The sequence below is a fragment of the Pteronotus mesoamericanus genome, unplaced genomic scaffold, assembly GCF_021234165.1.
Source record: "Pteronotus mesoamericanus isolate MK-2021 breed Mesoamerican mustached bat unplaced genomic scaffold, CSHL_Meso_final contig_105, whole genome shotgun sequence".
Taxonomy (NCBI): domain Eukaryota; kingdom Metazoa; phylum Chordata; class Mammalia; order Chiroptera; family Mormoopidae; genus Pteronotus; species Pteronotus mesoamericanus.
Genome location: NW_026555006.1, coordinates 7431056 through 8486165, shown reverse-complemented (window position 1 = coordinate 8486165; position 1055110 = coordinate 7431056). Strand labels below are relative to the sequence as shown.

Genomic DNA, 1055110 nt, shown 5'->3' with positions numbered 1-1055110 from the left:
AGGGAAAACAGGCCTAAATGTTACCCCGCAAAAATCAAAAACTGGAGCTGGCCTTTGGCAGCATTAATTTTTCTCCTAGTAACTTACCTAAGATTTAGCCAATCTTATATTAAACAATAAAGAGTTACCATAGCAACCTCATTGCCTTGTAATAACACTCACAATCCTTCCCAACTGTAAAATCAAAGCTAGAGAGGCAAATAGAAACCATCAAATTACCAAATAGCCATCATCTTTGCCTCTCTTTTTCCTTCGTAGAATGATTATTGATTGCTTTCTTTATTGTAAGTCTGCAACACTATCACTAATTTCTTTTCCCTTGCCCCGCCCATGAGTGAGGAGGGACCAGCAAGGAGTGCCCGGCAAGTGCCTCCTGTCTTCCGAGTGGCAGAGTGCCTCTAATTCCAGGAGGACAAAGCTTGAGTCAATGCCATCCCCTGCCAGCTGCTGCCAATATTGCTCTGGGGGCATTTATTTCTCTTGCTGGCTGCAGAATGCTTGATTAACTCTGTGCACTTGCTGCATCTGCTCCAATGCTTGCTCACTGTATCTCTTCACCTTCTGGCAGAAATTTGCCTTCTATGTTGGAGCCCTGGGCAGCAGTGTCTACACCAGATGTCCCCTCCTTGGTACATAAAGTGAGACAACTTTGTCCCACCCCACCGCCTCTGCATACCTGCCCTTGCTTTTCCCTTCTCTTCCTCCTGCCTTATTCGTAGTTACCCTTCAAGATTCGGGTCAGGCATTACCTCCTCCAAGGACCCTTCCCTAATCCTCATGGCTTGGATGAGATGCCCTTCCTCTGCTATTCTGCAGGTCCTGTTTATTTCTGTATATATTGCACATACTAACATGCCAGGCACATAGTAGGAACTTAACGACATCAAACATCAAATATCCCTCTTCTTTCATTGTGAATTGCATGAATCAGTTTATTGGCACCAATGTATGGATAGTTAATCAGACTGACTGGCCCTTCGGTTTTTTTTTTTCCTGAGATTTTTACATGTGAATAAAAGTAGATGGACTGAGAAGCAAGTTTGGTTTATCTGCTGTATCTCTAGCAAACCACATCTTTTTAATTTCATGCATCGGTGGAATGATACGTCATGCTTGTTATAGTGGGACAGCTTGCTACCTTGTATAACCCAACATGCTGATGCAGCTGGGTATGTGATATTATTCCAAGAGGGAGTCAGGCCCCAGAAATCAGAAATGGTACCAAGTTTCCCAAGCTGGCATTTCTTTACCTTTTCTTCATGACTTCATCTACTTGTGGCACCTGACCTGAACAACATTCACACATAAGCTCAGTGAAGGGCAAGCATACCCTTTTTCTAGATGCTAGATCCTAGAATCAAGATGCCTAGTGAGGAAAATTTTTCTTATTTGAAACCAAATGGTCACTTATTCAGTCAATAGCCATTCATTGAGAACCTCAATAAATTTATGTGTAACAAATGAGTGACTGAATGAAAGAGTGAAATATCTCATCACTCAATTTTCCAACTTCTGCCCTGCTCCAGATCTGTTACTCTAAAACCCACTCGAGTCACCCCATTCCTGGCAGAAACACTTGTGATAACACTTTATCCTTTATAGGCTAAAGTCCAAAATTCTCAACTCAGTGAGGCATTCAAATACTTTCAGAGTCTAGCTTTATTCCTACTATTGCACTGTGCCCCTTCCTCTGAACAGCCCTGCATCCTCTGATGTTCTCATTTATTTGTTCTGTGATGGATGGCTATAACTCTCCTAAAAAGTGGTATTCTTTCCCCTGACTGGTGTGGCTCAGTTGGGCATCGTTCTGCAAAGTGAGAGTTTGCCAGTTCCATTCCTGGTCAGGGCAGATGCCTGGGTTGTGGGTTTGGTCCCCTGGATGGAGCAGTACAAAAAGCAACTGATTGGTGTTTCACTCTCACATCAATGTTTCTCTCCCTTTGCTTCTCCCTCCCCTCCCCTTTCTCTAACAATGAATAAGTAAAATCTTTGGGCAAAAAGAGTGATATTCTTGAACTTGAGAATTTACAAAATAAGTTTCTCTTGAGCATCCAAACTCCACTCTCTCAGGCTGGATGAACAGCTTTAAAGATGGTGGAGATGTTGAGCTTCTTTTCTGGGCAAGCCAGGACCCCTGAGCTCTGACTCAGCCAGGGATTTCCAGGAGCTGAAGCTCTCTTTGGGAGCAGGCATGAGCTTGAATAGCTCAGCATAGAATTGGAAAGGGTCCTGAATGAAACTGAGGCAACCCCTTCACGCTACTTCTGAGAAAACTGAGACCTGGTGCAGTTAAGTGCCTTGTCTGAGATCATGGGTTTCAATGACCATGTGGAGGCTAAAAATCAGTCCATGCCTTTTCCCAATCCACTTTGGTTGACATTCAACTTGCTCATGGAAGGCACCCCTTGATGCCGCTCACCAGCACAGCTTGAGGCCATGTGTGTCTTTCTCCAGGCAGGTCACTTGTCAGCTCCTCCTCCCAGGAGGCTGTGAGTTTCTCCTGGAAACTTGAGTGTTTCTGGAATCCCTGAAGCTCGACGAAGCGTTCTCTCTGTGGGCTAGCGCCAGGGATGAATGCCATAAATATTAGCTCTGGGCAATGAATGACTGACACAGGGAATGAATATTTGTTTTCTCTGAGAGTTTACACTGTGGTATTGGTTAAGAGGCATATTCTACTATTGCCTTCTGGCAAAATCACTACTGAATATCTGACATATATCAGTCTCCATACATGTTATTTTGAGATCAGATATAAATCTTGAGCTGAGAACATCTGCATGTTACACCCCAGTCAATAATGAAGCTCTCAGACTCTCCTCTAAACACATTTTGAGGTAACATGTCTTGGATGCCCTATTTCTCTGAGTCACACCCTAGAAGAACATTCAGTCAAATGTGACAAGCAATCAATCATAGTCACCAGTTCTAGGAGAACATTGTGCTTCAGTCTCCAACACAAATCCCTGTCCTACAGTTTGACCTCGTTCATAGCATATAATGCAAAATCTTCCCTGATAGGTAGAGGGGGGTGGATAAAACTGTGGACTTTGGACCCAGACCACCAAGCCTTAAACCCCAGCTCAGCCACTCACAGGCAGTAGGATCTTTGAAAAGTGGCTTAAATTCTCTGCACTTTAGCTTCTTCTATAACATGGAGATCATAACAATACCTCTCTCATAGAGTGATTATACAAACTAAATGAATGAGTATAGAACTACCATATTTTGCCATGTATAATGCATGTAAAATTTGGGCCCATATTTTTGGCCCAAACTTTTGGAAAAAAAGTCTTTTATTTAAATTTTTTAATTCAATTTTTAATTTATTTATATTTAGAAACAAAATTGATTATTGAATTCCAGGGTATTATTTTGCATATTGATATTGTTATTGCTTTCTAGAGTTACACTTTTAAAGCATAAGATAAATAAAAGAATTAAAAATATTTATATAGGTATGGAGCTACCCACATATAATGTGCATCTTTATTTTTCCCTCAAATATTTGGGCAAAAAAGTGCACATTCTACACAGCAAAATGCTGGTAAGTGCTTAAAACTGTGTTGGCAACTTAGTAGTCTATATGTATCAGCTATGAACATCAACGTCATCATCACCGTTACTATCGCTACTATTAGTATTTCTCTAGTCACCAACTGATTAGACAGCAATGGTATGGTAGAGGGAGAATGGGCTTTATAACCAAACAGACCTAAGTTCAAATCCCAGGTTTGATGGTTACTTAGCTGGGAAGGTTTAGGCAAGTTACCTGACCATGTTGGATCTCTGCTTCTTCATCCTTAAAGTAGGACCAGCATTCCCAGCTTCAGTGTTATTGTATTAGATGATAATATTTCACATGGTGCTGGAACCTGGAGGCATCCCACAAATGGTAGTTGCCCTCCCTTTACCCCAAGACCAGTTTCCTTGTCCACATCAATTCCTGTAGATTCATCCACCCACCAGTTACAAAGTTACTACTCTGCACTAGCAATATGCTTCAAGCTCAGAAGGTAGGTTTGTTCTCCTATCTTCCCTAAGTATATAGCCTGCTCCTCCTCCTTCAGGGGGTCTGGACTTGCTTTCTGCATGAAGAACCTTGGGCTGTCTTCCCAGGGCCCGTGGGCCAGCCTTACCCTCCTCTCTTCCTGAGTCCCACCTCTTCACTCCCTACCTTGTCTCCAAACTCAGGGTCAGAGTACCCTGCTCTACTTGATTAAAGCATTGTGTGTTTTCTATGCCGTTATATTTCAATAAAATGGAAAAAAAATCACAGTTCTCATTTTTTGTTAAAATATTCTGGCATTATTTTCTTTATTCTGCCTGGGAAGTGTGAAAAGTTTTTTCTCTCTTCTTCTCTTGAGAACCCTCTAGCTCAGCACATTCAAAATCTACCTCTTCTTCATGGCCTGGATTGGGAAAAAAAGGCTGAAAACTCCTATTAATAGTTTTTTATATTTATTATATGTTGAAATGATACTGATTCAGGTACATTGGGCTAAATAGAATATTATTACTCAAATTAATTTCAACTTCATCTGTTCATGCCTGCTTTTAAACATGGCTAAGAGAAAATGTAGCTCTCATTGTGTCTGTTAGATACAACTGATCTGGAATAATATCAGCAACCATCTTAAATCAGGAGTGTATTAGAATGACTAAATACAGGCATATATCAAAGATATTGTGGACTTGGTTCCAGACCACTGCTGTTGAGCAAGTATTGCAACAAAGCAAGCATTGCAATAAAGAGTCATAATCTTTTGATGGCAGAGAGTCTTACTGTCAGTATGTAAAAAAAACAAAACAAAAAACCCATTGTGAAGTACAGTAAAGTGAGGTATGCCTATAATCTCAAAAGTGAACTTTTTGCCCATTCCAAGGATATTATTTAATTAATTAGCCATACTTACATGCAACTACCTTATAAATAGAGGGACCATATTTCTGGATTTACTCATGAATGGCCCAGTTTATGCCTATAAGTGTGGATGTAACTTAGTACTGCCCCCTTTCACAGTCAGCCCTCTTGGTTTAAAGGATAAATTACATCATGACCATAGTTATAAAAGATACACCTGAAGCTCTTAGTTTACTCTGCAGATCCTTCTCTCAGGAGAACCCTTACCCAGTGTGGCCTTGACTAGAGTCTCTTCTGTCCAGACAGACCCTCTTTTCTATGGTCCCTACTGGCATCTCCCTGCCCCATCAGCACTCCCTTTCACAAGAAGAGACATTTCCTACTTGGAATCTTAACTAAAACCAGTCTTTCATGGCTGATTACCATGGACAGCATGATACTTTCTATCCAGCACTGTGATACATTTCCCTGGGGCCAAGTGTGAGGGAAAAGCTTGCTTGAGTCCACAGGCATTATCCTTTAGCTAGCTCATGTTATGTTCCTTGTAGATGGTACATGCAAACTACAAAAATGGTCAGATACATACTCTACTTACAGTTAGCCATTCTATTTTCCAATTCAGGCACTTGAAGAAACCTGGGACCCAGTGGCTTCCTGTTGGGGATAAGACTTAGCCCTTACTGAGCCTCAGCTTCCTCATCCGTCAGGTGGATTTGAGGATAACTTCTGCCTCACAGAAATTGTGAAAATTTAGTAAGATCATAGTTACTAAATCCCCGTCAGAGAACCACCACATTACAGAAGCTCAGTTAACACTTTTTTATTGCCCTCTCATAAATGCAAGTTCAATCTCTAAAATGCAGGAAATGGGTGGTATATGATCTTAGTGTGTGTGTGTTTTTTTTAAGCTTATGATAGAAAGGTTGCTGGTACTCCTGCTTCTCCTTTTGTTTTTGATATAAAGTAGTCTCAACCTCTTTAGTCTTCTGTATCTGAACTGTGGGGTGAGTTCTATATTCCATCAAGTGAGAACGTCTTGCTTACTTACTATCTTAGTCAGTATACTCCTCATACTTCCACATGCTTCCCAAAGCAGGTACAACCCTCGTGGTTCTACAACAGCTGCAGGTAAGCTTGATAACCCAGAGAGCTGCCTAAGGACTCTGTCCCTTTTGGTCATTTATGCCTCCTAAATGATTGTGAAAGTTTTATTTAAACCTATAATGGGAGAGGAAGAAATTCCATTTGAACACATTACCTACTACTACCATCATAGTTGTGACAAATGGACATCTGACAGTTTCGACCATGCCAATTAGAAGGCTGCTCATTGCCTCTGCTTTTGATAAACATCAGTCATTACAGGGGTTGGAGGAGCTATTCCCCAGTCATTTCCCAGGGGGCTTCTTTTTTCCATTCCTCCCATCTCTTCCTTCTTGAGTGTACCTTCTGGCACCAGCCATACGTGCTGGCTGCATCATTAAGTGCTGAGACTTTACATCTTAATTCTGTGTGAGAGGTTTTCTCTGGGGGCGATGGTGCATCTGTGGAAAAAGAATTTCTGTGTACAATGGAGGTGATATGTTGGGGGAGGTTGACGGCATATTTAAGGAAACAGCTGTCCAGAAATTATTGTGGGGTTGGGGGGAGAGGGAAGAGAAGGAGTTGGCTTGATTTGGTTGTCCACAGGCTATGGTGGAATATGTTGGCTTAGCTTCCAGGTTTGCTAAGGAAAAGCCTTGAAGTACTTAGCTCAAGCAGGAAGAACAAGGATTAAAGATGTGGGATGATTTGCTAAACTTGTATTTTCTTTATATCTGGGAGGCTCATAAGCTATTGAGCAGTATTATCACCCATTCTCAGTTTGTGTGGATGCCTCTTAATGTTATTTAATACTCTTTTCGACAGAATGGGGACTAACCCAGGATAAAATTATAGCTTAATTTTTTTAATGTAATTCCTTGTGAAACAAAAAGATGTCTGTGTTCAATAGCTGGATAGATGTATGGCAAATAGGGGAAAGGCAAACTGTGTAACATCAGGACCAGTTTCTATAGCAACAAAAATGTCAGCCATCCTTTTGGCTGATCCTATTAATCTGGAGTAGAAGCAATGATACTGACACATTTGAAACGTATTTAAACCAGAAGGTGAAAATATAACCCAGCTGTAGATTTAAAATAGAGGAAGAGTCAGGCACAAGCATGATGCGACTGAAACAGATATGATGTCAGGGAAAGTGAGGGATTCTCAAATACAGCTTTTGCATTTTATTTTCTTTAAAGGGATTAAGCTTTTCACCAGAAGTTATTCCAAACATTCTTGGACCCAAGTATAAAAATCCAGGGAGAGGAAAGATCCACTCAGCTTCTATTAGAGCAGAGCTGTCTTTTGAACAATGTTGGCTCTGAGCAAACCCTTGAAGATAATTGTTTTGAAGATGGTGAGAGTAACTTTGTGAGCATCTACCCAGAAAGGAAAGACAAGATTTCTGAGAAAATAAATCTGATCTTTGGATCAGTGCATGTGGTTGTGGTTTCTGCTTTTTCAACCACATCCAGGGCTAATGTGAGGCTTGTGGCCATCACCAATTTCTGTTAATGAAGGTGATCGCCCTGGCCCCGTGTACTTGGCAAGGCCGCTGTGAGGGCCAAGTGAATTAATGGACATGGATGTTCTGCGAAAGAAGTCTAAAGTGCTATAGGGATGTAAAGTATTATCGTTATTATTAAGAAACAGCCAACGAAATACTTTCCTAAAGAGCTCCAGTTGCAGGCAGAGTTCAGAAGACGAGTTATAAATTCTGACTATGTAGGTCAGCGGTTTAAATTCTTTTTCCTAGGGAGACTCTAAAGCTATTATTCTATGCTATTCCCCTTTGGTGTGTCTCTTTACTTTGGAATTTTTTAAAGGGCTAAATATTTTTCCACTTTGCAAGGCAGAATGACAGTCCCCAGTATATTTTGCTGCTGGAGCATAAAATAAATGGGGATGCAGATCCGTGTCATTATGATAAAACACCATCTTTTCATCTTTATCTTAGAATTTCAGACTCCTCAGGAAAGATGACCGCTTCTTGTTATGGAAAATGAATTTGCCAGGAAAGAAAGATTCCCTTAATTTGTTGTTCGGTCTTTGTGTTTCTAAAAGCATAAAGAAAAATGAGCTATTTACCATTCTTGGTTTATTAAAACTCTTTCCCTTCCCCACCCACTCCCCCAAATCTCTAAATAAGATTGTGGAACAACAAAAGAGAATGAAAACAGAAATAATCGAGGAAAATTAAAAGAGTACACAATGTTTGATAACCAAGATATCTTCTGTAAATGGATAGAACCTGTTTTTAGAAATGAGTAGCAAAAGGTCTAGAAATTATTTCTACCCCTGTCTGGAAATGCTTTCTTACACCTCAGAAATAATTAACACTCTCAAAGCAAAGGAGATGTGCCTTGAAATAAAATGTTGTTTTTGCACACACTGTGGCTGGGGATATGCAGCTGTCACCTTCAAACCTTGCGTCATGACTGATGACCTAGGAGGTTCCCCAAATCTCAGATTTTGTCTACATCCATCAGTCACCAGTCAAGTATGTGTCTAACACTATGCTAGTCTCACAGGGGTACAAGACAGGGAAGATGAGGAGAAAGACTCTGAAATGGTTTCTTTTTACATTTGCCAAATTTGAGGCACTGATTTGCGATCTCCGTATCCATTCATTAAATAAAAATACAATGAACTTCATAACCTTGTAAGACCAGAAAGGCTGGCCAATTAGTTAAGAGGAACCAATTTTAAATTTCTGTTTGTCTTTTGGCAATCATCACTTCTGTGAAGCTTTTCTCATTGCCCCTTTATGCTCTCCAAGCATTTTTTTCAATGTTTGACTTGATCCTTTTGATATTTCTGTTTCCAAGGGCCTTGCCCATGCTATAATATGTACTGATTATTATTATAACATTCATCACACTATACTATTGTTTTTAACTCTGTTTCTCTGCATATTAGCCTGTGATAGCTAGAGAACAGATGGTACATTGTAGTTTTTAAACTTCCTTATCTCAATAATAAAGTACTGTTCCAGGGATTTAAGAAGTATTTGTTAGATTGATAAATGAACCAAGTAATGAAAAAAAATAAAATAAAAGTCTTCATTAAAAAAATGTAAGGGATTATGTAAGCCCCCATGACCGTGCGATAATGACTAAATATTATTGCGTCTGTGCTTGGAATTGGCCAGTTTGCAGCTGGACAGGCAGAGCATGGAGGCTACTGGATTGTGGGCTCTGTCCTTAAGCAAAGAGTAACATTTTCCTGGCTTTGAGGAAAGCACAGATTTGGATCTTCTGAGAGAGTGAACAGAGAACCCTCAAATCGTACCATTTCTATTAGGATGAGTAGCAGGTCCCTTTGCAGCTCCAGCCCTCATTTCTGATCCACATAGTCAAATCAGTAATTTTGAGTGGGCTGCAGAAAAGCAGCCAGCAGATCAAGTGTTGCCTGAGGAGCCCCTTGGCTGCCAAGAAGTGTGACTCTCTCCCTTGGCTTTGGTGGCCTGAGCTGAAAGCCTGAGGCAGCTCCTCTTGAAAAGCCAGCACAGAAAATTCCTTCAAGAGCTGGAGAGGGGAGGACACTCAATGATGTCTGACGCTTCATGGCAGCAGGTCATAGCTTGGACTGGACATCTAAAGCAATCAGAAGAGTGTTTCTAGCATTATCTATTTTTAGTCTAAAACCACCTCCTTCCCTTTCATGCCTGGCCCAGGAATCTACACATCCCCAATCCTCTGGATCTTCTCCTCCCTTTGAATGACCCGCCCTATTGCCCAGCTCCCTCCCATCCTTGCTTTCTGCTCTGTTGTACCTGCTCAATTGAAATAGATATAGATGCCATTTACAATGTAACAATAATAATAGCTAATGTTTATTTTATATGTGTTTTGTAGATGGCACAATTTTAGTGCTTTACCTCCCTTTACTCATTTTACCTTCCCCATAAGGTAAGGAAACAGAGGCACAAGGTAAAACATGGGATCAAAAGAAAGAAATTAATGTACGTAAGTATAGAGTATGATGAATAATGAATTAGCCTATGAGGGGTAGGTCTGAAAAGATATAATAGAAATTATGAGAGAATTTAATCTCAAGATATTAGGAAGAGAATCTTGACCAATGGTCAAGAGCATAGATCTGTAAAGCATACCTCTGTTTACTGCTCATAACTAGCACAGTACCTGGTACATAACGCACTCAATGAACCTAGACTGAAATAAAATCAAATGACACATTTGGGTGAACATCACGAACATTGCAAAACAGAATGGAAGGCCAGAGGTAGGAGGGTTAACCTGGTATCAATTGTTTTCAGGAGGAGTGGGTGAGTGATGAAGCTTTCTACAAAAGCAAGAGCAAATTTTATGACTGCAACTCAAAGATTTCTCATCATAATGAATTCTCCATTAAATGTCCTCCTAATCCACACTGGTTGATGGATGAACCCCTGAAACAGAGAGTTCCCAGCAAGATCTATGGGAGTAGCCACCTATCAGAGGAGATGAATGCAGTTAGTAATAGAAATCACAGGAGTCAAAAGGAAGATGGGACCATTCGCCTGGACTCTGTTTGAAAGCCAGATAACAAATGAAGACCCCAGGTGTATGTTGTCAAATGTTCTATTCATATTAGCTGCTGCCTCATTCACCAATACCTTAGCAGCTTTGAAGAAAGACCATAACAATTTAATGGTGTTGGAATGTGTCTAAGAGAGCACTACACTGGGAGTGATGGGGTTCTTGAATGGCAGAGCTAGATGGGATCTTAGATATCATCTAGTCAAATGAAATCTTAAGGCAAAACCTGAATAAATAAAACAGGTGAAAGCAATGAGTGGATTCCTTTGGCAGTTTAAACCTTTATTATTTGGCAGACAAGCACTTTCCCTTGTTTGTGAATTTCCCAGAGCACAAATACGTATGGAAATACTGGTTTGAGTTCAATACTCTAATTTTACCAATGAGGGAAACAGAGGCACAAAGCAGGGAAATTACTCCCTTAATACCACCTAGGTGGCCAATGACAAATTCTGAGCCCAAACAAGGTTCCAGAAATCTTGCTCTGCTTGTTCATCCAACAGCAATGTTCTTTTGTTCAAGGTATATTTATGAAGCAGCTACTATGGAAAGGCACTGCCTGGAGGATACCTTGCAAGATGAATTTCCTATTCTTAAGAATTTAGGGGAAAATTGCAAAGACAATGCTAATTCAGTGTGAAAAACACAAAATTAGAGGTATATACACACTATACTTTACCCAGATATCACAAATTCAGAGGCTTTCAGGCGTCCATCTGGTGACAGGAATGAAACATGCTGGGAATAAGCCATGGTGACAATGGAGGAAACTGAAACATGAATGTCCACTGAGGACATTAATTTTTTTTTAATTTTCAAAATTCCACTTGCTCATATTTACCAATAAACTACAATTAACATCATACATAATGGTGGCAACCTTAAAGCTTTCTTACTACGATCAGGAAAAGGGCAAGGATGTCTCCTCTCACTACTGTGTTTTAACATCATACTGAGAATTCTATCTAATGCAGTAAGACAAGAAAGGAAATAAAAGGTATACAGATTGGGGAAAAAAGAAGTAAGTTTCCTTTGATTATAGATAACATGATCATCTATGTAGAAAATCTGAACAAATCAACACAAAACTTCTGGAACTAATATATAACTATAGTGAAGTTTCAGGACATAAGGTTAACATACAAAAGTCAGTCACTTTCCTATACACCAGCAATGAACAAGTGGAATTTGAAATGAAAAACAAAGTATTATTTACATTAGCATCACCAAAAATGAAATACCTATTTGTAAATCTAACAAAATATTTACAAGATCCATATAAATAAAACTATAAAACTGTGGTAAAAGAAATCAAAGAGCTAAAGAAATGAAGAGATAGTCCATGTTACTTGATAGGGAGATTTGATGTTGTCAGTCTGTGAGTGCTTCCCAACTTGATCTGTAGAGCCAATGAAATTCCAGAAAATTATTTCGTAAATATTGACAAACTGACTTCAAAGTTTATGTGGAGAAGCAAAAGGCCCAGAATAACCAACACAATATTGAAGAACAACAAAGTTGGAGGACTGACAATATCCAACTTCACGACTAACTACAAAGCTACAATAATCAAAACAGTGTGGTATTGGTAGAAGAGTAGAAAAATTGATCAGTTGAACAGACTAGAGAGCCTAGAAGAAGACTCACATTAATATAGTCAACTGATTTTTAACAAAGGAGCAAAGGCAATACAATGGACAAAAGATAGTTTTCTTTCAACAAATGGCACTGGAACAACTAGATATCCACATGCATAAAAATGAATCTGGAGACAGACCTTATACTCATGAAAATTAACTCAAAATAGATCACAGACCTAAATGTAAAATACCAAACTACAAAACCCCTGGAAAATAACCTAGGAGAAATTCTTAGGTTTGGCAATAATCTTTTAGATATAACACCAAAGACATGACCCAGGAGAAAAAGAATTAATAAGATGGATTTCTTTAAGTTGAAAATCATTGTTCAATGAAGACACTGTCAAGAATATAAAAAGGTCACAGACAGGGAGAAAATATTTGCAAATATATATATGATAGAACTGACATATCTGATAAAGGGCTGTTACCTAAAATATACAAAGGACCCCTAAAACTCAACAAAGAAGACAACCTTATTAAAACATGGGCCAAGGACATTATCATAGACCCCATCAAAGAAGACATATAAATGGCAAATAACCTTATGAAAGATGATCTACATAGTAGTATGTCAGCAGAGAAATGAAAATTAAAACAACAAGGAAATACCACTACACACCTATTAGGATGGCCAAAATCTAGAACACTGACAATATCAAATGCTGACAAGGATATGGAGCAACAGAAACTGTCATTCATTATTGGTGGGAATGCAAAATGGTACAGCCTCTTTGGAAGACAATTTGGTGGCTTCTTACAAAACTTACTCTTACCATATGATCCAGCAATCATGCTTCTTGGTATTTACCCAAAGCAGATGAAAAGTTGTATCTATACAAAAATCTGTATATGGCTGTTTATAGCAGCTTTATTCATAATTGCTCAAACTTGGAAGCAATCAATATGTCCTTCAGTGAGTAAATGGATAAATAAACTGTGGTACATCCAAAAAATGGAGTTACTCAGTACTGAAAATAAATGAACTATCAAACCACGAAAAGACATATATGTGACTAAGTGAATGAAACCAGTCTGAAAGGGTTACATACTATATGATTCCAACTATATGACATTTTGGAAACAGTGAAACTATGGCGACATAAAACATCAGTAGTTCCCAGGGGCTGGGGGAGGGAGGGAAGACTTGGAAGAGAACTAAAGACTTTTAGGGCAGTGAAACTACTCTGTACAATATTATAATGATAGATATACATCATTATATATTTGTCCAAATCCATAGAATGTACAGCACCAAGAGTGAACTGTAATGCAAACTATGGACTTTAGGAACGAATTGTAACAAGTCAACTCTAACAAATATACCACTCTGGTGGGGGATGTTACTACTGGGGAAGCTATATGAGCATCGGGGCTGGGGTTACATGAGAAATCTCTGTACCTTCTCCATTTTGCTGTGAATCTAAAACTCTCTAAAAAATAAAGTTTATTATTGTTTTAAATTGAAAACACTGTGCAGGCAAAACAAAACATATTTGTAATCACTGGGCCTCTAGTTTGCGTCCCTGGATACCACTGCCCCCCAGCCCAATACATTTCACAAAGCTCTTTTATATACTGTAGCCTTAATTTACGAAAATGAATATATTTAGCATAACAACCTAGTACATACATATGTACATACATACATACATACATAAAAATGAGACAAAAATATTGCAAAGCTATACTTTATATGTGAGCAACTCCCCATTCCATTTCAGTCTATTTTATTCTATTCCAGTTCTAATTTGTTTAAAAATAATAGTTGTAATTCACTCGACTAATTTCTAGACCCACTAATGGCTCTTAAACCACAGTTTGAAAAACACTGTAATAACATCAAAGCCTGCAACAGCCCTGTGAGGCAGGTAGTGATTGTTCTCATTTTATTCCTGAGGAAATGACACTAAAGGCATGATTTGCCCGCCCTCATGCAGTGAGTGAGTGGCAGGCCCAGACTGGAACCAGAATCTTCCAGTGTCCCAGACATGTGGTTCTTTAAGAAAATCACCTTGCCTTCTCAGACTAGTGGACACTAATAAGCCTGGGTTCCAACTCAGACTCAAATCTTGATTTTTGCATTGCCCCTGGTGACAGGAAGTTCTTAATTTTCCAGTATGGATAACTTGTTCCCATTTATCTGCTGGTGTTGCCTCCTCTTGAGCAATCAACATGAAATAGCCTTTCAGGATGGCAGTAGATTTAAATATGGACTTGATAGCTCATGCATGCTCTTTGTTGTGCCCTGTGTGCAGTTTGAGACTATCTCAGCAAGCCATTTTCCTGATGTTTTTATGCCATTTCCTGACCTGGTGAATAAATATATATTTTTCTAGAAAATTCAGGCAGTTACTGTCATGGTGCTGGCTAAGGGAGCTTTCTCAGCCCCATATGTAAATCCCGCTGCTGGTGTTCCCTGAAAGTTTAATAAGGCCAGGGCCATAATTGTAAATATTTAAAAACTTGATGTGTTGCCAGATGGATTCATTATACTATATCTGTCTTTAGACTCATAGATTCCAGCTTAGCACTGGAAATGTCACACAGGGAGACACATAGGACTCAGGATCAGATCTGCACCTAGTGCCAAAGGTGAAACATTTATTTATGTCCTCACATCCAATTTTCCTAACAGTTCTTCTTTTTTAGCCTCACCCAGGCTGAGATGGGAGCCTGATGAAAAAATAATAGATATAAATTGTGCTTCAGTCACTGGCTGTTTATCTCAAGAAGAGGAACTTTTCCTGAACTTCCTGATAATTGAACATCTAAAAAGTTCACTAAGAGAGGATGTGGCAGGGACAGTGCTGAGTGGAGAAGGACCAGAATGTTTATTTCCTTTCATTAGAGGAGGAGGTTCCAATCCTTTCATTTTCCCCAAGTTGTGATTTGTCTTTGTTTATTGAGTATGACATCCACTACCTAAACAGTCTATGAATTATCTATGAATTTGTAAGCCTTCAGTGCATTAAATATCCCATATTTGACTCTATAAAGAAGGTGGAGAGCTGCCATGATGGCTGGGGGAAAGGATCAGAACCATGGGGAGAAACCAGAGTCCTCCCTTCATTCAGTTATCCATCCATTGGTTAATTCAACAAGCATTTATTGAACACTTTTTTCACCTAGCCAGTGAGTGCACAGCACGCTCCCTTGAGCCCAGGCATCAGCTCTGCCAGAGTCTCCTATGAACTGAGCCTGAGATAGATGCCCTCCTCCCACTCCCTGTTCCCAAGGGTTAGTGCAATGGAAGCACCTGTCGCATTGTAGGATAATTGCTGGATTTACAAGTCTGCCTGTCACTTTGCTGTGAGCTCCTTGAAGACAGAGACAATGTCTTAATTTGCCTTTGTGTTCCCAACATTGTGAGTAGTGCTTACCACACAGAAGGATCTCGATGTTTCAGATATTTGAGGACATGATGATGAATGAGTCCTTGCTCTGGAGAAGTAAGACACATATCCTAATTAGCACCTAACCTTTCTATCCAAAATATATCCAGACACTCTATATTGACCCTTATGAATTTGTCATTATTTATCTATATCTGATAAATAGATCAGTGAAGAAGGGCTTTCCTGCCATTCATATGGACATAATACTTTTGTCTTTGCACTATTTCAGTGCAATCTCAAGTGCTTTCTTATAAGGCCTGTATGTTATAGGTGCATATAAACATGTCTATGTTTTTATGCATACATGTCTTTAATATATATTACATAGATTTTTATATGTGTAAGTGTGTAATGGGCATGTCTGTATACATACATAAAATTCATACACACATATACATAGTAAGGCAATAGTACATTTACAGTTGTGAGTATACAAAACACAGTTTATTCTTGTATTATTTATTATTGTATTATTTTCCATATGAACAACTGTAAACCTACTTTTGACCCATCCTGTGCACACATGTGTGCAGATATGCATGCACACACACACACACACACATAAAAGGATATAATCCTTTAAAAAAATAGATTGAGCCCTAGCTGGTGTGGCTCAGTGGATTGAGCACCATCCTGTGAACCAAAGGGTCGCCGGTTTGATTCCCAGTACAGGGCACATGCCTGCGTTGCAGGCCAGGGCCCCAGCAAGGGGCACATGAAATGCAGCCACACATTGATGCTTTTCTCCCTCTATTTATCCATCCCTTCCCCTCTCTAAAAATAAATAAATAGTATCTTTTAAAAAAAATAGATTGTAGGCCATCTTAAATGTGTGGTTGCAGTATAGACACTGCACAGCAGAGCAAAAGTTGGAACAGTCCACCTAGACTAACTCAGTCTGTGTCCATGAGCAGAATTCCATGTCTTCTCTGAGCCTCTGTTTCTTCATCTGCAATGTAGAGGTTATGATAGTTGCTATGCCTCCATCTAAAAAGATTTGCTGTGTATCTCTCAAATGAGAGAGTAGTTGGGAAAACCCTTTGCTGGTTCAGTTAATGAAAAGGATTAGCAAATGCCAAATGACTCATATTTGTGACAAGATTGGGTTTGATGATGCTATTTACTGATTGGAAACGTGAATGAGGAAAAAAATGCACTTTTAAAGGTTCCTGGCACCAGCCAGTGGTTCTGAGAGCAACGTTGGCACTGCCTTTTTGCTTTTTCCTTCGAGTGCTGAATATAACACGTTATTCCCATTTGCTTGGCAGCTGCAAAACCCACTTGTAAAATCCTATGTTTTCTGTTTCCTTTCTTCCCCTGCCCTCTACCTCTGGCCTCCCTTTTCTCCCCCACTGTAGGCATACATGCACACACATCTTTACTTAAGGGAAGCAGGTGCTTCTGCTCTTTTGTGGTCATTTCTAAGTCCCTTCTGTATCTCCAAGAGCCTCTCTTCTTCATGCTGTACTCCTGGAGCCTTGCAAGGAAACCCAGGATGTGTGGATTTCCAGGGACTACAGCAGCTATTCCCAGGAGAAAGATCTTGGACTCCTCCCTTTGGAAAATGTGAGTCTTTGGTTTACATAGGGACTTAGTCTTTTTACGCTGGCATCCTCACCATGAGCCTGCTTCAGACCTGTGCCCCATTCCATCAGGTAAAAATCAGAGCAGGATATCTTTATGATTCAGAAGGAGGAATCACATTTTCTAAATTTAGCTAGGAGAGCTATAGACCTCATTTCTCTTGGCTATGTGAGGACCAATGTTATTCTTATTATGGAAACATAAGACTTTAAAAATATTTTTCTGCTTGAAGCTCTTCAGTAATTCCCCTGAGTAAGGAGTAAGGCTGAGCTCCTTACCAGGGCTACACCACCCTGTGTGATCCATCCCTGCTCTATGTCCAGCTCTGTAAATGTTCATAGCCACATAGCTTCGCTTACCTATAGCATCCATTTTTCCATCTATCCACTTAGTTAATGAATTATTTTTAGTACATACCCACTGAGGACCTACTGTGGGCTGCACCGTGGACAGGGCACCAGGGACAATGGGAAACAGATGGTACCTGTGACAATAAGGACTTTGTGGTAGGCTAAATAATGTCCTGGGTAGATATCCAGGTCTTAATCCCTAGAACCTGTGAATATAAACTTATATGGCACAAGAACTCTCTGCTGATGTCATTAAGTTAAGGGCCTTGAGCTAGGAAGATTATCCTGGATTATCAGTGAGCCCTAAATGTAATCACAAGTGTCCTTATAAGTAGGAGATGAAGGGGGGATTTGGTGACAGAAAGGAGAAGGCAAGTGACCATGGAGGCAGATATTGGAGTGATGCAGCCACAAGCCAAGGAGTGCCAGCAGATACTAGAAACTGAAAGAGGCAAGAAATGAATTCTTCCCCTGGAACCTCCTGAAGGAACTAAGTCCTGCTATTTTATTCCTATAAGGCTCAGCTCAGACATCCAGCCTACAGAGCTGTAAGAAAATAAATTTATGTTGCTCTAAACCAGTAAACTTGTAGTAATTTGTTATAGTTTTTGTTATATAATTTCCTAGCAAAAGGGATCTCATTAATACTTTAAAGTCAAATTATAAGCTGGAAATGACCAGCTATTGAGTGCATGCATTTTTAGGGAAGTTCATGCTTTTTTGAGGACACAATGCAAGGGAACTTTTCCTGGAATTGAGATGTCAAGGAGGGCTTCTTGGAGGGAGTGACATCTCAGCTGCAATCTGATAGCTGAGCATGAGTTGTTAATCAGATGAGGGAGACAAGGACAGGTCAGGTGACTGCAGGCACAGCAAATGGCATGTAGAAACTATAATGTGCCACTTCACAGCTTTATGCCTTGCACATGCTTGTGCCTTTGCTCTTTTCCTCCTCGCCCTCCCAGCCTACCAGCACAGGAATGCACACACGTTTTGCATATGTACACTTTCTAATTGTTCCACTTGGCAGATTCCTAGTAACTATTTTCAACTGCTTCAACCCCTCTTCCTGCCCCCACATGAAAGCTCTCTTCCATGTCATTCTCTTTTGCCTCCTCAGCAGAGTTCAGCAACAGCCTGTCTTAAGGAAACTCCAGTCTTGTTTTTTGATATCATAGGAGTGGTGTTAAGAAAGTGCCTGAGCAGAATTCAATAATGGCTCTTACTACTACTTTTTCTTCCTCTACTCCATGGAGATTAAAAACACCCAATGTGGGAAGGGAAACCTTTATCAGAACCTTTTGGCAGTGGCAACTGTGTTGGAAACCCATCAAGAAATGCTTCACGGTCTCCCACCAAATCCTCTTAGGCTGGTGAGTTCAAGTCCTTGGCACAGATGGCCTCCTATAGGAAATCTGGAAAGCCCCAAGACACCCTTTTGGATTAGCTGGTTCTTTCAGGTCAGGTGGCATTTTTGTCAGGTGCTGCTAGAATGCTCTGCAATCCTGTAAGGGGGAGAGGCACAGTGGGAAGTACAAACATTCCAGTTGTATGACCTAAGAAATTAGACTAATTATCTTGTTCTCCTTCCTCCCTTCCTCCCTTCCTTCCTTCCTTCCTTCCTTCCTTCCTTCCTTCCTTCCTTCCTTCCTTTCTTCCTTCCTTCCTTCCTTCCTTCCTTCCTTCCTTCCTTCCTTCCTTCCTTCCTTCCTTCCTTCCTTCCTTCCTTCCCTCCTTCTTTCCTTCCTTCCTCCTAGAATGGAAACAAATAACTGTGTGATCAAAAAAGATTTCTTTTCTTTTCCTTTTTTTTTTTTTTTTTTTTTAATTTTTCAACCGGCTGCTAAGGTGTCATGTAGGGAGGACCCATCTGCAACTCTGAGTGTTTTATATCAGGAGGCAACTGTCAGTCCTTAATTAATAATTCATGTTTTCATTAAGAACAATAATGAGAAACAGTTGACATGACAGGTCCCTCATCTTATGGGGAACCCTAAAATATTCATTTATTCTTTGATTAGCAAACCTTTTTAAGGTAGAGGAAACAGTAAATTTGAAGTCAGAAAGATTTCAATTCGATCCTAACAGCCACATAATAGGTTGTAATGTAACATTTACTTTCCTTCGGTGAGCGTTGGTTTTCTCATCTGCGAGCTTTGTTTTTCTCATCTGCTCCTTGGAAATGCCTAAAGAGTGCAGATACTAAAGATTAAAACACTTAATGCAGTGCCTGATACAATACTTGGTCCAAGGTAGCAGTTCAATACATAACACTGGTTAATGATAAGCTGGAAGGGGCAAAGTGTGCTTCTAGTCAGCTTTAACTCAGTTCAGTTAATCCTCCCATTGCTTTTGACTGTTAATTTTTCTGCTCTTGGGTACAGGAAAATTTTGTATATTTAGAGATAGAATTACCAGTCTGCAAATGGATAGGTTATCTGTACGTAAGAAGTGTTCATTATAGTGTTTAAATCTGAGGGCATTAAATTGCATTTACTAAATGCCCCTCTGCTCATTGGTTCATGTCAGGGATTTTTTTGTGTGTGATTTTATTTTTTTGTTTTGTTTTGTTTTGTTTTTTCCCAAGAAGTCTGTGAAATGGCTTCAGTCTTTGGGAACACTAACCCTACGTTTCATTGTATTTGTTGAAGAACAGAGAAGTTACGCCTCCTCCTAAAGCTCACACACACATTTGAGTAGCAATCTAGTTCACAGGCAATGGAGTTCAGCAAAGAAAAAATGACATGAAACCAGTTCACGTTACATGATTTGGCATAAGTGATTATATGACTTCTTTGTCCCTAAATAATTGGAGTAGAGTCAAACAAGATAATGCACACAAAAGCATTTTAAAAACTAAAATTTTCATTGTAATGGATCATTATTATTCTAATTATCACTAATATGAAAAACCTAATATGCATGGATGAATTATCAAGATAAGAGTATTTCTGATGCTGTGAATATTTGATACCCACTTAGTATTTAGTTTTATGCTGTTTTTCTTTGTTCTTTAATTGTTTTATACATTTTAATCTTACCCTTCTACCCTAAGTACATTGTAAGCATCTCTGAGCATCTGATCATTCAGTACAATTCACTATTTCAAAATCTTTTACTGATTTTTACATATGCCAGGTACAGAGCTAAGTAGCCTAAAAGGTGACTAAGGTGATTTTCCTTCCCTTAATTAGCTTTCTCTCTGGTGTAGGAGGCAATCAAGAGATGACTAGAATATAGGAAGCTGAGTGTGCCTTGGGGGGCTCTCAGAGCAGGAAGGGTGGGCCAGGACTGAGAGGATGAGGTTGCAGTGAAGCCGGTGAAAAAATGAGAGGAGTACAAAATGGAGAGCACAGCATATGAAAAGGCTCGGGGGTGGGTGTGTGTGTGTGTGTGTGTGTGTGTGTGTGTGTGTGTGTGTATGATGGGGGGAGGGAGGAAATAATGCATTTATAGAACTGTAAAAATTCAATATTGCAGACCGAATAAGTAGAGATGGTTGGGCAGTATTTGGGATGAAGCTAAAAATATTTCAATTACGTATTGCTGCATAACAAGGCTCCCTAAAACTATATGACACAAAAAAATTAGTTTCTCGTGATTATTCAGTTGGGTCAGGGCTCTGGGGGAAAGCTTGTCTCTGTTACAGTTGGTATTGGCCCAGGCTCCAGGGTCACGTAACATTACTCCTGCCACATTCTATTGGTCAAACAAGTTACATGGCCCTACCAGATTCAAGGTAAAGGAAGATAAACCTACCAGGAGCAGAGGGAGTGTTCAGGGACAGGAGGAATAGTTAGCAGCCCTGACTGCAGACAGTGTATTATAGAATCATGAGCATGCCATGCCATGGAGAGCTTGTTTATCCGAAGCCTGTGGTATGGCCACTGAAGGAGTTCTTGACTGGGAAAGAAAGGTCATATATTTTTAGAAAGCTGACTCCTGGAAGCAACTTGGAGAATGGATTGAAGGTAGGCCCAGCAATGAAGATGGCAGTTAAATACTTGTATTGTAGTATGGAGAGGAGTAATGATTGCCTAGACTAGGATAGGTGCAATTGGAATGGTAGAGGAGAGTAGCAAAAGAGTCTTCATTCATTTATCCATTCAACATTTATTGAGTGACTATTATATGCAGTTATGCTGAGAATTCAGCACTAAGCAACTCCCCCACCCCACATCAAAATTTTTTTTTGCCCTCCTGGATCTGACATTGTAGTGGGTAAAACAGAAAGTGAACAAGTCAAGTATGAAAAACATATGCTTTAAAGAATAAATATAAAGGAGGGAAGGGAGAGAGGACGTATTAGGGAGTATGTGTTAATTTTTGGTAACGTACCCAGAGAATGATTTACATGAAAAGGAGCTAAGGGAGGTAAGAAACCATAACATGTAGTTCTTGGGGAAAAATATTCCAGGGCAGCAGAAGAGCAAGACAGAGTCCTTTGGATAAGTGCTGGAGCTGCCATAATAAAGTGTCATAATTGGGCAGTTTAAACAGTAGAAATGCATTGTCTCTGAGTTCTGGAGGAGAGCAGTCTGAGATCTGGGTGTTTGCAGGGTTAGCTCCTTCTGAGAGCCATGATGGAGGATCTGTTCCCAGCCTCTCTCCTAACTTTCAGTGGTTTGCTGGCAGTGTTTGGCAGTCTTTTTCCTGTAGACACATCACCTCCGTCTTTACCTTAATTTTCACATGGCGTTCTTCTGGTATGCATGATGCTCTTTCCAAAGGTCCCTTTTTTATAAGGGCTTCAATTTATTGTGTTAGAGCCTTATTTCCAAATAAGATCACATTCTGAGTTATTGGGAATTAGGATGCAAACATATCTTTTTGTGGGGGACACAGTTTAACCCGTAACAGACACAAAAGCATGAGGACCATGAAACTGAGGTAGAGTGAGCAAAGGAAAGAATAAATACTTGAAAAGTGATTTCAGGGAGGTAATGAGGCCCAGATCAGGTAGGGCCCTTGGTTATAGAAAGAATGTTGGTTTTTTCCTACGTGTGAAATGGAAACTGACTAGAGTATTAAAGCAAGGAAATCACATGATTTGTCTGATACTTTTCTAGGATTTCAATAGCTAATGTGTTAGGAATAGGCTGAAAGGGGCAAAGGAAAATGAAGGGACAGAGTTAGAGACTCAGTGATTTGAGGGAGAGATACTGATAGTAGGATCAGAGTAACAACAGCAGAATTAGTGAGAAATAGTCAGATTCTGGGCTTATTAGTATTAGCTGATGAATCAGATGAAGGACTAGGCATCGAGAATGACCACAGTTTTGGAGCCTGAGCAATGGATACATGGAGTTGTCATAAACTTCAGGTTCAGGGGGATTATATCAAGAGTCCAGCCGTAGACATGTACAGTTTGAGATGTCTCTTGGATATCCCAATGGAGATGTCAAGTACAGAGCTGGATATGCAAATCTGTAGTTCCTGAACTAGTTTAGAGCGGAGATTTCCATTTGGAAGTCGTCAGTATATGAATAACATTTAAAGACATGCAACAGAGGAGTGTCTTTAGTAGTAAATTACGTTCTCTGAGTTTTTTTATGCAAAATAAGAATCATAGCTCTCCCCTTGCAACATTTCAATGAGGATAAACTGAGATCAAAATAAGAGGGATTAATATAAAGGATTTTCAATAAATGCCCACGATATTAATTAAATTTTTAAAAAGTAAAACCTTGGTGAGTATACTCTGAATATTTGTCTCTTGCTTCTTCCTTCTCTTGGTTGGGTTTTGTTCCCAAGCACCTTAAGATACATTTCCTAAGGAAAACCCACACCTCCTACAGATGGATTTAACAACCTCCTAATCCTCGCCCATCCAGGGATCTGAGGTGAGTCAGAGAAAGTCTGCAGTGGCAGGCACAGGGTTAACCCACACCAATGGGGATGTGCAAAACAGGAGCTTTTCTAAATCTCAATACCACATGCTGCCTTAGGGACCATCATGTACTAAAGCCCAAGATAAAAAGGCCTGACAAAGATTATTGACGGTTTACCTTTTAATGAGCAGTTGGGATTGATTCTGTTCCCCTCTGGGATGGCTTTCTCTGTCCTTTTTTTTACCTGAGAGGCCACAGAGAACAACAATAACAACAAAAACTACAAATCTCTAATTTGAATAATTGCAAAGATCTGGTTTCTAGCAAATAAAGTTTCCACTGGTGAGAAATGGCTCACAGCTTTAAAATATATATATATTTAGAATTATTATGATTACCATGATTATTATCAGGCACTCCTCATATGCTGGATATTTTCAAAGAATGCTGGTTGTCTCTAATTGGATATCCCTTGCAATTTCCCTCTGGGTAGGTCATCAGTGTTAACTCTTAATCATCCAAGGCAATTAAATGCACACAGTTCTAACTATGCACCAAAGGCTGCTGAATTGTTAATATAGTGATCATGGTAGAGCAAGACCTAAGGGTACTGTTTAGGAAGAAGAAGCTGGCAACCAGTTGTGTGAACTCTGGCACATCTGCTTTGGGAAAGGAAAATCAGACATCTGCAAGTGGAAATGGGCCACAGTTCTGATGGTACTGACCCACAGGCACAGCGCAGGGTGCTTCTCTCTGGATCTGATTCCTCGTTTAGTGTGGGGCCAGAGCTCCATCTGAGCCTCTCAGTACTTGGCTGAGGTTACAATGAGGCCTTTAGATCCCTTTTGGGGTGGGTATAATGGTCACTAGAAATAGTCTAGGGTAGGAAGAACCAAGGAGGACAAGAAGGCATTTTAAGATAATCTTTTCAACCATTTGAATATGTTATGACTCTTAAGAAAACCAACCATGAAGTTGTATACCAGCTTTGCTACCCACCCAGTCTTGAATCTCACACCCTCCCTGATCTTTATCCCTGTGCCCTCTTTCCTGATCCATTGTAGAAATGAGATGAGGATACCTGTAAGAATACATGTTTCTTAATAATGATTTTCTATAACTTCAAGTGGACTGTTATAGTGGTTTCAGACTTTTTATTGGGACTTACCGAAGAAATATATTTTACATCTTTGACTCAGTACATATACACACGACCAAATCAAAATCAAAGTTTCAAGGTTGCCCTAAACAATAACGATCTTGTTTTACATGCAGTGCCCTCTGATAGAATCTGTCCTATCCAGTTTTTTAAAAGTTGTCCATTATAACTTGATTTCATAGCCTACTAATAAATTGTAATACAGAGTCTGAAAAACACTGAGTTAGAGGAAAAAGCAAGGAGGTCTCTGTCCTCTGTATTTCAAGAATCAGTGAGGACATGGATGAAGTAGCCTTTCCCAAGAGAAAATAGAGCTGAGCCAAACCAAGTGGAAGACCCATAAGGCCTTTCTTTCTGAAGCCTTTTCTGAGATCTAATCCTAATCCAGTGACCAAGTCCAATGCACTAAAAAGGACAAGGAAGACATCACAGGATTTCACTGTGGGTTCTTCATTTTGCTCAGACTTCTCTCTGTGACCATGACCTTCATCAGTCACCTGACAACAGTTTAAACCCAAGATCTGGTACCAGAGAGTGTTGGATATTTTGTTGTTTGTCCCTCCAGATCTGCAGCCTCCCCTTCTACCACACTCTGTGCTAGGGAGGCTGTATCAGCTGATATTGCTTGTCCTCTGGGTTCTACTTGGCTACCTGCACTGCTAGGCACAAGCAGGGGAAAGGAAGGTAGGAGGAAAAGATCGGAACCTTTAATTCCCCAGCTCCATCCTTCCCAGGCTACTGGTTGACAGTTGCTGTGTTTTTCTGCCTAAGGCCACAGTTCCCACAGAGTGTCTCCTTTCGATAGTTAGAGCCACTGCTGCAGGCCGCTCTAGGTGATGGCAACTGCTGCTTTGTCCTTGAGGTTTATGAATACAATTTAGTGCAATTTACAAAGTATAGTGTAGCACCCTTGAAAACTGTACTTTTTCTAAACTCTCCTAAATCACCCATCTGTGCCATCAGTTTTGTGTTGGGTCTTGGGGAAAACTTTGGCATTCCTTCAAGGAAGGATGTGCTTGCCTGGCTCTGTGGAGTAAGGTCAGCAGGCAGCCTCCAGCTGTCAGCTGCAGAGAACACCTTGTCCAGGTCATGCTCTTACCAGCAGCTCCCATCTGGTGACTGAGAGAAGCAAGAAAGCAGCCGTATATAGGTCAGGCCATGTAGGCCTGACTCAGGACAACCTTGGCAGATAATATTCACTCTACAGCTCTCTGCCAGGGTGGACAGTCTCTGTTGGGCCCGCATCATGGTTCAACATCTCCTACTGTCCAATCCTGCCCTTCCCCCTTCCTTTTTAGCTGTTGATCTCTATTTAAAATTTGTACCCTAACTGTGTTTCTGCATCTTCCTCCAGAGAAACTCATCTGAGATGGGAAACTGAGAGCCAGGGTTATATAAGGGCCCATTTTACCAGTAGAAATATCTCTCTATTGGTCTTTCCACCAAAAAGACAAGTACAGAGTAAGTTAACTGCTTCACCCACCTGTCTAACTTCCCATTCTTAGACTCAAGGTGGAGAAATCTGCTCAGATTTAGAGACACTTCAGGAATGGTGTGGCTTTTACTGAGTATTCAAATGTTAGGTTTGGGATCTTTTTGCACCATGGCTTGGCTTCTGCCAGAAACCTATTTCCCCAGCTTGCTCAAGAGTAAATTCAAGGAACTGACTCCAAGTATTATTTGAACCAGAAAGATGTGCACCACAATAGCTCAACCTGTGGCAAGTGAGAAATGTTCTGGGAAAAGTCCCCAGACCCCCATTCTGACAAGGAAGAGTACTTTCTCCTGGGTATGTCAGACCCAAGGCCTCACCTCTGTGGGATGCAGCTGCTTTGTTCTGCTTAGCACACAGGCTTAGTACCACTAAAGAGAAAGGATGATGCTGTGAACAACTTCATTCAATTTCCTTCTCTAAAAGCACATTGCAAGTGTAAGTATTTGCCCACTTATTTCAAGACACTAAACTGTATTCCACAGGGTTCCTTTTTAAAAGAGAAAGGATCTAAAAATGAGGCAAGAAAAGGAAGTCTCTGGTACTCTAGCCCTTCTTCTGGCCCCTCCCCAGTGCAGCTAAATATCTCCACCTTTATTTTTTATACACTGCTATGACTAACCTAGGTTCATCACCTTACAGATGAGATATCAAAAGTCCAGATAAGACAAGTAACAATTCATATCAGAGTCAGAAATAAATGGAGGTCTTCTCCCTCTCTTCATTACCTATAGTTCAGTGTGATATTTTCTTAGAGATTTTCCCCATCAAAAAAATGTTGGCATATTCAGACACAAATGAGTAGAAGGTACAGAGGAATGCCATGTCTCAGTGATAGAGTGACTGGGGGTGGAGGTTGTGTTTTGATGATATGTGTGAGATCTCCTGATCCTATTTAAAATCATATGCTAGAATCACCACTTTATCTGTAGGAATATGATTTATTTTCTTCTGGGCCTCTAGCATCAATTTTGGGCCTGGCATGGAATAGGTTCTTAGTAAGTAGTTGTCTATGGATGAATAAATGAATTCATAAAAACTTCAAATCCGGCAGCTCAGAAGGGTATTGTCCTTCTTTAACGGTGGTTCTTGTCTCAGCTGATGCCCGAGAGTGCTGGTGGGCAGCAGGAAAAGAGCCAAATTATACTGCTAGCAGGTCACTGGATCTGATGTAAAGGAGTTGGGGTGGAATGAAAATTAGACATAAGTTGTTATTAAGGCAAGTAATCATGCGATGTGATATATTTCTTCCTGAGACTGTAGCTTAAATCCCAATTACCTTCTTGTGACAAATGAACTCACTGAGTAATTCATTTTGACTGTTGGAGCTCAAACCTTCTGTGTTGCCATCACATGGGGAAGGTGTATGACAAATTTCCAGATTTAATTTTAGTGCTTGGGAACCCAAGTGGCACAATTACCAGATCAAGAGCGATGACAGAATACTAACGTGAAGAGTTCATGTGAAGCTGAGTGTTAGCTAAGAATGCTCAAACTCGGACCGTGGCAAGCAGCATGGAGTTCCAACTAGTCCCAGGCACCTAGACCTTAGGATTTTTCTTCTGTGACTTTATCCTGACTCCTGCCATTCAAAAGTCCTCTGAGTCCTGCCAATTTTATCTCCAACATTTCCTGAATTTCTCCCTTTCTTCCATTCCCCACCATCTTTCATGTTGACTATTAAAGGCAGCATAAATGATGATTAAGCACCAGTAGAAGTTCACATCACACCTCTGCTTTGCCTACCTAAGTAACGTTGGTCCAGTTACTTAGAGGCTAATATAAGGTTGTGCTGAATATTAAACATGATTATACAAATAAAACACATGGCAGATAGTAAATGTACAATTGATTGTAGTTTTTATAGTAGCATTAGCATCCCAGTCTGGCTCCTGTGTACTGTTCAATCACTCTCCTGTCTGGGGACCAGCAAACATTTTCTATAACAGGGTAGATAGTACAGAGGTCCTAAAATAATATTGTTCCTTTCAACACTGTTTCCTTATAATATTGATGAAAGGTTGTAGGAACTTAACTCTTATTTATATCAATTATCTTATGGTAAAATTGGTTTCATTACACATCGTTTTGCTCAAAGTCACAGAACCTACCAACAGAGTCAAGTGAGGACTTAATGTAAATATTTTAGGCTTTGTTGTTCACAAAGTCACTGTTGAAACTATTCAATTCCACCATTATAGAAAAAGTGGCTATAACCAATAAGGAAATAAATGATTGTGGCTGTCTTCCAAAAAGGTTTATATATAAACTCTAAAATTTCATATAATTTTCACATTGTCATCGATACTGTTCTTTTGATTTTCTTTCCAGTCATCTAAAAATCTAAAATCCAGGCAGGCAAAATGGATGAAGGTGTTCAAAAGTTACAAACTTTCAGTTATAAAGTAAGTCCTGGAGATATAATGTACAGCATAGTGACAACAGTTAACAATGCCATATTGCATATTTGAAAGTTGCTAAGAGTGTAAATATTAAAAGGTCTCATCCCAAGAAAAAAAAACCTGTAACTATGTGTGCTGACAGATGATAATTAGACTTATTGAGGTGGTCATTTGGTGATATATATAAATATTGCATCATGTTATACCTCAATTAAAATAATAAAAATTAATTAATGTGTTAATGAATTAAAATGTAAAAACCATTCTTAGCTTGCAGACTAAACAGATGGTGAGCCAGATCTGTGCTATGGGCTATAGATTGCCAATCCTTGTTCTGATCTATCATCTACTTGACAGCCAGCTTAATCTTCCTGAAAAACCCAGGGCTGTGACCCACAGCCTCAAAATTCTTCAAGGCTAGATTGAACAGTTTTGATTTTAGGCAATAGAGACTCATCGAAGGTTTTGAAAATTAGGAAAATGATAGAACTGGGGAGACCTCAAAGGCTCTAGGAAGATGCTGTTGTGATAGCAGCCCAGCTTCCCTAGAACAAAGGAGTCCATTCACAGCTGTGCGGGCTGAGGGTGCCGAGGAAGTCCCTCCCCAACTGCTCGAATAACTGCCCTACTGGACTTGTTCTACTGTACCAAGGACTTCCCATTTGTTAAATCTCATCTCACCCTCACAAAGACCTCATGATGCAACTATATCCTCATTCTTCTGTCAAGGAAAGACATCCAGAGAGGTTATATAACTGGCCTAAGGTCACATAGCTAGTACATGGCAGATCCAAGGCCTGAACTTGAGCACCAAGAATGGGGGAGCTCATCCTCTTCCCCATTACATCACATTGAATATTTTCTCGTGTGACAGCTGGTGACCTTCTGAGAGGAGCTTCTTCAACTGACAAAAATAAACATTCCATTATGTGCAGAAATGTGTACAGGCATATGTAATACCTTCCCCTGAAGTTAAATTTCCCCATTCTGTCAAACCCAATGATAACAGAGGGAACATAAGATACCTTATTTACAGTTACAAAACCATACTGTCCCCTAATCCACAGAGAGAGTCTTGAAAGTGAGCCCAGACATGGAAGAAATGCTGCTTTGGATGTATGCTAACCCACAGTGAAGGATTTATTATCTTCATGCAATATCATCATCAGAGGACTCAGTTTAGGCAGAAAGGGAAAAACTGCTAAAATGAATTTGTTGCCTCATTTTTCCAGCAGTGAATGGTGAGACCGCATAAATGTAATGTGCCTTGATATGAAATGGCCAACTTGCTTTAACAAGACTAGTTTGAGCTGAATTGGCATGTTTGTCAGGGGAGTATTGGTGTTTGCCCGTCTCTCCTCTGGACCATGAGATGTCTGAGAAGACTGGTTTGCCAGAGCAAGCAAAGAAGACAAAATGCCTGAGGCTGGCTCTCTTTAGCTCCTAACCCCTGACCAAGCAGACAGCTGGATGCTGTAAAAAGCATCCCACAGACCAGAAATCATGTACTCTCATTCTCCACTTGGACTTCCTCTCAACTTGCTGTGTGATTTTGAGAAAGTTACCTCAGCTCTCGGTTTTGATTTTCTTAGCAATGAGATGGGTATCACCATCTTTATATCTTTGTCCTTCTACTTTTCTGAAGAGCAGGGGACCCTCTTCTGGGGTCTCCAAGCACAATGAGTGAGAGCTTGAACTGTGAAGGCAAGCTATTTGGGTTTAAATATTGGACCTATCACTTATTTCTGGGTGACTTGGAGCCAGCTATTTAGCCCCTTTGTGCCTTGGTTTCCTCATCTGCAAAATGGAAAGAAGAATAGCACTTCACATGGTGTTGCAAGGATTTAATGAACTAATCCACATGAAGCTCTTATCACACTCCCTGGCACATGCTAAGCACATGATAAGTGATGATTATAAGTATCAGTCTTCTGTGAGGCTCTAATTAGAGAACAGTAATTGACATGTGTATGACCCTTTTTCATTTTCTATATAAACCAATTGCATTTAATCTTTGTGAAATCCCATGCAATATTATAGGTATGTTTATTCCTTGTTCAGATTAGAAATATAAGCCTCAGAAGGGTTACATAACTTGTCCCAGGCTACACACATTATTATCATATGTTATTGACTTGAACAAAGAACTCTTTTCTGTGTACTTTCCAGTTTGGAAACTGTAACCTTTTTTTATACATGTAAAGAATGATTATTATTACTGAAGTAAGAATTGAGGATCTTTGGATTTCAACATTTTCTGGTGTCTGTATGTTTCCATATAGTTGCTTCTTAAGTGTTTTGAGATTTCCAACTAAATAAAGGTAAGGGTAGTGCTGTCCTAAGTGGACAAGTCACACATCTGTTTGAGCCACAATTGGGTAAGTGTTGTACAAAGAAATGTGAAAAGAAAGAGGGAAATATTATAAATCTTCTGACTTACAAAGTAGGATTATACAGGAAGACAGGAAGCTTGCAGACTATACTGCTGTCTTGAGAGAGAAATACCCAGACGCCTTCATTCTCCTGCTTACGCTATCTAGAACTGAGTGTTGAGTACCCAGTTCTGAGCATCTGAGAAGAAAGGCACAGAAGTAGCTGCTCATTGGAGGGAAGATTTAATTCAGAGAAACCCAATAAAAGCCTTTCTCTAACATGAAGAATTGTTTGGAAGGAAGAGAGAAACAAGATGGTCAAATGTGTTCTGATATTCTTTTCTCTAAGCCAAAGCTAGCAGCTGCTTTGGGCAAATATGGGTAGTATTGAGGGCAGAAGGGTTTTACCTTCATTCATTCCATAGGGCTGTACAAAGAGAAGACCTTTAAGGCTACCATACATGAATCTACATTGGAGCACAGCGAGGTCAGGTAGAGAGATGCCCAAGGGGAAGCTACAATGCCAATCACTGAACTCAGCAGACAGGGAACAACCCTATATCAGGCTGGAGGAAGAATGATTGGTGGGCTGGATGCAGGAAATCATAGAGTCTTGGGAGTCTGGAGCCAGTGGGAACTGAGAAGAGAGCAACCAGCCTCAGACCAAGATGAGGAAGAGACCACAAGGACAGAAGGCCAAGCAGGATCAAACAGCCAAAGATCATGGTCCCAGTGACCAAAATGTGCAATGATGATATGTCTGATTATCCCAATTCCCCTTTGCTTTCCCAATGGCTTCTCAGCCATGATCTCCCCATATGCATCTGGGTACCATAGTAAGGGAGAAAGGGAGGTAGGTAGAGACCATCTGCAAAATGGAACATTATTAATTTTTAAGATCAGAGATACTGGGCAGCACCAAAAATGGCTTAAAGTATTGAATTAGAATGAAGTTAAACTGACTTGATATTTAGTTTGACTTAGATTGTAGTTTTCCTGCCAATCATCATGTAAGAGTTTGAGAGGAGCCCAGCATAGACTTATAAAAGAAATCACTTTTTGTCTGGACACATGAATTTTGGAGTGAGTCAAATTTACCACAAGCATGTGCATGTTAAGATAACTTATTTTATTTAGCACTGTATTGTATTAAATCACTTTATGGATGGATGCTATTGGATTCTCACCATATTTCTCTAACTTTGGTCATTGTACTAAGAAACTAAGCATTTGAGGAAGCAAAGTATTTTTCCAAGAGTATAGCTCTAAGTGATAAGGAAGGATTGGACTTAAATTTATATTTGTTGAAATACATGTGTATACTATATATTTACACACACACACACACACACACAAGCATTATATTTCATGGGTGATTGTAATTTGTAGAATAAAATAGTCATTTAGACTATGCGTAAATGGAAAAGCCTTTCAGGGTGTTGGCTTAGGACTTGCTATATCGGAGTTCTAAAATGAGGAAAATGTAGGATAACCTTATAATAATTATACTTCTTTGGTATTTAAACCCTCCTATAATTTATCCTCTACCTGTGTATCTATTTCTATGCTTCTTTGTCTAGAAATGCCCTCTTGTTGAGGTTTGCTTCCCCTACATACAATGGAATTCCTTAATCTAGCATTTCCAAGAGCATGTCTGACAAAACACTGGCCTCCTTGAAAGTTCATAGCTGCAACAAAAAATGAGTTCCAATGATCAAATAAGTTTAAAAAACACTGGATTAAGCAATTAAATAGATGTCTTTACTCACAAATTTTTCAGAGCCTTTGCTGTGGTAAATGAGGTTTATGACTCCTAGAGGGAAATAAAATATATTACAGTTCCCACCTTATTTGACCAAGGGACCATTTTTGTCTGTGGCCTCCTGTATTACCTGTGTTCTGTAAAGCACATGTTAACACTGCCACTTTAATCAATAACTCTGATGGATGGGAGAGAGTCGAGCTATGACATGGGTCATTCCATTGACCATTAGGGGTGATTAAGCTGACTGGATGGATGGATAGTTACATCCTGGCGCTACATGCTCCGGCAAACATGTGTTCTTCCCATAAGGACCATTATTAGGTCAAGAGGCTGTGGTCCCTTAAGATTCTGATTTCTGCTTGAGCACTACTTGCCATAATTCAGATATCTGTAGCCATGAGTCATGATGGGAGGAAACCAGGTTTAGGTGAGAACTGTGCCTGGAAAATCATTTCATTCATCAAAGCAACAACTATTTTTAAACTCCTACTAGAAGCCAGACATTGTACTGTGTGCTAGAGACAGAGTTGATAAATAAAACATAGTCACTGCTTGGCTTGCAATCTGCAAAGGGAGAGAAAATTGGGAAATGACATGTATAGAGACTAAAATAATAACTACTGTGGTCTTACATAAGATGTATATGTGTAGGTACAATGAAGCACAAGGCAAGGACTGCCCTAGTCTGACCAAAAAGGTCACAGAAGGCATTGAAGAGGAAGTAGTACTGAGGCTGGGCTGGTAAAGTGAGTAGTGTTTTTGTCTGATGAAAATGTAGAGCATCCCAAGAACAGATAAGAGCATGTACTTTAGTAGAGAGGTCTGAAAGGACATGGCACTATCACTTCTGACTTGGGTGAAAGACAGAAACCAAAGGATTGGTTGACGTAGCCAATGTCAGAGAGGCAGCCAGGAGCCAAATCACGATGGGCCTTGTGCCCCTTACAGTGGAGTTTGAACTTGGCCCTGCTGGCAATGAGGATCTGCCTGCTACTTTCCTAGGTAGTTCTGATTTCCTCCTACTCCACTGATGTTAGAAAAAAACTAGATTGTAACAGGAGCAACCAGTAGATAAAACTGCAGGTTCCTAAGGATGAGAGGAACTAGGATACAGCCAGTTCAAGGAGGACCATCTTGAATTTGAAATACAGGCTAGAGGTTGAGGTTATGGTTCAAGGAGGATCCAATACTATAGAGCAAAGTCAGTTAGAGATACCTGGACCCCATCCTAGCACCAAAATTTAGTCAATGCCCCAGTTTTATCAGTGCATGCCAAATGAATCAGGACACTGAGATGGATGCTGAGCTCTATCAGGTAGGCAAACGCTTTGTGGACTCAGAAATGGGTTGCTGGTTACAGGACACTCTGAGGACAGGATGACTCATTTCAGAGCTCACCTCCTGTGGGGACTGAGTGCTCTTGCTACCTGCCTAGTGATTTTCAATCATTTTCTCATTTAATTCTCACAACAACCCTAAAAGGGGCTTTTACTATCATTGTTTTATAAAAAAGAAAGTCGAGGCATCAAGGTATAGTAAAACTTGCCCAAGTATACACAGGAAGTAAGAAGTCAAGCCCTGCTCTCTCTCTCTCTCTCTCTCTCTCTCTCTCTCTCTCTGAAGTCTGGTGCAGCTCAGGCGCCATGCTAGCCTTGCTTTCTGTTCTAAACCCCTGCCTTTCTGCAACCTTGGTCAATATTGGCCAAAGGACTGGTGGACCTGATACTCCCTCACAGTTTCCTAGGGCAAATCCTGGCCTCTTATATTCACTGGCATTGTCACTCAAGGCCCACTTGTCTCTTCTTCATGACCTCCTCTTCACTTCCACACTCACCCCTTGGTTCAACATTTCCATGGCACCTTCTTTTCAGGACTTCACTAAAGTATGAAAAGACTATCTCATTAACCCCTAGCCATTCCTGTGAAGAAACAGTTATTTCTAGTCCCTTATTTCCAGGTATCCAAGGTAAAGTATGCCAAAGTAATAGAGAAAATTTGTCAGGAACCTGGGGGCTCCAAGATGCACATCTAGGAAGACTATCCCGTTCATTTAATTTTTCTGCCTACATGAAGCTGTGCACCTTATTTTATAACTTAGGTCTCCAGTGTAGACATTATAATTGGATCACTAAAATTACATAATGAATTCATCAACAAATTCATACCAAATACCACTCAGTTGGGATTGTGGGCTTAAAAAGACAACTATAGGTAAGATGATTCCCTGCTTGGAACTTTAGCTTCCTTATGTATAAAGTGAGGAGATTAGCTTTGTACTCTTTAAAATCATATTCAACAATGCAATTCCTGTACATTTTACAAATGATGAAATTGAAGATCATGAGGTTAATGGTTGAGCCAGGAAATTTCAAAACTGGAATTCTAGCCATTTGGCAACATATTATTTAAGAAAAGTCAATTGTTTAAAAATGTGTATTGAGAACCTATCAAGTGCAAGGCACTGTGCTAGAAGCTAGGACTACATAAGTTAAAAAAAAAAACCCAAAAAACCCTGATGTCTAGACAAGTATCAATTTATTGGAAAAGACAGATACATAAAAAAATTCCAACATAATGTGAAAGGAATTATAGGAAAAGCAAAAATGAGGTTTCACAAGAGCAGAGAGGAAAGAGTTATTACCTAGGCCCAGGTGTTTAAGGGAAGTTACAGCAGAGGTGACATCTCAGCCAGGGAGGGATAGTTGACCCATGAGCTAATCAAATGAACTGATGACCACTTGCTCTTTGGCAGCTTGTAGAAAAAGACATCCTAACTTTATTTTCACTGCTTTGGAGTCTTAAAAACGTCAGCAAATAAAGCCTTAGGATCTGCCCAGTGGAAAAAGAGCTGTAAAGGACAAATAGAAAGAGAAGGTCCCCAAAGATATAGGGCTGGAGACCTGGAATGCCTGCCTGCCACCTAGCAATAAAAGTAGGTTTATAGTTGTTCAAATAGAAAATAATACAATATAAATAATAATAGAAGAATAAATTCTTATGTTTTGTGTACTCACAACTGTAAACCTACTTTTGTTCTACTCGGTAAATGTGTTGGACAAGAAAAAAAGGAAACAAAAAGAAAATCCATTGAGAATAACAGGAACTTGCACATTGCCCAAGCTATCCACAAAACCCGGTAAGATTAATTTTAAGAGACAAAACCAAATTGATAAGGATACGCCAAGATGAGAATAGAGCAGAAGACAACAGTAGGGACAGAGATAAATAATGTGTTTTGCAAGTACATGTCCAATAAATCCTCAAGGGAAAGGTTGGTGGGGCCTCAGGAACTCACCCAATGTAATTTATTGACAAGGAGAAGTGGACATTCCTTTTAAAAATTAATTCTTTCCTCGCTGATTGTTAACAGGAGTGGTTGGGAGATGAATGCTAGCAGTGGGCATAAATTTCCTTCTAGAGGAGAGACAATAGCACTTGGAAGAAATAAAGGTGAATCCTGACAAGAGAAAGTTGATTAAGAACTAAGCATGTTCAGAGATTGAGAGAGCGGTCAAGCCTGGGGTGATTGATTGGAAATTTTCAAAAGATACATTCTAAGTTGGATGTCTGAGCATCCCCAGATATTCAGTGGGGAGGGAAAGGTGAGGGCTGGGAGCCCAGGTTTTATGCCCTCTATAAACTCCTTGCCTTTGGATGTGCAGGAGATTAGGAACAAGTGTTTGCTGAAAATAAATTATATGCTGAGCACTGTGGTAGGTGTTTTACATACATTGTCGCATTGATTTCTCATCATACTCTGCAAGGTAGGTGTTATTAGAAGAAAACTGAGGGTCAGAGAGGTTAAATAGCCTAAGTTCACATGGTAAGTAACAGACCCAGGATTTGAACTCCAGTCTATCTGATTATAAAATCTATATGTTCTTTTCACTTCCTATCAATGAAATAATCATATCTTTATACGGTTGCATAAAGGATGCATCAAAACTAGTAGCTGGTAGGAACTCAAATAATAGTAGCTAGCAAAAATAGAATTAGGAATAGCAAGAGGAGGAGGGAGTATATGTAAACAGATCATAATATATACCAGTCTGAAAGAGCTGTTGTGAGAAACAAGATAATCAATGTCAAGTTCTTGTGGCATAGTGAGAGATTAAAAAATTCCCAGAAAATTTTAGTGCAAATAGGGTAGATTCTTCTTTTGTACTAGATACTTTGTGTGATATATTTCTGTATGTTTTCTATATATTTGAACATCTCTAACAGGCTTAAGCTACTTGGAGGTAGATATTTGCCTAATTAAGTTCTATTTCTCACAAGAGTTTGCAAGTACAAATGAGTGCAGATCAGGATGATATAGCATAAAAATGTTGTGCTTCTCTTTACAGTTACTATTGTCATTAATTCTGTTATTTTCATTATTCCTAAAAGTACGCCTAACATGCTATAAATAGACAAATGTATGTGTGTGAGCATATGTGAGTGTGTATAGTATAGTATAGATATATAACCAATTTGTTGCAGAATCCAAACTCACTGTTTGCAACATACTTGTAAAATCTTCTTTTCTCATTCCTTAATTATATCTTGGATGGAATGCATAAATTTCCCATCATTTTCTGGTACTAGATGCTCACCCAGTGTACAACTCCATTCTCATACTGGATTTCCTGTCTGCCCTTCTTCTGTGCAGCCGGAATTGTGGTTTAGGGGGCATGCTGAAGAAAGGTGTTTGGGGCTGGCTCTCAGATACTTTCTCTCCCTTTTCAACGTTCTTCTCTAATGTTGGGGGCTGGAGAGGCAAACATTGCTTTCTTACCAGCTCTTAATAGCAGTAGTTCCCTACTCGTTGGTTATCGTTGATTCCCGAGGGACCCTCACTGTCCCTCAGCACCGCTCTTAGGGTGTATGTGTGGGGTTCCTGAGGGGGCCCAATGCAGTAGACACCCTGTCAGGCTACACCAAAGCCTCCTGCCATTGGGACCCCTTGCCTGGTGAGAAATCCTCCTGGTCAACAATCAAGACCACTGTGACTTTTGACCCACAGAATGCCATTCATCCTTGTAATGTCGAATCATGGGAGTAAGGGATGATTAGGGACCTCCCCTTCTCCCCACCATTTCTCCCCAATTTTCTTTTCCCTCTTCTCATGCAGGCAAAAGAAGCAGCGCAGAAAGTCTGCTGTATAATTAGCTACCTAAACAGAAAAACTCCAGGCTTCTCCCCAGCAGGCACCCCAGTCCCTGTAAAGGATCTTCTTGGCACATTCTCTGCTTTGCTTGGGGACAGGCAGGTGGTGGCTCAGGGAGATGAAGAAAAAGCTTCTGCATCAAACTCTCCACCCTGTCAAGGTGTCTAGTGACTTCTTTCTCGTCTCTCTCCAGAATTTTTGCTTTTCTTTGTTTGTTATAAGTGAAGGGGGGGAGATGCCAGTAATGGTTGGGGGAGGGAGAGGCAATGGCAAAGTCGGCTTTGCTGCTTCGTGTAAGTCCTAAGGGAAATGACCGGCCTCAGTTGCTGATGGCAGTCTTTAGATAATGGATTCTTTTGTCTCAGCTTTGCATTTTACCTGCCAATTCTGAGGCAAAATGAAGAGTCTCCATCAAAATCTGGTTGTGCATACTTACAGTATGTACATGTATGTTGTAAGTATGTAAAATGTATCACTCTCCTTTCAGTGAGCAAAATCAGGCTCAGAGAAGATAAAGCAGGTTATCTTGAGTTACACACAGTTAAGTGGCAGAACTAACACTCAGATGCCACCTGCTTGACCCCAAAGTCCACACACAGGAGCAAAGAGATCCTTTCTTGAGCAGAGGTGGGAAATAGAGGGGGACACACGGGTGGTGGGAAGACAGAGAGAGCCTTTCCTGCGTAGTCAGAGAGAAGAGTGGGAAGAGTCATGGGGGAGGCAGAGAGACGAGCCTGAGAGCTAGACCACGGCCAGGGCTCCACTAGTCCATAGCAGTGAGGGTATGGCACTCCCCTGGAACACAGCCTTAGAGGGCCTTGGGGAGCCAAGGCAAAGCCCTGGGCGACTGCATCTGGTGGCATCATTGGCTGAATGGAAAAAGCCCAAGGGACCAGCCTCGGAGACCAATGTGTCTGTAAGGGACAAAGAGTGTACAGAGAGAGGGCCTATTCCATTCCAGATACTGAGCACCAGCCCCCATATTAGTTAGGACAGTGGTTCTCAAAGTAGGGTCCCCCAACTAACAACCTCCACATCACCTGGAAATTTGTTAGAAAGTCAAAGTCTCACCTGCTCCCACTCCCCAGACTTCAGACAAAAATTAGAAGCCTGGTCGTGAAGCCCAGCAATCTGTTTCAACAAGCTCTCTAGGTGATTCTTCTTGCTTCTCAGTTTGAAGTCATGTTTCCTGGGGTATAATTTCCATACAGACAACAATTTGCCCTTATTAGATATAAAGTTTGAAGAGTTATGATACATAGGTACAGTTATGTAACCAGTACCAAAATCAGGATGTAGACTATTTCTATCACCCCGCAAAATTTCCTCATACTCCTGAGTAGTGAGTATTCTCCCCCACCTCTCATTGCTGGCAACCACTGATCTGATTACTGTTCCTACAGTTTTGCCTTTTGTAAAGTGTCATATAAATGGAATCATACAGGGTGTAGCCCTGTGCGTCTGGCTTCTTTCACTTGACATAATGCTTTTAAAAGTATCCATGTTGTTATAAGTAAGTGCAATAGTTCACTCGTTCTTATTGCTGAGTGGTATTCCATTGCATGAATGTCCCCGTTTTCTTTTTATCCATCTCCCAGGTGATGGATGTGTGCTGTTTCTACTTTGGAGCTTTTATGAATAAAGTTACTATAAATATTCATGTACAAGTCTTTATGTGGATATGTTTTCATTTCCCTTTGGTAAATACCTAGGGTGGGATTGCTGGGTCATCAGTTAAGTATATATTTAGCTTTATAAGAAACTGCTTAAACATGTTTCCCAAAGTGACTGTAACATTTGCTTTCTACCAATAATTTAGGAGAATTCGTCTTGGTTCATAGTCTTTCCATCACTGGATATTATTATTATTAGGTTTTTGTTGTTGTTAACTTAGTCATTCTAGTAGATACCAAGTGGTACCTAATTATGGTTTAATTTTTATTTCCCTAATGATAAATAATGCTGAGCATCTTTTCATATGCTTATTTGCCATTGACATTTCTTCTCTGATAAAGTGTCTATTTCAATCTTTCCTCATTTTAAAAATTGTTTTGTTTTCTTATGACTGAGTTGTAAGAAGTCTGGGGTGTTCTGGATCCAGGTCCTTTAACAGATACGTGTTTTGCAAATATTTTCTCCCACCCTGTGGTTTGTCTTTTATAGTCTTCACAGTTTTTTGGGGGTTTTTTATGAAGTGCTGAAGTTTTTCATTTTGATGAGTTCAACTTACCCTTTTTTCATTTATGGCTTATTCTTTCATGTCCTACATGAGTATTTTTTTTCCTAACCCAGAATTACAAAAATTTTCTCCTGTTTTCTTCTAAAAGTTTTATAATTTTAGATTTTTAATTTAGGCCTATAATTCATTTTGAATTCATTTTTCCATGTGCTATCAGGGTGTTGTTTTCTTTGCATATGGACATCTAATTGTCCTGGCACCATTTGTTGAAAAGATTACCCTTTCTCCATTAGATTACCATTGTCTCCTGACAAAAAAATGAATTGACTGTCTATGTGCAGGCCTATGTTTGGACTGTGCCTTCTGTGCCATTGATGTATTTGTCTATTCTCATAGCAATACCACTGTCTAGAGTACTGTAGTTCTATACTAAGTCCTGAAATCAGATAATCTAAGTCTTCCAAATCTGTTCTTCTTTTTCAAAATTGTTTTAGCCAGTCTAGTTCTTTACATCTTTATCTACATTTTATAATTAACCTGTTTATTCTTTTTTAAAAGTGCCCACTAGAATTTTGCTTGAAATTGCATTGACTGTACAGATTAATTTGGAGATAATTGATTTGTTAATGATATTGAGTTTTCCAATTCACTTTTTCCCCACTTATTTACATTTTTTCTAAATTCTTTAAATTCTTTTTATGATAGCAGCATACAAAATTGCATTAGTTAGATTTATTCATAAGTATTTCATGTTTGTTTTTTTAATGTTATTGTGGAGGGCTAGCTATTAAAAAAAAACAAACAGTAATGGTATTTTATTCATAAGGTTTTCGCCAGAATCCAGCTGTGCCCTCCAGTAGTTATGGTGAGGGCTTTGCTATCAGGCTGAGCTGCATCCAATAACCAAGTTTACCAATTTGGAGGCTGCCTGAGCGTGAAGCCTCACTTTACCACTTACTAGCATTCTCTAGGGTTCAGTTTTTTCATCTATAAAATGGGCCCGTGTTATACATCTATCATAATACCTATCTCATAGGTAAAAGTGTTAGATAAACAGTGTCAAGCACCGTGAAGCACATAGAAATAAGTCTAAACATGGTAACTTTTATTATTTCTTGCAGCTCTGTAACCATGGGCAAGCTTGGTTTGGGAAACCTCAATCTCTATCTTCATTTTAAGTTAGGAACAATGATGGTATTGAGAGAACTGTGTTAAAAATTAAATTAAATAAAGCTTTGGCAGCACAGAGCACAGTACCTGGCACATAATAAGCCCTCACTAATCTTAGCTATTAATAGCATCTGTATTAATACAGTATCTAACATAGTGACATTAATTAATTTAATATTTAAAAATAAAGTACCTTCTGAACAATGAATACTAGCACTACAGAAAACTGTAGAGAAAATTAAAAATTTGTAGAAGTGGCTGTTAAAATATTTAGATGATGCACAGACTAACTTATTGAATACTTGTTGTTTCCAACCATTCACGCTAAGGGTTTTCTTTAGTTGTACACAGAACTACCTCTCCCCTTACACTATCTCTAAACTCATTGCAGATGGTGGTGTTCAAGCTTCAAACTAGAATCAATCTATTTATTGTAATGACTTCTCTGTTACATGCACCCAATTACCATTGTCATTAAAAAAGTGGTAGCTGCCAATAGTGAATAGCAACATGACATTAGGTGTTCAATGTGTTAGCTCCAAACCCTGACCTTTCTACCTAGAAAAATTAAAAACCACCTAAGATAATACCATTTTTGTCTTTAACTCTTCTCCTATTTTATTTAAAAAAAAACAAACAACAAACAACAAACTTGACCAACTTACTAATGTTGGGCAGAAAGAGATAGGTAAGTTCTAGAAGATAGAAGTATTATTGGGACATTTTATGTTATGGCAGACTCTTGGCATAAATGATAACATAATAACCTCTAGGAAAATTAGCCAGTTTGATCCCGCAAACACCCTAGAAAATATGGGAAATCATACATCACCAATATATAACAGAAAACAGTGCATCCAGATTTAAGCCACAGGTTTGAATGTCTAGCTCTGCAATGAGATTTATATAGCCATGTCTCTTTGACCTAGTCATCTGTCATTTCTTTTCATGTTTTTCATCTGTAAAATATGGGCCAAGTATAATGAAGTTGATTGGAGCTTAATGATTCTGATTTTATTTCTAGTTTTAAGAGGAGCCTCTGCTTTCAAGCTTGTTGCCTTCTAGTTGGAAGAAAAGGGGTATATCTGAAAAGGCAAATCATTATCCTAGACACTACTTGAGTAACAGTGAGATTAATAACCTACAAGGTAGTAAAAGTCTACAGGGTAGGGGAGATGAATTAAATTAACATTGCAGAATGTTTTCTCATCTGTGAAATAGGTTTAATTATAATTGCCTTGCAGTGTGTAGAATTAATGAGTTAATGTTTTTCAAAGTCCTAGAATATTGAAAGTATATTAAAAGTTGGTTGCTTTTCCCACTAGACCTGTTGTCTATTTAAGCTTCCCAAGATTGTATATCTTGACATAAGAAAGAAAACTATGCCCTGAAGACATTTGGATCATAAATCTGCCCAGAAAGGTAAAGATCCAAATCAGTTTTACTGTCTTCAAGGGACCAAATTATCCATTATGTTTAATATAATCAATTTTTCAAGTTTAACCAGCACCAAATCATGTACTGCACTTGTTCTTCTTCTTTCCCCCACCCCCTCAATTCCTTTAACTAAATCCAAAGATCCAGTTGATGATTATTCCATATCAGAGTCTGTAAAAAGCTTTGGAATTATATCAGGCTGTGTTTAAATCTCATCAGTGCTATTTATACGATCATATGGTTTAGGTAACATGTTTATTTTCTGGGAACCTATTTCTCCACCTGTAAAATAGGAATGTACTCATTTTATAGGTATTTTGGAGGTTTAAAAGAGATCAAGTAAGTAATGATTTTAGCCAAATGCAAGGCATAAAATAGCTATCACCAAATATAACCTGTTGTTGGGTTTGCTTTGCATCCCAATGAGATGGCAGTGGGGTTTTTGAAAGCTCTTCTTTCATTATATCTCATTCCATTGGCTATAATATTGGATTCTTTAAATAGCTTATAAGGAAGTAGCCTAAATGAAATCCCTTGTTTTCACCCCAAGCATACAGAATGGTCATATCTATTATTCAGCTATAAAATTATTCATCTATAACAATAATCCAATGTATGAGGAAATTTAAAAAATAATTAGGCAGCAAAAATATGTATATAGTATGATCTCAAATATATAAAATATGCATATAAAGAGACATGCAGAAGATTTAAAGGGGGTAGTAATGGGAATATGGTAATTTTTTTCCTTTTTCTACTTTTCAAAATAGGTACCAATTTCTATACTTTTTGAAATATAGATATTTTTCCCTTCTGTACTTTCTACTTTTCAAAAATTCTATATTTTAAAAAATAATGAACATATATTAACTATAGTACAAGACAGAAAACCACATCTATTTGAATGCATAGTAAAAAAAAAATCTGTATATATCAATTGTTAAAGAAAATTTAAGCATAGTGAAGAATACCCCTCTGACAGGAGTATGTTACTTAGTAAACAGTATTAGTTTGATGAATAGTTATCAAATTATCCTCATAATCTATTTCAGTTCTTTTTCTCGCTTTCCACTTTTGCCTTCTCCTTGGCATAACTTTATGTTTAATTTAAATGCCTATCCTGTATACAGTGAAGAATGGCACACAAGATCAATGTGTTAAAAATGCATGAGAAATGTAACTGGCCTACAATTGACACAGTGTGTGTGTATGTATATATGTAATTTGAAAAATGGGAACTCCACATGTTCAGATTTCTGATGGTGCCAGTTTAGGCTCTTGTAATAGGATACTCAGTTTGGAGCCTTGATTTCACACGAGGACCACGGGAGGATTATCTGGCTGTGCCTATTCCTTAAGCCTAAACTCCATTTAATTAGGTGTGACTTTTTTTCTTTTCTAATTTAAAACCTCATTCTCCTGTCTCAGGAGGAGTTGTTGAGCAAGGTGAAGAGATCAGAACTGTCAGCTAAGAAGAATGGAAACTGGTTTTGGTGTCTCAGGCCTCTCTTCCTGATGCAGAAAGGCACAGGTCGTCACAGGTCAGCTAGAGAGGGAAGGTGAGGTACGGAAACTGTCTCTGGGAGAGAGTTTTCAGACTTAGCCTCAGTTTTTAACCCACTGAAGATTTTCCTTTTTTCTGCCCAGTAATGGTGAAGAAACAGCCACCATTACTTGGCCCATGTCTGACTTCTCCACGAGGCTTTGAGATTCAGCCAGTCCGGGAATAGCGTGTCTATTTTGGTTCCCCAAACACATGACATATGGTAGCTACTAAATTAATATCAATTAATAGAAATTTGATATAAAGTTTATCAACAGACCTTTAAGATTATAACACTGTTAAGAATGTTGATAAAGGAGATGAGATGATTTTGAAAAACCAGAAATCACATTTCATCACCACTCCTCTGCTTACAAAACGAAACAGTAAGATTCCTAAGATAACTTCCCATGGCACTTAACTCTTAACTTTGGCCTATAAGACCCATGTGACTTGGTCCATCCATGCCAGTCTCTCCAAGGTTATCTTGTACCACTGATCTCCTTCTTTATTTGCACCCCTCACCCTGGCCTTTCAATTTATAATGAATGTGCTCCTTCACACTCCGAGCTTCTGTCATTGCTGACCCTTCTGCCTGGAGTGCCTTGTGCTCTCTCATCACTTTCCTGGTTCCTTCCTGTTCAGGTCTTAACTCCATGGGTAGCTAGCTCCTCAGAGAAGACCTTCTTAGTGGCATATGTGAAGTTCTTTTCCTCGGTCACCCTCTGATTGTATTACCCTTTTATTTCCTTCATAGAATTTTTCACTACCTGAAATACCTTCTTTATTTATTTGTTTCCATATATATCCTCACCAGAAGGTCAACTCAGTGCAGGCAGGGGGTTTTCTGGCCTTTGCTACTGATTCTCCACCCCCTGGAGAGTACTTGTGAGAGGGAGGGAGGGAAAAAGGAGGGAGGGAGGACATTTAGACCAGGCAGTCCTTACAACTACTATCCTGTGTGGTGGGATCCAGAATCTGAAATTTACAGATGAGTAAACTGAAGTCAGGAGAAGTTATTTACCTATGTAGTGATCACAACTAGGGAGTGGGAGAACTGGGATTATAAATACAATTTTTGTGAATTAAAGAACAGCCCCTTAGGTCATCTTAAAAGACATTCTGCAACTTCTATTCCAACCATGTTAGAATAATTGTTACCAGACTTACCTTTACAATGCAAATGACCAGAAAACTGAACAAAGTATGAGAAACAGTTGATTTTAGACATGAGACAACTGGCAGTTTAGCAATGTGATTCCCGATAAAAGGAAATGAGGTGAAACTACACGTGCTCTTGCTTTCTGCCTGGAGGCACTTTCTGGATTATAGCAGAGGGAGGAAGAAATCAACTCAGGAGTTGAGGAGATAATGATCACAGTTCAGAGAGACTAAGGCATTTGAAAGTAACAGGACAGGGTTCTAGAGAAGAGGTTAGGAAGGAGATAGAGAGAATTCCAGAAATACGTATATGGGTCTTCCTAAGACTGTTGCTGAACACTAACCTATATACACACAAGGTAGACAAAGGGCTGTTAGGGAGTACTAAGCCAAACATTTTCCAGAGCTCACAAAAGAGTTTGAGTTCGGAGCAGCAGGAACAGAGATTTCAACAAGCTCCCAAAAGGGTCACACCTGGGTGGAAAATCAATTATAGAGGACCAAGGGTGGGCCCAGGGAGGGAAATCAGGTAACTATTGCAATAATCCAGGGAAGAGATGGTGTTCATGGTGCTGGCAGTGGCAAAAAGTGGGTAGTCTCTATTTTGAAGATAATATTGATCAAATTTGGAAGTTGTCACCTGAGAGGTGATAGGTGATATATAAGCCATAAAACTGACTGATCACCTAAGGAGAGAGTCTTGTTAGAGAGAAAGTGTTCAAGGATAAAGACTTTCATCACTGTGGTGTTTAGAGATAGAGGAGATGAGGAAAAGGAAAACCAGGGGACAGTGGCGCCCTGGAGGTCAAATGCGAAATGTGCTTCCAGGAAGAGGGCAACCAACTGCGCTGCACGATGCCGAGAGTTAATGGGGACTGAGAGCCGACCATCGCATCCTGCAGCGTGGACGTCTCGGGTGACCTTGGCACAAGCTGCTGCGATATGGGGAGAAGGGGGGAAGCCTGAGTGGAGTGGGTTTAAGAGAAAATTGAGTCACGCCTGGGGATGCTTTCACAAGAGGCTGCCCTCTGAGTGGAAATGGAATCTGCTTTCACCCTTCTCAGTGGCCTGAGTCATCTTCTTACAAAACCAAAGCTCAAAGGCTCAGGGCTTTAGAAGCAGCAAATAAGAAAGTGAAACCTTTGAACCCAGGGATAATATTAAAGTTGTTCTCTAGGCTTGATATGTTGGGAGTCACAACTCTTGCTCCAGGAAATAAAATGGACCAATTTGGGGGGTTTATTCTGGTTCCCTGCCTAAGACTGCAGCTAAAAAAACAAACAAACAAACAAACAAACAAACTCTTGTATCTATTTTCCCAGAGAATATGTGTCCATATCCCCCCTTGACAACAAAGTGAAATGCCCTTAAAAGTTTGGACTCTGAAAAAAAAAAATCTTTCTTTCTCTCTGATGAAAATTTCTTCTTCATGGTTCAAGTCTTCATTTATTGGTGTAGCCTCCTCTCTATGCCTGGTGTAGCTGATGTGGACATGGGGCTAGGCTGTTGGAGAACTGAATTCTAATACCTGCTCTGTTATGAATTTGTTGTATAAAAATAGTTATATCATTAGATCCCTGTGTGACTCAGTATTCCCTTCTAGTTTGGCAGGATAACTTCAGATCCTTTCCATGTCTTACACTCGCCGATCCATTCTAAAATTTATTTATGTTTTCCAAATTTCTAATTTATCCCTTCTTTATAGTAACCACAGCTCCCCCTCACAAAGGGAACAAGAGAGAACCATTCAATTATTTTCATGAACAGCACTTAATGTAGACATCACAAAAATTCAGGACTGGGTAACAGAAAGGCAACTGAGACCGGGAGCCCTGACCCCTCTGGGTCTGAAGCCTGTTGCTTCCCTGTGCTCAGGGGCTGGTTGCTTCCCTTCAGCTGAACTCGGTGAAGGCCCTGGTGCTCTTGGCTGCCTCTGCATCCTTTGTCAAGGTGATTAGCCTTCCTGTGCCTTGGTTTCTCGACTGAAGGGGAATATCAATATCACAGGTGTTGAGAGAACATATATGATAGGATAGTCTTTGCAACTTACTTGAGAGTAACGACTTACCTAGCTGCTTACGTGATTGATGATGGCACGTTGTAGTTTTCTGGCAATATATCCACTCAATTCAGATTTCTCTATGCAAAACTAGCTAGAGAGATTCTCTTAACTCAGCCCTTTATGGAAACACCAAAGTGAAATGAAAAGCAAACATGCTATCACAAATGAAAGCCCTCCTAAAGTTGTCTACAACTCTGCATAATGTACAGTGGATTCTAAAATCACCTCCCAGTTTCCCCTCACTTGGACTCTGTAATCAGGAGGAGCATTTCTGGTTTGGTGTGGTCTGCACCTCTCCTCTAGGCTCTGCTGGCTGTCTCCCTTTGTGTTTTACTCTTCCTTTTCCATATAGGCTCTGGTGCTGGTTGCTTCCTTTGGGCTATCGGTGCTACAGTGAGTGAAGTCCCAGTCTTTGCATAGGCACTATTTTAGAAGATACATTAAGAACTGAGACCTGCCATGGCATGGCTAGAGCGGCTTGACCCCCTGCAGAGAGGTCTGCCCACTTCCTGGCTGCATTCTAAGTGTACTCTTTATACACTTTGCTCTCTCTATTCTCTGTCACACACTTTGAAAAGGAAGAGGCATTTTAAATTTCTTTGGGGAAGAGAATTCATTCATTCAGTCTCCCTTGGGGTTTCCCACATTGAATAGAAATATGGGTTATTATAATATAGCCTCTGTAGTATTATTCTTTATTTCCTTTGCCCATTTGGTAATGGAGGGAGAAGGAAGTAGAGTGGGTAATGGTGACCATTTAGACCAGTTCTATTGCCTCTTTCACTACATTGTGAGCCCCTTAAGAGAAGGGATAAGCGCATTTCACTACTTGAGTCTGATGCCAAGCTCAGGGCCTGGTCCATGTGAGAGGCATAGCCAATAGCTCTCGAAATGGCCTGCTGCATTGAATCTACCATTGTTGCCTTGGGGTACAGTACCTGGTGTCCATAGCAGAGTGGGGTCAGAGATAGAGGACTTCTCTCAGGGTGGTCCAGAAACAAAGGCGAGGAGGAGCCGCAGACTCTGCTTGGAGCATCCCAGAGAACGTCATAGTTTCCTAAAGACTGGCAGGCTGAGTCGGAATTCCCAGCTCTGACCGCAGTGGTTTTCAGATCCTTGTCCACAGATTGGTTCTGGTCACTAGTGAAATGAAAATGAAAATGAAAATGGACAATGTAATTATTTTTTAATAAAGCTAACTATGTGTTTTCAATCTGGGTGTACGGACGTCCTGATTTTTTTTTCATGCCCTGCTACACTGAAGTAACCTTTTTGAAATTATGGTGTTGGCAAATGGCAAATGTTTTTCTTAATGTTACTATTAGGGGGAAACATTGTTACCCTACATTGCCTCCAAGTTTTGTTTAGTTTTGACAGTTTTCTGTCCCACGATATCTCTCTAAGGAGCAATGTTAGAGCTGTGGCTTCTAATGAGACATGGACAATTTTGAGAATCTTAAGTTTTAGATCCTTTCTGCAGAGAGACCCATATATGTACACACACACACACACACACACACACACACACACACACACACACACTTACTTTTACAGGTAATTCTGGAAGGCCCACAGTCCTCTTTAAGACAAGCCATGGGCTTTTGAAGGGACCACAAAACCCAAATTAGGAATTCTAGGACCAGAGGGAGTAGCAGTCTCCTACTGTGAAAAAAAGAAAACCAGTCTTTATTTACTTATTTGCTTTTTAATGAAATATTCAAGGCAAATATTCAACAAAAAATTTTCCATTGCTACCTTTTAGGACCATTGAAAGTCCAGGGAACGAAGGATAATAATCGAGGACACTCTGCAAAAGCAAAGGGCACTCTGTCTAAGGCAGCTGATAACCAGTATCCTGTGGACTTGCTGGGTGCAGGAACTGCTCTTCCCTTTGGCATTTTTTGCTGAGCATATGTTATGACCCATCCCCACTGACAGGACTCTGTGTGTCTCCGAGGCTGTCTCAGGGAGTCTTTTTGAAGGCATTTCAGCCATCTGTTAGGGTTTCCTGCTCTCAAGGGTGCTTTGATGCCATGAGATGTAACATGACATTTGGAATGTGGGCCCACATGTCACAATACCAGGGGCAGGGACAGCCCCAGGGTGACTGGCTCCGGCCCATTGTGTAGGGTTGAGCTTGTCAATCAAGTACATCTGGCTGGGTAGTTGTATTGACAGCTGGTTGCTCAAATTTAGAAAGGTGGAATGAAAGGTCTTAGAAACCTTCAGAAGAGAAGGCCAATCCCCTCGATGCTCATCTTCCTCTGGGAAGGCCTTGGGGTAGAAGTAAAGGCCACAGCTGGAGCAATGAGGTTGGCAGCGATCCGCATCGCAGGACCGTAAATATCATCAAATCCAGAATTTCTTAGACTTGAGTTATTCAAGCCCCATAGCCATAATATTTTGCTATCTGCATGTCACCAATAATTGACTTTATATTCCCTTTAAGCAGGCTCACATTTTATTTAGATACGCATATTTTTTAAAAACTTTACATAACTAAATAAAACTAGCATCACTTGCTATAAATAGAATATAGCCAAAAATATAAATAAAATGAAAACAAAACAATCTTTTGAAATTATAGCTTGAAATTATAGTTCTGCTAGCTCATTGTTAGAATGAGAAGTCAGCAAGGGTCTTGGGGTGGTTTAAAGGTATGAACTCAGACTTATTCCTTGATGTAGCTGGCAATATTGAAAGCAAATTCAAAAGTGAATTTTCATTACTTTCTGTGCTTAATATTGGTTAATAACAAATCCAAGAATTCACTGAATTTCATCTGCCACGTAAAAATATTTTGTGTGCTACTAGAGGGCTGAACTTCACACCGTGGGACACGTAGATCTGATCCAAGCTTTTAAAGTGTGAGGATACCTGGAGAGTAGAAAACACTTGTCCAAGTTAAGTATGGTTCTATATCTATCCTTATACCTATACTGTTCATCAAGCTATTTGGCAAGTTCTACTGGAGGCAGATTGCATGTACCTGCACGTTGGCTTTGGGCTCTGCTTCATGATTTGTTTATCCACTGGGGTCTAAGTAGATGTGATGCAGACAGAGACTTTGAATAGGCTCATGGAGCTGGGTTTGTTTTCTTGCATTTTACCATCCATCACCAAAAGGAGGACATGTCACGGTTAGCCTGTCAGTGTAGGAGGATGAGAGACATATTGAGCAGGAAGATTCTATCTGCAGAAAAACTCCGTATTGGACTCCTGGCTGCTAAATCCCCTTTCTGGTGCAGTATGGGGAGCTTTTGTGTGCGCTCATGGGTGTGTATGCATCGGCATGTTTGTGGGTGTGCATAGTGTGTGTATGAGAGAGACAGACAGGCAGACAGAAAAAAGTGGCAGAAGAACAAAAAAGAGAAGAGAAGGGGTGTAAGAGGAAGGGTAGAAATGGGGAACGAAAAGGTGGGTAGGGAAAAATCCATGTCTTTTTTGGACATGGGTCATGTCCCGTTCCATCTTGTATATTCTGAAAGCCTAGCATAGGCTCTTAAAAATATTGATGATGAATTTATGCTTATCTCTTATTCAACAACTGTCTACATTCAAGTATTTACCAAAAACTCTGTTTTCTGCATGGAACTGGGCTAAATATACCGAGGGATATATAAGAAGTCATTTTTGGGCTGTAGGATATTAACATGGATTTTGGTGGGATGGCCACACCTGCATACTGTGAATAAGCACCATCCAAAACTGCGTTATTCCTGTGCATAAATGACAAGCAAAATGTCCCTGAGATATAAGTGTCCTCTTCTGCCAAGCCTTGATTGCACTGCCCTCTTAGTCTTCATTGGGAGTTTAGGTTCTCCACGAATCTGAGTTGTCTGTCTTTCTTTTTCTTTTTTTCTTTTCTGTACAGAGATTTCCATTTCTTTCCTTTCTTTCTCCCTGATTTTGCCCCAGAGTATACGCAGTTACCTGCATACATTTCAATGTGTTGTTCTTCTGTCCCATCGGTCTGAAACCCAGGAATTGTCCTTCACATTCCTCTTTCTCAGTCTGAGTCCTTTGGAGTCACCTGCAATTTGCATGGTGAGTCCATTTTGCTTCAACTCCATTGACCAGGGTGAGGGAAGTGAATGCCTTTGCCAGGTCTCACCTAGCTGGTTTCCTAGCATCACTTTAGCCCAGTCTATTCTCCAAAGAATAGTTGTAGCAACCTTATAAAATGCTAATCTGATCACTTAACTCCCCTGTGAAAAAACACTCATTAAAATTAGGAAAAAACAGGGGGTGGGTGGGGAGAGAAATGGAGGAAAATTGGGACAGCTATAATACAACAACAATAAAAAAAATAAAAATGAAAAAAATGCACTCTCATTACTCGGCCTTGTAATACTCTGCATGATGTGGACATCGAATAGTTCCATTTTGCAGATGAAGTCAAGGAGATTCCACAGTAAGTGACAGCACCTTCTGACTTCAAGGCTAGCTATCATTCTTCGTGCCAAATGATCACAACACAATCCTAACCACTGATTGAGCGCATACTATAATGTACATATAAATAAATCCTTTATACATATTAATGTCTTTAATCCTCACACAATAATTCTATAAGCTAGGTACTATTATCCCAGTTTTACCATGAGGAATCTGAGGCACAGGATGTTTACGCAATTTCCCCAAGACCACACAGCTGGAAAATGACAGAACCTGGATCAGAACCCAGCCAGTGTAGCTCCATTGGCACTACTGGACCATGCAATGACCATAGAACTGACCAAAAGGAAGGAATCTGATCAAATTGCCACCCGCTCCTCTATCTCTATCACTTTTCTGACTATATATCAGGCTATCTATATCTTTCTATTGCTCAAGCTGGCATTGTTTCTTCCCCATCAAGAGATATCTGAACATAACAACAACATCAACAAAAGTTAGGCATCAACTGTTTAAATTGATAATGTCTCTAAAGGGTTGACATGGTCTTCTTCCAAGGAGGTAATTACAAAAACTCAGTAAGGATAGAACACATTTTTCAAAAAATAGAGTATGAGCAATCCTAACAGAAATGTCAAAAGGATAATGTGTTTTGCAAATGTTTATTGCAAACAGACAAAAGTAGATTCAATTACTCATTACAGCCTACACATTTTTCTTTTTCTTGGCTAGAAAACACACAGGTGTTTTGTTTTTCAAAAAAAAAAAAATATTTTCCAGGGTGGCATGGAGGTATTTTTCGCTTTGAAATTTTGATTGTGAATTGCTATGACCTATTCAAAAACTGCCGAGGCAGCCTTGAAGGCAGAAAAGGACGGCAAAGCCCGGTGGACGTGAGGAATCCATGGGGCTTTACATATCAGCTGTCCTCTGCCCCTCCCTTCTCCAATCCTCGAGCTTCCTGAACACCTCATCTCAGACTGTGGGCGCTTTAAACAACAATCTGTATTGGGCGCAGGCGCCTACACGATTAAATAAAAATAATCATCTTTCTTTGCTGTTGCCTCTGCAAAAAGCTTCAACTTTTTCATCTATTCCTGGTGACATTACGCTAGCAGAAGCCGTTACCATCATCTTTTGCCTAGACTATTGAAGTGGCCTCGTACGTGGACTTCCCATCTCCCCACACCAATCTTGGTCTGTTCTCCTTATTGTAACTGTAATGATCGCTCCAAAGAAGCAAATCTGATCATGGCATTTCCCTGATTAAAAACCTACCATGACTTTCCTGCCCTTGAGATAAAGTCTGAATTCCTGGACATGGCTTACTGTTCCGTGCGTGATTTGCCCATGTCTGTTTCTCTCACCCCATCTCTCTCCACTGGCCAAGCTCACTTTCTCATGTGTTCTCTAAGCATACTAACCTTCCTTTACTTTCTCAAGTTAGCAGTGACCTCTTTCAGGATCCTTTCCTGCACCACACCCCACTCCCTAAATTCTGATGTCTTGTGTGCCTTCTCTACACTTCATTTTTTTTTTAATCACAAAATTAATCAAGCATTTTATTAATTGCATGTTGCTTTGTTTCTATTCCTCACTAGACTACCGGAGCACTCAGGCGAAGACCATGACTCTGTTTAGGATGTTTGTGTCCCAGCACCTAGCCCGGTGTTGGTGTACAGTCAGCTCTCAATATGTGTTTGCTGAACAGATAAAAGGAGCTGGGAGATGACCCAGTTTCGGGGCAAGCACTATGCATTCCCTTTAAGAAACATTTATTTCCGAAACCCTACTGCTGTTTTACAGATTAGGTGCCAGTTGTAGAGTAAGTACAGGAACAACCAGTTTATTTTCTCTGAAGTTTCTTTGTTCTTTCCCACATCATGAGGCCTCCTAGATCCCACCTTGTTAAACAAAGCTAAAGTATTTACTCCTAATTGCTTTAAGTAAAGCCTGTGTGATCTAACCGTTTAATCAGAGGCTTGCATTTAAGAAAGAAAAATGACTAATTAACAGAATCCAGTACTGCCAATGATCAGGAGGAGAGCTCTGTATGTGGCACCATGGCAAGGCAAGACACACAGTGAGTTTTGGAGAGTCACAGGGGCTTAAACGACTTCTCCATTCCAGGAGCAGTTGACACAGCACACCCAGACTAGCAGGGAGGAGGCATCCTGACAGAGGATGAACACAGGAGGCCTGGGAATCTGTCCCTCCTGCACGTTGTTCGTAGCGAGGAATACTGAAAGTTTAAAGTTAAAATGTTAGAAATACAACATGAAGGCTCATGATCCACTTGTGGAATTAGTATGAGAATAACAAAAGTGGTTAATAGTTGAAAAAATAGAGAAGTTTATTCACATCAGGTGGGCCAATTGTGGCCTTGCATATACCACATGCTCAATGAATTTTTGTTGAATGGATTTCCAGTGTGAGAGATTTACAAGAAAAAAGTACATATAAACATTTATTGAAAAAGCATAAAAGAAAACCTGAATAAATGGAGACTATAATGCCCTATTCATGAGCAGGAAAACTCAGTGCCATAAACACGCCACTTCTCTCCAAGTTAATATATAGAGTCAGGGCTATTTCACTTAAAACCCCAACAGGGGTTTTAAGGAAATTGATGAACCAAACCTAGAATTCATGTGGAAGAGTAAAGAGCCAAGAATGCCCAAGTTTTTTTTTTGAAGTATGAGGAGATGGGCAAGAAAGAGAACTGACTTGCTTTAGTAGGTACCAAGGTACCTATTATATGTAATTTGAAGGAATGGTGTTTTGGTGTTTGTATGCTTATTTAGAAAGCTGATCATTCAGAGAACTAGTTCTTTTTTATTATTATTGTTTATGTTATTACAATTATTCTTGTTTTTTCTCCTTTTTCCCACCTCTACCCAGCCCCACCCTCTCCCTTCCCTCAGTCAATCTGATATCATTGTCTGTGTCCATGGGTCCTGCAGCATAAATGTTCTTTGGTTAATCCCTTCACCATCTTTGAACCAGTCTCCCTGCTTCTGGCACCTGTCAGTCTGTTCCATGTATCTATGCTTCTGTTTCCATTTTGTTGTTAGTTTATTGTGTTCATTAGATTCCTCATATAAGTGAGATCATATGCTATTTGTCTTTCACTTAGCTTAATATTCTCCAGGTCCATCCATGTCATCACAAAAGGTTAAGAGTTCCTTCTTTTTTACTGCTGCATAGTGTTCCAGTGTGTAAATGCACCACAGCTTTTTATCCTCTCATCTGTTGGTGGCACTTAGGCTGTTTCCAGATCTTGGCTATTGTAAGTAGCGCTGCTGTGAACATAGGAGTGCATGTATATTTTTTGTATTGGTGTTTTGGGATTCTTAGAATATATTCAGGGAACTAATTCTTGGCAAATTTCCTAGAGTCTCTCTACACTGAGGGACTTCAGTGAAAAGTAAAGGCATGCAGCATGAATTTGCTGTCTCGGAGCTCACCTGTGAGCTCTAGCTCAGGGCAGGGGAAAGAGCATGGGCCAGGTGCACCAGGACTGAGCCCTTGCTCTGGGCTTGTGAGCTGTGAGAACCTGGGTAAGTTGCTAGACTTCTCTGAGTCTCAGTTGCTTCATCTGTAAAATTTGATTGATAAAAATCTAACTAGAAAAACTACTATTGTGCTATAAACTGGTGATTTTAAAATCTATTTATATGTTAGAAATAGCTTTCTGTAAAGTAGGGGTTGCAGACTCAAATGTCTGCAGGGGCCAAGAAGACCATGCCCATGTGTGTAGCATCTGTAGAGAAGATAGTGGAAGGGGGACAGGTGGCAGGGGGAAGTGAGTTAAACTACAAGTGAGTGTAAGACAGGGCCACACCTGAATCAGCACAGATGTCCCCAGTCAGCAGTTTCGGCTCAGGAGTGAAGAGCCTGACATGGGAGTCAGAAGAGGGACAAGAGAGTTCCTATAGCTCAACATCAGACAGTGGTGTGACCTACAGCACGTTTTTTTTCACTCTTTGGGCCTCATTTTCCCACCTTTAAAATGGGAATCTAGACCTCTCTCTGAGTGATTGTAGCTCTAAAATTATATAATGCTTGTCCATGACTAATTTGTGGATGCATTTGCTAGTCTCACTTCTCAAATTGGAAGTGAAATAGTCTCACTTCTAGAATTGGAAGACCAAGGTTCAAACCCAAGTTCTGCAACTTATTAAATGACAATAAAGAATGCCCCAGAACTTCACTGCACATGAGTTTCTGTCACGAAAACTATAAAGGAAGAGTAGTAATTATATCTTCTTCACAGAGTCAGGGTTGACAAATGTGATAATTAACTATTCAAGTGTTTTATAAACTGGGCAACAATGGGAAGGGATGTGGATAAACATAATGGAAAGGAATGTAGATAAACAGGCTTCCAAGACCCCGACACCTAATACCTAAACTGTTTGAATACCCAATCTTTCTAGGACACAGGCCCTGCTACATTCTCTTTAAGATGAGAAAACTGAGATTACAAACAGTAGGTCAAGGGACTGAAGTCTTTTCTTTCTGGAGCCACACTCAGTGCTAGGAGCCTAGTACTTGTCTCCAGGCCAGGGGCCAAGTTCAGCGGGGTTAGCTGAAGATAAGAGCATCAGGCACATTTCCAGCCCCTCATCAGGCAGGGCTTAGATTCCTGTAAACGAGGCCATCAGCCATGTTTGTATAAAGCAAGACTGAGGGCTTTCCCCACATCTTCTGTCTTAGATGTCAGGTTCGGGTGGGCAGCCTGAGACCTACAGCAGTTGACGCAGACAGGAGAAGGCCCAGACCCTGGGTGAACTCTCTCCTGACTCAGGCAGAGCACAGCTGCTGAAAGGGATTGCCTCTTATTCTCTTTATGAAATCAACATGCTGTTCTGGCCCCAGGGAACACAGGTCAGCAACTTCATGAATTACCCCTTTGCTTGTAATCCAGTTGCAGTGGTGAAATATTATGTTGCCTAGGGCAGGGCTATTCCTGGTTCTTTAGTTATTTAAATTATGAAGTTTCCTTTAGGGAAGGAAGAAAGATTTATTGAATGCCTACCAAGTGTCAGGTGTGGTACCACTCACTTTGCATTGATGATTTTGTTTAACTCTTACAAGAACTGTATACATTCGATTCCTTACTTCAGGTTATCAGGTGTTAAAAGAGGAAGCTCAGATAGGATAAATAAATTTACCAAAGGCTACAGGTTTAATAAGTGCTAGAGCCAGGATTAGAATCTCTCTGGTTCTCTGACTTTAAACCTAACTCTTTCCACACTAGTCTGCCCACTGGGGTGACACTGATGACAAATATGCCTGTAAAATCCAAATAGAGTGTTGTTTATTAATGGTCTGCAATGGAAGAAGACTGCTAGCCCAGCCAGTAGAAAGCTCATTTGTTTGGTAAACAGAGAATAATTCATTCATTTGCTAATGCTTTCTCCCAGCTAAAACCTGAGCCAATTCTGCCTTTAATCTGTTACTGTAGCTTGCAAGTAAGGATGTCCCCACACTCCACCCTTTGAATATCCCATTTGGGACACAGAGAAATGGTGCTTCTTCTGTCTCAACATCAAAACACAGTTTATGTCTTGGCAGATGAATATATGTGTTGAAAAACATAAATATATGTTGAAAAACACAAATTTAAAAAAGCATTAAAAAAAAACCCCAATCCCTCAGATTGCCCAGTGGTCTCATTTCCCAAGAAAATGAAAGAGAGGATAACTTAAGATGAATAAAAAGATACTTCCCAATTAGAAGTCTGAAACTGACCGTGTTTACCAAAAATTATATGCACAGAGAACTCATGGTTCTATTTGACTATGGGTTTGAATCCACACCTGGGCTCTGCAATACTTCCTTTGTGAATGATTGCTGCTGATGGGGGAATTGGCAGTGTGACCAGGCTGAGGAAAGGCATAAAATGATCAGGTCCACGATGTCATTTTGAAGTTTCTTCCTCAGATTTAGAAACCATCTCTCTTTCAGCCTTTTGGTGTTTCCTGAACATCATGAATTTCTCCAGGGGACTTTCTGCCCAGTACTGATCACATTCAATTCTCCAGGGAAGAAAGCAGCAGGTTTATATTATATCATTTATTTATTTAGTAAAAAAGAAAACAAAAACAAGAAATGAAAATGAAAGGAGAGTCCTCTTATCTTAATTGCAGTGCTCGAGGACAATAGAAAATTTTAGAGTGACTGGCCTTAGCCTGAATCTCTTCTCCATCAGAGCTAACTGTCCCCTACTTCACCCTTCTTGTTTCTCATCATCTTTTTTATCCCATGCCTTTTTTCTCCCCTCTTTCTCTGTTCTCTCTTTCCTCTTCCTTTCTTGCTCTAATGTTTTGCAACAGACTTAACCTTCTGCTGTGGACAGCCTCTTCTAGTTGAAAGTCACCAAGTCTCACTCAAAGTATCACAAGTAAAAAGTAGTTGATGGTGAGGGCTGGAACTCTTACCATCAAGCAATCAGGGCTAAGGATGGGTAGCTGAGAAGGAGCCTTCATCATCCGTCTGGCTCTCAGGAGCCCTCTGGTGTCTCTCTCTAGATACATTGATGGTTCAGTACCTGCTCCTCTCATAAACTTGGCTTTCTTGCATCCTCTCAGTATTCTGACTCTTCTTCATGGCCCTGGTCCTCCTTACTTTTTTCTCTGGTTCCTTTCACTTTTATCTCCTGCTTCTAACTCTATCATGTCCTTCATAGTTTCTAGTTCAGATCCCAAACAAGGAATTTGATTGGCTATATTAGTCAGGCTTCTCCAGAGAAACAGAACCAAGAGAATGTATGGATGTGTTGATGGATACATGGATGGATGGATGGATGGAGAAACAGATGGAAGAGCATATACTGTATCTCTCTAGGTATATCAATAAAGAAATTCATTACAAGGTATTGACTCACATAATTGTGGTTGCTAAGTCTCAAGTTCTACAGTTGGCATGGAGGAAACCTAGGAAGATCTGATATTTTAGTTCAAGTCCCAAGTCAGGAAAAAAGTGATGTCCCAGCTCTAGGCAATCAGACAGGAGGAATTACATCTTTCTTAGCCATTTTTTTTTTCTTATTTAGTTCTTCAATTAAGTAGGTGAGGCCCCTCACATTACGGAGAGCAATCTGCTTTATTCATTTATTGATTTAAAAGATAAACTTATCCCCAAATACCCAAAATACTGTTTGACCAAATATCTGGGTATCCCACAGCCCAATCAAGTTGACACATAAAAATAACCATCACAAGTCACATCTCTGGTGCTCTCTCTTCTTCCTCTTTCTCACGCACTCCCACTTGGATGCTCCTCAGGTAGTTGATCTGTTCAGAGTTTGGATTGGATGTCATAGGGCCAGGTGTTCACCTCTATCCAGTTACCTGAGGCTAGGTGTTAAGTTCAGGGGATATATCCATTAGACAACTGTGGCTGTCTCTTAAACGGTAGGGAGGGGGAAATTTTCTTTAGAAGAGCCTGGGGTAGGACTAGCAGAATGATCAAATTGTTAAGAGCAGCCCTACAGTCCTAAGGCCTCTGATGTGAGCATGTGGGGGGAGGCTGAGTACCTGGAGCTACCAAGTTGATGATGAAATCAGATATTTCATTGAACCACACAGGGTCATGTTAGGCACTATGGATACAGAGGTAAAGGGACATGATATCTTCATCCAAGGCTCTCACAAGGGATAGGAGAGGAAAATCAAGGGCCCCAGCTCAGTAAACATAGAACACTTGGCTACACGACATCTTGGAGTTCTCATCCAACCTCCCCTTTTTCCAAGTCAAGAAGTGGAAGCCCAGAGAGGTTAACTAGCTTGCCTAGGGTCACACAGTTATAGGTAGAGATTGCATTTCAACTGCTTTGTATTAAATACATAGTATGTCCTAGAAATTGGGCTAGACCTTTTCATGTTTATTTTTTTTTTCATTTAATGCTTATAACAACAATGTGAGGTAGGATTTATCCAGAGGAAACTGAATTTCAGAGAGGTTTATTGGCTCACTCAAAGTCATATAAGTGGTCAGTTGAGAAATGAAAGAAGGTCTCCTGTGATGTCAGTGTTGCAAAAAAGGCAGCATGTTAAAAATTCTAAGAATAACCTTAAAATAGCTTTAAGCAAAGCATCCAGTACTCACCAATATGATACTTCACTGTGCTTGTGGAGAACAGAAATCGAATGGATAGGAAAAGAGCAGCAGGAAGGACATTTTTGAAAGACCACAAAATGAAGGAATGTGACAAAAACACAAAAAAGGGAGGAGGGCTCGACACTTTCAAGCTGAACAACTCCGAAGATGTTTTCACTGAGGACTTTTGAATATCTCAGAAAAAGACCCATTTTACAGGCGAATAGAATAATTTAGCAACAAAGAAGAGAGGGAAAGAGTCAGGTGGGGCAGTGAGGTGAGACCTTTTCAGTGCTCTAATGAGACATTCTGTCCTCACTTTCCTTAGCCTGAAACACCAGAAAACCTGGCCAAAGAGCTATTTAAAATATCACACATATGAATTTTTTCCCCAGGCTGAATTTGCAATTTTTTTTGAAATAACATTCAGACAAAAATGAATACTGAGCTACTAGCTTCTGCAAAATAGGAAGGTTCTCTTAGTCAGCTGAGCAGGACTCAGAGTCAGGATAATGTCTCGTCACAGCACATCAAGTCCTCTTTTGGGTCTTGGTCTTCTTCATGTTCCTCCTCTCCCCCCATTCCATTCTCTTTTTCCCTCCCCTTTTCTATTCTTTCTTCCATCATTCTGTAATCCTTTATCTTTATTTTTATAGCATAGCATATAGAGTAGGTGTCGTGACTCAAATTATTACACAGGTAAATGGGCCGTTAAAATTCGGATGTAATACGACATGGAATGGAGAAGACTGTGGACAACTGAAAGTACATGCCTAAGAAATAAGGGGCAATGTCTACTCTGCAAGACTTAATTGTTGCTGTGCTTGACTGTGGGCTCAGTATTGTCAAGTCTTCCAACTTTTCAAAAGAACTTGAAAAGCTAGATTTATCTTTTATGAAATACCCTGATTTCTAAATTTTATCAGTTAATCCTTTTTGAAGTTTAGTAGGCTGGTAATGACCTATAAGCCAACAGCTTCTGACCACTGTTCTACAGTAAACATAGTTGAACTCCTAGCTTCATAGCCTCTAGATCTGTGACTCTGAGCATGTGTCTTAACCCCTTTGAGCCTTAGTTAAGTGACTATTAAGTAGTATAGAAGATGGTATATTAAGAGCTAAGCTTACTGTCTCGTACAGAGTAGATGCACCATAGATAATAATTCCCTCCCCTCCTTTCCACTCCATCCCATGGCCATGGTGTTTTAATCATGTATACATCTGATTCCAGAAAGGAATATATGGTCTATTACAAAACCAGTGGCTTCTGTAATATCAGCCTGAGTTCCTTCTGCAAGTGATTAAATCAGAAGAGCTCACAGTGTATTCTTACCCTGCTTTGTTGAAAGCCATTTTCCCAAAATGCACCTTATATGGTCAATGAGTCCCCATTCATGCACAATTTCACATGAACAAGTTTGCCCTTTCCACCGTATGCATGGCTTGAATCAGTCAGCTGGCATGAAAATATTTCCATTTATTAGCATGCCAAATGACGCCACTGGCCTAAACTCCAGTGGATATTGCCGTGGACTCATAGAACGCTAGCGCTCTAAGGAGTCACAGAGGAGGCCACCTAGTCCAGCCTTCAGCCAATGGTCTTTTACATGCAGCTTAGATATCTTCATAAAGCAGTGAGGACTCACTATTCTGAGAAGCTGCTCTGACTAGTCTAGTTATTTGAAATACCTTCCTTATAATGAATTTAAATCTGAATTTCAGTAACTTCTGCCAATTGGTTCAGATCTACTCTCCAGCAATACTTACAGTATGTTTAGTCACAGCACAACATGATATGCCATTAAATAATCATACTAGCGACATAACATATGTCAGGACTGTTCTCAGAATTTTACGTATATTTACTTGTTTAGCTTTCACAAAAACTCTGTAAGGCCGATAATAATAGAACACTTGCATTTTAAGAATAACAAAACATGAGACAGCTGTTAGATGACATCCCAAAGTCTCATGGCTTGTAAGTGGCAAAGGCAAGAAGGAAGCCATGGCAGTCTGGCCTCCAAGTTCATGGTGCTGGGAACTATGTCCTTTTGGACCAAGGTCTATGTGCAGAACCAAGGACTTTGATGTCATCTAGAGCCAGGTTTGCATCCTGAGTCTGCCCTTTTCTCTCCGAGGAAACTAGAGAACATACTCCATAACCAAGATCTTTAATGAGGTTTGTGCCACCTCTCAGGGTTGAAATCTCTGCAAATTATCTAGAATAGGGCCTGGCAAGTCGTAGACACATAATACATGTTTGTTGAGTAAATAACATTTATCAGGATTCCAGACAATGTATCACCACATCTTTCTCCTTTCCTTCCATGGCAGACTTTCCAAGAGTCCTCTTTATACTTACTGCTCATCCTTCTATGGACACTCCAGTTTCCTCTATTCTTTTAGCATTGTTGGAGCTCAGGCTCTGCCAATACACTTCTCTCTCAAGTATTTATTCTGCTCTAAGTACTACATTAAGAACTGAGGCTAAATATATGAATTAAGGCAAAAGCTTTGCCCTAAGAGCCCCTCAGATAGAATAGGATCCATGATACAAAGACTTACAGAAAAGCTGAAGAGGCCATGAAGAAGGGAAGACAGTTCTACCCATGGTGGGGTGAAGCATAAATCATTTTTGAGTGAAAGAGGGAAGGGAAAGAAAGAAAGAGTATGTATGTTTTAGAACCTTGGAAGAATCTCAATGTCAAAAACGAAACCTTAAAATCATTACATAAATTCATGGAAGACTATTTAAATGCTCTTAAAATGGGTTACAGGGAAATTCATAAATATATAAAGGATAAGATTAGTAAATTTTACTACTTCAGAATGTAAAATTAATGTATAACAAAAAAGTGAAACACAAAAAAACTGATGTGTAACAAAAGATGTAGGTTATGAGATCACTTACAGATTCAAGGGTATCTACAAAGGACAAGTACCCAGGGAAACATGAAATCAGTGAGTAAAAGCCAAAAAATATATATAGAAAAATGAGGAAAGAAAATGTACAGGCAATTCACATTAGAGAAATCCTAAATGCCTAATAAACATATTTTCAACCTTAGTAGTGAGCAATTCAAATTGAAATATATAATAATGAGAAAGGTAATTTTTCATCCATCAGACTAGCAAATATTTAAAGGTGTGACAAGATCAGGTGTTGGTGAAGGAATAAAGAAAGGAAAATTATCATGAATTGCTGAAGAAATATACATTGATAATACAACTGCAAAAAGCAGTTTGGCTGTCTTAGTGTGTGCATTTCCTGTGATCCAGTGATTTGCATATATATATACATATGTGTACACATATACATGTACATATATACATGTATATATGTACTCTAGAAAATATTATAAACATGTGAACAAAGAGACATAACAAAAAATTTATTATAATTTTATTTATAATAGAAAAATATGTAAACCATCTGCATGTCCATCATTTGAGGAATAGATGACTAAAGTATTTATATAATGGAATACTTAAGAAAAATAAACTAAAGGTGAGATCTGAAACACATAATTTAAGTCAAAAAATGCAAGATAATATTTAGAGTATGTACAGTATGATATCATTCATGAAATCTCTTTTAAACCTACACAAACATAAAACAACTCTGTATGTTGTTCACATAACATACAGAGTTTTATGTGTTATGTACACATAAAATGTATAAAAAATAGACTGCAAAAAATATGCACTTGATTCCTAAAAGCGCCAGCCACTAGAGAGGGAAGAAGAAATGAGGCTGGTAGTGAGAGCCAGGGGGGGTCTTTAATTTTCTCCGAAATGTTAAATTTGTCTATTAGGAAAAGATTTAAAGCAACTATGACAAAAATATTAACAATTATTCATTATTGGAGATGGGTCCACAGCTGTTTGTTTTATATTTCTTTGCCATTTTTGTTGCTGTTATACGTGTCTCAAACACTTCAATGCAATCCCAGGGGAGGAAGGTCTACTTGAAAGGTGATATCTGGTTGGTGGATGTGGGTGGGGATGCAGGTTGGTTTCTCTGGGTCTCTTGCCTTTGAGTGGCCCAAGGGCAAGCAAAGCTCCAGCTCCAGGAAAAGAGAAGAAACACAACAGTCCGAGTGGTTCTGATCATGGCTTACAACTCTTACAGGAAACTATAGTGGGATTTTTTTTCCTAAAAATCAAACATGAAAGATTAAGTAAAATAAAGGTTTTCATTTCTGTACTCAGACTCCTTTAAATAAAGCTGCAGCAAATGTGGGTGAGCATCTTCCCCTGTACAGGCACTGTGCTTGGTGGGAAGGACCCACAGGAAAACCACTTCCTTGGGCATAGGGAGCCAGAAGCTGCATTTTACTGAGTACATATTCTTGCCTCCAAATTGCTCCCCCAGTTCCACTTTTATAAGTATCCCCCCAAATTCCTGAGAAGTAGACATTACTATCCCCAATCTACAAATTCACTATATTGGGGTTAAGCCAGCCCAAGGTCATTGCCAGTTAGTAACTGGCAGGGTGCACACTCAGACTCAGATTTGTGGCACAAGGTTCTGCGTTGCTAGAACAGACATTGGATATCTTCAGAGGAGTGAGATTAGTGCTCTTTAAAAAGATGTACAATGTTCTATAAAATGTAAAACTTTCCAACCTTTGCTTTAGTCCTTGAAACTGAGAAATAAAATTGTAGGTGGAACTAATAGCCTTTGGATGACAGGCCTGCCTACCGTTTAGCTTTTGTTCCCGCTGGGCAGGAACCATGTCATCGGTGGTGGCGAGGGCACGGAGGCTTGCACTGAGGCTCAGACGGAGAGTGCCCTCAGAGCATGCTGCGCACCTGCCGGTGATGAATCGTCATCCAAGGGGCCCGTGAGCACCTAATTGACTCTTCTTCCTTCAGAGGACACACATTCCCAGTGTCACGTTTCCCATTCAGCTTCCTCTGTGACATTAGCCAGAATGAACCTTCTGATCCTTAAATCTCACCTGTTTAAAATAGTTTCAGTTCTTAGATCACCAATATAGGTAGGAGACTAAATGAAGAGAACATGCTGGATAACACAGTAACTGATGAATATTTTCAGATGGCCTCTCTTGATCCTCAAGATGGTCCTGTGAGGTACAAAGGAAAATTCCCAAAACCTCCACTTTGCAGAGGAGCTGGGGGAGGTTACAGAACACTCTAGGAAGTGGTTTGCTGGTCACCAGAGGTACTTTAAGACTGTAGAGTACACATGAACCTTGGCAGATTAGCCAACAATTATTCTTATGGTCAGGCAACAGCCTTGCACCGTTGGCCTGTGGTTTTGCCTATTCTCTGAGTCAGGTGTGGCTCTCCCTAACACCTGCAGGCTCTGCTCAAGCACCTTCTTTAGAAGTGATGCCTGGATAGTAAACTGGGGCGATCCCAAAAAGACCTCACTTGAGGTACCCTTTCTTAATAACACCTGCATATTAATAGCCCTTTTCACTCAGGGCAGCACAGCAGTGACTCAGGGGGCAGATACGAACAATGAGTCCACAACATGGAATGAATGATTTATACGTCACCAGTCACTGATGTGTGCCCCACGTGCACCCCACATCCTCTCATATCCAGTGGCGCACACCACAAGGGCAGAGCTGTCGCATACTTTGGGTATTACCTCTCTGCTCAGCATAGCTGCCAGACGTCGATGCCCCTGCCCCTGCTTCCACATTTTCACACTTGTGGTTCTCTCTGCTCCAAGTACCATCCTGGGACAACTTGACTTCCCAACTTACCACTCTTGATTAACTTCTGCCATTCCTCAGGGAGGCCTTCCTGGCCCTCCCACCTCTAGATTTGGTCATTCGCACAAATACTCCCAGAAAGCCCCGTTCTCCTTTTGTGATTCTCCATATGTAACTCATCACATGGTCAATCATTGGCTTTGTCTGTGCTGGAGAAGAGGTGGCAAGCCTATGGAGAGCCCAACAATTTCTTAAGTACATAGGCCTACATCTATATTTTTACACAGAACCAGGTTCCTGCCCTCAGGGCAGCCCCACAGGCCTCCTGCCCCAGAACCAACTCAGCCATGGACTTTCCTTATTGTGCCATTAGCGTAAGGGGAATGGTCTGGAGCTCAATGCTGCCTGGTCCTCCCCTATCCTCCCCGTTACAGCTCGCTGACACCAACCAGTGTGACGGTGACTTGTCTCGGTTTTCACTTTTTCCTATCCTGTTGATCTTAGATTTTGATAGAAAACGATTTCCCCAGATTCATTGTTGACATTGTTTCTAACATACCATGCCATCTAGTTTTATATTTTTATCTTCTAGTTCACCAACTGCTTCTCCCTGGGCCTTGGTGTTCCTGTCAGTATGTTAAAAGTTGGAGAAGATAAATCTTCAAGATACCCTCCAGGCTAAAGTTCTGAATCTGTGAAATAGCCCCTTTGTGGTGTGTGGAGCCCAAAGAAATATTTCCTGTTTTTAAGTGACTATTATCTAAGAGCCATAGAAGGCAGTTTAAATGAATACTATTTACTGTATACAGACTCAATTGTCCCATTTATTTTCCCTGCCCTCCAACCTGCTCCAGGTGGTTGAACCTCCACCCCCATGGGTCTCATAGAAGATTAGTGCTCTGAAGACGTCTGATACCTATTACTTGATGAAGGCCATAACACAGGAAAGTTAACAGTGATTAGACTCTATTTGCCTCTACTTCACCTTATTATAGATTAAACTTTATATTAAGTTCATAATTCTCTGATTACCAAGGAGTTCAGCTGAGGTCCTGGGTCTCTTCGATCCTAATTAGCCTTGTCCAGCTGAGCTTGTGCTGGGCAGGACCATCACCACAGCATTTCTCACCAGGCAGCGGAAGTGAGAATGATTCATTCTGGGAACAGTGCCTCTGTTGCTGTAAACTATTTGCATACCATGCAGACTTGCACAGACCTAGCCTATGCCAGGCCCCAGAAGCAGCCTGCTTTCACTCTGCACCCCCAACACCACTTATCTGAGAAATGACTGTACATTATTCAGTAAATGGTCCCATCCGGAGAATTGACATCATTTTCTCATGAAACAGAATTTAAATTTAGGCATTTTGAGAGGCAGCATGCCATAGTGGTTGTATACACATTTTTAGGACAAGTGGAATATGTTTTAGGCTAGTGGTTGATTTGAAAAGAGTTACTTAAGTTTTTTAAGCCTCAGTTTACCTATCTATAAAATGAGCATAATAATAGTGCCCACTTCATGGGACTGTTGTGAAGATACAATGAATTATAGTAAACATTATGTATATGTTACTTTATATTACTGTTAATATTAATTAGTATTTTTCTGTGAAATAACAGAATAGCATAGAGGCAACAGAAAAAATAATATTTATTTTATATTTAAGGAAATAAAGCTAGATGATGAGAAGTGACTTCATATTTTTTATACACTTGTATGAAGTGCTTACTGTGGGCCAGTCCCTCAACATTCAGAAATCAATGTCCAATAGCAGTCTCTGCCCCTCAGACAATAAGTAGCCTTAATTCTGCCTGTGGGATCAGAGAAGGTTTCCCAGTGGAAGTGTCAACTAAACTGCTCTTGATGAGTCAATTTCATCCTTCAGTACCTCACCTCAATCTTTCAAACCACGCCTAGTAATACCTCCTTCTTTAAGGCCTCCTTCATTCCCTCCTCCCTGCCTAATAATAGTTAATGACCTTTTCCTTAGTTGATTTCTGTACTCTGTCTATACTGACATGTTTGCATATAAAATGCACGCAGTGGAGATTTCCAATGTTTTTGTCAGTTTTGTATATCACAAGCACATAGCCTGTTGTCTGGGATACAGCAAAGGTAATCGTAATTGCTGACATCTATGATGTGCTTACTGTTTATAGGCACTCCTCAAAGTGCTATGTTTACATCAACTTACTTAACTTCCTGGCAACTCTATGACGATGCTGAGACACTGAGCAGTTTAGTGACTTTCCCATGATTGTTCAGCAACAAGGATTTGAACACAAGTAGTCTGGCCCCAGAGCCCTTGCTTCCAGTCATTACATGAGAACTCTTCATAAGCATTTGCTGACCTGGATATAATAATGGTTAGCAAGTACCAGGAACTCTACCTGTACTGTCTTACTTTATTTTCACAACAATACTCTGATGCAAGTACTATTCTGATGCTCATGTTACAAATGCATAAACTGAGGCCTAGTATTCTTATTTACTTTGCCTAAGGACCCATGGCAAGTTAGTGGCTAGAGTTTAAATCCAAACCTATTGCCAGAGCCTGAAATACAATCTACTATCCCAATAGTCCCTAAAATATTATATGGAAATTCCCAGTGGTATGTGAGACTTTTTTAAGTGGTCCATGTTGTATTTTACTAGTGATATATCTAATTTATATCATTTATATCTAATTAATATATCATTTCTACCACCAATGTTATGATTAGAACTTTACCCATGTCTTTATTGGTGTGAATGCTTAGAATGAAGTTGGAGTAGATATTGAAGAGTGTGTCCCTTGAAAAACTGCTAAGTGACTGATAATACCATAGGATTAAAGGTATGAGAAATCAGTACATAGATGACTTTGGAAAGCTCTGCATTATCCTCTTCTGCCTCTCCAGCATGGGACTAGGACAGTCAGAGAGAGACATGAGAGCATTTCAGGTTTAAAACACCAGCAAAGCTATGAAGTCAAGAAAATCCTTGTCAGTTCCACACAAGGTATTGTCTGGATTTGTCTGCCTGTAATTTGAACTTTATTCTATAGAAAATAGAGCATCTTCAAAGACTTAGGACCATGACATTGTCTATTAATATTTATCTTTTAAAATCATTGCATCTTTATTATCCATCTGGATTTATAATAGCTTGACAATATCAATGGGTAAACGCTCTCAGTCTGCGTTAGCTAACAGCCCCTGCAGTGCTCAAGAGGAAGTGCCGTAAAACCCAAACCATGATGTTGTAGCATAATTTGTGTGTGATGCGGAGTCTGCCTCCACCATTCACCTGTGCAATTTTACCAATTAGGGCATTATCCTCCTCTTAGAAAGTTGTTTCTAACCACCAAGAATGGAAATCTTGCATCCTTCTCTATTTGAAATCATAAAACAAATTGAACAATTCATTGAACCTAATGGTTTTAGAAAAATCAATAATTGCCTCACATTATTGATATAGCAGAAGCACATGGAAGAAATTACCCAATACAGAAATAAGCCAGTTAAAATAAATAATTTAACAAGCTGCCTGGCAGTCTATTCAAATTTTGAACTTGAATGATTACATGGAATTCCTTAAGTATAAATAATGAAAGAAATGAATTCAGTGCTGCCAGGGTGTGGACTGAAGCTACGAACAGCAAAGATGCCAGTTCCTGGCATTTATCCCACTACTCCTCGTTATGTGTGGTCAGTAAAGAGTCTTTTGGCTGTAAGGTGTGTGTGTGTGTGTGTGTGTGTGTGTGTGTGTGTGTGTGTGTGTGTGTGGCGGGGGCAGGGGGAGGGGCGTGTATGAACACTGGCTTCCAATCAGTGTGATTAGCATTTGAGGTCAGAGCATGACAGTAATAATATGTTGTTAAACATATCTAGTAATTTACAAAGCACTTTGACATCTAGCTATACCTAGCTATAAGCCAGTTAGATATTTTGCAAATGGAAAAATTAAAGGGCCAGCATGGATTGACTTGTCCATAGTCTCGTTGCTAGTCAATACAAGAATTGAAACCATAGCATAGGTTTTTAAACTTCTTGTCCATTGCTCATTTTACTATTATTACAAGCTTTGACTTTTTTTTTCCCCTCGTACATTCAAAATACCTGAAGAACTCAAGCCCCTGTTTTCTAAGGACCACATGCCAAGGCCACACAGCTCAAACAGGATAGAGCTCCTTTTGTCTACTCTGCAGCCATTAGTGTGTCTCTTCCCAAGGCAAGGGGGCGAGCACACTCCCTGCTGAGAGCCCGTGTTGTTCCAAAGGAGTACACAGGGCCTGGGATGGAGTGGGACTATCAGCTAGGTCATTAGGGTGACCCACTCCTCTACTCTCGTTCCAAATCATCAGGGAGGGAGACATGTGTTTGTCACTGACAGAAACCGTGGTTATGGGTCTTGTAAAGATAAAAATTGTAGCAGGACTGTGTAAGGGGAGATGAAAATGGAATGACAATATTCCTCTTCTCTGATGTTCTTTCTCCATTATCTCATCTTCTCAAAAACCTCAAGGGGGTGATCCAGTGTGAGGTGCAGTTCAGGACACTCAGACAGCCTTTTACTAGGATTTATCAGATGCTGCTCTAAGTGGTTATGCATATTAAGCCATTTAATCCTCCTTATAACATGTGGGTACATATATTCATTATAAGTACTTCACAGATGAGGAACTTAAGACTGAAAGGGTAAGTGCCCATCCAAGTTACCACAGTGGCAGGGGACAAAGATTCAATCAGACACAGGCCAAGAGGCTGAAGGACACATATTCTAAACTGCTACACCATAACCTAGTCCTGAATAGTCTGTGCCTGCTTCTTCAGGTCTGATCTCCATCCTTGTGCACATGGCTTTGTGCCACCAGCTCAGTAGGCTGTGTCAGTGGGCCCCTTTGCCTCTGGCTCTGGTTGGGTATGGCCAATGGGAAGCACCAAAGGGAGATCGGATGGGAGGAGATGGATCAGGGCAATGAGTCTCCTGGGTCTGTCCTGCCAAGGCCATGGTTCCTCAACCTGAGGCCACAGGTTCCACTGAAAGGCCCCCTTCTGTAGCTATAGCCATACCTACTGTTCTCACCTGGCTCTTCCCCTGAACCCCTCAGGCTTAATGGGCTCTCATTATTGTTCGCCTAGAGTGCTTCACCATCACTGGAGGCTCCCTTTAACCCATCCATACCTATACAAATAGTCTCTTCATTGAACTCCATTACTTCATTTGAATGAACCACTTGTTTCACACTGGAGCCCTGGTGGATACAACTGTCCTAGCAAATAAATAAATAATAGCCTTAATAAATCTAAGTTGGAGAGAAGGGAAGAAGAAGAAAGGGAGAAGGAGCAAGAAAGGGAGGGAAGGATAGAAAGACAGTAAGGGGAGAATTAAAGTCCCCTCTTAAATGTAGAATGCCGGTCTACCTTACCTCACCTAGATCACTCACTTTCTTTTCTTAAGAATAATAATCACTTTGGACATAAAGCTCTAAGAAACATTATTTCATTTTTAGCATGTGTATTATCACCCCTACTTTTGCAGGTCACAAAACTGATCTTCAAAGAGCCCATTTGTCTAAGTTCACATTTGGAACTCTGATTCCAAATCCACTTCATTTTTCTCTCATTTCCCAGCTTTAGTTTCTGAGCATTAGGTGTCTCCCCACAACAATGATCCAGATGTTCAGGTGGTCAAAGCCACCATGAAGGAATAAGGGTTTTGGTCATGACAGAATTTTCATTTAGGGCCTGTCACATCATCATTCAGTCTGCCTGTTTGTGTTTGTCCTTGTCCTTTGGCTCCTGAACACCAATCTTAACTTTATCTTTTTTTTTTTAGGTGGGGAGAGGGGCTAGTGAAAACAACTCCAGTACTGAAAAATATATTTATTCTATGTGGTTCCTATCATCTCAGTTTTCCAAGATTGGCCAAGAGCCATTTTTATGAGCAGCATATAGCAATCAATGTAGGGAGGCACTAATGCACTTTTCTGATAGCCTCCTTTGAAAAATGTAGGTCTTTTTTTTTAAACTTAGATATTGATATTTGTAGAGATGGGTGGCATTTGAATGTATCACCATGAAATCCCCTGAGGACATGGAAGGCCCCTCTGAGAAATGTTTATTTGAGAATCAAAAGGGCCATCACTTCTCCACAGCCCGTTGATTTGATTCTCCTAGAAGTACATTAATCCTGGGCCCAGACAGTGCCTTTAAAGTAGACTGGAAATACCAGTTATTAAGAAGCCATATTTTTTTTTCCCCAAGAGGAGGAAAATTTATGATTATGTCTTGGAATATTTAACATTCTAAACAAGTGGCCAAAAAATGACCATTTAAGCAGTTATTTGTGTGAGCAAAGGTTCAAGACATGAGACCCAATGGATTGTTTTGGACTCAACGAAGCAGTTGCTTCATTCTTTAGAGTCTCTAAAATCAGGAATTTTCTAGCTAAAATTGAAACAACTGAACAGAATATGAAAAAGAGCACATATAACCCAAATGGGTGCATTCATTCTTTTGTCTTTATTCCACAGCAAGTTTTTTACTAGAGAGGCATTTTGTCTATGTTTTCTATTTAGCTGCCAGTGTACTGCATAGCATGTAGTCATGCTCATTAAATAATTATGGAGTAATTGACTGAATGGCTAAGTGAATGAATGGTTTATAAAGTTCATTCTTATTCTTCATTTAACCCTCAAAAATTCCAGCGATATACTCAAGGCCAAGAGTTGTTCTTCCTCCCATTTTATAGATGCAGAAACTGAGGCCCAGATTGGCAATGCATCTGGCCCAAAGTCCCGGAGCAAATTAGTGACAGAACTGGGAGTAAAAACGTGGGCTTTTCAAGACAAGGCCAGTGGTCCTTCCATTTTCTTGGCCTGGTCTCACCTCTTTTCCTTTGTTTTAGCCTTCATGTGGTCTACCAAGTTCTACTGTGGAGTGGAAATGGCATTTGGAAACTGAAGGAATGAAAACAAAGCTCCTCCTGAGTCAAAACCATGAAATCCCCAAATGAAATGGGAGACATTGAATTTCCTGATATAGAGATCAATGTACTAGAAGAGAAGTGAATGACGGATATGAAATTAATGGCATTTAAATTTATGTACTTACAATAGAAAACAGTTCTACTGGAATGCCTTCCTGAGGCTTTGATACATAGTGGTAATTAAAAGAGCTCCTTTAAATCATTTATTATAATTATGTTTTAAATGATCCAGTCCTGAATGTAGTTGACTTTTTGTTGTTTACTGGTAGCTGGTGACATTTGGAATTGACTAGAAATTTGCAATACATTGACTACTTTTCATACACAGAGAACTGAACTGCGTCTTGCAATTGAATTGGGAAAGCATACCAGGTTCCCTGCGGACTCCTCGCTTTCTACTCTGCTTCTGTGATCTGATACACTCCCTGGGCGAAAAAGAGTTAGCAACATTTAAAGTTGGGACTTACAATCAGGCACATTCTGCAACTTTCAAAAGCAAAAGATTTTATGATGAAGTCAAGAACTGCTTACATGCTTGGGTTGGGAAATTTTACCCTTTTCAGGTCCAGGCTGATTGGGAGTGAAATTTGCAGAGTTAGCTGAAACCTTATGCTAATGGGATTAGGCTTACAAATTAAACCACATACTATTTTCCTTTCCTTATGCAAAGATTGTTATCCCTTATCTTTGCTTAAGTTTCATGACTTGCAGGCAAAGAAACTGAGGCTCAGAGAAGTTGAGAGTTTTGCACAGTTCACAATGAGTTGGGAAGACATGGAGCTGCTTTTCACTCTTCAGTTAAATGCTTTCTCCCACTATGCCCCAAGGGCTGCTCTTATGATTGTACAGTGTTTTATAAGCAACACCACAGTATGACACTTGTTGTAAAAGTGCACCCCCATTTGAATAGTGGGGTTCAGAGTAGGCAGTTGACTGATTTTCCCAAAGCACCCTGAGTTGCAAGGACAGGACTTTGACCCAGGTTTCTGAATCCAACATTAGCAATCTTTTTATTAAAAAACAGCTTCTTGACTTAGATAAGGCAAGCAGGAATACAAGATCTCTCTGGAAAAAGTCCATACATTGTTAATATAACGAGAATGGTTTGTGCCACATCGATGTAACCTGGCAGCCAAGGAGAGTGGAATGGAATGTGCATGCGTGAACAATGACAACTTCATTTTACTAGTCAGTGGGGGCAGTGGATGCCATTGAGTGAGCATGTGTACTGTGTGGCCATCACATTTAAAATGACTTAGCAAGTAGAACAACAAGTCTGCATCAAATTTTGCATTAAACTTGAACATTCCTCTGTGGAAACTATCTGGATGATTCAGAAGGTTGCAACTATGGGCAACTGGTGATTGGCAGCCTCATCACAACAATGCACCCGCTCATGCATCACGTCTTGTGCAAAGTTTTTTGGCAAAACGTCAAATCACCCAGGTGACTCAGTGCCCCTGCAGCCCAGGTTTGGCACCCTGCAACTGCTGGCTTTTCCCAAAAACAAAAATCACCTTTGAAAGGGAAGAGATTTCAGACCGTTGATGAGATTCAGGAAAATATGACAGGGCACCTGATGGCGACTGGGAGAACTGTGTGAGGTCCCACAGTGCTTACTTTGAAGGAGACTGATGCATCATTGTCATATGTACAATGTTTCTTGTATCTTCTTCAATAAATGTCTCTATTTTTCACATTACATGGCTGGATACCTTCTAGACAGACCTTGTATGTCCTGAGTGGTCAGGGGGTTGAGTGAAGGTCATGTGGGTCAGTGGTAAATCATTTCCTCTCGACGTGGGAAATGCTTGTGTTTCCTGAACTCCTGAGATAACTTTTGGGACCCTTCCTGGTCATTTTCCTTCCTCTTCCCAAAGCAAGCCACCTAGAACTCTCCTTCACTTTCTCTGCTTTTCTTCTTCTTTGGACTTTAACCCTCTTCTGGAAGAGCATGGGTTTTCTCTGTACTAACATTTGGCAAGTGACTTGACCTCTCTGAGATTCAGGCTCTTCAGTGTAAGGGAGTATCTCTAAGTAGCTAATATCTAAATCGAGGGTGGATCCTCTGATTTATTTATATTTGCACCCTTAGCATCCAACTTGGCTCTTACACATAGTAAATAAATGACCGAATCTTGGAAGGTTTTTTTTTTAATAAGGGCTAGATGAATAACTAGCCTAGGACAGATCTTAGCACTATTAGGTGCGTGATTCATTTCTTCCTCTGCAGGAAATTCATTGAGGGCCTGCAGGATGCTAAGAGCTGTTAGGAACATTGGATACAGCAATGAACTAAAGAGCTAAAGATTCCTGACCTCTTGGGCCATATGTTCTCAGAGGGCAAGACACAATAAATATTAAACACACTAAATGAGTAAAATATGAGAGGGGACCCCCAAAAAACAGAATTATCTTCTGGAGAGTGGGTCCCTTGTAGTACAGGCTTCCCCTACCAGATGAATGTTCTAGGAACCCATCTGTATCTATAGCAGCTGGCATTGTTGTGAGAGGCTACATTCGACTTCAGTGAATTTTTTTGAAGACTCTTTTAATGTGTTTGCCCGTTTCATGGTGGGTGATTTACGAGTGCACCTGCCCACACCATGCTGAGTGTTCAGCAGTTTTTGACCAAAAATGATATGACCCCCATCGCCCACCCTCCCTATTTACCTGATCTCACCCTGAGTGACTTGTTTTTTTCCCTTGGATGGAAAAAGTCCTCAAAGGAAATGTTTTGCCCATGTTGAAGAGGTAAAACCAAAAACAGCAGAAATACTAAAAGGCATCAAAATCAACAAGTTCAAAAACTGTGGAAAAAAACAACTTGATAGATGCATTGCATCAAAGGGAGAGTACTTTGAAGGTGACTGACGTTTAAATGTGTAAGAATACTGATTTTGGACTTCTGGTCTCCAGAATTGTAAGAGAATACATTTGTGATTTTTTTAACCCACTAAATTTGTGGCCATTTGTTACAGCAGCAATAAGAAACTGATACAAAAAAAAAAAAAGAATAAGTACACAATTTTTTAAATAAATAAATTCTCTTTTTTGGGATCCCCCTTGTACATAGTATGTTAATGGGTAGTAAATGCTACTGAAAATTTTTGAAATAGAGCTGAGTAATGGAAATCAGGAAATGGGTTGAAAGGTGCAGTTTGCAATTGTAAATAGGGTGGTTTTGGGCAGCCTCATGGAAAACAAAACATTTGAGTTCAATAGTCAATTTCCTTATCATCATTCTTTCCCTTCTGCCTCTCTTTTTCTTCCTCAAGCCAGTTCTGCTTATATAGCCGTTATCTCTCTGACAACAACTTAGTCATATTGCCCTGTCTGCAGAACTGGCTACATAATTTGCAAGGCCCAACACAAAAGGAAAATCAGTGCCCCTTGTTCAAAAATCATTACAGATTTCACGCTGGCAACAGCAGAGCATTAAGCCAAGTGCAGGGCCCTTCTGCACAGATCACACTCACATGATGTGGCTGTCTGTGGGCGACAGTGATCTGTCATGTCCTGGTAGAAATTGTATTGACTCAGGTCCAGTTCCTCCTCTGGTCTACAGACCATGAGGCAGCCTCACCCCTTGCTGTCTACCTGCACCTTGTCCTGGGTCAGGAGCAGCCCCGTTTCTCACCATCCTCCAAGGGCTGACCCTGGCCTCTTCCACTGCCTTACAGTAGGCTAACCTGACAAACAAGTGCTGATGGGTTTTTAAAGCCAACACCTGTCCTTGGAAATCAGTAAGTCCTCCTGCACAGGGAGTTTATTTTCTCCAGATTGCATGGCAAGGGAAGAAACATAACTAGGTAGAGGAGTTCAGGATTTATTTTTTTCTCATAATCCAGTGTGCTCTCTCCAGTGCTGCCATTTACCTAATAAATCGTGGCATTAGGTTTCAATGCTGATGAGCCTCTGACCAGCCCAGGCTGCTGCCCCATCCAACACCGAGCAACCTATTCCCACCATGCCTAGCTGAGCACTAGACTGAACTGCTGAAAGTGAAGTTGATTTATAGGAGCACAGCACTTTACAGTTTGCCCTTTTCCCTTACAGCATCTGCGGCCCACCCAACCTTCTCATGGGTGAGGATACTGAAGCGCCAGAGAGGTGACATGACATATACAATACCCCTCAGTAATTGTGCTGGGATTTTTCAACCAGATCTTCTGACTCTGCTCCTGTTATTCCTTCCAGTATTGGCTTATTTATGTGGGTATTTATTCTGCATTTGTGCCTACTTTCTCGGAATGGACTCAAATGCCCTTCCCCACGTTGCCCTTATCCTAAAATCATGTGAGGTTCCAGAGACTAGAGGTGCTGGAAATCAGTCAGTTCCTTGCCAAGGCCCATATTATTATAAAGAAGCAAAGATAATTCTAAAGCATATGCACACCTTAGTCTAAGTAAACAAGAGGGACAAAAATAGAAAAAAAGAACTGTAAGAAGTGACCTTACGATATTCATCCATCCAGTGATTTTTTTGTTTTTCTATTATGGTAAAATATATATATGACATAAAATTTATCATTTTAACCATTTTTAAGTGTATGGCTCTATGTTATGAGGTACCTCTTCACTGTTGTACAATCATCAACATCATCTGTCTCCAGGACTTTTTCATCTTTTCCAACTAGAGCTGTACCATTAAACAATAACTCCCTCATTACCACCTCCCTCACATTTAGACATTTGGGTTGCTTTCACCTTTTAGCTATTGTGAATACTGCTGCTGTGAACATAGCACACAAACATCTGTTCAAATCCTTGCTTTCCTTTCTTTGGGGTATATTTTAGAATTGCTGGATCATTTAGTAATTCCATAGTTAGTTTTTTGTGGGGTTTTTTTGGTTTTTTTGGGTTTTTTTTAAGAACCACCATACCATTTTCCACAAAGGCTATAAGCACCATTTTACATTTCTATCAACAATGCACAAGAATCCCAAAGTTTCTCCACATCTTCGCCAACACATTTTCATTTTCATTTTTTATAATAGCCATCTTAATGGGTGTGAAGTGATTATTTATTTACGCCTTTACTCATCTGTTCATCCACCCATGCATCCATCTATCCATCCACCCACCCATCTGCCAAACTATATTGAGAGCTTACTTTGATCCTGCAAATCAGAAGGAAGAAAGCCTAGTTCCTGTCCTCAAGGAATTCAACCCCTCATGTGAGAGTCAAAGACATCAGTACTCAAAGTTCTCCACCCCAACCTGGAATCTATGGGTCCTTCCACTGACCTTGGTTTAATATGACTTCACATCTCTTTTCAAAACTCCTTTTCCTTGTCCCCTTCTCTTTGGAGTCAACTGTTTTGGGCTTTAAATGGAAAGAAGGGAAGAATTCTAGTTGCCTCCTAACCCAGACTGGTCAGTCTTCACATATATTGGACACATCCCCTGATCTTCTTCCTCTAGGCCTGACCTGCATGGTGGGAGAGTTGAGACCTGCCGCTCAGGAGCCCAGGGCTTTGGGCACTGGCAGCTCTGGTTGCAGGTTCCTGCTTTGCTATTTCATAGTATCCTGATAGGACAAGTCACTTAAACTCTCTGAGCCTCTTGCTTTCTCTATTTCTGGTTTGTAAGATTGAGTTAAGAGAGTCTACGGCCTATAAGACACCTGCCCTGGTCACCTCAGCCCGCTGACAAATATTCCTGTGAACCTCAGGGTGCTGACTCACACCCAGTAGGTGCTCTGTTTGAGAGGGAATCAAAGTTTAATGGCTGGTGCCTAGACATAATAACACAGCACAGCAGATGAGACTGGGGCAGTGACATCCACCCGAGCCAGGCTCGTATCTTGGCTTCCCCATTGCCAGCCAGGTTACCGTGTGTTACTTATTTACCCTTGTTATACCTCTATTTTAAAAAGTGGGAAAAAATAATAGTGCTTTTTTCATAAGGTTCTTATATAAAACACTTAGAAAAACAACAAACGTGGTGCCCTCCCTGAAGTCACCCTCATGGTAATGTGTGCAAAGGCGGGAACAGTGCAGGTGTCTAATTAATTAGCTGCCTGTCCCCTGCCTGCCAACATTCCATTTTCTGTCTCACCGAGGGCCACCGAAGCATGGGCTCCCGGAGACCAGGAGTTTTTGTGAGCTAGGAGTATAGGCAAGCCTTTTATATGTTCTCCTCTGTCACTCCTGTGCCTGCGTTGTTCTCCCCTTCCCTGTCCCCATCCACCCAATTTATAAACCCAACTCCTATCCCTGCCTGGACAGCTTTGGACTAAGTCCTGCCCATCCCTCCTTCATCCCAGTGCAGAGAGAGTGGGGCACGCAGCAGGGACAGACTGCTCAAGGTACATCACCTGAAGCAGGGTTCATGTGCATACCCTGCAAGCTCAGGGATTCATGGAGAGGTCTAGCTGCCTCCAAGCAGCAGGTGCTGCTAGCGAATTGCAGGGAAATGCGCACGGCCATCTGCCTCTGGACACCAGATTTGGACTGTGCACAGAATGAATCCAAATACCATTTAGTACAGGACCCATTGCCACACACCTGGACAGAACCGAATTTCATTAAGACCACATTTTATAAGGGGACCTGCATACCCAGTTTGGACCGTTAGAAGTGCTGAAACTTCAATTCTTCAAACCAGATCTGCATTTCTAACAAAAAGGGAGAAGTTATGCATTAGATACTTCATTAAAAACAGTTTCTGCAATGAGAATGCTGTACGATAATGTTGACACAATCATCAGTAGTTAAAACAAGAGAGGGAAAGGCAGACTAATAACACTGATGGCGCTTTTACTGTGTCTGGCATGATGCTAGATGTTTTCAGTATGCCATCTCATTTAAGTCTTATACCACAGGGAAGAAGTACTATTATTGATCCTCTTTTGCAGATGTGGATCTTGAGACATGAAGAGATTATATAATTTGTTCATGGTTAGAAGTCATTCTAGGATTTAAACCAGTAAGTAGACTCCCAGTACTGGGCAACCACTGGTCTAGACAGCCTCTTAGACCAATTCTGATTGGTCTAAGGAATTGTGTTATTTTTTTCTAAGGAACTGTGGCTCCTTAGCCAGATTAGGCCAAGGTATCTGGTCCAGGCTACTTTCCTGACAGGTGAAGTCTAGTGTCTACTGACCTGGCTGGGATGTATCTTTCTTATACACAGGCCTTCATTCCCATTTGTGGAGTTATTTTCTCTGCAAGTGAATGCTGATTGCTTGAAGTCCTGATGACAAATACAAGTCTACCAATCATGTATCTGAAGCAATAAGTGCCTCCCTCTCATAGGCTCTGCAAAGTGCTAATCATCAGCTTTGTTTCTGCCCTAAAAAATGACGAGGTAGCTTCTGTTTTAGGCCAAGTGTTCTGTATCCTGTTGATGGGCTTGCCTTCTGCTATGATAGGAAAGCTGCTCTAGTTTTCTCCTTCAAGTAGGAAGTGCAACTACTTGATTCTGGTTCATCTTGAAAATGGATTTCCCCCAGGAGGAAGAAATACAGATTTCATGGCACATTTTTATGTAGCACCATTAAAGTCCCCACTGTTGCCTCATACCCCAAACACTGATTACAGCATCTCAGCAAGTATCCCCTTTAAAATACTCCATGTCCAACATTGTATTTGCTAAGCTTCCTAAGTTGGGCAGCAAACCAAATTAAGGAGGACAGGCCTTTGTTTTAATGCAGAAGAAAAAGGCATGTGCATATCTGGACATGCCTATGTTCTAATACACTCTCCTTACAGCACACCCTAGTCAGTTTAGAATTCAGACCACCTCTTCTAGGTTAGGATTTCCCAAAGCATCTTTGACAGACCATCAATATCTCCAGCTGTTCCACAAGAAAGGAAGGCTCTGATCAAAAAAATTTGGGAAGTGCTCCTGCCAGGGACTGGAAAGGTGACTTCAAGGACATAGCACAGGAAGCCCATTCTGTTTCTACTACATCTGCTTTCCAGCCCCCAAGCCTTGAAAATGAAACTTGGCTAATCTTTATTTACTTGTTTCTGTGAACCATCTAAACCTAGATGATAGTTATTTAAAGGTGGCACTCAGGAGCTAAATGTGGCAATTTAGCAGAATTTTTCCACTTGTATTAAGAGAGAGGGAGAGAGAACTATTGAGATTTCGGCGGTCTTGGAGAAGCACAGCAGGGTTTCCTTATATATGCACAGGACAGTGACCCCAGGAACCAGCAGCCATTGTGGGGATGCAGACAGGACCCCACCCATCGTGATCATGATGCCTTCCCCACCTGGCCTATGTGTGATTCCCCCAGCAGATTACAAATATGTCATCTAATAGCCAGGTAATAAATTTTAAAGGAACAGGTGACTCACAGGCTGTCCTAATCTACCGCACACCATCGCTTAGCAGCACTTGCTGGCTGCTATTCCTGTGGGTGTCCACAAGTTGTAAAAACAGCTGCTGAGGTTCAACGCATCGGTTATGATTAGGAAACTTCTCAGTGGAACAGTTAGGCCTGCCTGACATTTCTTTTGAAAAGAGCAGTGCCTATGTGTTGGCTTGAACTTCCTATCCCTCAGCTTAATTTGGGGCTGAGATGTGAGTAAATATCTGGGAATAATGAGAACCAACATGCCCCCTTCTCTGGGTTCTGAAGTTGAATTTTGGATGTAATCACTCTGATTAGGGCTATTGTAGCGGTCTCTATCTTACTGAGCTCCCTGGCTCCCTATTTTTTCCCTCTGTCATTCATACCTGTGGCTGCCTTTGTAGTCTTTTCATACATTCGCATTGAACTTCTCATGCCATTCTTAAAAATGTTTGAATAAGAAATGCTATCCATTTTTTTCCCTTCTGCATTCAGTTTTAGTCCCTGGTATTGCTTACCCCTTTGGTGCCAGAATGATCATTTTCAAACAGAAACCTGACTCTATTAAAGGTAGTTGAGGATAATGACTAAGAGCACAGACTTAGCAGTCAAACCACCTGGGTTCAAATCCTGCCTCTGTCACTTCGGAGCTGTGTAATCTTGAGCAAGTTACTTTTCTGTGACTCAATTTTCCTCATCAGTAAAATGAAGTTAGTCATCTCTATCTCATAGGGTTGTTGTGAAGATTAAATGAGTCAATATTTTAAAAACACTAGAGTAGTACTTGGTGTATACTAAGTGTTAACTATTAAGTTCTTTGTGACAGTTTAGAGTCTGACACAGAATAGATTCCTATACATTAGATCCATTTTTTCTTCTGAGCCCAAGTTCAATGTTTTTTATATTTTGCTTCTCTGTTCTGAAGAAAAGTATATGTCCAACAATGTTGCATATTTCAACTCCAGGCAATTGTGTCAATTGTGGGGTGAGGTCTTTAACTGACAGGGTTTGGATCAATCATTCAACCATTTTCTTAGCCTCAATGAATACATCCCTTGCTTATGGCATCACAGGACACCACTGGACACATTTGACAAGGTGGAGCTCCTTAAGGAGGCTGAATGGGAGAGAGGGCGGCTGCAGGTCAGGATGAAGAGCTGAGGGAAGGCTGGGTGGGTGAAAAGTTGACTAGAAAGTTGTAACGTCCATATCAGCAGACAGGCTAATGAAGGTACTACAATTCACAGGTACCTATCTCACTTTTTCTGTTTTCAAGGGAGATGGCAGATGACCATTGGGATCCTCTAAGCCTGGCTCAGGATCAATGCAAGTGCTGTATAGGACAGAGTGCTTGGAATGTGGGAGGGTGGCCTCCCTAGTTTGAATACGTGATGATCTTTAAATGTTTGAAATCTCTATAGACAAACCATATGCACTAATAGAGGAAACAGAAAACTAGAAAGAATTGGTCAGAGCCTCAAAGAAATGAGAACATAGGAAAGGAGAAGGGTGAAAAGCAGCAAAATAGCTCGTATTTATGTACTATGTGACAGGCTGACAGGCTTTCTATTAAGCATTTACTATTAGCTTATTTTGCCTCAAAACAACCCTGTTAGATAAACATTGATACTCCCATTTTACCGATGAGCAAACAGGCCTAGAGATTCCAATACCACACAAGTACCATGTAGCCATATGAAGATAAAATACCCAGGTGTATCTGACTCCATGCCCTGCGATCTTTCTCTTATACTGCACTGCCTTCATGGAATTAAACAGATAAAAGAACAAAGCCTCAGTGACATTTCCCTGTCATTGGTGCTGGCAGGAGGGGGCTGTGGTTGAACATTGGGATTCCAGGGTCAGCAAGACCTGGGTTCAGTTCCACTTGGACTGCTTACCACCTCCTAACTGTCCCTGGTTCTCACTCTGAGCACCGATTTCTTCATCAGTGTGATCGAACCTGCAGCACAGGATTGCTTTGAAGGTTGAATGGAAAGGATGGGCAGTGTGATAGTTAATAAAGTAACAGCGTGCAGCGTGCAGTGCTTCAGAGATGCTCAGTACACAGAATGTCCTTCCTCTTGGTATTTTCAGTTTTCTTATTTCTGTTCTTAATTTAATCAGCCTAGGTGTGCCAGCCTTATCAATTTTGTGTAACTCTGATCTCCTTGAGGATTATGAGCCAAAACAAGAGAATCAACAAGATTTTAGAGCCAGAGAACATCTCAGAAAAGCTGTTCAATTCCAACCCCACATTCCACAGATGAGAGAAATTAGTATCAAACAAAGGGAAGTAATTTGTCCAATGTCACACGTAATAGAATAAGTCACACCTCTGATACCATCGCACCTCATGCTTGTAGGCATATAGAAAATAGCCTTTAAAGAATACTTATGCAAAAAATAATGATTAATAATGATTTCATAGCATCCTTCAGCCTCAGAGTAGCGCATGTGATGTTTCTCATTCATTTACTGGTTGCAGATCTTTCTAGGAGGCCACATCTGAATCAAGGGCATGTGTCTGTGGTGGACTTGACCCCTCTGCCTCTGGCTCATGGCTTTTCTTTTAACCCCACAAACCCTGCTTCAGTTTCTCCTGAGAAAGAGAAGAGATTAGCAGTCTTGTGGCCTATGTGAACAGCAGAACAGTTTTAATAGAAAGCAAGGAAGAGTTTTTAATATTGCGGTAATTTGTGGTATTTCATCAGCAAACAATGTAAGTTAAATTAATTAAAAAGTATTGTACATTTTTAATCCCAACACTGAATTCACTCAGTGGCCATGGAAATTTTAGAATAATGGATAACAGTCATCTCTAATTTCTCAACATATGTTTTTTCACTTACACAGCTGTGAAAAAAAATTGTATTTATATTTTTGTTGATGCATAATTTCCAGCCTGAAAACAGAATTCATATTAGCATTAAACTGCCAACAGGTGTCGGATTTTTGTTTTTTACTCTCTCTTTTCTAGTGAGCTGGAATAATCTCTTCATTGGCAGGAAGTCAGTATTTTTTTCACAGTCATTTTTGCATCCTTAAGAACGCCTTTAAAATTATTTTCTACTTGATGAAACACATCCTCTCTAGGCTTCATTATTTTCACCCTGCTGTTATCTGATTGAACAGCTCAATCACAAAAAAACTTGGGAGATTTGAGTCATTCCTACTCATGACTGCATAGAACTATGGCGGGGTATGTTGACAACATTTTGAAGTTTTTTGCTAAGAAATAACCATGACTTTAATGAGTGGCTTTACAATTGCATGGTAAGCCTGAATACTATTTATTTTAGCCATTGATTACAAAGTACCTTTTAGGTACAAGGTAATCAGGCCAAACACATCTGATTATGGCACTCCATTCAAGATGGCCTGTAAAGAAAGATAGAACCCACAAGTCCACAAGACCTTGTCATTTTCTTCAAAATTGCCTTTCCTCATCCCCACCTCGATGTGCACCCCCCCTCCCCAACACAAACACAGAGATTCTCCTGGACTCCAAAGAGTTTAAGAATTCAAAGCAAAGTGCAGGGAGAGTTTGATAAGTATCCTGAAATTTAATCCTTTTTCCCTGTGTATTCCTACCCAGTTAGCATTATATTATCCATCTTTCTCTCCCCACACCCACCACACACAATCCTAGGCTATTTTTAAAAGTCCTTGAACTGTTCTTCTTTCTTGCTCCCCCCACCTCCCCAGTCATAGGTCCACTATTACGGTTGAGTACTTCTGTATAAAGGCACGTTTAATCTAGACTGTCTTGCTTAGTACCCTATAGTGGCTCTCCCTTGCCCTCAAGATAAGCTTAGAAAGTTTTTGAGATGTACACACAAAATCCTTCATGCATGTCCTGGCCAATGTGGCTCAGTTGGTTGGAGCGGCATCCTGTAGATTGAATTGTCATGGGTTTAATTCCCAGTTAGGGCATATATCTAGGTTGCAGGTTTGATCCTGGTCAGGGTATGTATGGGAGGAAACTTATTGATGTTTCTCTCTTACATTGATCTCTCTCTCTCTCTCTCTCTCTCTCTCTCTCAAAGCAATGAAAAAATGCCCTTGGGTGAGGATAAGTAAATAAGAGGAAAAAGAAAAACTAATCCTTCATGCGTAACCTGGTCCCCTTTGCCCTTAACTCCTTTTCCAATATAATCCTTAGTGTTAACCTCTTGAAATTGATGTTGCAAGCATGTGGGGCTTCCTGGAGTTGCAGGAACAAGTATGTGATTACATTTTAAGCTTCAATGACTTTATTCAAGCCACTTCCCCTTGTTGGTTGCCCCATGCTGTACTTGTCCACTGCCTTCAAAACCCAGCTCATGGGGCTTCTCCCTAGTAAAGCCTTCCTGTTTTATCACCAACACTTCACCATTACCCCTGTACTGTAGATGGAGTGGCTTTCCCCACTGATGTTTTGATCCTTTTAGTTCAAAAGGGAGTATATCATAATAGTTAAGAGCCTAGGTTCTAGAGCCATATTTTCTGAGTTCACATACCAGCTCTGCCATTTACTAGATGTATGATGTTAGGTTAGTTATTTAATCTATCTGTGCTGTGTTTGATTTGCTCACTGAAAAATGAGAAAAATAATTATACTTACCTTATATGATACATGAGAATTAAAGGAGACAATATATGTAAAGTACTTAAAATAGTAGCTGGCAAGTAGTAAGTCCATAACTAATGATTAGTATAGCTTGGTTCTTATCTCTATAACTTTCTCTATTTGTTTAGAGTCTACTTCCCCCCATTAGACTAAGAGTTCCTGGAGAGCTGGGATGCAGCTCTCTCATTCTCATATCTTGAGTGCCTGGTAATGTGCCTGGCACATAACAGGTGCTCAGGAACAGATGTAGGCGGAATGAATGAATAAATCAATGTAGACAGCCAATCTGGAAATTCAGCAAAACAAAGTTATATATTTTTCTCCTCAGTTATATAATGTAGTCATGATGTCCCTAACACATCTTCTCCTTCTTACTATTTTTTTAAACTAAAAATTTCTTCTTCCATGATTATTAGCTAAAACATGGGATGAGTGTATTGAACATTTGCAAGAGGATTGCAGTCCAACATCCACACTCTGGTGTCCTGCCTTGTTCTATTTTACTTTACTTTACCATTGCCAATATGAATATCCATTGATGGGATTTCTAGCATTCATCACATGCAGCCTCCAGATGGATCTGAATAGTTTCTGTAACAACCAATTTGCATTTGGACTCTGGTTCCAAAATGCCTTCCCATTATAGCTCCCATTCACCCTCTATGCACTCTAACATCTTCCACTCTGTTCTAAAGGCCACACCTTTAATTTTGGAAATCGTGGATCAACATGGTACAACGAAGCTGAACCAAGTTAAAGCAACAACTGCATTTTATTGCCAAATCACGACTTGCCCATCTATTTCAACCACTACCATGTAATATAACAAAATTTTTCATTATAATCATTTTTGTTGAGGGTCCCCAAAGTATTGTTGCAAGACTGATTCCCTCCACTCCTTCCCTACTCCTAAAGCTTCATCTTTGGGTTATATTGCCTAGTGGGCATGGTTCTTGAGCCAGGATCTTCTTGTTACAGTCGTTATGCTTATTTGGGGCTCTGTTAGGTTTCATGAACTTAAATGAAGAGTAAGTAATAAATTCATAGAGGAAATTGGGTTAGCATGTGATTAACATCCCGGCTGATGCAGGCGGGTGTACCAATGATGGAAACATGTGCTTGTATCACGATGAAATGCAGATTAGAGGCCCTGGAGCCAACCCAAGGATATCTGCCCAAAACTGTTTCATCTCTGTCAGCTTTAATCTGATTGAAACAGAGCATGCTTCAATGCAATGAGAAAAATGTGAACTCCTAAAATAACCAAGGAGCACTTTCTTTTCCATTTAGATGCTATTAAAATTCTCACTTTTTATTGTCGTATAGTAGAAAGTACAGTGAACTATAAGTTAGAGAACCTGAATTCAAATCTTATCTCAGCCACTAAATTACGCTGTGAAATCTCAGGGAGCCTTAGTTTCTGCATCAGTAAAATGAATGTGGTGGGCTAGACTAATGGTTTTCAATAGGTTTTTCCCTCATAAAACAAATGACAAATTATATTTGCACACTCCCATGGGCAGCCCCAAGGTTATGCACAATTACCCACACACCAGTGATAGCTCAGAGCCTTTCCTCCTGCTCAAGTAAGCATATCAGAAAGCAGATGAGATTGACATTTTGAGATAACCTTGAATCCTGGTCTCTCTAATTTATTTTAAAAATTAAAAATCAAATAATTTGGAGGCTTCAGTACATTCATTATTAATTTTTTAAAAGGCAATTTGCTACATAATTCCCAAAAGTTGTGTCACAAAACTTGATTCTAACTTTCCTTTGTGATGCTATCATTCTATATGTGTGTGAGCTTATCAAGGTGCCAGTAGAGAAGAGTCCAAGGTCTTGGGCCTCTAACTATTTGGGATCAAATAACAAGGAACACATTTTTGTAGGTAGTCCTCACTTAGGAGTATATTTTCATTTCCCCTTGGAGAATTGCTAGTGGCAATAGTAACTTCCTGATTCTTAACATGTTAAGGAGAATTATTTTTCTAAATGAGGTAATAATATCATCACTTGAAAACAAGATGAAATATTTTCTAAGATTTGAAAATATATAATACTTGACTAAAACAATAGTGAGGCATTTGGGAGGATGTCTCATTGTGGAATATTTATCTGCAGGAGAAAAAACCCCAAAAGTTTCTAGTATAGTGGCTGTTAAAATTCTGAGTAATATGGAAAAGTGGTTAAGATCAAAGTTGCCAAAGCACCATTGACGTTTCACATAAAATTTAAGCATAAAAATGACCTATACTACTTTTCATTTCCAACAATATGATGGTCTAGATAACCTAAAGAGCTGTACACTATCAAATACCTTAAAAAAGTAAACTTTGTAGATACAAGACTAAGCTAATAAGAAACAAAGGGAAACTACAGGAGTCGTAAAACAAAGAATGAACCAAACATAAAAATACAGGACGTTGGAATGGTGGCAATAAAGATGCTGGGTGGAGAGAATAGTTCCAATACCAATAACTTAAGAGACATAGGTTTTAAGTCCATACTGGAAAAAGAAACTAGTCCTTAGGCTGTCTCATGTTTAACCTGAGAAAATCTTCATAAAGCCCGACTTTGTATTAAAGTGGTGGATTAAGGAAACTCTACCCATCAGCATAGGAAGACAATAGTAAAGTTTGTACATCTTTTTTTGGGTCATCGATGGTGGAAGAAATTGCTTCAAGAATTAAGAACCGTGGAATTAAATTGGAGACAAATGCATATTATCCTGTAGTATGAAACTCTAAAGCAAAACCATAATTGGCCTTGGGTTACCTCTCAGAAGTAAATAGAAAACCTCTGAAGGAGACACCTTTAACACAGGCTTCACAAAATTTCCATAGAGAAATATGACAAAATAAAAATCCATAATTACAAAAACATATAAAGAAACATACTACCATGAGTGAAAGTCAGCAGGCACCAAACAAAAGATTAAATACCCCAAAACTGCAGATGATTTAAAGTGTAAATAGAGATTATAAAAGAGGGATGTTTAAATTAGTAAAATCATATGAAAGAATTAGAAATACAAAAATTAATGATGACACATAAAAAAAGGAAAGGAAAATCTTTGAAATAATCTAATGGAGTTTTTACAAATGAAAGATGTGTTCTTTAAAATAAACTTAATGAAAACATTAAACAGTAGTGCAGCATAGTTGGAAATATAATTAGTTTACTGGAGTACAGAAATGCCTTCAAATCACAGAGAAATAGAGGTGAAAAACACAAAAAGAAGTAAATATGGAGGACAGAACAAAATGTTCCAACTTACAATTTAATGGGATTTCCAAGACATTAACATTTAAAAAAATGAGGCATAAAAATATTTTAAGAGTTAATGGTTCAAAAAAATTTCAGAATTAATAAAATTATATGAACCCTCAGAATCAGAACACATATAAATGTATGAACCATATAAATCTTAGATACATGGTCATGTGAATATAAAATGATACAGCAATTCTGGAAAATAGTTGATATTTTCTTAAAAGACTAAACATACACTTACCGTACGACTCATCAAACACACTCCTGGAGTTCATCTCCAGAGAAATAAACACTTTGATCTACACAAAAACATGTATATGAATGTTCATAAGTTTTATTTTAACAGCCAAAAAATGGGTGTGGAGGGACACCTTTCAACAGTGGAATAGTTATACAAACATGACACATTTGTACCATGAAATGCTACTCAGCAATAAAAAAGGGTATGAACTATTGAGGTATACACAAATATGAAAGGATCTCAAGAACATAATGCTAAGTGAAAAAAAATCCATTTTCAAAAGTTCACATACTGTATGATTTTATTTATGTAGAATTCTCAAAAAGACAAAATTATAGACATGAGAAGAGATTAGTTGTTTCCAGGCATTAAACAATGCAGTGGGGGATAGGGAGGTCGGGGATATGTGGAAGAGGCATGAAGATGATCTTTGTGGTGATAGAGTAGTTCAATATCTTGGTTGACGTAGTTATTATATGAATCCAAACATGCAATAAAATGGCATAGAATTATACGTACACATTGCAACAATGTCAATTTTCTGGTTTTCATATGCTATCACAGGTATGTACAACATAACTATTATGGAAAACTGGATAAAGGTTAAATGAAACCCCTCTATACTATTTTAAAATGTTTGTGAACCTAGCTCTATTTCAACACAAAAACTTAAATTATAATGGAATCAACACTGCAGACTAAGAAAAGATGTAAAAAGTGACCTAAGGAAAAGTAAAATGATTTATGAAGAAATAACAGACTAACAGCTAACTTATCAAACATAATGATAGAAATCAGAAGGCAATAAAGTAATATCTTGAGAGTTCTGAGAAGAAATTAGTATCAATTTAGAATTATATACCCAGCTAAATTACCATTCAAAGTATGGGTAAAAAGATATTTGCAGGCAAAAAGTTAAGAATGTTTACTAGCAAATTTAAGCTGTATACCTGAAAACGTATTTCTGAAAATATATAAACCAGTGAAAGATGATGTAAGAAGAAAAAAAGGAAAAAATAAACATCTAAGTAAAATTTATTTAGTCCAAAATTATGTATTAAATACTACAGGTTAAGAAGCACTATTGTAGAAGGGTGTGCAGCCGTGTTTCTGGTAGGAGAGAAATATGATACAAACTAATCACTAATTTGTGGGTTTAAATATATATCTATAATACTAGGCAAAAATAAAACATAAAGAAGGTGATCAGAGTTAAAATAAGTCTAAATTCCTTCTTTCTTTATTTTGATGTAGAGAGAGCTTTTTTATTAACTTTAAATTTTAATTCAAATATTCTTATTAAATGACTGAAAATAATCTTCTAAGCTGGTAGAGAGAAAAACAGGTAATAAAGAAAACACAATCCAAAAGAAAAGAGGAAGGAAGGCTAACTATTCTTTTAATGCATAGTAAATAGCAAACACAAACTGTTGTAACATATCCATGGCTATCAGTAGTCATAACATCTATAAACTAAACTCACTTAAAATATACAAATCACATTGTATTAAAAAACCCATCTATATACTACTCAACAAAATTTACTTAACCTGTGAGATTGACAGTTTAAAAAGTGGGAAAATATATAAACTGCTGAATTTATATAAAATAAACTATTTGAACCTATAAAATATCAAACAAAATATACATTTTTACTAAAAAAATCAGGAAAGTAGGTAGTCACTACAAAATAGCATTAGAAAAATTCCCCAAGAAAGTATAACAGTTACAACTTACATGAAATTCATAACATATGTCTACAATCAATAAAGCAACAATTGATAGGCAATGTGGTATAGTGATTAAGCACACAGACTCTGGAAAGAAATTGTCTCGAGCTCAAATACAAATTTCACCACTTCCTAGGTATGTAACTTTTGTAACTTTTTTTCCTGTAGTCTTTTCATCTGTGAAGTGAGATAATAGCTTAAGTACTGACTTTATAGGATTATTATAAAACATTTACATACACGCATTGTATATTAAAGCTTTTGGGTAGTAAGTATTGTTTATATCAACATCATCAAACAAAAAAAAGAAATCCAGATTTGTGGCAGTAGATTCTTATACACCTCTCAGTAATTGATAAAACAATTAATTTGCTCATCATTCAAATATTTATTTTCAGAGTCATTCCTTACTCTTTTCTTGCTCTATTTGTAACTCTCTGCTCTGTATTGTGGGGAACTATATTTCTAAGCTTTCTTCCCTAATGGCCTCTAGGGAAGCAATGGCAAAAAGAATATATAATGGAAGGAGGAAAGACCCCCAGTATATCTCCACATGACTAGCAAGGTGTCTCCTCCTTGGCTAAACTTCCAACCAGACTGCCTCTCCCAAAGGTTCCCATTGCTACTGGGATTCCCTGTTGCCATTCTAGTTTCCACTAGGTGGTCCTAGCTTCTGGGCTCTGCTAACACTACCTTCTCTGCTTGTTGCTTCAGACATCATTGTACAAGTGACTTTCTGCTTTTACTGTTCTCTGGTTTGTTTCACTGTTCTCCATGCAGTTTCTCAGCTCTTCCATAACTTACATAAACAATTCCCTGGTCTTAAATAACTAAAATGGTATCTGTTTTCTAGACTGGAACTTGAATAACATAATCAGTACACTTTACAGAAAGCATACAGAAAACTTTAGTGCCCTATTAAGTAAGCTTAACCTAATAGACATGAAAAATTAATAGGAAAGTGAATTCCAAATGACATTCCAAAAATTGACCAATTCTGAAGTTGTCTCATATTTTTACGGTTGAGGGGAGCTATCTGCAAATCACTCTTCATAGGGGTATGGATACTGTGGCAATAAGTAGAGAGAGAAGAATGTGATAGATTTCTGTTTTATTCACACCTGATTTTATAAACTAGGATGATTTTTTTCTCCCAGATGCTATTTCCATCATGCGCTTGTCTTTTCATCACCCCAGAACTCCTCCTGAGACACACACATACAACTGACTTAACCAAACATACTTTCTACTCTCCAGGAGTTCATAACCTACGTCAACAGAGAGATATGTTTACAAATAGTTCCAATACCTAGCAAAACATGGAAAGTTCTATAAAGAGGTGAAACCACAGCTTACAAGAACATAGACAGAGGAAAGCTCCAATTGTGAAGCTGTTGGAAGGCGACTATGAAACCTCATCTTTTTTGTGCTTTGTTGACTACACATGCTTCCCTAGCATTATTTAATTTGATTTTGAACTGTATAAGCAGTTATTCTTATTATTTTATCATGAAATATTCTGAGATACGACCAGAATGCAGACCACTTAACTGACCTGCAATGTAAGACCAGTTGATATGGCTGTTAGAGCAGCCATGTATTTAATAGATTCATTGAGTATTACCATGAGCAAAACACTATGCAAAGGAATGCTGGGTGACATAAAGCTGATGGGCCACTGCTTGTGACCACTCTTTTCTTATAATTTAGTACTATTTCCATAACACTACACTAAACAGCTCAGACTTTCCTTTCCCAAACCACTTACATCTCTGGCTATTGATGGAAAAAGTCACCCTTCTGTAATGAGTTTTAGATACCTTTTCAGAAGTGTATACATGGAATTGTGAGGGAGGAAGAGGTAGTCCAACTGATTAAATGAGTCAATTCTGCTCTGGAACTCAGTGGGAAAATAGATGGTATAGCCTGTTATAGCCAGATCACTAAGTCTAACCCTCACTGTTTAAACTGGGGCTCTGAATGAATCAAGGCTAATTTCCAGGGCCTTAATCTGGACTCTAGAAATTCCAGTTAATGCTTACATTTTTTTAAAAACAGGATATTTTCTAAAGAATTGGTGCATTTCAGAGCCATACCAACATGTAAAATAATGTTTAATAGACTAATAGATCTATAAAAAACATTTGCGTAATGCAATTAGAGACCATTAGAATTGTCCTACTTTTCAAATTCTGCTTCCTATGTCAGACACATACAAAATTACATATTGATCAACACAGAAAGAGTCTGCATTGCTTTCTTGAATTGGCTCCTTCACTGCAACAAATTCTCATCAACTTGTATTTTGACTTTTTTCAAAAGACCAAATAGGTAATGGTATCTTTACTTATTCTGCTTTAGAAAGAAGTACAAAACGAGTTTTCTAGGCTCCTTTGTACTTCAGGGTTGCTTTTTGTTTAAGAATGGTACTGAGAACTATAGTACCTAAAGTTGGAATAAATCATAACTAAAATTGAGTTCAACTCACATGTTAAATTGGGGCTGCAATTTGTATCACAAAACATAAGGCCATCAGAGCCAGGCAGGTAACTTACATGAGTGAACCTCGCTGAAAGTAAACAAGAGAGGCTGGTGGGAACTGCAGCAAACTGGAGAGTACTTAGCCCTTACGGAATATTTTCTATAGTGGAGGAGTTTAGGTCTTGCTTTGAGATATCTTCCTACTTTTTCAGAAGATGTTAGAAACCCGAATTTTACAAAGAATTGTCTGACTTCTTAAAACTAAATCAAAAAATTATTGTGTCTTCCATATCCCAAACATTGTCTTAATTCTGTTGCTAGAAAGATAACTAAAGCATGATTCACATCCTCAAGGAGCTCCGACTATTGTAAAATAAGATACATAATTAAGAAAGTGAAATCATTCTATAAATGCTAACATAGATAGAGATATGAGGAAAACATGAGAATCTGAGTGATTTTTCCAAGTTGCGGGGGGGGGGGGTAGGATTTCCTCTAGGTAATAGTTTTCTGGAGGAGCTGTCTCTTTAGAATTATGCCTAAGAAAAAAAGAAGAAAAAGAAAGGAAAGGATACTTACTTTTATATGAACAAAGGAATAGAGTTATGACTATCTGCGGCATGTACAGCAAAGGATCAGAGCAGCTGGAGATAAGGAAAGTGAAATAGGTAGTAGCCAGGCTGGGGATGGATTTATATTTTAAGGGAAGTAGTTTGTTCTCCAGCCTGGGAGAACAGGGCACATGATTGTATCCAGGGTTGTTTTGTTTTATTTTGTTTTGTTTTGTATTAGAATTAGTAGTGGTATTTTATTTGAGAAAATACCATGATGGTAGGTAGAAATACAAATTAGGGATATTAAAATATAGTCAGGAAGCCAACTGAGAGGTAAAGAAGATTTGAACTCAGGTAACAACTGTGGGACAGAGTGACAGGTTCAAATGACCAATTGTACCCAAGAGGCAAGGGTAGAGAGAAGTCAAATTAAGTGGAAAATTGAGTGCCAACAAAGTTAGAAAAGGAAGCAAGAGAAATTCAGGAGGAAAGGAGAGCAGAAAAATGGTAGAGATGGAGGTGATAAATCTATTAAAACACCATGTTTGATTTTAACACCAGAATGTTCCCTTATATCTTCTACTCCTGATCCACCTCTTTGCTCTTCTAATACTAGAATTACTTCTTCTATGAAACATTGTCTCTCCATTTTGTGTTGCTTCCTCATCATACCAGCACTCCATCCAAAGAACTCTTGATTATGCATAGCAGCCTAGTTGGGAGACATTGAGGTTATTCATAAAATGGGTGTTCACCAGCTCAATGTGACGAGTCTCCTTTGTATTGGGGTCTGTAAAAATAACCTTTGAGAGGAACCAAGTTCTTGTTAGGTGAGCTAGGGCAAGCTTCTAAACTTCTCTTTGTTTCAGTTGCTTAACTATAAAGTAGGGTTGATAATAATGATAGCCCTTATTTCAAAAGATGTTGTGAAATCTTAATGAGTAATTAGAAGTACTTACTATAGAGAACATACAAAGTAATTGATGACTGTCAATTTGTTGGTGATGTTGTTATATTTAGTGCATCTAATTTAGATCATAAACTAATGTAGACACTAAATTAGAATTTTGAAGATATTACATTCTCTTCAATGCCCTCCTGAATTTAGGAAGGAGAAAGAGAAAGCTCCAAGTGCTGAAGACATAGGTTCATGGTCAGACTAACAGGACATCAGTGCTGAGGACATCAGTGCTGATGAACATGCTCATTCATGACCTTGTTCACTTTTCAATCACTTATCTCTTTGCTCATTTATTTGCTCATTCAACAAATAGTTGTTGCAGGTCTACCATTTGCTAGGCACTGGACTACACATTAAGAACCCCCAGATGACATAGACTTACTGGAAAGAGAGAGAAATAAGTGAACATAATATAATGTAACAAGTGATACAAAAATTCATAGAGAGCACAGAGGAGTGACTTGTTTTAGCTGATGAAAAAAGTCATTTGAATTGAGTCTTATATAGAGGAGAAGAAGTTTGTCAGGCAAAAAAGAAAAAAAAAGGGTAAAGTCTTTAAGACAAGCAGACCTGTCTCTGCAAAGTCACAGAGGCACCAAAGAGCAAAGTGGTTAAGAGCTAAGGAATAGCCTGCATGTAGATTAGTTGGGTGAGGCACTCAAGAAGAATGGAGGAACATTTAAGAAATGGAGCTAGAAATCCATGAGCTTTGAATTCAGTGCTAAGGAGATTGGGCTCTTTACTGTGGACAATGAGGAAACCCTAGAGGTATTTGCATGACACACTGAAACTTGAGGTTTTAGAGGAATTTCCTTGGTAACATTGTGGATAATGAGGAAGGACAGGCTAAAGACAGTCCTTGGGCATTGCTCCTCAGGCTCCCAAGAACACTGGGCAATGATCATTCACAGGGTATGCTTGTTGAGCCTGTAAAAATTGAAGGAATTTACTAACAACTCCTTCCTACCTTTCCTCCAAATCTTTAAAATTCAGTAAGTCTGTATTAGAGTATGTCTTGAGATGTTAATGACTTTAACTAATTGTCAACACTGGCAATTACAATGACTGATACCTTATCATTTTTTACAATGAGCAATGCTAATTAAAATTGATTGTGCTGGAGCTTTAACAGCAATTCTAACCCCCCTCTCTTTTTGTTTAAAACATGAGTTTATTGTGCTGATTTGGTGAACTACACAAGGCTTATTATCCCGGTGTTTATTTCCCAGTTCTGCTTGTGAACCACATTAGCAACACTTATGAAATGTCAGGGAAACAGCAGGAAGAACTGAATTTGTGGCATAAGAAAGATCCTAAATTTTGATTGATTGATTGATTCATTTATTCATTCATCTGACACGGCCTTTATTGGGTGTCTCTTGTGAGCCAGGAACAGTGCTAGGCTCACAGGAAGCAAATGAATACGCTATGACTTGAGGAATTTGCAGCCTACTGAGAAAGACAAGCTCATTACAAGATAATTGCCTACGGTATGTAAATGCCGTAGCTGGCAGACATTATCTCTGCCTCTGAGAAGCAGTTAGGTTTCACAGAGAAGGTGACTTTTGGATAGGGGTTTCAAAACATGAGCAGGAACTTCTTTATTTGACTTATATTATTACTATTTGTCTACACCCAGTGAATTTGGAAGTTTATAAAGTGTCCCAAAAGCAGAGCACATGAAGTATCACAATGATAAATAAGCCAGAAAATCTGGGAATCATGACCTGGAAGGGTAAATGGCATGGAATATGTAAACACCTAAAGAAGTTTTAAAAGGAATTAGTCCCATGTTCCAAGAAGGACAAGTATGCTGTGCTGAAATGCAGGGTGGCTGGAGTCCAGTGGCCGGCAGTAGCCCTGGCTATGCAGTTCAGTTAGATTAACACTGATTGGGTATCATACGGGAAGTCTGCCCAGACCCCACCCCCCGCCCCCACCGCGGTAAGACTGAGGTATTCTTATTGGGAGCGTTGGCCAATGATACTTATAGCTAAGTCCCTGCATAGGCACTTCCCTTGGAACAAGGGAGCTGCTTTGCCCATCATTAAGCCTCAGCCTTAACAAAAAGATTTATTCAATGACTTGTTGATGAGGCTGGGGCAAAATAACCCAAACCCTTGCCTAGATTTGGAACAAGAATGAAGAGTCATCCCAACTCCCAGATTACCCTGTGGGATCAACTGAGACCATCACAGTTCAATGCCTCGCCCTGCCCAGTCCTACTTATCACATCCGTTATGGATATCTTTTCCGAGAGCAGTCCTTGGCACGCCTTCTGCCTACAGATCTCTGGGCCTCAGGTCGGTTCCCTCAGGAACCAGGTGTAAAACAAGCATCCACTATACACTCTATTTTGGGGATTCCCCAGTGAAAGAGAGGTCTGTGACCTCAAATGATTTAGAGTTTTTTGTGAAGGTAGGATTTCTAAAGGCCTTGCAGAGGCTTGGAAAACTGTTAAACCAGTGAAATACATGAACAAAAGGAGGAGGAGGAAGAGAAAGAAAAAAGAGTTCTGAGTACACTGTCTAAAATGGTGCTCAGCAGACATAGTTCCTGGGTATAAGGGTTCTCTCTGCATTCAGGGTGTCCTAATGAATGTGGGGTTATTAGGAACCAGAGAGGGGAGAAATCTTCTTCCTAAGACAACTGGTCATCCAGGCTTCATTTGCCTATTTAGAGAGACATGGATTTATGACCTCCCAAAGCAGTGCATCCCAATAGTTTTTCTGATTGAACAGTCCTTTTTTTATTTTGCTGAAATCTTTTCTCTAGTTCTGTTCTCTGCAATTGTACAGACTAACTTGGCTCATTTTTTATGCAAGGGCCTTTTATTTATTTGAAAACAAAAAAATGATTTACACATTAAAATTTTTTTTAGCCCTGAATGGTATGACTCCATGGATTGAGCACCAGCCTGCAAATTGAAAAGTTGCAGGTTTGACTCCCAGTGAGAGCGCATGCCTGGGGTTATGGGCAAGGCCCCCACTTGGAGGCATGCAAGATGCAGCTGATCAATGTTTCTTGCACACTTTGATGTTTCTCCCTCCCCTCCTCTCTCTCTAAAAATATATATAAAATCTTTAAAATTTTACTTTTTTTTAATTTTAGGAGGTAATGGAAATTTGCACATTTTCTGTTTGTTTCTGTCTGTGTGCACATTTGTATTTGTTTGTATTAAGGAATTTTTAGTGTATGATAATAGTTCATACTTAATTCTTTTAATATTTTAGACGTATACTGAAATATTTACAGGTAAAGTAATATACTATGTAGATTTGCTTCAAAATAATATAGCATAGATGGGGATATAGATGAAACAAGATTGGCCATGAGTTGTTCATTGTTGAAGCTGAATAACAGGAGTTTATTACATTTTTCTGATACTTATTCTAAATGCTTGACATTTTCCAAAATAAAACATTTTACTATATTTTTATCTTATTAAAATAATACATGCACATCACTGAAAAAATCTTAGGGACAGTAAGGCTTATAATGAAAAGCAACACAGTTGCTTTTCCTACTTCCTTTCAACTAATTTTAACCCTTTTTTTAGCAGTTAATAAAATTAACTGTTTATCAAATTTTTAATCATTTTCTCTACATTGCCTGTGGACCCATGCACTGACCGGTGAGGTATCTGTCCATTTTATTAACTCAGTCCTCCCAATACATGTACTCAGTTCCTTCTCAGGTCCTTGCTTCTCACCACAGGCTCTCATTCATTTGTTGTCTCACCACTCAGAGCCCGTCTCTCTTGACTCCCGGTTTTGTAAGGTAATGCAATTACTGAGCTTGCCCTTCCACCCATATTTCTCCCCTGCATTCCCAGTTGATAGCATCTGGTTTCTTCCCTGCAACCATGACTAAGTTTTCAGTTAACTATTGGTAGTTATATTCCAGAACTTAAAAGTGAATTATGGAATATGAATTATTACCACTATATAATAGTATTCACAGCAGAGCCAAGTATCATGCCCAGATGAGGCCTCCTTCTCTTCAGATCCCAGGTCTCAATCCTTGCATCATTCACAGAAGGAAGAACTTAGCATCAAGTTTAAATGGAATTGCCTTTTTCACACTCAACTAGTTGCCTTAAGTACCATGTTTCCCAAGTTCTAGATGATACAATTCAATCCTTCAAATCCCATCACTATCTCCACTTCTACCCCTACTTGATTTTACCATATGACCATCCTCGTCAGTCCTGGCTGGACCCTTCTCACCTGACAACTATTGTCCTTTCACTTTCTTGGACACCGGGTGTCATTTTCTCATGCTGAATTTGCAGAAAATGAGTCTATAAAGATGTCAATGTACATGGAGAGATGATATTTACCATATTTCCATTTCCAGCATAGCATACTGGCTAATGTCACAGACCTTGGAGTAAGGAAGTGCTGAGTTCTAATCCGCATTCAATTACTTACAAGTTGTGTAACCTTGAATGAGCCAATCTGCCTCTTGAAGATTCAGTTTCTTCATCAGTAAATTAAAGCTAATAACAGTACCAACATCATAGGATCATTTTGTTGCCTAAATGAGATGATATATTTAAAGCACTTAGCACAGCACCTGGCCCATAGTTAGTGCACAATAAACCGCCTTAAACTTGAAAAGTAAAGGAGTGAGCCGATGTTGAATTTAGCAGAAACTGTTTCCTGTTACTATTTCCAAAGGCGGAGACTGAAAATCATCTGATTCTCCTGCTTTGTTTTGTATTTATGGTAATATATATGGTACCCTGGAATACTATAACCTGATGTGTGTTTGTGTGCATATGTGTGTGCTAAACCCAACACAATTGACAAGTGCTATTAGCATAACAAGAGATAAAGAAGTTTAAATAATCAAAACATAACTTAACATTACTTCTGTGGCGAGTATATGGTCACCGCTCTTTTCTCCCTCATCCCATCTCCATGGCCCTATCCTGAAGTCTGTCAGCAGTGCTCTTGGAATGGCTAAAATGATAAAGTGCCTGCCCTGAATTTCCACATGAAGCCCCTTCCAAAGCCCTTGCTCTCTAAAGTCTGTAGCCCATTCAGCAGTTAACAGATACCTTTAGCTATCAGTTGCCCACTCATTCTAAAAACAATACCCATGGACCACCTGCAGAACCTGTTCTGGCTTGGAGAGGAATATTTCCTTATCTCATCCTCACCAGCTTGTCTTCCCACCTCATCCTCCCTCAGAAGAAGGCCTAATGTTAAGAGAACTGACTGTGGAGTCTCATTCAGATGAGACTTACTTTCTAAACCTAACTTGGCCACTTGGAAGCTGTTCACCTTTGAGCAATTTGCTTAACCTCTCAGTGTACCATGTTCTTCCTCTATGAAATGGGGAAGATACTTGCTTCACAGGGTGACTATCAGAGGTGGCTCATGAAAAACCAAGCAAGGTGCAAGGCTTTGTGAGGCTGAATAATAGTAATAGTAATAATAGCATTAGTGCTATTTTATTGTGTCTATTTTCCCTCCAAAGTTACCCTGCTGCCTCCTTTCAGGTCTCTTTTCCCAGCCAGTCACCTCAGGTCCCAGCCCTAGTGGCATTTCTCTGCTACGCTGAGTTAAAACCTATGCTAACTATATAGATGGACCCCATAATTTCTGTTACACCAGTTTCTGATTCAAGCAAAGAATGTACTTTAGTATGGCATCATTTAATAAACGTCTAACCTGCCCCCTGCCTGGCAGAGACGATGGGAGTTTATTAAGATAATGTCTTTCCAGTACTTACAGCCCCTTGAAAAACATTCACTAAATAAACAGTGGTGTTTGATTTTTGTGTTGTTTTAGTTCTTAATGCATGCTCTCTGAATTGTATTAATAGGTGCTCTGCAGTGCTTCTGACGATATGGGCACGTGTTACATGCCGCTAAGTGCAGAATGGTGGCCATTGTTGTTTATGAGCGCCCTGCCTTACTCTCACATGCCTCCCCGTCTCTCGCTTCTGTCTAGTAAACCTGGAAACCCCTCCTTCTTCCAGGATCCTAGTCCACTGATTTTCAACCTTGGCTGCACATTGAAATCACTTGGGGAGTGTTTTAAGACTCTTGATAGCCAGATCATATCCCAGACCAATTAAATAAAAGCCTCTGGAAGTGAGACCAAAGCATTAGTGTTTTCTAAAGTGTCCCAGATGACTCCAATGTGTAGCCAAGTCTGACTCCTACACATCCAACCAGACCCCAAATGATACATGAGAACAGAAAAGTAATATTTAATGTTTTATTTCCACTCAATGGTGAATTCCTCAAGGACCAGTATGAGCTCTAATTGTCCTTTTCTCCCAGTGTCTAACAGTACCTGGCAAAGAATGAACATTCAACAAATATTTTTTGGACTGAAATATACCCTTCCCAGCCTCTGGTAGGATTTCCTCATGCCTCTGGTTTCTGTAACAGTTGATATAAATACCTCTAATTAATTCCAATTATCTATCAGTTTGGTCATTCAGATTTTCTCAGGTAAACAATTCTACCATTTAAGAATAACTTATTTTTTGCATTATTTAGCAAGGAAGACAGATCATTGCCATATGGTAAGAAGATTGCTGTCACCCAGGGGTGTACAAGGTACTGCTGTGGCAGTCCAGCAAAAGGCCTGAGATGCAAGGATGTGGAATAGAAATCACAGACCTTCCAGTCACACAAGCTCAGATTCATGCCTCTACTGTACTATGGCCTGTGGGTACATGATTTCACCTCTCAGAGCTCTGGTCCTCTTTTAGTGAAAGGGGGAGAACGATGCCTACTACTCTGGTAATTAGCATCACTGAACAATATAATGTAGGAAAAGAAACACAGTGACTATCTTAGCTCAGGCTACCATAACAAAATACCACCGAGAGAGTGGCTTAAAGAGCAGAATTTTTTTTTTCCTTGTAATTCTGGAAGCATAGTACTGACATGATTGGATTCTGGTGAGAGCCCTCTGTCTGGCTTACAAATGACCACCTTTGCTGTGTCCCCAGATGATAGAGAGGAAGAATAAACCTTCTGATGTCTCCTGTTAAAAGGCCACTAATATTATTATACTAGGGCCCCACCCTCATTTAACTTTCTGTCCTTATAGTCCCTGCCTCTAAATTCAGTCACACTGAAGGCTAGGGCTTCAACATACTAATTTTTGGTAATATTATTGAACTCATATTGAAAATAATATAAATTTAACAATATTAGTATTCTCTCTCTCCCCTATATCTCTCAATTTGACCTTGAGAGCATCAGAAAAGCATCAGGGAAGAGAAATCACAATTAGATCTTATAGATTGAGTAGGAATGTCTTAGGGAACAAAGGCTTTCCAAGCAGAGGAAACAGCAATATCAAGTCTGTTAAAAGATACGGCATCTTTTGAGATCATTGACAGCTTCACCAGTTTTCACAAGAACCTGGAGTTGGCCAGAGATTCATGGTAGCAAATAACAAGAAATGTCATTTGGGGGCATATCATTAACAGTTGAGGCCAAGCTGAGGACTAGATTTTTCCTTCGGGATCAAAGATGACTTCTAGTAGTTATATTTCTCTAATGCCTCTTCTTTTCCCAGATAACTGGTTGGATTCTTTAGGGCAAAAGTCTTGCAAATGCACTAAGCCTAGGGCAGTGCCTTAAAACTGTAACAAGAATTAATTGCTCCTTGACATACAAGAGCTGTCATATATTTTTTTCAGTTGTTCCATTTGAGTTAATGCCAGCTGTAGCACCTTTCCTCCACACTGGCATGGAATCCTGCATTACTCTCCCACCTGCTCCCAGACTGTCCAAGAACCGTGCATCTTACCTGTTGCCAACAAAAGGTCTTCTCTTCCCAAATGGGAAGGACCCTGCTGTCTGCTCACTTAAGTAGGTTTTCCTCGGTGCCTTGTGGGTGGTAGTCAGCACTGGGACACTTCTTCTGCTTCATCATCTGTCTACAGTATTTCCCATGCTACAGCGATGTCTCCCCAGCCTATGTTGCTGCTGGCTTGCTTGCTTCCCAGCACAGGAAGTTTTACTCCACTACTCAGATGCTCTGTCCCACCCAAGAAGCCTGACTCCAGTCCTTGGCCTTTGGCCTTTGGCCTTTGGTCCTTACATTCTCTAAAGCCATGTTTTCCACCTCTAGGTGCTGCTCTGCTACTGCCTTGGCAGTCTATCCCTTCCAGCTCCAAATTTCCCCCTCTCTCCTTTTGAGACTTGGGATATTTTTGTTAATAATCTTCAAAACACAAAGCTTTCTTTCTCTCCTTCACTTGGGCAATCTGAATTCATTGCCTTGATGGGCCTGACCTCTGAAACACAAATGACTATTTAAAATAAAAGGCTGATTATGATATAATGAACTATATTCAGTTTACTAAATGGTTAACTTAAATGTAAATATATGTATATATTTATGCTGAATAGATGTATAATTTATGCTAATGATAATTACAAATACTACAAAGGCATGATAACTCCACTGAAGCCCTGGTGTTCATTACCAATGCTTCATTTTGCTTCTACTCAAGAGCCATATACTGACAATCTGACAAGCCCCAGGAACTATGCTGGGCACTGAAGACACCGAGATGGCTCTGACGTTATCTTTGTCCTCAAGAGATCAGTTTAGTGGGGAAGTAAGACAAATATATGGTAATAACTCACATATTGGGGACACCCTTATGAAGGAATGATCAGACTAACACTTCTTTATCATGTCTCTACACAGCATCCTTATTTGCTATGCTGTTTCTATGTTAGCCTTGTGTTCATCTCCTGCATATCTAGAACCCACAATGGCCCTATTTCCTTAGTCACTTCCTTGCGACATGTGAATGTGCTATGCTGTTGAACAAAATAACTCCCAAATCTCTGGATGGGGGATTGACATACCAGAAGTTTGTTTTCCTCACTCATATGTAGCTCATTGCAATCAAGGAACACATGCTGTAGTCAGTTGGAGATCCAGGATCTCTGAGCTCCTTACTTCTTATAGGGATATGGTGAAGCCCTCCATCTCAGCATGTGGTGCAAATGGAAGGGTACGTCTGCTCTTAACAGTTGCTACCCAGAAATGACACATATTATTTTTGCTCTTAAGCCAGTAGTCAGAACTTGTAATAGGGCTCCCAACAATTTTAAAAGCTGGAAAACATAGGGGAGCCTATTGATTTTTTGGTGATTATTACTGTTGCCACCACTAAAGTAGTGATTTTGGCTTGTGAGCTTTGAAGAATTTGAATCCTGGCTCTGTTAGTTACTTTTGGAGTCTCCAAGAGGAGTGCAAAATAAATAGCATCATTTTTCCTGCTGGGTTCTGAGCCTATTAAGAAAAAAAAAAAAGAGTAAAGACAAAGGGAAGACAGGTTGTAGGATGGAGCTTTATTAGCCAAGTGGTCTCATTGATGGGATTCCAGAATTAGGGTGACTCCAGGACCAGGTTAGACTGATGGTGTGAAAAACTCATGTCTTCCACAATACTACAGGCTCCCAAGAGAGGAGGAGGAAAAGTGAAGATGAAGAGAGCATCCTTAGTTACTCTTTACCTACTTAAAAACAAGGTAAGCCATCTCACGTCTCTAGAAGTACTATAAAGAAAGTAGAAGAAACACTAATAGAATCCCTAAAGAGAGCTCAGAGTGAGGGAAAAGAGTTTTTCATTAACTCTTACTAGTTGTATCGTCTGAGTCAGTCACCAAGTTGCTCGTCAATAAAATGGCCATCGTAATATCTCACAATATCTTATCTTGGGTCTTTTGTAAGTGTTAGGAATTAGGGGATGTGCTGAACTTGTAATGGGAAATAGTTCTTCAGATGCCATCTATAAAATACTCTTGAATACTTAAGATAGAATTACTTACCAGTTTATGAGACCAGATGGCTTTAAACACATCCCTCATCCCCAACATGCACATAACTTTTAAACTATTCTGAGCTGGTTTACTCTGAAAACCTGCCTGTTTATTACTCCACAAGCATTTTCTCAATAATCCTCTAAGGTCATTCCTGCTCCTCACAGTAAATGTCTGAAACCACCCTTTTCTAGCAAAACCAAAACTATCCACTTACTGTCTCCCCATAGAGGATTACATTTTAACTCTTTCCTTCTACCATGTGTGGTTTTACTGGCACTACAGGATGGAAAAATACCCAAGTCAAAATAGTCATTTTTAGAAAAGTGGGGCTTTTATTTCCTTAGTGAAAGACTAATTAGTCTATGCCCCAGTGTGCTGAGGTTGAGTCTTCTCAGTTAAGAAATTACTTTTCTAAACCTAAAAGATTTTTTAAAGTTGAAATGTTTTAAATGAAAGTATTAAATTATACAATTACGTGTGTAGACTCTGCCATTGAGGGAGTTATTTTCATGGTGTAGGCTGAATCTAGCATCAAAATATTTACTGCTCTGAAATGTCAATATGAAATAATCAGAATCTAAAATTAAATATTTACTGTATAATCAGCCTGCATTCATCCATTCACAATATTCCCTGAGAAACACTAATTACACTGAATTTGACCACCTGGATTATCCTAATATTTTCAGGCTTAGGAAAAAACTGCCAGTCTCACTGACAGGCATTTTATAAAAATTTTTCAAGAAAAAAAGGCTTTGTAGAACAACAGAGAATGCAGTGATGATTATTTAAGTTCCACGGAACACACATACCATAAGATGAGTCACCCCTGTTGATCTTTTTTGGCCACATCTACGTCCAACTTCAATTCAGTAAGTCAGCAAATCTCCACAGATCTTCACCAACTTTGTAACAAAAATTGAGCTAAGTAATGAGGATGTAAATGTTGTCCATGTTCTTGGGGCGTTCAGAATCTAGTGAGAGGGAAAGATAAGGAATCAAAGACAATGCATTGTGATATGCTATGTTAAGGGTAAGCCTGTGGCAGGAGGTTACTGGGGTCTTGAAGAGAGCCATCAGGCCCACTCTAAGATACTATTCTGAACTGAAACCAAAGGAGATTGTGTTTATTTTCTTAATTTCTAAGCAAGTGAAAGAACAAAACCCAGTATTAACTATTGTAAAGACACCATTTTCAACATTTATTCCAAAATTAAGTCTACCAATTGAATGCTATGAAATGAGGTTCACTATAGGTGACAGCTTTGCGAATATAGAGATGGAAAGAGAGGACCCACAGGAAGTACCAGACTAGATGGCAGGAGGTCATGGTTTAAGTTGTATGATCTTCAGTTAAAAATAAGTGCTTTCTCATTGCTACTGTATTGTTAATCTGAAAAACCAGGAAGCTGGACCAGTTGATCTCTTAGGTACCCTCTACCTCTCAATATTTATGATATTAACTGCCCAACATTCTCATTTTTAAAATATTAAAAACAGTTCTAGAAATGTTCCATCAGGGAATGGTATTAGCTTAATTCAAGTTACAGATTTAATTTGCTTATTCTACAACCAATGCGGCAACATTACACGTCAAGAGCATGGAGTTCGGCATCCATCAGATGGACTGGGTTTGAGATCAATCTTTGTCATTTTACTGGCTATAAAATCATGAGCAATTTATTTAACTTTTCTGAGCTTTTCATCTGTAAAATGAGGAGCTTAAAGCTTACCTCATATGGAAGTTGTTAGAATGAAATAAGATAATGTCTATTATCTTATTGAATAAGAGCACAGAACCAGATACAAAAGAGACTCTCAATAAACAGTTTTATTTTTAATGAATACTTCTATAGGATGCACACTGTCCAAAGTGCTAAAGAAAAATTCAGTTCCTGTTTATAATCTGGAAGAGAGAAGATATGTAAATCTTCATATCTTGTACACATGTAAACTATATAGTAGAGGCATGAACAAAGTAATATAAGAACACAGGAAGAGTGCTATTGTAGGTAGGGGTAGGGTCTAGAAAAGACTATACATCGGAGGTAATATGTCAACTGGATTTAATGTGCAAGCAAATTATCAGCCAAGCAAGGCAGGAGAGGTCAAAGAAAGGAGTGTGAACAAATGTGCATGGGGCTAACCATATATGTAATTAGAAAATAATAAGCAGCCTGAATGATAGATATATAGGTGAGATCAACAATGCAGCCTTGGGTCACCTTGTGAAAGGTCAAATGAAGGAATTTAGGTTTCCAATAAATAGGGACCCATTGAAAGTGGATATAGTATGTACTTACTTTTAATATTTTAGGCTTTGGACTTTTTACTAAATCAGACACACAAGCATCCTGTTGCCAGGGGTAGACAGACATCCTGTAGACCAAATATGTTCTGAGGTTTAAACTAAAAATGATTTTTACATTTTTTAAGTAGTTACACTTTAAATGATTATACACTCTTTAGGCTTTGTTTGTTGTTCTTTTTCAAGGTCTTTTAAATGTAAAATTAGATTTTTTTATTTGAGATTTTTCTTGTTTCATGAGATAGGCCTGTAATGCTATGAATTTCCCTCTTAAGACTGCTTTCACTGTGTCCCATAGATTTTTGGTTTGTTCTGTTCTCATTTTCCTTTGTTTCATGTTATCTTTTGATTTCTTCCTTGGTTTCATTGTTAAGCCATTCATTCTTAGTAATCTAGCCTCCATGTCTGTATGTGTTTTTCAGTTTTTTTCTTGTGATTGATTTTTAGTTTCATACTATTATGGTCAGAAAAGATGCTTCATAAGATTCAATCTTCCTAAGTTCATTGAGACTTGTTTTATGTCCTAACTTGTGGTCTATCCTAGAAAATGTTCCATGTGCACCTGAAAAGAATGTATACAAGTTCTCTCCAGAAGCTATCCAGCCATATAATATGAAAACTAGAGACTTCTATTGAAAAAGATACAAGATACTAGAACATTGAACATAGGACAATGATGCCTCAGTCCCCTTCAAAGTAGGCACCTTGGAACCTCACTCAGTTCTCCCAGTCTCCATCAGCTGCCCCATCATATTTTCCTGAATCTCCTTGATGGTCTGAAATGTCTTCCCTTTCAAAAGTGCTTTTAGTTTTGGGAAAAGACAGAAGTTGCAGGGTGCCAAATCTGGGCTGTAGAGGGGCTGAGTCACATGGATGACTTGATGTTTTGCCAAAAAACTCTGTACAAGGTGTGATGCATGAGCGGGTGCATTGTTGTGATAAGGCTGCCAATCACCAGTTGCCCATAACTGCAGCCTTCTGAATCATCTGAATAGTTTCCACAGAGGAATGTTCAAGCTTAATGCAACATTTAATTCAGATTCGTTGCTCTACTCACTCAGTCATTTTGAATGTGATACCCACACAGTACACATGCTCACTCAATGGCATCTACCACCCCCACTGACTAGTACAGTGAAGTCATCATTTTTTACACACGAGTATTCCAGTCCACTCTCCTTGGCTGCCAGGTTACATCAGTGTTGTGCAGACCATTCTCATTGTATTAACAATGGCTGGACTTTTTCCAGACAAAACTCATATTCTGTTGCTTTGAGGTGAAATGCTCTAAAGATTTAATTGATAGTATATCCATCGGGTCTAGTGTGTCATTTAAAGACATTTACTTGTTAATTTTCTGTCTGGGAGATCTATCCATCAATGTCAATAGGGAGTCAAAATCTCCTACTATGACTGTATTACCATCAATCTCCCCCTCTATGTCCATCGAGATTTGCTTTACATATTTAGGAGTTCCTGTGTTGGGTGCATAAATGTTTACAAGGGTTATATCCTCTCATTGGATTGCTCCTACTTTCATTACATAATATCCTCTTTGTATCTTTTAATAGCTTTTGTTTTAAAGTCTATTTTGTTAAATATAAGTATTGTTACTCCAGCTTTTTCCTTCCACTTGCATGAAATACCTTTCCCAATTCTTTGCTTTTAGTCTGTGTGTCTTTCCTTCTGAGGTGGGTTTTTTTTTCTTATCCAGCCAGCTACCCTATGTCTTTTAACTGGCACATTTAAGCCATTTACATTTAAAGTTCTTGTTGATAAGTACATACATCATGACATTTTACTCTTTTAACTATGTTTCTTGGGTTTTTTCTTCCCTTTTCTTCTTAAACTAGGCCCTTTAGGTCACTTTTAATACTGGTTTGATGTTAACAAACTCCTTTATCTTGTCTGTGCAGCTCTTTATTTCTTCTTAAATTTTAAATGATAGCCTTGTTGTGTAAAGTAGTCAGTTGTAGGTCCTTGCTTTTCATTACTTTGAATATTTCATGCCAGTCCCTTCTGGCCTAACATATTTCTGTTGGGAAATCAGCTGGCAGTCTAATGGGAGCTCTCTTGTAGGTAACTAACTGTCTTTCTCTTGTAGCTTTTAAGATTTTCTCTGTCTTTAACCTTTGCCATTCTAATTATAATGTGTCTCAGTGTAGGCCTCTGTGGATCATCTTGTTTGGACTCTCTATGCTTCCTGGACTGTGTGTCTTTTTCCTTCAGCAGGTTATGGAAATTTTCAGTCATTATTTCTTCAACTAAGTCCTTGATTCCTTGCTTTCTCTCACCTTCTTCTGATAGACCTATCCTGCAGATGTTGTTATGCTTCATGTTGTCCCAAAGGTCACTTAAACTAACCTCATTTTTTTTAGATTATTTTTTCTTTTTGCTGTTCTAATTGGGTGTTTTTTTCCTACCTTGTCTTCAAAATCGCTGATTCGATCCTCTGCTTCATCCAACCTACTGTTTATTCCTTCCAGTATATTCTTATTTCAGATAGTGTATTCTTAATTCCTGGCTGGTCCTATTTTATGGTTTCCGTGTCCTTTTTTATGCTATTGAGCATCTTTATAACCATTACTTTGAACTCTATGTCTGATAACTTGCTTGCCTCTATTTAATTTTGCTCACTTTTTGAGGCATGTCTCTTTGTCTCCCACTTTGGCTGCCTCTTTGAGTTTGTTTCTATGTATTAGATATATCTGCTATGACTCCCAGGTGTTGGAGGAGTAATTTTATTTAGTAGGTGTCCTATGGGGTTCAGTGGTACAGTCTCCTTGAGGAGTGTTTCAGGAATGTCCATTGTGTCAGTTATATGGGCCCTCCTGTTGTAATTGAGTTTTGATTGCTATTGACCCAATCATGCATAGGTTTGACTCCCAGGCTTATTGACTGTGAGATTCAACCTTGACCATGGCGTGCAAGGTACTGTGCAGGTGCTGACCACAAAACGTAACTTGCCTCAGCAGGGTCTGGTGCCTGCTAAGACCTCCCTTTGGATATGCTGCTTGTGGATCTTATTGGATCCTGCTCTGATACTGTCTGAAGCTGGCCACTGTATGTGTTGGTTCCGGACCACTTGGGAGGGACTCTGGATCAGATCAATATCATATGTTGCCTGTGACTGGCTCTGGGCAACCTATTTGGGGCTAAAAGTGATCCACAGTTTATGGCTGCATCTGCTGAGCGTGGGAATATGCAGGAAAAACCCAGCTGTCACCAAGGCCAGCTTTTACCAGCATAGGGCCCAGGGGCAAATCAGCAAAAGTCCCAAGGCACCCTGAGATCCACCTTCACCTGTCTCTGCCTGCTGGTTCCTTGTTAAACTCAGTCACCAAAAGAGCCTCTGACAGGACTCAAGTTGCCTGAGTTAGGTTCATAATGAGTCACCAGGTAGTGGAAAGTGGTGTTCATCAGATTCATACAGGTCCAAACTTGGTACCAGTCGTGGGTCTGAGGTCACTCAGCAAATGTCCCCAGATATACCAAGTCTAGCTGTCACTCACTGGATGCTTGAACACTACATAATATACTTGACTTTGCCTCTTGACCACAAGGTATAAGTTATTATTATTTTATTAGACCCTTAGAGAAATATTTTGCTAGCCATTAGTCTAAATGATTAATATTAAACTCATAATATTTTTATTACAAAGCTGAAATGTCCATTAAATTTTAAAAATATTTGTTTTGTGTCTACACAATTCTTTCTTCCTGAAAACATTCTTTCATATCTAACCTACTTTTTGCAGGATTTAACAGGTTCAGGGTTGAGTGACTAACTCCATTCTTTCCTGAATTCTTTCATTTTTTTCATATATATTAAATTGGGAGTTTTAGTTTTTCATCCTTCTTTTTCTTCCAAACAGTCACTCTGACAATTCTTCTGGTATCTATTTTATTTATTTATTTATTTATTTATTTTGCTTAAAATAATAACTTCCCTTTTTTCTAAGTGACTTAGTTTGCAATTTTGTATAGGATCTACATTAGCTGGGCTATAGATGATTAACCCACATGCAAGAGATGCCAAACAGCAGTGGCTTAAGCAAAGTAGAATGGGTTTCCTTTCTCACTTAATTGTCCCAGGATATTTGGTTAAAGCTGGAATGGTGGCTCTGTTCCATAAGGGGTTGCAGGGACCCAGGCTTTTCTGTCTTATTGCTTCTCCATTGTTACAGGTTACCCTTTCAGAATGGTGTAAGATGACTGCCCACCACACTGTTCCAAACACTTGGATGAAAGATGGTGAGAGCATGATACTTACCTTGCATTATTGTTGCAAAATTATAGATATGTTATGCACTCAAGCAAGTGCTACAACTATCTCTTGTTACTAATAAATAGTTAATTGCAAGGGGTTGCTGAGGTGTCAATTCTTTAGTATGTGCTAAATAAAAATAATTTCAGTGGAGCTGAATTGTGAGCTAAATATAATGATGCATTTTTAATCCTCTACATGGTTCTGGGAATATGAAGGCTATTATCATAATTAGTGTACCAGTATAGTTACACTTGAGAGGACTTTTTGTTTTGTTTTGTTTTGTTATGAGCTAAGTGTCTTAAGGATTACAATTCTAGTAAATTCTGAATTCCATGCATAACTCAACAGCAAATTCTTTGAATTCCTATACCTTTTTTCAGACTTCTTGCCTTTAGCCAAATCCTATTAAATATAGTTCCATGTCATGTTGTGCTTAAATAATGTGGCAGAACAGGGCCTTGACTTAGAAAATGATACCCTTCCTCCAAGGGAGCTTCTATCACAATCATCTCATACAAAAATCATGTCTTGTATTTTACCTCTGTGGAGATGGATGACATTGTTAAAAATTTATTTTTGCTGCAAGAAAATCTGATTCTTAGTTTATTGTTTGAAACAGCTGCTACTATATAACGCTGGGCAGCTGTCCAGCTGTGAGGTTCATATAAATTAATTTAACCCCTGGGTATATTCTGAGGCCAATTAGAATGGTCCCTCCAGGTACAGCAGGGAGTTAAGAACACTTTTCAAAGGGGGTGGGGAACCAGATGATTCAATGATGCCAAAGTAATATTCTCCAAATATTGTGGCAACTTCTCATGTAAAGTATATTTATGACAGTGTATACATACATACACACACACACACACACATATATATACATAAAGAAAAATCATAATAATACTTATATGTATATCAGTGTACAGAATGGGGTATGTGCTGTGTGTTTTCTGGAGCAGTCCAAAGCATTTGATTAAAACTGAATTGGATTCCGCCAATCAAAAAGTACTTCTCTCTCTTCGTCTTCCTCTCTTAGCACTGAGGTAGGGTTGCGTTGGCCAAGTCCTGTACGTTGACTTTCTTAAAAGTAAAAATATAAAATAAAATCTTGTGGACCTTTGATTTGCCTGCTGTGAGCCTTGATCCCTGGTTTGAGGAGCATCGAATTCAAGTTCAGCACTGCAGTCACTCCAGGTAATTTCTGGAACCAGTGTAATCCAAAACTGGCTATAAACCTCATAGTTGGCCTTTTCATACAGTGCCTATATGTATGATTAAAAATATGTATATATCTTTGTTTAGGATTATAATAAAATCTTTTTAAATTATGATATAGTGTTCTCACATGCCAAATCATAGGTCCAAAAAATGCTCCAGGGATCACCAGACATAGACTTTGAAAAGTACTGAATCAAATAAAATTTTTAAGTTTCTATCTTACAGTTAAAAAGAACCTTTCTAGGATCTGGAGATTCTCTTCTTAAGTTTTAAATTTCATTTCAGTTGACAGAGGTTTATTCAGAGGCAATATTATATGATGGGTCAGAGCACGGGCTGGGAGGTCAGAAAGACTCTAGTGTGAATTGTGGCCTTTTCCACTGCTTTGGGAATCCTTTGGCTCTTTGGCTACTTTGATTACTTTGGCTACTAATACTTCGGCTGCTAAGAGGGAAAATTGACATCTTCTGCCAACCTTCCCTCTTAAGATTTACTTAATCTATTTATAATTTTCCTTTAGAATTTAGCTCAAAAACATTTCAGAAGGAAGCCATTTCTTGCCCTGACTGGTGTGGCTCAGTGGGCTGGGCATCTCCTTGCCAACCGAAAGGTAGCCACTTCAATTACCTGTCAAGGTAAATGGCTGGGTTATGGGCCAGGTTCCTGGTTGGGGGCCTGTGAGAGGCAACAAATTGACGTTTCTCTCTCACGTCAATGTCTCTCTCCCTCTCTTTCTTTCTCCCTTCCCCTCTCTCTAAAAATAAGTAAATAAAATCTTTTTAAAAAGGAAGCCCTTTCTTAACTGAAGGATAAGAACAGCTCCCTATTACATATGCCTATATACTTTATATTTATTAATAATGATAATAATCTCAATAATAATGATATACTAACAATGATACAGTAATGGCTAGAATTACTGGGCAATTATTATGTACCAGGCACTATGCCAGGTACTTTATCTGTGTTAACTCAGTTAAGCTTTTCAATGTCCCAATAAGGTAGGTAACATTATTGTCCTTTTACAGATGAAGAAACAAGAATGGTGCCATTCACTAGAACTAAAATGCAAACCACGCATGTAATTTAAAATTTTCTAGTATCCACATTTTAAAAAATAAGAATCTAATTTAAATAATATCTTACACAATGCAATGGTTAAAATAAAATATAGTCCTATGAAAACAATAAAGTTGAGTTTAATGTAAAAATATTTTATACTACTTTCATTTTAAAATTAAACTTAAAATTAAACATTTAATTTCTAAGTCACACTCACTGTATTTTGACTGCTCAATAATCTCATTGTGCTAGTGGCTACCATATTGGATAGGGCAAGCCTCGATGCTAAGTAACCTGTCATAGGTCATTTATACACTTACTAAGTCTCTGTTACACTACAGGTGCTGGAGACATGGTAAACAAAACAGGCAAAATCACTGCTCTGGTTCAGCTTTCATTACTCAGTCGACCCTTGAACATTATCGGTTTGAACTGCAGGGATCCACTTACACATAGACTTTTTTCAATAAATACTACAAAGATATTTTTCTTATGATTTTTAAATAATGTTTTATTTTCTCTACCTTTATTGTAAGAATATACTATATAATACATATAGCTTACAAAATATGTATTAATCAGCTGTTTATGTTATCAGTAAAGCTTCTGGTCAAGAGCAGGATATAGTAGCTAAGTTTTCAGTAAGTCAAAAGTTATATGTGGATTTTTGACTGTGAGGGGATTTGGTGCCTCCACCCCCACATTGTTTAAGAGTCAACTGTAATTAAGACGATAGAGATACTAAACAAATAATTAACTAAAAATCTGTTTTTGGGAGGACATACTCGCTGAAACATCTCATAAGGGGTTAATATCTAAAATTTATAAAGTACTTACAAAACTTAACACCAAAACCAAAACAAAACAAAGCAAAAAAAAAGAATTTAAACAGTGTACAAAGGACCTGAATAGACACCTCTCCAAAGAGGACATACAGATGGCCAGTAGACATATGAAAAAATGCTCAACATCACTAATCACCAAAGAAATGCAAATTAAAACCACAATGAGATACCATCTTACACCTTTCAGAATGGCCATCATCAGTATAGCAACAAACAACAGGTGCTGGCGAGGATGTAGAGAAAAGGGAACACAGTTTGGTGCAACCACTGTGGAGAGCAGCATGGAGAAACCTCAAAAAATGAAAAACAGTTCAGCCATTTGACCTAGCAATCCCACTTCTTGGAATATATCTGAAGGATCTCAAAACACTAACTTGAAAGAATATAAGCACCCCTATGTTCATTGCAGTGTTATTTATAATCACCAAGATATGGAAACAGCCCAAGTGTCCATCCATAGATGAGTGGATAAAACAACTATGGGGCATTTACACAATGTAATACTACTCAGCCATAAAAAAGAAGAAAATTTTACCCTTTGTGACAGTATGGATGGATCTGGAGAACATTATGCTGAGTGAAATAAGCCAGTCTGAGAAAGATAAATACCATATGATTTCACTGGTACGTGGAATCTAATGAGCAAAGTGAACTAACAAGGAAAATGGAGAGCCGATGACAGCTAGTGGGGGCAGGGAAGGTTAAGGGGTGGGGGGATTGAGCGAAAAGGAGAAAGGACTCATGGACATGGATGACAGTGTGATGATTGCTGTGGGGAGAGGAGTATAAGGGGACTAAATGGTAATGGGGAAAAAAATACAGTAAAGATTAAATAATAAACGAATGAATAAATCAATAAATAAATCTATTTCTGGTAGCACTAAGTACTATGAAGAACAGAGCAGGGTGAGACACAGTGATAGAAAGGCCTATTGTGCATAGTTCCCTAGGCTGTACCGTGCCCAACTCCAAGAAACACAATTTACATCGACTCTGATGAATGCTACTCTCTGGAGTTTTGCAAAGCAGTAGCTCTGAGGATGTGGGCTGAAATCTTATGTAGAGTAATCAGAGAAATCTCTCCAATAATGGAAGATCATTTTAGCAAAGCTATGTAGGCAGTGAGGGAGCAAGCCATGTGATATCTTTAAAAAAAGTGTTTTTCAATCAAGGAGAATAGCCAGTGCCTTAAAACAGGAAGAATGCCTAGCACAATGGAGGAACAGCAAGTGGAACCTGTGTAGACAGAGCATTAGAGTATGTTGAACAAGGGAACTACAGCAGGAGAGGAAGTCAGAGCAGCAACCAGCCGCTGGGTCAAGGCAGGGGCTTGCTGGCCACATGCAGTTCTTTAGCTTTTATACTTAGGAAGATCAGAAACAATGACATGAAAACTCTCTCATTTTTTAAAAACTTAGCCTTGTTGCTTCATTGAGACTAGAATGAAGTGGGATGATAAGTTGCAGGAAACCAGTGAACATTGTTATCACAACATACTATTGTGATAATCAAGGTGAAAACCTATGGTTGTTCAGAATAGGGTCATAGCAGGAGAAATGGCAAAAGTAGGAACCTCAATATAGTTTGAAGGTAGAACCAATAGGATATGCTGATGGATTAGATGTGGGGCTTGAAAAAAAATGAAAAGAGAAGTCAAAGATGAGTCCAAATATTTTAGACTGATTAAACTTGTAGAATGGAATAGCCATTTTTTGACAGGGAGAGTTTTCAGAAAAATGGTTTTTTTATTGGGGCTGAGCCCAAATTAAGACTTATTTCTTGGACATTTAAACTTGCAGATGACTATTAAATGAATGGAATGTTGAGTGTGAAGTTAAAGTAATACATCAGGCTAAAGATATAAACCCAGAAATTGCCGTGATATAAAATGGCATTTATGGTCACAAGACTGGTGTATGTAACCTAAAGGGCAAGTATAGTTAGAGATGAAAAGAGGCCAGGAGATAGAGCCTCTGGAACACTAACATTTAGAAGTACGGGTTGCAGGGAAAGACCACAAAACCAGCATGAAGAGGGAATAATAAGAGGAAATTTCATAGGCCAAGTGATGAAAGTGTTTGAAGTGGGGGCTTTAAGGGTAGAACTGGGAGTATAACCCAGGGAATTTTATTCCAGCACTATACGCTACTCTGAAATGGGCTCTCCCCCACGAAAATCTGAGACAAAGAAGACACAATGGTCTGTCTTGTTCAAGTTGTGTCCTGCTCCCTGGCACAGTGCCTAGCACCCAGTACATATTTAATGAATGAATGAACACATTGCATAGATCAGGAAACTGAGCCTCAAGAAGGCTGGCAATGACTTAGTGACAAGTGGGATTAGAACTCAGATGTACTGGTGGCATAAATCAGCCTGCATCTCTCTCCCCATTTCTGTTGTCCAGCCAACAAGTATCCAAGCCAAGGTTTTTTCTTAGGAAGCTCATTGACCATTTCCAGCCTCATGGACCCCACACATGGCCCCAACTTGTTTTACAAATCTAAGCTAGTTGCAGGAAGAACAATAATGAATTATATGATGCCTGCCTGCTTCGGTATTCTATTTAATGCTTTTTCTATTCATTATGGTCACCCTCCTCCTTTTTTCCTTTTTAAATGCACATTTAAACGATAAAGAAATATAATTTCTCTTTCCTATGTCCTTGCATGGGTTTCTACAGATAAATATGCTCTCCCTAAAATTGATTTAATGTACCTACCAGACTTTAAATCAACTGCAGACTACCTTTAACTTCTATTGCTTTGTTTTTCATCTAGCAACTTTCTTAATTTAGATAGTTTAAGGGGAAAGCATTTCTCTAACTCTCTTCACATTGAATGCTAGCCCCCCTAGACTTTCCTAGAGGCTCAAGGAGATAAAAAATGTTTCTGTTTTTATTTCATAGAGGAGGTTTTCCACATTATAAAATTAACCCGTACTCAATAAAGGACATTTGAAACACACACACATATTAAGGAAAAGAAAACAGGTGGGAGGAGAAATTCAGTTCTACAATCCAAAGATAACACCTTTAAAAATTCGTGTTGTATTTCCTTGCAGATTGTATTTCTGTACATGAGTGAGCAGGTATGTGTGTGTGTGTGTGTAAGTATACACATACATTTGTTGTGAGTCATGCTTTTCTCACTTAAAATATCATACATATTTTAATAGTATGTAGCAATCTTAAATATTGCTTTAATAGCTATATACTATTCTGTAATGAAAATGTCACTATCTCTCCCACAGATGGGTTTTTATTTCCAATTATCCTGTCATAAATAATGCTACACTGAACAATTTTGTTCATAATATAGATTCTGTGTTTAGAGTGATTTCTAAATCACTCCCAGAAGTAAAATCATTCCCAAATTTCCAAAGTAGAATCATTTACTTAGGCAAAATTTATGGATATCTAAGGAAACTGATAAATGTTGCTCATGTATTTTATAAAAATATTGTACCATTTTAAACTTCTACCTATAATGTATGCAAAAATCTATTTCTTTCCCTATTAACACTGATTATTATTTGTCTCTTTTTATTTAAGCTATGCTAATTTCATAAGTTATAAAAAACCACCAAATTTTATTAATTTGCATTCATTTGATGGTTTCTAAATTTGAATAATTTTACATACCTCTTTATTGATTATATTAATTATTTTATTCATATCCTTTCCTCATTTATTTAGTAAGTTATCAAAATATTCTTCCTATCAATTTGCTTAACTTTTTATGCAATCACCATATTGGATTTGTGAAATAGCTCTATATAAATATGATTTTTCCCAGAGTATTTTTTGTGTTTTTCAAGTTGTTTATGGCATGGATTTTAATACAAATTTGAGAGGGTCAGTACTCTATAAAATAAAAAATAAGTTATGGTAGAAATGTTAAGAAATACAAATAAACAAGAAAAAGAAAAATTTCTTTTACACATGATAATTATTTATAACATTTGAGGCATTTTTCTTATATACTTAAGTACATTTTACAAAAGTAGTCTTCTATAATACATTTTACTGTCCTATTTTTTCATTTAGAATGTTAAGAATTTATTTTAATGGCATTAATGATTTTTTATTATCATTTTAATGCTTTTATAATATGGATAGATAAAATTTATTTTCCAGACCATTGTTGTTGAATCTCTTTATTTCTAATATTTCAGTGTTATAAAGATACAGTCATCTTTATTGCTGAAACTTTAGATATATTCATACTTACTTAGAATGAATTTCTAAAAATAGATCATGAGTTTAACCAAATTTTAAGATTTTTGTTATATTGCCCAAATTGTCCTTCAAATCTGTGTCTTAATTTATGGCATGAAATTTATTTTGGCTTAAAGTTATAAATGTTTACATAGTACTTGAAATAATTTAAAGGAAACAATTCACCTAGCTATGCATGTGTTGAAAAACAAAGATAAATATATCTAACATGTGCCAGGAACCCAAATTTCCAGAGCAGATAGCTCATAATTTATAAATCTTAGAGTTTCTTGAATATATCTGTATGGCTTCTTTCCTAATATACTGTAGAAAATTTAATTTAAAAAAAATTAACTCTTTGCTTTGCCTGCATCATCTTGTCTCTGCTCTCACAAAGCCATATTTTTCAGATCAACTAAGGGTGTGGAGACAGAGGCTCAGAGGTTAATGACAGATGTACTGCTTTCATGGACCAAGCCCTTGCTAACATACACTCTTTAATTTAATTCTGGAGCAGCCTTATTTTATGAAAGAGGAAACTGAGTTTCAGAATGGTTGAAGTCTTGTTCTAAGTTGCAGAACTGATACCTATTTCACACCAAAGGAGTACACTTTGAACTAATCCATGTTGCCTCCTCATGGACTCCAAGACTTCAGCGAGGATTTTTCTTCTATCCCTCTTATCAATTAACACTTACATTTACATTTATATTAAAAATTGACCTTTGAGAATTGAACTCAAGTTCTGGTTGCAACCTTCGATCTCCTCTGCTCTTATTTATTGTTATTAGCCATTAAAAATTGTACATAGCACCCCAACAAAGAATTTATATTATTGAGGATTAATCACATGAATACTTTAAAATAACATAAATTAATCCAGCAGTGATTGTTTATATAGCCCAAGATATGTCTTAATATGCCTTTCATTCAATATTGAACAATGGATTGTGGGTTTTAAATCTATATGATAGAAAATATTTGGAGAGAAAGATACTTACTTCTCATTACCATAGATAATTTAAAATATGTAATTAACAAAGTAGGGCATTGTACAGGTAGTACGTCTAAAAAAATATGAGTCATAAATGTTGAGGTTATTGATGTTTAGTAGAAAAAGTTAATTATCAGAGGTCTGAAGTTCTTTCAATCCCATCTTTACCTCTTTCTAACATATGACTTTGGACAAGTTTATTTTTATCTCTGAGTATCTACTTATATACCTTTAGATATAATGATATATATATATATATATTTCAAATTCTTAGGACTCTTGAACTCAATATCAATATGGTGGTTCAAATTGCAAAGTGATGTTAAACTATTGGCAGTGGGAAAAGAGTTAGAATTTGGAACTTCAGTATAATGGTCAGGAATGAATATCAAATTATTTCCCCCAGCCTTGCATTTCCCGTGGATTATTTATATACATACCATATCCTTTGACCCCTGAGTGCAATCCCCTTGAGCTCATCTCTGCATCATAACTGCACTATTCCTTCTACTCTCTAGACTTCACTAGCCTCTTTCCCATCTGACAGTCTATAAAATACAGCTCAAGAGTCCCTCACTCCCTTGTGAAGTCATCTCTGTCTCTGTCCCAGATCTTCCACTTGACTTTATATGTCCCTCTCACTCTTCTTCCATAATACAAGACTTCATATATGATTCTAAACAGCGGTTGTCTCATTGCCCTACACGTTTGTGTGCCAAATGAATGAGTGATGCAACAATTTCTGAGCAAACCTTTTTTAGCTAATAGATCTGTTTCACTTTAACACAAAAAACTGGAAGAGGGGAAAATGCTTTAATTTCAAAAAACAAAACAAAACTGTAAGAAGCCAGTAATTTCTTCGACTCCCTAGTCAAGAAACTAAATCTTCTCCAAACCTCAGGTAATTTCATTTTCCAGTCACCCTGAAGTCCCATCATTCCTTCCATTCCTGAGGCCAAAACTCACCAGAACATTTTCTCCAGCTACTACTCTCCACCAGAAGCCCACTGCATTGTGTCCTAGTGAGTTAGAGACCAAGCAAGGGCTGCAAAAAAGAGATGTTGGGCCCTTTGGGTGAAATCATCATCATTGCAAAGTTGCACCACTTTCTCTCTGGGGATAATTCTAGAGAAAGTTTCAGTATGTATGGTGTGAAGGCAGGTGGTAGATGGTCAGAAAAGTCAATGAAAGATAGTGATTACCCTCATTTTATACTTAAGGAAACCAGGGCTCTATGGAGTTCAATACCCTGGCCAAGGTAATACAGGGAGAACCAACATCTGACTACCCTGATCCACCCGGCTCCAAAGGTCATGTCTTTCCCACTACACCACAGTGCCTCCCCCTGCCCTGGTAGCCACCAGCTTCCCTGCCTCCTTCGATCCCTAAAGACTCAATGTCCCCTTCCAGGAGGCACCTTTAGACAGTCTTCTTTACCCACATCTGATTTGTGTTCAGACTATCCAAGACCAGAAATCTCACCATGAGAAATGATTTCCAAGTTTCTTACTCTATACTAATTTACCATCGTTTCTTAACTATTTCTTTCCTTGGGTTGAGTTTTTTGTTTATATTTAACCTTTCGAAAGCATCACAGCATTGCCAATTGACTTCTCCCAGGAAGCTAATGTGGCCATAAATTTGCATGTAGGAAATTTACTGGAAAGTGAAGGAATCAGGATTGGTCCGGGGGGGCAGCTAAACAGTGACGCAGCCACAACGAAGGCCTCAGCTGCTTCCATGGGGTATCCCTACAGAATGGTGCCAGTGTGAAGCAAGGAGGCCCCCTCCATGAGAGGCATTGGATGTAGGCTGACCCCCAGGAGAGGAGGTGACCTTTGGCCCAGGGCAGTATCCCTACTCAGCTCTAAATTCTCAGAGGTCCACACTCCCAGGCTCTGGGGGGTGAGTGCTTCAGTTCTAAAGAGGGGGGCTTGTATACACATCATGTCCTTTGATGCCTGGCGCTGTTGCCTAGCTGAGCTCTCCCATCTTTGCTGTACTATTCCTTTTGTCATTTGTATTTGTGTGCATGATGTACACAAGGGGAAGCACAAGGGGCCTCCACTCAAGAGAGCTATGAGCTGCCTGGATCCCCAATAAGAGACTGGGTGATTGAACATAGTTTGGTGGAAAAGCCTTTGGCTAGGAGTAGGGAACTCAGTTTTGCTGCTTTCCTGTAAGGGTTTGGCCATGTTTTATTTGTTCTCTGAGCTTACGTTTTTGGGGGTTGATATGTGAATATTGTTAGCATAGTTTTTGATATATAATAGGCTCTCAATGAAGACAATTTCTGTCCTCTTTTCTTCCCTTCATTTATAAAATGCATGTTGTAGATGTTATCTAAGATCTCTCTGCGTTTTTAATTCCATCCTGGAATATAATAATAGATTCTCAGATTTCATTGATATTCATTATGCATTATTTATTGACTAAGTTAATAATAACCCAGTTTTGGGTTTCATTTGATTTCCGGAATCACGAAATTTCATAGCTGGAACAAACCTCAGAAATAGTTCAACCTCCTTATTTCACTCACAAGTAAAGGAGCTCCTTGGTAGGGTTGGGGGAGGAAATTGACTTATTCAAGGTCACAGTGTGAGTAACGACAGAGGAGAGAACACCATCTGAGCTTTCTGAGCCATCCCAAGGCTCACCACCTACCCCTTCCCCAACCTCCCGCTGTTCCTGGTATATTCTGGACTGCAAAACAGCACAATTTGCCTTTCTTGTGTTAATATTATTCTAGCATGTAATGTCTGTGTTTAAGGCAATGACCTGAGAAATACTTTTATTTCCAGTGATGCACTTATTTTGCAGGGTTTATTAATTTTATTTATGTATTTGATCTCTCAAATGAAATAATAAACTAATTAGTGGGACAATTTACTGGTGTGCTCCACCAAGGGTGTTTTACAACCTCCCTGCAAGCTTGTCTAACTGTGTTGTCAGCAGATCTTCTTTCTGCCCTGCTGGCCTTAATTTCAGCCATCAGACACACATGGCTGGCAGCCCTGTGCTGGGTACTTGTGCCTCCAAGGGGCATACAGAGGTGTCAAGTCATAGGGCAAAGGAACTTTTACCCAGGAACCTCCCAGAATTCATTGAAGAGACAGGTTGCTTCGTTAGGCTTAAAAGGGTGGCCATGGAACTCCCAGAAAACAGGACTGGGCCAGTGCATTACCTGAATTCCCAGAATGAGATTTCCCAGAGAATGAAGGACAGCCAAGTGCTCAAAGTCACAGCTGAGGAGGCCCACGGTCCATGAAGACCAAGAGCAAAGCAAGGAACAGTACAGGGAGATAAATATAAAGATGGTAGGCACAGGGACATTGCAAGATTCAGGAGGAAAAGTGGTAGGGTACGAGATCAAGAGCAAAGGTGGGAGAGAGGCCAGAAGACCCAGGGTAATAGGAATAAATAGGGAAATAGTGCCAAAGTTGTGTGTGTGTGTGTGTGTTATTTTTAACTAGCTTTGAAGTACATGGACTTCTCTCCCAGGTGGCCCCTGTGTTCTCTTAACAGCCAGCACTTATCTCTGTCTTAGAATCAATCATAGTCTGTTGTCATTGTTTGCTTCTCTGTCCCTATTTGATTTTGAGTGCATTGAATAACAGGGATCAAATGTTTGTTGAATGAAAGAATGAATAGCTGGATGAATGCATGCATGGATAGGTGGATAAATGAATAAATGAATAGGTGAATCAGTCTCTCAGAGGCACTGGATGTCTAAGATCTGTGAACTATATTATTTTCATCTGTCATCTCTGATGTAATAAACAAAACCCAACCAGAGAACCTTTTCCAATTATTTCTGTTTATTGTAGAACTATTCAATATAGCAAAGAAGTAGCCAACATAAAAGTATTTAACCTCTCTTGACTAAATCTTTATTCTTATTAATACACTCCACACACTAACATATTCATTTGGGGTAGAAGGAAAAGGTCACAGAACCCTAACCTCTAGGTGATACCCCTGCTGGCCCCGTAGTTGCCTTGTGGATATGGATGTTGTCACTGCCCTGGGTGCTGCTAAACTCTCTCTGTGGATTGGGTCCAGCATGAGGGTTCTTGTCAGAACTAGTTCCAAACCCTTAGCCAGACACTGACGGGAACATTAGCAGAAGGGAGCATCAGCAGGTCCCTGCAGTGGGAGCTGCACAAGCTCAGGATCCTCACACCCTAGTGGAGAACTTCTCAGTGATGGGCTTCCCTGGGGGTGTTTCTGCTCATACCTCTGCTATGATTGGAAATGTGCAAATTAGCAACCCCTAATGTGCTGATCCTGGGTATAATTAGTATACATAATGGCTCTACTATCCCCAATGAACTGGCCACAGATTTGGGAGAATATACGAATGCAGTAACCCTAACATGTTGCTGCTGCTTACATGTGGCAGATCTCATTGGGACACAGCCCTCAAGTGTTGCTAATGATCAAGTGCTGGTGCCAGAAATGGAACTCTTGGTCCTCATTCATATACTTATGTTCTATATGCTCCTCTTTTTTTCCACATCATGTTTCTTCATGCCACTTATCTCCATCTGACATACTCTCCATTTAGTCGCTTACTTGTGTCTGTCTCCATCCCCTGGGATGTAAGCTTTAAGAGGGCAGGACTATCTGTTTAATTTGTTATTGAATCCCCAGTGATTAAACTAATGTCTGAAATGTTAGACTATCAACACATACTTATGAATAATAATGATTAATGGATTGATGGATGAATCAACCGTGCCAACTCTCAGGATGAAATTATGGTAATTAAGGTACTATGGGTATTTGCAAAAGGAAATAAATTGTTCGAAAAAGCTAGAAGAATGAAATAAAATCTTGAACCCAAAAATAGACTATTCTGACTGGAAACTTTGTGTATAATAGATATGTTATTCCAAATCAATGCAGAAATCATGGACTAAGATAAATAGTGCCAGGACAATGCATAGCTATACAGGAAATTTATTGAATCCTGACCTCATACAAAGAATGTCAATTCCAAGTGGATTAAACACAAACAGCCTAACATTAAAAACTTTAGGAGTAACTATTGAAGAATGTGTTCATGACTCAGGGGGAGGAAAGGATTTATTTAACAAGCAAACAAACAAACAAACAAAGCACCTACCTAAAGGTAAATACTATTTTATTACATTAGAATTTAAAGAGTTTTATATGTCACTATAAACAAAGTAAAAAGACAAGTTTTGGACTGGGAAAATAGTTGCAACATATATAATTGCAAAAGGGTTGTATCCTAAATGAGCAAATTAGTATAGAACACAATTATAACAAATCCCTATGTACCATCACATATATTGATCAAATATTATAATTTTTTTCATTTTGGTATTTCTTCTCATGACCTGTGCCCACCCAGATGGTAGAACTTTGCTAAATGTCACCTTCCTGGTAAGGTTTTTCCTAGCTAACCTATTTACAGTTGAACTCCTGCCCTGGCTGGTGTGGCTCAGTTGGCTGGAGCATCATCTTGTAAACCAGAAGGTCACAGTTTCAATTCCTAGTCAGGGCACATGCCTAGGTAATAGATTCAGACCCCAGTCAGGGTGTGTATGAAAAGCAACCAAGTGATGTTTCTCTCTCACATTGACGTTTTACTCCCTCCCCTCCCCTCTCTAAAATCAATAAGCATGTCCTCAGGTGATGATTTAAAAAAAAAATTTAACTCCTATCCCAAAAGCCTTCATTCCTCTTCTCTGCTGCTGATTTTTCTATGGCACATAAGACCATCTGACATATTAGGTATTTTGCGTTGCTTTTTTAGTATGTACTGTCTTTCTTCTGTAACAAGTCAATAGAAAAATGGGTATACTAGGTCTACCCAGAAAGTATCCAGCCATGTAATATAAAAAGTAGAGACATTTATTGAAGAAGATACAAAATACAAGAAACATTGTACATAGGAAAATGACACCTCAGTCCCCTTCAAAATAGGCACGTTGGGACCTTACACAATTCTCCCAATTGCCATGAACTGCCCCATCACATTTTCCTAAATCTCCTCAATGGTCTGAAACATTTTCCCTTTCAAAGGTGATAGTAGTTTTTTGGGAGGAAAGCCAGAAGTCACAGGCTATCAAATGCGGGCTGTAGCGGGGCTGAGTCACCTGGGTGATTTGATGTTTCTCCATGCATGAGACATGATGCATGAGACTCTGCATGAGACGTGATGCAGGAGTGGGTGCATTTTTGTGATAAAGCTGCCAATCACCAGTTGCCCATAGCTGCGGCCTTCTGAATCATCCGAATAGTTTCCATAGAGGAATGCTCAAGCTTAATGCAAATTTCGATGCAAATTTGTTGCTCTATTTGCTCAGTCACTTTGATTGGGATGGCCACACAGTACACATGCTCACTCAATGGTGTCTACTGCCCCCACTGACTAGTACAGTGAAGTTGTCATTGTTCATGCATGTACATTACAGTCCACTCTCCTTGGCTACCAGGTTACATCAATGTCACACAAATATCATTATATTAACAATGGCTGGACTTTTTCCTGGCAGACCTCAGATAAAAAAGCAAACTGCAGAAGAAGAAACCTAAAATAATAAAATATAAATATTAAAAGAATTTTTCATCTCACTAGTAGAGAACAGCATGTTAAAAGATAAGATATTTAATATCCATCCATTAGATTGGAAAAAATTAAAAGTTTGACAATACCAAATGCTGGTAATGATGTAAACTAATGCTGGATTATATGAATTGCTAGTGCCTCTTTGTATAGCAATTTGTAACATCTAATAACTTTGAAGATGCCTATACTTGTATGCTGTGACCCAGCAAGTCCACAGAGAAATCTCACACATATGTGCCCAAGGAGAGTCACAATGTCCACTGCATCATTATTTGTATTAGCACAATTTGGAAATTGCTCAAATGTCCACCAACATGGATGATCAAGTCAGAATATCACCATATGATAAAACACTATCAAAATGCTAAGATGAAAGAATTGAAGCTAATTCTATGAAAGTGAAAAAAACTATAAAGCGTCTTTAACCAAATTAGCAGGCTTCAGATGGATGCCTGCAATGGGATACTATTTAAACAAAGTTTTTCAGTATGCAAAACAGTCCTATTTGTTGTTTATGGATGCAAACATGTATTAAAAGCAGAAAAACATGCATGAACCTTTAGAAGAGTAGTTATCTTTATGGATTTAGGAAAGAATTCATGGGAGACTTCTCTTTGATTTACAATTTTTTTGAAGGATAAGTCTGCAGCAAATATGGCAGATGATAATATGAGACCAGACTGGTGGCAGTACATAGGTTTTTGTTATAATTATGTCTATACTCAACTTCATGCTTGAAATATTTAATAAGAAAAGAAATAGGAGGCTATTTAAGTGTGACTACAAGGGAATAAGTTCAAGCCATAGCATATCAAATAGTAGTATGTGTGAAATTGTAAACTGAATTTTGTTGTGAGTCAAAGACTGGGTGCAAATTTAGATTCACTGCTTTCTTTTCATAACAATTGATAAGATTGGGATTTTAAACCAGACATTTTACATTTAAATCTTGACTCAGACATTTAGTAAATATTTTAAAATTGGGCATTAGTTTCCCTATTTTTGAACTGTCTGTGGTTAAAGACAAAATAGAGAATAGAGAAACAACAGAGAATCAACAAAACCAGGGTTTGGTTCCTCAAAATGATCAAGAAAATTTACAAACCTCTTGTTATATTGAAATAAAAGAGAAGAGATCCAAATAACCAAAATCAGAAATGAAAGAGGGGATGTTACTATTGATGTTACAGAAAAAAAATGATAATACAAAGTAAAAAATAAAAAATAGTACCTCCTCATATATTTATTATAATATGTGATAAAATGAAATATTTGTACAATGCTTAGCATACATCATGGCACATGATGAAAAGGAAGACTGGTGTATGTTTAAGAGCTCCAAGTGTTGATATAAACAAACATGAGCTTGAAGCCTTGTTTGAATGCCATGCTTTCTCTTACTTTATTTTTTTTGCAATAACCGTATCAGGTTGGTGTTATTTTTATGCCATTTTATACATAAAAAACTGAGCCTTAGAAAGGTGAAATAACTGTCCCAAGATTGCCCAGCTCTTAAAAGACAGATGGGATTCAAATCAGGTCTACCTCCAGAGGAATATAACTGTAAATTATCTTGGCTATCTTTCCCTAGTTTTATTAATAAACTAAATTGAATTTTATAAAATATTACAATAATCTATCCTGTAGCTTTTTTTTCTTTGAGCAGAAAGTCAACCAGCCATTGCTGATTAAAAATAATAACAAGTACCTACTACTTAGTTTATGTACATGCAACTCCAAACATGTAAAATGACAAGTTGCTGTAATGGAATATCGTTACTAGATAAATATTTCTGCCTTAAACAGATTCTTGGTTTTGGAATACATTGGAAGATCAGTAGGCTGTGATATTCCATTATGTTGAGTTTTGTATTTTTTTTTATCCATAGGCTTTTTCTAGGTTCCACTGTCTTTCCTGAAAAATTGCTCTCTCTCTGCTTGCCATCTTCTATCTTCTGTGAATCCAAATGGAACTTAACTTTTATTGTCACTGATTATTTTGAATGAACAGCTTTCTTAATGTAATTTTTGTCATGTCAGTTTCATTTATTAAATCTTTTATTCATTTATTCACTCACTCATTCCTTCTTTTATGCAGCAAATATTGATTGAGTGACAACTATGAGCTCATCTCTGGGCTAGGTTCACAGAACCAAGGGTTAAATAAGGAGTGATAATTTCCTCAGTGAAGCTCAAAATTAGAGGGAGGCAGAGATGGAAATGGATAATTTCAATGTGGTGTTACCTTCAGAGTGGAGTTATTGCTGGGGGCGCATGGAACATGGAACCCCCAATGAAATGGGGGAAGTAGGATAGAAATGATAATGTTGCAGTTGAAACTTCTCTTTGTATGTTTGTCTTCTGTCTAGAAAAATAATGCATGATCTTTGTACAAAATTTGCAAAACATAAAGAAATGAGAGCAAGCCAGAATCATACTAAAAGAGATAACCACTAATTAGCCATTAGCATATTTTTAAGACCAACTTTTACATGGATGAGCTCAAACTTTACAAACAATGTTGTATTATATATTTTCCCATATTCTGAAAAAAATTGTAATTATTTTTATATATGCATAAGATTATTCTATGTAGAAATACTAACATTCACTTTATCATCCTTATATTGGTTGTTTTACCCTTACAAATTATATAGAAATAATGTCTATCTCTGTGCATAAATATTGGCCTGAAATTTGTGATTTCTTCTTCGAGAAGGAATCCTGAAGGTGACTTACAGGTTAGAAATATGACCACTTTTATGGCTCTGGCCATTTTTTCCAGCTCCCTCTTCTTTACGGATCTCAAGGCAAGGGGTCAATCCTTTAAGAGAGTTAGAGAATTTAAAATATGGGGAAGTTCTTTCAAAATTCTTACATGCTTCTCTGTGTGAGAGTGCACACACACATAACATCTCAGGAAGAAGCACCCATAGACACACATATACACATATCCTGACTCCCTCTTACTTAAGAGGCATTCTGCACCATTTCTTGCTCATTACTTACAATGGGGCTGCATTTGTTGATTTTTTTTTTTTTTTTTTTTGGGTGTTTGTGTTTTTGTTCCATCCATCTCTGTGTTTCCAGGACCTAGTATATGGTAGAAACTTAGTAAATGTTTCTTGAATGAAAGAGACAGAAGAAAAATAAAACCATTATATCATTAATATTTACTTTTTGTTTAATACTTCTTTTGTTTGTTTTTCAGCGTTCTGCAAGACATGGTGGTAAATCTTGGCCCCAAGTCTTCATGATTGACGTGCTCTTTTGTACAACTCAAAGGTAAAGCCGGCTGTCTTGCTGGTGTGAGGCAAATATTTCTCTCTGAGAAATTTACTCTCAAATGTCTCTGGGTCCTCTTGAAGTTATGGCTTTCATGCTTTGTGTTCCTCCCTAAAACACCCTGGGGGGAGCATCATAGAGCCTTTGGGAGCTGGGGCTTAGGGTGCCTATTCTCTGCCCTATTAAGTGTTTGCGGTTAAAGAAAGAGAATATTGATTCTCTTTCTTCTCTTTAAGAACCTGGTAAATGTCATTCAAAGACTTACATTTTCCTGCCTGGATTTTAACCTCACCTATTAGATTGTCTCAGATTGGTTTGATTTTTAAACACAACTATGTTAGCACTCTTTCTTCAAATGCCCCTGTTTCAATATGTTTACTAGAAGGAACCATCCTCATTGTGGGAACTGAAGTCAAACCATATGTAAGATAAATGTTTACATAGGAAACAGACTTGGAGATTTATGCGCTTAAGAAGCAGGTGCTATTATTTTGAAGTCTTCAACTTTTAAATAACGGCAACACTGAATTATTTGCTTTATATGGGGAGCCAGGAAGGTACAATTGAAAACGCCTATTCTTTTGAGAAATTAGAAGCATTCATTCCAGTATCTATTCCTTGCTTACCAGGGATAATGCTGAACGAGTCACAGACTGGGGGATGGATGTCCCTTCCAACACTTCTAATTAGCAGCACTGCCCATTAGGGTGAACAGAGTGTGTTTCCCTGCTGCAGATGACCCCCAACCCCCCTTAAAGGAAGGAGAAATCTTATTCTCCACAAGGTAATATTTATCTCTTCCCCAGCCAGACAAGCATAGAAAATTAAACAATAGTCCGTTAAAAAGCCCAGCTAATGTATTTATCATTTCCAGTTTATGTGAGTTTGCAAGGCAAATACGAGTGGTAGCTATTTGTTATGGGACCTTGGGGAACAGTGGAGTTGGAGAGGGAGCTGGGAGGCTGGAGGATCTTAGACTTGTAAAAATTCATTAAAAATATGAGGAGCTATTGGAGACAGAGGAAATTAATTACTCTGAGGGACTCAAATGTCACTACCTATTTAAGTGACCTGGAGAGGAGGCTGAGAGACCCATTTTCTGAGGGTTTCTGTATAGAAGAAGGTTGGGAGCTGGGATTCCTCAGCTGTCAATTTTTGCACTTCCTTGGTGACTTATTGACATGTTAACCTGGCTTGTGCCCCAGCCTCCTCTAATGAGTAGAGTTAAATGAGAAATGGGGGTCGGGGTGGGGGGAACACCCTCCCCTGTAGGTTGGCCAGGTTATTCAGAGGAGCTCACCAGGCATGTAAGTAACTGCCAGACCTAGGGGAAGCCGGTAATTTACCCCAATGAAGATAGAGGCAGACTGTTTGCAATGGGACTGAGTTTGGTCTTTTATTATTGCTTTTGCATCCACAAAGCTGTTCTCTAGGTGAAGTGAATTTGGGAAGACAAATTAAGGTTTCCTACCTAAGGAGGACTGGAGAGCAGTAGCTTCTGAAAACAGTCATCTTTTCTAGATTGCTTGTCTAATAAATCTCTCTAATGCATTCTGCCTATAGACAGAGGTTGAAAATATATAGGTACATGATGATTTAAAAGTTTAAAATCGGTAAGCACCCAGAGTAATGCAGTAAAAGCTTTCTCAGGTGTGTGCCTTAGTTAGATGGAGGAATTAAAGATTTTATTCTGAACTCTGCCACTCAGCAGCCGTGAGACCCTCCACCAGCCACCACAGTGCTCCAAGTGTCTGTTGTATTATTTACAAAGTGGAATTATCGTATGTATCTTCTGTGATTGTTAAGATCAATGTGTCCAGAAGAGCTTTGGAGGATGGAAATATGAGACAGGTGTATGGTAGCCATGTGACACATTGGCATTTCCTGTTTTCAGAGTCTTGGTTTTTAAACATTGAGGCTGCTCCATGGCCTTTGTTCCCACCTGGGACAGGGTTAATGGGCTCTGCAGTGTTCTCCTGGCTTGCTCAGTTAGGAAGAGTGAAAACACACCAAAGACAAATCAACAAATGTTGCCCTGAGGACTGCGTTTGGGAGACATTTCTCACAGTTTAGAAAAAAATTAAAGAATGTGAAGCAGAGCTTTGGAGAGAATTGGAATCCTAAGTGTTTGCCTCTGAGACCAGTCCTAAGGAGTGACCACTTCTCCAATTTGAAAAAATCCTGTCCCTTTGAAGTGGAAACAAATCATGCATTGAAGATGGTAGAGATGTTGGAAGATTATTCATTTATTCCTAGAAAAAGATGATGATGAAGTAAAAAAAAACTGAGACAGAGTCAGTGGGGACACAGAAGAGAAAACTTAGAGAGGCCTTGGAAGGGATTCCAGGCTTTTCAGTATCCAGGGTGGGTGACATGCACTTAGAAGAGGGGAGCAGAGCAGTGACTTTAAGCTGGAGAATCTTCCCAAGGCATTTGTAATGTCATTAATAGAAACCATTAAAAAAAATGCAGGATACAATCCCTTTGTTCAAGGAGCTCAGACTGGTAAACAATTAACAATCATAGAGTAACACAAAAGCCCTGGGCTGAGAGGCAGGGGGCTATTGAGCTGGACCTCAGAGGATGAGAAGCCTTGTGCCAGATGACAAGGGGTTTGAGGCAGGACATTCCACAAAGCAGCTGCTCACAGCGGCACTGAACCACAGCTGCCCAAGCGCACAGTGAGGATGCCGGTCTGAGAGCTGCACACTTGGCTTGTTCCGTTCTTCCAGCAGCCAGCATTTTGCACAGCAGCGTGCGCTCAGTGATTTTCAAAGGCCTCTGTTCCACTGCTGTCTCCTGGAAATAGACTTGAAGGATTGCCTGCCTGTTCTCATTAGCCAACCCCAAAGTGGCCTAGGGTCTGACCTGTCCTGAGAATGCCCAGAAAGCATCCCCAGAGACTCAATTCTGAATAATTGCCTAAAACCACTATTCCCATCCTTTGGTGTTTGGTTGTGTGTTTTGTTTTGTTTTGTTTTAGTTTTTTCACCCCACTTACCTTTTAAAATTGCTTGAAACTCTTCAATTGGCTTTACTGAGCTGCTGGCTATTTACTTATTGTGTGAATAGGATGTGTCTGCCTACATATTCATTTGTATTCATTTACAGAATCATAGGTGAGACATCATTATGCCTTCCCATCTGGGTAATAGGACAGGAAAATTTTTCCTGCTGCTCTTCCTCCCTTCTTCCCCTTCTTGAATTCATCCCTTGAGTGCCTTGCGTATGCTTCCTCATTTACTTTTATTTTCTCAGATTTTCTGTTTACCCTTCTACTTTTCTTCTTTCTTCTGATAGAACCACGTATGCTTCAACTTGGAAGGAAGTAGGAGATTCTAGATACCAGGGAGCTCAACTGCAAAAACTTTGAGGGGGTTCTTAACCACGTGGTATTTCCCCTTATCTGTTATTTTTGGTGGTGGCGTTGCTTTTCAAAGCTCCATGTCTTGGATTTGAATCTCTTCTCTGACACATTACAGCTGCCTGACATTGAGCAAATCATTCTCTTTAAGCTTCAATTTTCACATCAGTAAAAATCAAGGAGCAATAATACTTTCCATACAAAACTATTGTAAGAATTTAATGAGGGAGTACATATGAAAGGGTCTGACATGTCATATATCCTCAGTGAAAAATGTTAGCTATAATCGTTGCTTATAATAATAATACAAGCTATTATAAAGCCTTAAAACACAAAAGGCAGATGTGTTGATCTTTGGCAACAAGGAAAGGAGAAGCTGGGAAAACTTTCTCATTCTTTGGTTGGTCTTAGAAAATGAAAATCCCTAGGGACAAAGGGGATGAACGCCATGGGTACACAGGGAGCCCTCTCTGGCTTAGGGTGACCTAGGTGTTGAACAGTGGTAAGACCTCCTGGGTCCTCTGAGTTTCTGCTGGGCCTCTGGTGAGCATCTAAATCAACTGTTCCCCAGATACAATATTCCTTCCCAGGAGGTATGGCGGCTTGGTAATGTGCGCATTTGGTTAGGTTGAATTATATTATTCAGTTTTGTTGTTGTTGTTTTTTAATCCTCACCTGGAAATATGTTTATTGATTTCAGAGAGAGGGGAAGGGGAGAGAGAGAGAAGCGGGAAGTGGAGAGAGAGAGGGGATAGGGGGTGGGTGGAGAGAGAGAGAGAGAAACATCAATTTGTGGTTTCCAGTACACACCCTGACTGGGAATCGAACCCACATCTTTTGGTGTATGGGACAATGCTCCAGCCAACTGAGCCACCTGGTCCGGGCTCATAATTCAGTTTCTTGTATGTTTCTAGTTAGGGTGGGCCGCAGGGAGATTCTTGGGATATTTGGAAAATGGAAGGGAAGCAGCAGCCACTTTGTAGCTCATATATTGCCACCGATCTGCTGACTCACTTCCTCAGCTTGAAGCTGCATCTGGGCCTGCAGCAGCTCCCCTTGGCCCAGACCCTCCCCCAGCTTCTCCAGCTCCTTATCTAGTTGTGTGTGTTCAGCGCCTTGAGAGAAAACCCTGGTTCCATGGGTCCTCCACATCAGCAAGCTGGGAAGCTGGGAAAACCGAGGTTCCTGTTAGTTCTCAGGGAGTCTCAGCTCATGCTTGTGGGTTCGGGGCTACTCCTCATCACTCTCAGATTAGCTCCTACTGGGGTAGGTAAAAGCCAATGATGATCAGGTGTTGGACTTTAGAACTCATAACAGAGGAACAAATTAGTGCACTTTTATTTTTTAATAAAAAGAAGTATCTTGAACCAGTAATGACCTAATTCTTACACTATTCAGGGTCAGCCATAATAACTTTTTGCCTAAATTGTTTTTTGCAGAAGATTTAGGTTGACGAAATTCAGTGAATATTTGTTCCTTTAAAAATTGCTGTGTGTACGTGCATGCATGCATATATATGTGTCTTATAAATCAAATTCTTATAAAAATTGTACAGAGCTGACCAAAAAAGGGCAAAACACCAAAATATGATAGGATGACTAAAAATTATCTTATATGAACCAGAATTTAAAACTAACAAAAAAGCCAATACAGAAAGTAGAACATCCTATTATAGAGCTGACTACAAAAAGGAACTAAAAGCCATAATGAAGAGACTTTTAAAAACTGACACAACCAAGTGATGAAATTAAGTCTATACAAATGAAACTGTTATGAATGGATAATGTAGATGTCCACTCAAAGAAACGAGCCGCTGTCCTCTCCAGCAAAGGCAGGTGAGTAAAAGAGGTGACTCGAGAAACATCCTATTCTTAAGCGTGAATAGGTAACCAATTATGAGCTCACAAACCTGGTTAGAAAAATCTCTGTAATTGGCAGATGTATGGCTCCTAGATGAACACATGGAGGATATAGGTGACAGCTGAAATTCACTTTTGTGGCCAAGGCTCACCCTGCTGTCCTACATATATTTATCATTAAATAACAGCCAAAGTTGAAGAAATAGGTGGTTCACCCTCTGTCCCCTGCCATGCATGAGTACACACATACATGTGTACACACACATACACACACTGCCTATCTCACAAGGATCAAATGAGTGCTATTGCACAATGTCTGGCACATGATAGGTCCTCAAAAAAAATTGTTGGATGGGTGCATGTATTAATGAATTGCTAAGGAACTCAAGGGGAAAGTCTAGAGATATCAGTACACATGATGACAGCATCCTGGATGAAATGAAATGAGGAAAAATGCCCAGTAGAATTACTTTACTGAAGATTTAACACGTTGATGTTCATAACACCTCACCTGCCAAAGGTATTCTATTCAAAATGAATGAAGCAACAGAACAGGATTAAATTGGCACAGCTGGAGGAGGCCTGCCTGTGTGTGAAGAGCTGAATGTTATCTCCAGGCAACGGATGGAGTTGTAACATGAGGATTCTTATTTTTAGTGTTAGGGAAAAAATGATTTTGAACCAAGAGACACCTAGAATTGATAAGGGAAGATCGGACCTTGAGGGAGGGAGTGGATATATAATAAGCTCAGACCAGGAAGGCTGAGCAAAGAATTGAAATAGAGGGGATTTCTGTGGAAGGGAATCTGGTTATTTCGGAGTGGCACCAGAAAGCACAATGAGGTCGACTAAGGCATCTGGTCAACTAAGGTCCCCACTGCCTGGCACAAACTACATCAGTGTAGGCACCTAAAGGTTAGGAATCAGCTTCCTATGAGTAAAGAAGACTAGTAACCCCTCTGTGTGGACATGTCTGCATCCTTTGGGAAACAGGGAAGCTCTTTATTAAGTCACTTAGCATGATATAATTATCTACATTTTTCTCTTATGAGAACATAAAGAACTCTTTATGTTCCAGGACCATGTTTTTTGTCTTTTTCTGTTTTGTTTTGTTTTGTTTTGGGGGGGGGGGGATTTGTTGATGTTGTTTTCTTCTGCATCTTTATTTCTAGTATTTAGCTTTAAGAATTTTAAAAGAATCACTAAGCACCCCCATATGCTAATAATGATAAATCTCATCCTAGATATGAAAGGAAGCTATTTTTATCCACATTCATCAGTAATGAAAAAGAGGATCAGAGAGGTGAAGGAGTTGGTTCAAAGTCTTACAGCTGGTAATTTTTGAATGAAGAATTGAACCTAGACCTGCCTGGATGGAACCTGTGATCTGTCCATTCGTTATTCCCCTAAGCATCAGAACCTACGATCAAGAAATTAGGTCCTTACTAAAGATTTCTTGGAAAGCAGGAAGGAGAAAAAGAGGGATGATAGATAATGAGAGGGCAGAGGAGAAGATGTAAATACAAATAGCCAGACTTTTAGAGATCCATTCTGAACAGATCAGAGACAAATGTGCCTGACACAGAGGTTATGCGGGGTGGTATGAATTACGAAGGAAGTAAAGTCAACTGTTAGAATGTTTGGTCAAAGTTGGGAAAAGGCATAAGAGTCTTGGATAAAGCAGAAAAGTCTGCCAACTGGCTCTTCTGCAAATAACTAACCCCACCCCACCTACCTCACCTTCATCCCCCCAGCCTCAGTTTGCTAATTGTGTCCATTAACAACCTTAGAGGAAACTCTTATGATCATGTTTTAGGAAAGAGAAAATTAAGACTCAAATTAAGAGTTTGTAGAATTTACTTATGCCAGGAGTGATTTTGAATGCAAGTTACCAGGATGAAGCTACCCGGGCACCAAACATTTTAGGAGTATCGATGTTTGCTGTAAGGTGACTCTCCCAAAGGAAATTTCTATAGGAATTTTGTCTTGACAGCCAGCTTCGTTTAAGCCAAGCCTGTCTCTTCTTGTGAACATTACCAGGGGAAATAAAAAAAACCCTCTAGAGCTTGTTTGCCCTTAGGTTTTTCACCTTTCTGTGTTTAACATGTGGCTCTAATGTTCCTCTATTGCCGGTGTCTTTATGTATCAGTGTCTCTTTGCTGGGGACACCAGTTCTGTTTGTCCCATTGAAGGTAATGCTCCCAGATGGCTCACAAATTAGGTTCAATAAAATGTAGTCATTCTTCTCTTTCAGTGAGCCTTTGGTGCTGAACCCATTTAACTTACCTATTATCCTATTTCAGTTGTTAAATTCTAAACATGGATTGATTAGGACAGGGGACTAAGCTCTCTGGTTAGTGCAGAAAGCTTTTTGAAGTGGATAGAAGGACAGCTTTGGAACTAAAAACCTGATATAAGGTTCACTTTGCCACCTGTCTATGTAGACTTAGTTTCTTGTGTCTCCCTTCTTCCTCACTCATGCGGCATCAATTTCCTCACCTGTAAAAATGGGAATCAGAGGTGACTGGGAAAAGCAAGTGGTAGCATATGTGATAATACTTGATAAAGTATAAATAATTATGGAAAAATAAGTTAGCATAATGCATTTAAATATTAATAAAAAACTTGAAACTGGAAACATACCACTTACTTAGAAATCCTAAGGGGAAAATAATGGAATCAGGACATTCTCGGATTATTAGGAATCTCAGAGATCAGCTACTTCAGTTTCCTTTTTGACAGATGAGGAACCTGAGTCTCCAAGTGAGGTGGTAACATGTATTAAATCACAGAGCAAATGAAACAGAGTTGAGCCTACAACTCTTGTGACTTAGTCCTCCATTCATCTTTGATCCAAAGGCTTCTACCCTCTTCTTTCCCTGTTTCTGTATACTGCCTGCTGTAGCCCTCTATGGAACTGCTCAAACCAGGAGCTTGAAACTTCACATACCAAGTGATACTAGCTCTGTTTTTAAAGGTAATGCTCCCAGATGGCTCACAAATTAGGTTCAATAATGTGTAGCCCATGCCTTTTCCAATGTATTTATGAGGACATTTTTTTGGCTACGATTAGGGAAAGAATGTTGTAGATTTGGTGAGGATGGCTTACCCAATGTGATTTCTTCTGGATTTTATAGAGTTCACTCTTTCAGCCCTGAAGGGAGTGTCTGAAGTATCTATTGATTCTGCCTCTGAAATATACTTAGACATGTCCTTCCCTCTCCAACACGATACACTGTAAGCTCCTAGAGGGCAGGAACCTTGTCTATTTTCTCTTTTGTAATGTATCCCCAGTGCTCATAGCAGATGCTCAGAAGGTATTTGTTTGATGGAAGAGTGAATCCCCACTGCCATTGCCTTCGTTCAAGGTCACGATGTCTTTCTCAAGATGCTTGTAAGTACTCTACCTATAGCCTTACTCCTTCCAAACCCTCCTAAACCCTGCCCTCTGGGCATCCTACTAAATTACAAATATGAAAAGGCCACTCCTGTGCTTAAAATTTGTTGATGGCTCTCCTTTGCCTGATGGAATTGGGAAAGTATCTGACTGGAGACTTTAAAAGTCTTTATAATCTGGCCCCAGACTAACTTCCCAGTCTCACCCTTAGACTCCTTTCTCCCATCCACCTTTCAACACACACACACTCAGGGGCGCGCGCACACACTCAGGGGTGCGCGCGCGCACGTGCACACACACCCGTATTTATTGTCTTCAACCTGGAACGTCCTTTCTTTCCTTTACCACATATTGAACTCCTACCTGTAACTCAAGCACCTTCCAGGCATCCCTTCCCTACCTGCTTTGGTCTCCTCACCCGTGATTAGGCAGATTCCTCCGGAGTGTGAGCGGCAGCTTTAGTCCCTGTGCTTCAGGGAATGGGAGATAATCCTGAACTGTTGCCCCTACCCTTCAGTGATGCAGATGACTGAGGTGAGGCCCCACCTAAGCCAAGTTTTCCCGAGGAGAGCATTTGCACTAGATCACCACTGAGAAATAGCAAGGAGAGCGGGATGCTTTGTGCGCCAGGGTCTGGAAAGGCGCGGAGGCTTGCTCGCCATTTCAGAGGACGCGCTTTCTCACCAGGTCCCAGCCACCTGGTCTCACTGTCCTTACCCAGTGCTGCTGGAAACGTGTTGGTCATAAAAACAAAATAATAGAAACACTGATTTTTATCTCCTTACTTAACTCTAACAAAGTTATCACACATGATTTATTGTTTTTATTAACAAAAAGTAACAACACTTATTCCATGGCTTAGAAACTAGAGAAAAGACAAAAAAAATAATAATAACCACAATCACATGGGTGTATTTCTTCCTGTCTTTATGTAGATATATTTTATATGACTGTTATATTTTACATAAAAGCCCGGTTTGTTTGTTTCACTCATACCGTATTTTCCTGAGGTGCTAGGTATTGTTAATATCAATCACTTTAAATGACTGAGTAATATTCCATTGAGTAAGTGGACTGTTATTGGAAAGATCCACTGTAATTTATTTAGTCATTTTCCTATTGTTGAAGATTGGTTCCTTGTAAAATTTTACCTCTGTCAGTAATATACAAAGGTGACTTTATATACAGATATATTCTGCTCTGGAATTATTTCCTTAAAATGGCTCTGACATCACATCAATTACTAATTAGTAAACATTTCCCCTTAAAAACATTTGATGCCCCTTTGCATCCTTCCTCCCTCCAAGGTAGAGGTTAATCCCTTACTCCTTCATAAGGAATTTGAAAACCTGCATACGCTGGCCTTTTTCTAAGTGTCAGCATCATATCTTTTTTTAAAAAAAAAATTTTTTTTAAGTCCTCACCCAAGGATATGTTTACTGATTTTAGAGACAGAGGAAGGAGAAGGAGGGTGGGAGGGAGAGAGAGATAAAGAGAAAGAGAGAAAGAGAGAGAAACATCTGTCAGTTGCCTCCTGTATTTGCCCTGAATGGGGATCAAACCTGCAACCTACATAAGTGCCCTGACCTGGTATTGAACCCACACCCTTTGGTGTGCAGGACAATGTTCCAACCAACTGAGCCACCTGGCCAGGGCCCAGCATCATATCTTTATCACTCCCTGCATTTCATGTTACCCCCAGCCCCCTGTCCTGCCTGTGGTTCTGACACACACCAAGCTGTCCTTGGAGTTCTGTGCTGCTGCTCAGGCTGGGCCTGAGATGTTGCCCAGCCCTGCGCACACCCTGCATACAATAACCCTTTGGCTACAACTCATACCAGACGGCACCTCCTTTGCTGGCTAAAACAAGGTGATTTAGGCAGTTTCCCCATGATTCCCCATGCATGCCTCTGTCATCACGCTTATCACACTCTGCTGAAAATTCATGACTCCCTGAAGCTGGGAATGTCTTTTTTCCCATTGTTTCCCCATTGCTAGCACAGTACTCAACACGTAGGTAAGTGTAGAATAGGTGATAAGCAAACCTAACAATAGATTTGGCAAGTGAGACGTCCCTGTAATATGTTATGGAAAGAGTAAATGACTGTATTTGCAAAGTATTGACAGTTAGGTGTCTTCTCAATTTTAAAATGGCATGATAGATGATTAGTAAAGTGCAAAGAGAGGAAAAACTGCAAGTGGGATTACTATAAAGAAACTGAGTACCAAAGACCCTAATTGATTTGTGCACATCCTTATAAATATTTCACATTTTAGTATTTAGAAATTTTATCATGCTGTGTCACGGCTTTAAATGCCATCTATATGCTAATGATTTCCACATTTTTATCTCCAACCCTACCACTTTCCTGAACTCAGGGCTCCTCACTCCATCTGTATCCTCAAACATCTTCATTAGACATCTGCTATCTAACTCAACTTCAAAGATCTAGACCTAAGCTCTGGTGATCCACCCCAGCTACTGCTTCCACAACCTTCCCCATCGTAGCGAATGGCAACTCCAGTCTGCAGTTACTCAGCCCAAAACCCTGGATTCCCCTTCAACCCCTCTCTTTCTTTCATACCCCATATCCCCTCCACTAGCATTTTTTTGCTGGCTCTACCTTCAGACTCTGTTCAGAATTCAGCCACTTCTCACCACCCTCTCCATAGCTAGTGTTCTGGTCTGAGCAGCTGCCCTCAGTTTCCTGGATTATTGTAGTAACCTCCTAACTAATTTCCTATCTTTCAACCCTGCCCCCATGTTTTACATGCAAAAGTTAAAGCGCCCTTTCAAATGCCCTGTCCTTGCCTAAAGCCTTTTGATGACTGCCCATCTCAAATTCCTAATGGGGCATGTTAGTCTGCTCAGGCTCCCGAAAGAAAAAACCACAGACTGGGTGGCTTCAACACAGACATTTATTTTCTCACAGTTCTATTGGTTAGAAGATCCAAGCTCAAGGTGCCAGCAAATTCAGTTTTTGATGAGAATTCTCTTCCTGACTTGCAGACAGCTGCCCTCTCCCTTTGTTCCCACATGACCTTCCTCTCTGTTCAAGAAGAGGAGTGGGGGTGGAACTGATTTTATTGGTTTAAGACTTTCATTTAATCTTCATTACCTCCAAAAAAATAAAAACCTTAGTTACCCCCAGAAAGGCCCTGTCTCCTAATACCATCACACAGGGGGCCGGGCTTTGACATATGAATTTAGGGGGAAAAAATTGAGTCTCTAATACATTGCCTATAAATTTCCATGGGATCCATGACACACTCACCCCACCTTCTTCAGCTGTCCCCAGCCAAATGGGGCTCTTTGCAGCTCCTTGAACATACCCAACATGCTCTCATCCCAGGGATATTACACTGATTGTCCCTCCACCTGGACTGTCCCCCTCGTATCCCTCAGGTCTGCCAAAATGCCATATTGGGGCTATTTCTTCCATGGACACCTTTTGTAAAATAGCATTACTGCTCTCCCTCAGTCCTATCCTTCTTACCTCACTTTACTCTTCTCCAAAGCATTTCCATTACCTGACTTTCTTTATTTGTTTACCCATCTCCTCTTCGTCTACTCTAGTGGTAAAAATATAAGCTCTAAGAGGGCAGGAAGTTTATCCATTTTTTTGTTTACAAGTATATTGCTGGCACTTAGGATAGTCAGGGCACACAAGAGATACCCAATAAATATTTAATGAGTGAATGAATACATAGAAGTTTCTTTCATACACATTATCTTATTTCAGGCTCAAACCAAACCTGAAAGAGGCTGGAGGAGATATTTGTTCTATTTTTACAGATGAGGAAAACTAATATTCATAAGAGTTAGATTTCATTTATGTAGTGATAATTTCATTAATTGAGTGCTTAATATTGCCGAGGGCCATGCATGCTGTCATAGTTGCTTTCATTTAATCCTTAGAGTAATCCTAAAAAGATTATATATTATTATCCCTATTTTAACTCAATTACTTATACCTTAAAAAGGCTCAATAACTAGCCCAAGGGAATTGCTACTAAGTGACAGCCTAGATATGAACCCTAATCTGACTTCAAAGAGCTTGTTTTTATCTATTATTAGAGTTCACATACTTTTAGCACACCATTTGCTAGATACCATGCTAAATCTTACAATAACACCGTAAAGTATGGACCACTATTATCTTCACTGTGCAGATGAGATAGCAGAGGCTCAGAGATGTTAACTTATTCAAGGTCACACCCTGCTGACCCAGGAGCCTGCCAATCAAATGCTAGCTCTCTCCCTCCAAGAGCTCGATCTGGAGCTGACCACCCTTCACCATCCTCCTGGCCCTTAAGCACTAAGGGCCTAAATTAACCCCCGGAGGCCCCACCCAGGACAAGCCTTTCAGTTTGTATTTGCAATTCTGATCTCAATAGATGCTTGTGAAACAGGAAGCTCCAGCTGATAAAACCAATTCATATGTTGATTAAATATAGTGACAAATGTGACTCCACCTAATCTTTTTTTTTTTTTAAAGCATCTCCTTGTTGAGTCTCTTTCAGGTTAAGTTGGGGTTTTTTTCTTTTTTTGGTACCTATTTTCTTTTTTCTTAGATACCTGGTAAAATGTGTGTATTTTGCTCAGCCTCTTGCCCTGCCTCTAATGGCATAGCTTAGGTTCAATAGTGGAGAAGGATAATTGAATCTATTTTTCAGCCTTGCATTGGTGGGCTCTATTCTGGGCCCATATTATTAGAATTGTGAGAACCAGACATTTCTTCAAAGTAGAGAGAGTTGGGCTGAGCCAGGAAGATTATTAAAAGACATCACAATGCCAGCCTTCGAAAATATATAGGGCACCTAGATTCCTCGCTTTGCCCCTCCCCCTATAGCACAAAGCTATTCAAACATCTTTTCAGGAACAGGTTTCTTCCCTTAGCCCTTCCTCTGTAGGCTGCGCTTGGTGCTCACGCGTCCACCACATATTGGCCCACTGATTCTCAAAGTGTGGTCCCAGGGCCAACAGCATCAGCAGCACCTGTTAAGTGGTTAGAAATGCAAATTCTCAGACGCCTCCCAGACCCACTGAATCAGAGACTCTGGGGGTGGAGTCCAGCACCCCACCTGCTTTCACCAGCTCTTCAGGTGGTTCTGATGCAGGCTCAAGTTTGACAGCCCCTGTATTAGAAGTGTCACTTCTCCAACCCTCTCCCCGCTGCCCACCCTAGGCTGGTCCTCTCCTCATAAGCCAGTCAGTACTAGAGGACAAGGATTCAGCAGTTCCAAGTCTTGTTCCTCTGTTACAGCCGCAACTGCAGTGACAGAGAGCTAACTGGGAGTTCTTGCCATGCTTGGTATGTACATTTGAGCCTGGTTTAGGGGACAATATTTTTAACTGGGAAACATATAGGTAACAGGCTATAACAGGCACATTTACCAAATAACTGCTGTTTGCTTTAGGAAAATCCCCTTACTAACCTTCCCCATTTGGGTGATATCTTTGCTCTTATTTAATAGAGCATAATAATAACTACATTTAGTAGAGTATATTCTATTTGCTTTAAATTTTTAAAAATTGCAGTGCATTTAAATCAACTACTACTACAATTCCTATTGAAAAACAGCAATCCCCTACTTTCCATATGCCCACCACTCTGGGAGTCTCATCATCTTAGTTGTTATTTAATTCCATGGGTTTTTTTTTTTTTTTTTTTTTTAGACAGAGGGGAAGGGAGGGAGAGAGGGAGAGAAACATCAATGTGTGGTTGCCTCTCGAGCACCCCCTACTGGGGACCCGGCCCACAACCCAGGCATGTGCCCTGACTGGGTATCGAACCCATGACCATTTTGTTCACAGGTCTGTGCTCAATCCACTGAGCCACACCAGCCAGGGCTAATTCCATATTTCCTAACAGCACACTTGTATTACTATTTTTAATTTGTCAATTTCAGTCATTAACTTTTGACTTCCTCTTACTGGACCTGAGAATTTAGTTTCCCTTCCCCTTACTACCCTCATACAATTCTCCTCCTCAGGGTTTCAGCTCCACCTCCATCTTCCTATTTCTCTTTCAAGTTTCTGAACTCCCTGGACAAATTGGTGAATTTATCCATTGGCACCCAAGCTTCCCACCCATCCCAACCTGCATACTTAACTACATCCATTCTACTAAGGACCTACTACTTTTTCTTCTGCTTCCAGGCTCATGGTACCTTGAAATCTCCCATCTGCTGTGGTTAATCCCATGTTAAACTGGAAGTCACTCATGCTAAACTCACACCAAGTTTCTCACAAACACCATTAAAGAGAAGATCTACTTCTCTGTTTTCTGAAATAATTATTTTTCATAACTTATCCACTAATAATTTATACTAGAATAACATTACATTTTTATTATAGTTTTATAAATTAGCATTTGCAATAGATATTTTATATTGTGGTTATAAATTTTTGTATTTGAAATGCAAGTTAGATCCTGTAATTTTTGAAACTTTCATTTTACCACTTTCTCACTTGGGATGTGCTGAGTTCTTAATTTTAAAATGATAACACTAATAATCACTTTGCTTTAGGGGTATATATCAGCCCGAGTTCTTAACATGTACTAGGGATTATGCTGAACCCTTTACATGTATTAATCAATGTAATTCACTACCTTTATATTAATCAAATGTGTACTATTGTTAATGCCATTTTACAGATGAGGAGACTGAATCACAAGGTTAAATCATTTGCCCCAAGTTCCTCAGCTACCCAGCACTGCATAAAATCACCCCTTATAGTAATCCCTTATGTGAAAAGTGGAGTCCTTCAGAGATAACCTAATCTCTAATTCTTACAGCAAGTCTGTGATTTAGGCGTAACAGGCGCCTGGCCTCCCTCAATCCCATAGACCCCCTGCAGGCTGTTCCCTTAGAAGCCCACAGTGGAATATTTGTTGTACCCGACATCACTCTGCCCCACTTCCCTGATCAATATGTATGACATCTCTCCTGATGCTAACAGTTGCTTCTGGGCTCTCAGAGGCCTTTTCTCCTGCTGACATCAAGCAGAGAAGATACCAGCCTTGAGCAAGAGAAAAGCTAGACACCTTTGTTTTGGCTTGTTTGGGCTGATGACTCCTCCTTTGGGTTCTGGTACGTTTCCCTGCCCAACGTCATAACAATTTCAAGTTGGCTAACTCCATTTTAGTGATTCCAGTGCTGCAGCAAGATGGCAATTCTGTTATTTCGGTATTTATTTTACATACTATCAATATTTTATTTTGGAAGTGCACAGAAGTTATAAAATAAAAAGCTCAAAGAAACTAAATAATTTAATGTACTTTAAATACAAATACATATAAATATGCCATAAACATTGGAAATATATATATATTTACACAAGATATTATAACTATAATATAAATTATTGATGAATAAAAATACAATAAGATAAATATTCAAAATATAACTAAAAAGCACATGATAGGAAAATCTAGTCAATTATGGAAATTGAAAATGAAAATATTATTGACTCTTTATAAAAATATTCTACTTAAAAATAAAGTACATCAGTAGCATCATTGAATTGCAAACATTTTTGTGCAAACTTTTCTTGCTGCTTTATAAATAGCTCTTTCTGGTGATTTTCTGATTGGAAGGATGGCAAGGAGAAACTTAGAAGCAAACCCTGAATATTTTCCTCTGAATTTCATCTTTCAATAATTTTATTTCTTATTTGAGAGTTATGAGGTGTTCTTGTTTCAGCAACACCTCCTCCTACGCCCATCCCAACAAAGATAGCAGGTTTTATGTTGGTAAAAGGCTCTAGTTCCCACCCCGCCCCCAACCCTACCAAAGAAAACATTTGATTTGTCTTCATCTTCTGCATATTCATCATAGACATTTGGTAAATCTGAGGCAGACGTACCTGTATTCATTTCATACTGTCACATTCATATTCTGCTTTTTCAGAACTTCTTTGAAGTGCAATAATAATTATTCCTTCAATAGGAGCTTTGCAAGACCACAATGTAGTTGCTATTGCAATTCACACAGGCCCAGAGCTGTCTAGACTTGTAGACTGCATCAGGTTGCCTTTTTACATAATTTGAATAATTGAGCCATTGGTCTTTCTCCCCAGATATTAATAACTTGAATTTCATAATTTTTCAGAAAATTAAAATAGCACACTACCAAATATATGGATATTTCTGTACTTAAACAGTCTACCGTAATGTCATGATTCAGTAATTACAAATCATTCTTCCTTATATGGAGTACCCAGCATGCTTTGAGGTCAGGGCTTCATTTTACAAATGAGGAAAATGGTGCTCAGGCAAGTGAAGTAAGCAATTAACCCGAGGTCATACAGCTAGCAGCCACCCACAATGAGATTTGAACCCAGCTCTATTGGACTCCAAAGCCAGAGTGGCTTTTACTGTCTCTTAGTTAAGTTACAGGTAGGTCCCTTTTATATAAATAGACTCCATGTTGTTTACCCTCTGGGTGAAACAAGTGATTGACATTTTTCTCAACAGAAACAATCACTTAGCTGGGCTCTAAGAGACATTTTCCTGAGGTGAGAGCTGTTGAGCACCAGAAGGGACTCTTGTGGCAGGTTATAAAATTTCCTCTTCTATCAGTCTCAAAAAAAATAAGAATAATAGAGATGAGGCCTTTTAAAATGTACACAGGTTCCAGATGACCTTCCAAGGTCATTCCCCACTCTGTGATTCTGCAGGTCTGTGAAAGTGAAGACAATTCAAATCTGAAGTCAGTTCCCCTGATATTTGGTCCTTTGGCTCTTCGTTACCTTACAAATGAAACATCTGAATGACAGAACCAAGTGACTTTTTCCCTCTTATTTTGGCTCCTCATGTAACCCCTGACTTTGTTCTCTGTTGAGCCCTTATCAAAGCATCCAGGTGGAAGGGATAGCTCAAGAAATTGGAAATAATCGTGGTTGTCTTTCCTCTATTTGCTCCTTTCATCTCTTTTTCTGTTTAATAAGCACAAAGTAAACACAGAAATGACTTTTTTATTCTGAAATGTTATGAACATTAAGCTCTGAATATTATCATGGGAATGCATTTCATTTGAACTCCAAGGAGGCTTAATGTAATGTTTTAAAGGAAAACTCCAACATTAGCAATGCTATGATAATTTCTTGTTGCAACAGTGGATCTAGAAGGCCTCCCTCTGGCAGGTCAAATATTTCCAAATCAGTTCAGGGGTTTTTTGGACCTTGAGGTGTCTGCAGAGCTAAGCCCTGACTACAAAGGCATCACTGTGAAAAATTTGAGACTGCTTTGTTGTAGAAAGTTCTATCATTTGTCATCACCCACTATGTACAACATCCGATAGTGGGCTCTTTACATGGATTTCTTCTTTAACTCAGACTGTTACTAATTAGTTCACATTATCCAGTTTCACTCCTAAGACAACTGTAATTCAGAGCAGTTAAATGACTTGTGCATAGCCATATACCCAGTAAGTGGCAAAACTGGGATTTGAATCTAGACTGCCTGGTTCCTGCATTCAGCCTCTTCCCCCTACTGCACAGTGTCTTGGCACCCCTGCTCCTGGCCATTAACCCCGAGTCCTGCACCTCATATCTGTATGCCGGGATTCTTGATCTGGACTTAAACCTGGTCAAATCTTTCTTCTAACTTGGTAGCCTGCCAGCATTCTGTTCACTTGGCTTGATGCTGCTGCTTTTGAGAAACCCTGACACATTCCACCCTTACATCACTGATCAGTCAGTTTAAAATCCTGCTGTACCCACAGGTCCCACCCACTGCTGGGCGATGAGGATATAAAGAAGAGAAAGTCCTCAGTCTAAAAATCAACATAGGGGATGAATATAGCCTGGAGAAGAGATAAATGATAACACAGTGTAGCATGTGGCATAAAGAAGACTACACGGTGTCACATAGGAATCTCTGCAATTAGCTTCACCTGGGAATATCCAGCAGGGCTTTCCAGAGCAGGTGATATTGGAGCCAAGTTTTGAAGGTGTTTGTGATGGGCTGCATTGTGTCCTCCCAGACTTGTATGTTGAAGCCCGAACTCCCAATGTGACTGCTTTTGGAAATGGGACTTTTACAGATGTAATCAAGGTTAAATGAGGTCATATGAGAGGGTCATAATCCAATCTGACTAGTGTCCTTAGAATAAGAGGAAATTTGGACTCAGAGGCATCAGGGATGTGTGTGCACAAAGAAAAGATCCTGTGGGGACAGAAAGAAGACGGCCAACTGCCTGACCAAAGAGAGGCCTCATGGGAAACCAAACCTGCTGACACCTGATCATGAACTTCTACCCTCCAGAACTGTGAAAAATAAATTTCTGTTGTTTAAGCTTCCCAGTCTGTGATATTTTACTATGGTAGCCTGAGGAAACTAACACAATGTCCCGAAACTCTCACTCCTTCTCCTTCTTACTTGAGTTGTGTTAGCTCCTTGACAGTATTTCACCTGTCACACCTTCTGCTTGCCCCTCCCCACCTCTGGAGTGCCTCCAGGAGCCAGGCGGGTTTCTCTAGTTAGTGACAGATAGGTGGGTTTTTATATGAACACTCCAGCCAGTGGTCGCAGGAAATCCACACCAGTTTATAAGTATTGATACTTAGCGGGGCACCATTTGAAAAAAACACCTGTTTTTCTGGTGTATTTTCTGCAATCTTTTCTAAGATGAGCTCAGCATCTCTACAACATGTAGCAATGAATGGTCACTTTTGTGTAATGCAATATAAGGCAAGGAACTCTTCATAAGGATTATACATGTTCCTGAAGATTTAATTACATATATATAGTTTTATGCAGTCCTACAAATTTGTATTTTTAATCGAAAGTTTGAAATTGTTAAGAACTGTAAGAATTCTGAAACTAGCAAAATACTAGGGAGATGTGTGTGGAGAGATCAAACAGACTGCTAATAAAGTAAATGCATTTAGTCTGGAAATAGTACTGGGCATGTAGTAACCGTAATATAAGTGTTAGGCATATTATTGTTTTGAGACAAAATTGAAATTCTCCAAACACAAATACCCTTGAGAAACATTGAAGAAATTGAATAAAAACTGAAAATGAGAAGAATAAAACTTCCTAAAACTAATTTGATAAAAGTGCCAGATAAAATAATCAATAAGCTGTAACATGTTAAAACAAAATAAGAAATATAGATTGCAAATGTGAGCACAGCAAAGATGTTTGGTAATGAGTAAAACAGACTTTTCTGGAGTGACTACTAGAAAGCTCATATATAACCATATAAGATAGATGTTTTATAACAATTTTCAATTTACCTATCTGCCTCCGCAATAAAAGATGAGGTTGTTAGAGGAAGAGATTGGATTATATCTTACTCATTTTAATACTTTCAGGATCTAGCACCTGATGTTGAGTGACCTGATATTCACTGAACATGTGATGAGTCAAGGAATTTATGAATTCATGAAAGAATGATTGACTAAGCTTCACACATCGGACAGGAAAGGATGGGGAGGCACTCACTTAAGATAGCCACAGTATCTGCCGCATTTCTGTCTGTATCTGAACTGCCCATTTCTTTGTGTCTTCCAACTTGGACTTCGACCTGACCTCTTAAATTAATAGTAAACACTTGTGTGGTATGTTATACTTTATAAATGCTTCTTACATGTCACCTCATTGACTTTGATCTTAAAACATCCTTGGAGTATTAGGCAAAGTGAAAACTATGATCCTTTTTTATGAATGATCAACCTGAAGTTCAGAGAGATTGTAACTTGCTCAAGGTCACACAGCTTATATTAGGCAGAGTCAGGACTCAGTTCCAAATCATCTCAATCCAGATCAGGTGTTCCTTTCACTTTACCATCAGCTGTGGCATCCTCAGGAGGCACAATATTAAGAGGAGTTATAGTGCCTTGCTGGGGAGGTAACAGTTGAACTGGACCCTGAAGCTAAGTGCTTAGCCTCTTTTCCTACCAGGGTCGCCAAACACAGTGCAAGGAGTCGGGGATCTACTTGGAGAGGGAAAACTAGGCACTGGTACACAGTGGTTACAAGCATGGGCTGTGGAGTTGAGATAAAGAAAGAAAGTGGGGGAGGGAAAAGAGAAAGGGAAAAAGAGAAGAAAAGAGAGATGCTATTAAAAAAGAGATATGGAGGAAAGAACAAAGGAGGCAGGTTGAAAGAGGGAAAGGGATGATAGGAGAAAGGCTGCTGCTTGTAAGAGAACGATTTCTGTGTACCGTACACCTGGATTCTCTAGCTTCCACTGCTGTGGAACATGGCAAGCCTACCTTCTCAAGGCCAAAATGCCTCCCTTCCCATCACTCATCTTAAACACGTGCAGCAGGCTTCGACGTGTCCATTTTTCATCCCATAATTATTTGAATACATTTCTATTCAATTATATTTAGATTTTTATTATCTCTGTAGTCTCTCAGGATAAATAGAAAAATCTTCTAAAAAATGAAAATGCTATCGACAACATATTTAACCTTAGAAAACTGGCAATTCATTAAAGAAAGCATTTTCTGCATTAGCAAAAATATTTTATTCCAGAAAAGAGTTCCTGCCAGTAAGTATATGTCTGAAAATTCCCAAGAAAGTTTTAGAATGATGGATCTTGACTTACTTAGCTCTAATTTAAAAGGTTTTCTTTGAGTTATTGTTGGAAATGGATATGTTTTTGATAATGCAGCTTTCTAGAGAGTATTTGATTTCATTAAATTACATTATTTAAGTATATAATGCCATTTTTTCTGTTTTGGTTTTAATAAGTGACTAAAAATTACCATTTCAAATTCAATTCACCAAAGGGACCCAATAATAAATACACCGTTAAGCATGTTCTTGAGTGACAAGAGGAGTTCTCATTTTCAAGTTGGGTATAACCATTGTAACAACTGTTCTCTATGGATGGTTTCCTTTTTTAAAAAAGTTATTTTTCAATTACAGTTGACATACAATATTATATTAGTTCCAGGTGTACAACCTCATGATGAGACATTTATATATTTTACAAAGTGATCATCCTGGTAAATCTAGTGCCCCCTGGACACTGTAGGGAGCATTTCATAAGACCCTTGCACAGCTCATCTTATGGAGTATACTCAGCCACAGTGTGTTCCTCTTGTCATTCTCATTCCATCTCTGTGGCCACTAGGCTCCCAGAGTTTAGGTCGCTAGGCAAAGTCAAATAGCTGGTAAGTGGCCGAGTTGATTTTCATCCTAATGTCAGCTTGGAAACCAAAATGTTCCTCCTGATCTGACAAAGACTTACATCCTGTGTCACAATTAACCAAGGCTGAGACTGATTGATCCACTGAGTTCTAGACTCTAGCCTTCCCAACGTTGAAAAGATAAGAGAAAGTCACTGTGCTTTATTAAATGCATCCTTTCATTAAACTCTGTCAGCAAACCTGCGCAATATGAATATTTGCCTTTGACCTTTGAGGAGACTGAGCCCCCAAGAGGTTAAGAGCTTGTCTGGGGCCCCCAAATTGCCTTTCCATTTATTCAGACTCGATTATAGGGTATGAAAGTCTGAAGTCTTTACAGCCTGCCTCACTGGAGAAGAGCACCTTTATTTTTATTTTTTGTAAATTGTTTGAGAAGAACTCTGTGGAATGTTTGCTATGTGTGTAAGTGAATCAGGAATTCTCTCATTTACTCCTCACAACAGAAGAGTGAAGGAAACTCAGTATGTCAAACCCCTCCTGGACTCTTTCTTCCCTGGAGCAGAGACAGAGATGGATATGACTTCAGGGCACAGACAGGTGTAATAAGACAACAGTCTCAGGAACACACTGGAACTGGAGAATGCAGGTCCAGCCTAAGGGCATTCAAACTCTGACTACTTAAAAAGACCTCCCTAACCGAGGAAACCTGTCTGTGGGCTTGGTTTATTCCCTCAGGTCAGTTCCAGTCTGGGGAGACCTTGAGGCATGTGACCCATGGCATGTGCTACTTTGTTTACGGAGCCTGGCAACGTCTTTCATACGCGTATATTAAGAGAATACAGTTGATTGTCCCATCTTGGGTATTCCAGAATCATCCATTTGACTTCCCTGCTGCTTCTAAAGTAGCTACACACAGTGCTCATGTTATTACAAGACCCTTAATTGTTATTAATTGCTGTTGGAGGTGATGATAATTAATGCCCTGTAATGAAGTGTTAGCCACCATCCTGGTATATGCATTTAACCTGTGCTTGCCTAAGGACATCACCAGGTTCAATAGAGACCTTCATACCTTGATGCTAAGGAAGAAACAAGTGCATATGGGTTAATCTGAAGACCCCAAAGCCTTGGGGTGCGTCTTCCGTGGGAAGATCTCACTGCCAGTGGCCTGTGCCTTCCTGCTTCCCATCGGCTCCTCTGGCTCCCGGCTGCCGAGCCGGCTTCGCTTGATCAGAACAGCAGGTTCATTTGATGACATGCCAGCATGGGCTTCAAACACCAATTACCACACCACCAAAGACAAATACAAAGGGAAAAAAGCAGCAATGATTGTTTAATAAATTTCTTATGAAGACAAATTGGCCCTTACATAAATCATCCTGCCTTATTATTGAAAAAGCTTGCTTATTCTAATATGGGACAACAAGGGTTAATTTCAAATTTGGGGCAACACAGCCCCAGGGTGGCCTGAGGAAGACTGAAGAGTCCCTATGGGCCGAGACCACTGGGTTCCATAGTGAGGTCCCCTGTAATAAAGACAGCCATTTTCTTAGCCTTGTGTGCTGTTTTCTGGACTGCAAGGTACTGAAGATGAGAGTCATTCTATGATTTCACATCATGTGGAAACATCTAACAAACAGCCCCAAGAGGGATAGTTAAGAAGTACACATAAGCACCATCTGTGTGCTTGGTAGGCATTGTTATACACCCATAGAGAAAATTTCATCTAGTCCTCAAAATTGCACATGGACTACAATAGAGCAGCAAAATGATTAAGATCATCATCTTTGGAACTAGGTAGCCCTCATTCAAGTTCAGAATCTAGCAGACATTTGCTGTGTGACCTTGGCCAAGTTACTTAACCTCTCTCAGTCTCATTCCCTCATCCATTAAACAGAGAATAGTAGCTACTACACAGATGTGTTGTTGTAAGGGTTCAATTAAATAATATATTATAAATACCTAGCACAGAACACATTCCACATGTCATTATGAAGTTAGTTATTATTTCCCCAATTGACATATGAAAAAATACAAGCTTATAAAAGTTTAGTGTCTCCCCCAGACATAACATCTAATAGTGCAGCCTGGATTTAAGCCTGTATCTGTGCCCCACTCCCCTGACTTTGTTTAGACCCTAAAGTTTTCAATGCGTTGGGCATTGCCAACGTCTGTAGTGGCAGAATTTAAGGGGGGGGTGGGTGAAATATGTCTTGCACAATTACCTTCATTTCATTTCAAACCAAAAGAGTCCCTTCCCACCTTTTAAGCTCCAGCTGCTTTCTCTTAATTAGTAGAAAGATTTGATAATTTCAAAATAGATAATTAAAGATACGAGAAGGACCTGGTTGGGTAGCTCAGTTGGTTAGATAATCATCCTGATACATCAAGGTTCGATCCTCAGTCAGGGCACAAACAAGAAGGAACCAATAAATATATAAATAAGTGGAACAACAAATTGATATATCTCTCTGTTTCTGTCTTTCTCTCTTCCTCCCATTCCTCTCTTTCTCTTATATCAATAAATTATTTAAAAATACAAGAGAATTATTTCTGAAATTAATTATAAACACACACTCATCTTTGTTCTGTTTGTTTTTGTTGCATTTGTAAAATATGCTTGAGCACGAATGCCTGCCCACCAAATCTCCTATTTCCTGTCACATGTCATTGCCTCACACTTGTGGGTTACTCGGAGGACTGCTAAAGTCTTGTTCCATGTTTGTGTCACTACATACAAATAGCTCAAGAATAGTATGCAGAAGATTGAATTTGGTCAAGCAACATGATAGTTCAAGAAACGTTGAAGAAATATTTGAGGACCTGCTACATGTCCAGCGTGGACTTGGCAATGAAACTGTCCAAATGAAGAAAGTACTGTTATTTTGGAAAATGGTTTGTGATTGTCCTCTGAAACGAGTCAGCCACTGTCGGCAGCAATATTCTCAAATAACTCCAAAAATCTGCGACAATTCTCTATGTTTAATAAGCATTTACTGAGTGCCTACCAGTGCTAGGCCCCATGCCAGACACAGGAGCATCCAGAGATGGATCACACATGAACCTTTCATGAAGGGGCCGTAGAACTGCCTAGTTTGCCTCTGTCTGAGAGTCCTCAGACAAACCCTCATGGGGAGAACCCCACTTTCTCCCAGCTCTCAGCAGAAATTGGAATTCCTGAATAAGCCCTACCCTTGTTCAGAATTTTTTTTTTAAAGTAATGATTGGGTAGGGAGTGCTCTTCAAGCAAGAGACTACCAGGCTGTCAGTACCTCTCAAGAAAAATAAACTTGTCAAATCAAAGAAATAACTTTTACTTTTTTTAAGACCAGTCCTCCCCCTCTCAGAACACACACACACACACACACACACACACACACAGGCCTAAGCTCAAACATGTTCTCTTTTTCACACATACACATACACAAGGGTTCTCTCTCTCACACACATACATGCACATACACACACATGCACACACAGACACACGGCTAAGCCTTTGAACCAACGACAGGAGGTGGGTATGAGAAACTAGGACAGTCTGCATGTTGTCTTGTCACTGAGGAAGCAGCAAAGCGGAACAGAAGGCAGCCTGAACAAGAGCTCTGCCTTCTGCTGTTGCTAATGACTTAGAGCGGTAGGTGCGTCTGCTGCGCTGCCTCCTTTTTGAGACTGAGAGCCTGTGGCATTGCAGCTGTTGCCTTGTCCTCCTCTCCCCTCCTGCCTGGCTCTCTCCCCATCTCTGCATCCCTTTAGCCTGCTCCTGCTGCTGCACACCCAGGAGTGAAGGCATGAGGACAGGAGACACACCTGCTGGGTGTCGGTGTGCCTTGCCCTGAGCCATGTGCTGGGCGTGAGGGTCAGCATTTCACCCCCACAACATACCTATGAAGACTATTATTATCTCCAGTGTACAGATGAGGAAACCATGACTCAGAGTACAAGAAGTCACAAGCCTACCCTGCTCAGTGGCAAAGCTTGGCTCTTGTCCCTGGCCTGACAGGCAAAGCCTCCTCTAGCCCTCTCCATAAAAAATTGCAGGAGAAAAGGGGGATTCCAAAACGTAAGATGCGAGTAGCTTAGTGGGGATAGGATTGAGGAGGAAAGGGGTGGCTGCGCGAAACCTCACCCACTTCACAACTCCTTTAAAAGCTCCTCAGGCTTAAAGCCCTCTTAAAGTACCCCCTTGCCCTTGCTGTCAGTCTCTGGTTCTGCCAACATAGGTATTTGGGTGTCTATGGGGCACATTTCTTTTCTTTGCATATTTGAGAAGCCTGGTTCACTAAATCATTAGTCATTTTTTTTTTTTTTGGATAAGTATTTTTGGAGCATTAACCTCATAAAAAACTAGCATTTTCCATGGAGTCCTGGAAATAAGTCTGGAGGGTAGGGACCTGTCATTCTTGTTCAGCCCTATGAATATCAGTTGAGTAAATAGCTCCTCCCTCCTCACCCCATATGTCTGTACAAGAGAATGGACATGCAAACTCATCACTTGTTGCAGAACTGAAGGACCTGGTACAAAAGGCCAGACCCCTTTCCAGACCTGGTACCTCTTCTGTTAGGCTCCCTCTGGCTCTCCTCTGGCACTTAGAGTCGGGCAGAGGAACAAATTCCTCTGCATCCCCTTCATTGCTAACCTTGAAGACAAGTCCACAAACCTTCTTTTAAGGGAACCACCACTAGTCTCTGTTGAAAGCAGACAGTAACAAGGTGAACAGACCAATGAAGTGAACAGAAGGATTCTGGGACTTGCAACTTTCCAGCCATTGTCCTCTTCACCAACTCGATCCTCCTCTGCCATGAGGCTCTCTGGCAGCCTTGCTCTCCTATTCTGTGTATCAGGGTGGAGCTTACGCGCTCTTAGCCCTTGGCTAGAATCCCATCCTTCTCTGGACCCAGCTCTGTGTCCCTCCCTCCTTCCTTGAAGCTCTCCCTCACCTCCTTTCTCCAAGGAGGAAGCTTGGCAATCTGACAAAACCAGGGTCATTGCACTGGTATGAAATGCATCATGAGATATATTTTTTTAAATCCTCACCTGAGGATATGTTTATCGATTTTAGAGAGACAGAAAGAAAGAGAGAGAGAGGAACATTGATGTGAGAGAAACATCAATCAGTTGCCTCCTGTATACACCCCGACTGGGGATTGAACCCACGACCTAAGTATTGTATATTCCCTGACTGGAGATCGAACCTGTGACCTTTTGGTGTATGGTACAACGCTCCAACTAACTGAATCACCTGGTAACTGGGCCATGGTAACTTCATGAGTGATTTTGACCAAGTTACTTCATCTCTCTGAAGCTCTGATTCTTTATCTATAAAATGGGAGATTTAATAGCCTCATAAGGCTATGGTTAGATGAAAGGGGATAAGGTAGATAATGCTCCTAGCACAGCACTGGCATATGCCAAATACAGAGTAAAGAGTGAGTTCACTATCTTCATTCCTCGCCTCATAGGACCGTCTCCTTAAACCAGTGCTTTGCTAACTGTTTCAGAGATGCTTCCTGCAGGATGCTCCATGAAAAAAAGGCTCTGAAACTGCTATATGTCATATTCCTGTCCTAAGGGATATTAACACTTTAGCTCCTGAGGAGGCCTGCATTAAATGAATCAGTTTAACCCAATTTTTTTCAATTACACTTGACAAGATGAACATGTTTATTTAGCAAACACGTTATCTGTGCTTTACAAAGCCTAGCTCATTTAGTTCTCATAACAACTCTGTAAGATGAAACATTATTGTTATCCTCATTTAAAAGATGCTGGAACCATAGCAGAGCGCAGTGAACTCATTTGCCTGAGGTTGCACAGTTGTTGCGGAGCCACAGTTAGAACCCATTCTGCCTCCATAATCTAAAATAAACTCTTACCCACTCTGCTGCGCTACCTCTTCAGTTTAAAAATAAATACACAGACATATATCCATGCATGTATAAGTATTTCAATCTTGCAACTAAAAATAATCAGCTATTATTCACGAAATAGCTGTTAATATTCTACTAAACAGTAATTCCAGGAGGCGCCCTGCTGTCATGGTCCCTCTGCCATCTCCCTCGCCTGGTCCCACCGTCCAAGCCCTCCCTCCCCCACGTGACAGCTGTGTTGCTTTACAAACCACCTCCTCTCACAGGAGAAGCCAAGCGCCACAGAGCCCACAGGGGCCCCTTCCCGACCTCCCCTTTCCTGAAGCATTTCCTAACCGGCCCTGGGGGGAGGGCTTCCCAGCCAGTCGGCTACTTCTTTAGTGTGGTATTTCTTCCCACTGCAGTGGGTCCTGCAGGGTGAGTGGATTTTTCCCCCTTTCCTGAGGAAGAAGATCTCTTCCCTGGAGTCCTTTGTTCCAAAGGAGAAATCCTTCCATTGGCCCTCTCTGCATCCCTGCAGTCAGTATCTCACTCATATCCCTGTGTCCCATCAGCAGGACGTGCTTTTCTGGGTACAATGAGAAGCTGGGTTAAATGTGGAAGTCACCATACGCTTAGAGAGCTTGGCCTAAGTGCTCAGTTTCGTGCTGGGAGAATGGAATCTAGTTCCTGGTTTCTCATGGTGGGGGATCATTCATGAGCAAAGCAAATAAGCATGGAAGTTGAGTTTTGTGGGAAACGAGATTTTGAAATTTTTCCAAGAGGAGTACCTCTGACTCTCTGCTTCCCTGCTTTGAGTCACAGCACAAGTTCAAGTCACCGGAAAAGTGTGATTTTTTTTTTAAAAAGTCAGCAAAGGAGGAAACCTTTGCAATATTCAGTCTAGGGCTGGCAGACAGGTTTTCTCTCTAATGCCGGTAGCAATGGACTGGAAGAGTTCTTCCTGCTGTGGGGACCGTCTTATGACTGAACCCGAGTGTACAGGGCAAAAGTGGTGTGATCAATTTAGCAATGGGTATCAACGGATTGGTCTTAGTTTGGGTTCCAAAGAAGTTTGAGATAGGGATTCTCGTGGAAGTGATTTATTGAAAGAAGGGGAGAGAGGAAAACAGGCTGGAGCAGGGGAAGAAAGCAGAGCAAGGATGTGGGCTCAGCTGAAGGCTAGCCTGTCCACTGGAGCATGAACGGAGGTCCAGGGACTGACGTTTTGTATGCTGGTGGTCCATCACAGGCTGTGGCAGCAGGGTGGTGACGGTGCGCAACCTCCCAGCACCATGGCCCTTCTCAGGAGAAGGCTATTCTTCGGAAACGGGTGCAGCTGTGAGTATTAGCTGCCAGCACTCACAGCAGCTGGGAGGTGGGTCTACCAGGCCAGTGAAGGGGCTCTGGGCAGGGCACCGAGAATGTCCACTACTGACTCAGAATGAAAGAATGATGGTGTACCAGCTAGTCAGCATCCTTAATATAGCACAGCCAGTTCATTTTCCAGGTGAGGAATCTGCTGTACAGAGAGAACTCTGATGTGCAGAGGTGAGGAAGCTGATGTACGGAGCCCTCCCTCTGTGGTTTGACCGCATACTAACTTCCACTCATCTGCTGGGCTGGGAGCACAGCTGGCCTCTCCAGCTCTGCCTGTGCCTCATTCCCAAGGATCCAGGCATTTCTCTTGCTACCAATGCTCTAATTCATGCTTCTGCCATGGCAGCCAGGGAAATCCTTTTCCTTTTTTTCTCTATCAAGCAATTAGAAATGCTCTGTAGACCCATTTCATAACATCTGGAATGGTAGAGACATCATAGATTGTTTATAGGGTGTTGTAGTCCATTTGAAAATAATCTGAAAAGCTTTGTAGTCTCAGAGCAGGTGACTTATAGGTGCCCTTAGATTATCTGCAACACCCGCACTGCCATTATGGATTTCCTTAAGTTCTCACAGGACATTATAGATTTCTTGTAGAATCCCACCGATTGCCTGTGGTGATTAGGCTATGTTTGATAGTCATCTATTTATCTATCTATTGGATGCTTACTATATGTTAGGCCAAGTTGTGGAGAAACCAGGTGAACAAAACTGACAAGGTCCCTGCCCTTATTCTAAGTATAATAAAAGAAGTCAATATACTAGAAGCTAATACATAATTTCAGATGGTGTTACATGCCATGAGGGTGATTGGAGAAAATTCATACGTCAAGGAAAAGCTTTCTCTGAGGAGGTAACATTTGAACTGAGATCGGAACCATGAAAAAGAATCATCTAGAAGAAGGTCTGAGAAAGGAACCTTCCAGGCCAAAGAACAAGCAAATGTAATACCCCAAGGCAGGAGTGAGCTTGACATAATTGAGGAACAAAAGACACATCAGGCTATCCAGGAAATGCTGAATGAGCAAGCGAGAGAATGGTACAAAGTAAGAACACAGAGCAAGTAATAGGGATGATGCACCTTCCCTCAAGAAACTCCTATTATTTTCAGTCACCTGTAAATAGTAACAATAAGTACCATCACAGATCACCTGTGGGTATTTATGATCCTGTTTCACTACTTCAACCCTCAGAGGTCAGCTGTGATGATATTTCCCTGTAAATTGCCTGCAGGAACATGATGTGTCATCTCAAGGCATTTGGGTACGTAGAGATGATGACCTGCACATTCTTATAATCTCAGTCTAGGTCCATTTGTGTGAACTTTTAATCCAACAATTAGAGATGCCAATACATGCCAATAGTAGTGGAGCAGATGACCTGAAGTCATGGCGATTCCATTGTAGACACCTTTACATGCTTTTCAATTGCTAAAGCTTGAGAAGTATGTTTGCAAATCACCGAAGGTTGCTTGGAGATTATTTTTAAACCCCAAAATGTCCCAATGAACATTTCTCTTTGACTCAGTTTTCACTTCTTCTTATTGATTAACATGAGAAATAAATCCAAAGCAAGTATTTGGTACAAATGAGAGCACCCAGTTAGAAACATTTCCTGCATGTCTCAGTAGGGATTAGGTACAGCTGCAAGTAAGAGGGAGCCACAATAATAGTGGCTTCATCAAGAGAGAAGATAGAAGGCTCTTTCTCTCTCAGAAAAGTCTGATGTGAACAAGGCACAGAACCAAGTTGGGAGTTCTCTTTTGAGCAGTCCTCAGGGATGCAGGGTCCCTTCTGCCTCCTGCTCCGTCATCCGAGATGGCTCTCGTCACTATACCCACATTCTAAGTAGCAGGATGGAGGAAGAAGGGAAGCAAGGCAGAATGTGCATGTTAGTTATTTTTTGAGGGAAATTTCAAGAAATTGCCTTAGTATATTTCTGCTTATTGTTGACCAGAACTAAGCCACATGGCCACATTGCTACAAGAAGGCTGTAAAATCCATCTTCATCCTTGGTGATCATGTTCCTAGTGGAATATTTGCTTACTGAGGAAGAAGGAGAAATGGGTAATGAGCAGCAATCGGCAACCTTCACAGTATAGATATAACTGATGCAACAAAATTCACATTAGTAGAAATGCCCCAAACCAGCAATTGCTACCTAGGATTAAAAAAAAAAATAGTAAAACTAAATTTTAAAAGAAAGAGAATCCAATAATATTACCAACTTCTCATTTTTCTTACAGAGGACTTGGAAAACAACTTATTACTTGCCATCACAGTCATCTCATAATGAAAGGCTTTAATCGCAACAAGAAATAGAACTTTAAAAATATTTTCAATGGAGTTTATTTTGCTTTTGGTGAGAAAGTGAGATAAATTCGATTTCTCTCTTTTATTTATTTATTTATTTGACCGTAAGGAAGTTAAAACTTCATCGTAGGCCAGTATTATTAAATGATGCTTCAACCGGAAAGCATTTAAGGCAGTATGACATTTTCTGTTTCTAAAAGTTTTCCCCAGGTTACAATAATAAAGACCATTAATTTAGAGCACAAACCATTAACTGATGGACCATAAGCCAGGTTCTATTCATAGATGTTGTTTGACCTAATCAGTAATTTTTAAAACATTTTGAATTTATTGTCAACATCAAAAGCTTAAGAGATTTCTTATTTTTTAAAAATTTAATTTTGCTTCTGTTGAAAAGTTGGCTGCCCTGGTATGTCCAGGCCTTGTTTGCCCATGGTCACCCCCAGCTGGAGGAAGCTAGTAGCAGCTGCCCCTTTCGACAGGGCCCACGCTTGCCAATTCATTACAGGTCCCACCTGGCCAGAGTCGCTCCGTTATGTTACCTACCAGGTCCCGGTGGAAATCTGAGCTTGTGACTCCGAATCAGGGCTGCAAATGTGCAGGTTATTTGTGTATGTATGTCTAAACTTCACATCTCCCTGAAAGTTAAATATTATATCCCCATTTTTCAAGAATGAAGAATAGAGAGGAGAGGTCATTTGTTCAAGCCTGTGCAGCTAATGGTTGTCCATCTGGAATTTGAACTCAGGCCTGTCTGACCCCAAGACTCATGTGTTTCCACTGTATGCCCTGCCTTCCAGTGGGTGGGCCTGTGACCCACATCTCTATCAGCCCTCTCATAGGTAGCATTATTCATGCCATCTGGGTTGTATGACTTAGTTAGAATTAGCTGAAAAAAACTGAATTTCCTGTTTCCCTTGCAGTATTATTTTAGACTCCTTTTTATATTTATTTTCGAGAGGGGAAAAGAAATCCTGGGGAAGGAATGATGGTTCACAGGAGGCCAGAACCATCTATCATGCAGACACAGCATGCATTTAAACAGCTCTGAGAACATAAATTGGTTACTTAATCGGCCCTAGCTAATCCATGGGGCGCAGAAGCCAAACTGCATTGTGGGAAATAGCCTCTGCACGTGGGGTGGGCATAGCCAACAGAGCCCTGGGTTCTTGGAGCAGCTGCTCGTTGAGGCTCAAGGCCTTCCTGACCCTCCCACTCCCTTTAGGCTCTCAGTGCCTCATGCATGGGAGTTTCAGATCATGAGGAGGCTCTGAATCCTTTTATTAGAGACTTAGTTCAGAAATGGAATGAGAATAAAAAAATATGCATGTCTTTTCATTCACAACTGGGCTCCTTTACTCTTAGCTTCATGCTGAGAGCTTCCAGTCAGATATAGGAAATCAGACAACCCCACATACCTGCTCTACTCACACTTCACTTAGTCCAGTTTTTCTTTAAAATACTATACATATGAAACATATTTAACCATGACTTTATCAACTATCTCCAGATCATTCAATTTGGCAAATGCAATGCTACTTCCTTTAGTTTGCTGAGTTCCATTGACTGCTGTGTGACAGACAAAAAAGTAATAGATGTGTGGCTAGCAACAAGGTATGATTAAGGCCCTCAAACCTCTCTCAGTCTGATATGGAAGGCACATACAACCACATGATTCATATATTCACTTACTGCCTCCACAAACTATTTTGAATGCCTCTTACGATTTTCACTCCATGCTAGACACTAGTTCCTGTCTTCATAACATTTCCATTCTAGTGGACTGTGGGAGAATGTTATATTAGTTTCCTATGGCTGCTGTAACAACATACCACAAACTCAGTGGCTTAAAACAACATGAATCTAACAGGAGTATCTTTCAAGTCTACTGCGTGATCGGAAGGAAAGAAAACTGGCGAGCTTCTAACCTCAGAGGGCTCAGTCCAGGAAGGAGGGTAGAGCAACAGCGCCCAAGTGCTCTGAGTGAAGAAAGGATGCAGGGAGCTCCTTCCAGGTGAACGATGTCATCATCAGAGGATTCTGGGCCCAGTGCCCGGCACTTAGTGGGAACCCAGGAAATAACTCATTTCTGTGGCTATTTGCAAATAGCCTAATTTTGCTCCTGTCCAGAAGAATTCTGTTTGTCCAGATTTTTTTTTTTTTTAAATACAACAGGACTTAATGTTTCAAACAAATGGTTCATAAGTTTGAGATGTATGCTGAAGTGAATAAACAAGATATTTTAACATCTGGAGTGTAAAATCACGGCGGGGCCTGTGCTTCTAAGTTTATTTCTTTGACATGATGCTTAAACTTTTGCACAATATGTTGCTTGTTAAAATAGTACTTTACATTTCTTCTTTTAGAATTTGTGAGGTGCTGTCACATTTCCTTATTAAATATTCGCCAAAAGTCCAGAGATTATCCTGAATTTCCAGGGGAAGAAACCTGGACCATTTTTGTAGGCCATTAGGGAAAAAAAGGGAAATCCATATAGTAACACCTTCTAGTGAACTTGTACCTTTTCTCTTTAAAATGTATTTATCTTTTCATAAGCTTCCGGCCTCTAGTCCAGGGATTGCACACACAAATGCCTGCGGGCTCTAATCCAAAAGCAAGAGGTATAAGTAGGCTCATTGTAAAGTCACAGGGAGTTGGGCTTTGCTGGACTGTATACCCAAAGATATTCAAACTGCAATTTCTAAATTGTATTTTTATGACACATACAATTTTACTAAGTTCAGCATCTTGTATATACACAGTAATTTAAGGGCAGTAGAAGGCGGGAGTTTCTCCCATTTGACAGGTAAGGAAACTGAGGCACAGGGAATTGACTTGAAGCTGATAGAAGAGCTTAACCAATAGGTAAGAGCATGTTGTGGAATCTAGTCAACTTCACACAGAAACATGCTTGTGCAACTTTCTTAGCTGTGATGTTGTGAAGTTGCTGACTTTCTCTGAACCTTGGTTTCCCCTTCTGTGTAATGGGAATGATAATGATCACTTCGATAATGTGTTTGAATACTGAGTGTGATCATATGTATAAGTATTTAGCCAAATATTTGGCTATCACAAGCATTTAATAAAAGTTAAATGGTATTAGAGATTTTTTTAAAAGGGGGGGCTATAATGTAAGTCTCTTCTAACTGTATGCTTTCTCCCATGGCTTACCAAGCCCTCAGATTTGAGGATTCAGTGCTTCACTGGAAATTCCTTCAGGATTCTCCCAGTGATGAAGCTCAAGCCCAAGGGGGCAATGCATTCCTTTTTTTTTTTTTTTCTTTTAAATCTGTTCAGCAGGTTGATTTAATGATCAGAGAAGTTATAAATTTGTACATGAGAGAGAAAATCATAAATTGTCAGAGCTGGAGGTGACCTTATTTTTCAGATGAAGAAATTTAACCAGAGAGTTAAATTATAAATATAAATAAAATAAATTATAATTATAATTCTAGGACATAAATTATATATTCAATTTTATATTTCTGTTATTTTTACATATCACATATATTCTCTACATTATGTATGTAAACTGCATATATATATATACATACTTTTTTCATTCACCTCTCCAGTAGAGAGGGTTTAGAGTATAGAGACTTTTCTTCTGGGAATGTGTACCTGGGTGCTAATGTGTGTTATGGGTGCTAATGCATGCTATATGCTGCATATGGGAGGAGAGGAAGGAGACGGTGTTGGCTAGCAATTCCTCTTTTGCCCCCATGTCTCACGTTCTTTCTTACCTAACAAATCTGAATGCTGAACTCTCCAGGATTTTGCTTTGTCGGTCGAATCCACTCCCCTCACTCATAACAGCTGGGAAGACAGAAACAGAAATAACTAACTCTGGGAGCAGCCTGGCTGTGATAGTACCTTAATCAGTACCTACCATCCAGCTGCTTTTAGACTTTCTTCAGATTGCTTACATGTCTCATGTTTCAGGTCACACTTATTGTTTAAATCACCCTTCCTTTTCTGTTACTCGTTTACCTTAATTTTAATGATCCCATAGAGGAAAAGGAAACAGATGGTTGTGGTCGAACTAAAGTCTTCACATGGACAAGGTTCACTGGAGCAGTTAAATGAAGTTTGAAGTGAGCAGGGCTAAGCTCCAACTAAGAAGACCTAATGCAAGGGTAATGCAATGGTCAGTCAAGAGATGACAAGAGTCTGATCTGAGGCATACGCTTTTGGAAAGGACAGAAAGGAATAAATATTTGGTTATATTTTCAGGTCGAATTAAGAAGATTTTATGACATTAAGTTTAGATTTCAAGAGTTATAACTTTTTAAAATAAGAAAAGCAAAAGGAAGATCAAATTCAAAGAGAAGATAATGAATTCAAGTTGGCCATGTTAAATCATATTGAGCATTATTGAACATTAATGTTTGCATATGAAAACTGAAGATGTCATAAAGGAAAAAGATATGACAAATAGGGGATGTAATTGGAGAAGTGTTCACAATAGTAACTCTTAAACCATTTCGACTATGATCCAGTACAAATATATGTACATACATATATAGACACAAACACACACACACACAAACACAAGATTCAAAAATCTGTAAATTTGACATGCTATGATATTTTGTGTTATTCAATTTAATTTAAATAAAATTCTGGTCATAACCCACTAAACTGATTTAATGACTCACCAATATATCAAGGAAAATATTAGCCTACAAGATATGGCTGACTGAAGACCTTTTGATAAGAATGCAGATCATGATGATGGTATCCATAGTCATAAATCAAGATTTTGCTTTAGTAATTAAACTCTAAGTGTTTAGAAGAAAGCGTCAGTGTTCAGTGACACTAACTGAGGAAAGAAGTTAGCTGTCAAGAGCCTGAGATTTAATACCAGGCTGTTTTAACACTATAAATAAGGAAACAAATGATTGCAAATGAATGAATAGCCAAATTCTGTAGTTTATAAGGGTCATAAAACACCTGTTGGATTTGGGCAACACTGAAATAAATCTTTATGCAAACACACACCATGGCAAGAAGTGGAACTTGCACTTGGAGTTGATGAAATGTACCTGTACAGTCTGTAAAGGCTTTCCGTCTTAAAGAAGGGCTACAGTATAGCATCTTCTCTCTGAAGCTAACCTTTACAACACCACCGTGAAGGACAGTGTGTATAGTCCTTCCCTATGTAGTTAACTGCGTGTCCATGAAGGGCCTGACACAGCTTCTAGATAAATATCTATATGAAATAAGTCCTCTAATTCACTCTCAACTTTGTTTGCATTTTATTTGGCACTTGTTTACTGAACACCTGTTCTATGCAAAACCAAAGAATAATATGGGGATAAATAAGGTAATACCTGTGCTCCAGGGTCTTACAATCTTGCTGAGAAGACAGAAACAGAAATACCTAACTCTGGGAGAAGGCTGGCTGTGATAGGTGTTCCACTAGGTATACAAAGGATGGTAGGAGGTCAGAGGAAGAAAAATTATATCAATTCAGGGAGCACTGTCTTTTTCTTTTCCTACAGTTCTTTGCTCAAACACCACCTCCTCAGAGAAGCCTTCCCTGACCATTCTAATGACAGCAATGTATACCCACCTGCCCAGTGACTTTGTCCCATTGGCCTGTTTTATATTTTTGGTGGCAATTCTTATTATTAAGAATTATCTTTATTATTTATTTTTGTAACCACATGTTACTTGGGAAGAGTTGTCCAAGTCACCAAAATACAATAGATAAGATGTTTCAAGTGAGGTTCCACATCTGTGAAAAATAACAAAGGAAATAGGTAAAAATCAGTTACACTGCTCTTGTGCCTGTCACCAACATAGAGTCATGAAATTGTCAGGTTATCACAAGGTTGGAACAGGATTTGGGCAGAGGGATTTTCTTACCTGGGAACAGAATCCCTGCCCTCCATGGGAGAGGTGGAGATGCCTGCTTGATACACAGAGCTTAGGAAGTGTTGAACCCCTGGAAAAGTGGAATATTCTGCAATTATCTAGTGAAGCATCATAAGCTACCCCAAAACTTGGTGGCTAAAACAATTTATTACCATAGGTTATGTTTCTGTGGACCAACAATTCAGACAAGGTACGCAGCGGAGAGTTCATATCTACTAGGCAATGATGTCTGAGTTCTCAGATAATTTGTACAGCTGGGAGCTAGCCAGGAAATAGTCACAGAGCCTCTCTCTCTCTCTCTCTCTCTCTCTCTCTCTCTCTCTCTTCCCCACCCCTCTCTCCCCTCCCCCACTTTCTTCCTCATCCCTCCATGGCGTGGACAAACATGGGCTTCCTTTTGTTTTCATCTATAATAAAACAAGAAATAAATATAAAAATCTGCTGCTTTCTATACAGCTTCATAGTTGACAAAGTGCCTTCACCTATATAATCTCTTGCAGTCAACAAGACAGCAAGGGGAACTTCATCGCATTCACAAATGATGATGTTTAGACTCGGTGTGTAGAAGCAATGAGCGTCGAGGCAGGTGTTGGAGTGTAGGCCTGAACCAGATATTTTGTGTCCACCTCCATTGTTCACCCCATACCTGCTCCTCCCACATGCATGCATCCTGTGTACACCATCATACCCACTGAGTGGGCAGAAAGCAGCAGCAGGTGGCTTATTTGGGGAAAGTTTCTATGTCAAGTTCTCTGGGGAGCTGCCAGCATGTACTGACCTTGAAAAAAGGTATAGTCCCAGCTAGAGGAAGAAGTATCAGCATTCAGAGAGGGAAGCAGGAATGAGAAGTGCAGTAACCGCCAGGTTTAATACTGTGCACATAATTCTGATGAATATGCAAATGTGGATGGAACCAGAAGCAGGAGGCGAAAAACATTTACTAAATGGCAGTGTTAAACCACTTTGAAAGGGGTGTGTCAGGAGCATGGCAATGAAATTAATCCTCTTCACCTGTGAATTATCAGGAGCTTTGGGTTCCATCCAAAACTGCCTGACTTGAGTTTGTTCCGCTTAGAGCCTCTTGTGCAAACTTGATTTTAATGGAGAATGAAGCTTCAGAAACCAATACAAAATAGGAAATGGCAAAAGACACAACTGTAAATTTGCACTCTTAAGGAGCAACAGAATAAGGGCACTACCGTTGGGCCTGCCACTACAGGATGACTGTTCTGGGGCATCTTAACAGCTGATGTGAACCCCATCTTGATTGATTTATCAAACACATAGACTGATAATTGTTAAGACAATCTGAGTGGTTAGGCCAGACCTCACACCATCTGGCAGAAAACTCTATATAGAGAGGACTAAGTGTTCAAAGGAGCCAATGAGCATGAAGGCTGCCTCTCTGAAGATAACTCCAGACCAGATCCTAAAATAACTATGAATAAGGAAGACCACTTATTGATAGGCACTGTGCCAGGCACTGGGATTCAGAAACAAATAAGTCACAACATTCTAAGCACTCACTTATTTACTCAGTAGTCCATGGGAGAAATTTATTATTTGGGCCACCCTGTGTGTGTACCTCCTTCTTTTGGAACTTTCATTCAAAATTCCTTTTGAGGTTTAGTTAACCTCGTTCCCCTTAGGAGCACTCAGAAGGACTAACATTCAAGCTGCTTTGCCCTTTCTATCCAATCAGACTCTCACACAGCATTCAAATCTAGAATAATATACCAATGATGGAGAACTGGAGTGGATGTCCCTGGCTGTGATCTATCAGTACTTGCTTCTTAAGTTCTAACATCTGTCCTGGTTTCCATCTGTCCATGAGCCTAGTCCTCCCACCTCATTGCCAGATTTGTAATTACCTGGTATCCTTCCAGCAAGTTTAGGTTTCCATTTAGGTTGGCCAAAATCCATTCCTATTGCTTGCAATCAAGCAACCCTAACAGATACATCATCATCCATTTATTATTCAGCACCTTGTTGCTGGCAAGAAGTAAAGATATAACTATGACTCTCCTCAAGGAGCTCACTATCTGGGGGTAAAACAACCAAATCAGTGACTCACTATATATTACAGGATCTGGGCTGAAATTGGGACAAGGACAAAGAATTGTTATGGGGACAGTATCAGAAATTGAAGTCTCCTGCCAGGTGTGAGAAGGCTTCCCAGGGGTCTTGGCCTCTATCCTAATTTTCAAAGGTTGAGTATAGGTATGACAAGTATATAAATGAGGAAAGTGCCTAGGTAGGGGAAATCGCAGACATAAAGGCTAGGAAGGGTGTCTGGAGCACAGGAGATTTCTGGAAGAGATGGAAAATAATATTTGCACAGTATTCAAAGGCTGGTAGAAACAATATTGTTGGCCCTGATTTTTATGCAGTGAATTTTGAGTGCCAAAATGTTAAAGGACTCTCCCAAGGTCATAGAGCTGCAACTCCTAATCCCGGATCTGTGGGGGTCAGATGGAAGCAAAACTGTGCTCTCCTGTCTGCCTCCCTGTTGTAACTGGGTCAGTCGTCCTGGTGACAGATGGCATATGGTTCTTTTTCTTTTTTCTTCTTAATCCCTAGAAATTACCACAGTGCCTGATACACAGAAGGAATTCAGTATGTTCGTTGAGTGAGTGAGTGAACAAATATTTATCAATGACAAAAACAAGAGTCAACATTTAGAGAACATTTTATAGGTCACCTGATCTCACAGTGCGCATCAATCCTACAAGGTACACGTGGAAAGAACAGCTTATTTTCCCAGGGTACCTCCCTTGGATAGCAAAGTAAATCTCATTATTACCATCCCCATTTTTCAGACAAAGACATTTAAGATCCAGAGAGTTAAGATACGGCGCTGGCTTAATTATGAGGACCTGGAAAGGCAGCCTATGGCGTTAGGATGGGCTCCCTTAGGAAAGACAGAGACCCTGAAGGTGGAGGAACTGACAGATTACCTACCCAAATAAAGGGCGTGAATATGTGTGCAGTATTTTCTATACAGTAACAATGGAGAACGGAGGAATTGAGGATCTGTGCAGGAAAAAAATACCACAGGAAATACCACAGACATCATTTTTAAAAAAATTAAAACCTCCCTTTTTAATTAAAATTAAATGTCCACTGTTAAGGGTGGGTGGAGGGGGAAGTGGTGAGCAACAAATACCCACAGCCTTGTTTAATCACCTGTGATGAATTATAATTAGCATTTGAAAATTATTGAACTTTTTTCCCCCTGTTCACCTTGGAGCTCTGAAGGTGAATTTCAAAGAGTGCAAGAGAAATGAATATTAAAAAGTTTGTTTTATACTTGAACGCCAGAGCTCCCATCTCATTTTTCCATTAAAGCTCAACTTTTGAAAATTTTCTCCGCTTTGCAATAATTACATCTTCAGCCTGACAACTCATTACATGACAATGCTTATGCTAATGCGATTCTATAGGCGCTAGGAAAGGAAAGCTCCGGTGTTTAAATGATGGGGATTTAGAGGGTGGCTTTCTCTCTGAGGTTCAAAGAGGCCCTGTCTAAATCCATTCCCACCCTGGCTAGAAGCACTTTGCTTTGATAAACCTGGACCTGACAGAGAAGCACATTGGCTGTGCTATTCTTTGCACCAGATACCTGGTAGCTGGTTTATTTTATTTTGTTTTATTTTATTTTGTTTTGTTTTGTTTTATTTTATTTTCACTTTATTTTACTTTAAAGCCTGCTTTGTCCTGGAAAGGCTGAAAATGAAATTATTTGTGTAAAGTTTTGTCTCAACAACGGGACAAGCCCATTTGTCTTGGCTTGCTCGGCCTGTCGTGGTGACATTCTTTATTTTTCTCAGTACCCCCACTGTTATTCTGACCCATTCCATTTACAGCTGTTATGGAGTTCCCACTCTGCGTCAGGCCCTGAAGGGGGTGAGAAAGAGAGAGGAGGGTGAACAAGGCTTCTCAGACATAGCTCCTGCCCACACTGAGCCTACATCCTTGAGGGCGATGCAGACACGGTGGAAGAGCAGACAATCACGGGATGGAGTGTAATAGAGTATGGGAGTATGGTTGCTACAGGCACACAGAGACTCCGCCTGGGCTTGGTGGTGCAGGGGGGAGGCTTCCCAGAGAAGATAGCAAAACGGAGACCTGCCTAGAATTGAAAGGACGAGCTTTAGTGGGACAGAAAATGTATGTCTTTGGAGATCAGGGGAGAATTAGTGAACACTCCTGGCAAAGCACTGGGCTAAAGTAAGGCCCGCAGAGTTCAGGGACTTTACTAGAAGTTACCCTGTAGGGTTGTTGACTGGAATAGAAGGCGAGGAGAGGCTGTCCACGGGCACTGAGCCTGCGGAGGAAAAAGGGGTGCAGATTCCAAAGGGCTATGTCACCAGACTAAGGTTGTCACACTGTGTGCAGCCTTAGGACCATGGACAGCCAACTAGCCAAAGGTTTTTCTTTTACTAGGGAGTAATTTTGTTTTATAACCTTCGAAATGCCCCACCACCAGCTGAGCACCTGCTAACCAGGTGTTGTACATGCACTATATTTCCAAATTGTCACAGCAAACCTGTCAGCAGATATCAGTACATTTCACTTTTTAGAACACAGAGGGTCAGCAGCATCGTGTAATGTGCTCTGGCTCTTTACTGCTGCTGGTCAATGACTGAGCTGTCTCAGGCCCAGGTGGGGAGAGCTCTGCAATTGAAGGTGCACATGCTGCCCAGCTCTGGCAGTATCCAGCGCTCAGGCAGAGGATGCCAAATGTGTTATCAGCCTTCCAAGGTTCTCTGGGGGAAGGGAGGGGAGGGTGTGCATCCTTGACTTGTGCTTTTCTAAGTTACTTCTCTAACAGAGTATTGTAGGAGGACAGAGCCCTGCTGAGCTTCAGGAGACCTGCTTTTAGTCTAGACTTGGCCACTAGCTCATAGGTCATTTCAGGTCAGCTTCTGTTCTCTCAATTAGAGAAAGAATTGTTTAGAAGAATTTCAGTGGGAGCTTCAGCTCTAATACCAAAGGGTTTCAATGCAAGCAATTCTCACTCTTAGCAGGTGTGAATAATATGACAGGTCTTGGGGGCTGGACAGAATTTAGAAAGAGGTAAAGGGGGAAACCTATGTGGGAAGATGGAGGAGAAATATTAAGAGTTGTGTTACTAGATAAGGGAGTTATAGTTCAATGAATGAATGGGGGAATGAATGAACAAACGAACGAGTTGAGAGTCGTGATCTTAATTCTGGGCCCTGGAAGAGGAAACCCTGAATGGGTGAGGCTCCTCTCAATTCCTATCAGCTCCTAAAGGCCACTCAGCCCCCGGATGAGAAACTGTCCTGTTGCAGTGTTCCGCAGTGAACATACACCAACCAGCCATCTGCTTAGATTCACCTCTCTCATATGCATTGGGGAAGGCAGAAGAAAAGACATTGTCTCCTGTGTTTCCAAGCCTAGGCTCAGAAGATGTCTTCTTGGTGACATCAAGATGTCTTCTGAGCTCCCAGGGGACCTCTTATGTCCATCGCAACTCAAGTCTTACCTTCCCACTAGACTGCAACTCCTTAGGGCCAGAGACCACATTTTTTCATCTCTGTCTCCAGTACCCTGGCTGATGCAGCGTTTGTGAATATAACAGTATCCAACACTTCCTGAGTGTTTTCTCTCTTGCTGAGTGGGCCAGGGACTAAGCTAGGATTTTATTATATAGAGTACTTAATTTAATCCTTGAAGCACATCCATGAGATAGGCACTATTACTTCTATTTTATAGATGAAGAAACTGAAGCTCGGTTAGAGAAGTTGCTTGAGTTGCTGAAGGTCACACAGCAACAGAGGGTTGGATGGAGCCAGGCTTGCCTGTGGTCTGTGCACGGACAGCATCAGCTGGCAGCTTGTTGGAAAAGTGCGTCCCCCAAATCAGAATCCGCATTTTAACAAAATCTCCAAGTGACTTGTGTGAATATTAAGTTTAAGATGCACTGATCTGTTAAAATGAAAAAAAAAAAAATTCTGAATGATCAAACGATATAAGTTTGAATCCTGGCTTCACCACTAGTTCAGTGGATAAGAAAAGATAACATTGCTAAGCCTCCTTTTCCTTATCTGCATTAAGGGAAGAAGGAAAGAATCTACAAAATAGCAGTTGTGAGGGTGTAATGAAATCATGCCTGCAAAGCCTGCCGGTTCTAAAAGTGCAACAGAAGTTAATATTATCCTTAGTGTTAGTTATATCCTTCTGTGAAGCTGACTTGCTCTTAAAACGTAGAAACTGTTGGACTAAAGGATCTCGGAATGTAACTTTATAGCCTTGTAGTTCCTGAGAATCAAAGGGTGGAAATGCTATTAGGCTCCATAGGTTAGAAATATGTTACTCTGTGGTCATTAGTTTTCCCTCCCACACCCACGCTTATATCAAACTGCAGACAAAGCATTTTGCTCGGTTTCTTTCTTCTGGTGTTACAGGGCTGGGAGGGAACTTCCCCCTGGTGACTCCTGCAGTCCTCCTTCACAGCTCTGGCTCCTGCTCTCCCAGTTTTTCTGCAGATTTCAGAAAGAAGTGCGTGTTGATTTGCTGCATAGTTTCTTGATTAGATGGCAGATTTGTAACTGGGGTGGGTGAGACAATCAGGCAGGCTTTGATTAGACCTTTCTGATATGTAAATCAAGGTGGATAAGATAAGTGGCGTTAGACTGGGGCTGGCAACAAAGGTAGGGAGAAATCCCAGGTGACTGGAATTAAAGAACTGTCTGAGCAGGGTGTTGGTGCGAATGATGTGAATTTCAAAGAGCCCAGGATAAACATTCACTTTCAGATGGGCTAATTTATGCAGGAAGTCATTTGAGAAGCCAATTCTCTCATCCCACAGAGTTTATAGAAGCAGCAAAAAATGGTTAAGCACTGGAATGTAAACACTGGTAATTGGTAATTAATGGGCACACCTATGAGGAAGGCATGTGCCAAATTAAATTGATTGCTTGAATCATTCATTGATTTATTAAATAGTATATGGGGTTTTTGAGCTCCTATTCCATCCAGGCACTATGCTGGGTGCTGGAGACTCAGATAATAGGATTACCGTCAGCCCACAAATGAAGGGAATGGAGTGCAGCGTTAACATAAATAATTAACATTGTTCTCTCCTTTCTTTGTGTATGCATTCTTTTGATTCCAGCTCTGGGTGGGACATGGAGCTGGTTTGGCCGGTGCGGGGGGGGGGGGGCGGGCGGGGGGGCACAGGCGGGGAAAACACAGATCGCCTCCCAGTCCTCCTGAGCCCCTGCTGTCACGCTGCTCCAGCCTGAGTGCCTCAGAAAATAAATACCTAGTAGACGTGCAGTAGGCTCACAAAAACTATCTGTGAATGGGTGCATGAATAGAGACAGACATTAAACAATTAATTGTATGGGTGGTGAATTACCAATTGCCCCAAGTACTAAAGAGAAGCATGGTGCAGGTGGCCCTGAGAAAGCGAAAGATGGTGACTGTACCCTCTCTGGGGATCCAGGGAAGTCTTCCCCAAATGACATTTAAAATGACCTCTGCAGATGAGCAATAGTTAGATATAAGAGTTTGGGGAATGCTCTCCCCAGTGGGTGAAGAGGGCACAGGTGAAGACACTGAGGGTCACTCGCTGAGGTGCTAAGATGCCTGCTGGGCAGCGGGGCATGTTAAGTAATGGGGGAAGTGAAGTGAGGTGAAGTCAGAGGGTAGACAAGAGCCAGGTTATATCCAGGATTTACATCATGTTTAGGGATTTGGAATCAATGCTGAGCTTCCTAACAATAACTGTATGCGGCACGGCCCATAGCGGCCTTTCAGAAGAATGTGTGGCCTTTAATGCAATGATGGTCCCTGCCTCCCAATAATATCTATAGTATCAGCCAGACAGAGGCAGGACTGAAAACCTGTTAAAGGGCAATAAAAATAGATGTCTTGCACAGAAAAAAAGAAAAAGAAAAAAGAAAGCACAACATTTGGAATCAGAGGAACCTGCATTTGAATCCCAGAACTGCCACTCTCCCTTCGTGTGTGACCCTGGACAGATCATTGAAAGTCTCAGTCTCCCAGAGAAGGGGAGTGTAATGGTACTGCCTGGGAAAGGCTTTGCCTGGTGCTTACCACAAGCGAGGTGCTCACTTTGCTTTCTGCAGCTTTCCTCCAAATTAACCTACAGATAGACCCATGACCACAGTTAGATGGAGACATTGGGGGTGGAGGTAAAAATGTAATGTTCTCCAAAAATTACATTTCTAAAACATTTGTTCGGTATTTACTTAACGGTGATGAAGAGAAACTGATATTTTAAAGTAAACAAATAAAGTATTAGGCCCTATATGAAACTGGTTTTCTGAATCCCCAGAACTTCATGGGTTTAAAATTTAGATGATAGAATACAACAAATCATTTTTTTTCCCCCCTGGGCAAATAGTACTGCACTATGGATTATTCAGTTTCAGAACTTCAGGTGACTTTTCCGCTGCTGTCTTCAGATGACTCATAGCTGGCCGTTCCAGGGTTTGGTGGAGGCTGGTGGAGGTTTATGGCTGCAGGGGTAGCCTTTTGCACAGAGATCACAAAAATACCCTATGATATAGGTGGTCATGAGCACATTTTGCATTCTTATCTTTTTATAAGGACAGTATCCTTCAGGGAAGTAGGACAGCAATACTTACCTGTAGTTTTGGTTTGCTTTTCAAACCAAACTGGTAGCCCATTTTTCTGGGAACAGAACCCATTCTTCTTGATGGAAATCTGTCTGTGTGGTTCACATATCCTTCCAGCCTACCACATGGCTGGGCTCACAAGCTGGTGAGGATAGTCAGAGCACTGCTTTCTCCCTGACCAACGTGACTGGCTCAGACAGGCCAATCAGAGCATTTGCTTAATGCTCTTAAAGTTAAGTTCCGTAACTTTCTACGGAACTTTTGCAAAAGCAATGTTCTCTCTGCTCTAAGACTCCTGGTTGTCAAAACAGTGTAAGCTGAGAACTACTAGAGCCCCTCTTTGCCATCACTTAGGTTAAGCCACCCCAGGAGAGAAGCAAAGGAGAGTGCACTGACAACCATTATTTGAACTTGTGATATAATTTGAGCCGCCCTGAAGTTAGCTGCTTTCCTGTACTTCCCAGTTAAATGCGCCATCAGTAATCCTTTTTCATGTATACTCTTATAGCTATATTGAAAAATAATTGCCGCACTATAATCTGAACAGATGTAAAGTGTACAATTTGATAAATTCTGACATTTGCGTAGACCTAGAAAACCATCACCATGATCACAACAATAAATTTTCATGTGTTCTTTTTATACCTGTGTTCATAGCAGCATTCTGAATGGATAAGCACAATGTGGTATAGACATAATGGAATATTACTCAGCCTTAAAAAGAAGGGAATTCATGACACAGGCTACAGCACAGATGACACTTGCAGGCATTATGCTAAGTGAAATCAGCCAGATACAGAAGAATAACTACTGTATGATTCTATTCGTATGAGATCCTTAGTAGAATGGTGGTTTCCAGAGGCTGAGGGAACGGAGAAATGGAAAAGTATTTTTTTTTTTAAACAGTGCGGAGTTTTAGTGTTGCAGGATGAAGAGTTCCGGCTATGGATGGTAGTGATGGTAGCACAACGATGTGAATGCACTGAATGCCACTGAACGCACACTTAAAAATGTTTCAGAGAGGCTGAAGGCTGACCTGTGTCCTTACCAAATTCATATGTCGAAGTCCTAACCCTCAAGGTGACTGTATTTAACGAGTGGGGATTTAAGGAAGTAATGAAGGTTAAATGAGCTCATAACATTGGGACCCTAATTGGATACAACGCGTGTGCTTATAAGAGGAGGGACAGACCCTGGAGCACTCTGTCTGTGCCCGCCTGGAGGAAGCCCTGTGAGGACACAGTGAGGGGGAAGTCACGTGAGAGCCAAGAAAGGAGCTCTCGGCAGAAACTCACTGTGCTGACACCTTGATCTTGGGCTACCAGCTTCCAGAACTGTGAGGAAATACATGGCTGTTATTTAAGCTGCCTGATCTGTGGTAGTTTGCTATGGCAGCCTGAACAGACTAATACAGTTGATAAATTTTACGCCATGTCTATTTTACCACAATTTAAACACAAACTAGTTTGACTTGGTTTTCCATTGTAGACGACCCAAAGACTCGTTCAAATGCTACCCAATTTAAATTTCATTAGTCCAGGAAAAAAATTCTAGGTGGTATCTTGTGTCCATTGGTACACTATTTCCAAATATTTACAGTGAGGTTTTGCTACTTTCTGTACTGGGGTGCCCCAGGCAGCCACCACACTGGCCAGCTTCTCTGTCTGGCTCTAAATTTCCAGAGAAGCAACCCCGGAAACACACCCAGTAGCTTTGTTAAAATCTGGGTGTTATGCCTCTAATGCATGATTCCTGTTCTCAGAGAAGTCTTCCTAGGAATAGCCTAAGGCAGCCTTGAAAAATGAGTGTTTTATAGAGGTTACAGAGGTTGTGAATTCTTTTCCTTGGAGCCTTCCTTTTCCATCTCCAGATGTTCACGTTTGGGTATCTTCCCTTATCTGCCTCTTTAAGTGCCAACACTCAGGAAGGGCCCCGCCACACTGACAGCCCAGAGGCTTTGTGCTAAAGGGATTTCACAGGGTCAGGACTAGCACCCCAGACTATTAGATTGCAGAAATCCTTTCAAGGCAAGTTGGGCCTTATTTGTAACTTATCTGCGAAAAACATCACAGAGTGTATTTGTAGCCAGGGTTCCTTGGGTGAGAAGGCAAGGGAAGAAATAACATTAGTTCTCATTTTCCCCATGATTCTTGAAAGAATAAAAGACTTCCCTACAACTCCTCATCAGAGCTTTTGTTCTAGAAGGTTGCCCCACAACCTCTGATGCCACCAACACTTGCACACCTATCTGAGGCACTGGCGGTGACAAAAATAGATTCCACTTCCTGAGCATGTCCTAGTATGTGCCAGGCAGTCTTATTTAGGCCTTATAAGAACACTGTGAATTCAGTCTGAACGATCCCATTTTAGAGATGAAGAAACAAAAGCTCAGAAAGTACAAGCAGCTTGCTTGGATTTCCTCACTCTGTCAGTTGGCAGTCAGCATTCGAACCCAGATCTAGTTGCCTCCAAAATATATACTGTTTCCTCTAGGACACACTGTCTCATTTCCGAATTCCAACCTGTGGAACCTCTATAAAAACAACTTTGGTCTGGAAATCCCCACATGTCAGTATTGCCTTCGTGAATTTGGCTGGCTCACTCACTCCCTGAACACCGATGGTGGGGCTGATGGTCATGATGGCGTATCAGCCATTTCCTGAACAACTGACAGTAGCCAGTTGCCAGGTGCTGTTTAAAAATGATCTCTAATCCTTATACGGCTCTGCAAGTAGGTATTATTTTCATCACTATACAGATAATGGACACTAAGGCACAGAGGAAGTAACGAATTTGCCCAAGGTCACACAGTTAATAAAGGACAGAGTGAATTCCAGCCGGGTCAGCCAGATTCCACAGCAGAGGCACTCAGCACGAGGACCACCTGCTCTTTACCAGGAATCCACTCCATTCAGGGGCAAAGGAGCTTTCCCAGGGGTCACAGATAAACATGGCTTCCATCTTTCATAGTCTTTTACAAAGGGATTTCACCAACACTAGGATACTTATCAGAGCATTTAGGAATCTAATTTTTAAAAATAAACCAGGGGTTAGGGTGGAGAGGAGGGGTGAGTAGATAGAGCACAAAGCGTTTTTCAGGGCACGGAAATTATTCTTTATGATACCATAATGATGGGTACGTGTCATTATACATTTGTTCAAACTGTTAGAATGTGCAACACCACAATAGAACCATAATGTAGATTATGGAGTGGGATGATTATGTGTCAATGTACGGTCATCAGTTGCAACAAAGTATTCAGATGTGGAACTTTAGTAATGGGGGACATGCATGTGAAAGAGCAGGGTATATATGGGAAAGCTCTGTACCATCTAAATTTTGCTATGAACCTAAAAAATACCCTTTTTAAAAGTCTTAACAAATAAATAAATAATGCATGCCACCCCCCCCCACCTCAAAAGTATCTGATTTAATAGTTTACTACCAATTTCACATAAGTGGAAAAGTGAGATTAGAAAGCAAGTTACAGGAGGAGAGGTATGTATACTTTAGAACCAGGAGGTTTTTAGGGTACTATCCTAGACCTAGAATTATTGGGCCAAAGAGTAAGAATATATGTATGGTGTGCATGGATATGTGTGTAATGAACTGAACTGTACTTCTCCAAATTTAAACACTGGAGGCCAAACACTCAATGTGCCTCTATTTGGAGATAGGGCCTTTAGGGAGGTAATGAATATTAAGTCAGGGTGGGGCCCTAGCCCAATGAGACTGGTGTCTTTAAAAGAAGGGGAAGAGACATCAGAAATGTGTTCATGCACATCGAGGAAGGGGGAGGTGAAGAGGCAGCAAGAGGGTGGACATCTGAAAACAAAGGAGTGAGGCCTCAGGAGAAACCAACCCTCGTGGGACCTTGATCTTGGACTTCCAGGCTCCAGAACTGTGAGATAATAAACTTTTATTGTTTAAGCTACCCAGTCTGTGTTACTTTGCTTGATGGTCCTGACAAACTAATACAGTTGATAGTTTTCTTTTTTTTCCCCAATTGCTTTCCATATATTTGGGGGAATTCACACTCTTCCAGCAGAGTCTAAGAGGTTCCATCTATCTCCCTGTAACTTCATAACTTTCATACTAGAAGGCTTTTAAGATCATTGCCAAAGTGAAAAATATGTTATTTTCATTTGCATTATTTCTCTTCTACTGAGGTGAAATGTTTTCATAGTTGTATTTATATTGGCTGCTTATATTTCTTCTTTCAAGTCTTTTGCTCACTTTTTCTATCAGAGACTTGGCTTTTTTATCTATTTGTAGAATATCTTTATCTATCAAGGACATCTTTTATATCTTAAAAATAATATCAAAGCTCTGACGGTGTGGCTCAGTGGGTTGGGTGCGAAAGGTTGTCGCTTCTATTCCTGGTCAAGGCATGTAAGTGGGTCCGGCCCCTTGTCTCGGTATGTATGAAAGACAACCAATCAATGTTTCTCTCTCACATCGATGTTCCTCTCCTATTTCTCCTTCCCCTCCCCTCTCTAAAAATAAGTATTTAAAATCTTTTAAAAATAATATCAAAGATTTTATCTTTCAGATATATTGTAGATATTTCTGCAGGTTATTCTTTACCTTTTGATTTAGTTTAAATTATATCTTAATAAATCTATAATTTTTTTCTGGTTTCTCTTCTTGAAATCATGCTTTCTAATGTCTTTCGTGCCTCAACACTATAAAAATAGAGAAATATTCATGTGTATTTTTATCTGGTTATTTTGTTCTAGGATCTTTTTAAGGGTAATTGATAAGGTAATTATCTCCCCTCACTCAATGAGGGGGAGCCAGTTGACCCAGTTCCTTTGTTTAATAATCCATTTTGTTCCTCAGTTTTAAAATGCCCTCTTGAATATATGCTAAAATGTTGTGACATGACTGGATTTATTTTTGGCTTTTCAATTTGTCCTTTTTTATTTAAGGTACAAGTAAGCTATTTTTTTCCTCCTCTACTATATATGTTTGTTCCAAATCCTACATAAATAAGAAAAAGAGCCCCAGATTTTCTTACTTGTGAAGACTCAAGTGGTTTTCTTTATTTGCTCTGTGTTTCTTCCCCGATGTAAGTAGGTAAGGAGAGCACGCAGGGTTTCCTTGATGTACTCTAATAATGATAATACTTTAACCTTCTTTGTGTTCAGCGTTTTAATTCTCTGGTATTTATTGGAATGTCATTAATCATTTAATCACAATAAACTCATTTGATAGTAATGTGAATGTCCTAAAAATTTAAATAGCACTTCCACTTTAATTTGCCAATAATTAACTTCACCATAGTTTGATAGGGTTTTGAATGCTGGGAATAGAACCTTGCAGATGAACTTTAAGAAAACATCATTCCTTTGGGGGGAAGGGTATGGGAAGAAGCAGAGTGAAGAACACAGATGTTTCTTATTGGTCCTAACACAACTATGGGAAGCACTTTCCATATTAGGCTGATGCTGATCACAGGTGGAAAAATAAAAACAACAGCCCGAATACTTGCTTCCCTGTGTGACGTCAGTCTTCCCCCTTCCCTCATAAATGACTCAGCAAAAAGAGCTTCTCATAGAACTTTGTAAGTTGTTTAATGCAAATAAACAGGGAGAAGGCTGGGGGAAGATTTTAGAATGTGGGAGAGGAGAGCAGTGAAGTGGCCTCACATGTCACAGAGATTAGAAAGGACTTGGCTGTGGACCTTATTGAGGCCCTGGGCCAACTCCCAGTTGGGGATTGGAACAGTCCTTAATGATGACTTTTCTGGCACAGGGTCAGGCTGTTTGCACAAGCACATTCTAACTGTTGGTATGTCTGACGTCTGGATTTAGGGTTCAAGTGTTGGCTGTAATATTTATTTACTTATTTTTAATTTTTTAAATTTTTTATTGTTCAGTTACAGTTGTCCTGCCTTTTCCCCCATTGCTCTCCTCTGCCCCAAATTTTTAATTTTTTAAATTGCCTTAAGAGAGAGAAGAAGGGAGAAAGGAAAAGAGAGCAAGAAACATTAATTGGAGAAAGAAGCATCAATTGGTTGTCTCCCATATGCTCCCAGACCAGGAACACAACTCACAGCTCAGGCATGTGCCCCGACTGAGAATTGAACTCACAACCTTTTGGCTGCAGGTTGATGCTCCAACCAACTGAGCCACACTGGTCAGGGCAGCTTTAATATTTATTACATAATGATCTTGGACAAGTCTCTTGTCTGTTCTAAGTTTCAGTTTCCTCCACCATGTATGGAAATGATCATACATATCTTGGATGATGGAAGAATTAAATATTTTAAACTAATCAGCAGAGTGGCTGAAACACAGTAAATCCTTTAAAATCATATCTTTACCACTGAAACCATTATTATAATCTTGTGGTAAGGGACTCAGAGTAAAATGGAAAAGGTCGGAGAATTCAGCCATTAAGATTAGGCACTGAGTCTCAACTCTGCCCTTTATTAGCTGTGTGACCTGGAAAAAAAAAATTACACAATTTTTCTAAGATAGAGTTTCCTGATATGTGAGATAGAGCCCTGTAATCCCACATCAATCTTTGTCTCTAGAGTTTTTGTGAGAATAAATTACTAGTGGTTGGGAAAGAGCTTTGAAAACACCTCTAGGTATCATTTGCCTTTCAAATGTGAGAAAATACTATCCCTTAGAAACCTCTTAGCAAACCCTGAAACTCTGTAGATGTGGCTAGCCCTAACTCCGAAATTATCTGATGGAAAAACCCTCATGGTCCCAGCAAAAAACAAGAAATAACTGGGGAAGATAAGGTGAGTAAGATTTTTAACTCATTTGAGAACTTTCTAACAATTTAGGATGTATGATGGAATTCAGTTTGGAAAATTTCCCAAATAACCTGAGCTGCCTTGTGAGGTACTGAGCTCTCCATCATCACTGTTCATGATCTACTGGAAAGAGGAGAGATGGTCACTTGACAGGGCCATAGAATGGATGTTTGTGTTGATGGGAAGTTTATTTACTTAGCCAACATTTAGTATTTTGTCCCCAGAGCTTACCATATGCTATATTCTTTTTTTAATCCCCACCTGAGGATATGGTTTTTATTTATTTTAGAGAGAAAGGGAGAGAGAGAGAGAAAGAAAAAAGCATCAATGTGAGAGAGGAACATTGATTGGTTTCCTCTACATGCGCCCCATCTGGGGATTGAACCCACAGCGTAGGCATGTACCCTGACCAGGGATCAAACTTGCAACCTCATGGTGTATGGGATGACACTCCAATCTACTGAGCAACCTGGCCAGAGAACCACATGCCATATTCTATGATAAACACCAAAGTTCGAAGAGATTTGATCCCAGAATCAGTTAGGATTCTTGGTTTTAATCAACGGACAGCAATGGCTCTATCTTTAATGGATGGATGGATGGATGGATGGATGGATGGATGGATGGATGGATGGATGAATGAATGAATGAGTGAGTGATCAAGCAAGCATGGAGACTGCAGAGTTGAGGAAGGATTAAACACCCAGGGGAGGAGAGAAGGAATAAGGACAGGTCCTTGGATCTCAGAAGCAGGAACAAATGGACTCTACTGAAAGAATGATTTGGTTCAAATGCTTTCAATATTATGTTACATCATGCCACTTCCCTGGAGATTCAAATTCCCTGGAGAAAGAGTCTGACCTAATTTTAATTGCCCACCAGAGAGAGAATGTGTGTGTGCGATGGAAATCTTTACCAGCCATTTCATCAGGACCACATGGAGTGGGGTGATGGCATGGTTCTCTCAAGGCAAAGGGAGTGTTACACCAAAATAATGGGGAGGAGATCCAGGGGGAGAAAAAGAAAAAGATATCTATTCCATACCCAGTTCTCAAAAGTCACAACACAACAGGACAAATAAAGGGTGACTGTGTGGAAATGCAGGAACCCTGTAGAGGGCAATAACTTACCCAGACTTCGGGACTTCAGGAGAGGGAAGGATGAAGCTGAACTATGTTTTTAGAGAAGAGGCGTAGTTAGGTGAAGATGTTGGTGGAGAGAGAAGAGGTTGTAAGGCTCCTTCTGACTCTAAAATCCTTTAAGTATCATTACTGAGCATTGGGCCCTGAAACTCTGTGATCTCCCTGTGCTTTGTGATACTTTACACACTGTCTGCTTTTGCTATGTTTCCCCAACTAGATCAGAAACCCCCTAAAGGTGAGGGCCTATCATAGTGCTTGGGTCAGGACCTATGGTTGTTGGGCTGAATTCATGTAATTCCAGAGCCCTGGAATTAGTCTTGTCTTCCTCATTCCACAGTTGAGGAACTAGAAGTCCATTTGGCTCACGTAACCTTTCCACAGCCCCATAGCTGATTCAAAAATGGAAAGGAAATGACATGTTCAGATACTCTTAGAAGGTTCTATGAAGGCTTTTTTTTTTAATTTAAAAATATTAGTTGTACATACTTGACTGGATTATGTAATTACCTATAATATATTCTACATTTATGCACTAATCATACTTGTGTCAGGCTATAATATGTTATAGTTCCTGGCAGTGTTTAGCATGGTACAAGACATGGAAGGGGGTGTAAAAGAGGTGTTGATCATAGAGCTCCAGAACTTGTAAGAGGAATGGATCTTAGAAAATTAAATGTCTCAGGGACTAGAAATAGAATGTAGGCGGATGAATCAGATGCAGTCAAAGTCCAAGGCGAAGGAGAGTGTCCAGACTGAGAAGAACCAGACATAACATACACCACTTAGGGGAGAAAGACTCTACTTAGCTCAAGCCAATTATTATGCTGTCAAAGAATGTGAGTTTCATGTTGCCAGAGCTTCTAAGTTTTCAAAAAAAGATAAAAATCTGGATTTATATATAGAACCTTGTAGTTTTTTTGAAATGTTGGCAACAAACTAAAAGTGATTTTAAATATATTACCATGATATAATTTTTAAGACTTTCTTGATTTATGTTGTCTCTAGTTCAGAGGTTTCTCTCACCTGTCTGCCACTAAACCAGGAGTCCTAATGGAGGAGGATTTGATATAGAGGAAGTTTCTTCCAGTCAGGAAAAAGACAAGAAAAACATGGGTCTTTCGTCCTGGAGGATTGTAGAAAGAAGGAAGTTGATAAACAGCAGGATTCTTATTAATCTCTCAACTTCATCTCCTGCTGTGTAATGTTATCTTGACAAGGAGTTGGGAAACTAGTAATGGAGAGGTCAAGACAGGTGTGAGGGGACCTGGGAACACAGGATGCCAGAGCCCACTCCTCTGAGCATTGCTTGAAAGAAACTACAAGGGTCTACAGAAAGCCCTACCTTTGGCTTGGCACTGTGTCCCATAGGAGAGCATAGTACACGCGTGGATAGAGGTGTCTGTAACAACTGGTCTGAGTAATATTCCCACATCCCCAGTACCTGTTCATTCCCTGGATATCCCATGGAGGAAGTATGGAGGTGTCCAAGAGAAAGAGCTGGAAAAGACCTTTTATCAGAGTTTGCAAAATACAGGGAGTATGTCTAGGACCAAAGATGTCAGCTGTGGAAGCAGCACAGTATTCCGAAGAACCAGAGGGACCTGCTACATCTTAGGAGACATTATGCAGGGTTCAGGGCCACAACCAGCCCTGCATTTCTACAACAGATCTAGAGAAAACTGCATAGCTTTAAGGCCACAAGAGCATGTGAATCCCACTCCTTGACCGCCGACCTGAGCATTTACAGAGAAGAGCCAAGATGTTCAGAGACCCTTCACCCCAGAAGAGGTGGGGATAGAATTAACTGACAAGCTTCAGTTTTTCACCACTATCCCACAGGGATAGAGGTAGTTAGAAAAGTATTAGAAAGTACAGAAGTCACATTTTCCCAGTGTGTTTGATTTGTATGATGCATAGGGAACCCCAGACACAGCTACCAGGCTGAATCTGGCCCAGGGGCTACTTGCTGGCCAACATGAATCTAATCCAACTTTGTCATTTAATACAAGAGGAAACAGAGGCCCAGAGAGGATTACAGAATGAATCTGTGTTTGTATCCTTCAGGCTGTTTTTAGCTGTTAATAAGAGATGACCTGGTAAAAGTAGCTGAAAATGTTGGGGTTTTTATATGTCACATAACTAGAATTACAGAATGGGCAGTTCTGAAGTCTGTTAACTCAGCAGTTTAAGAAGTTCAGCACTCTGAGTTCACGTTTCCAATCCTCTTGGTTTCTCCCTTCATGGTCACAAGAAGGCTGCCCTGCTTCAAGCATCATATCCTCCTGTTCCACCATACAGAGAAAGGCAGGGAGGAAAAGGGATTCTCTTCAGGGAGGAAAACCTTTTCTTGAACCCCTCCTTTTGTCTCAGTGGCCAGATCTAGGTCACGGGTCCGCTGCTAAAACAGTCACCTGCAAAAAAGAATAAGACTGCCATGGTTGGCTTTCACCAATCATGAGTCACCGTCTAGTGCTGAGCCCACAGTCCCTCAGCAAATTGCCACTGGTCAACGAAACAAGGTCAGAATCCTATTAGTAAGGAAGGCAGGGATTAGCACAGCTATTGGGGTGGCACCTCCCCTGTGATGGAGCCAGAAGCAGGGTCCAGCTCTCCTGACACCTGCGGTGCCCAAAAGGAAGAGGCTCCTAGTGTGGAATGGATAGTCATTGGATGCTCAGGAACTTAGCAAAAGTGGCAGAAGATATTTTAATAGTCTTCCTGAATGACTTCCATTTGCTCAATTTTTAAATAAAAGCCCTGCCAATCAATTAAAAGAAAATATTTTCATTTTCCTTGGTAACATGCCTATCAGGTATTGTGCTTTCCATTCATTCAATCACATATAATTAGTTTAATATCAATATTAAATATAATAAAATGATTATATTACATATTATATATGTTATATTAAATATAAGAAGCATTCAATATAGATTTTGTATGTATATATCAGGTTTATATAAACCTCATCATAATTTTGTGAGGTTAGTACCACCTTCCTTACTTTACAGATTGTGAAGCTGAAAACCAGCAAGATTTAGTATTTTGCTCACAGTCACTCAGCTCAAAAATAGTCAGCCAAGCATTCAGGCAGGTGCAGTTTACCAGAGAGTTCTCATTGTATTCAAATCCTTTACAGATTTAGGGAACTCAGATATCTAGCACAACCCACTCCTTTGAAGCTCATAGTGTAAAAAATATATATTTAGGTCGTTCATTTTATTTTTTGTTCCCCCAGAGTTTTCTCTGCAGTGTTACACTAAAAATATGTCATTCTATTAATGTCTTTTTTTATTCCTTTTCCCAGTCCTCCAAAGCTTTAAAAGATTTTATCTTTGTCAAGTGCAGAAATTGCCTTGATTTTTTAAAATGACAAAAATATGCCTGGTTGTTTGACAAGGAGTTCCACCAACCTTACAGATAAAACCAGCAGGTATTTGACTCTCTGATGCAACTCTGCAGTGGAGGCCCAGAGTGGGCCCTACAGACCGGTAGGCATCTCTTTGCTTTGGCACAGAAACTGATTTTTTCAGTCATGACCCAGGGTCATTAGGTCAGGAAATGGAAAGAAAGCACTCTGATCTGAACTTAGGCAGCCCTGAGCTCTAATGCCAGCTCTTGGGGTACTGGCTGCATGACCCTAGGCAAGTATCTTCACTCCTCTGAACCTCAATGAACCCATCTGTAAATTAGGCACAATAATACTCACATCATAGGATTGTTCTGTGGATCATGATGAGCTGGCTGTAAAGCACCAGTGTGACACTTGGCTGACTTAAAGCTAATGCTCATTGCTTAGTAGCTGTGGTTATTATGATTGGTTCAGATTCCATGGCTACTCCATACATGGTCTGAGCATCTTCTCAAGCCACTGTCCTCTCTTGCTCAGACAAGGGGAAAAGAGGAGAGGGGACGTGAATCTCTGATGAAGACCAATCAGAAAACCCAAGAAGGTGGAGGACCCTGGCTTTGAATGCTGGAAGTGCTGACATTTTGTGGAAAGAAGGGCAAGGCTTAGTGTATGTGGCCCTGAAGAAAAACCAAGATTAAGGAGGAGAAGCTGCAGGAAGACAGGTGTTGGGTATCAGGGAGAAGATTCTCACAGTCACATGGCCAAGGATACATGTTTGGGGTTGCCTGATGAGGCAGTAAGCTCTGTCTTTCTGGAGATATGCAAGCAAAGATGCAATAACCACTTGGAATAGTGTGTGTGTGTGTGTGCTGTCTGACCCAGTTTTTAAAATATTGTGGTAAAACATACATAACATAAATTTACCATCTTATTTTTAAGTGTACAATTCAGTAATGTTAAATACATTCACAATGTTGTATAGCCAGTTTCCAGAACTCTTTTTGTCTTGTAAGACTAAAACTCTACCTGCTATACATCAACTCCACATTCTGCATTCCCCCTAGCCTCTGGCAACCACCATTCTACTTTCTGTTTCTATGAATTTGACTACTCTTTAAGTAACTCATATTAGTAGAATCATACAGTATTTATACTTTACTAACTTGCTTGTTTCACCTAGGATAATATCCTCAAGATTCATCCATGTTATAGCATGTGTTAGAGTTTTCTTCCTTTTTAAGGCTAAATAATATTCTATTGTATGTGTATATTACATTTTGCTTATCCATACATCCACCAATGGATACTTGAATTACTACCATCTTTTGACTATTATGAATCATGCTGCTGTCAACATGGGTAAATAGTTATGTCTTTGATACTCAGCTTTTAATTCTTTTCAGTATATACCTAGAAATCGAATTGTTGGATTATACAAGGTCTGTCCAGAAAGTATCCAGCCATGTACTATGTCAAATAGAGACATTTGAAGTAGATGCAAGATACAAGAAGCATTGTACATAGGACAATGATGCCTCAGTTCCCTTCAAAGTAAGTACCTTGGGACTTCACACAGTTCCCCAGTCACCATCAGGTGCCCTATTTTATTTTCCTGAATCTCATCAATAGTCTGAAATCTCTTCCCTTTCAAAAGTTATTTTAGTGTTTTGGGGATATGCCTGAAGTTGCAGGGTGCCAAATCTGGGCTTTACTGGGGCTGATTTGATGTTTCACCAAAAAAACTTTGCACAAGACATGGTGCATGAGCAGGCACATTGTTGTGATGAAGCTGCTAATCACCAGTTGCCCATAGCTGTGACCTTATGAATCATCCAAATAGTTTCCCCGGAGGAAAGTTCAAGCTTAACACAAAATTTGATGTAGATTTGTCACTCTGTCAGCTCAGTCATTTTGAATTTAATGGACACAAAGTACACATGCAAACTCAATGGCAGCTACCACCCCCACTGACTCGTACAGTAAAATCACACTTGCACATTCCAGTCCACTCTCCTTGGCTGCCAGGTTATGTGGATGTTGTACAAACTGTTCTCATCATATTAACAGTGGTTAGACTTTTTCTGGACAGACCTTGTATAATAACTCTATTTTTAATTTTTGGATGAACCACAATACTGTTTCCTGTAGTGGCTGCACCATTTTATATTCCTACCAACAATGTACAAGCATTCCAACTTCTCTGCATTCTTGTCAGTATTTGTTATTACTTGCTTTTGTTTGTTTCTTTTTCTTTTTTATAGTGACCATCCTAAAAGGTGTAAAGTGGTTGTCTTGACCCAATTTTGAGGCCTTAGCTAGAGCCTGCTCAATTCTCCTTGAATAACCAATTAATTTCACACCCTTCGTCACTGCCCTTATTGGGCTCTCACTGTCCACTTGGCTTAGTCAGTCCAGCACCAGGAACCAGACAACGAGAGACTTACGCCACAGAGGCTCTGCTGAAATTATTCAAACTATCCAACCCCCCCACCTGCTTGCCCTGCCTTGCTCTTTCCTTCCTTCAGAAACCACAATGAAAGCCCTTGCCCATGTCTGTCTGTCTGTCTGTCTGTCTCTCTCTCTCTCTCTCTCTCTCTCTCTCCCTTCTACCTTTTGACTGACCACGGTGCTTTCCTTAAGTGGCCCTGTGTTCTTCAGAGTATAATAGAAATCTTTATACTTTCCAATTCTCTTTCTCTTCATCTGCATTGTTTATATGATGAGAACACCTCTTCACCCAGATACTGCAGAGGCTGCAAATGTTAAGGGACTAGATCAGCTTTTCTCAAACATGGCTATGTTGTGACTCACAGGTTCCCTGTCCCCGACCCCAGGTCTGATTCAGTGCCCCAGAAGGAATCTGTGTTTTAACCAGCTTTCTGATTGATTCTGATGAGGAGGTCCATGGCTCTGCCAAACACAAGATTTTGTAATTTTTAGAAGAAAATAGAGAGAACTAAAGGGACAAAAATAGCCATGTTAATTAGATCTATATAAGTCTATAGTTTACAAAGTGCTTTTATAGTCTCCCCCTCAGTTCACCCTCAGAGTGGCCTTAGGGAGAGGATAGTGTTATGTCACCTAACTGACAAGGCCTATGGGAGTGTCCTCCTGGGGTTGCAAGGCCGGTACGATCTGGACATTGGTGAGTCTGTTTTTAAAGCCCTTTCCAGCATTCAATGAGCTGTCAGCATTAGTCTCAGGAAAAGAGAACAAAACTGCTGAAAACAAAACAAATATTCTGACTTTAACAAGCGGCAGCAATGGTACATGGGTTTCAGATGGGTCCAGGCTTGAGGTCATTTCTAAAACACTGTGAGAGATTTTTGAATACAATAGTGTCCATCTAGCCTCCTGCCTCTCGGGAGTGCTGACTTTTTCTTCATTCTGGTAAATCCAATCCATCAAAGGGAGCTGGAGCTTTGAATGAAGACCAACTATTTCCATGGCAAATTATTCATTTATTCAGACAGTGATTCAGCAGCAGTAGCAAATGCTGACTGTCTCGCTTCAGAGAAGTAGGAGTGGAGTCAGAAATTTAGTCCCATGTTCAAAGGAAGGGACGGATGCAAATCCACACAAACCCTCCTACCAGAGGCAAATGCATGTGTGATGAGCGAATGTGTAACTGAATTAAAAAATTAAGCATAATGTTGGCCTTTGACTATTCATCAATATCCCTAATGCATCCACCCACTGATAAGCATGTGTTGACTTATTCAAGCATATACAGTATATACTGAGCACCTGCACAGTGTTAGCCACAGTGAGAAGGACTCAGAGGGCCAAGGGACTTGTTCAACATCCCCTCGCTTATTAGTGCCAAAGCCCAGGCATGAGCCCCTGGAAGATAAGTTCTATGAAGATAAATGTCCAGCCTGGAACAGTACCCCACACAATATTTGTGAGATGTATTGCAGGTGAGCCTCTAACTCCAGGGTCATGCAGCTTTTTTGTTGAAATCATAGGGTGAGACCTTAGTGGTCTCCAGTCTGGATTCAGCATAGCCAGAAGCTGAGGTCTTGCTGTGAATCATCACTGTGGTTCCAACAGACCTGGGCTATGGACATTCCTTGTGCCAAAGAAGCCTGGCATGAGGAGCTTCTTGATTTGACAGAAAATTGAAAGATAGAAACATCTGAAGAATCTTCAGCACAGCCCTACTCTGGTGGTGGAAGAATCTTCTGGCATAGTTTTGAAGTGCAAGTCCCTGACATGACCTAATTTCAGTTCTTTCATATGTGTGATAAATGAAAATGCCAGAACGGGGGCTCAGTGGATGCTGTTCCCTCCCTGACAGGCCCCTAGGTCCCCTGGCTGCCTGGGAGTGGTGGTGGGAAGCCACACCTCTGAGGAACCCAACTGCGACACCCTTATGTGAAGCACTGGCTCAAAGATAGGCGGTGTATGTTTTGTCTCTTTGGGGGTGGGAGGGGTGGGGCATTTGCTGTTCACATAAGGACCCTAAGGAAGGGAGAGTCCAGATTAGTCTTCTTATCTGGACTAAAGAAGAGGGAAAATGGTGTTCCCCAGAGAACAGCAGCATTCTGTAAGCTCCCTGGGAGTCCACCTTCAGAAATGCTGGCTCAGCAGGTCATGGTGGAGCCTAGGCTTCTGGCCTTGTACCAGTCATCCCTCCTGCTGGAGCTGGTTAAGGTATGGGGAGATAAGCTCTGGCTCAGTTTGCATCTCGGTCCAACCACCTACATGTGGCTTTAGAAAAGTCAGGTCATCTCCGTGAGCCTCTGTTTCTTTATGGAAATAATATCTACTTCACAGGTTATTGTGAGAAGTAAATGATGTGATGTTTCCTTAGTGTTCAGTAATCAATTGAATTTTAGAGATTAAAAGGCTTATAAACAACTGAATTTTTTTTTTTATTTATTGATTTTAGAAAGAGAGGAAGAGGGAGAGAGAGAGAGAAACATTCATCTGTTGTTTCCACTTATTTATGCACTCATTGGTTGCTTCTTGTATGTACTCTTACTGGAAATCAGACCTGCAACCTTGGCATATCCGGATGATGCTCTACCCCATTGAGTTACTTGGCCAGGGCCAACAACTGAATTTTAGAAAGATGTTTTATTTTGGGAAGCTTCCAGCCACACACCAAATCTGGAGGCAGAAGCTCTGGGGTTGAAGTCCCTAGTTGGAATTCTTTGAGTCTAGTACAAATTTCCCAACCTCTTAGAGCTTCATTCAGTTTTCTTCTGTGTACAATGGAAACCTTCCTAACAACCATTATCCTGGGTGATTGTGTGGAGGAAATGAAAAGCCTAGTGTGAAACACACAGTGTAAGTTATAAAGTACTTTGTGGATTTGCTATTACTTGTGTAATAGCAAGAAGGATCTGAACAGGTACCAAGTGTCCTCTGTCAGTGGCCCTGATGGCCTGCTTTCCGGAGCATCACAGTCTCATTTGCAGCTGCAGCATCCATTTGTATGCAAACAATTATTGTGCTGTAGGCCTTCACCACTGCCCCTGCATGGAAGATGCTAGCTGCAACCTCACTTACATTATTAATTTGCTTAGTAAACCTATTCCAGTCAAGTTCACGTAGAGGTGAACTGGGAAGCAGCCACAGCAGAGGAGCTTGCAGTGTGAGCAAGAAAAGCTACGAGGCAAATGGGCTGCAGGAGGACCCTGTAAGTTTACCGCTCATATACAACAGGAAAGTCACCAAGTTTGTGTCTTTGGCAATCTTCACCCCAGCTCAAAAACAAAACAAAACGAAAAAAAGGCCTGTATTTTTTCATTTAAATTTTGTTGTTGTTGTTTGTTTCATTGCTCTAGGTACATATAAATTACCATGTGTATTAGTTTCCCGGGGCTTCCATAACGATACATCACTGGAGTGGCTTAAAACAACAGAAATGTATTGTCTCACCATTCTGGAGGCCTGAAGTCTGAAATCCAGGCGTGGGCAGGGCTGTGATCCCTCGGAAGCCTATATGTGAGAATCCTCCCTGGCCTCTCGCTAGCTTCTGGTGTTTGCCAGTGAAGCTTGCTGTTCCTTGGCTTGTAAATAAATGCATCACTTCAGTCTCTGCCTGTGTCCTCAAATGGCCATCTTCCCCCTGTATGTCTCTGCCCTCTTATAAGGATAGCAGTCATTGGATTAAAGGCCCACCCTACTCCAGTTTGACCTCATCTGAACTTAGTTACATCTGCAACAACCCTGATTCCAAGTAAATTTGCATTTTGAAGAAGAGGGGATTAAGACTTTGATTTTTTTTGCTTTTTTTTTTTTTTTGGCAGGGGAGGGCAGGGCACAGTTTAACCTATGATATCACCCAACATACAGTTTTACTTCATTATTTATTGTTAGCACATAAGGTTCATGAGAGCAGGGATTCTGTCCATTGTTTCCCTGGTGTCTAGGTTAGAATTTGGCACATAGAAGAACTTAAAAAATGACTGTTTAGATGAACGAAAGACTCATAATCTGGGGCCAGGAATAAATACAGAGCTTTTGGGGTTTGGAAGACCATATCTCAGCCCAAGTACTCTCTTCATGTGCAAGTTTCTTAACTTCTGCAGCTCTGCTTACGTATTTCTACAGCAGACATAGCAACACCTCACCGCATCATCACTCTGATTGAACTGATCTTAGGCTATAGCTATATCTGGCTCCATATGCATTGTCTACATCTTATGACACTAATTCTCTAGCATCCAGTTTCACCTCCTTCATCTTTTTGACCTCTCCTCTTCCAGTCTTTGTTTTACAGTCTGTAGAATGGGATTGAATAGCAAGGCCCAACCTAATCATAGGATTGCTGAGTGATTGATGTAGAGCAATGTATGTGAAAGCATTTTGGAAATTCACTAGATGTAGGTTTCTTGTTATCAATTTAAAGGACTTATTAATACTATCCAGCATTCATGTTACCTATTCAGCAGGTTCAAAGAGCTTCATTTTCATTTACGTCAATGATTTCTTTTCACAGATTATTTGACTAAAGCTCAGAGACGTTAAGAAATTTGCATAAGATCACAGAGCCATTTGCAAGACTAATGCTTAAAGCCTCCCAACTTCTCTGCTTTCCCCCTGCCCCCTGTTCTTTTCCAGCCCTGTGATCATAAGGTGAAGAAGACCCTGTAATGAGGCCAGAAGTTTCATTCATTTATGTAAGTATAGGAAGGTATCTCTGGCAACCTCTAATTAGTGCATTTCATATCTCCTTTTCCTCTTCTTTCTTGCAAAGTGTCTTTTTATGAATGGGGAAGCAGAGATTGAAACAAGTAGCCCGCAAACAAGAACTGCAAGCCCTGCCTACTGGACATGAAGGCTAGGACTGTGTGACTGAGTTTCCACGTACCATATGTGAGTCCCTGAGCCCTGTCAGCTATAGGTTCGTCCGAGCCCAGTCCCTGAGCCAAGATGATTCAGAGTGCAGTCCTCGCTAGGAAGAACCCCACCAGCAGCTGGGATCTAGCATCTGGGGCCGGGGCCCTAGTCTGTTATCTCCCTAGGTTGTCTGTTTACCCCACTGCAGCCTCTCCTCCTAATTCCTTCTTACATGGAATACCCAGAACAAAAACCTGAAGAGGAATCAAGACTCCTGAAAATCTCATGGCCTTTGAAATCAAATGAACCTGAATTTGAATCTTGGTTTGTTTGAGGCTGTGCTATTTAAGAAAAATGCTTAATCCCTTCGCAGTTGTTTTCCTCATCTAAAAGGAGATAGGATTAAATGAGGTAATGTGTGAAAAGCCCGCAGTTCTTGGCACAAAGTAAGAATTCACCAAATGCTTGTGACTTAGCTTTCCAGTCTCTACTTGCACTGGCACCTGCCCTAATCCATACCTGGAGGAGAAGCAGCCCTGAAAGTGCCCAGTCTTGTCTTCTCCTCGTGCCTCCTGTGCATCCTCTGAACATGCCTTCTCTGTCCCTTGTCCCAGACCCTGGCAGGGGTCCTGGGGAAATCCTCCTATCTGATTGTAAGCAAGGCTGTCTCCCTGGGGACCTCTGCTTCATTCTGAGTATGAGAATCCAAAGAGTCAATGTCAAGTTTGAAAAGATCTCTAGGACCTTGAAATATGGGTTTCTGACATCTCTAGTTGCCATCCTCCAGAACCACTCCTCCCTTTCTTTTTGGCCATCATTGAACATCTGGGGTGCCTCAGAGTACAAGCCGGGGGTTGTGGGATCACCTCCACCCCATACCAATAGTCAAGGAGAACGTCTATTCCTCATTTGATCATCCACTAAATGCTTCACTCCTGAATTCAATAAACTTTTCCCTGGCTGATGTGGCTCAGTGGACTGAGTGCTGGCTTGCAGACGCAAGTGTTGCTGGTTCCACTCCAGATCAGGGCATGCGCCTTGGTTGCAGTTTAGGTACCCCACTGGGGTGTGCCAGAGGGAACCAATTGGTGTATCTCCCACACATCAGTGATTCTCTTTCTCCCTCCCTTCCCTTCTCTCTAAAAATAAATACATAAAACTATTTAAAAAACAAACTTTTGTAGGGCATACTACCTTCCAAGACTTGCGCTAGGTACTGGGGAAGCAAAATGAACAAAGCTGTAGCTAGATCTACCCTGTGGGAGGAGAGGAATGACTGTGAGTGGTGGGGGTGGGGCAGGCAGAATGAATGAGCTGCACCATCCATCCCTGTGAGGCCCTGGGTCCTCCCTGCAGCGTCTCCAGCCCCCCAGGTTGCCCTGACACAGGGAGGCCCAGCAGCCCAAGAAATGCTTATTGGGCTCCTTCATTGTGACAGGGGTTTAAACCGCAATGAATATTTATAGGACATGGCTAAGAGATTATCCTAATGTGTGTTTCAAGCCCATTGATGTTCAAACTCAGAGACAGACTCTGTTTGTTCAAGAGCAATAATATGCACTCAGAGTGTCACAGAGCAAACGGCTGTGTGGGTCGGGGGTTGCTGCCTCTTTAAGTTTCATTCAGCTCTGAATATATTTCAGGATTCTGATTCAGGTTCAATGTGTATCACTAATAATAATTAATTATAGTAAACATGATTATATAAACATTCCCATTTATTGAGTGCTTACTATATGCCAGTCACCAATTATTTATGCAGATTGACTCCTTTTGTGCTCAACTACCTATGAGGTAGGTTATCCTCTTATCCCCTTTTTATAGATGGGGATATGGGGCAGAGAGAATGCCTATAACTTGTTCAATATGGTATAGCTAGAAAATAGCAGAACAAAGATTTGAACCCAGGCATTCTGGCTCCAAAGCCCACACTCTTCAATTGAGTACATGCTTGTACTGGGCACCTCACAAAGATTAGTTTTTCCAAACTTCACCACAATTCTATGAGGGAAGTAGGATTATTTTCATTTTACAGATGGGGAAACAGAAGTCTAGTGGTTAATGACTTGTAAGTGGTGGGTGCTGGGTAAGGTTTACATGCAACAGGCCTTTCTAGAGTCAGGTGCTTGCCCCTCATGTGATAGAGCTTCATTAATGTGTCTGTGGCCCCAACCTCACCCATATATGAAGCCTTTTAACTTCCACCTTTGTTTTCTAGAACCAATTCTGGGTCTTACAGGACCTCTGGGCCCTAAAAATGTTTCATATCTCTCAATGCCTTTATCACATAAAAAATGAGGAACAGAGAGTGGTTTGTCATCTTCTAGCCCAAACATATGTTTCCAGCTGAGAGGAGGGCCCTGAGCTCAACTGCTGTAATTTCAGGTAGAGATTTTAATGTACTTCCCTCAAATCCCTAGCGCACCTCGAAACACAATTTAAAATAACCATTCTATGCCATTTCTATTGAATTCTTACCCCATTTATCAATTACTTATATGTAGGGTCATAATCTGTATAACACATATGCAGCGAAAAGAAGGGTGTGTATATACAACTTGGTTTTCTATCTATAAAACAGTTGGTGGTAATGGCACCAGAGGCAGGCACTGAACTGCATGATTAAGACCCTTCACATCCTGTTGTTCATTACAATTAAACATCATGCTTCTTACTCTAGAAGAAGTAAGAGCATGTCTTACTCTACATGTCATCCCCTTCTCAATTTGCATTGGAATCCTCATCACCAACCCCAAATAAAATGATGGGACCAAATAAAATAATGGGGCCTGTAACCAAGATGTGGCTCAACATACATAATTGAATAGTCTGTAGACAAAGCAAATAGCTTAACTGAGAGTGAAAATGAGGAAGGGGTCATTTCTAAGTAGAATGAAAAGTATTGAAAGAGAATGTTCTTAGCTGAGAAAATGGGTTGCATATTATGCTTGCCAACATTTATAAATCCCATTCCAAAGACCATGTTTCTTATTAAGGATCAACAGTGGTGTGCTGGAAATTGTCCTGCGCTTGGTCTCAGAAACCCTACATTGACGTTGTAAGCCATACCCTTACTAGCTTTGTGACCTTGGGTAAACTACAATCTAAATCCCAAAGCTCTTGTCTGTGAGAGTCTTTTAAGGGGAAGAAACATGTCTTTTCCTGTCTCTGAGTGCAGAGAGCAGGCACCTGACCCATGCACGGTAGGAGTGATATGCCCATTGCCGACTAATGATCAGCAACGCATGACCTGTACAAACTCCGAAGACTTCCTCCAAGGCAATTGCTGATAGGTTTATTGTTTAATTTCCATAAGTACAGTGCTGTATTCTATTCTTTAATTTGCTCTTGAGAGAAAGGAAAAAGACAGAAGAAAGGAAGAAGCAAAAGGGAAAAGATAAAAGATGCCAAAGATTTAAGGCTCCAAAAGGAGCATTTTATGTAACTGTAATCCGGGTCTAGCCTGGTTCACCCGTAACATGGTGACTCCACAGAATGAGGTGAAACCAGCCCCACAAAATGCTCTGATGAATAACCTCACCAATGAGTTTCCACATTTTAATATTTTCCATCTCGGAAAAACCTATCTAGAAGCTTTTCAAAAACAGTTTCAAACCAAATGCAAGAACACTGTTAAAATCCTTAACAGGATAGTGTTTCATTAAAAATTCAAACTTAGCCGTGGCTGTTGTGGCTCAGTGGGTTGAGTGCCATTCTGTGAATCAAAGGGTCATAGATTCGATTCCCAGTCAGGGCACATGACTGAGCTGCGGGCCAGGTCTCCGGTAGGGAGCACTCGAGAAGCAACCACACATTGATGTCTCTCCCTCTCTTTCTCCCTCTCTTCCCCTCTCTCTGAAAATAAATAAATACAATTAAAAAAAATTCAAACTTATAAGAATGAAGGAGCTGGAAAGTCAACAGGGAAAAAATAACAAGAAAATACCTCAACACTATTTTTTATATATGTGTACTATATATAATATGTAATATGTATTTAATACTTGTATATGTTAGTATGTGTGTAATATGCATATATGACACATGCATATAATATGTAACATTATACATATATTATAATATATATTATAGGGTGTGGTCCTTATTTAAGAAAACAATTTTATTTTAAAAGAGGTGTAAGGAAGTTATTTAGAATTCAAAACATTTTCAATGTTAACAAGTTGGTGGCAATGACGTTTAGGTATGCTGGTTGGAAACCACAGAAGCTTATTTGAATCCACAGTTGAAACTGCATAAATGATAAAACCAATGATTAAAAAATAATTCAAACAAGTTAATTTATTGAGTGCTTACTATGTGTGAGGACTATGCTAAATGCTTTACATACCCGATCTCATGTATTGATAACCTACCAGAAAGTTTCCGGTAGCCTACTTTACAGATGAGGTAAACAGAGCTGGGAAGTTAGGTGAGTTTCTCAGCTCACAAAGCTACTTACTACGTGGCAGGGTGAGTGTTTGGATCCATGTCTACCAAACTCATAGTTTAAACACTGCGTTTGCACTTCTCTGAGATTATTTGATTCTATAGGATCCTCACCTCCTTTCCTCTGCCCAGAAAAAGAGGTGTTTTCCCTTTGGGAGACCTCCCTTCCTCCCTACTCTCAATCCCTTCCCTTGCATTCTTAGGAATTTACTCTATCAAATATCTCCTCTGTCAATATTTTCCTTAACTCCTTTCTTCTCTACCAGCTGTTTCCTCTCAACCTATAAATCTGCTCAGGACACTTTCATCCTGAACAAACAACAAAGTTTCCCTTTGGACATATGCATCCTTTAGCTAGTGTTCTCTTCCTTCTTCCCTTCTCAGCCAAGATTCTTAACATTGCCCTGGCTCTTGGCCTCCCATTAACATCTCACATCCTTGCTATATGGCTCCCATTGCCCGAGCTCTGGCTATGGTCCTTAATGGCCACTCTGTTGCCTACCCCAAAGAACATGTCACAGTCCTCACCTTGCTGCTGCTGCATTGACCTTGAGCGTTCCCTACTTCTTGAACCCTTTAGATCCGTAGCTTCTGAGGGTAGCATTGGCTTTTAAGTTTTCTTCCTAGCAGTCTAACTTCTTTGTGGATACTGCTTCCTTTGTTTTTACTATTTGGTTCCTACTCCTACTGCTTTTATCACTATAGGTATTCTCTCAGAACAACTTCATTCAGACAGTGTTTCAACAACATTTTTTTTTTTCTGCTAAGAACTCTGAAATCTATGCTCCTAGTCCTAAGAGATACTAACAATCTGCTGGACAGCTCGAGACAAATGATCCTCAGGCACCTCAAATTCAGAGAGCTAGACATCAACTCTTTACTCCCTGCCTTCCCCATCCATCTCTGTACTTTCCCCAGCCCTACTCCCTCCATCTCTGTTTCAATGGACAACAGCATCCTCCACCTGCCTATCCAAGCTGGACTCTGAAATTATTCCAGATTCCTCCCTCTCCCTTTTTCCACTTGCCTCTAAAATCAAACTGCTTATATATTCCAAATTTGTTACTTCCTCTCCATTCCTAAGGTCATGACTTCAATGTCTCTTTCCTAGATTATTACCACAAAACAGTCTTTTATCTCCTGTTTCACCACCTCCCATTGAACCTCCAGGAATGAAACATAAATCCAAATGCTTAACTTCCCAATGAAAAATCCTTTAGAGCTCTCAATTATTGCTTGTTAGCCAAGAAGACCCACCTCTGACTGTTCTCCTCCCTCACTCTCCAACCCTATCATTCCCCACAGTGCTTCTTGAGAGTCACATTCTCACAATGACCTGTTCGGAGCATCTTGCACACAGATCTCTGGTTCAAAACGCCATGACCTTGCTCACACTGTCTTCTACCTGGAATATTATCCCCCCCTCTGAAATTCACTCATTGTCCAGTACTTTCTTCAGCAATCCTATCTTCCAGGAACTATAACCAGACTTCTCCCAAAGAGAGATAGAAGCCCATTCCTTACCCTCTAATAGCATTAGCATTCTGCCTGTACCACCACACCCAGTGTGCTGGATTGTAATTCTTTCTCTTTCTGCCTGTACTCCTGAACAGTGAGTTCACTGAAAGCAGGTGTCCTTCCTTGTTCATTTCTCTATCTCCAGCTTTTAGCAAGGCACATACCACTGCGTGGGTACTGAGTGAATTTTCATTGACCTCAATTAGATTTGTTAAGTTAACCTTACACAGGGGTTTTTAGAATGAAAACTGATCTGTGACAGACACCTCAGTAGGGTCAGAAGAAGCTAAGCTAATTTTGGAAAGTCCCAATTGTGGGAAAGACCTCACATGAATCCCCCTGGCTGAGACAGTGTCTGTTGTGAAGCCAGAATATAGCAGCACTGTCTTGACTACTCAAAGCTGCAGGAGGAACAGAGGAGGTGGTGCCAAGGAGAAGCCTTCTTCCCTGGGGAGGGCAGTGAGTCCTCACAACTGCTCTGCATCTCTCCTCTGTACCCTTTGTTTGAAGGTGTACCATACAGGTCATATGGAAAATAATACAATAATTAATAAATAATAATACAGGAATGAACTCTGTGTTTTCGTGTATTCAGAACTATAGACCTAGTTTTGCCCCACCCTGTATTTTCTGTGCTAGTAGAAGTCATTTATTCCTAGACCAAATCCTGCCTTAGTACATGACCTCAGCGTTTGGCCCCCTGGTTAATAATTAGGAGGGCCTGTTTCAAATCTAGGGGAAAGAAGTTCCTTGCAATCACTCCTCTGCCACATTTTGCCTATAAATTAATCCATCAGGAAGATGGCATTCCCTCCCAACTCTTAAGGGATTCACACCACTTATGCAAACTCCCGGAGACTGGAGTCTGAGTTTAGATGACCTAATGAGTTCAGGAGCAGAGCTCTTTAAATGGCAGGCCTGCATTTGCATATAGAATGATGTTGGTGCAGGCAGCCCTGGGATCTCAGGTCCCTTGTTCCCTCAGGTGGCCTTTTTGTCCTTACACTAAGAGAGGGAAGCTCAAGTGGTATACTAAGTTGCCTGAACTCTGTTTGCCAATTCTCCATTTTCATTTTGTAGAAGATTCCAGTGAATCTGAGAAGGTTAGACCTGACTCAGCCTCCTTGCAATACATTTAATCATTTGTTCATTTATTCATCCATCATCATTACTATCATGCAGCTGCTCTGTGCCACAGAACCAGCTGTCTCAGAAGGGGAGGGCTCTACCTAGGGAGGGGCTGACACCATGGCACTTCCCTCTGTCCAGGCAGTGCTTATAGGCATATTGTTCATGAGATGAGGATAAGATGGTAGGAAAAACAATCCGTAATTACTGAGCAGTGGAGATCAGGAATGGCAAATAGATGACACACCTTCTGGATTTTCCCTGCACTGCTTATGGAAGGTAATGTTAGTGGCATGCAAGTTGAGACACACTTGCTATTCCTAGTACAGACAGATAGAGTGTGATATGGTAGAAATGCATGGTCTTAGGGTAATCACATGTAACTCTACCACTTTATGTGACTTTGGACAAGACGTTTAACCCCTCTGAACTTCAGACACCTCACCTGTGAAGTGATAAAAATGGTATCTCACAGGGTTGTTCCTAAAGGATTCTATGAAGTAATGTATGCAAAGTACCTAGCAGACTTCTTGGTACCAAGTAAGTGCTTTATAAAGGTTACTCACTTTCTCCTCTACACCATAATTTTAGGTCAGTTGAGGCATATGGAAAAGACTAAGACAAGATACTAAATTATGTGCTTTCAAACAGCTTACTAGATACTCAATTTAACAATAAAGGACAGTGTGTGTTAAATACCAAGAAAGTAATGTCTTCAAGGAGTTCCAAAGGAAACATGGGAGCAGGAGAAGAAAAGATAAAGCTGTGGAGAGGAGCTAGAGCAAATAAAATACAGATGAGATAGATGGATAGGCGCATGGATGAATGGAAGATGGGTGAATGGATGGTTGGACTGATAGATAAATTGTTAAATGATAGGCAGACAAATAATTTGATACAGGCAGATAGACAAGCAGATTTGTGTTCAAAGGGCTCTTGTTATTAGGTGAATGAAAGGGATGGGTGGATAAATCGTTCATCAAAAGGCCTAAAGGCATAGATACTGAATGGAGAGTAGTAAGTCTCTATAGAAGGTATATAGGTATAGTAAGAGAGACATAGTTGAAATAGCAATCTAGCAGATGGTGTAGAATGAAAAGACTATATCTAAGCTGTCAACTAACCCAATTTCTGGCCCAAGTAAGAGTCCTATTTGTAACATCCCAGCAACTAGTATTTTAGCCTCTGTGAGAGTTAAGAGCTTACTCTTCCCATCCACTGCTCTGGGGATGGCATGTAATGTAACACTTATTGACAATTTGCTCAGTACTATGCTTTATTTATACATTATCTCAGATCCTCTCAAGTGCCCTTGAGGAAAATATTATCCTCATTTTACAGAAGAACAAACTGACATGCACAAATCTTACACCTAATGAAAGGACCCAGAATCCACACCAGGTCTTTAGGGCTCCAAAGCCTGCTGAGTCTGCCTAGCATATTTCTTTTCATAGAAGAAGCAACTCTTTACGCGTCAGTCTTGTCCAGCCTGAGAACTCTCCCCTCAAAAGCCTATCATAGCCCTAGCCATAAAGACTGGCTCTGCCCCCTTCCTAGTGTCTGCAGAACTCTCATTGATTTTTTTCCATATCTGATACTTATAACCATTCATTTTAAATATCATTTCTGTTTAAATTCTGTTTCATAAATTCTTCACTCTTTCTTTGAATTAGAAAGAATTACCAAAATCTAATGGACATTTTAAAGACTTGCTCTTGCTCTCATCCATGCTGACCTGAAAAAAAGTTCTATTATTTGTCTCGTTGCACAACCTAATGTCTCTCCTCCTAAAGATGTATTACTGTCTTTAGCTATTCAAAGGATTCAACTGGCTGGGCATGGTTGGATCATTATAACTAGATTTATTGGACTCTTAAAGGTAATCCTTGGTGGACCCAGGACCTGCCTGAGGGCCGACTAGGGAACTTCTCTGGATCCATGCCTTTTGACCTTCAGGACTGAGATGGCAGTAGATGATGTCATCACATTTGATGAGCAAGGCTTCAGAGAGCAAAATGCCTTTGACTTGGAGGGATTTGAGAATATGGCCCATTCTTCATAACTTCCTTCATAGACCTCTGTTGTCAAGCCCTGAGTTAACCAACAAATTCAGAATATTTTTTATTGCAAACCTACATTTCATACATTGTGGAATACATTGAAAATGCCAAGCTAAGACTCATTTCTTGCACTGAAGAAACTTACAGTTGCAGGCAAAAAACAGACTATTTAACACCTATATCTTATAGGTGGTGACCATTGCTATCGTAATGAACTGAACATCACTCTTGATGTAGGAACATGGCCAAAGTAGAAATGTTCTCTACAAAACCTCTGCCCTGGCTGGGTGGCTCCCTTGGTTGAAGCATATCCCATACGCCAAAAGTTTGCAGGTTAGATCCTTGGTCAGGGCATGCACGAGAGGCTACTGAGCAATGTTTCTCTCACATCGATGTTTCTCTCTCTCTCCCCTCCTTCCCTCCCTCCCTCCCTCCTTCTCTCTCTAAAATCAATGGAAATATCCTCTGGTGAGAGTTAAAAAAATTAATCTCTCTTTGAAAACCTCTAGTCACATGGTCCTTAATCATCCACAAACCAGTCTATTTTTTTGAGGGTCAATTTAAGATAATAGTTAAGAGTATAGGTTCTGGAGCCACACCATTTAGGCATGTTATTTAAGCTCTCAATAATAAAGTGGGGAAATAATAGCACTTATATCTTTGGGAAAAATTTTTGGGAAAAGTTTTAAGAATTTTAATTCTTAATAAGAATTAAATAAATTAATGTACTTAAGGGACTTAAAACAGAGGCTAGCACAATGTAAGCATGCATGTTAATGTTTGCTGCTGCTTTGAAGAAGAAATGCAAGAAAATCTTCATATACTAAGTCCTAAGCTACCTTGGTCTAATATCCACTCAATAGACCCAGTGCCATACTCTCTGGGGCAAAGCCTGAACCAGGCTTGAGCACTGCAGGAGAACATTCCGAGCTGTTGGCTAAGTTGCAAAAGAAGGAAGGTTCTGTGCTATTCTTTTCAGAAGAAAAAAAAAATGCTACTGACCCCTTATCTAGTAAAGTAGTGATCATGTGGACTGTCCTAGTGAATGACTGGAAGACCCAAAGATGGGTTGCTTATAATTTTACTTGGAAAGGGTTTAGATTTCATAAGTAAAAGACTAGGTTTTTGTTGAGCAAATTGCATAAGCAGAAACCGCTGTTGTTGGTACAGCAGGAATTGGAAAGATGAGTAAAAGAATGGTTTCTTGGAGGGAGGTTTAGAACTTGAACTCTGATGTGTAATTTAAATTTAAATCTCAGCTCTGCCAATTTCTAGACGTGTGACCTTGAGAAAATAGCTTAAATTCACTGAGCTTAAAATTCCTCATCTGTAAAATGAGATGATAATAATAATACCTGTCATGGAGTGTGGTTGTGGGAAATAAATGACAAGATATTTTTAAGTTACTTGCCATAGAACCTAGAATATAATAAATACCAAGTTAACACTGAGTAATTATTAATATCTTACAGACTCACAGGCTGATGGGAAGGAAGTGATAACGACAGACAGATGCATAAGTAGCTATGATTATAACCGTTATACACATATAAACACAGATAAACATGGAAGACAATGGGAGAGAAAGGAAAACAGGAAGAACCTATGCTTGAGAAAAGAATGTTGCATCACATGGTTGCAGACAGATGGATAAAAAGTTTTTTTCTATAATTCATTTATTTATTCATTCAACAGTGTCTCTTGTATGCCAGCTACTGTACTGGATTATAAGGATTGATCTGCTTTCTGAGGAGGTAGAATTCCCAAAAGAGAAAATAACAGTGAGGCAAGAGAGTAAACAAAATGTCCAAGAAAGAGTGAGATTGCTGTCATGAGAGGGAAGTAAGGTGAACAGAAACAGCAGAAAACTGAAAGAGCAGGGAGACTTTGAGTGCCAGACTAAGGAATTTAGACTTCATTCTCTATGCCAATAGTTATCAGGTAGAGTGATTTCCTCCCAGGAGACATTTGGCAATGCCTGGAGATACTTTTAGTTGTCACAACTGGAGGGGTGCTTCTGGCCTCTGGTGGGTAGAGGCCAGGGATGCTGCTAAACATACCCACAATGCACAGATAGCCCCCCACAAAAAGAAATGATCTAATCCAAAATGTTAATGATGCTGAATTCTGTGCAGTGGGGAGATGGAGCAGGTTTAGTGATGGTAATGAGGTCAGTGATAAATCTAATTCCTCTGAAAGATGTAGGATTGTGGGAGATGATGGAGTCAGGGAAGTCTGATGAGAGGGATTTGAGATTGTTTTGGAAGAGGTACTGATGAGGCCTTGAGAGGAGATGGCTAATGTGAGAGACTACGTAAGGAAATAGCTTCCTAACAATGTCCCAGGATCAGTTGAAACAGTGTAAGGAAACACTAGACACATAAGAACTCAGTAGATATCACTGTAGTTATATTTCTTTCCAAATATTTCAAGATAAACTTTCAATTTTGAACATTAGACTTACAGAAATGTTGTGTAGATAATACACAGAATTCCCATATACCCTTTATCCAGTTTCCCCTAATGTTAACATCTTACTTAACCATGGTGCATTTGTCAAAACTAAACGATAGACTTTATTTAAATTTCACCAATTTTCGCCACTCATGCCCTTTTCATGTTTCAGGATCCAGTTCAGGACACCACATTCCATGTGTTTTTGTGTGCCTATCTTTTTTTGTTGAAAAATAGATGCATTCACAATTGTTCAAGTCGAGGTCTCTCTCTAGTTCCTCCCAGCAGACCCAGATGAAGTGAGATCTGGTGCTTTGGTAATATCGGCTGGGGACTTTGCGCAAAGATCTCACCAGCTACTCCCTTGGCAGGAAATCAAACCTGCAACTGACACTTTATTCTGTAAATGGAATTACTAAATTAAGCCAAGCTGAAGCTTTAAAAGCTTTCCTTTTAGAAGAATTAAATATCTCAGTTTAGGAGTATGAGATTCTAATTAAAAGAAGCTTCAAATTTCAGATTCTTTTAAAGAAAAAGAAATTAAAAACAATTAGCTCAGGTTATAAAAACAGATTGTTGAGCCAGTTCAAACAACCCTCATTACCCAATATGTGCGCTTAATGTTTCTGAGATAGTGCTCGAGTTCGACAACTTTTGTCTCGCCTGTCCTTGCCTTTTTGCTGTGGTCAGCCCTCTAAGAGTAAGCTCAGGGAAGCCAAGTGTGGGTAACTAACTGGCAGCCTGGGGTCTTGGCTTTGACTGCTTTCCCTTCTCCTTGCTCCTCTTGTCATTTATCCCTTGGTCTTAATTCTGGTTCTTCAGTTTTCTGGCTTCATATGCCCAATCCTGTTACCAACCTCAGTTCCCTTTACTTGTCTTGTTTATTTTTCTTTTTATATAAATATTCATTCTGCTGGAGAAAATTAGAACCTAAGATAAGCATAAAGGAGAAAGTTGAATACCCGTACTTCTATCATTGTTAATATTCTTTTATTCTGTTTTCTAAAATACACATATATCCACACTCATGTTCTCTCTAAATAGGCTCACATAGTGGTAATAATATAATAATATGTAGCATTTGTGCATGTACAAGTTAGTTAATCCTGTAAATGTGCCATGAGGGGACACAATGATTATATTAATTTTACAAATGATGACACTAAGGCTCAGAGATTGGCCGCTTTGCCTTGCATCACACAGCTGGGAAATGGGGGAGTTAGTATTTTAACAGTAAGGCTCCAGAGCCTGTGCTATTAACCATGATGCTAGATTCCACAAAGCATTGTTTTATTGCCTACCTCTTTCTATTTAAAATATGTGATTGACATCTTTCTATGTCAAAACCTACATTCTCATTTTAGGTATTTTTCATGTGTCCAATCTTATGTGCAATGATTCAATAAACATCCTTAACCATAGCTGTAGGAGTCATCTTGAATTATTCACTCAATATTTTCTTGTTTTCATGACTTCTTTGGTCATCTTTGCTTCTGCTTCTTAATCTAATCACCTTCTTCCCCTCTACCTATACCCACCCTTAACTCCTCCACACACACACACACACGCATGCACACCTGATCCATTCCTTTGTTGGAAAATCCATAATATCCCTAGCTACACACCTCCACTGACAGGCCAAGAGGACGCAACTATGAAATTTGATCAGAAGACTTGAAGCAGGTTTCCAGAGGAGGTGACCAAATGACTAATTCTCACATACTTGTCCTGTCTTCAGTCGGTGTCATGTGTGATGGTCTGACAGACTGCCTCACCCAGGAGTCAGGGCCATGAGGCCAATATTTGAAGGGAAACAGCAGTAGGGTGGCCAGCCTTACTGATTTGCTCAGGATTGAGGCGTCTTTCTTTTTTTTTTTTTTTTAAAGATTTTATTTATGTATTTTTAGAGAGAGGGGAAGGGAGGGAGAAAGAGAGGAAGAGAAAAACATAGATGTGTAAGGGAAACATTAATTGTTGCGTCTCACATGCACCCCACCTAGAGACCAAGGGACCAGGCCCCCCAAACCAGGCATGTGCCCTGACTGGGAATCAAACCAGCAACATTTGATTTTGTGGGGCAATGCCCAACCCACTGAGCCATGCTGGTCAGGACCCAAGACTGAGACCCTTACTGCTAAAATCAGGAAAATAGGGACAAGTTTTTCACCCTAAATAGCACTGAACAATACAGGCAAAACTCATTGCCCTCAGAGAGCTCACATCCTATAGAAGAGACGTTAGAAACTAGGAAAGGAATAAAGGATGTGACGGCAGGTGGATGAGTGCAGCGGAGAAAATAAGGCAGAGAAAGAGGGTAGAAAGGGGCTGGAGTGCTCGGATTACGGGGCTGATCCACATTAGATCGAGTAGTTGGGGAAGGCCTTTGGTTAGTTTTCGTTTAAGCAGGGACATGAATGCAAGGAGAGCCATGCCTATACCCAGGAAATACCACTCTGAGCAAGTACAGTTCAGGGGTGGGAGGGGACAGGACACGGGCAATGGGATCAGAGAGGAGGCCAGGAGCCAGATCCCACAAGGCCTTGCCGGTTGTGGGTAGTCCCTTGGATTTGATTCCAAGACAGAATGTTGGCAGCTTTGGGGAAAGAAGTGGTGTCATCTGATCCATGTCTTACAAGGATCACCCTGGCCGCTATGCGGGAACAGAGTGCAGGGAGGACAGGGTGAAGCTGAAAGACTAATTAGGAGGCGATTGCAATAACCCAAGAGAAGAACCAAATATGTATAAGAAAGTGCAGAAGCCTCAGATAAGCTGAGGCTTAACATAACTCCAGTCATCACGAGTGCGAAATTACTCAATTTCTGTTAGCCTTTAATTTTCTTATCTAGGAGGTGGCGATAAATACAACACGTGTAAAAGTGACTAGCAAAGTGCCTACAGTTCTATTATGAGAATAATAGAATGCCATAGGAATTAAAATATTCAATCACTAATCTGATTCTTAAGGCCAGTGACAAGCCACACAAAAAGTCTGAGTGATTATTCAGACAGAAATGCATGTCCCTGTGCATCGGTTGCATTCTTCTGGTTCTGTTAGTGTATGCATGTGCTTTTCTTACTGCAATCAAAACCACTAACAATTTCCTAGGTATACTTAGTTTTGTGCAACTGTGTCTTTGCTCCTGTGGTTTCCTCTCCTGGGGAATGCCAACTCCTTCCACTCCCAACCCTTTTCTACTTGGCCCAGACCTAAACTCACCTGGTCTGAGGAAATTTCTCTCGGCCCAACAGAGGCAATTGCCATTTCCTCATTCTTTTTCTTAGGACTTTGTGTTTAGTTCTTACTCTGTTATGCACTCAAGCCTTTCTTATAATTTTTTTCATGTGCCTATTTTTGTAATAAGAAAATAGAAAAAATAGAGGACAGGGACAGTGTTTACTTCATCCTGGATCTTACAAGGGTATATTACTCACTGCATAGCTCAGTTCCTGGCACATAACAGGAGCTTAAGATATTTCTAATGAATTAGGCTTGAAATAATTGTGTTTATAATTTAGTCCCTGATATACCACCAAGGGAAATAGGAAGCACACGCTGTAGGGGAAAGAGCCAGTTTGAAGTCAGACACCTGAGAACAAAACTCGGGTCTGATGTTGAGCTGTGTGGTCTTGCCTAACTCAGTCCATGTGCCTGAATCTGTGTTCTCATCTTTAAGCTGCCTAGCACATGACCCTGAAACTTAGTATTAAACATTTATTATTTCACATAGTTCTGGAGGGTCAGTTGAGGTGGGTGGCTCTGAATTAGGGTCTCTCAGATTGCAGGAAGGATGTCAGCTGGGCCTCTTAACACCTGAAAGCTTGAGTAGGTTGAAGGATGGGCTTCCAGCCCCACTCCTGAGGTTGCTGGCAGGAGGTTTTGGTGCGAGGTTGCTGGCAGGATGTTTCGGTGCCTCTCCACGAGGGCATCTGCGTAGGGCTGCTCTGGAGGTGGAAGCTGGCTTCCCCCATAGCAGGTAACCTGAGAGAGAGACAGAGAAGGAGGCTGAAGTGTTGTTTGTTTGTTTGTTTGTTTTGTTTTTCAGAGAGAGGAGAAGGGAGGAAGAAAGGGTGGGAGAGAAACACTGAGGTGACAGAGAAACATCGATCAGTTGCCTCTCGTGTGCATCCCTTTGGGGACCCAACCTGCAACCCAGACATGTGCCCTGACCAGGAATCCAACTAGAGACTTTGTGCTTTGTGGGCTATGCCCAAGCAACTGAGCCACGCTGGTCAGGGTACTTCTGGGTTTTTATAACCGAATCTTAGAAGTGATATACTGACTCTTCTACCACATTCTCTTGTCACACAGACCAACCTTGATACACTATGAGAGAGGATTAGATGGGGATGTGAATACTAGGAAGCAGGCATCACTGGGGGTCATCCTAGAGGATAACTGCCACAAATAGGGGTAAATTTACCCCGCAGCTGTTTAGATTGAAAATCTGAGTGTTCTTAGCTAAGGGAGTCTGAGGGCCTCCCATGGCCCCTAAATAAATCCAGGGTCTCTGGACAGGGACACAAAGTTCTCTAGGACCTAATTCCTGTCTTGCTTCCAAGATACATCCCCCTCCTGCCTTCATCATTCTTTAAGCTTCAAATGTCAAACTCTGGCCTCCTGGCTTTTGTTCATGAGGTTCCCTCTGCTTGGAACGCCATTAATTCACTGCGCTTGTCCACCTAGTCAGCTTCCTTTCAACTGTGCTGACATCTTGCCTCCTGGTGAGGGCTCCTTCCCTCACGCTACCCGGCAATGTTACGGAGGCGTGTCCCACTGCTGGACCTGGTAACAGGCTGTTCTGCACACTGTCTCAGAATAAACCACCCCTTCCATACCATGCAGCACGAGAAGGATTTCCTTTGGGATTTGACTTGGATTTAAGACCTGGCCTGTACTGAGTGACTTCAGGAGAAAGGAAAACGACTAATATTTATTAAATGCCCAAAGAGCCAGCAGCTACCTCAGGCACTTTCTCAGACATTGTCTTATTTATAGGCACATACGTTATTCCACTTGGGTAAATGGTTGCACCTCTGTGGATCTTAGTTAACTCCACAGTCATTTGAGAATATTTGCCAAATATGCCTTGGACACTGCTTCCCCTGCACTGGCTTACTGTCTGTTCATCCCATGTGCTCACTCTTACACATCTCCCGGAATCAATTCTCATCTCTGCCCTTTAGGAGCTAGGTGACCTTAGGTAAGTCATTTAACTTGTCTGAGGCCACAGAATAAGAGTATCTAACCACCATTGCTGCTTTGCTGAGACTGTGATTGTCAGAGGTACCTAGAGAGTGTCTGGCACCTCACAGGAGCTTGTAAGTATCGATTCTCTTTCCTTCCTCCAGTCCAAAAGCAAACAGAGACCCAAATAGCACTCCACCCCATCCATCCAAAACCCATTCTATTACATCTCCTCCCCCATCAAGGTGTTTACTTTAAAGAATGTAACTGTGTGTCTCATAAATAAAAGAATTGCTGAGAGGAGAAGGGTGGGCATCAGGCCCTACAGTCCTGAAGGTGGGTCTCACGAAAGCCACCCTTGTTACAATAACATTATGAAGGACGATTTGTCCCAACTTCTCCAAGTCTCAGTTTCTCTATCCACAAAATGGGAAAAATAAAATCTGCCTGAGTGGATTAGATAAAGTAATAGCATGATTAAAAAACAAAACAAAACAAAAAGAGAGTCCCTAGGCCAGGACATAGCATATAATAGATGTTCAAGAAATGTTTAAAGCCCTTTCTAGCACACATGTATTCCGCTTTCTCTTGTCAACAGTTTGGGTCACCAAGTTTTGTGCAGCCACCACTAGGGCCCCCTAATTGTGTCATCTGTTCATTAAGGTACAACCTCACTATTAGGCCTTGTGCTGGAAAAGCGTCAGGCCTGGGCCTCATCTGTTTGGCTTTTGTCAGCTGTAATCTTTCCTATCGGTGGAAGCACTGGGCTCCCCTGTCACTGTGCCCAAATTTGCTGTGAAGATGGACTTTCTTCTCATTACTCACCTCACGTAGCTTCATTATTTATGTACAAGTCAGGGATGATCTTTGGCCTTTTTAAATTACATTTATTTTTATTGTCTCCTGTAATCCTATCATATTTTCAATTATCCAGTCATTCATTTAGAAGTAGATTTCCCTCCTTTGGCAGGAAAAAAAAAAACACACAACTAATTTTACAAAGCAGCTCAAAGGTTCCTGTTCCAATCAGAATCATTTAGTTCAGCATTCTGTCCTGTGGTTTCTCAGAGAATTTATGGAAGAAAGGTAATTTCTTTGTTAACAAAAGATACCCACTTTTCGCCCTTTCTTGTCAGTTATACACCCAGTAACTCAAAATAATTTGAAATCATATATTATTATTTTTGCCACAGTTTTGAATACTAGCAGGAATAGTCTTTATAACATAAGTGCTTGAATCAGCTACTTTATTCTTTCAGTATTACAATTGAATCTCCTACTTCAAATCTAGAAAACCAGCCCCCTCCTGTTTTAGATGTTGTTATTTTTAGAGCTTTGCAGTGATTTTTATTCATTTGTTTGTTTTTCCAATTCATCTAATCATCCACGGCAACAATGGGGTGGTAAATGTTCATTCTAAAATACTCTTTGAAGAGAATCAGCATTCTGGTCATTAATGAGACATAGTCAGTCTTTACAGATGGAGCCGATGTTGAGTTCCCACTGACTACCCCCAAGAAAGCAGATGCTTCCGTCGAACCTTTGCAAACAGCTTAGCTGAGGTTTGAGGACCAATATGGGGGGAGGGGCTTGGGGAGGTTTCAAAGGAAGGAAGGTGTTACAATTGAAATGCTAAGGCTGCAATTTCAAAGCAAGACCTTAGCAAAGGCATTCTCCCCCCTTGTTGCCTGCTCTATCCTAAGCCTGCAGCTGATTACCAACACAGGACAGATGCTAGCTCCTTAGGTCTACATGATGGATGGATGGTGAGCCCAAAGGAAGGATGTACCCAAAGGGAGGGTGAACCCGGGAGGGTGGGCCCAAATGAATCCCATAGTCTTAGTGAAGGCGGAACTTGTGTTGTTTTGCTGGATTGCCCTACTCACACTATAACTGAGTAATGTGAGGTCAGAGAGGGGAAGTTACACTCTGCAGGCATTCAGTGGCAGAACTAGGCCTACAGTACAGGTCTTCTGCCCCTTGTCCAGTGTTCAGGGCACTGAAGAGACTCTGTCCTAGAGTGCTGAGTAATAAGACTTGGGCTTAAGTCAGAGGAGGTGGCTGAGGGTAAATGCAGCCCTAAGTTCTCATATTCATCTCTTCCTTATCTGCAACTTGCATTTCTTTAGAATAAAAATGGGGTGGTGAGGCTATTGGAGTCATGGGGGAACCAGAGAGCCTGGTTCTAAATGCTGCACAAAAACTTCAGGGAGGTGAAGGCAGAGGCAGAAGTGCAGATAGGAATGCTAGCTTCTTAGAAAAGATGTATAGGGCCCAAAAATAAACAACATAAAAGCCAAAGGTAGCAACAGGAGCTAAGCAAGTACAGAAAAGCCATTGCCTAAATATCTACTCCTAAATGGTGAAATGCAATCCTTTCATTCAGTCATACTCCTTAAGTCATTACTGTAGGCCTCAGGATATAAAAGATATGGTGACAAAGAAGGTACCTTCAGTCTAATGAAGGAGACAGAGAAGTACGTGAAAAACTACAAAGTATATGATAAGGACTGGGGTAGAGAAATGGTTTCCATCCTTGGCTGCACATGACAATCACCTGGAAACTTTTTTGCGGGGGGACGAAAGCCTGCATTCTACCCAGACTGGCTGAATCCAACTCTTAAAGATGGGAAGTTATACATTTTTTCCAGTCTCCCCAGGTTATTCTGACACACAGTGAGGATTGAGCTTCACTGGCTATAGAGAGAAGCCCAGGGTAATCGGGGGGCCATCCTCTCAAACTGGGATGACCACAGACATTAAATAACCTGGAGAGCATCATTGAAATAGATTCTAGGACCCCACAGACCTACTAAACTAGAATTTCCAGAGAATGGAGACCTGGTATCTCATCTTTAGAAAAGCTTCTAGAGTGATTCAGATTGTCAGGTAGGATAGATAGTAAACCAAGGCAGGGAGGAGGAGGGAGACATGTCTCACCCACTAACTCAGCAATCCTGAGCCTGGTCCAATAATATTGCCTGATGTTCTGACATCGTAAAAAACACCATGATAGCCCAGGAAGAGGGAGTCCTTGAAATTCTGTATATATCTTTCCCAGTGCCTGGGAAAGCAAGCTTTGAAACTGTGTATCATCCCAAGACCTAGAAGGGGGAAGAGGAGGGAGTCCACAGTATGCAAAGAAGAAGCCCAAAAAATGACTTTGGTTAATTGCCTTCCTCTGGTCACTGCATGTTTTAGAAAAGTATCCCTAGTGCTTACAGGAAGAGCCCATGAATAACTTTGGGTAACTGCTTCAACTTTAATTAACTATCTCCTGTGATATATATGTTTTAGAACAAGATGGACAAATGTGGTCTAGAACAACATAAGAATCCCAGGCTAACAGACCTCCACACATGTCTACGTTTAGGTAGTCACATTCCCTCATGGGTAGTTTGCACCACATTTACCCACCAATAACTCTACCACCCTGCCAATGATATACATCCACAGGGCAAAGAACCTGATGCTTTTGCTGCCCTTGCTCTGACTGCCCTGCCCTGCCCTGAACCTGTGTCTTTCACCATCACCTCAGCAAGGCCCGTTCTATTCCAAGAGAATGTATCACTAATAAACCCTGCTTACATACTGATAGACTTGCTGATCTGTAATTCTTTACTGCGTCGGGCAAGAAGAACCAAGTTTTTCCCATAAGAAGATGACCAGGTAGGTTTGAGAAAGCCCTCTGCTGGAGCAGCTCTGTCCATTAGAAATGTAATGTGAGCCATACGTGTAATTCTACATTATCCAATAGTCACATTTTAAAAGGAAATAAGGAAATTATTTTAATAATTATTTAATATACCTAAAATATTGTCATTGCAAAGAATTATTGCTTAGCTATTTTACAGTGGCCCTTTTTTTCATACTCTGTCTTTGAAATATGATGTGTATTTAACACTTGTAGGTCCAGATCACACTGCCCACTTGCCAAAGGCAGGACTGTATGTGGTTCATTTCTGCCTCTCCAACACCTAAGGCCAAGCCTGGTCTGGCTCTTTGCATTCCAAACAATGGGAACCCAGTTAACAGAGGCACGGAGGTATAGAACAATGTGATGGTGGAGTCTGGGATGGATTGGAAGGAATGAATAGGCAGGGAGAGGGAAGTGGTACAGGAAATGAGGCTAGGAAGGAGGGCAGGGCCTCACCCCAGAAAGGGAGGCCTTGCAGGATACCCTTAGGTCTCTTCAACTCTGGCCAACAGCTCTTCTCAATGTCCTCTGGCTGGACAGTTTTCTGGTCTCATGAACCGATCAACTGAGCTTTAAAAGTAAGTGGGAAGGGCTTCAGATTCACTCCATTATTTCTTCTTCTGGGAGATCAGAGCTCTAGGGCCTCCAGGACATGGTGTTAAGTTTATTGATTTATTGAGACATGCCTCAGGGCAGGGTGACTATGTGGGCTTATTTTTGCTAGGAGCCAGAGCCATAATAAGGGAAGACTTTGCTGACGTTGAGAATCTGGTAAACATATGCTTTTTCAGTTTAATTTCAACCTTACATTTATTTTGTCAGGGTCCTTAGAAGCCTCACTGTGGGTACATTACATATATTTTAAGACAGCAATAAAACTGATTTGAGTGATCCCACCTGTAAGAATTCTTTTACAGATATCTATCCTGCTTTCTTGGCCATTGCAGGCTGACAAAGTTTGTTATGGCTTGGTTGATGGATTTGTCACTGGCTCTCAGAAAGTTCAGAGACCAATGTTTCAGTCCAGGGTCTTGGTGATGTATTGATATTTTGTGATGCAGTGAGGCAGGGAACAATTAATTACAGCACTGGAGCATAGCAGAAGAGCTTGAAGTAAGACCACAGTCCAGTGTGGAACTAGAGATTCGTGATCTGAGGTGAATAGGCTCAGTTGTTTACAAAGAGAAGTCCAGTCTAGGAGGCAAATCTCAGAGCTGATGAAGCAACTACTCTACCTCAGGTGGCCGAGCAATGCTGCAGAAAGCTCCTGATTTTTCAGAAGTTATCAGAGGGGAGCTGGACAAAGCTCAAGTTTGCTCACTCCTAATCCAAGTAGAGCAGACCCTTTTTCACCAGTTTTCTCTTTGAATTTTATCACAAGATTGCATTTAAAAATCAATAAAAGGGCTCCACTATCCCCACCCCCCCAAAAACCTCAAAAAAACACTATGTTAACAATGGGTACCATTATGGCTGAGTTATCATCAAGAATGTCCAACAATATCCAATAGTAGAATTCCATTAAGACAATAGGGTCTTCAATGGTAACTTTAAGCAACCATGTTTGTGGGACCAGGGATCGAGATCATTACTTCATGAATCAATTATTCATTTGACAAATGTTTATTTTTCACCTGTTACAACCTAGATACAACATTAGATACTGGGAATACAGTTGTGAGTAAAGTAGATGTATGTTCCCTGCCCTCATGTTATTTATATTAGTGTAGAGGAGAAAAACAATAAACATGAACACAAATTTGTGGATATATTATAGTTATTATAGCCTGATGTTGGGAATTAATGTAATGACAGGGAGGAGTGCTATTTTAGAAAGGGTGCTTAGAAAAGGCTTTGCTTAGGAGGTGCCCTTCAGCTAAATCCTGAATGATTTAAAGAAGCCAGCTATGCAGAGAGCTGGGGGAATAGCATTCCAGAAAGAAGGCACAGTTGGTGCAATTACCTGTGATGGGGTCTTAGATTATGGGAGGAACTGAGGAAACTGTGTAAAGGTTGGACAGAGAGTGTTTGAGTAAGATGAGTTTGGAGCACAGAGGGGAGGCGGGTCACACAGATATTCTCTAAATACAATAAGAAGTCATTGAGAAATTTCAGAAAGAGATTCATGTTATCTCATTTACACTTTTCAAAGGCTACTTCCTGCAGCAAATGGCATTAGGAAGAGAGCAAGGGCAAGTGGAGCCTTTTCCCAGTGATGGGCAGGCAGGTTACCAAGCCAGAGACTCTAGAAATGAGGAACGCCTCAGGATTCCCAATCTTAGAACCAAGGCCCCAGGTAAAGCACCAGGTGAAATCTCCACTGCCCTGACTGGCACACAGGGTGAGCTATCCATCACAAGCCAGGGCACCTGATGCCCATGGTCAAGAATGGCTGAAGCCACGTCAGGCCCCTCCTCAGGGCAGAACTGGTCCGGTTACCTAGGGTGAGGTTGAGCTGACAGGTCACGTGGTTTGAAGCTCTGGGGAGACAGGGTCTGCAAGGTGATGAGGAGGCCAGCCCAGCATCTGGAAAACAGTGCTGCAACATGCTTTAATCCACCTTGAAAGTGACTCCATGCTGGCAGCCAACACAGACTCCCATCAAATCCACTTTCCCTGCAAATTGCATCCACATTTTTGCAATTTGGTGTTCATTGATTTTCTCCGAAGGACCTCTTGTTGAGTTATTTAACTGCCACCACTGCAAAGGGCAGCAAGTAATTTTCAGTGCAGGCCCACTTCTGAGCAATTCCAATCCAGGCCAGCCAGTCCTATAATTTCATTTCAGAGTACTCCTGGATGATTATATTATCCAAATCTGGGCATTACTGCAGAATGAATGATTCAACCATGAGGACAGAGAGGGCATTATATCTTCTTCTCCATCTCAAAATAATATATCTAGCAGGCGAGAAGTAACAATGGAGCAGGACCAGAGAAATGGAAATAGACTTCATGTTTCTACCTTGAAGCAAAGGTGCAGGGGCTGGTTTCCTCAATGTTTACAATGGAATCGACACCTCTGGTTTTATGTTTGTATTCCTCAAGTCCTTTGACAATTTTCAAAGGGGTCACATGAGGCATTAGAATCATATCTAAAGCTGTATTTGCTCTGGTGCTGTTGTTGAAGACAATGACTATTTCTTCTCTCCTTGCTCCCTACCACGTATAAAATCTCAGCCACCAGAGGATCTACTGGGATGCCTATTCTTCTCCTAGTTTAAAACTAGTAATGAATTGGGATTTTGTTTGTTTGTTTATTGTACATGCATTCTTCTTCACTTTGGCTGCCAGGAAGTAGATAGATAGATAGATAGATAGATAGATAGATAGATAGATAGATAGATAAGATACATAGATGATACATATATTGTGAAACTCATTCATAGCAATTATGTGACTCTTGTGGCTTGTATATATAGATATATATGATTCTTTTTACCTATTCTAAATGTTTCTATTTCTGTTTTCTATTTATACTAACATATTCCTTGGCCCACTTATCTTTTTAAGATTTTATTTAGAGAGAGGGGAAGGGAGGGAGAAGGAGATGGAGAGAAACATAAATGTGGGAGAGAAACATCAATCAGTTGCCTCTCATACATGCCCAAACCAGGAGCCGAACCCGCAACCCAGGCATATGTCCTGCCCAGATATACAATCAGTAACCGTTTTCTTTCCGGGACAATGCCCAACCAACTGAGCCGTACCAATCAGGTCTAGTCCCACTTATTTACCCTCAATTTGTTGTCTCATTATTTTACTGTAAATGTTTAACTCATCCAAAAAATTTTAAAAAATAATAGGATATAAATAACTAATAATTAAGCTTTCCTACCTTCATTTAGAAAATTTTATGCCAAATGTCATAGATGCATAGATTCTATGTAAGAATCCACCAATCCTGAATGAGAAATATAGTGAATGCTGAGGTTTCAACACAAGTCAGGAAAATGACTCCTGAAATATGATTTGGGGCAATGGGACTGCCGTGTATATTGGACAGAGGATGGGGATTCTCTGCTGACAAGATATGATCATGTTAGGAGGAGAGGCAGCGTGGTGATATGTGTCTTTATGTTATAAGATGGGGGACCCCCAAAAAACAGAATTTATTTATAAAAAATTGTGTATTTATTCTTACACATTTAAACTTCAGTCACCATTAAGGTACTCTCCATTTGAGGTAATACACCTATCAAGAACTTTTTTCTACTGCTCAAAACAGTTTTTGAACTTGTCGATTTTGATGCCTTTTAGTGCTTCTGCCATTTTTTGTTTCACATTTTCCACATTGGCAAAACATTTCCCTTTGAAGACTTTTTTCATCCAGGGATACAAAAAAAAGTTGCTCAGGGCAAGATTGGGTGAATAGGGAAGGTGGGGCATGGGGGTCATGCCATTTTTGGTCAAAAAGTGCAGAACACTCATCACAGTATGTTCAGGTGCACTCATAAATCACCCACCCTGAAATGGGCAAATGCATTGAAACAGTCTTAAAAAAAAAAGTTCACTGAAGCTAAACACAGCCTCTCACAACAATGCCAGCTGATACACTGATACAGGTGGGTTCTTAGAACACTCACCTAGCGGGGGAAGCCTGCATTACAGGGGCCAGTGCTCCAGACGATAATTCCGGTTTCTCTTGTGTCCCCCCTCGTATATCTTGGGAAAATTCACTGTGCTCTGGTGCAAAAGCATTTTGATACCATAAAAGATAGCTTGACCTCTGGAGCCAGACAGCCTGGGTTAAGACCTCAGCTCTGTCCCTTGTAGACTATGTATAAATTTTTGGCAAGTTATTGGACATCTTGGGGTCTCTGTTTCCATATCTTTCAAATGAGGACATTGGTAGATATGGCCTTATGGTCTTATAAGAATAAAATGAATTAATACTATACATAAAGTGTTCATTGCAATGCGTGGTGCATAATAAATAGTCAACAATGTTTACTGCTATTACTGTTTTATTATACTCTTGCTAGGCAGCATATCTCTGCTAACTTATGTTTTCCTTACCAATGTATGAAGAGGACATTTTATTTCCTCGTTAAAATGCATATCAGAGAAATTAAGTGAGTTGCCCAAGTGCTGGAGTCAGGAAGCTTGGAGTCCAGCACAGAGCGGTTTGAGTCCAAAGGTCATACTGCTTCCCCTCTGATAAACCCAACACATCCAAAAGGATGGAGTTAATAGAAAACTTATTACTGACAGAGGCCACAGACTAAACAGAAGCAAGTTATGGTAGTGATTCATTCCTTCAAAAATTATCTGAGAGTGCTGTATTTGGGGCCAGTCATATGCCAAACAAAAATAAGGCTCTGCCCTCAGGTGACCGCTAGACTAACAGGAAAGATAGATAACCCAAAGTAAAGCAGAGTGTGGAAAATGCCAAATCAGGGTACATACACTAACAAGAGAAGGGGCATCTAACCCAACCTACTGGAGTTGGAATCTGGAAGAAAATCTGTTAGTCCAAAATATTTTCTGCTCTCCTACTGGCCCTTCTTTAGAGAAGCTGTGACTGCAGAACAATAATTCCCTCCCTTTAAGGACCCCCACACCCACACCACTATCACTTCTCATCCCCAGCCTATCCCCAGCCCAGAGAAGCAAACTTAGCTGCTTAAGGGAGATGTTACCTGCAACCCCACGGATACTCGGTGTAAACCTAGATGACTCACAAGAACCTGACTCTTCAATTTTTAGGAATTTTGCAAGCCTGTCATTGAAGTCATTATTAGAAACTAAATTACATGAAACCACATTTGAATTGTATTAAAAAACCAAGGTAATTGATACTTACAATGCACTGCTTCCTTGTTATTCTACTACATTTTACTAGTATCTAAGAACTTGCGGTGGTTGTTGGGTTTTTTTTTTCAAAGATTTTATTTATTTTTAGAGAGAGGGGAAGGGAGGGAGAAAGAGAAGGAGAGAAACATTGATGTGTGAGAGATTCATCTATCAGTTGCCTCTTGGATGCCCCCAAGTGGGGACTTGGCCCACAACCCAGGCATGTGCCCTGGCTGGGAATTGAACTGGGGACCTTTTGCTTTGGAGGCCACGACTCTGTCCACTGAGTCACACCAGCCAGGGTGCAGTTGTGGTTGTTTATGTCTATCAGATGCCTCTGGTTGGAAATCTCATATAATGGTGTGCTACCACACATCTCTTCCCAACTCCACATTTAGTGACAGCATGTTGGTAGCATGGGATCTGCTATGCTGGGGTTATTTACACCACAGAAATAAGCAAATGCTATAAATCAGAGGTTTATTTTTACTTCCAGAGACAGTTGTCACCATGTGTCATCATCCTACCTCTTCCTCCCTGAAGTTGCCTTCCCTGGCCCTCCACTTCATTGAACACCCATTTCATTTCTTTCTTCTTCAATTTGTTTACACCATGCCACTTCAGCTCCTGGGTGGTCTATATGTTGGTATTTCAATCCTTAGTTTCCTTGATCATATCCTTCTTCCTTCCTCACATAGAATTTCTTTGGCCTAGAACATTTCTGCCTAGTCTTGGTGCTTGATATGCCAATCTACAAACTTCCTGTGATTTAGGAGCTTTCTCCTTACCTAACTTACTGGCTTTGGCAGGACTGATGTGACAGTATTGGCTTACTGCTTTGATGGTGTGGATATAAAGTGATACAGATCAGTGAAATGTCCCCTGGTCATCGAGAAACAATAGGAGCCTCGACTTGAACCTGGGCCCCAGGTTCCTGTCTTTGCTGTTTCCAGTTACCAAGGCACTCTCCTGGGCACTATTTTGTGCTTTTTAATGTCTTCTTGAATTATTTAATTGGTTTGCAGCACACTAAACATTTGAAAAGACTTCAAGTACAAGCTGCCAGGCTCTCTCTTAATGAACATTCTGCATGTTACTGGTTGCCAAGAAAGTCATTCATTGGGTAGAAATTAGGAGGTTGAATGAAGAAATAAAAATACATATTTTTCTCATGTTATTCACGATACAGCTACTAGTTTCCACAAGTAATATTTCTGTCTCTATCCAGTCATGTGTGGACTCTTTTCCAAAGCACAGAAGAGGTTAACTGAATGGCTCTTCACAAATACCATATTTAATTTCTTGCTATTATATTCCATCTTGTGTTAAAGAGTGAAAGATCCTACTGGGTTCTGTGATAAGCTAAATTTTCACAAATCCTTCCCCTTAAACATACAGATGGCATACGTCTGTTTATCAAATCCATATTTGTTCACGTGCCCAAAATGATGATACACAGAATGGATCCTACAGAGAAATGGTTCCTTATATGTCACAATTTGCATAACATAACATAGGGGGAATAGGAAAAAAAAGGAACACAGACTCCCAGTCTCTTCCTATAATATGTAAGAAAACCAAGACCCAGAGAGGCTGGTGTACCAAATGTTACACAATGAGATTCTTTGAAAGTAAATTTTAATAGTAATACCTTTAGTTTTGTGGGACTCAATGTAGTGTTGCTTTCCTAGAAATTTGTACCAAATAATTTGTACATATCCTGTGATTGTATACATCTCAGGGTATAATATCATAGATTTATTCTGGATTCTCTACTTGTTTATGAATGTGTTGATGAGAAGGACTGTGTTAATTACTTACTGCTTCCCTAGCACCTGACAGAGGGCATGGCATAAAATAGATGTTGTATACACTCATATGCTGAATAAATACTTAATAAGTGTGCATTGAATGAATAGATAGTTGTATATCTATTTCCCAGAAAGACTCATGGAGAAAAACAGCTACAGATACCCAAACATTAATCTATAGAAATATTTTTAACTCTCAGTGAATGAACAATAAAGAAGAGTGAGAATTATAGTCACAAATGCAGTTTAGGATTCTTTATTTGGTGGCTGGATTTTACAGGGGACTAGGACGGACTCCAGAGTCAGTCTGTCTGTGTTTGGTATTAAGCACATGCATATTTAAGATTGTTTTATCTTCCTACTGAATTGAACTGTGTTATTATTATCTAATAATAATAACACAGTTCTATCTCTGGTAATACTGTATGTCTTGAGGTCTATTCTATCAGTTATTAGTGTACTCGCACCAAATCCTATGTTTAGCATTTGCATTGTATATCTTCATTCTTTCTCTTTCCACTGTATGTAAAGTGCCTTTTCTGTAAATGCCATATAGTTAGGTCTTACCTCATTACCCAATCAATCTTTGCTTTTTACATGGTGTGTAGTCTATATTTAACATAATTAAGGCAGAGATGGATTTAAATCTATTATGTTGGTATTTTTTTATATCATTTTAGTTCTTTGATCCTCTATTTCTCCTAGACTAACTTTTTTTGGGGGGTTAGCCAAGTACTCTTAGTAAAAGGTCCTCTGGTCATCAAGAAACAATAGGAGCCTAGACTTGAACCTGGCCCCAAGTTCCTGTCTTTGGTGTTCCCTATTACTAAGGTACTCTCTGTGGTACTCTTCTATTGATTTTGACTATACTTTTTTGTTAATTTTCAAAACTTGGTGTAGAAATGACTTGTGTACCTTGATTTATTACATTCTCCTCTCAAATAATATTTTGCTACTTATATGATACTACTTTGTGCATAATATAAGAATGTACAAGTTTGTAATTCTGTGCACTCCCCTTGCCATTTGTGTTCTACTGTTTATATTTTATTTTTCTGTATATTATAGACCCTACAATATGCTCTCATTAATTTTCATGTAAGATGTCAATAGTCCTTTAGAGAAGTATGTATGCATCTTTTAAATCTGTCATCTATCTGGTAGCAGTCTCCTTTAGCCCAAAAAACTTTCTTTAGCATTTCTTAAAGTGTAATTCTGCTGGCAACAATAGTATCCACTTATATTTATGTTAAAATGGATTTATTTTGCTTTCATTTTTGAAAATAGTTTTACTGAATATAGCATCTTAGGCTGACAGTGTTTCCTTGTTTGTTTGTTTTGTATTTAAGCACTTTAAAGTGTTGTATTGTTTGATTTCCTTTGTGAAGTCTGCTGTTAATTTTATATACTTCCCTTATACATAACATGGTGGTTTTTGTTTGTTTGTTTTCCCACTTGCCACTTTTAAGAGCTTCTCTGTATCTGCTTTTCCAAAATTTAGCTAAGATGTACCTAGGGGTAGTTTTCTCAGGAGACAGTTTCTTTCTCCATAAAAGATTCTCAGATCTCTTGCCTTGGATGAGACAGGCATCCAGTTAGTGATATTCTCAGAACAGACAGGGAATGGGAATTAGGGGTGGAGTCTAACATTTTAGGATCCCAATTTAACTTAATCCTTTTGTTTCCAGTGGGGCTTCTCCCTCTGTTCTTCACTATATACCCAATGTCCTCAAGTTTAGAGCTTCCAGGGTACAGCTACTTTGCCAAAAGACCTTTGTATCCTCCATGGGTGAGAGAGTAGTAGTCACCTGACTACCTGGATAAGAAAGAGGCTCTGGTTTTCATACTAGTCTGTATACAGTCTTATCCAGTTGCCTTCTCAGCCTGGAGCCTCATGCTTGCCTTTCCTGGGACCATGACCTCTTAATCCCACATCTGTCTAGAGGTGAGGTTTCTAACTCTGGGTTTAATAACCTGCCTTCACTTTGATATCCTTAATGCCTACATAAGGGATATCAAAAGTTCAGCTTCTGCTCTGTTATCTCATTTCTAATCCATGTTCTAAAAACTTGAAGATATCCTCAGTATCAGCTACTTCTTCCTCTCCTATTCCCTTTCTCTGCATGTGTTTCTTCATGTGTGCTACATCATTTGAGACCAGTGTTTTGGGAGGGAATGGAGATAAATGAACCCATATTTGGTCCACTAGCTTTACCTGAAAACTTTTACCAGAGTGATTTTCTAAAATGAAACTTTGACCCTTGTTTTATTCCCATACTCCAAATTCTCTAAAGCCTGCTCATAACTTTCAATGTGAGATGAATGCGGTTGAGCTTAGCAGACAAAAGACTTTATGATCAGATGCCTGCTTGCCTCTCAAGATTTATCACCAATTGCCTACCTAGATGAGGCCGATGGGATGTCTATTTGCCACTCTCTTTTGTGGAATTGTTCCTCTGTGCAATACTCCCAACAGCACCTTGCAGGCAAATCGGTATTTTCCCTAAAATTGACCTTGCTCCCCTGATCACTGATAACTGATTTGAGCTGAGCCAGTTAATTTATTCCCTAGACATTTTGAGAACCTGCAAAACTTGGCCACTGTGGCTATGCTGTATACCTGTGGGTAAGCTTATCTGGAGAGACAGGAGTGTAGGCATTCCTAACGGGAGTCCCAACTTTCTGGTTCTGGTTCATTTCTGAGTCCTGTCTCTGCTCTTGCCCTTTGGTCCCTGGGTCTCTGAGCATCCCTGCAATAAGCGGTATGCAGCCTGTAGTTAGTACTCAAGGGGTGTCAGCCACTATTATTTATTCTACCTCACTGAATGATTGTGATTTCTTATAGTTTCTGGAAAACAGCTTTACATTTCATGCCCACATATCTTCCCAATGTCTCTTCTGCCTGAATGTCCCTCCCCCACACCCAGGTGACTCATACATATGCTAAAACTCAGCTCAAGGGCCTGTGCTAGGAAGCTTTCTTTGAATTTCCAGCCTGCTCAGATATCTTTTTTCTGAGTATTTTACAGCCTTCATTACCAGAATTTGCCAAAATTATTAATTTACTTTTCTCTCTTGATTGTGAGCTTCTTAAGAAGAGGAGTTCTAGTTACTTTGACCTTGTTTGCTCAATATATACAAAAAAGAAAAAGAAAAAGAAAAACTAAGTTCATTAAGGGAATATACTGCCTGCTTTCAAATGGTAGCAGTACAACAATATCTAATACACCTCCAAAATAATATTCTTAGTCTGATTATTCTTTCATATGTCAAAGTTTACTTTAAAAAGAGATTTTGGTGCAATTTATCTTCCCTAATATTGTAATAAAACTTATGAACAACAGATTTTTAGGAAATTCTCTGATCGTTCTAGAATAAAGTACTGATATGAATTTACAGAAGAAATATTTAACTTCTAGGTCAATGCAGTTAATTTATTTTTTAACTTCTGGAACCATATCAAAATGAAACTGGTTGATTAGTGGTGAACATGTGTAGAACAAAAGAAAGGAAGTACCCATTGCCTTTATTCATTAAAAGCAGTGTGGACTCAGAGTTAGGAAGAAAGGAAACAAAAAAGAAAATTAACCCTCATTGGGGACCTAATATACTTCAGTGATCACATTAAATGTTACCATATCTGCTTGTTTTGAACTCTCACAAATCATCATAACAGATGCTTTAATTTTTTTTATCCTTGCCCAAGGACATTTTTTTATTGCCTTTAGAGAGAGAGGAAGAGGGGGAAACATCAATATGAGAAACATTGATTGGTTGCCTTCTTGTACATGCCCCAACCAGGGACTGAATCTGCACCCTGGGTATGTGCTCTGACCCACCACCATTTGGTTTATGGGACTATATTCCAACCAACTGAGCCACACTGGCAAGGGCAGGGCAGGTACTTTAAACTTAGGTGTTTACTCCAAGAAACTAAGACTCAAAGAAATTAAAAAACAAAGTCATACAGCTGGTTAGAAGAAAAATCAGAATTTAAGCTAAAGCCATGTCAGGTATTTAAGGCTTAGCCTTTCCAACTATTACAGCTTTAAAACATTCTTCTTTGTAATAAGTAGTTATAACTGGATGGTAAAAATATCAGTTATTCATAGTCTTCTCATAGTTTTCTCAATTTTCCCAGTTTTCTATAGTGAGTATATATAAATATTATAATGAAAATTACTTTTTTTCAATTAAAAAAGCAATTCTCTTAGATCAATAGAAAGTGCTGAGAGATTATATTCCTTTGAATGCTAAGTGTTAATTATAAAGATCCTTACTTGTGAATAACATGCAATAGGATATAGGACTTAGGCCATTTCCCCAAATCCTTACTGTTGGTTATCAAACAAGCCTCCCAGAAAACTGATTTCTCAGCATGGGTGTCTCTTCTCCTGTGCTTCCAATTTCATGGCCCCGAGGTCCTATGGGGTCTTTGGCCAACCTGATTTGTCCAGTGGAGTCCTCCAACCCTCTGAGCTATAGTTGCTTAAGCTGCAAGTGGAAGACAAGATACTTACCTCAAAGCCTGCTTCAGGAATGGGAGAGGTGACTATGGGTCCTGGCACAGGGAGGGACTCCACATAGTAACAGCAGAACAGCAGAGACAGACAGTTCAGTCAGGTACGTAGAAACATGTATGGGGCCCTCTCACCTCATGCTAATCCTGGCTTTGCTGCTTGTCATGTGATCTTGAGCAAATGAACTTCCTTGTGGCTCAGGTTCTTTATCCGTAAAATGGAAGTAAGTGTTTATATGAGTAGAGTTGTTATGAGGACTAAAGGAATGAATCTAAGTAATCAAGCAATTCAGATGCTAAGAGCAGTGTCTGGCACCTAATTTGCTGTCACTAGAAGTAATAGTAAGCGAGTCATTATTTGGAACCATTATAACCAGAACAACTGTAAGAATTTCAGAATAATTTCTTCCTTCAACTTAGTCCTGACTTCAAGCAGTTACTTCTCTGTGCCCCACAGAGATGATAGAAAATCAGGCCTTTCATTCCAGTAAAAGAGAAAGATACCAAATAGATAAACAGCTAATAAATAAATAAAGCAGATGTCATTCTCACTTTTCAGAAGCAGAATGGACTCCCGCCAAAAGTTGGTTCAGGTGTTAAAACTGATAATGCCACACATACACCAACATGGTCTGAAAAGGTTTATTATTCACATAAGGCCTTCTGGGGAGATTAGGGCAGCCCTCCCATACTGATCTGAAATGGCTTGGAAAAGTCAGAAATGAGATGGGTTTGCAGTTGTTACTGTGGTTAGGAGGTAAGGACAGAATGAGGGTTCCCACACACAGGTAAAGGCCTATGTGGTCTGAGCCTCTCCTGAACAACAAAGGCTTTCTTATCATCTGGCCCAGGTATGGAGCAGAAGAGAGGGAGGTGAGGCTTAAAAGCTGTCAGCAGCCAAACATGAAAAAGTGGAATGGGACTCTATCACACTGGACAATTTCAGGTAGCTGTGGAGAAGAGTGGTGGAATTTGTAAGGGAAGATGTCAGGAGGGTGGTTCTGTGCCGGAATGGTCAGATGAGACAGCTCTGAAGAGGGGGCCTTTGAGTTGAGACATGAATGAGAAGATGGAAAGGAGGAAGTGGCATGCAAAAGTCATCTAGGGAGCCCTGGTTAGAGCATTGTCCCATTGTCCCAATATGCCAAGATTGTGGGTTTGATCCCTGGTTGGGGCACATACAAAAATCAACCAATGAATGAATAAATAAGTAGAACAACAATTCTCTCTCCCCGCAACCCCCTTCCTCTCTCTCTAAAATCAATCAATAAAAAGATGTTTTTTAAGTCATCAAAGGAAACGTGAACTCAGCAGATTTAAGTGAAAAGAGACAACAGTGTAAGAGAATGGTATGTGACAGCTGAGAATCAGTGCAGGATAAAGATGTGATGATGATGCTGATAACAACTACTATTAAATTCAGTAAGGAGAAAGTTCAGATTGCTATATTCAGGTGTCTGAACTGCTGTTTTATGGAAGAGGACAATCTGGCTCTGTTTGGCTTCAGTGGCACTAAAGTTATAAGGAGTCAAATTTCTTGTGCTCAGTACAAGCCTTGTGGACAGTGAGAGCGCCTTTGACAGGCAATGAGCTCCCTGTCACAGCGGTACGCCAGGAAAGCCGCTACCAGAGATGATTTCAGTTGAGAGACTGAGCAGGCTGGACCAAGTGGCCAGTAAGATCTTTAAGTTACTTCAGCTCTCAGAGTCTAATCTGCAGGTAAAGAGGCTCTGGAAGAGGAAAATAGAACACTTCAGAGGAAATATGAAAATGCGTGCCCTTCCTTGCTACAGCTGTCATTGTTACCTCTATTGGCTGATGCTAGCTCCTTTCTAAGTACAGGTCTCTGAATAGCTACGGGGATTTCTGTTTAAACACTACCAATTAAAGCCCAGTTCTAGTTAGTGGCTATTTGCATGTCAAATTAGGGTTCAAAGAAATGCAAATATGGAAGCTTATTTGCTCAGATAAATTTGCTTTAGTAACCTGGAGGAAACAGTAGGGTCTAAAACACTCAACCTGAAATTAATGGACAACTTTGGCCTCTCAGATCTTCTTTCCTTCACCTTTTGTCTTTTCTCTGTTTCAATTAACTTATTTCAGCAAATATTTAGGATACCTCCTGTGTGGAAGGCACTGTGAATAGAAGCACATGGAAGCACTTAAGTCAAAACCTCTGTCCTCTGGTAGAGGAAATGTGCATAAAGGAAAACAAGAACACAGAAACTCTTAAGTGTGATAATAGAGAAGCAAATAAATAACAAAATAATTAAGCAAGTAAATAAATGGCACCTATTGTATGTCTGCTCTGTGGTGGAGACTTTGAAAGCGAAGGAGATTTATTTTGACTACAGGAAGAAATCAGAGAAATAATTTATCAAGCTTGTATTTACTTCCTTCCTTCCCTCCTCTACCTTTGACTAAGTCTGCAAACTCCGTGAACAAGAAATCATTTTTCATTCATCTTGCTGCTACCAAGGACCAGCATTTAATAGTGTTCTCAATACATAATTTTATGAGTAAATTGATGGATAGATGAGTAGCATTTGAGATGGACTCCAACTGGAGGTGGCATCTCCATAGGGCAAAGTGATGGGTAAAGTATTCCAATAAAAATTGTCCCTGAGCAAGGATCAGGTGTGTAGAAATCAAGGTTGGCATGTACAGCAGCTCAAACCGTCCAGTGTGGTGATTTCTATGCTTCATGAGAGGAACAGCAGGAGAGAAAATAGGAAGTGAGTTGGAGCCTCCTTGAGAGACTCAGAGAATTATGCTGAGCAGTTTGAACTTGATTCTGCAAGAGATTGGCAGCTGATAGAAGTTTTTGCACAATCAGATGACAAAACTAGAGTAATATGACTTTATTATCCTTTACTTGTCCTTGTGTAAGCAGTTGCTGTCAGTGATTAAAGGATCCTTAAGTTAACAGCAGTTAACTTGCAAGGGTGTGAATATGCCCTTTTTGTATTTGTGAGTTTGGAGATTCAGGAAAGCCTCTAGTCCTATGTCTCAGGATATTGCCGGTCTAATATTTTCTTTCTCTCTTTCTTTGTCTGTCATGTCTTATATACCTTTTTGTTTTAGATTCTTAAGTGTTAATGGTACATCCTAAGATGTCCTCTGAAGGAGGTCTAACCTCATGCCATATCTGATGACAAGTCTTACTCTTTGGTCCCAATAGCCTGTCTCCAGTGTTTTCCAGAAGCTTCTCCTTCACTCAAAACATAGCTTTCATTTGTGCCCCACTGTAAAGCCCCACACATGTGTAAACTGTGACATATTAATGTATTTACATATTTACTTTTGTGTACACACACCCTCATCTTACATCTTTTGTAGAGCAAGACAGACTCCATATCAAGGAAATAACTTAGATATTCTACTTTAATTCCTAGCATTCAGCATCAGGATCTGGCATGTTCTGCTCAGCAAATCTTTGGTGGAGAGATAGATGACTAGATGAAAGGTAGGGATGGAAGGAAAGAGAGGGACTTGTATTTCCTGGTAGAAAGCCTAGTATAAAAACAAAATAAAACAAAACAAAAAAACCAGCCCATCATTTCAATCAGCACGAGAATAGTTTAGACTGTAAATACCTATGACAGCAGGGATCTCTGCATCCTCAGTACTTAGCTCAGGGCCTGGCACAATGAGGATGATGCATGAAAATTTGTTGAAAGAAAGAGCAAAAGAATACATGAATGGTAACAGGTAATCCTATTCAGGTATGTGTATCAAGTACAGTAGCCTATAGGCCAGACACTTTCCAATAACAACCTACTGAATTGTCCAGTTTTCCCTTCCTTCTAGAAGAGAACTCCTGACCTTCAGTATTCAGCTGGTACCACCACTTTGCTTTAAATATTATATGTTGCTCTGGGCTATGAACTGCAGCCACATCCATGGTTCTGAGGAAATGAAGGGAATAGCCATGATGGTAATAAGCTAATAAGGCCCACTTATCTACCTAAACAAGTCAAATTATCCCAGCACCACTGCCCTATAATTTCTTACCTTTTTAACATTTCAAGGACAGTCTAAATTGCCTCTTACAATCAGTGTCTAAGTGTCTGCACATGTTGCTACAGGGCTTCATTTTTAACCCTGGGCTGATAAGAAAGCTGAGCTTTTGGTTTGATTTTGGTTGTTTCATTGCTTTATTTTATTTTGCATTTTCCTTTTCCTTTTCAGAATCATTTCACCATGGTTGAGTGATCCCCTAGGTACCTGAAGAGATATATACCTTGTTTTATGTTTTTTCATGGGAAAAATTTACAGCATTATGCTTCAAGGGAACTGATACTTAACTAGATAATGATAATAAAGACAAGTAATTATATATCACGATGTGGCAGGCACAGTTTTAAATACCTTACACATATTAACTTGTTAATTTGTAGAAAAGCCTTATGTGAAAGATACTTTTATCATACCTATTTTACAAATAAGGAAACTGATGGTCAGATAGGTCTAATTCCTCATCCAAGGTGACAGAATCAATAGGTATGGGCTGACATTTCAGCCCAGGCAATCTGGCTCTAGCATACCCGTTCTCTATATTGCTCACTTTGCCAGATCTTTGTTCTCATTTTTGTTGTCTCCATAACTCCCCCCCAGAAACATCAACTTCATATTGATGTACGTGGTCTGCGTAAGTCCAAAGTGTTTGCAAATTGAAATTATTCTTTATTGAATGTGTATTTATTGAACACTAACATTGTGCCAGAAGCTGGTTTAGGCTCTGGATATAAATCAGTGAACAAAAGACAAATTCACTTATTCCTTGAGGTTACATTCTAGTTTGAGGGAAAAGATAATAAGCAAAAATGGCAAAAACAAACGTAGATCTATATTAGGTCAGAAGGTAATAAGTGTGATGGAGAAAAACCAAGAAGGGAAGAAGGTAAGAAAACTATGGAGGCTGTTGGGAAGGCTCTCACTGAGAAAGCAACATTGATATCAGGACTTGAAAGTAGCAATGGAGTGGGTCATGTGAAATCTGAGGGAAGAGCTGGGCAGGCATAAGTAAGGGCAAGGGATATGGGAGGATTGAAGAGTAGCAAGGACACCAATATTATAAGAGTAAAGTGAGAAACTAATCAATAATATGCTAATCCCTGGCCGGGTGAGTCAGTTGGTTGGAGAGTCATCCCATACACCAAAAGGTTGCAAGTTCGATTCCCAGTCAGGGCACATACCTAAAAGGTTGCGGGCTCCATCCCCAGTCATGGTGAGTACAGTAGGCAACCAAGTGATGTTTCTCTCTCACTTCGATGTTTCTCTTTTTCTCTCTCGTTCCCCCCTTCCCTCTCTCTCTAAAGTCAATGACTATATTCTCACATGAGGGTTAAAAAAATAATAATATGACGATAAAAATTGGCATAGGTTTTATAGTCAACGAAAACAGTGCTTACATTTGAGCTCTGCTGCTCATTATGTCATTTTAACAAACTGTGTATGTCTTGGAGGTTTGGTTTTCTCATTTGAAAAATTAGCTTTCAGGAACAATGAGAAAGTATGATAAGCATGGCAGAGAAATGGGAGACACAGCCCTGGTCTGTTCTGACTTTGCAGGTGTTCCCAGACAGTCCTCACAGAGAAAGACTCCATTTTCATCGTCTTTCTGGGACACACCCCAGGAGGCAGGAGCTCACAGGCTTCATTGTCTCCCAAAGTCATCTAAACATCATGCCCCAGACATAAACCGGGCATTTCATTTACCTTCTCATTTGTTTTCAACAGAACACAGCAAAAACTGGGGTCCAGACAATGCTTCCGGCAAGATTGTGCCACTGGTTGCCAAGTAAAGAATGACTTGAGCAGTTACAAACAAACAAAGCAAAACAGTTTCCAAGATGTAGGCCTTTTGTTTGTGTGAACAGGGACATGAACAAACACCGGCATGTTTCAGTTTGAAATAGCTTCTGGAGTAATTGTTGGCACTGTGTTCCCTAATTACATAATGTCTGTCTTCTTTGGCAGTGACCTTGGTATTGTCTTTGGTGTGAAAAACATAAAGTCTGGGACTCCACACACTTAGCCTAGTTAGCTATTTTGTGAACCTATTTCTTAGAGCCATTCAACTGAATTTCTTTCTGTTGCTGTTTTTCTTTCTGGCTGTTAATATTTACTATTAGGTTCAGCAAATATTCAGATAAACTTGTGAATGACAGAGTTGTTTGTTCCACAAATATTTCTTAAGCACCAATTCTGTGCCTAGTAGGGTGCTAGATCCTTGGGATGTTAGGAGTTATACAAAACCCCCTGCTCTCAGGAAAGTTGGAAGAGACATATATAAGAAATGACAGTGCAAACAGGTATAAGATATAAGTCAAAGCTGAAGAGTGTAACCTTTGGAACTAGACAGACTTGGGTTTGAATCCCTGGTTCCATTTATTTTGTGACCATGGTCAAGTTGCTTAAATTCTCAGACTCAGTTTCATCACCTCTGCCATGAAAGACAAAATTCCTGTCTCCTAGTGTGACTGTATGCATTGAGTTAGACAATGTTTTTGAAACACTTGGCACTACACCTGGCATAGAGTAAGTACTCAAGAAACAGCAGTGACTGTAGTTTTTACTAGTGCTATGGGAGAGGTAAGGACAGAGAACATGAAGATGCAGAGGATGGAGGGACCCATCCCCAGGGGAATAGCTGGATTTGGACAATAAAGAGAGCTTTACAAAGTGAGAAAAAGAGGGGAGGCATTTCAAACAGTTGAGTGGAGGTGTCAAGATGAGATTGTGTTGTTAGTTCATTTAACAAATATTTATTGAGCTGCTACCATATGCTAGGCATTGCACTAAGTTTTGGGATATGCAGTAAACATGACAAGATCTTGCCCTCATGGAACTTGTATTCCTCAGTAGTGTAAGATCATCAACTGTTAAGAAAAATGAATTTAATAAACAAGGAATAGCTTGTTGTTGCAGTGTCTATAAAGTGAATAAACAAAATATATCAAATAGAATAATTTAGAATTTCCATATATGCTATTATTTTAGATAAGGTCAGGGGAGGTCTCTCTGAAGAAGGGATGGTTAAGCAGGCCCTAAAAGGATAGAATGAGGCAGCCACGGAAAGAGCTGATGAAAAGCATTTCAGGCAGAGGAAATAACAAACACAAAGGCTCAAGGTAGGACATGTCTTGCAGGAAGAACCTTGTGGATGCAGCATCGTGAGCCAGAAGAGTGGCATTTGTTGGAGTCAGTGGGATAGATAGAGGCTTATTTTTATTTTGTTTTTGCTTTGGTTTTCATTTTTATGAAAGGTAAGCAGTGGGAAGGGTTTCCAACAAGGAGAAGGGATGCAATCACATTCACATCTGTAGGGGGTTAGAGTGTAAGCAGAAAACTGGAACTATTGTAGTCGTCCAAGCAAGTGATGGTTTTTGTTTTGGTTTTAGAGGGGAGACATGAGAGCATGTTTGTTGGGCAATGGTAATGATCCAAAGGGGTGGAGACTAAGGATGCTGGAGAAAGAGGTTTTGTCCTAAGGTTGCTACAACCAACTGAGCTAGACTGGTTTGTGGAGTTGAAGTGGAAATAGGTTTGGGAAGTTCGACCAGTAGAAGTTGAAAATGGATTAGATTGGGGCAGAGAGAGTGTGGAAAAAGAGAGACATCAGGGATGACTCCGAAGGGTTTTGCTTAAGCAAGAAGATGCCATTTACTGAGATGAGGAAGACTGGAAGAGGAACTGGCCTGGGTAGCTATAAAGAGCTTCACCAGTGAGATATTAAATTTGAGATACCTAGTAGAAAACCAAATGATATCTAGAGCTCAGAATATTGGTCTGTGATGGAAATATAACCTTGGGAATCATTAGCATGTAGACAGCACTTAAAGCCATGGTGAGCTCACTTTGGGAGGATGTGTAGATAGAGAAGATATTTGAGCCCCAGGATTCAGGAGAGTATGAGGAAGAGCCAGCCAAGGAGATAGAGAAGGAGAAGCGAGCAAACTAAGAGGAAAACCAGGAGGAATGAAACTGTGTAAGCCAAGACAAGAGAGCAATTCAGGAAGGATGCAGTGATCATGTCTTGAATCCCAGTGACAGTTAAAATGAGGATAGAAAGGTGTCCATTGGACTTGGCAACATGGAAGGCACCAGCGGCCTTGGGAGTGGTGAGGATGGAAGCCAGCCTAGAATGGGCTGAACACGTGAATGGGAAAGGGAACTTCACTGGATTTTGTGGCACTTATAAATGTAAAACTCTGAAGTTAAATACATGCATACATGCATGAATATTTGAAGTTAAAAAGACAAAATATCATCACCTATGAATTATGAGACAGTATATATCAATGTTTCTTTGTCTTTTCACTTTTCTGTTCTTTTGACCTTTCTTTTCTGAAAAGCAAAAAGTAATTGAAGTAAGACTGTGAAAACCATAGCACTAGACAATTCACTGGAATAATTTGGCAGCACAAGTTGCAGAGACATGGAGCAATAAATGGGAGTAAGGAGAGGTTTGGTGTGTTATTTTTGCTTTAAAACAGGAGCTATGAGAACATGTTTGTTGGGTGATCAATGGTGCAAAAGAGTAAGATTGCGTGTTAAAGACTGAAGTCTTTGTAAGGGAGAAGGGAGGGGACCCAGAGGTGAGTGGCAGGGTGTGCCTTTGACAGGTGTAGGGACGCTGTGCCAAGGGAGCAGGAGGAAAGGCAAGGAGCACAGGTACAGAGAGTTGAGGATGGTTTTGTAGCATTTATGGGGGAAGGTGGCAGAACGCTGTGATGTCTTCTATTTTCATTGAAACATGAGGTGAGGTCATCAGCTATTAGGGTAAGGATGTGAGCAGAGAATATGGGAGGTGTGAGGACAATCAAAACAGTATGAAAGCCTGTCTCCAAGGATGGGAAAGGTAATGTGTTGGGGAAAGAGTGACTGGATTTAGGACTAGATCACATACTTCTGACTCCTGAACTAGCATGGTTTCTATTCAGACACGTTCTTCTCATTCACCTCAGACTTTCATTGAGTTCCGAGCATGTTCCTTTAATATTGTAACCCACAATAAATGTCTACTGAGTGCATTGTATAGGGGTTGGGAATGCTGTTTTAAGGGAAAAGAGGAAGGAGAGTAAGAATTATTCAGTATGTGTCATAGGTTAGGCACTATGTCAGGCATTTTCTATCCTATAATGTTTTAATAATAAGAAAACTGAGGATCAAAGAATCTAAATACACAGCCATAATCACTCAATGTGCTGTGTATATGTTTGTGTACTTTATATCTCTCTACATATTTAAATGTATATATGCATATATGAACATTCATGCACGCGCGCACGCACACACACACACACACACACTCATATTTCTTTTCTAATAAGATTCTGTCCCTGACTCAAGGAATTTACAAACTAGGAAGCTAGCCTCATAGAGAAATGTGATACACAAATGAATGGAATAGAGGTCAGCAAAAGACAGTTTATGGGCCAAATACAGCCCACGACCTGCCTATTTTTTAGTGAATAAAGGTTTTTGGGGACCACAACTATTCCAATCTGTTTATATATTGCTTTTGACTGCTTTTGTCTATAACAGCAGAGTTGGGTGGTTGCGACAGTGTCTGTATGTCTGAAAATTCTAAAATATTTATTTTTCCCTTTAACAGAAAAAGTTTGTCAATATATGAGATCAAGTGCAAGGAAAAATGTGCTAAGATGGAGAAGATGTGGCTATTTCTTTTGGTAGTGATCAAAGTCTGCTTTCAGAAAGCAGTGACATTTTAATTCCTTCTTGACAGATCCATTCCTTCATTCAACAAAGATTATTTTTTGTGTCAGGCACTATTCTAGATGCAGAGGATATAACAATGAACAAAATAGATGAAAGCCCCTGCCCTCATGAGGCATTCATTCATGTGGGTGGGTAGGATTTTGAGAGATGGGGATAAAAGGAAAGTTTCAGAAATATTGACCCAAAGGATATATGCATAAAGGGAATGGGAATGAAGGGTTAGACTATAAAGTAGTGATTTTCAAGTCAAGAAACATGTATAAAGGACCTATGGACAAAGCCAAAGTGGGAAATGATTGAGGGAGGGAGGGGGGCAGGGGAACGTGGTGGCGGGAAAATGGAGACAAATGTATTTGAACAATAAAAAAAAAATAAAATAAAATAAGGAAAAAAATAAAGTAGCGGTTTTCAAAGTGTGGTCCTCAGATCATTATTAGAATCACCCAGGGAACTGGTTAAAAATACGTGTTCTTGGTCCATGGTTGTCCAGACCTACTGACTCTGAATCTCTGGGGGTAAAATGCAGGAAGCTATTTTAATAAGTTCTTCAGATGATCCTTAGGTTCACTACATTTTTTAATCATTGTGGTTACTAGTTCACCCGAATAAGATTCAAAAGTGTGTGTGCGTGTGCATGTGCGTGTGTATGTGTGTGTGGGGGTGTGTGTGTGTTTGATGGGCTGTCAGCAGAGGGAAGGAGGTAGAAAAGGAAGTGAAGACCCCCATTTAAAACAGTGGTAGAATTCGCTACTGAAATTCAGGCTTTTCTGGGCACGTGTGGGAAACCAGTGGATGTGGTCATTTGTAAATGGGGGAAGCCATTTGCAAAAGATGTGGGGCCTCCTGGAGAAGAACACAACCTTAAGTTAAGGACAGAAGGAAAGAGAAGTACTTGGTGACTCAGACCCCCAGTTGTCTGAGGGAAAGCATGATACTGAGCACACTGTGAGGACGGCTGCCAGGTTTGTCTCAGTACAGGAAACTGCATGGGGCTGCGTGGCCAGCAACAGCCTTGCAGGGTATGTGGGACATAACTTTTAAAAACAGAGAAAAATGAATAAGCCTACCCAAATATCAGAGATCACTAGAGCAGAGAGGTCCATAGGCAGAGACATGCATGCAGTAACGAGTGGATCCATTTGGTTGGAATAGAAAATTCATGTAGGGCAGTTTCGGGAGATAAGTCTAGAAAGGTTGTTTAGGACCAGATGGGGAATGGCCTTGAATGCCAAACGGAGGATTTTGTCATGCATCCTGGCGGCAGTGGGGAGCCATTTAACTTTTTTAGCAGTGGCGTTGCAGGATGATAGTTGTGCTTTAGGGAAATTAAACCGGTGGGAGGATGGATGATAGATAATGGATGTGGGAAAATGGAGGTAAGGAGACTAATTAGGGGACCATTGAAAAGGCTCAGGTGAGAAATAATGAGAACGTGAATGCAGTAGAAGCAGTGAGAATGGAGAGAAAAGGAAAGAAGAGTTTAAGAAAAAAAATAGAACCGACAGGAATTAGCAATGAAACGGAAAAATGGAGTGTTGCAAGGGAAGGGTCTAAGACCTCTCTAAATGTTTCCACCTAGATAACTGTGGAGACTTTGGTGCAATTTACAGACACTGAGAAGGCAGGGATAGGTAAGTGGAGAAATTGTGGAGCTTGTTGGCTTGAAACGCAAGAGGATCAGCAGAACAGGTAGTTAAAATGACCGGTACTCCAGGGGAGGGTCCGTGGTGGCTAGAGGGGCATGTGCAGGAGTTCCCTTTCCTTGTGGTTGAACGCAAGGCCGTTGATTGAATTTAATATAGTGAATCACGTGTTGTTCCTCTCTCTCTCTCTCCCTCCTCCCCCACTCTCTCTCCTCCCCCCCCCCACACACCCCATCCCTCCCTACACACACACAGGGAGTGTATATGTATATTCAATACATATACACTAAGAAGAAAATCTGGGGTTACCTGTGTGGATAGACTAATTTTCTTCACCTCATGTGGTAAAACTCATGCCAGAGGCTCAGATGACATAAGGTGGGGGGTTGGGGGGTGCATGGGGAAAACTGATGATAAAACAGCATGAATACACCAGGGAAGGATAATCAAAAACTGGTTAGAAACTATTTACCCAAAGTTTGTTTTTTAAATATTGTACTTAAAAAAAAAAGACAACTGACCAGTGCTTCCATAGGAAAAATATAAATGAAGTTGGAAATTGATGTAAAATTTCCCCTTTCTTCCATTTTTTCCTTCTTTTGTTTCTTAACAACACAATGCAAAATTGAACAATTTCAAGATTTGGGCTTGAGAGAACTCTGGCACGTCAAGAAGTGCTTCCCCTTAGGAGAACATACAAAGCCGAAAACACACTGACAGACATTCCTTAAGTAAAAGCAGAGTGGAAAATAAGTTATTGTTCCAAAAGTTATTTCTTAGAATGGACTAGGAAGTTGTTGAAGACTATAAGGAGCCTTTCTAAAGCAAACTCATTGAAGTCAGAACATTAGGGAGTCAAGAACCCTAGAAGTGTAAGAATTATGGGAGGAAATGAAATGCATTTGAACACCTATGGCATGCCAACACGTATACTCACTATGCACCTCTCACATAATGACACCCACCTATTGCCTTCTCTGGCCACTTGCTCCTCCCAGGGAGAATCCTCCTTGTCCTAGAGTTGCCATATACTGTCATCAAATAATCTCAAGGTTTGGAGGGAGGTACTCCTAGATTTGAATCCTGATTCTGACATTTAAAAGCTGTGCAGGCAAATCCCTTAGTTTCTTTGTCATTCACTATTCACACTTGTTGCTGAGAGAATTAAATTAGCTAATGAGTAAAAAAGCACCTTGTAGCGTGCCTGGCATGTAATGGACACTTTGATAAAAAATAACTTTTTATTGTAGAAGTGTTATAAAAATTGCAAAGATTATACAGAGAATTTCCATATAACTCAGACCCAGGTTCTCTGATTAACATCTAACATTTAGGATATATTTGTCGCATTTAATAAACCAATAGTAATACATTATTAACCAAAGCCCATATTTTACTCAAATTTCCTTAGTTTTTCCCTAACCCCCTTCCTCTGTGCCAGGATCCCATCCAGGATTCTACATGGCCTTCAGTCCTCAGGTCTCCCAAGGTTGTTCTTGGCTGTGACAGTTTCTCAGACTTACATTAGTATTAATGGTTTTCATAGTTTTGAGGAATGATAGGTAATTTGGAGAGTGTTCCTCAATGTCTCAATTAGGCTTTGTCTGATGTTTTTCTCATGCTTAGACTCAGGTTACAGGTTTTTTGGGTGGAAGATAACAAACATAAAGAACCATTTTCATCATTTCATATGAAAGGTACTTATTACCAAGGCTTATCGCTGCTGATGTTGACCTTGATCACCTGGCTGAGGTCGTCCTTGTCCACTCCCTTTCCTATAGTGTGCTCTGGGAAAGGAAATGATCACTCCTAGCCCATACTTAAGGAGCATGGAGTTTTGCTCTACCTCTTTGAGGGAAAAGTATTTACAGAAATTATTTGAAATTCTTCTGCACAAGGGATTTTCTATTCTCTATCATTTATATATTCAATCACTTACTTATATGGCTATGGACTTAGATGTTAATTTTATACTTTGTGTTGAAACCTAATAATGTTTTGCTTATTTTTGTGCTCAAATTATTATGGTTTTGATCACTGGAAGCTCTGTAGTTGGTTTTTATGCGCATTTGACACGCCCCATGACGCTGTGTTTTGCTTCGTATTAGCACTTCCTTACTTTCTGGTGCTCTCAGGTGCCTCAAGCTCATCTTCTTTACTGCTTCTCTCACACCTAGAATCAGCTATTCCTCAAAGGAGTCCTGGTTCCTTTTATTGCAATGGATACTTCTTTAAGGTCACTTTTTTTTCTTACTTGAATGAGACACAGTGAAGATGCTAAGACTTCATTATGGAATTTTTAAACAATGTTAACTGTAAAGGAAATCTGGCACTTAAAGCAAGCAACTATTTACTTTAGTGCCTCCTATGTGCCAGATGTGATACAAGTTTCTGAAGATAATAAAACGATACCTAAAACTTACTTGCCATGAGCACTGCAACTATACATGCTATTCTAAGCACTTTATATGTAGTAAGTCATTTAAACCTTATAACAGTCCTATGAGGTATAGATCCTGTTATCATTCTCATTTTATGGACAACAATGACATGATGCTCTGCCACTTGGGATTGCCTTACAGTAGACAAAAAAGAGATGCAGAGGATACTAAGAGGAGAAGAGATAGACACCCAACTCAGCTGTGGGATTAGGGAGAACTTCCTGGAGGAGGTGACACCTGAGCTGAGTCCTGGTGGATTAAAGGGAATTGTGAGTAAAGTTTGTGGCATAGCATTCCAGGAAGAAGGAAGATCATGACTGAATACACCAGTAAGTGATGTAGTCCCATGAGAGGGGAATGGTAACCAGTCGGATATTGCCTGGCAAGGAATAAGTAGTGTCAAGTTGAACAAGGAAATCAAGGGACTCGATCTTAGAGTGTTATGTATATTCTGCTAGGTAGCTTGTCAATGACAGTAAAAGAGGTAGTGACATGGTAAGATATGAATTCAAGACAAGTCATTTTGGCACAGTGCAGATGACAGGTGGAGGCTACGAGACAAGAGACAAAAATACTAGTAAGGAGGTAACAGCAAAGGTTTATGGGGCAAATTTTAGGGCCTAAGCCATAAACTGTCAGTGACAGATCAAATTAGAGAAGTTAGGTATATTAAATTGGCAGGACCTGGAGAAGCAATGCTCTTGCATTTTTTTTTTCTTTCCAGAATATGCAGTCTGAGTCCCAGGGTAATAAAAATGATTCAAGGAGAATGCTCTGAGGAGTTCATAAATTTGACTAATGCATCCTACTTTGTTAATTTTGGGCACCTGAATTTTACACCTCATGTACCTCCTCATGTACACCATGTACACCTCATGTACAGGGAACCTCATGTACCACTGTGGCAGCATTCATAGGCAATAGTTATTAAATGTAATTATTATTATGCTAGAATGAATATGTGATTTGGACCCAACCAGGAAATTCCACCAAGGCTGAATTCTACTTTCTCTGCTTAGCTGGACTATCTTACCTAAGTCTCTATGAGTCTTAGTTTTCTTGTCTGTAAAGTGGGAAACATGGTAGTGCCTATGTGCTGAGGTTGTTACAAGGACAATAGTTAATGCATGCGATGCTCTGGACACATAGATGAGTGCCACCTGTTGTTATTAGCTTAAAATTGTCCAGGATTTATTGTTTACTCTCTCATAAACTTTACTTAATTTTTCAGGTACCCTTTGAAACTTTTGAAACTTTAGCATTCCCTCTTCCTAGCAATAAACTTGGGTATAGAGAAGTGGAAAGACTTGTCTGAAATTAAAGAACTTCTAGAACAGGATTTTAGACTCTAAGACCAGGATTCTCTCCACTGCATTTTTACCCTACAGAGACTTATTAAATGTAAAGTTAGTCTTTGGTCAGTTACCTTGTTTATTCATTTAACAAATGTTTAATGTACTATTTTATTGCAAACATCATTCTATGGGCAGGATATAGCAGGGACCTGATAGATAAAGCTCCCACCTCTTGGACTTACCATTCTAGTTGGAGATATGAAAATGAACAAACAGACAAACAGATATAAATAAGACATCAAAGAAGGCTGAGTGTCATGAAAATAACTTGCCTAACCTTCATCATAGTCTTTATTAACCCTGTTAAACTATTTTGGCCAGATTAAATTTTCCACAAATGACTGTGGTACCTTAATGGATTTTCCTCACTTTTTTTAAGGCCTGTGTTCTCCACTGGTACTGCAAAGAAGCAAGTGCTGTGAGTGGAAGAAGTTAGGCAGAACTGTGCATAGGCAATAATCTTCCTAAAAACACCCGCAAAGGTCCTCTCTTAATTGGAGACCCAATAAAAAAGAGTTTATGGACTTGGGTAAAGGGAGGAGGCTGAAATACAATTATAAAGAACAAACTCAGGGAAAACACAAATTAAAAGATAAAACTAATTTCACCATTAATAGCCTTTGAAATGTTTTGGTGTCTTTTCTCCAGTAATATTCTCTGTCACTTAATAAGAGCCCTTTCTATATATCTCATATTGCTTTTCCCAAAGTGTAGTACAAGCACATTCCCACACCACCAAAAACTCTGTGCAAATGTAATTTTTAATATCTGCATTACAGCCCATTGTGTGAATATAGTTTAATTTATTACTATTATTTAAAATTGGAAACATAAGGATTGTTTTCATTTTTTTGGTGTATCAGTTTTCCATTGCTAAGTAGCTATTTAATCCCTGGAATGCATCAACCTAAAGCCTAACTGGTTTAAAATAATATTTCTTTATTATTTATCATGCTTTTGTTGGGTGGTCCACTGGGTTCCACTGGGTTACTCTGGGCTCACTCAGGCTGTTGCTTTCAGCTGGAGGGGAAGCTGAGTTTGAAAGTCCAAGATGGCCACATTCTCGTGTCTAGCAGTAGTGCCGGCTGACTACCCGTGTGCCTCTCTTCTCCTCCATGCCTTTCATCCTCCTGTAAGCCAGACTGACCTTCTCCAGTGGAGGTCTCAGGGTGGGCCAAGAAAGCTCCAAGACCTTTTGAGGTCTAGACTCTGAAACTAGTAAAACCTCACTTCCACTATATTCTTTTGGTCAAGACCAGTCACAAGCCAGTCCAAAATTAAGGGATGGAAAAACACACTCTACCTCTGGATAGCAGGAGCATTGAAGTCACATTCCCAGGGAACATGCATGCCAGGAGGTAAGGGATGGTGCTGTTAGTCTACCGCAAGAGATTCTATATAGTATCATGCAAAGAACGTTTCTCAGTTATTAATATAGCATAAATGAAGTTTTATGTTTTTTAGTCTAATACATTATTTTGTTTGAATCAACCCCTAGAATTTGATTTATCAGGAAAAAGGATAAGGTACATTTTTAAGGCTCTTGCTTTCCAGAATGTACTCTAGAGGACCATTCTCCATCTTTGCTTTCTAAGACAGGAAATTCAGTGGGTCAACAACCCCAAATAAAAAAGCTAATTATAATGTTCCATCAGAATTAAAGGCAAGGTTTTTTTTTTCCTAAAGGAATAAAGCAGCTCAGTGGCAATGAATTGGGTATTTCTATATCTGATTACATCCTCCTTGGCATAAATGAAATCTTAGGTGAGGAGTTGGAAGCAGAACAGATTTCAGATCCATCTACCAAACAAATCCCTTGTGATTTGAATGTATGAATTTGTTGAGATTTCCTGATGGCTAACAATATGCCTTCATGTTAGCAATGACAAAAAAAAAAAAAACCTAATAGCTGGGCATGGTATTAAAAAAAGGCCTCTTTTTCATGTAATTGAATTCTTCAATCTTGCACTACATTCATTGAGAAGAACTCTTGGGATGAATTTCTTTGAAGTCTCTGCTACTGATTTTATTTTCTGATATGTTGACCTTCTTCATCTTGAGATATGTTGCAAGATTGGCAGGCCTCGTTTTCTGTGCATCACATCCAGTGAAATCTGTGTTAAGGCTCCTGCCGTTAAAATTTATTCAGTGTAGATGCTAATGAAGAATTTTAAAGCTATCTAGTCTGGTTCATTCCTCTTTTTCTCATTTCTGTAGAAGGGGAAGAAATAACATCTCCTTAGCAAAGAGAACTAAAAAAATAATGACCACATCTCTCATTCAGAACTTAGGCAGGTTTTCAGCTCATTCTGTTTATTCTATTTTGAGAAGTAAACCATAAATCTGTGTAGAGGATAGTGGTGATTATTATTTTTATTGTTAGAGAATGTATAAATATCTTACTGGAATTGCCCTGTCTAAATGTCTTCCACATGCATCAATTTATACAGCATATTTATTTACCTCTTATCAGTCATCTGCAACGTGAAAAATGCTGACCTAGTCATTGGCAATGCAGATATGAATTAGTTATGGCCTCTTCCTTCAAAGCAGCTCATAGTTAAATATAAAGAGTGGACATGAACCAAACTGATCCAGGAGAGCATAGAATTCCACCTGAAAAAATACTCTAAATAAGAATGAATAAGCCTTGGCTGGTGTGGCTCAATGGATTGAGCACTGGCCTGCAAACCAAAGGGTCGCTGGTTTGATTCCCAGTCAGGGTACATGCCTAGGTTGTGGGCCAGGTCCCCAGTAGGGGACACACAAGAAGCAACCATACATTGATGTTTCCCTCTTTTTCTCCCTCTCTTCCCCTCTCTCTAAAAAATAAAACCTTTTTTTAAAAAAGAATGAATGAAAGAGCCCTGGCTCATGTGGCTTAATTGGTTGGAGGATTGTCCCATGGACTGAAAGGTCACAGGTTTGATTCCCAGTGGGGACACGTGTCTATGTTATGGGTTCAGTCCCTGGTCAGGGTGCATGGGAGAGACAGACCATTGATGTTTCTCTCTACATCAATATTTCCCCCTCCATCTCCATTCCCCTCTCTCTAAAGTCAATGGGCATGTCCTTGGACAAGGATTAAAAAAAAAAATAATGAATGAATGAAAGAGAAAATGCTTGTCATCCAACTAGTAAACATAATGAGGAATACATTCTTTATTCAATATAATGCCTGTAGCACATTTATCAAAATCTTTAACTCTCTTGACTCTCTGGTTTTTCATCATATGTTCCTGGAAAAAAAAACAACCTGGAATAAACCAAACCAATCTTTTATTTGGTGTTTATACCTGCACAAGTGACTAGAGGGCCACTTCAGTGGGCAGACTGGCATGACCTTCCACCTCAAAAAGACCCACATCCTACCCAGCCTCTCTCTTCAACTTATTGTCATACTCTCTCCATTAAGTATTTCCATCTTTCTCCACTATCCTCATACCCCCAACTCTTTTCCAGCATTTCTCTACCACCTGTGACTGGCTCCTGCCATACATGCAAATTAAATCTGTGAGATGAGAACATCCTTAACTACTTCCCACTATGTCTGCACCCTTTTCCCCCTATTACAAGAGAGGTCTTGTAGTTCCTTTGCTAAGGCCAATTCTTTTTCATAGGCTTTGAAATAGGTCCTTTGAATGACAGTCCTTCCCATCATATAAATATGCTCCAGTCTCTTCAGTTTTGAATCTATTAAATAAATTACCTTCTGGAGTCCCGCCCCCCTAACATCTCCCTCCAACTATAACCTTTTCTCTTTCTCTCCCCTAACTTCACATCAATTCTTCTAAAACATTTTCCTTTTCTTGCTATTTCCATTACAAATCTTGTTATTTTCCATTTGGCTTCTTCTAATCTGTTTCTTTTCTTTTTTTTTAATCAGTCCACTTGAACAGCCTTCACTACAGTCAACAATGGACTTAAAGTCAATAACCAGATGCCCATCCTTAGTTATCTGGCTGCCATGTTAGCATTGCTAATCAGCCCGTTCTCCATGGAATGCCGTCCTCCTGTGGCCTCAGGGAGACACATTTCTCCTGACTTTCTCATTTATTTCTGGCCACTCCTCTGTGCTCTTTTAGGTTCACCTTTTTTTACCTAGCTATTAAACGATGGTGTTTCTTAAAGTTACCCCGTAATTCTCTTCTCAAACTATCCTCTACACTTCCCACACCTGTGGCCTCAAGGACCATCTAAAACTATACAGATACATCTCCAATGCAGAGCCTTCCTGAGCGCCAGACCTATATTTTTTGCTATTTCATATCTGCACTTAGATGTCTCAAAACTATCTCAAATTCAGCATGTCCAAAATAGTGTTCATGACCTTGTCCTCTTCCAGGATTGTCCCTCTGTTACTACCTTTCATCCAATTTTACAAGTAGAAAATAATAAATGTCTGAGTTGTTCTTGAAATACTGTCTCCTCAATCCTCACATCTGATCCCTGACCAAATCCTGTAAATTCTAAGATCTTAGTCCATCCATTTCTTTTCACTTTTACTGTCTCCACCTTAGTATAAGCCACTGTCACTCACCCTCTGGGTCTATTGCACCCTCCTGACTAAATATTCTGATTCCTCCCTTATCCTCTTTCACTTCATTTTCCAAACAACTACGAAGTTGATCATTTAAAAATGCAGAACAAAACATATTACCTCTGTGATTAAAATCCTTCTATGGCTTCCCATGACCCACAAAATAAAGGCTAAGATCCCCAACATGTCCTGCAGAGTCTCACATAGTCAGACTTTTCCCTACTCCTGTGTCCCTCTGATACCTGCCCTCCACCACGACCCCTTCTTATCACAAGAAGTTATTATTAGTGTTTTCTGTATTAGAACACCCACCCTCTACTCTCTTCAACAAGTTTACACCTATGATTTTATCTCTTACATGTGAACACAGAAAATTACCTCCACAGGGAAATCTTGCCAGAATCTAAAGACTAATTCACCTCTCCTGATTACATGCTCTTACCATATATTCTGTGATTATTTAATCAATGTCTACTATGTCCATCACTAGATTAAAACTGCATGAGGACAGAGATGAGTGCTTTTATGACTCAGGACTGTTTTTCCAGTGACTGTTCCAGTGCTTGGAACATAGTTGACACTCAAAATAGTTTTTCAGCGAGCCTATACTATGTGCTAGGCATCTGTCTGGTGATGACATGAAGATCAACAAACAAACACAGCCACTGCCCTTGTGAAGTCGACATCATAGTAGAAGAGACATAACACTAAATATGTAAATACATGATATTAGTGCTAGAAAGAAATATAAGTGCCGTAAAGAAAATAGGGGAGCAAGGAAATTAAGGATGCGAGACAGTAGTGGATAGGGGCTCTTTTAGGATCTAAAAGGCAAATTTCGATAGAGAAATCCATCTTTAGGAGGTGACATTTGAGCAGAGACTTGAAATAAGTAAGAAAATAAACATGACAAAACATCAGGAAATGAGCTTTCTGGACAGGGGGAAAGCAAGTACATAAGGGAATGAGTATGTATGAGGGAGAAAGCTGAAGGGATCATGGGAAATGAGATACAAGAGTTATGTCAGTAAAAAATGAGATTTGGGAGAAGGGCAGGGGAGACAGATCCCACAGTACCAGAAAGTGTTTGCATTTAAAGATGTATTCTTCAGGGTTGGACACCATGTTGAGTGAAAATACTGAAATAAACATTTTTTTCAGAATCTAGATGTCTGGGCTGAGATCCCAGTTCTGCCACCAGACACTGAATGGAGCTGAAATAAAATCACTTTTTCTCTCTGTTCCTCAGTTTCCTTATGTGACAAATGAGAGTTTAGTACTAGATTATCTCTAATGTCCTGTCCAGATCATAAAATCCTTTTTAAAAAATATGAATGTCATTTGATAAGGAGAACTAAGGTTAAAGGTCTTAGTGTGACACTGATTTTATGCAAGTTACTTTTTTTCTGAGTCTATTTTAGTGTTTGAAAAATAGGAATAGAAGAGCCTTCTCTCAAGACTGCGTGCCAATCAAAACACACAGCAGGTGTGAAAGCTCCTTGTAGGTTGTAACATGTGCTATAAGCCTGTAGCTAAAACTCACAGAGAATGTATAGCATAGCAGGCCCTGTTACAGGTTCTATATATGTCTTACTCTGTCCTCACAGCAATCTTAGGAAGTGGGTCTATTTAACTGAAATCTACTGAGAGTAAAATCCCACATTCCCTCAGGCAGTTAAATGGCAGAGTTAGTTTTGCACCCAGTTAGCATCAAGGCTTAAAGGCTCTTCATTAGAACACAGAGCAAGAAGTCTGGCCAAAAGCCTCGCCTCCTTACTTTGCCTCCTCATACAACTACAGAAAAAATTACATTTCACCTCCTCACACAACTACAGACAAAATTACAACCAGACCTCAAAACAAATAACGGACAGTACCATCAGAAAATTGAGCTGTATGGAAGTCCAACAGCCAAGGATTTAAAGAAGCCACATTCATCCAGGTGAGTAGGTGGCATAGAAACACAAAGACAGGCAGAGAGGTGTGGAGACCTGGTGTAGCACAGAGAGAGAGGTGGCAGATTGGGAGGTCCCACATTCATGTGTGGTGGAGGGAAATCAGGAGGGATACCTCAGGAGTGAAGGAGCCCAGCCCCAGGCCAGACCACACAGCCCAGGGTTCCAGCACCAGGAATATAAGTCCCCATAACTTCTAGCTGTAAGAACCAGTGGGGGCTGGGGCATGGAGGAAACTGCTGGATTTTCAGGGGACTCTGCTTAAAGGGCCTGCGCAGACTTAGAACTTACACAGACCCACCTCCTCTGGGATTCAGCGCCAGGGCAAGAGCTGGAAGGGCACCAGTGACATACGGGGAGAGAGTGAAGTGACTAGAAACAGGACAAGTAGGGGGAAAACTCCGGAAGCTGGGCAGTGGCATTGTCCTCTCTCTGGGTGCTCCCCCAACACAGAAGCACAAAGTGTTGAAGCAGGTTGCCCCACTCTGGCGATTACCTAAGGCTATACCCCACACAATTTACAGGTGCCTTTTCTATGATAGGCCATGCTACTAAGACAGGGAGTCAAAACAGCTCTATCTAATACACAGAAACAAAAACAGGAAGGCTACCAAATTGAGGAGAGAAAGAAATATGGCCCAAATGAAAGAACAGAACAAAATCCCAGGAAAAGAACTAAACGAAATGGAGATAAACAACCTAACAGATGCAGAGTTCAAAACCTGGTTATCAGGATGCTCAAGGAACTCATTGAGTATGGCAACAACATGAAATAGACCCAGGAAGAAATGAAGTTTACATTAAGTGAAATCAAAAATCTACACTCTACAGGGAACCAGTAATGGAGGGGATGACTCCAAGATTCAAATCAACAATTTGGAAAGAACATAAGGAAGAAATAAGCATTCAACCAGAACAGCAAGAAGAAAAAAGAATTTTAAAAAATGAGGATAGTATAAGGAGCTTCTGGGCATTTCCAAACATACCAACATCTGAATCATAGGGGTGCCAGAAAGAGAAGCAGAAGAGTAAGAAATCAAAAACTTATTTGAAAAAATAATGAAAGAAAACTTCCCTTTTGAAGAAAATTTGGTGAAGGAAATAGACATAGAAGTCCAGGAAGCACAGAGGGTCCCAAACAAGTTGGACCCAAAGAGGACCACACAAAGACACAACATAATTAAAATGCTAAATGTTAAAGATAAAGGGAGGACCTTAAAAGCAACAAGAGAAAAGCAGAGTTACCTACAAAGGAGTTCCCATAAAACTGATTTCTCAAAAAAAACTTTGCAGGCTAGAAGAGACTGGCAAGAAGTATTTAAAGTGATAAAAAGCAAGGACCTACAACCTAGATTACTCTATCCAGCAAAGCTATCATTTAGAATGGAAATGCAAATAAAGTGCTTCCCAGAAAAAAAGTAAAGCTAAAGGAGTTCATCATCACCAAGCCATTATTACAAGAAATATTAAGGTACTTATTTAAGAAAAAGAAGATCAAAGTTATGAACATTAAAATGGCAACAAATTCACAACTATCAAAAACTGAATCTAAAAACCAAACTAAGCAAACAAAAAGAACAGGAACAGAATCATAGATATGGAGATCATTGGACAGCTTGGACAGGGAAGGGGGATAAATGGGGGAAGAGGTGCAGGGATTAAGAAACGTAATTTGTAGGTACAAAATAGACAGGGGGATGTTAAGAATAGTACAAGAAATAGAGAAACCAAAGAACTTATGTTCATGACTCATGGGCATGAACTAAGGGGTGGGAGGTTGCTGGAAGGAATGGGGGTAGTGGGTGGAAAAGGGCAAAGGGGGAAAATTGGGACAACTGTAATAGCATAATCAATAACATATATTAAAAAATAAAGGAGACAGTAGAGTAAAAAAAGAACTCACATCTACGTATGTGAACGCAAGGATGGAGTGGCTAGGTGAGGAGCTGTTTGCAATCCGATCCTATGGACATTGTTGATGTAAAACATTTTTAAATGATACTATGTATATTTCAGTAAATAAGACTACTTGATCATCATCTACATAATAATAATGTTTTTAAAAATTCTTATTAGAGAAAACTGTCTTGTGACCCAGAGTTCAACATCGTACAGTAGTAATTCCTTCTTTCACTTATTTATTTATCTATTGAACACCTACTATGCATTAGGAACCATCCTAGTTGTTCATGGGGCAGAAATGAAGAACTCTTTTTTGACCTCAAGGACCAACATTTTCTGAAGTGAATGTGGGAATAAAAATGATATTGCATTATGACAGCTGGTGTAGACAGAGCCAGGTGCAATATTCAGAGAGAACTGAGGGAAGAGTGTTCATAAATCAGAAAGAGGCTTGCACAAGGTATGTTGCTCAGAGCTCAGTGCCCTACTTAAGATATGGAACTCACTGGCACTAAGGAGAGCAAGGTTATCAATCTCCCTTGCTTTGAACCCTATACTATATTGCATAAACCCTAACATGTATATTTATTCTACAATTTAATATCTGAAAAGTGAGGCTACATCTTAGAATTGCTGACACCTTATAACTGCTGTTAGCTAGGAGTCAGTCATTGCTACTTCTGCTCACGCACTTGGTCAGAGCTCATGGCTTCCACTGAGTTATGCACATTGCTGTGACTCCATATGCCGAGTTAGGTTGACAGTTAAAGGAGCTTAACAAAGATTATACTATGATTCAGCTTTGAAATGTAAAGTACTCAGGAAAGCAGGGAACTAGAGCAGCATGATATAGGATACAAATGCACCCAAGAGATTGCTCACTAAGTATAAAATACAAATTCTAAATGACAAGAAAGCTTTGGCATAACTTTTAATCGGTAGCATTTTCTTTTCCCTAGGGGTACATAAAATAATAGTACTCCTTATAACTAATACCTGTTAGGTTAGGTGAGATGTTGAATTTCGATGAATCCAGGCAAATCTTGTACTTTTCGAAGCCATATTGACTCACGTTGAGCTGTGGGCCCACTTTATATAATCCAATCTGTTTCATGAACTCCTGCCATCCGATCTCTATGCAATTAATTTTTTGAACCTACATTGAAGACTTTACTTTTTTTTTCCTTGTGAAATGGCACCGAGTTAAAGTCAGCTCCATGGTCCAGGCTGTTCAGAATGACTCAAATTATAATTCAGTTATGCTGTATATTAGCCACAGCTTATGTCATCCAAGTTGACAGTTCCTGGTCACCCAAGGATGATCTTATTATCTAAGCGTGTTATTTATAAGGAATTTCACAGCTGAAGCAAGGTACAGAATGACCTACTCTAAAACAAGAGCGATTAACAAGTTTGGAGCAGAGCCAAACTCGAGAACAAGGTTGTTATTGGCATGATTTTAATCATGATAGACAATTAGCCAAGCTTAATTATATTGAGACGGAAAACCAGAATCAGTGGCAGTAATGAATTTCTCTGGGAACTCTCCTGTGTCTCCTACTCAAACTGGCTGACCTATAAAGGGTGTAAAATGATAAAAGATGTTTGCCCACATGAACAGGCTGTGTTTACCTCGAGGAGCAGCCTGTGTGGGCAAGGGGGCTAAAGGACTCCCTTTTCGGGGGCGGGGGGTTCAGAACAGAACGCAAATTCTCCAGTTCCATGGGTATTTTTCGATTCAGGAAAGAGATGCAGAAGAGAAGAAACATATTTTAGCTGAACTTGGGCACATTAAATGTTAATGTGATTATGTAGCTGGGGATTCTTTAAATGTCGCCAGTGGCTGAAGTATTACTGTAGTTGCATTAGCACTTTTTGGTGTTTTAAAGGCTTAATATTTTCACTGACTGTGTCAGCTCAGATAGAGAACATCAGAAACTTCAATAGGAGTGATTAGGATGTAAAAATTTTAACAATTTGACTCTCCCTGCTTCTAGGTTTAGAAACAGAATTTTAGAAGAAACTCTTCTTAAGTCTCAAGTCTCTTTTCCATTATGGATTTTAATTGACATATAATTAAGACACAGAAGAAAAAAAGATCTTGGAGAAGAATTAAAATTTCTATAGTTCCTACAGGTTTTTTTTTTTCCTTTTGAATTCACAGACTATACTGATATTCAAGTCTCGCACAAAGCACACACATGCACAAAGCACACACATGCACAAGACTGGAAAGAAGTTAGTCCCATTTTAAAGTTGAGGAAGCTGAGGTTCCCAGTTTGTGACTGATCTAAGTCAAATGGCAGAAATATGCACAATATGCTTCTGATTCCAAGACTAGGTTTAAAAAATAATAAAGAAAGAAGGAAAGAGCCCTGGCTGGGTGGCTTAGTTGACTGGAATGTTGTCCTGTACACTAAAGTTCACAGGTTCAATCCCTGTTCAAGACACATACCTAGGTTGCACGTTCGATCCCCGGCCAGGGCACCCATGGGAGGCAACTGATTGATGTTCCTCTCTCACATCTCTCTCTCTTTCTCCCCACCTCCACCTCCTCTCTAAAATCGATAAACATATCCTTGGGTGAGGATTAAAATTTTTTTTTAAAAAAAAGAAAAGGAAGGAAGGAAAGAAGGAAGGAAGTAGGGAAGGAAGGAGAGGGAGGGAATAAAGAGAAGGAAAACCTTTGAGGTGAAGTTCTATGTGGACTTCTCTAGTGTGATATAGGAAAACAAATTCTGTACGTGTGTGTCTGATCTTTGAATACAGAAGTCTACATCCTTCCCTCTCTTCTTTCTTTCATTAATATTTCCCCCCTCTTGTTTATTTAATATTTTTACTGGATATCTCCTATCTTTCAAAGAATAGTGCTTGGTGCTGAAATTTTGTTTGCTTCTTGTGATAGGTAAAAGATCTTTTGTCATTTTACACCCTTTATAAGTCAGCTAGTTGGAGTCAAAGACAGAAAAATATACAAAATTCGATTCTGTATGTATCCATGGTCCTAACAGCCTTATTCACAACAGCCAAAAGGCAGAAGCAACCCAAGTATTTATCAATGAGTGAATGTAAAAACAAAAAGTAGTGTACATATACAATGGAATATTATTCAGACTTAAATAGGAAGGGAATTCTGATACATGTCTCAACATGGATGGGCCTTGAAGACAGTATGTTAGGAAAAATACTTTATGATTCCACTTATATGATACACACAGAGTGGTCAAAAGCATAGAGGCAGAAAGTAGAATAGTGTTTACCAACACCTGGGGGAGGGGGAACGTGAAGTTATTGGTTGATGGGTGCAGAGTTTTAGTTTGGGGAAGATGAAAAAGTGATGGAAACGGATGGTGGTGATGGTTGCACAACAATGTGCATGTACTTAATGCCACTGGGCTGTACCCCTAAAATTAGTTAAAATAGTAAATTTTATGTTATGTGTATTTTACCATAAAACAAAACTTGATCCTTGCCCTTCGGTGAACACCCACTCTGTACTAACAGCCTACTCAGGCGACAGGCCGCCGTGTGGCACGTGCTGCGATGGTGAGAATCACAGGGCAGCCTGAGGACAGTGAGAAGAGCTCATAGCCCAGCCTAGGAGTCAACACAGAGGCTCGGAACAGCCCTGAGTGCGTGTGGCACATGCCTGAATTAAGTCTGAAAGAAATTCCAATTTCTCCAAGCAAAGGCAGGGGACAAAGGCAGATGGTCATTGCATGCCGAGAGAGCTGCAAGTGCATGAAGAGAGAGACTTGAGAAAGCAGAGTGTGATCTAGGAGATGCAAGGCAAGAAGTGCCCGGTGGCTAGAGCCCTGAGCTCAGGGATATCTAGCTACTTTGTCAATATACCTACTCTTCTTCCTCCCAGAGAGTTAAAGTGACTGGTTGCTTGGGTCAAAAGTATGTTTGAAACCTGAATCTTTCTTTTTTAATCATCCGTTCTCTTCCCATTCCTCGAGACTCCAGAGTTGTGCTGTCAAATACAAGGATTTTTAAATTGAAATCTAGTTCTTTTAAATTAACAAGTCAGTTCCTCAGTCACATTTCAAGTATGGCTAGAGACATTTCACACGTGGCTAGTGATTACCGATGTCCACAGCACCAATATAGAGCATTTCCGTTATCACAGGAAGTTATATGGAACAGCCCTGCCATAGAGTTTACAAAGTAATTCTCTATTAATTTGTATGTGTATTTGAATATCACAAAAAATTTTGGGCATTATTAGTCCCAGTTTGTAGAAAAGGACACGGCCGCTTAGCAAAGCGGAGTAAATCACTTGCGGTTCCAAGCAGTGAGGCTGCGACATAAACCCCAAGCCCACTGAGCCCAGCCTCAGCACACTCTCCATTACTCCATGGCCTCCCCTTGCCTTCAGCCTCTGCTTTGCTCCTGCTCAACCTTGAGATAATTCTTCCTTAAACACCACTGTCCAGCAGGTTGTACATGTGGCTTTTCTTTCTCAACTGGAGAAAACATAGATCCTTTAGTTTGACAACCAAGGCCTTCTCTTCATCAGAATAAATGCACTTAACAGTTTCACCTTCCCTTTCCTCTTTCCCAATACTCTGCTCCTGGTGCAGAATATATCAGTCACGTCCACACCACTGAGCCTTGCTGTTCCTGATGCTCCTTTCTGGACTACTAGTCTTTTCTGCTTTTTTGAATCTCATTTAACTTTTAAGGTCTAGTTCATGACTCGCCTATACTAGAAAATTTTCATAAACCTCGGGGCCTCTCCAGGCATTTTTAATGGTCTCTCTAGTTTGTAAGCTGAAACTGAAACAAATATTCTGCTCTATAACATGATGACTTAGGAGAAAGCAATCACAGGGGAAATGTAAGGATTGTGAGTTGTGATTTTTTTTTAATTACATAAAAATCCTTGAGAACTAGAAAGTTCAAGAAGCCCAAACTTTTTCTATATATTGCAAATGATATCAGAGAAAAGTATGGTACATGGAATTACAGTCACTATATTGATCATTGTTATTGCAACATAGCAAAGTAAGCACTAAATCAGGAGTCAGAAAGCCCAAGTCTGGGTCTCACTCTTCCACTAGCTAACTGCGCAGCCTTGAAATTGTCACTTAACATACTTGGACCTCAGTTTCCTTTTCTAGAACATGGTAAGGTTAGTTGAGTAAATGAGGAAATTAATAAATGACAGTTTTGGGAGAGATAGTCTCTAAAATATCTCCCATACTAATGGCCTAAGAGTCACATTTTCAATTTACCTGCATTTATAAAAAAAGAGTATTCTGAGTATAGGAAACTTGTATCTTAATCAGTTTAACTATATTAAAAAACAATTGCACAATTACTTTCCACTCAGCAAAGTGTTCTTGGGCTTCTGCTAGGCAAAAGAAAGGCCCTGGCCCCCACACTCTGGGACTACAACAATCAGACATGAGGGCGGGGTGTTGAGTGTAGACACTTATAATTGGACCATCGAACAGGCTGTGGGGTAGGGTCATGGTTCCTGGAGACTTTGGGAGTGTGTTGAGGAGGAAGGAACCTGCCTAGAGAATTGGGGAAGTGGGACTGGCTCTTTGAAAAGTGCTTAGAGACCAACCTATTTCTTAATCCTCAGTCCCTGCAGAGATGCTTACTGTCCCTCTTTGTAATGAGAAAGTTTGAGACTGTAGTAGATACAGTGCAACAGCTGAGAGCTGCCAACAGCTGAGATCCCTGGGGAGATGCGCCTTCTTTAGAAGCCAACTGTGTTTCTCCACCATGTATGTAAGAGCCTGGCCTGGGTTTATTTACTTATTTTTCTAATTTTCTAATCTTACCTCTTTCCCAGTGCAAAGGATCTGTATAGATCTGAAAGTCCAATAGCTTGTGCCTACTAATGCTCTGGACATAAAATACCCATTACAGAAATTGCAGAATGGCAAAGGAACATAGTGGCAGCTTACTCTGACGCATCACTGTCAATAATTGTGGATTTGGAGTCCCAGAAGATTCAAATGATTTGCACAGCCTAACACCAAATAACAGGAGAGCTGGAATTAGCCTGTGGGTTTTTCAGCCATTACCATTGGTTTATTTTTCTGCTAATTGTAAGTTTAGGATGTGCCTTTTAATAACAGTAAAATAATTTTTAAAAATGTAACTTAAGTATTAAGCTTCTAGTTTGTGCCAGATGGCATATATTGGTTACCTTTATGCTTGAAAATATATATTATTAAACCATTTTGTAGATGAGAAAATTGAAGTTTAGAAACCAAAGTAATTTGTCCCAATTCAACAACTAGAGAGTTACAAGTGAGTCTAGCCATAATTTTACTCTCTTACACCTGGCAGTACAGCACCTATAAAAATTTTAGATACACATATCAATTGATGCAGTGATTCCATTCTAAGTCAGTCTAATTATACCCATGCACCCATGAACCCTCTGGAATAACTGTATAACTTCAATAGAAATAAAAGTTGTAGCATGTAAGTAACATGGGTATAAGGATGCATATTACAATATTATCTACAATAGTAAAAGAAAGAATCAAACCTCAGTGATCAGTATGGTAATGGTTAAATATGTTATGATCATTTATATTATGGAATATTATTTAGTGTTTAAAAAAATGTGTTGATTCTATATGTATCAATCAAGAAAAATGTTCATGACCTACTGTCCAAGTGGGAGAAAACAAGTTACAGAGCAATGACTATTTTGCCATCTCATTTTGTAAAATATATATATATTTTATATATACATATATGTACAAATATATATACAAATATATATTATATGTACACATATGCACATATGTACATATATGTGTGTATATGTGTATATATATCTGTGTGTGTGTGTGTGTGTGTGTTTAAAGAAGGATAGATGAAGAAATGGAAGGAGACTATTAAGAGCAGGCTGTTACGGCTATTTACAAGGAATGGGTTGGGGACAATGTGACCAAGCTTGAGTCCTGGAGTGGGTAACCAGGAGTTGAGAGCCAGAGACACCAAATACGAAAGCTGGGTGCCGGAGCTAGAGCAGATATTCATTCTGAGACAGAGTTCAGGTCTGGAACAAGATGTGGGTCCATATAGAACAAGAGCAGGGCCAGAAGCGGTGAGGTCTTGGCCATAGTCCTCCTGACGGTCTATGGCTGAAGCTGGAGACCGGTACTGGGCATTGACCACGAGCCTCCCGTGGGCACCCACCCAGGCTGGAGAGGTGTGAAGAGGAGCTAGCGTCCGCACTCTACCTCTGTGCTTTCTGTCTCCAGACGGGGGCCCTCCCATTGTCCCTAAAATTAAGTGTACAGGCTTGAGCCAGCAGGGATACTGAGGTGCCATCCAGCTTGGTCTTCTGGGCCCCTCTCGGGGAAGTCTGTGTTTGATTCCTTGGAGCCTCTGCATTGCTTCTCGGGGCCAGTCCCAGACATTATAGCACCCCAAAGTATGAAGGTCCTTGTCTTCTTTTTCCTCCTTTCCTATAAGTGGCTGGGGCTCAACCTGTCTTATATTTTTCTTCAGTGCTATTGCATGAAGATTTATCATCTCTGTTCCCTTAGCTCCTCCCCTCTCAAGCTGCCTGAGGAGCGGGATCCTCTCCTCTGCTTTCTCCTTTGTCGTTGTGCCAGAAGTGAGCCCACTGGTTCATTCCATGGAAGGAGTTTACCATAATTGATCAGGAGAGCAACAAAGGAACAAATTAAGGGGGAAAAAAAGCATTCTAAAACTATTGTGTTGCTTTTTAGTTTCAAAATTCTTTGCTGGTGTGAATAAAATGCCGGCAGGCTGGGCTTGTGGTATGCAGTTTACAACCGCTCTAGGAGGCTCATCCTTTCCACCATAGAGAGGCACTGAAGGCAGAACAACAGGTACCAGCTGTTCTGCTTGTCAAAAATCAGCTTGGCAGTCCACCTGCCTTGAGCTCCACCTACCACAACAGCCCTTCGGTGTATTTCCTACTTGAAGGCAATGGAAACTAAAGTCAGAGACCCCTTCTTTGGGAATTTGATAGGAAGTCCTAGAAGGGACAAAGCCAACTCTGAAAATTAGCAAAGCAGCATTTAACATATGTGCACAAAATAGCCCAAACCAAATCTGGACCTTCATTTGGGCAATAGTGATGTCCCAGAGCCCCTGAAGGTTAATCAAATGTTTGTAATGGCATGTGGTTCAATTGCACTTTGGGACTGCATGATTTAAAGCAATCCTCAGAATCCTCTAGTGTACAACTAATTAACCCTAATTCATCTGTTTTGTAAATCTGAATTTACTCCTATGGATTGCATGTTTGGAAAAAAGAGTAGGTAGACAGAATACAATTAATTAGGGAAGGCTTCCTGGAGGGGGTGTCCCTGAGCCAAATCTTAAGTGTGATCACAGGTCCCATAAAGGAGCGAAAGGAGAAATTCAGCAAGTTTCAGAGAATGGCAGCCTCCTTGCATTCCCATAGCAGTGAAACTTCCTGTGACTAACCATTGAAACATCTCCTCCAGGTGTGTAATCATTTGTGGTTTATGAAAGGCTTTCTTTCTTGCACATCACAGAGATGATCGCAACAATGAGAATTTATTGAGTGCATGCAGTACACCAATGCAAAGGACTTAAAGGCATTTCACAATTATCCTACCAGCAACTGCACATTAGGTACGGTGCAGCTATCCCCTCTTTCCAGAAGGGGAAAGTGAATTGCAGGGAGCTAAAAAACAAACATGTGATGTGTAGTCTGCTGGTAAACAGAGGAGTGAAGATCTGAATCCAGCTCTACTTGACCCTGTGGTTCTAATCATATCATCCTTCTGGGGCTCAGAGCAGGATGGAGAAGGAGAGACAGTGGGTCGTAGAAGAAATCCAACACAAATACCAGTAATGTATTCACTACTAGCCAATGCCAAGCACTATGCTAAGTGATTTACATGTATTATCTCATTCTGACATAGGTGTCAGGTCTTATTTCCCCATCAGGAAACTGAGGCTCACAGAGGGTAAGTTATGTGCACAGGGAATACACTTCTAGTAAAAATGTTGGAGCTTCCATCCTAGATCTGACTCCAAAGAGCAAGACCTGAACTTGCATTACACACTTAGGACCCACCATATATACAACAGAGTCCTTGCCCCTCAGGTGGTTCATTCCCTAGAAGTGCACTCAGACCTGGAAGAGTTTCAATCCAATGCGATTTGGGAAGAAGAGTCACAGGGGCGATGGTGGCATGGAGGAGGGGTGCTTTGCTAAGCATGTAGGTTTTGCTGTTGGCTGCTGTCCCCCTGGTTGTACAGATGAGAAGGCCAAGTTACCTACAGTTTCTGATGTGTTCAAGTTGAGAGAAGTTGTAAGAGGTCAGGTGAGGACCTTTTACCAAGTTCAGACTCTCCCTCATCAGTCAACATCACCTTTCTTATAGCCTTCTCGTGATTTTCCAGGTAACGTTAAAAAAAATTTTTTTGAGACAATTTGTTTACTGGCATCATAAAAATATTTTGCATATGTGACACCAATGCCTAATACGAATTCTCTCTCTCATTCTCAAAGAAAACTTACAATAAATTCCCAGTTTCCTTTTACCTTTTATTACATGACTATTCATTTGCAGTCTTCTCTGCTGGCTCCTTGCTCTTCCTTTTAGAGGCCTTTAAACTCTGGGGAAGTCCAGGGCTCATCTCTGAGCCCTCTTTAACTGCTCTCTTCCTGGGCAATCTTAGACACAAAGCTTTAAATGTCATTTATATGCCATGACTCCCAAATATATGTCTCCAGACCTGACCTCTCCCCTAAGCTTTAAACTGCCTACTTGGAAGTCCCCACTTAGAAGTCTAATGTGTCCTAAACAGGACTCTCTCATGTTTTTCCTAATATGTCCCTCCCTAGTCTTCCCCACCTAATAAATGGCAGCAGCATCATTTGAACTCAGGCTAAAGAAAAAAAGCTTGGGTCAAATTATATCTTGCCATCTCTAGGCCTCCTACACTAACCAAGCCATTGTCTATTCTTGCTTGCATTGGATAGTTAGGCAATCACCACCAGACACTAGCTGGCTTCCTTGATACTTCTTCCCCCTACGAGCTATTTTCTACACAGAGTGGTATTTGCAACAAGTAAATCAGGTCATTTATGATTCCCTGACCCCAAAACACATATTCAAAAACCTCTAATGCGGCGCATCACATTTAGATAAATTCAGACAGCTTTCCCAGTCTCTGAGGCCCAGCAAGATCTGGCCCCTGATTACCTGTTTCCATTACACACTTGTCTTCTGCTTTACTCCCTGACACTGACTTTTAGGCTGTTCTTCCAGCACCTGAGTGAGGTTCATTCCTACTGCAGGATTTTATCCTTGCTGTTTCCTGTCCTGAAATACTTCTCTCTGAGACGCTGTGTAGTGTGCTCTTTCACAGCCTTGAGGTTTATATTTTCTCACTGTACCTCCCTTCTCACCTTGTGCATTTCTATTGTCTTATTCGTGCAGTCACCATAGCACTTATCACTTCACGCACTAGTTTTTTGATTGATTGATTTCCCTATTTATTGTCCATTTCACCTCTAGAATGTATGCTGCATTAAGGACTGGGGTTTCATCTGTCTTCTCTACTGCCAAAGCACAGTGTCTTAGAAAAATGCCTGGTATATAGGAAGTACTCCAAGGAAAAGTTGAGGTAACAAATTATTCTTTTCAATTGTAAAAATAACACATGTTTTTAACAGAAAATTGGGAAATAATGATATAAAAAATGATCACTTTGATATATTTTCTTCTTCTTTTTTTCCTATATGTATTTTTAAGTTGACATTATTAGGTAAAACCAATTTACATCCTATTTTTTAGACTTAACATACCATAAGCAAGTCTCCACATTATGTTTAATATTTCACATAATACATGTTCCATAGTCATTAATTTCTTTCTTCTTATCTTGATTTTCTTTATAAAAAACCCACAAGTACCCATTCTGTGCTGCAATTTGTATTTAACTGTGACAGTGCAATACATTTGAAACACTGAGCAAACATGAGCAATTATTAACCTTCCCAGACCTCAATGTCTTTATCTACAAAATGGGAACAATAAAACCTGCCTTGCCTAATTTATAGCATTGTACAAAGGTCTAATGAGGAATTGGAGCAAACATCTCATTAGATATTAGGGTGAGTGTCTTTTTTAAAAAACCATAGTGCTGTACAAGAGTAAAATTTATAGGAAGGAATATGATATCAAGTAATTTGTAAAGCAATTTGAAATTCGTGAATAAAAAACCCATTGGCAATTGTTCTATGCTGAGCGAGACAAGTCCTAATGTTTGTATTTAATATGCTAAACAGTTGCCAATCTCTAATTCTAGGTTCATACCCTGCAATAGCTTTTGGGTTTTTTTTCCCCCCCACAACTTTCAGCTGTAAAACCGGGGTCAATTATTTTTAGCCATTTCTTTAGCCTATCTCATTAGCAAAGTACTTTGAGGTAATGACTTGGGCATATTTGATGATTGTTCATTTTAAAAGATGTCATTTAAAGACTTTTCTGGAAGTTTTAAATCCGCCTGTGGGAGATCTGTTTTATGCCAAAATGTCATTTCAAATTCAAGCCTACATACTGCCTTACACTCGGCCCTTATAAATGTTTCACAGCAGCTGCATTTTTTATCGTGTGAACTTGGATTTCTTGTGGCTCACCTCCACCCTCTGTCTGAAGGGGAAAAAGGAATATTTTTAAATGGCCTTTTTATTTTCTTTGTCAGAGGAGATAAAACTCCCCAATTATTTCCCCCTTGTGCATAGATATTTAAATTAATATTTTAAAGAATGGTTTCTTTATAGTGTTATTCATGAACCCATGCGTTAAATTTAAAACAAATGTGTCCTAAAAATGAATATTTAATCCATGTTTAGTACCTGAAACCTGATTTATGTTGACTTAATTTCTTTGGTCATAAAAGAAATTTATGAAATGATTCAGAGTCTTTCATTCATTCTGCATTATCTTTTTAAATCTTTATAACAATACAACAGTGGAGGTATCATCACCATCATCATAATGACCCCTCCCAAACACACCCACCCACACACATACACATTCTGGATGAGAAAAAGACATAGGCAGTAAAGACACTGATTAGATAGCTCTCAGCTACAGTTTAGGGTCTGAAGTTTGGGCAGAGGGTACTACCTGCGTTAAATTCTTGGGGTAAGCACTTTGGAGAAAGTACAGTAGCAAGAATAAGCGGGGGTGGAAGGAAAGAAATGGAGAGAGAGAGAAGCAAGACCTCATGGAAGTCTGACATGGGGAAAGATTAGATTAGGAAGAATCTAGGTCATAGCTCCCTAACTTTGCCTCACACTGGGATCATCTGGGAATCTTTAAAAATTACTGATGCCTGGCTTCCACCCCCAGACATTGTGATTTAATTGCTAAGGGATGCAACCTGGGCACTAGGACTTTTTTAAAAACCTTTCCCTGATGATTCTAACATGCAGCAAAATATGGGAGCCATTTGTCTAGGTGGTGTCTGGACCATTATGAATAGTGAAACTGAAATAACCCAAACTCCTTTCTGTTTGTCACTGGTTCTTGATGTTCCAATGTGTTCTGCTGGCTTATAGGCCTTGGATTGGACATACTGCTTACAAACAGAAGGCACAAGCCCCAGATCCCTCTGTTAGGCAGTAAGTTTAATTGGAAGAGGGTAGTGTTCGTTACTCAGCTTCTCTAAGCCTCAGCTCCCAGGTCCCAGAATGGCTACTCTGATGCCTATCTAGTAGGTTTGTTGTAGGAATTAAACTAATTACAATGAAATTCCTCTTTCCAATGATATCAGAAATCTTAGGTCGGTTCTTTGAAAAAACAAAATAGTAAGTTAAAGAAGATACAGCAGACAGTATTTTCCAAAGATGGCCAAAGTATCTCCCATCCCTCATGTTCTTCTTATAATGTGATGCTGACTCTCTTCCATCTGAGACAGGGTCCATGTTCCTTCCTCTTGAACCTGTAAATGCCCCAATTGGTATGTTACAGCGGAAAGGACACTCTGGGACTTAGGAGGTGAGATCATAAAAGGGAATACAACTTCAGACTGGCTCACTCTCCCTTGCCACATGTGCCCAGAAATGACCTGTGAAAAGCCTGGCTACCCCAGAGCCACCATGCTGGAGGCTATGGAGAGAAGCCACCCTGAGATAGGAGGAGATGCCCAAAGAGTCCCTGTTGTCCTAGTCCGTGGCTGTGTGAATCATCTCAGCATCACCTGCTAGGTATGTGAATTTGTCAGCCTTCATATGATTCCAGTCCCACCTGTCAGGCCGCCCCAGCTGACACAGAGTACAGCAGAGGTGAGCTGTCTCACCCAGCACTGCCCAAGATGCAGATGCATGAGCACAATAAATATTATTACTATTTTAAGCCACTAACTTTGGAGTGTTTCACTCTGCTGCATTAGGTAATTAGAATACCAAGGTATAATAATAAGCATTATATACAGATGTTAAATAGTTTACTTTAAATATAACATTTAAAAAAAAATTAGCAACCTTCTTGGGGAATATGACCTACTGACCAGAGCCCTGGCATAAACCATACCCATGAAGCATTTTGTTACGATTTTCAGTGTCAGTTACTGTCAAGTAGAATGAGTACTTAAACATACTTCTAAAAAATTACCACTTCCTTTATCTTTTATAGTTATCCTATCCCAATTTAATTCATATTTTAGGTGGTTCATTTATTTAATCACATCTTTTCAAAGCATTGAACTTAGAATTCATTTTTAAAATGTTTCTTTTTGTAAATATATTGCATCAATGTACATGTTACTTAGTAGACAGCAGGATAAAAATAACAAGCATACGGAGACAAATGTATTTGAAAATCAATCAATCAATCAATAAAAATAACAAGCATAATGAGTAAAAAGTATATGGTGAGCACATAGCTCAGCCAGTATGAACAGAAGTACACAGGTAATCTAAAGAAAAGTCTGCTAGCCATTGGTTTAGATCTTTAAAACATTTGCATACAGTAGGCCTCATTAAATGTGAATTTCTCTAACCATTAACCCCTAATTCGCAAAAAAAAAAATTAAAAAAAATCTGCTTGCAAATAGTCTCTGCCACCAAATGCCAGCAGAATTTTATTAACAAAGTAGCCCTTGATAGCCACCTAAATCTCATACTATTTCAGAAAATGCATTACATTTCTATTTATGAAAAATCATTTCCCATGGGTTAAAGTTCAGATCAGGTGCATAATTTTTTTTCAAATCACTTTCTATAAATAAAATACATCATGACAACCTTAATACTGTAACTACTGAATGCACTTACAGTTAGGAAGCAAATCTACTAATGCAGCCCTGAGACCCTGAGCTTTGTCTAGGTCTCAAACAAACCTTTGTACAATCATGATGGGATAGAGGGTCCAACATCCTGGGAAAGGTGCTGAATTTTAGGATGAGGTGTGTAATTTACTGCAAAGTTTGTCGTAATAGGACCTAACAGTTATTCAGAGCTTTCGTCTAAGCATAACTCCACGACGCCCCTCCGGCCCTGGCCTCTGCTGAGCCAGCCTGCACACACCACCAGAGTGATCCCCCAGGCCCTTCAGACTGGTGGTGGCAGCATTCCACAGTTGCCTTGGCGCCGGCAGAGCAAGGTGGGCCTCTGTCACATGGTTTATGAGGGTCTGTAGGAAAAGGACCCTGACTGTCTTTTCAGCCTCACCCCTAATCCTTCTCATTTGTATTAGGGCCCAGCGCCAAGCACAATGTGTAGTGTGGTCCAGTTTTGCCCTCGTTATGGCCAGCACTTCAGCACTTCCAGTGCTCTAAAACCAGGGTTTTCCACACTGTGGGTCCTGACCTAGTAAGGGGCCATGAAATCAATGTAATGAACTTTAATCATTATTTTAAAAAATAGAGTAGAAGGAAATGGTATAGGTCAGAGTTTATTACAGAACACATGGTAACAGTAAATACTGTTTTCTGAGACTTTGGTTTCAGTTGTGTTTGTGCATGTAGACCAAACTGTGATATAAAGTATATTTTTTACAGTGTGTTATAAATTCAAAATACCACAAACCTCAAACCTCGCAACCATTTTACAGGCTGTTTGTCCCACCTGGAAAGCCTTCTGCATGGAATAATTTTCTTTGTCTCTCTGAAAAATTCCTAACTCTTTGTCCAAAGATATAGTTTCTTCTGTGAAATCTTTTTCAGGCTTTTACTGTGTGTTGTGCAATGAACTAAATACTTTAGATGTGTGGCGTTTTCACTTCAGAATAAATTTAGGAAGTTGGAACAATTACTATCTCATTTTATTGGCAGGGAAATGGGAGGTGAGAGATGTATTAAATAAATTGCCTGAAGTCACACAGGTGATGCGTGGTCAGGCTGGAATTGGAATGAACCCTTCAAATCCCGAGCCTGTGCCCTTAGCTGTAACATTGAGCAGCTAGCTTCTCCCTAACTTCTGGGGCTAAACCCAGCAGTTTTCTTCTGTGCCCACTGGCATACAGAGTCTTCAGAATGGCACTTTCTACACTGTTCTGCGATTACCTGTTTACATGTCTGTCTCGCATACTAATATATAAAATTCCTGAGAATATGAACTCTGTCTTATTTCTCTCCTTTGCTTTAGGAGCTTTCTGTATGTGTGCCATACAGAAAGCACTGGATAAATATTAAATCAATAAGTGTCAGTGTGAGAAATTATCACCATTTCACAGATGAAGAAACTGATATTTATCTAAGAAGAAGTTAGGCCAATTGTTTTTCGTGGCCTCTTTCTAGTATAATAAACTTGTTAGAGTTTAGTAGAAGGAATGATCACTTTGAGCCAAGGTCAGGGAGATCTTTGCAAAGGTATGAGAAAGTTTATACATGGATAAAGGCACAAGAGGGAATGTTACACATAATATAAAATATGCATTTTCATGGCCACACTTTTTGTTAGAATGTCTAAGAACCAAGCTTTTCCTAGATGCCATTCTATTCAGTCCACACGTTCGTTCATTCAGCAAATATATTTAAGTCAATTCCTGTGGTTTGTCCTGGAATATAGGATAACAAGCGTTTCTCCCCTTCAAAAGCTCCCAGTCTAAGAAGAAACTGAACTAATAAATAGGTGATTATAAAATAGTGTTGGCCAGTATCAGTAGCAGCGCAAGGCCAGGACTTGGGAACTGGACTCTAGGTGCAAAGCTGCCCCCAGGACTCCATCACTGAGGACCTGTAGCACCTTAAAGGTATTTCAGTTAGCTTTGCAGAGTCTCAGTTTTCTCATCTCTTAGGGTTACTGTGAGACAATATGCATAAAGCACATGGCACTCTATCAATAGATATATAGCAGGTTGATGACCGATAATAACATTTTTATATATGGGACCCTTGACAAGTGACTTGACACTTCTCTCTCTGCCGTGGTTTTTTTATCCAAAGTATAAGCCTATGAACCTGAATAGTAATTACTATCCATTGGCCACCCTCCAAATATCAGACCTAGGCAAGCCTTGTGCTAAGCCTTTTCCATATGTTATCTCACGAAATCCTGATAGTAACTCTGGAAAGAGAGGCAAGCTCTACCGTCTTGCAATGCCGGGTTTCTCCTGGGTCAGCAGCCCAGGCCGACATCCTTCTTACTTATCTTTCGTCTTCCTACTGAGCACAGGCCACACTTCTTTTCTTCTCATCTCAGCACCTCCCCTCTTGGTCCCCCAACACTCCCGGGTTTCTCCTTCATATTGTTCAGAGCATCCAGTATCATTGTATTACATATTAATTGACATTTTCATGTTCTAAAACCGTTCTGCTGACATCCCTAATATGCCCAAGAGTCACTGTGTTTTTTCCTACCCCAAACACTAAAGTTTCTGAATGAGAATCAATTTATCAGAATGTGCCCTTCCTTTTGTGGAGAATACCCTTCTTTTGCCCAACGGTTAAATTTTTTAATAAACACAGACACCTTTATCTCTCACAATAGGACATTTCTTTTTGGCTAAATACTGTACAGCAGAGCTAGGGGGATGAGCCACTTCTCCCTGACATGCCAGCCTGGGCTTGTCATACCCTCTGGAACAAACAATGAGAAGTATAAGTCATACTTCCTAATGGAAGTAAAAAGTGAACCCATAGTCATCAAATTAGCTCATTGTGTGTTTCCTCTTTTTGGACTAAATAAGGTTTAAGCTATTTAGCAGACATAGATGGGGACAGTAGAACAAGGGAAGACAGACATGTTTTTACATCTGTGAAAATGGAGCCAACCCAGAAGCACCACTAATTTCTTTAACAGAAGTGTCCCGTGAGTGGTGACATTGACTCATCAAGCGTCAGGATCTTATTTAATTTCATTGTGTATTTACAATAGTCTGCTCTCGGTTTCACAGGGGAATTACACATTTTAAAAGTACAAGTTCAGCTATTTGAATTCATCAAATCATATACTCAGTTTTATCATTATTCTAGTATTTTAAAGAGAAGAAGCAAGGAGCTACTTTAAATATACCAATAGCCCATGAATGTGGTTACTTATAAAACTACAGTTTAAACTATAACCCTATAAACAGCTTAATGCTTTTTCCCTACATACTTCCTAAAATCTATAAAAATGTGCCTTGTTATTTCTTTTTGTGTTGATAGTAAATCTGAGAATAATTTATATTTCTTAAGAATAGAAACTTTCTTCTCTCCACTGTGGGCATCTAGTCTTTAGGAACACCATAGATATTTTTATGGCTATTATAGTTAAAGGATATATATAGAAATAGGTAGAGGTGGAGATGCTACAGAGATCAGTATAGACACCTCTATGGATATTCAAGGTATCCAGATCAGATGCAGAGATGGCAAGACATGATTCCTGTGGCCTAGCTTTGTGTAACTTATCAAGTAGCTCCAAGTGCCAGCAAATAGGATAAACATTCCAGATACAGTGGCTAATAATGTGATTATAGCTACTGTTTGGCAATGCTTCACCCAAGTCAGCTAGTATGTAAACTGATGTATCATTTGATCCTCACAACTCTGCCTTAAGTCAGATTCGCTAAATCAGAGCCTTAGGGAATCTTAGGGAATCTCCTAGGGAAAAGCTCCCTTAGGAGAGAGCCTTAGAGAGCTTTTGTGCAAATCATTGATTGGGGATCTGTTATCAAGAAAAGGGGATTGATGGAATTAGGGTAGGGTAGAAGGAAAGGACTAAGCGAGGATGTGGACTGGAGTTCCTACAAAGTTTTGCCTTGCCTTGAGTTAGTGGTTACAGGGGAAACCTTCTGGGAAAGGGGCTTCCCAGTGGGAGAGAGTATTTGGGGATGGGTGCCCAGCCTCTGCGCCGGCTGCATCTACTGCACATTCTTTGAGGTAGCTATTACTGTTCCCATTTTTAAAACAGAAAACAAAGGCACAAAGAATTTAACTTGTCCAAAATCACTTTTAGTAGATTACAATTCGAACCCAGATCTGTCTGACTGCAAGCTCTTGATCACTGCAAATACAATCAGGATGATGACTTCTAAGCTAAAGTCCTGTACAGAGGTGAGGGTGATGAACTTTCCAGAGAGATTCCGTGCTACATGGAAAAATAAAGCAAAGCCTTCCTGCCCTATGCATTATATAGTAGATGACTATGTTCTTAAAACCCAAAGTCATAAAGGCAAGGAAGAAAGATTTTAGTGGATTTTTTGCCACAGAATCCAATTCCTTTGTGTACCATAAATATAAGGTATGAACATGCTTAGCAAAATGAAAATAGAGCATTGTTTCTAAGTAAAAAATATGTCCCTAATTACATCAAGCTGGTAACAGCTTTGCTTCTCTTCCCCTGGAATGACCCTCCATAGGTCTTAGGACTTGAGATGGCAAATGCCATTTCCCCTATAGCTGAACTGTCTTAAACTACATAGGCCAGAACCTGACTAGAAAACAACAAAATATGCAGAGAGGAGAACCAACCTAGGAGTTCACTCTTAGCTGTCATCCTGGATCTGACACTCATTCACTGGATGACTTACAACATGTGTCTATAGGCTTAATTGTCTCATTTGTAGAAAAAAACAAAACAAAACATTTGTTCCAGCCTCCTGCTTCCTCTGGTTTTCACTGCTGTCCTCCTGTCATACTCTCTTCCATCCCAGATTTTCTCTTCTGCATGACTTGGTTTCCCCAGCCTTCACTGTAAGGCCCTCTCCAGCCTTAGCTACATTTCTCATATATTAACTTTGACAGACACCTACATCTACACTGATCTCCTCTAAAATGGCTTTTAGCTATGTCCACAGTGGCATATAACACAGATAGATATGTGACACTTTTGGAAACGTTGAAACACACGTGTCACAATTCTAATTCCAAATATTATCCAACAATTTTGAAGTGCACTAGACATTTTGATTTGTGCATTATGGAAATTTTAACTTCATTTCTAGTTAGGATACTTTTTTAAAAAGTTACACAGAAAATAGTCATTTTACAGAGTGCCTCCCTTTCCTTGCCCCCTTTCGGAAGGAGTGTATTTGTTTTATAAGTAATTTTAGTCATCACTGTCACAGATGGCTTTTAAGTTGGGTAATAGATCATAATACTGGGTAATAATAAACTATCTTGCTGATCTTTCTTTGAAATTTGATCCATTATCTTCTCCTCAAATATCTGGTTAAAAAAATGTAAAGTGTGAGAAAATAGGAACCAGATGTCAACTATCTGCTCCCTTGATTCAACTCCAGTATGGCGATTAAATGAGTGTTTGCCTTGCTGCAGATCAATTATATTGAGGACTCAGAATTTCTTGCTGTGTCTTGAATTGTGCTGATGGTTTTTAAGTAGGTCATAAAAATTCCTGCAAATGATTTGTTTAATTATTGTCTTGCTTCTCATTTACATTTTTATCTAAAACTCTGAGAACTGAAATCTGTATTCAATTCCATTTGCTGTGAGCTACAATTTGCCTGGTTGGGAGAAGTATCTGGACTGTGCTTTCTCTATGGAATGACATTAGCCAGGCAGAGTCTGTGATGATGCTCTCATGGCTACAGACATAGCTCCTTTTGCTATGGACTTGAGATGTCCTAGAGAACTTTGCTGAGTTCTCTAGGGTTTAGGACAATATTGGATAGCCATTTAATAGCCTTTACATCAGTTGAGTAATCATCAGAGTTTAAATGTGTTCAGACTTTGCTTTTTGGGACTAGGCCTTCTGACAGTGAGGGATTATGACACTGTAAGACTGGTTTTTACTGACTCCTTTGAGGACTCTCCCCTCCATGATGCATAAATAACCAAATGAACACGTTCAACCCATCATAAAACCTTAGGTCTGAAGATACCTTCCATACCATCACATTACTATGGCAGACTCTAGGGTGGTATACTGGAAAGAACATTAAAAATGGTGTAATTTTGCTTCACGAACATTTCTGTGCAGTTCAACACAAGTGCCTTTGACATTCTGGAGTCTTGACTGAAATAAAAACTGTGAAGTAGTAAAATTCTGGGGGTGAAAGCTGCAGTTGCAAAAGAAACAAAGCACAACATTCCTGAGATATTTCTACCCCAACTGCCAAGATTGCTCGTGTTGATGAAAATAGTATGAGTATGCATCAGAGTCAGATCTGTGTGAGGGAAAACAGAACAATTCTCCAGTTCCTCCATGGAGACTGAGTTCCAGTGGGGTGAGGTGTCTGCCCAAGGCCTTCCATGAGTTGGTGGCAGATTCAGGACGAGAAGTAGTAAATCTTGATTCCATGACCAATGTTCTTTCGACCTCAAAGTGCTATAAATGTGACAAATTATCTTATTAGTTTAGTCTAGTTCAGCATTTCCTCAAGTGTGGAATGTTAATAGGTGTTACATGAAATAATAGTTTCATGGTCAAATGAGTATAGAAAACGCTGTTAAATAAAATTAAACACATTTCTTCATTTTAGGCTCCTTTGAACCCTTAATATGTTTAATATGTGTTGTGACTCTTAAAGAGGGAAATCAAATAGACAGCATTTTTCCAAACTCATTTGACCACAGAAACTTCTTTTTCACCGAATAACTCACAGAAGACACTTTTAAAAGTAAAGTAAAACTTAATGTCTTTCTACAAATCAAAGTACTGATAGAAATTATAATTTGACCTAGATGGTTCCAAAGATGAGGCTAATATAATATTGTATGTCCACTGTAGTTGAAAAATAAGAACTGATTTAAATATGGAAAAACAACAACAAAAAGATAAGGCTAACAAATTGACCGCATACAGAGATCTGAGCAGAGTTAAGGAAACCAGTAAAGGGTAGTGAATCAGCCGGGTGGGGGATCAACAATGCAGGAAGCATTACCACTGCATTGAAGAAGCAAGGAGAGACGCCCAGCGTGAGCTTGAGAGTGGAGCTGGGAAGAGTGGAACCTAGCATCTCGGGCACGTGGCTTCTGCCAGGGGCACCATGGTGAAGAAGGCAGGAATAGGGAATAAATGGAGAAGAAATATCCCAGTTTCTTTGGCTTTCCCCCTTTGATCCTGTTGGTGCTTCCTGTTAGTCAAATGTGACTGAGAGCCTAGGGTTTGCAGTTTCTAGGTTCAACCTCTCAAACTCACAGGTGTGCCATGTACCCACATAGGTTGTGTTGATCAGTTCCTTGAATTTCACAACAACCCTATAATGCAGGAACTATGCCCGTTTACAAATGAGGAACCAGAGCGGTTCCTCATAAGGACATACACTCAACATAGCTAGCAAAAGAGGAATTCAGTTCCAGGTTTATCTGTTGGACTTCCATTTTACCACATTGCTGAGCCAGAAAATATTAAACTTTTAATGAAAGCTTAAAGAACTTGCAGGAGGAGTTTTTCATCTTCAATTTTGAGCAATTTCATTTTATCACTAACATGATTGCTCCTCTAATAGAGTGAATAAGTTTAATTTGAAGGGTTCTTCCCCTTCTTCTACAGGAGAGGAGACCTTATTTTATTCATCTCTGTAATCCCAGACCTTAACACAGTGCCCAGCACTGAGTTAATATTTGCTGAATGAATGCAAAAATGAATGCATAAGTGAATAAACTGTAAATCAGCATTACAAGGACATTTTCTCACAGCTCTGTTGGGACAGATTTGGCCTATCAATCTATTTTTAAATGTTCTGGCTTATTTGAAATGGGAAATTTTCCATATTGAGCATCTGCTCATGACATTTTTTCTTGGATGGCTATGATACCTCTTTCCTTACAACCCTCCAAATACACACATTAAATTCATGCATGTGTGTGCACACCAATACATTCATTGCCTTTCTGCCTCCGTCTCTGCTGTACCAATCTTTTCTGTCCATAGCCATCAGGTCTGTAAAATGTACCTTCAGATACACCAAAGATTACCAACATATGCCAAACCTCTTCCATTGTCCTCAGAATCTAATTGTTCATCAGCTTAAATCATATCTGTTGAATTTAACTGAAAAGTTCACTTTCCATTTTAAATATTCCAATTTTTCTAAACTCTAGCTCCAATGAACTCTACTCCATCAATTGTTCCCAAATGAACCCTTCTCCCAGATCAGGCTGGGATTCTCTGTCAAAGATGCTATGGCTCTTCTTCCCTCCACACTTTTATCCTTGCATGTTTCCCATGCAATGGCCTTTTCATCTTGCATTTATTCATCTGTTCATCTATTCACTCTCTCATTGAGCTCTTGCTATATGTCAAGCACTGTTATGCTGCAGCAAATATCAAGAAAAATGTAGCTGGATCTCCAGAAAGTGCCAAATCTTTCATGGGAACCTGAGACACTGAGCAAGGACAACAGTGCAGTGTGCTGAGTGCCACAACAAAGGCACAAACCAAGGGAGAGAGCCAGGGAGGGGCAGCCCCGCAGTTCAGGGACCATGTCTATTTCAAGTGTCCAGAACACTGTGTGAGCTGAACAAATATTTGTTTCCTGAATGAATGAAGTAACATTTGAACTAGGTTTTAAACAGTGTCTATATCCTTCAAGAAACAACTCAAAGTCTTCTCCCTGCCTCCTCTGAAATAAAATGTTCATACATTACTCAGATGGTTTTAACAAGTTTGCCGCCTTGAATTGTTCTGTATTTTATGCATCCAGTAAGGGTGAGCTTCTATTAAACCCCGATTATAACTTCCAATGATTTTTCATATATCACTTAGCACTGAGAAGGGTATATAATTAATGGAGAAATGGTCTAGAATTCAGTTGACTTGATTCTAATACAATTGAAATATTTGCATATAGACACCAAATTGGAAGTGGCAAGTTTGAATAGCATTTTAGGTTTGATGATATAGGTCCATCCTAGGAGAGCTTCCTAAAGCAGTGTTACAAATGATCTGGAGATGTTACAATACAGAGCATGAGTCTGTAAGTTGGTACCAGAGTGTCCATATTGCTAAGATTCTGGCCCGTGGACCACACATTGAGTAGCAAAATGTTAGAGGAAAGAGAGACAGAACATAATACTGAATTCATGTCATATATCAGGCACTGTACAAGGCTCTTGGAGTGTATTGACTCCATGCTTTCCATGCACATTCATAGACTGGGTACACTCACATAATCTGAGGATGTTTTTAATTATACAAATTCTCAGGACATACATCTAGAGATTCTGATTCAGAGAGCCTGCAGTAGAGACAGAAAAATATGTGATTTTTTTAAAGCTCCAAGATGATTCTGACATAGCATAGTAGTCAGAATTCTCAGGATGACCTTCAGTGGCCCTTACTTTTGTGTAATTTCTGCACCTTGAGTGTGGGTGGAACCTGTGAATATGATGAGATGTTTCACTGTCATGATTATGTCACATTATATGGCATTGAGGAGGTTATATGGCGAGTCTAATCTAACCACACAAGCTCTTTAAAAGCAGCGTTCTCTCTGGCTTGTGGCAGGAGAAGTTGGAAGGATTTCAAATGTGAGAAGCTGATGTGCCATGGTGCTGACTAGAAGGTGGGAAGGGTCACAGAAGGAGGAATGCAGGTGGTTTTAGGGGATAAGAGCAGTGTCCGGTGGACACCCAGCAAGGAAACTAGAGCCTTGGTCCTACAATCACATGGAATTGAACTTCATCAACAACCTGAATGAGTCTTAAAGCTCATCCTTCCCCAGAGCCTCTAGGTAAGAACGTAGCCTGGCCAACACCTTGACTTTGGTCTTATGAAATCCAGATTAGATTTCTTACCTAAAGAACTGTGAGAGAATAACTGTGTAGTTTTCAGCTGGTAAGTGTATGGTAATTCGTTATGAAGCACTCAGAAACTAATATATACAGCCCTGGCTGGGAAGCCCAGTTGGTTAGAGCATTATTCCCACACACCAAGGTTGCAGGTTCAATCCCTGGTCAGGGCATATACAAGAAACAATGAATGAATAAATAAGTGGAACAACAAATCGATCTCTCTCTCTCTCTCTCTCTCTCTCCCTCTGTCTCTCTCTCCCAGACTCTTTCTTCCCCCCTTTCCTCTCTTTCCTCTCTCTTTAAAATAAATTTAAAAAATTAATGCATAAGTATCTAGATTTGAGGAGGACTAATTAATACCATCCTTCCTCAAGCTCTGATACAGAAGCATTATTATCCTCATGTTGTGGATGACCAGATGTCTCAAAGGGCCTATGTTTGCTTTCCACAATCTGGTACCCAATGGTAGAACCATAGTTTGAATTTATACACATATTGTTTTACTTGCAAAAAATAAAAAAGAGTGGGAGAGATTAAGCATGTAGAAAATAGGAAGACTGGACAAAGCTGAAGAAGAAAGACTCCAGTCAGTAGACATTGAAAAAATGAGTTCTATTTCTTTGATGTACCCATAGAAATGTCACACTCCAATTGGTCCCTGTTAAGATAGCTGAATAGTTTGATCATATCAGAGAGGGCTGGGCTATTTTTCCAGGTTTAACATAGCCACAATTCATGGGTTGGATTTGACTGTACAGTCAGATTCTCCTGACGATGGCTCTGAAGGTCGGTATGATGCCAGGGGCCCAGGGACAAATGCACGGGCACTGTTTTGACCCAGGTTCTTATATTCTCCTGACTCACTAGGGATAAAAAGAACACTTAGGTCAGGCCCCCAACAACATTTCATCAGCTTCCAAGAAGAGAACTTAGTACATAGTGATGTCAGCTGGGGTATAAAACATTTAGACTCTATGAAGCTCTGTCCACTGGCTTATTGAATCAGGAATGGTCAGTCCAATGAAGGCACACAGTGTGATGTGTGCTTGCTTCAAATGGGTCTTTTCATTTATCATGTCCCCCTGCTCTCTCAGACACCGAGGAAAGTTGAGACAACAGGAAGACCCATTCATTCATTCATTCATTCATTCTTCCTACAAATATGTATTAAGTTTCTTTTGAAGTGCTCAGTGGGATGCAGAGATAACTGGGCTTTATCAGATTGCAGTTTTAACACCAAATTAAAAGCATCTTCCCTTCAGAAAGAGTAAAAATAAAATCTATTCCCAAGTTTGATTTTGTCTTTTGAAAAGAGGTTTTAACTATATTAATATGTTTGCATATGCAAGTTACAAAAGTATATAAGAGAAATTCTACAGAAATCCATCCAAGGATAATTGAGTTAGCTTTTCCAAGTAGAGGCTGCACTGGCTCCACTCAGTAAATATACATTCATCTCATTTGCTCATTTGCTTGGGGAATTTACAATGGGTACCTTCTCTATGTGTTACCCAGGGAGGAAAAGGTCCAAAGGTGAATGAAACACAGTATTGCCCTCAAAATCTAGCCCAGATGACTCAAACTTATTAAAAGTAATCACACATTTAGTGTGCCAACTACTCTAATAAAAGGAAACTTATGTCTCTAGCCATAAAGTCTCTTTTTAAAAATATTTTATTGTTGTTCAATTACAGTTGTCCCCATTTTTTCCCTGATTGCTCTCCCTTGCCCTCCCCACCCCCTCCCTCCAGCCATAAACTCTTGTTTATGGAAGTAGAAACTGAAAACCAGAGGACTGTGCAAGGAGATTTTTCTGCTGGGCTGAATTTTTCTTATTTAATCTGCTTGTAAAACCCTCACTTTCCATTTCTACAGCCACTCCATCAGGAATTTTGATGAACTGGAGGACAGAAAGCCTATCTGTATGTAAAAAAGCTGAAGTATTGCTTAGTGCCTTTCGGATTTTTCCTCTGACAAGTGGTTGGCATCTGCTAACAACACTTTTTTTTTTTTTTTGAGCTTTGTAACGTTGCCAGACTGAGAACTGAGCTTTGCAAAAAAAGATGGAGCTGTTAACAAATGCCTTTGTTATCCCTGGAATTGATTATTGTACAGTGGTTCACAGAAAAAAAACTTGATGTGTATCTTGTCTCAATATTTACCTGCTCCTCCCAGGAAATATTGTACTAAGAGAAATTCCCTGCAGTACAACAAATGTCAATGTGCCTGAGATAACGGGTGCCGTTCACCAATTGACTGTCCTTTTCCCATCTGTGGAAACCATATGATAAGACCCCAGGAAGAATTCCTCAGTAAGTGCTTAGAGATCTCTATAATTTGATGGCTGTTTGAAGTATTTAGTATACCTCCCCCATTTCTTTCATTTGAGAAATATTTATTGAAACTTCCAATGTGCCAAGCCCTTTCTGGCCTCTTGAATGTACTCAAGAATAAAATAAAACCAAGCAGGTCGGCCATCCTGGAGATGATGCTGGGCGGAGAAGAGGAGCATTTTACAAGCAATTCCGGTACATCATGATAAGTGAAGATTGTGGAATACATGTGCTATGAGACATCGTGTCTTAGGAGATCAAAGACATCTATTTTGAAACAGTGATTTTTAAGCTAAAACTGGAAGGACAGGTAGGAATTAGGAGTAATCCAGGCATTTGGGGTAGGTGGGTAGGGGGAAGACAGTGAAGAATAGGGATGTGACATTTTCTAAACAGAGTTGACAGCACATAAGAAAGTGTTAAAAGGTGAAAGCATGGCAAGTAACCTAGGGCACAAGTTGTTTAAATTCTCTAAGCCTGAGTGTCACATCTCTAAAATAGGGGTAATGATAAGACCTATATTATTGTGTTGTAGGATTAATTTGATAGTCCACATAAAACATATAGTTTAGTGTTTATTAGTATGTGCTCATGGCATGTTAGCATTTTTTTTTTTATTAACTCAAGAGCTAAGAAAAATACAAGATCAAGATGGCTGAGCTTTCTAGTATTTTCTCCCAAGTTTGTATGCCAGGCCTCCTTTATAAGTAGAATGTAGCCTATGTTGTATACAAAAAGCTCTCCAATGTATAGATGTAGCAAACATTTGCTGTTTACATGTCTGTATCTGACTCAAAATTATCAGTTCTTTGCAGACAAGTGCTAGTTTTATTTATTTCTGTATCCATGAACATACTATAGTGCCTGGCACAAAATAGTTTTTCAATAAATATTTCATGAATGAAGAGAAGAGAACAGAAAGAATAGAAAGAATAGAAAAGAATAGAATAGAATAGAACAGAATAGAACAGAATAGACAGTAAAGTAAAATCTCATTGAATCTAGATGCTGAGCTGAGCACAGCAGGAAACTCAAAGAATAGCCCTTGAAATCAGTCACTGAGATATTTACTGTTCAAGGGCTCTTAGAAAATTGCTGCCCAGGCCACCAAAAGTTTGGGGCAGCAGGGGAGTAAAAAACACACTCATCCTACAGCTCTTCCTCTTTGCCTCCGAGGATAAATTTTGGGCATTGCACTTCTCTGTGCCTCTCTTGAGGCTGTGCTGTATTACATGCTAATAAAAGTCTAAGACCCTCAAAATGTACATTCTTATATTGTTATTTCAAGAATTATGTGTACATACTTTTTACAATATAGGTAATTTTGAAAATATTTGAAATATACCCAAACATAGAAATAACCTTGGGGCCTTTGTACTTTATTATAGACTGCATATCCCATCACAAACAAGTCACTATCATTAATCCTGCTCTAAAGATTGGGGAGACTGAGCTTCATCACAGCCAAGACAACTGAGTAGCATAGTCATTAAATGGTACAGCTGAGACTTAGACCCTGACTATGTCCTGTGTATGCTGTGACAAGAAGACATGGATGCCTTTTACAGACAGAATATGAAGCCCTTGCTGTCTTTGGGTTTGGTAAACATATTTGCTTTATATATCCTATTCTATTCTAGTCTATTCTATTCTTTCATTCTATTCTATCCTCTATCTACTGGGTCTTCCTCATTCATTTATCTGGATCCCACTCTTGTTCGGGGATTTAGCTGAAGTTTTACCTCCTCTCAGCAGCCTTCTTAAACATGCCAAGCCAGACCGATCACAGCCTCTTTAAGACTCTGTTTTCATCACTTTGTAAACAGCATGTTACATACTTAGCTATCTTTTTATTTAAGTGCTATATCCTTGGTTCAGTAATAAAACCAGCAGATAAAATACCTAGGAGGCCCCTTATTTGAAGCGCAAATCTTAGTTCCATTGCTCCGGAGCTGTGTGTCCACGTGCATATTATTTAACTTCTCTGTGCTTCAGTTCCTCATTTTAAAAATGAGAACAATTCTTCCTGGTCATATGATTGTTGTAAGGAGGAAATGAGTTAATGCATTTAGAGCATCTGGCAGTTTTCTGTAGTTGTTAACTGTTTTCTAAGGCCAGTGGTTAAAGACATAGACCTTGTTCTTCAAATAAAGATGAGTCTGAGGAAGGAAGGTACTGGAGTTCCACTTTACCCACCTTCCCTATGGGCAACCCTCATGGTACTAAAATCCCTGGAGGTCCAAAGATCATAGTTTAAAAAACAGAGATTCAAGCAACATTCTGTACGGGCTAAAAAATAAGGGCCTAAAGAGGTGAAGTGACTTGTCTAAGCTCACACAGCCACTAATCAGCAGGGAAGCCTGATTTTGGGCCATCGTTCTCCACGCTTGCACCACACAAGACCACGTCTTACCATCAGTTATCCTTTATGTATTCCCTTCTCCTCCACCCAGTCATCCCCATCAGCCAAAAGCCACACTTGGTTTTATTAATCCAGTGAGGATACAAATATGATTCAACCTAGTCCCTGCATTTACAGAGTTCACACTACTGGGGATGGGGGAGAGAAACATTAATAATTATGGCAGAAGAGAATCAGTGTGATGGTAGAGGTATGCACAGGAGCATGGATAGAAGATAGCCTTGGGCAAAATGTGAATGCGTGGGTAAGAGGTAACAAGGCAAATTGAGCAACGGTGGCATTCCTGGCAGAGGGCAGAGTTTGGAAGAACATGCAGGAGCAGGGAATAGCATATCTGAAAGGAACTGCGAAGAGTTTCCTTTTCCTAGCAGAGGTGTCCAGCCTGCGGCTCTCAGGCTGCATGCAGCTCAGGATGTCTGTGAATACAGCCCAACACAAAATCGTAAAATTACTTAAAATATTATAAGATCTTTTTGTGATTACGTGTTGCAATGAATTTAATGGGTGGCCCACGACAATTCTTCTTCTTCCAGTGTGGCCCAGAGACACCAAAAGGTTCAATACCCCTGTCAGAGTATGAAGCCACAAGACAGGAAATGGGAGAGACAGGCCTGGAAGAGAAAGTTGGGGCGCGGGGTGACTTACTGAGGTGGCAGGAGGGTCCTGTGTTGGAACATCTGTAGATTGATTTTGGTTTTTGGAACTACATATTTCAGTTTGAAGTTAAATGGGTTATATTGGTGGGGGAAAAAAGAAAAACAACCCATGGTTTTGAAGGAGCATTAAAACAGAGCATAACAAAACAAATGTTTGTACCTTCTGAAGTGATGGAAAGGGGGAAATTCTCTCCAACATTAGGCTGGCTGGTGCAGAAATGCTGAGAGTCAACAAAATAAAGACATTGACCAATCGCTCTGTGTGTTGCCGTGGTACAGATCCACTTTGATAAATGGAGATTCAGTCTCAAGGAGAGTTACCAAATACTGTTCAAAGCTCAGTTGTGCTCCATTTCTAACTAAGAAAAATTTTTTTCAGATCAGATAAGGTGGAAAGTCTAGAGTACTTGAAAAGAGACAATTGATGTTCTTCACTCTAGCCAGATGTGGGAGCTGGCAGTGTGAGATACACCCTCCCTGTGTCTGCAGGGTCTCCCCAGTGAGGCTGAGGGCTGGGGGGTTAAGGGGAGAGAAGGAAATGGCCTCTGTGGCTGCAACAAGGAGTCCTGGCAGCTAAATTCTATTTATTAGTGTCTCTTCTCCTCCCCTGCTGTTATATTAATATAATGAATTGTTCACAGGTGCATCAAATGAGGTTTAGATGATCGCTGGGAGCTTTGTTACCCAAACAGGCTAAATTAGGAAGAACAGATGCATCGGGCAAACTACAATCCCTCAGCAGAAGTACAAAGCTTGAATTAATGAAGGTCGGTGCTCACATTTGGCCTCGATGGCCTCACAGCAGTGGGATTCAGCCCCTGTTTAACTCTGGCTTGCCAAGAAGTACTCTCTGCCTTCACTTTTGTGGGTGTGGGACAGATGGGGTGAGTGTCCTAAGGAAATTGTGTTCTCCCCCCAGATAATGATGAGAATAAGAACGACGGCTGCCATGGATTGGGTCTCAATGTATGGTTGTGCAGATTTTCCACAGAACATGAAGGCTCCACAACAAAGGGGCAAATAAGGGCTGATAGCACCCTGTGCTATGCTCCCTACCCTGCGTACCCTGTGTACCGTGCTTACCCTGCATGCCCTGAGTGGGCTGCATCCCCTGCAGGAGGGAGCATCTTTTTCTAACCGTTTAACCATTGGCATAAAGTTACTGTCTGCTCTGCAAATGGTGCACTCTAGCCTTTGCACCATGTGAGAGGGAGAGATTTTTTTCTAACCTTCGTAAAAGTACCTTATGAACTACTGGTGGCCCACAAATACTACCTCTCTTCCTTACAAAAACCCTGTGAGGTGGGCATAGTGTTAGGATCTTCGACTAATAGACAGAAAGATTGAGCAACTCGTTAATAGTTACATGTGGCAGAGCAAGGATTTGATCTGAAGCAAATTCCATTTTTCCTGCTGCCTTAAACTAGAACAGTTTTCTTCTCTTCATCTCTAGCTCTAGAAAGAGAAATGAGAAAGGAGGAAGAGAATACATTGGCCTGATGGCATGACTGGGAGCCAGCAGTCAAGAGACCTAAGTTTGATCTTTGTTTTGTATGGAACTTGCTCTGAGTCCTGGAGTCAGTGACTCCTCAGAATTTCTGCGTCTTCCTTTAGAATTAGAATTGCACTAGGCAGCTGAACACCAAAGTGTCCTTCGAAGTTTAATGTCTAAGAACTCCAGGGAGCGTTTCCTTTGGTTCATTTTTTTCCTGTAAGAATATATTAATAATACATAGACTCCATGTATTTTAGAAGGTGATCTGGACACATACCAAAAATCGTAAAAATGCTTATGCATTCCCTCATGTATAATAATTACAATTCTGAAGAATATCCCAAGGAAAGTATGAAAGAGAAGAAAAAAGCCCTGAGTACAAAGTTGAGGCATTTGTCATTATGACAAACTGACAACACCTAAATGCCCCACGGTGGGAAAAATGGGCATATAAATTAGAGCATGTCCATAGGATGGCATGATTCACACACCGAATGTGATATCTCTCCAAGTGGAAATGTGCATATGTGTTTATGAAATAAAATCGAGTGGAATATAGAGGATTCAAATACAAGGATTTATAGCTATATTTGAATATAAGGAAAAAAGCTAATGTAAAATGCCATAATTCAAAAATACAAATAAACCATAAGATAATTTTTTAAAATTGTATGTGAACTACACTATAGGAATAAAAAACCACTTAAAGATTGATTGATTGACAGAGAACCCAACATAAAATAGTTTATTTTAATAGGTTTATGAGTAATTTACCAAAGTTATCATTTTTAAGTCTCACTATCACTTGATCAGTTAAAAGTATTTCATCAACACTTTTTAACTTACATATTGTTGTGGTTATAAAAGTGATGCTCATTATACAAATATTATAAATTAAGAAAAGTATAAAGAAAGGGGAAAACATTCAAATCCCACTCATCAAAGCTAACCTATCAAGATTTTGATCTTTTGCAGGAGTTGCGGGGTGGGCAGGGCAGGGGAGAGCAATGGGGGAAAATTGGGACAACTGTAATAGTACAACAATAAAAAAAAGATTTTGATCTTTTTATGGTCTTTTAAACATTGATTTTGGTTTTCCTTTACATGGGTAGATCATTCTCTTTATATGAATCTGAGTCATCTTTTGTTTTTTTATTTTACTTTGTCATATTTTTCCATGTCATTGAAACTGTTAATAAACATATAATGCATTATTTAATCCATCACTTAATGCTGTTATGGAGTGACTGAAAGTGACAATAGGGAAGGGTGGAGAGGGATAATGGCGAAAGGGCAAAGAAGGGACTAGACAAAGAACATGCATGATGACACACGGACATGAACAACAGTAGTTCAAGCCAGCGTGCGGATTGACTGGGAGCAGGGGGGGGGATGGGCAGAGGTGGGCAAAGGGGAAAAACTGAGACAACTGTAATAGAATAACAATAAAAAATGATTTAATAAAAAAAGACTTTTTCCAATATTTCTTAAAACATTTGAAATGGTTTTTATAATGTACATCATTGTCTTAATTTTGGATTAAGAGTAAATGTCCTTTCTTTTAAATCAAAGCTTCTCATTCTTGGGCCGTATAGTCTTTGTAATTTGAAGTCAGTAAGGGCTATACTTCAGGAAATGTTTATTTTTATTTTTAGATAGGGACACATAAGTGGCATATTATTTGAGCCGTTATGTAGCTTGTTTTTTAATTTTTTTTATTTTTGCCTTCACACATTATAACAGTTTAGCTCATCATAAAAATCTAGAGTTGTAGCTATTTATTCTGAGAACACTCTGGGCTTTTCTGCATTGTCTTCTGTCTTCAAATATTGGAGAGAAGTTTGAAGTAAACCTACAGGTGGTCATCTTGAAGGAAACTGAAGTTTTTGTTTGGTCAGGAAACATTATAACAGTTTAGCTCATCATAAAAATCTAGAGTTGTAGCTATTTATTCTGAGAACACTCTGGGCTTTTCTGCATTGTCTTCTGTCTTCAAATATTGGAGAGAAGTTTGAAGTAAACCTACAGGTGGTCATCTTGAAGGAAACTGAAGTTTTTGTTTGGTCAGGAAACATGTAAGATTTTAAAATTTATAATTTAAAATTACTGTTTGTATCATTTACATTAGCAATTTAAGTTTGGCAAATTTGCCTGATAGGAATAAACAGAAATGTGGTTGTTAATAGTAAAGTTTATAACAAATTTATATTTATAATTATGAAGAAACAGAATTATTTAATAACTGACAATAAAGCATTAGATAATTTGACATTTATGACAATAAAGCATTAGATCATTTATGACAATCTATAAAATATTTTAGAATACTTAAAAACTCTAGAAATTGTGATGCATTGTTAATTAAGAAAGAAACCCATGATTTAATGGAAAGAATATGGAAGGAGATACATAGATAGATAGATAGATAGATAGATAGGCAGGCTACCTATAAATTTATGTAAATATACTTACATATAAAATGTCTTACTACAAGGAGAATAAACACACACGCAAATACCAAAATATTTACCACACTTTATTAGTTAAGCTGTGTAAACCACCTTCCTAACCTCTACATGGGTGTGAGTCTGTTCTTAACTGATTTAACCTAAAATATAGTAAGCCTTTCTAATTCGTAGGCTCAAATTAGTTATCATTTTTTTGTTTTTCTCTCAGAAAAATTTTCCTTGATAATATCTTTGATCATCACTTCAGTTCCTCAGTTATGTCTTCTGATTATTGCTTCTTCAATTATTCTCATTTGCTCCTCAGACAAGCCTGTAGTTCATAGATTGGATGCTTCTCTGCTGTCCTCTGTCATCGTCTTTGTAATTAGTTTTATCTGTTCTTTTTTCTCCCTCTGGGAATTTTCCAAATCTATCCTCTTCATCACAAATCCCCTTTTCTCACTTCTATGCTGTTCTTTACTACTTCCAATGTAGACTTTAATTTTGTTACATTTTTAGTTTACTTCCATTTTCCTCTCCTTGTGGCTTTTGGCTCGTGTTTCATGGAGATCATACGGTTTTGCATACATTGAGACTGCTAAATGGATTCCCAAAATTATTTCTTCTAAAGTTATTGTAGTAGATCATTTTCAGCAGTCTTCTGAATACATAATTCCTTTCCTTTATTCTATAGCACTTTTTTTATAGTCCCCATGTTGAAATCATTTTCCATTATTCCTTTTTTAACTGAGAGCTCTATTCAGATCTAGTGTTTGCCAACAAATGTGAATCATAGATTGCCCTTGACCCCAATTTCTGTCAACTGGCAAGCTGGTCTAATACCTTTAACATATGTGCATCTGAATGGCAGATTGATGCAGAGTTCTTGTGTGTACTGCACATTCATTTAGTGCTGAACGAAGGTAGGCTCTTCCCTCTGAACCCCCCTTTCCAGGATCCTAGATGCTCCAATCAGATGAAGTGTATATGAACAACAGTCCTCAGAATTCATTGCTATGGGACTCCTTGTTTTCTCTTCTATCATCTCTGGCCATTTTAAAATTTCACTTGTGGAAATCATAGCTCTTCAGATTCATTGCACTACCATTAACATTTTGTCTTTCTTTCTGATTCCAATTTTATTTGTTTGTTTTTAATTCTTGGAATTATGGTTTGTAGCTGTTATAAAAAGAGAATTCTAACATGGAAAGTATTCATTAAGGAGGAGGGTGTCTGCCTAGTGTTCGAGTTAAAACAGACCTTCGTTTTTGGAATCAGAGTGGAGATAGCTGGGAAAGCCTGAAGAATCATCCTTTTTATCATTAGAGGGGCATGATATCATGGGAACATTGATTATATTCTCAAACAGTTCAATGCTTTAGTTAATGAGCAATTCTTGCATAATTTGTCACTATCTTGACACTAGTTATCGATGTGTTTTTATGAGTTTTTGGATTTTCTGTCTTTATTGGAAGATTGAGAGAGGCTTCCTCTGATTACTTTCTAATATTATTTTTAACCAAAGGCCTCTGATCACTAAAATTAATATAATTTTGTTTTAATGTTTAAATTTAATATTTAATATTGAGCACACATTTTAAAGCACTTTTATTTTAAATTTACCCTATTATTTGAATTCTAATACAGAGTCCATGTCTGGTCATCAGATACTTCAACACACCAACATCTGCAATCTTTCTGGTTGTAATTGATTTGATTTTTGTGTCAGTCTTGGACTCTGCTAATAGTGAGAGATGCTGTATTATTTCAATAATTTTTTACAATTCATTCATTACAAACTGAGTAGCCAATGGCAGATTTGACTACTTTATATAAAAAAACTGTTAAAGAAACTGTTTAGCTTAGAAAATAGAAAAACAAAGAAACACTTGAGAGCTGATCTTTTGGTATTTGAAATACTGCCATGCATAGGAGAATTAAGCCTATTCTGTGTAAGTCTAGGGAGCAGAACTAGAAACAATTGGTGGACGTTTTAGGGAAAGAAGTTTTAATATTAGATTGCAAGTTCCCTTTAATACAATTATGTAAGTTTCAGGTGTACAGTTCTATAACACATCATCTGTATATCGTATTGTGGGTTCACCACCCAAAGTCGTATCTCTTTCCATCACCATTTATCCCCCTTTTACCCTCCCCTACCTTTCCCCATCCCTCTTTCCTTCTGACAAGTTCCTGAAGGGTTCTACTGGCTCTATCGGTTATTGTATCTACAGCATCAAACACAATGTCTTAACCACAACAGATGCTTAATAAATGTTTACTGAGTAAATGTCGTTAATCATTTGAAAGACATCTTGTGATAATAAATTCAGGCAAAGAATGCCCCATCATCCGACAGTGATGGTCTATAAGGAATCCCTGACTAAAGAAGACAAATGTACTGAATCAAGGTAAGGTTTCATCCAACTCTAAGTTCTGTGCCTCTGGGTCCCAATTTCAGATTATAATAGAGGGTCTTTACTTTTAATACCGTATTTAATAGAATCATGCATAATGCAGCATCGTGAAGCATAGTACAATGCCTTGTTTTCTGGTTCCAGCTTAGCTGGCTATGTCACCTTGGGTAAATCACTTGATTTTGCTGGGGAAACCATACCTCCTATAGTAGTGTAGGTCTTCATTATATTGCCCTGATGATTAATGGTGGTTTTCTAAGTGGTTTTCTGCCTCCAGGAAGCCTTCTCTAATCCATTCTACACACCGTGGTTTGAGAGATCCGTGTTAAACCTAGTCGGACCATAATACATCTGTTTGGAACTCTTCCCCATAGCCCAAGGATAAAGTCCAAACTCTCATGTAATGATAGAGAGACAAAGCTCTGGAATCAAGTAGACTTTCATGCTTTTAATCCCCAGCTATGTAGCTTTGATGTATTTCAGTGTCCTTTTCTGTAAATTTAGGATAATGACTATTACTGCTTCAGGTTTATGAGAGTTATTCTCTCTCCATATATAATATATAACATATTAAAAAGTTGGTTGCTCTCTAAACTGATTCTTCTCTTCATATCCAAACTTAGTACTGCTGCCCACTACTAACTACTTATAGTCCCCTATATATACTAAAAAATTGTCTTTATCTTTGAACACACTTTTCCTATCAACCTTAAGTTAAATCTCCTTGGATCTTGCTTTGGATCATGATCTCCTTTCATTTTTCAAGTCCCAGTTCTGCATTTTCTCTGCTTTATCTAATTGTCCTCCCCCAGCTCAATGAGTTGTCCTCTCTCTCCTTCGTATTCATTACTATTCTTTTCACATTATCTTTATTAAGGCACTTGCAACACAATATTGATGTAATTTAATTATATTCTGCCTCCTCTACCAGACCGATCTCTCTTTGAAGATAGAGATTTTTTTGTGTGTTCATTTTAGAATTCCCAGTGCTCAACTTAATGCTTGATGCATGGTAGGCATACACTAAATGTCTATTCAATGAGTGAAGGAATGAACAGTGTCATATTCTGGACTCTAACCACAAAAGTGGTTTATGGGTAGCTACCTCATACCCCTCATAACTCCACTTCCAAGACAGGTAGGACTTAGCTCTGTCACTATAACACGGAATAAAACAGGAGCCCCTTTTGCTATTGTTCATTTGAGAGTCCGAAGAATAGCAGTTGTGACTGGGTGTAGTAAACCTGGCCCACAAACACCTTACCAGAGGTTTGTAACACATAAGATAACTGGCTCATAAGCATTCTTTCTTCTAGGCTGTGGGGAGATTAGATAGTAGGGGAGATTTGCACAGGGGCCTGGAAGGAGCTTTTTCAAGAACTAGTAGAGTTGAAAAGATTATCTTCTTCCAATGATACCATTTCGTAAACTAATCAGTCATATTTTTTTTTCTCATATGCATTTGGAGAAATAAAGTCATACGTATCATAAACAATGATAACTTTTTTTAATGTGATAAACTAAAAATACATATAATACCATCTAATGCATTTAAATCTTAGGTTGTAATTAATGCAAATTATATAAGATTCATATACAATGTGATTAGACTCCTCTAGCACATAATTTATGGTAGAATTAACAAAGACACTGAAAATTGATTTCTGTGGTTACACTTTTTTTTTTTTTTTTTTGGTTATGTTTTCAGTAAGAACATGTCTGAGGACTCAAATTAGATTACAATGTTGGAGTTGTGATTCAAGGTATGCATTCCAGTCCTTACAGACCAGCAAGCCTACAGAACTATGTTATACTTTCTGATAATATACTGTGAGATAAGTTTCAATAAAACAACATTGGGGCTCTTGTAGCTCTGAAAAATGAACACATGGATGATTCACCAACTAATCAGAATACTTTTTTTTTTCCATAGCCTATTGACCAAGGGCATTTTCTTGAGTCTTATTCAAAAATATTTCAGCACATTTTCTCAGATACGAGTGTAGAAATTTTCTGTAGGGTTAAATGCAATCATTTTCTTGCTTGTATTTTGAGTGGTAGAACTGAATACAAACTTTGGAATAAAAATATAATTGGAAGTCTTTCTGATTTACTAAAAGAATATATTCTGTAAACTGATGAAAAATATTCACAGACATAACTTTAATCTCCTAGACACTAAAATTCTTGATGGCCCATGTCTCCCTCTTCTTAGGTGTTCCCTTTCTTTCTTTCTTTCTTTCTTTCTTTCTTTCTTTCTTTCTTTCTTTCTTTCTTTCTTTCTTTCCTTCCTTCCTTCCTTCCTTTCTTTTCTATCTCTTTCTCTCTCCACCCTCCCTCTCTTCCTCCCTCTCTTCCTCCCTCTCTTTCTTTCTTTCTTTCTTTCTCTTTCTTTCTTTCTTTCTTTCTTTCTTTTCTTTCTTTCTTTCTTTCTTTCTTTCTTTCTTTCTTTCTCTCTTTCTTTCTTTCTCTCTCTCTCCTTCCTATGAATCAGCTCCCAAATTATACAAGTTTACTTTTCCTTCTAAAATATTGCCTGCCTTCCTTCCTTCCTTCCTTCCTTCCTTCCTTCCTTCCTTCCTTCCTTCCTCCCTTACTTCGTTCTCTTACTTTTTCTCTCCCTCCCTCTCATGTTTATTGAGTGCCTACTCTGAACGAAGTATTGAAAATACAATGATACATGGAACAGACAAGTTATGGTCTTTATTCACAGGGTGTCTATTATAGTGTCTTTTACATTTTGTATTTTCTTTAGAAGTTCAATGAGATGTTCATACTGTACCAGGTCGAGCCTGGGACATTGGATAGTAAGAATCTATGAGCAGAAAGAGTACTCGCTAGAAACAGTGGTTACATAAATTTAAACTTTCTAACCTTTATTGGCGTTGTAAGCTGCCTAAAGATGGACATGAACAAGCTAAGCCAAGGGACTGCTGAGGTCATGTGAAAGGATAGTCTTGCCCTGAAATCCTAGTTCCAACATTTACAAGCTATGTAACGCTATACTGGTTGGTTAATTTAATTTTAGTTTCTTAATCTGTAGTTCTCACCTTGCAGGGTTGTTGAGAGGATTCTGGGAAATTATGAACATATTCGTCCATCATAGGGGCTCAAGAAATGTTCAGTCCTGACCTTCTGATTTTCCCTCCTCCCCCTTGAAGTTGAGAGCATCTTTCCAAACCAGAGAAACATTTATTTGAGTTTCTTCTATTATAGTAACTGCCTGTACTGGCTCCTGAGCTGTCAGCTGGATATTGTGGCTGAGAGTAATTGAATTAAGGGCTTTCTGGGAATGGCATTTCAAAAACAAACACTCAGAAAACTCTTTCTTGAAATGTTCCCTTATTCTCTTTGCTAAACATGGATTATTCTGACATTTGATAGTCTGGTTCAATTACAGATTTGAAGTCTTCACATCCGGGAAAGTGACACCTTCAGGAGGAGGGAGTTGGGAGTGATGGGGTAGGACTGTGACCTCAATGAAATGTTTATGTTGTTGGAGGAGTCATGCAATGGTAGAAAGAGCATTGGTTTTGGAACCAGACAGACCAGAGTTTGAATTCTATTCTTGTCTCTCTACTACAAGCTGCACAGTATTGCAAATGTTATTTTGCTCGCTGACTTAATAATAATAATGACTGCACTAGATGAATCTGAGGATCCTAGAGAGTAGATATGAGTTTTCTCATTGTTTGGGACTCTTAGATTCAAAGATAAAACTTCTCTCCCCTTTGTAGGATCCTGGTGTGGTACAATCTGCATTCACAAAACCTTCATCTCCCTAGGTATTCTGCTACATTATTATGTGAGTAATTGAAGAGTGACTATTTGCATTTTTAGCATCTAGACAACCCTTCTATAAACCGGAATGAGACCTCAGTGACCTTAGCCTTGGTCAATAGAAGAGAAAGGGGCATTTGTCCAAGCCAAGACTCGCCTGGCATTCCCTGAAACTTCTCATCAGAAAGAGAGCCTTTTTTTCTTCTATTTGTGTTTAAGAGGACAGACTCTGGGGAAAAACTGTCTGAGATTAAATACTGGCTCTGCCACTCACTCACTGTGTGACCTTGAGTTAGTTAGTTGGTTTCTCTGTGCCGCCATTTCATCATGTATAAAATGATAAAAATAGTAACAATGAGAACTGCTTTATAGAGCTGCTGTGATGTTCAAATGAATTAGTATGAAAATATTTAGAACAGTGTTCATTGAATAATGATTATTGTTATTCATGGGCATTGTGCCATAATAGAAGGGGCATGGGACCTGAAGCCCAAAGTATCAAGTCTAGAACTCCTGCTTATAGCTGTATGATCTTCACTGGGTTATATAAATTCTCTGAGTCTCCAGTTCCTCATATGAAAAAAAAAATGGGGATAATAATTCTGATCGCAACCTCCTGGAGCAGTCATATCCTATTAAACAAAACAGGTTATAGGGTGGTTGCTACCTTAGCCTAGGAAGTAAGCTTACTCGTTGAGGGTCTAACTAAAAAACAATACATATCAGATCAAAGCAGAAATAAACAAAGTCACCTTAAAGTAACAAATTTCACCTTCCAAACCAGAACAAAGCTGAAGCTACACCTTAGTAATTCATGGTAGGTGTGAGGAATGAGTCAAAGAAAGACAATAAAAAGAGAAATGTGAGGGTACCTCTCTATGGGGCCCATCCAAGCACTAATCAGGACAGGGACAGGCACCTAGTTCAAGGACCACCAGCCCCTCTACCCCAGTTCAAAATTGTTTTCTCCAATTTCAGGATGAATGACTTATGGCAAGTTATTTCATCTCATCTTGCAAATCAAACCATCTTCTGATAACTTCGCTGTCTTGGAACAAAATGTCCTTGTCGCGCTGATTTAACAGTTATTGTCCACTGGCAGTTCTATTTCTCATCTTAAAATCTTCCGTTGGAATTCACATGTATTCACCAGTCTCTTGTAAGGTTTTTTGTTAGGAGTCAATCTTCCCATGCCTGCTCACTTCTAATACAGACAGGATGTATTTTATGACTGAGTCTTAGGGTCAAATATTAGCTTTTGGATGATTTATCCAAGGTAGATGCCACCTCACGAGTCCTATGGGCAACCAGTCTGTTCAGATGATGGCCTGGAAGAATGTGCCATCTTTCAAACTTTGGCAGGCGGCTCTGGGGGCCACATGCAATAACGAATGTAAAAATCACTTTGTAAACTCTAAAGCACTTTGTACATATAAAGTGGGGTGTGAGTGTGAATAAAGGGACCAGGCTGGTAGGAGCATCATCTTTAGATTGCAAAATGATCTGGATGGATCTTCTAGTATATAATAGATGTCAAAATGAAGTGATAGCTTAGGTAGAGTTCCAGTTGACAATTCTACCCCGTCTCTTCAGAATATGGAGAGAGGGAGGGAGAGAGAGAGAGAGAGAGAGAGAGAAAGAGAAAGCTCTCATTTTAAATACCAAATCAAATCCTTCCCGCTGATTCCTTGAAGGCCTGACAACAGCAGGTAACAATGTGTAAGTGACTTTGAATTAAAACTGAACTCTCTGTGTCCTTCCCTTCTCCCGCAAATGTGGAATGATTTTCTAAGAATTTAATTATCTAGGAACACAACATCAAAGCTGTTAGACCCTTGTTAGTGTTAATTCAAATTTAATGTGCATGAGATTTAGAGATCTTGGATAGTAGGGAAATGATTTCAATTTAAATAGCCCTCTTTGTCCTACACATCACAAAACATTTTTTAACATAGGTTTTCTTGGTTTTGTTTTTGTTTTTGTTTAATACACTACTATAACCCAGGTCTCTCCCACTAAAAAAAAATGATTCTCACTATGGAGAAATCAAATGCTCTGTAAATCAGCAGGGTGTGGTAGAAAGAAAAATATGGGCTTTAATACCTTAGAAGCCCAAGTTCAATCTTAAAGATTTATCTTTTTTTCCATGTGTCTGTGGGCAGAAGCTTACCTTCTTTGAACCTCAGTAAATGAAACTCTCACAAAGGGCTCAGAGATATTAGAGAGCAAGTGGAGAGAGTTACCAAAGTGGGACAAATGCAGAGGCGTCTCTGGAGGTTGGTGGTCTTGGGGGAGCCTGAGGCTCTAGAGTTAGCTGATCCATTCCAAGGCAGGGAGGAACCATGGAATGAATGCTGGTGTGGAAGATTTAGCAAACCCATTTGGTTTTGCGACCTGCAATTAAATCATGGCTAGTATAAAACAAGAAACAACACTGTCTTAGGAAAGCATAACCACTTTAAAAGCATTGTGGCATTTAAAATGAAATGTATATCACACATGTTAACTGTGGGATGATTGGCTAAGAGCCAATCCTACTGGAACACCTTTATTTCCAAAAGTGTGAGATAAGCTCTGTGATGTGTTAATTCCTTTGAAAGGCATAAACGAATCCTCTGTTCCTATGATCTGAAGGCATGGCTTTAGGTAAATTGAAGTTCACTGTTCTAAAGTTTGAGGTTAGAACATTGTAATTGAACCAAGAAAGGTATATGTGTTTATAATTAATTTTAAATCACTGCCCCAGCTTATACTTGTTTCATTCATGTTTTAGATTAGAAAAGATTTGAGGTATCCACTGTGGTGGAACAGTGTCCTTGCCTTATTAACATCTTACATCTGGATAACCCATGATCAATGTTAACTTCCTAATAAATTTGTAACATAGCAGGGCAGAGTATGTTATCCCTTTTTTAGAACAAATAACTGAAGTCTCAGAGAGAGTAGAGGCCTTTTTCAAAGCTACACAGTGAAGTAGTAGAGCCAGAACTTCTAATTCCAAACTTAATATTCTTTTCAGCAAAAAATATTGTAAAGGACCCAATACTGGTTTATTCAGTAGTCAATTTCCCCTTCATCACGTTGTTTCCCTCTGCTGTGACTGCCCTGATTCAGAACCTAGGGTACCTTCCTCTTGGCCCCGCCCCCTTCAAGAGCTTTGTTCATAAAATAACATCCAGTGTCAGTTGTTTACATTTTAGTGTGAATTTAAGCCACGGTGACCTCTCTCCCTTAGTCTCTTATATTTTAGCCATTTTCTTTCAGTCAAATAATAGCAAGCCTTTGTCTCCTATTATACAAATTTCAGGAGCATAAGGAACTTTAACACTAAAAGCAACTAAAACTGTTGCCTCTGCTAGAAGCCCTAGTAAAAACAAACAAGCAAACAAGCAAACAAAAAAACCTGGGATATATAGCCATGAGCCTAATCTATAAAATATCTTTTACCACAAGATTGGAAACTACCTCAAAGAAAGTATCATAGATCACTATCTTATTGGCTCTTGTATCGTCAGTGCTTCGGTACAGAAGTCTGTCATATATTTAACACTAAATAATTCTAGAGTCAATAAAATCAACCTAACAGAGCAATTCATGTCAAATATGTCACATTTTCATAAGCCGAGTTAAGAAAAAAACAAACATTAAACGGCAGGCATATTTGAAGAGCATCATAGCCAATGGAAAGATTGGAAAAGAGTTTCTTAAGGCACCAAAATAGTCTACCTTCTGCCTGTGAACCATTTATGGAATCAGGTCCAAAAGACACTGAAATAGTAAAGGAGGTAAGGACTCCAGATGATATGGTGGCAATAGGGATCTTTACAAGATGGCACACCTAGAGTTTGTTTTTGGTCATTATTTTAATGTAATATCTGAGTGTTTTTAAAGTGCCACAAAAGAAGTAGAATTTTGACTTAGGTTTTATGTTCTATCATATTTCTCACATTTACACATGCCTTTTTGAAGAATGGGGTTATTCTGGGCTTTTGATGGCGGCTTGTTATAACTTGGGGAGCGGGTTAAGGTGTTGTTTCTCCCCTCCTGATACTCAACCGCGGCTTCTGGACCCCAGCTCAGATGGGGCAAAATGTGTATCCAAGACAAGTTGAACTGGTATGGCTTGGGAAGAATCAAAATCCTAGTTAGAAATTGATATAGATATAAAGTTCCCATGGAAAAAATGAGCCTTAAGGCATAAGTAGCAAGGTGAGGACCAAACCATTTGCAGCACACAGTATATGAGGTTTAGTCATTGAGAACTGGGGTCAATAACATTGTAAAGCCTATTGTTAATCAGTGTTTTCAGTGTAGTGGGTGTGTGTATATGGAGTTGGAGTTTAATAGCATGATGGAATAAGGCAGATTGAATTGTGTCCTGTATTGGTTTTTATATTACACTAGTGAGACCTCAAAATAAATGGAAATACCCTGCTCCTAGAAGGCAAGGATAATATCTTGGACAACACTGTTTTTGTTGTCTTTACTAGATGCTTGATAACTATTGATTGTATTAATTAATCCATTAAAGGAGACAAATGCAGTGATTATTTCTTCAGTATAAATTACAACACTCAAATATTATTAGTTATAGATTAGATTATTTGGAATCTCACTCTCCAAGTTGTTGAGGTTGTTTTTTTTTTCCCCTATGTAACTAGTTTATTGCCTAGTAGAGAAGAGTAGTTTTGTCATATCTCAACTGGTTTAAGATTTTATATTTTATTTTTTACAAAGGAAGAAAATAGCCCTGGCTGGCAGAGCTCAGTGGATTGAACACTAGACTGTGAACCAAAATGTCACTGGTTCAATTCCCAGCTGGGGCACATGCCTGGGTTGTGGGCCCAGTTGGGGGCATGCAAGAGGCAACCAATCAATGTTTCTCTCACATACCAATGTTTCTCTCTCTCTCTTTCTCCCTCCCTTCCCCTTTCTCTGAAAATAAATAAATAAAATCTTTTTTTAAAACACCAACATCTGAATTCGAAGCACACTACATAAGTGAAAAAAAGTATGACAATAACTAAGCATTTACAATAATTTACATATACACCCACATGCATGTGTCATGACAGATGGGGCATATAGAGTGCTATTTTTATTAACAATCAGGCAATTCAGGATTCGTCAACATTCCCAGTTATCTGAGACTACTTAATGGATTGTCCCTGGGATAACTCAGGGAGGCTGACCGCAAACCCTGACTGACATGTTTGCAGAAGTAATAGTAGATATAGCAGGGATCCTTTGTCATTGTATTTTTAAGGCAAGGTTATGCGGACATTTTTGTTACTCATTTTCTCTTCATTTTTTGTTTCCTGATATATGGCCTGCGTCATTAGAATGAAAGGTTTTGAGGAAGGAAACTGAATTATATGTGGATCCTTCCTGAGACAGTTGCTTCATTCAGGGACTGTAGGGTGAGCTTCTGAAAGTGTAGATCAGCTCTTATCGCTTCTCCACTAAAGCCCCTCAGTGATTCGTCTGCCCACACTCTAAACGAGTTCTGCCTGATGGTCTCCAATGGGTGAGGAAATTCTCATAAGAGAGGCTGCTGCAGAGAGGGCGAGTTCTCATCTTGGAGAGTCCATACATGAGATTACAGGCACCAGATTTTATCCTGTAGGCATGGGGGAACCAGTAAATGCTCTTAAATAAGGGCATAGTATAACCAGATTTGGGTTTCCGATTATGCAGGCAACATACAATCTCTTTTTTCTTTTAGAATCCAATTCTTTGCTGACTTCTTTGGAAACAAAGCCTGCAGAAGCAGTACATCCTTCTCTAAAAACTAAGGAAATACATAGAGGCATTAACAAACTAGTGCAAATTTGAGAACAAAAAATGGTGCATCAGTTATATCTCGCCTGGGGTATAGCCACATCGTTGCCCAGAGAGCTACAAATCTTCACAAGGATTTCTCTCTTTGGAACTTCTCTGAGAATTTTAACAAAGTAACTGGTGTCACTGGAAAGGAATTAGTTGGAGAAACCACTAATTTTAAAAACCAACTTTGAGAAGTGAAGAATCGGTGGGTGAGTGGCTAAGGGATGAGATGACCTTTGACCAAATGGATTCACAGGCCCCCTTCTTTTGAAGCCTGCTGATCACTCTTTGAAGAGGTGGGGGGAGACATTTAAGACTCTTAGTAGTTACCACTATTACAGTATTTAGGACATTATTTTGCAATATTATGTGTTTACTTCTCTGTAAGTTGCTTTGAAACTAAACTAATCTGTCATTTCTTTAGTGCCTAGCACTGCATCATTCACAGAGAAGACACTCAGGATTTTTAATTTTTGAATAAAAGAACATATGAATGGTAAAAATAGAGACTTTCTAAATGGAGTAAAATAGTTGTTCAGAGAAATAGATTTCAAGGGAGATTTTGAAGACTCCCGTCCCAAGGATACTTAAAAGATTATAATGGATACACTTATGTAGGTATGAGTAATTAAGAATAGATCTGCAGCTGTGAACTTGACTAAATGGCTTTCTAGATTCTCCAACTACAACTGCATTCAACAAATTTAGCCGCATACAATAACTCCCAAGGAAGTAATATGTCAAATTTTAGCAATTGTCATTCAGTTCATTTTATAGACTGGTTAATGGTACATCTACACTAAGGATGGAAGTACTGGGGACACAAAGACAAAAATGAATTTGTTTTGTAACCAGATGATGTAGGTTGGCATTAATACTTACTGAATTAATACCTGACTGGCTGGATAGCTGGATGAGTGAGTGATACACAAGTAGGTCAAATTGCCTAAATTATAAAATTAGACTGGTGAAATAAAAACAAATTCTGATCTCCAGAGCTATAGCGCCCATTCCCATATAGAGGCAGAAGGAAAGAAATATGGATTGAAGAGATTTCTTTTATATTGATAGAAATAGATACAGTCTTCTTTGTCATGCAGCAGGTGATATGTGGGAAAGTATTAAATTTAAACCACAATTGTTAGAGACTCCTCAAGTGGAATTATCCCTAAGTCAGAAATTAAGTGGGAAAGACCTTAGTTCTGAAGTGAGTTGGTTTATTCTGTGCATTTTAATAAATTTGGGGGTAAATTCTTAAATGAAGAGATGGTACCTGATAAGCTGCCTAAGTATTTGAATGCCAGTCATGAAATCATAACTAAATCAAGTCAAATGTAATAGTAAATGTCTATCTAATGTTGATATTCCCAATTGGATTCTTAGAATATGAAGAGATAAAATTTTTTATCTTACAATTTTTAGAGATTTAGTTCAACATTTATTTCATTATTAGACCGACACATACTAACTAGTTTAATGAGAATGAGTGCTGGTGTCTTTGACTAAAGACAAACATATCAAATGATTTTAATTAGAATGATATAATTGTAGTTAGGGAAGATATTCTGTAGATGCTGGCACAGGAATTATATAAATAAATGCAATTCCCCCCAGTCTGAATTTGCTTTGTGGACTTGGGTAAGTCAGATAACTTTTCTCAATTTTACTGTTCTCACTTATAATACAAGGAATTTGTTAAGTTTAATCTTTAATTTGCTTTTGCATATGAAAGCTCTAAAAATGTTATATGCCTACATTTTGTAAAATGAGTTTCAATTAGATAAAATTTAATAGTTTCTTTTTTACTTAAAAAAATACTCTATTTCTTCTTTTTTCTTTTTTTTAATTGTTATTCTGTTACAGTTGTCCCAATTTTTCCTCCTTTGCCCTCCTCCACCCAGCCCACCCCCAGCTCCCACAGTCAACCCCACACTGTTGTCATATCCATGGATCATTCATACATGTTGTTTGACTAGTCTCTTCCCCAACACCTACTGCATTATACTTAGTGTGGTAAGTTCTGGTATATAATGATGCATGTGCATGACTTTTGTTCTGTGAATGCTCACTCATTCATTCATTTAACATATAGTTACTGATCAACACTTGGAAAGTGTAGGTGACTGTATTCATTTACTAGGGCTGCTATAATTAATAATCACAAACTAGGTGACTTAAAATAATACATATTTATTCTCTCATAGTTCTCGAGGCCAAAAGTTCAAAATCTAGGTGTCCACATGGCTGTGGTCCCTTTAAAGACTTTAGGGAAGGATCCATCTTTTCCTCTTCTAGCTTCCCATGATCACGTGTGTTCCTTGGCTTGTGGCTGTATCAGTCCAATCTCTGCCCCTGTGGGCACATTGCCTCTTCCTTTCTCTGTGGCTCCTCTGTGTGTCTTATAAGGATACTTGAATTTAGTATTTGCCTGCATAATCTAAGATTATATTCTTATTGCAAGATCCTAACTGGATGCAAAGACTGCAAAAGTTCTTTCCAAATAAGGGAATGATTACAGATTCCGGGGATTTTGAGGGGGACATTTGAGTATATTGTGGGGAGCCACCATTCAGCCCAGTACAGTGACCAGACAAGCACAAAAACAACAAGCAAACAAAAACATTGTTTTGCCCTTCTAGATCTTATAGTCTACTGGGGGTGGTAGATGTTAAGTCAAAACATAATTTAAAAATATAATTAAACTTTATAGTTACACATAGTTATAAACTGTAATTGAGTCTGCAAAGGGAAACTACAGAGTGCTTGAAAACTTTAACCAGGGAACCTCGTTAAGGATGGGGTCATGTCAGACCTCTGAACAAGTGGCATTTAAGGTAAGTATCAGTAAGTGGATAGGAGTTGGGGAGCCCATTCTAAGAAAACAACATTTCTTGCAAAAGGTCTTGAGATGGGGACTTGTAGAACTGAATGAAGACCATGATGGCTGAAGTAGATTGAGCAGGGGGAGAGTGCAATGAGTTGAGGCTGGATCAGATCACGGAGCGAATTTAAAGCCTTTATCAAGACTTGTGGAAACCTAAATACAGCGAGAAACCATTGGCATGTGTTTTAAATGGGGGGGACCTCATTTTGTTTTTTAAAATGTTTCTGCAGCAAATACTTAGAATATGTGGTATAGGGAAGTAAGAATGAAAATAGGGGGAAAAGAAGTGCTAGGTAACAGATGGCTATGGTTTGGTCAAGGGCGTTGCCAAGAGAAATGATGGAAGTAAATGGGTTTGGGTTACGTGTTGAAGGCAAAATTGATGTGGTTTGGGAAAGCACCAGCTAGTGGGATGCTTCAAGGATGGGTTTCGTTCTGCTGGAGGAATAGGCATTAAACAAATGACCATAATAGAGGGATTCCTATAATGATTAAATGCTATAAATGAGAGAAGTGACAGCACCTGGAGCAGGGTGGGATGAGGTGGGTAGAATGCCGAAGTTTGAGGTGGGCTTCAAGGAACGTTAGTCACATTAGGTAAAGTGGTAGAGAGGGGAAGTTCACAAAGAGAGAAATGAACAAGGGAAAGAAAAGTCCAAGGATGTGAAGATGTAGGAAGTGGAGAAGGAATAGAAGGAAATACCTGAAGTAAGGGTGAATTGAATATGTTACTCAATCTTCTTTCTGCCATTGGAATGTGTCTAATGACTAAAGTTTGATTCTATCATTCAAATGTTCAAAAGCATTTGATGGCTTTCATTCACCTGCATCACAAGTTTCCAAAATACTTGCCATTGACACACCTGTGACAGTCACAGTGGCAGCAGTCTTCCATGGGTAACACCAGAGTCTTTGGCACTTCTGGGTGGGTCAGCAGTATCATGAACATTTCTCACCCACTCAGAAAACACATGGAAATGCAAGAGCATAAGTAATATTTTTATAGGGATAACTTTGAATCCTACCTGCTATAATATGTCTACCCAAGTAAATGGTGGCAAACATGGGGAAATTTCTGACCAGTGTCTATGGGTTGTAGAGAAAAGAAGCTCACTCAGATAATAAAATTTGTAGCAATGTAAATTATTTTCTAGCATGACCAAGGTTATTATTTTAGGAAATTTGAGTACCAGGATTGAGAGTGGTGTTGCCAAAGCCATTCAAGTCTGTACATTAGAATACAAGTGCTTCTTATACTAAGGATCACTTTTCTAGAGACAACTGAGTAAACCAAAAGGAGATAACCACATCCAAATTAATGGGTACACTGAACGTCTACTACAAAGAGCCACTGATTTATTGTTTCCTACCATATACCAGTACCATGACAAAAACTTACAAAAGTTATTTTACTTAATAATTTATTTAATAAAATAGATACTAGAGCCAGATTTATTACCCCCATTATACAGGAGAGATTAGTGCAGCTGAGACTTGAAGAATTCACCTAAATTCATACCCACATGTGTCAGAACTAAAATTAGAAATGAAGCTGTAGTTTAAAATTGTATGCTCTTAATGACCATTCATGTTTTATTCTATGATTACAAACATACAATTATGCTACTACCTTCCTTCCGTCCTTCTTTCCTTCCTTCCTTCTTCCTACTTCTTTCTTTTTTGTTCTGTCATCCATTCTCCTGTCTTTCTTCACACCTCCCACTTAGACTATGGTCTAAGCATTCCTAATTATAAGGAGTTTTCATGTCTTCATAAGATGTTCCTTATATGCTTTTGGTTGATGACTGTTCAACGGTGGAATTATGTCTACATTGGCTGAATCATCCTTGGCATCAGTGTAGTTGCAGACATAGCATATATCTCTTTCTCTCTACTGTTTATAAGGCACTTAGCATCTACTCTAAGAGATTACAGTCTCTATGAGGGATCCAGACATGTGAAAAATGGCTCCAACATTTGGCAGTGATCAAGATTATAATTAGGCACAACATATAAAGGAAGCAAAAAAGAGAATGAAGGGGGCAAGGGGCTTCATTTAAACTAGGTCCTGAAGATTGGAAAGGATTTCAATAAATAGGAATGGGGAAGGGTAATCCTAGAAGGGGAAATAGGATGAAGAAAGGAATAGAGGTGAACATATAGAAGCCGTGGCCAGAAAAAGATCCATCATCTGTTGCAATTTGACCAAGGGTCTATACAAGAATGCTGCTAAAAGATTGTAATATAAATTGGGGAAACAAGGAGAAATGAGCTTTTTTAAATCACTGAAGGAAACTTCTGATCTATGTGAAATTCCAGCACCATATTTGTTCAAAGGCACTCATCTCCTCCTTCACATTGGTTATCATTGTAATTGCTGTCACAATTGCTAAAATTTGTGATTATGTAGCTTTTTTACAATTTCTCATCCATTACTTCATTACGCACTTAAAACTTTTTTCCGAGTTGATGGCATGGTTTTGATGGAAAGTCACAAATAATGCTGGCTTAAATGATAGAAAGGATATATTGGCTCATGTTATTGTTAAGGTGATGCTGGTTGGCTTTAGGTAGTGACTCAGTCATATGACAGGATGCAATTTTTTTTTTTTTGTATCTCTGCTTTGACCTCCTTGGGTCCAGCATTATCATAAGGTCTGTTACCTTTAGGAGCCTAGCTGTTGCTTTCTGGACTACAGGCTACTTTAGTCTGAATATTTCTAGCCTAAGTCTGCTTGGACAAGGTTAAGTTCTCTGCCAGCCACTGAATCAATCACTCTGGCCAAGGGATGAAGCGTGGTGACTGGCTGAGCTTACTTAGGTCATGTGCTCCAATCAGAGCTGAATAGAGAGTCAGCTTCTGAGAAACTGCATACTTTCCCAAATAGGAATTGGGGTCTTTAAGAAGGGAGAAATGGGGATAGGTAGGATAAATGCTAGAGTAGAAACTAAAGATTATTTTTTAGAGAAATGTAGGTACTTTTATTGCCATTTTATAGCTGAGAAATGGAGGTTCGTATATTTCTTGATTGGACAAAGATGAAACTTTCTCTAAGAATATGATATAGGTCGAGAGAAAAAAATTACCTATACTGTATGTGTTATCATAAAATCCAGGAGCTGAAAGGATGTCACAATCCCTCTGGATAGCCCAAGTGCCATGGGCTGTGACCCTGAGCAAGTTGTTTAATTTCTTTTAGTTTCTTTTTCATTTCTGTCTTTTCCTTCCTTCTTTCCCCCCTCTTCCTCTTTCTTCTTTTCTGGAAAACTAGAGATAATAGTAGCACCTACTTCACAGGATCATTGAGAAACCTAAGTGAGACATTTGCAAATACAGGTGACCAAATGCCTTTCCATTCATTATGTGTTTAATCCTCAAAACATCCAGGGAAGTAGCTGAGAGCATCCAGTCTGAGATGAAATTATTGAGGCCTGGTGTGGTTATTAGCCACAGGAAATACCAAAGCAAGGTTCGTGAGCCCAAGCCTTACCCATCCTTTTCCTACAGCCCTGTGCTGATTCTTAATGAGATCCCCCACTCCCTGTGTCTTTGCCTTGCATTTAACAGAATCCACATTAAGGAAACAACACATGCAAATTATTATTAGCGTGAAAACGGGTAATTACTATTTTTTTAAATATTTGCATCATCACAGATGATCTTTGTGTTAGACATTCTTTAGAAATAAATGGCAGAACTAAAGGGCTTGTGGTTCATTCAGACCGTTATTAATTCTATATAAATTCATTTACTGTCACTCATGTTGCTTAAACAATGCAAAGCAAAGAGTGACTACAGAGCAGTCTTAGCCTGGAAGGGCCAGGAAGGAAGCTGGAAGTCACCTACCCCAACCTTTTAATTTACATATGAGGGAAATGAGGGCCAGAATGGGGAATGTTTCACAATTAATTAGTGGCAGAGCTGGGGCTAGAACTCATTTTCTTAACTTCTGTGCCAAAGTCTTGTCATTAAAGCATAAATGCTGATCATCTCATTCCTATTTACTTAGGAATTACCTGATAATTTACACCACATTCAGGGCATAGGGTAGAGAGACAATGTGCTAAAGATTCCAAAATGAAAATATATGATGAATCCTTCACAAATTCCCTTGTGCTATATCAATTTTATCTTATAATTTCCACAGTGCACTCGTGGGGGGGAAATGGGTATCTGTATATATTGAATGGTGTCATTTGAGTCCTGTCAATGCAAAGGTATGAACTAAGAACATTTTACATTGAAATAGAGCAAATTGCTTATGGTAACCATTGCATAATGAAGGAACACAATGAAGAATTACAGTTCAAATTACTTATCAGGTCTCTTCCATTTTCTAAGTTTTTAAAGTAGAAAATTGCACAGTATAATTACAGTAAGTTAATTTGCATTCATATTACAATTCAATGAGCAATTACAATTTTTTATTTAAAAAAATATAAAGTGTGATTTGCATCAGTATGTTTCCAGAAAGAGTGGCAACTTTTTTCCTTATGTGGTTTTCATACAAATTAAACCATGCAGGACTGTCTGATACAGAGTTGTAGTCTCTTATTGGCTTTTGGGGAACCATTTGAGGTGTGACTATGGTGTAAGTGCTTTTGGACAAGAGCTTTTCAAGGAATCAGATATTGTGGTTTGCAAGGAGAACTGCAAAGTCTTAGTGCTCAAGACTCCTTTTTTTCACTCCCTTTCACCATCTAAGGCTGGAGTTTTTCTACTGAATTCCTATCAGGCCATCAGCCAACCTATATCTGATTAACTCCTGGGTCAGGAAATTCTTGACCTTCTGATGACACCCACATCATCACTCGTTGATGTTTTTATTTTCTGGAGGGTGCTTCATTTTGGTCTAACCCTTCTCCCCCGTCCCCAATATTATTTTATATTAGTTTCAGGTATACAGCATAGTGGTTAGACATTTATGTAGTTTATGAAGTGATCTCCCTGATAAGTCTAGTATCCACCTGACACCATACGTAGTTATTACAATATTGTTGACTGTATACCCCAGGCTCTTCTTTATATCCCTGTGACCATTTTGTAACTGCCGGTTTGTACTTCTTAATCCGTCACCCTTTGCGTACCTACCTCCCAACCCCCTACCCATCTGGCAACCATCAGTTTGTTCTCAGTATCTATGAATCTGTTTCTGTTTTGTTTGTTTATTTTGCTCTTTAGATTCCACTTTTAAGTGAAATAATACGGTATTTCTCTTATGCTTTCTGTCTTATTTCACTTAGCACAATACCCTCTAGGTTCATCCATGTCGTTGCAATGGTAAGACTTTGTTCGTTTTTTTATGGCCAAGAAATATTTCATTGTATGTAAATACCACAATTTCTTTATCCAATCATCTATTGATGGACACTTGGGTTAGTTCCATATTTGGCTATTGTAAATAATGCTTAAATGAACATAGAGGTGCATGTATATATTCAAAAAGGTGTTTTATATTCCTTTAGCTAAATACCCAGCAGTGGAATTGCTGGTCACAAGGTAGTTCTATTTTTTGGAGGAACCCCCATGCTATATATTACCTCCCACCTGTCAGAGTGGTTATCATCAATAAATGAACAAGCAACATGTGTTGGTGAGGATGTTGGTGAGGAGAAAAGGGAATCCTCCTGCATTATTGGTCTAACATTCTTGCATTAATGTATTTTAAAGGATACCTTTTTTTTTTTTTTACACATTGATTGCTTTGGCAGTGCCATGCATGGCATAGAGTACTCTTTTTATATTGAGAGTATAATATGCTCCATCTTTTCTGTGCCTGATTTTTTATTTTTTTAAAAATTAAGATAAGAGACAGCTAGTGGTGGGAAGGTTGGGGGGTGGAAGGATTGAGCAAAAAAGAAAAAGGGTTCATGGGCGTGAACAACAGTGTGGTGATTGCTGGGGGCAGAGGGGTATAAGCGGACTGAGTGGTAATGGAAATGGAAAAAAATACAATAAAGATTAAATTTAAAAAACACATTACAATGCATAGATCTTAAGTGTAGTTTGATCTGCCTGGCTTCTTTTACTCAATATCTTTTTAAGATTCATCCATTTTGGTGCATGTATCAATAGTGTGTTTTGTTTCTTGCTTAGTACTATTCTGCTATATGATATTTGACAATCTGTTTATCCATTCTACTGAGGAAAGATATTTTGTTTCCAGTTTGATCTATTATGAATAAATCTTCTATAAAGTTTGTAGTGTGTGTGCATACAGTACACTACATATGCTTTATTTTTCTTTGGTAAACACCTAGTAGTGGAATACCTGTAATTCCCATAGAGTAGATGTATGCTTAATTTGATAAGAAGGTGACAGGCAGTTTTCCAGAATGGTGATACCATTTTACACTTTCATTAGCAATTTATGAGAGCTCTACATTTTCATCAGTATTTAATGCCAGTCTTTCAAATTTTAGCCATGTTAGTCAGTGTGAAGTCATATCTCCTTACTGTTTTATTTGCATATTCCTTAAATGTTGAACACCTTTTCATGTGCCTCCTGGCCATTCATATATCTTCTTTTGTAAAGTATCTGTTCGAATGTCCTGTCCATTTTAGTTAGGTTATTTATCTTTTTGTTACTAATTAGTAAGAGTTCTTTATATTTTCTGGATTCAAGTCATTTGTTAGAGAGATGTATTATGAACATTTTCTCCAGGTTTGTGGTAGGCCATTAATTTTCTTAATGTTGTCTTTTGATCAACACATATTTAAAATTTTAATGGAGTCCAATTTATCATATTTTTATTTTATGTTCAATTATTTTTTTGTGTCTCCTCTAAGAAATCTGTTCATACCTCTCCAAGGTTTTCCTCCAGAGCTTTTAGCCTTTTAGCAATTATACCTTGTTCAATATATGGTATGGGGTAGAGGTTGAGATGAAATTTTTTCCATATATTTATACAGATATTTTAGTACCATGTTTCAAAGACTTATTTCCTCTATAAATTGCATTGACATCTTTGTAAAAAAAAAAATACCAAAAAACCAAACAAGTAACAAGTCAATTGACTGCACATACATTGGTCTATTTCTGGATGCTCTATCCTGGTCATCTATCCATAGTCCAATTTATCTATCCATAGTCTAATACTAATACCATACTGTCTTAATTATTGTAGCTTTATAGAAAGTGTTGAAATCAGGTAAGATAAGCTCTCTAATTTCGCTCTTCTCTCCAATAATTGTTTTGGCTATTCCAAGTCCCATTGCCTTCCTCTATACATTTTAGAATTAGCTTACCAATTTCTTCAGAAAGCAAGCTGAAAATTTTATTAGGACTGTGTTAAATGTATAGTTTAATTTGGGGAGAAATGACATCAGTACTGTTTTCCAAACCATGAACATGGTATGCCTCTCCATTTATTTGGATCTTCCTTAATTGTTTTCATCAATATTTTCAAGTTTTAGTGCATACACTTTGTACAACTTTTGTTCAATTCATTCCTAAGTATTTTGTGTTACACTCTTATAAATAACATTTTAATTTTTTCCAACCATCTGTTGAACCAGCTGTGTAACTCTGAGTAAAATATTTAACCTTCTGAGTTTATTTCTGACCTGTAAAATGTGACTTCATGTTCTTCTTAGAATAAGGCCAAGTATAAATATATACAAATAGCTTTTGGATCTTTTAAGTATTAAACTGGGTAACATATAGAAAGTTTCTTATGCAATACTTGGAATATTAGGCAGAATTCTTTTGGTGAAAAGTGGGGCAAAAAACTCAAACTGGCTTAGGTAATAGAGGAAATATTTTGGCTAATGAAACTGAAAAATCTGTGGGGGAAATGGTAATTGGTTTCAGACATGGCTAAACTAAAACCCATCAACAATGTCCTCATAGATCTCTCTCTCTTTTTTTTAATCTCGTAGTCTTTTTTTTTTCCCTTCTCTGTTAGTTTCATGCTCTGAAGGACTTTACTTATGAAGTGGGCTCCTGCAGATACAGGCTTAATATCTTTCCAGTTTCCAGTTCAGTGGTAAAGAGAAAGCACTTTTCCCAGTTGCTGTCTCAGAAGTACACAGGCTACCCATTTGACCATTCCTGAATTGTGGCCAAGAAATGTGTTGCACTGTGTATCCCCTAAGCTGGGGTATAGAGTGAGCTCTACCAGAACTAAATACAAAAAAATATCATTTGGTGGGGCACTGGTTCCCCAAAGAAAGCTGAGCATTGTTTACAGAAGGAGGAGGAATGGCACCAGAGAGGCAAACAAAAGCTATCTATTGTACCTTTAACACAGCAGCCATAAAACATACCACAACTAGGCCCATGATGTGCTACTTCTCTCTACCCGTGATATGCCCTAGGCATCAGAAAACTCAGTCATTTTCTCACAGCTTTTAGTCTACTCCAATTTTCAAGTACTAGTTTTCACCTTGAGCTCCACTTTATGAATGAAAAAAATTGGGGGTTTGTACTGGGACTTAAGAGCCCTTTGACAATCCCTTTAGCTCTCCATTTTGTTTCTACTGTATATTTAGCTAAAAAGAGTAGACTGGTGGCATACGTGCAACTGCATTGTTGCTACTCTCCTCTACCCCCTCCTTGGAAAAATAAAAGGAGTGTTATTTATAGTGACTATAAACCAGAGTTAAGTTCAGTAATACTGTCACACAACTTTTTCCTTGAATCAAGCAAGGCAATATCATGAAAGAAGGGATCTTCTATTTTGCTGAAGCCATATACAAAAAATTTTTATTGTTCTTTTGACCTCAGAAGAAAAATATCAAGTGGATATTTTGTTGGGTTGGCCAAAATTCCCTTTTTGTTTTTTTCTGTATGTTGGCTCTAGTAGCGCTTAGTTGTCTTTAACTTCATTCGAAACAATTTTGTTAGATTGTATTGTGACAGCTGTCATATCAGTGTGCATTTAAAAAAAAAACTTATCACAATTGGTGAATTTTTGTGTCGCTATTTTAATATTGAATATGGATGAAAATGCACAACATTTTTGGTGTGTTATGCTTTATTATTTCAAAAAGGTAGAAACACAACTGAAATGCAAAAAAAAGATTTCTGCAGAGTGTGGAGAAGGTGCTGTGACTGATTGAACGTGTCAAAAGTGGTTTGTGAAGTTTCTTGGTACTACTGACATTTTGGTCAAATAATTCTTGGCTGTGGGGCTGTCTTGCACATTGGGAGATGTTTAGCAGCACCCGGGGCCTCTACCCATTAGAAGCCAATAGCAGGAGATAGCCAACATACTCAACCTATCCAAATCAATAAAGTTACTGGTGAAAATGAAAAATGTGTCTTTTATTTTACAGAAAAATCATAACAGACTTTTTGGTCAACCCAATACTTGTGTCTAGGACATACAAGAAAAGTATCTGAAATATGGTTAATGTACGGTTTATAAAATATTTTCCCTTTCTTTTTTTTTTTTTTTTTAAGTAGACCTCTTACTTTTACACTAATTCCAGAGGACTAAACATGGCAAGCCAGGACATTTACAATTTATTCATATTTTTTCCTATAGTCAACTACAGCCACCCACAGAGAAGAATCTCTTCTACACCTTCACACATTCACTTTTCTTTGCCTGAAATATCCTTCCCTTCCTCATCTGGTTACTCGTTATCTTTCAAGATGACATTTCTTCCTTTATGAACTCGTTTTAGCATCTGACTCTGGGTTAAACACCCCTGTTTGATGTGCCTGGACCATCCTGTACTTAGCACTATCATAGCATTTGTCACAATGCAATGTGTTGGGGGTTTCCTTCACATGGCTATGAGTTGTTTAAGTTATTTTTTATTTTTCTTTTTTTCCTCTGCTAATGCCTAACATTGTGTCTGGCACAGAGTAAGCAATCAGTAAACATTTTTTGAATAAGGTACTATAATCTGAGTTTGAATATGAACTTGAATGAAAGGGACTATGTGAGAGAATTACGTACATTTAGTATTAACTTTTGCTATTTGTGCATTCTATTGTTAGTATACTTTGAACACATGCTCTAATAAATTTGGCAGAAACATCCCTACTGACCATTATTAAAAATTTTATTAATTTGAGAGCCTTGTGTGTATAGAAACATGATCATATTCCTGGCATATACAAGCACTATAAGCAATTTAATAGTGGCCATGTAGTAATTTATGTTTGAAACCCTGAGATCTTACAGCACAAAATCATTTTATTATGCTCCATCCAATGAGAAGTATATTTCAAACAATTATAGAAAGAAACAGAATTTTAAATAATATAGAATATGCCAAATGAGCTATTTTGCATTCCTTTCTTTGGAAGAGGAGTTATTACTAGTTGGATTTATGATTTCTGACATTTGGTTTTGCATTCAATCATGCGTCAGCCTCAAACAACACTGAAATAGGTTGCCCCTCTGAGTGTCCTAAGAATCATGTGCACAGGGATGAATTATGTGACCTTCAATAAAACTCTTTTTTGCTCATCTGCATCCTACTCATGTCCATGTTTTTTATTCAATTGACTGAGCTTCTCAAAGGCAGGATCTGTTTCTGATTTGTCATCATTATTCCCAATGCATAGCACAGTGCCTGAGATATAGAATGGACTCTGAAAATGTTGTTGTTGATTTACAATGAACTAGTTTGGAATTATTCTGGTAAGAGATGTTTTAAATGTGACTTATCCTGTTCTTGACATGTCCAATGCATTATGCCATTTAAGGCTCACTCCAATCTCATGAAGCAGATGTCTTACCAAGCTGTTATGACCATTGAGGAATTGAGAATTTTGAAGTTCAGAGAGGTAAGCAACTTGTCAAAGATGACTCAGGCCCATCAGATTCCAGTCCGTATTTTATCCAGTACACAGCAATACAGTGGGCTAGTGTGAAGGTTACATAAGTTAAGGTATGTAAATACACAGAAAATGCCTGGAACATAATAAACAATACATGCAAGGTCTGTTTTCTGACTGAACCACCTTGCCAATTTGATGTTTCCCCAAGAATCTCTTCAAGAGATGTGATGCATGACCAGGCGCATTGTCGTGATGAAGCTGCCAATCACCAGCTGTCCAGAGCTGCGGGCTTCTGAATCATGTGAATAGTTTTTGTGGAGGATGTTCAACCTTAAAGCAAGATTTGATGCAAATTCATTGCTCTACTCAGTCATTTTGAATGTGATGGCCACACAGTACATGTGCTCACTCAGTGGTGTCTACTGCCCCCACTGACTAGTACAGTGATGTCATCACTGTTCGTGCATGCGCATTCCAGTCCACTCGCCTGCCACTTGGCTGCCAGTTTACATCGATGTGGTGCAAACCATTCTCGTTTAATTAACAATGCCGGACTTTTTCTGGACAGACTTTGCATATCTTTGCTTTTCTTATTACCTTGTTGTTTCTCAGAGTAGATGATAAAGGAATGCATATTGATTTTTTCCTTATGCCATACTTAATACAAATGACATTGTTATTCAAATGAGAAAAGAAACAACACCCTAAAATTTAGATGAGTTTCTTGACATATTTAGCATAATAAATTAAAATAGTACTTTAAAATTTGGTTTGACTTAAACCAGTAGACTATTAGGTCGTTGGGCAGCTGTATGCAGTTAGAATCTACATATTATGCTCTTTTTCAGCCCGGAGTTGGGAACAGCTGCAGCTTGTTGCCCCTGTTGGATTTAATGGGAATTTGCTCAGTTTCATGGTGGACCCTGTCCAACGCTGAATAGAGATAGAGTTTTACATGAGCCTCTTCCATTTCTATTACTCTGCCAACTCAGTGTCTCACAGTTCCTTCAATTCTGTAATCATAATGTCAATTAAAAACACAACAAGGTGGAAGAGGTGTGGGGAAAGCAACAACTCTCATATGCAGGGTCTTAAAATGTAAGTAAGTGGTTTTGATGTTCCCCAGCTGTCCTCTAAAGCAGTGAGAAACTTTAGAACATTTTTGGTAGAATCAATAAAGAGTTAGACTTATGTTTGATTACCTAAGGTTTCATATACGCCAGCCACCTGAAGCACACAATAGTTTTCTGCACTCTTTCTTCTTATGACAACCAAGTCTTCTTGATTTGTCAATGTCCCATTTTCTTTGTACTGAATTCAGATTCCTCAGTTCGGTCTTTATAGATGAGAAAACCGAAAGGATTTATTAGTCTTAACAGAGTTGCCTGGTGAGCCTGAACTTTCTACTAAACGAATCTCAATTGTTTGTTGGCAACTCTGGCCACTGCCTAAAACTTTGGAAAAGTTAGAGAGACTTGAGCCAGTTTTCCGGTCCCCACCATTAGATTCACTAGCCACATCCAGAAGTAAACAGAAAAAGTCTATTAAGGGGGAGGAAGGGTACCTCCCTCCCACCTTGTTGGGAGTTTCCTCTGATCAACTCTTCTCCCAGGATTGCATCCTGCCAGTGACCTCACACATTTTTCTTGTTTCTGTGTAAATTGCTATCTTTTCAGGAGGTGCATGACAGCCTCCGTTTGCTGGTGCCTCCATTTGTACAGAAGCTGTTATTACGGAATAAGTTTAATGGGTCGTGAATTTTGTGGAGAAAGGGAGGGTCTCTCCATGACTTTGTGTGTACCAGCCATGGACCTATTGGCTCCACAAGGAGTGCATTAGGCTAAATATTTTTAGCCCATTGACTCTGGAAGTAATAACTCTAGATGCTTCATTAAATTTTCATGGGTGAGTGACAGAAGCTATGAGGGGAAAAAAAAACAAAACTCAAATCCACCACATTAGCTTTATTATTACGCAGCTGGAGGACAGGAATGTGGCCCCTAAAAAGGATAAAAATAAACTTTTTAAGGAACTGTCGCCTATCTCTTTTTTTCTGCTTCCTGCTCCAATGGGGCAGCCGTTGATTCGATTTTTTCCCCCCTCTCACACCTGGCATTTTGGCCTCTGGAGGCCAGTATACCTTAACAGGCATTTACCGGTGTTGAATTTAGTCTCAGGGTAGGAAAATTTCTAGATCGGCACAATGCTTTCCGCTATTTATTGGATCTTTGTAAACTGGGGCCGGAAGTCAGGAGCGAGGGCCTTCTGCTCCTGTTTTAACCTGGGGCTTGTCCTCTCCCGGACATTCAAAGGAAGGGAGTGGGGAGGGTGGAGAGGAAGGCGAAGAGTTAGGGTTTAACTGCACGCTCTCGGGCGCAAGAGTCCCTCCCAGGACTACTGAAAACCTGGTAGATGCAGTCCCTCCCCAGCCTCCGCCCAGTTTACCCGGGTAAGCCTCTGCGAGGACTAGAGCTGCCAAATCAGGTTTGGCCGCTGGGAGCTAGCGCCCCCTCCTGCCAAGGGGCGTGGGGGCAACACGCCCTCGCAGGACCTCCGTTTTAGTTTTCGCCCTCTGGCACTCCTGATAGTTGGGTGTGCGTTAGCTGGGAGGTTTGGATAAAAGAGTAGGCTCTAGAGAAAAAGGAGGGAGGTCAGGCTGGGGTGATGGTGATAAAAAACACGGGACACTTTGGGAAACCCGAGTCTGGTAGCTTTTCCTCCTTCTCTCCTTACACCCTCTCGGCTCGCACAGCCGGGGCGGGGACCCCTTGCTCGCTGCTTAGCTCTCCATCGCCGTGGAGCCGAGATGGGCAGTTAGCGCAAGGGCTCTAAGGGGCGACTGCGAACCGCGGCGCCCCCGCTCGCTCGCTGGCTCGCTGTTCCTCCTCCTCGCCACCGCGACTCGGCTAGGCTCTCGGAGCGCGCTCGGCGGCGCAGACAGCGCCCGGGCGGGAGCGGGAGCGGGAGCTAGAGCCGCGAGGCCCGGGCGAGGGGCGCACGGCGGGAGGCCAGGAGGCAGCGGCCGGGGAGCCAGCAGGTGATCAGCGCCATAGGGCCCCGGCGGGTGTGAGGGTGGGTGGGACGGGGGCTACGGGAGGGGGCGGGTCTGCACGCCGGGCGGTCTCCTCCCCCTACTCTGACGCGTGGTCCTTGGCTCTCGGGGAGGATGGACCCAGCTCCGCGATCGCCCGGGCTTCCCCGGGCTGGAGAGCGCGCTTGAGTGCCGCCGCCCGCCGGGCATGGGGAGCCGCTTCCCGGGCGGCTGCGGCAGCGGAGGAGGATGCTCGCGGCGAGCCGAGGTGAGGCGTGGCGGGGACAGGAGTTCAGCGCTGGCAGGTGCCCGTTGGGGACACGGCGCCCGGACACCCGGAGCCCCCAGGCGCGGAGGAAGACTCCTGGAGCCCCTCTCTCAGGAGTTTGGCTAGGGGTGCCGCGGGGACGGTGACTGCAGTTTTCCTCCACTTGCTGGAGGAAAGGGGACGACCTCTGCGCCTTCCTTGTTGGGATCCTCCATAACCCCGGATCTCTTTACTTCTGACCGCGCGCGGTCCTCTCTTCAGACCTGCTCACCCCAAACACTTGTCTTTCTTCAGGACCTCCTTCCTCCTGGGCTTTCGGCTCTACTCATCCATGTCCCTTCCTTCTCCCACTCTAGGAGCTACTCCCTACTCCTGAGCCTGCCCCCTGCCTCACTCGCGGCTTTCCCGGCCCGGCCCGTTTTTCACTTCCCTACACCTCGGCAGCGCTGCGGTTCTGCCCCGACTTGTGGAAAAATCATATCTATCTCACTATCTCAGTAACCCCTGTCCTTTCGTAGGCACCATCAGAATGACACCCCGCGTCTCCTCCGACCCTGGCACTTCCGCGGGTCCTCCATCGATTCAGCTCTCTGCCGCGCCCCCACCTCCATTCCACCCCCTAGTCACTCTGCTACCCCGACAGGCCATCCCCCCGCCCCCCGCCTACCTCTCTAGCTTCTCCCTGCCCCGGACGAGACGCTCTACTTCGGATGCAGAGCTCAGTCCATCCCCCGGAAACTTTAAAATCCCTGTGGTTTGGCTCCTAAAGAAGCCCTGAAAGGAGAAAAATCTGGAATCAGGGAGTTAGAGGTGGGGGAGGTTGTGTCGCGGCGTCGGAAAGGGGCCACTGGATGAGTGTACAAAGTAAATTTCAAAACGTCGGTGGTTGCTGCAGCCGGGACTCTCCTCCGGCTGCCTTCGTCCCGCGAAGTATTATTGTGACCCCTGGTGGGAGGGCGCGTCTGTTCTGTGCACTTTTTAAAGCGCTTTTATTCCCCCGCGGACGGGGCCGGGAGGGCGCGGGGCGCGGGGGCGTTGCGCCAGGGAAAGCTCACTCTTTTAGCTGCTGCCACTTAGCTCCTTCTTAGCTTCTTCTTAGCTCCCTCCCGGACCCGCCGGACTGTGTGTTTCACTCCCTGAAAACTCCCCTCCGCCCCCAACTGCATCACACAAGTCTTCATTGTTGGGGGTCTGCCTGGGCACTTCCGCTTGGACGGGAGAGTCTAAAGGAATGGGGTGGGGGTGGGGAGGCCCAGGGAGCTTGGCGGCCGCGGTCTGGCTCTCGCTGGACGCTCGGCAGCGGCGGCGGCGGCGGGCGGGTGGAGCGGAGAGCGCCGCGGCGCGGGCATCTGTGCGCTGCGTCGTGTGTCGGGAGCGTGGGGTGCGTGCCCGCGTGGGCCCGTGCCTGAGGGTGTATTTGGATACCGGCGCACGCCTGGGCTTAGCTCCTTTAGAAACAGAGGCCAGTGGAAAGCTTGGGGGAGCGAGCGCGTCTTTTGCTGCCCCGGAGTGGGGCGGACGGGTGGGTCCTCGGAGATGGAAGCTACAATGCGGCTCTCGGCGAGTCGCTGGGGCCCCAGAGCGAGGATCCTTCGTCGCTTGTCCCTCCCTCCTCTCCTCTCCTGCTGGCCCTTTCGACACACTTTCACAATGTTTATGGTTTTGAATAAAGGCCTTGTTGGGCTTCCGCTGACACTTCATAACACTTAACATGTTTTTAAGTAATCATACAAATTAAAGGTAGCTTACATTCAGAACCCCCTAATTATCCTGTTCACGTTTGTACATTTATGCGCCAATTATAGGTCTTCGAGAAATCCATAACATTATAAACCATTCCCACCCCCTGAATTAGCACCCATTGTTTTTATTATCTCAGCGATGAGTGATTCTGGATGGAACCCTGAATTGCGCAGCCATGAAGATAGATGGGAGAGGGGGGAGGTTGGCTGGGATTGGAACGCCCCACCCTTCCACCCTTCCACCCCACCCCATCTCTTTCACTTCCTATCCTGACAAGGCTTGGTGACAATTCTGGAATCTAAAAGGGATCAAGGATTTTCTTGATTTCCTATTGAGAAGGGCGACCTAATCAAAGCCGTATAAAAGTCAACTTCTAAGCAATCAGAAATTGTCTGCTGATGTCCTTGATTGAAACCCCAGCATTCAAATGGAGTATTGAAGAACTCGCAGACGTGGCTTTTGAAGCGCTATTGTTCTTTTTCATACACTGAGGCCCTCGTAAAGGTTTAGGAAGTTCAAAATGCGGTGATTTGAAAGACTGACATTGTAACTATTTGGCAACGCTGAAAGGATCCGAAGGGATGATAGAATAGGCCAAGGTGGGAAGTGCAATGTATTACTATCTTCTTGGGAACAGTGCCGCTATCAACAGTGGGAATTCAGTTCTACACATCAAGTTGGCAATTAAAGCTCTTCCTAAAACAGATTTAGAAGATGATTTTTTTTTAGTAGGGGTTTTTTTTTTTTTTTTGGTGGTTTGCTTAAGGTCTGAATAGGCATATCTGAAACATTTAATCATGTTCATTGTATTCAACAATAAAATCTGAATAAAAATTACTTATTGTTGATGAAGCTCATCTCTCAAGCTGTTTCACAGTATGTTTCATTTGCAAGACATACCATTGTGTGAGGCTGCCAGGAAGAGATGGTATCACTTATTGTTCATTTTCTTCTCCCAAAGCAAAGAGGAATATGCTGCTTCACTACTCTTTGCCCTCCAAAGTAGTTTTTCTGAAATGGGTGGGTGTTTGGCATGGTACCTGATAGTACTCATCTTACAAATTGCAGCTGGTGGATTTTGGATGCCTGGAGCCACCCTGCAGGCAAAGGAAGAATCTAATTGAGGCAGCATTTCATTTTGATAATTCACTCAAGTCAAACATTTTGTTTTTGCTGGGATTTAATCCTTCTCTCAAACTAATAAAGCTAACAAAGCGAGAAAATCACAGTTTATGTCTTTTAGATGGCACTTTTAAAAATTGCGTAAATTGAAGGCTGCTGTCAGGAACTTTAAATGTTATTTAGGGCTAACTGTTATAAAGAAGGTTCACGTGATTGAGGATAAATCACTCTCAGAACCTCAGTTTCATCAATTGCAAAACAGGGACAATATTATCTATTTTGTGAGTCTTTGAGCAATTTTATATTGAAAAAATGTCTTGTTGGATGCTTTAGCACATAGCAGAATTTCAGGAGAAGGGTAACTTTTAGCAACAGAGAGGATGGAATTCTGTTATGGAAAGAGGATGGCATTTGGAATTGGAAGGCCAGGGTTGAATTCTGGTACTTTCTGACTTTGTTATGTTTGGCAAATCACTTCTCTTATTAATAAAAACAAGAATAATTAACTTTAATGGAATAATTATTAATAGCCACATACTCTTTTAAGCAGTGTGCATATATTAATTTATTGTTTAATAAATTAAAGTGGATATTTGTATTCTCTTCCATCTGATTGATAAGGAAACTGGGGAACAGAGGGAGTTGGTAACTGGCCCAAGGTCACTCACCTAGGAAGCTATAGAACTAGGACTTGAATATAAGCATTCTGATTCCAAGATCTGACCTACTCAGTGTGTTATGCTGTCTCTGCATGATGAGGTGATCTCAGTTATCTCCCTTGTTGGCTGTAAAATTTAATGGGGAACAGTGGAGTAACAGGTGATTAGAACTCTGGACTTGGGTGGTAAACTGCCTGGGTTCAGACCTCAGCTTCCTCAGCCCTGCCAGCTGTGTGGCCCTGACCAACTTATTTAATTCTCTGTGTTTCAGTTTTCTTTATAATAAGAGTGCCTGCCACAAAAGATTGCTCTGGGGATTATAGGACTTAACACAAGGTGCTTAGAATAGTACCTAGCATATAATGTTATTTAGCTATTAATATTACCTTTAAATGAGATAAAAATTCTTCCCTTTGATAATAAAATGTTTTTTGTTTCTCACTGATATCCTGAGCCTTAAGTATCCTAATAATCTTTTTCTCCCTAACCAGGGGGTACAGAGTAAGAGGGATATTTTAGCATTTCAGGCAAAAGCTTAGTTTTGTTTAGCATGCTGGAAATATTTTCTTGAACGTTTTTCCTCTTTGTGAAGGGAATTGTGATACACATGCTTAAATCTGCATGCCATTGTACTTTTCAACAGCTATTTTCAGGAAAATAAAATGACTACTTGATTGATTGAATTCAACTCATCCAATTTACAGATTGGAAAACAAATCAGGCTTGGGGAGATACATTATGTTACACCCGAGAGGCTCTATCAGAACCCAGAATTATTGGACTCTTTGTCCAGTGCTCCTTCCTCAGGACTGGATTGCCTCTTAAATCAAAACAAAGAAGTGGCTTGAAAATATAAATAAAACTTGGAGGTAGGGAAGTTATTGCCAGGTTCAGAGCAGGAGCCGACCAGATGTTCTGCTGTGAAAAATGAATATCCAGTTGGAAAGCGAAACCCCTTCTCTAATAGTATATTTATATACATGAAAACTAGCACTAAACTCAGTCTATGAAATGTGTGTCAAGATAGGAGCCTCTGTTAAAACAAACAAGCATTAAGTCAATGAATCACTTGAACACTTCCCTTAGGTTGGAGAGCAAATGATCAGGTCTCTTTTTCTGTGAGATGCTCTTTGTATATTTCTTCCATTTAGTCCTCAGATATGAAAAGGTTTTGGTTCAGGAATCACAAAACTCCTCTGGCTTCTAGTTCATGAAATATGCAGCATATTCTATTGGAAAGAAATTGCCAGCTTGCTTTTATTATTATTATTTTATTTTATTTGAACCTGACATACAACCAATCTAAAATGCCAGTGGGGGATTCTCATAAAGGGAAGGGAAAACAGAAATAAAATTCTGCTGAACAGAACTCACAGCTAAAATGATAAAAGTTTTGTGGTAGTGAAGAAGGGTTCTTTAGATTAGGGGGGCAAAAATGAGAGGCGTCCCCTCTCAGACAGAGATGACAAGGTCACAGTGAACCCAGGTCAGTTGTGTCCACCACCTGTAGTGGGTCTTGCAATGTTGCCAACCCCATGTTTTGGCTGCGAGCGTCACACTTATTTCTTACTCTTCCCTTATGGTCAGTCTCTCTGTTTCTTCATTGGACTCATGATTTATCTGTTCACTAACCCTTGGTTAGGCCATTCCTTTATGTTCCTTTGTCTCTTCTTGTTTCTGCTGCAGTTTGTCTCTCAGTCATTGTTTTTTGTTGTTGTTACTGTCACAATTGACAATAAAGACTGAAGAGTTATGAGTGTGCATTGAGCGTATCTGGGAAACCGAGGAAGCCAACTTCAGTCATGCACGCAGACATCATATCTATGTCCATTCAATACATCCTTACTGAGCGCCTACCTTGTTTCTGACCCTGGCTGTCCGCTAGGATGCTAGGCATTTTGAACAGTGCCAGAATGCAAAGGTGCAACCTGTGCCATCTAAGCACCTGGCCTCCTGCATAAACGATTGCTCCAGTGTGAGAGGTGGTACAGAAAATATCTGCACAGCACTGGAAGCTTCCCGAGGAGTCATTTTTTCTACCGGGAGAAAGGAAAGGGTAGGGAAGTTATAGCGGAAGAGGTTGCATTTCAGCTGGAAGTGGAAGGATGACCAGGACTTTCTCAGGGGTTGAAGATGATGCTTCAGACTAAAAGAACTACATGGATGAAGACAGGTGGACATGAAAGTTCACTGTTTGTTTGGAGATAAGCATAGCTGGGTATGTCTGTAATGTAGAATATGTGGCTGAAATGGATGATTTTATAGAGTATTTTCCAAAACTATGTTCCAGGGAACATGAGTGTTCCCCAAGATGGTTGTATTTCAAAAGAAAGAGCATTTGAAGGAAAAAACATTTTATGCTTAAAAATGTTTGGAAAGTACTGAATTAAATATCCTACTCTTAGTAAGACTTGGTATTTACTGACCTATTAGAGCTTCAGAGATTTCCTCCAGAAAAGAAGCTCATTTTCCAAACTTATTTTCCATGGAACCTTTGATTTCACGGAGCTACCTCAGTGTCTTATGAGATAGATTAGAGGAAATGTTTGTAGGTAATCACTTTGTTTTTTAGGACGAGCAATTAATTAATTTTTCATGAAAGTAATGTATGTGATTTGAAATGTAGTATATTCAACACACAAAAAATAGAAATAACAATACTGCTAGAAAAAACAACTACTACCTCTGTTCCTACCACTTAGCTTAAGAAATAAAGCCATGCAATTGTAGCCCCTTAGTTCTCTGATTGTATCTCCTTCCTGCCTGACAGATGTCACCACTATCCTGAATTTGATGTTTGTCATTCCTTATTTTTCTTTTGAATATTCTTTTCAGGACAGACTTAAAAAGAATATCCCATTGGATTCTCATCCACTTTATAGCTTGTCACAACAGAGACAATAAAGAAAAAATAGTATTTAATCTAATTAATGTGCAATAAAGGACATTTATATGTCCTTTAGGAGAAGGAAATGTGGCTTCTCCTTTTAACAACAGTTCCTGTAGTAGATACTCAATAAGTTTTTGCTGGATTGAATTGAATTAAATCTGTGTAGTCTGATGTGGTTCATTAAGTTCATGTGGATAAAAAGATTGGGGTAAATTGTTATCCATTGACAGTATTGAAATTCTCTGTGATCAGCGATCTTGAAAACATTTTTTTTTTTTGTTGCAGTTCTTTATTTTCTAATCTGGACTTGGAAATGAATAGTAACAGTCATCTATTGAAAGTCATATCTGTATTTTCTTGACATCTTTAGAATCATTGGCAATAATTACTTACCCATGTCTGTCCTATTAAATAGCTGATTCAGTGAAGGTCTCTACTTCCATTACAGAAAAAATATGATAAATGTCAATGCTTTCAATAAAAAAAAACATAGTAAATTACAATGCTGATGAGTTACTCAGTACCCGGACACTATATCCTTTGGGAATCCTATCCTCAGGGTCCCAGAGAAATAACTTATTATCAGGAACAGAATGTTACAATTAGGCACTCTCATACCAACACAAGCACTTCTCTTGATACATGTGAGGGATGTCCTCTTGAAAAAACTCCATAATCTAAAACATGTGTCACATTTGGGTGACGCTTTCCTTTTCTGTTATCCTACCCTATCATATATTATCCTGTACATGTCAACATGTAGAATGAACATTTGAATATTGCTGAGGAATGCAAGCTAGAGAGAATGAGAGGTGAAGGTGGAAGACTTCCAGCCTCACTGTGAGAGGCTCTTTGTACTAAATAATGGTCATTATGGGACACAGTAGATTAGCGTTTCCCACGGGGATTAAAGTTGACCATGGCCAAGAATCCACCCCTAGGGTTTCTGTCTTTGATTTCACTGGTACAAATTTCTCCTGTAGTTTTGGAAATAGTAGTAAAATCTCAGTGAGAGCAGAACAAGCATTAAGTTTGGGTGTGAATGATCATAAACAGTGCAAAAACTGCACAGAGGGTAAGGAAGAGGAACCACGCTGTGCCATGCCCTTGTGATTGCCACGTGATGCCCACACACTGAGAGCGACGTGTGGTGGAGCTGGTCTTGAATTGTGGGACACATTCTGAGCAGAACTGCATGCTCCCAAAAGTTCTAAATATAAAACGCAATCATTCAAATATACTCAAGTTAAATCATAAATGCCGATAATCTAATTCTGGGTGAAGTCAAAGACGGGCCAGCCATGTGCTGAATCCCAGCTATGGCATGTATCATTAGAACATAGTTCCAATGAATGCAAAAAGGTTACTGTAATTTATTCCTTTGGAAAGCTGAATAAATTCATAGACCACATAGAAGCTGGATTCCTGCCAACCTTCTGCCATCTAACTTCCTAATTTTAATACAGTTGGATTTATCAATCTTTTTTTTTATGGTTAGTACTTTTTATGTCTTGTTTAAGAAACCTTTTTTTTAACCCTGATGTCATAAAGATACTCTTTTTTATTATCTTCTAAAAGCTTTATTGTGTTGCCTTTTCACTTAGGATCTACATCCATGTGGGTGTGTGTGCATGAGAGTGTGTTTGCATGTGCATGTGTGTGCGTGCGTGCGTGCGTGTGTGTGGTGTGAAGTAGGAATGTGTTCTAATTTTCTTCCATGGGAAAAAAATCATCCTAGCACTTAGGGTCAGTTTCTAGGCATATATTTTGTCCACTCTTTCGCCTGAATCACACTTCTTTATTATAGCATTATAATATGCTTTGGTATTTGGCTGGACAATTCCCCCACAACATTCTTCTTCAAAGATGTCTTGTTTTTTCTTGGCCTTTTGACTTCCATATATATTTTTATAATTATCTTTTAAAGTTACACAATAATACTCTTGAAATTTGATTGGAGTTAACATTGTTTTAGAGGTCAATTTAGGGAGAATAACATCATTATAATATTGAGTATTTTTACTCATGAATACCTCTCTCCATTTATTTAGTTCTTATTTATAACTGTCTTTCAATACATACTATAATTTTCTTCATAAAGGTATGCACTTTTGTTAAATTTATTTCCAGGTGCTTTATATATTTTAGTTGCTATTGTAAATGCTGTCTTTAAAAGTTGCGTTTCTTAATTATATGCTAGTTTCCCTCACAGGTACAGAAGCACCTGTATTTCTTATTCGGGATGGTGGGGTCTAGGAAGGGAGGACAGAGACCTGTGCTTATGGAGTGCTTACCAAGCACTAGGTGCTTTACAAGCTCTCATTTGATACTTAGAACAGCCTCAAGGAAAAGGTTGTGGGTAGCTTGGCACCACTTTTGACCGATCACTTCCTTTCTTTATAGGCTGACAGTGCAGGGGACGATGTCCTTTGTCCCAGTGGGCCTGTGGGAGTGCAGAAGTGACACATGAGGCTAGTGAGGGTGTGATTAGCCCAAGTAGCAGCCAGTCTCCTGGTTCAGTTGGGAGAGGTCTTTAAAAGACATCTCTGGTTTTCCCATGGAGAGTGAGGGGGTGTGTGCAGGGTGGCGCAGACCTCTCCTGGCCTGACAGCCTGCGTAACATAACACGAGCCCAGGCCTGGGAGCAGAGTCTGGTGCCAGACATACTGGTCCAGTGTTGCAGGCAGGCCATAGTCACCTGGTTGCCTTAGGGACACATTTTGGCTGGTAGCTACAGTCTAATTTGACTTTTTAGGCTTATCTCACATCAGTGAATATTATTGCCACTTTGACATGGGAGCCACTGGTCTAGAGACATGGAAAACATGTCCACATCATAAAGCTGAGCTGGAACAGAAGCCCAGGCCCCCTTGCACCCAAATCACTGATCTTTCCACCTCCTGTTGACTTAAAATCCTCAAATATACTATGGTGATATTAGAGTAGAACACTGGAAGCACTTTTCATTTGAGGAAGGACCATTATGCATGGAAATTATAACTTACATTTGTAAAAAATGTGATCATGGGAGAGATGTCTGATTATGGCCCATGTGTTATTGATTATTAATTGGCAATTGAGCCCTCTTTCCTCCCTGCCTCTCTTTTCTCTACCTAATTCCTTATGCCATTAATTCTTTCATAAGCCCACTCCCACTTACTTCTTCACATTCAAATAATATTTATAGTTTAGGATGTAGGACAGATATTTGATTCACTCCAAAAGTTACCCCTATGACATCAATGTTGATAAAATTTCAAATCGTCAAGTGTCTACCTCTGCCCCTGTCTTCTTATATCTATCACCAGTGCATTTCATTGTATTTTTCTGGAATGAAGATACTACATACCATACTAGTTTAGGTTGCTGTAAAAGAGGACCTCTTGTAGAAAGCAAGACTAGGGGATACATCGCTTGATTAGTTGATAGCACTATACATGTTCTCTTTGCTCTGTATGTGGGTTCAGAGCTGTGGGGCCAGATGTCATTCTGTATACATTTGACTGCTCCAAATGTTTCAGCAGAGAGCAAAGTCTTGATCAAGTAGCCATAAATCAACATGGCTGTGAGGGGGTTGAATACTGGACTAATATTTCCCTCTTTAAGAAAAAAATAAATGAAGGCCATTCCTCATAGGCTTCATCTAAGTTTGCTGCTCTCCTCTGCCTGCCTTTTCCAGGCATATGTATCTCTCTCAGGCTTCCTGAGCCCAGTCTCTATTAACCACAACACTTCATTACGCCTTCAATTGTTCTGCTCCATGCTTGTTACTGTGCCATCCTCTGAAGATTGGGAGTAGCTCAAGGGTGTTGTAGACTTGTCCTTCATGCCTTGTACGCTTGCTTTTTGAGGAAGTTCACCTCAAATGCTTGCTACCTTTGGTGTTTGAAGCCCACCGTAGTTCCTTTGCCGTGGAGGTAAAACTGTCTCTGTAGTGAATTATTTTGAGTCCATGAAAACAAAATAAGTGCTCCCTGTTATAATTTTAAACACTTCCTTTTGGGACATCTTTTTAGGTCCTTTTATTCCAAAACTGTGCCTTTTCTGTCCTGTCCTCCCTCCCTTTCTCCCTTTCCTCCCTTTGTTTTTTCTTTCATTTTATCAAATCAACAACAGAAAAAAGAGTTCTCAACCTAAAGGTTTATAGCATGATTTTATGGTCACTAGGATGTGTTGTATCCCTCTCATCCTCACGTGCATCATTTCAGTGCAGGAGGAAGGATTTGGGGAGCAGTCATGATGTGGACTTTGTAGTTCTTGTCAAATCCCATAGTAACAGAAGTATTTTACATGGGTGATTCTTTGCATGGTGGACTGTCTGCAGCTGATTTAAAATTACATCCTAAAGAAGAAACTACCAGCCAGTGTGTGCCAGGGGTTCAGAGTGCCTCTCTGTGCTAGCGCTCAACACATCCCACCCCACACCAGCCACACCATGATGCCCAAGCAGAATGGAATAATTTTACTGATGTACGTTGTTATCAGTAAGAGTCTAGTCAGGAGACCCATAGCGGGGCGCTTAATAGCAAGAATTTAATGCAGGAAACTAGTTAGGAAGTGTTGGAAGAGCTGAAAGTGTGACAGCACAACAAAGGGCCAGGAGCAGCCCACCTGCTTTCAGATCTGCAGGCACTAAGGGAGGGTTTAGCCTTACCAGAGCCCACCAGCTGGTCTGTTGGAAGCATAGCAGAGGTTGCATGGGGGAAGCAGGCACTACACAGGGATGGGCCGGATCCTTGGCGGAGAGTTGGCCAATGCTGAGGATGCCGCCTTGAAACAAAGAGGAAGAAAGGGAGAGAGGAACCCTAGCTTCTCCTCTTCCCTTCCTGTCTCCTGTCAGTCTTTCCTATTAAGCAAATCTAACTGGAAGTCATTGGCCAGGGAGCCTGGAAAATGTAGCTGGGGTCAGCCCTTGCCCCACTCAACAGAGCAGGGGAAAGGACCAGGAGGCAAAGGACTAGTTCAAAGGAAAAGAAATCTCTGACACAAGTGTTTGTTAATATTGCAGAGCTTAAGGAAATCAATGAAGTGAAACACGTATTCCTCCTCTTCCCTCTCACTCCACCCCAGCTTACCCCCACTCCCTTTGTGGGAAGTTGAGAGTGACTCTGCTGGAGGTCGCATCTCTGTCTTGCCAAGGTGAGCTGTTTCAGTGTAGGGTACCTGGTGACTCATACCTTAGACGTGGACCATACAGTCCCCCTTTTCTGCAATTCCAAAATCTGAAAACCTCTGAAGACTCAGGTTTTTTTCAATTTTATTTTTATTTTTAGAACTCATTTAGTGGCAATACCTGACCTGACCTGAACTGTCATGAGACTACTTATAATATTTATTGATCTCTCTGAGTGTAAATAGTCATACATATTGGCTCAAGAAGCATTAATGAATTTGATTGCAGGGTGCCACCCCAAACCTAGGAAGAGATATTACGAATCAAAGCTAAGTGTATGGCGTAGGATATGCTGCGTTTCTAAGATGCAAAATAGAACCTGTGATCTTAACACATCAGACCCAGTGAATTTGAATATGGGATTGTGAACCTGTATTTTAACAGGACAGAAGGAGAGTGAATAGAAACAGAGCCCTGTAAGCACACAGCTTGGGGCGGTGCTTCTCTGGAATCACGGGATGCTGAGCTGGATCGGCCTCTGTAGCCTGGCAGAATAGTCCACTGGTTCTGTGGAAGGAGAGACTTGGCTTAGGTTGGAGGGCTGGCTGGCATACAAGTCATAGGGCCACCAAGGGGTTAATAGTGGAGCTGGAACTATTTCCTTTTTCCAGTAAATGACGTTTTAAGTCTGAATCTTTGGTTCCCTTCAAACATTTAAATGCTTGACATTTAGATGGAATAATGAAAGCAAGCAGGTGCATGTATGGGTGGACTTGTATCCTAATCATCTCATATTTCTGTAGCATTTTGTGTGTGTGTGCATGGGTGCCCACATGCATGAACTATTCGGGTATCTTCTTTGATTCTTAGAAGAGCCCTGTCAGATAGACAGGGTGGGTGCTATCCTCCCCATTTTACAGATGGTCAACCCAAGGTTTAGTTTGGCCAGTAACTAGCTCTGTGGCCATTGGCGAGACCCTTAACTCTCAGAGCCTCAATTTGGAAAAATGAGTTCTTATAGGGTTGTTTCATAAGTCGAAGAAGTAACACCTGCAACACAGTTAGAACTGTGCCTGGTGCACATGGACATGGCACAAATGGTGGTTCTTGGTGCCTCATCCCTCTGCCTGCAGACATGTGAAATGGGTCGCAGAAAGTCATACAGCTATTCCCTTTGTAAAGGACACACTTCAATATAATGAAGAGAATTCTGACTTGAATGATGACAGACACCTGCTCTCTCTGTCTCCCCTTTTTATTTTTTCCAGCTTTATGAGGAGGATCTTGAACTAATGTCACCCCATGCTAATTTTCTCTTATTTCCTTCAGAAATTGGGTCATGGTTTGCAGTGACCTTGGTGGCCTCTCTTATTGTCTTCACAGGTCAGGATACAGCTTGATATTTTGTTTACTCCAAATCTGACTAGAGGGGAAAAAGCCATCACCACACACATACAATTTGCTGCAGAAAGCAACTTTATTTCTTGTCCCCACACTGGGGACTTGGTTTATCATAATTCACGTTAGATAGGCATAATAAAATATTTTCTTTTTCTGAATATTTTGTAAGATTAATAAAGCTGCATTCTTAGGGAAAGTTTATTAATCCATAACTTATAGAAGACTCCAGAGAAAGAAGATATGAGATATGTTCTGTGTGTAAAGACGCCAGGCATGCCACTACTGGAATTGAATAATGCATACATTATTCATCTAGCTACCTTCTAGGTGCACTGATATGATGGTGACTTTGTCTTGGACATGATCGAAACAAGCAGTTGTTTGATTTTATTTTTAAATTGGGAGAGTGTGAAAGAGTAAGTGGCAACAGGTAGAATGATCACAGTCATCAGGATGGTGATCTTTTCCATGCCCTTGGCCGCACTTCAGCTCCATTAGACACAGAAGTGTGCCTGTGGACCCTGGCTCCTTGGCATAAAGCTGTGAGCACTGGGCTTCTGCTATGGGTCTAATGGAGACGGTGGTGCCGGTGGCAATGATGGTAGTAAGGCAGAGGTGATGGTGATGGTGATGAGGAGGGTAATGGTGCCTCCATGTCTGTAACCAGGAGTAATGATTTACGGGAAAGGATTTTGTGCTCTATTGTTTCATCCATTTACTCAGCATTCATTGAGCCCTTACGGGTACTGGCATTATGGCAGGCTCCATGGGTATCACCATTAAGAAGATACAGGCTCTCTCCTTAAGATCCAGAATTAGTCTGAGAAGCGCAAATAAGTAAATAATAATGTGATGGCTAAGAATAACCAAAAAGTATTAGCTGAGGTAAAAAAATAAGACAGATGAATTTTGCCAGGGTAAGGAAGGGTCAGCATCTAAGTTAAATATTTTGAAGGCAACTTGAAATTCGCAGGTGAGTGTTCTTATGCAATAAGTATGTTCTGGGTACTGTGCTGGGCTTACTGTGTTAGTGTGACAGAACCTATAGTTGCTCGTATAGTGTGTACGATCTACTGGGGAAGATGCAAATTTGATGAAGGCATGAAGGAGGCACATCCTAGGTCAGGGGACCATGATAAAGATAGAGATGGGCACTTCCATTTGTGGGGAGCCCTAAGTAAAGTGCTATGAATGGATCACAAAGTGGAGGGGTAGCTGGAGCCAGGAAAATGGAGGCTGGGAAGGTAAGCAGGGCCAGTTCATGGGCACCTTGTCACCCAGTGTTAGCCCCAAGATTGTGGCTGTGTGAAATAGCCTTTTCTTAGTATCATCTTCTCTGCAGTTCCCTCAGTTCTTCTATTGCCTTTGGTCCAAAAGCAGTCTAAGGAGAAACATGCTCATTTTTAATTGGGTGAAATGAGGATGCATGTGGTGAATTTTAATGATCTTTCATGTGTCTTCAGTTATAAGGACTGCAAGATCAGGTGCCTACAAGAGCCACACAGTGGACATTGGTGGGGGAAACAGCCAGGGCTGGGGGTGAGGAGCTACCATTCAGTTCAGCTGATAGTTGTAATAAGGGGATGCTGCCCCAAAGTAGCCAGGTCTTCAGCTAGAGATCTTGTTTTGTAAATGTGACATCCCTCTGGGTAAAATTTTGGCACTAAGATAGTATTGAATGTCAGCCGTAATTGAAAAATAAATAAGTAAAAAAATTGACACTAACTCAGGTAAAACAAGAAACAAAAACACATTTGTAGGCTAAAGATAATTGGTCTGCGGGCTTTTTTTTTTTTTAACTCAGGAACCACCCTCTGTTGATTTCTGGCCTATTCTTTATGATTAGTACATTATGATAACGTAAATCTCCCTCACGTGGAAGTTCAGTCAATATATCAAAGGATAAATTGGGCCAGTTTTGGTAAAGGAAAGTTTCTACAAGACAGAATGGCAGACATCGGTCTTCATTTATTTTTGTGTTCCTTCAGTCACCTTGTTTGTTGTTCTTGATCAAATGCTTCTGATACAGGCTAACCCTACTGTAAAACCAGCGTCCATGGCAATTCTGGTGTGTTCTTAGCCATTTGCTGGACGGCACTGAGGTTTGTTATCTGTCTAAGTCTACAGCCGCCTTAATTAAGCTGGCTCTGTACTACTATCAAGGCAAATCCCTGCAGTGAGTCAAATGAGTAGTTTTAGGGTCTGTAAATGGCAGTGTTCTGTGGCTTTCTCATTTAAGGTTGAGACTCCCAGCCACTAAAATATGCACATTTCAAACCAGAGTGAGAACATGAGCAACTTAGTAGTTATTGTGGAATTGAGTGAATGTCATAAATATTTATTTATCTTTTTCATAGCTGGCATAAAAATGGTAGGATATAAAAAAGTTGTTCACTATAAAAACAACAGAAAATTCATTGGCTATACATCTCCTGAATGCGTGTGTCTCCTTGGGTTTTCATTAGCGTCTAGCAATATACTTTGAGAAATTAGATTTGAGCAGAAGCTTCAGCAGAATATGAAAGCTCCTGGTGTTCCTAATTAACCCGTTATCGGCGAGGATCCACTGCATACTGCAGTCATCTTTAACCATATAGTGATTGTAGTCAAACTTGATGAATTTTTCTCTCAGAAATTTTTTCTTAAGATATAATCTTTTGTTTACTGAATTTGGAAAATACAAAGGAGTATAAAAGAGAAAAAAGTCACTTGTAGTATTTCTGTCCAGAGGCATCACTGTTAATGTTTTGCACTGCAGAGGTAGGGAGTCTAGGTCCGAGGTCAGACCGACATTAGTCTCAGTGCAGTCGTCGTCTTTAATTTAATCTTGGCAAGACATATTTTTCTCATCTGTAAAATAGAAACAAATATATTATCTACTTTATTCAATATTTTGATTATTAAACCACATAATGCATATTAAGCATTTAGCATATTGGCACATCGAAAATATTTTAAAAATGAGCTATTATGATTATTTTTCTATTCTTTTTGTATACATATCTTTGTATAGTTCATATGATCAAAACACTATTTTTTCTTTTCTAAAAGATAACTCATACTGTTTCCATATCTTTAAAAAAACATTCTCTAAATGTCCTTTTTAACAGTTATGTAATATTTCTTTATCTGTGTATCATCATTTAACTCTTTCTCTGTGTGTTTAAGTTGTTGCTCATTCCTTTTTATTATAAATAATTCTTTGGTGAATATTTCCATTCATTAATTTTTTGTGGGAACTTGATTTCTGGTCAGTAGAGTGACTACATCTCACATGTGGAATGGACAGAATACTGCCAGCATGTTCCATTGGGGCTGTTGTTAATCATGGAAATGTTCTGCGTCTGCACTGTCCAATTAGCCACACATGACTAGTGAGCATTTGAACTGTAGTTAGTGTGCTGACAAACTGAATTAAAAAAAAAATTAACTTTATTTAATATTAGTTTAAATAGTCCCATGTGGCTAGTGGCTACCGTATCAGGCAGCATGGGCATATACTGTTCTAATTCAAAGTGTGGAGCGGACTTAGGCTATGATTTTGTTTTTTAAACAGATATACCTATAGGCCACTCAGCTTTTCTTCTGGTCTTTTAATTTCTGGTGTACAGTCTCAAGATAGTGCATTTTCCCTTTCTATATATGCATTCCTTTTTTTTTTTTGGATGTAGGGTTGGTAGAGGATGTCTCACTTGCCAGCTACCACATTAAGTTAGAAGTCTGAATTTAAAATGTTGACAATTTGAGGACCCCAGATTGTGCTCAAACCATAACCGGTCTAGGTGTGGTCTGGCTGCAGGCATGGTCGGAGCTGAGGGCCCAGTCAGCCTTGGTTTTACATGCCAGCTTTACTTCCTCTGTGTTGGCTTTGTTAGAAAGCTCTCCTGAAGCAGTGACAAATATGGATTACATCCTGTTAGCGCAGCAACCCTGGCACAGGACAGAGGGCTCTTTCCTCAATAGATCTACAGAATGGTGTTGAGCTGGCTCTCAGGAGACTTGTTCTTATTCCGGAATCAGTCACTCTGGTCAAGGTTGGGGAGGTAGAATTCATGCCCATTAGGCACCTAAGGAACCAGATGGTAAGGTCAACCCCACCAAACTACGTGGACTAAAATTGGAATAAGAAGGTGATACTCAAAAAATAAAAAACAGTCGAAGTGGGAAATATGTGCTTGGCTGTTGGGCAGATGCTATGCGATTGATGCTCACTGCACTGTTATCTTTGGTTCCCCTAGTCTCTTCATAAGAAGCACTCTTGGTTCCCCTATTCTCTTCATAAGAAAGTCATTTTGTTGGATGAGGAGGATGATTTTCTGTCTTGTGAATTGCTATCAATTTACGTAGCAGGCTTCTATCATTGAATGGGACCATTTCCTTATCCAGAGGATGGTCCTGAGATGTGTCTTCCAATTATAAAAGCATTGAGATGTTTGGATTCTGTCTGGTCTTGCTCTGTGTTTGTGACAGTATGTTCACAGGCTCATTCCTCCTCTCCAGGAAGTTGGTAACTGTGCCCCAGAGAGGCAACAAGGTAAGTAAATCGATGTAGCTATTGTGATTATTTTTCTTTATGAATAAGGCAAAAGATATATTGCCTAAATCCCCTCCTAGAAGCTTTTGAATCAAAGCTGATGGGATTTGCATGTCAGAGTCAAGATAATCTAGGAATCTGTTAGAGTGGGCACTTCAGCCCCCAGCTGGTATATTGCAGCCGTATCTTGGGACTTATGGGTATAATTAAACTGTCCCTATTAGTAATTACAAAAAGGGACTTGCTGCCCTTAAAGGTGACAGTAACATATCAGATCTTCATAAGAGCATGAAGGTATTTATTTCATCAGCAAAATTCATGTAAAATATTATATTAATATTCCAATTTTCTGATTCAGCTCTTTGTGCAATAAAATATGGTGACTAAAACAGTTCCCTTTTTACTGCTCTTGCTCAGCTTCAGGAGAGAGGTTGACGTTTTGTAGTACCATTCGTGCCAATTTTCCTTTAAACTCTCCAGCGTAAAGCATGCCAGCAAATTAATATTCCTTGACTCTAAGATGAGATTGACCTCATAGGTATAAGTTCCTTTCTTGTCCTAACACTTACTGTACCGTGAAATTAGGGGTCTTTTCTTTATCTCGCTATATATTTTGACTTCATTTTCACTGTGGCAGGAGTGGTGGTAGGGACCTCAATTTAGATATTGTGTCACCCTAACATATTATCAGCTTTTAACTAGCAGTCATTACTGTCTAATGGTGTAGTCAGTGCCATAACGCCGCTCACTTTTTAGCACTCTTTTATTCCAGCTGGAGTCATAGAGAAGATCTCCATATTAAAAAGGGACTGAAACTCTGGGGTCACCTCCGCTGAGTCACCTGTGCCAAATTGAGTTACCTGGATCTAGGTGAAAGAAATGAAGCACCAATTGGTTGTCTAGCAGGGAGTCCTAGGATATGATAGAACACGTGGGTTCTATTATCAGGTCAGTTAGTAGATCTCTGTGTCCTTGAGCTACTTATGAACTTCTTGGGACCTGCATGTTCTCAACTGAGAAAGAAGGGTTTGGATGAGTGATCTCTAAAATCCCTGCCCTCTGTAACCCTCTGATTTTATACATACTGTTTTTGTTCACCTGCAGCAATACCTAATGACAGGTGCACAGTTCAGAGTTACATGCACATACTCTCCCTTCTTTCTTATCAACCTTCCCAGATTCCCTCGACCCAGGCTCTGTTTGTCTCTGTTATTACTGTACTTTTTCAGCAAATGATTTTGTATATCAGAATGGGTGCTTTTATGTGTCTTCTCCTCGGGGGCAGGTGCCTTTTTGTGTATATGTATCCATATATGGAAAGTATTTTGCAGTGAGACTTTCAGTAGTTATTTGGCATCCATAATTTAGAGATTTTACAGGGAAAGACAAAAACAAATACAGATACAAATATATCTGAAAATTCCTATATAGTTGTGGTAAAATTGCTTAGGTACTGACACCATGTAAAGTTAACTCAGTAGTTTCTCAGGGAGATTTCATTTTAATGTATATGACATGCCAAATTTTTGCAGTTGAGTAGAGAGGTAAATCATTTCATGCACATAATGGAATCCTTTTATACATTTCCGATTATTCAGCGCCTTATGGTAGGGCCATGCTATGTTACTTCCCATCATGTCAGAATGTGGCCTTTTGGCGGTAAGGTCATTTCAGTGCTTTTAAGAAAGAAAAGAGAGCTCCCACCGTTCTCACTGGTGTTTTGATGTTTTGAGATTGTTTTTGCATGGACTCTGGGAGAGCTAGTCTGCAAAGCAAGACAATGTGAATACATCTCCCCAAATCAATGAGAATTGTGCTGTCCTCTAGAAAATTAGGTTTGAGCCACATCAACGTCAGTGCCTGAGACTGAATAAATCCCATTTCATGATTGCACTGTGTAAGAATTGTGTAATATGTCTAGATGGGCACAAGCTATGATTGCTTCTCTTTCCTCAGCATTACTAAATGGTAATGCAGTGGATTCATGTGAGAAGTGTCTCACATAAACAGCCCAGGCTACATGAGATAATTTAGGGCCCGCACTTGGGAAGTCTCCGTGGACCAGTGTAAGATGTTGCTATTAACCAGAGACAATGGGAAAAACATCCTTTGTGGCTTTTTTTTTTTTTTAAAGACTGGTACTGGCATGAAGTATTTAAATAATCTTGCTTCAAACAGTGCCACGTGTAGGTTCATGTCCACCTTGGTACTTCCAGCTGGGGAGTTCCTGGGCAGGTCAGGTGACCTTTCATAATCTTTGTTCATTTAGCCCCTTAAGTAAGTGCCTACTATGTGCAAAGCACCATTTTAGGTGCACCTCCACAGACTGAAAGCCTACTGTTTTTTTCATGCTTTGCACCTCAGGTGTTGAAAATTAACCAGAAAATAAATGCTGCAGTATAATGCCCTGTTCACATCTCACATGGACTTACAGCCGCTCCGTGATGGTGTCTGAGATCTCCAGTAGCTTATACTGAGAGGTGAGCGCTCCCGGGGATGAGGCCTTGGGGCTGTCACACACCAGCATCATTTTAAGTTTGAAAGACATTGAAATGATCATTTTAAAGGTCCTGTTATCTTCTAATCCATTGGAAACTGCCCATAATTTGCATTCAGTGAGTGCTGTGCCGCGGCAGCCACGCAGTCAGGCAGTGAGCACCTGAAGCCTTGGGAAGGTGGACCAAGCCCTGAGAATTCAGTGCTGCCCATCTTAGAGCAGCTATCTTTTTCAGTTTAGCTTTGGCTCCTAACGTCCTAGATGAGCCGGGTCTTCATTGCAAGGCAAGAGCCTTGGAGACGAGTCCATTAGGTCTATTACGGCTGGAGTTCATGCATATTGTTTTTCTGCCTTGAATGTGAATGATCAGCTTTCATGGAGAAACAACAATAAATTCAGCCTGAGCTATTCAGGTGACTAGCTATGTGACCTTGGGCAAGTCACTGTACTCTCAGCCTCACTCTTCTTAGCTGTAAAGTGAGGGCTTTTTCCCTTTAACATTCTAGGATATGTAGATGGGATTCTGGTTCTTAGCACTGTGCTTGTTAGACCAGTGAGCTGATGAGAGGCATCGGGGTCATGTGTGCTCTACAGGTTACTGGGGCTCTCAGCCTTGGCCTGCCTTCTAAAGCATATATGACTATTACCCAAGTAAATATGCCTGTCAATATCCTAGTCTAGCTCACAAAATGACACAGGCCTAGAATCTCAGGCTTGAATTAATATTACATTTTTATTTAATTAGGACAATCCCATTTTGAGATCAGGAAACTATGCCATCCTTCCATTCATCATGTTATTCTTTTATTCAGTATTTATTAATATTAAACACCTGCTATAGGCTTGGTGCTATGTACAGTGCTAAGAAAACAAAGAAGAACATGGTACAGCCCCTGTCAACAAATCCCTCCTCACCCTTTACCCTGGAGAAAAGCTCTTGCGCTACACACCATTTGCTCTTACTTGCATTGTCTTTTGGGTTCTCTGTGGCTAGAAGGCTGTTTATGGTGAGTCAGTAGCCTCAAGCAGAAAAGAAGGGAAAAAAATTCTTTATTCTGGCTCCTGCCAACATGTTTAATCATTTCAAGCTTAAACTGGAGACTGAATTAGAGGGAAGAACTGTGAAAAGTCTGTTTATAAACGAAAGCCCCACCAGGAGTCAGAAAGCATTTCCCCTGATGAAAGACTTTAATATTGGAAGAACACACGATCAAAACTATAAGCCAGCCTTCAAGTTAGTGTTCAAAGGAAGTAACAGCGACACAGAAAATGAAATGTAATAGGGCGCCCCGTGAGGAATGGGACGAAACCCAGGAAGCCTTGAAAAGCCTCAGTGTGGCCCGTCCCCAAGCCCAGAGCCAGCATCTGGACATATCCTCGCCAACAGTCGCAGGCATACGTGTTGTTAAGACATTCAGAGTTGTGAAACAAAGACTAGAAGTGTTCTCCCGTGACTTGTAAACATGGGGTGTTTTTTTGCTTTGTATTTTAAGATAGAAAAGAAATACACTTTCCTGTAAACTCAAATCAGAAGTTGGAAATGGAATGAACTATTCATCATGGAGGAGGGGTTTGTGAGATTTGAACATACTGACTCCTTCTCAGGCAAGTTTACAGAAGGGAGAAAAATATCCCAAAACAACCAAAAAAAAAAGGAGTTATGTCACTTGCATCATTTAAAAACCCTATGAGTTTCTGTTGTCTCCCTTTCTCCCACCGCTGCCTGCTGAACTCCTGCTCACCCATCAAGGCCCTGGCCCGTTGCCCTCCCCACTCTCAGGACTCCTAGGGCCTATCCTCTCGGGCAGAATCAGCGGCTCTCCTGATCATTCTCCAAAGCACCAACATTAGGCCCCGCATTCTAGTTACTTGTCTACACACAGCCACTTTCTTAAGGCTCTTGTATCTCAAATGCAGTGACCGTGTCTCCTTCACCTTATAATTGTCTCCCTTGCCTATGGCCCTTGCTCAAAGAGGCAGTCCATAATGTTGAGTGCAGGAGTGAACAGAAAACCTTTAATACGTAGTATCTCTGATAAATTTGAGCAATCCTGTGGAAATCATTTTGTTGTGAACTATTTTTCAGGGACTGAGTGAAAGTGGACAAAGTATACCTGCTTGACTGACAGGTAACACAGAGGCCAAAAAGCCAAAATAACAGTCATAGGACAGATTTTCATACATGCAAAGGGTCAAGTGAGTCAAATAAGGTAAAATTTAAAGGAGTTAAATTTAAAGTCTTGCACTGGGTGTAAAACCATTATTTATAGCAAAATAGAATGTGGTAACTATCTGGCTGTTCTTCTGAAGGAATTAGGGGAGGAAGGGAATTGATTTAAGTTAATACAAGTCATCACAAGGCTATACCGGATGCCTGATCAGTCTTAGGGTAGATTAATAGAAGAATTTAGTGCCTAAAGAAGAAGTTAATAGTGAATTCCTGTCTGCCTTCTGGAGGGCCAATCAAAAGTTCACGTATGTATGGACACATCTGTCTCCCATACCAGGTAGTGACTCCATGAATGTGGCATGGTGTCTATAACTTGGCTCCTTTTCCTAGAGCCCAGCACTGGGCCTGGAATGTAGTAGATTAGTGTTAGTGGGACAGGAACTGATGAAACTAGAGTGTGCCTAAAGGAATATATTGAGTTGAATGGTAAAAAAAAAAAAAAAAAAAAAAGGAGAGAGAGAGAGAAAGAAAGAAAGAGCCCTGGCCGTGTGGTTCAGTTGGTTGGAGCGCCATCCTGCAAAGCAAAAGGTCATGGGTTTGATTCCTGGTCAGGGCACATCACTAGGTTGTGGGTTCAGTCTCTGATCAGGCATGTACAAGAGATGACAAATTAGTGTTTCTCTTTCATGCTGATGTTTCTCTCCCTACCTCCTCTCTCTTCCTCCCTCCATCCCTTCCCCTCTCTAAGCATGTCCTCTGGTGAGGATTAAAAAAGAAAAGAAAAGATTGTCCCTCACATAATTAGAAAAATAATAGAAGCAACCAGAGACATTTATACTTTGAAACATGTGTTTCTTGGCCAGGTGGGCTTATGGGGGAAGTGTGGTATATAATCACCGTTTTCAAATATTTTAAAAACTGCCATGTGGAATAGGAATTAGAATTCTTCTCTTCACCATCAAAGGTATGGAGGTTGGAAAAAGCAAGTTTCAGTTCAAAGAACTGTCTAAGTGTGAAATGGTTTGTATGAGATAATGTGCTCCCTCTCCCAAATTTTATAGGCTGGAAAAATTGAGGGAAAGGGTACTGTCGAAGTCTGCCACATTGGATTGGGGGATTGGGTAAAATGGTTGCCAAGCATCCTTCTAATTATAACATTTTATGATTTCTTTGGAATAAATGGTTTCTTTTTTACCCCAGGAAAAAACATTTATTAATATAAGAGAAACTATTGTGTTGCTTTGCCTTCTTATCTCAAGTGAACATAAGAGAGATATACATATAGAGGAAACATTGTTTTTGTCATTCGATACATTTAAAACCCACTGACTTGGCATGGACAAATGAGTTGTTCAAGGTTGTTAAAGGAGCTGAGTCCTTGACTTAATAACAAGAGCTTACAGTCCGGCCATGTGAGCAGTTAGAAGATCCCTAAGAGGTAGATTACATCCCTGTCCCAGCTTTAAGATGAGGAAACCAAGGCATGGAGAAGTTAAGTACTATACATTGCCAAGGTCATGTCGCCATTAAGTGGCAGAACCAGTGTTTGAACCAGTGTGATTTCAAAGTTCATGTTTTTAACCTCGAGGGTAGCTTGCATTTCTATAATCAGCATGGTATCTCTGATGATGAATTGATAAAATTGTCACGTCAAAGAGAAACCAATAATTTACTTTTCCATCAACCATTCAAATAATCAAGGTACAAAAGTAACAACTAAAATTTTTATTTTTTTCCAAATGTGGAGTCCTGGGATCTGTGTCAAAGGTTGGCAAGAAGAGTTGAAAAACACACAGCTTCCCAAAAGGCCTCAGAAAATCAGTTGTACATCACTCACCTGCCCTGTTCATCAGGGAGGTGCTGGGTTAAATGGGTTTTTCTAAACCTGCATCTAATGTTTTGAGCATCCAAACCTTCTGTATGCTTCAATGACAGCGAATAGAATAATGGAAACCACGTGGTGTCTTGGAGCCTATTGGCCATGTTCTGAATCATCTAGACTCCTGGGTGCTCTTGACCTTGCTGTGTCTTTTTGCCTAGCCCACCTTAGAACTTACCAAAAATGCTTTGGGTGGTTTGGCCTTAACAAGAAATATCCCTAGCTAGCTATTCTCCTTTAGCTTGTGCTGTGTCTATCCCATATTTCCTGCTTACGCTTCTTTTCTCTACTATATTTGCCATGTCCCCTGCCCATTTTCCCGCTGACCTACTGTTTTTGGGACCTGTTAGCTCCCAGGTTACTAATAAAAGGTACAACTCGAGGTTGACAGTGGAAAACGGATAATAACTTGTTGGTTTCCGTAAAATTAAGTAATGTAGCCTCTCTATTTAGGAAAGGAATGCTATCCATCTATACTCGCCAGTGTGGTAGCTATGGGCACCCATGGCTATTTAAATTTAAACTAAATAAAATATAATAAAATATCCAGTTTCTCAGTCAGACTATCCACATTTCAAGTGCTCAGAAGCCTCACGTGACTATTGGCAGCTGTCATGGAGCTAGTGGGCAGCACAGATACACACCATTTCAGTCATTGCACACGGTTCTCTTAGCACTGGTCAAGCATGTGGAATAACATTGTGTTATTGAGACCTGAGTATAGGTAGATGTGAGTTCGGTGCTGGTTGTTTTGTAGTTGGGAAAGTTACTTTCTGGCCTCCAATTTCCTCATCTGCAAAATGGAAATAAAAAGTACTTCTGTGACAGTTCTTGGTTTGCAGTAGTGGCTCAAGGGACATTCATTCCTTAAGTTATTCTTGCTATGTGACATCCAATTTGATAGCTTAATGGTCACCTAAGTTGTCTCCCTTGACGCTTAGTGATAATATAAGATTTAATATGTACATTAGTAATTGTTTGCTCCTTTAATAGGCAGAATGGCAAAACAAAAACAAAACAAAACAAAAACAAAACCCTAACTTTTGATGAGCAGATGCTTCATAAGAGAGTATACAAAGTAGGTCACATCTATCAGGAAATGTTTTCATAATCTAAAGACTATGTTTCCCAAGCTATATTTCTAGGAAAATCAGACACATCATGGCTTTCTTTCATCAAATAAATTTGGGAACCTCTGAATTTTCTGTTTGCTCTTAGAGATTCATAATGCATGATTTAAAGGCTCTGAGAAGTCCTACTGGAAAGAAATATGTTTAACCTTTTTAAGCTCTAGTGTTTTGAGCTTTTATGGGCCTGGACCCCCTTCCTGCTCTTACAGAGCACCTATTAAAATAGTGTTCACAGAAACCGTTTTGGAACATAACTGCTATAAAGGCCTGGACAACCACTATTTTTCAGAGGCATCTGCAGGGAAGGCTCATTGAAAAGCACTAAAGCACTTTCTTCTGCACTAACCCCTAATTCCAACATAATAAAAGGGATGTGGTACGTACAGCTCCATCTCCTTTGTAGTTCCTTAAGGAAAGGATAAGTCTGAAGCTAGTTTAGGACCTGAAAGTAACCTATTTTATCAAGGTGTAAGGTTCAGTAAACAGCGATTGAGATCTCTTGTATTTCTGACAACCACAAAGACTGTTTTTGTACTTCAAGACTAGAGGCTAATGTCATTGTGTGTTTCCAGGGGAAGGCCAGCATTTTCGAAAGCTCTCTGCCTTCAGCAGTTTGTCTTTGCAACACAATGCCCATTGGGTCTGACGTCTGTCTGATAGAAAAAAGGAGAATGTAATTCAACCTGTGTTAGTGAAATGATTGCTTTGAATAAAGCTCTCTGTGTTGCTCCAATAATCTGCTAAGACCTAAGGTAATAGTTTTAACTTTGTTCTCTGCTGTGCCACATATGATACAGGCTGACAGATCAGTCCACTCATGTAAGCAAATCACAAGATGTAGAACATTGAGAACTGCTAGTCTAAGCTAATGACCGAAGCAGGAAAAGATAATGAGCAAATTCTTGAATCAAGTTTCTGGATTATAGTTACATGTGTATATCTATGTAGATGACATCTTTCTGTATTTTATTAAGTCATTTATCTAGGGGTCAGCAAACTTTTTCTGAAAGGAGCGGGATCATGAATTTTTCTGGCCCAGTAGGCCATCAACATGCTGTTGTAGCTAAAAGTATCCACAGCCAATACACAAATGAATGAGCTCCAATACAACTTAAAATAACAATCAGTGAATGAGATCTGGCCTACAGGCAGGAGTTTGCTGACCACCCCGATCTATGTCTTTGATAATCAGTATAAGTACCAGTTACTGGAAGTTCCTGAAATGCTTGTCTGAAGGGGAACTTTGGGAAAACCAAAAATCCTTTCAATGAGTCACTGGCAGTAAATGACTTTGTTAGAGATGGGACATTATTGCAAATATTTAGTGATCAGGCATTATTCTAAATGCTCATTGAGCTGTCACAACAACTCTATGAGTTAGTTACTATTATTATCCTCTTCATTTTGCATAAGAAACCAAGACTGAGGAGGTAGCCTTCTCTGGGTCACATCCACACCAGGAGGAAGTGGCGGGTCCTGAAAGTGCAGTGCAGGCAGTGTGGCAGCAAGGCCTGTCCCCTGCCCCCTGCCCCCTGCCCCACACTGTCTCTTAAGGGAATTTCAGTAAGAACAAGTCTCCCTGGTTGATAGATAGCATGGCCTGGGGCTTTGTGACTTGCCATTCTACTGTCTTAGTCTCCATCTCCCCAGCCCCACATGCAATTTTGCTTGGACCACATTGATCTTCTGGTTATTTCCTGAACGTGCCAGGCCCCTCACAAATCCAGGTTTGGAAATGCTCTTCCATATAATGGGATTATGTTACTCTTAAATTATTGACCTTCTTCACCATTTTTACTCATCTTTCAAGACCCACCCAAATTATCTCCTTTTCTATTTTATCACACTTCTCTGGGCAGAGCGACTTGCTCTCTTCTCTTCATTCCAGCTGCATTTGCTGAAATTTAACATACTGGTTTGGCGGTTTTCCTCTAGAAGATTGTGAGCCCCTGGTGGCCAGAAGAGTCATCTCACCCATCACGCAGCGACTGTTCAACAAAGATATTTTGAATGCAGGAATAAATGAGAATGAGTTTACTGTATGTCCAATAAGTAGGAGTGTTCATCACAGGCATGCCTTGCTTTATTGAGCTTCACAGATGTTGCATTTTTTACAAATTGAAGGCAAAACCCTCCCCGTGCTTTATGGCGCCACGTGCTTTATTGTGGCGCACTGGAACTGAGGCTGCAGTGTCTCCGAGGTGTGCCTGGACCTAGTTTATGTTAAATGACCAGGGAAGTTTGGGCTGACTTCTCTTTGGTGAAAATGTCTTTAACATGTACCTAACATGTACCTAACTTTAACATGTGCCTGTTCTGATTTATTAAATTTCATTAATGAAATAAATGGACCCTGATACAAACTAAACTAACTAGGAGAAGCAAATGAATATAAAAATTGTGACCGGAGTTACTATTGGCATTAGCACTATATTTCTCTTTTAAAATGCCCATTTCCAGTGCTCTGGCTGGCATGGCTCATGGACTGAGTGCCAACCTTTGAACCCAAAATGCCCATTTCCAGCCATATAAAGTTGCACTGTGTGCTGTGTGTGTGTGTGTGTGTGTGTGTGTGTGTGTGTGTGTGTAGTATGTATTCATCTGCCTTTAAAAAGACTGTGTAGAATGCGGTGCAGGAGAAAGCTTCAGACATCTGTAAAGGTATTTTTGTCTGACAGCATCAAGACACATATCTGGGGTCATGAACTGTTTTTGTCTTTTTTGTTTCCCACAACCTGTCTTTGCACATAGTACATGTTCAATAAATGTTGGTTTTAAAGTAAATAAGTGAACTATGAAACACACAGGATTCATGCTTCTTAGAGCTTCCTGCTTCACTAAGGATATGGAAGGATTAATTTGTTGATTTTTTTTTCAGTATGCTTTCCATGTGCCAAGCAGCGAGCTAGATCTTAAAGATACAGCTGCTAACATGACTTTACAACTCTTCCTGATTATCTTATGACAGATTTTATAATAAATGATTGTGATTTATTGTTCTATAATAAATGCTCATGAGTCTACATCTTTCTGGCAAAATAGATCATGAAGTAACAGGTGCTTTTGCTATAGCCTCTTCTTTGTTCATATCCCTTTGAGTATGTTTTGTATTCCTTTTACCTCTTAAAGGGTATCTCTCAGACTACCCCCAGTGCCAAGCAAAGTGCTAGGCTGTTAAGTACTTGTGAATGAATGAACATTCTTGAAACCAAAACTTCAAGCTACTGTGTTATTCTGGAATGAGTTTTGGCTCTCTGGGTAGGGGACCTGGGTTCAAATCCCAGCTCTGTCACTGACTGGTTATGGTGAGGATCAGATGAGCTTCTCCCACACAGCTGGAGAAGAAGCATGGCTGCTGGGATCAGGGTTGAAGGACTTATAAACTATTTCCAAGAAACAAGCATATGGATCCTTTGAGGAGAGAAGGACACCATTGCGATAGTTGTGGGGCACGCAGATGTTGAAGGGAAAATTGCCGCCAGTGTAGATTAGGAAATTGCATATCCAGAAAGCAGGTTTCCTCTATGGCATCAGCTGGGACCGTAGTAAGTAAGCAGTGTTCAAGTTCATGAGAGGGAGGTTGAGAGAAAAGGGAAAACAGCAAAAAATAATAAAAATGATGAATATCACGATAGGTTGCAAAAATGAAAATGGGCCAAAGCTGTCTTTTCTTTCTTTCTCTCCTTGATTTCTCCTTGCTTGATTCTTGGGGGAAGCTGCGGTTGTGTCTGCAGGGCCCTTCTGTAAGGGAACATTGGAAAGGAGGAATCACTTTACGTGGATAACACTGATACAGTCCAGAAAAGGGTACGTGTCAGGACTCTGAGGATTCACGCCACCCGGACCCGCTCAGAGCACGTGCTTGCAGTAGTTCAGTGTCCGTGAATTAAGGAGCTCCAGGTGATCTTCCTGTCAGGAGAATAATCATGGTTATTTCGGTGTCTGACTAGAGCTGCTAGAATTGGAATGAGTACCTTTTGCAAATATTTTTATAGACATTATCTAATTTATACTTTAGAGCATCCCTATGGGAGTAGGTGTGATTATCTCCATTATAGGCAGAAATTGAAGTCCAAGTTAAATGATTTGCCTAAGGCCATGCAGCTAATGAGTAGCATAGATAGAACCTGAATCCCATCAGGTCTTCTGATTCACACTCCTTTTTTTTTTTTTTTTTTTTTTTTTACCATTATGGGCTTCTGGAAGAATGTTACCATCTTCTTAAGACGGCCATTCAGGGCCAAAACTTTTGACTATAATAAGATAATGAGCATGCAAGATATCGAGGACTTGTTGAAGAAAGTTTAGTATGTGTTAGTAGTACTACTTAAAACAGCAGACCGCAGATGCAATCAGTAGCTTTGGTTTTGGGATTTATACTCTGGCCCTCCACTGGAAGTTGTTTGGCTTTGAGCAAATTAAGTAACATGTTTGTGTCCTCTCATCATTTACTGAGACATTAATGAGTGAATGTAGATAAAGGACTCAGAAATTTTCTGGAGTATGATATATTACTTATTATTTTTATTGGTGTAATTATCATGCTGGTTTATATTGGGGCATCTAAGTTTCCAGAAGACTGTGTAAAGGGAAATACAGTAAGTCCTCACTAACATCATTGCTAAGTTCTGTGACTTTAAGTGAAACAGTGTATAATGAAACCAGTTTTATTGTAGACTAATTGATAAAAACAAGAGTTAAGTTTCTATGACATCTCATCAACATTTTAACAAAATGCATACCAAAATGGGCCTTATTTGAGGACCTGCTGTATAGGGCTGGTTGCCTACCATACAGTTCATTTCAGGAATAATTTAGTTATAACCAACCTAGAGACAGTTGTTTGTCAAGAAATTACCTGAGTGTTCGATGTAGTTGCTTACTCCCTCCCTGCCTCCTTCCCTCCTTCCCTCCTTGTCTCTCTCTCTCTCTATCTCTCTCTCTCTCCCCCTCCCTCCCTTTCCCTCCCTCCCTCCCTCCCCCTGGCCCTCATCTACCCTTCATTTCTTTTGTTGCATTGCGGCTCAAAGGATAGTAGGATCAAAGATAAAGGATAACAGGAGTTCACTGTATATGCAATGACATGGGAAGGGCATTCCCAACAGAAGAATGTCATTAGAGGCCGGGCAGCGTGAACTATCATGGTGTATTTTCCATAGTTGCACCCATGTAGGTACACAGTGGTCTGATATTACTATTCTCTGATGAGCTTGGAGGGGAGTGAGTAGAGGAGTTTGAGCTTGTAGTGATAGGCAGGGATCAGATCATGAAGTGCCTTGCATTTCATACTGGAAAGTTTTGACTTGATGTTGAAAGTAATGGGGAGTCATTGGAGCCTTGTAATCTGGGAAATCATTTGATCAAATTTGCTTTTTGGAATCTGTCGAGAGTAGAGGATATGAAGATAGAAATCAACAAAAAATAAATCAGAAATGTGGGTTAGGGGAGTCGGAGGGGAATAATTAGGATCGGAGTCCAGATAGCCACAACAGGAAAAGTGAATAGAGGATGAGTGTTTGGGGTACATAGAACAAGGTTCCAGCAATGCCTCCTATTTAAAATAAGGTAGAGGGTTGAGGCATGAATTGACAGTTACCCTGAGGTGTAAAAGAGGATGTCTTTGAACATTTTTCTAAAGGATGACATAGAAAGGAGGCAGGCACACCTGGAATAGCTTCAAGGGCCCTGAATGAAAGAAGCGATACAGAGCTGGTGACATGTTTTGAAATAATGTTGAGGCTTCAGAGTGGGTTAGACAAGGGTAAGTTTGTGAGAAGATGCAGCATTCAGTGCAGATTAGAGACTTAGGGTCATTGAGAAGGAAGGTGATAAAATAATGAGGGATAAGCAAGAGGCATAAGAAGAAAACCAGAGGGGAAATGAGCTGCGGGGGTAGCAAGCAGCTCTCATTTCACAAAGGGTTGCCTTTGTCTAAAGTGCACAGAGGAAAAAAGAAATGGGAGAGGAGGGGAACTTGCAGAGAAAGAGACGGAGGCAGAAAGTAAAGCAGATGGAGCCGACAGGCCACCCGTAGGTGGGGCACAAGTTGCAGAAGGTGGAGACACAGAGAAAAGGGGGCAGTGAGCTTGGGACAAAGCTGGCCAGTAGTCCAGGGCAGCCAGAGAAAGGAGAGGGGGCTCAAAGGAGCCTTGAGGGGTTCAATGAGATCCCATCAGTATGGGACAGAACTACCTAACAAGGATGGGGAAGCACAAATAGCATGAAATGCCAAAAGTCCGTAGGGCTTCACGAGAGGAGAAACCAGGTATAATTTTAGCATGAGGAACACGGCCAGCTAGGATAATAGGAATGTTCTGGGTATATATAGACTGCAGGGCTAGTCAATAGAAGGATCCTGTAAGGACAGGTTCTTGTTTAATAAACATCAGGAGGATGTGAAAGGAAAGAAATCTTCGTCAAGAGATATGTGGTATCAAGGTTTATTCACTCAGAAGGGGAAATAATTTCATTTATGAAAGCATGTGCCCCCCAGGATAAATGTGTAAGGGAAAACATGTGCAAGATTATGAGGCTGTAACTGCAGGATGGGAAAGGACAGTGACTGGGAGGGGTCCCAGCAGTTCAGTAACGGACCTGGAAATGGAGAGGAAGTAAACCTTTGAAGTTTTTGTTTAGAATCTATCGTAGGACCCCAGGTAAGAGCATGGGGTGAATAAGGCAGAGGAATCATGGGCTTAGTGGTAGATACCTAATTGCAAATCTATTTCTTGACTTTGTAGTAGAATGACCTAGTGTCAGGCATTTTGACCGTGGATCCTTAGTTTCCTTGTGGGTTTATGTAGTACGATGTGATTAGAAGAGGGATGATGATGATATGTGTGTGTGCACATATACACACCAAATGTAATTTGGCAACAGTGCCTTTTATCACTAAATACAAAAGGTATGAAGTTCAAAAATCAAAGATGAACCAGTGAGAATTTCATTTGTATGCTTTCGAGAAGACAAAATTCTGATACTACTACTAACACTAACCTCCTCCTCTTTTTTTCCCCTCTCCTTGTAGCCACAATTTTTGAGGTTTGCCCTTTCCTAGCCCCATGCTGCTCCGTCACACATGGCCTCTTAGCTTTCCTGATGATGTACAGAGATAGGTAATTAGACCCTTTTTCCACATGAGGGAACTGAGGCTTGGAGAGGTTTAGTGACATTCCTGAGGTCTCTTACCTGGTACGTGGAGCAACAGAACCTAAACCTTTGGCTGCCTAAATCTAAAGCCTTACTCCCATCCTCAAAGTGTGAAAAACATGAAGAGCTGGAAAATATCATTAAAAAAGAGGGTCAGACTGCGTATGCTGATGTCAGTGCCAAGACCCCCGTGACGGCTCCATGTGCCTTCCCACTACCATTGCAGGCCGGTTGGAAGTTTATATGGCCTTCTGAACAACTGAGCCTGTGTGAGCAGAACTCATGGGCGATTTTTGGTTTCCCCCCTTCATTTGAAAACTCTGGTGTAAGGATCATGTTCTTCCCAGAGACAGAGAGAGGGGGAGACATATACAGACATAAACAGAGCAGATGATGAGGAATGAGAATGAAATTGTGCTGTGTGTTAGGCGACTCTGGTCTTTTCAGCCTCATTTGCTCATCTGCAAAGTGAAGGAATCGATCTGTCTGTTCTAGGGTTTTTTTCTAGTTTTAACGGGCTCTGTCATAGAATATAGAACTATAATGGGTTCTGTCAGTCTCTGGTTCTTTTTTCACCAGTTTTCCAGGACCATTCTAAGACCCTGTAGATGCCATTAAAACTGATAAAAATTCTGTCACATTCTTGTTAAGGAGATAAACTAGACAGGGCCCCTTTTTCAAGGGGCCTGAGTGGTAGAGAGAGAAAACAAATTGACATTCTATTGTCCTGTTGTATAATTATGCCTGTTTGACCTGGTAGCCTGAGGCCTTTTTGAGGAAAAGGTCTGTGCTGAATTTATCTTAAACATCTATTATGTAGAACAGTGCCCATTAAAATCTCTGACCAAAGAATGAATGAGTGGATGAATAACATCCCTACCATTTACGAAGTGCTTACCATGTGCTAAGCACTTGACATCCATTACTTCACTTAACTCACACAACAACCCAGTGAGAGACGAACCATTTTTTTCCCCCAGTATTATACAGTAGAAACAGACACTGGGCAGCTCAGCCACTCACCTGAGACCTCACACCTAGGGGGTGACAGACACAGTTAGGAAGCAAACCTTGGCTGTTGCTAACTCTATAACCTATGCTCTTAACTCACTGGAATGTACATCTCTCAAGAGGTGGCTAAGGACATATTTAAATACCTCCCAAGGGGAGTGATCAATGGACCATCTATTTTTTGTAAGCAAAATGAAATCAGCAATGAAGTGAAGCACCATTTTGTAGTCTCCGTGACACTGTGCCATTTCAGGGACATTTTTAAAAAAAAATGGGACACATAATCATATGACCAGAGTTGAATTGCACTTTGTTCTAACCCAGTAACTTCTTAGTCTCTTTTCTTTCCATTTGAAGCCCGAATTCACTCTTACTAATCTATTGACTCTTTCTCTGAATGTGTCCTGTTGTTTTTTGCTGCTGGATTCTGCACATTCTGAAATTTAATTACAGGTTCTCATCTCTGACTCCTCAAATGGACTGAGTCTCCTTGAAGGCAGGGGCTATGTCTTACAAATCTGCATATCACCACGGCCTGGCTAAGGGGCTAGTATAGCACAGTTTCTAACTAATTGTTTGCTGAGTGAATGCATTACAGATGATCCAAAGGTGATTTTTCTAATGCCTAGAACCTGCACAGAGAAATGAGTGTGTGAAGCTGTTTTCTGCCACAACATCTTGTTTTATATAGACTAAGCCATGCTTCTGACTATGAATTTCTCTGGAATACCCAAGAACAAAAAGGAGCTAACACAAATCCAAGGGAGAATTTTATGTGGAACACCTAGACTCAAGGTTGTTCTGTTTCTACCTTTTCACAGTGTAGTAACATACTTTATTGGTGATGATGCACAGTGCTTGAATAATAACTCATCCATCAGTTCTTCATTTGGGCGGTGAGAATGTGTGGGCTGCCACAGAAACCTTGAGAAACTCAGTTCTGGGGCTGCTGTGACCCTGGGCAGACAGCCATCCCATTTTGTGTGCTGTTCATTACCTGGGAGGGAGTTTGTCTTTCTGTATAAACCACGATGTCTCCTCAAAGAATACCTCATAGCACAGGAGCGGTGCTTACATTTCTGACATGCTTTACAAACATCCTACATTTACATCCTTTCTGATCTTATCATTTTTTAAGTTAAAAAATTTAATAGTGGTGATGCCCTGGCTGGTGTGGCTCAGTGGACTGAGTGCCAGACTGCAAACGAAAGGGTAACTGGTTTGATTCCTGGTCAAGGCACATGCCTGGGTTGCAGGCCAGGTCCCCATTAGGGGGTGCTCAAGAGGCAACCACATGTAGATGTTCCTCTCCTTCTCTTTCTCTATCCCTTCCCCTTTCTCTAAAAATAAATAGATAAAAATCTTTAAAAAATTTAATAGTGGGGAAATGCCCATAATGTAAAATTTACTACCTTAACCATTATACTTTTATGTGTTAAGTATATTCACGTTTTTGTGCAACCAATCTCTAGAATTTTTTCTTTTGCAAAACTGAAACTGACCCATTAAACAACTCCCTGTTTCTCCTAATCCCTAGTGCCAGGCTACCACATTCTATATTCCGCTTCTATGAATATGACTACTCTAGATATAGCGCCTATAAATGGAGTCATACAATATGTGTTGTTTTGTCACTGGCCTATTTCCATTAGCATCATATTCTCAAGGTTCATCCATGTTGTATCACACTTCAAAATTTGCTTCCTTTTTAAGCATAATTGATATTCCATTGTATGTATATACTACATTTGTGTAGTTATTCATTCAGTGGACACTGGTTTGCTTCCACCTCTTGACTATTGTGCATAATGCTGCTATAAACATGGGTATACAGATATCTCTTAAGACTTTGGTTTTAATTCTTTTGGATATATACCCCAAAGTGAAATTGCTGGATAATATGGTCATTTTATTTTTAATATTTTGAGGAACACCATACTGTTTTCTATAGTAAATGAACCAGTTTAAATTCCCAGCAACAGTGCACAAGAGTTCCAGTTTCTCCACATCTACTCTAACACTTACTATTATTATTCTTTGATAGTAGCCATCGAATGGATGTGAGGTGATGCCTCATTGTGGTTTTGAATTGCATTTCCTTAATGATTAGTAGTCTTGGCTATTTGTATATCTCCTTTGGAGAAATGTCTATTCAAGTCATTTGCCCATTTTAGTTAGGTTATTTGTTGTTTTGTTGTTGTTGTTGTTGTTGAGTTATAGGAGTTTGTTTTATATCTTGTATATAACCTCTCATGAGATTTATGATTTGCAAATGTTTTCTCCCATGCCTTTTTATTCTGTTGATTTTTTCCTTTGAATGTAGTCTAATTGTTTATTTTTACTTCCATTGCATGTGACCTTGGTGTCATATCCAAGAAATCATTTCCAAATTCAACATCATTAAGATTTCCTTCATATTTTGTTCTATGAGTTTTATAGTTTAAAGTTTTACATTTAGGTCTTTGATCTGTTTTGAGGTAATTTTTGTATATGGTGTAAGGAAAGGGTCCAACTTTATTCTTTTGCATGTGGATGTCCAGTTTTCCCAAGACTATTTGTTTTACAGACTGTTTTTTCCCCATTGAATGGTCTTGGCGCTTCTGTCAAAAATCATTTGACCATATACATGCAAATGTTTCTTTCTGGTTTCTGTATTCTTTTTTTTTTTTTTTTTTTTTTTTTTTCAGTCTGTAGGTCTGTCTTTGTTCCAGTACCACACTTACTGATCATTAGTCTCCAAATAGCATAAGATTCCAGGGGCAAGTGTCAATGAACCCATGAAAACCTTGAGGTCTGGAAAAGGAAACGATGTCTCCAAGTCTTTCACTTGGTAGTTTGCAGAGCTGGGTCTCTATACTTCACTATGCTATAAAGTCTACTCCATCCTGGGCCAAGATATCCCAACCTAAGAATCAGAGGGACAAACTTTTTTTAAAATTAATTAATTTATTTATTTTTTCAAATACATTTGCCTCTGCCTACCCCCTACCACTTTCCCTTGCCCCCTCCCTCCCTCAACTCTTCCCCTTTGGTTTTGTCCATGAGTTCTTGCTATATGTTCCTTGACTTTCCCCTTCCCTTCCTTTTCCCCCACCCCCGCCTCCCTCCTTCCCTCTTGTCTCTGTTGGTTTCTTTTCCTTTCAGTGTTGCTGGTCTTATTTTCCTTGCATTTTTGGATTGTTGGTTAGATTCCACTTATAGGTGAGATCATATGGTATTTGTCTTTCTCCCCCTGACTTATTTCGCTTAGTATAATGCTCTCGAGTTCCATCCATGCTGTCGCGAAGTTTAGTAGTTCTTTTTTTCTTTCTGCTGTGTAGTATTCCATTGTGTATATGTACCATAACTTTTGTCCAGGAATCTACTGATGGGCATTTAGGTTCCTTCCAACACTTAGCTATTGTAAATTGTGCTGCTATGAACATTGGGGTGCATAGGTTCTTTTGTATTGGTGTTTTGGGACTCTTGGGGTATAGTCCCAGCAGGAGAATCACTGGATCAAAAGGCAGTTCCATTTTCAGCTTTTTGAGGAAATTCCACACTGCTTTCCACAACGGCTGCACCAGTCTGCATTCCCACCAACAGTGTACTAGTGTTCCCTTTTCTCCACAGCCTTGGCGGCACCTGTTGTTTGTTGCTCTGTTTATGATGACCATTCTGACTGGTGTGAGGTGGTACCTCATGGTGGTTTTGATCTGCATTTCTCTGATGGCTAGTGATGCTGAGCATCCTTCAAAATGTCTCTGGGCTCTCTGTATCTCCTCCTTGGAAAAACTTTTTGATTTTTTTTGCCCAGGTCCTTTGCCCATTTTTTGATTGGATCGTTTGTCTTCTTGGAGTGGAGTCGAGTGAGTTCTTTATATATCTTGGAGATCAAACCTCTATCTGATGTATCATTAGCGAATATATTTTCCCATAGAGTTGGCTCCCTTTTCATTTTGCTGATGTTTTCTTTCGCCGTGCAGAAGCTTCTTATTTTGATGAGGTCCCACTTGTTTATTCTTTCCTTTATGTCCCTTGCTTTAGGAGACATATCAGTGAAAAAATTGCTGCATGGGATATCTGAGAGTTTCCTGCCAATGTTCTCCTCTTGGACTTTGATGGTGTTGCGACTTATATTTAAGTCTTTGATCCATCTTGAGTTTATTTTTGTGTATGGTGTCACCTGATGATCTGATTTAAATTTTTTGCATGTAGCCGTCCAGCTCTCCCAACACCGTTTGTTGAAGAGGCTATTATTGCTCCATTTTATGCTTCTGCCCCCTTTGTCAAATATTAGTTGCCCATAGAGACCTGGGCTTATTTCTGGGCTTTCTATTCTGTTCCACTGGTCTATGGGTCTGTTCTGTTCTTGTGCCAGTACCAGATTGTTTTGAGTATATTGGCTTTGTAGTACAGTTTGATGAGAGGGACAAACTTTAATAGGCCGTTTTTCATTGGAAAATAATTGCAGTTGGGAGGGGAAAAAAAAGAACCAGTCTGTGCTTGGCTATCTGAGTACATTTTTGAAAATTGATGACCTGGTTATTTCCCAATAAATGTAACCCTTTCATAATCTCAGCTTCATACATTGCGCCCTCTGACCAGCAGCTCACTCTCTCTAATATATACTAAAACCATCTTTAATACTATCGTCTGCTCCTCGATATCTTCCTCTATTCATATTTTTTTCTATAACACTCTTACCTTCTAACATACTGAATTCTTTGCTTATTTTTTATGTCTGTTGTTTATTGTTTGCCCTAGAATCTTGACTCCTTGAAACAGGGATCTTCCTTTATTCACTGATGTGTACAGTGTGTTTGATGTAAGCAGAGTAATGGAACCCCAAAGACTCCCATGCCGTAATCTTCTGAGCCTGTGAATATGTTACTTTATATGGCAAAGAGACTGCACAGATGTCATTAAGGTTAAGGACCTTGAGATGAGGTGCTATTCTGGATTATTGAAGTGGGCCCAATATAATTACACAAGCCCTAAAAAGCTTAGAATCGTTCCTGACTGCAGAGAACCAGTGATTGCAGCATGAGAGAGACTCAGCCTACCATTGCTGGCTTTACAGATGCGAGAAGGGGCCCTAAGCCCAGGAATCAGTGGCCTCCAGAAGCTGCGAGAGATAAGAAGGTAGCTTCTCCTCTAGAGGCTCCAAAAAGGAACACAACTCTCTTGACATTTGATTTTTTGCCTCATGAAACCTTTGTTGGACTTCCTCAGCACTGAAAACTATAAAATTGGATTGTTTCAAGCTACTACATTTGTTACAGCAGCAATAGAAAACTCATATAACGTTCAATAAATATTTGTTGAAAGAATGAATGAATGGGCCTCGCATCAACATTGGCAGGGAAGGACCTATCCTGATTAAGGGGGAACAGACTCAGTGAGGTGAAGCAACTTGGCCAGCAGAGGTGAGCAGTGATGAGCAGAGCAGGATCTCTCATGTGTCTGACACTTAGCTGCACCCTGCATTTCCTTCTTTGCTGTTGCATGAGGGACTCTTGGCTTGGTGTTGCTCTCCCCAGCCATACACAGCACGTTGCCATATTGGTTCGCTTTCAGATAAGGTGGGTAGCAGAGGGGGTATGCCTCACAACTGAGGGAGAAGGAAGGAAAATGAACCACAGTATGTCCTGTATAATATAGACATGTTGCAAAACCTCAGCCTCAGAGCACAGGCTCTGTTCCTGTGCACAAACAAACAAGCCACCCAGGAGCTGCTTTGTTGTGACCTTCAAGGAGCAGCCACATCTGCCTTCAGCATCTTGACTTGGGAGCCAGTGTGGGGATGCTCTCAGGGTCAGGTCATGCCAGGACCAGAGGCTATCATTAGATCTGGGAAAGCAGTGAGCTAAAAGTTTAATTTCACACCATCAGTTCTGAGATAAAGCTCGAAACCCATGCTCAATTGTTAACATTAAGGGCTTGGTATGGACAGAGGAGCTGTAAAGTCATATTCTTAGAGAATTGATTGTACATACATAGATTTATTTCAGTGGATTTTGGAGCTGCTGTGCATGGTAGGCTAGCCAAAGCAGATGGTGTGTGCAAGAGAAAATAGTGGGATACTGGTTTCCTCATAAAAATTTTCCACTGAAAGCTTTGCTTGCATGTGGTAGGGCTGCTTCCTGGACCTAAGCAAAATAGAGACTATCTGTATGAAAGGAAAGAAAAAAAGTAAGTAGTCTGCATGAGTGACATACACAACTCTGCGATTCAGGCAGTATTTAATCTATAGACATTGACACATCAGTATTTTAAGAGTAACATCTTCTATATAAAATACTCAAGAGCCTTATGCTTTATGCTCTGGATGCCAAAATGATTACACTATCTCCATGAGCAGATGTAAGAAGCCTGGATTGATTACCCAAGGCTTGTTTCTTGCATTTCTGTTTCCCTCTCATTTGACAGGTACCAGTATCCATTTGTTACATTATCTTCTGAGTTTGAATTGGAAAAAATAAGCTAAATCAGAGCAGTCTTTCTTGAGTTATAAAACCAACCATGTGAAGATGCTTTGAATGCTGTTCTGCTTGTACATAACTGAGAACCAGCTCCTCGTGGTAATTTTGCAAGTGATTAGCCTGTCGTGTAGAAGCCTCCCTTTGGGAATGACAAAGGAACATTCGGTCATGTTGCTTTCAAGTAAGCAGATTACTCAAGAGATTTTCTCTTTCCTCACCACTCTCTGGCAGTTTCTGGGATGAAGAGATTTTAGGAGAGGGGAGAAGCATAATTTTAGAAGAGGTATAGGGAACTCATAATCATCAGCTCTTGCATTTCAAGTGTAATCAGCATACTGTTATGTGTGTATTAGGGCTGGGAATTTGAGGAGGACTTAGACATAGCCTCTCTGTTGAGGATGCCCTTTAAATTGTATTTGATACACTTCTTTACACCCTACATACCATAAATCAAAGGCTGCCTCCTCTCTGAAGCCTTTCATGATTTTTCCTGGCAGACATGGGTCTTACCTTTTGCTGTAACATGTTCAGTAGTGTGCTTGGCACTGGTTTATTTGTCCCCACCCCGTCTCCCTGCCTCTAGACTTAGTCCTGCATGATCAGAGAGGCCTTTGCTCTATCACCTTTGTATCCCTTGTGTTGGCACACAGTAATCATAATAGTAAAATGCATTATCATCATCATTCTCATTCTTATTACTATGCTCCAGGCTCTGTAGTAAGCAATTTATCTGAATTATCTAAAATGCTGATTACATTAAATAAAATTATCAGTAAGCAAAGACTCAGGTGTTAGATATGGTAAAAAAATAGAAAAGTGGTATATGATTGGTATTTGGGAAACAGTGTATTAAGCAGTATGTTAAAGTAAATGATTATGTTAATAATAGTAGATACTGTGTATTAGTACCTACTCTGGGCAGGTAGGTGCTCTACTTACATAACACCATCTTCGCTTCACAGCAGTCTCAAGCAAAGATAAAGCCTACTAGTTTTGGGTCAGTCAGTTTTAATCTTTAGATTGTTATTAATTTTGTTAAGTCTCAATTTTCATATCTATACAATGAAAATAATAATAGCTACTTCAAATGGTTGTTGTGGGATTCAATGAAACGAAGGACAGTGTCTAGCACTTCATAGGTGCTCAATAAATATTTGTTGAATGGTATGTTAAAACTTTGCAAAGTGCTTGGCACATATTAGCTTATTGACAACTTTATTATTAACAACTAAAATAGTCAAAGCAATAACTAGTATTTATTACGTGTTTACTATTGGGTTGGCCAAAAAGTCCATATGGTTTTTTCCATAAAATAAAAGACATTTTTTTAAATTTTCACCAGTAACTTTATTGATTTGGATATATTGAGTATGTCGGCCATCTCCTGTGTGATATAATGTTGATTGTTATCAATTAATATCTCAGTTGATCACTATCAACTTCAACTGGTCTACCTGATCATGGAGCATCGTCCAGCAAGAAATCACCAGCACAAAACTTTGCAAACCATTTTTGACATGTTCAATTAGTCACAGCACCTTCTCCATACACTGCACAAATCTGTTTTAGCGTTTTTACCTTTCTTGAACTACTAAAGCATAATATGCCAAAAATGTTGCTTATTTTCTTCCACCTTCAATATTAAAATGGCTACACAAAAATTCACCAATTTTAATAAGCTTTTTTATCGTATGCTGATACGACAGCTGTCACAACACAATATAATAAAATTGTTTCGGATGAAGTTAAAGACAACTAAGTGCTTGCTACTAGAGCCATCTTACAGAAGAAAAAAAAACAACTATATGGCCAACTCAGTAAGTGTTGCGTACTTTTCTAAGAGAGCCACATGGATTTACATATGAACTACTGTCACCATTTCCATTTGACAAGTAGAAAAACTGGGATCAGAATGGTCAAATAACTTACCTAAAGTCAGGACATTAATGAGTAGTGAACCACATTTGAAACCAAGTTCTTAGCCTCGATTTCTTTTTCTTATGTCTTAATTTTCCTGTCTGCAAAATGTTGAGAGTAGTCAATTATATTGTACATGTGACTTGGAGATCAGCTTTTATCCATTGAGTGATGCTGAATTGGTCCTCATGTGTATTATATGGGAGGAAGTTGTTCCAGCTGGCCAGCAAGCAAACAGCCTTTTTGTGTTACCTGGGGCGCCCTCTTGGTTGAAGGATGGAGGCTGATTTGCCTGTTTCCAACCACAGACAGTTGCTAACATGTAATGATCAAATTATTGCTAAAGTAGCTAACCCATGCCTTAGGGGGAGAAGACCCAGTCCACCTTTATTCTAACAAATATTCATAACAAACCTGCCTGTGAGCCATAGTATTAATTTCACTCTAAATAGATGATTCTTGCTCTGTAGCTTCATTAAATATACCAGTTTGTGCTTTGTAACTAGAAGCTAGATTTGGGCAAGTACTCCTTGTCTTTATAGCTCCTAATGCAATGGGATGTGACTGAGTTCATAAAATTACCTAACATTAAAATTTGAGGTATCTTGGAGACCTTCTACTTCAAAGTGGTGTTTGTTTGTTGTGTTTGAAGTGGTAGAAACCTTTTTAAAAATGAGATTTCACATGTAACTCCACTGAATGTAATTGGTAAAAACTTGGGGTGGTCCTCAGCTGACAGCCCCTCCTGTTAGGCCCTGAGACATATGAAAAAAACAACCACCCAAGGGTCACCCACATCATAGTTTGGAAACTCCAGGTTAGTAGCTTCAGTCCCTAAGGTTTATACTTAGCTTGTGACAGAGGCAGTATCTAGGACATTTCTTCCAGTGCTTTTTCCCCCTTTTTTATTCTACTATAATTTACAATTCATTTACTTTAAAGGGAAGCAAATCAAAGGTAGAAAATGCTGAAAGTAGCAACAGTTTTAGTGAGTAGTGACAGTCCTCACTAGTTCCCTTTTGGGTTCATGCAAAAGGCTGTTAACATATGTTCTTAACCCACCTCCAAGTTGCTGAGGCATTCTCTGCTGCTTTGCCAAATTGTGTCCATTCCAGTGACTCCTTCTTCTCCCTAATGCATTGCTAAAAATAAGAAAAGTCGCACAAAAGCATATGTTGTGGTTTGCCTTTGATTTGGGCACAGATCATCCAAGTGTGAATCAAAATTAGTCGCACTGTCCTCCAACTGTACAGATTGCACATCTGTACTGTATTTAGTTGGGACAATTACAACTTACCTTTTATAGGACTTGGCAATTTCATGAAGACACACACTACTCAATATCTCATGTAAATAAGAGTGGTGATAGCGGACATCCCTGTCTTTTTCCTGATCTTAGAGGAAACCATTTTAGTTTCTCCTGTTGAGTATATTAGCGGTGGGTTTTTCATATATGGTCTTTATTATGGTGAATTTATGCTCCCTCTATTCCCACTTTACTGAGAGTTTTTGTCAAATGTGTTTTCTGCATCTATTGATGCGATTGTGTGATTATTATCCTTCATTTTGTTTATTTGGTGTGTCTCATTAATTGATTTGCAGATATTGTATCAACCTTGCATCCCTGGAATAAATCCCACTTGATCATGATATATGATTTTTTAAAATGTATTGCTGAATCTACTCTGCTAATATTTTGTTGAGGATTTTAGCATCTATGTTCATCAGTGATACTGGCCAATAATTTCTTTCTTTGTAGTGTCTATCTGATTTTGGAATTAGGATAATGCTGGCCATGTAAAATGAGCTTGGGAGTCTTCCCTTTTCTTGAACATTTCGGAATAATTTGAGAAGGATAGTTATTAGTCCTCTGAATGTTTGGTAAAATTCACTTCTGAAGCCATCTGGTCCAGGACTTTTGTTTGCTGGGAGTTTTTTTGATTACTGCTTTGATTTCATTAGTTGTTGTTGGTCTTTTCAAATTTTCTGATTCTTCGTGATGCAGTTTTGGAAGATTGTATGTTTCTATGAATTTATCCATTTAGACCAGGTTGTCCAATTTGTTGGCTTGTAGTTGTTCATAATATTTTCTTACAGTCCTTTGAATATTTATGCTGTCGGTTGTTATTTCTCTTTCATTTCTGATACCATTTATGTGGGTACTCTCTCTTTTTTTCCATCTTATTTATCTTTTTAAAGAACCAGTTCTTGGTTTTATTGATCTTTGTACTTTTTTACACTCTAGTTTGATTATTTCTGTTCTGATCTTTATTGTTTTCTTTCTTCAACTCGCTTGGGCTTTGTTTTTTTCTCTTTCTAGTTCTTAAGTGTAAGGTTAAGAGGTTTATTTGAGATTTTTTTCTTGCTTCTTGCGGTAGACCTGTATTGCTATAAATTTCACTCATAGGGTTGCTTTCATTATGTGCCATGAAATTTGGTTTGTTGTGTGTTCATTTTCATTTATCTCAAGGTATCTTTTGAGTTCTTTCTTAATCTCATTGTTGACCCATTCATTGTTTGGTAGCATATTATTTAGCCTTCATGTGTTTGTGTGCTTTCATTTTTTTTCTTGAAATTGATTTCTAGTTTCATACCATTTTTGTCAGAGAAGATGCTTGATACAAATTCAATACCCTTAAACTTATTGAGACTTGTTTAGTGTCCTTATGTGTGGTGCATCCTAGAAAATGTTCTATGTCCTTGAAAAGAATGAATATTCTGCTGCTTTGGGGCAAAGTGCTCTGAAGATATCAAATCCATATGGTCTAGTGTGTCACTTAAGGCTCCTTTTTCCTTGCTGATTTTTTTTTTTTCTGGAAGATCTACCTATAGATGTTAATGGGGTGCTAAAATCCACTGTGACTGTATTACTGTCAGTCTCTCCCTTTATGTCTGTCACGATTTGCTTTATGTATTTAGGTGCTCCTATGTTGGGTGCATAAAAGTTTACAAGGGTTGTAGCCTCTTGTTGGATTGATACCTTTATCATTATGTAATAATGTCTTTCTTTATCTCTTATTATAGCCTTTTTTTTTTTTTTTAAAGTCTACTTTGTCTGATGTAAGGCTGCTACCTTGGCTTTTTTGTTGTTTGTTTCTATTTGCATGATAATCCTTTCCATCTCTTCACTTTCAGTCAATATCTTTTGTTCTGAGGCAGGTCTCTTGTAGACAGCATGTATAAGGATCTTATTTTCTTATCCATTCAACTGCCCTCTGTCTTTTGATTGAAGCATTTACTACCATTTACATTTAAGATGATTATGGATAGTTATATATTTATTACCATTTTATTCTTTATATCTTAGTTTCTTTTTTTTCTTCCTCTTAAAGAAGGCCCTTTAACATTTCTTGTAATACCAGTTTGGTGGTAATGAACCCCTTTAGCTTTGCTTCTCTTAGAAGCTCCTTATTTCACCTTCAATTTTGAATGATATCCTTGCTGGGCCAAGTGAATCTAACCTAATTCACTGAGGTTCTGTGTGTGCCTGCACATGCACGTGTGTGTGCATGTGTGTTCAACAAGGGAGATTGTGTTGAAAAGAACCATTAAGCAAGAAAATGCTCTGTCTTTCCTTTAATAAAACTAGGTGATCATGGCAATTTCTCAGTTGGTTATGTATTTTGGTAAGTATCTTACAACAGTTTTCCCTCTCCATCTATTCATCCATATACATAGTCATTCATGAAACGTTTATCAAGCATCTTTTGTGTGCCAGGCACTTTACTACATACTGGAGAAAATCCCAGGGTGGGGAGTAGAGAGGGCTCAACTACTGGCTGCATATCTCAGAATCGCAGTGTTTCAGAGTCAGTTCTAGCACAGAAATTGGTTTGAGGAAAATATTTAAGAAAAATATCAGATTAGTTGAGTTGACATGGAACAAAAGACAGTGAAGCCCTAATAAAAGGAAACTTGGGGTTTTCTGTGTTATTATTGAGTCACTTGCAGCAGATTCCCAGCACACTTTGTTCATACCTCTATTAGTACGCTTATTTTAAAAATATTATAAAATGTCCTGTCCGTATCTCTGTAGTTATAACATAAACTTCTAAAGACAGGAACTCCAATGAGTTGATCTTTCTATCCCTGGAAGCTCATAGAAGGTAATATATAAAATGTTTGTTGAATGAATACATGGGCCAAACATCTCTTCATTACATTTTTACTGTATGCTAGTTACTGTATGATTGGAAGGATATGGGGTAAGGCTTCTTGTTACATTCACTTAGCTTCAGCCTATTGCAGAAGCACCCACATACGTATGGTGCTACTGTGTTGTGTGCTGAGAGTAATGACAGAGGGTCATGGCAGCTGTTGTCACCTCAGTGATAACCTAGTATGGTGGTTGAGAAGAAAATGGGACTGAGAAGTTCAGAGTTTGGACTCTAGAGCCAGATGACCTGGATTCAAATTTTGCCTCTGACATTTACTAGCTCTGTGACCTGGGGCATACCAGATACATTGTCTGTGCCCCACTCTCCTTGTCTGACCAGCCTCACAGGGGTCTGGTAGGACTAAATGTGTTGATTTATGTTAGGAGTATAGAGCATTGTGTGGGTCAAAGCAAGCACTGTGTGACTGTTGCCTGTTGTGGTGGTTGATAAACAGAGGGTGGTTAGAAGCATGGCTGCTATAGATTGAATGTTTGTGTTCTCTCCAGATTCATATGTTGATACCTAACCCCCTCATCTTGTGATATTTGAAGGTAGGCTTTTGGCAGGTGCTAAAGTCATGAGAGTGGAATCCTCATGAATGAAATTAGTACCCTTATAAAAGAGACTCCAGAGAGATTTATTTTCCCTCGCACCTTGTGAGGACACAGTGAGAAGAAGGCTTTTCATGAACTAGAAAGTGGGCCCCACTAGACACTGAATCTGCTGGCACCTTGACCTCGGACTTTGTAGCCTCTAGAACTGTGAGAAATACATTTCTGTTGTCTACAGGGTACCTAGCCTATGGTTTTTTTGTTATAACAGATCTGACTCAGACAGTGGCATTTGTCATCAGAATTGAATTCGAGTTCCACCTCTGCTACTTCCTGGCTCTATGACCTGAGGCAAGGATATCACTTTAGTTTCTTTTGCTACATAAGTGGTGCTAGTAATATTGCTTGACTTAGAGGGCAGTTGTGAGGGTTTGGTGAGATCCCATTGACTAAGCACTTAGCACAGTACTGAGAACTTATCACCACGCATGTGGTAGCTGTGGTAGAGGAAGTGAGTGGGAGATGAGATAGCCACTTGCTTATGTGGAGAGCTTTTTTTTAGGGTAAGCTGAAGACTAGGGACATGAAAGTCCCTTTGTTCCCATCAGATGCTACATGCTCCACTCTGTGATACAACCTGGGGTACAAAAGTGTTGGGACCTGTAAATCAGGTGGCAGAACAAGCCCTAAATGAAGTGTACCTTCATTTAGCATTAGGATTATGGCAGCTCTAGATCCCGGCAGAAGGCTGTGATCTAGGACAGGGTAGCAGGTCATCATCACAGGACCACCTCTAAGAAATGGGATGCTGAGCACTGTGAGGATTAGGTAGTAACTTTGGGCATTCCTGTTCTAAAGGGTGAGCTTCCGCTATACTCGTGGGATGAGGCAGAACTCCCCAAGCACTGATCACACGTTGAATCTTCTTTAATAAATACCTATGCACAGGTCAATTGCCTAATTGCATCATTGTCTTGGGGGAGGTACGGCCCAGGTATTTTTATGAAAGATCCATAAGTGATTGCAGTGTGCAGCCAGGGTTTTGAGAGCTACCCAGGCAGAACCTTCAGGCAGGACCAGGTTGTTCTGTTTTGGGAGGAGAGTTCAAGGTGTCCAAGGAGGACAGGGGAATGAGGGAGGACTTGGCTAGGTCACTCAGAGAGGTTCAAGTTCTTTGCAGCTTAAACACTCTATTTTTTTCCCCAAGTGATGCAACTTTGGATTTATTCAGCGTAATTAGAAAGATGGTTTACTCGGGGATAAATTTCTTTTTATATCAAATATTAGTAGAATGGTAATTTGTAAGATTACTCATTTCCATCAAAAGCTTGCTTTCTAGGCAATAAATAATATTTTGCTTAATATAGAAGTTTTACAGAAATTAATAATGATTTACATGTTCTTGATTTATTAGTGAATAAAGCTTTCTAGGCAAGAAATGATACTTTGCTTAATATAGAAGTTTTAAAGAAATTAATAAAGGTTTACATGTTCTTGATTTATTAGTGAATAAGATATTGAAATTACAAAACTTTCCGTTAGGTGATCTGTATTATAAATGCTTTTGACAAAAATGTTCATTCATTCTTAGGGCTTTTTTGTTTATTCTTTTCTTGTTTACTTCCCTGCCAGAACCTTAAGCCTTATCATCAATTTTAAAATATTCATATGTTTATTTATTCGACAAATACTGTTAAAACAAAAGTTTGTTGATTGTTTTGTGTGTTCCAATTTGTCATGAGTACACTTAGCATATCTGTATCAGCAAATTCAATTTCCAGCAAAGGGACTTGTCTCCCTGGTTGTGCCTTAGAAAAGCTTTGTCATCAAAAATTTTTCTGGCTTTAAAAAAAAAAAAAATCACATGCTTCTTTTCCTCCTTTGGGATATGCTTCCTGGAGGGGTTGGAATTAGGGCTGGAAAAATTATATCCAGTTTTTCTTAAATAATCCTTTAAGTATCTTCCGACATGTGTTTCAGAACGGTGCCACAGATATATAATTTTCAGTGGGAGAAAAATGAACTTGAATCTTCTAAGAACCTAGCGATTATGTTCTTGACATCTGTTCATGCCTGTGCCCGTGGGGAGAGGAGCACCCTCCCCGGACCGTTCCACTGAACCAGAATTTGCAATGGCTGCTTTCTTTGCATCCGCTTTTGCTAGTAGATTGAGGAGGTAATTCTCAGATGTATAGACAATGGATCATAGAAAATAAAGCTAGAACATAGACAATGTGGGAGGTAGATAAACTTACATAGTTGAGATCTCTTCACCGTTTTGCACTTGTAGCTGCTGTGCATTATTGTCTTTTATCTTCCATTAGATAGAAATGCTTTCAACCGGGCCTGGAGGGGCAGGGAGTTAGTCGTGCCAGACTGCATGCGCGTGCGCACGCACAAACACACACTTTTTTCTTTCTGTCTTCAGGGAACTTTATATGCGCTTAACTCCTAGCTTGGCTTATCAGTCCACTTACCTGTTGTCAACTTTTTGTTACTGTGAGCATCATTAAGAGGCCACGGTCAGAGGAGGCAGAGGGATGGAGCAGACCTACCAGCAGCTAACTATGTCATTCAGTGGGCACCTTGATTTGTTTGTTTAAGGTAGCCATGGAATTGAAGAGAGACTGTTTTTTGCTTGCAACGGGGAGAACCCGGAAGGTATATTATATACATTCATCTTCAAGGTCACGTGTATAAGCAGAATGATTTCTTGAGGACAGTATCATATTACTATAAAATAAGCTGCTGTACATACTGTGTATGTAGGTACTGTGAAAGCAAAATGATATTTTTGTCTGGGCTCTTTAGTCTTGATAGAAAAACAGGAACTTTGGTGTATTTTCTTGAAGGCAAGGTCTGTGAAAATGCTTTTATGGAGCTCGTGTGCTACAGCATGCTGTGTAAAGTCAGCCAGAGGTCATTATGGTTTTTATTAGGTGATTATATTATAAATAGGAGTTGGGCCTCAATCATAAGCAGATCCTTTATGTGTGCTTCTGAACATTCTGGCTCCAAAGTGCTAAATTCCAAATTGGAATATTGATTGTCTGATGTCTGAGTTACAGCCTTTTCCAAACCTTGAATTAGGCCTCAGGGCCCATGTGTCTTTCTGGAGATAAGTTCTGCTTGTAACTGGGAGGTGGAACTTCTTAAACGGTGGGCCCTACAAGGCGGAAAACCAAAGGCAGGCTCAGGCACTGTCCTCCCCCTGATGAAGCGGGAGGTATGACAGCATTTATGGCATGTATTATGAAGAGAAATTGTTGTAAGTTGTAAATGTCTCAGAATTTCCTCTCAGGTAAGGCAAACATTAAAGTAGTCCTGCAAATGTTTATTATTTCCATGCAAATTCAATTGAATCGCTTTTCTTTGATTCTTTAAATTTTTCTTTTTCACGTAACCTCAGGCTTTTTTCCCAAATTTTCCAATTTGATAAACATCCCTGAGTTTTAAAGTTTAACCCTAACATTTTGAGAATGCTGAAACACACTTTAATCAGAATTTCTCAGTCTCAGGACCATGAACATTTTGTGCCTGGCGCTTTTTTGCCGTAGGACGGCTAACAGCATTCCGGACCTCTACCCAGCAGATGTCAGTTGCACGCCCTCTCGCTTGTTATGACACACCCAAACATCTTCAGGCTTTGTCCCCTGGTGGGTAAAATTGCCCCTGGTTGAGAATCACTGCCTTACAGTGGTGTCCCATCGAGGCTCTCCAACATTCTAAATACAGAATGAAGTGAATCTCAGAGTTTGAAACGAGAGGCAGACACAGATCCCAGGGTTACAAATAATTGTTCACACATTGACTTCCCTTCTAGGATGTGAGGGGAGGGGAGGGCAGAGCTGTGAGTTTTCTGTTCCCCTATATAGCCTGGACCACTGGCCAATATTTGTTGGATGAAAAAGGGAGCCCAATTACTTGTCACTAAATGTGTCTTTAACTTACATAAATGCATGTTTTCATGTATATGTATGTGTACTGTGTTTGTATTTACATGTTTCTATAAAAAACTTAACTGAGTATCTTTATTATTCTTTTCTAGCCCAGTGTCTGGATAGTGGGCACAAAGCAGATATTCAGTAGATGTTGGCTGAATGGTTACCCAGCATATAAAAAGTACATTAAAATGATTAATTAACAGGACATTCATGATCCCATGCCATCGGCAATTTGTTTTTGGGGCAGTTGCATGGGTCTGCTCTTGGAGGTGGGTGCACCCAAATGAGCACCCGAGAGGCCTGTTTGCTTCGCTCCCTTTGAGGGTCACATTTGATGCTTCCTTGGACCCCGGTGTCCAGGTCCAAGGAAGCCTATTGGGTATTTCTGGGCCTACACTGGTGAGACAGAGAATGTTCTGGTTCAGTGGGGGGTGAAATATTTTATTTTATATTCCCAAATAATCACAGTTATGCATATTAGTGCTTCTTATTCCTCGAGCCCCCCTGGCCACCCTGCCAGAGCTACGACCAATCTTCCCAGGGTGGCTCTATTTTGAAGGTCTGCATTTAAAGTTATAAAAAGGTCAGAGGATAGCAGCCTTTTCCCCAAGATTTATGCTGAAACAGCACAAAAGTTTAGTGTTATTGGAAGGTATTTGAAATCACTTTTTAAACTTTAGATTTAAATTCATTCTCTAGGCTTTGACTACTTACAATGGTGTGAATTTTAAAAGAACTGTAAAAAAAAAACATTTAACAAGGTACAGTGGATTTCTAGGTCAGGACTCAAGGCTTGAAGAGGGAAGTGGAATTAAAAGGCACTACAGTTAAAATCAGAAAAGGTGGTAGAAATGACCTGATTCAACCTTCTCAGTTTACAGATGGGGAAACTGGAAGTCACTGGGAGATTAAATGACTTGAACAAGGTCACAGATTTTTTAAAACTTGTCTTTTAAACCTGTCTCTTTCTTTCTTCCCCTCCCTCCCTCTTCTTTCTTTCTCTCTCCTCTCTTTTTCCTTCTTTTTCCCTCTACCTCCATCACCAATAAAATTAGAAAAGATTCACATGCACAGATAAACCGTGGTTTTCCTAGACTGCCAGAAGATATGGTAATCCAGTGCAACTATTTTATTTAATTTATGAGTAAACAGAAATCCAGAGATGAAGAATTATGCTGTTGGAGGGAAAAAGAGTCAGTGACTAGCAAAGCTACAACTTGAACCCAGTTGTTCTCTCTGTTCAGGTTAGCCTTTCACAAAGGCATGCAACTTTCTTATTTTTCTACTTTGCAGTCTCCTATTTGGCATATTTATTTATTCATTAGCTAATATTTCCTGAGCAGCTGCTTTAGGTTGGGTAACAAGACACAGCAGTCAGCAGGACATGATCTCTGCCCTCATGAGCTCACACTCTGGGGAGGAAACTGAGAAATGAGCAGACGATGCCCACTGAACACCATGTTAGAGGTAAGGAGACAGTGTTATGAGGCTGTGAGCGTGGGCTGTCAGTGAAGGTTCCTGTGGGAGGGGACCCCGGGAACATGATGATCATTGCAGGCAGAGTGCTGTTCATCACAGTGGCTGAGAGCAAACGATGAGCCAGGCAGAAAGCCTGGAAGGGGAGTTAGCAGAGTGCTGTGCAAGAACAGAGGCCCAGATCCAAGACCTGCCTCCATGACTTCTTAGCTGGATAGTCTTGGTTCAGTCACTCAGTGTTCTTGTCCTTATTGTGTATCATGAGGATGATCATTTTAGTAACACTTACTTTCATTATATTCACATATGTCCTTTTCTGAGAGCCATGTGACCACATGAGGTTCCTCCATGTTCCAGAGAGGGAGGTTTCCTGCAGGTTCAGAGCAGACCCTTGATTTCTTCCCAAGCCTGGCACCTGTGCTGCCTCTGGGCATGCAGGACTGTTATGAGTATTCAGTGGGCTGATATCGTTACAGGAAAGTATACACTATATAAATGGTAATTGTTTTATATAATACAGTTTCCTCTATGTCCACTTTGTAGGCCTATGCCTGAGGATATATGTATGCAATACTTATATTTCTTACCCACTAATGTTCTATTCATGGTGGGTGGGTAAAAATGCAAAGGAAAATGCTTATTAAGAGTATCAAGTTCTTCAGCTTGTAAGAGGAAAAGTATATAATTTTTTTTTAAAATTCTTTCTTCTTAAATAACCCCTTGAGTTTGTATCACCTTGAGACTACATGAGCCCCAGACCCAGAGAGAGAGAGATTTAGATCTTCTTCCTGTCCCTCCCTCATCCCATGGTTGGTGCTTTTAGTTCCTCCCATTAATTGAGCTCTTGCTCTGTGCTAGCCATTGGAATAAATCCTTACAGTGTGTGTCTGTAATAGGGATGAGGACATCAAGGCCTGGAGATGTTGCTTGACCTGCTGTTAGCAAGTGGATGAGGCAGGGTGCAATCCTGGATCAGTCTAACTTCAACGTCTAAGTTCAATCTCTACGCAATATTGCCCATCCCCTTGATATGAGTTATTCTATGGGGCATTTTCTGGCACCACAATGGAGCAGCAAATGCAATGTTTACTCTCCTGGAGTCCTAAGCTACATCCTTTCAATTCCCACTCATCTGCCTATTCCACACTTTTCTGTGTGACCTTTTTCTCACGCTGTTCCTAGTGTCAGCCTTTTACTAGCTCTGGGAGGTGAGATGTAAAAGCACGTCTTTTACCCATATCTGATGAGAGGGCAGATGCATGGCATGATACTTAGGCTTGAACTTGCATGGTTTCTTCAGGTGGGGGACATTTGCTGCTTTGCTGATTTGATTCTCACTGGTGTCATTTTACAATGCAAGAAATGGAAACAGGCAAATACAAGACTGACACTAGTCCTACATTCTTGGAATCATTGGTGCCTGACCCCACTAAGCCCCTGGACATATGTGTTGCTCAGGTTCCCAAAAATGTAAGGCAACAAGCTCAGACTGAAACTGTCTTTCAGGCTCCAAGCCTCTTGCTTTTTTTCCAGAGTATTACTTTGTGTGACCTTTAGAGCCATTTTGTGTTCCTGGGCTTCATTCCTCCCATCTCTCCTAAGAGATGTTTAAGATAACGTGGGGGTTGGAAACACAGATGCGAATAGCCTGGACCCCAGGTATGTGAGGTTGGGCAAGTGTCATAACCACTTTGAGCCTCAGTTTCCTCTCTTTGAAATGAGGGTAATAATGATATCAAACTTTTGGTGTTCTTGTAAGATTAAATGAGTTAATGTATATATGTATAATGCTCAGCACCATATCTGACGTACGATAAGCTTTTTCTATATGTACTAGTTGCTATGACTATGAAATACTACTACTGTTTTCAGACATTCAATAAGCCATTTCCATGTGCCAAAGACTGTGCTAGGTAATGGGCTGGATTCCTGGTGTTCCTTTTAGCTTTGACGTTTAGTGATGGATATAAACAACCAAACCCTTCATCACTGGGGAAGAAGCACTGGATGGTTAGCTTCAGGGGACTTTCTGACTTTGCTTACAGATCGTTATGTGTGAAATGAAAAATTCATTTAGCTTTTACTTTCTTTTACCCATCTTCTTCACGTAGGTGGATTGTATTTTACTACCTAATTAACAGTAATGGAAAAAATGGAAGGAAGCACATTTTGTAGCTTATGTGTGGGTTGAAATTTCCCGAGATGCGAAACAAACTCATAAACAGGAAAGATAATAGCACTGTTTAAATTAGAAAATCCATGGATATCAGAAAATGGAGTCATGCCATTTAGCTATTTGGGGCTGGGAGAAGCAAGGCATGAACATATTTGCACATATTTGCACATAATGTCCTTGGAGAAAATTGGTCCTTCAAAAAGCAAGACGCATTTGGATATGAAAATTATATTCAGACTGCCATATTAGCATAGTCCTATCTTTCTGTACATCTTTCCAGTGCTGCATGTATTGGAGACAAAGTCCCTGACCTCATGCAGACCAGATCAAAAGGGATAAACAGAAGGGGCTTAGTATACTTCCTCTCTTTTGGGACTGGCACATAAATACCAGTTTCTCCTTGCCTATAGCTTACAGGATTTAGCCAAGCATGCTCCAAGGAGCCTGGACTTTAGGATCAGATTACAGACTTCTGCCCTTTTAATTATAAATTCCAGGGCAGTCTTGAGGAAGACACAGCATCTTTCTGAGACTCTTTCTTTCCTGGTAGCATGGGGAAACTAATTATAGTTGCCCTGCCTACCTGTTATGGGGGGGGGAGTACAATGGGGGCCCTGCAGACAAAGAGACTCCATCGGACTCGTGGCCCCTCCTGTTTATTAAACTGCTCAGAATCAGTTTCCTCATCTGTAAGATAAAAACAGTATCACCTTTGTTGCCAAACTGTTGTGGGGTTTAATAGTATATCATGTATTTGGTTGCAATGTCATAGTCCTTTTTAATTAAAATATTGGGGCCTTTTAGATCTGCTTTTTAACTGTGAAATAGAGAACATGTACAAAAGAGCCTATGACCACATATGTGGACAATTGATGAACAACAGTAAGATAAAACAAAAACCCACTCCTTAGGCCACGGAGTAGCACGCTATGCCTCTCCATAAGCTTCCTTAAGGGTTCCTCCTTGATCGCAACCCCCTCCCTATTTCCCAGGTAACCTCTAGCCTGAATTTCATGTCATGTTTCCTTGACGTCTTTCTGTAGCTACCCCTAAATAATTTATTATTTAATTTTATTCTGCTCGCTTTTGAACTTTGTAATTCTATTGTAAAATATTCTTATGACTTTGCTTCTCATTCTATTTCCAAGATTTCTTGACATTGATGCATGTAGATACAGTTCATTAATTTTCATGGTTGTATAGTATTCTGTTGTAAGAACATCCCTTTATTTATCTCACCTGGTAACAGGAGGCATTTGGCCAGCTTCTATTATTTTGCTTTTATGAAATGTGTTGTTATTAATATGAGACTACTTCTATCCCTTTGATTCTTAAACTGAAAAAGTCTTTGTAAGCTATTTAGTCTGACACCTTGCTGCTGCCTAGTTGTTTTACTTTTCTATGACAGCCAAGACCTAAGAGATAAGGGCAATTCCCATAGTTGCTCTGCTAGTAAATGGCAGCATCAGGCCAGTAACTCAGGTCTCAGGTCAAACCCAGTTTGGCTCATTGCTGTGTCTAGATAGTGCCTGGCAGTTTGTCTTTTTGTTTTAAACAGTTCTTCATGCTGTTGATATTATAAGTTGGGAACTTTTATTTGGCCTAGCTCATCAATACTATTCTAGCCATAGGCTTGACATTTGCTGTTGAGTTGATTCTCTCCCCATCCAGAGTTGGGGCCAGTGCTTGCATCTCTTGGTCTCTGTCCCATTAATTTCTGGCCCTGGGCACACCCACGGCTATAGGCCTATGGATAATCTTCTACGCCTTTCAGCAGTGAGAGCCTCTGAGACATGTTTCAATCAGGGAAGGAATCAACATAGACCCAAAATGGCCAGGGGGAAAAACTGCTGAGGAAAGAGGATCTGAATCCTTACAAGGCACTTTCTTAGGAAATGTCCCTTTACTATAAATATGAATGGATATTCAATTTTAGGCCTACTTTAAAAAAAAGAAAGGAAAAAACCTCTCTGAGACTGAAATTAGATTTGAGGCTGATGGCATGAATATAGGATGGGGTGTTTCTGTGCCACAGTAAGAAACGTCTGAAAGTTTCGAGCAGCTGGTGCAGTGGAACAGCTGAGCCGCAAACAAATATCAGCTGATTTTAGCACTTCTTATTTCTAGACGTCCTGGTTTGTTAACTCCAGCACTTGGCCCACTTGTAAGTTCTATTCTTGAGCATTTCATCTCACTCTGCCACGCCGAGCTGTGCCGCCTTGGGCAAGTTATTCCTCTTTCTGGGCCTTAGGGTCCTGCATCCTAACATGGGAATAGTAGCTACTATTTATTAAGAGCTTTTATCATGTGAGAAGTGTGCCAAGCACTTTTCATGGATCACCTCTTTTAGTTTTCACAACACCATGAGATAAGAACTATTATATCCCCATTTTATAGTGAGAAAATTGAACACAGAAAATTGAGGCACAGCTGGCCCACCAGTCGCTATTAAAGAGGGGATTTGGAAACTTGTTCTGAGAGAGATCTGCCTGGGCCTCTGTCATTCATACTTTGAATTGGGAATAATTGTATATATTTTATAGGTGTTCCCCTTCCCATGCACCCTTTTCATGGATGACGCTTGGTCATCACATCGTCTATCACATCATGGAATCTCAGAGGAAACTGCGGCAAGGATTCTGAATTCTTGGTGTGCATTTTTCTGGAGAGACTGTCCAAGGTTCCTGTCACTCTCAAAAGTTTTAGAACCACTTGATGACTTTGATGTTAAAGTCACCAGCACAACGAACAATTCAACCAACCTTCTGAAGACAAGGAGATCTATTCTGCTTATGAATAGATAAACTTTCAAAGGCTTATATTGATTACTTTTTAATCTTACTACTTATTTATCTGACCAAATATTTTGGATTTATGAAATTATAATGGAGATTCTTTGTAAAGAATTTACCTAAGAAATAAAAAAAACAATAACCTATCTAGTGATTGATGCTGTACTTAGTCCAAATATTTCACCGCTATGTCTTTTCACTGGAAGTTTTCAAAGGAATTGAAAACAACTTTTCTTATTACTTATTCAAATATGTTGACAGAAGCTCTATAAAGGGTAAAGGATTGTGTATGTGTGTTTATATGTTTGTGTGCAAATGCATACATATATTTTGGGTGGGTCATCAGTTTATAGTTACAATATTGTGAAGGTATAAGAGTAATCTCAGTAAATTATAGCAGGTATTAGTTATTGAATAGCAATATTAATACTAACAATGGTTTACATTTATTGAACACATACTGTGTTAGGCTGTCTCGGAAGGACTTCAAATGTATTAACTAATATGATTACCACAACTGCTGTTTGAAGTAGATACAGAGCTAAATAACTATTTTACAGATGAGAAAATTGAGGTGCGAAGAGCCTAAGGACTTGCCCAAGGTAAGTACAATATGAGAGTTAAGTTAGAATATGTCCAATTAATTCCGATGGCAGGTACCTCATATGGAACAAATGAATATATTCATGCTTTGACATGACCTCCATTATAATTGCTTAACTCTGAGACTTTTGTCTCTTCCTGGAAGGTCCAAGGTGAAGGAGTCAAGCATTAATTAAATGCCTAATATGGGACAAGTGTCTTTACATATGTTATCGATTCTTCGATACCATCCATGCATGTATTTATCATGGCACTTTTCTGATTGTTGTATTATTAGCTGTGTGACATCCTCTTAGCGTATGAGCTATTCATTCATCCACGTATTGGTGAACTTTTGCTGTAACAGGCTTCCCTCAAATTTCAGTAGTTAATCAGGTGTGCTGCCGTTCCGCTCAGCTCTGCCGTTGCAAGAGTGTTTTCATTCCAGGAACCTAGACTCTGGGAATAGTCCCATCTGGGTCATGTGGTCCTCATGGCAGAGGGCAGAAATATAACAGTCTGAACTGAACGAGATAAGTACATTTCAAGTTTCTGCCCAGCTGTGGTGCACATCATGTCCACTCATATCCCATTGGCCAACGCCATGTGGCCAAACAATGGGGCAGGGAATGTTCTCCATATCCTTTGAGGTGCTGGCAGTCACATGGCAAAAGGCGTGGATGGGTAAACCTCTCACTGGGAAGGACAGAGATAGCTGGGAACCATAACAGTATGTTACCATCTGAGTATTCCTAAAACTCGATTTTTATTCAGGAGAAAACTAGTACCTGGGGATTACATACATACAGGTTTACATAATTATATGATTTGAACTAGTTTTTCTGATTCCATATACATGCTCTTTTTCCACCTGGTTTCCAACTTCATCTTCTTTTGCTCTGAAATACATACTCTGTTTTTGGGACACACTGAATTTTATGGAATTCACCAAAGTAATTCATGTATTTGTGACTTAGTGTATGATGTTCTATCTGCAATTACATTTTCCTCTTTGTATACTCTTTCTCCCCCTGAAAACTCAGGGCTTCTGAAAGCCTTACTGGGTTTTTCTGGGCAGGGTTGGGAGCTCCCCCTCACTGCTTCATGGTGTCCCCTGTTGCCTTGTAGTGTTTATCTCTCTGTATTTTAGTTGTGTGGACTTCTTTCTTTCCCTAACTTGACTTAGAGTTTCTGAAGGCAGGGGGAGAGGAGCTGCGTTTTCCCTATGGGCTCCTACAGTGGTACAGAGAAGGTACTGTAAATGTGCAATTGAAGTAATGAATAAATGAAGTTTTCCTGCAGAAGAATGGCACTTGTCATGGTAGGCCCAGTAATCTTGCCTTTCATGTACATGTCTGGTCAGTTGGATTTAAATCATTCCAGAACAAAGGGCCTGGGAAATCAGTCCACTATCATGACTTACATGTGTTCTGTCTGCAGATTGTTCTTTCTTTTAAAACTCAGCAATTTTTACACAATGTGTTTCCTAAGTGATTTTTATCCTTCCATTTTCTGGTGTAAAATAGGCTCCAATTATTCTCTTTAATTAAGTGGTTTTATTTTATTAATTGTTTCTAACTTACAGAATTCCCTAGAGACCCTTTACATGTTTCCAAATGAAGCCAGGAAGAAAAGCGCATTAATTATACACACAAACTCCTTTTGGCGAATTAAACATGATGCACAGTGAACATGAAATGACTCGCCCTCCTGAGCTATCAATCTTGTCATTAGTGATGGGTTGTATTCGTAGTATTGACATGGGCTTATCCAAATTGGATTCTGTAAAGAGTCATTTTAATTTTGCACAAATGTAAGAAGACAGAGTAGTTTGATGTGCTTTTTTTTCAAAACCCTCTTTTGCTGAGTGACTCGAGCTTTTCTACTTGTCATTCCAACTTAATATTTTATAGTGCTCTAGGATTCGTAAAACACCAGCTGCTACATTATCAAGCCACAGGGCAATGCCAAGAGATAGGTGAGTTTCACATGTAAAGAAATGGAGACTCTGCAGCTAAAGGTTATGCCTCCAACCATATAAACAAAGGAGCAGAGCCTTTTGAGTAGTGTGTGTGTGTGTGTGTGTGTGTGTGTGTGTGTGTGTGTGTGTGTTTTAACACTTCTCTGAGCAGGGATAGGAGTTGAATTGTACCTAAGCCCCTTTCCTATCATTTTTGTGGGCAACTAAAAGGAAAGTCTGATGCATTTATATTATACGGTCAATTCAATAAGCACTGTTAGGGCACCTGTTACATTCTAAACTGTATTGATGAGAAAACATAACATTTTTTCAACATGTACTATGTGCCAGGCATCATTCTAAGTGCTTCACAGGACTGACTCAGTGAATCTATGCAGTAGCCCTGTGAGATAGGGTCCTTACTGTTCCCAATGTGTAGTCAAGTCCCAGAGAGAGAAGTCACTCCCTTGAAGCCATACAGCTAGAAAGTGGCAGCGTTGGGATCCAAACCTGGAGTTGGGCCCTGGATCACAGGCTCCTCACTGCACACCTTCGTGCTTCCCTCCCCAGCAGCGGTGCCCTTCTGTTGAGGGGTATGTGGCCTCCTGCGGGAGGCAGTCAGAATATTGTGAATTGCTATGGCAGCTGCATGATGGTGTCGTGGAAGATGTTGGGAAGCAGGGATACATGGCTCTGGGGCCCTCAGCTCAGGGCCCTATACAGCTGAGCATCGGTCCTATAAACCGCATTGTTTGAAAAGCACATTTCAGCTCCAAGGCTCCTTTCTCTCTGAAAAGAGTATATAGGGTGGGGCAAAAATAGGTTTACAGTTATGCATATGTAAAACAGTGTATCCTTATATTGTTACTTATTAATTACTGTATTATTTTCCATGCTCACAACTGTAAACCTATTTTTGCCCCGCCCCGTGTTGTGATGCCTAGAATGCTTGAGGGAAATTATTCATCTTCAGACCTAAACAGTGAATCCTTTGGGTTAATGGTTTCAGATGTCTGATCAATCGGAAGCCATTCATTGAGCCCCTTGTGCGACCTGGTCCTTGTCTTCAAGAGCTTCCCAGGCAGTGGGAATTTATATGACATCAACAAAAATAGAAAACAATCATTGGCATGTGTTGAGGACTTACTACCAGTCAGTTATTGTTCAAAGTTTTTTTACACAACTTTTTATTGCTCCCACTATTAAAGTAGGCATTTCACCTGCATTCTGCAGGGAAATGAGACTAAGCAAGTTTAAGTGATGTGTGCACTTTAAAGGCAAAGTCTTTTGTTTAAATAAAATGTTGAGATGATTGAATTTTTCTGTCTTTGAAAACACAATATTATTCAACAATATTCATGAAGAATCTATTATGTGCTAAATAATATTCTAGGTCCAAAGGATGGAGCATTGGACAAAATGCAAATCCCTGCTCTCAAAATGGACTTACATTTCAGTGGAGGCAGATAGATGATAAATAAAATTAATAAGGAAATCTTGTTAACTTAAAAAATGAAAGGATTTTCAGAGGGAGAGGCAACAAGCATTTATTTTAGACAAAGGCAAGGTATATTTTTGAGAAAGGGAAGGGGAACAATTACATCTGTAGAAGGAAGGCATTTCTATTTCTGCAGATAAACTAACATAGTGATGTTAATTTTAAACAATGTTTTTAATTTTCAGCCTCACAGCCACCAGTCCTGTAGACATATATCTGCTTTCTTGTTATCCTTGCAAACAGTTCTTTGGACCCAGTGTTGCTTTAGGCCCAGTCCAGAGGTTGTTTTGCTCCGTTTTCAACTGTGGTCTAGATCCAAAGGATTCAGCAATGGACAAAACTCAAATCCCCGTTCTCAGAGTGGAATTTATGTTTCAGAGGAGGCAGACAGATGATAAAATTAATAAGCTTTGGAGGCACAAGACGTGCAAGGCAGTCCCTCTGGCATGGCAGCTCTGACTCCATTTGAAAGTGGCTCTGTTTATATTATTTTTTTACAATCTGACACTAGATGGTGATAAGTGCGATGGAGAAAAATAAAGCAGGGAAGGGGGATAACTGGTGAGTTAAGTTGCTATCTTAAATAGTATGCTCAGAGTGGACGCGCGCACGCGTTTATTGAGATTTAATTACAGATCTAGTCACCACCACCACTTCTGTTTAGGGCCTATTATTAGAGTGTTTTGATCAGGTATGACAAGATCAGAATTGTACAGTAGTTTAGAGACATTAATCTGGACGCTGTAGGGAGGAAGCTGTTTCATCCTGGCACACCCCTGCCTCACTTAACAGGTCTTTTCAAGTTTCATTCTTTGAGTCAGTAAGACACTGTGTTTTCCACGGCCCCTAGGACTTTACTTGGCTAATAGAAGAAGGGAAGGCAGGGCTAAAGGAGGGATATGCCTCTACAAACTTCTCTCCCCCATACCTCCCCCACCTCCCAAAGCATGATGAATCCTGGAAATCCTGATTGAAAATTCTAATCACAGCTTTGCCATCCCTCAGACCCCCAACCGTTGACAGTTGATTCACTCTTTTTCATGCCTGCTGCCTCTCTCTAGTTATGGTAGCTCTTATGCATGAGTCTATCATTAACAGACAAAGCATGATGGATTGGCCAGGGTTCCCTTCATCCTTAGAACCTGGGAAATGCTTTTTTTCTCAGACTCTCAGGGCCCGTGTGGGACATCGTCATGAGTGAAAGGAGAAAGTAATACAATATTGGAAGTGCCTGTTTGCTGCCAGTGTTTCGAAAGAAAATGATGCATTATGGGGAATGCAAGTATATAGCGTGCATCTCAACCCCCATCCCCAACCTAACGGCAACTGATGCGGAAAATCATCGATCACAATCAATGCCCCAACTGGGTCTGGCGATTTCCTTGAAAATGTCTAGCCCTTTGAAAATAAAATAGTAAACACTTTCTAAAATTGAATCTCGAAAAAGAAAAACCAACCCACATAAAGTCTTTGGGCTTTTGAAATGATCTAAGATCCAAAAGGATTAGGATTGATTGATTTTTATCTTGGAAGTGGGTTCACAATAATTCTCAAATCTGTGGTCTCTTTGGATATGATGCTATGAATGTCAGCCCGATACTAGTTTATTTTATTTTTAATTTGATTCTAGGACCCTGGGTCTGTATTTAATGTTTCAGTGCACAACACAGTTATGTTTGGCTCCAATGAAAGATTGATAGAAGCGATTTTTCAGATGTGGAATCAAAGCAGAGTGAAAAAATGTCACGTTTAAATAAAATGCAGTACTTGCAGGCATCATGTGGTCTCATAATAAATGAATTCATGGTACAAAGTTGACATATTTTGAAGGAGAATTTCTTTTAAAATTTGAGGTGATTCATTTTTATGATTAACTGCAGTAAAAACAATTACTAGAGAATTTTTAAGTGAAAGGAAAAGAAGCTTTGAGGTGTTTATAGATAACATTCCATTGCCTTCATTTTTTAATACTTTGCCTCCTGTGAGCTCTGAAGTTGGATGCTTGTGGAATTTGGCTGAAGGCCCTGGAGCTTTTGGGGACGCTCATTCATCCTGGGCCTCATCTCGTATTTGGAGTTTGGGCAGGGTAAGAGCAGGGAGTGGAAGCGGAGGCAGTGGTCAGAAGTCCACTGGCTTTGAGCTCAGATTGGGTGCGAATCACCCTTTCTGACTGTGGGAAGGTTATCTTACCTCCATTGTCTCCTGTTTTGTTCCTTAAAATTGGGACAAAGTGACATGGAAGTGAATGCTGAACACCTAGCGTAGGGTCTTGCGCAAAGTCAGTTAAAGGGTAAAATAGGCAATGGCAAGCATAAACAATGTTCATTTCATCAGCATGGATGGGCATTTAATCTTTTGTTTATTTGAAGCTCTGTACTTGATGTTTTACAAAGGCTGGTCCCAGATCTCAAGGATCTTTTAATCCAGAGAGGGGAGACGGGTGGACTAACAAGGGATGGAAACCGTGGGCACAATGTGACGGAATGGAGAAGGTCGTCTCAACCTGGCAATCAAGTCTAGTGCAGTGCCTGGTTCATGCGGAGCACTAAGAAAACATCTGCTAAATAAATTGAGTTGGAAGATGAGGAATCAGCCGGGGCAGGGGTGGGGAGTAGAATAATAAGTAACCTATGTATTAGTCAGGGTTCTCCTGAGAAATGGAACCAATAGGATGTGTATATTTATAGAAAGAGATTTATTATAAAGAATTGCTTTGTACAGTGATGGAGTCTGGGAAGTTCAAACTCTGCAGTGTGGGCTGGCAGGATGAAGACCAAGGAGAGCCAGTGGTGCAGATGAAGACCGAAGGCTGTCTTCTGGAGAATTCTTTCTTGCTTGGAGAGGCTGATCCCTTTGGTTCTAACCAGGCCTTCAGCTGATTGGATGAGACCCACCCACATTATGGGAGGGCCGTGTGCTTAGTCAAAGTTCACCAATTTAAATGTTATTCTCATCCAAAAACATATTTCAAATTGACACATAAAATTAACCATCACACCCTGGAAATAATTAATTCTAAATAGATGCATTAGGAAAGGCTCTAAGTTACTAGAATACCTGAGTTTCAATCTTACGTGTTCAGTTTTTATTTGTGTTATCTTTGGGCAAATAATTTAATTATTTCTGTGCCTTGGTTTCTTTACCTGTAAAATGGAAGTAATGGTAGTGCCTATTCCACAGAGTGGTTGTAAAGTTTCAACAAGACATTTCAAGGCATTATGCAGAGTACTTCATAAACCAGAGTTGCTATGCTAGAGCTATTAGAAATATTCAAGCATTTAAGCATAGGCATACCCAGTTCAAGCCTAAACTCTTCTTATGGTTTAAAAACATATTTTAGGCAGAAGTATTTTTAAGTAGATTTCATTGATTATGTTACTACAGTTGTCCCAATTTTTCCCTCTTTGCACCCCACCCTGCCCAGTTACTTCCCTTCCCTCAGAAATTCCCTGCCTTAGCTCATGTCCATGGGTCATGCATATAAGTACTTTAGCTTCTTTATTTCCTTTATTATTCTTAATGTCCCCGTGTCTCTATTGCTTTTTAATCTCTGCACCCTTTCCCCCATTCCCTCCCTTCTCCCTCCCTGCTGGTTACCTGCCAAATGATCTGCATGCTTATGATTCTGTTCCTGTTCTGGCTGTATGCTTTGTTTGTTTGTTTGTTTGTCTGTTTGATTCAGTTGTTGATAATTGTGAATTTGTTACCTTTTTAATGTTCAAGTTTTGATCTTTTCCTTAAATAAGACTCCTTAACATTTTATGTAATAATGGCTTGGTGATGATGGACTCCTTTAGCTGTACCTTGCCTGAGAAGCACTTTATCTGCACTTCAATTCTAAATGATAGCTTTGCTGAATAGAGCAATCTAGGTTGTAGGCCCTTGCTTTTCATCACTCTGAATACTTCTTACCAGCGCCTTCTCGCTTGCTTACGAAGTGTCTTTTGAGAAATCAACTGATAGTCTTATGGGAACTCCTTTGTAGCTGTCTCCTTATTTCTTGCTGCTTTTAAGATTCTCTCTTTATTTTTAACATTTGGCATTTTAATTCTGTTGTGACTTTGTGTGGTCCTCCTTGGGTCCAACTTGTTTGGGACTCTATGTGCTTCCTGGACTTGTATGTCTATTTCCTCCACCAAATTAGGGAAGTTTTCTTTCTTTATTTTTTCAAATAAGTTTTCAATTTCTTGCTCTTCCTCTTCTCCTTCTGGCACCCCTATGATTCAGATGTTGGCAAATTTGGAGATGTCTCAGAGTCTTCTTATACTCCCCCTTTTTTTTTTTTTTTTGAATTCTTGTTTCTTCTTTCTGTTCTGTTTGAATGATTATTTCTTCCTTATGTTCCAAATAGTTGATTTGAATCCTGGCTTCCTTCCCTCCACTGTTGGTCCCCTGTGGATTTTTTTTTTTTAATTTCACTTAGTGTGACCATCATTTCTTCCCTTATGTGTTTGCCATACTCAATGAGTTCCTTGAGCATCCTGATCACCAGTGTTTTGAACTCTGCATCTGATAGGTTGGCTATCTCCATTTTGCTCAGTTCTTTTTCTGGTGTTTTTTCTTTTCTTTCATTTGGGGCATATTTCTTTGTCTTCTCAATTTGGCAGCCTCCCTCCCTGTTTTTGTTTCTGTTTCTGTGTATTAGGTAGAGCTGCTTTGACTCCCTGTCTTCGTAGTGTGGCCTTGGTTGAAAAGACACCTGTAAATATTTCGGGGTGAAGCCTTAGGAAATCCTTAGGGAGTGGCAGTCCTCTTCACTGCTTTGTGGCTCTGTGATTGGGGAGGGCTTGGAGAGGAGACTGTGCCACTGCCTGACTTCTGGAGGTTTGCCCAGCACTTGCCTTGTTTCTAGTCACTTCACTGACTCCCCATATGCTACTGGCACCCTTCCAGCTGTTGCCCTGGTATTGAATCCCAGAGTGGGTGGGTTTGCATACATTTAAGACCCTTTAAGTGGACTTTCTTGAAAATCAAGCAGTTTCTTCGACTGCCCCAACCCCTACTGGTTTTGACAGCCAGAAGTTATGGGGATTTATCTTCTGGTGCTGGAACCCTAGGCTGTGGAGTCTGGCCTGTGGCAGGCATCGCTTGCTCCCAAGGTATCCTTCCTGATTTTTATCCACCACATGTGAATGTAAGACCACCCATGCTTGTTCTACCACCACCCCACCCTTCTCCATGCCACACTGCGCCTCCTTGCCTCTCTGCCCGTCTCCACCTCACCTACTGTCTGGATGAATGTGGCTTCTTTAAATCCTTGGTTGTTGGACTTTCAAACTGTTCGATTTTATGACAGTTCTGGGTGTTATTTGTTTTAAGATTTAGTTGTAACTCTTTTTGTGGTTGCTCAAGGAGAGAAAGTGTGCCTACCTAGGCCTCCATCTTGGCCAGAAGTCTCCAGAAGTACTTTTAGATTATATTTTTCATGTTGCCATGTAAGGATTGTTTGTTATCTACTGTGCTGATGTACTTTTATATGAATTATGTAGGATTTAATCTTTATCGAAAACGTGGCATTAGGTATCTTATTGGGCTTATTTTATGATGGTAAATTGAGGCTTGGAGGGGTTAAATGATGTCTTCTATGTCACGCATTCATGCAGTGACTCAGTGGCAAAGGGGTTCTCCAGCAGAGTTCTCTTAGATCTTCTTCATCTAGTTCCTGTTCTGTTCTATCAGGCCTGTGTTGTTGGATGAGGCAAAAGTCAGCCAGGTCTAAGTTTGCTACCTCCTTGCATTTGGAAATACCGTCATTTTGGGGCTGCCTTCTGATAGTTTCGTTCATGTAAAGAGGTTGTAGGTACTCACAGTTTACATTTAGTTTGCTTTCTTTGCTTTGCTTCATTTCCTCTTTGACTATTGCTAGGCCACCCGAGAAAATGACAGGTGCAAAACACGCCACATTCTACATGCTTGGTAATTGGGTACTTCTGAACAGGAAAAAATGACAAACACGTGTGGATGTTTGTTATAAGTTAACTGTCATTAGACTGGGTTTTTTGCAGCTGAATGTCCCCATGAAATTCAGTCATGGCCTTAGCTGAATTCTGCTTGTTTTCATTCACACCAGTGGGCCAATAAAACTCAAGTTTCTCCCTGCTCTCGGAAAATCACATAACAAGTCAGTGTGTCTGTAATGTTTGTGCATACATATATATGTATGACCCTTCAGCCTCATCCCTGCCTGCATTTTGGCCAACTTGTTATCTCAGTCCCTAGTACCACTTTATGTAATTCCTATGCAGAATTCCTTGCAACTCCTTATTGGACTGGGGATCTCTTATGCTTCTGGGCTACTGAGGTCTTCCTCCCTTGAATGTTCAACTCTCCCCTTCATCTGCCTGATGAACCCATAGGTCTGCTTCACAACCTAATTCAGATATCAACTCTGTGAAGGATAGCCTGCCTTTCCTTTGCACCTCCGAATGAATTCCTCTGACTTTGATCACTTCTCTTGGACTTGTGTCTGTCTCTGTTGTTGCTCTTAGGATGCTGCAATAGAACTTCTGAGCTTGGAGCCAGTACAACTTAGTGCTTAAGATAAAAGTCTTTGAAATCTGAAAAGCCTGGGTTTGAGTCCCAGATCTGTTTTCTACTAGTTTTTGAAAGTTGAACAAGTGACTCATAGATAGAGAACAGACTGATGATTACCAGAGGAGAAGGGGCTTGGGGGGGCTGGGTAAAAAAAGTTGAAGGGATTAAGAAGTATAAATTGGTAGTTACAGAATAGTCGTGGGGATATAAAGTACAGCACATGGAATATAGTCAGTGATATTGTAATTACTATGTGTGGTGCCAGGTGAATACTTGAAATATCAGGGAAAATCACTTTGTAAAATATATGATTATCTAACCATTTTGCTGTACACCTGATGCTAATACAAAGTAATAGTAAATGTAAGCTGTAATTGAAAAGTAAAATTTAAAACAAGTTAATAAACTTGAAGCAACAAGCACAGCACCTGGCCCACAGCGAGTCTGCAAGAGGTGGGATGCTGGCTTGGCTGCCTCGATGAGTGTGTCACTTCTGTCTCATTCAAGCTTTTTGAGGTCAGGGGCTTTGTCCTATTGATTTCTGTATCTCTAGCTTTAGCACATGATGCTCATGAAATCTCCCATAAATTCTATGGGAACCGAGTCCACAGAATCATTTTCTAAACCCACGGACCATGATTTACAAAGTTCACCATAATCTTTCATTAAGGGGACATTCATTTTATCTTAGTGTTTGGATATGTGACTGGAGCAGCTATTCTTCTTTGAAGACACCTGATGCCAGATGTTCTGACTTTGTGTGGAGTCACCTGGAATTTGAGATTTCCTTTCCTTTTATTCCCAAGGTCATTGTCCCTTTCTAGTGTCAGCAGAGGTATAAGCATGCCTTTGATTGGCTCAGCCAGGCAGGAACTTATAATTATTGCTTCTCTCCTTGAGAGGCATCTGAAAAAGTTGATCTCAGTACAGAGAAGGCTCATTCCATTCCAGTCTAGGGACTGAGTGGGAGCTGCACTGTGCTTTTCCTGGGTGCCTTTCACTAAATAGTTAACGCAATCAAACAGGTGTTAGCATGTGGTTTGTTATTTCACAGCGTTGAACCTATAGGAGTGGTCCACTCTGTCCATGGATGCTAATGGCACATATGGAAGTAGTGAAGGATGATGAAATCAAACAGATCTGTGTTCAAATCTTGGCTGTGCCGCTTGGAAGACCAGTCCTTACACTCTCTGTGCCTCAATGTCACCATACAAAAAAGGATCATAATAATGTCCACGTCATAAATATGGAAGTTAAATGACTTGGTAACTGTTTAGTTTAACACAGGGCTCAGCATATAGCAAATTCTCAATAAAGGATTGCCAATCAGCCCAGCTTTTCAGGCTACGCTCAAGAGCGCTGGGCCCTTGGTGATGTGGCTGTTTAAGCAGTTAGTTCTATTTATAAAAATTTGTGCCAATTGCAACAGTTTACTACTGTACAGAGGTAGTATTCTATGCCTGCCATTCCTTGCCAAAGAATAAATGTGGCTACCTCAGAAGAGCCACCCAATGGGAAGATACTGCAGACATAATTGTTAAGGAAAAGAGGCCACAGCCAGCATTTTCGTCATAGAAGAGTATATTCTTTTCGAGTGACCCTTGGAGAAAGTACAAATGAGCATAATTCATTTTTGGCCATACCTCTATGTTTTGTTTATTTTTCTTAGGAGGGAACGCCCTCCCCATCCTGCAGAAGTCCCACATGCAGAATTGCTGTGCAGACACTGAAGCAACGCATTGCTTTTTCCTCGAGGGTGCCTAAGTGGTACGACTCTATATTAATCATCTGTCCTGAAAGGTGCCATTTAACAGCAGGGGAAATGTGTTCCTCTTGCATTAATGGAAAAGAGATTATTTTCAAACATTTCGAAACCCTGAGGATTCTCTTCAGGGAACTTCCTCTTCTTTCCCCCCCTTTACCCATTTAGAATAAAGGTACCACCGCTTTCCATAATGTAGAAATATGGCTTTAAGTCTAATAGAGGAAGCTGAATGTCAGAAAATTAAAGGCTAAATGTGGGACGGTCAGTCAGTGTGGGGTCTGCTATAACCCAGACCACAGAGCCCTGCCATACACATGCAAATAATAATAATAGTAGTAATAATAATAATCCTTTATCCAAAACATGGTAGTTATTTTATAAAAGCAAGGCAAGAGTTAGAGAGGTGCTTAAAAACCCTACCAATTCCTGATGGTTCAAGATGGGAGCTATCTCAATTTGAGTGTGAAGGAGAGATGAAATCAAAGAAAAAAGAAACAAAGCAGGGCTGTGTCACAGGACCCAGAGTCACGGGACTGCTTGTTACAACAGGATGGAAAAAGTTCAACCCTCTTTAGAATGGTGGGGAGGCTGGGGATCACTTGCCCAGAAGTTGCTTTCAGGGAGTGAAATACATTTTCAGTTGCCATTAGAATGGGAGGCCGAAGGCTTTCTGTTCCCAGGTGGGAAGGAAATGGGTCTGAATTACAGAGAAGGGCAAAAGTAGGGTTCTCGTTGTGAGTACATGAAACACAGAGTTTATTCTTTTGTTATTATCTATTAATTATTGTGGTATTTTCGACACAAACAACTATTCACCTGTTTTTGCCCACCTGTTTCTATGTTGGTTCTCATGGCCTCCTCTCTGGAGGGCTGGGCCCATTTCTTACCTCTGTGGCTGGGCACTGTGTTCGGGAAGAGGAAAGGGCTAGGCCAGGTGCCGGTATGGCTTCTTCTCTGGAGACCTTTGGAGTCTTCCTAGAGAGAGGAAAGAACTCCAAGCACAAGTAGAGATCTAAGCAAGATACGTGTCTACAGAGGGGGAAACTGAGTGACGTGCCTCAGGCTTGGCATAGCTGGTTTGAGTCAGACAGGCAGGAGATTGTTGCTGCAGCTAAGGTACTGAGATGGCGTCATGGTGGAACTTGAGGGAGTGGAGAAAGGTATTCCAGCCAGCTTCTTAAGGGCAGATAGGGTTTCATTTCTGACTCTGGCAGGGGGAGTGACGTGGGTAGAGTTATATCACCTTTGTGTCTGTTGTTTCACCTGTATGATAGGGTGATAAAAGCCTGTGCCACCTACACTTAGGAGTTTTAAAGAGGCAATAGTTGTATGACGTATAGTGCACATATAAAGACTAGTTCCTCACATATAAAGACTAGTTCCTGCTTCTCAGCCTCCTTTCAAGTGTTTTGCAACCATTTACTTGTACTGTAAACTACAGATCAAGGGTCACCTCCTATAGGAGGAAGAGTTCTCTTTCAGCTTCTTTTTAAAAATTTTTATTTTTTATTGAATTTATTGGGGTGACACTGGTTAACAAAATTATATAGGTTTCAGGTGTACAATTCTATAACACATCATCTGTATATTGTATTGTGTGTTTACCACCCCAAGTCAAGTCTCCTTCCATCACCATTTATCCCCCTTTTACCCTCTTCTACCTGCCTGCCAACCTCCTTTCCTCTGGTGATCACCACACTGTTGTCTCTTTCGATGAGGTGCTTTTTATTTTCTTTCCTTCTTTTTCTCTCTCTCTTTTATTTTATTTATTTATTTGTTTTGTTTGACCCTTTCGCCCAGCCCCGCAAACCTCGCTCTCCTTCTTTTACCTTCTAAACCTGGACACAGCCACCCCTTCTCCCCGGCTCTCTCTTCACCTCCCTCACAGCTTTATTGTAGTCCTGTGACAGTTGAGCAGATTTTTTAATGTATCAGTGGCCTGTTTCCTGCAGTAGACAGTGAGCTTCCAGAGAGCAGGGAAAAGCCTTCACCTTTTTTCCTCCTCTTCTTCGGTTTTGCTTCGCACGGATTCAGTTACCTGTGGTCAAATGAAGTCAGACAGTGCGTGTGGCATTCCTCTCACTGCATCTCACCACGCCGGCATTCTGTCATCTCTCCTCATCACAGACAGGTGCATACGGTACAATAAGATGTTTTAAGAGCAAGGGAACGCATTCACATAACTTCTACTATACTTTTATAATTTTTCTATTTTATTATGTGTCTAATTTATTAACTAAACTTCATCATAGGTATGTAAGTATTGGAAAACATGTAGTATATATAGAATTTAGTACTGTCTGTGGTTTTAGGCATCTGCTGGGGTCTAGGAACGTGTACCCCACAGAGAAGGGGAGCGACTGTACTCCTCTCCATATTCCCATCTTTGGTAGCTTTTCTGGCACAGAGAAAACTCTGGGTAAGTTTTGAATGTGTCAGATTGTCTCCTTCAGGCTCATGCTGACAGGTCATTTGAGGTGCATTTTTATTCCTGTTCTCCCCCAGATACCTTCCCTGATTGATCTAGGTAAGGGCAATCAAAGGGCCAGGTGCTCCATCTAAGAGGGAACCTGAAAAGTTTCCAAATTTAATTTACTTCCTTGAAGTTAGAATAAAAACCAAGAAGTTTTGCTCTAGTGTCGAAGAAGTGATGGTATCCCAAAACCCATCCCAGGCCTGTGGTGTGGTTCCCCCGCTTGTTTTACTCTGAGTCTCTTGCTTACCTGGAATTTGTTCTTTTTAGCAGTCGCATAGCCACAGTAGGACGGGGAAGGCAGATCTGATACTTTAAACAAAAAATCCTAAAATATGGCCTAAAACCAAATTAGAATAGGCCTTTTGGATTAGCTATTTTTGTCTTTCATTAGTGCTGATAATTAGCAGAATTAAGGATGGGCATTTAAATTAGGCGTAGAGAACAAAACAGCTCTAAGAATGAAATTACCATTCAACATACATTTTCAGTGAGATCTTGAAATCACTTAAGTAAAATGAGCCTGAAGAACACTTTGATGCTGGAGGCTCTGAACTCCAGAACCAAAGTGGATCATTGGAATAATGATAAGTCATTGTGATGACCATTATCTCACGCATTTGTATGGCAAATTATTTGTCAGGCTTTTTCATATCAATAGAATCTTAGAAAATTAAAGCAGGAAGGGATCACAGAAATCATGTAATGCCACCCCTTCATCTTATGAGTGAGATGAGTGAGGAATTTTGTTTTCTTTTCTGTTGCTTTAAAACCACTTCAAAATGCCTAGAAAACTACAACCATTGCTTCAAAACAGCTTTATTTGGATATTCTTGTATTTTATTATAGATGTTTTTTATGAATCATTTTGAACCTGGCCATTTATGTTTTAAATCTTAAGTACCAACAGTAGTATTAAAAAGCCACCAAGAATCTTTCATTTTTAACTGTAATATAATTGACATATAACATTGTATTAGTTTCAGGTATACAACATGATGATTTGGTATTTGTATGTATTGCAAAATGATGACCACAATCAAGATAGTTAACGGACATCACCATACATAGTTAAAATTTTTTTTTAATCATCTCCTAAGGACACGTTCATTGATTTGAGAGAGAGAGGGGGAGAGGGAGGGAGATGATAGGTAGATAGGTAGATTGATCGAGGGCGAGAAAGAGAGAGAGAGAGGGAGAGAGAGAGAGAGGAAGAGAGAGAGAGATGTGAGAGAGAAACATCAATTGGTTGGTTGCCTTCCATATGTGCCCTGACCAGGGACTGAGCCTGCAACCTTTTGGTGTACAGGATGATGCTCCAACCAACTGAGCCAGTAGGGCAGTTACAATGTTCTTTTCCTTTGATGAGAACTTTTAAGATCAACTTGCTTAGCACCTTTCAAATATACAATACAGTACTGTTAACTATGATAGAAGTTTGTACTTTTTGACGGCCTTCACCCATTCCCTCCTTCTGCCCTGAGAACTGGGATATTTTATTTGATGGTCACAGCAGACCTACTTTACAAGGTAAGCAGCACAAGTATTATTATTGTTACTAAGCCAAGGATGGAAAATGAGAAATGTTTGGGCCTTTTTGACGCAGTAGAGTGGGACTTTGCACCGTCCTACTGACCTAAAGTCCTCTCCTGGTTTGAATAACCCATCTTTGTTGATAGTGTCACCTGTGAGAGGGGACTTCCCTGACCTTGAATTAGCCCCATGTCTTCCTGCCTTTCCCCATCATCCTGTTTGATGTCATCGCTCTGATCAACCTCTTAATGTTATAGAAGGTGTATTTCCTTTTATTTGTTGGTTTTCTACAATAGAATAACTTCATGAACTTTATCCATTTTGTTCACCACTAGAGTCCACACAACTGAAACAGCCCCTAGCACACTATAGGAACTCACTAAATACTTTTTAAATGATTGAATTAATAATTGAAGGAGGTAGATGGCAATTTAGGTAGTCTAAGGAAATAGAGAATTAAAAAAAACTCACTATTTTGACTATTTTGAGAACTTGACACATGGTTCAGTAAAACTCATTTGTTTTGTAACCTCAGTTTTCAATTACTTTGCCCATCTATATATGGAACAAATATTTCAGAGGCTTTCTATGTTCTACACACTGTTCCCGGTTTGGGGGAACTGCAGTGACAAAGAAGAATAGAAATTCTCGTCAGAGGAGAGCTTCCATTTTTGGTAGTGGAGATGACAATAAATAAATGTGTAAATGATTCTATGAATTTTCATCTGTATGTATACTATAATAATTAAAATGTAAGTAGAAAAGCAAAGCAGAGCTGAGAAGTTTGGGGGTTTCATTTTACGTGGGGTGACCAACAGGGCTCTGAAAATTGACATTTCAATATTTGATGAGTGGATGAATATTTTATCATTCCTTGTTTGTTGAAAGGATGAATGTTTTAAAACACTTATTGTTTCTACATCAGAATACCTGTGAGGTAACATTCTTCAAGTAAAATGCATACAAGGCTTTGTAGCTCCCACTTATGAAATCAAGTTGAAGGTGCAACGTCATGTGGCATGTCGTGGATTCCTCCTCCACCTTCTCCACCCTGCTTTCTCCCAGGAAATTGGTAAGAACTGCCACTCTGCAGCTGATTTCTGGACGCCTTGATTTAGACATCACCAGCCTAGTTAGTAAGCCTTTTGTGAGTGAAAGAGCTCAGCCTCAGCAACTGAATAGCGAGTCTCTAACCTCTTTCACCTCTTCCATTTTCTAGCTCTTTGACCTTGGGCTAGTTACCTTTTGAAGTCTCAAGGTTTTCGTTTTTAAATGATGATAATATCTACTTTAGCTGTATTTCTTAAGTGTCTATTCCTTCTTGACCTCTACAACAGTAGCTGAACAAATGTTCATTTCTTTCCCCCTTTTGTATCAGTTGGGCATTAAAATTACCCTTTTTATCAAGGGATTAGAGTACAATGCAAGTGGGAAAAAGAAGCGATCCGCAGTTTTTTCCAGCACGGGCACCAGCAATAATTGCACGGCCATGACACGTGATAACCATCTTAGCTCATAAGCGGTGGCACGTTTTAATCAGATTTTAGATATTATGAAGGCTCCAAGTAATTACAGTTATTTTTGCCTTAAAATTGAACTGCTATATTAAAATTCTTTTATTAAACCTTTTTTCCCCTTTAGTAGTTATAAAAGATTGTAGAATTTCTGAGTCAGGTGACTGGGCACTAGACATCACTTAGATATAAGCTCTTATTACTTAGATACAGAAATAGCTCTGAAAAGGTGACATTGCTGACCGCAGCCTTGCTGGCCAAGTGGAGCCTGGAAGGGAGGTGGTGGCTTTGCTGTCACCTCTGCTGGCTCTCCCTTTTTCCTCTTCACCTCTGCCCTGATGTAGTACTCTATTTCCCCTTTACAGAGTACTCTCATGCCTGTTTTCTCTGAAGCAGTTATTATTATTTTTATTTTTCCTAAGAAAAAATAGAGGCTCAAATATGCTGTTACTTGTTCATCAAAATCATTTACCAATGGTGTACTATTTGTTAGGCACTGGGCCAGAGTAGCAAATGCTCTGGGTGGGCTCCCCTGGCCAGTATGAAGGGGCAGACCCAGGGTGGGGATACGGTGCCCAGGTCCAGCTCAGTTCTCCTTCTCCCTCCCTCTGCCTAAGTGTTGGGCAAGACTCCTGCCTCACTCAGAGTCCAGACTGTATTGTTACTGATATTATCATGAATAATAATAAGAATAATTATCCTGAAGAAGACTGGGCTCTGGGATAATACAAAAATGCCAGGAATGTCCTAGTCACCAGGACAGTGTCTCTGCCCTCAAGGCGTGCACTTCCCATCAGTGTGATAATGACAGACATCGTAACAACAGCAGACATTGACTGGCTTCTTATATGTGAGTGCCATGCTAAGGGTGATTGATGCATGCTGTATAGTCCTAGCAAAGCTTTGTGTTGACTGTATTGTTATCCCCATTTGAGGGGTGACAAAGGTTTAATGTCTTACATAACTCACCCAAGGCCATGTAGCTCCTAGGTGGCACAACTAGAATCAAACCTAGGCTTGTGTTCCTCAAAGTCCATGATCTCAGGGATGCACTAGTAGCCTTGGGAGGGAATTCCATCGTAATGGGATTACAGACTGGGACAGTATCCAAGCCCATCACGAATCACTTACACTTCTCTATACCTGGTTTTGCTGGAACCTTCTCTGACTTCCCCTTTGGTTCATTGGGGTGACCAAGTTTGAGAGGCTGCTGGGTTTGCCTAAAGTAACAGCATTTGAGCTAATTGTGTACAATTTAGCATTCCCAAAGCGCTGACAGTCCTCATTCAAACCAAGTGTGAAAGTTTTTAAATTAGCTTTCACAGTTTGATTCACAAGCAGCAAATGCAAAATGGCACAGGATTAATTTTTCTAGCCACCACCACGATGGCATAGCTGAAGGCGATCTTAGCTCATTTTCTTTAACAGTTAGAGAAGAGGCCTAGGAGGAGGCAGTATTTTAGGAGAATGATGTTCTAAAGGAGATCGGAGTGCTCTGGTTAAAAAAAGAATCAGATATGCACATTATGCAATGGCAGCATGGAACAGTGTGTGTGAAGAACAGGAACTTTTGGAATCTTAGGGGTGCATTTGGGTCTGTTGCATCTTGTAGTATTTTGTTCTTGCATAGTGGCTTGTGATTTGGGGCAGGTGAATTACCCTTCTTAAGTCTCAGTTTGCCTCACTGTAAAATGGAGGTACTATGAGAGGGGACCCAAAAAGCCCCAGAACTTTCTTCTGGAGGGCGGGCACCTAGTAGTGCAGGCTTCCCCCGCTAGAGGAATGTTCTAGGAACTCATCTGTGTCAGTGTACCAGCTGGCGTTGTTGCAAGAGTCTGTGTTTGGCTTCCGTGATTTCTTTATTTTGAAGATTCAGTGTGTTTGACCATTTCATGATGGGTGATTTACGAGTGCACCTGCCCAAGTCGTTCTGAGTGTTGCACAGTTTTTGACTGAAAACAGCAAGAACCCTGTGCTCCACCCTTCCTATTCACCTGATCTCACCCAGAGCGACTTTTTTTTTGTTTCCCCAGATGACAAAAATCCTCAAAGGGAAATGTTTCGCTTATGTGGAAGAGGTGAAACAAAAAAACAGCAGGCAGAAGTACTAAAAGGCATCAAAATTGATGAGTTCAAAAGCGGTTTTGAGAAGTGAAAAAAGTATCTCAATAGGTGTATTGCTTCCAATGGAGAGTACTTTGAAGGTGACTGAAGTTTAAACATGAAAGAATAACAGTTTTTTATAAGTAAATTCTGGGGATCTTTTGGTTCCCCCCCACCCCCATATTTCCAAGTGTCTGAAAGGCTTCTGGTGAGGGTAAAGGGATGTGCTTGATATCGCGGCTCGACATAGTGGCTGACACATCTGACGGCTCTTAGTCAATCAGTGCTTTTATGAGTGTCATCTTTGAACTTTGTTTTCCTGCAAACAATATTTACTGTCATAGGTAGGAAGTATTCTTCCCCTAAGGAAACATTTGTGGAGCGTGTACCAAGTGCTGTGCCCAGCCCCAGCAATAGGAACAGAAGAAGGGCAGCGATAAGGGCAGAGAAAGTATCCCTGTCATGAAGCATGGTAAGTGGGTGGGGGTGCAGTGAAGGAGCTTCTGATCCACCCTGTAGGGAGTGGACATAGAAAACTCTGGGGATGAGCAGAGTCTCCAAAGATATATAGGAATCATCTAGATAAGAAGTTTTAAAGGGAGTTCCAGGCAGAGGAAATAGCCCATGGCAAAGGCAAAGAGGGGAGACAAGCCAGGTTCATTTTGGCAACTTCTGGGTGGTTCCAAATGGTTGGAACAAACTATAACAGATGAGCAAATTACTTAATCCTGCCTCAATTTCCTCACCTGTAAAATGGGTATAATGATAGCAGCTGGCTCCTAGGACTGTTGTCAGGAGAAAATGAAACAAGTCAAGGAATACACTTGGAATAATGCCTGACACAAAGTACCAGAGAATGCCCTTAGTTAACTTTGTGTAGTGTGGAACAATGTTTAACAGGGGTCATTACCTCAAAGCTTCTCAGGAGTTTCATAATGTCATTGTGCGTCCTGTGCCATCCAAAGGGGTTTCCTACGCGTGCATCACTACACCTATTTGACCACTGGATGGGTGGAGAACATTTCTTTTTAGTGAATTTTTGGTAGTAATCTTTTCTCAAGACCTTTGTACTCTAAGGTTTGAGAAAGACAGTGGTTAGATATAGCAGATGGGATCTGTTTTCTTGTTCTAAAAGAAACTTTCGCAGTTGAGTGTCTATAGCTAAAAAGGGAAAAAGAGAAAAATCAAAAGAGGGGTTTCTCTCTCTGTCCTCTTTTAGGGACCCTTTGTTCCTATATATATGCACCAACACTTGACAGTTGAATAAAAACTCACATTCAGAGGGATTAGAATCTGAAGAATTAGAAGGAATCTCCCTTTGTTTATTTGAATCCCTTTCTGATATTTGTCAAGCCACTAGTTTTATTGGACAGGTATCTATGGGCATGGGGTGGACAACAGAAAAATCCCAGGGCGCAGAAGAAAGTCCTATGGCTCGATTGCTTAGTGCTAAAACCATGGTTTGGTACTACATCGTTGCCCAGCTTCTTCCCAGCTGTAGGACAGGGAACAGGCAGACTGCATTGATCTGAATGGAGGGAGGAACCAGGGTGGAAGGGTAGGGTGTCTGGACATAGGAGGCCCCCAATGAAAGTTACAGCACGGGAGTTAAGAGCACACAGTCTGAGACCAGACAACCCACACCAGAAGCTCTGCTCTGCCACGCGCCAGCTATGTAACCTTGGGCACATTACTGATTACATGGGACCCACCTTCCTCATCTGTAACATGGGGGTGAAGAGCAGCAGTCCCCCGTGGAGCTGCTGCGTGTTACTGCAGGAAGCTCTTAGAACAGCACCCGGGTGGGGGGAGGGCTGTGCACGTGCTGACTGCCAGGTGAAACCCAGCTCTGACTCTTCCTGGGCGAATTAATCACCTTCTCGGAGCCTGTTTTATGTGATCTCATGCTGTCATTCAGAACTGTTGGGAAGATTAAAGGAGGTACAGGGAGAGGTACCGGTGCTCAGGGCATGTCTTGGCCTGGAGGGCCCTTCTAGTGCTGGTGTCAAACTGCCCTGTGTACTAACTGTGAAACCTTCCCCGTCTTCTCGAACTTTGTGCTTCTGCTTCTTCAGTGCACGCACCTCAGGTCGTTGTGAGGAGTAAATCCTGCAGCGTATTCACTTAGCACAAGGCCAGGCTTGGTGCTCAATAATGTGACCTATTGTTACATACTGAGCCGAGCTGGTCGAGATAGCGTGCATACTGCAGCCTCCGAAGGAATTGAAGCAAATGCAGATTGCGTCTCCATGTAGCCTCCCTAGCAAATGGTTACAGTGGCTGCGTTTCCACAGTGGCCGCACCAATCAATACAGATGGCTGCCTGATCAATTGAAGTACAGTGTATCTAATAGACAGACTTTACGGGCCATGATGCACAGATACAGAGGTTTTCCCAAGCCACAGCAGCAGGATGGAGTTTCACTGTTTGCTCCTCATTAGACCCAGGGTACTTATTTTCCAACACAGAATGCATGCAAATTGACAACAGGCACATGCTTTTAAATGTAATCAAGAAGTATGAGCTTGTATATAAGGATTACTTTGCCTTAGTTTATTGTAAGGATTACCAGAGTTTTGTGATATGCTTTTGGGGCATTTCCTTTTTCTGGAAAGGGGCGTAAGGCACATAAGTGGTGTCTTACTCACCTACCGCAGAGGAGGGTTAGGTTGCAGTAATGTGTACAGAACAAATTCCCTTCAAATTGGGAAAACTTGAAGGTCACAAGATTTTGCTCCTGCTCTCTGGTGTCTTCCGTTCATGCCTGGGTGACCAGCATTGGAAATTTCCATCACTGGACAAGTCTGTTATGAATTCAAAGTGTCCCAGGCCCTGCTCGGTCTCCAGAATTCCCACAAAGCTCAACAGCTCTGCCTCCCCGGTGTTCACTTGAAAACTAATTTAGTGCTGCTTCAGAATAACCTAGCTATTGCTTAAACATTAAAACCTTTTGTTGACACTTTTTGGTGCTGACTGGTGTTTTGTCATGACTGGATTGTAAGGGCTGTGATAAGGGACAATACGTGTATTTTTTAATTCAACACATTTCCAATTATAATCCTTGGAAACTCTTCTAGCATCTTAATATGGTAGTGTGCACCTAGTGTATATTCAACAAGTACTGGTTGGATTTTGATTAAAAGGTGGCTTTTAAAAAGTGAGACCATTAGTGCCTTAAACATATCAGCTCAATTAATGTGTCAGCCTGAAATTGTTGGTCTGTAGTCTCTTCTTTTCATTCCCACTTTTCATTCTTAAGTGTACCCTTAGAAATAGCAACTTAGTAATAAGAATATAACACAGTATGTTGTTAAAAGGCTTTGAGAACAGTTTATGAAAGAAAGAAGTCATATTTTTCCAAAGCTAGTAAGAAGATGGGCAGAATCATCATGATGATGGGCATGTCCTGAGTCACGACAGTGTGTCAGCCTTTCTTATGCATCTTCTCTCTTCTAATCTTCACTCAGCAAAAAAATCATTCAATATCCCCATTTTACAAATGGGAGAACTGAGGCTGAAATAAGGTAAGTAACTTGGCTAAGACAGTATAGCTTCTAAACACTTAGAGTTTATGAATTACATGCAAATATATATCTCACTTGTTTTCTTTCAGCAAACGTGTGAAGTATGATGGGAATTCTTAGTAACACCATAGTTGAGCTAGCGGTCCTTAAACTTGTCAGGGCTGGGGTCTTGACTGGTGCACAGGACCATGGACCTCAAAGACTACGGTCTTTAATAATTGTCTACGGTCCTTAAACTTGTCAGGGCTGGGGTCTTGACTGGTGCACAGGACCATGGACCTCAAAGACTACGGTCCTTAATAATTGTCTATGGTCCTTAAACTTGTCAGGGCTGGGGTCTTGACTGGTGCACAGGACCATGGACCTCAAAGACTACATTTGAACACTATTACATTATGTTACCCACTGAGTGGTAATTATGTGAAGAGGTAGAGGCTTAGATGGAGTTCCAACGTACTCTACAATGCTAAGCAGAGATAGATCTATGTATATGCTTTACTAGGTCCCTTTGCCTCACTCAGGTTATAATAGATGTCATCTTATTTCTAATTTTTGAAAAGAAATTAAAAAAAACAAACAACTGAGCCTTGTATCTAGATGCTTGGGCTCAGGCTACGAGATAGAAACTGAGAATGGCCAATGCAAGGAGAGGATTGAAATGGTGAAGAGGGACACATACCTGTTGATTTTTGTATACCCACAGGTGCCATCTAAAGAAAGCAAGGGGTCTGTGTGACTCTGATTATATTACAGGATTTAGGTTTTTCAGGTAAATTCTGTTTTCCTAATTGGGACACTAGGAAAGCAGGTAGGAAAGAGGATGGAGAGGGAAGGAAAAGGAAGAAAAAAAAAAGCATGTCCTTGGAATCCTGAAAGTTCCAGGGGGAACATGAGTGCCTCTGGTGGACACTCATGGAAGCCTGAGCAGGTGAGGGTGCACTTCCTTCTGTGCGCACTTGCTCACTCACGCATATCTGTTAGCACCTGCTCATGGGACAGGCGCTGTTCCAGGCGCCGAAGACATAGCAGTAAATTGAACAGTGTCTGCCATGGTGGGGTTTACATGATAGTTGGGAGATTTGCACAATAAAAAAATTAGTGTGCAAACTTCATGGTTTATTAGAAAGTGTGATGAAGAAATAAATACATAGCAGGGGAGACAGGTTGGGAACCCAGGGGTGGGGTTTGTAATTTTAAACAGGGAAATTGGGGAAGGCTTCCCTAAGAAAGTGAGATTTTTTTTTTTGACTGAGTCTTGAAGGGGCTGTGGGTGCCTGCTGTTGTGATGTCTAAGACAGAGGGTGCAGCAAAGGCAGGAGCGTGCTGTGTGCATTTGAGGAACAGCACGGCATGGCAGCCCTGTGCCTGGAGCAGGGCGAGAACAGTGGTCAAGAAGGTCAGGGAAAGCACGGGGGTCAAGGTGGGAAGCGACTTATTCATAGAGAGCTTTATAACACTTCATGCTATTTTGAAAATACATTGTAAGGGAGTCCGAGGAGAAGCAGAGAATGCGTCCAGGAGACCCCTGCAATAATTTACAAAGAAGATGATGGTGGTTTGCAGCACAGTGTTAGCTGTACAGTGCTGGGAAATTTGGATTCTAGAAAGCCCTTCAAGTGCGAACTGAGTTTGTGCTTGGGTGCTAGGCCCTGAGACGCAGGGCGGTGAATAGTGGGAGAATCACATCTGTGAAGAGTGAGTAAATAGTGTACACTCAGTCTGAGAAGCTCCTGAGAGAGACTGAGACAGGAGGCGGGGCAGTGCTCTGCAGGAGAGGGAGGCTGGCCTTCAGGGCTCCGGTCCTGCCCTGCCGCGTGCTGCGCGAGGGACCTTGAACAGCAGTCATTTAACTTTTGGGTCTATTTTCTTTTTTTGTAAAATGGGAACGTGACTTCTTTTTATATATACAGTAGCCCCTCCTAATCCTTGGGGATACATTCCAAGACCCCCAGTGGATGCTCTAAACCATGGATCATCTCAAACCCTGTCTATACTATGTTTTTTCCTATATACACATACCTATGATAAAGTTTAGTGTTTCAGCAAGGTACAGGAAGGGCTTAACAGCAATAGTAAAATAGAACACCCTGTCTGCTAACTGAGGAGCCTGCTAGGTGACTAACAGGCGGACAGCGTATATAGTGTGAGACAGTGCGCGATTTCATCCTGCTATGCAAAACGGCATGTAGTTTAAAATTTATGAATTGTTTATTTCTGGAATTTTTTATTTAATATTTTCAGACCACAGATAATAGAAGATAACCCAAATTGCACAAAGCGAAACCTCAGGCAGGGTGGTAGGGAGTACTGTACTAATTACATATGTAAATAATGAATACAAATTACTTCAGGAAATTCTCTTAATAAATAGCCCAGACTTAGAGAGGTAGCACCTAGAGACATGTCAGTAAGTGGCTGAATAATGTTGCGATTAAGAGCTCAGACTCGCCCAGGCTCACAAGCCAACCCTCCTCCAGCCCTTATGACTTTGTAGTCAGGGGCAAATTACTTAATCCCTCCATGCCTCATTTGTAAAATGAAAGTGGATTCCTAACTACTAGGGCAGGTGTCGGGATTAACTGGGTTACTCTGTAAGTGTGTAGGACAATGCCTGACATACAGTAGTCAAAACTAGTCCCTAGTGGTGTGGGTTCCATGGAGGTTGTTCGGAATATCCTCAGATCATTATTAGTGCATTTGAGCTGCCTTATGTAGATTTCCAGTGGATATTTTATTTCCATGTTTTCCAAATCCACATTTTAATGTTCAAACAGTTGTATTGAAACGAAATCCTTGTATTTGGTTCTCCGTTTAATCAGAGCGAAAGTAATCTTTAATTTCTTCCTGGACTCGTCATGTTTACCAACAGCCCTAAAAATACATGCCAGCCTTCAGAAAGAAAATGACAATAGCTCTAACAAAGTATTAGAGGTTGTATAAACTTGGCTTACTTGAAGTTAATGTGAAAAATGTGGAGAAGACAATAGCAAGGGGAAATTTGGAAAATTGGGCAACGATGTTTAACCAAAATGACATGCACGTCTCTGAATGTAAATGTACAACTGTGTTAATGCCTCGCCGGCTGCCTGCCATCCTGAGATTTTTTATCACATCATAATGCAGTGATGAGGTATTTCTTTGCTTTTTTAGTTTTCCACTTGCAGATGCCAACAATGATTATTTGTAATTTCAGAAATAAAGATGCTCAAAAGCAACATCTGTGATTCCATATTTTTCTGTGGGATTCAAAATGCATGTCTTACTCCTATCTGTAACTGGGGAATATTTGCAGTCAAACATAATTCCTACGCACTTGATTTAGCTCTGGTCCAGAGTGACTAAAAGGTTTTAAAATGGTGCCCATGCTCTCGGTATCTACATGATGTGGATTCTCAACCTTTTAATCCCCATTTTCTTTAATACAAATAAGAGAGAGTTTTATCAGTTGATTCAGATGGGTGGGAGTGTGCCATGTAAATTTCACCGAATTAGGCACTAAATTACAGTACCCATTTGGGGGCTTAAATATTGTTCTCCACTACACAAAACTGGCATGGATTTTATTTTAACTGAAATGGCACACAGTGGCAGGCAATTATTTTTGTTATTGTATTTTCCTTCCTGGCTTCCAGAACCTAAGGACAATGGAAGGGGATGTTCATTTATAATTTGACCTCCTGAATTGTTCTTGAAATGCAATTTAATCCTCATATCAAGCAAAGTCTAATGCTGTATTTGCCAGTAAAATAGTCATTTGCATTTTTTATTGACAATACAAATTGTGTTTAATCAGGCAGTCAGCGTGTTAGCATTTCCAAATGATTGAAGACCCAGTTTTGTTAAACTACATCCCATTTTGGGTCAGATGTATTTTGTGCTTTTTAATTATCAGAGCACATAAAGTTGCTTTTTAACAATTTGCTTAAAAAAATAAATCCAGCCCTGGCTGGGTGGCTCAGTTGGTTGGGGTGTCCTCCCATACACAAAAAGTTGCTTGTTCCATCCTCGGTCAGGACGCCTACAGGAGGCAACCAATCAATGTTTCTGTCTCTCTCCCCTACACCCCACCTTCTTCTCTCTCTAAACATATCCTCAGGTGAGGATTAAAAAAAATAATCCAGGTCCCACATAGCTATGTTCACCTGTCTCCAGAAGAAAGCCAGGAAGGTCCTCAGTTAAGTTTACACATTTACAGATTTCAGGCCAGCTTGGCAGGAATAGTTAGAACATATTTCCACTAACTTTTTTGACTATTGAAAACACTGTGGTTCTGGATCACAGATCAAAAGGCTATGGTTAGATTATCATTACGAGAAAGAAACAGTTTTCCCTCTCCCAGCTATGTGAGCCTTAGTTTATAGGAAGGACAATGTCCCTTCCCTTTCTTTAGGATTTTTATGAGGTTTTATCCTTTGAGAGATATCATAACTAAACTGAGCAAGCAGTCTAGCTCCACTTTTACTAGTCAGAAGTCTTCAGGCTGGTTCACTAATCCCTGTCTCAGCTGCATAGTGAGTATAATAATAGTATTTAGTTCACAAGGTTGTTGTGAGTCAGTGATGATATATGGAAAGCTTTAAACAAGGCCTGGTTTGTGGGAAGTGCTATTTATATTTGCTATGATATTATTGTATTATTCTTACTCATAGCATTTCCTCACAGGGAGATTTATAGGTTAAATCAGTTCATATCTGTAAAGGACTTACAACGAACCCTAGCATGTGGTAAGTCCTGTGTTTACTATATTTTTATAATTAGTTACCTACCTTTTATTAAATGCTTACTGTATGTAAGACATTATGTTCGGAATCCTTATAGCAACTTTAGAAGGAGGAGGAGTCGCGAATGTCACAGATGAGGACAAAGCCACTTGCCGAGGGGGCCCAGTGAGCGAGCAGCCATCGGGACCTGGGAGCAGGGCAGTCTGACTCCAAGCAGGTGGCCTTTCCTGTCTGGGCTTCCGCAGGCCTCAGAGTCCCGGGCTTGCAGTCCGCTCCACACCGGTGTCCTCTGAGCTGCGCTCCAGGTTCCTTCCTCACGCACTGGGCTGTACAGTTTAGTCTGGCCTTCAGGTTCACCACAGTGACCTTGACCACATCCCAGTGCCCCATTCACACCCGCCGGGACAGCTTCCTCTTGTCCTGGTTTGCCTTATTTCAAGGACAGGAGTCCAAGGCCTGGGGACCTATTTCTGTTTCCTTGCCCCCACCCCTGACCACCCGCTCCAGCTGTGTCACTGCCTTCGCTACCTCCTCCCACCCCGTCTCTATCCTGTTACATTCCCAGTACAGAATGCATTGCCAACATGAGGGGTTGGGGCAAGGACAGTGGCAGCGGTGGATGCTAGTTTGTTTTGAAGCAGACGTTCAGTGATAATTGAAAATATCAGATTTGTTTAGATGTGTCCACATAGACACAGATTATAATAATAACAAACATTTAGTGAGAGTTTACTATGTGCCAGCACTGTTCTAGGCAATTAATACATATAAACGTACCTAATCCTCACAGCGACACTAGGTGCTAATACTGCCTGCAATCTGTAGATAAGTCGGTGGAGCTGGGTAGGTTTGTGGGAGACGGAACTGGCTGATCTCAAAACGTTTAATTCTCTGTATTCTTCTCTGTGTTAATTAGTGGGTTAGGCAGAGCTCACTGGGTGAGGACAGTGGGTGATGCCACTGGGGGTGATGCAAGTGAGGGGAGGAATAAGAGGGGGGACGGAACAAGAGTTTATGGGGCACGTGTGTGCGAGGCTCAGGGCTACCCCCTTGACCCATGTTATTGCAGCTCATGTTGACAACAGTCTGATATGTAGGCTCATTCTCATGTTAGATGTGAGGATGCTCAGAACTGGCACCTTTAAATGATTTGCTTTATGTCACACTGTTACCTGGCAAAGCTGAGATTGTAGCTCAGGTCTGTCCGGGTGTGACGCTCAGACTTGCTTGGGTTTAAGTTCTTCCCTCTCTTTCTCCTTCTTCCTTTAAGATTGTGCTGGTTGACAAAACAGGCTAGATGTCTGCCATAAGGAGCCTTACATTCTAGTCGGCAAATCAGTCAATAAACAAACAAACAAATAAGCAGATCATTACAGATATGAGGGGGGTCCATAATGTGAGGTGAGAGAGCCACTGAGGTGGGAGGCAGGCACTTTCCTGGGGTCCTCAGGGAGGAGGTTTGGTCCAGAGGATGGAAAGGAGACAGCCATGCAAGGAGCAAGGCAAAGAGAGTCCCGGGCAGATGAAACAGCAAGGACAACTGTTCAGAAGCAAAAGAGAGTAGGGGATATTTGAGGACTGGACCGGAAGGGCAGTGTGCCTGGTGTGGGAAGGCAGAGCTCAGTCCAAGCAGGGCTCGTAGAACAGGCAAAGAAATCTGGAATTTATTCTACCTCTCATAAGATTTAGAATAAAATTAGCCGTGTTACCTTGAGCAATCCCTTTATAGCCCTGAGTCTGCAGCTTTTAATCTGTTAGATGTGTGTAATAATCACCGCTCTTTGTACATCTCAGGGACTGTCTGAATGTCATGTGACACAAAGAAATCTAGAGGCATTCCTCACAGGCCACAGGGACAGGTAGTTGATTTACCGGATATATTTACGTGTGTGAAAGAGAGGAGTCTTTGGAAGACTGATGTTATTTTTAAAAAGAAGGGAGCTGAGCATTGGAATCCCAGTGCTAAGTGTTCATTGACTAGTAGTAGTAATAATAGTAATGATAATAAGTATTCAGTAAGATCTTACTATGTGCCAGAAACTGATCTATGTTATGTAAGGGCATGATAATTTCATCCTCACAACTCTATGTAAGACATAGACACTATAATTACCCCCATTTGGCAATGGAAGGACTGAGGTTAAGTCTCTTTATTCATGTTTTTGGTCCTGAATAACAGAAAACTCAGTAAGTGGTCTGAACAAGTAAGGTGTTCATTTGTATTACATAAAAAGAAGCCTGGAGTCGGGGTTGAAGGTGCGGGGGAGAGTTATCTAGTGCTGGTAAATCTGCTCAAGAAGATCATCGAGAACCCAGGATCCTCTGTCTTTCTGATCCATCAACCTTACTAGGCAGATTTTGTTCCTCAGGAATGCAAAGTAGCTGCTGCAGCTCCAGTTTCTTTGCCTTAATGTCAAGGCAGGAGGAAGGGCAAAAGCAAAGGAGAAGAGCAGTGGTGGGAAGGAATAAAACTTGAGTTTGGCCCTGGCTGGTATGGTTTAATGGATTGAGTGCTAACCTGTGAACTGAAAGGTTGCTGGTTCGATTCCCAGTCAGGGTGCATGCTTGGGTTGCAGGCCAGGTCCCCAGTAGGTGTGTGAGAGGCAACTACACATTGATAAATATTCTCTCTCTCTCTTCCTCCCTCTTTCCTCTCTCTATAAATATAAATAAATAAAACCTTTAAAGAAACAACAACTTGAGTTTGTAAGGCTTAGCCTTTTGGGGGAAGAGGAATGTTCACCTATATCTCCTTTGTCTTCAACTGTGGTACATGACCAACCCCAGCTAAAAAGGAAGCCACATTCTGTAATCTCACTGTATAGTCAGGTAGGCAAAGACTTCAGAGAAGGGTGTTAGAAAGTATGTTCGTTACACCTGAAAATAATATATTTAATGTCAAATGTAATTGAAAAACTAAAAAAAAAATGTTTTTAAAAAGAAAGTGTTGGCAAGCCAGGTCCAGTCAAACATCTTGTAAATGGTGAAATGCATTGCAGCTGGGTCATTTAGACTCCAGTCATATCCTTCCCCACGGTGTTAGAGAGCCTCCCTACTGGGGACAGGGGCTTGGGAATCTTGGACCAGTTTTTCAGTTCTCTGGGCCAACAATTTTTATTCGTAAAACAGAAATAATAAGAGTATTTGAATAATAAGAGTTAATGGGAGGATAAAACAATATAGTCCTCTTAAAACGATTGCATTAGTGCCTGGCATATAGTAAGTGCATACTATCAACAAATGTATGTTAGCTGTTCTCACCGTTATATTGTTACTGCCCTTATTGTTAGCAGACAGTTTCTGTGCTAGCATTTAATGACACAGAGAATCAAACAAAACATTGTAGCCTATGCTTTGTAGGAGTTCACCAGTTCAGACTTGTTCATCAATAATAATGTACAATGTTAAGTTTAATGATGGAGTGAGTGGCAGCAGTAGCGTAGGTGAGGGAGAGTTGGAGGGTGCTTGGGAGTGAATGGGAAGAGATGGGCAAGGGTCAGGTAGTCAGGGATGAAGGGATGGGTGTTTACAAAGAGACGATGCTCTTTGGATGGAAAAAGAAAGGAGACTGGTTTCACAGGCAAGACGAGAGGGAAGGATAGTCTTGACTGAGGGAAGAGCACATGCTTAGCAGGTGTTAAGCCACAGAAGGGTCACACCTGTTGGGGGAACTACAGATATTTCCAGTAGGCTGAAAAGTAGTGTGTGGTCAAGGCCATCAAGGAGACGTGAGCAAGATTCCTGAGTGTCTCCTTTATCCCAGGTACTGCCCTTGTCCCTAGGGACACGGAGAGCAGTGAGGCGCAACCCCTGCTCTCAAGAAGACCTCTCATGGCCACTCAATTTTCTCATTCTATAAGTGGTGGCAAGGGATAAATGAATCCTAAATTTTGTTAGCTACCTGCAGTATGTCAGATTCAAGGCTAGATGTTTTGTGGACATTGTCTTATCGAACTTCCAGGTCATTATTATTCTCTCCCTTTTACAGATGGGAGACTCAGTAAGTTTAAACAAGTCATCCAGAACTGCGCAGCTAGCAAGTGGAGGAGGAGGGACTCTGATTCAGGTTTCTCTGATTCTGTTGTAGGACCTGTGTGCTCTGCTCACTGAACTGTTTCCAGAAACTTAGCTGGTAACACACTGCACTCCTGGTGATGAAATGCAGCGATATCCTAGAGCACTTCAAAGCCAGGTGCAATATACGCACTAGGTGCTGGGGTTTTTAATTCTCTTTTAAGGAAAAGGAAAGCCCCTCCTTTACTACAGTACATTTCCACAAGCTTGACAGTTCTTTCTCTGGCAAGCTGGTTAGCCAGAGTGGAGCTGTCCACGTTGCTTAAGTGAAGGCAGATGACTTGATTGTAGTTCAATGCCTTAGCTGTCACTGAGCTGCCTTCCTAAATATGATCTTTATTGCCCTGCTAACCCCTCTATAAACACCACCACAATGAAAACATAAAACCTTCAAAACATCCCCTGGGTGAATGCTATTGCCTTTTGAATTAACACTAGAAATGCTCATTTGAGAGACACGGTTTAACTGAAGTGGTATTTTTTGACGGGTTAATGAATATTATATGTTATACTTTAACCTAATATAATACCATCAATTATTTACTTATTGATTGACCTTTTCCAGATTATCTAATAGTAGATTTTCACTATTTAGAAGAGAAGATTTAATGCTGAGCACTTAGGCACCTTGTTTCACTGTTGTGAGTGTCCTGTGAATATAGAGGTATATGTGGGTGTGTACACACAGACACACACACACACACACACACACATTTTTTTTTGAAAGAGACAAATTGCAGAGCATCCTGGAGTTAATGAACATGATGCATAAATAACCTTGCTACACCTAAGCTTGGAGAAACTTTTCACAGAGGCAGATAATCAAGCCCGCATAATTAGAATTATCACTTAAATATGCAAAAAGAAGAAAGGCAACCCTGGAAAGGAAGGATGGGTTGCAAAACTAGTGAAAACATAAAACATGAGTATAATGGCCCATAAGAGCATACTTATCAGTGACTTCATAACAGAGAACTAGAAAGCAGTATGGAACTGTGTCCTTTTAGGTTGTGTTACAGGACAGAGTATACAGTTGTCCAGGGCCTCTTATGGGCAGCGCAGGAAGGAAGGAAGAAGGATTGGGAAGAGAGGCTGCCTGGGATCTACTTCTCTCATGACACTAATTAGTTTTGCGACCTTGGGATTAGTTGGTCTGTTAAACCAAATCTCGATCACAGTCCAGTTCTCCTTACACTGGACCCTGGCTGCTCTGTTGGATGTTTATTCTAGGGCAAGTGAAGGTGGTAGAATGAATGCAGCATATAAATTATATACTTATACAAAGGTAGGCTGCTGGGATGACAGAAATTTACTCAGGTAGGAAGATCAGGTTGGAATTTGTTTCTTGAAGGGTTGTCAACGTTAATTTTTCCTAAAGCCCTTGTTTCATGTCAGCCTGTTAGCACTCTTCATATGTTAATATTACTACTGATAATTATATTACTAATAGCTGGAATTGGTCCAGTGATTTATAATTTGCAAAGTAATATTTAGATGTATTCTTTCATCTCACAAACCATGTGGGCAGATGTTAGTTCAAGCGGGTGTCTAAGTTTCCTTTCCAATAATTTTACGTGAGTGATGGAAATAAGAATCCTGTGATGGCCTTCAGGCGTGGAAACTGGTGAAATGGAGAGAGGGCTGGCCATCAGGAGACTTAGCGTGGAGTCCTGGCACTTCCAGTTACTAGTTTTGTGATCTTCGTTGAATCATCCAGACGTCATGAAAGTCTTCCTGTCCATATTTTTACACTTGAAATAAACCTGACCAAGAAAATGACATGGGCATATAGTTCAATAAGGTATATGAAAGTACTCACTGTGGGGAAATACACGGAAAACGTTTAGGATTCTCCTGGTCTCAGGGTGTCAAGTCCCTGGCATCTGGGAGACCAGAGCCCACTTTGACAGTGGGCACCTCTAATCTGTTGCGGAGGAGTTCTTTTCCATGATTTAATGCCCAGCACAGAATTATTTTCAGTACAGCACTCCAGGTGGCCACTTACTAATTGATCAGACCTGGCAAGTGAGATGAAAAGTCACGTGCCATCCTAGCCCTGGCCCAGATGTTGGATCCCGGATTGGTCCCCCACCTCCCTCCTTCTCCTCAGAGATAGTTGTTTTTCTTTGCTCTGTGCTCGGGCCCAGAAAATTCGCAGACCCACCTGCCTCTCAGAAGCTAGGTAGCTGTGTTCTATACTACTAGTTAGGTGGCACCTGTGAGAAATGTCACCCTGCAGGATGAAACAGCTGTCATGGTTAGCAAACAACCTGGTAATGCAAGAGATGGGTATTTTTAGACACGGAAGACTCAGTAACTTGTGTTCTGCAATGATTAGATTCCTTCCCCTAAAGGTGACCTGTGGAGCCCTTAGAGACCCAATTATATTTAAAAAAAAAAAAAAAAATCACTGAAGGCCGATTTTTAAATATCCTAACAGTTGATGCTGTGTTCATGTTTTGTTTTTGTTTTTTTAACTTTTCAATCTTTGTGGCTTCGTGGTTTTTTAATCTTAAGTGACTTGGCCGTTCGCATCTGAAGGGGCCACTGTGGCACCACCCAGCCCTTAGGACCGGAATCCTTTTCTTCCCATTTTGGTTCAGTTTCCTGGCAAGCTTAACGCAATTTGTCTTAGCACTTACATTTCCCCTCTCCTGCCAAGGCATGGGAGGTGTGTTCTGACACAGGCTGTCGTTTTGGTGCTTTTAACCTTCTTTTTCCCATGGCACCTTCCGTGGCAGAGCTGATCGTAATGGGGTGCCGCATTGCCAGGTTTGGCAGCGGGTCTGAAGAGGCCCCATCTGTAGCCCTGGAGGACGGGAAATGGTCTCCCCACCGGTCATGTAGAGAGGCACTCACACCCTTAGGAACATTACCGACGAATTCCTGCGTGCAAGGCCCCTGGTGCTGCAGCAGGGTGGCATGGGGGGTAACCCTGGGGAAGACCGATGCATGTCTGTCCCCCTCTGACAGCTCACTCTCTAGACTACCTCAGCAGGTCTCCGAGTGTGACCCGGTAGCCCCACCCAATATTCTTTTAAAGAGGGCTCTGTGTGGGAAAAGACTGGGCAGTGCTGCCTGCTGTGGACTGAAGGTTTGTGTTGAAGCCCTTGCCTTCCAGTGCAATTGTATTTGGAGGTGGGGCCTTTGGGAGGCAGTTAGGTCAAACGAGGTCATGAGGGTGGGGCTGTCATGGCTGAATTAGTGCCCCTGTGGCAAGAGACATGAGGGAGCTTGCTCTCTCTCCCCACCAAGTGATGATGCAGCAAAAAGGTGCCATCTGCAAGGTAGGAAGAAAGCTCTCACCAGCAACTGTAGCTGCCAGCACCTTGATCTTGGACTTTGCAGCCTGCAGAACTGTGAGCAATAAATGTACTGCTTAAGCCCCCATCTATGGTACTCTATAATGGCAGCCTGAGCTAAGACACTGCTTGCTCCATTTTCTTCTTAGAGACTGTGCAGCAGAACACCATGCAGTGGTGCATTGTCAGAGAGGACTCTAACTACACGGTGGGGAGCGAAGGTTATCACAGTGCCAGCCCCAGTTACAGGTCCACACACCTCTGCCTGCCGCGTCTTGGTACCAGAGCCACCAAGGAAAACGATGCAGTCGGGCACCCAGTGGAGCAAGTTTTACTTATATGGAGAAGAGATAGATTAAGACCTGCTCCAATGGTGGGCTTTGGTCCCCCAAGGCTGGTAGCCAAAGTAAGGCAATAGGCTTATGCACACCCCCTCCGGCCTGACCCCCTGTGGAGTCTGAACTGCTGAAAGCTGGAGGCATACCTGAGGGCTGTCGATACACACCTGTAAACAGAGCAAAGGACTACACACAGTGTTTCTGAGACTGGGAAATACATTCCCACATAGGGTGGGAAGTCCAGGACAGAATGTACAGGCCCTTTATCTCTAGGTATTGAAGTGTTCCAGTCCCAAGAACCATTCTTATGTGGCCGGGGGCCATTGAACGACTACATGCAAGAGACTGCCTTTCCCAATAGAAAGTCACAGTGTGCGTGGAAACATCCAAGGCTCTGAGCAGTCCTGCGGTGGAGAGAGATTAACACAGTGCTCCCCATAACGATCTGTCCACAGAACCCGTTTTCAAAGCACTTCTGTGTCCTAGTTTTATGCAGAAGTCACTTTGGGAAAAGCTAGATTAAGTCATCGTTTGCCTGCTTTGCTTCCTGCTATTTAGCATTTATGTCTGGGTCAGGCAGTACGTGAGTATTTCTTTTTCGTTTGATCTTGAGCTTAGATGTCCCAAAGTTCATGCCCATGCATGACCTGGCCATTTTGGAGCTAACAAGAACAAGGTGGACCAAATACCACCTGGTATTTGGAGTATAAAAGGAAACGATGGAAAGCACTACAGGATTAGCTTCCAGGGTAATGTTAATTATCCCCAAACAGTTCATTGTTGGACTGCGAGCCCCTTGAGGAAAGGAAGTGTGTCCTATGCATTATGCCCATGAATAAATAACACATGTACAGAGCCCAAAGAAATCGATAGTAAATGCTTGTTGAATAAATGAAATCATTCATAGGTAATAATAGGTTCACAAACCTTTAATGTTGGAAAGAAGCCAAGCGATTGTTTAGTCCAGATTTGTTTTAGAAACAAAGTAACCAAGACTCAAGAGAAAAATGTCTCATTGAAGATCAATGATGAGTTGGTGAAATGGCCCTAATTTGCCAACATGGAAATGAACGATGAGGTCCAATTAGTTCCTGATGTCTGGAAATTCTGAATGTCATTTTTTCTAGAGGTATATTTTAGAGAAAGGAGTATGTTCTCTGGGTTGGGGTGTTCTGAGAATGGAATGGTGAGGGAGGCCAAAGATATTTCACAGGTTTATCTCAGTTTTCCGTTCATTATTTACTTCAACAACTATTGTGCCTACTGACAATGATTGGCTTTATGTTTTAGCTCAGGCTGCTATAATAAAGTATCATAGTCTGGGTGGCTTACAAACAACAGAAATTTACTCCTTACAGTTTGGGAGGCTGGAAGTCTGGTATCAGCGTGCCAGCGTGGTGAGGGACCGTTTCAGGACCGCACTGCGGACTTCTTTGTGGTGTCATATGGTGGAAAGGGCAGGGAGTTCTCTGGGTCCTCTTTTATAAGGTCACTAATCTCATTCATGAGGGCTTCATCCTCAGGACCTACTCACCTCGCAAAGCTCCACCTCCTAATGCCATCACCTTCTGAGTTAGGAATTAGGCCTATGAATTTTGGGGAATGCAAACATTTCGGTCTATAACAGCTTGGCTTGAGAGCTCAAGGGGCAAAAATGGTCAATAAGACATGATCTCTGTCCTTCAGAAGCTCACAGTTCTCATAGATAATAAAATAAGAAGCCTCTGGTTATAATAAGAGCATCTACTCAGTACCAGGCACCATGTGAGGCCTCTTTATATAGAGTGGTTCATTGAGTCCTCACACCAAACCTAGAGTTAGGTGAAGTTTATCCTTTTTTTACCGGTGGGAAACCAAGGTTCAGAAAGGTTAAGTGATTTGCTCCAAGCAGCAGGGCTGGATTTGGCCCTCACCCTGTTTCTCCCCCTGCCCCTCTGAGTCACGTGCACATGCCAGAGCGGACTGACTACCTTTAGCTGCAGCAGCAACACCGGGTCTAAGAGCCCAGAGGAGGAGCAGGTGTTTATGCCAATGAAGTGGGAGCTGCTTTTTCTCCCTTCTCTTGTCTGCCTGCCTCTGCCAAAGGCTGACCTGAAAGGAACTGGGAATTGGAGCACAGGGATATCAGAGTGTCTTCCTCTGGTGGCTTCGCTGGAAAGTAGTGAAAGGTGAGGAAGGAGATGAAAGGGGCGGGCTCCATGACCTCTGCATGGCTTATGGGGTATGGGGCAAACATCTATTGAGCACCTACTATGTGCAGGGCATTGAGGATACGAAGGGGAAAAAAACCTCACCTCTGGCTCTTGAGTAATACTCAAGAATCACTCAGAACCTAAGCACACAGAGTGACTGGACCATCGAGGATGGGAGTCATCTCTGTGCTGTGCAGGCTTGGAGGGTAGTGGGAGGGGACTGTGAACATTTTCACAGAATGCAGAGTGTGGTGCAGAGCCTTAAAGAATAACTGGGAGGTTAGTGGGGGCAGAGAGAAGAGTCACCTAAACCTGGGTTGGGCTTGAGCAAAGGCTCAGAGGCTGAGGAGGAGAATGGGTGTCAGGGCGGGGCTGACTAGAGCTGCAGGAAGAGTTGGGAGGGAGCACGGGCTGGTGGGGACCACCCTGGAGAACCGTCAGAGCCCTGTCACGGGAAGGCATCTAGGCTGTGTGCGATTTCCATTTTTTAGCCATCTCCTCTCCAATATCCACTGGTAATGGAATGTTCTTTTATAGATTCCAAGACCCGCGTTAACACTGTCTCCTTTTAATTTCATACAATGGGGGAAAACCTCTTGGTTTTATTGACTACTTTTTTATCTGCCTTCACCTAATTGGAAAATAAACAGATAAAGTGATACCTTTACTACTAATGAATAATTCATGTTCTCTTTGTCTTTTGTAATAAAAGAAAGCCTTAGCAGATCTGTCTTTAAATTAGGATATCTGGTAGATGAGAGAAAAATGTGAGCGATTAACTCCAAATTGAGTTGAGTACAGATTTCTGAAAATCGGAGTCCTCCTCCGTAATGAAGTTTAGATTGGTTCACATTACGGTTCACCTGGCTCTGGTGGAGCCCAAATTTAGAACATATGTGTGCTATTGACCTGTTAATTTGAAATGTTTTAATCTGCATGAAAATGGTTGTATTAATTTTTTCACATTAACCAGGGCTGACTTTAATAATGTCTGATTGAATTAGGCTGACTTCCCTCTCTTAGACCTTTGCAGTTTCATTTGTCCCAAACATGGGTAACTTCTTTACCCTCCATGCCAATCATTTGAACAGGGCAGGCTGTGTTGCTCTCAGATTGGATGGAAACCACACCCACCCTCTGTAAATGCAAATATCCATCACCCTCACACTGATGACATTGCTTGACAACCTCTCTCAGAAGTGTTCCTCTTTTCTAATTACCCTTGGTAACATTCCTTTACCCCAGTTGCACTGGTTTACATTGTTTTCAAAATCTCAGGAAATGACTTTAACTTCTTATGCCAATCTGTGTTTCAAAATATATATATATTCAAATCTATCTATCTATCTATCTATCTCAGAAATGAAAGACCTGTTTTTGAAAACATAACTTGTAATTATTTTACAAACATACTCTAAGATCTGTGGTGGGCTGGATGCCTGTTTTGTACTGAGGGTGTATAATGCAGTTAAACCTGATTCTGCCCTTGAGGAGGTCACATAGTCTGGTTCTGGTTTAAATGTATGAAAAGGTAAATAATGGGCCCTGGTGTGGCTCAGTGGATTGAGCACCGGCCTGAGAACCAAAGGGTCACGAGGTCAATTCCCAGTCAGGGCACATGATGGGTTGCAGGTCAGGTCTCCATTAGAGGGTATGTGAGAGGCCACCACACACTGATGTTTCTTTCCCTCTCTTTCTCCCTCCCTTCCCCTCTCTGAAAGTAAATAAATAAAATCTTTAAAAAAAAAGAAAAGTTAAATAAAGGTTCAAATTAACTTTGAAGGAAAAATCCCAGGCCAGGCATATGGTTAAATGAGTGATGGGAAGTAAGAGATACTTAAGTTTCCTGAACAGGCCCTGTTTTTGTTTTTGCATGCCCTGCCCCCTCATTTCTGAGGCTATGCTGGGTGTGCAATAACCTTCCTCTGTGTAATTCAGTGAAATCACAGCCTGTTCTGGGAAGCCTTCTTGGCCACCACCACCCCCTTTTCTGATTAGGTGTCCTCCTCTGAGCTTTCACGGCTCCTCTCATAAATCATCATTGTATTTATCCTACCATTTATTTGTCTCTTTCAATCAACTGGAAGGAAGGGTTCAACTTGCAATAAACTAAGGAGGCAAGACTGGAGAGGGAATTTAGGGAGAATTAGATGGCATATCCCAGGCCTGTGCTACTCAATGTGTGGTCAGTAGACCAGCACCATTAGCATCTCTTGGCAGAGAATTAAAAATGCAAAATCTCATGCTTCATGGCAGATCTACAGACTCAGCAACTGAATGTTAAGGATCCCAGGTGATTCATGTGCACATTAAAGCTTGAGAAGAACTGGGCTGGTTTAGGCTACTGCTTCTTTAAGTTGGCTCAGCATGACAGTCAGCTGGGGATCTTTATAAAGCACTGATGCTTCGGTCCTACCCACAAAGGTTCTGATTTAATTGGTTGGTGTGTGGCCCCTTAAAAGCTCTCCAGGTGATGCTAATATGCAGCCAGATGTGCTGCCTGCCTCTGGGCTAGCCTTTCCCAACTGCTATCCCCAACATTGCACTTAGCAGGTAGTAATGTCATTTTAGTTTTTGTGCCCATCTCCCTTCCTTCTTAAGGGTGGGGACTCCCTTATACATCCTGAGACTCTAATATGGTATCTCCCAGTAAATACTTGTTTCTTGAATTGAGTGGAAATGAGCCCAAATGGAAGCCTTTAGTGCTGAATTTGAGGACATTGGAGTAAACTTATTGAAATATATGATCAATAGCTGGGATGAAGAATTGAGGCATGATTATCAAGACAGATATCAGAAAAATGATTCAGAATATTCTTACTTGGCTAAAGTCAGAGTTTACAGCATAAGTCAAGTGATTGGTGTCCATATTTCATGGAAATAGGGGAAGACGTAGCATGATCTTTTTTTAATAGAGGGAAGGCAGACTATAGGTTTCATTCCCTGCAAGCCCTGGACAATGCAATAGCGATATTTATCTGGCCACTGTGAAAATCATAATATGAATTTTGAATGCATTAATGGAAATGCAGTGTTCACTCATACACGGTATTAGACTTCTGTATCTCCTTTGGGTACCATGCTTTGAGGAAGTAGTGAGCATTGTGGATAATCTAGAAATCATGTCATGGGAACGGATGTATGGAAATGAATGGCTGAATAGAGGATGTGGTGAGGACGTGATTGCTTTTTCCGGACTGACTGTTGTGTGAGCAGAGAGCGGAATTGTGCTGTGCCGCTCCACAGGACACAGCTAGGACCAGAGGAATTCATGGAGGCAGATTTTGGCTACACGTAGGAAAGACTCAGTGCCAGTGAGCGCTGTCCAATAATAGAACCGGCTGCCTGGGGAGACGGTGCGAGTGAGCGAGCTCTCTATCTTTGGAAATGTACTAGCAGAGCCTGGATGGCCATCTGTTGTGGGTATTGTGGAAAGATTTATGCATTTGATAGATGAACTAAATTTTGTTGATGATAATAGTTGTAAATGTGAATACTATATACTGAGTGACTACAAAGTGCCAGGTACTCCTGGGCAAGATTTATCCGTTGTCATCTTTAATCCTCTAAGGAAAATGAGAGTTATTACTCCCATTTTACAGAAGAAATGGAATCAGAGCTAGGATTTGAAATCTGAGCTTTCTGACTTCAAAATCCATAATCTTTTTAAGTCTATCACCTGCCTTCTATGGTCCCATCCATCTCTGAGATCCTAGGATTTCAAATGTATGCAGACACCAGTCTTGAAGTAACCCTTAGGCATTTATATGAAAAGTTCCTCTAAAAAGCTGGACATGAAGGCTTGGGAGTTGAGAGAGTGGTCAGGATGGCAGATGTTGACTTGAGCGTTCTCTACCGAAAGGAAAGAATTGAGGCCATTGGGTTGATAAGAGTTCCAAGGTTGTGACTGCAGAGAGAAGAGGTCTTTGTGGGCTGACTCCTTCATGTGTGCTGGGCGATACTCAGAGCCATGGGAGTAGCTGAGTCCTACTTTCTAAAGAGAAAGGAGGGACTCTAACTGCTTGTGTGAAGCTTGATTTTTAACTCCAGTAAAATGTGAATGCTTCTATCGATTTTCAGATTTTAGGCTGAGATTGCGCAGTCCTGAAATTAGAGTCAGTATAATACAGTGGCTCAAGGTAAAGTTTTTGCCTGTGCAGAGATCTGGACACTGCTATTCCCTAGTTATGTGTCTTTCCACATATTACCCTTGTATGACTCAATTTCAGAATCCGTGAAGTGGGGATGATAACACTACCTACTCAATAGGTTTATCATGAAGCTGAACTAAAATAATGCAGATAAAGTGCTTAAACAGTAATAAGCACTTGGTGCTTATGTTCAGATTAGTTATTAAATCTCAGTAATCCCTAAAGCACCACAAATGGAATATTCTGCTTAGGATACTCAGTTGTATCTTTATTCAGATCAAGCCACACTATAAGATTTACACACACACACACACACACACACACACACACACCCCACACAAATGATACCCCTAGTTAACCTTTTAGCTTAATGTTTTAAGTCATTTTGTTGCTAAACTTTATTAATGTATTTCTCACTATAAGTGAAGCACTGCGTAGTCAGGCGACCTGGGTTTAAATTTTAACTTCGCTGTTTATTAGTTTTGTGACCTGGGGTAATTAGTCACTCTAAAGCATCAGATTCTTTTATATAAAGCAGAGATAATAGTAACACACCTAACTCATAGGGTTTAGAGATCAAATGAGACCACATAGAATGTTTAGGTGTTTAGGCATCTTCAGTACAGTAAGCATTCACAAGTAATGATGAAGATGCTCTACATATCTTCTAAGAGAAAAGAACTTAAATACCTTGAGGTCCTTACTGTATGTATCAGTGTTGACTGTATCATCCCATTGTGTGTGTACATAATCCATAGGTTTCTCTGTGGGCAGGAGATGAATAGGTAGAGGGATGCCCAGGAAGGGGCTTGTGGAGGGCCCGCGGTGCTCCCTGACACAGTGGGCAAACCTTGGCACTATGCGTGTTATATGGAGATCTATGCTTTTATTAATTGCTCTGTGACCTTACAAACTTTAAGAAGTTTTAACGTAAGAATCTCAAAGTAGAACATGAGACTGCTAGTAAGAAAGAATTGAATACTTGGCTAATTGACTTCAGGAATAAAGTCATTTTGTTATCTCATACAACGAAGATTCAGAAGTGGGTGGTACCAGGATCGGTGCAGTAGTTCAGATTTGTTATTTGGGGACTCAGGTTTTCTGCAGTGTGTCATCCTTAGGCTAATTGCTTTATGATTCCAGTACAGCTGCCATAGAAACAAGTACTGCATCTTCACTCAGCCACTGAGAAGAGAAAGAAGCCTTGGCAGCCAGGGTGATATCTTAGAGCTTTCCTTATTTGCCTCTTATCTTTTATCAGAAATTAAAAAAAAACAACAACAAAACCCTGGCCCTGGCTGGAGTGGCTCAGTGGATTGACTGCTGGCTTGAGAATCAGAGGACCAGTTGGATTCCCAGTTAAGGCACAGGCCTAGGTGGCAGGACAGGTCCCCAGTAGGGGGTGCACAAGAGGCGACCACACATTGATGTTTCTCTCCCTCTCTTTTTCCTTCCCTTCCCTTCTCTCTAAAAATAAATAATTAAAATATTTAAAAAACCTCCAAATTCCCCAGAAACAACGCCCACAAAACAAGACACCTCCGATCTCCCACTTACTCTTTATTTGCCAGAACTGGATCCTATTGCCGCTTCCAGCCAGAAGGGAGGCCCAGAAAGCAAGTGTATGGCTCTTTCAGCATCTCTAAGGAAAGTGGGCAAGAAGAAGAGGCAGAGCAGGTGAAGAAGCTTCCTAATGTCAATGAAGATGTGAGAGTTTATGTGCCGCAGAGAGAGCATACAAAGTATTTGAATTTGGGGGGAAGGAAGAGTTATTTGGTAAGAAGCAGATAACATTCAGAGAAAGGTGCAGAGGAATCAGTGGGGGTTAAATGCCTTCAAGATGCCTTATCCTAAGCTGGTGTCACTCATCAGTGAGCAATACAGTGTCGATGTAAGAAACGTCCAAACCTGGAAGAATTTTTTGAGGTTGAGCTAAATTGACAACAGTTGCTGGTTGCTGGTAAGCAAAATCTCAATGAGTTGAAAAAAGGCTCCAGAAAAATGGCAGTTTTATCACTTACTTTATACATTAGAATCAAAGGAGAAGACAAAAGGGGGTTACATGAATTCATTGATGATAGATTAGGGAGGTGGGAGAAAACAAAGTGGGGAAACCTCTGGGATTGGATAAAACCTAGAAGGAATAGGCACATACTTCTTTTGCGTTGGTGGAGTTAGGCTAGTTAACAATTAACATTTATAGCATTTAGAGATAGTATGCAGAAGAACAAGATAACAATGAGGTCTCTGTGGTCTCTGGCCCTGGTGGGAGGTTGTGCTCTGAGGGGTCTGGATGAAGGGGATTACCCTAACATTCCAAAGGTATGTTATTGGTAGATGCAAAAAGATAATAGGCTCTTTTAAGGTGAAGATTGACCTTTGCCAAGGAAGATACTGGTCTAGAACATGACAACCCACCATGACCTGCTTTTAGTTAGGAAGTTTTAATTTCAGAGCATCCGATGTGTTTACTTTAGGTCTCTGAGTTTGAAAGGCCTCCCCTGAGCTTTTCAGCTTTAGTGTGTGGCCCCTTTTTTGTCCACAAGAGGAAGTGCCTGGATTCCAAATATGTGAGTAGGAAAACTGTCTCGGAAGAGTCAGCCAATTGCTTTTGTTTGCAGCTGCTGATTCTGACCCAAATCTGCCCTCCCCCAATCCTCAGCTGCTGATACTAGCTCTTGGAAGCCAGACAGTGAGCTCTGCCAGGATGAAGATGCCCATCTCCATAGCTCTCCCCCTACTCCCCAAACAAGCTGTTCCTGGGGGAGGGGAACAGCACACACATTAGTAACAGGTCTGGTAATTAGCAGCAGCCCTGGGGCCTTGCAACACTTCTAAAAGACAAGGTGATTCAATAAGATCTGTCACTACCCCTGAGAGTTTCCCAGATGGAGAGACAGGTGGGGATCTCCAATGCTAATGACATGGAGGCCTTTAACCTGCAGTTGTTAGAGGGCATGGGTTGGGAGACGTGGGACAAAAACAAAACAGGTGGACATGGAGTCTGCATGTCTGTTGTTGATGGAAGAGACTGTTTCTACATATGGTCTTGGCAAACTGCGCTACCCTAAAGGGTAGGCAGAAAATCCATAGAACTGTGATGATGCAATAGTGTCCAAATAAACATGCAGAATGTGAAAATACTATGTAACAAACTCAAGCTTTGTCGCACATCAACACTCAATCTGAGACTCCGGTGAATATTTATTTTTGAGTATTAATTGGTAAATAAGCGGAAATTTTAATAGCACGTTTATCATACTGAGTCAAAATGTCCTAAATTGCTATCATAATTTTTTTTTCTAATAAAGAGTGGAAGAATACGGTAAGATTACTGAAGAGAGCATTTCTCTATCTCTTCTAGGAGTTAGGGAGAGCCTCATAGAGTGGGTAACTCTTGAACTGATTCTGGAAGGCTGAGTAGGAACTTGCTAGGATTTTGGAGGTGGATGGAGTAGTGGAGGTGTTGGGTCATTTATGTAGAGTATTTCAGGTAGAGGAAGAGCACAAAAATGACATAAAGTTAGAAAATGCAGTGAGCGTCTGACATTTTGTTACTCAGCACTTCTCTTCTTTGTACTTCTCCTGTACGGTTGGGTTGAAGCTACCATTCTGTTCCAGCCCTGTAGACAGAATCCTCTGTTCTGGGACTATGCAAATGATGTGTGAGGAGCAGCCAAAACCTTCCTTGGGGTTTTCTGAGCTGTAACTGGAAGAGGGATTTCAGTCAGCCCCTCACTAGTGACAATCTGAGAGGTAAGGTGGAGGATTTGTTAATGGCTCTGACCTGCCATTTGGGAAGGAGACAGAAACCTTGGTCAAATGAGCTTACATCACAGTGGCATTGATTGTAAAATTTACCAAAGAGCAGGCCCTCCTTTGTGTCTCTCATTTCAGAGTTTACTTTTACAAGAGCAGACCAGGTACTTCCAAATGGTGGAGATCAGGATCAGCAGTTGACTTCCCTATCTCACTTTTTGTTAGTTTGGAGGAGGGATAGGCGACAGGAAAAAAAAAATTAATACATATTTTTTAGAACATTAAAAGTCTGTTGTAAATGTTGATGTAACCCAGAATTACCTTCAGACCTTCCTATTATGCAGATTTTGACTCAGTAGGTCTGGAATGGTTCCTAAGATTTGCATTTCTAACAAGCTCCCTTGAGATGTTGATGCTGCTGTTTTAAAGACCAAACTTTGCATAAGGAAGTATTCAAAGTTAATGTTTAAGAATTAGGGAAATATGCAAAGCTGGTGCAGTATGTCGTGGTATGGGAATGGGAGTAGAAGTGAGTTATAATTTTCCATAGTGTGATTAGGATAGGCTCAGGGAGATGATATCTGAGCAGACTTGGAAGAGGTAATTGTATTGGCATGATTTAAAAATATATATTATTTTCTGTTCAAGAACACCTGTCCTATTTGTTAACTAGTACTGCATAACAAATTATCTCAAAACTTTACATCTTAAAGCAAAACACATTTATTACTGTACAGCATCAGTGGGTCACCTTAGCTGGGTGCTGTTGCTCAGGTTATCTCTGGAGGATGCACTCGAGGTGCTTGTCAGGGCTACTCATTTATCTCAAGGCTCACTCTCATCACTGTTAGCAGTGCCCAGTTCCCCACAGGCTGGTGGCCAGAGGTGTCTCTCAATTCCTTGTCACAGGGCCCTCCCCATAGTGCAGCTCACAAATATGGCAGCTGGCTTCCATCAGAGACAACAGACAAAGGGACAGGAGATGGCCAGCAAGAAGGAGGCTAGAGTCTTAACGTAACCTAATTTTTTTAAGTGACATTTTTTTAAGTCATCTCCTTTGTCATATTCTAATGATCAGAAATGAGCCAGTAGGTTTAGCTCATTCTCAGGAGGAGCAGGTTACAAAGCCACAGATACTGTGAGGCAGAAACCCCTGAGGGCCATTTTAGAGGCTGCCTACCAGAGCATGTCTTTGCCTTTTACCTTAACATCTGGGTGTCTTGTGCCCTTCTTCAGACAGTTGTTATTGCCAGGCTGTTGAGCAAAGAGGTTCACGGGGGTTTCTTGGCTTCCAGTAAAATCCAGGATTGGCCCAAATGGTTCTGGTTGAGCGGAGTTGTCTTTCGCTGAGCTTTAACTTTTGTGGTGGGCCCCAGCCTGTTTCTTCTTTTTGAGACGTTCAGGCAGAGGCTGGTAGGCCACCTGAGAGCTTGCAAGCAGCTGAGCACTGACTGACCCCCTGGCCATTTGAACACTGCCAATAAAATTGCCCGAGGAGGCTGCCAAGGAGACAGCTGCTGCTGCTGCAGAAACACCTTCTATAGCCTGGCATTTGTGGGTAATTGCTCTCCAGGAGAAAAGAAACCCTTCACGTGATGGGGGAGGTGGATGGTGCCTGATTGTCAAGTATAGAGATGATTTAGATAAAGTGCTGCGACTAAAATGCAAAAGATTTTATTTAAAAAAAAAAAAAAGAAGACATTTATGTAGATCTAAAGTTAGGCTCTTTTAAAATCCACTGACTTGGGAAATGCTTCCAGTTTTCCAGGCATAGACTAACACACAGTGGACTGACTGTCTTACGTGCAGGGTGCCTCACCTGTCCTCACTCCTGTTGCTTTTGCAGTTGCATTTCTTTTCCAATAGAGAGAGCTACCATTTCCTTCTGGCTCGTGGATTTATAATGTGGAAGAAACTCTGGCTTGGGACTGGGCAGTAGGCTACACCACTTACCAGGAGGAACTTCAAGCTTTTGCCTACAGTTTTTTCTTGTTTAAACTGGGATAGTAATACTTCTCTCATAAAGTTGTTTTAAAGATTAAGTTCAATAAAGTAATACCAGAAAAAGTTTCTTGCCACATAGAAAATAACTAATGGTGTCTTTATAGCTGCTATGTATATAATAACAACACTGCGAGAGGCTTTAATTATGAAATCGTTCAACATAGATGGGGAAACTAAGATTTTCTAAAGGGCGTATAATAGTTCTGTTCCACTCATCCATCCATTTACACATCTCTCCACTCATCCAACAATCCATCCATCCATCCACCCAGTAATTATTGACATGTGCTCTCAGACAATGTTTTTCTCACTGGAGTGGCTGCAAAGATGAACAAGTCAGGAAAACTACCTGCTCTCAAGGAATTAGACAATGAGCAAACACATTCTTGATGGAATTTAAATAACTACTGTAAAACAAATAGAGGTAGAAATGACAGAGTAACTGGTAGGTGGGACATGGGGAGGCTATTATAGGTTATTTGAGCTGAGGAGGCTACTTCAAAGAAGTAGCATTTGAGGGGAGTCCTGTACGATAAGAAGGAACCAAGAGAAGGAACAATAATCGCGAAGACCCTGCAGCAGTAAAACAGAATGAACGACAGGGTGGTGAGCATGTCCCACATCAGATAAGATATTTATAGTTATGCCAGGGAGGAAATTTGCTTAAACAAATTATGGAGTTTCTAGTCATAAAGGTAAGGCAGATTTTTTTTTAAAACATAGAGCGAGCTACTACCCTTCGTGGCAGCATGGATGGAACTGAAGAGCATTACGCTAAATGAAATAAGCCAGGGTGTGAAAGACAAAGAACATATGATCTCACCTGTAAGTGGAACCTAATCAACAAAACAAACAAGTAAGAGAGATATAACCAGCAACATTGAAAGAAAAAACAAACCTACAGCAACCAGAGGGCAGGAGGGAGGCTGGTAACAGGGAAAAGAAGGGGAAGGGTCAAATCAAGGAACATGTATGAAGGACCCATGGACAAAGCCAAAGTGGAGAAGGATTGAGGGTATGAGGTGGTGGGAAAATGGAGACAAATGTATTTGAACAATTAAAAAAAGCCCTAAAAGATAAAACAAAGCATCTTTCAAAGTTTTTAATATGCTAATATTTATAATGATTTTTCAAGTATTGGGGACCATTATATTTTGAAGTATTTTTAAAACTAACCATGATCCCTCCCTCCCTTCCTTCCTTCCCATTTTTTAAAAAGAGCATCCTTAAAGAATACTGAATTCTAAGGGAAACCCTGGGAAATTGCTGAGTGAACTTTCCTTAAATCCTATGAGTCTCACAGCATCCCTGACTTAGGCAGGGTTGGTGTCTCATGTTACGGAAAAACAAATTAGGACTTGGAGGGCAAAGGACCTGCCAAGCCTCTGATGGGAGACAAGTCAAGTCACATGTGAGACACCAAGTTAGGAAATTCCCAGAACTCCATGCCCCAGCTTCAGTTGCAGCTTACAGAGCCTGGGCTATTAACTTTCTTTCTTTCTTTCTTTCTTTCTTTCTTTCTTTCTTTCTTTCTTTCTTTCTTTCTTTCTTTCTTTCTTTCTTTCTTTCTTTCTTTTTTAATGTGCTGTGATGTTTTTATATTTAAAAATAATTAATAGCAAATAAAAATAACAAATAGTTTTGATAAAGATTCTCTTTGGTGGGAAATGTCTCCTTTTAAGCTCATTGTCATTCAGTGTGTGCATCTGTTGAGCAATTGCCATGGTCTCACAGCTACTGGGAGATTTTGAGGAGTTGATAAATGAATAAATTACATAGAGAACAAACTCGTGCCTCCTTTTCCAAAAGGCTCACAATCTTGTTTTCTTTGAAGAATGGCTAAGTTATATTTTCTGAGCAATAACAATAACATAATATTAAGAACCACTGAGTGTCCATCTGCTGGATACCAGTCATGGTGCTAGGTGAATTAGAGATTAAATCACTAACACTCACAATATGCTCAGAGGTAGGTGCTGTTAATTTCATTTTTTAGTTAAGGAAACTGTGGCCAACTCAGCCATTAATGAGCATGGCAGCACCGTGCCTTAGGCCCCACAAAAAACAAAACAAAAACAAACAAACCCCAAAACACAACGTTTTAATTTCTTTTAAAATCAAGGAAGGAAGAGGGGGAAAAAAATCAGAAGAAGGAAATGAACTTTTAGGGCCAAAGAGTATGTTTGTCTTTGTGCCAATGCAGCCATAGAATGTAATTTTTAAACCTGTTTTTATAGAGGAGCAAGAGCCTGGCGTCTCTGAGAGCCACAGTGTGGGGGCCGTGCGAGCACGCAGAGAGCTTGCAGCCTGCCCACAGCCATGCGGGCAGGCGACACGGACGGACACCAGCCTGCGCTCTTTCCCTCCCATACCTTGCTGCCTCCTTCTCAATTGCCTTTATCCCACGCTCACTTTTAGCCTAAGCATTCTTTCCACAGAAACAGTAGGTGCCTGAAAACTGGGGCACTGCATCCATAATTTTAGCACCCCATCTGCTCCAGGAAAATGAGACAGAAAGGCACAGAAAGGCCCTCCTCCCAGGATTTCTGAGCGACCGCACAGGCTCACCCAGGGTCCTGAGGAGAGCGAGCACCTTGGAGAGTCTGACTCTGTTGGCCCTGCCTTGTGAAAGTGGGCAGTTCAGTCCTGTGGAAATGCCCCTGGGCAGTGACACTGAGCATGGAACTGGCCTTCTGGAACCCTTGGATAATGAGCAAGTGGAAAAAGCGGCAGCCTTGGAGTTGAACGCAGCACCCGGCCCATCAGCTGCTCTGTAAATTAGAACCTTTGGGAGTCTGGCCTTTGTTTTCCTGAGCAGGACTCCAGTGTAAACAGGTTCTGTTTTCCATTCAAGGCACAAGGCACTTTCCTCCCCTCTCCTCTGTAAAATGAACTTAACCTTCAGATGAGTCAGGATATCACAACGACTAAATTCAGCCATGGCTATGTTGGTCCATGTGCTGGTGATGTTCCCCCCTGGCATTTAGCTTGTGATGCCATTCTGTCTTTGGCTAAGTTTATCACCAAGGAGTTTCTGAGTTATTATAGAAGATAACTTCTTAGATAAAAGTATAATATGTCCCCTTTTGAGCCTCAGTTTCCCCATTGGTAAAATGAGATGCTTAGATTCCTTTTGTAAACTCTATCCTAGCTTTGGATTCCATCTTTTGAATGACTACTATATGAAAGACCCTAAATTAAGGTCTGGGGATTCGTTGTAAGGATCACATGAGATCAGGGATGGGAAAGTACCATATAAATTTTCATTTTTATTTTATTGAATAACGACCCTGGGTTACTGAGGAACTACAGTGGACCAAGGACTTTACAAACATTTTCTCCCTGAAATAATATTGCAAGATAAGTATCAGTATTCCCATTTCAGACATGAGGAATTTACATTCAGAGAAGTTAATAAACAGCAAAGTTTAAAGCTGGAAATTAAGCTTAAGCTTCACCTTATGGTCTCTGTTATTTTTGTCGTTGTCATCATCATCACACTATTTGTTTGCCATTTTTCAGTCAATTGAGAAGATAGATGAGTACGTGTGGGCAGACAGCTCACCAACACAATCAGTATTGAATTCCATGGGCTTGAGGTGTCCACTGGTGCCATTTGCCTGGATAGGGATTCTGTTTAGGACATTGCAGGGACAAAAGCAACCAGCAAATGTTAACTTCCGGTAGTCAAACTGAATCTTGATTTATTGGGAGCAAGGTCCAGGGCCATAAACACCTGCTGAGCCAGCATCACGGATTTTCCTTCCTCTCCTTCTGACGAGCTGGGGAATAAATAACCTCTGTCACTCAGAGAGAGCTACAGAGAGTTTGATGTCTCTCTTTAGTTTCTTGTTTTTCCCCTGGGGGGTTTTTTGACCTGGATGGCTACCTCAGTTTCCCAACTTGTTCAGACTTCCAGAACCCAGGCTCACCAGGAGAATCCAGATAAATTTAACCTTTACGGTCCTCTGGTGGGGGTGTCCACACACGGGACTGCCCAGCTCTCATGAAGGGGGAAAGCACTTAGTGACAGCGTCACTAGGGCAGCTGCAGCCATCACCAGGACACGTTGCCCCTTTCATGCTGCATGTAGCTTCCGGCCATTTTTCCTGGCATCGTCACAAACAATTCAAGTGCTGTGGCTTTTGGAGTCACAAAGACCTGTGTTCAAATCCTGGTTCTGACACTGCCCCTACTTTCATGAGCAGAAACTTAACTCTGTGTGTTTAAGTTTCTCTGCGATACTGAGAAGAAAGTGTTAAACCCATGTGGTTGATCGATGGAGGAAGAGAGATGACACCCAGGAGGTGTCTAGCATTTGGAAGTCATTTTAAGGAATGATTAGGGAGCAGGATGAATGGGAGAGACAAAGTGAGATGATGATTGTTCTTATTTTACAAATGAGAAAACAGAGCCTCACAGAAGTTTTCCTTTCCCGGAGTCTCCTGGCTGGTGAATGGTGAGGCCAGCTTTGAAACACCAAGCCTTCTGGGCAGAATTCCCTACTGTAGTCACCCCAGGAGCAGAGCCCCTGCTGCTCGTTCTGCTCCCAGGGCCTCGCTCCGGCTTCCAGCTCTGGGCCTCACCCTTTACTTCTTTCTCACTGTCCTCTCTGTTCACACCAGCATCTGCACTACTCTTTGGAAAATACTTATTTCTGCCCAAGGGATTTAGGGATTGCCGTTGCCTCTGTCTGAAGGCTCTTCTCCGAGATATCTATCTGCATGGCATGCACCTTGAACTTTTTTTTTTTTTAACCCTCACTCAAGGATATATTTACTGATTTAAGCGAGAGAAACATAAATGTGAGAGAGAAACACCGATTGGTTGCCTCCTATATGTGCCTCAACCAGAGATCGAACCTACGTTCTAGGTCTGTGCTCTGAACAAGAATTGAACCCACAACCTTTTGGTGTATGGGACGACACTCCAACTAACTGAGCCACCCAACCAGGGCCACCTTGACCTTTTTAAAGGTTTGCTCCAATGTCATCCCAGTGAGGACCTCCCTGACGCCTCATTTTAAAAATAAACTCCTTTCAGCACTTTTTAACCCCCCCTCCATCCTTATTTTTCTTTATCTCACTTCCCAACATCTGTCATACTGTATACTTGACTTACTCCTTTGTGACTGTCTGCCTCCCTCCACTAGGACAAAAGCTGCATCTTTAGAACTGAACCATGCATGACAAACAGCTTGTAGTCAGTAAGTTAAACCGTGTGCTGATCGAATGAGTCAAGAAGCGTGTTTAGGGTGGAGAGGCCCTGTGGTTGAATGCGCCTTGCCCTGGTGGTGTTCATGGCAGAAGGCTGGACTGCTTGTTCCCATGCAGTTGCGCTTTGCCAGGCTCCTCCTCTGGTGATCACTGAAACTCCCTAATTGTGGTCCCGGCTGTGCACTTTGTCCTTCCTTCTTTGTGGCGTGACTCTCAGCTTCCACAAGGGCCGTGGCAGCTGTCTCTTCAGGAGCTGTGCTTGCAACATGTTGTATCACAGGGGTAATGTAACACTTAATTTTTTAAACCTCTGATTTGTGCTATTTATTAGAAATTAATTTGCTCAGGCAGTTGGGCCTTGTCTGTGTTTAGCACGCTGAGGTAGTTCCCCGGGTGGGAGACAGCTCCCTGAGCTCTTGTCTCGCCTGAGCCTGAAGTTCTAGGGAAGTGCTTTCTAGAATGTCATTCTGTGAAGCTGAGTCTCAGAAGTTATGTTCTGAACAGAGGGCTCCTTCTACAGTATGAGCAAAAGTCTTACTGTCCTGTAATTCTTTTAAATGTCTTTTTTATGATTATTGAAATGTTTCAGAAATAACTTGTTTGGGGGGCAAGAATCCTATAAAAGTGAAAGATGTCAGAAATTATCTAATAATATGAAATCATTTGGAAGTGCTTTCTATGACTGATGTTATGAATGGAGTACAGACTGGACCATAGTGGTGTCAGAAATTGACTAGGAATCAGGTGACCCGGCTAATTGTTCTATGTGATTTACTAACTGGGTAACTTGGGGCAAACCATTCAATCTTTCTGAGATACATTTCTTCCTCTGCAAAATGAAGACTCTAAGCGATTGGCGTAGATGACATCTAAGATTCTCTCTAGCTTTAAAACTCTCAACTGGAAGCCTGAAGCCTTCGACCTTCACTTAGATGCTGCCACTTGTTAGTAGTGGAGCTCTGGGTAACCACCTTCCTCTTCAGAGCCCCTGTTTCTCAATCTTTAAAATGAGGACCAACAATTCCTATTTTGTGTTTTTCCAAGGGTATTAAGAGAATTTTATTGGACACGCAGATGTGGAAGCACCTTTCAGCTGTAGAATCCTAATATTATTAGAAGCAACTTCCTAGTTTATTGTGATTTCTGGCAGTGTGCCAACAAAATGGTGGGATTAAAATGTTGAGAGATGAAAAGTCATTGCATATCACGTTGACAGTTTTTAAATTGTGCTTTAAAAATATATTCATTTTACCTTTTACTTTGGATTTTTTTTTTTTTTGAAATCCCTACCTGACATCTTAAGTTTTGACTTGAGCTTGGGGAAGCGATTCATAGCTTTCATGAAATTTTTCAAAGAAGTATTTGATATCCCATTTTTTAAACTCTGTGATTTTTTCATAGGTGTTTCCCCCTGTAATTCCTGAGGGAAGAGATCTTTTCATGCTTCTTCTGATCATGTAGCCCTTCCTCCTCGGATGGGTATTAGCTGAGTACCTAAGGGAATTACTAATGTCAAGCGAATGACTTTGCAGGACTAGCTGGCAGCTTTCTGAAAACTGCCAATTAATGGAGACCTAATCAAGACTGGCACAATTTTTAGAGATAAACCCAATTAAAAATCTGGATTAATTCATTCACCAATTTGGCTCTTGGAAGCCATTTAGTATTAATTCTGTTATCTTTATCTTGATCTTTTATCCCTAAAGCATACTTCTAATTTAGACTGTAAATTTGAATGACCAAGGCTGAAATTCCCTCTGGAGAGGAAAAGCCCTCATTACTGGGGTCAGTGGCCCCACAAGCCTTCGCCCAGGTGGCTATGCAAAGGTATAGAGCTACAGTGGACGGGGTGGAGGTGTGGTCCTTCCAGCTTGGGAGTGGGAGGATGGGAGCCATAGTGGCCAGTTAACCTGCTAATGACAGATTCTGCCCTCTTACTATCATTCCATCTCCATTTCCATGGTATGGATTTTAATCTTAGAGCTGATAATCTATAAGAAAGCATGATGGTGGGGGGAGGCTGGGGGAGTAGGGGGACTGAGCAAATATTGCTCAATAAGAAAAAAAAAGGAAAAACTCGTGGACATGGACAAGTGTGGTGATTGCTGGTGGGGAGGGGGTGAGTGGTGGTGGAAGAGGGTATGGGGGGGTAAATGGTGATAGGAAAAAAGAAAGATTTAGAAAAATTGCACAGAAAAAAGAAAGGAAGCCTGGTAAAGACCCAGGAGTCAGTTATGTGCAAGGTGCAAAAAAAGACCTTGGAATCCAGAAGACTTGGATTGTAGTCTTGTTTTTAATACTTCTAGCTGGGAAACCTGTGGCTATAAATACCTTATCTCCATATCCAACCATGGCAAAATAGGGATGGCAATACCTACCTTACTGAGTTGTCTTGAAGATGAAGCTACTGCACAAACAGGAAATACTTGGCAAACCTTGAGAGTCCTTAGAAAGGAGATGTCACATGTGTGCATAAAGGGAAGGGAAGACCTGTGGGCACCCTCTAAGAAAAGCTGGAGATCCTTTCTGTTCCCTGTTGCTCTGTTCTGACAAGTCTTGTTGTCTTCCCATTAAGTGAAAATCAGAGGTGAGTGTGGAATGGAGGAAGTGAGTCCTTTGGCCCTCAGGCCTCAACCTCCACCTGGAGCTCATGCCACCCACCCTGGCCACCCTGCAGAGGAGGCAAAGGGAGTGAATGATGGAATGTCAGAAAGGTGCTTGGGGGCTTTTAGAAATACTGACCAGGTAATATTACATGCACATAATGTCAGATATGCAGAGCAGCCGTGGCTGTGCCATTAATCATTTTATTGTGTGTATTACTAGTAATAAAGACTTGAAGCAAAGAGTCAATTTAAAAAAGTGTTGTTGGATAGACTTAAGGAAATGAACCTAATATTCCTTTTAAATCTTTGTATATGAGAAGGCTACCCAGAGTCCTCCTACTTGGCAGGCAGAAATGAATCTAAACTGTTTTCTGAATTTACCAACTGCTTGCTTAAATTGACAAGGAGCCTGGGGATATTTCTTGTGGGAGTGATGAGTTGTGAATCCCAATATGAGATGTCTATTAAAAAAGAAAAAAAAAGGTTTGTTTAAAGAGGGAAAAGAAGTTTCTGAATATTTGGCACAACAGGTTATTTTTAAACTGAGGAAAAATAAGATTGTGGGGATTTCAAAGATTTTGTGATTTTATTTATTCAGTTCTATGTGGGACTTTCCTGTATCTCATTAGCACAGGGACAAAAGGAGATAGTAAGGAAGAGAAAACCAACTGTGCCCTCAGGTGGTCTTTGCTCATCAGGAGACAAGATTAGGCAAATTAAAAAAACAAAACAAAATGAGAATTTATATAAGGCAGGGCAGTTTTATGGAGACCCTGATATTTGGAGTCAGATGCCCTTGGGTTCAACATCTGGTCCCAGCCCAGAAATGGGACCTAGGCTTGATGTTTCATCAGTTCTGTGCCTCAGTTTCCACTACTACAAAACAGAGATAATACTTACCTTCCCAGCTTGTAAAGATTAATGAGCTGAGGAATGTACAGTGCTTAGCACAGAACACGGCAGAGTACACACTCACAAATGTAATTCTCCTTTCCTTTTTTCTCCTCCTTGTGTTTTATGCTCTGTCAAGAAGCCATGGCTTCATGAGGTCCTTTAGGGATTTTGAAGAATAGCGGCTGTGACAGAATATTTTTCATGGAGGAGGATCTTCCCTTGGACTTGAATGCCATGTTTTGCTTTCCCTTCTAGATGCACTGTCCGCTCGTCTTTGCTCTCCTTTTGCCGTCTCTAAGGCTCGCCTGTGTAGACAGTATCTGTGGACTTCCTGGACCCTAGGCTGCTTCTGAGGATTAGCCAATACTCTGTTCCAGCAGGAAACTAAAGAGTAGGGAGGAGGAGGAGTGAAGTGTGTGTTTTGATTCACTTTTAAGCTTTTTCCTGCTTGGGTTGCCTTGGGCTTGGTGTATCCTAAATTGAAGGTCATTGTTCCTTTTTTTTTTTTTTTAACCCTCACCTGAGTATATAGTTTTTTATTGATTTTAGAAAGAGAGAGGGAGGTGGGAGGAGAGAAACATCCATGTGAGAGAGCAACATCAATTGGTTGCCTCCTGTAAGCACCCTGACCAGGAGTCAAACCTGCGCTGACCAGGGATCAGACCCACAACCCTTTGGTGTATAGATGATGTTCCAACCAGTTGAGCCACCTAGCTAGGCCTCACTGCTCCTTTTAAGGCAACTTTCTGTAGAGGGTTCCCTCCTGGTTCTGGTTGCCTCTCCCCTCTCTCACCCCTTCATTTATAGGAGAGGCAACAGCTCTGCTAGTCTGTCCCTGGGATACTGCACTGTCCTTTGTGGTTTCCTTTCAACACGGCTCACCCTTGTGTAAATAATCCCCATATTAACTTCCCTGGAATGATCCCGTTTTGAGTTTGTCATCTGTTTCCGTATGGGACCTCAGAGGGTGGGCTGAGTTTGAGTCGGTGAGGAGGCGTGGCACTGGATGACTGGGGTGTGCTCTGGTGTCTGCGACCGACCTCTTGTGGCTGCAGCATGTATCTCCTGTGAGGAGGGGGAGCTGCGAGTTTGGGGAGGCATGCTGGAGTGGATGCTGAAGGTCAGGGTAAGTTAACGCAGATTTCATATCAGTGGAAATAGTTTTAGGTAATTACTTCCTGATTCATTTTGACAGGTATGTATTGAAAACTAGTAGGTATATGGTGTAGGAAATCAATGTTGGAAACTTCTCTTTTTTCCTTCCAAAGAATTATATACAAATGAAATAGAGGGAAAGCGAACAATACGTAATGAATACCTCCGGTAGTACTAGACAATTTGCATATATTATTTATTCTAGTCATTAACCATTAGGGATAAGGTATCATTTTTCCACTCAGAGTCTTCAAGGGACTTGCCAAAAGTCACATATTTGGAACTTGGCGGAGCCTTGATTCTACAACACAAGGCAAGTCTGTGAGTGTGATGTTCAGTTTTTTTTTTTGTCTTTGCCAGCTACAGTATATAAATAGTGATGTACTTAAGGGTTCAGATGCGAGGTAGAGGGGAGTACACCCGAGGAGAGCCTCAGGCTCTGTGTTACAGCCCCCTGCCCCTTGGAGGAAGGAGGGGTGTGGCATGGTAAGGCCCTGCTCCTCAGTAAGGCAGGGAGGAGTTTCTCTGGAGTCTCAGATGTAGCCCTACAGCCTAGCCTCACAGGGACGGGGGTATGATTTTGTAACAGGTAGAATCCTGGATATCTCTCAGGGATGAGTTATCCTGCTTCATAGCACAGGACTTTGTTCACTCCCTGCCATTGGGTATCCTCAGTTTCTACTTCTACTTAAAGCAACCTCTTTCTGGCTCGTAATTATACACTTTTTCTCTGTCCGGGCTTTACTTCTGCCAACTCATAGCTTCTGCTCCATAATCCCCTTGCCGCCTCACTGCTTCTCCCTGTGTGTCTTTTCACTTCTGGTCCCATTACCACTGGACAGGATCTATATTAATGAGTTCAAATCCTTGAGAGAGAGAATATGCATATTTTCTCATACAGCCATTTTGAATCTGACTCTTCCCATCAGGCCAAGATGTGGCTGCCGGTCAGCCAGCGGATTGTCTGTGGGTAAGGAATCGCCCCCTGGTGCAGTCATCTGGGACTTGGGTTAGGGAGTGGACATCTGTCAGGGCCATTATCTTGTCTACTACTGTCCACCCACTGGCCCCCGAGATTCACATCCAGCAAAATTCACAAATGTGGAATATACTCAGGGTCACACTATGATCTCATTGGTTCAAAACCTCAGATCTCATCCAAACCTCATCAGTTCAAAAGTCCAGCCTCTCATCATCTAAATCATCCTGATGATTAGGGCATGGCCATCTTTTGAGGGCCATTTTCCTGCCTACCACTAGCACTGACCAGTGTGTGATAAGCATTTTGTATTGATTATATGTGATTTACTACGCTCGTGGTATCTGTCCTGTATTCTCAGAATCATCACATTTTGCAGGGAATGCATTCGGCTTGGGGGAGTTCCATAATGGGCCCAACTCTACTGACCTAGGGAGGGGGCTCATGCCGGCCCTGAAGGTGCGTGTGAGCTCCCTTAGCCAGCCTGCTTGTTTCCCAAACTTTGCTGCACATTCAGATCACCTGGGGGAGTTTTTAAGCATCTCAATGCCCAGGCTGCACCAGTTAAAAGGAGAATCCCCTGGTGGGAAACAAGTGTCACTCTGTTTTCCAGCTGCTCAGGTGCAGCAAAGTTTAGGAGCCTCTGCACTGTGCTACCTTATGGCTCGCCAGAGGCTTGTGTGCAAGGGGAAGGGTGTGTGTGGTCAGGAAAGCCTTCTCCATGGAGGGGAGCTTGAACTGAGATTGAAGGAGTTCAGTGGGGAAACAGTGAGGAGGGTGCTTCACGGAGACGAGAAAGTTCTTCCTGTTGGCGATTTGCACAGTAGTTGCCCAATGTGACTGAATTTTTATGTTTCTGTGAAAAGGTTGAAATAAATACATTCACAGATCAGGAAACAAACAAAAAAAGAGCTCTTTTGTCAGAGCACACGTCCCTATTTATGGCTTGAGGAAAACACTGCCCCTTGGTTGTCACCGTTGTGTGTGCTTTTTGTGAGATAATTGTGGAAATTAGGTTGCTTCCCATCAAAAAAAAAAAATTTCCCAGAAAATTTGAGGCAGCCGGGTATCCCATTTTACAGTAATTGTGATTCGACTAGCAGATCATTAGCAAAGCAAAGGAAGATGATGGTTCCTCCCTGCAACCCCCACCAAGGAGGTTGGTAAAAATTAGATGTTTTAGAAGAGAGAGGATTCAAATAGGATGTCAGTGATGGGAGAAAGCATGCCGCCCATGTCTGGGCTCTCTGAGCAGAGAGAAGGTGGCATCTCCTGGTGGAGACCTCAATTTGGGGCCAATGGGAAGCGATGTTGCTGGGGACCAACGGACATTGCGGTCCGGACTGTCGCTGGAATGTGGACAGCTTTGGGATCAGCTCCTGCTCAGAGCCACCCTTGAAGCCAGGCAGCTCGGGGACATCTGTTGCGTACTCCCCAGGCTTGCCATGTGCAGATGTTGGCCTGTGTTCTTTTTCCCATTATCACCTTTGAAAATAATGAAATGCAGCTTGCAAAGAGTAAATAATGGCGATTTATGTTTTAGGAAAAATCATCAGGTGAAGCTGCCAAATGCAGCATTTGTTTATTTAAAACCCCCTTCACAGGGAGGGTCTCATTAAATATTTGTCTTTGTTTCCTACAAGACCCTGGGGAATAGCAATAGTTCCCTGTTATTCAACATTGTGGAGGGAATAGGTATGATTGTAGAGGGTGTTTGATCATGAAGTGTAAATACAGTGTGCCCACCTCCTCACCTGGCTACTGGGGTTAAAATGAGGAATGGCACCCTGGGTAAAAAGCTGATAAGGGAGATGCTCCTTTAAGAGTAGTGTTGGGGAACAGGACTGAAGGCCTCCTGAGGTCAGTCACCACCCCTGGGAGGGTGTAGCAGTCATGAGGTCTTGATTCATCTCTCTCTGTACCTCCAGCTTATATAGAGCACAGAGTCTGCTGTGCGCAGCAGAGGTGCTTAGGAAATGTATGTTGAATTGATTTGATTTATAGAACCTGCAATTTACTTGCTTTGTGCTGAAGGAGTTGAGGATGTTTGTCTTTTTACTTTTTTTCCTGAAGACTCATTTATCTAAGACATCTTTGGAAATGAAAATTGAAGAGCACAAGGTTTTAATTTATTTTATTTTATTTTTGTAAGGTTTTATGCTTGGTAGTGCCATTGATGCAGCAGTCTCCCATTTGGTCTCCCTGAGCCATGTATCTCTGGTCTTCAGTCCCAGATGTACCCTGGGCTGAGGTCGTCCTGAAGGAACCTGACCTCTCTCAGTCACTGTCTGTTAAATCGCTGTAGTGGCCCCTTGTCACCTGCCAGTATCACCCCCCTGCCCATACAGGAATAATTTTTGAAGTGTATATTCTGCAACAACATATGAAATTTTAATATAGAAATTTACATGCATGTGCTACTGTTAATCTGCATACTCAAATAATAAACTATTTCCTCTTTTATTTAGGTAAGCATACTTTTAAATACATACAGCAGAGTTTGATTTCTTCACCCTAGCGGATTTTCTTGAGTATTCCCTGAGCTGTGTATTCCATTGTTTGAAGACTAAGGCCTACAGGATCCCTATTTTACAGATAAAGAAATTGAGGCTCAGAGTGGTTACGTAGCTTAAGTGCCCAAAGTTACATAGACAGTCAGGGGTAGGGTCAGGCAGGATTCCGACCTAGCCTCTTGGACCGTTACGTGCTTTAGGTTCTGCCGCCTACATTTCTGTAAAATCAGAGGTGAGGATTTTAGGAGATTGGATAACAGTAGGACCCCAAGTTTTGAAGATACTAATGGAATTATTTTAGGTTTGTATACTTGTTTTTTTCCCCCTGATACTCTTAAGAGTTTATGTAATGAATTTTCATGGTGCAATAAACACTTAATGAAACGGTGTGATCCATTAATGAAATGTTCATAAGTATGCCATGTTGCTGTCACATAAATCCTTTTAATATTGCTGAAACCTGGTTCTGGCTTCTGTTAGCCTTGAGTTTGATTAAAAGCACATTTTGTTCCTCCTGTATCATCACCTTGCTGAAGGCTGACTGATACCTGAATAGTACAGTGCCTGCCTTCTGGAACACAGCATTTTATTTTTCCAAAAACACTTTCGCATATCTTTCATTTATTCCTATTCTTTTAATTCTATGAGTGATAGCCAGCATTATCCCATTTTACAGATGAGTAAACTGATAAACTGCTTAATTTTTTAAATTCTAGAATTGGCCCTAGAAAAGCCAGACTACCAGATAGCTATAGCCCATGCATTTACTTTTCAATTTAGTTTTTAAAAGAAAGCATTCCCTATTCATAGAAAATTTTGAATGACTTGGGTGGCATTTTTGACCCTAGTTAAAAGCTTTAGTACTAAATTATGCTCTCTACGTAAGTTAAGGGACACTGAAAATTCATTGTTGGATTTTTTATAGAAACAGTGCTGATTTTAATGCCCATGATAACAGTGTTGATTTTATGAAAGCCTATAAATTCTTTTCATTTCCATTTCTGTTCCAAGGAAAAAAAAAAACTGTATTTGAGCATGGACTTTGTGAAACCTATAACCAATCATATTTCCTCTTTTGTTCTGGCCTCGATGAATCTCATAGATGGATTTATAGCCTATCTTCTGCCGCCATACAGATTTTTGGGGGTACCCTATCCTTGCTTCTGCATTCGTCTTCATTTTGCATCTTTTTGTTCCCCTTCACTTCAGTTTTACTCATTTATTAATTTTATCCTGTTATTGAGAATGTTTTTCTAGAAAGCCTTCTGTAAACTGCCTGAGATTCTTTTTCTTTTTTCCTAATGTCAGGTAAACATCACCAACAAACAATATAATGAAGTTGAGTTCTCTGGCCAAGAGATGTCTTCTGAATCTGTGATTTTACTCCCCTTTCTTGACACTCAGGGTTATGGCAAAACAGCACTGATTGGGTCTTATAGTAAGGTTGTTAATCTGTCAGCTCTGTGGGCTTCAGAGTTTTAAAGCCAGGGACATGGTCTATTAATGTATATTTCTCTTGAAGGGTTTGATCAAAGCTAGTGAAGGCTCTACGTTCACTATGAGTGTGGTGGTACTTATCAGGAGAGAGAGATGTAGTATTTCTGAATATTATTCTGCAAAAGTTCCTACAGCATTTGTACTTTGACACCCCCAGCAGCTTTTCATAAATGTTGCCATTGGGTTCCAGCAAAACCTTACTCTTCCTCTTTTCTAGTCCCTGAAAAGAACAAATAATGCAGAATGTACAAATTTAAAGCATTTTCCAAATGGGCTAGCTCAGGTCAGTAGCCCTTGACATAGTTTTTTTAAAAAAGGATTGGGGGAAGGAAGGAAGGAAGGAAGGCTAGAAGGAAGGAAGGATGGAAGGAAGGAAGGATGGAATGAAGGAAGGATGGAAGGAAAAAGAAAAGGAAGGATGGAAGAAAAGAAAAAAGAAGGAGAAGAAAGTCCTGGTCAGGTAGCTTTGCTGGTTAGTGTCCTCCCCATATGCCAAGGCTGTGGGTTCAATCAGGGCACATACAAGAATCAACCAACGAATGCATAAATAAGCGGAGCAGCAAATCGATGTTTCTCCCCGTTCCTCTCTCTCTCTCTCTCTCTCTCTCTCAAAAAAGGGGGGGGGGGTTGACAGGTTAAAACCATAGTCTTAGGGATGGAGAGGGAGACGATCCAGGAAAGGCTGACTTCCACTAAGTAATTAAAGGAGGTTGCCGTGATCTATGGGTCTAAAGTCTTAGCAGGCAAATTCCTGGCATGGAGGCACAGTGTGGAGAGAAAGGCCAGAGTCAAGAAAAAAGTCCAGGCAGATATGGGGTGAAGTTAGAATCTGTAATGAAAACTGACAACCATAAACTAATTTTAAAGTCAGCTAGCCTTGGGAATTAGAAAGCGTGCTGTCTAGGGAGCTGGAATGGGTCTGAACTTAAAAGAAAAGAGGCCAGAATAAGCTTTGTTACACATCTCTGTGTACTAGAGTCTAACCTAGGCTTTTCCTTCCATTTAAATTTTTTAAATTTGCAAATCTCAAAATTATAGGAAAAGGCATCAGAATATACAAAGAATACCCTATTCTCTCTACTTAGATTCACTTATTGCCGCCTAATTTGTATATTCTTTCCCTCTTTATGTATATGCATATATACACACATATATGCATGTGTGGACATATACACATGTATATGTTTTTCCCTGAATCGTTTCAAAGTAAGATGTACATATCTTAGCCCTTTATTCAAAAATACTTGGTGACTACTCCCCAATAAAATGTATATTTTCTTACATAGACACAGGGAAGTTAGCAGATTAAATACATTTAACATTGATACAATATTTTTACCTAATTTACCCATTCATATTCAAATTTGTTAATTGGCCCAATTATTACCTTTTCAGCATTTTTTTCCTCTCAATACAAGATCCTGTACAGGTACTGCATTTAGTTGTTATATCTGTTTAGTTTCTTTTAACCTAAAATATTTCTACAGCCTATCTTTGTCTTTTATTACAACATTTTTGAAGAATACTGTCCTTTCCCCCCCATTGTTAAAAGTATAATCTGAATAGATTCCTGGCCAGAATACTACATGATAGCGATAGGTTCTTCTCAGGATGTCACATGATACTCATCTGCCCTTCTTTGCTAGTGTTAGTTTTGATAAACTAATTGAGGTATCATTCAATCTTTCCATTGTATATCACAAACTTTTCCCTTCCAGCTATAAACAATGACAAGGCACTTTAAGACCTGTAAATGCCTTGTTTCTCATCAAAAATTTGTCCTGGCTTTAGCACTTACTGGTGATTCTTGCCTAGTTAAACTTTATTTTGATAGCTACGAACTAGATTCTATAGGCCAGCGCTCCCTCCGTATTTACTGGGGATACCTGCTCTACTCTGAGCAAGACAGCTTTCGCTTTCACCCCATTTGTTTATCTATCCATTATCCGTATGGATTCATGGATTCCTATTTGTTCAGAGGTTTATAATGTCCTTAACTTATATTGATGTTTACATTGTTCCAGACTAAGACAATGAGAACTCCTCCCAGGGGGCTTGTGTGTCCTAGTGCCTTTTCTCTAACAGCTGTGTTCGTTTGGTACGCATCCTTACTTTCTGGAAGAACAAGATATTTCAGGTTGATCTCACAGTTGCCCTGCCCCTCACTTTGGAATCACCCATTTCTCCAAGAACCCCCTGGTTCCTTTCACTGGGGAATGGTAGTAGAGACCAAAATCTAGATATTAGTTATCACATTGTTACTGGGGTATCTTTGCTCCTGGACCTGTTCAGTAGACAGAGCTAGTGGACACAATGTATACATACACAAATATACAGATGCATACGTACTTTATGAACCATGAGTTTACCCTGAAATCGCCAATTTCCAATCTATCCCCACAGTATTCTTTCCTGCAGTCCCTCTTACTTTAAATGTCCCTTATTCCATTACAAGAACCATGACCCTCAAGAGCATCAAAACATTGACTCCTCTGCTCAATCCTATAAAACATCTAAAATAGTTGAATAATTACTTTGCCCATAATACTACTCAAAAAAGTCAAGTAAAAAGTTTGAGGTTTGTCCGTAGCTCCCCTGACCAAACCCTGACCCAAAACTGAGTGTAAACAGTCAAATTCTGTGTTCATAAATTATTTGGATTAGTTCTTTCTCTCTCACCTCTTCAGTGATTGTGTTTAGGAAGTTCATTTGAAATACAATAAGATTAATTTGTTTCAGTCCACTTCTAGTTTTAGCCTTCTCCCCACTTCACATCCCAATTAACTTATTTTTTTCCAGGTATGTAGAGCATTAATATGCTTCCCAGTGTGGCATTACACAAAAAGCTATACTCTGGGAAGTAGCACCCTCTGCCATAACCTTCTACCTAGTCCCCCAGTCACTCCACCAACCGGTATCTCCTCGTGTAGAAGAACAGCTTCACTGTCTTCTGGTTTGTTTGGCCTGTGTTTCTTTTTGTAAAGATAAGTAGAATTATGTCTCCTCCCTTCTTCCACAAAGGGTAGCATGTTGTAGATTGAGCGAGGCTTCTGAAGTGCCCAAATCTCACCAAAGTTCCAAATCTTTCCAAGTTACTGATGAGGAAACTGAAACTCCTCTCCTACACTGTTGCAAACCTTGGTGCTATGTTGATAAATGGTCTTTTTTTGGTGCTTTATGGGGTGGATGAAGCTGGTTAAAGTGCCCCAAATCACAAAACATGGAGGGAGTGGCACACACCTTATAATCTGTGCGGTCACTGCCACTCAAACCCAAAGTTATGGTTTTGGGAAGACCGCTTCTTCTTCGTCTAGCTTTTAGATCTGGGTGGTGCCTAAAATTTAGACTGGAATTTGTAATATTCTTAGCATATCACATACAGCTTAATTAAATCAGGGAGTAGGACCTGCCCGGGAAGGGGTTTTTGGCATTTTTTTTAAGTTAAGGTAACATTCACATAGCATAAAATTAACCATTTTAATGTGTACAGTTCAGTGGTATTTTGTATGTTCATGATGTTGTTTAACCGTCACCTCTATCTAGTTCCAAAACATTTTCATCACCCTCAAAGGAGTTACTACAACCAATAAGCAATGACTCCTTCCCTGCTTCCCTCAGCACCTGACAACTGCTGGTCTGCTTTCTGTTACTTTGGATTCATCTATATTGGATATTTCATATAAATGCAATTATATATCATGTGATCTTTTGTGTCTAACTTCTTTCACTTTGGATGTTTTGAGGTCCATCCATGTTAGAGCATGTATCAATGCTTCATTCCTTTTTATGGTTGAGTAATATTCCATGCTATAGACACACCATTTTTTAAAAATTCGTTCACCAGCTGATAGACATCTGGGAGGGTTTTGATTGAAGGTGAGAACAAGAGTGACTTGTACTGTGCCCTGTGCTACTTATGAGTCATGTGACCATGGATAAGCTACTAAACTGGCTTGTGCCTCACTTTCCTCATTTGTCAAATGAAGATAATACCTAACTTTCAAGTGGTTGGAGGATTGAATAATATATGAGATATTGATACTGTAGTGCTTGGCAAATAGTAGGCCATCACAAACATGCGCTATTTTACCATAGAATCGTATGCGGGGAGGAGGGTTGGGGAAGAGAGTACACAAATTTGTGTTATAGTGGTTGTTCTAGTGTTTGTTTGTTCCGTTACAGCTGCTCAAGCCTTTGTACTTTTTTTTTAAAGTCCTGTCTGTTTTCTCTGCTTGTGGTTTGGCTTTTCCCCCACCCCCAATCACTGAACATGGATTTTACATTTAGAAGTAATTCACTAGATGAAATGTCTGTAGTGGAATGTTACATAATTCACATTTAGGTTTGAAGAGCTCATTATAAAAAACCTGACACACTTCAGGAATATTAAATTACTGCAGATTGTGTGGGGCAAGGAAACATTATTGAAGCATTTCAAAATTCTAGGCGAGCCTGAACTTAACTGATAGGGTTTCACAGCTTTTGCTGGGGAAAAATGATTTGAGTTGTCACATGGTTTCTGGCCCTAGAGGACTTTAATCTCCTTAATTACAAAGAAACGAATTTCACAGAACTTCACAGCATTTGCTCAACCTCTGGCTTTTGGAAAATTAAAAGGGGATGCCAGGGTCCTGGCCATGGTACATTCTCTGTACTGCGGCTTCCTTATTTAAGTTTTTATTCAAAATGATGCTGGCTTCCTTTCATTATGATACAGAGATGTACTTCAGAAAATTGCAAGTAATGCTTATAACACTTGAACACAGTCACATTTTGTCAAACAAGTGACTCTGGAGATACCCACAGAAGAGGGACAGGTGCTGTATTGTGGTTTATAAAGTTGAAGGGGAGGGCCCTGGCTGGTGTGGCTCAGTGCATTGAGCGCTGGCCTGTGAACCAAAGTGTTGCTGGTTCGATTCCCAGTCAGGGCACATGCCTGGGTTGCAGTCCAGGTCCCCAGTTGGGGGCACACAGGATGCAACCACACATTGATGTTTCTGTCCCTCTTTCTCTGTCTCCTTTGCCCTCTCACTACAAATAAATAAAAAAAAAATATTTTTTAAAAAAGTTGAAGGGGAGGAAGGGGCCCAAAGCCAATCTAGTTTATATACTGACTTTTAAGGCTCTGGTCAAGTTTGGCTGATGAATGGGTGTCCCCCCTGTTGGAAATGTCTCTACGGGGCCGCTCAGGAAATAATGCCTTTGCTGTATTTTCTGAGTGGCATCTAGTACTTCAAAATAAGAAACATGGAAAACAGAGATGGGTTATGCCTATCTTGAAATTGTGTAAAATCCACATATTTCAGCTCATTTTGTATTTTTGGATTAGGTACCTACTGTGTGCAAGACCAGCATGATGGGAATAGCTTAGATTCTATTATTTCCTGCAGTTTGTCCTTAGAAAGCAGATTTAACCTGCCTTAGTCTCCTCTTCTGTGAAAGAAAGATGATGATAATATGGACTGTGGGCATATGCCAACCATGTGATCTTGAGCAATTAACATTGGAAACTATGAGTGCCTAATATTTACCGAGTCTTGCCAGGTAATGTGCCAGGCACTCTTTCAAGCATGTTATATATGTGATCACACTTAAGTTTTCATAGCAGCTTTATAAAGTTGATATTGTTATCCCCATTGTAAGGAAAGATAAACTGAGACAAAGAACTTCCTCATCATCACATTGCTCGTATGTGGCTCAAACTATAAGCTGGGCAAACATAAAATAATAAAATAAATAGGGAGAGATCCCATTTAACAGAGGGATGAAAACATCTTTCTGCCGGAGATATGTCTTTGAACTGAAGACTGAGGGGGGTCAATAGAATGTCAACGTAGACTTGAAACATTCTATGGAAAGGTAACATAGGAGAAAATTGGGAAGATGGGAAAGTATATCACTTCCCTACTAGACTTATGATTCCTTTTATTAGTTTGGTTGTTAATTTTAAGCCTCCTTGAACATAGTGGTCCTTCTGCTTGAAACAACCATGCATTCCTTTATTATACATGCATTTATTGGGATCCATTGGTCCTTTTCCTTCATCCACTGGGCAGAAACATCCGTCTTCAGGATCTCACAGGGTAGGTCTTCTCCCCTGTGAAGCTTTACTGACTCTTCCAAGCAAAGGTGAATAGCTGGTCCTTGGTGCCTCAGGATACTAAGTATTTGTCTGGTTTTGTTCTGGTCCTGTGTATCACAGTCCTTTACAGGACTGTCACCTCTGTTGGACTGAGCTTTGAGGACAGGGATCAGGCTTTGATGCTGCATTCGTGGCCGGCATGGTTGAACAATAAATGTTTGTTGACATGAAGAAGCCAGGGTTTGCACCTGGCCTCAGTAGATATTCGTTATAACAAAATAATAGGTGTTGTTAATACAGTTAATTAGGTCCATATGTGACTGTTGTCACTCATGGAATGTTGTCTTTTGGGGGAGGGAAGAGGTTAGGCTAGTGGTACGGTACAGATAGATGGCACAACAGTGGCAAGAAAAGTCCTCATGTCCTATGAATAATTTTATGGACCCTGTCCTAGGAAGATAATTTTTTCATTTTCCTTAAATGTAACCTTGGATCCTCTAGTCCAGGCAACTTTCATTCAGGGTTAGTGTCTTTAAAAAAAAAAAAAATAGCTTGTTAAAAATAAACAAACCAGATATCTTTGGATAAGCGGTTAATTCCCCAGATTTAAGCCTTAGTGTAATTTTACATGGCTTTTATATTAGACTTCTAGTTAAGCCATCTTTAGTTGTCATGATTAAGAGGTTTGGGTCATTATCCTGTTTGAGCAGAAACTGGCATTTAAGGGCAGCCTTTTCAGATTAAACCATCCTAGAGCTGTGGGACGAGCTGGGAATTGGCTGTGCAGTTTGAAGATCCATTTCCAGTTGCCTGATCAGCCAATCTTGATCAAAGCCTTGGCAGCTTAAGCTATAGTATAATATTATCTTAATATTATTTAAAATTGGATAACTAATGAAATGTTTATTTTCACCTAAACTCTCAGATATAACTGTCAGATAGGTAGTCACCGGGAAAGACTGTTGACTTGACACAGGGAATACATTCATTCAATTTAATGAAATCAAATGAGATAATGTATGTGAAGCAGTAGCTGAGGGCATAGTATATAGTAAGTGCATAGTAAATAGTAGCTGTAATTGAAGTGCCTGCATTATCATTATTATCTCTTCCCAGCAAAGTGTCTGAACTTAATAGTACCCAACATTGTGAAATGCATATTTATTAAAGAAAAAAATGAATGAAATGTGTGTCTGCCTGCCTCTTCTTTTTTCTCTCTTCCCTCCTTTCCCTCCTCTCCCCTCCCTCCCAATCTTTCCCCTTCCTTCCTTCTCTCTCCCCTCCCCTCCTCTCCTCTCCCCTCCCCTCCCCCTCCTCTCCTCTCCTCCCCACATTAAATGCTTGTCTGCTCTTATAGCTGGGGGAAAAGCTGACATAAAAATTGGCTTGCTGAAAGTTTCTCAGTCCCATTTGTCACCTGACCCTTGGGGCCCAACTGTATGTCAACTCCATGTCCCTTTTGATGCCTGCCAGTGAGGGACAGACCACAGGTCACTTCTCCATGATCTGATTTAGCTGCCAAGGCTCTGATCAAGCTCGGCTGATGGATGGGTGCCCCAGTGTTGGAAATGTCTGTGTGGGGCTGCTCAGGAAATAAGCTTTTGCTCTATTTTCTGGATGGCATCTGGTGCTTGAAAATAAGAAACATGGAAAACAAAGATTTGGGTTTTGCCCTTCTTGAAAACCCAGAGTTCCAAACATCTATTTTGAGTTACCTAGTTGGAGAAATAGCTTTGCGGCTAGGCCTCTCCTTTCCTGGCCTGTGAACCCTGTTGGGGAGCGGCTTGATGAAATCATGCGAGCGGTTTGTACACAGAGTCCAAGATTCTCTTGTTTTTGTCTGTTTGGCAGTTTATTTCCCCTCTCAATTTCTGTTTAACTTCAAAGGGTGATTATTCTCTTCCCTTGATTTGCAGCACTCGAAAGGAGTGAATGAAATGTGCAGCTCGGGGCGTCATTTCTGAAGGGAGGAGTTGTTCTCTTGGAGAGGAGTCCTCCATGAGCCTGGCCGAGGCCCTGGATCTGTGTGCAGTGGACTAAGGATTTAGTAGGATGTCAACTGAGACAGAACTTCAAGTAGCTGTGAAAACCAGCGCCAAGAAAGACAGCAGAAAGAAAGGTAGGTCCGAATGTGTTCCTTTCTTCATGGCTGCTTCTCTGTATAGGACAATGAGTTTTTACCTATGTGATGATACGTCATCTATCTTTGTGATTGCTTATATTTTTAAAAAAGTCACCAGCATTATCAGATGTTTTTTTTGGGGGGGGGTTGTTTTTTTTGCTTTTTGTACTCATAGTATAATATTTTAATGGTTCTCCATTAATCTCTGGGTAAAATCCAAAATTCTTTTTGTAACATATAAAGCCCTTCCTGATATACATTTTATCCATCCCTCCAGCAGCATCTCTGCCTAAGCACACTACACCCCTCCTGCTCCTTTTTAACCCTGTTAACCCTCCATTCTGTCTATGAAGTTCACCCTTGCATAGACCCGTGGTTCTCAAAACTCCAGCTTCCCCAGAATCACCTGGAAGGCTTGTTAAAACACATTGCAAGTCTCATTCCAGTTTTGGATTCCCAAAGTCTAAGATGGGGCCCAAAACTTTGCATTTATAACAAGTTCCCAGATGATGCCAGTGTCTTTGGTTCAGAGACCAGACTTTGAGAGTCACTGGATTCCCATTCATTCAGCCTCAAATGCTTGTGTTGCTCTCCACTTTTTTCTAGATGGACTCCTCTTTGTTGTTCGGGTTTGAGCTTAGCAGTGTCTCCTGGGGTGGTGGTAGCGCTTTCCTTACCCCCTAAATTGGGTTAGTTGCTCATTTATTTTGCTTCAGTGGCACTTCGTTAGCATCTCAATTTATTAAAAATGTCCTGTGTTTTTCTTTGTCAGCTCTACTATATATCCCCTCAGACCTGGACCTGTTGTTCACATTTTCACTCCCAACACTAAGAAAGTGCTGACACAGGGAAGGCACATAGATGTCTGGTAATGAAGACTGGCGTGCATAGTGTAATAACTCTATCCCTTTTCGTGTTTCCTGAAGAATTTGGTCCTATTGCTTTATGACCATGCCTTTCAGTGTTTCCCTGTTGTAATTGGATCCAAGCAACTTCTTGGTGTGTGTGTTTTCTCCCGTGGTTTCAGTTCTTTTCCTCCCCTGTCTTCTCAGCTGCATGGAGGAGGATTAATAGAGCTCTGTTTCAGGTCTTGAAATCTGCCAATACGGGCTTGCAAACCCAGATGCCCTAGGTTGCTTTGTATAGGCAGTGATTTGTTTGAGACTTCACTGTGCCTGCCCTGTCATGTTTTGTGATGGCATTGGTCTGACACTCTCTGGAAACAAGGGACATAAATGTAATACATATGCAGCTTTTGGACAGCCAAAACCCCAGGAAGGACTATAAATTTTGCTTTAGCTGTTTATTTGAAACACAAATATTTTTGAAGCAGTCTATTTTATTCCCTAAAACTTAATGTAAACCTTGTATTTTATGCATTGTGGTCTAAGCATAATAGAAGAAAAGCAAGTAGGTGAGAGAACAGGTTTTGGAAGAACTACATGGAAAAAAAAATTGCAAATCCTGGTATGTACTAGAATTTGAATACATTTTTCAGTGCAAACTAATAAATTATATTTTTTTCTTCAAATTTAACCTCTTCACTACACTTGTGCTCTTGAATGAGGAATGCATTAAAAATTGTATCTTAGTGCACATCTTTTTATTCTTAATTTTAACATGCAAAACCAGAAGTATTCTAAAGAGAGGATTTAGGATTTCAGAACATTGGCTTAGTTGAGGATTTGGAATGGGAGCGTGAAGGTGACCTTTTTATATCCTTCTCATCTTCATAGCCTAACAAGCTCTAAAAGCAGCACAATATATGTGCAAGGAGCATCCTGTAGGTAGTGGCGAATACCATGGAGTCTGGGCAGGTCGATCTCAGTCAAATTCCCGCTATACCATTTCCTAACTATGTGACTTTAGAATATTATTCCACTTCCTGAGCCTCAGTTTTCTCTCCTATGAAATGAGAATATAATATTATAGAGCTCAGAGGCTCATTATGAAGATTAACTGAAATAAGGCAAATAAAACCCTCAGTATAGTACTTGGCATATATTAAAGACTCAACAAAGTTTAGCTTTGTTCCTCCTCTTTCCGTTTTCCCTTCCCCTTCCCCCCATTCTCTCCTTACCTCTTCTCATTTCCTTCCTTTTCTATTATCTTCCTTCTTTTCCCTCTTCTCACTGCTTTTTTCTATTTCTTGTTCCATTTCTACCTCATTCCTCTTCTTTGTCTTCCTTCTCTTCACCACCGTCATCCTCATCTTACATTGTTTTCTCTTATCCCATTGTTGAGCTAAGGGGATCTTAAAAAGTGTATAGCTGATTTGTCCCAGAGCAAGTTCAGAGGTCCTTTAGAATTTCTCACAAACCTCTCACCCTGGTTCTTAACCCAGGCCATTGAAACCAAGTCAGATAATTTTAAATGCAAGTCATGCAGGGACATATTTCACCATAAAATGAGTTGCTAGACAGGTCGCGTATGAAACATAACTACAGTGTTCACAATTTAAATAAGGAAGAGATGAAAGTAGTGAGAAATGAAGTTGTTTTCTTCATTTTGTTTTTATTGGATTGTGTCACTACGCATACAGCTTGTCAAATAGTGCACATTCTAGGAGAAGAGTTTGATGGAGAACTGGAAGAAGAGGAAGTACTTTTTCAGGTTTGTTACCTGCCACCAAAGGGGAGAACAGTTGACACAATTCTTGTTACTTATAATCCCGGCATTAGGCCACCCAGTAGAAGACTGTGTGGTAGAGGAATGGGTCCCATTAGGAGCAGATGCAGACATTGCTTTTCATTTTATTTTAATTTTTTTTATTGTTCAAATACATTTGTCTCCATTTTCCTGCCACCACTTTCCCCTGCCCCACCCACCCACACCCACCTCCCACCCTCAATCCTTCCCCACTTTGGCTTTGTCCATGGGTCCTTCATACATGTTCCTTGATCTGACCCTTCCCCTTCCTTTCCTGGTTACCCCCCTCCCCCCTTCCTTCTCATTACTGTCTGTTTCTTTTTTCTTTCACTGTTGCTGGTTATATTTTCCTTGCTTGTTTGTTTTGTTGATTAGGTTCCACTTATAGGCGAGGTCACATGGTATTTGTCCTTCACCCCTCGGCTTATTTCACTTAGCATAGATGCAGACATTTCTGAGGGCAGTGCCTGGGGGTTTTCAGTCAGCGCCATCAGTATAGCAAAAAGAGCATGGACTTTGGAGCCAGGCAGACCTAATTTTTATTTTTTATTTAATCCTTACCTGAGGACATTTTTTCGTTGTTTTTAGAGTTAGAGGGAGGGAGAAAGGAAGGGAGAGAGAAACATTGACGTGAGAGAACAACATCGATTGATTGCCCTCCAGTACGTGCCCTGACCAGGAATCGTAGGTACCTGGACCAGCAATTGAACCCACAACCGTTTGGTTACCGGAAAACACTCTAACTAGCTGAGCCACATTGGTCAGGGCCAGACCTCGTTTTTAATACTAACTCTTCTTCTCTGCTCTGTAACCAGAGGTTAGTTAACGTCGTTGAGCCTTGTATTTCAGGGTGTGCGTGTGTTCATGCTTGTGTAATACTTGTCATCTGAAGAGCAAGGGTAAAGGGCCAGCCTGCGTTCTACAACATGGCATTGGCTTGGCTAGTCATAGTTTTTCTGCCCTCTTCCTTCTGAAATCACAGCATTGTCTCCTAATTTTCTAGAAATACCTGGAAATAAACTTACTCACATTCTTTATGTTTCTGTTAGAGCTATACCCAAGAATCATGAGTCAACAACACCACCACACTTCCTTACTGTCTCCTGCGAGAAAGATTTGGCTGCAAGAATCAAGGCTCTGATGGGTCCAGGAGAAGCTGGCGGTCACACGGTGGTCGCCTTAGCTTTGGAGCCATATCAAACCAAGTTTGAACCCTGGCTGTATGCTTTAGAAGCTGTGAAACTTTTCAGAGGTTTCTTTCAAAATTTTGGTCAATTTTTGTTAAGGAATGGTTTTAATACTGCCATATTCAGGGTCTTGATCTCTGAACTAGTCAGTTAGCCAGAGAAAATAATCTCTGTTCATGATGGGCTGTCACTTAAGGGTTTATAAAATACTGTTGTGTTCATTATCCCATTGGATCCCTAGAACCCTCAGAGATGATTTTAAAATATGTATATTCTTATCAAGCCCATGGTACAGAGCTGCTGTTTCATCACTTCTATCCGCTGCCCTTGTGCTGCAGGGGAGGCAGCCTGAGGTCAGCCAAGACACTGGACTTGGGCTCATCCCTGAGGCTGGCCACTCTCTTTCTCTCTCTCAAGTCCCTTTCAGTTCTTGTGCTTTAGTTTCCTCAGGCTCTACATGGATATGGAAATTATATTCACTCAGCTAAATGTGAAACATAGAGGAGGCATTACTTACTTACTTACTTAGTTCTTTGGTCCACAAATGGTTATACAGTCCCAGTCAAGAGCACTGGTGGCACTCAGTGTTCTGGGGGAGAGATGCCTGGGAAGGGGACCCTGACTCCAGTCAGTTCTTGTACTTCCACTTCAAGAGACTCTTGGGATTTTTATAGGTCTCATCCTTCACTGAAAATAATTTTTTTCTCTACTTTGCAACTTTCATTAATTCTCAATCTATTACTATTCATAAAATTTGTTTAATTTTTACTCTAAATCTATACTTTAAAAAATTTTTTTTAAAAGATTTTATTTATTTATTTTTAGAGAGAGGAGGGGATGGAGGGTGGGAGAGAGAGAAACATCCATGTGTGGCTGCCTCTCACGTGCCCCCTACTGGGGACCTGGCCTGCAACCCAGACACTGCTCTGACTGGGAATCGAACAAGCGACCCTTTGGTTTGTAAGCTGGCACTCAATCCACTGAGCCTCACCAGCTGGGGCCAAATTTATACTTAGTAATTAAATAGTACTAGTTTCTCATAATAAAGAAAATTCTTATTAAAACCCTTTTCACTGTTTTCCTGACCATAAGCAAGTAGCTTTTCATCTTAATAAATACAAGCAACACAATTGAAAGCCCATATGCATTGAAACATGAATGGGTTCTCTAGAAGATGCAGTACATAAATGGTTATTAAGGATTAGTGTTTGCGGTTGTCCAGAGACACTTTTTCATAGATGAGGTCGTAAGAGGACAGCGACATGACCACAGTCACCTAGTTGGTCAGCAACAGAACCCAGACTGGAACCCAGGGATGACTCCTGACTGGTGTCACTTCAGTTCAATAGATTTCAAAGAACTTATGTTCTTAGGAATAACCTCTAGGTATTTTTTTTTTTCCTTCTTCTTTACACTGAAGACTCCTGGAAGTACCCATCCTTTAGAAATAAATAACATTAAGTCTGAGTCAAGGCTCAGCACATTTTCTATTTATGTGTGTCAGGCTAGCTACTTACTCTTTCTGAGCCTCAGCTTCTGCACTTGTAAAATGGGGATACCAGTGTCTATCTCCAAGTGTTGTAATAAAGAGTACATGAGCCAAAAATGTAAAACGCCTAACACACTGCCCTGGCCAGGTGGCTTAGTTGGTTAGAGCATCATCCCATACATCAAAAGATTCTGGATTCAGTCCCTCATCAGGGCATATTCTTAGGATGTGGGTTCCATCCCAGGTCATGGTGCATATAGGAGGCAAAACTAATTGATATTTCTCTTTCACATCGATGTTTCTTTCTCTCTCCCTTTTTCTCCCTTCTTCTCTATCTAAATTGGTGAATATATCCTTGGGTAAGCATTTAAAAAAAAAAACAAACACCTAACACAATTCTTTGTACGTAGACTTAAGGTAAGGAAATTCTCTCTTTTTCCCCATCTCTGTTGCCAGCCCTGACAGGCAGCATTTCTCTTAGTGCTGTCAGATATAAAGGGAGGTAGAAAGTACCCTTCTCTCTAGAGCTGCGTGGATGGACCAGTGAGAAAAAACTGGCCCATCTTTAAATAGATGCTTGTTACAAGAACAATTGGGAAAGTGGAAAGGAAATACCAAGGAAAACAGACCATGTTGTCAAGCTACAAGCATTAATTAATAGCTGTCATTTATTGTGTGCTTCCTATATGCTGGCCATTTTAGATAAATTGTCCCTAATGAGCCCAGATGTTATATCACTTTATGGAACACATAAGAAAGTAATGTTCAGAGAGATGAAGAGACTTTCCCAAGTCATGTGGCTTGTCTGCATGAGCTAGAAAATACAAATTCTGCCCAATATGAAAGTCTGTGCTGTTTTCCCTGAGTGCATTCTATTTTATTCACCCTATATGTGCTGTGATGCTTGGGGTTGGGGGAACACGAAAAAATTATAGGGGCTACACTGTTTTTAGGGGGTGGGAATGGAAGCAGGTTAGCCATATCATGTAAATTTGTGGCATAATTCTGTCTTGGCAAGGGGTTGGAGCTTGGTGAGCTAATCACTCTCCACTGACTCTGTGATTTGCAGGCTTTGGAAATTCAAAATTAAGGATTTAATTACAAGGCTACATACATTTCTCTGAGGTTGGTCCATAAAGCTCTTGGACTGAAGGGTTTGGGAGGGAGGAGGTATTGTTTTAGGTCAAGAAGTTCTTACTTAATTGTAAGACTAACTGTCAGATCATATGATGTGTGGTTGAAAGAGACTTCTGTATTCTCTTTGAGCACATGGTCTTGAATTTATTACAGGACACCTCACTCATTGTGGTCATTTCATGAAGACAAACCCATTTCGGCCTTTATTGATGACTTTTTCAGTGCCTTATTCTACCTGGTTCTAACTCACAAGAAGTTGGGCTTTCTTCAAGTCCTCCTTCACGCCCTCTTTCCCCCTTGAACTTATTATATAACCCCAGCAGCACACTGCACAGGACAACACACCAAACAAACTTTTTGAGGTCTTGTCCCTGTCACCTTTCTGGTTACTTTGCCACACGGAGCCACATTGAACTTCAGATCCCAGCATGTACCTCTGTGACTTTTGTGCATATTATTTTCTCTATTGCATCGTCTTCCTCACCCTATTCACTTGGCTAACTCCTGGTCATCCTTCAGAATCAGCAACCATTTGATTGGGACATTATCCTTAGCATTTGGAGCTTCAAAATGCCCTCAATTAATAAATCGCTGATTATCTGCCCCAGTGACCTCCTAAATATCTCTCAAATCCGTCTTTCTCCCTCTCTTTGCCGCCCGTCTCCGGCAGATGGTGTAGGCTGTCTGGACCATGCTAGCACCCTCCTAAGAGGTCTTCATGTTTTCAGTGTTATCCATTTCCAAGCTATTTTCAATACTTCTCATTTTTTTTACATTTTCTTTTTAGTTTTTATTTTTAAATCATGTTTATTCTCTCACAGTTGTCTCAGTTTTTCCCCCTTTGCCCTCCTCCACCCACCCCACTGCGCCCCCCTTTCCCACAGTCAATTCCCACTGTTGTCCATGTCCATGGGTCATTCATAAATGTTCTTTGTTTAGTTCCTTCTTCTTTCCACTGTTGTCCTCCTTCCCCATCCCCTCTGGTCACTTTCAGTCTGCTCCATGTTTCCTTGCCTGTGGTTGATTTTGTTTGTTTGTTTATTTTGTTGAATAGATTCCACTTATAGGTGAGATCATATGGTATTTGTCTTTAGCCAACTAGCTTATTTCACTTAGCATAACATTCTCCAGTTCATCCATGTTGTCAAAAAAGGTAGGAGTTCCTTCTTTCATTTTTTTGTTAATGTAGATTTTATTTATTTATTTATTTATTAAATGTCAAGATCCATTATAAGATATTAAAAAATTTAAATCCATTATAAAGCCTCAGCAATCATGACACCAGCACAGAAAAAATCAAGTAGGTCAATGAAATAAAATGAGCATTCTAGAAACAAAGGCATATATCTTTCTAACAATGTAATATATGATTAAATTGATATTTCAAATCAATGGGGAAAATAAGGATTATTCAATATATAAGGTATATGGACCACTATTACTTGAAATAAAACAAATATAGAGCCCTATTTCACACATTATACAACAAATATTCAGGTGAGTTAAAAATCAATATGTAAAATCTGAAGAGTTTTAGGAGAAAATACAAAATAATATTTTTCTTACCCTGAAATAAAATATTCAAACCCAGAAGCTATAGAGTAAAATATTGAAAATATGACTATATTAAACATTTAAAACTATGTATTCATGTAAAAAAAGTTAAAGTACAGGTAATAGAATAGGAAAGTATTTGCAGCACATCTATAAAAGGGTTAATAGTTGCCATGTGTTTTTTTTTTTAGGCAAAAAATTCTACAAACATTTAATCAAAAAATGGATAAAGAATACCAAAAAGTAATTTAAAGCTTTTTAAAAAAAATAGAAATAGGCAAGAAATATACAAAAACAAGTTTAATCTCAACAAACAATAAATAATTAAAATAACACATCATTGTCACAATCAGATTAATAAGTATTAAAAATATTGGTAATATCAGATATTGGTGACTGTGAAAGGAACCGGGTATCCATAGACTCTTTTTCTTCATCTTACAGCAGTCCCTTTAGCGTATTTTGCTATACTGGCTTGGTGGAGGTGTAGTCTCATTGAAATGAAGCTCTGATCAGGTCCCATCTCTGCTTCAGACTCTTCAGTAAGCAGCTCTTACTACCTCCAGGATCACGTCCACACTGCTTATCTGGCTTCATAGAGGCCCTGTCTGGTCTGGCCCCTCCTTATCTCTCTAGATACCTGTCTCACGGCCCTTCCTTAATGGGCTTCTCCTCTCTGTGGCTCAACTGAATTTATCTCACTTACCTGATCCTATCATGTGATTTTTCACATTTGGAATTTTGCAAGCTCTTTTTTTTCCCTTCTTCCAGGAATGTTTTTTTATTATTATTTTCAAAGCTTATTCTATTTTTGCTTTAGTTTAAAGTTCATATGACTTTTCCCAGAAATGCTTTGGTGATTCATTGTAAGTTATGACTAGTCTGTGTGCTCTCAAAGCACCTCATTTTGCCCATTATAATACATTATTTTAACTATCCTTTTATTCCTCTTTATCACTCACTAGGCTGAGAGTTCTGTGAGTGCAGGGGCCTGTCTTGTTAAGCACTTAACTTCTCTCCCCAAGCACCTCCATGCACAATATTAAAAGATGTAGGTATGTAGCAATGTTTGTTGAATGAATAAATGAGTTAATAAAGGAACTTTATGACTAACAAAGCCTCACTGGACTGGATTTGAGAGGGGTCCATAGCATCCTGTACTTATTTAATCATCATACTTGCCACATTTTCCCTGTAATCATTTCCTTATTTCTCTGTATTTGCAATTAGCTACGAGTTCCTAAACAGCACTCACATGGTAGGTACTAAGTAAATGTTTATTGAATTAATTATTATAAAGTGTGGGGGAGAATGATTTGCACAAGGAGAAAGAAAATTTAAAAACACTGACATCTCCCCTAAATGCTGGCTCTGGAGATTCTTATTATGTTGCACTGAAAATTCCTCTATTCTGTGAACAATTTCTCATTTTGTGATGTGTGTCCAATCATGTCTGGTGCCGTAATTTAGCATGATGTGGGCCATATTGGTGGTAAGAGCTGTAAGATTTGCCATATTAGTTCATCCCACTGCTTCATTAAGCTCAGTGTGCTGCCTCTGGAAGTGGCTGGGCCTGAATTTTGATGTTTGGGAGAACAAAGGCCTGCACGTAGCCCTCTAAGTCCTGTGAGTCAGATAAGGGTACACTCCTTTGTGGGGCTGGAGAGGCTTCATCTTTGCAGATAATCAGTAAATGCCCTAGAGCAGGGGGTTTTATTATCTCTGGATTTGCTGACCAGATGACGTACCCAGGTGTGCTGGAATTTCAGCAACCCTCTCCCATTGCAGCACAGCTTCTAGGATGGTCAGGGTACAGGAGTTGCAAGCCTGAACGTTTCTGCAGTCCATCAAGAGAGCACATGTAGATGAAAGGCAGAGGAGAGGGTGGAGTGAAGGTGAAAGAAGAACTAATGCCTGTTATTCATGTTATCTCCTTTAATCTTGAAACCACCCTTTAGACAAGTATTCCAAAACGGAGGCTCAGAGAGGTGAACATCTTTCCCAAGGCCACACAACTTGTGACTAAAGGGAACCACTTGCATCTAGATCTCTCTGGCCCCAGAGCCTGTCCACATGCTTAACACTGTTCGAAGCTGCTCCCTACAGAATGGTGTGTCCTCTTACCAAGTATCAAGTAATGTGTACACTGAAAAAGTCTCCCTACAGATTCCACTAGTAGCACTGTGAGGTTGAGCTGGCCTCAGCAAGAGAAAGGAATGATGACAAAATATGGTAGAGTTGGAAAGGGAGTTAGAAAAGCATGGCAGCCCTCGTTCTTGTCTGCATCGTGTGGGAGGTTGTCACACAGAATGGCTCCATGTGATTGAGAAGGAACTATTTTCCTTCCTAAGAATGTCAGTTAAATTCTGTTTTTCAGACATACAAAGGTAAAGAGTAGGTAGATTTGAAGGATTTTGACTGTGTAATTTGAAATGCATGTTTAGATCTTAGTTTGGTATAAGCACTCCTATTTTGCAAATGCTCCTAATCTATGAATATTATAACCAACCTATTTCACCTTCTAGTAGGCATCCCAAGATCAAAAATGATAATGAAGGTGCTGGCGACGAAAGTAGCTGCTGTCGGTCAGCAATTACTAAATATCAGGTGGCATATTCAAATGTTTACATGTAATTTTTCAGCCAGAATAACCCTTTGGGGTTTTTTAAAACCTCTGTTTCACAGATGGGGAGCTGGACATTGGAGAGGTAAGACAAAGTCGGTGCCGTAACCCCAGAACCTACGAGTATGCTCTGAATGACCCTGCTGTTCTGTCTCACTCGTCCATTCAGCCAATGGTGCACGTGCCTTAAAGGCACCTGGCATATTCTGAACACACTGACCAGCTTGGCCGTCCCTGAGCATTGCATGAGTTTGCTTCAGCTCTCCTCTCAACATGAGAAAAAATATCCCCTTATCTCTTATCTGTCTGTCAAGGTCTGCCGGAGCCTCTGAGACCCAGTTCAGCTGGCACTTCCATGATGCTCTTCCTTAGCATACCCTCTACCCATTTGATTTAAGCCTTCTTTTCCCCATGATTGTTAGCATATTATTTTAAAAAACATAATCCAGACAAAGCTTTTATTTCTTTCTTTCATCAATTAGGATTGCACTTATGTATTGCGGTTATATATATTAGGATTGCCTTTCTTCCTTGCTAGATTGAGATCAAGGAGAGACTTGATATCAGGGACTGAGGCTTGTGCATCATTATATTCTCTCAATGCTGGAAGGAGAATTTAGAGTTCCCCCTGGGAAAAATGGGAAATGACATTAATTATGTGACTACTAAATGCAGTCAGAGAATGCAATGAGAATACAAGAGATTTATGAGGTTGATATACTCCCATTTTTCCGATGAAGGAATATACTCAGATAAGTTCAAAATAAGTTCAAAGTCACTGATCATATAAATGGAAGAACAGGAATTTTAAACTCAGGTCTAAATGATCCAAAACATGGGATTTCTCTGCTTTATCATGCTGTTTTCCAGCAGTGGCCATGGATAAAACCTCAGTGAAAGCTAAATTCCTAGGTGTCTCGTTCCTGTTGTAAAGTGGTAGCTATACATGCAATTTACTTTTATAAAGAATTTCTGTAACGTCCTTGTAGATTCACTTCCCTCAGTTTGGGGACTGTCGTCACTTGGGCCTTTCAGTCACCCCTGGCTGGCACTGCTGCTCTCGGGAGAACTTGCAATCTGATTGTTAAACCAGAGGCAGGAAAAGCCACGCAGGAGAGCTCACATTGGAAGAAGCCCAGCAGATGATGAATAGCAGACCTGAATCTTATCATGTATTTCAGAATGATGTACGGGACTATGGGAAACTGTCTTTGACAAATGTGCACGGGAAGGGGAATTATCTCCAACAATGAAAAATGTTCTTATTGTGTGATCCTAAAAAGGATCAGGACCCCTATCATTGGCAGAATGATCATCCTCGTATCCCTTATTAACAGCGATATGGAAGTGTGTGCTAAAGATGTTGCACGTCTTACTGAAGCTGTGATGGATAACCATGAGTACTAGAATCAGGTGGGACTTACGAAAGGTAACTTGATGCTTGATAGCAGGTGGGAACGTGAAAGGAAGCCAAGGTCCCTTTTAGTCCTGGCTTTATGAAGCTTTGTAAGACTTGTACCCGCTATCTTAGCCACGTACCCACTGGCTTTTGGTTAGGCTGAAGCTGTGATTATATAGGGGAAGGTATGTGATAAAAGTTTGTGGGAAATGAAACCCTTTCTATAGGGAGAGGGAGACCAGTGTGCCAGGCATTTTAAATATTTAATCTCATTTTGTTTTCACATTTCACAGGCGTTATGTGGAAACCTCGAGTCCTAGAGATTCAGTCACCTGCCCAAAGGCTAGAAACTGACAGAGTGAGGTTTTGAACCTGAACAGTCTGATCTCAAAGTCTCTGTGTTTTGCCATCCATAGTGGCTTTAATAAATAACCTCCTGGTGGGAGTTCAAAATAGTAGAAATAGAAACTGAATGCAAATGTGAAGGAGGGTGCCTGCTGCAGCCTTTAGCCCATAGTAAATATTCAAGAAATATTAGTCAAATCCAGAACCGTCAACACAAAGTAATTTTTCTAGGGGCTGTGTGATGATTATGAAGTTCTTTGAGTTCCTTCCTTTCTTTCCTTCCTCCCGTTTTTGAGCATTTTCTGAAACAACGCCGAGTGCTGGCCCCAGAAGATTCTAAACATGTCCTGGGTTTAAGGAATTTAAGATCTAATATGAGAGACAGGCAACTAAGAAGCAATTATAGTTGGTTGCAATAAGTTGAAATCCCGGAGCAAAGATAGCCAAATATCTAAGGATGTCCCAGAGGCTATGAGATGTAAATAAAGAGTCTTGGGGTCAGTTTTATTTTATTTTATTTTTTGTTCAATGGATACTTTCTGAAATATCTTCTATCATTTTAGACACTGTGTACCTATTAGACTTAAAACCCTAGTTGTGAAAAAATAAATTCTACCCTGTCCTCCAGTGAAAAAGAAGACCAGCAGACTAGAAACCTTGCTTGGCAGCAACTTGCTCTCCTCTCTGCTAGAGTAAAAGCTCCTTCAAGTTATACCCATATTTTACTTGTTTCCTATTATACATAGAACCAGGCACATAGTATGTGCTCAGTAAGCATTTGTTGAACAATAGAATAGCCTATATTAGTTAGGTAATTCTTTGGCCTTTGGCCTATATTTTCCTAGAATCTGTAATTTATATTTCATTAGTTTTCCTTTAGTGTTTTAAAATAATGGTTACTGTGGCTTCTCCTCTTGCTCTCAGAGTTATAGATTGCAAATAGATTTTGTGTAATTTGCTAATGCTGGTTGATTTTAATGGCTGCTTCAAGTACTATGCAGAGGATTCCAAAGTCATATCCTAGCTTTGAGTGAGAACAGTTAACACTCAAGCATATTTTCTTTCAGTCTTTTTAAAAATTTTCCTGTACATGAGTATGTACACACAAGCATGCAAACATATGCATTCTACTTCAATCCTACTGTGTATTTAACTCTGCATAATGTTTTTTTACTAAACCTTACAGTTTCAGCTATTCCTATGTCATTTTAAAGTTTTACAATTATTATTATTTTTTAAAATGCTAAGTGATCTAATTTTCCTTAGCTGTTACTTACCAAACCTCTCTCCCAACCTTCTGTCATTGTTGCCAGTTTCAATTGTCCATTCCTAAATTTGCCAGATTTTGCTTAAGCTATGGCTTACGGAACTGCTTTCAGTAGTCACTGATTCATTCTGTTTTCATCCTTGAACTGATGCTGTGTTTCTTTCCTGTATTTTGTGGCAAGGAATATCCTGACTTGTTTCCAGCAGCAGGAGGAAACCGAGACTGTCAGGTGCTTTGTGACTGTCACTCGTGGGGGCTGCCACTCTAAGGAAAGCATTAGAATTAAGGTTTGCCAGTGGGTGCCTCCGAGCTCAAATGATTTTTTTTTCAGTTCAAACCTTTTAACCTCAGCTTATCAACTTTAATATGTTGTCCTGGTGCCTTGATTTTTTGGTTCATCTGTTTTAATGTGATGAAATGTAAAAATGGAGCTCAGTTTTGTCTCCTCACAATGACTTTGGGGGTTTTCAGCTGATAACCTATCCTTCGTCTGTTAGGGTTCGAATTTTAAACAGCCAGAAATACATTTTTCTGGTATCTGTCATCAAGTGATTAGTGCAACTATTTAGTTCTGGTCATCTTTCCTATTCTTGGTAGATTTATTTTCTCTTCTTAGAATTCTTCTGCCGCCCTCCCGGTCTGGGAGACTGGAGATGTCATTTAAACATTGCTTATTAGGATTCCATTATTTGTCTCCCATATACAGTCAGCTAAATCAAAAAGCCAGACAGTGTTTTTAAATTGCAAATTTAAATGACAATTTATAGACCAGGTCTACTGGAAATTTTCTGTCCTTGGCATTCATCACTGCTTGTGTGTATGGAGTTTTATGCTCTCTCTCTCTTTCTCGTTTTATCTTCTTGAGAGCACTGCACATATATCCATCAGAAGGATCAGAACTGCTTGCAGTCAAACAGAAAATGCAATAGAGATCTTGAAAGAAAATGAAGACAAATACCTTACCCCAGACCTTACTTAAATATTAGTTCTCTTCCTCCTCCTTCCCCTCCCAGTCCTCTTAAGAAAGAAACTTACATTAGTGACTTCTTTTAAAGCGTTGAAGACCATGGTTTAGATTTGGATACAGTAAACATTCACCAAGGACCTGAAAATATGCTAGATACTGTTGTGCAGTTCATCTGCAGGGTAAACCAATGGTAATGGCACTATTATTAGTAATACTACAAGAGCTAATATTTACTGAGCACTTACAATGTACCAGGCACTGTTCTACCTGTTTTCTTCATAGTAACTTATTTTACATAATAATATGTTGATTTCTAAAAGAAGCAGCTGAAATTCATTCATGCTTAGGGCCCAAAGCTGTGAGTGAAGGAGTTCCAGCTTCCGACTTAGAACTTTACCACACTAGCTTCTATTTTCACACAACAAAAAAACTTGGGGGTCTATTTAGTATTTTTATTTAATAAGAATGACAAGTTGAAAAGTAGTCTCACTATGCCTTGTTCAGTTTTAATTTTTAGCAGGTTGGGGTAGCAGGGGTGGCTTTAAACCTTGAAATCATCTTCTGTTCTCAGTCCATTTTCTCTGGGATCAAAGTAGATTGGCAAAGCATTAATGATCTTCCATTTCAAAGCTGAAAGATTATCTGTCTCTATGGGTAAAATCATCTCTACAATCCTTCTGAAGCCAGCTGCAGAGGTTGATACATTTCAGAAAATGTCTGTGATGCCTGGTGACTTCAGTGATGAAAATTAATGGAGGAAAATTTGCATCTGGAGGGCCCACATTTCATTTGTGGTCCCACTACACCCATTCTGTCAGACTTTTTCATTTATAATAAGAGGCTGACCGCCTTTCTTTCTACCTCTGCTCACCAGGCTCCAATGTCAGCAGCAGCTGGGGGAGTTGAGAGCTGGTGGGATTCCAACCAGACATAGGCATGAGGAGTTGAAAAGACTTCCTCCTACCTGGGAAAAGAAATGTGGAGGGAGCCAAAGGAAGCCAGGGAAGCCATCAGATAGCAGTGCAGGTTTGGCCCAGAGTGGAAGAGGGGGAAGGATGAGAGCGTGGGTGAAAGCATCTTAGACAAGCCTTTTGTGCAGTCCTTGAGCCAAAGTTGCTTATCAGAGGAACCCTGTTTCTAATGGGAATGGACCAGACTGATTCCCTGTCCTGCTTTACCATAGGCTGGGAGCAGCCTGTGGGAGGCATGGTCTTGGTGCAGACACAGAGATGGATTCCTAAGCACAACATTTGGGGCATTTGGCCAGTTTGTTTTTCTGCAGTTAGAAGTCTGTAAGATGCATTCTCATGCTCCCCACATTTCATCAAACTGATGCTCAAGATACCTAAATGTTATGGGTTGCTATGAGATATCCTCTCTAACTTCTTCAGCTTGCTACCATTTGGTTCAAACTCACAGTTCAGATTCCTCTCCCCATGCCACCCTATGCCTGTCAGGCAAAGCTGGGCAAATGTGGGTTAGAGGTGGTGCTTATTGAAGTCGGGGTGAGTTAGTCCAGCAATCCCCAGGATATTTTGCCCTTTAACATCCTGCAAAGCCTTACAGAAGGGACCAAAAGCAGCTATTGGGTTGATAGCCCAAGAAGGAAGCCCTCTTAGTACCTAGTATTCTACCCACACAAACAAAATGGGAATGCCCACCCCATCAAACCCACTCACCAGTGCCAGGAAGACCAGGGAGTTGGTTTTCTTGAACAACTATCTGATGGCCACTGTGCATGGGATCTTATTTAAGTCAACTCTGTGAACCCTCACAACAATGACGGAGGCAAGTGTTCTTTGGCATATAGCCTAGTGATTGTGTGACCGTCTTCAGAATTACAGAGTGATCCATCACAGCTCTGCCATTTAGTAATTAACCTATATGACCTCAGGCAACTTATAAATTCTGTAAGCCTTAACTTCCTTAAGTGCAAAACAGGAGTGATGGGACCCATCTCTTGGGAAGCTAATTCAGACCAAATGTCGTCATACACACAAGTGCCCTGAAATGGTGTTTGATGTGTATGTAGTGACATGCTAATTTGCTGCTCTTCTTACTTTGATGAAACCAAAGCCCTTATATTGTGGCTGATTCTTGTGCATGTGCCCATCATGGCCTGGCTCCGTTCTTGGGGTGGTGATGGTAGGAAGACACCAGCTGCACCTTTCCCGCCATCTTGGAGGCTACCACTTAGCAGTCCCATGTCACTTCTTGGTCCTCAAACACGCCGTGCTACTTACAGCTCCTGGCTCAGCCTTCACATTGGCCTTCCTCCAGAGTCATTTGTTGCTTGGAACAGAACCCTCATAAAAGAAGCAATCTGGAAGGCTGGGCTTCCTGAGGACGTGAAGCCCTGCACTGGAAAGCCAGGTGCTGATGCATCCCTGTCTCATCTCTCCAGAGCTGTCTTCCTTTGCTGTGTCTAGAGCTGCCTCTTGCTTCTCCCCCTCTGCAGCCAGCCTCATCTTGGTCACTGTGCCTTACTGGCATCTCCATTCATGATCCAAACTAACTCTGAGTTAATAGGGACCCAATTCCATATTTTGGGGCAAAGAGAATCTGCAAAGCTCAGCCTAGCTCTGACTGTTGGTCATCCCAGAAGTAGGGACAAAGGCTGTAACAGTAGGTATTGCAGCCCACCCTGTAAGTCATGGGAGGGGATCAGTATGCAAAGTAGCCAGGCATGGACTGAACAGACACAGTCACCAAAAAGATTCAGTTTAGATGTCACTTCCTCCATGAAACCTTCCTGGACACAGCTGAACAAGGGTAGTTAGCTCCCATCTCCCCACCCCACCCCGGGCTACTCAGACTCTGGGCTCTGGCTTCTGTTACAGTAGCTCTTACGATGTGCTGCACTTTCCCCAATGCCACATCTGTCTTCTCACCAGATGTCACCCCCTGAGGGCATGGACTGGATCCAGTTTCCCTTTGAAAACCCTGCCTATAGGCCACTTGCTGCCACACAGTAGGTACTTAGTATTGTTTATGAATTGAGTATCATAGGGGAAACAGAAAAATAAAAGCCCTGTAGAATAAGAAGTGCTCCCAGTGACAACAGGAAACAGATGTTTTTCCAGGAACCAGTTGTCACCACATCCTGCCCCCACCAAGGTTTAGTAAACATCACTGAGGACCCAAGCAGAGCTGGACGGCCGCTTTTCATGTACTGTCATGGTCTGTGTCTTTGATCCCAAACTCCTTTAGGTTTTGAATCTTAAAGAGCCTTATGCAGCTACCCACTTAATGGCCATCCGGCACCCCGCACATTAATGCCAATTAGCCTGGGAAAGATGAAAACCTTGGGGACTTAATGAGCTGAGTTGGCACCTGTTCACTCAGCGCTTCAGCCCACATCTCTCGAGCTGCTTCAACCAGCTGGAAGGTGTCACGTTTAACCTTTCTGGGGAAAGGCTTACAAAGGCACTTTTGCTTTAGCTTTTTTCCAGCTTTCAGTTTCTTTTAGGTGAAGGGTCTAAAGATTTGGGAGTGAAAGTTTTCAGAGCCTGGGCCCATGCTGTGCCTGTACCTCTAGCCCCACCCACCCTGGGTACCACCCATTCGAGTAGGTCTGAAGCTGAGGCAGCGCGCTAGTCCTGGAGACAGCACCGGTGTGATGTTCCAGCTGGCCTTCCCACTCAGGAGCAGTGCGTAGGGCCGAGCGTGGCGCCTGGCACTGAGGTGCACAGTGAGGGGGTATTAGTGGAGGGACTGTCACCCACACTACAGTGTCACCACGGTGAGTGTCTGCTCCACCAGGACACTCCTGTGACCGTTGCTGTGCGACTGGCATCTACCAGTGCCTGGCATATAGTATGTGCCCAATAAATAGTTGTTGGATGAATGAATGAACAAATGATAAATAGTACTTAAGAGCTGTAGAAGTGGGGAGACCTGGGTTTGAATCTTGCTTCTGCCTCTTCTGGGCGTGACAAACACGGGCAGTTTATGTCTCTCTCAGACCCTGGTCCTTCATCCTTGATTGTGAAGAAGTCTATTGTGATTTTGGGCTTAACGGTAAAGCACAAACAGTACAGTGTCTGGCACGTAGTAAGTACTCATCAAATGGTAGATGTTCTTAGTAACTTTTAGTAGTAATGGAGTTACTTTAAATAAATTGCTTGATACCCAAATCTCAGTCTCTTCATTTATAAAATGAAAGCACTCTGCCTGCTGTGCAGAGTTCTGACGAGGAATAATGTGACATGGTACACAGAGCACTGTGCCTGGGTGAGCTCAGCGCTCAACAGCCGGTGGGTGATGCCATCTTCTTTAGCAGGAGACCGGGAGGGCTCAGACAGCAACCACCATCTCCCAGGGCGGTAGGCAGGAGGAAGCAGGCAGCTTTGGGGACGCTCTTGTCCCCGGCTCTGGGATGCGATGGCATCTCCCGTGGGCAGACACGCAGCTTTCTGGCCTTTCCTTCGCCTTTTACCCTGAAAGAACTCAAGTTTTCCAAAGGTATCCTAGTCCACATTACCAGACTTGCATTTAGCAAGCTGCTCTTTTCAGTAGACTAACTCTTATGATTCTGATGACCAAATGCCAACACTTCTTTACCAAAAACCTCTAAATCCTTTGATCTTGTCTCCATCACAGGAAATGATTGTCTACTATTTCCTGCCATATATGATTTAAAGATGATTACTGGGCAGCACCTTTAGTCAGTCTTTAACCTTTCTCCCCAACCAGCCAGTCTCTCTTCTAATATGAAATTTTCCTGGTCTCCCAGCCCTTGGAAAATATCCTTGGAAAGAAAAGAGCCAAATAAAGTCAGGTTGCTCAGGCAGAGACAAGGAGCACCACAGGTGGGAAGTTGAAGGGGATATTCTAAAGCGGAGGAAGAGGGGGTGAGTCTGGATATACTATATTGTTTAGTGAAGGAAAACCTATCCACGAGGTTCAAGGTAAGCAGAAGCACACCTGGCCTGCTAGTGGACCAAGCCCCGCCGTGCATGCTGTCTTGCATGGCACGCGAGTTGGCCCTCTGAGTGGGTAAGGCTGGACATACCTACCTCAGAATGCTTTTACAAAACAGGCACAGAGTATGTGTGGTTTGCGTGTGGTCACATGGTGAGCAATGGCATGTCTGAGAATCGATCCTAGCTTCTTCTAAAGGCAATAGTGTTCTGGTAGCCAGGGCAAGGGCTAAGAAGTAAGACAGGCCTGGAGTTCTGATCACTCACCTATTTGCTCACAGATTCTTTCTCCACTGTGCAAGACAGGGCATTATCCCAGGATAATCTCCACTTCCTGCACTTTTCTGACAAAGGGCTTCCCGCGGGGTTCAGACAATGGACGGAGCCAGTGGGCGAGTGGAGGGTGGGGCAAAGGGAGAAGTGGGACACTTCCCCCTCTCACTGTGCTTCTGGTTGTCACTGTGTCTCCTCGGTAGATACAGGCCCTGCCTGGGGGCGCCTCTCTCCTGGCTGCAGCCCTGCAGGGCAACCCTGCCGAAGTTCCAGCCGCTGGTCCCTCAAAGGAAAGCTGTATCGCCTGGGTCTGGGCACAGCCCCTCCTCCTTTTCCTGCTGGAATCAAGGGGCTGGTAGCAGCTTCCTGCTCTCACTAATCCCCAGATCACTTCCTTTTTCTCTGGCTTTTTGGATTTTCCAACACCATTGTAAGGGTTCCCCTGCCTTAAATTCCTTGTTTGAATAGCTGGGAAGGGCTCGTCTAGTCTGATTGGCCCTTGGCTGATCCTTTGTGTTTGAAATGTGGCTCCACAGTATACAAGGAATATAAGTTTGGATGAACTACTTTAACCTGCAGAACCTCTTTGTTCACCCATACAATTGGGATTTTAGAATTAGAGATTATGTGTGTGTGTGTGTGTGTGTGTGTGTGTGTGAGTGAGTGAGATAGCAGAGAGGGCTTTGCACATAGTAGGTACTGAATGAGTGGTAAACCTTATTTTTATATGACAAGTCCATTAGGAAGAAAGTAAAGTCTTCTCAAGAAAGGAACAGGGTCTTTTTAGTTTTCAGCTCCTAGCAGGATGCCACATACTTAATAAAGTAACTAAACTTAATAAAGCTACTGAGTCTCCCAGCATCATTCCAATCATTCCAAGATTCCTATAGGAGAAGTTAAAGAGAGTTTGCTGGGTTTTCTAGTGCAATTCTATCAATATTTTCCACACTGGAAGTCCATTTTCAATGTTAATTTGCCATGAAGTTAACAAATAAAAAATACCACAGGAACCTTTGGAAAGTACTTGTTACAACATCATGGTCAGTTTTCTCCCCTCCCTCTGCCCTCCTCCTTCTTCTTTGCCTTCTTCTGCTTCTTTTTGTCACTGTTTGTTCACCTTCCCCAAAGTCGTTGTTCAACGCTCAATCCTTTAACAGTTCCCAGTGACCAGGGCTGCACCCCGGGCTCACCTGCGCTGTCCCCTGCATCAGAACCCTTTGAGGAGTGGCCGCGTGCTCCTTGCTTTGGGGTGGGGAATTGCAAGGTGTCATGGTCACACTTACTAAAAGTGTAAAAACTCTGATGGGCTTGTCGGACATGGGGAAATCCCTGCATGTAAATATTTGTGGATTAGGAATCAAATGTTAAATGTTTACCTCCGCTTCTTGGAATTACAAATGACTTAAACCCGATGGGGAATTGAAATGCCTTTAGTTTAGAACCAACTCATGTATTTGTTTCCCAAACTCCAATCTACTCTTTTAAGACCAGCAGCATGGGAGAGCATGGGGTGCCCTTGGAAAAGATGTAGAGCTTGGCTTTTAAGTTGAGGGTTGGTTTATTTTTCTAATTTCCCTTTCTGTGTTAGCTGGTATGTGTTTCGGAATGCGCATTCAATTCAGATAGGACTGTGAGAATACAAACCCAGCCCTTCAGTGTGTAATATGAATCGCACTGGGAAGCACAACTACCTGGAGCGTTTGTCCAGAAAACCCAGGTGCCATGTCCCCCCTGCAGACCCAATGAGTGGGCACCTCCTCACGCGGGGCCTGGGCATCTGCATGTGTCAGAAGCTTGCGCTGAGAACCACTGGCGGTGTCTCTCTGTGGAGGCTGCTCATGAGAGAATCATGACATCACAGAGAGCACAAAGGCTTCGGAGTTAGATGGGTCGGATCTGCATCTCACCTTTGCTGGTAAGTGGCCGCATACCTTGCAGAAAAACCTTCTCTCTACTTCAATTTCCTCATCTTTATAACAGAGATAAAAGCACCTCTCTGTATTAATTTCCTGTGATTGCTGTAACACAATGCTACAAACTTGGTAATTTAAAAAAAAAAAACCCAACAAAACCCAGAAAGTTATTCTGTAATAGTCTGGAGACCAGAAGTCCAAAATGAGGGTATCATCCAGTTGCGCTCCTGTGGAAGCTCTAAAGGAGAATCTGTTCCTTGTCTCTTCCAGCATCTGGTGGCTGTTGACATTCGTTGGCTTATGACTGCATCTCTTGCTACTCTGTCTTCACACAGCTTTTTTTTGTGTGTGTGTCTCTCATATGGACCCTTGTCATTGGATTTAGGACCCACCCAAATAATCCAGGGTAGACTCCTCATCTCAAGATTCTTCAATACATCTGGAAAGACTATATTTTTCCAAGTAGGGTCGCATTCACAGGATGCATGGATTATGCAAGGGCATGGCAGTATTTTTGGGGGGCTGACATTTAGCCCATTACAATATCTAAAGGGCTGATGTTGTCTGTCACTGACAGCAGTTCTGATTGGCCGGTACCCATGCCATAAGTTTCCTTAGAACAAGTCTACTTTGTGGAGTTGCTGTGGGTGATTGAAACTGTACGCTTGTACCTGTATGTCTAAGACATGGTAACCATTCATTAAACAGTAGCTTTTTAAAAGTTAACCTCTATAAGGTATTTATTTATATATATTATTCATTATGTATTTATTAATTTGCTCTTCATTTAAACAACAGTTTATTGAGTACCTGTCTACCATGGGCCAGTCACTAACCAGGCCCTGAGAATATAAAATATAAAACAGTTTCTTTCTTGGGACACAGCTGGTTGTAAGGACAGACAGTGAAACATCTGTACTCCACTGTGATAAGGACCTCAATGAAGGTCTTTACGAGGGATTAGAGGAATGATAAATGTATCAGGGAGATAGGAGAAGGCTTCCAAGAAGAGGTAGCATTCACGCTAGGTCATGAACGTTGATTAGAACTGTATTAAGGAAATGGAAGATGTGCATGTGTTACCTGAGATGCTCCATGTATTGAGGCATAAGGAACCCCAGTGTTTGGAGGAAAGGTGAGAAATTCAGAATGCTGGAGCACAGGACTCATGCAGAGGAGTGGCAGGAATAAGAGAATCACAGGAAACAAGCCAGATTACATCTGATGCTCACAAAGGCAAGGGTTTATTAACCCCATTTTACTAAGGAAGAAGGAGAAATTAATTTTCTCAGCATCACATACCTGGTTAGCTGAAGAGCTTGCACCCCATTTTCTGCCTCCGGCTTTCTGCTAGCAAGAGACCTATATCCCTCAGTGCCCTCTTCCATTGTCTGCAGCTGATTCTTGGCTTGTTTTCTGTTCCATCTATATTGGAGCCCCTTGATTCCAGGGACCATGCCTTGTGTCTGACACCCAACAGTCATGGAGCAAACCTTTGTTAAATGAGTTTTATCCCAGAAGGAGTTCTGGTATCAAGCAGGAGAGCTGGGTGAGATTCTTCATAAAGTACTCCCTGACCTCAAGCTTCTAGGTTCAGTTTGCTTACATAGGAAGGTGAGATTTTCTTTTGGGGTCAAAGTCCATGGACACCGCCTGGGACCTACTGTTACCTACCTCTCTGGGAGCGGATTGTGTTTCCACACAGAACACCCCCTCTATCTGTCACATGCTTTTTAATTTGGTTTATATGTATTTACATTTGCCATCCGCATGAACGCTGCTTTTTCAATAATTCATAGAAACATCACACAAAATTAATCTACGAGAACACGAACTTGACTCTAGCCAGAGCCCTTGCTTGCGAATGTCTTTGTTACTGTCAGCATATCTGTTGGAGCTCTTTTTGGTGTTTCTTAAGTTCCAAATACTCTTTAAAAAGAGCCAGATTGAGGAAATTATTAATCTCTGACAGTTGTGTAGATATAATTAAAGATATATGAATTTTAAAATACCTGCTATCTCAGATTACTTCCTGAAAGAGCAGGGAGGGAGAGATCGAGATTTCTATTTAAAATGTCAGATACAGACACATTAGGCTGGATAGTCAAAGCACTGTATGTCTGTCACTCATGAAAACTGACAATTAGGTCCATAAATAGATTTTACAGGCTTCCACACAAGAACGCACATCCTGCACGTCTTAGCCGCATAAAGATGAGGCGTGCGGATGGCAGCCGCTGACTCATGGAAGAGGAACAGAGATTGGGAGGTGGTGGCTGCGACATGGGGAGCAAATGCACTGTGCCTGGGGGCTGGGTGTGGGGCTCGTCGGTGGAGGGGAGCCCATAGACACAGGAGAAGGGCGTGTCATCCTGGCCCTGCTGCAGAGCACTCACCGGAAACTGTCCCCCTCTTCTCATCTCCTGGAGTGTGGGTCTGTTTCCCCTTCTGCAGAATGAGATCAGGAACAACAGTCTGAGTTGTGTGCACTTCTAAGGGTGGGCAGGAGGTTAGAGTAAATGAGGTTAAACTCCTTGGAAACCGAAAAAGACCATGCATATGTAAGTTGTTGATTTGTTTTTTAACTAAGATTACTATTGTTGTTGAAATTGACAGGTGAGGTATTGATATGTAACCAGGAAGTGACCGGGTGGGTGATCAGAATACATATTAAGACCAAGACTTCAAGGAATCAGAGAGATGTGCCTGAGAGTAAAACAGAACTTTTTCTGACCTTTGACAACGGGAAATTCAGCCATTTGAGTGAGTGAGTGCGACAGAACTTGGGAGGTAGGGGAGGTGCAATCCGGAGTTCAAGAGACCTGCTCTCAGTGTCCAGGCTACATGCTCAGGGGTCATCACTCTCTAGGCCTTCAACTTCATGCAAGGCCCATGACATCTCTGACCCTCAGTCTCCCTCTCCACAAAATAGGGCACAGGATTCTATAATTACTTTCTCCACAGGACTGACGTGAAATCAGATAAAATCACAGAATATCATTGGAAATTGTAATGTCAATATGAAGTTTATGATTGAAAATATGATCATGATCAGATCGGGAAGGGGTCAGAAACAGGTCAGGCATCCATCCTCTAGTCTATCATTAATTTGTTCATTGATCTCATTCAATAATCCTATGTTTAACTTTTTAAAAATGTTTCCGGTTGTTATTTGTCTCCCTTTGATAGAACAGGAGTTCCACAAAGGCAGGATTTTTTTTTTCTCTTTTCTTTTTTTGCTGGTTTTCACTGAAGTGCCTGAAGTGCCTAGGAGAGTTTCCTGACCCCAGTGAGTGAAAAATAGATATTTAGTGAATTAAAACTAAGAGACCATTTTCTTCAGAGTGCGCAGTTTGGTATTCCCCTGCCAGAATCATGAGGGTTAAGGTGCTCTCAGGGAGCCCGTATTCCTGGTATCTACAATTCATTTCTTATGGTGTAGGGCAAAAAGAATGGGATTGGAATTGAGGCAGGAGATAGTCAGGAAGGAGGAAACTCCAGAGGTGCTCCAGGGTTAAGAAAAAGAACATGGTTAAAGGGTAGAGATCCTGTTCTAAGACTGGTAGTTTCTGCATCTGGAAAAGCATTGAATCCTAGTGAATCAGGAATGTACTTGTGCAGAAGATGCTACCTGACCCCTGCTTCATTATAATATCATTATAATAAATTAGCATTGTGGGACTCCCAGGTAGCCAATCAAGGAAATCATGGGAGACCCGCCCTAAAGGAATAAAAGCCCTCTAGCCCCTGAGGTCAAGGCTGTTAGGCTGTTGGCTCTGCGGCTCTGCTCTGCTCTGCTCTCCTCTCCTCTGCTCCACTCTGCTCAGAGTTGGCCTGCTCCCATATTCTGTGTGGCTTAAAAAATCTGCTTTCTCTCGCTTTCTGCTATAAACTCTGTGTTCGGTTCAAGTTCTTATCTGCAATCACCAAGAACCTGGTTACCTGTGCCCACCTGTGACAGAATGAGGCACACTTCAACTTCAATCCAGACTCCACCCCGAATAGCTGTGACCTTGAGAGGGTCACCTAACCACTTGGAGTTCCATTTTCTGCTTTCGAAAAACATTGTGAAGATTTAACGCACTGACAAGTATAATGAAAATTATTGGCACCAAAGCTGGCTCTCAGTGAATGGCAGGTCAGTCCACCACTATTCCTTCACTTTCCTCTCAGACTCTAAAAGAAATGCAGCTTCTCCATGTACCTTGCCTTTGATAGATAATTTTCTCTCAGTTTCTCATAGTACTCAAGAGATCTAGCAACTTGTCGTTGCTACTCCTGAGGCTGCTACCACTGCAGCAATTGCTGTCATTACTGTGGCCACCGTTGCTCTATGCCTCTGCCTTTGCTCAGTTACTACTATTACCAGCCTACCACCATTGATGCCATTACTACCTACCATCACTGCTATGACCAGCTACTGTTAATGAGCACTTACTTATCCATGTTTTGCCCAAAGCATTTTATGTACATCATTTCATTTAATCTTCACAACAACTCCATGACAAAGGGATGTCTTCTTATTCTACAGTCGATGAAACTTAAGACTCCAGGGGGTTCACTTGATTTCCCCAAGTCACATTGCTCTTTAGATATGGATGCCAGTGAGAGACACTCCTAGTCCATGAGCTTCTTGAGGGAAAAGAAGGCCTCACATCACCCGATGCATGCCTCACACACGTGTGGAGCTCATGAAATACCGCCTGGCTGGGGACACCATGCTCACTTCCACTGTGTTCTTGGTACCTGGAAGGTGGGCCTGCCCTGGTACTCTTGGAGCATTGTACCTATATTTCCAGGATCAGACAGCAATTCCCAGGGACCATCTCTCTTGGACTTGGCTGGGAGCAGAGGAGTGAGGATGGTGTGCTCCTGCCTATTGTACCCAGAGGAGGAGGCTGAGGGATGCTCTTGATCACATTTCACATGATGGCTCAGTACTTTACAGAGCAAAGCAGAGCCCCAGTGGTCAGACTGGATGCAAATGAGTCTCTTAGAGATGCAAATGACTTTCTGACTAAGAGCTCTGGGTAATTGCTGAAAGGATGTGTGACTAAAACCACTGACTACTAAAAAAAGGAGGAAAAATTCCTTTGGGGACTTGCCAGCTAATTAGCAATGCCTGTCCTGCAAATGGGGATGAACCTGTGGGTTTGGTACTCACTCTTTATCTAGCTCTGGGGAGAAGCATCCAGGGCAAGAGAAAAGGCCCTGGACCCTGAGGTTCCCCATCACATGGCACCCAACGTTGCTAAGAGCTTTCTTTCTAAGAGAAACAAAACTCGACTTGGACTCTTTTGCCTAATGACGGTATCTGATGTGATTTTAGTCCAACAGACCTGGTTCAAATGTGGCTTCTGCTACATAAAGCTGTGTGACCTTGGCTAAGTCATTTAATTTTTTTGAGCCTTCGTTTCCTCATGGGTGCCATAGGAATAGCAATGCTCAGTGACAAGAGAGGTTGAGTATTAATAGATACAAGTTGCCTGACACTTTGAGTACCTTCTAAACCCTGCCAAGGACATTCTGTCCTCCCCTCTCCGACATGTATTTCTAGATTCAACCAGTTTTGATTGTTGCTTTCCCTGTTGACTGGCTGGAAACCACCCCGAGCCTCCTCCAACTCCTCTTCTCTCCCTCCTCAACCAGTAACCTCTTTGAGGACAGTGGCTGCACCTCTTTTATTTCCATTTGCTCAGTGCAGGTACTGGTTAGGTGAATGATGATGAATAAAGAATAAATGAGTGACTACCGATGTCCCTGACATTCCATGCATAAGAACAACAGTAATGTTTCCATACCACTTTTCAAAATGGAAAAGTATTTTTAACGTTCACTTATGTGATTTAATCTGTAGAATAATCTGTGAGGTGAGTGGCATTATTATCATTTTACAGGTAAGAGTTGGAGTTTACGGAGGTGGGAGGGACTTGCCCAAGGTCATCCTGCTGGTATGTGGCATGTCTGGTGCTTCGTGCACTAGTCAGCAAGTGTGCATTGAGCACTTCCTATGTGCCCACTGAGCTAAGTGATGCCTTTCTTATTTTCTCCTTTTTTTTTTTATAGCTTCCTGTGGGGAGCAGGCCTGATTCTTGCTGAGACTAACACTTAAATGAGCAATTTTAGCTGCTTGGGATTCACGAACACAGACACGGATTACTCACTCCCTGCATGTAGCTTACAGTCAGGGGGAACAGAGAACAAATATCACATTTGTTAAATAAGTAAATTATTGAGAATATTTGAAGGTGATCCCAGATATTTAAAAAAAATATATGCCTTAGAGACTTCTGAAAAAACTAGCCTCTATCATCTCTTGTTACAAAACAAATATTAGTCATTGGGTGTATCTCTGTCTACACTTTGAGGAAATCTGTGCCAGATAATAGGGAGACATAGTTCAAGGTGGGAAGCATTATATCCAGGGTGATTGTGTTTCCCGCAAAGGCTGGGGTGGCAGTGTGGAGCCCATCAAGCTACCAGAAGACCAGAGTGTGCCAGTGTATATGAACAGATTAGGAGGGCAGGTGTAGTAATTATAAACATAGGTAACAGTTATGGAGGGCTTACTATATACCAGGCACTGAATCAGTCCTTTATATGTGGTAGCTCATTTAAACCTCATAGCAACCCTATCTAGTAGCTATTATCATGAGCCCCATTGCATGGAGAAGAACTGAAACTGTAGCTCAGAGAGCCTAATGGTTTGCCCACAGGTCACACAGCAGAAGATGACAGAGCTAGAATGGGAACCCAGTCTGACTGTCTCTAGAATGAGCCGCTTTAACCATTCCGCCATGCTGCAGGCTAAACACCAGCTCCCCCTGACTGAAAGGGCTGGCGTGGTGCGGCCTGAAAGCTGCCCGGGCCCTGCCGTGGGCCGAGGAGTGAGGGGGAAGATGTACAGTGAAATCACTCGGAGCGTGAGAAAACCAAGAGCACGGGACAGCCTGAACTCACATTTTGACCTGAAGTGATTCCCCTGACTTCTCTGTGCCTCAGTTTCCTTATCTGCACCAAAATGGAGGGGATTGGGTTTTCTGTGCTATGTACTCCCAGGATCTATGAGGTGTATGTTCTTTCCTTGACTCTGAACAGTAAGTCTAATTCTTAGTGGTTAAGGTCTCGGGTTGTGAATTCAAACCAATTTAAGCTTTAATTGTGGCTCTGCATTTCTGCTTGGGTGGAGAGGTTGGAGGGGGATGTGGTTTGAGTAGTAGCTGAAGTTGTGCAAATGAGCCTCAGTTTCACCATTTGTTGCATGGATATGTTAAAAGAGTTCCCTTTCACAGTTATTATGAAGATTAAATTAGATCATGTGCCCTGGCTGGGTGGCTCAGTTGGTTGGATCCTCATCCTGCATACCAAAATGTTGCAGATTCCGTTCCCAGTCAGGACACATACCTAGGTTGTGGGTTCGATCTTCCGTCGGGGTGCTTATGGGAGGCCAATGATCAGTGTTTCTCTTTCACATTGATATCTCTCTCTCTCTCCATCACTCCCTTCCCTCTCTCTAACATCATAAACATATCCTTGGGTGAGAATTAAAAAAGGCATTAGATCATGTATTCAATATGCCAACTGTACTGTCTGGCGCTCAATGTTAACACCCAGGTAATGGTGGATTTATTGGACTCTGTGCCTTACCCACCCTAAAGTATGATTGCCTTGAAGGAAGGCAGGGACCATGTCATCATCTACTCTGTCTCTAGGCACCGAGCACAGAACCTAGCATGGAGGTGGCCTTGGGGCGTGTTGATGGGTGAAGGAATGAAGCCTCCACAGCTGGGTCTCTCCTTGTGGCACAGAAGGCCAGCAAGGCTGCTCCTCGCCAGGTTCTCTGTGCACCTGGGGCTCATCGCTGCATGTATTGCAGAGTTCTGAAATCTTTCAGGGTGCTTTCAGTCCTGAACTAACAATCAGGATCAAACTTTGAGGTTAACAAATTTTGCCTTTTTTTTAATGACCTCTATCACCCCTTCCTTCTTCAGTGTATTAGCAAACAAGAAATGAAAGACAATGTTTAATAAAAAAATCTGGAAAGCTGTGAAGTCCTTCTAAGATAGCGCTTGGTGGCCTGGCCTATTTTTAATCATTCAGTTCCCACTGCAGGGCGGTAGAAGCCGAGAAATTTTGGAAGCAATTGGCAGAGGGAAGAGTTCCTTTTAAAACTGGTTAGTATTCTATTCATTACTTGTTGCACACTAGTTTCATTGTGACCCAAGTAAATTATAAATCACACATCTTCATGTGTGTGGCCTTTACTCTATATGTTTTGTAGTTTCTCACTGTCACTTTGCTCACCAGGAACCAATAGGGCCTGAACATCTGGAATGTTCCCTGCCCTCTTATTCTTTAGGTCTTTGCACATGCTGTTCGCTTAGGCTGTGATAACTCTTTCTCTCTGTCTCATTCGGCCAGCTCCTGCTTGCTGGTTAAGACTTAGTTCAGCTACTCCTCACTCTGGGGTCAGGTATGCTGACACGCTAGCTCCAGTTTGAATCATATGGGCTAACCTTCCTCTCTCCTGTTTTAGAATCTTCTTCTGCATCCCTCCCTATATGCTTCACTTCACTGTGTTTCAGTTACCTCTTTACTGGCCTTCCTTCTGTCTAAACTGTGTCTCCTGAGGACCAGGGCTAGGTCTGTGTTCACTGTCTCCCCAGCCGCTACTTAACATATTGTGTTGGAGGAATGGTCATGAACCCAAAGAGGTCAAACAGGGTCCTGGACACAAAGAGCATCCTACACAGAGAAGACAGGAACCGAAGGCTAGAAAGTTGGCAGAGGCAGTTTTGACTTGAGCTTCTATTATGCAACAGCTAAGTGTGTAACATCATCCAGATGTCAATTATCTACGTAGCATTGCCCTCCAAGGTGCTTAATCAAAGCCATCTCATTAATCCTCACGAAAATCTTCCAAGGAAGCAAGAAAGCAGAAAAATTAATTTTTTTAAGCATGAAAAAATGAGACATCAAAGGTGCTGAACCTGCACATTCCGAGGTTGATACAATTACCTCCTGGCTCTTGGGGGAGGAGGTACAGAATTCACTCTTCTCTCCGGCCCCGTGCCTCCCCTTCTCTCCCTGACATCATTCTGACAAGTCTCCACCACCCCCACCCACCTCCCACCTTCCCACGCATCTATTTATGACTTGCTGTGTCATAGCCAGGCTCACAGATGATTTTAGAAGTAGAGAGTGAACAAATTCATTTGAACAATTTAACCAGATTCAAAAGGATTTGGATCATTTGCGTAATTGGGCTAGCAGATGGTGAATGTAGTTCAAAGCACAAAAATGTAGAATAATTACAAGGGGAGAAAGTAACACAGTTTATGGATGAGGAAAGTGACTTGGAAGAAAAGCTCATTAAAGTCGTTAGCTCAATGCATTACAAGAGAAGGACAAACAGCATGGCCCTGGGTCAGAGAGGCAGAGCACACAAAGGACCCTGGTGACTCCCTGACAGGGTGGAGGACAGGCAAGAGGTCCTGTCTGCCTTCCAGAAGTAAGAAAGGAAATGGTTGGAGTAGAGAAGGGTCTGGGGAGCATGATGATTGTTCAGACAGAAAACTGGTCACGGTCACTTTATTACATTCACATTTGCTCCCTTTTTATCTTGACCCTTGGCAAGAGGCAAATATTTATTTCTCCTTGGGCCCAACTTCCCCTGCTATAATATGAGCAGACTAATGCCTGCTTTCCTGCTATTTTGAGGAATATTCGAGATCATAGATGTGAGGAATACATGCATCTTATTCTGGGAACTCAAGAAATTCACTCTTACGAGTATTAATTTTATATTCATAGTGCTACCCCCCCCAAAAAAAATCCAGTGCTTTCAATGAATGAAAATTGGAAACGTGCTGTTTACCAGTATACCAGCCTGAGTAATGACACCTCCATCCATACTCCCCCAAAATCCATGTCCTAGTCCCCAGACACTGAGAATGTTACCTCATATGGGGCTTTGCAGATACGATTAAATTGTGTCCTGAGGTAGAGAGATTATCCTGGATTATCCAGGCAGGGTCTAAATGCAGTGTCCATTTAAGAGGGAGCCTGAGGTAGATCCGACATAGAAGAACACAGTGTGACCATCAGAACAGACACTGGAGTGATGCAGTCACAGAGCCAAGGAATGTCAGCAGCCAGGAGACACTGGAAGAGGGAAGAGCAGCATTCTCTCCTAGACCTTCTGAAGGAAGTACAGCTTTACTAATACTCTGATTTCAGCCAGTGAAATCGATTTTTGACTTTGGCTGCTAGCACTCTGGGAGAATACATTTCTGTTGTAACAGAACCAAGTTTGAGGCCACTTGTTACAGGAAGCTGATACAAGTAGAAAGAGAATCTGACCAGTAGAGAAAAGATCAGGGTCAAGTGCAGGCCCTGATTCTCCCATCAGTGGAACCCTGGGTCATCTGTCTGTCATTTTCTTCATCTTCAAAGCAAGATAATAGTCCGTATCTTATATGGATAATTGGGAAGAAGTAAAAGAGATAATGCATGTATGGGTGCATTAAAACAATGCTAGGTGCTAGGCATAGTTTTAAGTTTTGAACCTGGCAGTGTTCAGTCAGCATTTGGAATGCCAGGGAAGCTGACAGCACAGTTGTGGAGAATGGAGGTAACGGTCAGCATCCTGGAGGCGTTTGGGAATGTTGATGACCTCTGCACAGTTTATCTATGGGAGGCAGGAGCTTGGCTGCCAAAAACGGGGCTCAGGTCTGACTCCTGTCCTAGAGACAGTTGAGGTGCAAGGAAAGGCCATCGAGTGAAACCCAAGAGCTGGCCCATAACCTAGAGAGAGGGATATGTCAGATTAGGAAAACAGGGTTCGGGGCAGAGAAGTCATCCTGGGAACTCATGATCCCAGGTCATTGCTAGGGAAGGAAACTCAGGTACAAATGCCTGGCCCAGATCCTGGGTTTCTAGGGACAACTTAATGCCAAGCCCTAGATTTTTGAAGCTGATGGTGAAAATCCTGTCTCCCTCAGAACTGGCCCAAAGGCCTCGGATGGGTCCAGTTCAGGAACAGTAGCTGCCAAACTGTCGGAGGGACTGAAGTCTGCTTTGAGAATTTTTGTCACCCAGTCAAGGAAGTCTCAGCTTGACCAAGGTGCATCCAATGTGCTTCTGGAGATATAAACCTCTGGAGAGGGCCAGGGTTTATACCATTTTAGGAAACAGGCTAGCTGAGTAGCCACTACACATCTTGAACAAGAAGGAAAGTGAGAATAGAGAACTGGCAACATTATTCGAGGGTTTGAGTCTGAAGGACAAGGCAAAATGGTAAAAGGAATTGAATGAAGACTGAGGTTGGAATCTGAAAAGATCAGCAACGTGTGTGTAGTGGAGTGCCAGATGGGTAAGTAGCAAGCAGTTCTGGCTAAGACTGTGGTCAAGGCAGGACCTGACAGACCCTTGGTGTGTAAGAGTGTGATGCTAGGTGGCAGAGGAAGGCTCTGATGGACCTAGGACGTTTGTCCTTTGCCAGGTTCTTAAACTGACCAAATACTACCTTTGTATAGGTCTCAGAGATTCTTTGTTCTTGAATTTAAAGAGATCATTATAATGAGGATATAAAGTACAGCATAAGGAATATAGTCAATAATATTGTAATAACTATGTATGGCACCAGGTGGGTGCTTGAAATATCGGGGGGAATCAATTTGTAACGGATGTGATTATCTCTAACGACTCTGCTCTACGCCTGAAGCTAATATAAAATAATATTGAATATAAACTGTAATTCAAAGATACATTTAAATTTATTTTAATTTTATTTTTATTGTTAATACTGTTACAGTTAGATATGTTTTTTTTTAAGGAAAAATATAAAAAAAATAAAGAGAATATGTTTCAAATTCTGCCTATATTCTAATCAGCATCCAGTTTAACAGCTTTTGTGCACTCTGGATACACCTCAAGTCTTTGACCATCGTTTAAGGAAAGAATGTTCAGAGAGAAAGGGAGAATTCAGAAATAAGAAGTAATTAAACATAATAAACCTCTTGAGAGTAGCCATTAATTTGAATGTGAAATGTAAAATTGCCTTTAAAGTAATAAGGGGTAATATCAAGCAATTGTAATATCCAGCATGGGAAATAACATGCTGATAACATTGCACAGGGCAGGATAATACATGTGGTGGCTCCCTGATTTTTGTTGAATTAATGATGTTGGTTTCATTTCACTGCTGATTTAAGGTATGCATTTCATAAGTGGCACATTAAGGCAAATGTATCAAAATTGCACCTAAAGAGATGAATAGCTGGGAAATGGCAGCCCCTTGAACACTGCAATTTTATGTCTTAGGTTTAATGCTTAATCAGTAGATATTTACAGCTGATTATATTTATTTTAATGCCTTGAAATGCCAGGTCAATAGAATTATCTGAAATATTATGAGAGGGGCTTGTGACTATGCTGGGAGAGCATTCTGATTTAGGCAGTAGACTGAAAAAGAGACCAGAATACTCTTAAAAAAAAAAACAACACCAAACTGGTAATTTTATTTAATAGAACAGAAGAGATGTGTTGTTTGGGTTTCATAGAATATGTATAAAGTATGTAATAAAATGAGTTTAAATAACTTCAATCAAAAACAGGTTTGACTCAGACTTTATTTACTCAGGAAATTATTATGATGGAGCCTGCTTCTGACCTACTGGTTTGCTGGAATAACAGTGTGATAGACCAGCTGAGTGTTTAGTGGTTCTAAGGGGAAAACCTTATCTAGTCACTCATTCATTCATTCATTCATTCATTCATTCATTTGTTCATTCATTCAGTTATTTATATTATTTTATTTATCCATCAGAAACTTATTGAGCACCTACTATTTGCCAGGCACTGGTTTGAGTGCCAGGGATTCAATTGTTTTTTAAAAAAAACATAGTCTCTCGTATTCTCTGTTATGGACATAAGATAGAATATTGTATGCCGTAAGTTTGTTTTTTTTAGTAGCTAAGGACTTAACAAAATACTTATAATTTAAATGGGAAGCCACAATGAAAGTCTACATTTTCAATTTTATCTGTGTGTGTGTGTGTATGTATATTTCGGTAGGAGTAAAGGAATTATTGCAGTAAAATTCACCGAATAGTAAATATGTAGCTCTAGTTTTGTAGATTAAGCATATATTTTGTTTTCGTTTTTCTACTTATATTGTTTTTCTCAATAAATATCCATGGCTGAGCAAGAAAAGAAAAAGAAAGGAGTAACCAGGATGGTTGCTGGTTACACAACTGATGACTATGGGTGAGTGGAAGGTTTTTAGAAGGATCGCTATGTTACAGAGAAAACTTTGTAAAACAGCAATTTATTTGGATTCTTTGTTTTCCATCCTGATTTACCCTTGTTTTAAAGCCAATAAGCCCTCTCTCTTGTTTGGCATATTCTTACCTCCAGCAAGAGCAATGATTTCTGCCGTGATTAAGGGATTTCACGCTAGTGAAGGATTATTTTAAAAATAGCTGCTTTTGGTAATTGATTATTTTCTGTGTGTTACCCTAATGATACTGTCTGAAGGATGAAATATCTTTTCTGCATTTTCCAAAGCAGCCTTCAGTAACCCCATGACACCGGGCTTCCCTCACTGGCTGTCATCGCTCCCTGCTGAAGCTCCTGTCCGCAGCCTGGTGTGCTTCCTGCCCTGGGAGAACCCAGCCCATGAACTAGCCCAGGAGAGCATCCTGAGCTAGTCATGGAATTTGGAAGCCATTAGAAAGCTGGGCGATTTCATTATTCATTCACTTGAAATAATCCCGGGACTGCTTTCAGTGACATGGTTCCTTCAGCAAATAAAGATAAGCCAAATCCCTTGGCACTCAAAGAAGGAGAAGATTTTCTAAATTAATTCCAGGCTCAAATAATTCAGCAGTATTTGTAATATTCTGTGCATAAATTGGCAATTTGCTAGAGAGATCAGGAAATGATAAAGGCTTTTTCCCCCCACCCTCCTCCTCATTTTAACAACTGCTGAGGCAGCTATTGGGATAAAAGAAATGTTTTATCCTTAATAAATGTCTTATCAGGTAATGCACTGATTAAGGGTGTCCAAACATGGAGCCCCCTCCCCCTTCAAAGCAATTATTTTTCATCAGAGAGACTGAAGTATATGGCAAGCAGAGGATGGTCTTAATATGTTTTTCAACACAAGAAAGTTTTATATGAAAAATAAAGACACTAACAATGTTAAGGAATGCAGAAAAAGAGTGCTAAGTTACTGGGCTTCCTTTTTTCAGGTTAGCGGTATTTCAGTTGTTTTGCTTTGTGGCGATTTTGAAAGATCATGTGCCCTTTATTACTGATGGCACCACATCTTCTATCCAAACTTCAGAGTGTTTGCAATCTCTTTTCCCCTTCTTGCTTCCAAGGCCATTTATTTGATTTAGATTTTCTTGGGAAACCTTTGGGAGGATTGGTGAATCATACCCTCTCCCCCTCTATATTTGAGCCAACTGCGAGCCAAACACAGGAACCAGTTAGAGATAAAAAATACCCTCTTGTTGCTCCCAAACAAGGGCTGGAACATGTGGCTTCCTCCTGCTTTCCCTCCCAGTCTATCCCTGCGGACCTGCTTGAGTCATAATGAGTCTGCAGGGTTAACAGTCACCCAGCCTGTCGCAAAGATGAGGACAGTGCCCCTCTCCTCCCTACTCTGTGCTGCCCCTCCCAACATATACAGAGACAGGCACAGGGCTTCTCCTGGCTGGCCTGACACCAGTGTGCTGCCTCCCTTCAGGAAGCAACAGTGGGGTGGGGAGCGGGGGTGGGGGGCGGGAGTGGGGGGCGGGAGGTGGTGGTGGTGATGCAAGAGCTGATATCTCCCTGCCCTTTGTTTGAAAGACAGCGAGGGTCTCCAGTGTATGGGCTGCCAGGCATCTCTCTTCTTTCAGATTTGGTCCTTCCATTCATTTCTCTGCCTGTCCTAGGCTGCCTGAAATCACCTGCCCAAAAAACAAAATTGGCCCTGCCGCTCTCCTGCTTTCTAGTTTTTCAGGTTAGCATGGTTTTGAGCTCCTTCCTGGTGTGCTTACCATTTGCACCCCCTGTTTTATAATTGTGCTCCAGCCATACCCAGCTATGGGTTTATAGGGCTTTAAGCCCAGTCTGCCATCTCAGCCTTGAACCTTTGCCTCTAAAACCACCCCCAAAGCTCCTGGGTTAGGTGCCCTTTTCAGTGACCTAAGCATCTGTGTTTATTTTACATCCTTTGTATTGCTTACCACTGTATATTTTCATTGTTAGTATATTTTTCCATATCTCTAACTAGACTTGTGAAACCTCATGTTAGCCACGTAGTCGCTACTCATTAATTTTTTTTGTGGGGTATATACATGAATGACAAAAAATAAAGTAATAAACCTTACTTTGAATCCATCTGAAAGGAGGTTGTCAAACTGATTTTTTTTGTTTTGTTTGCTTTTTTTTTTAAAGAAATAAATATTTCTTAATGCAATTCTTCACTGTTTTAAAGGTATTCTTAAGCTAGGCATGAGGTTTATTATAATCACCAGTGGAATCACATAGAATAAGAGCCCTCACCTCATCCAGGGTCCTTCACAGCAAGCTACCTGACTTCTTAATCCAGTACTTAGGTTGCAAGGACTGGTTTTACTTAGCTGAAATTTTATCCGCCTCGCTACATAATCAAATAAGAGAATATGGGCTATGGGCCAGGTTAACACTGAGAATTAGTCAACGATGGATAAAAGTTTTATGTTGTTGTTTTTTTTTTTTTAAGTATAAGGGAAGGTCAAATGAATATATCTTTACATGGGATATAAATAGAATTTACCCCTTTTATTAAATCTACTCTTTTAAGTTATAGAGAAATCTTCTTTGAAGCCTTTGAGTCACTAATATAGGGGTAACAATGGCTGTGCTTTACCCTTAAGCACATAAAGGAACAGGAAGACAGCTCGGGGTGTGTTTCGCTTTCATCTTGCTGGGGGACTCTATTCATGCGTTCTCAGGCCTCCCCAGAGAAGGCTTCTGTGGAGGAGGTGTGCTGGAGGGCTGGCTCCTCCTGACGTGACGTAGGTCACCGCCTGTTACACCTCTGCAGCAGCTCTCCGTGGGCCCCTCTCCCATCCTCTGATCACATGGAAAGGCCAATATTTTCTGTTACCAAAATCCTTGTCTCCAAAGAAAGAAAGAATACTGCTCTCAGCAGGTTTTGTTTGGAAGAAAAGGGTTTCAGAGACCAGCAAGGAAAAAAAAAAAACACCCACAAAAACCCTTCCATTTCGATAAGCACGTTAAAAGAGAAGATATTTTTCTTTGCTTTCAGTTGAAACTGAGCTGATAAAAGTCCCCAAATGAGAAAATCAAGGGGGCAGCAGTTATAAGCACTTGTCTAATGATGTCTCTTTTTGTCTCCTCAAGAGTGTGTTTAAGCTTCTTACTGGCTGTCTCAGTGTTCTCGAGGTTATTGGCTGTATAAAACGCTAAACCTTTAAATACTTCGTTTACAAAATTACTCAGCTCTAGCAGGCTAGACAGTTTTAAAAGGCTGGTCTCTAAAGGAGCCATCTGGGTATAAGATGAAGCTGTGTTCGTCCTCAAAAAATATTCCATAAGTCTCAGCGTTTGAATAGGTTCTAGGGACACTTGTGATTAACAGTGATACCAAGGCAGTGTAAAAATGGCTGGGTTTTCAGAAATGGCTCTGTATGTGGGCAATGCTAAGCCATTCTATTCCTTCTTGTAGCAAAATCTTTTGCTTCAAAAAAATGTTTTGTGTTTACACAGACAGTTGCCTATTTTATTGGTTGATTGATTTTAGGGGTGGGGAGAGAGAAACACTGATTTATTGTTCCACTCAGTTTTGATTCTTGTTTGTGCTCTGAGTGTCCAACTTGCAACCCTGGTATATTGGGAGAACATTTTAAGCAACTAAGCTGCCCAGCCAGGGTGACAGTTGACTATTTAAACTAGTACATTCAAGGGATAGCCATTCACTTTGGTAAAATATGATGGCTTTCTTTCTTTTCTTTTCTTCTTCTTCTTCTTTTTTTTTTTTTTGGTGGCCCAGAATGACATGTGGACAACTAGACAGCATAATGTCTTTACTTAAAATAATATATCTGTTAAAAAAATAAATTCAATTATACCACATTTTGTTTTTTCAAGCATTCTGGAACTACCACACTCATACCTTGTGGATACAACTTACTCTGATATGGTAAAAGAACATAAACTTTGAATCCGGAAGGATCCAAGTTGAAATCCTGGATCTAACAATTGCTGTCTGGATGAGTTTAGTCAAGTTACTTTACCTCTGTGGGTCTCAGGATTCTTATTTGTAAAAGGAGGAATAAAAATATTCTCCTCAGAGAGATTACAAAAAATCATGCATATAAGAGCATTTAGTAATTTATTGAGGTAAAAAGAGAACTAAATAAGTGTATTTACCAAAATAATGCACTAGTGAAAAGCTGTTGACTGGCAAATGAATCCTGCCTGTGGCCCCACTGTTCTGTAATGGGAGGCAAGGACAAATTATGAAAAGCTATAGATTCTTACTAGAATGTGAGGAAATGAATAACCTTAGGTTTGCTGGAGTGAGTCTCTGTAAAATAGACTATATTGGAATCTGTGCTAAGCCATAGGAAAATTTAAAAAAAATACTCCCCCCCAAAAAAAAACAAATAAAAAAAAACCTCTCTAGATTTGTTCTTAAAGGATTTTAACATGTGGTAGGAAGAAGAAGAGAAATATTACAGTTTTTAGTACGTTTGCTGTCTCCCTTCGCTTATGACCTCCTTGTGAAGGTACTACCTTAGTTTTACATATTTTTATTTCTTAATAGTTATAGCCTATATACAAAAGATATTGAAAGATGAGTAACATAAATAATTATACTACCAAACGTAGACAGATTGGTATACTGTATTCTGCCAATTGAGGTGAAGAACTAACATTTGTTTTCGTACAAAACTCCTGCAAACCACATGGTCCATGGCAGTGAATTTGATTTATCTGGGCAAGGGCATGGATCTAATTTCAGCTCTGCTGCTAACTAGTTCAGTGTTCTTGGGCAAGCACTTTTATTTCATTGGGTTTTGACTTCCTCCTTTTGAGTCCAGGGCAGCGAAAGTTTGCTGAATTATTGTGTGCCAGTCCTGATTGGAAGCCTGGGGACCTACAGGTAAATAAGACACATGCCTTGTCTTCCAACACCGCATTTTAGGAGGGGAAATAGATCGTACATTCCTAATTATAACGTGACAAATGCAAAAAGAATATTACTGAAAGGCCCACAGAGAAGAACATATTTTGGTCTAAAAAACGGATGATCAGAACAACATAATAGAAGAGGAAATGCCTGGGCAGAAATTTGAATGGATACAGTAGATGTCAGATGCAGAAAGTTGAATTGATGGAGCAGAGTGGTAGAAAGAGCATTAGGGCACTCTATGGAGAGGGCTGGCATGTGCACAGTCGGTAAAAGTTCTGATGTATTCAGATCAAATTATAAGTAGAAGTATGCAGTTGAGAGCTTATTATAATAGGGACATTATTTTATTCACTGATATATTCCCAGCCCATAGAATAAGTCCTGGGACATGATATTCAATAAGTAAATAAATGATGGAGTAAATAACTTTGCATAATGCAAATATGGATGTTTTTCTCTCTATATCTAAGGTCCACATCAAAATTCAATGAGTATATTTCTTTGATTATTTGTCTTACTTTTCCAACTAGATCATAAGATCCTCATCAGCAAAAAACACATGGAATGCCTTCAATAGACACTTGACAATTGAATAATTGTTGCAAGTCTGAAGCACTGCATGAAACCTTTAGGGAAGATCTGACTTGGCATTGCCCGTATCTAGGGATCATGAACTTAACATACCTCCTTTGTTTGAGGGGCAGCAGAAATCAGGTTGGGTAATTCTGAGGATTATCCTGGGAAGTTTGATAGTGTAGCCAATACGGCATCTGCAAGGGATTTGACGTAAAAAGGTGGAAAAGAGTTTGGGAAAGATTCACTGGAGATTAAGTAACATCCCATGCACTATAATGAGGGCCTGAGCAAATGCAGATACCCGTGGTTAAAGAAAATCACAGTGCCTACACAACCAGTACAATTGTGGGCGTAGGGGACCTTCCTGCTTCATTATTCTGAGGAATAGCATTATCAGGGAATTGCAAAGATTTGAGCTTCAAAATCAATATGTGCTGAGAATTACACGGTAGAAAAGCCAGAAGCTATAATACTTTGAACACTGTTTTTATAGTCAATTTTGAGAAAGTCCATGAATTCACATTCAAGGACACGTTTTCAGCACTGGCACTTGCTAGCTGATAGATAGAGGCATGCTTTTTTTTTTTTTCCTTTTAGAAGTGTTTAATGAGTATTTACTATTTGCCAAGTGCTGTTCTGTTCTGTTGTGTGTTCAGTGCTGTGGACGCTGACCTAAAGGAGGGTGCAGTTGTATTAGTTAGAGGACTTCCAGTCCTTCTCTTCCAAAATGTGTAGTCATTCAAGAAAAATTGGAGTTAAGTTCTTCCTTATGTTACATTGGCTTTGAGCATGGTTGACTCTCCCCTCCCCATTCTCCACATTCTTCCTTCCTCCCCCAAAATACAGAGAGAGGGAGGGGGAGAGCAGAGAGGGGGGGAGAGAGAAGAGAGAACGAGAGAGAGAGAGAGAGAGAGAGAGAGAGAGAGAAGGATTGAGATTCTGCATATAGGGATTTTGATGGATGTTTAGAATTTGGTTAGCTTAGTCATTAGGAAAAAACACATGGTTGAGGGTAAAAAGTACTGGGAGAAATTACTCTGTAGGTCCATGCATGTTGAGAGTGTGTAGGAGACATGCACCATTAACCACTAACCCTCTATAGATTTTTTTTTTAAGTACATCTCAGCAGTTATAGCCATTCACAGTGATTTCAGGGACCACTCATAATTTTATCAAGTAAGGCAGCCCTTAAGAATGATTAAAATAAAAATAATAATAATAAACATGTTAAGTATTGATCCATTATGGTTGATCATAGAAAATAGAAAAGTCATATTCTTTTCCATTTAGCTGGTGGGTAATTAGTGTTGTTAACATGTGTGGTGTCTCTCACATAAACAGGGTAACTCAGTATGGAAGAACCTCGTAGCTCTCATTTTAGTACTCTCTAGCAACTGTAAGAACCCATTTCAGCTCAATTCAACAAGTATTTATTGAGCATCTCATAAGTACATGAATTGTGTTGCCAGAATAACAATGATCAAAGGATACTGATCTGAAGTTTCCCTTCTTGAAATTTTTCCAGTTGCTTTATAGTGTTTAGAATCATGGCTCTAGAGAATGACAAATGGAGACTGTCTAAAAACATAGTTCTGTTTAAATGTGTTTTGAAATGCTTAGTGAGAATTTTGGCCCTTATACAAATGAAAAAGAGGTTTAAAAAGTTGTTTTGAGAATAGTCAGTAGATTATGACCTTTAGTACTTGCTGGTAAATATTAGAGTTCTTCATAGTGACTTGAAAAACTGTTAAATAGGTTAGGGGGGGAAACTAAATTACATAGAAGAATATCTAAAAATTGTGAAGCACCCAGCATGGGGCCATATACATACCCAAGGAATTATGTGTGTGTTGCTATTGTCATTGTATATGTGTTTGCTTTTTTTCCTTGAGAAGGGAGAATAAAGAATTGTAAAGGCCAATAGGTTGTGAGCGCCTCCTTTAGAAATGCAGGCATCTGCTATAGTCCCCTGATGTATGCCGACCCCACGCACCCCCCCTCCCAGGAAAGGGTCATGCTGCTCTCTCCACTCCAGAGGAGTCTCTGCCTCTTCATGCCTTTGCCCGGGAAAGTCCTTTGTGACCCCTCTTCTCAGAGTTAGAAGATTAAAGGCAGAAGGGAAGCACCCGAAAATGCTTTTGTCACGAAGATGCTCTGAATCCCTGAAGGGCAAAAAAAAAAAAAAAAAAAAAAAAAAGGAAACTGTAAAGATGGTTTTAAGGCTTAGAAAAAGTTCAGGGTAAGTTGAAGGTTGTTTTTTTTTCCCCAGGACCTTGGAGTTGGGCTTGTACAATACGCTGTACTCCTTCCAATTTCAACCACAAATTTATAGCCATTTACTTGTAATATCTTTTCATCTATGATACCTAGAAAAAGATAAACTAGCTCCCTCAAACCTAAGATCAGATGGTGTCATAACCGAAGCAGGCCCTTCCGTAAGATGTTCTAACACTTGGATGTGAGATTGAGAAATATAAGAATTAGGGGAAAAAACTTGACTGTGACTGCTGGCATTAATAAGCACCAGCCATGGAGCTCCTGGAAACCTGGGCTTTCCTTCAGCTGAAGCAGAATGCAAGGGGGCTAATAGGGTTGATGGGGCCTGGCTGCAGGAGGTAAAAGAAATGGGTTTTTGAAGCTCTGCAGGGGAGAGGAATAAGCCCCATGGCATCCTTTCAATGGCAGAACTCAACCAAGAGCTTATAGTAAGGGAAGTAGCCTCTTAATTCTCAGGGCAGGATCTGGCAAGGGCTAGACTCAGAAGTCTGTATAAATGCATGGCATTCCCATTCTAGATAAGGAAAAATGTAGCAAACCAAGTTAGCAGCAAAGTCCTATATGTGCGCTGGCCAAGTCCACAGAAAGATAGTTACTCAGTTATTACCTGGATGCCCAGATCCCACTATAAGCCCTGCAGATATTAGGTCGATGGCAACATGACCAATTCCAGGCCCTGTCTGCTGGTGAGGTAGATGATCTGTTTTCTGCTCGGGTTGATACACTTCTAGATTTGATAGACTAGAACATGAATGTTTCACACAGAGGTATTATCTCTCCATTAGACAGGGACTGGAGTAGGAAGGGGAAAGCTGACAAAGGTCTTAAGTACGTGTACAAGTATACTTCTCAGTTCTTTATCCCCGCTCTTCTCCCCTCACCCAGTTATACTGATTATTTGTGCATCCCCTTTTGGCTCTTATATAGCAGAGATTGTGTTGACTGATAGTTGACAAGAAAAACAAAGCAGTGAAGTTCAATAATGCAGTATGCCTTTACTGAGCAACTAGTCTGTGCCATGTACCTTGCTAAGTGCTGGAAATACAATGACAAATAAGATAATCTCTGCCAGATTTCTGCACCCCACCCTTGGTTTTCTTTCTTAGCATATCTGCCTTGCTAGTAGATACATATATAGTACAGATACATGCAAATGTAACTGCTGTTCATTATTTCCTATGCCCAGGTATGCACAGCTAGGAAAATCCCACCAGGGAATGCAACAAGGGGGGCAGGTCCGCCTTTTTCTTAAATAAGGTCCTTTCTAGAACAAAAGTATCTCAGAGGGAAGGTTATTATAAGTATTCACCAAGTGTTGATAGTAACAGTGGGCCTTGTGGTTTAATCACATAAGCTGAGTCTGCAATAGTAGGCTCAGTTGAATGATTAAAATTTTGATATTCATAGTAATGTCATACCCATCCTCCATTTTCCAAATCTACCCATCTCAGCTCATTCCAGCCTAAGTGCATCATTCCTGCCTTTCATTAGTTGACCATAAAAATGGAGGCAGTGTCGTCCAATAGAAGCAATAGTGGACATGCAATCAGAATACACGAGTTTGAGTTTTGGTGCCTTCAGTTATATGAGACTTTGGTCAAACTAACACTTTTATGAGCCTCTGTTTTCCTCATGTTAATATAATGTAGGGCAATAATGCTGGCATTTTAGGACTGGTGAGTTTAGTCAGATGATGTGTAAAACCTGGTTAAGACTTTAGTTGTTTTTTCCCAAATATCTATCCCTGTATAAAGCACACTGTAGATGACCAATAAATGTGTGCAATAAAACTATTACTAATGTATGTGTTGTATGAGATTCCAGGTTGCCTTATTAAAGAGTATTATTAATTATTTTATTAAATTTCAGTTTGTTCTTTTTTAACTTCTAGTCTCCCTAATCAGATTCTCAACATCTTAGGAAAGTGCCTTTGCCTTATATTTGTTTTGTCCTTCTTCCCTTTCCCCACCCCACATCTTATTACAGTATAGGGATTTAAGAAATGCTCAGCAAATAGTAATACGTTGCTTCTTATTTTTTTCCATCACTAATTAATTAGTGCTTGTCATCCATTTGTACAAAGACATTACTTCTAAGCTTAGTGTGGTGGGGGCGCAGACAGTGTGCCATAGACAAATGAAATCTAAAGGTGTGTAATGTTTCCATTCTAAATAATCAGGGTCACGAGACAAGGAAGCTTTAAGAGAGTGAAGGCTCTTTCCTTTCTCATCTATGAATTCCCTGTAGAGGGACTGGCTTGAAATAGGGGCTTCTTAAAAGTTTGTTGGTTGGATGAATGAATAAATTAATTAACTGACAAATAACCTGACCGACAGTAAAAGTCTTTGAAATGGAATGTTTTTACTTTCTCTGAAGGGGAACCTAATTAATTGCTCTGGGTTCTTTCAGGGTGAAATAATCTGTTGGGTAAATAAAAAGAGAAGAAGAGGAGGTTGTTCTCCAGGCAGGGAAAAAGAACAGGTGATATTCATGTTTTGCCCAAAATGCCTTCCTCTTCTTCAATTTTCTCATGTAGAAAGCTACTCCATTCTTCAGAATTTACATATAAACCACCCTTACATTGGCCCAGAATGTTTTTCTTACACATGATAGGTGGGTTCTTAGATTAATCTGGTTTTCCAATCTAACTCCACCTCTTAGAAGCCTTGTCTCTTTGAAAAATTTGGATAACCTCCCTGAGCCTTTACTTTCTTTTCTGTAAAATGGGAGTGATGATTTGAAACTCACAGGGCTGTCGTTGAGATCAAACCCATCAGTGCATGAGAAAATGTTTTATAAACCATGAAGTACTGTTAAACACTCGTTATTTGGCTATTCTTTTTCCTTAGAGGATTTCTTATAGTCAAGCTATTAGGACAATTATAATTACTACTGTCTTTGCTTAAGCAGTAGAAAATAGGAATGACATTCTGAGAGAAAAAGAAAATCTGCTGCTTCTTTGCATAGAGCCCTGATAGGGAAAAGAAATAAATTCTTTTATATGAATGATAAAGGTAACAGGAATAATTTATTTTCCTATCTGGCTTACCTCCTGGCTATTAAAAGAGTCTCAGAAGTGGTTTGTGTTTAATTGTAAAGCTGCCTTCGAAGGGGAAGCGTCGCCCCATGGGGGCGGTTTCTGCTACAACTCGCCCAGGTTCTTTGCGTCAGATCCCGTGCTGGGCCATGTGGGTGTGCTCACATAGAAACAACGCAGTCCCTGCCCTCCCGGAATGGAAACCAAGTGAGCGACAGTCAGTAAACAGAGTGTCTGAAATGCCCCGCAAAGGGGCAATCTGTCATCCCCAGAGACTGGAGGCTACAGCGCTTGAGAATAGGAAGTGGAGATGGAAGCAGACAAGGAAATTCTAGTGCTCTGCTTGCCAGTCACAGCCCCCACTTGCCACATGTGGCAAGTTTAAATTTAAATTAAATTAAATTAAATTGAAAAACCATTTCCTGATTGAGCTCACCACATTTCACATGCTCAAGAGCTACATGTGGCCAGTGGCTACCCTATCAGACAGCACAGAATATTTCCATCGCAGTAGAGTTCTGTGGGGTAGCCCTGGGAATCCAGCGCCTGTGCCTCCTCAAGGGGAACCTACGGGCCGGGCAGGGCCAATGCGGCCAGTCTCCCACCAGCTCTCTGCCCCTTCAGTCTGACTCCCTTGTCCCTGGGAACAGAGTGATAGGCCCTACTCTAAGATACCAAAATTTCCCATTCTAGATGAAAAAGAGTTCTTAACTTTCTTCTAGTGAAAAGATAAACTCTTTAGAGTGATGTAAAAAGGCCATTTGTGATGTGCTCCTCCCAGGCCATCCCTGCCCCATGTCCCATCTGTGCGCTCTTGCTATCTTGAACTCACCATTTTTCAGCCATGCCTTGTCTTTTAATTCGTCTGGCCCTTTGGCTAGAACACACCACCTACCTTTCACCCCTTCCCTGTATCCACAGTCTTTGTGCTTATCCTTTAAGGCCCTGGCAAATGCCTTTTAAGAGCTGGCCCCTTCCTTCCCCATGCTCCTATAGCAATTCCTCTAGCAGTTCTCCAGACCTGTTGTAATGATCTGATTTACATGTCTCTTTTCCTACTCCACTGGGAGATCCTTGAGAGCAAGGACTATACTTAGTCACCTTTGAATGCCCCCTTTCTGATAAAAGTGACATGTTGAATGAATGGATTCCCACATGAGTGAAGAAATTGCTGTGCAAATGGATGGGTGAATGAATGAATGAACGAATGTCGGACAAACTAGACGCCCCAGGCCCAATGAGAATTAAAGAGCTTTGTAAAAGTCTTTTTGGATCCCCCGTCCAATTTTATTTTATTCTTTGCTGTGAAATTTTGGGTGATCTCTTCGTGTCTAGAGCCAAGTACCTCTGAACTCAGGTTGTTAAGTTAGAAGCCAGGGCGCTGCTCCCAAGTATGAGTTAATCATCTTAAGAAAAATGAAGGTGGGGAGATAAGAAGACATGCTGGCTTTCATTTAGACAGATGTTGCTAACAGGCTCTGTGTGTATTCCTAATGAAGCGGCCATAAATTCTGAGCGGTGCACCGCAGCAAGGTGGGACACTGGCATTGTGATGAGCCTGCGTTATTCTGTGAGTTTAGTGTTAAGGGGATTAAAACGCAAGCCTTTAAATTCTGCTTATTGTGGTGGATGCAACCGATGTGATTAAGACATGCACAGGGCAATTGTTTTTTGAAAATTTTGGACGAAAGGCACAGGAATAGGTTTGAGCTTTGGCTTTGCTCTCCTTTAATGAGGGACACTGAGCAAATGACTTGAACCTTTGTGATTTGTAAAGTATAGGTAGTAATAACTCATCTACCTGACATGGATGTTGTCATGCTTAAATGACAACCACCACGTAAAACCATAAACTCCAGGAAGAAAGGAGGTGATGTATATCAGGCATCTTCTTTGGGCCAAGATTTAGGACCTTTCTCCTAAATTGCCCCATTTTGGTGGCTGGGAGTGTGAGTTGGACATTTATTATATCTGACAGCTCTCAAAGTTTATGAATCAGCTCCCCAGCTCCCTACTTCCCCACTCACATTTAAGTATGTAGTTTCTCTTTCTTTTTTTAGTCTGTGGAGGAGCCTTTGCCACTCACCTGACAGCAGCAGGTTTAAAATAAGTTTGTTAAGAATAGGAGCAGAAACTGGAAGCTGTGTCGCCAAAATGAGCGAATCCTCCCTGAGTGGGCAGAGCTTCTGGAGAAAGGCAGATAAAAGGTAGTGTCCAGAAGGAAGAGCATAACTCAGAGCGGGATCCCAGCTCTGAGCTTTGGCATTTGGTATTTCTTTTAGTCTCAGGAGTGGGTTCCAGTGTCTTTCTGTTTTTCCCACTCAGCTCTATTTTTAAAATAGGTCCCCTTTCTCAAGACAGCCCACACAGTTCTAGTATCCAAGATCATGCAATGAAAACCTTCAAGGAGACAAAAGAAAGCAACTGAAATGCCTCAGAAGGCTCCACTGCTTGCTGAACATTCTCTACTGGACGTGGTCATGCTAATGACAGTCCCTTTCTAAAAAATTTATGTGGCTCCTGCTGTCTTTCCAATGAAATGACACTAGTACACTGTCAAATTAGCTTCCACTGCTTCTGGTGGAGCTGCTGACAGTGGAACTGAGGACTAAAAAAATCTCCATTTCCTGAATGCCAGGCCTTTTGAAATGTCCCCGATTTCATGGCGCCTAATAAATGTCAACTCACATGTTGTTCATCAGATGGGCGCCATCTGGTGTATTGGAGAGAGATTTCAATTTGGAATGGCAGAGAAACTGCCATTTACTAGCTGTTTGACTTCTGGGTCTCAGTTTCCTCTCTGAAGCTGGGAGAGTGTGTTTAGACAATCTCTAAGGTATATTTAATCTGTTAGAGCTCAAACTATATATTAAGAATGTGTAAGTACCAGGGAGGGGGGCATCTGTTTTTTTCGCTGTTGTGTCTCCATTGCCCCAAAGTATGCTTGGCAGGGAGCAGCTGTGTAGTAAATAGCTGTTGAATAAATGCCTGGATGAATGAATGAACTGATGTCAATAAAACTAATGAAGAAATCCTCATCTTACATTATTGTCTTTTATGCCCATCTTGATGGGGTTTGTGCAAGGGGAAAAAAACATGGCAGCTAATAATATACTGCCTTTGAAAAGTCTATCAGTCATGGTGGTATGGGAGTGATAATAAATTTGTAGCTCTTGGGCTCATCAGACCCCTAAACAGTTAGTCTGGTTATCAGTCTGGCATGTTATATCAAAACCTGAGATATAGGCCAGTCCATGAATTACATGTCCTGGTGGACCTGGGTGACAGTGGCCAATAAGCATGCTGACGAGTTCAGAATCCAGAGGCTTCCCCCAGACCTTAGATTTCAGCTGCTACGAGTTGAAATCTGCAGGGGTCAGCTTAAAAGAAAGAGACTCCACAAACATACACAGGTGGTATGCAGGGCCAGTGAGTAAGAAACTCAGGAAAAGCAGCAAAGAAACAGGAGCTTGGGATCTGATGTCACTTGAGTGGGCTAGGTGAGTCAGAAAAAAAATGTTTCACTTCTTGGGTCGCATACATGAGGGTCTTCATCCTAAAAGTGCTGATTTTCCTACATTTTCCCCAAATGAAGTTCAATCTGTAAGGTGGGTGATATAGATTAGTAGAGAGAATAAAGGTTTTAGACTTAGAACAAAATGAATAACGCTAAAAGACTTATGTCTCTTGAGACTCCGTTTCTCTATATTTAATCCATGGCTAATGGTTGTATCTAATTCATAATGTTATTATAGGACTGTATCAGGTGTTATGTATAAAGGACCTAGCTCTGTGTATGGCACACAGTGGGCAATCAGTAAATACTTGTTTTGTTTTTGCTTTCTCATTTTCAGTTGTACATTAAATATTCCCCGAGCACTCAGAGTTTTGCAGGCACTGCACTTGATATAGGGGATAAAAATGTGAATAAGACCTTCTCTTCTCTCCTAGAGCCCACAGCTGAGTGGAAGGAGCAGACAAACAGTAGTAAAGAAAACAGTAAATGACAACATAGTATTTATTTTTCTATATTAGAAATACCAAAGCATGAACTATGGGTGTGCAGAAAAAGAAATACCCAACTCTGTCTTGGAGAGGCAGGGAAGGCATCCATTGCATGTTAGCTCAGATATTTTGAAGATGCCTATACTAACCCCAATTTAGGGAAAGAAAATGTTCTCTAATGTTTGTATGTTGTTGGATGAGCTTTCTTTTTAAAAAGTTTTAATTCTACATTTGAGTTGTAGGAATCAGGAACTCTTGATTGATGTTCAACTTAATAGAAACAAGGTCTCACATGTGTCAGTGATATGCACCAAGTGATGATAAATTGGGTTGGCCAAAAAGTCCATGTTTTTTTCCCATGAAATAAAGTGCACATTTTTCATTTTCACCAATAACTTCATTGATTTTGATATTTTGAGTGTGTCAGCTATCTCCCATGTGGTATAATGTTGATTGTTCTCAATTATTGTGTCAATTTGATCGCTGTGAACTTCAACCTGTCTACCTGACCATGGAGCATCATCCAGTGAGAAATCTCCAGCACAAAACTTTGCAAACCACTTTTGACACGTTCGATTAGTCACAGCACCTGCTCCATCCACTGCACAAATCTTTTCTTTTTCTTTTTTGCATTTCAGTTGCGTTTTTACCTTTCTTGAAATAAAAAAGTGTAATATGCTGAAAATGTTGCTTATTTTCTTTCATCTTCACTATTAAAATGGCTACACAAAAATTCACCAATTTTGATAGTTTTTTAAAATTCATGCTGTTATGACAACTCTCACAATACAGTGTAACAAAATTGTTTTGAATGAGGTTAAAGACACCTAAGTGCTATGAGAGCCATCTTATGGAGAGAAACAAAATGAACTTTTTGGCCAACCCAATCGCTAATATTTATGGTAACAAAGAATAGTACTAGTAATTATTAATTCATCTTTAAAAAGTAACAAGCATTTTTCTAAGCCTTTTCATTCATCATCTCAGTTATTTCCCCACAGATTTCCATAACATACGTACACTTTTTAAAATACCATAACACTTTTATTATCCCCATTTTACAAATGATGAAACTTCAATTTAGAGAAAGTAAGTAACTTCCACCAGAACACCTGTTAATAATTTGCAGAGTTGTGACTTGAACCTGCTTCTGTTCTGCCTGGTTTTAAGGCTCATGCTCTGATATAAGAACATCTCTGAGTTGTAGCTCATACATTTTCAGAGTAGTTGTTAGCTTTCATAAAAAAAGATAATATAGACACTGTCACGATGAGAGTTAAAGAGCTCAAATTTCGGTTGCTTAGAGAAATCATCTATAATCACAAGAAAGATTACTAGGTGTTCATTGAATTCAGAACTGAAATATAGAAGGCCATGCAAAAGTCACATATTTTCCATATGTTAGGAAGGAGAAATGTATACTTTAATAAACATGTCTTGATTATGAAAATTATAAAGGGAAAAAATGGGAGCTCCTCATAATTCAAATTTGCAGTCTCATGCAAATTTCCCTGCAGATGATTGGGGAAATGGTTTGGGTGGTCAAGTCGTGGACTTCCATTCCATACAGAGTCCAGTTGAAAGATACTCAGCTTGGAGGGACCCCCAATGTGGAAAACAATAGCAACAATGAGTGTAATATAGTGTTTACTTTTGCTTGGAAGCAGAAACATAATTTTGGGAAGATGCATATGGCCATATATTTCTACAGATGGCCATCAAAATGCTGAAAAGTCTCACTTGCAACCAGTAAAACCATCCAGATGTTTTATTGTTGCTTTTAAAATTATGCATATTTTGCGCATTCAGGTAAATGTAAAGAATAATATAATAGGCATTACTATACCCACTACCCAATATTGACAAAACTTAATATTTTGCCTTATTTGCTTCAGATTTTTTTCTTTAAGAATTAAAATATTATAGACATCAGTCAAATCCTCTGATGCCCCTGCTTGAACCTGTTCCATCTTTACTTAGATGGAAACCAATATTTTACATTTTGGGTTTAACATTTCTAAGACTAGTTTTAGATATTATAAAATTAAAGCAAAATGTACTTTAGGTGATAGGTATTTTAAAACTTTACAAAAATGCATTCACACTGAACATATGCTTTACTTTTTTGGCTCAACATTGTTTTTGAGACTTACCCATGTTGTTCTATAGCCATAAGTAGTTCTAATTTTTTCATTTTAACTACTACTTTGTATTTGGTTAAATGAATATAACAATGTTTATTTACCTAGTCTTCTGATGATGAGCATTTAGGTAGTTTACAATATGGGACTCAATAAAAAAGCTTTAATAACTGTTCCTTTATCTATCCCTTTGGCCTCATGTGAAAGAATGTGACAAGGTAGAATATCTATGACCAGCTTGTTGACACTTAACTATATACCCATCTTCAATTTTAGTAGATATTGTCAGATTATATTTTAAAGTGCATTTCCCAATTTATATGCCCACCCACAGGGTATGAGAATTCCCTACACTCCATGCAAAAAGCAATAATTAAATCATTTAGTGCTTTAGACTTTTAGTTTTTGCCAATATGATGGGTATAGAATGATTCCTCCTCTCTTGTGTTAATTTGCATTTGCCTGAATACATTGGGGGTTAGCTTATTTTCATATGTTTATTGACTATTTAGGCTTTCTCTTCTAGGTTTTAATGCTCCTATTCTTTGCCCTAGTTTTATTTCGAGTGGTTTTCTTTTTCTTATTGATATGTAGGTCTTTGTGTGTTCTATATACAAATCTTTTCTTGGTACCTTTGTAAATATTGTTGTTGTTTTGCAGACAATGCAATAAATTCAGTGCAAACCAGATCAAAATCTTAACATGTGTGGGTGTGTTTATAATTTGACAGAGTGTAAAATTTATATCAGAATGCAGGTGTCCAAGAATAGTGAAGACTGTTTTGAAGTTGAACAAGTGGCAGATATTATACTCCAAGATATTAAGACTTTCTGAGCATGTACTGTGTGCCAGGCATTATTATAGACACTTCAGTCTGTTAATACGATGAAAGGTTAGAAGCATTTCCTTTAATGCTTTAGGAACAAGAATTTCTGCTGCATCTGTTTCAGGTTACATGGCAGGTGGTATGACTAATGCTTCTAACCTAACCATTCACTGTTAAATATAATGTTTACTCCCACCAATCACCTCATACTAACTCATCGTCAGTGTAGCTGGCCTATTGTTCTTACTTCTGTGCATTAAGAATATCCCTTTCTCCACTTCTTTTCACTAGTTGTTCTTTTTTGTTCCCTATCCTTTACCCAGCTTTATTACTCTTTATAACTTATTACCACTTGACATTATTTATTTTGTTTTATTGTGTGTCTCCCTCATTAGACTATAAGCTCTTTATTCATTGATGAATCACCAGGTCTAGAATAGTGCCAGGTATATAATAAATTCTCAAACAGTGTTTGTTGAATGAATGAATGAATGAACCTGTAATATACTTTAAAATTTTGTGTGTGTGAAATGGTATATTTCAATTCCACTAAGGCTTATGATCTAAATTTATTTTGCACTTAAAGCACAGAATGCTTGCTTGGTAGTATGGGTGATGATGAGTATGGGCTTTGGATTCAGAAGGAGGTGGGTTTAAATTATACTCCTTCTATTACCTGTTGGTGGTGTGACTGTTTTCTTATCCTTTCTGAGCCTGTTTCCTCATTTGTAAACATTGACATCATCTTACCACTCTTGAGTTACAAGGTCTGGCTTGTTTTCTCAAAGGCCTGCTCTGGTGGTGGTATTGAGGATCACTTGTGGTGAGGGAATCCAAGTGGAAACAAGGAGATGTGGAGCACACAGACATGGTCTGGGTCCGAGAGGAAGTGGTGGAGGGTTGAGAAACAATTAAATTCAACATGGATTTTAAAGGCAGAGCCTGAAGAATTTATTAGGACTTTGACATATGAGGGAGAGAGAACAATCGAGAAATCTCCAAGGGTTTGGGGCTGAGAAACTGGGAAGGATGGAGCAGCCATTACTGAGAGGGAAGCATTGAAGGAAGAAAAGATTGGGGAATGTAAATTTAGACATTCAGTTTGAGATATGGAGTAGGTGCACAGGGATAGTTATGGAGTCGGGGCTGGATAAAGGAACCTGGAGTTCAGGAGAGAGGTATCTGCTGAAGTTGGACATTTGGGAGACTGTTATATAGCTGATTTTGAAAACCATTTGATTGGATGAGAGTACTTAAGTCATGAGTTTGGGTAGAGAAGAATTTCAAGGAATGAGCTATAGGATATCTTAACGTTTAGAGTTGAGGGAATGAGAAAAAACCAGTGAAGGAGACTGAGTAGGAATGGCCAGTGAGAGCAGAGAAATCCAGGAGAGAGAGACAGTCTAGGAGAAAATGTGTTTCCAGGAGGGAGAGTGAGCAACTATGCCCTTTGCTGTTGGCAACTCAGGTAAGATGGGGACTATGAATGGATTAATATTAGGTTAAATGTAAATAACTTTGTACATTTTATTTAAGATAAGTGGTGTGGTAGAGCTTGACCCAGGAAAACTCTGAAAACTCCTCTTAAAAAATACACAAAAGAACAAAATATTATTTTTTCCACGTTGGTCTTTTTAAAAGGTTAAAATAATTATGCTTTTCAAAGGGGGTTGCTTTTTAGCTGTACACACTAAAATTAGAATTAGCTGTCACTTAGTCATGGCTTTTTTTTTTTTTTTAATTAACGACTTTATTTATTTTTGGAAGTGCGTGGAAAGAAGGAATTGTAAGTATCAGAGAAGGGATAATGTACGTAAAGTCAACTGGCTAATAAGGGGTGGAGTCCAGAATTGAACCCAGGTTTTTCTGACTCCAAAGCTAGTTTTTCCACAGTGTCACACTGTCCAGCCTGAAGAAGGAGGATGGTGGGAGGGAGAAAGATTACAGGGACCGGCTCAGCAGCCCCAGGGGCAATAGCACTAGGCTCACTCCAGCCCTGCCCACTGGTGGATGGTGACTGGTATGTTGACCGAGTGAAGCTGTGAATGCCACCGAAGAGGCTCTAAGTTGACAGCTAAGTAGGGCTGGCCCCACAGAATCCACTGAAGACGGTCCTGCTTGGTTACTGCAGTTCCCCATCATGCCCCAGGTGTTCCGGTAGCATCTGCCTGCCTCTGCCCACTGCCTGCTGAGGCAGCGTGTCCTGGGACCAGCTTGGCTTCCATCCACACTGCTAAGGAGGAGGATGCCTGATAGACCGGCATCCTCTTTCTACCTCATGAATGCCCAGCTCTGCTGAACATATGGACTAGAGACACAGCCCCAGTGTGGTCACTTATAGCTCAAAAGGGAGGTGACAGACATGAAACTACAGTGACCTGCTTTCAGTTTCCAGGCAAGTCTCCAATGTCAGGGGGAGGACTTAGACCACATGGCCCTGGCAGGTACTGCAGTCGTGGACAAAAGCTATGCCATTACCAAAGCACCCACTTCTCTAACACCTACTGTTTTGAAGTCTCTATTTTCATCTGTTTTCTTCTCTCTTAAAAATGAAATTGCTTCGCATGATGATCACTGAATGTGCTTTTGGAAATCTCTACTGTCCAGAACGATGTTTATTCCTTTTGGCCTCTCTGTCCCTGCCCCCTTTTGCTTCTCTAATAAATGGCTACATTGATCCACTCTGAATAGCGCTTGCCTTTAGGTTTCTTTTGGGCTGGCGCAGGAGAGATGTTTCCGTGGCAAAGAGGAGTAATGTGAGAAGCCTTACCCTTGTCAGCTGTTGGAGATTTTCTGCTGGCAGGAGTAGTCAAAGAAAGGGCAGGGGAGACTTCAGCCTGCCAGCAGTAACTCTGCAAGACTCTGCGGAGAAGCCAGGCAGGTGCATGGCTTAATGCCCCAGGAGGTACCCAGTGTGGGCAGCTGTGCCCAGATTCAAGCGTGAAGTATGTTATAAATCATGTTATTAGTATTAAAGTATGAACAATCGTAAATGATTTACTTCCTAAAAGAAAAGTTAGACTGGCTATAGGGCTCTTTCTGTCATTAATTCTCACAATGTTTGATTCCTTCATTTCTTTTTATTTTAATTTTACTTTTTAAATTACACTTTACTTTTAATATTATTTTATATTGGATTCAGGTATACAGCATAGTGGTTAGACAGTCATATACTTTATAAAGTGTTCGCCCTATTTCCAGTACCCAATTGGCACTATGAATAGTTATCACAATATTGTTGACTACATTCTCTCTGCTATACTTTCCACATCCATGGTGACTATTTTGTAACTACCAATTTGTATTTCTTAATCTCTTCATCTCTTTTCCCAGACCCCCAAACTCTTCCCCTCTGTCAACCACCAGTCTGCTCTCTGTATTTGTGAGTCTGTTTAAATTTTGTATGTTCATTTATTTTGTTCTTACATTCTACATATAAGTGTAATTATATGATATTTGTCTGTCTCTGGCTGACTTTTTTTTTACTGAGTATAATACCCTCTAGGTCCATCTATGCTGTCACAAATGGTAAGATTTTATTCTTTTTTTATGGCTAAGTAATATTCCATTGTGATTCTTTCATTTCTTAAATGAGGAATAAAGGGAATAAAGTTACAATTAGTGTACACAAAATTGAGCATAATTATATTTACACCTCTGAAAGTATGTTGCAAATATGAATGTCTTATCAGTTTTGAGCCTATAGAAAAACAAAATGTTCTAACCTGGGCTGTGGTGGATTAAGTCCAGATTCCCTAGCGTTGTATGAAAAGGCCCTAGCCTGAGCCACCCTGTCTAGATTTGTCACTGCAGTCCTTTATTCACATTCAGCACCGCAGGCAGGCTGACCACTGAATCGGCAATACTCTGAGCCTACTCAGCCCAGCTACAGCTGGACTGTGTCACCTGAAGCTCATTACGCCGTATCCCGTGCTCTCTTGGAGGACTTAGCTCAGCTGCGCCTTCCCCGACTGGTCAGTCTCAATGACCTCTGTGCTTCCGCTGCCCCTGTATTCCCCTTTGTCACAACACTTAGCACTTTTATATTGTTCACTACATTGAAACTCTTTAGGTTAGGAGCAGGACTTTCTGTCCCTGGTGACAGAGATTTGTTCCTGTATTTGGAATGAGGAGGGGAGGGAGAGAGGGAAGAAGGGGAGGGAGGGACAAGATAAGGAGTTATATGTACTTAGGTCCCATCCACAGCTCTTCCTTCATTTCTTCACTTCTTGACCTTTTGTTTCTTCAGGTGGAAAACAATAGTGATTACAACAATAATAATACTTTCCTCACTGAATTGTTATAAGGTTTAAAGAGAAAACATTTATAAAGGTCTTACCAGTATTTGACCCTTGGAAGGCAATAAATAAATGCTAGAATCTAGTCTGTTTCTCCCAAATGATCACTTTGGGCGAGAAAAATAAAAAGAAAATCTTGTGAAAGGAATAAGGGAAAAAATTTTACAAGACAAAACAAAAAAAATATATCAAAGTTTAACTATCATTTGTATTAGGGTAGAAAATTTTTGTTCTTTAAATATGAAGCACAGGTGATGTTGCAGTTAGGAGAAGTCTTGGGGCATTTTGTGACAGGAATGAAAAAGATGTAATTTTTGTTTATTCTTCTTTGAGAGAATTCACCCCACATGATGTCTCTATTTCTCAAGGCCAAAGTAGGGAGGGTGTGGTTCTATTGAAAACAGATTAAGTATTCTTGTGCCAGCATCCTCAGAGGTCTTATCTTGTACCTATTAGCACAGGAGGGAAGGGCATAGAGATTAGGATTTCCATAAATTGTGGAATTAATCCCCATGTTTCCTGGACAGTCTGATTCCAGAGCATCACAGTTTTGTGAAAATAGCACTAGATTTGCTTTAAAAAAAAAAAAAAAAAGCCTCCTATTACGGGTCAGGTGACCTTGGGCATGTTTTGTAACTTTTCTAAACTTCAGTATCCCTGGTTGTACAATGAATGTACTAATAGTAACAACTGATACCATAAGATTGCTGAAAGGAGGAGGTGTGATGATGAATAGCAAGTCTTTTGTGAGATTTGTATGTCAATCATGGTGACGGTTCTTATGATCTGAGTCTCCCACTTCAGGCATCACCCCACTCAACCCTCTAGGGAATTTTTGTCCTGGACCTCAGATGAAATTGTGCTGTTAAATGTCTGCTTTGCAGCTCAAAGCACACAATCAACAGCTTCTATTTCATCAGATCCTCTTGGCTTTCCAGAAGGATTTTAGCAATGTGATTGCAGCTCAAAGGAATCCCTCGGAGGACTTTTGGAACTATGAAGACCATCTGGTCATAGTTCCAGCTGCATGCTTTCCATGCTTCCGGCAGCCGGAAAACAGAGACAGCTCTCACTGCCAGCCTTCCATCAGGGCTGTTCCATTCAGGCTGGAGTTTTTATTCCCTAGCATTTATATGCAGACAACCATTCTAAGCCCCTTGAGATTTTCCTTCAAGAAGCTCCATGGGGAGGGGCGAGGGGAATAACTGAGGAAAGAAGGGGAAGGGTTGTCAAGGAACATGTATAAAAGACCCCTGGACAAAGCCAAAGGGGGTTGGATTGTGAGTGGGATGTAGGGGTGAGTGGAGTGGGGGAACGTGGTGGCGGGAAAATGGAGACAACTGTACGTGAACAACAATTAAAAAAAGAGAGAGAGAAGCTCCATGGAGCAGCAATCTGGGCCTAATTCACAGGGTCCTTTTCTCAGGATCTCACAAGACTAGAGGTTTGTCAGCAGGGCTGTGTTCTCTTCTGGAGCCTGGCTGGCTCACATTGCTGTTGGCAGAATATAGATGCTGTGGTTGTAGGACTGAGATTCCAGTTTTCCTGCTGACTGCCATCTAGGGGTTGCACTCAACTCATCAAGTCCCTGCAGTTCCCGGCCACATGGCCCTCTCACTAGTGGCAGCCTCCTTCTTCACGGCCAACAGGAGAATCTCTCTCCAGCCTGCTAAGACAGAGTCTTATAGAATTTATGTAATCATGGGAGTGGGTGACTGTCCTATCACCTTTGCCATATGCTGTTGTCTAGAAGCAAGTCACAGGACCTGCCAGCACTCACAGAGGAGGGCATTATTCAAGGACATGACTCATTGTGGGTCATGTTAGGGAGAGTTGGCAGCATTAGGTGTTGGAGTGGGACTTACATAAAGACATTTTAAAGCATTGATTAACCTTCTCTGAACTGGACTAATTTGAAATGAGAAAACTAAGGAGTATTGTGGATTTTTCATAAAATCATGCTGATTTAAAGGCTGTCTTTTATTTTGAAATGATCCATCTATATTTTAGTATGGAAATGCCTTTCTTTTGTGGAATGTCAGTTATACAGCAGGCCCTTGAGTAACGTTTTGTTCAACACCATTTTGTCACAATATCAATGAGATGCTGTAGGAAATTAACTATTGTTTATATCAATTAGCCTGTCATAAAAATTGGCTTCATTATATAATCTTTTTGCTTAAACTCTCAGAACCTATGGACCATTTTAAGTTGGATTTACATAAGTACATATATGTTTAAAACATTCTTGATTGGTAAAATATAAAGATAGGAACCCTATAATGGTCCTTGTGAGTTTATTTACTTATTGGGAATGTCACTAATCCATGACTGTAAAACTCTGAAACTACTAGTTTAGCCTATTAGCTCCCAATTATTATTTACTCTAGGGCTTCAGACTGTCTTATATCAATGTGATAGAACAAGGGAAATTTAATGTGATTTATTAGGTTATTTACAGGCCAAAAATATTTTTGTCAGTGTCTTTCCCTAACACACAAAGTTTTACCTTCACTGTGTATATTTCCAGGCTGAAGCAGGACACTCGGATCTGGCTCAGTGTGTCCCTCAGCCATCTCTCTGCTGCCATCATCCTGAGAGGGAAATGGGGACTAAGGCCCCAACATCTCTTATATCAGCCAGTGCTGCTTTGTCAGAACAGCTCTGCTTCTTCTGCCACCTACTTGAGCACTCACCTTTTTCCAAGACACTCATTCACTTTGTGTTTAGTCCCTGTGAGCACGGAGCACACTGTGGAATGTGCTAAGATGTGGGCGATGGGAACAAAAAGGAAGAAAAAGATCATTTTGCCCAGGATAGTAAACAAAGAAGGTTATTTATAAGAGATAGTGTTTGAGCAGAGTCTTACAAAGTGGGTAGGATTTGAAGAGGCAGATGTAGTGAAGATGATGTTGCAGGTAGATGAAGGCTTTTAAGTAACCAGAGGACACAAAACTAGGGAGTGCTTCTTCTTTTCTCCGTGCCTTTACACATGCTGTCTCCTGCCTTTAGTGACTTTCCCCAGCCTTGTCCCACGGGTGAATACCACCACTGACTTTTGAGACACAGTTCAGACAGCTCTTCAAGACATCCTCCTCTGTATCCCCAAAGCATGGTATACGCAGTTTTTTGGTACTTGTCACATTCCTGTGATTGTGGTTTCCCCTTGCTAGACTGGGAGCTGCTAGAGGCCAAGGATTATTATTCATGTTTTCATTTCCAGTGTCTAGTAGTGCCTGATACCTGCACCCATGTTTGGATAAATGAATAATGAATTAATGTATGATTTGGCTCATGTGACCTGAATGCAAATTCTATAAGGAAGGATAACTGGATATCGGGGGATTGGTAGATGTGATCACATCTTAGAAGAGTTGGAATGCAAATTCAATAATTTACTCCTCAGATTGAGGGATCTTTGTCTCTGAATAAGAAAGTGAAACCATTAGAATGTGACTTAGTGAATAATTTTATCAGAAAAGTAAAAAATGACTATTTGCCTACATATCCTGTGACTTCACAAACCTAGACACAAGTATTTTCTGCAACCTCTTTCTGCCAACTGGCTTCACTGACCGGGCCTGCTTGTGTCTCAGTGCTATGCTACTGTGTTTTCAGAGTGTTTCTTCATTTTTTTTGTTTTTTTTGAGTTCCTATAGCTAACAACTCAGTGTCATTTTTGAACCAACAGGGATGTGTTATTCAAGATATGTGCCTTCACTGGCAGTAGAGAGCCTAGCTGTGCCTGGACTGTTCTAACAGGCAGACTTTCCCCCAGGCCACATGAGGTTGACCCAGCAGTTCTAGAGTTTAGATTGGAATCTTTAATGCACTTCAGTATTGAATTTAAATACATAGTTTTCAATTTAAATATTCCTATCTTAGAGGAGCTTTAAGAAGCCCCATTAAGATATTAGGTCATTTAAGCATTGTGAAGGAAATAATAGGTATTTCAGGAGAAAATTAAAAGTGATGCTTTCCTCTATGAAGCCTACTTTCCTTTCTTTGGCATTCTTCCAGTGTACATTATCTGTGCCAGCCTGAGAAAGCCGGTTTTATATGCCATGAAACAGAAGCAAAGCCACCCAAGACCCAAGAGCACAGCTGGGGGTGAAATGAGAATCTCACCGTACTACCAGGGCATGAAGGCTGGGCTCAGCCCAGCAAATACCTGGTTAGTGAATGGAGGAAATCGACATAGCCTGAACTTCCACTGGAACCTCTATGAGGAGGACATCAGAAGATGCACTGGCTTTAGAATTAAGAAAATCTAAAAATCTAAGTAGAAATCCCAGTCCTATTGTTTATCAACTATTCTTTGGGCAGTTTCTAAACCTTTTTGATTCCTGGTTTTCTCAAATGTAAAAATCAGGATAATAAAATATTTTGCAAGTTTATCCTGCAAGGGAGAATATATATCTAAAAATATCTTGTGAGCCAAGAGGTGGTATATAAATAAAAAGGATGATTATAAATATATTCACTTTATCTCATTACCTTGTACTTTATTTATAGGTATTTCAGAGAATGCTTTTTTCCCCCTAAAGGCTCTGCCTAAACCCATGCTGAAAATCTTATCCAGAGCCACACTAAAGATACATTTTTACAGTAAAATGTAAGAGAATATTTGAAAATGACACCATCCTAGGAATCCTTTAAAGGGTCTGGCGTTGTGCCATTACCTTGGTGAGTGTATGTAATTAGATAAAGGAGTCACTTTTTCTTGACTACCTGATATGCTCTAGGCACCATGCTGGGGGCCTTTCATACATTTAATTTTTGTAGCAGCTCCAGAGAAGGGACATTCACTCTAGTTTGTAGGTGAGGAATCTGAAAGTACCAGAGAGGGTAAGTAAACCTCCCAAGGTTACACAGCTAGTAAACCGAAGAAAAATACCTAAGCACATGTATTAGATTTGTAACAGTTATTGTTCAACCCCCAGCCTCTTTTTAAAGTGGTCGCCTCTCCCCCAGCAAACAGCAGTGGGGAAGTGTAAAATGTGAAAGATGAGTCAAGGGCATTTATTTCAGAATTCTGATTAGTTCCTTTCCATCTACCAGTTCTAGACTGACTTTTGTGGTTCTCCATTCAGTTTGACACTGCCCTTCAGGTCCTAGAGGGATCCTGGAGCCTGGATGCTGATCACAAATAGGGGGTGTTTCTCCCCAACTACCCTCGTCACACACAGCTGCTAGTCTGGGCTCATCCTTGTCCAAAAACAACTTTCTGAAAGACACTGACATTCCTCTGCACCGGTCTAAATTTGTGTAGAAAAAAGTAGGTACGAAACCAAGTGTCTGCTGACGTTGGCTTGAGGTAGAATAAGGGAGGCAATTTCTTACTTTCAGTGATCACTGTGTTTCCATTAGGAGTGGATGACCTTCTGTCAGAAAGGTTATAGCATCATTATTAGAGATGGTCAGAGCTGACTAGACACTGGATTAATGGGGATTTGGTAGATTTCTATAAAGAGCACTTGAACGCAAAATTCACAGACCAACACAAAGACTTTTCAAACTTCAAAGCCTATGTACTCAGAAAGTTTCTGGCTTCAGGAAGCTTATGTTGGTTACCATTCAGTGTGCAAAGTAGTGGCGCTTCTGTTTCCTCTTCTCCCACTGTCTGAGTACACTGTCAAATACGGAAACAGTTTGTTCCAGCAAGTCCTCATAGGGAACAAATGCTTTTTTGCTTTTATTAAGCTTCTATTTGCATATTCTTCCCTGGTTGCCTTTACTCTCCACCTGATTCGGAAAATGTTGCTTTTTCCCTACTTTTTTTTTTTTTTTTTACATCAGGCTAATGTCATACATTTATCATGGTGTGGGAAACAGTGAGATCACAGGTCAAGATCAACCTCCAATTACAACAATCTCCATGGGGTAGCTGGACCCTCCCAGGGTGAATCTGAATTGTAAAGAGCTTGTGATTGTGTCCCGGGATACCAATGGTACTCAAGTGATTATTGAGTTCATTGTCTCTCATTCTGAAACCTTGCATTTCCCTTGGTGCTCAAATCTAATGAATCGTCAAGCAGTTTCACTGTGTTTTGTTTTATTTTGTTTCTTTGCTCTGAAACAGAAACCATGCCCTCTTCCTCTTAGGCTGGTTGGCCAAAAGCAGCGTTGTTTCTTTGCTTTGGACTGGAATTTATCAACTTATGTGACCACATTGGATGGCCCTTACTTACTACACTGGTGAAGAAAACTGGGCAGAGAATTATGGCTCAGTGCAATATAACAGAAAAAATCTCTCTCCCTCCTTCTCTCTCTCTCTCTCTCTCTCTCTCTCTCTCTCTCTCGTATATACACACACACGTGCACCTTATTTATATACATGTATATATCCTCTCTGGTCATATTTCTCTGTAAAATTCCATCATTCTTTGTGTGTGCCCTGTAGACAAGCCCTGTGCTAGGGCAGTGACACAGCCTTTGCCCTCGTTAGTTACAGTGTAGTGGGGAAAAAAGATATATAAAAAGGTAATTGTAGTGCAGAGGGATACAAGGTATAATGAGGTCACTGAGGAGAGAGAGAGAGAGAGAGTGTGTGTGTGTGTGTGTGTGTGTGTGTGTGTGTGTGTGTGTGTCTGTGAATGAATGGAAAGTTGGGGGCGGGAGGGGGGGATTTGGGTTAAAAGGAATTAGCTCCAGCAATTACAGAGTCTAGAAAGTCCCATGATCTGTCATTTGTAAGCTGGAGTCCCAGGAATGCTGGCGGTGTGTGTAGCTCTAATGGGAGTCCAAAGGCCTAAGAAATGGGATCACTAATGATGTGAGCCCAAGGACAGGAGGAGACCAGTGTTCCTGCTTCTCTCCTGCAGTCAGACAAAGAGAGAGGATTCTCTCTTTCTCCTCTTGTTTTTTCTTTTTTGGTTCCATTCAGGCCAGGCTGGCAGTGGATTGGATGAGACCCACCTACATTAGGAAGGGCAGTCAGCTTTATTCCCTCTGATTCAAATGCTAATCTCTTTTAGAAACATCCTTACAGACCCACCTAGAAATAATGTTTAACCACATATCTGGGCACACTGTGGCCCAGTCAAGTTGACACATAAAATTAACCATCACAGCAAGCAAAAGAAAGGAAAAATTGGTGAAATATTGAAAGGGTCCCTGAGTTAGCCAAACCACCTCATTTTATAAGTAAAGCAACAGGGTCTGAAAGAGGTTCCCTGCCTATAAAGTAATGCAATCCAAGCTTTGTTCTGCAGTTTTAACACTGTCTGCTTCCTCTCTAATCATTAACCAGAGGAAAGAGAGATGAAAGGAGAAGGGGGAAGATAGAACTAACGGGTAAGGCATCCTTTTGGGCCCTGGGTGGAGCCTGCATTTTGTAAGATTGCAGACCTCACAATTGTAGAAAAGTGTTGTCTCGCTCCTCCTCTTTGCATCCGTCCAGGGCCCAGAGGTCAGGACCCCGCCCACCTTGAGCCCTACTTAGCCTCTCAATCTACACTGACCAGTACGTTGGCCACTAGCCATGGGCAGCTATTCAAAACTGCGATGTGCCGTAAGTGTAAATGCACACCAGATTTCAACACCTTAGCGCACACACACAAAGAATGTAAAATAGTTCATTAATACCTTTTTATGTCGATAACCAGTTGAGAGGATAATACTTTGGATAATGTTGGGTTAAATAAAATACATTAGTAAAATTCCACCTGTCTCTTTTTACCTTTTTCAATGTGGCTACTAGAAAATCTTACATCCTGTCTGCAGCTCGCCTTCTAGTCCTTTTGCACAGCGGTTCTCTAGGTCATCTGTCCCAGGCCCTTGGCAGCACAGTCCCCCAGGACTTCTGCTCCCTTCCCACCCGCTGCCTTGCCGCCCTCTAGTTCTCTGGGCTGGGGCAAGCCACTGCCCGGCCCTCTTTGGGCTGCACCCCGCTGGCCAAATCCTCAGGCCCTCTGTGCCAATCCTGCTCTGTGCCTGACAGCTCAGCGTAGGGTGGCAGAAGTTGGTCTGGGATTGGGGCCAGAGCCAGCCTTGCGCCCGAACCCCACCACTGATTAGCCACTGGACCTTGAGAAGGTCAGTGTACCATTGTGAAGGCTGGATTCCCCTGTTTAAGATGGGAGCAACCCTAATACCTTACTTTTCTCATAGGGTGTTGTCAAGATAAAAATCAAAACGAGTTAGTCCATAGGCGTGTGCTCTGTAAATAACAAAATGACATACACGTGTGATCGTGCCAGCAATCGTATTTTAGTTTTTATGTCGTAGTCATTATTGTCATTATCCCAACCCCTTCTTATGCCCGTCTGATCTTAGACCTTGCGGTTCCTCTCACAGGGTGTCTGGTCATTTGTATAAAAGGGCATCACTGCAGGTCTTAGAGTGTATGGCAGGTCCAGGATGCTGCGATGCAGAGAACCTAAGTTTTGGAATTACCAGCTGACTGCTGGAACTACAGCTGGATCTCTGGGCCCTCCACAGAGGGGCTGGGGTAGGTGATGTTCCTGGTGATGTGGATACTCTAGATGGCATTGGAGGTGGCCTCATCTACGTTAGTGCGTTGTATCATAGTCCTTGAAGTGTGGACCGCATTTGGGACCTTCTTAGACTGTGGACCAGGCAGCTGATGAGGACTGGTAGAAGTGCTTCCTGCACAGGTCGTGGTAGTGCTCAGCAAGAATGCGCTGAGTACCTATTAACACCTTCCTCCCCACCAGCCTGAAGCCCCACCTATCAGAACTCTAGATAACACCCCCAAGGAGCTGCTGCTACATCCCATTCCACCAGGGACCACTCCCCAACCGAGAAGGGCCCTCTCAAGGGGGAGCAGACTTGGCCTGCAGCCTGAGACCAGTGAAGAGCAGTCCTTGGCCAACAGAGACCCTGGAGGGAGGGAGGGACAGAGGACCACGCACCCCATTTTTGATTTGACATTTCCACACAACATTTTGCGGTAAGTGTGTCTGTAGCTTTAGTTTGCAGTTGGCTAAATGGAGGCACCCAGTGACTGAGTAACAGCCCCTGGGTCGCCCGTAAGGTAGCAAGTGGGGATCTGAACATGAATCTCTCCCTCTTCCCAACATATCATGTTCTGTCTGATAGAACGAGAAGAGAAAAAAATCTTTCTTTACTGAAATAGTTATGGCATGACTTCCATCCCTTTGGACACCGCAGCCTTTGGGTGCAGGTAGCCCTCCAGCCCATCCTGGGGTCCCACCACTTCACAGCATTTTAGCGCTTGAGATGCCTCAGCTCCGTCTTCCCAAAGATCCGTCGCCTAAACGAACCTTGAGTGTTTTCATTGACTTTTTTGATCTTCTAACTCAAGTTAAAAGCATCATTTTGCTTCGCTGTCAGTCAATTTCACTTTTGTGAGAATTTTAAAGATGTTATAAGCCCCTAAGCTGACAGTCCCAGCCTGATGCTGTCACGCTGAGCTGTGTCATATTGAATTCTGTCACTGAAGAGAAACAAAATGAAATGCACCCAGGTGTAAAATTCCAGGCCTTGTTCATTCTTATCAATACCGGATTAAAATGGCAGAGTCTAATATTATGAAATTGATATGATGAAGATTGATGTTTAAACTTTAATGGGTTAGTAGTAAAATGTATCATTTGTATATTCATGTATTCATATACATGCATATACATGCACAGACAGTGAAAACTATATCTTTTGGCCCCAGTTTTTAATTTTAGCTGTTTTCTATTGGTAATTGGACTCACTACCTGTTAAAATGTAAATACTCTTCCTTTGCCCTTCTTTTGAAACCCAAAGAATTTGATTGTAACTACATGGTGTTTTCATCAAGTTTACCAAAGCCTATTGGTTTGAGATGAAATTTTATCTGTGTGTATTATGTGTGTATGTGTTTAGGTACATTTTCTTATAGCCTTCCTTGAAATTTAGATTATTTTTTGAGACAGCAAGTTGACAAATGAGGCCTTTGGTATACCACTGAGGAGACACAGCAGTCTAGGAGACACGCGGCTTTTATAACATTTACGAAGAAATCACTACCCTGCAATCTCCATGCCCCCCGACAAGGGGGATATACAAGCTGCTGCTTCTTTACCTACCAGGATATGGGCAGAGATGTTTTATTTATTGTTCTTGAGTTCTGTCATTATTCAGTAGGACAGTTTATTTTCCAGAGTTTTATGGCAGGATTACATCAAATGAGTATCCTGTCTTAATGTCATGTTCAAGTATGGTTTTGGTTATGTTTTAACATCATAGCAATAGACATTATTCTGTAAAATATTAATGGAAATTTTATGTCTTTAAATCACACAGTAATGATGACTCTAGCAACACAATGCTTATTAATATTAATACTAGTGCTAATGAGAGCAGGTGCCACAGGTCAAGTTTTTAAACTTGTTCAGACAGTTTATCTACCTTCCCATTTAATCTTCACAATAATCCTAGAAGTTAGACATTGTTATCTCAGTTTTCCTACTGAGGAAATGGAAGTTTAAAGAGGTGAAGTCGTTTAGCAAAGGCTGCACCATTTGTAAGACACTAAACTGAGATTTCAATTTAGATGCTGTTAGTCCAAGCTACGTGGATTTTCTATAATCACATAAATATCTTTTTTTTTTTTTACATAAAATTGTGTTATGTTTGTATTACAGCAGACCAGGTAGGTTGAGAGAGTGCCTGGTGTGTGTGTGCAGGGAACATAGAGGAAGCAAGTGTTAGAACCAGAGGAGAGGAGCAATTGAGAGCCATTGAATTAAACAATAGTAAGAGGGCAATGGTGTTGGAACTAGGCATTACACACATTGGCTTCTTCTGCTTTGCAGTTGCTGGTTATCCAGTAAGAGTAGTCAAAGTTCAAGAACAGATTAAGGTCAAATAAAGCAGCAAAATGTTAGCTGTCAAATCTGTTCAGCTTGGTGACGGGAGATGTGAGTTATGTTGCAGGGTGGTCCCCTCAGCTCACAAAACAAAGGCATCGAATGAAATTGAAGCTGACCATCAGGTGTGCACCTTTCCTTGCGATTAGGCAAAAGGCATCATTGGCAGCAACGAGCACGCCCTGCAGTAAAGGGCCAGTTTTCAACAAAAGCTTTCACCACTGCTCATGTCCATTTTTCCTTACGAAGTACAAACTTTCCTCAATTTGTGTAACTGTCTTTGCAGCATAGGGAGAGCATGGGTTTGAGCAGAAAAAAAACAATGTCTTTAAAGTATATGGATTGGGCCCTGGCCCCTGTGGCTCAGTTGGTGGGCATTGTGCTGTAGACCAAAAGGTTGAGGGTTCAACTCCTGGTCAGGGCACAGGCCTAGGGTGCAGGTTTGGTCCTGGTCAGGGCATGTACAAGAGGCAACCAATCGATGTTTCTCTCCCTCTCTATCTCCCTCCCTACCCCCTTCTCTTAAAAAAAAAAAAAGAAAAGAAAGAAAGAAAGAAAGAAAGAAATCAATAAACATCCCTTGGGTGAGAATTTTAAAAAATAAATAAATAAAATAAAGTATATGGATTGGGCTTCCCAAATTTTGCCTTAAAAGAGCGGTGTTCTGTAGATGCTGCTCAAAAACATAAAAACCCAGTTCAGGACACTGAGTACAATAATGCCACTTCCATGTTGAATCACCATCTGTCATGGCCTCTTTCTGTTCTTGCATCCCCTCAGTTCACTCTGCTACTTATCTGCTAGTCACTTACTCATTGCCCCGTTCAGTAAGCCCCCCGGGACACTTACCTTGTGCCATGCGCCATGCAATGTGCTGGGCGTAGGAGGGTGAGTCTGGAAGGGCTCTGCCATCTGGAGCTCCCATTCTCAGGGGGAACTAGCAGTTGCATTGCTTTCCCCATGTGGCCCCAGCAACACCTCACAACACTGTGCATTTGTGTCCAAATCCTACAGTGGACTTAAAATTCCTGAATATACACACTATGATTCTCCAGGTTTCTGTTCCAGAGTTTTGCATAAAAAAGAGACAAGGCTTTGGAATCAAACAACCTAATTTTAGTCTCAATTTTTGCCATATTTGAATTCTCAGTTTTTATCTCTTAACGCCTCTAGTCCTGAGTTTTCTTATTTATAAAATGGGGATGAAAATTAATGAATGGGGAGATCATGAAAACTAGGAAAGCAAAGTGCAATGTAATCACTTGTCATAGTATATGGCCTTAATAAACATTTATCATGTGTCAGATACTACTCTGGGTGCTTCATCGACTGGGATGGTTGAGGTACAGGTGGTTTTAGTATAATGCTATAAATACTCTGTGGTAGAGAAGGTGAGCAAGGAGATTGCCGCTGAAGGATGAGAAGGGATAGGCCAGGTGAGAGGGCCTGGGAGGGTGCTGTTCCTGACTGAGGGAGCAGTGTGATCTGTGGATCTAGACAAGAAAGCTCAGGGAGTAGGGCAGAGGCTGCTGGGTTGCCATATCTCTTGGTCTCTGCCATTCCAATGCCCACTGCTCATTGCTGCGTTTCTGTGCTGACTTTTCTGGAACTGAGGAAGGCCATTTTGCTGATCAACGTTGTTGACTTCCCTCAGGAGCAGCCCTAACCTGGGGAGTTAGTGTGTAAATACCCCATCAGGCCTTTCACACTCTGGATGGGATAATTAAAGTTGTGTGTTTTACTACATTTTTTTGAGCTTCCTGGCCTCTGGTCTAGTAATCCACCTTTGTTGGCTGCCTGTTGTCGCATGTATTACATCTCCATTCCTTTGACAGTGTTTCTTGCATCTCTTAAATCAGTTACTTGCACTGGAATCCTTATTTCAGGCCTGGCTCTAGGTAAATCAGAATAAGACAAGGAGTATTTTTCTAGCGTGGTTCCCAGAATGTCATGTGACTGTCTTAAGGTCTTTAACTGTAGACACTTTTCATATGCCCTGACAAATCCACCATCAACTTGTTTTGAACTGTGGCTTTATTAAAGTTTTAAGAGCCAAGCCCTTTAAGATATAAATACATTGTCCACCCCAAGCCCAAGATATTTATTTTATTAAGGAAATAAATATCTAGCAAAGGAAGGTTAAGCTCTATTTGGAAAGAAGGAGGCTATAAATTAATTATTTAAATTATTTTTTAAAGGTTTTTCTTTTTGCTTCGTCTTTGGGGGCAACTCATAAACTGAAGAGTTCAAAATTTTATTATCTACATTCCCATAATGTCTGGAGCAGATTGTCTTTGCTAATAATAAAAATAAGTGTGGTTATTATTAGAGGGTTCTGCACGTGTCCAACATCAGATGCAAAGCGGGACACTTGTTTGTTTCAATGCCCTATCTGACACATAAGAGTCGCCCGCTGAAGAAGAGTTTAAGGTCAGGTCTTTCTGACTTCAGAACACGGGTGTGTTAACCCTGTTTCTGTAAACTGGCTATTGATAGAGCCCTTTGCTTGGGTTTTGGTCCTGATCAGTAGATAGAGGCCTGCAGAAGAACCAAAAGGAGGATCGTGCATGTTCACATGTGACTTTATAAGCAAGAGAAACTGTGAAATTGAGACCTGAGCTTCAACACCATTTTTTAGAGGAAAAGTAAGAACTGCAAGCCACAGCCTGGCACACAATGGTACTAATTTGTCTACTAAGAGGAACATCAAATGGGAAGTGACAGACCTGTAAGAGGAGACATGCGGATCGTGAGATTTTAACTTGAATACAAAGGAGAGGTAAAAATAAGCCCCTTGTTGTTAAAGTGTCTGCCTTTTTTTGGTAGAATCTTAGATTGTTCCCATATTTACAGATCTTTCCAATGAGGCAGTCAGAGTGAGGAATTTGTGGAAGTGGAAATAAAATCTCTACCCTTTGACTGCCAAATTCAGTGCTGTCTGATAGATGGATGTTTATTTCACCCTCTAGGTTGGGGAGGAGGGTGGTTGATGAAAGAGATCATCTCCTGAAGCTTAGTTTCTAGTTGCATTTGCCAAGCATCCCTTCCTTTCCCCCCACCTCCTCCTCTCTCCGTCTCACTCTCCCTTCTCCCCCACAGCCTCTCTAACAAACTCTTAGTTACCTAAATTACAGAACAAAACCAGCTCCCTGCTAACCCCTTTGGACTTCAATTAATGACATATTCAAATGTGTTCACTGCTCCAGCACCATCAGCACTAAATAGCACATAAGCACTTTTACACTGCTTAATGTAAACTTGTTGAAAAATGTACATTATTTTTCATTGACTTGAAATTGGATAAATGCTCACGGAAAAGAATAAAGTGAATGGGTATTGGAGAGAGCATTAAAAGAGAAAGAGAAGAGCCAATAAAGGCATGTGGTTTCTAAATGTAGATCCACTAATTGCTCTTTGTGGCAGCTATTTGGTCTGCTCTGTTTGAATGTACTTGGAGACGTACATATAAATGGAAATTAAGCTGGGAAAGCCAGCGTGCTGCAGATGCAAGTTTGTAGTGGAAAGGCATCCACTTTGAGATCAGGCAGTCTCAAGTAGACCTGTTAATAGTGTGACCCTGAGCAAGGGAATTTGCATCTTTGAGACTCAGTTTTCTCATCTGTAAGACAACTCTCCTGTGGTGGTTGTGAAAATTAGATGAGATCACATGTTAATACATCCTGCAGTCTCTGACACATGGTTGATGATCAATCACTCTTAGTTCTATTTCCAGGTAAGAAAAGCTGCTGATTTCTCAATCAGAAGACTGACTTTTGGGGCCCTGGTGGGAAGAACTTTGGTACCCTATCCCTTGCTTGCCCTTTAATTAAGCTCAGAGAGGGTGGAGACCATGCCTCTTTGGTTCACTGCTTTGTACTCAATGACAAGCCCACTGAAGGTGCACAATAAATATTCATTAGAAAGAATAACGCGTGACATTCAGCCGAGCTAGCCAATCACTATTGCAGTAGGTCTGCCAGGAAACCCAGTTCTGTGGGAGGTTTTGGTTTCCAGGGCTCGTGGAGTCCCTGTCTCTCATTAGATGGCCTCACAAATCCTCCTTTGTGTTGAGCGCAGACGAGCTTTCCCCTGGTGCTTTAGGATAACTGAGGAACACTGCAATAATACGTGAATACGCAAGGGTTCCAATGCCTTCAGAAAGAAGCCCCTTTCTCTGAAATTCCATTAACACCCCGAAATGGGTGGGCTTTAATTTCTCACAAAGCAACCTTATTTTCTAAAGGTGAGAGGCTCACATGAGAAATTGTTTCAACCATCTTTTTTTCTTCCCAGTGGAAGCTCTTTAAAATTAGTGTTGCCATTTGTATTTTAATGGGGGTGGGTGTTGAAGAATTATTGCCATTTTTCATAGCCTTCTATGCATAGATCTGATCACAGTGAGTAAAAGGCTGCTTTTGTAATCATAAATGGCAATGATAAATAGCACATCAGACTTAATCATAAATGCTAATTCAGCTTATATTTGTTGCTTGCCTGTTATATGAACTGCATTACATACATTTTATCTAATCCTCAAGGCAATTCCAACAAAGCCTTTATTACGACCCCCACTGTACTTAGAAGGAAACTGAGGCTTTGCGAAGCTGAGATGACTTGACTTCCTTAATGTCATGTCATCAAATAAGTGCCCGGGCCTTAAGTCAAACTCCAGCAACTATAAATCTATGTCTTTCCCCTTGTGACTCAGATCTGGATCAAGTGCTAACCTGCTGGACCCACCGACACCAACACTTTGCACTTTTCTAGCTGATGTTTTCATTTCTTGTTCTGTGGAACCACAGGTCTGTGGAGGTGCCTCAAGAGGGGAAGGTCAAGAGGGAGCATGAGAAAATTGCAGCCAGCGTTTGCCCCTCTACTCCCATTTCAGAAGAACTTTTTAAAAAAGTCTTTTTAGATTTATGGATTTCTAGTACTATTTAATTTGAAAAAGAATTGCCAGTATCTTCTTAAAAGCACTGCCAGAAGAAGAGATTGAGCAAATGTAGCAGGGCATGCGTCCTTGGCGACCTCAGCTTTCCAAAACTAGAACAGGTTGTGTAATATCCTTCAAGGAAATAGGTATTGAGAGACACAGAAGAGGGAAAATGCACAACTGTGGGCTTGGGCTGGAATGGAGACAGTGCAGTTCAGTGCAAACACCACAGAAGGCAATAACCTCGCCATTGATGAATCACTCATGAGGCCTTTTTCAGTTGCCAGATGTACATTGTACAAGTACCCTCCACTGATCAGTTTATTCCTAGTCAGTTTGGCTTAAAGACTGATCCAGTTGGTCTTCTAGCTGCCACTACCACTCACATGTGCCATTGAGAGGAGCAGTGTGGGCAGCATGGTGACAGCCATTTTCATAGGCAACCGGTTCGCACCTCACCCAGGCACCCTTCCTGGCTCAGGCAGTGAGTCCCAGCTCAGCTTATGCACACGCTTGTGCATCAAGTCCCACACTTCATTTTCCTTGCCCTCAGGGACCCTGTAGTCTAGTACAAAGAGATAGATGTACAAGTAAAGCTTAATGGAGGAGCAGAGAAAGCAGGGAGGGAAATGACAAGTGGTATGGAACTTGAAGAATTAATAAGAGTTTAGCTAGTGGACAAAGAATGAAGGGGGATCTTTTTGTTAGATTGTCCAGCACTTAGAGATGTGGAAGATTGTAGGGCAATTATTCTGTGTGGCTATGGCGGGGAAGGGGGTGGTGGTCTTTCCCATGTTCCTTTGTACCTACTGTTTCCTGTGCCTGAATATGTCTCTGCATTGCTACCTCAACCTGCGCTTCCAAATTTCATTCACCAGCTCAGATCTCAACTAACAGTGGTCTACTTAAGTTCCTTTCCATCAGGAGTTCCTATTTTGGGACTTGGGCTTGAGTTGTCTGCCTTCCCTTGTCCTACTGGAAGATCTTTGTAACAAGGACTGTGCATGTATGTTTATTACCAGAGGGAAAAAATGAGCGATAGAAGGCATGCTGCAAAGGTGTTAAATTCAGATGTGATGTCCCTTGACCTTGGACTTCATCCTCAAGTCACAGTCTCCCTCTGAACTTACAAAAATAGGGGAACTACATGATCTGATTTGCATACCAACAGAAATCTGTCCTCATCAAAACTTCAGGAAAATAAAATAAAAATATCTAAGGTCACATTTTCAAAGGAGTTAGCCTGACCCCCATGTATTTTTTGTGTACGCAAAATGTATTTTTTCGCACCTGCAAGCATAGTCTCTGTGAGCCAGCTATAGCCTCCAAATTGCCAAAGCTTTAAAAAAATCTGCCTCTCAAATTCAGCACAGAAACCCAGTAATGAAATAAGGATGGGGTGGAGGGCTGCCTAAAACTATTTATAGGCATATTGGGGGAGATAATTACTACCTTGCTGCTTGTTCTGAAGTACCTCCGCTTGGCAGAAATATAAGAACCGCACAGCAGAGATTGAAGGGGATCTGTAAAGATGGCAGATTAGTTGAATTTGTGACAATGGCAGCTTTCTTAAAACACCTTCCTTTGCCTTAACCTATTTTTAAATTCGGTCTGTATCAGATGCTTTGGGAATGTCAACTGCATTCATTCATTCATGTGTTCATCTTTCATCTGAACTCATTGAGCACCTGCCAGGTTTCAGGCTCTGTGCTATGCTCTGCAGATTTAGTAGTGAACACAAAGACACTTCTCTATTCTCATAGATCTTCTAATTGAGTATGAAAGACAGCCAGCTAATGATCATTCAAATAATTAATTACAGAAATACTCTATTATTATTAAAATGTTATTGCAATTGCATAATAATTACAATAATTACTCTTGTGGTAAAAGTTCTGGGAGAATATGCCACATTCCCCTGGAAGGGAAGTTTCCATGAAGGCAGGGAGTTTTGTCTGTTTCGTCCATGCTGAATTTCCAGTTCCTACAACAGTCCTGGCACGCATTTTTTGCATTAATTTTGAAACATAGGGTGCACTGTCAGGCACCCTATGAGAGGACTCTAACGTAGTCAAGTCCAGGAAAGGGGAGTTTCTCAGGAAAGTGACATTTAAGGTGAGACCTGAAGAGTGACTAGGAATCAGCTGATTAAGAATAGGCACAAGTAGGGGATGGAGAGTGTTCTGGGAAAGTTTATCAGAAGCCCACACAGAAAGTCAGAGCTGTGAGCCGTTGAGGCACAGAGAGAAGGCTATCATTTTGAAGAAGTGTAAAGAGTGATTCTGGAGATGTAGGCAGGTAGATCATGTGGGATGTGTGGGGAGGGTTATGACCAACATGCAGGAAAAGTCCTGGGAGTGTTCTGATCTGGGCTAGTTCTTTGGATAGAATTCAGAAAATTCTCATCGTGTGCACTGGGCCTTAATGGACTGGTTCCTGGAAAGGATTTGGAAGTTGATGAATAATGTCATTCAGCAAAGATCATAGATACACTCTCAAACCTAAGGTTCCGGATAACATGATTGGCACAAAGTGAATGTTGACTAACGATTAATGAATGGACGCTTGCTTGTGCCTACCATGAATGCCTACTCTGTGCCAAGCAGGAAGGGAGTTTCATCGACAAAGGTACAGAAATGTGACGGCAAGAGAGTCTCTTTGTAATTTTTTCAGTGGCTTTGCAGAAGGAGCAGTGGCTTCTGGTTTAAGACCCAGCCCTTGTTTTGCTTAGTTGTGTGGCGTTGAGAGAATCAGCTAAGCTCTCTAAATAAAATGTGTGTGCCAAATCGTGCAGTGGGAAACAGCAGCCTCAGATTTGAATCCAGGCGCTCTGCCTCCAGACCACATAGCGCCCCTATATAACACGTAGCACCAAGATCAGCATTTTATTTCTTTGTGATATGAATCATCACTTACCACCTCCCCTCCCCATCAACAGACTAAATTGCATGTTACATGTGTGCTGAGACCTCATTGACTTCTACTGCCTGTGCCTAGAACAGTGCCTGGCCCATAGTATGCATTTAATAAATACATGCTAAATGAATGCTTTCTAGTAGCTTAAGCACATTGTTTGATGGTAACGATTGACCTCAGGCCAGAGCACAGCAGAACCACAACTGTGACAGGGCTAAAGGAGGACAAGAAGAACTGGAGCATAGTCACCAGTAATTTCCCATGTGCTCAGGGACACTATTCAGAAAGAGGCAGACTGCCTTGCTTAGTTATTCTGGTGATCTAATTTGATATAAGAACTTGATGAAATGAGGATTGGTTCACGTGGTCCTCTTAGAACTGTAGCATTGACAGCGATGATCATCCAGAGACCAAGTCCGTTTGGTGCCCTGCCTGTATGGTGCAGCTGTGCTCACAGGTGCCACGGGTTTGGGTGACCTGCCCATGGTTACATAGCTTGCTAATGGCAGAGGCAGGACTAGAACCCTAGGTTTTGGCTCAGGAAATAAAGCAACGGTCTATTGTGCTCGGCAATTTTAGATCTACTAGCAATTTTAGTTTGTGCTCACCTGTTGTTTGTTGTGGGTTTTGTTTTTTGTTTTTTTTTCAGTTTTTAGGCTTTGATCAATTTGGAGGTCAGTTAGGTAATTAATGTGGGGATTGGTAGGAGAGCAAGATGCACCAGGGCTTCTCTTCTGGATCCCATTTGTTATGCACCTCCTAGGGAGTCCTCTCATAGGGTGCCTGACAGTGCACCCTATGTTTCAAGCCATCTCAGTATTCCCTGGCTTGGAACCCTCTCAATTGCTGCTGACATCCTACAGGAAGATGCTGCAGGTTCTCACCCCTGCCTCATTGTCTGCCACGCCCGGTTCATACCATCCCTACTGACCTCAGTGTCCACCCCCCACCACGCCTTTATTCTTGCTTCCCTTCTCCCTGGTCTCCCCAACCTTACTGGTTCCTGCTGAGACTATAAAACTCAATACTGACATCATCTCCTCCAGGAATCCATCCTTAAGTTGCCCCTCCCCAAGCTTTTCAAGCTAATACTCTCTCTTCCTTCCCCTCGTACCACATGGTGCTTGCATCAGGATAGTATCTGCTGTGAGCTTTTTGAGAGACGTTTTGGTCTGGATACTTCTGTGAGACCAGAGTTGATTTCTGTATATTACTAAGTATGTAATACATGTTTGTTCAACTATGTACATAAATTGACTAATCTTTTAAAGGGAAAATTCATCGTTGGGTTTTCCTCATCTCTCTTTTCCCTCTCTCAGAGACTTCAGATGAGTGGGCTTTCGCTGAATCTGCTGAGTCTTTTGGCCTCATTGAGCCCTGATGCTCCACCTGGCCAGATCCCTCTCAGACCCTGGACTCCATTGAACATATCTTGAGTGGACTGTATCTGGCCTCTTGGCCTAATTTGGATTCCTCCATATGCTGCCACTTATTAGTGTTTCACTGCTTCGTACTGGTTTCTAGACCCTTTTTGTGTGCATTTATATCACTTATTCCTTAAAACCAGGCTGTGAAAGACTTGTCATTCTCCTCACCTGACAGGCAAAGAGACTCTTTGACCCAAGGTCACAGAGCTGGTCACGGAGCTGCAATTAGGCCTCATCCTTCTGAATCCACATCCCTTCATCCCTTTTTTTTTTTTTTTGACATTGTTCAATCTTTAGTAGTAACAATTTTATTCCCCAAACATCCACAGGTGCCCTGTCAATGACCCACGATTTCACTACAGCCAGAGTTGTTCTTGTATCAAGGAAACGTGGAAGAAATAACCCATGCAGGCCCACGATCCTCCTGCTTGCTCACAGCTGTCATGGCTGTGTGTCCCATTCTCCCCTGCTCCCCGGCCATGAGACGCACTTTCCCATAGTGGTGGCTGCTGGGCTATCAGGAGGCAAGCTGGCTCCAGCTACCCTCTAAGCCATGAAGTGAAGGTGACAAAGCAACCCCTTCTCTCTAGGTGTTGGCGCATCTCTCTGGAGCAGCCACTGTATGGCCTATGCTGGCTGCACAAGGCAGTTTCCACTTCTCTGTTCCCTGCTGAAAAGCCCCCTATATATATGGATCTTTTACAAGGTATACATTAGTTAATCCACCTTTTAAAATATACTGGTAGGTAGAATTCTTTGCCACAGGAAGAGGTTACCAAAAGCTTCAGGAGCCCCATTCTTCTTTTGAGTCCATTTCAGAAGGGACTTCTCAACAAGGGAGCAGGAAGCTACCCAGAGGCTCCTATGGGGTTGGATGGAGACTCAGGTCCTCTAGTGGTTTCCAGTCCAGGTGCCAGTCCTCACTGAGTATAATCGTAGGAAGTCTTTCTCTTCCCCCAGCCTCACTTTCTCTGCCTGGACAGTTCAGGTCTCTTCTCCACTCAGCTGCCAGAAGCTTTTTCTTCCAAAACACATGTTCAATGCCCCATTCCCTTCTGGGGACTGCTGTCGTGCAGACAAGCCGTTGCAGGGTACCGATCTTGACAGGCAGACCCTCGGGAACTGGGCCTTAAGAGATGCTCCTGTCTTATTCTGCACCCCACCCACGCCAACACCCCATACTTCCCTCCATCCTCCTAACATGCCCTGCTTTTTCATAGTTTAGTGACTCCACCTACTGGATCTTCTGCCTCACCTTTGCCTTTCTTCTCCCTGTGCTTTGAAATACCTCACCCCCTCCTTTCAGATTCCTGCTGACACGTCAGTTCCTCTGGAAAGCTTTCGTTCACCCTCCCAGGACAAGTCAATGCTTAATATTTGTGTGTGCGCGCGCGCGTGCGTGTGCATGTGTGCATGGGCATGGCTAGGCTATGGATGGAGGGGGTGCATTACAAGGAGGGGAGAACATACAAAGGTACAAGAGATTAGGGTTCTTGGGGGACTGAAAAAAGCTGGTGTTCCTGGTAGGTAGTGAGAGTACTAGGAGATGAGTCTTTAATCTTATATTTTGGGATTTTATTCTAAAGTAGGAAAGTTTTGAGAGGCTTTTTTACACTCTAATTATCTTGCCTCAGGACCATGTCTTCCTTCCCTGCTAGTCTGTGAATTCCTTGGGGACAGCATCAGTTAGTCCTTCAATGCCACATTCCTTACTCTGTAACTTAGCGAGTTTTAGTAAATGTTTAGCATTTAGTAGAACAGATAAAAGCAGGGAAGAATATGTAAATTAATCCAAGCCTGCTACAAGATGCTTACATCTCTTCTCATTTCTTCCAGCCCGTATTTAATAACCTTCCACCTGATTGGTGTAGGCTTGGCAGAGAGAGTTTATAGGAAAAGCAAGTTTTCATTTATTGTAGTTTATGTTTATTATATGTACTATATTCTCATTACTTTATGTGCAAAGACTGTTTCTTATGTGATACTCTTTGGGGAGATAATATGCAAAGACATCTTCTATTTCATTTTTACTTACACCACTGCAGTTTGCTAAATCATCACCTTCAAACCATAGTTTAATTTAATTCACTTTATTGCTTCCCAAAGCATTTTCTATGTGTAACGTTACATTCCCTGGGTTTTAGAAATAACTGACTCAATTATCCAAGTGGTGTTAAACAGGCATTTTGTCCTCTTTGTTAAATAGATGTTTTGTGCCTTTTGGTGTCTATGTGTCTGTCTCTCCTCTCTTCTCTGAGTAATGCACCTTCCTGACATGAAAAGAGGGACTTATTCAAAGGGGACTTAGAACCCTGTGCTCTAATGAGTAGTCGGTGGATTTGGAATTAGGTGAATTTGGTTCTAAAATCTGCCTCTACTTCTAAATAACAGCGTGAGATGTTGAACAAATTACTTAATATGTTAGAGCTTCAGTTTCCACATTTGTAAGATGGGGTAATTGGACCTAGTTCATGTTGTGATTTTTAACATCAGCTTTTAAAGATAAATATATAAGTGCTTGGCAAAGTTGTAATGCACACTAAGTGCTAAAGAAACAGTGGCTGTTATTGTTAATCGTTAAAATGCTGCTTCTTGCTTTGTGGCTTCAATCAAGTTACTGCCCTCTTTGTGCCTCTCTATTCTCATCTCTAAAATGGGGATAATAGTATCAGTCTATGTAATAGATTTGTTGTGTGGATCGAATAAGCCAGTACCCATGAAATGCTTTGGAAGTGCCTGGCATGTGGTAAATCCTCAGTAAATATCAGCTTCTCTTATTACTAATATCAGTTATCATCATGTATGGCTGCTCCTTGCTTTCACATGACAAATAAAGGAGAATTTTCAGGCTATATAAAGGCTAAGTTTTGCCCAAACAAAAAGGACTTTGTCAGACATTATTGATTCCTCACTTACTGTAAAGGGGGCTGGCTCCATCAGAGGAGAGAATCCTATGCACCTAACATGTTAGTGGATTTCTTTTTTCTTAACAAAGACTCAAAGAGGGAAAGGGGCTTTTCCAAAGTGACACAGCACGTTAAAGGAAGAGCCATCTCTGGCCATCACAGAACAGGATTGATTGCTCTTTGCTCTTTCATCAGTCACACAAAGCCTTTCCTTTTATCACTTGTCTTTGAGGCATCAGGAAAAGCATCAAATAATAAAATATCCAGCACTTACTGAGTGTGCCAGGGGCTGTTCTAGACACTTTACATGAAACACCTCATTTAACCCTCATGACAACCCTTTGAATAAGAATTACTATTACACCCATTTTGCAGTTGAGGAGACAGGCACACAGAGGTTAAGTAACTTGCCCAAGGCCATCTGACTAACACCTGTGGGATTCAGGATCGGAACCAGGGTCTGGCTCAAGCAGCCATGCTCTCCTCTATACTGTGGTTGGCAATTCTCAATCAAATGAATATAATTGTGAAAATGGATTAATTCAATAATTAATTCAAAGAGGAAATTCAGAAGTCCTTCTAACATCCATACAGAAAAAATTGGTTGACACTTTCAAACATATCCATGCTAATGGGATGGTAAGGTTTTTGCCAAGGGCAGGCTCACCTGCCTGTGCAGCACTGACCCTGCTCTGGCCCTCTGCGGCGCTGGGCTAGGAAGGCACCCAGGAGGGCACTGCATGGTGCAGGTGGAGAACGTGGAATGGCAGAGCTATAAAGAGACAGAGAAGCAGCCAAAGCACAGTGAGGAGGAGGAGGCTGATGTCGGCAAGAGCAGCTCTACCTTGCTGGGCCCTTACTATGCGCCAGGCACTGTGCTCAGTGTTTTCCCATTATTCTCTTTCACAGATGAGCAACCCTGGGTCTGGAGAGATTAAAATACTTACTCAAAGGCATACAAAAGTATGCGGAAGAGCTAGGGTTTGAATCCACATACGCAAGCCCAGTGCCTATACTCTAACCACTGCACTCTTAGCCACCATGACGCCCTGCTGCTTTGGCGCTATGAGCAGTTGTTGTGTCTATGGTTTTAGATATAATAACTTGCAGTGCTGCACTGTTATTACAGGATGGCTTTCTCTTCAGCTTCACATGCATGCGTCTTATCTTTTGACTCTCACAACAACCCTGAGAGATAGCAGGGTTAGGGATTATCATCCACACATTACAGATTAGGAAATTGGGCTCAGTGGCCTAAAGCAGACTCACTATCCCATGAGGACCAGTATCCTGTCCCCCTGCTCCACACCAGTGGTCCCGGTACCAAGATATACTCTCAGCTTTTCATATGTGTGCTCCGATATTTTGATCAAGATGGAAAATTAATTTCCCACCATGGTTTTGGTGGCACCTGTGGTACAGAACTTTGAGTGGAGCCCATTGAGTGGTGATTGTAAAACACCATTGAACTTCCTGTGAGCAAGGGAGAAGAAGGGGAGGATGAGTTTAAACCATCAACAAGAGGGAGGACATAGGTCTTACGGCTTTGCCTCAGGAGTACCTAAGAGGGCACAGCCAGGGCAGTCCTCAAGAAACATGACAGCGGTAAAGGAAGGACTAGTGAACACTGAAACCCTGTATAGACGGTCCAGTGAAGGGACCACACTTACTGCTGTTTTGTTCTGTTTTGAGTCTTGAAATCCACTCAAGCATTCCCAGCAAATTCTAAGATCTGGGAGTTTGCCACAGTACAAACTATAGAACATTGCAGCATACCGTGAGGTCTCACAGGTGTCGGCATCTCCATATCTCAGAGGAGAAAACCGTGGCCAGAAAGCTGATGGTTTTTGCTAAAATGCAAAATCCTAAAGTAAAGCGAAGCCAGATTCAGGTCTTCAATGGAGAACACTGGTTTTCAAGTTTTTGGTTTTTGGGGTTTTTTTCTCACTAACCTGCAGTTACTGTACTCGTGATTCCTATTACTGTTTGTAACAATTCACCAAATATATGCATAGTGGAATTATCTCACTTCATGCTGTCATGAGTCCTGTGAGGTAGCACAGCTGCCACGGGTAGTTCCATTTTGCAGATCAAGTAGCTAAAACTCAAGCAAATTGAGGGACTTGCCCATTGACCTCTTGCAAATAAGTATATATTTATCTCCATATCTGAAGTCTTTAGATCAAATGCATAGTCCTTTATACCAAAACAACTTGTACTTCTGAACGGTCCCCAAATCCGCACTTAGATGATTAAGTCATCGGAGGCCCTCCATGGGCAGTGCAGCCCACCAGCCCGAAGGACCCGCCGCAGAGAGTCCAACCTTGAATTGCACGTGGTTCTGCTTCGCTGTTCTCTCCCTTTGGGATGATTTCTGAGTGGCAGGTCTACATTCCTCTGTGCATTTCATCGTATGTCTGTTGAATTTGGGTAATAAAGATTTGTGGGGGTGGGCTGAGTTGTTGCCTATTGGAGGAAAGCTTTGAACAGGCATTTCAGAGAAGACAGAGTAGTCTCAGGAGCCGATGGGTCTTTCTGAAGCTTTTTCTTCAGAACAAGTAGAGCGGTTTTAAAGTCTTGAAGGCCTGGATACTGATCCTGGCTCTGCTTCTTTCTAGCTGTGTGACCTTGACCCGGTCACTTCACTTTGCTGTACTTCAGTTTCCTCCTGTATAAAATGTGGTTTACATCATGCTTATTAGGAAGATTGAGTGTGGCCATGCTTCTGGACTGGGAAGAAGTTTGCACATGTTAGTTACATCTAAAGCAGATTTCTCCCCTCATTGCCTTTCCTTCTCACCTCGGAAGCAATGGTTCTCAAAGTGTGGCCCCTGGACCCACAGATCAGCCTTCCCTGGACACTGCTTAGACATGCGCATTCCAGGCACCCAACTCAGACCGGTTGAACAGGAACTCCAGGGATGGACTCAGGGATTTATTCCCTAATAATCCCTCCAGGTGATTTTAATGTGCACTCAAGTTTGAGAACCACTAGTCTAAAGTGATCTCCCTTTTGGGACCTGCTCTTGTTTCCAGATTTTGAGCAGGTACAAACATTGATTTGAACATTATACCTCAGGCTCCTACACCTCCCCCTGCGCAGTCCTAGCATCAGCTGCTGTACACTCCTGGGTATCCTGTGGATCCCTCGGGCCATGAAGGGCCCTTCCGGTGGTTTGTTTAGTTTATTTTTATCCCTTTGCTATTCTCTGCCAGCAAATGTTGAAACACTCCTGAGAGCAGGCCAAGTACCCTGATTTCAGACAAACCTCTTTGTCTTTCTAATTGATCTCCTGTTTGCCTCCCTGGAATTCTGGTGCCCATTCATCCTGTCTCCTCTCCAGATGGTGGGTAGATGGGCCTAACTCTCCTCCTCAGTGACAATGGGGCGGCAACTTTGTATCTCCAGGATCAACATTGTGACCTGCCTGCCCTTTTACTGTCAGAGATGACAAAGGGCTCAGGAAAGCAGGTGGCAATTGCTCAGGAGAATCTATTAGGGTTAGTGATTCCTGCAAAACCATTTGCTCCAGACAAGAGATTGCTTACAAATAATCATCTCAACAACCCAGGGTCTGTTATCCACTAATTATTTTTGGATTAGAAAGGGCTAACAGGACTTGACCTTGGAAGGTCAGAATAATTTGAGTAGATAACTAGGTTGCTGCATTCCCAGGGGTAAAGGGAGATCTGTGAGACCAGCGTTTCAGCACTTTGATTGAAAGGAAACCATGTTCTTGCTTTTTCTCTGATAAATGTTGATAAAAGACTGCATTTATATGATTTCTCAAATGTCAACTATTATGTCTTGTGGTCAAACCACTTGGAGAATGATGCTCCTGTGACATCAGCCTCAAAGTTCTTATGTTAGAAAAAGTAGAAGGCAGGGGGCAGGAGAAGGGCTAAGAAGATTAATGATTAGGGGTTGATTGTGGTATCCAGACAAGAGGCAACGAGGGCCTTGATTAGGGCAGTGGAGTGAGGCAGTCAAGTGGAGTCCAACAGACCTGGATTGAATTTCTGTCCCTCGAACCTTCACCCCTCCTCTGAGCTGTAAAACAGTGGGCAACTTACTCAACTGTTTTGACTCCACCTGCCGATTTTTAAACTGAGGGAAAATAAATGACTGCATGGCATCATTAGGAAGGTGAAGTGAAAAACATTTGAAAGATGCTCTATTCTAGTGAAGTACGTGGTACCTAGTAAAGATTCAACAAATGTTAACTGTTTTTATTGAAGCAGTGGTGATGCATGAATGTGGTGGGTGAGGCAAAAAATCAAGTCTGGGACTACGCTCCAGGGTTCTTTTTCGAGGCACTGGTTAAGGAGACAGGCTTGGGTAAGGAGACAAACAAAATTGAAGAAAACCCAAAGACCAGAAAGGAACAAGAAGAAGCAGCGGAGGTATGATATAAAAGCACTGGGGCTTTGACATTCTCAGGAGATTACACACACGTGCATGTACACACGCACATGCATGAACACATGTGCACACACAACACACCCTCTTCCTTGATGGTTTCAGATAAATGAGGTGTGAGAATATCCAAATGACAGCTCTCAAGGCCTTCTCTCTGGGTTATTACGAAACACCCTCCAGTTAGCTGTGAGTCAAATTCTGGTCTTGCTTACTTTCATGAGTGTGGTATATTTTTTTCCTCCCCAAAATTCAATTTATAATTCTTTTCTCCCCCCTGCCTTCTATAGGTCACAGACATTGAGCCACTATTACAGAGTGATGACTTAGGCTGAAAATTTCCAATTCAGAGTGTAAGGCGTGGTCCATGCATTTAATTGGATGAGTTGTGAGGTGGATGGTCAATGAGACAGTGTGCCTGAGAGATCTCAGCACCCTACTCAGGCAGGGCACAGGGCACACTTCCGAAAGGCTTTGTTGGACACAGTGCCAGCCTGCCTGGTTTGGCACGGTCTGCAAAGTGGAGAGTGTTGCATCTGAAGAGAGCCCCTCTGGCGCTCTCTCACTCTCCTGCTCTCGCTCTCTCTCACACACACTCACACAATGGAAAGCAGTGATCTAGTCATTGCTGAGAGATCGGCTGGAATCAGTTGTGTGGTTTAAAACTTAAGTGGATACAAAATAATCTGGAACATAAATGGATATTAGATATTTTTTAAAGCGTGTCTAACAGGCCATTCCTTTTTCCTCTTTTAGGTGAAGAGCCAGACAGTCACTTTGGCTAGAATCCCAGCCTATTGCTTAGTAATTTTTGGCTAGTTAATTTTGTTTCTAGCCTTAGTTTTGTCTGCTGTAAAGTGAGGATAAGAACATGTTTTTGCAAAGTCTTCCTGATCTCCCAAGCCATGCCTTGTCTGTGTTCCCACCATATATTAAACTTTGCCACGGAGTTTTGCATGTTCACTTAGAACTGTTGCTATGTCTGTCAGCATTAGATACCTATGTTGTGTATCACTGTTTCTCCAGCCCCTTTCTGAGTGCCCAGAAGGCAGGAGCTACTCGGTAACTACGGGCTGAGTTGAGTTAAATAGTATGTCCTTGAGAAATTACTTTGCTCTATGCCCAACCTGTGCCTATTAATCATTTATAATATCAAGGAGCACCCATGGGAAGAGTCCCTCCTCTATAAAATGTTTCTGATAACAGGCCTTTGAATTCATTAACCATCGTGTTGGGCTGCATGTTCCCTCTCCTGACTCCTCTTTCAGGGTTTGCTCTTAGATTTATCTCCATTGATTTTCCTGCCAATACTCTTTACCACTTCTGTATTGATTTTACAGACCAAGGTGATGTGTTGTCCCATGGTGCAGGAATGCTTCTAACCCAAGGAGGCAAGGTGCCCTCTGGCTTAGAGACCAGAGAGACCCGCCTTTCTTTGGAGATAAATATAATCAATTTGATAAATTTGGTCAGTTTTGTTTTGTTTTTTGCAAGTGGCTATAATGTACCTGGGATAATGGAGGAGGACTTTTTTTCTTTCCAAATATGTTTTTGAACTTCTAGTCCCTACCCCAAACCTTACTCATAAATTAGCCTAATGGTTTTATGTGCTACTGGAATGTTCCTTGGGAGTGTGTGTGGGGTATTGGCCAGCCTAGAGATGTCAAAAGAAAAGTTAGCAAATAACTGAGGGCATTGTCTGCCCCCAGGAAGGTGCATTGTCCAAGCAGTTGCCACATGCCCCAGGTTTCCTAGGAAGATCTCAGTTTTCAGCACCTGTTCCATGAGCCCATAGCACATTTACATCTTTGGTACCTACATTTTTCAGAATCACATGCAACTTGGTACATAAAATGCGGTGCCTTATATGCTACCTTGTTACAAAAATGATGTGAGGGAGTTTATAGAGATGCCTAGGTTATAGGGAATTTTAGTTAGAGAACTATGGAAACAAGCAAATAGATGATAAGTAAATCATTTAGTAAGTCCTGGTGTTTATTTGGTATGGGCTACAGATCTGATTCTGAGCTTCTAGTGGTCCAATGAAAAAGCGAACATAACCAGTTTTAAGATTCATAGTCTCTATAAAAAAACAAGTTTGTCTGGAAAATCACAAAAGTTATATGTTGTGTTTAAAGTATGTGCATGTTTTAAAACTGTATGTGCAACCTGAAATTTTTATGCTACTCTAAAGTGGTAAATTTACATCCTGGAATCTTTAGATTACAAATTTTTGGGGTGGGGGGCGGGAATAACCATCACAATTTGGTACCCTGGTCCAAAGTGGAAACCAAGCAACCTTGAGCTACCCTTCTAGGAATTTTTCACGGCCTCTTCAATCAATAGTCTATTATTCAACTAAAGAACATATATCATTCCTTATATAACTGAAACAGAGTAATTTCCCAGCAAAACATCCTAAGACTCCTGGCAGGCCTTCTTCTGGAATCCACTGTATCTTTATTCTACTAACAAAACTTTGCTAATTAAAAAATTCTTGAAGTTGGGTACTGGAAGAAAAATGTTTTGCACGCATTACAAATAATGTGCCTCTGTGGGGTGAATGCTGACTCGTGCATTTCAGGTTTGGGCTTATTTGGATATTCATAAGGGTCCTTCTTTGCTGATTATGTCAGCACAACCTCTTCATTGAATTATGGATTGCGTATTTAATCAAGGCCTGTGCCCTATTATTAGCTATGTTACATTCCATTGTTTCAGTAGAAAATGGGATGTGTAAAACCTGATTCACATGAAAAGCTATTGGCCCACTAATAAATAATGTTTTACAGTGTATTCTATTATGTCCCTAGAATCCTTATCTGCCAGAGCAGTGAAAATAAATAAGCACAATTCACACTGATGGATTGGGGAAGCGCTTCCGGCAAAGTGGTAGCCAGCTGGACACTGCGTGTAGGTTTTCATGAATTTGTTTCTTCTGTATTAATCCTGGACTGGAGAGTTGGGGCTGGTTTTGTAGAAGCATTGTATGTACATATTGGAGAGACTTTGTATTCTAATGCAATTACTCAGTGAGGCGGTTCGATTTAGGTTAGTGATTCTGACCACTTGTGTGCACCTTAAACCTATAAAGAATCCTAAAGATACCACTACATGGGCCCCACCTCCAGGAACTTGGATTCACCTGGTCTTTGTGGCCTGAGTGATGCTGACGTGCACTCAAGGCTGAGGATCACTGTGTTGTGCTCTCAGGAGGACAAAGAGTCACCCCGTTTAACAGCGGTGGGCTGTCCAACACCATACTAGGACCTTGGAGCACAAAATCCTCCAGGTTCCTCCTGAAATCTCACTCAGGAGTCTGTTAAGACACTTAGGCACAAGGGAAATGGCTCAATTTGAAGTCCTTGAAGTACAGGGTTGTATCCTGGTACTCCCTAGCTGGGCGGCCCTGGGAAATCTGCCTCACCCTGTGGAGGAAAATTTGGAATTGCTTACGTGGGAGGCAGCATCACAATGCCCAGCTACCACCTTCTAGCTGTGTTAGTATTTGTGAGTGTAGGATGACTCATTGCTAAGAAGGGGATGGAAATTTTTGCTTCTGCAGGCTGTCATGCAGATTTAAATAAAAGCATGTTGCGAAGGGCCCTTTATGTGGAAGGTTGTTCATAAAGGTCTGTTCCCATTCTCATTCCTTGATTCACCTAGGATTCCTTCCTCTCATCTTTGTTTCTCAATCTCCTTATATAACTCTTGAACATTTTCCCTGAGAATTAGTCTACCAAATGTTCCTTTCTCTGTGCCCAGGTGTCCAAGTCAAATGCACGCTAATCTTAACATTCTCCAAATTCCGCCCTCCTCTGTCCTTTGCCAGCATTGCCAATTATTTATAACCAGTCTTCAGGGCTCCAGACTTTCTTTTCTCCAGGTTCTCCTTTTGCAGCCAGAGCTACAGCCCTAAAATGAAGTTACAGAGGGGCATGGCGTCAGGAGCGGGAATGCCCAGGGTGCTGTGGGATCACAAAGGGGGTTCCTAACTCGGCTGGGGGGCGGGTAGGGAGAGGCATTGACTCTCTGAAGACTTCCTGGGAAAAACGTCCTTTCAACTGCATTCTGAAGGTTTATTTGCAGTTTATTTGGAGTTAGCCCAGCGGCGCAGAGACAGGGAAGAGTGTTTGGGGTTGGGGGATGGTATGCGCGCAGACCCAGGGGTGAGCAAGTGCTCAGTGGGTCTGAGAGGATCAGGATGGCAGCATCCAGGGGTGGGACACAATACACGATCCCTGGACAGTCTCCGAAGAAGAACTAGAGAGCCACTGGGCTTGCACATGTTTTGTTTCCTGCTTATCTATCTCTGTGACATTGAGCCGCACACATTCCATGTACTCAGACTGCTGCACTCTTGCACTTTTGAGGCTCAGGGAGGGAGACCAAATTAGATGAGATAGGGAGAAGAAACTGCCCTTGAATAGGTGATGTTTGAAATGGACAATAAAGGGTGGGCAGGATTTTAGGGAGCACAGATGTGGGTGTATGTGATCGTGTGACTATCTTGCGGTGTGGCACAGGTACCAGAAGCACATCACAAGCCCATGTGCACCCATGAGCACAGGTCCAGTGGAGCCCATGATCCAGGTGTGGTCTGGCATGGCTGGAGGGTAAATTAGACATCAGGGAGGAGTGTTTCAAAAAGAGTGAACTTGTGATGGTGGTGAGGAGAGATGGAAATGCCCTCACCATGCAGTATCTCCTGGCCTCGTTTATTTTTGATAACTTCGCAATCTTTAGCATGAAAGCTCTAATTCCAAGGGTTTGTCAGGCCAAGGATTTGCATCTTTATCCAATGGGAAGCCACAGATGGATTTAAAGCAGAAGGTAGGGACGGGGTGGGGTGGCATGACCAAATAGGCTATTATTGAATGTTCTATAACTATTTGAAGCACTGTAATTCCTCAGGTACTTCAGTGCTAGTCAGTGTGTGACATACTTGAGCAGCAATGTAAGCTTTAGTTTTTTACAATAACACCAATAAGGCAGTTATTACAGGTGAAGTTATATTCCACCCTTAGAAAGTAGCTTAGCTGGAATTCAAACCCAGGTTTACCTGAATGCAAAGCCCATGCTAGACTTCCTCACTACTGCCCTCACATGTGTTTGTACTTAATTCAGGTAGCAATGCACATATCCAGTTAACAAAGCAAACCATGAAAGGAAATCATTTCAACACAGCCCACAGAATTTCCCTGAACTAGTTGATTCGGGAACTGCGTATTGCATTCCTTGTACAGTATTTCCCTTCCCTATTTGCAATTTTTAGGTAAAGCGATAAGGAAACATTTAATCCATTCTCTCAATTAGGTTGTGTAATAGATTGTCATGGGCATTTTCAAGATAAGTGTTCAGTGAGAGTGTTGTGAAGTGCATTGATCAGCAGCATCTCTGATGCTCATTGATTATCAGGTCTGCGTAAAGCAGAAAGGCAGCTAGGAACTGATCGTTGGAGAGTGTAGACTTCAGTGTTTGAAGGCAGCTCATAGGACCATCAGGTTAGGAGCTTCACTTTTCCCGTGAACCTTGCTTTTGAAGAGATTCAGCTAAGGCATGGATTCGGGCCCTTTAATTGACACCACTGGGTTCCCTCTCCTGCAGCTCCTCTTTGATTTCTGAATGTCACTTCCATACTGCCACTGTCATAGAGTGTTTACTGCATGCAGGAGACTGGTCTGGAAAGACACCTGTCACTGAGATAGGACTAGATATTTGACATTTGAGTAGAGGACAAAGATAAAATGTCTACATAAAATCTGATGTCTTAGTTACTGATATCCCCACTTTATAGTTGGGGAAACAGACACAGGGAGATTATGTTCCTTGCCCAAGATCACACAGCTCATATGTGTTAGAGCAGGACTTGGACCCAGGCAGCCCAGCTTTAGAGTCTTTGCTCCTAGGTGCAGTGCTAGAATGCCTATCCATTATCCAACATGGTGATTACCATATAAGGTACCATGGGATAAGTAGCAGTCTACATCACAGGATTACAAACAGAGCTTTTAAATAAAGACCACTGCAGTGCATGTACTAGGCTTGCTGAGTCTGAATCCCTGAGAGTGCCCAGAAAATGATATGTTTTTAAAAAAATATCTCTAAGTGATTTGCAGAGCAGCAAATCACTGGGTTCGGGCCATTACTACCATGAGAAAAGAGTGCACCAAGAACTATGACATTACAAATGAAGGCCTAAAAGTAAGGATAATTATTCTGCAGAATAGTGGTAAGGGAAGAGAGAAGGCATTAAGAGGGGTTGCATTTGAACTGGGTATTAAAATCTGAACAGTAGTTAGCTCGGTTTCTCATGGGAATAAATTTTCATCACGACTGGAGAGTAATAGGCTCTCAGGAGAGAAAGGAGGGGTTGGGAAGGTGAGAGACATAGAGGGACCGTGACTGACCAAGAGACCAACCTATTACTTGAATTTCAGCAGAATTGTTACCAGTGATGTTGGCTGTTGGTTTTTGAGCTCATCAAAGAAATAATTCAGAGCCAAGAACTCTACCACAAGGGGAAGTTTATTTAGCATACAAAGCGAAAATATACTTGAAAAGAAGATTAGAGGAGGCTGCTCAGAGAGATGCGTTGGCCTTTTAGAAAGAAAGTCACAGAGGCAGAAGAATTGAGGCAACTGGGCTGCATGGACTCAGGAAACAAGGTATAGAGGCAAAAGAAGGGCCCTTAGGGACAGGCTCGAGGGGTTAGCCCAGGATGAGCTGCCCCGACCTGCTGCTACCCCGGTTGCAAGTCTCATGGGGGCCCTTAAAGCTTAGGAGAAAGAAAGCAAAGTTACACGCCTGAAGAAAGAACATGAAGGCCTCCTCTAGAGAGAGAGTGTGCACTTGGTCCTTTGTCTTAAAGAGTTTTTATCTTTTTTCTAATGGCAGGAATTTTAGAGGAGGTCTCGGGGAGATATCAATAGACTATCAACTTTCCAGGTGTGGTTATAATATGCTGATTCATCAAAATGAGTGCATAGGGTCAGGGTCATGGCCTCCACTGATTTAGGGAGTCATTGGTCATTGCATCTGGTCCTGATGCCAACCATGGTGTTGCTTCTTTACTTTCATTGATTGATTGATAGATTTTAGAGAGAAAGAGACCTCAATTTGCTGTTACACTTATTTATGTTTTCATTGGTTAATTATTGTATGTGTCCTAACCAGAGATCAAACCCGCAACCTTGCTGTATAAGGACTACGCTCTAACCAACTGACCTACCAGGTCGTAGTGCTTCCTTTGGTTGCGTTGCTTTCCTGGGCCTGGGGCTGAAACACAGCTGAGGCCTAGATGTTTTCTCTAGTGTGATCAAAACTCTGTCTCAGTGGTCAACAAACCTCAGGCTTTTTCCCTCAGATTATTTAATGCTGTTCAGAACCTCATTGTCCTGAGGGCTTAATGCTTAAGAGAGAGGTCTTGCAAGAAGGAAGGAGGCAGCATGGTAAGGGTTCGAGATGAGGCTAGGTTGAATCAACTACCTGTCTCAGTTTCCCCATTCCACTTGCCAAGGAATTTTCGTAGCTTCTTACTACCCTGCCTCAGAAGTGTATGTACGGAGCTTGGTGACACATTTTGTCATTGTTACCCAGAACCAAAATTAATGTAAAATACTTTGTTCTATGTGACATGATTTCAGGGTCGCCACAAATTTGCTTCAGAAAAGTTTTGCCCACATGTTCACAAAACTTGAAATGTCTCAGAGTTCTGCCTCTTGGTTTGAGCCATTGTTCACGGCAGAAAAACAGTAGTCATAGATTTGCTGATACATTAAGACATTAAACATTAACATTAATGGTGCAGCTGTTTTAGCCTTCAGGGCATATACCCTTAGGGACCTGCCAGAATTGATGTGCGGCGGGGGAGGGTGTGTGATGTGAAAACTGTTATTAGCCAAACTAAGATTTGGTTAGTTCAGAAAATGGAGTGAGAAGGTGTTTGGGCTGGGGAAGGAGGAAGGTAGAATTTAGGGGCAAGAAGACAAAGGTCCCCTTGCTGTACCTGTCACCAAAGCCTGGCTGGTTTTATCATTTCCAAATCAAGATTGCAAACAAAGTTGTTCTTAGAGTGTATGGCAGGGCAGAAATGATCCCTAGCTGGTAGGATTAATACTTCAGCCAAGGTGTGAACAGCTTGTGTTAAAGAAGGGACTTGTGCAGGGTTTCAATTTTCTTTTTCTTTCCTTTTTTCCCCCCTCAACTAGGACAAAACAAACAGAAAAGAAAGACTAATTCTGAAACACCAGGACTGTGTTTGTGAAAATTGGCATGCTGCTGTAATCCGCTGGTTGACAGATTAATGTCCTAAGGGTCAGTGTTTGCCATCTGTCCCAATTCTTCTCTTGTTTAAATAGTACTTTTTCCTACTACATGTAAAAACAAGGCACTGCAAATTACTCCGCACTTACAGGAAACCAAACCTCATTCTGCCTGTCCCCTGCCACACCCACACAGAAAAAAGACAGAAAGAAAGCCATTTCAATTTAATAGCTAATCATTGTCTCACGTGCACACAAATGTTTCAAGTATAGTATGTATCTTTTTAAAGAAGATATCACCATTTCTCCCCATGGCTTTTAAAGCAGGTGGGATTGAAGATTCACGGTGATTTATTTTGACGATTTCAGTAATAAAACTCAAGGGGAAAATTGGTTCATAGTGAACACAGCCACTTTTCATTAACTGCAGCTAAAGGCCCAAGAATGAATCTGAAAGGGATGGTAGATCTGCCATTTGAATCCCGGACAAATACACAATTTGCATCTGACATAAATTCTTTCTGGATCCTGTTAAGAATGTGGCAGTCAGGGCATGAAAATTAAATTGACTCCTCACCTATAGCTCTCCCTCCCTGAGCTCTGCTCCCCTAGAAGTCATTAATGGTTGCAGGTACAAAGGACCGGGATGTAGCCCTTTGGGGTTTGCAGTCACTGAGATGTTTAGCCGATGCTGCTTTAGGCCTTGATCCTCTGCGCTAGGATCTCCTTTCAATAAAAGCAGCAGGGGCCTCTTTGAGCCGACAGCCTGGAAGAGCAGCCCCACGCCATGCAATGTGGAGTGTGGGCCTCTCTTCTAACCTGCCCCCAACCCCAGGTGCCCCTTTGCCCTCTGGAGCCCGAATGTGGGATTTCAGGATTTCTCAATGATGTTGAAATACGATGATACCCTCCTTCACAATGTTTTTTAAAATCATCTTTCATTTATTAAAAGTAACCCAAGCAAGTTAATTGTTTGTAGTTAAAGAAAACCTTTAAAATGTAGTATGAGTATCCTGTGCTCCATTCTCACCTATGCTTTCACTCTAAGAGGTGGAGAGGGCAGGGAGCTGCTCTCTCTTCATTTCTTTGCACCTAATAGGTATCACAGACTATGTTAGATGCATTATAGATGTGATCGTATATCTTTTTTCCAGTTTTTATTGTGCAATACAATAAAAATACAGAAAATATAGCAAATGGAATAAAACTTAAATGGACAGTCTAATGAATGATTGTAAAATGAATAACCATAAAATGCATACCCAAATCAAGATACTATAACATAACTAGGACCCCAGAATTTTTCTACATCCCTTCCCAGCCATAACCACTTCCTCCCCTCTACCAGAAACTCTCATGTTTATGATACACCCTTGCTCTTCTTCATAGTTAAATCCATAAATAGTAAGTGTCATTTTTTCAGATTTTGAATTTCACATAAATGCAAGCACATAATGTGTACTTTATCCTGCTTATTTCCTTTTGTACAACTTGTATCTTTATGAGTCATCCACATTGTTGTATATATTAAAGTAATTCATGTAGTAGTTTATTTATTTGTCTTGAAGTAGAGTATTCCATTATATAAATATGCCACAATTTTTCAAGTCCATTCTATAACATCTGGGTCTGAAACACTTGGTCCAAAATGACAGTGGTAGCACGGCCATTTTTTACATCTATTCTGGTACACAGAAGCTTACTTTTTAGGTAGGATGTTTAGCTTGAATAGGATATGCATATTTTCAGCTTTAGTATTAATCACTAAATTTTTCCAAATTGATGTCCAATCCTAGCAACAGAGTGAGATCATGTTGGCCCCTTTCCTGTCAACACTTTCTACTTTCAGACTTCTAATTTTTTTGGATTATAATTATTCCTATAATATTTTTCCAAGGCAAATAGAGCTCCATTTTACAAATGAGGAAGCCATATTCTCAGTTTTCAGAAAAAGATGCCATAAAGCACATACAACCTGAAGGAAACATAAAAAAGGACAGAGTCCATAACTGAATAGCCAAGGGATGGCAAGTACCTAAAGTTTAATTTATACATATATTGTGATTTTAGGAGAATATATGATCTGTGCCACCCAACTATCTGGTAGATCTTGTATTTTATTGCTTTGGAGGTAAACAGCTTTGGGGGGGGAAATACTGGAATGACCTGTCATTTGGTTGGGACAGGAAAATAAACAGTGAAAAAAAAATACTGAAACAAACAAACAAAAAAATTATGATGCTACTCCCCCTGCCTGCCTTTTATGCAACACTGACTCTGGAGTAGATACTGGACTGAACAGTTTCCATAAGTTGTTACCAGTGTACTTTCCCATGACTGTGCTTTAGAGTTGACTGAAAAGAGAGAAGGAAGTGACTGCTTTGGTTTGCAGAATCTTGGGAACATCCATTATTGCTTTGGGGCCTGGATGTCTACTGCCCATTTCTAACTGGACATTTTGGACAAAGTATGCATTAGAAAAATAAAACCCCTTCCTTCATCCTGCCCCTGCAGCCTTATCACTGCTACGTGTTTGCCCTGGGAGGTCTTCTATCTTCTCTAGGCGAGGTCTTGCAAATATTTGCCCATAACCAGGAGGATCTGGATATTGCTATACTTCTTGGCACTCAGTCCCTCCCCACGTTGGTGAGGTAGAAAAATACTCATAATAATATAGATTTCTACATTTCATCTACAAAGGGAAGGGTGGAATATTCTAAAACAAGATTCATATTATGGTGCAGGGGTTTTTGTTTAATAGAAAAAGGCACTTCTATAACATTAGTTAATGCTGAAACTAAAATGCCAGAGCTCCAAGGGGAGCCGAAGATACTCCCACCCTCTCATACATCTTCTTATTTGACCTTCACAACAAGCCCATAAAATAAGCACTATCATAACCACATTATAAATGGGGAAACATTGCTCTAGAAAGGTTAAGTAACTTGCCCCAAATCACAGAGCCAGAACGTGTCAGCATCTGCATTTGAATCCAGGCCTGTCTATATTACTCTTGACTGTTGTGCTATAATGTTTCCAATCAGGGAGAAAAATTAAAGAAGGAAAATTCAGCCTATTCTGAGCCTTAGCCCGGAAGCTAAGCTTTTCTGGAAATAAGGCTTTTCTGGGGTTGTCTTTCTGCTGGGTTTTGAACCGAGTGTCTGGTGTTGGATACGCTCTGCATTGTCCAATAATAGTTAAGAGAATTCTTTTAGCAGAGAGCCAGCACCTGCACCACCTGGAATTTGTACAACAAGACTGTGATCTTTCTCCGAAATTCTCCAGGTGGGGCCATTGTTAGGTTATTTGGGGGCTTCATTATTTCAGAGCAAATATGCTATATAAATGATTAATATTTTCCTACTGTTCACCAAGGAGCTAAAAGCAAAGGCTATAGTGGATGTAATTTTTTGTGGTAATATAAATATGACTCTATTTGAAGTAAGTTGAATTAGAAAACTCATAAATAAGTGCCTTGACATGATCAGAATCATAGAGCAAAGAATTGACCTACTTTGCAGGAAGACTCCCAGAGTTTCTTAGCTAATAGGATGTTAACCCAACAGAGAAATCTTTCTGTTAATAGCACTTAACACAGAAGATTGGAACGTGTAGTTGGTCAGGTAATCAAAAAAAAAAAAAAATTGGAGTCTGGAATCATAAAAAATGATTCATGCTTTCATTTAAATTTTATTTCAACTGAAAATATATAATAAATGTTCATCAATTTGTAGATCTTTTGATGTCAGTATAAAGACTTCTCGGCCTTGGAATAATTTCACTAATTGGAATGCTGGGTACTCTTCTAACAAAATCCACACCCATAAATCACAACTATGATTTCCATTTTGGGTTTCTTTAAAGTGTTGTGAGGATTTAAAAGTGCTTGCAACCCTTAGCCAGAATATTAGAATCCTTCTGGGTCTCTGTGTTTTTTCACTTAATTTTTTTTTCGGTAGCACGTTCTTGTACCAACTTGCTCTTTTTGATTATTTCCCAATATTAAACTTCATTTTCATAGAAATAACTCCCTTTCTTTTTGTACTCATGTTCACTGATACATGTACTATTTAATTAATCATTGTGTTCCTCCAATAACAAATACAACTCTCATAAACAGGTTTGGGAACAAAGGTATGGGATTCTTGGAAAACATCTAACATAATGGAATCGAACAGAAATCAAGTAGCCTACCTGGCATTAGTGTTCAGAGAGAAGCCAGCGTCGGATAATGTGAAGGGCTGGTCCAAACCTCCAGCGAGCTTACCAGGTCTTCTCCATACTCCTCCTATGGAGTCATTCTGAGGATTTGAGATAAAGTAAAGTAAGGCTTATAAATAAAGTGACTAATATTTAAAAAGACAGATATGTAGTAGGAACTCAGAAAATTGAAGCTTTGATGTTTCATCTTTTCTCACTCCTGTCCATTCAATTGATACATCTTTATTAGAAAATTATCATTGGTTTAAATCTCTAGTTTTTCTACTAGATTATGAGCCTGCTGGGGATAAGCAGCATGTTTTAGTCGCCTCACTTCCATTCCGATATTGCTCAGCACCTAATAAGCCTTCTGAAAATGTGTTTTAATTCATCACAGACAGATGAGGATGGGGATTGTTCTTGGGGGAGGGCCGGAGAATCCTGGACAAGGAGTGCTACCTGGGGTCGGGATGCAAAGAGCAGGTATTAGAGGGCGGTGAGTGGAAAGGGGAGGAGTGAGGGTATAAAGACCAGTAGACACCAAGTCTAAAAAGCCAGTAACAGAATCCTGATGGTGGGGGTCACGGGCCAAAAGTTTTAAGTTAGACTGGTTTTCTCAAGCACCCCTCCAGGAATCTCCTTCTTTTTGTTTTAGTCCATCCTGCTGACAGTTGCAATCAATTATCAAATATCAAACTTCCTCCGCAGATGTTTGCTACCAGGTAAGGGGAACCAAACATGATTCCAGTCCTGGGAACTTGTTAAGGGCTATAACCATATCCAACTCATTTTTAGATCTAAATTTCTGAAAAGACAAATTAGAGATTTAATTTGGAAATTCCATGAAATTCCTGGGCTTTCAAATGAAATAGTTTCAAAAGCCTCAAAACCCCCACCCCCAACAAATCCCCCCCCCTCTTTCTGGGTAGACTGAAATTATTGCAATTCTTCCTTCCTGGTGAAAAATACTTTCCAATTGACTACTCTGTTAATAAGAACCAGGTCTTCTTTACCTAAACCATATCTAAACAGTAAAATGTTTTTTGGGCACTGTGCCAAGTAACAAAGAAAAATGAAATGGCCTTTATGAAACGTCAAGAGGAAGACCAGTTTTGCTTTAGCCTGCTTTAATTTCAGAAAGCTCTCTAATGTGAGCCACAGGATGTAGTCTCCTCTCTCATTGGCTTCTGTGTCTGGCAATTAGACTCTCTCCACCTCAGAGCAGTTTCTGGCTTTAATAACCCCATGATTTGGTGTTCACACTGTTTCAGGGGTAAGTGGCCGGTACCTAGTGCCTCTGATCGCTGTCTGACATACAGCTCCACTTTTCTAATGCTTGGGGCTTGTTATGAAGGACTTATAATGGGGACTAGTCAACAGTGGCCGCAGGTGGACCAGGTACATGAGTATTGTACTATGGCCTTGGTTACCCCTGGCCGGAGGTTATGTAGTAAAAAGAGCATCGTATGGGTCATCAGATTCAGGTTCAAATGTTAGCTCCATCCTTGCTACCCATGCAATTTGGTCAAATCGTTTCACCTGAGTCTCTGCTTTTTCATCGGTAGGAAGGGCACTGTGCTTTTATTTTCCATGGAATTGTGTTGAAGGATAAAAGGGATAAAGCACCTGTGTTAATAGTTTGAGTTGCGTCCACCACCCCCCGCAAAAAAAACAAAACAAAACAGTGGTGGGCAAAAGTAAGTTTATATTTGTGAGTATAGCAAAACACAGTTAATAAAACTATTAGAATATTCATAATGTGTATGTCATTTTCCTTATGAACAACTGTAAAGCTACTTTTGATCACCGCTGTATGTTGAAGTACTAACTCCTGGTAGCTCAGAATGTGGCCTTCCTTGGAAATAGGGTCATTGCAGATATAATTAGTTTAGGACAAGGTCATTAGGATGAGTCCCAATCAATATGATTAATGTCCTTACAATGAGGGGAAATTAGTACATAGACACACAGGGAGAATGACATGCAGACAATGGCAGAGATTGGAGTGACGAATTTATAAGCCAGGGAATGCCAAAGATTGCTGGCAAACCGCTAGAAGCCAGGTGACAGTCATGGGACTGGCTGTCTCTCTCAGCCCTCAGAGGCACTAATTCTGCAGACACCTTGGTCTTGGACGTCTGGCCTCCAGAAAGAGGAGAAGAAGGGAGATGGCGGGGGGTGCGGGGAGGAGAGTGACAGAGAGACAGAGAGACATTGATTAGTTGCCTCCCGTATGTGCCCCAACTGGGGATTGAGCCCCCCACCTAGGTATGTGTCCTGACCAGGAATCGAACCTGCAACTTTTTGGTATATGGGACAACACTCTCACTGACTGAGCCACCTGGCTGGGGCTATAAATGTCTGTCTTTTTAAAACCACTGAGTTTGTAGTACTTTGTTACAGTAGCCCTAGGATACAAACTCACACCTGTCACTCAGTGGTAGTTCTTTACCTTTCTTCTTTCTAGTCCCTCCTCCTTCTGTTCAAATAAGTGTGCTGCAGGACCCCTCTGCAGGTATACACTGAGGTGTGCAGCACGTCCCATTTCTGATCTTCCAGGCGGCATGTAGAAGAGCTGTCCTCTTTTTGTATGATATGTAATATGTATTTTTTTAATCTTCTGGGTAATGCCTGCAGTAATGTTGTACACACACACCGTGCTGAGGAAGATTTGACAATAAGAACTGCCTCATGAGGCCAACCTGAAAAGAAACAGCAGATATAAACATGTTGCCGTTCTTGTAATTCGGAAGCAATATTTTTGAGACATCTCAGAGAGTTGGGAAATGGGGGATTCCTCTCTTCTAGTCCTCCTCTTTCTCCTCCAGCAGGAAAAGATATTCGCAGGTGTAGTGGAAACAGCAGAAAAACAGCTTTCCTAAAAACATTCTGAGTGATTTGTGGTGTATGAAGTGAGCACAAACCATTTCACTTCGTTCTTTATGTTAATTGAGCATTTTTTAAAATTGAAAATGGAGTTCCATCTGGGTTCAAGTTCATGCCTGTGCTCCAATGCATCACTAGCATTTTCTTCCCATTGGCTCTATTTGGTACAGCTTTGCTCTCCAGTCCATGTTATATGGAAAATCCTCCGCCTGGCTGGGCAATTGTATCAATATCGACACTCTGAGCACCTTTGTTGTAAAGAAATTCAGACTCCAGGAACCAGCAACACCGATCCACTGGCTCAAAAGAGAATTTTCCAGCCACAATGTAAAGCAGTCTTCTCTTTTCTACCAAGCCATATTGAACCATTTGCCTTGACCTGAGAACCTGAGATCTCAGTGCCTTCAAGTGTTCCAGTCAGCAATGAGGGAGCCAGGACCCTGTAGAGCAAGATGCCCGCAGGCTTCAAAATTTTGAGAGAGGATTTCTGAAGTATCAAAAGCTTTACACCTGTGGGTAATTTCCTGAAGAGACTGAAAGCAAGAGTAGCCAGCCCATGCCCTCTCCAAAACACATCTTTGAGGAAAAAGCAGTCCCTTTTTGTTTTCCTAGGTTGCTGGAAGACAAAGAAGATGAGATTTGTATAGGTTCAAGAAAGAAAGGAGACAATGGGGCCATATCAGAGGGCATTGGAGCTGGACTCAGACACGTGCATTCCAATCATGCACCTGCCAAGTTACTAGGTGGAAAAATATATTGAAACACCTGCACCTGCCAGAATCTCAGTTTCTTTATTTTTAAAGCAGGTTAATAATAAGTTCCTGACAGGTTTGTTGCCAAGATTTTGTGCAGTAGTGTATGGGAATATGGTTTACACTTGCATGTTTATCTGTCAGCTTGTTTTCTCTCTCGCCATTTATCATCTACCCCATGTATTGAATGATTAGCATGTGTCAGGCATTTTGCTAAGTATATTGTATCCACTAATTACACACCTAAAGAAGACAGTATACTGTTAATGGTTAAGTTTTTTTAAGAAATTTATATTTTATTTTTTAAATTATGTTTTATTGTTTATGCTATTACAGTTATGCCACTATTTCCCCCTTTACCCCATCTGTCCAGCCCCTCCACTTTCTCAGGCAATCCCCACAGCATTGTCCAAGTCCATGGGTCATGCATATATGTTCTTTGGCTACTCTGTTCCTTATGCTGTACTTTATAGCCCCATGATTATTCTGTAACTACCAATTTATACTTCTTAATCTCTTCACCTTTTTTGCTCATCCTTCTGACCCCTCTCCCATCTGGCAACCAACAAAATGTTCTCTGTATCTTCGCTTCTGTTTGTCTTCTCCTTATTTGTTTATTTTGTTTTTGAGAATCAACTATTGATATGAATTGACTGCCATTTTATTGTTTATATTTTTGATCTTCTTTTTTTTAAAGAAGACCCATTAACATTTCATATAATACTGGTTTGATTGTGCTGAACTCCTTTAGTTTTTCCTGGTCTGGGAGGTTCTTTATCTGTCCTTCAGTTCTAAATGATAGCTTTCCTGGGTAGAGTAGTCTTGACTGTAGGTCCTTGCTTTTCATCACTTTGAATAGTTCTCGCCAATCCCTTCTAACCTGTACAGTTCCTTTTGAGAAATCAGGTGACAGTCTTATGGAAGCTCCCTTGTAGGTAACTAACTGCTTTTATCTTGCTGCTTTTAAGATTCTCTTTTTGTCTTTAAACTTTGGCATTTTAATTATGATGCGTTTGGGGGTGGGCCTCTTTGGGTTCATCTTGTTTGGGACTTTCTGGGCTTTTGGGACTTGTATGTCTATTTTCTTCACCAATTTAGGGAAGTTTTCTTCCATTATTTTTTCAAATAGGTTTTCAGTTTCTTGTTCTCTCTTTTCCTTCTGGCACCCCCATGATGCAAATGGTGGTATGCTTGAAGTTGTCCCAGAGGCTCCTTACACTGTCCTTATTTTTTTTTAATTCTTTTTTCTTCTTGCTGTTATGATTGGGTGTTTTTTGCTTTCTTTTATTCCAAATCACTGATTTGTTTCTAAGCTTCCTCCACTCTATTGTTGATTTTCTGTAAATTGTTCTTTATTTCAATTAGTATACCCTTTATTTCTGATTGGATCTTTTTATTCTGTTGAGGTTTTCACTAAGTTCCTTGAACATCTTTATATTCAGTGTTTTGAATTCTACATCTAGTAGATTGATTGTCTCTATTTGTTTAGTTCCTTTTCTGGAGTTTTGATCTCTTCTTAATTTGGGCCATGTTTTTTTTGTCTTCTCATTTTGCAGCCCCTTGTGTTTGTTTCTATGTATTAGGTAGAGCTGCTTCATCTCTCAGGCTTGGAAGAGTGGCTTAATGTAGTGGGTGTCCCATAGGGCCTGGTGGCACAGCCTCCCCTATCATCCCAGCTGGGTACTTGAGTTGTACCCACTAGTGGGCTCTGTACACACTCCTCTTATACTTGAGCCTTGATTGCTGTTGACCTGTCCAAGGTCAGGCACCACCTGTGTTCTGTCTGGGCCTACCCAGCATAAGCTATAGAGTGATCTGCAGATGGCTGCTATATGTGCTGAGCTTGCAGGTGCTCAGTTGAGGCTGAGCTGTGAACCAAGGCTGAATGCTTTTAGTGCCAAGCCTGGGACCACTTGGTGAGAAGTACAAGTCACCTCTTTTAAGAGAATTTAGGAAAATCTGAAGCATAAGCCAAAACAAGCCATTCATATAGAAAAGCCACTGGAAACAGCTTAAGTGGGCCCTAAAGTTGGATGGGGTGGGACCTAGGGGAATCACCAAGCTGGGACAGTGTGAGCCAGGTTGGTGGAATCTCAGACATGGCACCTGCCTGTTGGCTCTGTGTGGGGAGGGCTCAGAAAAGTGAAGGGCCAGCACTTCACTTTGGGAAAAAACTCCCCCTAGCTTTTGCTCTGATGCCGGACAATTCAGTTCCTCCCTGTAAGTTGCTGGTGCCATTCAAACTGCTGCCCCTATGCTGGAGCTCAGAGGGAGTGAGTCTGAGTAAGTCCATGTATGGGTCCTGTAAGAGGAACTGCCTGGGACTCCAGAAGTTTCTGTCTTTCACAGCCTCAATCCTGCTGGTTTTTACAGCCTGAAGTTATGGGGACTTACTTCATGGCACTGAAATCCTCAGCTGGGAAGACTAGTGTGGGACTGGGACCCCTCACTCCTGACATCCCTCCCAATTTTCATCTGCCACACATGGGTGTGGGACCAGCCCATTCTGCATCTCCATCCCTCCTACCAGTTTCAATATGGTTTCTTCTTTAATTCCATAGTTGTAGGACTCCCATTCAGCTTGATTTCTGATAGTTCAGAATGATGGTTGTTCTGTAGTTTAGTTGTAATTTTGCTATGTTTGTGTGAGGAGATAAGCTGTGTTTACCCATGCTGCCATCTTGAACAGAAGTCCAAGATTGTTAATGATAAAACTGATAATAGTAAAAAATGTACTTAAGCTCAAATAAAGTCCAGCTCTGTGTAACCTTGGTCAAGCTACTTCTGTGAGACTTGGTTTCCTCATCTGTCAAATGTGGACGATAATGTTGTCTACATTATAGGATTTTTGTGAGAATTGAATGAGGTGATGTTTGTAAGATATTTTCACAAAGCCTGGCATGGAGTAATGTTATCAATTAATATTAGTAAAAATAACTTGTTGAAGAGTGAGTCTCTGTAATTACTAATGGGACACACATCCCTCTCTCTGTAAGGTTGTTAATGACTCAGTCTGTGAATAGATTTTAATTGTGTTAGAACATATGTTTTGTAAATAAGTTGATTTCTGTGTGTGTCTACTTTAGTTTATTTCTTATGAAACTGTCCAAAATGGACTAAAGAGGAAGGGACATTTAGTAATGTCTGGGAATGGAATTGATAGGTTGTGGGGGAGAGAGAACAAGGGAAAAATAGCATTTTGGAAGGAATTAAGTTTATAACCTAAGAGAGAATGGGGAGGTAAGATTCCCCAGAATTTGGACTGGTGGGCAGAAGGTGGGAAAAAGAAGGCGACAGCTACAGAGGTGGCCTGGCAGAGGAGATAGGAGAGATTCTTGTTCCGAAAAGAAAAATGGTGCAGTAAAATGCATAGATGTGTAGACATGTAGGATATTTTCTGGGACCTGTGTTTCATTGGGCTTCATTTGGCTGAAGCAAAGAGCATATGTTAGAGAAAATGGCAGTGAGAAAGAAGAGCTTAGTTTTCTTTCCAGTTGAAAATACTGTGATCCTCACAAGGGCAAAGAATTTGTCTATCAGGTTTCCCTCTAGCTCCCTAATGCTTAGCAAGTAGATGTACAATAGGCATTTGATGAAATATTGAATATATGGATGGACAATTTTTTTATTATTTGGTTTAGAGGGAAGTAGCATCATTGAAGACTTTTGAATAATGGAATGACGTTATAAGAATGTCCTGTCTGAGAGCAATCTTGTAGTTCTCTGTCAAATGGATTGAAATAGGGAGAAATTGTGAAGAGATAAACCAGTAGATCATGGAATTTATCAAGGTGAAATTTGAGGACCACAATAAGTGTGGTGACAGCAAGGACATTTTAGAAATATTATTTATAATTCTTAGATCCCATAAAAAAGACATGATAAGGAGAAAGGGAAATCAACAGTCTCTCTAAAATTTCTACCCTGGGCATACTGCCCATGGCATTTATTTATCTGCTAAATGTTACCTGGCTGTAGCTGAGCTCTTTCCTAGGCACTGAAGATTCAACCATGATTAAGAATCATAACTGGTACCCTGGCCAATGTGGCTCAGTGGATTGGGCTTCATGCTGCAATGTAAAAGGTCACCAGTTCCATCCCCAGTCAGGACACATACCTGGGTTGTGGGTTTGGTCCCCAGTTGGGGCGCATATGAGAGGCAACCACTCTCACATTGATCTTTCTATTACTGTTTCTCCCTCCCTTCACCTCTCTCCAAAAATGAATAAATAAAATCCTTTGTAAAAAATCACAATTGGTGTACTAGATCCTCAAATAACTATAGTGTGCTGGGTGCTCTTGCAAATGCTGCTGAAAATGAATTGTTAAATTACAGAGTTGTGATTGCACGTTAACTTGGCCTAGTGAGGCTTCACAGGAGAGGGTGGGGGTTGCAAGCAACAGTGGAACTGGGCATTGAGAAGGAAGAGCCCGTTTGAGTAAAGGAGAAATTGGCCATCTCTGTTCTGTACATATTAAGTGTTGGTCATTGCATGAAACTCAGATGCACGCACTCAGAAGGCAGATGGAAATGTGGGCACCAGGCTCAGGAAGGCATTGGAGCTAAATATGTTGACCACATGTGATCTAAGAGAGGGTGAGATTATCAAGTGAAAAAAAGAAAAGGACAGAACGTCAGAGAATACCCCCATTAAAGATCTCAAACGAAGGGATACATAATTCAGGGAAGAAGGAGAACCAATGTAGTCAAAGAAGCATAAGAGTGATAACTTTCTCTAGAAAGAGGGGGCACTAAGATGTCCAGTTGCATGGAGGGAAGAGTGAGCATGGGGAAACGACCATTACATGAAGTAATTCCTTGACAACATTATCTACACGAGAGCATGTCCTTTGGCATCAATTCTCCACAGTGACCTGTTGTTGCAGTTGTCTCATTCTTAGTGATTTTGGAACCAGATTATTCAGGGTGTGGACCATCAAGGTCTTGGTTGCCCTTCAGATTTTGACTTCTCATTAACCCCTTTCCTAAAAAGGGGGTAAAAGATTCATATTCCTGGCACTAGTTCCCTTTGCTTTAACTAGACTTGCATACTATCTGCCCCTGAACAAAGACATCTTTAACATCCACAGGGAAAATCTAAGCTGGCATTCACCATCCTCCAAAATCTGAGCCCAGACACACAGATGGTGAATCGTAGTGGAAAGAATGTGAGCGTTGCAGTCAGATGGATACATTTGAATGCAGAGCCCTCCCTCCTGGTTGTATGACTTGGACAACTCATGTCACTCTCTGAGTCACAGTTTCTTTTCATCTACAAGTTCCTAGTACCATCCCTGGCTCATGAGGTTTGCCCGATAATATGCAGCAGAATCAGGTAAAGGCTCATTTGCATCAGCTTTTCTGTCCCTGTTCTTGCCTTTAACCCTGGCCAAGGGAGGTTGCCCACATTCCCACTTCATGTAAATTGTGCGTATCATTTGAAACCTGGCTCCAGTCCCACCTGTCCCTGAAAACTCCCTCTGAGGACCATGCTTCAAAGTCCCATGCCTCTCCTGCAAACCCCTGGGACACTGCTCAGTGTAATATATATACTAGTTATTCCTGGACTGACCTGGATCATGACTTTTACTGTTCTAACCTTGTTTTTCTATCTTGATTTCTTGTTTCAATTTTCAGAGATTTATGCATTACTACACTGATTTGATTGTAAATTCCTTGAGGGTAGAGAAAGGCTTTATAATTTATTGCACCTATAATTTATATCTCTTTTTTCTTTTTCTTAAGTTTTTTGTTCTTCAGTTCTTTGGAAGACATGCTCTAGTATGGGAATACATTACTTAGAGTCAAAGAGACCTGGGTTTGAAATAATTGGCAACCAAGTGAAGATTGGGTGACATGGAAGAAATTACCTATGCAGGATAAACTCTAAAATGGAGAAAACAATAATACCTGCCTCCTAGGGTCATTGATGACATTAAAATGTGCACAATTGGTCTTCAGTTATGGGTTTGCCACCTGTTCCCGAGGCCTTACTGAGTAGATGTGCAATAATGAATATTACCATTGTGTCAGGATCCTTTAAAAGATTTGCTCTGGAATCCTTTGCATCCCTTCATCCCCCATTGAAATGCTACCTCATCCTTGTAGCCAGCCCTTTCCCATCCATCGGAGTATGTGGTTCTTCCCTGGTGCTCTCTTTGCACTTTGGTGGCAGCTTTATTTATTATACTTCATTCTGCCTTTTATGAAACTAAGTTCCTTCCACTAGACTAGGGACTTTTATAAAAGGAGAAATTCCATTTTACCCATCTCCTCAGGGAGACAACTTGGAGGGAGTGGAAAACACATAGAGATGTGGAAATGAGCATAGCTGGAGTAAATCCTGGAGAAATCACAGGGAATTATTGGCTGTGTGAACTCTGGGCAGGTTTTCTGACCTCAGACTGTCTGTTTCCTCATCTGCACAAAGTGAGGTTAAAATACCACTTAGGGCTATAGTATGGGATAAATGAAAAGTAATGTATGCCAGTATCAATCACTGTTCCTGGAACCTGGTAGGTGTTTAATAAATGATAGCCCCAGCCCTCGGCACCGTATCAGTCATGTAAGAGATGCTCAGAAAATGTTGACTGAATAAAACTAAAAGGAATTTAATACTTATTTCTGTTTCCCGTTGATCTGTTATATCCTACTATTGCTGATTATCAAAATTTGTCTCATTTTTTCCCCTGGCAATTTACTACAGTGATTTAAGAAGCATTAAGATCATGCTTGTGGCCATGTAGATCTTTTTAGAAGGGAGGTGCTTGTTGAAATCAGCAAGGCTGTGAGGTATTCATGATTTTGTTATTTGATCAATAAGACCTGTATATTTTCTTGCTGAAAGAAGGAGGACCAAAAGAAGTTGTTTAGAAGATAATTGCCTCTTACATTTTAAATTCATTGAAAAATAAGCCATTCAGGGAGATAAACTACAAAAATTAGACAGTTTGAGGTCTGAGATCTTAGTGACGAAACCAGGGGAAAGATCGTCTCAACCCAATTTTTTTTTTATCTTTTCTTGGTTTTCTTAGCAAGTGGGAATCTAGGGAGAGAGAACTGATAATAAAGCAAGAGACCCTGGGGCGGTAAACTGGGCACAGTGGTCCACATCCCTTCCCTTTAGGAAGCATTCAGTGACCATCTCCTTGCCAGCCAGTACTGGGTGAGGAACTAGACCTACAGAAATTCACATCCATTATTAATGAAAATTTTTCTAGTTATGAGTAAGATAAGTCATCGTCAATGGACTTAAATATAACAGAGGGACATATCATAAGGACCCAGAGGCATCTCATAGAACTAAAGGAATGTCATGTGTGAGCTGAGCCTGTGGAAAGACAAAACAGGAATTTGAAACCACATCTTTTTCCTTTGCTTTGTTTTAAGATTGCCGTTCTCTTACCCAGGCCCATGGCAGGGAAAGATAGCCCCCAGAATTCTACAGCCTCATGTTCCAGTTCTGGTGCCAAGGAGAGACTGACTGCTCTGCCTGCTTCAATGTCCAATTACCAATGAAGAGCATCTAAGCAACACAGCTTGAACCAGGTGTAATCACCTGATTCAGTCAAGAAGGGCCAGAGGGTGAGGTCATAGTGTATAAACATGGCCACAGGGGAGAGCAGTTAGCCAGGAGTTTAAGCCTGGAGATCTGGGTGTTATCTTGAAAGGTGTCTACTCTTGAGGAATAGGACAAGGTCCCAGCTCTCACATTCCCAGTAAGACAGAAACAGTAAAAAAGCAGGAAGAGAAAAAAGAGTGGTGCTTTTATATGATGACATCATGACGAGAAGCAGCTATGGGTCTTCAGCATCGACACAGTTCAGTCTGAACTCCAGTGCTAAATTTAAACTGGAGGGAAAGGAATTCACATTTATGGAGCACCTATGTGCCAGACAGACCACTTTCCTACACCCTTATTTCACCTACAGACTTCCAGGTTTTTTCTATTCCATATTGTAAATAAGGAGTTTTCAGAAACTTAATGAGGCCTGTTATCCTCGTGGCAGAGCAGGTATTTGGGAGTTGCACCTCTCCGCTCCTGAATCTCACACACTCTCTACACAGCTGGAATTCAAAAGGCCTTGAATGAAACACTAAGTCATCAGGTTCCTCTGGCTCTGATTCCATCACTGATTGGAATGACTCTATCAGGAAGTGACTGCGTTCCACTCAGGTCCCTAAGCCAGAACTCGGGAGTCACACTGGTTTCCTTCCATTTCCTGTTGCTTCTGCAGACAGTCTATGGATAAGCTGCATCTGCTATTCCTCCAGTGAATGTTTTAATTCAGTCCCATTTTTTTCCACATTTACTGACATCATCCTCATCTCACCTCCCACCTGGATTAGTACCAAACGCCTGCTTTGACGTTGCCCCCCTTTTGTCACAGAGCAGTCTGAGAAATCTTTACAAAATGTGAGTTAATGCACCTGCTAAATGCGCACCCTCCCCCCAGACCAATGGCTTGTCATTGCACTTAGAACCAAATCCAAGCTCCTTACCTGATTCCTAAAGCAACACAAAAAGGAGCCCTGCCTCCCCCTTTTTTCCCACTCCCGCCTCCTCCCCTTGATTTCTCTGCTCTGATCACACTAGCTTCTTTCTATTTTGTAAACAGGCCAAAAGCATTCCCTCCTGGCATGACTGCCCTTTTCTTGTTGTTCACACCTCCTTTCAAATGTCATTTCTACAGAAATGCCTTCCTGGGCCAGCCTGTCTAAATGAATTGTTCCCACCCTGTCCCAGTCACTCTTCATTTCATCAAACTGTTTTATCATCCTCATAACACTTATCATGATCTGGAACGATCTTGTTCATTATTTATTTACTAGTTCACTGTCTTCCTTTCACTCTTAGATCTGAAGCTCTAGGCAAGGAGGGGCTTCCTCTCTCTTGTTCCCAACTCTATCCTCAGACCTGGGCCAGTGCCACATAGTAGGCATTCATCACATGTTAGTGGCATGTGTGGACATTCGGCTGGCTGTGTTAGAAATCCAGGGGTGCCGGGCTGGGCCTGTGCCCTGGCATTCATTACTAGCAATGTCTGGTGGCACTTAGTCACTGTCTCTTCCAGCACATTCCACTTAAACCCTCGATCACTGAGATTTATCTCCGAGTTTAATCAAATGTAATTTATATTGAAACCTCCTCAGTAAATAATTGATTTGCCCTCTCTGTTGTCTTCATCACAAATACTTCTTTGTACTCTAAAGAAATAATTTAATCAGTCGATAGTACACACAGCCCTCTTGTTTAGAAGGCAGATGGAAGATAAAGCTTGAATCTTGCTCACACCAGAATATACCAGGACCAAAATAATCTCTCCTAAAAAGTAGTCTGCAAACAAGTTGGCAGCAGAGATACCCAATTAAACCCTCTTGTGTTTGTTTGGGTTTTTTTTTCTAATGGTGATGACCCCCTGAAATTTGTAGCTGCTGCAGAAGAAAGTTCTTGGCCAATTGCAGCTGCTTGTGAAAATATAAATCCTTATTCATTCATGGTTTAATTAACCTCTGTCTGGGTCCAAGAGCAAGCTTTCAAATGTCAGGTGCTCGTGCACATTGGGTGGGCCTTTCAAACTAGGGGTTTGGCTGTTCTCTGCTCTACTGTGACCCCAGCTCACTGAGGAAATTGATTCTCCTGCTTCTCTGTCTTTGCTCAGTTGCCCAGCTTTCCATGGTCAACATATCCAGAAGGGACAAGATTCTCCCAAATCATACTGTCCTCCTCCCTTCACCCTCATGGGTTTCTCTCAATGAAACACATTGGCGGAGGTTAATTTTGCATTGGTTTTCTCACAATTGCCTATTCCCTGCTTTTCTGGAGTGGAAGAAGGGGAGGGGAAAATAATGAAGTCTCTATTCTGATAAGTGTAGAAAGACTCCATGTGGGCATCCTCACAGGGAAAATCTATCTTCCTTCTGTCTTTCAAAGAAATTCTCAGTATTGTCTTTCTTTACTGTTTTTAATTGGAACATCTGGACTGTCCAATAATGGGGGATTGGTTCTGTAAATTGTGATACATGTTTATGATGGGATATTGTGCAGCCCTGCAAATCACATTACAGAAAATGCCACTATGGGAGAAACTATATAAGGCACTGCCAAACGAAAGAAACAAGTGACAGACTGACAGTGTGAAGACATTGTTGAGAAGTGTGTGGTTGTGTGTGTGTACACTTAGGAAAACGTTTGAATGAGCATGTCCTCAAATACAACCCTTAGATATCCCTGGAAGTTTTTATGGGTGACTTTCCCCTTTTTATCTTGCCTGCATTTTCCACATTTTAAGGCTTGAGCACATTTCACTTTGTAATTAGGAAAAAAAAAGCAGTTGTTTTAAAGAATGGAAATAGGAAAAGTTTTTTAAATGTCTCTGTTATTTTTTCACTTGAAAACAAGATCATCTTCACTTGTCATCAGCTCCCAGGGCTTTGTAGATGCCTAGTATCTGCTATCCTTGCATTTACCAAAGGGAGACAAGTTGTAAACTTTCGAAAAGCAAACTGTGTTATACCTTCCACTTCTGGTGGCCACAAGGATGCCTTTGGGTGGGTGATCACCCTGCTCAGCCCTGTAGACTCAGCTGCCCATGAAGGCTGGCGAATATTCAGTAGTTTTGCAGGGAGCCTGTGAGTTGCGTTTGTTGAGAGCGTGTTACCTCTGGATTCACCTTCTTGATCAGGCTTAGTCTCGTGGAACATCAATATCCGTTTTTATGATTTGAGCACTCGGGCTGCCTCTGCGCCCCGCTCCCGTCTCTGTTAGATCATTGCAGGCGTGTGCTGGCTTGCGTCTCCACATCAAGACCCTCTCTTTCAGAACACTGTCCCTCAAATGCATTGATTTTGTACTGACTTTGATCAAGTTCCTAAGAAACCAGTGGTGGAGACAGATTTGCTATAGGAAGCTTATTTTGGGGTGTGGCCTCCAAACCAACCCCCAGTGGGAGTGCAGGTGGCAGGTCTGGGTGGGGGGAGGAGTGGGACAGTGATGCAGCTACACCGAGTCCTCAGCTGATGCCCCTGTCCCACGGGGAGCTCTCCAGTTGCCTTCCAGAGTTGTTTCAGATGGAGGCCTTGGGCCTGGGCCTTTATACCTAGGCCCATCTAAGCAACCAGTCATTGGATGCCAGCTACAGTGGGGACAGGGAGTGAAACTAGGGGAACAGGGCCTTGGGTGAGGTGCATGTCTTTGGTGGAGGGCAGTTTCCTGAAATAAACTTACCAAGGAACCTTCCCAGGCCAGCACATCACCTGCGGGGGTGAGTCTTCAGACCTAAAACGGTCTGGGAGACATACTACATGTACCCTGTAGTTCACAAGAAAGAATGTGAAAATATTGCCAACATGTGATACTGGGCAAAAGCCGCATGGTTCTGGGTGTTTTCCATATATGATTGTATGCAGTTTTTTTACAGTAATCCTGCAAGGTGAACATTATTATCCTCATTTACAGAGAGATGAAGTGACTTGCTCTGGGTCAAGAGGCTCCCAGGTGGCAAAGCCAGCTGAGAATTCAGGTCTCTCCTGGACTCTCTCCTTTACCTTTCACTACACTACCCCCATGTTCCTTGGACTTTGGATCCAACTTTCCTGATGCACTTTTATAGGCATCTTTCTGCTTCACCTTTATCCATGCAGGCACTGTGACCATAATATGACCTTATTGGTTGCAAACGACAGAAACAAAAATAATACTAGATTCAGACCTGTTCTTCCCCTGCCTTCTGCAGTCCCATCTCTTACCCAGCCTCAAGTTCAGATTCTCCTCCCTAAGGCTCCTTTTGGTTAATTTAATTTATTTTTAGCACGCTTGATTCTTCGTTTTCCTAGCTCTGTAATCTTGGGCCTGTCTTTGCCTCCTGGAGTCTGAATTTTCTCGTCTATACAAGAAGGGACTAAGAATGCATGCCATGCTGGGTTGTCATGTGGAATCAAAAAACAAGGATGAAGAACGTACATGTTGTTCAAAGCCTGTTCTGTGCCCTGCACTGTGGCATCAATGTGAGATAAAGTGCCATGCTATACATCTAGTGTGTTACTTTATACTTCATGGCAACACACAAAGGTTTTACCCTCTTTGCCCCTTGGTCACCAGGAGAAAGACACAAGCCCAGCCATACAAAGACCAGAGAAGTGAATGGTGTGTGCCATCTTCTGACCCTCAGAATCAGGCTGAAGAGTAGAAGCCAGGGTGGATGGTCCTTGAGAGCCAAGTTAGCAGGATGTACTGAGCTCCTCTGTCTCCATGGAAGGATTCAGAAGGACTCAGCCACAGAGGATTACAGACGTCTTTACAGTCTTAAAACCAGGAGGCTTCTCCTTTTATCCATCTTGATAATATGATTGGTCATTTGTCTACTATGCCCACCTTCTATTTGTACAAAGTGCCAGGAATTACAATGCCACTGACCCTGATTAATAGCACCCAAGACTTTGACACTGTGACTAAAATTTAAACTTGGTTTTCCAAAGTTAGAAAATACTGTCTACATGTTTTGCAAGAGAGACGTTGGAAACTTTGGGTAAAAAAAGTGTTCCCTACCAAATATATTTATTTAGTCAGTAGATAATTTTAAGTATTCACTATATGCTCGGCACTGTCTAGCATTTGGGGGTGCACAGGGAGCACAGATGAGCCCTCCAGCAGCACACAGTCTAACGAGGGGAGACTCCCAGCCCAGCCTCTTCCTGCCTGATGTGCTCATGTGCACAGGGCATTGCCATGAGGCGCAGGAAGCGTGCCCCAAATGAATTTGGTGTCATCAACCCTTCCATTTTTCTTTACAGAAACTTGAGCGGGTGTTCGAAGGGACATTGCTAGGAAATCATTGGTTTAAGGGTTTGCCAGAGTGACAGTGATGGTTTAAGGCGGTGATGGTTGTTGTCTTTTGTTATTTAGAATTTATGAATGATGCAATACAATTTTTATAATAGATTTTTAAAATTAAAATTACAAACAGACAGCATGGGAGAACAAACAAACAAACACTAGTAGACTTTTTTCAAGGAAATGACAGAAGGACCAACTATCAGAGCATAAGAACTGGATCATCCATGGGGTCACCAGAGGACCCTGCCTTATACTTCAGTGGTTCTGCATCTGGCTTAGCTGTGGAATCATGGGATAAACCTCAAAATGCAGATTTCCTTACCCTCCAATTAGGCTCTAGAATATTAGCACTTGGCTCTGTACAGAAAGAAGGTGCCAATGGACTCTAGATGCCCTTTATGTGGAACTCTTTTCAGAAGTACCAGTGAAGACCATTTTTATAGAAAGTGTGTACATGAATCATAGGTTGAATACGATTTTAACTCTAATTAGTTTACCTTTTAGCAATAATGACAGCCACCATGTTCATAAAAGCACATTTTAACAGCCCCCTAAGCGTGTTGTTTCCCTTATTCTTCTCACTACCCAGCTAGGTAATTACACCAAATCAGCATTCTCTCCTACGCAGCCAGCATACATAATTATTTGTCCATTGCAAATCAACACCTGGATAATTGCAAGTTAGAATTCTAAGTAAAATAAGTTATCTGTGCTGCTGGGCTCTGAAATCCCCCCTCTCCTCGCCCCACCCCCAACACACACAATCTGTTCTTAAATTGGACAACCTAACAGGTAATAAGATGCTTTCAGCAATGGACCAAATGATGTTGGACAGGCTGGAAAAAACAAACTCTCTTTGAAATTTGCTTCATCAAGATGGATGGACCAGTGATACAGACAGTTATACAGAAGGTGGGAGGATGTCTTAGTTTGGGTGCTGTGTTAATAATTCATAAGATGATCTCCCTATTGCCTTCAGGAATGAATATTCTGTTCCTAATTGCACCCTTATTCCCAGGGAACAACAACAACAAAAAATCCCTAACAGCTGGGACCGTTACTTCCACCACAGTATGACTTTGCCGTGGTTAGCTTTGGGCCACTGGTGCTTAATGTGAAATATATTATGTGGGAAGGGGAAAGGCAGTAAATATTTACTGAATGACTGCCATGTGCCAGGGAGTGTGCTGAGAGCAAAACGTGTATTATCTCCTATAATCCCTCCAACTGTCCTACAGAGGAGTGAACATAACTACAGTGTTGTACACTTGGAGAGTTTAACACTTAGGAAAGTGAAATGACTTTCCCATTAACACACACATACACACAGGAAGCCATAGGATTCCTGTAACACTTTCGGATGCCAAAGTGTCAGTCAACTGTGCCCCCTCACTAGCAGTGTGTCCTTGTACCAGGGACCTCACTTCCCTGCACCACAGTTCCCTTCCTTTGGAATTGGTTGCAGCTTTGTCTTCAAGGTTGCTGTGAAGCTTCAATGAGCCACACATGCTCGTTTTCAGGTATCATCCAGGCTTTTACTCTTCCTTCCTAATTCTAGTCCCCTCCCCCATTATAGACTGCATGTCTGTGTCTCTTCTCCCTCCAAATTCATATATTGAAACCCTACCCCCCACTGTGATGGTAGCAGAGGTTGGGCTTTTGGAGGGTAATTAGGTGTAGATGAGGTTAAGAGGGTAGACCCCCATGCTGGGAATAATGCCCTTATAATAAGAGGAAGACAGATCACAGCTTCCTCACTGGCTCCCTCCCTGGCATGTGAGGATCCAGCCAGAGGGCAGCCACCTGCCAGCCAGGAAGTGGGCCCTTACCCAGAACTGAATCTGGCTGCACCTTGATCTTGGACTTCCCAGCTTCCAGGACTGTGAGAAATAAATGTCTACGGTATTTTGTTGCAGCAACTGAGCTGACTAAGACACCTCCTTAGATGCTTAAGTATCTAAAACATAGATGTGAGTATTTAGCTCAATAGAAGGTCTGTGTTGAAGTTGACCTCTCCTGGGCAGGGACATACTGTAACTGTTAAACGTTAAAAGAATTCTCAGCCAAATTGACCACATTAGGAAAAAAATATTCCTCTTGGCTCTTGTGTGGGTTTCTGTGGCCATGCTCATTATAACCTGTGAGGAGCGGGGGAGACAGAGAGAGCAATATTGGGTGTGAAATATCTTTTATTTGGCTATTAGCGGGCTTCAGCGAACAGCCTGGAGTGGGAGGCCATTTATGACTCCGGTGGGTTCTGTGGGCTCTCTGCCTCAGGGTCATAAAAATGCTAATCGTCTGCTTCCTCCAGCCTGACTCCTAATAGAGGTACTTGTTTTTGTTAAAGCCTCTGCAAGGTCACGCCCAGTGTGGGACCTCCACATTAGCTGTGCCCTCTGCTCCAAGACAGGGACATAGTGTAATTCCAGACGGCATCCTTGTGACCCATTCAAAACCTGGAATGCACTCAATGCCTTGGGGACTGCCTGCCTCCATTTAACTTCAGCGAGGAGTCATTTCTCAGGTTATGGAGTGAGAAGGTTGTGATGAGGTTGAGAAACACTCTTCTCTAATGGCATAGAGCAAAGGCAACATTCAGATGGATGTGGCTATGACATTTACTTTATCCTGCAAGGAACTGTATTCCTTGAAGGCTAAGTGTATCACACTCATGGCATGGATTTGAAATAGGGTCTGTCTGGATGGGGTTTTTTAATGACTCCTTACACTTCCCCACAGTGATCCTGACTCCTGGAGTCCATTAGCCTCTTTTGCATAAATACATAAATTCATCCATTTTTTAAAATTATTCAGCAGAGGTGGGCACTGTGAGCCTACTGTATGCCATGCTAGGGTCAGAGGACACAGATGACTCACTCCAAGTCCTCACCCTTGTGGAGCTCAAGTGTAGAGAAGGAGTCACTCATGAAGACAAAGACAATGAGGGGCCAGGGATGCTGTGACAGATGCTGTGAGGGAATAGAATTAAACAAAAAAAAATGTGTCTTTGGAAAACAAAGCAAATCTAAGAAGATATCTTTGTTGCATATTATTACAGGTGATTTTCTATTATACTAGAATTAGGGAATTACTACAGTAATCTACAGATCTGACCACTAGGATGTAAGCTCCATGAGTGCAGGGATATTTATATGTTTGCATATTTTGTTTGCTGCTGTATCTCTAGCACCTTAGAACTTACTGTAGGCACTCAATATGTAGCAGATAAGTCCAGTGAATGAATAAATGAATAACCAGTCAACCAATCTATCAATGAGAGCCTTATACATCCCAAAATGTTGCTACAATGTTCTTGAAATCTAATCCTCACAACAGAGCAGATCATTGATAGCTCACATGACCTGAAGAACAAAATCTAAAGGCTTTAGCTTGATTTCCAAAGTCCTTCATGACTAGGCATGTACAGCCTTTGCCAGCATCTCTGGAGCCATGTGCTATAGCACATTAATTGGCTCAGGCTTGTCCCACACCAATTTAATAAAAATCTGTGAGGTAGTATATTATATATTGAATATTTTTTATTGTTTTTTTAAATTCTCACCTGAAGATATGTTTCATTGATTTTGGAGAGAGAGGAAGGGGGAGCAAGCGAGAGAGAGAGAGAGAGAGAGAAAGAGAGAGAATAATATGAGAAAGGAACATCTACTGGTTTCTTCCCATATGCGCCCTGACAAATCAGACTCGCAACTTATACATGCTCCTTGACCAGGATCAAACGTGTAACCTTTTCTTGTACCAGACAATGCTCCAACCAACTGAGCCACCCAGCAAGTGCTGTGAGGTAGTATTTTTAAAAGCTCCAAATTGATTCTACAATTTAACTAGGGTTGAGAAACATTTAGCCTAACCCAACTACTCGCTGTTCTCTGAGTATCATCATACCTTTTACTCTTCTGGGAAGCTTCTCACTCACTTCTCTACCTATTGAGTCCCTGCTTCCTCACCAAGCCTTCCTCAAATGTCATCCGACCTCTGCACCTGCTTCTAATCCACTCCCCATCAAAAAGAAACAATTTCTTTTCCCTTAAGCTCTATATGACATTCATAGCCCTGGTTGTATTTTGTATAGCTGTGTGTGCCTCCTTCTAAATTGTGGCCTCCTCTAAACAGGAGAGGAGACACTTTTCAGTCACTTAGGTACCACAGAAAACCAGCACTGTGCCTAGCACAAAGAACACTCCAGGGCAGGGCAGTATACAAATGAGGATAATATAATTAGGGTGACCACACAATTTATATCCAAACTATAATCATTACTTTTGAGAGTAATGAGGGTGCTAGTAATAATAATGTCAGGACAAAAGGTATAACCAGGGACTGTCTCAGACAAATGGGAGTTACGTTCACCCAGATAACAATGGCCAACATTGATTGAGCTCTTACTGTTTGTCAGTCACTATCCTGCATGCTGTCACTTATTTGACCTACACTGTGACTCATGTGGGAACAACTGTTATTATCTGCCTTTCACAGAGAAAGACTCTGTGGAAGACACGTAAGGGAACTTACACAGGGCAGTATGTATGATTAAGGGCATGGGTGGGGGTGCTGGGACTGAACCCAGGTCCTCTGAGTCCACAGCTCCTCTGCTGGACCATTGTGTCCTATTACTTCCTAGTGGAAGATCTCAGGCCTTCCTGAGTAGGACAGGATGAGGATCTCTTCCTAGCTGAACTGGAAGCAGCTTTGTTGACCTCTGTGGCTTTAGTTTCTTCATCCACAGAATGATGATGATGCCTATTTCCAGTAACCCTGGAGGGTTAGGTGAGATAAGGTATGAGAAGGTTGGGCATAGTGTGTGTCCCTGTGACGGCATACTCATCCTAGGAGGAAGCCATCTGCCAGTTTACTACAGCCTCCATAAGACATGTACTCCGATAGCTGTGACAGAAAGTAAAATGGGGCAAATACTCTAACAGAGTGTCTAGTGAGGTCACCAGAGATCCCATAGCCTAATGGTTACAAGCATGAAATTTGCGTAACACTTGGGTTCAAATTCAGGCTCTGCGACTTGATTAGATATTTCTCCAGAGAAGATATGCAAATGGACAATAAGGACATGAAAGGATGCGGTATCAATCTTCCTGAAGAAAATACAAAACAAAATCAGAGTGAAATATCCATTAAGGCCCATCAGGATGGGTAAAACACAAAATACACATGATAAGGGAATATACATGGCAGGAACACCTGGTAGAGAAACTGAAATCCTCTTGCTTTGCAGGTGAAGTTGTAAACTGCTAGAGCCACTTTTGAAAAACAGTTGGATAGGTCCTTAAAAAGTTAAATATGAGTTACCATGAGACCCAACAATTTCTCTCTTAGGTATAACACTAAGAGCATTGAAAAATGCACCCACACAAAAGCTGATACACAAATGTTTATAGCAACATTATTCATAACAGCCAACAAAATGGAGACAACCTAAATGTCCATTGCTGATGTGGTATATCTATGCAATGAAATGTTATTCAGCAAAATAAAGAACTTGAAGTACTGATACATGCTATAACATACAATAACCTTGAAAATGAGATGCTAAGTGAAAGAAGCCAGTCACAAAGGACCATATATTATATGATCCTATTTATATGAACTATAATTTGCTTCCAGAATAGGTACCTCTATAGAGACAGGAATTAGATTAGTGGCTACCTAGGTCTGGAGAATTTGTGGGAGAGAGTGATTGCTAATGAATATAGGGCTTCTTTTTGGGATGATGAAAATGGTATGAAATTAGCTAGTGGTGATGGTTGCATAATTCTGTGAATGCACTAAAACCACTGAATGGTATACTTTCAAAAGGTGAACTGAATGGTATGGGAGTCATATGTCAATAAAGCAGTTACTAAAAAATTTAAGCTCTGCTATTGCCGTTGAGTGTTGGTGTCATTTTCTATAATAAAGGGCTCATTACAGCGTCTAACTCAAAGAACAGGTATAAGGTTTAAATGGGAGATCGTAGGTAAAACTCTTGGCACAGCGTCTGGTTTAGTAAATGCTCAATAATAGATAGTGATGATGTTAATGTTTTTGCTGAAATACATGGCCTTTCTTCTTGTCCATGCTGAAGCGCAGGGTCAGTGGTGCTTTCAGTGAAATAAGCTGGGGATTTGTGATGACTTGGGATGCATGAAGACTGACCCCCTCTTTAACACTCTCAAATAGCATGTGCCTCTGATGGTATGACCTTATGGCTCTGATATCTGTTATTTATTTCTTAACTAATATAACTGAGACCTTGCTCAAGATGTGCTCATGAAAAATTACCCTTTTAATGGCGGAGCATTTAATGAGAAACTGGATTATCTACTGCATAAGTGCCCTTCATACAAATTAGCTTGGCCCTGGGTCCTAATCTAAATTGGGCTCCCTACTTTCCTCTAAATGGCCTAATATTTTCTTATTAATCTCTGCCCTTGTTCACCTGATCTGGTTTTGCCTCCTCTTAAGAAGCTTCCTCCTTGGTAGATCCCTATGCCCTGACAAATGTTCCTTAAGGCCGTCTTTGTGTCTGACTCATGGACAGTTTTCAGAGATGACATGCAGGCCAAAAACTCTTCCATTTTTACAGTCTTTCCAGTGAAGTTTTAATGCTGCCAGTGTATTGAGTATCAGCAGGTCTGGGCCAGGTAAAAGACGGGACTGTATAGGGAACTCGGGGAGATGGGAAAACTTAATCATAGTGGTGAGGAGAACAGGCTTAAAAACACAGAATACAAGCAAACCACAAGCCTGGGCTTTGTCCTCAGATAGATCTGGGTTTAGGTCCCATTTAGTGATTTTGGTCAAGTTACTTGGTCTTCAGACTTTCAATTTTGGTCCTTGTCTGAAAATCCTGAATAATAATACACACCTCTAGGATTTTTTTTCTGGGACTAAACAGTTTGGTACATATATTCAATATATGCTTTGTATAAGACATGATCAATGCTACCAGGTATTGTGGTTCTAATGAACTGTCGGAGGAAGTCCCAAATACTGAAAGGAATGTTAATAGTGACAAAATAGTGTCATGTGTTGAAGATGCAGAGATGGTATTTGTGACAGAGTAAGATGGCCTTCCCAAGAAGCAGGCAAGCCCTAGGCCACTCCTACCAAACAATATATAATAATGCAGTGAAAGGTGAACTGTAGTACCATGGGCCCTGTTGTTTAGCTAGATGTCCAGAGAGGCAAATGTTCTTCTCTTTATTCTTAGCTTTAGTCCTTAATGTCTGCTCTCACTGAACTCTGGAGACTTAATTTTTACATTGAATATATTCTCTCACTAAGCATTCACATGTTATATTTGCTTTATGGAATATTATTCAAAGACTTGAATATACAAGGAGTCAGCAAAGATGCTGTGGATAAATACTACCTGAGTGTTGGGGATGACAGGTCCAGGCCTGCCTCTGTGGACATTTCTCCTTTGTGCCCTCCTGCCCTCGTATTGTATCTTCCACATGCTTCTTTTATTGGGCGGATAATACTGGTGGCAGCTACCACTTATAGAAAACTTAACATGTGAATACAGGCTTTGCACATACTATCTCATTTAAGCTACTATTCATAACTCTGAAAGTCCATATTATTCTTCATGTAACAAGTAAGGAAATTGAGACTCAGCAGATAGTTTAGATGGTTTTCAAAGGAAAGAGCCATGATTTAAAATGAGGATGTCTAACTCTAACGCTTATACATTCTTATATATCCAGCACAACACATTAGTATGTTTATTCACAGTCACCAGAAACTTGAGCTTTATTGGGCACAGACTTTATCTCATTTGTATGTGGTCAGCGCATAACAACATCGCGCATAGAGGAGATGCTCAGTAAGGGATGAGTGAATAAATGAATGAAGTGCACTTCATGTTTTGTCAGTCAAAGAGTATTACACAATGGTTAATTGTTGCTGGGGTTTTTTCTTTTTTGTGTTTTATGTATTTCATCAGGTAACTCTCGATCCCCTATTATAGAGAGGCCTTAGTTTTACACATCATGTGGATAGAGTGAAATAGGCTGAACCATCACCAATGTCCTCAGCTCTAAGATTCTGACTGATGGGGAAGGCATGCCAGAGCAAGTATCCAAAGTTGAAGTTAATGATGTTCCAGGAGATGAATATCAGGAGGCTAGGGCGTTCCAGGTTTTAGGAACCACATGTGCAATGCTCCAAATTGTGACTAGTTTGATGAAAGTTTGATGAGATCAGAAAGTTGAATTCCTATGTAGTCATATTTTTTTCTGTGTAAACTTGGACAAGCTATTTGAATTCTCTGACCTTCATCTTCATCATCTGGAAAATGGATATGGTTGAGTTGTTATGAAGAATGGGGGTACACTTTATGAAACAATTCATATGAAACGAATACTCAGTTCACAGTAACTTTACTGTTCATATTTTATGTGGATATGGTTGAACTTCTGGTTTATGTGTCTTAGCAGGATATTATATTAATCATTGTTGAGAAAGCTGTTGCAAGGTATGGGTACACAAGTAGCATGGAAGTCTCTTTCTGTACACACCTGAGTTAGCCAAAGAGAGATCATAAAATCATTTTTTGATAATCGTCCCCGGTTCATTACTTAATACAAAGCAATTACTCTGGAGTCTCACTATAAAACAGCCCATGGAAAAGAGTGTAAGGAGTGTCTTGGATCCTAGCCAAAGTCCTATTAAGTGCTAGAAATACTAAAGAACTCAGTGCTAATACTATTCTAACAAGAATGTCAGTGGGTGATTATCATTTATTGAATATCTAGTGGGTATCAAATGCTGAAATGGGTATTTGACACCTGTCTGCTCTGTTTATCTTCATGACCTATTGGGGTTAGTTATTTTTAACTCCTTTTGTTCTGCCTTAGAAAAGAAAGACTAAGAGAGGAAAAAGCAATTTGCCTCAGGATTTAAAAGGAGAGAGCCATAATTTGCATTCAGGAGTACTACCATGTTTTCTTTTCTCTACTTGGGCCAATGACTTGACTTTCCTAAAATAGGTGAAATAGAAAAACACACCTTGGTGCTGTAGGCATTCAAAGCTAATGGGCCCCGAACACCTACATATCAGAATCCTGCTTTTCTCTGTTTTTAGGTCAGGATCGCAGTGAAGCCACTTTGATAAAGAGGTTTAAAGGTGAAGGGGTCCGGTACAAGGCCAAACTGATCGGGATTGATGAGGTTTCCGCAGCCCGGGGAGACAAGTTATGTCAAGACTCCATGATGAAACTCAAGGTACTGCGCTAACATTTTACTGAAATATTGTGGGTTTAATATGAGTGAGAAAAAGAAATGATCACACAGTCATTATGGTAAAAAATTATATTTATTTATTTATTGGTAAATTACTTATTTATTGGGTTACTGATGAATCACTGTCTTTATTCATTGAGAAGAGATTTCAGTTACTGAGCAAATGTTTATTGGGTACCTCCGATGTGGAAATATTTTATTAGGCCCTGTTTTATCATTTGATTGTCACACTTTACTCAATTTTATCTTCTTTGTGCAATGCCTACAAAGTTAAAACTAAAATCATCAAATTGTACAGTCCTTGAGATTTTATTTTTATCACTTTATTTTTAATAACATATATTTTAGTATAGTATAAATATGACAAAAGATGCAATGTTAAGATAATAGCTGATTTTATTTATTCTTATACTTTTATTAATGTCTTCAAACACTATAATAAAGGAAAAATTTTTAAATGTTAATCCTTACTCAATATGTTTATTGACTTTAGAGAGAAAGGGAGGGAGAGAGATAGAGAAACATTGATGTGAAAGAGAAACATCGACCAGTTGCCTCTCATATGCCCTGACTGGGGATTGAACCCTCAACCTAGGTATTTTCCTTGACTGGGAATCAAACTGGCAACATTTTGGTGTACAGGATGATGCTTCAACCACCTGAGCAACCCTGCCAGGGCAAGGGAAATATTTTTTAAAGTTATGTATAACTAGATATTGGAATTTGGAGGTACCACAAAGAAGTTTCTTATTTTAAATGCTTTCAAGATACCTCACTGAGAAATCTAAGGAATAAATTGAAAAAAAAATTTAATATGCAAAATAAGAGAAGTATAATAGTAAATGGCTATTAAAAACATACAAAAAAGAAAATTGTTTCTAGATTGTGGTCTCCATGTGGTCTGATTTTTTAAAAAAAATAATAATATAAAATATCTTTTTAAAAATTCAAATTGTTTAGCAACAACTCTACAAAATATCTTTTTAAAAATATTTTATTTATTTATTTTTTAGAGAGAGGGGAATAGAGGGAGAAAGAGAGGGAGAGAAATATTGTTGTGAAAGAGAAACATTGACTGGTTTCCTCTCACATGTGTCTCAACCAGGGATAGAACCCACAACCTAACGATGAGCCCTGAGTAGGAATCTAATTGGTGACCTTTTGCTTTGCAGGACGATGCGCGACCAATTGAGCTATGTCACTCAGGGCTCCTCAAAATATCTTAAGAGTTTAAAACATGTCATTATTTTACTGATTATAGAACTCACAAAATGTTCATCATAAAATGTTTTGAAAAATACAGGAAAGAATAAGGAGGAAAATTGAAATTACCCTCAGTCCCAACATACAAGAAAATCAATGTTAACATTTTAGAAATGTATAATTTATAATCCCTCTTTGTATTGTATATATATTACATGAATTATACACATATGTAGTATTAGGATTATTATTTATACAATTTTATATCCTACTTTTTAATCTAATAATGTATTATAAACATTTAAAAATTATCTTCAAATTTTCACTAAGGATACAGCGTGATCAGTGTAATTTTCTTAAATATAAGAAAAAAGGAATTAAAAAGAAAAGACTGGCCAAATGCCTAAAAGTATTATATGGGGCAATATCTGCAAAACACTCTCTACATTGCCTTTCCTTTAACATTTGCTTAATAAATCACAGCTGTAATTTTTGTTTACACTATACAAATTTTCTCAGCAGTTTAACATGTATATCCAATGCTGTTTCCCTAAAGTATGACTGTAGGAATCATCCTTTTTAAAAACTCTTTTAATTTTCTAAACTATGTATCCATTACTTTCTTTTTATTTTTTTAGCTGTCACCTAAGCAAACTTTATTTTAATAGTCATGTATCTACAATATTATTAGGTATACTAGAAAAAGGTGTAAAAGACACCCAAATTGTGATGTCACAGATTACTACCTTGGAAAAGGTTGTTAACATATTCTTTTTTATAATTAAGCAATGTTATGAGATTTTAGGGCAGTCCAATAATGAGTGCTCTTCTTCTACCAAGTTCAAACTGGGTTGGCTAAAAGAGGAATCTGACAAGAAGATTCTGAGTTCCAGCTTTACAACTGCTAAGTGCTGCTCTGGAAAACATGCTGTAGATACACGGTCACAGTGGGTATCCTTGGAAGAGCTGGGCTGTTCCCCTGGGTTTATGGGGAATTAGATGACTGCGGGCCCTCCCTGACTTCCTCATCCCTTTCCCTGCTCCAGAGCAGCACCTTGACTCACACATGAGATCACACCAGAATGCATCCTCATTACCAGCAGGCAGCTGGCATAGAGGCCTGGGAGAGACTGAGCCATGTGTGCTCAGCTTCTCTCCAAGCTCCCCAGTCAGATAGAGCCACATCTGCTTCCCAAGGAGACCCTAATCAAGGGTGGGGATAAAGGCCAGGACCTTGAGTCTTGCTGACGTCCTTCCTTACTGAGTTTGAGGCCAGGTAAATAGAGATTTGTTCCTGACAAATGTTAGTTAAAAGACATCAAGAAAACTTCCAACGATCTCATTCCCACCCAGAGCTACAAGCTGCTGAAGGGGAGAAAGGAACTCTGATGCATCTTCTCCCTGCTCTCCTCCCTGCCCCCCTACCCCCCTGCTCCCCACCCCCAGCATCCTGGTAGAGAGCCATTCAGCAGGCATCTGTCACAGAGTGCCTTATTGTCAGCTGCCTTGCCTCCATGGGAGTACCAAGGTCCATGTGGCTATGAGGCAGGAGTTGGCCTGTACTTCTTTAAGGGTCACAAAACATAGGGCCATGTTAGCTGGACCAGACCTGGTGATGACTGCTGATCCTGCCGTGTGTGTGTGTGTGTGTGTGTGTGTGTGTGTGTGTGTGTGCATGTGCGTGTGTGCGTGCGCGTGTGTCTGTTGGTTCCTGCAGTGAAGTTTCCCATCTGTCAACTCTCATAATGACAGGTTTCCCAAAGCCCTGCGAGTTTGTCCTACTCTAACACATTCTTTTCAGATGTGCTGAATTTGTTGAGGGGCTTTGGTTCTCAGACCATTGTGTTTCATTATTTGCAAGTTGCCAAAAAGAATGTTGACATTTCAGCTCCCAGTGGTTTTTCTTTAGGAAACACAGAAACATAAATGATCGATTCTTCATTTGGCCACCTGCCCAGGAAGGCGTCAGAGAAGTACAAGATGCCTCTTGGCCTTGCAGAAAGGCCCACTTGTTCACGGTAGACAATATGAGAAATAAAAATAATCATGTTTTTCTTTGTCAGATTCTTTGAAGCTGGTGCCTTTCCCAGTTTTAGAGTTTTCTCTTGGATTGTAGAGGTTTCAGGTGGGGTTCATACCATGAGTCTGAGTGAGCCATTGCCTGTCTACCAACAAAACACCATCATCATCATATTTTAATTTGCGGTCAGCAAGTACTTCCATATACATCATTTCTTGATTGTGTGAGATATTAGCCTCCCTGTTTTGTAAATAAGAAATCTGACGTTCATGGAAATTAAAGGATTTGCTCCAGAACCTTCATTTAACCTGTGATAAGCCCAGAATTCAAACCCAGATCTTCAGAAGCCCAGTGTTTGACAAGACATAGTTTAAAGCTAAACAGTATTTTGTTTTGATCTGCATTTAATGTATCTTATCTTCCCAATTAGATTTTAAGCCCCTACCAGTAAGCTACTACCCAGTAGACACACAGCATTGACTTCCAAAGTAGTCACCTTTCAGAGACAATGGGTAAAATGGCAGTGGTTGAAGCTTGGGAGAGGATGAGATTACAGAGCCCTAAATATGTCAGTCAGGTCCTATAAGAAACAGAGACCATCCTGGCTGGGTCAGATGTGAGCACTTTAATGAAGGAGCTATTTACAAGAGTAGACAAGGTTAGAGTAGCAAGAAGAACTGTTGGGGCACCCAGAAATTAACCACAGTGTTATCCTAGGGAGATGTATTTACTGGAACCCAGGGAGGAAGATCAGAGGATGAAGTCCCCTCCCTCACCAAACAAAAATACAGCTACTGCCAGAGATGCAGACAAGGACAGGGAGGAGGTGGGGAGAGATGCCGAACCTCTCCTTCTATCCACCCTTCGATCTCTAACTGGAAGCCTGCGGGAGGAAGTTCAAGGACAGAGAATGCAGTCTGCAGAAGCCAGGTTCTGGGCACAAAGCAGGGTGGAGGAAGATATTTGTATTGGTAATACTTCCCCCTTTTAACTTGGAAATGTAAAACTTAGCAGGAGTTTTTATCCAAAGATCTTACAGCTGGTAAGACATAGGGCTGATTGGAGACCAGGTTTCATTCACGGAGCTTTTGGAATAGCATTCTGGGTTTTCACTCATTCATGCCTGAAGCCTGTAGTTTTCACACCTGCTTTATGTGCTCCATGGAGACCCCAGCCATTCCATCATGTGCGTGCACCATGCTGGGTGAGATTTCTCACAGCCCTTTCCTCTACCTCATCCTCATAGGATGGTGAGCTGGACAGGGCAGTCCATCAGTCCTTCCTGGCATGCATGACCCCTGCTGGGTGTGTAAATTCCTCCACTGCGATGCTACTTCTGTGTGATTCCCTTAGGGAATACCTGTGCCACTCATTTTACACAGTGCCTAACACATGGTATTGCTTAATCATGTCAATATAAATACTGGTAATAATGATAATTTAGATACTTTAGATCCCCACATGCTACTTACCCTGCAAAGTACACTATGTGTATAGTCCACATAGATGTCCTAACATTCTTATGAGGCAAAAAGTGTGATTATTCACTTTTTGGAGTCTCTTTCAATGTTGAGTCTGGAAGCTGGTGGTTCTGCCTACCTATTTGCAGAATATTTTGGACATATCTGTAGTATATTATATAGTCTATTTTTTTGTCATCTATGCTTCTCCTCAAATCTCTTGCAGAGTTTCGTACTTGACGGAACTCCAACATTGGAATCTGAAAGATCGCTGTTTAAATTTCCTCAATGTCTTCTAAGTTCCTTGAGGTTTGGGGTGGTCACCTGACCCTCTGAGCTATTTCTCCATATGTAAAATAAGAGAGATAATTCTTACTTCCCAGGATTGTCATATGAGCTATATTATATAACATGTAAGAGATAGTAGATACCCAGTAAAACGTTTGTCTACCTAATTTTCAGGTTTCTAACAGTGACTTGCTAGGTCAGGTGGCTAATCTTAAGCACAGAACCCCAAAGGGCCCCTACTTCCTCATCTTCCAACTTCCCAGCCAGAGCTGTCGCCTGGACCTCCGTCAGTTCTACGTAACAGCAGTGGGGTGATCTGGGGGAGATGAGACCCCAAGGCAGCACGTGCTGTCTGATGGCAGGCGTGCTTGAACTTAGAGCAATTTTTCAGAGTCTGACTCAGGGTCTTGTCTCAAAGGAGAAACTTGTTTGATAAAATTGGAGTTTTATTTCCCCAAAGATAGGGTTATGTGAATGGTCCTTCTTGCTTTATTTGTCACGCAGAGCTACTGCCAGCAGCCCCAAACAGAAATGCTCCTGGGCCATGAATGTTTGCTTTCTTCGTGCTCTCTCCATCTTTTTTTTTTTTTTTTTTTTAAGATTTTACTTATTTTTAGAGAGAGGAGGAGGGAGGGAGAAAGAGAGAGAGAACACTGATGTGCAAGAGCAACGTCGATCTGTCGCCTCTCACACACCCTGAGCCAGGGACCTGTCCCACAACCCAGGCATGTGCCCTGATGGGAATTGAACTGGCGACATTTTGATTTGCAGGACAGCGCCCAACGCATTGAGCCACACCAGTCAGGGCACCCTCCATTTTTTTAAATACACAGCCATATTCCACCAGGGAGTTCGTTAATAGCTACATGGAACCAGGAAGCAGAGGAGGGCATTATCTAGTCAGTACTACTATGTTCTGGGAATTATTGCTGTTTTATTTTGCAGATTCTAAGCCCTAGGGACTGTTAGGGCTGTTTTGGAGATGGAGACATTGAGGTTAGTCTTCCTGACCAGAGGTTTAGCCCTCTCTGCACTATATCCTGTGATATCCTCGCCTAGGAAGGAATTAAATACGAAGGAGGGACTTTCCCCTTCCTTTGACACGGTCCTTCCAATCCTTCCATTTTGATGGGGCTACCTCTTGTTTTCTTCTTTGTGTATGTCTGGATACCTGAGGTTGAAGGTTAGGCTGAAGAAGGCTGGTGGCATAAGTTACTTTACTCCAAGTCCAGCCAAGAATGTAGTTTTCAAAGTCAAGTTTTCCTATGCTCAAAGTCTGGCTTGTTTATTACCGGAGTGAGGGCAAGTCATTTCACCTTTTTGAGTGTCTGCTTTATTCTGGGCTGTAATCACAGCACAGGGTACACAGAGTGAACAAAACAAAGTTTCATGAACAATTGAGTTTTTGTTCTTTTGGTCAAAGGCAGGCAGCAAGTGAATACTTATGTCAGATAGTGGTAAGTGCCATGAGGAAAAGAGATGTAAGGAGAAAGGAGATACAGTTTGCCAAGGAGGGTGGATCGGTCAGAGACTGTGTCTCTGATGGGGTGACATTGAACAGAAATAGGATCCCCCTGGAATTGCAAAGACACATACTTTGAACATTCCCCCAGGTCTTTAAAATCATCCCTCAGTCAATTCATAGGAAAGCAAGCAGTGCATTGAAGAATCTAGGGACCTTTGAGTAGAACAGAGGTGTTAGACAGACGACTGCTTTGGGGATGAGTCACTCTCTTTAACTATTTAGTAGGCAGTCATTGGAGGTGGGATCTTATGTCAACGTGTAGCAGTCATGAGAGGCTGAAAGAAGAACACTGGGTAGGGTTACAGGAGTGAGACATCAGCTTGCTAGAATTAAGACACAATGTGAAGAAATATCTTTTTTCTGCACCAAAATTTCAAGAGCTGAGTTGTATACTATCAGCTTTTTTTCCAGCTCTCTGCTGTCTATGGACTTTCTAGGCATCATTTTCTTGTCTGTCAGTTGGGAAATTTGGACTGATTAGTTTTCTGCTTTTCTCTGGCTCTAACATTCTGTACGTCTGTGAGTAAAGTATAATAGGCATTTAAGAATGAATGGGAAACTCATGCGGGAGTGAAATTCCTGGTAGTAGGTACACAAACAGTAACTGGGACATAAGCCTTAAGAAAAATCATTCATTTACGAGAAGTTGTTCATTTTCATTATATCCCTACAGTGTACCAGACATTGTGCTAGGTACTTTAAATAAAATTTTATTTAATTCTCTCAACCATGCAAGAAAAAGTATTTACACTTAGAGAACTGGAATTGAGAGTTAAGTAATTTGTCCAAGATCGCAGAGAGTTTGGTGTATAATCCAGATGTTCTCATTCCACAGAGTGTTTTCAGTACTCAAAGTGAAGAAAAGCAAACAACCTCAAGAGAATGAAAGTCCCTTCCTGTGCCTTCTGGTCGTATCTATTGCTCTCTAACACCAGTCATTCTCAGAGACTGATATTGAGTACATGCTAATCTGAGAACAGTACAAATGACCTTTATCTCATGGAAATATGAAATCAGTATTATTTTAAATTTTTTTAAACATTTTATTTATTTATTTTTAGACAGAGGGAAGGGAGGAGAAAGAGAGGGAGAGAAACATCAATGTGTGTTTGCTTCTCGTGCCCCCTACTGGGGACCTGGCCTGCAACCCAGCCCATGTGCCCTGACTGGAAATAGAACCAGCAACCTTTGTTTTATAGGCCGGCACTCAATCCACTGAGCTACACCAGCCAGGGCTATTTTAGGCTTTATTATACCTAAAAGCCCGAAGCCATAATTGTGCTGAGCTGGGCTTAATCTTTCCATTTTATTAAGCCCTTTGCGGAGACTAATAGTGAGGAAGAGGCTGGAAGCCTCAAAACACCTAATGCAGAGTCAGCAACAGCCTTTGAGTGTAAATCCCTTGGCATGGCCTTATCTCTGAGTTGTAGAAGTAAGAAACCCATACTTTTTGTGATGTTTACCTTTTGATTGACTTGTATACATACCATACCTTCAGTTTATAAAAAGTTTGGAAAAGTGTGGAAACAGATGTATTGGTAAACGGAATACTTTTGATAAGTACTTTCTTTGAAAGCCCAAGAATGATAGGGGGGAAAAAAAGTAGGGGAAAATACAAAAAGTCTTTGAGTAAATACTATAAACCATAGGCAGAAACTATGATGATCATATTTTTCCAAACAAAAATGTAGACATGCAGTCTGGTAATAATTTTTATTTTCTTTAATCTCTAAATGGATTCATAGAAGAACTTTTGCCAAAAACGTAAAAATAAAATCACATTTAGGAATATATCCCATGACTCACCTTTACTGAAAAGATTAAAACCGTATGCAATGCAAAACCCAGCAAAGATATTGATAAGAGGACCATATTGTATTTATCTCGGGATCTCAAATTCTGAGCCGAGTATCTAGGCACAAAGTAGGCATTCCACAAATCATGGTTAGCCAAATGAATCGGTGCTCAGACGCCTATTTATACAGTGTTAGAACAGCAAGGTTAAGTATTCCCCTAAAACATCAAGGGAATGCAAGCACATCAAGTAGGGAAACCGGGAAGGAGCAGAGAGAAAGGAGTGTGCGTGATTGGTGGCATCCATTGATGGTATCTGACATGCCTTTGGGACCGTAGGGCATTTTCAAATGAAAACACAAAGTAAAAACGGTGTCTTTCCTTTCAATAGGGCGTTGTTGCTGGCGCTCGTTCCAAAGGAGAACACAAACAGAAAATCTTTTTAACCATCTCCTTTGGAGGAATCAAAATCTTTGATGAGAAGACAGGGGTAAGTAAAAGAATCACATGGCATTGTGAAATGGAATCCATTGACAGATGTGCCCTTAGAAGCCTCTATCACTGGGCAGGAATATCAAACAAGCATAAAAACGCATAAAGCAACTGACAAACTTGATCAACTGCAATCGTCCATCAAAGGGAGGCTCTTCCCTGACTTGGCCACAGTGTGACTGCAGTGTGACTTACAGTGTAATTGTGATAAAAGTGTTACACAGTCCTGGTAATTGAATGGGAGATTGATGAGTTTTGAAGAGCGGTGGGTAATGTGACAGTCTAAGTTAGATTTCTCTGTGTTGGCAGCTTTAATGACACACGTCCTAGAGGGAAACGCATGGAGCTCTTTTGACTCAGTCAAAGCATCCAGACTCTCTTGTGTTGAACCTGTGGAACCTGGTAGTTGCTTTAATCAAAAAGAAAAAATAGAGTTTTCTGTCTTTCAAAAAAAAATTGGTCACCGCATGACCAGGAAATGTAAGGGCTGATATGTTTGTTGAACGAACCAAAGAAGCGGTCTGTGTTTTCATCGACCTCCCAGAGGCGATCCGCTCCCAGGTTCATCCTGGGGCTTGCCTCACGTTGTTGGTCCTGCTCATCTGATGGCGAGGGAAAAACAGGAAAAATATTCTATGATCTGTTTTATCAAGAGAATGAGAGTCAAATGGACATATTTGCCCTTTTACTTATTTATTCACCTCCACATGTATTACCTCCTTTGAACTTCACAAGGTAATTTATCAAGCACTGTGTAAACAATGCTACTGGCCAAGTTAATTAACCTTAGTCATTCTGTATAATTATTTTCTCCCCTTTGTTCTAACCCATATTAGGATAAAATATGGATAGTAGGGTGATCATTTAACAGTAAAAATAGGTTTTCTTGAAGAAAAATTTCTCCTGAACAACTAGTAATAGGACAATATATGGACACCCATCTTCATCACAGCGTCACTCGCAGTGGCCAAAAGGTGGAAGCTACCTAAGCGCCCTTCCATGGATGAACGGAGAAGTCACATGTGGTATATACAGGCATGGAATAGTATTCAGCAATAAAAGGAGGGAAGTTCTGCACGTGCTACAACATGGATAAACCTTGAGGTCATTATTCAAAGTGAAATGAGCTGATGACAAAAAGAAAATTCTGTAGGATTCCACTTACATAAGTTATCTATAGGAGTCAAATTCAAAGAGACAGATAGTAAAATGGTGGTCACCAGGGCCTCAGGGCAGGGGGTGATGAAGAGTTAGTGTTGGACAGGTACGGAGTTTAAGTTTGGAAAGAAGGCAACGGTGCTGGATGGATGGCTGTGATGGTTGCACAACACCATGAGTGTACTTTCTGCCTCTAAACCACTTAAAAAATGGTTAAAGTGGTCAATTTTATGTTATCTATATTTTACCACAATAAAAAACAGCTGGTAATAACTTCAATTTATTGAGTACATACTATGTACTAGGTCACTTTACATACGTAATTCAGTCACATTACATACATTATTCAGTTTTATCCTCACAACCATCCTATGAGATAATAATAATAATAATCACTATTTCATCAAGCACATAATATGTGCCAGGCAATTTTAGGTTATCTATATGGTCAATTTTATGTTATCTATATTTTACCACAATAAAAAACAGCTGGTAATAACTTCAATTTATTGGGTGCATACTATGTACTAGGTTACTTTACATACGTATTAATCACTTTACATACATTATTCAGTTTTATTCTCACAACAACTCTATGAGATAGTAATAATAATAGCTACTTCATCAAGCACATAATGTGTTCCAGGCATTGTTGTAAATCTTTTGTAAGTACTAACCCACTTAATCCTCACAACAACCCTATGAAGTATATAGTGTTACCCCTCCATTTTATAGTTGAAGATATCGAGGAGAGAAATGTTTATTAACTTGTGAAAGTAAGTGGCGGTAGAGACTAGATTAGAACCCAGGCAGTCCAGCTCACGAGTCTTTACACTTAACTGTAGTGCCTGTTATCTCTCAGGGTAAGGGACTTTCCCAAGCTCACCCAGCATGTTGGAGGCAGAGCTGGGATTTAGCTGCTAGTTGGCCTGAGTCAACAATCAATGCAATTGACTTCTATACGGAGAGAAAGGTAGGTCTGCCTACCTGGCGATGCCTTGGTAGGAGGGAGTTCAGAATGAAGAAATGAACACCTGTAGTAAAGGAGCTTGAATGCTGCAAGATTAGGAAGCTAGTGTAAGCCTCTCCTGCCTTAGGGAAGTATGGTTTTCCTTTTCTTGGGAAGACTATAGTTTGGAGAACTGTGCTCAGTTTTGAACCACACATTTTAAAAAGGATATAGGCAAATCAAAGAGTATTCTGGTAGGGGGACCAGGGCAGTTGGAGGAACAGCAAACTATGTTGAGCCAAGACTTCTCAACACACACGTGGCTTCTTAGGGTCCTCGATAACACCCAGAAGGCAGAGAGCTTTGGGCCTGCAGAAACTTGGAGGATGTGGATTCCTTAGCATCCTTTATGAGGGGGCCATGTAATATGGATCAAGCCTAACCAATTCATATGTCCCAATTTTACGTCATAATCTCTACTTTCTCCCCATTCCGCACCTGCCAATCACCATGACAACCGGCCTAACTGAAGAGACAGGAGTGAGGCAGAGCATCAGATGCTTTATCTCATGTGGGGGACATATTTTGGGGCTTTGCTGTTCCATCATGTAAGGGACCATCAAATAGGCTGTGCCCAGATAATGAAAGTCCTAATCACCCAATTTTAACTAATGAGGACAGGTAGTTTATATTCTTTACCTTTATCTAAATCCTCAGTCAAGGGTATCTAAGCTGACCCCAAAGAAAGATACCATCAAATCTTGTAATACTAGTTTTGATTCTTTACATGGACACAAAGAGAGGACAACAGTGAAATCATCATTTCAGCCTAAAGCTATATAGCTTTGTGGAAAAAATGTTAGATCCCTGGTGGAGAACCAGGATGAAGGCAAAGCTGAATGTTTTCTGTCTGGCTTAGTCTACGCCGGTTCTGTTTGATTAACGTCAGGCCTCTGTAGCACCAGCTTCTGCAACCTTTCTCTTCAGTATGCCTTTTTGAACACAAATCTGGGGAAAACTGGCAGAGCGAACTAGACACATTTAAGCCTGAAGTAGAGACAATAGGGGGCAGGGCACCCCAAGGGAATAGTGTTCATCTCTCCAAAAAGTTGTGTAGAAGAAGGTGGGGACTTGCTCTGTGTAACTCAGGGAATAGAACCAAGACCAGGCAATAGAAGTTTCTAGGAAGTAGTTTCAGTTTATAAATAAGAAAAGTTTTCTACCAGTCAGAACTGTTGAACAGTTAGGTGAACCACCTTCTGTACAAGTGAGTTGACCATTGCTGGGAGTGTTCAGGTGATAACCATATATGATAGGGAAACTGTGGAAGACAGTCAAGTGGAAATGAGGTGCTGAACAAAGCCACAGCTAAGGTGATAACTGAGACTAGTTTAAAATTCTGTGTCTCCCTTAAAGTTATTCCTATAAATATGCTTTATCTTCAGATAAATGGAAGTTTTCAAAATCTTCATGGGAGATTATGAGCAGGAACAGTTTTCTAAACTTTTGTCATTGCCCAGCAGGGGACCAACTGAATTGTGCAAAATTAGAGTCTAAGCGAAGCACTCTGTCCTAAATATCAAAGAAATGGAAAACTGGGTCGTTGTCATTTGGAATGACTAATTTTAGTTGTTTATCATGTCTAAAGTATGTCTGCTCAAGCTTGACTGCACTTTTTTTTTAACTAAGAAAAGAAACATTTGCAGAACGTGACAATAGCTAGAATTTTAAAATCCAAAAGCTGTCAAAAATGTTTTGATTCCAATTAAAGAGACCCTTTGCAGCAATTTACACCTTGTCTTGAATTTCAAAGGGTTCTTGATCCTAATCCTCATATGAGTAAATTTTGTCTTATTATCTGCATGTTGCAGGGAATAAGTCAATATTGAAAGCTGTTCATAATTGCAGATACTAAGGTATTGGTAGTATGTCAAAGGAATCATTGCAAATGCAGAGAATGTCATGTAAATTCATTGTTATTAGTAATAGCAGGAGCAGTAGCAAATCAGGAATGGTTTCATATCAATATATTAATAGGTCATCAAATCAGACTAGTGGACACCAAGGCAAAAGTGATAACATGTTTATTTTGCAGATAAGGAAACAGGTTCTGGAAGTGTCCCTGACTTGGCTGTAGAGTCAGAATAGATCTTCTAACTCCAAATCCTGTGTCTTTCCAGGCAAATTGTTGAGCTTGCTTACCTCCCCATTTACAGTTTTATTCTATAGAATTATTGTAATTTTATGCCATAAAAATCATAAATAGTGTATGACTCTAAAGATAAGTCTGTCTCTCAGGATAGAGAACAGTGGTTTGCATCAGATTTTCAAGATGATGAAATATCTTGTTGCGCAATCACATGTGAATTTTGCTTGTTTACTTGATTTGGCCATCACCAATTTGGCACTCTTACGTTCACTATTCTATGTACGTTATAACAATTCAGTGACATGTAAGTGGTATTCTCACCATTTTACAGATGAGAAAACTGAAGGCCAAATAATTTAAGTCACACAGCTACTAAGTGGCAGAGCTGAGATTCAGACACAGGTAGTTAGGGCCAGAATCCTTGATGCTATCAAGATATTACTAATAATAACATACCTGCCTTAACAGAAATACCATAAACTAGGTGGCTTATAAACAACAAGTGTTTATTTCTCATAGTCCTGAAGGCTGGGAAGTCAAAGACCGTGGCCCCACCAAATTCAGTGTCTTGTCATGGCTGGCACCTTTTTGCTGTGGTAGAAAGGTCAGGATGCTTTCCACGGGCTCTCTTCCAAGGGCTCTTATTCCATTCATGAGGGCTCCACCCTCATGACCTAATCATCCCCAAAGGCCCCACCCCTTAATACTATCACCTTGAGAGTTAGAATTTCAACATATGAATGGGGGGGGCATAAATATTCAAACCATAGCTATAGCAAATTTTATAAATGATTTCCCTTCATATACAGGGTCTGGCAGAAGTAAGATTTGCTTGAGTGTGGTTGGTAGGGTAATAATATGGGTGTAATAATTTATAGTTTTAATTTGAACATTTCACCTAAAATGTCATATGGTGTGCTTGAGTGTGATATTGTCATGTTACAGAATGACATATTATGATTTTGTAATAAAAGATTTTGTAATAAAAAGGGGCATTATTTGTGCTGGACTCTGTATAGTAGAACAGATTCAATAATAACCCTGTGTTATTGTCACCATTATTCACTGTCATTCTGATGAGCTTTCCTGAGTGAAGGTAAAAGGAGGAGAGTTACAACTGGGACTGTCTTCTGGACAGAATGTTGGCAGTAGAATCTGTACTTGGTTAAGCGACAGCATGTTGGGTGCCTGTTCTGTGCCATGTGATGCTCTGTTTTCTAGGGAGTCGAAGATCTATAATGCATGGTCCTTGCTCCTGAAGTCATCACAGCCTGGTGGTGAAACCAGAGACACAAAGTGAACTGACAGCTGCTAAGACACAGGTGTGAATGGAGTTGTCAGGACTCAGAGCATCGAGACTAGGCTTTTCCTGGAATATTCAGGAAGGTTTTTACAGAAAAGGGCTCACTGATTTGGCAGAGGAGGAGTGAGTTGAAGAGGACTGGATGAGCAAAGCAGGGAAGAGAAAGCTGTATGTCTAGATACACAACTGTCTACAAGAGAAAAATCTTCCCTTGAGGAACTATTCACTGAGCCCCTCTATAAACACACAGATGAACAGGCTGTATCTTTGTGTAATCTATCTAGTTAGCATGATGACTTCCACATAGTAGATGCTCAGTGATACTGCACAAAAAATAGACTCAATGCTTGAGAATTGGCAAATGTACACAGAATACACAGGGCATACATAGCAGGGGAGAGGTGGAAAGTGGCCCAGGATTGAATATTGTCCATCGTGATAGAGGGATAATGGTGTCTTAAATGCAGTGGCTGCACTTAAAATTTAGGTCTGATTTAATAATTTATTCTTCAATGAAAACCAGATGTCACCTTATCTGTGTCTCATCAAAAAGAGGACTCTTCTCCCTTCAGCTCTAACTGGATGTTTTGAGTATGATCCAGGGAGAACAGCAGCAGAAGAGGAAAGGAAACCGGTCCTAGAGAGGAAGGCAGGGGGGTCATGGAGGGGATGTAGAGCAGGATGCTGGGACCTGGGGGTGTGCAGACATCCCTGTCATCCTGGGAGCCATGGAGTCAGTATACAAGACTCTCACAAGACTGGTGATGTGTCTCTTTGAATCAGTGTCTTAGATTTCTTCAGGTAAATATCCAGAAGTGGAATTGCTGAGTTTTATGGCAGCTATCCACCTATTTTTAATTATTTGAAGACCCCCCCCCATACTGTTGTCTATATTGGCTGCACCAATATATATTCCCATTAGCAGTGCCCAAGGGTCCCCTTTTCTCCACATTCCTGCCAGCATTTGTTATTTTTTATTTTTTGATGATAGCCATTCTGACAGGTGTAAGGTGAAATATCATTGTGGTTAGTTTGTATTTCCTTGATGATTAGTGATGTTGAGCATCTTTTCATATGTCTGTTAGCCATCTATATGACCTCTTTGGAGAAATGTCTATTCATTTTCTCTGCTTGTTTTTTAGTCAGACTTTTTTTTTTGGTATTAAGTTTTCTGGGTTCCTTATATACTTTGGCTATTAACTTTTTATCAGATGTTTCATTTGCAAATATCTTTTTGTTTTGTTTGATGGTTTCCTTTGTTGTTCAAAACTTTTTAATTTGATGTAGTCCAATTTGTTTGTTTCTTTTGTTGTCCTTGCCCAAAGAGACATGTCCAAAAAGATATTGCTAAGACTGATGTCAAAGAGCTTACTGCCTATATTTTCTTCTAGGAGTATTATGGTTTTAGGTCTTACATTTAAGTCTAACACATTTTGAGTTTATTTTTGTGTATGGTATAAGAAAGTGGTCCAATTTCATTTTTTGCATGAATCTGCCCCACTTCCCCATCACAAGTTATTGAAGAAACCGTCTTTACCCTATTGTGTATTTTTGCCCTCTTTGTCATAGATTAACTGACCTAATCGAGGATTTAAGTGAGGACTTATTTATGGACTCTTTATTCTATTCCATTGATCTATGTATCTGGTTGTATGGTAGTGCCATACTATTTTGATCATTGTAGCTTTGTGGTATAGTTGGAAATTGGGAAGCATGGTACCTCCCACTTATTTCTTCCTAAAGTTTTCTGTGGCTATTTGGGGTGTTTTTTGGTTCCATATAAACCTTTTTCATATAAATGACTAGGCAGGGAATAGGACTGTATGGTTTATAGAAGCCTTTTGTGGATCTTGTCTCATTTAACAGCCAAACACCTTTTAGAAGTTTTTATTACCCTCTCCACTTATACAGGTGAGTCAGCTAAGGTACAGCTAGGGTAAGTAGCTTGCTCATGGCTACTATGTGTAGCAGAAACTGAGTTCAAATTCACATTTTATAATTCCTAAGCTTGTTTTTCTTTCTTTTACTCTAGGTATTCTTTACTTGACTGGTTCTGTCCCCACAATGAGTGTTTTGGAAATTTATATAGGCATTTTTGGTGGTTCCAATCTTTTGGGGCAAGGGTGGTAATGAGGGAATTCATTAGAAACAAAGGATGCTAAACATTCTGCAACATACAGGACAGTCACACACAACAAAATGTTTCCTTTGCTGTATGACTTATAATGTCTTAACAGAAATTCATGTAGATGTAAAACCTGTTTATAATTACCTGAGGCTAAAACATCACTCTATTTTACATATAAGCAATGTGGTTTTGTACCATATCCATAATACTGAATTTTCCATTTTACTTGGTGAATGGGGATGACTCAGTCTGAAACTTTTTCTTCGAGGAACTTACAGGAGGTAAGATGTATATAAATTACTAAAATTCATAGTAAGAATAATGAATACCATCAGAAAAAGAGATAAAATTATCATGAGAATTCCAAAGGAGAAATGATTTCTTCCATTTGAAAAAATATGGACTGATTTAGGAAGAAAGGGCTGAACCTTGAAAAATGGTTAGGGTATAAAGTTGTAGATAAGGGGACCAGTGCCGAGTAAAGGGGGTGTTGACTAGGGCTCCACAGGGGGAAAGCCCCAGAGAAGGGCAGGCCTGGGGAAGGGTGCGATGTCAGTGGTTCTGTGGAGAAGGATGTGTGATTGCTATCAGTGTAAGTTTACTGAGAAGGTAGGCCAAAGCCAGATGGTAAGGCCTGGAACGTCAAACCAAAGACTTTTGATTGAAACATATTCATTACAGACTCAGTTATTATTCAGTGTACTCTGTGGTCCTGAAGCTGCACTAGATATACAGAGAGATAGGTACAGTGACTGCAAGGTCACCTTTGGCTTTTAAGATGCCATTGTGCAAATGAAGAAAAGGTTCCTTTCTTTGTGACTCATTGGCATTTGTTGGGAAATTATTGCAATAACCATACACGTTGTTGATGACTACAGTATGACTGTTTTCCCTTAGAGCTATGCAGTGCTTGCCTTGCCCAGCTGTAGGTAGCAGGTTGGGGTTATCATCAGTGGAGGAGAGGAAAGCAGGGGAGCAGAAAACAAACTGTCTTGCTGTTTCCTGTGAACACCATTCACTGCCCAGCTTTCATGAGTTGCTCAAAGTGACCCCAACACTTTGAATGTCCTTTGCCTTTTTCACCCAGTGAACATGTCCTCATTTCTCAGGGTTCAGTAATGACAACATGATAACAACAGCAACGCAGCACAATGATTATCATTTATCAAGCCCAGGTGTTTCATTAAACTAAGTGCTTACATCTTTAATCCTCTGAGCAGGATTCGTGTTGGATTTGTCTGAACCCACAGCCCACTCTCCTTACCAGTATGGTACTGACACCAGATAATGGATGTAGTGGAAGGAGCATGGATTCAAACTCCAGACTGCCTTGGTTTACTCCTACCAGCTGTATGGTTATAAAGCGTTTCTTAGTGATTTTGTGCCTCTTTTACTCATCTGTAAGATGGGCATAATGAAAGTATCTATGTTTAGGGTTAGTGCGAGACTAAATGAGTGTTTAATTCAATCCCTTAAGACTTAGAATAGTGTCTGGTATAATAAAAGCTCTAGGTGTTCATTAATATTATATGCTATATTGTCTCGCTCTGGTCCAGATTTTCTCAGCAGAATGAAGAGCTTCTGTCATGCTCCTAAAGCATCCTCTTCTCACTTTTCTCATAGCACATGATTGTCCATATCATAATGAGTTGACTCCCCTCAGCCTGCACACTCCCAGGGTACCTTGTGTCACCCATTGCTATATCTGCAAGGTATTGTATAGGGCCTGGCATGTGCCAGTGATGCTAATTGGACACTGAAGGAAGGAGGGAAGGCGGTCAGGGAGGGATGTCATGAAAAAGGAAAGAAGGAATAGGAAATCAACTAAAGAAATGCTAATTGTCTGGGGCAGATATTGGAGCCCAAGATGCCACATACCAAAGATGCTAATTTTGCCACATGAGTAGTGATTAAGAAAGAATTTGTACATGAGTCAGAGTTACCCAGTCTTAGGACAGCAGAAGTGGAGGGTCCAGTGTGCATCCACTCACTCACTCATTAACAAAGGAAGAAACCTCCAACTCAAGGAGAAGTGCTGCCCGAGGCTTCTCAGCAAATTATATGCAAACTGCCTTGGCTTGAACACACTCTCTGATGCTCACAAAACAGGAAGTAGGAAGTGTTCTCTTTCCTTCCTCCACTTTCTTATCTTGCTTTCTCTTTACAGTCTTCTCCTTCTATCCCATGTCTAAACTCTTTGTTCATTCTCTTCAATGTTCAGGTTCCCACATGCCTGACAGCAACCCCAGATCCATTTTAATATCAAAGAGACTGAACATCTAAGGGGAAAAATCGGGTCGCTGTATGTTTAGTGTCTTGTTGGATGATATTGAATTTTAATTTATCACAATAAGAAAATCAATTTATAGCTCAAAACCAGCATATTTTTAAAAATTGAAAGTGTCAGGAAGCTGCCTCTGTAAGATAATTTAGACAGGGGATAATTCATGACAGGGAAAAAGGATGTTCTCATTACCCTGAAAAGTGAGACCATGACTGTTTTCAAGCAGGTTTGGGGTAAACTCAGAAATGCAATATCTGTCCTGTGATAAATCACTTTTTTATCAATTTTGGTCTTAAGGAGGTAAAGAGAGAATATTTTCTGTGCTATACTTTCACGTGCTTGGTCTTATTAAATTTAATCCCCTGAGAACTCAACTAAGAAAGTATTATCATTCCCATTTAACAGAGGAGGAAACTGAGACCTAGAGAGTTGAAGGGCCTTGCACAAAGCCAAATGTGCAACAAATTGCAGAGCTGCGAACTGACCCCAGCATGCACGGTGGTTAGGCCCATGCTGTTTACAATCCTGCTTCTGGTATCTTTCCCCTTCAAGGGTATGGTTAGGGCCTCTGGCAAGAAAGCAGTCATTCATTTACTCTCCAAGGGAAAAGTCCGACTGCCCTTGGGATTGTTATCATGCAGACCAGCCTCTGATGTAGGGTTTGTCAGCTATTACGTGGACCTCAGGAAGCGTGTGCGAGCTACTTGGTCTCAGAGTTTCAGAGCCTACATATGCAGTGTGACATTGGGTATAGCTCATCTGCTTGTTCTTTGTGTCCTCGTCTAGAAACTCAGGGTCGTCCCACTGGCTTTTTCTTAAACATCCAGATAGTAAATGTGGTGAGCCATATGGTCTCTTGGAACTGTCTGATTTTGCTCTTGGAATGGGAAAGCCATCACAGGCAGTATATAAGCAAGTGAGCTCGGCTGAGTTCCAATAAAACTTTATTTGTAAAACCAAGTAGCTGGCCCACAGATTATAGTTTGCTGGCTCTATTCTGGATGATTATTAAGGAATCTTCTAACATTTTCATTCCGACCCCATGATGAGCATTCTGGAAGAGGAGGAAGAGTGCAAACTGGCGAAGGTTCCTTATCTCTGGGCCTTTGTATCTGCTCTTTGGTGACTGACTTTTGGGATGGATGTAGAAATACTTTTTATAAACCCCGAAGATAAATATTCAGCTCTGAGGGATTGTATTAGTTATTGAACACTAACTGCCAGACACTTTGCTAAGTGCTTCACATATATTTTTGTCATTGAATTCTTGCAATCCATCTATTAGTTATATATTATGATTCCCCTCTTACAGATTAGTTGACTGAGACTCAAGAAAGCTAGGTCACTTGACCAGGACTGCTCTTATATTTTTATCAGTTTATTCATTTAACAAGTATTCCTTGAGTACCTGCTATGTGCCAAGGAGCATTCTCAAGGATGTGCATACATTGATGAATAAAGAGAGTGTCTCTACCTTGTGGAGTTTGCTTTCTGATGTGGGGAGAGAGGAGAAACAATAGACATACATAACTAATATACTCCCTTCGAAAGTAACAAGTGCTCTGGAAAAAGAGAAAAATCAAGCAAGATCATGGCATTTCACCACTGTACTTTCGATGTCCTTGCAACAAGGCCTATGACATATGTGCGTTGTAAATCACAAATATTAACGTGTTCTGGGAGCTTCCTGTAGTTTTGAGGGTCAGCTGAGTAATGGATAAAGACACTTCTGAAAATCCTCATCCAAATTCCAGAAACCGCTACACTTGATAAATCAGGGCTGTTCATTTGGGTGTCTCTGCTTTTATGTAGATGACAATTGCTTCATAGGGTGTCTACTGTTTATTATTTTTCTATCTCGTGCATTTATTTTAAATTTTAATTTAAAACTCATTTCCTGTGACTCTGCCTTGGTTATTTAACAGGTGCCTCTATTTTTGCAGAGACACTCCTTACCAGGGCGGTCTGTATCAAGATGGTGACACAGTAATTAGGTACAGTGCTGAGAGGTTCCAGTGTGTTTCTCTCAAGTATTTCTCAGGGGCAGCCTGAGGTGGAGCAACATTAATAGTTCTGGGGACAATAAAGGAATGTGTGTCATAGCAAGTGAGAGATTGGGTCAAGGGGAGAGCCTGGTAAAATTCACCTGTCAGGGGAGAGGTTTCTGTCTGGGGAAAGGTACATGATGGATCCTATGTGCTACGTGCACAGTGTCATAAAAAGCGGTCTGGGTTTGATGTCAGAAGACTTGAATTTGAATTGTCACTCAGTTACAAAAAGTGCAGGTTGAACTGTAATGATAAAAACAACAATGATAATAATGATAATAATAATAATGAAAACAGTTACTATTGTCCCAGATCTTGTTGGAATTGCTTTACATATATCTTATTTCATATGTTTATAAATCACTGAGCCTCTTTAAGTGTCCTCCCTTAGAGTGTGAGAGGTGTAGTTAACTAGCCAATCTTTACAACGATCTTGCAAAATGAAGGTATTATGTCTTCTTTACACAAAGTGACACTGAGGTTCAGAGAGGTGTGGTGAATTGCCAAGATGTCCCAGGAAGAGGCGCCCTGCCCAGCACGTTATTTCCGACCACCAGCCTGCTGGTCAGACCCTGAAACAGGTGTGTGAGTGCGCCTTACATTGATGGTGGAATGTCACCCGGAACAAAACATTTCCGTGGTTTCCTGGTTTACTTTTTCATCATTTGCTACAGTTAATGATTATAAATATTTTTTTAATTTTAGTAGGCAGTGAGCTAAACCTAATGCCCTCACATTTTTCTGTCATATACTCACAGTCACTACTTCTTGCACCTTTCCCAGCTTTTCTTTAGACTGGCAACAGCTGCATGCCCTGCTTACTTGCAAATATGAAAGCTGAGGAGAGCTTTAAACAAATAAACAAACAAAAACGCTAGACCAAGTAATTTGAAGGCAGGGGGTCCATGATTTGGTCATTCTTGTTATCTCCCACCTTCTGGCACATGGTAAGTTCCCAGTAGCTATTTGTGGAATTGCACTGGTCCTCACCGTAGAAGTCAGGCAGCCTCTGATTCACTTCCTTGTCTAGCCGTGCCCACCTAGAACCTTTGGCCATTGTGACTGGCATCTGTATTCTGCCAATGTTATCTCCCCAAGAAAGAAGATGGCAGCTCCATCCCCTCTGCTGGTGGCTTTTAGTAATACAACCCATTTATTCCAGCCATATCTGTCCTTCCCTGGCTCCTTGAACTTCTAGATGAATAGGTTGTATAAAATTGCATATATGCAATTGCATATATATGTAAAGATTACATATATGTATTGAATCTCACCTTCCAATGTCATTGATGACCTTTAATACAAACACAACTGATTTTTCCTCATTTTCCCCATCCAGCTTGTCTTGATCTTTTCCCTCATCCTTTTTCTCCTACTCTCATATGCACATAGACATAGTCACTTTTTCTCTAGTCCCATATGTATTTTTAAAGACATTATGAAGTACATACTATGTGTAAGATAAAAAGTATAACCTACAATAAAAGAAGGATAGTATGTTATGTAAATTGAGGAGAAGGAAAGGAACTAAAGTTTATTGGCACTTACTATGTTCCACACACTACACTAATATTACTGTATAAGTTCCTGGGGGGCAAAAATTCTTGCCTTCTTCCACCCATCCTGTGCACTGCCAGAATGGAGAGTACTTCCCAAGGGTGGGAGACCCTTCAGGGACTTGTGGGGTCCACCCCTCAGAATTTTGATTAGTGGGCACTCTGAGTCCTGGAGCATACACAAGCATATTGCCATCCAAAGGATGAGAGAGGTTAGCCTCACAGAGCTGATGTACTGAATAAATTACACACACTATCCATTCAGTCCTTGGAATCATACTATGAACAGTAAGTGTTACTAACCACATTCTGCTGGAGGGGGCCATGAACATGGGGCTTGGAGGAAGATAGATATGCTCTAGGCACTAAGGACAAGCTGGTGGTTTCACAGTCTGAGTTGAGCCTGTGGCCTCACAGTCTGTGTGATGAGCCTGACATCAAATTCAGGGTACAGCTGTTCCAGGTGTAGACAGCTCTCTGCTATGGCCTTAGCCCAATATTTCTACCAGGATCGCCAGAGCACTCAGCCTTCCTCCAGCTGCCTCAGTCACACAGCCCAGGGATTTAGCTGCCAGAATGGATTTGACTTCCTAAACTATTAGAAAATCAGGAGATTTCAAATCTGCAAGAAATTACCAGGGAAGCATGGCCTTAATATTTAAATACAAAATGCCTCCACCTCCAGAGACTGAGGTCTGAATTTTTCATGATGTCTAGGAGATGTGCAGACTGTTTCAAAATTATATATTTAAAATTTAGAAAATAAAGATTGCACTGTCAATTGTCTAAACTCCAGACAGTCATAACCTCACTTCTGAAGAGAAAATACTTCATCTTGTGGATAAATGGGTCCTAGGAGAGCGTCTGAGACACAGATATGGAGATGCATCATCTCATGACTCTATGCAATATGAGACATCCACCCACATGAATAGACACGCATACTCTTTCATGTTTATTTCTGTGCTGTCAAAGTTTTGCTTACACTTTTTCCCACTCATCAGTAGCCTATGGTGCAACTACCCTAGCACTTAATAAAAACTTCTCCTGGTACAGTGATAAAAAGGATCTCGTGTTTGAGAATGTCTTTGTAGTTTTGCAAAAACTTTCACTTTTTTTTCCTTATAACTGGTTTCACATTACTCTCACAAGACACATATTGCACATGCAGTTTTACTGCTGTTAGACCTGGGCCTCAGAACGGGTGATGGCTGACTCCAAGTCACACAGTGATAATTGATGGAGCCTAATTCTTATTTATATTTGATGCCATTTCTATTTATAAAATTAGCAAATATTTATTATAGAAAAGTTGTAAAGAAGAAATACAAATGATCTGAAATGCTACCACTTAGACATGAACCCAATAAACATTTTTGATGTATATACCACTGGTCTTCTTTACATAACCATAATTTTTTTTCAAAATTGAAATTATACTGTACATGCTGCCTTGTAACATACTTTTTTCCTCGTCTTCATTTTTTTAAAAAATATTTTACTATAACATCATTTTAAGTCACTATAAAGCATTCTAGCATGTGAGTAAAACATAATAAATAAACACCATATTGTAAGTATCTGCATCTTTGGACATAGCTTTATGCTCATCTATGAATATTTCCTTCAGTTAAATTACAGAATTAATGGTTCAACATGTACATATATTTTTATTTTGGTAAAAATATTGTATGTTCTAGAAAGTTGTACTCCCACATGTATGAATGCTATCTATTTCACTACATAATTGTCAGCATGGAGTATTACCATTTCTTTTAAAAAATAAAATTTTAAACATAATGATATTAAATTTTAGTTTAAAGCCTCTGTTTCAATTTCTTTATCTGCTCATGATAGGCATTATAAGGCAGCAGTATAATTGTAGTCTTTTATGCTGATCAGAATAATGGTTCTTTGGCTTTACCTACAAATCTGGATGATGCCAAAGAGCAATGAGAATTGGCTGAACTGGAGTTTCTCGTAGAGTTTGACTTATCAATTCTCAAGGTGCCACCTGTCTGGACCACCATTTTGCCCTTGGTCATACACTTTCTCTGGTCTATATTTAGAGCAATATTACCAATTCCCCGTGTATGTATGAATGTCACCAAGAAGAAAAAACTTGACAATCATTATTATAAGATTTCTCATCTTTGATTTTCAAGCAGAATAAAATGTTTTTATATGTGCATTCCCGCACACACAGCACTGTAGTCTGGGGCAGGTCATTTCACCACTGCAAACCCCTTTCCTCAGTTATTACATGGTCGTGGGGACAGCTGGGGTCTTCTTTGGAGGTCTGTTGGCAATAATTCAGGGAGAGAGAATGCATGGGAAAGTCCCTTACCGATGAGTTCTTGTTGATGATGTACATTATTTTTGTCATAAGAGAAGAATAAAGGTGGCATTCAACAAATGTTTATGAATGAATAAACTCCTCTGATATTCTTCATTCTAATAACTTTGTATAATTTATGGAGAAGAAGTTTATTGAGCAAAGGAATGCAGCCTAGGTGCTGCCCAAATTCAGAGCTAGTGAGATCTGAAATAATGATTGTGCAGTGGCCTCCTTCAGGACCGCTCCAGTTCCCCATGGTGCCTGTCAGTTTGCTATTCTGCTCGGAACAGCGTCTGTGTTCCTGCCGCTCCAGTAAGGTCTTCCAGTAGAGGACAGAATGCACTATCACTTCTCTAGCCTCGGAGTACTTTCTGCACAAGTCTGCCGTGGCTTTTAGTTCTTTTTAATGAAACTGTATGCATGTCATTGGGAAAGCTGAAGATCACAGTCCCATGGAGTGTAAAGTTCCACCCTTAAAGACCAGAGCTCACATCAGCACCTTGGACAAGTCTTAGCTTTCTTTTCCTGATACTCTTCATCCTTAAAGATTAAATTCTTCTATCAAATATTTATCAAGCACAAAGATGAAGCAGAGAAACCCCGTTCCTCCACAGGACCCACGATCTAGTAGCTGAGTAAACAACCAATTATATGACAGTGTGATAAGCAAGATCACGGCGTGGTCGCCTCACTTCAAGCTCATACCGGTGAGCTTCCACATTAATGACCTGAAAGGGAAAGCAAACAGAATCACTCTAATTAAACAAGCAGATGATTTTTAATTGGTTAATACAGGGAATGTAGGTGAAATAGAGATGTAACGCACAGATACTTCTCAAAGAACAGAAACACTGTAATGATCATCTCAGAGGGGGAGTAAATATGCCCTTGGCCTCATTTCCTGCTGACTCCCCGCAACCAAAGGGAACCACTGTCAGTTCAAAATACGCCAGTATCTCTTGGCCTTTGCACATGGAGTGTTTTTGTTTTGTTTCCTTTTTCTGCCTGGAGCCTTCTTCCCCTGTCTCTGTCCTACCCACTGTCTCTTCATCCTTCTTTTTCCTTGTTGACTCCAATTTATCCTACAGGCCACTCTGCTCAGGTATCTTCCCCCCAGGGATCTAGGGTACTGATCTTGACTATACTTGTTATAATAGGTATTAAAATGCATTGTACAAAAGGTGGAAGAAGCCCAAGAGTCCATCAGTGGATGAATGGATAAATAAAATGGGGTATATATACATGCAGTGGAATATTATTCAGTCTTAAAAAGGAAGGAAATTCTGGCACATGCTACAATGTGGGTGAATCTTGAAGACATTATGCTTAGGGAAATAAGCCAGTCCCAAAAGGACAACTATTATATGATTTCTCTTACAGGAGATTCCTAGAATCATCAAATTCATAGAAATGAAGTAGAATGGTGTTTGGGGGATGCAGTGGGAAGAATGGGGAGTGCACGTTTAATAGGTCAGAGTTTCAGACTGGGACAAGGAAAAGGTTGGTGGGGATGGTTGCATGACAGTGCAAGTGTTCTTAATGCCACTGCACTGCACACTCAGTACAGGTTACAATGGTAGTTTTATGTTGTATGTTTCATCACAATAGTGTCACAGTTGGGTGTGTCGTGACAGTATACTTCCTAATACCTTATGCTTCCTTGCGAGCAGGGACCATGGGTTTTCACCAGTGTACTCTCAGTGCTTTGCAGACAGTAGGTGCTCACTTAAAAAAAGACCTGAAAAATTAATAAATGTAGAAGTTGTCCACTATTTCTATATCAGGCTAATACATTCTAACTTTATTGATGAGGAACCTCAGAGAAGAGTGGTAACCTTACGAAAATCACACAGCTAGTACATGTCCCAGTCAGCATGGACCCCCAGATGTTCTTCACTTCCGTCCCCAAATATTGTTTTCATTGTGCCAGCCTTTGTTTGCCTTCACTTTCAACACATAGTTAGCTAGAACCAGAGAAGGTAGATGCAGATAAATGAACCTGAAATTGCATGCTTTTAAGTTAAAAATGATTTTTGAAGACAGGAAAGAAGGCAGAAAACAAGGCTGATATAAGACTTTCTCTGGGATCCTGTCACTTTTCATTTGCTTATTATTTTTTCCAACCTCTTGCCATGTAACCAAAAGCATTGGAATGGGGAGATTGATTGGGCAATCAGTTCTTTCCCAAGGGCCGTAAGGGAATCCTAGTCTCTTAGGTAATTTAACCTGGAAGGGGGTTTTGCTATAGGGAGCAACCCACATGGTTGGGGATGGACAAGATTTAATAGGCCTCTTCCTGTCCTAATTGCTAATTTTCCTTGTGGGAACCCCCTTCTCGTGCTGCATTAAAGACTCCATTAATTTGTTTATATATAAATTCAAGCTATTTCTGTTCTGTCGCACTTCTAAGAGGCTCCCATTCAAGAGTCCCTGGCTTGTAACAGCCATTAGGATTTACTGATAAGAAAGATGCATTATGTGTTTTATTACCTTGTCTATGGAGCACATGTGACAACTATAAAGTACGTTCATGTGTAGTATGAATAACTGTCAGGGTAATTGATAAAGTACTCTGTAATAACGGTAGCTAGAATGGCATTCCTAGATACTGAGGTCTCTAAGTGCTCAAGAGGAGGGGGGAAAGGCACTAAATAAATCCAGTCTCTCAGAAATTACTGGCATTCAAAAAAAAAAAAAATAGCCAACCAGAATCCTTAGGCCTGCATTTCACTTTCAAGTGTAATTATTTTATGTTGCAATTCATATCTGCTGACACATTGGAATCAACTCAAATAAAGGAATGCCATCAATCTTGCATTATTTGGATTAAGCACTTGTTGGTGGCACTGGAACAAGTCTGGGAGGAGGCTGCCCCTGTGTGTAAATAGTTTAAGAGAATCAAGTGGCTAGAAAAGATGTAGAGCCAGTTAAGACAAATGGTCCACCGGCAGGCACCCAGCCTGTTTGAAATGTCCAAAGAAGTGAGAGGCTTGTAGATGAATTGTAGCTGGCCATTATAATAATATTAATAACAATCAAAGCTGACACTTACTGGGCTTCTACTAAGTGCCAGTTACCTATGTATATTAGCCTGTATTCCTCAAAACAGTTGTACAGGGGAGGTAGCTATGTTATCTAGGACATGTTATTTAACTTCTGTGTAACCCAGTTTATTCATTTGGTATTGGAAATAATGATAGCAACCCTCACAACCCTCAAAGGGTTGTTGAGAGGATTAAATTAAGTCATATATGTAGAGTACCTAGGTCAGTACCTAACACAGTGAGTGCTCAGAAGTATGAGATGCCATATTATTTTCACTTTACAGATAAGGAAACCAGTCACAGAGAGATTAAGAACCTTGCTCAAGGTGATGGATGGAAGATTTAAACCTGGGTTTGTTTTTTTTTAATCCTCACCTGAGGATGTTTATTGATTTGAAAGAGAGACCGAGAGAAGGAGAGAGACATCAATGTGAGACAGAAATATTGATCAGGGATCAAACCCGCAACTTTTTGGTGTATGGGATGATGCTCCAACCAACTGAGCAACCTGGCCAGGGCTGAACCTGGGTTTTTTCAATTCCAAAGTCAAAATCTATTCTATGTTTACTGCTTGTCTACTACATGTTTCTCCATGTTAATGCCACACATCGGTCCTTGTTCTGACTTTTGAGCATGGAAGCCTGGAGCTTGGTCTTCTCTAATCCCCATTGGTCTCCCAGGCTGTTCAAAGCTGAGGGAGGGGATGGAGCAACCTCTTCACCTGGAACCTGCTAGTACCTTAGTACATGTTGTGTCTTTTCAAAATGTGAGTTAGTGTGGCCCCTTCTCACTGCCAGTCTGCTTTGCAATATGATCTATACTTCCTTCCCCTCCCCCACCCCCGCCCGCATCAAAATCTGCTGGCTGTTATTATAGCAGCTCTGCAGTCTTGTTAGAGAGTTTGTAGGAAAGATGGCTAACAGGCCATGGCCATATTTCTCTTCTCCAACTGTTTTGTGATTGAACTTCGTCTTGTAAGCTGGAAAAAGCAATAAAGGAGGAGATAGAGGCCACCACCATATTCCTTTACCTATATTCCTCTCAGTAAAAGATGAAGGCCAACTCTTTCTCTGGCTAAGCTGTGCTTCCTTACAAGTCACTGGGTTCCCATGTCCGCAGTTGTACCAGGCTGTATTCCTCAGCTCTGACTGCAGATCCACAAAGTTAGCAGGGCTGTGGGCCACAGAGTGATGCTGAGATCATGTCAAGACTGGCCTATCATCCGCCTTCCCCACTTCTTCTCGAAAACCTGCCATCTTCATGAGACTTTCTAAACTAGGGCTGGAAGGGAAATGGATTTTAACATTTAAGAAGGATTTTTACTGTGAGGGGACAAATAAAACAGCTTAGAAACTGAACCAGTGCTTGAATCAATAAAGGATCAGTGGAGGAAATTCAAGTTCAATACTAGTTCCACTTGTGAGCTGTGTTATCTTGTCAGATTATACAAATGCTCTGGGACTCAGTTTTCTTCATTTGTAAATAGTAATACACACTGCATGACAGATGGGATTATAAACTGTGCATGTCAGAAGTGCCTTGGAAACTGCAGAATGCCCAGCACAATGTTAATTGCTGGAAAGAGAGTGAAATTTAAGGACTAAAGATAGAAGTTTATGGTGTGGCTATACAACTAATCAGCTGTGTGTTCTTAGGCACTTAACAGCTCTGAGCCTCATTTTTTTCATCTGTGAAATGGGCAAAATAGTCTTACTACTTCATACCTGTTTCACAGAGTGGTTGTCAGGCTCCAATATGATACAACTGAGTGTTTGTTTAAAATGAACTCTATGGAACTGCCTTCTGACCCAGGAATTCCACTGCTGGGATTATACCCTAAGAATCCTGAAACACAAATTCACAATAACCTGTGCATCCCAGTGTTCAGCTTTATTTACAATAGCCAAGTGCTAGAAACAGCCTAAGTGCCCACCACTTAGTAATGAGCACTTAGTAAATGAGTGGATCAAAAAACTGTGCTACATTTATATAATGGAATACTACACAGCAGAAAGAAAGAAAGAACTCCTACCCTTCACGACAGCATGGATGGAACTGGAGAGTATTATGCTAAGTGAAATAAGCCTGTCAGTGAAAGACAAATACCATATGATCTCACCTATAAGTGGAACCTAATTAACAAAACAAACAATTGAGCAAAATAGAGCCAGAGGCACAGAAATAAGGAACAAACTGACAGGGACCAGAGAGGAGGAGGGAGAGGGGAACAGAGAGGAAAGAAGGGGAAGGACCTAGTTAAAGAACAAGTATAAATGACCCATGGACACGGTCAACAGGGTGAGGATTGACTGTGGGCATGGGGAAGGGGCAGAGGAGAGAGCAGCAGAGGAAAAAATGGGGCAATTGTGATAGAAAAACAATAAAAAAATTAAAACATTAAAATTGAACTCTAAAGCAGTCTACAGATGTTTTTCACCATGCTTATAGGAATGGCCACCCAAGGGCGAGTCTCAGCTTTGTCGGTGCAAGTCCAAAAGGCACCTTTGTCAATGGAGCAAATTCTCCCATGAAGAAACCCTTACTTTTCGCTACAAGACGATTTTCAGCCTTCTGAGCCAAATGACTCTTCTCATACCTTAGTTGGAGAGAGAATAGAGAGGAAACAGAAGTAAATGCCAGGAATCGTTATGCTTTTTCTGGGTAGGTACAAATTAGAAGAGCTGTGACTGTCTTTGCCTCTCATTTCGCTGTCTGCTGGACGGTGTTTGCACAGTGCTGGCATGAAGTAACTAAGATTCCCTATTCAGGATAAATGCTAGTTCTGCTTTCACTGGGAGATATATGCCAGGACATAAAAAGAATTCTCTCCATGGTGCTCCTATTAATTCATAGTAGTTATAGAGAGTCGTAAAAAGCCACCTAATTACTTTTCCCTGCTGTATATTTCAAAGATGCCAGGTATCTTTGTAGATTCAAGGTAAGTCTGGTATTAAAACCACTGGGCTATAATCTTCCCCCCACCCCTTATAACCATCAGCTTGATCCGTGAGAGAGAATATTGGCCCAAGAACCATTTTTATTCCCATGCTTCCTTCAGCCTTGTATAAGTGGACGAGACACTGAGCCATCCCCTTTCCTTCTGCTGGCGTCCACGTGGCCTCTTGCAAACTGGGCAGGCATTGGAATAGCTTCTGAAAGATAGTGCTCATGTGTGCAGTAGGACTGAAGGACCGGTGGGCCCCAGCCTGCCTTCTGAGCTGATGTGTGTGCAAGTGCCCAGCACACCAAGATGAGAACTCCGTCTGCTGAGCTGTGGAAATGGTAGTTACATGCCATTGGCAGGTTCATGATACATTAGGTTATGGATGAGTGAAGGGAGATGGACTGGAATTCCCAGGTACTGATGCAACAGTTGAGCTGTGGAGGCAGGAACTACCGTTTCCATGTCATCTGTTCCTGCTGAACAGTGTTCCCCATGGCCTGGTGAGGTTTCCTTCGTGAGCTTGGTAATCCAGCTCTTTGAAGAGACACTCCAACCCAGCCCAACTTCAGATCCCTCCCTTACAGAACTCTATCTCCTTGAGAAATAGACCATGCCTCATCACCCAAAGAAAAGCCAGGCCTTGCACAAGTCAGACTCTGTACACCTTTTAAGAGCCCAGCTCAGAAAAGACCTCCGCCCATCTGGCCTTTCCTCCTCAGCCTGACTGAAAGCCCTTCCTTTATTTCCTGAATCCCTGAAGGGTAGTTCTTTCCTCCACAGTTCAGCTGTTACATGGGGATTCTTGTCCATCTCCCTTAGGAGGAGGCTGGGCTGATGCTGGCACTCGGGTGTACTTGACATTTGCCATCTGTTTAGCACATATTCCTTTGTTAGACACTGCTAAACACTTACCATGCATTTATTATGTTTAATTCTCCTAATGACCCCATCATACAAATACTTGAATTATTGTACTCTGTAGATGAAAACATTGCAACTTAACAAGTTAAGCAACATGGTGGTTGGTAAATGACAGAGTCTGAAATGGGACTCCAAGGGTTTGAACTCAGAAGGCCCTGTCCTCTCTCTGGGCCTTGCTGCTTTGACTTACCTCAGTCTGATTTTAGTCTCTCTCCCAACAGAAGGGTTCTCAGCCTCTTATCAAACCTGGAGGGCCTCAGTGAATCTCCTGCTTGCTTTGGGAGAGTAAACAGAGCAAAACGTCCGAGTGGAGTGGCTGCTTCTGAGTATAGGAGCTTATCCAGTCCCCGGAGAGCCAGCCCTGGGTAAAGGCTCGCCCTCTCCTTCTGCTTCTGAAGTGCTAATCGATGCAGCAAATACACCTGATTGACTTCTTGTCAGAGCCCCATTTCGCAACAATGGACAACATCTTCTGTAATTTGAAAACTGATTACAGACCTGCAATCCTGATTTGCCTTTTTTAAAAAAAAAGCATAAGTAGAGTTTCTCTTCAGAAGAGAGAGTAAAAAATTTTCTGGTGAACTCCATACATTTCCAAGGAGGTTTCTTTGTCAACCCCCATTTTTAGTTCATCTATTACATTACGGTAACTTAGCTTGAAGATACAGCAAAGGAAGAAATAGTACCATCTGCATTCTATTTTCATACATTAAGAACTCTGAGTGTAACAAAAAAAGATGACCTTCATAAACAGTGTTTATTCAATTTTCTGGTCTGTTAACAAATAAATTCTGTGTATAAAGTTGGTGTGTCAGAAATCCCAAATACAAAATGGCTGGGAGGATATATGAGAACATAGTGAGTGGTTCCCAGCTGTACATTCATATTTTGGTCAGGGAACGAAATTTAAACTAGGATCACCGAGGCAGGGAGACCAAGTCAGTTTCCATAGAAACTACCTCTTACATTGACTCTAAGACATCACCAAAAGCAGCAGGGAAGTGTTCCAGCCTTGAGTTGAATTCCATTCTAAGACTGTGTGCATTCTGAATTCTTTGCCATCCTCCTCAAATACTCCTCAAAAGTAGGAGCATTTATGAGAAAGAGCATGTGCTTTGGAAAGATGGAGATTTGGATCTGAGTCTAGGCTATATACCCAACAGTGAAGAGAACAGGCTCTGAAATCAATCTGGATAGGGCCTAGAGCCAGATCGGCTACCTTCCCTGGCCTGCAGGCTAAATCCAGCCCACCAACTGTTTTTGTCCAGTCACAAACTAAAAACAGCTTTTTCATTTTTTAATGGCTGCAAGAAATCAAAAGAAGAATATCCATTTTACAACATATAAAAAGTATATGAAATTTAAATTCCATGCTTCATAAATAAAAGTTCTTTGCGGCACAGTCCCACTTGTGGGTTGGCATGCTGTCTGTGGTGCTTTCTCACTGCAACAGCAGAGTTGAGTACTTGCAACCGAGACAATATAGCCTGCAAAAGCCAAAGATATTTATTTACTGTCTGGCTTCTTATAGAGAAAGTTGGCTAACCTCTACCCTAGAATTTAGACCCGTATTCTCAAAGGTCAGCTTACCTGCATTCTTTCTACGTCAACATCCTCATCTGAAGAGTAGGTTTAATAATAGTAATCACATCATAAGGTGGTTGTGCGAGTTAAATATGATGAAATATATAAGTCATTTAGCAAAATTCCTGCACACAGTAGACACACAATATATTTCAGCCAATGGCCACATGACTTTGGTCAAGTTGCTTAAACTCTTTGACCTTCAATGATCTCATCTGTAGAGAATAATACCTACCTCGTAGGGTTTTTTTAAAGGATGAATGGGGGAGCCTATCAATAACATAGTGGCCAATTTTTTTTAACTTAGCACTTGCTTGACAGATATGAAAACTGAAACAAAAGATCTAAGTGACTTTCTTAACCCACCCAGGTAGAAAGCGACAGAGCAGGGTTATGAAACAGGCCATCCCCAGAGCCCACTGCTCTGTCTAAGTAACTGGCATATAGCTTCAGTGCCTGACAGATGGCGCGGCTGTGTGCATTCCCTGCCTCATCCTCTCTCCACAATGTGTTCGACACTCCTTTCATTCTACCTGATGATATAGCTCTTCGTGTTTCTGTCTCAAGCATTCATTTACAATTGTATTATGATTGACCAAATGTGTAGAAGATGATTTTCCTTGAGTTTGGGGACCATATCTCATCATCCTTATAATCCTATTGTCTAGCATGGTACCTGGTCCATTGCTAGTGCTAAGTTGATGTTTATTAATTGTCTGAAGGAATAAATTAATAAGCAAAAATATGAAGTTGTTGATACTGTTTGGGAATTTTCTTACATGAATCCTATTGAGCTTCCTTGGGTGATGTCTATTGTTATAAAACAGTTGGTATATAGCTGGTGTGGAAGTTCATGTGCAAAGAAACTGTTACTCAGTAGGAGTCTTGAGCTGGCCCCTTGAGCTTACAAGAAATTTGAGAAAATATATTAGTCTTCTCATTGAAAAAGACCTTTGCTGCTTACATCTACCACTACAGGGCAGTTTAATTCGTTCTTGCTCTTTGAAAGTCCGATAGGATTTCTCCAGCAGGAAGAAGATGGTATAAGGGCCCGCTAGGCCAGGAATCAGACCACGATATCTTGGTGATGATTCACCTGCTGGGCTGCAACACAAGACCTTCATGGAGCATGACTGAGACCTTCATAAGCAACTTTGTTGATGTGCACTGGCTCAGGCCTAGAGATTCAAGGGGTGTGACCACAGACCTTGCTGAGAAAATGTCTGTTTGGGCCTCTGTCTGAACACCGGTCCCTGAGGCTATTCTGTGCTCTTAATGGACTAGACTGGAAGCAAACATCTAGGGAAGAAGAAAGGAATGCTGGAATTCAACAGATAATTTTACTTTTCATGTTAGACCCTAGAATAAAAGAAAATGGGACAGCAGGACTATCATAAAAATGTAACAGAGTTTTTTGTGTTGGAAATTTTTAATTATCCATAGTGATTAATGAAAGCATTATTATTCTCATTTGGCAGACATGGAAACTGAGATTTCAGAGGTAGGAGTTGTATATATAGAGAGTATTTCAGAGCCTGGAGCAGAATTTAAATTTTCTTGACTCCTGATCACCTAACCCATCCTCACCACAAATGCATCCTAAATTCAGGGCAAAGATTATTCAGTCATTTATGTATATAACAAGTATGTATTGATTACCCGTAATTCAGCACTGAGTGAACAAGACAGATGAGGCCATGACACTTGTTACCATCTATTTTAGTGAGATAGTCAAACAATAACCTTGTGAGTAAATACATAATTTCAGATGACGATAAGTACTGTTTTGTATTTTTAAATTCAGGGTGATGTGATAGAAGTAACTGTCAGGGATTTCAAAATTAGATAAGAGGGGTCAGAGAAGGAAACTCTGATGAGAGGACCCTTAAGCTAAGACTCGAACCATAGAAGAAAGTGTGAATGAAAACATGGGAGGGAGGAGTGTTGCAGGTGGACGAGTGAGAGAAGCAACTTGTGCTCACAGGTTGAAACTGATGTAGGTAAAACCAGTGGCTTTTTCCTCACTGGTGAGTGTGCCCTAGCCCTGATGGTGTGAGAGGGACTGTATTATCAGCTCCAAAGGGGTTCATAGTTCAGTCTGGTCAGACTTTCCTTTCTCATGTTGACAATTCCATTTCTTCCCATCTCCCCCACCCAAAGCCCACCCATCCTTCTGGCCTGAGTCAGATAGCTTCTCTCTCAGAAAGTTTCTCTGGTGCTACCCCCACTTAGTAGTCTTCTTTCTCCCATGCTCTTTATCTACTCTTCTTTTATTGTTCTGAGCATATTCTTTTTTGTGTTGTCTATATTTCTACCCATTCATTAAGACTGGAGTGTAGCATAGTAATCAAGACCATGGCACTGGAGTCGGGGCAGTTCTCAGAGTTTGAGTCCCAGCTTTCTAATGTGTGATTTGAGGCAATTGCTTGGCCTCCCTAGACCCCAGTTTCATTTTCCATAAGTGAGCTTAATTACAGTGTCTATAGAAAAGGGTTATTCACAGGCGAAAATGAAATGACACTCATAAAGCACTTAGTTCGTAGTGAGCACTCAATAGATGTAAATAATTGTTGTAATTATTGTTACTGTATGCCTCATGGCCATTGTTCACTCTTCTTTATTAGGCAGAAAACAGGGACTGTGTATGATAAATATTTATATTTGCATTGTCTAGCCCAGTTCCTGAAACATAAGTAGTGCTCAATAATATATTGAGTGAATTAATGAAATCTTCCTTTTCTTTATAGATGTAAACATTATAGAATTCCAGAACTAGGAGAAACCTTAGCTGAATTAATTCAAGTCCTTAATTTAAACAAAAGGAAACAGAGGCCACAGACGTAGAAGAGTTAATCCCAAAGTTACAAAACCCATTGCTGGTCAACCTGAAAACAGCACCTAGGTCCTCTCAGAATAGCAGTATACACAGAATTAGGTTATAGAGAGAACTCTGAGGGTAGCAGAGCTCCAATTCTCCAAGATGAGCCCAAATTCAGAATATTTTGTTCCATCAGAGTACTGCTTCTCTTGAACATGTGACCTAGTTTCTATTTGGAAATGGTGGCAAAGACAGGCCCTCTTCATCTTTTAGTTCCTAGCAGAACACAGACCCTTGGACAAAACAAATGTGCTGTGTACGTATGCTAGGTGAATGGACACATGTGGCCACCCCACTTAGAGCTCAGTGAAGTCAAAGTGTTGTGCAAAGTAATCCTGAGGTTGACCTAAACATAGAATTCAGAGTTATGCTTCCCATGTGACAATCACTTTTATAATGTCAGCCCTCGCCCCGTCACCATGGCTCATCTGATGAGGGATGCAGTAAATTTCCGCCTCCCTGGGAGGTAATATGCATTGATCCATCCATGATTTGAAGGCTTGTGAGCATTTAAGTGACACCTAGGGTTATTGATTTCAGAAGCATAGCACATTGTGCTTAGAAATCATTTAATGAGTGAGGATTCTAATCATTCAACAAATACTGAGCAACACCTACTATGTGACAGGTCCTTTTTCATGTCGTCATCAGGAATATGGGGAAAATAATCCTGCTTCCCTCATAGGGTGGCTTTGAGGAGAGTTAGATGAGACAGTGCATGTGGAGCCCCAAACACTGTGCCCAGCACACAGTAATCCCGCAAAATATTAGCTAGTATTTATAAAACAGACATGTTCATAAAATTATGGCAATGACTGCAATGATGAGGGAAAAGCAAAGTGACTACAGTATACTTTGAATTTTCACATTACAGAGCTGCTTCCCTTCCTTATTATTTTTTTTTACCTCATCTCCTTATCACATCACTTTTTCTATTAATCAGGGCTATCAGACAAGATGGTGCCCGAAATCCTTTTCAGACTCATGACACCCTGATCACCTCTGTGTAGGCAGAATCCTACTTCCCTGAGACCCCGACAGAACTGGTCAGTCTCCTTCTGTTTTACCTCTTACTTTGTGTCTGTTTTTATTTATTTTTCTTTAATGTACATGCTCACCTGGTTCTGCCCTTCTATCAAGAGTGAGTTTCAAGGATAAAGGCAGGATCTCATTCATCTGGTTTCTAACAACTTTGACACATTGAAGGTGCTCAGGTTATAAAGGGTCAGTGAATGCCACTCCTTTATTCCTTTATCAACTTCATGCCTTTCTACACACCTCCCTTTTTCTACCATCTGATCAAAAGGAAGCCACTCTGTATGTCTCCAGCACTCTCATGTCTTTGAAGGCCTCGTGATATAAGTGAAAATTCAAATTTGTATGATCTCTAATCCTTCATGGCCCTCCCTAGACAAGGAACAGACAGGAAACTCCACCCCGCCAACTGGATCTCTTTGGGACTGCTCCAGACCCACATACATCAAAGATGGGTTTTGCCTGTTATTTCCCAAAGAGTCGTGTACCCTGAAGAACATGAGAAATGACCTAAAATTTGTGATGAAGCCTTTAAATTGGGCCAACAGAACATGTGCACCTCCCACCCCCTGTGTAGAGATGGACTTAATGAGCCTGTGTCTTGTTGAGATTAAAGAAACTAAAAATCCATCAGCTCCCCACCCCTAAACATTCAGTGCAAAGAGATAACACGGCGGGGGGCGGGGGGTGGGGGCGCGGAATAAATGAACAGGAAGGGAGATGTCAAAACATCAAATAAAATAGCAGAAGCTCTGTGTGTCATTTAAGATCTTGTTTCTGTTTTAGGAAAAGTTAACCCAGTGTGATCATTGTTGCATAAAAGAAGTGGCGGGAAACTAACAGGAACTGAGCACCCATGAGAGGCCTCATAAGACAAGCCGGCAAGGCCAGTTTTATTTTGGTCTGTGCGTTTGGCAGATCAGGACACCGAGGCTCTGGCTCACAGAGGTTAAGGGATCTGCCTGAGGTCCCCCCCAAATAGGAAGCATCTAAGTCTGGATTCAGATTCTGGGCTCCCAGCTCCATGCTCACGCTTTTTCCTCCAAATCCACTCAAACAGGAGCTTTAGGAAGAGGACCCAAGCCTGTTTGGCTCCAAATCCTATATATGCCCTGGAAGGAAATCACATTGCTCATAAAAGTAAAATATGAAAATAGAAAAGGAGAGAAAGAAAGAAAAGTTTAAAGAAAATCAAAGTGGCACAGTGAGATTATGCTGGGTTTTGGAGGTTGTCTTTGCACAGACTGTTTAATTGGCATCGTATTTTGAGGGTTAGATTAGAGGAAGAAGAAAAAAGACAGTGTTCAAACTGATTTACATGAAAATGAGAGGAAGGGAAAAAAGTGGGGTATTAAAATGTGTGAGTTGAATCCTTAGATCTCTGCCTCGTGAGTGGTGCATGGTAGAACTTTTAAATTGGCTACATTGCTTTAATTGAAATATAGAATTGTAATAACACAATATGACAGGCACCTACTGAGGGGGACGGCGGCTGCTCCCGCCTCTCCCCGGAGCAGCAAACAACAGGGGGATGGAAAAAAATATACACCAAGAAGCACTTGAAAGGGCTTTGTTCTTTTCCAGGCTCTTTGAGCTTTGCCTTTTGAAAAATGCATCTTTTTTTTTTTTCTCATTCGCTCCAGGGTCCAATTAATCCACACCGCTCCACCCCCACTCCCAGCATGTTCTTGCCATAGAGGTATTTTGCAACAATTAAGGTGTTTGTTGTATACTGGATGGAAGGAAAAGAATTTGTAGAATATCCGAATTTGCCTTCAAAGGTCCCAAATCTGTTGCTAACCTGTACCAAAATGATGAGTTGGACAGGGCTCTCGTGCCCCGCTTAGGTTTCCTGTCCATCTCTGCATAGCTGCGATGATTTTCAAGCGTACGCAGGTATTGGAGTTTATCACACGTGCACTTGACCTAGAGGCAGCCCTGCGAGACGGGTGCAGGCGTCACAGACTCATGCTGATACAGGCAGGCAGGGAAGGGACTGAGGACTGCAGGGTGGGCCCACCAGTCTTGTCTCTGACCTGGCCTCCCCAGGTTCCAGCCCACACCTCTACGCAGCATTCACACTCTGGTTATGACCATCCCAGGCAATCCACTTCCCCAGCCTCCTTCCGCCTTTTTCTGTGACAGGTTTCATGATCTCACGATCTCAACCCTCTCCTCCTCCCACTTTTGAACCTGTATCTATCTCCTTGCCGGGCCGTGAGGTCCAGGTTGTCTCGGTGCAGCCATCACCGGCCCCATCCTGCAGGCAACACATGGGCTCTGTTCTTCTCACTTCATCTGTGCCCATAAAGTTTACACCCGGCACATACAGTTCTGCAATAGCTTTCTTCAACCATAGGGGGCATTGATTCAATCAGCAGGCTGTGATTTAAACCCACTGAAGCCCTCCCAGCCCTAATTCCCAGCCCAACGTCTTTTAATGTCAACCCACTTTAGTGTTAAAATCAACGAAAGTTCATTGGAAACATTTAAATTGTGAGGCTTAGATGAAAGTGGCATTTCTTTTAAACTATTTGTGGTGAAGGATGAGTTATTTTCTCTTCCAATCCATTGAGGACCAAGACATGGTTTTACAATGCATGCCTTGTGCCACATGTAACTTACCGCATGAGCCCTGTAGTAACCAGCTCACCCCTGTCCTGCTCATGCAACCAGTCAACTGAACACACACAGTGTTGCAACAGTATTGCCATAGAAGATTCTAACCTACTGTTTTCTTACTTGTCTGGTCACAGGTCAGTAACAGTTCACAGACCAGTTCTAGTCTATAGACCACAGAGTGTGTTCAGGATGTTACCAGCTTCTCACTCCCCCTGGCACGTAGTGTTAGGAGGTGGACAGCCCTGTACCCTCCAGGGTCCCCTGTCCCTAGCACCCCCATCCATCCAGCTGTACAAGGCAGGCAGGATCCCCATTTCTGGGACATCTTGTTGGATTTGCCACTTACCTGTCCCTCAGATGCTCCCACCTTTCCCCATCTCACCTGCCATCACTATAATCCCTGCTCCCCCGCCTCACCTGGACTGCTGTAGAGACCTCCCCCCAGTCTCTCTGTAGCCCTTCTGACCCATTTCAATCCATTCTCTAAAATCAAGCCACATCTCCCTCTTTAAAATTTACACAGGGCATGTCTCTTTCCTGCTTAAAGCTTGCGGTGGCTTCTTACACTCTTCTGCTAAAGATCACAGCACGTGGCATGCCTGCATGGAGCTGGGGGCGGGGGGAGCTGTCCACTTCCCAGGGACTCCTGACCCCACTCTCCTCCCCATCGTGCCTGGCCTTCATTCAGTTCCTCAGGAGTCCTCTGCCTCCCCACCCGAAGCCTCATCAGGCTCCTTACACCTGCTCCTTCTCTTGATTACAGTGTCCTCCCCACACTCCCAGTACATAGAGCTACTCTACTCCAGGGCTCTGTTCTAGGTACTTTGCAAAGGGTGATCCTCACATCCACACGATTAATACTATTTTTAAAATGATAAAACCCAAAGCTCAGAGAGGTTAAGCCTGGGGTGGGATAAAGAGCTAATTAGTGAGATCCATACCCAGCCTGCGTGATTCTGGGGCCTGAGTAGGCCTGCTTGTGCTGCCTCATCCTCTGCTGGGCCTGAGACAGCCTCAGTGCACTGAGATTTAGGGAATTGTTACAATCTTCTGTCTGCCCCTCACCACAGTGAGACCTCCCCTCCTGCGGTTCCCTGCTTTTTACCATCCCCTCCCTTCAGCTGACCCTTCTCTCCTTTTAGCGTCTCATCTCATTTACTAGATAATATTAAGTGTCCAGCTGTTAGCACTCAGGGAGTCCCTATTAGGCAGAGCCTGAAGAACAACTAAAAATAGCCCCATTTTGTTCATTTTCTCTTGGATTTGTGGGTGTCTGAGGCCCCGTCATAATTGTGTTGACCTTCAACTCCCCCATTTGGGCCCTGCCATCTTGCGGAGAGAGCTGCCCTGCTCACGGCTAGGCCTTGGTCATTTTCAGCTCCTTCATAGGCACTTCCTTGGGCACCAGGCAGAAAGCTACCGAGCTATCAATTTTCAGGAGTCTCCTAGCATATTCTGGCCTCTTCACACATGGGAATATGCAGTTAGAAATCCCCTTCCTCAACAAAAGAACTTTTTGGGAGATGAAAAACATTATTTCCCATTTAAAATAGGAGAAAGAGAATCCTCAGAACTTTGCAACCCCATGATATCCTGTACTTTGTGTCATTGGCCTCCACTGGAAGCAAGAAAAGCTCCAAAGAGAAGAGAATAACAGGCTTCACAATGAACATAGTTGAACAGGCACAGGCAATGGGGGAAAAAATCAAATGCTGTAATTATAGATTTTTGTTTGTGTTAAATCCTGACGCTCAATCTGTGAGCTCACTTTAATAATGAAATATTAGAATTACGTGTGCAAGTGCAAACCTAGGATCACGTCAGTCACTTCCAACCACTGTTTACAGAATGGAATCATTACAGTGCATTACTATATTGAAAACAGCAGTGTAGCCTATTTCAGTATCATATCCTTAAAGCATCATTGTAGGCCCGCTCAAGAGTTTATCTCAATCCATCAGCATCATTTGAGCTTTGTTACTTAAGTAATGTGGCTTAGGTTCTGCTGTTAGCAATGTGTAAGGCAATTGTTTGTGATGAGAGAGAGAGATATTGATAGGCTGAGATTGAGATTAAGATCAAATATGAATCCCTGAAGGGAAGATCCTCTGGCCATGGTTTTCTATAAACATGCTTTTGTCACCGCAAAGATCACTCTGCTTTGGTATTTGATGTCTATTGCCTCAGTAGATAGGGAGCTCATTGATTGCAGGGCACCTTGTTTATTTATCTCGGAAATAGTAGGCAACGTGGCACAGTGATTAAAAGCACTGGCTCTGTGGCCAGACAGCCTGGATTCAAATCTCAGCTTTACCAACAGACTAGCTTGGTGGCTTTGCATAGGTAATTAACTTTCTATGCCTCAGCCGCCCGTCTCATAGAGTTGTTATGGGAATTAAGTAAGTAGAACCCTAGGAAGATGCCTGGCACATAGAAAATGCTCATTGAATGTCAGCTATTATTCTCATCTCTGTACCCCAGGGCCCTGTGTGGTGACTGGAGTAGACTAGACAGCCAATCAATGTGTGAAGGGTGGAAGGATGAATGGATGAATGGGTGAATAAACAGCATGGCTATCAGCCACAGCATGCATTGCTTATCTGAATCTATAGTGTTCTTTGTATTTCATTGGCTCTGCCAGAATCCAGGCCTCCCCTTTGTTGGGACTTGAGGCTGCCCGGAGATGATTGGACTTGGTTCAGATAGCTATCGGGAGAGACAAAGAGGTTTGCACATCAGGGAATGAAGTTGAGCCTTCGCAAATGTGCAAAACTGAGAATTGATGCAGAAGTCATTATTAACTCACACATTTAACAGGATGTTTGCCTTTCAACAAAGGGTGACTAATTAATGTAACAGTTGATTATGTAGCTCCCTTAATTTGTTACTGGTTTTCAAACACCAGAATAATTACATCACTAAAGGAAGAGAGTTGCTAGAAAGTCCATGTACAAAAGAGATTCAAAAAGGGTTGACTTTCTTGGTTCTAAGTCCCATGTGGACATAGTCTTTCATTTGGACCTGACTTGGCAGATGTTTACAAGTCCCCTAGTAGAAGTCAAACCCTGTACCATGCAGGGGAAGAATGAGAGTCTGGCATGATGAGTAAGTGTGTGGAGGGGCCGTGGAGTCAGACTGCCTGGGCTCAAATCCTGACCATGCTGCTGATCAACAGCGCTAGCAGGGCCCACCTCTGGAAATGGTCTTCCTAATAGTACCACCCTCATGAGGAAGTCGGAAGGATTAAACCACTTAAGACTTTCTGGCATGTGATCCGGGCTGAAAAATATTTGATATTATTAGTCATAATCTACCTTCTGCTTTTCTTTCTAGCCTCATGTCCTAACGTTCTCCCTCACGGATCTTATTTCCCAAGTTCCCCCTGCCCCGCGTGACCTATGCCTGTTCCCTGGGTCTCAGAGCTTCAGTAATTCAGTAACCTATTCCCCCACCTCCGCCCCCCCCCCCCCCCACACACTCTCACCTTCACTCCCACCCAACTTGGCTTGCTCATATTCACCCTGCAAATCTCAGCCTAAGTCTTCTTCTTTGAAGCCCTGCTGCGTCTGCCAGGCAGAATTGGCCACTCCTTGTCCTGTACTGCTTATTCCTTGAATATATTATGTTTCAATGATTTTAAGATACTTTTTCCCCTCATAGTCTAACATCTCTGCAATGAGGATTTGGCTTCATCTATAGCATCTTAGATTCAGTGCAATACAGCACCTCCATTATAGCTCATCCCATCTTGTATTTAGTATCATTACTTATGTGTCTGAGCAAACTGAGGGTGGAAAGTATGATGTGCCATCTTTGTATTCCCAGCCCCTAAAGGAAGCACTCAGTCTGTGCTGCTAAGCACATAGGAGGATAAATGAACAAACAATAGAGCCAGGTGCCTGGTTCTGTTGGGTAGCACAATCTTTTTGGATATGTGCAACCTCTGGAAAAAATAACTACAATGAAGCACTTACTATGTGTCAGGCACCATTCAAACAGTTACATATATTAATTAATTTATTCATTGTGTCTTCATTATAACCTGATGAGGTAGATTCTATTTCTATTTTTATTTCACTGACAAGGAAACAGTGGTTCAGAGATGTTAAGCAACATGCCCAAGATTTTATAGCTAGTGATGATGGAGCTGGGATTTTAACCCAGTAAATCTTTCTGTTAACGACTACCCTTTTATTGGTTGCGATTAGATTGATTCAGAACTCTTTAATCGGGCATCCAAAATCTTTCCTACTCTGTCACTCACTACCTATCTGCCTGGACAACCTGTGTATTTTAGCTAACACTCCCTATTCTCACATCCTCAGTCAAGACAGGTGCAGGTCTCTATATTTTGCAAATACCATTTCTCTGCCTGGAATTATATCTTCCTTCACTTTACCATCAATTTAGATACAGACCTGGCTTCAAAGCCCACCCCAGTCTAACCTTCCTCCCATGCTGTCTTCATAATCTAGTTCTCCCTACAGGGTAGTCCCTTTCCTTCCAACTTGCTGTGCATAGAAGCCTTTGAAAATTATATATGTGCCAATTTGTACATCTGTAATGAACTTGTATTAGAGCGTATGTTGTGTTGGCTTTTTCTAACCCTGTTTTTACTTTTGACTGCCAACAATTTACTTGAGAGGGGCAGGTCTTAAATACTTTTAAGTCCCCCCCCAATTCTTCCTATTTTAAAACCTCAGAAGTAGTAAGGATGAAATAAATGTGTTGATAAAAATATCTTATGAGAAACTATATCTGTATTATGCAACCTATTATAATAACATTTTATTTTCTCATTCAACAATGTTTAGTGTTTATTGAGTACCCCATAGTGTTTCTAGGAACTGAGCTAATTGCTATTACCCCTGCTGCTATTATTACTACTAATAATCTGACATTTATTGAGTATCTACTTTTTCCTCAGACATTGTGCTAAATAACATATACATCATTTTGTTTATAAAAACCCTATTATCTTTAATTTACATATGATGAAAGTGAGGCTTTGAAATATTAAATATTATGCTTATAAACACCATGAGCACAATAACTGTGTTTGTTTTTGTTCAGTTTTGTATCCACCCAAAAGTTTCTGACTCTTATGAGGTCCTTAATGAATATTTATCTGTTGAGTAAACTGATGAACCAATGAGTCCTTTTTTAAAATAGCAGTCTGGCTCCAGAGTTGTCAGTCATAACTATTATGCTACCTTGGCTCTCTCAACCCTATTTTATGGATAAGGATACTTATCCATAGTATCCTTAGGATCCTAAGAATCCTAGGTATCCTAAGATACTCAGACTATGAGAAATACGGGAATTGTCCCAGTTCATGCAATTAAGAAATGGCAGAGTTGAGGAAATACTCAGGTCTATCTGACTATTCTTGAAAAAATGTTTTAGCCCAAAGTTAATTTTACTATGTGGACTCTCTATAAGGTACAGTCAGAATGTGCCCTTTTTTTTTCTTTCTTTTTCAAAGATCCCCATGGCAGTTGCCATTAGATGTAGTTAGTATATAAGCCTAAGAATTGTCCCTAATTTTATTGATTACCATTTCAGCTCTTTAAATGGGCTTCATGATTGCTCACAGTCTACTAGAACATCAATCATTAAGGTATAATCCTCTATTTTTTTATATCTTTAAACAAAGAAGAAGCCATAATTCATGCATAATAAATCAGAGACTTTTATATGGTGCAGTTTGATATTTTTCTACCATGGCTTATAAAATTCTTTCATAGGATGTTAGAGGTCAACGGGACAGCAGAAAGAATCAGTCTCAGGAGTTCACTCCTCTGTCCTCCAGAGACACTGGACTCCGTTTAGATGATAATGGATTCTGTGAGCTGTTTTCAGATAGACCTGGGTTCATATTTGAGGTGAATCCTTATGATTTCTATATACTTGATCAAGAATCATAATCCCTGTGAGTCATAGTTTCATTTTTAAAACTGTAATTACATATAGTTTTATCTTGCATGGTGGTTGTAAGGATTAGACTTTATGTAAATAAAGGACCAACCACTCTGGTACCAAGTAGACAGTAAATAAATGTGAGCTATTATTTCAAAAACGCTGAAAGCAGCTATATTTGCCTTTAATAAAGTTGTAAAGAATAAGCAAAACAAAATTTTGTTCTCCGTTAGGTTGGAGTTCTATCAACTCCATTAAGTCACACTCTACTTTTCTTATTGAAAGAAAAAAAAGTTCCAATAAATTACTTTATTTGTATTCACCATGTATTTGATAAATAAATAAAATTAGGCAATGATGAACTAATTTATATTTAAAGTACTTTGGGCGACATTTCTCACAACTTGGAGCACACTGAAGTGTTAGTGTTTAGCATGACCTTTAGGAATTCTGTGATTGCCAAGCATAGAAGAGACCTTCACTACCCCACCTCTTAGCCATGGCTCCTCCACATCTCCAGCTCCTACATTGAGGATCCAAGTGACTATAACTGGCTATGAACTGAAGTGAGATACATCATTCTTAGGCCAAGTGCATAAGCAGTGGATGCAACCCTCTAGCTCCTTCTTCTCCTGCCTTGACAACTATAAGGTCCTTTGGTTGTGATATGGAAACATCCATCCACTGGGCCCAGTGTGACTGTGTATCAGAGGCCCTGCCAACCTGGGTTGGACATACAGCTTGCATTAAAGATGAACCTTTGTTGTGACAAGCCATTATTTCATGATTAACTTAGCCTATCTTAATATTAAACTATGGGTTTTTGAGGGTACGGTATATCAGGCAATGTTTATAAATTTTAATTTCCACAACTGAAAAATACATTGTCCATATATTGTTTATTTCCTTTGTTAATTTATTCACCCCTGCAGTCATCAGCCTATATATTCAACAAACATTTTTCTAACAACCACTTATTGCCAGATACCAATCTGGACACTGAAAAATATAATAATAAAAGGCCCCATCATCCCTACCCTTCTGAGGCCAGGATCTAGCTAGAGAAATAGACAAGAAAAATTATGTAGTTATGATATAACAGGATAAGAGTTGTGATAGGTAAGGGGGGTGTTATGGGACACTGAGCCCAGCTTGTGGGTGGAGGTGAGGGTGGGGAGGCTTTGAGCAAAGCCTTGGTGGATGAGTAGGAGTTTTATTTGTTCAACAAATGTTTATTGATCAACTATATATGGCAGATTCTAGGCACTGGAGATACAGGAATAAACAAGGCAGCCAAGACAATAAATAAGAACACAAGTAGGTAAACAAATTAATTTTTGAGTAATAAAGCCGATGAAAAAGGGTGACAGGTTAGGGATTAACTGAGGGGAGGACCTTAGCTTGGGTGGTCAGGGAAGGCGCCTGTGAGCAGATTTCATCGTTAACCTAGGGGGTTCAAGGTCCAGAGGAGACATGATGGTAAATGAAGCTCTCAGGATGGACAGACTTGTGGAGCAGGAGCATACAGGCTGAATTGTATGTCAAGTAGTCCTGGGGTACTCAATTTTTCTTTTGCTGGATTTAATTTTTTTTTAAGTCCATTTGCTTGAAATGGAGAGATCAGATATATCTCTTACCATAGAGATATCTGTTATTGGACTCCTGTCTTTTTATTTTAGGCATTTCTGGAAGCAGTACTCTGAGAGGAGCCAGAAAAGAATGAACAGTAGGATTTTAAGCAAAGAAATGGAAATAGAAGGTCTGTGTACTTTGTGTTTTTGGAAAACCCACAGGCTCTGGAGTCAGAAAAACTTAGGTGTGAACCCAAGTTCCACTACTTTTCCAGCTGCAGATCTTGGGCAAAGGACAACTTCTGTCTGCTTCAACTTCCCCATTAATCAACTGGAGCTAATAATGTCACCTCTCCCATAGGCTACTTGTGGGACTCAAATGAGATAATGCCTAAAAGTTCTTAGCATGGTGATTGGCAAGAAGAAATATTCATTCAACAGTATTATTGGTAGGATTATCATCATTCCCATCTTTATCTTTGACTGTCAGCATCATCACTGTATTGATTTTGGTGGCAAGAATTCTCCCTCCCTCTATGTGCAATGTTTTGTTGTTGTTGTTGTTGTTGTTGTTTTACATGGGGGCTTTGCTTTCATTTATTCAACAAATTACGTTAGACTACTGTCTCTGGTATTTCTAGCATCAAATTTTCATCCTGGCATTTGAGACCCTCTTCCATTTGTTTTTAACCAAAGTGACTCCACCTCACCTCCTGCTCTTATTAACCCTACTCTCACCCTCATAGCCCAGAGTCCTCTCCTCATAGTCAACCTCCCCACTTTTATTCAAGCAAGGCCCCACGCCACTGGAATGTCCTCCTTCTTGACTGTAATAAAATAATGTCATCTTTATTCTATGCCAGTCATTCAGATGGTCACTTAACATAAATGATACCAATAATCTTCATCTCTAAAAAACAACTGAGAGTCAGAGAGGTGAGTTTCTTGGCAAATCCGGGTAGCTAGAAAGTAGTAGAGGAGGACTGGTGATAATTATGCAAATACACTCAATTCTACAAAACAGGCCTGGAGAACTTGCTCCACCTCCCTGATCCAGGGTAAGGTGTCCACAACCTCAGTGGGCCTAAGCCTATATTGTCCAAAGTAGGAAGATAGAACCAAGGGCAGAGGAACAACCTAGCAAGGCACTCTAAAGAGACAAAGACTCTTGCCCCAGGAAGTCCCACCCACTGTGAAGAGGCATTGGAGGTTATTGCTGAATCTTCTTAGTTCTAGATGGAATCCGGCCTGTGCCCTTGCCTTGCTGAGATGCCCAGGGTAAAGTCAGTGCATGGGCACAGGGGTTTTCACAGAGCTAGCCAAGTCAACTCAGGCTGGAAGAAAGAGTGAATTCTAACAGATGGAGAAACTATCGGTCAGTTTTTTGGAAAGCGGTAGCCAAAGAAGGCTTTTAACGGGAAGCCATCAACAGATCAAAAGTGAAGAAAATCAGGGTGAGTGAGGAGGGAGAGCACAAATAATTCAGGGCAGGAGGTTGAGGTCTAAGGCCGTAAACACTTGGTGCCAGCCAGGGTGGTTGGAAGGTACTTTTCTGTGGTGCAGAAGTAGGGCAGGCCAGGTGTGTTAGCTATCAGCTACCTTTTAGAAACCAAATCCACAAAGCCCTGTCTCCAGGCGTCCAGACAGCTGGCCTCCTGGGCATTTGCCTCCAGGGTCCCAGGTGTGATCTGAGGGTGAGAGACAGGATTGAGCATAAGCGGTGAGGAGGTCTGCCCACCCGAGGAACTCCCGACAACCATTTCAAAATAATTTTAGGAGACGTAAAAACGTAATCACACTAAAATCCTGCTCATCCTAAGGAAGTGGACATGTGGTGGTAAATTAGGGGTGGAATGGGCTGATTCCACCATGACTGCATCGAAAGTTTCCCCGTTCTCCTCCTCCTCTAACTGCAGGCCCTCTAACCTTTGTAGGTAGTTAAACAAGAAGGCGCTTCTAGAAACCATATCTTGGGATATGTGCAAGACAGCGAAAAACAGAACTTTGGATTTTGCTGCTAGAATTGCCCAGATTTAATGAAGAAAGGAGAATGCTGTAAAATTTTATAAGCTGAGATTGGGTTCTGTGTCTTCCTTTGAAAGTATCCATAGAAGGGGAGACAGAGATGGCCAAAGCTGCCCTGCTATGGGCCTGGCTGCTGCCAGGGGCTCAGTACACGTTATTGAAGGGGTGAAAAATTAAGGAACAAGTGAAAGAAAGAAACTACCCTTGGTTACATTGGGAATTGAACTGGCTCCCTTTTAGTTCACAGAACAATGCTCTAACCAACTCAGCCACTATGGCCAGGGCTCAATTCCACAATTCTTGGCATTTGAGCCCATCTGACATTCTGGACCCTCTTCCTGGTGCTGACAAAAGTCATCTCATTTAACTCACAACTTTTATAAGGTGCAGTTTATTATCCCCATTTTACAGATCAGGGAACTGAGACACCTGAAAGTAGTTATTGCCCAGGGCCACACTGGTTATTTGAAGACTGAAATTCCCTCAACACCACAATTTATTGGAAGCTGATTATGATCCTGATAATGTGTTTTATATGCAATATCCATTTTTTTTTATCAAAGTCACCCTGAAGGAAAGTGTTCTATTATCTCTGTTTTGTAGATGAGGAAACTAAAGCTCAGTCTCACGCTAGATGAGTAGAGACTGCTCCAATGCCAGTACAAAGTGATTTCAAGGCCTGAATCCCAGGGAGTAGCCTGGGACTGGGTCCACTGAGCATTAGAATTATTGCTTTACATGATGATGTATGTTTCTGGTGCTGTGAAGGCACACAGCCAATAAAAGAAAGCACCCTTTTACCAAGAGAACATCTCGCCTCCACCACAAAGGGCTGAAGCTCCATGGCCACACTTCCATAACACAGGGGACGATAATGGGGAGCCACCTACCTCTCTCTGGGCCTCTGTCTCGCTTATGTTGTTGGTGCTGCTTATCAGCAGCTTTGGGAAGAAGCCCGGGTCTGGGCTGTCATTTTGGCCTGTCTCAGAACCCAGACCCGACCCTGGGCTGGCCTAGCAAGCCCACAGCTATTCTCTGGCAGAGCTACTACATGTGCCCAGGTCTTTCTGGCTCCCCATATTATATCTTCAGCTTTTGACCTGTTGTTTCCTTTTCTTCTGGGAATGACATGATTAAAGCCCCTCTCAGCACTCCTTTCCTGAACAAGAAAGGGACTATTTCACTTTGTGTCTGGGAAAGGGAGGCCTAGGAAGGTTTCTTCATCTTTTTGAGGATAGGAAACTAAATTGTATGGTTTCTAAAAACTTCTCTTTATTCTCAGAATGTAGGTACTTCAAACTCACCCCATCCCTCTACAGGTCAAAGGCATTCCCATGGGTTGCCCTATCACTCTGCCCTTTCCTCTTGGAGCACCTAGTATAGCACATTCCTGTTGTTCATGCTGGCTCCGCACTAGGCCTTATATGTAGGAGGAGCAGGGGCCCTGCTAGTTCAGCATCATGTCCCTAGGATCCAGTACAGTGCTTGACGCAGAGGAGGTATTCAGTGAGTAATTTTGCTGTATGGACAAATACATACATACGAGGATGAGAACTGATGTCGTCGTGAGAGTGTGTCCTTATCATGGCATGGCCCCGGAAGGCACACTTCCTTATTCTGGTCCAGTATAGAGAGGCTCAACCTAGGTCCCTTTCTGCTTCTAATCCCAGAGGGAGGAATGCAAGTAAGAGTCTCAGTGATATGTCTGAACGCGTCAGACGGGCCCAGGTTCACATCCTAACTCTTCCACTTCCTAACTGGGTGATTCTGGGCCAGGTCCAGGGTCCTCTCAACTTGAGGAGGATTTCCACAGTAGCAGGAAGAGCACATTCAAAAAGAAGCAAAACCAAATCTAATAAACAAAAACTTTATACTTCTATGAATTTACTAGATACTAGACATGATTTTAAGTGTATTGAATATTGTAACCTACTACATAATCACAACTTCAAAAGGTAGGTACTGTCATTATACTCATTTTTACAGATGAGCAAATGGCACAGAGAGGATACTCAAGGCCACATAGCTGGTGGATGGAAGCAGCAAGATTTGAACCCAGGCAATCTGGTTCCAGGGTGCATATTCTCAACCTCTGCATTTACTGCTGCTGTCAATATGATACAGAAAGAACTTATACTTAGGACTCAGGAGATTGTCCAGGGTGCCAATTTCAGATCTGCTGCCTACTAGATGTCACTTTTGAAAGACTACTTAACTTCTGTGGGCTAAGTAATTTCCTCCTTTTTTCATGGGGATAATAAAACAAGATAATGAATGAGGTAAAAATTAGATAGAGTTTTAAAAGCTATAAACTCTGCACACATAAGTATGAACTGTACATTAACTGTTAATGCCAGAGATCCTTGAACAAAATAATGACATGCTTCTCTTTACATGCTCTGGGCCTATAAAAGCAATGGAACCTTTTCATGCTACCAAAAGAGTGTCCATATGGCATTGTTCTGAGTTCATGTCATAACTTAAAGGGAAATTTTCACGAAGTCCGGAGCCTTTGACATTCTGCAAATAAAGGAAAAGAATGTCCTCAAATTCCTTGCAGCAGGAACCCACTTAGGTGGCAGCAGCCTTGATTTCCACATGCAACAGCACATCTCCAGTGGGAAAAGTGATGGCATCCACAGCGTAACCTTGAAGGGGTCCTAGGATAAGCTCTGGCCGGTGGCTTGAGCCACTGTTACCATTGCAAACCCGGCTGCTGTCACTGTCATATTGTCCAGGAACACCGGCCAGCGAGCTGTGCTGAAGTCCGCTGCTTCCCCTGCAGGCACTCCCATCGCTGACGCTTCCCCTCGAGAACCTTCGCTACCCAGATCCAGGCGGCCTCCTGGGAGCCACAGCTTCTGGTGGTTACTGATCGAGGGCTGAGCGGCAGCCTCACACAGACCCATGTTATGGTAGCCTGCCTACGCCTCTCCATGTATCCCAGACTCTCCTCTGCGCTGTGTAGCCATCCCTGCAACAACAAAGGGGCTCACTCAGCCGGTCTGATGTGGTGGACGCTGGTTCGGGAAGTTTTGCATGTGTGTGGTACTCTCTCTCGTGAACACCCATTGGAGATTATGCCTGATCTCTACTGCTACAGAGATTCTGAAGTGATTGAAAGGAAGGATAGGCCATCGAAAAGGCTGGCCAAGGAGGCAATTCAAGGTGGATGGACTGCTCTAGCTCTCGAGTTCACTGCTGCTCAGCCTGAGGTCGCAGACTGCTCTGAAGGCGCAGTGCCCTCTGGGCCTGTCCAGCAGGTCCCTACTGGAGCCTGGAGCGCTCAGCTGCACTGAAGACTGGTCTGCAGCTGCCACTGCTCAGACCACTGCATGGGAAAGATCAACCAGAGAGTGGTCTTAAACTGTTATTCTATTGTACAAACTCTTAAACAAGATGACAATAAAGCTGATGGGAAGTAAACAGTTTCAAAGAAAGGAAGAAAAGCAATGAAAAGCCCTGGCCAGGTAGTTCAGTTGGTTAGAGTATTGTTGTGATACGCCAAGGTTGCAGATTTGATCCCTGTTCAGAGCACATACAAGGAGCAACAAATGACTGCATAAATAAGTGGATCAACAAATTGATGTTTCTCTCTTCTCTTCTTTCCTCTTCTCTTTTCTTTTCCCTCTCTCCCCTCCCCCCACCTCTTTCCTACTCTCCCCTGTCCTTTGATTCTCTAAAACCAATAATTAAAAAAAAAAAAAAAGCAATGGGAAATTTTTATCAAATCAGGGGAGGGAGGAAGGAAGATAGGTAGATGGATGGATGTAGAGATAGTTTACGAGTAACTTAGGAGACATACTTCAAGGAGAGAACACTTCACAAAGGAAATGCGTAACAAGAATTATCAAGGTCTTGGATTTGGGAATTAGACAGTTAATTGGGTGAGAGTCTGATCCTAGGACTTTCACTTTCTATCTGTTTGAACTTTGGCTTACAACTTCACCCCTCCGAACCTCAGCGTTCTTCTCTGTAAGCTATAATGAAACCTTCCTCATTGGTTTGTAATGAGAAGTAATAATTTTATGACTTAAGCATCATACACACAGGGGTGCTCCAGAATACTCCCCTCCACTGGCTGAGTTCCTTGATGTTTCCCGTTGTAACCAAATGATAAAAAATTCTCTGGTGCCTCTCTATAGGAACTAATGTCCTGGAGTGGGGAGAGGGAGTTCAGAAGGAAACCCCTGTGTCCTCCTCCTTTTGCTCACCTGCCTGTAGTTGCAGCTGGTGTGAGAAACGTTCCCTTCAGCAAGATCTTTGTTCTCCTGCAGTTCCAGACGCCCAGCTAATCCTTCTGCCTCCCAGATGCTTTCGAAGCTGCTGTATTTTTAGCTCATCTCTTTTATGTGCCTCACTCCAAAGACATCTTATTATTCATTTCAAAACTTGACAACTCCTATCACGTTGTCCCCTCTTTCCATTCTGGTACACAAAGGAAGAACGGAACGAAGCAGGCACAAGCCCAGTTTCTGCTCAGTTGAGCCCAGAGCTTCAAGGATTCCTGGTCACATCTGCTCGTGTCCTCACTCTGAGTGTCACTCACATGCTCATGTGCCTTGTCTGATAGAATGTGCAGTTATGTACCACGTGTAGGTGCTCTGAGGGATGCCGTAATGATCCTGTAGAGACACCCAGCAGTCACAGCACAGTTCTGGGACAAGCCTGAAAAGCATGTAGGAGTGAATAATACAGCATGGAGAAACATTTCTAACCTTAAATCATTTACTCAACAGATATTGGTTAAGTGTTGACTGTGCATCAGGGTGTGTGCTAGATGAAGACTTCTATTTTGCATAAACAGAGATGTTCCCTCACAGGATATGCTTCGAGTGACTTTGAGATAACAATATCACATTTATTAAGCCCTTCCTGTGTTCTGGACACCATCCTAAGCATGTCATGTGTTCATCTTTATAATTCTCATAAGAACTCTTATGAGATGGAGGCAGTTATTCCCATTACACAGGTGAGAAAGCAGTCACAGAAAGGATAAATGACGAGCCCAGGTGTCACAGCTCAGGAATAGAGGTATGGCTCTGACCTGTGGACCCAGAACCTGTGCCCTTAAGCACTGTGCCCCACTCTCCCTGTGCTCCTCCCTGGAGCGGGAGGGTCACAGTAACTGAGGCCGTGCATATCATGCTCTTAGCCCAGGCCCCAGGCCTCACAGGCTAGTAGGGATGGTATGGCCAGCAGGCCGTAAAGGATAACACAGACGGACATGAAAGGGGTAAACACCGATTTTATTCAGGAACTACTGACCATGGGGGTAAGAGCTGAGCTCCATTCGGATTTATGCAGCGGTGTCGGGGCGTTTTAATGGGAGGCCGAGGGAGAGAGAATGGTGGGAGCTTGTGCAGTCAGCCCAGAGGAAAAATTACAAAAGGTAGGCAGTTGAGCTCAGTCCACGTGAAATTCGTCTGGGTTTACTAACTGGCACTTACCCAACCTGCCATGGAAACGGAGAGTCAGGGGCCCTGTCTTCAGGTGTCAGCTGGGCAACCTTCAGTTTTCTCAGACAAGCACTTTAAGGGGCTAGGGTTATCCTAATGATGCAGCCTTGAGCTGTTAGAAACTATGTTAGTGTTTACTATAAGTCTCTATAGGCTAAAGTTGAGGGCTAGTAGAGAAGAGAGCTCAGAGCAGCCTGGCTAGAGTTTAGTCAGGGAGAGCCCTTGTCTGTTGTGCATCCTGCTCTGCATTGCTGGTCTGCATGGTCCTCACACCAGCTCTGCCCGGTGGGGGAGCCGCTGACATTCGTATGCAGATTCATGAATGGACTCCCAGGCTGGTTAGAGATAGGTTGCAAATTAGAATAGCGAGTGTTCTGAGCACAGGGACAGCAGAGGTTCAGGGAACACAGACAGGGGAGCAGCTAAGCCAGCTGGGAAAGGAAACCCTGTCAGAGGTCCTGGGAACCAGTCCTTCCATAGCCCATCCCTGAAATCACAACAGAATCCTGAAAATGACACGACGGGCCCTCCACCTTTTGTCACTGGCCACTGTCCTTTAGATCGCACTGGAAGTTGCCCTGGAAACTGTATCCAGAAAGGCTGTGCAGACGACCTCACACCCACTCCCTCTGAGTACCGACCCTAGAGGCCGTCTTGCTCTGCTCTGGCATTAGCACATGCTGCTGCCTGAGCCTTAGAATGTCCTTCTCCTACTTTATACATTGTCACTCCTGATATTGTGTGAATCAGCCTGAATGCCTCTTCTTCCCGGCAGCCTGCCCCAGCGGGGTTAACTGCCCCTATTATGTGCTCCCTTGGCCCGGGCGCAGCATCTCCTTCTGCCTGAGAACTTACCACCTCCTAGTGCAGCGATCCATGCACCCACTGTGTCCTGCACACTGTGTTCTCCACCAGAGGACAGAGGACAGGGACTGCCTCTGGTCATGTGCATTTCATGTGCCCTCTGCCACCGCAGTGTCCAACCCATTGTAGGCCCTTGGTGACTGCACTCTGAAAGGACAACCAACACAGGATTCTAGGTTGTTTAACTACGTTCCCAGAGTGCTTTCTGGCCCTCCCCCGTCTCCTGTCACACACACATGCCAAGCACCAGACAGCTGACAACCCAGTCTTCACGGTGGCCCTCGGAGACAGCATCTCACCAATGAGCACACCAAGGCCCAGTGTGGGCCTGTGACTTGCCTAAGGTCATGCAGTGGAGAAAGCTGCAGAGCCAAGGAATGACCCAGGCCACCTGACCCTGGCACACGGACCGTGTTTACTCCTAGATTTCACCATAAAGTGCTATGAGGTGGGAAACATGCCCCGTTGTGTTCAGAAACGTCCAGTGCAGCCAGGGCAGCAGAGGCACAGCACCGTCACCCCTGCCGCTATCAGCACTGCCATTCAGGTTTTTTCAGAAGTCGTTACCCTGTCCTCTATGGCCAGGGAGCTTTAATGAACTTTCTTTTTTTGGATCATGGATTGTAGGCTGGGAAGCAGCAGTGAGGGAAGGGAAGGTAGGTTCATCTTTGGCTCCCAAACTCGCCAGACTGCCCCCAGACCCGAGAGTCTGCCCAGGGCAGAGGGTGGTGGCCCGCGTCCAGCTGCAGTCTGGCCAGAGCCCTCGGCCCGCCTCACCGGCAGGAGTGTCAGGTTCACTTGTAACCAGCTGTCACCTGTGATCCGTCCACCCCGGCGCTTCAGCTGCACATTCCCTTGGCACACCATGTTAGCAGCTCCCATCCCTCTGCATCCAGCCAGGAGGAGGGGCTCAACTTCTCTAGCCTGAAGACAACTCCATTGCAGCCTGTTGAAAGGACCCACTGCAGTTAAGATTAACAGCAGAGTACAAAGGGGCTAAACAGCTTCACCACCCCTCCAATTTTCTAACTGAGCCTTCAAAATCCTGCATCCCCTCGCCCTGCCTACCCTCTCTCACTGCCACTTTCTGCCTAGCACATTATGGTCTAGTAATCCCAAACTGATTGCAGTTCTGATCTCTAAAGGGCTATTTTATAGCTTACTGTGCCTTTGTTATCCCTGTAGATGGAGCATCTTGATGCCTTCTACCCCCATGGTCGCTAATTTTTGCCTAGTCAGCTCCTATGAGTCAAGTTCATTCTGGCCTCTGTGTCTACCCTCTTCTTACCTTGTTATGGCATGAGCACAATGTTCCTTTTTTCATTCCACAAACCATCGCTGAGCCCCTACTAGTGTCAGACACTGTGGTGGTGCTGGGGATGTGTTGGTGAGCCAGGAGCTGACAGGGGACTGCTTTCCTAGTCTTCACAGACTAATGAAGGAGACAGATATTAACCAGGTACATCATGCAAGTGAAGGGATAATTATAGACTATGGTATGTGTTAGGAAGAAAGGGAATGGATTTCTTGGAAAATATTAAGCAAAGGCACCTAACCTCTTGTCTCCACAAAGAATATAAGCTCCTTAAAGGTAAAGATCTTAGAAGCTCTAGTGTTACATTACCAGCTCCCAGCCCCATGCCTGACAAAAAAGAGCCCCATTACTAGAATTGAGTTGGGGGGTGGGCGGGGCGGGGTGGGGAGTGGGCAGCATGTCAGAGCCAGGCCAGCAGCTAGTGGTGCTTCCTATAGAAAGCACTAAGCAACTAAGCGAGGTCTCCTTACATGTGCCCTGGAGAAGCTGCCTTGGGTGCTGCCGTCCCTGAGTCTGGCAGAGAGATGAACGTATATTACAGGAAGGAGGGGAAGGAGGGATAGGTGAGCAGAGAGCTGGGCGGAACCTGGCCATCACTGCCCTTAAGGAGACAACCTAATGTAGAAAAATGGGCATGAAGTACGCCATCACACCGACTTTTAGCACCAGCTCCGAACCCCCCCCCATTGATTAAACATTGATTGGGCAAGTTGCTTAACCCCTCTGAGCCTAAGTTTTCTCATCTCTAACAAGAAAAAAATAGAACAGGGGGTTAGAATATATTAGTTCATGCCAATTTTGCCCTCCGAGACCCTGAGGTGAGTTGAAGGAGATGGTGTTTGGTGCATTTTCAATGAAGGGGGCAATTTTATGCTAATTTCTTTTACTGACAGTTCATTTTCCAAGGCAACAAGCCAACAAATCATGGGGCCAATTAGTGTAAGAAAAACAATTGATCCTGGTACTCAGAGAGCTCGGCCCACCATGTCAGTGGTTTGGCCGTGTATTTGGGGAAATGCTACACAGCACTAAATGGGAAATAATTGGATAGATGCAGCTATAAATTGCACAGCGATGCACTATACTCAGCTTCTGATTTAAGTAGCAAAGTCTGACAGTAATAGGAAAACTATAGGGTTTGCTATCCTGCAATGAAAAGCAGAACGAAGCTGGCAGGGACCAGCCCTACCCCCTCATTGCAGACATGGGAAAATAAAGGCTCACTGAGGGAGCAGAGAGGGGCCGAGATGCCCAAATTTTGTTGTTTCACCACTGTATTCTCTTGGAAAACTGCTCAAACAAAGGCATCCAGAGATAAAACTAAGGAGATGGTGGCATTCCTTAACTGGGACTGCCATCCTAACAAATGATCGCAACTGAGTCGCTAAAATAACAGAAATTTATTGTCTCACAATTCTAAGAAGCTAGGAGTCTGAGATCAGGGTTTGGCAAGTTGATTCCTTCTGAAAACTGTGAGAGAAGACCTGTTCTATCTCTCTCTCCTAGTTCCTGGTGGTTTGCTGGCCACTTTCAGTGTTCCTTGACTTTTAGGAACCTCACCCAATTTCTGCCTTCATATTTGCAAGGCGTTCTCCTTTGTGCATGTGGCTATGTCATAATTTCCTCTTTTTATAAAGACCCCAATCATATTGTATCAGAGGCACACCCAATTCTAGTAGGACCTAATTTTAACTAATTACATGTTTAAGGACACTTTTCAAATGAGGTCACATTGTGAAGTACCGAGGTGAAGGACTTCAGTATGCGGACTTTGGGAGGACACAATTCAACATGGAACAATGACTGACAATTTAGATAACAGAATCTTTGGGCTGGAGAGTGGCTGCCATTTATTAAGCATCACTAAGGGCCAGGCAGGAGACTAGGAATTTTAGCAGCATGATCACGTAGTTCTCGCCCCAGTCAAATAAAGTTATACACAAGGACACCAAGGTTCAGAGACGCTGGGTGATTTGTCTAAGGTGACACCAGTAGTACATAATAGATCTGGATTTCACATGCTGACCTGTGTCTATCCACAGTCACGTGTGTCCTTAGCACCCAAGTGTTTTAGTGAAATGGATTTTAGAAGCCATGTTTACCGCCGGCAGCTATCCACCTCAGTTTATGAATGAAGACAGCTTGACCTGGAATCCTAGCCTTCTCACCCTTAATCCAGCACTCTCTCTACTTGTTTCATTTTAGTCAGTTCATTTTTTTGTAAGTTTCTGTGTGGCATGCAGGACTTCATTGTGACCAAAGCAGAGGTTAATTTTAGACTGGTTGGAATGCAGAAAGTAATTTTCCATTAAATATAATAACCTCATTTCTGCAGTGACTGGTGGCAAAACATGCTGTTTCCATTCATTCACACTCATTTACCTACTTGCTATAGTAATTTTACACCATAAGCTAAAATGTTGAAATCATTGGTTACATTACTAACCACCGACAATGGTTATTAGGATTCTTCATGCAGAAAGTAACAGAAATAAAAATAAGAATTTTAGGAGAATGAAAATATAGGCAGTGAAAGTACATTCAGAATTGTATTCAAGTACACAGAGGCCACCTGGGGTCTGGAGCCATACCTGGCAGCAAGCCAGGGTCCACTTTATCAACAATGTGACCTGAACAAGTTATTCAACCTTTCTGAATCTCAGTTACTTAAACAGTAAAAGTAGGGAAATAATATGAAAGGTTGTAGGGTAAGTGAAATAAATGAAGATTGTGTATGTCGCGTACTTGCCACAATGCCTAGCATATCATTGGCACTTTCTGAGTAATACTCATTTTTTGATCCTCACTTGAGGACTTTTTTTTATTGCTTTTAGAGAGAGAGGAAGGTGGGAGTGAGAGAGAGACATTGATGTGAGAAAGAAACATCAATTGGTTGCCTCCTCATATGCACCTGGATCAAGGATCAAACCCGCAACCAGGGTATGTGTCCTGACCAGAGCCTGTGACCTTTCAGTTTATGGGATGGTGCTCCAACCACCTAAGCCACACCAGCCAGGGCAGTACCTTTTTTTTTTTTTTTTTTTACCAGAATGAAAATAAATCTGAATCCTTATGCATATTTGTAAAATCTTTCAAATTTGGGATATTTTCTCCCAGAGTTTCAGAAGTGTAAATTTTTCTCTTATTTATTCCACCTGAACTTTTTAAAATATGGTTGTAGAAAATAGAAAAGTACCCGCTGATGTTTATTTATGCCATGGTAATACAGGGACAAGGGAAACTGGCAGCTCTGACTTGAAGAACCTCTAAACCACTAACAATTCTCTATGGTCTGGACCAGTGGTTACCTGAGGTGGACTTGATAAAGTCCTTTTGTCTGCAGACTACTTTCAATTAAGTCATTGAATGATCGGTGCCTGGAAGTATCCTGTTCTCAGAGAGAGGGAGAAGTTGAGAGGAAGAAAGGGGAACATGCTAGAATTTAATTTTTTCCTCCAACGTATTTTTATAAAAATGTTTAAATAAACAGAAAATTTTACCTTTCACCATATTTGCTTTCTCTGACTATCTAGGTAAGCTAAGAGATCAATAGATAGACAGCTAGATAATAAATAGCTATGTTAGGTGTGCTCATTGCTACTGAGGTTTCATTGCTTCTAGGCCTTTTCTGTGAACAGTGCTAGGAAAATCATTTTTAAATCATGAGTTCATATTGATATTTCCAATTAAAATTTTTAACTTGAGTTACTTCTTAAATTTATATTTGTGTCATTTTGCTTTCACTGAAAAATCTTGCTTTTATACCAATATATACCCAAAGAAGATTCAAAATTTCCATTTCAATATTAATTACTACTAACAATAAACCTGGCATAGACTTGAATGTCAATGAAACTTTCTAAAAGCCCATGGCAGCCTGACAGTCCTTGGGCCAGTCACTTCTTTCTGAGACTGTTTCCTGCTGTCTAAGATAGGGATAAGGCTGATTACTGTATTGTTCAGAAATCTCTTAGTTACAAGTAATATAAAACTCACCCCAAACAGTCTTCAGCAACAAAAGGAATTCACTGATGTATATAACTGGAAACTACAGGGTTAAATTTCCCAGGATTGGGGACCCAGGTTCTTGTCATAAAGTTTGAAACTAACTCTCTCACTCTGTGTGTGTGTGTATATGTCTCTCTCTCTCTCTCTCTCTCTCTCTCTCTCTCTCTCTCACATCTTTCTCTCTCTCTCTCTCTCTCTCACACACACACACACACACACACACACACACACACACACACACACAGCTTTTCTCTCTCTCCTGGTGACTTGATTTCCCAATCAACTCTTTCTCTCCACCCTGTGACTACTCCCAAACTCTTATCCTGTCCTATCCTGTAAGCTGTTATGAAGGCCTCACCTGAGGGAATCTTGTTTGGCTATTGAACACTATGTAACTTAGCTGTTAAAATGATAACTTTAATCTCTGTTGCCTGAGATAAGATCCAAGGTATTTCCATCTACCAGATACACTACTAGGCACATCAGGTAATCTTCTCACTTCCCTATAAGGGAGAGGTGTTTCCCACTTTACAGATGAAAACACTGAGGCTTGGTGAGGTAAGGTGACTCAAAGCTGAGATTCAGATCCTTTCCTCACACTTCACGCCTTTTGGAAATGGAGACAGAACACATAATATACAAACTACTCTGAGTATTTAGCTGAAAAGGAGCCCTCTGCCACACACACACACACACACACACACACACACACACACACCCCTCCCCCCAGAATTTTGGACTTTTGAGAGCCCCAACTGCATGTTACCCATCCCAGTGTTTCCAGGGCCTAGTGGACCCTAGTACCAAAGGGCTTTGGGGGATGAACGTGAATTGAATGAGAGCAGACAGCCAGCCCAGCCCACCACCAACTTCCTTGCTCTCAGGATACGGAATTTGGATTGTACTCCAGTGTTAGGAAACTAGTATTTCACATAGAAACCAGTTTTCTGTTTAAGGTGGTTTTTATATCTCCTGAGCTAAAATATGCTTCGTTGTCACATTGGTGATTGCTAATTGATGAAGCACACCTGGCTCCACTTTGCCTATTAGACAAATTTAAGCTGAAATCATAGGTCTAGGATGCTCTCAGCTAGTTAACTAGTTAATCTCCCTATTTTTAGACCAGGACTTCACTCACATCTTCCAGTGCTGTGTGTTTATAATGTGTGTGTGGAGAGCTACTAAGAAGCTGTCTTTTATAGCTGTCATCTTGTTATAAAACTTAAAAAGGATTTAAAGAAGTGTTGAGAGCAAATAGGGACATGAGCATTTACTAAATCCAATTTTCACAGCTGAGGAAAGGAAGGCTAGAGAAACAGATGCACAAGTAAGCAAAAAGTCAGTGGGGTTTGGGGCAGGGTTTGTGGGGAAGACTTGGACTCAGGATCCTGCTGACAGATTCATTCGTTCAAATTATTCATTTAAAATATGTACTGGTAATCTCACAGGGATAGAAGGTAGAATGTGGTTGCCAGGAGCTGGGGCAAGGGGGGAATGGAGAGTTAGTGTTTAATGGTAGACTGTCAATTTGGGGAGATGAATAAGCTCTGGAGATAAATGGTAGAGATGGTTGCAGAACAATGTGAATGTCCTTAATACCACAGAGCTGTAAACTTAAAATGGTTGAAGTGGTAAAATTATGTATATTTTACCATGATAAAAATATGTAAGTACTGAATTCTTAGTGTATGTCAGGCGCCACATTTAATACTCAGGATAGTGTCAACAGTACTCATTGTAAACATCTTTGCTATAAACTTCTTTGCCACACACATCTTCACTGCAAACATTTTCATGGCACAGTTAATTGCCTTAAGATGATTCACTGTGAAAGATAAAATAACCCATTAACAGTTTGGTTTACATTCGGCAGATTTAATGTATTTAAGCTAGTTGTCAGTTTGGTATGATTTCTCTCTTATATTTTATCAATCTGAGCCCCAGAGTAGGATTGGTGGTCTTAAAATAGTACATGATAACAGCTACATCTAAAACCAGATTGCAGACCTACGTGCAAATCCAGATTGCACACTATGCTTGAAAATGATAACATAGTTTGCAAATCCTTTGGTGAGCATATTATCCTCTCCCACCCATTAAATCCAAAAGTTTACCAAGCAATGGAAAATGCAAAAGAGGTGACTGGTAATTCACAACTGTCTGTGAGAACATTAATTATTGATCCTTTAGTTGGAAACAAATACCTCTCTTAATGAAGAGAAAAATTATAACAAAAAGAAGTGCATTGCCAAACAAAGAAACAAATCAACAAGTCCAAAAAAATGTATAATACTGTGAACAAAAGACTAAAGCTTTTTTTTTGCAAAAGTCTTTTTTTTAAATTTTGTTATCAGTAGTTTATGTTTTATTATATCCTTTTTTATGCTCCTCTTTAATTTTTTTCTCATTTCATCTTTCATGACAAGATTGCCTTCTGGCCAATTAGTTGTGCAACAAAAGTGCTTACGGCCAAATACCAAGAACCACTTGGGATAAAAAGATGAGGAAAAAACAATAGTGTTGCTGCCTGCCATCCTGCAGCTGACTATTATGTATATGTGTTCATATACATGATGGCAAACTGAAGAAATGCCCCGCATGGAAAAGTCCAGGAAGCTAAGAAGACTTTGGCTTGGGAAGCAGGTCTCTATTGGAAATTCAAAGAAGCTTTTGAGAACAGACTTCTGTAGTGAGGTCTGAAGAAGAAGCAGTTGAGCTTTCCAGGCAGATGGAATAACATGTGCAAAAACTTGGGGTGGAAGCCTGATGCAGTCAAGGGACTGAATAATGGCCATGGTGGTGGGGACCCAGGGGAGCCAGGGTGAGAGATCAGGTGGGTAGACAGAGGCTCTGGTGAATGTTTTAGTCTTTATCCTAAAGACAATGTGACAAGTTTTAAGTATTAGATAGTCTTAATCAAATTTGGCAGATTTTCTCTCAATCCTTTTACACTCTGATGTAACTGTTAGAGCAAAGACCAACAAAAGTGGATGAGTAAGCACTGAGGCTGTTGCATAAATCCATGCTGGACATCATGGCTGTGAGTTGGGTCTGGTGGTAGACAGAGAGAGGAATGGCTGAAGGGAAAGATGTTTGGGAGGTGAAACCGGTAAGGCTTGGTTATTGGGGGCGGTGGCGGGGAGGGAGGAAGGTGAGAATGAAGGAGGCTGAATGGGCTCAAGGCTGGTTATAAAAATCAGTGGTGGTACATGCACTAAATTTGCTTACTTCAAATATGAGACACAAAGCATTTTATGTTTTCTTTATTTTAATATGTGTTACTATTTTAATACTTATTAGTGTTTTGTATAATTAGTATAAATCAGTATGTTTTTTTAGAAATTAGGATAAATTAGTAAAAAGTCAGATTTTAAAAATAAGTAGCAATTCCCCCACTTAAGAGAGAACCTTTGTTAAGATTTCGCTGGATACATTTCTAGACTTTTCATACTCATATAAGGGAATGCATACTTTTTTTCAAAAACAGGATCACATTAAACATATTATTAGGTGATATGGTTTTTATTTATTCAACAGGATGTTGTGATTATATTTCCATTACAAAAAATACGTATGTTCCCAAGATGACTTTCAGTTACTGCATATTATTTCATCTTATAGAGAAATGCAATTTCTTCAACCAGTCAGTTAACGTTCAGCATTTCTAATTTTTCACTATTCTAATAGCACTTCAGGGAATATCTTGCATCCAAGTCTTTGCCTACATCTTACATTATTCACAGATCATTGAATTTCTACAAGAAGATTCATAGGGTCAAAGTTTATGCATGTCTTCAAGGCTTTGAAACATAGAGGCAGCCTGCCCTCCAGAAAAGTTCCACTAAATCACACTCCCGCAAGTAACAAAAATAACCATAAAGGACAACACTTACAAAGCTCTTACTAGATGCTTTGCACAGTTTCAAGCCATTCACATACACTAAGTCATCAGTCCTGCTACCAGGACCACAGAGAGGTACTTGTATTATCCCCTTTGTACACAGAAAACTGGGAGCCCCAAAAATATCTGCTTCCTATACTCTTGTCAACACTGGGTATTAATCTTTTTTTTTCTCATTGTAGCAGAAAAAATATGGCATCTCTTTTATATCTGGTATGTTTTATATGAGTCAATTTAGAATTTCCAACAACCTTTGGGTTCTATATCATTCTTTGTATTATACAAGGAGAGAAAATAAGGCTCAGAAAGTTAGAGTGATATGCCCAAAGCTACACATGTAAAAAGTGATAGAGCTTATATTTGAAGTGTGTTCTCTTTGGTTCCAGAGTCTGTATTCTTTCCACTGTTATCACAGTGCCTCCTCACCTAGAGATTAGGGTATTTGGAAGTGTAGTCTTGTCCTAAGCAAAATCTTCTGGAAGATATCAGGATGGGAACTCAGGGACGAATTCAGTCTGACCTGCTCCATTTAGCATTTGATGATGGGGTGCCTGGGGGCTGGTACAGAGGTTGCTTCCCAGTCTCGTTGGCTCAGTGATGCGGCAAACGCATCCAAAAATATGTTAGAAGAGAGAAAGGCCTTTATAATGAGCCTGGGCCTTCCTTTGTCTTGTGAGGTTTTAACTACTGTAATTGCCTGTAATGTGAAGTAGTGTATTTTTCTATGTCTCTATTTTTATTCTGTGTCTATCTCTGTATCTGCTTTTTTGTTTTGTTTTATTTTGTTTGTTAACTCACTTGAATCCTGGGGGGTATTTTTTCTGTGTATAGTTTCGCCTCAGAAAAGCACACACTCTCATACATGCACACACAATAATAATATGAAGACTAAATGGAGTAGAATTTATACTTTAAAAAAAGCTAATGGTAAAGTCTGAGCAGATGACTTCCTAATCCATATTTTATTTAATTGGCTGTATTGAACCATAGTACAAATTAAGTCTTCTCTGTAATTTATTCTGTCAGATGGTAACCTTCCAAACAATTTGATACTTCATTTAAACATTGGTAAATGGCTCATGGAAATGCTAATGAAAAAAAAAAAAGATTTAATGATGATCAGATAAGAAACCCTCTGTTCACAAAATGAGTCCCGTGTGAAATGTCGTGAATTAACCTGATTCAATCATTCATTGAACATTTATTGAGCTACTACTTTGTGCAATGTATGTCTTCAGATGGCTTGATTCTTCCTTCATTCTTTCTTTAATTTATCAAACATTATTTAACACTTACTGTTCAAAGGGAAAAGGATTAGGAGCTAGAATAAAATTGTGGAGAACCAGACATTGATCTTTTTCTTAAGCAGCTAACATCCTTAAAGTGGAGGAAAAAACAAGTTCTTTCTGCCTAGACTGCTCTTCCCCTTTGATTTTCTGGTACTCCCCCCTTTATTCATTGAGGCTCAGTTCAAGGTCAGCTCCTTTGTCAACACTCTGCTGATGCCCTTCCTCGTTCTATGTAACAACCTGTGCACACCTTTAACACAAAGCTCATCTTGTTACAGTGCTTCCCTGTGTTATGCAATTGCAAGGTCCTTAAGGAAGGGGCTCTGTTTTAATCATCTGGATAAAAGTAGCACTTCGTGTGAGACCTGGAACATAATGGGTGCTTCATAAATGCATACGGTGTGAGTAACTAGAGGGATGGGTAAATGTGAAACAAAACTGAGAATTGTGAAGCATCCTAGATAGAAGAACAAATATAATGCAATGCGATCTAGGGACAGATATTATAACTAAGGGATATGGGACAGTCAGGGAAGGTCCCTTGGATGATGAGCAGAATGTTGGAGCCAGGACTCAAAACAGAGATGCACTAATGTTATGTGGAGTCAATGAAATGTGAGTCAGGGTGAAGAGCTAGATCAGCAGAGAAAACAATGTGACCCATGGCACAAAGGTGGCCAGGTACAGACCCCAAAGTGTGAGTGATAAATTCTTCAGATTATCTGTAGCCTAGGTTACGTAAGTTCAGCCATGGAACAATGGTCCAGCTGGATTGAGGAGTTTGATCTCTGAATTGTCCTCAGAATTGTTCAGTAAAAATTTGACCACAATGAACAGAGTTCAGAATGGAAGGAATAAATGAAGATGTGGCAGAGACATAGGGTGTTCTTTTTTTTTTTTAAAGGGGGGGTTATTTATTTATTTTTAAAGAGGGGGAGGAAGGGAGAGAGAGGGAGGGAAACATCAATATGTCATTGCCTCTCATGCTCCCCCAACTGGAGACTAGGCCCACAACCCAGGGATGTGCCCTAGTCTGGGAATCGAAATGAAGACCCTTCAGTTCACAGGCTCAATCCACTGAGCCATATCAGCCAGGGCCATAGGGCATTCTTGAAGCCTCTGTCTTTAAAGCCAGATACCTGCTTTGATTTTTGGGAGTCTTTTAATACCTAGACTATCTAAATTTTTAATATCTAGAAATATAGTAAGTTTTTCCAAGACAAAAATTGTTTTCCCAAAGAAGTGTGGAAGAAGGTGAACCAGAGCCTGCCTTTCCTCCACCCTCTCCCTTCCACTCCAGCCCGGGATTCTCTGTCACCCCCAGAACAGTCCATGAGGGCTGTGCTCTCCCCACACAAGCGCTCTGGGATGAAGCAGTTGTTATCACCCTCACCTCACCTCTCCAGGCTACGCTGCTCAACAGATACCACAAATGGCCTAGCTCCTGAGAGGAAACTTCCAGACCCTGCTGACTTGTCCTTTTTCTTTGAGGTCCTTATAGCTTGCCTTTTCCCAAACCTAAGTTACGACCCTCTTTGACCTCAGATGCCTGCTGGAAGCCAGAACAGCCTCAGCTCTGCTTCCCTACGCAGCAGTCCCCTTCTTCATCCCAGCTTGCCCGAGGTCATGGTTCTGTTGCTGGACTAGGGAGCCAGGAGTCTAAGGAAAGGAGACCTTGATTCTACATAATCTGGTTTTCTTTGTTCAAAGCTTTGTTATCCTGAGTAGAGAGAACGGGACCTGGATTTAGTACTGGTCCTGCCAGAGCTCTCTCTGACTGTCAGTCCTTTTATGAATAAAATCGGAGTTGAACTCGATGATGTTTGAGGTTCCAACTGTCTTTGCTTGTGCTGATAAAATCTACTTGAAGACCTAAAGCAATTTTGAGGCTCACTGAACAAGTATTTGCAAGATCCTCTGAATTGCCAAGATGAATGTGATAATGTGACTGCGGGATTAGCAGGATTCTAATATATTTGTATGTCCAAGTATCTATATTCTATCTGCACAGTTAAGGTTGTAGGAAGTGGAGACATATCCCCTCACTGACTCTAAGTTTCCAAATGAATGAGCCGCTTTCCGAGCAGTCCTTTTTAACATGTCACAAAATTAACTATGGGAAAAGATAATGTTACAAATACCTTTAAGCACTGTGTGCACACACAGCTATACTTTGCAAGGCAATATTAGGTACCATCAGGCATTAAAAATGTTTTGATTTTAAAACACTTAATGAGGACTCTCAGATAAATTACATCTCCATCTGCCGTTTTGCATCATAGGTGATATTTTACCATTGCACAGTCATCTCCAAATCTAATTCCACCAGGAAGACTTCTAATCGCAGTTTAATTTTAGAGCAATATTCCACTTGGCAATCAATAAGGTACTGTCGTCAAACTTTGATTTAATAGGAGACGTGGATAACATTCTTCACATTATGCAGAGAGAGAAATACTTTCAGGAAAGGGAGAGGAGAAAGTCTTTGTCTTCCACTTCCCCTGCTGTCTACCATTCAAGCTCACAAAAGCCTATAAATCAATACCCCCACGTAGTGTGAATATGAGTCTCATCAATTTTGCATCATTAACACCATGAAAAAGCCACTGCTCTTTGAGCAGTTTTCCTCTGCTAGCTAAATATGTACTCTTAATAAAACAAGAATAAATGGATCCTGATTACTAACGAACACTTCCTTCTTCACCAACCCGACTTGTGTTGAAATCCACTTGAATTATAAAGTTAGTTGTCTTATGTCCATTTGAGCAGCCAGGGTGACTGGGCACTGGTAACACCCTCCAAGAGGGATGTCCAGTGGGTAGTGGGCAACCTGGGCAAGGCACGAAGCTGAGGGGAGAGTCCCAAGGGGAGTACAGGGATTAGAGAGTGATCAGACTCTGGAAGGTTACGGTGTGGCAGCAAAATCTGCAGAGACGATTCATAAAGTCAGAAGCCTGGAAAGATGGCAAGAGCTGGGGAATGGATGTTTTGGAAGGGCAGGATCAGTAGTAGTCCAGACCTAAGGTGATGACGGTCATGAGAAGCCGTTGTCCACTGGCCTTAGATGCCAGCTATGTGACGTGAGACTCTAGTGGCTAAAGGATCCAGAGAGATGGAACAAGACCTTAGAGAACCTCTACTCCAGTGGTTCCCCATGTTTTCATAACTTAGTTTCCATTGTGTCACATGTCTCCCTCCCTCCATGGACTCAGTAAGGAGTAAGATTTTTGTCCATAAAAAATGCATTTATAATAATTCACTTTCCTATTTGAATTATTTAAACCCATAATGAATTTCCAAAGAGAACCTGCTCAAAGATTAGCTAAGGAGTACAGCAGTAAACTGATAACAATTCCAAATAAACTTGGCATGTTCATTTGCGTGCACAATGAAATGTGTAGTCTTATTAGGAATAATTATAAATTTCTGGTTAGCTTTTTAAAATGTTGAAAATTGCTCGGGGTTATTTTTATTACCTTTAATGACCTGAGTAGACCCAGGGCTTCGGATTAGGAGTCACTGATCTGATATAAACATCTCATTTCAGAGAGGAATGAACTGAGGTCCAGAGAGATACAGTGAGTGCCTTATGTTCACATAGTAGCTAAAATTGAAGCTTCTTAATAGCCAGTATAATGAAAAGGTCCTAGAAGTTATAAGGATTTTAAGCAGATCATATAAGGCCAAGATGCGTAAATAACCCTTTACAGAGTACTATTCAATGAGGGTTTCTTTAAATAGATTTAGTATAGGAAAATGGTTGTAAAAACCACTATCACCAACAGGAACATTATTTGTTAGAGCTTAGATAATAAAGGCAGGGAGGTCAGTTTCAAAAGATTTTCAAATTACTGATCAGCTATCCCCATTTTCCTTATTCAACAGCAATGGGCCAGGCACAGAGCAAGGTGCTAGGATGACAGAGATGAGGAAGACAGACAAGGAAGCAAGCCAGTACATCAGAGCAGGAAGATCTGGGAAAGCAGGACCCCGGGGAGCGGTGTGTGCGGTGTCCTGTTTCACTGTTGCTAGAGACTGGAGTCCCATGGGAACACAGAAGGGAGGGATTATTTCCTCAGGGGCAGGGAAGTCAGGCCTTGTTCAGGGGAGGTTTCACGGACGTGGTGCTGTTTCCAATGACCTTTGTAAGAGGAGTAAGTTTCGGGCAAGTGGATAAAAGAACAGGCCATTGCACACAGAGGGACCAGCTCATGAACAGTGTCAGAGATGTGGGGGACCCCACTTCTAGCCCAAATGGTGACTTTGGACAACATGGAGAAAGGGGTTGGTTCCTCAAGACCATCTATCACCATCTGTCAGAAAATTGTTATAACCATGCAAGACTTGCTTCTGTGAGTGTGAACGGCACCCGCTGTGGGATGTACAGTGTACATCTTCCTCCGCAGCCAGCACCGGTCCTGGGTACATGAATGTATTAAATATCAAGCCAGAACTTAGACTGGGCTGTGTCCTGAAGAAAGATGTAGCAGAAGCCGCCGCCACAGACGCTCATTCAGCATATGAGCAGTCCTGTTTATCTCTCTGTCACCGCACTAAGACCTCGGAAGGGAGCCTCCATTTCTCAAGGGCAGACACAGCTCTTTTTCCTCCCATCTGGACCCAACAGCTTTTCCAAAGCCCCTTGGGCCTGTTCACACGTAGCTGAAACACATCTCTCATTGATTAACAGCTCGAAGGGAAAGTCCCCTGAAATATGCTCTTCCTTTTGTCTCCCATAGGCTCTTCAGCATCATCATGCTGTTCACGAAATTTCCTACATTGCAAAGGACATCACAGATCACCGGGCCTTTGGATATGTCTGTGGGAAGGAAGGGAATCACAGATTTGTGGCCATAAAAACAGCCCAGGCGGTGAGTACCCCATCGAAGGAGGGCACCTTTTCTTATAACTTCAGGAGACTGTACAGTCAGCTGCTGGGCTCTGAAAGTCACACGGGTGTGTGACTAAGCGATGCTGGTAGAAAAGATACACAGCCTTGAAGCAAGGGAACACGCTCATGCCCATCCTGTTTCGTTGTGGTTTTTCCCTAATGGGTATTTCGTAATGACTAATTATTTTCCTTTCTGATTATGCTGAATGGAGCCACAGTATACAAATAAGTTTCCTTGTGTTCATAGCCTCATTTAAAAAGAAAATAAGAGAAAACAAATAGCTATTTTGCAGAAGGCCTACTCCAATTTTATTGTATCCGAAATTACTAATAAATAAAAGCATTGCCTTTTATGCTTATGATTATTATGAATTTGCAAATATAATTAGTTGAAGAAATGAACTTTAGCCTAGTACAATTTGCTAAACCAATATAAACAAGGTAGAATTAATTAAAGATGGAATGCTTTCAGTTTAATAGAATAAGGAAGAACTGTGAGTCGTAGCCAGCAAAAACAAAAATTGGTCTCTGCAGCGCAGTCCCACTGCCTTATATTAACGTGTTTTTACCACGTTTTACTCCAGGCTGAACCTGTTATTCTGGACTTGAGAGATCTCTTTCAACTTATATATGAACTGAAGCAAAGAGAAGAATTGGAAAAAAAGGCACAAAAGGATAAGCAGTGTGAACAAGCTGTGTATCAGGTATATCTGTGAACTTATCCTGGTACCAGAGAAGATTGGGGCTTTTAAAATAAACAGATGTGAAAACGGAGAGTCAGGGCTTCTCCTTCTGCTGCCAAATAGAAATAAAGATGAAAGGTTCCCGTGTAAATTACAGACACAAAAGCAAGGCATTAGAAATGATCCCTTGTTCTCTGAAATCTTGAATCCAGAGGAAGATTTCAGGGGACAATGAAAGAAACACAGTTGCTTTTGCTGTCATTACAATGGGGTGGGGGTGGCTATGAGGGTTTTGGCATTCTTCTGTGTATTTTCTACCTTAATGACCCACCAGCCTCTCCTACCCAGAGCTGGTTTCTTTACTGTCCTGTAATACAGTCTCACATCTCTCCTTTATATCCTCTGCTTTGCACCCTCCTTACCCTCACTCTGCTGTAGACAATTCTGGAAGAGGATGTGGAAGATCCTGTATACCAGGTAATTTCTGAAACCAGTTGGGGCTTTAGGGGCAGGAACGCCTAGGCCTGTGATATAGACATTTTGTCCAAGACCTGAAGCACCCCCTGCCTGCAGATCCTGGAGAGGGACCAAGGTGATTTCTGAGAGTGAAGACTGCCAGTCCCTCCAAGAGTGAATTTCCATAAAAACTAGCAGAAGTTTACCCAACATCAGTGACCTGGGGTTTGGAGATGTACTTCTCCCTTCTAGCCCCCGCCTCCACCCCTCCACAATCTATAAAAGTCTAATCCCAGGGCTGAATGTGTTCAAGAGTCTCTTGACTTTTCCGAGTTCATCAGAGAGATTGAATAATAAGGTGATTTCTCTGAGTTAAGAATTGGAGATGGGGACTGACATTTTGACGACATTTGAACACAGACCCAAAGGATGCTTTGTAGGCTTTAGAAAGGCTGTGAGGAGAAGTCTCTCAGAGCCCCGCTCGGCCAGGCTGCCCCTCTGATGAGCTGGCTCATGCCACAGGTGCTACTGCTGTGAGGAGGGAACAGGAGATCCTAGGGACATCCCGGCCCGTAGCGTTCTCTGCACTCACCAAGGCTGCAGCCCAGGTGTGTGTAGAGAGATGGCTTCCCCCGGGCTGAAATATGTGCTCTGTTCAAAGATGCAGGAAAAAGGGAAGAGAAGACCTCAACCCCTCACCCCCCCATGCTTATTCCCAAGGGGAGAAAGAAGCCCCAAATATGGACTTGTTAGACATCAAAGGAAACCTGAAACATGTCTAACTGGCACACATGTGGGTTATAGATCTGCGTGTGTCGCAGAAGTGTGTATGTGAATGCATATTTTCACACAGAAAACTCCTATGACAAAAGTAAAATAATGTGGTTTTAAAAAGGTTAGATAATGTAGATCAGTTGCCGTGGAAGAAATATCTAGCATACAAGGCAAACTGAAGTCAAAGATGCGCTTAATGACTTGACTGCCCTTGCTTTACAACGAATGCCTGAGGGCAAGGGTTTGTTTATAATATGAGCTCAGCCCTGGCTCCCGGGCTCACAGAGAATGAAGAATATTGGCTGTTTTGAAATGGCCCAGTCCTTTAGAGTTGGAAACAAGCACATGGAAAATTGGATATCCAATATTTAAAACTAAGACGGTAAATTAAGGTGATATTTATGGGATGAGGGGGTTTGGGGCTTCTGAGCACTTCAAAGTTGGCCTAGGAACCTAAGCCTTAAAGGGCAAAGGAAAGTGACACTGTGACCCAAAGTTTACAAAGTCGGGACGTCATTCCCACTGAGCAGTGCCAGCACACGCAGACATTACTGAGATAAATGCCATCGAATAAGGAAATCATAACTCCAGAAAGATCTGCTGTGCTCCATGCAATCATCATTGAGGGCTGACCATCAGATGGTTGCCGTTGTCCTTAGAAAAGATAGGAATGTGCAAGGCCCACTGGTATTTCAATAATTCAGTTGTTGCTTTAAGATATTTTCACTTGTGCCTATTTCTTTAATGCTGACTGTGATTTGTACCTTGAATTCCAAATGCTTTTTTTCCTCTTTCTTTTTCCTCTGACCTTTCCTGTCTGGCCGCTCCGTAATAGTACATTGTGTTTGAGGCTGGACACGAGCCAATCCGTGATCCCGAAACAGAAGAAAACATTTATCAGGTATAAAGTTGCTTCTCTCTCTCAGCATTGCGTACCACCAGTACATGCTCTGACAGGTCTGAAGGACCAACAGCTCTCTCCCACGTGCTCCACTTGGTCATTCCACGCTTGCTGAAATACCTTTGCATGAGCTGGCTTTCATTTTCCCTGTAATTTACGAGTGGTTTTCACGCCTGACCATTGAAATGGTTAATGGCCAGTTGTGTACAGTGTTGTAACTTTGAATGGATCTTAACTATTTTCACTTGACCCAAAAAACCAAATATTCCATTTTACTAAAGTAATCCAGTAGAGGGTGATTGTCCATAATGTAGCAGGGCCCTTTGTTTCTCAAAAGAATGTGCTCATTGAGTTTAAGCTAACAGCACTACTGAAAATGAAGTACAAGTTCGAAAATGCTACTTAAAAGCAACATTGGGAAAATTAACTGAATAAAAGACAGTAAAGCTAAAGGTTTTACCCCTTCTGAAGGGAAGGTAAATCAATGTCCTTAAATGTCTGCTTATGTGAAAAACAATGAACACACTTTTAACTCATTTAATTCTCACAAGTAAGCACCTGAATCCCTCTTTTACAGGGGAAACTGAGACTCAGAGAAGTTGAGTAGCGTTCTCAGGCTGCACAGCTATTTAGAGCCGAGCTCAAACCCAGGCACATGTTGAAGGCTCAGTTTTGTCCCCCACGCTTTCCCACCAAAGAGTCTGAGTAATTGCAGCCCAGCAACACATACAACAAATGTGACAGCCTCACATTTTTCACTAATTAGAATTTTCGTCGTAATTTGAATATGAACATTATAGAAGTAGGAAAAATTTTAATATATTTCATAAGTGATTTTAATTTTCTTAATTTACTTAGTTGGGTGGTCTGTTATTGTGCCTTGGGCCCACATTACTTGTAATAAAAATAAAACAGATTTTCAGTTTCCATCACATGTACAGAATTCTAAATGAACGAAGTATAACGTTAGCTCCATCAACAGCTCAGTTTAAACCAGCCCCATGGAATAGTCATCTAAGCTCAGTTGACCATTGAACAATATGGGTTGGAAATACATGGGTCCACTTACACACGGATTTCTTTCAATAAATACCTTTACTGTTTTCTTACTTTGGTTGGAACCTGCAGATGGAAAGGGCCTACTGTTATGCATTGAGCAGCACCCTTTTATATGGGAAACTTGTGCACCTGCCAATTTTGGTATCCGTCCTGATGGGGGGCGGGGGGAAGGGGGTCCTGGAACCGATCCTGAGTGAATACCCAGGGACAACTAAGTTTTCAGGGAGTCGAAATTTATATACAAATTACCAGCTGTGCCACAGCCAGCGTCCCCTGTATTTCTATCCATGAGACGTATCTGGACTGGATTCAAGTATGAGGGTGTGCTTCTAGGTTTTGGTTAAAATCATCAGTGACAAGTTTCTACCTTCAAACATATAAGTTGCCCCTTTGTCTTCAGTGTCTGGTTTTCAAATACAACCTTGCAGTGTTGGAATACGAGGCCAGGGGAACCATTAACCAGTAATCCTCTGAAGAGAGAACACCTTTTCTTTTTAACTTTTTCCTTTTTAAAATATTTTTGAATTGCAGTTTACATTCAATATTATTTTGTATTAGTTTCAGGTGTACAGCATAGTGGTTAGACAATTGTATATGTTAGGAAGTGGTTCCCTGATATGTCCTGTACGCACCTGGCCCCATGCATAGTTATTACAATATTATTGATTATATTCCTTATTCTGTACTTTATGTTCCTATGACTGTTTTGTAACTACCAATCTGTACTTCTCAATCCCTTCACTTATTCACCCAGCTCTCCCATCAATAGACAAATGGGTAAAAATCTGGGTGAGGTACATATATACAATGTACAAAGAACCATTTAAAATAATAGGCCCTTCAGTATAAGAGGTTTCTGAATTCAGACTTAGCTGTAGTTGGCAGGACTCACATTGTATCCTGTGGAGGGATGTAGGGGAGGAGGTTTTGAGGGGGAGATAGGTGAGTGGAGAATTGGGTTCTAGTTTTGGCTCTGTCACCAACCACCTTTGGCTGAGCAGTATTAGGCAAGGTACCTACCTTCTCAGAGACTCAGTTTCCCCAATGACAAAATTGGAGAATAATTTCTCCTTAACTCACATGTCGGCATGGGAATGAAACAAGCTCACATGGAGAAAGTACCAAAGAGGCTTCATCTAAGTCACACATTGAGTCTACCATATGCAGATTCAAGATCTTAGTGCAAGTCCCACCAACTCAGCCATTATTCCACATTGTCAAGTTCCTTTCCTTCTCTGGGCCTCAGTTTACTCATCTGTAAAGAGAGTAAATGAAACTGAGGGGTCTTTCAGTTTCTGTCCTTTGTAACCATTTGCCTCATCAAAGGCCTGTGATTATTTAGAGAGGCATGTTGGCTTGCTTTACAGGGCAACAAGACTCTCAGAAATGGTGTGTGTGCATCTGTATACACGTGCGCGTGGGTGCGCACACAGTTTTGATGACGTTTATTGAGTGCAGATTGCGGGCCGCTCTGTGAATGAGGGTTTATATACAGTATCCTACTATCCCTTACAACAGCCAGTTATTGCCACATGGCAGATGAGGAAAGTGGGGCTCACAAGGTCGCAGGGCTGTAAGAGGTAGAGCTCCCTGCTCACATCAGGTCTCTCTGACCTCTAGAAACATTAAATAGATTAATCCCAAGGCTCTTTTCAGCTCCAAATATCCTGATGCTCCGAATGAGCTTCACAATCAGATTCTGTATATGTTTCAAGACATTATCTAAAAATCAAACGTGTTTTAACAGTCCCAACCTCCAGATCTTCCTGTCTGTTCATCATTAACAAGAAGGTAGCATTTAAGGGAATGAGGATTTTATCGCCCTCTATCGGAAAGGCCTCTAGTAATTTTCCTCTCCTCCAATTGCCAGGCTAGGCCTTAATTTGCTTAATAAGAGATAAACTGTTGGCCCTAAAAATATGCTTGGGCTTTTAAGAAGCAGCCACTAGGAACCTCATTATTTTTTTCCTAAGGGCCTCCAAGTATTTTATATCTATTCTCTCTGGGTCAATTGCAATGTGTCTCACTTCCGCTCGGTCCAGGCTGGACTCAGATTTCATGCCATCTCCTATTTTCTGGAATGAAGTAAAGGGACCTAGGGCCTAATCCCTTAACTATTTTTTCCTATAACCTCGGGATACGGTACTATCTGCTTCTAGAAGTGATATGCAGATGTAAAGCGGGAAGGACAGCACTTGGGACCTAGCAGGTTGTGTAAACTTTAGTTCCCTTTGCTTCCAGAAGTGGTCAGTGTCAGATGCTGCCCAGGATGTTTTGTGATGATGTATTAACTGAAGTAGAACACGACTTGCTCACCTCATCTTGTCAGAGAGCCCAACAGAAAGCGGCAGCCTCTCCTGCCATGGCTATTTGTAACTCCAGCCTGAGGGAGACAGAGGCTCCTGAGTAAATATAACCTGTCTTTGAGGTTCACCAGTCTCATTTTCCAAGCTGGATAAGTAATAGTAATTCTCTTTCTTTTTTGCATGCCTTAGAAGCGGTTAGCAACCATCCCTTTAAAACAACATGGAGCCTCACAGTACAAAGGGTTTTTATACCTCACTCAATTTTGACCCTTCCAGTGTCTCGGTGAGATAAAAATGGCTATGATGACAATCATTTTAAACGTAAGAAAATCAAGTCCACCTATTTAAGTGCTGGGTCCAAGGTCAGAGCCTCTGATTCTAAGCTCAGAGCTCTTGAGTTTCTTAACAGGCTTCCTGCATAAGTGAGATCACAGCTTTCTAGGCAGGTGTCCTCCAATTTTGTTCATTCAAAAATCATTTTTACACACCTATGATATGTGTCAAGTGTATTATTTTTAAATGATAAGTCTGTAGTCGTTTGTCACCCAAGCCTTAAACTGCCCCTCCATGCTATTAATGTGTTGCTGACCTGAAGTGTCTTCTGCATGTACAGTACTAAATATATGGTTTTTAGAGTCATTTAACATCTATTAACTTGTTCATTTAAAAAGTAATTATGTATTGAGCCCCTAGCAAGCGCCTGGTCCATGGGGATGTAGTAGTGACCACAGCATAGTCACTGCCCTCAAGGAGTTTATAGCCAACCCCTTAGATGCTCATAAAAACCAGATGAGGAAACTGAGTTCAGAGAACAGAGTGACCTCTAGGGTCACTCAGCTTGTAGCAGAGCCAGGATTAGGAACCAGATCTCCCACGTCCTTTTGGTCCAGAACTGTTACCACTCTACACCACCATGCTCCTGAACTGGTCTACGGACTACATGGACCAGCCACGCAGACAGGAGAGCCGGGACCAAGGCTCTTCCTGGTCCTCGTCACTTTAGCCCCTCTGTCAGTGTTCTGCCTTCAGCACACACATGGTAAATGTTTGATGCTTAGATGTTTCTTCTTTAACCAGTATTTATAGATGAGAGAACAAAGACAAGAAAACATTTGCCTTGCCCTCAGCAAGCTTCCTCAGCAGCGAGAACACAGAGGAGGACCAGGCAGCTGCAGTGTGGTTTCTTGAGTCCTATAGATGACAAAGCACCTTTTACACTCTACCATAGCAACCTGGTTTCTTTTCCATTTCCCCAGCATGACAAGGAGCTCTGTTCAATTAGGGGCCATATTCTTCTTATTTCCCATCATTTTTCCTGGAAAAGCACCGTGCGTGACACCTAATAGGTACTTGGCAACTTTTATTTTTTTAATGGAAGGATGCATCAGAGGTTACAGGAGTACAGAGAAAGGTTTGAACTGGGCCTGGAAAGTCAGGCAAGTCTCCCAAGAAGATATCCTGGCTGAGATAAATCTTAAAGGACAAACAGGGAGATTAATATCTCACCCATGGGAGAGCCGAGCAGAAAAGCTTTTTCAATTATGCACAGTTTGGGTTTATCCATCCCACCACTTTTCCTCCGTTTGCAGGGATAATTGAGAGTCAGCAGCAGTTCAGCTTGCTAAGTGCCCACAGCGAGCAGTGAATTACGGGGAACAGAAATGCTGTTCGTGTTGCTCAGGAAAGGGTGAGCTAGTAGAAATAAAGTGAGGGCTGGTAATTTATTGGCCCTCATTAACAAGGACTCTGTATGCCGCCTCAGAGGATTCCTTTTAGATGGAGCCCAGTTACCAGGAGCAAAGAAACTGCATTCTTCATTGGCTACTGCAAACGAAGATTTTCAACAGCCGCTCTAAAATGCATCTTTTGCACAGCCGTGCTAACACGTAGGCCATTTTCTGCAAACATGTGCACGAGCTTGTGGGAATGTAGAATGTGGTGTCAAAGAAAAAGAAGCTCCCAGAACAGCTGTAGGAACCATGGGAACAGGAGTGAGATACAGCTGTCTGTATAGTACAGCAGTTACAAGGCAATCTGCCCAGGCTCAGACTCTGGGCCCCGCTGCTCACTGACTACAGGGGCTTCCCCAGGGCTCATTTTGCTCCTCCAGAACACAGGGACAGTTGTCATCCTTCCCCGATTGACTTGTCTGGAGGATTACGTGAGAATGTACCTAAACAAATGTTTTGAATAGTGCCTGGCCCGTAGAAAGGGCCTCGTCAGTGTTAGCTCATACTGTGAGTGATAAATGTTTTGTTTGGTAGCCAGGAAGAGCTGGGTACCTAGCTGCTCACTTCCTAGCTATGAAGCTTTCGGCAAGTTTCCTAAACATCTCTGAGTCTCACTTTCCACTATTTAAAGTGCGGGCCAACTTCTTAGGGTTATTGTAAGGATTTTAAAGTTAAATGAGAGTGAAAATGACAAAGGGACTCAAAGAATAAGCCCAAATTCTTACTTGTCTTAGAGTGATATGGTTACCCCGCCCAAGCCGCAAAGGTATTTTTTTTCTTCACCATTCCCCACATTTCCTCTCTGGAACATGTACCCAGCAGACACATACTGAATGCCTGCTGGGTGTTAGGCACTGTGGCTGCTCTCAAGGGGCTCCCAGTCTGATGAAAGACATGTTATCAAACAATTATAAAACAGCTGCTGGCTGATCCTCCAATGCGAGTGTGAATTAAGTTCTGCTGGATGCTGGGGAAGAACAACTATGATTACCTGCAACCTGGAACGTTTCAGTACAGAGCCCTTGATTGACAAATGAGAAAAGTATACAATGCACTGTTGTTAGTATTATAAAATGCATTTAAAAAAGAAGCTGTCGTTCTAACATTTTACAGTACTATGATGCCGAATTATTTTTGATTATTTATTGTCTGTTTTCTCATTTGATCCTCGCAATAATCTGAGCCAATAGCACCCATTGTATAAGGATGTAGCTCAGAGGAGCTAAGTGGCCGGCTCAGGGGGGTCCAGTCACTATGTGGCCCTATCGGACCAGATGGATGAGAAAGCGATACATGTTTTTTTAAAAAATCAAGATTTTCTGGATTCTAGTCTCATGATTTTCATACCATTTCAGGGTCCTTCCCTTGAACAAAAACCTTCGGTGATTATCTACTTGGCTTGTATATGATCCCAACAAAAGTGGCACTTTGTACTAGGACCTTGATACTTGCTCTATTTTAAAGAGTGTTGATCTCAGTCTTAGAGTTGAAACTGAAAACTGTTAATCACTTTGAGCAACTCAGAGAACCTCTCTGGGCCTCAATTTTGTCTTTGGTGAAATGGGGATTTTTTTTTTTTTTTTTTTTTTTTTTTTACCACATGATTGCTGGGGTCTCTGCAGCTTCCTGTTCTGTGATTCCATGAAGAGCCCAGAGGCAAAGACCCCTGCAGACATCTTTTACATGATTCACACATACCCTCCTCCTCATCCAGTTTCCCTAAGAGAAGAAGCCTGGCCTGCTGCTTTCACGGCCCCTTTGGGTTGGCCCCTGGGGCCTCGGGGGCTGTTCTCACACACACATACCCAGCCTGGAGTTGAGGTCTGGCTGCTTTCTTCTTTCAGGATGGAGCACCAGAGTGTTTTGACTGTATTGAATTTGATTTTTCCACAGGTTCCCACCAGCCAAAAGAAGGAAGGTGTTTATGATGTGCCAAAAAGTCAACCTGTAAGTGTAAGTATATCTCCTTTCTACTACCGGGTTCCCGTGATCTGGATTCATATGTCTACAACCTGAGGAAAGGAACCCCTCTTCTGGATATGTCATGACCCTTATGGCTTTGCTGGGGGCTGCAAGTTGGGACCCCTCAGTGGTCAGAGGGAAGGAAACACAAAGGACAGAATGGTGGGGCTGAGGAAGGGGTGCCAATCTGGATGAAAGTCTGGCTCCACCAGGGGGAGTGAGCTGAATTGTCCAAAACACCGCACCCAAGGTGTTCCATGGCAAAAGGCTTCAGCCAAAGGTTTTATTATACCTGGTCAAGTAGGAGACAGTGTCTTGTGCATCCATGTTGGAAGTGGTTGAGAAATTTCAGAGGGACAGAAGGACAATAGAAGAAGGGCTAAACAGGACGTTTAGAGTGTGTAAAGGTCCAGCCAGTGGGTAGAAAACTGTGGAAAAGGCCCTGTGCAGTGGGCTTACAGAGGACCCAGGAAGTAATATACCCCATGTGCTGGTGGGACTTCTGGAAATGTGAGAGGGAAAGGAAGTTTCAAGCTCTGTGGTGCTACCCCAAGGCCCTCTAGGCCCAGACCTACATTTAAGACTTCCAGTTGGCACTTTGAAGACAACCTCTCTCTACAATTCAAGGAGTACTGGGGAGCCAGTGAGGGCTCTTGAGCAGGGGCACATGAGATTTTTGCCACAGCTTATGTAAAACAAACAAATAACAACAAGAACAAAGCCTAGAGTGTTTGATCACTATTGATTTTAATCATCTCAGTCATGGGTGGAAAGAGTATGGGCTTGAACTCATGTAGACCCTCAAGAATCCCAGCTCTGGCCCTAACGAGCTGCTGTGAGGCTAAATGACTCTATCTGGACCATTGTTATCAGTTCTGGACCCCACATGGTGGAAGACATAAAGACACACCTGCGTTCTGCAAGGTTAGATTGAATGGAGGTTGGAAACTGCACCTTGTGAGGAGTAGCTGAAGGACTTGGAAATGTTTGGCCTGGAGAAAACAAACCATGGAAAAGAAAATATACAGATGGGCATCCATAGGGTCATGTATGGAAGGGGGACTATAGCGCTCTGTGTCAGCCAGCTCATGGAGCTGAGACCAGTGGGGGCACCACAAGAAAGTCAGGCCCCACTCCAAGTGAGGGTGATTTTCCTTCAGGTCAGAGATGTGCAGGGCCAGGGAAGCTGAACTACGGGTGTGCGCTCCCCATCGCTGGAGCTGTGCCTGGGAGACCACCGGTCAGAAAGGCTGGGAGCAGGGGATTCGAATGTGAAATGGGTAGGGGCCAGTGAGCAATTGATGTCCCTTCCACACCTGAGTTGTTGGATTTTCCGAGTTGAGAGTCTTTCTGGTCTCGTCTTTATTCACCCCATCACGACTCCCCATTGCCCTCGTGACATTTCTTTCTGATGAGTGTCCACTTCTCTACCCTACTATGCTGGCATCTTTCTGAAACCACCATACCTCACTAAATATTCCTTCTGAAACCTAGCGCAGATTAGTTTTAAAGAAAAAAAAATAGTAAAACCCAAATCTGGAAACATAGTAGAGATTGTAGCACTGCCCCACGAAGTTGATGCTCTGGATGGAAAGAAATTTACCACGTGTAATAACAGGTTATCTCACTGAGCAAGCATTGGGCATAGAGTAGGTGCCTAGAAAATCTGTTTCTCCTTGATTTCCTCCTGGAGAGCTTGAAATCAAGGCTCTACATGTTTCTATTCTGCCTGAAAAGGAGCCACACTGGGAGAAACTGATAGAAATCCTGATCACATTTGAAGCCCAGTTTCTTTGTTTTATAGTGTCAGGCCACCAGCCATATGTCCTGAGTCCAAGGCTGCGTTAGTTGTGGAAAAAGCAGGTATATTTAACTGAGCATCTGCTATGTGCTGTGGACCAACTAGGTTCTGGTCTTGGCTTATATTTCCGTAACCGCAGTCTTAGGGGGCAGGTGTTGTTTCAATAAGGAAGCAGAGGCTTGTAGAGGTCACATAAGTCACCCATGACCACAGAGCTGAGAAGTTGCAGAGCCAGAATTTGAACCCTAGGTTGTTCGGACTCAGGCACCCGCACAATTTCTGCTAAAACCTACTGTTTTTAAGGTTATAAAGAAAATGCAGAGCCCTTCATCTCCTCACCATCACCTTACCCAGAATCAATGCTCAGGCCTCAGTGCCCCTCATCCATTACCTATTGTTTTTGAGTCTTTATAACAGCGCTTAGGCCTCAGGAAGCCCAGCATTTGGTTGCTGGCTATGAACGCTTCTCCCCGCCTTTAGGTTGAATTTGATGAGGCATGGCCATGTCTAATTCATTTCCAAACCTGCTCTCTCTGCCTGGCACTCTGCTTTCATCATCCTGGTATTGAAAAGGTATTTCTGAATCATCAAGGACAAGTCTCCCCATCCAGCAGATCAGAAAGCTTCTCATTTTGCCACTTCTGTCTCCTACTCTCCAAACACCTATGTGTTTCTCTATGAGACCCCATTCCCTGGACAGTCAGAATTCAGTTGATTTTCTTTGCCCTAGATTTAATTCAGTTTCCCTGCCGCAAATGTAGAAAGAATCAATCCAATAAGGTGAAGAATTTCTCTGGACAACTGTTCCCTACAACACCCCCCTCCATTTTTCATGGCAAATAAATTTTCATTCACAATTCAGCAGTTGGTTTTCCCTTTCATTTGAAATCTGGATCAAGATGTTGTATAATTGGATTAAATCTAGTCTGAACATTTGTCAGTTTCACTTCCTCATTAAGCACCACATTGTAGAGAAATTATAATTATCGCGACGCAGTTAACATAGATGTCACACCAGGGGAGGCCATCCCGAAGTGAAGGAAAGGAATCTGACTCTACGTATGCCCACAAATGACATAGGATTTTGATGTTTTGATATTTCTTAAGTGGGCTTTCTTTTAGCTGTACCTATAAATTGTCCTGAGAGAGAATGCTGAGTTCCTAAAAATTCTATAACTTGTAGGAACATTGCAAGATGCTATCTGGTTCAGCCTCCCCAGCAATGCAAGAATCCCTCAAAGATGTGTATGGTAAGTGCAGGTGAACATTCCTGACTCTTCAGCTTTGGCTCACATACCTGCAGTGACAGACCCTCATATGTTTTTTAATCTCAGAGCTCCAGCTACTAGAAAGTCCTTTTTTTTTCTTTTGTTTATTATAACTTCTATTCATTCATTCATTCATCCATCCATTCACCCATCCTTTGGCAAAAGACCCTCCTACCTGCCAGAAGGTGTTCTACTCACTTGAGAATCAAAGAAAAGTAAGATTGGCTGCTTGAGAATCTTGATAGTCTCAAGAAGAAGGGAGCCATATACAAATAATGATAATCTGTATAACAAATGCTGTAAGAGTCTGGATATGAGATGCTCTGGGAGCAGAGTGGAGGCCAGTGAACTTTCTGTAAGGGAATTTGGTGAGGTCTTCAGCCAGGGGATTGGGTTGGAGTAGAGTCTTAAAATTGATGGGAGTTTGGCACTAGAGAAAGGGTGGGACAGCATTCAGGAAGAGGGAACCAAGTGTTTAAAGACACTGAAATATCCCAGGGGCTGATGAGAAGTCTGGGGTGGCAGGACCATGGGATGACTTCATGGCAGCAGAGGACAGAGATGCCAAAGGAAGCCAGCCCCAGCGAGCCTAGGGCTCTGAAGGTGGTGTTCAGAAGCTGGAATTTGTTGGGAAGCCACAGGTGCTTTCAGGTGGTGGAGTGACACTATCAGAGTCACATTTGTCAACATCACTCTCTTGGCCTGTGGCAGGCGGCTGGACAGGTGGGGAGATCATTAGGAAGCTAATAGAATTATTTTTGTGTATCCCTTAGGATGAAGTCAGGAAAACAGAGCCCATACCAGTGTAATATAGGGAATTTAATGTGGGGAACTATTTACAAAGGTGTAAAAAGAGCCGAAAAGCCAAATGGGACATTGGGGCAACCATAATAATAATTGGAAATTGCTACCATTCCTAGGCTATGGAAAGGACAAAGGAAAGAGGTGGCATTAGCCGAGCCCAGGAGCTGGCGCTGCTAGTATCCCATTACTGGCAGGTACTGGGGCCACAGAGGGGCCTGTCCAGTGGGGCCTAGACCATGGAGAGGTGGGCTGTCTGGCAGAAACTAAAACCACGGAGGAGACTTATCCACTGCCCAAATACTGCCCAGAGAAAGCTGGGGTGAATTCCACCCCTTCTCCCTTCCTCCCCACTATCCGATTTCTATCCGCTGCCTCCTATTGGCCAAGTCTAAGTGGAAGTGTGCTGGCAAGGGAGCCTGGGCAGTATGGTCTACAAGGTTCAGCCCCTGCCATGCAGGACAGCAGGGAGATGGCATGAATGGGTCTGAGGGCAAAGCGGCCAAGAGGTAGACAAGTAAGGACCACTGTGGGTAAAGACCAGGAGCGAGGCCCTGCAGAGAGAAATTGAGAGAGAAAGAGAAAGAGAGAGGTGAATTTGAGTGTATAAACAGGGACCTCTGGAAAGATCTCACCAATGGAGAGGAGTGAGACAAATACGAGGTCTAAGCTACTTCCAAGGTGGCATGCTTTGGGAGGTCAGGTACTAGGCGGTATGGACTGACTGCCCTGTCTCCTCTCCTCTACCTCTGCCATTTACATACCTGCTGTTTTACACCTCCAACTTCTGAGAGTGTTGTGCATCAGCCTTTCCATCCGCTGTCCTCAGGCTCTTGCCAAAGACAGTCGTGAGCCCTTTCATCTTCCTCTCTGTTCCCATCCCATGACTCTCCTTTGGGCAGTGTCATGTTCTCACTTGAAATGATATCTGGCTCTTTCTCCCAAGGTTGAAAAACTGAGCTGTCATAAATGAAATCAAACAGAATTGTAGATGGCTCACTGTTAAATGATTCCTGAAACTTGTTTTCCACAAATGCAAATGTGGAAGGGATTGGTGTTTGCATTAAGCAGCTGCCTGTTCCACTGTTTGCTCAGTTGTGTGTTGGCAAAAATCATGTCAGACTAAAATAATGATTATTCCATTCTTCTGCTAAAATACCTACCAGTGGTCTCCTAGAGGGATCGTCTTCAAACTTTTTTAAAAGCCAGGAACCTTTATTCAAATGAAGCATGCCTGGGAGCCTTCTATATAAACAAAAAAAGGAAAAGATGTCATTGAAGCTGGGTTGAAGCCTACATATTAGGAAGCCCCCCACCCCCACCCATTCTGAAGGACAGAGAAGTTTCTAGAAGGGAAGAGATCCACAGAGGGTAGTGTGAAAACCACTATTGAAGGAACCCACTAGTTAGTTTCATGGGTGGAAGAGATGAGGAGGTAGACGAGGAGATCCTTTACGTTATTCCCATCAGAGGCGTTGTGATTCTAGAGCTCAATCTGTGAACCCAGGTGGGAGGCAGTAAAACAGCAGAAAGACCGTGCTGTGTGAAGCTAGTTGGAACTTTACCCTTCTCAGCTGTATGACTCTAGATAAGGTGATTTTTCTTCTGGATTCTTCTTCATGATCAGTTATCAACACAGGGAAAGCTACTTCCCTGGGTCTTGCGAAGATTAAAGAACAGATATGATTTCTGTTATGTTTGGTACAGACTAAGTACTGAGTACTTGGTAGGCAACATGGTATTGAAGTTAGAAGTGTGAATGTTGTAGCAAACTACTTGGGCTTGAAATTTTTCTCCCTCAATTACCAGCTTTCTAACCTTGGATGTGGTATTTAAACTTTTCTGTGCCTGGGAGTGTTCACTTGTAAAATGAAGATAATGACTATGACACCTACCTCACAGAGCTCTTTTGAGGACTTGGTTAAGGTATTACATATAAGACCTTTAGAACAGCACCTGACACATAGGAAGGGCTCCAGAAATGTTAACCGTAATTATTTTTGTGAGCTATTATATATGGACACAGGACTGTACCAAGTGCTTTAAGAGATGTGAGATGAGTAAGATCATAAGACCTGGCCCAGCCGCTGGGTGCTTTTAGTCTACCGGAGGGAAGAAGATTGATGTACAGAGTATGAGGGAGGAGTGCCTTCAGTTCTCCATCCCCAAGCAATAATGTCAACAAGATCAAGTTTAACCCAAGGGCCTGGGGTGGGGCTGAAACTCCAGGAGAGTGCCATGCCTTGGGGCAGGGATAACACACAATTCTAACTACCAAATATTGAGCACTCAAGCAAGGGACTATGATAGGCACCTAATTCATTACTTCAAGACTCTCCCAAACACCCAGAATGTAGGTCTCTTCTCTACTATAAAGGATACTATAGACCAGAGAAGTTAAATCACTTAGCACAGTTAGAAGAGGCCTCATTAAGAATTTAATCCAGCTGTCTCTGACCCTAAAACTAGGGTGATCTAGTTTATCATCCATTCTGGGTCACTTTGGGAAGTAAAGGGGGAGTTCCCTCTTAACAATTACAGCAGGACACTAAGCATGAGTAGGACATGTCTTAGATAAACCAGGGTATAGGGCCATGCTATCCAGAGCTAGTGAATGCTCTTCCTGCAGGGCCATACTGTCTCTAGACCAGAATATTGTGAGATTTCAAACAGAAGGAAGGAAGCATCTATCCATCTTGTTCTTAAAACTCATTGCCAGTAGTGCTACCTGTGCTGAAGGAATGACAGTACTGTCCCCGAGACACAGGTGCACTGATGCATGCTTGCTCCATCAGCGGGCATAAATCAGGTTGCTTGGAGATCTGTTGCATGGTAAGAAAATGTGATTCAGAGGTATCTGTTAACTGCTGCTGCTGTGAGTCTATCATTATTCCTCTAATACAGATCATTAACATTCACAGAACCTTAACTACAGCATCTCTAATGAGCTGAGCTATAATAGGCAGTTTCCCCATAAATATCCATTGATGCTGACACTCTTCTCTCTTGGTACAGTAATTCTGCTTTTCTGGATAAATCATCATGTTGAGGCTCTTTCTTTTCTCCCTAACTGCCATTATTAGTGGTTGCAGAAGAATAATGAACAAACTCTAGTTGTAAAAAAGGAGAAAGAGATAAATGAATGACTGTGGAGAATAAGAAATATATATATTGGTGACAGTTCCACCCCGAAGCACACAAAACCATGTTTTTGCAATGACTTAGAAAGGAAGCAAGAAATGAAAATTTGTTGAGCACGTACTGGGCGCCAGGGATGCAGCTTGGCAAACTGTATCCAGTTCAGTGATTCTCCAAAACTGAGTTACTGAACAGTCATTTGTGACACCTCTAAAAACACAAGTCCTTGGGGCCCACTCCAATAAACCTGCTTTCATAAGACTCTCATATCTTTATACATAAAGGGAGATTTATAAAGCTCCCCCAGTGGATTCTAATGCTTGACTAAGTTTATCTAGTTTCATTAGCATGACAAGTATTATTTTTCCATTTTATGGTTGAAAAGATTGAGGTTGAGATGCATAAAGAATGGCTCATGTTAAGATGATGTTCACTCTTCCTTTTTTTTTTTTAATTCTCACCCAAGGATATGTTTATTGATTTTAGAGAGAGAGGAAAGGAAAGAAAGAGAAACATCCATGTGAGAGAGAAAGTTCAATTGGTTGCCTCCGCATAAATGCCCTGACCAGGGATCCAACCCATAACCTAGGGATGTGCCCTTGACTGGGAATCAAACCGGCAACCATTTTTTGTATAGGACAGTGCTCAACCAACTGAGCCACTGTGCTGGGGCCACTCTCACCTTTTGCAGCACTTCCTCCCTTTTCCACCCCACCCCCGTTTTCCTACCCCTCTAGAGTTCTGCCAGCATGTCATTACGTTCCTCTCCAGCAGGGTAGCATCTGTCCTTATCTCCAATATTATTCTTTGTTTCCTGCCACTGCTGGCTGTCAGCTCAATACTCTGAGGTTTTTTTTCCCTTTCCTATATTTTTCATCTCATAGCCTTATTTCTTTGGCTATGTCTATGTTGTCATTTTTGACACCTCAGAAGTTCTAGTGTCCCTTACCCCTGTTATCATTAGACGGATGGCACTTGCCGTGAGATCTGGCCCTGGCCCTGCAGAAAGGATTGGGGTGGGCTGTGGCAGGGCGGGCTCCTAAACCGTCCACGTGGCTGCTTCCTCCAGAACCCTTGCCTTTCACCCTAGTCTTAAAATGCAGGTCAGCTGACACCCTTTGTTTTCCTCACAGTACCATAACGGTTCAAAACATAAGCTCCAAAGCTAATCCACCTTGGTGAAAATCCTAGCCCTGCCATTTACCAAATGTGTGATCTTGGGCAAGTTGGGTAACCCTTTCATGCCTGAGTTTCCTCCTCTGAAAACAAGGATTACAATAATAGCACCTACATTTTTTGTGATAATTAAATGAGTTAATACACGAAAGCACTTTAGAACAGTGTCTGGTACATACAGAGGAAGTTCCCTCTAAGCATTAGCCGTTGTTATTATCCTGCTGACCCTTGCCTGGCCAAGAAGGGATGAGGTTTTAATATTCCTGTTTGACCCAGTTCTTCCTCTTCAGACTAGAATGGGCAGTTTGGGATACATTCTAGACATAAAATCACCATTTCTTAATGAATGATGGGATGCCAGAGTGTGGAAGAGAGTAGGATCAAGAGTAATGGGTACATTTGGGGGCTTTATGGATCTACCAAAACCAAAAATAATGATCTCAGCCACTTGTGACCTAACCAAGGGGACATTGACTACTTTAAATCAAAAAGGTCTTTCATAGAAGAGACGTAGCAAGCATGTGGGTAAAGAGACCTCTGCCTGTGAAATCTTTGTAAGACCTCATTGAGTACACCATCCTCTTACCCTAACTACATGACTTTCAAAGATAGTTTGTCTATCACCAGAGAACATGCAAAAAAAAGAAGCCAGAGTCAAGAGCACTGTTGTCAAAGTGACAAAATTGGAGTTCCCTTGTCCCTATAGTAGGAGCACAAAGTGTCTCTTTTGTTTTAATTTTATCTTTTCTGCAATAGTGGAAGGTACTTTCTCGAATCTGTTCCTGGCCACTTGTGCATTGCTCCGTTTAAGCATTCATCCCTTCATCCATTCCATAAATAGTGTCTAGGGTCCACTGTGTGTCAAGCACTGTGCTAGCCTCCAGTGCCTTACAAGTAAGACCAGCCCCATATTGCCCAGCTCACATTGCATGGGGGAGGGCTGCCAACAAACAAATAAATACAAGTAAAATAAAAGCAAGTAAATAAAGAGAGCGTGAGTGCTGGCCACAAAGCCAACCAGGGTAATGTGACAAGAGCCGGATCTGCTACCATATTTATGTAACTAGTCAGAGGAGGTCTCTCTAGGGAGGAGACACCTGAGCTAAGATCTGAAGTATGAGAAGAAACCAGTCAAATGAAGAATGGGACAGACACATGGAATGACAAGGGCAAAGGCCATGGGACAGGAATGTTCCAGTTGTCCATGAGGAACTAAGAGAAGACGAGTGTTGGCCAGAACAGGGTGGGAAAGAGGAGACTGATAGAAGATGAGTTCAGACACAGAGGGAGCAGCTGGGCAGGGGCCATCTTATAGGCAGCAGTGAGGAGTTTGGGTTTTATTCCAAGTGTAGTGAAAGACAGCTCAGCATTTTAAGCAGGGAAGTGAACCCGATACGCACTTTTTAAAAAATATTATTCAGCTGCTCTATCAAAGATGAACTTAAGGGAACAAGAACAGAAGCAGCAATTTAGGCAAGAGGGAATACCCAAGAAGAGATGAAAAGAGGAAGGCAGCGTTGGGATATATGTAGAGATAGAATCACCATTTAATGAATGATTGGGTGTCAGGGTATGGGAGACAGAAGGATTGAGAGTAACATACGTTTGGGGGCTTGAGCATCTAGATACTAGTTGGTAGCCTTTACAGAAATCAGTAGACAAGGAAAGGATACATTTGGGGAGATTAAACGTTCTTTGGACATGCTAAATTTGAGAGGCTAAATGGTACAGGATACAATCGCTTCACCAATTCCTAGCAACTAAGGGAAGGAGTGATAAGATCAGATGTTGGCTAGAATTCAAGTAGCAAGGAATGCCGCAGATTGACTGCCACCCTTGAACCACTGATGGGTCTCAGTAATGGGAACGACTTCCATTCAAATGAAAACGCCATCCAGATATTGGAATGGATAGAAGAAGAAATAGCATGTCCCTTTTCTTAAAACTTTTTTTTGGGATGTCTCCCTAAGTATTTCTCTGAAACTGGAACCAGGGCCATTACTCTAATTACAAAGCCTCATTAGGTAAATGACAGAGTGGATATGACATCTTTTCTGGAGTTTATAATAGCACATGCCAAGTCTCTGTGAGTGAATGTGTGTGTACGTGTGTGTGCACGTGTGTGTGCGTATGCATGCGCACACATACATGCTGAGCATTTGACAACACCATATGGATCACCATACCCTCCGCTTAGGAAGTCAAGTTTTTTTCTGTGCAGTTTTCTGGTCTCCTATATAAGCAAATTTATCCATCCATTCATTCTGTGTGTCTTTTTAATTTGTCAGTTGAATATAATTTCCTTCTGTGTGCTAGCCACTTGGGTATCTAGATATTAGGAATAAAATGATGAAGAAGATACAGTTTCCCATACAAGGGACTTAGAACCTCTACAAGGTCATAGTCTGTAGTAGAGAAGAGAGAAGGTAATCACCCATTATAACGGGGCACATGTGGTGCCCAGAGGAGGATCACCCAGTTCATCCTGAGGGCCATGGAGGAAGGCTTGGAAGAGCTGAAAAGATGCAAGTCTCAAGGGATGTGCTACAGTTCTTCTGAGTGAGGGTGGGAAGAGCTGCCAGTCACAAGGAATAGCTTATACCAAGGCCTGACAGGGGAAGAAATATAGAGAGACTTGTTAAGAGGATATTTGAAACTACGACACAAAGAAGCAAACCATTTATAGTTGGACAACCAGAGGCATTAGAGGATAATGCTCTTCCAGATTTTCTCTGACTTCCAACCCTTAGGCTACCTTCCAAGCCTAGCTTATTGGTGAACATCATCTCACTCTATCCTCAGAGCTCTGCAAAGAAGCCGTTTCCCCTCACCGTTTTACACATGAGTGAGGTGAGCTTTCCTTATAAAATGTGAGCCAGGCTTCTCTGTTCTGACTTACTGTCTCCTCTTAGTCTATACAACTGTGAGGGAAATTGTGGTCAGGTAGAATAGAAGTAGACGAGGGCTTGGGAACTTAGAGTTTTATCCTAGTTCTTCCACTAAAATTATCATGATTTTGAAAAAGTTGGAGGCCTCAGTTTCTTCATCTGAAAAAAAGTAGTGTTGCGTTGGATTAGAGCTCTCTACAATCTATTCTGATTCTACTATTCTGCAATTCTGCAATTTGTAAACTATTCAAAATGCCATCAAATAGGTGCTGCAAAATCATCATATATCCCCAAAGGATATTCCATTGTATTGGTGACTTAATATTTGACCCAAATAAGCAAACACTAATGGAGATCTTACTGTGTGTCAGCAAGCTATTGCTACTTAAGCTATTACCTTAAATCTTATCCAGGGTAATCTTCTCACAGTCTTGTGAGATGCATATTTCCCTAATTTTACAACAAAGAAAAATTCAAGAGATGGGTAGTCAAATTCTGTTTACATAGAAACAGTATCCTTGGTTGGGTTGTTTGCAGTGGAGTTGGCTTCAGTCCTAAGAATGGCATTGCAGCAGTGAAAATGGAACGTGCTCTGTGAAAATGCCCAGTATGGTACCCATGATGTGACACTCTTCATGCCCTGACCTGCATGGGTACCTTTGTTTCCCTAACTTAACTGCTACAGCTCAGGGAAGGGACAGCATCTCAGTCCTCAAAGTATTGGCACAGTGCCTCACTCATAGTGGACATTCAGGAAAAGTTTGTTAATTATTCATTGACTGCACTGAGAACTGAATCCAGGAATGGGGAAGTGGATAAGGAAATGAATGCCTAAGCATATAAAATCTGCATTCTTCCAGAGAAGAAAAGGGAAAACATTTTGCACAGAACGGCTGTCAGAGCAGCAGGCAAAATCCTCCGGACTATTTTTTTCTTTGCTGTGACATCTCTCCATTTGTGGTTTCTTCTGGTTTGCTCTATGTTCAGTCTAAGCCTCCGTTCCTCTTGCATGATTTCCACTCCATCCAATATTTCCTGTTAGCGTTTGGCAGCCATCTGGACCACAGGAGTAGCCTAAGAGAGAGACACACCAGCAAAGAGAGGCGTGGCTCTCTGAGAAGTTCCCTTCCCTCATCCCCAAGAGTGTGCTGAGCTCCTGTCCTCCTGCTGACGGGAGCCAATTTCACACGACTGTGATTCTAATTCACTCCCTTTTCAAAGTACTGAACTGATGCCAACTCTTGTTAGGAGTTTTTGAAAAAGCCTTGAGTTTTTGCTAATGTGGAACTAGAATAATAGATTTTTAAAAGGAGAAGGGATAAAAGAAGAGATATTTAAAAACAAATAATTACAAGCCTTGGGAAATCATTTCCCTCTGGTTTCTAGTTTCCTCTGTACATTTATACCCATACAGGTCTGTTCTGTTGACATCTAGACATCGCACACCCTGCCCTCGATTCCTTGTCAAATGGAAGATCATGGGTTGGGACTGGGGTCTAGAGCTCAGAAATCTTCTAAGTGTGTACAAGCACAAAGAGAGAGAAGCAGCAACTCAATGGCTAGGATGGTGTTTTCAGTGTTTCTTCTTAATTCCCATCACGGGCCCCATTTTGGCCATCACTGTAGGAATAGATATGTCATCATCTCTCTCTTCATGATCACTGTCTACAATCCTCGTGACAAGACCATTGCCACCATCAAATCCCCAACACCAGTCCTATGACCATCTCAGACTGTCTGCTGATTCCAGCTTCCCTGACCCGTCTATGTTGTTGAGTACCATGTGTTTGATAATAAAGTCAATAGTGGCAGTGATCACTAGCATGAATCACTTTGTTACTCTGAACCAGGCACTAAATACTAAAGACTCTGTGGCAGTTATCTCAGCACCACTTACAATAATTGTCTGATTTCTTTTACATCTCCCTCAAGTGCTATAATGGTAAGGACTGTGCCTTAGCATAGTTGCTCAATAAATAAATGTGGAGTGAATGAGTGACTGGTTATCACAGTCTTAGGATAGGCACCACCCCAAACTGGCATTATCATTTTTCAGCCATGACGATCATCTCCTCCTCTGTGTCACTGTCACTAAGATCAAACTTACTTAGCTATTAGAGTCTTATTGCACAATTATCATCAGCCTGCAAATTGCACCACTAACCCCATCATTATCCATATCTTCAGGAAAATAATGGATGTGTTTTAGAAAATCTTGGTGTGAAACCATAGAGTTGCCATCTGAGTTTTGAAATGGTTGTAGGGGGTGGAAAAGAAGAACAGAGGAGAAAAGGGCATCAGGTTAGTGGAATAATGGGCTGACTCCCAGAACAGTCCAGCCTTGCTTGTGTTAAGTGTGGAGAGAACGCGTAGGAGCAGGAACTGCTTAGACCCAGCATCTGCTCTGCAAGGACCATACAGCACCTTCATCTTTCCCTGCAAGAGGCTTCACCCCTTCCCAGAACGAGTGTTTCCCAAGCTTTTGCAATGACCTGAAACCTGCCTACCCTCAACTACCCAGCAAGGAACCCCATGGCTTAAGTAATTCCTTCCTCCCTCACAAGTTCTTCTTCTCTCCCTCTCCCTCTTCTCTTCCTTCCTCCTTGTCCCTGTCCCTCTCCCTCCCTTCCCTACTTTCTTTTCTGCAGTTTTGGAAAGGGAACTGACATCCATTGAGATTTTACTCTGCCAGCTCTGAGCTCATTCTTCTGTTATACATCAGTCCTTTCACTGCTTCCTCTCGGGAAGCCCAGGCTGTAAGCATTATGATTCCTATCATGCAGAGGAGGAAAACTGAGGCTCCGAGTGAGGAAGGGATTTGTCCAAGGAAATGCCTATAATGAAGCAGCAGTCTGACCTCACAGCCTCTGTTTCTGACATCTCTCCACGCACCCACCCTGCATCTCCCAAAAACATCAAATTTCTCACTTTAAAGTATCTGTTGCTTCCAAATGCAAGCAAATTTGTTTTCTTGATATTAAAGTTGGAAAACTCAAAAGCCAGAGTCAGATTTCTCAGCCACAGCTGTCCTCTATGCATTCATGCTGGCTTGTTCAGGTCGCTGACAGGCCTCACCTCTGTGCATATATATATGCACACTGTCTAGAGCTGAGCCATTCAATACTGTAGCCACTAGCTACATGTGGCTATTTAAATTGAATTTAATTAAAACTAAATAAAATTTAAAATTTTCTGATCAGTCACACTAGTCACACAATAGACACAATGCAGCTACTGGCTATCTCATACTGGACAGTGCAGATATAGAACTTTCTATCATTACAGAAAGTGCTATTCAACAGTTCTGCTCTTGAGGGAAATCATTTGTTAACATTGTACTTTATGTTCCCTAATTTCAACTCCTCCTCTCCACCCTCCTTGGTTCTTCAATTAGGAAACAGGTTTTCCTGCCTCTCTCTGCCAAGAAGTAGAAAAGTGGCTGTTTACTCTTGGCTAAAGGTGATAGAGAGCATAAACTCCTAGATACCCCAGAGAGAATTAGTCTTCATTAGCATGTGTCTTGTTAAATCATTCACTGAGGAAATGCACATGCATTCAAATGCCTGGAATCACTAGGTGCCTTAATAGTACCCACCTTGGTGCAGTTGCAAATCACTTAAGTTAATCCATTTCTCCTGAGCTTTCTAAATGGGTAATTGAATTCATTCTTTTGCAGCATTGGCTTGAGTTCTGAGTTGAGATCTGGAAGCTGTGTGTTCTCCCTGTTCCCCTCCTATCCATCCCACCCCCGAGCTGGAATGATTGTATATCCTGGCTCACTGTCAGCTTTAGAAGAGCAGAGGCCCTATATTGTTCATCTGTGTAGCTCCAGTGCCCAGCCAGGACACAGCATGTGGAAAGTACCCACTGAATGTTTGTTGAAGAAATTAATTAATCAATTACATAATCAATCAGGATGCCTTCAGTTTTCCCAGTAGGATTTTCACTAATTATTCCTGCAGAGAGTTCATTCCCCAGCACAGTGATTAGCGAATCTGGCAACACATTAGAATTACCTGGGGAGCTTTAAAAACCCACAGATGCCAGGGCCCAGCCCCAGACCAACAGATTCCAAACCTCTGAAGGTGGGGCTCAGGCATCAGTGGTGCTGTAAAAGCTCCCCCAAAGGATCGCTCTGTGCAGTCAGGAGTGAGGAAGACTGCGACTTTCTGATTTGACAGCCATGAGTAATTTTTCCTATTTTTTGTTCAAATCCCACCTTATCCACTGTCACTTTTCCTGCAAGAGTAACACGAATTTGGTCTTAATAGTTACCCTACTCAGTTACAGGACAATCGTGTCCCCACTGCTCCAAAAAGAGATTATGGGAAGATAAAACTCCCCCTGGAAGCTTTATTTTAATGTCTTGATGACGATTCAGGCTAGAACTGTGTGGAAACAAAACAGGAGACTCTCTTCCTGTAAATCCTCCCTGGAAACTTAAGTTGTGGGTGAAATTTGATGTCATATTGATTTTTTAAAAGAAGAGTACATATATATGGAAAATATATCTATAAGAAAAAAGGCTTAGAGATAAATAAACTAAAACTGTAGTAGTAATTGTAGTAAAGCAAGAGTGGGGGATGTGCAGAGACTAGGGAATGGATTCCAGAGTCTGCCGTTGAGAATCGACAGGGAAAAGGTGTATGAGCTGGAGGGATCTCTGCACCAGCTGGACGTGGCGCCCTGGGTGTTACCGAAGGCTTGCCCTGCACAGGGGGAGAGCACTGAGCAATGGCTGGGCCAGGGTCAGTCCAGGAAGGGAACCACAGAGCCAGGGGCAAAAGGTATGGGTGGGAGGAAGATGGTCAGGCAAGACTGTAGCCAGAATTGGGATGAGCGGGAGAAGATGGGGTCAAGGATGGACAAAGGAGTTTAGGACTAAGGCCAAGCAGTGTTGGGGATCCTTTGACACAGAGTCTGGCCTGTGCTCTCAGGTAGAGGTGATTTCTAAACAGGGGCCTCTGGCAAGATTTTTGTTTCTTCTCCCTTTTTCTTTTTCCCATTGTTACCTAATAATAGTTTTCTATCATTAAAACCTCTGTGTCTACATTGCAATAATGAGCCAAAGAAATAGGCTGAAAGGATACTAATGATAGCTACTATTTATGGAGCGCCCACTATGTGCCAAACACCAAAAAAGACTTTACACCCACATCTCAGTTAATCCCCTCAGATGATGTCATCATTATCACCCCCACTTTAAAAGTGAGAAAATTGAGGCTAATTGATTTGCCCAGGGTCCCAGGGTCACATTGCCCAGCCACAACTCAAGCTATGTCTGTGTGACTCCAAGGAGATGCATTTACTCACAAGCCCAGACCAAGCTCCATCTGGATTTGTGAAATCGCCTCATCACACCCCAGTCCCACCCCTCACCAAGGCCACCTCTTCTGCCACCAGGAAAGTGATGGGCTCACACCAACACTGGTGATCCTCACGCATTTTCATTATGTGGCAGGGGTTTTTATGAGACTCTACCACAGGCTGTTTTTCAAATTTATTTAATTCATCCATCATGCTCTGAAGCCATTTGCTTTTTTATATTGGACAGATGTAATGAGATTTTGGACACTAAAAAATGTTTTTATTAAAAGTTATGACCCAGAGCTAGTTGGTACGGACTGTGCCATAAATCCCTAGAAGTGTGCGAATTTATAAAGGATGTAGCGACATACCCTTAACCTTTCAGGTCACTCCATAGATTACAGGATCACTTAAACTAATATTGTCTTACCATCTCTCCCCACCTCTAGCCAAATAATAATAATAATAACTTATGTGCTTATCAGACGTGGTAGTTCATCCTCTCCTCTTTGCCACAGTTGACTCTTGGCAAGCCAGTGCCTGGTGGAAGCAGGTGGGTGATTACAGAATTCACTGGTTGGTGGCCTGAAGGCCCTGCCGTGGTGGCACATTGGTTCCCAGGCTCTGCTTTGCAGCTTTGTCTCTGGGGCTGAGTGACATCAAGTCACATTTGCTACAGACAGGACAAAATGATTTCTGACACATGGGTATTATAAGGTTATTGGGTGATAGTTTCTCCACTCCTCTATTGCCAACAGGCAGCTCTCCTTAAAATTGGGAAATGATACAATTATTTCTGCTTATGTAAAATAACTCATTTTGATGTCAATATTGTCAGATTTATATTACTGTTATACTGCTTGGAAATCATCCAAAGAATAATTAGCTCATAATATAGACCAAAACATAGTCATATATCTATATAGATAGGTAGGTATCATATATTATCTGTAGTAAATATTATTGTTGTGACTTTGTTAAATTAATATTTATTAAGTTGAGTCCTGGGGTGTCAGATGGTGGGCCACAGTCCAACAAAGACCACAGGAGAGTTGGAATAAGGAAGTCTATTATTCAAGGGTCCTGGAGGAGGGGCCACGTGGGGAGGTCAAGGCAGGGTGCAAGAGACAGGAGTGGCAGGAGCTAAATCCCTTACCTTTTATTAGGGCGTGTCAGTGAAGTGCCTGGAGTTCCTGGGCTAAGCCTGAATAGGGCAATTCAAATTCAAACCAAAAAAGGCAGGATCTTCTTAAGACTCAAAGGGATTTTATCTCAGGGGTGATGAGGGGAAGGAAGGCCCTAGGCAGTGGGGAGACTGCTTGCCCCAAGGGTCATATCAGGGCTGCAAGCTGTTCTCTGGGGCGTTCCTCGCTGGAGGGCTCGGTGTCAGCTCAAAGCCCCTGCAGGCCACTTGGCCACACAAAATGAACACTGAGATGACAATATTTTGGAGTAGTCTAGTCAAACTCTCAACAATTATAAGCAACAAATTAAAACAACCTAGATCTGGTCAACAGCTGCTTTTGAAGCAGGCATAGTGGGGATTCAGACACAGAAACATTCATTCATATATTTGGGGTCCCTGCTATGTGCCAGATCCCCTGTTGGCTCCTGGGGATTCACAGGTAAGTGCAGCATGGTCCCAGCTACAGGAGGCTCAGCATGCGGCCGCCACGGATGATGTGCTCTTTATTCTCAGAGGAGGATTTTCAACTCAGACAATGAAGGAAAGCTTCATGGAAGAGGTGGCCTTTCAGCTAGGCTTGAGGAATTGGATGAGCTTTGAGCTTGCAGAGATGCAGGGAAGAGCATTGCAGACAGAGGGGACAGCATGCACAAAGTCATTTATAAATCTAGCTGTTGACAGGCTAAAACAGATAATTCTTTTCTTTTAAAAATCTCAAGGGTAAACATTGTGCTCTTATCTGTTGCCACTGTTAAGACTGGCGGGTAATGTCTGTAATTTCAGGAGGATGAACTTTAAACCTAGAAACTTAACACTGCTTTATTTCCTAATCAGGCCCATATTTGATCACCTGCTATATTGGGACCCTATCCCAGGGTTTTCACAGTACCCGGCAACAGCTCCCACCCGCTGAGACCATGGGAGCATAACCCCTAGATACCATCCTCATAAAGCTCATTAATCCATGTCATTTGTGTGTCATTCACTTCATCCTCATTCATCACCCCTTCCACTTTCAGAATGGCCAGCCAATTGACGATTTTGAAGAACGGTTTGCCGCGGCCACCCCGGTAAGAAGGAGCGGGCCCTGTCTGGTGAACTGGTTCATGTCATTGGCCCCTCATTCATTTCGCGCTCATAAGTTTTGCCTTGTGGTTACAGAACAGAAACCTGCCAATGGACTTTGATGAGATTTTGGAGGCTACAAAGGTAAGGCCTCCAGGTTGTTGTTAAGTGAGGGTTGTTCTGGTCATTCGCCTGCATACTCTGCTCTCTTCTGAGGTTCACAGGAAGACTCCAGGGGGCCCTGCAACAGGGTCACATAGGAAGTGTGTGTGTGTGTGTGTGTGTGTGTGTGTGTGAAAGAGGGTGTGTTGGAAAGGAAGGGACACTCCTTCACTTCATTCAAGAAATATTTTTTGAACTCCTAACGTGTCCCAGGCATTCTGATACGTGGCTGGAGATGTAGAAGACAGGAGGAAGCTCATAGTATAACGTAGTGCAACACTGCATAGAATACGATGGGCTAAAGTAGGGTAGGGTAGGGTAAGGTAGCCTAGTGAGGTGCACTGTAGAACAGCATAGTGGGGATTCAGACACAGAAACAGACTGTGCTAAGTGGGCCATCGGGAATAAAAGACAGGCAGGACTGCTATTCAGTCCACATACTCTGGAATAGACGTACCAGTTTACAACCAATATTTGTACAGATTAGCTGATACATAGACCGATGAATATAAGCACCCCTGATCAGAGTGTATTTTGGGGGGGGGGGTTTAACTTTGGCTGCAAATTAGAATCACCAGGAGATCTTTTAAAGTTGGAGGTACTAGGCTGTACTTCAAACCAGGCATCAATATTTTCCTCATGATGATTTCAGTTTGCATCCAAGGTTGAGAACCACTGAAATAAAAGTATCACATAAGCTGTTTCGAGTAGTGCAATGGGACACAAACTAAGTTAGGAGACATTTCCTGGGGTGGGTGAAGGCAGTCCTCTAATTTGTGTCCTGATGGATAGGTGGGAAGGCAATGAGGGGAGGAATGAGTGTTCTAGGAAGGAGGAAAAGCACGTGCAAAGGCCCTGAGGCGGCCCTTTCTTTTATAACCCTTGTGCTTCTCTGCTCCATGACACTGCCCTGATTATGCCCATAGGCTTGTCTTTCCATCAAATAGCCAGCTCACGGAGTAGGAACAGGGATGTGTCTTATTCTTCCCTGTACCCCCTGCTCTCGGCACAGCAGCTGATATACAGTAAGGCTCCTTGCTTTTCCTAAATGAAGGAGCTCCTGATGCCAAAGCATAGGCAGTGGGTCTGTGAGAAGGTGATTTGGGCATCAGCCAAGGACCTCAGCCTTCATCAGCAGTGCCTTCAGAATTTCTCTCTAGGAGGGGCCGAGGAGTCTAGTTGAACAGAGGCCTAGAGACTAACCCTGAAACAGCAGTTGTACAATATGACATTCAGGTATTCTTGTGAAAATGTCACTCATTCATATTCAAAAATGGCTGGGGAGGGACTGACCTGATGGAGAGATTAAGCTCCCCCACCCCCATGAACAGCCAAGCTATCCCTCATCCCCCTCATTGGCCTTGGCAGCTTCTGCTGACCCTGGAAAATGCCCTGGCCTAAAGAAAGGGGAGTATTTGCCATCAACAGCCACATCTCTCTTTCCCTGAAGGCATCGGAAGTGCTTGTAATGGAAAGGCAAGTAAGCATCTGGAGCCAGCCTTCCAGATGAATTCTTTGGGTAAATGTGAATCATGGCAGGCCTTCCAGGAACTCAACTTCTGGCTAGAGAATAGGGTGAAGCTGGACTTCCACCGTGTAAGAAGGCTAACCAAGGCTTCGTAAAGTGATAGACGGAATAGATGCTGCTTGGTCTGTAGGTCAAATCCAGCTTCTTTTAGGTCACTGGTCAGAAGCAAATCACTTAACCTCTTGGTCTTAGTTCAGCTGCAAAATATAAGTCGCAAGACACCAGTGCTGCCAATGTCATGGGGCTCAGCAAGTGTCAAACGTGATGATAATGTATTGCAAAGTGTATTGTAAACTGTAAAGTGTTGTACAAATATGGATGGTTAGTTTTATTCTCATCAGTCCCTTAAATGATTAATTATGACAGTCTTATTCAATGAAACATGGCTTATTAGGTCACAAATAAAAGGCCTAAGGTTAACATGGGTAGGGAAGCTGCTATTCAATTAAAATTGACATTATTCCAGATTCTGAATCACATATGGTTATTTGAATTATTTTTAAGTATATGGCCTAAGAATCCATTTTTTCTATGAAATTTAATTTAACTCAAGATTCTATTTAAATAGCAAGTCCAATGGAATGAAATAGCAATCCATGTTTTATGTCTCTGCATGTTTTTCTCGTTTAATCCTTGAGTGAAAGTTATCAGGCAGGAGGGAAGTCTGTATTTCAAGAACGAAGGTCATTTTAAAAGTTGTCTTTAAGGAGAAAAATAGCCAGTAAGTTATATTTATGATGTTAGTAAAAGCATGCCACGAGTTCAACTCATTTGAAAAATATATTGTGTAACTTAATTATTAACTTCATTTTAATATTTTCCTACCAGTGAAAGTAGTTGTGGACCATTTTAAAAACATTGAGTTCCAATTGCAAGGAAGCCCAGAAGCTCCGTCTGAGTTAAATGGAGTTATTACTTATGTGAATTTGGGGGAGAGTCTAAAGGATTGGCACAGTTTCACCAAGTAATATAACATGTTGGAAACAAGGTAATGAAACAAGGAGGTATTTAGTGTCCAACCTGATTTGGAGAGTATTCTGCGTGCTGGCCATTGCATTACTATCTCGTACCTGTGGGCTCTTACCCTCTGAGAGAGAATCAAGATAATAAAGAGCTGGCAGGAAGGACTGTGAAATGCCCCAAGTCCCATTACAACCTGGCCTCTGTCCACGTCGCTGGTCTCCTCTCCTGCTCCTCTCTCCACCCTCACACTGATTACACCAAACTGCTTGTACACCCACCTGCTCAGACAGTTCTGGGTCTCCATCTTTTATGCTCGTGTATTTCCATCTGTCCCCGCTCTCTTTGGCTGCCTGGCTAATGCCCCTCTTCTTCAGGTTTCAGATGAGGGCTCTTTCTTTGAGAAGACTCTCACTAAACTGTGCCAAAAGCTGGCTGGGTCCCTTCTAGGTGCTCCCACAGCACCCATTGAGATGTCTGTTGCCATTCCTGCCACATTATATTGAAATTATCTCTATCTGTGGATTGTCCCCACCAGACTGTCAGCTCCCTGCTGGCAGGAACTTGACATTTCTCATTATTATGTCCCCAGCACTTAGCACTTGTTCTGTGTATACGGAAAAAAACGTTGCATAGTTGGGAAGGAAATTAGTATGTATAGGACCCTGCTTTATATCAGGCATCGATATTCAACCTGAAAGCTTAAAGGGAATAAGTGAAAGTCAGTTAGCCAGGCTAAGCGTCTTTCAGCCAAAAGAGCCTTTTGTGCCTTTTAAACCATGCTTAGCCAAACTTCAAAGAAAGTCCTGCTATTAATATTGTCAAGAAATTTGCAAAGGAGGTATTACCACCCCCATTGTCCCCGTGAGGCAACTGAAGCTCTGAGGAGTGGCAGAGGTTGGAAGTGGGATCCCAGGTGGGGGGGCCTCGTCCCGCAGCCAGAGCTCACCCACCTGTCAGCAGGAGAGAGCATTCCTTTCTTCGTTGTGAATTGTAGAGATCCAGAATTCAAGTTCAGGGGTCCCGCGTGGTAGGCAGGCAGACTCTCCCTGTTCTTTCTACTGAGTGGTGTTTTTAGGTTCCCCCAATAAAAAGCTATCAGTCAAAATACAAAGAGGAGAAGAGAGCATTTTTTCCTCAGTGGGCAGGTTTGCACAAAGCATGTGATTATATACTTCAAGTCAGGCTGTTGGCATCCTGGCCATAGACTCCCTACAGCCTCTGAAGCTGGGAGAGTATGCAGATTCATTTCTAAGTATATCTTAAAGTGCTTCTTCCACAGCTACAGCTGGCATTGCTCAGACACTGCCATATGATGGATGGGGAATATAGATGATATGATGTCTGCCGCGATGGAGTTCCTAGGAGTGATTAATAGTGTATATGCTGGGCTGTTTTTGATGCCCTTCCTGGTATTAAATATGTTTTCTTTTCCTCCAACTACATTTTTTATTCTCAAGACAGACTTTTTCAGGGACTTCACATGACTGCATACTCTGTGTGCAGAAAATTCCAGCTGTAGCTTGCGTGACCTTGAGGTCACCTCTATCTGGCTCAGTTTATTCATTTGTAAAAATGGGGATGGTGATGCCTACCTCTCAGGGTCATCATTATTGGGAGCATTTATGGGAAGGTAGCCATGAAGTCACATCCTACTCTACTTAGCATGTGAAAGGCGTTTTGTATGTGTGGATGCACTCAGGAAAGAAAAAACATTGATGGGACTTGCCTTTATCTCCCGGAGAACAGAGACAGTGCTAGCACTGGTGGTAAATATGTGCGAAGTGGCATTAGCAGTGTTCATGGGAGGTGGCCAAGCCCACATCTCCTGGACTGAGCCCAGATAAACAGCCAGACACACGGGAGCAAGAACTGATTCGGGCCGCATCCCAGAGGCTGTCTTTAGGGTCATGAGGCCTAGGAATGACCCACTGGGCTTATTGTTTATATAGCTGTGTTGAAAAAGAGAAATACTTGTCCTCATAGGATACTGTTTTTCAAGCAGTGCCCAGCAGCATCAACATCATTCCTTGTGGTTTCATCATTATCTTTTGTGTCTTTGCAGGCTGTGACCCAATTAGAACTTTTTGGGGACATGTCCACCCCTCCTGATATAACCTCTCCCCCCGTAAGTATGCACTGCCCTCCGAGCCCGGCAGCCCTTCCTTTCCCTTCTCCAGCCTCACAAGTGGCAAGAATACGGCCTTGGGGTAAAAGAGGCCTGCCAGTGGATTTCAGCTCTGACTCCTTCAAGCTGTGTGACTTAGGCAAAATAACTTGTAATTCTAAATCTCAATTTCCTTGGCTAATTTTTAAAAGGAATTATGATACAAGCTTCTGTTTTGAGAAATAAATGAGATCATGCATTAGCAATTACAGATCACCTGGGTGCTTGCTATTACGCTGGGCAGTGGAGAGGGACATGCATGGGAGGTGGTCGCTGCCTGCAAGGAGCACGTGGTCTAGTTGGGACTACGGGCAAGACACTCAACAGGACAACAAATGTGATGAGGCATTTGACAGCGCCCACCCGGAGCCCGCACTCCCAGGTGGTCTGCCCAATAAGGGAAGCATCTTCTCCCCAACCCCTTTCTGCTCTTTCCTTCTTACCTTCCTTCCCATCTCCCTCTTCTTCTCTCCTCCCCTCTTCCAACCTGCCTGCTAGCTTTCCTGAGCTTCTCACAAAGCTTTGGATTCCCAGCTCCAGGTTCAGCCAGTGTATCTCAGTCATTGCTTGAAGGGAGACAGAGATTGCAGGAAGCCCTCATTTGAAATGAAAAGAAGAAAAATAGGTACGAAAACCAAAACCAAAGAGGAACCCAGTGCTTTGAGAATTGGGTGCATTCAAAGGCCACCCTATAGCCACTGAAAACAACAGAGCCAGTGGAGATGGCCCCTTCAGGTCCTTTCTCCACCCCGCCCCCATACCCACATACCCACTCCCCAGAGACAGGTGGAGAGCAGTCAGCCACAGCTGCACCAGCTGAAGCTGCTGGGAGGGGCAGCTCCCCTGGGCACTGCGCAGTTGTGCAAACCCAGGGATGGTGCTATGGTTCATTGGCGAGATGTGCCTCACAGAGAAAAGGCTATAACCTCACCACAGAAGACAGATGGCACGAGACCCTGCTGCCCACAGCTGCCGCCAGGGAATCTAGGCACAGCTGTTCTGTTCCTCACACCTGATGTCCAGAGCAGCTGTGAAGGAGGAGACAACAGCTCCTGTCTCCAGGGAAGCTGGACAGCTCTAGCACATCTCATTCCTTCCTCCATCTCCAGGCAGAACAGCTGTGTCCTGGGCACCGGAAATCTCAGAACCATGGGACTATGAAGCTTGAAAGGCCTGAAGTGATCTTACAACCTTTTCCCTATATTTTATAGATGAGCAAACTGAATCCCAGAGAGGGCATGTGACGCACCCAAGGTCACATTGTGGAAAAGAGAATGACGTTGATTGTGTTTAAAAGTGCTTAATACAGCATCTCATGGCTGTGTTTCTGGCCCTGAACCCAAGTGCAGTCCAAATGGGTATTTAATTATCCTCAGAACAATGCCATTCTTCCCACAGGCTGCTAGTCTAAAAATGGCCTTGTCTAACTGCTACGGTTTCAGGATTAATTACTTACCCCAGTCTATCCCAAGGGGGGAAAAATAAGAATATTATGTCATCGAAAAGACATATTCTGTAGGCAAAGGGCCTCTGTAAACAGGTGAGGACCTTTAAAAAGAAACTGCACAGTTATGTTTTTAATTCAGTACCCTTCACCTCACCCACCGGTTCATGCAGCTTACCTTTCTGGAATTCCAGCTTGGTCCCATGTAGAGTTTGCATGTCAGGCATTTTTTAAAATCATCTTCTTGAAAATATTTTCTTCTTCTTGCAAGTGAAGACTCAGGCAAAATTCTGGGAGGCACCAGCATACAAGGATCTCTGTTCCAGTTGCTAAGCTTTATTGGTTCATTTAGTCAACAACTGTTTATTGACTATGCTGTTAGTGACAAACCCTGAGCTGGGCACACAGTGAGTCCTGAGTGGGTGAGTGTATGTCAGTTTGAGTTGACCATGACTAGAAAGGGAAAGCCAGATATGGAAAAACTCGAAGGCCTGAAATCACCCCTAAGAGGTAGGAACTCAAACTAAATCATCATGATATTGGCCTTTGTTTGCTGAGTGCCGACTGTATGCCTCAGCATGGTCCTAAGTGATTTGAATGCATGATCTCATTTAATCCTCAGAAGCTCTAGAAGTAGGTATCATTTTGCCCGTTTTACAGATAATCTGTGTAACCAACTTATGGTTTGCACACTGCCTAAGTGGCCTGGGCTGTGGCTTGCTTCTGCAGCGTTCCCCCCCACCCCCCCCACCCCCCGCCCCCCCCCCCCCCCACAACTCCTGCACCTACTGCCTCCCATCCTTGATGATTGCTGAGCTAGGCCTCCCAGGAGCCTCATGCACCCTCCGCCTCTCTCTGCCTGACAGACTCCTGCAACTCCAGGTGATGCCTTTATCCCGTCTTCATCTCAGACACTTCCGGCGAGTGCAGACATGTTTAGTTCTGTACCTTTCGGCACTGCTGCTGTACCCTCAGGTAAGCCCTCTTCCACCTGCTCTCCTTCCTTTGGAGAAAGGGTTGACGAAACCAGCTGCTGGATTATGCCAGAGCGCCCGTGGAACCACCATTCTTCCCTTGAAATTCGTCGGGCAATGTTGAAAACCTGCCATGGGGTTGGGGGATGATGTTTAAAAATGCCTCGTGTGCTGTGGGCCGGAATTCAGTGACGTCTTTCGCCTGGAGTGTTCAAGATTCCAGGTCACTCAGGTGTAGAGCTTTAGGGAGCTTGGTGCACACACAGCCTTGCCAATCCATACAAGTCCATTTCTTCCTGTCCATCTCAGCCAAAGGGGAAAAGTGGCAAATTGGGATTTGGTGAGTCAGTTCCTTAAAACCTCTTGAGATCTGATAGATGTGATCTGACTCATTGGGTTGTAGATTCAAGGTGGGGGAGGTGCCCCATATGAGAAACCTAAGGAACCAGACTAAACTGCTTAACAGAGAATTGAGAAACGATGTGGCTCTTAGTGATTTGGAAAGTATTTATTCTGTTTTCCAAATGTTCTTTAAAATACACATACTACTTGTACAACGGAGTAAAAATACAGGGTCTGGCAGAAGTAACGCCTGCTTGGGTGTAGTTGGTAGGGTAATAATATAGGTGTAATAATTTATAGTTTTAATTTGAACATTTCACCTAAAATGTCATATGCTATGCTTGAGTGTGATATTCTTATGTTACGAAATTACATGCTTATGATTTTGTAATAAAAAGGGGTATTATTTGTGCCGGACCCTGTATATAGTAACAGCATTCCAGGTGAGTTACAAATCGGTGGGATCTCAGGCATCTTGTTTCCATGGCGTCAAGCACTGCATATATCCAGTCCATACAATTTGGCACAGCCAAAGGTGTTATTAATTTTGCTTTCTACATATAGGGAAAACATAAAAGACTTTCGCTTTCTTTAACTACACATTTGAAGTTTATAGCTTCACCTTTCTTTTTCTACTTCACTCTTACAAATAGCAGATCTAATTTAAGTATTCTAGAATACAAATCTTCTTGCATTATTTTTTCTATAAATAATTACTTTTAATTACATAGTGTTAGAAGCAAATTCTTGTCACCAAATATAAACCTCATTGCTATTCAAAGTGTATTAAAAATTTATATCCTGTTCTGAAATAGTTACACTTATTCATCATGAGCTCAGAGATCATTCTGAACTTTCAGAAGCAACAAAGTTTGGTAGCCTAGAAATTTTATTCAGTTGCTAAGTTTTCCAATTGACTCTTTTTTTATCCGTCTTTAAAACAGGCTACTGGTGATGAATAGTTTTCCTAATCTATGTGGATCTTCAAATTTCCTCGGCAGTCGTGTATGACTTTTTAAATAAGAATAACAGTTTTCCATCAAAAAGGCACTACTTGCCTGTGCCATCAACCCTGTGCTCAGAATATCCATGCATTGTCCTCATTATGTGATTCATGAAGATACACTGGGACAGGTGATGGGAACTGTAGGCACTAACTCACTAATTTGCAGGCGTGTTCAACCCACAGATATTCATTGAGTGCCAGCTGTGTTCCACATTCTGTCCTGGGTGCCTGGGGTGTGCCAGTGACTACAACACACACAGACTCCTGTCTGCAGAGAGCTTACTTTCTATTAGGGAGACAGACAACAATATAAAAACGACATATAATATGTTAGAAAATGATAAGGGTATGGACAAAAAGAGAATGTAGAGCAGGATATGGGGGCTTTGGAGCAGGTGAAGAGTGGGTATAAGTAGAGGCTGTAATGAGAGGGGCTCCTGCAAGGATGAGACATGAGCGGACTGGGAGCAGCGAGGGAGAGAGTCAAGAAGGAATCAGGGTTAGGAGCGCTCCAGGCAGAAGAGGAATGACTTGGCCCTTCCAAGTCGCCGTTCCCTTCCCTGTAAGTGAGAGGGTGGGACTGGGTGCAAATTTCTTGTGTCTCCCAGCCCTAATATTTGAGGAAAAGCACCTGAGGACCTGCCCGTACCAGGCACGGTACTGCTCTGGGCCTGTTCCCCAGCCTGTGCCACATGAGGGCTTTGAAGGCCGAGATTTCAGTCTTGCCGGTTGACCAGCTGTGCTACAAACTATGAATGTGCCACTTCTGCACATCCAGATTTGGTTTATTTCACTGTTAAAAAAAATTAAAAAATCTTTTAAACGGTGGTTAGGTCACTTCCAAGCTTCCAAGTTTTAGAACACAAGTCTGAAATTAATTTTTATTAGCATATTTTACTTTCTTATCCTACTTAAAATATGATGAGCAACAAAACTAGGTTTCAGTTGGTGTTAAACTATCTGCCCTTTTTTCTCCCTTAACTGGCCTTAAAAATCTCTGTAGCTGGTGAACCTCTGTCTACCCATCTCTAATTGTAGAGCCAATGACAGATGCATAGGGAAATGAAGTGGGGTATACCGTACAGTGGACAGGCTGTGGGAAGCTTTTACAACCAACAGACTGGGTTTGAATCCCAGCTCAGCCATTTATTTATAAGCTTTAGACTTCTGGGCAAATTACTTAACCTATCAGAGGCAGAGTCTCTCCATCTTTATAACTGAATTGAAAATATTATTTACCTTGCAACAGTATCATGAGGATTAAATAAAAGTTAAATGCCTTGAAGAATGCTGGTATTTTGTAGATGTTTCATGTAGAAAATACTGTTATTATTATTACTCTGATTTCTAAAGTAGAAGAAAACATGTCTTGTCCTATTTATGTTATTTTCCTTTATCTTCTTGGAATTTTTTTTAATGCATATAATAAAGTTTACGTCTTCGGCCTCCTGACTGTGCATGGTGAAGCTGGCCTGGGGGGCCTGGAGAAAGTAGACTCCACCACTAAACAGCTGTGCAATACTCGGCTACATCTCTTCTGGGCCTCAGAGCTCTTATCTGTAAAATGGGAACAAGGTTCCAGCTCATGGGGCTGTTTTGAGGACTGCACGAGTTAAACATGTAGTGAAGTACTTAAAAGCAGTGCCTGGCAGCATTTTCACAAGTAAGCACTCACCTGATGCTTGCTACCCGGTCATCAGGAGCCCTGGCTCCGCTCCTTGCCCTCTGTGTAGCTATGTCCAGCCTTCCGCCTGCATCTGCAGTTTCTCTAAAAATGTAAGCTCCACTGGTGCAAGGATTTTTTTTAAACTGTTTTATTCTTTACTGCATCTTCCAAGACTAAAACAGTGCTGATACCCGGTAGGAATATTTCTGAATGAATGAATCAATCAGTCAGTCAGGTAAATGAAATAACACAGGTAAGAGGCACCATGCAAGTTCTGTATATGCTGGGGAAGTGCCTTCATTTTCAGTGTTTTCCTTACATTTTAGTCTGATTTTTTTCTTTTTGCAAATAATGAGTATATCCCCAGGTACCAGCATCTGGTTATAAATTGCAATTTTCAACACTTATAAAAAATCTAACTGCAAGGCAGCAGTAGTAGTGCAGGTGTTTCCTTCCACTTCACAGCAAGGAGGTTCATGATTGAGCTGAACTCCATGGCATAAACAGATGCTCCTTAGCACCTCTTCCCTCCGCTGCTGAACATTAATGAGTAAACAGTTACTAAGCTGTTATGTGGCTGCAGTGGCAGCCACCAAGTGGCTTCCTGTGTCCAGGACTACCACAGCCCTGCCTCTGAGGTGACCCGTCAGGCATGCACCATGCTGTGTGTCCAGAGAACTTTAACTTACCGATCTGGGAGGAGTCCGGGCTGCGGGAACCGCCCACCACAGGCAAAGTTAGTGTTCCCAAATATGATGCCCAATTACCCTGTGCGCCTTTCTTTTCCTTTTGAATATTGGACTTTGATCTGAGACAGGTGTGTGAAACCACAGAGACATGTTAATAGCTCTCTCCAGAAAAGTGTGCACAGCCCATCTGTTGGTTCCTTGTAGGAAAAAAAAATGATAAAGGGGGAGGGGTTGGAAATCCCTGCCACCAGATTCATCAGAGATCACAGCACTTCCAGACCTTGGAGTTTAGTTGTATACTTGGAAAAATGCAATGCAGGTGTTTATTCTACTATGACTCATTCACCTTTATATAGAGCCTTTCTCCAGTCTGAAGCATTTATGGAGCAATCAGTGTGTGCCCAGAACTGTGCTAGATGCACAGTGGAGGGAGAAAGGAAATAAAGCATTTCTGCTAACAGGTTCTTTCCAGTCTAATGAGGGAAGACAGAATAACCGGGCAATTACAAGGCAGTGTGACAAGTGCCATGATAGAGATGAACACGAGGACTGTGGAAACTCAGAGAAAGAGAACCAACTGAGTCTAGAGGGCAGGGAAGGTATCCAGCAGTGGTGAGGCTGAACTGAGTTTCAAAAAGCAAATTGGGGTAGCCACATGCAGAAATAGGGGATGGCTTTCTAGGTGTATAGACCAGCAGAAGTGAGAGAGAGCAGGTTGAGTATTGTTTGCAGTGGCTGAAGGGAAAGGTGTTAGTGGGAATAAGAATTGAAAATGGGGATGAAGAGGTAAAGAGGAGGACCTGACTGGTGTAGCTCAGTGGATTGAGCACAAGCCTGAAAACCAAAAGGTCCCTGGTTTGATTCCATGTCAGGGCACATGCCTGGGTTGCAGGCCAGGTTGTGGGGGCGTGCAAGAGGCGACCAAAATGATCATGTTTCTCTCCCTCTTTCTCCCTCCCTTCCCTTTCTTCTAAAAATAAAGTATCATTTGTGTTCCTTTTTAAAATGATTTTATCTTATCACAATAACATATGTGAGTGCACCCATTAGCTATTCACAGTGCCCAACCTGTACTGTTATGAGGTTCACCTGAATAACCTATATTTTTAATCTCTAAAATTGGCACCATAATAATAATACCTATAGCTACCATCTATTGTATGTCTGTTCTATTCAAACAAGCTATTAGGAACATATTTATAGGCTCTGCTTAAAATTATACTAATTGCTAACATTTACTGAATGTTCACTCTTTGTCAAGTATAGGACTTCACATCTTAAATTTATGAATTCACTCTTTAAACCATCCAAATGAGGCACAAGATATTTTATGCCCATTTAACAGATAAGGACATAGAACCTTAGAGAGCTCCCAAGCCCTCCCAAAATTCCAAAGATAAGAAGTGGCAGTCTGAATTTTCACCTTGGCCTCTAAAAGTCCAACATTCCCATTTGTATTCAGTTTGCACACGGCTTTGATGCAGGGAAAGGAGATGTTATATCCTGGCTTCACATCCAGCAGTTGAGATGTGAAGCAAAAAGGGGAGGCAAGAGTCAAAGCCAGATGTGCCTGGTTTCTAGTCCTCTGCTCTTTCCACTGAGACACACTGGCTATGGAGCCTCTGTGATCTCAGAAGCCTTTAACAACTGTAGAAACATTATTATCATCACCCACACACCTGCCTGGCTTGCTCCCTCGCTGTAGTCCAGCTTCCGTTTACAAGTCATCTCCTTAGAGAGGTTTTCCATGACCACTGCTCTGGAAGGCAGGTCCCATGAGAGCAGAGACTTCTATCTTATGCACCCCTGCATCCCCAGTCCTTGGCACACAGCCTGACGCTTAGTAGTTTGCTCAGTAACTTTTTTCCCATCACCTGACTCCATGAATTATTCTTTCCCAGGATGCCTGACCCTTCTTTTTCACCCTTCCAGGTTATGTTGCAATGGGCGCCGTCCTCCCATCCTTCTGGGGCCAGCAGCCCCTCGTCCAACAGCAGATTGCCATGGGTGCTCAGCCACCAGTCGCTCAGGTGATGCCGGGGGCTCAGCCCATCGCATGGGGCCAGCCGGGTCTCTTCCCTGCCACTCAGCAGCCCTGGCCAACTGTGGCCGGGCAGTTTCCGCCAGCCGCCTTCATGCCCACACAAACTGTTATGCCTTTGCCAGCCGCCATGTTCCAAGGTCCCCTCACCCCGCTTGCAACCGTCCCAGCCACGGGTGACTCTACCAGGTCAAGTCCGCAGACCGACAAGCCCAGGCAGAAAATGGGGAAAGAAATGTTTAAGGATTTCCAGATGGCCCAGCCTCCACCAGTGCCCTCCCGCAAATCCGACCAACCCTCCCTCACCTGTACCTCAGAGGCCTTCTCCAGTTACTTCAACAAAGTCGGGGTGGCACAGGATACAGATGACTGTGATGACTTTGACATCTCCCAGTTGAATTTGACCCCTGTGACTTCTACCACGCCATCGACCAACTCACGTGAGTGTCCTTCATAAACCCAATGAGAGTGATGCCTTGTTTCTAGGGTCAGAGAACTCATCTTACGTACATTCAATAGGACCCTTTGTTTATGTTAGTCTTACTGCCAGTAATAATAGCTACCAATTGTTCGGTACCAATTATAACACACATATCTCCCCCATATGCTTTATATTTATTATTTTTATACTCATAATAATGCTTATGACAAGTTTTGTTGGACCTGTTTGATGGATAATGAAAGCGAGATCCAAAGACAAAAAGAATAGATGAAGTGGTAGAACTGAATACAAGCCTGTTGTGTTTCTGCTGTACCACTCTGCCTCTTAGATTTTTGTTCATTTGCTCATTCATTGATTTATTGCTGCATGCATTTATATATATTCCAGCTCTGTCACAGAGATTTCTGTATAGCTCATTGAAATAAAAATGAATGGTATATGTGAGTTGAAAAATTTTAAGGAACAAGGGTAAAAATTTAGAAAATTAAGATCAGAGGAAAACTTAGGACAGAGATATAGCAACCAAAAGCCCTCCTACAACTGGCATAGCTGAAGCCAGATTCTGACTCAGAGCTTAGGCCAGTCAGAGAGAAAAAATAATGACATAACAGGAAGCTCTGGGCTGGGAGCCTGGACAGAAGCTTTATGACTTACTATTGTGTGCCTGAGCGCAAGTCATTTTATTTCTATGAGCTTTGATTTCCTCATCTGTCTGAGGCTCAGGGTTATCAACAAGATTCAATGGTATATGTACTAAAACATTATATACTTCACAGAGTTTGTAGTAGTTTTATCGTCATTGTTATTGCATATTGAGTGATTCTGTGCAGAGGCCTGGACCAGTGTTATAATCTTGGCTCCTCTACCGCAAGCTGTGTTTTTGGGCAGGTGTGTGGCTTCTCTCAACCACAGCTGTGTCATGGTAAAATAAGTGAGAACAGGGTGCCCCATTCTAATTCTGATATTCAGTGGTTCAACTCCTGCTCACTTTTCTACTGCAAACATCTGGAAAACCAGAACTGTGCATCCACTTAGAACACAGATACACTTGAACACATCTATGCTCGGTCAACACCATTCAGGGAGAGCATCTGGTGGTTCAGCCTCTGCCTTGACAATTGATAAGAGGAAGGAAGAGGCTCATGGAGCACTGATTTTGGTGTTTTCATTACTGTCACAGATGACACGGATAACTGCTTGGCTAACACCATGAATTGTCAAAAAAAAAAATCTGATGTTAATGTAATTTGATATTGTCATTTTAGCCAGACTTGGGGTGCAATTCTGCAAATGAACGCTTTCTATGTATATAAGCAACCTACGTCCATTCAGGCCAGATGATCTATGTAGTGGGGCATCTCTATGAACTGCAACTCAGGGTTTCAGTGAAGAATAACAAATAAGAAGACAAAATGCTAAAGAAATGACATTCATGCATAAATAAGCAGGCATCTTTTAAAAACAAATATTTCTCTCTCAGTGTACCAGTTACAAATAAAAGAGAGAAGTTTCAGTTCTTTGAGGGCAGGGGATAGGTCACAATCATTCCTGTACTTCTCATACTGCCAGCATAGTATCTAGAACATAGGAGGCATTTTGGGAAAAGTTGCAGAGAATGAAACAAACAAAACGAAGGTTTCTCGTCTACTGCCGTGTTCTGGAGCAGGGTTTTGCAACCTAGGCACTATCGATGTTTCAGGCCAAATAAGTATTTTTTGTGGAAAGCTGTCCTGTGCATTGCAGGATTTTTGGCAGCATCTCTGGCCTTTGGTATACATCTGCTCCCTAGTCATGATCAAAAATGACTCTGGATATTGCCAAATGCCCCTTGGGAGTGAAATAGCCACAGACTGAGAATCACTGTTTTATAGTTAGAGGTATTCCATAAAACCTTCTAAAGGTTAAGACACTTGCACAAAGAAACTCCTGGTAATACTCCCTATTGATTTCATTCAGAGTATGAACAATGTACCTCTCAGAATGGGCAGCTCAGCTGGAGTTCTTAGCCTTTAGTAAGCAACGAACAATGTCAATTGCAATTCAGAATTGAATTACACTAATAATTATTAAATGCCCACAACTTATCAGGGTGTTTCCCATAGCTTATCTCACTAAACTCACTCTAACTAGTTTGTTCCATAATCATCTCATGAGGCAAAACAGACTTCATTCTAAATTAGAGAAAAACTTAATGTTTTTATTTTAAAGAAAAGGAGTGAAACCAACCTTTCTGTCCTCTTCTCCATCAGCATCATCTTTCAAATGTTTTAACTGGAGGATCAATTAAGCCAAAAGTAAACCTTAAATAGAAAAGCACAGTCGAGTAGATGGTGACAGACCCTGTTAAATCCCAGTGCTCCTATTTCACAGCTGTGTGAACCCTGAGAAAGACACATCACCTCTCTGAGCTGTAGTATCTTCATCATCAAGAAAGAAAATAAAACAATAACAGTGTTTATATTAGAGAGCATAATGAATGCAAAGCGCCTAGCACAGTGCCTGGCTTGCTGGCACACAGTAAACTGCATTGTTATTCTAAAAGTACCTAGCTTCTTCAAGGCAAAAGGAGCGCACCAAGTTTTATATTCATTCACTTACTGTCTGATAAGCACCCAGATTTTGGAAATTGTGGAAAGTTATTGTAGGGAGGCCTTATCAGTGGTGCTTGAAATTTAGCTACTAACTCAAGTCACGCTACCCCCTCACTTGGGTCTTAGCCACTGACTGGTATTTTCAATGGCAAACTAGAAATTTTTGAAGGAAGAGTGATTTCAAATGGCATATTTGTTATCAATCTCTGGCACAAATGAGATGAGAAAAATGTGGGAAGGCCAGGACAGAAAATGCATGTTCTTTTTTTTTTTTTTTTAATTGTTGCTCAAGTACAGTTGTTTCAATTTCCCCACCACCATCACCTTTTTCCCCTGCCCCACCCACCCCCACCTCCCACCCTCAATCCTATCCTCCTTTGGCTTTGTCCATGGGTCCTTTATACGTGTTCCTTGATGACCTTTCCCCTTCTTTCCCATTTTCTGCCTCCCTCCTCCCCTCTGGTTACTGTCAGTTTGTTCTTTATTTCAATGTCTCTGATTGTAAAACAATGTCTCTGTTTTGCTTGCTTGTTTTTTTTGTTGATTAGGTTCCACTTATAAGCGAGATCATATGGTATTTGTCTTTCACTGCCTGGCTTATTTCACTTAGAATAATGTTCCCTAATTCCATCCATGCTGTCACAAGGGGTAGGGGTTCCTTCCTTTCTGCTGCGTAGTATTCCATTGTGTAAATGTACCGTAGTTTTTCGATCCACTCATCTAGTGATGGGCACTTAGGTTGCTTCCAGCACTTGGCTATTATAACTTGTGCCACTATGAACATTGGGGTGCATAGGTTCTTTTGAATTGGTATTTCAGGACTCTTAGGGTATAATCCCAGCAGTGGAATTGCCATATCAAAAGGCAGTTCCTCTTTTAGTTTTTTGAGGAAATTCCATACTGTTTTCCACAGTGGCTGCGCCAGTCTGCATTCCCACCAACAACGTGCTAGGGTTTCCTTTTCTCCACAACCTCACCAGCACTTAATGTTTGTTGATTTGTTTATGATGGCCATTCTGACCCGTGTGAAGTGGTATCTCATTGTGGTTGTAATTTGCATCTCTCTGATGGCTAGTGATGCTGAGCATCCTTTCATATGTCTCTGGGCCCTGTGTATGTCCTCCTTGGAGAAGTGTCTGTTCAGGTCCTTTGCCCATTTTTTAATTGGGTTGTTTGTCTTCCTGGAGTGAAGTCATGTGAGTTCTTTATGTATTTTGGAGATCAAACCTTGTCCGAGTTGTCATTGGCAAATATATTCTCCCATATGGTTGGTTCCCCTTTCCTTTTGCTGATGTTTTCTTTAGCCATGCAGAAGCTTTTCATTTTAATGAAGTCCCATTTGTGTGTTCTTTCCTTTATGTCCCTTGCTCTAGGGCACATATCAGTGAAAATAATGCTGTGTGGAATATCTGAGATTTTTATGCCTATGTTCTACTCTAGGACTTTTATGGTGTCACAGATTATATTTAAGTCTTTTATTCATCTTCAGTTTATTTTTGTGTATGATATAAGTTGGTGGTCGAGTTTCATTTTTTGCATGTATCTTTCCAGATCTCTCAACACCATTTGTTGAAGAGGCTATTTTTATTCCATTTTTTACTTCTGTCCCCTTTGTCAAATATTAATTGACCATGGACACATGGGTTTATTTCTGGGCCCTCTATTCTGTTCCACTGATCTATGTGTCTGTTCTTATGCCAGTACCAGACTGTTTTGATTACAGTGGTGTTGTTATATAGTTTGATAGCCGGTATTGTGATCCCTCCTACTTTTTCCTTCCTTCTCAAAATTGTTGCAGCTATTCAGGGTTGTTTATGGTTGCATATAAATTTTTGAAATGTGTGTTCTATATCTGTGAAATACATCATTGGTGTTTTAACAGGGATTGCATTGAATCTATAAATTGCTTTGGATAGTATGGACATTTTGATGATGTTAATTCTTCCAGTCAATGAACACGGTATATGCTTCCATTTATTTGTGTCTTCCTTAATTTCTTCAGTGTTGTGCAGTTTTCTGTGTATAGGTCTTTTACCTCCTTGGTTAGGTTTATTCTTAGGTAACTTATTTTCCTTGTTGCTATAGCAAATGGGATTTTTTTTTTCCTGATTTCAGTTGCTGACATTTCATTGTTGGTAAACAAAGATGCCTTTGATTTCTGAATATTGACTTTGTATCCCACTGCTTTGCCAAATACGCTTACTAGGTCAAGTATTTTTTTGGTGGAGTCTATAGGGTTTTCTATGTACACTATCACATTATCTGCAAACAATGACAGTTTTACTTCCTCCTTTCCTATTTGGATGATTTTAAGCAAATGCACATTCTTACAGAACAAGGAGTACGGTGCCAACTGTGAGGTTCCCCGCAGTTACAGCCATTTCCCAGATCACTGAGACATTATTTATTTAGGATGTGTTTATCAGAGACCTACTGTGTGTCAGGATAGGAAGCCTGGCTCTACTGGTTGCCAAGTCTGTGGCCTTAGGAACCTTCCCTTGCCTTATCTGTGTAATTGTCATACCCCTGCTCCAAAGAGGCTTTATGAGGGTTACAGATATTACCTGTTTAATTTCTGACAATATCTGATACATAGAAGGTATTCAATCAGTGTGTGTTATTGTCCTCTGATCTACTTATTCTTATTGAATTAATTGTATGATGTTAAGAAAGAGAGAAGGAAAAAAACAATATGGCTCCCACCTTGAGTGTGCAGAAACACTGTGTTTCTGATTCAGTAGGTGTGGAATGAGGTCCAAAAATTTGCACTTGTAGCAAGTGTCCAGGTGTGGCTGCTACCACTGATTCAGGGACCATCCCTTGAGAGCCACTGGTGATTTCATCTATGTGGACCAGCACCTTTCTGACCATCAAGAATGTGAGAGGACAAGATAAATATGTATAGAAGAGAGATTAAACTCTTCAACCAACTTGACCTGTAATAGGAAAAGGAGTCCTGTGATGTGACTCAGACATAACCTGATCCCTGAGGTTTCTGTGGGGAGCACACAGTTACAGCCAGACCCTGACGATGCCTCCTGTCTTTGCATGGTCTCTGTGCAGCTCCAACCCCAGCCCCCAGACAGAGCTCTCCATCCAAATCATCTGCGTCCCATGCCAGTGATCCTACTGCAGATGACATCTTCGAAGAGGGCTTCGAAAGCCCCAGCAAGAGCGAAGAGCAAGAAGCTGTAAGTGATGGGCTTATTCTTTCTGATTTTGTTTTTCTTAAGATTAAAACCTCTGTATTTGCAATAGACAATGCATGAGGAAACTTACACAGGAAAGAACGCTGGCCCGGGCACTTAAGTTTTTAAGGGGTTACTAAGGGGCTTTCTTTTATGTTTCAACAAGCAGCTGAAAAACATTGTCCTTTTATTAAGTTGTTCTTACAGGGTCTTGCATTTGTGGGTATGCCGCCTCTGACTGAAAGTTGCTGCCTCCATTAAAAGAACTGACTATTTGTGTGCATGAAAGTATGCGTTGCTGTCTTATATTTTCAGTTGTTGAAAAAAAAAGTGTTATCTTCTTGTGTTCTAGCCTGATGGATCACAGGCCTCATCCAACAGTGATCCATTTGGGGAGCCCAGTGGGGAGCCCAGTGCTGATAATATAAGTCCACAGGCCGGTAGCTAGATAGCGCAGGTCTGGGTAGGTATCTGTCCTTTTATCTCCTTCATCCTTAAGCTATTTGCTTTCCCTTTTGCCTGCTTTCACTTTGAAATTTACATCCCTGGTGTTTGTTTCATCTCTCCTTGCCTGAGCGTACCTCTCATGCTTGTACTATCTCTCCTTGCCTGGTGTCTGTTTGTCATCCTATTTTTCCTCATGGATGCATGACCTTTGACATGAATTGGGGGTGGGGGTAAGGGTGAGTGGGGAATGGCCATATTATTTTACTAATGATATGTTCTCAGTAAGTGGTGGTGATAGAATGAGGCATGGTCAATACTACTTAACGTGGATTTGGTTTCTGAAAGCGTCAACTTTGAGATGGACATATTCTGCCCACCTTGATCAATTTTCAGGAAGATGTGGTTCAGATGCTTCACTCTTTTAAGCAAAGTGTCACTGCGTTTGCCTACACTCCACAGATTTGAAGAGGTCACCAAACAAACACACTGCGAAGCCAGACTAAGAAGCAAAAATAAGTAGTGCTTGAAATAAGATGGATAGAGATAGAAGGTCATGGTAGTCCATTTTGTCTAGCCAAAAGGGGCTCCTGCTCCCTTTCCAATGTGAAAGGGAAATTCAAAGCCCAAAGTCACGTAGCATTCGCTTCGAAGGCGCTGCTGTTTGCACCTGTGCTACAGCACGTGGCTTGCCACCCACCCACTTCAGATTCCATCAGCAGCTACTCTGAGAGAAGTGTACTTACATTTCCTACAAGTGGCTTTGGGCACTCAAATTTCAATACATCTGATTTGATCGAAAGAAAGAGTTGCTGATGAAGCAAACCTTCTCAGGAGACAGAAGTACACCTTGTTACCGAGACATGATTTCTAAGGTCAGTCCTTGAAAAACGTGTTCAATCTTCAGACACTTTCCTAGTTTTCCATAAATGTGTGGGACTCACTGCAAGGCTGTACCCACAGAGCTTCTTCCTTTTCTTAGTCCAGAACAGCAGGGTCAGAACCATTAAAACGGTAGATAGTTGCTGCCATTCATAAAGGGCTTGAGAGGCTACATGGGAATCATTCTCAGTTCATGTGTAAGTTATTTTGATGATTAACTGAAAGCTAAGACAGTGTTTTGGAGAAAATACAATAAAAAATAAAACAGGTAATTAAAGAAGAAAGAAAAAAGAAAATGCATTTTGTTAATAGATTTCATAATCAAAGAACTTAATATACTGTATATTTTGCCACATCGTGATAGTACAATCTCACATAATAACACATGGTACCATGTAAAACCATGTAATGCCCATTTGAAGTATCAGTATTACAAAGCTATTTGGGGAGCGGGAGAATTAAAGACAAATTTAGTGTTCTCAGGAAGAGAAAAATTGAGGATCATGGGTGGACTCCTTTGGGAAGAATCCCCAGGAGATTTTCTACCCTTTGCGTATGTCTTATTTCACATGTTTCATCTTGCCCTGGGAAGTTTGATGAATGAACAACAGGCGACAAAAGCCATTCATCAGGATAACAGCAAACATCATCCTAAAATTGAAGTTCTTCTAGAAAACAAAGATGACTTACACCATTTGCAGATCAATGTATCAAACCCTCATATTTATGAGCCTGTTCAGCTTGAGACAGTCCTTCAAGCTGAACTGTTCCATGGGGCTTTAGCCTGTTCTGTGTTTGCTGCTCCATCCAGAACCCCACGCTGTGGCTGAGTTGTAAATGGACGTAGCATGGTACAGCCAGGAGAGCTCAGGATTTGGAACTTGAGTTCAAATTCTAGCTCAGCTATGTAATAGCAGGAAATCTTGGGCAAGAACCATAATTTCTCTTGAGTCTTGGTTTCTTCATCTGCTAGAAAGGGCTTATATTATCCATATGTTAACTGAGATGGCATAAGCAGAGTCTCTAGCACAGAAGCGAATACAGTGGTGAGCCTAAAACTCACCTTAAAAATCTGGGTTCTGCTGTAAGACTATCTGAGTTGAGAATGTGGCTCTACCAGTTACTAGCTTTGTGACCCTGATGAGATTTTATAGTAAGTCTCCAACTTATTTTGAAAAATGAGGATAAAAATAGTGCTGCCTCATACTGTATTGTTTGAACTACATGAGGTGATGTATGTGGAGCTCTTAGCGCCATGTCTGACACACAGTAAGCACCCAATAGATGTTAGCTGCCAACACCAGCTCCCCCCCACCACCAGCATCATATGTACTCAATAAATGTAGTTTCCCCACTACCTTGGATTATATACCTTAGAACTTACATTTAATAAATTCTACCTTAAGGACCCAGGCCAGTGGCTGGGAGATTTTTGCCTTGTACTTTTCTATCTTCAGATAATTAACTTACAATGTGCCTCAAAACAGCCTTGAAGCAGGGAAGAAAAGTCCACCTCTTAGCTCTCTGACCAGTGCTGTCCCGTAATCAGAATGACCCTACATAGGGCCTCAAAGGCCCCTTTTCACTTCAAAAACAATGACAGTCTTGGATTTACATGTAAATCATAATAAATAGCTCCCAGCTCCAAAGGAGGGCTGGACTATAATCTTCAATGAAACACTTTTGTGCCTTTGAAAGCTTAGCCTGGCAGTTTCACAATTGCCTATCAAGAACTGCAAGCCAAGAGGCTGCTGCCAGCCTTGCACACGTATTCCCTCAACACCCGCAGGGGAAGTCTGAATGAGCTCTTCCGGACCCCTCCATCAGTAGCAGTGCAAGCCTTGTTTGATCTTCCTGTCTCTGTCCCACTCACCCATCCAGCCAACTGGAAATCTACTGACTGCAAGTTCTTAGTGCCTTTCCAGACATCCAGAGAGGGATAACATGCAGGGGTAGTCACGTCCGTGGTTTTATTTTTCCCTGTGCCTTCATACAGTTGGAAAGCAAGAGTCTTGCCTTTCTTATCACCCCTGCAACCATTATCTCCAGCTGCTTTTTATTATAAATACCTGCACACTTCTGATGAGGCAGGGGTGACATCTGTTGATAAGTTAAAGCCGTGTCGCACCACAGTAAGAGGGAACCAATGCGCTCGGTCCTCAGCAGTGGGAGCTGCAGAGCCGATCTCACACAGCATTCCTGTTTTACCAATAAAGAGAAATACCTTCAATTATTTCACTTTTCTCCTACCCTCCCGCCTGGGAGAATCACGTGTCTTTGAAAGACTGGGTCAACAGGGGCAAAAAAGAACCAAAATAATATTATAATGGCTGGTGTGGGAATGGCAGGTAATTTATACTTCACTGATGTGTTGCTGGACCAATTTTAAGGGCAAAATGTTAGCTTTTGAGGAGATGAAAGAAAAATGAAAACATTTATTTGGTTTAATGGCTAAGTAAATAAACTGCCTATCAGACTTTCCCAGCTGTCAAGTCAAAGTAGCATCTGTAACAATAGGGAATTGTTTGGTCTGTCTCCCTCACTAACAATAGATATTGCCATAAATAACAAGTTGCTGTCATTTTTTTAATACTGATCTTCATAGTAGGAACCCAAGACATATAAAATATTACCTGATGGATTTCTAGTGTTCAAGGGAAAAGAAAGCTGAGCTTCAAATGCTCTGGGAGGAAGAATCTTACACATATACACACACCGAAATAAAAGAAAAGGAAGAAAAGAAAGGCACACAGAGTTCAGGACTCTTGGGTCTGAATTATGGTTCCAAAGCACATGGCCCTAGGCAAACATGTAACCCCTCTAAACCCTGGTCCCCTCACACAGATACACATGGATAATTAGAATAGCTCCCTCCCAAGGCAATCTCAGAATCATAGGCTATCTGAGTTCTATCTGAATATGAAAGTGTTCTGTAAGCTTTGAAAGTAAAACGTGTATTCAGGATTATTATTACTAATATTTTTTAATAGAACCAAACAGTGGAGTCATAAAACAAAAAGCCACAAGAACAGAAAATTATCTGTCCATTTCATGGACTTAGCACTCAGAGTGGAAGTCCAACCCAGGCCATCGGAATGGTTCAGGCAGGAGATGTGAAGGTTCTGGCTGAGGGCAGTGTTGGCCGGGATGGGGAGTCGGGCTTTGAGCCAAGAGATACTTAAAAGATGAGATCAGGAAGAAGTGAAGACTGAAGGGAAATGGGAAGAAGGGGGCATAGCTAGGATTATCCCCAGGTTCCTGTTAGTGGTCTAGGTGCTACCAATCACTGCGCTAAAGAACACAGAGCAACATGCTTGAGCAGAAAGAAGGCAAGTTTACTTTGAGACCAGGTAACTTGAGGTGGTCATAAGACAGTCAAGTAGAGATGCCAGTAGGCTACTGGCTATGAGACTCAAGGTCAAAAAAGAAAACCAAACAAGATACCAAGATTGCAGTGTGATTTTAAGGAGTAGTTGGCACAATTAGAATATACTGATCATTTAGATCAGAGGTTTGCAAACTCTCTGTAAATATTTATGTTTTATAGGCCATGCAATCTCTGTCACATCTAATATGTTGCACTGTTGAGGCAGAAAGGCAGCAGAAAGTGTGGCCAAGTTCCATAATACTTTACATACAAAAAACAGGCTGCCACCAACACTGGCCAAAAGACCACATTTTGCTGACCTCTGACTTGGATCATGCTCACTGCTTCTAAAATCATTCTGCAGAGGTAATCACAATACCTTTCATTTACTACCACTAAGAAAATGCATTTTTAAAATTAACTAGCATGTTTATAGCACTTTTATAAACATCACCTAAGTCAATCCTCAGAGGAACACTCTTCAGTATTTTTATTTTTCCCATTTCACAAATATGATAGGTAAAGTAAAGAGGTTAATCACTTGCTAAAATTAAAACAGTCACACGTATCAGGACTAGGATTTAAATCTAGACCCAGATTAAATTGCTCAAGAGCACCCACACAGGGCCAGGGCACCTAGGTTTTAGCAGCTTCTCCTGGACTTAACCACTGTATGACCTGAGGCAGATGGTTTCATTTCTTATTTTTGCTCTTCTGTAAAACAGTGCCCACAGGTCCTTACAGCTGTGATATTCGAGAATAATCTTCTAACTTTCCCAAGGTCACCCAGTTAGATGTTGGAAGATCCAATCCTCAAACAAGATCTTTCAACACCACCTTTTGCCCAGGATGTCCTTATATCCAGCTGACAAAGGACAGGACCAAAGTCCCTTAATCATGCTGAATTCATTAGGGTTCCAGGAGACAATTGGCCTGAGATCCAGGACCCATCTCTGACAACCAGGAGCTTACTCTGGACAGGCTCTGCTGCTGATGGCAGAAAATTTGTGTTAAGAAACCCCATTGTCCTCATCTGCTGTGTGACAAGGTCAGGATAAATGATGTACGTATGCAAAGCAGATAATTGGTGTCCATCGTTATTATTGATGGGAAAAAGCAAAATTGATCAGAACATGTGCAGTTTCCCTGGGAACTCAGATACCACATCTCTGTCTTCACCCAGTGGCTTTCATACCCTGAGACCCCAAGAAGTGGATGCATTTGGTAGCACTATTTATCTCTAAGGATATTATCATCATTAAATGCATCTTGTGTTCTGAAGACTTTTCTTCCCTGAAGGACCGATTTTTCAGAATGAAGATGGTTAGAAAGATTTGGGTTTTTTCCTTTCCTTTGCATAAAAAGGAAAGGAAGACTCCCACCACTTATTAAAATCCATTTACAGATAAAAAATCTGAGGCCCAGGTGAAATGCTTGCTGAAGCTCATACAGGTAGTTAGGATCACCGAGGTCTTTCTGGCTCTAAAATCCATGCATTTTTCATGACTCTATTTATGAACCTTAAGTTATTTCAGCCTTATTTACACTCCCTGGCAACCGCCACGCTTTTCCATTTGCAAGGCCAGAAAATGTCAAACCCCACCGAGCTAGGCTCCAGCGTTGAGACTAGAAGGCCATGAGACTGAAGTCATGGCCTCAAGCCGGACAGGACTGAGCTTTGGCTCACCCCTAGCCCCAGTCTGACACCTGGCTTGGCTGTGTTGACCTCCCAGCCTAGGCCCGCTCAGCAAGCAGACTGCATGATGTGTATTGACTTCACATGCAAGACTACCTTTCTCAACATGCTGTATCTTCTCTCCACTAATAACTTTTTTGGACACGCCTATGCTAGATGTGGCCAAGCTTTCCAGAAAGAAACACAATAAAAAGTAAACGGTTGCAAAGTAATAAGCACAATTTAGGTGTCTTTCAAAAGGGGCTCATTCTAATGTGGGATAGGAAACTATTTGCCCTGTACCATAAGCCAAGGAGCTAGGGATAGGTGGGGGAGGAAGGCAGCCCAGAAATGGGATCCAGACCTGGGCGACCCCCCAGCTCTCCACTGTTTCTCATGAACTGTGGGATCGACAGCCCTCACATTCAGGGCTTCAGTTTCTTTCTGCAGAATAGGAGCTGTCAGACTGAGGGCCTTTCTTGCTTTGACATTCTACAAAAGGCAACACGTGGTAGTGGAGAGGACAGTGGGCTGGACATGTTTGCATGAAACTCTAGGAAAAAAACACGTCTAATTTGTAATGGTCAAAAGCAGATCAGTGGTTTTAGCATCTGAGTGAGAGGTTGACTGAGAAGGACACCAGGGAAGTTTTTAGGGTGAGGGAACATTCTGTAGCTTGATTGTGGTGGGGAGGGCCACACAGGTGTATACATTTGTCAATACTCATCAAACTGCATACTAAAATGGAAAACTTTCTTTGTGTGCAAATCATAATTCAATGAAATTGATTCGAAAATCAGAATGGGTAAATTCATAGAAATGGAAAGTAGATTAGAGGTTAGTAGGGCCTGGGAATAAAGGAGAAGAGGCAGTTACTGCTTAATGTGTAGAGTCTGGGGTGATACAGGATTTTTGGAAATAGTGGTTATGGTGTACAACATTGTGAATGTCGTTAATGCCATTAAATTATAAAATTAATTATTAAAATGGCAAATTCTGTGCCATATATAATGTACCACAATTTTTGGAAAGCTAAAAAAAGAAATAACAAACCTGGTTATATTCCAGATCTGTCCTGTTCTGGTTGAGTGACCTTGGGCAGGTCACCAAACTCTGGGGAGCATTGCTTCTTCTCTGTAAATGGAGATAGGATTGTCCAGGGTACAGCCTCAGTGTGACACCCAAGTGAGACCACATATGTGATACAGAAAAGTCCTTTATAGACTGCAAGTGCTTCTGTCAATATAAACTATTATTACTCTGTGATTCTGCTTGGCTGCTATAAGTGAGCACATAATTCATACTCCAAGTGATCAGCAGATACGTGGAAGTCCCTTATCCATAGGGCCAGGCAGATAGATTCCTTAGATGAGCCCCACATTCTTTCTGCAGTTTCCCTGAGCTGACTCATGGCCATTATTAGGTTCTATATCAGAGCCCATTTGTAGTGGCACTTACATGCTATGAAGGAGAAGCTACCTACAGGTGATTTTTAGGACTAAGATTATCCTTTGTAGAGGAGGTTAAAGCCACGTGCCCAGACATAAGGGACCTAACCATTCCAGAGTACCTCCTCTGTGCCAGGCTCTGTGCTAGACAATCAACGTGCATTTCATCCTCCAATGCTCACCTCACGGCTGACAGGATTTCTAGCTTCATTTCACAGATAAGGAAACTGGCTCTCAGATGAGTTAAGGAAGCTTCACAGAGTCCTATGGTTACTAAGTGGATAACAGTGAGAAAGAACAGCAGCCTGAGAGCCAAGAGCCTCCGGCCCTCACAGCTGGGCTTTGGTGTTCTGTTGAATATGAACTAGTTCACTGAACAACAACATCAGAGGGGTCAAGACAAGTCAAGACCACCCAACAGACATGGACAAACAGACAAAACATGAACATTTTCCACATTATAAAAACAATCAAGCATTCTTCTCTCCTGCATTTAACCTTGCTCCATTCTTTCTGCCCTCAAAATAAGATTTATTAAAATAATCATACCCCTGCTTCCTGAGGACATCCACCTTACTTTCTTTACCCTCTCTGAATTATCTAACATAAGCCCAATGCTGTAATAAGCCCCTCCTAAAGCTCTGCTACACAGAGGCCCTTGCTCCTTCCACTGCAATGAGTAATAAGAAACCCAACATAACATCTTCAACTGCAAGTGTGTCCCTGGTGGACTTTGGCTGCAGGAGATCAACAGGTTTCAAATCTGTGTGCTTTCATTCTTTCACTGCACCACCCAGAAAAGAGGGTATTCAATTTAAGTCAAAGCTTGGGGGGTCGATTTTGTGTTTATTTGCACTACTTTTGTTATCCTCTAGAAATGAAGACAGTAATACGTCAAGCATGGGTGATCTTAAAAGTCCATGTGTATTTGGCAACTCCCAATAAGAGAAAAACCCCTCATTCATTCACTCACATCCTCATTCTCCATATTGTTGGCAGGTGTGCCTCCCATGCTCTGAGCTCTTGCTCAGCATTTGGGATACTGACGTGAAAGGTGTAGTAGAGCTCACTATGTAGAAGGTATTAGGAGATGTTAATCGCAGTTTAGACAGAGGTCTATGGGCACTACAGAGTCTGGGAAGCCATTATATTAGAGCTGGTTCTGAAAGTATGAACTTCTAAGTGCAAGACAAAGAGCAACCCCAAAAGCAGAAGTTACCACCAGAGCAGAGGCTCAGAGATGGGAAAGTCCTGTCTTGCTGGGTAGACAAGAAGTACCATATGGAAGGTGGAGCATAGGAGAGAGAGAGGAGGTAGACGAAGCTGGATGGACAGGTGATGCCATGTTGGAAAGGCCTCTAGTGCCATCCTGAGGGGTTTGCATTATCCCTAGACAAGGAGTCTGGAGGGTTGTTCCAAGCAGGAGACTGGCATGACAAAATTCTTTTCAGAAAGAACATTCTGGCAAAGGCATCAAAAAATAAAAATTTAAATTAAAAAAAAAACCTTTATAAAAAGCCTAATATACATGATCTGAAAGCTGACTTTTGATTCTTGGACTAGAAAGGGCATTTATTACCTCTAACAGACTACAAGACTAATTGGTCTTGTGTGCCCAGCAAAGGAGTTTTGACCTTACCTGATGGGCAGTGGGGAGCCTTTGAAGAATTTGAAGGACAAAGGTGTGGTCGAATCTTCCCAGAGAAAACAAAACAAAACAAACAGTGTGCTGTGTTAATATGTGATTCCATTTAGACATTTTGGAATATCAAAAGTAGCCTCAAGACCCCATTGTGACCTTGCCAGAAGTCAGGTCAGAAATTTCTGGATCAAATGATTTCCAAGCTCCCCTCCAGCTCTGACAGTCTAAATTTCAACAACGAGGAAGGTAAAAGCTATCGCCAAAGCAGACAATGCATCACAGTGTCAGGCTTTGGGATGATCTGCTGCTTGGGGGTTTCCACACCACCGCTCCCCTTCATTAGTGGGGATAATTGAGAGTTGACTGCACTCGTTACTGCTGTTGTGATGGGTATTTGAAGCTAAATTCCAGCAAGCAAGGGATGTGTGAATATTTATCTCAGCTGCAGAAAGTTAATGCAGTGTGGCATTAATTACCCTGTCTGAGCCTGCTGTCTTCTTCTGTTTTTAGGTGTCATTCTCAGTTGAATAAATTAGTTCCAAAATTAGAATAGAGCACATTGTAGGGTGAGATCAAGGCAGCCTGACTTCTGAAGGCATCCAAAAAGAAGAGTGAGCTGAGAAAGTCTACCCAGCGAAGGTTAAGATGCATCCTTGTAGCCCAGCATAAGACAAGGAAAATGGCTTTTCCTAGTACTTGTACTTTGTAACTCCACCTTGGCTTCACCCACCCTACCTCAGAAGACAAACACACAGGAAATTTGCAAGTTTAACTTTACAACAGGTATTTGAAATACTTCAATACATTGGCAAAAAAAATAAACTAGGTGCTTATAGGTTTGCTGGATTGGATTTGAGAGGATTAAAGCGAAATTGGAGTGTTTTGAGGACAAAGGGGCCAGAACAGCAAAGAATGTAGAAACTGTATCATATTCATTAATTCAACAAACCTTTATTGAGCACATACTGCACTAGGTTCCCATGTAAACCGGCAGAGGGAACTGGCAAGCCATAACCAGAAGCAGGATGTGGGAGAATAGGCTTCCAGCCTTTCTGTCATTGGACAGTTGGAAGAAGAACTACATGTTTTCATTATGTTTAAAGGGCAGTATGAAGTCCACAGGTGGAAAGCATGAAGGGTCAAATAGGCACTGTTATATCACAAAACAGGGTGCCTGAAAGGGTAAAGGGGTCTTTCTGCCTGGAAGAATACACACATAATGAGTTCTAGAAGAAAGCATCCTGAATCGTATTCATGGCAAGGTTACTAAATAACCTTGGGACTTTGGTGAAATAAGCCCTCTCTTCTCTGAGCTTCAAATTGCTCATCTGTAAAATGAAGGATCTGGACAAAATTATCTTCTAGTCCATTTCAACTTTACAATAAAGATGAGCAACATGATAAATTAAGTGCATGGAAGGCAGCACAATGACCTTGAGATCACACACGTCTCTGACCTTCAGTTTCTATCTGCAGACTGAGGATGGAAAGAATAAGAGCTATTCCTATGACTCTTAGGCAGATAAAATAAGACCTAAGGGAGCTTTATAAACTCCAAAGCACTCTACAACACTATAGCTTAAAGAGCTGGCCTTTTTTTTGTCAGCAGTTATAATAGACTAGAAAAAGCACTGGATTCTACTTTTAGGTCTCATGTCCCAAACTTACTAACTGTGAGTATGGGCAAATCACTTAATTCCTCTGTGCTTGATTCTCATTTGCAAGTGAGATAAAATACCTGCTCTACATGGCCACCATGATCATTAAAAATGTCAGTGTACTTGAAAATTGTGTGCTAGACACATAGTAGGGGCTCGCAGAATGCCATTTCAATCTGATGGTTCAAGAAAATAAGCATATAAAAAGGATCTATACTCACATAGCAGGAGGCAGGCTAATATATAAAATGTAGCAGAGTTAAGATGTCACTATGTACACTTAATTCTGGCACACACATCCAAGGATGACAGCATAAAGATCAATTTTAATGGAAGGGCCTATATATGCTTAAGACCAGAGTGTTGGTCTAATCGGCTTGGCCAGTGCATCCTAGGCCTTTTTGACATGAAATCCTGAAGCGCTTTCAAGAAGGCCAAATGCCATTTACCATCTACATTTGGATGGAAAGTTTGCTATGTCATATATTGGTGAAAATCCTGTGTGTGTATATCTCAGAACAGTCCATGGGTGCAGGCAAAGGACTGGCCAAACCTGCAACAGCAGATTGAATGGAAAACAAGTCCCAGAAACTTTTCACTAACAGCTAATGGCACATTGGCTGTAAAATGTGTCCAGTCTTCTCTGCTTGAAGAAACCAAAAAACAGGTGAAAATAGCATTTCAGCCATATCAAGTGGACATTCATAAAACTGTGTTGAAAAAATCTCCATTTGACTCATGATGGTTGTTACCATTTTCTGAAGACCTGTCACTACCAAACACTGCTAGATGCTTTATATATATTATCTCTAATCCCCTCAAGAAAGCTGTAAGATCAACAGTATTATTCCCATTTCATGGTTGGGGAACCGAGTCTCAGAAAAGATAAGTATCTTGCCCATATCACACAGCTTGTCTGGCTCTCTTTACTATACCATGCTATTTCCCTAACAGGGGCAATCAGTCTCACTTGAGAACCAAGGACAAAACTGGGTGAGTAGTTCTTGATGATAAAAAATTGCCAAAATGGTATGTACCATGATCAAATAATCCAAAAATCACCTCAGGTCATCCATCATTTACTGTCACCTTTCTGTTAATCCCAAACTCTCCTTCCCAAGCTGTCTCAGAAATTCCCATCTGGAAAAGAGTGGGTCTCACTTTGTCCCTCTATTCATAGGAGCTGGAGCCTCTCTATGCGCAGATCAACAGACCTAAGAAATAGCATCAATGTGGGCTCGTGGCGGATGCTTCAAGACTGGCATGGAAATCAGCATCGCGACAGGCTCTCTTGTATTCTTTCACCTCACTTTATCCCATGAAGAAATTCATGATTGCCCAATGGAACTCATTTTGAAGAGGGAACTAAGAGTTTTTGGCAACCAACAGCAGATATCTATGGCAGCACAAAAACAAAACAAAACAAAACAAAACAAAAAACATGCAAAAGTGTAACAAAATCATACCCAACATTAAATCACAAATCAAGCAAATGCTTACCCGACAAATATTCAGACCTCACTTAGTGTGGGTTGAAGATGACCCAGAATGCAAAATCATAATTCTCTTTTTATTTCTCTACCTGTTGCCCACTGTAGAGATATCAAATTTGGAGTGACAGGCCTCAGAGAGGTACAGTAAGGTTGAGACTGACTTTTTTTAGGCAAAGCAGGAGGTCCTCTGTGACCACAATCTCATTATCCATGGGCCTTTTGACATAGGATGATGTTTTTTCATCACTCAATAGGGCCTTGTCTGCCATTTTTTTCCCATTCCTTCCATTGTCATGTTTGAAAATTAATGGGTGTACAAATTTTTGTATTGCGTTTGACTTTTTAAAGATATTGATGAAGAAATCTAACTGGAAAAAAGTCTCATATGTAATGCATTAACATGAAGTCACAAGACAAATAAGTGGTTGATTATTCTTTATGATCAAGAATGTGGCCAAAACAACCCTTTAGCTATTTCTGCATCCTGGTGAAGAAAGACAGCTTTCGTTTTGAACCTTCATTTTGTGAGTAGGAAAGGACATCAAATCCCATTGATGAAAAAGATGAAAAAACACATCTGATTTCCTAAGAAGCTCTAAATTCTAAGTACAATAAAATGATATTTTTTATTTTTTCCGATATCTTGCTGCTGTGATGCTATGCAGACAAGTGTCTTCTCCACGTGCCATTTTCAAAGAAAAGTCATTTGCCAAATAATTCTGGTACAATCCTGGTAATGTGGTTTTGGATCTTAAAAACTGACTTTCTAATGGAACAATGATGATATGAATATACAGAATAACAAACTGATTCTGTGGTCACAGTGGTTCATCTCTATCTCTTTTTGTACATCAGAAAATTCAAATGGGATTTTTATTTTATAACTTGAAAAAAACCTTACCATTATACTCTTTAAATATTTAAGGGAAATGGCTTTAAGGAGTTCTAATGAAAAAAAATTGCCAGTTTTTTTTTTTTTTTTGTAAATATAAATGTTGATGAAAATGCTTTTTAATAATGCCATTACACTGTAGAGAAGGTAGCAGATTGAGTGCAGGATGTGATGAACTTGATGGATGGAGCTTGCTTTCCAGATGTTATTCTGGAGCACACAGGAGGAAGCTGGAGTTCAGGGACAGCTGGCGGCAGCAGTTGGCCAATCAGCAGCTAGTGAACAGAAAGGGAGCATGTGACTCCATCATCCAATCTAGCCTTTCCACAAGAGTACCCACCCTCTGCATCAAACAAGAAAAAGGCAATTCACATTTTGAAGGTCTGTCCTTCAGATTCTAAACCTCCCTCTGACCTCTACAGTCCCACCTACCCCCATAGAAGTCACTGGACTGTTCATACATGAAACAGAAGAATTTAAGCTTCCTTTTTTTACATTTATGAGACAAAAAGTGCAGTGTTTGGTTCGTATGTTTAGCACATGATTTTCATAAAGAATCTATATATTTTTGCCCTACAGAGAATTGTTCTACAGGTCAAATGTGTTTTCCTGATGTTCCTATGCAGTTACAGTATGTTGAATTTAGTGGTTTAACACTAAAAAGAAAACTTTGAATTTGAGGGTGATTACTATTACTTGGTTTTAAAATTTGAAAATTAGAATTTGCATTGATATGATTAACTTAAATAGGCCTGTGTACTTTGGTTCTTCATATCAGCAGAAACTAAAATGATTTGGAAGATATACTTGCTCACAAAGAGAAAATTGATAAGTCCAAATTTTACGTTGTCAAGTCACTGGAATCTAACTTTTTCCCAGTTAGGGAAACTGACCAAATGTCCATTACAGAATATATGTAAATGTCACGCTAATGCAGAAGGTCTCAAGAACCCGGAAAGCAAGCAGAGCCATTTACCTCCCTCTGTAGCTATCACCTGTTGGTCCCCATGATTTGTCCAGGAATGTGCATACATTGTATGATTAGGTAATCTTTTCACATGAAGGGGGACGTGGGAAAGGTGTGCTAACCTTAAGAGTTGTCCTGAAACCAGGTTGATGGTGTTTTCTGGGGATTTGGTGAGATAGGCAGTTCCCATGAAGAAACGGCTGAAATGACAATGTTGTCCATGACTCTGATTCTAAACAAGTGGTGCTATCTTCTCCCTCAATGTGGCTGTCATGAGTGTGTCTGACAGTATCATGCCATAATACTGATTTTTGGGGTTGCTTCTGACACATTCAGAATGAACTCTGGTGGATGTGGCTGTATCAGGTAAGCCGTCTAGAGCTAATTTCATAACAGAAGGTGACGACAGCCCAGTGGACTTAACCGTTCATTGAATGTGATTAAAAATGTAACTGGCCCCGAACTTAAAGAAGATGGCTCATGTGATACATTCAGTGAGGGAAACAGAGTCAAGATTTTAAACTGCCATCCATGTTATCATTGGCAGAATTTTGATTTTTAACGAACACTGATGAGCTCAGAACCACTGTATCCTATCCCAGGAGTATAGTGAAATTTCCAAATAAGAGCTGAGGTGCCAATATTAAAAGGCCATGGGGAGTCTGCACAGTTCCAGTTAGATTGACAGAAAATCCATGTGTACAGCTGTTAATTTCTCATCCTTCACTAGCACTAAATTTGTCACTTTAAATTTTGAAACCAGGGAAATGCCACCTATCATTCTGTCCCCATTCCCCATAGCTCTTCAATCTTTACATGCCGCAAGATGTTTTGGATAATTCGTACTCATCCCAGTGTTGGCTGAAACCCCATCATGTCATGTACCGGGCACCTTCTTTAAAAAAAAGAAAAAAATGTTTACTCTGTGGGTTTGGTTCATTTCAATTTCTGTGTTCTGACACATATTTTTTTAATAAAGATGAGAAAGAGAAAATGACTGTTGCAGTACATTTCTAGACCTACTTTAACTTTACCTCAGATGACAGTTTGTTAACATATATGGACACATTATTTTTAACTTTATGTACAATGCATTCAACAGAACAGCAAAATTTTTAGAAATTTTCCATTAATTTCTGTAACACACCATGTAAAACTTACAAATAAACATGTTTGAGAACAACAGCTGAGCCTGGTTTTATTCCACAAGTTTCTGTTGGATATTCACACTGCTTGGAAGAGGAAATTGCTTCTTATCTAAGCTTCTGTCTGACCAGGTGAAGGCCTGTTTTCCTGGCAGTAGGCCAGGAAGAGACAGCTTCTGTCAAGAGTTGAATCAGTTCATCTTCAGTTGAATTCAGGTACTTGATACGCTTGGAAAATCAGCCACGGCAAAGAATGAGGAAGATGTTGTCAGGAAAAGCACACACTTTGTAGATGTGTGGTATTTGGACCACATTTAGCATGAGACTTTCAAAGTTGGAAAGGACCCAAGGACTAACCCTATGGATTTATGAATTTTCCTTAAAGGAAAAAAAAAAACACAACTGCTAAACTGTTGGTTGTTAAATCAAGGTTAATCTAGACCCTCAAAGAGATCATCTTAGCTCATTTCTAAGTCAGTTGCTTTAAGGGACCCAAAGAAGGAAGCATTTATTTTCCTTCACATTCCCCAGCCACTCTATACCAAAAAACATAAAACAAAAAGAAGTCTACAGCTGGACCTTGATTTTTATACGTATTGAAGAACAGAAAAATATGTATATATGTTTATGTATGTATATATTTATGAGTGTATGTATATGTATGTATGTGTGTATGTGTGTCATTTTCATTTCCTCTTGCTACTAAATCAGTTAGTCTAGCCAATAATCAGCCAGAGTACAGATTACAATTAGGTCATTGAGATGCCAGAAAACACCTCTGTTGAGGAATGGTTATATTAATGGTTGCATAAACACATGCCCGCAATCTGGCCTAGTTACACAGAAAATATTAAACAGATGTTATCACCAACTTTGCAAAAATGAGAAAACAGGCTTAGATTCCAGCAAAATAAGTGTGAGGCAACTTTCATACAGTAAGAAATGCTCACTCCTGGATCAAATTGCTAAAAAATGTTCTACAAGCTCTTCTGAATGACAACAGTGGCTCACACTTGAGCAACGAATATGTGCCTGGTAGGTGCTAGACAACATGAACCAGAGAGATCCTATCCCCAATTTATAAAGAAATTGAGACTCAGAGAGATGGAATGAATGACTTGGTGGAGTTGAGATTTGAATTTAGAGTTCTTACTCATAGTTGATTTTTATTTTAAAAAATAGTTGGATATTCACTCTTATATAGTTAAATAGTTCTATATAGGCTTGTTAAAAAGCATTAACCTTCTATGCCTCTTCCCAGACCTGTTGTTGCACTTGGTAATAAGTTAGAGGTCTAAGTTCCTTCAGTTCTGAGGGGGAAAAAAATCTATTAGATGTTACTATCTTAAATATGTCACTGAATACATAGTTTCACCTTTAATCAGCACTTTTGAAAGGATGTATGTCTGAGGGGTAAAGAATACACCTTTTTTGCCCAACGAGTTCGAGTTTAGCAGAAAGCAAGCACTGGTGGTTTACTTTTGCAACCTAAGTGAATCTTAAAGAAGTGACAAATTAAAAGGTGTCCTATTTAACTGGTAATCGGGTGCCAAAATAAATCAGGCAGACATTTCTGCTTTCATTTTGTGCTTGAGAGCATACCCTTGTTGTTTTGACAGTAAATGTTTTTTTGTTTTACTCAGAATGACAGTAGGAAAAACGCCTAGAATAAAAACAGGTTTCGTTGAAATCAACCTTCAAAGCTTTGAAAGCTTTTAAAAGATGTTTAAATTCAAGGGTAATGTGAGCAATGGTGCCTGAAAGATTTTTTTTAAAAAGGATGTAAATGACTTTCAAGCCTTTTGATGACCAGTTCTCAGTATTTATGTTGAAATATGAATAACAGCTCCTATCTGTAGGCACCACCCTTTTTCTAACTATTAATTATAAATACTTACACAAACCCTGGAAGCAAAGAAGTATGCCCTCCATTTTACAGCTGAGGAAACTGAAAGTCAGAGATGTTAGGAAACAACTCAGTCGACAGAGCCCAGAGGCTGGCACCATTCCCAGGGTCTGATTCCCAGGTCTCTCCTCCACTCCGTGGTTGCTTCTGTCTGCAGGGTTTCTGTGATGTCAAATTGCTCATGCACCTTCTGTAAAACAGTTTGAGTCCTCCGGTATTCAATTTCAAGTAGTGTCTATTATATTAGAAAAATCACACCATGCATTACCCTGACTGGTTAGTATAGAAACTGATTCCTAAATGAAATGACTGCAGGTATTTTTAAAACAAAGGAAAAATCCAGTTTTCTTCTCAGGAACAGTAACAGCTCTAACCCAGTCTAATGAATATTTAATGTCAAAACAAAATCCTTGCATTCACTTTATCTTCCAAAGTATGGAGATCTGAAAAGGGAACCTTTTTTTGAACAGGCTCTCTGTTCATCCTTTGCAGAAGAATATGAAAGATTGCCTAGTGGAAAATGTCTAAATATTCTTGCAAGACAGCAGCCTCTGGTGACTTGAGTCTTTAATCTTCTGAACAACCTCTTGCTACTTCTATTGCTCATGCTGGGGTCGCAGCCTGAAGTGGGAAACAAGCAGGACCAGTTGGGTATGGAATAAGCAGCAATCGAGGCTGGCATACTGTCAACAGGAAAATGCTAACCTGCCCTTCAGACTGTACTTCAGCAACCCTACCGTGCCTTCCCTTTAGGGGTGGGGGGAACCCTGAAGTTGGTCTTATTTCAGATTATAGGTCAGAGTCACCTGTAGCTCATGGCCATGAGCTCATTATTAAAGGAAAGTTGTTCCCTCTTACCTGCCCTGTGCCCACTCAGACCTCCACAGGAATAAAAAAAAGGGGGGACCCACAATCACACAGCCAAGGTTTGTCCTTTCAGGATGAATCAAAGTAAACTAAACAGCATAAACTGAAAACAAAGGAAAACTTACTCAATGATTAACCCAGTTTTATCAGAAGAGAGATGCAAAAGTCAAGCAGGTAGATAGCTATTCAATCGTTTTCTTTTTATCGTGCACTAAACTTAGAGCCTAGGAAGTAGAGTATTTGACCAAATCTTCACTCTTTGCCTATTATTTGTCGCTTTTCTCACATAAGTGGAGCAGACTATCTTTACAGACAAGTCAATATGAAGTCACTTCCAGATGATGAACTCAATTCAGAAAGTGTTAGTTTCCATGATTTGCCAGTTGTTTGACCTCAGACAAGGCACTTAAGCTTGCTAACATTCAGTTCACTCACATGTAAAATTGAGACAATACTATCTACCTCATAGGGCTATTATGAGAAATAAATTTGATAATTCCATATCTAGAATGTAGTAAATTCTCAATATCTGACCTATCATTAATTTCAAAGAAAGTCTGGTAGCTATGTGTTTTTGTACATAACTCTTTCACCGTATACTCTATGCTTTTACATCTATTATCCCTGCACAGTGGCTCTACCAAGTGTGCAGAATGTGAGTGAGTGATTGTTATCTGTATTTTATTGTCAAAGAAAGGCAAAGAAGCATACACATACCTCTTTGAAATGTTTTCACTGGCAAAGTTTAAAGCAAAACTGTATTATGTTTGTGTAACAAAAGAGTTATGAAGCACAAGCTATATGCCAGATACTATGATAAGCACTGCAGATTCAGGAAAAAAATTATAAGATGTATATATTACTGTCCCCACTTCAAGAAATTCAGACTCTATTGGGAAAAATAGGTTAATAGATGAATAAATTATAGCAGAAATAAGGCTGGAATCAAAATGTGCTAATCCTATGGAAATGGTGGGAGAAGCCTATAGAGAAGCGCTGATGGTTAAGTTGTGTCTTAAATGAGTAGGGGGGCACCATGAGGTGATGGCAGTAGCAGGAAAAGCATTAGGAGAACTGGCAGGACCAATGAGCACAGTGTGCCTGAAGTGGCTATAAGCGAAGGGAAAAATGACACCCTTATAAGCTATTGAATAACAGAAAAACCAGTTTCTCAATTCATATTTCAAAACTGGAATAAGAAAATGTCAAAAAAAGTAGTCCAGATTACAGCCTAATCTTTCTAATGGGTAATCACAAGTTCCTAAATTAAATATTAACAAATTGAACACAGCTGTAAGTCATAACTAAAGTCAATTCTTAGAATGCAATTAATAGGTAAAGAGAAACTGTCTCATCGTAGCAGATACCAAAAAGCCATCTGATAAAATTCATTATCCTCATCAAGAAAAGAAAAAAAGAAAAAGAAAACTAGAATTAGAGAATTCCCTTCACAGATAAAGTCCATCTATCTCAAACCAACAGCCAGTATGAAATGTAGCATGAAACTTGAGAGCATCCCCAATAAAATCAGATGGAGGTCAAGTCTGTCAGCCATTACCTCTATCATTTAACATTATTCTGAAATTTGAGGCAATTTAAGAAAAAGAAATCAAGTATTTAAAATGAGGAAACTATCAATGTCTGCGTATAATATTATCTAACAGGAAAGATCTGTCGGAAGCTATAAGAACTAATGAGGTAGTTGGTTTAAAAATAAAGCCTTGGCCAGGTGACTTAGTCAGTCAGAGCATTGTCCTGATACACCAAGGTTGTAGGTTTGATCCCTGGTCAGGGCACATGTAAGAATCAACCAATTAATGCATAAATAAGTAGAACAAAAAATAGATGTTTCTTTTCTCCCCTACTCTTTCAAAAATAAAATATACATATATAAATTGGTATTTTCTATGGTGCTAATAACTGTTTAGAACAGTTAATGGAAAAATCTATTTCAATAATAATAGCAACAAAAATAAAATACCCAAAAATAGATTTAATACTGAAAACATGAAATCTAGATTTTAAAAAAATGACATATCCTTGTTGAAGAACAGGAAGTAACTAAACAAAGTGAGGAAAGTTCGTTTCACATTATAAAGTGCCTATTCTTCCTAATTAATTTATGACAGCGCAATTCCAATCATAATCCTACTTCTACAACTTCAATCACATATTAATATTTAATCATATTCTAAAGCATATCTGAAATAAAACAGTATGTGAAAATACTACAGAAAAAAAGTTAATGTAATGAAGATAAACTTACACTATGAGGCCTCAGAACCTAAAGCCAAAATAATTTAAAATAATTGGTACAGGACAAAAAAAAAGAATGACCAGTGGACATAATATAAGATACAGAAATAAGCCTAATGAATTAATGTATAATTAATTAATGTATAATTGAAAGTATTCAGAACAGTGGGGAGAAAGACTAATTAATAAATGGAACTGAGATAATAAAAACTTCTAGAAAAAGTTGGATTCCTACCTCATACCATACAGTTAATTAAAATTCATATAAATTAATATCAAGTGTATCATATACAGACCTGAAAATATATGTGAAAAACTAATGAATATTTAAATTGGGGTAGGAAAGGCCCTCACGTATAATACCAAATGCAGAAAATATATACTTATAAAAATATGAACAGATTTAATTTCATGAATATTTATGTGAAAAAATGCCATAAACAAGATAAAAATGCCATACAAAATTAGAAAAGTATTTATAGCATACATTATAAGCAAAACTTAATTATCCTGAATATAAAGAAATCTCCTAAAAGCTTATTTCGAAAGTTTATAGAAAGATTGATAAAGAATATGAACAAACAACTCCAAAAAAAGAAATACAAATGGCCCATAAATAATAGCTAGAGAATATAAAACAACTGTTTCAATAGGGATCACCTTAACTAAATTACAGTATTATGCATCATCTTTAAAATGAGTGTAAAGCTTATATGAAACAATGTCACAGGTATATGAGAAGAGTGGGTTTGGTAAGTTCCCATTTCTAGTAATATAAAAGATGTATATGTAATTGTTATATACTCACAGAAAATTTTTGTTATGGTGTTCAGGAAACTGTTCATTCATTTGGCAAATGTCTATTGAGTGTGTGCTGTGTGCCAGGCATTGTTCTACATGCTGGGGAAGCAAAGTCCTCGCCCTCTTGGAGCTAAGTGAGGCACATGCCAGCCCTAACATGAATAACCCTAGAAAAGCCAGTCTCCAAAAGAAGAAAACAAACTGCTTATCCAAGCCCAATTGTACTTTGTGAAAATTTAGGTTACTACATGCTTTCTGTTTCCACTATTGTTAAATGGCCAAAAGTATTTGTTTAGGTGCATAAATGTTTGTAGTCAAAGAAATTCAGATTAAGATAATTTTTGCCCATCAAATTAGCAATGATTAAAAAAAGTAATTACCCATGCATTGGTGAGGATGTGAGGATACAGTCACCCTGAAACACTTGGAGTGTTCGATTCAAAGATTTTTCAAGTAAAATTCTTTTAAAAAGTACATAATCTTCAAATTGTAATTCGATGTCTAAAACTGGAATTTAAAAGATGAAAATTCCCATGGTGGTGAACAAATAGGTGTTAAAATGTTTTTCATATATTATACATAATACAGAAATACTGGATATCTAAATTTCCAATACTCAGGAGACTGTCTAAATGTTATATGTGTAGAATGGCATAATAGGCCTACATAATCAGTGACAATCCCCTTGAAGACAAGAGACCTTATCTCTCATGTTTATCTTCAGCATCAGTAAGTGTAAGTTTATGAATGGGGACTATGCAGTCATTAAAATAATGTTGTAGAACCTCTTTTATTCCAGAGTTTCCCGTGCCACTTTTTAAATTAATAATTCAATGTAGCAGAGTTAAAATCATGTATACACTATGATCCTGATTTGGTTGTGTAGATATATGCATTCACAGACATTTATAGGGAAAAAAAACCTGCAAAAATCCAGGTGGTACAATAGGATTACATATAACTTCTCTCTTATTCTTTGTGCTGAAGTGTTTTTTAATTTCAGTTTCCCTGTAATTAATATCTATTACCTTTTAAAGCAGAAAAAAATGTTATTTTAAGGAAGAAGGAGCCATTAGACAAGGGTGTAAAATGCTATGCAGGCATCATACTAAGAGGTAATATTGACTGAGTTTTTTATTTGTGTGTGAAATGCTTTACCTAGATCATCTCAGTTCCTCATCCTCACCACAGCTCTGTGAGGTTTAAACTATTATTATTCCCATTTTGTAAGTAAAAACACTGGGGCTTAGAGAGAAAGTACCAGGATCACAGGAGAAGATGTTGGAAAGGCTAAGAGTCACACCTCGTCTAACACCAGAGCTGGGGGTTTTTAATTAAAGGCTGACTCTTCAATTAGCCTCAGGATAAGAAGTACCCCTTGAGCTGTTTATTGGAGGTAATTTGGTGCTCTTGAACAATATATGTCAGAGAAAAAGAAGAGGATTTAGAATCAACAAAACTGACGCAAACACATAAGCGGTTTCTGTCTCTAAGCTCTGAACTATCCTAATGAAGCAGTCAGTGGAGATCCATCAGTCCCCTTCTCCAAGGAACTCGATTTTTGGACAAGGTTTGAATGACTCACTATCATCCTCTAAACAAGTTCAAAGAGACCATAAGAAAGATCAAGCATCCTGCTCTGAGCAACGCTTGAATAGAGGAGAGGACAGTTTGGGGAGGACTGGACCAATTTAGCTGTTGCTCAGCCCGTGAGCCTGCTGACATTTCAGAGATGGTGGCATTCAGTGAGCTAGAGGAAGGAGGAAGAGGGCCCAGAAATTCCCATGGCCAAGCACCCAGTTAGTTGCCTTCTCATCACCTTCATGGCCAGCTTCCCCTCACCTGAGAAGGTCATGCTATGATCAGAGGTGAAAGATCTGAGTCAATTTATGAGACACAGAATCATCTACAACTTATAACAACAGCATTCTCTTTTGCTTAGTATGTATCCTTTATTTATTTTAGTAAATGTAAGAAATACAAATACAAAGCATTTATAAGTTTACTCCTGTGCTCTGTCAACCCTATTTTTCCATTAATTTAAATGTATCTTAATACATGTAAATCATAAATACATTCTTAATATTAAAATAATTTTAATATTAGAAAACTAAGTTTTGACCAGGCTCTTCCATTCTTTTGCAGAGAAAACTAGCCATCCAGTGTACTCTTTTAGGCATTTATACTCACAAATGTTTACTTCAGAAACACGTCATTTTATCTTGCACTTGCCTTTTTAATATATAAATAGTATCATACTATGTGTACTTATTTTTCTTCACTAAACCATGGGTTTGGAGTATCATCTTTCTTGTACACATAGATCAATATAGATGAAGCTGTGTGTACATGAAACTGAGGTACAGCGTGCCTACAGTAAAGTACACAAATCTTCAGTGTACAATTCACACCCCAGCTGCCTAGCTCTGTCATCTCAGAGCTCTGTGCCACTGGGCGAGTTAACCTCCCTAGCCACCATATCCTCATCTGTAAAAGAGAAGTGAGCATATCATTGTAATGAGGAATAAATGAGCTGGCATTTGTAAAGTGCGTAGCACATGTAAACTCTACATTCGTGTCTGTTCAATATTAATAAAGGGGCTGAGGTGCACACCGTTATGACCCTCTCTTGGATGCAGCTCATCACCAAACCCCACCCTCTCTGTGGGAAAGCAGAAGCCCAGTTAGAGTAGAGGCTTAAATTCAGCTATAGAATGAGCTGCAGAGACCCTCCTCACCCCTCCCTTCCCAGGCTTTGCCTGGGCCAGCCCACATGGCTGGATTCTAGCCTCACCCATGCTTATAACCACGAATTTTCTGAGCTTCTCCATTTCAAGGGACAATGGAGAAAGTAGTCTTCCAGCCTTTCTCCTGTAGAAACCGAGGGCCTTCAGGGGGCAAGGGAAGAAGTGTTGCTGGGTCCACCATCTAGACCTCCTCTGCCAGTCTTTACAGGAGAGTTCTGACAATTTCCCTTTGTTAACACGTGCCCATCTATCTCCTCTTCTCCCTCCCGTTACCCCTCCTAAGTGTCGGCCTTGTCTATCCTTTTAAACAATGTCTGATAAATCTTCCTTAACAAACTTCTGCTTACTTACTGTTATTCTAAAACCTCCCACGGCTCCATGTTACTTTGTAGAGTGAAGTCTAGGTGAGTCTAATATTTACTTCCACCCATATTTTCAAAGAGACAAGGAAGAATTAAAATTGCAATGAGCAGCAAGGTTTCTGGAATTCCATCATGAAGTTATAACCTGAGAAGTTGCTGACTCTCGACTCTCCTCCTTAGATGTCTTGGAAGTCTCAATGGGCTCTCTTCTTCTCAAGATGAGGAATGAGAGAGAGATTCGGGAACACTTTGTAGGTTTCTTCTTCTCCTGTCCCTGTGTCCAGCTGCCGTCGGCCCCACCCTGCTCAGTGCTTAGCCAGTTCTGCCCATGGAAGTAGTGTATTAGCAGTCCTGCCCCCACCAGCAGGCAGGGCTTGGGGCTGGCTTTGCTGTCCCAGTCAGAATGGGTGTCGTCACGGAGCCATAACTTTCCTCTTGGTCCCTGGCTGTGAGCCCTCAGGCCCAGTAATCAGGGCCAGTGTTTGGTGTCTGGTCCAAGGCTGTGAGGGGGCTGGAGACCTGTCTCAAGTCAATCCTCAGTCTTCCTCAGAAATCCACTCTGCCTCACTGCCAAGCTGGGCCAGACCCCGGTGTCCTCTCCCCCTTATACATTGTTGTTTGGCCTGTGACCGTCCTACCTCATCACCCACAAATGACTAGTCTGGGAGACAGTCCCTTAGCCATCTCATTAGTTACCTCCCCATTCAGGTGTTCTCCTTTGCACCAGGCTCCTGCGCCCCCTCCTCCTTACGACCAGGCCTTCTTTGTAGAAGATGGCAGCGGAGTAAAGGTTAATATATCTATATTCTTGGTTGCTATCTCACAGTGGTCCTATGAAATGGGTACACTCACGCACCTTTTATAAAGGAAGACACTGAAGATCAGGGGCAGGAAAGAGTCTCGCCAGATAAATGAGACAACCAAAATTGGAACCGTGACTGACAGACTCCTAGTCCCTTGGTCTTTCATTCCTCCATGCTTACTGGGGGAAGTAAGAGTGAGGTGACTGTCCTCCCACTTCCACTCGGGATCCAGCTGGCTCTCGGGAAGCTCCTGGGCTGTGGTGTGTTATGTCACCTTTCCCCTGCTCTTTCCACATTCACCTGAACAGAGGATAGAAAGAGCACAGCTAATGTCCGTTACGCTAATGCAGGAGAGTCACCACTGATACTGCCATTTTATCTCAGTGAAAACATCTGGCTTATGGATCCTGAGGCAGAGGTTTTATCAAACTCCACATGAGCCCTCTCAAAAAATAATAATCTACAAAACCATGCATCCTCTGTGTTGATGGCATTTTAGGCAGAACAAGGATTGATTCTTGCAAATGTGCTATAATTTGCAAACCAAGGGCTGTGCTGGAAACCATCATCTCAAGGAAAACGTGCTTTGCAGTTTTGCTCTGCACAAAAAGAAAATTAGCATGCCAGGAGCGCAGAGAAAGGTGGCCAATGGAAGTATCTGTAATGGTGCCAGAGTTAAGTTAATTCCATTGCGGCTGTTGGGACTAGCCTGAGGGAGGGTGAGGAGGGCAGCGGTGGGGTTTCATGGACTAGAACTAGAGCGGGAATCTTTATCAAGGCAGAAAGAGACAGGTTGATAAGAGCATCGCGGTCAGGAAAGAGAGCCAGGGTACATAATGTCGGAAGAGAGAGTCAGATAAACTCCAAAACTAGTGAGCAGGGGGCAGAATGTGGAAAAGAGCAGCTTCCAGAGTCAGTCAGAGAACAGCATGAGGTGTGCAAGGTCAGGCACAAAGCAGCCCAGGGCAGGGGAGCCCAGAGCAGCTGCCTGAAGGCACATTAGCTGTGACCTGGGACCCACTGTCAGGAAACAGCCAGTACGCTAATGGATCAGTGGGGCTTAAATCTTAGCACAGGGCTTTGGATGATGTGGAAAAACACCTTTGCTTCCCTACTAGACCGTACACCCCTTGAGAGCAGACCCATGTCATGTTAATTCCATGTCCCTACACATTGCTCAGTGTCTCACACATAGTAGGTGAGTGGCAAAGGTTTGTTCAACACATAGGACCGAGAGAAAGACATGGAGCTGGATCAGGGGTCCTGGAGGCGACTTGCAGCTCTGCTTCTGCATAGCCGGGTAGCCAGCCACACGTGTCTTTACCTCTCTGAGCCCCGATTTCTAATGAAGAGGTTGGATGATAAATGTGATGCCTGTTGCGATGTTATAAAATATTCTGAGTCTATGGATTAATGAATCAGTGAATAATAAAGGCTGTTTGACAGGGTTATTATCACTCTTACCATCACTGCAGTTATCATAAAGGAAGAACAATCCTACAAGTGTTCAGGATACCAAATGAGGACATGGCGCTCTCCTTGAAGGGGTGCACAGGTGGAGGAAATTAGCAGTTAAATAATTACAATTAATTGTCAGAAATACTACCATACCGGTAGTGCTGTGGGGCCAAAAGAAGTGGTTCCTTTTCTTGGGATAGTTCGGGAAGGCTTTATAAAGGAGGTGACAATTGAGATGGGTCTTGAAACGATGAACATGGGGTCACCAGATGGAGAATGGGGGTCCAAGTGGAAAATCCATCAAGACAGAGGGGATGACATGTACCGAGTAGCACAAGTCATGACATTTAGGATTTATCAGTGTGGTCCCAGACTTTGAACCAGGAGATAAAGCATTTTCTCATAGAAAGGAAGGAAAGGAAAAAAAGAGAGCGGTGTGAGGAGAGGGAGGAAGGAACAGGAGAGGAGAGAAAATGCCATTTGATGCTACGGATCTATTTGTCTCCCCTTACCCGTATTGTTGAGTAATATTCAAGAGCTAATGGAGAAAGCAGTGAAACAGACAGCAAGGCAATGGACTCGATTCCGGAGCACTGGGGCCACAGACTGTGAGTTTCAGGGGAAACCCAGGAATCAGCCAAGCTGAAACTTCCTAACGCGAGCATCTCTTCTTTCTCTTACACATCCCTCTCCTGCTGCCTCCTTCTTCCCCACCCTCATTCCTGAGATTGGAAGTGGAGGAGGGGTATTAGAATTTAAGTTGTTTGGGAGGTTTCAGGTAAATTTGGGCCAGGAAACACAAATTACAGGTGAAGACTCATTTTAAAGAGAAAGCCGAGGCCCAAGTGGAGGAAATTACTTTCTCGGGGCCTCAGACCTAGTGAGAAGCAGGGCTGGGAATAGCCCCAGTCCCTCTGCTTTCTTGGTTCAAGTCCATGATTCTTGTGACTTGTGCATGCTATGGTGAGAACATCTGCATGCTCCATCAGCCTTTCTTGAAGCAGGACCCAGGTGTGGGCAGGATGCCTCCAGGGTCCAGAAATGCACCACTGGGTACCAATTTCCAGGCCACTGGCTGGAATCCTGCTCCAAAAAAGAAGACTCGAGGGCATTGCTAGCTATCAGATGGCTCTTATTCCTCACCCCCAGCACCAGTGGAAACTTTCAGGTGTTCACCTGAAGAGCCCTTGATTTATTGTCATTCTCTGAAGTTCTAATTATTAAGGAAAGAAATGAGAGAGAGAGAGAGAGAAGATTCTAATTTCTCTCCACCAAAGGAGAACTGAGGTTTGACATAAAGTCTTTGGCTCAAGTCCTATCTTTATCAAATAATAATAATTATTATTATTATTTTAATTAACAGCTAACACTAACTGATCCTCTCCTTGGTGCCAGGTACTATGCAGGTGGTTTACCTACATCATCTTTAATTCTTGCAAAGTCCCGGAAAGATAGCATCATCCTTCTTCTGTTGGTGAAGAAATGAACCATGGAGAATTTAAACCCCTCTTCCAAGGTTATATGGTGACAACTTGGCAGGCTCAGGATTTGAGTGCAGATCCCCCTGACTCCAAACCTGAAGAGCTGTGTGACCTTGAGCAATGCAGGTTCCTCATCTGTGACACAGCGGATAGTAATAAAAATTCATGTTGTGGAAAGACTCACAGAATAAATAAATCAAAATAAAAAAAACAACCCTACCTATCAGGATTGCTGTCAGGATTAAATGAGTTGATATGGGAAAGTGCTTTGTAAACTGCCATATACCATACAAATTTTATCATTATTATTATTTCAAAAAATATGGCTTCTCCCATAAAATAAAACCTTCTGTGGCATATATTTATGACAACATGCCTCAGAAACAATTTCCATTCTGATGGCTTTCCTCCCTATCGCGTTATTAAAAGAAAGGTTAAGGAAAATGAACAATGGAGGATTAAGATTAGATCTTTCACACATGAAACCACAAAATCAATAGAGCCCCTGTAATCCATCCGGAGATATGAAGAAATATACCGAGGCGTCTGGAACAATTACTCAGGGAAATGTCAACAGGTATTGACAAGAAACTTGGCAAGACCCCAGTGGCCCAGTCTTGGCCACTGCCTCCCCTGCGCTAGCGCCCTCTAACTTTGTTTTGGCAAACAAAGGCTCGCATTTGAGAGCACAGCGCCGTGAGCCTGCTGAGGAGAGGGGGCTCTTTCCTTTCCCCAAAGTTCTAAAGAATTTATGTTTTTGCAATGGCATCAGACTTGCTGAGAAAAATAACAGCCTGAGCAGCACCACGGGGAGCATGGGTTTCGACCTATGTGCTTGGATATACAAGCCCGTTTTGTTAAACCTGTTGTGATTATCCCTATGCCATGATGGTCGTTATCGCTGTTGTTCTTACTCAGTGTTTCGAGTATGCCACCTCTCTTCCTGGACACCCTGTGGGATTGGGGGCTCAGGCTGAAAACTCAAAGTAGTGAGTTCTCCTCAGGGTTTATGCTTCCTGCCCAGCTGGAAAAGGGACGCTGGAGATCTCAAAGTTCTGGTGAGTATTCCGCTTTTTGGTCAAAATTTTGAGGTTTGGCTAAATGTAGGATTAAAACCTTTGATTAAGCTTTATGGTTGCGTGAGGCCACCTGCATCTGTGTGACCTCCTCCACAGTCCTGAACATGGACAGGACATCACAGACAAGTGTGTAGTTTCAGTTACAACTGAAATTGAACAGCTACCATATTTTGAATATCTACTGTGCACCAAGCAATGCCCAGGTAATTTATGTATGTTGCTTCCAGTCCTTATAACCCTCATACAAGTACTGTTCTGTCTATGTGATAGTGAAAGAACTGAGGATCAGATGGGCAAAGAAACTTGCCCAATGTCACATGGCTAGTAAGTAACAGAAAGGAGATTCACACTCAGCCCAATGTCCCACACTCTTTGGCATTGCCTCTCAAAAGTGAAAGTATGGCAGTTGGGTCAGGACCATGGGACAGAACTGCCCTCCCACCGAAGAAACAGCCAAATAGATGAACTCGAGGGTGGTGGAGGTAGCAGAAGAAGGCACCAAAAAGAAGCAGAGCATCAGAGAAGAATGGAAGGGTCTCAGATAATTCTGGAGGGTTTGGGAAAAGCCCCACTAGCAAGGCCTACATGGGCTCAACAAGGCAGACTTGGGTGGCCACTTAGTGCCCCCAACAGACTATCTTTCTCCCAGCCTCTAAGGATGTAGATTGCAGATTGGGGGGTGATGAGGCTCCAGTCACTCACTCAGCAAGTTTCTGAACACAGAATAGCTGGAGGCCAGCCTACTGTGGTACTTGTGCCCATTTTTAGTGGCTGGGCTCCAGGCGTCACCTCCTTTCTGGTCTCTGAGAGAATACAGGGATTTCCCAGATTCCCCTTGACTGCTCGGACCCCTCGGCTCACCTTGCCTCAGCAAGTCATCCTGAACCTGAAACTCTGGGGTTCCCATCCACAGGGAGTGTCACACATACTGTGCAGATAAGAACCTGAGAGTCAGAAAGGAGATGTGATTTTTTGCAAAGACACACACACACAGGGGTACAGAGGAGCAGAAATGGGTCCTGAACCTCATACTCTAGGGCTAATCCCAGGACTTTTCTCCCAACTCTATTCTGCCCATAGAAGAATCGAAAAACTGGGGCCAGACTCTGGGCATCAGACAGAACTGTACACCTAGAAAAGGCTACCCCCTATCCCTTTTCACATTCATGCAAGAAAGTCCTTGGAGTTCAGGGTCCGGGTCCAGGCAAGGGAGGCCTAAGGACTGTATTAAACCCCCACACTTGACATAGAAGCTGAGTAATAATACTAACTACTGCTTATAAGGTATCCCCATCACGGGCCATGCATTGCTGTAAATAGTTTATGTGTTAACTCATTTAACCTTCACGAGAGCCCTACGTGAAGTGGGTACAATTAATCAGATTTTCCAGATGAGAAAACTAAAGATAACATGACTAGTAACTACAGGAGCCCATTGCTATAGACTGAATGTTTGTGCCTCCTGAATTTATCTGTTGAAACCTAATCCCCAATGTGATGATGGTTAGAGGTAGGGCCTTTGGGAGGCGATTAGGTCATGAGCACAGAGCCTTCATGAATGGAATCCATGTCCCTATGAAAGAGACCCAGAGAGCTCCGTGCCCCCTTCTATCATGTAAGAACACAGCTAGAAGGCAGCTGTCTGTGAACCAGTACATGGCCCCGCCAGACACTGAATCTGCTGGCATACTTTCCTTGGGCTGCCAGCCTCCAGAATTGGGAGAAATGTATTTCTGGCGTTTACTAGACACTCAGCCGATGGTATTTTTGTTATAGCAGCTGGACTAGACTAAGCCCCCTATTCTGGCACCATGCAGCAGGGCTATAGTCTGTGCACACCCACTGCCCTCTGTCTCCCCTCTCAGGGGACAGGGAAGTCCCCCATCTCTGGCTCATTATGCAGACTAGTGTCAACTTCCAGGATAAAAAGATCCTCTGAGAAAGAGCAATTGCATACCTTGACAAATTCAATTATTCAAACATCAGTCCAGATCAAATAGACTAATGCATGCAGGATAAATAGAAATGTACAAAGTATACTTTGAATAAAAATCAAAATCCTATTTGCATTTACATAGGACTCCTAAAATATCTTGTTTGTACAGTGAAAATAAAGGAACTTTCTTGGGTTGGTCAATATGATTTAGAAGTGCAGGTGATTCAGCCTTGACTTCAACTCTGCTGTTCATCAACCCTGTGCAGGGATCCAAGCCCAGAAGGCCAGGGTTTGCCTCTGTAGCACCTGCTGCAAGGTTGGATACTGGCTGCACCTAGACAGGTATTGCTTTTCTCTTCTGAAAAGAGGGCTCTTACTCTGTTTTTTCCCACTCTGGATACCAAAATTGTCCCATCAATGGACAGATATAGGAGCCCCTCCAAGTCAGATGTCTAGCTGGAAAGACTAAGTTGGAAATTATGAAATTAACAATCAGCATGATATCACCAATTAACATATATTGAGATCCTGCCATATGTAGCATTCCTGAATAGAAAAGTTAAGTAACTATTCACAGTCTTGAATGGAAAAGTTAAGTAACTTGACATAAGGCCACACATGCAGCAAGTAGAAGAGGCAGGCTTTACAACCAGACACTCAGAGTGAAGAGCCTGTTCTCTTAACCTGCATGCAAGATGAGCCTAGTGTCATATGTTTGATTTACTACACAGTTAAACAGGAATATGTAGAACAAAGCCTGAGGCTGCCAGAACAGGGTTCTCATATCAGAGTTGACGTCTTCCTCAGCTGAGGGTATAGTCTTAGTTCAGGTGGACCAGACATCCTGCTTTGTCTTGATATAAGATCTGCTTGATCTTCTTCTGAGTGTCCCTGCTCTTCTTCCTCATGCTCTATCTCTGGGTGGCACCATTTCATCTATCAATGGTCTTGAAACCTTTGAAAGAAGATCTTGGCTTTATACCTGCCAAGCCTCAAAGTCCTTTGTGGGTCTTGAGTCCCAATCAGAGAATTGCTGCCTCCTTTGTGAGTATGGAGATGACATCTCCCTGTGGCTGGTGGAGCAGTAGTAGCATATTTACTACTCAAAATGCTCCACCCCATCTGTAAGCCATATTCCTCAGCAGTTGTAGTTAAAGAAAGGCACTTTCAGACTCTTTAGGGGGAGAAGATGCTCTTTCTGATTAAGACATATTAAAAAAAAAAAGAGTAATCTTATTAAACAATGCTGCTTCCTAAATGTAGTAGCTGGCCTCCAAACATGGTTCCCAACAAAACATACCTCCTTGTATTCATTGTATTGTAGGACATGATGTAACATCAGTAATAGCATAAGTAATTTAAAAGTCTGACACTTCAACCACTTCACCCTTTGGCCTGGGGCTTCCAAGCCCAGGGGACATTTGCCAGAGTTCCTTCCACACCCCCAGCCACTACCCCAATGACATCAGGAAAGCATGTGGTTTTACTACTTCCAGTTACTCAAGTCACCATTATAGATAGGTGTAATTACTTGAGTTTGTTTCCTCTCTGAAAGTGGAAGCTCCATGTGGGCAGGGAGCCAAGGATGATATGCACTCCTGCATCATCCATATTTTTATATCTATAGATAGATATAGATATAGATAGATACAGATATATTTGCATGAATAAATAAATTAGTATAAAATTCAGAGTAGCTGAGGCACACTGAGAAATCATTCATTTGCCAGGCTAACAAGTAAGAACTTGATCCAACAGTGAGTAAATGAGCAGATGAAGAAGGTGGCTTAAATTTCACTATTTGCCACAGTTAATCCACAAAATCAATGCAACTACATAATCCATTGAGTTGTTTCAAGTCCCCCAGGTAATTAGTTTCCTGGTACCTTGCCAGGTGGAATCCTTTTTACCCTCCTCACATATTTCTAGCATTCCTGGAAATATCTGAAATAAGACAATAAGTATTCAGTATTTTATTTTTTTAATTACCCTTCCTTTAATATAAACTCACTTACAAAAATGTATTGCTCTGAGTTGAGTTTGAGATGTCTCATTGCCTAGGATGTCAATAGACATTATGAAGTCAGTAAACTATCCTAAGACTACATGACGTGTTGTGCTTCAATATTAAACGTGTAATCATCTACCTTGCCCACATGTGGGTCCTGGCCACCCTACTGCTTCATGATCAATGTCTAAAAGTTTTCCCCAGTTTGGGGACTTTATTAAAAGCATAATTTTCACCACTGCCAGGACCCTCCTGTCTTCTAGTGTTTCTCCTTTACCCCTTCTCCTCACATACACTGTTGGATCCTCTCAGATTTGCACTTTGGTCCATGACCGGGAGCCAAGCCCACTCTAAGCCCTAAATCTCTAGCACTGAATCAATTGTGCCTAAGGGGCTCTCTCTCTGGTCTTCTCACTTGTGTTTGGCAAGTACATCCCAAATGATGAGGCAAAGCCTGAAGAGCCACCCCTCCTCTCAGCACCCTGGCCAACCCCGACCTAGGCCTCTTCCGTCCGCCTGGCCTTTACAGCGCTGATCATCATCATCATCAGTGCTCATCAACTATTCTTGATACACTTTCTATGTTTTTCAGACCTGCATGGCTTACACTCAGTGTCCTGTGTCTTATTCCTTCCCCTTTACAGCCAGAGGGAAATGTGTATTTATACTTTCTAAACCATGTGCAATAGAAGAAACAGAGCACTTGTGTGTGTCCATAGAGAAATACACATCCAAACCCAGATATGGAAGTACACATAATAGTGGGCATGGAATTCCTGTATGTCAACACAGAGGACAAAAAAACCCTGGAATGAGCACTGAGCCTCCTCTGCTAAACTGACACTGTCTTTCTGCCCCTACCAGGGCTGTGTCATAGATACCGCCTGCATAAATAGTTGTCTTCAACCCATGTCTCCTTTTCAGTGAATGCTTATCAATTCTGTGAGGTGGGGAATGGGAACTGTGGGAAGGAGGGTGTATTAATTTAGGTAATGCTAACCACTATCACAGAAAAACACCGAAACCTCAGCAGCTTAACACAATAGAAGTGGACTTATTCCTCAGGCATAGTCTCCCCAGGACGGAGTGTGGAGGATCTGCTCCATGCAGTCCTGTGGGAACCCAGGCTGCGAAAGGTTCTGCCCTCTTCAGCACTGGCTTCACCCTGGGTATCCAAATTCATCTGTCAGACAGGAGGAAAGAGAGAGTGTAGGGCTGCACAGGGGAGGGTAAAAGGGCGTGCATCACTTCTTTCTATATTCCACACGACTTTGGTCCCAGGACCAAGTAGAATTGCAAGGGGTTCTGGGAAATATAGTATAACTGGAGGCCTCAGGAAGGCAATGGGGATCCATGAAGAGTTCTTCTCTTTGCACAAAGGGATGAGACTTTTCATTCATTTTGCTGGCTTTTTTCCTTTCTTATTTTTCTACTTGGGAATAGAGCTATTTCCCTTTCTCCTTTGGGTTATTTTTCCCCCAATTCATCCAAAGACCTCTCTGCCCACTCAAACCACCCCCACTTCCTTCTGGTCCGAGTTTGAGCCAGGGTGCTGATAACATCCCTGCCATGGGTAAGGAGTTGCAATGCACAGAACCACCTCCGGCGGTGCAGTCACCACTGCCGTCTGCCAGGGCCTCTCCTAAGTCAGGTTCCCCAGGCCTCCAGGAAAAACCTACAGTGCAACTCCTGGAGATCAGGAGATCTCAGGCACTGATATGGACTCTGGAACAATGGACTCATAAGCCAATATAAGTCATTTATTTAACCCATCTCCTGCCGTAGCAAAGGGACAGAAGATCAATGTGCTGGTCATCAAGTGAACAAGGAAAATAGGTCAGCTTAAGCCCCTGTACCCTTTTCTGGTCCATGTGTTCTGTAACGGTCCAAACCATAGCTGCGGTCTCCGCTGGGGAGTGATCCAGGTTCTCTTCATTCATCTGCACAGCCAGTCGGAAGCAGAGTTACACAAGCATTATAGAATGGATCATGGTGACCATCTCCGTGGGGAAAGGTCTTGGAGCTGATATGGAGATGGGGTAGGTGACAAACTCAGGCCTCTCACGCTCTCCATGGTGAAATTTCAGGAGGACGTTCTGCAGGTTTACCCCACCCCAGGGAGTGCAATGCAGTAGCTGAGGGCCTCCCACATGCAGTCCCTGCCTTCCCTCCAGGATTTAAGGAAGGTGAGCCTGAAGACAAGGAACTCGCCTTGAGGTGGACCAGGCTCTGCTTTTTAATCCCCAGAACCGTGGGTGGGTGACAGGCAAGGAAACATGTGCTATGCAGAGTCATGCTGCTTTGAACAGCCGTGAGCTTGGCCCTGGGGACTTACTATGACCTCCTTACCAGAGAACCATAATCTTGGTCATAATAATCCCACCTTTGTTCAGAGCTGCATATTTTACAAAGCCTTTCACAAGCAGTGCGTTATTTACTCCTCTCTACACCAGCAGACAGACAGATATTATGTTTATGCCCCCCTCTCCATCCCAGCTACCACTGCTCTAATTCAGGCCATCATCGTCTCTCAGCAGACTATTGTAACAGCCTCCTAACTGGTCTCTCCGCTCCAATTTGCCTCCCTCTAATCCATTCTCTACACGGCAGCAAGAGTAATCTCTCTTACAAAGAAAGCTGCCCCCTTCTCCCTTCTAACACCCTCTAATAGCTCCCCCTTGCACTTAGAACAAAACCTGTATCATTAGCACTGACCACCAGTCCCTACGTGATACAGCTCCTGCCTTTCTCTCCAGTTTCATTTCTTCTCACTACTCCTGTTGAGCATGTGCTCCTGCAACACAGAATGGCTTACAGTTCTCCACAAATACTATACAATTTCTCACCTGTGTGTCTGGATTTTGCTGGCTTCTCCCCTGTAATGCCACATGCCCTTCCTTTGGATCTTTGGTATGCTAGCTCCTCCTCACGTTGTAAGGGCCAGCTCTAATAACATCACCTCTGTGAAATCTTCCCCAATAACCATGCACACAGGCATGTACACACACATGTATACACATGCACAGACACTTAGCTATGTCCAAACTATACTCTGCAGATCTTGGTGCCTGAACCCATCGCCCTGCACTACCCTGATGTATTACTGGTTCCATCCCTCTCACCAGGTTGTCAGCTCTGATACGGAAGATCTATTACATATTCGTCTTTATACCCAGCCACCTAGCATTGTGTCTGGGATCTAGTAGGCTCTCAGTAAATGATTATTGAAGCATTATTTCAACAAGCCTGCACTTTAAACTAGAGAAACCACTGCTCAGAGAGCTTAGGGGATTTTTCCAGGATAGAAACTAAAAAAAATGAGAGGAATGAAATGCTGAAGACTATTCCCCACTATCTTCAAAGGGACCAGATAATTTTGGGAGATAAAAAAGTTAAATCTCTTGAGGTAAGTTTTACTTTTTACTTTGTTTGTTTTGACTTCCTTTGAACCTCTGAGCCTTTCAAGGATCTGAGGAAAGCTACAGATTTTCTTTTTTCCCAGAAAAAAAAATGTGCATACACACCAAATCAAAATTTGTAACATAAGAGTGTGTCAATCAGGATAGGGTACCTGTTGCTGCAGTAACATATAAATCCCAAAATCTCAACGATTTAGCACAACCAAAGTTTAATTCTTACTCATATATCATTCTCTGAGGGTCAGCAGAGGCTCTCCTCCATCCAGGGAGTTGGGGATATAGGCTCCCTCCACTATAAGACACTGTCTATCCAATACACCCTTGCTAATTACCAGGAGAGGAGAAGAAGAAATGAAGAAGGCACACTGGCTTTGAACTGCTTCAGCATGAAATCCTATCTCTGGCACATATCTCTGGTAAATTGTAAAATTCATTCCAACCTTGTATGCACACCCCTTTGCAAAATGACTGCTTTTCCTCTTGTCAACAGGTATGATCTGTGTTCCCATCTGTTGAATGTGGGCTCAGCCATTACTTTGGTCAAGGAGATATCAAGAAACTTGATGCAAGTAGAGGCTTGAAAAGCGTCTGTTAATTGGGACTTTTCCTTTTTCTTTTGGACTCATGAGATCACCATGAAAAAGTCTGAGTTAGTCTGTTCGAAGATATGTGGCCCAATTATCTCATCGCATCAGCCAACAGCCAGTACCTTCAGACAGACAAAATGTATCCTCAGGCAGGTAAGGCCATCCTGTATCAACCACCTCCCTGCTGACCCACCAGCTGGCTTAGGTTGCACAAGTGAACCCAGGCAAAACCAGCACAACCGCCCAGCTTAGTCTAGACCTAATTGATGATCCAATGAATTGTGAGATAAAAAATGGCTATTGCTTTAAGCTATTAAATTTGAGGATTATTTGTTATGCAGCAAAAGCTAACTGATACAAAAATAGGGATGGGGAATGGAGTGTTGCCATAACAAAGACCTAAAATGTGTGGAATTGTGTGATTATGGAAGTGGGTGGGGACTAGAAAGTTAGTTATCAAAGGCTAGAGAAACAATGAACTGTTAGGCAACCCATTGACCTAGAGCTACTAATTCCAACATATGATTTAAAGACCTAGAGATACATAATCATTTCAAATCTCTCTTATAGTCAGAGAAGAGAACTACGGACTTTAGTGAGAGCAGCTAGACCAGAGGAGTGGTGAGGCTGTGCTAGGCCTAAATCAGTCCTGGAACTTCCTAAGAGGAGGAAATGTCTTGGAATTACAAAAAAAAAAGGGGGGGGGGAATTAAACAAACAAACAAACAAAAAAACCTTGTACTTTATCATAGATTTGTGGAACCCCATCTCAGAAGCATGGAAGATGATACTTAGTTTGTTATTGTACGGATTAAACAAGTGGATGTATGGGAAAAACTGTTAAACTGCTAAGAACTATCCTTGAAAAATACATGTATTAACACTGCATCCTAAGGCTGCCATCCTCCTGGCATGACTTTTAGGTAAGTGACATGTGACACCAGCAGGGGGCGCTATGTAGTTGGCCTGCCAGGAGTCCTTCTGGAGCCTTGGAAACAAAGAACCCCAGGAGAGTCGTCAATCAGGGAGGCTCTCTTGAAAAAGTGACATTAGTATAAAAGCTAAATAATGAGTCATATTTAGCTTAGTGGCACATATTTTGGGCAAGAGAAACAGCATGCACAAAATATCTGGAGGTGAGAGAGCAGTTTCCTGCCCTGGCCAGGTGGCTCACTTGTTTAGATCATCATCCCATACACCAAAAGTTTGGGGCTTAGATCCCCACTTGGGGCACACACCTAAGCTGTGGTTTGATCCCCTGGCAGGATGCATATGAGAGGCAACTGATTGATGTTTCTCTCTCCCATCAATGTTTCTTTCTCTCCCCCTGCTCCTCTCTCTAAAAAAAATCAATAAACATATCCTCAGGTGAGGGTTTTTTTAAAAAAAATTAAAATTTGCAAGTTCCTCCATGAGTCTATCAGGTTGAAGAAGTGGAAAAGGAGCCCTATCATGGGAGGACGTGGCTTCTCTTAAATGCAGACAGACATGAGATGGGGCATGAATCTATCTGGAAATGCAATTTTCTGCTTGTTTACAAATGATTAACTACCGCAATCAATTGTGTCAAAGTTCAAGTCACTGCATCCTTTGGGACAACAGTGAGATGGTGCCTTGTGCTGGGGCTAATGATAAACTGCATGCACGCAGGATGGGCTGACAGCAGACCTTGTGTGCTGGGTTCTGGCACAATTGATGTGAAGGGACTCCTGCCCTCTGCAAATGTCCATCCATCCCCTCCCCAGCTGCAGCCCAGGACTCTGGCAGACATGGCTGGATGGGGGAGCAGGCTTCACTCAAGGCTATACCAACCTGGGTCAGGAAATAAGGGCTTAAATTATTTTATATAGGCAAACCTCAGAACAGCCTTATGAAGCAGGTATGAATGAGTTCTTATCCCTGTTTTACAGATGAGAAAACTGAGTCTTAGAGAAATTAGCCTGCGTAAGGAAATCAAATCCAGTGTGTGGTGTTCTTCCAGCCCACCCACAAGTTGCCCGCCGCCCTCCCCTCAGAGGCTCCTCACCGATGGCTGCCTACCAAGTTCATACTGCCCTTCTATGCGTCGCAGATCACTTTCATAAATGCCAGGTGAGTCCAGTATGGACTTTAATTTGCTGATTCAGAGGTTTTCAGGGAGATTTGTTTCAGAGCCTTGGCTACATGCGTACTGCCTTTGAGTTTGCACCCTACTTCTTTCACACCAGACCCCTGCGTGCCTCTCGCAGGCAAGGTGGGTACTGTCGCCAGGGCGGGAATCAGGGCTGACATTCCATGCCCACCCTGGGATTGAAAATGGAAGGCACCCATCCCACATCTGGTTACAAGCAATCTGGGAACTACTCAAAGAGGCGTCGAGGAGAACTTTTACTTGGATTATGCCATTTCAAGAGAGCCTTAACATGACATTTTCTGTAAAGCCAATTTAACAGTGAGGACACACAGAATTAGTGAACTATTCAGAATAATGAAAAGATGAAAAAGCACATTTCTAGGCTCGAATAAAACAAGTCTGACTCACCATACTTGAATGGCACCTGTCTTTGCTATGTTCGACCCAGAGGAAAGACAACAAGTCTCCTCTGACCTTTAATGTGGCCCTTAGGGTGACTGACAAATATTGGAGACAAATATTAAATTCATCCAGTGCCAGTCGTTTACCAGACTTTACTTCCCAGCAAGGTCAGGGAAGTGATCTATTTCTCCCTAAATACAATAAAGTGCTACCTAAGTTATAAAATAACAACAACACATATTTGGGTAATTATTATCTTATACTTATTATTTTTATAATGCCTATTTGTGGACCATCCCCACATTTAGTATCTTACCTGACTCTCCCAACTCTGAGTGATTGGTAGGTATAGTCCTCTCAATTTTACATATGAGGGAACAGAACCAGAGACAGTTCCTTACAGAGAGAGCCCAGAGTATGTGCCAGGGACTGTTCAAAGTGTTTTAAATAGTTAGATTCATCTAACCTTCACAATAACCCCATGAGGTGGGTACTGTGGTTATCCCTCCTTTATAGATGATGAAGCTCAGGCCCAGAGAGGTTAATAATACGCCTTGGGTCACATGGCTGGTGAAACCCACAGAGAATTTGAACCCAAGTAGATGGACTATAGAGGTTCTTGGTCCCTTGACAACTTGCTCAAAATCACATAATTAGAAAAAGGCAAAAGCAGAATTCAAAACTTGGCTAGACTCCAAACCCTACATTCTACCTGGTAATAACAGGTGGCTACGTGCTCATCACAGGCCTGTTCTGAGTGCCTTAGGTATGCTAACTTACTTAATCCTCATCATTTTTCTCAAGTGAGGAAATCGAGGCATAGAGCAAAAGTAACTTGCTCAAGGTCACAAAGCTAGTAAGTAGTAAAGAAAGGGCTTGATGGATAAAAAGCTGTGGTGCATAGTCACAGTGGAATATTACTTGGCCATAAAAAGGAATAAAATCTTGCCATTTGTGGCAATATAGATGGAACTAGAGGGTATTGTGCTAAGTGAAATGAGTTAGAGAAGGACAAAGACCATATGATTTCACTTACATGTGGAATCTAGAGAACAATATAAATGAACAAACAAAACAAAAACAGACTCATAGACACAGAGAACAGACTGATAGTTGATCGGGGGAGGAGGTTTTGGGGATTGACTGAAAAAGATGAAGGGATTGAGAAGTACAAATTGGAAGTTACAAAAGTCATGGGGATGTAAAGTACAGCATAGGAAATATAGTCAATAATATTGTAATGGCCATGTATGGTGCCAGGTGGGTACTGGAAATATTGGGAGGAACACTTTGCAAAGTATATGATTGTCTAACCACTATGTTGTGCACCTGAAACCAACACAAAATCATATTGAATGCCAACTGTAATTAGAAAAATAATTTTTGAAAGAAATGATTTAAACCCAGGTAGCCTGGACTTAGAACTCACAGTCCTTGCTCCAATAACTGACTGTCCTCTCAGCTGCTTCCCATAGGTGTGTTATATATGAATAAAAACCAAGCTGCTGCAGAGTTGTTGTTGTTGTCATTGTTGTTTTTTGTCATTGTCATTGCTTTCCAGAGTTACAGGCAAATTTACTGTCTGTGCAAAGTCTAAGAGGTTTCTTGTCACTGGTCTGTTTGCATTGCTAAACTGTTTGCTCTTTGGGGACAGAAGCTGGTGGCCACGCTGCCTGTGCAGGCCATTCATGGGTCCTGGAGCTTCGGCTGGATGTCCCAGCACAGAGAGAAAATGAAGACATCCAGGACGTGGGCCTGGAGGGCGCCAGCTGGGCTCTTCCTTCTCTGGGCTGCCCTGGGGTGTCTCGGTTTGCCTGGCTGCAGGTAAGCAACAGTTGCAACCAATTCCCTGATCATTAATATTACAGGGACTATAAAGCCACCTAATGCTGACCGTCTCTTTGTCGCATGCCTATTGAATGAGGAACAGCTCTTGAAGCAATTTGCATGCATCCGATGAAATAATATCAACAACTCACTTCAGATTATTGTGGAACCAAGCGGCTGGCTTCAACAAAAGTTTCCATAAGAAACTGACATGTTTAAGTGTATTTTGTCTTGCTAAGAATAATAGGATACTTGTTCTGTATTCTGAACAAAACCTTGGTGAGGTTTGTTACGCAAAAGAAGGTTTGTTATGTATGGAAAAAAAAAAGAGTCAATTCTATCAGTGATTTTACCATATGAGAGTGACCTACTTTGCTCATCAACTCAAATTTTGGGGGTCCCCCCACACACTCCAGTTGTTCTCAGAGTTAAATGCTATATGATATATTTCTTTACTTTTGTATCTATCAGTAAGGTGCAAAACAGACTAAAGACAGCATCTGAGTCAAAGCTCAAACTCAAACTAAGTGAAAGCCCAAACTTGGGCTCCAGTGAATAAAGGGGCAGAGACTTGGTAATTCAGGGGTCTTCCTGGTGCACAAGAAGCCCCTACCATGAGATGTTGGAGCCCCTTGGTGAGCAATGCTATGAGAAGAAGGACTGTTAATGCAATAATTCATTCCATAAATGCTCCCTGAGCACAACCTCTCACTTAATATGAGGAGCACCTAGTACCTGGACTCACCTCGAGACCAGCACGATGAGTATGTTCTACCCTTTGGGATCTTAGTAAACAATAGCCATTATGGTTATAAAGAATCTCAACTTGGACGTAAGAAGAATCAAGCTGCCAAGGCCTTGCTTGTTTGTACTATGTGTATGCAGAGAAGTGTTTAGGATCCAAGGAAATGGGTCTGGAATGGAGGATTTGAAGGGATCATAGCAATCTTACCCATAGCACTGACCCACCCCCATGCATGGCCCCTTGTTAGGCTCTGAGGACACAGAGATGAGTAGGGTACAAAGAAGTCACATTCTCATGGAGAAAGCTAGCACATGAGCACACATTCTGTGTGCTCTTGCCAAGAGATGTTACAGAGGCAGGTGGGAAACAAGAGAGGGTGTGATCAGCTCTACTTGGCATGGTGTCTGGAAAGGCTTCCAGAAGGGGTGATGCTAGAGCTGAGTCTTTATCTATGGACAGGTGTTTGTTGAATGGCCAAGGGGGTTAAGGCTGTTCCAGGCAGAGGAAGCAGTACAAAGCCATGGAAATGAGGGAGAATCTGGCTTGTTCCTGAGGCTGCAAGTCTCCTTCAGTAGCCTTGAGCACAGAGCAAGGTGGGCAGCTACCAGAAACGAGATGAAGGAAGGGTCAGATTTTGGTCAGAGTTGAGCGGGCACTATAGTGCCAGTTAAGAAGCTTGCACCTGCCCTGGCCAGTGTGGCTCAGTTGGTTGGAGTGTCATCCCATGAACTGAAAAGGTAGCAGGTTTGATTCCCAGTCATGGCAAATGCCCAGGTTGTGGTTTTGATCTCTGGTTGGGGTACGTGCAAGAAGGCAACCAAGCAATGTTTCTTTCTCACATTGATGTCTGTCTGTCTGTCTGTCTCTCTCAGCAATTTAAAAGTGTTCTCATTTGAGGATATAAAAAAAGAAAGAATAAGAAGCTTGCAGGGTTTTAAGCAAAGGAGCAACACAATCATATTTACATATATTAGGAAGTTCACTCTGTGGTAGGAAAAGGAAATGCAAGCGGATGAGGAGAGTGCAGGTGGGGAAACCTTGTTTAATACTCCAGCAATGTCGTGTGTTGGGTGTTATCTGTTATGGGTGCTGTAGAAGAGCAAACTGGTTGTGAGAGATAAGAGATTCACTCATGTTACATGAGTCCCCGACCCTTACCTGAATCCAGGTTTAGTCTCTGGCCCCAGCCCCTGACTCCCGTGGGACAGTCCTGAACACCGCGTGCATTTCCACACATGAAATGGAAGAATAGCCTTCAGTTCTGGAACAGAAAATGCTGAGACCTCCTTCATATCAGCTAAGAAAGTTTTCCTTTCTAGTTACTCTGTAATCAAGTCAGATGATATAACCATCACATTGTCATCGTAAGACCAATCGTTTATTCAGTGCCACTCTGTGCCAGGCACTACGTACATTAGCTCTGATCCTCACAGCTCTTTCAGGTAAGTGCCATTGCTTATAGCTCACAGAGAGAGAAACTCAGATTTGGAGAGAGGATGGAAGTGTCACAAGGCTACTCACTTCATAGGTAACAGAATATGGATTCAAATCTAGGGTTTTTTCCTGGTTCCAGAGCCTGTGTGTATCCCTCCATCTCTCGCTCGTGCATTGCCCCCTCTCCACCTGCATGTGTATCTGACTTGCTGGACTCCTGTGCCATTTCCCTGTCTCTGGGCCACACATTTGTTGCCTTGAGATGTTGCATTAAATTTCATGTCTACAACAGCAAACAGTGGAGAGAGGAGAAACTGAAAATCTGCCACCCAGAAGCTACCCCTATGAGCAAAAAAGAATGATGCTATTTGCAAAGGGGATGCAGTTGCCTAACAAACTGTGTATGACAGGAGGGTTGTTATGTCAGGGCATTTCTAGAAAGCCAAAACATATTGACGCATGCCGCCTATATACACTCGTGGCTCGCGATTCACTGCTGACCTAATTCTGCCGTACTTGATAGATCCACCTTTATTTTGATCAGAGACTCCTGTTGGAGCGTAGGAGACAGGGACCCAGTGAAATATGCCCTAATGCTGGCCACAGCATTCCGTACACCTCAAGGACAAGCACATTCTCGCCAGTGTTTATGTGGAGGGATATGTTCCAAGGCCTTGTAGAAGGTGTTTACTGTAGCATTACATGCAATTGCAAAACATTGGGAAAATGTAAATGTCCTTCAAAAAGGAAAAGGATAAATTGAATGCAATATATGCCCCATGATGGAACATCTAAGTAAAAGAAAGGAACTACATCTCCTTATGAATCAATGTCAATAGGCCTCAGGAATACAATATTGACTGACAAAAGCAAGGTGCAGAATAATATGTACAGTATGAGTAAAGTACACAAAAGCAAAACTACGTATTGTGTATATGTGTGTGTGTGTGTGTGTGTGTATGTTTATGTGTATAGTTTAGAAGACTGGAAGGATACATACCTAATTCATGACAATATTTCCCTCTTCAGAGAAGAACAGTAAATGGAATTGAGACAGATGTAAAACTCAGATATCAAATTTATCGGGTAATTTTTTATTTAAAAAAATTGAAGAAAGTATATCAAAATGTTAACAATTGCCAGTTCCGGGTGGTGAGTACATGAGTGTTTATTGTTTTGTTTTCTGTACTTCTTTGTCTAATTTTGCAGCATTAAAAGCACAGGGGGTTTTGAATGACAGAAGTCAAGTTGGTAGGTCTAAATGTGCATGTGACTTGTTTCTGTCAAAATGCATAGGCGTGAACAGCATGTGTTGTAACCATGCACTGAGGCCCTGAGGGGCCCTGCCCTTTCTTGGCTCCATGCTAGTCCCAGGAATTAAAGATGCAATTTAATGCTAGCTTTCAAATTTGCATTTTCTAGTTCTTATAAACCACACACATCTCATCCAATGTAATTTACAAACATACTATTTATTCAGCTGATTACTTCTTATATTGCCACCTCCATAATGAAAATTGGGTGCAAAAATGAGAGATATGCTGGTTAAAACTACTTTTTACCAAGTTCCTTCTATAAGCCATCATCTTGCCCATTAACAGGCTTTCAAGTGTCAGAGAAGGAAATAATTGCGACTCTTAATAGCAAGTGTGCACATTACTTATCAACTCAGTCTCAACTCTAGTCTGAAATTGGATTGATAGTTGCTAAAAACACAATGTAACTGTTTCTTTTTTTAATTGATTTTTTTTTAGAGGGAAATGGGGAGCAGGGGTGGAGGAAGACACACACACACACACACACGCACGCACGCACGCACGCACGCAGGCACGCATAGATTTTGTTGTTCCACTTAATTATGCATAGATTGGTTGCTCTTTGTATGAGCCCTAACCAGGGACTGAACCTACAACATTGGCATATCAGGACAATGCTCTAACTTGACTGGCCTTCTTAGCCAGGGCCACTGCTTCTTAGTCAAAACAGGAAGAGGTCACGCTGCAGCACTGTCAAACACTTGCTTAGGAACAGCCAAATCACAGGCAATGTTGTTTAGTCAAACCTGGGCAAATAACTAGAAAAATACATTGTGAAGTTCCACCCCTCTGCCCCCCATGCACACACCACATCCCGCTGGTGTGCAACATCCTGCCTCAAGGTACCATTTTAAAGTATCTGCCTGTGGTTTCCAGTAGAGTCTTTGACCTTTTGTTAAAGATCTAACTTTACTAGGCAATTGATTTTTGCAGGTCTCTGGGGTGGTCATGGAGATAGATCTCGCTGTGGTTAATATTATCCTCTTTTTAGGACTTTTGCCACGTGAGAATGTATTAGTTAATGACCTTGTCTGGAGTGATAGACTGTGTATTTGCAATGGTGGAAACTATGGGATTCTCTTCCTAATGACTCACTTTTGGATACAGGGATGAAAGAGGCATGGAGACCGAGGGGACTGGTGGAGTGGACACTGGCCTGGTTCCCTTCCAGGCAGCATGGGACAGCAGCATAGCACAGATTCCAGAGTCAAGCCAATGACCCCACGGTCACTGTGTACCAGCTGCAGGGCTCTCGACCATCCCTCCCATGCCAGGTGGCCACTCTCCAGAGCTGCCCTGTGACATCGCTGTCAGTGTTCAGTGAGAGCATAGGCATAAAATACCTCACACAGGGTTGGCGCGCCCTGGGCTCTCAGCAAATCTTTGTGCCCTTTCTCTTCCCTTTACCATTTTTTCTTTGAAAATATCAATTACAAAGAATATTACAGTGCTATATGCTCTTTCAGATGGAAGAAAAAGAAAATTCATCATATACCCATCATGTTACATGGGGAAACTGGGGGCCTAGTCAGATTAAGTCACTCATTCACTCTTTGACTGAATGTCCCACCTTGTGCCAGGAATTGAACAAAACAGCATGGCCTTGTCTTCCAGATATACTTGAGGCCTCATGTTTCTTGCCTGCTCTGTAGATGCGGTGCCATCTGCCTGTCCCCACTCAGTCCCCAAGCAGCTCCCATCCCCCATCGTCTCTGCACACTCTTTGCGCCGGAACTGGCAGAACCAGTCTCTCCTAGTCTCCTCACAATCCTGACCTGATTGTCCTCACAAACACAGTCATATCCTCTCTCACAGCTTTTCATGATCAGATTTGCACCATGTCTGTAGCACAAACCGCTCTCCTTGTTCTAAAACTACACAGGAACTGTGTACTGAATGAGCCCACATAGGTGTTCCGCGGGCGCCTGGGACTCAGTGTGCTCCAACCACATCTGCCCCATAAGCTCCTTTGCTCCTGTGTTGCCCACCCACACACTCAGACTGAAAGCCAGCATCAACCTAAACCCCTTCCTCTCTCTATCCCAGACCCCATCCAATTACCCAACACTGACCGTCCCTCTATCCGTTCTACCAGTGAAATATCTCATATGCCTGTCCTCCCCCTTCTCCCCCACCCCCGCCACTGCCATCCCTCAGGCTCGCGTCACTCATAGGGGTGACTGCATGAACCATCTACCTGCGTTTCCTGCCTCCAGCCTGTCTCCGCCCCTGTGCAGCCCCCACTTTGCAGTCACAGTGACGTCCTAAAGCACTGCTTTGGCCGTGCAGCCGGTAGCCTTAAAACCTTGCCTACTGGGCAAATTCTGGGAGAACTAAGATATGAGATAGTTTCTCCTTTCCTATTCGAAGACAAACTCTGAGTTCCAGAAGGCAGAACCTATGTGGTATAGTTCTCTGTATCTCCTGTAGCACAGTGCCCTAAATATGGTTTGTTCTCAGTAAATGTTTCATAGACTCTTATCGTGAGAGGCACCTTAAAGACCACCAAGAGCAAACCTCTCACTCTATAGCTGATGAAAACAGAGGCTTGGCGATGTGGAGAGAACTACTTAACATCTTACATCCAGCTGTGGTTGTATTCCCTGCGTATCTACAAAACTTTAGAGTCTATACAGTGCTTTCACATACATTTTTATTTGACCCTAGAAATAATCTTGTGAGCTGAGTATGATTTTTCTCATTATACAAATGAGAAAAGTGAAGCTCTCATAGGTTGCAAAACCAGACCAAAGTGACCCAGCTGCTGATGGACTGTCTTCTTCTTCTTCCTTTTTTTTTTTTTTTTTTATAGGAACTAGTGAATACTTGAAACTCATTTTAAATACACATAGCTTCAAAGCTGGGCGGAAAAAGAGAAGCACTTCATGCATAGTTGGCAAATACCTATTCCTTAAATCCTACAATTACTTAGAATGTTTCATATTAAGCACTAAGTAGCTAATTTAGCTGAAACCACTAGTTGAAAAAAATGTTTCAAAGGTATGGAATTGTGCAGAGTTGTTTATTGGTTTATACTGGGTAGTTCTACTCCAGATAGAAGTACTTAGGTAGTTCTTACCTGGAAAGCCATGTTCTGGCAAAAGGAATGGAAAGCAACTTATTTTTGGCAATTAAGCTCTGAGAGATGTCAATGTGCCTAAATTGAAGTTATCATATCAAAGCTTTAGTACATAGTCTAGAAATCTTAAAAAGATTATTTTTTTTGTTTTAGACTATAAATTTGTCTTTTTAAGATATCAAGAAGTAGATGGTTGTGTGGTGTGTTAAGTGGGATGTGGGCAGGTTAAGGAAGATAAAATGTTTCTGAACATTTAATCCTTAGTCTTCCCCATGAATATTCTGGAAAAAGAATTGGTACTTTTTAATCCCTTCACCTGTTTCATCCATCCCCCCAACACCCTCTCCCACCTGGTAACTCTCAAAATGTCCTCTGTATCTCTGTCTGTTTCTGTTCTGCTTGTCTATATATTGTGTTTTCCAGATTCACTTGCTGATATGTAATTATTGTCATTTTATTGTTTATATTTTTTTGTCTTTTTTTCTTATTCTTAAAGAACACCCTTTAACATTTCATATAATACTTGTTTGGTAGTGATAAACTCCTTTAGCTTTTTCTTGTCTGGGAAGATCTTTATCTGTCCTTTGATTCTGAAAGATAGGTTTTCTGGGTAGAGTAATCTTGGTTGTAGGTCCTTGCTTTTCATCACTTTGAATATTTCTTGCCAATCCCTTCAGGCCTGCAAAGTTCCTGTTGAGAAATCTGATGGACTGTCTTCTGATCGAAATTCAAAACACTTTCAACCACAGCTAGCCATAATGTCAGGCACTCAGTGTGTATTCAATAAATATGTGTTAGATGAATTAACCTATACTTGAATGATAAAGTGATAGCCTTGCACAAGTGAGCAAATATATATTTATTGAATGGGTGGGTAGGTGGCTGTATGCATACTTAATTCCCTTCTGATAGTTGACTTTCTTCTCTCATGATGGCCTTTCAGAGGTGAGAGGCAACCCTCTCTTGAGTCAAATGCAGTCAACAGGAGCCTCGCCAAGAGTAGGCAGACACGGAGTGTGGATGTCACATTGACACCTATTGATTGTGAACTGTCTAGCTGGTCCTCCTGGACCAGGTGTGATCCCTGCCAGAAGAAACGGGTAAGTACTCACACCTTGAGAGAGCTCTAAGCTTCCAGGAACCCTAATCCTCAGCAAGATTGGCTGAGGCACTACCAACAGTGCCTGGCACATAGTAGAGCCTCAGTAAATGTTGGCTGATTTAATGATTTCTATTCCTCTGTGCTGCCAAGTAGCAACTACATCCTTTCTTTTATCTTTCAGAGGGTTTTTTTTCTAAATATATGTGACCTTGCTCATGTTAACAGCTTCCTAATTAGGCTTCCTGCCTCCAACCTTGCCCTTTTAAGCCATCTTTCCTCATGCAGCCAGAGGGAGGCATCAAAAATGCAAGTCTGGCCTATCTTCCCCAGCCTGAAATCACTCAAAGTCTACCCATGCCCCTCAGGATCAAGTCCATACTTACGGTGTTAAAGGCTAGACACCAGGACTAGATCTGTCCTACATCTCCATAAAACATCCCCCACTCCAGCACACAGAACACTTACAGTTCTCTGACCATTTTGCTTTCTCTCTGGGCCTTTATTCATGTTGCTTTCTCAGGAAGGACTGACCGTTCCCTCTTCCTTTACTGGCTAACACCCACTCACAATTTGAAACCCTGCTTAGGGTCCTTTTTTTGAGGAGCCTTCCCTGATTTCTCGGCCCAACTTACAGTTAGAGAGGCACCCTTTTATGATCTGTAATAACTCCTTCTTCCTCAGGTATCCATGCATTTATCAATTACTGTTTTATTATTTAGCTTTACATTAAACTGTGAGCTGTTGAAGGCTTACTCAATATTTTATTTTCATTATGTAGACCAACGTCTGGCACATGATAGGTGTTCCATAAATATGTGTTGTTTGATCTCATTGTATTTTCTGATATCCCTGTAAAGGAGGGAGAATAGTTATTATCCTCAATTAAGTAGATAGGTAAACAGAGACCCAGAGCAGGTAAGTGCATTCTCAGATTCACTTAGTAGCAAATGCAGGCATTGAACTGAGGCCACTGGCTTCTCGTCTAGTGTTCTACCAATCAAAACACCTAATCTCTGCAGTATTTATCTTCTGGCTCCCTTGTTATGTGGGCGCTGACCCAGGATCCTGGCTCTGAGAGCAGCAGATGTGTCAGAGAATGGTTGCCACTTCCCCAGCTCCTTGGGAAACCAAAGCAGCCATGGACTAGGACCCCAGTACAATTACACACTTAATTGGATCAATTGGAGAGCCAAGCAGGATCATTTGGTTCCCAAAGTAGACTTTATTGCTGAAGTTATCAACATTGATCCAATTATCTGGATAATTGCTTCATCTGCGCCATAAACCAGGAAGACTCAGCATGAGTCACCAATTCACCCAGCCATCCAGAACTCTTCACAAGGCGTTCACTACACACTTCCCGCAGCTGACATCATCGCTGTCTGCAGGGTTACTGGCTGGGTGCAGGGGGGGTTATCAAACCTTTCAAACTGGAATTGGGAGATGTCTTTCCTCCAATGTTTCCACACTCCTCAAACCAATTTTACCTTTGGTAGCCAGGGAGAGTCTTCTGTCAGTCTTCTTTCCAGACCTTATCCCTGTCCAGCCAGTCTCTGCCTTCCAGGAAGAAAGACCCTCTGGAAACACAAAAGAGCATAGGTGAATGTTTGTTTACACTTTTTCCCCCCAGATAGTATATAATTAATAACAGTGGCTGGTTAACGTCATTCTGCAAAGGGACTGCTAGCCTCGTTTGCCCCTGTTGTTGCACCAAAATCTTGACTGCAACTAGCATTGGGAAGCCACTAGACTAGCATTTCTTCCCCGGTTGTGGTTTTCTCATTGCCCCCATAATAAAACACTAGATCCACCCTTTCAGGGGCCTGGAAGGCCCTGCATTGCCTGCAGCTGCCCTGTCTCTCCCCATCTCTTGCCTCTCTCTGTCTTGCACTCTTCACTCCAGCCATGATGAAATTCCTTTCTAGGAACAAGGCCTGTTCTCTTTAGTCTCAGCTTTGGTCCGCAGCCTGGACCGCTCTTCTTTCCCCTCCTCACTGCTCTTTCTATGCTTGCTCAACATTTCTGTTCATCCTTCAGGTCTCAGTTTAGATGTCACTTTTCCATCTCCTAAGTAGGCGTTGGGAATGCCGCTTGTGAGCTACAGAGCACTTCATACTTCCTCAACCAGGCTACCCACCTCAGGGCCTGGTGCCTACCATCTCCACCTCCACTATCTGTGACCTCTTTGAGGGCAGCCCAAATGGCATGATTACATTAAAAAACAAACAAAAAAGCAATATAAACACCTACATTTTTTCCTTAACCATTGGGTGGCTCAGTCAAATTTTGGAAATTCAATCAATATCCCTGGAATAAACAAACTGGAAGGTAATGATAAAGATTGACTGCTAATAATTATTAATAATAAAAAATAAAAGTGAGTACCTGTGCCTACTGTGTACCAGACAACATAATAAGATTTCATATATGCATCACATATATAATTGAAACTTCAGAACTGTACCTTTATGTAATTAATTATCTCCATTTTACAGATCAGTAAATGGAGATCATAGAAGTTAAATAACTCACCCAACATCACATAACTAGAATGTATCAGAGTCTGTTGTGGCTCCCAAATACATGCTTTTGAATTTATAAAATACTGAAGAATACTTGAGACAGCCCATTGGAGTAATCATGCTGAGAGACAGTAGCATCGTGTTATTGAACCAGCCACATCAATCTACTTATCACATTTTGACTCCAGAGCCCGTGCTTTCCCCACATTCAGCAAATCTGTACTGATCCCTGGAGATGCAGAGATCAGACAAGATCCCTGCCCGCAGAGATCTCACAGTGTTATTGAAATAGACAAGCAGACGATCACACCATGGATCCTTAAGCACATGTATCCCTAAGTGACCAAGGTCCATGAGGCTCTACCCTCAGCTCACCTTGAATCTCTCCACTCCAGTACAGACATGCTACCTTGCTGCGACCCTCTCAGTTCCATGGGGATCCATGCCGGTTCTCTGACAAGGAAGCCGAAGACTGTGCTACCAGAGCACCCTGCAGAAGTCAAGTGCGATGTGAAGGCTTTATGTGTGCACAGACAGGTACAAAGGGACACAGGAGTGGGAGGGAGAAGCTAGCAAATTAGGCAGTGGCACGTGATGATGGTGGTTCTGGTCGTTGTCTAGGGCTCAAGATCAGAGTCATGTGTCAGGCCAGGAGGCCTCCTTGTTTCTAAATCTCTACCTCCTCTTATATGTATTATTTCATTAAAACAATCCTATAACTTTTGTGTTCATTATTATCCCCATTTTACACATAAAGAAATTGACACTTGGAGGAGTTACTTGCTGAGGTCATAGAGCCTGTAAGTGGAAAAGCTGCAGTTAGAAATTTGCAGATTGAAATCACATTCACAGACACTAAGGATGCCTATAGGATGTGTGGTAGAATGGGAAATCCTGAGTCAAGTCCCATTCTGACTTTGTGACCTAGGAGAAGTCATTTAACCTTTCTGCATGTTGGGTCTCACAACAGGAAGTCAAAAGTGACATTACTACCTTACAAGTTTGGTAAGTTAAGTTTGTTTTAAGGTTCAAGTGGCACAATGGGGATGAAAGCTCTTTTCAGACCATGAGCTGAGCTGGCTCTGTCAGAGGCAAAGTCTGAAACAGTTAAATAAGGGTGGTTAACATCAGTGATCTCAGAAAAATCTTTGGAGAGATAGTTCTTGTCTTCTGCATTTGTGTATCACCAAGTCCAGCATAACCCCTAAAGCATGATGTAGTCAGCAAAAACAATTTTGACTAAAGGAAGCAAGGAAGGAAAAACAGAAGGACATATGGGTGGACAGACAGAAGGAAGGAAGAAAGGGGCACATGAAAGAATTACCGTCAGCTGCAAAACTAAGTAAATGCCTATCTTTTTCAACCCATTCATCTGGCTCATTCAAGCAAACATATGTGTCTCTATTTCTGCAAGTGTCCAGCAAAAATAAGAATATTTTGACTGACCCAAATTATCTCAATAGGAGCTATAACTGTCTCTATGTTTACTGAACCTACATGGTCTATGCTTTGGGATCTTTTGAGAAAGAGTTAGGGATTTGTAGAACAATTTCTAGGGCTCATTGCAAATGCAAAATTTCATACAATAAATCTGAAAGACTTTTTTACAATGTGTCCACAGACTCATTATAGCCAGTGTTCCATGATTCTGACCAAAGTCATAATGGTTATTCGGGCAGGCTTTAGTTTAAAAGCCTTATAAGAAACATTTGAGGACCAGGTTGTTATTCTTCTGCATTTAACACCCCAAGAACATTGGTTAAAATTGATCAGGCATGTCTAAGGAAACAGGGTCACCTGTATTATGGGCTTTATCCCCTGAGAATATACAAATAATAAAGGAAGTCAAGTTAGTCAAGCGCTGCAAATAATTTCAAACATGTAGTTTAAATACTTTCATAGTTGAAAAATAGTCCAAATGGCTATAGTCTTGAAGGCAGTGCAGTCTACTAGAAATAGTTGTGACTAGACAGTTATAGAGTTATAGGTTTCAGTCCTGCTGTAAATATTTACCAGCAATATGCACCTGACCCACAAAAACACTAATTATAGTAATAATGACACTTATTGGGCATGAACCATGAGTCAGTACTGTCCTATTTACTCATTTAAATTCCCAGAAACACTAGGGGTAGGTATGACGACTTACCTGTTTTACAGATGAGTAAATTGAGGTGCGAGGTTAGGTAACATGAGGAAGGTCACACAGCTGGTATGACTTGCAGAACCCACCAAACCTATCTCTCTCCCCAGCCACAGGTAGGAAAGTCCAGACTTCCTGTCTGCCCACTCGATCTCTGCCTACTAGGCACTTTCCCTTGCCCTCCCTTAATAATCTCCCCTCAGAATGCTTTCAGAAACACAACACTGGCCTCTGTTGGAGAGTAAAATGTAAAAGCTATTACCAACCCACCATGATCCATGTCAAAAACAAAGTATTAAAGGTCTAGAAAGTGCCTGGTGCATAGTAGGTGCTCATAGCACACAAGTTCCCCTCTGACAACCCCGTAACTTTGTGTAACATCATTTTTCCAACCCAGGGAGGTGTATAAACCGCAGACTCCTTTGCAATGGGGACAACGACTGTGGGGACCAGTCAGATGAGGCAAACTGTAAAAAAATTTATAAAAAGTGTCAGAGGGAAATGGACCAGTACTGGGCAATTGACAATCTGGCTAGTGGGTAAGTTACTGTGTTTCTGTGGTACAGATGGGAAGGCACACAATTAAATGTAATTCTAAGAAGTAGGAGAAGAAGCTGATGTGAAAAAGAATTGCTTCTTTTCTCCTTTCTGACAAAAGATTGTAGTGTAAGTGCATGCCTACAGCAGTTCTCCAGGGACAGTTCTCAGGAGCTGCAAGAACACATCTTATTGACACACATGGGCCACCAGGAGGGCTAAGTTAGGAGCACTAGGAACAGAGTTGTGCATGGTGACCACCAAAGCTCCACATGAGCCCCAGGGATATGTGTGCATTTAGCTCGTGCTATGTGACCATGTGAGGGGCTTTCCAAGCCTTAACCTTTGAATCCCATTGCCAAGTTGTGTGGGAGGTTTCACCTGCTTCTGTAACCCTGGGCCACAGCATAAGGCCTGGCCCAGAGGAGAGGCTCCTAAGTACTCAGTGAAGGAATGGATTCCCAGAGTGAGTCTGCCGTCAGTCTGTGTTTCAGGCTTCTTGGGGGTCTCTGAGTGGGTGCAGTCCCCTGGCGAGTGCAGAGGAGCCAGGTCAGAAGGGACCAAGCTGGCCTGGTGTTTACCCTACTTACCTGCCCTATTCTCAGCTCCTCAGCCTCCGAGGGAAGAGTGAGAACCTCCCCTCATGGGCATTGAAAATCACCATATGTGACAGTGTGGGGAGGAGAGCAGTGACCCTGCTGGGATTCCCCTTCCTCCAGGACAAAAATCAAATCATGATCCTCAAAGGCTATTATAAGAGAGAGAGAGAGACTCCTCACAGGGGGAAGATATCCCCTCAGGGCTACCTAATAAGCCCATTATTATCATCCCCATCTCTTCTGTAAGAAGACCGAGGCCTGGGAAAGTTAAGACAGTTCCCAGGGGTCACATGGCTGTCCCAGGGGACAGAAAGTACTTTCAGAGCCAGTAGTGGGGTCTGAGTGGAGGTGACAAAAGTCTGAGCTCACTGGCCGCAAGACCTCAGGTGAAGCGCTTATCTATGGGAGGCTTTAGTAATGTCATCTGTGGAAGAAAGTCAATAAAACCCTTCTTTCAAGTTCTGGGAGTACTGAAGAAGCTAATGTGATTGTAATAAACTAGTAAGAGAGAGGTAGTTTGTGTGGTGGCAAGAATGTAGCCTCTGTTCTTGAACTAGACCCTCAGGAGGAATCCTGGCCTCACTAGTTGCTTCTGGCAGGCCAATTGCCCTCTCTGTGCCTCACTTTCCTCCTCTGTAAAATGGGCATGATAGTAGCAATCCCTATTTTACAAGGATTAAATGGGTCAACGTGTGTAAATTGATGCTTATGGTGCCTCCACAAAGTAAGCACCATGTTATATTTGTTAAGTACAATAAATAAATATACATTTTTTTAAATGATACTTGAAATTCTGCCATAGGGAAGAGAGCCTGACACAATTCTGTTAGGAACAGAACCAAGACCAATGGGTAGAAACTGAAAAGAGACAGAGCTCCTTTCAGCAACAACACAAAGAACTTTTGGTTAGCAGTCAGAACTGAGCCACAGCATTCAGTAAGCAATAAAGTCTAATTACAGACGGGATTTTCATCCTTCCCAAATGGACATAATAATATCTACCACCCAGGGCTTCGGGGACACTAAGGTGTTGCATTGAGCCACCACGAATGTGTCTGTTTCCAATTAGACCTCAGTAAATGATAATTATTTTATTGCCTTGTGATGTGAGTCATACAGAAATTCAGAAGAAAACCCTCATCCTCCAGGGCACACAATCCAGTGGGGACAACAGACATAATTAATAACAAGCATTTATCATGGACCAATCAGTATTCTAAACACTTAACAAATATGACATGTGGATTTCTCCCAACAGCCACATGAGGTAGGTATTCTCCTTGTTCCCATTTTATAGAAGAGGAGACTGAGGTATAGAGAGGTCAACCAGTGTGGCCAAGGTCATGTAACTCATCAATGGCAGACCAGGAATTTGACCCCAGGCTTCTGGCTCCAGAATCTGTATTCTTACCTATTTGTTAGACCACTCTTTTAAGGCAACTGTAATAGTACAGAACAATACATGCATGGATGGGACAAGCACAAGGTCACATGAGGGCCTCTTACCCATCTTGGTACAAGTGTCAGTGAAGGCTTCACACCACATGCAACGACAGAACTCAATCTCAGCAGATTAGGGAAAAAACAGTAAATGGCTAGAAAGGGCATTCTAGGCATAAGGAACAGCACTTACACATAAGAGAAGGAGCTGGGGGCTAGGGTAGGTGGTGGGTAGGAGTGGCCAGAGTTGAAGTGGAAAGGCTCAATCCTACCAGCTATCAAGGGCCTTGAAATTCTGTGGGTCCACCTACCATTTGGTAGGTCTACAGGTTAAAATTACATGGGCTGCTGCTTACCCATGCCTCTTCTCCCTCTCTATACTTTCCCTGCAGGATTAATTTGTTCACAAACAGTTTGGAGGGCCCAGTTCTTGATCACAGGTATTACGGCGGCGCATGCTCCCCTCATTACATTCTGAACACGAGGTTTAGGAAGCCATACAATGTGGAGAGCTACACCCCACAGGTATGTGCCAGCCAGGAGGCCCGTACAGGGTCGTGAGCACTCAGGCAGGAGCCGACTGCCATGGCTGAGAGGCCAGGCCTGCAGCCTGTGACTGGGCGAGTTTGGGGCATCCCTTTCTCTCTCTGAGGTTCAGTTCTTCATGTGTAAAGTGGGTGGCTCCTTCCTCATGACATGTAGTGAGGCTGACATGCTACATAAAGTAACAGCAATAGCTGTAGTAGCAGTAATCATACTAACAATAATATTAAAAAGGTACCAGGAAGACAGTATAGCTCAGGATTTGGAGTCTCACTGACGTGGTGGCTCTACAATTTTCTACCTGTGTAATCCGAAACGCTCCAAGTCTCTTTCCTTTCCTTTTCTTTTCTTTTACTTTCTTTTCTTTCTTTTTCTAAATATTTTATTATTTATGCTAGTGCAGTTGTCCCAATTTTCCCCCATTGCCCCCTCCACCCAGACCACACCCCTATTCCCATAGTCAATCCCCATGCCTTTGTCTATGTCCAGGGTCCCTCATATATGTTCTTTGACTAATCCCCTCTTCCTCTCTTTAAATTGGGAGTTATAAAGGTTCTACCCTGCAGGGAGAGGACTACTGCAGGAACGTGCATAAACGCTCAAGACACACCGCCATATCTGGTTGAATAGTGTGCCCTTAGGAAATGTTAACTCTTGTAGTTACCAAGTCCTTGCCTGTTTGTTAGAACCAGGCATTGTTCTAAGCTTTTGAAGTTGTAAACTGCTCTACCAATGGAAGCCTATTGTGATGAACGTGCAAACTGAAAAGCAGTCTCACAGAGGGTGGGATTTAGAATAGACTGTGTTACTGTGAGTGACATGCACTTAAGATCTGAGGAGAAGGCACTGGGGCTCAAGGCCTGGCTCTGCCTCCGGTCCCAGTTTTACTTTAGCCCAAGTTCCTTTCCCACTGCGGGCCGCAGTGTCTTCATTGTGAAAGGCGAGGCTGGAATAGATAACCTTCATGGTCACTTCCTCTTTGAAAACTGTGCATAGTGAAGCCACTAGCCCATCCCTTCTCCCTTCCTGCTCCCATTGTCCCCACGCATACTTATTAGCCAGAAAGGAAAAAGTGATCCTGGGAGAAACACGCCCTCTCTCATGGAGCCAGTGCCCTCCCACAGCCTATACTTTTAAGAGAGGATCTTAGAACAGCCGTTCATCAACCAGGCCCAGGCCAGAAATACAGGGTGGGGCAAAAGTAGGTTTACAGTTGTTTGTATGGAAAATACTGCAATAATTAATCACTAGTAACACAAGAATAAACTCTGTTTCGCATACTCACAACTGTAAACCCACTTTTGCCCATGCCTGTATATTTAGCCTCTTCTCTTCATAGCCAAATTTTTTTGAGTGCTGTGCCGGGTGCTGTACAGTACTTTACCCGTATAAACTCAACCCTCGGAACAAGCCCAGAGGGAGGAATAACTATTGTCTCTATTTTACACGTGAAGAAACTGAGGCATGGACAGGTTAAGTCAGATGTCCAAGGTTACCCAACTTAAAAACAGCAGCCTTATTCCCGGCCCCACCCAGAATCGCACCTGCTTCTCGGTATTGGCAGCTGAGGTGTTATGGAACCACAAGTGTCTAGAAGCTGACGATTGTTGGGTAAGAGTGGAAGCAATTTGGGACTGGTCACTCCAGGGCCACCAAGGCAGTACCCTTGGCAGTTCCCCCTGTGCACACAAAAAAATGGTCAGCCCTTATTTTTAAGCAAGGAGTTCTACTGAGGTCTCTCAAAGGCTTCTTCCTGCCCCTGTCACTTCATCCCCACTGTACCACCTTTGATCAGACTCTCATTTCTTGTCAGTGACATTCCTCTTACAGCCTCTCATTGGCCTCTCTGACTCCTGATTTGTCCCTACCAATCCAACCACTACCTTGCCCTGGAATGATCTTCCTGCGGTTCAGCGGCTTCCTCTATTGGCTTATCTTTGGATTAAGTCCAATTTCAGAGCAAGTCATCCAGAAGCCTCAGCATTCTTGCACCAGCAGGTTCTCTCACAACACCTCTCTATTCTCCTCACTCTTGTATCTTCTGATACAACTACACTAGAACTCCTTGCAGTTTTTAAATACATTCTGCTCTTTCCCACCTCCGTACCTGTGCCTAAGCCAAGTCCACAGCCCAAAATGTTCTCCTACCTTTCTGCCAGTTCAAACCCAAACCAAGCACTCAGCTCTGAATATCACCCCCTGGCATTGAATGCCTCTGTTTCTTTTGCTGGGTCAGGAGCTCCAGGGGAGGGACTGAGTTGGCTCTGAGTTTTCAGTATCCAGAGCACCTCATCCAGCATCTGACAGATAGTAAGAATACTGTGGATGTCTGTGGGCTTGTACTGAACTGATGTGAATCAAATAAAATAAAAACATTTTCTTTTTTCTTCCTTTAGACACAAGGCAAGTATGAATTTGCATTGACAGAATATGAATCATACTCAGATTATGAACATAATGTCACAAAGTTGGAAACCAGCAAGTCCAGTTTCAGCTTTGGTTTTAAAGTACCTGGAATATTTGAACTTGGCATTAACACGGCAACTGATAATAGTCAAAGATTTGTTCGCAAAACCAAACGCTTCTCTCATACTGTAAGTACCCTTTTGTTGCTCTTCAATTTCTATATATTCATTTCAATTTTCATGCCCACTGATATGTCTATATTCCACATTACTACTAGTCCTAGCAACCAATTACATTTCTATTATCTTGAAAACCTTTCATACATACAAAAAATAGCATGGTGTTATGTTAACTTACTTTTTGGAAGGTCAGGCAGCAATTGCCTTCTCAAATTATTTACCCTCATTTTCTAATAAGCTTTTCCCCTTGGTTTTCATTAATTTAATATTGTAGCTTTGCCAGACCAAATCATCTCTGGAGAGTTTTCAAACCCAACAATTTTACTTCCATCTCAAACTTTCAGCTGACATTTCTTTCCAGAAATTCACCCAAGACTTCTTCTCTGACTTTTTGGGGGCATTTGGTGAAGGTGACTTCACATCACACATCTGTTTCTCCTCTATTTTTCCTGCTCCTTATCAGTTCCCTTCCTGGGGTCCAGTATCTCCAAGTGTTCTGTTCTTTTTTTAAAAAATTATGTGTATTGATTTGGGAGAGAGGTAGAGAGAGAGAGAAACATTGATCAGTTGCCTCCCATTCATGCCCCTACCAGGGATTGAATCTGCAGCCTAAGTCTGTGCCCTTACTGGGAATTGAACCCCCAATCTTTTGGTGTGTGGGACAACATTCTAATCAATTGAGCCACACTGGCCAGGGCTCTTCACCTGTTCTTTAATTTGTGACATCTTTTCTTTCTCTACAGCCAGCCCGGGTGACCTCTTCTACTTACCTCCCTCCTCTCTGTGGACAAACCATGAGCCTTCATCATTGCCCCTAACCTTTCTGTGAATCTCTAACCAGTTATAACCTGCTCCTCTGGGTATCACGACCTGGATATCTTGCTGACACTCCAAAGCAAGTTCTTTCTCCTAAATTTTCTGTGTGAAATATCATTCTTTTTTCTACTACTTTCCCAGGCTAAGAATTCCAGAATCATATTTGATTCTCTTTTCTCTTCAGTTCTACCCTTTTTGGCCACCAAATCCTTTAGTATAACTGGTCAATATTTTTAAATCTTAACTTGGATTCTATCTTAACTAGCCCAGGCTCTGTCCTCTCTTGCTCTGCCCTCCTAAAGAGTCTCCTGTCTTCCAACTTGCCCCTTCAAATTTCTGCACTGCTGGAAAAATGTTTCTACAATGCCAGTCTAATCATATCATGTGCTTCCTATTGCCCATAAGATGAAGGTCAAAGCCCATGACTTGATGGAAGAGGAGTAACAGGAGTGGGAGGTAATGGGATGTGATGTTGGAGAACAGGTAACAGGCAGATTTGAGGAACTTTGAATTCCAGAGTGAGGGACATGCATTTTCTCCTCTGAGGTTTTTCAACTTCGGTGTGACGTGATGGAAAAATAATCTAAGAGGCACATGTGGCGGGGGAGGGGGGACACCAAGACTTAAAGTTGGCAGTGATTTATGTGAGAGGAAGTGGTGAGGGGCTCAGAAAGGCCTCTGGTGCAAAAATACAACCAGTAGAGAATGAGTAGTAAACTTTTATTAGACTATAATTACCTTGGTTTACTTTTCCTCATCTTCTAGGCTGTGAGCTCCTTGGCGGTAGAGCCTGGGTTTTTACATTTTTAGACTCAGAATGGCACTTTGTAGGTGCTCAGTGGTGAAGGATAGAACTGATTAAAAGGAAATTACCTTGTTAATAGAGAAAATGAAGGGTACCACCCATTTACTCCCTCTCTTTCTTCTTCTATCTCTCTCATTTTCTTGTCTCCCTCCTTCCCTTCCTACCTCCCTGATTCAAATAGCTACTTATAGACTGTGGACTCTGTGCGAGACACTAAACTAGAGACTTGGGACCCAAAGACAAATATGCCATGATGCTTGCTTTCACACTCACTGTCTGGTAGGAGAGGCAAATGTTTATGTTAGGTAACCTATTATTAATTTTCTAATAGCAGTTGTAATACAGAATGGTATATGCTATAAAGGAAATATAAGCAAAGTACAATGCAATCCTGGAAGACAGAGTGTGTTTAGGAAATTCAGAAATAATATCAAACAGGTGGCAACAGCTAAGCAAGGATTTAACATGTAAATAAGTGTGTGTCAGGCGGAAAAAAGAGGGAAGAGCAGTTCCAGCAGAGGGAACGGTGTGTGCAAAATTATATTATGAACTAGAATGGCAGATTGGGGAACAGTAAGAGGTGAGATGATGCTTGATGTATGGTGTCGGTGGTGGAAATAGTAAGGTATGGAGAGGAATACCTGAAGGTTGTAGAAGCTAAAGCCAGAGAGGCTATTGGGGCACAGGTTGTGGAGCTCATGTATGCAAAGTAAGGGAGTAGATTTTATTCTGGAGGCAACAGCGAGCCAATGCATGGGTTTGTTTTAAGGCCAGAGCAGCATTATAATAGTACAATCAGAATGTAAGGATGTCAGTTCTGATTAGAAAAAGGAGAGAGATGAGTGAGAGATCTTTTATAATAACCCAAGGAAGAGATGAAGCCTAAAATATTTAGAAAGATCATGAACAGAGCACCTCGTGACTGCTTAGGTTGGAGAGGCAAGGAAGAAGGAAGAGGGTCATGAGTAACTGGGGCAGGACTAGAGTGGGTGACAGCCAGGCAGACACCAGTGGGTGGACTGGGTGAGGGGTACAACCAGAGCTGGTGCAGTTTTATAGAACTGATTGTTCAAGCTGCTGAATTTTTAAGATTGGGGCAGAATGTACGCCATGGACACTTTCCACATTTTCACTTTTTTTCTCTGCATCCACAGCAATGTAGCAGCCTCTCTCCTTGGGTTATATTATGAACACCTCCTGGATGTTTGCGCTTCACCTAGCATCACCACCTTTCAGATGATCCCACAAATCAGGGTCGCCAAACTTTTTCTCTAAAGGGCAAAATGGGCTTTGTGGGGCTGTACAGGCTCTGTTGACACTACTCAACTCTACCTCTGTAGTATGACAGCAGCTTTGGACATAAACACGTGGGCATGGCTGTATTCCAATAAAACTTTATTTCCAAAGCCAGGCATTGATTTGGAGTGCACAGGCTGTGGCTTATTGTCTCTTGCTGTACATGACAATGTCTAGCCCCCCTAAAGCACTGCTTTTACTCTTTCTTGAGTGGCTTTTCTTCTGCAGAACATAAAGAGGTTGCCTTTGTGGGTCAGCAAACCCTGTGTCCCAATACAGTTGCCACTTGTGCCCATGCTGCCCCCTGCCATGTCTGCTTCTGGTTACCTCCCCTTCTCGTTCCTTATTTGCTACTTTAAGGAGGTGAGTGCAGAGCTAGCTCTTCCAAGCTGAAAAGGACATTGGAATATTTATGAGACATGTCAGGGAGGCTGCTTCCCTCAAGTATCCTAAAGGAATCATAAGAGCGATGACCCTGGACAGAGAACATCGGTTGGTATTTGTAAAGTTCATCTTCTCGTTCCAGATTCCTAACTTTAAAGGTCTGGTTTTCCCATGTTGGTATTTCATTTAGAGAAGCAAATTTCTGCACGCACGCTCTGACCTTGAAGTGGCACGTTACAAGCTGAAATCCCGAGGCCTCATGCTCCATCATGAATTCCTTCAGCGAGTCAAGCAGCTGCCCCTGGAGTACAGCTATGGGGAGTACAGAGATCTCTTGCGTGATTTCGGGACTCACTACATCACAGAGGCCGTGCTTGGGGGTGTTTACGAATACACACTCATTTTGAACCAAGAGGCCATGAAGAAAGCAGGTACGTGGCCCAGGGGAACATGGCCCTTCACCTGGGCACATGTGAGCTATGTGTGTTGATGGGGAGGGGATTCCATTAGTTGTGGGAAGAAGAGTTTTAAGTTGTGCTCCTTGTTTTCCTACTCCTTCCCTGGCTTTACTTTCACAATTCTATCTACATATTCTTCTTCTTTTTTTAACTTGCTAAGGTTGGTTCTCTACCCAGCCCTCCATCCAGGCAGTCCTCTTTCTACAACTCCTATCTAGACAATAGCATCTAATCTCAGGGCTTTAGATGCCTTCAACGTGCAGATAACTTCCAAGTTTTATATCCACCCTGGGTCTCTTCTCTGCAACCAAAATTTGTGTCAAAATGCGTCCTTGATACCTCTATTTGAATGCCTAACAACCATCACAACTTTAACATGCCCCCCAAAAAGAACATTTGCTTTTCTTCCCCAAATATGTTTCTTCCATAGTCATCCACATCTCAGAATAGTTCCGTCATCTAACTAGAGGCTCAGGCAAAAACCTAGAAGTCAACCTTGATTATTTTACCTTCCTTTCAACCTATTAGCACATCCCATCAGCTCTAGCCCCAAATTTCATTTTATCTCTGTCTTTACCATTATGATCTTACGCTCATCCCAGGACCAGTAATTCTCAAAATGTGAATGTGAATTCTTTGAGGATCTTGTAAGAGGCACATTCTGATTCAGTAAGTTTTAGGTGAGGCCCAAGATTCTTCATTTCTGGGAAGTTTGACATGATGTCAATGCTGCTGACCCATAAACCACACTTTAAATATCAAGGTAGCAAATTATTATTATAGCCTATGAACTAATATTCAACTCCAATTCCTCTTCTACAATCTGTTCTCCGTATAGATATCCATTCTCCATACAGATACAGTCTTTCCAGTTGTAATTAACTACAAGTCTAAGGCATGATTCCTGCTTCCCAACCCAGTACTGTTTCCAACAACATGGCACTTGTCCAATTAAGTGACCTGCCCTGGGTCACAGAGTTTACAGTGGCAGAGCCAGGGCTTGGTTATAAGTCCAGGGTACTTGCTAGGAGTCATGTGGTGCATTAATGTAAATTTATGTCATGGTAGCCTCAGTCTTGCCAAGATCGGAGGTACCTTTCTCCATAGAAGTGGTTTCAAAAGTGATTTTCATGCTTCCTCAAAAAGGCTCTGTAATAAAATAAGTTGGGGAAACATGATAGATCCCACTTTAGGTGTTTCACAAGCATACCACCATAAGCGACCTCTTCACCTCTTCTGATACAACATTGCTCACACTTACTTGACCACAGAAGCCTCTTTCCTTATAAAACTTACTAGTACAAGAATTATAAGAAATGTTAGCAAGGGATTCATGTTTCAAGGAACATGCTTTGGGGAATAGTGATCTGCACCAACACTACTAGACACCCTGAGTAGTCAAAATTCTGGTTCTTGCACTGGCCTCAAAGTGTTACAGAAAGGTGCTTACAAGTCATACCTGAGATTTCAGCATGCCCAGGGGAGGAGGATGGCTGGGGGAGAATTAGAGTGGGGCAAGTGAGAAATGATCCAAAAATGAAGAAGAAATAAAAATGGACCCCTTTGCCAGGTACTGTACCAGACACTTGATATGCATTACATCAATAAACAAGCTCTTTCTACTACATCAAAGATGAGAGAAGGGTGGATCGGGGAAGGGAGACAGATTGCAGCAACCTATATTCATTGGCTCTATCCCTACCTTTTCAGAAAAGGGCTCTCTGAACACTTCCCCTCTTTGGCAGGCAGCAAGAACCCTCAGAGTCTTCGAGGAGGCTGTCGGGGAAGCTGACACTGATCTCTTAGGAGATCTCTGCCCTGGTGCAGTAGCTGCTTGCCTTTCTTGTCATCAGACTGGCCACCCATTCATTTTTACCCAAGTCCCTGTGTAGCATCATGACATCCAGCAAGGGCCGAGCCTCCAGAATTAATCACAGGGAAAAGGACAAGGTGAATCACCTTTAGGTCAAGAGCCTCTTTTCTTGCTTCTTTCAGATTATTCTCTTAAGGATGTTTATGCCTGCACCAAAGCAGGTTTTAAAATCGGTGCTGCAATCAAGACGGTCTATGCCAAGTTCGGTGTGTCGGGGGAGAAATGCGAGAATATTCTGAAGGAAATAAATGGTGAGTGGCAGGGGCCTGTGACTCCTATTCTTATCCTCTTTCTCTTGTGAGCATCTCCAGGACCTCACCTTTCTTTAAGTTAAATACTCAAGAGTCCAAGACATTTCAATTAAAATAATAATAATTCATTCAGTAAAAATTTTCCTAGCCCCTACTATGTGCTGGGCATACAAAAATGAATAAAATTGCATTTATATCCTCATGGTACTCACATGAAGTAGGAATACAAAGAACCAGTAAGAGAGTGATAAGCACCAAACCCAGCCCAGGGCATCCCTGCAGGCTTCCTAAGGGAGGGATCATTTGAATTGCCACTGGAGGAGTCAAGTATCAAGGTTGTGTTTTAGGCAGGAAAAAAAAATCTAACAATGGAACGTTAGTTGGGAGCTAATTCTACCCAGAGTTGGCCCTCACTAGGGGAAGGATGCTAGGCTCAGGGTGGTAGGCAAGGAGGCTAGTTCTTCCCTGAGACAATGGGCTTTACAGAGACTAGAAGAACAGACAAAACCACAAATCATGCAGCAGAATCCCCTTGGCAGGGTACTGAAGCCAAAGTGTAGAGCCAGAGGTCTTAGGAGCAGGCAACTTGAAGGCCATACAAGGAAGCTGGGACTCACCATGGCCAGTGGGGCAAGAAAGAGAGGCTGATGAGCAGGGCTCCCATCCCCAACCCCTTTGCAGCTCACACAGCCCTCCTTTGTCTGCTCTAGTTAGTAAGCTTATGTGAGAAAGAGTTCCACAGCCAAAACAAAAATTAACTGCTCATCTAGCACAATCTCTCGCATTGTGGCTAATGTGTGTTTGATCATTTTGGTGCATCTGGTTTGGAAGATGCATCCTACATACAGAGGCATACATAAACTATAGGTGCTCTTTAAAGACTATTTGTAACGTGATCCCCCCATCCAGGTTGCTAGATAGAACATCGCTCAGCACCTCAGAACCCCTCACCAATCACAACTCCTTCCTTCCTTTTCAAGATAGCACCATCCTGACTTCTGTGTTAAACAAGCTCTTCCTTTCTTAATAGTTTTGCCTCCCATATGTGTCACTTACTAGTATGGCTCAGTATTGTTTGTTTTTGAACCATGTATGGATGGAATGTAATCTTTTCAGTTCTGTGGGGCTTTTTTTTTTCATTCAACATCATGTATTTGTGTATGATTATAATTCATTTCCTTCACTGCATAGTATTTTATTGTTTGAATACATCGCCTTGTCCATCCCACTGTTAAATTTGGGTTTTTCACTATCTCACACACTTAGAATCAATGCTGCTATGAGCATTCTCACTCAGGCATCTGGCCCACATGTGCAAATGTCTCTCCAGGGACTACTCCTAGGAGTGGAATTGTTGGGTTGTCAGGTATATTCTTTTTCTAGACTAGATAGTTCCAAGCTGTTTTCTAAAATGGTTGTACCTGTTGACACTCCTACCAGCAGTATGCAAGGCTCACTCACTTCATACGATGTTTAGGTGTTGCACGCTCAGGGCTGGGTAGCCACTTTATACCAGTTCTTTTGGCTTTGGGCATATAGACAAATTAGAATGGGAATGACTCACTGATGTGATTGAGCACTTTCTGGGAAACTCCAAGAAAAATCAAAATAATAATCACTCTATAGTGGACACTCTTTCATAGGTATCTATGCCCTGCAGAGCCCAGCTCTTACAGATTTTCCCAGCCTTTTCATCCCACACAAAGAAGTGATATAGCTTAGAGTTTGGACAGAGCTCTCTGCATAAATTCCTTCACGCCAAGGCCTAAGATTTCTTCTCTGCAAAGTAAGAATTACATACTTTCTCTGTCATGATGAAGATTGAGTGAACGTATGTACAACACTTAGATTAGTGGCTGATACATAAATGATCAATAATCTATCTACCAATCTATTTACCTATCTATGATCTATGAATCTATCCTTATGTATAGATGGATTTATGTATCTATTTACCAATTTATTGTCCTATCTATGATCTATCAGTCTACCCACATGATGTATCTATCTATGTAGGTATCTATCAACTACCTACTAATCTATTTACATTTCTATGAGTTTTTAGTCTATCCATTTCTATCTATCTACCTATCAGATATCTATCTTCCATTGACTAACATAGTGACAGGCATTTATAGATACTCAGAATAAAAGTCCCCCTTTCTCTGTCCCCAAATTGCATGTATATGGATTGGGTAAGCAGTCCTTTGCCCCTTGCAGTGTGCCTTCCTTGCTGGTAGGGATATCTCTTGTCTACCCACTTCTACAGGGCAAGTTCAGTGAATATCATAGTAACCAGGTTGTTAACTGGGTTGCAGTAAATTTTAAGGTGCAAAGGTAGATTCCCTGGCATTCTAGGTCTCTGTGTTCATATCAGACAGAAACAATAAAGACAGCATGGTTGAGGACTTGGTGGTCCGAGTACGAGGAGGAGCAAGCGAGTACATCACTGTCCTGGCGTACAGGGACCTGCCGACAGCAGACCTGATGCAGGAGTGGGGAGATGCAGTGCAGTACAACCCGGACATCATCAAAATCAAGGTACAGCTGGCAGCTGCTTTATCCATCCTCCCTCTATTCAGAAAATAGCCATGAGGGGCTACTGTGAGCAAGGGTATGGGATATAGAGCTCAATAAGACCCAGCCCCTAATCTTGAGATGCATGCATTATAATGGAAATATAGCTGGAATGAACTGATTACAATATGCTGCTCAGCACCAGCTAGAAACCCCTGACTCCCTCTCACTTAGATCCCCAAGTTGCTAAAGAAAATGAACTATCACCTTCTATTCCAACCTTATTAATTGTTTCCATTTCATCAGAGTACTCATTCACTTATTTTTGTTCACTTAAATATTCATTCAAGCAGTCAACAAATAGTTGCTGTGTTCCTGCACTGTGATAGGAACTAAGGCACTGGAGGAAAATAGAGCGACATGCAAGGATGAAAAATACAATCTATGCTGAACAGTAAGACACATCCAGGCATAACTATCTGGCAGGGCAGGATAATACATCATGGTAATCACCAACATCTTTGGGGCACATATTCATGACACTTGGCCAGGGGCTTTAACAGTGTTATTTGATTTAATCCCCATAAGTCTTCAAATTAAGTGTGCTTATCTCTATTTTGTGGCTGATAAAAACCAAGGTCACAGAGGTTGCACCGATCTGTGGTTGCTCAGGAGTCTCTACTAGGTCCAGACCTGGTACTTGCATCTTTTCCCTCCCCTTCAGACTTTTAAAAAATAATGATCCCAACCACCTGTCACCCAAACAAGAGCAGTTTTGCAAACTTAAACTAAAAGGACATTTGCTGGAACAGGGCTGTCATACACATCAGCAGCGGTAGGTCCTTGCCTGTGGGGCCTTCAGGACGGTGTCCATGTCATATCTTACACCATCCTCTTCTCACCATCATCTGTACTGTCATTGAGCGTCCAGCCTTCAGCCCCTGGAGATTTACTCTTGCAGCAAAGGAGGGGAACTAAGGGGCTAGAGCTCCAGTAGGACACTTTGCACTTTCCAACCCTGGCAATTTCCCACAGGGTCTTTATTTGTATGTCAAATGCATAGTTTCTGCAGAACAAGAAGGCTGCCATTCAAATCCTCTCCTTTGCCACTTATTCAGTAATGACATGTAGACAAGCATCAGGAAGGACAGAATTGCAGGCAGCTCGAGGAATCTGGTATTGGTAGATGGCATGGTGGCATGGGTTTGTATTATATAAGGACATGGCAGAGAACAGAATTCAGGGAAAAATAGATCCCTGGTGTTTACATTTTAGTTGTCTCTTACCTGAACCTTTTATTTAAAACTGAAAGTTAATGGATTACCCTGATTACCTATCTAAATAAGTTGGATATGCCAGAATTGAGAATGTCAAGAGGCAAGCATATATGTGGTATCAAATGTGGTATAAGGGGGGAAGGTTTGCGGGCTAAACTTCTCAAACAGGACTGCAAACAACCACAGATGTGTAGCACTTTCCTGAGTCTTCTCAGCATACATGGGATGTAGTAGAGAGTCATACCTACACAGTCAGTGAAGGGTTCTGCAGAGCTACATGGGCTGAAAGAGGGGAAGAGATTAGAGAATCAGAAACGTTTTCTGGAGCACGGGACGCAGGATCATTGAAGGTTTATATGCACTTCCTCTGTACATTCCTAACCTGAGTTGGAAACATGCATTTTGGGGACCCTACTCCTTCATGAGGTTTCTGGCAAGAGAAACCTACAAATGGCTTCACATTATCTCTGACTAATTCTTCTTTGCAGAGTCCATTTACCAGGTAGCTAGAGCAGTTATTGCTTCTCAGGACAGGAGAGCCCACTACATAAGCAATTCCTAGACACAAGTGTTAGCTGAAGCTTGTGTACATAGACCAGTGTTGAAGATCATGATCTAAGACATGATTCCTGTAGAATCCAGGTGGGTGAGGGAGAAAGCCAAAGAAGAACCCATTGCTACTGTTTACTGGTGAACTTTAGACACAGAGAGAGGGCTCTTAGTTCACAGAAGAGTTAAGGGAAAGCAAAAAGCATATAAAAAAGGTTTGAGCACAAAAGATTGACATAACATTCAAGATGCAAAAGAGTGGCATTCATCTAAAATATAGAAAAACAAGTAAATTTAAAATGCATTTGCTTTGTGATTATAACAAAATTCAAGAAAACAAGGAATACGTGACACAAAAAATAGGAGCTGAGATGTTTAGACACAAATCACATGAAAAGGGAAGTAGCTGAATATAGGAAACCAAACCCACAATAGCAGAATTAAAAGCTACATGGGAAACTATAAGGAACAGAATTGACACTGCAAAAAATTGAGCCAGTGATGTGGAAGGTGCTAGAAAAATGTTCTTAGAATGTAGGAGCAAAAGGTGGGATTAAAACAATTACATGAAAGAAATATGGACAGAGAGTACAGAGTTAAAATCTAAAACTCAGGGACTTCTTCCTGAGAAGCAGACAAGATTAAGTGTGAAGATGCATTAATTAAACACATAATGAGGGAAATTTCACAGAGCTGATAGTGCAAAATGAGCAGCTTGTTGAAAATTAGGCAAAAGTACTGGGTAAAAAAACCAACCAAACAAAAACTGTACTGAAACACTTCCTGGTGATTTTTTTTTTTACTTGTAGCAACAAATATGTCCTATAAAAATAGAAGTCATAGTGCTCTTAGACTTCTTTGCAACACTAAATGCCTGAAGATAGTGGAGTGACAACCACAAGGTCTGGAAGGAAAAAAGCATGTGGTGGACTGAAATGATCCTTAACGGCTGAAAAATCCCAAAGACATTTTGAGACATTAAAGAAAGTACATAAAGCGTGGCCAAATTTAGCAAATGCAGGATGCCAAATTAAATTTGAATTTCAGACAAATAAGGAATAATTTTTTAATAGAAGCATCTCTTTGGTATTTCATTGGGCATAGTGATACTAAAACAGTTATTTGTTTTTGATCTGAAATTCAATTTTAACTGGGAATTCCATATTTAACTAGCAACCCCAGTCACCAAGTCCATCATCTGTACATATTTCCATAGTTGGGGCTCCTAAGCTGTGGTCTGAGATCCAGGCTGATGGAAGCCATTGTGTGGAGCATAGGCATCGTCCAAGGTGAAAGGAAAAAATATAGTAGCGAATGGTGCCCACAGAGATGTGAGGACAGCCTAGGTTATGCTGCAGTGAAACAACCCCCAAACCTCAGTGACATGTTCAAAAGTATACTGGCCAGGGGGTTTTTCCCACCGCCCCCCAGGTGTCCAGGCAATGAAGGCTTTACCTGGGCGTGTGCACCCAAGATCACCAGCAGTGGAATGGAAATAGGAAAAGTCATCTCACTCTGCTCCAGAAGATTCAGTCTGGAAGGGTCACTCCCTCTACTCACCTTTCATGGCTCCAAACAACTCACATTGCAAACCTGTCCTTAAGGATGGCAGGGAATTGCAGCCCTGACACCTGCCCAGAAAGAAAAGAAGCTGATATATTTGGTAAACAGATAACAACCATCATATCTTTCTAAAGCAGCTTAGTGAAAGATTCTCTAAAAAGCAAATTACTCTGACCAAGAGAAAGTTTAAAAGACAGACGTTGTGTTAGCATTGCGTGGGCAGATAATGTTGGATGTGGACTGATGGGACTGATGACACCACCCTTAAAATAAATTCTGAATTTCAAATAAGGAAACCATGCATATAATTAAATGGCAGGTGGCACACCTACAAAATAATTTGGCCACACATGGAATTCTAACTGTGTAAGGACTGATGCAATTTATAAGAAAGACAGATCTCAAAGAAACAGGCAACGGCCAGAAGAAATCAGAAAATGAATAAATATGCAAAATTTTCAACTTCCCTAGGAAATAAAAATTAAAGTAACGAAGCAATATTTTTTACATATCAAGTTGACAGTGATTAATAATCAATAATACTTAATGTCCGTTGAGAGTGGTGAGATGGGCACTTTTATAAAATGAGATGGGCCTATAAATCGTTACAACCCTTTAGGAAAAGAATTTAACCATACACACCCAAAACATTAAAAAATGCTTACAGCTTTTTATTTAATAAGTGTAAATGCAGAATCAGCTAAAGAAATACTGTTCACAGTTGGTAAAGATGTGTGTATAAAAACATTCCTTGTTTTATGTTATTTATAATAACAAAAGAGAAAATAAAAAAGGAAACAAACTAATGATTTAATAACACAGCAAAAGATGAATATGTTCTAATTCATCTAAAGAACATAGGAAAAATCATTTTATGCTCATAATATGATGTAAAGTGGAAAAAGTGGAGTACAAAATTATACTTGTCTTAGGCCACCAATTTGGTGTCAATAGAATATTTGTCCATCTACCTATCCAAAAAAGATACACTGAAAGGCAATAGACCACACAACGGTAACCGTTCAAATCCTTTCCCACTACTGTGGGAATACTGTGGCTCTGGTAAATCTTTTTAACTTTTCTATGCCTTAGCTTTTTCATCTATAGAATGGGAATACAGAAGACTACCTGACTCATAAGGTTGTTGTGGAGATTAAGTTAGATAATGTACGTAAAGTATTTAATTCGGTACCTAATAAATGCTAGCTATGGCAATAAATATTTGTTGTCATTTAAAATGTCAATCACCAGGGCCCATTACAGACAATTGCATAGTGTTTAGTAGATAGCACCCATCATCTCTTTGCAGCAATGTGATAAATAAAATGTTTATAAGGGTAGGTGTGCTAAGGACCCAATAATCAATGTGAGTAGTTAGGACTGTGTATTTAGAGAAGAGATGGGAAGGAAAAATGAAGGGAGAGAGAGAGCCGAAAAGAGAGAAGGGCAGGAAAAGAGGACCAGTAAACCAAAGAAGAGACAGATAAATCATATGCATTTAATTTAAAAAGGAAGCTGTGAAGTTTTGAGGAGTTGCTTCTCAGAATTCCACCAAAATCTGCAAAATTTGTTGAACCCAGGGATAGAGTTTAGAAATAGAAATAGTCAAGCCATTTTGTTGACGGGAGAGACCTGGTTCTTGCTGATGCATGTAAAGAATTACAGATCAGCAAATCTATTAGCGTGCAATGGGAGTTTATTAGTGATCTGTTCCCCTGGAAGAGAACAGGCCTAGCTAAGGTTGGGGATGGGGGTGAAAGGCATAGGTTCAGGGCAAAGCAGGGTGGTGAAAGTGAGGGCGGCTAAAGGCCAGGGTGGCCAGAGAGCCAAGGGCACCCAGAGTGCCCCGAGTCCTTTGTTCTGAGGACTCATAGAGTTGGTAGGATTGGAGTAAAAAAGTTACTTAATGATTAACGGGTAAATGTGGTGCCACTTTCCCTGGGGGGGATGTGACTACCCAAACTTAGGTATATGAGGGGGTTTCTTAGCCCAAATCCTTATCTTGCCTCAGACTCCATTTGTTAATGTTGTACAACAGATACATGACAGGAGGCAGTTATTTAAATTTGGGACAGTTACCTGAAGTTATTTATGGGCTCTTTCTATAAGCATTAGGGACTATGGCGTAAAACACATAGTGACCAGAGGTAGGCAATTCACCAAAGTTATTTTATGGGCTTCTTCTTTGGACACTGTGGACCCTCTCCCACATTTCAGGTCTTGGAAGGAAAGCACAGTTTCAAGGCTTTCTTTCCCAGGTAGTGGAAATACTACATAGCATTTCAAGGATTGCCCTCCCTCGATGCTAACATAGTGTTTCTTGTGATGCTGGAACACCTGGCAATATTATCAGACCAGGCTCATGACGGCTGAGTTAGCAGGTGAGACATGTCTCCCTCCTCCTTCCTGACTCAGTTTATTATTCATTCTACCTAAATGATAAAAGGTATTTCCTGGCAACCAGGATGCTAGGCACTGTCCAGTAACAGCAGTGCAATCTGAGTTCTTCCTATGCTGTCTCCTGCCTCAGTTTTTATCAGGAATCATCATGAACTAGTAGGAAAAACAAGTGCTGTTGTATGAGTTACTGACTTCGTCCAGGTTATTTAACCTCTTTTGAAAACAGGGCTAATGGCTGCTATCTTGTGAAAATGAAGTGGGATCCTGTTTGTAAACCACCAGCACAGCTCCTGGCACACAGTGTACATGGAAGATTTGTTCCAGTTCTGCTTCTCACTTGTTCTCTTTCCTGGAGCAAGTCTGGTAGTGCTGGTAGGGAAATGCCTGGGTAGTTAAAGGCAGCCTTTCAGAGTACTCCCTAGGGAAAGCTGTTGGACGAGCTCATCATTGGTGTATAGCAAACCCAGCCCCTTCCCTCCTAATCCTCCTCTATGTGTGGGCCAGCAGGCTGGAAGCTTCTGCAAACAGCCTCTGGATCAATTCATTGACCACAAAACAGTGAGACAATGGGACCACCAAGGGGCCTTGCTCTGCCCGCTGGGGCGAAGGTCAGCATCAGATGCATTAAGAAATGGAAGCAATTTTCTTCTCACTGGAGGTTTCTATTAGGCATGATTGCCTGTATTTAGACAGACCCTAAACTCTCCAGGGCTGGATTCGGGCAGGATCACTAACAAAATCTGGAGAGGATCCTGGCCTTGGAGCTGCAACTAGAGCCAAGAGAATTGACATTTTTAACTACATTTTGGGGCTTCGCCTCTGGTACTTCCTTACCTACAAATGCTGCCACTTCCATCGGTGGCTTCCAATTCTCAAACACTACCATGCCCTCTCAGCAACCAGCATCACTGCTTCTGCTTCTGCGGTTCTGCTATCCACACCCTCTCCTCCACATCTGCCATTACTGCCCTGATGATGAGGTCTTCATTCCGTACATCTATCCGCTTTATCAGTGGTTCTCACTGTGCTCAGGGCTTGGATGCCAGAGACACAGCTGAGCAGTTGTGGCCCTTATCTTTAGGACTTTACAATCTAATTGGAGAAGAAGAAGAAGAAGAAGAAGAAGAAGAAGAAGAGAGATTTCGACACAGAAAATTTAACAACCAAGGAGCAAAAAGAATTTGTATCAGATGAGTAGTATAGAGTGTTCTGAGCATTTCATGGTGGGAAAGTGTTCTGTGAGTTTTGGAGCTCGGGAAAAGCTTCCTGATAGTGGCTCTTGCATGATATAAATGCTTTTGATAGATTTGGAGCGGGGAGTGGTGCTAGGATGAGGTTCCTTTAAGACTTCCAAAGAGCTGTTTGAAAAATCACCTCCTCCCTCACCTGAGAAAGATTAACTGCCTGCTCCTCTCTATTCATTACAAGTTTCCACTGTTACCTGTCACCACTGTGCTGCATCCCTTAGTAAGTTTGTCCCTATCTCTAGACTCAGAGTTTCTTGTGAGTGGGGATTTTATTTCATTCCTTACTTGTGCAGAATTCCTGGCACTGAGGAAGTATTCAGTAAGTACTGGTTGACTTGAACTTGAATGAGCTTCTTTGTGAATAGGAGGTGGAGTGGGACAGAGAAACAATGGGACACCCATCTACACACTGTGGCTTTTACCCAGTTCCATATGAATCCACTTTTGGTCTCCACGTATGCACTGACCCCTTGCCCATTCCTGCAGAACCTTGCTTTCAGCTTCTATTTGATTAATGTTTTCTGTTGACAAAAAGGCCTTTCCTCCCTTCCCAGGTAGAGCCTCTGTATGAACTGGTAACCTCCGTAGACTTTGCCTACTCCAGCACGGTGAAGGGGAACATGAAGCGGGCCCTGGAGGAGTTCCAGAGAGAAGTCAGCTCCTGTGTCTGTGCTCCCTGCCATGGGAATGGAGTCCCTGTCCTGAAAGGTACCACTTCCAGGCAGCTGGTGTCCCTTGTGGAAGCCCTCATCTGGAGGGGCTGGTTGTGGGGCCAGAACAGGTTATTAAAACCACATATCCTCCAGAGTAGCTCAAGGAGAGTTTCTAGGTCAGTCCCTAGTCCTCTACCTCAGGCCCCAAAGTCTGTCATGAAGTTCTTTCCATTATCTCTAAGGGGAGGAAAGGACCCCCTGGTCATTTGGAGTCACTTAAAGCTGAGCTTCTTCAGCCTAACTCAGCATTAGAACTATGGGCATACTTTGGAGACAACGCATTGTAGGTTTGGTTACAGATCACTGCAATTAAGTGGGTATCACAATAAAGCAATTCTTAGTCTTTTTTCTGGTAAAGAGTCTTGCCTTCCATCTATTAAAACAACCACAACACCCGTGAATGGTAATAAAGTGAAGCACAATAAAATGAGGTATGCCGTGTTTGAGACCTTCAGAACTACTGATGCTTGGCCCCAACCTGCATCATGATGTATCTCTGGGGAAGAGCCCCTCATAGGGATGGTGAAACCATCTCCAGGTAGTTCTAACCTGCAGTCTGTGTGTGACTCAGGATGGCCAGAGTCCCCATGTCTCCTGCAGTGGAAGCAGGAAACCTCTGCACTCAGGTGCAGCTCATGGCAGAACGCACTACGTTCCTCTAAGGCAGCAGATGCCAGACTGTGCGTGAGAATCACCCAGGGAGCTTTTCACAAACACAAAGCCTCTGCCCGAAGTGAATCATTGGGATTAGCCTCTGAAAAAGCCAGCCAGATGATTCCACTGTAGAGTCAGGGCTAAGAAGCTGTTCTACAGCTGAATCCATGGCAGAGAGGACTGAGGATTTCACTGAGCTTATGGACTAGTGAGAAAGCTGGACTTGAACAAAGAGTTATGCTGAAATATACCAAGTGGTAGAAGAAATGTTAGTCTAGTTCCCAAGGACTCAGAATATAGGCAGGTAGGATACCTGCCTCTTGCTATCAGGATACCTGGGTTATAGCCAAAAGGGGCACAGTGGGTGACGGCAGCATTAAACTGAAGACAGGAGCAGACTGAGGCTGTGTGGTCTGTAATAAAGAGTGGAGATGGACTTAGGAAATCTGTTCGGGTCAAAGAAGGGGCCCCGGGCTGAGCAGAGGAAGCCTGTGTGCATTCTTGGACCAAGATGTGGTGAGCAGATTGAGGGGCTGGAGAGCTGTGGAAAGGATGGACCATTAGAATTAAATTCCTGAGATTGGGGGACTCAGGAAATCTTTTCTGGTCAAAGAAGGGGCTCTGGGCTGAGCAGGGGGGAAAAAAAACCTTTGTGTATTTTCTGATGGAGAAATGTTGAGCAGATTGGGGGACAGGGGAGCTGTGGAAAGTATGGGCCACTGGAATTTGATTCCTAATTTTGAGGGTCACACTGGGGTTACTGAAGTGGGCAGGACAAACTTGGGAGGTGCTGAGCCTGGGATCTTATACTTCTCTTAAGATAGGTTAGCAAAACTCTGAGGAAGTGCCCAGTCCAGCCTGATGACAAAATGGGGCACCCACAGCAACTGGTTCCAGGACATCCCAGCCCAGGGAGCCAGTTGTAGTGGGCAGAACAAACCATGTAGATGGAGCAGACTCAACAGAGGGGATACAGAAAAGGCCTCTTCTCATGGAGAAGGATCCCAGCTACCCAGCTGAGACTAAGGAGTGTGTGTTTAATTTGTTGGACAAGACAGGTATGAGCAAAGCAGACATAGCGAGAGCATAAGGCTGGGAAGCTCTGCCTTCAGGACAAGGACACCTAAGTGAGGTTCAGTTCAGCAGGAAGTCAGCTCAGCAGCTCAAGGGTTTGATCTAGGGCTGCTGAAACCCCCCTTTCCTTGTGTGTCATTTGGACCTAGAAACTGGGACCCATGTGAGGTTCTTCACTGGAGGTGGGGAAGAGTATGAAGACAGGGGCTGGGATGCTCACAGGGCCTGATTTGTAAAAGACAGTCCCGTGAAGAGATTCAGTGTAATCCAGATGAGAAAAGCTCCAGGCTGACACATTACCAAGTAACAGAAGGAGTAACGGGCCAAAGAGAAGATGAGACATCTCAGGGTGGCGAGCTCCCTATCACCAGAGGTGATCAAGTAGAGGCTAGATAATTATTTGTGGTGAAAATGACCATTGGCCTCACTGACCACAAATGTACCTTCTGACTCTGAATTCATAAGTCTAGGGCAAGTTTCTGCCAATCAGTAGTATTCCAACAACAACTCCAAACAATTTTCCATGATGGCAATAAATGTGTCCTTTTATGAGTAAAGGGCCATCAAGAAAGGAATAGGTATTCTTGGCACTGAACCTTATTTCAAACCATTCAATGGAATGTTTGCCCTCTTTTAACCTAATGGGAAAGCAGTGATGTAGAGAAATGAACTCCAACAGTTCTTTGTGCCACATGGTTATAGTTCACATTCTCTCTGCATTGTCTTTCCAGAATCACGCTGTGAATGCATCTGTCCTAATGGATTTCAAGGCCAAGGCTGTGAGATCACCTTACGGAAAGGTAAGGAGGCTTTGAGAGTAAGTAGGAAAAGGGAACCCTTGGAAAGTCCAGAAAATAATTCAAAAAGAGCAAGAGCAGGGTGGAGGTGCCTGGTAAGGAGCTGGACATTATGAAAGTTGAGATCTACCTTGGCTCCAGAGTGTATATTTTATTATTTTCACAACTGAGAGTTCTTCATGTTGTAGGATGATTAATGGCATTTGTAGTCATCTCTTTGGATCATTCTGGAATGCTTACCTCTTTTTTTTTTTAATTTAGTAAACTCCTATTCAGTCTTCAAAATCCAGTGCAGATGCCCCTTGTTCTACAAAAAGTATTCTAGCTCCTCCCCATTCCCAAGTAGACTTAATCCTTCTTCTGGACTCCTGTGAATAGGAATGATCATGTTCAATGTGTCTCTGTGTCCCCATGTCCCAGCACAGTTCCTGCTCAGTGGTATGTGTTGAAATAACAAATGAAAGAGTAAACTATCATTAAGATCCCTCTCAGCTCTCATATCCTTTGGCCAGTTTATTATCTAAGAGTTGTCAACTCACTCCTCCTCCTTCCCTTTATTTTCCTTTCTATGACTTTTCGTGATACCATTAAAAAAAGAAATTGCACATCAAATAGAAGCAATAAACATTTATTAGGCACTTTACTCTGTACCAGGCCCTTGCTGAGTGCTTGGACTCAACTGGGTTCAAATTCCATCTGTATCATTTAATAATTGCGACCTTGAGCAACTTACTTCACCTCCTTGTGCCTCAGTTTCCTCATCTGTAAAATAGAGATGGAGGTATTAACTATCTCAGAGTTGTCTTGAGTTTCTCATCAGGCATATAAAGCACCTACAATGATGCTGACCATGTTGTAAGAGCCAAGTAAATATTGGTTAGCTTGTTTTAGAGCTAAATAAATAGTGCTAAATAAATATTAACTCCTTTTTGTTTTAAATATATCAATTTTACATCCATTTTATATATTTTGTATTTTACATATATTAAATTTATATTTTACACATATTAAATCCTTTAATCCCCACAACCTCATAAAGTAATACTGTCAATATCCCCATTTTAAAAATGAAGAAACTGAGGTTTAATGGGCCACGAACTAACTTGCTCAATCAGTCAGTACATGTAGGAACCCAGGTTCATATCCAGTGGGTCTGAATATACAGTCTTTAATCTTGAATCCATCCTGTCCATACTATTCCCCTCCCCAGCAACATGCTCAAGGTTGTCTTCACTCCCTCTCCTCCAGAATTTCAACTAGGCCCCACACAGTAATCTGCCAGGGAATGTGCAGTTGGATTTCTACTGGTTGGAAGAGACCTTGGAAAATTCCTACTCCAGCCTTCTCATTTACAAATGGGGAGGCACAGAGATATTAAGTAGTGCACCCAGAATTACACTGCAAGTTAGAGGCTCAGCCAGACACATGATATATCAGAGTGGGTATAATTGATTATTTTCCAATCTCATCAACCAAAAAATCCCCAGAGGAAAGGCAAATGTCAGGGAAGAGAGAGCACAGTGTTATTACATCATTTAACACACACAAGGCTCACAATAGACAACATAGCTCTATTTTATACATTAAGAAGTAAATTATCCAGCATCCTATAGTTGAAAAGTGTCTAAGCTGAAAACCATTCATTCAACAAATATTCACTTAGGGCCTCCTATGTACCAGTTTAGGTGCTGGGATTTCATGCTGAGTAAGTCAGATAGAGTCCTTATCATCCTGGAGATTCCTCTTTAGAAGAAAAGGCAAAAGTTATTTGAATTTTCCCAAAGATATATTTAAAGTTTTAATTTTAACTGCTGCATAATGCTCTGAAAGCTTCAAATATGAGGAATTGATAGAGAGTTAGGGGTCAGGGAAAGGGTCCCTGTAAGAATAACACTTATGTTGAGATCTGAAGGGTGGATAGGACTGACGATAAATAGAGGAAGGAAGAATGTTCTAAGCAGGGGAAACAGCATGTGCAAAGGCCCTGTAGTAGAAGGGAGCATGGTGAAAACAATGGCCTGAAAGAACAGTTGACTGGAGGAAGAAGATCAGAGATTCAGACTCCCAGAGCCTTTCGGATTACACAAATCCTACCCCACCTATAGGGCACCACAGTGTAATAAGGGTTAATTAATGTTCATTGACCTTTTTTTTATAGATGTCCCCATTGATGGGCGATGGAATTGCTGGTCAAACTGGTCTCCGTGTTCTGGAGGACATAAAACAAGACAAAGGCAGTGCAACAATCCACCTCCTCAAGATGGGGGCAGCCCCTGCTTAGGCCCTGCTTCAGAAACACTTACCTGTTAAGGAAGGGAGAGTTCTAGCTGCTAACACTATTATGGGCTGTACACAGTGAAGGTTTGAACCCTAGGGTCTTAGGCAGCTCACCCCACGCTAGCTCCCACCTTGGGCCAGCCCAGGGCTAAGGACAGTGCCAGTCAGGATGTTTAAAACAAAGATTTGTAAAATGCACATTGATTGGAACACATAGTGAGCTAAACAAGAATTATAGGTTCCTTAAAGGCTTAATCATCTTGGTAATCCTCACTTGGCTTATCACTACAGTTTTCTTTTACTCACATTTACCACCAGCCAGGAGCTGTGCTAGGAGTTAGTCACTTTGAAATCCTACTGTCTAGCAGTGACTGGTGCAGAGTAGGTGTCCAGTAATGAATCAATGAATAAATATTAAGTTACTCCTCCCTTGAGGAGTATACTGTCTCGGTCAATGACAATGGCATTTAATACTTATTGAATTATTACTTTGTACCAACCACAGTGCTTAATTCATCAGTAGGTTAATTCTTTCCACCCTCATGACAACCTTATACGGTGGATGCAATATATTAGCTCTATTAAACAGGTGAGGAAACTGAGGCTTAGAACAGTTAAGCGACTTACTTGTCCAGGGATACGCAGGAAGGGGCAGAGCTGGGCTGCAAATCTGGGCACTTGGGTTCTAGCTTGGGTTACAAGGTTTTAAACTCGTAATTATGACGCTCCCTTTCTTTCAATGAATTTGGGCATGTGATTAACAAAGAATATTTTATGAAATAAACCTAGGAGAAAGTGCCTTACATGTGTTCATATGTGTTGTGTGATTAACATATCTTCACCCATGCATCCTGAGGGGAGTAGATTGTGGTTCCTCAGCTCCCTTGGATGCTGAGCTCAGGAAGGGTTAGTTGTGTATGTTGCAAGCGGGAGTTCTGGGGGCAGAGATGAATTGTGATGTGAGTGGGTCCCCATAGAAGATCCTGAATTGAAGATAAGAGCCAGGGGAACAGGTCACTGAATGAGGGACAGTTAAGAAAAGAACAGGAAAAATCGAGGAGAGGTTGTGTTGGCTGACAGAGGAAACATGTCAAGGAGAAGTTCAAGTTGATGGCTGTGGGGCAGAGTGCAATGCAAAGCTTCTCCTACCTCTGTACATTCTACTTTGCTCACTCACGCTTTTGTGCAAATCCATTTTGGGGACTTGAAGGGGAGGGTAAGGAGGCAGTGGATCTTCAGGTTGCTAAAAAACAAAATATTTTTACTATTTAGATTAAGTCAAGTGATCATGTAATCTTTATTGCTCTTATTCTATGATATTAAAATATCCCTTAATATTTTTTTTTCTCTTGGGTACTTTCAGTCTGAATTCAGAGCTTAATATGAATTTGGTGAAATCAAATAGGTAGAAAAAAGCAAGTTGGTGGAAGGTGAATTGATTCACCCTATTCATTTTCAACCAGGTTTTTGTTTGTTTGTTTGTTCTGTTTTTTTGCTACATCATCTGCTTTGAGTTTGCTATTGGGCTCAGTCCTGGGACGTAAGTCTTTAACATGTCCATGATACCAAAGCATGGGGTACTACCACCCCCCATTCTGGCCCAACCAGTCATTTAGAACTGAAAAATTACCGGAAGGAGCTGGTATTTTACTGCTCAGGGGTTGTTGCAGCAAGCACGTTGATTCTGTTTCCTTTCCACATCCTCTGTCCCCTGCAATTTAGCTGACAGGCCTGGGCCTTTTTTGACTTAATATTATTTCTTTGCTGTCTGCTGTTATTTCAACAAGCTAATCCAATAATGTTTTCTCTCTTTCATTATACCAGGGCCATATAATTTTCTTGAGTTATAATCTATCTTCTTTTAAGATTCCCCAGAGATGGGGAAGAGCAGCTCTGTCTTTGGTGGAGGGAAGGCTCCCACGAAGCTGACACCAGCACGTGGAAGCCAGTGCCGCCAAATTAAATTCTGAATCTCAATCACAGCCACTGCTTCTGATGGGAAATTTGAGTTGATTATGGAGATGATAGCCCAGGTTCACGTTTATTGCATTTAACAGAAATTGTTTATCCTATTAAATGTGGTCTTGAAGGAGAAACAATTGAATTGCAGAGCACCAGTGAATACCCACATGACGCCCAGGCATTGCTAAACTGTGTAATAATTATATTCTTATTTGTGGGCTGAACTTCCCCTCGTGGCTCTTTTTGCAAACAAATGCATTTAGGAGGAGGCTTGAACATAATGTAAGAATTAAACAAAATAAATGCAAACTGTGCTTTTGGAAAGCCTTGGCAACTGTAGTTTGCACCAGTGTACCTGTTTAGGAACAGCCGTATCTGTGGGGCACAGTCTAGGCAGTGGTTTGGCAGTGGTCCTGGATGCTTGAACACAGCACGAGACACCTGGATATGGAGAGTTTTGCATCAAAAAGCATGAACCTCTGAAATTCTGGGAGCTCTGCTGTGTGCTTGATGGGGCGGCTGGGGGATGGGGGGAGTGTTCTGTATCTATGCTTCCTCCCTGTATGACCTCGGCTAATAACATAACTTCTATGGGAATAATAATTACTATAATTATTATGATAATAGCTGCCAATTATAGAGTGCTTTTCAGTTTATGAAGCCTTTCAGCCTACATTATCTCATTTAATCTTTATCTGAATTGGATGGAGTAGATATTAATGCAGTCACCAGATGACATGTGGAGCAAGTTTCAGAGGGAAGCCTGATCCTTACAGTGAATGAGCTGACTATGGAAATGAAGGTGGGGTGGTGGAGGGATGTGCAGGGATGTGCAGGGAGGCCAGAAGAGCAAGCACCTGCTGCCAGAGATTCCAGAGGGAAATGCCACCTTTGTTCTAAAGAAGAGGACTCTGCTCCCAGGCAGTTTAAAAAACAAAAACAAAAAAAACACAGGGCAAGAGAGTATCTGAAGCAGAAAGTCCTTAGGACACTGGCCAGGTCTCTGTGGGGACTTTTATGATTAGCATCTTGATGGAGAAATATTTTGTTTTACAGATGCAAGATGTCCTAATGGCAGTATGTGTATTTGCCAATGTTTTTAGGCTTTGCAGACATTGTATTATAATTTAATCATTTATCATCTCTTATTCCTTCTCAGATAGAATGTTCATGAAGGCAGGATAGTGTCTACCTGCTGCACTCATGTATCCCTAGCCCCCAGTACCATGCCCGGGATGATTAGGCAACAATGAATAATTGCTGCATGAATGAATGAACTAATTGAAAAAGATGTGAGTGGAGCCAAGGACAGAACCTTCCTAGGACAGTGAGAAACTTGTGTGTTGGTGGCACATGGTGGTGGCACCATGAAGTTCGGGATACAGATACCTGATATAGGGACAACCCACACAGCAGTGGCCAGGGGAGGCACCTTCAGCCGGCTTCACAGACACATTGCAAACAAAGAGTTAGATAAGAAAGGCAGAAAGCTGATGTCAGATAGGGGCTGATAATACTTGGTTAGGGGTGTTAGAACTCCCACTCAGGACCATCAGAAATTTTCCGGGAAACTTTACAGAGGAAGGGAGCAGAGAAGTCTGCAATCCTGGCACCGGAGTCAACCCAAGAAGCACACTTATAGGTTGATGAAGAAAACAAAGCTTAACAAAGTTACGAGGCCTGCCCTGTATGTGGCAGAGGCGGGAAATGATTAAAACTCACTTAAAAAAATTGTCTTCCAACATGCTGCCTCCACTTTCATTTCTTCATCACAGATTTGCTGTAAACCTGCAATGCCCTCCTAAAGCCTAACAGCGAGACCTTGGAAGGGAACACTTGAGAGTCTCTGTTTATTGGATGTGAAATCAGAGTTTTCCATGTGGTGTGTTCCACTCTGAGTTGTCTCTCTTAAGTGTTTGGCCAGATTCCAATACTGCGGTACTCAGGAACTCAGAGGTGGGCCTACTGAGATACCTCAGGGACAGAACAACCTCTCAGGCAGAACCAGAAACAGAGGCCAGGTAACGAGTGAAGCGCTTAGACTTGGGTGCCCTAGTGCCAGGCTCCTGTGTCTGCAACATGGCCTGGCTCTATGACTCACTAGCTTTGTGGTCGTATGCAAGTTATGTACCCATGTGGGCCTCTGTTTCCTCCTCTGTAAACTGGGGTGGCGACAGTAGCATAACGCCCTGTGAGCATTATGTGAACAGCTATACTCAGGAGAGCGCCTGGGACAAAGCTGGCCCACCACAGTTAGCTATACCATTGGCATCATTGTTTCTAGGGGTTCTCAAAACATCAACAAGGGCTATGGTTGGTTGGTTTGAATTTTTATAGTCATTTAAAACTGCTTTAAAAACACTTCCGTGTGAAACCTACTATAACACATCAGAACAAGAAAGACATAAAACAGCTTACCATCTAGGAAATGTCTTAATAAGGGACATAAAGAGCTTTTCCATCCCAAGCTCTGGGTTATTAAGGGAAAATGTAACAGCATAATAACTAATATTTGCGGAGGGCATTAATGGTTAAAAAGAACTTTCACATACCTAATCCAGCTTAATCCTCTCAATGCCTACTAGAGGAAGGACCTCTTATCTGTCCCTGATACGTGATGAGAGACTAAGTGATTTGCCCCACACTACGTAGCTAGAGAGAGGCAGGACTGCCTGAGTCTGAGGGCGGCTGCCACAATGTGCCCTTTTCCCCATGGCAGCAGAAGCATATCGGGCTTCATTGTACAGCAGGTGCCTGCCCACCAGCCCACTTGCATAGAAGAGGCAAAGAAAGGCCCCTGGTATGGCATGTGGTAGTGGAGAAGCTGAGCCATTTGGATGGCTTTGGGGCAGGCAGACAAAGGTGCAAAGCCCAATGCCTCCACTTCCTAGCTAAGCATCCTTGACAAGCCATATATCTTCTCTGTGCCCCAGTGTCCTCTTCAGAAAATGTGGCCAACACTCTCAATGGCATAAGTATAAGGAATGAATGACATAGCATATGAAAGCAAAGGGATTGCTTTCATCCCAAAGTGCCTGGCACATGGTGGATGCTCTGCCTTCCTTTTGGGTGCTGAACAACCAACCCTACCTGATAGCTGCCTTTTTTTTTTTTAACCCTGCCTAGCATCATAAGATTGCATTTTACAGAAAGAAATAGGGGTTATGTTTGCAGTGGGGAATTCTTGGATGATTGTCAAAGGCAGTCAAGTGGCTGGTCCAACGTTCACCTCTGTGCAGAAGGCTGATCCGGAGCTTGGGTCCTCCCATTATCAGTGGCCGCGTCCACCAGTTATCTCGTGTCTACACCTTGCAACCCCAGGTGTTCCTTCATCCATCACTGACCATTGTCTGGTATCCACTCCTCCATCCCCCACCACCTCCTGCCAGTTGGGCCTCCTTGTTAATAAGCCAGTTTGTTCATATCCTGAAAACTATCTGATTCTGGCCGCTTTTATCCCAAACACCATCCATCCATCAACTTGCTCCATGGGCTTGGTTAGGAAAATGGGAATGGGGAAGGGAGACAAATAATAGATAAAACTTCATAGCTGCTATCACCAAAGAAGTAGAATGGATAAATAGATCCGTCAGACATGTATCATGCCACTAGACAGCAAAGTCCATTTGTTAAAAATAGATTAGGACAGAAGGATTTATCTCACATTTTAAGCTGTTAATATAGAAGGGAAACATATTCTCCTTTATCTCTCCCAGGGATGGGGGAAGGGGCAACCCCAAGGCCATGAATGAAGAATTTTTAACTCCATTTGATGGACTTTCCTTCACTAAGGTAGAAAAGACAGGCTCTGTCTTATATGTGTGCAGCCGCTAGGACAAGGCAGATTCTCCTCTGATGCACCAGGTGCAGGATCCAGTTCTGTGAAAACATCTTCTGTGGGTGGCTTTCTTACAAACTCTGGCACACTACATGCCAAACCTATTTTGGAACCTCTCTCTCTAGCATAGAGGGGACCAGAAAGAGAAACACATTCCACAGACTTTTACTGGGAAGCTCCAAATACTATGTTAAGTGCTGGGACTCCAAAAGTAAATATGAGTCCTCATCCACTCTGCCAGAAGTCACTGGGTTAGGGGGGCAGACAACTTGGCTACAGTGATGAGGCATGTAAAGTGTTAGTTTAATACAGTTTAATACAGTTAGTCTAATAAAGGGTTAGTTTAATACCCCATGTGAGGGGGTAGCATATGGGGAAGTGTAGGAGAATGGAAGAGGTCAGTGTTGGCTTTCTGGGTGAATGGACAGAAGGGAAGAGCTTCTGAGTAGCATGTGCAACAGCCTGGAGGGAACAAAAAGCCCAACCTATTTAGGGGACTAAATTGGAAATAGTTCATTCATTCAATGAATATTTTTCTTGAATCCTATGAAGGCCAAATACCATTCCAGGTACTGGGGGCCTGGCCATGAAAAAGCTTGCTTATTAATGGTGGAGGCATACCAAGGTAGGGAGGAAATAAACAAATCTATAATCTCAGGTAGTGACAAGTGCCATACAAGAGAAGTAAGTAAGGGTCAAGCCTTCGATGCGTTAATATTTGAGAAGAGACTTGAAATAAGGGAGTAAGTATTGGGTGAGCATTTAGGGGATGAGCATTTTTAGGCAGAGAGGGCAGCAAGTGCAAAGTTCCTGAGGCATGAGAGAGCTTGGCATGTGTGAAGCACAGGCCAAAGACTTGAGTGGTTGGAGCAGCATGACTGAGGGAAGAGTAAATTGAAGGAAATGAAGTCAGAGAGAGAGCCAAAGACCAGCCATTACACGGCTTTGTGTATCATGTTAGAGACAATAGGTTTTTAGAACAATTGGCTCATAGAGTCTGAAATGGGAGGTAAAAATGGAGCTGTACATTGTGTCAGCTCAGAGAGAACCTTGTGAATTCAGTTCAAAATGCATGGGCTTTATAATAATGGCTGTGGGGTGTTGAACCACCAGGACACTTGAGGTGAACAGGAGGATGACTGGAAAGTGTCTGTGGAAATCTGCTCAGGACCAAGCACCAGCTGCTCTCAGTTACCAGACCCAAGGTCCAGACTCAGCTGTCCCAGCCTGAGAATGGCCAGGGCCCATTCAAGGAGCTGAGCAGTGACCACCCCCCAACCCTCCTCCTCATGTTTCCCCACTTCTGTGACTTTGCCTGTGCTATTCCCCCTGTACCTTTCTGCCTCTCTTTCACCCTCCTTTGCTTGTCTACCTCCTATTCATTTCCTCATCTCTTCTGGCCATGCTCTCCTCCTCCAGGCTGTCTTTCCTGCTCCCACAGCCCCTGGGTTTCCTGCTGGTAGGAAACCCTCCTGCCGTTGTTCACAGGCCTCCCCCTGGCCAAGCATTCTTCCAGGGCTGGAACCATGTCCGATTCCAGCACCCGGCACGGGACCCGGCACAGGAGCTCACCCATTCCCAAGTGAAGGGGTAGCATCCTCCATTGTCCTCATGGAAAAGAAGTGCCCTTTGCTAATCTGTATTGCGGACCCTTCCTAACATGACTCCTGATGGCTTCACTCTGCCATCCCTCATTTCTGCAATGTGTTTTTGGAAGCCTACCCTTTCTCTCTGTCCATTTTCTTCACCCTAAAGCCATATAGTTCAGAAGAGATTCATTGAGTGCTGAATGCTTTAGATCTTCTCTATCTCAAAGGCGGGGGGGGAGGAAAAAACATCTCCTTATTGCTTTTCATTCTATCATTAATTTACTATTCAAAAGGCACCTTGTCAAGCTGAAGATTATATCTTTAACCCATGTTTTTACATCCACTACCCATAAAACCTTAGATTATAGATCTCCTGAAAGGACCTGCGGGAGAACACATCCGATGAACATTTTTCCTTTTGCTTGAAGAGAGCCAGGCTTTCTTGAGGAGGGAAGGGCGCAGATCTGGTGAAGGTCTGTGGCTTCTAAAACTGTGACTGCTGCTGTATTTTAATTTCTAAAACTGCTGGGATATGCATCAACTTCAGATGGGAGAGACAAGTACTGGTCTTGGTTTTCTGGGTCAGATGATAGATAGGTAGTCTTGGCTCACAGGTGATCCAGGCAACTGCTTAATCCCAGTGTTCTCATCCCACCTAGATTATTGGGTTTACCTTCTAAGGGGTTTCCTTGCCCCTGGTTTCTTTCCTGTCCCCTGTGCCCCACACACCAACCATCCTACAAGTCCCTCCACTGGTAGAAAGCACAGAGCAAAGGTAGGGGACATGTGCTTGATGTACTGCACTGAAACCCTGGCCAGCCAGCCAGATGTGAGACCCATGAGGTTCAGCCTTGCTGAAACTCAGTTTTCTTAGCTGAAAAATGGGCCTCACAGAACAAATCTAAAGGGTCCTTGATAAGATTAGATAAAACAGCACAGATAAACCTTACTGTGGCTGCTCTTTTCTTTGATCACATACTGCCGTTCCTCCTACATGCAATGACTCCTCAGCTCTCAAAAGTTCTCAGCCTGAGCTGTGTTGGAATCACCTGGGCAGCTTTTAATAAAACTACTGATTCCTGACTCCCTTCTCTAGAGATTTGGATTTAATTAGCCTCGGGTGCAGCCTTTGGTCAGCACTTTTTAAAAAAACTCCCAGGTGATTCTGATGTGCAACCAAGATGGAGAACTATCACTTTTGGATCAATCTGGGCTGTCTGTAAATTGCCCACTTGGCCTGGCCAGTCTGGCGCCCCATCACGCTCTAACATGTAACTACCACTTCCTAGTAAATAATTAATGGAAATTAATTATTAGTGTAAATTAACTTAAAAAGCCAATTAATGACAGGATGAGAAGCAATGAGGCAGTCTTTTTTTCCTTCCTTCAAACAGAGAATCTAAAGAGCTCAGAAATAAACTTTTAAATGATAAGTTTTCATGAATAATAGTAACAATAACAGTAAGGGTGATGCTCATAATTTTGTATGTGACAGGCATTGTTTTAAGTATTTTATATTACTTATTTTATTTACATTCACAATTTTCCCCACTCTTCAGCACGCGCACGTACACACCCCCCCAAAATCCTCTCTTGCCTTCAAACTTTGTCACACGCTGAATTTCTGTCTTAAAGATCTCCCTCTTTGCCTCATTCAAAAATCCTTCAAGGTGTGGGTCAAGCCCCATTCCATATATAAAACAAATATAAAAAGATCAGTCTCTCTCCCACCTACCCTCCCTTGGCACTTTGTGTGTCACGTATTTGGGCATTGTTAACTCAGTAATTAATTTCCTGTGTCCCTAAAACCCCTTCTAATTGTATCATGTCTATATAAGTCTTATTATTACCCTAAAAAGACTGACAGTTCTGGAAGGATGGGGGTGGAATTGTGTGTGTGTGTGTGTAATCAGTCAACAGATGTTTCTTGTACTGACTGGGAATACAGATTGCACCTTTGAAGAGCTCACAATCTGGAGAAGAAACTTACAGGTAAACTGAAAAGTCAGTGCAACACAACGCATGACTGGAATGCTGTGGGATACTGAGGCCAGCTGGTATGACTGGCTGTTCCACAGGTGTGTCAGGGAAGGTTCACTGATCATTACTGGTTGGCCTTTCCAATCTATGCTCCACTCTGGGAGCCTGACCAATATGTCTCTTGAGCTCAGTGCCTCACTTCATCCACAGACGCTTGTTGGGTCCCTCCCAACTCAAGGCACAGACCTGGTCTCTGGGGATGCAGCACTGAGTCAAACAAAGCTCATCCCTTACCTCAGAATGGGGAGATGGGTCATACACAGTCACAGGGGATATGGGCCCCACTATGTAATTACTAATTGTAAAAAATTCAATGAAGGAAAAGATTAGTGTGAGAAAATAATTGGAAGACACGTGATATTTGTGGTAAGAGCTTAGGCAAACAGGAGATTAATTGAAGGAATACAAGAAAATGTTGAGTCAAATGAAGGAAAATGGAAGGAACTCAAGTTAATCTTTAATTTTTTTCTCATTATTTCACTATCTGCTTATCTTACTAATAATCCTTCTATGATTGAACAAATATTAGTATCAAAGAACCAAGATAATTCTCATCAAACTTTGTTTTATTGGCCTTTGAATGTTTCAAGAGCATCTTCCTGCTTTGTACTCCTAACCTCCTCCAAGACATGGGTTGAGATTTCTCTCTCTCTCTCTCTCTTTTTGTTTTTGGATGATCCAAAGTGCTGTGAGCAGGACCAAGGATCTGGTTAACACTCACTCAACACCTGGTTCATGGATGGCTGAGTTTTCTGGGGGAATAAAACGGTTGCAGATGGCACAGCCTGGTCATAGGCCTTGGAGCTGGCAGGACAAAGAAGAAGTCCATGGTGATTGACATTTCTCGCAGTCGCTATCCAGTGGTCAGTGCAGGTGGTGGCATCCTTTGCATGTGTCCCAGCCTGTGCCCAGAGGTCCTCAGCAAGCCTGGGTCTGCACTCTCCGCCCCGGACACGGGGTGCCTCCATTCTTAGGTGGGGGGTTGTCGCACTCTCTCCTCCTTTCCTGAGTGCCTGATGTGCAAGCAGACCAGGAGCTCCAGCATCCCCAGTGACCCTCTGCCTTGACTCCTGCACAGATCATTTCCCAGGGGAGAAGGATGTTAGCATACAAGCAGCAGCTCAGACAGGATGGAGGGAGGACTACCCATTGCCCTAGAGTGGTCTGCAATCCCTCCTCAAGGAAATGCCTTGGTGTAGCCAACCAAGACCTATGCTGTCCACCTTGTGCTTAACTTGAAACTCTGGATGAAGTGTGAAGAGGGGAGAGCCCATCTCTAATGACATTAGAGTCTGTGGTTCCATGGAAGATGGAGAGCAGGATAAGACAGGGAGGCATACCCCTCTGGAAGAAAGACACAGCCACCGGAGGGTGTGAGGAAGCACACAGCCCGGCTAGGGGTTCACACACACTGGAGGACAGGATTGCTGGACTTTTGAATGAAGGTTTGCAAATTGAAGCCTCTCAGACTCTGACAGTGGGGCCAGGGTGGGTGACAGGCTCTCTGCACAGAACATCAGAACACGCACTGACCATGTGCCTCTGGAAACCCAGCTCATAGATCCCCCCAGCCTGGGGCTGCTGCCTCCTCCTGGCTCTGTGCCTTGGGCAAGCTCATCTCTTCTCTCAGCCTGAGTTTTCACCTCTGTAAAATGAGGAAGGTATACTAATCTGGTAGGGTTTTTCCACCATTATTTTTTTTTCATTATTTTTTTCTAAAATGAAATCTTGCATGAGCCCCAACATGGAAGTCAAATCAGAGTAGAATTCTTCTATTTGAAGCTGGGGTGTCTATCAGGCTTGCCCTGGTCCCCTGGGCAGCCCCTAAAACACCCAGCTTCCCCAGATCCCAGTGTGAATGTCATTGGATTACATTATCTTCAAGTTCCTTCCAGCTCTGTAATTATACTCCCTGGTGGGGCAGCCACAGCAGGGTCCCTGTCTCTATTTCTCCCACCTCTGTGACTCAGAGGCAGAGGTTTGCTGGGAAAATCCCTCAGGACCTGCATCAATGCATCTTTATTGTAGCTGACTTCCCAGCCTTAGATTTCTTTCTTTCTTCTTCTTTTTTTGCCAGATAGATCTCTGTCTGGTTGAAATACCAGTGTGATAGCCCCAAGGCCCCCTGATGTATACAACTTGTTTGGTACACCAAGGTCAGTGGAATACCATGAGCTTCCTCCAAGTGACTGAATGTAATTGTGCAGGAGGAATGGGGCTGGGTGGAGGAGGATCCAGCCCTTTGTGCCCCGCCTCCACCCCCACAGCATTGGCATCATGTCCGCCTTCTCCAATGCCCATTGTGTGTACACACGACTCAGCATGGACCAGCTCTGAGCCAAGCACTGGACCATTGAAAAGGCATGTCTAGGTAGTTCTCACTCCCTGGTCTGTGTCTATGTTATGCAGACAGGGATCCAAGTAAGTCAGTGGTTCTGAGGGCCCTTGATGTATTATCATATACTGACCCAGGCAGGGCTCACATTTGTCCCTTTAAGCCAAGTCAGGCTGACAACTGTGAATGGGGATATAACCCTCCCTCCCCACTCCCCAAAATGGTAGTCAATGCAATCATCTCAGAATCTCTGCCCTCATTCCCCAAATTTCCTGACTCTTAGGATGTAAATCAGTAGAATGCAGCAGTTGAGAGCTTGCATCCTAGCATCTGACCACTTGGGTCCAAATTCTCACTCTGAAACTCCTCAGCTAGATGGCATTGAGAAAGTTATCTCATCTCCCTCCTGCCCCAGTTTTCTCATCTGTAAAATGGGGCTAATAATAGTATTTATCTCATAGCATCCTTGGGGGAATAAACAGTTCATGCACATGAAGTATTGTGAGAGGGCCTGCCACATAAGAAGAGTGAATTATTCTTTCTCCTCATTGACTTATGGTCCCTCCAGGAGAGCTGTCTGGCCACTGGGGCAAGTGGGGGCTGCCATCCCACCCACACTCTGCTTGAAAAGTCAAGAAATCCTTGGGCCCAGGAGCTGGGCAATATTGGCCCCAAGTGGTTGGATTTCTTTGTTCCTTTCACTTCCCCACCTGTCAGGCAGTGCCTTTTTCCAATTTACAAGAGGAAACTGTACCAGGTTTGGCCCTGGCAATTGGTCTGCTTGGTTTTTATTCTTTGCATTCTCCTTCATAAAGACTGGAATCCACTTACCATTGTGGCTCACCCCCTCAGGATTTCACCTACACATTAGCAGGTAGTTTGTTGGGCTTCAATCTGTGCATCTTCAGTCATCACAGGAGTAATTTAAACTAGGCACCAACCCAAGACAGATCTCTACCAATGGAGCTCTCTCTTCCTCATACTTATGATATAGCCTGCCACATGTGTTGGCTAGTTTAGTCCTCAACACAACCTGTGATGAGTGTACTGACATTATCCCCATTTTTCAGGGGGTTCCCAGATGAAAATTGGCAGCACTGGGTTGCAAAGGCCTATTGAAACCAGCGCTATGCCATCCTGCCTCCCAATGAAGAAATTATAACCCATCATCATCTCATTTAGAAACCAGGCTCCATCTCATCTACCCTGTGTTTCAACAGTTTGTTTTATGGACTTAAGAGTGGACCTTGGATATACCTATCCAGACTTTTTTTAAAAAACCTTTCTTCATAAAGGGCTGACTTCATAGCCCATGTTTTTGCCATCATTCCATGTACCATACAAGCAGTTTTGTGTGCATGGAAAATTGGAAGCTCAGGGATTGCAGCATGTATAAAGAGTCTTGAAACTCAAAGGAAACTTAAATGAGAAAGATAAACACCCCCCCCCCCAGAAAAAATAAGTGGTTAACCAGTGTTTCACAGTAAGTTAGTGATATAGTTTGGTATTCACATCAGGTCTCCAGACTTCTTCCTTTGTAAAGGACGTAGATTCTTAACCTTTTTTTGAGAACCTTCTTTCCTGGTATAAGTCAGTCCATGCTGCAACTATAAATGTCTAAACCTTACTTGCCCCACCTTGTTTATAGTCATAACTCCTTGCAATATAATGACAACTACTTAACCCTTATAGTGGGTTGAATTGTACCCCCTCAAAAGATATGTTCAAGTTCAAACTCCGATCACCTGTGAACATGACTTTATTTGGAAATAGGGTCTTAGCAGATTTAATCAAGCTGAAATGAGCTATTGCTGAATTAGGGTGGGTCCTGATGTAATGACTAGTGTTCGTATAAGAAGTGCAAACAGAGACAAAGAGTGGAGACACCATATGAAGACAGGCAGAGACTGGAATGCCTCTCCAAGCAAAGAATACCAGGGACTGCCAATAACCACCAGACGCTGGGAGAAATGGATGGAACAGGTTTTCCCTTAGAGCCTCCAGAAACCAACCTAGCCTGAAGACATGAATTTTGTATTTCTAACTTCCAAAAGTACGAGTCAATAAATTTATATTGCTCTAAGCCACCAAGCTTAAGGCAGTTTGTTATGGTAGCACTAGGAAACTAACATATCCCTCCAAAATTGAACTATTGTTCTATTGTTCATATACACATTGGTAAAAATACAGTCCTCATCTGAGAGAGGGTCTTAATGGCAGAGAGGAAGGATGAGAACCATTAAGTGCGGAGTCAGCCATAAAGCTCAGTGTGTGGATTCTCAGAGTAGTGAGCAAGAGGACACAGGACAGAGAGACCGGGAACCCCAAAGCCCTTTCTGTGCTGGCCTCTCTGAGCTGGACCAGGCCTTGAACATGAGTGATGATGCGCAAGTCTTACCCTTTTGCGCCATTTTCTCACAGGCAAGGCCCATGCGACCCAGGGGACACTGACATTTGCAGCTGGTGCCTTCAAGGATGGGCACTCCATTGTTGAAGCAGGGCCCGCAGCGACAGGCATTGAATTCCATCAGGTACTGATCCAAGGCCCGCTGCAGGTTCCGGCGTTTGGCCTCCAGGGGTCCCAGGGTCGTGTGCCGCAGCAGCTCGTAGACAGGCTGCATCTGTGTGCACAGAAAGAATAGAGGACCCTCTTTGGGCTCTGTCCAGTTCCCCAGAGCCCAAGAACTGGCCATTAGCTCCTGGAAGGCTGTTATAGGACAGGCACAGAGACAGATGACCCACTTCATCCCATTGCACCAGATCCTCCCAGCCACTGTGGGAAGCGGGAACTCAATCAGCCCCAGCCTCAAGATGAAGAAGGGGAGGCTCAGGAGTATTTGAGTGACCAGCTCAGGATCACACAATTCAGTACAAGAGTCACTCTGAACATGGATCTATTTAACTCTGAAATATGTGGTCCCTGACCTCAGAGTGAGAGAGAGCTCCTAACCCATTTGTTTCAACTCATCTGCCCTCTCCAGCACTTTTAGGAATTAGGAGGAATATAAAGGTTATGTGTGCGTGTGTGTGTGTGTGTGTGTATGTGTGTTGACTGTCAACCTTCAATGTAGGAATTAACAGAGTCCTTGATAGGTAGTTATTTTATCATTGCTAAGCACGTCCCTTAATGGTGCTAGGGTGGTGACATGTATGGGGAAGGGAGGGTGTCATTTACATTCCAGGTCTGACCGTAGTAGCCCAGAGTTTCTCACACTCAGCACTACTGAATTTCCAGCTGGGTAATTTCTTGTTACAATTCCTGTGCATTACAGGATGTTTAGCAGCATCTCTGGCCTTTACCCACTAGATGCCAGTAGCACCTTCTAGTTTTGAAAACCAAAACTATCTCCTGACGTTGCCAAATGTCCCCCGAGGGACACAATCAGCCCATCCGTGCTGGGAAGTACTGTAGTGGATGCAGCAGAGAGCGTGGGCGCTGGAGGCAGGGAATCTGGTTTCAAACCCCACCTCTACTGCTTCCAGCTGTGTGGTCTCAGTCACACTACACATGGAGCCTCCCTTCCTCGTCTGTGAAGTAAGAAAAGGAGCCCTACCTTCCACGTTTATTGTGAGGATAAAAGTTGATGGATATCACATGGTAAAAGCTAAGTAAATGCTGCTCACCCCCTAGCTTTGTGGCCTAGAACTCTTAACTGCCGCTCTCTAAACCTAAGGCTCATTATCTATGAAATGGAAATAATAACCTATTCCTAGAATTCTTAGGAATATCTGAAGTAATGAATTTGTGATACTATTGCAAAGGGAAGAATAGAATAAACCACAATTTGTATAAGTTGTGATGACAGTAAAAAAAGTATATTTTTCAACTTTCATGTATGCATGGTTACCCTCTGCATGCTTAATAATGCTGTATGTTATAACACGCAATCTGGAGAGGAAAGCTCTTTTCCAGTTGCCCCATTTTACAGGACAGTCACCTGAGGTCCTAAGAGGGAGTCATTTGCCAAAGTCATCAAGAAATTCAAAGAGAGGACTCAGCCACTGAAGCAATCTCACTTCTCTAGAATCAGAGTCAATGAAGGGCAGTAGCCTTGAATGGGTTCCTGGAAATGTGTACAGAAAGAACTATGGCAAACAAACCTTGGCCTATTGTCAGGGGCTTGGGCTGAGGTCATCAGACTGGTCACGTCAGGACTGGCTGGGCCTCCAGCCAAGGGAAAAACACAATTTACTGGACATTCAGAGAATATGGCCCCATTGATAGGAAGTCAATACAGAATGGGCTGCCCTGTGGCCCTGGTTAAGGTGACTCTTAGTTCCAGGAAAAGCCCAGGACCACTGGGCAACCTCCCTTTGACCTTCCGGCAAAGATTAGCACTTCATCTCACATCTCTCGTTGCTCCCTCCTAGAACCCTCAGTTAGAGGAGAGGGAGCACTCCTTAGTGCTGCAGGGGACTTAAAGGGGCAAAGGAGAGTGGAGAAGAAGAGTCTTAGAAAGTCAGCGCTTGAAAAGATATTGGCAATGCCCTTGTCCCCATTTTACAGGTGAGAAAATAGATTTAGAGAAGTCAAATGGTGTAACATGGCAACACAAAATAACCTAACATAACATAACAATATATATCATAACACAGCATCATAATATCACATCATGTCACATAACATGATGGCTATGTTCACTCAGTCTAAGTACCTGCCATAAATAAGTACTACTATGTTCTGGGGATATGCAGGTAAATAATTGTTACCAGTTTGATCTTTAGGTTCCAAATAACCCCTTAACTTGTTCCCTTATCTACGGTCTCTCTCTCCTTTGATTCATCCTTCATGCCTCTGTGAACACAGCTCTAGCTGTGTCATTTCCTTGCTCTGTAACCACCAGCAGCATAATATATTGAGTCCAAACTATTCAGGGTTAATGTGTGTTATAGTTGTGGGTGTTAGAGTCTGTCACACATGGCTCAAGCTGGGCTCTGCCGTTTACCAGACACATCCCTTGGCCAGCTCATTTGTCCTCTCTGGAACTGGTTCCTCAATTTCCTAAGCACTCATTTCTCTCTCCCTAACCTTGTGACATAATATTCTATTATCCCTACATTATAGAGTAGGAAAATGGGGCTCAGAAAATTAAGTAACTTGTCAAAGGTTACACATTAAAAGTTGCCAGCCCATGAACCAAAATATATCTTACTCACCCCTAACCCAGGCTTTCTTTTGCAAAAGATATTATTTGGTCTTCTGCAAAACATGAATGAGTCTTTCCTTTGGAAGTTTTGCTCAAGGCAAATGTAAATTTCACCTCTTGCCCTTGAAAGTTTATGTATCACTCCTGATATCAATTCTACAGTTTTTGCCCAAATCACTAATAGCTTGATGATAGTAATTTTCAGACCCTGTGTGAATTACAGATGTATGAAAATGGTCCCTTACTTAATGGGGAAGAAATAAAATCAGGTTAATTCATCAGGCCTCCTTCTTCATAGAGAGCAGGGTATTATAATTGGCTTTTAGGTTTAACTATTGGTATGTATTTTAAGAAGAGGAATGTATCTATACCTGGAATTTTAATTATATGTATAAAATTGACAAGAATCAGGAGTAAGTTGGCAGGAAAACAATAATATTTAAGAGCCTCACATATAACTCTCTTTTAATGGATTACCCTTGCAAATGACTAGAAGTAGTTTGACAACTGGTAGAACCATTATTTATTTGCAGTATGAATACTATTTTACTCCCTTTGTGAGGTTAGGGATTTAAGTCAGAGTTTCTCAATGTGGGCACTATTGTCAATTGGGGATAGATATTTCTTTGTGGTAGAGACTGTCCTTTGCATTGTGGGATGTTTAGCACCATCCCTGGCCTCTATCTACTAGATGCCAATAGTACCCTCCCAGTTGCAACAACCATAAATGTCTTCAGACGTTACCAATTTTCCCCATGGAAGCAAAATTGCCCCCAGTGGTTGATATCTGTGACTTTAAAGAAGGCACTAGGATAGAGAGAAATGAGAACTGGATATGAAATCCACAGGTCTGAGATCTAGGTGCTACTACATATGAGCTCTGTGATCTTAAACAAATCACTTGTGTACTTGGAGCCTCAGGTTCCTAATCTTCTCAATGGGGATAATCATGTCCTTACCAGGGCTCCACTGTGGAAGAGAGAGGATCATTGAGAGCAGGGACAGCAAACTGCAGTTACAGTCTGGTACCACACTCAACCCATGGCTTGTTTTTGTATGGCCTTTGAGCTCAGAATGGTTTTCATTTTTTCATTTTTTAAGTGTATTTTTTATTTTATATTTTAGAAGGTTGTATAAAATGAAGAAGTAAAACTTGTATAACAGAAACTGTACGTGGCCCACAAGGCTTAAAATATTTACTATCTGCTCCTTTACAAGAAAAAGTTTGCCAACCTCCAATTAAACAGATGTGTTTTTTAAAGTCATGTATGTATAAATACAAATTATTATTTTTAAAATGTCACCCAAACCTGAAGAAATTCTGGGGCTACTAGTGTAAAACTAGGGCACTGGACAGATATTGCACTTCTGAGCCCAGCTCCCCTGCAACCTGGGTCTAAAGTCACATGCTCCCTATGGTCAGGCGTGGGGAGGGCCACCAGTTCAGTGTGCTGTTAACATTTAATCTTGTTCTTTGATGGGCTCATAACAAGAAATATGAAAGGATCTGGTCTGTTTCACTTTCATTCCTCATGGACATAGAGTTTCTTCAACTGCGAAAAGACTTACCTCAAAATCAATAATAGCAGGACTATACTTTAACGACCTCCCCCAGGAACGATACGAAATGGTGCTTGTGTTGTGAGCCAAGCCAAAACCCCAGCCAGAACTGCCACCTTGCACCCGAGAAATGACATCTTTCACAGCCATGTTGTTTAAGTTGGAATCTATTGAGAAGATAACTGCATTAGCTCATTTCCCAAAAAGCCAAAGAATGGGTATGCAAGCATCACTAATGAGATTTGGGACAAAGTTTATGTGCTGTTCTTAGAGCTGTTTTCCATTCTTCTACCCTGCTTGGTTAAGTAACAGGACAAAGGAGAAGAGTAGGACCAATACTTAGAAATAGGCCCATACTCTGGATTAAAGCAAACAACAGGAAGACCACCCAGCCCAACATGGAGGAGGGTGAGGGTAGGAAAATGGATGATCATTCATTCATTCATTTATTCATTCATATGTCAAATGCTTACTCAGTGCCTGTCATATGCCAAACAAGTACAATTAAACAGTGAATGTCTCTATGGGACTCAGTAGGGGTGCACAGAAAGGTATGGTCAGATCTACAGGAGGATGGGGAACTTGTCAGGAAGAAAAGTAGGTTTTCTAGAAAAGCCAATGAATCTTTGCAGGGAAATAGAGAGAGAAGGGAAGGGCTTCAGAGAAAAGAAGCCAGCTGACTTAAGGCCCTGAGGCATGAGTAACCTAATGCGATGGGAGGAACTTGAACCTGTTTCGTACCTACCTCATCCACTACACTGTAAACTGTTTCATCATTCCTGCATTCTTTGTTGTCTACCACCTAAAAAAATACTCAATACATATATGATGAATGAATGAATACATGCACACACGTATAGACTTGCTCAGGAAATACCACAAAATATTCCTGTATAATCTTTCTCTAATATTTATTGTTTGAGCTTGAAGTTGGTAACCAAATTCTCCTCTCTCAGGGACTTATTTTCTCCATTTGGACTGTATCCTGATGGGCCTTTATGTCAACAGTCAATTTTCCAGGTTCTGCCTACACATTTCTTTCAACCTAGGTCTTACTCAGACTTTTATCTAGTGTTTAAAATCTAAGAGCATGCACCATACAAAATCAAGTATTTCTAAGGTTATCTCAACCCATGGTGGATTCAAAAATAGAGCCAACTCAGGTCATTGGCTTGGTGTACTCAGCAGCTATGCAGTTTGACCATTGACTGGAATGGAATCAGTTGGGGGTGCAAGAGTGTGGGGGTACAGGGATGTGGAATAGTTTCCATGTCCTGAGTGCACGTCCAAGGAAAAATCTGGCTTTTCTTTTTAGGAGATTTTTTTCTAAATACTTACAAGAATAAGCATTTCCATCTTTTTCACATTGTTTGACTGATAAACCTCCTTCAATATCTGTGCTTTTTGAAAAGGCGTAAGTAATGCCCACAGACTCTCCAAAGCATTTCTGGATACTGTCAGAGGTAATTTCTGCAGCAGGGAGATAGAAACCAAAAGTGCTGAGATGCTAAAATACAGTTAATATGGTACAATGGTACAACCAGCTTACAGTAGTAAAAGTTAGCTTTGGTTTTGGAGTCTAAGAGATCTGGGTTGAAACCCCAGTTCTTTAGCCCAATTTCAATGTTCTCTTCTGTGTAATTCCAACCCAAATAATTCTTGAAATGAGAAGGAATATGTATTGCACATACTAGTTGCTCAAAAACATTAGTTCCTTTTCTTTTGTACATTCTCTGTTGGGCCTCCTTGGGGCAGTGATTATCATTCATCTTCATATACCCCTGTGCCCAACACAGTGCCTGGCCTGTTTTTACACTGCAATTTTGCACATGTTTTCCCTGCCTCTCTCACTTTCACCATCTTTCCAAAGTTTACTCAAGCTTCAATTCAAATGTCATTTACTCCATGAAGCAGTTCTGGATCAGATCAGAATACTTTCCTCTTTCTTTAGGGCTACCAATGTGCTTTATTTGCACCTGAATGATCATAGTTGTCACAATTCTTTTGCTCATGTTCTCTTTGCACCCTAGAGAGGCCAGGGCACTGTGAGAAGATGGAGGTATCTCCAGGGGAGTCGGCCTGCCTTCCAACTCTAGGAGAACTGGGAGTCCCGCATTAAAAGTCTCTGTATTTGTCCATAGCTCTGTATTTGTCCATAGCTCTGTTTTTGTCGCACTGAGGAACCTGAATTTTGCAGATGAGGAACATAATTCTCAAAGCAGTAGAGTTACTTTGCTTTTATTCCACAGCCTGTATATGAACAGAGCTAGGTTTCCATCCTTTGGTCAGCCTGGCGAGAGAGGGCTAGAAAAACAGACTGGAGCAAGACATTGACCATTGCTGCAGAGTTCAACTCTTTCTGCCGCTAAAGTCTTCTGAAGATTGTGAATTGCAGTTTGTATTTTTGAAATATCATTACTTTTAATTAATTGCAACTATATAATAATTATTACCAGTTATTATATTATTCTGGCAACCACAAAGGAAAAATCATTTAGGGCTATAATTCAATTGAGGGTTATATTGAATATTTTCAAGGGAGTGTTCAGCAACAAATTTTATCTGCCTGCATCCCAATTAAACTGCAGACTCCATGAGTTCAAGGACTTTCATTTTATTCACCACACTACTGTCAGCATAGCAGTGCAATGTTTGCCATAGAGGAGTTCGGTAACTACTTTCAGAATAATGATTGGCGTATGAAACCAAGGAGAGAGTAAATGGATGCCATGCATCCTTTGGTAAGGGCTTCTGATAGAAAGAATCTTAGAAGTCAGAAATCCTGAATTCAAATCTCAGTCACTCAGATGAAAGGATAAAAAATTGTGCATAATAGACATATAATTGAATATCATTCAGCCTTAAAAAATTAAGAGATCCTGCCATTTACAACTACATGGATGAAACTGGTGGACATTATGCTAAGTGAGATAAGCAAGACAGAAAAAGACTGCATGATCTCACTTATATGTGGAATCTTAGAAAGTCATATACATGAAAGCAGAGAGTAGAACAGTGGTCACCAGGAACCAGGAGGTGGAGAAGGGGTGTTGCTGGTCAAAGGGAGCAACGTTGCAGTTCTGTGGACTGCAAATGTATAGAGAGCTAATTAATGGACAGCCTGAGAACTACAGTTAATAATATCGCACTGAATACTGGAGATTTGCAAAGAAAGTAGTCTTCAGGTGGTTTCTCATACACAAAAAATGATAACTACCTTTAGAAAATAGGTAAGTTAGCTTGAATGTAGTAATCATTTCACTTTGTATCAGTATATCAAATCCTGATGTTGTATATATACCTTAAATATATACAAATTGTAGCTTTTTAAAAAAGTAACACAGAACAAAACAAAATCCCCATCACTCACACCCTGTATGAGCTTAAAAAGGGCCCATGGTCTCACCGGGCCTCAGCTTCCCATTTGTGGAGAGAGGCCGTTGGGCTAGTTTATCTCCAAGGTCCCTGTGGCCGCAGCTCTGTGACTCTGCATATCAATCTCTTAACAGCCCGGAGCTGAAAGTGCCTGGGAGGAGTGGTGTTCTAAGCACCAGCCCTCAGAACCAGATGAAGGGCTTCTTCTACCATTTCTGTTCAAGCACTTTTAATTTTTAATGTATTACTAATTGGGGAAAATTTAGCATATTTAATTGTTTTGATTAAAGAATGCTTCAACGGGAGTAAACAAAAGTGGGTGAAAGGAATTCACGGGCAGAAGCCAGATTAAACACTTAGGTGAGTGGCGGAGTGCTGCTAAATTAAAGTGACAGGACTGGCTGAGGAAAGGGGGCTGGAGGATGCCTGCAGAGTGATTATGCTTATGGAGGGGGTGCTGACAGCCCTCCACATGCTGCTGGGAGAAGAGAATTCCAGCAGCTTGATTTGAAGGAAGCCCAACTTGACTGCAAAGGAGTACCTTCTGGGGACCTCGAAGTAGGGTACCAGTCAGAAAGGGCAGGTCTGTGACTTAATCATACAGTGTGAAAGCTAAATGCGTCCTTAGACATCTAGCCCACACTTCCCATTTTTAATTGTGATGCCCTATGTTCGTACGGATGCCCTATGTTAACTATCTTGTGTAAGTCCATACAGCTAAAAAATTGGGGGCTGAGATTTAAACTCAAGTCTGTCTTGCTTGAAAGCCTGAGGTATTTTCACTAATTCCAGTTATTTCACCAGACTAAAGAATTCTGCTGTCAGAAAAATTTAATAAGTACCTACTATGTACCAACACCAGCACATTGTATGTTGGATAATGTAGATACAGTGAGAATGAAATTAACATGAATATGATACAAATCTGAGTAAGATCCTAACCTAGAGAAGCCAGCGGGTGTGAACAATATATTAAATGAGTACTGATTTATATCTGAGAGCTGCTGTTTCAGTGTACCAGGACTAGCAGTCTTTCCGGGAGCTATGGGGGAGGCCAAGTCAGAGTTGTGTACAGAGCCCCCATGGAAAGCCACGACCAGTGTGAGCTGGGGTGGGGCAGAAGAGTGCAAATGTGGTTTCAAAATCTGAAACACAGAGCCAGAGAGAGGGAAGCTAAGAGTGGAGGAGGCAGAGGGGGGAAGGAGCAGAGAAAGGTCTGGAGCAATTGTGTAGTACTTGCCTGGATGGGTGTGTGGCAGGATGGACTGATTACATTTATAGACCCAGGCAATGCTCTGTCCTGGCTCTGCCCCTGTCTTATTGGACTGGACACCTTAGACGCCAGCTTTGGATCAGATCACACTGGCGTTTGTTTAGGCTTTTGAGTGCAGTGAACTCTGCAGGTGATGATTCCCACGCCTAGCTGCACATTGGGATTATCTGAGTTCTTATTAAAAATACAGGTTCCTGGGTCCCACTTCTATCAATGCTAATTCTATATTTCTGAGTAATCATCAATCTGTATTTTTTTGAAGTGATTTATCACAGGTGATTCCTGTGCAGTGCACCTGACTTTGAGTACCGTGGTCCTACAGAGAACCTCTGGTAGCCTGCTTCAGAGTGCGGGCCCCTTCGCTGTCTTGGGCGAAGCCTTCGTCAATGCCTTGAATGTGGACTTAGCAGCCAAGCTTAGCAGAAGACGAAACTACGAAAAGCCACAGGTAATTCAGATGAAAATTAGGATCCAAAAAGCCCTCGGAAGGCTAGATAGACAGACAGAGTAAGCATAGCAAAATGAGATTCAGTTGGGAAAGCTGTAACATCCTGCCCTGGGGAAAAAATACTAGTGCCTGAGCTCAGTAAGGAATAGGCACTGCTTAGCAGGAGAACAAGAGAAAAGGCCCTAAATTTAAGTAACTTCCAGCTCCGTAGGATAATTCAGGTGAAAATGATACTCAATAAAGTAAAGAAGGGGATAATCTCACTCTCTACACAGGTTAGAGAAACTCAGAGCCTGGTGAAAAGGTCTAGAAGCCACACTTTTAAAAGTAAATAAGAAAAGGGGCATTCATTGGACATTATTCAGCTTTAAAAAAGAAGGATAGGCTGCCACATGCCACAGCATGGCTGAACCTTGAGAGCACTATGCTAAGTGAAATAAGTCGGTCATCAAAGGGCAAATACTGCATGATTCCACTTAAATGAGGTATGTAAAATAGTCAAACTCATAGAATCAGACAGTGGAATGGTGGTTGCCAGGGGTTAGGGAATAGGTAGGAGGAGGGGTTCCTAATTGACAGGACTAAAGCTTAAATTATGCAAGATTAGTAAGGTTAAATAACAATAATGTAGTGTACACTTAAAATTCTGTTAATAAATAAAAGTAGAGAGTGATTGGAGAATGATAAGTATAAATATGGTGAAGATGTGAAGAAATTTAAAGCCATCTCCTTTTGGGAATATTTGAGGGGATGCAGATATCTACCTGAACAAGGGAGAAAAGATCTCTCTTTAAGAGAGATCAATAGACCTGGATTCAACTCTGCAGAGAGTTGTCTTGAAGAAGAGGAATTAGGCTTCCTTGTGTGGTCACAAGGGAAAGAACAAGGACCAAAAGGGCAGAAGCTACAGGAAGATGGGTTTAGGCTCAACATAAGGTAAATTGTCATGATGGTCAGAGGCCAAGGAGATAGGAGTTGTTTCATGAGACAGTGAGCAACCTGTGCCTGGAGGGTATCAAGCAGAGATGGGCTGTTTGCCTTTGAGAGGCTCAGTAGAAGGGTTTGAAGAGTTGACCAGTAGTCTTTTGAGGTCTCCTCTGAAGTCAAGTTTCTGTAATTTTAAGAATACACCAGAACACCTGAAGAACATTTGAGACAACTTTGATGAGTACTGAATGACTTCTTTCTGTGTGCCAGGCGTCTGGGAAGTAGAGGACTAAAGGGAATGCTCATTCTGAGTGAGCTTACTGCCAAATGTGGAACAGAAGACAAGTAAACAGACAATTACTGTGCTGTGCAGTGAGGATTTCGGAAGAAGGCAGCAGGGTCAGGAAAGCCTTCCTTGAGGATCAGAGAAAGGATACCAGGGTCAGTTCTGAAAGGATGAGTAGGGATTGGACAGACAAAGTGAAGAGGACATTGAGACCATAGTGATTCTTCTCAGAAAGGCCAATATGACCCAAACTCAAGAGTGAAAAGGAGATGAAAATCAGTCAAGGAAGCACTGGCAGACCCCTGGGTCACTTCCCACTTTCATCTGGCCCCAAGAAGAGCTGTTGTTGCACCTGCCTGGCAGGCCTGCAGTCCAGAGGACGGTCTCTGGCCTGCATGTCTGCTGCTTGTTTCCCACCTAGTCTTGGCTGCTGTGCAGGTGTGGGAGTTGTTCTCATGCCTCTGAGGAGATGCTGCATCAATGTGGCTCTGAGGCAGAACCAGGCAACTTGACTTCTGAGGCAGCAGAATGCACCAAGTTTCTGTCATTCCTCAGATTAAAAGCATCAGGTGGAAAACAGCAGGTGTAATGCATTATTTATCTCTTTGCAACAAACAAATGCCAATCAGGATGCTGACATTTATCTGCTATGTTGCTTTGCTACCTTGGTTGAGCCCAAAGACAGCCTCGGAATGGAAAGGAAGACTCATATGGTCTATTTCATTTCATAACATTGGAAAAGACGACTGTGTAGCCTGTGGCTGGATGAGCTGGGAAGTGTTAGCTAATGGACACGTTCCCTCTGTGTATCCACCGAGTCACGCTTCTTCCCAGCCACCTGGAAATAATGGTACAAGCACCTCTGTACCTTTGCATGCGCTGTTACCTCTGACTACAAAGCCCCTATATGTCTTTCATTGAGTTTCCCCTCTCAGCTCTAGAAAAACTCCCCTCACTCCTGAGGACCCTCTCTGTGTCCCCACACTATCCCTTTGAGTCCTCTACAGTATCCAAACCTTCCCTCTCTCATAATATTTAGTATACCCTAGAAATTGCCAATTTCTTGGTCTGTTCTTCCAATTATACTGCAGACTAAAGAAGTCATCTCTTGGTTTACAAGGCTCAGCACAGAGCCTGACATGTGACAAGCCTTCAGAAGTGCTCAGTGATGGGCTGGTTCCAACCTATCCCAACAATACCCCTAAAATGTTTGGGAGTCACAGGTCTCTTTTGGTTGACAGTACAAATCACATATTTGTAATATTTCATGTTTGCTTGTTCAAGAGTTAATATTTTATAACGCACTTTTATCTGCGTTACCTTAATGGAAGCTCACAACAATCTTACAGGGCTTGGAAGACTTACCATTTTTACAAGTTTTTAGGTTGCTAAAGGCAGAGATTATGGGAGTTGGGGGCATGAACTCTGGAGTCAGAGTTCTACCATTCAGTCACAGTGTGGTGTGGGGTAACTCACTGAACCTCTTTGGGCCTCATTTTCTCTGTAAATTGGGGGTGATAATAGTTTCTACACATGACTCCCTAAGAGCAGTGTCTGGCACAATGAAATGTCAACAAATCTTAGCTGTTATTGTTAGATTACCTGCCCAAAGTTCCATGACTAAAAAGTCTGCAAATAGGGGTTTGATGTCAGGTCCACTACACCCAAACTCAGCATATGTTCAATTTCATCATGTTAGTGTTACTCTGCAGAGAAATGTTCACCACGTGGCATGACTAGCCATGGCCTTGCCATGCACCTCAGTCCATAACCACATCATTCTGCAAAGCAGCTCTGAGATAGGAACCCATGCTCCCAATGGGCAGTGCTGGGGCTGCAATCTCAGACCTCTCTCCAGCCTGATTAGGGGCTCTCTTCAGGGACTCTGGCCCTTCTAGATGACTTTGGTCATAACAAGAGGCAGTATAGTGGGGGCCAGGCTCTGGAAAGGAGATGGCCTAAGCTGGAATTCGTCATGCTCACTTACTATCTGGGCAAACTGTTTTCTCCCTGTGCCACAGTTTTCTCATCCATAGTATGGGGATTTTAAGAGTGTCTACCCTATAGGGTTGTTGCAGAAGTTAAATGAGGTAAGCTATGCCAGGGATGGGGCTGGGGATAGTGCCTGGATCAGAACTAGCAATAACAGTCAAATATTACTATTGTTACTGTTGCTAGAAGTGCTACAGCATATAGAGATTCAGTTCTTCCTGTCTGATTCTGAATCTGGAAAATGAGAGAAGAAGGGAGGCTGAGAAGTTTGTTTCTGCAGTATAAACCCTTGAGCCATGAGTGAGTGAAGGAGGTCCAGGGAACACCCATGTCTGGTAAACATCATCATGTGCTAGGGAAAGCTTTCGTATGTGTTATCTTAATTAATGGCCACATGCCTCTCCACAAACAGGTACAATTATTCCCGTTTTAGAAATGAATAAATAGAGGCTTAGATAGTTTCAGACACTTGCCCAAAAGTACACAATAAGTACATAGAAGAACTGGGAGTAAATCAATGTCAGTGTCCAAAGCCCATTTTCTCCATGAAACATTGTATCACCTGTGGGAGGGAGAGCTAAGGGTAGCTCTGGGAGTAATTCCAACATCATCACACCTTTTCTCCTTTAAGGCTGAGCCTGTTTTCAGTGATAGAGGTGAGAATTTAAAATCAAGACAAAATCAGAAGGATGGTACTGAGTATCTCTCAATTCCATGTGTATGCAAATGACTTAAGGGGAGTGGGGACTGAGCCAAGACACCAGGAGCCTGTCAGTCAATCAATACCATCCATCACTGTGAAGCCTAGTTGTCATGGTAACTGGGGATAAAGCCTGGAGCCTGTTAGAATCTAGTGCCTGTCTGTTCAGGGTGACTGGTTGGTTAGCAGGCACAGCAAAAGACCTTCTGGGCTAGCTCAGACTGCTTAACTGTAACTATAAGACCCTTCACCATCAGGGTCCTGTTCACACTGCTGTCCTATCTGGTCCAGACTTTTAAAGAATTCAACCCTGACTCTGCAGGAAAGCTCCAGAAGATGCCCAACATATATGGGCTTGGATTCTGAAGCATCCTTGCTAGGAAGACACTAAGCCTTTACTGTGCACAGCCTCAGCCTCTGGGCACAACCATGGAGATATGCCATTAACAGGATGTGTAATGGAAACAGGCATTTGCAATAGTGTGATACAGAGAGCTAAGTCCCAGTGCACTGAAGCACCTTAAGACTGACTCCCCACCTAGAACAGGGGAGATGGAAAGACTTTCTAACGAGTCTTATCTACCTAGAGACCAAGAATAAGTAAGCATTAGCCAGGTGAAGAAGGGAGTGGAAGGGGAGGGGAACATAGGTCCAGGTAGAAGGAACAACAGGTTCCTATCTGTAAAGCCCCCAAGGAGAAAGTGAGAATGACTAAGTCGAGGAACAAGCAAGTAGCTCAGTATAGGAAGCTCGAGGTGCACAGTGGGGCTGGAGGGCTGAGCGGGGCCAGAGCACGCTCACTGTAATGCTGGCCGTCTTGTCCAGTAGCAGGGCCCCTCCTGTCCTTAATGTTCACCTTTGCATGACTCCAGCAGTTTGCCATTCAGCAACCTGTCATCTGTTCTGTGGCCTCCGGAGGCCAGTACTGGCTCCCCACCATAACCCCGCCACCGGATTATTCTCACTTAGGCACTGGCCTCAGGGGCAAGCCCTCCAAAACAGGGTCTGACCTTGGGATGAACCTGGACCCTTGTCACCTACTCTTCACCTTCACCCCCTTGCTGTCTCAGCAACTATCCCAAAACTCTCTCTGCTTAGAAAGCCCTAGCCCCCTTCTCCACCAGACAGGCTCCCACTCCTACTGATTTTGGAAGATCAGGTCTGAATGTCTTTGGAGTCTAGAAAATGGGAAGGGAAGCAAGAGGGTTGATCTCTCCATTGTGTTTCTACTGTATTTATTTCTATTCAAGCATGTATCACATTGTATTATTCTTAGCCCCCAATTTACTTGTGCACTTCTCCAGGGCAGGGTTTGGTGTGTCCCCCCAGAATCATGGGTTCTTGGTGAATATTTACTGGATGAGTGGATGGATGCATGAACCAATGGGTGGATGGATAGAAAGCATATTCTGAGAAGGGTTTTCCTCAGAAATTGTTTCCTACCTCCTACTTTATGTAACAAGGGAACTTTTCTGAGAGGGAATTATAAGCAAGCAACAGCAATTTTATGTATAAATGTGATGGAAAGTATGAGAACTTTGAGGGATTTAAATTATACATCTGTCCCACCTCATTACTCTCCATACACAGCTTAATCACCTGGGCTGCTTTTGTCTCGTTCTCATAAAGGAATAGGAAATACACAGCCCAGAGGCCTTCATTCCCCAGCCTCCTGCCCCTGACAGACATCTCCAACTGATCACAGCACTTTCTGGCTGAGCCCCTATCTGGTGACACAATCCTCGACTCAGCAGTTGAGGATTATGCTATTGAATCCACCTGATGTGACTGGCGCAGACCCCTTTTCTGAGCTGCGCCTCTTTTCATGTCATGGGTGCCAGCACACCATGCTTTCCTGGCTCTCTGACTCTACCGAAACCTCAGAACAGGCACTCACAAGCTGGTCAGTTTTGCCTTTAACAATTCTCCCAATTAGAGTTCCCAAACAATGGGTCTAACTGACCCAAAAGTGTATTTAGGGATGAATTTGAGTATGCTACTCTCTCAATTATGTTTAAAATCCGATTTAACCATTTCCAAAGCTATCCCAAGCAGTTTAATGGTTTTTAAGGAGAAGATAAGTGAAATAAAATATCCAGATGTACCAGAAGAAGCATTGAACCAGGAAGCAGAAGGCCTCATTTCAAACCTCACACTGCTTCTACCCGGTGGTGCCACCTTAGACATGTCATTTCCCTGCTCAGTGCCTGGTTCGCCTCATTTGTGAAATGGGGACAGCCGTTAACACATAGCTCAAGGCACTGCCAAGAGGCTCGGATGGAATGATATGCATGTCACGACTCAGCACCTGCCTGCCCCCGAGTTAGAACTCAGTGAATGCTGTCGCTCTATTTGCATAAACTGTTTCATTGCATGAGACTTCCTGCACCTGTCCTGACAGTTGTTACTTACATCTGCCTGTAATTTTCCCCCTTGCCTACCTTCCTATGGTGGTTATTTTTATGTATCAATTTGACTGCACCGTGACTGTGTCCAGCTATTTAGTCCACCCTAACCCTGAGTGTCCCTGTGAAGGTGTTTCTGGATGAGATCAACATTTAAATCAGCAGACTGAGTAAAGCAAATGTGAATGTGTTATACTTTGCTGATATTAGGAGAGATATATATATGTCTTCACAAGATATATATATCTCTCTCCTATATATATGTGTGCGTGTGTATATATCTCCTATGTATATAAACATTTTATTAAAACCAAGTATTTCTGTTAACCCTAATTATAATGAATAAAAAATAAATTGTTAATTCATTTTAGGTGGTAACCAATTTGGCTGTCCATGTAATAAATCATCCCTGACCATAATCCAGATAATGATGGCAACGGGAAACCCCTTTACCTTCCATAAACCCTCAATGAAAGGGGCCATGTTGGTATCTAGACAGTGCTTACTTACCATGTAGTGTGTGCTTAATGAGTTTTCTGTATAAAGAGATAAACGAACAAATGAATGAATAAGGGAAGGGAAGGAAGAGTAAGAGAAGGTAGAACTGTAATTAACGCAAACCTTAGACAGGTTTTGTGTCCCTGTGGCTTTTTCTGTCCTGTGTGTTAGGTGGTAGACCAGCTGGTTCAAGGACCCTGGCTGGAAGGCAACAATTAATGACAGACTGAGTGTACCGTGCCCTGGCTGGAAGGGTCTTTCCTAGGGTCACTGTTATCTGGCATCTATCAAGAGAGGAATGATGGAATGCAGGCACAGATTTGGGCAGAGTTGTTAACATTTTGAACGATAGTGATGAGAATTCAAAGTGACCTTGATGAATGGGAACAGCAGTCCCTCCAAAACTGGATGAAGCTCTAGAGACAGAAATGAATGACCTTGATCAAAGAAATGGGCAGGTGGGGAAGGAGGCATGATTGCTGAGGCTCCAAGTCTACTGCAGAAGCATTGGCCACAGCAGGCTGGACATAATGATAATGATTTCCCTTCCGTTTGAACACTGTTTCAGAGCTGACCAATTGCAGACCTCTGTGAGATAGGTCATCGTATTATCCCCACTCTACAGGTGAGAGGACAGTTAATATCATAGAGGTAACTGGAAAGCTGGGAATAAAAAATGTGGTAATAACAACACCAACATAGCACAGCAATAACAGATAACATTTTTTAACTCTTACTATGTGCCAGGCAATGGGCCACATGCTCACATAGGTTGATTCATTTCACATTCACAGCAATCCTATGAAGTATATATTGTCATTGTCTTATCTAGAAGAACAGGAGGAAACTGAGGCATGAAGAGGGTAATCAACTCACTTAAGTGTCACGTGGCTGATTAATGGTGGAGAGGAGATTTGATTCAGACAATCTAATTCAGAACCTTTTTCAACAATTGACACTTATTGAATGCTGATTAGTCTTCCCTAAATATTTTCTGTAAATAAGTTCATGTTTTCCCTACAACCACTCTGTGAGGTAAATATCACTAGTATCTCCAGCTTAGCAGGTGAGGAGATTGAGACTTAAAATCATTGAATAACATGTCTATGATCACACAGCTAGTGACAGAACCCATGCTTATAACCACTATAGCTACACTAACATCCTGCACTAATGGGAAAAAATACCTGTTTAAATATTTATTATGCAAAATGTACTTGGAATTATTCTCAAATAAACCCTTGTTGTCATTCCATTTAGATCTTTAAAAAACAGGTTCAAAGAAAGTAAGCACCCTGGTGAAGGTCTTGCAGCCACTAAACAGTAGGACCCAGGCCCCCAGCCAGGAGTGTCTGACGGCCACAGCCTGGCTGTCTTGCCATCACATCACCAGCATATTTCTGCATCCCTCAGACCCTGATCAAATTGATTTCAGTACCTACTCACCACCCCTAAAACTGTAATCTGTATTAGTAACTACTATTTAAACAGTGTTTTACTTATCACGGTGCTTTAAAAAAATTCATCCTTGTTAATTCTCATAAGAGCCTTTTGAAGTAGCTTATTATCTATACATGAGTTACAGGAGAAATGAGATTCAGAGATGTGAAGCATTAACTTTTAAATGGCAGGGCCTACGTGAAAAGCAAAGATATCCCACTAGGAGTTCTTTTCACCATGAAACTGCCTGCTAGCTTTTATGGGGCTGCCGAATGCTACTGGTTTCCTTCACAAGAAAGTCATCCATAGAAGTCATTTTCTGTAAGGACTTTGCACAGCCCTTTGAATATGGCCAAAAACTATAGAATCATCAAGGCTTGGTATCCTGAGGGCTATTAATTTAATTTATATTTCATACATTGTTTCCATTACAGCATTCCTGATAGTGGCACCCTATCAGATTAATTTAGATTCTTTAACTCATAGGAAACTCTATTTTATGTTGCATTTGAAAGACAAAGGCACAGAAGCTGAAACAAATGTGTCAGGACCTAGCTACATGAGCAAAAACAGGTGCATGTGGCAGGGCAGGGGGTTGCTTCAGAAGAGACCACCACCATCTTTGTCCCAAAGGTTTTTATAGAATATTCATCTAAGCTCCGATACTTTTCTTATTGCACATGTCTGCTTGGCTGAAGGGAACCTGCAGAGAGAGCATGACACAGCATGGTGAACAGTAGTCATGGGAAAGGACAGGCAGGGAAAGGTTGTAGATACTGAAGAGGTGACTAACAAGATATGTGGGAAGAGGGAAGGAAAGAGTCAAAATTATTCTCAGGTTTTGAGTCCTGACAAAAGCAGCTGGGATAGAAAAGAAAGAAGCCTGGACTGTGATTCAGACTATCTTGTGTATGTTTCATTTACTAATGATAGGACTTTACAGTGTTGGTTCCTGCATCCACAGAAGGAAGGAAAGCTATCATCTTGTACAAAATCATCCTATGATTTTGTAAGAAGACATTTGCGTAAGAAGACATACAAATGGCCAACAGGTACATTACAAGGTGCTCAATGTCATGAATTATCAGGGAAATAGAAATCAAAACCACAGTGAAATATCACCTCACACCTGCTAGGATGTCTCTTATCAAAAACTTAAGTAATCACAAATGTTAGCAACGATGTAGAGAAAAGGGAACACTTATGCCCCCTGTTGGTGGGAATGTAAACTGGTACAGCCACTATGGAGAACAACAGTGTGGAGGCTCCTCAAGAAATTAAAAATAGAACTATGATGTGACCCAGCAATCCCACTTGTGGGTGTATACCCAAAGGAAATGAAATCAATGTTTCAAAAAGATATCTGCGCACTCATGTTCATAGCAGCATTATTCATAATAGTCAAGTTACAGAAATAACCTAAGTTGACAGATGAATAGATAAAGAAAATGCAGCATAGCTATACAGTGGAATATTATCCAGTCTTAAAAAAATAAGGATATTCTGCCATTTGTGACAATGTGGAGGGCACTATGCTATGTGAAATAAGCCAAATAGAGAAAGACAAATGCTACATGGTATCACTTACATATGGAACACCCCCCCCCCTCAAAAAAGTCAAACTCTTAGAAACCAAGAATAGAAAAATGATTTCTAGGAACTGGGGGGAGAGGTTGGTAAAAGAGTACAAACTTTCAGCTACAAGATGAGTAAGGTCTGAGGACCTAATATACAGTATGGGGAGTACAGTTGATATCACTGTATTGTATAATTGAAACGTGCTATGAGAATAAATCTTTAATGTTCTCACCAAAAAAAAGGGGTAAATATGTATATGTGAAGTGGTGTTTGTTAATTAATCTGATGGGGGAAATCCTTTCACAATACATACATATATCTTATTATTATGTTATACACTTCAATTCTTACAGTTATATTTGTCACTTACACCTCAGTAAAACTAGGGGAAAAAGTTTAGAAAGGATTAAGTGAAAAGACTGGCATGGAGGCACTTAATATGGAGTGTCGTGTGTAGTAGATTGTCAATTATTTTTCCACTTCTCTCTGTCCAGTACACTGGGTGTTTGGTGATGTCTCTGACAGGGAAAGAGCTCAGGGAGAGGAGCACAAAGGGGGTTGAGGTGAGAAGGACATGACCTGAGTGCCTGGAGGTTCCAGCTTCCTAGTAGAGATGCCCTCAGGCATTTGGAAACATGGGTAGGGGTGCAGATGGGGACGCGGGGTCATTCACATGAAGGGGAGAGTTGGAGGAGCAGAGGAAGTGAGGACAATGACATAGCAGGGAATGAGCGCAGAGAACATTTTCTAGGGCCATGCCCACATTTAAGCATCAGGTGGAGGAGGAGAAGACAGTCACATAAAATGATGGAGAATTAGTAGTCTGAGGAGGAGGGCAAGTTTAAATCAGCTCAGGAAGCATTCATGATTTACCCACTATGGCCCAGTCCTGTGCTAGGTACAAAAACACCAGAATAAGCATAGCACTTATATGTAGAAGTTCATTGTCCAGCAGAAGAGACAAATAGGTCATTGAAACTGGCATAAGGTATACATTCCTAAAATATATATTCTGGAGTCTTCTCTTGCCTGCAGTGTCCCTGCCAAAGCCATAGTTCCAAAGCCTGCAGGGTGTCTCTACTGGGAAGCTGGCACCCCCAAACAAATGTATCATGTTCTTCTCACCCCAGTATGTGCATGCATCTGTGTGCAGGCATGCACACTTGTGTTCGTATATTTGTGTATGGAGGAAATATAATTTAGAGAAAGGAGTAATTTACTTCACAATCCATACCTAAGCCTTCTATAAATTATCTCAATTCTCCTTTCAAAATCTATCCCAAGTCTATCATAGTCTTTCTTCTCCATTGTTTATTCCTCTCCTGGACATCAGCAAGAGGCCTGAGTCCACTCTCGCCCCGTCTAATCCGTGCTTTACACAGTCGTGGAATGACCTGCTGGTGCATGCATGGGATCAAGCTCTGCCCTGCTGGTAACTGCAGTGGCTTTTATCACACAGCCGATGTGGTCCATGCTTCTTCCTGTGACCAGCAAGACCCTCTGAGGCCTGTCTAGGCTTCTTCCAACCTCAGCTCCTGGAATTCTCCCCTTATCTACAAGCTTCTGCCACACATACCTTCCTCCAGCTTAGGCCATCCACTGTGCCCAGGACACCTCCCTTCATGTCTTTAGTGCCTCTTTCTTATCCCTTGGACCTCCTCTCAGTCTGAATTTCACCTCCTTACCCTTTCCCAGATCCTCTTAAGCGATGTGTGTGTCTCCTCCCCATCCCCTCCCCTGGCAGTTAATTTCTATTTCTACAACCTGTTCACTTCCTACATGGCTCTTTTCATAGTCTGCAGTTATATATTGATTCATTCACTCAACAAAAGTTCCTGGGGCCATACTAGGATGTGCACTGTTATAGGTGATGAATATACAGTGATGAACAAAAAGAGATGTGGTCTCTTCTCCCATGAAATGGGAATTCTAGAAAGAGGGGATTGACAATAAGCAATGGTAACTATTGAATAAATAGTGATTTTCTGAGAATTAAAATAGCATTTTATAACAAAGAGGAATTTGACTACATGATCAGGAAAGGCCTCTCTGAAAAGGTGGCATTTTAAGTTGATATCCAAATGATGAGAATAGAGCTATTCAAACATCAGAGGAAAAGGGTAGCCCAGACAGAGAAGACAGCTAATACCCAGGCTGTGGGCTAAAGTGAGCGTGGTATGTTAGAATGCTTAAGAAACAAGAATGAAGACAAGAACAAAGAGAAAAAAGAAGGAAGAAATTAAAGAGGGTAAGAAGGAAGGAAGGAGGAAGGCAGGAAGTGAGGGAGGGAGGGAAAGAGGGAAGCCCTCATACTCTAGCAGTGTCCAGGTGTGAAACAATGCTAGCTTGGACTAGCTAGATGGTATTCGAGGTGGGAGGATATATGCCACATGCATTTTAGAAGTAAGGGCAACAGATATTACTGATAAGGAGCAAGATGTAAAGGAGGAACCAAGGTGACATCCAGATTTTGGGCTGCTTATTTAGTTTCCTGCACTAGATCATGAGCCTTGCAAGGACAGGGACCATATTGACTTTGTTCACCTGGGACATAATACAAATTCAATAAACATGGTTGAAAGAACAAATGTATAAAGAGATAAAACTATGGGAGAAGGGATGGAGGGATGTCAGTGCAGGTTTCATAGAAGTGGAAATGGCCGTACAAGGTTCATCTGAGTTGAATCTGTAAGGTTGGCAAGACAGGGAAGAGCACTGGATGCTGACAGCACATCATGTACAAAGGGAGGCAGGAACATACATGACCAGAACAATGTCACTGAAATACTTGACATGCCTAAGGTAAATCATCAGCTCTGTGAGTAGGCCAGAATCAGAGAAACTAGACTAGTGAATACACTATTCTCTTCATCATAGCTTGATACAAAGATAAATAATAAGAACTCTGAAGAGGGGATGAAGAAGGGGAAAAAATCAAAATCCAGAAATTCAAGCCCAAAGCTATCCTGATTCCTACAGATGGTAGAAAGCTGTCAGACACAGATATTGAAGAAAGTCTGGGATCCCATTGAAGTCTAACATCACCTCCCCAACATTCAAGACTTCATGAGATTTTTGATGCAAGGTTTCATGCTGCCGTTTTGGGGAGAAGCATTTTATCTGAAGAGCACATTAGAGCAAACAGCTTTGTGCATTGTCTGGGAATGAACCCAGGGAAGATCTGAGGCAAACCCAAGGAACAAAGATCCCCTGAGAGCAAATCAGCCAGTGTGTTCACTTAAATCCTTCCATACCAAGCCCAGCTCTTTGAGAACATGAATGCGTATATACCACACAGGGAGTTCCTTAGAAATAAACACAATAGAATATAAATGTTATTAAAGTCATATAGATTAGAGGTACATGGAGAGAGAAAGACAGTGACAAGAAGGGAAGACAGAGAAATAGGTTGAGAGAGAGAGGAAGACAGACACCGAGAAAGAAATGGAGTGAGAGAGATGGGGGATGAGAAAGAGACAAAGCGAAACTAGACAAAGATCAGACATGGAGAGAGGATGTGCATGACTCCATTTGTCAAAGGGAAAGAAGGTAGATGTCTTTGTTCTCGGTAGGTTAATATGTAAATGACATTCTGATTTATTAGCGGTCTCCAGCAGATGAGGTGATGATTAGCACATTTCCATATTTATAGAAAAGCAACACTAACTTTCCAGATTTATAGAAAATCAGCTCTTTACAAATAGCAAATTGTGCTATTATCGACATATGGTTTTCTATAAACAGAGCTGAGGTAATTATCCCTGGGACAATTTGTTGGTGGGTTCCTTTTGAATATTAACCACATCAAAAGCCCATTTCTGCCTCACAGATTTTCAAGAGGAGGGGCCATGAGATACCCCAGGCAATTAATTAGGAATCCAACACCAAAGACAGGAGCCCAAGCCCAAATGAAAGGCTTAACCATGACCACATGGTAGAAAGACCATGGGCCCAGGGCTCTGATGTCAGCTTCCTGCAGCACTAGGCAAAGTCATTAACCTCCCTGAGGAGTCTAAGCATTGCTTAGGGCTAAAACTGTCACATTACCAACCTCCAAGTGTCGTCCAGAAAATTAAATGAGAATATACGCAAAAGCACCTAGGACCTAATAGGTACTCAACACATTAGCTCTTTTTCCTTCCTCATGTTTTTGAATAATTCTAAAAAGATCCATTTGAACTAAGTTTGTCAAACTTTTTTTTTTATTGATCCACCATAAATTACTTCTTTTGTATCACAACTCTGCACATCTATGTTTAACTAGCAAAAGTTTCTTGAGGCAATAACTTACTTTCTATAATTGCCTATAATACACTATGATATTTTCTATTCTATCCTTTGTTATTTAAAATGTCATTTGTGTAGGCAGAGACAAATGTATTTGAAAAAATAAATTAATTAATTAAGATAAAAAATAAAATAAAATAAAATGTCATTTGTGATCCATACTGTGACTTCAAGACCTACTATGGGGTTGGACCCTACAGTTTGAAGACTACTATGCTACAAGAGGGTAGGAACCATACTTAGACTTGCTCACCATTGTATCCCTATCACAAACACATCATAGATACTCAATAGATGCATGAATTATGAAAGAATGAATATATAGATATATGACTTAACTAATGAATTACCCTAGACAGGAATCCAAATGCATGCTGCTTTCCAACTCAATGTCTTGTTTTGCACATTGATTACATAACTAAGCTCTGTTGAGTGCTAAAGAGACAGAAAAGCATCAGACATGATACTTGCTTTTAAAGATCTTGCAACCTAGATGAGGGAAAAAATATTAACATTTGGAAAATTGTTTTTTAAAGACCAAACAGTGTGGAATTTACAAGAATTTATTGAAGAAAAGAAGTGGCCAGCTTAGGCTGCTGCAGTTAGGAAAACTTCTTGAAACTGGGAATATAATTTTGGCTTTGATATATGGGTATATCTCTCCCTGCTTCCACTCATTTGTTGATTAGCTCAGTGGTTCTCAAACTAGTGAGCATCATAAGCTCCTGGAGGGCTTGTCATAACACAGATTGCTGGGCCCACTCCCAGAGTTTCTAATTCAGTAGCTTTGATGTAAGAGCCTGAGGTTTTTCATCTCTGACAGGTTCTCCGGTCATACTGATGCTGCCAGCTGGAGTCCACACTTTGAGAACGACTATTCTAGCAGTTTGGAGTGAGACCATGAAATAAGACTATGATGATATCATGCTAAGAAGTTTAGACTTTATTCTTAGCCATTCAGGATATTAGACAAGAAAAGTGGTTACATCAAATCTGTGAGGTAGAAAGATCCTTCTGGTGGTAATAGCTGAAAATAGATTGGAGCTGATGCAGTAATGAGTGAAAGATGAGAACCCAGCCTACTACTGTAGGAGTTGATGTGGAGAACAGCAGATGGACAAGAGCTGTTCCGGAGAGAGGACTGCGGGGTCTTAGAGATTGACAAAGGGTGAAGGAGAAGGAGGAATCAGGGTGACTCCAGTTTTCTGGCATCACTGGCTGATAGGTATGGCAGTTCCATTAACCAAGAATCTACATCTAAACTAAGTTTTCATGTTTTGAATAACAAAATCCCAGATTATTACCAAAGCGGTAACCATGGTGAAATAGAAAACACATCATTTTAGGGAACCAGACAAGTATGAGTTAAAAACACATTTGTAGAGCTTAATTAGTAAGTCATTTCACCCTCTGGACTTCAATACCCTGAAAATAATACTAATGATACCTTATAGGGTTGTCATGAGGACAGAAGAAGACCATCCATGGCTCATAGTCTGTGCTCTGAAAGGTGCAAACCATGTTCTGGTGTAGGCACTGACCACTGTGTACATAAAGCTCCTACTTACCAGTTGACTTCATTTTTTCTTTGTCAATCACCAGGAAATACTCAAAAATTCCACCCATTGATCCAGATGTTATGTAATGGGTGCCATAGTCATTGATGAACTTGGCATACATGCCATAATTGTACTGCTCCGGAAGCTCCATTATTGACTGCATCATTCCTTCATCTAGCATAATATTGTCCCTCCTCATCTTAAAATGAGCAGTCTGCACCTTTGTGAAAATTCTGATGAAGGCATATTTCTGCCAACAGCAACAACAGCCAGAGAATGAGGGAAAAGAACAAAGAGAGTATACATTTTACCATGCGAAATAATGCAAAAGGTCTGCATTTGGTAGCTATGAAATATATATATATTTACATATAAATGCATTAGCATAAATATATATTTAATGGAGTATTAGTATATTTTACAAGCACATATTAGATACCATGACTTCATCTCTGTCCCCACTGCTCTGTCCAGGTCAAGTTCTTAACAACGTTTACCTGGGCTACTTACTACAATGTGCTTGGCTGTGCTCTTCACCCCTATTCTGCCTCTGGTCCATTCTCATCTCCACTTATCTCCCTTCCCTAATTAAAGCATTGTGTTATGCAACCTCCTACACAAGTATTAGGTATCCAATAAAAATTATGCTTAGAAATATTTTCAATAACATGGTGAAAAGCCAAGATTATTTATTTGTTTAACTTATTGAACAAGTATTTAAAAGTGCCTATACTCACATGTGATATGCTAGGTGCAATGGACATAATCTTGACTGAGCTAGTCCCCTATTCTCATGTAACTTACATTCTAGTTAGTGATAACCTTGTACTGTTAATTAATAAAGAAGCAGGAAACTTATATAATAATAATAATAATAATAATAAAAAGAAGAAGCCACCAGGACCAGGGTATTTTTGAATTGGTTTAAAAGGAAAAGGGTCATGTATGGGCTCTATTTTCAGGTAATGTAAACCTTGATCCAAAGTGATAGTAAGAGACTGAGGAGGTCACTTGCTTTGAGAAAAGTCTGCATTAATATGTGACAACCAGATAATAGAATACTCCTTTCTGATCCATCGCTAATTTGTGGCAAAGCTCCAGAGTATAATTAATACTTGCTAAGTTCATTTTTATAACTATTTTCACAATTTTAAATAAATTTTTGAGCCCCGACAAAATCCACACCTCTGACATCAAAGTCATTGAAACATTCTTCCAAATTTCTAACCAATTCAGTAAATATTTCTCTGGCTGCTGATTACCTCTCCATCCTCATCACTCCCTACTTTTCCTCTCTACCATGTGTTTCAGCCAGCTGAAGTACTTTCAATCCCAAAGTTGCGAGGCATTTTGCCATCTCTAGACCTTTGTACCTGCTGTTTCTCAAGCATAGAACACCCTGCTGTTAACTTCTGTCACCCTTCATTTGGAGAACTTGAACTAGGCTTTAAATCTCAGTCTAGGTAGATGTTTTTTTCTTTAAGGAAGCATTGCCTGGCCCCTCAGGATAAGAGACAGTTAGTAGTGAATGTTTGATGAATAAACAAAAACCTTATTTAGCATGCCAGCTCTCTGATCTCTTTGGAAAAGTAAGGCTTGCTTTAGAATTCTTCCCAGTCTAATTTAGAGGGCCTGGCTGTTTCTCTTTAAGACAATACCAGTCTAGGTATTTCCCTGTATACTCCAGGTAACCCGGAAAAATGGTGGGTAAAGTGATAAAAGTTCTAGTCTCATCATTTGATTTATTCACTTTGTAATGATTCTGTGTGCAAAAGTGTAATAAGAAAAATAAACATGATTACCACTAATCAGACATTTCCAATTACACAAGCAAATGAAAGTTCAATTACTACTGTACTTTTTAATACAATTAAGGTAATATGTGTTCAGTATAGATTATGGAATACTGTGCAACACAGGCATTATATTTTAATACCTTCTCGTTGTACTTGTTTAACTGATTCAAGAACGAAGAGGCATATGATCCAGATACACCTACATCCACTGTTACCGGAACGCGTGAGAGGCCCACACCAACGGTCAACCCACCTGACAGAGACAGGTCGTTTTTTAGTTTAGTTAAAAGTTCATTTGTATCCTCATAAGACTCTGAGGAGAAACTAGTGTCTGCCAGGGCCTGTAAAGAAACAAATGGATGTTAGGTTTGTGCGTGTAGATTTATATTCCAATTCATACTTAATATTTAAATCTTTGCTTTGTAAAAATCTACAGAGGCTCAAGTTATTATAAATAAGTCTTTTAAAAGGCTAATTGGGGCATCAGAGTAATACTAAGATACAGAAATTAAGCAGTATTTAGTTACTGTTCAGTGGTACTGCTAAAATATTTACGTAAACACACACACACACACACACACACACAATTTTGGTAAAATGCTATATTGTTCTGAGCATGGATTTCTTTTTAGCTGGATTACTCTTCCTGTAGAGAAGGTTGCTTGGTCCTGCAATGGAGAGGTACAGAAAGCCATGTCTGGGCATGGACCAGGGAGGAAAGGGGCAAAGGAAGATGTGCAAATGATGATAATTCTGCCCACAAATGTTCAGTTATTTCATTCCAGGCACTCAGTAAGGTTGCACTTCTCTGCCAACCTGAACTGAGGCATGGTCTTGTGCCTTGCTTGAGCCAAGGAAGCAAGGGTTAAGAGCCCATGAGTAGTTCACTGTGCATGGGATTTTCCTTTCCACCTCTGGATGGACAAGTAGGATAAGTTGGGCACTGTTGCTTCAAAGCACTGAGATTTCAGAATCCTTTGTTGCCACAGCACAGCCTCGTCTGTCTTGCCTGATGCATAGGCCCTAAGTTCCAGGGGTGTCCAACCATTTGGCATCTCTGGGCCACACTGGAAGTAGAAGAGTTGTTTTGGGCCCCACACTAAATACATTGCAACACATAATCACACAACACACACACAAAATCTCATAATGTTTTAAGTAAATTTACAATTTTGTGTTGGGCCACATTCATAGCCATCCTGAGCCACATGCAGCCCACAGGCCACAGGTTGAACACCCCTGTATCCTTGAGGTTAAAAAAATAGCATCGTCCATATCTTCCAGCTTGGCTTATCTTTGGCCTGATGGCAGACGTGGAAGTGGTTTGGGAAAGCCAACTTCTTAGGCACAGACTCCATAAGCCTGGCTTTATCCTGTGTCAATATTTTTCTCTTCAGAAACTTGGAAGAGGGGTGAATATGCTTGATAATTGTTTAGAGTCCTAGGATTCTACCATCTTTCTCTATAGATAGAATGTGTATGAGTATATAAATATAATGTATATAATTCATCCTCCCTTCAAAATGACACATACCCAGGCTTAGTTTAAGTAGGTCTAGGTTTGAATCTTATCTTTGCCACCTACTATAGTACTGCTTTGGGCCTGACACTTTATCCTTCTAAGTCTCTGGGGTTTTAGCGTTTAAATTGGGAAAATGATAACATCTACCCCATTGTGCTGTTATGGGAGAATTTGTGTGGAAGTAAAATAATTGACACGTAGTAACCATCCAATGAGGCTTGCTGTGTGGACATCTCGCCCAGAGGGTGAAAGTTGAGGAAATGAATGGTCAGGAGCAGCCTCTGGAGCTGATTGTGAGCTATGTGCTGCTCCAAGTGGCTAGGACACAAGGAATTTTAGAATTGGAGAGAATATCGGATCATCAGCAGTTTGCAAGCACTTTCCCTGTCCAGCCACCCCCTGCCTTGCCCCCCACTTTACAACAGGAAACTGGGCCCGGGAAGGGGAAACAGGCTGCTCAAGATCTTACATACATTTGTCCCTCGGTATCTGTGGGGGATGGTTCCAGGACACCCATGGATACCAAAGTCCACAGCTGCTCAAGTCCCTTGTATAATGGCAGAGTATTTGCATGTAAACTACACACATCCAACCTCCTGTATATTTTAAGTCATCTCTAGATGACTTATAATACCTAAAACAACTTAAATGCTACATAAATAGTTTTATACTGTATTGTATAGAATAATGACAAGAATAAAAAAGTTTGTACATGTTCTGTACAGATGCAACCATCACAGATAGCTTAACTACATAGTACATGTCAGCAACAATGTAACATTTAAAAAAAATATTTTTGACCCACGTTTGCTTAAATCCATGGATGCAGAACCTGCTAATACAGAGAGCTGTAACTCCTTATATTCTAACTGGTCCACAACTTAAAAATAGGTCTTCTGACTAACAACTCAGAAAATAGGCCCCAAATCTATTTTATCAATTTTAGAGTGGAGCCAAGATCCAGCTGGTGGGTGGTCACACTTACCTTACGTGTCTCTCTAGCCCTGCCCTGCTTCTCAGTGCCCTTTAGCATGGAGCATGTAGTGGGCGAGTGGAGAGGAACCTTCAGCCCCCAATCAGCTCTACAAAAAATGAAACCTTCCGAGCAAGGCATCTCCACCAACAAGCCTCTCCTTTCTGCCCCCAGCCCATTGTAGCCAACGTGTGTCCCTGTTGAGACTTACTTCAAAACGGTACATGAGGAAGTTGTAGGGTTTCCGGAAGTACTTCTCATCATCTCCATAGTAGAGACGCTCACAGGCAGGGTCGTATCGAAGTTCCCTCCACTCCCCATTGTATACCGTCTCACACTGGCCCCCATAATACGTGGCATCATACACGCTCTGAGTTTCTTGCTGGGTCAGGATATTATACCTAAATTGAAAGGGCAGGAAGCTTTTGCAAGAGAACACTGAAAAGGCAAAATAGCATAAGGTATTCTCTGAAAGATGTAGCTGGTAGTCTGAACAGCCGTTTCTCAAATTGTGTTCTGTGGAACCCTCAAAATACCTTCAAGTTCACTTGGGTAACAATGGGGGACCAAGTGAGCCAGGCCTGGGCCCTTAGATTCTCTTTAACCAAAGCACCAGACAGCTCTACTCAGTGTCTAGAACAGTGCTCTCACATAGGACACAGCCCTAAAGACTTTCTGAATAAGTTAAAAGAAAATATTGACAATTATCCAGTGTCCAAGCAAGGAACCAGACAGGCTGGACCCCTTCCCATCTCTGCCACATACAGCTGTATGACACTGGGAAAATCATAGAACCTCTCAGTGCCTCAGTTTAGTCATTTGTAAAAAGCAGTTAATACTACTGCCCTCAGAGAGTTAAACATCAGCTAAAATGTGTACAAGAATCATAATAGTTTTTAACATATATGAAGTACTAAAGAAATGTTGCTGCTACTATTTTCAGAAAAGGGATTTGCTGATTTAAAAAAAGATAGGTTTGAAATATTGGGTGTAAATCATAGTGCTAAGATGAGAATCTAATCCTCCGAGAAGCTGTTGTCTTCAAGGCATCACTGAATGTCGGAAGGTGCACACTTCGAAAGTCAGGGAGGCCCCTGTTTAATTTCCAACTCTGTCACTTACTAGCAATGTGACTTTGGACACATTCTACAATCTTCCTGAAGGTCATTTTTCTCATTTGAAGAACAGACATAAATAAAACTATCTCCCATGGTTTTTATGAAGTCTAAATGAAAGTGTTAAAGTAAAACAGAAGTAACATTGATAGTACATACTAGGCACTCAACAGTTTTACTTTCCCTGGCCCAGTACCTTTCTAGAAATATTTTCCCATGCATCCCTCTCTGGGGTATTTCAAATCTATCTGCTCAAGTTCTATAATATATTTTAGGCCATTCATTTTTTGACATATTAGGGTAACAATAATGTTAAACAGATGAAATACAGTTTTAACTATCTAAAAGAGAAAGTTAACTGAACAAAAACATTCAAAGTTGGTTATGAGTTCCAAGACCTGACAATCAAAGCCTTTTACGTTACATAAAAAATGTTGCCTGTTTCTGTCTCCCAAACTCCTATGTAGCCTTTAAGATCCAATTCAAATGTTGCCTCCTCTGTATGGCCTTCTTTGATTATCTTGGACAGAGGGTTGTCCCTCTTCTGTGGTCCAATGGCATTCATGATTAGCTTGTCATATTTGTCTTTCCCTCTGTAGAAAGTCACAAAGGCAGTGAGATGAGCAGGGTAAAAACTGAATAAAACCTGCTCAATGGGTAAATGAACAATTATAGAGTACTTGGCATATAGTAGAAATTAAATGCAAGCTAACTTCCTTCTTCTCTTTCTTTCTTATTCCCTTTCTTCATGTTAGTGGAAGTGATGTAATAATAGCTCCAATGAATTGAATATATGCTCTACCAGACATTTAGTATACATTAGCTTTCAACCTCATGACAGTTTTGCAAGTGCAGAAATTGAAACTCAGAAAAATTAAGTAATTTTTTGTAATCACAGCTAGATTTTCCCTCATAGAGTTTTTGGGGAACACAAATCCAGGGTTTTTCCCTTTACTTCACCCTGCGGTTTCTATCTTTTCCCTTATTGAACATGTTTCTGTCTGAAGCTTATAAATATAAGCTTTTTAGCAAGCCAAACAGAAATTCAAAGGAATAATAAGCCCTAAGATTGTACCGTAAACTCTAAGCCTACATTGATTTTGGAAATGGGGTTGCAGGAGCACCAGTGAAAAGAAAAAGACATAGTCAAGAAATTCCACTTGTTGAAATATATGCAGAAATATTCACACATGTATACAAAAATATGTGTATGAGGATGTTCATTGCAGTGTTTGTTTAATAGAGGAAATGGGAAATGATCTAATCTTCTTTCAATAGGAAGTAGTTAAATAAGTTATCACATAATTATACTATAGGAGAAGAAGTGACAATTTTTTTTTTTAACAAAGAGCCATATAGTAAATATTTTTGGCCTTGCAGACTGCAGGTCTCTGTTACCACTATTCTGTTCTGCCATTGTAGGGCAAAAGCTGTGCTCCAAAAGCAGACACCAGGCTGAATTTGACCTTTAGGCCATAGTTTGCTGCTACAGAACATTATGTGGCTTAGAAAGAGACAATAAAACATATGGGGAAATCTTTAAAATATATTATGATGTGAGAAAAGCAAGCTATAGACTTTATATGGTATAATTACACTTATGTAAACTATACTTATGTCTAGAATGCACAAAACTTACTATAGGTATATTTTCCAAACAGTGTGTATTCTCAGTGCATTTTTCTATGAGCTAGAAGTGCCTACACCATACTGTTAACAGAGGCGAGCTCTAGGGAGGACAGTGAGAGAGGGTGATTGGGTGGGTGCAGGCCAGGAAGGGTGAAGGAAGACTTTCAGTTGTTACCTCAAATATGAGTGGCTTCTGTAATAATAACTAAAAATTAAAATCTAGGAAAGGCTTCGATTAGTAGAAATATCAGGAAAGGCATTTAAGATCTTGAATAGAAAAACCATCAAAATGGTAGCTGCTAGGAGTGGAGGAGGAGCCATGCAACTGGTTTGAGTGTCTAGTGTGGGCAAAACCCATTCAGGACGTGCACTTGAAGTGCCCCTGGTTGAATCACATGAGATCAGATTGTGGTCTGTGATCTTTTTGCCAATAAGGGGGTTATTATTTTTTTGTCAAACTTTGATTATTTTGTGTTTCTCTGCTCACCCCACAGTCATTTTCAAAATCTACAGTAACCACATTTTGTTGGTGTCAGGGGCTCAATTACCCTAACATTCATATGTTGAAATCCTGACCACCCCACCCCCATCCCTCAGAATTTGACTGCATTTTGGTGGTAGAGTCTTTGCGGACTTGTTAAAATGAGGCCAGTAGGGAGGGCAGTAATCTAATAAAAGGCAGAAAATTGGACCCAGACACATACAGAGGTAAGACCATGTGGACACGCAGAGAGAATGCGGTTATCTCCAAACCAGAGAGAGAGGCCTCAAACAAAACAACCCTGCTGACACCTGATCACAGAATTTTAGCCTCCAAACCTGGGAGAAAATTAATTTCTGTTGCTTAAGCCACCCAGTGTGTGGTACTTCATGGCAGCCTGAGCAAACTAATACTATTAGCCTGAAAGAAAATGGAATTTTATAGTCTTTTCATGAGTGTGTGCCTACATGCACTTATAGGAGTCTATCCTGTCTGGTAGGTGGGCTGTGATATTAGGGCAATTAGGCCCTAATGAATGAGAGCTGCATTTCACAGCACCCTCCCCTGACCCTGAGTGGGCTGCAACGTGGTCGGTCACTTTGTGATGATTACTACATTTCCCTGTTTCCACATCTGTAAAGATCCAGTTGGTCATGTTGATTTGTTCCAATTCAGCCAATATTCAGTGAGAGGTTATTACGGAAAAAGCTCTGACATTGGGGCTCAGGTGATTAAAAAAAAGTTTATGTTTAAGTTAAGGGACATGATCCAAGACAAATACAAAGTGTCAGTGAACTAACTGTGAATACTGTGAGTGTCACTAGGAGCTGGGTGCTGGAGATGATGAGAGTTATTATCAGAGGCAGGAAATTGTAACAGATGTCCCAGTCCTGCTGGATAAGTTCTCGAAGGGTAGGACACACAAAGGATTCTGGGAGCAATAGGAGAGGACTAAGCCAGAAGAGTATGTGGAGGAGTGTTGCCTGGGTGTCTTTGTTAGCTCAGGCTGTATAAAATACCATAGAATGGATGACTAAAAGAATAAACATTTGTTTTCTCACAGTTTAGAAGGCTGGAAGTCCAAGATTAAAGTGCTGTAAGGATTGATCCATGGCAAGGCCACTTCCTGGGTTGAGATGGCCACCTCCTCAGTATTTTCATGGGGCCTCTTCTCTGCATGTTGTGAGAGCAATCTCTAGGGTCTCTTTCTCTAATAAAGACATGAGTCCTATTGGATTATGGCCCTGCCCTATGGCCTCACTTAGCCTGAATGACCTCTCCTAGAAACAGTATCTCCAAATACAATCAGAGGTTAGGGCTTCGTGATATGAATTTTAGGGGGACAAAAATCAGTTTGCAACACTAGGTAAGGAATTAGGCAGGTTAGAAACATGGGGAAGGAAATTTCAGAAGAAGTTAAATTTATTAAGTCCCAGAACAAAAGAGTGATGCATTCAAGGAACTATACCTGAGCAGAATGCATATGATAAAGTTAGAATCAACAGACGAAGACACTGCCGGGAGGTATGAGTAACCACTGGTAAAGTAGAGAGTCAAGTCCTTCTTGTATCACCCTAAACCCATTTTCTTTGCACTGTGTCATCCTATTAGCCCTGGTTATACCAGCAACTGCAGTCCAAAGCAGAATGTGAACAGGGCTACTGTGAAGTGCATTCAGGTCAGAAAAGAGCTATCCTCTTGAGATATCAGGGAAACGTTCACGGAAGGTGTGGCTTTTTAGGTGGGCCTTGGCAATGGAATTGGGGTGAGAGGAGTGAGTGGCAGAATGAGCAAGGGAGAAAGGAAAGGAGGAATCTCAAGTAGATATAGAGGGGAAAATGGAAAACAAGTGTGTCCTGTAGGCAGGACTTGGCAAGCCCCCTGTTATGGACTGAATGTTTGTGCCCCCCGCCCCCCCCAAATTTCATGTTAAAGTCCTAATCCCTACTGTGATGGGATTAGGAGGTGGGGCCTTCAGAGGTGCTTCGATCATGAAGGTGTAGCTCTCATGAATGGTATTAGTGTCCTTATAAAGACGACCCTCCAGAGCTCCCTAGTCCCTTCCAATATGTGAGGATACAAGACTTGAAAGAGGGCCCTCACCTGACCATGCTGACACTCTGATTTTAGACTTCCATCCTCCAGGACAGTGAGAAATACATACATTTCTGTTGTGGGTAAGCCACCTGGGGTGTGGTATTTTGTTTTAGCCTTCTTGATGAAGACACCACCTTGGATAGACAGTGACAGCTGCCTCATAGGAAGTACTCCATAGGATCCTCCAAAAAGACCCTCTTCTGTCTCCAAAACTGATTTTCATGATTGGAGAAAAATCATTCCATGCCCCAAAATGACCAGAAGGCAGCAACTCACCCAAGAGCTGCCCTCTCAGACCCTGGAATTGGGTCATACAAGCTGCAGTCGTTTTCAGGGACCCTGACATCATCACAGTTGTCCTCATCAGAGCCATCAGAGCAGTCCCGGTCTCCGTTACACACGAGGTGGCGTTTCAGGCAGCGACCTGAGAGAGGAGAGGCTGTGGACGCTTCTAGAGCCTCCTGGGCTCCTCCCTCTCCCCCATGACCCACATCCACAGTCGCCAAGTCTGTTGCACTTCTGAGTTGCTCCTCAGCCCTCCAACCTATTTCGTTCTTTTTCTAGCCTCCCTGCCTCTGCCCTCCTTACAGCCTCATTGTCTCCCACCTGCAGTCTCCCAGCTCAGGCCCTGACCCAGGCTCCCTTCTAAAATCTAGCCTCCACATTACAGCCCCAGTGATCTTTCTAAAATGAAAGTCTGGTGCTGTCATCCCCATGGTCTGTATCCTCCAGGGGCTCCCCATTCCTCTTCCAAGTGCTGTAGTCTGGCCCCTGGTTACCGACCTGGCCCATCCCCTACCTCTCTTCCCAAAGGCCTGGCCTGCAATTATTCCAGACTGATGGCAAATCTCTAAATCCCTGTGCTTTTGTACAGTGTTTTTCCTAGAAACTCTTTTTCATTTTCTAAGTCTCAGTTCAAGTATCATTTTGAAGTCTTCTCTGACTCTCCAAAGCAGATTCATGTACCCCCTGCTAAAGAGTCCCACTGGACCTTGTACTAATGCCCATCCACTCTTTACCCCACAATATTTTCATCGGCTCCTTTTAGGTCTCCCTCCCAAGGAGACTGGGAGTACCTTGAGGTCAGGCACATTATCTTTTTTATCTCTGTATCACTAGCAGGTAGCATACTGCCTGTCATGTAATATGTGCCCAATCAATATTTAGTCAATAAAAGGATGAATGAGTGAATTATATCTTTTCTAAATAAACAGATTTCACTACAAACTTATAACGAAATTACTTGGGCTGTTGTTTTGGCTTAAAATGCAGATTTCTGGGCCCCATCTTAAACCTGCAGAATGACAATTTCTAGGGGAAAGGCTCAGGAGTCTGCCTTTTAACAAGCTCCCCAGGAAAGTGTTTTGCATGTTAAGCTTGACAAGCACATCTGTTATCCTACTGGAATGCTACTCACCTGTCTCCTTACACTGGAAATCTTGTCCACACTGTGCTTGAGTTACACAAGCTGTGGCTCTGTGACAGCTCGTCTCACCCCAGACATCACCACTGCAGATGGTTTCCCCAAACTTGTTTGGCTGCAGCAGGCTCCGGTATCGGTACTAAATCAGATTTTGAACCAGACACATTCATTGTCTATCAATCAACCAAGAGTGGTGCAGGCAGGTCTCAGCTCAACATAAGGAATAACTGTCTAATAATTGAAAGCTGCCAAAAAGGCTGTCGTTTAAAAAAGAAATCAGTGTTCACAAGAAGTGATGTTCAACCAGAGGTGGCACAATCACCAGCTGGAATATTGAATGAGGACTTCAAGCACAAATGAAAGGCTTGAACAAGGTATATTTAGGGTCTTTCTATTTGCTAGAAAGACCCTCCTTCCCTTCCTTCACCCAGTTAGTTCCTACTCATCTTTCAAGATTTGTAGTGCAGCTCATCTGAAAGCCTTTCCTAACTAAGTAACATATTCCACAGTTCCCTGTGCATTCCTCTCTTGCTAGATCCTGTCATATAAAGTTGTGATTGATTGTTCACTTGTTTGTTTACCTTTCTCACTAGTTTAGGAACAATTTGCATATGGAAATAGGGGTAGAGAAAGGAAGGGCCATGTCTTATGTGGCTTTGTACACTTGACAATTTGATCTGTAGTCATGTACACAGGAGGCACTTTTAGAAGATGTTTGTTGCTTTTACTTTGCATTTCTTTGTATTTCTTCTGGTCATGCCGTCTTCTTTCCTTGAGACATAGCTCATATGGTTAAGTGGGGATGACATCATCCCCTCAGTCATAGGGATATCTGGATATGACCCAGGCAGGATAACTTGAGCACCATATCTGTCAAGTTGCAACAACTGACTCAGGGATTGGTTCATGGCTCAACTGTAGGGCCATCAGGGTCCTCTCAGCACATTTTCTTTCAGAACTATTGGAAAAGGCCATTTCTTTTTAGTGAAGTTAGTGGGAACTGCTGATATCAATTGGTCATCTTGCCTACAGTGTAGAAAGAGCCCACTGAAGAGATAGACACAGAGAGCTCTGAAGACATCATCTGAGGCCCTGGGTCCAGCTTTGACTGCATATGAATAAATGCTTATTGAAAGATGGATGGAAAAAATAAAAATGCACACCAATCTTGGAGCTCTGTGGATCCATGATACTGTAGAAGGAGAAAGATGAACATTAGGATAACTGGAGATATTTAGTTTCCATCCTTGCCTTCAAGAAGCCTAGAGTCTAGTTAAGGGGATACTTATATATAACATACATATATATATATATATATATAACATATATAACATATTGTTATACATAACATATATATAACATATATAACATATTGTTATATATAACATATATGTTATATATAACATATATATTTTATATATATAACAATACAAAACAGGCCATATGGAGAGCTCCATGCAAAATGTTCAATAAGGCAATATGGAGCCCCATATTTTCTGCCACTTCTGACCTTAAATCAACTATTCAGGCCTCTCCTTCAAGAATGTTGGTAGGTAGGAAAGCAATGATTTGAGAGGCAAGAGATGTGGGTTCCTGACCTGAATCTATTTCTTGCTTGCTGTGTGAAGTGCTTGATACGCTGTGCCTCAGTTTCCAAACCTGTAAAATGAGATGGTTGACCTAGTTGACCTCACTAATAACAATTACCAAATATTCTTTTACTGTGTCCTACATTTGAAAGAGCCTGAATGTGAGAATTCGACCGACTTGTGTTCAGATCCCAGATTCACTTACTGAGTGACCCTGAGCAAGTCACTTACCTTCTCTGAGCTCCTGGTTTTTAACATGTAAAATGGATGTAATTGACATCCCCTCAAAGGGGTTTTGTGAGAACTAAGTGAGAGAATGTATGAGGAAGCACCCAGCCCTGGGCCTGGCATATCACTGGTGCTCAGTAAACAGAAGTGGTTTCCACATCACCATCTTTATCAATGCAGTCTTTTCCCAATGATTCGGCAGGTGACTGTGCAGCAGACAGCTTCCCCATCTCTTTCCTCTTGCCAACGTCTGCTTACTTAACTACTCATTAACAAAGAGGCAGAGGCAGCAAAAAGAGACAAAGATCACACCTGCCCGTTTGCCTTCTTGGCTTTTCAGTTAACGACAACAGTAAGAGATCAGTAAACTCTGTGGAAGAGATTATAATGAGTAATCGATTTGGAAATATGAGGATATTTTCTTTTGCTACCTGCATCTTGCCCCACAATACAGTACATAAAAGAGTGCTTAGCAAACCAACATAGAGCCAATTCTCTTTTGGACTCTTTAAAATGTTCACCACAGTTTTCAAACTTGCATTTACCAACATGATGAAAATGGTGCCGGTAGCGACCACGTATTGAGTGCTCGTTATTGGCCAAACACTTCACATTCTTTATGTCATTTAATCCTTACAAGTTTGGGGGGTTATGTACTATTATGAATCCCATTTTTAACTGGGTTGGAATTGCAGTTCTACCATTTACTACTTATGTGTTACTGGGTAAATTGCTTAACATCTCTGACCCTCAGTTTTCTCATCTATAAAATGAGAGAGATCTGAGAGTGTTGTGGAGATTAGTGACAATCCAGTAAAGAAATTAGCATTTTCCCTGGTTGCTGGCATCCAGTCCACAATCATAGTTATCGGCATCCTCATCATTGTCATAGCCAACTCTTGGGCTACTCCTGAAGGATTTATGGCTGAGTGGGAATTGGATTAGGTGACCACTAATATCATTTTTATTCTCCATACAGTTCAGGGAGAGGCTATGGAATGAAGTGGTCAGACACGTGGGCATTTTAGAATCACACTGATCGAGTTTTAAATCTAAGCTCTGCCACTTTCTTAATGGGGGACACAAGCAAAGGGCATGATGATATCTATCACATACAGCTGGCTGTGAAAGTCAAATAAGACAATTTATTTAAAGCATTAGCACAGTGTCTGGTATGTAAAAATGATTTCATAAATAGTGACTGTCAATGCCATTGTTATCCTTCCTGTGGTTCCTTACTGGGAATAATGGTGCCAACATGAGGTTTGTTCCCACTGGCTTCCTATTTTCTAGGTTGTTATCAAATAATGAAGACATTGTGTTGCAGAAAGGTTGGTGCAGACATTCCCTGAGGGACTTCGTGCTGTAGCCTGTGGTTTGTGTCATTAAGATGTAATTTCCTTTTTTTAGCTGGTAGATAATGTTTCTTTCCAGAAATGCACATCTTTGTGTGATTTTGAGAGGAAGAAATATATTAACAAAAAGAAACTAGAGTGTCTTTTACTTAAGTAACAGGATTTAATTATTTTAAGAATTACTTAAAGTCATTCAATTCTGATTTAATGTATAAGTCACTCACTTATGCTATATGCTATCTAAACTGCAACATATGAAAAAAATGCAGTTTGGGATATATGATAGGTTAAATAATGAGCATACAAAAAAAATCAAGTCCTAACCCTTGAAAGTTGTAAATATTACTTCATTTGGAAAAGGGGCCTTTGCAAACTTTATTAAGGCTTTGGAGATGAGATTACTCTGGATTATCTGGGTAGTCCTGAAATGCCATCAGTGTCCTGATAGGAGAAAGGCAGAAAGAGGTTGCGTGCAGGTACACAAAGGAGACACACAGAAGCGTAGGAGGCAATGTGGCAGCAGAGGCAGAGATAGGATGGATGCAGCCACATGTCAGGGATTGTCAACAGCCCCCAGAAGCTGGAAAAGGCAAGAAGCAGCTTCTGCTCTGGAGCCTCCAGAGGGAGCGTGGCCTTGCTGACACTTGGTTTCAGACATCTGATCTCCAAAATTGGGAGAGAATAGATTTCTGTTATTTGTGACAATTTGTTCCAGGAGACCCAGAGTACAAATACAGGATCACAAAGCAAAATGAGCATTTGGGACCAGTCTAGGATTAAAACAGGGGCATAGGAATTTCCGGCATATCTCAGAGATGAAAGAGTCAGAACAACGAAGTTCAGGTTTTGAAGATGAATAATACTCTAAATTTTGTGTTCCACCATGCTGTGGTTTTGAATAGCTCTTTCACAAGTATTTTCACATCTAATTGAAGAGCGGGTTTGGAGTAAGGAGGACCATCAGCCGACTCTGCCAAAACTCACATACGAGAAGGACAGGGTTTAACTCAAGCAGTGGACATGGAGTTGAAGAAGAAGGCACAGTCCGAAGTTATAAAAACAGCCAACGTGGGCCAGATGCTGTAAAAATCACTTTGCGTGCATTACTCACTTAATCCTTACAATAACTCTATGATGTAAGCACTCTTACTTTTCTCACTTACAGATAAGGAATCAATGACATAGAGAAGATAAAAAATATGCCCAAAGTAACATAGCAAATAAGATGCAAAGACAGAATCTAAATTGTAAAATCAGAGTTTAAATGTTTATACTTGACAGTAGAGTGCCAGTTAGACAAGGTTCAGGCAATGGTGTACAAGTGTGCAGGAGGCAGGAGCCTGGGTGCATCTCACCCTGGGTGCATCCAGCAAAGGCATGTGTTGTCTGTAGAGAGTTGAAAAAAAAAAAAAAAAAAAAGACTAGAAGCTAGTCTGTATTTTATTCATCAGCATGAGCCAGAGCCCAGGATTCTGAACAAAGTCCATGATGCCTCCCTGCCAGACGACGTTGAGAAGTGTTCCCCCTTCCCTTGGTATACCTCTGAGTTCACCCACCATTGTGGACTGCTCAGAAACACTTAGACATGCAAGACAGAAGCATGTCTATTCACTGGGTGTGTCAACCTTTTCAATTTATGAAAGTGGAATCCTTGGGAACAACCTCTGTGGCATGCTCTGGTTTATCTCAGCTCACCATAGGTCATGGGCAGCTAGGCATGTTGGTAGGCATCCATCAGCCCCTCCAGATGACCCATACTAGATGGCAATGTATTGAACAGTACCCAGAGAAGCCATCAGAGATCAGTGTGTCCCTATCCAAATAACCACTTCTCTGCATATAAGCCATAATATATACATCCTTTGCAGCCTTGCCCAATAATGCCTTCCAGACAGAATCAGGAGAGGCAGAGAAAAGTTCTACCACCTTCACGTCCATGGATTCCAGTACCTATTCCAGACCCAATTTCTTCCTAGACCTCCAGAATTATAGACCTGGCTGCTTGTCTCCATTTGAATGCCCAGTACACAACTCAAACATTAAGTGCCTCCAAACTGGTCATCAATGCCTTACCTTTTTCTCCTGGCATGGAAAGCATTCAGTCCACTCTGACCAGCTACCTAGCTGGCAGTCAACTGCTGTGGGGTTGAAAGTCTCAGCAGCCCGGCTCACTCTGCTAAAGAGGAGAAAGACCCTTGCTTCAATTTAAAAGTTTTTATTGGGATAATTTTTATTTTTGTTATTAAAAATGCAAAAAGTTATTTTAATATGAAAGCATCTTAATATGAAAACAGATACTGGATTTTTCCCAGTTTTATTGAAGTATAATTGACAAAAATTATATATATTCAGGTATATAATGTGATGGTTTGATATACGTATATATTGTGAAATAATTACAATGAAGCTAATTCATCCATCACCTCACAGTTACCTTTTTTGGGAAGGGCAAGAACGTAATATCTACTCTTTTAGCAAATTTCAAGTCTACAAAAACAGTTTTATTAACTATTGTTACCACTGAATACATTCCATCCCCAGAATTTACTCATCCTATAACCAAAAGTTTGTACTCTTCGACCAATCTCTCCCCATTTTCCCCCTCTCTTCAGCATCTTGTAACCACCTACTATCATCTACTTTCTGGTTCTATGACCTCAACTTTTAAAAAATTCCATGTATAAGAGAGATCATACAGCATTCTCTTTGTCTGTCTGGCATTTTTCACATAGCATAATATCTTCCAGGTTTTTCCATGTTGTCACAAATGGCAGGATTTCCTTTTTTTTTTTTTTCAATAGCTGAACATAGGCTGAATTTTCTAACTTTTAAAGTTTGCCCATTGATTTGGGCATCTGGGTACCTGCAGCAACAGAACTGGAGGCAATATTAAAAGCTATTCCTTTAACCTTCAAGTTATTTGGAGGTGGGGGTGGACATGGAGCAGGAAGAGGAGGGGAATGTCCACTGCCGCTCAGTTATTCTTACTTGAAAGGCTTGGCTCCAAGGGTACTTCCAACACTTGAATGATTTTATCTTCCTTTTTAAGAATTACATGTGCTGTTTTTAAAATAAAAGATATGTGACCTATTGCCCTTTCTTCTTTTCCAATTTCTTTTATTGTGGTAAAGTACAAATAATATAAAATGTACTAACTTTACCATTTTTAAGTGTACAGTTCAGTGCCATTAAGTACATTCATATTGTTCTGCCACCACCATTTATCTCTAGAACTCTTTTCATCTCCCTGTATCAATTTTGAGATGCAAAATTTAAGCCAAGGAAAAATCTATGCACATTTCCCTTCCAGTCAATCACACTTTTAAGAAATGTGCATTAAGAATGAAAATTTTATCACGCTCCTATTGTATGCAGGTATGATGCTAGAGGGTTTATATAAAATCTCTCTTTTAATTCTATGTGAATCCTATTTTTAGAGTAACAAGTATTGAGGAAGGCTAACATTTTTGGAGTCAGAGTAGCAAAAAGCCCAGTGGTTAAAAACACAGGGTTTGGGTTGAGAGGGCTCAGTCTGAATTTTAGCCACCTGCTGACTTTGAAAACAAGCCAGATATTTAACTGCTCTCAGCTATGGCTCTCCCATCAGTAGAACTATGTTAAAAATAATATTACCTAATAGTGTTATTGAACGCACATTAAAATGCTTATGAAGTGTTTATTAAAGGTTGGCTTTTATTACTACATGATAGACATTACATGGATTATCTCATTTAATCCTAGGAGGTAAATATTAGCAGCCCTATTTTGCATATAAGAAAGTCAAGACTCTTAAAAGCTAAGTAACGCCCGAAGTCATAGCCCAGGGGTGACAGAGGTAGAATTTCAACCAGCTAGCTTGATGGCAAAGCTCACTTCCTGTTCCTCATCCTGTTTGCCTAGCTCCAAGCCTGAGCTTCTAAGCACAGCATTGTCCCTGCTCTGGTAGTTTCAAAGCCTGGTCATCCCACTGGGCAAAGGCGGAAGATTGTCTGTCACCACCAGAATTGCCACACCTTCTGAGAACCAAGCAACCTCTGCTATAACAAATGGAACAACTATCTCCCTCATGTAGGGAGCGGGGGGCGGGATGAGTACTTCCAATCTCATGCTACTTTTACCAGAGCTGCTGCTCATGACAAATTATGACACCCAGGCTGAAACCCTGGACAGGGAGCAATGAAATAGTCAGAATGGTGACTATCTTTAACACTCTTTCTCAAACTTGGGTCCTAGGACCCCTTTACCTTCTATCATGTTACTGGGAACTCCAGTGAGCTTTTGTTTAGGTGGGCTAGATCTATTGATACTCATAAAATTTGAAATCAAAACTGAGAAAAATTTAAAATATATATTGATCTATTTAAAATTATAATAACAAACCGTATTTAACATAAGTGTACTTAAAAATACATTTCCAAGAATAATAATTAGTGAAAAATGTCATCATTTTACATTTCTGCACATTTCTTTAATGTCTGGTTGGTAGAAAGAAGTCAGGTTCTCATTTCTGCTTCTTCATTAAATCCATTGGTTTATGTTGCTTTGGTTAAATGCTACAAAAAAAAATCCAGCCTTGTACATTTATGTACATTTATGCAGTTGAGGAAAGTTTTAATAGTCTTTCCAGGTAATTGTGGATATGCTTTGGATACTACCCCAAAACTGGACAAGGGATAATTCCTTAAATGTTAGTTGCAATGTGGAATCTGAAAACATATCAATGAATTTGTTTGGACTCTGTTACATTGAACCCATTGGCCTATCTACATGTTGAATGGATGTGATACCCATACATGATTTTGGTATCATTAGGCACTGGAAATTTAAAAATAATGATCCACTAATTATACATATTTAAAAAATATTAATTCAATATTATACAATATAAAAAGCCAAATTTATTAAGATTGCCAGTGATGTCCTCAAACTCACAGTATGGATATGTTTCCCACAATTTTAATATTTGCATGAAAGCTCAAATTTTGTCATTGGTAACAATAACATTATTTGATTTACTTGAAGTGATAGGCTCTCTGTTCATTTTTGAGACAAAGTCTGCCAACTATCTAAGCCTGAGTAACTGTAGTTTGACAGTTACTCTCTTGAGTAAAAACAATGTTCCAGGAGAAAGGTGGCTGCTTTTACTTGCAACACAGATGACTGCTTTTTCACAGGGCAACCATCATACTTTGGTGCAGCAGCAGCAGCATCTCTTTATGTGCTCTTCCCATTTTGACACATAGGATATTTAAATAACATGCATTTAAAGATTGAGGTTCAATAAAATTAATGTTTTACTGTTTCAAAAAGGGCTTCCTTAAGTAAAACTTAATTTCTTCACTGTGAGATTGGTGCCACTCCCTTGACTTGCACTAAGGCCACAGTAGTTTTACGTGCCGTTACTTTTGCACCACTAGTGCAAAGAGAAACATAGTGAAAAAGGTCAAATGTTTTAGTATTTTTGTGAAGTTCTTTTGAACTCACAAGATCCCTGCCCCCAAATATAAAAAAAAAAATCGTAGGGACTCCTTGAGGTCTACACACCACACTTTGAGAAGACTGTGATCTATAAAATGATGCTAGTACATATATAACACCACCACTACTGTCCCTTCAGAGGAAACTTCAGAGCTCAACTCACTTTATCTCTATTCCAATTTCTGTCATGGCTCTGGAAGCCCGCACCATCCCTATAAATGAGCCATCCAACACTCTGACCTCTCAGTTGCTTCTTTTCCTCACCTTCAATGACCTTTCTTTTTCACTGCACTGTCTTCGGTGGTCACACCCTGGACCTTCTCACTTTCTGATACAGCTTCTCCTCCAAATCACTAGTTCACAAGTCATCTGCAAATAGCGATTTGGTGCTCCACAGCCTCTTCTATCTTATGTGCATAAGAACCCCCCCTGCTCTTTTGTTTGGACCTCATTGCACCTCCATTTTCTTGACTCCTAAGCTCTCTCTCTTTTTATTTCCCTTTATAACCCATTTTTATTCCATGACTAAAATTTTAAAATCTTAATTATATCCGGAATTCCTGGGCCCCATTCTTCCCTTGACCACACCTACCTGTAGAAGCCAATCCTGGATGAATCCGACTGTCTACCTCTGTTCCTGGCTAACTCCTGCATTTCCTTCAATCTCATCACAAACATCAGATTCCTAGGAACACATTGCTCACTACACAGACTATTTAGATAACTCACTTCATATTATTTGGTCAAGCTCTGTGCATTCTCTCAATACTTAATTATCACAATTGTAATATTTGTATAATTTCTGTTTTCTCCATCAGATTGTAAGCTTTATGAAGGCAAGTATTGTCTGTATGTTTGTTACTGAAGTCCCAGCACCTATCACGGAGACAGACCCAAGTAAAGTGCTCAATAAATATTTAGGGGGGAAAAATGAAGGAAAGGATGCAAGGAAGAATTAAAAAAGGGAGGGAGAGAGGAAGGGAAGGGAAGGGGAGGGAGGGGAGGGGAGGGAAGGGAAGAAAGAAAAGGGAAAAAATAAAAATAATTTATGAGAAATAAATTACATTGTTTTGAGATTTATTTAAATCTAATTTTTCAACTAGAACCCAATGAAATAATTCTGGAATCTACACATTCAAATGACTCAAGGTTTGGTCCATGTGTCATTTTGCTGATAAATTACCCTAATAATAAAAGTTTGAAGCCTAGGAACATGGAGAAAGACAAGGGTTCTAATCATCAAAAGGTGGGAGAGAAGGCTTGGAGCAGAAAATGTCTCCAGCATTAGTTTTGCATCTCACTATAGAATTGTCAAGATAATGTCATTGTAAACCCACAGAGACTGCATTATGATGTCAAAATGGAAAAAAACAGTATTAATGGATGGAAGCAAAAGCCTAGACAGAGCAGAGCTCTGTTGCCGTAGTTTTAAAAGCTTTGTGACATGATGTCTAGACAGAGGCACACACAGTAATGCTATCACTGAAGCAAGAGTACAAAAGGTACACGGGACCATTCATTAAATCATTACAGGGCTCCAACCTTCTAACCAACATCAATATGACCAGCCTTTTGTTTTATCATTCTGAGGAATTTTTTTAATGTAGATTATTTTTTGCTGATTATAAAAATAGTACATTCTCATTAAAGAGAACATGAAAAAGATAATGAAAGAAAAAATTGCCCCACTTCCTACCAACACTAATATTTTGCCCTATTTCCTTTCACTCTTTATTTTCAAAACAGTTGAGGTCATACTGAGTATTGCATTTTATATCCTGCTTTTCCACTTGGTACTGCAGCAGAAACATAAACTGTTTATGATGGCTACACATTGTTTCACTTCCCTGATATCAAGAAATTAGATTATCAAGCACCCAGGTTTTCTACTCATTTCTAAGTCATTTATTGAAGATATATCCAATACAATGGGATGGCTGAGTTGAAGAATAGTGATTTTAAAGCTTGTGACACATATGGCCCAATAGCTTTCCAACAGAATTGTATCCATTTTTCAATGACTTAAGGAAACATTAATAAATCTGTGGCCTAGTAAATCTGGGCAAATAGTTTTAAAGCATCTCCCAGCTATTGAAAATCTACTCAAGCAATACGACATTTAATATAAAGCACTGGGATTCGGGAGTCTTTGATTCTAGTGTTTAGTCTGCATGTGCCTTGCTGTGCTATTATATTCAAGTTTATTTAACTATCTGGCTTTTAGTTTTTTCCTCTGAAGAATCACACAAGTCAACATAGTGGTGCTGCAAGGTTTCTCAAAGTGTTCTTTATGGAACACTAGTTCCTGAGAGGTGTACGTGAGGTAGGAGAGGAGAAGAAAATTACATGGCCAGCTACATTTGGATAAATTGCATACTACATACTACTTTTGGAGGTTTGAAATGCCCGATGACATATTAAAGGCTCTGAGAAGTTCTCATTTTAATTTACTTATCCCAGCATGCAATTTTTTTGAACACATCATTTTTTTTCATGTAACATCTATAAGATTATGTAGCACAGTTGAAGAAATTTTAATATAACAGAAAGGGATTTAGAGTCCAACAAACATGAATTTAAATCCAGTTTCTGCTACTTACTGAACTTCAATTTTATTATCGCTAAAAATAAGGGTAATAAAAACTTGTGAAACTGTTTTGAATGTGGAATGAAATGTATGTAAAAATCCTAAGCATCACCCTAACACACATGTTAGTTTCTTATCTCTGACCTTCTTATCCTATATGTGCTCATAAAACTCTCCATCTTAGTCAAAATGTATTGAATGCCTAAGCTTCACAGGGCCATGGACTGGTGAGATGCTTGCCATCCGCCTTTTTAAATATGGTGGCATATTGGGCAAAGGGCATAAGACCCAGAGGTGAACATACAGCTTGCGAGTCCAATGCTCGACCCCAAATTGTGGCCACTTCAGCAATTTAGATCATAAAATAATTAATTAGCTACCAGTCCTAAACTAGAAGGTCGGAAGCCCTAACCCTGATTATTACCAGAGCAGGGCACCTAATAAGTTGCCTCAGCTTATATTCAAAGCTGATTGTCACTAATTATATAATCTTGAGCCAGTTCCATTCAGTTACATGGAAATTACATCGTGAAACTGAAGTATTGTAAATTGGACTTTGAAAGTGCTGAGTCTCCAGTGTCCTCCCTGCTGCTAAATCCAGTGGAGAGTTTTCTGGGGTGGTTTTATTTGCTCTCTGTTAACCAGTTTTCTTCTTGAAATCTTTCCTCTTTGGACTCCCTTTGTACTGCACTTCCTTGCTCCCTTCCTACCTCAGTGGACAGTTTTCTTTGACTTTTCTAAAAACTGAAATTCCTCAGGTTGCGGTCTTGCCTTTCTTCTTCTCTTTCCGTTTTTCTCACTCTTGAGAAAGTGAGATCCATTTCCTGAGCTTCGCAACCATCCATATTAGTGCCTCCTGAATTTGGACCTTCAACTTGGACCACTTCTCTGAAATCCTGTTTTGTTTATCTGACTGCCCATTTTATACCTCTAGTAGGTGTCTCTCAGGCATGGCAAACTTAATGGCTTCAAATACAAACTCTTAATTTTCTCCTTTTACCCAGCAGTAAGTGGAACCACCATAGCACACAGAAGCTCAAGCCAGTTACCTAGCAGTGGTCTTTAATTGCTTCCTTCCCCTGGCCCCACACTCAGTCTTTGGGAAACTTTTGTCAATAATATTACCTTCACAATGTAGCTCAAATATCTTCCTGCCCATCTATCCGCACTGCCCCTGTCCTAACTTAAGGCACCATTAGCTCTCACCCAGATCATTGCTGTGGCCTCCAGTGAGCCAAGACCTTCCACATCGCCTTCCTCCAGTCTCTTCTTTGCACAGCCACAAGACTGATTTTTTAAAATTAGAAATCAGATGATATTCCTCTTTTACAAGACCATCGAGTGGTTGGTTGTTTTTTACGATACATGGACTAAAGCTCAAATTCCCCATCACAGTGCCCTGGGTCCTCTGTGATCTGGCCTCTGCCCACTTTTGACATCCTCTCGTGGTACAATCCCTGCTCTTATGCTCCTCCCATCCTTCAGGGCCATGACCATGACCGGCCATTTCCCACAGTAAGGCTTTGGCACATGCTGATCTCTCCATTCTCCCCTCCTTACCCTCCATCACCTCTCAGCTTCAGTGCCAGCCCTACAGAAGCCCTGCCCCAAACCAGGCTGTCTTCAGATTGCTCTGATAGCCTCTAAAAAAGGGCCCTATTTGTTTCCTTCATAGTATTTATCACAGATTTTACTGAAATGTTTTGTTTAAATGTTTATTAACTGACTCTACCACTACACTGTAAATCCCTTCAGTGTAGCAGCTTATCTATGTAGTTCACCACATAGTCCCTAGCATACTTGGACTATTTAATAAAATCAGTATGAACCCTAACATTGAAAACATATGATATACTTCTACATTTTAACTGTTATTAACTCATGCTTACCATTTGCTTATTATAAAGTCTCAATAGAAAAATGGGTTTTTTTGAGAAAAATATTTTAAAACAATGGTGATGATATAAGATTTTGTTTGGGGGGAGAGGAAAGTGCCATTGTTAAATTTATAAAGTTTGATATCAGTGACGAAGCTACAAGAGCCATGCCAACTGGCCCATTATAAATTTGTTCTAATCTTTTTCAACCATCAGAGTGAATGTAAATAAACAAAACAACAACATTCACACAACACCACCAGCAAGTTTTCACTGAATACTTACTAAGGACCAGGCGTTGTTCTAAGTACTTTTTATGCATTGAATTCTTCCTCTCACTTTCCTCCCATTTTCTAACTCAGAAAATGTAAATAACTTGCTGGAGGTCACACAAACACAAAATGCCTGCGCCAGAATTTGAATACATAGTTGTTTCACCATGTAGCTTTCTGTTTTCAAAGCCAGGGTCAGACACACTTGCATTAGATGCAAAGACCTCATGATTTCCTACTTCAGCACTTTGTAAATTATTTAATTGATTCTCTTTTGCCTTGACTTCAAATTTGCCTCTTCACTGATTTGTCTTATTTGATAAGTTCATCAAACATCAGGATTCTTTGTTCATTTTCAAAAAGGATTACAACCATAATCTTCTATAATTAAGAGTATCTCAGCAGAGATTTCCTTTACCACAGTTCCCTTGCCTTTATCTTCTAATTATTAGAGATGAATTTTCTGATTTTGTTCAAAATTGTGTTTGCTTTAAATACAAGTTGCAAATTAACTGCTTATAAAAATGCCTTCCTCCCTTCTGAACTGCTGCTTAAATTAAAAAAAAATCTCTCTTGCTCTAGCATTTAAAAACAATAATGATTTAAAATTAAATCATCCGACAAGAATTTGAATAAAATACCTCTAATTACAATCTTCAATGTTTGGGAGATAAGGACTGCTTTAAAGCTGTCCCAATGGTGAAATAAGGAGCTGTTTAAGCACCAGAAAATACTTAATGTTAAGATATAAAAAAACATGAGAGCAGGTTAGAAAATTCAGGGAAGTGGGCTGGTCAAAATGCAAGGTACATATGAAAATACCATTTCCATTCATTATCCCACTGCAAAAGGAAAACTGGTTTCTATGAAATGACCCAGCATCTCTACAGTCTCTTGCTTTTCCCAATAATTTTATATACATTAGCTAATTTTATTCTTCCCCAAACACTGTGAGATAGATATCCTTATGATTCACAAACAAACAAGTAGAGGTTAGCTGTCCAACAATAATCAAGACAACTATTATTTATAAGCTGAGTATATTGTATACACAGGATCTTATTTCATGTTCATTACCTCTTATAGAAGAGGCATTAGTATTCTCATTTTACAGATAGGAAAACTGAAGCCTAAACAAGTGAGGTGATGTAGTCCAGATGACCCGGCTCCTGAGTATTAGAACTGTGATTTGCACGCAGGCCCATCTGACTCCAAGTGCATTCCCTTTCCACTGCCCGCTAATCCTTCAGGGGATTAGTAATAGCACTAACAGAAGTCACATTCTAGCCTAAAATGGCCTGTAACAAACATGAAAGTGTCTTAGTTCCCCACCAGGTGAACCCTATGTGCAAATTTTGCAGAGACATATGGCTGACTCACCGGTTCACCTTCTCCTGTATGGTTACCGCAGGCTGACAAGTCATTAAAGACAACAGGAAGAAAGCAACAGCAAACATCTCATCCAGAATCTGCCAGCCAATGTCACCTGGAATGAATTAAATGATCTATGCAGGGAGTTGGAGTAAAAGATGCCTACAGGCTGGGACCCATAAGATCTTATGTTTGAAACAGCACCCCCTTGATTCTCAGTCAGATGCTGTTAATTAGTTACTGCAGTATTGATTAGTCAAACACCCTAAAACCCTGGACACCAGAGGCCACCGTCCTTTGGACCTTTTGAAAAACAATACCCATAAGATATTTATTTAACCAGTACCAGCTTAGCAAAGGGATCTTATTTTCAGAATAAAGCATAAGTCAAATCAAGATACAGTTCCAGATTTCACCGTCATTTTAAATGGCCCTTGGAAGGTGTAAGTTCAGATCAATTTGTTTTGCAAGATGGAAATAAGACAATACAGGTATATCAGCTCAGGCATAAACAGCCAGCAAAACAAAGAAAATGCTCACAGTCACATGGGGGTTCTGCAATGTAACGCCAAACATCTGGAGCCTGAGAAATGTAGATAATTCAATGGACCATCCACTGAATGGACTGTCTGATATCCAGACGTTGGATATCATTAAGATCCAGCATACCAGTGTCTTGAGAGGACCAGATGCCTTACATAGCTATCTCCAGAAGCATTCTCTAGAAATGTAGTAACAGCTACACATCTGGACTGACAGCACCAGACCTTCATACACTCTGACTCTTCTCTTCCAGTCAGGATGGGCCTTTCATAGTGCTTTTATTGCAGATGTGGGTGTGGTGAGGGGTGTTATGTCTGGATACTCATAGAAGCAGCTCAGGGTGGCACATCTGGAACCCACTTTTCCCACCAACTCCCTAGCTGTCCCCCTGTCTCATCCACAGTCCAAGTTCCTAAGACAGATTCATGGAACCCACCCCATATCCTTCCCCAGGGAAATGTAGCTCAGGTTTTCCTCCACCAGTTCTAATGCTTTTCTCATGTGGAGCAAATCTCTCTAGAACAGTGGGGATTTGGGGGGTGATTTTGCCCCTCAGGGGACATTTGGCAATGATCACAGACATTTATAATTGTCACAGTTTGGAGGTTGTACTACTGGCATCTAGTGGGTAGAGGCATGGATGCTGCTTAACATCCTATTAATCTATTAACATTAGATTTGCAGGGATGCTGCTTAACAACCCCCTCCACCCCCAGCAAAAATTTATCTGGCTCAAAATGTCAATACTGCTGAGACTGGGAAATGCTGCCTCACAAAAAAAGGCTGTGCTCCCTTTCCCGGGCCCTTGCAATACTGGTAAACTCATTTTCTGCTCTTTACATGTAGGCTATATTGCCTTCCTTCTTAGCCCACCTCCTTCTTGAGGTTTCCCCAATGTCTTTCTCTTCACCCAAGAACTCAGCAACACTCAGAACTCCTTAACCTCAACTTGCCTGTCCCATCCTTCACCCCTCAGCATAATCACTGAAATTCTATTCTGCTGCCTCTGTAATAGTTTCCCTCCAAGCTTCTCTCCTTCCTTATCTCTGCCTTTGATCCATTTATCCATTTCAGAGCTTCAGCTCTTTCTGAAATGACCACAAGAGACTCCTAGTGGGCCTCAGTTTCTCCTCACTCCATACCTCCCTGTACATTGTTGGGGAATTCCTCTTCAAGAAAATTACCTCTGATAACATCACTCTCCTGGTCAGAAACCTTCGGTGGCCCCCTGTGGTCTGTAAAATTAGAAGTCCAAATGCCTCTTTAAAGCGGTCCAACCCATCTGTGCAGGCTTACAGGCCACAACCCTCTACGTATGCCCCGCATTACAGTCCAGGTTCCCCTCCCCTTCCTCACACGTTCTCACTGCTGTGGCTGCTCATGTTGGACACTCCACCTGAGCTTCCTTTACCCATTGTCTCTTACCCTTCTGTCAGGCGTCTTCTCAGATAGCAGGTCTGTCATGGACCCTGGACCCCTGACTGATGGCTCCACCTGGGAGGTAGGTCTCTGTTTTCTTTAACCCTATAGACACACTACCAGCACTTTTCATTTTTGCCTCATATTATATTTTTCTAAGGAAACAGTGTATATCTTGAGAATGAAAGTTTCTTCAGGGTAAATTCTCTATCTGATTCTTCTTTATAAACACCGATATCACTTAAGACTAAATCTTTAATAAATATTTCTTGATGGAGTAAATTAGAAAATGAATACACTTTCAGGTATATTTACTCATTTAACCCTCAATAATCTTGTAAGATAAATATCATTACCATGAAGATAATCCTGAGAGTCAGGGAGACATTGACTAAGCTGGAAAATGGAGGCAAGATATATAGCATACCCAGCCCTGTGTCTGCCATGTTACATGATTTTAAAATTTTTTAATCTAATCTTCACAGTAATTTTGTAAGGCCAGTAATAATAGTGTTGTTTTGAAGATGAGGATATTGACTTTCAGAGTGGTTTAAGTAATTAGCCTGGAATCGCACAGCTGGTGAGTCTAAGAATCATAGATATATTATGTGTCCCACTTCAAAACCTGAGATCTTTTTTGCTTTGGTTACACAACTACTACACTACTAAATGAATTATTAGGACTAAGGCCTGGGTCTTCTACCTCCAAGTCCGGTTTTCTGTCTGTTATGCTTTAGCTCAGAGAATATCATTTCTAAGGAACAAAGAATGCAAAATAAAGTGAATGGAGAGATAATCAGAATAGAATCAAAAGAGAGATAGCTAAATCAGATGGGATTATTCCATTCCTTTATGACTAAGTATACACTGGGTGTGTGGGTATGTGTGAGTGTGTTGGGATGGGGGTGGGGCACTCATCTACTTTGAGCCAGAATGTTCTAAGATGAATGGAAATGCCAAAACATTTTAGGTTTGCATATGCGGATTTCACCTTAATTGTAGCATTCTGTTATCAAAGATAGATAGTTATAGAATACCATCCAGAATAGGCAGCAAGATGCCAATTCATTTAGAAAATGCATTGCTTGTCTCAGGGAAACACTTTCCACCATCTAAATCAGCCCATGAGTTATGGCCTCAGCGTGGAATGTGTTCTGTGTTGTCCCAGGCTGCCACCGTAGGGCGACATCCAGGTCTGTGCTCTCTGGAAGGCTTTCAGAATTCCACACCACATTCCCCCTGTGCTGGGCCTGCAGCTTGCCCAGTGCAGACAGGAGATCAAAATTCTGCAAATCTAATGCAAAGGCAGACAAGCTGCTGAGGTGAAAAGAACACAGTTGTAGGACAGAAAGTACCACTAACCAATTTTTTTTCTCTTTGTCTCAGTTTCTTTGTCTGTAAAGTGGATAAAATAATACCTATGGGGATAGAATTGAAAAGCTGAAGACTTAATGAGGAAATCTATCCTCAACTGGAAATTTTGAAGAGTTGTTTCTTAATTTATTTTCATTTTCCCTTCTGTCTGCTCCTCCTTCCCAGTATCTACTCATCTTCTCTCTTAAGCATGGGAGTGAAGGGGAAAAGCAGGAGAAAGAAGGGGCCTGACAAAGAGAATAATGGAGGAGGGTAGACTGGGGGAGGTCCATGTCCAGGTGCCGTGCTGATTCTGAAACCTTCTGGAGGAAGGATGCTACCAGAAGCAGCAGAGAGAATGGTTTCAGCTGTAGGGCCCAGGTGACAAAGTAGCACAAGGGCCCACTTCTCCGTATCTGCCCAGGTTCTAGCATGTCAAGCATTGAAAAGTTTGGGAGCAACTCAGTGTAACAACTTCAGCTTGGACACGTCCAATCTCATGATGGCCATAAGCAAGCAAAGCTTCTCCAAGCTGCTTAATGGTTGGCAGTTCACACGGATGGCAGAGCAGAGTTTTGTGAGTTTATCTGAAGTACCGCTCCAGAGCATGTGTGTGTGTGTGTGTGTGTGTGTGTGTGTGTGTGTGTTAGGGCTGCTCTCTCACTGGAAAAATCTGCCAAATGTTCAACACAACACCTGGCGCCATGTCTGCAGGCAGTTGATGAGCATCCCCCACCCACCGCCTTGCCTTCCCCCACCTCCTCTCTCACCCTTTATAAGACTGAGTGTCTCTGATATCTGTGCTTCCTCCTGATTGCTTTCATCAGTGCCAGGCTGTGGCCAACAGACACTGGGTGGTGGGTTTTTGCCTGAAAATGAAGTGGGGCTGGTTTAAGAAACTGGCCTCAATTCGAGGCTTTATAAGGATTGGCTAGTGCGTGCCTAGTGCATGTTGAACTCTGTATTTGCATTGAAGGGGGAGGTGAGAGGGGTCAGTGTCTGCCTCGTTTCCACATTAGAGGAGAAATTAAAGCTACTCAAAGAGGACATTGAGCATTGTAAGCAGCTCTGGCCAAATCTGGGTGGCCCTTTGGGAAATTCCTCTTGGAATTCGGATGCAATAATAACCAGAGTCCATTTTACACCGAGCAAGTTCACCAGGCTCCATCGGTTGGTCAGTTGTCTGATCTGTGGAGCCTTTATTCACAGCATTGTACACGTACTCCCTCCTTGGTTCCCACAGCACCCTGCCCACATCCCCCTCTCTGAAGAGCCACTGACTTGATCATTTGTGATTTATCCCACCTGTGATTTCTGTGAACCTGTGAAAGTCAGGGCTGTGCCGGCCCAGAGTCTCTGTGCACCAGATGTGTGAGAGTCAGCCAGTGGAACTGCAGCCCCGCTGACTTCATGGGCCCCACGAGTAGGCAGTGCAGACCACAGTGCGCACAGATACTAAAAACAGTACTAAAACCCACGAGAAGCAGGTTGACTTTGTACGATCAGGTGCGCGGGCAGCTCTAAGCAGTGTCCGTGGGAAGCTCATTCTCCCACAGCCTTCTGTCCCCCAGTTCCCGCCAGCATCCCATCGAGAGCTCCAGCCCCTTTCCATTCCCCTGCTCCACCTAGAGCTCCTTGGGGGCAGGAGCCATGTTTTAAATCACCGTCCTGTCCCCAGTGCTGTCACACAGTAGGTGCTCTGTACTTGTGTTTTATGCAGCACAATAGGAAGATTGTGACTTTTACGGCTAACATTTCTGGATTGAAATCCCAGCACCACCATTAAGTGACTGTGCAACTTCAGACAAGTCATTGTACCCCTCTCCCTCCTGTATAGTGGGTTTGTTGGTAATGTCACACACATGCATATTTCATGTGCACACAAATACATGCATACCTAATGACTAGTAAATATTGGTTGCTGAACTTACCTAACAGGCATTTCCAGGCAAGGTCAGGATGGGTGATGTTGCTCTTTGTAATCCTCACTTCCTCCCCACCCTGTCACGGCCCTCATCCCAGACACACCCTTCTGAGAACATACAGGGGGAGACTTGTTCACAGCTGATGCTTACAGAGCCATTTGAGGAGTCAGGAAGGGGGTTAGGGTCACTGAGAAACTGAAACAGTAGACTTATGTGTGTGCCATTTTCCTCTGTGTTTTAGACATCTTTGTGTTATCAGGCCAGAGGTATTTACTGGGCACATGAGGCTTCTGAAAGATACTGTGGCCTTTAAGCATCAGACCCACAGTGACCCAACAGATTGATTAGTCAAACATAAGCTTTGGGAGGCTGACCAAACCCACTTTGTTCACGATTATGTCACAAAGTTGCTGCATGCCATAACCAATTAGTATTCTATTCGTTCCATCAAGGGCTCAGTTAGGCACTAAATGCTCGGAGATGAGAGTACAGTCCCCGCGTCCTCGCGCCGGCCCCAGGTGGAGCGCCATGGAGACTGCAGGGGGCCAAGCTGAAGACATCCTGCTTATCTGTGAGGTGGGCTTTGAAGGAGACAGGTGGGCAGATGAGAGTTTCTTTAGAGAGAGGGGAGAAGAAAAAGCATTTCAGGTAGGGGAAACAGCACAAATAAAACCACAAAGATACAAAGAGACATGGCCAGTTTGGGGATCACCCAGCTACCTGGTGGGGAGGGCAGAAGGACAGGCGAAGGCCACAGCAAGGGGCTTGTTTTGGTCAAGACTAAGATTCCATCTCTGAGCATGTTGGGGAGGCTGGGCTACTGAACAAGGTGAAGCAGCAGAGCCCCTGATCAGACCTGTACTTTGCATTCTGGGGGACACATGAAGGAGAGACCAAAGAAGGCTCAGGGACACTGGAGGCAAAGAAACCAACTTAGAGACGGACTCCTAGCAACTGAAACTCCATGCAACTGACATGCCAGGGGAAATGCTGGAGGCAAGAGGGAATGGTGGGAACTCAGAAGCTCCAGAGTCAGACCTCTGGACGCACAAGCCAACCTCTACAGGAGAGCAGTGCCTGCATGACCTTGGGACAGTCACTTGACTTCTCTGGTGGTTGAGCCTGATGGCTGGCTCATTCTCTAACATCTCCTCCAGTCTGAAATCAGCCTTCTATTATCCTGCTCTAAGGGACCCCCTTAGAACTACAAGACTAAGAAACAAATATACAAGTATATATTTCCAACCGTTCAAGTCTCTCTTAGTGCTTTTATCCAGGACTTGTATTCCCATGAGATGCTCTGGGCTGTCAGTCTGTAATTAGGCTTTCTCCCCACTCATAAAGCCAGGCTGTGTAGAGTGAGAGACAGAGCCGGATTAGCCTACTGTAAACAAATTTGGTCAGTCCCCTCTCGCCAGTCTCGGTTCCGGCTGAGTGGATTTCAGCAGCTCCTGGGTGAATGCTAATGTCTCCTATGCACACATTTGCAAGAAAATAACCGTGTGTGCCTCCCTTTCTTGAGAATACTGTGGGTTTCACTTCTTAAGCCTCTCGGTGACAAAGCATGAGGCTCCGGGGGCAAGGGATGCAGCAGGGAGGCAGCACGAAGAAAGTAGAAAGACCCAAAAGCTGGAGAGAGGGCTCCTGGATGTCAAGGCAAGTTCAGCCACTCATTTTCTTTGTAACCTTGCAAAAGTCACTTCAGCTCTCAGAGCCTCAGGTATTTCAACTGTAAAATGAGGCTGAGAACACCTACCTCGCGGCCCTGCTGGAAAGAGTAATTGAGATAATGTACATAAGAGCCTTCGGCAAGGCTCTGTGAGCAAGGGGACAGCATCAGGGATCACTGGCTCAGCTCTCCTGTGCAAAAGGTCAGAGAGTCAGGGCAGGTACAGAGCACCCAGGAGAACTCTGTTCAAAATTCTCATCAGCATCACAGTCCTAGGAAACAGGAGAGAGACAGACCCGATGCCCTGCACAGCCCTCAAGCCCTTTGGTTGAAATTGCCCTAAGATTGGAGGGACGTGTTCCATCTGAGGGGTAGAAGGAAGAACACTGACATTCGTGAGCGCTATGCTCTGCTTGTTATTTTGATGATAGCTTTAGATGAGAATTCTCTTTATCTTTTATTTTAAAATTTATTTTTAATTGAAGCTGAGAATTCTTATACCCAGTCCAGAGATGAGGAAACTGAGCCCAGAAGAAGGACATAGGAGGGAGAGAGGATTTCAGGCCGAGGTAGTCTGACTTTAAAGTCTGCCTATGCTCCTTCTCTTTGGAATTACAGGCACATTAAGTCATGTTTAGGTGGTAGACAGATACGTAGTAGGTTACAAAGAGAACAAATGATAGAGTTAGGGGAGCTCTACTCATTTTCTTATAAGGCATCAAGGAGGATGAGTCCATGTCATCAACTGCATGCAATGGAAAGGCAGGGCTATACTCACTACAGTATCCCTGGGGCCCGGAACACTGCCTGGGACAGAGCAACACTCTAAATGTTTGTTGAATGAATGAAAGAGCCAATGAGGCTCATAGATATCCTCTTAGTTTTTCTGGCTGATTACGAATAGTAAGAAAGGAGAAGAAAGTTCTTCATGCAAAGTGTCCAAGAAATTTGCACACATGTATTGTACCAAATGTTTCCATTTCTATTGCTATGTGACAAATTACCTCAAAATTCAGTGGCCAAATACTACTTTGCTTTATTATGTCTCAGGATTCTGTAGAAAGAAGATCATGCATGGGCTGCATTCAGCTGAGGGCCCAGCTGGGGCTGGAGCATGAATGATGGGCTCTCCTCCTTCAGGGTTTCTCTCTCCATGGCCTCTCATGATGCAGTAGTCTAACCTCGGCTACTTTTCAGCCCAGCCGCTAACTTCTAAGACAGAATGCTTCTGCTCATATTACACCTGCTAATGTCCAATTGGCAAAGCCAGCTTCATAGCCAAGCCCAGGATCAGTGTGGGAGGGTACCATACAAGGGTATCACTCTCAGGATATATGGTTCATTGAGGCCAGTTGGACACATCAGTCTTCATGAGTAGCACATATAATGAACTTAAATACATAAAGCAGTTAGAAATGTGCCTGGCACTTAATTTGTACTGAAGTATTAGTAATAGCTAATTATTATTATTAGCTAATTATAACATATAATGATAATTATTATTAAGCTCCTCACTGCAACTGCCTTTACTTTATTGAATATGAAATAAGAATGCCCATACTAGGGAAGCATTTGTGTATCCTTCAAGCTTTGAGTATATTAACCCTCTGTATTACTGAAATCATGCAACTGCATTTGAATAGCTGGGTCAGTAACAAAATATAACATTGAATTTTTCTTTCTCTTCTTCTACAACTCATTTTCTTTTTTGTCATTTCCCTAAACCCACATGTGCTTTCTGCGTATTCCTAAAAGTGATGTTGGAACCTGAGGGAGGATTACTATAAGAATCCATTTCTATAAGAATACATTCACTCAACAAGCATTTTCTAAGTCCACTATGGTCATTTCTTTCCCTTTTCCAGGGAGTCACTTGAAGATGCACCTGGGACCCAGTTCTGGAAGATGAGCTGCAGAAGGTATCTGTTGGGTAACTTCTGAGGAAGCCTGTCTGCCATGATGAACTGAAAAAGGTATGCAAAGAGAATCCTCGTTTCCCTTCCTGCTTTTGGACATGGCTGGATGAGGGTATAATACTTAGAGATGCCTTTTACACCCCTGTTATCTTCTCATGGATACACCTTCTCATGGATATGCTCTGGGTGGTCCTATTGTCCCAGCGGAAAAGCAGCACATGGGATGGGACAGCTCAGCCAGCCTGCACACCTTCAGGTGGAACCAGAGTTGCTCAGCCAGATCCAGACTCAGTCTAGCCACCATGGCCTGAAACAGAGCTGCTTAGCTGACCACAGATCTGTGAGGGAAAAAAGTATGATTTAAACGATTGAGTTTTGGGATAGCTGTTATGCAGCACATGTAACAGCAGGTAAACAACACTGCATTTTATTCCCCAGTCTGCTACTGAGTTACAGAGCCTGAGGTCTCAGCCCAGGGCCATGCTGATATGGATGGGAACGTAGTCAGAAAGCTCTTGAGAGAGACGCCCCTGCAGTTCACGGATTTAGGAAAACACAGAGACCAGTGCCTGCTTCTCTCCTGGTTTCCCAGGGAAGGGGACATGCTGTAGTGACACAAGCACAGCTAAGTAGGGACCAAAGAGTAGAATGGTTGGGACAAGGGAGTCAAAATACTGGATTGATTTACCTTAACTGCTGAAAGCAGCCAAAAATATGCATTTACCAAAAACATGTGAGGAAGTGGATTTGAAAAGAGCTTAGCCAAAGTCGGTGACTGGAATATATATGGTTTATACCCCTAGTTCCAACTGTTAATAATTCTGCCCAGCTTAGTATTTCTCTCTGCCTAAAAACTTGGGTGTCATGTGCAAAATAGAAATTTCTTTGTGCACTCTTCCACCTGGACCACCGATAAAGCGTGGGCCCTGGTCCCACTGTGGCTCCTTTCTCTTTATGTCTTTCTTCCCCTGCTCAGTGCCAACCTGTTGCTTATATACCTGGCTTTTGCAGGAGAAATCTTTCAAATGGCATTTGAATGTATATACACCTGATTTAAATCTTGTCTTTAAGCCTCTGGAAATTTTCAAGGAATATTAGGAATTTAGTTGTGTGATCAACAGTGTTACTGCTAAAGTTAAAATTACTAATGGTGGCAGCAAGAGCAACTAACATTTCTTGAGCACTGTCTACATGCCTAACTGTGTGTAAGTGTTCTATCCGATCCTCATACCAATTGATTAGGTGGATATTACTCTGCCACATTCTTCCAATAATAATAAAGCAACACCTGTTTGGCATGGCCTCTGCATCGGGCATTGAAACGAGCTCTTTCCATGTGTCGCCTCGGAGCCTTCTCACAGCAACTCTGTCAGTTGGAATGATCATTTCCCCATTTATCAGATGAGAGAGCTGAGGGTTCAGTGGGTAAAGGAACTTTTTCCATATCGCTCAGTCAAGAAGAGACAGTGCCAGGATTTGAACTCTGGTCTGCCTGGTTCTCAACCCATAGTCGTTCTGCTTCATCATTGTCTCCCAGAAATAGAAACCATGTTACCACCCCTAGTATCTATCCTTTTGGCCCCAACCCGGATTAGTCTGCTCATCTGCTCCGGAAACCTCCCCTCATCTGTTCCAGGAATCTTCCCTGAACCACAAAGCTGGATTACCAGGTGTGCCTGAAACCCCATGTAAGTGAAATCTGGTGACTTCAGGGCGAAGGCAAGTCTAAAAGGAAAGGAAAAGTCTAAAGACTTTTGACAAATGTCCAACCAGCAGCGCCCTCTCCTGGCTCTGCCCCAGGGACCAAACTGTCACCAGCCCCAGGGAGAAGGGACCCACCCTGCTGATGCTGAATTGGAGGGGACTGCATCCTTGGGCAGCCAAGGGCTTTAAGAGAAGAATCAAACACACACATTATCCTTTCACAAAATTTCAGTTTCATATATTTTGTCTTGCATCCTCTCTGTGAAATAAATACCATTACGCCCAGTTTATTGGATTTCATATTTCAAATCTCCTTTTTTGAAGCCCTGGTATATGCCAGTTTCCAGTACTCACATTATCCCTATGGGGAGTATGATTCCCATTTTGAAGAAAAGGGAATTGAGGCTCTGAGGAATGGAGTAACCTGTCCATTATCACCCATAAAACCAGTGGTGGAGTCTAGCTTTGAACCCAGATTATCTATAACTGAGCCTGTGCTCAGTCCATGGCACCAGGCTGCTACCAGCCATCTTCTGCCGGACTCGGACACAGCAGCCTGGGCTCTGCTGGACGCTGCTGCTCTGACGGTTGGGGCTGGTCTGTCTCATTGCTGAATGTGGAAGGAGATTACTACTTGTCTCTTTAGTTGATAGGACTTCTAACCGAGAAGGAGTTGTCTCAGAGGAACTCTGTCCAAGGAGCCTCATGGGCACCTGGACCTACTTAGATGACAAGATCCTGAACCTCAAACCTAAGCCCAACACCATAATGGGACAAGAGTTTGGGGGCTATTGGGAATGGCTGAAAATAGTTAGTATGTGGAATAAATGTAAATAATTTGTGGCCTAAGGGTGACTATGGCACAACCATTTTAAAACATGACCCCAAACTAGTGGATACTCTTCCATGAACATGGGTTCTACATCCCTGGCCCTGGAATCTGGACTGTGGGACTGCTTGTCCCATAGAATATGACAGAAGTGGCACTGTGCCAGATTCAGGCCCAGGACTTAATAAATTGACGGCTTTCATTTCCTGTGTGTTGGGACAGCTGCTCCTTATACCTCGCCACCATTCTGTGTGGAAACTTCAGCCACATTGTTGAGGGACCCATGTAGAGAGGAGCTGACAGCAGCTTTGTTGGCCGTGTGAGTGAGCCACCTTGAAGGAAGTCCCCAGATGAGCCTCCAGCCAAAGCTGCAGGGTACAAGAATGCGACATCCCTTCTGAGCCCTGACCACATTTCGGGTTTATGAGCAAAATAAATGATTGTTGCTTTTTTCCAGCACAGCGTTTAGGGGGTGGTCAGTCACACAACAGTGCATAACTGGAAGAGGCGAAGGTGAACCTGACCTCTGTGAAGCCTTTATCACACAACAAAGCCATCATCTTGATGGCCATCTCAGCAATCCACTTAAACAGACAAAGAAACTGAGGCTCTTAAAGGGTAAATGACTTGCTCGAGATCCTATACTACCTCGTAAGTGGATCGCCATGAATTTGGATTCAGTCTGGGTAAAGTCTGCAGTCCCCTTCAATTCACTAAACCACAGGGTATTGAGACAGAGACAGGGCTCTCCAGCTCCTTGACTACCTGTTAACCTTTCTAACCAGATCCTGCATGGACTGTGAGTACAAAACAAATGTACCAGCTAACTCTGTTTTTAGGTTACATGATGTTTATTTGGAGAAAATAAATGTATCCAGGTTTAAATTCTGTCATAAGTTTGGGGAGTGCCCCCTAGGCTAGGGGATCAGCTGAGGAACTTTCTGGCTGTGTGGCCTTGGGCTCATCACTTCACATCTCTGAGCCTTACCTTCCTCATCTGCAGGATAAGGACAGAAATACCAACCTCATACACTTGTTGCAAGTCTCTAATGAGGACCTATTAAGTAAATGACTTAACATAGTACCTGGCCCAAAATAAATATTCAATACATTAAGTGTCTCACATGGAGGGCCTGGAGTCAGAAGAATTTTCTTCACTCATCCCACCCCCCAACTCCAAAGAGAGAGCTTCCTATGATCACAGTGAAACAGATGCATCCCAACCCCGAGGATTGTTTATTTTAACCACCTCAAAGATGTAGCCCTTTTTGCCATCTTGTCTGCAGCCCCTCCAGACAAGAATGAAGCTCCAGCCACAGCCAGTAAGCTTTGCTCACAAATTTCTCCTTCACGACTCACTGAGCCCCAATGCTGGAAAGAGATGTTCCCCTGAATCATGTACATTCCCACTCATCTCCAACCTGGGTGCTGGAGCGCCTCAGGGAAGTGGTTTGACAATCTCACTGACTTCAGCCAAGGTAGGTGTCAACTGCTCTTGCAGCTAATCCAGCCTGCTCCTGGTGGCCAGACACCGGCCTCCCTCCCTTCAGCTATAGAAATGGCACCATGAGCTTCTAAAGGGGGACAGTCTCTTCTCTTTGAGGCAGGAGAGAGGTCTTCAGTGGCCTGCCCGCTGCAGCCCTGCCTAAACAGAGCAGGTGGAATTCAATGACTCATCACTCACATGCTCACATGAACAAAGGATGTCAGACCCCGGCTGGGAAGGCCACCTTGAGAGATGGTGTCTGGAATGGGAGGTCAAGGTTGCCTGCATTTTCCCTCACAACCTCCTGGCTATCAGAGGAGGGTAATGTTATGATGCACTGAGCCATCATTGCCTCTCAATGCAAGAAAATGCTTTCTGGCCTGTTATGCCTCTGGGGAGAACTATCTTTTCTTGTACCACTGCTTTAAAAAAAAATTATTTTCAAATCTGCGCCTTGTAGTAGGTTATTCAACCCACGCCAACTGAGGTGAGTGAAGTACCCGGCCAGCCCTGTCTATCCCAAGATGCTATGGCTGCCTTGTCATAGAATACAGGTCAGCAGCTCTATCAGTTATTATAATCATAAAAATTACTATCTGTTTTTGAGAGCTTAGTCTCCAAGGACTTATCACTATGTCATGTATTTCTTGCTTAGCCCCGAGAAGGTAGATCTTATTGTCTGCATTTCATATCTGCAGAAACATGTTCAATAATCAAGTAATTTGCCCAAGGTCACACAGGTAATATGAGGCAGAATTAGAATTTCAGTTTTGCCATCATTAATCACTGCTGAACTCTCTGAGCAAAGTTCTGCTCTGATGGCTGTCCAATTTTAGAGGAATACACTATCCAGACCAGCTAAGTGACAGTGCTTGCCTGCCCCAGCCTTGCTCAGCCAGAGTCCCCCAGGGTCCCCATTCACAGCTAACCATCTACATGTCCCGAGTCAGTTCAGTGCAGGCCGGAGTCTTGCTCCATCCTCACCAGCATTTGCCTTGCAGCTGCGAGCTCACTTGCTGCTGGACTTGTGGGCCAAAGGCCTAACCAAACCTAAATGCCTACTGTTTGGACCCAGGCCACATTTCCTCCACTCTCTGGGTCCTGCTTCCAGGGCCAGAGCACATCAGCACAGGAATTCCTTACCAAGGATGGAGCCATGGCAGACCTCCTAGGGGCTTCAACGGACCAGAATCAACAGATGTCCACAAATCATCCACGGTCTCTTATGAAGGCAAATCTGAGGTACAGTGTTTGGCTTGTCCACTGCCTTCTTATAAAGGAAACCGCCTGTCCACACACACCACAGCCCCTGAGCTATCACATTCAGCATGTGACTCCTTGATAGCCCCCAGACACACTCGATGTGGACCCCTGACCAAAGGCTGGCTGTGGTGGGGCCCAACGTGGAGAGCTCTGCCAATCAGATTTTCATTCTGAGGACCCTGAAGTGAAAGATATAAGGAAAATCCAGTTATTAGTAGCAGAAACTGAGGCTGGCTGGATACCCAGGGAAAGGCAATGAGGCAGAACAGAAACACCGAATAAATGGATGTGCTGTGCAAACAGAAAGTATGACATTGTGGAAAATCGAGCAATGGGAAGCTCTGAGGAAGACCAAAGACACGTGGAGAAACCAGTTGCTAGTGGAAAGAGAAGCAGAGAGAGGCCAATACTTGGCTATAGCTCAAGGGTACTAATGGCAACACGAGGGTGGAGACCCTGCAAGCCCTTCCTCCGAGGTTCCGGGAGGTGCTGTGGAGCCAGGTACCCTTTGGTACCATCACCCGCCCCTCTTTTCTGCCACAGCTTCAAAGTACCTCCTCAGGAATCCAGGCCCAGGGGCTCAGAATTTGTGAAAATGCAGAAACAGACTCAGTTCAAGTTTATGTGCTGTCATCTTTAAGAAAACAAGAGAACTTATCGAAGAACCTTCATACTTATTGACAACCGCTGATGTACTATGTACTCATGGAAACCATTTCTGTTCATTTTTCCATTCATTCTGTGTGATGCATATTGTAGAAACTGAAGATAGAGAAGTTAAGTGAGTTGCCCGAAGTCTCAGTTTTACTGCCTCACAGAGGTCACCGCACTCTGGCTCCTGCCCTTCGAGTCCTGAGCCCTCCCCTTCTCCCTCAGCGCCAAGGGCATCACTATGGTGACACCCTCCCCTCCTCCTTCTTTTTCTCGTGCTGCCTGCGTAAGTCCCTTTTCATTACAACTAAGGGAACGCTGCTAAAACACTCATCTCTGCACACTTGTATTTGTGCAGGGTAATTGGCTTATTTGTACTTTATAGATTCTGAACTTAATAGATGCTATACTTTATCTGCGGACATCTGGGAAACAAGGGCTGCACGTATGGCCTGCCTGCCAATAACCAAGTTGACTGGTTATGATGCTATGCAGTGCTCTTGGGTTTGGGTTCCAACATATGCCTTTGTTCCCATGTTTTTTTTCCACATTTAACTATGGTGATTTTATATACCTGTATAAGTTCCTTTCTAAAACAAGGTAATACATAAATGAATGTTTACAAAGGGATGATATATATTAGGGTCCAGGTAAAAAACAATTCATCCTGGGTCATTCAAAAGTATAGATTTTAATGGCTGGACCTCTCCCAGAGGTATGGACAGGGTTGAGGGAACTAACAGGGGTGGTGAGGTATCCAGAGATTAGCAAGAGTAGGAAGCCATTATCACCTAGATGGTTGGGGGAACAAGGAGAGGAAAGGTTATGACAAGAGTCCAATGGGCACGGGGCCATGAGGAGGGTGGTAGGAGCTGCCCAGGTGGTACAGCCCATGTGGGTTGGCCTCCCAGGACACAGAGACTGATTGGGAGCTGGAGGAGAAGGATGGATCGGGGGACTGAGAGTAAGAGGCAGTGATGAGCTTGTGGTCTTGGACTGGAGCCTAGTCACAAACCAGGGTCAGGCCAGGAGGAGCAGAAATGAAGAGATGTGTGTTCAGGACTAGTTCTGTAAGTGGAGAGCTGATGTCAGACTCGCCATGTGGCTTGCTGGTGGCCTTTCTGGGATCATCAGCTTCATTTCAGTTCTGGAGCGCTGTTCTGACCCCCAGAGTCCTGGCAATCTGCAAGATGACTGCAACCCACCCTCCTTCCTAGCCCTACACCTTGTACTTCCAAGTTCCTCAGGTACTAGCTGAGGCTGTCAACCTTATCAGCTACTGTAGCTCTGCTTTTCACACAGTCAGGGGAAGGGTTCTAAGCAGTCACTGCAACTGATGGAGAGGTTGGGGTTTATGTGCCCTCATTCCCACTGTCCAATGCTTTGTCCCCTGCCCTTGAGAAAGCCCTTCACAGCTCAGGTGAGTGTCAGGAACTCTGGAGAACACTCCCTACTCAAACAGCCTGCCCGTTTCAGACCTAAGGGATGCAGGAAAGAACTCCCACACCAGGGGGACCCACCATCACCTGCTCCTCAGTTCTGCCTCAGCTTCAAAGTACATCCTCAGGAACCCAGGCCCAGTGGCTCAGGATTTGTGAAAATGCGAAATAGGACTCAGTTCAAATTTATGTGTTGCCATCTTTAAGGAAACAACAGAAATTATCCAAGAAATTTAGTATTTATTGACCACCCATGACATGCTAGGTACTCATTTCATGTCATCTTTCCGTTCATTCTGGTTTTGTAGATGGGTATTGTAGAAACTGAAGATCAGGGAGGTTAAGTAAGTTGTCTGAAATCTCACTTTTGCTGCCTCACAGAGGCGAGGTTCAGGCTCTGTCTCTCTGGAGCCAAAGACCGCGCTCGCCCCCTCACACCAGGCTGCTGCTCAGCAAGAGAATGCTGCTCACCGGGCTGGCTGGGAAGGGCAGAAACGCTCTTTTTAACACAACAACCTGGTTATGAATACCAGGATCTTCTGATCTCTGTGATATTGTACGTCTTTAGAGCTGGAAGTACTAAAACTATACTTCCTACGATAATTCTGTAATGCTCATTATTCAATAGCTTGGACAAAATTATTCAGGTTCACCTCTGTGTGCTGGGAAAAATGAGTCACATTCATTGCGATTGTACGGGTGCATACACACGCACACATACCCCTCCACCTACCTTCCCGAGCCCATCAAATTCCACTGCCTCGGGGCAAATAATGCGTGCCCACCAGGACCAGAATTCACATCCTCTGATTTGAGTTTTAAAGAAAGAGATTTACGCAGGATTACAATCTTTTTTCTTTGGTTGTGGTTGCTCCCAATTTCCATTGTCTGAATCATAGTCATGGAATAAATTGAATCTTTTTCTAACATGCAATATATTACTCTTGAAATAGTAGGAAATGTTGATAATTGCCTTTTATTGGACTCACAAATAATTTATAAGTTGGTCCAGTTTGAAAAAAATATATATCATAGTCTTTTATATCTTTGGCCTCTTCCTTGAGGCTAGAAGCTGCCCGTAAAAATAGCTGAGTGTGCAGGGATGGGCCGAGCACTCCTCCTGGTGGCCATTGCCAAGATTGCAGGCTCCATAAAGGGACCCGAAGCTGCAGGCGCAGGGTTTGAATAATTCTTTTCCCTTAAGTACACAGTGAAATTTGATTTATTCTTCACAGTCACGTCTGCATTACAGAGCACTTCTTCCTATAAAGTCCATCAGCTTTGAGGATAAGTAAATGATCAATCCCTGATGCATTATTATGCAAGCGAACACTTCTCCGAGAGAGTAACAGCTTCTGTGGTCTACCAAATGCTAGGGAAGCTGAGAGCTGCTTCTTTCCTTAAGAAGATACTGAGGAAAAAATACAAACTGACCTTTACATAAGCATGATAACTGGCTGCTGAGGGGATTAACACGATGTAAATGTATATGGAGCGGGGGACGTTGGGTGGGGAGGGAGGAACAGGAGAAGAAGAAGGTGGTGGGAATGCAATGCTTAGTTTGGCATCCTGACTCCACTGACAAGCTGTGTTAGGCAGCGTCCTGAGAGCGCCCTCCACACGGGTGACACACAGTGACACTGGAAGGCTGTTTGTCCCAGCCTCTCCTGAAGTGGAGGCCATGTAATGAGCTCCGGCCAGCGGGATGTGGGCAGAGGGATGCAGCGCTTTCAGGCCTTACCCCTAAAGCATGAGTAGTGATTTCTCACACCCTGCCTCTGTACACACACCAATGGAAATGAAATAGTCCAAATGTCAGGGTCACACAAAGGAAGTGAGCAAAATCCACTGGTTGTCACTTAAAGGACACTCACCCGAGAGAGCTGCCTGATTCTCAACAAGCTGTGATGTGAGCAAGAAATAAGCATATGCTAAAGCCACTGAGATTTGACGGGTATTTGTTTTAACAGCCAGCCATTAATTACCCTGACTATTAAAGCAAGTCAGTTCACCTCTTTGAGACACAGCTTTCTCAACTAAAAATAGGGATGATATATGAAGATATAATGAAATAACGTATGTGAAAACATTTGGCACAGACCCAGGGCTCAGTAAATGCTGGTTAAAAAGCAATTGTGTCTCACATAAGCTATATTTTCATTTTAAAAGGGTATTTTTATTGTTATCACCCAGATTTCTACTGTAAGGAAAAGAAGACCCAGTTACAATGAGCAAACCAAATGGGAATTTTATTGGCTTCCAGAGCTAGGAACTCCAAGTATAGGTAAAGCCTTAGGGCTGGTTTAATCCATCCAGAAATCAGGAACTCAGCTTCTTCCTATGTCTCCACTGTTTTGCAGCCTAGTAAGCTTCCTTCTAAACCTAACTCCTCTAACAGTCAAAGATACCTGACAGCTCCTTCTACTACATGTTCCCAGTCTGCTTTGAGAACATGAGGAAATCTCATCCAAGTATTCTAAATGAGAATCCTCTGATTCTTCTGATTGGACTGGCTTAGATCACATGCCCACCCCTGAACCAATCACTTTGTTGAAGTGGAGAGCAGATGCTGATGACCTGCCAATCAGAACCCATCCCTGGACCTAGGGGTGGTTCGGCTTTAATTAATTCACTATGGCTTGTGGGGAAAGAATGAGAACACACTTTTTTTTTAAAGAATGTTTTTAAGCAGAAGAAAGAGGTGCAGGAGAAAATGAATGCTAGATAAGCTACTAAAAGCATATGCTACCATTGGTATGTTTATTTTCCTTGAAGCAAAAGACAAGCTGTAGGCATAGATGATAAATGTTATTTTGTGATCACTCAAAGTGACCACCCAACCTGTCAGAAATCTGTAAGTTAACTGGACATGATAGTTTTCAACTTCCTAACGCTTAACAATGAGTTTCCTAAAATACCCTTAGATATTGACTTCTTGAAATATACTCTGATATTGACTTCCTGTCTCTCTTGACAGTGCAGTGTTCAAAAAAAAAGTCTCTTAAGAATAATTTAGTTTCTTGCTCTTCTGCTTTCTTTTCTCCCTCTTAATTTCTTTTTGATTTTGTGCATTTTAGAAAGCATGTGATGCTACACAAATGGGAAGGACTGTTCTTTTCATTTGCCCTTCATATGCTTAAAGCAAATCATATGATGCTTAATCATAAAAAAATGCAACCTATTTTTCTACAGACCCCCTAGATATCTGACTGAGAGCTGCTCTCCTGAGCAGTCACCTAGAGAGGTGATATTCATATTCCAATGATATAGCCATAGCTAAAATTGTATTAATTATACCTCAGTTTTAACCAAAAAAAGGAAGTGGCTCAGTTGACCACATTATACAACTGATTTGATTCCCAATCCCCTGTAAGTTTTAAAAAACAAAAACAAAACAAAACAAAAAACCTGAGTCTATCCTCCAAAACAAAGATTTGTCTTTTCAAATAACATATCTTGGGATCCGAAGAGAATTGTCAATGGAGAATTCCAGAAATATTTTGAATAAATGGTAAAGAGTGAACACTCAGGAGGGCACATGTGTTTTACATTTGCATAGAAGAAGAGAGGATCCCAGGGAATTACTTTCTTCCTCTACAGCAAAGATGATCTGATTGCCTCCCTTGCCCTTGCTCAGTCACCCCACAGCTGAATTCCCTGGGCTGCAGGCTAAATCTCAACCCCTCAGCATGCCCTCCAGGCCTTGAGCCACCCCTATCTGCTGCTGTTGCCTCTTTGGGGCTGCTTTCCAGGGGCCCACCTGCCCTGCACTCCTGCTGTGCCAAAGCTCTCTCCACCCCCTGGGGGTGCCAGGACCCCTCCAGAAGCTATAGTTCAGCTCACACCCTTGTCTCTCCTGAAACGCCCTTTTGCCTGCTTTCCCTTCATACGTTCGCACTTCACTCATGACCCAGCCCACCTGTCATCTCCAAGAAATTTCCCTAGCATTCTCCTTCACAAGAAGAAAGGTTTTGTTGCTCTCTTTTATCTTGGAGCTTAAAAAAAAAAAAAAAGGCTATTCTGGCATTTACTTGTTCTCTTGCAATGTTTTTATTTATCACTTGTGCTTGCCTAGGAGAGAGTGCACCCAGATCTGTCCTTCAGCCTGGCCCTGCTCTCCTCCGCGTGGAAGGGCCTTGGACCGCTGTGGGCTGCATGCTCAGCCTCCTGCGTCTGCTGGCTCTGTTGAGGCTTGGCCACGGGAGGCACGGAAAGGAGGCTGAAGGATGGGAGGAAGGGAGAAGCCAGCCTACTTCCTCCTTTCTCTAAAAGCCTCGGGAAGCTTATGGCTGTTTCCCTCTCTCAGTGGCTTCAGTTGCCTCTGAGTGATTCCAGCTCTTGGGTCCTGATGCCATAACCTCCTCATTGTCCCTCCAATCTATTGGCTTCCAGCTGTTGCTAATCTCTGGATGTCCTGACAGTCCCTACATTGGTTCCTAGGCTCTGCCATTCCAGTTATTATCAATTCTTTTTCTTAAATCTCCTCTGTTCTGCAGTGTTTAGAGTTCTGCTTTTCTAACTTAACTCCGACTGATACATCAGCTCATCTTCTCATCCAGCAGCTGTAAACATGGAGAACCATGTTTAATCCTCATACAGTTTTTTTTATTTTGACTTTGTAAGACACTTCCATGGCATTTCCTATCAATCTCTTTTTCCTCCTATAGCCAAAAAAATATCTTTTTTTGAGCCCTATTCACTTTCCTTGGCTGGATTCCCACCCTCAACCCCTTGTTCAAGTTGACCGACTCTCAGGTCTGCCATGGCATCTGCGTCACTGACAGATGGTGAAGACATTGAGTATAGAATGAGATCATCAAGATCAGAACAGCTGCCGAATACAAAAGTTGAGGCTGTTGGCCAGCACCCACAGCACAATGGTGAAGGGTTCATTATCTTCCCACTTTTCAGGTCTGATATATGACTTTAGCCAGAGCCAGGCCAATTTATAGTTATTCCTGGAGCCCAGTGCAATTTGCAGATAAAAGGAAAATTCACATTTGTGGCCAAAGTGGAAGATTTGAGTATTAGCCTGGCTGCTAAAATGCTCCCCTGTGCAGAAGGCCGGCACATGGCCGGATGGTCTCTTCTGTGCTGCCCAGAACATTATTTCCATGGTCTGGAGGTCAAATAAATACATTTGGAAGGGATCTGGGAATGGCCAGAGGTTAAAGCTTCTGCTACAGTAAAGAGGATGGTGCAGCCCACCTTCCTGCCCCTTTCTGCCCCTCACATCTCTCAAATCACTTTGACCCCTCATGGGCTTGCTGTAAATGAGGCTAACTAGCTATTGAGAAGAAGCTTAGCGCTTGCGTGAGAAAAGGAAAACAGTACAGGGTAATGAAACCTCCCCTGAAAGGTAGCACATTTATTGAGAAAGCATTTATTTCAGGCCTAGCACTGAGCTAAATATAGAAGAGTAGGTTGAGTAAGAACCAACCCCGGTCCTCAAAGGCCCTGCTGTGGATTTGTGGGAGACAGGCACAGAACCAGAAGGACAAAGGAGGGGGATGGGCTGAACCAGAGCCCAGAGGCTTTATGTATGGTTCATGCAGAGCACTTAAGGATATGTGTTCTGGGTGAGGAAAGCCAGGGGACAATCCCAGCTCACACACTTCTAACCTGGTAACCTTGATTTGTGTGACTTCTCAGCTTTCTCATCTGTAAAAGGGGATTTAGTGCCCACCTCAGAGCTGTTGTGAGCATTACATGAGTTTATGCCCTAAAAGTTCTTCATGCTTTGTCTGATGCAAGGTAAACCCAAGGACACCAGCATTGTCGTGATGGGCACCCTGGGTGGTGGCAGGAGGGAAGCTCCCCCGATAGTTTTGTGGACCCTAGACATTGCAAGGAAGAGCCAGCATGGGGAAGGGAGACCCTGGTGAATGCTATGAGGTGACTGCAGCTGAGAGCCTGTTTGGTGGGCACCTGGGAAGCCCGCTGGAAGATTCTCAGAAATCCCAGGCCCCATGATAAGTTTGTGGGAGACTCAAAGCTGTTATCACATGGGTATGAACAGGATCAGTCGCGTAGTCACAGCTGGGTTAGGAGATAAAAGATGTGGAAACTGGGCGAACAGAAGATTGAGTAAAACCCCCTGCGTGTGGTCATCAGGAAAGGCTCGATGCCAGCCTCACCTGTACTAGCTCTGGAAGGTTAAGGGGGAATGCATGGGTGGACGGCTGGTGTACCAGGGACAGCATGCCAGGTGGAGGAAACAAGATAAGCAAATACCCAGAGTAAAAAATAGCACTGTGAGCCCAGGAATGGAGAAATTCAGTACAGCGATGGGCAGGGGCCGAGTGACACTACCTAAGTCCGCAGAAGCCCCACGGGGCCAACTCTGAAGATCCTGTGTGTCCTGGGGAAGGCTCTGGACTTTCCCCTGTGGTGCTGGAGGGTCAAAGGGGGCTCCTAATGGTCAGATTTGTCTTGGGCAAGATCATCTGGGTAAGAAGACTCTTTTGGTGTGAGGTGGGAGATTGGTAGCAGGGGCAAACCTAAACCTATATCCCCATTTGTAAGCTCCTTGATGGTAATGACTATACCTCTTCTGTGCTGGAGAATATGAACTGCCTAACACAGGAATGGGCACAGAGTAAATATTTGCTGGCTGTTATTGAATGAGGCACATCTGCCTCTGAGATGTGCAGAATCAATGGGAATCAGGAAAGTCCAAGATTTTTGCTTGGGAAAAATGGGTGTGCCTGATGCCACTTGAGTAGGTTTGGGGGATCAGGTCACTGATTCAGTTATGGCCTTGGTGAGTGTGAGGTGTCCACAGAACACTCAAGTGAGCACTCCAGCAGGTAGCTGGATCTATGAATCAACAAACAGAACAGTGCCTAGCTCTGGGTGAATAAATGAGTGCATGGGTCTGGATTTCAGAAATGATCTAGACTCTAACCACCTTCTACAAAGCAGGGCCCCTTGTTAATTTATTCCTTGTTATTTTTCTTCTCTGCACTTATGGGTGTGAGTAATCACATAGTGATTCACCTGTTTAATACCCAACTCCCTAATTACAGGTCCCCTGATAGTGAGGACAGTATGCATTTTGTTCTTCACTGCATGCCTAGTAGAGATTTACTCCTAGTAGAGATTAGGTAAACATTTGTTAAATGAGTGAAGGGCTAGAGATATGGATGTGGCTACGCACAGGATGTAGGTGGAAGCCGAGAGAAAGTCTAGGTGTTGGTGTGCTGGGTGACCAGGTCAAACATGGAGCTTCCAGGTTCAAAGTTCCTTGTTTTTAACTCTCTTCTGCAAACTTCCCAATTTCCTCCTCCTCTCCATACCTCAAATCCTAGTTATGATCAAATCCTTTTAAGTCTTTCCCTGAGCTGCTGTTCTCTCATCTGTAAAATGGTGAAACATTAAGTGCCCTGCCTCCCTCACTAGGGGGCTATGAGCATCACATGAGGTAATTTAATTGAACAAATGTTTACATAAGTGATAAAATGCCCCAGTGATGAATGCCTTGGAATAAATGCACTGACGGTGTTCAGTGCTACCTGGCTTGAAGCAGCAACCCCTGGGAGGACAGAGGGCATCCTCCCATCTGCTATGAAGACAATGGGAAACAAGATCTCTTTGACACATGCCATTGCCTTCCCAGGGAGCCCTTTATTTCAATGACAAGACACCCATCTTGTCATTGAGGCCCCCTGGCTTGTCCCATCCAGCACCCTCATTCGAGTTGACTGTGATCTGTCATAGGGCCATGGTATGGGGCCTGGCCACATCCCACCTCCGTGCAAGCTGTTGCACCAGCTCTTCACAGGGTGGGGCCTGAGCAGATGGCCACTCTGACAACTAGCTATTGAGCTAGGAAAAGAGACATGAAAGCAGAGAAGGTTGTACAGCACGTAGATCTGCTTTCAGGATGGCCAAGGTCAGAAACAGCAAGTCCTGTAAGCAGAGACCAAGCTTTCAAAAACTTTGATCCCACTGAATGGCCTCCTTGAAGGACTTTATTGTTGAAGGCAGGTCTTTGCACCAATTGTCCTCTCCCCTGATCTGCCCCATCCTTGATGATTTTCAGACTAAGATCAAGCCTTGTACCCACTGTGAAGCCTCCCTTAACCCTCTGGGCAGAGAGAGACACATCTTCCTGTATGAAGAGGAAAGAGGGGAGAGATCTGGCCCTCACTATGTGCAGAGCAGGTGTCAGTTACTATGCATGATTCTTTAAATACCTTCTATCCTTTCATTCACAGACCCATCTGGGATGGGAAGGATGAGTTTGTTAGCCCCATTCTATAGATCAGGAAGCTGAAAGCCAAAGACACAAGTCACTTGGGCAAAGGAACAGCCAGTAAATGATTGAATTGGGTTGGTCAAAAATCATAGCACTTTTTCTATGTTTCTAACCGAGAACTAATGTGTGGTTTTAGATTTTTCTGACTGCAGGCGAATGCCTCCAGGGCTAGGATCCCCTCTAATCCATCTCCCTGCCTGTCCCAGCTCCATACGGAGCAGGTCTGGAGGCCTCTGATCAAAAGGCCAAGGCCTGCTAAGACCCTGAGTGTCTCCTGACCAAGGGGGAAGCTTGGTAAGGTGGCATTCTTCCCTGGGGTGAATTTTCCATCATCAGTGTACCATGTGCCTCACCTGTCCCCCAACCTTCCCTGTGTGTAACTTGCTCTCCTGACTATTCAAGAATAGTAACTAAATCAAGAATAGAACCATCTGCCTCTCTTCTTGATTTTCACTCTTCTTTCTCTGTGGGGTCTGAAATCCTAGTGTGTGCGCCGGATGCCCTGATTCTTTTCTAGACGCTGCCTGATTATTTCCCTAGGTGTTGAAATCCATCCCCAGATGCTGTCAATAATTCTTCTCTAATTAGCTGACACCATCCCTCCCCTAAAATTGCAGTGATGCCACCCCTGTGAGATTCAACCTGGCTACCACCTGTAGCGTTGTGGTTAACAGCACTTGACTTTAATCAGACAGATCTGAATTTAAACACAGTCCTATCTCTTATGGCTGGTTTTGCCTTGGGGAAAAAAACTTGACCTTTCTTTGTACCTTAGTTTCTTTATCTATTAAATGAGGGTAATGGCACCCTCCCTGTAAGATTATAGAGAAGATTGAATAGTATATATATTTAATAGATAAAAAGTGATGACTGTTATGCCTAACACAAAGTAAGCACTCAATAAATAAAGGATGCCTGTTGTTACTCCCAGTAGCCCAGAACATGTCATTTAGGCAAATCAATCTGTTCTCCAATTCAAACCTCCAGAGGCAGGCTAAACCCACATCAGGATTAGTTTCCTTGTCTCCTGACCCTGCCCTTCCTGTTTCCTCTGCTTTTTCTATCAGCCAACTGCCAGAGTTTTACCATAGCTCTCTAAAGTATTGTAAGGAAGATGTATTACTCAGAATAAAATAGGCTATGCTGCAGTAAAAAATACTCTCTATATTTTGCCCATGGCTGGTGTGGCTCAGTGGACTGAGTGCTGGCCTGTGAACCAAAGGGTCACTGGTTCGATTCCCAGTCAGGGCACATGTCTGGGTTGCAGGCCAGGTCCCCAGTAGGAGGCGTGTGAGAGGCAACCACACCGTGATGTTTCTCTCCCTCTCTTTCTCCCTCCCTCCCCTCTATCTAAAAATAAATAAATTTAAAAAATAACCTCCATATTTGAATAGCTTCAAATAACAAAGATTTATTTATTTTATAATGTGATGATTACTGGACAGATCTCTTCACTAGCTCTCTTAGAAATAGGGACTTCAGGATCCAGGCTCCTTCCATTTTGTAATTCTGCTACCTTAAGCACATGGCTTCCAAGATGGCTGCAAAAGGAGAGGAAAAGCAGGACTAGAAGCAACATTCATTACTTCTTCCCACATTCCATTGCCTAGAACTTAGCCACATACCCAAATCTAATTGCAAGGGAGGTTGGGAAATATAGTCCTCTCATGTAACCAGGAAAAGAAAAAGGAATGGGGAAAAAGAAAGCGTTTTCTCGGTGCATCTTACCTCTCTTAATAAAATAACCTCAATACCCTCAATATGGGAGGAGGGAGCTATATCTCCGAAACTTGAGTTTGCTCTCCTTTCCACCAGGCTCATCAGCCCCGTGGAGTCTCTCACTAACTGATACTGCAGCCACACTGACCTCAGAGGACACTGTTCTCACTATGACAGAGGGAGGCCAAATATCTCACTATCCTATGTTTGATCAAAGACTAGGGGGATGACACATGCAGAATAAACAGAGAGTTGCTAATATTCTTTTTCTTTTAATGGAGGTTATGCATCTTTAGCTTGAGTTTTCCATTGAACCATCTGCCTGACTCACTCCTGTCCTACTGCAATAGGTCAGGATAGAACATCTGACTCCTACCACCCAGGAATGACAACACACAGGTCTTAAGTCCACAAAACATAAGCTTGGAACATAAGGGGGAGCAGTTAGAGAGAGAAGGGGATGTGCACATGAGTGGAGGGGAGATGCTCTCCCTCTGTAACTCCTCACAAAGAAAGCAATCCAAGTCTTATACTTTGATAGAGCTTCCAAATACACATGAAGTCAGCTACCCAAATTATGATTCATAATCACGTACCATTTGACCAATAGAGTTTACGCAGAGAGGTACCACTCCTATATCTTTGTACTCTGAGCCTCCAAGCATCGCAGTCATGTGGCATTACTATGGCTTGATATCCAGACACAAGAAAACAAGACCCAAAGAGAGAGACTGTGTTCTTGGCTTTACTTTTCAATCTGAGGGCCCACTTTTCTGGATAATGGGACATGGAGTGGCTAATATTGGGAATGATTCCCTACTTCCAGGAAAACCCACCTCCTTTCCACAAGGGAGTGGTCTTCCTTTGATCTCAACAAGACAAGCAGATCGGGAAACATCTTAATAATTCACCTGAGTGCTTTATCCGTGATGTAACTGGCGTTAGTGGAAGAAGACAGTTTCCTTATAAGAACCTAAAAGGTTGCTACATTCAAGCACAGCATCTGGCACAAAGTAGGTCCTCAGATTTTTGGTGACAGGCTGTTAAAAGGAAAGCAACTTATCTTGGTCATGTTTGCTTAGCATCCTTCCAGAAAGCTCTTTCTAAATTATGTTAAACCATTAAGATGATTACTTAGATAAGCACAAAATTGATATGTGAGCTTCCTTCAAGGCAAAAGGTAAACAAGCTGGATTATAGTTTTCACAAACTGGTAAAGAGGAAGCAGACCCTTTCTTGAACTCACATAATTTTATCCTTAAACAAATGTATCCTTAAGTGATTTATCTTTAAGTAATTGTATGCCTTGTAGTAATCATCCCATATTTCTCCACTGTTTATCCATCCCTTCCTACCTTCCCATCACCCTATCCTCAACATGCTATTGTCTTCACTTTTAACCATCCTACTTTAACTGGCTTTGTATCGTCCACTCCCTTAAGTCCTTCTGGACACAGCATGGGATGGAGGAAGGAACAATAGACTGGGGTAGGGCTGAGTCCAAATGGAGAATCAAACCTGTGTTCTGCTTGGCCAAGGCATTTGCCTTGACCTTCCTGAGCCTCATTTTCTTCACCTGTCAACTAGGGATAACATCTCCTATCTCACCATATTGTCACAAAGAATAAAAGAAAATATATGCAAACTATGTAGCTCATGACACAGTGGGCTCTCAATAAATTTAAGTTCCTTTCCTCTTTCTTTTTCTCCCTTTTGAAAGCAGTCAGGATATAAATTATATATAAATAAATTGCACGTTACACTGGAAATCCTCAGAAATGATTAATGTAACCAATAATAATTTTAATATTAATCATAGGGTACTCCCGCAGCACCATCCTAATTCTGACAATCAATCTACCTGCTCCAGCTTTGTCATCATATAAAATGTAGTGTTTAAAGTTTACCCTAGAAAGAGGTGAATGCATATGATTTCCCATTTCCAGATATTCTTAAAATCCTTTTTTCACATCACAGTATTCTGCTACAAACCATTTCTTATGGTGCAAAGTGTAAGCAATATGTTTGCGAAGAAATGAAAGGCTGAGACATGAATGGAAACACTGAAAAGCTACAAGCAGTATCTCAGACTGAAAGTAAGATTTGGAAGCATCAAGAACATGTTGGAAATACTGATTTCTAAGGCTCAGGATGCCATAAAATGGGTGAGCCCTTCCCGGGGAGTATGCCACATCATCCCCAATACCAGGAGCAGCAAATTGAAGCTAGGGATTTGAAAGACAGTAATGTCTGGCAGATTTTGAGCCTAACTCTAGCCCAGGTATCTGCTAAGCTTTCTCACTGACTTCTTTCAAAATTGAGTTTGGGAGGGAAAAAGTCATGCTCTCAGGTTCGGAGTTTATTATTCTGCATTTCCTTAAGATTTAAATGGAGGCAACCAGAGTGGTCGTGAGTGTGGGCTCTGCAGCCACACTGCTTGCATCGGAACGTCTGCTCTTCCGCCTGCTATGTTACCCTGAATCTGTGACTTAACACATATGTGCCTCTGGTTCTGCACCTGGAAAATGAGGAGCAAAATAAGGATTAAATAAGGTGATGTTTGCAAAGTTGGGGGCACTGTTCCAGTCAGGCAGTAGACACTCAGTCAGGCATTTCTGTGTCCATGATTAAGTGCAGATCACAGAGAGTCATCCTGGCCTGAACGGGCAGCAAGCCACCGAAGCACCATGTGGATGCATAGGATCTCATACTTCTTTATCCAATTAAGTCAAACCCCAAATTTCACATCCAAAACTCTCCCCACCATGTCTGCACTTTGCTCCCGCCTCCTCTGTCTCCACCCTCCCAGGGAAGCATGCGTGAGCTCTAGTTATACCAAGCTAGATGCAAGGACCTGCTACTCATGGGATGGAGCTTACAGTAAATTGGGATCATCGCAGGGAAATAAACCCCGCTGCTTCATTTGTACATCCAAGTGTAGCACGTGCATTTTGACTCTGGCACAGCCACCAGTCATGGAGGAAGCGGGGGAAAGAAAGAGGAACTGAATTTTTGGTGCCTGTAGAGATTTTCACATGGCATGTTAATCCTTAAGCCAACGCTGCCAGTCCTCTTCTCTAGTTTTACAGAGGAGGAACATAGTCTCAGAGCAGGTTGTCGACATTCCCAAGGTCAACAGCTAGTGGGGAAACTAAGTTTACCATCTAGAGGATCATAAGGTACTAACAGCGGATCCTATAGGGTTCCAATGGTCATGGTTCTTAAGCTTAATTGCAAGGCACTCCTAAGAGACAACCAGTAATTAGTGCCCACTGCATCCTACGACCTGCCATTATCCTTTGTCCTGAACCAAACCAAAAAGCACAGAGCTTCCAGTTCTCCCTGGCCCCAGGAGGTGAGGACCCTTCTGACCTACTCCAACCCCCTCTGTGTTTGAAGGTTGGCCTGAAGCCACCAGGGGGAGCCCTTGCATTAAGAGCAAAGAATAATTTGACAGCCCAGTTACCAGCAGGGGCTGGGAGGAGGGCTCTGTGCTCTCCTGAGAGCTTCTGCAGAGGATTCCTCACCACATTGTTTACAAATGCATGCAAGACATCCTTGCCTTGGGCTAGCGTGAGGGTGGGGGTGTGAGGGAAAGTGACTGGGTGCCTTTGGTTTGCCCCTCCTTCAGCTTGGAGGAGCAGACTCCAATCTGATCATGAGCAGAGCCCACAAGGCAGCATGGATCAAATTGCGTCATGAAATCAGTGTAGTGGGGTGTGCTACCCACTGATTTTTTAAATTAAATGGCACATCGTGGCTCAGAAAAGGATAGAAAACATGAGCGTGATCACACACAAAGTAAAAGTGCTTATTTTAAGAAATTTTTATTTCAGGATGTGTGTGTGTGTCTGTGTACTGAGTCATGATGTAAAAGTTGTATCTTATTGCAAGTCATTAATTATTAAAACTCACTAGCCTAAAAAGCTTATTTAAAATCAGTCCAGATTCCCAGACCCTGGGCCTATATTTTTCAGATTCCCTGGCAGCTGTGATGATGAGCCAGGTATGGGAACCACCTGTTAGAGGGAATGGGCATACAGGTGGGCTTTCCTCACCTGTCCTCCACCCCACTCTCCCCTGCACAGGGCAGGAGGAGCTTTTTATTCTATGAGCTTGGCCCTAACAATGCAAGAAAAGCCACAGAGAGGGCAGTTGATGCAGCACTAGCTACCTGCTGTGCCAGCCCCCAATCCCCAGGACGGGTGTGAGCTCTTAGAGCACTGGGAACTGAGGACTGGGTTTCCAGTACCAGCTCTGTCAGAAAACAAAAGCAAAAAACAAAACAAAACAAAACAAAATCACTTTAGAGTCAGGCAGACCTGGTTTCAAATCCTGATGCTTTTACTTTTTACCTTTTTGACTATGGCAGGTACAGGATCTCTCTGGGTCTCAGTTAATAGCCCTTCCCAGGGCTAGAGTAGGATTTAAGTATAATAATGTATCACAGTGCATAGATAAATGCTCCATTATAGCAGCTCCCTTCCTGGCCTCCACAAAATCTCCCTGCAAACTTAGGCACACTCTGTCCCCTTCAGAGCCATCCTCGTGGGCCAGGATAGGCCAAGGCTGTGCCCTTGGAGATTACATTGTCCTGCTGAGTGTTATGTACTAACAAGAGCCCAGCTGTCCCCACTCCTCACTGACTCCCCCGCCTCAGCACAAAGTGAACTCCCCTGCAGAGCGGCTGTCAGATCAGCGCTCTGGAGAGCAGTGGGGAGAGCCCCTTGCTGTGAAGGGCCAGGCTCAGTCGAACTTTGGACAGAAGAGTCTCCCTTTTCCCCCTGCAGGTGCCTGCTCCTACGAAGCTGGGCAATGGAGGCTTCTGAGCGCCCTGCCGGCTGCGGGAATGCTTCAGCCCCGGGAGAGGGAGGAGCCGCCGCCCAGGTGGGGCAGGTGCGGAGCCTGGGCTCAGGTGCGTCCCAGACGGCGGAAAGTGACTGCTCTCTGGCCGGCACAGACACAACAAAGGGTGCCCTTGGCCTCAGGATCCAGCTCTGGGAAACTGGGTTTGTCTCCGAGACTCTGCCCCGGAGGAAAGCCATGGATGAGGTAAGGCGTGTAGGTTTGCTGTGGCTTTCTCTGTGTCTGTCTTTCCCGGTCTAGTTCCTCCCCCAAGGCTGCCTGGGCATCTCCCGCCTCCTGGAGGGGAATGAACACGTCCCATGCTAGCGCAGCACAGCTCATACTGGCCTTGCTCCCGGGGAAGGTGGGACTAAAGCAGGGCTGTACCGTGTCCTGGGCACCTCGGAGGCGAAGGGGACAAGAGGCCCTCAGGAATGGTGGCATGAGGGGCTCTAGCTCTCATCCTGCTCACTGGGTTTCTAACCTAGTCCCGCAGCCTGGTCTTAGTGCCTGTTGGCTTCTCTCTGATTGCCTCTGTGGACTGTGTCTCCTGCTGGTGGTTAGTGGGTGTCCCAGGCAGGGGGCCTAAGGCAGGGCTCTCTGGTGATGCGTGTGGCTTTTCAGTGGGCTCTGCTCCTTATTAGCTGTGTGGCCTGAGGCAAGTGAGTTTATCCCCCTGGGTCCCAGGGTCCCTCGCTTCTAAAGTAGGAGTACCAGCAGGTTTCATTCAAGGGTTTTTCCTTATAACATTAATGAGATGCCATAGGAACTTAACTCTTGTTTATATCAATTAGCCTGCAGTCAATTGGTTGTTTCATTTCAAGTTGCAGAACCTCTCCACATGTGAAGTGAGGACTTAGTGTACTACTAGAATAGCTAGTTTGTGAGGTTACCAAAGGTGCTGGTAAAAATGGAGATGGCCTATGGGAAGGTGCCCAGCACAAAGCCAGGCGGAAGCCCCTCCTCCTTCGACAACGGCATGCTATTTACAGAGTTGGAGAATTCTTTTGCCTGACAGATTGCATCTTGCTTTTTCCTTCTCCAATTTTCTACTTCTCTATTCCTCTCTTCAATAAATCAGTTTCTTTCCAAGGTGGATAGAGGTGTGTTTTGCTTCCATAGCTTCTTTATCAGGCATTTGAAATTAAGATGTGTTCTGATGTGAATAATGCATCTTCCTCCCCAGAGTCTTGGCTATAAATTGAGAGAGGGGATCCATTCTGGTGTTGCCCCTCAGGAAAAGCTCCTCCTTGGAGGCAGATCACTCCAGTTCAGTCATCTGAGTTTTGGGATAGAGAGAGCAAGGGCAAGCTGGTATTGCTTTCATCTCCCCTCCTCCAAATTCTCTGCTCCACACCTTGTGGTTCAGCACCCTTTGGAATCTCCTCCTTGATGGAAACATGTGAGGCTCAATAGATTCAGTGTGGTTGCCGGAAAAAGAAACAGAATTATATTTTGCCCTCTCTGATGCCCCAGGATATGCACATAGATAAAGTATTTCATGTTTATCTACATGGCAATGCAGCAAGGTCAATGCCATTTGCCCTATTTTTTTCTTTTAAATAGAGGAGGAAACTGACAGTTAGAATGTTACCCCTTGCTCAATATCACATAGCCGGTCAACAGCAGGGCGGGAGTGTGACCTTAGGGTTTGTTCAGTAACAATACTCGGTGCCAGTTATAAACCAGGCATCGCTATCAAGAATTACAACAGGAAAGCAGATAGACTGTTAGGCAATTTAGAGAAAAACGTACAAAAGGGCACGTTAGCAAAAAACATTTTTATGGGATAAGCAAATGTGGTTATGCAACTTTTTCTACTCAGGGAAAGGGAAAAAAGATCAAAAGAAAAATATGGGTTATTCCCCATTTCAAAAGGATTTTGTTTTATTCTTAAAAGTCAACAAATATCCATTTATATATGTGGTATACAGGTTGAGTCAACAGGATATTCTGAGCACCTGTGTTTTCAGGTCCTGTTTTGGGTGCTACAGATTCAGCAGTGAACCAGCCAAAAACGCCTGCCTTTATAACACTGATATTCTAGTAGAGAAGACAAATAAACATATATATGTATATGGTCAAATGGCAGTAAGTGCAATGTAAAAGCACAAAGCAGGGAAGGGTTTAAGGATGGTGAGGCAGTTAGAGAAGCTGTTATTTTAAATGGGATTATTTCAAGAAAGGCACCAATGTAAAGTAACTGTAGGGCGACACTTGGAGGAGGTGAGGGGGCTGACTATGTGGCTGTCTTAGTACTGTAGAAAGTACAGTAGATCTTTGTCATCTAGCATGATGTTGGGTGCATTGTAGTGTTTAGTGTATGTTACTGTGGTGGTTTGGAAACTTCCCTACACATTCTCTGACGTTTCTTCCATCAAAAGGTAGAGTCTGTGTTTCTTTCCCTTCAATCTGGGCAGAATCATGAGTGCTTTGGCCAATGGAGTAAGACACATGGGACATTATGGGATTTTAGAGTCTGTGTCATAAAAGGCCATGCAGTTCCCACCTCATTCACGAGAACGCTCATTCTCACAGTCCTGAGCCCCCATGTAAGAGGTCTGTACCCCAAGGTTTTCATGCTGCCGATACCTCTTGTAGACACTCAGGTTGACAGTTCTGGCTGTGCCTCACCTAGCACTCCTCCAAGGCTTGAAGCAGGACCCTCCAGACCAGCCCACCTGTCAGTGAGATGTCACTGAGTGAATTTTATCAATGCCCTTTGGGACAGAAGAATCACCCAGCTGATCCTTGCCCAAATTGCCCAAATCATGCGATATGCAAAAATGGTTATTGCTTTAGGCCACTCCATTCAGGAGTGGTTTGTTTTGCATCAGTAGATATCTGAACGAGTGAACAAGTGTTTTGCACCATTAGATATCTGAACAACTGAACAAGTTTAGACACCCAAACAAAGAAAGGTTGATGAAGTTCTCTTTTTCTAAATCTGAGAGTGAGGTTCTACCCTATGTCATTTCCTCAGACAGGTAAGTTTTCGCTTAGTCACACAATCTTGGCAAGAGAAAACATAACATTTCTGAGCTGTGAACGTTTTCATTTGGAATGCTTACAAAATGGTACTTGAATTTTAATGAATGAAAATTGAAGTTGTAGTTAAAAGACCTGTATTTATATTTACTTCTGCCTCTTACTAGTCAAGTGGTTTGAGCAAGTCACTGAATAATAAAATGTAGGAGTTGGGAGATTTCTCAAAGACTAACCAATCTAACAGGCTCCATTTTAGAGACAGGAAAACTCAAGGCCCACAAGGAGAAAGTGACAGTGTACTTTGTAGCTACTCAGCCGTGGCACCTCACATCTAGTGGGTGTGGTCTGTGATTGTGAGAGTAAACTTTGAGACAGCAGATCACTGCATCCCACTCTTTTATTACTGGATAGATATTTACCAGCCATCTTCTATGAGTCAGGCCCTATATTAGAATTTCTGAGAGGGGGGCCTATCGTAGATGCCATCCAGTTGCTCATTTTTGCGGGAGAGAGTGTCAAGAACACAGATAATTGTAGCATATATGCGAAGTAGAATGGTAAAGGCACAAGCTTTGATGAGAGTCCTAAGAATGGGAGCCGAGTCCAGGGTGGGTTCATTGTGGGTGCATTGGAGGAACTGGCATTGGAGCTGAACATCAGAGGAGAAGCAGGCAGCGTTTCATCAGGCAAAGAGGGAAGAAGCAGGGAATAAGGCAAAGGCAGGGGGTAAGCAATATGATGGGGTAAAAATTCAGAGGACCTTCCTGCAGTGAGAGGTTGATGAAGCAGAAACTTTCTTTAAAAAAATTAATTAAAAATAAAAAAAAAGAAAGAGCAGCCAGAATCAAATTCCAACAAGAAAATAAGGACTAGGTATTGAAAGACCCCGAATGCTATTTGTACTTTATCTCACAAACCAAGGGGGCTAATTAGGATATCCAACATGGGAAGGTGAACTAAACATCCCCTGGGATCTTGTCATACTCTGACATTCTGGGTCTGCAGAGTTCCTCAAGGTCATATGTGACTTTTTTTTTTTTTTTTTTAACCAGGCCTTGAATGCCTGTGAGACCACTTAGCAAGCCCTTAAGAGCAATTTTAGAGGTTTTGTCCTGAATAATCTGATTTTTAATGAATATATCATAAGCCAAGGTAACATGTAAAAAACAGAAGAAGAAAGAAAAGTAGACCTGCCAACTGAGAAGGATCTTACTGGAAAGATGGCCTTTTGTCTTGAGCTTGCTTGTGGGAGGGTAGATTGCCCTGGGGATTTAGATAAGATCATTAATTTCTGAGAAGGGGAAAGGGTAGATCATTTAACTATTCACAGTCCTGAAAGACTGGCCGCCTCACTCCCATCTTTGCAGAGAACCTGTACTGCAGAACCCTCTTGGACTATTATTTAGTCCTTGAGGGTGAAACAGTTAAGTGACCTGTACAGCTGCAGGGCTGGTGTCCGGCCAGCCCATCCTGTCCAACAGCACTGATCCATTGTTTTCTTCCCACTGAGTCAAGCTTTCTCTTCTCCAAACTATGTACTCACATTCCTTCACTGGAGAGATGGTTCTAACAGGTGAATCTGATCATGTCATTCCCCTGCTTCAGGAGTGGTTTGTTTTGCATCAGTAGAAATCTGAACGAGTGAACAAGTGTTTTGCACCATTAGATATCTGAACAACTGAACAAGTTTAGACACCCAAACAGAGAAAGGTTGATGAAGTTCTCTTTTTCTAAATCTGAGAGTGAGGTTCTACCCTATGTCATTTTCTCAGACAGGTAAGTTTTCGCTTAGTCACACATTGCACCCACAAATTAAAAATGAAGGGGACAACCCTGCAGTTGTCCCCTATTGCCTACGGAGTAGAACCCAGGCCCTTCAGCCTGGCTGAAAAGGACAGGGTGCTCTGGTACCTGCTCTGCGTGCTCCCACTCCAGCCCCCTGGCCCTTCATCCCTTGTGTTCCAACTGATTATTTCTGCACGCATCCTCTGTTCTCCAGAATGCTTAGCTTTACTTCATTTAAGACTCGACTAACATATCACCTCCCTGAGAAGCCTCCCCTAGCACCTTGGTCACAATTAGTCTTTCCTTGCCTTGCAAGACCGCAGCCCACTGACTAGACCAAGGCCTGGGCTATGAGACCCCGGAGAGAAAGGACTAGGTTTGACTCACACAGGCATGGACTGAGGTAGCCTGACTGCTTTCACTCTCTACCTCTACCATTTACTAGCCGTTCAGCTTTGAGCAAGTCACTTAATCTCTTTGTGCCCCGTTACCTCATTTATAATGGGAGTTTGTAATATTTACGTACCTCATCAACTGAGTTTTATATAAAGAGCTTAGAAAAGCTTGATGAGCTGAGCTAAAAGGTAGGTAATTCTACCAACTAAAAAACACTGTTATAGTAAGAACAAATGGATTGTTTTGGGTTAAACTCTGTCCCCTCCCACCAAATCCATATGTTGAAGTCCTAACTCCCAGTACCTCAGAAGGAGACCTTGTTTGGAGATCATGTCTTTACAGAGGTAATCAAGTTAAAGTGAGGTCATTAAGGCAGGCCTAACCCAATATGACTAGTTTCCCTATAAAAAAGGAGGAATATAGACACAGAGAGACACACAGAAGGGAGGCAAAGTGAAGAAGCAGGGAGAACACCTGTGAACATGAATTCAGCCATCTACCACTCAAGGAGAAAGGCCTGGAACAGTCTTCCGCACAGCTCTCAGAAGGAACCAACCCTGCTGACACCTTGGTCTTGGACTTCCAGCCTCCAGAACTGTGAGGTTATAAATTCCTGTTGTTTAAGCCACAGAATCAAGGGCACCTTGTGATGGCAGGCCTAGCAAATGCATACATGAGCCTCATCAGCAAATTAATTAAGAGAATTAACGTGAATACTCTGCGTTGTGCCCTTTCCCCATCAACCTGGGAGATGTTTGTGCCACACTGTTATTTTGACCTCTCGTAAAATAACAGGTGTATTTAGCTCTTTAGGGAAGAAATCAGAGAAGTGTTTATTACCATTTAGCATGGAAAACACAAAATGGATAGACATACTCTTAGGACCATTGTCCATTTTCCTCCCTGATCATTGACTCTTGGGTTTGGTTTTTCTCCTCTGTGAAAATCTAAAATAGCAAACTCTTGGAGTGACTTTTAAAGATTAATTTGAACATTTTGTTAGGAATATTAAACATGGAGGAGTTACAAATAATATCCTTTATAAGTAATAAGCAATTTTGGATCATAATACTGGGAAAATCTAGTTCCGCTTCTCTTCGATACTGTTATTACTGATTTTATCTTCTGCATTTTGCAGATAAGGCAGAGTCAGGACACAGACACAGGACACAGACACAGACATCTCGGACTCCAGAGTCTCCATTCTTAACTCTTGGTTTGTTTCCTCTTTACTGTGATCATAATGAGAGGTATATTAGACAGGTGCTTTTAACAATGTTTTAAATTGGAAGACTTGAATTTGTGTCTAGGTCTGTCATTCACTTGTTATATAGCCTTGAACAAGTCAGTTATCTTCTCTGAGATTCTGTTTTCTTATCTAAGTGTCCTACCTATTTGATAGTTTGTCTATGAGCATAGATCAGGCCTGATTCTAAATGCTTTATATAGAGGTGGGCAAAAGTAGGTTTACACATGTGAATACATGAAACACCATTTGTTCTTATATTATTATTAATTTATTATTGCATTACGTGTTACATGCACTTTTGCCCTCCTCTGTATGTATTAACTCACAACGGCAGCTGTAGGGTAGGCACTGTTATTAGGCAGGTGGGCACTCCCATTGAGAGACCCCAAGAGGCTGAATAGCTTGCTGAAGGTCGCACAGCCAGGAGGTGGTGGCATGAGATCCACATCCAGAAGCAGCAGGCTTAAAGGACACATCCACAAGAGGTCCTCTCTCCCAGGCACCCTAGAGAAGCAGAATCAGCCTGTGGAAAGCACAGAGCGGCGTCCCACTGCCCCTGCGCCGTGAAACCCAAGGACACAACGTGCCTCTGAGCCTCTCCTGGGAAAAACAAAAGTAGTTTTGATCCTATATAACCCTCAGGGAAAATGACATTGTCAAAACATCCTAACTGTTCCTCAAGCCTCTCTTTCAGAAAAGACATCTCTTCACAGTATGCATTCACATTGAAAAATGGTAAAATACCTCCCAGCAGAACCAAGGAGACCAGCAATGCCCTCATCTACAAAAGTGTTAAAGTATAGCCGCAACAATTTGAGTGTTTTCCAGTGAACACTTTAACACATCAACAGATAAAGGTGTCCGTCTTTATCTCCTGAGGTATAAATCTCTGCTATCTTTAGCACTGCTAAAGAGATATTGACATTTATTTATTTGTTTGTTTGTTTGTTTGTAAGCCTCACCTGAGGATATGTTTTTATTGATTCTAGAGAGAAAGGAAGGAAGAGAAACATTGATTGGTTGCCTCCCATACATACCCCAAATGGGGATAGAACCCACAACCTAAGTATGTGCCCTGAGCAGGAATCAAACGTGCAAACTTTTAGTGTATGGGACAACACTTCAACCACCTGAGCCACCTGGCCCGGGGGAGATATTGACTTTTAGCTTCACAAGACTGACTCAGGAATGTTCAACTTGTGGGCTCACTGTTGGGAACGTTTGCTGTGGTCTACTCCAGCCCAGGAGTGTGGTGGAGCGGGGGCGCTGTAAGGGGTGGGAGGGGATTCCAGTCAGTGCCTTTCCTTGCCACGAGGACTAGGTGAGAGAGGGCCTTATTCACGCAGAGGAAGCTGTGTAGAGCAGGGTAGGAGCACAGGCAAGGGTTCCAGTGCTTCAAGTTTAAGCTCTGCCTCTTGAGACCTTAACTCCCTGAACCTCAGCTTTCCAACCGAAAAGCTAGAATAACAATATCTGGGTGTATCTTATTAAAATTCTTTAAAGATTTACATGAGTTTTTCTCTGGGTCAGCTCTCCCACCCACACAGGTCGGAAAAGTGTTTAGAGAACCAACCTTGGCCCTGGCAGGGAGTCCATGTGACTTCAGGCAAGTCTTCAGACTCTTCATCTGTAAAGTGATGTGTTGAATCGGAGAGTCTTCAACACCACCCTGACTTCTGATAGTCAAAGATTTTATACTTAAACCTGATCTCAAAGGAGAATTTCTGGTGCATGGAGAGCTTAAGATTAGGGGTAGTAATTTTATTTATTGGTTAAACCCGCTGTTTAAGTCCAAGTACAATTTGAAACAACACTCCCAGCTTAACTGCCCCTGTATTTCTTTATAGTTTCCTGTCTCCTGAATTCAAAATGTAGTATGATAACTACTATTGAGCATCTGATAGCTTCAAATCAAGCATTTGGTTCAAATTCTAGGCCATGACTTTCAAACCATGTGCTGAGATGGTGGCACCACTAGATTGGGGACCCCTGCAGACTATGAGAAGCTGAACCCCTTCCCAACTCACATCAGCCATGCAGTGTGTGCACACATTCATGCCTGAGAGACAGACAGACAGACAGACAGACAGAGACCAACCTTGAGGTTAAGCCACTAAGATTAAGGAGTTGCTTGGTTACAACAAAACCTAGCCTGTCCTGACCACTATATGCCCCCAAGTTTTCTTTTCAGAGCATGTATCTTAGTTTTCTACTGCTGCTCTAACAGATGAGCACAAACTTGGTGACTTAAGGCACCACAAATTCATTCACTGGCAGTTGAAGATGTCAGAATTCTGAAATGGGTCTGCAGAGCTAGTTCCCTCTGGAGGGTCTAGAAAAGAGTCCGTTTGTTTGCCTTTTTCAGCTTAGAAGCCACCTACGTTCATTGGTTCATGGCCCTTCCTCAGGCTTCACAACCAGCAGCCTGGCATCTTCTCTTCTGTCTGACCTCTGCTCCATCCTTGCACCTTCTAAGCCCTGACTTTTCTGCCCTCCTCCCCGCCCCCCACTATGAAGATGCTTACTAACTTTGCGCCCACCTGGATGACCTAGAATAATCTCCCCATCTCAAGATTTTTAACTCACTCACATTTCCAAATCCCCTTTCACCACATAAAGTAACAGGTTCACAGATCCTGAGGATTAGGACAAAGGAGCCTTTGGGAGAGGTTATTATTCAGCCTGTCATAGTCCTAGCCTTTCCTGACCATTATTCACCTCCAAGTTGTTTTTTTCCTTCAGAGTCTATGTTACAAATTATAAAAAGAAAAATTGTGTAAATATCGATTTAATTTCTCCCACTCTAGAAAGAGGAAATGCCTAATTTTTATTTACTGTTCTGTGGTGGCTTAAATGGTTAAAGAAACAATGACGACAACCACAACCGTACATAATATTCAAGGGTTAGGCACACTGTATTTAGCTCTTCTTGTGAATAATCTAATGTAACCTGCACAACTGCGTGGCAATGATAAGTAATGTTACTGCTCCTGTTTTCAAGGGGAGAAAATGAACCCCAGTGGGCTCAAGAATGTAACCCCCAAGATGAAGTGACAGATCTGAGAGTTGACCCAAATCTACCTGACCCCAGAGATTTTTCGTTTAACAGGCAAGGGGCCAAGGGCCCATGAAAACACAATTTAGATCTTCCCTCAATTGCTAAGTTTAATAAGAAAGATACACGAAAATAATACAAATGTAGTACAGTGCAGCAATTCTAATGTAATCTGAATAATAATATTATGTTCTGAGAGAGCAGAGAGGAAGAATGCTTTAATTTGACCTGGATGAGTCAGACTTTTGGAAGGCAGGCCACTTCTGATTCCAGTTTTAGAAGATGGAAAGCAGTCACCAGGCATTGGGGGATGGGAAAGGGAAAAGCATCCCAGGCATAGGGAAGAGCAGATCCAAAGGAACTGGGGCAGGAAGTGGCACAGTGAGTCTGGGAATGGTGGCAGAAGAGAAGCTTGGGAACATGTGTGCCTCTGCTGAGGACTGCCCCCTCCGCACAGCACTAGACAAGCACTAGGGTGAAAACAGTGTCGGGGCGGAGGGGAAAGGACTGAGCAGACGCTGAATTAACCATCTTTCTCCTCCTCAAATTGCTTATGAGCCCGTGAGTATGTGGTGAGAGAGCTCCCCCTCACCGCTCCCCAGCCCCCATGAAATTTATTCATCCACTTATTAATTTAGTGTGAAGTTTTTGAGTACCCATCAAGTGGTAGGTGCTGTGTTAGACACTGAAATTGCAAGCTAATTTTTCCTTCTCTTTGGTGTGCAAGTTGCAAGGATAAACTACTTTTTCTGTCTGAAAAATCCTTTTGTGTCAGCTTGACATATACATATTTAAAAATAATGTCTTGAACCTATGTTGCATTATTGTTATTTTTGATTTTTTCATTCTGTTCAAAGTATTCTCATATTTCATCTTCTTTGATATTCATAAGAACCTTGCAAAGTAGACAGGACAATTATAATTATTTGCATTTTAAATATTAACAAAAAATGGATTTTATATCTTCAATTGATCAATGAGTATTTTAGCTAATGTTTTCAGGACATGATAAGTTCTGTGAGAAATAATTCTTATGTGTTCCTATAAGGTGGTGGTTAACAAATTTCATGTATGCATGTTCATTTGATCAATATGGATTTATTAACGGTTTGCTCTGTGGCCAGTATCAAGTTAGACTCAGGGATTTCTAATCCTTAGCACAAGCTTTCAAAACCAGAAGGTATCCCAATCAACAGATGAATAAATTGAGGCTCTACATCACCTCACTCCTAGTTTTTAGCTTTTTCTTCTCTCAAAGCAAAGCAATTGTATATGACTTTTCTTCTTTTTGTCAGCATCATCTGAGATCAAAGCCCTATCATTTCCTCTCAGTTAATGTTCAATGAAGCCATGCATTTTATTCAGCAGAGCCTGCCTCATTCTGCCCTTCAATTATTCTGGCTGTGTTTTCTTCAAACTAGTGTCATTGATCAGTCAACACCATCTCTCTATCTAGTTGCCATGGTCATTTTTTTCTTACTAGGGTCCCCTGTCGTATTTTGAAGATTAAGATGACAGTAATAAGGGTAACTCTCAGGACGGGGTGCAAATGGCTGTGCAGACTGAACCTAAGTAAAGCAGAACTGACCATTCGAGGAGCGGGTCCTGTTGTTGCTGACCCTTGTTCTGAACCAGCATTGTTAGCTAGACAGGGTGCGAGACGGGGGACGGAGAGTGGAGGGGGAGAAAGAGGGAAATTGCGTGCGATGGCTTCATGATCAATGGGGTCGACTGGAGTGAAAGCTCCAGGGAAACCTATGGATACTCCATGTCAGTGGATGCAGAAGGAGAGGGAGGCCAAAATGGAAGCATTTCAATTATCGGAAACTAAAATGCTACTCTATCAGAACAGATACAATTTTCCCATCTGAAACCATCTGCCAGTTGACTCTGTACTTACTTCCTAAACATGTCCTCTTTGCCACAAGTAGCCGTTTCATCATTCTCAAAACCACCAGGATGAAAAAGATCATCATGAACATGATCATCTCTCTCTTCCTTCTCCTCCTCTTTCTCCTCTTCCTCATCATCACCATCATCAGTCTCTTTATCCATATCACAGCTACTTTACAAAAATATCATTATTGAGGGTCTCCTTCATGCTGGGCACCCAGCCATTGTGGATGTTCATGGCAGCCGTGTGATGTGAATCACTGTCCCACCGTTTTACTCACTGGGGAATCGGGGACAGAGAACTGAAATACCAGCCTAGCCAGACCTCATAGGAAGAGAATTCCAACCGAATACTTTTCAACCCTGACGTGCATGTTAACCCTACTGTTTCACTTAAAGCAGCTCTTAGTCTAGAGACAAAGACAGTAACAGTGGAACAAACACTGCAGAGAGCAGTGCAGGGTTTCTGGGAGCCCCCAGGAATCACCTCCTTTCACTGCATACCCGGCAGAAGGTGTCTGCAAGGAGTTGCAACTGAACCGAGTCAAGCAACACATATTTTTCTGACAAAAAAAAAAAAAGGGAAATGGGCATTCCAGGCAGAGGATGACATGTATGCAAAAGCATGGAGACACTCATAGCTTCCACAAATATTTACTCTCTTCTCAGCTCCAGACATGAGGTCAGGAAATCCACAGGTGAATCAAAACGAAAAGAATGCATCTAGTGCAGTGAATGAACTAGAGGACATAAGACTAGAAGTTTTAAGTATTCAGAGGGGGATGTGAAAGGAAAATAAGCTTTTAATAGTATACCCGGCCCTCGCTGGTGTGGGTCAGTGGTTTGGGCTTTACCTGCAAAACGAAGGGTCACCAGTTTGATTCCCGGTCAGGGCACATGCCTAGGTTTTGGGCCAGGTGTCCAGCTGGGAGCATCCGAGAGGCAAATGATCAATATTTCTCTCACACATCGATGTTTCTCTCCCTCTCTCTCTTCCTCCCTTCTTCTCTCTCTGAAAATAAATAGCCTTTTTAAAAGACAGTATACCTGTATTGTGTTTTACAATGCATTTCTACATACCTAGTACATAACAGGTGCTCAACTAGTTATTGGATGAACAACTGAATAAATGATCTCTGCTGTCCTTTAAAACAACCCATTTTCTTATAAGTTCCATGAGGACAGAGGATATTTGTTCACCATGATCACACCTTCTATCTGCAGTGGGGCCACTGAGTTGTACCATGCAGGGTACACAGCTTACATAGTGGTGCGTAGGAATGGTCTATGGGATCACCAGGTGACTGGTGGTCCTGCAGATATGCCGTTTGGTAGATGGGGTTTACATCTAACATAGAGGATTAACATGTGTTGACCAAGTAAACTTAATGACTGAAAAGACATGTAGGAAGGCTAGACAGAGATTACTGTTATTCACCCTCTTACTCATGCAAGAAGCATTAGTTAGCTCTGGGCCGTAAATCAGCATATCTCTTTCACAGGTAGGGAAGAGCTATAAAGTGGCTGTCTCAAAGCACACACTTACTGTGTGGAAGAGCCAAATGTGGAGCCCAGGCCCTTCCTAGTTGGTGCTTTTTTTTTTTTTTTTTTTTTTTTTTTTTTTTTTTACTACAGCACACAGTTTCTCTGTAAATCCTTCTGTTTATGGTCGCCTCCAAGGGGCCAAGGATGCTTCTTTCCTAGGAAACAGCTGGGCTAAAAAATGGGTCGTCGGCCGCACACAGCTGGCACCCTCCCAAGGTGAAGGGAATTGGGAGCTGCTGCTGGGAGTCCTTGTCAGGGATTGGTGTGTGACTCATTGCTGCTGTAAACCTCTTTCGCAAGAGGCTCCGGCTTCACTAGTTCTTTGAATAAAGGAGATCCTGAAGTTTAGTGAGTGGATGAGCAGAACACATATTCAAGAAGCACAAAGACTGCTGAGCATGAATTTTGGCTGAAGAAATGGTGTCCTAGATCAAGGGCCTTGCAGACACAATTTAGTTGCATTCATTGACTGGAGGCCAAAACTGAGGCTGTGGTCGTGTGTTAGAAAGTGCTAGGGGACTGAGGTCTGAAGGTCTGGGTCAGCTGTTTATGAGCTCTTCAGTCTTAGGTACAAAATGTGGCCCCTCCAGCCTTGGTTTCTTCATCTGTAAAGTGGAGTTAATCACCTTTCCTAGCACTGAGGAAGACTAAACAAAATAATGAAAAGGTCAAAATGATGAAAATAGTGAGAAGGTCCAACCCAATGTGGTAGAGTGAAAAGAGCTTGAGTTTCAGAATAAGATTTGATTTTTAAATCTAAGTTTAACTCCAAATAATGATGCAAACTTTGACAACACTAATAACCATTAATATAATAATAATAATAACTAGCATTTCTAGAAAAACAGGTACAAGTCACTGTACTGAGCACTTAACGTGGATTGTCTAAATTAATAGGCAGCAATAGAGTGAATACTATGGTTGCTGTTGTATTGATGAGAACCGAGGTGACGAAAGTAAAGTTCAAACACTAGCTAAAAGAGAAAGGGTCAGGATTGCAACACAGATTATCTGGCTCCCAAGTCCACAAGATGGTTTTTAATCTCTTGGCTCGACTCTCTCTCGAAGCCTCAGTTTTCTTATCTATAAAATGGGGTTAATACCTGCCCTGCCAGCTTGTTAGGAGAATCTGAGGCTGTTTCTGAAAAGCACATGTTGCAGCGCTACAAGCTCAGGGAACCGTGTGGTGGCCGGGGGGGCGGGGGGGGGAGGGAAGTGGGGGCCGTGGGGGAGGGGCGGCCATGATGGTGGCAGAGATGATAATGACCAGGACGGCTGGCACTCCAGGTCTTAAAGATGACTTCCACTGGCGACGCTGGAGAAAGAAGGCACTGCATGGACAGAAAACCAGACAGAAGCTGCATTCTCTTCCTTAGAAAACACAACAAAATCATCTAACACCTGTAAAATCTGTCCCAGTTGAATTAGAATGGTGTCTTTGATTTCTCGGACTGTTTCTTCACGCAGCTGGGACTCTAATATAGAAAACAAATCTAAGAAATTAAAATGGCCACATTGGCTAAAGCGTTTACATCATACGGTGTAGGGTGAAAGCAATAAAGTGGCTCAAAGAGGTTATTCAAGCCTTCTATTTTCAGTGTTCGGTAAATTGCACTTTAAATAAAACTGTCATAAACCCAAAGGACACTGAGTGACTGTTCTGTCTGGGGTGCGAGGGGGCAGCACGGAGAGCAGGAAGCCCCTTCCAATAAGAACGCTCTGTGGTCGAATTTTCCCACTTGCTGGCAGGCAGTTTCTAGTGAACTTTCCCGCTTCTTGCCCCAAGTTTCAGTGCCAAGTGAGCACGGGAAAAGGTAGTTGGGGAGGCCAGTCTCGAGTAGTTTGAGGACTGGCCCGTGTGCACAGACCATAAATTCTGGCTTCAGGCCCTTAGCCCCAGACTGTTAACCAAGTCAAACACGAGCCCCTTTGCTGGGACCTGCATTTTGAACTTGGCCTCTGAAACTTATGGCCCGTTTTTTCCTCTGAGGCCCTGACCCCCACCATAACATGCACTTAACCGACAACGTTTTAGCATCTTGAAGCAATTGTGAACCCATTGTGGTTTGCATTTCATTTGGAGTTTTGGTTTTCTGATTTCCTAGAACACACTATGAAGCTCATTTGTTTGACACAAATAGCTGTCCGCCTTTGTTTTTCACTGAGCACAGTGCTTGAGGCTTTCTGTAAGGGCCCATGCCTTGAGTGAGAGGGTATGGAGGTTTGAAAGTTGCAAAATACCCATTTCTAATGCACCATCTCTTTGTATGGTCCCTGAAGGTATTTCGAACCATAAAAATGCAAATGTGTGTTGATAAGTTAGTTTTCAATGGCTTGCAGGGCCTTTCAGGTGCAGCCTCAGCCCCATTTCTCACCTCTCCCCTCTCCCATTCCAGCCATGGTCCCACCTTAAAACCCCACAGCTGCCAGGCTCCCTCCGGTTTCAGGTCTTAATAAATAACCCTTCGATCTATAATGAGCCCCACCTTGTTGACGATCAAGCTCCTACTAGTTCTTCCTGTCTGGCTTTCTCCAGGAAGGTCTTTGCACTCCCCAAACCCGGTTGTCTCTCCTCCTGCCTGCCCTGGTGCTGCCTGTCACAGCGGTGGCTGTGGGCTTCTGTGGCTGTCTGTTTACTTATCCGTCTTTTCCACAAGACTGTGGACCCCATGAAGATATGCCCCATGTCTGTTCATTCGTTTGTGTTTCTCCCAGTAGGCGTGCACCAAAGAATTGCTAGATGAATTTGGGAAAAGGCAAATGAAAATCTGCGATTTGTGAGAAGGCATGCTATAGAATAGAGTTCATTTGAAAACATCACAGACTTTGGTGTCAGGGCTGGGCTGCGACCTTGGAAAAGACACTCGTTCGCTTTGTGACCTGAGCAAGCTTCAGAAAATTCTGATCCTTGTTTTGTCCCCATCTTCAAGCGCTCAAAAGCCCATTGTGAGAGTTAGAGTAATTGAAACAAAATATACATGTTGCTGTGCACAGTGCCTAAAAACATAGTAACATGTTGAGATGTAACATAAGAATTCAATGCACCTTTCATATTTTTTTGTGTGGAGTTACTTCTAATTTTTCCTCAGTTCTCTCCATCCGTAAATATATCTAACTGCTTTCTAATCAGCTCATTTCAGTTCGTGAGAACACATACTGCTGATCTATGCTTTGTGTGCCTAGGCATTGTGATAGGTGCGTGAAAAAAAAAATATACAGCCTGGTCCATGCTCCTGAGGGCCTCACAGCAGGAATGGGGTGTGGGTAAAGCAGACACACTGATAATTTTAATAAAATTCAATAAAGGAAAGGACAGTAGGTGTCTGACGAGGACATCCCAGGTGGCAGGTGCAGTACAGGCTATGGTGGGATGGCGGAAATGAAGGCATTCATTAGGGGAACCCCGGAGTTCCGCACAAATGCAACAAAAAGAGATATAATGTTGGTTGGGGACCAAATCAAGGAGGCAATTGATACTTTAATTGATAGATAGTTGTGAAACATTGCTAATTTTTCAAAAATGAAATGACATACCCCAAACTATGTTTTAGAGCCAACAGATCACTGAAGAAATGTTTGAGCGAGGCCAGGTCACCAAGTAGAAAATGACTGAATGAAATCTAAGTAGAAGATGACCAGCTAGACAAGGAATAACTGTAGTAACAGCTACCATTTGTTATGCTCTGAGTTAGGATAATTGGTTTTTTTTTCCTTTTTCTAAATTTTCTTTTAAGCTTTGAAAGAACCCTGGGCAATGGACAGGAACGAGTCTGCGACCCCTTGCCACAGCGCCAAAATGCAGCAAGCTCTGAAAACCGCCCATTTTTCATAACTGTTGTGGTTTCAAAGCTTACATGAAATGACATGAGACATTTTGTGGTCTTTATCCTACATTATATGAATATTAATGTGTTTTACTACAGAAATAGTATCACGTTTGATTATAGCATGCTGCCTCAGACCACATTTGTAAAATTTGTAATATATTACCTTTCTAAAACTGGAAAATTTCTGAATTCCAAAGTGCATCTGGCCCAACGGATTTGTGCAGAGATTATAGACCTAATTACTGTTGTTTTGTAAGGGCTGGAACTAAATCTTAGTGAACCCAAGCAATTTTCCAAAGAAAGAGGAAGAACTGAAGCCTGAGCTCCTGGGAAAGGGAAGGCGTGGGTGGACAGGATTTTGTAGGGGGCTGGCGAACAAGCAAGGTTGCAGTTTGGATGCTGGGGAGATGGCGCCCACGTACTTTGGGATTCTGGATGTAGATTCCAATAGCTCTGCAGTTAGTGGCAGTTGGGAAGGGCAGAAAGGCCCTCAGGAGCAAAAGGGTATAGGCAGATGTAGACAGGAAAGGGGCACAGTGATAGGATATTAAACCCACTGAAAGGCTCTCTGCACCAAAATATCTTCTTACTTATGGCCCTTTAAAGGCAACTAAAATTCCTGATTCCTTCTTTGAGTGAAAGCTTCAAAGGTGCAAAATGAGAATGGCTTGCTTTCTTCTATGTCGTATGCTCTATGCTCCAATCTGTTCACCTGAAAATACAGCGGACCAACATGCCTCCATGCCTTTGCCTATGCTGTTCCTTTAACCTAGAGTGATTTCATAGCCCCTGCCTCCCTCCAGTGCAAACCCACTTATTCATCAGTCTCACCTCTTTTGGGAAGAATTGCCTGAATGGGCCAAGGCAAACTAATTCTTTACTTCACCGAGTTTTCGCTGATCCCACACATAAGCTTTGGTTAGGTAATATTTTATGTAAGCGCCTTAACTAAACATGGATCTAATGTTTTGAATTGCCTTGTTTAACTGGCCCAGATATCAGCTGCCAATAAAGTGACAGAACGACAAAGTCTTTATAGTAGAAAATGGTTGAGTTTAGTGAGAGAGACAGGTCAGTAAATAGCTGTAAGTTACATCATGCTAAACACTGAGAGAAGAGTATGCAGACAGAGACGCTTGACTCAGCGAAGCGAAGTCAGGAGTTTGGGGATTACAGTGCCATGAACGAGTCCAGCTGACCTCGTGTGTCACTCTCCTGCTCACAGCCTATACAGGCTTCCCAACAACGACTGAATGAAATTGTAATTCCTTAGCTTGGACTCTTGAGTTCCTGCATGCTCCTGCTATGATAGATAATTTCAGCTCTTACACACTACAAAGTAGGAGCTACCATGTGTGCATTCAAAGTTCAGATAGAGAAGAGGGAGAAAGGTTAACCACAGTTAGAATCCTAGACACACGTACTTTTATCTAGGCACAAATACATATGGAGTGGGAGGGAGGCAAGAGAGTTGATTTATCACCCATGAAATCTAACCTGGGTGTATGGAGAAATGAAGACAGCATGGGATGGTAGACAGGGAAGAGGCATTAAGACCCAGGGGTTAATTCGATGGGGCCAAATATTTGCTAGAATTGGGGTAAAAGAACAGACAAGTAAAATAAGTGAGATAAGAGGTAGTGATCCAAGAATAGGATCTTTGCAATTGATCAGCTGGAGAGGGTCCAGTTCCTGGTAATGACAAAGTCTAAGATGTATCCATAGACATTTGTAGCTGAGGCAAGGTGGAAGACCAGATCATCAGAATTGAAACCAGGGTGTTAGCAGGGTTATCTAAATGGATTCTAAATTTCTCACTCTCATGGAGTGGTAGTGGAGGGAGAGGAATGAGGAAGGTGCTAAAATCCTCCATGAATAAAGAGGAGTGACCACCAAATGTTGTAGACGCCTGTGGGAGGGAGCAGGGAGTTGGGTTTGGTATCCTGTTCATAGGAGCTGGTATTTCTGAGGAAGGAGAAATGATGTGGAAGTGACAATGAGGAGCAAAGAGAACATTTTTCCCACCTCCTGGCCCAGGAGTGAGGAGTGTGGAAGAAAACAGCCGCATCTGGGGAAGCTGTGTCTTCATGGAGATACCAGTTTGAGTCAGAGCAAAGGGATGAAGGGCATGTTCATGGAAAAGACTGAGGACATGAGGAATTTTGCTAACCCCTGGCTGTGAGTTCCAGACTGTCCAGTGGAAGGGTCGGGGAGATGAGGGAAGGCTAAGAAATGGGGTTCAATTGGACATGCTAGAGAGTTCTGTGGGAGATAAAGACCTGTGTTGGTCAGCTAGCGTAGCTTTCTGATGATGACCAAATGAACAGTCATGAAACATGCTGTCCCGTTGTTTCAGGGGAGGAGTCATTGGCTAAGTGTTGCCCACTAATAAGGATGGGGGGCTTAGGCAGTTTTCACCTGTGATTCAGGGGGTATTGTGAGGGAGGCCTGGCGATCTTATTAGGACATCGCAGGACTCTGTGGGCTGCCCCCCCTTCAGCAGCGGGCAGTGTCATGGCTGTGGGAGGAGAGCTTTACTGGTAGCGAGGTGAGTTTCAGACACCTCCCTTCAATGTGCCGCATGTGGGGATGCAACTAGAGGAGGGGCAGTCTTACCAAGAGCACTGGTCAGCAGCCAGACACTTGGCAGGCTTTGTACACACTTACCTGACATCTCATGGTAGCCCCATGGGCTGGTCATTCCTAACCCCATTTACAGGTGCAGAGAGATTTAGTAGCTTGCTCAAGGTCGCACCTCAGGCAGAGCCTGGCTTCTTGCCCGTACCTAACACGAAGGCTGGAAAACAGTACTGATTTGACCTGATGGGCAATGGGGTGCGCAGTTATTCATTCTTACACCTTTATGATGTAAGCTTTTAACCTTTCTATCCTGTGTCTGTTCAGAGGACAGGTGGGAAGATTTCAAACTGCACTTTTATGTTCTGTTGTTCCTACCTTTTCCTGGGGGCTTTGGAATTAATCACCAGTTCCAGGAACAGGACTGTTTTGCCATTGCCATGGCCCTTGGAGCAGTGGAGGTTGGATCGAAGCCCTTTTATTCCTGAAGGATGACTCAGATGCTATTTTTAATGGCCTTTTATTTCTTTCTGTCTTAGGTAGGATTTGACAGCTATTACTGCCTCTCTTCTTGGGCTCATAATTCCTTGGCTTCTGCTGCCTTCTCTGTGCTTTGGATGTTGAGCTTGCATCTTTAAGGCTCTCACGTTTACTTACCAAGAGAGAAATGTTTTACGTTGCCATTGCCTCTCCCTCACAAAAGGCAATATTCAGCAATTTGCAGAAAATCAAAAATGAGTTGACTTTTCTTACTAAATCAAGAAATCTGCACCAAAATAGTATATTTTTCCTTTTGTATATTTTTGGAATGTGTGTATATTTTTTCCTTTTGGAATATGTGTATATTTTTATGACGACTCTTATGACGAGTCTGTCACCTCCTGAATCACGACTCCTTCGCTGAGCACCCGCAGTCCCTGCTCCGGCAGCACGTGGTATGTTGTGCTGTGTGCTATTGGAGGCGGGAACCTCGGGAGCTGTGACATGGGGCAGGGTTACGAGCAGCCTGCTACATCCGGGTAAACTCTGGAGAGGGTGGAACAGCTTTCCGAGCCATATTTTACAAAATAGAAATTGTGTTTTATCTTGTTCTGCATTTTCTTATCACCTTTTAAATTACATTAAATCAGAACTACCCTGAAAATCCAAGATGCATGGTCACATTAGCAATATAAGGTATTAAAAATCTAAAAATATCCCCCATTATATTAGATCGAGTGTTTTGCTCATCTCAGAATCAATAATCAAAAGCTGAGAAGGTATTTTAAAAGCAAATGTAAATTGGTTTCCTGGGAGTTTTATTTGTTAGTTTAAAAAAATGTGACTAGAGGTACCTTTTCAAACATAGTTTCTAAAGTATGACATATACAAACTTGATTATGTAATGCCTGTGAGGTGGAGTTAAATTCGTGAGTAAGGTATATTAGCAGAATAGTTAAGATCAGTCCCAGAGAAAAAGAGACTAAGATTTAAATTCATGTAGCACTTTCTCACTGTGTAAACTGGGAAAGTTACTCAACCTCTGGGGCAGTAACAGTACCAGCTTTATAGGGTTACTGTGAGGACTAAGATACACAGAATGGGTGTTATGAAGGATGATGAGGATAGAAAAAAGAAAAGCCAGAAAGTCATTCATTCTCTGAAACTAGCTAAGGGTAAAAATACTTCCCAAGAAGCTAGTATTACAGTATTTATGCTCACTGGATCAAATATTAGCTTATTTCTAAAAATGATCATGCCTACAATTTCTAGACCCACCAACAAATTTTGGGGTTTAAGGAACCAAAACAGAGGATGGGTCTGGACCCCTGATTACACGACTTTGAAGCCCAGCTTTGACCGTCCATGATGTGAGCTTGGACAAGTTACTAGGGCTCTATTGAGATTCCTCACTACATATCCTGGTTTAGATCTTGAAAACACACTGGGTTAGACATAAGGCTTAAATAAAGTGTTTAGAATAGTGCCTGGCAAGATTTGGAAGCAGCCCAAGTGTCCATTAGTAGATGAGTGGACAAAACAACTATGGGACATTTATACAATGGAATACTACTCAGCTATTAAAAAAAAAGAGGAGGAGGATGGAAAAAGAAGGAGGAAGAAGGAAGAAGGTAGAAGAAAAAAATTTTACCCTTTGCAACAGCATGGATGAACCTAGAGAGCATTAGGCTGAGTGAAATAAGCCAGTCAATAAAAAACAAATACTATATGATTTCACTTGTGTGGAATCTAATGAATAGACTGAACTAAGAAGCAAAATAGAGATAGAGAGCAGAATGACAGTTAAGGGGCAGGAAGGGTAGGGAGTGGAGGGATCAATCAAAAAGGAAAAAGTACTCATAGACATAAACAACAATGCAGCAATTGCAGGGGGGAAGGGGATATGAGGGAGTTGCATGGTAATACAAAAAAATAAAATAAAATTAGTGTCTGGCACATGGTAATATCATATAAGGCATGTACATATCAAAGACATACAATGCCTACTTTTGTTATTATTAGTGTTATTATTGTTTCTTAGTTTCCTGTAAAATAAATACTAAATGAGAGGTCTCTGTTTAATGTAGACTCTTCCTCCTAGTTTGGCTAAATACCTTCATGTAAATATAATAATACTGCATAAAGAACTGGAATTCAGACTTGTAACCATTTCACACTGGTCCCCCTATCCTTCTGAAATAGCAATGTCTTTGTTTCTCTTGGCTGGTTGTTAACCTTCTTGGTTAATTTCCATATCAAAGAGATACACCCCATCTGTTTAGAGGACAGGACTGTCTTTTATCTCAGGCTGTTTCCACAATATCTATGGAATCAGTTTGGCCTCTGCTTCCCGGATGCTGCCCCGTCCAGATCAGAAGTGCCAAGGCTATCTTCCAGGGCTATTTTAGAGTTATCTTCTGTCATTTTAACAATTAGATAATTTGTTTCTATGTGCATTCTAAGATACGCTTAGGGAAAAAATTAAATTCTGTAGTTACAGTTCATGAATTATGTGAACCTGCTCATTTTTCTAAATGTTCATGGACTGCTTCATGCATCAAATGGTTTATAAGCCCCGGGGCTAGTACTGGAAGTAGCAGGATAAATAAGGCGCTATCCCTTTCTGAAAGGGATGCTGTAAGACTTGTAAATCAAGGGTTTGTTCATTAACCAAATTCTTATTGGGCACCCTCCATGGGCCAAATGCACTTCCGGGTGCTGGCCCTGCAGCAGAGAACAAATCCTGACCCAAGAACCTGTCCTCAAGGACAAAAGCACTGTAGGAAAAGGAGAAACCATGACCAGTTGTTTCCATGGTTTTGGTAATAGGCTGTTTGTCATGTCTTTAATGTAATATCAGCTGAACGTAAAGTTGTACTTGCATTTTGTTGTTCTATAATCAATTTTTGTAAGGCTTTCTGATCAGTCCCTTGGCTCAGTCCCTTGCAGGGGCAAGGAGGGTGGAGTGAGCAACCCACCAAGGTAAATCTGAAATTCTAGGTAGTACTAGAAATGGGCATTTGACCATAAACCCAACAATTACTTTAGTTTTTATTTTAAGCAAAAGTAAAAACCCATTAAATAAAACCATTTCTATTAAAAGAATAACAAAAAGGAATAAGCAGAAACATAAACAATTATTTAATTAACATTCTAATGTTGGCTGCAGAACTACTAGGATATCCTTGAAATATTCGAGGTGATTTTCCCTTTTTTTTAATCCTAATCTTATGATATGCTTATTGATTTTATTTATTTTTTAATTTTTGACTTCTTTTTTATATATTTTATTGATTAATTGATTTTATTGATTGATTTATTTTATGCTATTACAGTTGTCCCATTTTTTTCTCCTCTTTATTCCCCTCCACCCTGCATCCCTTTCCCACCAGCATTCCCCCTCCTTAGTTCATGTCCATGGGTCATGCATATAAATTCTTTGGCTTCTCCATTTCCTATATATTCTTAACCTCACCCTGTCTATTTTGTATCTACTACCTATGCTTCTCATTCCTTGTACCTTTTCCGCTATTCTTCCCCCAACCCCACTCTGATCTCCATTTCTGTGATTCTGTTCCTGTTCTAGTTGTTTGCTTAGTTGGTTTTTGTTTTTGTTTTTTCAGGTTCAGTTGTTGATAGTTGTGAGTTTCTTGTCATTTTATTGTTCATAGCTTTTGATCTTCATTTTTGTAGATAAGTCACTTTGACATTTCATATAATATGGGCTTGATGATGATGAACTCCTTTAACTTGACTTTATCTGGTAAGCACTTATCTGTCCTTCCATTCTAAATGATAGCTTTGCTGGATAGAGTAATCTTGGATGTAGGTCCTTGCCTTTCATGACTTTGAATAGTTCTTTCCAGCCCCTTCTTGCCTGTAAGGTTTCTTTTGAGAAATCAGCTGATAGTCTTATGGGAACTCCTTTGTAGGTAACTGTGTCCTTTTCTCTTGCTGCTTTTAAGAATCTCTGCTTACCTTTAATTTTGGGTAACTTAATTGTGATGTGCCTTGGTGTGTTCTTCCTTGGGTCCAACTTCTTTGGGACTCTCTGAGCTTCCTGGATCTCCTGGAAGTCTCTTTCCTTGGCCAGATTGGGGAAGTTCTCCATTATTTTTTCAAATAAGTTTTCAATTTCTTGCTCTTCCTCTTCTCCTTCTGGCACCCCTATGATTCAGATGTTGGAATGTTTAAAGTTGTCCTAGAGGTTCCTAAGCCTCCCTTTATTTTTTTGAATTCTTGTTTCTTCCTTCTGTTCTGGTTGAATGTTTATCTCTTCCCTCTGCTCCAAATCATTGATTTGAGTCCCAGTTTCCTTCCCTTTACTGTTGGTTCTCTGTATATTTTTCTTTCTTTCACTTTGTGTAGCCTTCACTTTTTCTTCCATTTTGCAACCATACTCAACATTTTCTGTGAGCATCCTGATTACCAGTGTTTTGAACTGCACATCTGATAGGTTGGCTATCTGTTCATCATTTAATTCTATTTTTGGAGCTTCGATCTGTTCTTTCATTTGGGCCATATTTCTTTGTCTCCATGCACCTGTTACTTTGGAAGGGGTGGAGCCTTAGGTATTCACCAGGGTGGGGCAACCCAGGTTGCAGCATTTTGATGCTGTATGTGGAGGAGGGGTCCGAGAGGGAACGTGGCGCTTGCTCAGCTCTCTGCTGGCTTTCTGTCACTTCCCCTGCTATCCACAAGAAAATTGGGCCCTTCCAGTGCTGATTCCCAGGTGGGTGGGTTTATGTACATTCTAGGACTCCATGGGTCTCTCCAGTGGACTCTCCTGTGAGGCTGGGAGTTTCTCTCACCACCACAACCCTTATAGGTTCTTACCTCCAGAGGTTTTGAGACTTTCTTTTCCTGCACTGGAATCCTGGATTGCACGGTCTGTCTCACTCCCCAGCTGTTCCTCCTGGTTTATCCACGTGCAAATGTGGGACCACCCGGTTCTCCAGCTGCTGCCTTGCTGGCATCCTCTCTGCCCTGCTGCCAGTCTCTGCCCCTCCTACCAGTCTAGATGAATGTTTCTTGTTTAACTCCTTGGTTGTCAGACTCCCATACAGTTTGATTTTCTGGTAGTTCTGGTTATTTTTTGTTTTTAAATTTGTTGTTGTCCTTCTTTTTGTTATGTGAGGAGACATGTGTCTACCTATGCCTCCATCTTGGCCAAAATTTTCAATTAAAAAAAATTGTTTATTGCATTTTCCCCCTGCTTATTGATTTTAGAGAGAATTGAAGGGAGGGAGAGAAATAGGGAGAGAAATATTGGTTGATTGCTTCTCGTATGTACCTTGATTGGGGATTGGACTCATAGCCTAGGCATGTGGCCTGAATGGGAATCAAACCTGTGACCTTTTGGTTTACAGGACGACTCTACAACCAACTAAGCCACATTGGCCAGGGCTGATCTGTTCTTTTTAAATGAGAAACATGAATCTATAAGTCAACACCTTTTAACTTAGCAGCACAAGGATTTGTCAACAAAACCTGATCTGGCCCTTTCCTTCTGAGCTGCAGAGAATCTTGGTTTTGATGTCTTTTCCCTTATACATAATGTCTGGGTTGGAGATCATGTTGTTTTAGTTCATAAGTCTGTCTATTTTTATTATTATTGAAGGATATCTCTACAAACTTGGTGTTATGTTTTAAATCTACATAAGAGTTTTATGATGTTGTATTATATCTCCTTTTAATAATATTGAATCCTTCTGACAGGAAATCAATTTCATAGGTCTCCCAGTAATTATCTCAAATGGAGACAAGTTATGTTGTCCAAAAGGAGCAGAACATAAATTCATTAGTATAATTAGTAGTGCCTTAAGCCAGGATATATTAATACTCTTAGTAAATTGTGCCAGTTGAGATTTTATTATTCGATTTGTCCTTTCTACCAGCCCAAAAGACTGGATGTGGTAGTCACAATGAAGATGCTGTACTATCAGCCAAATTTCACAAATATACTTTAGTATTTTTTCTGTAAAATGAGTTCCCCTGTCACTGTGTAATTCTAGGAGAGGGTCCTAAAAGTATTTTTGCTACTGCTTGAGTTGTTGTTTTTCTACATGGGAAAGCTTCAACCCAATAAGAAAACATGCAAATCATTACTAACACATTTTGGTATCCAGAAACTTGAAGTAATTGAATAAAATCAAGTTGCCATACTTCAAAAGGACTGGAAGGTAAGGGAAAATGTTCTATTGAACTATGTCAAAGTTTTCCAGGATTATGTTTGTGATCAATAAGATGTTTCTTATGTATAATTGAGGCAATTTTTGAAGAACAGTTTCAGAAATGCTGATGGCCCCTAAAAAGAACTGGTCAGTGCCATAATGAGTTAACTCATGAAGAGAATAAGTCAAAACTCTTTCTTGAATCGCTTCTGGTAGAACTAGTTTCTTATGTGGTCCACACCGGAAACCCAATTCTTAATGGTAGTTACAACCAACTGCCATCCATTCTGCCCCACCCTTTTCAGTTAAGGAACCTCATTGCTGTCTTTTTTGTATTAATTTCTCCAAGTTCAGTTCGGAAGATGTTAAAGCTATTAATTGTGGCTTTGGCATTTGTGTCACAGCAGTTTTGCAACTTGATCTACCATTGCATTTCCATTTGCTAATTTTGAATCATCTTTCATGTATCTAGGAATCTTTATAATAACTAAAGCTTTTGGGAATCGAATAGCATCTAGCAGCCCTTTTACGTAAGTGCTTCTTTTTTATTGGCTTCCCAGATGAATTTTAAAAAAGCCTCTGTTTCCACAGCATTCCAAAGTCATGAGCAAGCCCAAAGGCGTATCTGCTGTTTATATCGATATTTGTCTGCTTTGTGCTTTGCTAATATATTTACAAGCCCTGGTAAGAACAAATAATTCAGCTTGTTGCGCAGACTTAGCCTGCGGGAGTTGCTGAGCTTTAGTGACCTTAACCTTGGAGGAGACTGTTATCCAGCTTGATAACGTCCTAAAGATTTAAGATATGAACCATTTGCAAACCAGATGATTTTGGTGTTTTCCAAAGGAATTTCCTTTAAGTCAACTCAGGATTAATAGTTGGTCTGTGAGTAAGATACAATCATGACCAGACTTATCAGACCAGGGGATGCAAGGTTGCCAGATTCAAATGATACATTTAAAAATAGTAATGTACCTGAGCAGACAGGGGCCCCTTCATGTGGTGCCTTGGCGAATGACCCAACAATTAGTATTGGAAGGAATAAGTTTTTATTTACAATATTCCAACCTCAGGGGACTCAGAGCACTTATGCCCACAGCTCCCCTTTCCCATGAGACTTAGCACTTCCCTTGCTCCCCAAAAGGCTATAAGCCAAAAGCCCAAAAGTTCCCCATTTCCCTATCTTAAGCCAGCTGCACAAACAGTTCTCCAGTCTCTCTGGAAGGTACCAAAGTCGCCATCCTCACACAGCAGCTCTCTCCTTCAGGATCTGGGATACGTTGTCATCAGCCTCCAGGAATTCCTATAGTCCAGGAATGCATGTGTGTGGTGCACTGAATCATGATGAAGTCCAGGAAAGGCACAAGTCTCAAGAGTCCAGATAAACTCCAGGTGTGCATGGCAGCAGGTCAGCGTCTTGAAAGGCAGAGTTTTTGGTGGCTCCAGAGTCAGCTATAACAGGCACGATCAAAGCAGCACGCCTACTTTCTTAGCAGCCCCTGGTGGACCGACCCCTACAGCCTGCATGGCTCACTCACACCCCCCCATCATGGCTCTCCTCCTCTCTCCTGGCTCTTCTACACTCTTACAAACTGCATGGCTGAATCCCCTCATGGCCGCCTGCCCTTAGTGCAAATCCTCATCCTGACTGAGCCTCCTTTGTGTCCTCGTCTCCGACTCCTCTCACAATGATCTATAGTTGCCATTTTCTGTATAGTTTACATTCTCTGGGCTGCCATCCCCGGTCAAGGCAAGAGTGACTCAGTGATCCAGGGGGATAAGGGGGATCAGGAGTCAGGATATGTCCTAAAAGTCACGCCCACGTTGCCCTGAGATGGTAACACAGCTATTAAATTAACTACCAAGTTGCTATAGACATGCAAAGTACCTCTGGTCTCCCCATTTCCCAACCCATGGGCTATGGGAGTTTTCTCCTACTTTCCAGGGCACCCTTTGCCCTGTACCCCATTAGAATAGGGATACTAAAGACATCTCCCCACTTGTATAGTTTCAGTTCTCCAAGGGAGGGAAACAGGAAGGTGGCTGAGCTTTAGCATGCAATAAATTGCTAGAGCAGCAGTGGAAATACTATAGATAGAGATTTCAGTTTCTCCTAAGGAGTTAGTAGCTAACATAGGAAATATCCCCCTTTTATCCTTGGAGCAGCCCTATTCCATTTTAAGTGCTGCTGGTATTAAGACTGTTATTTTTCATCAACAGAGACAAGAGGGAAGGAGGGAGGTGGGGGCGGGGAAAAGGAAGGGAAGGGGAAAGTCAAGGAACATATAGCAAGGACTCATGGACAAAACCAAAGGGGAAGAGCTGAGGGAGGGAAGGAGGGAGCGGGCAAGGGAAAGTGGTGGGGGGTAGGCAGAGACAAATGTATTTGAAAAAATAAATTAAAATAAAATTTAAAAAAAAAACAAAAAAAGACAACTATGGGGCATTTACACAACAGAACACTACTTGACCGTAAAAAAAAAAAAAAAAAAAAAAAAAAAGACTTATCCTTCAAATAGCCATTTGAGCTTACAACAATCTTTTTTCCCAGTGACTAGTTTTTTGTTTTTGTTTTTTGCAATAATTGCCAATTTCAATTTTTCAGTTACTGTTAGAGAACCCTTTTGGATTTTTCAAATCTGACAGTATTTTTATTATAAATGTAAACTCATGAGTTCACTGTCCTAATTTGATAATCCAGAGACTGATTAATTTTCCTTTTATCAATTTTACTCTATTGTTTTGGATAACTAGCCACATTAAATAAATTGAATATCCATAGAGGCCCAGTTAGGTTGGTTTCTCTTTACTAGAGTATTAAATTCACCTTCTAATCCATTTTAAAATGTAGTATTGAAAAGAAAAGAGGTTTCTTTCCTCTCTCTTGACATTCTCAATATGTGAAAACTGTAAAAATGTCTTTTCTAAATAACGATAGTAGTAAAAAACAGTTTCATCTGGTCTTCGAACATATTGTTGAATTTTCCTTCAATTAGCATTCTTGGGAAAAACTTGAGGTATTTTATCACACAGCTCTTCACCCAAACTTCGACCTGTGGTTTTATATGCTACATGCCATTTGGGACAATCTGCTTAAGGTTCTCTTCAATTAGCTAAATCCATTCATTTCTTTGCATTCCCTTCCCCTACCAACATATGGATAAACTGATATAAACCTGAATTACCAGGTTTATAGTTTTGGGCAATTAACCAAAATTCATTGGCAGGCCTGGCAGGATCTTTGGCAGGTTTCGAGAAGTCCTTAATAATTCCTCGCATCTCTGCTGTTGTCCGTTGGCAGCAGGTTATGGTAGTGTCTCCTCTGTGAGCTTTTGCTTTAAAGGGAGCCTCTGCAGTTACAGTATATAGTTCAATTTTTTTCTTTCATTAGGAAAAGGAAGTTAAAGTGACTCCATTCTATATATCCCCTTTCTTCACTTTCTCCTTAAACTGTATTTGTGTCCTCGTACCACTTTAACAAATTACCATGAATTTAGCATCTTAAAGCAACACAACAATATTATCTTACATTTCTGGAGCACAGAAGTCTAAAATCAAGGTGTGTGCTGAGGGCATTCTTTCCAGAGGTTTTAGGGAAGAATTCCTTTCCTGGACTTTTTTAGGTTTTGGAGGCTAGGTGCATTCCTTGGCTCATGGCCCCTTCCTCAGTCTTCATGTGGGATCTTTAATGCCCACCTCCCTCATCTCTACTTCTGCTGTCACATCTCCTTCTCTGGTTCTCCTGCTTCCCTCTTACAAGGACCCTTGTAATTACATTGGATAATCTTTCTATCTGACACTCCTTAACTTGATCATCTGCAAAGTCCTTTCGGACATGCAAGGTAGCATATTCATAGGTTTCAGGGATTAGCAACAACCCTATGAGATGAATCACCATTATTTTCCTAGATAAGGAAACATATGCAGTGAGGTTAAATAATTTGCTTAATTGTAAAGCTAATAAATGGCAGAGTTGGGATTTGACTTAGACACCTTAAGGGTTCACACTCTTAAGCTCTGTGCTCACTAATAACTCCCAATCCAAATTTCTAAACCCCAAAATATTCACATAAATAACTACCTGTTAGATGGATGGTACCCCTAAGAAGGCAACCCATATATTCTAAACTGGGCTCGTCATCTTTCCCCAACTTTTATCTCCAGTCTTCCGTCTTAGGTTCAGGAATCAACATCCATCCTCTCGCCCAATGTAGAAACTTGAGTATCATCCCAGAGTCCTCCCTTCCCTTTCCTTCAGGTCCAGTCCAAACTACTCCCTGTATATTTTCTTACCTATCACTGTCTTTTAATTCCTACCAACCCTGCCCAACTCCAGCCCCTCATCGTTTTTACTAGACCATTATAGTAGCATACTAATTGGTTTCTGGTCTTTAATCAAAATGAACTGTAAATCTAACCATGACATAATTCTATGTAAAACTCATCAGTAGCTCCCCATCCTCTCAAAAGATCAAGCTCAATCACTTTAAGGAGACTTGACCTTGACTTTTCTTCTCAAGTCTTACACATTGAACGCTGGGGCTCCAGTAATATAGAATCGATTGTTCTTTCTGTCCATGGCATGCTGTTTCATATGCCATGTTTTCACACTCATCTCTGTCAGAACTGCTCTTCCTACTATTCTTTGCTTGATTGTATTTTAGCTGAGGAATCGTCTCTAGGAAGCCTTGCGTGTGCTTCCCGTCCCGCACTGGCATCATAGCTTCTTCTCTGTGTTCACATTAGCTGACTCTGGGTCCTGATCTAGTAACTTTATGTATTGTGTTAAAATGATCAGTCTGTGTCTGCCTCTCACATTCCACCAAGCTCTGAAAGGTCAGGGGCTGTTTTGTGTGTATGTTTTTTTTAATTAAAATATAATTGATATACAACATTATATTAGTTTTAGGTATACACATAATGATATGATAATGGTATACATTGCAAAATGATCACCAAAGTAAGTCCAGTAACACCCATGATCATGAATAGTTACAATTTCTTCTTTTAAGATTTACTCTTAGCAACTTTCAAATAAGCGCTAAGGTATTATTAACTATAGTCGCCATGATGTACATTCCATGCCATGACCTACTTATTCTATAACTGGAAAATTTTACCTTTGACCCCCTTCAACCATTTACTTAGCCCCTACCCCACACCTCTGGAAACCACAAATCTATTCTCTGTATTTATGAGCTTGGTAAGTTTTGTTTTTGTTTTGTTTTGTTTTGTTTTGTTTTAGATTCCACATATGAGTGAGATGATACAGTATTTATCTTTCTATTTTTGATGTATTTCACTTAGCATAATGCCCTCAAGGTCCATCCATGTTGTTGCAAATGGCAAGATTTTATTCTTTTTATGACCGAATAATATTCCATTGTATTGTATTATATAATGCATATATAAAATATTTTCTTCATTCATTCATGGCCAAACCAGTTGTTTCTGTATCTTGGCTATTTTTTTTTTATTTTTATTTTATTTTTTTAAATTAATTTATTTACTTTTTAAATACATTTGTCTCTGCCTTCCCCCCACCTCTTTCCCTTGCCCCCTCCCACCTTCCCTCCCTCAGCTCTTCCCCTTTGGTTTTGTCCATGAGTCCTTGCTATATGTTCCTTGACTTTCCCCTTCCCTTCCCTTTCCCTGCCCCCCCCTTCCCTCTTGTCTCTGTTGATTTCTTTTCCTTTCAGTGTTGCTGGTCATATTTTCCTTGCTTCTTTGCATTGTTGGTTAGGTTCCGCTTATAGGTGAGATCATATGGTATTTGTCTTTCGCCCCCTGGCTTATTTCACTTAGCATGATGCTCTCCAGTTCCATCCATGCTGTCGCAAAGTTTAGTACTTCTTTTTTCTTTATGCTGCGTAGTATTCCATTGTGTATATGTACCATAATTTTTTGATCCAGTCATCTACTGATGGGCATTTAGGTTGCTTCCAACACTTGGCTATTGTAAATTGTGCTGCTATGAACATTGGGGTGCATAGGTTCTTTTGTATTGGCGTTTTGGTGTTCTCAGGGTATAGTCCCAGCAGGGGAATCGCTGGATCAAAAGGCAGCATCAGCAAAATGAAAAGGGAGCCAACCATTTGGGAAAATATATTTGCTAATGATACATCAGATAGAGGTTTGATCTCCAAGATATACAAAGAACTCACTCGACTTTACTCCAAGAAGACAAACGATCCAATCAAAAAATGGGCAAAGGACCTGGGCAGATGCTTTTCTAAGGAGGAGATACAGAGGGCCCAGAGGCATTTGAAAGGATGCTCTGCATCACTAGCCATCAGAGAAATGCAGATCAAAACCACCATGAGGTATCACCTCACACCGGTCAGAATGGCCATCATAAACAGATCCACAAACAACAGGTGCTGGCGAGGCTGTGGAGAAAAGGGAACTCTAGTCCACTGTTGGTGGGAATGCAGACTGGTGCAGCCACTATGGAAAGCAGTGTGGAATTTCCTCAGAAAGCTGAAAATGGAACTGCCTTTTGATCCAGCGATTCCCCTGCTGGGACTGTATCTTGGCTATTTTAAATAATGCTACAATGAACATGGGCATAAATCTATCTTTCTGAGTTAGTGTATTGTTTTCTTCAGAAAAATACTCATAAGTGGAATTGTTAAATCATATGGTAGTTCTATTCTTAATTTTTTCAGGAAACTGCATAGTGTTGTCCATAGTGGTTGTACCAATTTAGGTTCCAACTGACAGTGAAATTTAATTTGGTTCCCACCAAAAGTTTCCTTTTTTCCACATCTTCTCCAACACTTGTTTTATCTCTTGTTTTTTTTGACAATAACCATTCTAACAGGTGTGAGGTGATATCTCATTGTGGTTTTGATTTGCATTTCCCTGATGATTGGCAATGCTGAGTACCTTTTCATGTACCTGTTGGCCATCAGTATGTCTTCTTTGGAAAATCTATTTAAGTTTTCTTCCCATTTTTAAATTGAATTGTTTAATGTTTCCCTATTGAGTTGTATGAGTTCTTACAATATATGTTTTGTATAGTAACTCCTTGTCATATATATGACTTGCAAATATCTTCTCCAATTCTGTAGGTTACCTTTACATTTTGTTGATGATTTTATTTGATGTTCAGAAACTTTTGCAGTTTGATGTAGTCTTACTTGTTTATTTTTTTCTTTTGTTGCCTTTGCTTTTGCAGTCAGATGCAAAAAACCATTGCCAAGAATGATGTCAAGGAACTTACCACCTACGTTTTCTTCTAGCAGCTATGATTTCAGGTCTTATGGTCAAGTATTTAACTTTATTTTTGAGCTGATTTTTGTGTATCATGTAAGACTTAAGTCCACTTTCATTCTTTTGCTTGTGGTTGTCCAGTTATCCCAACACCGTTTATGGAAGAGACTGTCCTTTACCTCATTGTTTATTCTTGACTCCCTTGTAATAAATTAATTGACTATGTATGTGTGGATTTACCTCTGGGCTCTCTAGTCTTTTCCATTAATTTATGTGTCTTTTTAAATTCTGATACCATACTGTTTTGACTACTGTAACTTTATAATATAGTTTTAAATCAGAGCATGTCATTCTTTTAGCTTTGTTTTTCTTAAGGTTTTTTGTTTTGTTTTGTTTTGTTTTGTTTTGTTTTTGACTATTTTGGGTCTGGTGTGGCTCCACACAATTTTAAAAATATTTGTTCTATATATTTCTTTGAAAAATATTGTAATTTTGAAAGGGATTGTATTGAATGTGTAGATTACTTTTGGTAATATGGACATTTTAACAATGTTAATTCTCCCAATCCGTGAACACAGAATATCTTTCCTTTTTTTTTACATCTTCTCCAATGTCTTTCACCAGTGTCTTAGAGTTTTTAGGTACAGGCCTTTCACCTCCTTGGTTAAATTTATCACTAGGTATTTTATTCTTTCTGATGCAGTTGTCAATTGTGTTGTTTTCTTAATTTCTCTTTCTGGTAGTTTGTTTTTATTGTATAAAAACACAACAGATTTTTATATGTTAATTTTTTATCCTGCAACTTGACTGAATTTGTTTACTAATCCTAACAGGTTTTGGTGGAATCCTGGGTTTTTCTATATATAATAATATGTGATCTGCAAATGAAGACAGTTTTACTTCTTTCTTTCCAACTCAGATGCCTTTTATTTATTTTTCTTGCCTTATTATTCTGACTAGGACTTCCAATATATATTTAATAAAACTGGTGAAACTGGGCATCCTTGTGTTGTTCCTGATCTTAGAAAAAAAGCTCCCAGCTTTTCACCATTACGTATGATGTCAGCTGTGAGTTTGTTGTAAATGGCCTTTATTATGTTGGGGTATGTTCCCTCCATATTTGCTTTGTTGAGAGTTTTTATCAAAAATGGGTGATGAATTTTATAAAATGCTTTTTCTACAGCTGAGTTAATCATATGATTTTATTCTTAATTTTGTTAATGTGTATCACCTTGATCAACTTATGGATGTTGAACCATCCTTGCATCCTTGGAATAAATGCCACCTGATCATGGTGTATGATCTTTTAATGTATTGTTGAATTTGGTTTAATAATATTTTGTTGAGTATTTTTGCATCTATGTCCTTCAGGGATATTGGCCTGTAATTTTCTTTTCTTTTGGTGTCCTTCTGTGATTTTGGTGTCAGGGTTTGGGAAATGTCTTATTCATCGTTGTAACCCTAATGGCTGGCACATAATAGGAAACTAGTGAACAATTTGAGGTGACACAAATTCAATTTTGAACAAGCAGGAATTTGCTAGTTCAAGAAATTAGAAGAAAAATGGGAATTCCAGGCAGAGCACATTCAAAGGTATAAAGACATGAAAGAGCAAAATCAGTTTGGGAAGATGTAGGTAATCTAAGAAGGCCAGAAGAAAGAAGGCATGCCTGGGATGTGGTATCAGAAAATTAACAGAGGTAGGATTAGGAAAGGCCTTATATGCCTAGCAAAAAAATTGAGCTGTATCTGAAAACACTGAGGAAGCCAAGTTGAAGGATTTTAAACTGTGATGTATATGACGAGAGTTGTGTTTTTAATCAGATTTGTCTAACAGCTAGGTAAACGGTGGATTAGAGGGTCCCAGAGCAAACGTAGGAACTGTGAAGAAGTCACTTTAATGAGTGAGGAGGACTTGAAGGCAGTGGCATTTGTGTGAAGAAGGTGCAGGCTCATGGGTTTCTTAAGACTTAAGACCAGTAAGATGTGGCTACTGACAGGCTATGGGCCCAGAAAAATGGAAAATGGTTTTAACTGTAATTCCCCTTTAGCCACCTCCCAATCCGTTTTCACTCAGTTACCCTCATGTCCTCAACACTGACCTGCCATTGATGGATGATGAATAATAATCAACAGATGCACTGCATCTATTTCTCATTAAAAGAAAAATAAAATCCAAATGTTAATGCTGGAAGGGGCCTTGGAGATCACTGAAACCAACTCCTACTCTGATAAATGATTGAACCAAGGGAAAAAGAAAAAAGACTTTTCTATGGTAACTCTGAAAATCAGTGACTGGATATTGGGTCACCCTTTACTGAACGATCTGTTTAGTAATTCTCCATATAGTACTTATCTATAATATTTTAATGTGTATTTGCTTATTTTCTGCCTACCCCTGACATTAAAATGTCATATTAAAGAGCAGAGTCCTGTCCTGACCTGTGTGGCTCAGTTGGTTGGTTGGTGTCCTTCAAAGTAAAAGATCGCTGATTTGATTCATGGTGGGGGCCAATGCCAGAGTCGCAGGTTCCGTCCTCGTTCAAGGGGCAACTGACTGATGTTCCTCTCTCACATAAAAGTTTCTCATCCTCTCTTTCTCCCTCCCTTTCCCTCTCTCTAAAAATAAATAAACAAACAAACAAACAGATAACAGAGCTCTTGACTGTCTGAAACAATCTTTCACCCATATAGTAAATAATTAATGAGCATTTGTTAAAAAATAGAATGAGCCAAATATAATTAAGTTTGCTCCCTCTTATAACAATGACTTTTATACAGGACCTGGGCCATGAGGTAATCAATCCATAATTCTATTTCTTGCCAGAATTTTATCTAATCATCCCTACAGAGACTAAAATTTACCAAGTAATAACATTGTAGTTCATGTGGCTTCAGATGGTGAAGAGCTAACAATAATCATCATTATATTTCTTTTAAAATATTAACCACTGACCACTTCACACCTATTAGGATGGCTACTATCAAACAAACAAACAAACAAAATGTTGCAAGAATGTAGAAAAATTGGAGCAAAAGTTCCAGTTAGGAATATAAAATGGTACAGTTACTGTGGAAAATGGAATGGTGGTTTTTCAAAAAATTAAAAACAGAATGATCCAGCAATTCCACTTCTGAGTATACACCGAAAAGAATCGAAAACAAGGTCTCAAAAGAGATATTTTTTACACCCATGTTCAGAGCAGCATTATTCACAGTAACTGAAATGTGGAAGCAACCCAAGTACCCACCAATGGATGAATGAATAAACAAAATGTGGTATACACATGTTTTGACTATTATTCAACCTTAAAAAGGAAGGAAATTTTGCAATACACCATAACATAGATGAACCTTGAGGATGATATGCTAACTAAAATAAGTCAGTCACAAAAAGACAAGGACATATGATTCCATATACATGAGGCACCTGGAGTAGTTAAGTTTACAGACAGAAAGTAGAATGGTTGTTGCCAGGGGCTGGGGGAAGGGGGAATAGGGAGTTGTTATTTAATGAGTATAGAGCTCCAGTTTTGCAAGATGAAGAAAGTTCTGGACATTCACAACAATGTAAATTCGCTTAACAATCCTGAATTGATTAAGGTGGTAAATTTTAAGCTATGTGTATTTTGTCACAATTTTAAAAACATTAACCACTGAAGTATGTACAAATACTATCTCATTTGGTCCTTATTATAACCCTGAACTGTTAGTACAACAGTCCCATTTCATAGTGAGGAAAATAAGGTTCAGAGAAGTGAATTGTCTAAGACACATGACTAAAAAATAGAAAAGCTGAGCTTCATATGTATGTCTCTTAGTTCCATGCTCAGTGCTGGTGTCTACCACATAGCGACACCTGCTTTATGTTTCTTCTTCAATTTCCTTCCCTTCCTAAATCTTCAGAGAGCAGGCGTGAGTCAACTGTAAGCACAGTACAAAAAGGTCACCCAACATTCACTGGCCAGCAGAATCACAAGTCACTGGCAGGGAGATTATATACACACAATAAAGACTTTGAAGTGATCAGGAGAAGATGGGGGCCCTTACTTTTGAAATGACTCCATTAATTGTCCTTCCACATGTCCTCCTATGAAGACAAAAGATGACAAAATGAACTTAGAAAAATAAACTAGATCTAGTGAAAGAAAGGGGGAGAGGGGCAGTGGGACACGCACCAAGCAGGAGGCAGGCCTAACCCTACACACTTAGCCCACCGATTCACTGGGCAGTCCTGGGCACGCCCCTCCCTCTGCCCCAGCCATTGGCTTGCTATTACTGCCACCATTTTCATATACTAAATTTGAACTGAATTTAGAAGGAAGAACACAGTCTTCCAAGGGGAGTCAAAAACACAAAGAGGATCATCTAGCCTCTTACAAATATCTTTTATTTATCATGTAAAGGGATGGGCACTTAACATAGGGCAACCCTCATCCTTCTACCACTTGGCAATTTATTTTTAAAATGAGACTACACTGCTAATACCAAATTTCCCAAAGTATTTGCCTTGGTGATAAAGAGCAGCATCAGAACTGGAACACAGACTTGTCTAGTTCCAGTTTGCTCTTTTCTCCAGCTTAACAGTGTTAAGTTCAACAGCCAAGTTAGAAAGAGCCATGCAAGCACCAAGGAGACAGGGGAGAACTCAGCTCTACCTGTCATCCCGGGGAATGGGGAAGGTGAGCATTGAAGTTGCCAGAAAGCAGTTGAAGTAGGTGGGGGGTGCATTTTGTGAAGCAAGAGCACCCAAAAACGCAAGCAAGGTCAGGGTGGTGGAGAGTACAAGCTTCTTGGCAAGCTCGTAAGTAACCCTGTTCAGTTAAGGGTAATTGTTGAGCTGTGGCTGGAGATCATGAATTCCCTACCTTGTAAAGTTCATCATGTAGAAATCATAATTCCACCTTGAAGGCTATACAAAGGGGTTTAGAACATGTTCATATAGGCAGGAGGGAGCCATCAAAAAATTGTGTTGAGATTTATCAACAATTGTTAATACTACCTCCTTTATAGGTGTTTTTTATATGTTGTGAAGAAATTTTATATATATATCTGAAGTGTTGTCAAAGAAGATACAATTGTTTTCATTCCATCTCACGAAGACGGCAGCGTTACTGGCTGTCTTGCTCAGGGATGCTCAGCAACGGCGTTGCGCTGGCACGTAGAGCCCCTTGGCATGCGTAGTGAAGTCAGCTAATCATACTGTTTTTTGCTGAAAATAATAACACTTTCTATTTTCCTTTATGCTTTAGGAAAGATTAAGAAACTTCAAAGAACTCCAAGCTAAATTTCAAAAGCTTGATGTGCCATCTCTTCCAGGACCTATTAAGTTCCCAGAAGGTGTTTCTCAAAAGGGGGACATGGGCAGCGCACAGCCAACGATGACTCGGGCCAACGGGAAACTACTCTCGTCCAACCACCATCGGCCGCCATCAGATTGTTCCAGGGGTGAACCCCAGCCTCTCAAACCCCAGAAAATGAAGCTGGCACAGAAAAGTGAGATTTGGAAATATTTTGATTCCTCAGGACCTCCAGGAAGGTCTATTCATTCTGCAGCGAATTCACAGGAGACTTCTCTGCTTTTATACATGAATCAGATAAACCCTAAGATAACCAGTAAGAAGAACTTGGCGGTGACCAGTAGCTTCCGAAACAAGCTCTGGAAATGGGAGAAGGTTTCGTCTCAGAACAGTGAAATGTCATCAGCCTTTCTCCTTGCCGATTGTGGAGACAGGGCTTTCCATCTGGAAGATCAGGAAAGCACAGGGCTTTCTACTCCAAAGGGGCCCAGGGAAAAGCTTCAGATAAACGGGTCCCAGACTCTTCCTTTCCAAGGGCACTTGATGGCCCCCCAAAAATCATGCGTTGCCTCAGAAGATCCCACTTTTCAACTTTCTCCTCATGGAAGGAAGAACCTAGTGAAGTCCCATCCTGAGAGGAGCCCAGCAGGGAGCACCTGCCAGCCTGTCTATGAGAGGGAGCTAGCCAGCTGGCCACTAGGTGAGAAATCTAATCCCAACAGGTGTGGGGGGAGAGCTCACTGTGTTTTTCTAAGTTCAAGCTTGTTGACTTGAGAAGGTCACATATGTGACCTCAGGAATGTTTGCTCTAAACTACAGCACAGGTATTCTAGGACCACCAGCTAAATTGTAATTTCAGGTTTGGGCAAACTGATTAATCTCCTGGAATTAAACTGAGAGACAGTCTGGGCAAACTTTGATTTGAATCTTAGTTCTGCTTCTTACCAGATACATGAATGTGGGCAATCTGCTTAACTTACAGAACCTGGTCTGCTCTCTTAGAAATCAAACTTATCACCAATCTTCACTGTTTTGGTAAATGACATGAGGGTCCTCCTCATTGCTCACACCCAAAACCTAGGAGTCGAGCTCTATTCCTCTCTCCCTGGCTTTCTTTGCTTCCAATCCATCAGCAAGCTTTTGGTTCTACTATGAAACTATGTTCTGTGTTCCTCCACTCTGTCCACTTCTGCCCTCTGCCCATGTCCACACTACAGTCGTCTCTCACCTGGACCACTGCAGTGGCCCTACTGGTCTTTCTGCTTCCACACTCTTGCCCTCTTACAGCCTACCCTCCTCCTAGCAGGCACAGTGACCCACCAAGGACACCTTCCCAGATAAATCTTTGCTAGCCTCTCTAGCTAAAGGCCACTAGCTCACCACCAATAGTTTGCACTCTTTTATTCCATCCTGTTCTACTTTCCTTTAGAGAACTAATAGATCTCTGTAATTATCTTGTTTATTTGTTTACATGTTTATCATCAGTCTTGTCCTATTAGAATGAAAATCCCTGAGGGAAGGCCTCCATCCCCAGTCCCTAGAACCATACTAGGAATATAGTGGATAAACAGTTATTGACGAAGAGATAGGAAGGAAGAGGGGATGAATGGGAGGAAGGGTAAGTGGGAGGAAAGAAGGAAGGATGGATGGATTACCTGCCCTGTGGAATTATTACAAGGATTAAATAACTCATGTAAACAACTGGACGCAGTGCCTGGTAAAAATTAGGGGCCCAATGAGTAAGTGACCATTTGTTTTCACTGTGTCTTCTCCTTAATTTGATACAGACTGAAATTACTGACATTGGGACTTATAATTACAGCCAATGAAGAGAGGAATGTTGGCCCTGCAGGGAGGGCAAGAAGGCAGCCCCCTCCCCACTAGCACAGGACAGCAGGGCTCAGACAAAGTCACACTGGTGTTTTGGGGAAACACAAGCCAACTCCTTTAGTTTTACCATGTAATCAACCACCTTGTTATGTAAACCAAAAATCAAAGCACTTGGATGATATAAGATTTTGTGCTCTGTTAGAAGCAGCAGATATGTTTTCCATATATAATGTTGGAATTTATGTTGGAGTTTGGTTTTTTAGTGCAGAAGGATAAAAATATACAAAACTGGGACTATTCTGAAAAATTTCAGGACACAAAATCCATAGATACCTGGGCACCAGAGTCAGCCTTGAAGCCTGTCCTAGGCTGTGAGTCCCAGAAATTAGAGATTAATGCTCACTCTTCTTTAAAGCACCCTTGTTATTTGCCTGTCATAAGGACCCGAAGAATCCTTTCAGGGAAGCTATATTGTCCATTTCCTCTGAATCAGGCCCTGTACTTGGTGTCAGGAAAAGGTCAACATGGCCTAGTCCCTGCAGGAACCTACATTCACTGAGGAGTTAGACCAGCTGCTCTAAAATGCTACAATACCACTGGAGATGAGTTAACAACGTGCTATGGGGATACCAAACAGAGTTACTGACTCTGATCTTGATTTCCGATAGAAATCAAGAAAGGCTTCCTAGAGGAGGTGTCATTGGAGCAGGGCCTAAAGAAAGAGTTGAAGTTTGGCAAAAGAGAAGTAAGGGAACAGCATCTTAGAACCAGGAATGGACATGAACAAAAATCTTGGATATAAAAGAGCTTTTTAAGGCTTTTAAAGTCAAATGTAGAGAACCGAGAAGCCAGTGGTGTGCGTGAAAGATGTGTGGGCTGCAGGTCAGGGAAGTAGGAGACTAAAGTCCAGTAAGGAAATAATCTGGCAATGTTGGTCGGGGCCCTGTGGTGCGCTGTTCAAATGCCAAAGGAGGGAGTGAACAAATGTCAGGCTGAAGAAACTGGACTTCACCTTCTAGGATGGTGACAAGACAAGGCTTGTGTGTTGATCTGGACACACTGGCTACTAGGTGGAGAATACACTGGAGGGGAGTGAGAATGAGACAAGGAAACTAGCCAGTTTCACCCAACAAACCATGAACTGGAAACAATAAATAACCTACATTTTGGACTATTTGTGCTCAGAAAAACCGCTGGATGTCAAGCAGCACCAACTTCCCAAAACAAAGCCGCTGCCTTCTGTGGAGTCCCTGGGTCCTCCTCCCACAAAGCCACCAAAGCCTCCAGCGGTGAACCTCCAGGCTTTCCAGAGGCAGACAGCTGCTGTTCCCAAGATCCACGAGGGAGGTGAGGAAATGCACGCCAGCACCCCGCCGCCCCCCAACACATGCATACACGCACAGCCAGCTGGGGGAGTCTCGGCTGGCTCTGGTAAGGTTTCCCCCCAGTCACCTCCCTCTCCGCATGAGCTCCCAGGTGACAATGCTGAACTGCTTTTCCATGGGGCTGGACATCCATCACTGCTTGTTCTCACATAGAAGCCATGGCAGCTTGCCCGTGAAATGACAAATCTGCGGGAATTGGCCCCTTATCGCTCCTGAGCCAGCCTGCTTCCCCTGAGAGCATTGCATTTGATCACTGGGAATCCATCCAAGAGGAAGAAAACGAAAAGGAGCAGGGCAGGGAGGCAGAGAGCCTTTGTGTTTCTTACAAAGCCCGTGTTGTCAACACAACCTGTGCAGTAGGGGTGGGGGAGGGAGTGAAAAGGGAGGCAGTCAGTGTGAACTTGACCTGCAATCATGACGGGGGCCCCTCAGGCCTCTGTGATCTGCCTTCAATAATTCATGAAGGACTCCCATCCCTGCCCCCACTGGCCCTTTCTGGGACTGGAAGCATCCTTAGGAGCCATTTCTCTGTGCTGTTATGTGTCTTCCTCTGCTACACAAAGGAGCACTTATGCACTCTACACCCCACCGCAGTTCAATCCTGTTGACATTTTAAACACCTTTGCTTCTGTTTGCTGTAATGAAACATGAGGTAAACATACACTCTGGGGCCGTGTGGACTGCTGGGAGAACATTTGTTTCACTGTGACCATGAGTGTCAGCAGGTGGTCCACTAAGAGAGCTACCTCAAGCTCATTGCTCATTTGACGGCCTTGGACAACCTCGTGGTTGCATTTCTTAAACTCAGTGGTTCTTGAACTTGAGAGTGCATCAGAATCACCTAGAAGACCTATTAAAACACATTGTTGGGCCCCAATCCCAGAGTTTCTGATTCATTAGGCCTGGGTTAGAGGCCTGAGCATTTGCCTCTTTAATAAGTTGTCTGGGGATGTTGATGCTGCTGGCCCAGGGACTACACTTTGAGAACCACTGCTCTAAGTCATCTGACATCTTATCCTACAGTAAAATTTCCTTAGAACTATACTTTCAGGCTATGGCCGCCTCCATATCAGAGAAGGCTAAGTATGATTTTTATAAACATTGAATAATTTAGGTCTCAAACCATCTCTCTGAAAAGGAAGAAGTTTGTCAGAGAACATAGAACAAAATACTAAGTGTTTTGTTATAAAATGGGCTTTGTAAGTCCCAGCTTCCCCACTTACTAGCTATTTAAGTTTGGGCATATTACTCATGGAGCCTCATTGTCCTTGCCTGTAAATGGGGATGATAATAACACTCATCTCCTAGGACTGTTGAGAGGGTAAACAAATGAGATGAGGCATGGAAAGACCTAAAAGTTACTGGCACATGAGTAAGTGCTCAGTAAATGCAATAGTATTATTTCAAGCATGCGTTGAGTAGCTGCACTCCCTTTGCCAGGCCCTGAAATAGAGAGAAGAGACTAAGTGAGAAACCCAACAGACGTTCTGGTATTCCCAGAGGTCAAGGTCGAGTACAGGAGATTGTACTCCTAATTAAGCACCATAAAGTGTGGGTGGAGGCTGCAGTGCAGGACAGATGACCCCGTGGGTGCCGGGGAAGGGGAGGCTTGACGCACAGGTGAATTGCCAACCCATATTTTGTCTCTGGGGTCAGATCACTGCACAAACATAATGAAACATATTTGCTTTAATAAGGCTGCCGCTAACATCTCTTTTTCACTTTCTCTTTTGCTTTCGCAGCAGCTGAGGAGAAGGGCTACCTGCCTCCAGAGAGGTGAGTACTTGTTTTTAAATTGTATAGGAAGATAACCTGCCAACAAGGCCACTGAGCCTACCCAAGAGCTGGCAGCAAGCACAGGCCAGGGGCTGGTATTTCTTCAAAGGGTTGTGGGACGAACAGATTTATAAGCTACAAACTGCAACTCTTGTTTTAGATGAGAGGTTAAATAAACCTCATCTAACAGCCATGCTGACATTAAGTTGCAAAGATGGTCCTCTGAGGTACTTTTATTTATTGTACAGTTGGGTTCAGTAAATTGAAACATCAGCTTCCATCTTAATAAATTGAATTAGAGGCTACAGAATGTTGAGGGCAGCTGGCATGATGTTAGGAACTGGTAATGCTCCTAACAATAGACAGAGGACCTTCTATTTTTGGTGCACTTGTTCTGAGAATTTTACCATGTAAGCATCAGTTCATTAATTCACTCAGCCAGGCCCTGTTGAACCCTGTGATGTGTGTCACGCATTGAACTCGCTACTTGATACAGATTTTCTCATTTCATCTTCGTAAGAAGTCAGTGAAGTTGCTGCCACTGTCTTTATTTTGTAGCTAAAGACATGAGGGCTCAGAAAGTCTGCCATTTGCAGAGCTGTGGTTCTCACTCAGTTATGCCCACACCATTTTTTACTGTGATATAATTGACATATAACATTGTGTAAGTTTGAGGTGCACAACCTGTCGAATTGATACATTTATATTTTGCAATATGATTACTACAGCAACCTAGCTAACACCTTCATCACGTCACATAATTATTTCTTTTTTGTGTGTTGAAAAGAGTTAAGATCTAGTTTCTTAGCAACTTTGAAGTTTATAATAAGTATGTATTTTTTCACTCTAATCACTACATTGTGCATTAGCTCTCCAGAACTTACTGTGTACTAGTTGCAAGTTGACTGGGGTTGCTCCTCCGCCTGGAGTGAGCTTGCCTCTGGCTGATCTAGGATTGCCTTGGCTGGGGCGGCTGGTGCAACCTGCCTTGGCACCATCTGTCTTACCCTCCAGCCAACTAACTCAGGGATGTTCTCCCAGCAGTGGCAGCAGACAAGCCCAGCTGCACAAACATTTTCCAAGCCTCTGCTATACCACATTTGCTAGCATCCTATTGGTCAAAGCAAGTCACATGCCTAACCCTGAGTCACAGTAGGATCCCAGGCACTGAAACTTTACATAACAAAATGCAGGGTTCTAGGAAGGGGTGAAGAATAGAAGCATCAATCCAATCAATCTAGCACTGAAGAGGAAATATTTGACATGAATATTGAGAGTCAACATCTGCTGGATAACATGGGAAGAGGTACCATAGGCAGAGGCAGGAAGTATAAAGTAACACACCTTATGTTGGAAACTAGAAATACAATAGTTCAGTGGAGTTAGAGTATAGAAAGTGTTGTAAGGATTGGAAAGAAACGAGATTGTCGAGGTAGACAGGAACCAACTCGTGGAGGATCTTGTACCCCAAGGAATAGGTAAGACAGTTGTATTTAACAAGGAGCCGACTACGTGATTCATGTGCTCCAGGAATGCTTGGTTAGTGGTTACTGTTACATGACAGCACAAGTAGGTCAGTAGAAATGCATTCTATGTGCATGCATTTGGATAAAGAAAAACAATGGTTTGCATTATTTACTGGATGAACATCATCCCCAGTGAGACAGTGTGAGGGGACAATGGCATTCTCATGAACCTTGAGTCAGTCATGGTTCCCTCGTGCCTCGCATAGTGTGAGCATCTTAGTGTGACTGAGTGTACCATGATCGCAGTGTTTAGGTAGACATGCATTTTTCCTGCCACTTGGCTCTAAACTAAGCTGACTTCTCTCTCACTTTCATCAGAGAAACAGCAATCCATTTCAACCTTGGGCACAAACTTGCTGTGATGGGCAAGTACTGGGAAATCGTAGTCTCTAATGTGACACCTTGTTCCTGAGGGATTTACAAGGGCAATTTGACTGTACTGTTCTTTCGTACTGAGGATAGAACTGAATCTACTCTCATCTGAAATGAGATTCATTTTACCTCAGTTATGACACGACCATAGTGCTGTGAGAGTGAAAGACAGAAGAGATGAAAAGGGACCAGGATTCCTAGGGGCAGCTTCATGGAGGAAGAAAGAACTTGAGGTGTATCCTGTTTGGTGGATTGGAATTAGATAGGTTTTTTGTTGTTGTTGTTCCCTTATTTGAGACTGTAAGACAGGTGAGGACAAGGTATCGTTCTTGGAAGTAACCACATTGTTAACTTATAGTTGGTTAGTGAATGGAATGATAGACAGAGGAATGGATAAAAGGATGGATAGATGGATGAATGGATTGACAAGTGGATGAACCAATGCATATTTACTATAGAGCTAGAACATGATTGAAAGCAAGGCAGTAGTAATAAAGAGGAGTATGTGAAGAGACAAAAATATTCTAATATGGGAAAATAAGAGGTGAGTTTTTGGATCCTAATGTGCAGTGAGTGCCATACTAAGGAATTTGAACTCCATTTTGTCAATGATAAGAAATTAGTTTGAACTCCATAAATGTCTGTGACCCTGCATATCCTCTACTTGCAGGGAGCATAAGGCTGCTGGTCCCCTGCTGGAATCCGCAGACATTGGCCCCATCCTTACTCATCTTTGTGAAAGGGGTGCAGGGCAGGGTAGAGGCAAGCATGTTGCTCCTTCTTGTCAGATTTCTGGGCCCTCATCTATTTCATTATTTGAGCCCAGGTAACAACATATTTTGGCCACCCATGACTCCCTCTGCTTTGGCCATGGAGAGGGATCAGATACTTGACTCTTCATTTGGGGAACTCCCCTTCCCTCCACTCTATATCACTGGCAAATGTTCATTGCTCTTGAACTGAGGAAGTAACATTGCCATAACTGATAAATAAGCAGTTGTAAAATCAACAAATTTAACCATGTGATTTCAATGCTTTTAAATGTGTGAGAATCATCTATGAATTTCTACCTTTCTATGGATAGTGTTTCCTTTAAATTTTCTCTCTCTGCTGGAGATTGGACAAAACATTGCTGTTCCTAAAGTATATTTTGCTAAAAATCTTCCATTATTACCCAGCTTTCCAAATTCATTGGCAATTAGTTATGCAAAAAATGTCCAGTTGTTTCTATGTTAGTCCTATAGTCCAAAATAAATTGTTGTCATGTTCTTCCTTTAAAAAAAAGAAATTGGTTTGAACTAGTAAATGCCATAATGCTGAGCAACCTTGGATACAACTTCCATGGAAACTGGTGCTTGTTTGGGAAGAACATTTCCACATTTATGGTATTAATCTTCAATACAGACATTGTGTTAGGAATTGGGTAGGCAGGGTCTCATTGCTGGGAGGGGACCCAACAACTATCTGATGTAGCCAAGCCGTACAGCATAATGTTAACAGAAACCTGGATTTCTAATTCATGCCTTACCACTTAATATCTCTGTAACCTTGGACAAATGACTTAACTTCTACAAACCTCAGTTTCTACATATGTAAAATGGGATGTTGGGAATACTTAACTCATACAGTTGTGATGAAGATTAGATGAAATCATGATTGCAAAGGGTTTAGTGTAGCACCTAACATATAGAGTGTTCAATAAACCTCACTTAGAATTTATATAACCTTCCACCAAAGGCAAGAATTCAGGCTCAGAACCTTAGTCTCTTTAAAAATCCTCTGATAGGGAGCTCATTACCTGGAGAGTTCAGTGTTTTTATTTGTTAGGGCAGATTTTTTTTCATTTAACACATATTTATTGAACATCTACTATATTTCAAATCCTTATATATTGTACATTGAGGATACAGCAGTGTATAAAGGAGGGAAAAATACTTTACATGTACTCACACACATATGCACACACACATTTGTTTGTTTATTCAAAACTCCTTCAAGCTGAGCTGGGAAAAAGAAAAGATCGCCTTCCTACCTCAGGCTCACAACCGCCTGGCCAAGATCAACTCATTGGTACAATGAACACTATCTTTACCCTTCTTTACATGACAATTCTTAAAACATCTAAGGACTATATTCTTCTTTGAACTAAAACACATCTTTGTAATTGTTATTCTTTTTTTTGGTCTTATTTATTTATTAATATATATTTTATTGATTATACTATTACAGTTGTCCCATTTTTCTCTCCCCTTTATTTCCCTCCACCCTGCACCACCTCACCCCCCAGCATTCCTCCTCACCCTTAGTTCATGTCCATGGGTTGTACATTTAAGTTCTTTGGCTTCTCCATTTCCTAAACTATTCTTAACCTCCCCCTGCCTATTTTGTACCTAGTATTTATGCTGCTTTTTCCCTGTACCTTTTCCCCCATTCCCTTCCCCTCTCTTTTACAGTTCATAGTTTTGATCTTCTTTTTCTTAGATAAGTCCCTTTAACGTTTCATATAATAAGGGCTTGGTGATGATGAACTCCTTTAGCTTTACCTTATCTAGGAAGCACTTTGTCTGCCCTTCCATTTTAAATGATAGCTTTGCTGGATAGAGTAATCTTGGTTGTAGGTCCTTGCCTTTCATGACTTTGAATACTTCTTTCCAGCCCCTTCTTGCCTGTAAGGTTTCTTTGGAGAAATCAGCTGATAGTCTTATGGGAACTCCTTTGTAGGTAACTGTGTCTTTTTCTCTTGCTGCTTTTAAGATTCTCTCCTTATCTTTAATCTTGGGTAATTTAATTATGATGTGCCTTGGTGTGTGCTTTCTCGGGTCCAACTTCTTTGGGACTCTCTGAGCTTCCTGGACTTCCTGGAAGTCTCTTTCCTTGGCCAGATTGGGGAAGTTCTCCATTATTTTTTCAAATAAGTTTTCAATTTCTTGCTCTTCCTCTTCTCCTTCTGGCACCCCTATGATTCGGATGTTGGAATGTTTAAAGTTGTCCTAGAGGTTCCTAAGCCTCCCTTTATTTTTTTGAATTCTTGTTTCTTCCTTCTGTTCTGGTTGAATGTTTATCTCTTCCCTCTGCTCCAAATCATTGATTTGAGTCCCAGTTTCCTTCCCTTTACTGTTGGTTCTCTGTATATTTTTCTTTATTTCACTTTGTGTAGCCTTCACTTTTTCTTCCATTTTGCAACCATACTCAACGTTTTCTGTGAGCATCCTGATTACCAGTGTTTTGAACTGCACATCTGATAGGTTGGCTATCTGTTCATCATTTAGTTCTATTTTTGGAGCTTTGATCTGTTCTTTCTTTTGGGCCATATTTCTTTGTCTACATGCTCCTGTTACTTTGGAAGGGGTGGAGCCTTAGGTATTCACCAGGGTGCAGCAACCCACGTCCTGAGTTGTGACTCTGTTGGGGAGGGGGCTGAGAGGGAACAATAGTGCTTGCTTGGCTCTCCGCTGGCTTTCTGTCACTTCCCCTGCTACCCACAAGCAAATTGGGCCCTTCTGGTGCTGATTCCCAGATAGGGGTGTTTGTGTACATTTCTAGGGCCCAACAAACTCTCCGGTGAGGCTGGGAGTTTCTCCTGCTGCCACAACCCCCTTCAGAGATTTTGAGGCTTTTTCCCCCCTGCACTGGAACCCTGGATTGCACGGTCTATCTTGCTCCCCAGCTGTTCCTCCGGTTTATCCACACACAAATGTGGGACCACCTGGTCCTCCAGCTGTTGCTTTGCCTGGCATCTTCTCCACCCCAACTGCCCATCTCCACCCCTCCTACCAGTCTGGATAGATGTTTCTTCTTTAGCTCCTTGGTTGTCAGATTTCCATGTAGTTCGATTTTCTGGCAGTTCTGATTATTTTTTGTTTTTAAATTTGTTGTCCTTCTTTTGGTTGTACAAGGAGGCAAAGTGTATCTACCTATGCCTCAATCTTGGCTGAAAGTCCTATTGTTGTTCTGCTACAGTTGTCCCAATTTTCCCCTGCTGCTCTCCCATGTCCCGCCCCCTGCATAGTCAATCCCCACCCTGTTGTCCACATCCATGGGTCCTTTATACTTGTTCTTTAATTAGGCTCTTTCCCTTCTTTCTTCCCTTATTTTCCTCCCCGCTCCCCTCTGGTCCCAAGACAGGAGTCTTCATGTTTTGGCTGTATTTCAATGAAGCGCGCGCGCACACACACACACACACACACACACACACACACACACACATTTTAATCACCTTTTTAGAAACTCAGTGCATTTGCAATAACCGTTTTTGTTTCTGAACTTCTTCATATTATCTATTAAATATGAAAAGTCACATTGTATAATGGAGTCAGGTTCAAACCCATCCTCAGAGCTTTAACATACATATCTTCAGAGTGGACACAATAATATTTACTTCATTGAAGACTAAATGAGATAAATTGTATAAATCATATAAGTCATGGGAAACATAGAAGGTGCTCACTGAGTCTTTGTTTCTTCAACCCTTGGCTTCTCCATCTCTGTTGTCTCTGGAATGTTATTAATATCTCCTTAGTTCCCAACAGTGAAATGACGCCTTGGACATTATTCTTTGCTATCCCTTTTTCATGCAAACCAAGCTGGCTGGCATCTCTCTTGATTCACATCCCCTATGTGTGTGAGCCAAGCAGTTAGTCCCAGGGCAGCTGTCAACACTGGGTCTCTATCAGTACTTAGCAGAGTTGGCTAATATTATATTCATTAGCTATAAATATGTCTTTTCTCCCATTAGGAAGTGTCAGCGCCTAGTCCTGACTCAGGAAATCTCAGACTAGACATTAAGTAAGGGAGAGGCTGTTTGTTTCAGGAGCAGAAGAGATTCAGACAGTTCAGTGTTTCTCAGATGCCAGTCCGTGGGTGGATCTCAGGAGTCTACCACTTTCTCTCCTGAACTTTTTAATTTTGTGTTTTTGTTTTGATGATAGTCTTTAAAAGATAATCTAAGCCTATTATGAATCTTCTGGATGACCTCTTTCAACCTACTACTTTGGAACACGTGTTTGTATTTGTATATTTGTATTGGTATTTCTACCCCATGCTGAGTGGGAAGTACCAATGCCTCCCTTCTAGGGACACAGATTGTGGAACTGTCTAGGCCCTCTATGAGAGAGCCAGGAAGAGAGATGCTGTGGAAGTAAGGAATAAATGCCCTACCAAGGCATTCACATAAAATAATAATAACACAATGACATTGTGGCCAAACAAAATACATTTTTACTCCTTATTTGAATAGTAGTAAGTACTATAAAGAAAAAAATATTTTTAAGTATTAGGGTAGTAACTGGGGATTGAAATAGAGGCAGTATATGATGGTCAAGAAAGATCTGTCTGAGGTGGTAGCATTTGGGTTGAGACCTGAATTAAGAGGATCCAATCATGGAAGGTCTAGGAAAAGAACATTCCAGGAGAGGGCACATCTGGTGCCAACTCTCAAGGCAGAACACCCCCCACCCCATGTTCAGGGAGCTGGAGAGGAGGGGAACAGAGCTGAAACACAGTGCACTAGGGGAATGGCTGCGAGTCATGGAATGAATTTGGATTTTGTTCAAAATGCATTGGGAAGCCGTAGGAGAATTGTAAGCTGTGAAAAGAGGAAGGACAGCCTAGGGAACCACTGGAACAACAACAAAACAATGATAATAACATTAAAAATAGCAATCAACACTTATGTAGTGTCTGTTCTAAGTTCATGTATGATTCCATTTATGACAATTAAGAAGTAGATTGACATCATCCCATTTTACAGATAAGAAAACTGAGTCACAGACAGGTAGAATAACTTGGCATGCTCAAGGTGGTAGAAATGGAGATAAAGAAATCAGTGGATTCAAGTTATTTGGGAGGAAAGCCAGCAATTGCTGGATCAGCTCTAGGGAGTGAGATGTGAAAGAAAGATAGGAATCTAGGGAAACTTGTAAGTGATTTGCTGTTTCTGTCATTGTTGATATGAACCCATGTAGAGTGCTCAGTACAAGACAGACCCTTCCTGAAAGCTATTTGGGATTGATTTCTACTTAACAAAACAAAAGTAGTATGTTATTGTGCCTTTGTGTGTGCATGTAAGATCAGAATCTCTAAAGGCTGGTTTTTTGATTGTTTGCAACTACAGTGCTCTTTCCTGAATGGCTGTGTTTTAGGTGATTGTGACTGGTATGGACCTGCTCTGACTGACCAACAGCAAAGCAGGCTCCTGGTAGGATGCCCAGGATGAGAAAGTGGGCCCGTAGCTCCCTGTGTGCTAAACTGAATTGCTTTGGGGAAAAAAAGAAGAGGAGGAATTTTTTAAGCCTGTACCTTTTAAAGTTTTAGACCCAGAACATTCATGTGGCATCAGCCTAAGCCACTTCAATAACTTATTATCCCTTTTTAATTGGACTTCAGGGACACAACAAGGCCACTGTTTGACCTGCCTTTCAAAGGTAGGGGCTGTAGATTTACTTAGGGTTTTTCTCTTCTTTTGTGTTTTCAAATATTATTCCTTTCTTAAAAATCACTTAAAGGTTGTTTATTGAGAACTTTCTATCGACAAAGTCTCGTGCCCTACATTTAGGTCCACTGTCTTATTTTAAATCTTTCAGCTACAACTACCCCATAAAGTGAGCAGACGCTCTGACCACGGGGTCAAGTTACATCATTCAGGGTGATGCAGCTGGATCAGTGGTATCAGGGACTGGCTGAGTCAGCCTGGCTCCAGAGCACAGCCTCTCACCACCTACTCCCAGCTACCTTACAGAGGAGTCACATGGAACTTCTCCTATGACAAAAGAGGGCACAGTATAATGGACTCATGGCCTGCTCTACAAATTGAGGCTGGACATTTTCCTGGCGAGTGTTCTCTGAAGGCCTGCCTTAGGGTTGCATTTTCCTGTCTCCAGAAAGATCTGTGTGTGGGAGGCTGGCCAGGGTGGAGCTGAAGTGCGCAAGCATTTGCAGCTACCCTTGCCTTCTCTCTTTAGTCGTATTCTAATGATAAGCTGGGGAAAAAAGTCTTGCGTAAGAACAAATCAGAGAGTTACAAGTTGCATATTTGGAGCCTATTTTTGTACATAGAGAGGCATAAGGAAAGGCCGAAGGGAAGCTAAGCTCTGAGTATGGCCATGTGCGGGGCAGTACTCCACCCTATACATCTGTAAGACTCATCTGAGCCCCGTGACCATCTTGGGAGGGCAAAATTCATATTCCCTTTCTTAGATGAGAAATGAAGGGCTCAGACATGTCATAACTTTCCCTGAAGTACAAGATAATACAGAGCTTGCCCAGGATGTGAACTCAGGACTGTATGTGTATAGAGATTTTCAGCTATACTATCCTGCCTCAGAATTTTTCCAACATGAAGGTTCAGGGAGATATCTACTAGACTATAAACTCCATGAAAGAAGGGATTGTCCATCTTTTTAACCTTTGTTTCCTCATAAAGTTGACATGCAAGTAATAATTATTTAATGACTAAGTGATAGACCTATGGAGTGACAGATAAACAGATTGATGATGAGAAGAATGCACAGATAGAATGACATTTCTTTCCATGAACTTTTACATGAATATAGAAAACATTCCAAGAATGTTATCTATTACCTTTATATTTTGCATCGATGTGCACATGCAATGTTGTATTTTTCTACTAGTAAACAGAGCTGAATAATTAGGATGATCTGAGCTCTTTATTTGCTCTTTCATATCATGTAAGAGTTACTGCCATGTGAAAATATGGATTCACATTAAATCCTCTCTTTCCTCTGCTTTTTCTTAGCTAGTGTCCAGCAAGTGACACTCTGCCAAGAAGCTTGTCATTATTATTTTAGCTGTCATGGTGCTCTTTCCCTTCTTCTGTGGACTCAATGCACTTTGAACTCAAAATTTATTTAAGCTAATCACCGAGCTCTTGACCTCTATTTTTCATTTAGAATAAATTTTAAAATTGCACACTTTACCGGGACCAAGAAGATCCTATATATTCTGACTCCTCTTTACTCTCCACTCTTGACTCCTCTCCTAACTCTCTCCCTTGACACCACTCTTTAGCCCACTGACCAGCATTTTGGCTTCACCTCAAATACAACAAGCATGATCTAACCAAGTAGAAATACTTGCTTTTTCCTGTGCATAGAGTGGTCTTCTCCCAGGTTTTTACCTGATGGCTCCTCCTCATCATGCAGGACTCATTTATTTATTCATTCATTTGTACATTTATTTGTTCATTCATTCAATGAATACTTATTGAGTCCCAAGTTTGTACCAGACATTGTCCTAAATGCTAGTAATGCAATAGATAACAAAGCAAAGTCTCTCATGAAGTACATGTGTTTGCCAGGGAGAAAAACAAATAAGCAAATAATATAAGGAAAAGATAAATGCTTAAATGTCAGCCTCCATGACTATAGCTCACGTTTCCTCTCCCAAGCTACTGTCTATTCCATATAGAAGCCTGCTTTGTTCTAGTGATAGTATTTATTAATGCTGTAAACAAAAATGTTTATTCTATTTATTTTCTCTATTATTCAAGATGATGAGAGTCTTGAGTTTAAGGGCCTTGTCTATTATTTGCTTTAATATTCTAGAGAAGTGCCTGGTACAGAGGAGGAGCTCAATGAGAAAAAGAATGATGTGATATCATCTCCCTGTCTGTCTAGGATTTTATAGTATTTCTGTGACTCACAGGAGAATACAGACAGCCAGGAGCCAGTGATGTGCCAGGTATTGTGTTAGTCATGGGAGACCCAGCAGTGAGCGACATACAAGATCCCGAGAAGGAGAGACAAAATTAAACTAATACAAGGAATTAAATAATTTTAAAATTATGACAACTATTAATAATATCAAGAAATAGGTGGGGATGAGGGCTATTTGGAAAATGTAGCAGGAGAAGGACTTTCCTGAAGGCCTCATCTAAGGTGAGACCTGATGTAAAGCAAATGGGGTTAGATCACGTGGTTCACCTCAAAGTATATGCCCTGAAATTTGAAATGCAGATATTTTAAAGGTTGGTCTTAATGATAAAAATGAGGTCTTGAGGTCATTTTGTTTCATGCTAAGGATGTTGCTACTGAATTATTAACAATCTGTTTTAGTGGTTGCATTAGTAGAAGCCAAATGCTTTTAGAGCCTTTTCTAAGTTCACATGGTTTCACTGATTTTTGTCCTAACTTCAAAATACAGGTTAAATACTACTGGTCTTTTTTTTATAGGTGATGACATCAGGCACAGAGAAGTATAGTGATTTCCCCTTCACATTTTTCCCATTCAAATGGCTAATAGAAGACTTGATCTGTCAAACTATTGGATCAGCCTAACAAAGTTTTGAAAAATATCATTCAAAATCCACTTCTAAGCTTCTTGGCCTTCACCTTCATCCTGTACGTTATAATTTTCATTTCTCAGCTTCTCCTTGGTTCTAGTGATAGTATTTTCTTATATTATTTGCTTGGCCTGTGGTTGAGAGGAAAAGAGCAATGAACTAAGAATCAGAAGGCTTGGTTCCCGGACCCACTCTGCTTCTTAACAAGAGTGCTGACTTGGGCAAGTTACTGAAGATTTCCAAGCCTCAGTTTCCTCACCTGTAAAATGCCTCAGAGTGCTACTGAGATGATGAAACATAATAATGAAGACAACAGTAACATGAATGTAGTTTGTTCAAAGAATGAATAAGAGTGTGTGAGTTTGTAAATGAGGAATCTCAGAGCTTCTCTACTTTTGCAACTTCTGTGCATGTGATCTTCCTCATTAGGGTTTTGGTTGTCGTTTTTTCAGTCCTCTGGGGTCCTCTTTCCTTTGTACTCTTCCGACCTCCTTCTTTGATAACTCCATTGCAGCGGGAGCTGCTCATGCTGTGTTTGACTTTAACTGGTGCTTCCATTTTGTGATATGGTATATAGCGTAGTGGTTAAGACACTAAATTCTGGGGTCAAATACCTGGCTTCTGATCATTGCCTTGCTATTTACCATTTTGTGACCTTGTGTTATGTCTCCATCCTCTCATCTGAACGTGGAGCGAATGACAGTATTTACTTCATAGGGTCAAGTGAGTATCAAATGAATTGACACATGTAATTGGAAGTGTCTGGCACATAGTAAGTGCTCAGTATTATTAGCTGTTGTTATTGTTTACATGTCCTCCTTGTGGATGAGCTCTGTGACTTGACAATGTAGCTTCAGAGTTAACAAAGGCCAGGGAGGGGCCATGTTCTGTAAGATTAGGTAGCCGATTAATAGTATTTACATGGTCATTGTACTAGGCTCTCCAGAGAAGGAGATATATATGCATGTGTATATACATGTATACATGGATATATACACACATACAGATATAATACAGATACACACATATATAACTTTGATTATGTATAATATACCTTAGGTATATGATATACATTTGTTAATTATGAGCAATTGGCTCACATGATTATGGAGGCTGAGGAGCCCCATGATCTGTCGCCTGCAGGCTGGAGACCCAGGAAAGCTGGTGCTGTAGTTTAGCCTGAGACCAAAGGCCTGAGAACCAGGGGAGCTGATGATGTAAATCCTAGCCCAGGGTTAGAAAGGATAAGATGAGACAGTCCTACTCAACAGTGAGGCAGAAAAAAAGTAGCAAATTCTTCCTTCATATTTGTTTTGTTCAGGCGGACCACTGATTCAAATGCTGATCTCATCCAAAAACACCCTCACAGACACACCCAGAAATAATATTTAATCTTGATGCCTGTGGCCAGTCAAATTGACACATAAAATTAACCTTCACAATCATTATAGTTTTTTGACCCTTTATTGAAAGAATTGGGTTATAAATTCATAAATTGAAAAAAAAAAAAAAACCCTAGCGCCCCAGATTGAGCAACACTGGTAGCATTGTTTTCTCTCTCTTGTTTGTTGTTGTTGTAGAAGTCTTAGTAGAAGTGGTAAGGTTATTATACATATGATGGTAGAGTTGGGCTTATACACACGTGTGTATATACACACATACATATCTATATATGTAAATGCATATATACATAGATGTGATACACATCATAGACATAAATGTATATCATATGTCAGTGTGTATCATATATAAGAATGGCCTTGTACAGCCCTGGCTGATGTGGTTCAATGGATTGAGTGATGGCCTGCAAACCAAAGGGTTGCTTGTTCAATTCCCAGTCAGGGCACATGCCTGGGTTGTGGGCCAGGTACCCAACAGGGGGCATGTGAGAGGCAACCGCACATTGATGTATCTTTCCCTCTTTCTCCCTCCCTCCTCCTCTCTCTAAAAATAAATAAAGTCCTTTTTAAAAAAAGAATATCCATGCACAAACATAGATGTGTGTGTGTATTATGTAAAAATGGAGAAAGTAGGAGAGCTAGTGGTAGAGGTTGTAGTAGTTCAAGTTTGAGTGGCAGAAGTGTGGAATTGTAGGAAAAGTGGTAGTGGGGGTAGTGGCAGTAAGCACTTTGCGCCCAGCATGTCAGTAAATACAGTTTAATTTAAGTCAGAAAAGAACAGACTTGGGTCCTATTACCCATCCAAGGTCACAGGTGAAGCTGAGATTCAACCCACATCTATCTTTCCATAACCTATATCTCCTTATCACCATTCTGCCCAACTGCTTCATTGAATCTTCATCTTTATTGATCATCTAAAATGCAGAATATGGACGTTTTTCTAAAAACTTTTACTTATTTATTTTTAGAGAGAGGGGAGGGTAGGGAGAAACATATGGAGAGAAACATCCATGTGTGAGAGAAACATTGATCAGTTGCATCTTGCACACCCCCAACCAGGGACCTGGCCCACAACCCAGACATGTGCCCTTACTGGGCATAAAACCAGTGACCTTTCAGTTTGTGGGATGAGGCCCAACCCACTGAGCCACACCAGTCAAGGCAGAAGACGGAAGCTTTATCAGCTCATGAGAGGAAAACTTTCTTGAAATTTTTTGTGCGTATTTTTGTATACCTGGCACAAATACGTGTTGATAGCATGGATGTATTTTTTTTTAAGTTTAATCATCAGTCATTTAATTGAAGAGAAAGATTTCTTAGGGTGAAGGCCTGGGGGAAAATAGTCTTGCAAGAAGTATTTATTGGAAATAAGGATTTTCCCAGTTTGGGACTTTGGGACATGGAGGAATCACATGGTCTCATACTTCCTTGTCAACAAGAACCTATTGAATGTCACACACTCATACCTCCTTGTCAACAAGAAACTATTGAATGTCACACACTCATACCTCCTTGTCAACAAGAACCTGTTGAATGTCACACACAGCAACCCCTGGCTAAGCGTCTCCTGGTCTTGTCTCCAAAATGTGTGACGCATTGAAATAAGAAGTGGAAGAAACTGAGGTCTACCTCCCTAATAAAATAAACCCCGAAGTGCAGCTATACAGGTTTTGTTGTTCAAGTCTCAATCTTTCTACTAATGTAAGCTCTTTAGATTTTCCAGAACTGTCTTGCAGTGAAACTTTTTAACCCAACCTCAGGCAATGTGATGCAGAGGAAGATGAGAAAGGAAATGTGCCTGTCAGGTATTTCCCACATGTTAACTCAGTTATTCCTACAGTGATCCTATGAAGCAATTAAGGCTCTGAGAACCCAAATGACTGCTTGAGACCACACGGCCAATAAGAGATGGATATGCTGAGTGCCTAACATATGGTAAACCCTCAACAAAGAGCAACTAATACTGAGATGGATAATTTCACTCTTTGATCAAGTGAATAGATGTTTGAACGAGCTTTGTGTACCACTTCTCCAGTGTATACAGCCAAATATAGAGGTTGGCAAATATAGAGGTTGTGTACCACTTCTCCAGTGTATATAGCCAAATATAGAGGTTGGCAAATTATTCCCCAAAAGAGAATACTGTGTCCCAAGGGTGGACATGGCAGATGCAGATGAAGATAAGAGGAGATCCTGAGACCAGGCTTCAGCCAGAGAGAGCTCACTTGTTCAAAAATTCATTTTGAAGATAGATCTTCAAGGGATCTTGAAGAATCACAATGAGAATCTGCTTTCATAAATCTCTTTTAACCCTTGCATCACATTTATGGAACTGTTGTTTCTTCTTGAGCACAGATAATCTTGAAGATATTGTCAAGATATCCTAATAAAACATGTTTTATTATATAGTATTTAAGTTACCAGAGGCTTCCTATAAGAAAATCAGGAAAGATAGAGACCTGATGCTATGCCTGTGATGAAAAGAACTTTCTAAAATGCAAACCCCAAAACTTAATTAAAACACACATACACACACACACACACTCTCTCTCTTTCTTTCTTCTCTCTCAAACTTCCGTCTGCCAATGTAATAATATTACTAGCACACTTTTTGTAGAAGGTCTATGTGAAGAGGGAAAATATTTTATTCAGTATCCACAATATACCTTTAAAGTAGATTTTATTATTGTTGTTTTGTAGGGTAGGAAACTAAGGGTTAAGGGATTTATCGAATACTTTATAATTAGAAAGTATAAGAGCTGGGATTCAAATTCAAATCTGTGTGACCTCAAACTCCAAGTCTGTCTATAATTCTATAGTTTCTCCCAATTATGTCTACAGTCCTGGAGATAGACTATAGACTTAATAAATGTGGAAAGAAAGAAATTGAAGCGTAGACATATTTAATTCATAGAGTTATTTCTTCCCTGCAATCCAAGTCCTTTATATCAACCCACACTGCATTAAATCAAGGCAGATCTCAAATCTAGTTTTAATGGACCAAGAAAAAGATAAAAGACATTTGCAAGTAGCAAAAAAGGAGGTTTAAATATATCTACAATATCTTTTTTCCCTCTTAACATTAATCCTGAGTCTGCCTTTCTGCAAAGACAATTGATCTGAAGATGCCTTTTTTACATTTGGGTGAAATTCTTTTTGATCAGCTTAAGTCAGGTATTTATTCATTTCCAAGAAAAGTAGTACAAGAAATTGATTAGACACCTTCTTTCAATTTTTCCACAAATTGTTTCTTATTAATAAAGTTAATTTACCATAGACCCGATAAGATTGTTAGGCCACTGGAGCATGAGATACATGGGATAGTCTATAATTTAAGAAAGTTTCTTTTGATTACTTCATGCAGGGATAAAGGAACAAAAGAGTGAGGGGAGAGATTACTGATGCATTATTACTTTTTCTCTCCAGCAAAATTAACTATTCATACATATTTAAAATATTACAGAGACCACGAAAAAAGATACCTGAAAAAATCCAAATGGCTAAACAAAGGAGAGAAAACAATTGGGTGACATGTGCTTATGCTATAATAATAAATGGGGAGAAAAAAGAAAAGAGAAAACGCCAACCTTTTCATTGTCTAACAACTATCAGATGTACCTATAAATGGAAAAATAAACAAAACAGGAAGACTACCAAAATGCTAAGACTTTACTTATGTTAAGGTGGGAGAACTATAGTAATTTCTCTCCCCTTTACTGTCCACATCAGTTGTGGTGTAGTTATTTTGCATTTGCTATGGGTACAGTTGAAGTCCCTTTCATTTCACTCTCCCTTGCTAGAGGCAACTCCAACTGTGCATGCAGGAGTGTATTCATTTAGTTTATTTCTTATACCTCAGCTACAAACTCACATATTTGTTAAAGTATTTTACATTTTTGTAAAAATGGCGTATTATTTTATCCTTCCATAACTTGATTTTTTCCAAAGCTGTGTTTTCATATTATCTGTTAATGCCTGTAAGTCTAGTTTATTCATTATATTTACACATTGCCTGTATTTCTTTATTACACATATCCCAGTTTGTTCACGTATTTCCTTAATGAGGAACATTAAGGTTGTCTTAAATTTTCATCCTTTCAAATGCCGCTGCAGTAATCATCCTCATGTATTTACAGGTGATTATGAGCAGATTTCTCTCGGGTTTTTTTTTTGTTTTTTATTTAGAAGTTCTAAACAAAAGTAAGCAAACAACTTCAGTTTTACTAGGTATTGAAAAGTTATCCTCCAAAATATTTGTGCCAATTCATACTCTCCAACCAGTATGAAGAGTTCCTGTATTCCATTTTCTTCTTAAGTGAGGTTTTTTCCCAAACTTTAAGATTGTTGCTAAAGTGAAGGGTGTGAAACAAATTCTGACTGTCTTGATTTTTATTTCCCTGTTTACTATGAGGTTATTTGCTTTTGTTCAATTTTCTATGGGTTTATTTGTCTTTCTGCAGCAGGAGTTTCCGATAGAGTTTCTATATTAGCTCTTCATTCCACTTTGCTATTGTGATATTTGTAGGAGGTTAATCTAGTTAAGAAGGTTTATCTACTTGGAATGCTTTCTTGCATCTATTAAAATAATCTGGACAGGTTTTCATTTCGTTTTCATTGTTTCAATATGATTAATTGCAGTGACAGAAATTCTAATGTTGAGTCATCCTTCAATTGGGAAATTTTTAGTTGTTTCTTTAGTTATTTTTATTACTAATTCATTTTTCTATTGTCACTTAATTGTCTTAAGTGAGATTAGGCTATATTTTTATTTCATTGTTTGGTCATTTTGTGGTTTTATATCAAAATTACAATACCATTTAAAAATGAGTCATGTAGGGTCCCTCTTTTTCTGTTCTCTGACTCTGGTCAGGAAACCTTGCTGATAAAACTCTTTGGTGGAGGAAAAGGCACCAGGTGGGAGAAGTGTGGAGGTAGGTAGAGGAAACTGTGGGTGTGTGTACTATTGATTCAAGCCTTTAGTGGTTCATCAGCCTATCAGTCTTTCTATTTCTTCTCCAGTCACTGTGGTAATTTTGTTACTCTCTAAGGTTGCTGATTTTCTCTAGATTTTCAAATTTATTGGCAGAGAACTGATCATAACATTTCCATTTTTGTCTTCTTTCTTACCTCTAACTTGTGTGTGTACATATGTGTGTGTGTGTGTGTATAAAACCTTCTCATTCTATCCTCCTTACTATTAACTTTTCCTTTAATATTTTCCATCCTTTAATCTTTCTGTGCTACCTTCCAGGTAACGTCCTCAGGTCTAATTGACCAATTCTCTCTTCTGCTGCATCCAGTCTACTTTTCAACCTATACATTACATTTTTTTTATTTCAAGAACTATATTTATGATTTCTATAACTCCTTTCTCCTGTCTCCTAATCTGCATTTTCTCTTTTTATACACTTTAATGCCTTTTATTCCTCACTTCATTTCTTTGAACTCTTAAAACAAAGTTACTTTAAAGTCACTTTCATGTCATTCTGTTATTTAATAGTCCCATAAGTTATATCTTCTGACTATCTATGGTGACTCATCTCCTTGTGGGGTATGCACTTTGACTATAAGCTTGTTTTGAATGGAAATCATTTCTTTAAGAGACCATAGGCGTCTTGGGTTGTGCAGTCATGTTTACCGAATGATTTCAGAGTTGCTTTAGAAGAGGGGAGGGCTGGATTTCAAGTAGCCTTTTGGCTTTGCATCTCTGAAATACACAGATAATGTGGGTTCAGAACCCACAGCTGTGCTTTGGTGGTAGGTTTTCAAGGTTCTGATTTCTCATGGCGACTCTTTTAGCTCTATAGGCCATAATTGGATAGCAGTCTTTGCTGCTCAGTCCTCAGAAAGTGCACAGATATTTTTTAGAATTTGTTTTACAGATGGGATGGCATTTTGTGACTCTGGACTTTATGCTGATGGCTCAGTTTCAGCTTTCCATTCAGATGAGGCCTGTGGCTCAGACCTCTGACCCAGACATTAAATCTGCAGCTGACCAACACTGAGATCTCCATCTGGTTCCGATTTCCCTGAGTCCCCTGGCTATAGTGCTCACTCACATCTTTAACTGTGAGATGCCTCTCTAAGTCTGGCACAGGGGGATTTTTACCTTATTGATTTCCAGATGAGTTATATATTCTTTGTATAATTCTTTGCATTGTTCGATATCATCCAAGATTTCTATGTATTTAGAGCAGAAATGGCATGATTTATGCATCTGCTGAGGTTACCATATTGTCCAGACATACTTATATTACCTTTCTAATTAGGAAAAAAATACAAAAAAAATTTATGATATATTTAAAGAAACACTTTATTTTAACTAACCTTTTTTTTTTTTAAATCTATGCTTCTAGTGCTGAATTTGAAGAACCGCATAATTATGAGGCAAGAATTTCATATCTGAGACACTCTGGCAACTCCATTAACCTGTGCACTGCAGAAGAAATTGCTGATTGTAAGTCTACTAAGCCAATTAATAATGTAACCTCATGTGGAATGAAAATGTGTCAAAAATGGTATTTTCCCTCAGCTCACTCTAAGTTTAAACATTCACACCCACGTTGCTTTACCATCTAATTTCCTCTTTTCCCTTTTGTCTAGTCTCTTAAAAATATAAATATATCCAGTTGGGCATCAATGCTATCTCATGACTCCTAGTGCTGCCTTCCGTCTGCCTTCATCTCGTCTTTCCACCAATCCACTTAGATGCTTTGCCTTTGGTTGCTAGCTGGGAGGGAAAATCAAGATATGGTGATTCATTTTTCTTCCTTGTCCTTTTATAGAAATTTCATCTCTCTTCTTATGGTGTCCTTCTTAAACTCTCCTGGTAAATCTTTGTGTGGAGAGAGAGATAACAGACCATGAGAACTAGGGTCCTGTATTTGGCCTGAATAGGAGCATAGGATTCATTGAATGGCTCTGACCACTGGTTCAGGGCTAAGTCTGCCTGTCCCTGGTATCGCCAAAAGAGCTCAGACCCTTCTGCAAAAGTAGAGACCTCGTCAGGTAAGCAGATGAAGAAGCAGAGACTCATAGCATTTCTACAAGTTTCTCTATCTTTGTTCTGCCTATATCAGCTAATTATCTACAAAAAGAATAGATGATGGTGCCAGAATAAACACTAGTGTTTATGGAGCTTATACTGTGGTCCATAGTTCTGTGTTAAGTCCTCTGTGTTTACCTCTGCTGATAGAACAATTTTCACCCCCTTTTAGAGTCAGGAAACTCAAGATCAGAGATTGAGTTACACACAGTCACATAAGTGGTATGTCATAGAGCCATAATGTGAAACGGGCTCAGCCTGCTTCCGAGAGCCACACAGTTTCCACCACTTTATGCTGCTTCTCCTTCAAGGAGGTTTAGCTTCCCCTCAAGAGGGTTAGAAAGAGATCATCTGGTCCAACCTCTTTATTGTATAGATAAGAAGCCCAAGGCTCTGGGAGAGGAAGCCATTTGTCTATAGAATACATACTTAGGGGAATACATTCATAGAAAGTTTGTGGGGTAAGGGTCAGGACCCATTGAACTTTCCCTTCCTTCCCCCATGAAGTAAGGGGTTGAAGAATTATGGGAAAAACTCACTCTCTCCTTCATAGACAAAGTCTAGATTTTTCCCATATGGCTTGTAAAATGCTAGCCAGGAGAAGAATGACTCCGCCCCCGGTATTCCTAAAAGGTAATGCTGGCCCATATTTGAATTGTCTGGGACCCTGCATGATGGCATGGCTTCTCCAGTTCTCACATTCACGTGAATTACCTGGGGATCATGTGAATATGTGGATTCTGATTCAGTAGCTCTGGGTCGGGACTGAGAATCTTCATTTCTAACAAGTTCTCTGGAGATGTTAATGCTGCTGGTCCACAAACTACACTTTGAATAGAAGGGCTGTAGGCTCCATTTGGGCTGCATACCAGCTGCATGCTTTTCTACAAGGCTCAGGGCTCACAGGGCCAAGGAGGTGCTCCAATTAATGCCTGCAACTTCTCCCTCTGGACTACATGAGAACCACTCGCCTCTCCTCAGTCTTACTGAGAGATTTTTGGGTTACTTCCTTCATGGATGGTGCTGCTGAGGAGGCAAGTGTCTATAAATGAAAAGAGAGAGAACCCAGAAAATAAGCCAGTGATATAACATTAGGAAGCCTAGGGCAATAGATAGAAAGGGGATAGAGTGGGAAATGGTGAGGGCAAAGAAGGCATCCCCTGCCAGAGAGGGCGTTCTTGTGGGAGATAGATATAGACCTGCCTGGGTCAAAGAAGCTGAGGTTTGTGATCAGAATGATTCTGTTATGTGTCCTCACTCCTTTCCCAGCCTCTATTTAAAGAGACAGCTATGGTTTCCCTACAGAAAAAAAAGGAAGGAAGTGGGCTATTCCACTGCCACTTGTACCTGTTCATTTAACTCTTCCATCCTCTTTATACCACTTACTAGTTGAATGACATCTGAACCTCAGTTTCTTCATATATAAAATGGGCATAATAGGTCCTTTGTGAAGTCATTCTGAGTGTTCGATAAAATAAGACATTTAAACTCAGGTGGACTTTTGCTTTGGAGAAGATGGAGCAGATATATTATACCTTTCCTTAGTCCTGCTGATAAATGCAGTTAAAACCCCTGGATAGTTACAAGACAAACATAAGAAAATTAGAAAACTCTGAAGAGGTAGAAAGAAGAAGGTAAAGCAGCCAAAACCTCAGGGCCCATAGAAGGATAAATGGGGAGTTCCCTGGTTTTCTTCTTGCCTCATGTGTCCCAGACTTGGAGCTGAAGAAGCTGGCAACCTAGAAGCACCAATGGGCAGAGACAAAAATAACTCACACAAAAGCCTCCTTTTTCCAGTCAAAGAGGAAGCCTAAAAAGACCGAAAGCTTCTAGACAATAGCAACTCTGGCCAAACATCACAGAAAATACTGTGGCCCCACCCTGACAGAAATGCTGAGTAGGTGCCTAGATACCATCCCCATCAGCCAGCAATGAAACACCCTGCCCCTCTGCTGAGATGGCTTCAGAGAAAACCAGGTAGGGAGCTTCAACTTGCATCCTTGCTGAGAGTAACAAAGCCCCACCTGCAGTGAAGGTCAGTGAAGACCATGTAGGGAGCTCCTATTCCAACGCCCCACCCAGCAGTAACAAGGTACTCCTTCCCCTCCCCGTTGGGTAGGTATGAGCAGAGACCTGGTGAGGAGTCAGGACTTTCACAACCACCCAGGAGGTTGTGAGGGAGGTCACATGGGGAGCAATAACAAGTCACTCATACCCCTCTCAGCTGGGTCCTTAGCAGCAGAAGCAAATGGGGAGCCAGAGCTTCCACCCCTGCCCAGCAGTGATGCAGCACCCTTTTCTCACCTGGGTTTCAAGGAGGCCAAGAAGTAGGGAACTAGATTTCTCTCCCCATCTGGCAGAAGAAAGGCAGTCCTCCCACCTCATGCTGACAGGAAAAGCCAACTTAAACAAAAGTTTAAATAATATCCAGAATCTCATAATATAATACTCAAAATGTCCAGGCTTCAAAAGAAAATCACTCACCATTCCAAGAACCAGGGAAGTCTCAACTTGAATGTAAAGAGATGATCAATAGGTGTCCACACTGTGATGCCTGAAGTGTTGGAATTTTCTGACAAAGACTTTAAAGCAGCTATTATAAGAATGTTTCACTGAGCAATTATGAACATAACTGAAACAAATTTTAAAAAGTCTTACCGAAGAAATAGAATATATATGAAAAGAAATTATAAGGACCCATGGGCAAGGACCACAGTGGGGGAAGATCGAATGTGAAACAGCAGGGGCGGGCAGGGCAGGAGAGAGTAATTGGGTCGGGGGGTGGAATGGGGACAACTGTAGTTGAACAACAATAAAAAAAGAAATTAAAGAAACACCAAATGAAAATTTTAGAACTGAATAATATAACAAGAAAAATGAAAAGCTCAATGGGTAAGTTCAACAGCAGAATAAAGGAAGAGATGGATGAGTGAACTTGAATAGAACAACAGAAATTACCCAGTCCAAAGAATAAGAAGAAAATAGACTGAAAAATAAAATGAGCAGAGCTTCAAGCTATCTGTGAGATGATAGCAAAAGTCCTAAATGGGTGTCCTGCAAAGAAAGGAGAAGGAGGATCCTAATGAAAAGGTACCTGCAGAAAAAGTTATTGAAAGCTGTCCAAATCTGGCAACTAGAAATCAATAACCAAAAGATAATGGGAAACTCTCCAAACACTTAGAATCAAACCTATATCTAAATAATCTGTGGGTCAAAAAGTAATCTCAAGGGAAGTCAAAACACCTATTTGAACTTAATTAAAATGAAAATACTACATATGGGACACAGCTTGCACAATGCTGAGAGGGAAGATTGTAGCACTTGATATTTAGAGAAAAGAGGAAAAGCCTCAGATCTAAGATCCTACCTTAAGGACAAAGAAAGAGAAGAGAGAAATGAAATCCAAAGCCAGTAGAAGAAAAGAAATAATAAGATAAGAACAGAAATAAATGATATTGAAAAAAGCAAAATCGGGGGAGGCAGAGATAAATGTATTTAAAAAGTAAATAAATGAAAAAAGAAAAAAGAAAAATAGAGAAAAATCAGTAAAACCAAAAGCTTGTTCTTTGAAAAGATCAATAAAATTATCAAACCTCTAGCAAGACTGATGAAGAAACAAAAGAAGAAGACACAAATTAACAATATTAGGGATGAAACAGATAGGATCACAAACCCTGCAGACATCAAAAGGATAGGGGAATATTATGAACAACGTGACACATATAAATTTGACAACTTAGAAAAATGCAACAATTCTTTAGAAAATACATACTACCACAACTCACTCAATATAAATCAATTGTTGTTTCTGTAATATTAGTAACAATCATCTCACATCCTGGTATAAATGAGGTAAAGAAACTTTTCCAAGGTCACACAGGGAGTTAGTAGGTGGAAAGAGAGTTGAGGGCCTGCAAGACTTGGCCAAGTCATCATACCAGGAGACAGAGGAGTGCTAAGTCCCATCTTGTGATATGTGTCCCTTTTCTCCCAGCTGGGATAAAGCTGTTCAGTGGAGAGAGTTATCTAATTCCGTGTGAAAATTGAGCAAGGGCTACATCCTCTTATTATAATTCCTAGTCCCTTCCTGACCCTCTGGGGTCATTTGCACTTTATATTCCTAACTTGATATCAAGTTTTGATGACAAAACATCATCAAAGAACCTCTACTTTGTTACAAAAAATAAAGTTATGAATATATCACTAACTGCATGTATTATCCTTGTTTATCAGTCTTGTCAAGAAAGGTGTCTCTGAGCCTTGGCTGCCCCATTTCTAAGACAATAAGAAGGAGAAGCAAAGAGACCATGATTTGTTAATTCTTTAAATAAATTGGAGGAAAGAAGGAAGAGATTATCACTTTTTTAACTGGAAAAAATATCTATAATTTTCATGAGGTCACCTGCATCATAGGCAGTATTTTTAAATGCATTAATAGCTAAACAAAGTTTTTTTAAAAGATTTTATGTATTTATTTTCTAGAGAGAGGGGAAGAGATGGAGAAAGTGAGGGAGAGAAACATCGATGTGCAAGAGAAACATCGATCAGCTGCCTCTCACACACATCCCGACTGGGTCCTGGCCCACAACCCAAGCATGTGCCCTGACTAGGAATCGAACCAGCCACCCCTTGGTTCACAGGCCAGTGCTCAATCCACTGAGCCTTACCAGCTAGGGCATAAACAAAGTTTTTAAAGCAAGTAATACCAGAGCATTTTGATTCATAAATCATGAAAGTAATAATATACAATTACCCAAGTTGACATATATATTATTAATCATCCACACAGAATTTTAAGTCCGCGTGTCAACAATTACATGTGGGTAGTCCCTGAGGAAAACATAAGGTTTCCTTTAATAATCAATTTTGTGCTTAGAATAATAATAATTTAGGAATGCAACATGTTGGTCAGTTTTCTAAACGAAAGCTTCAGGACTCTAGTAAAAGAAGAGAAAAAAGAAACAAGGCAGGGATGTCCTACTTATAATGCACGCATATGTATTAACAGTAGGAGAAAACTTTTATAGATAAATTTTAAGCAAGGAAAAATCAAATTAGCAATTTTATCAAAACATCACTTTCTATACAGTGGTGACTTGCTAGCTATGTGCCATTTCTTACATCATCTCCTTTAATCTCCCCATTATCTCTGTAAGATAGGTACCAACTGACCACATTTCACAGATGAGCAAGCTGAGGTTCAAAAGAAGGAAGTAATCTGTCTACAATCCCACAGGCAGTGTCAGGACTGGGCTTTGAACCCAGATTCTTGCCATGACTCATGTTTGTTAGGTTGGCTTCACGTCTTTTAATAAAATCCACAGAACTGTTGAAATAATCAAAAGGTATTCAAGCCCGAGTTGGTGGTCGGTCTCCTCTCACCAGGCTGTACTGAAGAAACCAAACACTTGTGGAAGAAAACACTTCTAAGAATGCTGTGGAGTTCGTTTTGTTGAAGTGGGACTTCAACTTTTTCTGGCCTGTTTTCCTTTCCTTTTCCTTTCAAGTTTGCCTTCTGAGTGCTACCAGTAAATTTCAATGCTTTCTCTTTATCATGGAGAAGGAATGTATTTACCAAAACAGGAAACTTAAAATTGTTTTGAATGTTTTCATTGACTGTATATTCCATCCTGGAAATCCCCACAGAAATTAAAACTGTGATCAGTGACCTGAGAATTTCCCAAACCCCTGAGACAAAGCCTCACACGGATCAATGCTATGAAGGTTAAAAAAACTGAACTCTGCAGTCTTTCACAATTGATTTAATACTGGGTACTGTGAGAAGGTGGTATTATAAGACCCTGCCTCGAAATAATTATTTTTCATATTTATTTTAGCAACTTATGAAGTTGGAATTGAAGAACTCCAAAAGGTATTGTTCCTCTCTTCTTAACAACTTTCTAAGTAAAACAAGGGTGCAGAGTTGATTCTCAAGTAGTGTCTTTGATGAGGGAGAAAAAGTTGTTGTTTATAGTTTTCCTCTGATTTCTGAGGCTTTTCCAGACTCCAACTGAATAGATACTGAAGCCCGTGCCCTGTGATGTCAGAGACAGAAAGTGTGTGATGGAATGGTGGGAAGGTAAGGCCCTAGTTCCTTCCCTACCCCTTGTCTATGGCAGCCAGCACCAACGGGCCTTTGCTAACTCTCTTGAAAGAGAAGAGTTCTTTGGCACAAGACAAATTTGTATATCATGTGCTTTCACAAGAATGACCATAACCTTCAAGGCCCATTTTCTGGGCTCCTGGTGGGCACGGTGCTGGGTGACCCCTTGGAGGCAATGCAGCAATTGATTAGGGCCCAGGCAGAACCACTGGCCTCAATCCCAGCTGCTGCTGTGTAACATTGAACCTCCATTTCCTTACCTATAAACTAGAGTTAACAGAAATACCCACATCTGGGTCATTGTGAGAATGAATCTAAGGTAAATTCACGTAAACAGTTTCATAGGAAGAGCCTGGCATCTGCTCATGCATTTTACCTCCCTAAGCTCCCGTTGTATCTTCTGTAAAATGGTGTACTCTCCGCGAGGGCAGGAAGCCTGTGCCTTGTGGTTCCTATACCAGCAGTAGTAGATGCTCAATACAGAAGGGGACCAACACTGGTTTCACTGAACTGCTAAGAAAACTAAGACAGAGGAGGTAAGCACCTAGTACAGCACCTGACACACAGTAGGCACATACCTAATGCTGTGACTGGGTCAGTTAAGGTTCTATTCTTTTCTCACTGAGTACCTTTAGTTTAGATCCTTTAACTTCCTGCCCCAGTTTTCTTATGCTTGCTGGACAGGATTGCTCATTTGTGGATGCACTTTGTAGCAAGAAAACTATAAATGATTACTATTCCTATTAATGAACATGGAAGCCTTCTGCTAAAGTGCTTCACTTACCTGGCAACATCAGCAAGTAATAAGCTTTTCTTTACAGTGAACTTCCCAAAGGACCAAATTTTATCCTGTGCAAAATGAAAAAGCATGAAAGTATTTTCCATTTTTAATTACATTTTTAGCCTTCAGACAGGTATTGTCTCAGTATTTTTACTCTTGGGGCCGGAAACCGATGCCCCCCTTTCTGGATGACTGGAACACAAGGGGCTGAGTGGACACAGTCCATGCCCTTCCTCATGAGATGCTATTGGGCCCAGTAGGTGCTCAGAACTCGTCGCCTTCACACCAAACCACCACACGTCTGTTCGCTGTATTGTTTTCTGACAATCATCATTCCTTTCTACTCTCAATGTCTTCATGCCTATCAGTGAGTCTCTCGCGTGGTCAGGCATGTAGGTACTTGTTGTGTGCCAGGCACGTGGGCACACATGGTAGCACTGCTTCCACTTTAGAGGTGAGAACTCAAGGTCCAGGGGGGTTCAATAACCTGTAAATAATGTAGCAGAGACCTAAAACAAGGTCTGTCTGACTTGTTCTGCAAGTGCTGCCATCCAGGTTGCTAGAATTACACAGAAAATAAAACCCAGGAGTCCCTGAATGAAGGCTTGCGGGACTCCCCTAAAAGGAGAGCATCAGACCTGTTAGATCTGGATGATGCGGCAGCATTTTGGATGCTGAGATATTCTTTGCTTCCTTCGGGGTTATTGGCTAGCTTCCTAATAGGGAATGGCATCAACTCTGTGATGACTAAATATGTGAGGGCCTATGTTATCATCACTGGGACATAATTTTAAAGGAGTCAAACCTAGATCTCACGGGAACTGATTTTTGATTAGAGAATGCACAGTCAGTACGGGAGAATTCCCAGCATGACCTGCACACTTGCCAATTTGGCCACTGAAATATAGGGGTGGGCAAAAGTACGTTTACAGTTGCACAGTTGTGTACAAAAGAATGTGCAGTTGTGACATTCTTTTGAATTAATAAAGCCATTGTAATCATCATATCCTGCTTGTCTTTCTTCCGTACGAACAGGAGTAAACCTACTTTTGTCCACTCCTGTATTACTCAAATACCACAAATTCATACTCTCATAGGACTTAACAATTTTCTATTCTACAGATGCACTCCTGGGAAGGTATGCAGAAAAGTTTATTTTTCTAAGTGAAATCATAATCCCCTCTGAAACACACCGTAACTTCAGAAATGCTTGGTATCTTTTCAGATTGACCAGCTGCTCCACTCGCAACAGTTCATGGAATTTTCTGTTGCCAGTGTCTACATTTGCTTGAACTGAGATCGCACCCACCTCCCCTTTTAGTCTAGTCTCTGATGATCTGTCACCAAACAGAGACCTGATTGATTAGGGTGACTTAGGAAAATGACCATTTTCCTTTTTACTTTCAGCCTTGGAAGAGTTTTCTCTGCCAAGAACTTAGGTGAGTTTTTATCTTCAAAAGGAAAAGGACTAGCCTAGCCACTGCCCCTCTGACGACTGAGCTGGTGTTCCTGGATGGGCCAGCTCTGACTGCAGTGCCTGACCTGGGTCAGCACCCTGTGCGTGCAAGGTACCTGGTGCAGAGAAGGTGCTCACCCTGCTCTCACTCAGCGAACACTGAGGCCCCAGCATGTGAGAGATTCTTGTGAGCCACTGGGATTATAGCAGTGACAGAGGTCTAGCCACTATCCTTAAGGACTCCCAGATTAGGGGAAGTGTCACACAATCCACCAGGCATGTGACAATCATGGGAATCCCCAAGAACTTAAAATTTGCAAAATGCACCATGCTGTTTCAAGTCCCTGCCTTTGCTCATTTAATTAACTCACCCCAACTTAATGATCTGGCAAACTCCTACTGGCCATCAAATGCCTTCTCCTGTAAGAAGCCTTCCTTGACTCCCCTCCTTCAGAGAGAGGTACCAGTCTCTTCCCTGTGGTACCGCTGTGAGGTATACATGTGTTTGCACTAATGGCACTGTGCATTGTGTGTGTTAACATGCCAGTTCATTCTCACTCCCCTCCCCGCCCTCTTGTCTGTGATCTCCTGTGGGCCGGGCCCATGTTTCCTTGTTCTTGGTACTCCTGGCACCTCTCATGCCTCCTGGCCCAGAGCAGGGTGTTGGCACATAGCAGTGGTCTTACCTGCCTCTTCAGAGTCACTTTCCCCCTGGAGTTATTTTTAATGCGTTAGAATAAACATAGTTGGTGAGCTCTGGAGAAGCAAGTACGAAAATTTCCTGGCTGAGGTCAGAAACACAGGTGCTGGATTGTGGGGAGAACCCTGCTACAGTGGGGTGGGCTCCCTTTGTCCCTCTCCTTGAGTTCCTGCCCGAGCCCCATAATTAACTCTTTAGTACCTAGCACAGTGTGGACGCATGGCAGGCATATGTCAAATAAGTGATTATTCAGTTCAGCATTTGTTGAGCTTATACTCTGCTCAGACACTGCTAGCCTCTGAGGTACAAAAATGAATAGAATATATTTTCCAGCCTTGGTTCAAGATGGGAGTGAAGTCTGGAGTAGTTGGTGGGGGGATTATTTGGAGGAGATAACCACATAAGTAGGAAATTACAATATAATATAATCACTGCTATGGAAGTTGTAACAACGCAGAGGTGGGGCTCCAGGCATCCTTCCTTGAAGAGAGAGAGCTAAGCTGAATCTTCAAAGACACATGGGAACTGGCCCTGTGAAAATGGTGGAATGCAGTTCCCAGGCACAGGAAAAGGGTAAGGCAGCGTATTAACCAGTGAGGCTGGTCCAGGACTCCACAAGTGAACATTAAGTGCCGCAGGAGCAAAGCTGGGGAAGCATGCGGAGCTGGATCCAGGAGGGCCAGAGCTCCCTAACGTATCATTTAGACCAGCCCCATCTAATTGAACTATGTGCAAGCCACATGTCATTTAAATTTGTTCTACTAGCCATATTTTAAAAGGTTAAAAGAAAAGTTGAAATTAATTTTAATAATGTATTTTACTAATATTTATCCTATATGACCAATATATTATTTCAACATGTATTCATTGTAAAAACTGTTACCGAAGTATTTATATCCTTTTTCTTCATAGCAAGTCTTCAAAACCTTGCTGTATTCTACTTTGACACTCACAGCTCAGTTGGGACTAGACACGTTTCAAGCGTTCAATAGCCACATGTAGACCATGGCCATTGTATTGGACAACACAAATTTAGACTTTATCCTATAGGTCAGGGAGAGCTATAAAACAATTTCAAAGCAGAAATAATGTACCCTCCCCCCATAATATTATTCCTGTAAGTCACAATATTAAATTTAATTTGAGAGCTCTTTATGGAGACCCAGCTGTGTAGAAACTACTGGACAAAGTCTGGGGGATAGGAAGATACATTGCAGAGGATATCTACATCCATAAGAAAGGTAAATGCGTTACAGAAAATATCAGCAATTGCAATGGGAACAAAAAAAATTGGGTGAGTCTAACTCAGCAAATGCTTTGATGAAGAAAAGGACACCAACAACTATTAAGGGTCCATTACATGCTATAAACAATGTGAGGCTTTCAACATTTTTATCACATTTCATTCTTATGGCAACCATGGAAATTGGCATTGTGACCATTCATTTATAGATGAGAACATTTGATTTTTAGAAAGGTTAACCTTAGACTTTTAGAAAGACAGGCAGTGGGGATTAGAACCCAGCCCTCACTTCACAGCCCCTGTTCATGACAGAAGAACAGGGAAATGGCCTGAATGGTGGATAAGAGTGCTCAGTAATTAGATTAACGAATGAAACTCCTTCAAACGCTTTCCGCTCTCTTTCAGAACAGCACTCTCTCCTGGTGTTTCTCCTTCCTTCATGCCCACCTCTCTCCATCTGAGGTCTCTTCTATGCTTTCCAGGGAAACATGGTTGTAGAACTATTAAGTTCACATAATGCCAGAAACAGAACTTCTCACCTGGGCGTTGATGCTCTCCGGCATTCTTTCTTTGTCCCTGCTCCTCACTATACTCTCCACCTTGACCCTCTCCTCTGCTCCTGCTGTCTGCACACAGGTACATGGCCATCATTCATGTCACTGGGGAACACTCTCTGCCCGGCGCTGTGCTACTGCTACCACAGGTTCCATAACACCAGTGGGGATACACACACAGAAGAGTGCTGCCTCTTTGCAGCTTGATTTTGAGTTAGTTGGCAGGGTGACGTGGAGATCTGGAGACAGATCCCTAGGTAGTCCATTATAATACAAGATAGAAGGACGAAGTGTTGGGGTAGCAGATAAGAAGGTGCAACTGCTTGGGAGAATCAGAGAAAGAGTCTCAGAGATAAGATGACTTGGACAAATTGAGAAGGGCACTGTGTATTCAGCAATAGAAGATGTGAGAGGCGTGTCTGACAAAGGGAATAGAGATAAAAAAGGAGAGTTGCTCAAAATAGCTCTGAGGAATTACCAGTCTAGACTAGAGCAAAAGTGCAGGGGTGGGGAGCAGGGGGTGATGGCAGTGGAAAGAAAGGTAGGGGCCAGAACACTATGGGACTTACATTTTCTCCTACAGGCAATGGGAGCTATTAGGAGATTTTGAGCAGGAATTCACTCTGGCATTAATTGGAGCAGACAGAAGCTCAGAGAAACTGACTTAATCTTGATAGCCCTTATCTTTAAATTTACATATGAAGAAGAGGGACTCACATTTGTTTGAATTCATTTCCTCACTCATTTCATTTAGGATTGAGTGGTACACTATTATCTAAATACTCTAAACTTCATTTTTTTCCTGGAATCTCTTCTCATTTCAGCCCTAAATATGAAGATGAAGATAGAAAAATGAAGGAAAAAGAACCGTGCAAATTGGAACCTCAAAAAACAGAAAGGGATCTCCGTCCAGACCATCTCTTTGAAGTATGTACATTCTAGGGTTCCAGACCAAACAGTACAGCTCAGCTGTGTCATGGGAGTGGTTCACGGGGTGACTTTTTAGAGGGTGAGACATGCAGCTCTCCAGGAAGGCAGAGTCAGCAGATAAGGACAGAGCATTTTGAAAGCATTTTATCAAAGATACAAATGTGAGAGTTAACACTGAGCTCTAGCCTTGGATTTTCCAGGCCTCTGAAGCAGGGCTGGGACTCGCGTGAGGTCAGCAAGGCACCCAGTGGGCAAATTATAAAGAGACACTCAGGGGCCAACCCTGCACTTGCACGACCCTGGAGGAGGGTTCTGTGCTCTAAAGCCTTGCTTCCAAGAGTGACTTAGTCTCTGAGATTGGTCATCTCATCTGTGAAATGAGGGTAAATAAACTTACTCAATTACCAGCCCCATGACTATCCTCAGTCATGACAATAAAATGAAATAATGTACATGAAAGTGGGTTTTTTTGTTTTTTTCATTTAATTTATTTTCTTTATTTTTTCAAATACATTTGTCTCTGCCCTCCCCCACCACCTTCCCCTGCCCCTCCCCCCTCCCTCCCTCAATCCTTCCCCTTTGGTTTTGTCCATGAGACCTTGCTACATGTTCCCCAACCCTCCCATTCCTTTCCTTTTCCCCTGTCCCCCTCTCCCGCCATCCCTCTTGTCTCTGTTTAAACCATAAGCTACCATAAAAATGAAATGTATTATTGTTGTCAATTAATTAACAGGTTGATTGACTAATAGTTATTAATAGTAAATACTGCATATGTGTGTATGTTAATATTCAATTGACACTATTCCCTCCAAAGCAGTGTGATTGGAGGCTTAAACAATAGATTCCACCAGGACTACTGTCAGTGCTTAAAACATTCTAAGATACCTGTATAATATCTACCTGTATAGATACCTTATAATATCAAATTGTTCCAGTTTCACCTGCAGGGACCGGATAAATCCGACAGCTTGGTGCTGGTGGGAGCCTGCCCTGGTGTGCGGGCCCAGAGGCCAGGTGGACCAGGTTAGGTGTTTACAGAGCATCCCAAAGCAGCATAATTCAGAGGAGTGAGTCACTAATCACAACAGACAGGGACCAGAGCCAGGGAAGCAGCATCGTGTGCCAAAGCCGAGGGCAGAGGGGCAGGGTCATAAATGGGTGATGAGGCCAGAGATCAGGAAGGGGCTTCTCAGGAAGGGAGGAGAGGGGCACGACTAAGAAACATTGACCAAGGAAGAGCAAGAGCAGGATGTGTCCTTTCTCAGTGCTGGCCATATGACAAGAGCCAGGGGTGGGGTTGAGCTGCCACCAAAGGGCCATAGTCCTACTTTCACAGAGTGGATTTGAGTTTTGGATATTGTGAGAAGTTATTTAGAATGTGTTAGACAAATGTGGTGGGTGGTCTAGCCGGGCAGTGGCCTTGGAGATCAAATACAAGCTACAATCAGTAGATACATAGATGAAAGAAGGCGGCCACCATACCTGGGTGAAACAATGACTTCATTTCTTTCTTGTCACTTTTCCCATTGAAAAGACTCATTCTTGGCTATGTGACTAAAAAGAATGCCCCTCCTCTTATTCTCCTCTTAGTTTGCTCAGATCCCATCAAGAGCACTGGAAAGTCCATGCCTTATATCTATTGATTACTTTAGCTTTTTCCAAGTACTTTCAAATGTTTCGTCGTAGTCAACCCTCATGTCCACATGTAGTCAGAAGGACAGTAATCCCCTCTCCTATGTCATTTGATGGGTAGAAAATACTCCAATGGCCAGAAATGTTCTAGTTCTCTTCCGTTTCCAGTGTCTCTTCCTGTCAATCTATCTAGATCTTTCTGGAATAAAAATCTAATCTGGTTCTTTCCCGCCTGGCTCCTTATAACATGAGATAAAGCCCATACTCTGTGTCTTGGATGTAAGGCCCTTCGTACTGAGCCCCATTCTAGCTCATCTTGTTAGTCTCATTTCTAGCCTGGCTTCCCCTGTCCTTCCCCCTGGCCCTTCAAGTCCTCCCTCACCTGTAGCTTCCATACTGCCTGTGTGAGGACACTAACACTTCTTCAGATACTCGTGCCTTTGCACCTGCTGCTTTATCTTCCAGGTGTTTCTTTACCCCTGCACCCAATCCCTTACTTACATTTTAATACATAGTTTAATAAAACCTGCCTTTGAAGTCTTTCTCAAACCTGTCCCTTAGCCAAGAGATCTGACCTCTTCTTACTGTTTCCATCTCAGTTTGCAATGCTGTTGTAAAAAACTCGCCACATTATACCTTAAATATTTGCATGTATTGTCTCTGTGCTTGTAAACAACCACATTCGTTGCATCTATCTCCAGAGCTTAGCATGTTGTCTCACCTTCAGTAAGTGTTTAACAAATGATGGAAAGAACTGAGAAGGCACAGAAGAATGGTGGGTGGAAAGATGAAACATCAGGCAAAAGGAAGAAAACATCCCTTAGTGGTCAAGAGCACAGGGGTTAAAGGTCAAGTCCTGCTTTGGTATGTTATGAGCTGTGCTACCAGAGGCCAGCTGTTTAACCTTTCCAAACTCTTTATCAAGAGGACTAATGAAGATTAAGTATGATCAAATAGCTAAAGAGTCTGCCCTGCAGTTAGTGCTCCATTATGTCCTGATTGCCTGCTGCGGCCTGCCTCTGTGCCCAGCATTTACTGGCCATTTGCAGGTGAGCAAATGACGCAGAATGAGTGCTTCAAAAACTTAGAGCCTAGTAAGACAATGTTAAGTAAAATCATAAATAATTGCTGTCTGTGATGAATGAATAGAAAACAGCATGAATAAACAAAGAAGTAAACAGCTAAGTCAAAGACCTGTAGCCCTCTCCCTGTTGCATGTTTTCAGGTGGGTGCCTATGAAGAGACACCTGGGAAAGTCCCACTGATGAACGTTCACGGACACATGGAGAGCATGCTGGCCGGAAAGCAGGATGCTGTGACTGACAGCACCCAATCAAAGGCCTGCCCCAAGGACCCAAAGCTGGTCAAGCACTTCCAAGGCCAATGTAAGTTCCATTCCTTTCTGGTTCTATGCACCATTACAAAATTATTTTAAAGCTGTGCATTGCCAAGATTTTAATTTTTTTCTGAGTATGTATTGAACATCTGTTATGTACCAAGTAACTTGCCCTAGTGAGGCAGCTGAGCAGTAGTGGAAAGGGCACCAGATTTAGAGGCAAAAGATTTGAGTTTGATCTAGACTCTCATACTAATTAGCCATGTGGTAAGTAACTTCATATCCCTGAAGCTTGATTCCTTTACTTATACAAAGACTAAATTGGAAGGTATGTCACATAGTAAGTACTTAGCAAATGTATTCCTTTTTTAATCTACCAGCTCCTGTTGGGTGTTTTGTGTAGGGCCAGGTAATTGACACCCTGATGATATATAGTATGAGATCATTACTTGACTTTATTTAGGTTACATTTTACCTTCACTTGATTGCAAGTAACAGTGATCATATCATACTGCCTTAAGAAAAAAAAAACCAAGAGCCTCACCTAGCAGAAAGTCTGGGCAGATCCAGGGACACAAACAATATTTTAAGGACTCAGTATTACTTTTTCTACTCCTGGCTTTGCTCCCCTCTGGGTTGGCTCCACTTTTAGACACATTCTACCCTCGTGGAGGCAAGATGGCATCTAGTGATGACAGACTGGACGCTATCCTCTTAGGAATCCCACAGGAAACTAGAAATTGTTATACTCTCAACAGTTATAAGGCCCAGCTCTGAGTCTCCCTGGCTCTGCTTGGGTCACATGTCATCTCTGAACCAGTCATTATAAGTGAGGATATGATGCTCTGGTTGACCCAGCCTGGGTTGTAAACTCACCCCTGGACCTGGGGATAGAGTCAGTTCTAGAAAAATTACATAATACCAGATTGAAAGATTTCCCAAGGAAAATTAAGAGGGCTGTTATCAGAAAAGGAAAAAAAAATAGACTCAGGGTAGCCAAAGAAAACAGATGTCTACTCCAACCCAGTAAGCTGTAGCAAGCTACTGACACTTCATAAAATGTTGTAATCAAGTTATAGGAAGAATAAATGTATAGTGATCATAAGATGGACTCAAGGCCTCTCCGGGCTAGTTGGCCTCATCCCTGCCACACACCCCCTTCCCTGCATACTCTCTGCTCTGTTCTCAGTTTATTGACTATGGCACGTGCTTAAGAGCTCCTATAATTTTGCCTGATCTCTTCCGTCTGTCTGAAATGCCTTTATGCCCATTCTCTACCTGCCGATGTCCTATTAGTCCTTTCAGGTCTATTTCAAAAGTCACTTCTGAGGCCTCGCTAACCTCCTTCAATCCTCCTCTTTCCCACTTTCCAGGGAGTAAGTCCTCCTACTCCTGTTTCCGTGACACTAAACAAGTGGATGAACATGCTTCTCTATTAGGCTTTAGAGTGGAGCAGTTCGGGGACTCAGGAGCATTTTATACTAATCCTGTAACCTTGGAAGTTTTACTTACTTTCATGTGCAAATGAGGATACTACTTATTTCCCAGTACTGTTTGTCACTGCATATAAAGTGTCTGGTTCATATGCTAAGTAACTGTTAGTTCTCTTAATTTGTTTTTATTTTTGAATAATTACAGCAGGCCTTGCATTATAATTTATCATGCACATGTTTGTCTCCCATGGCATCCGGTGAGCATCTTGAGATCAGAGACCAGTTGGTATTTTTCTCTGTATCTCTGTAACCTGGCACAGTGACTGGCATGCTTGAGCTGCCTAACAAAACTTTGGTGGGTGAAAGAGTGAAAGAATAAATCAGACTTTAGTTTCTGACAATATAGTAGATTAAACAATCTGACTGTCCTGACAGAAACAAGAATAAAAGTTTTTAAAATTTATAGAAGCAGCATAGAACGGATATAAAAAGAAAGCATTTACATACCTGCAGTAACCAGGAATCCTGGGAAGAAGCAAGTGCGGAAGTTAGTTTTGCCCTGAGGGTTTTTACTGGACTCCAAATCCCCTGAGCTCCCACTGGACTGCAGGGCATGCAGAGTGCAGAGGCTCCGACTCAGGACCCGCCCAGAGGGAGTTTATAATGGGAGACTCCTGCATAAAGTTGGGACCCCAAAGGTTACATCCACGCTTCAAGAATAAACAAGACTGTGCCTATAGTTAACATTAGTATGTTGTGTACTTATAAATCTAAGATGGTAGCTCTCATGTGTTCTTACTACAATAAAAGGAGTTTTAATTAAAAAAGGACTTGGGGCAGGGGAGACATTTCTGATTAGGTGAATGAGAAAGCACAGAGGTAGCATTAATTTTGAAATCATGACTTAAGATGAGAAATGGATAGAATTATTTAGAGCATAAGGGGAAAAAGTAGAGGAGAGAAAAATAAGTTGAAGTGAATAAAATAGTTAAAGGAGAGCCCTGAAGATAGGGCTGAAAGCCCTTTTCATATAATTACGTAATGTCCCTGGAGGGTCACCATAGATTTGGGGGTTATGCTATTTTGTGAACAATCTGAAGAAGATTATTCTTAGTAGTACATACAAAGCACAAAGGGAATTGCTGAACCCATCAGTAAGTTTTTACAATACTTATGATGGATAGCATAAAATGCTTAGTTGAAGAGAGTATGTATGAAACAGGAAAGTTTGAGGAAAAAAATCTGAGTGTTTTTTTTTTTTTAATTCTATTCAAGTAGGCCTCTCTTGAAAAAAATAAACAAAATAAAAGCATTGCTTAAAAAGAAGAATTAGGAACATAAACGCTGCTGAGAAGAAGCAAATTTGCCCATTTTTACCCTTATGATAAGTTGGTTATCATAATCCTCCTGTGTATCTGCAATTCAAATTCACTCTGTCGCTGTGGTCCAAAAAGAAACCCAGTTAAATCTAAAGTGGTATCAGCTTGGTAACTCTCCCAGACAACTGCTAAAAGTGAACATAAATCTTCTTTGATGAAATTCTGCCTTTACCCCATGTATTAAATAATGCCCACAAAGTGATTTTTTTTTTCATTAACAGTTCATAGGAAAAAAGAAAACCTAAACACAGAAGGAGAGAAGTGACAGTAAGTGAAAACCAGTAGAACAACAGACAACAGAACCCAATCTGCAAGATATTAGATATCATAAGACACAAAACATAACTATACTTAATATTTTTAAAATAAAAAGAAACAGATTTGAAAAAGATTAAAAATAATTGATAAACTAGTATACAAATGCAATGAATGAATTACATATCAGATCAGACACAGTTGAAGAGGGAATCAGTGAACTGGTAGGTAATAATAGGGAAATTATCAGAAATTCATTCCACAGGAGAAATGATTGAAAAATAACGAAAGAGGGGATAAGAGTTGTGGAGGACACAATGAGTCTTTTTTTAATCCTCACCTGAGGTCATGTTTATTGATTTTAAAGAGAGGGGAAGGAAGTGAGAGAAACATTGATTGGTTTCCTCTTGCATATGCTCCATCTGGGGACTGAACCTGCAACCCAGGCACGTGCCCTGGTGGGAAATCAAGCCCATAACCTTTCGGTGTATGGAGTGATGCTCTAACCAGCTAAGCCACATCAGCCAGGGCAAATGAGAGTCTTTTTAAAAAATATATATATATATTTTTTTCTGTTACCATTTAGTCCCCTCATATCTCCCTCCCCGCAGCAATCACCACCCTGTTTTCCATGTCCATCATCAAATCAGAGTTCTATAAAAGGACACTAGAAAGTATGGGGAAGAAGAAATAATGGATAAAATAGGCAATATCTGATCATTTTCAGAATTGTTGAAAGATATCAATATGCTGATCCGTGAACACTGAAGTTCTCAAGCAGGAAAAATAAATTCACTAGTCACATCTTAGAGAAACTGAAAAGCACTGAAGAATAAGAGGATATCTCAAAATACCTTAAAAGCAGACAAAGGGAAAAGACCAATTGCCTATAAAGAAACAAAAAGGTGATTGTTAAGTTCTCAAAATCAAGAGTGTCTAAGTAGAATACAATGCTGCTGGAAGATTTTTTTTTTGATAGCTTTCTTTAAGCTTATTATGTGACCAGCATGGTTCTACAATATTTACTTTGTAATAACTTACTTACAACCCTGAGACAGTACAGGCTATCACCACCCCTTGTTGCAGATGAGAACCCTGAGGCCTAAAAGGCTAAGCTCTCCTATCCATGGGTCCCATCCCCACGAAGCTGCGAGCCAACCCTCAGGCCTAGGCCGTGTGCCTGCTGAGCCCGTGCTCTTAGCTGTCATGCTCAGGGACAGTGGAAAAGGCTAAGATTTGCCTCACCCCATTTCTTGATTGAGCTCCAAGATTTTGAGAAGAAAAAGACGACTAAAAGTAGGGCCTATGAAACACTCAAAACTAGTGAACTAGTAAGAAGAGGAGGAAGAGCAAACATAACAATTAAGTCTTGCTGAAAGATCTTAAATGTCTACCCAGAATTATATAAACAGTGAAAATGCCTGTCAAGAATAAAGGAAAAAAATAAAATATTTGCGACAAAAATTGAAATATTTTAATGGCCAGATAAAACTTTCTAAATGAAATTCTAAAGCATGTACTCAGGCAGAAGGAAAATAATCCCACAGAGAGAATTCTGGATGCAAGAAAGTAAGCTGAACAAAAACATACCAACCAAATAAAACAGTATTAGTGTCAAATTAGGGGAAAGGGGACTAAAATATTGACACTAATAGCACATACATTGGGAAAGTGATCAAAGTTGAAGCCTTCTAAGGTTTTCAATTGACAGTAACAATATTAATTCACTGTAGTCTTGAAAGAGTTAGAATAGCTAGAATATATTCATCAAAAATACCAATCAAAGAATGAAAGTCATGTTCAGAGTAAAAGGTATTTGATTTAGGACAGAGGACTAAATCAAAGGACTCATATATGAAATATATATATATGAGTTCTATAAACACCCTTATATCCAGAAAATATGAAATGGAAATATTTTATATTTCTATAAACATCCTATATTTAGAACATATAAAATAGAAATTATTCAGAAAAAAGTAAATTTAGAGAAATTGGGAAAATAGTTGAATGGACACTTCACCAAAGAGGTTATCCAAAAGGCAAACATGCTATATAAAACCGCACAAGTCTCAGGGAAATGCAAATGAAACCCACAGCGCAGTAACACCGCATGGCTACCGAAATGGCTAAAATAAAATTAAAAAAAGGCTACATGTATCAAGTGTTAGTAAAGTTGTGGAATAACTTGAACTCTTCTACACTGCTGGGATCGTCCACTGGGATAATCACGAGGGAAAACTATTGAGCAGCGTCTATTAAAGCCCAACATGTGCATATACTATGATTTAGGAATTCCATGCCTATTCTCATACCCGATAGAAGTGCATACTTCAGTCTACCAAGACATATACGGCTTGTTTATGGAAGAAATTTTTTATAATAGCAAACTGGAAACTGTCCCAATATCCATCAAAATTAGAATGGGGAAATAAATTATAGTATATTCACACATTAATTATAAGAATGACAAAATTACAACTATACCCAACAATATGGAATTCTGCAAACATAATATTGAATGAAAGGCAACACCAAAGAGGACATTCTAAATGATTCCACTAACATGTTAAATATGCAGCATTCACCTCTGGTATTAGAAACTAAGGAGTGGTTCCTTTGTGGGAGAGAACAGTGACTAGAAGGGAGCAAAAGCGGGTGCTCTGGGACACCAGCATTGTCATGTTTTTTTTAATCTCTGTGCTGAGTCCATGAATATATTCAGCTTGGGAAAGTTTGTTGAGCTTATGATTTGTGCCCTTTCCTGTATATTATATTTTAATTAAATTTTAAAACATAGTAGGATAACTATTAAAAGATAGGCATAGCATACATACCTTCCAAACAAACAAACAAACAAAAAAGAACAGAACAGAACGAGATGAGGCGAAATTTCTGTGAATCAAGAAAGAGGAAGATGAAGGAGAAAAACAGAACAAATAAAAGTTATGTAATGAGATAGTAGGTATAAACTGTAAAGTATCAGAAACATTATAAATATAATACATAAAACTCTCTTGTTAAAAGATATATGTGTCCAAGTCATTCAATATTAAAAACAGTATTTGAGTACCTTTTACATGCCAGCACTGTTCTAGGTGCTGGGGGTAGAACAGTGCACGAGACAGACAAAAATTCCTGTCTTCATGGAAGTTACATTCTGATCAGAAGAGACAGATAATAAATGTATGAAGAGTAAAATCACCACTGTGGAATGGTAGTAATGTGATGGGGAAGAAAATAAAACAAGGCAAGAGGATTAGGGAGGCTGGTGAAGGTATTAGAAGTTGCAGTTTTAAAGTGCTGGTGGATGGCCTCAAAGACCTTAAGTAGATGAGGAAGTGAGCCATCTGTGTATCTAGGGTAACAGTGTTCTGGCAAGAAGGGAAAAGAAGCAAAGTGCCCTGAGGCAGAAACCTACCTGCTGTGTTGGTGGAATAGCAAGGAAGCCAGTGTGAGGAAAGCAGGGCAACTGAGGGAGAGACGACAAGGGGCGGACAGTGTAGGGGCATTTTTAGACCATTGCAAGAACTTTGGCATTTACTCTAAGTGAGATTTGAAAATCCAATGAAAGTTTTTGAGCACAAGAATGGGACAATCTTACTTGTATTTTAAAGAATCATAATGGCTGCTGTTTTAAAAATAGAATGTAGGATAAATCAGGGCACCTGTTAGGGGTTTGGTGCAATAATTTAGTGGAGAGATGATGGTAGCTTGGAGGAGGGTGCCATAGGGGGGTTGGTGAGGTGTGTTTGGATTCAGGATATAACGTAAAAGTAGAGCTGTGGATTGGTGGAAGGATAGGAGAGAGAAAGGAGGCAAGGATGTTTTGGACCTGAGCAACGGAAAGGATGGAATTGCCACTTTTTATTGAGTTGGGGCAGATTTCAGGCAGAGTAAATTTGCAGAGAGAAATCATGAGTTTGGTTTGGAACACAATGTGTTTAGACAAGCAAGTGGAAATGGTGCAAAAGCTGATGGAGTAGCCAGACTTCATCAGAGATGTTTAAGTGAGAGCTGTCAATTTGGGAGTTGTCTGTGTTTTTAAAATGAAATCATAAACTTTTACATTTGTCTTTGCCAAAAGGAAGGATTAAGAAAGAAAAACAAAATTGTCCCATACTAAGAATTAAGCGACTTTGTGTTCAGCATTTTTGTTTTGTGTTGGAGAAATTTACTGATAACTCCTTAAGAAAAAGCAGGACCTCACGCCTCTGGGAGCTGACCTACACTCAGTTTAGGGCTTAAATGCTAACTGACTTCATGTTAGAAGGAAAAATCCTGTTCCTTTGTTCATTTAATTAATAGACACAACTCAGTTTGCTTATTGTTTATTTTGCAGTTATATTACTACTTATTCCTGATTAACAGTTCGTGTCTTAAAATGGTTATGATACACCTATAATCTTACTATTTATTATGCCAACAGATAAAAAGGTGACAGTTTTATGGTTATGACAAAATTACAGCTCTGTGAAATAAACCAGTACCTGCATTTCACAGCCTAGCTACTTGTGCAAACAACCCCAAAACATTTTCCAACCGGCAAACCATCACCTGGCAGATTCGAATATTAATGAATATTAAATGTTGACATGTATTCAATCAACCTGTCCAATAAATTTTACTTAAGGAAAAAAAAAAGGACAGCAATGGGTAAGGTCATCTAGGTAGAGAGAGAAGTCCCAGGGCTGTGCCCTAGAGGACTTCAGCATTTGAGGTCAGGGTTGGAGGAAAAACCACTAAAGAGGGAGGAGTTGTTGGCTCACTAGGTAACCAGCCCCTTTCACAAAAATGCATAAATTCTTGCCACAAGAATCTTGTAAGAGTAGGTGTTATGCATCATTATCCCAGCTTCTGAGAATCAAAACTGAGCCTCTGCAAAAGGATGTGGTTTGCCAAAGGATCATACAAACCAAGATTATGAACCAGTTTCAGCTAAGTAACCTGCCTTTTCCTATTCTTGCCTCTGTTGCCATGGTGTGTGTGAATACATTCGTGATAGTGCTTTACCTTCAGAGGGTTTCTTTGCTTTCCTTACAGGTGGGTATGTGGAGGCCTTGGAGGTGACTAAAGGAACACCAGGCCAAAGGGCCTTTAAGCCCAGTTCCATCTCAGAAGAAACCTATGATGATGTTGAGTACCCTGGGAGAAAGAAGTAAGTTCATTCCAACCCCTTAGCAGTGGGGTGAGACTTTAAAGGTACAGTGGGACTGATTAATGGTCTTCGTTTCTTTTCTCCCCGCAGATCAAAGTCAGACTTCTTGAACTCATTTGCATCAGATAGTGGTAAGTACAGGAAGACATTTCTGAAACGGCCAGTAGGTACTGCAGCTGTGGCTGATTAATGATAAATTGTCATTTATTTATACATATTTTTAATGATACCAATGGGGTGGGGTGATGGTATGCTAAGGGAAGCAGTCTGAGGTATGTGTTAGTAAATGCATTTAGAATTGTGATGGTGGAAATGCTGATAATGGGACTCTTGGGGCGAAAAAGCAGCTTTGCTGTGAAATTGCTTCCTTCCTGATCTACGCACAATGGAAGTCTGATTACAGGAATGGTTTTACTTAAAACACTTACATGGCTTCCCAGTACTTTTACCACTGACCTCGCACGGTCTGAAGGCCCTGAGAGGTCCGCCTCTGTCTGCCTCTGCAGCCTGTCCTCTCACGCTGTACTCCATCTTCACCTTTGAGAGGGAGCCGACTTTTCAGCTCCTCCAACTTGCCAGGTGCCCACCAAGCTCCCACTGCAGGGTGTTTGCATATGGTGCTCCCTCTTTCTGGTATTTTCTTTTATTCCCTGTACCCCTTTGCCTAAGTGACTTTTAACCTTTCTTCTGATCTCAGCTCAATCATTATTCCAGGGAATGTACAGTCTCAGAGTAATAGTGCTCTCTTTTTCATAGCACTTGTCAGTAGCAATTTTATATTTATGTGATTCTTTGATTAATGTCTTCCCTCTTAGATGGTTCTCTTCTTTATGCTTACCATTTTCCTTAGCCCCTTGCATAATGTAAGGTACATGTAATATATTTTTAAAATGTGTTAAATGAACGAATGAATGAAAAAAATAATGGAGGAGGGATAATCAAATGCTACTTTCTTTACTTTTGTTCTTAAAAATGTCCGAATTTTAGGTAGAGAAACCATCTTAGAGATCATTAAACACGGTATTCTCATTTTAAAATGGAAACTGAGGCACAGAAAAGTTAAGCGACTCTCCTAAATTCACTGTGTGTAAGTCAAGTTCTGGACATGAAAACCCTCTTGGTGAGGGGTGACTCAAAATGTATCTGTGTGCATTAAGCTCATGCATCGAGTTATGCTAAAGCCAGACTATGAAGGGAAAGATTATTCAAGATGTATTTGTTCTCCATTATTTCCCCAGAAGTCAACACAATGTCTGATGTTTAGTAGACTCTGATTGCTATATATTAAACATGCAAAAGGAGAGGGTGGAAGGATGTAATCTGCTGATAAATCAACTTTCATTGACTAAATCACACTTGGACCCAGGGGCAGAAGCAAATATTAATTTTCATTTGCATATACTACTTTTATAGAGGTTTAATTATTTTTACCATGTGCTTATAGTAAAAATATGTACATTTCAACAAAAACTATTTAACAGAAGCAAGGTCAAAATACACTCGCACCTAGCAGATATCCAATAACTTTTTGTTAAACATGAATCAGAACTACTGTCAATATAATGAATAATTTTTTTTTAATTTCAGAAGAAAATAATAAAGAAATGTATGAAGATGTATACAAAACAAAGAGCAACTCCACCAAAACAGAGTGAGTTTCTCTTTCTTGGCTTCCTGGCTACGATATTTCCTGTCAGTCTAGGAAAATTGGTTTAAGACTCCCTTCCCTACCCCCACCTTCTTTAGGGAGGGTTTGCATAGAGAATGCAGGTAAGCTATTGTAATACTACATTGTGGTCAATAGAATACTTGTGATTGTGTACAATCACATGGCATAAATTTCAAATTACCTTGCTTTTTCTTTTGAGAAAATGTCCATCTCTCAGAGTAAAGAACTCAAATATTGCATTAGAAAATAAGTGAGAAAGAAGTAAATGTCAATAAAACTTGCTTCAATTCTATAGTACTTTTCCAGGGAGAAATTAATGGTTGTCAAGAATAATATTTATTCGAGTGAGCATTATTTGTCTAGTTTAGTGATTCAGGCATGTTGTGGAAAGGAAAACAGCAATGGTCAAAAGCTAGTTTAAGCGTTGAAAGAAAAAGAAGGGATCAATGCTGGGTGGGATGATGTGGATGTATCATTCCCTCTCCCTGTCCCTGCCCCAAACCCAAGATTATATTTGGAAAAATCTTATTCATCAACTGGGCAGTCAGTGCACCGCCACTGTTGCATTATATCATTCAGAAAATTAAAAATCAGTGACATGAATTTTAGGAGCCAGGAATTCCTGTAATTTATTTCTAGTATCATTTGTAAACTCTGCTTCTGTGAGTCATGTTCTCTAAAAGAAAGGCGTGGGCTCCATAAACTGCAAAATAAAGACCATTTATTATAAATGAAGGCTTGTACTGATTTATAAGAACACCTTTCATGGCTGACTGGTTTGTGCTACTTCATGTTGGCACCAAAACAAAGAACAGAGAAATGTTGATAAGGTATTTTCCTGCTCTTCCCCCAGTGGAGTGTTTTAGAAATGAAACCAAAGCCTCTGATCCTTTTGACTACACCAGCCTTCCATTTCTAGCACTCTCTCAAATGCTGTGTTTATATCCTCTGATTCCTCTTAGTTTAGATGGAAAAGCACTTAAGAGACTGCAGAGATTCTTCAAGAAAGAAAAGGATAAATTTAAGATGAAGAAGACCAAGTTGAAAGAAAATGTAAGGTAAAAAGTCCCTTTTTATTTGTCTTTCCAGGAGAGGATTAGCGTTGCTGGCCTGGTAGTTACACAGTTTGATGGTCTCCATCCTGTTCTCAGACACAGTGAAGGAATATCAGAAAGGAAAGCCAAAGGCCCTGGCTATCACCTACCTCCTTCTTGCCAATCTTTGAGTGAGCCACACCCACAAATGCTAATGACAAAAATGACAAAGTCCCTTTTGAAAAGATTGATGAGAAAAGGTTGTAAACTAGGGTAGAGGGAAAGTCTTCAGCAAAGTCCAGAAAGGAAACTGACATTATCATCCTTGGCATATATTCCTGTTATCACTAACCATTATGTTATTAATTACACCCTTTTATGCTTTCTTATTCCAACAAGCTCCAGTGATTTTAATTTGTCTATACTTTGTATTCTAATTTGCCTCACTTGAGAAAGGCAATGTGTGGAGAGGGAAAATGAACTTTTCAGCTGAATGGTCCGTGTAACTCAAAGTCTTAGACCTGGAAAGGACCCTCCAAGATCAGCTCAGCTAATTACCAATGTTTGGGAGGTTATATTTCCACTGGTAATAACAAGAGATGGAGGCCTAAAGTCTGGATTGTGGTTTCAGCTTTTATATTTATTCAGTATGTAACTGTGGGCAATTCACTTCTCTTTTGCACCCATATGGCCTGTTTCCTGTTGCATACAGTGAAAGGAGCCTGGGTAGTCTTTGGAGGCACTTCTCTCCCTAATCTGTAGATACAGGTATAGAGATAGACATACAGATCTGTAGTCTATGAGGGCAGGAGATGGTAAAATAATTTACCCAAGATCATTACATATACTGACATGGAATTATGTTATTCTACCTTGAAGTTCTTTTCAATTTTAAAACTTCAAAGTTATGCAGCTTTAAGTCTAATTGTCTGTTGGATATAGATTGACCAACAGATTCAACAGACTATAGGGTTTATAAATTGTAGTCCTGGCCATGGAACAAGAGGACGTGTAGCTCCAGTGGTCAGTGAGACCTCACAGCAGATCCAGCCTGGCCTTAGCTGGTTAGATGCTATTGACAAAAATTATTAACATGACACCTACAGTCCCTTATAAACTGGATACAGATGAGAATGCTCACTGACTTCTGCATCCTGCATATCACAATGCTGAGAGCATCCATCTTGGTCTCATAGAATCTCCAGCAGGAGGCGCTGTGCATCAGCCATATCCCAGGCACATTCCCTTAGGTATGCTCATCTGAGATGAAAGTGACTCGCTAAGGTGATGGGATTCATTTTAGAAATGAAGAAACTGAGGTTTACATAAAAGTTAGTTGATTTACCCAAAAGTCCTGTTTCTTTGGACATTATTATGCTTTTTCTTCCCCCACAAAGTGTTATATTTATTTAATTTGGTCTCCTTCACTAAATCCCAGGACAGAAACTATGTCTAATCATGTAATATACCGAGCTCAGGGGCCTGGCCCATGATAGGCGTCCCCAAAATACCTATAGGACTGAACTTAATTGCTTTAAAATACATGGGAATTTTTTTCTACTACAACATATTTCCTACCATGTGATCTTAACTGTGAGATTTAAGGAGAACCAAACAATCTACGTGAGCCAAATGTCCTCTCCCCTTAGCAAATGACTATCTTCTAGTTGTACCTGGCCTGGAATTCTCCCCTCATCCCTTTGGCTTCTGCATATAGATAGGCAGAGTCCAATGTCTCCAGAGGGTTGTTCACTCTTACCATACTTATACTGCATTGTGTGTGTCTGATTGACATCTTGGAAGGTTAGAGCGCAGAAATAGAATCCTGTGGATGGAGAAGGGCAGGGCTGTGGGGTAGCCTGAGGTTGTCTGGTTAGAAAAGGGTGTATAAGTGGTCACTTGGGAGAAATAAGCTCATTTAAAGGGGGGAGGCAGAACAAAGATGCAGGAAAGTTATGCTTCACATCTTTGACTAGAAGCAACTGTATCAAGAAACCTAGTCATCAATCTGTTATTCTGAACATGGGTTATTTCTTTCCTAAGCCTTTTGTGTCTTTTGTCAATCAACAGTGCATTTTCCATTTCGCTGCCTGATTTAGGTAAGTGACATTTGCTTATTGCTGGCGCAAAAACTACATTGGCGTATTCAGGGGCAGGGAAGGAGAAAAAATCATTCTTCCTGCATTCCACATGTAATAGAAAATTAACACATCAAAATCAAAGAACAAATTTTACACAAGAGTAGTAGTGATTTTGGGGAAGATGAGTAACATTTCTTAAGTGCCTACAATATACCAGGCTTCTTAAACTCCCAGAAAAAAAAAAGATATTATCATCTCTTTCAGTGAGGCTCCAGGACCCACATCCCTACTTCAGTGATCTGGGATTTGTACTCAGGTCTCTCTGATTACAAAGCTCATGCATTTGAATTGTACCACACAACCTCTTGAAGGATTTGCTAGCCATATCTCCCTAATTAAGATGTAAGAAGTTGAGCATGATTACATTGTAGTACACATACTAAATGAATCAAGGATGGGTCATTGCAGTATTGTTTGCTTTGCTAATAAAAACAGTAGTGTACAAATTAGCACAGTGCCTGACACATAGTATGCTCTCAACACGTGTTCAGTAAATTGAATCTGTCAATAAAAGGGGGTCATATCTTCTGTTGTTTGGTTTTGTCTAGCCATGGTGGCTACTTCAATTTCACTCTGACTCGGCAATTCAAACACATAATACATTCCACAAATATGAGTTTGCTGAATTAAATAATAAATGAAGGTTATATAAACCTCATAAAACTGCAGGTCTCCCCAAATATCTTTGGTCTATGCTGTAAAAGTAAAGCCAACTTAGAATAGGCATGCATTGTACCACCTTCAAATTTATGAATTGAATATGAATTATGAATAATTAGACCAGAAGGTCTTAAACTCATTCAGGTGATGAATCACTTGAGCATTATGAATTTCTATGTAGAACACCAAGGAATGTGAATATCCTAAAATGAACATGTTTAATTATGATTATGTACTAAGTCAGGCTCAATTTTATGCAAAATTATTATAAAGGAGCAGTTGCCAATAATTTGAAATAAAAATCATTGAAAAAATAAACATCAGTATTCTATTAAAGTGTTTTTTTCTCCTAGGAATTAAGAAAAAGCTCCTTATTATTCTAGCAGTATAACATCTTTGTCCAGGTCTAGGACAACAGAAACCTAGTTAAAACTGATCCTTTCAGCAACTCAAATTTCTGGAAATCAAATTGCTATAAACATATGTGTGTTTGTGTGAGTATGTTTGGGATATTTGGACATTCCACAGTTGAATTTCCTCCCAAATGAGAACCTTTTCCTTCTTTGATCCTTTCAGCCTATCTTTATCCTATGATCAGATTTTGATAAAATAGGCTTCAGGATGCACCTGGACAATTAGGTAATTGTGTGCAATTTGAGGAGCCAGGGATTATATAAACCACCTCATAATGGACTATTTTGATCCCATCTTGACTCTAGAACTTAGGTCTCAGGAAGTTATTATCCACGATGATGTGAACATAAATGAGAAAGTGTCAAAGTAAGTAATTTACCTTTTTTTTCCATCCCTTTTAAAACTCATTTCCTTGTGTTTTGTCAAATGTGGTCAGAGGGCCACCTTCAGATGCTTGGATACTGAGTGAGATGTCAACTTGTTATATTCCCACCATGAAGAAGGGGAAACAATAAATAACATAGATGATCTAACAGTGGTAGGTGATTCAAAAGTCACTGGACCTCTAGAATCTGTTTCTTATATTTGAATCTTGAGACTTGAAACTTATTATTTCATTACAACAAACACTTATTTAATAATCTCCTATGGACAAGGCAACATGGAAGACAGCAAACACTTCCTGACAAAACCTCTGTTCTGAAAGACTAAATAGCTATAATCTATCAAGTAGAAAAACACCCCAAAACTCAATTCCTCCTCTCTAGCTACTTATCTGTCTTTTCCCTCTCCATTTAATGGCTGAAAATAAAGGCCTGCTCATCTTCCCAAGCTCTCTGAATTTGAACTTCTGTTCTATCATTCCAGTGAACTCATTTTTCGTAAGGTCACTAATAACTTCTCTTTAAGTCCAGTACTTGCCTCTAAGTCCTTAGCTTTCTTGGCTTCACTATAGAGCTTAAACTGTTGACTATGCCATCCTTTAAAAAAAATACTGACTTTTCCCCAAGTTTCCATATTATCATCATTGCTTTTTCCTCACCTCTAGTTGTCACTCCTTCTGTTTTTTGTTTTGTGTATATATTGTGAGAGTTCTAATTCTACCATGCAACTCTTTCAAAATTATGTTCCTCAGCTTTCCTATTTCAGTTCTCTGCTATTCTTCTATTATGTTTTCTTGAATGCCCTCATCCATGTCTAAGGCTTTAATACTTATCATTATGGCAATGATATAAAAATTTACATTTTGAGGTTGGATTTCTCTTCTCCACCCTAATTAGCCTGCCAACTAACTCTATTTGAAACTCAGAATTCCATAGTAACTCATAACCTTAACCCTCATTATCCAAATATGGCCTCTTTCTTCTAATTTCTAGGTTGGTGACTGTTTCAATTAAACACACTGTTGTCCAAACCAAAACCCTATGCACTGTCCTTGGCGCCGCCTCTCCTGCCCTGCACCTTCTGCTGTTCAAATAATTCTCAGGACACTCCCACTTCTCCATCCCCACTGCACAGCCACAAGGCAGGCCCTCATTGTTTCTCAGCAGGATTATTGCAACAACTTTCTGAAAGCATCTCACCTCCACTTCAGTTTATTCCTCAGACTTTCTGAAGTGCAAATGTGATCATGTCACAAAACTAATCATCCATCCATTGAAAAATGTTTAGTGGTTGCCAGTCTCACTCAGAATGAAATCCAAACTATTTAGGAAGATATAAAATTCATTGATGACTCAGTCCCTGACAAACTTTCAGCCCCACCTGTATTTCCCACTCACCCACCATGTCAGTGTTTCAACCCTACTATACTACTTGGAGTTCCTTAAACTCAATGAGCTATCCAGAATTTTTAAAGCTTCACATTTGTTTCAACTTCATCAATTCATTCAACAAATATTTAATGAACATGCACTATGTTCCAGGTACTGTGCTAGGTGTTGGCTATAAAGCAGTGAAAACAGATATAATTACTATTCCTGTCTGATTGGAGAAAAATAAATAAAAAATAAATCTATAATTTCACACTGGAATTTGATTGTTTGGATATTGTGAAAGAGAGTGTACATAAGGTGTTTGTGTCTGGAGAAGACCAATAGTCATTTTAGAGGAGATAGTCGAGACCTCTGAGAGGTGAGAATTTAAGAAAAGACGACTGGGTCTGCCTGTAACACTTTGCCGTGGTTTTTGCCCAGTTAGCTATTTTATCCCTCATTATGTACAACTGAATTCAGATTTTGCTTTTCCCAGGAAGCCCTCTCTGACCTTATATATATTTGGGTTAGATACCCCTTTTTTATCAGGACATTTTTCTCATGATCATTGTGGTCTTCTTTCTTTTCTCTTCCTCTAAATGGAAACTCCCTGAGGTAGGGATGGTGGCTTTCAATCTGTACCATATGACTTTATACCAAAACATGGTTTGTTAATTCAGTTAACCAGGAACCTGCTTAAAAAATTTTTTTGAGCAAAATAATCCAGAAATTCAGACTAGGTAGCCATTTCCATTGTTTAAGGGGTCAGGAAAATTTTTGTGCCAAGTTGAAACAGAAAAGTTAGGTAACATTTTGACAAATGGTGGAGAACTGTGTAAACAGAAACAGGTGTTTGGGAAAGTTTGTTGCTTCTGATAAACAGAAATTCTTAATTTTAATGTATCTGAATTTATCAATTTATTCTTTTTGATTGTTGCTTTATCTTTTAAAGGATTCTTTATCCCAAGATCACATAATGGCCTCCCATATTTTCTCCTAAACCTGTTAGTTTTGTCTTTTACACTTATAGGTCTGTAATGGATTTTCCTATGTATAGGGAAGTAGAGACCTAATTAAATTTTCTCCCATGTGAATAAATATCCTAGCATGACTGAGTGGTCCCTATTTCCCCCACTGATCTACAGTGCCACCTTTGTCATACCAGTTTCCAGTATATGAAGATCTATTTCCAGGCTCTTTATTCCATTTCAGTGTCATTTCTAGCTTAAGTGCACCGTGGTCTGAGAAAATAGTTGCTATTTGTATCTTAACATGTTCTGAGACATTTATGCCTCTTGTATAGTCAATTTTTATAAGTGTTCTATGTGCACTTTAGAAATATAACTTCTCTTTGTCTAAATTTTTGATACAAAGATCAATTTATGGCCTTTAAATCAAGCATGTGTTAATTCTATTAAAATCATAGATTTGACTTTGTAGATACTTGATCCATCAACATTTGAAAGAAGTTGAAATCTCACACAAACACGATAGATTTGTCAGTTTCTTCCAAAAGTTCTATCATTTGTTACTTTATATATTCTATTGGTTATATAAAAAATTTAAAATATATTCTAGTGAACTGAATGTTTATTATGTTGTATCTGCCTCTATCCCTAATACACCCTTTTGTTAATACAATTAACAAAAGTAGTTCTATAGCTCTTACAGTGGGTCAGTCACTGTTTCATATATTTAATATGTATTAACTCATTCAATATCATATCAATCCTGTGAGGTAAAGACTGTTATTATACAGATTTTATAGAAGAGAGAGTGAGGCACAGAAGTTGTTACTTGCCCAAGCTCACACAGCTAGTGTTAGACCAAGGATTCAAACCCAAGCATTGGTGGCTCAGTTCTTCCTCTTTACCACTATACTACACTATGCTCTGTATCCTAGTGATTCTCATTGCCTTAATGTGTAATTTTCCTGATATTATATACCTACTGATCTTTTAGTTAATATTTCCCTAGTATACATTTTAATCCTTTTTCTGTTCCCCATATTTGCATTTACTGTCTGTCTCTAATATATAAAGCACAGAGCTGAATTTAGCTTCTTAAAAAACCCAGTATGGCAATCTGTCTTATCTTCTTCTTGTCCTTGACCTAAATTTCAATATTCTGAAATACTGTAGTGCTGACACTAACACTTTCCTCAATACACACTTGTCTTTTGTGCTTGCATAGTGCTTAGTGCTCTGTCTGGTTTCAGCTGATTTGATAGGGACTATTAGGATACTATGCATAGTACTTACTCTATGTGTAAAGTATAGCAATTTATTAAGATAAAATGAAACAAAAAACTTTTACCCAGGATCTAATAGTTTTGAATTTGGAGGGCCCTTTCAGAATATTCTTCTGTCCTCTACTGCCAGATGAGGAAGTCCAGAACTCTGAGCAAAGGAACAATGTAATCAGAGCTACACTTCAAGAAGAGCAATCCAACCTTTTCACAGAACGGAGAAAGTTGGAAGTGGAACATGTTAGAATATCATTACAATCACTCAGATGAAAGATGATCAAAATGTGCTGTAGGGTGGTGAATGAAATGAAGGAGAAGTTACTTCAGAGAACTTAAGTGAATTTTATTAAATTGTGAATTCCTCTGGCAGAAATCATATCTTCTTTATCTCCATCATCCAGCTCCTAATATAGCATGTAAGACACAGTAGGCACATGAGGAATGTTTCATGAACAAATGATATTTATCAAATCACGTAGCCCTGTCAAAGTCTGACTGATTTTCATGTGAGAGAGTAAATCTTCTGTTTGGCCTCATAGACACCAATTATTAAAGGCATTTGTAGCAGATAGAATGCTGATGGGCAGTGACAAAATTCGGAATGAGAAGAGAGAGGGAAGATGGTATTTGAGTTTCTAGAAGCCTGGCTAGTTTGCACATCATGTCTTGGTGGGTCTTAGATTGAGGGGTAGCACATCCTGCTCTGGACTGCATTGTCGCTAGATAATCCAGACCTCTGCTTTATGTTTCATTTCCTTCTGTTCATTAGAATATCTCCTGGCAAGTCAGCAAGAGAAGGAAGAGGGGGATCTTGAAAAGGACACTGGATCAGCTTCGACAACCTGGCACCAGTGGGGCCTGTGGCATGTCACCTCCGTTCTCTGAACCTTAGTTTCTTAATCTGTGCCATGGCAGTAGCAATCCTTGGCCTGTCAAATTTATTATGTTCTCTAACCAGATCCCTAGAAAAGCAGGAAAAAGTTGACAAAGAGGCAAAGACTTGACTGTAATGTTCACATGGTCAGCATGGGTATAAATTGGTATGATATGATCTTTCTGAAAGAATAATTTGGCAATGTGTTATCTAAAATGCCCAGACCCTTTACTTAACCCAGGAATTTTACCTAACTGTAGTGGGGAAAAAAAAAAAAAAAAGGAAACATGAAAAAAATTGTGTGCAGAGATACCAGCCTCAGGGTTATTTATAAAAAATAAGATATTTAAAACTACCCAAATATCCAATACTTTGATAAGTATATTATAATACAGTACTCAACATAAACATAAAAATATATGCTAAATACCTCTTGCTCTTTCCACCCCTGCACTTGCCACCCGGCCTTTGGCTGCCCTTACTCTGCTTTGCCCTGGATCTATGGCTTTCACTCTCCCACTGCCCAGCTTAGCTAGGCCTGTTCTCTTCCCTGAGAATGAATCACCAATAAACCCTACTTGCACGTTAAAAATATAAATATATATTTTCAGTAACATGGAGAAATGCTTGCAGAAATAGAATGAAAAAATTTATGTATAGTATGATCTCAATTCCATTTTAAAAGGGCTTGGAAGTATTTAGAAGGAAACTCAGATGTCCTGGAGAGCTCAGATTATATTTTGTTTTGTTTTGTTTTATTTTGTCTCTTCTACTTCTGCTTCCAGTTTTTAAATACTCAGAATATACTGCTTTAAAATCAGTAAAGAAAATACGTTTTTAAGTAGGCATTCACCTTGCGCATTCCCTGCCCTCAAAGCTGTAGCTCGTTCCCAGCAAGTCTATGCACAGGTTCCCACTGAACATTCACTGTGTGCCTAGCACTGTGCAGAGCTCATTGGACACATTGGAATACACGGTTGGATTCCATCTTCTGGGAACCTAAAGTGGGGAGATGAAATGAGTGACCATTGGACAGTTAGAAAAGCAGCAATTGCTGAGCTCCATGTTATAGACTCCAAAACCAACAGATTTAGAAAAAGTCGGGGATTGGAGATCCCTTGACAAGCCCTGGAAGGCCTCTTAAAAGACTTCTCTAAGCTGCATTTTCAATGCCGGTCAAATGCTGGAGTCCTTGACATACTGTTGGACAATTGTGGTCATAATCTAAAGGGAATGGTGACACCTTGTCTCTGAAAACCTCAAAACTTACTGTGATATATATCCTGTGGTTATAATTTACCAGATGAAGAGTTCAGATGTGCAGACACCAGGGACCTACAGATGCTTGATGGAGTGAGGTCCTGTTTTGCCCATAACAATGATGGATGTTTTGGTAATGTGTCATACCAAAAAACAAAAACGTTTTGAAGCAGCAGGTGTGGTAAAAGACCATAGACTTCAGATTCAAAGGCACCTGGGAGTTCAAAGCCACTGTTTCTGTGACTGTGATAGTTCTCTAATTATCTATTTCCTCCTTTGTAAAATTTTATGAATGACTACTTTAAAGGATGTTTACTGTGAAAAACCAGCTAACCTATGTGAAAGCATACCACTTGACACACAGGGGCTCAAAAAGTGTTAGTTCTTTCTATAATACCCTCTCTCCTCCCTGAACCCTTTTCTACTAATGCCAATCACTAGTTGGATTAGTTTTTCTCATGGTGGAGGTTAATACTGTTATTCAGGTTCTAGAGGCAAATAAATTGAGGATCAGAAAGGAGAGAAAGTGTGATTATATGCAGGCTGATCTCTTGCTTCTGGTTTCAAATTTGGATCATCACAGATCAGAGTCAGCAATTTATGGTCTGTGGGCTAAATATAGCCAGCCGTTTGTTTTTGTAAATACAGTTACAAGAGCAGAGTTAAGTGGTTACCATAGAGATGTTATGCCTTCCAAAGCCTAAAATATTTACTATCTGGCCTTGTCATAGATTATCAAAATACACTTCTAGATGACTTTTAAATTTTTTATAAAACATAACTGCTCAGGAAGTACTGATGGTTTTCATAACTGGTTTAGTTCAATCTTAATTTACTTGATCAAAAATATTTTTCTCTTCAGAGATGAAAATAAAGTAAAAATTTGGAAGCCCAAGCTTTTTAAACCAAAGGGGAAAAAAGAAAGAAAAGGTGCTGAAGAATCAGAACAGTAAGTACACAGGTGTACTTATATTACAGCTTACCAGCTGTAGTTCATACCGCTCACTGGCTATGTAAACTTAGACAAGTCAGTAAGTTTGATTTTCAGATTCTTCTACAAAATGAGAATATTAACGTCTAAACTGTAGTACAGTTGAGAGCACTAGAAAAGACAGAATATGAAAATACAAAGAGCCACACACATTTATCTTCATATCATCATCCGTTTTTGTGCTTTTGGTGAATAGGGAGCAAGGAAAGATTTCAAGCCAGCCCTTGTCAAACAATGAAAAATTTTCAGTCTTCTTTCAGGCTAAAAGGACTTTTCCCCTATAAGACAAACCTTAAATAATACACCAATTTGAACTTAAATAAAACTAGGTATATATAGTAAGACTGATTTCCCTAAAATACAATATAATTCTATTTATGTCTACATTAGTGTTAGAATTACAAAAGAATGTTTTATCAATTCAAAATCTACAATTCACTCATGTGGTTCAAGTTCCCAGCTGGCTGTTGGGGGAGGTGATTTTCTTTTATTGTCTCAGATGTATACTTGGTGCTCAGTGCTCCAGACTACCTTAGTAACTAGGAAGTGGGGCAGATCTGAGGTTTAACCAGTGTCTTTGGGAAATCCTCATCTAAATAAGTCATTAAGCTGGGATCACTGTGAGGTCTCTCTGCTTTGAGAAGCCTGTCTAGAAAAGTCCTACAGAGACACCTCCAAAGAAGTAAGACATTAGTCTACATCAAATTTAAATGCAGAGGATGGCATACAATGACCCTTCGTTTATTTTCTTTGGGTTTAGACTTGATGTAATTTATTTTTTCCAAGTTGGAAAGATGTATTCACAGACTAGAAAGCCCTTCCCACCTTAAACTTCATACCTTCGCACAGCACAGTAAAACAGAATTCCAAGAGAGGAAATAATAGAAATTTTTACTGCCCACCCTCTACCCCTCAAAAAAGGCTTTTTAGTATTTTAATGTCTACACATAAGTCTTTTTAGGAAACAATTTTCTAGTGCTTCTTTTGTATCAATTTATTGTAAGAATTTAAAAGTTTACTTTTATTCTCAACTGAATTTGAAAACGTGATAAATTTTACAGTGCAGCTAGATTGAAGTTATTGTTACTCCTATAGATTTCTCAATTTTCAAATGTTCCTGAGTCCTTTGAGTGGTTTCTACAGTAACTGATCCTACCAATAATAAATGTTTTTTTATATTAGTACAATGCTGTCATTAGTCCTTTATTAATCAAAGATGATGTTTTCAGAGAAGCTGCGGAAGGGTATGACAGGTATAAAGTCATAGGTATGATAGCCCACCTTATAAGATGTTCCCACCAGGAGAATATATGACTTTATCTTGTAGGCAGTAGAGAGAAATTAAAAAGTTTTAAGCAAGTGAGTGACGTTGTCAATTAAATTTTAGAAAGATGACTGGAGGCAGGTATGCAGGTGAATTCACAGAAGGAAAGACAAGAGGAAGGTGCTATTTCCAGTGCCAAGTGGCCATACCCTAAAATATGGCAGTGACTGTAATTTTGGATGGAACAAAACATATATAGATACTTCTGTATAAAACTGATGGTTTGTTTGACCTGTTTTCCTCTATTGATACATAAAACTACTACAATGGAGCACCAACCCCCATCTGAAGAGTGAGAGGAAGGAAAAGGCAGAAGGAAACCATAACCATCAGCCTCTGCTGTGTGGTTTTCCACTTTTCATGTCCTGAATTTTTTGCATGTATTTTGTGGCATCTTGCACTTTATTTTCTTAATTCTATCTTCTCCATAATCATTCATCAAACTGGAAAGTACTTTGATGCACAGAGATTTTTGATTCCCCAATAAGGTTTGAAAACTTGAAAAACCACAGGATGTAAGCCACTTACTCACTCGTACAGGTTTCTATTAAGCAAGCTGAGGGTGAGTGGGACTCACCCTCAGCTTTATATAACTATCCTTAAGTTCCTTCTTTTTTAAATTAGTTATACTTATAAATATGATTCAGAGAAGCTTCTTAACTTAAATTCTTCAATTAGATGTCATTCCAAGTTATCTTGCTGTCAAAAAAAAAAAAGTGGTTTTAATTGTAGGGGGAAAAAACTGGTATTACTCTTCTTTGGTTTTGACAATCTGCTCTGGTGGAAATGTGTGTGTGTGATAAAATGTATATAAAATTATACATACACACAAATTATATCTAAATTTATCCTGAAATAGCATGCCTAAATTTGGAAATTTGAGTTTTAACCCAACCTGTATTTTTCTTGCCAGCCTATCACCTAGAAATTTCTTCAGAACCAAGAAACAAAACTTAGAAAAGGACAGAATGGAAAGAGAAAAACTTTTTAGAGAAAGATTTGAGGTATGTTGTCTCCTGGAAGTAAAAATTAATATTAAAGGCTAGAAACTTGTTTTTAAACGATCTGTAATTGTGTTACACCTCTGCCCTCTGAGATTGAGGAATGATTTTTTTTTCCTGATACATTTCTGTATTATCATGCCTTTGTATATGCAATTTTCTCTGCCTGGAAGAATTCCTAAGTCGCTCAGTTCAAATGTCACCCACTCTTCCATAACTCCTCTCCTCCAGGCAAAGTTAACCCCACAGCACATTTTTAAAAAATCTATTCTATACATATTCTACAGTTGTTAGCACACTGAACTGTATTACAACCTGTGTGTGCACATGCACATTTGGAACTAAAACTCTTTGAGTCCTTTTTAAAGGAAAGATTTTGTCTCATTCAGATTTGCTCCCCAGCTCCCAACCTAAAACTGGTCACAATGTTCAGTGAATGAATGAATCGCTACACAAATAAATGAGCAATAAATGAATGAATGAAGCATCTGAAGCTCCTTGACTTCTTATCCTGTCACTGAGAGTCCATGGAGCATTTTTCTGTAATTCCAACTAAATCAAAAGATGCTCCCTTCTGATTTTTATATACTGTCAAAATAAGAATTAATTTAAGAGACATAGTGGACACCTCCCACATGCCAGACACTGAATTGAGAGAGACAGAGTATGCATCCTGCTCATAAAATTTGTCCAAGTTACTTGTCTGCCTAAAACTTTCAAAAGACCCCCGTTTCCTAATGGATCAAGTTTAGGCCTCTTTACAAGGCGCATGCAACTTTTCATGTCATGAAGACACACACGTTTGCAGTAGGTAATTTCATACTACCAAATTGCAAACTGTGATGTTATTTGACTAGTTGAAAAAGAGCAGTGTAACAATTTCTTGTTAAAAAGACCCTGGCTTTCCATTTGGTGCATTTCTCCCCACTGTTGTTGGACTGTCTCATGTGGGACAGAAATCCCTTCTCTCATGCTTGTATGATTCCATTCCTCATTATCACCTATTGTGGGTTTCCTTGCTGTCTCATTAGGAAAAAAGTATGCCATTTCAATAACTTTTATTCAGCTGAAATCACAAAATATTGGGTACATTTGTGCCAAGCATGGAAGGTACGAGGATGAATAAAATTGTCTTCCACTTTCATTTTTAACACAAAATATTTATATGTTATAACACCACTATACACAAAATGCAATTAAAACAGTAAATTATACATAGCAATCAAGAAAGTCTTCATGTAAGGAGATTAAAAGAAAACAAGTGTATTCCAGGCAGAGAAAACAGCATGAGCAATGGCAATGAAACATGAAGGGATGTGGTATATTCAGGATTATGATATAGCTTGATGTGGTTTCAGTAAAAGGGACTGAAATGGGGGCATGAGGAGTGACAGTATATAAAGGACTTTGAATGTCAAGCTAAGAAGTGTGGATTTTATCTTGAAAGCAACAAAGAGTTTTTAGAACTATAAAAAGGAAAGTGACCTAATCTGATTTGCATTCTAAAAATCACTGTGTATTCATATTGAACAATGGCCCAGAAAGGGTAAGAAATCAGCTAGGAAGCATCTCTCATGTATCAGATCGCACTTGGTACAAGGTGATCTTATTCATCACCCAAATTCAGGAGACTTTTGAGAGTGGAGGGAGGCACACCTAATCATAAGTAGAAAGTATCTGTAAAAAAAGATTGCCCTGAGCAAAGGGGAGATGTTTGACCACCCAAATTTTGTGAAGTAGACATCTGTAAATATAAGCTGTATATTCTGGAACTATTTCTTCCTCAAAGAATTCCAGTACATTAGATGGTGATGTACCTGTGAATGCATAGGTCAGCTGCTTTAACACATCAAAAAAGAAAAACAAAGCTCCCTTGAGGTCAGATACTAAATTGCTCATCAATTATTTTTCACAAATGCCTGTCTTTGACCACAAGAAGAGAGTGGGAAATGCCCCACACACATTTTAAATGTGTGCTATTGCTAAATATAAGAATATATAAACCCACCAGAGAAAAAAGTGGACAGTGCCACCTAGAAACGCTGGGTATGTAAGAACGTTATAAACTGTAGGAGGGTTTTCTCTTCCTCTCCCGCTTTTTAAACTTCTCTTTTCCTGGGGTTTGGTGATAACTTCATTACTGCAATAGTTAACATACTACTCATAGCAGTTAATGTAAACCCATGTTCCAGTCCTCTCATTTACCAGAATTCATTCTAGTACAATTAGATAATGGGTTGAAAATATATTCATACTGACCAAATATAGAATTGTGGCATTTAACCATTATTTCCTTAAATCCTTTCATTATCTTGCTATTATTTTCTATTATTATTTAACTAATATCTAACATCTTGAGTTTATTTTGAGGTCACTATCTTAATTTTATTATAATGAAAAGATAAAAACCATGCAAGCATATCTGATCCATAATTTCTCGTTTCAGTATGACAAAGAGATTACTGTCATCAACACAGCAGTGGCATGTTCCTGTAATTCAAGAAATGGAATATTTGATTTGTCAATAACCCCTGGAGAAGAACTCGAAATCATTGATATCGCTGAAGAAAATCTAGTGATATGTCGCAATTCTAAAGGCAAATGTAAGTTATTGGCTTATTGCCCATAACATTTCACTGTTTTAAAAATTCTCAGCACTAACTTTCAGTGATTTTCGTTTCTATAGATGGATATGTGCTAATCGACCATCTAAATTTCAAGTAAGTGGTTTGATTTTATATTTCAAATCATGAATTTTAAATATTTAACACATTGTGTACATTAGTTTCAAGGAAATACTACTAAATTTATTTACTTTCAGGAAAAAATTTGACAAGTAGATATGCAATGCCCTATTCTATGAGGATTACTTTGGAAGAGACTTTATTATTGTGTCTCCAGAGTGTGTTATCAAACTTCTCTACAGAGCATATTTATAAACATTTTAAAAGACCATACAAATATTAAACTGGATAAGAAATTCCCCCTGAAATCTCCTGTTCACTACTCCACTGGTTTATATTTCAAAATATATTTTTTATTTTTTCTCAGGTATCAAGGGTGGTCATCTTAGGAAGATCAACATCAAATGTATGGATGCACAAGTGAGAACTAGTTCTAAGATATTCGTCCTGCTCCTATGAGTTTCAGTTTACATGTCAAAATGAGATGGCAGAAACTTTAGTTGGGAACCTAAGAGAGAAAATAAACCCTCCACGTTTAGTTGGTTTTCACTCCTAAAAACTTATCTTTCCTTGTCTATTTTAGTATCTATTTCACTGCTGGCTCAGAATGTGAAACAGTGTGTGCCAGCATTTGAGCACTTTATTCAGTGAGCCACATCCAAAGTAAGCAATCATGCCTTATGGCACTACCTAGTCAGTTGTACAGATAGTTAACACACTTCTCATATTAGTACACAAGTGTTTAGAATTTCTAAAAGATGCTGTCCATTTAAATTGGGTGTAATTTAATTTTGAAAAAAATAAGTGTAACCAAGGTCTTTTAAATACTGAAAATATAATCTTGAAATAATTACACTTCAGTCTTTAAAAAATCAAGGTGTAAGTGCTCTGCTTTATCACAAAACCAAACTTGACTCAAAATCACAAGACTCAAAATACTGCTCAAAGTTGGTTTCTTTTATGAATAGTGTACCAAAAAGTAATTTATTAGTAAATTCACCCAACAGCACTTAAATTATGCTGTATTGGTTTAACATAGCATGCTGTCCAAAATAAGTAATACTTACTTGTCGATTCAAATAACAGAATTCATATATGTTTTTACTTACATGAAAGTAAATAAAATTAAGCTGAGCTGTTAATAACATTCTGTATTTTAAATGATGTACACTGCCTCTTAAGGAGGATGATTCTGGCCTTCAAGGGTGTAAATTTATTTCTTACGCTTCTAGGTTCTTTATTTTTCAAGTTCCAAACAGCATTTGCCAAAAAAAGGCCAAACTCATTCTAGAAGAAAAGAATCTAATATATTATAGAGTTTAGAGAGGAAAATAGATGTGAATGAAATGCGTAGAAGATTAACAACAAAGGTTTTGCAGAGAAGGTGGCACTGCAGCTTGGTCTTTAATCACAAGCACAAATGCTAAACAAGGCACAGAGATGGAAAGTCCATGATCTCTGGTGTCTAGGAAGAAATCGCAAGGAAATGGAGTGCGCTGTGTCTCGTAGGAAAGGGCAAGAGCTGGAACAGGGTAAGCTGGGGCTAGAATATGACAGAGTTTTTATCGAAGACCTTTTTCAGGAAGGTAATGTCAGATGTCTAGAGAGAAAAGAAAAAAGAAAAAACAATCACAGCAATATGGGCGATAAATTAGAGAGAGGAGAGACTAGTTGTTTTTGCAATATTCTAGGCAAAAGAGCACTTGACCATAAGACAGCTGCAATAACATAGGACAGAAGCCCCATTAGTTACAAAGGTAAGGAAACAGAGTTCTTGGTGATAGATTAGAGGTGAGAGAAAGAATTAGGGAATGACTCCAAGATATCTTTTTTGGGGAGCTGAGATTAAGGATGGTACCAAAATGGAGAATATATTTCTGTTTGGATCCTCCTGAATTAAATTTACATCCTCAGTGAAATGCAGGGCATTTGGGTGACTGCTGCCCCTCCTACACTGCGACTAGAGCTGTTCCTGTGGGCGCTATTGCAGAAGGGCAGGATAAGTATGGCCTGTGGGTAAGGAAGGAGTGACCTTTAATGGAATAATCCTGTAAAAAAGAGAATCATACACCATTTATTACTCTTGCCACCTGACCAAAACATGAAGTATTTTAAATCCTATAGTGGCAATAGGATTAAATTTCAACTAAGATGGGTTTGTGGCATACACTTTCTATCTCATCCCCTGACCTCTTATTCTAATTCCATGACTCAGCTCTGCGTCTCTATTTTCTCATTAGTAAAACAGGGCTAATAATACTCACCTTGTCTACTTCACAGGGTTCTTGTCAGGCTGTAATGTAATAACATAAATAAAAGTGTCCTAAAAGTAGATTAGTGTTGCTATTTTAGTACCTGGCCTTTTCTGAAGTTGGAAGATGTGAAAAACAAGTATGTTTTGAAATTCAATTCTTAAGACTTAAGTGGCTGGGATGTACTAATTTTACATAGATATAGTTAATGGGATTTTAAAACTAAACATTCTTCTACATTTTTAAAGTATAAACCATTTGATTCAATACAAACTAGTATCTGGTCATTATTTGTTGATATGGACTATATCTTTAGGAAAAATAATTGCTTTTATCCATACTCAATGTGATTGTTTCTATTTCACTGTCAGCCACATTTCTTTCTTTACATCATCCAACTGAAACTAAATTTCTCACACAATCATTCTGTAAGATCATCTAATATATATAAACATTATAACTAAGATTTAAGTGATGCCATCTGTCTCCTAGAAACCCAAATCTAGCATAAAGTTGCAATGGAAATGCTAAGTCTCCATTTTACTTTGAATTTTGCATGAAAACATACCAGTAAAGATAACATTCTGTCAGATAAAAACATACAAAGGTACTTGACCCTAACAGAGGCTAACATTGGCCCATGCAGATTCATCTGCCAGCCAAGTCACCAGTGGCCTGTTAACACATGCAACACAACCTCCTCTTCCTCCTTTGAGTACTTCTGTGAAACGCTTGGTCTTTCAAGATGACATAGCATTCTCTTGACCAAGCCCTCTCCTGCACATCTTCAGAACTTTTAAAACATATATTCTAGGGGAAGAATAGGAAGAGAAAAAAATGGAAATATAGCAACAAATTCCTAAGAAGTTTTTTCTGGGTAACAGGGTTAGGATGATTTTCTTTTCAGCTTCTTCAAACTTCCTGTACTTTTCAAATGTCCCATCATAAGCGTCTACTACCCATGGAATTTAGGAAATAAAGGAAAAACATTTTCACAAATAAATACAAATTCTCCTAAATTTGGAAAAGCAAATTAAAATGTTTACTTATATATTTTCAATGTTTTGTTTGAGAACTAAAAGTACAATGTTTTTCAAAAAGTTGCTTTTAGGTATATAAAGATTGATGGTTACCATTATCAGTAGTACACAGGCTCATATCTGTGTTGCTTGTTCTCTCTTTTCAGTAGCTGTAAGTATAAAATTCTAGTGCTACCTGAGATCTTCTAAGTCTTTCCCTTCCTGTTCCATGGCTGTGGTCAGCAGAACTTTGGCCTCCACAACTTTCTTGCTCTGGCACTATATCTGTAAATAAGTTGTGTGACTCTATAGATAAAATTAAGGTTGCTAAGTTGACCTTAAAATAGGGAGATTGTCCAGGTGAGGCCTATTTGCATAGGCCTTTAAAATAAGAAGAGTCAGTCAGACGTGTCGTAGAAGAGGCAGGAGACATTTGAACCTTGAGCCTCCTGTTCCTGGCTCTGAAGATGAAGGGAGCCATGGTCCAGAGGATGGTAATGGCCTCTAGAAGCTGCATGTGACCCCTACTGAGGAAGCAGACCTCAGTCTCACAGCAGCATGAAATCCTGTCAAAAGTTTGAATGAGGCTTAAAAGATTTGCCCCTAGACCCAAGCCCTACAAACACATCCACTTGCAGCCTTTTGTGGCTGGAAACAAAAACACTAGCTCCGCCTGCTGAATTTCTGTACAGAACTGTAAGATAAAGTTGTTCTGGAAGTGAAATCAGCATCATGGCAGAATGAAACAACCTCCTTTGTATATCTCCTTAAATTGACAATTAGTAGAACCCAATAAAGGTTCCTCTGCTCAGCATCCTGGGACACCTGAAAGTGGGTGTACTGGCATGCACAGAGAAGGCAGAGGGGGAGCTCTCTAGATGCCAGGGTGGAGCCTGAACCCCAGCCAATGAGGTAGTGGAGGAGGAGTTGGGGTGTGGCCCCTGCACCACAGCCTGACAGAAGGTAAGGGGCCAGCATCTAAGTTAGCACCTGAGAACCTGGCTCCCTCCCATGGACTGTGGTGGTGCTTGTACCACTGGAGCCTGTGGCAGCAGTGGAGACAGGTCTCCAGCCTCCTAGCCACAGCACCAGGTAATAGCATGACAAGCTCACAAACCTGGCCACCCCAACACCTGCCACCTCTCCCTGCCAGGGTGGTGGTGACCCAAGACCCAGGCAACCCAGACACAGCAGGGGCACCCACCACCCTCATCACCCAGGTGGCGCCTTCCGCAAGCACAGTGATGCCCTCCCACCCGTCCACCACCAAAAAGACGTCAACAGCACGGGGCACCAGAAATCAGGAAGAACCAAGTACTGTGCACATAAGAGAAAGCTAAAACCTGTTATAGCATCTTCTACTGGAAAACAAAAGATCTCTAATTATCAACCTGCTGAACTGTTAAAATCAAAATAGTACCTAAGCATGGAGCGTATTCACTACTTTAAATGCTCCAGAAGAGGAACACCACATCCAACACCATGAATGACAAAGTAACCTTGTATCACAAAGAGAAAATTACAATTCCCTAGAAACCGAATTCATCAAAGTCATGGAAGACTGTGACTTAAATGATAGAGAATTCAAAATAGCAGTCACAAAGAAACTCAATGAAATAGAAGAGAACTCCGAAAAAGGGAACCCAGAAATTCCACTTCTGGGAATACAGCCTAAGAATCCTGAAAACACTAATTCAAAAGAATATATGCACCTCTATGTTCACTGCAGCATTATTTAAAATAGCCAAGATCTGGAAACAGCCCAAGTGCCTTTCAGTAGATGATATAAAAAAGCTGTGGTATATTTGCACATTGAACTACTCCACAACTATAAAGAAGGAAATCCTAACGTTTGCAACAGCATGGATGGACCTGGAGAGCATTATGTTAAGTGAAATAAGCCATTCAGAAAAAGACAAATAGCATATGATCTCACTTATGTGTGGAATCTAATGAACAAAATAAACTTAAATAGAAACAGAGGCATGGATACATGGAACAGACTGATAGCTGTCAGAGCAGAATGGGGGTGGGGGGACTGGAAGAAAGAAAGTGAAGGGATTAGCCAAAAAACATATGTGCATGACACACAGAGACAATAGTGTGGTGATGGCCAGAGGGAAGAGGTGGCAGGGCCTGGGTGGAGGTGGAGGTGAGCAAATGGGGAAGAGGGAATAGGAACATCTGTAATAGTGTCAAACAGTAAAAATAATTTTAAAAAAGAATAAAATTAATGAACAGGAGTACTTTACCAAAGAGATTGAAACTCTAAAAAATAACCAGACAGAAATTCTGGAGCTAAGGAACTCAATAAATGAGTTGAAGAATGCATTAGAAAGAACAGGAAATATAGCAGACAAATCATAAGGAAGAGAGAATTAGTGAGCTCAAAGACAGAAATCTGGAAGTAATTCAGGTTGGTGAGGAGAGAAAAACAAAAATTTTTAAAAATGAAAGAACTCTATGAGAACAATCTAACTCCATCAAAAGGACAATATAAGGATAATGGGTATCCCAGAAGCAGAAGAGAGGGAAAAGGGAACAGGACAAATAAGTACAAGAAACTAACAGGATACTAATTACCTCAGTGGAGAGACCTTCTCCAAGACACAAAACTCAAAAGTTAATGATAAAGAATAGTCAAGGTTTCCAGGGGGGAATAAAACACAGTAACCTATGAAAGAAACCCCATCAGATTATCACCTCTTACCAGAAACCCTACAGGCCAGGAGAGAGAGAGAAATAAGAGAGAAAATCACCAGCCCAGGACACTCTAACAGTTATCCTTGAGGTACAAAGGGGAAATTAAGGCTTCCCAGACAAACAAAAGGTGGGGGAATTTACCACCACAAGATTGACGTTACAAGCAATGTTGAAAGGAGCTCTTCGACCTAAACGAAAAAGACAAAAATGCACAAAATTTTGAGTAAGGTATCCAACAGAAGCAGTAAATTTTAACTTTATTTCAGTATGGGATGTTAAACACTTAAATATAACAAAAGGAAGAAAGCATTAAAAACTTTAGCTACTTCATTTTTATCATACAATAGATTCCATCCATTCACTGTACTTTTCTGAGTTGTCCTACATGCAAGTACATGATTTTAACATTGTCTGTGTTCTGTGCTGTTCCTGTAAGTTTGCTATTAAAATACACTGAACTATAAAAAAAATTTTAGTGACTTCAATTTGGCAATGAACACAAGTATATTAAGGGATAATCCATGACAACAAAAACATAAAAAGGAGGCAGAAAAGAATGAAACTTGCTTAGATAATTGAAGATAAGATGTTATGAGCATAAAAATGACTATTTTATCTGTGAGACATTTTATACAAGCTTTACAGTAAACACAAAACAAAAATATAGAGCTCAGACATGAAACATTAAAAAAGGAGGAAATGGAGAAAAACATCACAGAAAACCACCAAACTAAAATAGACAGAAACACAATGGGAAAGAAACAGTGGATATGCAGGACAACCAGAAATCGAAGGATAAAATGGCAATAGTAAGTCTATACAATAATCACTCTGAATGTAAATGGGCTGAACTCATTAATCAAAAGGCACAAAATAAATGAATGGATTAAAAAACAAGACCCAACTATATGATCCTCCTCAGGGGAGACCCATCTCTGTTCTAAAGACACATATAGACTCAAAGTGAAGGGACTGGAAGATGACTCCTCAAGCAAGTCGTATCTAAACGAAAGCAGGTGTAGCCATACTTATACCAGATCTACTGTATTTCCATACACTAACAATGAACTATCACAAAGAGAAATGGAGAAAGCAATCCCATTTACAACCACAACAAAAAGAAGTACCCAGAAATAAACAAAAGAAGTGAAAGACCTGTACACTGAAAACTACAAGACAATGTTGAAATTGAAGACACAAAGAAATGAAAAGATATTCCATGTTTATGGGTTAAAAGAATTAATACTTAATATACTTTATTAATACTTTAGTTAAAATGCCTATTTTACCTAAAGCAATCTACAGATTTCACTGCAGTCCCTCTCAAACTTCCAATAGCATTTTTCAAAGAAATAGAACAAAAAAAAAAAAAACCTAAAATGCATATAGAACCACAAAAGACCCTATGTAGCCAAAGCAATCCTGAGAAAAATCAACAAATCTGGAAGTATCACATGCCCCAATTTCAAACTATACTACAAAGCTATAATCAAACAGTAATGGTATTAGCACAAAAATAGATACACAAACCAATGGAACAGAACTGTGAGCCTTGATATAAACCCACACATATATGGACAAATAATTTATGACAAAGGAATGAAAAATATGATAAAGAAAAGACTCTTCAATAAACGGTCTGGGAAAACTGGATAGCCACATGCAAAAAATGAAATTAGACCACTATCTTACACCAGACACAAAAATTAACTCAAAATGCTTTTGATACTTGAATGTAAGACCTGAAACAGTAAAATACATAAAACATAGGCAATAAGCTCTGGACATTGGTCTTATTGGCATTTTTGTGAATTTGACTTCAAAGGCAAGAAGAACAAAAACAACAATGAATAAACAGGTCTACATCAAACTAAAGGCCTTCTGCAGAGCAGAGGAATCCATCAGCAAACCAAAAGGTGACCACTTGAATGGGAAAAAGTATTTGCAAATTTTATTTCCAACATGGGGTTAATATCCAAAATATATAAAGAACTCATACATATTCAATAGCAGCAGCAGCACAAAAGAAACAATCCAATTAAAAAATGATCAGAGAATCTGAATTAATGTTTTTCCAAGGAAGACATAAAAATGACCAACAGGCATATGAAAAGATGTTCAACATCTCTAATTTTTAGGAAAATGCAAATCAAAACCACAATGAGATGTTACTTCATACCTGTTAGAATGGCTACTATCAAAAAGACACTGTTGGAGAGGATGTGGTGGAAAGGGAACCCTTGTATACTGTTGGTAGGAATGCAGATGGTGCAACCACTATAAAAAAAATGGAGATTCCTCAAAAAATTAAAAATAAAACTTCCATATGATCCAACAATTCATCAAAGAATATGAAAACACCAATTAGAAAAGACATGTACTCCTATGTTCACTGCAGCAATTATTTACAATAACCAAGACATGCAAACACCCTAAGTGCCCTTCAATGGATGAATGGATAAGTACACACACACACGCGACTACTACTCAGCCATAAATAGAGAAAATACTGCCATTTGCTACATTATGGATGGACCTTGAGGGTATTAGGATAAATGAAAATAAATAGAAAAGGACAAAAACTGTATGATTTCACTTGTGTGAAATACAAAATAATATATAAAACAAAAGATAAACCAATAAAATAAGAAACTCATAGATACAGACAACAAATTGGTGGTCACCAGGGAAAGTGGGGTGTGGTGAGGGTCAAATGGGTAAAGGGTATCAAATATATGGTGACAGCTGGACATTAGACTTTTGGTGATGAGCACACTAAAGTTAGTATATAGAGAAACTGAACTATAATGTTGTACATCCAAAAGTTATGTTATTAACCAATGTTACCTCAATGGTAAAAAAAAAAAAAAATGTTAAGTCACTAAATTTGTAGAAATTTGTTATGGCAGCAATAGAAAACTAATACAATGGCTAAAGTTAGAAACCACAATGTACAACAAAGATGACAAAGATGGTAGGAAATCTCCAAGGAGTCACAGGCAATCTTTTTCCACAAGAGCTTTCTTTGTAACTATTAACTGGCATGCAGAATAATTAGCTTAATAATTGAACAGAAACAAAAACAACTTTCAAATTAACCAGAGTGTTTAATTTGATTTTGTGAAAAGAGCTTATAAACAAGCAATAGGATATGATGCTTTCCTCTTTTGTGTTTGTAACCTATCAGTCTGTACAGTGCAAATATTAACTATGGTGAACTTGCAACTATGAAATGCTGTGTAATTCACAAAGACTACCACACAGTTATGGGACAGCACATCCTTTCCACTGATTATTAACACTCACAAAAAAAATTCATAGAAAATGAAACTGAAATTTGAATCTATGGTTATTAAAATATGAGAACACTCAGAGTCTAATCTTTTTCTTTTTCTTCCTGAAACTAACTACAAAAAGTGATCCCAATTTCAAAAGCTTAAAAAAAATTTAAATATAAATAATCAAGTGCTTCAATAGTTTACTATTTCAGCCTACGGAATTTTTCTTTTTCAAAGATGGGCTAAGAAAAAATGAATGCTGGATGTTCTTGGGAAAAAACTCAGTAATTAATATCCAATCTTACTTTTTTTTATGATTGTCATGGACATAACCTAAAAGCTGGCAACCTTAAGTTTTACTTTTTGCACTCAAAATTCACTATATGATATTTAAGAATACATGATAAAGAATACAAGCATTCTTCCTAAAACAATATTAAGTTTACTAAGAGTTTACAGTTTTATAACAATTTCACATTAAACACCCAAAACATTGTACAACCATAGCTTTGTGAACAGTCATGAGAGAAAGCTGTATTTTGGTACATTAAGGCAGCTTCAGCCAACGATTTAAGAAGTTCTAAGTATTTGTTGCAACAAAAGACAAATTTGATAATTGAATATTCAATGTTTTCAAGAAATTTTAGATCAGTTCAAATAAGAATACCATAATTTGTGAAACTGTGGTCTTAAACATTTTTATTACTATATTCTTACTACACATGACCTAAAATCAAGATACTCATCCATCAGTATCAAAGGTAACTCTTTTGAAAAGGGAGGATTTACATTAAATGAGTATGGTAAACTCTATATTTAAACAAGGGCTTTCAAAATGTTTCTCACACACATCTGTGAGGTAGGTTATTATCCACGTTTTGTAGATGAGCAAACTAAATGAGGTTACGTGACCTGCTGCTGACACAGCAGCCAAGCTAAGATTCAGATTCCAAATTAGATTATGTTCTTTGCTCTGCATTAGTTCTTTCCTTTACAAACTTTTTAAAGGTTTGAAATATAAAGATTGCTATTCGTTGCATTCATTTTAAAAACATGGGAAGGCAGCCAAACTTTTATTAAGGTGACTTAAAAAGTAAAGCAACACAAGAGAAATAGAAAAATACATCTAGTGACCAACTTCTGATGGTGACAGGGTGAGGTCTGGCCAAAGGAACCTGAAAACAGACACAAAGAAAACATTGTGATCGGTCACAGAGGGCAGATATAAGGAAAAGTGAGAGGAATTAGAAGAAAATACAGTTTGAGCAAGTTTATAACTAATTATTACTGTTCCTATAATTTAAAACAGAAGGCACAATTAAGGTGTTTTTTTTTAGATCAGTGAATGTTTCCCTTTCATTTTAGAAAAATGGCCTTTCTTTGTAACAAAACTTACTTAAAAGGGACTATTAGCTGTGAAAAAATGCATGCATAAACTAGCAGGAAAAATTAAGTATGCAATTCTCCTTGGCTAGAAGGTTCCTTGAAATTTTAAATCAATACAAAGTAGCAAACCTTGAATAAACAAACAAAACACTGTATGAACTTTGTCAAAATTCTATGAATGCTCAAAATGTTTTGATGTTAGGATATTCTACAAATACATTTTTTTCATGTAAAGAGCACTCTATTCTAAAATTTCCTCAATTGCACTTTAAATGTAACTGAAATATACCTACCCTGCTTGTCCCAATAATCATGAGCTAATTCCATAAAATCTAAACTGCTTTAGATATAAACAATAGTTACCAAAAGTCACACGCACAGTTGCAGCTGCAAATTGGCATTGCTATGCAAGGCTGGCAGTAAACATTAACATTGGCTCACAAAATTAATACAGGCCCTCAGTCTGATAACTTCTAGACCAGCCTGATTCTTATCAGGTTATGGCTGAAAAAGTTTAATTAAAACTCAATCCAGTCTGGATTGTGGGTTCTGTTCTCTGTTCAGTGTCATCAAATGCATCATAATTATATGTAGGAAAGGCTAGTAAGGATGCCAGCAACTTGTTTAAATAAGATTTATATAATTTTTAAAGCTCATCAAACAAAAATTACATTTCAAAGTTTTATAAGGTTTGGGAGAATCTCTATTAAGCAGATAATAATTAGATAGTTCGTGAATAGAAATATACTCTAGGAAAATAGTGTTTTATCATCTAATATGCATACAAAATAAAAAATCATCAATCTATATATGAAATTTAGATAAGCCTAATTCGGACAACAGTCAAAAACTATAATTTAGGATAAGGGCTGGAGCTAGTTTTACTTTTGCAAAAGATCGTACTATAGAACCATGTAAGTTAAAGAAAGAAGCATGTACTAAAAAGTTTCTTCAGTATTTTTAAGCACCCTCAATAATTTAGAAGTACTTGTAAAAATCAAAATGCTAAATCCTAAATATTTTAGATAATTACATCTAGGTAGTACAATCAACTGGTTCAAATAAAGAAACATTCAGTTAAGACTACATCATGTCACTCTAAGACTTGAAAGCAAAACATCTATGTTTATTGTTATTACTCAACTACTCAGATGTTTCAGTGATTCAGCTATTTACCCCCCACAGGAAGGGGGCATATAGAAAGCAGTGGTCATTGCTCAATACCTGTATGGCATGAAATCTTTATGAAGAGCTTTCTGGTCCTGCTTCCTCATCTGAAAAGTGGTTACTTTACAAGGTTACTGCAATGTGTTAACTAAGTTAATAGATATGGAGGGTCTCTGGACCTAAACTTCACTATAAAAATGTATGGAACACTTCTATCGCTTCAAATTAATCATGTTGTGTTTTATGTCAAGTACACATGATGTTTTAATATGTTTGGTTTTCTGCCATTTGTATACCAGAGGGTAGTTGTATTTAGGAAAAAATTCAAGTATATACCTTCAAAATGCCTTGCCAAACATATATAGAACATTCTCACTAGTATAAAAACTCTAAAAATATAAAAAGTGGACAGTAACACAAATCATGAGAAGAACTTTAAAGCTCAAAGGTACCTCAGAGGTCTTTTAATCTATCCCTCCCACTTTAGAGGTTACAAAAATGAACCCCAACATAGGATGTGACTTACAAACATTGCACATATCCCTCATCCAGAATTTCTAATAAAGTAGGATCTCTGAGAACTGTTATTAAAATAAGCTACATTCCTTATTTAAAAAGTAAGAGTGACAAGATGACCAGGTAAAGAAATGCCAGATTGAAAAAGGAGGGGTCTTTGAAAACAGGACTGTGAACACGTCTAGTGTTTAGATAATGAGATTTTACAACCACTAACAGAATTTAAATTATTGACCAGTATACAAAGAGGCAGTGTCTGTGGTAGACACATTCCAAGCTTTTGTATTTTATAAATGGAAGGTGCAGTGCTTATATTAACTTAATATGCTGCACATTAATAGAAGCTACAGATAAATCCAGTCAAAAAACAAAAACTTGCAACAGTTGTCTGATATTTTCTCATTTATGTCTCATCTAATACTAAAAATCAATTTCTATTCCCTGAGTACAAACTGATTAGGAAATAAGAGAAATCAATCCCAGAATTATGTAACTGTCATTGAAAACCTATTCACAGAAAACAGAGAATTGTTTGTACTACATATAGCCAATTCCCTGACACAGAAATATGATCATTTCTGATTAATTTAGGCTCCTGGGTTCTCTTTATAGATGACTAGTATCAAGGAATGGACACACTAGAGGTTATAAAAGTATCTCTTAAAAACTTGCTGATTGAAACAAAAACCCCACTTGTAATAGGTTTGCCTACCTGCCTCCAATTTGAGACGTTGATTGTTTTTAAAGGATAATAGAAATTAGTTCTAATACAGTATCCTATTTAAAAGTATTTAGATAATGTTCACTGATGACACATTTTGAAAGTAAGAATCAATGATAATTGACTCATTATCCATAAGGCCATAAGCATTAGTCACTAGTCTTTTAGTACTTTCTTACAAGTAATCTTGTTTAAGATTTTCCAGTTACCCATTCAGCGCGCGCACGCACACACACACAGAATAAATTTTGTTCCTAAACAATACACAACCTGATTAAGAAAATCAAGGTCCTAACAAACGGGTTGCAGACATACACAATTCTATTAAGTCCAGCTCAAGATGACTATGTCCACAGGTTAAAATGAAATTACTCTGATTTTGAACCAGATTCTCTCCAACAACTGATAAGGGAAAAGAAAATCTTAACTTGATTCTAATTACCCTAATTAGGATGCTCTGGGACACTAATTTTTCTAAACTAATATTTCCCAAATTTGCTTTTTCCCACAGATAGTTAGTTTAAAAACATGGTTAAATTATTTCTGGAAAAATGTTAAACAAAGCTAAATGGTTGTCTTTTTTTCACAGAAGACTTATCAAAGTCTTTAATGCTCATATCCACAGTCATCTCAAGAGGGAGAGTAGCGTGTAACATTTAAAAAATTTGCTCACATGCAATTGTTCCCTGCAGGGCATCTCACAGGACACAATTTGGGAAATGCTATTCTAGAATCCTGTGGAGTCCATTTCCATGATATAGCTAAGGTTTTATCTACAACCTAATAATAGAAGCTCTCTCCCGGACTTTTAACCAGAAAAAAATTGTTGTGACCCCAGATCTACCTACCACATACCACATCCACAATTAACCAGTTTGTAAGAAGGAAATGTGGAAATTTAGTATTGATTCTTTCCCTCTCTGTTCATTAGCAACAAAAATACTCCTTTGACAATGTTCTAGCCTGTGTTATACTGGACTAAGCCTCCTGTAATTTCTCCACAAAAAAATTGTAGATTCACAGAATAGCTGTGCTTTAAAAACTTAAGCATACAAAAACCAAAACTGTGACCCTTGATTCTCCTAAAAATCAGCAAGTAAATACCAAACTGTAGATATTCATGGAAATGGGCAAGAATGAGAAAATAGTAAATAATATTTTAACTCTCAAGAAAATATGACAGTCACCCATATAAAGTAATTTCGATATGAATAAGTTTCTAATATGTGATTTATTAAGACTAACAAAGCTAAAATACCACTGGATCCCATCCTGCTGTTTCTCCACCTTCAAAATTATTTGGAATTTTATCACTGAGGATAAGGAATCAGACTAGTTCCTTATTGCTAAGGTTGTCCATTCATAGTCAGGCAAATGTGATGAGGTGGCCTTGTTTCTCCCAAAAGAGGTAAATATTTACACATTTGGAGAGGTGAAAAATATGTGGTATCTATAATGCACATCAGACTAACAGTTAAGACTACTGCTTATCCCTATAGAAATAATCACAAAAAAAGCACCCTTTGGTGCCACTAGGTGGCAACCTTTCAAAGGTTTAAACTTAAAACTTAACTGCAACCCCACCCTCTTTCCTGATTTAATTTTCCTTTGATATTAAGAAGTCAGACTTAAAAAGTACTTAACAAGATTGTTTAAAAGTTCTACAAAACAACATGATGTAACACTGCAAACTCTTGACTCAAAAGTACTTAAAGAAGACATGCTTGTCTTACATAAACACGGGAGGGATTTGATCTAACATTCATTCTCATTTGCTTCTGGTAGAAAACATCATTTTTGGCAAAGAAAAACCTGTCAAGGCTTAGTCACATTTTGTTTTCAAGAGCTTAATCTTTTCTAGGGTAAGTCAGGTGAATGAGATTGTTAATTACAACATACTAAAGAAAACAAATGAATAAATACAAAGTAGATAAATTATACATAATTTAAAAATTAAATACTTTTACTAAAACAAAATATAATTTATAAGCTATTATCTACCCCACTGTGTATAGGTTGTTTTTCTTTAAAGATTACAAAATAACACAACCTGCATGAAATAAGACCTGACTTTCCATCAAAAGCACTGGTGTGTGAATACATACATACATATATATGTATGTATATATATACACACACATACATACATATATATGTAAACACCACATATATTTATACAAGAGAGTATTTTTTTTTAATGTTTAAGGCTTCCCTGCCCTAAAAAGTTCAACAGTGAAGGTCACAGCCTATGAAGCTTTGGAATTAAATAAAAAGCCCTTAAGGCCAGAACAGTGTTTTCAAATTGGATGGCTAGCAACTAATATATAAAATAAAGAAAAGGAGCCAGAGATTTAAAAGCTAAACCAATCAGCCACTAAGGATCAAGCAATAAACAAAGAAAATGGTGAGCAGGGAAAGTGAGGAAGGGGGTAGATGTAATGACAAACTTAAACTTCAGATGAAGAATTAACATTTCATACACGTGCACATGCACACACACGCGCGCGCACACACACTGCCACTACACTCAATAAGAGACAGAGAATTCCCTTTTAAGGGACTGTTGATATTTTGCTTTGTTTCATGTAACTGTCAATTTTATAATGCTAGGTAAAGTATAAAAATAAATAGAGCCAAAAAGAATTTGAGAAAAATAGATTTTGAAGGCATGTTTTAAAATGATATAAGTTTATGACAAAAGTTGTTGCGATGACAGATATTCCAATACTGAGTAGGACCTTGAAGACTCTTAAAATTAGTATATTATTCATGTTCATGAAAATGTCAAAATAAAACCTCTACTTGGTTACAGTTATTTTTAAGGAACCAGGGAATCATGGTTACCTGTTTCAGGACCACAGCCATTCTGTTTAACACTAGGCAAAAATTGCTAGAACTTGGCTGCTAAAATTTTGGGGGAGCAGGCTTTTAAGATTTCAACATTTAAAAAGTATTTTACTAATGGTTGTTTTTTTAAAAAAATATTCTTGTGCAAAAGAATTGGGTGCATAAGCATAGCTTAAAGACCACTGAAATTTTTAGGAATTTGTAAACTGGATTTACCTACACCAAAGAGTAAAGCAAGAAGGAGCTGCCCAAACACCCCTTGATTGAGATGGTTCACCAGTTAAGGTGTATTAATCATGTGTAGTGGACTGTAATAGTTTTAATTAACAATCATCAATGTTGACTTATTAAAGATATTGCCTATGGGAATTTATCACAGACAAAACAGAATTACAGATTTCTACAAGTAAATAAAATGTCAGACTTTTCTGTTTTCAGTAATTTCAATGGCATTGAGTGTCCCCTGGCAATATTCTTGTCAATCAGCATTTTAGAGTATGTGATACGCACAAGTAAAATAATTTAAAGAATATATGTGATTTTTCACAGTGCAATAGAAGAAATATATAAACTAGGGAAAGATCATCAACGGGCTAAAGTAGTGATCAGACTGGCACACATTTCAAAAAAATCCATGGTGTGACTGCCCAGGCGAGGTGTAACCGAAGACAATGTACTTCCAGTCAAGGAGCCAGTGAGGGAGCCAGAGAGTGAGTGGCTCTCAGTAGTTACAGAATCAAAACTTGATCTTGGTCTGTGTAAGCCAGCAGCAGAACAGGAACGCTGAGGTGTTGAGGAACCAGACCTCTGTTCTACCACCTCATCTGAAATGGACCAAAGAAGAGCAATTTATTAGAAAGTTACATTTGCCCCAGCCCTTCCTATGAAAATGCTATATTCACAATATTAAGTACATCCAGCAAAGGCAACTTAATAATAAATGTCAACATATGATTCAGCATTAACCTTGAAATCAAACTGATATCCTTGCATATGAAGAAAGCACATCCTCAAAGGCTTATTTTCTTATAGTGTATCAACAAAATAAAAGTTACCATCACACAGTGGTTCTGAACCTTTGTGCATGTTGAAATTCCCTGGGGGGAGAGGGGAGGGAACTCTTTTTTTAAAATGCATATTCCTAGTTTCCTACCACAGAGATTCTGATTTAGATCTGGGTGCAGTTGCCAAGAACTGGGATTTCAATAAGAACTCTAGGTAATTTTGATGAAGGTGGTCTGGGACCATATAAACACTGCTATAGATAATGAGAATTCAAGAACAGAATTTAGCCCTTGGCCAGGAGGTTCAGTTGGTTGGAGCACTGTCCCGTACACCAAAAGGTTGTAGCCTCAATTCCCAGGCCTGGATCGTACCTAGGTTACAGGTTTGATCCTCAGTTGGGACATACATGAGGCATTGGATCAATGTCTCTCTCACATCCGTGTCCATGTTCCTTTCTCTCTCCCTCTCTCTCCTGCCCTCTCCCTTCTCTCCCTTTCTTCCTCCCTCCCTTCCTCCTTCCCTCAAATTCAATAAACATATCCTCAGATGAGGATTTTAAAAAAAAAGAATTTAAAAGAATTTAAAAGCTGTATTTACATCAACTTCCCTATATCTGAATTCCATTCTCTTGTTCCATTCAGCACCTGATCTTCTATTTTTCTCCTACTTTGGCCTGTGAATGAAGTAAGCACATTTGGTTCACCTAGGTTTGATTCTTGGCACACACTAAATATCTGGACAGGACCTCCTTCCCTGACTCCTTTGGCTCCTGGATGGCCATGGGCACCAAAATCTAACCTAAATTCCAGGAGAGGCCTCTTTGGTCACCTTGGCCAAGCAAGATAAAAGAAGCTGATGAAGGGGAAGGTTAGATATTATAATGCTAACAGCAATAAAATATGAATGAGGAAATGTAACAAAGAACCTGACATCATCAGCTAATTTTAGGTAAAAATTGCTTCCCTGGTGTTTGCTCCACAGCCAACACTTCAAATGTTTTTTTTAGAGCAAGGAAGCACTTCTTTTGGAGAGATGCTGGATTAGAGATATTCCATGTGACTTTGATCCTTTTCATTCCACTTATATTTTTGGTTAAATCTAGATTACTTAAAAACCAGTATAAAAGACCTACCCACCATGCCTTTGAGATGATTTTAACATTTTGTCAACTAGTGCCAAGTTTTATCTTCTCAGAGTTCATGCCTGCATAGCTTCCTTACCATCAATGCTTTTAAAGTCCAAGAGATAGCTTCTGTTGTCAACCAGGTAGAGCTGTAAGCTCATTTTCACATAATTGCCAGTCACTGGGTTTTTTCTCCTTACACGAAGATGGTATGCATTCACTACCTAAAATGAGAAATATTTGTTAAGGATAACTGTTAAAAATAACAAACTATAAAATATCTCCCTATTATTATTTCAAAGAATATGAAACAAATCATTGAGAGAGGTAGAATAGAGAAGAAATTCCTGAATGATTTTTTTTTTTATATTACACGGTAATTTAGTATTTTTTTTAATCCTCATCTGAGGACATTTTTTCATTGCTTTTAGAGAGAGAGGAAGGGAGAAAGAGAAACATCGATTCGAGAGAGAAGCATCGATTGGTTGCCCCTCGTATGCATCCGGACTAGAGATCAAACTTACAACCTAGGCATGTGCCCTGACCTGGAACTGAACCCTCAGCCCTTCGGTTATGGGACAATGCTGCAATGGAGCAACACTGGCAAGGGTGTCATTTAGTTTTTAATCCCTACTAACAATACTGTTCGTGTACAGCAATTAAAATTAAAGGGAACTCAGAGATTATTTAGAGTCTAGCCTTCATTCTACATATACTTCACTCCAAAACATCAATAGTAATTTTGGTTGCACAGATTCAACTTGGATAGTTTTACCTATAAATAGAGAGTAGAAGAAATAAAGGGGAACTAATATGTTAGGGGTCTGTATCAGATACAGTACGGTAACAGGTACTGTCACAAAATTTAAGTATCACAAAAAACACTGTGAGAAAGATATTATCTGCCTTGTGAAGATAAGAAAACTACAGCTCAGATAAAGATGATTTTGGGTTTGCAAAGCCATCTATCAAATTAGCTACAAAATTTTTTCAGTAAGGAATTTTAAAGATATTAACATCTTTTTTTAACTAAATAATATTTGCTTCAGAAAAGAGAGATCTGAGTTTTAAATGGGTTTAAGAAAGCCCTGGCTGGGTTGCTCAGGGGGTTAGTGTCATCCCGTTACACCAAGGTTGCAGGTTTGATCCCCGATCAGGGCACATGTAAGTGTTAACCAATGAAGGCATAAACAAGTAAAACATCAAATTCTCTCTCTCTCTCCTCCCCTTCCTCTCTATTTTATTTACAAAATAAAATAAATAAATAGGGTTAAGGAAATATTTTATTTATGCATTTCATGTACAAATAATGAAATAAAAATGACTGATTTATTCAAACATGTCAAGTGAATATTTATACCGTATGTTTGAACTTTTTTCTCCTACCTTTAAAAATATATTTGCAGTCCTTAGGAACAAAAGTTCAAGGGATGCCAGAAATTAAAAAAGTGCTTTTCCCCCTGACAAATAAATAGAATTGAAATAAATTTAAAACTTATTTTGTTTTAAAAAGTAGAATGTAGGCTGAGAGTAAGAAAAATATACCATACTTAAGGATTAAAAGCACCAGCCAAATAAGAGAGGCTTTCTCAACTTAGAGACAAGTATTTGTTGACTGAAAAAAATCTATCTTGATGGTATAATTTGTATTGACCACTAGCCACTACTGCTACTGGCAAAAAGAAAAACACTGCTTAATATAAGAAAGGGAAAAGTAAAAACAAAGGGAATGTGGTGGGGGGAAGGCAGAGACAAATGTATTTGAAAAAAAAATTAAGTAAAAAAAGAAAAGTAAATACATACTATCTTTAAAGACACTTGACTTTTTATTGTTACAATGAATGCTAAAACAGCGAGACTATTTTCTTAGGTGTTTTCCAATTGATTATTTTTTGTTTCTTTAACAAAAATGATATTTTGTAATTCAAAAATATGTAGGTCCCCAACATCAACACTCTTCTTCCTTGCACAAGTTTGTTCTGTCTTGAATGCAAATAGTTTATTATTGCAAAGAATGGCATTTATAGCCAAAAGCATCAAGACCATTAAATTTATATCTAAATTAAAAACTTTTAGATCTCAGTCCTCAACTCAGCAGCAGAGCACCTTATAATACAAAAAACAAATGGCTTCTACAAATGATTTTAATATACAATTTCCTACCTTCCATTCAAAATCCAGCTGCTTCATAGCTCGGTAAACTTCAGCCATAATGTCATATGGTTTGCTTTGACTTCGGATTCCAAGATGCCATTTGGCTTTCTTTACAGCTAAAGATTTGGGCTTGGTTGTATTCAGTGCATCCAACGGACACCTTGCTTTGGGGCTATCTGCTATGAGAGGTGGCATCCGTTCTGGATGAGGTTTCAGGCCTGGAGGAACAGGCAGGGCACTATCATCCATGAAAGAACCAGTGGGGGGACTAGAGGCGAGGTAGAACTCACTGGCTTGGTTCATTATTCTTCGATTGTCAATGATAAGATGATAAGCCACTGCAAGCTGGTCTTGAGGGTCACCACTATATAAACTGTTCATTACTTCTGATTCTGTACATTCAAATTTTTCACATACTTCTTTCACAGCCTCATCATCAATGACATTAGCATCGTACGAGGGGTCTTCAGGAAATAAGTAACTGGGCAAATCTTGTTTAAACCATTCATGCTCTCTAGGAAAAATATCACAATACACTATTGTAAGAACTTGCTTTGGCAAGTCCCAAATAATTTAGACATGGGGCAATACAATATAACACAATCAGACAGACCTGCTCTCTAGTCACTTAATAGTTACGTGACCCAGGTTAAGTTAGTAACACCCATGAATAACTATTGTTATTCAGACTTGGATATTAGGCTGCCATTTTTTCAAAAACAAACAAAATGTGCCTGTCATTGTGAAGGCGACAACAGGAAGTATTTTATGTCAATGATAAAATCCAAGTTTTCAAGCAAAATTGTAGAATTTTATGTAATTTGTGTCTGTCCCCAGAAGCTGAAAAACTTCCCAGTATTTAAAGACTTGTCTAATAACTCTGTAGTGATAACAATGAATATGATTTTTGATATTGTACAATAAAATGTGTCACTATTTGGAAAATCCCTAAAACTCAATAACCCGATATTTTCCAAATGACCAATGCATGACGTCATAGAATTATACATAGGCACGAATGCACTCAAAATGCAAAAGAGACCAGTAGGTTTCAATATAATAAAGTACAATAGTTAATATGTTTTCTGATTTGATGATGCAACTAACATGTTAAGATTTGGTTTTATATTAAAGAAAAATACCCACAATTACCTGAAATCTATTAAAATGTTCTCTTTTCAAACCCCTTATATGAATGAGGTCAGATTTAGTTCATAGACTTCAACTAATACACCGTACTGCAAAAGACTGAATGAAGAAGTAGATATAGGAACCTAGTTGCTACTTTTAAGGCAAACATTAAGAGGATTTTTAAAGTATAAAATAATGCCATTCTCATCATCATTTTTTTTGTTTTTAGAAATAAGGCTATTTTTTCATAAAAGATGTTATTTAGGTTAATATGTATAGGTTTATTATTATTTTTAAGTACATTTAGTAATTTTTAAATTTCTCATTTTTAATTTCTAATACAGTAAATATTGATAGATATACCTGCATTAAAAAGAAAAAACCAGCAACTCTTTGGAGACTTCAGCCTTAAGAATGCAAAGGGTTACTAAACCAAAAAGTTTGAGAATTAGTCTCCCAAATCTTATTTTCTCAAACTCTGGGCCTTTGTATGTGATATTACTATTGCCACCCTAGGACATCCAATCCCCTTTCATCTACATGCACTTTCTTTCCAGATCGTGTAAGCATTACTACATGGGGGAATGGGGTACTCCCTAAGCTTAAATTCAGATCAATATAGATTTTGACTGGCTACCATTCATAATGATTAATTCATTATGAATATTTACTAAGGATATTCTATGGCAAAAGAGATGAAGGTTAAACAAATGCTCACAAAAATAAATACATAGTTACAAATATACAAACACAAAAATCATGTGATAAAATTCTGAGTGAAAAACACAAGGTAAAATGAGAGAATATAATTCAGAATGGGGTGCAAGTGATTAGGGAAGCCATTCTGAGTAATGTTTAAGCGGGTATCAGAATGATTAGAAGCCACCTAAGCAAAGAATTGAGGAACAGGTTCTCCCAGCAAAAGTGACAATATATGCAGAGACTCTGTAACAAGAGTTTGCCAAGTTCAAGGAACTGAACTCAAACCACTATCATGATGGACAGTGAGTTATGGGTTGGAGTGGCAAAAGATATCAGAAAGTTCAGATAGCAGTAGGCTATAAAAAACATTTGGGAATTCGAACTTATGATTGATGAAAATCACCAAAAGATTTTAAAGAGTCAGGGGTGAAAGGATGTAATTTGCATTCTGTAAATAGTTTCCTGCTTGTAATATATAAATTAAATGAAAAAGATAAAAAATAATAATGATGATGGTAGTGCCAAGAGTCCAAGTGAGAGATGATGGTGTGCCAGGCTCCAACGACATACAAAGATGAAACCTCTACAGCTTTTAGTAGATCTTTCCATAATAACACTCAGATGTTTTTATATTTATTGATTTTTCTTAATCTTTCCTCTAAACTTAGAAATCCTTGAAATAGAGACCATGTCTTCTTTAACTATACTCTAGGACCCAAAACACAGTAAATGCTCAAAAACGCAGAATAAAGAAATGATGACATACGAAATATAAAGACAAAAATGAATTCCTTAATTTATTTGCTATATCATGATAATAATAAGCATCTAATAAATGTTACATAATAAAAATGATAGGATTAATTTTTCAAACGAAATAACAGAGGATAAAAAATATTAATATATCTAAATCAGGTATCAGTTTCAAGGTCTGTAAATAAGATTAACAATAAGATTTCTCTTTGAAATTTATTCAAATACTATCTGAGCATATACTGAATCCTAGGGCTTATTAAGAGTCAATGCAACAAAACATATTAAGTATCCAGCAAATTATGTTATGTAATAATTACTCAATAATTAGTAATTCTTTCCCTATGAACTGTATTTTATGAATCAAAAATTCCCAAACATTAAAAATTGAGTTCAGATAAATAAAAAATGATGAAAACTACTAATTCAAGTTATTCTATTAAGTACAGAAGTGAATGCCACTTTTTATACCACCTACATCCTAGTAAATGGTTTTACTTACATTTTTCTTCTAAAGTGTGTACATACACAAACATCTGTTTTGAAATAACAGAATCAATACTTATTCTTCTAACTGTGCTGATACAGATACAAGTATATATATCATCATATTTAATTTCCTTTCTAAAGAAAAGCCAATTAAATGAACTATATATTCTAAAGAACTGTAAACACAAAAGGTCCCCCCCACCTCTAAATTCATTTTCATAACTAAATCTGGTGCTAATTTACAAATTTACATGTTTATGCATGAGGCCTGGAAAACTGATGAAAAGCTGGGGGAAGAAAACAGTACAGGAATATAAAAGGAATCAGTCCTTGCTTTCAGTCATGTAAACAACTACCTCAGCAATCATTTAAATATTCCAAGAGTCCTAGGTCTTTAAACAGTCATTCTGGCTTATGAAGAGAAGGAAGATTCTGGAAAAAGGTCAAAAGAATGTGTTTGTAAGCAAATACTGGATAAAATGTTAGGTAAGAACAATAAAACCTCTAAGAAACATCACATGAGAAGTAAAAGTAGAAGGCAATGAATCATCCTGGCTTGTGTGTACTATATAAAAGTCATATTCACAGTAACACCAGCAACTGCATTTTCCAAATTTTCTCACATAACAAGAAATCCTTCACAGCAAACCCACTAGCAGCTATTCTTGGATTCAAAATCTTAGCAAAACCTTTATTCTTTATTTCATCAACCATGTGTAAAATACATAAATCTCACCTGGTTTTTCTCTTTGAAATTTATTCAAATACTATCTGAGCATATACTGAATCCTAGGCCTTCTAGCACTGCATATACAAAGATGAGGAAGACTCTACCTTTATTGAGTTACAGTTTAAGGGCAAGAAAGATACACTGGAAAATAGGTACATACAAAAGAGAACAAAAGAATTATAAGTGTGAACAAAATGTGGAAATCACAGAAGTGGAAGCAACCAATATTGCCTAGGGAAATCAGAAATGATTTCAGAAGGGAAGTGATTTCTGAGCAGGCAGGGTGTCCAAACTTTTGGCATCTCTGGGCCACACTGGAAGAAGAGGAGTTGTTTGGGGCAACACATTAAATACATTGCAAAACAAAATCACAAAAAAATCTCATAATGTTTTAAGTAAATTTATGAGTTTGTGCTGGGCCACCCTCTTGGCCATCCTGAGCTGCATGCGGCCTGCAGTCTGCAGGTTGGACACTCCTGATAAAAGGGTGAATAGAAATCTATCAGGTCAAAAAAAAGGCAGAAAAGGCATTAGAGGTGAAAGGAATCGTATGAAAAAAAACAGGAAGGCATAAAATATGTTTGAGAAACAAGGAAAAATTCAATGTGGCTAAAGCACTGGTAAAGGTGTGTAGCAGTGAATGCAGGAAATGAGACCTTAGAATAAGTAACTACAGACTTACTATGAAGGACCTTGTATGTTTTGCTACCTAAACTACAAAGTTTGGGAAACAATCTGAAACATTTAAAGATGAGTGACATGATCATGTTTGTATATTAAGGGAAGTAAAATCTGTATAAAGTGCTACAGGGCCCAGAATAAAGAAGGCATTCAATTACTGATACTATTATTAATACTAGAATATATACATAATAGTAACAAAAAATATTCACCTTATGTCTTTGATAGTCGCTCGTTTCAGGGGGTCAACCTGTAGCATATGCATCAGGAGAGTGGCGACAGAACGATTGAGATATTCTGGGATATAAAAAACACCCCCTCGGATCTTCTTAAATAACGTAGGTACATGTTCATCATCAAATGGGAGGGTGCCACAAAGAAGAGCATACAAAATAACACCACAACTCCAGATATCAACTTCAGGACCTGCATACAATCTAAGAAGGAAGATGACACACAAACCTGAAATGCAAGTGTCAGTTTCTCACCTACACGTACCCTGCTTCTATATATACATAGTATTGACTAGGCATATTTTGCTTTCAAGGTCTTTTTTTTTTTTTAATCCTCATCTGAGGACATGCTTATCGATTTGAGAGAGAAGGGAAGGGACAGAGAGAGAGAAAGAGACATCGATGTGAAAGAGAAACATTAATTAGCTGTCTCTCATATGCACCCCACCAGGGACTGAACCCCCAACATAGGCATGTTCCCTGACCAGGAATCGAACCCATGACCTTTCAAATTTATGGGATGATGCTCCAACCAATTGAACTACAGGCCAGGGCACTTTCAAGGTCTTTAATGAAGTCCATGGCCACTCTCCAATACTCAATGACTGTTGCTCATGGAGAATAATTAATTGATCTCAACAATTACTATTCAAGTTTTCCAAGAGGAAATAGTATTTTTATTTTTTTGGCACAAACTCATTTCCTTAAACTTGTTGACTAACTAAAAACTATAAAACTTTTGTCCTGGTTGGGGTGGCTCAGTGGGTTTGAGTGTCCTTCCATAAAACAAAAAGTTGCGGATTTGATTCCCATTTCCTGGGTTGGAACGCATATGGGAGGTAACCAAGCAATGTTTCTCTCTCACACTGATATTTCTTTCTCTCTCTCTCTCCCCACCCCCCTCAAATTAGTCTGTCTATCTATCTATACACACACACCCCCCCACACATATATAACTTACTATGGTTGATTTTTTATAAAAACATCAAAGTAGATGACCATAGACTTGAAAAAAAACCCAATTCTATAGAGTATATAGGCTAAATCTTTTTTTTACTAAACTATTAACAAGAAAGAATATGCATATGTAATAGAATTTCATTCCTGGTACAATTATTTAAAAAAAAATATTTGAGGCAGTAAAGTACCTAACAAGTCCTGTGGCAATGTCTGGGACAGTATTTATCCTGTATCATGTTATCCTGAGTACTTGTTACTTTCTTCCTAATCATTTGAACTCATGGGACTAAGATTAGCTTTGCTTCCCAAAACCTATGCCTAGAAGGTTATTCCTTTTTTCGATATACAGAATTAAAATTCCCAACAGCACACTACCAAACTCAAATCTGGGTCTGAGGTAACAAAGTAAATCTCTACAATTCCCATTAAAAGAATATAATCCATTTCAATCAAAATTGCTGTCCATCATTTACACTGTTGGCTGTATTGTCCCAACTCCTATACCTGCTACTTGTAATAATACCTTTCCTATCTTTTCTCTCATAAGATTCTGTTAACTTTTAAAATCAGATATTAGTCTCTACAGAAGACTTGGGCTTATGACTGTAATCTGTATAAACATATTTAAAATGTATGAATGAGAAAATTACATGAGTAATTATAAAATCTCCACTTGTGTTACTGAAATTATGAAAATGATATCCTGTCCTCCTAAAACCTCATTCTTCCAAAAATGAAATATAAAATACTCTGCATATTTTATAAAAGAGTATGTAAAATATCATGAAAGGATCATGTCTCATAACTAAGTAATAACAGTCACTTAAATTTACCAAATGCTTACTCTATCTACACTTTTTTAAAAATGAAAATAATCAACATTTATTTCAGTTATTTTTAATAGAAAACTTCCTTAAATACATTCATAACAAAATTAAATTATTTTCTCAATATATTAAATATTGTTTAATATAATCTTCAACAATGAAAAAATAAAGGGACAATCTGTTTCAACTGTGTTAAAAATCTTATCTTGTAAAGAAAATATATAATTAAGTGTTACCAGAATGAACAAAAGATTACAAAAACTTACTCTTCACTGATATATTATTACCTGCCTGAGATTACTTCAGGTGCTGCATAATTTGGAGATCCACAACTAGTTCGCAGAAATTCACCATCTGACATCATATTAGATAATCCTGAAAATGAGAGTAATGTTTACATGGTGCTAGGTATTTCTAAACGTAGATATAGATAAATGAATGAGAAAAAATGCCAAGTCTTTAACGCTCCATACATCATATTTTTTAATGAATAAAAAAAGTAGTGGAAAGCATTTGTTACACTAGAAAGAGATCATTTCAGAGTGCTGTTACACTATGACAAAAAAACTAAAACATCACATGTGTCATTGAAATTAAATTCCTCTTCTAAATAAAAATGCTGATTTGTTTCACAAATATGAGGTTATTCTACACTATACAAATTTTTCCAAGCATAATCACACTGAAATATTATTTACCTATTTTTACAGTTGAAAGAATAAAATAAAGACTATTACTTTGTATGCTGTGCTTTCAAAAGCCTTTTTTAAAAAGTAGCAGTAAGACATGCTCCAATTTTTAAGTTACATTCCAAAAGTTTGTAATTTGGAAAGCTTTAATTTAACATAGAAAAAAATAACCTATTAAACCGAAAATCTAGTTGAACTATAGCACTAACTGAGTTCTGTGATTTAAAGAAGGAAGAGAAATAGGGAAACCAGTTTCCTGGTTTATATATTAAAGTGTTGACAAAAATTTTAAATAAGCAATGCTGATGTCTGGCTCATTTCTCTCTTTTTTCTATAATCTCTTACTTCCTAATCCTTTTCCCAAAACACCCTATTAATTGCAGCCTTTCCAGGTATGTTTACCCCACAAAGTGTACGGCGCATAAAAATTACATTTTAGCTTTTATTTTACCCCTGGCAAAAACACTTCTTTTATTAAGTGGTAGTTGTTACCCTGCGATCCACTGACACTGCCCCCACTGATTCACAGAACTATAAAGCTCCAAAATAGCATGCAAATTTTCATATACCTGTTTAAGTGCACTCATCAAAAGAAAGTGCCCACATTTTCAAAGGGGTCTGTGACCCCTACATAAAAACAGCTAAGTTTCATTTCCTTCGGAAGAAGTGCAGATTGAATGAGTTTACCTTGATGCCTACCTAGCCCTGTAACTTCTCTAAAAGTATCTGCTGCATTTTTTATTTTTATTATAATTTTTACTTATTTATTGAATTTTTTGACATGACATTGGTTAATAAAATTATATAGGTTTCAGGTGTTCAATTCTATCACACATCATCTGTATATTACATTGTATGTTCACCTCTCAGAGTCAAGTCTCCTTCCGTCACCATTTATTTCCCCTTTACCTCTTCTACCTCCTCCCATCCCCTTTTCTCTCCGGTAATCACCACACTGCTGTGTCTGAGGGTTTTGTTTTTTTAAAGCATGTTTAAATGAACAGAATCAGCTACTAAGAAGACTGTGCAACTAATCCCTTTTCATGGTACAGGATTTACAATGTTGAAACTCAAAGTTCTTAGTTCTTTAAGCATTGTTACTCACATACTTTGAAAGGTAGCTAGTGAATTTCTGAACAACTCTGGAGTTACATACCAAAATCAGCTATCTTGGCATTCATGTGTGCATCCAACAGCACATTCTCCGGTTTCAGGTCTCGGTGAACAACCATATGCCTGTGACAGTAATCCACACCAGACAAGATCTGCTGAAAGAGCCGCCTAGCTTCCATCTCTTCAACCTATCAACGTAAAACAAGCTGCACTAAAAATATTTGGTACATCTACATAGCAAGAGTTTCAGTTTCAAAATCAGCCTAAATATAACTGAGTAAGCGCATTAGATTGTGCTAGAATTTTCAACAAATCAAAGCAAAAACTTGCATTAAAGCTCAACATGTCAATCAACAGGTTTTTCTTTGATTCTGGCCAGTAATATTTAATTTTCAATTAATATGACTAAATGTGCACAAGTCTTGAGGAATCAACAAGAAAAACAATCCGAAATAGAACTTATGCAAAAACTCTAAGAAATAATTGAAGCTTTGACATGAAGCTGTAATAGAATAGATTTTTCAATTTAAAAAGCATAGGCATCATGTTGGCAATTAAGTGGAACTTATTTCCCAAAATCAGTATTTCAGAAGTCATATTTTTAAGAAAGAAAATATGCCTAATAGCCTGCATGTTTAGTTGCGCATTATTACAGAAGCAACCCCAAATTTAAAAATATCTTTATGGTTTACTATTTCCCACTACTTCCCTCTTTTTTAGCTTAGGGATTTTCGATAGTGGTACTCACCCGTCCATGTTTACAGATGTAGTCAAATAATTCACCACCAGACACATATTCCATTACCATAAAAAAATCTGTTGGAGTGCTGATCACCTGGTATCTTTTTTGTAAGTAAGAAAAAGTTAATAAAAAATGTTACTTTAACCAAAATCAACCTGTGTATCTATTCTGGCTACAATCTTATATTCCAATGTCTTACAATATATTAAGATGGCAACAAATTTATAATGTTATCAAAATAATTAGAGAGCTATAAACATAGAGCTAAATAAAATTCAACTACTTTCTGTAGCCTATATGGACTTTTCTCCAGTTCCTCCCTTTTATGTTTACAAATATCTTTAAAATCCTTGAATCTTCAACAATTACGGTAAGCATTAATTTTCCACTTAAACAAAAACTTGTTAACAGTATATGGAGATTAGGTTCCATATATTTTTAGGTTCCATATATTTAAACATAAGTAAAAAGTATTCTTGGAAAGCTTAAATGATACCACAGGGATACAATTAACAAATTCCAGAAATGGGCAAATACTTGACCATTTATTCAACAAGTAAATAACAAGGAAAAAAAAAAGAGAGAAAGGGAATGCTATAGATTTAAAGTAATTCAGGAGACATATTGACCATTTATACTGCATACTCTTGTTTTGATTCTGACTCAAACAAACCAACTTTAAAAACAATTTGCAAACAATTGAAACAGTCTTGCCCTGGCTGGGTAGCTCATTTGATTAGAGCATTGTCCCAACATGCCAAGGTTGCAGGTTTGACCCCAGTCAGGGCACATACAAGAAGCAACCAATGAATGTGTAAGTAACTGGAACAACAAATTGGTGTTTCTGTCTGTCTGTCTCTCTCCTTCTTCCTCTCTCTTGCTAAAATCAATTTTTAAAAAAAGTACGTGTTTAAAGAAAAAGCCTGAATACAGACTGGGTAATATTAATTTTTTAGATGTTAAAATAAACTGTGCTTAAAATATGAAAATTTTTAAAAATTGTCTTTATTTCCCAGAGAAGATATTTAAAAATGTGCAGGTTAAAACATAATATTTGGAATTTGGTTCAAAATAATTTATGGCAGGAGAATTGGGAGGAAGCTGATAAAACAATATACTGACAACTGATGAGGCTGAATGAGAGATTTGAGGCTTCCACACTTTATATACATTTTAAGAATTCCACAGTAAAAATTAAATAGATGTATGTGCATGTGAAAATTAATTAATGAAACTATTTATTTATTTATTGGCATTCAAAGCTAGGCACATTAAAAAATAACAAAGAACCTTAGCTTTATATGACAAAATAAAAAATTTCCTAAAAATTACAACTTCCCCCATGCACAAAACTTTACAAAAGCAAAAACTCTGAAAACAAGCTGAACAATTAGTGTTTTAACTGAAGGTTGCATCTAACACCTGTAAATGAACTGTTCTACTTTTTAAAGTAGGTTTGCTTTGTTTATGAAGGACTATCTATAATTTGGTTGATGGTGAACAACATCTAATTTACACTGAGTTACTATCGAAGGCCACTAAATACAGTTTTGTAGTTTTCGCATGGCTTAAAGGCACCCAAGTAGGAGCTGAAAAGTGGTCCAGACGCCACCCTTTAAGTAGTACACCTTGACACAGGATGTGTCAGAAACAGGGGAACCTTTTGGTAATTAGTCCACCCAAGTGGGGCACCTTTTATTAAAGGATACAAAATCAAATAGTATTCTCTATTAAAGAGTATGGGGGAGTGGCCAGGAAGTTCATGATATAAGTACATACTCTACATTAAGAGTAGACACATCATATACAAACACTTGAAAAAATAAAATATTAAAGCTATAGTACTACAAGTGATAGATTTTCACAATAAATATTTCTAATAGCAATATCTAATAGCAAATACTCTTTGAGATGAAAAATGACAAGGTACTCCACTGTATATAAAATTAACTAGCATTAGTTAGGAATAATGTTGAAACTATTTTAAATGAGCTATGGAAAGGTAATTTTACTGAGAACTCTAGAAGCCATCCTATAAAAGCCAACTATAAATATGAACATATTAACAAGCACTAAACTCTAATTGAATAAAATGGGTAGTGTAGAGCCAAAGCACCTATGCCTCTTGCTGTAAGCTAATCTGATTTATTAACAGAATTCTCAATTACTTTTCTGCTCTGTCCATTTCTGGGGCATAAGAGAAAAGAAAAGATAAAATTCTACTAAATTTAGCTGCTGATTCCTCCATGTATATCACAGGTCTTCAATAGACACTTTTGGATTTAACTATTTCATGAAATCTCTAATGCTACAGTAGCCACTGTCCACACCAAAGGCCAATCTAGAGCAATGAAAACCACAGCCAACACTATTGAGTACTTATACTATGTACCAGACACTGAGCACTTAATGGTCACATTTCATATTTACTTAGTACCTACCTACTTGCATTACACTTGGTGGGATCAATAGCTCCTCCTTGTACTTGTGAAGTCTACAATCTGTGCAAAGGTTGGCTAATTAAACAAGCATTCTTCTCAAAACACAAATCTGTTCTTCAATAGATTCCTAATTAGAAATCCTCAAGGGTTTCCCATTGTTCCTAGGTCCTGAATTAATCAGGCCTCTGCCTATCTCTGTAGTTTGTGTCACTTTTGATTCCCACCACTACCATACACTACTTCTTTTATTTATTAGTCATGCTGTACTTCCTCCTGCCACAGCCATAGCTATTTCTGCTAACCTAAATCCTATACCATGACCTGTGCTCCACCTGTTAACTGATTATCAGTTATCCTTTAGATCTCAGTTTAAAAGTCACTTCTGAAATACAGATTAAGTCATTTTTGTCTTCACAGAAACATCTCACTTAGCTTCAGAGTATGACCTCAATTTTTAATTACGCATTTATTATTATGATTAGATCAATGAATGAGTATGCACCTAGCAAAGTATCTGTAACAAAGCAGATATTTAAATAAATATATGAATTATCACCTTAATAATCTTAGACTGAATAATGTGGAAAATTATAGTAAAATTACCATAAATCCTTAGGTAATAAAATTTCAGTTAACCAGAATAAGAATGAAATAAATGGAAATATGATTTTTAAAGGGAAAAAGTCCTAAGAAAACAGTTTTATATCAGGGATTTCATGAAAAAAAGCAAATTCTAGGCTATGTTCTAAGCCTCACCAGAGAAAGCCCAATCTTTTGTGCCCACTAAAGTAATTCATCACATAAGCATTATTAGAAATTCAGTCGTGAATCACTAATACAGTAGAAAATTAATGTGCTTTAGAAAATGTTTTCAGAAATACTATTTCTAATTAAAAAATCAAGTATCCAGAAAAACCTGAAGCATTCCCTAGGTAGCCAAGCAATGTGCATTTCTGGCAATAGCCATTTAAGTAGCATATAAAACACATAAAAAAAAAAACCTTTGTAAATTTAGACAAAAATCAACATTCATGAATATACCTTTTCAATGGTTGTAACTATATTTAAAAATATTCTTTATATAGCAATGTATACAGAATGATACTCTAATTAGAACTCAGTTATAAAAAAATAAAATAATCATTATCCTTGGTTCACAGCACTTATCTTTATTAGTCCACAAGTGTTCTGCTTTTATTTATTATTTTTAATAATATAAGTATCTACAAAACCATTACCCAAACAAAACACCAGGACCTTTGCAATACCTTCCATCTAATCATGTAGTAGTTGCCCTCCCATTCCATCATTTCTGGTCACCCAAGGTGGCCACCATCCTGAAACCCTGTTCATCCTCCCCTTGTTCTCTTTGATAGTGTTATTTATATATCTACATATGTGTGTATGTGTATCGCTCTCTCTTTGTATATATTTAAAGTACCTATTAATATACATATTGTTATTTTTTCTTAGCTTTAAAAAAAGGGTATCATTCTATATATAATATTTTGGGACTTGTTTTATTGAAATTTATCCACATTGTTGTGTTTGCTATAGTTATTTGATTTGAATTGTATAATATTCCTTTGTACTTACTCATTTACTCTCCTGTCAGTGGAGAGGCAACCTAGTCATCCAGTCTACCACTAAAAGGTATTAAGGCTGTTTCCACAATTTTGCTATTATAAATAACACTGCTGTGAACATTCCTGTACATGGCAAGATTTTCTCTCTGATCTATACCTATGAGCGAAATTGCTAAGTCAAAGCTAATATGAATGTTCATTTGTAGGAGATACTGCCAACTGTTTTCCAAAGAGATTTTGGAAACACTAAAATATTTAGGAAGCTATGGATTTATATATCCTCCAGACACCATACACATTTCCTATGAAATGCTTACTTGCGCCTTTTGCCCATTTTTATTAGATTAATCATGCTTTTATTATTTATGTGTAAAATAGAAATCTGTATTTTCTGTAACATTCTATAGTATAAGATAATTAGTATGTCCAGGTTATTAACTTTATAAAAGTTTGTATTTTCAATCAGCAATTCACATTGAATTTGGCTTTCATTTTCTCAGTAAATAGGTCCATAAGTACCTCAAATGGATAATAACTTTAAAAAAAATACATGTGTACATACTGATGCAATAGTGTTATCATCCATAAATTTAACATATTATGAAGGTATCAAATATTTAATCATGTTTCTTGATTAGAGTGCTTTTTGTTTTTACATTTTGATTGAATTAGGATTCTAATACAATCCACACATTGCATTTGGGTGATATGTATCTTATTTTTCTTTTCATTTATAGATTGCTCCTCCATCTGTTTTTTTGTCTTGCATTCTTTTATTAAAGAAACCAGTTGGTTTGTTTATAGTCTCATTTTGCTGACCCATCCTTTATAGCAGCATAATGCACAATTTCTAGCCCCCTCTTAGCTCTACAGACTTGTTCAATTCCTGCTTATTTTTTTTTTCACTTTTGAAAGACTAGATGGTGTTGTATACCTCCAGACAAGGGTGTATAATGTCTGTCTCTCTTTTTTTGGCATATTAGCAACCATTGCTAACCAGAGCCTACATTTATTAATTCACAATGAAATTTTAAATGCTGGTTAATTTGCATAATCTAGTAATAAACTATTGTCTAAAAGGAAATCGTCATTCGAAATTGTCTCCCTCAAAAACCCCAACTGTCTCTGAAGTGCAGTCATCACATTACACTACCCAATCAATATCTCTTCTCAATATAGCCATCAACCAATCTCCATGTGGATTCCCCCTCATTCTAACTTGGTCTTTTTCCCCACTGTTACTATGATCTTCATTTGGGGTGTAAATGACATCCATTTAGACTATTTGTCCTCTAAGTTCCTTGCCCTTCTCATTTCCAATCATCTTTTCCTCCACTATGCACAGCCACTCATTCCATGGTCACACACTGTCTAAAGTTAACTCTTCCAGTTACGCACTGGACTCCTTCCCCTGATTTACTAAAGGACTTCGTTTCTACAGCTCTTCTTTCTCCTGCATCAATTTGTCCTTCTTGACATAGTCATACTCTTTGGCATACAAACATTTTATATCTCCTATCTTAAAAAAAATAAAGCCTGTTTAGACTCCACATTCCCCTTTGGTAACCACTCCTATTTCTCTCCTCTCCTTTTAATAAAATTCCTGAATTGTCCATTGTTACTATCTATCTTTCATCATCTCTTATTCTCTCCTAAACCCCTCACAAGTTTTTGCCTTCACCATTCCAACAAATTGGTTCTTTTCAAAGACACAAACAACCTCCACCTTGCCAAATCTAATGGTTAATTCTTGGTCTCATTTTACTCAATATACAGTAGCTTTAAAAATAGTTGATAATCTCTCTTTAAATACATTCTTCATTTGGCTTCAAGATGCCAGATTCTCCTGATTTTCCTCCAACCTCATTAACTGTTCATTTTCACTCTTCTTTTCTGGCTCCTCCTCATCACCCAGAAATTAGCATCATAGTGCCCTAAAGATTAATTCTTGAACTTCTTGTTTATCTACACTCACATCCTTGGTGATCTCATCCAGTCTTAGGTCCTTAAATATCTCGAATATCACTTATATGATGACTTCTAAATTTATCTCGTTTGCATTTCTCCCCTTAACACTTTCTTGTTAAGTCTTGCAAAGTCTTGCATATTCAAGAGCCTACTTATATGTCTACCTGGATGTCTAATAAGCATCTCAAGTTCATAAAATCAAAATCAAAGTATTGATACCACCCCTAACCCTACCTCAAATTTCTTTCTCTTACAATCTTCTTCACTTCAGTGAATTGCAACTCCGTTTTTTTTATTTGCCCAAGGCAGCCTTGGAGTCATCCTTGACTTCTCTCCTTTCACAATCTACATCTAATCTGTCAGTGGATGCTGGTATCTCTACCTGGAAATTAGATAGAGAATTTACTTATTTCACAATGCTCTATTCAAAACCACCATCTCTTCCACCCTGAATACTGCAATTGACTCCTATCTGATTTCTGTGCTTCAAGGGAAATCAGATCATATCATACTTCTGATCAAAACTCTGCAATGGCTTGGCATCTTACTCAGAGTAAAAGCCAAAGTATTTACAATGATCTATAATATACTATATAATCTGGCTCCCTTTCATGTCTCTGAAATCATCTCTTACTCCAATTCCCTCTAGATCACTCTGCTCCCTTGATCTCTGGCCTTCGGGAATTTCCATCTCAGACCCTTGGTATTTGCTATTCCCTCCAGCTGTTGTTTCCTTCTTCAGGTATCTGCATGACATATTCCCTTACCTCTACACTAACATACATGGTGTTGTACTAGCATAGGGTTTATTGTCTATCTCCTCAATGCACTTCATAATAGCAGAAATTTTGTTGTCACATTTTTGTTTGATGATGTATCCCCAATACCTACATGGTGCTATTTGTTGAACAAGGCAATCAACAAGCTAACTTCCTGGATTTATCTTCCTCCATTTCTTTACAAGGGCTCTGTGCATCAGCCAAACCAGACCACATGTTCCCAAAACACCAGATTCTTTATACTTTCATTCTTTTGTTCTTGCTTGTCCTCTAAGAACTGCCAGGACCTTGTTTAAATGTCATCTCTTTATACATGCTACAAGTAATTATTAAATACCTACTACTGTGCTAGGTGCTAGAAAGATAAAAATTATATTTGAAATCTCCATTTAGATGTCTACTAACACAGCTAAAACAGTACACTAATGTTCACCCATACCCCAGTATGAATCTCCTCCATTCTTCCTATCTCAGAAAATAGCATTATCATCACTACTTATTGGGTTGGCCAAAAAGTCTAGTTTTTTTGGTAAAATAAAACACATTTTTCATTTTTACCAATAACTAACTTTATTGACTTGGGTATTTTGAGTATGTCAGCTATCTCCCACATGATATAATGTTGATTTTTCTCAGTTTATGTTTCAATTTGATAGCTATTAACTTCAACTAATCTACCTGACCATGCAGCATCATGAAGCAAGAAATCATCATGAAACTTCGCAAACCACTTTTGACATATTCAATCAATCACAGCACCTTCTCCACACAATGCACAAATCTTTTTTTGTTTCACCTGTTTTTACCTTTCTTGAAATAATAAAGCAAAATATGGCAAAAATGTTGCTTTTCTTCCATATTCAATATTAAAATGGCCACACAAAAAATTCACCAATTTTAGTACTTTTTTTTTAATGCACACAGATATTACAGCTGTCACAATACAATGTAACAAAATTGTTCTGAATGAAGTTAAAGACAACTAAGTGCGACTTGAGCCATCCTATAGAAAAAACTAAATGAACTTTTTGGCCAACCCAATAGTTACTCAAGCCAAAACCCAAAATTCCAGTTGCTCATAGGAAAAATAAAGGATTCCTCATTCTCTTTCTTTTTCTCAATAATTCATTAGTTCTACCTCTAAAATATGTATTGAATCCATCAATTTCTCTTTATCTAGACCAGTGCTGTGAAATAGAACTTTCTGCAATGATAGAAATCTTATATATTTTCTCTGTCCAATATAAAAGCCCCTAGTCATATGTGGCTATGAAGCATGGGAAATGTGGCTAGTGTGAGAAGGGGACTAAATTTTTAATTTTAATTAAATTTATGCCACATGTGGTAGTGACCACTGTATCACACAGCACAAATCTGGACTATGGCTTTGGTTAAAGTCACCACAATCTCTCAGCTGATCTGTAGTAATAGCTTCCCAACTGGTCTGATTCCACTTCTTTCATATCTATTCTACACTACAGTCATATAATGTCACTCCCCCAACTCTCTGAAAGCTTCCCATTTAGAACAAATTCAAACCTCCTAACAAGGCCTTCAAGACACTACAACATATGGTCCATGTCTACTCTTTGATCTTATGAACTATCTCTCTTCCTCTCATTCACTCCCCTATCATCATTATAGAAATCTTTTTCCTACAACACTTAAAATTTGTTTCACCTCATTGAGGCTACTGTTCCCCTTGCTTTGTGAACACTGTTCCAGATGTTCAAATGGCTAGATTTTTACCATCCTTTAGGTCACACCTTACCACCTCAGTGAGGCCTTCCCCACAACCTAACCTAAATTAGTACTTCCTCCCTTCCTAATTACACTCCATGATAGTACTGTGAACCCACAGAGAAGCCTCTGTGTGCTGCTAGACTGCCTGCCTGCACTGTATATCTGTCCTCTGAGCCAGCCCTTACAAAAGAGTTCTTGGAGTAATATTTCAACTAATAGGACTGAGGCATTCCCCATCCAATTGGAGCTGCATAGCTCTAACAAATCAGAGTGGCTCTATTCTGACCAATCAGGGTCCAGGAGCAGGTACCTCTATCCATATAAACCAGGTCCCCTTTAGCGGATAGAAAGCACTTTCCACCAAAGACTGAACATTGTGTTTTCCCAGCTGGGGTTGAAACACTGTTTTCACAGCAGCTGCACTGTAGCACTGTTGAGCTATTCCACAGCAGTGCTGCTTTCACAACCATGCTGTATTACCATCGAGCTGTTCGCACTAAATGAAGTTTCCTTCTTCACCATACTCCAAATAAGGGATTCCTGTTGGCATTTAACTTGGCACCAACGACCATCAGTCGACAGTACCATGTTTCACTCTCTCCATAATACTTACCACAGCTTAATATTAGTAATTTGTTTACTATCCTGAACTTCTAGATACTACCAGAACATAAACACGAGAACAAGAGCAAAGACCTTGTCTGTCTTTCACCATTGTATCCCCAATGCCTAAAACAGTACCCATCAGATATTAAGTACTCAATAAAATTCTGTTGAAAAAAACAAAAGAAAATAGTTCCTGCCCCTAAAGAATTCAGCCTTATGGGAGATACTAACAAGAAAATGAGACGTTACAACATAATTATGTCAAGGGCTTTGGAAAAGCTGAATGCTGGGTGCAGTGGAAGCAGAGAGGATGGAACCTAATGTAGTCTTAAGGAATAAAGTAGGTTTTCTAGAGATAACTGTATTTACAAGCTGAGATCTAAATGACAAGTTAGAATTGGAAGCCTAGAGGAAGGGAGGTGTGGGTAAAATTTTCTAAGCACAGGTAACAGCTGAACTATAATAAGCAAGAAAAGATGGTGACCTAACAATAAGAACAGAAAGAAATGAACAAATTCATGGGACACTGAGGAAAAAGAGTTGGAAGAACTGAAAGATTAAGGGGTAAGGAAAAATAAAGATGATGGCTAAGCTTTAGGCTCAGAAAATTGTGAGAAAGGTATCTTTATTCATTCAAAAACACCAAAAAAACCAGAAAGAGGAGTAAGAGAGTAAGTTTGGGAGAGAAAGAAAAGTTCAGCTTAGTTTCAGATGACTCTGTGACTTCAGAATGAAATCATCTAATCTACGGTTTAGTAAGTATGCTCAGGATTCAGGAGAATGGTGCAAAAATACAGATTTGGAAATGCTTAGCATATAGGTGACAAATGATGTTCAGAAAACTATAATAAATCAGCTGAAATATTTACACCAATATTTAATTGTCAGGCAGATAGAGACATAAAAGAAAGCCTTAAGAAGAGGCAACAATGAAAAGAAAAACACAAAACAGAAAACTGTAAGGTCATAGAAACTTATGAACTACAACATGTCAAGGTGGTAGTGGTAAACAATGTTAAAAAGCTATCTATGGGTTGAATAAGATAAAGACTAAAAAAAGTAGATAGGCAAAAGCATCTCTACCAAATTAGGAAGTACTGATCTTTTGATCAGTTGAAGTTTCCGTAAGAACTAGTAGGGAAAGAAGACAAGGACAAAAATTGAACAAATTTTAGTTGATGGGGAAGTTTGGAGTTCCCTTTCAATCCTGTTTACTCCTCTTAATTTTCTCCCAGTGGGGCTCCTCCTTCCCTAATTTGTGTTAATAAAGAAACCATGAAATAAATATCCTTCATTCTTAGTATTCAGTTTTCAAACTTTCTTGCTAATTCTAGAGGCCCATTCTGTAACAATGAAACTATTCTTGGCAGCTAGTCCAAGACTGCATGAAACAAACAGAACTACTAAAAGGATCAGGTCTCTCTCTTTGTTTAAATCACTAACATTATTAGAAGCTATGTCAATAAGCTTGTTCTGTAGCAAGAATACATGAGAGTGTTCTATTTTTTTTTTTTTTTTAATTCAGATCCACAATTAAAGAGGCAATGCAGTTGAATGGATTAAGCTAAAGGCAGGAAGCCAGAAGCTTAAACACCAAATTTACTTCAGGCAATTATTTTCTGACCAACCCTGAGAACATTCTGTAACTCCTACAATAAAACAAAATAGCAAATAATTAAATAATTCTAAACCAGAATGAGACAGTCAAACCAAAATTAAACAATTATAAATGATTATAAAAACTGAGGCAAGAAAACACTAGTAGATAGGTCATCAAAAATAAATCCTCATGACAATAGTGACTGCTTACTGACAAAATCTGATCTGTGTTTGTAAGAATGGCATGGAAACTAGGACTCATACTCTAAATGTGCAAAATTTCCTTGGGATCTTTCAGGCTTGTCAATTCTCAGTGATGAGGTCAAGAAACAAGATAAATACAGATTTCTCTCCCTTCTCCACTCTCACTTTGGCATGTGATACTTTTAGTCTGCATTCCTAGCTTTCTCCTCTTTTAGGAAGTAGTCACTCTGTAAGGAGGAGCAAAAAGACATAGCTTAAAAGTCACTCAGTAACTAGAATAAAATCATTAACAACATGGAGTCAAAAGCACATATGAACTATCTCAGAAAACCACTCAGAGTAATGAAAGAGAACTGGAATCAGCTCATAGGTTGCCAGTTGCTGCTTTGGGCCAATGCACATCAAACACTAGGCATTATACTAGTGTGAACACTTTTAATCCTCAAATAACACCATGAGGTATCCCCATTTTAAAGTCAAGGAAATGAAGAATGTAAGAGGTGAGTGGCTGAGGTCATAGGTTGTATTTTAGTTCTTAAGGTGTTCTTAAAAATCCTGTATATACATACTCTGGATCATCTAAAATATAGGCCCTAGATGATAACCTTATAATCAAGTATTGCCATGCAATTTCAGAGGCCTCATTTCTTGTTTATGTTTATGATCGAGTGAAAGCCAACTGAAGATCAAATGGCATTGAAGCTTACTGATAGAATGCAGTTTCCATGGTAATGGTTGAGTCATCACCCTCAGTAGCACGTCAAACCCAAGAAAAGCTTTCTCTGAACAACCGATACCATATTCATACGCTGTTGGTTAACATGCACTAAATGGGCCCCATTACTGACATACAAATTTACAAGAGTTCACTAGCAAATAAATATAACTAGTGATAGTAAAGACTAGTAGTGTGTTCCAAGTCTCAGCAATAATTGGGTCAGCCACTGATTGAAGGATATCAAGAATGCTACTTCATGAGTTTCCTAATGTTTCCATTTCCAAACTTAGTAACTTTAAATAACAAAAAATAGATTTTCTTATAGTTTCATAGGCTAGAAGTCTGATACATGTCTCGATGAGCTAAAATCAAGGTGTCAGGAGGGCTGCATTGCCTTCTGGAGGCTCTAGGGGAAAATCCACTTCTTTGTGTTCTCCAACTTATAGAGACCATCTGCATTCCTGTCTCATGGTCCCCTCTCCCTCTGTCTTCAAAGCCAAAAACAGCCAGTTGAGTCCTTTTCACATCCCTCTGACCTTGCTTCCATCCTAAAATCTCTATGGCTCTTTTGACTCCCTCTTCTACTCTCAAGGACCACTGTGTCACTTCCAACAATTGATTAGCAACCTTAAATCTGGCCCAAAAAAGGGTCCTATGGAAAGCAACCTCATTAGGTGATCTGATCATACATTCCTAACTGGGCAGATCATGCCCCAGGCATATAACTTCTTTAGCAAAAGGCTTATATTTGCCTTAAGCTAGCTCTATCCATTTCTGTACATTTAGGACAACACACCTTTGAAATATCTGTTCTCAAAACTCTCCTTCTAAAGCAGGACCACTCTCAAGAGAACAAATAATCTTTACTGTAATCCAATCCCTGCTTTGCTTTCTCCCACCTTCATGTACTCTTCCTTATTTAACCTAATTTTCTTAATCCTCCTTAATCTCAAATGCATAAAACAAATGGCAAACTGTTATTCTCAGAAGCATTTCTCTCAGTCTGTTGAGACCCTGCTTCTAGGAGTATCCTCTGACTCAAAAATTTATAAAAATTTTCTACAGGTTTAGACATTCTTACATTGACAAATCTACAACTTAATTCTCCTTTGTCATGTAATGTAGCATATTCACAGGTTCTGGGATTAAGATATCTTGGGGGCCATTATTCACCTACCACAGCTACTATTCTAACCTTGCTATGAGGTATAAAGAGTGTACTTACAGAGTTATCAAGTTGTTCCCCATTAACACTGACATCAAAGATTGCTCAGTAACAAAGTTAAAGCTAAATATAATTTCTGATTATAAGGAACTAGGAAACACAGCCTCAAAGATTTTAAAACTGCTTTGTTTTTAGGAGTATGCTTACATAAATAGGCTTTCTCTGCCATATATTATTTGAAACAAAATAAAAATAGAATATTGAACCTCCTTGTACTATTTCTACTATTTAACTGACAGTGATTTGGTTTTGCAAAACACCATTATTTGTCACATTACACTATAGATACTATTTTGAATTTCACTGACTTCATGGTTTTAGTTTTATCTAAGTCGTGAATTTATTTTGATTTCATAATTGTGTCAAAGCTATAAGAGTATGGCATTTGTATTTAGTTCTTTGTTTCTGTATACTAAAGGAAGTTTGAAAAAGGGGATACATTCTGAAAATGTATTACTAGGCTATTTTGTCCTTGTACAAATATCATAGAGTGCACTTACAAAAGTCTAGATGGTATAGCCTACTATGCACCTAGGCTTCTGATATAGCTTACTGCTCCTAGGCCACAAGCCTATACAGCATGGTACTGAATACTGTAGCCAATTGTAACACAGTAAGTATTTGTATATCTAAACAGAAAAGGTACAGTAAAAATGTGGTATAAAAAAATGCTACACATGTATTGGACACTTCTTATCATGAACGGAGCTTGCAAGACCGGAAGTTGCTTGGGTGAGTCAGTGAGTAAGTGTTGTATAAGTGTGAAGGCCTAGAACATTACTGTACACTACTATAGACTTTGTAAACACAGTCCCACAGGCCTCCTCCCTGCTCCCCTCTCACAAGATCTGCAATAGAACATCAAAGCTGTTAATGCTGCTTCATGAATAGGGATGTGGGCTGGAATAATTGGAAATACCCAGGAAGAAATAGCTGGGTAAGGCAGAGATCACCGTAATAGTGACTGTAAGGAGGGACTAAAAGATGGCCTGAGGACCAGTAGGAATAAGAAATCAAATGGCAGGATTAACCTGGCAATGTGACTTTGGCTATTACATGTTGGAGCAGTGGTCAGATAAAGAAATTTTGTGGTATTCAATAAAAAAAAAAAAAAAAAAAAAAAAGAGGAAGTTTAACATGAAAAAGATATAGAACTGAGGACTCAATATTTTAACTTTGGGAATTTATTTTTGGTTCTATTGACCCTATCAGGCCCAAAGGACTGACATTGAATTAACGGAAGAAATAGAACTTATCTTTGCTTTACATCATTACAAACTGAAAATATTTCCAAAGTATGGGGACAGAGTGGCTCCACAGGACCACAGAAAGCTTTTACTAAAGTGGCAGTGGCACTTAATACTTGTTAACATAGCTCCTGTGACCTGTGTCTTTGTGTAGGATCTTAGATCTTTCACAAAGAATGTACAACAGTCTGTTATTCTGTAGCCTATCAAGCTAGATCTGGAAAGGCTGTAGCACCCTCTGAATATGTAGTGCTGTGGGGAGCAGGCTCCTCTGTGCTGAACATATCAGTGACTGACTGACTGTGACATAAAGTGTGTACTCAAAATTGAGGTGCTGTGAATGAGAAGGTATCTACTGCCACGCCTCACAGATACTGCTCCCATCAGAGGAAAAAAATTCCTCCTGAACAACATATTTCCCATTTCTTACAGGAAATTCAGCTCCATTATAATGTTAAGAAAATAACATAGTACACATGTTCCATTGGTCAAACCAAGGATCCCTGAAATTATTTTTCCTTTAAAAGAGATTTATATAACTCTCAATTTTGCAAAGGCTGGACTACAGGAATAGATATTAACAGCATGGAATTTGGAATCAGGTATGAACTCAACTATCAGCTCTGAAATTTGCTATACTAGCCATTTGACCTTGGATAGCTGTTGATACTCTTTAGATATGCAATATCCTTACCTATCAAATGAATTATCTAAAATACCTACATTATAAGCCTATTATGAAGATGAAATGAAATTTTATATATAAAATGCTCAATATAGTTTCAAACCAGTATCAACTGCTTAATAAGAGTCTTATTTTATAAAATTCTACCCAAACTTTAAGATAAAAATACAAAGGCAATTTTCAGTGTTTGGCATATCATATTTTCTCAGTAAATATTAAACTACAACTTCAAATGATTAAAAAGAAATAATGTTGTATATTTAATGTCTAAACTTTCTATGGGTCTAGTTGATTTTAAATTATCTTTCAATTTACTTAATTAGCTTATTAATCTCTAATATTTACTTATCCTTTAAGTTTGTAACTTGTCTTATCCCCTCAAAAATTCATTTGCCTTCCTAAGACCTTTACAATCAGTGATTAAGGTAACATTGCAGTTTTGCAAATAATATATTTTGGTGAATAATCTTTAACAGTTACTTTTTATCTTTTCCAAAAAGAAAATACCCTGATGTGTTATTGAAAATTATCAAAAATAATTACAAAATGAATCTAGGAATATCAAAGTCCTGAAAGAACTTTGAAATGAATATTAAAAATCGGAGTCAACGTCCAAGGCTGCATTCATCACTTGAAAACAGTACCGATTTTAAAACAATAATTCTAAACCAAAAGTATGGAGAAAAAAAATTGATGGAAGGTAAATAAATTAACCCTTGCTCAGTATCACTATGAAAAGAAGTCTTTTATAAAAGGTTAATTAAAGATAATTTGTAAATTCATTAATAACATCTCAAGACAGTTTCTCTTTTGTTATATCAGATACAAAAATACTTACAGTTTGATAATATGAGGATGACGAAAGAGTTTTAGATTTTGAATTTCTCGTTTTATTTTTCCAACAACATCTAAACTGCGAATCTTCTGTCTATTTAAGATTTTAACTGCCACTTTATGGCCTGTCAACTGATGTTCGCCAACTAAAAAAAAAAGAAAAGAAAAAAAACTTCTGTCATAGCAATATAATCATTTATTCATACTTATTTCCACTGTAACCCCAAGTTTCTTTACTCTTACACACCACTTTTTATCATTTATTTTATAGAAGTGAAGTTCTCTCTCTTTACTGTCTCTTCTACTAGAGTATGCTCTTTGGGGACAGAAACTATATCTTAGTTTCCTCAGATGTTCACGCAATAGTTATGAAAAGGATTACTAAATTCTATATTCCTACATAAAAATATAATCACATTTGGAACACCTTGAATAGAACAGAATTCACTATGTTTTGTTAATCTCTTTATTTCTCTTCTTCTGGTTAATGCCAGTCATTGTATTATAGAAGAATATATGATCTCTGTAAACTTAAATACTCATTAGTAGTTTCATTACTATTTCCTCAGGAAATTCACATATAGCCCTTTTTTGGTCTTTTCCATAAAGTCTTCTCCTATTGGAAGAAATCCAACATTTGCTTTACCCCTTATTTGATGGAATCTCTATTCCTTTCAAATCCTCATGGTATGTTTATAAAGTTCATGTATCACCATTTTTAGGCTATTATAAATCTTTGTGTTTTTAATTTTTTTTCTTTTATTGATCCTAGAGAGAGGGGAAGGTAGGGAGATAGAGAAGGTGAGAAACATTGATGTGAGAGAGAAACATGGATTGGTTGCCTCTTGCAAATGCCCTGACTGGGGACCAAACCTGTAACCTGGGCATGTGCCCTGACTGGGAATTGAACCTGTAACCTTTTTGTTTGTAGGACAATGCTCAACCAACTGAGCAAAACTGGCTAGGGCTAAATATTTATGTTTCTGACAAATCATACAACATGAGCTATTAGTTCATATCTTCCTTGAATGAGACAGTCAGTATTCATCTGAATCTCCCAGGAAGTACATATGACAGTGTTTTGTGCATACCTAATGCTAAATAAGTATGTTGCATTAAATGAAAAAATAGTCTTTCCCCTTTCATATAACATATTCATAATACCCACTCTACTAGTGATATACTTAAATACTGTTCAGATTTTTAAAAATGCCTCACTTGGGGAACAAATGTTTCAGTCCCCCTCTCCTATTTCCTTCAATTACTATTCTAAACTTTCACCATTTTCTTTACAACACCTACCTCTTCCTCCTTTCATTTCTTTGGGGAAAAAATGTGGTAATGAGGAGTGATTTCCCCAATCTTAAAGGCTTATATGTGTCCTCATCCCGCTTTCCTTCAGCAAAACATCTTCAGAGATGTTTTGGCCCTCCTCCTGTTCAAGGCTAATCTGACCACCCTGTGCCTTTGAATTAGACCCTTTTCTATTAGTTCCCTCCCAGCCTATCAATATCCTATCCTTCCTCTAAATTTTCCATTTACCTTGTAACTTCCTATAGTTTCCAAGATCTGTCTCATCAAAATTTCTGAAAATGGTAGTCTATATTTATTGTCTTTCCCTTCCTCCCCTATTCCCACCCCTAAATTCACTATCTGGTTTCTGCCTCCAATCTTCTACTAGAACCAAAGGGTCACAAAAGACTAATTCTCAAGTCATTTATACTTTTCAGTTCTCAGATGACTGTCCAGTTGACCCTTAAACAACATGTATTTGAACTGTGTGGGTGCACTTACACACAGTTTTCTTTTTTCAATAAATACTGTAAATAAATGTAAATAAAACTTTCTCTTATTATTTTCTTAACATTTTATTTTCTATAGCTTATTGTACTATAAGAAATACAGTATATTATTAATATACAAAATGTGTTAAAATACTGTTTATGTTATTGACAAGGCTTCCAATCAACAGTAGTCAAAGCATGGGGGAGTCAAAAGTTCTATGTGGAGTTTTGACTGAGCAAGGGGTCAACACCCCAAAACCCCACATTGTTCAAGGGTCAACTTCAACTGTGATTTCTGTTACACTGGCAAACACTGATCACTCTCTCTTTTTGGTGGCACTGCTCTCTCCTTACTCACCAACTAACTCTCAGATGGTCTCTTTCATAGCCTCTGCCTGTTCTTTAAAAATTAGTGTCCCCAGGTTTCTAGCCTAGGCCAAGGTAGATCCTTAAAAGTTATCTCATTCTTCTGTCATAGTATAAATTACCATACATATGCCAATGTCTCTGCTCCCTTCTTTAAATTCATATATTTCAAGCTTGCATTTAACTTCCGGCCAAGATGGAGGAGCAGGTAGATACACTTCACTTCCTTGCACAACCAAAAGAAGGACAACAACAAACTTAAAAACAAAAAACAGCCAGAACTGCCAGAAAAATCAAACTGTATGGAAGTCCAAAAGCCAAGGAGTTAAGAAGAACCATGCCTCCAGACTAGTAGGAGGAGTGGAGACGGGCAGCGAGGGCAGAGAAGATGTGTGGCAAGGTGGCGGGCCAAGTCAGGGAGGCGGTGGCTAGAGGACTGGGCGGTCCCACATTCATGTGCGGAAAAGCCAGGAGGAACAACTGAAGAGCAAGACAGACTGCACAACCCAGGGCTCTAGCATGGGAAACTAAAGACTTAAAACCTCTGGCAGTAACAACCTGTGGGGGTTGCAGTGGTGGGAAGAACTTCCAACCTCACAGGAGAGTCCGTTGCAGAGACCCATAGGGTCCTAGAAAGTACACAAATGCACCCACCTGGGAATCAGCACCAGAAGGGCCCAATTTGCTTGTGGGTAGTCAGGGAATTAACTGAAAGTAGGGAAAGAGTTGTGCAAGCGGCACTGTTCCCTCTCTGACCCCTCCCCAACATGTAGCACCACAATGCAGGGACATAGGTTGCTCCAATCTGGTGAATACCTAAGGCTCTGCCTCTTCCAACGAAACAGATGCACAGAGACAAAGAAATATGGCCCAAATGAAAGAACAGATCAAAACTTCAGAAAAAGAACTTTGCGATGAGGAAGGAGCCAACCTATCAGATGCAGAGTTCAAAACACTGGTAATCAGGATGCTCACAAAAATGATTGAGCATGGTTGCAAAATAGAGGAAAAAGCGAAGGCTATGCAAAGTGTAATTAAACAAAATATACAGGGAACCAACAGTGAAGGGAAGGAAACCAGAACTCAAATCAATGATTTGGAGCAGAGAGAAGAAATAAACATTCAACCAGAATGGAATGAAGAAATAAGAATTCAAAAAAACAAGGAGAGGCTTAGGAACCTCTGGGACAACTTTAAATGCTCCAACATCTGAATCATAGGGGTGCCAGAAGAAGAAGAGCAAGAAATTGAAAACTTACTTGAACAAATAATGAAGGAAAACTTCCCCAACCTGGTGAAGGAAACAGACTTCCAGGAAGCCCAGGAAGCTCAGAGAGTCCCAAAGAAACTCCCAAAGATCCAAGGAGGAACATACAAAGACACATCATAATTACATTACCCAAGATTAAAGATAAGGAAAGAATCTTAAAAGCAGCAAGAGAAAAGGACACAGTTACCAACAAAGGAGTGCTCATAAGACTATCAGCTGATTTCTCAAAAGAAACCTTGCAGGCAAGAAGGGGCTGGAAAAAAGTATTCAAAGTCATGAAAACCAAGAACCTACACCCAAGATTACCTTATCCAGCAAAGCTATCACTTAGAATGGAAAGGTCAATAAAGTGCTTCCCAGATATGGTAAAGTTAAAGGAGTTCATCATCACCAAGCCCTTATTATATGAAATGTTAACAGGGCTTATCTAAGAAAAAAATCAAACTATGAATAGTAAAATGACAACAAACTCATAACTATCAACAACTGACCCTAAAAGGCAAAACAAAAAGAAATTAAGCAATCAACTGGAACAGGAACAGAATCACAGAAATGGAGGGTTATCAGTAGGGAGGGGGAAAGGGAGGGAATAAGGGAATAAGAAGCATAACTGGTAGGTAGAAAATAGGGGGAGTTAAGAATATTATAGGAAATGGAGAAGCCAGAGAACTTACATGTACAACCCATGGACATGAACTAAGGTGGAGAGGGAATGCCAGTGGGAGGGGGGGTGCAGGGTGGAGGGGGATAAAGGCGAGAAAAAAGGCGGGCAACTGTAACAGCATAATCAATAAAATATACTTAATAAAAATAAATAAATTCATATATTTCAAGATGAGCATCTGACAAATGCCTCAAATTTGACATGTTCAAAACAAAACTTGACAGTATCCTTTTCTTCCACTAAAGCTATGTCCTTTATTTCACTTGGTTACACAAGCCTATATGCTAGAAACCAAGGAGTCAGGTGACATTCTCTCCTAAATATTTCTTGATGTCAAGTTTCAAATCATTGTTACATATATGTAAATAACAATGATATAAGTGACAATGACATTTATTAAGTGTTTATTATATTCTAAGCATTACTCTAAGTGCTAACTGCCCTGCTCTCTCAACCCTACAACTTTAAGATATACTATTATCTTCCATTGTACAGATGAGAAACTTGAAACACGGAGAAGTTAAATAAAAATTCAGCCAAGCTGACACAGTAAGTGGTAGCACACGTAATCTCAAAAGGTCTGACTTCAGTTCATAGGCAGCATGTTTAACCACAACATAATAACGCCCCCAGTCAGACCAATCCAAGTATGAAATTAGCTAACCTAGGAAGAACTGAGTTTCCTGTCACACTGGAGGTTATTTTGACTCGTTTGACACTAAATATTTGACTGAATATTTTAGATTAATTTGGAGATTACTGAGATTATTTTCAAGTAACAAATTATCATCTCAAAATCATTAATAAAGATAGAAAGTTACTTTCCCTGCATATAAAACAAACAAGTTGGGAAAAATCAAGTTCAAACAAACTCACTAACATTACAAAATACATTTCCAAGATGAGAGAAAAACACTGATTTCAGGAACTTTCTACTCAATTAAGATAACCTAAATGGTTTGTTGATGCCTGGGTTGTTTATTGCTAATGTTTGGGAATTTTATAATACCCAAACATTTGCCTGAGTGCCCTAACAAGTATATCTCCTCAAATCCCCAATAGCACCAATAAAAGGAACCAGTGTTGCAATCCCCTCATCTATACAACAGGAAAAAAGGAGTTTATTTCTTCCATTCCCATTAAATAATTAAAATTACTATATACTGAGAATATACAGGGTCCAGCAGAAGTAACATCTGCTTGAGTGTGAGAGTGTGGTTGGTAGGGTGATATTATAGGTATAATAATTTACAGACTTAATTTGAACATTTCACATGAAATGTCATATGGTGTGATTGAGTGTGATTATTGTTGTTACATAATTACATGCCTATGATTTTGTAATAAAAGATTTTGTAATTTTTTTTAAAAAGGGGGTGTTATTTGTGCCAGGCCCTGTATGTCATCTTTCCAGATCAAAACCAAAGATTCTAACAGCTAAATAGATGGGGGTTTTTTTAACCATTATCCAAGAACAGGTTTTTAATGATTTTAGAGAGATGGGAAGAGAGAGAGAAATCGATGTGAGAAAAACATCAATTGGTTGCACCTCCCGCATGTACCTCAACCAAGGATTGAATCGCATCCCAGGTATACGCCCTGACCAGGAATCAAACCCACAATCTTCTGGTGTACGGGGGGACGAGAGGGAGGGAGAGAAGGGTGGGAGGCAGAAGGGGGATGCTCCAACCCACTCAGTCACCTGGCCAGGGCTAATGTTTTGCTTTTTAAGGACATATGCACCAAAAAGAGTGATTTCACTCAGAAAATAATGATAAAATATTATAAAGTATTACTTTGTCAACAAATTTGATAAAGTTGCAGGATACAAAAATCAATATATAAAAATCAGTTGCATTTCTTTCTATATGCTAACAAAGCTATCAGAAAGAGAAATTAAGAAAATAATCCCATCTACAACCACATAAAAAATAAAATACTTAGGAACTAATTTAACTAAGAAGGTGAAAGATCTATACACTGAAAACTATAAACCACTAATGAGAAAAATTAAAGATGATAAATAAAGATATTTCATGATCATAGACTAGAAGAACTAATACTGTGAAAATGTCCACACTACTCAATGCAACCTACAGATTTAATGCAATCCCTATCAGATCTCTAGCCCTGGCTGTTGTGGCTCAGTGGATTGAGTGCCGGCCTGCAAACCAAAGGGTTGCTGGTTGAATTCCCCATCAGGGCACATGCCTGGGTTGCAGGTCAGGACCCCAGTAGGGGGTGCACGAGAGGCAACCACACACTGATGTTTCTCTCCCTCTTTTTCTCCCTCCCTTCCTCTCTGTCTAAAAATAAAATAATATCTTGTTTAAAAAAAAACCCAATGTCATTTTTTCACAGAAATAGGAAAAAACAATCCTGAAACTTATATGGATCCACAAAAGATACTGAATAGTCAAAGCAATCTTGAGAAAGAAGAACAAAGGTGGAGGCATCCTACTTCTCAATTTCAAACAATATTACAAAGGTATAGTAATCAAAATAGTATGGCATTGACATGAAAACAGTTACATAGATCACTAGTGAGCCCAGAAAAAAAACCCATGTACATATAGTCATTTAATTTACAACAAAACAGTAAAGAATATACAATTGGGAAAAGATAGTCTCTTCCATAAGTGGTGGTGGAAAAAGTGGACAGTTACATACAAAAGAATGAAACTAAACCTTCATCTTACGTTTTATATAAAACTCAACTCAAAATGGATAAAAACTTAAAATGTAAAACCTGAAACCATAAAAATTCAAGAAGGAAACAGAGGGGGTAATAAGCTCCTTGACATTGGTCTTGGCAATTGATTTTTTTAAATTTGACAACAAAAGCAAAGGCAACAAAAGTGAAAATAAACAAGTGAAACTAAATCAAACTAAAGAACCACACAGCAAATGAAACCATTTAACACAATAAAAGAGGTAACCTACCTACTGAATAGGATAAATTATCTGCAAATCATATATCTAATAAAAGGCTAATATCCAAAATACATAAGGAATTTACACAATAGCAAAAAAAAATTATTAAAAAATGGGCAAAGAAACTGAATAAACATTTTTTTAAAGAAGACATACAAATGGTCAACCTGTACAACTAATCGTCAGGTAAATGCAAATCAAAACCACAATGAGATATCACCTCACACCTGTTAGAATGACTATCTTCAAAAAAAAAACAAAACAAGAAATAAGCATTGTAAAGGATGTTGGGAAAAGGGAATCCTCATACACTGTTAGTAGGAATGTAAACTGGTACAGCCACTGTGGAAAACACTATAGAGGTTGCTTTAAAAATTACAGACAGATCTAACATATGATCCAGCAATCCCACTTCTGGAGAGCTATTGAAAGGAAATGAAAACAGGATATCAAAAATATATATATCTGCACTCCCATATTCATTGCAGCATTATTCACAATAGCCAAGATATGGAAAGTATTTAAGTGCCCATCAATGAATGAATAAAGAAGATGTGGTATATATATATATAATTTATTATATTAATATATATTATATTTATTATATAAATATATATTTATATTATATAATTTATATATTTTATATATTAACATATAATATATTAATATAATAAATAATATATATTATATAATATAAATATATATATAAAAAATAGACTATTATTCAGTCATAAGAAGGAAATCCTGTTTTTAACAATATGGATTAACCTTGAAGGCATTATACTAAGTGAAATAAGCCAGACAGAGAGAGACAAATACTGTATGTTATAAATGTGTATATAAATGTATATAAATGTGGAATCATAAAAAAAAGTCAAATTCATAGAAACAAAGTTGAAAAGTAATTGTCAGGGGCTCTAGAATGGGGAAAATAGGCAAAAGTTGGTAAAAAGGCATAAACAGTCAGCTGTAGGATAAATAAGATCTGAGGATCTAATGTAAAATATGGTGACTATAGTTGATAACACTGTATTGTGTAGTAATTAAAATTTGCCTAAAGAGTAGAAAGTATTCTCACAAAAACTATATATGTATAAAGATATGTGAAGTGATGGATGTGTTAATTAACTAGTGGGAAGGATCCTTTGGCAATATACACATATATCAAATAATCATGATGTATACTTTAAATATCATAATTTTCTCAATTATACCTCAAAAAAGCTAAAATTAAATTAAAAATTTTAAAGGTATTATTTTGTCTATGGTATCTAAGGAAATAATTGACTCATTTATCTTTATACCTCAAGAAATTTTTCCACATAAAACAATGGAAAAGAAATGACACTATCCCTTGAAACGGTAACACACTCTGATAAGCTAATCGTGTGTCTGATGTCAATAATCAAATGGATTAAGAATACTACCTCATTTTGCTGAACTATATTAGCCTCTATTGCTTAATAATTTAAGTGAATTAGTACTTAGTTATAATTAAATATGAATTGTTGTCTCACAGTAACATTCCACCTAACACCCAATGGATGTTCCTAAAAATCTTGTAATATGAACAGATTTAAAATTGAGAATTTCTTCCATGTGTGTTATAGCCATTAACTTTTCTAGGGAATTAAATGAAAAATAAAAAGGCTTGCATTCATCAAAGTTTTATTCCCACTTACTTATTCAATCTAAAAACATTTTACTGAGTATCTTCAACACATTAGAACTGTGTTGATCAAAGACATCATGATAAAAAGAGATTTACTAGGCCACTGTTTAGAAGGGTGGGGAACATCAGCAACAAAGAAGCTGAAATTAGTTTTTATATGGTATTAAATCTGTTTGAAGATTGTTAGGGCTACCTTATCTGTGAAGGAAGAACACAGATGAGAACAAACATTAAGAAACACCAAGGATGGACAAATTTACCGTAATTTATCATGTATATAAGTTAATAATCAGATCAATACCTATTCTGACAGGGGCACTAAGGAACATTTATCCCTGGAACAACTATTTAATGACTGCCTTCTATGGTAAGCACTGTACTAAGTACTTGGGATTAAATGGTGAACAAAGTAGTTCTGTCATGCTGCAAGTGTCCCGTATCTATTCACTCTTTTCCAGACATAAAACTCCCAAATTACATCTGAGCGCATGGCTATTCAAAGTAAAGATTGTATCCTAGTATCACCTGTAACTACATGTGGCCCTGTGACTATGTTTTGACCAATGACATATAAACAGAAGTGTCCCTAGTAGCTTCTTCTTCACCCCTTCTTCCATCCTGAAGCCTGGAATTCCAAAGCCACCATCTTGTACCTTGAGGACAGGATTAAAAAGGTAGGGACAACTGAAGAAAAAATTCCATGCTTCTGACACCATCAGGCATGATAACAATCTGAACTATCTGTTCAGACTGTTACAAGGCAGCAAAATACTATTTTGTTTAAGCCAAACTTATTTTGAAAATTTTTGTCATTCACAGCTAAATCTAAATAATACACTATTCAGAGTACTTTAAATCTCAAAAGGCTCAAACTTCTTAAAATTTACAATTTTGCTGAACTACCATCCATGCAGTAATTAAAATAAATTATAATTTATAGCCCATACAATTTCTTGGATTAAAGAGTTCTACAAACTTATCATCCATTAGTGGTTCGTCTTGTTTTTCCTAAATTACAGACAAATTACAAACAGTACTCTAAATCTATAGACTTCTATGGAAAAAATACACACTTACCCACTCTATGCCTTTTAGAATTTTACATTTGGTAAGGTAAAGAGCTGTCATATAGAAGAATGAAACTGAATTATATTGTTCTAGAGGTAGAACTGGGAATAACAGAAATTCAACTGAGTCACTTGCCCTATGAAAACTGTACTCACCTCCAGTGAGTACAGCCTATACTGAAAATTTCCTTTCTAATGTAACTACTGTATCTTCATTATACATTTTTCACATTTAACATTTACTTGATTTTCAGTTAATCTCTCAATACTAGATGGTAGAGAGTGGGAAGTCAGGTCCCTTGTACTCTTTGTCTATTGACAGGGACATAACTCCTAGCAATAAATAGTAAGCCAGGAAAACAGGGCACAGGGAGGTTAAGAACTTGCCCACAGTTGTTCAGCTATGAAGTGGCAGGGCTGGGATTTAAACCCAGCAGTGTGTACCATCCAATATTTAAACAGCAGAAGCTCAGCCATTTGTCAAGATTACCATAAGATAAATTCCCGCATTAAGTAACTGGTTGGACTAGATCAAGCCTAATTCCCCTTCTAACTTTTAAGATTTTTCTAATTACATCCCCAAGAATGATTCCACACTGACAGGTGTAAGTCTCTTAAGCAAGCCATCTAGTCTCTTGATGATTTCAGTTGCCATTTTCCTGATGCTTTTCAGCTCTGACACATTTTTCTTGCTGCACAAGCAGCAGCATTTCATATAGCTGCACTGTATAGTTGTAAACACATAACTGTTTTGCAAAAAAGATTATAATTTTTCAAATTTTCAATAAGATTTCCAATAAAGTCTAGCATTTTTTACAAGTAAAAACCCTATATTTTTATGACATATAATTTCGAACACTTTTATTCCTATATATTCCTTATTAGCTCATATAAAATACTTCCTCAATCAACTTTAATATGTCATGTAAATTTCTGTATCTAACAAAAAAGGAACAATTAAAAATTAAGTATTGATTATCTTAGACCTGAAACATAATAGGTTTATCATCTAGGCTCAAACATAAAGGTTATAGACATACTGTATAATAGACTATGTCAGGAAAGAGAAAGCTTCAGTCCAAAAAAAAAAATTATTTAATTTTATATGCTCCACAGGACTGGTAGTAACTCATGGTATTTTCTATGCCTATACAAAGTCCACCTAGATACAAAATTCGTTTGTAACCCACTTTTTTTGCAATTGAAAAGATATCTCATAGGGATATAACATTCATAGTGCTACACTGCCAGGAAATCATTAACTTATGTAAGTAAAACCAAATCTATCACCATATTACTCAACATAGCTTAAAGAAATTTCTTAAAATTTTCAGGGTATATTTGGGATAGTATGACTTAAGATTTAGGCTATAAAAATGTACACTAAATCACTCAGGAGACTCTCCAAGTGAAAACACAGGAGAGACCACAAGGGGATGGGCATTGTCCTTCAGAGTAGTAACATGATTTAACTTGTAATGCAAATCTTTCTCAGAACCATGCACAAACCTCAATAACAAGCTCCAGGGTCATTTGTAGTGTGGGTTATTTAAAGGCAGTTAACAATTTCCCCACAAATCTAGCTAGGAAGGACAGCTAGCAAGTGTATGCACATATGCTAAATATTTTATATACATTTTCATTTTAACCCTATAACAACCCTGAGAGGAAATTTTATAGATGAGGAAACAGGCTTAAAATGACAAGTAAATGATAAAATCAGTTTTAAATCCAAGTTTTTCAGATTCTAAACCCTAATTTCTTGTTGATTAAATTATACTGTATCCTATGATTTCCCAAAGATTTAACCCGTAACATCTAAAATAACACTATGATATTAAAAGTACTATAGAATCTAACACCATATATAATACTGATTTAGCGTTGGGGGGAATGGGACTCAGAATTCCAGGCTGAGATGCAAGAGACAGCTCTTCCAGTTACAGTGAAATTTTTTACTACCCAGTTAAAAGGCTCCTGTTATTGTTCTAACAATCTTACAATGAGACCTTGAAATTGGCCCTAGATTTAAGGAGTAGGTGAAAAAGTTGGGGAGCAGAAATGAGAGAAGTGAGGAATGAACATGGGTAAGTTTTAGGTCCTGAGAGAAAGCACATTTATCAGTTCTCAGCCAACTCCAAATCTCCTTATCTGCAGACTCCAGGATTAGAAACACTTCTCGTTCCACTGCTAATTGCTTTTGACCAGCACCCCCGTACATTATAAAATACTTCAGTAGCAAAAAAAAAAAAAAAAAAAATTAGCCTTCCACACACCCTCTGGTTACAGATAAAGCAAGGTGATTAAAAGAACAAGGAAAGGGAAGACTCAAAGTTTTTATGATGGTGTGGACAGAGGTTCTGGGAACTAGGTCAAATTAATGGCATCACACAGAATGGAGGCTCACTGATCTTGGGAAGATGGACCCTATCCTCTATTCATAGTATGTTCTGTAATTAGTTGGAAAGTTGAAATAAGGAGGTACTTTGACTTACAGAATAACGGAGGCTTCATATAGTTTTATAGATTATGCATATAGTGTTTATGTAATATATATTTAGGCATTGCCTATCTTTCCAGTATCTTTTGCCATTCCCTGGACTCAGATATTTACAACTATGTCAGTGAAACTAATCTGGGATTAGTGGTTACCTTTGGTGGGGATAGAAGGTAGAAACAGTAATTAAAATGAGACACAAGGGGGACTTCTGGTATACTGGTCATTTTCTATGTCATTGTGGTTATATAGCTATGTTCAGTTTGTGAAAATTCATTGAGGATTTATGTCAAAAATCACTTAAAATATATGTAACTGTTTGTATATGTGGTGTATATACATATAAAAAACTGAAGAATGTGTGGACAACATTACATCCATACCAAGGCTTTATAAGCCAAGGGCAGCATATGCGTCAGCAAGCAGGGCCTTGTCAGGTGTTAGTCACCTTTACTCATTTATATGAAGAATTTCCACTCAGAAGTCAGGAGAGTCATCTGACTCACACATGTTCTGACCCCTACCATCATCAGTCTCCTGCCAAAATAACAGAAGGTTCCTTTCTTCTCTACCCATGGTGAAATAAAACTCTGTCTCATTGCTTTTCTCCAAACTTCCTTTTCCTGAAAGTCCTTTAAATTTTAAATTTCTCTAAAGAATAGGTCTGAACAACAAGCAAAAGTACTTTATTCTTTTTGATCTTGTACTGATTAAATAAGTACTACCAGAACTCTGAGGTAAATACTGGGTTGGCCAAAGAGTCCATTATGGTTTTTTTCCATAAAATAAAAGACACATTTTTTCATTTTCACCTATAACTTTATTGACTTGAATATTTTGAGTATTTCTGCTATCTCCCACTATTGGCTTCTAGTGTGTAGAGGCCAGGGGTGCTGCTAAACATCTTCTAATGCATAAGAGCCCCACAGCAAAGAATTATTTGGCTAAGATGTTAATAGTACAAGAAACTTCACAAACCACTTTCGACACATTTGATCAATTGCAGCACCTTCCCCATACACTGCACAAAACTTTTTCTGCATTTCGATTGTTTTTACCTTTCTTCAAATAATAAAGCATAATATGCCAAATATGTTGTATACTTTCTCCCATCTTCAATATTAAAATGGCTGCACAAAAATTCACCAATTTTGATAAGTTTTGTTTTAAATGCATACTGATAATGACAGCTGTCACAATACAATCTAACAAAATTGTTTCAAGTGAAGTTAAAGACAACTAAGCATTACTAAAGCCATAATATGGAAATAACATTACAGACTTTTTGGCCAACCCAATATTATTACACCCAGTTCACAGATGAGGAAGCTAGGAATCAGAGATCAGTGATTGGGGAGATGGTATATATATTTGCCTCCAAAGCTCAAAACTCACACTACTTTACCTCCCAATAACCAGACTCTCGATTGCAACATAATAGGAATGCTTACTTGCATGTTTATCCCTTTATCTGCAGGGCTTGAGTTGGGAAATTAGAGCATTGTGAAGGGATGGAGTCTAATAGTGATAGGCTAAGGAAAGGACAATGGATGACAATAATCAAGTAAGGAGAACTGCTCTGTTCAGTTAAAAGGCAGGCTGGGGAGGGCTATGCCCTTTGCTCTGAATCATATATACTAAAGTTATTCATCAAGAGCTGCCAAAAGTCAAGAAAATAAAACGTGCTGAAACAGCCCTATAATATATAACATGCACTTAATTTTTATTGAGGAAACTCATACATCCTTGATCTTCTCCTCCTAGTTGTTTTTACTTCCTGTTGGTGTGTATACTCACTTGTTCATTTATTCATTTCCTCTATTAACAAATATCTGAGTGTCTACTATGTCCTAAGCATTGCTCCAAATGCTGAAAATACAAGTATTTTATAAATGGAACTTGACTTATGGTAGAGAATATAAACAATAAACAAATATATAATGGTCATATATAGTGGAAAAAATAAAGACAATAAAGCACAATATGTGTCACAGGAGTGGAAGTGGAGAAATAAGCTATTTTAAATAAACTGGTAAAGGCCTAAAGATATAATTTTTTAGCAAAGATTTTTCTCTCTATCTTACTTCTTGGAGAAATGATTATATGTGCTGCATTCCACTTTACTTTTAAAACCTATGCTTATATTGGCTTTAGATATTAACTTCAAGGAATTTCTTTAAAATTAAGTCAATCAAGAATTCCATAGGAGAAGCCACTTACTTTTTATATAATCATATAAGATGAATCCCTTACATAGAATCAGAACAAGTTTTCCAGTATAGAAGTAATTATTTAAAACTGCTAGAGAAAGGATTAGTATTAATACATAATGCATAATACATAATACATATTCAAACATAAAAGATTTGAAAAAATGTTCACAGATATCCTCATCCCTTTTTCCCAGCTCTGGCCCTTATGTGTCTGTTTTCTTTCTGTGTTTATTTTATTCTATAATACATGCTTTGTCTCCTTCAAACTTTCTTTTCCTATCTTCAAACATCTTCTTCATTAACTGCCCCTAATGAATATCTTTACTAAATGTAATTTTATGTTCCATATAATTTTTCTTTAAAGGAAAACTGTGAAATGACTTCAGAATTCTTTCCAAACTGAGAAATAAACTTTCCCATCCATAGGGCCTTTAGATTTTCATTTTAATGGTTACCCTAGAGAGTACAACATGCATTCCTGACTTCTTAGAATATAAATTAATAGTTTTACCATTTCCCAGACAATACAAGGACTTTAGCACACTTTAACTCTATTTTTCCTCTCCCACTTTTTCTAATTATTTTATTTCTACATATATTTTAAGTTTCATAAGACTATTATTTTGTATAGTTAATATCCTTCTGCCTAAAGAATTCACTTTAATGTTCCCTTTACTGTGGGTCTGCTGGTGACAAATCCTCTCAACTTATGCTTATCTTAAAATGTATTTTGCATTCATTTTTAAAGGATATTTTTGCTAGATACAAAATTATAGGTTGGCAGTTCATTTCTTTCACCTCTCTAAAGATACCATTATACCATTTCTTCATTTTCATTCTTTGTTGTTGAGAAAGTCAGCTTACTGTTGTTTCTTTGAAGACAATATACATCTTTCATCCTCTGGCTACGTTAAAATTTTCTCTTAACATTTTCTCCCATCTCTGCAGAGACAGATGGAGTCCACTCCACTACAGGAAAGCCTCAAGCAAACAGGACTGGTTTTGACAGTTTTCCAATCATGGAAACACCTAGGAATTTTTTTTTTTCTTTTTATTCTGCTTGGGGTTCATAGTGCTTCTGAACCTGTGGCTTGATGTGTTTAATCAGTTTTGGAAAATGTTCTGCCATTCTCTCTTCAAATACTGATTTTGTCCCATTCAGTCACTCCTCCCCTTCTGGAATTGTATAGTACCTACTCTGTATGATCAATATCTTTGGTTTAAAACAACATTCACATTAACAGGACACAGTAGGTAGTAATCTAACACCAATTTTACTTAGCTTTTAAGACGAATTTAGGAATGTAAACACACCATATCGATATGGTAGAATCAAATACCTCTTCCTCAAGAGTCCTTAAAATATCCTGTTGCTGTTTCCCAGACCCCTCATCACACAGGGCAGATTAGTTTGTAGAGCCGAAACCCATGTGAATTAATACAATGTATTCTTCCAGTATTCAGAAGTCTCAAACAGTAACCACACCATAAAACTGCCCATTCATGCAACTTCTAAGCCCCTCTAAACAGGGGTGCACTGATTTAGAGGAGACATCATAAGGGAAACTGGAGGTCTGTTTCCCTACAAATTTTATGCTGGTAAAACAAAGTAGTAGTAATGTAGTCCCTTGGAGTATTAATGTGTCTTTTCATATCCTTCCAGTCCAGATGTAATTCACCAATCACAGATCATTTTCACAATAAATATTGATGTTTGGTACAGGGGTAAAAAAAAGTCACATTTGAGAAACTATTAAAATAAGATATACCTGAGATGATCTTTCCACAGAGGGAGAGAAAAACTTAAGCCTTCAATTAACTTTCTCTCTACAGAGTCCAATAATACATATGTTCAACTTTTCACTGTATTCCCATACATCTCTTACACTTTCTTTCCATCATTTTGTCTGTCTATGCTTAAATCTGTATATTTAAAAAAATTTTAAATTTATTGATTTGAAAGAGAGAAAGGGGAAGGAGGGAGGCAGAGTCAGCGATATGGAGACAGATAGGCAAATGGACATCATTTGTTGTTCTGCTTATTTATGTATTCATTGGTTGATTCTTCTATGCTCCCTGACCACTGATTGAACCTGCAACCTTGGCGTATCAGGACAACTCTTTAACCAACTGAACCACCTGGCCAGGGCTTCAATCTGGGTACTTTTCTTCTATCCTGTCTTCCAGTTCACTGATCCTCTCTTCAACAAAACATAATCTACTGTTAAACCATCCATAGTTCTAACTAAATTATTACATTTTTCAATTACAGAGTTTCCTTTGATCATTTTTTATAGATTCCACTTCTCTGCTAAAATTTTCCTTCTTGAACACATTAATACAAGTTATTTTAAACTTCATGTCTGTTAACTTTAATATCCGAATCACCTATGAGTTTGCTTCTATTGTCTTGGTCTTATCTACTGGAATGTTGAACATTGTGTGTAAAAAAACTGTAGAGGCTCCAGCTGATTTAATTTTCCTCCAGGGAATAAATATACCAGACAGGGCATCTTAATTAAGTCTAGGATTAAACTGATTCTAGAAAGAACTTCAGTCTTGAGGGAATTTCAATAAAAAAAATCCAACTGTTTACCAGGGACCTCCTCCTTGATAAGCTGTAAATTCTGTTTTAAGTCTCCAGGACTTAAACTCTGCTTAGCTTTTCTGCCCTTAGCCAGTGCTCTCTGTTCAGACTCTTACATTTACTATTATTGCATTAACAAATGATTCAAAAGCCAAATAAAATTTCAGGCTCACTCCAATGTGTTTTCTTTCTGACAGGGATATTGACCAGTCAAGCTCTGGCTGCCTTCAAACAGATTCTTAATTTTTATCCAGATTTCCTAATTGTTGTTGGATAAAGTTGATTTGATACAAGTTAGAAGCTATAGCCATATATGAAAGTAAACTGCACTAGAAAAAAATGTATATACAATAATAGACTATTAAGATTAAAAAGGACTTCATAGATTATCTACCTGTGACCAATTTCCATTCATTCTTGAAGGATTACCATCCACTATCTAAGTAAATGTCAATGACAGAATCACAACCACAAATCAGTTAGATTCGGAACAACCTCCTTGGTAACAAGATCCTTATTCCTCTGGATTATAATCTGCTTCCTTAAAACATTCACCCCATAGTCATTGCTCTGCCTTTCAAAGCATTACTGAATATGGCAACTCCTTTTTCCAGATAATGGTATTTTAGCTATTTAAAAGCTATCACACTTAAAATACATCTTCTCATAGAATGAAAAAAATTTTATATCATGTTTCCTTTACCATTCCCATATGGAATACTTTTTGGGCTACCCTAATAATAATGGTAATTCTCAGAATAAAATATAATTGGGAAATTTTTTTTCCAAATTATAGTGCCAAGAACTGAACCCAATATTCAAAATTTAGTTTAATCCAAACTAGAGGTAGCAGAACTACACTACCTCTACAACTACTAACTAATATAGCTTCTATAGTTACCATCCATCCTGTACATGAGAAATGTCTACATTTAAGCATGTATAATATATATTTTGTAAGCTTGTGGCCAGCTAAAACTTCACTATCTTAGGAACTAGTAACAACTGTTCTATTCTTTTATGCACCTGTTTTCTGTTTTTGTTTTTAACCTAAGTGCTAGATTTGACACTTGTCACTATTAAATTTCACCTTCTTGGTTTTCACCAAGCAATTCAGGCAATATAAATTTAAATTTTGATTCTGTGATTGGTCTATTAATTATCTCATCTAGCTTTGTACCATCTCAAATAGGGAATCTTACTATACTTTTTAAATAGAGTCAATGACTGAGATTTCCCTTCAGGATGATACCTAACTTCTTTGGGAACAGTTGTTCAGCAGCAATAAGCCATTCAGAGCATATTGCTTATCTTATCCACAAAGCTACTACAATACCCAAAGTCTTATTTCTTGCTGAAATTAAGTTTATAGCATATAATATAACTTTATACTACCTATGGATTAGTAGAGCACTAAGAGGTTCTGATATAAATCAGGGTAAAATGTGGATTTATCATATCATATTTGACTTAGAACTCAAATGTCAGGCATTTAAGTAAATTCTATGAGTAGTTTCCACTGTTTTAAATTAATAAATCTTCTTTTGTAATACCATTGCCACATTTTTAACACTTGTGGAAATATTTGCTTAAAATCCAATACTCAATATAACTAAACACAGTAAATGCTTAGTATATATCTCTAAAATCATTAACTGAGTCTGGGAGAACTGAAGTCAACTATAGAATACAATATAGTATCAAGTTATACTCAAGCACATTAAGAAAAAGATATAAAATTAACTAACATTTATGATATTTATCAAGTAAAGTAAGAATTGGGAAAATTGTATGGTATATTTTAAATATATTCCACTATTATTTTTTCCTTTTTAATGAATTTATTGGGGTGAAATTAGTTAATAAAATTATACAGGTTTCAGGTGTACAATTCCATAATACATCATCTATATATTGTATTATGTGTTCACCACCCCAAGTCAAGTCTCCTTCCATCACCATTTATGTCCCCATACCCCCGTCTACCTTCCCCAACCCCTTTTATTCCATTATTTTCAATTACGATAGCTGGATAATTACCTTGTAATTTGTAATTTAGAAGTGCAGAGATGCTAAATAAGAACATATTGCTTGTGGTGTTTCTATAGCATGAATAAAAAAGACTATGGAAAATGGTATTTCAATAAGCTGATACATTGGCATTCAGACTAAGACATAATACGGCAAGATCAGATAATTATCTTTAACCACATAAAAGATTGTTTTAAAACTCTAAGGGCAAATAAACAATTATTAGCACTTTAAAAACAAAGGCATCACCAACAGAAATACAGTAAAATGTATCAGAGGCAAACATTGTTAAACATAAGACACTACTTAAGCAAAAGTACTGTTCCCTTGAAGGGGTGAAGAAGGTTTCTATTATTAGCAGAGATAAGAGCTGCCTGAAATTCTTTCCTTAATAACATCATACTAAAAATAAAGTGGTTCACAAATTTCAAAATAAACACATTGCTTTACATATGCATTTCAATCACATAAATAATAGATAAATACCTACTCAACACTATTCAAAGTGCTCTCTCTTAAATGTGCATCTAATAAATATACTAGGGAGATTCACACTCATTTTTATAACACATTCAATATTTTAGAGGTCTTGTATCACCCACTTACTCATTAGCTCTTAAAGGATTTGAAATTAGGTCTTCTGCTAAAATCAAGTAAGTTATCTGTTTGCCTTTAAAAAAATAACTACTTTCTCTACAAAGCATTTTTCTATCATCAAGAAAACCACAAAAAAATGTCAAAAATAAATGGGGCAGTATTACCATTAAAAAGCAGTAATACCCAATGCTTTAAGGAAAGCTAACATCATCCACAAGATACGTGAATATTTTGTTGTGTTAAAAAAATACACATGCCCTTGCTGGTGTGGCTCAGTGGATTGGGTGCTGGCCTGCAAAGCAAAGGGTTGCCAGTTCGATTCCCAGTGTAGGACACATGCCTGGGTTACAAGCCAGGTCCCCAGCAGGAACTGGGAGATGTAACCACACATTGATGTTTCTCTTCCTTTCTCCCTCCTTTCTCCTCTTTAAAAATAAATAAATAAAATCTTAACACACACACACACACACACACACACACACACACAAACCTAGATAAAGTAGTGGCCGTGTCAGCATGGGAACGGGAGAAAGTCCAAGAAACTACGGTAATTACCTCAGTGTATGATCAAACTACAAAAATCCTTTCTAATTTATATAGATACATTAGGACAAAGTTTGTAGGGCATTTATAGTCCATATTTTCTGTAGTTTCAAAAAATGAACTTTCTTGTTTCTACTTTAATGAGACACAGCCTTAACTATGACCCATACATGAAAACTGCCAGCTGCTCCTCATACTCTCCTCCCTTTCCTAATTTTTGTCTCCTTCCTTGAAGAGTCCTATGACTGCTACCACAGGATCCGGAATATGTATGTTATAGTGCTCATATATGTGCATTGCAAGTGGTGTACAGGAGAGGGTGATAAGTGGGCAGCAACTAGAGAATTAGAGTTTTCTGTAGAAGACCTGAGAAAAACAAAACAGAAAATCATAAACTCTTCTTCCCCCTCATCAAATAGATTTCTGGTCTCAGAACCAGATCATCGATTATTCTCACAGCTCTGCCAGTAATGAATTTAAGTACACAATAGGTCCTAAATACATAAAAGTACATCAGAGTTAAGTACTTTTGAGTATCTTCTACATTTTCTCATGTAGTTCTCACAACAGTGTAAGTGAGCATTCTCCTTTTTTTTATAGATCAAGTAGCTTTGGCTTGAGGCCACACAGCTGGCTTACAATATAGCAAAAGTTCCACACCAGGTCCTCCAAATCCACTGTTCTCTATAGTATATATACTATGTTGCCTTTGTGGACTTAACTCTGAATCTATCTACATTTATAACTTTGTTTCCTATGGGAAATACCTTTTGAGGGTCAGTCAAGGATTTCACAAAATGAACAAAATCAATTCAGAAGGACAAAATTACGTATGTCAAAACGTATATGATATATGACAGCAAAAAAAATCTAAATAGCACATCATTTACCTAATTGTTTAAGAGAAATGACTAAATTGATTTGGATTCAAACACTAATCTTCTGGTATTTGAGAAGAATATAGCTTCATTATTTAGAATTATTTCTTAACTAAGATCAGTTCAGCTAGTAATTTATATAAACATTCACTGTTATTTCCACTCATCCTAATTTTATTGATTTTTCCATACCTGTGAACAAACGAATCCCATGATTTACCCAAAATGGATACTGTATTTTGATATGAGAATAGTTCAGAATCATACAGCACAAATAAACTAGACATTTAGAACACTCCTCAATGTAGGCAACCAATATATAAGGACAGATTATTACAACTCTGTCTCGAGGCTGATATCAGAAATGAAGGATTTCTAAACACAGCACTTAACACATCACACAGGGTGCAGAATTTATTCACAAGAGCCATTTGTATGACAATTTACCTTTTTTAAAGCCATTTTATGTACCTCAACTCATTTAATTCTCCTAAAAATTCTAGAAGGTAGGTAGGCCAAGTGTTGTTATTGCCATTTTACAAAGGAGGAAACAGGCTCAGAGGAGTTTAATGGTTTTCCTAAAGCCATATAACTAGTAATGCTATGGAATTAAAATTCAGGGCTAATTAATGCCTTCTAACATCACTGTTCTTTCTAGGACATCAAATCATTTTTATAAGTTCTCTTTAGCATGATCACTAAAGGTTACTAGTGATCTTAGTCAAGGTTACTATTAAGAAAAAAATCTGAAATAACTAGTGGATTAAAATTGTTAGGATTTAGCACATTCATCATGTAAGAAATCAAATGGATTGAGATACAAAAGTTGAGAATATAAAAATATAAATTTTAAGCATACATATGTAGTTTCAAAAAGCTTTTATATTCTCTGAATGTGAACTAAAATAAAGACATTTAAATATTATTTTCTCAGTCCTTGATAAATACCTACGGACATGTAAAATTATGTCCTTATAGACTTGAGACTCACAAACTAACATTCAAGGGGGGACCCAAATAAACAGAATTATCTTCGGGTGGGCAAACCCCTTGTAGTATGGGCTTCCCCGCCCCCGGCTGAGTGTTCTAAAAACCCATCTGTATCAATGTACCAGCTGGTGGTGGTGTAAGAGGCTGCATTTGGTTTCAGTAAGTTTTTTTGAAGACTCTTTCAACGTGTTTGCCCATTTCATGATGGTTGATTTACGAGCACATCTACCAACATCATGCTGTGTTTAGGGTTTTTAACCTAAAAAAGGCATGACCCCCATGCCCCATCCTCCCTATTTACCTGATCTCACCCCAAGCGACTTTTTTTTTGTTTCCCCAGATAATAGAAAGTCCTCAAAGGAAAACATTTTGCCAATGTGGAAGAGGTGAAACAAACAAAAAATACAGCAGAAGCACTAAAAGGCATCAAAATCAATGTGCTCAAAAACTGTTGTGAGCAGCAGAAAAAGTCTCGATAGGTGTACTGCATCAAATGGAGAGTACTTTGAAGGTCACTGAAGTTTAAACATGTAAAAGTATATACACAATTTCTTAAATAAATAAATTCTGGATTTTTTTGCCCCCCCTCCTTTGCACTATGCATTTTGACTTTACATTCCATATGATAACAGAGACTCTGAAGTCAGAGAATCCTAAATTTGATTGCCAATTCTGCCATCACTGTGACCTTGGGCAACTTTAAAGTATCTGATCCTCTATTTCTTCATTTTACAAATGAAACTAACACCAAACTCAAGATCATTCTGGACAATAAATAAAATCAAATCCATATATAGAACTCAGAATATAGTAAAACTAATTCAAGTTATGACTTGACAATAACAAATAACAAGGATGTGGCAAAAATGAGAACCCTCATACATTATTGATGGGAGTGTAAAATAGTACAACCATTTTGAAAAAAAGTCTGCAGTACCTCAAAAAGATAAACATAAAACTATGATATGACCCAGCAATTCTATTCCTAGTTGTCTAACCAAGATATGTGAAAACATATGTACACACAAAGACTTGCATATGAATCTTTGTGGTGGCATTATTTGTAATAACCCAAAACTGAAAACAATACCCATCAACTGGTGAATGTACAGACCAAATGTGATATACTTACATATTGGAGTATTATTCAGCAATAAAAAGGAACTACTGGCACATGCTATGTCATGCATGAACCTCATTGTTAAAGAAGCCAGGCATAAGTGACTCCGTACTGAGTGATCCCATTTATTACTGTCCAGAGAAGCAAATTTGTACAGACAGAAAATAGATTAGTGGTTTTCTGGGGCTGAGAGTAACAATGAACATTAACTATAAATAGGCATGAGGGATACTATTGTGGTGATGAAAATCTTTTAAAAGTGATCGAAGATGAAAGTTGCACCACTTGATAAAATTACTTAAAATCATTGAATTGTACACTTGGAATGAGTGAATTTTATGGTATGTAAAATATACCTCAATAAAGCTGTTTTTAAAAATGCATGCGCTTTTGTTTCTTGTCTCTTGAAGAATTAAATACAATCTTAGGTTGTAGCAACTTCTATAATTTGCATTAAACAAACAATTGTACTAATTCTAACTTTGGATGGGAAAACCACAATCTTATTTAGAGAAGCGCTAACATAGTATTAGGACACCCCTCCGAATGGTTGCTCATTGGAGAGGGATCCTCCAGGAAGGGGAGTTCTCTCATCAATCAAAGTACCTTCTGCTGATTTACATTTTAAGAAGCCAGTGCCTGGAAGCAGCTCACATAGTATATACAAAAGAGATTTAAGTTGTGCTTTGACAATGGGCCAGTTGATTAGATGGGTGTCTCAGTTTACATTCCAATTACAGTTGAAGAGCTTTTTTAAATAAACAAAAATTTTAACACAATTTGAAAGATCACAGGGTACCTTATATACCCTGTACATATCGAGACAGCAAAGATACCGTTTGCTTAACTGCATAATGTCGAAACACTATGGTCCTCAAAAACGATATTCAATGGCAACATTTCAAGCATTAACCTAATCCCTGGATCTTCCTATATTAAGTCTACATATATTCTCCTAACTATCCACCCTCCTTACTGGGACTTCAAAGAATTTTACAAACTTTTTAGGACTTCACACAAATACCACCTTGTTGGTCAGGCCTTGCCTGACGGCTTACTGAAAGCTGCCATCCTCATAAAACTCCTTAGCCTCCCTTCCCTGATACATTTTTCTCCTACATATAGTGGTTACTGTTTGTCTTCCCCTACTTGAGTATAAATTCCACAAAAGAAGGAATTTCAATCTGGTTTTACTCTTTGCTGTATCCCCATTGCCTACGACGGTGCCTAGCATATTGTAGGTGCTTAATAAGTGTTTTCTGAACAAACGAAAGGATATCACATAATATGGAACAAGCTGATACTTGCCACAGAAATATGTAAGTTTTTTCTATTTAACAGACTTGACTTAAGACTAAAAGACAACATTTAAAGAAAATAGAGGCCTCAGAATAAAATATCCAGACTGCCTATTCAACATTTCTACAGCAAAAAGGAAAAAAAAAAAAAAAAAAAGCTCATGTTTTACTTATAATTCTGGATTTGCAACAATCAAACGGAGAGTATTTTTAATAAGCTGGCTCGCGTTCTGGAGAGAGGACAAATTAATTAAATCCCATGTGACTCTTGTTAACAACAACAAAAAGGAAAGTTTAATACTTAACTAGTAAGGTTGAAAAAAAAAAAAAAGTCTAACGCAGCCTGTTTTTCTACACCGAAAATGGGATTCTATCCCCAAGAAAAACAGGCGGCAGGATCTGCCTCAGCGGTTGCGGCCTCCCCAGCCCCACGGCCTCCAAGGTCCCCCACCAGGGAGCCCCTTTCCCCGCGCCACCCAGCAGCCCTCCCAGCAGCGGTTCCCACGCGCCAGCCCACCCGCAGACCCCGCCGCGCTGGGGCTCTCCCGGTCCCAGCGGCGCGCCGGCCCCTCACAGGCCCGGCCCGCAGACCTCCCACCTCCCAGCGCCGAAGGCCCCCCTCCCTCCACCGTCAGCCCCACCCACCCGGAGTCGCGGAGCCGCGCGAAAGAATCCGGATGGCAGGGACCTCCCGCCCGGCCAGGACTGGAAGACATTTTACACTTCATCCTGGTTCTGCCAGTTTCTGTGTGACCTTGGGCACGGTCCTAACCCTGTAGGGATCCCCGTGTTGTCACCTTCCAGGTGAGGGTGACACCTGCAGCAAGTTGCTCTAAGGGTTAAATGAAGTATCCTGTACAGCACCTAGCAGGGCGCCTGACACGAAATGGGAACTCGAGTCGTGGGTAAGGGGTGTTACTCCCCAGTCCTATCCAGACGGTCTCAGAGCTGGAAGGGCACTTGACCGAGCAGCGAGCAGCACGAGCTCCCGGCTTCGGAGAACGGAGCCCTGAGGTTCGGGTGGGGGAAGCGCCTTGCTGCCGAACACTGAACAAGCAAGCGGCCGCGGGCGCTGTCCCTGGCCCCGGAGACGCCTGTCACCCGCCTGCACCCTCATCCCTGTTCAACCGGCCCCTGCCCGGCTCCAGCCGCTACTGGGGACCAGGCAATGCCCAGCGGAGCCCACCGCCCTCCCAGCGGCTCCCGGGCTTCGCTTGGCCCGGAGCCGCTCCACCTGCCGCCAGGCCCTCACCCGCCACCCGCAGCCCGCACGCTCGCGGCTCCTGGGCTCCCACAGCTCGCGGCCCCCGCTCCCGCGAGGCAGACAGCCCAGCTCGGTGCGGCGGCCGCGGTGCGCGTACTCAACTCTTCACTTTGCCGAAGGTGCCGACTCCCAGTGTGTCTCCCAGCACGTAGTGTCCAATTTTCACCCGCCCGTCGTGCTTCTGCTTCTCAGCCATCTTCGGAGCGCACCCTCCCTCTGCCGCCGCCGCCACCGCTGCCTTCGGCTGTGGGCTCCTCAGCGCTGCCGCGCCGCCTACCCACAGTGCAGCGGGCCGCCGGGTGGGGGGAGGGGAGGAGGACCCGGGGTGGGGGCACGCACACCGGCGGACAGGGGGAGCGCGTACGGGGGGGCGGGGCCGAGGCAGGTGGCAAAAGCCAACGAGCAGAGAGCCCACGGGTGGGGTGTGGAGGCGTGAGGCGTGGGGCGTAGAGCCGGGCGGGAGGAGGCGAGGCCAGAAGCCCCAGAGGGGCGCTCGGGGCACAAGGAGTGGAGGGCGGGACCCCGAGCAAGGGGCGGGGTGGGTCGGAAGCTGACAGGTGTGCGAGGGTGAGGTGGACAACGCCCTTTTGCCTGAGAGTGGGGCCCGAGGGCAACAGTGGTTTGTGGGGACCTAGGACGACGAACCCAGAAGGGAGTGAAAATGTAAGGATGAGATTAGGGCGGAATCCTCCGGCATGGAAAGAGGTGGAAGGAGAATTTGAAGAGAAACAGGCCAAGTGTGGGGAGAGGGGGCATTTAAAAAGAGGAAGACGGGAGTCTGAGGAAAATGGGTAAGAAGCCGTGGGGAAGAGCCTCCAAGCAAGGGCAGTCGGCGCAGCGCCCTGAGGAAGTTTCTTAGGTCGTGGGCTGAGTGTTTTGGACACTCACATTGCACATGGGAAAAATTCTTTGCTGTCATCAATTGTCTTCCTCTACGTATATTATAATCAATTATTTTGTCCTAAAGATGCAAGACACCCTGTCCTCCTGAGCTTCCAATTCTAACGTACACAAAGTTCTCCAGTAAATCACAGCCACAGTATTTGCTCAATTGTCCTCGAACACATGCTTATATAAAGAGTGTAGTAATGGTTTGTGATAGACCTGCACAGAGATGGTGAAAGAAATGCGAAGGGAAACTGAATGAACCTGGCACAGAAAGTGAAATACACACGGACAAAGAGGGATTGTGAAGAGCAGAGGCAATGTAAGAGCACACACTAAAGAGAGAATACATGTGATAAAGACAGACGTAGGAGTAAAAAGGGGAAGGGGGCAGGTGAGAGGAAACCGGAAGCAGGACGCCCAGACACAGTATTAAAGACTGACAAGAATTTAGTAATGGAGTGACGATGTATTCCTCTCTCCCCTTCCTCCCGCCCTCCTTTCCTTCCTTCCATATTGCCCTGTTCTTTAATGTGGACTGTCTTTCAATGCCTAACATTATGTACTGTTTGATAATAAATGTTTAAGGATTAGTTGAACATTTTTAAAACTGCGCATGACAATAGAGTTTCAAGGTCCCATTCCTCCAACACTCATGTAACCACTGCTATGTAAAGCAGAAATGCATGATAGGAAAAAAAAAAAAAAGATGTAACAGAAGTTTACTTTCCTAGAGGTGATAAATACACAAATGACAAACATACATCCATTCTCGTCTAGACACCAAAACAATCTGAGAGCTGATCACAGCTTATAAATTATAGATATCACAGCTGTTAACAGAGGCTATTTTTATTCATTCTTGAGATCATCTTTCTTGCTGACAAGAAGTAACATTTAAGAATCACTCTACCTAGTTGGCAATTTGGAGAAAATAGCCCGTTATTGCTGATACTGAACCTTCATTTTGTTGAAGGTCACGCCATCAGCATTCATTCAAGAGAGTAAGAAAACAAAATACATATTCAGCTTTTGAGACATAAGATGTATGTCTGTCTCTTGTTCTAATGTCCCATTAAAAGATGTTGAAATATCAATTAGATTGCTTTCTTGAAGCTACATGAAAACAGACTATAGAAAAATATTTTAACATATTCTTCACTCTTAACTATTTGTTGATAATTACAATGTAAATTACTGTATATTTCATAACTATGATCCTTACCTAGCTACCATAAACTACTTGTAGCTTTATTTTTATGCCAAACAAGTGTACGATAATTAGTTGTTTAAAAAGTTCGTTTAAACCTGATCACCTCATTTAATTGTCATAAAGGAAACATTATTATCCCCATTTTATAGGTGATAAAACTTAATTTTACCCTTTCTGTTCTGCCAAGGCTAATCAGCTAAGTGGTAGAGTCAGAACTCATATCTAGTTCTGACTTGTCCTTTATCTTTCTACTGTTCCACAGCTGCCTGATAAAAACATGGTGCTTGATAAAAGTGTACAATTTTCACAATTATATGCCCATTCTCATGTTTTTATTAATTCTAGGACAGGCCAATAATATACCGTTTTAACCTTATATTTTTAGCTCTTTTCCTGACTTTCGTTTAGAAGAAAGGTTGAATGTTAACAGGATGAGAAGTGGGGAAGGACAACTCTGGTGATAGCCTCAGCCCTTTGCTCGCCCTGAACACTGCAACTTTGCCTCTCCCTACCCAGCAGCAATACAAACCTGACAGTCAATCAGGTCAAATATCTCAAACAGTCAAGCCCCTTGGGAGTTTCACTCCTCAGAGATGTTCTGTTAAATACAATAGTCCCCATTTTATTATTTTCTAATGATGCTTCCGTCCTTAACCCTAGTCCAATTTACTGCCTTACCCTCCTCCCATTGCTGGGTAAGAGATTATTTCACTTCCAATATTCTAAAGCGGGGCCTGAATATGTGAATAATGGAGTACCACTGACCTGATATACCACACTAGAGTCCACTCATTATCAGTAACCAGTTCCTCCAAGTGTTTGTGCAGGGTTACCATCTCAGTGGGGCCTACCTACTCAGACCAACCCTATTTAAATTGCAGTTTTATCTTACCTGTACTCCTTAACTTCCTCAATTTACTACTAACATACCATTTACTTGTTTATTATGGTTGTTGTTTTCTCTCTCTCTCTCTCCCAACTAAGTTTTATAAGTCTTAACAACTATAAGTATAAACTTAACTATAAGTATAAACAACTAAGTGTAAGTTTTATAAGATGGTTTTTTTCTTGATTTTGTTCACTGATATAGCCTCAGTTCCCAGAACAGTGCCTTACAAATTAAAGGCACCAAAGTAGATTCAGGTTCTGTGGTGTTTGAAGTTTATACAATGTGGGAAAATTCTTTATGGAAAAAAAAAATTGCAAAATCGGGTTTCAAAGTGAATATTTATTTGAAATGAAAAGAAACTATCTAGAAATATTTGACAACACAATCATCCCCAAATTCAGAAAAACAAATCTTTATAAATTAACTATCTCACATACTTTTGTAATGCTCATTTCCTACATTGTGGGGCTGCATATTTTTTATTACCTCTTCATATTTTGTAATTTTTTTAATAGAAGAGAAAGATCATTCTGTCCTTCCTCTATCGTAATTGAGCAAGTTTTTGATCACATGTTTCTCTTCAGGATTTCTATAGCAGTTTTTAAAAAGATTTTATTTGTTAATTAATTTATTTATTATTAGAGAGAAAGAAACATCGATGCAAGAGAGAAACACAGATGCAAGAGAGGACATCAATTACTTGCCTCTCTACGCATCCTGACTGGGAATTAAACCATCGACCTCTCACTTTGCAGGATGATGCCCAACCAACTGAGCCACACCAGTCAGGGCCCCATAGCACTTTTTTCATATAGCTAATACAGCATCTATCAATTCTGTTATTTTGTATATATAATTTATGTATCTTATGTTTATATATACTTCATATATATAAGTGAACATTTCATATATTTATATGTGAAAACAACATATTCCATCTGATATTCCTAGGACCTAACACAACCTCGTACATCATTCCAAAATTTTTGTTGCATTAAAAATTTTTTAGAAAATAGTTACTAAACCATGGAATCAAAGAACAAGAATACAAGGAAGAGCACTTTGAAAAGAAGTTAGAGTTATAACATTCATTTTATTCATATACATTTTAAATACAAAGCATAATTTTCCATCTTGATGTAGTAGTCATTAGTGAGGTTGGAGATTGGCATAAGCCAGACAATTCTGGAGCTTATAAATTTATAATAGGGTGTTCCTGTATTGTTATCTAGTTTAAAATAAAAAGAAAGTTGGATACTCAATGAGTAATGAAGTGTATTGGTGGTATCTTATATGTAATACAAGTCAAATAATTCTTTTTTTTACTTTTATTATGAAAATGTTCACGCCTGCACTAAAGTAGTATAAATAACCTCTACTCTCAATGATTCTCAAAATTGTCAATATTTACCTATCTATCTTTGCATTTAAAAAATTTGTTTCCTGGGGTATTTTAAAGAAAATAACTAGATAAGTTATTTCATTGATAAGTACTGGTATATAGCTCTAACAGATGAGAACTTCTTTTTAGCATAACCATACTACCACTATCACAGCTACTAAAGTTAACAATAATTCCTGACTGTTATGGAATACCCACTATGTTAAATTTTATCTGATTGTCTTAAAAATATAGTTTTAGTTTTGTTTTATACTCAACAGTACCAGAAACGTCTACAGTTAGCATTTTGTTGCTCTAGTTCTGATGTCTCTTTTAATCTGTAATGGTTCCTCCCCTTATTTAAAAAATTTATTTATATTGAAAAATTGGGCCATTTTGCCTGTTGAATATCCCAAACTCTGTTGGATTTAGCTCAATAATTATTTTTTATAAGAAGAAGTAAATGGTGATAAAGAATATTTATTTAGAAATAAAACTTTGATGTTCATGTCCCATCTTAGCCATTGAGCAGTGCCCTTAAACAGGTCATTTCATATCTCATTGGTAAAACTAGTTGTGTTAAACTGGATTATATTTAAAGTTCTCCGTTGTTCAGAAACTCAACTCCCAAACTCTACTCACCACTTCAGAATGAAACTATCAAAGGAAAAAATTAGGCTAGGCTATAGTCCAAAGTATCTCAACAAACTAAATTTGGTGCATTTTTTTCCCTACACACATTTACCTCTTAATATTTATTACTGGTTTGTAAGGTTGAGAGGATAATATGACCTGGCCCAACCCCTTCAACAAGATCAGTAGAGGCAATACTTAAAACCCTTTCAAGGAAATGTTATACATAATTTTGAAATGTTATTTTTAGCAGGTACCCTAGTAACAAATATTAAACCGAACATAACCCATTTTCATCATGTAGCTGAGTACATTTCTAAATTATTTCAATATGAGTCAACATTGTAATTTTCAGTGTAGCTGAGAAAAAATAAAACATTTTGGATCAGATTTCCTCCATGAGCAGATACATTAATTGGAATAACAAAAGTTATTTACTTTGCTGTATAAACATTATGGATCTAACAGAGTTTTCAGAATCTTGCTTTCATGTGTGTGTTGACAGCTTGTCTGAAAAAAGTTCAAACACACTTTTAGATCAGTTAAATCAATTATTTCCCCCCGGCATGGATTCAGTGCCTATCTATAACGAACTGAACACTTTAAACTGGTGAGGTTTGACCAAGGAGATACCAATGTCACCTTGAATTGATTAGCATTTTTGTTATGCTTGTGCTTTGGAATGAAAACAACCCTTGACAAAACTATACAGTATAGATATTATTTGAAGTCTTCAATAACACACTTTTAATGATCTCAAGTGAGTGTTAACATTTTGGCTGTCGGCTCAGTCCGGTTAACATTAACTACAAAGCTTTGATGTGATTAATTAGTTCAAACTTAAGATCAATTAGGTAATTTCAAAACTTCCAAATGCTTTGTAAATAATAAAATAATCCTCCTTCCAAGAATAAAGACCTTTAAAAAAAATAGCTAGGAAATTCAATTTTTTTTAAATAAAATAAAATTAGAATGTTGATTTACACTATGTGTCCTTTAAAGTCTCTTAACTCTAAGGTTCTGTTTCTATGAAATTAAATGTGTTAATAAATTTTTAAAGTAATGATTAAGCTTTTTTGAGTTTTAAAATATTTTATGTTTTAAAAAGTGGTATAAAACTAGCTATTCCAATTAAAGATTCCCAGATATTCATTCTCTCTCTCACTCTCTCTCTCTCTCTTATTCGTTTTCCTGAATACATTCATTCATTGACAAAGATGTATTGAATGCCTGCTGAGTACTATGCACTAGCTTAGGCACTGGAGATTCAGTATGTCTAGGACAGTCATGGCCATTAATGTGTCTTGTTTACCACTGATGTTAACATTTACTAAAGAAAAAAATTAAACACAATACTTGTTAAAGAAGGTAAGGCATAATTTAAGCAGGACTCTTGCAATAGGTATAGGGACTACTGCAATGAGGATTTGTAGTAGGGGTGAGGGATTGGTCTTAACCCTAAATCAACAAAGAAAAGTAGGGATTTATAGCCAAGGAGCAGGGTGAGAGGGTCTGTGGGTAGAAAATTAGTAAAAAGATAGGGTAATTCTTTGCTGAACTGACCTAACAGCATCCTTGCTGAAGGCAGGCCAAGTATTAAAATAAGAAATTTTGCTGGATATTGAGGATGACTATTTTGGCTACACCAGCTTAGCAGGATTCTTGTTAAAACTGGGCTCTTGAGGACATACCCAAAAATGGAGCACAATTGTGTTTGAGGAGACTGACAAGGGTAGATCAAGGAGAAAGTCTTTGCCACATTGTACTGGATGAACCAGACAATAAACAATCAATCAAATATGCAGTTGTCCCCACCTTATCCATGGAGGATACATTCTAAGACCTCCCAATAGATGTCTGAACCCATGGATAGTATCAAATCCTATATATACAATATTTTTTCCTATATACACATACCTATGATAAAGTTTAATTTGTAATTTAGGCACTGTAAGAGATTAACAACAATAACTAATAATAAAGTAAAATAAAATAATATACTGTAATAAAAGTTACATAAATATGATTACTTTCTTTCAAAATACCTGATAACTGACCTGATAACCTGGATAGATACTAAGTGACTAATAAGTGGATAGTGTCTACTGCTTGAATACGCTACACAAAAGGATGATTCATGCCTGGGGCAAGAGAAAGCAGGAAAGTGCGAGATTTCATCATGCTACTCAGAATGGCATGCAATTTAAAACTTCTGAATTGTTTATTTCTGGAATATTTTATTTAATATGTTAGAACCATGGTTGACTCACCAGGGTAAATGAAACCACAGAAAGTGAAACCACTGATAAGGGAGGACTACTCAATAATATAATGTAATGTTAGTGATGAATGCTGTAAAGAAAAATAAGCAGAATAAGTGGATAAAGAGATGAAAATGGAGGGGGGGAATAGAATGCACATTTTCATAGCTTGTCAACAAGTCTCTCTGATAATGTAGTAGTTGAGACCTGAATTCTTGTGAAAGAAGAAGCCACTGAAATATCTGGGGTAAGAGCATTCCAGAGAGAGCGAAGAATATACATAAAGCCCGAGACAGTAACAATAGCATACTGGAGGAATAGCAAGAAGGCCAATGTGTCCAGAGGGGTGAGTACAAGAATGAGAATGCAAGTTGACTGCCCAGAGCCAGATCATACTAGATAGACTAAATTAAAAACTTTAGGTTTTTAAAAAAGTGTGATTACATATTTTTGGAGGGTTTTTTAACAGTAGTGTTGTGATGTGAATTATAAACTCAGAAGGATTTCTCTTGATGGCAGTGTGGGAAAGAGTCTTCAGGTGATAAGAGTAGTAGACCGTTTGAGTGCTGACAGTAGTTTAAACTAGAACAATAGCAGTGAAGATGGCGAGAGGCATTTAGATTTGGCATATACTTTGATGTTAATACCAAGAGGATTTGCCAGTAGTTGAATGAGAGGTGTGAGGAGATTCACAAAAGAGGAATCAAAGACTCCTATTTTTGGCCCATACAACTAGATGAACAAGGGTGCCACAGACTGAAATGCAAAAGACTTCATAAGAAATGTTTCTCAAGAGGAAGGGGAGCAGCAGAAGGATGGACAAAATTCTGCTTGACCTTGGTTAAGTTTGAGATGTTTAATAGAAATTCAAAAGGACATATCAAGTAGGTAGTTGACCACAAGAGTGTAAACTTCAGGGGAGAGGTTCAGACTGAAAATGTAGGTTTTAAAATCATTAGCATATTTATCTTACAACTGAAGATCTCTTGGGAAGTAAATATAAGCAGCAAAAGAAAGAGATTCTCAGACTGAGATATCCCAGATTTAGAAATCAGTAAAAAGTAGAGGAGTTAGCAAAAGATACCGAAAAGAAACATCCACTAAAGTATGAGGAAATTTAAGGAAATATTCCCTGACGGAAGGAGACAACTTTGGATGGGGAACAGACAATACAATATACAGATGATGTATTATAGAATTATACACCTGAAACCCCTATCGGTTAATTAGCCAATGTCACCCCAATAAATTCAAACACAAAAAAGAAAATCTTATCAATATTTCAAGACACTATTATCAACCATGTCTAATGCTACCAATATGTCAAGTGAGATGAGAATGAACAGTTGACTACTGGATTTGATGACCTCCTAGACAAATGATTTTGTAGTGGAAAGATGGAGATAAAAGTCATAGTGGAGTATGTTTAGGAGAAAACTACAGTGAAGAAACAGACAAGATGATTCTATGCGATTCTTTTAAGTTTTACTCTGAAAGGGAGCAGAGAAGTTTTTGATTTTTGCTATGAAGGGGGATGTGGAGACAAGGGTGAATTTTTTGGGGGATGAGGAAAAATACAGCATGATTGCATGCTGAAGGGAATGGTCCAGTAGGAAAGGAAAAAGTAATGGTGTTAGATAGAATGAATAACGACAGAACTTTTGGCAGTGAATCCTGATTGGACAATCCTACAGGAAATCCCTTACCTGCTTTCAAGGGAATAATTCTCTAATGGAAAACATACACACTTAGATTAATAAATTTCAAAATGGTGCAATGAGGTAATATGAAAACGTTGTGGATAGGACAGAAAAGTGTTGAGCAGCTAGTTAGAAGGCTCTTGTATTCCACCAGCGGAGAAACGATGAGGACCCAAACCAATGGCAGTTCCAGTATTAAAGGAAAAGAAAAGATGGATTTGAGCGCTATTTAAGGAAAAAAAATGAATAGGGTTTAATGACTTCTTATTTATGAAACAGGAGAGAAATAGTAATTTTGTATGACTTCCAGACTTCTGGCATGGTATGGTGTATGAATCTTTCTTAGCCTACTACTTCCTTTCTTAAAAATGTTCAAAGACTTTACACTGCCTAAATAGTAATGTTTAACATTGTTGGACCCCTAAAATCTGCTCTTTTGGCATACCCTTTACCTTCCTGAGATACCTCCTTGGAACCAACGACTTAGCGGACTCCAATTTGAAAAACACTGGTATACAGAGCCATGAAATCTGCATTCAAGACCTTGTATAATCTGGCTCCTGGTTACCAACCTCATTTCTTGCCTCATTTTCCTTCCCCAATACTCTAACCACATCAAATTTATTTCTATTCTGTGTCCACACTTAGCTCTAATAGGCTGCTCTACCTTTTCTCCCATTGTTCTCTGTCTGGAACTTCTTTATTCCTTGGTACCCTCAATCACAGTCTGCCAAAAAAAAAAATCCCCCATGTTTTAAAATTCACCTCATCTATGCAGCCTTTCCTCAACTTCCCAGATACATTTGACCATCCTGTCTTTGATAATGCTGTGTACATTATACTTAATTAAATCCATCATTATATGTATTTATTTATGTATGTCTGGCCTACAATTTAACTATTAATCCTCTGAGGGCAAGCATTATGAACATAATAGACATTTAATACATGTTAATTGAATGAATAACAAATAAATGAAATATCAATTCAGGCATACTTTTATCTTAATTTAACTATCCTCTCCCAGGCAGCACTAAAGGCTTCTTTCTGTTTATTCCTAGGAAGCCCTATGTCACTTCTGTTCTAGCACCAGGTTGTACCGTAACACTGCATTTGCTCTGTGGAATTTTTTTTCCCTTTTGTGATGTATATATCCCCTGCCTGAAATATTCAAGGGTGTGGATTTTATCCTGTTCATCCTTGTATCCCAAGCACTTAGGTTCACAATAAATGTTTTAAGCATGTATTGTTTAATAATTAAAGTGCTATCTTACCTTTTAAAGTCTTATACCAAGTAATCATGCCCATCTTTTTCCACCTTCACAAAGTATTCCCTAATCACCCTTGGTTAGAATTCATCTTTCATTCTGGCATTCTATTAAGCGGTAGCTGTTGTGTAATTATCACTTTCTAGGACAGTTACTGATATAGAGTGACTATAAAAGCCTAAGAACAAGAAAGCTCTTATTCTTCATTATATTCTCATACTGTATGATTCTCAACTCTTCTTTTATTTTTGTATACTGCCATACTTGAGTAATGTACATCTCTACCAATTCCTGGAGCACTTGGTGTAATTTTACCCCTTTCCATTGAAGAGAGTCATAAAAGCAATGCTTGAATCTGATATGACTTATTTCATCAAAACAAACAATTAATAATCTACCGAATTTAAAATATCATTAGTAACTTTTTCTAACAACCTCTTGCCCCACTGAGCTTTATACATCGTAGGCATTCTTTAAATACTTGATGAATGAATAACAGAAGGAAGGGATACTATTTCACTACCAAATTCAAAAAGAATTCAGACTTTTCTACAAAATTAGTCAACTCATTTAATGGATTACTGTTTAGAGCCAGAAATAATTTATATGGGCTAGAGGAAAGTACTATTGTCCTTCATAAATTTAAATCTAGCTAAAATAGTAGTTTCACTTACAAATAAATAATAGGTTTCTTTCCCCACCCATGCTAGCCTTGGCAACAAATAGAAATGTTATAGGAACTAGTTTTTCCCTGAGGTTTTATTAAGTTCTGATCTCTCCTTTCTCTGTGGGACCAAAGTGACCCATGTCCTTTTCCATTTCCCAGTGTTTCTCAGTGCTGCTTGTCCATGGCTGCCCTCTGCAGCCATTGTGATCCTCCAAATTGAGGAGGGGGGATTTTTGACTTATTTTCTTCTCCCAGTGAGAACTACCCTTTAATAATCAAAAAGGTGATTGTGTTCTTTTAGGTTATAGCCTAAAAGCAGAACTTGAAACAAAATTTTCAGGAAAAGCACTGAGCCACATGTACACAGCATACAAATCCAGCTATTTCTGCAAACCATAATTGAGTAGCCCAGTTCTAGAGCACCTGTCTTTCTGCTTTCTTCTACCACTTGGCTAATTCTTACCTTCTCTGGGAATATCTTCCACTTTCCCAGAGATTTGAGGCAGCTTTTATTTCCCTACTTTGTTTTTCCTCTTTGAGTCATCATCCTAGTGCCCCAGAAAGCTTCTCCTATTTCTGGGGAAAAGGGAGGAGGGAGAACAAAGCATGTTGCGAGGAAGGCTCCATGCAAATTTGACACCTTGGGGCCCTTGCCAGAATTTGGAAAGTGAGCATGTGGTTGGCATCCCACTATGATCCTGCTCTTATACACTTTCATTATTGGATCCACCTGCTGTCTCACACAGATTATGTAATAAGCTGTACAGAATTTCAGGCTTATTTGGCTGCAGACATAGATTAGGGAAATGCTCAAAATTATAATGTGTAATGAAAAATTTATCACAGTATTGTCTATGCGTTTTTCTAGGAAAAAAAAAAGTGGGGGGGGGCGGTGTTAAAGCCACCTTCAACTATATTCTTGAAAATGGGGCTTTAAAATTTTCTTCATGAGGAATAAAAAGAAATCACCTTAAGTATCTTCCTTTATTTTTTTAAAGTTATGTTCCAAGTCTCTTACAATCCATTTCAAATGCTATTGGGGGAACAATGAAGAGAAATAAATTAAAGGCATTCTTTCTTTTTATTGACTGATTCTAATCCACTTCTTATAAAACTTACAACTACTTTTAATATAGCTTTTTTTCAGATTGTTGTTTAGCTTACTATAAAGTGCAACCATTAGAGAAATTATTTTTGTACGTTAAATGCTAATTTTTCAGAATGCAATTCAAGCCTCAAGAATTTTTAATGCCTACCATACCAGATTCAAAGAAGTATCTCATGAACAATGCCCCAAGGCTCTGACCTTGCCAAGAAGAAGACTTGCATCCGTGAAACAATTTAAAAACAGATTACTTTAAGGGTCATCAATTTGATTCCCAGTCAGAGCACATGCCTGGGTTATGGGCCAGGTCCCCAGCTGGGGGCACATGAGAGGCAGCCACACATTGATCTTTCTCTTTCTCTCCTTTTCCCTCCCTTCCCCTCTCTCTAAAAAATAAAGGAATAAATCTTTTTTTAAAAAAATAAAACCAAGCTACCTAAAAAGGGTTTTTTTTCATTGATTTTAGAGAGAGAGAGAGACATCAATTTTGTTTTTCCACTTATTTATGCATTAATTTGTTGCTTCTTGTATGTGCTCTGACCAGAGTTCAAACCCACAACTTTGACATATCAGGACACCACTCTCACCAACTGAGCTACCTAGCCAGGGCACAAGTTACTTATTTTTTAATTCATGGATTAAAATGACACCTCATTATATATTTCTGTCACCAAATTCTCAGGAAAGAAGTTACTTAGTTTTTCTTATTTTCATTGTTTATGACATGAATACAGTCAAAAACATAGACTTGTAAAAAAGGAGTGAGATTATATGTACTTTCTACCATTTTTTTTACTCTTCCATTCTAAAATCTAATGCTATTTTTATGATGCCCATGGAGCAAAAGCTGAATTGTATGTTGATTGTTTAATGAAAAAAAAAAAAAAAAAAAAACCTTCCAGGCAAGGCAAAAACTTTTTTAGACAGAATTAATCAAACCTATTTTAAGTAAATCTAAGTCCCAAAATTAACTATGCTCCTTGAATCCAAAACTCAGCTTCAACCTGATTTATTGCTGAAAAGGCTCTCTACATTGGTTGTATAGACACCTGTTGTTAACTTTCACCAGCTGTTCCTTACTTTGCATCTTAGTGTGCTGGTTAAGTCTGTTCTACATCATTGATATTTACCCCTGTTTTTCCATTCCTGCTCCAATGACTAAAGGTCTCAACAATCTTTTGCTTATTCTCACCAGTTGAAACTCATTCTACAAAATCTGAACACACTCCAGCAAACTCCAAGCTTTCACCAGGAAAAGGTGCCATAGTATCAATTAAACCAGGAATATGCCACTCCAGCAAGTTTCTTGTCACACCAAGTGAGCCCCAACCTTGTCACTCCCTAGAATTGATCAACATTGAAAAGGTATTGCTTTTCCCTCTTCTTCATGAAAAGGGTGCCATAAACACTTATTATTGAGCTTTATTTAAAGAGTTAAGGCTTTTGAGAGGTATCAGGTGAGGAAATATTTGGATTGGTAGTAGAAAGAATGAACAACTTTTATAAATTGGAGAAGTGAATTCTAAGTTTAGTTAAAAGCACATTCTACACTTATTTCCTGTTCAATAAATGAAGGATTTTTGTGGAAATAAGCCAAAGATTTTATGAATAGCTCCTTGCTTTTTCCCATGAGTTAGAAACGTTTTTTTCTAATCTAAATTAAAAAATAAATCCCTACAAGAATTTGTATGTTCTCACTCCTTTGCTGTTTGGAGCTCTATATCATAGCTTTATGTCATGAGTTTTAATGAGTTTGTATCTGATAGAATCCTTAGAATAGAGTCAAGTATCAGAGAAAAATAACTTGATCTCATTGTATAGCAAATATCTCTCAGCATTAAGCAAAGAATTTTGAGATTTAAAATATTAACTAGTTTTAATTACTATTTCTTCCATGATATGTCTAAGTTCCTAAATTAAAATCTTCTAAATTTTAACTACAAATCTAATATTTCATGAGGCAGGTTAGTTTTGCTGTGTGATTTGGATAAGTCATTTAGTCTCTAAACTATTTTCATATTTTAACCTATATCTAAAAAGCTGGACTTCCTCTCAAGATGGTGACATAAGCAGACACGACTCATGTCTTCACACAACCACAACAAAATTACAACTAAGATATAGAACAACCATTTCTCAGAACCAACATAAATTGAGTTGAATGGAAGCCTGACAACTATGAGATTAAAGAAATCACATCCATCAATATTTGTAGGAGGGGTGAAAATGCAGAAGGGGCTGGTTCTACACTGACCTGTGGTGGATAAAAATTCAGGAGGGATATCTCAATAGCAAGGAGTCCCAGCCCCACACCAGGCCCCCCAGCCCAGGGTTCCAGTGCCAGGAAGATAAGTCCCCACAATTGCTGGCTGCAAAAACCAGCAGGGATTGAGTTGGTGGAAGAAACTTTTGAAGCCCCAAGCAGTTCCTCTTAAAGAACCCACACACAGACTCACCTACTCAGACTCACTCCCTCTGGGCTCCAACAATGGGGTGGCGGCTTGAGGAGCACCAGTGGCTTGCAGGATAAGACCGAGGTGTCTGGGATCAAGGAATGCAGAAACCATTGCCCCTTTTCTTGGCCCTCCCCTGACAGAGCTGGCAGACTGATGCCATATCTAAGATTCCATCAACCTAGCTAACATGGTTTGAGCCGTCTTGGAGATCCCGAGAGACTTCACCCCTACCCAACATATGGGCCCACTCAAACTACTTTTCCATATGAATGGTCTTGGCTCATGCTTCACAATTCCCTAAATCCTCTCAAACAAGCAGCAGCTGGCCTCAGTGAGCCCCAGGCCGGGTACTAGCGGGCTAGTGTGACTTCATGGCTTTGCCTGGAAATCTCCAAGTCCAGTACAAGTAGCAGCCATCTCAGATTGCTTTACAGCTCCGGCAGGGTGGCTGCAGGCAAAACACAGGTCAGGGCTGATCTTGGCCTGTACCACTTGGAAAACCCCAGGGGCCAGAATACCCAGTGGACAGCTACAGACCACATAGGAGCACCACCACCCTGCCCCTGCACAGCTGATACTCTCCAGAGGGCAAAAGTTGGTGGTAAGTGGTCACAGCCAATCCTTGCAGCTGACTGGACTGGGTAAATCCCTCCCAGTCATCTGCCAATAGCAACCAAGGCTCAACTACAAGAGGAGGGTGTACTCAGCCCACATGAAGGGTGCACATCGACTCTCCACTTTCGGGGATAACAGAGGTTGTGCCACTGGCCCTATAGGACACTTACTATATTAGGCCACACTACGAAGACATGGAGTCAAAGCAGCTCTACCTAATACATAGAAACAAACACAGAAAGGCTACCAAAAGTAGGAGACAAAGAAACATGACCCAAGTGAAAGAGCAGATCAAACCTCCAGAAAAAGAGCTAAACAAAATGGAGATAAGCAATCTCTCAGATGCAGAATTCAAAACACTGGTTATTAGGATGCTAAAGGACCTTAGTGAGGACCTCAGCAGCATTAAAGAGACCCCATAAGCAATGAAGAATATACTAATCGAAATAAAGAACTATTTACAGGAAAGCAACAGAAGAGCGGATAAAGCTAAGAATCAAATCAATGATTTGAAACATAGGAAAGCAAAAAACAACCAATCAGAACAACAAGAAAAAAAAGAATCCAAAAAAACAAAGAAAGTGTAAGCAGCTTGTGGGACAATTTTAAGCAATCCAACATTCACTTCATAGGTGTTCCAGAAGAAGAAGAGAAAGAGGGAGAAATTGGAAATCTATTTGAAAAAATAATGAAAGAGAACTTCCCTAATTTGGAGAAGGAAATAGACATGCAGGTCTAGGAAGCACAGAGAGTCCCAAACAAGATAGATGCAAAGAGGCCCACTCCAAGCTTGGCACATCATAATTAAAATGCCAAACGTTAAAGATAAAGAGATGGGAGGGTGGATGTGGGAGAATGGGTGAGAGGTGAGAAGATTAAAAAGTACAAAAAGGTATTTCCAGAATAGCCATGGGAATGTAAAGTACAGTAAAGGAAAAGGAGTAGACAAAGAACTTACATGCATGACCCTGGACATGAACAAGGGTGGGGGGATTGCCTGAAGGAATGGGGGGTGCTGGGTGGAGGAGGGCAAAGGGGAAAAAATCAGGACAATTGTAATAGCATAATCAATAAAATATAGTTAAAAAAATGAAAAACCAAGTTCACTTGAACTAAGAAATCCTATCCATTTGAGTCCTCAAAAGTTTTGCCATGAATGATTAGGATACCATAGTAGGATAACATACATATGTAAAAATTATAAGCAAATTTAGTTTCCTTTTGTGGAGCTATATTAAAATAATATATTTTTTACTCTTGCCACATACTTAGTCTATCTAAAACCAGCTACAGAATTGGAAATCTGTGGTCTGGGAAGGCAGGGGAAGTTTCACAGGCATTAGTCCTGGATGACTTGGAAAGGTGCAATGCTGTATGAACTTTATTTTAAAATATTTCTTGACTTCCGTGTAAAGTTCAAATCATGATAATATGCAATTGAGCCAAGTGAGTTTAACAATAACTTATAGAAATTGAAATATATATCATGCATATTAAATAGGAATAGAAACCAGTTTGCATTTTACTTATTTCCATTTTTTTTGAATTATCAATTTTCTCATTTCTTTATATTGTTGTCTGCTATTTACGGTAAAGGCACTACATTATACAATCTAATTGAAATCTTTTTAACTGTGCTGGTATGGTAATAGTCCTCCTGACAGGCTCATAACTACACAATGTGAGTCTCTGAAGGTTTTCCCAGTAAGCAAGTCACAAAAGAAAGTGTGGAAAGAACCTGCTTCAAGTACTGATTTTTATCAGTAGTATAGTAAATGAATAGTGAATACCTTATAGTTATTTCCAAAATGTATAAAAACTATTTGCATAGATATGTCTCTCTTTTTTACACACACACACACAGGCACACGTGTGCACAAAGCTTACTTGCAGGAAAGTATTTGAGATACATCAAACCAAGCATGTTCAACTTATTTTATTTAAAATAAAATAACCTCACCAAGGAAAGGAAAAGTCCCAGATAGGGGAAAAAACACAAAGGAGAAAATAAAATGTTAGCTCTCCCATGTTATAAAATATAAGTAACTTCAGGGGGGAAAAAAAGCAATAAGAACAACATACAGTAGTCCCTCTTCATCTGTGGGAGATATATTCCAAGACCCTCCGGGGACACCTGAAACCACAAATAGCATTGAACCCTATATATGCTATGTTTTTCCCTATACATATATAACAATAATAAAGTTTAATTTATAAATTACACCCAGTAAGAGATTAACAATGGTAACTACTAATAAAATAGAACAAATAATTGTAGCAATGCACTGTAATAAAGTCATGTGAATAGCTTTGGGACCATTCTTAACTAAAATAAGGGTTATTTGAACCCAGAACTGGGAAATTAAGTCAGTCAATCTGATAATCTAGCCAGCTACTAAGTGACTACCATGTATGGTGTGAATACCCTGGGAAAAGAGATGTTAGAGTGTACTGAGACAGGGAGGACCTAAGCTACAGCCTATGCTGGAACAAAGAAGGTATCTGTCACCAGTTGAAGACCTGACCAGGTCTTTATCTGAAGCAACTGAGGCATAGCTACTGGCATCCTGCTGGAAACCAGTGAATCCTCCCTGCCCCACCCCCACCCTCCAGCTTTTCCCAGAGACAAGGCCCATAAATCTCTTGGACTTTGTCACCGAATCACCCATCCGTGATCAAAGGACATTGTCTTGCAAACACCTATACCCATGACACCTGGGGCAGATCAGCAGGGTGACTCCCTCTTCCCTGGAGTCCACTACACACCCTTAAAACCCCTTCTACCCTTCCCCTTGCTGCTGCAGCCCACCTGATCACAGTGCCTTGCCTTGAGTAAAGGCCCTTAATTGGAACTTTTAGGCTCCCAGTCCTTTCTTAGCCACCTCAGCTATGGAGAGATGATTCACAACCAGGCAGGATGGCATGTGACATGAGAGATTTTGTCATACTACTCACAACAGCATATAATTTAAAATTTATGGATTACTTATTTCTGAAATTTTCCACTTAATATTTTTGGACTGAGGTTGACCAGGTAACTGAATCCACAGAAAGTGAAACCACAGAGAAGGGGGAACTACTGTGTCCTGGATTATGCATGCAGGGATTCTTTCAGTCATTCAACATTCACTGAGTTTTCACTCTATGTTGGGGATTTTACTAGGCTTTGGGTATACAAAGATAATAGACACTACTCTTGTCTTCAGAAATGAGCAAACAGAAAGCACAGCAACCATCATCAAAATGAAACCATTTCAGTTCGACCATATGGGAGAACATATTTGCCAATGATACATCAGGCAAGTGTTTGATCTCCAAAATGAATCAAGAACCCATAGAGCTCAACACCAGGAAGACAAACAATCCAATTAAAAAATGGGCAAAGAACCTGAACAGGCACTTCTCCAAGGAGGACATACAGATGGCTCAGAAACATATGAAAAGATGCTCAACATCATTAGCCATTAGAAAGATGCAAATTAAAATCACAATGAACTATCACCTCACATGCGTCAGAATGTCCATCATTAAAAAATCAACAAACAACAAGTGCTGGCAAGGATGTGGAGAAAAGGGAATCCTGGTGAAATATTGATGGGAATGCAGACTGGTACAGCCACTGTGGAAAACAATATCAAAAAACTAAAAATGGAATTGCCTTTTGACCCAGTGATTCCACTGCTGGGAATATACCCTAAGAATCCTGAAATGCCAATTCAAAAGAACCTATGCATCCCTGTGTTCATAGCAGCATTATTTACAATAGTCAAGTGCTGAGAGCAGCCTAAGTGCCCATCAGAAATGAATGGATCAAAAAACTGTGGTACATTTACACAATGGAATACTACACAGCAGAAAAAAAGAAGGAACTCCTACCTTTTGTGACAGCATGGATAGAACTGGAGAATTCTATGCCAAGTGAAATAAGCCAGTCAGTGAAAGACAAATACCATATGATCTCACTTATAAGAGGAATCTAATGAACAAAATAAACTAATGAACAAAATGGAACCGCAGGCATGGAAACATGGATCAGACTGAAAGCGACCAGAGGGTGGGAGGGATAATGATTGAAAGAAGGGGAAGGAACTAGACAAAGAACATGTATGAATGACCCATGGACATGGACAACAGCATGGGAACTGACTGTGGAAATGGGGGTTGGGATGCACAGTGGAGGGCAAAGGTGGAAAACTGGGACAACTATAATAGAATAACATTTTTTTTAATGCTTAAAATATAAAAATTAAAAAAAGGAAGCATAGTAATAAGGAACATGTTCGAGATAAGCATAGGTGCTACAGAAGCCCTGAAGAGGGGTGAATATATTTTGCTTTGTACTTTCTTAAATTTAATTACTATATCAGATTTTCTTTTCTCAACTTTCATTTTGGCTCCCATACAATCAAGTCCTTTGTAAGTACTTGTCCAAAGAAGTATTAAAATTTTAATGAATTTGCAATAATAGTTTAGTGTTTAACTCTTTTAAAAAAAAAATTAATTATTTTCAGACAGAGGGGAAGGGAGGGAGAAATACATCAATAAGTGGTTGCCTCTTGCATGCCCTGCACCAGGAAACCTGGCTCACAACCCGGGCATGTGCCCTAGACTGGGAATCAAACCAGCAACCCTTTGGTTTGAAGGCTGGCACCCAATCCACTGAGCCACAGCAGGTAGGGTATTATTCAACTCTTTTTTTGTAATGCAGTGATATACTTGGGTTTTTAATCTGTTTAATATTAGTAAGAAACTAGTACTTTTACTCTTGTTCCTCCCTCCCACTGCATTCATAAGGGAAGTGACCACATGATGTGCTCTGGCCAGTGAAATGTAAGCAGATGTGATACACGCCCATCCTTGCAGAGAGTTAAATACCTTACATGGGTTGGCCTGGGCTCTCCAGTTTCTTCTGATTTCTGCCAAAAGAAGAGCTTTCTTCAGATAGTCCCACAGTGGAGAAAAAAACAAAACATACAGAGCTCATTAAAGCTGTAGGCAACTCACAGGCCTGTGAACATAAAATAATCTTTATCATTATAAGCCACTGAAATGTTAGGGTTGTTTGCTACTTACTTCAGCAAAAAATGATTACTTCAAAAGCCAACCTTATAAGCATACTTGTATAAAAACCATAAGCAATATAAATGAAAAGCAGGATATTTGAAGTGACTTTCAAGACAAAAAAGATACAAATGTTAAATGCAGATTGTGGAATATACTCCATTTGTGTCATCCCTAACACAATGTCTACCTTGTAGTACCAAATATATGTATGGAATGCCAATATTTAGTAGCCAGACAATAACCTACAGGTATGCCTATGTGTCTGTAGGTTTATATTAATAATTAAGTTATGTATCTGTCCTGATTCCCTTTATACCCTAAAATTTAGGACAGTGACTTATTTATACAATAAAATCTATTGTCATTATCTAATTCAATGCAGAAAGTTACATAAGGAAAAAGAGTTTCATCTTAATAAAACAGAACTTCAGACTTATTAATTACTTCAGTTTTTACTATCCACCAATGACCACAGGAAACAAAATAAAGAAAACCATGTTCTGTGACAACAGTGATATATAACTATACACTCAGATATATAAATAATATATTAAATTATATGTATATAATTATATAAATCAATATAAAATAATAACAATACCAGCCGTTTCCTCATTTGTAATAAGGTTCTAGTTCTAACATGAAGAAAGATTTCTTGTTCAATATTGTGCATTGGTAGTAGATCACAAAATCTTTAAATTATCTATGACTAACACTCATCTTGTTTATTCTCACTACACAATAGTTGCGTATGATAGTTAACTGGTTATCTCAAAGCAACCTCCATGTTCTAAAGCTAATTACAATGCTATAGATCTGCATGTGAGTAGAAATACTATAACAATATGAAACATAATGATATCATGCCATTTTCAATAGGAGTACTTTTATATACTCTAAAAACATGCACGAAAGCATATTTTCATAAATTGAAAAATGTTTTATAAGCACCCATGAGACATACACTTCCTTTACAAAGACACGTATTGGCTTACTCTTGGACTATCTGGTATTTTTCATCTAAATGAAAATTATTTTTACAATTGATTTTTGCAGCAGTTTTTCACTGTACCCTGCAGATATATTAATGTGTTTTTATCATGTTGACATATGATTATAAACAAAACCATTTTACGTTAAACTTATGGTATTTTTCTCATATTTATATTAAGAGGAAGTGAGGACTCATTTGAACCAAAATAAGTATGTGTAATGCTTATTCCAGGAGGAGATACAATCATCTAAAATTTAAACAAAAGTGTTTTCCCAAACTTCCTTAAATCAGAAACAAAAAATATGTTTGGGCTATACTAGACAGATTCATTTGAATTCCCCTGTCTATTCCCAGTGAACCAACAGCCAAACAAATGAAGCTTATCATTGCACAATTAGAGACTTACTACTTCTTCATTTTATACAAATAAAACTTCAGGTGGGCCCTAGCTGGTGTGGCTCAGTGGATTGAGCATTGTCCTGTGAACAAAAAGTCGTTGGTGCGATTCATAGCCAGGGCACATGCCAGGGTTGTGGGCCAAGTCCCTGGTCGGGGGTGTGCAAAAGGCAAATGGTCAGTGTTTCTCTTGTACATTGATATTTCTCTCCCTCTCATTCTCCTTCCTTTCCCATCTCTCTAAAAATAAATACAATATTTTTTTTAAAACCACTGGTGATTGTGTATCAGTTGGTCTTAATTTGTACCCGTAACGGATAGGTAATGAATTACTTTCTCCAGGTACTGAATAAAAGCATTTATCATGAATCTGTCATGTGCTGAATGCAGGAAACTAGATATCATGGCTGAAAATAACTTTTTGAAAGATCATTTTGCCCATTCATCCTTTGATTCATTCCTTTGTCTTTTACTTCACTTATTTATTCATTTAACAATAAATATTTATCAAGCTCTTCCTGTGAAGTCAGCCCTGTGCGAAGTTCTAAGAATACAATGGTAAATAAACACAGGAGGAGCTCAAAAGACAATTCCAGATCCTTCTCAAATTCACTCATCCATTTATTCACACTCATTTCCAAAACACAGTACAATGAAAAGAGTCCAATGTGGATTTAATTTGCACTTAGCAGCTGGGTGATCTTGGGCAAGTTGTTTTAAGTTCTCAGAGCTTCAGTTTAAATATTTGCTATATACCTCAA

The 1055110-nt window shown here is 40.6% G+C and overlaps 5 protein-coding genes across 10 annotated transcripts; 3 read left to right on the top strand and 2 right to left on the bottom strand.

The window, feature by feature from the left end:
- The first annotated feature begins 129096 nt into the window (after positions 1-129096).
- Positions 129097-695524, top strand: DAB1 (DAB adaptor protein 1). Of its 4 annotated transcripts, none has more exons than XM_054573791.1 (15): positions 129097-129136; positions 439775-439977; positions 562525-562664; positions 571364-571462; positions 633496-633627; positions 634232-634351; positions 634769-634807; positions 636396-636461; positions 643450-643509; positions 666864-666926; positions 669276-669384; positions 675019-675567; positions 681224-681351; positions 681701-681811; positions 693645-695524. In XM_054573791.1, exons 2-14 carry the CDS (start codon positions 439911-439913, stop codon positions 681794-681796), a joined length of 1668 nt encoding a protein of 555 aa, XP_054429766.1. In that variant the 5' UTR covers positions 129097-129136; positions 439775-439910; the 3' UTR covers positions 681797-681811; positions 693645-695524. The 4 variants fall into 4 exon arrangements, with proteins under 4 accessions (XP_054429766.1, XP_054429774.1, XP_054429784.1 ...); XM_054573799.1 differs by lacking the exon at positions 129097-129136 and adding an exon at positions 279907-279990; XM_054573809.1 differs by lacking the exon at positions 129097-129136 and adding an exon at positions 311747-311851.
- Positions 695525-722840: 27316 nt separating this feature from the next.
- On the top strand, positions 722841-763158 carry C8B (complement C8 beta chain). Its single transcript, XM_054573769.1, has 12 exons — positions 722841-723010; positions 730531-730687; positions 733607-733748; positions 735752-735893; positions 738323-738455; positions 740870-741067; positions 744550-744790; positions 746813-746941; positions 749319-749482; positions 757049-757202; positions 759667-759735; positions 761891-763158. Exons 1-12 carry the CDS (start codon positions 722898-722900, stop codon positions 762040-762042), a joined length of 1794 nt encoding a protein of 597 aa, XP_054429744.1. The 5' UTR covers positions 722841-722897; the 3' UTR covers positions 762043-763158.
- An 8739-nt stretch (positions 763159-771897) lies between these two features.
- Positions 771898-827252, bottom strand: C8A (complement C8 alpha chain). Of its 2 annotated transcripts, none has more exons than XM_054573759.1 (11): positions 827051-827252; positions 817530-817629; positions 812279-812423; positions 811138-811285; positions 805751-805940; positions 803185-803385; positions 801258-801498; positions 781819-781950; positions 780490-780647; positions 776172-776394; positions 771898-772508 (listed from the first exon to the last, which is right to left on the bottom strand). In XM_054573759.1, exons 1-11 carry the CDS (start codon positions 827125-827127, stop codon positions 772357-772359), a joined length of 1767 nt encoding a protein of 588 aa, XP_054429734.1. In that variant the 5' UTR covers positions 827128-827252; the 3' UTR covers positions 771898-772356. The 2 variants fall into 2 exon arrangements, with proteins under 2 accessions (XP_054429734.1, XP_054429726.1); XM_054573751.1 differs by having other exon boundaries at positions 771900-772508; positions 817530-817632.
- A 69236-nt stretch (positions 827253-896488) lies between these two features.
- On the top strand, positions 896489-964167 carry FYB2 (FYN binding protein 2). Its single transcript, XM_054573736.1, is given in 20 exon segments — positions 896489-897245; positions 899561-899722; positions 901503-901540; positions 914793-914797; positions 920489-920589; positions 927015-927049; positions 929469-929500; positions 932839-932941; positions 935802-935961; positions 944023-944137; positions 944228-944268; positions 945728-945788; positions 946769-946864; positions 948911-948939; positions 950361-950421; positions 957054-957140; positions 959420-959510; positions 961954-962110; positions 962194-962227; positions 962559-964167. Coding segments are annotated over 20 exon segments (2187 nt in total). The 3' UTR covers positions 962581-964167.
- Positions 964168-977680: 13513 nt separating this feature from the next.
- PRKAA2 (protein kinase AMP-activated catalytic subunit alpha 2) lies at positions 977681-1033109 on the bottom strand. 2 transcript variants are annotated; one of them, XM_054573717.1, is made up of 9 exons: positions 1032925-1033109; positions 1007052-1007193; positions 991419-991512; positions 990714-990858; positions 989156-989243; positions 987061-987285; positions 982372-982876; positions 980306-980432; positions 977681-978904 (listed from the first exon to the last, which is right to left on the bottom strand). In XM_054573717.1, exons 1-9 carry the CDS (start codon positions 1033016-1033018, stop codon positions 978666-978668), a joined length of 1659 nt encoding a protein of 552 aa, XP_054429692.1. In that variant the 5' UTR covers positions 1033019-1033109; the 3' UTR covers positions 977681-978665. The 2 variants fall into 2 exon arrangements, with proteins under 2 accessions (XP_054429692.1, XP_054429701.1); XM_054573726.1 differs by lacking the exons at positions 1007052-1007193; positions 1032925-1033109 and having other exon boundaries at positions 990714-990851; positions 991419-991466.
- Positions 1033110-1055110: the final 22001 nt, after the last annotated feature.

What these genes read in the sequence shown, in the direction of transcription:
- DAB1 (XM_054573791.1), top strand. Translation starts at nt 439,911, where the DNA reads ATGTCAACTGAGACAGAACTTCAAGTAGCTGTGAAAACCAGCGCCAAG. An exon ending in TGGAAGATCCTGTATACCAG is followed by an intron (nt 634,808 to 636,395) that starts GTAATTTCTGAA and finishes GCTCCGTAATAG; the next exon opens with TACATTGTGTTTGAGGCTGG. An exon ending in CTGATATAACCTCTCCCCCC is followed by an intron (nt 666,927 to 669,275) that starts GTAAGTATGCAC and finishes TCTGCCTGACAG; the next exon opens with ACTCCTGCAACTCCAGGTGA.
- C8B (XM_054573769.1), top strand. Translation starts at nt 722,898, where the DNA reads ATGTCCCAGCACAGAGAGAAAATGAAGACATCCAGGACGTGGGCCTGG. An exon ending in AGAGGCCATGAAGAAAGCAG is followed by an intron (nt 744,791 to 746,812) that starts GTACGTGGCCCA and finishes TGCTTCTTTCAG; the next exon opens with ATTATTCTCTTAAGGATGTT. An exon ending in TATTCTGAAGGAAATAAATG is followed by an intron (nt 746,942 to 749,318) that starts GTGAGTGGCAGG and finishes TGTTCATATCAG; the next exon opens with ACAGAAACAATAAAGACAGC.
- C8A (XM_054573751.1), bottom strand. Translation starts at nt 827,127, where the DNA reads ATGTTTGCTGTTGCTTTCTTCCTGTTGTCTTTAATGACTTGTCAGCCT. An exon ending in TCCTCATGTACCGTTTTGAA is followed by an intron (nt 803,386 to 805,750) that starts GTAAGTCTCAAC and finishes GTTTCTTTACAG; the next exon opens with GCCCTGGCAGACACTAGTTT. An exon ending in TGAGAAAATGGCGCAAAAGG is followed by an intron (nt 772,509 to 776,171) that starts GTAAGACTTGCG and finishes TGATCTGTGCAG; the next exon opens with GAGTCAAGGCAGAGGGTCAC.
- PRKAA2 (XM_054573717.1), bottom strand. Translation starts at nt 1,033,018, where the DNA reads ATGGCTGAGAAGCAGAAGCACGACGGGCGGGTGAAAATTGGACACTAC. An exon ending in AGCTGGATTTTGAATGGAAG is followed by an intron (nt 980,433 to 982,371) that starts GTAGGAAATTGT and finishes TTCTCATTTTAG; the next exon opens with GTAGTGAATGCATACCATCT. An exon ending in GGACTTTAAAAGCATTGATG is followed by an intron (nt 978,905 to 980,305) that starts GTAAGGAAGCTA and finishes GGTCCATTTCAG; the next exon opens with ATGAGGTGGTAGAACAGAGG.